At 35.0% G+C, this 1,135,013-nt stretch overlaps 41 protein-coding genes, 5 long non-coding RNA genes and 2 other non-coding genes across 63 annotated transcripts in view; 24 read left to right on the forward strand and 24 right to left on the reverse strand.

Annotated features, from left to right (window-relative positions):
- LOC135142043 (antichymotrypsin-2-like) overlaps nt 1-649 on the reverse strand; it is a 4,497-nt gene extending 3,848 nt beyond the window's left edge. The window contains exons 1-2 of the mRNA XM_064073690.1: nt 489-649; nt 1-430 (exon numbers count right to left, since the gene is read on the reverse strand). The exon at nt 1-430 is cut by the window's left edge and continues 470 nt beyond it. Coding sequence (XP_063929760.1) covers nt 1-388 — 388 coding nt within the window. The 5' untranslated portion in view covers nt 389-430; nt 489-649. The remainder of the gene's footprint in view (nt 431-488) is intronic.
- Nucleotides 650-23,297: 22,648 nt separating this feature from the next.
- On the reverse strand, nt 23,298-28,711 carry LOC135142128 (leukocyte elastase inhibitor-like). Its single transcript, XM_064073794.1, has 4 exons — nt 28,316-28,711; nt 27,346-28,245; nt 26,734-26,878; nt 23,298-23,443 (listed from the first exon to the last, which is right to left on the reverse strand). Exons 2-4 carry the CDS (start codon nt 28,201-28,203, stop codon nt 23,298-23,300), a joined length of 1,149 nt encoding a protein of 382 aa, XP_063929864.1. The 5' UTR covers nt 28,204-28,245; nt 28,316-28,711.
- Nucleotides 28,712-31,042: 2,331 nt separating this feature from the next.
- LOC135142425 (uncharacterized) lies at nt 31,043-31,631 on the forward strand. Its single transcript, XR_010282523.1, has 3 exons — nt 31,043-31,239; nt 31,292-31,510; nt 31,569-31,631. It is a non-coding gene; the product is annotated as an uncharacterized LOC135142425 (long non-coding RNA).
- Nucleotides 31,632-32,946: 1,315 nt separating this feature from the next.
- Nucleotides 32,947-41,001, forward strand: LOC135142396 (uncharacterized). Of its 2 annotated transcripts, XM_064074110.1 has the most exons (6): nt 32,947-33,249; nt 33,301-33,430; nt 33,492-33,586; nt 40,356-40,592; nt 40,660-40,681; nt 40,732-41,001. In XM_064074110.1, the coding sequence occupies exons 1-6, from the start codon at nt 33,049-33,051 to the stop codon at nt 40,905-40,907; spliced, it is 861 nt and encodes a 286-aa protein (XP_063930180.1). In that variant the 5' UTR covers nt 32,947-33,048; the 3' UTR covers nt 40,908-41,001. The 2 variants fall into 2 exon arrangements, with proteins under 2 accessions (XP_063930180.1, XP_063930181.1); XM_064074111.1 differs by lacking the exon at nt 40,660-40,681 and having other exon boundaries at nt 32,950-33,249.
- On the forward strand, nt 33,708-33,826 carry LOC135142435 (U5 spliceosomal RNA). Its single transcript, XR_010282524.1, has one exon. It is a non-coding gene; the product is annotated as a U5 spliceosomal RNA (small nuclear RNA).
- A 604-nt stretch (nt 41,002-41,605) lies between the features above and the next one.
- On the reverse strand, nt 41,606-43,771 carry LOC135142389 (ribosomal RNA processing protein 1 homolog). 2 transcript variants are annotated; one of them, XM_064074100.1, is made up of 7 exons: nt 43,517-43,771; nt 43,389-43,468; nt 43,196-43,336; nt 42,973-43,149; nt 42,492-42,922; nt 41,886-42,442; nt 41,606-41,823 (listed from the first exon to the last, which is right to left on the reverse strand). In XM_064074100.1, exons 1-7 carry the CDS (start codon nt 43,722-43,724, stop codon nt 41,804-41,806), a joined length of 1,614 nt encoding a protein of 537 aa, XP_063930170.1. In that variant the 5' UTR covers nt 43,725-43,771; the 3' UTR covers nt 41,606-41,803. The 2 variants fall into 2 exon arrangements, with proteins under 2 accessions (XP_063930170.1, XP_063930169.1); XM_064074099.1 differs by having other exon boundaries at nt 41,606-42,442.
- A 41-nt stretch (nt 43,772-43,812) lies between these two features.
- Nucleotides 43,813-62,360, reverse strand: LOC135142391 (N-acetylglucosamine-6-sulfatase-like). The gene is made up of 8 exons (XM_064074101.1): nt 62,130-62,360; nt 61,856-62,079; nt 61,750-61,809; nt 61,496-61,702; nt 44,746-45,072; nt 44,494-44,689; nt 44,126-44,439; nt 43,813-44,074 (listed from the first exon to the last, which is right to left on the reverse strand). Exons 2-8 carry the CDS (start codon nt 61,958-61,960, stop codon nt 43,814-43,816), a joined length of 1,470 nt encoding a protein of 489 aa, XP_063930171.1. The 5' UTR covers nt 61,961-62,079; nt 62,130-62,360; the 3' UTR covers nt 43,813.
- An 11-nt stretch (nt 62,361-62,371) lies between these two features.
- LOC135142129 (iron-sulfur cluster co-chaperone protein HscB) lies at nt 62,372-63,681 on the reverse strand. Its single transcript, XM_064073795.1, has 4 exons — nt 63,653-63,681; nt 62,853-62,993; nt 62,624-62,807; nt 62,372-62,578 (listed from the first exon to the last, which is right to left on the reverse strand). The coding sequence occupies exons 1-4, from the start codon at nt 63,679-63,681 to the stop codon at nt 62,372-62,374; spliced, it is 561 nt and encodes a 186-aa protein (XP_063929865.1).
- LOC135142395 (TWiK family of potassium channels protein 7-like) lies at nt 63,598-618,961 on the reverse strand. Its single transcript, XM_064074109.1, has 4 exons — nt 618,829-618,961; nt 320,293-320,943; nt 64,390-65,064; nt 63,598-64,148 (listed from the first exon to the last, which is right to left on the reverse strand). Exons 2-3 carry the CDS (start codon nt 320,888-320,890, stop codon nt 64,526-64,528), a joined length of 1,137 nt encoding a protein of 378 aa, XP_063930179.1. The 5' UTR covers nt 320,891-320,943; nt 618,829-618,961; the 3' UTR covers nt 63,598-64,148; nt 64,390-64,525.
- Nucleotides 99,613-99,731, reverse strand: LOC135142440 (U5 spliceosomal RNA). Its single transcript, XR_010282529.1, has one exon. It is a non-coding gene; the product is annotated as a U5 spliceosomal RNA (small nuclear RNA).
- Nucleotides 125,543-128,676, forward strand: LOC135142392 (fatty acyl-CoA reductase wat-like). 2 transcript variants are annotated; one of them, XM_064074104.1, is made up of 8 exons: nt 125,543-125,691; nt 126,494-126,719; nt 126,770-127,009; nt 127,055-127,200; nt 127,265-127,374; nt 127,422-127,664; nt 127,716-127,893; nt 127,944-128,676. In XM_064074104.1, exons 2-8 carry the CDS (start codon nt 126,519-126,521, stop codon nt 128,281-128,283), a joined length of 1,458 nt encoding a protein of 485 aa, XP_063930174.1. In that variant the 5' UTR covers nt 125,543-125,691; nt 126,494-126,518; the 3' UTR covers nt 128,284-128,676. The 2 variants fall into 2 exon arrangements, with proteins under 2 accessions (XP_063930174.1, XP_063930172.1); XM_064074102.1 differs by lacking the exon at nt 125,543-125,691 and adding an exon at nt 126,020-126,123.
- Nucleotides 249,770-251,939, forward strand: LOC135142224 (probable cytochrome P450 6a14). Its single transcript, XM_064073899.1, has 3 exons — nt 249,770-249,941; nt 250,003-251,373; nt 251,432-251,939. Exons 2-3 carry the CDS (start codon nt 250,005-250,007, stop codon nt 251,593-251,595), a joined length of 1,533 nt encoding a protein of 510 aa, XP_063929969.1. The 5' UTR covers nt 249,770-249,941; nt 250,003-250,004; the 3' UTR covers nt 251,596-251,939.
- Nucleotides 351,373-352,820, forward strand: LOC135142049 (uncharacterized). 4 transcript variants are annotated; one of them, XM_064073700.1, is made up of 6 exons: nt 351,373-351,620; nt 351,697-352,089; nt 352,149-352,195; nt 352,262-352,348; nt 352,385-352,471; nt 352,550-352,820. In XM_064073700.1, the coding sequence occupies exons 4-6, from the start codon at nt 352,270-352,272 to the stop codon at nt 352,747-352,749; spliced, it is 366 nt and encodes a 121-aa protein (XP_063929770.1). In that variant the 5' UTR covers nt 351,373-351,620; nt 351,697-352,089; nt 352,149-352,195; nt 352,262-352,269; the 3' UTR covers nt 352,750-352,820. The 4 variants fall into 4 exon arrangements, 3 of the variants coding, with proteins under 3 accessions (XP_063929770.1, XP_063929771.1, XP_063929772.1); XM_064073701.1 differs by having other exon boundaries at nt 352,262-352,327; XM_064073702.1 differs by having other exon boundaries at nt 352,280-352,348.
- On the forward strand, nt 426,097-431,809 carry LOC135142299 (26S proteasome non-ATPase regulatory subunit 10-like). The gene is made up of 3 exons (XM_064073984.1): nt 426,097-426,185; nt 430,392-430,504; nt 430,690-431,809. The coding sequence occupies exons 2-3, from the start codon at nt 430,412-430,414 to the stop codon at nt 431,605-431,607; spliced, it is 1,011 nt and encodes a 336-aa protein (XP_063930054.1). The 5' UTR covers nt 426,097-426,185; nt 430,392-430,411; the 3' UTR covers nt 431,608-431,809.
- Nucleotides 439,387-444,705, forward strand: LOC135142130 (uncharacterized). The gene is made up of 2 exons (XM_064073796.1): nt 439,387-440,884; nt 444,533-444,705. Exons 1-2 carry the CDS (start codon nt 439,387-439,389, stop codon nt 444,703-444,705), a joined length of 1,671 nt encoding a protein of 556 aa, XP_063929866.1.
- LOC135142328 (uncharacterized) lies at nt 469,509-471,087 on the forward strand. The gene is made up of 2 exons (XM_064074015.1): nt 469,509-470,495; nt 470,547-471,087. Exons 1-2 carry the CDS (start codon nt 469,786-469,788, stop codon nt 471,058-471,060), a joined length of 1,224 nt encoding a protein of 407 aa, XP_063930085.1. The 5' UTR covers nt 469,509-469,785; the 3' UTR covers nt 471,061-471,087.
- Nucleotides 511,704-784,721, reverse strand: LOC135142394 (potassium channel subfamily K member 9). Of its 3 annotated transcripts, none has more exons than XM_064074106.1 (8): nt 784,466-784,721; nt 694,130-694,317; nt 685,066-685,366; nt 651,348-651,610; nt 651,119-651,273; nt 644,299-644,545; nt 644,091-644,243; nt 511,704-511,839 (listed from the first exon to the last, which is right to left on the reverse strand). In XM_064074106.1, the coding sequence occupies exons 2-7, from the start codon at nt 694,253-694,255 to the stop codon at nt 644,175-644,177; spliced, it is 1,161 nt and encodes a 386-aa protein (XP_063930176.1). In that variant the 5' UTR covers nt 694,256-694,317; nt 784,466-784,721; the 3' UTR covers nt 511,704-511,839; nt 644,091-644,174. The 3 variants fall into 3 exon arrangements, with proteins under 3 accessions (XP_063930176.1, XP_063930177.1, XP_063930178.1); XM_064074107.1 differs by having other exon boundaries at nt 694,130-694,320; XM_064074108.1 differs by lacking the exon at nt 784,466-784,721 and having other exon boundaries at nt 685,066-685,361; nt 694,126-694,189.
- Nucleotides 635,781-636,278, forward strand: LOC135142131 (uncharacterized). The gene is made up of 2 exons (XM_064073797.1): nt 635,781-635,798; nt 635,853-636,278. The coding sequence occupies exons 1-2, from the start codon at nt 635,781-635,783 to the stop codon at nt 636,276-636,278; spliced, it is 444 nt and encodes a 147-aa protein (XP_063929867.1).
- LOC135142132 (uncharacterized) lies at nt 713,135-714,364 on the reverse strand. Its single transcript, XM_064073798.1, has one exon. It carries the CDS (start codon nt 714,362-714,364, stop codon nt 713,135-713,137), a length of 1,230 nt encoding a protein of 409 aa, XP_063929868.1.
- On the forward strand, nt 721,391-723,011 carry LOC135142317 (uncharacterized). Its single transcript, XR_010282499.1, has 5 exons — nt 721,391-721,529; nt 721,592-721,772; nt 721,871-722,041; nt 722,098-722,210; nt 722,258-723,011. It is a non-coding gene; the product is annotated as an uncharacterized LOC135142317 (long non-coding RNA).
- Nucleotides 784,722-791,290: 6,569 nt separating the features above from the next.
- Nucleotides 791,291-794,816, reverse strand: LOC135142133 (uncharacterized). The gene is made up of 3 exons (XM_064073800.1): nt 793,598-794,816; nt 791,390-793,544; nt 791,291-791,339 (listed from the first exon to the last, which is right to left on the reverse strand). Exons 1-3 carry the CDS (start codon nt 794,814-794,816, stop codon nt 791,291-791,293), a joined length of 3,423 nt encoding a protein of 1,140 aa, XP_063929870.1.
- A 29,439-nt stretch (nt 794,817-824,255) lies between these two features.
- Nucleotides 824,256-824,540, forward strand: LOC135142308 (uncharacterized). Its single transcript, XR_010282494.1, has 3 exons — nt 824,256-824,310; nt 824,363-824,425; nt 824,478-824,540. It is a non-coding gene; the product is annotated as an uncharacterized LOC135142308 (long non-coding RNA).
- A 288-nt stretch (nt 824,541-824,828) lies between these two features.
- LOC135142134 (uncharacterized) lies at nt 824,829-827,447 on the forward strand. The gene is made up of 22 exons (XM_064073801.1): nt 824,829-824,885; nt 824,938-825,000; nt 825,053-825,115; nt 825,168-825,230; nt 825,283-825,345; nt 825,398-825,460; nt 825,513-825,575; nt 825,628-825,690; nt 825,743-825,805; nt 825,858-825,920; nt 825,973-826,035; nt 826,088-826,150; nt 826,203-826,265; nt 826,318-826,380; nt 826,433-826,495; nt 826,548-826,610; nt 826,663-826,725; nt 826,778-826,840; nt 826,893-826,955; nt 827,007-827,069; nt 827,301-827,351; nt 827,405-827,447. Exons 1-22 carry the CDS (start codon nt 824,833-824,835, stop codon nt 827,445-827,447), a joined length of 1,344 nt encoding a protein of 447 aa, XP_063929871.1. The 5' UTR covers nt 824,829-824,832.
- Nucleotides 827,448-829,155: 1,708 nt separating this feature from the next.
- On the forward strand, nt 829,156-830,544 carry LOC135142228 (uncharacterized). Its single transcript, XM_064073905.1, has 2 exons — nt 829,156-829,958; nt 830,010-830,544. The coding sequence occupies exons 1-2, from the start codon at nt 829,295-829,297 to the stop codon at nt 830,432-830,434; spliced, it is 1,089 nt and encodes a 362-aa protein (XP_063929975.1). The 5' UTR covers nt 829,156-829,294; the 3' UTR covers nt 830,435-830,544.
- A 3,132-nt stretch (nt 830,545-833,676) lies between these two features.
- LOC135142073 (uncharacterized) lies at nt 833,677-904,476 on the reverse strand. Its single transcript, XM_064073732.1, has 6 exons — nt 904,195-904,476; nt 897,178-897,424; nt 835,058-835,274; nt 834,886-835,011; nt 834,320-834,777; nt 833,677-834,263 (listed from the first exon to the last, which is right to left on the reverse strand). The coding sequence occupies exons 1-6, from the start codon at nt 904,387-904,389 to the stop codon at nt 833,737-833,739; spliced, it is 1,770 nt and encodes a 589-aa protein (XP_063929802.1). The 5' UTR covers nt 904,390-904,476; the 3' UTR covers nt 833,677-833,736.
- LOC135142276 (uncharacterized) lies at nt 850,012-855,412 on the forward strand. The gene is made up of 4 exons (XM_064073961.1): nt 850,012-850,092; nt 854,329-854,434; nt 854,485-854,583; nt 854,713-855,412. The coding sequence occupies exons 1-4, from the start codon at nt 850,077-850,079 to the stop codon at nt 855,290-855,292; spliced, it is 801 nt and encodes a 266-aa protein (XP_063930031.1). The 5' UTR covers nt 850,012-850,076; the 3' UTR covers nt 855,293-855,412.
- LOC135141956 (uncharacterized) lies at nt 871,415-872,138 on the reverse strand. The gene is made up of 2 exons (XM_064073570.1): nt 871,830-872,138; nt 871,415-871,773 (listed from the first exon to the last, which is right to left on the reverse strand). Exons 1-2 carry the CDS (start codon nt 872,048-872,050, stop codon nt 871,425-871,427), a joined length of 570 nt encoding a protein of 189 aa, XP_063929640.1. The 5' UTR covers nt 872,051-872,138; the 3' UTR covers nt 871,415-871,424.
- Nucleotides 881,510-882,479, forward strand: LOC135142223 (protein takeout-like). Its single transcript, XM_064073898.1, has 4 exons — nt 881,510-881,621; nt 881,672-881,909; nt 881,957-882,090; nt 882,137-882,479. Exons 1-4 carry the CDS (start codon nt 881,564-881,566, stop codon nt 882,433-882,435), a joined length of 729 nt encoding a protein of 242 aa, XP_063929968.1. The 5' UTR covers nt 881,510-881,563; the 3' UTR covers nt 882,436-882,479.
- A 7,350-nt stretch (nt 904,477-911,826) lies between the features above and the next one.
- LOC135142380 (protein takeout-like) lies at nt 911,827-912,832 on the forward strand. The gene is made up of 4 exons (XM_064074077.1): nt 911,827-911,905; nt 911,964-912,204; nt 912,254-912,387; nt 912,436-912,832. Exons 1-4 carry the CDS (start codon nt 911,848-911,850, stop codon nt 912,732-912,734), a joined length of 732 nt encoding a protein of 243 aa, XP_063930147.1. The 5' UTR covers nt 911,827-911,847; the 3' UTR covers nt 912,735-912,832.
- Nucleotides 912,833-916,860: 4,028 nt separating this feature from the next.
- LOC135142298 (protein takeout-like) lies at nt 916,861-918,256 on the forward strand. Its single transcript, XM_064073983.1, has 4 exons — nt 916,861-916,943; nt 916,993-917,233; nt 917,283-917,416; nt 917,466-918,256. The coding sequence occupies exons 1-4, from the start codon at nt 916,889-916,891 to the stop codon at nt 917,762-917,764; spliced, it is 729 nt and encodes a 242-aa protein (XP_063930053.1). The 5' UTR covers nt 916,861-916,888; the 3' UTR covers nt 917,765-918,256.
- Nucleotides 918,257-924,281: 6,025 nt separating this feature from the next.
- LOC135142105 (uncharacterized) lies at nt 924,282-926,110 on the reverse strand. 2 transcript variants are annotated; one of them, XM_064073773.1, is made up of 3 exons: nt 926,004-926,110; nt 925,210-925,947; nt 924,282-925,161 (listed from the first exon to the last, which is right to left on the reverse strand). In XM_064073773.1, the coding sequence occupies exons 2-3, from the start codon at nt 925,919-925,921 to the stop codon at nt 924,413-924,415; spliced, it is 1,461 nt and encodes a 486-aa protein (XP_063929843.1). In that variant the 5' UTR covers nt 925,922-925,947; nt 926,004-926,110; the 3' UTR covers nt 924,282-924,412. The 2 variants fall into 2 exon arrangements, with proteins under 2 accessions (XP_063929843.1, XP_063929842.1); XM_064073772.1 differs by having other exon boundaries at nt 925,998-926,093.
- A 577-nt stretch (nt 926,111-926,687) lies between these two features.
- On the reverse strand, nt 926,688-928,565 carry LOC135142104 (uncharacterized). The gene is made up of 2 exons (XM_064073771.1): nt 927,627-928,565; nt 926,688-927,573 (listed from the first exon to the last, which is right to left on the reverse strand). The coding sequence occupies exons 1-2, from the start codon at nt 928,480-928,482 to the stop codon at nt 926,849-926,851; spliced, it is 1,581 nt and encodes a 526-aa protein (XP_063929841.1). The 5' UTR covers nt 928,483-928,565; the 3' UTR covers nt 926,688-926,848.
- A 220-nt stretch (nt 928,566-928,785) lies between these two features.
- Nucleotides 928,786-931,292, forward strand: LOC135142106 (uncharacterized). Its single transcript, XR_010282462.1, has 4 exons — nt 928,786-928,861; nt 928,924-929,190; nt 929,241-931,004; nt 931,059-931,292. It is a non-coding gene; the product is annotated as an uncharacterized LOC135142106 (long non-coding RNA).
- Nucleotides 931,293-937,415: 6,123 nt separating this feature from the next.
- On the reverse strand, nt 937,416-940,106 carry LOC135142420 (uncharacterized). 2 transcript variants are annotated; one of them, XM_064074137.1, is made up of 3 exons: nt 940,077-940,106; nt 938,510-939,291; nt 937,416-938,462 (listed from the first exon to the last, which is right to left on the reverse strand). In XM_064074137.1, exons 2-3 carry the CDS (start codon nt 939,285-939,287, stop codon nt 937,717-937,719), a joined length of 1,524 nt encoding a protein of 507 aa, XP_063930207.1. In that variant the 5' UTR covers nt 939,288-939,291; nt 940,077-940,106; the 3' UTR covers nt 937,416-937,716. The 2 variants fall into 2 exon arrangements, with proteins under 2 accessions (XP_063930207.1, XP_063930206.1); XM_064074136.1 differs by lacking the exon at nt 940,077-940,106 and adding an exon at nt 939,914-939,996.
- A 450-nt stretch (nt 940,107-940,556) lies between these two features.
- Nucleotides 940,557-942,379, reverse strand: LOC135142422 (uncharacterized). The gene is made up of 3 exons (XM_064074138.1): nt 942,306-942,379; nt 941,352-942,121; nt 940,557-941,302 (listed from the first exon to the last, which is right to left on the reverse strand). Exons 2-3 carry the CDS (start codon nt 942,115-942,117, stop codon nt 940,557-940,559), a joined length of 1,512 nt encoding a protein of 503 aa, XP_063930208.1. The 5' UTR covers nt 942,118-942,121; nt 942,306-942,379.
- Nucleotides 942,380-942,460: 81 nt separating this feature from the next.
- LOC135142419 (uncharacterized) lies at nt 942,461-1,043,931 on the reverse strand. Of its 4 annotated transcripts, none has more exons than XM_064074132.1 (4): nt 1,043,778-1,043,931; nt 998,017-998,078; nt 975,060-975,136; nt 942,461-944,397 (listed from the first exon to the last, which is right to left on the reverse strand). In XM_064074132.1, the coding sequence occupies exon 4, from the start codon at nt 944,386-944,388 to the stop codon at nt 942,745-942,747; it is 1,644 nt and encodes a 547-aa protein (XP_063930202.1). In that variant the 5' UTR covers nt 944,389-944,397; nt 975,060-975,136; nt 998,017-998,078; nt 1,043,778-1,043,931; the 3' UTR covers nt 942,461-942,744. The 4 variants fall into 4 exon arrangements, with proteins under 4 accessions (XP_063930202.1, XP_063930204.1, XP_063930203.1 ...); XM_064074134.1 differs by lacking the exon at nt 1,043,778-1,043,931 and adding an exon at nt 1,023,251-1,023,270; XM_064074133.1 differs by lacking the exon at nt 1,043,778-1,043,931 and adding an exon at nt 1,009,521-1,009,599.
- Nucleotides 972,031-975,377, forward strand: LOC135142135 (uncharacterized). The gene is made up of 5 exons (XM_064073803.1): nt 972,031-972,280; nt 972,884-972,941; nt 973,014-973,089; nt 973,578-973,690; nt 975,242-975,377. Exons 1-5 carry the CDS (start codon nt 972,031-972,033, stop codon nt 975,375-975,377), a joined length of 633 nt encoding a protein of 210 aa, XP_063929873.1.
- On the forward strand, nt 986,607-995,843 carry LOC135142423 (protein amnionless-like). Its single transcript, XM_064074139.1, has 3 exons — nt 986,607-986,904; nt 989,211-989,964; nt 995,509-995,843. Exons 1-3 carry the CDS (start codon nt 986,625-986,627, stop codon nt 995,729-995,731), a joined length of 1,257 nt encoding a protein of 418 aa, XP_063930209.1. The 5' UTR covers nt 986,607-986,624; the 3' UTR covers nt 995,732-995,843.
- LOC135142424 (uncharacterized) lies at nt 995,865-1,012,114 on the forward strand. Its single transcript, XR_010282522.1, has 3 exons — nt 995,865-995,937; nt 1,011,778-1,011,896; nt 1,011,954-1,012,114. It is a non-coding gene; the product is annotated as an uncharacterized LOC135142424 (long non-coding RNA).
- An 18,386-nt stretch (nt 1,043,932-1,062,317) lies between the features above and the next one.
- Nucleotides 1,062,318-1,064,546, reverse strand: LOC135142258 (cytochrome P450 6a2-like). Its single transcript, XM_064073940.1, has 3 exons — nt 1,063,384-1,064,546; nt 1,063,081-1,063,332; nt 1,062,318-1,063,026 (listed from the first exon to the last, which is right to left on the reverse strand). The coding sequence occupies exons 1-3, from the start codon at nt 1,064,462-1,064,464 to the stop codon at nt 1,062,866-1,062,868; spliced, it is 1,494 nt and encodes a 497-aa protein (XP_063930010.1). The 5' UTR covers nt 1,064,465-1,064,546; the 3' UTR covers nt 1,062,318-1,062,865.
- A 3,684-nt stretch (nt 1,064,547-1,068,230) lies between these two features.
- LOC135142262 (cytochrome P450 6a2-like) lies at nt 1,068,231-1,071,743 on the reverse strand. 3 transcript variants are annotated; one of them, XM_064073946.1, is made up of 4 exons: nt 1,071,046-1,071,743; nt 1,069,579-1,070,989; nt 1,069,277-1,069,528; nt 1,068,231-1,069,219 (listed from the first exon to the last, which is right to left on the reverse strand). In XM_064073946.1, the coding sequence occupies exons 2-4, from the start codon at nt 1,070,657-1,070,659 to the stop codon at nt 1,069,059-1,069,061; spliced, it is 1,494 nt and encodes a 497-aa protein (XP_063930016.1). In that variant the 5' UTR covers nt 1,070,660-1,070,989; nt 1,071,046-1,071,743; the 3' UTR covers nt 1,068,231-1,069,058. The 3 variants fall into 3 exon arrangements, 2 of the variants coding, with proteins under 2 accessions (XP_063930016.1, XP_063930015.1); XR_010282485.1 differs by having other exon boundaries at nt 1,068,232-1,068,514; nt 1,068,560-1,069,219; nt 1,069,579-1,071,743; XM_064073945.1 differs by having other exon boundaries at nt 1,069,579-1,071,743.
- A 3,018-nt stretch (nt 1,071,744-1,074,761) lies between these two features.
- Nucleotides 1,074,762-1,076,565, reverse strand: LOC135141995 (cytochrome P450 6a2-like). The gene is made up of 3 exons (XM_064073627.1): nt 1,075,423-1,076,565; nt 1,075,120-1,075,371; nt 1,074,762-1,075,062 (listed from the first exon to the last, which is right to left on the reverse strand). The coding sequence occupies exons 1-3, from the start codon at nt 1,076,501-1,076,503 to the stop codon at nt 1,074,902-1,074,904; spliced, it is 1,494 nt and encodes a 497-aa protein (XP_063929697.1). The 5' UTR covers nt 1,076,504-1,076,565; the 3' UTR covers nt 1,074,762-1,074,901.
- Nucleotides 1,076,566-1,087,084: 10,519 nt separating this feature from the next.
- On the forward strand, nt 1,087,085-1,088,386 carry LOC135142136 (uncharacterized). Its single transcript, XM_064073804.1, has one exon. The coding sequence runs from the start codon at nt 1,087,085-1,087,087 to the stop codon at nt 1,088,384-1,088,386; it is 1,302 nt and encodes a 433-aa protein (XP_063929874.1).
- A 1,699-nt stretch (nt 1,088,387-1,090,085) lies between these two features.
- LOC135142212 (cytochrome P450 6a2-like) lies at nt 1,090,086-1,091,953 on the reverse strand. Its single transcript, XM_064073883.1, has 3 exons — nt 1,090,848-1,091,953; nt 1,090,545-1,090,796; nt 1,090,086-1,090,482 (listed from the first exon to the last, which is right to left on the reverse strand). Exons 1-3 carry the CDS (start codon nt 1,091,926-1,091,928, stop codon nt 1,090,322-1,090,324), a joined length of 1,494 nt encoding a protein of 497 aa, XP_063929953.1. The 5' UTR covers nt 1,091,929-1,091,953; the 3' UTR covers nt 1,090,086-1,090,321.
- A 5,118-nt stretch (nt 1,091,954-1,097,071) lies between these two features.
- On the reverse strand, nt 1,097,072-1,098,679 carry LOC135142213 (cytochrome P450 6a2-like). Its single transcript, XM_064073884.1, has 3 exons — nt 1,097,620-1,098,679; nt 1,097,318-1,097,569; nt 1,097,072-1,097,260 (listed from the first exon to the last, which is right to left on the reverse strand). Exons 1-3 carry the CDS (start codon nt 1,098,677-1,098,679, stop codon nt 1,097,100-1,097,102), a joined length of 1,473 nt encoding a protein of 490 aa, XP_063929954.1. The 3' UTR covers nt 1,097,072-1,097,099.
- An 11,628-nt stretch (nt 1,098,680-1,110,307) lies between these two features.
- On the reverse strand, nt 1,110,308-1,112,061 carry LOC135142097 (cytochrome P450 6a2-like). The gene is made up of 3 exons (XM_064073759.1): nt 1,110,930-1,112,061; nt 1,110,632-1,110,883; nt 1,110,308-1,110,582 (listed from the first exon to the last, which is right to left on the reverse strand). The coding sequence occupies exons 1-3, from the start codon at nt 1,112,008-1,112,010 to the stop codon at nt 1,110,422-1,110,424; spliced, it is 1,494 nt and encodes a 497-aa protein (XP_063929829.1). The 5' UTR covers nt 1,112,011-1,112,061; the 3' UTR covers nt 1,110,308-1,110,421.
- A 5,110-nt stretch (nt 1,112,062-1,117,171) lies between these two features.
- On the reverse strand, nt 1,117,172-1,118,996 carry LOC135142099 (cytochrome P450 6a8-like). Its single transcript, XM_064073760.1, has 3 exons — nt 1,117,867-1,118,996; nt 1,117,556-1,117,807; nt 1,117,172-1,117,500 (listed from the first exon to the last, which is right to left on the reverse strand). Exons 1-3 carry the CDS (start codon nt 1,118,945-1,118,947, stop codon nt 1,117,340-1,117,342), a joined length of 1,494 nt encoding a protein of 497 aa, XP_063929830.1. The 5' UTR covers nt 1,118,948-1,118,996; the 3' UTR covers nt 1,117,172-1,117,339.
- A 5,524-nt stretch (nt 1,118,997-1,124,520) lies between these two features.
- Nucleotides 1,124,521-1,126,440, forward strand: LOC135142094 (cytochrome P450 6a2-like). The gene is made up of 3 exons (XM_064073756.1): nt 1,124,521-1,125,853; nt 1,125,903-1,126,154; nt 1,126,205-1,126,440. Exons 1-3 carry the CDS (start codon nt 1,124,773-1,124,775, stop codon nt 1,126,363-1,126,365), a joined length of 1,494 nt encoding a protein of 497 aa, XP_063929826.1. The 5' UTR covers nt 1,124,521-1,124,772; the 3' UTR covers nt 1,126,366-1,126,440.
- Nucleotides 1,126,441-1,135,013: the final 8,573 nt, after the last annotated feature.

Raw genomic sequence — 1,135,013 nt, forward strand, 5'->3', positions numbered from 1 at the left:
CTGCTTCATTTGCAGCAAAATTAAGTAATTGCACTTCAGATAGAAAATTCTTAGTCACAGCGTCGCTGAATTCTGGCAAGAGTTCATGGCCCTCCATAAGATAGATTTTATTAGCCATCAAAAGCGTAACATTTGGAATAGAATTAAGACGGTTCATCACAACGCTGTAACCTTCTGCAGCAGCTGCAGCAGTAGGCACTTTCAGTGAGGACGCAAACTTTTCAGCAGTTGTACCTTTGGCACCTTGATAGCACATAGAAAGAACAACGTGCACACTGATAGGGGAAAAGAAGACATTTCCTGGTGTTTCGGCTAAAACTTTGTACAGAGAGGTCGTAAATTCTCTATTGCCTTCCAAGACTTGAAGTTCTGATTTTTCTGTGGCCATCGCTGATAATGAAAAAGTACAACAAAGACTATTCCAAGAAAACTGCAACATAAAATAGTTAAATTAACCGTAGAACAGAATAAAGCAGCTGGTCTCATACTAACAACTGCTGCAATGTTCACACGTCGGCTTTGAAGTATAAAGCAAAGTTTTTTTAATCAATCGGTTATTCTTTAAATTTTTATGGTGGCAAAATATCTGAACGATGTTCAGTGAAATGTAAAAACTTTATGGCAGAGTATTGAGATTATATTAAGGACCCCTAAGACAAGACGTCTTTCGTTTAGATGTGATCGGACCGTGATAGTCAACAACACGGTGCGAGCAATACTGGAAGTTTTGAGAGCTTCATTGCGCTTGTAAGCTCAGCAGGAAGAAAGTATTCCTGCTACGTCTTGTATAGACAACCAACAAAACACATTATTGATTTCATTATTTTCATTGACCTTAATCAACGCATTATATGTTATATCAAAATCAAAACTTCCGGTGATCGAAAAGTTTTCACAATATTATTATGCAATAAGAATGGAGCAGAGGCAAAACCTGTGATGCTCTCCTAATACAATTTGTGTGAAAAATAATAATCACATACAAGTATCTAGATAAATTACAACATGAAATACACAAAACAAAATTAATTACTAATGAATTAAAAAAAAAATAATAATAATAACCATTACCTCCAAACGTATAGTTAGAACAAAATTAATTACATTTAGGTTACATTATGTCTAAACCAACTTCATGTATTGAGTCTAATCTGTTCTTAAAACTGTTAATAGAGGGAGCAGATATCACTTCTAGAGGCAATGAGTTCCAGAAATCGAAGATTCTATTTGTAAAGAAGAATTGACATTGTTTGGTCCTGAACCTTTCTTTCGCCAGTTTTAAGGGGTGTCCACGTAGTCGGTTATCTTGATTTAAGACAAAAAGATGTTGCGTCTTCTGGTCAAAGAAACCATTTAGAGCTTTGTAGGCGAAAATCACATCTCCACGGAGACGAAGTTGATTCAACGTTGGGAGATGTAATAATTTAAGTCGTTCTTGATAGGGATAATTACGAATGGATGGTAACATTATTTTTGTCGCTCCACGCTGAAATGTTTCAATTAGTTTGTTATCTCTTATAAGCATCGGTGACCAGATCACGGCAGCGTGTTCGAGCAGTGGACGAATATATGATTTGAACAGATAACAGAAAGACTGGAAAGCCAGATTGCGAAAAGCCTTGGAGAACAGGAAAATTGATCTGTTAGCTCGTTTCACTATCTCACCGATATGTTGAGACCAGGATAGGGAAGGTGTGATGGTAATACCAAGATCAGAGTGATATTCAACAACTTTTAACTGGTGGTTGGCAATGTTAAGCGTGAGTAAAGGATTGTTGGTTCCTAAGTGCATTAAGACACACTTATCCAGATTTAATGGGATTAGCCAATTTTGACACCATTTTTTCACAGAGTGCAGATCCAATTGTAGGGAGTTGTGATCAGTTAGCGGATTGGCATAAATTTTGCAATCATCAGCATAGAATATGTGATCCGATCTAATCTGCAAGCTAAGATCAGCAATATAGGACAAAAATAACGCGGGGCCTAAAACTGATCCTTGCGGAACTCCTGAGCACACGGAACGCTCAGTAGAAACACAAGAGCCAATGCGTACGGAAAAAGTTCTAGCGGTTAAAAACGCAACGATCCATTCTAATAAACGACCTCGGATTCCAATATACTCTAATTTATAAAATAATCTATTGTGGGGTACCTACGCTATGTAAATATTTTTCACTTCTTTGATTACATCTTACGCATGAGAATTCAAGCGTAATTGCAAATTTTGTACCGGTTTGATGGTCTGTTAAAGTGAGAGCCCATGTCGATACTATTAACAACCCTAACAATGAATGATTAGGATAATACCACAAAGTGATTATGACAAAGACATTTGTACGGGCCGGTATTAGGTCCCAAACTACCAACCTACATCTACCAAATTTACTGGTATACAGGGTTATTTAGCTAAGATGACCCATTTATGTTTTTAAAATAGGCAACCCAAAATACCGATTCCACCTGAACCTGGATTACAAAAAATGTGTCAAAATTAAATTGTATCAAAGTTTGCTAAATGTATAGAAACGGCAGTCAACGTCACTGTCAGAAAAACGCCTATGCATTCAATAACTAGAAAACCGACATGATCCTTAGTTATGGACACGTTATGGAGAGTGACACAAAAAGGCTAGGCATACAGCACAATTGTATGCCCGAAAATACCCTGACCGTGTGGCTCCAACACCCAAAATTTTCAAGAGGCTAGAAAATTCGTTGCGTAAGAAAGTGGCCTGCTAACAAGAGGAAACGGAACCAGACTGCGACTAGCTTGGAAAATGAAGTATAACTTCTTGCACAAGTTAATGAGAATCCTCATATGGGAGTTATAGGACAAATTACTATTGCTAGACAAATAAATAAATTTCATCCTAACCGCTCTAACCATCTGCACCTGGAGCATGCACTTCGACCCACAAACCAACCACAAAGGTCAAAGATTGGTCGGTTTTTTCGTTATTATCGTAAGAATGCATTGGCATTTTTCTGACACTGACGTTTCTATACACTTATAAGCAGACTTTGATACAATTCAATTTTGAAACATTTTTTGTAATCCAGGCTCAAGTGGAATTGGTATTATGGGTTGCCTATTTTAAAAACACAAATGGGTCATCTTAGCTGAATAACCCTGTATAAAAGCGAGTTTAATTATTATTTCTCATTTTTTTTTTTTTTGTATTGGAAATGCGAAGTGTGTTATATATAATTTTATTAAAAAATTGGTCGAAAGTTGTTTCAACCGAACTTCCCTCGTTCCTGAAGTACAGTGAAACATATCCAGCATTTTCGAATGGGCGCACCCTCAGAGGCGTCCGTCATTGTGTCTCTGTCATAGTGAACTTTTCTACCTGCAATGGGTACTTGTATCTGTTTAGATTAGTGCCTAATAGATTCATCCATAAATTTAAAAACCACCCCTTCTGAAGTGTGCATGTTACGCTACTGACTGACAGTCCGTTGTCAGATTCCGATGACGCACCATGTTGAACTTAAAATAATCCATGTCTAACAACTGTTGTCCTTCAACACTAGGTTATAGCATAGCAATCTGACGCTCAGGTGTTTATTTACGAGTATGTTTATACATTAAAAGAATGTTACGTAGAAATTAGTTTGATTTGAATGAGTTTGTCTTCTCAAAACACAGGACTAAAAAATTATTAATTAAATCACAATCAACAAAATGTTCTGAATATTATAATCCTTATTTTATCATTATTATATAAAGACGTGCGTATTCTTCATCTTTTTGGAGAAAATGGGGGTGAATCGTTCTTAATTTAATCAATAAAAAATTTGTGACGACGTCATCAACATGGATAATACTAGTAACAACACAAAAGAAAAGTAGTCACAGCGTATTACCAGTGCAAGAAAAAACAAAAGGACACGTATATCAGCTTGGATTAGTGCAGTGTAATACTAAAAGTAACACTAATGTATTCCCAAAATTTTCTGAGAAAATGAAGTGAGTCGTTCCTGATTTAATCAGTAAAATAATAATATTAATAATAATTATAGAATTAATAAATACCATCAATAAGACACACGACTGGAAATCACCAGGACCAGACAAGATCCATAATTTTTAGATAAAAAAATTAAATTGTGTGCATATTCATTTACTACATCACTTAAATCAGTTCCTCCTTGACCCATCCTCGTTTCCAACATTCTTATGTCATGGTGTAACATACCTAAAACCTAAAGATAACGACACAAAAAATCCATCAAAATACAGACCTATCACATGTTTACCGACAATCTATAAAATTCATTACAAAAAAAATCTATCAACACTGTTTTAACTCTGACATCATTAATGAAGAACAGAAAGGATGTATTAAAGGATCCTTTGGTTGCAAAGAGCAATTAATCATAGATTCCATCATCTGTGAACAAGCTAGAAAAGAAAACCGAAACATATATACTGCTTTTATTGATTATAAGAAAGCTTATGATTCTGACCCTCATTTCTGGCTATGCAAAATTCTGGAATTATACAAAATTGATACTAAAATCTGCACTTTTCTCAAATGTTCCATGGAATTTTGGAAGACCACCCTCCAAATAACCTTAAATGAACAAACAATTCAGTCAGATCCAATAATGATCCGAAGAGGAATTTTTCAAGGCGATTCTCTTTGCCCGTTATGGTTCTGCTTAGCAATAAATCCCCTCTCCGATATCCTGAACAGCTGCAATTATGGGTTCAATGTAAGAATTAACAAACAAAGAGAAAACAAAATAAGTCACTTGCTGTATATGGATGACATAAAAATATATGCAAGTACACAAAATCCGGTGATATTGGAATGTGTTTTGGTATTGAGAAATGTAAGACCCAAGTAATCAGAAAAGGCGTCCAACACCAAGTACCACATATAGCCCAGAATAACGGAATAATCGAAGCCCAAGAACGAAATGATACATACAAATATCTGGGTTTCTGTCAATCCTCCCACATCAATCATACCAAAACGAAAACACAGTTGAAAGATCAATACCTAGCGAGATTAAAATTAATATTGAAGACACAGTTAAATGGAAACAATTTAATGAAAGCAATAAATAAATTCTGCGTTCCACTGCTAACATATTCTTTTGGAGTGATTAAATGGTCCAAAACTGATCTTGAAAATTTAAACATCGCAACAAGGAAAATCTTCACACAGTAAAGAAGGCATCATCCAAAATCGTCCATTGAAAGATTCTCATTACCAAGACAGAATGGAGGAAGGGCTTTCCAGAACCTAGAAAACTTATATCAGAGACAAATCTCAGATCTGAAGAAGTACTTCTTGAAACGAGCAGAAAGAAATGAAATGTTTCGCACCATCACAAGGGCAGATTTGAACCACACACCCTTAAATCTGTCGAACACCGAAGAAATCCACACCCCCCACACAACACACAAAATAATAAGTGGGCTAAAACAAAAACAACTACATGGAAAATTCTACAAAGACTTAGAAGAAACTCATGTCAACAAGAAGATGTCATTGATTTTGTTAAAAAAAATCAAGTTTGTATGCTGAAAGAGAAGGATTTGTGTTTGCTATTCAAGACCAAGTAATCAATACCAAGAATTACAGAAAATTGATTCAATTGATTCAATAATTGTCAAAATTCAAAAAGCTGTTTTGTTAGGAACATGTCATATTGTTCGTAAGTTTCTCGAACAGTCTGATCATGTCAGTCAGATTAGATTAGCACCAGTAGGTCAGAGTAGTGTAGGTCACTTTCCAAGTGATGCGCGGATAAATGATCGGTAGTTACGCTAGACTTTTGGGGATGGGGTGAGATTAGAGAATAATAGCAGACTAATTTGTATGCTGTAATTCTAGAATCTCGAAAGTTGTTTTGTTAATCTAATCAATGCATATAATTACTTGGTCTTAGTACCCGTAATGATAGAAATCTTGCCTGAATGCCGGTCATTTCCGGGTCAGTGGTGGGTCTTAATAATAATAATAATGATTTATTTACCCAACAGAAAATCATCCACTTATAGGATAAAACAATAAACATAAAGCATGTGCGTGTTTTACAACCATGAATGTTAAATCATAAGTAACAAGAAAACAACAAGATGATTTCACAAAATGTTACGATAAATTAAATTGAACTAAACAACCGAAGTAGGACGTAAACTAATTTGTGTTGCTAACTACTTAGGTAATCTATCATGAAATAAATCACAATCCACCGACAAAGTATTTATAATTGCACTTAACCTATAGACAGGAGACTTTAACTGCAGATTTGTCTTACAACGCGGGTAACAAAATAGAGTTACGTTCCTTGTCCCAGTTAAAGGTACACGAAAACTTAGAGATCCTAACATAAAACTGCTGTCACAAATGTTACGTATAAACTAAATCTAACAACCTACCCGGTGTGTTTAAGATTGTATTATATTGAACAATTTTTAAGAATTCAGTCCAATTATGAAACAGTCTACTAAATTGACTACCTAAATTTATAGGCTCAACGAAACCTGGAAAATTAAAATCCCCTATTATCGCAATTTTAGTAAAATTTATACATAATTCGCTAAATGAGTCTAAAAATAATTCATAATTAAAGTAAGAAATATTAGATGGAATGTATCAACAAAAAATGTTAATTCTACCTATATCTACCACGATTTTGACAAACATATTATATCAACATCGCAATGAAGACTCTAAAGAAAAAGTTCATTAAGTTTAGTCTGTTATGCCTCAGCACAACTTGTTACACTTTTTCAAATGAAACGCAGCACAAACACTACTAACAGGTTTTATTAACTGAAGACAATTTTAGGATCTTTACACAGTGGTCGATAGCGCAATCACATTAGCATCACAATAACTTTCCGCAACAAGACTTGACTATATCCTTCCTGATTACAACAGCAGAGCTTCCTTATATATCCAAATTACAACAAAGAAAGTACATGGTTCATTTTAAATGGAAAACAAGAAAGATCAAAATCCATCCAGATGTTTGATATTGACAAATCGATACAATTATTGAACTAATGCATCAGATTTGGAATAACATATTATAATATTACTTAATTAATTGATTAATGACATAAAAAATAGGGGTTCTTAACAAGTCGTAAGTCCGCGCTCATTCTGGTAATAAATAAATATGCTATCAAATGGGTTATTATTATTATTATTATTATTATTAATAATATTATTGTATTTGTATTCTACAGGATTTCCCATTTACAGAATACATTCGACAGATTGTTAATTAAATAGTTCAAATGTTTAGCTTTCGTTGTAATCAAATTTCTTTATTTCCAACTTTTTCCTATCAAATATTCCTAGTTCCCGATTAACCCAGTTTCCAATATAACACATTCTATATAATGGTGAATACTTTAAAACATTTGTTCTTGGCGTGGCAAGTGCAAATATCACTTGTTTTCTTAAAGAGAGCATCCTATGATTTGCATTAATTGGAATTTTAACAATTATATCCGAACAATCAATATCGTTGGTAACTATTTTATGTATGAACATCGCTGAAAACATTTTGTTACGATTGTATGTTGTTGTAACAGAGAAATCACAAAGTCAGTAAAAAAAAAATTGAAAGTCGGCGAAAAATTCAAAAATTTGACCTTGGGTGTGATCGTCTAACAAAAAAAAAAGCTGAGACTAATTTGTGTCGGGTGAGGACACCCTTAATGCTCAACTCCAAAAAAAACCTTTAAATAATAATAATAATAATAATAATTTATTATCCAACAGACGAAGGTCCAAAAGGATAAATATAAACTCACAAATTAATTAATTACTAACACTAAATAGAGTTAAAAAGAAAAAAAAAACATAACTATGACTTAATCACTCCTATACAACAAAACACGAAAAGACTTAATACTAGAAGTAACAAAAATATCTACAATTGGGGCTACATCATTATAGCAACGACACATGTTGTTCAATGGCGAAAAATAATGTTGGTTGGTCCTACTACAATTTATCATGAAAGTGCCTGAATACCGACAATTTAATCGTGGAACATGAAAATTTATTTGACTAAGTAAGTTTTTGCTAACAGTGTACCCATGTATTAATTTAAATAAAAAGTAAATGTTGGCGAACGTCCTTCTTTCTTTGAGCGACAGCAAATTAAAATCATTTAATAACATTTTGTTAGGGAATGATCGTGGAGGATAAGTATGATATTTTACATAATATAAGTATTTGCAGAATCTACGTTGTATGCGTTCGATTGCCATAATATGGATGCTATAGTACGGGTCCCACACTACAGAAGCATATTCTAATTTTGTTCTGACATATGCGAAATATAACGTTAGCAAAGCATCTCCATTTGTAAAACTACTTGTGTTTCTAAAAATAAATCCTAACATTTTTATAGCGTGTCCACAAATATATTGAATGTGAGGAATAAATGACAAATGATGATCCAGTATAACACCCAGGTCTTTTATTTGGCTAACTCGCTCAATTTGAATATCATTCAATGTATAATTAAAATTAATATTGGTCATTAATCTGGAAAATGTTATTGTTTTGCATTTATTTTCATTTATCTTTAGTTTGTTTAGCGTGCACAATTTACTAAAGTTGTTTAAATCATTCTGTAACAAACGACAATCCTCTATGCTAGACACGTATTTTGCGATTTTTAAATCATCAACATAAACAAAAATCGGACATTTAAATTGTGCTAATATATCATTAAAATATATTAAAAATAACATGGGTCCTAGGTTGGACCCCTGTGTTACACCACTAGGAGTACCATATGCATCCGAACAGTAGCCACAAAACTCAACATACTGGATACGATTAGTTAATAGCGATTTAAAAAGTTTAACTAGATTATCACATACACCAGCAGAACTTAATTTGTTTAACAAAATAGAATGGTTAACAACATCGAATGCTTTAGAAAGGTCTGTGTAAACCACGTCCACTTGCATTCGAGATTCTAAAGCATTCGATACAAACTGAACAAATTCGCAGAGATTTGTGGTGGTCGATTTACGTTGTACAAAACCATGTTGATTAGTATTAATTTTACTAGACATATGACTATACAAGGTTTTGGCCACTACAGATTCAAATGACTCAGCAAAGTTACATATTATTGCGATGGGCCTGTAATTTTCGATATTATTTCTTTGTCCAGATTTGAAGACAGGAATCACTTTTGCACTCTTCCAGACGTTGGGAAATGTAGCTTTGCGTATAATCAAATTGTATATAAAGCACAATGGCTCAATAAGACATGTGGCGCAATCTTTTACAAAAAATGCCGGAATGTTGTCTGGTCCCATGGTAAAATTTGCTTTTAACTTTTTGATGGCACATAAAATATCACATTTGTTTATCACAAAATTATGAAGAACGGTAGAAATATCACAGTTGGTATCACAGTTAGAGATGTTATCACAGACAGTATTACTAACAAATACAGAACTGAAATATGCTCCAAAGCTATTAACAATTTCCTGAGGCGAAGTTACGTCATTACCTTTATAGGCCATAACTCCAGGTACACTTGAGCAGTTCTTTTTTAAATTAATATACGTCCATAGATTTTTCGGATTTGTTTTAATTTCGTGTTCAGCCTTAGTGATAAAATTTCTGTAGGCCGTATTAATATCTATTTTAATTTGTTTCCTTAGTGTGTTAACTTGAACTAAATCTCTTGAGAACTGGAATTTTTTATAACGTTGCCATATTCGATGTTTTAGTTTAATCTGTTCTATTATTTTTGACGAGTACCAAGCTGGATATGATGAAGAAGTTATAGAACACTTCGGGACAGAAGCATCCAGCAAAATATATAGTTCTCTATAGAAATATTCAACTGCCTCATTAACATCATTTAGAGTTAAGAGCAAGGACCAATCCTTTGTAGCTAATTTATTATACAACTCCAGATAATTACCTTTGCGGAAATTATATTTAGTTTTACTCTCCAGATTGCAAAATTTTTTCTCTTTTTCCACTAATGGTAAATTAATATTAATATCTAGCGCCGGATGATGAGCATCTTCAGAAACTAATGCAGTGACAGGTCGACAGACTGAACAAATTAAATCATTAGAAGTCAGGACCAGATCTAAAATACGGGAATTGAAGTTTAAAATGTAATTATTTTGCCTTAGATCGTTTATGTTTAAAAATTCACTTAATGGAACACAGGAACTTGTTAACTGTCGCAGCGAATCATTAGTACCCATCTGTTTGAAATAATGTGGAATATTGAAGTCACCTAATATAAGACTATATTTGGATAAACAACAACTGGATTCTATATAGTCAAATATTTCATCGTAACATTCAGATGATAAAGCCGGTGGAATGTATAGGTTAATTATATTAAATTTGACTGTTTCACTAATTGATATCTGTGTTCCGATCAGATCTACTTCCGAAATTGGAGATGTTAGAGGCAATGTTTTTGATTTAAACGAGGATTTAACAGCTAGCAATACTCCTCTTCCTCTTCCTTTACCATTAGATCTGTATACATTATAATCAGAGTTGAAATACTCACTACTTAAAACGTCTTGGCTTAACCAGGTTTCAGTGATTGCGATGATGTCATAACTAGCGGCAATAACATTAGGGTAAAATAAGTTAACTTTTGTGTTTAACCCTCGAACATTTTGATAGTTTACTGTAAGGTTAACTGGGATAGTATCGTTGGTCTGCTGGATAATTACAGGTTTTTTTTTAAATCCTTTTTAACAATTTTAGGAATACCATCTCTATACTTTAAAGAAATATCGTTTTCTCCATGCTCTATACGGTTTCTGAATTCAGAGCGAATTAAAAAGCTGTGGTTTTGCTGGCGAGGAGTAAGATCCCTGTTTAAATATAAGTTCTCCTTACGTTTGTAAGACTTTAAGATTTCTAGGGCTTGATGAGAATTTCCAAAGATAATTTTAATAGGACGTATTTTGTCATCATTTAATCTTCCTAGACGAACGCAGTTCATGATTTTCACAGACTCACTTTTACTTTCAGGTATCATAATTTTTTGACATCTAGATTTGTCATCATCTTTACGCATATCTGAGTTTACCGCATTCGATTCTGGTAAATTGAATAATATTAAATTCGTAGCGCGCCGGTTTCTGTCCTCAATTTCATTGATAATGTCTTCTTCCGATAATTTCTTACTCGTATCGTGGTCATCAATTACCTTACTTTGATTGTTTTTTAATTCATTCAGCTCGTACTTAACATTGGCCAATTCTTCTTTCAAACCATTAATAGTCGCTACAATATCACATTTTTCACAGTAAAAATGAATTTTACGTGACATGGAGCGAATGCAGTCCACTTCAGTTTTGGATAATCCAGCACATTCAGAATGAACAAGCCCACGACAAATATCGCAGGTTACACAATCAGACGATCGTAAGTTTTTTTTATTACACACACTACACGACATACTGCAATTAACTGTGGATTACGATAGAAATAGAAAAACACACAAAAATCAGACAATTATGAGAAAATTGTGCGTGCAACCGTATTGACAACAGGTCGAACGTCAATCGTCAATTAAATGACTTGGAATGAAATCAAATTAAACGTTCTGAATCAGAGCAAATATTCGAATATCACAAATTTAATAAAACCAAAGAAAAATTTGAAATAAAGTAACTAGATGCAAATACAGAAGTTATTACGGATGTGTGGCAGCAAATTTAAAATTATGGCAGTCAACAAGAGAACAAAATTTTAATTAAAAAAAAATTATTTCATTCCAGAGCACAGCAACAATACCCATAGGTATTGTTGCTGTGCTCTGTTGTAGCATGTTGTAGTTGTAGCATGAGCGGAGTTTGGGGCTCCTGGTTGTGGTTGTTCTCCCCCCATGACGGTGATTCTATCTATCGCAAGCACTGTCGCCCAGCATCCCAAGAGTGCCTAGTCGAGCAGGCCGTTACGATCGCAAACTCGCAGTTCGGTCTCGACTATTGGGCCAAGTCGACAGCGTTACGTCATCTCGAAGGTCCCGGACTTCTATACAAAACCTGCATCCTTTGTACAAATGGCGCGATAAATCCCGCCAGCTCGACTAGTAACCGCGCCCTCCGCTGCTGCCAAGTGTTTCAGTGTCATTTAACCTCATTTCCATTTTAATGTTCAATTCTTATAACTCTGATATTAACGACAACTGAACAAGTGTTAAAGTTGCAAAAGAGCAATAAACAACATTTAAATTCGCCATACAATCTTCTGAAATTTTAAACAACAAATGATTCTTATTTGAGATTAAGATTGGACATCAGATAATTTATATGATGGAAACATTCATCAATAGAATATTTACATAAAAAAACTAGCAAAGATTTATAAAATCAAAAGATCTGGTGTGAAATAATCTTGTGCAAATAAAAATATTACGTCAGGTTAAAACTGCAGAGCATGGAAATTTACGTTCAATTTTAATTATACAACAAATAAAATTACTGAAAATTGCAAAGCTAACAAATTTACATGAGATTAACATTTGCCACACTTTATCAACGATTCAAACAAAGAATTTATATGATGTTACATTATGCCATGATCCAAGTGATTGGTTACTTAAACAGTTTGTTTGGAGGGTTTATATCGTGAACTGTTTATCCCAAACAAAACACATAATAAATAAACACAAAACGCATCAGACCTTGCGAGGAAAGCTCCTCGGTGATGTAATTATCCAGCGTTACGAGAAATAAAATGTTTCGGTGATGTAATCTGCAACGTTGCGAGGAAAATGCGTCTCGGTGATGTGATGATGATAACGATGATAACTGTCTAAGGAGAGAAATCTTTAATCCTCCCGCCCCGCAGTCTACGATATTATGAATTTTAAATTGTGTTAGAACCAGTCAACGATTAAACTCCTAACATGAACTTTTTCCGATTAGAAAGCCGCAAGAACTAGCCGCGCGCTGGGGAAAATCGTGACGTCGTCGTCGTTACGATTAATTAACGTTAAACAAAAGCTTCCTCCCTTTTATTAACTACCAAGCCAACTAATTAACCTAGCTAACTTACAGCGTCTTTTTTTCATTCTCTCATTCACGAAACCAAAATAACAGTGACGCTTTCACCTCTCTACCAAACCGCCATCTTCTACCCTACCAATCCTGTAACTAGAATTCCCTAGCGAGCTACCAACTACCCAAAAAGCGTTAACGTGCACATGGTCGCCTATGTTTAACGATTTTTTGGTTGATTTTTTTTTTCAAATTCAAACTATTCAAATGTGATTTCGCGCCGCTGTTAAATTTTTTCAGCGATAAAATTTTAATTCAATTTCGGTCGATTACTTTCAATGGCTTTTCTGAAGGATTGTACTTTCATGTACTAAATAAAGGTTTTTTCTACTTACTTGTTATTTAAGTCATCGTGGTTTCTAAGCGTCTAGAAAGAAGTTATTCTGACACTAATCTTCATAAATTCTTCTTATGTCTTTTTTTATTGAAAAACTACTTTTTCATGTTCTGGAAGCTATGAAACAAGAAAACACGAAAATATGCGTTCGTCCAATGGGCGCTATTACAAAAATCCTCTGACTTACGCTTAGGAAGTAAAAATTTACCTATCAAATACAGATTCAACGCAAAACCGACACAAAAATCACTTTGTGTCTAAAGATTTACACATAGGAACGAATAGTTTTTGTTAGTAATTTAAGGTAAAAGTTCTTATGGATGATAACTTAAGCAGATCCTTAACCTTAATAAATCAAATTCCGTTAAAAATTCGTTTCTACTCTTTTTTTTGCCGAATTTGACGTGTGGGTCTATTATCAAAAAAAATCTTATTTTTACAAAAGTTGATTTTTTTTTAGAGTATATGATCATTTGAATAAAAAACGTTATGAAAGTTAAAATAATGAATTGTACTAGTAGATAATATGGAGAGAAGTGCATACAGTAGGTACAATGAAACGTAACATTTTCCAACAGTATTTAAAATATGAAGTTCTGGTTATATTGTCACGAAACTGCTAGTTGCCCTAGTTATGTAAAGATTGCCTCATGCCATGCTTGTGGGATGTCAGCAAAAACCTCTTTTTGCTGGCATTACGGAAGCTTAGGTGGGGGGAGTGCGGACTGACGAAAGGGGCAGTCGGTACTAACTAGTGAGAGAAGTGAAGTGACGCACCATACCCCTTAAGGATGGAATTTGTAATGTAAGTTGAAATATATTTAGTTTATTTAATGTATTTGGGATTTTTATTCTTAACGTCGGATCGGGTAATTATCCTTAGCTCTACCAATCTCTCCCCCGACCCGGTCGTGACATATGGTGGAGGCGCCCAAAATTTCGCGCATATAGTGTTTTTTAAATCTTAAGAAAAAACAAAATCTTATTTTATGAATAATAAAAACCCCGCGGATCCAAAAACCCGTCAGCAATACAAAATCCGTATAGAAAAAGAGTACGGTTCGTTTCAACCAAAAAGCATAAGTTCTGATATTCACGGAGTCGTTAAATTAGGGGGATGCGGTTGTGACACTTCAGAAACAGATCCGGAACCACTTGTGCTTAGTCCAATCCCCATCGAATTACCAGAAACCAACCTAAAGCAGTTAACATTGTCCGCACCAACTTCACAAAATTCTGAAACAGTAGACCAAACGTTCGATAAAATACCGGGAACAATCCCCAACAAATCGCCTCACTTCACTGAGCAAAACATCAGAGAAACAAACGACCCATCTAACGAAAAAATGGCCAACGTTACAATCACCGAGGCATTCACAAGCCAAAAACATCCATCGATCCCGAGCTTCATTAGTCCAGAAATTTTTGATCCAAAACGTGACGACCCACAGCGGTTTATCCAGAATTATGAGCGGGCAGCAGTGGCCAACGCGTGGAATGACAACTTGAAGATTTCATATTTCGGCTCATTTTTGTCAGGAATAGCGAACAGATGGTACGAAAATTTTGTTACGAATAATGCTACAAAAACCTGGACAGATGTGAAGAAAGAATTCCTAAAAGAATACAGAATGTCGGACTATTCGGAAGACAAGGAAAGAAAATTTGAAAACCGCAGACAGACCCGAGAAGAGTCAGTAAGAGAATACTTTTTTGATTTATCCTTCCTAGCGTATGAACTGGACCCATTAATGGAGGACGAAAAATTTATCAAACAATTCGAGAGAGGCATGCACGATAAATATTTTAGCAACTACAAGATTCTAAAACCAGATGACGTTACCGTACCAGAACTTAAATCAATTATTGCGAAACTTGACGCTATAGAACAGCGAACAAAAGAAAGCCAAGGGTACTTTCATGACCGACAGGAAGTTGAAGAAGCGAATAAGTATACGAAATTTACCACAAACTCTAGGAAATTTGATAGTAGGCCACCACACTTAAATGGAGGCAATTTCAAGAAAAATGTACCAAACACCCGCAGCTCTAACGGACGACCAAGGTGCTACCATTGCGGAAGAATTGGACATTTTGCAGGCGCATGTTGGCACAATACAAGTGGCAACAATTACAAACAGGATCACCACCCAAACGCCAAGGGACGACGAAACTAAACCTCCCAGTCGTCCTTACGCAAAAAGGGAGAAGCAGCGGCACTTCAACCCTCAACAAACCTCCGCGTCTGCTAACCCTAAATGTACAAGTTAACAAACAACATCTTACCGCAATTGTAGATACAGGCGCCGCAACAAATGTTGTTGTCAGCAAAATAATACCGAAAAACGAAATTCGCAAGCAGCAGCAAATGTCTTTTTTATTAGCGGCGGGCAACGCGAAAGTTCCTATCTTAGGTACAACCTCCCTGACTTTAAGGGTAATGAATCATACAAAAAACATTTCAGCATACGTCGTGGAGAATTTACCCTATCCAATTATCTTAGGCATGGAATTTTTATGCAACGAAAAATCTATCATTAATTTACAAGATAACACGATTATGCTGACAGGTAAAGTTTTCGAACTGAATAAATCGTTTCATGTTTCACAACATACAAGCTATACGCAACGTAGGTCAGTTAAGGGGTACAACAACACCTTAGTCGACATTCCTAAAATGACTTATTATAAACAATGCGTTGATGACATATCGCAAACATTACGTGCAATCATAAAACGGAATAATAACACGGAAATGACACAAATTCGACAGAAAGAAACTATGACACAAGTCAACACTATACATGATTCACTTCGCGACCACAAATTACTGACACGGCAAGATCTAGACCTTCAAGAACAAGACACATACGAAACCTTCGCAAAAGCGAATTTTGACATTTTTGACACCATCACTAGTTGCAACATCTCCACCATGAAAGTCCAAAGAAACAGTTACCCTTGTGTCACATGGTTGTTCAATGAACAAAATAAATTAAACATACGCAAAATATATTCCACTAATAATAAATTAAATTTTACTCTTAATGTGGCAAGTAACTATCAAATGATATGGCACGTTCTAAAAGAACTAAAACAAATAGTAACGAGGAAGAATATTACACACATGTATTTACAAAAACCAGCTGTGAATAATACCCAAATTAAAGTTGCCGAAATTATCCGTATGATTTATTACATTTTCAAAGACACACCTATTAATATTTATATTTTTGAAAATTCAATTTCCACTTCAGAAATAAATTCACAAGATTACAACACTGTAACTGTACACCAGACATCTTCCCCCTTATGTGATTCAGTTTCTGCCCAAACGAGTGATCAATTGCAGCAAACCGGCGACCGAAACACACACATATTAAAACTATGTCTATCAAAAGATTATAAAATGGACCCACATACGAAAATTACGGTAAAGCTTACCTTAAATGGAGACGTCAGGGACATCACATTACCTCACTTATCAAACAATAACAAATTTTTGGTCAAAAAAGGACTCATTTTAAACGTTGCAGACGACTTTACGTCAGGAACATTAGAATCTCGAGGTCATAATGCATTAAAATTATTTAAGGGTACTGCTGTTGCGTACCTAGAAGAACTTGTGATAGACAAACCCTTATTTTTAATAAATCAACTACAAACGGGCCAAACGAAAAATCGCGAAGTTAAAATTGACTCTAAATTGTCCTCTCAACAAAATGAACCAATTAAACATTTAATTAACTCATACAGTGATATATTTGCGGACGACCTAACCGAAATAGGCTCTACGCAGCTAGTTGAACATAAAATACAATTAACAGACAGTACTCCCATTAAAAGCAAACCATATAAAGTATCCCCAAAAGAACGCCAAATAATTGAAGAGCAGATCACGGAAATGCTAGAACAAGGTGTAATTAGACCTTCCCAATCTCCGTACTCCTCCCCAATTGTTTTGGTAAAAAAGAAAGGCGAAAAAGAAAAAGTGCGATTTTGCGTGGATTACAGAAAGTTGAATAAGGTGACAAAAAAATCCAATTACCCATTAAGTAATATAGATGAAATTCTTACGTATTTCGGAAAATCTAACTTTTTCAGTACGTTGGATCTTTTTAGCGGTTTTTGGCAAGTTGGAATAGAAGAAAACTCTAAAGAGTACACAGCGTTTGTAACACCAGGTTTCGGACTTTTCGAATTTAACAAATTACCTTTCGGTCTGTGTAACGCCCCGTCGACTTTCCAGGATCTAACGGATAGAGTTTTTCGGGGACTGAAATGGTCGTCCGTTCTAGTGTATCTCGATGACGTGATTGTTTTTTCAGAAACTTTTGAGGAACATTTGGACAAGTTGAAAGAAGTTTTTCAAAGATTAAGAGACGCTAGTCTTACATTAAAAACTCAAAAGTGTACGTTTGCAGCTACGCAGGTGAAAGTATTGGGGCACATTGTTAACAACAATAGCATACGACCGGATCCTGAAAAGCTCGGCGCAATTAGAGATTTTCCCAGACCAAAAACTGTTAGGCAATTGCAAAGTTTCTTAGGTTTAGCCAATTATTATAGAAAGTTTATCGCAAATTTTTCTAAACTCGCTCATCCCCTGCATAAACTACTATCAAAAAATTTCAAATTCAAATGGGATACGGAACAAGAGGATGCTTTTAATGTTCTAAAAAATAAACTCTGCGAGTCTCCCGTCTTAGTGCATTTCAATCCCCATATCGGTTGCGAACTTCGAGCAGACGCGTGTAAAGATGGTCTAGGGGTGATTCTACTTCAGGAATACGAGGGGCAGATGCACCCTATGGCATATGCCAGCAGGTCATTAACAAAAGCCGAGAAAAATTACTCAATCACAGAATTAGAAGCTTTAGCAGTCCTATACGGTTTAGTGCATTTTCGCCACTTTGTTCATGGTCGCCCCGTCACAGTAAAGTCGGATCATCACGCTCTTTGTTATTTGAAAAACGCAGATCAGTCGACAAGCAGGTTAACTCGCTGGGCGATCAAATTACAAGAATTTGATTATCAGGTAATATATAAAAATGGTAAAGCACACACCGATGCCGACTGCCTTTCACGCAATCCAGTACTTCCCGCTCCTGAAGAAGAATCTGACCTTTTCGACGTACCTACCTTCCTGCTGGACAACGTAGATATTCGCTTTGAACAACAGAAAGACCCGGGTTTACAACAACTAATACAAATAATTGAGGATCCAGAAAACAACGAATCGACAATAGCTTTGAGGAGAAAATCCAAAAATTTTACACTAATCAACGGCGTCTTATACAAAAAAAATGCAATACCAAGTGGAAATGATAACCTCCTAGTAGTCCCGCATCATCTGAAGCACGAGATCCTTTTTGCACACCATTCCGAACCCTTGGCAGGACATTTAGGGATAGCAAAAACGTTCCATAGAATTAAAGGGCGATTTTACTGGGACGCTATGCAGTCAGATGTGGAAAAGTTTGTAAAAGGGTGTGCAGACTGTCAAGCGCGGAAGGGCGAACAACATAAGAAACCAGCCGGACTACTAAAACCTATTCAAGTGGGGTTGCCATTTGATAGAGTAGCCATAGATATCTTGGGACCATTCCCAAAGAGCAAGAGAGGAAATGTAGTCATAGTTGTAGCCACAGATTATGCAACAAGATGGGCTGAGACTCGGGCGATGGCTAATGCTAAAGCAGAATCAGTGGCCAAGTTTATTTTGGAACAGATACTTACGAGACATGGAAGCCCAAGATACCTTTTGAGTGATAGGGGAACCAACTTTCGGTCGCAAGTGGTACAAGAACTGTTGAAATTGATGGGTGTTTATCACAATTTTACAACAGCTTACCATCCACAGTGTAACGGACTGACAGAGAGGTTCAACAAAACACTCGCCGACATGCTCGCCGTTTTCACAAGCACCAGCCAGAAAGACTGGTGCCAGTATTTAACTCACGTAACGTTCGCCTACAATACAGCTCGTCAAGATACCACTCAGTTTTCTCCATTCATGCTTGTCTATGCAAGAGAAGCAGTCTTACCTACGCAGGCAAATCTTCTGCAGGAACCGCTGTCAAGCTACGTGTTTGATATTAGAGAAAAGGCATTGGCCGTTAGGAACTGGGCTGTCGAAAATATTTATAAAAAACAAAATATTGATAAAGAAAGATTCGACGAAAAACATAGGCACGTTGAGTTCATGCCTGGGGAAAAAATAAAAATATTTACTCCTATTAGAAAAGTGGGAAAGAGTGAAAAATTATTATTAAAATATTTCGGCCCATATACGGTGATAAGAAAAATGGGGGATGTGGATTACGAGAGTAGAAAAGGCTCGAAAAAAGAAGTTGTACATGTAAGTCGACTTTTAAAATATAATGATCCATGGAGTCCACAGGTGAGTAGCGACAAATAAACAATGTTTTCATTGATCTACTTTTGCATCCATTATAATGAGATAATTTTGTCGAACTATATAAAAGCGTTGGGTGTTAGTTTTTATTTTAAATGTATGCTTTGTTAACGGGGGTTTACGAGAACTTTTCAAACGTGTGAGCCTGCGTGTCGGAAAAAGACAAACAAATAGTACAATTTTTAAGTTTAAGGTAAAACGAATTCAAAATAAATGTATTAACATGGCTTTCCTACAGGCTGTTCGCTATCTTACTAATCAGTCAAAATTCTTGCGTTGGAGGACAAATAGAAGTGTCGGCAGGAGCATTCTGGAGGCCCCTTGTGGAGACTTTGAATTACGAGGCAACCATACCAATAAAGTATACAATGGCGTGGTTCAAACCACAAACAAACAGTACGGGCACATCAAAACAATGTAGTGGCGATCACAATTGCGAACTGGCGACCGCTATGCACCAGTTAATGGAAGCGGTTGACGGCGAGCTGGAACCACAAGAGTCGGAAGAAGGATGGCAGCTTTTTGAAGATCAACAGCACAGAGAAAAACGCAGCCTGGATTTTCTAGGAGAGGGACTGGCTTGGTGTTGCGGCGTTGCAACACAACACAAACTAGACTCGCTGCACATGGAAGAAAGGGCTTTACAGAAAAAACTTCGACAATTGGAGGGGGGGCTATCTGAAAATATCAAAACGCTAAGTCAAAATTCTGTGGAATTTAAAAAATATACAGATCAGGTCGGGGAGGCTTTTAAATCCACGGAGAGGAGGATTAAAGAAATGGAAAAATCCATCACAAATTTTAGGAACAAGACGAATGAATGGGAAGGATTTTTCGGTACTTTAATAGAAAATCAATTTCAAAATACTAGACGTATCGTAACAATGTGGCGCGCGTTGGAATAAAGGGACGTAAAACTGTCATGTCGACAACACCAAATACCAGAAAAGGTGTTGCGGCCCCAACTTTTTCAAGCGAACTTAATGGAACTTCAAAAGGAATTAATCAAAGCAGGTCACGATTTAGCTATTGCTGTCACGGATATACACAGGTATTATCAGTTACCAATAACAGATTGTGTAATTTCAGGTAATAACATAACACTGGTAGTACGAGTGCCCATCGTACAACAGGGCATTAGGTGGAGTTTGTTTGAGCTCATAACTGCACCCTTCAGTTGGTACAATCAGAGTTGCAGAATAGAGTACAGCACCTTGTTTTTGGCGGTGGCAGAAGCTCCCTACACTAGACACCGGAGGCACAATTTGTACCGACAAATTTCTGGTTTGGGGTTGCATCAGTGCAGGCCGCACTCCGACAAACTGTGCTTTCTTCCTCGATTCGGAGAGGATAAACTTCATGGGCCTACGTGTGCACGAAAATTATATGAAGGTGCGACAGTGGAGGAATTAAGTTATCACTGCCCCATGAAATGTCACGCATCGACATCGCTTACCATCACAGAAGTCGAGGAGGATTTATTTATAATAACAAATTTAAAGGTAGGCGCTTATATAAGTTGTCCCAGCAGTAATAAAACCCTAACTGAATTCGGAAGCTTATTGGGCGCGTTAAAAATAAAACTTCACTGCCAGTGTGCACTTGTTTACCTGCATGATGTAATAATACCTAGACGTTTTCCCTGCTTAGATACTATCCCTCGCATCCACGTAAATCACATAATTCCAGCAGCGTGGTCGAATCTAAAGTCTTTCATTCTTAACCCCATTCATACCCACTCGTTACCATCATATAACAACTTTTCGGAATGTATTAATCCAAATTGGTCATTGACTATTCCGCATTTAAATTTAACCTCCCCGAATAAACTTCTCCAAAATTTTGTCGCAAATATTCCAGAATCACCACAAATTTTTTCTTTTGCGGACAGTTATGGTGTACATACATCCGCTACTTTAGTTGTTTGGAATCTAATCTTAACTGTTTTATTAATATATATATATTGGAAATCCAACCACCCAGCGATAGCCTCCCCCAACCAAACATGTAACCCTACCACCTCCCTTCTACTACAAGGGGGGAAGCCGTTAGGATAACTGTAGATGACGCGTCGTAAATTATATATATTATCACCTTGTGGATCTTGTCTTAATATTTGGACTCTCGATTAAAAAGATCGTTAGACAAATGCTGAGGCAATATCTGTGCAGGTCGATTGAAGCCTGCAGGCATATATGTATTACCCATATATAGGTTATATGTAGATAATAAGTAGTTGTCCACTGTTTTATATTTTAGATCGGAGATTGAACATAGATTTAGAAAGTTATTTAGATATTGTGTACTGGCTTCGCTTTATCTATTTTGTAGGAGTATAAGGTAATTCTAATGAATGAACTTTTTTTTTATGTTCTGGAACCGGGTCTGGCAACGGGAGACACCTACCATACATAAGGCGTTCTTGCTCGAGATAGAACCAGCATGGAAAAAAAAAAAAGGGGCCCTGACATCACTCTCGCATACGACGCTCTCGTTCGAGAACCAAGCTTCTACGACGACGAGTTCTCCTTAAAGAAGACTCCAGTTAACAAGACTGGACTCATAGTGGTTGAGTTTTGCCAAAAAGGAAATGGTGGTGAGCGGGACTTCGGCCAGTAAACAGGGACGTTAAAATAGCGCTTATCAACTGCTGCAATTAGTAAGAGAGTGCCGCTTGTCGCGAGAGATTTTAAAACAGTTGCTTCAAAAGATAAATACCTTAAATCAATTTTTGTCTTATTCAAGTGTGTAAAATGTTGGTAGGGTCTTCCTGGGTATGTCGACCAGAAGAATGTAATTTTGTATCGTTGGGTATCTTTGTTATTGTAGTAAAGTAGGAGTGAAGTCTAATATGATTGTATATTTTATAGGGTTGTGTTTGCAAAATGGATAATTTGTGGCTATGTACGTTTTATGCATTGTATTAGTTAAGAGATATCTGTTTGTGAAACACTGGAGGTCCAGTGTTCCTTAAGGGGGGAGATGTGTCACGAAACTGCTAGTTGCCCTAGTTATGTAAAGATTGCCTCATGCCATGCTTGTGGGATGTCAGCAAAAACCTCTTTTTGCTGGCATTACGGAAGCTTAGGTGGGGGGAGTGCGGACTGACGAAAGGGGCAGTCGGTACTAACTAGTGAGAGAAGTGAAGTGACGCACCATACCCCTTAAGGATGGAATTTGTAATGTAAGTTGAAATATATTTAGTTTATTTAATGTATTTGGGATTTTTATTCTTAACGTCGGATCGGGTAATTATCCTTAGCTCTACCAATCTCTCCCCCGACCCGGTCGTGACAATATTTGTAACCAAAGGTTACGCCTTCAGTTAGTAGTGGGCAGTATATTTAATACAACGTTAAACCTATACTGTACGAACAAATGGGTTTTACCTATCTTACGTGTAAAAGAAAAGATACTACGTTCTAAGTATATACTTATGACTATTTCAAATTAATTATAATTACTGGCTATTCGAAAATCTAACATTAATTTGTAGGATCGGAAAGACGTCCAGCAAAAAGATGATTTATTCTTTTCTCAGAGAGAAAATAAATAAACGGGTGATCTGCTATAAACTTCTTTGGAGGAGGAGGACGTTGAAGACTGTTGCAAAACTTCATGAGTCTCGCTTCTGTAAACAAACAAATTAGAATTAATTGCAGACAAACATATGACAAAACTTGAAAACGAACTGAAAAACATTAAAATAAAAGCCAAGTGCAATATAGGGTAAGGTTGCCGATATCGCACCACTTTTTCGAAAATCTCCATTTAAAAAAAAACAATATTATTTTTGGTAACGTTACTAGTTTTAACACATTCCTTTATACATTGGGCATATAAAATAAAATTGTCGTACTTTTAAAACTGTATTAAATATTTTTTTGAAGACATTTTAGAAAGACTTGTATCTGGTGCGATTTAGGAATCTAGTTTCCCAAATCGCACCACGGGGTGCCTAAAGTGCACCATCTTTAAATTGATGCAGAATAGAAGAGGAATAGGTAGTTAATTTGTTTTTTAATACAAACTCTTTAATAGAAAAACATTACAAATGAGGATTAAGATAAGCATAAATCACACACAAAGGATCGTTTGAAAGTTTCCCCCGAAAATCCTGCACAGCTCTCATGCGCCCATCTTGAACATTTTTGGCACAGAACCATGTCTTCGATGTTTGCCTCGCAGCAAAGAAAACAATACCATTTGTTCTTATTGACTATTATCTTAAGATTTTTCTTGGACTTTTGAAGGCCACTAGGCCCTGCTCGAGGTTCCACTTCTTCGGATTTAAAATTCTTTTTACGTTTGTTAATTTGGGTCGTTGAAAATACATTCTTCACTATTTTCCTAGCATTCGTGTTGTTCTTTTGCGCATGAGACTGTTTTGAGGCTTCAAGTTGCTTCTTGTAGGGACTGACAGTTAAAAGCATTGCTTTTTGCGCTCCTTTGGTTCTTCCTGTTTGATATCGTTTGCTTCCCTTTGGTACTGGACTTATTTTCTGTATGGGTACCACCAATAGATTGCACACTTATCACAACATTTGTTTAACCCTATTTTTCCGTTTTTATACTCGTCTATACAACGCATCATACTTTGTGGATCCCATAAACCATCCTGTCTCTTGGCCATTTTCTTAAATCTATACGAAAACAAAAAAATGTTTACAGAAATGGCAAGTTGCTGAAATCGCACCGGTGCGATTTAGGAAACTTCCAATAAGTGCGATTTAGGAAACTGGACATTTTTAAACACAAAATTATAGATAACGTTAACCCCTTTAAAAAATACTCATTTTAGTCTACGGACTAATTGAAACACATTATGTACTTTCGTTATAAGCAAAAAACTGTTTATAATAAACACTCACCTCTTCAGTAACCCGTTACATACACCGTCTGAAACTTTGTTCGACTTATCGTGAAATAAACTTTTCACTTGGAAGTTATGACAGGATAAAGTTTCCTATATGATTCTTGCACTGTCGGCGGCAAATTTTATTTAGTTTCTAAAATTATCGATAGATGACAAGTTTGGCTGATAGTTTACTGTAAACTGTTGGTGGTGCGATTTAGGAACCGGTGCGATATCGGCAACCTTACCCTACTCGTTCACCATTTTTTACTAAAAAAAAATAACAACAGAAAGGTAAACTAGTTAAATTTCACTCTCAAATTATGTACCCCATTGGTAACGGAACTATACATCGTAATCACATCTTTGTGTTTCCAATGTGGATTTGCGCCAGGGAAAAAGAAAATACTCGTGAGCCGAAAATAAGACGTACATTAAATTGTTGTCAAAAATGTCCAGCCTGTCAAAGTAGTACTTAGTTACCATCTGTCTGTCTGTCTGTTTCTTCGTTTACGGTTACAGGATTATACCTTTAAGAGGGTTAAAAAATCGACTAAAAAAATAGATTGTAGAAAATGTAAGTATGTTACATGTGTTGCCTGGTGGTAAGCTAATTACGAACTCTTATTATATCACTCGCTCGCTCGTGTATAAACTTCTTCGTTAGTAGGTAATTAGGCTCTTATCAGTCTCGATATGTAATATACTATTATAAATGCATTGATTTTTCTGTGTACTAGATTTTCGAACAATCATATAAAATTTAATAATTTAAATTAAATATTTACGGAAAAAATGAACTAATATTCTATTGGCATCCACGTGTCAAATGTCAAGTCTATCAATTCAAATCGAAGTTGAATATCATTTTGACATTTAATAAAGTCAGACCAAGATAGCCAACACGGTGCCATAAAATTCCCCGGTATCCTAATAATTTATCATAATTTTTCTTAAATTTCATCATAAATTTGTATACAAAACGCGTTTTTACATGTCTTTTTGTGAGTGTAAATTATTCTAAAGAGAGATAAAAAATTTCCTATAATTTTTTAATTTACTTAGATAATAATGTGTCAAGCATGCGTTCTATTTGTTAGACCATCGCATCTGAATCGACTCTGTAAACTTTATTGATTTAAGCTTTGAAAGACGTCCGGCGACAAGTTGTGTCCTGTCCAACAAAAACATGACTCGTTTCGTTTTTGGTGAGGAAATACTGAATAAGTAATCACTAATTACAGTATCAATTTGTTAGAATTTAAAGTTTATGGTCTGTGAAGATTTTAAAACGTCTTTGTAAACTTTTTCTCAGTGTTGTTAGGCTACATTTTAGACTAATGAAGATGCCCCTTTTGAAAGTGGCGTTTTTCTTTTATGTTTTTTTTGGGACATCGCTACCGGTATGTTCCATCCAACTTAAAATCTCTGTTTTTTTTAAGAGTGCTAGGTTTCTTGTTTAATAATTTAGAACGACATTTTACATTGTCCACTATTATTACTGAGCAGGGACGTAAAAATGGAAGTACTTGTGGTCGAAACGACATTCGAATAATACGCTATCCACATCACAAATGGAAAAATTTTAGTTAGCCTTGTATCATCCACATGACATGCCTAATGTGCATACAAAATTGACAACAATCGGTGCAGTAGTTTCGAAGATTATCTGTCTAATAAAAATCCACACAGACGACAGACAGATAGACAGCATACCGAGTGACAGACGGAAACGGGAAAACACTTCTTTCGTACTTTAGGGGTCATGAGACATAACATGAAAGTAGAATAATTAACCTAGCATGGGCATATAATAACAATGCCCCCAGAAATACTAACGTGGTGACTACATGAGATGGGAACAATAAGGTAAAGGAGAAGGGACACCCATGAAGACCTGGATTCTACAAATAGAGGGCCACTAGAAGAGGAAAAACCATGGAAAAATTGGATAAAGGGGCCAGGGATCCTCTAAATTCAACGCTCGAAAGGGAGGAAAAGCAGAAGAAGTAAACATTTTAGTTAAACTCTCCATTCAGCAACATAAAAATATAAAAACAACTCACCAACGACAGCTGATGCTTCAGTCCCTTCTTCATTTACTTCAATGAAAGCTTTCTGTATAACTTGACTCACATGTATTTGCTTATTTGACACAATCATGCCACTAAAATTCGCGCCACACGGCTTAAAAATTTCACCAAGTCCAAGCTAAACAATAAGAGAATTATTTTATGTATAATGAGCGTTTTGGATTTTGTTTCTTGTTTGTTATTGCTGCGATATCGATATGTGGTAAGTATAATATGAAAGCTGGAGATGTTCCATTTTCAAGGCATGAAAACCTTAGTAGTGTCAGCTCCATATATCCATTACTACCAGTAGAAGTAATAATAGATATACATATGGTTCATTCCATCGATATAGCGATCGAGTAGAACCCATAATTTAATAAAGCTACAAAGGCGACACTCGTAGTGTGGATATGATACCAATGTTGTGTTTTTTATAGATTCCCAGGCCAAAACTCCCTAGATCTCACCGGCTCTCTCTTAACTTTTCCAAACACCGATATCATACGTACAAGGAAACTGTCTAAGAAATACAGTCAGGAATAACTGGTATGCAGGCCTTTGGAAACTCATAAATATTTTCAAAATATATATATAAATACATACCTTAGTTAAGGGATTATTTAAAAAGATGGTTTGCTCAATTTTGAATTTAGGTAGTTGTATGATAACCCCTGTGTTACACATATTTTCTGTTATCTCGCTGAAGTTACAAGTGGCCAGCTTTTTTTCCAGTTTATCAATTCCATTTCTCTTGTTTGGTAAGATAATCATCATGCTTAGATTGTCGTTAGTATAAGCAAGTTCTAAAATTTGAGCATCCAACTTTTTATCTGCTTTATAATTGAACTCCCCGTATTTATTCATCATTGGAACATTTACTGATTTTACCATATTGAGGTAAAACGGAGCAGTTTTAGTGCAGTCCTTGTCAAATGGATTCATCCAACTACCCATGAAGTAGATGGCATTTACAAGTACTAAACGCGTCGATGAATCTAAAACCTCCGTTTTGATAAAATTCTTTATTTTGTATTTTGTTTTTTCTTCAACCCAAGCATTAATACATGCAGCAGCTGCTTCAATTGCAGCAAAATTAACTAATTGCACTTCAGATAGAAAATTCTTAGCCACAGCGTCGCTGAATTCTGGCAAGAGTTCATGGCCCTCCATAAGATAGATTTTATTAGCCATCAAAAGCAGAACATTTGGAATGGAATTAAGACGGTTCATCACAACGCTGTAACCTTCTGCAGCAGCTGCAGAGGTAGGCACTTTCAGTGAGGACGCAAACTTTTCAGCAGTTGTACCTTTGGCACCTTGATAGCACATGGAAAGAACAACGTGCACGCTAATAGGGGAAAAGAAGACATTTCCTGGTGTTTCGGCTAAAACTTTGTACAGGGAGGTCGTAAAGTCTCTATTGCCTTCCAGGACTTGAAGTTCTGATTTTTCTGTGGCCATCGCTAACAATGAAAAACTACAACAAAGACTATTCAAAGAAACCTGTAAGACAAAATAAAATAGTTAAATTAACGTTAGTGCAAATAAAGTAGCGGGCCTCATACTAACGTACAATGTTCACACGACGGACTTGAAGTATTAACCGATGTTTTTTTAATCAATCGTTATTCTTTAGATTTTTATATAGGGGCAAAATATCTAAACGATGTTCAGTGAAATGTAAAAACTTTATGGCAGAGTACTGAGAGTACGGTGAGGACTACTAAGACAAGACGTCTTTCGTTTAAATGAGATCAGACCGTGGTAGTCAACAACACGGTGCGAGTAATACTGGAAGTTTTGGGAGCTTCATTGAGCTTGTAAGCTCAGCAGGAAGAAAATATTCCTGCTACGTCTTGTATAGACAACCAACAAAACACATTATTGATTTCATTATTTTCATTGACCTTAATCAACGCATTATACGTCATATCAAAATCAAAACTAACGGGCAATCGAAAAATTTTCACATTAGGGTACGCTATGTAAATATTTTTCATTTCTTTCGTTAAATATTACGCATAAAAATTCAAGCGTAATTGCAAATTTTGTAATACCGGTTTGACGGTCTGTTAAAGTCGGAGCTCATACCGATACCATTAACAACCCTAACAATGAATAATTAGGATAGTACCACAAAGTGATTATGATAAAGATATTTGTGAGTTGGTAGGTTTGTATAGGCCAGTATTAAGCTCCAAACTACCAACCTACCTCTACCAAATTTGCTGCTATATAAAAGCAAATTTAATTATTTCTCTTTTTTTGTATCTCTGTTAGAAGTGCGAAGTGTAAATTATAGTTTTATTAAAAAATGTTCCAACCATGAAAATCTGCCCAAGTCTTGGATTATCAAGAATAAACTGTAGAGGATGAACACAACACAACAAATTTCGTTGCAACTTGTCATTAGATACAAAACAGTCCACATTAGAATAAGAAAAATAATTAAAAAAAAAGCATCAGTGTGCGAAATTTGGAAGAATTTCAGAACAACTTGGTATTGAAATAAAACAAGTTATGCACCATTTTAATAAAGAAAGTCAAGTACCAACAACTGCAAGTCTAAAAGAAAAATTAACGAAACATGATATGAGGAATATTTAAGAAGTATAGGTTTTTGTACAAGGTCTTGAATGGGAGTTATGGAGTCACAACGTTTAAAAAATTGAGATGGAAATAAGGAATAAAAAAAATCATCACAATTGAGATAGGGCGGGTGGGCGGGGCTATATTTTTCCTTTTTTTTTTCTTAATATGTGTAGATCTATTTAGGCAACAAGAAACTTAAAACATGTCTAAAATGGTACTGTAACGGAAACTTCAACGTCAAGAGCAACTTTATAAATCCCACTGAAGTGCAAATACGAAGATATTTCGGTAAAATCTTTGCCTGGAAAAACCAGTAATTAAAACAACCTAATCCGAAATGGAGAATTATCTTAATTCTCTCTTAAGTACTTAACTCTATAATAAATAAAATAAATAAATAAAATTAAAAAAAAAATTATAATTTTGTCAGTCCTTATTTTTTAGTGAACTTCGAGTCCAAAATGCCAAAAGTTTCTGCAAGTGTAAACGGTTGGATAAAAAAGGACATGCTAAAGTAAAAAAACTGATTAAATCGTTAATTTTTCGAGATACTTGTATAAACAATTCTAATAGTTATTTATGTACCAAGGGCACAAAGAAGATGTTTATATTCGAGGGCAACGTTTACAAAATCGAGGGCCTCTGGCCCGAGATTTTGTAAGTTGCCCGAGATTTATAAACATCAAGTTGTGCCCGTGGTGCATACAAACTTTTTTCCACTAGTAGCATTACAATGGCTAATTGTCGACTTGTCTAGAGGTCTGTAATTTGGAAAATTGTGAACCTTGGTCAATAATGTAAACGTGAAGTTGGCCACCTAATGTGACAACTGTCCACAACTGTCAGAAAAACTGAGACATAACCTGAAAACGATCATTTTGGAAAATTTGCTTTTAAATTATGCCCTGGAATGATTTCCAAACCCTGAATTGATTATAAATTGAGGATAAATTGGTGAAACAAAGTTGATGAAGTTGATGGGAGTGAAAATGAAGTTTACGGGACTGAAACTGAATCATGGTTCCGATTTGGTTTGACCTGATTTGCCGTAGATGAGCTTTGGACGATTTCGGCGATTTTTTTTTTTTATTGAAGATCGAGCCGTCGTTGTATCCTTCTGCTATGCTGGAGGATTTCCATTCCCCGTGTCGCTTTAACGATAAAAGGTCCATACCTTTTTCAGCCAAATTTGTCGCGGTCGCGTAAGTACGACGGAATGAGGAGGGGTACATGATGGTTCACTTTACAACATTTTTCACACAAAAATTTATTAAAAACGGGAAATATGGAGGAAATTAAAACAAAAGTTCTGGACCATTTCTGGATTGTCAAAAAATAATAAAATTCCAAAGCTTACTAAAATGACATGAGTACACATTTTTATTGATGCACTTCAGAAAAAACATTTTGAAAATTCGCAAACCTCAAATGGGCTACTAGTGGAAAAAATAGTATATTAACCACGTTTGTGAAGCCAATTCTAGACCTCGCGCTTTAGAGCCCTCGACGCTGCGCGTCTCAGGTTCTAATTTGCGCTCGGTCTAGAATGTCTGTCTTCACAACCTTAGTTAATAATATACTATTATTTTTCACGAGAAAATCTGAAAAAAACACTAATTTATAAAATTAATTCGTAAAAAAAAAATTTACGTGGCGTTGATTTTGTTGTCAAGGAGATTCTATGTTTATTGCAAACACGGCGCGGCGTCTATTCACGGTGTCAACACGTATATTTTCGACCGCGGAAATGAATGAGGAAAATTGTGAAATTCCAGAAAACATTGTGAAGAAAGCGCAAAAAGCCAATGAAAATGTGTTACCTGGAACATCAGGATCCATATATGAAAAAGAATACAAAATTTTCCTTAATTGGAAGATTAAGAAGTGGCTTACTTCCAAGAATTGGTGAGTTATTCTGTTTATAATATAATTATTTAACTGTGTTCTTCATTTTTAGTCAGAAAAATATTCACCCAGTTCCTTATGGTGAAAATACTCGATGGTCAAGACAACTTTAAGAGTAAACGACAACATAGACATTTCTAATTATCATAGTTTGACATATTTCTATAAAAAACCCAAAAGGTTATGTGGAAAAAAATACCGAGTTTTGACTGGCGAACAAGTCATGCAATTTGTAAAAGATGCTTCCAACAACAAATATTTACTTCAGAAGGTAAACTAAGTTATTTTTTGATGATTGTAATTAATTTAAATACGAATGTTTTATGCAGTAAAGGTAGTTGGAGGATGAGTGAAGACAATTCTAGATTTTTATATAATACGTTATTCGGTGCTAGCAGAATGGAAGCAGAGGCAGAAATAATTCCAATAGAGGTACCTCCGAAAAGTTTAAGTTTACCTGAATAGTTTGGTATGAATAGAAGTTTGTAAATTGTAATTTGTATCTTCGTTATTAAATAAATTGTCAAAAAATAAATAAGTAGTAAAAAATAAACAATAATTTTTAAAAATTTTTGTTTAATTCGGTTTAGCAAAATAGGGCATAATGAGAGGGCATAATAACTCATTATGCCCGCTCATTGTGCCCCGGATATAAGATGCCGCTTAACGTTTATCAAATCATGGATATAAAACAAACATTATGTACGAGTGAAAAATAAAAAATATAAGTGTATGAAGAAAATATCTGTAGCAACACGTTGCTCTGCGCATCTCAACTGAAATAGTATATTAAAGAACGAGTTTCATAAGGCAAATATTGAGGCACGAATCCAAGTTTATAGAACGAGCGGCGAAGCCGCGAGTTATATAAAGGATGAGTGCCTCAATGGCCTTATGAACGAGTTATTTATACTATTTTTTCTACCGCACACGTTTTTTCCCAAAATTTAATTGAAATTTGCATTTTTTTTAATCTGGGGACTTTTGTCGTGGTTGGTGATGGGTCGGTCTAACCACGAAATATTTGAGGTTCGAATTTTCACAACAACAATTGTAATTCGAACCAATTCGAGTTTTTGTAATTTAAAATTGGTTAAAATGTCTTGCGAAGAAGTTACGCGTCCGGAAACATGGGAAATTTTAAGTTTAGATTTGCCACTGACATTCACCTGACATTTCTCGTCATTGCTACCAATCTTACCGATCTAAATTACACCAGATCTATTAAAGAACGCCTTTCCGCTATTAACGAACTGCTGTGACGTCATTTGCGTGCGTTAATAGCTCTATTAGAAAACCAAAAAACGTGGGCGGTAGAAAAATGTGTTAATAAAACGGTTGAAAGCTATTTCGACAGAACTTCCCTCGTCCCTGAAGTATAATCCAACAAATCCTGCTGTTTTGAAAAATTATAAAATTTAATTTTGCGGGACAGATGTTTTAAGTTTTAATGCACATGAAAAGGTCATTTTGGGAGCAAGTTGAAGCAATGATGGGCAGCATTTTCACTTGGTATATTGTTGGTTGCATACACAAAAATTTAGTATCCTTTGAAAAAATTTTAAATTATAAAATGACTGCAAATGAAAATCGATCGTAGACAACTACATATATATTAAACTGGAAATAAATACCTCTAGCTTCTTTAGGCTCTCCACCTAGTTTTTTTTTGCGTCATTTGTTGGCAGCGGCAAACGTTGAATATTTGTTGACGTTTGCCACACCTGCCACACCTTTTTGTTTACTTGTCAAATGTGTCATCCTTGTGTTATGATTACCCATTTTAGCTAAGAACAAAACTCGCCAAAAATGATTAGCTACGGTAAAAAATCCCCAACAACCGGCACTCCGTCGGTCTACTCTCACGTTACATCTCGAAGCACCGCCAACTTGAGGAGCAGCCGAAGTATCAAGTCACTGAAGATCCCATGGTACCGTAGGCCTCTGATAACAGACTCTATCATACTAGACGTCCAGAGAGCAGCCGTGTTGATGGCTGTCTTCTCCTTAGTATGTACAAACCTTCACTGGAACCCATTCATTGATTGTTTCTTTTTTCAGTTGCTGTCGATATTCACAGTGATCACAGCATGCTTTGACCTATATTGCTACGCAATGGCAGTGCCAGGGTCCGTTCATACAGGCTATTATGCGATTTCGTATCAATTTATCTTTGTAGGAAGCAGACATGGTGAGTGCTATTTCATTGTGTCAGATAATTCATTCATGTGGCTTATGTTGTGTTGTTACAGTTCGTAATGCTCTTGTAATGTTCGCCGCCCTTTCGATTCTGCTGGCGATTGCTGTTTTTGTGACCAGTATTATGTTGATCGTCGCTTTGAGGAAGGTAAATAATTGTTTGTTGTTATGATTGATTGGGGTGGTGAGAGATAGGTGGCGCTGGGTGTTACGGATAGCGACTGGGTCGCGACAGGCTTGTAATATAGGCGATCGAAGGGTTTGTTGGGTCACTCTGGTTTCTCTTCAAAGCGAATAAATCTTTCGCCTTTTACTAAAGATTTCCGTGGAGAGGAACAATACAAATGAGTCTATAGCAATTTTTTGTCTGCCCGGCGAAAGCTGGGCATCTGATTGAATCTAAAAATAATCGTTTGATTTTGAGCATCGTTGATGTAAAGTTGACGCCGTGTTCAATTTTAATGTATCTTTCTTCGCTAATTATATGCGCCTTTAGTTCCTTTTTAATTAGCTTTTTTATGCACAAGTTGGATATAACGGGTGATCAACTTGAAAAATCACTCAGACACTCAGAGTGGGCGTTGAAATATCATTTGACAGAAACAGCATGTCTGTTCTTATAACATACAACATATAACAGGTTATGTTTGTGCCAAATGGATGTTATAAGAACAGACATGGCGTTTGTGTCAAATGAAATTCCAACGCCTACTTTGAGTGTTGTCAGTGGAACACCGGTGGTTACTTGTTGGTAGTTTTTGCCTGTCCTGTTTGTGATTTCATCCTTTCTTCGTGATTCTGTGATTGTAGGTCTCATGGGTTCCTATGGAATTCTTCTCTACGTTTTTATTTGTAATTTTTAGTGATTAATACAGATATTACAGCAAGTTATTAAAATACATACCTACTTATACGTAAATGTTTGATATACCGTTGTGGGTTGTGGAATATACCATATACCCACCCACATTTCTGTTCGCTAATTTCATTTGAAATCATTATTCTTGCTTATTCGATTCCATAAAACAAGGAGCATTTAATTAACAATAATTGAAAAGTTTGTCATCATACCCGGCGAACTCTTACGGCGGATTAAAGAAATAACCCTGTAACCTGTATCACGAAACAAATCAAGTAATTATTGCCATAAGCCTCGAATGTGCAATTCTGTATTATTTTTAAAAGAATTAGATAAATAAAATTATGAAGGTTATAAAAATCACAACAATTTCTATAAATAACACCGTATCGCGTCGGGGCTTGCGAAATATGCATCGCCATAATACAGGTGGTTAAAAAGTAACTTTATACTTCATTTGTTTTTGAGATGCATGGCTAACTTGATTTTTTTTTAAATAGCACTAGTAGTCAAATGTTCCGTTTTTAAATAGTGCATTTTTTTTAATTCAAAAACGTAACGCATGCATTATTTTATTTTTTTCCAACATGGTAAAATAAATTTTCAAAATAAAAATACTGAAAGTCAGAAAATCATAGCTAGCCTTGACAATACTATCACCTGTCATGGTCTTGGCGTAGGACACTTTATTCAAAAATTATACTAGTGGCCAATCATTGTAAAAATGATAGAACTGAGGATACATAATTACACGTACATACAGATTGATTTAAATGGTGTTTCCAAATTATTTACAAAATATTTTAGAAATAACATATTCCGATTGTAAATAGTAAAAACATTGTTATATAGTGAACCAAGAGTTATAAGGTTATATGGCCATCATAAAATCATCCCATTGTGTCGAAGTTAAGTTGTTTACAATAGAAAAGGTTTTAGGGTCGTAAATAACGTGTCCACTGCAGCTCGACCGGCTCTTGTGGTTTCGTTCAGGGGCGGCTTTCACTAAATATGAAAATCCACCTCTCCACTATTTCTTTACTACCTGCAGCCGCTGAGGGTTCCGAAATAACCACTCTCTTTGAAAGCCGGCCCTGTTAAATATGAGCAAGAAATGTTTAGAAGATGATTTATTGCCAACCGGTAAGCTTAGTGCGAACCACACAAAGGGGGTATTTATTTGCGGTCAACTACTTTTATGATGGCCATATAACCTTATAGGTCTTGGTTCACTATAAAAGCTTTTTGAAAAATTTAAATAAAAAATTTCAATTGAAAAGAGATCAAATTAACATTTAAAAAACAATAATTTTACAACAAATATTCGAAATTTGTCCATTTACGTCCTGGCAATAGTAAATACGTTGCACAAAGTTTTCAAATGAATCTGTTAGAATAGTAGAGGGAATATCAGCAATCACATTTAATATTCTTCCTTGGAGTTCTTCGATGCTTTGTGGTCTATTGACATAAACTCGATTTTTTACATAACCCCATAGAAAATAGTCAGGTGGGGTTAAATCGGGTGACCTAGCTGGCCACTCAGGCATGTTTTGCAGTTCTGAATTCAGAAAAAAACAGTCTATTCAAAAATTGGCGATTTGACTAATGATGCTTGAGTATTTTTATGTATAACCTAAATTTGAAGAAAGTCCAACTAACCGTTCCCGAGATATTCAACTGCGTCCATACTTTTTAGCACTCCTGTAAGTTTAACGAAGGTTTATCTGGTGTCAAAAATTAAATTCTTAAGTTTGTATAATTATCCTCACGGCCGAACATTTAATAATTATTTCACAATCTTCCACAGAATTTATTTTCGTATACTTACATATAATAATAATAATATTTATTGACATTCAGCAGACCAGAGGTCCAAATAGGATATAATATAAACAAAAATGATTTCTCACGAAGTAAATAATAACAACAGTTAATTTTTGACTATATAGATCATAACAACTTGAATAAATAATTAATGAAATAATAAGTTAGTAGTCACCGGATCACGATATAAGTCGCTAAAATTATTACTATGTTCCATTTTAAGCTCATTGTATATTTTAAACAAATTAAAAATTGGAAAATACATACTTATGTTGATTGGTATGTACGAACAACTTTACAATGAAATAATGGAAACCGTTTTAAACTAAACTGCAGTACATTCAATTTTTAACATACATATATATTTCAATAATGATGGAGAGTTAATAAGGATCTTACATGAAAATAAAGTTGAAACATAATTTCTTCTAGATGTTAAGATATACTAAATTAATTACTACAACGCTTGGTAGAGTGTTTTTCTGTAAAAGGTACACACCAATAAACGTGCGCAGAAACGAAATTTGGTTCGGCATTGCGGGGTGAAAGAATCCAGCACGTGGTGATTCATCTTCAGTGGCGTCTGGCGTTAGAGAACTCTTTGGAGAATTTTCTTGGTTTATTGTGAGTGTATAGTTTGATTTTTTGGGAAAAAATTGTTACGCCTATGATTTTATAACATAGGAAAGACATTTTCACAAAATAAATTTGTGTTTCCATTTTTTTGGCTGTGATTTCTAGTACTACATAACATTGGCCCCAGATTCAATATCCAAAAGATACGCCACTGTCTATAGTATCATCTATTCCCGCCAACTTCCACGCGCAGATCTCTGACTCCGCCCATGTACCTTTTAGAGAAAAGCACTCTATTTGGATAACGCTGACAAGGATAGATCCTAATATTTTAAAGTAAAGAAATTTGCAAAATTTGCGTTCTATTTTTTGTAAATTGACAAAATGAACCCGATAAAAAGGGTAAACTACTTAAATTTTTAAAGCTAGATGTATTTCATTTGATTATTCCCAATGGTGTGTACATATCGTTCCAAATTTTATTTGCGTGTGGTGGTACAAATGACAATGACGAGGCATGAATTTTGGTACGATTCTTTGTTACATTATTTACAGTATAGTCAGAGGCAATTGGATTTTCTTTGCATGAAAAAATCGTTCAAAAACATTTTAACTTTTCAATTGTTATGTTCATTGTATTGCGTAAAATTATTTATAATTTTCTGAAGAATAGTTATGTCTTTAACTACTCCAACCACTTTCAAATTATCCACATAAAGAAAAACCTTACCGTTTACAGACTTTGTTGCACCATTTGTAAAAAGAGTTAATAATACTGGGCCTAGTGTGGATCCCTGAGTGACTCCCTGGCTTTTGCAAAATGTATAGATCTATAACTTCTTTTTTCCACATATTGGGTAGAAAAACTATTTTACGATAATAATTCAAACAAGTTGATATTTAGTGTTTGTTTCTAAATCAAGTAGGTTGCGTACCCCCAAATGTGTATTTTTTTTTAATAAACCCATACTTACTTTCATATGTTCAGAGGTAAAAAAGTGACCCGGTATACTTTCGTTTAATTTAAAGCAGTTTATTCAAAAAGTCTTACCAAGTGACAGATATTTCACTCTTTCGGGGTAAATTTTAACTGATCTCTTTTTACTAATCTTTGTAATTTGAAAAAACCCTAAAAATACATAGAGGTATATGATGAAAGACGCAAAGAGGAGTAAATTTGCATTAGCAAATCTCGTTTCTCTTAAAATTTCGGCTTCACCTTCATATTCGCGAGTTCGGAACTTTCCAATCCTCATATACGATTTGGGTTAATTTCTTTTTTGGTGGCTAACTTTAGTGTGGTTGATTTGAATAATCAGAAAACCTGATTTCTCCAAGATGAGTCATTAATAAATGGTAAAAATGTACAAAAAGCTGTTGACTTTGGTGCAAAAAAATTCAAGTAGTGAATCAGATGCAAATTATTTTTTTATTCATTTTTTTGATTATGCTCTGGGGGTTTTGCAATGATCTTACCTGAACTATATTATGTTGATCGTCTCTTTGGGGAAGCAAATAATTTGTATAGTCGACGCACAATAAAAAAAAAAACTAGGAAAAAAATTAACGGTATTAATAGTAATTTCACCTTTCATAGGGTGTCAGCCTGCTAATTGTTATCAAAATTGACGTTTGAATTTTAATACTTTACAGACAAGAATTATTTGAGTTAATTAATCATAATTAAGGTAAGTTAGTAAGACTGAATGAGCTGTACGTAATATGAAGTGACAGAATAGTTACTAAAATAAATCACCAGAATCCACGTTTACAATTCAAAATCATTGTGCGTCGACTATAGTTTGTTGTTGGTTGGGTAGCGACTTTCATGGTACATTCTATGGCGGCCTTGAAAGTTAGACCCTCCACCTTTTAAATTTCTCCGATAATACTTGGGTAAATTTAAGAAGCGCGTTAGAATAATTATTCAAAAAAATTTGGTTCATGATAAGTTTTTTACAGGAATTTTCAGACGAAATTTGGTAGAGTATCAGACTAGTACTTTATAAATCAATTTCTGTTCATTTTGTATCGTAATAGTTAATTACCTACATTAATTACAGCGAATGAGCTAAGTATCGCAATATGCAATATTTTATTCAATTTTGACGAAATAACACAATTAATTAAAAATTAATTTTACAAAAATTGAACCTAAAGAATCAAGTTTTTGATGGGCACAATTTATTCTCGCAGCAACTTTTGAGTGAAAATTGTAAACTACGTGAATTCTGTGAAAACTGCTAAAAAATGAATGACTATCAAGACGTTTATGTCCCGGAAGCTGGTTTTTATTTTTCTATGAGTGAATTAAAAATTTCACAATTTACTTGTGATAAAAACTTATTTGTCAGGGTTGCAAAGGATTTAATAAAGGCAGTTTAAAACGTCAATAACGTGAATAAATGAATTTATTTTTGTTGTAATTCCATAATTATTTTGTTCTACACGATAAATTGAACCGAAATGGATTTTTAAAATACTAGTCTAATATTCTACCAAATTTCACTTGAAGATCCGTGCTAGAAAACTTATTAACACAAAGTTTTTAGCACAACAGTCTTTTCACTATTTTTTTATGACCTCCGCTTTATTTTTCCATTCTCTGGCATTCACTTTTTCTCGATCTTCCTCCACTGGAACCAACCACTTTCTTCTGGTTCTTCCCCTTTATTTCTTTTCCATTGTTCGTTGTTTTTAAAATGTTCGTTGACTTTCTGGTTTCTGAAGTCGACGTACATTTATTTGTTACGTTATTGAGCAATTGTTAAAAAAATTAAGGTTAAGATGTTTATGGTTTGTATTCAAAACGCTTTGTTTTTGTTTATTTTATTTTGATATTTTTGTCATGAAATTTCAAATTTGAAGTTTTTTGTATGTCTACCAACCGCTAATGTAGAAATAAGCCCTAGAGGACTTTTATTTGGTACCAACTTAATTCAACAGGTGGTGGTTTTTTTTACATTTTTTCCCACTTGAGTCTTTTAATGTGATAGCCCAAAGTACCGATTAGAATTATTGCTGAATTTCAATAAATATTTTGTACTCCTAATTACATAGTCAGAATCCAAGTTTGCTTTTAAATAAATTTCAAAGATATTTGTAACTGTCACAAATTTGTTCCCATATCGCCAGTTTTTATTTTTCTGACCTGTATGAATGTAGTTTTATACAAAATTACTCTCCTCTAAAATCACTGCTTAGTTGTTCTTGACGACAGCTTTGATTTTAGTACTTTCCTGAGTGCCCTTGCGCTTCTGCGTATGTATTTTTATTTTTATAAATATGATAATTTCATATCATTGAAACGTCCAAGATTTATGAATATGTAAAATTTTCATATTTGAAAATAAATATTAACTTTTTAGACCCCCTAATCCCAAATTTTGGAATTTCTGGTTAACGCAGTAGTGGGAAAAAAAACTGAAAATGTTAACAGTAATAATTGTTTTATTCCACCTGTATCTATACGAAATAAAATAAAAAAAAATCACTTTTCACGTAACGGTTTATGGTAGAAAGTTCGGTTATCGTTAATTTCTAGTTTCCTTGTATTAAAAAAAAGTTGGCAAGGATGGAGGTCAACGTAAGAACAATATTCCTATTAAAAAATATATTTGATAAAGAGTTACACTAAAATCATTTAAATTTCCAGGAATATGAAAAGAAAATTGTGCCATGGTTATACGCCTTCGCCATTTTCACCATCTTCCGCCTGTTCGCCTACCTCTTCTTTTCCATCGTCAATGACTTGATCTTCGCCTACAACATTCTGATGTGCCTTCTCTGGACAGTTTTTCTAGCCATAAGCATCTACGGCTGGATCCTCATCTACTCCCTCTACATTGAACTCTCAGACCTAACCAGACTTGAAGACTTGGCACACTTGCGGGTAAGTAACCCCATTTTACTAAAACTCTTGGTATGTGTAAATAACAAATTTTCACATGCTTGCGTAGATAACTGAACGCTACAATTTAGGTGAGAGCGCTATCTGCCTCGAAATCAAACTAATTATTTTTTTCTGGTAGATGGGAACCATGCAATCTCTGAATGCATCGACAGTCCCCTCCCTGGCGGGCTCTCGTCCGACGACACCCCACAGTACGGTTTCGACGATGCCAGTGGGATGAGCTACTATGGAGTACCCCACTCCATGTCATTCGGAACAGAAGCTACAACTGCAACTGTTTCGACGATATCGTAATTTTATCCGTCCATAGTATAGGAACAAGTGCGTATTATTTTTTATCAATGACTTATTGTATGTGACACAATAATAAATGTTTTTAATTTTCAAACTCGAGGATTTCGTAAAACTCGCCTACTTTTACGGCGACTCCTTTATCTGTGACTATTTGTTTTGGTGAGGCGTCGTCTTCGTCGCTCGTACCGCCGGTTATTAATGCAATTCGTTCTTCTAGTTGGGTTTTGGCGTCTTCACTCTTTTGTAGAAGCTCTGATTGGATTTTTATTTTGTTCTCGAGGTGACGTATGGTGTCGTCTAACGTTTCCAAAGTGGTGTAAGAGTCAGGAAAGGCCAATTTGTCTAGGAAGCATTCTCCGGTGTGGATGATGGTGCCATTAACGTAGATTTTCTTCCCTAATGGTATCAACGCCGGGTGTTCTACTTTCTTACCTAATTCTTGTACATTGGCGGTTGTAATTTGCAAATCGTTCAATCTGGATGCTGTAGATTCGATGATCTCGTCATTTTTAACAAGGTCGTCGTTCAAGTGTTTAATAAAGTTGGAACGATTTTGTAAAATTTGCTTCACTTGGTCACCCATTTTGAGGTTATGCGTCGGTTCACGCTTTTAAATGTCAATCTGTAAAGCAGTACCAACCTAATTTAGTAACACCTTATTTGTCACTAGACAATGTCAACATGAAAATAAATGACAATTTCACTGTACAAATATAAACCAATTTTATTAAATAAAGTGACATAAACTTCACTAATTACAATAAAAAGGATTAATAGGACTTCTCCCTGTGGCTTTTAACAAAGGTTTTGCCGGTTTTGCGTTTGCATCATATGGAATTCCTGGCGAACTCAAAATTTGAAAATGGTGCTCTTGTACGTCCTGTGATCGATTCAATTTAGTGTTGATCTTCACTTTCTTAATAGGAGTAGACACCGAAAAGGGATTTTTTATCAATTCAGAAGACAAATTAAACCTACCTCTGGTGAAACTGTTCTCAACTGTCATTTCATCATTCGAAACATCCCACTGATTTTTTGGAAAAAGAATTTTTTCCTTTAATGGTTTCTTAATTCCCTCGTCAATAGCTTCAAACACGTGTTTGTTTTCACCTTTATCCGCGCTTGCTTGATCCTTCCACTGGTTTTTGGGTCTTTGAATGGCCTTAGTGACCAACCAAGTTCCAGAATTCCTTCTGAAAATTGATTCTATTTCTAATACTGCCTCCTGCTTGGGTTGTTTTTGGGGCGGGCTGTCATAGTTGTCTTCAATTTTACGTTTTTTCTTTAACACAGTGGGAAATTCGTTTTGGATTTTTTGCGCCAGACCTGTGTCTAGTTTAATTTTTTTGCCGCCTCGCAACTCAATTTCATCACCATTCTCGATTTTCCTTTTTCGCTTTTTCTTGCCTGTGATTTTTTGCTCAAACTTAACCAACCGATTTACGGCTTTTCTCACATTAGTGTCATAATCGTTATTCGCCAGTTTTACTTTTTTAACACCCAGGGGGTAAATGCCTGACGCCATTTTCTTAAAACTGATAACAATTAATAAATAAATAAATGAATCAATAAAAAATTACTTACTGTTCTGATAATTCAGTGATACATTTTCTTGACTTTGAATTTGTCGATTTTTCAAATTTGCAAGCAGACAAAGCTTTCACAATCGCTTTTGAATGGAATTTTATCTGAGGGAGTTCAACATCAACTCTCCCAGCTCTTGGATCATACACTCTCACTTTTTCCTCCTGTAGTGTCTCCTCCTCTTCATCTGACATTTCCTCAGAAAGTTCCACTTTCTTCATAGCATCAATTGAACCAGGGAAACCTAAATTTTTCCAAGCTTTGTACTTTTCGTCATATTCTAACCCTAAATCTGACTGTCGGATTAAGTATACAAAAATGTGTTTTCTAATATGATCAATAACACGAGCGTCATCACTAAAAGCTAACTGTTTGATAAAAGGCGTCAATAAATTTGTCGTGTGATGAGGTGGCAATTCGCCTTCTGATACCTAAAATTAACAACAAAATAATTTATTTTAGTTTTAATTTCACTAATTACCTTTGCCAACTCTTCCAAATAAATTTCAATAAAGTGTAACAACAACCCCAGAGGTTTCTGTCTCTGAGGGTCCAAAATCGTCTCTGATAAAATTTCCGTGAATTTTTTAATTGAGTCCCTTGACCAATTTTCGTTTTTTAAAACAAATAACACTTGTCTCAATAGCCGTCGCACAAACTACAATTATTAAATAAATGAAGAGTACAAAAACTGATCCACATACCATTAAAAACTTATCCAGTCGCAATTGATCAATTCCAAACCACTCGTTCATCAAAAGCGCCATCCCGCACTTGTAAAACAGCAAAGACGACTCCAACGGCAACGAGTGGACTAAATTCGAGATATTTTCGGCACATTCCTCCTGTTTAATGAACACTTGAGTGACTCCATTACATACATTTGCATCTACTTACTTGGATTAAAGGCTTATCTGACATCCACATGGAGTAGAAAAGCCCTTTCCAGAGTCTCAGGAAGTCATCTTCTGTGAATGCTATACGAAAACAATTAAATAAAGCCCACCAAACCCGCTAAAACTCACGTATTGTGCTCGATCTGTTCTGGAACCATTTTTTCAGACTCTTCAAAGCCCTATCCCTCGCTGTTTTATTATTCCCGGCCAAAACTCGTGCAAGTTTCAGCTCCTGAGCAACCACTAAAACTTTCTTTACCTGTTTTTTGTCGTTTTTCGGTGATTTTTTCATGTTTTCACGTGTTTTGGACGTGACAGTAGTTTCGAGCACCGCCATTTTGTAGAAATTTCAAAAAATGAGAGTGCCAACTTAAGGACGCCACTACCAACCCTCGCACCAATATCACCAAAGTGAAAAACGAAAATTTAAATTTTATAGTTTATTAAGCAACTGGTACCTTCACAGTGTTTAAATTGTTCTAAAATTGAATAATAATGAGCAACTTCAATTTTTTGTAACTTCAAATTGTGCATCTCGTGAGGATCTTCCACTAAATTGTACGCTTCTATAAAACCGCCTTCAAACACACAAAATTTGAACTTTGAGTGGTCAGAAAGGGCTACGAGACAACTGTAGGTGTTGTTTCTGGAATCTTGACACTTGCACCAAGCATCTAGTACACATTGCTACAACAAGAAACAAAAAAATAATGTCAATGTCAACAGCGCACGGCTTACTGATAACTCATTATCAAAACTCCATGGACACTGTGGGTCAATGGAGCTACTATCAGCTTCACCCCAATACTCCACTAATATATTTTTAGTAAATGGGGGGCTCTCTCTTCTAAATAATTCATCTTTGAACGACTGCCCATCAGAGTCTTTTTTCTCAATCTTAGCTAAATCCAAAATTGTAGGAAGTATGTCTACAGCAGCTACAGGAAACTCGGAAAGAACCTTTTTTGATATATTAGGGCCTCTTATTAGTAAAGGGACGTGGATATCGCTCTCGTAGGGCTCTCTTTTGTCCCACGGTTGTGTAAATTGACCTTAAACATAGATGATCTGTATATTTATTTCTGGAATGGTTCTTGAATTCATACCAATATGAAACCCATTATCTGATGCTAGAATAAAATAGGTGTTACTCAAGACGTTAACTTCTTGTAATTTGTTAATGATAACTTTCACCATGTCGTCGACAGCCTGTAATGTTCTAATTCGATTTTTGTATATTTCATCCAAAACTGTGACGTCAGAGGGGAGAATTTCTGGTGGCATTTGTACCAACCAATGTTTCTGCAAAAATCTCATTCAATACATTATTTAAAATATTGCTACAAATATGTGTGTACATGGACTGGTGTCACATTAAATGGTAACGTCCGTAACGTTTTCAAATCTGGAAATAAATTCGAATGTCTGGGGGCTGGTGTGAAAGGGGCATGGCAGGCAGGTGGTGCTAACATCATGAAAAAATTGCTTTCTATAGTGGATTTCTGGTTTAAAAAGTCTAGTGCATATTTTGTGATCTGATCAGTCAAGTACTCATTTTCGAAGAATTGTCCAGTTCCGTTTATCGACAGGGTGTAATTGTAATATTTTGAGTTGCCTTGGAGGCCTAGCCACCAGTCGTAGCCTTCTGGGACGTGTTTGACACCTCCAGTGTTTTTTTCGCCGTACTAGAATTATTATAATTAGGATATCTTGAACGGGTTGTGACTGATGAGGTGTAAGGTGTGAAACAGAGCGATATACCTATGTTTATTATCGGGTCATTTTTACCTAAAATAATAAATGGTTTAGGTTTTAGACGAAATTTGTTCTAAATCTGTCCGTCAACGCTAGGAAAAGGATTTTTTACATGTTCGTAAGTTCAAAGACACGTTAGTAGGTAGTAGAATCTGTTTATGTACTACATGTATGTTCTAGACCACTTCAGACACGGGGTGTGTCTCCGGTCGGGGGCGTGCCTCGTGGTGGTGGGGGTTAAAATGTTTTTTGTATAGGTGGGAGGTAAACTAGATGCGTGTAGTGTTCTCATTGGTGACCTCTTTTCGTCAAATCTCTGGTGGGGGTAGTGCTTCGTGATTAAGGCACGTTTGGTTAATGTACTGAGGAGAATGGGAGATAGAGGCAGAAGCATTGATATAATAAAGGAGTGGATGGAGCCTTGTATACGTTTCCATACGCAGGCGAGTGTAATCAACATAAGAGAGAAATAGCTAGACCGGTTATGCGTCAGTGGGGAAAGGACGGCTGACTGGGTGTCACGTGCTGAGTGGCAAGAAACGCTTCATTTGCATGGGAATTAATACGTTTTCTTCCGAATTTGTTCAAACAAATTATTATAACAAACGTTTATTAATGAAAACTATATTTTCACAGCTTACATTATAATTATATATAATCTAAAATAACAGAAATCGTGTTAAGCGATGGAAATCCTCTTTTAATAAAATGAAATGTGTGCAGAATCTACAATACATTACGAATTCAGTTAATACAACAATCTTCTACAAGTTACTGAAATCTAATAGTGTACAATCATTGTTTTTTCAAGCTAACATTTGGAAATCTGAATTTTTAGGATAAAAGTAATTAAACTTTCGGAAAAACTAACAGTTTGACTAATTTAATTAAACATATTAAATTGTGTGAATTCTCTACCAAGATCAATTTTTTAAATTCACGTACAATTAACTAACACAATAACCAAAAATGAGTTAAAAAATAATAATATTGATTAATGAGTAAAGTAAGTGTGTTTAGGTACCTTGTTGGAAATGAACGCCTTCGCTTAAGTATTCTTCTGTTTTTTTTATTTTTGCATAAATGTTCAGGAAAATTAAAGACGCTGGGAATAACATCTTTCTTCAATTGTCTTTTACCAAAATGGATTATGAAATCTGATTCTAGAAAATGTTTTCCACAAATACGAGTATTTTCAGTAGGTATAAAATCCTCCCTTTTTGTAGCTATAATCCATTTTTTTCGTAATTCGGGATGTTTAGGGAATCTAACAAAATTTTTATATTATGCGAAATCCTTCGTTTGTATACAACATGTAATTACTACCTGTGAAATGAAATAAAATTGCTTCCGTTTGCACGTTCCGTGCAGTTATATGCACAACACGATTTCACCATATTTAACAAATAGTTCGATAAAATGCAACCTAAGAACACTACTAATTTGAATAATTGTAACTTGAGTCCACTAAACGTAATTTTGCAAACAAAACACCTTCACACACCATGCGAGAACACGAAAGAAACCTCCTAGAAACACATTGCCGGGCAGTTTCGCGCCAATGTGTTGCCACCCAAAGAAACCCATCTCTGTCTGACTGTGTTGACAACGCGCATCTCTCTCTAAGTTACTTCCATATAATATTATTTCTATGGGCAGAAGATATAGTTCAGTAAACTCCTGTGACATACACCTTGTAAAACTTTTACTACTTAAGCAGCTTAAGCCAATCCATCCTTATAAGTCAAACTGGCTGTTGTAAGCTTTATGAACCCGAACCGCAAGGATTATTACTGTCCATTGTTGCCATAATGGAGCTCTGAACTGAGTTAAGTTATACAATAGCCAGCGCATTATCCTATCTGGTTCTCAAGATCTACGATTAACAAGATCATCACCAAGAACAAGCATTGGACCAAGTTTAAGAAAAAGAAGTCTCAACATGACCTAGACGTAGTAAAAATGCTAAAAAAGGACATTAGAATTGCAACAAGACGGGAGTATCAACAATTTATCCACAATTCAGAAAATTCGTTGCACTCTGATCCGAAAAAATTCTGGTCATTTGTAACCAGAAAATGAGAACATTTAATAATATACCCGGAAGATTGATACATAATGACAATATTCTAACAAAGCAACAAGATATTGTCGATGCGTTTGCTAGTTATTTTTCTAGTGTATTGACTGTGAATATGAATATGATTCTCATAGATGTGATAATAGCTGTGATACTTCCAACTTGTGTTCCGTTTGTGATAAGATAAGTTTTGCTGTCCATCAACAAGTAATATGGTAGACTGTGACAACACCTTGTCTTTTAAGGGTGGCGTCTGGTTCGGTTTCGCCCAATACTAAATACATTGAAAACATCGTCGTAGTTTCCGGAATTGCATTTTTAAAATACTGAAATCTCCAACCAAGTCAGAATCTAAGTAAACCTGTATTCTGCTACCGCATCACAGCTCGTTTAATGCCGATTTCTCGTTTCAATAGATTTTGACTTTTCGCGAGTTAGTTACCTCAGTCGTGGATTTTTTAATATTATAAATGGTATCAAAAGAAAGCTGACACTTTTCCCTAGGGGACCTCATATCTCAGAATGCAAAAAACTTCAGCACTTCGTCAAAAAATGCATCAATGTGCCGGTTAAAATGTGATGTAAAAGTTGTTCAACTTTATAATTTTTTTTTGTAAAAACTGCATACTAGATATGAAAATAAATATGGAGGTCCCCTGGACTGAAGTTTGTTAATTCGAAATATAATTTTTTTAAAGCGATATATCTCATATTTTTAAAATGCAACTCCGGAAACCGCGACGATGTTTTCAATGTATTTAGTATAGGGCTAAACCGAACCAGACGCAAGCCTTAAGTAGGGTAAATGTGTACAAGAGTACGCACTTAGTGTAAAACTGTCAACAACTTTTTAATTTTTTTGGATAGACAAATTTTATGATATGGGTTCGTTATATACATGTTTAGAGATCAGATATATTTAATTGTACGCCCCAACACCACTATATTTTAAGAGTAATTTCAATTTTTGTCAAGATGTGTAAATGCGCACTGTTAGACAGTTCATTGCACAAGAGTGCGCATTTGAACGCTTATGAGTACGCATTACATTTTATGAAAAAATATTTGTTTCTAAGGTGAAAATAAATGGGAATAAGTGACTACAGACTACACATAAAACGGGAGACCTATTTCTTCGTACTCTAGGGGTCTTGAAAAAACGAGAAAACGTAAAAATAGAAAGTCGGTCGACGGACTCGATTACAACACGCTCAGGAAGTAAAAATAAAAAAAAAATCACCATAACCACCACCCCACAACTCGAGAAGCAGTACAAAGTAGTAGAGTTAAATAATTCATTACCGTATGATATGTATCTCCAAGACTATTAGACTACATATTGCAAGCAATGCGCACGCTTATACAATACCTCGCTGCGCACTCTTGTACATTTGTACATAACCTAATGTTTTCAAAGTTAAAAGCTTTTGATGGACAGAAAGTGTAAAACTGTTAGTGTATAACGACACCTTAAAAGTTACAACTAATAAAAATTATTACTGTAAAATAAAAGAACTGGTACGTACCTTACAAAAAACTAAAACTATGAGCGGTAAAAATTACATCCACACAACGTGTGAACATAAAATCGTCAGTACGACCAAACTATAAACTATATTCAGGTCACTTTTGCACCTTTATCTCAGGTTTAACATTAAATTCTGAATGGTATAACTTCATCTTACCCAGATGGCACTAATAAGCAGAAATCATCAGTGCGTACTCTTATACATATGCGCACTCTTGTACACATTTACCCTATGTTCCCTATTAGTGAGAATGACATATTCAAGGCTGTTAAGAAGATGCATGCAAATAATGTCAGCAGTCCTGATGACATCCCTGCATTTATAATTAAAAACTGTAGGGTAAATGTGTACAAGAGTGCGAATATGTATAAGAGTACGCACTGATGATCTCTGCTTATTAGTGCCATCTGGGTAAGATGAAGTTATACCATTCAGAATCTAATGCTAAACCTGAGATAAAGGTGCAAAAGTGACCTGTATATAGTTTATAGTTTGATCGTACTGACGATTTTATGTTCACACGTTGTGTGGATGTAATTTTTACCGCTTATAGTTTTAGTTTTTTGTAAGGTACGTACCAGTTCTTTTATTTTACAGTAATAGTTTTCATTATCTGTAACTTTTAAGGTGTCGTTATACACTAACAGTTTTATACTTTCTATCCATCAAAAGCTTTTAACTTTGAAAACATTAGGTTATGTACAAATGTACAAGAGTGCGCATTGCTTGCGATACGTTGTCTAATAGTCTTGTAGATACATATCATATGATAATGAATTATTTAACTCTACTACTTTGTACTGCTTCTCAAGTTGTGTGGTGGTGGTTATGGTGATTTTTTTTTAATTTTTACTTCCTGAGCGTGTTGTAATCGAGTCCGTCGACCGACTCTCTACTTTCACGTTTTCTCGACTTTTCAAGACCCCTAGCGTACGGAGAAATAGGTCTCCCATTTTATGTGTAATCTGTAGTCACTTATTCCCATTTATTTTTACCTTAGAAACAAATATTTTTTCATAAAATGTAATGCGCACTCCTAAGCGTTCAAATGCGCACTCTTGTGCAATGAACTGTCTAAGAGTGCGCATTTACACATCTTGACAAAAGTTGAAATTACTCTTAAAATATAGTGGTCCTGGGACGTACAATTAAATATATCTGGTCTCTAAACATGTATATGACGAACCCATATCATAAAATTTCTCCATCCAAAAAAATTAAAAAGTTGTTGACAATTTTACACTAAGTGCGTACTCTTGTACACATTTACCCAATTAGTATTATGGTAAAACCACTCTGTTATGTAGGAGTATTTAATTTAATTATAAAGTCGTCAGTGTATCCAAGTGGTTGGAAGGTTATAAAAGTAATACCTATTTTTAAGGCTGGTGAGAAAACTGATATCAAAAACTATATAGACCCATATCACTCATGTGTAATTTTGCGAAGCTTTTTGAATGTGTGGCGACATAATAACACGTCGGTAAGCGGAGAAAGATAAGTGGCCTCGTGGTCTAGTGGTCAGGATACCTGCCCGACAAGCGGGAGGCGTGGGGTTCGTTTCCCACTGAGGCAATAACATTTTATACCATATATAGCTCCAGAACAACATGGATTCGTGAGAGGCAGATCCACTGTTCCGAATTTACTGGACTTCACACAGTTTGTCTACAAAGCATTGGATAATAGGCAACAAGTTGATGTGGTGTACACAGATCTGCGTAAAGCTTTTGATAAGGTACATTTATGTATTTTATTGAAAAAGTTAGACAGATTTGGTTTATGTGAGAGTTTGTTGTATTTATTAAAATCAATGTTATGTAATCGTAGTCAGTTCGTAGCATATGGTGGCTTTAGGTCACAGTCCTATGTTGTTAATTCGGGGGTGGCCCAGGGGTTTACTTTGGGGCCACTACTGTTCATTATATTTTACAATGATGTTAAAAATCTAGAGTGTAAATCTTTTATCTATGCAAATGGCCTAAAGATTGCTAAAATTATGAATAAAGTTTCTGATTGTATAGAACTACAAAACAGTTTAGAGAAATTGATAAAGTGGTGGAATAATAATCAAGTAGTTGTTAATAAGAAAAAGTGTAAAAAATATCTTTTACTAAGAAAAGTAACAAGATAAACTTTTACTACAACATTGATGGCTATGAATTAGAGCAGTGTGATCAAATTGTGGATCTAGGTGTCACAATGGATGTAGAATTTACATTTCTATCACATGTGTTAAATATTAGTAATAGTGCAATGAAGATGTTAGGATTTATTATTCGCAATACCAAAAGCTTTGTAAATGTAGAGTGTCTTAAGACATTATTTTTTACATTAGTAAGGACTATACTAAACCTATACCATACATTCTCAAAGATTATCAAGACGAGATCATTAAAAGATGTTTTTATGAAAATGAATTGTCAAAATCTAAATATCCTAATACTGGCTGATTGAAATTAAATTTTTGTGTTAGCTATTATGGATTATTGGCAGCCATGCTAGTATGTCAATTCACAGTTGTCAATTTTGACATGAGCACGGCTAACAAAAGTGTTGATTGGTTGAGGCGATGGCAGCTACTAACTTGGTTTCATAAATGTCAATTTGACAATCAATAATGGTATCATAAAATTTTAAATACATTACCACCTGACAAAAAAAAACACAAACACTAATAGTCACTAGGTATTTATCTTATTCAGAAAATTTTGAAAAAAAAAAGGAAAGAAAATGTACGTTAAATGGTTTGGGATTATGTATTTTGATATTGTGTACGTGTTTCTTATCTTATCTTATCGGATATACATACACATGGGGAATGCCGTTGTAAATATTGCGTTAAATCGAACAAGCATATTCCTAACAGTGAACCACAAGTGTTACAGAAACGTAATTATCAACGGCTAGTTAGAACAAAAAAGAAATAAAGACGATTTGCAGTAAATTTCACACACTACTTTTGATGCTCCAATTCCAATAGTACTTCAAGATCAAAAGTAAATAGCTCGGATGAAATTTAATCTACAACTTAGCAACCAATTAAATAATTCAAACCAAATTATCATTGAAATTATGAACACCAAGTAGAGTTCAACCAGTGTATAGTGCAGAACGAGTATAAAACATAATGTCATCATCATCAATAACCAATAACGACAACAGACATCATTAGTGAAGAAATTAGTGAAACAACCACAGCATCAATTGAATTAAACTTTACATCTGAAATATTCACCTCAAACCTTACACCTTACAATTTCTTCAATCCCTTCAAAAACACCGCAATTGGTTACTGTAGAAGAGGCTAAGTAATGAGTTTTGGAAAAATTTTGACTCTAAAAGAAATAGAAATTGTTGGTATCATTGAAAGCGAATATCCTTTTTATGGACATTTTCGTCTTGAACATGGCGTTGGTGTACCTAATAGTACCTATGGGTTGCATACTTATGGTGTGCAAATTGTAAATAACAATTGCATTGTTATCGTTATCGATTTGTTGTTACGAATTTCGTGGAATAGGAATGCAGAGGATACTAGCTAACGGAGAATATGAAGCATCAGCTTTAACATAAACCTACACCTGAAGAAACATGAAAAAAAACTTAGGTATGCCATGACAAACGTCTAAATTTAACATGTAAATAAAATTCTTGTAATTTAATATTAGTCTACCCTTAACTGTTCCTATTAAATAAAAAGCTCAACACATTATTATGCCGGTAATTGTAAAATACAAGTGTCCAAAATGTAAAGTTGAAACAGATACAGAAAATATGCTGTGATTTTATACAATATTTATTACTTACCTTCGCATTACTTCGAAAGCAAATAACGATGTCAGATAATATCATATTTCATTCTTGGTATTCAAACAAAAGTTTTAATTCAACAACAATGATCGATCTTGTAACATCAGCTTTTATTGTAACTGTGTTAACAGAAAACAGTTTTGTGACTTGTCAACAACCAGAACTGATCGATGTCTTTGTATGTTTGAATGAATACAATGGTAGTTGGCTACTGGAATGGAATTTACAACCCCAGAGAAAGGATGATATACCTATTTTTCAAAAATGTGCAAAATATGATGAGTTTTTACTTGTAATTTATCATTGCATTCATATTTTTTTAGATTTGCTAATATTCTATTGATTAAATCAGTCTCGACTCACTCCATTTTCCCAGAAATTTTTGGAATACTGTTATTTTTCGTCTAATGCTGGATATGTTTCATTGTATTTTAGGTGCGAGGGAAGTTCTGTCGAAACAACTTTCCACCAATTTTTCTTGCTGTTATATTTAAACATAAACAGTTTATTTTATATATTTTTAAAACATTATAAAGAAAATAAAAAGTTGTGTTAGACTGAACCTTGTGGGTTTCTCAATTTATTTTGCGCAGCATTTTAAACTTTCAACTCTATTTCTTTCAAAATACATACAAATGGATTTCGATGGTTATTTCCCTGTACCCTTCATTTCAAAATAAATAAGCTTATCTGGTGTTGTTTACCGATTTGCATTTTATGACGGACTCCCTACAGTGACCATAATCTTTCCTCTCTTGGATCGCTACCTGCCGTGCATCCGTACTTTGGGTTGCATAGTTACAAAAAATAATTCTTCTCACTGAAACCGATTTTGCGAGCGACGACTGGGGACCCTTAAGTACAAACATCATATCTAATGATGAAGAAGGAGAAGAAGAAGAGCGTTAAATTCAGTGAATAAAATTCAATTAAAACAATACATGTTTGATCATTTGCTTACCAAAATGCTTGAAAATCGAATTTGCATTTTATGTTTATGTTTACTTTATTTACGGAAAACTCCATTAAAAAAAAAATACATAAACAAGGGAAACTAACAAAAGTAAACAATCATTTCCTACCATTACTACGAATACAATATGATATAAAGAAGAAATGAAAACTGTCATACTGAATATAACAAAAAAGCTAAGCTAAAATAAAATAAAACTATAACTTATTATAATATAACGAAATCTGAGACCCAAACCGAGCTTTCGACAATCCAAAAACAGAAATTTCAGATCGATTTGAATATTCGTTAGCAGCTTTCATCATTCTTTTCAGCGGATGGTAATGGGCTAGAGTTGTAGTTGACGTTGAAACTCTAAAAATGTTTTTACTACGTGTTATCCGGCTACTTATTACAGGCAACAAGAAGGATAATTTTCCTAACAAGTATGGTTGATCAATATGCCTATTGATAATGCCGTGAAGAAAGCAGGCATCAGCAATCAATCTTCGCCTAAATAATGACTGAATATCTAACATGTTCATTATCCAGTTGTAACTACCCTTTACATGTCTGTGCCCAGATTTGAATCCCATAGTGCAAAGAAATTTGTTTTGGACTTTTTATAACCTTTCAGAGTCTACCCTATAAATCGGGGACCATACAGGAGAACAATAATCAAAATTCGATCGAACAAGTGAACAATAAAGAGATTTCAATGCTGAGGGTGAAAGATCGCTAGAATGACGCCAAATAAATCCCCACATGTTTAAAGCTTTTTTAATAACAAACGAGTAATGATTTTTAAACGAAAGGGAAGTGTCAAAAATCACTCCTAAATCCTTAATTTCTGAGACACGTGAAACACTATGGTTTTCTAAATGGTAATCATAAATAGTAGCAGTAGTGTTTTCGTTGTAAAAAATGAAATTACCTGACATTTATTAATATTCAGAAGCAACCAGTTTTGGTCGCACCAGTCAAATAGTACATTAAGGTCCATCTCAAGTTGTTCAGCATTTTGAACCGAATTTACAGATTTAAATAATTTTAAGTCATCTGCATACAACAAATAATTAGAATAACGGAAGCCACTAGTCAAATCATTTACAAATAACAAAAACAGAACAGGTCCACAGTGTGTGCCTTATTGAGGAACACCAGATGTGACGCAAAAAGGAGTCGAATTATAATTTCCAATGCGAACTTGTTGAGATCTGCCAATCAAAAATGAAAATAACCACCGAACGGTTTTGTCATTGAAGCCTAATCTGTGTAATTTCATGATAAGTAAACGATGATTCACATAATCAAAAGCTTTCTCGAAGTCCGTATACACAGAGTCAACTTGAAACCGATTAGCGAGTGCTTCATTTAGGAACGTCTGATATTCAATAAGATTGGACAATGTTGATCTACCAGGGCAAAAACCATGTTTATAAGAAATTACCGACCCGGATGCCCATTGCAACTGGGTAGTTACAATAGAATCAAGCATCTTAGGAATAACAGATTGATTACAGACACCTCTGTAGTTGTTGATTTTATCTCGCTGTCCCGATTTAAATATAGGCGCAATATAACTTCTTTTCCACAGTTTCAGAAAAACACCTTCATTTAACGAACTTTTGAATAGAGTGAACAAAGGTCTACACAATGTATATATACAATTTTTAAGGACTATACTCGGAACGCCATCTGGACCCGAACTACAAGACGACTTCAAGTTAGAAATATGCGTAAAAACATCAAGGAGATTAATAGTTAGACCAGTCTCATTAACTTGACTAACAGAATCAAAATCACAATTAAAGTTACGGTTATCATCCACAATATAAACTGAAGAAAAATATTCAGCAAACAAACTTGCAATTTCATAATCCCCTTTTGCTGAACGCTGATCCAGAGACATTTTTTTTGTGAAAGTACTAGCATTCCTTTTCTTGTCACGAATAAATTTCCAAAAAAATGTAGGGTTATTAAAAATACTAGCATTAACGTTGGAAATGTATAAATCATAGAGTTGTTTGCTAAGTTCCTTACACTGCGATCTTAACAATTTAAAATACAGATAATCTTCAAATTTGCCGGATTCTTTATATTTAGAATGTGCTGATCTTTTCTTTCTACAAAGATCTTTAAGCTCCTTATTAAACCAAATAGGATAATTCTGGGCATTATGCTTTACCGTTTTATATGGGATATATTTTTCAAAACCAACAAATAGAATGTCGTAGAAGATTGACACTTTCTCATCAAGATTAGTACTAGTCAATAAAAAATCCCAACAAATTGAAGCAAAATATCCATTCAAGAGGTTATAATCGCCCTTTGCAAAATCATAAATACAAAATTCGAAGCGTAATGATGGTGTAATACTGGTGGACATCTGCCATGAACAAGGAGTATGATGAATGCTTTGTACAAATATAGGATCTAGCACAGACGAAACTTGTATATTAACCATATTTGAAAATATTAAATCCAAAAAAACGTTTCGACTGTTAGGAATCATGTTAATTTGTTTAATTAATTAATTATTAATTTTACTCTAAAAACAAAATCTACGAAATAAACAACATATTTTGTAAGATCTTTAATTCAGAATATCCATTTAAACCATTATTAAATAAGTATAAAATAAGTCATACATGTGTTATAAAAATATACCTATACTTTTGGTAAAATGAACTGTAATATAAATTTAAAATAAATAAATGTTACATCACTCTTTATCTTCTGTTCTCTCTTCATTTCTTTCTTCTCCGTGCTTTAATCACGAAACACTACCCCTACCAGAGATGTGACGAAAAGAGGTCACCAATGAGAACACTATACACGCCCACAAAACCGCTCTAACTTGTAAGACAAATACAAAAATAGCACCTAGATTCATCCGAACTACACAAAATACGCCCATTTTGCCTACACTAAAAAACCCCACTTTCACCCCCACCACCACGAGGCACGCCCCCGACCGCAGACATGCCCAAATGTGCCTAAAGTGGTCTAACTCTAGAAGATACATAACTTACTAGAGTCTGTGTGTTTAGAGGTAAGCATACCTATAAACTTGCGCAGTAGATGAAAACGATTCTGGCCAAACCTATTTTTAAATTTAAGGGGTGGTCGTATCTCCCATTGGCGTGCGTCAGCAGAAATCTAGGACGTAGAACCATTGGATATATCATTTTAATAACACATATTAATTGTTGTTATAAATATTTGGTATATAAGACAATACAAAAATTTCTAAAATTTTTGTGTTCTTGTGTGAATAAAGTTTATCCTGAAAGGAGCTGTGATCATGCTGTACTACTGGGTAGGTTTGAATTTCTAGCTCTCAGGATCGGCGCAATATTATTATCTTGTGTTTTTAATTTATTTATCAACAAAATAGATTGTCCTAGTCTTCTGGACAAATTTAACTTGGTCGTACCTCGTATTAATTCACACCAAACTTTTTATAGTAATTTCACTTATGTTAAAAGTAGGAAAACTATAAAACAATCATGTTGAAAATTATTAATTTTATTAATTATTATTTACCACTTCCCCCACTTAAAATAATGCCGCGAAACTGCATTTTAAAAATTAAAAATTGGACAATCTTAGCTCAGGGCAGAGGAACGGAGGTGGTTTTTCAGAAGAATCACTTCGTGTTTAGTGAGTGCGGTGAAAACACGTTGTTAAAATTAAGGGCATTCGACGCCACAGTGTTCTGCAAAGAGTGTTACGTATTGTTATGTTGAATGGGTGATTTAAAATCTCAACAGTTTATTTCTTAATAACTCAATTTACACGACTGATTATTACACAGCGATTATGTACAAAATAATTCCGGAGCAACTTGACTGTACTCTCTTGGACTCGATTTGATGAATAATAATCGTTCCCGAAGATGGCCTCTATTTAAACCCATACTTCGGCGATCGAGGTCTTTCTCGAATACCCGTCGCGACTTCCGCTTCCAGGCTTTTTAAACGCCGCTCGGCTGCGTCACCAACGATGAGTCACCCGTCATTGCCGTACATCCTAGAAAGCTCTCCACGGTCCATAGGCGTCGTACCGGGGTGGCGTATGAGTTTATTTCGTATACTTCATTTGTTATAATTTTTCTAGGATATCGTAAAACTCATTCTCTCTTTTTTCCACCACCGGTACTTTGGGTTAGGCTGTGAGAAACAAGAACAACAAAACGCTATCTCATTTTAACTTAAGCGGATGTGCGAGAGAGAAAACACATAGCTCCGCCTGTCGGAGTGAAACCCGAAATTTGACACAGGTTCTCAAACAGTTATGTTTTGTTGCAGGCAAAATGCAAAATCAAATAAACAGTTTCCACCGTACAGTTGCACAAACTTAATGCGTTTTCCCATTAGTGAGGTATTCTGAAAATTAAACATAACACTAACTTAAAATTTACATTTCATCTGTTTCATTAAACATCTCCTTTTCAAGTTCAACAAAACAGAAGAAGTACTGTTTTGTTGAACTTCTGGTTTGTACGCACCTTCCGGTCAGGGGCGGCTTGTCCTATGAGGCAGGTGAGGCAGTGCCTCACCAATGAATTTTACGCCTTATTAGGATTTTTACTATTTTTTAACGACACATTTCGGCCAATAATTTGTGTCTTTTTTCTAAAATTTTAAAAATAAATATGGAAAATTATATTCTTATTTTTATCTCAGTAGGTACTCGTTGCTCCCTTAATTAAACAGCGCGCTGAAACACTCGACACAACATGTATTTTGTGACGCGAATGAGGCAAACTCGGAGCTTGCCTCTACAACGGATATAGAAATCATATCGTTAATAGGCAAGCAACCTGTAATACACTCATAAGCGGTATGAGTTGAAAAAAGACAAAATTGAGGCTAGCCTCATTTCCGTGCTTGCAAAAGAGATGGACAACAATATTTGCGCGCGCGGAGAACGTGCGATTACAATGCAGTCTGCATTTGCAGAAGTATTCAAAATTAGGCCGTTGATTGTTTTGCCACAAATATGTGTGTGTATAAATTGATTCAAAATTTCGGTAACAGAATTTTGTCTTAAAAGTGCCTACGTTTGTGTGTATCGCGTTAGTGCTTTGTGCTTGTCATAATTTGATTTCGGTAATCGTTATTTAAGATTACGAGTAAATCGGAATTTTTCTCTACTAACGTTAAATGACAATAGCAGTTCTGTTTTTTCTACTTTCACGTATGATGATAAATTGTATGTAGTTAAGGAATTAAAACGGCTGGTTCCTGATTTGAGTAAATCGTTAATTATTGATCTATAAAAAAGTTTAAAATAAATCCAGAGTATTTATGTTTTATATGTTTTTCGTTTTGTTTTTTGTTATAAATCAAATAGGTTTATTTTATGTTGTATTTGATTTTTTTCGATATGTTTTCTTTAAAGTTTATTTTAATTTTGTTTTTTTTTTTTTAAGTTATATTAGTTTTTTCTGACCACGTTTCCCTTTCCTTTTGTCCTGTCATTTCCATCCTTTCCTTACAAGAGTTCCTTACACCTTCACGTTGGTTCTTGGTGGACAGTTAACTGAGTTTACAAATTTGTTTATTTGACTAAGTAGAAAATATTTACTTAAGTAATCTTGATTTATTTATATTTTGGAGCGTATTGTGCTTTGCCTCATCAACTTTTCAAGTCATGAGCCGCCCCTGCTTCCGGTAGAACTTTAGGACCGCCCCTAAAATGCTAGGCAATACGTATCATTTCAACCGCAATGAGAGAAAGTGAGACAAAAATAGTAACGGTTGAGAATTATTACTTGTTACGGTTTTAAAGATTGTCCAGAATTATATGAATTTTATGGACTCCCAAAGTTAATTTGTTTTACAACCCTGTTGTCAATTTTATTGTACAGCTGAAGAGCGGGGTGAACTCAGGTACAGAAAACATCGGCTTTCCCCTGACAGGCTTTTTATCTGTACAATAGAATTGACGCCTGGGTTGTAAAATGAATTAACGTTGGGAGTCCATAAAATTCATATAATTCTGGGCAATCTTTACAAGACTATGGAATTCTGATAACAGTGATAATAAATAGACTTTAACAGTATTATAATATTAATTCATTAATGATTTTCTAATCTGAAATGTGTAAAACTTTGACTATTCTATAAACCCGTATAAGTTTTGGTTTTACGGTTTGTAACTTCACAACTCATGTTAAGAAAATGTTCGTGTAAAATTCAGGGTCAACTTATTTTAAATTAACGATTTTTCTAAAAGTTTTAGATTTCTTTATTTACCCTGTTGCATTATCCGCACTTCGTAAGTTCTCACTCGTAATTTAAAATAGTTTATTCATGACATTTAAACTGGTCTTAATTTTGAGAGGAAGGTCCTTAAAATTTTCATCAGTCAAATAAATGACATCGTCTACCTGGTGGCTGTGGGGTTTAATGTGTGTTTGTTTTCTGTTATTATTTCTGTATCATTGTTCGACAAGCTGAATTTGGAGAGTTTACTGTTACGACATTCACGCAATGTGAGATGCGCACCACACCCGTCTTATTTTGCTTTAAACTGCAAATAACATTTCTCTATTGTGTTTATTTTATATGTGCTTTGTTTATAACCTGTTATCCAACACTCATTTATCGTTATAAATTCGAGAATGATAGGATTTGAAATTGAATTGAAATAAGGGTTTAAGATCGCGTAGGGAAAGTGGAACACACGGTTCCTACTCGAAGCTAAGGTTTTTCTTTCTTGTCAATTTGCACTAGCAGATGCTAAATTGAAAACTTCATGGGAAGATCCGTGATTAGATAGCTGGCTATTTTGCGAGGACCGGACAGAGAGTGTAATATGCGGCAGGTTTTTTTAGCCTAGAGATGTGGTGTGTGTGTTGTGTTATACCCGCCAAGAGAGTAAAATTATCGAAGAAACGTGATAAACTACTTAGAGGAACTCAAATTCAGCTATCGTTATAACGTCTTCTGGAGTACCTACGTATTTGCATTCTGTTATTTTAATGACGATTTATTTTTTCTTTGTGTGTTTAAATGTGATATTCAAGTAAAGGCATTCCATAAAAAAAAAACTGTAATGTAGGGTCTACTTCTGACGATCACAGTTAAGGCCAAATTTTGAATTTTTCGTGGGTTTTAAAATTTTGGTCGTGTATCTAGTTTTGGCGGGATGTTTGGGTTAACACTATGGAGGTTTCCTACACACACTCAAATGTGCCCAAATCGTCTCAAACTCCGAAAAAGAGATAATTTAGACTTTTCTAATTAATTTAATACTTGTGTTTTTGCGATAAAGTGAGGAGAAACTTAGAAAATTAGTTCCAGCATTTCCTCTATACGATCCGTTGCAAAATATATTAATCGTAGAAACAGAAACACTGACGAAACATGCCTAACCCTTTCAACATTTTATATCTCACTAACATTAATGTTAGTTTGCGATGCGTAAACTCTCGAATGCTAGACCAATCACTGAGATGTGATGTACTGATGAGACTAAAAAAGGTCGAAAGTTCAGTGTACAGACAAAATGGTCAAATGAGGTTGAAATCAATTTTCCCACCAAGCCGGTGGTGACGTAAATCGGTAAAAGTTTGTCGCATTATGAGAGTTTCTATGAGTTAGCAAATTTGGAGTTGGAGGTTGCAGTCGTTCAAAGTGTGTGAATTACTGTTAAATTTAAAAATCTTACAATCTTGGAGGTTTATGTTAAGAAAAAAATCGAAATCAAAGTTCATAAAATGTTGTCTACAACGTTAAAACTTGAAGGTAATCCATAATAAGGTCATACACACTTCATACTTGTACAATAGCCATGTTTGGTGGGTACTGGATTCACATTTATGACAAAACAAAAGAAAGCAGCTGTTTATATTATACAGCCTTCTTAATTTGTTTATAAAATTAAATGATTAAACAATTCCCTGATAAACTATAAAAAAATAAAGCTCTGTTTCACCTCCTCAGCCTCAACTGCAAAATACAAACTTGATTTAAATATTTCCCAGCATAGAAGGTCCTATAATTCCCTTTGGACCTCAAAATCGCAGCAACTGACCCTCTTTCATGCTCCTTTTGCCACTCTGGACCAGAACAGCCCCCTTCAACTGAATTGTTAAAAACATGACAGTTGTGTGCATATTTCCCAGTTAAAATTGTGCTTCGGCTGGGACAACAAATGGGCGAATTCACAAACTACAATATGATTATCATCTCGATCGTCATATTCCATTTCTACTTACAAAATTAGTAAATGTGACCCCTTCATTCGCCACAAGTTTGGTTGTTTTATTCATGTAATCCTATGAAACATTATCACATACGTACCCTTTGACCTCAAATACTTACCAAACTGCGTAGCACCAAATCCTGATCATCAGTCAACACAAAGACAAAATTTGGTAAAGCATGAGTTAGGCCAACAAACACACTTACACACAAACAGTTAAACATTTTTATTTACAACTATTATACACTAAATTTATGTTTGGGTTGTTAATAATTCGACTCCGTGGAATTCCTGGGCGATTCGCACACCCAATGCAAAGAAGCCGATGCTCTTTACCAGTGCCCTGTAAAACAACATAACCTCACTTACGCGAAAATGTGAATGGACTCTTACCATTTGAAGTCGTCGTGATAAACGCCCTTTAAAAACGCAGTGAAAGAATTTGGTTTACCCATTCTAAGATTTTGGATTTTTCACCTACCGCGGGAGAAAAATCAATAAATAAATTTGTCGGCAGATTTGACAGTGACAAGACGAAAGTGTTTTTTCTTCAATGCCAACTGTTAATACCAATATCACCAACCCACACTAATCGAAGGACGCGATCTAATAACATAACTTATTCTACAAAAACTTTATTCAACAATGCCTTTTTCACGCATTAAGTTGTTAATGTGAAGGCTAACGCTGTTATAATATTTCATTTTAATTATGGTTTCTTTGGCTTTGGTGATTTGGTTCTCATCAAAGCATGTTTTAATTTCTTTTGCAATTTTCAGAAGTTCATTGTCGTTCTTGTATTTCAAGTTTTTAAGTTTCTCGTCAGTGTCGGCGTTTTCTACCTTAAAAATACGTGTCATGAATGTTTATAAGGTGTTTTTAGTTACTTCTTCATTTAATTCCATTATTCCCATTAGAAATTCTGGGTCATCTATTCGTTGGCCTTCTTCAATAGTTTCTCCTTTTACGTGAAGTAAATGTATGGCACGTTTGAGAGGCATTTGCAGAGTATTATACGCTTTATTCACAAGTGAGGAGAATTCTTCAGAAATATCCTTTTCCTTTTCAGATCTATTCACTTCAATAAACCAATAAAATACCAAACTAAATACTCACTTATTTGTAAATTTATCAGGATGCAGTTGGCTCTGCATTTGTCTATATTTCCGCGTCAATTGTTTTTGGTCAATGTCAAAGTGTTCATCGAGCTCGAAGACCTTAAAATAATTGTCCTTGTCTGGTGGAGTCTGAATATAGCTACACTGTTCGCAAAAAAGTTCTCCAATATTTTTCCTTTCTATTCCACACTGCCAACATTTTAAAGCCTTGTGGGCAAACCGTTTAACAACAATAAAAGTGAGGTTATGTGACTGATTAGCCAGTGTATTGAAATGGTGGTATCGTTTTTGTAAATTGGTGAGTACTTGTGGCATTCGCATTAACAAAATGTTACGAAAAGACATTATTTTTCACTTTTAAAGCACCTTCAACTATCACAGATTTTGAGGTTATCTCATCGATTGGCATTTGTGCGCATGCGCACATGTCAATTTAACATTGTGCACCATATATTGCAAATGCAAAGTAAAACTCTACTTTGGTAAAACTGGGTCAAAGTCGTTTTTTATTGTCTAAATCGTTGTTCGATTACATAAACATAAGTTTTGCTCGTTCACTAATTAAAACGTGGAGTTGGCGGGAAAATGCGATATTCAACAATTTTAACTTTGGACTGATTTGTCACCAAACCACAATTACACCAACGAAATTTTTAATATACATTAATAAAGGGCTACTTAAGGAATAGGTTGTGTGTAGAAATAAAGATGGGGTCGTGCCCTTGGCCACTCAAATTATCGACTCTTTATTTAAAAATGTTCAACAATGATTATAATACTGCTTGGTTCTTAACTTACAAAATCACGTTCATCGTCCGCAAGTCCATTTCTATATACAATTTTATACAAATTTTGGCACTATAGTTTTCTCAGAGTTTGTCTTTCTTCATCGTGAAATCGATCACTTTGCAAATATCGCATTCGGCTTCGGCGTTACACGAACAATTCTCGTCGCACTTCTTCAGTCCTTCGCACAGTTTCAGATTTTTGAACTGTTTCAGTTCCCTCTTCACTGTGTTAAAATCGTCCACTAAGCTAGTCTCCTTATTAACTAATTGTTATCCCTTTTGTCACATAAACACGTCCTGGAGTTCTGGGTCTTTGTTGAGTCGGACTGCCATTTCGTCTTCAAAAGTTACCATTTTCTCTTTCTGCTTGTTCTGCATTTTTCTGGGCACTCTCACTGTTAAGGGCAAGAAGTTTCCAGTGATGGGCGTGTCGCCGGTTGCTATGGAAAGGTCGAACTCGCTGACGCTTCTGGGCACGAAGTATTCAATGAGCGGCTCGGCACCTGCTGAAGACAGCATCGATAAGAACAGGATTGTCTACAAACAATAAAAAAGATACAAGATAAAGGAGTCATGGAATAATACTAAGTTACCAGAAGGCAAAAGTAACGTTGAAACGAAGAGCGAATAGAATAAACTTCCTTCAAGCAAACGTCCTTGAGAAGACACAGGCTAACCACACACCCCAAAACCAGGAACACCAAGCTCAAAACATCTACAAAACCACCCGAAATATAGTCTCCTCACCTGCCGACCTCCTCGCTGGGGTGTTCCTTTGAAAATTGCTCTTCCTCGGCAGACTATTATGCTGTAACATTGGCGGTATCTTATTAACCATAGGTGGTCTCTTAATCGGTGCTGCTCCTTCAGTCTGCGGTCTCTGTCAAGACGTACCCATCGCGCTTTCCTCATCCCTGACTTTCAGCATCTTGTTCCGAGTGCAAGTAGCCCCAATGTACCTCAATAAATTAATAACCTCGTCTTGTACCAAGCTAAAACACATCGCCACCAGAGCCATTCCGGTAAGAATGTACGCCGAACATGCACACAGAGATATTTCTTCGGCGTTTTGTCCTGGGAGGAGGTCTCCGAAACCTATGGTACCCAGAGATGTGAAGCAGAAGTAGGAACCTTCGAGGAGGCTCCAGTTTTCTAGACGGTGGAACAGGACAGCTCCTGAACAGATGTACGCCAGGACGATGATGAGGCATAGAGTGACGGGGACTCTGACTGGGTTTGTGCATGGGCATTGCGGTTTCTGGTTGCTGACGCCGCAGAGTTTTCCGTAGAGTCTACGGAAGCTGCGGGCCAAAAGGTCGCCGGTGGTGGAGAGATAGAGGAGCATCAAGGGGATGCCGACGAGGGCGTAGATGATGGTGACCATTTTGCCCCAGGAGGTCTTGGGGGACACGGAGCCGTATCCTGGAAAGAAAAAACGGAGGTTATTTCATGAGAAATAAAAATGAGTGTAAAGTGGTTGTCTTTTGGTCTGAATACATGAGTACTTCGAGTATTTATACTGAGAAAATTTACCCGAAATGGCTGAAAATTCACTTGTAAAGAAGGTAGTTAGAGTGGGAGGAAAATGATCCCTCAGGGAAAACGATGTTTCAGTAAATACAGAACTCTGTGAATTTGAGTTTTGTTTCCTGCTGCTATAAGGTAAAATGGTCAATACTGCACGTTCAACACTAAGTAGTCTACAAAGGCGCATAACGAGTAGCGTGGTCATGAAATTTGCGATTTGATTTTCTGACTGTTTGTTCTTATTATTGCCAATAAGAAATAATCGTGTTTACGTGAGAACTGCAGACGTGTTTACTTTTCGGGCGTACGTTGAGGAAGTATTTATTAGAATCCATTGCGCTGCTGGCCACTTTATTGTTTTTTTTTGACATTTCATGACCCCCAGAGTATAAAAAAATAGATCTGCCGTTTCCGTCTGTCTGTCTATAGTCTGTCTGTGCCTATTTCTTTAGACAGATAGTTTCGGAAACTACTGTACTGTTGTTGATACATTTTCTATGTAGTTTACAAATATCGTGCGGACGGTAACATGCTAAATAAAATGTGTCATCCCTACCAACATGTAATGATATCCCTTAAAAATTTTACACATTAAACATTATTTAAATGGGTGGGCGGGGCTAATTATATGTTGTTCTGTCGAGAGGCAGTGGAAACTAATAATTAATAGAATCTCGGATGTGAAAAAAGTAAAAAAAGCGCTAATCGTAACTTTTTTTTCTTTTACTATTTGCTATAAAATTTATTTCTTATTTCGTGCACCTGACCTGGTTAGACCTAACGTCACTTGATCTGCTCTAAATTCTCTATTGTCCCAAATAAACTAATTTTAAATATTTGTGTAGAAATATAGCAACTACAAAGTACTTTCTTGAAACAATTGTATTTTCTGAAACAAAAATTGATAATCATTTTCTGTCTTATCTACAAAACTTTCATAGAGAATTATTTTGACGAATCTGTAAAAATTGCTGTATATATTTCAATTAGCGATTTTGGAAAAAAGGTAGGAATTTCAGAAGAAACCAAGCCGAAAATGACTTCTGGACATCTAAATCTCCAAGAAAATGTCGTCATGTAATTTTTAGATATATGTGGTTGAAAAATGATCAAAAATATCAAAAGTGCCAAAATCAGTATTTTCTTATCAAATACTAGCCCCGCCCACCCACCCTCTATTTTCTTGGAATGTATGTCATTTGACAAATCAGTCTTGTCTTAGCAAGTACTAGCTGCGCTCACCACCCTCTTCTAATTCTAACGACTAATTTTATTTCTGTTCAGGATAAGATCATTCATTTCATTCGGATAAAAATAGTCACTGAAAAGGAGACAGGGTGGGTGGGCGGGGCTAATTATGTTGTTCTGTCGAGAGAGAGTGGAAACTAATAATTAATAGAATCTCGGATGTGAAAATGATAAAAAAAGCGCTAATCGTAACTTTTTTTTGTTTTACTATTTGCTATAAAATATATTTCTTATTTCATCCACCTGACCTGGTTTGACCTAACGTCACCTGATCTGCTCTAAATTCTCTATTGTACCAAATAAACTAATTTTAAATATTTGTGTAGAAATATAGCAACTACAAAGTACTTTCTTGAAACAATTGTATTTTGTGAAACAAAAATTGATAATCGTTTTCTGTCTTATCTACAAGATTTTCATAGAGAATTATTTTGACGAATCTGTAAAAATTGCTGTACACATTTCAATTACCGATTTTGGAAAAACGGTAGGAATTTCAGAAGAAACGAGCCGAAAATGACTTCTGGATATCGAAATCTCCAAGAAAATATCTTCATCTAATTTTCGGATATATGTAGTTGAAAAATCGTCAAAAATATCAAAAATCAGTATTTTCTTATCAATTACTATAAAGTAATATACTCCTACAATTGTGGTTTAGGAATAGATCTATGCAATAGGCCAGGTTAGGTCAGGTGAATAAATGACTTTAGCTATTGTCCAGCAGTCCAGTTGGCTGCTTCACTCAAGATTACCGCAACAACATACGGAATTTTGGTGGCTTAAAAAGGAAAATAAAAATATTTTGGGCAATTAAAAAGGTCCGGGAATAAGGACTTCATATAAAAATTCTAAAAGACTGAAAAAGGAATTATGCTTCTTGAGACTGATTAATTTAAGCGATATTTTTTTAAAGTGGCTTTTCAACAATATGTGCAAAAATTATATCCTCTCGAGGTAGGGATCACTTTTCTCCGATAGTAGGAGTAATAATATAGTTATTTCGTACTATATCATGAAGTACACCCACATTTAATAATGATAGCTTATCGCAATTTAATATTTATATAATTTACACTAACAAAAAGTTAACAGTTACTTTGTTTATTAAGGGGTAAATGGACCTCTCCTAATGTAAATAAGGTAAAGCAAGTTGACTTTGACCTTTGTTGGTATAAACTATTATTATGTTTATATTACCTGCTAGCACCGAACGAAAATTGAATTTTAACTTTGTTTGTAGACCAAACTAGTAAAACAAGTTGCGAATCCTCATTGCTGAAAGTTTTCTAACAAAATTGGCTCTTATGCTAAACGGGTATAAAGATATTTGTCAAGCACCATGTTTTAAATGCAATCTGACAATTTTCCTCTCATCAGTGGTATGGCATTTGTCACGACGATTTTTTCTTTAAATGTAGACATTACTGAATTTTTGACTTGTTTACTATAAAGTACGGCGCGGCGTTCGGAATTTACAAATTATAGCGTACGTGGTTTATAAAGTATGGCGTTCTAAAGTAGTAATAATAATTAGATTAAATGAAAAAATTGGCGTTCATCCTTTATAAAATACGACGTTGGTTCGCACAACAAATATAAAATAAAAAAAAATCTGGATGTTTAGAGTGAAAAATAAAGGTGGATTCATAAACAACAAGTATAGAAGTATGTGATTTTATAAAATTTAACCACCATAATAACGGAAAATATCTATGAGAAATGTCCCATATTGCATTCAAAAGACATATATTTTGAGGAATTATGTTGCAAACTTACTAAACAGTTATTCACGAAGGACTATTTTTTTAGACGAGACGTGGATACTTAGGAAAGGTGTTAAAAACCTCTCCTGGAAAAGTTTTCAACAACAATGAAAAATTGATAATGGTAAAATATCCATTCGGTGGACGAATGACATATGTGGAAGAAGCTGCATAATTATTTTCATCTCATTTCAAACCATCAGATAGCATGAATACGGAGTACTTCGAAGAATATTTCATGTGTTATTTTATAACTGTCAATAGACTGGGAATACGATTGTGGACTAAATATATATGTAACGTAATATTCAGTGGTTGGAACTCCACGATATTATATTTTGAAAGTTTCTTAAACCTGAGCTACTAAATTTAGCAAAACAACATTTCAAGAGTTTTCTCATTTTATACGTTATGGATAAATTAGCAAAAACATATGACCACGAAGTTTTGAGGTTTCAGCCTTACCATTGCCATTTTAATCTAATCGGAATGATTTGGAATATAGCCAAAGTAGGTATATTTCGATAAAAATATCGGAAAAATGTAGGGAAAAAAATTTGGATGTAATAAAAAAGAGTGCCTTCTGACCCATAGCTTCCATTTTTATTGGCGTGTCTATAAATTTTCCTGTAGGCATTTCTCACTTATTTCTTTGTCAATCCCTTCTGGACAACCTTTTCTTGGACGTCGTCTTGTTCTCTTTTCTAGACAAGGGTCAATTTGAGGACTTGTGTTGGTATTCTATCTTCTGTCATTCTGTGTACGTGCCCATACCATATCAGCTGCCTTGTTCTTGTATCGTCCACCGTTGTTTGTTCTAATTCTTTTATTTTGTGGTTGGTAACTCGAACCTTTCTTGGTTTTCCTCCGGATCTTCGCCAGAAGTTCATTTCTTTGACATTCTTTCGGGTTTATCTTTTAGTTAGCATACTTCACTGCCTTATCCTGTGATACTTCTCGTTATGGTGTTATATATTCTTTGTTTATTATGTTTGGATATACCTTGCTCGTGCAATATCTCATTGGCATGCATAGCGCGTTCCTTCCTAGTAAATTACGTTTGTCTATTGCCTTATCCGAAGTCCATTTTTTTATGGGATTCATCGTTCGTCCTCTAATATTAAATCGATTGCGTGCCCTCAATTCACATATTTTTCGTCAGTGATACATATTCCAAATCGTTGTGGTCCTAGGCTAGTATTATTCATGGGCGCCCATAGGGGGGGGCCAGGGGGGGCGATGGCCCCCCCTGAGATTCTGCGTCAATTTCCTTTTTATTTGTCAAAGTTAAACTTCAGCACATTTGTAAGAGTAGATACATACCCTACACTTTCAGTTTTATGGCCACACAAACACAGAAATGTGACAAACTTAGACCATCTGGTTTTGAAACCCTCTGTTCGGCCCAGATTTGCCTGGAAACATCATAAATCTATCCTTTTTAACTGGTACTGAATTATGGGTTGTTTCGTTATTTGATTTTTACAGTTATTACAACACAAGAGCAAACATTTTATTGCTTACGTCCAAAAATTCATTCCGTTTTCACTTTTGATCTGTGGTGAAGTGACGTGTAAAGACGAATAGTTGTTAAACCGGCGTTTTGTTGACTATACTTTTTATTATTTATTTATTTCAAAATACAAGCGTAAGTACTCTTGATTAAATGTCTGTTTAAATTTTAAATTTAATATTTTATTTAAAAACAAAGAAATATGGATATTTGAAATTTCTTCAAGTGAAAAATTACAAATACTGATGATGATACTTCATCAGCTAATAAGAAGTATAAAATAAAGTGGTGTTATTTATTACTACTGATGGCGGATTTTCAGAGTAGCCATCGATTTCGAGTGGAAATTTCGGTTGCTCCAGAACGTTTCACCAGTGGGCGTGCGAACTACAACACAGATAGCATAGAAAATTATTGTGGCACTTTTATTCCATACCTGGATCATTTAATTCTTTCCTTAACGACATGATTTTCCGAAACAAAAGTGTCATCATACTCATTATTTTCCTTACATCCAAAAAATGTACATAACTTAAAACCAAGTTGCTTTAAAGGGTTGGGCGAATTTTACTCCACTGACAATTTATCAGACGAAATCCAAAATTGGCAGGATTTTGTAAAAATAAAAAAACTTGACAGTAGTATTTGAGAGAGAGAGAGAGAGTTAATGCCGAAGAAACATCTGTTGGTAGAGTAATTGACGATTTTGGCCAAGAAAAAAGAAATTAGCAATTTGCTTTTGATTAATTTTATATTTTTATAACTTTTTAATTTTAATATTTTACACTGTTTTGTTAATAATAAGAATAATGATGTTGTAGGGTTATTTGCGAGTAGATTTGATTAACGTAGTTGATGATTAAAATATATATTTATAATAGTAAAGATTTAGGTATATCATTATATTATTTATATATACAAGAACAGAGTATATTACAAAAATTTCAGGGTGGCCCCCCCTGAGAAAGATTTCTATGGGCGCCCATGGTATTATTCGATCATCTGTGAAACATAAAGTAAACAGAATAATTACGATTGGAATGGATTTGACTAGACTCTACTTCTCCCATTGTCTGAACTTCACTGACTGCTCCCAACGGTGGTTGCCATTTAAAGAGCCACGCAGTCCTTCTCGAACGGTCGCCGTCACCGCTTCTAGGCTTATTCTGGAACACCTATCGCGACTTTCGCTTCCAGGCTTTTCTTTAGCGAACGCCGTCCAGTTACGATGAGTCACCCAACATCGCGGCACATACTAGAAAACCCATAGGCGTCGTACCGGGGCGGCGTATGGGTTTATTTCGTAACCGTATGTATATACTTAACGTAGGGGACAAACAGCAACAGCAGTTCTTTGTTAACCCGATATTTTGACATTGTTTTCTATTTTGATTTTTGCCTGAGTATCTTTATATAACGCCCGAGTAGTTTTGATAAGGTTTATTACTATTACTTATGTTGTATTTTTAGAAACTTTTTGAGAGGGATACTGTCGAAATTTTTTTTTTGTCCACAAATAAAAGGTGTAGTTCTTGGTTCCTCTTGTAAAACCTGTATGTTCTTCTGTCTTCTACTTCAAGGTGTTTGTTTTCTTGTCCTATTTTGTTCTTCAGCATAGTTCCGGATATTCCTCTGCAATGTGTAGATCATACGGACAAAATAATAGTGTATACTTACTTACGAACAGGAAAGAGTTATCGACGAAGTTAAGTCAATATTATTCGAATGCTTTAAAACCATAGTTAAGTTTGCTCGGTTGAGGTTTCTTCCGAGAAGCAGCGAACCTCCCTACAGGGAATAGTGGTGTTAAACCGATGACGAAATCTATACTGACAATGATAATGAAAGTGACAGTGGAATGTCGTGGAGATTGTAAAACACTAACCAAAGTTTGCCTAATCATCCCTACCAGCAATGTGATGACGTGCCCTCAAAATTTTTCTTAGTATGTAGAAATTATATTTTATAAAATAACTGACCGAGGGTACGTCATTTGCCAAAATAAGCCTTATCTTAGCAGGTACTAGCCCCGCCCACTCGAGCTGTTCTCATTCTAACGATTTTATTTCTGTTCAATATAAGATGCACTTTTCATTCGGACCAGATAAAATGAATAACTGAAATGAAATGAAAAAAAAATTATATGTTCTTTTTAGAGTGGGAATGGGAACTAATAAAACCTAGGCTGTTAAAGAAACGGTAATTGCATTTTTTTTTGTTATACTATTTGGTATAAGATTTATTTATTATTTTAGAAGAAAAGAAATAGAGAACGGGTGGGTGGGCGGGGCTTAGCTTAACTTTCTCCTATAGTTTTTTATAAGCTAGCATAGCCCCGCCCACCCACCCCCTCTTCATTCTAGTAAATACTCTTAATATGTACTGTTAATTAATGACAACATTATTATTTTATTAGAATCTTAGGCAAATCTGTTAACCGTTGGTGAGAAAGTATATAAACTGTTAAAAAAAGTATCAAGAAAGTATTACGCTTGTATTAAATAAGCATACTGGCTGTGAGAATCATGTTTAAAAAGCAATATTACGGATACTCCTCCCATTCGCCCAAGCTTCACTTTAATAAATAATTTCATTGGCCCGGAGAAGGGCGGCGTTTTCAGTTGCGCCTCTGTGTGTTATTTACCAGAGACTCTATTATTTGTCAAGATAAAATCGAACTTCCGTCTCAGAGTCGATAAACTCAGTGATCAAAATGCAATAGTGGTGGGTGGATGGGACCATTTTTGGCTTTGTTATAAATCTTAGATTCTTCCATTTGTCAATATAAAATTAATAAAATAAGTCAGTGAAATGGAGAAAATGGGTGGGCGGGGCTGAGTTTAGCTTTTTCTACATAGTCTTATAAGCAAGCAGCAGCCCCGCCCACCCACCCCTTGTTCATTTTAGAGATTGCTCTTAATATTGTTCAGTCTCATCTCAGCAAATACTAGTACCACCCACCCGCTCTCTATTTTATTAGAGGGTATATTATTCGCCAAAATCAGTCCTATTTTAGCAAGTACTACTCATATACTCCTGTAGAGCAGTTTCAAAATCTCGTGTTTTTTTTTGTTTCTTCCATTACTGCTGTTATCTAAGTATAATTTTTATTCACCAAATCAACAATCGAACCAGACAAAATGAATAACTGAATGGAGGCGGGGTGTGTGGGCGGGGTTAATTATATGTTCTTTTTGGAGGGGGAATGGGAACTAATGGAACCTAGGATGTTAAAAAAAAAGAAAAAAGACGGTAATTGTAATTTTTTTATTATACTATTTGCTATACGATTTATTTCTTATTTTAGAAGAAAAAAAATATAAAGAACAGGTGGGTGGGCGGGGTTTGGTTTAACATTTTCCTACAGTTTTTTAGCAATAGCTTACTCTGTTTTACTATTAGTATTACCCTTGTTGTAATGACGATACCAGTGACCGAGCTGTCACTTGGTACCCTGCACGTGTACCAAGTGACATGTGTTGAAATGTTGACCGGGACGTTTTCAATTGGGAAAATTCACTAGAATCGCATTATGTCAGTGCATTTATATTTTTGGAGTAATTGCTAATCTGCTTCATAGCATAGGTGGCGAAGTACACACCAGTACACAAATAGTATAAACAAGTTGTCAGAAGTGTTTTCATAACATAATATGTTCTAATACAAGGTGGTGGCGGAGTGTGGGTGATTAAAGTATGATATAGGATGTCATTTAAAAAAAGTTGGAAATCGTAGACATAAACAGCAAATTATTGAGTTGTAAAAAACATTTATTTATATATAATGTATCATCTAGTTTCTTATACTATTCCTGGTATCATGGTTGCTTGCGCTTCAGGGGCGAGGGAGACTTCTTGAAACAAACTTTATAAAAGTATGTATCCGATAGAGCTCTTTATATTCGTTTAGCATATATAATAGCCAATTGTTATAAAGATTTGAGCAGTACACGTTCGCTATTCGTTTTATTTTCTAGTTCGGTTAAGAAAGCGGTATTCATACAGAGCCAATACTTCGTTAACGATTGATGTGCGGAGGCTGTTATCCGCTTTCGTTCGATGCTAGGTGGTATTAGAAGCACAATGCTTCGTGGCAAGAAGGGTCAAAGTCAACTTGCTTTATTATACATAGCTTAGCTAGAACGGGTTGTGGCTTGAGATTGGTACTTTACCGAACAATAGTTAGTAATTTGGTATTACTTGGGTTACCTGAGTAAGAACTTGGGATTTGTTTCCTAAGAGTAAAATTTACAGACTCCGAATTAGGGAAGGAAGAACAAAAAGTGGTAGCCTCTCTGCCCCCCTAGTTAATCAATTTTTTCCCATCCCCTGCATCCACCGTTTCGATTCCGCTTTGAAATCAGCAAAAACTCGATTAAACTTAATTGAATGGTGCACTGGAGGCCATAAATTCCGATTTGGTTATTAATTGTTTTACGCTTTTGCAATGCACAATTACGCTGGATTGAAATAGACGATGCGGCGCCTTTTGCAACGAAAAACTTTCCTTATTCGAGACGATTTAATTAAGTTAATTGCGCATTCGGGGTTTTGGAGATGTACGGAAGACTACGGAGGGGGTGTTATATTTAATCGAGTCATTCGTTAGATGGGAAATGGAAGAGAACTGATTTCGATTTCGTTTGTTTAGTGGCGATTAAGTTTAATCGAAGATCCTTATCGATCAAATTTTACTTTCAACGCGGAAGGAAAATGCTCGTAATTTGTTTTGGATGTTGTCGCCTGTCGAGATGCGAAATTTACGGGTTTGACTGGAAGCCGACGGATGGAAGGGAAGCTGTTAATTCTGATTTAATTTCATCCTCAGCAGGTTTAATCGATTTTGGCTGATTATCATCGACATGGATGATTTATTTTTTCTTTGAGCTTATGAAAAATAATTCACGATCAGGTCCCTCAAATAATAACTGTTTGGAGTTTGGGGATGGAGGAAAGGGGTTTTTTATGAACCAAGCAACTTCTAAGTAAATTTCACTTTGTGTAGTGAAAACTCGAAGAACTAAACAATGCTTCAGACTTCAAAAACAAAAGTTTCTTGCAAACAAAGCAGTTAGTTTCTATTAGTTGCAGGAAACTTCACAGTGGATAAGTCGGCGTTAAGATTAAATCATTCCTACAATTTAATCTTAAATCGTTCTACTAACAAAAATACAACTTCATTTGGTAACGCAACAATAAATCAAAACGCTGCACCACCTATTGTAATCGCTAAACGTTGAACTGCTTTTATTGGTAAAATAAATGCGATTTTTCCACAGCTAACCACACAAGTCATTTCCGATGCATTCAACGGGTCAGGCATATAATTCAATTTTGCCATTCATATGCAACGTTATTTTCAACGTAGCGCCCATTTGGCAGATTAGTGTACATTTATAAAATTTTCGTGCAGTGGTGCACAAAAAAAAAGGTTACGCTTTGCTCAATTAAAAGTGCAAATGTTTTAAATACGGAGCTAATACACTCAAAGGATGAATCCATTTACCGTAAGTAAGTGAATATAGAGGCAAGCCAAGGATAGGATGCACGTAATGCATTCTGCAAGCCACACGGGTCTTTAATTACTGTTTAATCCATTAGTGAATCCTTTACTAGTAGCAATAGCAAACGAATTGGGACGAAATAATTATGTGAGATGCGAGAACGAAAACAACAAACAGCAAAACCCGTATCTCATCAGATAAAAACGAAATCGAAAAATGCGACAAAATGTTCAACGACCTTGAGAAGACACAGGTGAAACGAAGAAGAAAACACAATGAACAAACAAAGCAAAGTGTTTACTAAATAATAGAGAAACAATATATTCATACACATTTTTGAATTTGCGACGAATTCCTTTGATACTTGGGCAACATCACCACTTTGTGCATATTCATTCTACCTGTTCAAAACATGCACTGTATAATTACTATTTGTATCCGGTTCTCTTTGCAGATTAATACAATCTACCGGTCATTTACGTGGGCGTCCGGCGGACGGCAAAATTTAAATGGAGCTCCGCTCTTTGTGCACCCTGACATTAAAAGATAAAAGATTAAATCAATTTGGTTAAAAGTAGAGACAGCCAAAATATATTCATGCATGAAGCGCATTAAATTGCGTCAAAGTTAGAGTTGCATTGTGATGTATTAGCCAGAACTTTAAACTAAGTACTAGCGTTCGAGAAGATGTAGTAGAATACCACGCAGGTATTAATAATACTTAAGTAGATTAATGAAGCGTCATTTTGGAACTGCGAAATTACTGTAAATGCATGTAACTTTGTCGTGGTAATGAAACACTTGCAGGCATTACGTATAGTTAGTTCTAAGCATCTAAATAATCAATCGTCTCATTTAGACTTTGGCAGTTTGAATGGAAAAGTAGAGCAAAGGCAGAAAGAGGATATTGTATGAATCGGGTTCGTGGCACACGCGTATGGTGTGCTTTGAATTTATTAGAGTAACTTAGTGTCGGGTCTTTGTTGCATTAATCACACTTGCCGTTTATCTTGTTGCATGTTCATATTGCTTGGTTAACGACTTGCAACGTGACAAAAAAAAATAACATTGAAGTATGTAAAACAAAACTCGTGTGTTAGTTCATCGTTCACCGTTGTTGGATTAGATGATATATTCATACTCTGTAGTGTAGTTAGAGCAACAGATTTTTTTAAGTATCAAGTAAAGATATTCGCATTAATAATGTAAGTCATTTGATGAATTTCGACAAACTAAAGTTATGTTATGTTTACTTTTTTTCATTAAATAAGTAATAACAATTTCAGCATCTGAGCTGCTTAGAGCTTGCTCAACTGCAACAATTTAACCAGGAAACTGATTTCTAGCTTGAATTTGACCGTTCTTTCAAAGTTCTTCTGTGAGTAATGTAGAAGAAAAATCAGGAAGCAAGAAAAGTTGTGAAAAGTAATATTTTATTGGTCGCTGAGGAATGAAAATTACTGCTTTACCACAATGCAAGTTTTGACTGCATGCCTATTATGTTTTTTTCTCATTACATTTTTGTAGCGGGGCAATTTAAAAAAAATGCGATGACGTCATCAGCATTGTTACAAGGACACGTATATCAGTTTGGATAGATGTAGTGTAATACTAAAAATAAAAGTACTACATTCCCAAATTTTCGGGAAAATGAATTGGATTGTCTTGAATATTGATTTATAATCAATAAAATAACGAAACAGTTTACTCACGTATGTCGCATTTATTACCAGAGGCGACTCAAAATCATTTATGTATAAGCATTCTTAATTTAAGACAACAAGCGGTAACACTTGTTGAGATTGTATACTATCCTCAAAGATATTTGGCGTTTATGACTTCACACCAATTTGACTCCCATTATAATTCAATAGGCCGTCATAACCGGATGTCTTAAACCCGCTCAGGTATCGGTGAGACCTTTTCGACGTGCCAGGGACGGTCGAGACGCGAAGGACCGGACTCAGAGTAATTTTGTTTGTTAAAATTTTCAAATTTCAAAATTTCCTTACGGAACATGATTTATACTTTGAAGAAAATTACACAAAGACACAATTATTAGAAGTGTTACACACTCGAAAATTTGAGAAACAATATAAAATAGATGCTATGGCGCGAGATCGTGGATTTAGGGTAATTAGTAGACAGCGGATTTCTGTCGGGCTACGTCACGATTATAGGTGGGGACGCGCTGGATCGCCGGGACTCAGTAGCGGGTGATAGATAATCACTGAATTTGAATATCACTTATTCCATAAGTACAATTAACGATTTATTAATCAAACGGCTAAGTAAATGAGAACTGGAATTAACAGCAGAGTGCAACGAAGCAGCGGTATTCTAATCTCAAATAAACGAAGTGCAGCCCGTAACTGCAATGAATTCCCATCCCGTACGAGCCGTACCGAGTTTGGCCTTGTCTAGCCCGACCGAAATCCGCTCTCTACATCACACTTCCGCCGTACCATTGTATATTTAACCCCATCGAACTAATCTGGTCGCAAATGAAAAATAATATAAGAAGGAATAATACGGCACCAAAATTTAGTAGTGCAACAATTGACATAATTAGGGAAGAAGCTTCCAAAATAACTGCCGAAATGTGGGCCAATTGTGTACGACATTCCACAAAAGAAGAAGACCAGTACAGGGCACGGTTGATAACACCGTTAATTATTAATTTAGAAGAGTCGAGTGATGATGACAGTGACTATTTCGATCAATAAATAAGCAGTAGTAGTTAATAAGTAAATAGTTGTGCTGTAATAAAAAATGATTGAGTACAAAGTTACTTTGTTTTTACTTAAAATAAAAAACTCGAAAGGCGCAGTTGTTGGTAAATGCAAAACTCAGTCCTGCCCTGTGCTTTTACCAGAAAAGGTCTTTTCAGGTAGGTATCGGTGAGCGGGTTTAAGACATCCGGTTGTGACGGCCTATTGAATTATAATGGGAGTCAAATTGGTGTGAAGTCATAAACGCCAAATATCTTTGAGGATAGTATACATACACATGAGAGTCAAACAGAGAAACTGCAAACAATACCGACGGTGACCCAGACTTTTTTATTGCTTCGACTTCCGCTTATCATATAAAACATTTTAATTTTTGATGGTGCAATTCACAATTGGTTGATTAAAACTTGTCTACACCACATTCACGGCCAAAACAAATGTACGTCTGTTATGTTAAAGTAAATGTAAATAGGCGTGCTACGCCTATGTTTTAAACGAGTTTTTACTTTATAAAATTTTGTGCCTATCAAATTGAGTTGTTGCAATGTAATAATAATAATAATAATAATAATAACAGTGTTGTATCGCCACATTTTCGGGAAAATGGAGTGAACTATTCCTGATTTAATCAATAAAATAAATTGACTCATTCATTTATTTAAAAAATTGGTCTAAAGAGTTTAGACAGTACTTCCCTCGTTGTCGGAAACGTGACGACTGCATGCCTATTATGTTTTTTTTTCGCAGTGGGTTTCAAAGAATTCGGTTTTGTAGTTCCTGAGTAAATCAATAAAATAAATTTACGCATTCATTAATTTTTTTGAGTCACCCTGTATATGCAAATCCAAAAAATATGAATGGAGTGATAAATTACAAGTACAGACTCATCATATTTTGTACAGTTTAAATAGGATTTATTCGGCAAACTTTCGAGCTGACGTCATCAATTTTTTGGAGGGGATAAGCAAATATATTTTGACTAAACATTTATTATGCTCTTTATAACCTTAAAATATCTGCAAGATTTCAAAGCATTCGGTTTTGTAGTTCCTGAGCAAATCAGTAAAATAAATTTACGCTTTCATTAATTTTTTTGAGTCACCCTGTATATGCAAATCCAAAAAATATGAATGGCGTGATAGATCACAAGTACAGACTTATCATATTTTGTACATTTTAGATATGATTTATTCGGCAAATTTTTGAGCTGACGTCATCAAGTTTTTGGAGGGGATAACGAAATATATTTTGAGTAAAGATTTATGATGCTCTTTATAGCCTTAAAACATCTGCAACATTTCAAAACATTGGGACTAGCAGATTCAAAATTAAATCGCAAAATGTTGTTTTATAATTTTGATTTTTTTTTCCAAAAATTTGGACGTTTCGGGTAAAAACTCAATTCGGAGTCGTAAATTACATGTTTAGGACTATATTATTTTATACAATTTAAAACCCATTTACTATGTACAATTTTGAAGTGACGTCATCACATTAGTGGTGGGGATGATTAGACAAATTTTGGTTAGCGTTTTACCATCTACATGATATTTCTAATATAAATACAAAATTTCACAACAATCGGTCCAGTACTTTCGGAGATTATCTGTCTAATAAAAATCCGGGACGGCAGACAGACGGACAGACGGACAGACAGACGGACTCGATTACAATACTTCCTTTGCTTACACTCGGGAAGTAAAAATACAAATGGAATGATAAATCACAAGTACAAACTCATCATATTTTGTACATTTTAGGGAGGACATATTCAGCAAAATTTTGGGGTGACGTCATAAATTTTTTAGGGGAGATGAGGAAATACATTTTGCTTAAAAATTTACCATGCTTATCATAGCTGTAAATTATCTGCAAGATTTCAAACATTCGGTTCTGCAGATTCCAAATTAAATTGCAAAATGTTGGTTCATAATTTTGATTTTTTTTCAAAAAATCTGGTCGTTTCGGGTAAAAATTCAATTCGGAGTCATTAACTACATGTGTAGGACTATGTTATTTTATATAATTTAAAACCCATTTACCATGTACATTTTTGAAGTGACGTCATCACATTATTGATGGCGATGATTAGGTAAATTTTGGTTAGCGTTTTACCATCTACATGATATTTCTAATATAAATACAAAATTTCACAACAATCGGTCCAGTACTTTCGGAGATTATCTGTCTAATAAAAATCCGGGACGGCAGACAGACGGACAGACGGACGGACAGACGGACAGACGGACGGACAGACGGACAGACGGACGGACAGACGGACAGACGAACAGACAGACGGAAACGGGAGACCTTTTTCTTTGTCTTCTAGGGGTCAAGAAAGGTCGAGAAAATGTAAAAGTAGAGAGTCGGCCGACGTACTCGATTACAATACTTCCTTTGCTTACGCTCGGGAACGAAAAAGTAATTTTTACTGCAACGACTTGTTTTCGTTCGCAAAAAATTTTTGGTCCATTAACTTCTTTGTGTTTACGTCCTGATTTTAAAATTTTAAACTAAGTGGTTCGACCGGGTTTAAATTCCAAATGTTCGCGAGCACCTTCCAAGGGTTTATCAATGGTAAAATATTAATTACTATTATATTTCCAAATTAGTCGTTGCAGATCCTTTCTAAATATAAATTTTTTAAATATATATAGGGTGATTTCCAAATGTGTGCAATAAAAAAAAGGTGAGGAGCTCACAATAAGATTTATTACACTGTGTAAAGTTAAGTGGTAGCAATTTCTAGAAAACATTATTTGAAATTAAATATAAATTGTCATACACGTCATTGGTAGTGTTTCTTGATCTACGATAACTACTATGACACACTGATAAGCAACGTGTAAAAACACGAGAAGGGCTAGTCATGTATCAGTTGGTTGTCGCGTATGATCGGTTAATGTCTTTACAATGGTGAATTTTTCCAATTCAGAGAATGTCGACATGGTGATGTTTTATGGTGTGGCTGATGGAAACGCCGCGAATTGTGAATCGAGCGCTTTCCAAATCGCGCGAATATTTACATCAGCGGTACAGCATCTCCGAAATCATGGTACCGTCAAGCCTCCAACTCAGGATCGTGGCCGCGCAAGGATCGAAATTATACTGCAAGCTGAAGAATAAATTTTGGAACGCGTCCAAAAAGAGCCCGACAACTGAAAGTGTTTACATCGTTTTTCGTGGAACGTTTTTCCATCTACTGTTTGAAAGGTGGATCAGTGGCATTTAATTTGTCTTTTTTTTATATTTTCACATTACTATCGTACATGATGTCGTGGTCACAATTATTGCATATATTTCGAAATCACTCTGTATATTGATGTTAAAATTTTGTAGGGACTGGCCTAAAAGTCTTTCAATCGTTGATCGTTTAAAATGGACTTACGTTTAATATTCCAGCGAGTCTCCATACAATATCCTTTCTGGTAAAGTCTGGCCTATCCTTTTGAAATTGCACAAAACACTTTTTGATTGCAAGTTTTTGTTATACAACAACAATTCTTGGTATTTTTAGTATTTTGATAGAGAATTAATTTTCGTAAATTCAGCGCTTTCAATACCACAGCAGTATTTGATTTGGAGCAATAAGGCAACAAACACACTGACGGCAGCGACCGCAGCGAAGACTTGCGGTTATTTCTTTAAACAGTTTATTCAACATATAAAAACTAAACCACAGCCACTCCTTATCCAGAAAGATCGTGAATGGAATATAATTATATTACAACGTGCTTGCAGCAAGCGAACTGAAGTCTAGAATGTTATTTCAAAAAGGACAAGTACAATTCCTCATTTAAAATCAACCTAACAAGACGTGCCCGAGGAATGTTCAGTCAGCCATACCGTACCTATAAACTATATAATAAAAGAAACAACATAACGAAATTCTACCACATTCTGCAAGTTTTTTGTATTTGAATTTCAGACTCCTTCAAATCACTCATCTTTGCACAAAATATCCAGACAGCAACACTGTCTTCCGGCTAGAACTATCACACTTGTAACCTCGAGGTCCCGAACCTCATAAATTCAAACCACACCACCCTTCAATTCCTTCAACCCGAAACGTCAACCACCTATCATGTCCTCCACCACCCCCATCCTCCCCCCCCTTCCACATGCACATGATCCGCATCGCAATTAAACCACCCTATCACGCACCCGTCACTGTAATCATTTTTTCAGCCATCAATCAGAAATTCGAGCAAATGACACGCGAACAAAGGGGTTCGGCCCCCGCCCCCGCTCCGCATTCCAAACGCATCGCTAACAGATGTAAATTCCGACGGGACGAATTCGATCCACGGAGGCATCAGTTAGCCCGGAACATGCTCGTGTGCCAAACAATGCAACCTACACTGTTTCAACATGTTTATGACATTTTCTGTCTGCGGCTGATTGGATTTGGTGGCGGCGCCGCGTGACGGCTAATTGAACTTCATGGTATTGTTGTCGATTTTTTACGGCGTGTTGACAGGGCGAGATGAGAGACTGGCAGGTGGGAGTGAGGATAATTTTATAAGTAGGTCGCGGAGTGGTGAAAAATGATAATAGGGTTGTGGGTTGGCAGGGGCAAATTGCCTAGTTTTGTCACTTTTTCAATTAGTTGAGGTGAGGTTTGTTGTGAAACGGGAAACTTATCTGATTTGGATGTGAGCGTGCAGCCTACACATGTGGGGTGTTTTGCCGTTCATTATACGAACTTTAATGTGTTTTAGGCTGTTAGTGCATGGTAATTAATAGTGAAGGAGTAAAAGCGTTGCATGACGTAAAGTGTCAAAGAATAAAACGGGTGAAACGGATTGGTTAGTACAAGTTACTAGGCGGGAAACTCGTTATTATATCATTTGTTGTTGACAGTGATTGGAACAATTACTTTTAAAAAGTAATGCATTACAATTAGTCATTATTCGATAACAATAGTAATTCATTACAATTGCAAATTAATTTTTTTTAAAGGAATTCATTACAATTACTCATTACTTTTAAAAAGTAATGCATTACTTTAACAATTACTTTTTGCGCTTTGAAAAATTTGATGAAGACACAATTGTAGATATTTGTTGTATTGATTCAAAGGGTCAAGAAAAAACGTCTTAGAATGAAAAAGGCAATGAGTGATTTATTTTACTAACGCTTTTATTACATATTCACATCAGTAAATAAAATAAAACAAATAAATACTTCACCCCAGAGGACTATATTCATAATTTAGAGGCTGGACACTTTCATACAATTTTATTGTCAGATTATGAGGGGTTTAAAAGTACGGGCTCTATCGGTTTCCTGTTGTAGATGTGAGTGGACCAGAAAAATGGCTAAAGTTTGTTTGACCACAAATTTTAAATATTCTGCCCCTGCTTACTCAATTATTTATTAAGATATTTTATTTCTGTAAAGCGCAATGGATTTTTTAATACAATTTCCACTACTCTACCTTTTTGACAATTTAAAATCCATCCATAAATAGCGAAAACCAGATAATCTCATACTCATCACAATTTTAACGCGTTGTAGGTTTTTTTTGACAACAAAATTTAAAAAATGGAAAAGCAGTCTGGGTAGGGTTTTTTACGCTCATTTCAACGGTGTGAAGTTTATTACAATCGGACGTATACTTTTAACAAAAACTTGGCCAGAAGTTTATATGCATTTCCATATACTGGAATATGCTTTAGCTCAATTACTTGTAATTGAATTACTTCCAACAATTGGTTGCATAAACTGGAGGACAATAAGTTGAAACGCAACAATTTTATTCATAAAGTAAAAAAACAGTATTTTCATCTAAAGGCGATATAAAGTCTTCCTCTTGTTCATCTTCTAACTTCTATAATGCACTGGTTACCTTGGGTTTGTTTTCCTACTAGAAACTTGTCTGTAGCTACTTTTATAATTATTCTTCTTTCATTTTCGAGATGTTTTATTCTTGTCCACTTCTTTACTGGTTGTTCAGTGCTTCTTAATGTATTTACTTCCGTGGTTTCTGAGAGTTTCAGTCTTATTGCTCTGTGTTCGGGTATCAAGGGCATACCTAATGCGTAAGTGGTGATCGCACTACTGATTTATACACTCTATTTTTACTTTAGTGTATTTTACCTTATGATTAAAAAAATAATCCAGAGCTATTATATATACCCAAAGTATATCCTCTTTAACTTGGCAACGTACAAAATCCCTAAGCAATGCATTTTATATGGGAGGATTTGCGGCGATGTTCTCAATTATCCAAAAACCTACCAATTTCTGAAGAAGTTGATACATGAATCTTACGCAGATTATCATAAAGTTTTTGTTATTCCGCTTCTGATTATTATAATTTATTAAGACTTGATTTTTATACAGGGTGACTCAGTTTAAATGACCCCAACATATTATCCATTCACGATCTTTGTATAGTAAAGTAGGCTTTGATATTTTTTCTTTAAGTTGGATAAACTGATTTGATGATTTAGTTTTTTGTCTGTCAGGTCAGGTCAGGTCAGTCTCATTGACATTTGCTTCGAGCAAATTTTGCCATTTTTCTACTTCATTTATTAGATCAGAATTAGTAGACGCAATTTTTTAATCAATCAAACAAAGGTTTTAATTTTGTCAGCATAGATAATTTGTCATTGTGACAGATTCACAGATCATTGCGACATTATTTAAAAAGAAAATGCCTAAAATAGTTTTACTGCAACAAAAAATTGCAATAAAAAGATGTTTTTTCACTAGCAGCCATGACGCATGCAAATGTCGACTCATTTAGTGGTAGCAAATTCAACTTTTGCGACCACCGGTTCAAAAAGAAAAATTGAGGTTATGTACGCAATGTTTGATGTGATTATTTCTTAAAAAATGAACAAATGTGTGCTACAAACATTACTTGAGTATACGCATGGTAGTTGGTAGACGGTAGAAGATAAAATGATTAACTCAGCGACAAGTATAAACGGTTTTCTTTGTGTTGAAGATTTCGATTAAGTTTGATTAGAAATCAAAACAAAATCATGTTGCGTCAAAAAATTGGACGTTTATTTTTTCAGTTTATCGTCTTATGGTTTCTACTATTGAAAAAAATAGTATATTAACCACAGTTGCAAAGCTACTTCTAGACCTCGCGCTTCAGAGCCCTCGACGCTGCGCGTCTCGGGTTCTAATTTGCGCTCGGTCTAGAATGCTTGGCTCTGCAACCTTGGCTAATAATATACTATTTTTGCAGTTTTGAAAAGACAGGCCCGATCTTTCTTTCGAAGAAGTAACTATGAGGGTCTCGAACATATTTTCTGTAATGTAAAAATATGCTGCAAAATATTTTTTAATTTTTTTTCTCATAGGTGGGAACATCAACTGTGGCGAAAATTTTATCAACAGGGGACCAAAATTTAAAAACATCACTATCTGGCAAGCGAAAACCAACGGATTTATTTACAAATTATATGTTTCGGAAAGACCTGCAACGACAAATTTGACAACTTAATAAAAAAATGGAATATTTCACTTTACTGTAGATACTCTTTTGGCATATTCTAGGGGACAGTTGGAATTTAAAGGGGGGCGAACCACATTATACAAAATTCTTAAGTCAATGGGTTAAACACTTTTGCGACCCTTTATTTCCCTAAAGGGTCGCAAAATTCTATGTGAACAAAAACATGTCGTTGCAGCCAAAATTACTTTTTTGAGAATATATTTACAGTTTTTAAATTCTTGTGAAAATTTGACTTTCGTGTATTTGGATGAAACATGGATCTATCAAAATGGTTCGTCCATTCGTTGCTGGGTGCACGATACTGATCTAAAAAGCAATCCCACCAAAATTAAAAGTGAAGGATCAAGGTTTACTATTCTCCACGTGGGTTGTTCAACTGGGTTCTTGGATGGTTGTAACAATTTTTTAAAATAAAAAAATAACGATAGAGACTATCATAAAACGATGGACGGGACAATTTTTCAAAATTGGATGGTTAATCAGCTCATTCCTCTTTTAGCAAAGTTGAACCAAAAATGTGTGGTGGTTTTGGACAATGCACCGTATCATTAGGTTCAGTTAGATAAACTACCCACTTTTTCTAGTAAAAAATATGAAATGCAAGAATGGCTCATTAAATATAGTGTTGAATTTGACAAAAAATTTTCGAAGAAACAGTTGTGGGATTTAATTAAACCCTTCAGAAACAATAGAAAAAAAAGATATTTGGTAGACGAGACATTAAGAGAAAGTGGCCATGAAGTTCTTAGATTATCTCCGTACCATTGTCAATATAATCCAATTGAAATGGCGTGGGTATTTTGTAAGAACTATTACAAGAAGCATATAAATTCTCAACCTTCATTAAAAAATAGGGTGGAAAATTTATGACTTGAGGCGTTTTCTAAATGTACTCCAAGCATGTGGCAAAATTTTTGTGAACATTCTGAAAAATTTATTTTGGCAGATTGGGAAAACAATATGGGAAATCGTTCGTACGAATCTATACCTCCTTTCGTTATTTCGCTAGGTGAATCTGATTCAGAATCTGAATTTGAAAATGACGGTGATGATACAGATTTTCATAGCGAAATAATGGAAATGGAGTGAATTGTAGCTTGCCGGGGGGTTATATTTTTACGAATCTTTCGTTCTAACTTTACCAAGGTAGTATGTGAAAAACTACCTGACGTACAACAAAATAAGTATAATTTTAGTTAGATCATCCACGTTGTTACTTTGCACTAAATTTTAAGCATTTTCATTTTTTTTTGTAACTCTTCATGGACCTGGAGAAGGCGTATAGTAACGTTCTTATTAATAAGCGTTTGGAAGTACCTACTTAGTAAAAGCAAAATAAAGAGCACTTACGTAAGCATTAGTAATAGCTAAGTATAGATAAATCATTCAATTTAAGGCCGGAAAAATGTTTCAGAAGAGCTAAACCCATCAAAGCACTAGACCAAGGTTGTTGTCTTTTACCAACCCTTTTAGTAATCTTACAAAAGTGAAAAAAGAAGTTGGAAAATATGGAAATAGGCTGTTCACAAAGGTCGAAATTTCCATTTCTAAGAAGAGTGGGCGAGCAGAACGAACTGATGATTGAGAATTAAAGATGAGATGCTAAATGTGGAATGCAACAATAGTCGTATGTAGAACCCCCATTCATATAAAAACAATGTTTAAGTGAAATTTTAGTGTTTGTTTTTTACATATGAAATAAACACTTACAGAAAGCCGAAGAACTGTTTTAAATAGCGTAAAGTTTTATGCTTTCTAAGCAATGGATACCGTTAACTTGGTCATTGCTACTGAAAACTGAAAGTATCGGCAACAATGTTTATATTTCTGGCATATTTTTTAACCTTTAATTTAATAAAACATAACCTAACGAAAAAGTTCAGGGAATTTTTATTCATCTGTATCGAATACCAACAAACTCACTAGATTTTCATGACCAATCCTACTACACCCGGTGTCTGGAAAATGGCGGATTAACTCTTCAGTACGTTATATACGGGGGTTTCGGAAGTCCCAAAAAAATAATAAAAAAATTCTTTATGATGTAGATTACGAAAAAAACCTAATTTTATAAAAGTAAAATTGGCAACACTGCACACACCTAATGCTTGAATACCTCCGGCCTACTTTCTGGTGACTGAAATCCACCTTCGCTTTAATCAGGCAAACATTGTTTGCAAATTGAATTTTATCAAATTATTACAAAAACAACACAGCCATATCTTTGTGCATTTTAACTGAAATGGTAATTAAACATGGTCATGGGCGAGAGAAATACTAACTAAAAGTTTTACTACTAGTTATTCTGATAATGAATGTGTAGTTTAGTTGTTAACCGTAGCAAAAGAACCAATTTTAAAATCATTATAACTCCACCAAAATGTGAGAAGGAATTTTTTTACTATTTTTCCCAGACTCTCCAGTTGATTGTTAAGAGCGTGGCGGAGAGTTAATTCGCCATTTTCCAGACACCCGGTATAAAGATCGTGAACGGATAATACATTATCCGCTTATTTTTTGATTAACAATGTAATTTTCAAAATGACATGAATCCAAGTTAGATTGTCTTTTTATAATTTGTGTAAGATTCATGTAACAACTTCTTGAGAAATCGCTAGGTTTTTGGATAATTGACAACACCACCGCGAATTCTTCCATTTAAAATGCATTGCTTACGACTTTTGTACGCTGTCAAGTCAAACCCGAACGCATAATAGACTGTTAACTCTTGCATCGATAACAAAATTACCAACATTTGATCGTCCTGTCGTTCCACTTGGTTCCACTGCTGCGATCCAGGATGCAATCACATAGATCCAATTAATTCCAGTTACCAAATAGGGTTAAGTTGGCGTAAACAAGGTAATGGAATTTACACATTTATTTAATAAATAGGAGTAATAACGAAAAATGAAGTAAGCAATAGCAATTATTCCTTCAAAGCAGTGACTGAAAATAGTAATCGTTGACTTCTAGGCACATTGAAACTCGTCTTCTCATACTATCAGAAACACGCATTAATATGTTCTAAGTAACACTGTTGTACTGGTTTCTAATTTTGGACAGGTTTGTTAAAGAGGGTATTTTTCAAGCGAGGAAAGTATTTTTCAAGGGCCTTGCAAGTCTTAGATCTTGACTAATTATTCTGTCCTCATAAAATTGCTGCAGATTAGCGACATCATAGAAAACCCAAGGAGAGTATTCTAAGGAGCGACAGTCTCCCTAGCTGTATGGGCAGTGGCCCCTTCTTGTTGGAAGCATTCTTGCATCTGGTGAATAAATACATCCATCTAGAATACTGGTCCGCCATCTTTAACTAGATCCATATATCATTTATGAAGATATTAAAACCCAGTGAACCCAATATTGATTCTTACGGTACTCCTGTCTACTGTCGAAATTGTTTAGAATTAAAACAATTTTTTACATTTAAACAATTTCATGTGCAAGAAATTTAAGAAAAATGCCAGTTTTATTTGTAAAAAAATTCGCAGTTTTGTTTTTAATAAAAGAATATACTGTTACGAAACACTCTCGTACGATGCCTATGGCCGTCGAGAGCTTTCTGGTCGTACGCCGGTGATCACTCATCGAACGCGTACGTGGCGTTCGCATAAAGACAAGTCTGGAGCCGGCTACCGGAAGGATCAATCTAGAAAAATGCAAGGGTTTAAATAGAGGCCACCGTCGGGAACCACGAGTCCAGCGAATGTTGCAAAGATTCAACTAGTGGAGTCACGAGCGTCCAGTGAAATTCGCCGGAATAATTTCTGTACATAATCGTTGCAGTAGTCAGTCGTGTAAATTCGAGTAAGGAATAAATTGTTGAGATTTTATTCGCCCGCCCAACGTAACAATAATTTCATATGTCACTGGTTGTTTCTACTTTATCTTTTGTGGTTAGGACAGATTTTGGAAAGTTTCCACTAAGAGGAAAATTTACTCTAATTTAAGAGATGATTAAATAAAACTGTCAACGGCTTCGCGAAAATTACCACAGTCCCTTATAAAACAAATGCTGGTAACGGTAACTAATCATAGTTACTCGTTATGTTATTTTTTAATCTTTGATAGCACATCATTTTCAAAAAACAAAATTAATACATGTGTATATAGCACATTTTTATTACACTAGAATAATTTAGGTTATCATTGGTGGAACAAATAGAAAGGCACAAGTTACAACAAGGGAAGAACATGATAGCAGTGGAGAAAAAGGATGGATGAATGAAATAAAAGTCGCTGGACATTGGGTGACAAGAAGAAATGGGGAGCTAGAGGAAGGTTTAATAGAGGCAAATACAAGAATAAAGCAACTGGAGAGAGATAAAAGGAGAAATAACTTGATAATTAAAGCCTTATCCCCGAAAATCAATGATAATAGGGTCATCAAGGAAACACTGGAAAATGAGTGATAAAGCCTTCATAATAGAAATGGAAAATATGATCTATAAGGTAAACGTCCCAAAGAACCAGAATAAACTTAACGATACACACGAAAATAAGATATGTATATAGTAAGATATGATAACAAATTAGAAGGAAATTTAAAGTATGATCAGAAGATTGGCTAAGAACGAAACTGACCATAAACGGGAAACAATAGAAGTGAGACAGTATCAAAGGCAAGTTAATGAAAAAACCTGGAAGTATTGAGAAAAAGATTCCAAAAAATTACCTATAGAAATTTCAACATGGGAAATTATTGTGGTATACCGTCCAACTAAAAGTCAGAAAGGAAAGATAAAGGAGAAATTTTGGGAAGAATGACAGCAACAAGCTGATAAAGCGGATTTTTTTTTCGTTTTTGAGATAAAATTCGCTAAAAAATTGATAAAAATGTGGTTTGTGCTACTGATTTACGGCAAGCCATAAATAAAGTGATTAGTTTACATGCAACTTGGCAGTTATGTCGCAGCAAGAAAAGAAAAGCACCCAGGACAGAGCCCTGCGGTACACCCGATGTAACAATTATAAATCTAGAACTGTAACCGAAGCAATGAACATATTGATTCTTGTTTCGTAGGTACGACACAAACAAGTGAATTAAATTAGGTGTGAAGTTACGCGAATAAAGCTTTTTAATTAAAACACCATGGTCCAACTTATCAGATGCTCTAGAGAAGTCAATAAATATAGGGTGATTTTGAAATATATGGAATAATTGTAACCACGGCATCAAGTACCTTAGTAATGTGGAAATATAGAAAAAACAATTAAAAGTCGAATAGGGCAAAAGCTCCATGCACTAGCCTCGATGCGATGCCACTGATCCACCTTTTAAACAGTAGGTGGAAAAACGTTCGAGTAATAACGATGTAAACACTTTCAATTTCAATTAAACGTAAAACTGGCTTTTTGCTGGTTATTATTCATTCATTCATGTAATCATTCATCGTTAAAGGTCAGTGCGAAAGATTATTAGTTGTAGAAACCGATTTTTGGTAATGCTTCATTGTGATCGCACTTTTATTCTGACGGATATTTGGTTCTTGATACAACGATTCCACATTGTTTATTAGAACAAAAATAAGAGCAACTTAGAATGCTACTACCTTTTTACAAGGAATGTTGAAAATGTTGTCCTTGACTAGCAATACAGACTTCAGCACGTCGCAACATTTTTGCACGGATACATAAAAAAACCCCGGGAGTTTCACGAACTGTCGCGGCTGCCACTTCCACTCGCCCACAGAGAAAAATCACACGGATTGAGATCGGGTGAACGCGAAGCCAAGCTATTAGGCCGTTTCTAGCCACCCACTGGTTAGAAAAATGGTTATTTAATCATTCAGTTGGCCTTCCAACACATTGTTTAAAAACTCGAGGTACTATCCCGCGTTTAGTCTGTTTGGTAACACATAAGGTCCAACTAAGCGGTCATTTACGAGATCGCCCGATACATTTATGGAAAAGCGTTTTTGAAATCGTATTTCTCGACGAGCTTGGGGATTTCCACCGGACCAAATATGAATGTTGTGGCCGTTGAAAACAGCATTGCGAGTGAATTCTGCTTCCTCCGTAAACAGAATGCAATTTAAAATTAGGGTATTCACGACACTGCTGTACCAACCAATCGCAGTAATTTACACGACGTGGAAAATCATCGGGTTCCAAAGCTTGCACTTTTTGAACGTGGAACGGATGAAGGTCTTGTTCTTTTAATGCATGATGCACTACAAACTGTGAAACTCCAACTTTAGCTGCAAGTAAGCGAGTGCTGATGTCGGGCTTTTCGTCAAGGCGTTCCAAAATTTGTTCTTTCGCTTGCAGTATTTTTTCAAAATAATTTTTTCTAGACATTGCTACCACTTAAGAACGTGAACTGTACATAGTTTAATAATTCTTATTGTGAGCTATTCCTCTTTTTTTTATTGCACACATTTCGAAATCACCTGTATAACGTTTGTTTGTAACCCGTTGTCAATGGAATTTGCAATATGTTCTTTAACACCAAAATGAGACTTGTATGAGTTTATTTCTACTTAACTGAGCACATCAGAAGCCGTTTGGTGAAAGTTTGTTATTTCTTATTTCACATCAGAATCAGCGTGTGATGATTATTATCATCGTACGCGATTAACTGCAAAATTGTGTTTTTATTTTTAACTACTGCAACCCTTCTAATTGTAAGAAAAGAAGCAACACAACAAAAGCCACGCGAATGTTCTAAACACAGAAATGCAAACTAACGTGAAGTCGTTCTGTTTTCTCTAAACACTTTGTTGCGCCTCTCCCCGCCGCCACCGAAACCCGTCGCTTCCTCTTCTCGAACCAAAAACTATTCCACTCTAACCATAAATTCGAGCCGACACTGTACAAATAATCCAATTAGAAGAGCTGAAACTAAACTTTGCGAATCCTGTAAACTCTCCATTCGAACTTTCGCAAAGTTTGTGGCAAACGCGACTCAAACCGCCGCCAGAAAAACACTCGCAACCTTCATCCGACAACTAAAAATCTCCCAAAGTACGAAAAAACGAAAGTAAACATCGTCATGTGTGATTTTGGAGCAAACAGCGCGGAAATCCTGGAGGAAATTCAAATAACCGTCTCCTCGTGATGACTTTGTCTGCTCTTCCAATGCGAGCAATATTGCAGGAAGGCAAAACGTAAAGGCGGTGGCAGGACAGATGCATGGGCGCCGACAAAATAAACTATAAAGGGGATAGAAACATATTTCGAATAAAAAGAAAAACATTTGCTTGTATCATTGATTTAAACAAAACAACTACCGTCTTGTTTTTTGTTCCATTGTGTTTTTGAGATTTTTATCACTAGCGTTCATTGATTATAAAAATGAAACCGTTTTTTTTTTAATTAAACTCGTGAAATTACGCTAATTCAAAGAGTAACTTGTGTGATTGGAGTTAAAGGATTCCAACTTACTCGCGTTCTAGTTTTGATCAAATTTTATATTGTGTAGATTACTGTCGATGGTAAAATACTAACCGAAATTTGTCTGATCATTAGAGAGCGGATTTCTGTCGGGCTAGACAAGGCCAAACTCGGTACGGCTCGTACGGGATGGGAATTCATTGCAGTTACCGGCTGCACTTCGTTTATTTGAGATTAGAATAACGCTGCTTCGTTGCACTCTGCTGTTAATTCCAGTTCTCATTTAGTTAGCCGTTTGATTAATAAATCGTTAATTGTATTTATGGAATCAAGTGACAATTAAATTCAGTGATTACCTATCACCCGCTACTGAGTCCCGGCGATGCAGCGCGTCCCCACTAAAATCGTGACGTAGCCCGACAGAAATCCGCTGTCTACTGATCATCCCTGCCGTGGCGTCACCTCAAAGTTTTGCATAGTATATTATATATAAAATAACGTCGTTTTGTATTTGTGATTTTAGAATCCATCTTATTTTTTTACTTACTATATTAATTTTTGTTGTTTGATCCTTTCAATAGTGAAGCTGTTCTTTACATGCATAATGCAAAGCAATGGGAAGCTTGGCTTGTTGCGTTTTTTGTGGTACTTTCGAATGCGGGTCGTTGTCGCTCATTGTTTACTTCAAGGCTAATACTACATAAAATATAATATTGTCTCCAGTTTCAACGATGCTTCTAAGTAGACTATTTTGACTCTTTGGAGTTTTGAAATAGCTTGTTGAAATAGATGAAATAGAGCACGCTTTACACTAGTAAAATGAACTAAAACAATTTCTCTTTAAAGTCTGCGCCAGGAGTAGCGAAACCATTATTTACGCTTCATAAAATTCAGCATTATAACATTAAATTAATGGCTTAATTTTACCAGACGAAAATTTAATTTCATATGCAAATTGTTGTTAACGATGTTTTACGACATCTGTAATTTGACAAATCCACAACAATAAATTATGTTTACAATCGAAAAAAATTATTTAAATTGCATCAATAAATTAATAAATTTGAAAATAATTTCAATTGCTCGTCAGTTTAATTAATGTTTTATATGGCAACTGTTCACACTCTCATGAATTGTGTTTTTGTATATTGTCAATTATTTCTTATGTTTCAAAAAACCGAATTATATATTTTAAACATCAGGAAATCCCGTTTTATCCCCAGTAGTTCCAGCAACGCAAAAATAAAGGAAATTTGATCGCAGGTAAAATCGAAAAATCTAGACAAATTTTTATTTTAGTTGAGTGTTGTTCCTTGTCACATTGTTTTAAGGAAATAACGTCTAGCCATTTTTAGTAATTTAATTTAAGTAGTTCGCGGAAGCTTTCAACAAGCGATTTATGTTACATGAGATTTTTACTAAGACTGTAGTAGACAAGAGTTTGTTCAGCCTCGATAATGCGAGCTTACGAGAGAGCTTTCATGAATGTTTCGTACAACCAGTGTTGAAAATTGCCACTCGTCGTGATGATGGACTTTTTAGAGTTTTAATTAAATAAAATGTCATCTGTCACAATAAATATAATACCCGAAACTTTGTTTCTGTTATTTTCGTCTTGAGGTAAAACTCTTTCGTTGTTTCTTTGCGTTTTTCAGATTTTTATCGCTTTTATCATCGTGGCATTATCGTAAATTTGAAGAATATTTTGTGTGTTTGAGATTAAAGCGTTCCAATTTGTCGAATTTGTTTTAGCAATAACAGTGGTATATTTTTAGGAACAAAATAAAAAAGAGGTTCCAGGTGCATCCGTCTGACATTACCACTGTGAATGAACTATCTATAGATATCCCTGGTCGCCTTGAGTATTGTAGAAAACTGGTTTTAAAAGAACCTCAGTAATGAAAGAGGCGGAACAAATCAGTGCCCATTCTTGATGTATTAATTATTATTTATGAAAGCCTGTATGACGTTGGTAAAACTGATTTTTTTAAGTGATTTTCTGGATTGTAAAGCTCCTGCATTATCACAAAATGTAAAATTAGATAAATAATACTGTTGAATTCTTTTGGTTTCTAGTCTAGTTTTCGCTGCCCATTATGTCACCAAATTACGTAGGTTGTGTCTTAGAACATACAATTTGTGTTGTGGTTGGTTGCCTATATTCGCGGGGCTCAACAACCTAAACTATGTTTTGTTCTCATTTTCAAAAATTGATTACGCTTAACGTTTTTCCACTTTTTGACACAAATTTTTTTTATTTTATTTTTTTATTCAACAGTGAATCAAAACTATGTAGATGTGTTCTAGCACAGAAGCAAAATTTTTATCTCCAGACAAATGCTGTGTGAAGATCATACTTCCATAACGGTCAGCAAGGAATGGTGAATGGCTGTATCAAGCCCGACCTTGTTTTCAGGAATTTCGCGAAAAATTCCCTGTTGACTTACCGTATTTAATAATAATAATTTATTTCATTGTGTAGCAACGTGAGAAAATGTTAGTTACAGAAGTCTGGAAACTTGGAAACTGCCATCTTGAGACTGTTGTCTACCTATATTTCATACTGACAACTTTCCCAAATAACCTCTTAAAATCTAAATTATTTTTGACTTGAAAGTAATCACATTGTTCTCTAATTACGCCACTGGGGCATTTTTTTTCATTTCATCCCCGATCTGAATCTAGAATAATCAAACAGATATCTCTCCAAAAATCAAACTTCAAATTTACGTTTAATCTTCTTAGCATTGTTACTGTTATTATACGTGACAGACAAATCCAATCAAAAATTCGTTTCGCTAAAGCTGTATTTCCCTACCTCTTGCAAATTTAATTTAACAGTGACATATAACCCCCCCAAGCCATCTGAATTCCTCCACCTCCCCTCATTCTCGCCTCACCCCCCAAAAATTCCACCCCTTTGGTGCAGTGCGGAGGACGATAATTGTTAAGGTGTTCAAAATGAGACATCTTCGTCGTAACGTCGGGAGCCTCTTCGCCTGACTTCGCGTTAAATTGGCCGTAACCCTCCGGAGGTGGAGGGTTTGTCCCGATGCAACACCTTATTAAACTCGAACTCGCAGCGATCCGGGGTGACGTGTGGCCATGGGCGGCGGAATAGGGGCAAGAAACAATGTATAATTTATAATAATTTGACAAGGTGTGAATTCGTTATCTTGAAGGTGTACATGACATAATTATGTACTTGTACAACACGAAAATCTGTAGAGGAATATTTTTTTTGTATTGAATAATTAAAGGCTTTTTTTAAGTCTAAAACAACTATCATGTAGAGGATATTACAGCCTACACAGGGGTAGAAATCCTCATTTTTTAGCTATTGTGGATTAAAGCAAAATTTAAATAGCGCATTTTTTGTAAATGTAGACAACCAACATTTTTTTTCACTACTAGCCTCAGAAGACTTTATTATATATCGTGTTTGATGCTTGAGAAATTACTGTTCTCCACCTTACCCAATAATGGATTTTTCTCTCCTACTAGTAGATAATGAAAATAATTGACAGTATTGCCATGGTTACCTTAGAATGTCGTAGTTGAGGTGTTTACTTGACATTAAGCTGCCACATTTTATACATTGTTTATTAATGACAGATGATGTAGAACTGGGAAGCTGAAATTTCTTGCGAAATCTTAAATTTGCTGCCTGGACCACACTCCAGCAAGAATGCCACCAGAGCAATCATGAAAAATCTATTGCAGTTATTCTTACGAGCACGCGACATTTTTAACCTCTAATTTGTGTAATCTGTTAAGAAGTAGTATTTTTATAATAAATAATGAAAATGTTAATGTAGAAATAATATTGTGTTATTCGAAAGACAAATGTTTATTAAAAAATTGAGAATAATAAGTATTAACAACAAAGTAACTAAAGATTAACACCTCAACTATAATTATTTGAAATAATAGTTAATTGTGCAGTTGTGGCACGTCATATTGATTCCCGATGTATTGCGATTGGAGGTAAAGTTCTCCACCGGTATAGTTATTTCACTGTTTGTAGCAGCATGTGTGGAAGTAGATGGCATTTCACTACACACGTCTTCACTCCTCTCACATAAAATATTGGAAGAGCTAGGAGCAGGTAGGTTAATGTGATGAGGTGTTCCCTGAATTATATTTGCAATTCTTCTTTTGTCAGTGAGAGACTCCTCAACATACCCTTCAGCAACCATTGAGCTTTTCCAGCCCCCATGGCGTTTGAGTGATAATATGTCCCCACCCATATCAGCCAAAATAGTCGCTGATGTTCGCCTCAATGTATGGCCAGTAAATTCGTCGACATTTGGCAGTTGTAGGTATTGAGCTATTTTATAAGGTGTCTTGCTTATCGTATTATGTCCCATGTTTTGTCTAGTCGGTTTTCCACCTCTAAACCCAATGAAAAGCCTTGTCATATCAGGAGACGGCCTTTTTGTCAAGTATTTTTTAACCACATCAATCCAGGTGGGCTCCATAATGACAAATTTTCGAGAAGATTTTGTTTTTGTTTGAGGGATATTTATGACTATCATATCCTCTCGTGTATCTACATCTGTCATTTTCATGTTGCAGAGCTCATCTGTCCGACAAGCTCCTGCAATTCCTATAATGAGAATAACCTGGAAGCAAATGTAATTTGGCGTTTTTTAAAATCTCATTGTCAATTAACAGAATTACCTTAGACGAAAGAAAAATTTCATCAGGTGCTTCTAAAATAAATTTTGTGATTTGATGCTTCTCAAAAACAGCCGCCTTTTTGGGTGTGTAGGAATCATTTTTGCGTTTGAGAAAAGCAATTACTTTATAATATTTTGAAATATCCACATTTTCTTTTAATTTAAGAGTTTGTTTTAACATAGAAAATGTGGCCCATAGACTGGAAGCTTTTTTGTTTTTAGCTTTTTCTTCCATATAAACAAGAAGGACATTTTCTGACACTTTGGCCACTTTTTTAATTTTGCACCAATCTTTGAATTGTGCGTAAACTTTTAAGTAGAACTCTTTTGATTTTTGTGGCAGTAATTGATCACACTGCACGTTACTTGCTTCTTTTCGGATTTCTGGCGGGGTGCACACACTAGTATCTTCGTCGCTAGTCGACATTTTGCTCTTTATTAAGATTTTTGGTTTAATGTCATTTTTATTCATTTGTTTTCACAGGCTATTTGATTTTCATGGATATCTTAAATTCGTTCCGACTTTTATACATTGTCATTAAAGAAAAGTTAAACAAATGTGCTAGTAGTGAAAAAAATAATATATAAACCACGGGAGAGAACCATTTTATAGCCTCGCTTTCGTTATTACCCTCGACGCTACGCGTCTCGGGTATAATTCAGCTCGGCTATAAAAATTGTTTTCTCTCCCTTGGTATATAATTACTATTATTCGCTGGGGAAGTTCACAACTTGGAGATTAGATGCATTTTAAAGCCTCTTTCAAGAAAGACTTGGAAAATGTGTATATAAGATGGATGTTGTTATCGACACAAAGTGTTTAACCTGAAGGTTGTGAAATCGTAAAATGATAAAGAGTTTGGATATTACGCGCAGATTTTAGGCTAAAAAAGCCGAAATAGACCCTAAAATAGCCGATAAAAATGGGGGATTTAGGTCCGAAAATGGAATTTGCATAGCAAATTAGATATTTTTCTAAATTTTCCTTTTGTCTGTCAGGACATTTTTATACCCAGGGAAGGAGAATGTTTGAAATTAGAAATTTCAGTGGGCTTCATTTTTAAATCTTTTTCTATATTTTCGCATTGTACTTACTTTGCTGACAACTTTAAGCTCTTAGTAACCGGTATTTTTTGACTTTGGAATTTGATTTTGGACATTTTTAAAAATGACACAAAATACTAGATGATAAACAATTTTTAAAACGTTGTTACACTTTTGAACTTCACTTTATGAAATCCCAACACGAATTAATTGACACAGGAAGGGAACTCGAAAAGAAAGTTGTAGGAGAGCTTGGTGCATTTAACAGATCAAAGCTCTTCTTAGAAAAGAAAGAGACAACTTGTGTTGGGGTCTGTAAATGGGTGTTTGAATTATTTTAAAACCTACATATCCCCTTAGCAGTACAATAAAATTTGGTGGTTTTGATTGTTTCGCCTTATAATTATCATTTCTTTTTTTAAGAAATTACATTAATTTCGCAAAATTGCTGTTATTTATATTTTTATTCACAACAAGCAATGATCTCAGCGGGGACTAACGTGCCCCAAGTGTCGCAGATACAGGAACTAACTACACTATTTTTTGTTGGGGGGCCCATTTTACAAATGTTTCGACTGCTGCTTTCTTAATTTTTCTGGTATCAAATCTTCCGCATCTTTTTCTACCATCTGATCTATATCAAAATTTTTAATTTCACTCACCTTTTCTAAATATTTTGCACTTCGATGCTATAAATCACTATTAAAATGGGGAACTGTTAAAAAAAAACATATTGCTAAGACATTTTAGTTAATTTCTCCTATTAAAGTGACACTTGAATTAATTTTTACAATTTCGGGTTTAAATTATAATTTAAATAATAATAATAATATTAATAATAATAATAATAATAAATTAGCCGGGAAGGCAAAAATTAGCGTATGTGCCAGAGGTCTGAAGCATCATTTTAATTAATCCCTCGGGTGATTATGTCTCTCGCCTTCGGCTAGGGAAATAAACTTTCGCCTTCGGGGTCCCTTGGTTACGGTTATCAATCCCTCAAATAAATTTTTAATTCCTCTAATGCTAATATGAAATTGCATATTTAATAGATTTCGAACGTTAATTTCAAGTTCAGTATACCTTCAAAAAGCAAATATATTTGATGGGCACGCGAAGAATATTTTTAAATTAAATCAGTGCCCACCTTTCGCCGGGCGGTCAAAAAATTTCAATAGACTCGTTTGTATTGTTCCCCTCCACGGAAATCTTTAGTAAAAGGCGAAAGATTTATTCGCTTTGAAGGGAAACCAGAGTGACCCATCAAACCCTTCGATCGTCTATATTACGAGTCTGACGTCACCCAGTCGCTACCCATAACACCCAGCGGCACCTATCCCTACTCACCCCTATCAATAATATATGATAATTGATAATCCAATATTCCGGCCACTACCGTTATATCGGGTGTTAGTTGGTAAGAATAAACGTTGATTTTCTGTACTACAATGTCGGTAGTTTTGTGAGTTATTGCCTTATTATACGAAAAAGCGCATTCGTCGCTAAACAAAATTTTGGGATTTTTTTTGTCCTCAAAAATTTGTTGGTGTCTTGCATATTTGTAACATTTAAATTTTGGGCACCACAGTAAAATGCATCCCCAAATTTGGTCCAAAGAAGTGCTGCTTGTTATAAAAATTTTGCAGAAGATTGCGTAATAACGTCGGTAAAAGAAAAAGATTAATTACGAGAGCAGTATTCTATTTTTGAGTCACTGTATAAGTATTTTATTGAAAGATATGAATGCAATGATAAATCACGAGGATAGACTCATATTCTGCACATAATGGATAGGATTTATTCGGCAAAATTTTGAGGTGACGTCATCATTCTTTTTAGGGGCCAAAATATGATGAGTCTGTAATTGTGACTTACCATATTTTTTAGATTTGCTTATACAGGGTGACTCAAAAAATTAATGAATGAGTCAATTTATTTTATTGAATTAATTAGGGACTGTAGAACCGAATGCTTTGAAATCGTACAGACGTTTTAAAGTTATTGTAAGCATGGTAAGTAAATTTTTAATCAAAATGTATGTGTTATTCCTCCCGAAAAATTAAAGTCATCTCAAAATTTTGCCCAATAAATCCTACCTGAAATGTGCAAAATATGATGAGTTTTTAATTGTGATTTATGATTGCGTTCATATTTTTTAGATTTCCTTATACAGGTGGCTCAAAAAAATTTAACGAATGAATCCGTTTATTTTATTGATTAAATCAGAAATTGTTCACCCCATTTTCCCAAAAATTTGGAAATATAATACTCCTATTATTAGTAATACAGTACACCACTCCAAATTGATTTTCTTGTCCTTGCAAAAATGGTGACGTCATCACAAAATTTTGTAAAGGAAAAACTCGTTTGAAACATAGGCGTAGGACGCTTCTCTACATTTACTTTAACATTGCTTACATATGTTTATTTCAACTTATAGGGGTTCTCATAAAAAAAATAAAATTTGTAAAATTTTATAATTTTTCGAAAATGCTGGATAAGTTTCAATTTACTTCAGGGGCCAGGGGAAGTTCTGTCGAAATAACCTTCGATCAATTTTTTAAAAGGTTTTCAAGTTTAATTACTACAGTTATTTTAATGACTTTCCTGTGTAGCAGTTGTCACACTGTATTTCCAAATCCTACTGCAGTATGCTTAAATCATGTCTTTTTGTTAGAACAAAGATTTAAAGTTTAAAGATATTTTAAAAAGGAAAAATATGGGTTCTAAAGTCTGAAGGCACTGGAAAACCAACGACAAACTGCATTCACAACAATAGCCTATTTTTTTAAATATTATATTTGATATAATATTTCGCCTTAGGGAATTATTTATTAAGTTTAAATTTCTCGTTCGTAATCAATCAACTTTTTCCAGTCAGTCGTCGACAGTTAAATTGGTGTTTTGTAATTCGTAACGTGAAAGTGTTTAACATGAACCTAAACTGCGCTCAATATTTTATGTATATTACATATAATTCTTTTATAAATATTTCTTACAATGTTGTTCAGCAACAACCAACGAGAACGTCAAAGACTCTTGCCAGAAGAGGAAAGGGAAGCAAAAAAAGGGTTCAACACATAAATGGATTCGTTAAGAGTTTATAGAACTGCAGTACGTCAAATAATTATCCCAACATGTAAAGATTTTGAAATAACCTGAAGAAAAAACTTTAAATTTTAAATCTTTGCGATAAGCTACACTTAGAAAAAGTAGCAATTTTGGAAAATTATTATAAAAGCAAAATTAAAAATGCCAAACGAAACAAACAAATTCTCAAAATACTAACAAAATTAACAATAACAAATAAAATAAAAATAATTCCAAAATAATCGTTCTGATTGGTTTTAAGAAGACCACTAAATACTAAAGACCCCTCCAAAAACTTTTAAATTATCGAATTTTGATAACAAATTTGCCAATTCTTTGAAATTATCTTGAGTAAGAGAAATTTGCGATTCGTCTGATCTCAGAAATTTGTTTTTGTGTAGCCAAGAAAATTATATATCATATCGAATAAACGTTTAATAATGAATCTATTTTTTTAACCGTGTTGTAAATGTTTTTACAATAAGCCGAATTTAAGAAAATTTTCAATAGTTTCACTACGTTTTCCAAGTAATTTTCATTTTTTCATATTGATCATGTTTTATATCTCTCTGCTTGTGGAATTCCAAAGTGTTCGTAATGGCTCGTTAAATAATAGACAATTCCAATTCCAGTTTTGTTTGTTGTTTCACTATCGCCAATAATATTTATTGTTCCAATTTTGATTAAAGCCTTTATTACTGCCACGAGAGTTAGTGATGACTAATTTTATTGTTTCATTTCGGGACATGGTCTTTATTTATAAACAAATAGTTCATAAACCTCAAGTTTCATGCTACTGAATTTATTTATTAATTGAAAAAACTCAATGTCTTTCCCTTTTTTATCACCCCTCTAATTATTTGCATAGCTTACGGTCGGATTTGCCATTAAAAAAAATAACTAAAAATTACCTACTTTGGTACCCACCTATGTTTAATTACCATTTCATTTAGAATGTACAAAGATAGGGTTATGTTGTTTTTCTAGTAATTTGATAAAATTCCATGTGACAACAATGTTTACCTGACATAAAGCGAAGGTACAAATCAGCAAAAATCAAGTAAGCAATTAAAAATGTTTGAAGTATCAAAAATTTCAAAGTTTTCAAAACCCTACGTTTAAAATGTTCGCAGTTAATTTTAGGTCCCCTGATGTTTTATTCTCGGCTAAATAATTAGCAAGTACTAGCCCCACCCACCCGCCCTGTTTTTCTTAAAATGTACGTCATTTGCCAAAATCGGTCTTATTTTTATTTTCTTAGCCGGCATGTCATTTGCCAAAATTAGTTTTATCTTAGCGGATACTAACCCCGCCCACCCACCCTCTCTTTTCTTAGCGGATATGACATTTGCCAAAATCGATCTTATCTTAGCAGGTACTAGCCCCGCCCACTTGCCCTCTCTTTACTTAGAGGATATCTCATTTGCCAAATCAGTCTTATCTTAGCCGGTACTAGCCCTCTAAGAAAATAAAGCTTGGGTGGGCGGGCCTAGTGCATGTCAAATGGCATGCCTCCAAAGAAAATAAAGGGTGGTTGGGCGGGGCCAATACTTGCCAAGATAAGACTGATTTTGCCAAATGATATATATTCTACCCTTTATTTTCTTAGAGGGTATGTCATTTGCCAAAATCACTCCCATCTTAGTAGGTACTAGCCCCGCCCACCCGCCCTCTCTTTTTTTAAGGGTATGTCATTTGCCAAAATCGGTCTTATGTTAGCAGGTACTAGCCCCGCCCACCCGCCCTCTCTTTTTTTAGGGCCAACATTTAACTTGAATGAAAATGTGTTAAGGATTATTGTTAAAATTGGACACTACTATAACCTAACATTCCTGAAGGTTTAAAAATAAAAGGCGCCAACCATTTGAAGCAGCTTAGGCAATAGCAACTCAAGAAACATTTACCAGAATTGGTTAATTCAATTGCCAAATCAAACAGTATTTATTGATTAGCCAAGTTTTTTTAAAGTAGACAGACAATCAGATGATTTATTAACTATTTATCATTTTGCCAATTATTGGTACCTAACTTCTGAATCTTGAGGAGTCCGGTACCCCCCCCCCCATACTTCCCCATAACGACGCCCCTAGTCATTAATGGGTTGTACAGTTGTTAATTTGGGAGGTTTTTTCGGATATCTGCGGAAAGATTTTTTCCATCTTGTGTGAATAGTAAAATCTCTTGTTAGTCCAATAAAACTCAAAAATAAAGAATTTTTTTTGTACATGTATTTCAAAAACACCCTGTATATTGTATTGTTCAGTACAATTTTTCGCCATTCCTTTTGGATGTGACCTTATTCTTTCAATTGCAATGCATATATTTTCATCGAAGGCTAACCCACATGGGTTATTTTACAATTGTCACTAACCTTGCTATTGTACTGTCCAACCGCCAATAATGATGTCACAAAATTTTAGTGGCTGGAAAAATAAAGCAGGTTTACGTTTTTCCTATACTTTAACATATTTAAAATGTTTATACGAAAAAAGAACAAAGCAATTTACCGTCATGCAAGCATTTAAAAAAAACTGGTCACATTTAATTCCGTCATTTTTAAAAATGGAATATTTGTACTTTGTACGTCGAGGTTCTAACTTTTATTTATAATTAAACTTTTTTTATACAAACTTATGTCAATAAAATTACGAATGCGCAAATAGTTCGAAACACCTTAAAAACACCGGAAAAAAGAAAAAATGAATTTAAGTAGACAAAGAAAGATCTGTGGCATAAGTAAGACATCAAATGTCAAACTTAAACTTCATCATAAAGTAAATAAGCAAAACACATTGTTACATTTTCCAAATAATAACCTTAATTTAAACTTCCATAATACCGACGAAGTTCAATTTCTCCAAAGTCTAATCTCCTGTTTGTACAACTTCAACATATCCAATTAAATATTGCATTGGCTACTGTCTCTCGCTTTAATAACCATCCATAAAAACTTAGCCAATTTATTTTTCTATACTTTCACGTCTTCATCACTTCTCGACTTTGTAGTCACTTTACGACAGAAATTCTCACTTTGTTCACAACGCGCGTCATCGCCTTTTCCATTATTTCAGAACTTGGGGCGATTCGAGTAGTCCTTCGGAAAAAAATCCCCTTAACTCTCCGTTAATGAGCTTATTTGTTCCTTCATCAAAGCCTTTTTACGAATGATGTAGAAACTTAATTAAATTTGTTGTCGTGTCATTTATCTAGCGATGCGTTCTTTTATTTTTAGGTTTTTCCGCCCACTCTTATTACTTTTTGTAACGTCTGGCTATTCCGGAGTAAGTTTTTTTAATTTATATAGAACAGAGCAGGAATAACATGAGCGTGGTGACACTGGAAACGAGTTCCTTGTGTAATTCTTTTTAACTCGAATTGATTATTTTGGAAGCCGATGAAGGTCGAGTTTGTTTTTGTTTTGGTTGTGAGTCGAAAGTTTTCCAAATAGGACTCCGCGATTTTTATTCAGGAATATTTAATATGTTATTAACGATGATTCTCTTCTAAATTTAATTTCGTTTTCTTGCTGTTGGAATTTCCAGGACAATCCGAAACCGGCAGCACTTCCAGAGGCACAGCAAATTAAAATTTTAATATCGGCTGCACAGGTCAGGAATTCGCAATAAGATAAATCACAATCCTATATTATAAAAAAATATTTCGATCTTAAATCTCATAATCATGGAGCTTTTTTAATAAAACATTCTAATAAATTTCGAAATATTAGTAGACTGAACCGTTAACATTCGTGGGTTTTTATTTTCCGTTTGGTAAAGTGTAGGTGTTATTAATGTCAGATAAGATATAGTGTTTCGCGACAAATTATATTTAGTATAAAAATGAAGAAGAACTTTTTTTGCTTTGTTGCTAATTCTTTTCTTAGATAACTATCTACATTCCAAACTGTCGACTAAAAAATTATATCTTCTATCAGTCAAAATATATTTATGTTAGTATAGTTTTGAAACCCCAATTTTAGCCCAAAATATCACAATGCTTCCAAAATCCAAAAAATTCTCAATTCAAGTACCTGCCAAAATTTTGCTTCATTCAGGTTTCTCGCAACTATGAACAAAAAACAAATCTTGAATAGTAGGTAATTAAACAGTTTCTATTTAAAAGGACAGACCGATCTTTATAAGGGCGGATGAGGGGAACGGAAATTGTCAAAATATGTATCGTATGCACTATTTCGTTACAGCATGCAAATATTCCAAAAATGGTGATATATATATATATATGCAAAATACGGACGCAATATGGACTTAGCATATAATCCCATTTTTAGTAATACGACATCACAATAAATGTGTCCTGTTCCAAAGAATAGACCATTGTAATTAGCACAACAGAATTGCGTAAGTTGAAATGTTTTAATTCCAAATATCTAAATTACTTTTTGAATGAACGTAATGTCATGTTCATGAGTTTGCCTTTTAAAACAATTTTTCTATGTACATGTATTTGCAAGTGATAAAGTTCTCAAAACGTAACAAAACAATTAAAATTCCAAGACGAAAAGAACACAAACAAAGTGTCAAATGTCATAATTATTCTAGTAAATGAGATCCCAAAATAAGTGCCCGATTTCTGTATTTGCTAAATATTGTCTTCATTTGTAAAGATGAAGATGTTTTCGTTTAAAATATAACGGATATTTAAACCACAAGTAGGATTATGTTATTTTATGAAATTCAAATAACATTTACTATGTCGCATTTTAAGTGATGACTTGAAGTTTTCTGATTTCAACCTACAACCGTAAAACTTCCAAAGACAACCCGGAAAGCTTTTAGGAGTTATAGATTGTGAAGTTGTTAATTTGGCAAAAAAAACTGTATCAATTCGAATATGTACACTGTAATACCAATAACAACAATACTGTATATTCAAATTTTATGGAAAACGAGGTGAGGTGTTCTTGATTTGATCAATAAAATAAATTGCTTCGTTCATAATTTTTTTTGAGTCACCTGTACTTTCTTTTCAATTTTTATTAGTTTTTCTGAAAAATGTCAATGCATTCATACACTACAGGTGTAAAGTCATAATGTTTTACAAATTTTAGATAGGATTTATTTGGCAAAATTTTGAGATGACATCATCGTTTTTTTTTGGAGTAAACATTTTGATTAACGATTTACAACGCTTACCTTATAACTCTTGCAAGATTTCAAAGCATTTGGTTTAATACTTTCAAAATTTAATTACAAAGTGTTGTTACACAGTCCTATCAAATAGGTGCAACTACAGAAAAGCTGAATCATTTTGTGGAAAACAATAATTAATCATTAAAATAAATAGGGGCAATTTTCAATTTTTGTGAAAAATGTTTATTTATGATCGACTGATATACAGGTTTATGATAAATAGAGAGAGGATTTCTAGGTTTAATGCTTTTTGTGAAAAATGTAAGCACTTCAAAATTTTTTTATATCTGTAACTATGATACAATTTGGAGTCATTTGACACATTTTCTTTATGCTTATTTGCTTTTTTTCAATTTTATGCATATTAAAACTTATATGCTTATTTAATGCTTTTTTCGACGAATATGAGTTTTAATGCATATTTTGTTCAAATGCCGGCCTTGTCGGGATGACAAATACTTGTTATAGTAGCCTGCATAGATATTGTAGCCGTCCATAGAGTCGAAATTTGCGATTAAAAATAAAATAAAACCGGCTCAAACGGAGCCGACGACGGCTTGCAAGTTCTGTCACTACGGCACGCGTCGGATCACACAGGGGTGTATTTAAGGCTGTTTGCACAAAATCTTAGGGTCACTGTAATCTTACTATTTTCTATCTACGACAAACGATTTGTCACACAGCTACGAAACCGATGATCTAGAGAAAGATGGAAGTTTGAAAATTTATTTCAACAAGTGTAATAACCGTTTGGTGCAACACAATTGGTTCAAGCAAACTAAAATATGACAGGAAACAAACAGTCCACGTGGACTAGTTTATAGGCGTGTTTGCTGCTAAGATGACTAGGTTTTTCGCTCCACCTGCCTCCGCAACGATGAATATATCATACCACAACTTGTGTACAGTGAACAGAGCTTCGATTTTACTGACGAGATCCAGCTCAGAAATTAAACTGATTATATCATAACGGAAAAAATGACATTTAATATTAAATACGTCTCTGTGCAACGTGTGCCAGAGTGATGTCAGACTTTGCAAGCCACCGTCGGCTCCGTTTGAACCGGTTTTATTTTATTTTTATTCGCAAATTTCGACTCTATGGACGGCTACAATATCTATGCAGGCTACTATAGTTAGCCGTATCGTATCGTATGCATTTTACCTGGACTTGACCATTGAAGTACACTTACTCAAGACCCTTTCTGTGAATAGGTTCCCGTCGTTTAGGTAATAAAATTTTATTATAAGATTGGAAAAATACTCCATAGATTTTATGACTTTAAATCCTTACTTCCGTTGATAATGAATTAAAGCTTTTAACCAGATGTTCTTTTTCGGCATTTTGCGGCAAGACCGTTGAAGATTTTCTAGAAAAAAGGATTATTGTACCCAACTACCTACCTTAAAATTTTTCTAATGGAAACTTTTAAGTAAATGAACCGTTTATTTCACAACCATCAGACTATCGCATCTGTCGTAGTACAGTGTTATACGTGGTTCTCCCTTGTTACATGTTGAGTTCTTTTTGGTAATATTACTAATATTTTAAAAGAATGCCGAAAGTAAAATCGACGCCGGATGAGTGGATAAGGGATTTTCCATCATTAAAATTAGAAAACAACAAAATATTCTGCAGAGCTTGTGTGAAAACCGTAAGCCCACTATTTTTTTTTTTTATCTATTTTCCTTTGTAAATCCTGTATATGTACGTTGTTTTAGATTCAAAGTGATAAAAAATATAACGTGACGCAACATGTCAGAACGACTCTTCATGTAGAAAGGAAGAAAATGTTTGAAGTTTCTAAAATTAAACAGCAGACCATACATGAATCTGTTGCATCTACTTCCACAAAAGATGAGCAGTTTCAGTTTAATTTCGATTTATGTAAAATGATGATCTAGTCCAATATACCTTTAAAAAAACTGGAGAAAGGCCCTCTTCAAGAATTCCTTGAAAAACACTGCAATCGACATATTCCGGTTGAAAGTACTCTGCGAAAAAATTATGTAGGCCCAGTGTTTCAGCACGTTTACAACGAAATTAAACATCGCATTGGAGATAATTATTTATGGTTCGCTGTCATCTTCCAAAACCGATAGTTTTGGAAGATGATACGTGGCAAGTTTAATTGTTAATAAATTAGTGGCAAATGGTAAAAAGATTTTTGTTAAAGCCCCACTAAGAGTGCAACATTTTAAGGAAAAATTTCCTAACATACCATTGCCCCCAGAGCCGATTATAACGAGGTGGGAAACATGGTTACAGGTCACATTTTATTATGACAAATATATCAAAGAATTTGAGGAAGTAGTTACGGAGTTTAGCGAAGATTCTTCTCAATCGATTAAAGATTGCATAAATATTTTGGAAAACAAAGATTTGCGACAAGGTATAGCTTTTCTAAGAAGCAATTATCAATTCGTATGTGAGGTAATAGAAAAGTTAGAAAAACCCAACATGTTCTTGGTAGATGCCATAAACTTAGTGAAAAAATTTAAACAACAAGCAAACGCAGTAAGGGGTGATATTGATACTGGAGTATCTCAAAAACGTGACGAAGTGTTAAATAAAAATGCAGGTTTCGGTGTTCTTTCCGATGTTGCTCGTGTTTTACAAGGCCAGAAGGTGGAAAATTTGGAGTTAGATTCAACATTAGTTGCAAAATTCAAATTTGCGCCAACAACGAGTGTGGATGTTGAACGCACATTCTCCAATTTTAAACCCATTTTAAATGAAATTTTACAGTGGACAACTGGGAACATATTACAATCATAAATTGTTTTAAAGAAAACTGAAATACATGTGTAAAATATAAAGTCTAGGATTATTGTAATAATATTTTATCCAAAGTTCTAAGAAGTGTTCTTTGATTTGTAATATGATTATGTTTTTAATGCTTTTTTTTGCTTAAAATAAAACTTTTTTATTGGAAATGTTGTGCTTATTTAAGCGCTTATTCTTAATTTTTTTGTGCTTATAAATCCGCTCTCTAATGATAAAGTAATGCACAAAATTCTTGAAAAAAATGCAAAAACATGGCAAGTTTTCTATTGTATTCTCCATCTTTTGACATATGTCAAAAAAAATTTTTTCTTCAAATTTGGTAAAGGTGTAACGTCATCAATGATCTTTTAAATAGGAAGGTACAATTTTGATTGCATTATTTGATTAAACTTATTTTTGTAGTTTGATGTAGGGGTTGCATAACAAAAAAATTGAGAAAATTAATAACATACAAAATAAACTTGATTTTAATGATAAATATATTAAATAAACAGAACAATACGTTGGAGTTAAAATTTATCCTATACAAATTGTTCAAGTTTTTCCTCATTCGCTATCTGACACCAACACAGACGATAGTAGAGCTGATTGACTAAATTTTCAATACCCTGGAGACTTATACGTGTCAACTCATGATGAATTCGAGGTGTGGGGTGATCAGGTGATTAAAACAGCACTTGCGTTTTGGCGTATTTATTTTGATGTTGTCGGTTCAGCAGATGAGGGAAGACTGTTGGAGTTCGTGATTTTGAAATGAAAAGACGGTAGAAAGGGGTGAAAACCGTTGTGTCAAAAGGGTTCTTGGAAAGTATAACAAATCTTGGACAGGATAAGAATTATTGAGAAGGGTGAACAAAAAATAGGTTTTACAACAAACTGGTGGACGAGGAGAAAGTTATTGTATATACAAATACTATACAATTTTGTGGGACTTGCGCGCCCCCACAGAGCTTTCAAGTCGCCTAAATTATCGGGTGTGTTCATGTAAACACGACTATTCAAATGTCCCCACAAAAACTAAGGGGTGTCAAATCCGGAGACTTTGGGGGCCATAATATTGGTCCACACCTTCTCTTATTACATTTGCGGCATAATGTGGTAGTGCCCCACCCTGTTGGAACCAAATCTTACGATTTAAATTTCGTGGATTTTCTGGATCAGGACACGTAGTATGTAATAATTAGATCCGGAAGCACTGCGGTTTTAAGCAGTGATTGGAAAAATTACTTTTAAAAAGAAATGCATTACAATTACTAATTATTCAGTAACAATAGATATTTGTTGTATGGGTCCAAAGGGTCAAGAAAAAAACGTGTTAGAATGAAAAAGGCAGTGAGTGTTTTATTTTACTAACGCATTTGTTACATATACTCATCAGTAAATAATATAAAACAAATAAATACTTCATGCAAGAGGACTATATTCAACATGTTACATATTTTACCAAAAATTGAAGAGTCGATTCTTTTGCGCCTAATTTCATTCCACTCTAGCTACAAATAAAAGTTCAATGCCAACTGCAACAACTTTTAAACAAAAATTTGCATCGGTGGAAGATTTCAAAATATCTTATTGGCTACGTGTAAATGTATCCTAAATATTAGTCCACCGATAATTACCTGCAGATGCAAATCTTTGAATCATTAATTAAAAAGATGTTTTTAAAGACTTACAAGGGGGCTACAAGATAATGTAAACTTAAAAGTCTGTCTTTAATTGCCTCTTACTTGGGGTTGTGACTTACAGATTAAATTTAGAAAACCTTAGATGGTGGACACTCCATACAATTTTATTGTCGGGTTATGAGGGGTTTAAAAGGACGAGCTCTATCGGTTACCTGTTATAGATTTGAGTGGACCAGAAAAATGGCTAAAGTTTGTTTGACCACAAATTTTAAATATTCCGAATTTTTAATACAATTTCTACTAGTGTACCTTTTTGAAAAAATTTAAAATTGATCCATAAATAGCGAAAACCAGATAATCTCATACTCAACATAATTTTAACGCGTTGTAGTTTTTTTTTGACAACAAATTTTAAAAAACGGAAAAGCAGTCTGGGTAGGGTTTTTTACACTCATTTCAACGGTGTGAAGTTTATTACAATCGGACGTATACTTTTGGTAAAAACTTGGCCAGAAGTTTATATGTATTTCCCTATGCTTACCCTTAAAATGATGAAGAGCTAATGTATATTATGGTTACCTGGTTTCTTAACACATTCTGTGCTAAACTCGTTTTAGATTTTAACTCCCTGCTGGGTTATTCTTCTCTTTGTGGGGACGAAACAGGTATAATAATCCCAGCAGGTCAGGTAAACGATTCGTAGTAAAAAACAAAACAATATTTTTTAGTATTTGGGTTAAAAGTAATTGGAAAAATTAATTGTGAAAGTGACTAAATTACTCAAAAAAAGTAATTCGTTACAATTACTTATTACTTGAAAAGGAATTGAATTACAGTAAAGAATTACTTGTAATTGAAGTACTTCTAACCACTGAATGATAATTTTTTTTTAATTTAACTAAATTCTTATCTGTTATGTTGATTTCCCAACTGTAAAATAAAGTGCAGTAGTTTATTTTGTGTTATGTTACGTTTTATAAAGTGGATAGTGAGTGATGGTCATTAAATTTTAAAGATATTTTTTGCTCCATGTATTCAGGTAGGTTCGGTTCGGCAATGTATGTTTTACAATTGCTGCTGAGAAGATGCAACTTTGGTGAGTTCGGTGACCGTAAACTTTAACCCAAATTGATCCATTGATTAATGTTCCATTTGAATGAAAGGTTAAAAAATTAATCATAAAAAAGTTTAGACATGGGTGGACACAACAAACAATTTGAAAAAATTGTTGTTGTGGACCACGTGTGTAAGAAATCGAGATTTAAATTCCACGGACCACTTCTGTATTCACGTAAGTCGGTCAGCAATCATAATTTGCTACCGTTGCCCACGTAGTTGATGTTAAACCTTAAATTATTATCGATGAAAATTAAATCAATGAAATAACAGCAGTGGTGTTTTTGTTTTGCTCACACGGTTCACAACAATGAAGACGACATTGAATTATCATTCATAGGGTTGAATTTTTCATAGACTGAATTATCACCGTTATTCTGACGTAAATTGATTAGGTACTTAAAAAAAACTAATTTACAATATGCAAACGTAAAGAGTTTAGGTCGAAAATTTTTGTTGTTTTCCACTCACGAATTTTTTCTTACCGCGTACTGTGTTGAATATGCATGAAAACTGTTGTAATTGCACATTAGAATAATACACTGTCTATCATTAAGTTTAATGTTACTACATAGTTTGACGTAACTACAGAAAAAATGTGAGAAACCAAAGTCTGGATAATGATAAAATTCGGCATGACAAAAAGGTGTCTGCTATTATTTATACGTCAGTCTTAAATTCAACTTTAATTACCTACTAGGTTGGAAAAAAGACAACAATTTGATGAAATGCAGAAATTAAGATTTTATTATAAAATGTGGACGGTTTCTTCAGATTTTTACTTTAGTTTTCACTTGCTCTTTAATTCGTTTTCAAGTTCGCTCCATTTCGAATCGGCGTTCGCCGCCTGTTGCTGGGGTAATTGTTGTTTTTCGTGTACCCTTAAAGTTCATCGGTTCATTCACGCCGTTTTTTGGATATGCCAATCCAATAGCTGTGGAACTGGTCTCGATGGATCTGTTGTTGCCTGCACTGGGTTCATGGAAAAGAACCTTGGTGGCAATATTTTTTTGTTCTTAATGGATTCCTCAGTATAGCAGGCGGATATTTTTTTTGATTCCGCCCGTGGTGTTGCTTCACAAGGGCAATTTTGTTTTCTCAGCCCGACAACAATATTGGCGAAGTTCATCTTAAGCAATGTCCACTGTATTTTTCCAGTAGGTATTATTGTATAGGCGGCCGTAATTCTTCTTCTTTTTCTTCCTCTTTATCCTTGCTGTCCGACAGGGAGTAGGAGGTCGCCGTAATTAAAAATTAAAACAAAGTGTTAAAGCTGATACCTGTTTATACGACAAAAAATTTTGAAAGAAATGTTACTGTTAAAGGGTATGGAGAAACTAAAAATCGAGAAACTTAAAAAAACGAATTGAAAAATTGGAAAAAAGCAAAACACGAATCGAAACAACAATTGTAAATTCGAAAAATTATAAAATATAGAATACTATAAAAAAGTTTAACATTGGAGTACCGAAGAATTGAAAATTTAAATATCAGGAAATTAAAGTTCGAGTAGGTAAATGAAAAAGTTTGAAAATGCAATAATTGGAAAATGGAAAAATTCTAAAATCGGAAAAAGTGAAAAAGTTTGAAAATTATAATAATTTTTATTACATATCTAAAATTAAAATGAAAACTAGAACTTGCAAATTATAAATCGAGAAAATAAAAAATCTAAAATTGGAAAAACGAAAAATTTAAATATGAAAACTTGGAGACTTGCACATCCTAATATAAAGAAACAAAAAAAAATGATCGAGGATTATTTCGACAGAACTTTCCTCGTCCATAAAGTACAGTATCTGTGGTACAGTATATGAGATCCAGCTCTTTCGAAAAACTAAAATATTTCATTTTGCAAACTTTATTTTTTATGACAACCATTATAAGTTAAAAGAAAGATATGTATGAAATATTTAAGTAAAGGTTTTTTCTATTACAAAATTTTGTGATGACGTCATCAACATTTTTGCAAGGACACGTATGGCAGTTTGGATAGATGAAATCTAATGCTAATAACAAAAATATTGTATTCCCAAATTTTCGAGAAAATGGAATGAGTCGTCTTGAATCATGATTTATAATCAATAGTAATAATAATAATATGATTTATTCATGCTTAAACAATTTTTTGTTTCTTACATTTGTCGGAATAGAAGCTATATGTATTAAAAAATGTGTGTATTAAATCATTGGCTTGACAAAATTTCCTCAAAATTGTAGAAGGCATTTTCCATACGATATCTTGTAGATATATTTTTCGTAATTATTAAAACTTTGATATTTTATCTCATCAGGCAACGCATTATAAAATTTTATGCAATGAAAATTGTACTGAGTGCCCCCATGCCAGGTTACCATAAGAGATTACGCTATGAATTGTAGCATAGTAGGCAGTTACCACAACCCTAGCAGAAATTAATTTAGTCGACGGGAACCAATTTCTAATCTGTTTACGTTTTCTGCTGATGACCGATTAAGATTTGATATACAAGTGTCTTTTAATAAAATCTACGTATCATCTGCAAATAATGTAACTTTGCCAGATTTCAGGGTAGGTCGTTCATGTATATATAAATAAACAGTATAGGCGCTAATACTAATCCTTGTGGCCCCCACAATAAATTTCGATTTTGGAGAAATTTACACCGTTTAAGTTTACATATTGATGTCTGTTTGACAAGTATGACCTAATTAAAGCAGAGCTGCTATCATTTACATTGTAGTTTGTAATTTTTTATAATAGAATATAATGGTCGACACAATCAAAAGCTTTTGTTATATCGAAACTTAACATTGCAGTGTAACTTTTTGATTCAAAGTCAGCTAATACATCACAACATAGATATGTGTTATCGTAGAATATTTTAGAATCCTCGAAGTAATTATTTAACTGGTCTTTAAGTAGGATCTCGACCATCTTGGGGATCTTTTTTGTTAAAAATTTGAACGACTCTAGAGGTTTAAACAATATCCGGAAAGTTATTTTCTTTGATGCATTGATTTATTATTATTATTATTATTGTTAATGGTACAACAATGACATTTAGCAATGTTTCGGTTATAATAGCATTATTCGTAGATCTACTAACATTGATGTCATTTGCTTTTTTATTTGCTGTTGAGATTTCTCGTCGATAATGCTTTCTAAATGAAATATATAATTTTTTCTCAATAAAGTAGTATTTACTTATAAGATCGTTAACCATGTCCTTTAAAGTGGAGTTAAACCAGTTGATTGCCTTATTATTTGCATTACATCGGTTTATAACTTTTTTAGTTGGAAACCAGGTATTCATTGCTCAAGACTTGTGTTATAAAACATTTTGAATAGTATTTCACTATTATGAGAAGAATCATTCACAAAAGACTAGTCTGCGTTATCAAACGTCGAGAAAATATGTATGAAACTACCAAATTGCCTGGTGAACTCCAGTATACGCTCTATAAGTAAAACAACTTGAAAGTGTTTATGTTTATGTATCGGAAGAATGTCACATAGAAGTTAATTTGATTTGAATGAGTCGCCTCAAAACAGAGGATTAAAATTACTAAGTAAGGTACACTTGAACAAATATTCTGAATATTATTATTATAATTGTTATTTAATCCTTATTAAATAAAAACGTTGGTATTTTCACATTTTTGAGAAAGTGGGCTACCACTTGGCCAAACCTGCGATATCAACGTCACGTTCTATCTTCGTAAACGACAGCAACAGGAGTGTATTATTTCGTATAAAATCGGTAATGTTAATTTCGCTATATAATGAGCGGACGTCATCAAATTGTTGCTGGACGTGATTATCCAAATTTGGTTAGCGTTTTACCATCTACACGATACTCCTAATACACATATAAAAATTGACAACAATCGGTCCAGTAGTTTCGGAGAAAAAAGTATTGTAGAAATCCCGTCAGACGGCAGACTTATTTCTTCGTACTCTAGGGGTCATAAAAGGTTGAGAAAACGTAAAAGTAGAGAGTCGACCGACGGATTCGATACAATACTTCCTCACTTATGTTCAGGAAGTAAAAATGAGTAACTGAAAAATTGCAAATCGACAATTTGAAGATATGAAAAATTGAAAATTCGAGAAACTCAAATCGAAAAATCGTCAAATTTAAAAATCGAAAAATTGAAAAGATAGACAATGAAAAGCTGAAAAATGTAAACCTGAAATCTCCAAAAATCCCGGAGAAACAAAAAATTAGAAATTGAAAAAATTAAAAATTCAAGTTAAGAAAGCAGCGGGAGTGTTACTTCCACCACTGGTTTTTACTTTATAAGGTTATTAGGAAACAAAAATAGCAAAAATTCAATGCGAGGAAGTGCTATCGAAATAACATTCATCAAATCAATTTTTTATGTGAATGTGTATTTCATCAAAGTTGCGCGCATAATTATCGTATTAGTATAATAAACGATGAATGCGAAATTAATAACGAATTTAGTTTGTTGCAGTAAACTTAATGCAATGAGCGCAATCCACATGGGCAATCAAATAACAATGACTCAATTATAAACCGGTTTAAATGATTTTTTCTAATTAAGTTGAGATTATGGTACAAGGATTTTATTTCCCATCAATGTGTTGCGTTACAAGATTTTAGTGACTGTTTGTATGTTACCTTTTTTGTAGATGACACATTGACATTACACTTTCGTAGGAAAATAAAATTTCTATATATATAAAAAAAAACATTCGCGTCATTAGTTCCAAGAAGCAACAAAGTGTAATTAAAACGTAAAACTTAATGAGGTACATATTTAATTTTGACATAAAATTGTGGAAATTTTATAACAGTTTGATTCAAGTTTTGTTTAAATCGTTTCCTAGTTAGACTAATAAACACAGTCACTGTTCACTTATAAAAACTACAAAATTAAGGGTTTGGTAGTGTGTCCTTCGGTTAGTGTTTTTAGACGATGCAAATATAAATTATGGATTTTTTTTACTTTATTAGAGCAACTTTTTTAATTACATGTACTTTACACGATAATTGACAATAACATTAGCGGTAAACACAACTTTGTTGAGCAGACACGAAGACTCAGTTCTTCAGTATTTTTGTTATTTATAAATCATCTTGAGATGACTTTTGGCCATTACTTTCAATTATTATGTTGTTAAAGTTCCTATTTGGAAGTACATTCATCGAATGAGTGAGGGTACTTTCTGCGTCACGAGACTTAGATCTCCTGTTTAATTCAAAACTCACTTTGGTGGGATCCATCAACGTCACTGTCACAGAAGGTTCAAGGAGGTGTAGGGTTTAATTTGTTAGAACACAATGCTCTAATTAACTAAATACGCATGCTATTTAGATTCGACTTTTCTTGCTTAAGTTCTCATTATTTCGGTACATTTTTGGGCGGTAGTTATCGAAGCGAGTAATTAATAAGAGTATCCGCAAAAGCAATAAAATTGTTACTGATTTGATTATATTGTGTTTGACTATATGTAATTATGGAAATGAAAGTGTATAACCTGTGCCAAACATTTTTTCTTGCTTTTATATAATGTTTTGACATTATTTACGTTATTTATTCCTAAAATAAGGTGTACTTAACAGTTTTGGGATTGTAATTAATTCATTTTGTTCTGGGCTTTCTTTAAGTGAAGGTAACAACTTCTTTAAATTATGTTTTTGTTGTTGTATTCAATAAAGCGTTCTATACTAACTTATTTGAAAATCGGAGCAAGTCAAATTTTTAGCAAGTAAAACGATAACTTAAAATGAAAACTGTCATGTTTATGTGCTTCACTGGGTTCAATCAGGAAGAAAAAATTTGATGTAATATTATTTCAGCATACGAGAATAAAGTTTTTTATGAGACCTGAGTCAGGTTAAACAAATATTTGAATCTGATAAACATGTTGGTAACACACAAGTTATTTGCCTTTTAACCATAACCTGATTTGGCGGAACTGTTTTACTTTGATTTAATGTGACAACAGACGTTTTAATACATTTTTTCACTTAGTAGTTTCAGGTTTGAAACGAAGGGCGTCGAAAAAGTATAATACTAATAAATAATAAGAACAGTTTTAAATGTTACGATGTCGTCCATCACTGGCACTATTATACTACCCATGTGGTGTGATCAGAATACAAAATAAAAGATAACTTAAACTAAAAAAAAATCGTAATTTGGAATGATGTAGTCATGAAGATCCGTTTGATAATAACTTTTAAATAATGCACACAAACTATTAAAACTCGCTTTAAACTGCGCACAGACATAAAAAATTAATGGTAGTCATTACGGAAATTTAATCGAGTTACAAGTTCAAAATAATACGGGCTTACTATGTTTAATAAGGTGTAATTGGTTTTCTTTGTTGACAATAATAAGGTCAACAAGTACCTGTTGTTAACCTTTGCCTTTTACTTTCTTTCTATAAAGTGCTTAAATAAAACAGAAATTTAAGTTGAATCCAATATTAACGAAAAGAGTAAATTTTGTCAAGTATAACCGATTTCTCGTCACCTCGGGTAAATCTGAACTTTATTTTACAAGTCCACATAAATAATGTTTTACCTTATTACTAAGAAAATTATTTTTATTTAAGCTTAAGCCATCTGGTTAGGTAGTATTCTAGTGTCAATTTCGCAGTACAATTTTAATGGATAAAAGAAACATTCGGGAAATTACTAGGTTCCGCTGGTGCTGCGTTTGTTAAAGTAATTTTTTTAATTTGGGAATTACGTTGGTCTATCATACTACTGGAAAAATACTTAACATTTCAGATTACATATGCGAGCCATTAATAAAAAGGCCACTACATATCGTATTAACTTCAGTTGTGGCGACAACTTTTGAAAGGTACAAAATAAAATATTTACTAATGCCGGTAACCGGTAAGTATGATATTTGTAACTTACGTAGGGATAATTTATATAATAATAAAACCAGTGTCTCTTTTAGTGTTTTCGTAGAAAAAATGTTTATCATTGACACCGAAGTAATTATTTAAAATAAGTGATATGCAGCATTCGATTAAATAATATTAGTGCTAGCTGTCAATAAATATAAATTCTGTACAGAGTTCCGTAATACGTCGTTTATGTTTAATTATAAATAGATAATACAAAAATAATGCGTTAATTTTGCAAAATAATGAATTATTATTTTGAGTGGTTAAAACGTATGTATTAGCACTTTTTTACAAGTATAGCTTGGCGTTTACTATAATTATTACATACTATTTTAATATGAACGCTCGAAGGATACATTAACACTGTCAGGTTAGATAAGTATGAATAAATTGGTTTTATCAATCAGTGTTACCCTAGAAATAACAGTTATTAGTCGACATTTACCTTGTAGTGATAATATAATGATTGGTATAATTATTGGGAAATCATTAAAAAAAAATATTTTAAAGTTATTAAGAGCAAATGATTTAAGTTGACATAAAATCAGTTCTTCTTCAAATAAAATGATAAGTAATACATTTTTAATATTGGCTCATTTGCGTCATTAAAAAATGCTTGGGGACACGTATCTTTTGAAATTATGTTGGTGCCTTCTCATTAAAAAATCGGTCTAATTTTAGTAGGTATTAGCCTTGCCCACCTGCCCTATGTGTTCTTAGCGGTTATGTCATTTGCCAAAATCAGTTTTATCTTAGCAGATACTAGCCCCGCCCACCCACCCTCTCTTTTCTTAGCGGATATGTCATTTGCCAAAATCGATCTTATTTTAGCAGGTACTTGCCCCGCCCACCCACCCTCTCTTTTTTTAGAGTGTATCTCATTTTCCAAAATCGGACTTATTTTAGTAACAACTAGCCCCGCCCACCCTCCCTTTCTTTTCTTAGAGTGTATGTCATTTGCCAAAATCGGACTTATTTTAATAACTACTAGCTTCGGCCACCCACCCTCTCTTTTCTTAGAGGGTATGTGATTTGCCAAAATCAGTTTTATCTTAGTAGGTACTAGCGCCGCCCACCCACCCTCGTTTTCTTAGAGCGTACGTCATTTGCCAAAATCGGTCTTATTTTAGCAGGTACTAACCTTGCCCACCCGCCCTCTATTTTCTAAGCGAGTATGTCATTTGCCAAAATCAGTTTTATCTTAGCAGATGCTAGCCCCGCCCACCCACCCTCTCTTTTATTAGCGGATATATCATTTGAGAAAATCGATCTTATCGTAGCAGGTACTTGCCCCGCTCTCTCCTTACTTAGAGGGTATGTCGTTTGCCAAAATCGGACTTATTTTAACAAGTACTAGCCTCGGCCACCCACCCTCTCTTTTCTTAGAGGATATGTCATTTGCCAAAATCAGTTTTATGTTAGTAGGTACTAGCCCCGCCCACCCACTCTATTTTTTCTTAAAGTGTACGTCATTTGCTAAAATCGGTCTTATTTTAGCAGGTACTAGCCTTGCCTACTCGTCCTCTATTTTGTTAGCGGGTATGTCATTTGCCAAAATCAGTTTTATCTTAGCAGATACTAGCCCCGCCCACCCACTCTCTCTTTTATTAGCGGATATGTCATTTGCCAAAATCGATCTTATCGTAGCAGGTACTTGCCCCGCTCTCTCCTTACTTAGAGGGTATGTCATTTGCCAAAATCGGACTTATTTTAACAAGTACTAGCCTCAGCCACCCACCCTCTCCTTTCTTAGAGGATATGTCATTTGCCAAAATCAGTTTTATCTTAGTAGGTACTAGCGCCGCCCACCCACCCTCGTTTTCTTAGAGCGTACGTCATTTGCCAAAATCGGTCTTATTTTAGCAGGTACTAACCTTGCCCACCCGCCCTCTATTTTCTAAGCGAGTATGTCATTTGCCAAAATCAGTTTTATCTTAGCAGATGCTAGCCCCGCCCACCCACTCTCTCCTTTATTAGCGGATATGTCATTTGCCAAAATCGATCTTATCGTAGCAGGTACTTGACCCGCTCTCTCCTTACTTAGAGGGTATGTCGTTTGCCAAAATCGGACTTATTTTAACAAGTCCTAGCCTCGGCCACCCACCCTCTCTTTTCTTAGAGGATATGTCATTTGCCAAAATCAGTTTTATCTTAGTAGGTACTAGCCCCGCCCACCCACCCTATTTTTTCTTAGAGTGTAAGTCATTTGTCAAAATCGGTCTTAATTTAGCAGGTACTAGCCTTGCCCACCCGCCCTCTATTTTGTTAGCGGGTATCTCATTTGCCAAAATCAGTTTCATCTTAGCACATACTAGCCCCCCCCCCCACCCACCCTCTCTCTTCTTAGCGGATATGTCATTTGCCAAAATCGATGTTATCTTAGCAGGTACTTGCCCCGCCCACCCACCTCTCTTTTTTTTTTGTTAGAGTGTATGTCATTTTTTGCCAAAATCGGACTTATTTTAATAACTACTAGCCTCGGCCACCCACCCTCTCTTTTCTTAGAGAGTATGTCATTTGCCAAAATCAGTTTTATCTTAGTAGGTACTAGCGCCGCCCACCCACCCTCTTTTTTCTTAGAGCGTCATTTGCCAAAATCGGTCTTATTTTAGCAGGTACTAACCTTACCCACCCGCCCTCTATTTTCTAAGCGAGTATGTCATTTGCCAAAATCAGTTTTATCTTAGCAGATGCTAGCCCCGCCCACCCGCCCTCTCTTCTCTTAGAGAGTATCTCATTTGCCAAAATCAGTTTTATCTTATCAGCTAGTAGACCCGCCCACCCGTCTTCTCTTATCTTAGAGGGTATCTCATTTCGCAAAATCGGTCTTATCTTAGCAACTTCTAGCCCCGCCCACCCACCCTTTCTTTTCTTAGAGGGTATGCCATTTGCCAAAATCAGTTTTATCTTAGCAAGTACTGATGACTAATTTTTACAAAAAATTATCAAAATTTGGAAACATTACGCACAAGGCAGGAATTTTGAACATCTCTAGTGTTTAGTTGGTTATGCTTTAATGGATTTTCCTTTTATTGATTTTGTTTTTGTTTATAATTTATATTGTCTTATTAAATGTTTTTTTTTTGGTTTATTTATTAATGAAAAATAACAGCTTGTTTTATTAATAAATATCTGGTTGACCGAGCTTCACTCGGCTCGTTTGGTAGTGTTAGATCAGATTAGGACAGATAAATATGCGTATAGTATGCATTTTGAAGTACCAGCGCTACTTAAAAATACACATTAAAAAAGAAATTCCATAAGCAGTCTTTGTTTTAAATACTGATGAGTGACATGTAGAGATTAAAGAATAGAAAACTGGAATTATTGTTTGACATTTATTAATATCTCATTTGTTACCCAAGTTCTCTCTCTGTCGTTCTTTTTTTTTTCCTAGTTCTCTCTCTCGACTCTAGAAAAAGGTCACAACCACATTCTTACTGCCAGAAGAGTTTTGCCTCTGGTGTGGTTAATATACTGAGTTACCGTGCTCTTTTGCGTTATTCCTAATTTCTCAATCTCAACCCTGCTCCCGAAGATGCCATTTACGAAAGTGTGCGAAACGTTGAGCCCAAAAACTCAAATAACACGGTCCCATCTCGGAAAACGATCACACATTGGCTCCAGGACCGTGGAACCTCTGAAATGAATGCTTGACAACATAACTTCAATTCAACGCATTTTCGTGTGCCTTTTATCCGCTCACTGTTTAGTTTTCCGTAAATTTTCTCACCTCAGAAGGTGAATTCTAACGTCCTCTATACAGTGGAGTATGTTTCGGTACGTACAATTGAAGATAAAAAGGTACGTCAAACGTACTGTCAGACTGTCACCCAAACTTCTCTTATAAAACAATCTCGTGTTCGTGTAGTGTCATCTGATGTTGCCTAGCAACAAATATAATTCACTGCCTGAAAATTGCTGAAAATGTATGAAGCTGTAATTTTCAGAAGTTAAAACTATGATGAATCGATTTCTTGACCCAAAAAACCCCCAACCTGTAAATTTCATCGAAATCGTTAGAGCCGTTTTCGAGAAACCCATTATATATATATATATATAGATATATATATACAAACTTTGCTCGTTTAATAGTATAAGATAATGCAAGACGATTAATGACTACTGGTTGTTATGGTTATTGTCTTAAAAATAAAAAAAAAAATGGATTTTAGTCACCATCGTTACTAAAAAATCAGAAAGTAAGCCGCTGAAGAGTTACTCCGCCATTTTCCAGACATCCGGTATAAAGTTAGTAGACTTCGGAGTATTTTTCAATTCAACGGACAATTTTCGGCGGTACGAAAAACAGCAAGAAAATTTTGACACATTGCTATATACAAGGTGGCCCACTAAGCCACTAAACTTGTACGGTTTTTTGAGGACCATATAAAGCGTTTTGCTTTTAAGACGTAACACAACTTGGTGTTGTCGAATGGAATGCCCCATATATTTTTACATGTTATCACTGACTTCTTCTTTGCTACGTTATTGCATTTTTTTGGACTATTGCAGCAATGTGTTCACAAAAAAATTACAGGTACTTGCGTTGTTGTGATAAAAATAAAATTTAGTTTTAATACAAAGATTTATAAAAAATAATGATTACAATTTTCAAAAATCGATATTTCAATATTTTGAAAATTTCGTTCAATATTAAGTTGAAGGTTATGGCGACTTTATACTTTTGCCGACGCTTTGAAAGAAAGAACAAAAAATTGCTCTAAGGTTATTTAGTCAGAACATCCCTTGCCCGTGAAACAGTCCAGTAAATCCAATTTTTTCGAAAAAGCATAAGATTTAATTTCCCGAACTTTATTTTTTACGATAACCCTATTAGTTATGCGTGTAATCTTACAGTAAAGGTAAAGAAGCATGCTATGTGTATGTTTCAAGTGAGTTTTTCCATTAGAAAATTTTGTGATGACGTTATCAACAATTTTCCAGGAACATGTATATCAACTTGAATACTTGTGGTATAATAGTAATAATAATAATAAGTACTAAGTGTTTTTCAGAATTAAAATTTCAAATATTTTCGAAGTGAGCAAAGAAATATTGTAGTAGTCTAAGATTTCTTGCGTTAAAGTTAACAATAGCGTAATGTGGTATATACAGGGTTATTCACCAGAAGCTTCACGCCTACAAAATTCAAAACACAACTACAAATGCAATTTTAAAACCGTCTTTGATATTTCATAATATATTTTAGAAAAAGTCAAACATAGGTATCGTAGTGTCAGATACAATAATGTTAAATTTGACATTTCCTCAGAATTGATGCCGAGTGTATTTCAAGCAATGGTTTATCCAAAGGATGGAAAGATATGATTGTGCTATATAGTGAAGTGGGCCTTTTTTGAAGCACCCTGTATACTGTATACATATATTTGAGGTTAAAGATAACACCAGATTTTCCTGGATTAGCGATGACTTGTGTAATAAAACATAGCAAATCTTAATTTTCTGGTGAACACCTTAATCAGTTAATCACTAATATTTACTAACACCTCATTATACTCCTGACATTGAAAATGTCAACGAAGGGGACAATGTGAGTTGAAATTTAAGGAAATGGATTCTAATCCTGTAGATGGTAAATCGTTGACCAAAATTTGGTTAAGTATCGACATTTGATAACGTCCCCACAATTTTTTTTAGGAAATGTCATTTCAGTTTTATAAAATAACGTACTCTTGTATTTGCAGTTTATGAATCCGCTTTTAGTTTTAACAAATTGTCGCAAAAAGAATCAACATTATACATTTACATTTTATACCGTAGAAATGCCCTGACCTGTAGCGAACGCTGGCTGATCTGTAAAAATGTTGAATTACTAATTAATAATAATAAAATTAGGAATATCATAGTAACAACTACTTACACAATATAATATTCAGAACATTTTGCTCGGTTGTAGGTTAACTCATAATTTTAGAGACTTCCTCTGTTTTGATTTCTTTGAGGAAACAACTTGCTACGTGCTTACTCGTCCCATTCTTTCGAACATAAATCACTGAATAATTAAATTATAGGGGTTGTCATAAAAATAAGTAAAATTCGGACAATTATTTTTTTTATTTGTTTGAATGTATTTCAGGGGTGAGGGAAGTTCTGTCTAAATAACCTTAGACCAATTTTTAATTTTTGTTTTATCCAGGTGTCTGAATTTGTCGTGTTTCCTAATGTAAACTTATGACACACATTTGGTAAATACGAGTCGCAACAACACTGAGACGTCGAAAAAAATGTTAAAACATGCATGCAGATGATATAACAATTATCTGATAAGATGCTTAAAGAATTGTGCGAAAGATAACACGGCAAACACGCGAAATCCGTGGGCTTAAATGATTAAATCTGTGTTATCCAACATACAGAGAACAATAAAACTTAAACCAATTTACAGACAATCGCAGAAATTTTCATTTACCCACTCATCGCGCTTGTAAATCAAATCATTTTTAAGGTTATGGTAATTTAAATAGTTCCGTTTAATTGTCCACAAGACAAGCTTCAATTTTCACTAGCGTACCTGGCGCTTTAGGTGGTGTTTGCACTATAATTCTTGTAAGTATAAAGCATTTATTTTTTAATTCACATACTGATACAAAACTATCTACTAAATACATATTTAAATATACTACAATTATGTTATAATGAAAGACAAGATAAATCTTTCTCGGTTTTTAGACATATTAAAACAATGTGTTTTTGTTTCAAAGAATCGGTAACGCGTCTGCCAACACTATTCTGAGCGTTTTATAATGCTTGCTGACGCTTTGATTTAATTTTTTTTTCACGGAAAGGTTTGACGCTTTGTTACATTTTGGGGATAAATTAAACCTTAAACTTGACTTTTTTCGTATTTATCCTTTACCCAATTTCGCACACGTAGACAACCTTGACCGACCAGTTACGCTAGACTGAAGCACCTTTATAATAAACACTATAACAACAGCTTCTCAGTGTGGTGGTTCCACGTGAATGGTGAAAGCTTCAGTAAGTTTTAGACTTCTAATTTTTATTTTCAAAAATTAATTCAATAACATCATTGCGTAACATGCACTTTTTTAAATTTAATTTTGTCAAGTGGTTATTGTGTTGGTATAATTTTATTGATTAATGAATGAATGAATGAATTTTTTTCTAAATGACAAAATAGTAAAAAAGTTAAAATTCAAGACAAAATGAAAAAAATTATTGTACTTTTCAATTCTTCAGATTTTTATTCCTAATTTTTCTTCATTATCTTTTTGCTTTTTTATTAGAGAACTTTTTCTTTTCAATAATTTTCTTCAATATTTTTTCACTTTCACTTCCATTAAGTACATTCTTCAAAACCTTCTACTCTAGACTTTTCCTTTTACAGACAATTGTCACCATTGCACATTACCATGTCTTTAGAAAACAGCCAAATCGCCCAGTTCTTCAAAAACCAGACAATCTTCATAACCGGCGGAACAGGCTTTCTGGGAAAACTCCTCATCGAGAAACTGCTACGAACATGTTGGGATCTGAAGAAGATCTACGTGTTGATGCGTTCAAAAAGTGGCAAAACCCCTCAACAACGCTTTGACGAGCTCTTTAACTTCCCCGTAAGCCACCACGAAATGTGCCTCAACAGCATAATCTATATTTGTTTTAGTGTTTTGATCTCATAAGAGGAAAGAAGTTAAGAGACAAAGTTTTTCTTATCAGTGGCGACTGCAAAAGACCCCTTCTGGGCTTAAGCGACCAGGACCTAGATTTGTTAAAACGAGAAACCACTTGCTTTTTCCACGTAGCTGCCAACGTTAAATTTGACATATCTTTCAAAGAGGCCAGTTATAACGTGAGTGCGACGAGAGATGTTGTCAATTTAACGAAGCAAATGTCAAACCTTAAGGTAAGATTAATTGACTGTAGACACTTAAACAAACGTTTTTTATAGGTGTTCATCTATGTGTCTACAGCCTACTCCAACTGCATCAATTCTCACATTGCAGAGGAGTTCTATAAACCACCAATGGATACTAACACGTTCCTTAATTTTATCAACGCCGTTGATGACGATGTTTTGCAGAATATCACACATCCGTGAGTACTAAAGCACCCCTGGTAGATTCTTGTGGAACGCTTTTATGATTTTCCAATTTTCTAGATTATTGGGTAAATGGCCCAATACCTACGTCTACTCGAAGTGTATTACCGAAAATCTGATTAAAAATTCGAATATAAATGTACCAGTGGCAATAATACGACCGTCCATAAGTATGTACTTTTTTTTAATAACGTTTTTTTTCAAGTGAAATTTATAGTCATGAACACCATTGAGGAACCAATAAAGGGATGGATTGATAACACCTACGGGCTCATTGGGATAACGTTTGGGGCTTGTGTGGGTGTAGTTAGAAGCTTCTATGCAGGAAAAAATAACAAACTAAATTTAGTACCAGCTGATCATGTGTGTAATTGTGTGTTAGCGGCAACATGGAAAGCAGCTATAACACAATCAGAGTCACCTGTTATATATAACTGTGTTGGAGAACCAAAGAGTTGTGGTAAGAGAAAAGAAAAATTAAAACCAATTTTATATTTATCTTTTTTTTTAGAGGACTGCACTAAGTTAATAAATTGGTTCTACTGGGAATTTCCTTCCGAAAAGTATTTATGGTATAAATCTTTCAAAATAATAGAAAATAAGTTTTGGAACCACGTGTACTTCAGTTTACATTTACTACCTGCTTATTTCATAGACTTAATTTTCTTCTTTTTCGGAAAGTCCGCAAGGTATTTGTTCTCGGGCACCATTTTTTCATTCATTGTTATTGATTTTTCAGGATCGTTCAGAGATATACACGCATTAACAGAGTGCTTGAAATGTCTTCTTATTTTGCCACTCGAGACTGGACGTTCGATGAAGACAATGTCATAAGTTTGTGGAAGGGCATGAGCGACGAAGATAAGAAAATTTTTAAATTCAACGTAAAAATCACTGATTGGTACGCTTATTTTCGCAACTGTGCTTTAGGTAAACGACTCTATTTATTAAATGACCCGATTGATACTGTACCTAAAGGTCAAAAGAAGTTGAAAGTTTTGTTTGTGTTGCATTATGCAGTCATTATCTTGCTGTGTTATTTTATGTTTGCAACGTTGATGTTTATGTTTGGTTTCTGATAGTAAATTATTTTCGATGTACTTAGAATTTGTTGTTATCAGGTAACGTATGTTTATTAACTGCGCAAAAAAGGATTTAGTAGTCAAAGTGGGTAATTCTTGATAAAATGATTACATAAATGATATTCCGCCAATGTCGGTTTATTACCAAATCATTTAACCTTCACACAATAGTTTGGAATTAAGGAGGAATTAAGTATGTTATAAATTTGTGTCATAATGTTCATAATTAAAATTCGTAAAATAGTGACATGTAAAAGAGTAGTCAGTGATATAATATCCGTCGTAACATGTCGAGGAAACGCATAAATGTAAGTTTTATTTAAGTTACATTGCGTTGCATAGACGTCCTAAAGAACGATTCAGCGACAGAAATAAACTTTATTTTATTTATTTATTTATTTATTTATTCATTTATTTATTTTTATTGGTTGTAATGAACTTTGTATGCACTTTTAAAAAGTGCAGATTTTTTTAAGATCACTTCCATGACGTCGTCTTCAGGTTAGATATTTTCTAAATGGAGCCAAAATTCACCAGTGTCTTTCGTTAAATGGAAATGTGTTGAAAAAATACTTCTTATGTAATTTGACTAGCATTCTTCGTATATTTTAGGACTCACTTTTCTTCGCTCTTGTCGGAAGAGGAATGGTGGGGGGAGCTGCAGGTAGGTTAATATAAGGAAATAACTACATTGTAGGCAGATTAGTTTAGTTCAAAAAGTCTATAGTTTGTTTAAACTTTAAAATTCTTTTAAAAATATGTTTTGTTACTATAAAAAAAACTTGTGTCACATAAAAAGTAGTCCATTTTGACTACGTACGTCTTATAATTTTACAGTAACAAATTTCATACCGTATCTGTCACGTCTCTGTTTGAATTTTAGATAGCGATTTAGGCACGAAATTACGCAACTTACAAGGTTCAGGTTCAGGAAGTTTGTTATAATGGACAAAACACGTATCTCGTTATTGCAAAGTGTTGCCTCAGTTCACCTTTCCAGGTTGTTAATGCTAACGATTGGGGTTTATGTTTCTAACGTTAAAAACTTAATGTTCCATTAAAGTCGACCAGGAATAATTTGAGTCAACAACAATTAGAGTTTGTTTGTAAAATATTGTTGTTGGGACTATTAAATGTGTTAACTCTCATTACATTTCATTCCGTATGAAATTGTAAGAATCAATTGTTTAGTTTATTAATTTAAATTTAACAATAGGTGGAAAATGTGATGCGTCATTACTTGTAAACAAATATATATTGTCATGAATTTCAATGAGTTAATTATGAAAATGTTTTTTGAAGTGAAAACTTTCTTAGGTGCACCTCGTACACAATTTTTAAGTGAAAGATTTTGGGCGATGAATGAGTCTGATCCGTCAGGCTTGGGGATGAAACGCCCATTCGAGTAAATTCGGGTTACGAGCCTTCCTGGGGCCGAATTTATTAATTCTCAATCCCGTGGCTTTAAATGGAAAATGGACAATTGTTTGCGGCGAAAAATAAAGGTGGTTTCATAAACCACAAATACAGGAGTGTTACTTTATACAATTTAAATAGCATTCATCCTGCAAAAGTTTGTATTTTCTTTTTAATGTTATTTATTCCATTATGTCTCCAACAGGCCAGAGGTCCAATTACAGGAAACAGGCACATGCACAACACCTAGTTTACTCGTTTCGGAAATTATGTGTCTAAAAATAAAATCGCCACTAAACGACAGAGAGGCGAAAAAGGAAACCTATTTTTTCATACTTCAGGAATTATGAATTCAAATGAACACCATTACAATATTGCCCTCGCTCATGTAAAATAAAAATGGTCCGAAAGTGAGCAAGGAGGGCGTCTGCGCGCCAATTTTAGCAGTTTAGGAAAATCCATTCGAAAAATCCAAGATGGGTTCTCTTGTGGTGAGTTACTGAAAATATCTGTAAAGGTCGAACTGTTCTACAGATCTCCATTTCGTACTCTACGGAAATAAGTTTACATTTTGCATACTGCTCAAACCGGTCACAGTGTTTGTCTACCCACAACTGAAAACCCAGCTACCTGCATCCTATTATCCTTCCATATTAGCGATCCGCTTTGTTTCCAGCCTCCGAAACTGCTGGACCGATTGTTGTCAACTTTTGTATGTATATAGAAATATCATTTATATGGTTAAATGCTTAACATAATTTGGTAAATTTCATGAATGACTTGAATATTACACAAACATATACTCATATACTTGTAGTGTACGAATCCATTTTCAGTTTTTCGCTAAACGTTCAAATTTTCGCAAAAACATTTGCAAGGTATAATAACGTTTTATTCCGGTAACGGTTTGTACGTCTCGGTGGTGCAGTAGGTGTATCGGAAATAATGGCGACCTGTGGTACTGCGATTGTGGTTTGATGCCGAATTTGGCCCTTTCCTTTTTTTTCTGGCATTGGTATAACGCTGTGACTACTTTTCTTTTATGCTATGATTAGAATTATCCCTCTTGATGAAGTCATCACAAATTTTTTATCGGTCAAATTAAGGACGAGTCACCGCATCTTCTCGAAATATGAAGAATACGCACGTCTTTATGATAAAATAAGAATTATAATATTCAGAACATTTTGTTCGATTGCGGTTTAATTAATAATTTTAGTCCGGTTTTGAGAAGACAAACTCATTCAAATCCAACTAATTTTTACGTGACATTCTTTCGATGTATAAACATAAAAACACTTGCTGAAGGCCAAGGGGTGTTATTTATGCCTCCGGTTTTTGTTTTATAGCGGTTATCACAATGCTGGATATGTTTCATGGTACTTCATGAGCGAGGGAAGTTCTGTCGAAATAACTTTCGAACATACTTTTTATAATGCATTCTAAGTTTACAAAAAAAAAAAAAAATAAATAAAAGATCAAGTGAATATGAACTAGTATTTTTTTAAGTTCTTATAATTAAGGTATATAATACTCTGTACCGACTTTCGAACTCAGAAGCGAAACTGTATAAAATGTCAGTTATTTGGTAAATCCGAGGTAATTTAAGTGATTGTTGATAAGGTGAAAACGTTTTTAAAATAACGTTACGAAATCGGTAAGTAAAATCGGCGTGGATAAAACTCAACAATTTATTTCTCAGTTATACTAATTTACACGACTAACTATACAGGGATTATGTAAACAATAATTCCGACTGGAATGAATGTGACTAGACTCAATTTTCATCATCATGGGACTCCACTCGTTCATTCAATGAATCGTTCCCGAAGGTAGCTTCTATTTAAACCCATACTTCCTTTTTAGATATTCCGATGTTTTTCTGGAGTATCCATCGCGACTTCCGCTTCCAGCCTTTTCTTTAGCGAACGCCGCCCGGCCGCCATCACCGACGATGAGTCACCCATTATCGCCGTACATACTAGAAAGTCCTCGAGAAAACCAATAGGCGTCGAATCGAGGCGGCGTATGGGTTTATTTCGTAGCAATAATTTCTATAAATTAACAGGAAGTGAATTTGGAGTTCACATTCTTCTACTACATTTTGCAGTTTGAAAATTCTTTTTCGATATATTGTAGTTTGAAGTGACTCTTTGTTTAATTTGTGTTTATTAAAAATTAACAGAAAACATCAAATCGCGGAGAAATACCATAGAAGGAAAAAATGTGGATGTTTTGTTTATATGAATTATAAGATTTTTAGTAACGGGTTAAATCTTTTGACCAAAAATTGTCAAGTTTATTATTGCGCAAAATTTTTTCTGTTACAATTTTGTAAAATGAATGATCTATGTTTAAGCCATCATAACAATTTTTTTATTGATCAAATTAAGAACCAGTCACCCCATTTTTATTTTATTTAATGAGAATTATAATATTTAATAACACATGTTCGACTGTGGCTTAATTAATAATTTTAGTCTTTTGTTTTGGGGCGACAAACTCATTCAAATCAAGCAAATTTATAGGTGACATTTTTCCGATGCATATACAAACACTTGAAGCTAAAGCTTATTATTGTTGAGAGGCCATTTTTCCCGTTGGTTTTTTCATTTAAATGTATTTTACGTTGCACGTTGTACGTTGTGCAATTTGCACAGTGCCTTGCAATTTGCGCCTTAATAGAGGTTATCACGACACAAACATCGCAAAATATAGTTTTTCAAAGAAGCGCTATTTGTTGGACACTTTAGGAGCGAGAGACGTGCTGTCGACATAAACTTCGACCAATTTTTTTATGAAAAACTGCACACTAGACATGAATATAAATTAGGAGGTCTCCTGGACTCAAGTTTGTTAATTCTAAATATAAGTTCTTTAAAGGGATACATCTCATATTTTTAAAATGCAACTCCTAAAACCGCGATGATGTTCCCGATATATTTAAGATAGAACGAAACTAGATCAGACGCAAACCTTAGCAGTTTAGTGACGCTTCTGAGTGCGCGTCTTGGAACTAGTCACTTTTATTTTTAACACGACAGAAAGTGGGCATGTTTTTTTGAAATCTAGGCCAAAAAATTGCGCAAATTAGGTTAATTTAGTTCTTTTGAGGTAAACATTACGTTTTCCATTTACTACCTAGTTAATCTGTTTCTTATTGACACCAATAAACTAGGACAATTTCCTGAAAGGTACTTCCTGTAGGTGAGAAACCGGTGCAGCAACGAATGTTCTAGAAAGCAATTAGCTGTATTAAGTCGGGCCGGGTTTTAGCAATATGTCACATCACGTGAATGTTTCTTTACGTCAGATCTGATATAACCTGCAGTGTAATTAAACTTGCATTAATTGTAATCATCCTTAATTTCCTAAATTGCGATTCCTTTAATCCTGTTTGCTTTCTTGCAAAACTAACCGCTGATGTCCAACTGACTCTTGTGTCGTGTTATCGTTTAAAGATTAATACTGTATTTGTTTGGTGCTTATAAGGTTATTGTTAATGACCTAAATTACTAGTGCATCTATCTTTATTACCTAACGCGATTTACGGTTGTGGAATTAGGTGGAAAACGAGCCCATTTTTCTGTGTTCCACTTTATAAACTGTCGACTATGAAAGATACCTGAAAAGGGCTTAAGTCATTTTTGACTTTATTATTTTTATTTTTGCGTTTTTGCCGACCTATGGGTTCATGTTGGAGCTTGATTATTAGTATTAGCTTACTCGATGGTGTTTGATCGCCGCTGATGCAAATTTTGATTAACTATTGACGTAGGGTCCAGATAATCGACTAATTGTCGGCGCGTTTGAAACATCAAACTATCTCACGGTAGTCCATTCCGTTGGAACACCTTTATGTCACGGTGATTGCTGTTGAATCAATCATAAAGGCAAAACGCAGGTGTCCCATTTGTCGCACTACCTGAATATGGAAGACGTGGTGTCAAATTTGGTTTTTGACGCTCCTATCAGTAGTAGAGTAAGACGCAATGCGTTACATTTTTGAAATATGACGATCAAAAAACGAAATCAGTTGCCATACTTTGTATGGTTAATATACAACACGACATATTGTCAAAGGTAGGATCGTATTAAATAGTTCCTGAATTTTTTTGACGCAAATGTTAAAATTTCAATTAACCTAACATAATAAGAAAGAGTACGTTTCAGTTTGTTAGATGGAGAGTATAATCGCCCTTTTGATTAATTAACGAGAACCAAGTGGCACACAACCTTTACGTCATGCTCTTAATGGTACGTTAAATACTAGTTGGCAAGTTAATATTGCAAACTGGTGCTATATTATTGATTAATTTCGTAGACGCTAATGAATTAACTTGAAATTCTGTATTAGGCTTTGTTAATTACAAACTTGATATTTCTGTGCAGTTGCTTGGAACGGTGTTCTCGGTCAGTTAACAATTTATTTAGAACATCTTCGATTTTCAATTATCATTTATTCGTAGCACCTTTTGCTATTTATGTGCATATTAGTTGGTTCCCTGTTCGATTTAAAACTTTCATTTGTACAAAATTTAAATAATAATAATAATAATAATAATAATAGTAATCTTTAAATGTATTTTATTGACTTCTCGTGCTACTGAATTTCTTATAAATCTATAAAGTGTACCCAGGCAGAAAAACATAGAAATTTTAGGAAAGTTCAATATCTCAAATGCTTGAAATGACGTGGTGAACGTCCGGTCTAAAACGAAAATTCCGCCAACACAATCTGCCTCCACATTAACGTCGTGCATTACTGTGCATTTTCCAGCAAATACACTATGTGCCACACCGACACGTTTCATGAAGATATTTCCATCGGATATGTTCACACATAACCGATAACCGCAATGCGAAAATACAATTACAATATTATCCGACATTATCTCGGTTGCAATATTCAAAACGAACAAAAATACACATTGACAAAAAATCAATTCCCTTGAAAAATTTAACATATGCCGACCACCTCATCCGCCCGACTGCGCCGAACGCCGATAGAATCCAAATCGAAAAAAGGGTAGCTTTTCAGGGGTAGATTACACCTCGCTCGTCATAAAACCCCAATGAATACAAAACACCGTTGTTTACCCGTACGTTTCTGCCAGGTAGCGTTCCCTAGCCGCAAATCTTCTATTTTTACACGAAAAACAACCCCTTCAACGGGATAGGTGATACTCTAGCGACGGTGGAATAGTGGAATCTCCTCTTAGATGTCTAATGAGTTAGCGTTTAGAGTCGGATTATATAACCCTTTGGGTTGCCTGCTGTACATTCCTTTGAAATAATTGTAAAGCAAATGCTTGTTTAAAAAAAACGGCTCTTACTGCACTAATTCAGTTATGTTGTTATTATATTGGTACAAAACGGTCCACTCAACAACAAAAACGTTGTAAAAATAAAGTTATAATAGTATATTAAAGAACGAGTTTCATAAGGCAAATATTGAGGCACGAATCCAAGTTTATAGAACGAGCGGCGAAGCCGCGAGTTATATAAAGGATGAGTGCCTCAATGGCCTTATGAACGAGTTATTTATACTATTTTTTCTACCGCACACGTTTTTTCCCAAAATTTAATTGAAATTTGCATTTTTTTTAATCTGGGGACTTTTGTCGTGGTTGGTGATGGGTCGGTCTGACACTAACCACGAAATATTTGAGGTTCGAATTTTCACAACAACAACTGTAATTCGAATCAATTCGAGTTTTTGTAATTTAAAATTGGTTAAAATGTCTTGCGAAGAAGTTACGCGTCCGGAAACATGGGAAATTTTAAGTTTACATTTGCCACTGACATTCACCTGACATTTTTCGTCATGGCTACCAATCTTACCGATCTAAATTACACCAGATCTATTAAAGAACGCCTTTCCGCTATTAACGAACTGCTGTGACGTCATTTGCGTGCGTTAATAGCTCTATTAGAAAACCAAAAAACGTGGGCGGTAGAAAAATGTTGTTAAGGGCCACATCTGGTTTGGTTTCGTCCTATCTTAAATACATGAGAAACATCATTGATGTTTCAGGACTGTATTTTAAAAATACGAGATATATCGCTATAAAAGAGTTATGTTATGAATCAAGAAATTTGGGTCCAGAGGAACTTCATGTATATACAGGGACAGGGTTTTTATAAATTATTCTAAGGGCGTAGTTGGCCATGGATTTCAAAAATCCCGCTTCGCAGAAATTATGCCTCATTATGACAGTTCCCACTTGTTAATAATTCAAGAAACATCATTAGAGGCTCACATTAGAGATGTTATTAATTTGTTCGAACTGGCAGTGCCAACAAGAGGAAATCTCGTGGAAAATCTTCAGTATCTGAGGAAGTTGTTGAAAATTTCCTCAGCGGTCACGAGTTCCTGCTGCAACGTGAAATTGAACAATGGACATTGACGAATGGATTACAGAACATTTTTGAAATTAAAAAGTGAGTGAACAGGTGATTGGAATACAATGGTGAATATTTGCAACATTTACTGTAATGTTTAACCGCAATAAATTTGTTTCTTTTTATTGTAATGAATTAGTGTTCTTTTTTAAAAAAGTATGAAGCATTTAGGCAACCAGTTGTACAGATGCGTGTGGTATTTGTGGTGCGCCCTTGGACTTTAGTAAAGTCCACACTGAGAGGCGGCACGTGTTCATGAATTACTTCTATAATCATTTATAGAAACCTTGTATTTATGTCTAGTCTGCAGATTTTAATAAAAAAATATATATACAGGGTGTTTTTAAAATACGTCTACAAAAAAAAAAAACCTAAAAATTGGTATCGAAAAGTAGATAGCGTTAAGAAAAAAAAGTGGCAATGAAAGTGTTTTAGTTTTTGAGATAAATTTAATTGAAATTTGGTGCGCTATTGTGTTAAAAAGGTATTATAGTTACTAAGAAACATGCATCCTAGATGCAATGTGAAAATTCAAAATGAAAATAAAACGGTAATACGCGTTGTTCAGCAACTCCAATATAAGCCAATAGGCAATTTAAGTTTTCAAACTCGAGTTTTTCGGCATTCAATTCTGAAGGACTTTTCAAATGAAATTATTAGACTTATTTTACAAAATCGCAAAATCCATTATTTGGTTCCACAATACAATTTCCGACATATAACCCTGGCACTATTTCGTTTTGTAAACAAATTGAGTAATTAAAATTAATAGGTATTGACACCACGTACTCACAACGAGCTGGAATAATGAAGGTTTTATTTTGAATATTCGAATAATTTGTGATCGGTAAGCAAATTTCTATACCATTGAATGATAAGGATAACTTACAACATCTCAAATTTATTATTGCATGATAAGCGGAAAGAAAATCATGACTTAAAATTCCATGGAAATTATCTGCGTGTAAATGTAATACTCCAAGTGTAGTGACAAGATTTTCGTTAACATCTTTTAGCAAATTTTTTTGACTAGTGTTTACCACAGCATCATCATTAACCTTGCATAATCTTAAAATTGAAATTTCCGAACCAGAGTCAAGTAACAAATTTGCTGATTACATGATAATTGTATTGGTAATTGCACGCTAAGCACATTGGGATTTTTCAGTGATATAGTGAAAACACTAGAATCATTATTTTTTGAACTAGGGGACATTTGAAACTGTTTATCTAGGTGGTTTTGAGGTTTCGGGCCGGAGTTTCGCTGCCTGTCGATGTACTCGGCCCTTGTCCGTTTTCCGAATATGAATTTCGATTGTTATAAGAATTCTGGCTTTTGTCAGCAGTATTAGATGAAATGTTTTAGTAACTTGATCGCTTGGCATTATTATACTGACGTTTGCGACAACGGTCTATAGTACGACTCACATTCTTACAATATGCATAGCTAATGTTAATATTGTTGACCTTGACTTCTCGCTTGTGTGCGGATCTAGCAAAATTTTGATTTTGAATTGATAATAATTGCTGACTTCAAGATTTCCCAGTTACCAAACAAAAAAATTTCTGTCATGATTGGCCGTCTCCATTATAGTTTCGCAAAAGAGCATTTTTTTTTCTTTATTTTCTTCAAAAATTTGTTGGTGTCTTGCATATTTATAAGATTTAAATTTTGGGCGTTGGTTTTTTTAAATTTTGTGAATCGTAGTAAAATGCATCCCAAATTTTGTCCCATTCCTTCTGAAAATCAAGAGCAGTTTGTGTACATAACGATACCCCAGTTTGATATGGTTTCCATGACTTAGCTGTTTTAATATGCTGGAAAATCTGTATAACAGATGAAAGAAAGGTTGTGGCTTCAAAATACGTTTCTTCATCATGATGTGAAAAAGCATATTTGTAGTAACGACTTGGCATGTACTTAAACCATTTATGCATAATTCTTAAAAATCATGCAGTTGTTTCATCCTTGTCTTCTAAGACATTTTGATTTATGTATTTATGTATTTTCATGTTGAAGAGATTTTATTTAAAAAAAATTGATATATTATTATCCAATTTATGGAATTAATTTTACAACTAGTTTTCCCATATGAATTGTGTAACACAAATAATGTATATTTACAATTTTTCCACAGGCTTTACAGAACAATTTTTATTTGAAAAACGTCTTTGTTTTTTAAAAATGGCACAAAATACTAGATCATAAATAATTTTGAAAACACTTTTACACTTTGGAACTTCATTTTACGAAAACCCAACACGAACTAACTGATACAGGAAGAGAACTCGAAAAGAAAGTAGTCGGAAGGTATTTGACACATGAGGAAAAATCGGCAAATAAAAGGTTTTTCTCGGATACACATTTATACAGGGTGATTTTGTAATATATGCAATAATTTTAACCACGGCATTACGTAAGGTAGTAGTTTGGAAATATAGAAAAAACAAATTAAAAATCGAATGGGGCAAAACTCCCATAAACGACCCCCGATACGAAGTCACTGATCCACCTTGTACACAGAAGTGGAAAAACGTTCAAATAAAAACGATGTAAACACTTTCACTTTCAACTAAAAGTAAAGCCGACTTTTTGCCACTTATCATTCGTTCATTCATGCATTCATTCATCGTTAAAAGTCAGTGCGAAAGATTTTTGGTAATGCTTCATGATGATCGACTTTTGATCCTCCAACTTCAGCTGCAAGTCGGCGAATGCTGATGTCGGGCTCTTCTTCGTCGCGTTCCAAATTTTGTTCTTCAGCTTGCAGTATTTTTTCTGTCTTATCACGGCCACGATCGTGAGTTTGAGGTTGAAGGTACCATGATCTCGGAGATCCCGTACCACTGTGCAAATGTTCGCGCACACAATTACCATATCGATACACTCTGAATTGGAAAAATTCACCATAAACCAACTTCCCCAACTGGCCATTTTCGTGTTTTTGCATGTTTCTTATCACTCACTTTTTTTATTCTTAATCCGAGTCGTTTTGTGCCATTGATTCAAAGAAGTAGGTCAAGAAACACACCAGCGGCGTGTATAACAATTTACGAGTATATTTAATTTCAAATAGTTTTTTCTAGACACTGCTACCACTTAGGACCGTGAATTTTACACAGTGACATCTTATTGTGAGCCATTCCCCATTTTTTTTGCATATATTTCGAAATCATCGTGTATATAACAGCCATGCATTTGCCTACAACCAAAATGAAAATGCATTTGCCCTAGAATTCGCTCTTTACTTATCATTATCACATAGCACTTGTCAGAAAATTGGTTCCTACAAGATTATTATTATTATATATTATTAATACAATCGTGTCCACGGGTGGGGAACCCAATTACAGGACACAGAAGCGTTGTACAAATAAATTAAGCATAACTTCAACTTGGTTCTCTTTGATAATATCTTTTAATTTGACCTAAAGTGCAATTACATGCATAAATCAATTTGATTCTCGATGTCCATATACCTTAATTAAGATACCATTTGAACAAGTTGAGGACCTGCTCTACTGCTAGTGCGTACAGTGGGCAAATAGAAGGTATTTTTACTACGCGTGTTCCCTCTGTTGATCTTAAGCGATGCATTGCAAAGTAAATCAATACACTATTGCAGTCCTTTGGTAATTTTAAATAAAATTATTACCGATCTATTTAGTAAAGATGGAATTTTGACTCTACCCTGTGGATAACCTCGCGGCGGATAAGCGCCATCGACTATGTGGGGGGATACCGTCTTAAGAAAACGCCGTTCTATTCTTTCAAGAGAAGAAATGTGGATATTATATACAGGATTCTATATGACAGAGGTGTATTCGAGACAAGATCTGCACTAAGTGAAATAGAGTAATTTCAGTGTTTCAGTATCACAAGGATTTGATGATTCAACGAGAGTTTTGAGTCGAAGACTACTCCAAAATCGCGTATAACTTAAGGCCTAGTAAAAACGGTGTTATCAATACTGTATCTGTAAATAATAGGTTTTTCTTTTTTGGTAAATTACATGGCGTAATATTTATTTTAATGAATCATTAAACTGTTATTTGAACATCATCTGTAAACCCTGTCGAGACATTTTTGAAGCCGAAGAGTATCATGATATGAGTTGACTACAGTATAAATCCTTACATCATCCGCAAAGAGAAGGGAATGCACATCTATGACGTCAACAATGTCATTAATATACATATGAAGAGCAAGGGACCCAATACGGAACCTTGTGGAACATCAGTCTCTTCTTTGAATAGTTCTGATTTAAATCCATTGATTTTAACAAATAAATACGGACTGTCTAAATAGAAATTTAACAATGAAATTAATGAGTCCGAAAACTCAAAACATTATAACTTTTGCGTTAGGAGGCTATGATCAATTTTATCAAAAGCTTTTGATAAATCAGTATAAATAACGTCCACTTGGCATTGGTTGTCTAATGAATCACTTAAAAATTGAGTTATGGAAAGAAGATATGCCAGAGTGGAGCGTCCTTTGGTAAAACCATGCTGAGTTGAGGCAATTATTTGTGATATACCTACTCGTATGATGACAAAATATTATGTATTATACTGTTTCGAACACCTTGGTAAACTTAGAATTAATGGCTATGGGCCTAAAATTTTCAACATTTGGAAATAAAAAGCTACAACAAGTGTTGTTGTTGCTTCATCTTTGACTTTAAGAAATTTTGACCATATTTGTCGTTTGCCGTAAAATATGTCAAACTAATCAGTTTAATGTAGAAAACATATATTAATATTAACATCACTTTGGAATGTATGTTTAAGTTTACAGAAAAACCGCGTATCTTGCGGAAAAATTTCATTAATATAGTGTGCATTTTATGCATTTAGAGTATGCGAAATTTCGAGCCCTCCTTCAGCACATTCAAGTTTTAGTTTTTAATCAATACGTATGATGGCTTGACAGCATTAAATCATGTAATATATCATCTTTATTTACACAACGTAATTCTTGGAATAGATTGCGACGTGTAATAAAATATGAAATTTTTTGTAATATATGACATTTGTAAACAATCCTATGTAATTTTTCGTACCTTACATTCAAATTTTCATACATTTTTTTATTTTATTTGTATTACTTTTAGTTGTTGGGGTACGGTAAGGTATGTCTTTAATTATGACTAAGGCCTTTAACAACATTAACAATCTTATTGTTTATCTAGCAGATCTACTGTTCGGTTGATCCGGCGTTCGACACGTTGACAATTAATCGCGAGTGTGTGCGGGGTGTAGGGCAAATTCGGGCGGCATTGCACGATCGCCCCATCAATAAAAGAAGAACGTGCGGCCCTCTCATGTGCAAAACCGTTCCGTTGAACTTATTAAACTTTTATTCCCTCCGGCTTCCGAAATATTGACAACGAGGTATCAAAGTTGAGTTATAAGCTGGTGGATTTTCAATATCCAACGTCCGATCGTTTTTTATGTGTACATTGTTCGAAAATTCCGCCCCTCATGATAAAGAGAGCGGACAGAGGTTGCTAAGTCCGGGTCGCCGTTTTTCTTATTTCCGTTCGTTCCTCTTCTTCGTTTGGTGACTTTTATGATGGAGGCTGAGTCAGCGACTTTTGGATTGGGTCAGGGAAATCGGAGGGAAATTGGCTGGGATACAGGTTGCACATATCGTGCGTGTAATTGAGAGGTAATTTCTCGGAATCTGGCCCGGTATGAATTGGTGGACATTAGGAAAGGAAAAAGGTAGCAATTTGTTTGATAGCTAAAACAGTGGAAAGAAAATTCGCGTTGCGTGTATATTTTTCGTTTAAATTGGAGATGGCGTAGCGAAGTTTAGTGGGAACGGGAGCAATCGGATATGTCAACCGTCAGTCATGAAAGAAGGAGGCTGACCCTCGTTTGATAGATAACTACTGTTATTGACTGAATGACAGTAAGTTTTTCCGGGTTATAGAACAGCTATAAGTAAGTGAAAAGTGCAATACTCCGCCCATACCTTAATTGTTAGTTGCTTGATAAACAGGACCCACCTATTTTCTATAAAGTTATATATTCTTCTTAACAAATATTAGTTATTACTAGATAGTAAAAAACAAGTGATTTCATTGTATAAGGTCTAACACACACAAAAGACGAGCCGGAATTTAAAATGGTAAAGCAAAACTTCAGTGAAGCAGGAACTTACACGTAGAAATACAAGAAAATAATGTGAAAACTGTAGCAAATAAAAAGGGCACAATTAAACTGAATTCTTCAAGAGAAAACAAGTTTGTGAAATAAGATAATATGTGTCAATGACAATTTGATTAAGAAAAAAAGAGACATTTAAAACAAAATTGAAAGGAATGGTTTGAGGACAGGAAACTAGGGATACAGAGTCAAAATAGGTCATATGTGTAATTAATAATAAATGGAACATAATGGAAATGGATGACGGAACGACTGATAAGAAGTTGGGAATGAATAAGGTAATGAACAGGGATAAATCAAGTATTGATAATATTGCAAAAGATAACAGGAAAAAGAAGTGAAATATTTAAAGAAGATAAATATAAATGTAAGAAGTTGAGAATTGGTATCTGGATCGTAAAAAACGTAGACCCAACATCACGTAGAAGTTTTAGGCATCACACGCACCAAAAAGATAGGAAAGGGTTTGAAAGGGGTCAAAAAAATGCGGAACGGGATTAGTACCTGTTATCATTACTATTAGAATAAATTGGAAAAAAGGCTTTTGCAAAAAAGTGTGCAACATTTAGAGGTTTGAATTTACCGTATACCGAGTTCGTGTAAATTCAAGGTTAATTGTTTCATTATACTTGGCTATAATAATTGCACACGAGAAGGACGATAATTAAAACAAAAAATTGGTTTAATTAAGGTTATTTAGACAGAACTTCTCTCCTCCTTGCCTAGAGGTACAGTCCAACAAAAACAACTTTTTCGAAAAATGATAAAATTCATTTTTTTTGTGATAGCCATTATGTTTAAGTTAAAAAAAAAGATATTTTCGGACTGTTAAAGTGCAGATTCCACAAATTCCAAGGGAATGCGGTTCGCACAAGTGCGGGCAATATGAAATAAATTTAAAGTACCCAACCAACGGAAAAAATGTGTTCTCAGTACGTGCTTAACTTAGACTGTTTATGTTTACACTTAAAAAGAATTCGAATATTAGGCAGATAACGAGGATCAGTAGGGGTAGATCAAAATATGAACGTGTGTTAAAAGATAATGAAATTTGATTGATTTTGTCTCCTCGAAACAGGGGAGAAGAGAAGAAGAAGAATTAATTAATTAAGCTACAATGCAACGAAACGGTTCGAATATTCTTTTAGGTCAGTGGTTGTTATTATGATAATATTTAATAATAATTACTTTATTATTACTAAATATGTAGGTATTTTCGGGAAAATGGGGTGAACCGTTCTTGCTTTGATCAATTAAAAATATCAGGAGATTGAGTTTGAATCAGGGCCTTTCATTTGCAAAGTGGGCATCCCCCTATCTACTCTACGAGATCCGCTTGGCGAACTTCGTATTATTTATTTAAAATACAGGAATAATTAAACAACAAAAATATTAATGATGATAATAATAATAAACACAATCAAAGTAGTTTCATAAACCACAAGTGCAGGAGTACATTAATTTATGAAATTTAAATATCGTTTACTAGGCAAATTGTTGTTATAAAATTGTTGATGGGTGTGATTAGACACATTTTGGTTAACGTTTTGCCATCTACATAGTTGAAGGAAAGGAAAATATATTAATTATTTATGGCTGATTTAAATGGACGATTAGGCAATCTAAATGTCGGTATAATAAATAAAAGATTTAGGAAAAAACCAAGGACAAACTAAAAACAATGACGGAGGTAAAATAGAAATAAGCATGGAAAATAAATTACTGACGGCAAATACGAAATTCAACCCTGAAGACATCTGCAAATATACGACTACCATGTAAAGGTAGAAGTGAATAGAAACTGAAGTAAGAAATAGTAAATTTAATATTGAAAGGCAGAATAAAAAGAAGAAATGTACACGGAAAAAGTGTTTAAACACAAAAAGCCAGGAGACCACAAAAACTATGAGGATGAACGAAAGAAACTAAAATTACCGGCCAAGAAAGTAATATAAAAATTTTATCGCAAGATGACAGAAATCTACATTAACAAATAAAAATTATTTTTTGGAACTCTAAAACAACGTTGACGAAACAACAATACAATATCGTGAATTGAATAAGGAAAAACCCGAAACATAATTACAGAAAAGACTTTTATAGATCCATTTTCTTTGAAGCGTTATACCAGAATATGCTGCAGGAATTCATTGACCAACTATATATTGAAAAACTACAGAATGGGATTTTTCAACATGACGACGCAACAGCTCATACAGCACAAACGAAGTTAAATTTCTTGGGGAAATTTTATGATGGCCGTTTGATTAGTTACCACACTGACCACGTTTACCTATCCCGATAGCCAGATTTGATGCCTTTAGAATATATTGTGTTCCCGACGTTGAAGAACAGCATCTTCAAAAAATCTGTGCATATCTTTTACGACTTAAAACCCTGAATTCGAGAAGATTATGATCGAATTAATTTCTATGTAAATAATCAGGTCATATTGCAAGTCATTGCAAGAATACACCAAGCCCTATCCTAAGAAGAGCAACCAACTGAAAATTCTTCCTTGGAGAGAATTCTAGACCCCAAGGTAAAAGACCAGAAGCGCGAACAAAAAGAAAGAAACCGACCCAAGGAAAAAGAATTGACTCCCTGCAACGCTATGACTCAACGGATAGTCTACTTACTAGTACTGTTTCAGAAAGACTAGAATATGTAAAATCCCTATTCGACAAAGATAATCACCACTATATGCTTGTTTTCATTCAATTCTCCGACTTCATGATCAATGTCTCTGGAAATCCCGACCCACTATCAGTTTTAAAGGATTATACCGAAGATACTGTGGGCCTTCTTAATATGCCCTATGATCTACGAGTATACCCTCATCTCGACAATAGAACTATAAAAAATCGTTTTAGTTGGATTCAGAAAGGGATTAAAAATCAATTGGCATTTTCTGCCAGAGAACACGGACGACGATTCTGATTCGTCGTCCCAACAAAGTTTATTTTAAAATTCATGCTGTAATGGAACTTTAATGGGCTATATGCCTGCTTACCGTACCTGCAAGTTTTAACCTTTCAAGCTCGACCCCCTATTATTTGCTGAACTGCATGTCACACTTCCTCTACCAGATTGATGTGGAATATACCACAAGCAGATTGGAGTAAGTACCTGGATGAAACAACTAACGCATTGGATTCATTTCAGCAAAGCAGTGATATTAATAGGACCATTCACAAGTTCAATGCGATTTTGCTTGATGTAGCCTATAAATACATATATAAGGAAGATTACACCCGGTGGGCCCCATAAACAACTAGCTTGGTGGAACCCTGATTGTAAAGAGGCGACAAAAGAAAGTAAGAGAGCATATAATCAATGGAAGCGACGCCCAACTCCTAGGACGCCGACAAAAACTCCTTGGAATAAGATGAACAGACTTAAAGGAATCGCCTCATACCAAACAACTCAAGGGTTATTACACCACAATACGTTGGGACGAAATTCGGGTGTGACGGACAATGACGGTCCGGAATCTCGCCGATAACGTGTGGTGGCGGCGTACCTGGGTGCTAAGCCTTGGGCCGAATAGTGTAGCTGATTTAAAAACACGTCTGGCCGACCTAAGCTTATGCGGAGACCTTAACGCCGCCGGGGGTGGCGTCTTCGGTCAGGAGCGGCGGTCGCTCAGGTGCCAGCTCCCTCTCTGGGGAATGGAGCGCTGGAGTTGCTCTAAAGCCGGAGACACGGATATCAGGTGGTGAGCGCCCGCGAAAATAAGAAAATAAAATAAAACGGCAAGACATATTTTACAATAAATAATAGGGTTTATTCCCTGCCACCAGCTACACGGCTAAAATAATAAAACTTACGGCTATTCTTAAATAAAATAAATACAAAACGGTTTTACAAACAAAAATGAATGAAATGTCCGCCACAATCGTTCCTCCTGGGCGGCGACTTCCTTCACGACGGGCTCCTCCTGGATTTGGGGGTGGCGACCTTGAAGCTGGAAATCGCGCCAGGACTGTACGGCGACCCGGGAGGGGAGCGTGGTGACGCTACACGACGCGTGCACGACGGTTTCGACTTGTGACGGTAACGCCGGAAAAAAAACAACTGAGAGTGGTGCGGTTTTCCGTCGGGGACACCGATTCCAAAAACCAGTACGTCGACAGGTAGAATTCCAAGACGGTACTTACAGTAGTCGGTTCAGGGCTTCTCCCACACTCAAACTCAAAAATTGCCAAAACTCAGTTCACCACAGCACTTCTACACCCTTCAAGGCTTCAGGCAAGAATCCTCTTCCGCCGCGGCGGCGCGGCGATCGCGGCTTCACTCCTGGCTCTCGCGGTACGCGTCACGGTTTCGCCCCGCGAAAATTCGCTTCGTTACAACATTAACTAGAGATGATCAAGAACTTGTCGAACTAAGTATTGGCCGAAAAATTTGAAATGTCCTTTCAAAATTCAAATTACGACCCGAGATTTCGCTAACTGAGAAAAACAGACTGAATCTCAGCCACTCGTATTAGACCACCAGGAAACTTATCCTATAAACGCCCCTTTCTCACTCCTAGAACTAGATGAAGCATTAGCTACCATTCGAAATTCATCTCCAGGCCCTGATGATATCCTTAGTGTCTTCCTCAAACATCTTTCAGAAAGCAGATTCTGTTGAAAAATCTTTAATCTAGTCTGGCAAACTCGTCAGTTTCCGCACATATGGGTCCAAGCGATTATACTACCGTTCTTAAAACCTTAAAAGCTCAAAACTAATGTAAACTCCTACATCAATTGTTTGAAAAAATGCTGAATCCACGACATTCGCAAACAGGCAAAAAGTGTTGGCGATTTCCTTCGACATCAAGAAAGTGTATGACAAGACCTGGAGGGATAACATCCTCCGAAGCCTGATCAACCCTGGATTTACGGGCAATATTGCTCACTATATCAAGAACTTCCGTCATGACCCCAATTTCACTGTTGACCTTAACAACATTGCTTCTTCTCTCAAGAGGCTTCAAACTGGAATACCACAAGGCTCTGTTTACACTGTCAATGTCAACTTTTCTTGTTAACATTAATAACATCTTCCTAAAAATTTCTCCACCAATTAAAGCCCACCTCTTCGCCGATGATCTGGTGATATTCACAAATGACAAAGACTTAGCGTCTATGCGTGACCTTATGCAGAGCTCCCTACAAGATCTGGAAAAATAGCCAAATTTTCGACTATCAAATCTAAGTGTATGTTGTTCACTAGCGACAATAGAGAAATCCACTCTATTTTTAGGTTTAATTTTCAACCAATATTTGACATGAAAGCCATACATAAATTATGTCAAACGAACCGGTTCCAAACTGCTTGACCTCTTAAAGGAGTTAGCCCATCACAGGTGGGGAGCTGACACTACTCCAAGTTTATAAAACTATAATAAGATCAAGGATCGACTACGGAGCAATTGAGTACTTCATCTGTAAAAAATCGTACTTTGCCCCTATTTGCACGATTTAGAACACAGCTCTTAGACTCGTGTTTGGCCTCACCGGCTTCTAGCTTACATTGCTTAGCAAATGAACTCCTCATCATTGATCGTTCACACTCAGTTATGCAGTCCACATCGCTAGATACCCAAACGATCCTCTTAGACGACGAATCTTGGAAACAACTACTACTTTTTGAGTCCTCAGCTCGACCTACCCAGCCTCCCTCAGACGCTTTCTCACACCTTTACTTCAAAGCCTCCGCAGGTCAATTCTCCACTGCCGATCAATACCTCTTTGTCTATCTGCAAAATAGACACCATACCACATTTCGTCATTAAGGCAGACTACCGAGCCTTAGCATGACACACACATCTCTTCACGGACGACTCTAAATCATCACAGGGAGTCAGCTCTGCAATGAAGACCCCAACCCACGTTGTTCAATTTTCATTTCCAACTTATAGTAGCGTGTTGACTGAGTATACGCTATCCTGGAAGCCCTTAACCATATTGCCAATCTGTAAGAATTCCACTTCGTCCTTTTCACGGACTCCATGAGCGCGCTGCAAGCCTTCAAGGCGTTGTTTTCAGTCAATCCATTCGTAATTCGCATCCAAGAACAATTTCAGCAACTTCGAATTCAGGGCAAAGAAATTCACTTCTGATATGTCCCCTCTCACATGGGGATAACGGGCATGGCAGATACCCTAGTCAAGGAAGCGTTACTTTCAGTCAAATCGAAACTCCTTCTTGCTGTCCCACCTACCGACATTAAGAGTCTCTTTCGAACTCGCATTGTCGCATCTTGGCAACGCAAGTGGGACGCGCAACCCTCCAATCTCCACAAAATCGAGCCCAACGTCAGAACACGGTTGCCTCTACCCAGCACCTGCCAGGGCAAAATCCTAATATCGCGACTCCGGCTCGGGCATTCCAGATTGACTCATGTCCATCTGTTCCACTCGATAAGGTCACACTTCAGTGTACGAAGTGCAAGTCGGTGCTAACAGTGGAACATATTCTTCTCCACTCTATAACATTTCATCAAAACCGAATCCAGTGGTCACTGCCATCAACACTTATCGAAGTCTTGGGCGATCTCCCATCTGTAGAAAACCTTGTGCAGTTCCTCTCAACACGTTACCTATGGCAGTTACTCTAAGGATTGGTCATTGTGTTATGCTTATTGTATAGTATTGTACCGCCCTCTCACGAATAACCAGAGTTAGGCACCGCCGAAGCGATGGGGAATCCATCAGACAAATATTAAATACGACGGCGCGACGTCAGGCGATAAATTTGGCTGGCCGACTCTGCAGTCTCAACGTGCAGTGGTTGATGTAATTCAGGGTTTATCTGATCAAGATCAGATCAGAAAATTGTGATGTTGAACAGTTATTTTTGATTTTTAAAGCATTTTAACATCTAGGAGAAGTCTTATAACTGAGGAAAACCTAGAAAAAGTAGTAATTGTTATTAAGAATTCCCAAAGTTGTAGGCCACGAATGCAATAACGCTGGCGATCGGACGGCAATGAGTATCACTTCCGCGATGCCGAAGTCTGCTAATAACCCTTCGTTACTGACAAATGGAACAAGTCGTGAATAAATACGCTAATGTTTATAGATCATATAGCTCTAATTAGGGATACAGAAAGTGATATACAACATAATGTAGTAACGATAGAACAAGAGAGGAATAAAATAAAAATAAAATAAATATTACGATTATTAAATAATTCAAAGAAAAAAGAGGGTGTTGACCCAGGGGCGCACGGATGGAGTTGTATTTCTGCGTTGAAATGATGATTAATGATGATGATTGGGTTAATTAAAGTAAATATCCATGTATTGTCAATTGTTGTTTATTATAAAATATACATTTTTTTATTTATTTATCATATAGAAATATCATAATTAACTATTATAATATTGTTTAATAAAAGTGAAAGTACAGTGTGTAATTTACCAACTAAAGTAACAAGTAAATATTTACAAATGCTAGAGCAGTATTTATAACTTATTCGATTTAAAATACCAATTACTGTTCAATCATAGCGTTATCACCTTCGGTATCTTTATCCCTATCATTTAATACAGTTATTAGTGGTCTATGGTGACTAAAATGAGTGATATAAATGTCACTTCTTAAATAAGTAATAAAGCGTGTGAAAACGGTATCAATTGTTGTACCTAATTTAGTCGTTGGAACAGTCAAACGAACACATTTTATTGTAACATGGACCGCAGCGCCCTCCTGATCACGCCGCTGCGAACAGGAGGCGCTGCACGTCAACGCCTACGCACACTAATTGCCTCACCGCAATACACCTGGATGCAAGAATAATTCGTCAAGCAACTTCTGCACTCAGACAGAGTACCGACAGTTAACTGTGCATCACTGCTGCAATCTGAGGGTCGTTGTGGTCTTAGGACACTCTTTGAATTCTGGTAGTGGGTGTAAATATTGTTTGATGGTTTATTTCTCTCTCTCTTTCTAGAGCCCGGCGGTACATGCCGATGTTCAGACTCAGTTCAGACCGGTCTCGGTGGCCTCGACACCAACACCGACACCGCCACCGAGCTCGTAGCCCAAATTTGATATCCTATTCCAGGGCGCGTCGTATACGTGTTCTATAATACGAAAAGAAAGGAGTTAAACTTCAACGAAAACCATAATACTATTTTTGTTTTTTAATTAGTTGTTTGTAGTTTTGTTAAAAATGATTTTCATTGGATTTTATTTAAGATTTTTAGAACGCTTGCTTCTCAGCAGTAGGTCTACGGTAATAAAAATTGTGTAAATTATATAAAGCTTTAACTTTCAATTTCCAATTCGTTATATTTTCCTCCAAACTCCTTACATTTAAACGAACATTATAAAAAAAGTCATGTCATGACACGACTCAGTCTGATGCTGTTTTGAATTTGATCATTTTTTCTAGATTTGTACTTAAAAAATGTCTACCTTTCCTAGTATGGTCAAAACTCCTTGTTATTTTTGTAAACTAGTCTTGTCGAAAACAGGGACATTTATCACTTGTTCCATACATTTTCTTTTGTAATTTTATAAACAAAACTTTCATCAAACGTTTTTACAGCTTTAATCACCACTCTTTGGGCTTTATTTTTTTTAAGAGGGAATGAGTAAATGCACCATCACTTGCACTAAAATGCTCGAGGGGCCAAGAACCGACAACGATCAAAGCAGAGTAACAAACGTTGAAATCACTTTGTCCTTTTTGTAAAATAACATGAAAATCAGACATCTGACTTTTGCAACGTCAACAAAGTGGCAAATTGTAGCAACATATCAGATACACAGGTTTTATTTCATTTATTTGTTCTGACGGCAAAGTGTTTCCTTGTTTTTTCATATTAAAAGCTACTTTTATGCCACCCATGGGAGATGTTTTTCCCCAGAATATTTTACATCTGACAGGGAGGAAAGGGGACTGCGGAAAACACGTTGCAGCTAGTGACCTCTACGGTTAGGAAAATGTATCAAACGATTTTAATACCGATATGATATTTTATTCTCAAACATGAAACAAAATAAGGGACACTTCACCCCTGATTCACCCAGAGATAACTCATTATTCACCATTACACGTCGTGTTTAATTACAGGTTACGTGGATCATAACCTCGAGAATATTATGTGAGGATGAATGAACACACGTAATCTATTCTACAATCAGGAATATGTCGTGTGTAGCGTAATATTGTTCAGCACCGTCAACTTTTCAAAACGAGTAGTAGAAAATATAATATTGTTAAATCATACGTGCATAAGTTCAGACTTACTGTAATGTACGTAACAAGGCATAAATTTGTAAATTCATGAAGAAGTCAATATTCCTTTTACACGCCTTTCTCTGACTAGTCGTGTCAGCGTCATGAGTAACTAGAGCAAAAATTTTAAAAATCACAATACATACCATACAACAATGAAATACCTACTTTTATTTGCATTTATAATATTTTCTGGCTTGGTCGACACAGTTGGTAAACCGCATTTTCAGCGCCAAAAACGTGAATACAGCCCTGTCTCACAAACAGCTACATTTAAAACGCAGTGCAACAAAAAAGAAAACTCTTGAAGAAAGTTCAGTGTTTTCATCCATGTTTACAGTGTCCATTACGTTATTTACACTGAACCCAAATTACGTAATTTCTCAAGGGATGTTTTTTAATAGGACGACGGAACTTCATTCCGCCAAGCGTGCACACACATTCACATTTGACGTATAGGCCGCGACCGCTTCGGGGAAATTACCCGGAGTGCTTTTAGCCCGAAGCTTTATTGTCTGCATTCTAAATGGAGATAATACCGTCAGAACTCTTATCTGGCGCAAGAATTTATCGCTTAAGGATGTCGCGTTCGCTGATGGGTTGGTGTCACCATGGTTCTTCTGGTAGAATTTGTTTAAGAAAGCAAAGTTCACGAGACGGAGAAAAATGCCGGGACTTTTCGTACGAGGCGAAGGGTATTTATGGAGGTCGACCTGAGTCGAGATGGTGAGCTGGAAGAGCGTTACTAATGTACAGAGGGAGTGATGGATTCTTGTGCGAACTGGACAAAGCGGAAAATTAAACCGAAGGGGAAGGGAGGCGATATTATATTTCAGAAAACGTGGGTTATAGGTTTTTGCTACGTGTGTGACAGGTAAAGAAAGTGTTTAAGTTACCTGGTATTGGTATTGGTTCTGATTATAGAAATGTTGAGCTTCGTTGGTTATAAGTGTGCCAGAATTCAAAAATATGGTTGTATTGATAGCATGATTAAACTCGTGTTCAAAAAAATCATATTAGACAAAAGGAGTACAAAAGCTCAGCCTAAACGAATTTTCTCATACGAGCATCCACCGACGTCATTAAAAGTTCTGTTTAGTAACCCAGTTTATGCGAAAAATAAACTAGCATTACTGCAGGTAATAATAAATACACATTTCCTGTTCTCCGTTTTTTTTGTAACCTCGTTACAACTCCGATCCAATTAAAACCGTTATGGTTCTTGCATCCGACCCTCCGTCATACATCCACCGAATTACGCAGCCCCGAAGAACCCATATGAATAAAAAATTCCTCTCGTCGAAACAAAAACAGACCTCCAGACGCAGCAACGCTGAATTTTAAAATTCGGTAATTTCCTCTACAACCCGAGCTGCTAACGAACTGACTGAAAACGTAAACGAAACGGAAGCAAATTATGACATAATAAAAATTACATTTCTTATATTCTCGGGTATGGGTCGAAGCGCCTCGTTTAGTAAGCGTTTTAAAGGTTAGATGAAGCGCACGCCGTGAGGGATTATGTCAAAGCTCCAATCTTCACTCGATGGAAGAAAAAAATATATTCGCGTAATAATATTATTTGTCGCATTAGTGACTCATAAATCGTGACTTATCTCGGAATACACCGGCGAATAAAAGAATAATAAAAAAATACGATCGGATGAGGGAAAAATTTATTTCATTTCCCTTTTTTTATGTGGATAATGGAAGGTCGGATTGGCTTGCGAATTTAGTGGAGGCGACGTGTTCGAAAGGCGCCCTTTGAAGAGAGGCACGTGTACGACTGAAGCTTTGAGATTTAATTTCGAGATGTGGGTGCTACCTTTAGAGTCGATATAAATATATAATTTTTTTATTTCGTCCATTTGGAACGTGGGGAAAACGCGACGGGGTCAAGCTTATCTGTTTATCTTGGAGAAGAAATTTAAAGGGAAAGTTGCCGAGTTTTCACTAGAAACATGTTCTCTGAAGTTACTTTAGTATTATTGTCTCGGAAGTCCTTCCAAAATATAATAATATCGGACCTGTTACTTCAAAAACGTCAAATATATATTTTTCTTCTCCTGCACTTTAATGCGATTCATTAAGATACCCTATGATTAAGAAAAAGTGTTCGAGTGAACAATTAAATTTATTTTAAAATAGTTAAATATTTAACACTATATACCGTTGAGGATCTTTCTAGACAAATATGGGCGTTGTAAATTTAGTAAATTGGTTGGCAACCAATTTCTATATGCAATGAAAAATGAAATTTATCATATTAGGTGAAGTCCTAAGGTTAGAAAATCTGACAAACACTGTAACACTGTTGCCAAAAATTTTACACTTTTTCAATAAGTGCGATTCAAAGCACTGAAGCAAACCATTATTATTTTAGTATTTAATAAGCATAGTTATTATAATCTAATTTAAAATTAATATTTGAATACCTATCAGCATTTTTGATTATCTATATATAACGTGATACAACATAAAATATAAAAAAAAATGATACAAAATAAAATGAAATTAATCACTTTAACAGAAGGAGCTTTCCCTGAAATGTGGAAAAGAAGTGTCATAGTTGCAACTTTCAAATCAGGACAGCGTAATAAAACTGACAACTTTACTGTTACTGTTTGCAGTCAATCTGCAATTCTTAAACTACTTGACGGTCTAGTATCCAAACAATTACATTGGACTTCATCTTCGGTTTGTTCGATTAGGAACATGGATTTTGCGTTAATAGATCTACAATATTGTTAAATCTGTTAGAATATCAATGGTTTTTGAATGCTACTTTAACTGATGGATGTCAAGTGGATTCGGTGTTTATTGAGTTTGCCAAAGCTTTCCATCGGGTAAATGGCAGACTGCTAATAATGAAGTTGCAACGATTGGGATTTAAGGTTCTAACAATTAAGTGATTATCGATTTTTTAGCGGGGTAGGATGCAACGTACGCGCATTGGGAATTGTATTTTCTTGTTTTTTAACGTTCTCTCGGGTGTAGCACAAGGCACCGACTGTGGTCCGATTATTTTGTTCTTGTTTATGAATGATATGACTCAATGGTTTCAGTATGCAAATTACATAGCACGTACTAGCTTCGCCCGCCCGCTCTCTATTTTCATAGAGATTATGTCATTTGTCAAAATTAGTCTTATCTTATCAAGTAATAGCCCCGCCCACCCACCCTTTATTTTCTTAGTGAGTATGTGATTTGCCAAAATCAGTCTTATCTTGAAAGTACGAGCCCCGTCCACCCGCCCTTTGTTTTCTTAGATGGTATGTCATTTCTCAAAATCATTCTTACCTTAGCAAATACTAGTTGAACAAGACACCTTCATTATTATTTATTGTCGCAATGAGATATTCGTAAATGGAGAATTGCTGGATTCTGTAATCGCTTGTAAGCAAGAATATATGGCTAAATACCTTGATTTACAAATTCAAGAAACATCGTTAAAGGCTCAGATCAAGGATGCAATCAACAGATTTGTTAGAACTGGCAGTGTCAATAAAGGGAAATCTCCTGTAAGACCTTCACAGGATTCAGAGCAGTTGTCATACGAAGAATATGAAAAATATTCAAAGCAAATAACCAACGGAAAAGAATGTATTATTATCAGTGTACATGCTTAACTTCGATTGTTTATGTTGTTACATCGAAAGAATGTCAAGTGGATATTTGTTTAATTTGAATGAGTTGTTCCTCAAAATAGACGACTAAAATTATTAATTAAGCCATAGTGGAACAAAATGTTTTGAATATGATTATTATTATTCTTATTTGATCATTATTAAATAAAGACCTGGCTGTTCTCACATTGCTAGAAAACGAGCTTCTTAATTTGACCAGTAAAGAATTGCTCTTTAAAACACTTATAAAATTTGACTTTACGATTTTCGTTTTGTAAATCCACTCTAAAGTAAAAACCAGAGGCATAAATAACACCCCTGGTTCTTCAGCACAGGTAATAGCAATCTGAAGGTTAAGTGTTTATTTATGTTTAATTGTTTATACATCGAAAGAATGCCACGTAGAAATTAGTTTGATTTGAATGAGTTTGTCGTTTCAAAACAGGACTAAAATTATTAATTAAACCTCAATCGAACAAAATGTAATGAATATTATAACTCTTATTTTATCAATATTACATGAAGACGTGCGTATTCTTCGTACGTTCGAGAAAATGCGGTGACTCATTCTTAATTTGACAAATAAAAGATATGTGGTGACGTCATCAACTTGGATAATACTAGGCCCAGGACAAAAGAAAAGTAGTCATAGCGTATTTATTATCAATGCAAGAAAAAAAAAAGCAAAAGGCCAGTTCGGCATCGAACTTACAACGGCAGGTCGTACGAATTCGCAGTAGGTCGCCTACTATTCAATATAGCTACTGCGCCACGGAGACTCTCACGACTTGTTGGTAATGTAACGTTATTATACCTTGCAGATATTTTTGTGAAAATTTGAACGTTTAGCGAAAAAAATGAAAGCGGGTTCGTACACTGTAAGTACAGGAGTATATTTTTGTAGGTATAACATTCAAAATCATTTAAAATATAGTTCATTAAAATGATGTCATTAAATTGTTGATAGCAACGATTAACAAAATTTGACAACAATAGGTCCAGCAGTTTCGGAGAATATGTGTCTAATAAAAAGTGGATACAGACACCAGACAGACAGACAGACAAACAGACGGAAATGGGAGACTACTTTTTTCGTACTGCAGGGGTTATGAAACGTCGAGAAAATATAAAAGTGGCCATTCGTCCATTGGACTCGATTAGCTCACGCTCTGGAAGTAAAAATGTATAAAAATATAACAAAATAAACATTAATTAAGAGTATATTATAAATTATTGTAAATATTAATTTTTATCAAGTTCCTGTTGCAACATTAAATTAATAAAAATCGACAAAAATACTGTTTCTAGCTAAAATTTGATGGTTTCGTTGCTCTTTCCGAGCCCGTAGGGTTTCTGATTGGCTTAAAACTACAAGAAAACACTTCAAAAGTGACGTTTCTGAAGAATTTTAAGAATTTTCTTGTATCCGAACGCCAGAATGCATAAAATTGACCTAAACGTCTCCTTTTCCTAATCTGAGACGATTCTGCATTCTCTAAGTGCGTTTGGTCGCTCAGAATCATCAAAAAATGTTGAAATATAGTTCAGATTTAATAAAAATCGCCAAAAATACTGTTTCTAGCTAAAATTTTATGCTTTCGTTGCTCTTTCCGAGCCCGTAGGGTTTCTGATTGGTTTAAAACTACAAGAAAACACTTCAAAAGTGACGTTTCTGAAGAATTTTAACAATTTTCTTGTATCTACGAACACCAGAATGCATAAAATTGACCCAAACGTCTCCTTTTCCTAATCTGAGACGATTCTGCATGCTCTAAGTGTGTTTCGTCGCTCAAGATCATCAAAAAATGTTGAAATATAATTCAGATTTAATAAAAATCGACAAAAATACTGTTTCTAGCTAAAATTTTATGGTTTCGTTGCTCTTTCAGAGCCCGTAGGGTTTCTGATTGGCTTAAAACTACGAGAAAACACTTCAAAAGTGACGCTTCTGAAGAATTTTAACAATTTTCTTGCATCTACGAACGCCAGAATGCATAAAATTGACCCAAACCTCTCATTTTCCTAATCTGAGACGATTCTGCATGCTCTAAGTGTGTTTCGTCGCTCAGAATCATCAAAAAATGTTGAAATATAGTTCAGATTTAAGCAATGGATCCAAAGCATTCACGAAAGGGTGTTACAGCATATTTTTGAAATTAAAAAGAAACATGTGCTTTGAACGAAATGGTGAACATTTTCAACATTTACTGAGACGTTTAACCACAATAAATTAGTTTCTTTTTCTTGTACTGAAACAGTTTAATTTTTTATTAAGATATGAAGAATTTAGGCAACCAGTTATACAGATACGTGAGATATCTGTCGTGAGTCTATGGGCATTTAGTAAAATCCGCATAAAGTGATAGGCGGTACACGTCCATAACCTACTTCGACCCTAAAATCATTTGTAGAAACTCTGTATAAGGCTATGTATTAATGATGCCTATGCACTTCTTAACATTATTAATGGTGGCATTCAAAACCCGGAATTACTAAGAGATCAACTTTTTTTATGCTCGTTGCATTAAGTTGTACTACTTGTAGTAGGAAATATTAGGATTCCATCGGCAACAACATACTTTGGAAAAAACATCTTTTACGAAAAATGATGGTGGCTGTTAATCAATGTGCGAATGGTAATCAAGGAGAGACCTTCGTTTGTCAAAGTCAAGGTTTAAGAGACGATTTTTATTTACTTTAGATTATAATCATAAACATATTTTTATATCCATTATGTGCATGTATCATAAAAATGATGTATTTTTAAAAGGGGTTTTCCGCTTAATAAAATAGATAAATAGAATAAAGATAGAATGGAAATAAATAAACAATATTAATTGAAGCTAGTAGTGACATAACATTACCAAAAGGTGACAGTGGACGGAAATATTCAAGAGTGGCCGAAATGGCTACATTGACGGATTCATTTAAAAAAAGATCAATTGGGGAAATCAAATTTTGAATTGATTGAATATTGTCAAACCAGCAACTCAATAAACTTGTTTCATCAACAACAACAATGACATCCATCCCTTGTGTTACAAAATTGCCAACCCAACTGCATTTTAGTGTGACCTATCAAAAATAATAAAATATTTCAATGTTTTTGCAAAATTTGTATAATACACTAACTGTGACCTTTAACATTTCTTTAGTGTTATTTCCAGTTGCAAATTGTGATTAATAAATTTTGGAAATATTTATCACTTATTATTGTGAATGGTCGTAGAAAAAATAGCGTAGGTATGCTATTTTCATTTAGTGACCATTAATAAGAACCAGAAGGTTTGTATAATAATAGCTATCATTAAATGATCGTTGTACACTATAGTATATATAGAAGTATTACTCATATGTATTATTGCTCCACGAACTTGGAATAATACCACAATTACTGGAAAAATTTACTTCTATTTGCAGCACGTTCTAAATTAAATGTACTTTAAATGACAGGATGCCACTATTTCGTGAAAACTAATATTCCCCATGTCGAGCACCAGTAAAACTGCAATCCAACAGAAGGAGATTCACAAGTGGTGCCACAGATACGACCCTCCAGAAATTTTATGATTTGTTTTATGTCCACAAAGTCGTCGTAAGGGATAACGTTTTTGTTTGGTTTATGTTTAGCACATCGCGTCAAGATGGTTTCCTATATTTTTTATTACATTCTACAGCGGTGAAAGATGTATAGCAGAATAATTTTTATATTGATTACTCTTTTAAAAAACGGTGAGGTTTCACGAAATAGATGAAGTTGAAGCGGTTTTAAGAAAATATAGTGTATGTTGAGTAAAAGAAAGAGTTTGAAGTAGCTCACCGAAATGAGGGGGAAAAACGTCATAAATAAAAATAATAAAATTAAAAATGCGGAGAAATAAAAATAATTGCATTTCAAATTTATGAAAGTTTAAATGCTATGGCAGCAAGCCTGAATTACGTTGATAAAATTCTCTTGTCACCACTTTTAGGCGAAAACGCGGTCACAGGGAATTTCTCAAAGTTTAGGTGATATCAACATAAAATTTTGTAGTGGAAAAACGCACTTGAAACATACGCATAGCATTCTCCTTTGTTTCAACACAATTGCATGCGGCTGTTGATGTTTGGTATCTGACCTTTCTAATCGTCGAGTTCTTCGGGAGTATAAACATAAACACTAGAAGTTAAACATTTTTAAAATTTTGGTTTCTTTTTCTTAAATATCTATCGCATTTATTTTTTTGTCTCACTGCTATTTTGATTTCTTGTGACTACCATGCTATTGTCTTTTTATTTTCTTTTTGCCTTCTCTATTCTATTTTCAAACTAGCCCATTTGTCATGTGCTTTTTCTTGTCTTCAAGGTACCTTTCCGTTAAGTACGTTTTTTCATGTTTATGTCCTCCTCATTTCTTCTTTATATTTAATTTGTTTTACTTTAATTGATCAAATATTTGAAAAATGTTTAAAAGAACGAAAGCAAAATCACCGTTTCCTCAGATGCCATTTTGTGCAATCCCAAACACTAGTGAGGACACACATAGAAGCAGTAGATAACCGAAATATCTCGAGAGTTAGATGTAACTGAGGGCCTCACATGCAAGCAAAGTTAAACTGATAATGTGGAGATTACAACTTCACATAAACAACTTCGTGTTAATTATTATGATATTTTAAAGGAGATCTTATTTCTGGGACGAAACTTGATGAATTTTGAACATTTGGACTGTTATATTTTAAGAACAGCAGAAATGACACATTGTTTACAAGGCGAAAGAGGAAGCAAAAGGCACCACCGAGAATTCATTTTTGATTTAATCAACAGCTTCAGTAATTTCAATTTAAAGTTGATTTATTCATGTTTATAATTATTTAGCATAGATATTATAATTAGATTTTCAATTTATTTCTTTCCGCAAATTATTAATCCAACATATCCAATCCGTATCTCCGTCCGCATTCAATCCGGAAAAACTTTACGACACTGTTCGCCCCCGGCTCCATTGTAAATCAAAGTTTCCTTCAACAATGGCGCATTTTATCGACACTTCAGTTTCGCATTCATTGGTTTCGGCTGGTGCAAAAGAAGAAGAGAAAGAAGAGGAAGGGGCAAGGCAGACGTCCCGTGTTGTCCCGTCCCATCCCTTAAACTAATAAATTTTACGACGGTCTGGAAATTCTGGATGCCGCACGAATTGCGCCCTAATAGAAACGTCCGTCATCTTAGGCGGAAAACTTTCCAACTTGCTGGTATCACATGGATGAGATGTCGATTTGGTGTAAAATTTAATTAAGGGTAGATAGTACGTAAAGAGAAAATGAGTTATGCTTGTTTTGGGGTGATAAATTCAAGTCTGGAAGCAGCTTTGAATGTTGTCTGTGTTGATAGAGTCGGTTTTATTCGTGACCTACATCCGGAACGTCTGGGCAATTTTTACAGTTTTACAAGTCGCTAATTTCACTCAGAACGTTAAAAATTTAATTAAGGAGGGTGGAAAAAGAACAGGAAGAAAAAAATCGCTGTAATTTGTCTTGGTAATGTCCCACTGTTGACAGTCTGCGTTATGTCGGCAAAGAGCGAGACGATAATGGTTTTGCATGTCTCAGTGGCATAACGTTAAGATTTATCTAAATAGATAAGAAAAACAGACCTTTGCAGATTTGTTCTTCTTGTGTTTTCTTGTGTATTCGTTTAAATCGCATGATATGATAAGCATTAATATTTAAATCCCAAACTGAGGGCGCTTGGTGACGGCACCATGAAAAAAAAAACTGAAATAGTATTGTCATTGTAGAATTAAAACGTTGTATTTTATCGATCCATGAAATGCTTGATTACTTTAAAAAGAAAATGAATGATATACCTTGACAAATGTTCTATTAACAAAGTTGCAGACATTTTGAGATCTTTATTTACATAATTTATTGTATATAATATTGCTAAAAGGGATTTTCTCCTACACCGACCCATTAAATTATTAGCATATTGTTTCAGTAAACTATCCGGAAAAAATTCGATCCAATTTTGCCTTAATGGATCATAGTTCAGAATAAACCAGTTTATCCATTTCGAATATCAATATAACTTTGGGTCCGATGAAATGAATTGCTAACATTTTTGATATACGTCTAACAAATAATATATCTTTTATAAAAATCACGGGGCTCTTAAATATGAAAAAAATAAACAAGCTGTAAGTAAACCATCAAAACTATTGATTTCAGAAGTGTGTTAATTTGTGACTGAAAACATAGAGAGTTACATAGAAATTCTTGTATTTTATAATTTGTCTTGTTCCAGATTCCTCCTAGTAATATCACCCATAATAATGCTTATATCATTCATACAATATACATATTTCCATATTACACAGCGTGATTTTTTAAATTTCTGCTCTAGTTGCTCATCATGTTAACTTAAGCAATAAAACTTGTCGTGTAATTTGGATTATTTCACGTTCCCGACGTTGAAAAACACCATCCTCAAACAACCTGTGCATACTATTCACGACCTAAAAGCTCGAATTCGAAGGAATTACACGAGAGTCAGAGTGTGTCTGGAGACCGAGAGTCAACATTTCCAGCAATTATTGCAGAGTAAGTGTGGTATTCGCGATTTAAATTGTTATACATAAAACATTTTGTATGAGTTTTAGAACATTTGAAAATCTCGGTGGCATCAATTTTGAATAACCTAACTTTATCGAAATGACGCTGGATATTAAGGCCACCCAAAATACACCCTTCAAGTTCAAGTTACGCAACACGTTTTAGTGTTAACAACAGAACTGTTAATGTCAATCATGCAGCTTGGGAGAGTATTAAATGTAAAGCTTATTCTTTAGCTCTTGAAACATTTAGAAGTACTTTTATAAGTAAAACTTTAAAAAACTAATGAGTGTGCTTAAAACGACTTATGGTTTTAGTGCTTTTTCTGCTCCTAACTGTTTCTTTAAGTCAACCAGCATTATATCTTCATTCTGTTCTGATAATGAATCTGCTGCCTATCATCAAAATTGTTATCAAACAAATTGTCAACATGAAGCAACTTCTACAGTTTCCTATTTTAATGTATATTACACAGACCATTAAGCAAATAGAAAGACGTTCAAAAACCACTACGATTTAATGTGGCGATTACAGCGCTGCTCGAGCTCCTGCATGAATTAAATCCACTGATTACTAGATTATAATTACTATAGTAGTAATTTTATTTTTAATTACAATTTTAATTCTATAAAAATGAAAATAAATTCAGTAATGAAAAACATATATTTGATAACAATGACAAAATTACAAAACAACTCTCAAAGAAAAACAATTTCATTTCGAAATACCTAAAAAAAATAATTTAATTACAAACTGCTTAAAAAAAACTCTTAAAACTACGGGTAGGTGTTAATTTTAAAACCTATTTGAATTATTAATTCTTCTACGATTATGTACTTCAAATTGTTTTTGCAGATTGGTCAATTTTTTATTTATTATTAGACGCACTGCCAAATTAATAATTTCCGTTCTTAAATCAGCAATATGAATGTCATAGTTAATCCAAGTAAAGTTAATTGTTGCTGTTATATGTTCTTTTAAATTTCTTGCAATATTTGGAACTTCTCCAAAATTATCTAAAAAGAAGACTATGGTATCGTAAATCTCAGCTAAGCATGTTACAAATTCTTTTGTAGCATATTTCAACCTTAATTTTTGATCCTGTTCTTTGTAAAGAGTGAAAATATGATGTTCTTCGGTTTTTTGTGCAATTATACAATTTTTACAGTCTTTACATGTGATAGCTTTTAATTTTTTTATTAAAAAGCCACAAACATATGTAATAGCCTGAAGATCATATAAATTTTTAAATGCAGCTCTATTAGTTGAGCTAGAATTTTCTAAATTTACCAACTCATTGATATTTTCTGTAAACTGAAAATTTGTTGGTTTTGATGACGAGGATAAAACTATTCTAAGATTATCGAGAAGTTTTCCTACATCTTCTTCACAATTCTTACTATATGCTTGATATGCTATCAAATTATTCAAAATACTTGTTTTTAACGCCGATATAAATTGAAAACACGATGGATTACTATTTCCTGAACCGTATTGTCGTATCACTGAAAATAAATTTTCTAGAGGATCCTGATTCAACATTCTTGTTCACAAAAATTTGAATTCATTTTTTTCACACATCTGCCAAAGAAGTCTAATTCCACGAATGTTATTTAACCAACCTTCTTTAAAGGGCATAGTTGTTTTGGATTGACCACGTACTTCGTCATAAAATTTCCAACTTTCGATTTTTTTTTCCATTTTATTCCAAAAATCAAAATGACCAGATTTCTTTGTTAAAGCACATCTTAGCTTTAGATTGCAGTGGTTGTTACACATATTAATACCAGTGGAGTTGAAACTGTCGAATAAATAATTTGCGTCTTTTACAAAGAAAGCCGTTTCGATTGCTTCTGAAGGAATATTTTCTTTTGAATCTATTAGAGTTTCAAGTGCAGCTGCCATACTGGCACTAAGTGTTTTTGCTGCAATTGACACTTTCATCTTTAATAATCTATATCTGTTCACGTAAAGAAAGGGTTCTCGGATTTTATGCAAAGTTTGAAATCTTCGAGTACTATCAAATTGATAAGCTTGTCTCAAATACATAAATTTAGCTTTCTTGGTTTCATCATAATAAATCGTATATTTAAGGAGAGCATTTCTTAATGATTTCAATAAATGGGGACTATCATATAAACATACAATTTTTTTTGAATTTACCTTAAAGTATGGTTCCTTATACTCTACATTTGATTCTTCTTTTAACAAACGTAGAGCCTTTACATTCGAACTGGCCTGATCACAAACGGTGCATATGACTTTTGCGCCGGCCATATTCAGTTTGCTAATAATTTCTTTAATTATTAGTTTTAATTTTATACTTTTAATAGAGTCCTTAACAAAATAGTACGCTATTGGTTGTTTCCATCCGGAACTAATACCTTGTATCATAAATACTAACGCATGGTTAGCATAATTTTTATTTCGTCCTAAAGATCCCAAATCCTCAAAACCAATAATTTTGTCAGTAGATCTCGAATAGGTTAAATTTGTAGATAAAGACACTTCATCAAACATAAGCTTGCATAATCGATCTCTTGGTTTCAGTTTCTCAATTCTCATTTTTAACTTATCAAATAGTTCGTCATTCACGCCACATTCAAAAGGTATATTTTTCAAAAATTTGTACAAAGTTGTTTTTGACGGAAGTCTGAAAAAATGTTTTAAAAAGCGATAACATTTTGGACCTCTTTTGTACATAGCCAAGGCAAATATTTTATTTTCAGTTGACCATCTATGAATTTTTTTTTTCATGTTATCAAATTGGGATTTTATGAAGCTTGCACTTACAGAATTGCAATTTTCTTGTAAAATGTTAATTAGATGATTTTGGGGAGCACGTTTTAGAAGATCCAAGTTTTTTTTTGATTTACATAATTTTAAATTTAATCTGTTTATTGCCTGTTTCTGGCGTTTTGTTATTCTAAATAAAGTTTGCTCTCTAGGAGTTAAGTCGTCCACTCTTTTGCATCCTACCTTTTTCAAAACACTGGGTGAATATTTTCTTTTTTTCGGAGTATGTGATATTGTCGTGAGAGTATCACAATGGCGTTTGCGTCTTTGTGAATTTACGCTACCATCATACTCAGATTCCGGAATAGTTCCGACTAAAAAAATAAAAATTTTATAATTTTTTTGTTCACTTTTACTGGAATACCCATCACCATTAGTATTAATCACAGCTTGACTACTGTCCTTAAAAATAGTGGGAATTGCGTATTTATGAAGGTTCGTTTGTGCGGTGCTCGTAAAGTAATTTTTACTGAAATGATCTTCACAAATGTAAGCTTTTTTACAATTAACAACAATTTTTTCTGTGCAGGAGGCATTAATGGTATCTATCCACTTTTGTTTTTGAACTGGAGATTTAGGAAAAATAAAAAAATGTTTATTTTTGTTCTTGTTGATTCCTGTTGCGTATACTGACGGACAATTTGGAACTTTGCATCGATATTTATTAATAATTTTCATTTCCGTTGTATCTGAAGCAAGTAAAACTATATTAATATGACTTAAAAATAGCAGATATAATAGCCACCAAACTTACTACTGAAAACCTTTTGAAAAAATTATAATTTGGCGTTTGAATTTGAATGACGTTAAAGGAGATATTTGTTGACAGTAAACACGATCTATTACGAAATTTACACGAGTATAAGCGAATGAGTGTTTGCTCCAGCCGCTCGCGCAGCGCTAGTGTGGCTTCCTAGACTATACGATTAAATGGCAATGAACTGTCTTCCTATTTGTTTAATGGTTTGTGGTATATTATTATCAGACGTCGGACGTTCTGTCCGAGGTCTTTATATCAAAATTAAAACTTTTTTGGTAATGTATGTGACTATGAGTTTGACATTATATGCCTAACCGAGACAGGACTTTCTTCTGAAGTTACAAGTGGTGGACTCTTTGAATCTGGTTATAGTATTTTAGAAGAGATCGTTCTTTTAAATGCGGTTTATCTAGTAATTGCTACTAAAGGTACTTTGTCTTCCACTGTTGTCTCCATCACAGAGTGAAAGTTAAACTGAGTCCAAATAAATTTATTGTCATTTTGACAATGTATATGCTCCCTCTGTAGATTGTGACACATATGAGAAATTCGTTGAATTTCTCTGTAAGTTAAATTACCTCCTCGATAAGAAAGAATGTTTAATTATAGGTGATTTCAACTCTCTATTTCTCTCGCTTAATGGTACTAATCGTAAGTCAAGCTGGTTGCAAAATTTCTCTCCTTCTGTTTTCATAGCATTCGGTTTTACAATTTTAAAATTCAATTGTAAAATGTTGTTATACAATTTTGATTTTTTCCTCAAAAATCTGGATGTCTAGGGTGAAAATTCGACACGGATTCATGAATCACACATGCAGGAGTGTTTAAAAATATTATAAATTCTAATCTGAATAAAATTAAAAGGAAACGTTTACGTTTCAAAGAAAAAAAACAACAAACCCACAAAAAATATCTTAAAAAATTATATATATTGGGGTGTCTGGAAAATGGTGGATTAATTCTTCAGTATGTTATGTACGGGAGTTTGGGGAGTCCCAAAAAAATAATAAAACAATTCTTTATGATGTAGATTACGAAAAAAACGTATTATAAAACTAAAATTGGCAACACTGTACACATCGAAAGCGTGAATATCTCCGTCTTAGTTTCTGATTTCTTAGAAACCTCGTAATGTTTCGAAATTTTGATCATTTTTTCCAAAAGTTAGAGTTAGATTATTTTAAGTTCAACATGGTGAGTCATTAGAATCTGACAACGGACTGTTCGTCACTAGCGTAACATGCACACTTCAGAAAGGGATGGTTTTTTAAATTTATTTTTTTTAGTGGCAAACAGTAACACAAGAAAACATAAACTTAAATGGACTAGTCAACACGCTCGCACGAATGCGAATGAATCTATTAGGCAATATTCTAAACAGATACCCTTACACAGGCAGAAAAGTTCACAATGGCAAAGCACCGATGACAGACGCCTCTGAGGGTGCGCCCACACCTTAAATTTGAAACTGGACTTGGCCTGGCCGATTTTGTGCTTCTACGCAGCTCTACAGCTGTGTTCATCTTACAGTGAACGATGTCTAGTCATCAGTACTTGCTAAGATAAAACTGATTTTGGCAAATGACATACTCTCTAAGAAAATGAGGGGCGAGTGAACAGGGCTGGTACTTACTAAGATAAGAGTGATTTTGCCAAATGACATACCCTCTAAAAAAATAAAGGGTAGGGGGTATAACATTTGGCAAAATCAGTCTTGTCTTGGCAAATATTGGCCCCGCCCACCCACCATTTATTTTTTTAGAGAGTAGGTCATTTGCCAATATCAGTTTTACCTCAGCATTGCAAACCAAGATGGACGTCTCTTGGATTGAATATAGAGTAATACTGAATGTAGTATCTATGAAGATGCTTTGCCTTTGGTGCGTGTTTACCCTTATCGTCCAGATTTGAACGTTTAAAACACACACATTTAAAAAAAAATTAGATTCAATCTGTCCAAATGGCAATTCATTTACAGAAAATTTTCTTTTTATCTGAAGAAAATCTTTTGTCTTCGTATTCCTTTAGGACCTCCTAAATGCTCAAACCGGTATCCCCCGTGGTTTTCGTTAGATATAATAAAAATGTTAAAAGCGAAAGCAAAAGCTTATAAACTTTATAGGAGAAATCATCAAGAAGCACTTTATGTTAAATTTTAGACTTTGAGATCAGAGACAAACAAATTGATTTCAGCATCGCACAAAGCATATGTAGGTACCCATCATTCAAAACCCAAAGTCATGATGATCCTGCCAAATTTTGGGCCTTTGTAAATCTAAAACGTGGTAAGTCTTGGATACCTGGGGAAGTAAGTTACAACAATTCCAGCCATTGTACACCTACTACAATGTCTAATGCTTTTGCTTCTTAAAAAGTAAATTTACTTTACGTTTCTTGTGAAAAACTGTGCAGTTCTCTTTGCAATACCATTTACCCGTCTGTTCAATTTATGCATCCAGACTGGATAATTTCCAAGTATTGGTAAAAAGCGCGCATTTGCTCTGTGTAAGACACACAGAGGGTTTTTGAAGTAGCGATAATATAGATCGGCCACGCAAATATCCAGAGGACCGGTTACTTGAAAGATTCATTATTCCAGGTCTAGAGATAAGAAGAAATATATTGCGGTTTCATTCCTTTATAAGGTCGTCAATGGTTGTATCGATACATCAGAAATATTAGAAGCTACAAGAATTTGTGTGCCACAAATACCTACAGCTCAGGAGTACAGCTACGTTCTATTTGCCTAGAGCTAGAACAAAATTAATGAAGAAATCACCTATATATGTATGTGATCGTTTTCCGGGTTGCGATCGTGTTGAGTGAGTTTTTGGGCTCAACGTTTCGCACACTTTCGTAAGTGGCATTTTCAGGAGCAGGGTTGAGAAATTAGGAATCAGGCAAAAGAGCACGGTAACTCAGTATGTCAACCATACCAGAGGCGAAATTCTTCTGGCGGAAAAAATGTGGTTGTAACTGGTGGGGGAAACCGTCCTGGTTGAAGCTGATTGGTCGGCTCCAGGCGGAGGGCGGAGAGATAAACGAGCAATTGCATCCAGTGTGGGCTTCTAAATATTTGACAGATAATAATAACCATCGTCTCTTTCATAGCTTCACGGTTTTTCCGCTCATAGAAATGTGGTGCTTTGGACAGAACTTGGAAATTTTCAAACAGAATGGCGTGACCGGTTACTTGTTGTTGTTCAGCTACGGCAGCGTGGGACAGAAGTCTTGTTTTGAGACAATGTTTGTGTTCTCGAATTCGAATTTTTATGGACCGACCAGTTTCTCCTATATATTTTACACCACAGGAGCAGGGAATGCTGTAGATTCCTCTATAGTCTAGAGATTGACGAGAATCTTTGACGGAAGGAAGAATTTGTGCAACTTTAGCTGCAGGTTTGAAGACTGTTTTAACTTTTGCCTTTGAGTATTTTGGTCAGACGGTCGGTGAGCTGAGGATTGAATAGGAGATATGCAGTCGATACGAGCTCAGTTGGGAGGTTTGAAGTATTGTCAGATTTGGGATTAAGCCAACATTGAATGGCTGACTTGATAGTGTGGTGGTTGTATCCATTTTGTGAAGAAATGTTTGGAGATGTTCTAAATTCTTTTTTGGAGTTTGTCCGGTTGAGGTTTGAGTTGGGCGGATTCAATGGTTGTGTCTTCAACAAGGAGTGTATTTTGTCGACGTATTGTGTTTTGTTCAGAATGACTGAATATTGTTACGAAATGAACCCATACGCCACCCCGGTACGACGCCTATGGGCCGTCGAGAGCCTTCTAGTATGCACGGCAATGATGGGTGACTCATCGTCGGTGGCGTTCGATAAAGAAAAGCTTGAAAATGGAGATTGCGATGAGTATTCCAGAAAGACCTCGATCGCAGAAGTATGGGTTTAAATAGAGTTCACCTTCGGGAACAATTATTATTCAGTTGGTTCAGTGAAGACAGAGTCCAGTCGAGTTGCGCAGGAAATATTTTGTACATAATCGATGTGTAATCAGTCGTGTAAATTTGAGTTATTGAGAAATAAATTGTTGAGTTATACCCACGCCGATTTTTAATATCATATTTATATTTAGAACTATATTTACTTAGGCACATATAATCCTGTAATTGGACCAGCGTCTGTTGGATAATAAACATGTATTTAATTATTTATTTATCATATGGTACCTACATTATATAAGTATTTGTAAATATTTTATTAGCTGGTTTTCGATTTCCAATCAAACTGTAAATAATGCTTTTATGTACATGTTTAATATATTTATGGAATTGTACGCGAGTACGTTTTTTTCGTTAAAGATTTTTTTATACATTCGTTCTGTTGTACGAAATACACCATATTTTCATGTATTTTACCGTTACAATGGACTATCGATATAATCTTGTTTAGGAAATTATTGGAAATGACTCAAGCAATGTCTGCTGTACTGTAGAAAATATTTTAATAACCTTGCGAGACGGCAAATGGAATGAGAAGTCAGAGTGGAATCTTCATTGCTGAATAAGATAGTCTAATACGTTTCTCATAAAAAAAATCGATAGATTCTTTTGGTCCTATGAAGACTGCTTCTTTAAAGCGCTGTGAGTATCCAGAACATACAGTAAATGGCGTTGTTAGGGATGTTTTGAATGCAGAGAGATGAGACCTCAAAATTTAAACATTGTCACCCTACAATTTTTAGACACCACGATTAGTGACAGTGACGTACGTTTTCCAAAAATAACAAGTATTATAATTATATTTAAAGACAAACGAATGCGGGTTTTTGCAGCAGTGTAATATATTTAAAATTTCTCAGTTTATTAGATTATTTACAATCGGTCAGTAATATAACACTTTAAATTTTTTTAAAGTTTGGAAGTGAGCCATTACATACCTACTTCACTTCCATCTCAAGGGTGGAAAGTGACATATGTCACTTATCTGTCACTTTCTAACCTAAAACATAAAAATTGTAATGTTTGTCAAGTTACAAACATGAATTTTTGGATTATTTTTTAAAAGCTATTTAAAACTGTTCTAAATAAAATAGTATACAAACCTCAGGGAAAGTAATGGGACACTTTCCAGCTCGATATGTAATATTATTGATTGTAACGAAATAAAGACATGTGCTGCTATAATTGAAAATATTGTAAATTCAGAGGCGATTCAGAAAATTGCAAACTTGTTTGTCTTTCTATATATTTTTTTATGCTTGTTGTTTTAGATTAATGTGTTTACTTCCCGAAGTATTGTACTAGGGTCCATTGGACGAAAGGTTAATTTCATGTTTTTTCGACATTTCATGATGCCGAGAGTACGGAAAAATAGGTCTTCCGTTTCTGTCTGTCCGTCTGTCTATTTTCTCTCCCTCTCTGTCTGTCTATCCGTCATCTGTCGTCTGTCGTAGACAGAATATCCCCGAAACTACCAGTAGTTTCCATTCCGGTTTTTGTCAAATTTTATACGTTTAGGTTAGGGATATCCTATAGCTATTCCATCTAATCATCCCCACCATCAATTTGATGATGTTCCCTTCAAATTTTCCACATTAATCTTTTATTTTTACTTTTATTTATTGAATATCATAAAATCATATTGTCCTGCAGTTGTGGTTTATGAATCCGGCTGGAGTTTTTCCCCTAAGCATTAAATATTTTCACGAAAAATCCATACTGTATACTTTTATAAGCGACTGTGAACAGAAGGATTTGGTGGCGGACGGGTTAAAGTTGCCGATTGCCAAATGAGCGTTTGTTTTTTTCTTGTACTGGTACTGCTGCTACTTATAATTTTTTATCTATAGAGGTTATCAGTAGAGACGGGCAGATATGCCCTAAAAATAAAGAATATATGCACTAAAATATGCCCTATAAACTCAACTACATGTCAGTTTCCTTCACAGTTTAGGCAACATGGGTATGTCGATAAGTCTATATTGATAGATTATTGAAATATGACTCGTATTACAAAAGAGATGGGTGGAGTAAAGGAAGATTTGCAAGACAGGAATTGTCAACTGGAAAAAGATGGCGGAGAAAATGAAGGATTCGGAAAAGATGGCTAAGAAAGGAAAATCAGCTTAATAAATCAATACCTCGTTGAGATGACTCAGGAGTTAAGGATGTGTCGTCGCACCTTGTAAAAAAAGTAGGCTTAGTTATCCATTGGGAGGTCAAGAATCTTAGCGGTCTATCAAACCATGGAGAAGAAGATTAAGTTATTGAAGGCTGAACAAACAAAAGTTTATAAATAAATAGAGATTACGACAGGTACACTTTTTAAAAGATGATCGGTTGGTGATGAAAATGCTTGTCAAGTAAATTATCACATTAGCATGATCAGCCATCTTTTCTATTAAATACTCGAATGGTATTTCATATTCGGGATACATTACCCTATTACTTTTATTACTTTTTTTTTGGTCTCCTTCACGACTTCCCACGACAACCCTATTGACACGTCATTTATTCAAATCGAGCCCACACAAAAACCAGCAGAAAAAATATATGGCTCGCAAACGCACGAACACTCGCAGCGACGTCGGATAATCCTGAATCATGTTTGCTCCCTTTATATTTTCTTTTTTCCCTTGGTATATAAAAAATTGCGATGCGTGGCCGACCAGACAAATCCGACAATAATCCATACAAAAACATCTCGGAGTGTGACAGCACGCTTCCGCACCCACTTTCCTGTCTAAAACCAACCGAAAAAGGTCCTGTCTAGAGAACCTCATAAAAGTATCCAGTCGTGAATTTACAAAACTTATGTAAATCTCTACGAGTATAAGGGGAAAAGAGAGATGTTTGACTTTGCCGTGACAAGTTGGGGACGTGAAGTTTAAGTTTCCACATCTAGTGAAAAATAAATAAAGCGAAATTAATTTCAATTGTAATAGCGGTTTGCGCTGCGAAGTAATCAGAAACTGTATTAGTTGGCACGATGTGTGTTTTACTGTAAATAGATTTTATGTACTCTGATGCAGTTTCGAGGGTATACTCGTATTTGTTAAATTAGTTTTGTGTTTTTAGTTGCTTGGGGTGATTAGCTATTACGTTTGGTGAGTGTAAATTGTTGTGGTTATTTGTTATGTACTTTGTGGAAGATTTAACGCTCGTACGAAACGAATGACTTCGATTTATTTTAGAACGTAATTACATGCAAGTCAATATCAAAACACATTAACCCTGTCGTTTTCCACAATACAAGGAAAATCCTGAAAGCTCTAATTAAATCGTTCAATATCCGATTAGTTCTTGTGGTAAGTAGTTTAAAGAACGAAGGAACGTCTTTTAATTGAATCAGTAATCAGTACTCAGGAAAAATAGATCACTTTGTATTTCTTGAGCGTACTTGAGAAGTATTGTGAACGGTCATTTTGACAAGTGTTTAATTTCATAGGTTGTACAATACGAAAATATCGGTCGTTGTTTCTGGTCCATTTGCGTCTGTTCGCAGTTTTACTAGACACATAATTTCCGAAACTACTGGACTGATTATTGTAAAAAAATGTCAGGTGTACTTTAACATTGTTGTGCAGAAATCCACCATTTGACGACGTCGTGTCAAAATTTTGTTTGAAATTTATATTTGATATTGTTAATCCTGTTGTTTTCAATCAAAGAAGGAGAGGAGAGAGATATTAGGATTTCTCCGAATTATAATAATAATGCAGGGTGTGGACGTATGCGAGTGAATTCTTGGAGCGCCAGCACGTTAGCCAACGTAACTAACTGAGATGCAGCTATACGCTAGAGGCGTACTTTAGATAATTCTTCACTTATTTAGTGATTTTGTGGTTTGTAGGCGATCTTTGGTTCGCCATACTCGTAAATAAAGAATGCGAACGGCAAATTTTCAGAACAATAATCGTCAACGTAAATTCCCGTCCTTGATGTTTGCAGCTCAAGTTCCGCAAGCTTATGGATTATTCGCGGTGCCTGCGTCCTGATAATAATGAGTGAAGACATACGTCAATAAACGCTAATGTGGCGGCACGATAAGAGGTTGGTAAGTGAAGAAAGATAAGCCGCACTGTAGTCTAGTGGTCAAGGCACCTGCCCGGCAAGCGGGAGAGATGTGTGTCGTTTGGTTCAGAGTCCTCTTCTGACGACCATTTATAAGAGACTGTCAGAGAATATGAGAATGTAAGAAATACTGACTGAATGGTTGTAGAAGTCGACTAAAATTAATTTTTAAATTTTACTGTATATTCAATTATTCTACAAGTAGATTTACTCGGTGAATACGATAGTATGAACGTGTTTAAACTATAACAAATATAACCACTTAATTTCTTTTAAGTTCTTAAGAAAAGTAACATTGACAATGACACACATCAAAAATGTTAATAAGAAGAAACACATCAGATGTTTAAAAATACATTGTGTAATAACATATAAATGCTGTAGATTTCAGAAGTTACTCTGAATCGAAAATACACAACACTTACCGTTGTTTGAAGAATAATGGTGAGAATGTTTTATCCCTTTTAGAATGTCTAACATTATCTAAATTTTATGAACTAATATACTTCTGTGCCTGTGGTTTACGAATTTACCTAAATTCATATACCACAGGCATTGGCTGTGTTTATTGTTATTATATTTGTTTATGGTTTAATCTGTCTTGTTGTTTAGATAAATTATACGAACATCCATCAGTTCATCGTTGACTCAGGGTTCAATGATCAATTCCGGCGGGCCACAGTTTCTTCTTGCTTGAACCAAGAACGGTTCACCCCGTTGTCTCGAAATTGTAAGAATACAGTAATGTTCCTCTCGCCCATATTTACTATTAAATTAGTCCTCTCCTCTATTTTGAGGAGACAAAGTCAATCAAACTTCATTTTATTCGAATGCAGATACTTGTTATCGGAACGAATTCTTTCGAAGTAGAAACATAAACAGTCGAAGTTGTCCTGGACTGAGACATTGAGAAAACATACTTTTCTTCTTGGTTATGTTTCACATAAATATCTTTCATTTGGTCCGTATTTGTGCGGATTGCGTCCTGTTGGAATTTGCTTTGTTATTTACCTCAATTGTTTTGACTCTGTAGACGTGATTACAAAACAAAAACTGCAAAATCAAATGTTAAAATTTTTCGAAGAAGCGGGATTTTTTCGATTGTACTTCAAGGGCGGTCTGTTTTAATGACCAAATCTTTACTACTTCCACTGCCCAGTATCCTACTTTATATTGCTTCATTTGAGTGGGAATCATATTTAAAAAGCACTATTACCGATGTTCCTCCCATTCCCACAAACTCCACCTTAATAAATCATTTCATTGGCCCAGAGAAGAGGGGCGGCGTTTACAACTGCAATAGAGGTGGGTACGTGGGGCCACTTTTAGCTTTGTTTTAAATCTTATTATAACCTACCATTTGTCAATACAGAATTCAATTCCAATTTTACAGTAAATAAAATAAGTCAGTGCAATGGAGAAAAGGGGTGGGCGAGGCTGAGTTTAGCTTTTTTTCAAAAAGTCCTATAAGCACGCAGTAGCCCCGCCCACCCACCCCCTCTTCATAGTGATTACTCTTAATATTGCTTAGTCTTATCTTAGCAAATACTACTACCACCCACCCGCCCTCTATTTTATTAGTGGGTATCATTTCCCAAAATCATTCTTATCTTAGCAAGTACTACTCATAGACTCCTACACTAGGTTCAAAATCTCGTGGGCACAAAGTTTATGGTGTGCACAAGACATTCACTACCGGCTTCTAGCCAGCAGTCTCCAGCAAACTCAGCTTTACGTAAGTCTTGGCAAGCTTTTTATCGCTACGTACACTACAGGGTATCCTCAAGTCCAGGAATGTAACAAATTTGTCCTGCACAGCTTCGATTCGGTCTTTGTGGACCTGATAAATACCAAATTATGGACCCATATTCCAAGATAGAGCGAACAAAAGTTGAGAACGAAACGGTCAATTCGAATATAAATCTCAACAATACCCCTTTATGCATCCCAAAACTTTATTGGCACCTGAGGCAATAAAGTCGTAATGAGGTACAAATGTTAACCTATTATCTAGAAATATTCCGAGATCTTTAACACAGGTGGCAACTTTAACAACTTTGTTACCAATAAAATAATGTGGAAGAGAAGGCGATAAGTAATTTGTGGAAGAAACATATGGCTATTCATTTCTCAAAGTTAAGTACCATTAAAATATCATTAGCAAAATTAAAATGCATATTTAAATCACCCTGGAGTGCTTTTATGTCGCCAATACTTCTAATGATTTGAACTATCTTTAGATCATCCGCAAAAAGAGCGAAGTCCCAAGTAAATGTTTGCTTACGTCATTGATATATATTGAGAACAACAATGGACCGAGGATGGATCCTTGTGGAACACTCGAAGGTACGCAGTATGCACTAGAAAGGCAATCGGCTTGGCAGTGCGCAGGACTGCATTAAATTGCTTACAATTTAAATGGGCCTTGGGAAAAAGGATCCACCAATTAAAATGTGTTCCTTCGTTTGCCCTACCCTTATTAATATATCATATAGGTACACTATAAATGATTAAATCTAGTATCTTTATTTTTTGAGCTATGTAATTATGGACACCATTTTTCCAATTTAAAATCGGCTTAGAAGGATTCTATGATTAATTCTCCACAAAATATTAGTAATGTCAATTTAAATAAATTAATCTAATTCGTCTACAAACTCAAATTCTGAGTCATCCGAGTCTGATTTCGCCAAATTTATACCCACCGATGGAATATTGTCCACAGGAAAATTTTCCATTAACTTTTCCGAGTCCTAGTTAGGCACAGCCGAAGTAATGGGGACTCAATCAAACAAATACGACGGCGCAGTCGCAACCTTAGTGGCGTTTGATGCAATTCAGGATTTGTTTGATCAAGATCATCACGAAAATTGTGATGTTGAACAGTAATTTTTAATTTTTAAAGCATTTTAACATCTAGGAGAACCCGTGTAACTGAGGAAAACCTAGAAGAAGTAGTAATTGTTTATTAAGAATTCCTGAAGTTGTAGGCCACGACTGCAATAGCGCTGGCGATCGGACGGTAATGAGCATCACTTCTGCGGTGCCGAAGTCTGATTATAAAAGCATTTCCACTGCACACATGTCAGCCCTTTACGATTGTACTGGCAATAGTACGGTGGAATGCGAATCGGTTCACATCCCCTAAACCTTAAATAATGTGATAGATATTTCTGGCATTTTAAAAATTTCTCGCCACATCTTAAAAGGCCACCAACCTTTAAGATTGAGTGATGATAAGAATGCACCTGAGTGACAAAAAATTACTGTTAGTCATTTCTAGCGATCTGAAATCCCTAATACTTTATACTGCTTCATTTGTCTCTTTGAAGCTTTTATGGCTTCGACTTATAGACAGCAAATAGTAGCGGGCTCAAAATACACCCCTGCCTCACTCCTTTCGTAGTTTCAAAGAACGTTTTTAATGTCTGAGAACTCGTTGGAATGAAAAAGTTGTTGACCTTTCTTTTACTTTAATCTTGAAAAAGAAACTCGGAGTACATTTAACAAATCTTAACTTACAATATTCCCTAGCATTTCCGATAAGAAAAGTACACTATACCAAAAATGGTCTTAAGAAAGTTTCATCAGACAAAAATTGAGTTTAAAAATCCAGTTTAAAACACGAGTATTCTTTGCGAATAATAAAGTTACAATGAAATTTTTGACATCTTGTCGATAAAAAATAGATCAAGTGCTACATGAGGGAAGAGGGGTGAATGTGCTTTGACGCCTCCTGTTCTATCACTTCTAAACAGATTAATACCACGTGAAACGTTCTACAGCTCCTGCACAAATCAATAATAATCTCAAAGACGTTAAAAGACGATCACTGAAACTACTTCCTATGTAATTTCCTCCATAAAATTCCCAGCTGGAGACACCACTTTATCACATTTCCTAAACCGTCATTCCATTAGCGCATAACTTTTAAACATAACCCGATCCAGCAAAAACGCCAGCTCTCGTAATTCCGTCCAACATTTGCATCGACATTAATTACTCTCGCAATAATAATGAATTCAAAAGCAGTAAACGGACGCATTAATGTATTTACCCTTTGTACACTCGCGTCAGCAAAACATAAAGGTCGCAAAAACACCAGCCGACTTCCCAGCACTTGTCCACGTCGCTATCATTCGCCAATCTCTCGAATTGGGAGAATAATTTATGTACGAGTGAAAACGCGTTTTGCGTTCCAGCGAACAAATAAAGCAGAAGCGAGCGTACTTACGTTCTCTTTTCCTACCGCCTCTGCGATTCCCATGACTTCCGACCTTAAATCTTTACGATATAGGACGGTGATTTAGCGCCGACGTTTCGAAGGTGTTGCGCTTATTGTCTAACATTTTGTTTAAATGTTTCAGACACCCTCATGGAGGAGATAAGATCGGATTTATGCGGACTTTTTCACCTCGTTGTGTTTTGTTTCATGTTTTAGGTGAAAAAATCGAAACGTCGAAGTGTTTTATGGCTGGCGGAAAATTGTGGGGGTGGAAGAAGCTGTGATAAATGTCGTCAATACATCCGTGCATAAACTCCAAGAGGTTAAACAAAGTAAGACGTTTAAAATGCTTTCAAGGGGTAATATTTTCATGTTTGTAATACATCAAGAAAGAGTCCAAGTTCTATAGTGTGTTGGTGTGTATTTTGGGGTGTTTATTGTTTGCAGTGTCATCTGTATCACAACAAAAGTTGCACCAACATATTTTTTCCCATCCTTAGGTGTTTAAAAGCAAGTTAGATTGGAGGTTAATGAGTTCTACTTAAGTTTTCAATTGGAACCTGGAAATAGTGAACTCTACCGTCAAGAAACCACACCAAAACGATAATTTTTTTTTCTGAAGCGGTGTTTTTACATTTTTCAAATTAATGCATACATTTGTTTAGTTCATCTAAGAAAAATTATATGATAGTTATTTATGACACACACCAAGTACCTATACATTTATTTAAGTACTTAATTTGTGCCGGTAACTATCTACCCTGATGCATGGGGAAAATTGAGCCTATTTAATTGGTTCTTCTTTTCATTTTTTGCCGACCCTATTCCCATGTTATTCCTCTTCTTTCCATTGTTTTCCCCACTTTTTCTAATCATGTTGTTTTGGGGTGTGTATAGAGGTCTCATTCGTCTTCAATTGACAACAATAAAATTTTAGTTTATTTCATCATGAACGTTTCGAACACTTATGAGAAATCTTTTATTTTTGGCGATTTCAACATGTCTGATATTTCATGCCCCCTCTACACCAGTCAGTCCTATAATGCATCCTCCCAATTCTTAGTTGAACTGATGAGTAACAGCCAGGTTTTGAAACCTGCCAGATATAGACCAAATCAAATTCCTTCTCTACTTGACTTAATAATCTTGTAACACGTGCAAACTATCGCGTTTAAAGTTGAAGGACACAGTTTAATCAAACGAGAAACGTAGAAATTATTTAGACGAAGAGCTTGAAGCTAAGATATATTTTTTTTGTTTTATTGTAATTTTTTTTTCCTTTCTCAAGTTGAGTAAAAACACAATATCGATAATTTGATGTTCTAGAAATTTTCAGATAACGGAGAAGATTTAAACGAATCACATTAATGTTAGGCGCTAGAGTCCTTTTGTTGTTTGTTTAGTTCGTTTAGTTCATTTTTCTTGTCACGCTAATGAGTTAATTATTAATAGCCCACAAGTTGCTTTAATTTTTTTTTGCTTGTTTTGTTGGAGAAAAGTTTTTTTTATAAGAACAAAGCTCTACCGAAGGTTCTATCCAAAATTAAGACCAAGTAAACTAAAAGGAAACCATACTGATTGGTGTCCTTTCCTTTTTTTTCTTTCATCAAAGTGTTGTAGCAACAGTAGATAAACAGAAAAGTACCTTTTTTTACGTTTTTCATTTTTTCCCTCATTGATTTGCTCGATTCTTTTTAATTGATTTGCTCAAAAAGGCGCATCAGGTTACAAAACGAGATTGAAAAAAAATTCCGAAATGTTAACCACCACTTCGAATTAGTTTAGTAACTCCGGCAAGTCGAGGCTTGTCGTTAAAAAACTAGAAGTAAAACAGGTTGTACGTTAATGCATGCAATAGAGTACGGGAATGTAAGAGTGCGTAAATTTCTTTTTCTTTAGTTGAAAAACAAAGTTCTTTTTTTCTGGCGGAATAAAGTAATAAAATTTAAGAGGGATCGGAATTTTACCCAAACGACAGGTAGTTGTTAGTACCCGGATTAGTGCCATTGTAACACTTTCGCTGCCAACGTACCCTATCGTAAAGTCGAGCGTAGGCTTATTGTGAGTTAAAGCCATTCATAAGAATTTTGGGTCATTCGAAGGTAAAAGTTAATGAAAACTAGGTCAGTTAGGAAGTCCACTTTGAATCTTATTAGACTTAAATTTGAAAGTTCTAGGCCAGATTTTTTTAAATCGATTTTTTTTTTGTTTTGCGTGTTTTCTTTCATTTTTTTTGCCTTCAAATCTGCCGATTATTATCAGTTAACGTAGTTGAAGGAAAGTTTAATTTAAAAAAAAAATAATCACCGCCAATTCGATCATCTTTTTCCATTGCAGCCGCCAATCGGAGCCTTGACCGGTGTACGGAAACGCCGTAAATTTTGAGAATGCGATATTTATTAATGCTTTATTTTTATCTTTTATTGTGCCGGTGTTGCATGTGACAAAACTTTTTTCTCTCCCTCATTTCTAACGTTTAGCGGAAGCCCTGGTAGGTAGAAATTATAAAATTAGGTAATGTTCGTTACATTGTGGTCGGCACAATTCAGTTAAGAGGCACAGAATTAAGAAGAAAGCAGCAAGCTCTCAGAAGAAGAGGTGGAGATCGGTGAACTGAAAAAATCAAGTCGGGAAGGAAGCAAGCATCGGACTGAGGGTCTGCACGCACAATCCCCGAAGTTAGGCAAAGTGTCTGATCGCGCGTTTGAGGAAACCTAGTGACTGCCGAAGGGCAAATTGCAGTAATGGTCAGGGCTTTGCAGGACCAAATTAAGGCCCTACATTCGAGACTACAAAGTCAGGACGAAGTCATACGCCAACAACAGTCGCAGTTGAATGAAAGATCAGACGAACCTCCAACCGAAACACCAACCGTAGGAAATACACCAACTTCTCAGAATTGGCAGGGACTCCAGTCGATTCTGCTCCGAACTGCCAGTAATGGTTTACAATCGGTGGACAGGATTGAGAACTACACCGGAGGAAACGATTTCGACATGTTCGTGGACTCCATCGTGTTCGTAGCAGCTCAGAATAAGTGGTCGGATGACACAACATTGCAAGTAATAGAATCCAAGCTGCGGGATCGCGCCAAGGAATATTATTTGGCCTTGAAGACAGCGGAGCGACCAAGGAAAGTGAGCGAGATGCGAGCATGGCTTCGAAGCATTTTCAGCAGGACTGCCAGTAGGGAGGATAGCCGACGGGAGCTGGCACGTTGCATAAGAAATTCTGAGGAATCACTTGGCTCGTACGTCCATCGGCTGAAGATCATAGCCAACCGAATTTTCCCCGAGGACCACCTCACCACAGCGCAGACTCACCATCGGGATCGGCTGATTGTTGAGCAATTCCTGCAAGGGATCGACCTGAGGCTAGCCAATCGCGTCCTAAGTGTGGGAGAATGTTACCAAATTGAAGAGGCGTTAGTGATTGCCGAGGATCACGAAGCCGTCATCGGCAGACATCTTGAAGAAAACGCGTACGACAATATGAAGAGTGCCATTAGAGCCGTGAGAGTCACTCCCGCGACAACGAACGCCGTCTTCCGGAATCACGAGCGGAGAGCTAGCGAGGCGCAGCGAGGCAGGTATCGGCAGCGTCTACCTCAGAGAGTTGGGGAGAGATTCGACACCAGGTACCCCAGGATGGCTGGTCGCTGCAAGAACTGCTTACAGGTTGGGCACGATGCCCACGGATGTAAAAACCCCACGGAGAGACCTGTATATCACCGTTGTGCAACACTAGGGTCACACAGTACCGAGCAGTGTCCTTTAAACTGCCCGGAAGCCTCGGAACTGCGCAGGAACTAACGACTAACAAGCTCGTCATCCTCAAGCTCAACACCACTAACTCCATACTAGTGAATTTACAAGTAAAAGGGATCACTACAACTTGGTTAATTGATAGCGGAGCTTCGGCTTTGCTAATCAAAAGTTGCTTGATTGACGAGCTAAATTTACCGGTCATGACCAGCAGCACAAGATTGACGGACATATCGGGAAACATTTTACAAAATTACGGCGAGTCGCAAGTTATCTTCGAACTAGGACCGAACACGGTACAGCACGATTTCGTAATTTGCGGGAACGAACTACACTTTGAGGCTGATGGCTTAATTGGATTAGACTTTTTAGAGAAGATCAAACCGCGGATAGATTTCGAGAACCGGAAGCTGAGTATGGGTGGAGCTGAGTTGCCACTTTTGGTACACAGTAAGGTACCGCACTCGGTTGCTGCAAACCACAGCAGAAGCTTAACAGACGAGTCTGGGAGGTCAAGCAGTAAAACAGAAAAGTTATGCATTAGTCCGAAGGAATTTAACGACAAACCGAAAATCTGCAATAGCACACTTTTGAACGCCGCCGAGTTGAGGGACTTGGCAGGTCCCAAGATTCGCGAGGTTTCGAAAAATAGCTCAAAGCATCCGAATCTCATCGGCGTGAGAGAAGACCTGGAAATACCTGCTTTTCACGGTTGCGACTACAGCGTTTCTGTAAACACCTGGGTCCCTGCAGGTGCCGTAGTTTGTGAACCATTTCCCCATCTAAACCCCGGAATTAATGTCGCTAGAAGTTTGGCGACTGTACCGCCAAAATCCACCGAAAACTCCGTAAGAACAATCGTCGTTAGAATTCTAAACACAACTCCAACACCTCTGACCATTTCACGTTACAAACCCATTTGCACGGTGACCTCTGTGCGCGTAGCTGAAACACCAACCATGTCTGAATCGGCCACAGGAAGGGAGAGTCGCGGAATTTTATGCAAGGTTGGCGGATCGCACTTGCAACGGCACGAGCGAGAGAAACTGTTAAAAGTTGTGGAAGCATATCCGGTTATCTTCACAGCTAGTCGGATTTTGAAAGCGACAAATTTGGAAACATAGGATCGACACTGGAGATAGTTCACCCATCACGAAACCACCGTATCGCGTACCATTTGCAAATGAAGAAGTGTCTGACCAATTAGCCAATATCCCCGTAAAGATTAAGGAAGCACGTAATCGTAGACGCATGCTAGACGACACCCTTGTTTTGCCGCCCCCAGTCATACAAGCCCCTGTTTGTGAGTCCTGCAAGTCCCCCATCACTGAACCAGCAAATCCTGCGAAATCCATAGAAATCCCGGAAACCGTAGTAATTAGTAACACTCCAGTAGTGCATGACAAACCAGCTAATTCAAGCATCGAGGTAGTAGTTAAGGTGCATGAGCCCCCAGTAGAACGGATTTCGGGTATGAAGGCAAGGACTAGTAGATGACCAACCATGGATTAGCAGGAGTCGTATATGAATGTTGTGAAAATTTACTAATCAGTCTTTTTGCAGGTGCTGAAGCCCCAATTAATTTCTTTTTCTTTTTTTTTCTCTCGTCATTTCCCCCCCGTAGCGCTAAGGAAGCCCAAGGACAGTGTCTCCATGAATCGCAGGCCTAGGACGGGAAGTTCAGAACCGAGAGGGAATTCCTCGCCGTGGAGCGAGGTGAAAAGGTGAAAAGGTGAGAGTGTCGAAATTCGTGAAGTATGGATACTCGCGTTTTATCCTGTTACAGCACCACCCGCCATTGGATCGCCCGGACTCGCCTGACATCAGGCCAGGATAGCTGGAAGCCACCCCGGGATCGCTTGACGTGACACTCGAAACCGGACTGCCCGGAAACCACCCCGGATTCGCCCGGAGCCACCCGGAGTCTACCCGGAGTCGCCCGGAGTCTGCCCAGACTCCCCCGGATCCATCTACCACTCTCCGTAGTCCCCCCCGGAACTCGCCCGGAGTCTCCCGGACTGTCTCGGTTGCACTGAGAGCACCGGACTGAACAGCATGGATGCAATTGCTGAACCTGGAGTCTGGACGACTCGCTTATCCCAGACTGGCTACACCTACTCAGTATGTAGCAGGAGAGTTGGACTTCATGCAAATGGACATTTGTGCAAAGTGGCATTGCAGTGAAGTGACTGAATTAGTGCTAAGTCGACGGACTCAGAGGATTGTGTGAGCGAACTGTTTTACAAGGAAACGCGCTGCAGCGCTTGTTTAGAAACTCAGGAGACCTGGACTTTTGTAAATATTAGTTTACTGTAAAGGAAACTCATCAATTTATTCAAATAATCGTGAAAAAATTGTTTCGTCTTAAGGAAGGAGTGATGTAACACGTGCAAACCATCGCGTTTATTAGAGGCAGCCGACGCATTTTTCTGATGGGAACTTTGCCAGAAAATGAAGATGTCATTTCTGTTGAATAATGGTTTAATACGCCATCCCATCTTACTACCCAGAATTCCTAAATTGTCTCGGAATATCCATCCGTACCCAAGTTCCCAAAAATCCCCATAGACCGAGCACGTTTTCGGTTCGATACACTCTATACACAGGGGCCCCAGCAATAACATGGAATCCCATCGTTTAGGGGTATGAGGTTGAAACGTTCTTGATCGAAGCCATTAAGCATCAGATATGTCAGACTTTGACGCGGAACTTCTTCGTAGAGATAGATGGTTTTCCTTGATTGTAGGTTTAATAATTGTGATTAGTAATAGGGTTTTTGAGAAAAGAGCTTTAGTTTCGGCCGGATAGATTGTCTTGCTTCCGGATTTGTAGAGGCGTGTTTTGTATTGCCGCCTCGAGCACGGGCCGAAGAAATTGGCCAGCAAATTCCGAAGTGGGGTAATTTTTATTAGGGTTTGAGATAGGAAATTCTCACCGTTTACAATGGCCGTAGAGTACCTCTGTAACTTATGTTTGTTCTTGTAAGCCGATTGTACGGGAAGGATATTTCTACGAATTGGACGAATTTGCCGACAGACCACCCGCTCAAAGTCATTGCTCGCTTTTTAGGTCAAAGCTGTGGGAAAAAGCCCCCGGCGCGAAACCACCCCCGAAAGGAGGTGGTTGGCTAAGAAGTACCCCCTCTAATCGAGAAGGGACGACTTGGCTTCAAAATTTTGTCAAAAAATTTAGTCATTTTTTTTGTGTTTTGCTTAATAATTTTTCTAACGTGTGCGAATTATAAAGGAGGCTGGTCGAAACTACTCTGTAGTTTTCTTCCTTTTTTTTTTGACAACCCCTCTTTGCGGTTTGCGAACATCAATAGTGAATTATGTGACCTGGTGTCGACGCCGCCACACAGAAAGGTAAGGGCAATCATTTTGTTTATTCTCACATCAATATTGTTGGGACCCACACCGGTCTGGCTAGACTTGAATTACTTAAGCCCAATTGGTACGTCAGATCACGTTACCTTAAAGATTGACCTACAAATTAGCTTCAAACCTTATATGAGATCCGTCTCAATTAGGAAGACGTATATAGATTTTAAAGCCTTAGGTCACAATCGAAACGAACTTGATTGGGAATTTATATGGTCCAAGTAGGTAGTTGGTGAAAAGTGGAACGTGTTTAAAGATAGCAAGGATTGCGTTTGAAACATGGATTGCTGAATCTAGGGACTTATAGCAGTTTGACAAACACGTTCGTTCTCAATTGTCGGGTCCTGTTGGGTCTTTGGAGACTAGAGATAACTCTAGAAAAATAGTGGACAATAATCATACGGTTGCCGATGTTTTCGCTGATACATTCTCAAGCGTTTTCATGAAGGAACCGTTAGATGTAATGCCAATGATTACGGGTTCCAGTAATACTATTTCTCTTTGTAACATTGACTTTCCCAAAAGTGTGGTTTGTGAAAAGTTGACTTAAAATAGCTAATGTTTTGAGAAATTGTGCTGAAACACTTAGTGTCCCCATTAGCTTTCTAATGCAGCAATCTTTTAAGACAAGTTCCTTACCAGATGATTGGAGAACTGCAATTGTTCGTCCTGTTGTTAAAAAAAGTGACAAATGTGACGCCTTAAATTACAGACCGGTCAGTCTAACGTCGATTGGGGTTAAAGTGATGTAGTCTAATTTATGACCAGATGTGTGAGTTTCTGCTAGACCATCAAGTTATCCCATCCGAACAGCATGGGGTTTTGTCAGGAAAATCGGTGCAGTCAAATCTGCTTTGTTGCAGACTCCAAGTGTCCCCTTGATATCATCTATCTCGATTTCTGCAAGGCATTTTGATAAGGTTCCAAGGCGTCGCCTTCTTCATAATTTTCAAGACTGTGGTATACGGGGAAATCTTCTTGAATTCGTTCTTAAGTAGGCGAACTTTCCATGCCAAGGATGGGAATGCGTTCAGCAAGAGTATTGATGTTATGAGAGGAGTACCACATGGTTCAGTATTCAGTACTTTATTTTTTATTATCTATACGGCTGATCTAAAATATATGATCACACCGTTTGCTATGTACGTTGATGACGACAAGATATACGACAAAAGCAGTAATTTTCAGAATTTAATGCAAGATCTTCATGTCATACCTACATAATTGGCCTAAAGACTGGTTACTCCCGTTAAATTTGGACAAGTGTACTATTTTATATGTTGGTAACAATAACCACAGACATCCATATTATGTGGGCAATATTAAGTTGCCCTGTACATATTCGTATATCAGTGGCGGCTCGTCAGATGAGGCAAGTGAGGCGGCGCCTCACAGCATATATCTTAAGAACAGATCGACTTAATTTATAATTAAAAAAGAGTTTTCAATGCATTTTTAGTTACAAAAATATGTTGAAATGGGAAATCTGTACATGATTTTTTATTTTTTACGCTTCCTGCTGACATTTTCCGTTAAATACCGTGCGATTTATGCCCCTAGTTCTTTAACTGAAGCGGCCAGAACGTCGGTTCACTTGAACCAGCGAAGCCCAATCACAGAAACGGATTTTCATGGCTCAGCTCCTATACTCCTATACATGCGTTGGCTCGGAACTGAGGCGATATCTTCGGTGCTTCTCGGCCAATTTCGGCGTACTCATTAAACCATTTTTTCATTTATTTTACAGAACGGTAGGGTTGCGGGGTGCGTGGGTAATTAGCATGAACGTGAATAAAACCCCACGTGTTGGTGTTTTGTGTTATTGTCTCTTTCATAGGTACAGGTGAGTGAAAAATAAATCCCGAGTACGATATCGTCATGTTGCTTCTTGAAACGCCGTTTTCACGGCGAACCGAGCTAGAACGTCGACAAATTTTGCTAAATATCGAGCAGTCAAAACAGTTAATTCATTTAACTTCCATTGATAAGCGACAGAATTCCAGTACTCTAAGTCTTTTAAATCAACTTGGTACCTACGAAAATATAAATTGTGCTGCCGTAATATTTACACATTACGGGATATAACGATTTAAAGAATTTCATCCGAAGTGCAAAGTTACATGAAAGTTCCAAAGTACACATTAAAAATTTCATGGGCTTAAAACATTTAGAAAAGAACACAACAACTATTCCCGCATCCCTCCAAGAAAGTGCTACTTTCAACAAAATTTTGACTTGTAAAAACATTGTTGATTCAATGTGTTATGGGTGTTATTATTATTATTATTATTATTAGGACCTACCACTGACCCGGGAACGACCGGTATTCAGGCAAGACTTCTATCATTACTAACTAGTAAGACCAAGTAATATAACTATTATTGTCAAACTTCTATCATCGCCTCACCACATCAGACAGTCACGAGCCGCCACTGTCGTATATTCATTTAGGTGTTGTGATTAACAGTGATCTATCGTAGTCAGAACATGTTTTTTTTTTTTGCTCAGCAAAACATTCGCTCCAGCAACTCCTGCGGTTTTTTCAAATTTATATAAAATCTTCGTTTGAATTTGCTTAGTTGTGTTTGGTCTCCAGGAAATTCGATGTCTAAAATCGGTTCAGCGAAGGACAACCAAATCCACATATGGTATAAACCGGCCACCATATCATGACAGACTTGTTTACATGAATCTGTGTTCTCTTTCTGACAGGCGAAAAAGAGGTGACGTTATACCAAGCCCTGAATAAAATTGATGGCCCGATTAAACAAATACCTGTTTCCTCTCAATACTTCTGAACGTACACGAGGTAATCTTTTAAAACTGAGTAAGGGCAAGTTTTGCACCATATTCAGGCAGAAATTTATAACCTATAAAGTTTTTGATGAGTGGAACTCATATTGTAATATCTGAGCCAGTACTACTGTTAAAGTCAAGATATGATCTCTGCCCGATCGCTCTTGTTTAATAATAATAATAATAATAATAATATTCTTCATGGCTTTGAACACCTCTGTCTCACTACGCTATTGTCCCTCATTCTTTCCACGGGTCCATAATATGGTAGTTGCATTGCTTCCACTTTTTCTTCTAATGCTTTTACCTTTAAGTTCTCTTTGTGCGTTGTGTTTCTGATAATTGCATCCATTTTTGTCTTATTGAAACGATCCTCCAAAATGAGCGTGTTCAAAAACATCACTATACTAGAACGAAACCAACCAGAGGTAAATGTGTGGGTGGCAATACTCAAGACTACAATAACTTTCAATTCGACTAATCCACAATACGATGCATTTTATTATAAAGATTTAGTCTATGTAGAAAATGTACAGGGCGATAAAGTGGAACTATACATCAGAGGTCCGAATAAACGCTTATAATAATTAAGATTCGGGTCCCATGTATCACGAAACGAATTTTGTACTATTCTCAGCGTCAAAGAAGGATGTGTAGCAGCATGCCCCTCACCTTCATCAATGACGCCGTCGCCGCCGCCATCATGATTTATATAATTTACATAATTTGAAATAAATAACTAAATAACTAAATAAGTTATTTTCGACTTTTCTTATAAATCTCACTCCAGTGCTGTCATATTCTTTCTATGCCTTGTTGTCAATGTCCAGAGATTTGCTCCATATAAGTATTTGTATATATTGTTCCCGTTTCTTTTGGTATATTTCTTTTTTATAAGAACTGTGTTTTCGTTGTTACTAAATAGTTTGAAACTCTTTGTTAATCGTTATTTTATCTCGTTTTTCCGTTTTCTGCTACTATTGTTCCTAGGGATTTGAATTTCTTCTTTGTTGCTTTTTTCATTGCCTCATTTAAGGATTGTTCAGAATAGTAGTGGGCTCACGTTGCACTGTCACGTATGTGACAGTTGTTTCGAAAATGTCCGACTTCTTTGTCTTGTTCTGATATAATTAGTAGTCTTTGAATGTTATCCTTGTGTAGCTCCCACTAGCGTTTCCGATATCTCCTTTTTACTTCCCAAGCAAAAGCTAAGGTAGTATTGTAACAGGATCCATCTGGCGTATGAAAAAATAAGTCGCCCATTTCCGGATGTTTGTATGTGTCGATTTTTCTTAGATCTAGTAATCTCCGAATCGATTGTACTAATCGCTGTGAAATTTCAAAGTATTTTAGTAATATCGTATACTGGTAAAACGCCAATCAAAATTTGTTTGATAATCCCTACCCACAATTTGATGATGTCACTTCTAAATTTTGCATGGTAAGATAAATAACCTAAATAACATACTCCTGAGCTTGTGGTTTATGAATCGACCTTGATTTATTACTATTATTATGACTTTTATTGTTTAACCAATCAAGTAGTAAAGCTCTCATTGAAATACATAATATGAAATAATATGAAACGTAAGGTGGTAGAGCGTTCGCTTTGCCTGTGAAATCACCAGCGTTCCCAATTTCTTCTAAAACCATTTTTTTTCTAAAAACTGGATTTGTTTCACTGTTCTACAAGGGCGAGGAAAGTTCTATCCAAATAATCTTAGACCAATTTTTACTTCCAGAACTCAAGCTAAGGAGTAAGTATGTAATAGGATCCATCCAGCGAACAGCTACTTTCATGTTTTGTTGATGTGACGTTTTATGACATCTTGAGTACGAAAAATTAGGTCCCCGTTTCCGTCCGCGTATTGTCTATACTCCCATACTTGCGATTTATGAATCCGTCTTGATTTTTTTTCCAGGAATCCATGGATTTTCAGGAGTCCAAATTGCATAATAACCTTTTATAGGAGGTCGCTTGGGTTAATTTGAAAAGCGTTATCATAAAATAAACATAATTTCGTAAATTGAAATTTTATAATTTTTCGGAGAAACTGGATTTGTTGGACGAGGTAAATCTTGTCTATATAACCTCAGATCAAATTTTTTGTAGAGTAATCCAAATATCTTGTCTATTAATTCTGTCAAAGGCCTTCTCTATAAAACAGATCCAGACATTTCTTTCTTCTTTTGTTGCTTTCTCCATTATTTGCTTCATTAACTCATTACAAATGTTGTCTCGTTTATTGCCGTTTTTGGATTTCAAGCTAAATTGTAGAGATTGTTTCATTCTTTCAACCAATCTTTTTTCTAGAATTTTCATGTAAATTTTTCCCGCTGGTTAATGTTATTCCCATATGATTTTGACATGGTTTGTTATCTCCTTTTAGGAATATAGGAGTTATAATCTTCATCTGCGGTCCTTGAGATGGTATTCCTTTCATTGCTTTTTTTATTATCACTTTAAAATTTTATAAGACAATTTCTAGTAATATTTTCCTCATATTCCATTATTCTGTCTTGTCCTGAAGCTTTCCTCTTTTTAATCGTTCCTTGTTTCCTCTGGCGAATCTCTTCCTCTTATGGTACCAGGCGCGGATACAGGATTTCGTTCAGGGGGGGGGCAATTTTTGTGTGATTTTACCTAACTACCAGAAATTCGTTATAAACAAAAAAATTTATAAAATTTTAGCTAGTATAGGTACTCTTTTTCACATAACATGGGTGACATTTGGTTCTTTTCATTACACGTATAGTGTACAGTAGAACCTCTATAATCCTAATTCCTAATTGGGAAAAAGGTGTGTTCGGATTAACGATTTGTTCGGATCAGCAATTTTCGCAAAAATCTGAAAGGGAATTGAATAACAACTTCATACACAACTGAAAACAAACTTCAAGAAATAAACCTAAATTTTATTAAACAAAAATTAAAGAATTCTTAAGCAACAATGGATAATAGATACATACTAAAAAAATATTACTCCGTGACCATAAACACGCTATCTTTTTGGAATAAATACCCCGGGATCTATACCCTGAAATTTTTCAGAATTTTTAGATGAATTTTTCAAAAATGAAATTTTCTATTATGTATTCGTATTACCTCCATTATGCAAATTTCGACCCATTCTCGACGATTTTCGAAATTTAACTAAATATATTTTCTTGTAGATTTTGGACCTCAGAAGTCACTTCTGGCTTCATTTCTTCGATAACTTAAACCATTTTTCCAGAATCGTCCAGTTGAAATATCGCAATTTTTAAAAATTTCGAAAAATTCGAATTTCACAGCGAATTTTCCGAAAATATTGCTCCGTTACCATAAACATGGTATATTTTTGGAATCAGCACGTCGGGATATATATCCCTGAATTTTTTCAGAATTTTTAGGAAAATTTTTCAAAAATGAAATTTTTCTCATGCAAATTTCGACCCATTTTCGACGATTTTCGAAATTTAACCAAATACTTTCTCTTGTAGATTTCGGGTCTCCGATAACTTCATCCGTTTCTCCAGAATTAGTTAATTAATTTAGTGCTTTGAAATATCGCAATTTTTAAAAATTTCAAAATATTCCATACAACATATGCAGAAAGATCTTGCGTCATTTTTGGAAGTAGATGCATGTTTTCAAGTTCAGTTCGGATTGCAGAGTTTTTGTTCGGATTAAAGAGGCATCGACTTCAAATAGCCTCTGTTCGGATTACTGGATGTTGAGACAATCGTGAGTTCGGATTATAGAGGTTGTACTGTATTTACAAAATGAAATATGATTTCAAAATTTTGAAATTGGTCAAAATAAAGTACCTCGGTCGTGTGTCAGGGGGGGGGGGCAATTGCACCCATTGCCCCCCCCCTGGATCCGCGCCTGTATGGTACTCTCCTTCTGTTTCTTCTTATCATCAGTGAATCTGAATTCTCGCATATTATATCTTTTCCTTCCAGTAATTTCTGAAACCGTTCTCTCCATTTCTTCATGATCTTATCTTTTTCTCTGTCACCTTTTCTTTGTTTCTTTTGACATTTACTATATCTGCCATCATTTTCTCTCTCATGTTTTTACATGGTTCAGAGAGCTCTTGATAGTGATTATATGCATTCTTCTTTTCTTCGCTGAAGTCTTGTTATGTTTTCTCTTTTTCTTCTTTTAATATAATTTAACCTGATGTCTCTGTTTTTTGTATATCTCATAGTTCCTAGTATTTTTTCTTCCTGAGCGTAAGCTAAGGAAGTATTGTAGTAGAGTCCATCCGACGAATCTTTTTGTTTTCTTGACGTTCCATGACTCTCAGAGTCCGTAAAAGTAGGTTTCGCGTTTTCATCTGTCTGATTGTCATCTATTTTTATTAGACGGAGAATGTCTGAAACTGCTGGATCCATTCTTTTATTTTGTATGTTAGCAATATCGTATAGCTGGTAAAACTCTAATCAAGATTTGTTTAATCATCCCCATCAACAATCAGATGACGCATCTCTAAAATTTATATTAGTAAATGTTATCTCAATTTTATCAAATAACGTACTCCTGCACTTGTGGTTTATGAAACTGTGTTGAGTTTTTATCCTAGACATCTGATTTTTGGAAAAGAATCAAAATTTAGGCTGACTCAAAAAAATTAATAAATGAGGCAGTCTTCTTGATAAAGTGTTAACGACGTTATCACAAAATTTTGTTATGGAAAAACTTACTTGAAACATACGCATATAATAAAAAAATATAAATTCGCAAGATTTAATTTTATAATTTGTCGACGAATCCCCGGTACTTTGGGGACGTCGGAAGTTCTGTCTAAATCACTTTACGCCAATTTTTGGTATGGAGCTACATTTTTCATGACAGCTATTATTACAGCACTTTTGACATGTTTCAGTTTTTTGTCGCTCACATTTTTTGAAATTTTCTTTAATTCCTTTGTATCTTAGCATCTGACATTTCTCTTTTCTTCTAAATTTCTGTAATTTTTTTGCTTAAGCCTCGTTATCAATCAAGTGATCGGTTCCTACTTCTGGACTTCTTCTCACTTTTATGTCTTGTACATTTTTCCAAGTTCCTTCTGTCATTAAGAAATTATACGAACACGTTAATTTTAGATTTTATTTACTGATTTTAGAAGGTGGCTGCACTTGCGTAATTATTAAAAACTCATAACTGAAACGAGTTTACTGTTCCAGATTTTATATACATATCTGATTTTAAAATCTCCATTTCGAAAAGAAATAAAACTGCTGCGTGACTTTGTGTTTAAACGCTAATTTTTTAGATTTTTAAACGCCGTCGAGAATAATGTTTCTCTGGAAACGATTACCCAGCCTTCATTATTAAAGTGGATTCAATTAAAGTCTCGATTTTATCTCCCCGATTTTGTTCGAATTGGGGCATCGACAATTGTGTTTAGTTCTTCTCTCCTTTCATCGACTTTCTCCTCAGATATTTCTTCCCGTCCCTCCATCGCAAAGACGACTGTAATCACCTAATTTCCAATTTGCCAAAATTTTAAACCGTGACTTTATTATTCAATATGACCACTTGCGTTGTGCATTTTTTCAATTAAGATCACGTAGGACAATATAAGTATGTAAATTTGGAGCCGTTTTCTGAGGGGTGTTAACGCAGTTAACGGTACGTATGGATCAGAAGTAGCAATTATTGCTCTCTCAGGTGATTATCTTGTGTATATAATTTATAATAGCTGGAATTAGACATGTTATCATATCGGTTGATGGTGGTTAGGGTCGGAATGCAAAGGCGGTAGAAAATTTGAAGATTACTCGAGCTGGGCCAATTTTGTTTGTTGTTGTCAGTGTAAAGTTAAAAATTGGTATAAGATTTAGTTTGTAATTTCACAAAAAGGACAGTTGTTTAAACTAAAATAAATCTCATTCAACACCACAGTCCCTCTCAGCGCCTTATTTTCACTTTTACGGCACTTGATATTTGTCTGCTGTATTTATTTCACACGTGGTTTGTTTTAGATATAATGAGAGCCAGTTCACGATGGAAGTTTGACGAACTTAATTTGATTTAATGATTAACCTGAATTCATGCATAAGTTACACATCATGCAAATACTTGTTGTTTGAAACTGTTGATAGAGTGTGGCATAATTTAACACCATGTAAATTCTTTGTTCAATCATCACCAAAACAAGTCAGAAAACCAAAAAGTTGTATCTCGGAAGCGAGGTACAACTTTTCGGTTTTCTGACTTGTTGTCAACTTAGTAGTATCGACATTAATAAAATGAACGAGTTGAAGTTCATCGGTCAATTGCGACAAGGTTAGCAGGGGGTATTTTAGCTCGAAATTGTCCCATAAACCCTTTTTATTAAATTTTGTGCGGGTACTACTCCCTCGTGAAATACGCGTGTGTTAGGCCCGCCAGTTTGAGGGGCTAACTAATTTTGATAAACAGCTTCCGACTTTTTCTGCACGTATTTTTCAAAAACACCCTGTATGGTGTCACTTTTTCAGTAATTTACAGGCAATGTGTCATTTTCCGCGGTTCGATCGTTGGTGTTGGAGCGTTCAAATAATTTTTCTATACGTCAGTTTTTCAGGCTTGGTAACAGCCCTATAGACGTACAGTATGAAGCACGTTCTAAAAGTAATTTATTTTGCTCGTAATGTTGCTCTATTGGGTCTCGGTCCATAAATTCACTCACTGGCAAAATAAACTAGCACTGTTAGCATATATAACTATTAAATATTGCTGCATCATTCGTTGTGGTCTGAACGCAACACTACCAACTTCAATAACCCATAAATCGCACCATATATCAATGGCTGCACATAATAGACGCTTAAACTGCGTATCGGCCATCGGCAACTCTATCTAAAAATTTATTACGACATTAACCACACGAAACAACTTGAAGGAGAGCCGTCCGCGCCTTTTTCCGCCAGAAACCATCGATACCGCATGATTAATGAAAACGAGGCTGTTTTTGATAAAGGAAAACCGTTTTCCCGTCCTACATTCAAGTGGCCAATTAAACTTTCGAACGTAAAGCTCCATCCACGCGGTCCGGCATCGGTGCTGAAACGCCAATAAAATAAAATTTTCCCTCAGGACGCTATCTTTTGGGCCACGATGACATCTAACAAATAGGTCCTGCGGGTATCCAATTATTTCAGCATAAAATTCATGTGCATGCGTGCGCGTGATTTATGTTCTTTTTATTGTGGAACGTCTCCCTATGTTAATCTAGGGGGAAAATATGCAGACACAACGATAAGGAAGAGGAGAAATCGTGGCGAAAAACGCACCGGAAGAGCCGGGAAGGGTATAAATATAGCGACATTTATAACTCGGTTTTAATTCGATTATAAGAGAGGGGGCTTTAAGAATAACAAAAATAGATTAAAAGAGAAAATTAAGTAGAAAATGCTTTCAGTGCGCGAGTCTTTGATGGGTTTCGAGATCAAAAGCGTACGTATGAAGAATAATTCAAAAGCATTAGGCGAACGACAAAATGTTCCTTCCTTGCGCAAGAGCCACTTTCGCTCCATAAATTCGAAGAAGTCGCGATAAAAATCGCTGTGATGCTAGGTTATGATCTGCTTGTTCTGGACCGAAGTAGTGAAGACATAAATTAGAATTAGATTTCTCTAAAGGGGTAGTTTCTACGTCTGGTCATGCAAGAGATTTACTTATTTATTGCTCTCATAAATATAACGCTTTTTGTAGAACACTCTGCGGGTGTTTTTTTAAGTTTAAAATGGCCGTTTCAGGAAAATATCTCTATTCAGATACGAGTTACATTGTGCCAATTTAGGTATTTTATAGGTTTTATTTTTCAAGAGTAATGGCTCGTGCAAGAGTCGAAATTCAATATCCTAATTATTATTTGGAACGAAGGAGAGTTTAGTGATGCTCGATTGATCTTCTTGTGTTCCACATTTACGTTGCTATTTTTGCCCGATTTGTGTTCGTCGTTGATTTATTTCTTGGGGAAAGCTGAAGTCGAGGCTGCACGAATCGTTAAGTGGAACTAATGTACTGGGGTGCCTGCAATGACTCAAAGGTCGGAGCTAATTTAACAAGCACAATTAAGTGTTCAAACTTAAAAAGGCACAAACCTATTTTAATCAAGAATAAAGTATTTGCGAACAAAAAATTATAATACATCCACTAAATTTTGACAAATTTTCGTAGCACAGTTTTAAAGCCCAGTGGCAATTTCAAAAAAACAGGATAAATCTGTTTCCGGTAAAACGCAGATTTTACTTCACACGATTTCGCGTCATACGATTTCACAGCATGACAGACATTCGATCGAACAAATTAACTTTTCACTCCGCAAAACGTATTAACCATCCAAAAGCAAACACAATAACAGAGGCGTCATCACCGTCAGGTCTCGTTTAATTCGATCTGGTCTGAGCGTTTCCCTCACCCACACCCAAATCCGCAATTTAATATTTTCTCATGCATAATAAATTCACCTCGTTGTAATTTGCATGGATGATGGAACGTAATGCGGCGCGAAATGAGCTGTTTTACACGATGTTACTGTGCGGTCAGAAGAAAGGTTATTGCTAATGTAATCCAAAAATTACGAATACGCACATTGAATATTAATATTAACAGTAGTGTAAGTTTTAAGCTAGAAATTTATGCGGTCTTATTAAGATTAAATTTGAAATTGTCGAAATCCAAAGTCTTTGCTCGAGAGGAATCGCTATTAATTTCTATGGTCAAAACGTGCTGATGCGTATGTTGACATCTCCCCGAAATTGATGGTAATCACGTCTGTCGAAGGACTGTATTTCAGAACGTTGTAAGAACGTGTACTTTCCGGGGGTAGAAGGCTACACTAGAGGTGATACAGGCTATCTACGCAAATGTAAAATTTGTGGCAATATTGGGGCACCTTTCCGGGTACCATACATTGCATTTTTCAAATGTTGTGTACTGGTGGTACATTTTAAAATTCACAATGTTTTGTTCAGAGTAAAGTTACGTTTCAGTGGATTTAAAAACTTTCAGTTATAAATTTGGTCAACTGTGATGGCTTTGTTTAATTCTGGTGACAAAAACATCTAGGTAATTAATTCTAGATGCCCAAGAAGGACAGAAGTCAGAAATCTGTGGATTAAATTTGTAAAAATAGACATTTGTTGGACAGTTGTTTTAACTAAAGCTCTCCCATGAAGGTTGCTTTGTGACCAAATTTAATATTACAATTCCATATTTGTATGATAAAAGAGTAAGTAAATTATTAGTTATGTAGAGGTTTAAAATAACTGCTACCACATCAAATTGAAGAAACAGTTCTAGGGAAAGAATAAGTTTAGCGAAGAGATTCTCTAAAATAAGCAAGAAATTAGAAAGTTTGACAGCCACTACCTTTTGTTGTCCTTCTACGACAACAAAAATTAAGTACAAAGACAAATGGAAAACCAGGGAGTTAAGGTAAATTAATTTTAGTATGAAAAATGAAATTAACAATCAAAAGCTAGAATGTCTAGATGTTAGCAAATCAGACAAAAGTTTGTCTTTACCAGAATAAATGTCAAAATAAATATCAAAAGATTACCCATATAGTGAAGACATCAGAAAAATTGGGTTCACCATAAACGGTAAAAGCTTATTTTTTTTTTAAAGTCCACTTCTAAGTGAAAGTATAATTTATGAACCGTTTGAGAATCACAACAGATAAACATAAATTTACAGGGTTTTGATACATTTTTCTAAGGGCGTAGTAGAAAACACATAAAGTGATAGGCGGCACGCTTCCAATACCCACTTCGATTCTATGATCATTTATGGAAACCGTGTATTATATTGTATGTAAATAATATAGGATCGCTAGAATGTATAGAAACCGTTAAATATCTTGAGAACCAATTGTACAAAATCAACTGAAATTAGGTACAGAGGTACCAGAAGTTATGCTCTAATTATTCGTCAAATGATGGTGACTGAAATCCACCTTTTATGTTTTTGAGGACTCTCGGGGGAACCCCTAGATAGCGCGTCCCCGGGTGGCGGATTGGGGAATGCCCGACCCGGTTTTCCGGTGGGTAGGATGGAAATAAAATACCTCCCGCGAACCAACAGGTAGGGCAGAAGGGGTTCCTAAGCCGTAGACAAGGCAACCCTTCTAGAAGAAGGAAACTTCGATAACAAAACCCTGGTCCTCCTAGTAGGGGGTTGGGTCATTGGGCTAACTTCTCGATACTCGGAAAAAACTGATTGTTAAAAAACCTAGAAATAGCCTCGGAACAAGGAACTGGAACAAAAAACAACAAAAACTGCAAAGAAAACCCATAATGATTTACGCAACATGGAACGTACGAGGACTCTCTCGGAAAACAAATGAAATAATATTGGAGCTAAAGAACATAAAAACAGATGTCGTGATAATAGAAACTAAAAAGAAAGGTAATGGCTCCGAAAACTGGGGACACTACGACCACTTCTACAGCGGCGTACCTAAAGATCAAAGAGCCCAACAAGAAGTGTCCATTCTAATACGTAAAACACTAAGAAAATATATTACCACCCGGGAAGCCATCAACCAACGATTTATAAAATAGTATATTACATACCGAGTCGGGAATGTACCTTCACGACGAGGTTTGTATACCATTTAAATAAACACCAAAATGACCCCGTTTATGCCCATCAAAGATCTAAACTACGTTGGCTATGGAAACTTTAGTTGGATGTGACTTTATCTGTCAAATAAGACAAAACCGCTGTGAAAACTTTTCTTTGCGTTTTTCTCTCATAAAATGGACAGTGATATGGAAAACGAGATGGAGTGTACTCCACCAGAGCTAAGGGAGGCTGCGGAAAGTGCGATGAATATGTTACCTGTAAAAAGCAAAGACCGGTACGAAAAAACCTACCGGGCTTATCGAGACTGGTGTAATGATAAAGGCGTTCCAAATATTGGCTCCGAAAACGTCATATTGGCTTATTTTGCCTAGTTGAAAAAACACAAAAAGCCCTCGACGCTATTATTCAATGTTGAGGGCAACCTTGAACGTAAAGGATAATATTGACGAAAAACGCCAAATTGATAGCGTTCTTGAAACAACAAAATATTGGCTATCAGCCAAAAAAATCAAGTGTGTTCACAAAAGAAAATATGGAAAGTTCCTAAAAAACGCCCCATTGGAGTTTCTTCCCCATAAGGTATAAACTGTAAGTAACAACCAAAATTCTTGCATTAAACTATTCATTTTTCCAGGCTGCTTTGATTATTGGTGTCTCAGGGGCATGCAGAAGCGACGAACTCTTTAAAATGAATAAGAAAGATGTGGATGTACAAGAAGAAAAAGTAATTGTTTTTATTCCCCATACTAAAACATACCAACCAGAATGATTCATCATAATTGAGAAAGATTGGATGTGGATTATAAAAGAATATATTCAACTTACATCAAAGGTGGAGAATGAGCCATTTTTCCTTCAAGTGCGGCAGGGAAAAGCTACAAAACAACCATATGGCCACAATTCAATTGCACAATTCCCCAAAAAAATTGCCACTTATCTAAATTTAAACAACGTGAATACATACACAGGACACTGCTTTAGACGCACAGCTGCGACTTTGGTAGCGGACAATGGGGCAGACATCCTCGATGTGAAACAAATAGGAGGTTGGAAGTCAAGTGCCGTAGCAGAGGGCTATGTGGACACTTCCTTAAACAGTCGGATTAAGATTGCAAACATGCTATCAACAAAATCTACCGAAAACTCCAGCTGCATTGACAATCCTGATTTGCCTGGCCCATCTACATTCACTCAGAAATTCAATTTTTCAAGAGAAAACTTGCAACACGATAATGCCACCTTCAATTTCCACTTTACTGGACATTCTAATTCTAATAATAATGTTTAAGTTCAAATGCTCTAATTTTGGTATTTGTTATTCTTGTATTCTAACCATCTAACCTCACTTTTAAAAAAATACATAATTTAATACGAGAAACTGTTGTAAATGCACCTAAGTAAAGCTGGTTGCCTACCTTTTCAAAAGTGAAATTCTTTCTGATTTGCTAATCGAAAAATGTTTAATCAAATGGTATAATTTTTCAATGACAGTTATGACTTTTGAAGTTTCAGGTCAGTAATAAATAATTTCCCGACCAAGGTTAGTAATAAATCATTTTCCAACCTATACGGAGGTTGGGAAACTGTGTATTACACCATGATTGTGAATAAATGAACCTTACAATTAAAGGATATAAAATAACAATATTGGGAGTACAGTAGACGCCGCTTAATATGATCACGGTTAATGTTATCAACCGCTTAGTGTGATCAAAATGGCTTGGAACGGTCCCACGCAATACTAATGCATTACAGTTTTTCCGTTTATTGTGATCAATATTTCGCTTATTGTGATCAGTCTCGCAATTGTTATACAAACGGGAATTGCTTTTTTGGAGAAGTGAGACGACTGAAACTGGTATTATTGTGTTTTAATGAATATTCATTGCTTTAAAAAGTACATTCGCTTATACTGATCACTTTGTACAACCACAATCAGTGACAGTTTTACGTAAATTGTGCGTTTTCGTCTTTTGAACGAACGAATTTTTTCCGTTTTAAATTAGAGTACTTATGTAAAAATGAGCACTTTGAAATGATCTAGATCTCAGCTTATTATCGATGTGATTAAACACTTTGCATATTCTCAAAGCAGTTGGAGATCTGAAGACAGTATGATCGCTCCCATCATGGATGAATCAGCGGTAACCTTAAAAATTTCTCAGCCAAAGGAAATCGAGTGTTCCTTTCTCAGAATGGTAACCAAAATTTAAAATAAATTCTAACGTTTATGTACCTTCATCTACAGCATAATAAACACTACTTGTTCACGATTTTATTTTGTTTCGAGGTTTTATTGTCTCTGCTGGAGGTTTTCGCTTATTATTATCAGCCGGTTAGTGTGATCAATTTGTCTGAGTCCCAAAGTGATCACATTAAGCGGCGTCCACTGTATATGGTATAAATGACGACTACCTCGTCAACGTCAAAGAGGATTTTTTCGAACAACTGAACGACGAAATTAACTGAATAGCTGCCAAGATAAGACTGATTTTGGTAAATGAGATACCCTCTAAGAGAAGAGAGGACGGGTGGGCGGGGTTAATACCTCCAAAAATGAAATTGATTTTGGCAAATAATATACCCTCCAAGAAAAGAGAAAGCGGGTTGGTGGGGCTAGTACCTGCTAAGATAAAATTGATTTTGGCAATGACATACCCTCTAAGAAAAGAGAGGGTGGGTGGGCGGGTCTAGCAGCTGCTAAGATAAGACTGATTTTGGCAAATGACATACCCTCTGAAAAAAGAGAGGGTGGATGGGCGGGGCTAGTACCTGCTAAGATAAAACTAATTTTAGGAAAAAATGAGGTTTCCTCTAGAAAATTTAATTAAATTATTATAAGAAAAGACACTAGACGCTTCAAAGCACCTTCAAATTTTTTCCAAATTAAAAAAAAAACGGGGTCCCAAAATTAACGTCAAGTGCGACAGTATCTAAATGAAACTTTTCCTAGGCCGATGGGGTACTATTGAGTGGCCTGCTAGGTCACCGGATTTGACACCGCTTGTCTTTTTTTTGTGGGGCTATTTGAGGAATCGCGTTTATATTAATAGACAGATTCACATTGGAAGCTTTGAAGAAACGCATACGTAACGAAATTGCTAGCATTCGTCCAGAAATTCTCATTAACCCACTACAAAATTTTATTCAGCGTTGTTTTTACTGCCAGGAAGTAAATGGTGAGCATTTTGAGCATCGTTTGTAGAAAACAGAAGTTTAATTATACTTTCGGTTGTTACTGGTGAATTTATTTATTGTTTAAAATTAATTAAAATTAATAATTATTAAGTTATTTAATTATTGCTTAATCATTTATTTTGCCATTTCAATCAGAAAGAAAGTTTAGAGTGTATTGTATCAGTGAATTCAGAAAAAAAAGCTCCATTTAAAAATGCATTAATTAAATGGTAGTGCTATTAAAAGAAAATCAAGTTGGTCTTGTATCTCCAAAACAAATGAAACAAAAAGAAAATTTTTTTTGGCTCATGTTGATACCCTCTAAGAGAAGAGAGGGTGGGTGGGCGGAGCCAGTACCTGTTAAGAGTACAACTTCTTGTATTTAGACAAAACTTTTCCTGGACATTGAAGAACAATCTAACAAATTCCGATTTTTTGTTAATTATAAAATTTTACTTTATTGTTGAGAACCTCAATAAATTAAAAAGCTATGGATAATAAGAGTTAGACTTCGAACGAGCGACTGTTGTGTTACAGATCGGAGACCCCGATCGTACGCTATTGAGGTAATGATTCCCATGCCGCTTATACCTAACATCAAAGGCAGATTCATAAACCACCAGTCCATAACTATGTTATAAATTTGAGAGTGGATTATATGCCATTTCATTTGATATGACAAATACATTCCATCATCATCCATTGCATATTTTCTCGGATTGAGCATATGTATGCATATTTGTGTTTTATTTTGTCTATGGAAAGAAAATCGAAACTACCGCTTTTCCTAACATACTCCTAAAATTCGAAGTTAAGTCTGCTATTGTCATAGTCAGCACTTCTTACACGTCGCCGTAAATGTTTATTAGGGATCATTGAAATGATTTTCGTTTGGCGTGAATCTAAGAACATTTTAGCTTCTATTTGTGTTTTTCTGGTATTTTTACAACCTTGTTTATAGCTTATTGTTCTTTCTTTCTGGGTCGCCGATAAACTGCATATGTCGATAAAACTGTGCCGATTTGGTAAAAATTGTGCATATTGCGATGAAATTTTGTGCATATACATGCGCATATTTTGACAAATATTGATTTTATATGTAAAAAGTCAAAGGAATAGATAAAGGGTACCACCCGCAAACCGTATATATCAAGAACGAAAAAGGAGAACTACTGAACGAAAGAAAGAAGGTCCTGGAAGGACAGAACAAATATTTTTAGATAACCATAAAAAAACTCAAACGGAGGAGAAGATATCGGAAAAAAGAAAACGGAAAAGATATAGAACCTACAAACAAAAACCAATAGATTTGTATACTCATTAAACCATTAAACTGGACAATGGGACACGACGGCAAGCATATGTCCCTTATAAAAGACAGAAGGTAAGCGACCATACGCTACAGAAGAATTGTACTGCTAGAGACGTATCCGGACTAAACTAGATAAATATATGGAGAAAATAGTAGGCGAATATCAACGGTGTTTTAGAAGTAATAAATCAGTAATAGACCAAATCTTCATTGAGTATAAAAACACCCTCTATGCAATTTTTGTGGACTTTAGACAGGCATATGACAAAATAGATGGAATATAAATATACCAAGCAATGAAGGAGATGAAGATGCCCAGCAAATTGATAAACCTGATGAAAATGACACTTCGAGAAATAAGAAATTAAATATTCCGGACAGAAATAAAATCCAAAGAGTTTGAAATAACACAAGGACTTACACGTGAAGATCTGCTGCCGACGACAATTTTCAACATTGTTTTAGAAATGATAATGAAGAAATGTAAATCAAAATAAAAGAGACAACAATAAAAAACTGAAAAGCGTTGAGAAGAATAGTAAAAAGAAACAAGAAGATTTGGGCTAGGAATAAAACAAAGAAAAACGAAAGATATAACAATGGGTGACACGCAACAAGACACCGAAGAGTCCCTAAAAGCACAAACAGAAGAACAAGAATATGTTTTCGTAAGAGTATAAGACTTTCTATACTTAGGGGTGAAGATAAAGGAAAATGGCAAAGAAGAGCAAGAAATAGAGACAAGAATAACAAAGGGAAACCGAAAATTCGGAATGATCAGTACACTATCCAAGTAGAGTTCTGTATCAAGAAGAGCACAAGAAAGAGTATGTAGGACGATAATTAGAGGAGCAGTAGCAGCAGCAATCTATGGAGGAATTAAGACGGAAGATGGGTGGAGAAGGAGATCCAACAAGGACATAGAAATGCTATTTAAGGAACCCCAGTTAACAGCAATGGCAAAAGCACAACGGATAATGCAGTTAGGGCATGTTCAAAGATTGGAAAACTACCAATTGTCAAAAATAGTGCTAAATAGAAAGACAATCGGGAAAAAGAAAAAAGAAAGACTATGGAGAAGATGGTTGAACAACTTCGAGGGAGATCTAAAGAGGATAAACATTAAGATATGAAGAAACTGTAAATGTACTCGAGTACGGAAAAGAAATGTAAACAGTGAGCTCAAGATCTCTAAGTCCAGTAGTACAAATATATTATATATCAAATAACTTTTACTAAACAAATTTTGAGGGGACGTCATCAAATTTTTGGTAGAGATGATTAGAAAAATCCCTAACATAGGCATAAAATTTGACAACAATCAGCAACTGGGGATCTAATTTTTCTTCCTTTAGGGGTCAAAACTATCGTTAAAACATGGAAGTGGCTAGTCGCCCAATGGACCACAATACTTCCTTATCTTACGCTCGGATAGCATGATTTTCAGTTTCATAACACTTTTAATAATCTTACATTATAAAATTTAAATAGCATTTACCATGCAAAACTGTGCGGTGACGTCATCAAATTGTTGGTGGGGATGATGGGAGAAAGTTGGGTTAAAATTTTGCTTACTGTCTAGATGATATTTTAAAATATCTACAAAATTTTACAACCATCAGTGCAGCAATTTCGGAGATTATCTGTGTAATAAAAATCGACACAGACGACGTCTGTCTACACGGAAACGCTAGAGGTAGCTTTACGTTCTCTGTGTATTTCATATTACTTGCAAAAATGTAACCTTCAATATTAGATATCTTATCTAAACTTCTTAGTTCTCGAACGTAACCTAAGGAAATATTCTACGAACCGACTTGTATAATAGAGATTATCACCAAAAAAAAAAATTATAAATTTAAAAAAAGCGGGATTCGTTCAAATTCAAATCTTATTTTGTGATCCCCTTCAGAAAAAAAATAAATACTGTGTACACGACTGTTATCGGCAGCGATGTTCGGATCCCTTTTACGATCTTTCGGGGTTTGGCTGGAAACCATAATTTTTAGCTTTGTACTCTCTCTAGTATATTCTTCCCTCCCTCAATGATTGTATTACCCTTCCAGAAAACTCGTTATAAACCCGCCTGACAGATCCATAGTGTAGAGCTTACTCAGTATAATTAGTTTGGCTTCAAGAAGCTCGTAAAGGGTGTATTTTTCCTGATTATAACGGATCGAGTAAAATTTTCCACCTGCTTTAATCTGGTTTAGGGTTTTATTGTATTTATTTATCTGTATAAAATGCCTAGGGTAAACAATTAGGGCGGATTCATAAACCTCAGTTATAGGATGGTGTTATTTTATAAAATTTAAGTAGCACATACCATGCAAAATTTGGAGCTGATGTCATCAAATTTGGTTAGCGTTTTACCACCCACATCGTATTCCTAAAATACATATAAAATCTGACGGAGATTATCTGTCTAATAAAACTCATCACATTTGCATAATGCTATTATAACTTAATCATCTAAGTGCTGTGATACTTCCAATATCCAAATGCATAATACTGGTAGCACCTCAACTATTATTTCATTACTTGTTTAATTAAATAACCTAAGAACTGCATACGAAGTGCGAACACAAAACTTTATCATGTAAAAACCTTGTAAAAGTAAGTTAAATGAACGGTAATGCCTCAAGAATTAAAACCTTCTGTATTGGTTTTCCCAAGGAATCATTGTCGGATGATTGCTGTTTATTTTCCACCTGAACGAAGTATCTTTCATTGATTTTTTACTTACGGAAACCACTGTTCCGGTTTTATTAGTTTTATTCATCGATTTAAAATATAATTACAAATTTGTATAATGCGGCTGATGCTGTCAGTTTTCATCTTAAGGGCATGTTCAATAATCTAATTTTATACTCACTCAGACGAATAAAAGATTACTATCGCTGTTATTAAGTGCTTGTGACTTGGACTGAAATGGATCGAACTCCTGAAATTTACGTCCCGAACATTCCATTACAGCGATCTGCAATTTATGGCGGGAACAAACAATGACTGTTGCAATGCAATCATCGCGAAATGTTTCTGAAAGGAACGATTTCTGGTGCGGGTTATGACAAATGGACTAAGTGTAAGTATGGGTCGTTCCATTTGTGCAAATAACGAGAGTTGCTCTTGCATTCGCCGACTCGATTTTATCGGAATAACAAAATTTACTTCAGTAATAAAGCGCCAAAAGCGCAACGACTAGCAATTCAACGAGCAATAAATCTATTTACATTCAATCCGGGTTGAAGTGCATCGAGTCGCCTGCAACAAGAGCGGCGAAATACTGCGACGTCATTAAAATTCCTTGGCACAAATTTGCCTCATAAAGTTCAACCATGGTAAACCCAGGAGAGGTGCGAAAGCCGTGGAGGTGGCACGAACGTAAATAGGTTCTTTGTAATAAATTCTTACGCGATAAATTTAGGGCGGACGTGTAGTAAATTTTCGGGTTATTAGATAGTGCGAGGTCGCGACTTGTAATCGACCTGAAGACAGTCGGAGAAATTTGAATTTTTTTCCAACTTAAGCGCGAATTCTCGATCGACACTCTCATCGAACAACCCTCTTCACCCACGAAATCTCCCAAAATTGAATCCCAAATCACTTTTTCCCCATCGGCTCCTCCATGACTAATTAAAAACCCGTAAAACCCTCGAAACCAAGTCGAAAAAAAAATCACGACCCTTTTATCCGCTTTACTACGCCGAATGCGCGCCAGATGACAACGTCGTTGTTGTAACATCCTGTTTTTTAAAGAACCCCAACCCCAACTTTCCCAGTCTCCAGAAAACACTTTCTCTGCGGCAATTCGCAGTCGTTTCGGAAAAGCATCTCCGAGCAACTTTTCCAATAACCATCGATGTAAATACAAAGTTCGGCTGGCTCTTGCACGGCCGTCCACTAAATTCTGGCCCCGCGCCGCCCCGCCACTCGCTCGGTAAGGGAGGAGTAATAATATGTATATGAGCTCTCCCTGCGCATTTTTTTCCGTCTTCGCTTTTCTCTTTCCGGAACAAGCGGAAGTGTTTTAGGCGATCCCTTTAACGGCGCCGTAAATTGAAAAGTGCCAATGGAAAATAGTAATCCGCGATCTAGTTAAGCGTAAAATTGTCCAGGGGGTCGTTCTCGAGCCGGCCCTGGAGGCAAAGTGTCCACGTGATAAATATTTCAAAAAGAAACGAGTCTCGGAGGGGAAAAATAATTGGTTTACTCCTTGGAGGGTCTTCGAAAAAGAGAAACATCGAGTGACTGGCGATTTGTGCTACCTTGTGTACCCTGAAAGATTTTTCTTTGCCACAGATATGTGTCAAAATTCACTAGTAGTAACTTGTTACATCACTGTGTTGAGCAGTTTTCAATGGTTTTGTGTGACCGAAGAGTGCCAATTTCGGGGATTTAATGCAATTCATACAAGAACTTTGATAGTCATTAAGGAAGATACGATGCTGTGATATTAATGCAAAGCAACGCTACAATGCTTGAAACCTAAAACGAACATTAGCTAAATTTAAACTCATACGAGTAGATCCAATTTTATTAGTAAACAAATGTATGTAACTACTTGGTGCACCGCAAAGACCTGAACATGAATATTTTAGGACATTCTCGTGGATTTCGGATTTCCGTTTATTCCGTTCTATATTAGTAAATTGTGCTGTATTACGACGCTGTTGTTGTATACCGTAGTCTTATAATTGGAGATATATAACAGCTAGGGCAGTATCAGCGAGAGAAGCTTTCGACCGTTTCAATACAATTAAATAGCTATAAATACAAGAACGAGCGAGCGCACCTGTGCTAATTAAATATAAATATCAGAACGTCGCAACTGCGTTAATACAATTAAATATGAGTAGATATATCAGGAACATATCGAGCGTAATGAGCAAAATTGAGTTTCTTTAGCCGAATATAGCACAACTACAATAAGTTTGCCTTTTAACTTAGTGGTATTTACTGTAAGCATTCTAATTGGAAGAAAAAAAATTGAACTGTTCTAAACCTTAATACGTTTTTAGAGAAAGGACATTGACATTTCCATCAGACAAATTCATACTCTCCTAGACTCGAAAAATTAATATTTTCTTACAAGTTTAGTAGTTTGTTTCAGGTCTAATTAATCTTTAGTAGGTTTAGTAATATTGTTGCGGCTTGAATTTGAACATTTATTCTCGACGGTGCTGTTTTGGAGCCTAACGTTTCCGAGACCAGCTTGTTGTGATTTTGATCGTACTGAAGTTTTTTTGCAACATGTGATGCAAAGGTTACGATCCACGAGCTAATCGATATACGCATTTTGATTTTATTAATAACTTGTAATAACACATGATTTAACATCACGTACATCCTTTGTTATCAGAAATTGTTGACAGATGTTGGCACATTTCAATTTCATGCGAATTATTCTTTGTTTAAAGATCTTGATACAATGTGACATGACAAATTTGTTAGCTTCACCGTTCTATTAATTCATTTAACTACCCTCGAAATTTCGAGAGAACAAATTTCAGGTTAGCGCGGTCAACTGTTATGTCCACACGGACAGTTTTTCTGATTTATTTTTAACTTAGCACTTTTGCTTTTTTGAATTTCGTTGGGGTATTTATGTCCTATGCGAGGCTAGTAGATGATACGTTAATTATGTAACAGCCTTATGCCGTGAGGCTGTAGTTCGTGAATCTCGCAACACCATGAAAAGCGAAAACTGAAAACAGTTCTATTTCCTATATAAGAGCCATCGACACCTTAACCATGATCTCAAATTTGGACTCCCGGTACAGCCTTGATTTAGGGCCGCTTCACTCAAAAAAAAAAACACAAGTTAACAGAGTGTGTTTTCGTAACACAGTGCGTTCGAATCAAAGACAGTGGCGGACTATGGGTGGTTAAAGTATGATACAGTAATGAATTCCGAAAAAACATCAGTTAATTGATTCTTCATTTACGTGTTACAAATTTTCAGAATTTCCATGCTTGAAATGTCCAATTTATTCCCGACGCTCAACAGCTTTGATGTTATTCTATTGATTTTTTGTTGTACAGTGGCTAGATGAAAAAAAATTGCATCAAAGTAATACATAGTACAATGAATTGGAATAAGTCGATAACAAAGTCATAACAAGTCATTAACTATTGTTTACATGCGTAATATCGTAATGCTTCTATAATAATTTATGTGCATAATGCTATTATGTGTTAATCATGGAAATTGTGTTATGCATCCAATATCCATCGCAAACACTGAGTTTTTTTAGCTGAATATCACATTAATAATCGCATAGATATAAAATGGAAAACAATATTAAAACATTTCCAAAGGAGACAAACCTAAGTACTTTTAATAACATCTATCATTACTTTATGAAACAATTTTTCAAAAAACTAATGAACAATTTGTGTGTTTTTTATGCGATTAATTTGTAAACTTTAAAACAAAATACATTGTTACTTCCCAGTGAATGACCACTTTCATGTTTAATCGACGTTAGATGACTCTTCGAATATGCGTTGCTGTCTGTCTGATTATCATCTGTGTCGATGTGTAGTATTGTCAAACTTCATATTATGTTATATATGTTAGGAATGTTGTGTAGATGGTAAACCGCTAACTAAAATTTGTCTGACCATCTCAACCAAAAATTTGACGACACCAACTTTAAATTTTGTATGGCAAATGCCATTTAAAGTTTATAATAGACTCGTATATACTCGTGGATTATGAATCCGCCTTGAGCTTTCATCCTACGCATCCGAATTTTCGCAAAAAATTAAAATTGTATAATATCTTGTAGTAATAAAGACAAACGGTCATTGGGTGAACTGGGTAAATCGAGTGGTAATAACGTAAAGGTCGTAAAGGACACGTCTATTAATTTGTGTAATACATACCAATAATAAAAGTACTGTTTCCTCAAATTTTCGAGAAAATGGAGTGAGTCGTTTTTGAATCTTGATTTAATCAATAAAATAACGAGACAATTTAATAAAAGCATGTATAATCACGATTGTCGAGACTGTACAAGTGAAAGTGAAACAGAGAAAAGCCTTCCCAAGCCTCCCTCTTGCTATAGCACTGTCCAGGGGTCATGAAACATGGAGAAAATATAAGCGTGCCAAGTCGCCTGATGCACTCGATCACTATACTTTCTTAGCTTATGCTCAGTAAGTAAAAACGGCCTCTAAGCAATAGTAACAACTTGAAGTGTTTATGTTTATGCATCGGAAGAATGTCACGTAGAAGAAATTAGTTCGATTTGAATGAGTTTGTCGCCTCAAAACAGAGGATTAAAATTATTATTATAATTCTTCTTTATACGAATACCCACTCGTTTTTAATTTGATCAATAAAAAATTTGAGAGTGATTAATTTTATTAAATTTATTTTATATATTGAAAAAAAATGCCACCCCTAGTTTTAACCCGTCGATCCTGGGTCCGATCTGAAGCAGAAACTCTACCACTGAGTGTGCCGTACACGGTTTCATACTATGTTCGTAATTAACAAGGCGGTTTAAATAATAAAAAAATATATAGTAAAAATAAAAATAAAATCAAGATAGATTCGTAAACCAAATTAATAAATTTAACCAGCGGACGTCATCAAATTGTTGGTGGGGAAAATATCCAAATTTTAGTTAACGTTTTAACATGCATCTACATAACATTCCTAATACACATGTAAAATCGACAACAAGTAGTCCAGTACTTTCGGACATTATCTGCCTAAAAAAAATAAGGACAGACGGCCGACAGACAGACAGGCAGACCTATTTCTTCTTACTCTAGGGGTCATGAAAGGTCACCGCAGTGTAATCTGGTAGTACTCCACAGTAAATATCGTGAATTTTGCCGCCTATTTGTGATGACAGATGACTATACGTTGTTGCCAGTCACAAATGTCTGTGTGTTTGCGGAATAATATGTGGGTAGGCAATCAATCATCTCGTGGAGGCGGCAAAGTCATACTAAAAATACAGTGACAGATTTTCCAAACAGCGTTTGATGTACGATATCTTATATTATAATCACCCTGTACTTAAAATTGTGTTGATCATAGCCTACAGTGATTTAACGTAGGATCGAAATTTGAAATGATTGATATGTTAATCTGAATTTATATAAATAAGTAAGAAACCTTATTTTTAAGTTTAGTCCGCTAATACGAGAATTTATTTGCCTTCGCATGGAATATCTTTGCGATTTATTTATTTTTTACTGAATTTATGAAGGTTGGTTTGGTCCCCTGTGCATCGGGTTTGTGGTTTTTATTTACTAGTGGTCCTCTGGGGCAATTTATGAACTTATTCGTCGCATTGCCCTGTACATCGTTCTTATCTAGCTGTAGTCTCTTACACAGAAGCTTGTGAATTCTATTCATTTCTATATGTTAGTTTAGTTCATTTAATGTTTGACGTCCAGCTATATTGATTTCTAGTGAGTTCTACTATCCATAACAAAATTATTGCACTTCAGTTACTATTTACATGTATAGCATTGTGACGTTTCGTTCGATTATTTGCTCAACATTGTTATGACCCAGCCATCCATACACATGGTGTTGTTATGGAAAAGAGCCTTGTTATAATGCAGAGGTTTACGAACTTATTTAGTTCAGTGACGTATCCACAATTGCTTCAAATGTTGTTATGATTCGGTTCTCACTACAAAGGCTGTTTTGAGTTAAACAGATGAATTATTGCAAAATACCAATTTGACGGTAAATTATTTTTAATATGACCTTAACGACTAGATCTGACATGCTAGTAAGGCGGAACAATCAGTGAATTCGTATATGTAAAAATGTTTTCTAGATCCAACAATACAACATACGGAAACAAAATTGCCAACAGAATAATAACTGAGCTCACCAAATTTGATAAATTCGAACAATCACAATTTTTAAATTGGCAATTTTCCTCCGAGTATAACCGTAACCCGATTATAAACTTGATTTAACGAGCAGATCGTAATCAGTACAAAAATCGGCTTCCGAAACTCCTGTTTCCTCAGGCCCCTTATCATATTTTCTTTATGTAAAACCTCGAAACTTTCGCCTTCTGATGTTAGTTTGAGCGTCACGTTCAAAACTTGCGAGAAAACATCCTAACATGAGTCTAAATTATTTGTTATTCTGACTGTTTTTCAGCCGACTGATAATTAACAATCGTATTTGTTCCTCCTCTAACGATGCTCGTTTAAACTTTGCTTTAGTTCGGCGTTCTTCTTCTTGTTACTGAATTGTTGATGCGACATCAGCAAATTTCACCACACTTCGAACACAAAAGACGTTATTATCCACATAACTGGCTTTCGACGCCATGGCTGTCCATTGTGCAGTAGGAGAAATGCGGTCAGCACTTTTTGGGGGGAAATTGGGAATGTCTTCCTCGACTGCCTGCAAATTTGCATCTCGCAACAGCGGAGTTCATTTATCCTGGTCACGGCCCCACTTCGGGGCGAGAATGTAGGCGGAGTGTTTTAATCGATTAGGTTTCACACAATTTATGTTAGTTGTCTTTCGAAAATATGGTATAACATAGTGTCTTAAAAAAGTTCTTGAGTACAAAAAGTTTAGGTATGTAGCAAACTTTCTACATCTACCTAGAGTTATAGTCAAAAGGTTGAGAGATAATTTGCTATCAGGTCGAATTGAAAGTTTATATTACAAATTAATCGTTAAATACGTCTTGGGACACTCCGCAAAATGTTTCTCAATTCTAAAAACAAATTCCCTTTTAATATGAATGAGGTATTATTTCATGAATCGTCATCGTGGAAGTAATTCAACATTTCGAATACAAGTGTAAACAGCAATCCACTGAAACAACTCAACACCAGGTTCAAATAAAATTGAGCTTTGTTGTACGTTTCGCTAGGTTTTTTGAAAAGGTGATAATATGATTGGCTTTTCCGTGAAATTCCATGCTTATGCCAGAATTTGCTGCTTAACAACCTGTCAGTTCGTGTTGCGGTTTATTCTGTATTGTTTGTATAATAAGGAACAGTCCGGTGTGATGTCGTATTTGTTTATTATTCGTGGAAAGCACAACAAGAACAAATCAAAAAACGTGTACCAATTTGTATTTTTGATACCAGTTTCGGTGTGAAATTTTCCTAAAATCGTCAAATATCTCATCCAAATATTCCAGTCAATCGTCAAAGTGGTTTTCAATGGTTACTATTTGCGTTGTTAAACCGGGCATTGTTACTGAATCTTCGGAGCCGGCAGAGATCAATAGCTCAGAATAAGATTTATTGCACTGTGTAAAGTTCACGTTCCTAAGTGATAGCAATGTCTAAAAAGATTTGTTTTCAATTAAATATAAATTATTATATAGATGTGATCTGGAAACACTGGTAGTGTTTCTTGATCTACCATAACTACTATTCAATGAATGGCACAGAACGACTAGGATTAAGAACCAAAAAAGCGGCACATTGATAAGCAACGTGTAAAGACACGATAAGAGCCAGTCTGTATCAGTTGGTTGCGAACATTTACATCAGTGATACAGCATCTGCGAAATCGTGGTACCTTCAAGGCCAAACTCATGTTTGTGGCCGTGGTAGCACCGAAAGAATACTGCAAGCTGAAGAACAAATTTTGGATCGCGTCGAAGAAGAGCCCGACATCAGCACTCGCCGATTTGCAGCTGAAGACAAGGACTGATTTTTTTACGGCACTGCATGAAAAGCCACGTAGGGCTAAAAAGCAGACAATATTATTGAAGTGTGAAGAAGCTGATAATCGGGAAGTCCCTAAAAGCTCGATAGGTGAGAATAAAATCTCCACGTATTCGCCTTATGTATAACGACGGCGACTTCATAATAGATAACCGTTCTTCATACGGACTATGTCTAATAGCAGGAGCCAGCTTAGTGGCTCTTCGTTGGACTCACTCTAAAGTGTTAATGTCCTTGGCAAAGTATGGCGACTAATTCGGAACAGCATAGTTAGTATTAGCTTTTTTTTATCGATACAATATGTCGTTCCCATTTGAGGTAGGAAGAAATAATAATGCCTAAATCGTTATGACAATCCACCACAGTTAAAGGTACTCCCGCAATGTTGTAACTAAGCATAGGGTTATTCTTACCCAGGTGGAGAACGGTGTATTTGTCACAATTTAAAGGCAGCAGCCAATCGGAACACCATGCATTGAGAGCCTGTAGATCTTTTCTAAGGTGGTCATAATTAGTAAGCGGGTTCGCATATAATTTAGTATCGTCAGCAAACATTGAAACGGTAGAGGACAAGTGGGTTGGTACATCAGCGACGTACAACAAACACAAGAGGGGCCCTAATACTGATCCCTGCGGTACCCCACCAAGGACCTTAACATTCCCAGACAGAGTTTCACCTACCCTTACGCAAAAGTATCTATTGGTTAGATAATTTTCAAACCATCGTAATAGTTTTCCTCGAAGGCCAAGGTGCTCAAGTTTAAAGAGGAGGCGATTTATGGGGACTTTATCAAAAGCTCTGGCAAAATCAAGATATAATACGTCCACAGGGAGATTAAGATCAACACTACGAGTCCAAGCGTTTAAACAACAAAGTAGATTGGTAATAACTGATTTACCTGCAGTAAAGCCGTGTTGGATATCGGGAATTAAGTTGTTTTCCGAGTCAAATTTTCTAAGTTCTTTGGCAATAATTGATTCCATTATTTTTAAAACGACTCATTGCAGACAAATAGGCCTAAATTTAGAAGCCAAATATCTATCGCCTTTTTTGTAAATAGGTGTAACGACTGAAAGTAACCAGGCAGGACTTCATTATAATCGCTACAGAGAGTACCATCAGTTCGTTTTAATAGTGGTACACCAACTTTAGTGCTAATTTGGGAACGAACATACCTGAAGAAGCATTTGCAATTCTCAGAGTTTTCAGCAATAGAATTTTCATACGAAGACCTAGCCTTAGATAAACCTATAGACAGAGAATAGGAAAATGATCGATGTAGACGATAGTCTTCCGTTTTACGAGATGTTCTAAATTTCAGTCAAAGTTTCTTTTTGTAATGGATTTGTTCCAACAGCGCCAAGTCAATCCATGGTTTGCCCAGAAGAGTGGGAACTTTTTTAACAAGTGACCATTTAGTCAACAGGGAAGAAAATTGGTTATAAAATAACTTCGATGATGACTCAGGATTGCTTGAAATGGGCCAATTAGAGGTACAAACTTCATTGCGTAAATATTCATAATTAGCACTGATCTTTTATGATAAGTCTGAGATTTGCTAGTTTCAATTCAAAATTGAATTTTACCATTTAGTATCATATGGTCAGATTATTAGATAGCGAATGTTTGTGCCCAAGGATAAATCTCACGAAAGCAGGATTATCTAAAATCACTCATAAAAGCTGGGGTTTATTAAGAGTTTTGCTACTAATTCTCTGAGTGTGTACCACATGGTAAGATCGACAACCAGCTACTATGGACGTAGTGGCATCGAAAATTTTCGTACACAAACATTCATCGCTAACATCATCACTTTCGTGAATCCCATATACAATTAAATTATTCATACGAGCCACTCGATCTTTTAACTCTGCGAGATCCAAAACTGGCCGGGGACCACTGGCTATTCCTTCGTTTCCACTGTTAATATTGTTAATTTTAGTTGAAGGATTTTCAACGGTTGTTTTACAATTCTCTAAATTTGAACCGAAATTTTGGCTTTGGTCGCTAATTTGGGAAATTTTTGATTCCATTGTCTTAATAGTCTGGGAATGCTCTTCAATCACTTTTTGTTGTAAGTCAACGGCTTCAATACAATTACTTAAATTAGATTTAAGTTTCTTAAATTTCACATCCAGATCGATCAACAACTTTGAATGAGCATCACGAAGGGAAATAATATCCCCTGACAGAGATAGCTGTGAGGCAGTGGCGGCTCGTGACTGTCTGATGTGGTGAGGCGATGATAGAAATTTGACAATAATAGTAATATTACTTGGTCTTACTAGTTAGTAATGATAGAAGTCTTGCCTGAATACCGGTCATTCCCGGGTCAGTGGTAGGTCCTAATAATAATAATAACACCCATAACACATTGAATCAACAATGTTTTTACAAGTCAAAATTTTGTTGAAAGTAGCACTTTCTTGGAGGGATTCGGGAATAGTTGTTGTGTTCTTTTCTAAACGTTTTAAGCCCATGAAATTTTTAATGTGTACTTTGGAACTTTCATGTAACTTTGCACTTCGGATGAAATTCTTTAAATCGTCATATCCCGGGATGTTGTGTAAATATTACGGCAGAGCCATTTATATGTTTCATAGGTACCAAGTTGATTTAAAAGACTTGGAGAACTGACGATTCTGTCGCTTATCAATGGAAGTTAAATGAATTAACGGTTTTGACTGCCCGATATTTAGCAAAATTCGCCGACGTTCTAGCTCGGTTCGCCGTGAAAACGGCGTTTCAAGAAGCAACATGACAATATCGTACTCGGGATTCATTTTTCACTCATCTGTACCTATGAAAGAGACAATAACACAAAACACCAACACGTGGGTTTTTATTCACGTTCATGCTAATTACCAACGCACCCCGCAACCCTACCGTTCTGTAAAATAAATGGAAAAATGGTTTAATGAGTACGCCGAAATTGGCCGAGAAGCACCGAAGGTATCGCCTCAGTTCCGAGCGAACGCATGTATAGGAATATAGGAGCTGAGCCATGGAAATCCGTGTCTGTGATTGGGCTTCGCTGGTTCAAGTGAACCGACGTTCTGGCCGCTTCAGTTAAAGAAATAGGGCATAAATCGTACGATATTCAACGGAAAATGTCAGCAGGAAGCGTAAAAAATAAAAAATCATGTACAGATTTGCCATTTCAACATATTTTTGTAACTAAAAATGCATTGAAAGCTCTTTTTTAATTATAAATTAAGTCAATCTGTTCTTAAGATATATGCTGTGAGGCGCCGCCTCACTTGCCTCATCTGACGAGCCGCCACTGCTGTGAGGTAGTTATATCATTCAGTTTGGCCATAATTAAGTCTAAGTGGTGAGTGGTAAGATAGTCACTTACATCAGAATTATGCATAGCGGAATCGGAATTGTTATGGAAGAAAAGAAAGAGCAATGATATCAGATTAGATTTCGTGCACGTGTCGGAAAATCTGCAACAGAAACTTTTTCAATGGTTTACGGCTTTTGGAGAATTGTCTATAGCAAGATCTGCTTGTTTTAGATGGCATTAAGAGTTTATAAATGGTTGCCCCAATATCTCCATAAAATTGTCGTTTGGATTGTGATTAGCCAACACACAACTATTGGTACGTTTTTTTTTATCGTAAAATATTTGTTGGTGTTTTAACTATAAGATAAATAACGTTTTCAGAAAACATTAATGCGGGACAAAATTTTCACTACATTTTTAAATAAACTGACTAATGATGAGGTTAGTTTATGGAGTTACAATCTATTTTTTTTTAATTTGATGAAAATAGGATTTATTAGTCGCAATACACCAAACAACTGGCAGCCTAATCATGCGATCTAATTCCTCGCGACTTCTTCTTCTGGCTATATATAAAAAATCCAACTTATGCAACACCTTTAAATGAGTTGGAAGAATTGTGGAATAGGATAACTCACAAAATAATTTAATAACAATGCAGGTGTTTTAGAAAATGTGGCAATGCAATAAGGCGAAGGGCTCGATTGTGTTTAGAAGAAGGGGGTTCCCACTTTCAGTATTTGCTGTAATTTAATGTTAGAACTGTTTAATAATTCAAAGTGTAACAGATATCAGACCGTATAGAAAGTTCGACTGAATTATGCCGAATACTTTCTTATTGTTTTTTTTTTATCGATATAATCACTTTAACACACCATAAAATCCGTACAGAATTTGCACTATTATATAATAAATTTATTTTTGATATTTAGTTTTCATCAGTATATTATGTAACAAGTTTTATAAACGTCTCTTTAGAGATGAGCGTATTTAATCACGAGCGGAGCGAGTGTTTAAAAAACGAGTGTCTAGATCTACTACCACCATGAACGTCACAAAGTTTTTGTTAAACCATTGCTTCTTCTAAACAAAACATCCTGCAATATTAAAAAAAAAATCAAACAGGCCATTAATATAATTTAGCCTTCAGCGACTTCTGATGTCAATTAAGGGCAATATCAGCCCCAGATGTTATCAAAATCGTCTTGCTTTAGTCGGCAGGCGCAGTTTTTTTTTCGCAATGAAGATGGTAGACAATGTTCCATTTAGAAACAAATCAAAAATAGGTGGCTGTTTAGTCAGGGCTATTGTTCGTCTCTAAAATATAAGTTCGCGCAGTCAAGATGATAACTCAGCCCGATATTTTAGAGACAAAAGTAGAAAAAGTAAATTAATTACTTAGGTCTGCACACTTTTTCAAACAAAGTACCTGTATCTAAACAAAGCAAAAATAAAGTAATTCAGAATTTGTAACGAAACTACAGAGAGTGTTGACATAATTATAACAATAATACAGCAAGCAGAAGAAAAAAGATAAATTAATATAGTTAGTATAATTTTATAGTATAAAGTAAACCTACATTCCGAGTTACACTCTGATGTAAACAAGTAAACACTTTCGTTTTTTGAGTAATTTTGTCATCTTGGTCCTTTCAAGGGACACAAACATGTTTATTTCCCAAGCAACGGGAAAAGAATTCGATTTTTCAAGTAAAAACAAGAAAGACTAAATCTCAGCAAGCATTTACTTTTTCCTTTCAAAAACAAAGTTCAACTGATGTTTCATTAATCAGGCAAATTTAGTTCCAACTCAAACAATCGTTTGAAAACAGAGAAATGGGGCTAGTTTTGTTATACCTGATATATACTGATTCGTATAAAATTGCTGAATGAAATCATCAATCATTATCATTAATTGCTGAAACTATTAGTTCTTTACGAGAATCTAACTCGAAAAAGATCGTTTAGAATTTGTGAAAATAATGGAGCATTGAAAATAACTGCTCTTGAAAGCAACTGTGTATCAATCGGGTGATCAATAGTGAGCGTTGAAAGTGTAGACGTATGTCCTTACCTTAAATGCTAGGGATAATTGTGGTGCTTGTAAAAACGGCAATTTTTGTAAATCGGATGTTCTGTCCAGAAGAGAAAGCATTTATTACCAATTTTTGTCTATAAACACCATCAGGTGAACGTCACTGGACAACGAGCGCATCTGGAATTTCTAGTTTTGTGTTGACATTTGTCATTTTATTTGACATATGTCAATACCGTCTATCAAAAACATAGGGATTAAAAGTCATGGATAACTTCATCACAATCATCTTTGATAACCCGCATTACTTCCCTGCCTTCTGATTTTAAAAAGAGCCTTAATTTCTATTTCCGGGGCGTAAGCAAAGGAACTATTGTAATATAGTCCATCCGGAAAATTGCTACATTCATGTTTTCTCAATGTTTCATGACTCCTAGTGTAAAAATAGGTCATCCATTTCCGTCTATCATTTATGTCGATTTTGATTAGACAGACAATCTTCGAAACTACCGGACCGATTGTTGTCAAATTTTATATGTATGTTAGGAATATGGATTTTTTCGATAGTTTGTATAGTGATGAAGTCTGAAGAAACACCATTACACCTACAAAAAATTGGAGTTCGTTGTGCCATTTCTGAAAGACGACTAGTTGAATCTATTTTCTTTATTTTTACTTTACTTACCTTATTGAACAGTTTGATCCTGAAGAATTGCAGAATAAATGTTTTTAGCATGATGGCGCAACAGCTCAAGTTTGAACTATCTAAGTAGATTTTATGATCACCTACCCACTTTGATCACCGGATTTGACACCTTATTCTTGTTCTCGACATTGAAAAACGCTGTTTTTAAATAATTAGTGAATACAATTAAGACCTAAATGTAACACTCATATAAGAGTGCGAAATTGAATTAGATATGTTATTTGTTATTAATAAATCATTTTGAATCTAATGCGGGCTTAATTCTTGTTGACATAACATAACCTGGATTTTAAGTTCAGCCATAGACAACCCATATTTAGATTATGTTCACAATAATCACAATAATTCACATTTTTAAAACACAGTGATTACGTTCAAAATTCACTAAAAAATTATAATTCATTCTATTAACAAATTCTTGAATAACTAGGTCAGAGATGAAAATAATCACCTGATATAAAGAAGCCGGACAGCTATTAGAGAATAGCCTAGTCAGCAACTAGTAAAACTGCATAGTCTCAAGTTAACAGGGTGGCACGTTGCGAAGACAAAACACAGAAAAAAAAGAAAATCATCTTCAAGCAACTCTGCACACGTCACATCAGAGTAATTTAATACAACAAACGCAAACGACGGGATTGTGTTAAAACTGGATTTGTGATTATCCTTCAAGAAAGCAGGATCATGCAGTTAAACAAGAAAATAACGATGTTAAAAGAACAATCGTCTTAAGAATTTGTTCACCACAATGAAACGTCTGAATTGTAAAATTTGCCATTGCTATTGAAGACAGAACGCTGCAATGTGGAAATTACATTGTGTAATTTTCCAGTCAAATTGAAACTACAGTTCACTTAATATTTTAACAAAGTACAAAACAAGAATCCCTTTCATCTTGGTCACAATACGCTTTAAGCGAGTAAGCTCCTTCTATTTTTAAATTACAAAAGCTACTTATATTTTTGTTTGGAAAATGAAATGCTGGAAACGGGAAATAAAAGAATGCCGGTGATTACATTGTGCATGTTTAAACAGGTTGAAAGATGCGCCGTACTGAATAATAGAGTGCGACACTAGAACTCTTTTCATATTTCACAGCGGCGGAACTTGTTATCATGCTGTAATCGATTAGGTTTTTTCCATTTTGTGTAGGTTAAATTGAAACAGGCGCGACGGTTCGCTCGAAAAACGGAACGCCGAAGGAAAAACAAAAGAACGTCGACTACACCGTGCATGTTTAAACAGGTTTACAAGTAGCGAGTGCACCTCCAAACACGTCATTATTGCCTTCGTTCGCAAACGATCCCCGACCTTCGAAATCGAAGAACGAAACGAATTTCTGCAAATTAATAGAATAAGAAAAATAAGAGCTTTCCTTAAAAGAGATTCCTCGAATAATAAAATTCTTGTTTCAAAGCAACTTATTAGCCCGTCTTTACGGATCCGATTTATCATCGTTTTTCTCGAAAACAACGAACAGTCGGAGGAATCGCAAATCCTTTGTCGTATTCACAACTCGCAAATTACACATTCTCATTTAATTTTCCAGAACAATGCGGAAAACAGTTCATTTGATGGAAGCCATTATCCTACATTAGCTAGTAAGTGCGAGTAAAATATGACCTTTAATAAAAATGCAAATAGCGTTCGCTTCTCTTAAATCATTACAACACCCTCCGCGAACCCTTAAGGACACCCTGCTTGTTTTTTTACGACACGTCTGGACCAGCCACGAGTTAGTGCGACAGTTAGGCCGAAACGACACCATAAAAGTGAAACTTGCGAGCTGATCTAACAGTTTTGACCTTTCATTAAAAAAAGAAGGGGTTAGGAGAGGTTCGGAGGTCGGTAATCACCTTTCAAGAGGGCATCACGAGGTCCTATTAAGAGGACGGATAGGTGGTGAATATTTAGAGACCTTCGGGATCGCACGGCTAAGTTAAAAGGTCATTAAATCGTGTCTCGGTCCATTAAAATCGCACTCAAAAGAGAGCAAAAATTCCACGATTGGTAACTGGGTTAAAGGTGGTGTGTAACGAAGGAAAAACACGAGATGATAAAGCTGAGACCGCGAAGATATTAAACTTTGAATTCGGCAATTTGTTTTGGCTTATTTTGGGAGTTTTTGCAACGTTGTATACCTAAGTTTATATTTAAATTAATCGTACGTGTTCTGTGAACAGAATAATTCAGTGACATAATTGAAATTTATTTCACCTGACATCTCCTAACTCCGTTTAACCTAACGACCGCGGAGTCGGTAAAGTTGAATTAAATTTCGTAGACATCATTGTGTTATTAGCATATTTATTAGCATTTAGTAGTAAGAAAAAATTTCAAAGGCAAATTGAAACTTTAGTTGTTTAGTAGTCCACAAACTATAACATAGGGTCCTATTGTGACAAAGTTAAATACACCGACAAAGACGGTCGAAATGAAGGTAATAAAGATCTTTGGGTTTGGGTATTGCACAGGTTCGGACTCTATAACAGTTTGTAGTGGTAATTCGAGAAATCTGTAGACTTGATAGCTGAAAAAGTGTATAAGGTTACCTCTTATACTCATGCGGTAAGTATTGTACTTTTTATGTAAACTATAGACTAATTACATATTTATTGCATCTTTTAGTTTTGGGCTTTGTCTGTGGTTACGATGGTGTTCATTATGATTTTGTGACGTATTTACTTTGTAGTTACGAGCTAATTCTCGGTGGTATTTATCAGTGTTCCTATGAAATTGCAGGAGGTACCAACATACAACATACGACAAGGAAAAGGTTTTTCAAATTCAATGGTTGGTCGCACTTTAGCAACTTTGCTTCATAGAATCAATATAAATCACGTTCTTTTTGTATTGTATTCAATGTAATGCAATGAATTAACTACAAGTACCTCGAAAACTAATCAACCTCATAAAAATGACCCTAGAGAACATAAAAAAATAAATAATGTGGGAAGGACAAAAATTAGTCGAATTTGAGGTAGAGCAACGTCTTAGGCAAGAAGGTGTTGTTTATTCTGGTGTTGGAGGCAATAACAAGAAGAAGTAATGTAAAAACGAAAGAAACAGGCTTCAAGAATAAGCATCAACGTTTAGCATTGGCTGAAGTCGTAGCAATAATAGCAAAAAAGGAAAACGAACTGAAATGGATAATAAGAAGAATAGCAAACGAGGAGGGAAACTGACACGGATTCAGAATTACTAGTAGTAGAAATAAAGAAGGGACAGGAGTAGAAATTCGAAAGGGCAAGGAAATTTACATATCTAGATCAAAATTGAAGAAAAAGAAGAGGAAGAAATACTCGTAAAGTCACAAACTACAAAAAGGACAAGAAAGTACGAAATGCTTGAATCCTTCATTAGACCTAAAGAAGGAATTTACGGAACGGTAACATTTGCAACTGAGATGCAGATTCCATATAAGGCAGAAGCAGAAAACATAGAACGCGAGGAAATTGTTATGGAAGGATGAATACGGGAAATGGTTAAAGGAGAATAAAAAACCAAAAAGTTGAAAGTATCGAACCCTAAACACTTAACTGCATAACTGCATACCCACATAAGAGCACAGAGAATTAGATGACTAAGCCTTTATAGAAAGTGGAAAGAACATTGAAAACGGATATGGAGTAATGGAAAGATAAAGAATCGGACATAAACATATGGAGAAAATTAGTTAGGAATCAATTATTATATTGTGAATGTATAGGGTAGTTATCAGTGATTCTAAGGGCGTAGTTGGCCATGGATTTCAAAAATTCCACTTCGCTGAAATTATACCTCATTATGACAGCTCTCACTCCTCCTTAATATCATTTGTAACCTATCAGTTAAATTCATCGCTTTTATTGTTCTAAAGTTTTCAAGTGTAAATTGCAGTAATTCAACAATTTCAAAACAACAAAACAGTCGTTTTCAAAACTCTTGATGCTTGCGTACCAAAATTTTGTCTTTGTACTAGGAAGCGAAGACCGTGAAATGGTTTATTCTGTTGAACAAGACACTTTGCTGTTATGTCTTATTATTGCAATGGGACATTCGTAAACGGAGAGTTCGTGTATTCTGTAACCGCTTGGAAGCAAGAATATCCGGCCAAATACCCTGATTTGCAAATTCAAGAAACTTCGTTAGAGGCTCACACTAGAGATGTAATACACAAATTTGTTCGAACTGGCAGTGTCAACAAAGGGAAATTTCCTAGAAAACCTTCAGTATTTGAGAAAGTTGTTGATGATCTGAGATGTCGGACTGGCAGTGTCAACAAAGGGAAATCTCTTGGAAGACCTCCTGTATTTGAGGAAGTGATTGATGATTTGAGAAGACTCGAACAGAATCCACAAACATCTTTGACAAGATTGTTTCAGCAGTCAGGAGTACCTGTTGCAAGATGAAATTGAAAATGGGTCCAAAGCATTGACGAAAGAATGTTACAGGAAGTTTTTGAAATTAAAAAAAAAGTGAACATGTGTCTTGAACAAAATGGTGAATATTTTCAACATTTACTGTGATATTTAACAAAAATAAATTTGTTTCTTTTCATTGTAATGAATTATTTTTATTTTGTAATAAGATATGAAGAATTTAGGCAACCAGTTATATAGATGCGTGTGGTAGCTGTCGTGAGTCCTCGCGCATTTAGCAAAAGCTGCATAAAGTGAAAGGCGGTAGACGTCCATGACCTATTTCGACCCAATAGTCATTTATAGAAACCCTGTATATGTAGTTATAGAGGTGAGTTTTGGTACAAATATGACTTGGAAAAATTGGTCGAAAGTTGTTTCGACAGAACTTCCCTCAGTTTACCGTGCTTACAATAACTTTAAAACGTCTGCAAAATTTCAAGGTATTCAGTTTTGACTGATTTTAGATAGGATTTATCCGGCAAAATGTTGAGATAACGTCATCAATTTTTTGGGATTGATAAACAGTAACGTTTTGATGAAATGAAAAATTTACAACAACCCCAAAAAGGTCTGCAAGATTTCAAAGAATTCAGTTTTGCAATTATTGATTTAAACAATAAAATACTTTGACTCAGTCATTAATTTTTTTGAGACACACTGTATAACCAAATCTAAAAAATATTAATGGAGTGATAAATCACAAATATAAACTCATCGTATTTTGCACATTTAAGATTTATTCAGCAATATTGTGAGGTGACGTCATCAATTTTTTAGGGGGGTGAGCAAAAACATTTTGATAAAAAATTTACCATGCTTATGATAACTTTAAAATATCTCCAAGATTTCAAAGCATACGAGTTTGCAGTTCCTGATTAAATCAATAAAATAAATTCACTCATTCAATTTTCAATTTTTTTGAATCACTCTGTATAAGCAAATCCAAAAAATTTTAATGGAATGATAAATCACAAGTAAAAGCTCATCATATTTTACTAGGGATGTACCGACTAGTGGGCGACCGGTCGGATAAGCCGACTATTCGGCCGTTTTTCATCGTGGGCTGGCAGTCGGCGACTGGTCGGCTAAACAGCCGATCGGTCGGCTTTTTTTTATTATAATTAAAATAGTATATAAAATAATTAAACTCGGTTTACAGAACCTCAATTAAATATTTAATTGCGATTTAATTTTTAACCCCGCGTTAAAGTACCACGTGACCGACTTTACGCCAATCAGACGTCGCTAATGGCCTTGTTAAATGCGCGATCAACTTAAATCTCAGTTAAAATATTGTATAAACTGGCCATAAATTGTGTTATTCTTTATTTTTGTACTGAGTTCCTAAAAAAAAAATTAAATGTTAATATAGTCAGAGAAATAAAAAAAAACACACTGTCTGTCGCATTTATAAACCGGTTTTAGCAAAGCCGAACAGTCGGCCGACTAGTCGGTTTTTACTGGCCGAATAATCGGCTAGTCGGTTAGTCGCCTAGACCTACAGTCGGTACATCTCTATATTTTACACATTTAATACGACAAAATTTTGGGCTGACGTTATCAATTTTTTGGAGGGGATAAGCAAATATATTTCGATTAAAAATGTATTATGCTCTTCATGATTTTAAAACATATGCAAGATTTCAAGGCATTTGGTTTCGCAGAACCAAAATTAAACTACAAAATGTTTTATAATTTTGTTTTTTTTTCCCAAAAATCTGTACGGTTCGAGTAAAAATTCAACACGGATTCATAAACTACATGTGTAGGACTATATTATTTTACACAGTTTAAACCTATGTTATTTAATACAATTGAAGCCGATTTACTATGTATAATTTTGAAGTGACGTCATCACATTATTGGTGGGAATGATTACACAAATTTTGGTTAGAGTTTTATCATCTACATGACATTCTTAATATAAATACAAAATTTGACAACAATCGGCCCAGTACTTTCGGAGATTATCTGTCTAATAAAAATCCGGGACGGCAGACAGACAGACGGACAGACAGATGGAAACGGAAGATCTATTTCTTCGTACTAGAGAGTCTAATCGTAAAAATGAAATATTTAAGTTGGGAAGTTAGATATAATTTGCGCCCTAGGCCTACAAAATCTACAATGCGTTGTAAACGAAGCAATTCTATGTATTTTTGACGTTTCATAGCTCTTAAGAGCGTAAATTACGGAATTAGTCAAGAAAAAGTCAATATTAATTCAAATCATACTGTGAGGAACATAACGTGTTTTAAAATGGCTCAGTTAGTCAAAAATTATTTCAGTTACGTTGTTGGTAGATAGAACATGCATTACTAGATGAGAGCGTCATCAGAAAATTATTAGTAATTCTGTTAGTTTGCTATCACTATTAATAAATTACTAATATGTAAGAGGTTTTAACGCGAAAGTTGGAGAGAAAAGTACTGAAATTTTTGCTTCAGATTGCTTCCTTTTTCGTAAGTACATGAATTTTAACGTGTTTAATACGTCTAGAAGAGGAGTCGTTTTACCAGCTGTAAAATCTCCGTCTAAGTGGAAGTACAAATTTATTACAACCATTCGTAAATCCAGGCTTAATGATTATTATTTACAATTTTAACCGAGTTGATCGAATTTTCTTTAACTAACATTGACAGTTGATTGATCTTTGTAGCTCGACTATAATTGCTTAGGCGATATTTATTTTTCATTATTTTTTTATGCATATTTACTTTGACTTGCAATGTCACTTTTAATTATATCATACTTGCTATGCTTACGCATCGTAAACCTCGGAAGCACGTATCACCCATTCATTGAAGTACATATATGAAATATTTGACCTAATTTTTCCAGAAATCGGGTTACGTAATTACATTTATTATTAAAAGTCATGTTAACATTTCCCTTTATTACAAGTTCAAAAATAATTTCTACTGCCTCTATTATAAACGGCTAATTTTTCACAATCTAGTTACTGTGGAAATGAGTTTTACGTACAGTTGTGTGTAATGGCCATGTGCAAGGAATATGTAATTACTTGTTTTACAAAAAATATGTTGGCAATAGATCTCACCTTCTTACACCATTTATGGTGAATTGGAATAATAATATGAAAAATGTTCTCTTTTTTCACGATACATCTAGTTAAGAGATATATTCTAAGTACATATATTATTCTTTTTTGTATTAAATGATTTTTTTTTCTGCAGATAGGAACTTTTTTAGTATATAGTGACAGGCCTGCTCGCTTTTCTTTTGTTGATACTAAACTATTAAAATTGAAAAGTTATGTCAGGCAAAAGTCTAAAAAGGAGTGCGGATTGTGAGTCATCTTTAACAGTGTTTCTCTATTACTACAACAACATAATGTTATCTGAATCTGATTCCGAGATTGTTTCTATGTTAACAAATATTGTCGACGAAAATTTTTGTTAGACAGATAATCTCGAAACTACGGGACCGATTGTTGTCAAATATTATATCTACTTCTTTTTATTCTACTATTCCCACGAACAATGCGATGACATCCTATCAAAATATTAAATATTAATCATTATTTCCTGTTTATAAAATAATATACTCCTACATTTGTGGGTTAAGTATCCACCTTGCAATTTAATCACAATTACTTTACAAAAATGTTTGCTCAATATCCTGTACATGTTTCCATATAACCAATGTCTCGCTCACGTGCGAAACAAATGGATCGTAGCCGGGCGAGTCCGCTGAGCTCGAATGAGGTCTCCACGTGTGATTTCTAATCTTTTCCTCGTTGACTTTTTTTTTGACACATTGAATTGGTTTGAATGTTTGACGTTAGAACAGACTAAAGAGATAACAGATTTTTTACGATTTTCATTTATGTATAACTGATGAATTTTGACAATTATACACATATTTTGTATAATTGATGCCCATGAGAGAACAAAGTTAAATTGATTAAGTTGATATTGATGAATTATAGAGAGCGATTCTGTATGCGAGCATGTATATTATTAAATGATTATTACATATATGATATAGTATAAAATTTGACAAACTAATAATAATATTATTAATAATATATTAAAATTGCAAGTAAATGCAATTTTGTCGAATTTCTACGGCCAGTCGGGTTTTCACTGTTGCTGAAAAGAATTATTCTTTATATCTACATCTATAAGCATATCAAAGTAGCTTTTCCTACTTTCATGTTTCCTTGATGCCTTGAAGCGCTGTAAAAGAGCATACTTAGTAGAGAAAACCTGATTAAAATTGATGTGTAGCTTCTGCAATTCCAAGATAAAACTCGCCCGGCGCATCCACCATTTTTAAACGTAATTGTTCAAATGACATTGCAACGCTTAAACGATACGAAGAGAAAAGACTAAGTGCGAAATCAGACTTGCCTCTGCATTTAAGGTAATACTCAAGCATGAAGATATAGCATATGACGGGAGAGATATCTTTTCTTTTAATTTTAGGTGATGCATTGAATACCTTCTTACTCGGTAACTTATCTCCAAGTTTTACGCATTTTTCTCTCGCGATGCAATTTTTCTTAGCGTCTGGCTGTTCTCTTCGGCGCGTTGATTAATTCCTGATGCAGGCAAATGCTCCTAGCACATCTACACCTGGAAGTGTAGCTAGACGATATTAAATTTGGTCGGGGCCTGCTTGATTCATAATTCGTTTAGAGGCGACATCGTCTCTTGACGGATAATTTAATATTTACCATCGCTTCCTGAATAGTTTACAGCAACTTTATTAAAGTGGTGGGTGCTCTTAATAAAGAGCTTTTGATTTTTTTTCATCGCAAGGTGCGAAAGAGCCCATCACTCGCATTATAAACAACTACAAGCAAAAACCAGAATTTTAATTAAGCAAAAGGAGCCGTCGAGCATCAAGTTATTACAAAATTTAAAGAATGGCTGATACTCGATTAAAATTCTTGTTCGGAAGCTTAGTATTTTTAGGTTTAACAGTCTGCATTCCTTTAATCCCAATTAACTTTTTTCAATAGTCTGAACCCGGAGGGATTTGTGCAAATTCCGAGCAAGATTATGTTCTTAGTCATAATAGCACGAGCGAAATTAAGTGAAACGGCTTTAGCACCCTCATAAAACGGCTTTAACACTGGCAATTATTATCAAAGTGTATGTGTATTATTGCAGATTATTATCGCCGTTAACCATGTATTATACGACGCCGATGGAATCAGAAGATGAAGGGTTCAGCAATTACTTCACTTAACGGCTCTAAATGTGGAGGGACTCTAATGGAGTAATTGCTGAAGCTAATGTATAAATAATCGAGTCGCGAATTTTTTTGTTTCAAAAACGGTTGTTTTTAAATGCGAAATGTACGAAAATTCTCTTTTGTATGTTAAAACCGTACATTATCTTGACGGTTCCATCTACCTCCAAGTTTGTTACCTGTAATACGATTTGTTTCCCTCTCGTTTCCAATTGCGTTTCCTCAAAGACCATCTCGAAAAAAAGGAGGTATTAACCAGAAGAAGTAAGACCCATAGTAAGAAAATTTAAAAGAAAAAAAGAACTAAAAAATACAAATTTATGGATAGACGAAGATTTCACTAAGAAGGTACAGGAAGAAACAAGTTTGCTGATATTTATCATTTAGAACAGGCTAAAGAAAAAGGTCATAGACTACCCTAAGGTACAATAAGCTAGTAGTTGACAATGAAATATATGAAGCATGGAAGGAAAAAGGAGGAAAGAAAATAGAAACAAACAGAAACAGACAAAGAACATGAACCATAAACCAAAGATCGCCGAGAAGAGAGGGCACTATGCAGTGAACAGGATGTGTTTACATTCCCACCTATCTTAATCTCGAAAAATCGAGGTTTATAGTGAGAAATAAAACGCAAAGTGTATCCCCAAGTGATCCTGCAACAACGATCTGAGCGCAGGACTAAAAGAAATAACATTCTACAAAGACAAAGCCAGATATTTTATCAATGTTATCACCAGGGCGCGGAATTAAATCTCACTGCTGAAATCGGCCAGTAAGGTGTGTTACGGCGAGTAGTGCCGACGTTTTGATCTGGTCCACAAGGGCATCACCAGTGCGTCTCACTAGGCTGTTAATACTATTTTAAATATATAATAGGACTCGATACTCTTTTTAGTTTTTCAACCACAGGACTACATGTTTATTATCTTGAAATGTTATATTACGTTGATATAGTCCAAAAGGCAAATATATGTGTAATCAAAGTACCGACGCGGTGGCATTGGATCGAGCGTGTGAGATTTTATTCTGTGCCTTGCTTCTCACCAGTCGACGGTGCTGCCAGATTGCACACTTTTTCCCAAAATAAACAGATTGATAAAAGTTGTATCTCCGAACTGATGAGGTGGACATGGGTTTTTTCACAATTCAAAACATACAGTTGTCAAAATGGGTGACTGGCTGGCCAAAATAGAACGTATATTCAGAAAATTACAAGACAATATGAAACAGATAAATGAGAAGTTAGACTCCATGAACGGGTAGTTTACACAAGCTAAAGGTAGAGAAGGAGAAACTACGGACCCAATTAGAGAAACATGAGGAGAAGATAAATATCGTCATAATGAGAATCGAAGACAACGATAATGAAAATAAATTGCAGACAACAGGGCTAAATGTAAAAAAGAAGACCGATGTAGATGAGATAATTAGAATTGGTATTAGAAAAGGATTATCCGAAAAATGCCCAAGAAAAAAGAAAAGTACTAATCTCCAGCTAGAAGCAAAGGACATATAGCATACATCAAGTACAACAAGCTTATAACGTATAACGAGGAATACAACGCAGAAGAACGGAATAAAGAAAAAGAGACCGAGGATGAAAAGCAAGTAAATTACAGCCTAAAAAGAACAACCCTAGAATGGAGGAATGAAAGGAAGACCAAGTAAAGAAAGTTAGTAATACATCAAAACCAGAACACTGATAGGAATTAATATGGGAAAAGAGATGATGACGACGCAGGCAATAGAAAAGGATAATGGGAAAGGAAAAGAACAGACAACGATATAGAACGTAGGGACTTGGAATGTAGTGGGTCCAAACAGGAAAGAAATACATCTTAGCTTTGAATTTAAACGAACACAATTAAATATACTTACGATAATCAAAACAAAAAAAAAAGGGCAAGGTAAAACTGAAACAAAAGAAGAGTACCAATAAAGAAGAGAGCAGCAGCAGGTGTTGCCTGCCTAATACATAAACACCTAGAAAACCCTATACAACATTGGACAGGATGGTCTCAACGAATTGTTTCAGTATACCTGAAAGATAACAAGAAGGACGAAACGTCAATTGTAGCAATATATGGACCAACCGATAACGATACAAAAGAAAACAAGGATACATTTTTGAAATAACTAACAGATGTGACCAAAGGCAAAATTATTATCACTGGAGATTTCCATGGCAGGGTGGGTATTAAAGATTCAACAAGTTAGGATGCAATAGGAAGACCTGGAGAATATCAAAGAAACAACAAAGGGATAAGATTAATAGATTTTTGTATCCTGAATGATTTTATGGTTACCAATACATTATATAAACACATATTTACATAAATATACATTTTACAAACATAAAGAGGGCAAAAAATCAATCATAGACTACATACTGGTTCAAAAGGATAATAAAAAACTGATTAATGACGTAAGAGTTAAGAGAGAATTAGAAAAAAGCAGCGATCATATGCTGCTAGTAGTGAAGATCAAAAACGAAAATAGAAATATCCCCCAGCCTAATATTCCAAAGAAGAGAAAAGAACAGATCATACAAATTAAAGACAAAAGAGTATACGTACGCGAAGACAAATTTACCTTTAATTTAAACGAATAAAGCGATAAACACCACAAATATGAACATAGAAGAAATATGGGAACTACTTATACAAAACAACGACCCTAGAATCAGCTCAAGAAGTATGTGGTACGTGTAAAGCAACCAACAAGAAAACACAGACATCCAGCCGAGGAAGAAGAAAATTTTGTAACGCTGGAAAGAATACTACTAAGAATTGTTATGTACAAAAGGCCCTACCAAAACACAAAACGGCAACAAAACCGCCATTAATCAAGATAAACACAGAGAAAGATGATATAGCATACGAAGTATAATGCCAAGCTATTAAAAACATGAAAACTGGTAAAGCACCGGGACATGACACCATAACAACAGAAATGATGAAACATCTAGGAGAAACAGGGAAATAGTATATTACATACCGAGGCGGGAAGTGTTTCATTACCGTCGAACGCCAGATTGTTGGACCGAGACGCGTAGCGTCGAGGTCAACAACAGGCGTGAGACGGGAATAAAACACGTCCAATGAGTGTATGTATACTCTTTTATTCACAATCATTATAAATAAAAATAAATGGAAAAAAAATTCACTTCACTCATTTTACAATTATAATAGCAGGCGTTCCACGTCAAACTCGACATTATAATTTGTCAAGTTTTTTATTAAATTATTTGAGGCAAATACGCTAAATAAAATGTCTTCAGACTTGTTATGGGCACCTGTAGCTTTATTTAGGTTGTTTTCCAACCATACGCTGGGGTAGAAGTGGGTGTTTATCTAAGGAACAATTTATTTGAAAATCAAACAATACTACAGAAATCAAGCCTTCACTGGCGTGGAGGTTCGCAAAAAATTTGCCGACCTCTAACGAGGTTCGTAAAGATGACAAAAAATTGCTCACTTTCAAACTTCAAAAAAGTTGGCAAATGACATATTACATACCGATTGTGAATAAAATCTTTTACTAGAATTATACAACAAAGCATGGTACGAAGAGATACCGAATGACTGGGAAATAAGAATCATTTTCCCTATAGACAAAAAAAGAGATGACAAAGATTCTAATAATTATAGACGAATTACACTACTCAGCTCTGTGATGAAATGATACGAGTAAATTATTGAACCCAGACTCAGACCACTACCCAACCGCTACTAGACCAGTCAGCAAAGGACACAACGTAGAAGATCATATATTTACTCTTAAGATATTACGCACAAGATTCTAGCATCTTAGAGGAAAACATACGCAGCATTTTTAGATCTAAAAAAGGCCTTTGATAGCGTACTACGGTGGAAAATCTGGAATATGTTAGAAGAAAGAAAAATTCCTGACAAGTTAATGAAACTGATAAATAAGATACTAGCCACGGAAATGAAGTTCTTAAGAAAAGTCAGAGGCGTCACACTTATGGACAGATTGAGCAATACAGGAATAAGGAAAGATTAAAATCATGCCGACACGAGAATTTCTTGAGCAGAGACAATTAGCATGGTGGGGCCACATACAGAGAATGGGTATCGACAGGCAAGTGAAATAAATATTGGCAGCTAAAGCACAGATTAAGAGAGGTAGAGGTAGATCAAAATTGACATGGGACAATAAATCGAATTGGAATCAATCTTGACTAAGAAAGGACGCATGTGAAGAGTAACTAAGATGCCTGCGACAGACAAGAAAAATGAAATAAGTCTGTCTATAAAATTTTATGAACTAACCAGGAGATTCAACAATGACGAAAATAGGGGTGGGGTTGGAAATTCTTTAGAAAGCTGCAATACCAAAGTTAAGGAATGGGAAATAAATGACAAAGAAAACGAGATAGCAGAAGAAAACATAGAAACTAGACTACCTATAAGTTAGAGAAACAAAAAAAAAAAGAAATGTAAAGACATAATGGAACCAACAGACGGGTACCTGATGTATTGACCAGAAGTAGAATCTACAGAATGGCGGTCAAAGGGTGTAGGGTTAATAATATAAGTCCAGATACATAGAAGAAGATTAAAACCGAGAGAAATATTAACGAAAGACTATTAGTCATAGACGCCAATTAGGGCGAAAAGAACACCTGCACTATGACAACAGCATACGTACCAAATGACAACGCAAAAAGAGAAGAAAAAGAGTACTTTTTCAATTACTGCAAATTGAAATCGATAGAGGAATAGGAGACACCATAATCATGGGAGACTACAATGCGAGAGTGGGCAACAACAACGAAGGTATTCAAAAATACATCGAAAGGTACGAAGAACAGACAAAACACGCCAATGGAAAAAGATTCATAGATCTATGTGTAGAGAACAACCTAATAATAGCAAAACCAAAATTCATGTACGAAAACATACACAAGCACACACGCGAAGTCCTCGCAAGAAACGAAAAATTCATAATAGATTACTTCATAGTATCCAGACAAAGTCAAAAAACGATTAAAGACATAAAAGTCAAAAGACAGACAGAAATAGGAAGCGACCCTGCTACAGATGGAAGTAATTATAAAAATTGAAATCGAAAACAAGTTAAAACAAGAACAATATTGAAAGAAAATATTGCAAACAAACTATATACTAGATTATGTAAAGATGATGCCGACAATAAACTGGGAACTGAAGACCAATGGATCTACTTCAAAGACAATATAATACTAGCAACCAAAGAGAGCTTGTTTGTTTGAAAAGAAATGATATATTAACGAAAACGTAAGTAGTAGACACCAGAAGTACAAGATAAGATAAAAGAAAAGAAACAAAAAAACTCAAAAAAGGAAGAAATATCTAGCGACGAAAAAACATGAAGACTGTATCCTATACAAAACAACAAAAATGAAAGAAAACTACGCTGGAAACTATAGATTAACCTACAACACCTTAAAACAACGAAAGCAAAAGAAACCGCCCAGAATAATAAACATAAAAGATAAAGAAGGAAATGTCTTAATACATGTAGAAAATATAAATGTGGAAGCAATACTTGAAAGAGTTAGGAGAAAAGGAACTAGACGAACAAGGGGATGAAATAACCCAGCTAGAAATCAATAAAACAACTACAATACTAACGATTAACGCCGAAGGAGTACAAACAGCAATTAACAAGTTAAAGACAAGAAAAGCCCCAGAACAGGATGAAACCACATCAGAAATGTGAAAATGTAAGACACAAAAACAAAAGGAACTACGCAAAAAGGGAACCGCAAAAAATGTTCCAACTATAGAGGAATTACAGTGTCAAGCATTCCAGGAAAAGTCTTCACAAAAATTATAGAAAGAAGAATACGGGAAAAGCTAGAACACACAACAGAAAACACAACAAGAATTTAGAAAGGGTAGAAGCACCCAAGACCTAATATTACACTTAGACAATTTGAAGAAGAACTGGGCAAAAGAAAAGAAATACACATATGACATATGTTTTGTTGATCTAACGAAGGCCTTCGATAAAATAAATAGGAACGACGTATGGGACAGCCCAAAAAGTAGAGGAGTCGAGGAAGATATGATAAAAATAATCATTACTATTTATTTTATAATAACGACGTAAACAACGAAAGTAATCTAATCGAATCAGAAAAATGCACCAAAATATATAAATATGATGCAATACCAAGAAGAGCGAGAAAAAATAAACACTGACAAAGCAAATACGATGGTAATGATGGCGAAGGAAAAGTGCCTCAAAATATAACTAAGTGGACAAAGAATCGACCAAGTCAGAAATTAAAACTCTCTGGAAACATCAATACAATAAAGTGGGACAGTCGACAGAGAAATAACAGAGAGAATAGGAAAAGTGGGAAGATTATACAATTGTCGCAAGAACTCATTCTTTGGGAAAAAGAAATAGCAAAAAATATAAAGAAGGAAGTGGTAAGATGGTCACTAGTTTACGGAAGCGGGTCGTGGACCCTTACAAGGAGGAACAAACTAAAGTCAAGGCAATAGAAATGAGATTTTTGAGAAAAATCCAATGGTCACCAGAAGAGATCGAATAAGAAACACAGTAACAGTCGAAGGGTTGACGGTAAAACCGCCAGAAAAAGTGGTAGAAGAAAGAAAGAAAGAAAGATAGCTGAGCTGGCTAGGACAACTGCTTAGAATCGGAGAGGATACAACAGCTCAAGAAGAATTTGAGGCAGACTATACGGAGAAAACGAAGCCGAATGACCGCGAATAGAATAATTAAATGTACAGCATAGAATAACTGTACACTCTAATTTTTAAATCCCACACCAAAAAATAATCGATAAAATAAAATAAATATAAATATGAAGCATTGCATTATTAAGGTTACAAAAAGGAAATGGTATGTTTTTGTCGTCAAGGTCGCGAGGAAGTAAGCGAGCGACTTAACACTTGCACCACGAATAACAATATAAATGGCTCCGGAATTCCTCATCGCTGGTTCTTTGCCACTAGAATGCACAAAATCCCCAACTAATCGCTCGTCTGTACAACGACTTAATTGCCTCTTGAGACGAAACGCATTACGATTGTTTCTCTCACGGTAAGCAGCTTTGTTTCCTTAATATTATAATGCAATCCCCTTTTTGAACGATGATCCATTTAGTGGTGTACAGCTCGCATCCATCTACACCATCCGTCTTTGTTGAAATATCAAATGAAAATAGGATGTGAGGAGTTGTGCATATCGATCAGTGTGACATCTGCTGGGTGGAGAGGACACGTCACGTACGCATCTCTGGAAAGCCCACGGACGGTTCGCGTCAGAACACGGTTAACTCTGTCGAGATTAGATTCTGGAGGAAGATCCCTTTATTGAATTGGTTTGTTAACTCTGGTGCAGCAGAGGAATCCGGAAGTTACCGGACACGTGCAGCGGTTGCCACGAAACGAGGGACTTTGCCAAGGAAAATACGAATAAAAGCTGGACGCGGGTGAAGTGGGCGTCAAAGAAGCTCTATCGTATTATGGTTGTGATATTCATATAAAAACCCAAAATTAGTCTCATTGAGGGATTCGTCTTTTTTTCAGTTGGTCTAAGAAATATCTCTGGGTTATTAATAAAATATCCCTGCAAAAATAATTACCAAGACGTCTACGCGTTCTTCTTGATTCATCTTACTAGTAGTTATTAGAAATAAATAAATAAACATATTTTTCATCGAAACAGATACATAATATCAATAAAACGACACATCTTTAGTAAATAAAACAACTAAATACTCTGACACAAATAATTTTTTTAACTATTAAGCAAACAAGACAAATTACCTCCGAAAATATCAAACTTTTAACAGAACTTATTAACAAATTAAGTTACGTAGTCATGGGATAGTGAAAATGAAGTTTATCCGGTATAATTGCATAGCTGTGAAGTGATTTAAGGTTTACTAGAACAAGTCTATGACAGTAAAAATAATCATCCTTGTCAATACCCATTTTGAAAAGTCAGTAGTTAAGAAATTTACGTTACACTCTTTCGAGGTGATTGATATGAGGAATATAAAATAGAAACCAAATAAGGTGAGAGTGTTCCAAAATGGATCTAAAGAAAGAAATATGCCATTTAAGCAGACACATAACTAGAGATTTTTTTTAAGCAGAAATTAGGTTATTGAAGTCTATAAAGTGGTATCTCGTTCCACTCAAACATGTAAGAATCAGGATAGTTTCGTCCAAGTTATGTTCGCTACCCTGCTGGCTCGCTAACCATTTCAAAAAATTTTATTAAACTCGCGAATTCGCTCTTTGTACACAAGTATAATACACTAAATAAATAAATAAATAATACAATCGACAAATCATTAGACTCAGCATTTGAGGTGTGTGGCCCATGGATTCCTGCATTGTTTTTCAGTTTATTCTTCCATTTCTTTTATTAATATCTCCCAGCGCATCTTTTTGCTATGTATCTTTTATCTAGCTCGGCTTGACCCAACCATCTCAGTCGTTGTATTTTCTGTATTGCAACTATACTAGGTTTTTTAAATTGTGGCGGCACAATAATACGTAGAAGTAAGCAAGGAAAGATAAGCTCCTCTGTAGTCTAGTGGTAAGGGCACCCACCCGGCAACGTACGGTTCGATTCCCACCGGAGGAGCAACATTTTTCTTCGCTTACCTACAAAATAATTTTTAAGTCACTGTTGGTACTTTTTCCCTTCCGTAAATTTTTCTGACCATTTTACTCCATAGTTTGGTTAGTAAATTTGTTCTACCGTTCCTATCGTTCATACTTCAATTCCAAAAGCTACTATTGGCCGAACCATCAATTGATACATTTGTGCTTTAGACTTTTGGATTTTTTGTCGCTCAGGATTCTTTTAAATGCGAAAATTACACCAAATGGCGAGATCAACCTTTGTTATATTTCACTCTTTATCTTTGGCTTCCTGTAAATATTTGTGCCTAGGGATTTGGAGGTATCAAGTTCTTCAATACTCTTCATATCCCTTCTGGTTTGTACTTGTAGTTTATTTTTTCAAATTCTTTGTCTGATCATATCACGTACATAGTTTTTTACTCTTTTATCTTCAAGCCTATTGGTTGTTATGTTCAGTTTTTATTTTAATTCTTCTTTGTTACGTGTCAATATAGGTATATCAAATGCAAATGTTGGTATGTGGTGTCGGTTCTGGAGTATTAGTTCGATTCTATTTAGTCTCGTCTTCCTAATCACGTTCTAGTGATAAGTTTTTACGTCCGATTCCTCTTTCTATGTCTGTTCTTTATAGGGGCAGTTTCTTAATCTCAACAATTTTTCTTTACCCCCAGTTCTGCTATCCCTCTGTAAAGCTCTTGCCTTTTTATTTTGTCGTAAGCTGTCGTTGTTGGAAGTCAGTGAAGGCTACAAACGCCTCAAGAAGTATTTAGAACTTCACTTGAGATGATTTTCCGCCCCCAAATTTTATCCAATGTCTTTTTTTCAGTCTGATCAGTTGTTCTCCTCCATACTTAAACAATTCTGTCGTTACAATACTCACAATACTCTGCCCGAGCTTTTCAGATTATTCAGTTTTTTAATTACAACTTCAATTTCCGTTAGTTTCATAGAGTTTTCTTATGTTTATTCCTACATTTCTTGTATATTTGATCACCCTCATCATCCTCGTATTACTGACATTGCGTTCTTTCATTGTTTAATCTCCTACATAATTTTCTCATTTCTTTTATTACATGCTCCATGTGTTTTCTTTTCTTTCATCAGGGTTTTTCTTGCATTGTTCCTTTGTTGTTCATGATTTTTTCTCATGTTTACTTCCAGAGCGTAAGCTACGGAAGCAAGTATGTATTGTAATCGAGCCCATCGAGCGACTTTTATATTTTCTGGCATTTTATGACTCCTAGAGTACGAAAAAAAAGGTCCCCGTTTCCGACTGTCTGTCTGCCTGTCCGCCGTCTCTGTCGATTTTTCTTAGATAGGAAATCTCGGAAACACTGAACCGGTTGTTGTCAAATTTGATATGTGTTACAAATATAGATGTACGAGTACGTTCTTCAAAATTGTATATAGTACATGGGTTTTAAATTTTATAAAATAACACACTGTTACACGTTAACATTTTGCGATTTAACTTTGAATTTGCAAAACCGAATGCTCTGAAATTTTGCAAACGTTTTAAGGTTGTCGTAAGCATGGAAAATGGACAATCAAAACAAAAAATTGTCCAATAAATTTTGTCTAAAATATGCAAAATATTACGGCGGTAAACTTGTGGTTTATCAACGCATTCACAGTTTTTAGAATTACTTATTCAGCTGACTCAAAAAAATTAATGAATGAAAAAATCTGTTTGGCTGAGCACATCAAGAACAGTACATTTTTCCGAAAATTTGAGTTTACAGTATTAGTACTGCATTGTACAACCTATTCAAACTGATATACGTGTCCTTACTAAAATGTTGTCATGGGAAAACTCATATGCAACGTACACATGGCATGCTTCTTTATTTGAACTTTAACAATCCACACATATATTCACTTTAACTATAGAGGTTATTATAAAAAAGTGTAATTCGTAGAATTTATTTCAGCCGTGAGGGAAATTCTGTCGAACTAACTTTACACCAATTTTTGGATTGATTGTTTAAAATTTGTAATATACTCTTCTATCCCCTAATTCTTGATTTTTATTTAACTTGTATGAAGTAATAGGATTAGGTTTACTGAAAAAATTATACCTTGCTTTTATCATTATTCAAGTTATTACGCGAATTACAAATGATAGCTAATTTATTCTGAAATTGTAAGCAGTCGTTAGAAGATCAAACTTCGTAGTAAATTTTTGAATAATCGCAAATATTTAGCAGATAATTTTCTGATTGAAAGATCAGCTCATTCACAAAGACGGAAAATAAAAAAGGATCATGATGGCGGCCTTATGGAACACCTGAAGTTACACTAGGTGTGTCTAAGTGGTCACTTCATAACTTTTGTAATTTTGAAAGTAACAGATTATAATCAACCATATTTTACATATTTAGCATATAAAATACGAAGTGGTGAAGAAATGCTGCAATAACTATATAACTATAGCTATAATGTAAGAACCTAAATGAAAACTCTTAAATTAGAAAGTCTTTTGTGAGTATTCTTACTAAGAATTATTCCAATAGTTCCTCACGTAATTTAATATCGTCATTCATTGAGTTTTTCTTGTTTGTTGAAATTTCTATAATTTTAAACTTTTTCTTTGTGTTATAATTCCCCGATTACCTTTGGACAGGACAGAAGAAGTGTAAAAGTGGTCAAAAAATATATAGTTGAAGGAATACAATATAAATAAGATGACTGCAAAAGAAATCTGCCAAAAATGAGTGCTCTACAAAAACTGGATGGAATAGACTTCAAAAGTGAGTGGGACGAAAGTCAAAGGGACCAAAGTCAAAGGAGATATTGATTATTAGGAAGGAAAGAAGAGAAACGATTTTAGTAGAATTAAGATACAATGGACAATTTGCGCAGTTAATAAAAGAAGAGCTACTATAGTTCTTAGAACCTCAAAATGACAAAAAGAAAAATAGATTTTAGATTAAACAAAATGGCGAACATATGTTAAGGGAGCCCAGAGAGTAAAGAGAGACGAAAAGATGCGGAAGACTTTCTGATAAAGGATTCATATGGAGGGTGGAAGGGAATTGGGATGATTAGAATTAAAGAAATATTGTTTATTTTATTGTTAATTTAAATGGAGTGCCATCTACCTTTAGAGAAATCCTACTAAGCGCTATGAGCATATAAAATTTATTTACTGTAATGTTACACGTTTTACTCATGTGGTTTTTGTGAGTTTTTTTTACTCTATAATTACTTCTAAGTAAGCCATTAAGCTGCCATTCTTGTAACTACATATGTCAAATTGCAATTGCAAGATCATGTAGCCCATTATACCCTAAATCATTCGTCATTCCGTTTGGGAGCTTAATAGTCAGTGTTCGGTGATTTCCATAAGGTTATTTTTATCTACTAACAAGGTTTCCAATTCGACTATTTTTGATTTTAGCAATTCGATATCAATGACAAAAACATCCAGAAATCTTGTTTATATAACCTAATTAGTTCGATAGCGCTTGTTAGTTCACCATTTGATGAAGAGAAAATAACTTGTTACGTGGCTTTCTATAAGTCAAATATTTAGACGGAATGCGTTTTTGAAGTTGTTAAGATCAACAGTAAGTTTCAACGCTGAAATATTGATCCTTTTAAGTTGTCGTCACAAAAGCGTCCTGGCTCGTTTACGGATTTATCTACAAACATCTTAAAAATAATACTGTCCTCAGTTTTGTTCGGATTTACACGTGATTTTCAACTTCTGCAACATACGTAAGAAAATATTTTATTACTCATCAGTAGACAGCGGATTTCTGTCGGGCTACGTCACGATATAGGTGGGGACGCGCTGCATCGCCGGGACTCAGTAGCGGGTGATAGGTAATCACTGAATTTAATTCTCACTTGATTCCATAAATACAAATAACGATTTATTAATCAAACGGCTAAGTAAATGAGAACTGGAATTAACAGCAGAGTGCAACGAAGCAGCGTTATTCTAATCTCAAATAAACGAAGTGCAGCCGGTAACTGCAATAAATTCCCATCCCGTACGAGCCGTACCGAGTTTGGCCTTGTCTAGCCCGACAGAAATCCGCTCTCTACTCATCAGTCATCATCGAGTCGACAATACCAGTTAAACTTAGATGTCACCTAGTTAAAACCTTTTTTGTAGGATGCTAATTGCTTTTTTCTTCCAAGGCCCTAAATGCCGGCAGAACAATAGCGCAACACAAAGTTCTTCCATAAATTGATTCCCTTCCCGCTGGAAGCCCTAAAGTGCTCATGTACACCTCAGCAGTGGCTTTGACAACCTCTCCATGTCCATATTTCACCGAAACGCCCCTTAACGGCCAATCTACTCACTTCTTTGGCCTCTTTAATTATATTAGAGAATTACCTGCGGTAATATAATAGGCCCGTCATAAATTCCGGTCCGCTGTACCGGATCAAATTTGCGAATAAGGTTTCGCTCTTTAGCTTTATGACACTTCCGGGTCAGAGGAAGTGATTTAACGTCGATAGTTAAGTTAAAACGACGCCATAAACTATGTGGGACGACATAAATAGAGTCCCTAGTTTAAAATGTCAGGATTGCGCGTTCTCCTTGGACAGTTTGAGCGTACGTATTGGTAGGCGAGTACGTATATTCCATAAACACCCACCGACGATCGATGGCCTGACTACGACTTCTAGGAGATGATATTTTAAAGAGCACCTCTTCGGATGAGTTGCTCTGAAACTCGTTTAATCATTTTCCATCTCTTTAAACTCGAGCTGGAATTGGACTACTTCGGAATGTTGGAGATATTATTCGAAATGAGAGAGAATGGTCGGTTTGAGATTGTATGGGAAGCGGGGGGATTGCGGCTTTAATGTTCCCAGAGCGGAAGGAAGCTTAGTATTATTATTACTATTATTACTGTTAATTAAATTAGCTAACAAGCTAAAAAATCAGTTTTACCAAGCGCGAAAGAACAAGGGAGAGTTTATATTTTAACTCAGTGTCAGATAAAATACAAAGCTATGAACATAAAGTTTATTTGCACTTAATAAAGAAAGCTCGGATTTTATGCAAAACGCATGTTGGGAGAGTAGAAATATATTTTTGGGGTTTTTATTAAAGGTATATGCAAAAAATCTTGGTCACATGTGGAAATATTCCAGGTCAAGTTGAAAATATTGTTCTCTCCACGCACACTGGATTTATGAATTTACGATGTCCTAGATATTTTGGAAGAAGAACTATACTTTACTATACTTTGTGATAAGTTTATAAATATAATCGATAGATATGTATACATTAGGTGAAGCAGTGATAATGATAAGGGTTTTATGGCAGCTGTAGAATGTTTCAAGGGGGGCGATCATCAACTCCGGGCCAAAGTCATATCTGGTTACAGTGGTACCTGGAGTACCTTAATCCCTCGCCTTAACTCCCTTCCAAAATGATAGGAAAACTAATTGTAAACCTTGCATAAATTTAAGCTTTCTTTCTTTAAATTCCAAATTTTAAATCTATGGAAATAGATAATACAAACGTGAAACAAAATAGGATAGAAAGTAGATGTGCAGTAAATAAGAAAATTAGACAAAGGCAGAACTTTGTATGCGGAAAAAATTTTGCAGTATAATTAAAACCCCATTGCTAAATAGGATTCTGTAAAATGTGTCTCATATATAGATATTATTTATAAAAAATGATTCCGTTGTTAAGGCATATGTGGATATTCAAATTCAAGCGCACTGTCATTGTGCCAAATAATTTAATATTACTGTTAATTGTTAATAATTATTAATATATATTGTCTTTCTCGCAATGTGTAACTGAATAAAATTATTGCTTTAATTTCTATAACAATGTAGATACAATATTCTCCAGAAAATCAGTTACCTAAAACGATCGTAGAAAAAATGTTCCATGCAACAGGTGTAAAAAATGATATAGCACTTAAATGTTCACGTTGCGTGCAATAAACTTTTTGTACTTGTTGCAGAAATAACCGTTACAGTAATTTTTATTGCGCTTCTTAGTGCACAATGAATTGAAATTGTCCCGCAATAAATAAGCGTAATTAGAATCAGGGAGATATTTGGCGGACTGGAGTTAATGCCCAATGGACGAAGATGACCGCGGACCGGAGTTAAGGTGTCGGATTAGGGAACCCTTGACCTGGACCGGACTTCAGGTTCTCCGTTTCAGAGATTTATGTAATCTTTTTATTGAATTTTTCGGATTGAATATTCGCATGTACAAATTGGATTTGGAACATTTTTGAAGAGTTACCGCCCACAACTCAATATTTCCAGTTCATCGACACTTGGAAAAAAATATGTTGCAACCTGAACTTAACTTAGAAGAGGTTGCTGACAATCTCATTTGGTTTTAAGTCGACGAGGAATTTTTTTACTTCATAACCGAACTACAAATCTCACTGTCAAACAAAAATAATATAAATTTCAAAAGAGTGAAATAATAATAATATAACACTAATAATAAAGGTCTTTACTAAAAAAAGGAGATACAGAAAAAAATAAACGAAGTCTAGTTCTACTTAATCCAATAACTCCCCATTAAATTTTTCATTAGAATGGAACTAACCATGAAATGTATAGTTTATCATTAATGGTAACATTAGATGCGTCTAGGTGATTGTCAAAATATTTTCCCGAAAATTAATTTAACCGCTAACCGTTTGTTTGTCACGTGATTCATGTAACTGCATCAGGTTCTGTGGAGCTCTGGAGTATCCAGACAAATTTAGAATTAGACATTGCTGGACACAAACATTGTGGGTGCTAGTTTTGGTAATTTTGAATTGCGGGGCGTATTGTGTGCAGCTTTACAAATTGTTAATAATAATTTATTGTTGTGAAATTTTTAACTTCAAATATATATTGTAATCTTACCTTTTCGCGCTAATTTCAATATTTCTGAAAATTTTAAAAATTTGAGTTTTTATTTTAGAATGGAAAAAAAGGCACGAAGTACAAAAACTTGTATCTATAAAAAAATTATAAGATACTTTACAACACTCATTCCTAAGGATTCCTTTTCTAATTTTTGTAATTCGTACTTTGAAATATGAATCTTGTGAATTTTCTTTTTTAATTTACTCTTTTCTAATTTTTTAGTAGTTTTTAGGGTCACATTAAAGCACTATTTTTATTTGATAGCAATGGTTTCATAGATTGTCCTATAGCATTGATTGTACTCTTGACATCAAAATGTGGTATATAAATATAGGGTAAATGTGTACAAGAGTACGCACTTAGTGTAAAACTGTCAACAACTTTTTAATTTTTTTTGGATAGACAAATTTTATGATATGGGTTCGTTATATACATGTTTAGAGATCAGATATATTTAATTGTACGTCCCAAGACCACTATATTTTAAGAGTAATTTCAATTCATGTCAAGATGTGTAAATGCGCACTCTTAGACAGTTCATTGCACAAGAGTGCGCATTTGAACGCTTATGAGTGCGCATTACATTTTATGAAAAAATATTTGTTTCTAAGGTGAAAATAAATGGGAATAAGTGACTACAGACTACACATAAAACGGGAGACCTATTTCTTCGTACTCTAGGGGTCTTGAAAAGTCGAGAAAACGTAAAAATAGAGAGTCGGTCGACGGACTCGATTACAACACGCTCAGGAAGTAAAAATAAAAAAAAATCACTATAACCACCACCACACAACTTGAAAAGCAGTACAAAGTAGTAGAGTTAAATAATTCATTATCGTATGATATGTATCTCCAATACCTCGCTGCGCAGTCTTGTACATTTGTACATAGTTAAAAGCTTTTGATGGACAGAAAGTATAAAACTGTTAGTGTTTAACGAGACCTTAAAAGTTACAACTAATGAAAATTATTGCTGTAAAATAAAAGAACTGGTACGTACCTTACAAAAAACTACAACTATGAGCGGTAAAAATTACATCCACACAACGTGCGAACATAAAATCGGGAGTACGACCAAACTATAAACTATATTCAGGTCACTTTTGCACCTTTATCTCAGGTTTAGCATTAAATTCTGAATGGTATAACTTCATCTTACCCAGATGGCACTAATAAGCAGAAATCATCACTGCGTACTCTTATACATATTCGCACTCTTGTACACATTTACCCTAATTTAAATTTTCCATACTCGGTAACTGCCTTTAATTCGAACACGCGATATTATGAAAACACATTCTGTCCACTTGTTTTTGTTTGGTCTGACGCGAAGTGCGGAAAAATTGGGTAAATGGTCAAACAATTGGTCCAAAATAATGAATGCATTGGTTAAAGTACAAGGATGTGCGTGCCAGTTTCTAGTGAGTTTTCTCATTGGAAAATGTTTGGCTCAAAATTTCAGGAGGAACACGAATGTCAATTCCAACACGTGCAGTACACGTGCAATGTTAATAATAAAAAATTGGTATAAGGTTATTTAGGCAGAACTTTCCTCGCCTCTGAGGTATAGTGCAATAAATTCCGCTTATTTAAAAACTATAAAATTGTATTTCTTCTTTGATAACCTCTATTAATTAAAAAAATATTGATAATAAGAGTCACAGTTTAAGAAAAACACCCGCATCTGAGCGCTTCTAACCAGCGATCTGCGGGTTACAAGTCGGTGACGCTAGCCTCTGTGCTATTGTAGTATGACTTCAGTGTCACTTATACGAGTATAAAAGGTTATACAATTTGGATTTTTTGCGGAAATTTAGATATCTAGGGTAAAAATTCAAAGCGGATTCAAAAACTACAAGTACAAGATTATGTTATTTTATGAAATTTAAATGGTGTATAGTAAGACAGAAGACAGACGACACTTTTTTGTATTCTAGGAATCATGAAATTAAAGTAGCCATCCGTCGGATGGAGCATATTACAACATTTCCTTTGCTGACGCTCTGGAAGTAAAAATATACCATTTCATCCATACAGTTTTAACATCCAAATTCATGAGATTAAAAGAAGTAAATTTGGTGTATTATTGGAACTACATGGTCTTACAAGCCTTAAACTGCCACTGAGATCTTAACTTTATAGAAAAATTTGGGCCATAGTGAAGAACAGTGTCGCCAAAAATAATATTACTTTTAAACTTGAGCAAACATTTCGACAGAAAAAGAAACTTCCAAAATTAAATTTTATGGAATCTGGAATAGTTATTGACAACAATTATTGAATAATGACTTAATGCGCGTCAATTGGAAGTAACGGTGCCAGAGATAATAATAATAATTAATCTTAATGAAGACACATCAAGTGAAGATGATACTGACTTTGAATCTGGCGTTACAGATATTAAAAGCTCTGAAATTTGCATTCATTATTTCTACTAATAACAAAGCAGTTGTATTATATTTCCTAAATATAGATAAAAAGTTAATACCTTTGTCATTAGTGACTGAATTACGTTTTATTATTTTGTGTTAAAAATCCATTAAATTTTTGATAATATGTAGTTATGTTGGACTATTGGAGTACCCAATTCAGTTGAAAAAATCATCAAGTTGGTGTTGTTTTTTTGACGGAAAAAACGTAGAAAAAAGCGTTTGTGTTTCATTAATCCACACTATTGTCTACAACTGAGTTTCGACAACGTTGTTGAGGAGCGTTTTTTTTATTATATCAAAAAGTGAGGTTAAGTTGTACCATTTCGCGTTGTCAGTCTTCAACAGTTATGCTTTATTTTAGATAAGGCCAACTTAGTGACTTTCTCAATTGAACACCCAATAATTCGTAATTTTCATTCTAGATAATTTCTTAAACAAATCCATTGTAGGTATGTAAAGAATTGCAAATAATAGTGCTCAACATACTTATCATTTATTGAATTTATCCTAACGCAAAAGTCTACCTCCGCTTCAATTCAGTTTACCTAATTTTTCTAAGATTGGCACTACAAAGTTTGAGAGCTCCTTCTCAGGGATCTAGAGTTTAAAAATGGGAAGAAACTGTAAAGGAAAATGAAGAATTTTGGGATCAATTTTGTTGTTCAGCCATTACCTTTATTGTTTATTTAATATTGTGGGGATTTGTTTTAATTAGTATATTAACATATTTGTTTTAATTTAATTTTCAAACTTCTAGGTTTATAGAGAACGTGTTAAGTGGTATTTTTTTTAATAGCTGCTCTCAATGATTTACTGTCTGGATGGATTCCTGAATTTGGAGACATCTTTTCAGTATTGGCAAATTGCTTAGTTCACTGTACTGTAATGCTTGTGATATAAATGTGAAATGTTTCAAAAGAGGTAATTAACCCAACATTTTGACACAAAGAAATATACAGACGCACTAGATCAATCCAGAACAGGAAATTTCTATTTGGATTTACTTCGAGATTTTCCTGCAGCAAATAGTCACATAGCGTTATTTAAGCTCCAAAACCTAGTAATAAGAATTTTGTGACACAACATACAGGCAGACGTATTCTCGATGAGTCCACATTATGCAGGTGTTACATACAAATAGTACACTCTGTAAAGTCAAATATTGGCAACAATTACATATGGGTTTCAGCAAATGAATCAATGCATTTATTGGGACATTGTATTGTCAATATTGTTAAAGAAACATTGCATCCAACAATTCATTATGAACCACATTTAATTGCCTGCCATGTGTCAACATAGTTAGTGACGAAATTATATCTGAAATTATAATAACAGTTTACATTGAATTTATAACAATGTGCAAGACAAATATGGTAAAGTACTGTTTTTTGTTTTTTTATAAATGATGATGCTGCACCACATACGACAAAATCTCTATTATTTAATCTTTGTATGCCTCCTAACAAGTATCATACGTAAAGGAGATAAAAAAGTGTAAGATCTCACAAAAAGTCATTGCCTTTCTCGCATTTACTGATTCGTAGAAACTTTTCGAAACTTAATGTTTATTTCATGAACAACGTTAAGGTATGTAGATGTAACTCTACTGCAGCAGAGTTTACGTACCTATGTGAGAGGTTCTAAAAATCAAGATATATGTTTATAGACAATAGTCTTTACGACTTGTTCGTATGCCACTTCTTTGTATCCAAGATTGATAGTAGTAATATACGAGTGTCTGAATGTTTTCACATACTGAATCAAGATATTTGCAAACGAAGGTGAAAAAATATGGAAACAACACCGTGTTTTATGGACTTCATTGAAGTGAGCTGGTTTTACTATTTTATATTTATTGTACCTAAGTTATAATTTCCAACCGGTCAACCTTCCAAAGCTGAAGATGGTCAAGAAAATAATTTACCAGTCAACTGATTTTGAAATGAAGCAATCTGTCAGTAGTAATTTTTTTTATTAGTAAAAAGGGGGAGTTGAACACGATTCTAAAAAAGCTTAGTTAAAATAAGTGAAAAAAGTGTAACTGAAAATTATTAATTTATAAAAACATAAATATTTATGCTTGAAAATAAAACGCTTTATTTCGGTTCCTTTTCACAAACTAATACAATCCTATCCATGGTCTTCCAATTTTTCTGGCCTCGATAATGTTTAAATGAAGACTGGCAAATCTTAGACTGGATGATCTCACAATGAGAGAAATGGAAAATTGAAAACACGTCATTAGTCATTACATAAACATATGAACACATTGTGGAGAATTGCCAAAAATGATATACATTGACTCAAGGAGTGGCAATATCCGGGAATATTAAAATAAACGAAAACCTTCAAAAAAATATATAAACCAATAAAAAACGAATTTCGGTTAAATCATGTGGGGGAACTAATCATAAAACTGTCTTTATTGTCATTTTGAATTCAGTGCACGTGTAATTTGAAATCACTATTCCATGTCAATAAAATCAAATTGAATATTTAGAATTGAGGGGAGATTGGGTTCCGTTATGATAACGTAAATATATTTGCCTTGTCATTCATATTTGAGTAATGCATTCGCAATGTATAGTTTATTTCCTGGAATATGGAAACCTTGAAACTCGTTAGTTGAAGAGCTAATTTATTAAATCATTAACGTCACTATCAGTGGATTATGGCTTCATTCAATTTTACTGCCGTTTTATATATCTCTCGAAAGTGTTTAGTTTTACGAGTATAACATAATTTTTGTCGATATCAGCGTACGTCGAGATATCTAAAACGACTCATTTTCAAATCACACAAACATTTTCCCAAACTTGTTTAAATAATAAATTATCACATTACACATAAAATATGTCAGTCCAATGTGCTAAGTATTTACAGCAACACATAGAATTGGCTTTATTTTATCAGATTGTTGTTGTTATATTCTTCGTAGTACCTTATTACTATCGGTTTTACGTTTTTCCAAAACAAAAAAAAAGTTTATCTATTTGATCAGGTGCTATAACACGTACGATGATCTAGCAATTTAAAGTGATATAAATATGTACACACACTACCACTGACTGAGTTTGTATTTAAGCGAACGACGTGTGCAAATAGCGTCAGGTATGTCTAAATTTTGCAATAATTAATTTGCTTACGCAATCTCTCATTATGCTGTTTATAGAAATGCCTTGTGGTTCCTGCGTTGGTTATGCCATCGCCATTCTTGCCGTGGTGGTTACCACCCTCATAGCTTACTTTAAATGGACCTACCAGTACTGGGAACGAAAAAAAGTCCCCTACCTAAAACCGAAAATTCCATATGGCAACGGAAGCAGTCCACTTAGGGCCAAAGAGCACACAGGTTTACGATTAGCACGTTTCTATGAAGAAATGAAAGCTAAGGGATGGAAGCACGGAGGACTTTTCTCGATCTTGACCCCTGGATACTTGGTTGTAGATTTAGACTACCTGAAGAATATAATGACAAAGGACTTTCACCATTTCGTAGACAGGGGACTATACTATAACGAAGACGCTGACCCTCTAAGTGCCCATTTGTTCGCCATAGGTGGCGAAAAGTGGCGAAATTTGAGAACTAAAGTCACTCCAACTTTCACTTCCGGGAAAATGAAGATGATGTTCCAAACACTGGTGGACTGTATTCCTAATTTCATAGCAAAAATTGAAGCAGATCGTGTGGCCAGTGCACCGATTGATATTAAAGAGACCCTTGGATGTTTCACTACTGACATAATTGGGTCGTGTGCCTTTGGTTTAGAATTCAATACATTCAAAGACGAAGATTCCCCTTTCAGGCGGTACGGCAGGAAATTTTTTGAGCGTGATAGACTCACAGTGATGAAACAGGTTTTGGCAATCAATTTCCCTAATGTTGCGAAAATGTTCAGTGTGGCGGTGATCCCGAGTGACATTTCTAATTTCTTTGTTAAGCTTGTCAAAGATACGGTTAACTACAGAGAGAAAAACAACTACAGTCGCAAAGATTTCATGCAACTACTAATCGATATCAAAGGTAAAAACCTTGCGAATGAAGGAGGTAACAAGTATGACGGTAAAACATTAACTCTTGATGAAATCGCTGCCCAAAGTTTCGTTTTCTTCATCGCGGGATTTGAAACCTCATCCACGACCATGGCTTTCGCTCTCTATGAGCTTGCGAAACACCAAGATATACAAGATAAGCTCAGAGACGAAATTGATAGTGTTTTGGCCACACATAATGGAGAGATTACTTATGAGAGTATCCAAGACATGAAGTATATGGATCAAGTGATTAGCGAAACCTTAAGGAAATACCCGCCGCTGCCCTTCCTAACCAGAACATGCGTAAAGGATTACAAAATTCCAGATGAAGATGTGGTAATAGAAAAAGGTACTAGGATTTTCATTCCAGTTCTTGGTATTCATCACGATAAGGAATTCTACCCAGATCCAGAGAAATTCGATCCGGAGCGATTTACTGAAGAGAGTAAGAGTAACAGACACCATTATGCCCACATTCCATTTGGCGAGGGACCCAGGGTTTGTATAGGTATGAAAAAACTAAAATTAAGGTTAGGAAGGTTAGAACTGACATTTTGTTGTTGCAGGTGCACGTTTTGGTCTAATGCAGTCAAAAGTGGGGCTGACTACTCTATTGAAACATTACAAATTTACAATCAACAAGAAAACAATACAACCACTCAAAATGAAAGTCTCCTCTATTGTGCTAGCCGCGGATGGAGAAATTTGGCTAAATGCGGAAAAAGTATAAATGAAGCTCTTATTTTAATTATTTTGGCTCAACTCTTGATATTTCCATTTTTCATTTTATTATTCGCTTACAGTTTATACAAAGATATATTTCTTGTTATATTTTTCTTTAAGTATAGAGAAACATTTTAGTCACATTTCACACAACGCAGGCTATGTTTGAAAGGAGACGAAGAGGAATGGCTGTTGATGAAGAGCTATGACTTTTTCAACACCCAGTTTTCCTACACTTCGTTTACACGTACTTATCAATTGTTCGTTGTCATGCAGAGACAACAGGAACAAATGTCAGTAATCTAGTGAATGTTATAATTGTTTTAATAAAGTTATCACATACTGTGTCAATTATTTTAAGTATACTTCAAACAAATATTTGTGTGCTTATTCCTATGTTTAGAAGAACTCGCGGTTTTTCTCATAATCATAATGTCATAGTCATAACTGTAACAAATTACAATGTGGTTGACGTGCGTGACTCGTTTTAGTAATGAGCTGGAATGTGAGATTCCAGGTATAGTTGCTGTGTATGACTGTGAGTTGACTGATCTCCAAGTGGAAATGCTGACAAATTTCTTGATACATTTATTAAGTCATATCGTCCATACCATTTTTAACTAACGAATGTGAATTTCTATAGTTCTTAGGAAAGCAAAAAAGAGTTTGCATTTTTTGCTTCCATGTTTTTATTGGACAGAAAAATCTTCGAAAGTGCACGATCGATTGTTATCAAATTGTATCTGTATTTCAAGAATATCTTGTAGATGGCAAGATGCTAACCAAAATTTGTCTAATCATTCCCATCAACAAAGTGATGACGTCACCTCAAAATCTGCGTGGTAAGGAATATTTAAATTTATAAAATGACATATCAAAATCATGTAATAACATTTTACGAAGTTAATGAAGCACACCCGTTTAAAAAAAAAATTATATCTAGCGTAAACACTCATAAATTTGAAGAGCACTTATTCGGCAAAATTGTAAGATGACGTCACGTTTTGGGAGGGCCATAAAAGAATACACTTTTATTAATGATATATCATGCTTCCTATAATTACAAAACTTCATCAGGATTTTTATATTATCTATCAAAATCTGCTAATCGCACCCACATTTTGGCAACAATTTGCGGCCGGCGCATGTCAACGAATCTTAGATAATCGTTGGAGTTTCACTTCTCGTGCCGTTTTAACTGTTTGTAATAAGGACAAATTGTTGGAGATTTTTATTTTATTACTGATAGTTTGTTGACAACGCTTCCATAGGAGGAGCAGTGGGTCTAAAAAAGGTTTTAGAAAAATTACGAAAATATATTATATTATTATATATTAAGTTACAGATATTTTTACAGCTAGGAACTTGTTACAGACAATTTTAGGCAAATTACGCGAATTTAGAGATAGTAATCATTTTTTACCAAAATTGATTGAAAACTGAATAATGATAATAATTTACCATCGAAACGTCGTAAAGGAAGAGAAATGAATGAGAAGAGACAATTACGAGAAACCTGTTCCAAATTCTTCATTTAATAATTAATCATATACTAATTAAATTATCTCAAATAAAAAACTTAAACAATTTTTATTGCTTCAGGTTTTTAAGTTTTCAATTTTCGCTAAAAAAATAATATTATTATTTTTTTATATACATATATTTAGTTAGGAGATATCTTATCGCTAATACGTAAGTCCTTATTCTTTAAAATATGTTCTACAACGATGTCTTTCCAAATATGTTAAAATTGGTATATATGTAGGCCGTCGAGAGCTTTCTGGTATGTATAGTGACAACGTTCCTTTTGTATACAATAAAATTTTATGATTGTTTAAGCCAGTTAACTTCACAGCGGTTCACCACCACTATAAATTGCAATTTTAAAACCGGACAAGTAGAAGACCAGTAATCTTCTGGTTGAACAATAGCGGCGCATGCCAAACTCGTAGGACACTCAGTGGGTAAACAGCTTAGCCAATCCCTCGTAATGACATTGTAAAATTTTATTGTATATAAATCGAACGTTTTTAGTATACGGCGATGACGGCGGCCGGAGAAAAGCCTGGAAGCGGAAGTCGCGAGTGGGTGCTCCAGATAAGTGTAGAAGCGATGACGGTGTCCGAGCCGTGTTTTCGATTCATAGAGAGAAACGGGTAGGTTTAAATAGAGGATACCGTCGGGAACGAGAATTGTTCAGTTGATTCAATCAGCGAGGAGTCCAGTGAACGAATTCAGTCAAGTTGCGACGGAATTATTTTGTACATAATCGCTGTGTAATCAGTCGTGTAAGTTTGAGTTATGAAGAAATAAATTGTTAAATTTTACCCAGGCCGATTTTAAATTATCGACAATCATAACAATACTTTTGTATACCTTATAGAAAATTTTTAAAATTTTTTAAAGAAAAACAGATAAACCCTGAGATTTTAATTATGGATATCTTTCATAAAGAAGACTAAGGACACATCAAAAACATGTAATGATAAAATAAAGGAATTTAATGGAATCAACATGACAGCGATAAATCAACCATACCTCCATTATATGAAATGAAAAAACTCCATAAAGAGGACTTCCCAATTAGACCAGTACTATGTAACATTAAATCACCAGCAATAAATTGATTAAATTGATTAACAACGTATTGAAGGCAAGAATTAAATTCAAACCTTAGTTTGGACTAAAGAACAGAGAAGCCGTTAAGTAAATAGAAAATTATCAGAAGATGTGAAACTAATACTGTTTGACGTTAATTTACTCACAAGTATCCTCAAAAAGCATGCATAGAACACATTGATTGAGCGGAAATAACAAGACAGAACAAAGAAAATTCTAAGAACAATCTTTCTTTATCTTCCAGAGCAAAATATACAAAGTAAAAGGTGTAAGCATGGAAGTAACTCTTTCTTCAATGGCAGAAATGAATAACGAATACCAGAAAACAGAGAGTTCAAAGAACGAATAATAATCTGGATACATTATGTAGATGACATCTTCTGCATCTGGAAAGAAGAAGAAGAAACAAAATTTGAACAAAATTTTCGATAGATATCAGCATAACAAAGGGACGTAATAGCCTAAAATTGAGAATCTACAGGAAAAAAATAAGTACAGATATCGTCATATTAATAAAAAGTCGTAACATACAGACGTTCAAAAATCACGTCTTTCGACTATTTCTTAAAAGACATAAATAAGACATAAATCAAGAAGGGTCGAACAAAATGATAAAGAATGAAAGAAAGAAGGAACAAAGAAAGGAATATTTTGAAAGGTCTATTGTACCAAAACTATATCAGCTGCCGCAAATATACAAATGTGGTATATCGAATCGTGTTTCCAAGTTCTATAGAATTTGTCATATTCCAAGGATTCGCTTTCCACAAACATTAAATATTCTCGAAAGTTGTACTTTAGATTTTATTTTAATTATTTCGATTGAACTTGGCAGAAGCCTCTAGAGTGTTCAAATGGTTGGTGCTGTGGGAATGATAACGACAGTTAGTATCCACCGGTTTCTCAACCTTTATAGCAACATATTTCTCAACTTAAAAAAATTGATCCAAGTTCATTTAGACAGAACTTCCATCGCTTCTCTGAAAAATTAAGTATAAGATCAGATTTTGCAATGTTTGTTTTAACCTTTATAAAGTAAAAATCGGCGACGGTATATAACACCCTCGCAGTTCCTACACTGCGGGGCGCAAGGCATTGTGCAAATTGCACAAGTACGGGCAATGTAAAATATATTTAAAACAGATAACCAATGGGAAAATGGCCTCTCAGCAGTAATAACAAGCTTCCTTCCAATTCATAAACAAGCACTTGAAATTGATTGTTTGTACATCGGAAGAATGTCCCGTAGAAATTCGTTTGATTTGAATGAGTTTGCCGCCTCAAAGCAGGGGACTAAAATTATTGTTCAGACATAGTCGACCAGAATGTTCTGAAATTGTTATTACAATTTTTATTAAATAATGATAACCCGTTCTTAATTTGATTAATAAAAATTTGTTATGACATTATGAACATACATAATATACAGCAAAAGATAAGAAGAGCAAAAAAAACGCGAGGCCAAGTTTGGCATCGAACGGGAGACATCCGCTTCGCGTTCCGATCTCTTATCCACTAAACCACGATCGGGACATTGTAGGCTAATGGGTAAACTCTTTTTATACTGCGTATATGTTTTTGCGAAAGTTTGGACGCTCAAAAAAAACTCAAAACGAATTCGTACACCACACGTACAGGAGTATATTGTTGTATAACAGTTAGATTTCTTTGAAATGGCGTTATCAAATTGCCGGTGGGGATGATTAGCGTTAAACCAGCTATGATGATAGTTCTAAAAATTTAATTGATACAAAATTTGACAACAATTGGTCCAGCAGTTTCTGAGATTACGTGTTTAACAAAAATGAATACAGACTCCAGACAGACAGACTGACAGACGAAAACGGGAGACTACTTTTTTTGTTCATACTCTAGGGGTTACGAAAAGTCGAAAAACATAAAAGTGATCATTCATTCGATGGACGCGAATACTATACTTCCTTAGCTTACGCTTGGGGAGTAAAAATGATAACTTTGTTTTTAATAATTTCAATGAAGTTTAGAAAGATATCTTCCTCCCTTATCTTGAATTTCATGACCTCGAAGTCTCACATTATATAAAAAATTTTATCACTGTTCTGAAAGTAAAACGTATTGCAGTAACAGACACACTTAATTCAGGAGTTTATAATTGTCGTCATGATCTTAGAAAACCAAAGAATAGCCTTATTGTGGATTTTTAGTAACAACATAAACATTAAACACTAAGAAATCCATCAGAGAAAAACTTAATCCCTCTTTCGAAATAGCCATACCGAATTCGATTACCTTTTTTCGCCAACGAAGATGAATAATCGGCCGTTTTTCCCGAACACTGATAAATGCGTGCCTGCAAAACGAAGAGTAATACACATCAGACTCAACAATCGTTATCATGTTTGATATCGGTGTTTACGTTTCCAGCCCATCTCGGCATTTTGTTTGATGTTTCGCGTCAGTTCCACTTTTTGCAGCAATAAAATGAATGCATGAGATCCATAAACACACAAAACCCTCGCAATTTTTCCGTCACTTTAATACTTTCAAGCGCATATGCATCGTATCGCATCAAATAAAATTCGCTTTAGTAGATTTATGCAACCCATATTACATCTGCGACGTCATAAAAGGCTTCCTAACTTACTCTGCTGAGATGAAATTGCGCAAAAATGTCAGTAAAATCATAAAAAGCTCTAACAAGGTTCCCTCAAAGCGGTATCCTCTTTCGATACTGCTTTCGAATAATGACGAAGTTATTTCCTGAAAGCAATCTCTTTGCAGAGCACAACGACAAACGTCGGTTAATAATCGTTTGATTTAGATGTCTGTAACAGTTAGGGTGGCTCAAAAAAAAGAAACTAGTGTAGACTGTGTAAGATGTAATGTGGATGTTTAATGCTATGGAAATATATGAGGAGTAGCCCATATGTAAATGTAATAGACGGAACAGCGGCACGTAATTCATGACCTGCTGGCGTGATGTTATATTCTCTGCAGAAATCGATCTAGTCAGGAATATAGAATTCAACAATGCATGAAACGATCGGTGATTTAAAAAATTAGACTGTAGGACGCAATCCAGGATCTTCTAACCTGTTTGGAGACTATTTGTTACCTAAAAATAGGTGACTAGTATTGGAAACTTGTCTTAAACACCCCTTCTTAATAGATGAGCGCCCACAGCACATTTCTGTTTGGAATGTCTTAACAAATAAAGCAATTTGCCTTGAAATCCGCACTTATGAAACCCACATTAGATCTTTAACAGAGTAAAAGGTTTCCTAACTCTCTTGAAATTGTGTACGATTTTCAGTAAAATCAGAAAGAGCTTCAACAAGTCTCTTTGGCAGTATCCATTTTCGATCCTACCTCCTAATAATAACAAAGTTATTCTCCGAAAGCGGTCCCTTTTCTTCCCATAAACATCAAATGTCGCCCAGACAGTCCCCTTTTAGTGTCGATCAATCGGTCATGGCAAATCTATTCATCGAAACGAGGCCATACCATCTCAGAATTTCCAGTTATAGAGGCACTTAAACGCGTGAGGTCGAAAACTGGAGGAACAGGTAATATAGCAGGGGCGCTTTGATGTTCCTGCAGGATCCTAACGCAATTTAATTTAAATACACACAGACACTCGCACGCCGATTTTCATTTCCAGGGTCGTAAGACGTCTGCTAATGTAGGTATGAAATCGGAAAATGTGGAAGTCGGGCCTTTGTTCGATATGACTGTCTGGTGCGAGAGATGGATTTCATTTTTCCAATTTCTAGAGGCGTAATGTAATTCTAAAAATACCTACCTGTAAATTCGAAATGAGATATTGGCTGCTGCCAATGCAGGTTCGACGATCTCTATTCACGGAAGGTGAAGAAGAAATCTTGGCGGCGACGTTGCCGACTACCGGTTATTAAATTGGAAAGTGAACGTTCGGTATAAAGTAAATAATCGGGATTTTGTATGTGTCACTTGAGCGAGTTTCGGAATTTTGTAATTTACACTGACGAAAAACGAAGCGAAAATGAGATTTTATTCAAGATGTGATGCGATTTATGTTTCCTGCTGTTCACCATTCTGCCTTTTCGACAGGATTATTTTGTTTGTCGTAACGGTTATAAATTGCTGGTGAAAAAAATCTGGAATCAAAAGAGTGTTTCAACATTAAATAAAAGGTGATCAAAAAGTTTTCAGATTAGAGTTGCCCATGGAAATATTTGACAAATCTTTCATATATGCATAACCTTGCATGACTTGTACAGTTTAATCAAAGATATGACAAATATTTCCACGGCCAACTCTAATTTGAAAACTTTTTGATCACCCCTTATTATTTGAAAGCCACTTTTTTAAATCTGAGCTTCTAAATTTAGTCAAGCAACGTTCCAGGAATGTGCCTACTTGATAGTTTGTGGACGAATAAGCAAAAATATGTTGCCACAAAGATTTAAGGTTTTCGTCTAACTACTAAGATTTTAATCCAGTCGCAACGGTTTGGAATATGGCTACAGTGTATTTCGATAAAAATATTGAAAAAACGTCGGGAAAAGATTTGAATGTAATAAAAATGTGGGGAGAAGGGTTTAAATAAATCCCAGGCGATATGTGGATCAAATGTGTAGACAAAATAATAATGGATACTTACGGCCAGGAAAGAGTTATCGACGAAGTTAAGCCACTAATATTTATGGTGAAGGCTAAATAATGACAGCTACGACCCCAAAATTGAATTATGAACATATTAACATTTACATTGTAGGTTTTTTACTTCCCCACTGTAAGCGAAGGAAGTGTTGTAATCGAATCCAGCGGGTGACTTACTAATTTCATGTTTTTTTACGTTTCATAACCCGAAAAAGGTGGTCTCAGATTCCGCTTTCAGTTTTTTCGTTAAACGTTCAAATTATCGCAAAAACATTTGCAAGGTATAATAACGTTTTATTCTCGACACGGTTTGTATGTCTTCGTGGCGCATGGCGATCTGCGGTACTGCGATCTCGATTCACTCCATTGGTGTAACGCTGTGACTACTTTTCTTTTATGCTGTGACTAGAATTATCACAAATTTTTTATTGGTCAAATTAAGAACGAGTCACCCGATTTTCTCGAAAATGTGAAGAATATGCGCGTCTTTATGTAATAATGATACAGTAAGAATTATAGTATTCAGAATATCTTGTTCAATTGTGGTTTAATTAATAATTTTAGTCGTCTTTTGAGAAGAGCAGCTCATTCAAATGAAACTAACTTCTACGTGACATTCTTTCGATGTATAAACATAAATAAACACTCGAGCGTCAGATTGCAATTACCTTCTGCTGAAGGGCAAGGGGTGTTATTTATGCCTTCGGTTTCTATTTTATAGCGGTTATCAGAAAACGAAAATCGCAAAATCAAATTTTATAATTTTTTTTAATGAGCTGTATTGTCGGATTATACGAGTACTTATAGCCTTTCATCAATCACAAAATTATGAAAGAAAAAACTCAACTCGAAAATGCTGGATATGTTTCATTTTATTTCAGGAGCGGGGGAAGTTCTGTCGAAACAACTTTCGACCAATTTTTTTTAATGTGAGACCTTCTCTGGGGCCCCAACTGTCTTTTTTAAAAATTTAAAGTTTTCTCGGAGGTCCCAACTGTCTTTTTTTAAGAATGTGAAACGTTTTCGATGTCCCAACTGTCTTTTTTGAAAATCTAAAACTTTCTCGGGGCCCCCAAATGTATTTTTAAAGAACCCCTCCTCAGGGGTCCCAATTGTTTTTTTTAAGTGAAATGTTATGAAATAATATGTTCCTGTACTTGTGGTTTACGAATCTACCTTGATATCGTTTATAATTATTATATAGATATGTTTATTGCTTAACCCGTCTTGTTCTTTATAGTAGATGCAAATTAGCACTGTGAAGATCATAAAAATTAAGCAACAAAGACGACCCTAATCGGATTACAACATACCGAAATTTATAACACTACCTCTTTTATCCGTTGGCAGGCTAGTTTACCTAGGAAATCCTAGAAGCAATACTCAGGGCAGGATTCTATTTTTTAAAATTGTAAATACATATCTCCTTAGCTAAATACGTGATCGTAAAGTTGTAAATAAATGTTTTATTCTTTTATACTCGTACAGTATAATGTTATTATTATTATTAACGCTAAAATTATAAAACCAGTTTAAATGTTTATCATTCCTTCAGTAAAACTCCGAATGCAACGTAATAGCAAGGCAGATTTAATTTATGGTACGGTGTTGGTACTTGCCGCCTTTCTTAACACCTAATTGACATTTTCATTATTGCTTAATTTTTATGATCTTCCCTGCCCGGTGCTAGATGAGAGGTCCGGAGTTTTGAAGCCGCTGGGCGGCAGCTCTTTTTTTATTAGGTGTAATATATATATTTAATAAATTTGATCACCCTTTAATTTTTTATTCATGAAATTAAGAACAAATCACCCCATTTTCACGAAAATATGATAATACATTGCCCCTCCACATTTAATAATGATAATTAAACAAGAGTTATAATAATCATATTAAGAACATTTTGCCCCATTGCAGCGTAATTAATAATTTTTGTCCTCTGTTTTAAGCAGATAAACTCATTGAAATCAAACAAATTGCTATATACTACTCGTGGCATTCTCTCGATGTATGTATAAATACAAACAATCGAAGTTAAGCATGTTCATTGATGTAATCCACTTTTTCTCGTTGATTTATCTCACAAATTCAAATTTTATAATGTGGCGAAGTCTGTTAATCAATAAGTCAAACTGATGTACATATTTAAATAATTTTAGAATAAAGAATTTTTGTTTTTATTTGATAAAATTCCGCAACAACGGGAAGTAATGAATGTTGGGAACTGCAAGATTGAGGAGGTCGAGGATTTGAATTTAAAATTATATACCCGATTTAAAAATTTGTACACGACAGAGATCTTCATTCTCGTTTAGCATAATGCGAAATCGTAATCCATAATCCTTTGATATCTGGAGAAATAATCTTTCCGCTGAAAACAGTTCTTTCCAGAAATTTATTTGCGTATTTGTGTATTCACTCAAAAATAACCGCCATTTCCACTGGAACAGAAAGCGTTCATGATTGAGTCGTATTTTCGAAATGGCAAAGGTAAACTATGTGTACTCGATTGAAGCAGCTTGGGATGAATTCCGGGAAGAATTTCCCAACAACATCCTCGACTGTGTCCATTTTTCATTTGCGATAATTAATTTTGTACCAGTTTTCCTTGCAACTTCACACTCATTTTATTAAAAATTTTATTAAAACGTGTCCACCATTTCTATTTTTACATGTGTTATTTTGTATATATTCAGTGTGGTTTAATCATCGACATGCTAAGGCCTTTCCAAGAATGACTCGATTACAAATTTAATATATCTTGCTAGTCACTGATATGCGGAGGCTAAAATTCCTATGCTAACTGATATTATAAGCATAATGACTTAAGGCCATTAGGACCAAAATCAACTGCTTTACTGCGACATTCGAGATTACAAAGTTTGTGTAGTGTGGATTTGTTACGTCGGCAGAAAATATAATACGGGAAACCGCAGGTAGGGTATAGATTAGCAAGAAGATGACAACACAGTTGTTGAAACGCGTCCGCAGTGTGTTGAAACTATCGCTATTGCGGTGATAATAATGAAAGCTCTTGTCAGTACACCCACTTATCGTCCGGCAGATTTATCCTACACATAATCCTCTCCCGCCTTTCAGTTTTCGCCCACACCTCGCAAAAGCAACTCCCGCCGCTTCAATAATTTGTCATTGTCTTTAATTATGTAAAAGATGCTCTCAACGTTTCCGGAATAGATTCAACCATTTCCGGCCACTCCGGTCGCTAGACATAAATCAGCTTAATGCATGGCATTAGAAAGCGCACCTCCAACATGCACCACTTGCATGTTTCTGCAGGCCGTAAATCCTTCGCCTGGGGATCCGTCGACGTGTCATCTTCGAGAAACCCGTCGTTGCGTTCCGAAAAGCGCGAAATTTTATTTGCTGGAAAACCGGAAATGTCCCGGAATTGGACCGGAGTTTATTAAAAATTAAACGCGACACATGTTCCGGACTCCGGAGTTTATTAAACTGTAATGATGTGATCGCTGTCGTGCTTCTGGAATGGCGCGACGGAATATAATGTGAAGTTTATTGTTCTGCATTTCTGCACGCGAAGCGTGATTTTATTATACCGGAGTCGAGTGTATTGTTGGTACAGAAATGCAGCTGTAATTTCTATTATTGAATCGAGTCGGGTTCGGTTTGGCAAATAGGGGACGCAAAGCTGACAAGTTTTTGAATCATTCTACACTCTGGGGCATTTTTAGTTTGACGTGCTTGGTGACTTTGTTTTAGCCGCTGGGTGAGGGATGTTTTATGTATAGAAACGGTGTTGTTTCTATTTCTGTTGGGATTATTAATACAAAATAAACACGATTGAAAGACGTTTGCAGCTGCGTTTAGATCACGGTTACATGTTTTGTGTTTCTAGATGCTTGAGTGTAAACAAAGGTTTGTTTTCGGTAAGCCTACCTGTATTGTTGATTTCAGCTATTATCCGACGTTTAGATTCGTGTTGTCTTCGGAATCTAATTCCTCGTGTTTATCTTCTTGAAGGATGCTTTCCATCTTGGTTCAGGTTGTTATTTATGGAAGGGTGCTTACACACGAGGGGTGACAAAACCGAACAGCTCCTCCGATTTCGGTGAGCAAAAGTTTAGCCTATTTCATAGTGTGAAAAAAAAAAGCTCAATTTTGATAACGTTCAGCAAACTGATGAATGATGATCATAGATCTGAGAGCTTTCCGCGTACTTTTTTTGCATTGGCTGCCATTAAAATAAAATACAGATTTTCAGCTAAATGCAGGAAGATTAATAAGAGTGTCAATTTCCAATATTTCACCATTGTTTGTAAAGCTCTACCGTAAAACCGATTTAAGACAGCAATTCATTTTTAGATTAATCGAGGCTTTAGTTTTGTATTGTTGTTCCGTGTATTTCGCAGTATTCAATAATCGCAGTTTGTTCACTCAATGTAGTAAAGTGTATATATTTTATTATTCTATAATACATAGATTCAGAGTGTGTTTTACAGAGAGTTTGCAGACAGACGGAAATGGGACACCTACTTTTTCGTACTTTAGGGTTATAAAACGTCGACAAAAACTTGAAAGCAGCGATTCGTCAGATGGATTTTATTGCAGTCTTTCCAGCTTAGGCTCAGGAAGTAATAATACAAAAAGTGCTTTACAAACAAATAGTAAATTTCGCCGTATCTAATAATTTACTGATGTATGTAGTTCTACGCAATTTGATTTCAGACCTAAAAATCTACGACCCTAGCAGTCCAAGAATTAATAACTTTTACAAATGATGCAATGAGGGACGGTGAAATGGTAGAGGCTACGTTTTGCGACTTAATAAAAGTCAAATATTCTTTTCTCTAAGTTAGGTGCTCTATGTTCTATGTTCGTGGCTTCAGCACCATATCTTTAAATTTGATGAAGGAATACCTAATAAATAGAAAACAAGTAACATACGAGTACTTTTGGTGAATGATCTAATTTAGCATCTGTAGAATATGGCATACCGCAAGGTTCAATCCCTGAACCCCTTCCTCTTCCGTTTTTTTTTTAATAACAAAAAAGTTATTCTTTATGTAGATGACACAACATTGTTCAAAGTTGTTACGGTCTAAAAAACGACACTGAGTGAAAAACAGTTGAGAGCCAAGGAATGGTTCAGTGCCATCAATAAGTTATTGCTAAAATCTAAAAAAAAAGCTCACAATAAATTTTATTTAGACAGTTCTCAGAACCGTGACCGCATGCCTATCATGGTTTCTTTTCAACAGATTTCTGTGATGGAACATACTAATAATAATAAAGTAAAATACGACTGTCTGTATTATTTTACAGATTGTTGCAGGGATTGTTTTTCTGAATTCATCAATCATTAATGTATCATACTTTGATCACCCATACTCCACCATAATCTCTACCATAATTTTTGATTCGAACCCATTATGTTACGAAAACGCATTTTGTTGACTTGTATATGTTTGGTTTGGTGCGGAGTGTCAGTTCGCACTTCTCCAGCGATAAGCCAAAAAGCAAACTCTGCACACTGAAAGTGTAAAGAAAATTGGGTCACCCTCAATAACTTTCTTCAATGGCGATACAACTAATGTCAATTTCGACGAAATCGACTAAACGGTCAAACAACTGCTACAAAAATATAAATGTATTGATGTAGCGCAAAGTAATGCGTGTGTTTCTAGTGAGTTCCTCCATTGGAAAATATTCCGATCGACATTTCAGCAAGAACACGTATGTCAATTCTGACACGTCCAGTGAATAGTAATAACAAAAACAGAGGTTAATGAGTCAGCCCTGCGTACCTTACGTGTTATGTGACTAAGATTTAAACAATAAAAATTGTCGGTTTCATAAAACACAAGTACATAAGAATATTATTTGGTAAAATTCAGTGGCATTTATTAAGCAAAATTTTAAGGTCACGTCATCGCAGTATGGTGTTGTTATTTATTAATCTAACAACAAGAATATTCTATACACGAGTCAGTATAAACAAATAAATACAACAAAGTATAATTTACTTACAATAAAATTCATACATAGAACATTTACAAACGGAAAAATCTGTTGTCGTTAAAAACCTAATTGTGAGGTAGTGTTGTTATCGAGTCTGACAGCTTGTTAAAAAATTTATTCCGTAATAATTGTTCCTACACAGTCTTTTTTCCAGGTGAAGAGAGTCGGATGTTAATTCATTTTTGCTTATGCATGTGTTATTATAATCATGGATTTGAGTATGGTCATTATAAACTGTATAATTACTTTTGGTACGCAGCAAACAATAATAGATGTAAAGAAATTAAAATCTTAGAATGTTTCCTTTGAAGAATGGCTTCTTTATTGTAAATATTCTTATGCTATGAGCACGGTTTCCCCAAATAATGATACCGTAATTTACTAACTTTTGCAAAAACCGTGGTGTATGATGAAAACAATATTGCGGTGACCAAATTTGAATTCCGAAAAAAATTCAATCAAGAAAAATCGAAAAAAAATAGGCAAGTATGTGCACGTTTAGTTCTTTTCTGGTAGTTGGTAGTTCTCATGGGGGAATTTCTGTTTGAGAGGGTTGGTAGAAGATTTGACGGCTAAAGAAGTGAGAGACTTCACTTTTGTTTTGTTCGTTGTGTGTGAAACCACGTGGTGAGTTAGTTGGGTTAAGTTTAGTTGGTTTGGAAGTCAATAAAAAGGAGAAAGCCTCTGTTTCACGAAAATTAATCGTAACAACGACGACGCCACAGTTCCCAACACGCGTAGCTAATTCTTGCAGTTTTTTCCAAACGGCAATATGCGAATTTTCGACCGACGCCAACTCGTGGTGTAAATTTGTTTTATTGTTTGTAAATTCATAGTTCAAGTTAGGATTTTAATCGTTAACTAGTTCTAGCACAATTTAACAGTCAGGAATTTGTTTAAATCAAGCACTTGCTAGATTTCATGAGATTCACTTGGTCAGGACTCGTCCTTTGTTTATTAATTTATGAATCTGGATGCTTATACTTAAGTGTTACATTATAACACTTCTTAACTCCTCACACAAGATTGCTAATAGTTCATTTACGGCAGTTAAAATCAATCTAACGTTGCCCCACTCTGGGAAAAGACCGTAAAAGTGCGGTGGAATTCATAATATCGTGCACTGAGATATGGGGGAATTAAAAATTTGTCCCCTTAGGCAGTTATTATCATCGTTATCATCATCACATCACCAACACATTTTTTCTCGCAACGTTCAAAATTATATCACCGAGACGCACATACCTCGCAACACTGAATACATTTTGTGTTGTTTATTTATCATGTGTTTTGTTTCTTTGTTAGATAGAGGGGTGCTGAGCGACATGTGCTTGCCAATAGGATAGAGTAGAATCACCGTCGTGGTGGGAGATTAGCCACGATCAGGGGCCCCAAACTCCGCTCGTGCTACAACGCCCCCTATGGGAAATTTTGCTGTGTTGTAGAATGAAACTGATATAGTTCGATCGCCACACTCTTATAGCGCTCTGGTGTCGTTGCAGCTGCATAGTTTTTTATTAAAATTTTGTTCTCTTGTTGACTGCCACAATTTAAATTTGCCGCCACACGTCCGTAATAACTTGTGTATTTGCATCTAGTTACTTTACTTCAGACTTTGCTTTATTTTTATTAAATTTGTGATATTCAAATATTTGCATTGATTGAGAACGTTTAATTTGATTTCATTCAAAGTTTGGAAAGTTTTTTTTTTTTGTAGCTGAGCACTAAGAAAATCTTCAACCTGCGCAAACTTAGTTGCAGCTGGTTTTTTTCTTTTTTTTGTCAGTGAAGGAATAAACAATTTTATGCCCTCCATATCTTTTGTGTTTTATTTTAGCGGTACTTTTCTAATCTTCGGGTTCACCACCTGCATCTAAACGCATTTCGCAAAAAAAACACACAACGTAGGTTGCATTTTGTAAGACGGTCACAGCCAAGGCCAAATATTTGAATTTTTCGCGGGCTTCCAATTTTGCTTTTTCACATGTCAATTTAAGGCGGGATGTTTGGGTTATCACAATATCTTGGTCCACTTGTTAAGAAATGTTTTGCAAGAGAAACATAACTTTGCAGAATTTACCTGCTAGTAAATCAGCGTGTGCTTCCTAAAAACTAAATGGGATGAAAAGTAATTTCAACGAAGACAACAGATTTTTTTAGTACTGTATGGTATGTTAAGTACTTCTTTTCTTTTTATTAGATATAAGTTTAATGATGTGGGGCTGAAGCCATATAGTTCTAATTTAGAGACAAGAATATTTGGTGAAACATATTCAAAAGCTTTTGTTTGTACCATTTCACCGTTCTTCATTGTACTATTTGTATAAGTTATCGATTCTTGGACTGCCAGTGTCGTAGATTTTTTAGGTCTGAAATCCAACTGCATATAACTAAACAAGTTATTAGATACCGAGAAATTTATTGTCTTTCTATTATTACTTCATGAACGCAAAGTAAGGGAGTATTGTAATAGGGTCCACCAGACGAATCGCTGTTTTCAGGTTTCTCGACCTTTTATGACTCCCTTATATTAAGAAAAAGTGGGTGTTCCGTGTCCGTTTGTCTGTGTGTCTATCTGTCGGTAAACTTTCTGCAAAGTACTTCTGAAAACATTATAAAATAATAGAATGTGCACTGTATTGAAGTAAGATGTTGGGATTATACAGGGTCATTATAAAATATTGTAGTCAAGGAAGGCCATGACTTAGGTGACATTGTGTGCCGCCTTTTTCAGTTTTGTGGAAAGGATTACACTAATATTGGAATTTTTATTTTTAACGCCACATTAGTATGACATTAGCGGCTGCACTGTTTCAACGCTTCATCAAATTCTGTCAGATGTCAATAACTTTTTCATTTCTACTGATTACTGGTACGTTTTCCCACACTTTGTGCGTTAATTGACTGGTCTTGTTTTCATTTTTGCTGTGTTCCCATTTGTTCGAACTTTAATAAGTGTCTCAAAAAACAGTTTTTATTAAAACTACAGATCATTGTGGAATAATCTCTGGTAATGAACACAGAGGAATAACTATAGTCAGTGTTACAAATGAATTTTTTAGTTCTTTGGAGCAATCATCATGTCCTATTACCGTAATGGGGTGTTAAATGAGGATGGGGATGGAGTGTACTTTGTGAAGGCGTCTAAAAACGAGTATCTGGTGAAATGTCCTGTTGTCATTGAGGAAGAATTTTTGAAGACGCTTTAGCGGCGAATTATGCCCAGATTTAACAACACTGGTAGCGTTTCTAAGTGAAAACCGACGGGGAGACCTCAAGTTAGTGTTGTTGAAGATTTAAGGATGAGAATGGAACAAAGTCTGAATAAAGCTTTGTCAAAACTTTTTACAGTCCGGAATACCATACAGCACGTGCCAAAAAATCGTATAAGAGAAGTTACATATGCATCCATATAAGATTTCGTTGGTTCAGGAGCTGCAACCAGCTGATTTTTCTCCCCGCATTGGGTATTGTCGTTGGTTTCAAGCTAATATGGACCATAACAGGATTCTCGATTTGTCGTTCTTTTCTGATGAAGTCTGGTTTCATCTGTCAGGCTATGTCAACTCACAGAACTTCAGAATTTGGTGTATAGAAAATACTCACCCTTTTGAAGAAACACCATTACACGCAGTGAAGATTGGTGTGTGGTTAGCTGTTTCTAGACGACGATTCATAGGCCCGATACTTTTTAAAGTAAATGAATGTGATCAATAAACAAAATTGGATATAGAAAGTGTATGTAGATACTGCAATAAAGTTTTTTATTTTCAGTAACTTTCATTTTTCTTTCTGTGTTAGTTGCATTCTCTTAATTTAAAACTTACTTCAACTTACTGTTTAGTAATAATTGTAACTTTACTATTAGGAAGGTTCAAAATCTTTATTAAACATTCTGTTGTTTCAAGAGATCTCATAATCATCTACAGAACTCTTAACACTATGCTCCTGAAATGTTATTGTTTTTTTCATATTTTTTATTATAGAAATTTTGAAAAATCTTGATATTAGGATGGCCATGTGGGCGTGTTTTGGGTAGAACTTCTTTGACATTCCTGTTATGCAGATCTAGTATGTTTCAGATATCTAGAAACTGCAAAGCTGAAGGTAATGTTTGGACATAGCAGTTTTCACCTATTGTAGGGATGAACATCAAGGCTTTCAGTTGTGTTTTTTCAAGAGAAAAGCACCGGTCACAAACCACGTCTGCACAATGTTTTGACGATTCCTTACAATTTACAAACTGAACTTTCGCGGGATCACCACTTTGGCAAAATTATTTATTGCAAAAAATCATTACTCATTGTCATTTTAAAACAGTGGTACTGTTCGTTAACTGTGATAAGACTTGCTCTGCCATTGTCCATTATGTGATTTTTCACAATTTTTACCTTCAGGGTACCTATAAAAATGTAATTTTTTAATTAATTACCGTTTTCATTGGTTTCGACAAATTTAACCCCACTTTTTGGATTTCATTATTTGAAAAATTATTGCTTCTTTGCAAAACAGACCAGATGATTTATTCTCTTCAACTCCAATCGACTTTCCAAGGTGTAATTCATGACAAACCCCTTAAACGTTTTTCTGACAATTTACAATTTTTGAAGCTGAAATGTATTGCAGTGGCGTTCACAAATGCTCGATAACACTGCAACCCTTAATGCTCTCGCCTGGCTTATTTTTGTGTCTATTTAAGATGAAATTAAACCACAAACCTGGCATTTCAATTTTTGACACATTTGATAGATTTGTTTCGACGTTCGTGACATTTCAAAAGAGTTGAAATCATTTTGGTGATTAGCGGCACGAGAAAAATTTCAATTGTTTTTCATAGGTGAGTTGACTACAATATTTTATAATGACCCTGTAGAATATTGCCAAATATACGGAACAGCAAACTACAACTACACCAACCGTAACTCTAAAAATTATTGAATGTCTTCAATAATAATTTATTGAAAAGGGTAATATCAAACACATGGAATATTTTACTCCTTGTTTATGGTCGAGCTTTGCCACACGGTTACTCAAGGTTTTTCTTGGTCTAGGTAACTATATAACACTTCAGATTATTAAATTTTTGTCTGTTTTGTCTCCAGTCCTTCAGAGCAATAACAACAAAAAATGTATGAGTCATTCGTGAACAAAAGTTTATTTGAATGAATAACAAAAACAATAATGGACCGAAGTTCGACCCCTGTGGAATACCTGATGTACTATAGTGACTAAAAAAAGCTTTGACACATTGCTTTCGATTTCTCAAAAATGATTGAAATAACAAAATAACTTCATTTGAAAAACTAAGAGAGTCTAACTTTTTCATTAATACATGGTGGTCATTTTGATCGAGCTTTGTGAAAATGCAAATAGACAACGTCAGAGCCATGGCTGTCAATAGTAGCAACTTAACTCATACACGCCAAATTGGACATACAAGATATTTGTTAGACAAAACCGTGTTGATGACAGGAAGTTAGATGTTTTATGTAGGGGTATCCACATTTGTAGCAAAATTACATATAAGAAAAGTAGGACGATAATTCTGTATTTCAGTGGAATTTGAACTACTTTAGTTTTCAGCATCAAGTTAAATAATTTAAACAATAGCAGGTCTTAACTAAAAAGCTGCCTATAGCAGCTGCCAAGAATAATAATACAACAATTTTCAGGTATATTAAAATCATTTAAAATTTCTGCTTGATTATTACTGAAATTGAACGACGAAACAGCAGCGAAAATTATTCATTATAATCAGAATGTAAAGCTGGTGGGATGAAAACCACAATGATGACAATCGGGTGAACAAACAAAATCAAAATAATATCGATATTCTCGGGAATATTATAAATACCAATTTGAGAATCTAAGAGATCATTCTGTCAACTGCGAAAAAACGTCACTTTCCTGTTGTTGACTCATAGCTGACAACAACGATAACAGACAATTCCAAAAAGTCAATAAATGAGAACCAACTATGAACATTTCTTATTAAAAATTCATAAATCCAATTATGAACGAAATACACATTTGAATAGAACAATAAATGGTTTGCAAGCACCCCAAATTATTGATACGAATACCGGCTATGAATATTTATTATCATTATTAATGAAAATTAACTCTAGTTAACATGAAAACCTGTGTATGACGTGTTTAGCATCTTTTTATTTAGAATCTTCCAGTTTCACAACATTTCCCAAGCAGCAGACTGTCGTCTAATTCACGTCAATTTTTGGTCATAACTCGTCGGCGACGTCATTCGCCCAAAAAATCACGTGATAATGACGAGATTTTTATGACTTACTTCTGACGTCAATTAATGACGTCAAAAGGCCGTCCTTTCTTGGTCGTTTTTTTATAGATTATATGATCAATTAGATGTGGATCGTCGTATTCTTTAAAGTGGCCTTCATAATGCTTAATTATCTTTAGAGCAAAAAAAAAACAACGGCTTTATTAGAAATACACCAAAGACAAGTTTTTTCATCTAATAATTTCTAATAAAATAATTATTTCTGAAAACTTGTTTATACTCTGGAAGTGTTATTTTGTAAGTACCTGCTTCGCAAATTATAAATAGAACATCCGGGGTTGAGCGTATAATAGTGAAAAGACCCCACGACACAAACAAAGTCATAAAAATTCTTTGTCCATTGTCCCTAAAACGGGACAAGGTTTTGAAGAATTCCTTCGTCGAATTTTGATTTTATAAAGACGTTTATAAAGTGATGATGGTTACCAAAAAAATTAGAGAGTGATTTAATATTTATGAAAAAATAATGCTCAACTTCCGTATTTACCATACAATACATCAGATGTTTGAGGCGTGCATTCGGACTTTCCCTTTTTTCGGTATTTATGTTTATTGCACTTCACAGTGAAGCATCCCAATATTTCCAGTTGGTTCTCAACTGCCGAAACTTTCTCGTGTATCCGTTACTCACTTCATTTTTAACGCAGTTTTGTGAAAATTTCTGTACAGTGTGGGTTATACTTACTTATTTACACTAGGTAAGTTAATATCTAATAAAGTAATCATTTTAATTTTTACATGTTTCTGTTATTTTTGATAACAGTACGTAGATAACAAAAGCAGTTTTTTTAAGAAAGACCACCATTAATCACTGAAGATACTCCCACTGATTATGAAGAACTTACGGTGATTGTTTTTGAAAATGAGGCGCCATAAAAAAAAAGGTATATTACTGCAATTATTTATGTACTAATGCTAATGAACACAGTTTTATTCTAGATTTGAAACAAATACAAAACACATGTGCGGAACGAAAGAAATGCTAAAGGAAACGAGTGAAAAAAATCTCCAACATGGAAACGTCATCAAATCTAACAACTGAAAAAGAAAACAAAAATAGAAGTTATGCCGCCAAGACCACACCTAAACAAATTTTGACGAATTACAAGATTATCTTTGCCTATTAGAATAAGCAGATTTCTTTGTAAGTTAAAATAATACAATGAATTCATATATGCATATAACATAATTGTTCCGGCTCGAGGGACCAATGTTCCGGCTTGAAGTGCCAATGTTTCGTACAATCCGAATCGTAGTACCAACGTTTTTTGTAATCCGGTTGATACGACCATGTATGGTCTTCCGAATTGTACCTTGATATTGCTCGAAGGACCTTTGTTTGTTATAATTGAAATAATGGACAGCGTTCGGTTTTGATGTTTAATATAGGACGGTTACAGAAGTACTAAAATTACAGTGCTATTTACAAAATCAGGTAAAGATACCCAAAAGGGTCAGTGGCCGCTTCCGGAAATGCAACACATAATATTGGATATTATATACAGGTAGATGCCTGTAATACTACGATATTTTTGATAACTTACTACACATGGCACATTTCGCTTCATTGTAAAAAGTATTGACAACGAGATTTTCCTGATAGGCTATACCTACGTTTTTGTCAATGCAACCATTTTACGATTATCCGTTAGATTCAAGTAAATTTAGCATTTTTAAAATGCAGAATTTGTCTTCTGCTTTAAGCTGTAATCCCTTAAATTTAATAATTTGGCTATTATTGCCCATAGACGAAAAAATGATTGCATTTCCATTAATCCATGCACTCTAATGGGATTTTCTTTTCAGTGCAATAAATTAAGGCAAACTTAAAAAAGTTAGGTTATTAATATGATTGTTAAAACAGAATTAATTCTTAACGGTACATTTTTGTTTGTTGGGGACAGTCAAGTCGTCGTGAATTAGAAAGTTTTACAGTGTATTTTCAAAGCAAGTAACTTCAACAATGCGATTCAACTGTCTTTTCCCTTTATTCTAGTTTTTTTTTTTTATATATTTTTTGTAAATAGATTTGTTTGTGTTTTTAAGACTGATTTATAGTTTATTATAGTTTTCTATTAATATTCTTTGTAACTAAATAGATTTCTTTGTGTTTTTAAAACTGATTTTTCTTTAAATAGCATATTTTATTGCAACGTTTATTTTTGATTATATATTGTATATTATCCTTTTTTTTGTTTATAGTAATTTGACTCGTAATTACCTGTATGTAGATTTGTTTGTGTTCTTAAAAGTAGTTTATCATTAATTTGTTTAATTGACATATATTTTTTTATTTGTTTATTGAAGTTCATTGTTGGTTGTACAGAATTGTAGTAAATTAAATTTTTTTACACTAATTTATTTTAACTTTAATTAATACATATTTTGTTTTGGGGTTTACCTGGTAATTATAACGAATTATAATATTTTATTTAAGGTAAATAACATAAAAATATAAAAGTATTTCAGCGTTTTATTTATTGCATATTTTTTTCTAAAAATCAAAATATAAAAAACGTCTTAAAATGGACAATAAATGCCGTCTATAAGACGTCAGTACATCACGTCAATAGTTCGTTACAAAATGACGACTCTAAGACGTCAGTACATCACGTCAATAGTTCGTCAGAAAATGACGTCATCTGGACGAGACATTTGACCGTCATTCGTACGTCAATATCACGTGAAATCTTTGGTCACTATGACCTAATTGATGACCATTTATTCACGTGAAAAAAACGACATCATGTTGCCTAGGTTGTTCTATAAAACATCTACCAAAAAAAATAACAGATCTGTAATTAGATTAGATTCACAAAGCAATTACGAAGTAATACCTCGAGGCAAACTCAGCGAAGCTGTACAATAATGAATTAAAATGTCCAACTTTACCTTACAAATCCAATTTTTTGTGGACATTTAAAATTAAACAGCGTTTCTACTAATGAAAAATTCCTTTAATAAGTCGGACTACCATAAATGCGCATGAACACGAGTTCCAAAAACTGCCGACATGTGCTAACCATAACGAGAATACAAATCTTGCGTAATTTAATCAAGCTTCACATTTCACCTGAAAGACTTCAACACAAATCAATGCCCCCGCAACAATTCCGCCCCAATTAGGCCATAATGGTACTTCCACCCTTCACTAAACGCAACCATCCGCATAATTTTCGTACACAGCATGCGAACTTAATTTTCGCCAAAATTTCATTTAGTCCGACGCAAAACTTTCAAATTAACCGAACCCAAGCACAAAGCTCGCCCGTCGAGCTTTACTGTTCTATAACAATGAAATCATATTGTTTAACTAACAAAATTTACACTTTTAACTCTTTCGTTAAAGGCGCCTGTAATGAAAGAGTGAAAAAGTCCGGACGTCACGCGTTATCCGTATATTCTGCATTAAAATGAAAATTGAAATTTTTATGCAAGAGCAACCGAATTGAATGAAATATCCGTGTTTTCATTACGTGTAGGAAATTCGTTTCCCTTTTACCCAACATCTGAAAGATGTCGAAAGCATTACGAATTTATGGACGATCTCGGGCCTGTAGCTACACTCACTCTCTTTTCGCGAACACTGATTGCATAATCTGCTTTAAAATCATAACGTTCCGGTGGAATTATTAAAAAGAAAAGAAGAAGACCAAAGGGGACGCAAATTGGAGCGTGTCTGTAGCGAAGGAGCTCATGTCTCGATTTTACCGAGGTAGATATAACTTCTCATGTTGAGCATTCGCCCTCTCTGTCTTGCGATCTCTCTTCTCTCTCATTCGTATATACAGCATGAATGAATTCCTTGTCTCTGAGGTTGTGCAAATCGAAGTTTTTGTTTACTGTTGGGTATAGGAAAATAAATAATTCATTTAAAAGGGTAATATCAAACATATGGAATATTTTTCTGTTTGTTTATGGTCGAGTCTTGCCGCACGGTTACTCAAAATGGGTGGCCAGAAATAACTGAAAATGACTGAAATAACATTATGTATTAATAATTTTTAGAACCCTTCATAGCGTGACTAACCGCAAACCCCAATAACAGTTTGTACATATACAAGTCTGCTTTCTTGCAAAGAGATCAATGCCGGACTCGAAAAATTAATAAATTTGCCTAGCAACATTAATATATTTTATGTTGTCACGGGACAATTTCTTCCTAATTTTAATGTCGCATAAAAATCAGAGAAATTGGCCTTAAGCATCAAACGTGTGGCGCAGCTTCTATCATACAAACATTGTCTGTCATTGTTATTGTCAATTATAACGAGCGTTTTGGCATTATATAGAAATTCAATACCAAACGGTCTCTGAGAACGGAAGATTTTTTCTGTTGTAAAAGTTCGTACCGACGAAAGGTATGTAACATTTAACATACAAGGTGTCGTTTTTATTTGATACAATCCCTGTAACATTTTTATTTCTCAAGATAGGTGCTTTGTTTTTGAAACAAATGTGCATCGTACTAGAAGATCTATTTAATGGTAAACTCATGATTTAATTCTCACTTCCGGTAACACCGGAAATTACATCAACTTTATATTTATAACATTTTTATAGTAACATTATTACATTTTTTAATAAATCAACCGAAAAAATCAAAACTAATATTTCTCTGTGACAATCTAGTAGCCTGAAACATTATTAACCATGTTTTCATTAGCATAGTTTCATTAAATCTCAGTAAAAAAAGCCACCATTAAATAAAATAAAGACTTTTCAAAACGAGAATTTAATTTCTGAATATAAATGCTTAGCACATTAGGCTAAGAATTAAATTCGAATATTTACAATAACAAGAGTACAAGTATTTCCCACAACAAATTTTGTTTGATACACATTTGCGTACATTATGAATGCTTCCTGTGGCATTTGTTATAAACTGTGGGTTTGATGTTGTGCAAATCTCTCTGACGCCATGTTTCAAGAGATCTTTGTTTCTCGATTCATCAAAGTAAACATTATCTTCCATGAAATTCCAAAGGAAATAATCAATCCGGTTCAAATCAGGCGATCTTTGAGGCCTCTATCCCCTTTCCGACAGTCTTCAAACTTTTCTGTTATATTAGGTATGTAAATAGTTTCTTAGAGTATGTGCGGCGATGATGGATGAGTCATCATCGGTGAAAGTTCCATAAAGACAAGTCTGGAGCGGATTATCGGAAGTCTCGATTGCGAGGCCCAGAAAAACCTCGAAGCGGCGCTCTCAATCCATCGAGGAACGTATAGGTTTAAATGGAGGTCACCGTCGGTATCGATCATTATTCAGTTAACAAATCGAGTTGAGAGAGTCCAGCCAAGTTGCACCGGAAATATTTTGCGACAGAAACCTTCGTAAATGGCGTTCGCGACGTTGAAGTTAAAAAGGTCCTACAACTATCAAGGTATCAGACATCATCCGAAGCCTTAATTCGTGCGCTGAAAGTTGAGGCGGCGTAGAATTCTTCAAAAACCTGCCACAGTCAGAGTGGCAGAACTAGAGATGGAAGAAAACGACAGAATAAAGAGGATACTGGAAAAACTGTCACAACAAATGATCTCATGATTGCGAGTGCTTTAATTAATACCGAGTGTGACATATCTGTACGCGTCGCAAATGTTTTCCCCAAAAACATAAACGATGTAACAAAGACGGACAGTTCCACGAATTGATGACACGCTCACAACATTATCAGGATCCGCCCGGTTGGACCTCAAAAGAGGCTACTCGCAAGTTGGTATTCATCCAGAAGATAATACGAGGGCTAACGTGGAAAACCTGTTTGGTTTATTTAGACGATATCATGGTAATGGAAAAGACATTTGAGGAGCACTTGATCAACCTAAAAGAAATATTTAATCGAATAAAGGAAACAAACTTGAAGCTGAATACGAAAAAATGCCTCCTCTTCCAAAATGAAGTAGAATTTCTGGGGTATACTGTTTCGGCAAACGGGAACAAAAATCAGGGGAATTTGCGATTAGCCAAGAGCAAGAGATAAGCCCGAAGTCCGGAGTTTCTTGGGATTGTGCACGTACTACAGAAGATTTATCAACGGGTTTGGCGATGTTGCTGCTCCACTGCACAGGCTGACGGATTTGAAGTCTCAGTTTAATTGGACTGCTGAATGTGATGCAACCTTGAAAAGACTGAAGAATACACTATGCTCTAGTCCTATTCTGTCGTATCCTCGTTAATCAGAATAGGTGTTGTATTGTCACAGGTGCAGAACCAGGGAGCAATAGCCATCGAGTACTTCAGCAGCGTACTTTCCAAACCCGAGAAGAACTACTGTGCTACGAAGAAGGAGTTGTTGGCGATTGTCAGGACTGTTGAATACTTCTATAAGTATCTCTATGGACGCGAATTCCTGATTAGAACCGCTCACATGTCTCCTTCAGATGAAGAGTCTCGAAGGACAAGTGGCTAGATGGCTTGAACAACTCCAACAGTATCACTTAAAAATTCAACACAGGGCTGGTAAGCTCCACAATAATGCGGACTCTTTGTCGAGAAGAGACAAGATCGAGCAGCGTGAAACCTCGTTCAACTGTGGGAGGACAGCAGTCATCGAAGATGAAGAATGGACTACAGTCCAGCTTAGAAAATACACAGAGGAGGACATGATATCGGGCCGTTGCTCAAATGGAAAGACGATGGGGTAGAACGACCAGCTTGGTCGGAAATATTCGATGAGTCACCCTCTTTCAAAGCGTTATGGGCTCAGTGAGACTCCCTGCGTGTCGAGAACCGATTGCTAAAGCGAGCTTGGGGGAGTCCGGATGGGAAACATACCACCACGCAGTTGGTGGATACGGCCACTGGAACCAAGGAAGTACTTCGAGAGATGCAGTACGGCGGTTCTGGTGTTCATTTTGGAAGCAACAAGACGCTTTCTAAAGTCAGGGAGAGATTCTACTGGGTCCGTTGCCGAGACGACGTCGAGAACTGGTCCAAGAAATGTACGACCTGCACAGCGGTCAAGAGGGCCCATACAATAATATAACGTCGGTTCGCCTTTCGAAAGAGCAAATGACTTCTTATGTCATACGAAACCAAGAAGCCACGACGGTTGCAACAACACAGAGTGACAATTGGATCAGCAGGTTTGGGACAACCCCATTGAACCCACAGTCAGGAGGAATGATTCAATCGTAAGGGGTTCAATCGTACCATCGAAGAACATCTTTCGAAGGTGGTGGCCAAATATCAGAAAGATTGGGCTTATCGTTCAGCTGTCCATGACACGACGGGTCAGACATCGGCACGGATAGTTTTCGGAAGAGAACTTTGTCTGCCTTGTGACATCTTGTTCGGCTCTCCGAGTGAAGACCCAAAGGAGGTCCTAGATTACGTCGATGACTTGAAGGAGAAGCTGCCGTGCGTTCACAAAACGGTGCATCACAAGATTCGGGTGGTGAATGACGGAATGAAAACACGGTACAACCTTAAGGGTAACTCAATAGGATTCAGGCAGGGGATTTGGTATGGATTTATAATTCTCGCAGTTGTTACCAGACTGGGAAGATCCATATACTGTCGTGACGAGAATCAACGATGTCGTTTACAGAATTCGAGTAGGGCCGAAGACGAAAATGAAGATGGTTCATTTAGACCGCTTCATGAAGGACAACAGTGACACTGTCGACGTTTCTGATTGGGACGATCAGAACTAAGGAGGGAATGTTACGAAATAAACCCATGCGCCACCCCTGTACGACGCTTATGGGCCGTCGAGAGCTTTCTAGTATGTGTGGCGATGATGGGTGAGTCATCATTGGTGACGGTTGCCGGCCGGCGTTCCATAAAGACAAGTGTGGCGCGGGTTACCAGAAGTCTCGATTGTGGGGCCCAGAAAAACCTCGAAGCGGCGTTCTCGATCCAACGAGAGGAACGTATAGGTTTAAACAGAGGCCACCGTCGGGACAATCATTATTCAGTTAACGAATCGAGTTGAACGAAGACAGAGTCCTGTCAAGTTGAGCCGGAATTATTTTGTACATAATCGCTGTGAAATCATAATCAGTCGTGTAAATTTGTGTTATTGAGAAATAAGTTGTCATTTACAAAAATATCTTGGCTTTTCCTTTAAAAAAAGTTGGTGTCATTCTACGGGAAGTCCTAATAAGAGGTGGTGTGCTTATTATCAGGTATGCGTTTCCAAGTTATACAAATCTAGAAATATAGGTTTATCTTTAAAAATAAAAAAGTTACAGGGATTATAAGGTACGAGACAAAAAATTATCACGGCGCAATTTTTAAAGAATTTTTTATTATGTACTCCTTTGACTAAATAATACATCCAGCAGAAGTTAATTTAATTTACAAAAATGCGTTTTTCGGTGATATTTTTGCATTAAATAATTTCTGATCTGTGAAAACTCAATTGCGTCAAGAAATTCTGAGACAAAAAATTATCACTCATCACTTTTTATATAAAAATTAATTAGAAAAACGTAGTATGTGTAATTGTTGTTTATTTTTCCGATATGTAATTGTTTGTTAGAACTGTCAAAGTGTCGAAATATATTTGGCTGAACTGTAATAATTGTCTTTCGTCACGGGCAAAGAAAACGATCTAACAGAACGTGAAAAAGGACAGATTGAGGCATACTATGACCAAGGTTTGAGTTTTGCGGAAATAGGAAGGAAGATTGAAAGAGATCGGACCACAATCTCCAAGTTTGTAAGGAAGAAATACCGTGAAAATGGACAACAAAATTATGGAAGAAAAGAAAAACTCACTCTACGTGCAAAAAGATCCATTCTGACTCTGGCTACAAAGAATAACATGTCGTTCCAAAGGATAAAGACGACCCTAGGACTTCCTGTTTACAAAAGAATAGTTTTGCGAGTACTGGCTAATGACAAAAACGTTAAATATGCCAAATATAAGAAATAACCAATATTAACAAAAGAGTATATTCAAAAACGTTGTAATTGGGCCAGAGAAATGCAGACGAAAAATGAAGAATTGTTCCAGACAGTTTTTTCAGATGAAAAGGAATTTAATCTTGATGGTCCTGATGGTTTTAGATATTATTGGCACGATTTACGGAAAGAACCAAAGTATTTGTCAAAACGAGTTCAAGGAGGTGGCAATGTTATCGTCTGGGGTGCCTTTAGTAGCTTAGGAAATACTAACTTAGCGTTTGTTTCAAATCGAATGGACTCTCTGGATTAACAAGACGTGTTGGAATGCACTTCAAACCACCTTTGAACCTATTTCAAGACAGCAAAGTGATTTTTCAACAAGATAATGCGTCGATTCATGTGTCTGATTCATCGAAATCGTGGTTTCAACGAGAAAATATAGCTTTGCTACCACGGCCTGCGAAAAGCCCAGATCTCAACCCTATTGAGAATGTATGGGGTTCTCTTGTACGAGAGATTTACAAAGATGGGAAGCAGTACGCAACAGTTAATCAATTGAAAGATGGTATCTTGATGGCTTGGGAGAATTTGGACGTCAATTACTTTATCCATTTGACCAATTCTATGAAGAAACGCGTCTACAATCTCATAAAAGCAGGTGGAAAATACAATGGGTATTAAATTAGTTTTCATTTAGTTAAGTTAGTTAATTCTTTTTGAAACGTGACAATAATTTGTCACAATAAATCTGTTAATAAAATTACTTATTTTCAATAAATTGCGTTCAGTTTTGTGTTTTATATGAAAATGTTTTATTAAATTAATTGAAAATAGGATTGCTCTATCAACCAGGTATCTTTACTTACTTTTAATAACGTTTGGGTAAAAATTCTGAACCGTGATAATTTTTTGCCTCGTACCTTATTATATAAAAAGGTACTTCCTTCATTCACCAATTTCTAACGAGATTTTTCTGACTGACAAATGTTTTTATGATTGTTATTCGTTCGGTTTCAAGGCATTTTTTGTGAATTTCACAGTAGCAGTTAGTGTTATTATACAGGGTGATTTCGAAATGTGTGCAATAAAATAAATGCGGAAATAATTCAAAATCTAAAAGTGAGAATCATACAAGAGTGTGAAGTTCTTACTGGGGTATTTGGGCATATGGAATGTCGAGTCAATTTATGCACACTTCCAGCAGTTGTTGAAAATTCATTTAAATATGTTAGTAATCAAAAATAAAAAATGGTTTTCTATAGTTGGATTAAGTGTGAACTTATTAAGATCAACTGTTCTGAATGATACCGTCTTAAAAGCGTAGCTGTTGAACTGTGTTGACAGTTTGTTGGAATTTTTGGTGTCATGATGACAACCGCGTGTTTGTATTAAAGTTAGCGCACTGATTAATCCTTCTGAAGATTATACTCCAAGACGACTTTTTGCAGATATAATTGGTGTTCAGCTCCCTGTGTACGGAATGGTGATAGCGTGTTTTTTTTTGTTTAAATAAAAAAGCTGGTAACTTCTGGCACTCATTTAATACTTGTACAACACATCCAACAAAACTGCACACAACTCAGTCACCCAGTGCTCGTTAAGCTCGTAATTAATGCAAAGCCTCAGCTGAAAATGACACTCTAGTTAATATTTCAGATTTTTCATCCCCTTTATTTCTCCTTCGAGCCACCGAATTCATTCTGCCCCTCATAATTCCCGACCTGTTTGCTAGTTATTGTATCACGTCTATATCCTCCTCGAGACGCCATTTTCTTTATCGACGGAAGCAGCGATAAGATGGAGTATGTCGCTGGGGTAATTCTTATCGTTGCTCCGGGAGTGTAAACGCCTGATGGAACCCTCAAGAAGAAACTTATCAGCGTCGACGAGGCGACATAAAAGTGGAACGCCATCGGTGTGCCATGACAAAAATGAATACATTTGTAAGCCGTTTTGTGTAATGTTCATTGACGTGAAACCCTAAGGGCACTGGCGAAGCCGGAGGAACGAGGGAGGTGTCGCAGCGATTTAATTTCGAAGTTTTCATCAAGGGAGTAAAAGAGAAAAGGGGATAAGTTTGAGTCGCGCGAACGGTATGAGCGGTTGAAGGATTTCTTTTTTGAATGAAAATGGGTGGAAGGTGCGCGAATTACCAGGGAAATTATGTCGACAAAAAGTTGGACAGAAATATTCGGGGAAAAAAAAGTTCGATGAAGATAAAAGTTTCTTTCGGAATATTTGTGTAATAATATATTCGTTTTGAGAAGTTCGAGATTTTAAATAAATCATGGTGTTTTTTGATAAAAACAAAAGATGGAGCGGAAGTTTATGAATGAGAGAAATTTAACGCCCAAGAAAATTTATTAAATTTAGCAGTGAAATGAGACGAACGAATCCATTACTACAAATAAGGAAGATAAATTATAGACTATTTTTCAATAGATCGAGAGATGCGGAAAAAGCAGCAGATGCCAGAGTGATCAAAGGAACAGAAAGAGGCAGTGATCATGATCTGTTAAAGATGAAAAATACTTAACGAAAAGATACGATCGTAAAAGTTACAAGAAGCAAACTCTAGAGGAAAGTGTCATAACGTTCTAAGCGAGAGAAGGAAAAATATATGAGTTTTTGTTAAGTTTACGCCAGGTTCGCTCCAGAGTGTATGTGTATGTGTTTTCTAGGGGCTATAATGTGTACTTTACTAAATGCCCAAGAACTCACCACAAATACTACACGATTGTGGTAATTTATTGTGGTTATTTCAAAAATGTTCTGTAACATCCTTTCTCAATGCTTTGGACCCATTGTTCACTTTCATGTTGCAAGAAGAACTTCTGATTGCTGAGACAAAGATGTTTCTGCATTCTGCTCGTCTTAAATCATCAATAACTTCCTCAGATACTGAAGCTCTTTCAGGAGATTTCCCTTTGGTGGCACTGCAGTTCGACCAAATCTGTTGATTACATCTCCAATATGAGCCTCTAACGATGTTTCTTGAATTTGCAAGCAGGGTATTTGGCCAGATATTTTTGCTTACAAGTGGTTACAGGATACACCCACTCTCTGTTTACGAATGTCCCATTGCGATAATAACAATAAAAATTTCAAGCTGAAGTACGAGAATGTGTTTCAAGAGTTTGACAATAATTGGCGAAAAACTAAAGGTGTTCAGATTTATTGAAGATATTGTACTGACATATTTTTTTGGCTTAGAAAAAAACTGCAAAGCTTCATCTGTGGTCTAGGCACTCGATGATGAAAGCTACACCCAAAGTATTTAAAAATGTAGACATTTCATGGGATAAATTTTAATAGTTTATCTTACACAATGGTTACAATATAATTAAATTGCAGGTTCATGAAGCTTACTGCGTACCTGAAAGGACAGACGGGACCTTATAAATTAATATCTTTGAGACCACCAGATGAAAACTATCTGTTAATGAAAGCATATTCACTTATCTGTCTGCTACATAATAACAATATTTGTATAAAATATCTAGGACGCATTGCTATTTGGAATTTCTGGAGGCTGCCGTTGTGTAGGTCAAATTAACCACTGACGATATTATAGATAAAACAGTTATTTACGTATTAAAATACCAGATACAAAAACAAAGAAACTCAGAAGTTTTACTATTATTTCAGAAAGGTATTCACCGAATGTTCTTGATGTTTATAAAAAATGTAAAGTTTCACGTCCTCCTCAAAGGTTCTTCTCTAATTACCAAAACCAGAAGCGTACTATCCAAGCTGTCGGAATCCACACTATATCAAGGATACCTCGACTGGTAGCTACTTTTTTGAAACTATATCAACTAGAAACTATACAGGTTATTTTTACCGGCGTTCCTCGGCCACATTATTAGTCAACGCTGGTGGTGACCTTACAGGCTTGAAGTGGCATGGTGGCAGATTTTGAAAGGTAACGAATACAAGGAATATAATGAACCTATATTGGTACGTGCGGAAAATGTGTGAAAAGAAACACATCAATCTAGTAGAAGAAATAACAAGCCATTAAGTGATGGAATTGATTTTCACGAATTTGGAAAATTGTATAAGTAATTTTGGATGTCTAAATTTGTGTTTTGAAAAAAAGAATAAATAATTTGTACAATTTGTATGTCCTTTATACCTTCTAAAATCATGTAAAGGAAAAACTCACTAGTGACTTTATGAGGAATTTACCAACGTTGCTTTTAGCAAGGTGACTTTTTTTACAGTAATTGTTACAGTTTCGTTTCTTGGTTAAAATCACTATAGTAAACCTGGAAATAATACCAAGTGTTGATAAAAAGTGGCTGTTTCTGAACAACACAAACTTATTTATGGTAATATCTTATTATCGAAATGGTATTAAAGTAGATGAAACTTGGCAATAATCAGTTATCGAATTATGTATGAAAGAGTTTCTAGAAGAATACCTTGGATTTTGCTGTATAGTATACAGTTTCGATAAACTTTATATGTTACATTTCCAAGAAAATGGATCTGTGGCACGAAAACCTGGAAGCGGCCGTCCAAAGAAGCGAACGCCAGAAGTAATGGAAGAAACCCAGAGTACTTCTATCCGTTATTTACCACAACATTTAGTATAGAGATTAGACAACACAATGAAGATCTGTATACTGCAGTTTTGATCTCCTTAGGTCTCATCAGTACACCATATTTCACTGGTTGTATAAAATTGAAAGTATTTAACCTTATAAACCAAAGACAGACACACATACGTTAGTGAGTTGTAGAAGGTAACGGTAATAGCAAAGGAGTGACGTCCAGTGAAGACAGGTGTAATTCACCGTCCAGCGGGGCTCTTGTCCGGGAAGTAGCTGTCTCCACTCACTGGTTGGTCCAAGTATTTGTTACGTACGTACTGTTTGCGACAAAAATACAAAATGGAACCCATCGGTCACTACCGACCTCTATCGGTCATAACCGATACCTTCTTCTACAATAACTTACTAACACAACAATTAGTTTTGTCTGTTGGTACCTGTAATGCGATTCTAAGAAAAGATATTTATTTCTTTCCCTATCGTTCCACATCTGTACATGAATTTTGTCCCACTGATTTTCTTCACAGACTTATTAATAAATACTGTCAATGGTTTCTAAATATTCCAGATTCGGATGAGGCGGATAACCATCTCGAAAAAACGTTTTTTAATGTTCAAAGATGAAATAATGGTTTGGATACGTTATGTAAATGACAGCTTCTGCATCTGGAAAGAAGATGTAGAAAGAAATTTTGGAAGAATTTTCCGGAAATATCAATAAACTAGACGAGAATAACTGTTTCACAAAAGAAATTTAAAGAGATAATTTACTAAATCTTCTAGCCATCAGCATTAGAAAACAAGATAATAAACTAAAATTGGGAATGTACAGGAGAAAAACAAGTACAAATATTACAATTAATAAAACGTCACAACATCCGGATACACACAAAATCACTCCCTTTATAGTGTTATACAACCGAATTAAAAACACAAACCTAGAAAATGAAGAAAAGGACAAAGAAGATAAGATAATCAAACAGATAGCCTTTAACAACGACTATTCTTTAGAAGACATAAATAAGATACTAAAAAAACAAACAACCAAGAAGAATAGAAGAAAAATATAAAGGAAAAGAAATAAAGAACAGACAACGATATAGCAGAATTCTCTACATTGGCAGTACATCTGAGAAAATTAAAAGAATCCTACACAAATTTAACATAACAATTGCTCTAAAATACACAAACAATATTGACACACTGTGCAACGAAAAAGGCGAAAAAATCACGAAAATTGAAGCCAAGTATATACAGGCTTTCTATAAATAATTAAGGGTGATTTCAAAAATCTCGCTCCATTAATGTATTTGTGTGAATTACAGTAATTCTCGTTGAACCAAAATCAAAACAACACAACAGTCGTTTTCAAAACTCTTAGTACTTGCGTACAAAAATTTTGTTTTTATGCTAGGAAGCGAAAACCGTGAAAATGGTTTATTCTGTTGAACAACACACTTTCATTTTATGCCTTATTATCGCAGTGGGGCATTCCTAAACGGAGAGTTAGTGTATTCTGTAACCGTTTGTAAACAAGAATATCTGGTCAAATACCCTGATTTGCAAATTCAAGAAACATCGTTAAAGGTTTACATTAGAGATGTGATCAACAGATTTGTTCGAACTGGCAGTGTCAACAAAAGGAAGTCTCCTGGAAGACCTTCAGTATCTGATGAAGTTGTTGATGATTTGAGACGACTCGTGTATAATCTGCAAACAACTTTGACAAGATTCTCTCTCAATATGAAATTGAACAATGGGTTCAAAGCAAGCAAGACGAACCGATGTTACAGAATATTTTTGAAATTAAAAAAGAGTGAACATTGAAAAACGTAACTTTAACAACTGCGTGACTTTAAAAAGAATTGTATCGTTTGTTGTAAGCGTTTTTACAGTGCATTTTAATGTGTATAACGTGCTAGCCCATAAGTTCCGAAAAACAGACATTTTATGCAGATTTGTGAATTTTTGACAGGTAGGATTTATTTAAAAATATAATAAAACTCTTTTAAAAATAACTGAAAAGAAAAGGCGTTCTTTATTCCTTGACATTGAGGCAAAAAATTGCCTGAGGGAACTGTTGCAATGAAATGATCCTTATAACAACCATTATGATTTTGATTACTTCCATTTATTTTTTTATTTCAAAAGTAATTTGTCAACGTAAAATTCTTGTCACTTGCTTTATTAAAAATAAATGAATTTTGAAGCAAAACTTTTCAGAAGCTCCAAGATCATGTTCCTTACGTTGACGAAAAGGTGTCGGTTAGCAGATAATTTGTGGACGTAAAAGTATTGTATTGTAATTTGAAAAAGGAATAAATGTAAAGAAGTTAGTTAATAGTTATTTATCTTATTAGTGGGATAGAGCCATTATTACAGCACTACGAGTGTGAAGATTGCAGAAGACGAGGTCCTTAGACCGAGTCATCTGTAATCACACGAGTTGCTGTAATATGCTCTAGCCCACGTATGAAATACAAAACTTTATCTACAACTGCCCAAAAATGAAAAAGAAAAAAAGCCGATTAAATTTTTTTATTAATTAAAAATCAAGAATCAAGAGAATTTTTGCAGTGTTATGACAACCGCTCAAATTTGTTGTAAACAACGCGTCAGTTTTTAGAAAAAAAATGTTGTTCAATCGAGAAATGAGTGATTCTGAAGCAGAAAGCTTGCCTTTCGAAACAGAAGAAGCTGCTACAAACCTAGTGTCTTCATTGTTCCCTGATAAATCAAAAACTAAATACGAAAAACGGTTCACTGACTGGTGTGCATCCAAGAAAATAAATCATGAAGCAAGATAGAAGGTGCTGTTGCCATTTTTTGAAGATTTGTCGAAAAGTTATAAATGCAGCAACCTTTGGGCTGTATGTGAAGGTACTGAAGGTTATATCGACACTTCGATTGAAAACAAGAAAAAGACCGCTTCTGATATTCTTGGAGGTGATCCTGGAGCCAGAACAAGTACGGCCAGTAGCTACAACCGAGATTCAAGCATTGTTAGAAGAGAAATCTTAAATACTGGAGCTGTAACAAACATTTTGTTAACAAAACCTAAGCATTATGGACAAAGATACAAATAATTTCATTTCATCTGGTATTAATATCAGTAATTGTAAGAAATGTATTATCGACGTGTATAGCAAATAAGTTAAGAATTAATCAATGTAATTTGTTGTAATTTACATTTTAATAAAATTCAACTAAGAAGTGGAGACCTTCATTACACCACTAGTGGTGTAATCTTTCTATTACACCACTAGTGGAATAAGAGGGTTTATTACTCAACTCAAACAGTGCCGAATGAGTTGTGTAATAAGGCCTTTATAAAGCAGTTGTAGATAAAAGTATTAAACAGGGGACATGTGTGGAAGTAAATCTCCACTCAATTCAAAAATTAAAAAGTTATTTTATTCAGTGAAAGCAGAATAAGCATAGAAATGAATGTAAGTTTCACTCACATGTAGAAGGCCTCCAGCCGTATAAAGAGAGAACGACTTATGGCTAGCTTCAAGAAGCAGGAAACTGGTGAAGAACTAGTCAGAACGAATAGTAACAATATTTTTGTAAACGTTGTATTCCTTGGTTTTTTAAATGTAACTTGAGCACCTTTTTCCGGACCGGAGAATCGTCCTTCCTTTAAATAAATATCCCCAAAATGAATGATTTCTTATCGTCCCCGAAAATCAACACACTTCCTCCCCGACAAACAACAACTCACCATCTTCGATTAGCCCCAATCTAAACACCGCTCCAGCTCGAAGTGTGCTCGAAAATCATTAAGTCGCACTCCCCTTCGCCCAAAACCGAATTATCTAGGCACTTATCGCATTTCTGAGGGATCCATTAATATCTGTAATTTTAATGCTTGAGTCGAAATTCAATGCGGCACCTCTAATTCGAGGGCGCTGTATGATTATTGACGTTTCGGTAATAGTGTCGCTCGCAATAACAATTACCAACTTTAGAATTGACGATGAGGAATCGAGCCCGATCAGATTCTGTAACGTTGGCAAGAAGCTTTAATATCGCCGATTTTATGGCGTCATATACGAACCGGCGACTGTTATTAATTACCTAACCCGCGATTATTGACGATGTAAAAGCGATTTTCAGCGGACGCTGCACCGCTGGGAATAAAAGAAGTTGATGTCGATAGGGGGCGAGTTTAGATTGAAAGCTGGATAAACGAGATGGGTTTTTATTGGTTGCTTCAAAAGAAATTGGCTGAGAGAGGGCGAAGGGGAAAATGAAACGGAAGAAATGCTGTAATGTGTCGAAAACATCTTCATGCTAAAGTTGGGGTTGGGGGAAGATTTATCGGGGTTTAATACGCTAATAAATTGAAGAGGGAAATCAGGGATGGTGGATGTGCAGGGTTAATATGGAACATTGCTGGTGTTTCTGTTTATTGTTTTAAGTTATGTCTCGTGTGTAAATTACCCCTACGCACTTGAGTGCCTTTAAGTACGTTTCGTAAACTTTGTTCGTATTTATTTCAGACGAATTTGCCAAAAATATTTTGGTTACGCTTCAAAATAAGTAAATTTAATTTGTTCACCCGTGAAGCAAATGTTTAAATTTCTACCTCCAGCTGGATTTGGAAATGCAATTTTTTTTTCATTAAAATTTAAGTCTACGCATAATTCGAGATTAAAACGTAAATACAAGTTAATGAGGATGTAATATTTAAAATCTGAAAATTGAACACGACGACGGGATATAAATAGAACTAAAGGTGTTAGAACTTTTAGTAAGTATTTGTAAACTTCTAGAAAACTATATCAGGTGTTCATAAATCGAATTAATGGTATAAATCCAATCGTTGTCCTCAGATTCCTGTATCATTTTTGAGATTTTCGTTGTGAACACACTTTATTTATTTATCAGCTTCGATTACTTTTTAATCCATGCAAAATTTCAAATAGACTGATCGCGAAACTGTAAAAAAATAAATCAAGTCCATCATCAAATTAAACCTGTTACGTGCAATATTTCGCTCAGCTATCCTTGGGAAAATAAAATTTAAATACTGGCTTAATTGGGAGTAAAATTTATTTGCAGCGAGACATAGCGAGGAGAGAATAAATTAACTCGGTCAACTTCATGTACAAAAGAAAAAAGTTAAACTTTTTTTAGGGTGTACCACTCGAATTTATTTTATTTCTCTTGTTCATAACAATTATAATGAAAAATTAAAATTTTTTTAACAATGAAAAAAAAAACAGTGAAATGAAGTGTTTTTCATTATTAAAAAGGAAATACTTCAGTTATTTAAATGGAAAACGGAAGCTACGTCTCGGGTGTTATACAAAAATCACCCTGATTTCAAAAACCCTGAATGTTTTTAAATCCAGAACACAGCCAGAAATCTATTTTATGTCTTTATTATGTGAAAAACTTGTAACAGCTATAACTATGCTAAACTGCTTTGAATATTATGTATTCTGATAATATTTTTTCTTGTTGTCAGAATGAACAATGTTTGTTAATTGGAAAAAATTTTGCATACAATTTAATCTCGTTTCCCTTTTTCCTTCGGCTGCTTTCTGTCTGTTGGCGATTATGTTATTAGAAGTAATCTTCGAAACTCACAGACGGTTTATATGGTAAAACGCTAAAGAAAAGTTGTCTTCATCTTTACCAAAAATTTTATTTTTTCTCAAAATTGTGTTTAAAATGTATATTCAGTTTTTACGCAAGCGGGATTCTATACTAGGTTACTTTTGCCCTGAGCTAGAGAGATAACGAGAAATACAATAAAATAAGAATAAACAAACATTTTAAAAGTAAGTATAGTTTTCCCAGTTCTAATTCGGTTTTATGATAGTGTAAAAGTTAACCTCCTTAACAACAGATTACAAGATACTGCCGGTGATGAGACAGTCGTAAATAAGGATTTCACAATGCCGTTACCATTATACAGTATAATGTCTCGTCATCATTGATATGTAATTAATAATATTGAGGCGAAACCTTTAACCATGCCGTTACCATTATACTGTACAATGGTAACGGCATGGTGAAATCCTTATTTATGACTGTCCCATCACCGGCAGTAGTAATCTATTGTTAAGGAGGTTAACTTTTACACATCATAAAACCCAACTGCAACTGGTGAAACTGTAAACGTAAGAAGGTCTAGATGATAACTTAATTAGTATTTGATAGATATTATTTCTTGATTCAAGTGAAGAATAGTTGTAGATGGCCTGGTACGAAGGACAGATCTTTAAAAGATGTTGGTTTTCTGTGTCGGATTAGTAATATAGGAGTATTTTGTTAGTTCGTATGTTTGATCTAGAAACGTGTAATAGTGTTTGAGGGATAAGCTCAGGACAATCAAATTTACTCTCTATTATATTATATAAAAAGCATATTGAATCAGTAACACATCTTCGAGTCGAGTTTTTAAAATTAAATCCTTTCAGGAGAATTCATTGGAATAGCCTTGAGGGGGATAAACTCCATCAACCAAATACGCAGAATATTTAAGGAAACGTCGCTGGATTTTTTCCAAGTTACTTTATGTACTTTATACAGGGTCGCCAAAAAGTATGGAAATTTTAAATAGCACCACTTGTCAGATCATCAATTTTTGAATAAAAGATTTTTTTCTGAATTCAGAACTGTAACATGTGCATATACTTTTTTAACTAAAACGGTAAATAAAATGACAAATTATTCATTATGAATAAATTCTAAAATAGAAAATTGTAGTTAGCTTAGAAAATACTGTCATCGACTTGTCAGTGTGTACTGAAAAGCAAACTTCTACATCCGGATTTAAAAAATATTTCAATAAAACACCAAAATGGCACCATTAACAAATATGAACGAATAGAAATCTTGATGGTAGGCTATGGCAACGGATGTCGAAGCAATACTGAAGTAGCAGCACAAATGACGAGAACTCTTTTAATATCATGTTAGATGCAACTGAAAATCCAAAAAATTTAAATTTATTCCCGCAGTTTGCATCGACAAATATTTAAATTTAATAATAAGAATTTGTAATATCAATTTTGTAATGAATAAGAAAATTTTATAACTATCACCTGATACCTTGATTCTAATATGAGCACTAACTTTTACTTAACTATTTGGGTAAACTCTAGTTTCAAACACGTTTGAAACAGATCCACATCTTTCTGAAATTTTCGGTGTCGTAGGGATAATAACATTCTTGTGTTAACGAATTTTCAAGAATGATCCCATCGCTGAAAAAAATTCCAGTTGGTTTAAAAAAAAATGTTTACTTTGAATTAAACTGGAAATTGATCGACACTGTATGCAAATCGTTTAATTATTATAGATTCAGTACAGACTTTCCTAAGTAAGTAATACGTGACGAGAAACCTTACATTATTATTTGTAGAGCTGCGAGTCTGTAAGGCTCACTTTAGTATTTCGCTATATCGTATTTCGTTCGAAGCGTTAAAATTAATTTATACTTTTATTTCCGCCAGGGGAAGTATTGTAATTTGAAACAAGTTTAATTTTACCTTTTCTTTGTATTTCAGAACACGTATAATACGAAAATTCAGAGCTGTTATTCCTTTTGGTTCGCTTGTGAGATTGAAATTTCCTGAAGAAGTAATTTACGAAACAACAGCATCGACTAAATTGAGATTTTACTAAAATTACTGTAGAATGTATTGGAAGAGCAACTAGATGGAGCACCACCACATTTAGCTAGGCCAGTAAATGAATGGTTAAATAACCATTTTCGTAACCAGTGGGTCAGTACCTGGGCCTCCGTGTTCACCTGATCTCAATCCGTATGATTTTTGTTTGTAGGGTTGGATGAAATAGTTAGGTTATGGAAATCAACAGTATCCAGAAACTATCGAAGAGCTTCAACAACGAGTAGAAGCGGTAGCCGCTACATGATGTTGAACTTCCGGATTTTTTTTATGTATATTCATGTTTGTGGTGACTAAATCGCGCTGAAAAAAAAAATCCAATCAAGAAAATCGTTAAACGTAGCGAACCATGTGCACGTTTATTTCTTTCTGGGTAGTTGGTAGCTCTCCTAGGAGAATTTGTCGACAGTATCTGGTGAGAGGGTTGATAATGAAGTTTACTTGTTTGGTAGAGGGTAGGTAGCGCGTCACTGTTGTTTTGGTTGGGTGAGTGAAAGTTTAGTTGGTTTGGTAGTTAATAAAAAAGGGGGAAGCCTTTGTTTAACGAAAATTAACCGACGCCAATACGTGGTGTAAATTTGTTTTATTATTTGTAATTTCACAATTCATCTTATGATTTTAATCGTTAACTGGTTCTAACACAATTTAGCAGCCATGAGATTTTTTCTGATAAAGTACTTGCTAGGAGTTTTCATGAGATTCACTTTGTTTAACAAATTACGAATAAGGTTTCTGGATGCTTATACTTAAGTCTTACATTATAACACTTCTCAATTCCTCACACAAGATTGCTAATAGTTCATTCACGGCAGTTAAATGAACCTAACGTGGTCGTTCTCTGGCAAAAGGACCGTCAAAGTGCGGTAGAATTTACAATATCGTGCACTGAGGTACGGGGGAGGATTAAAAATTTCTCCCCTTAGGCAATTATAATCACATCATCATCACAGCATCGAGACATTTTTCTCGCAATGTTGAAAATTACATCACCGAGAAGCTTTTCTCGCGACGCTGGATGCATTTTGTGGTTATTTATCATGTGTCTTGTTTGGGATAAGCTGGGACCGTGCACGATATAAACTCCCAAAACTAATTGTTTTAAGTAACCAGTCACTTGGATCTTGGCATAATTTAACATCTATGTAGTAGTAGTAGTAAGTGTTTATTTTTAAGCCTACGGGCTTAAAAGATTCTTGACACTACAATTTTTTTCCTAATTAACAAAAACCAAATAAATACATTTTATAAACCAAATAACTCTTTTTTTTCCTTTACCCCATCCCCCCTTGCCCCAGCCTTACTCTTGTCCTCTCCACTTCTTTCATCCATCCCTCCCCTCTTCCGTCTTCATTTAATACACACTCTCCTCTCTTTCTTTGCTCTCCTCACAGTCATGCAGCATGTGGTCTATCGTCTCTCGCCCTTCTCCACACATCTTACACATTCTCTCACCTTCGCTTACCCAAAACTTATTATTTATTTCTTCATTTCCACACCTAAATCTCGCCATTATTTTTTTTTCTTTCGTGCTTTCTCTGTCTAGGTACTTTGGTATTGTTTCTGTTATTATCTTTCTATAGTCTGCATTGTACCTAGATTTACTTACACTCGCTCTTCTCTCTTGTTTATCTATGTCTCTGTCACGCATACACAACTCTTTTCTCATACTCACCCTCATTTCTCTCTTTCTCTCTATTTCCATCCATGCGTATCCTAGTCTTTCATAATATCCTTGTCTACCCTTGTCATGTTCTTTCCCTGCTTCCTTTTTTTTTCCTTCCAGCATTCATACAATATCCTACATTCCTCTCTTTCTTTCAACCTTTCATCATACTTTACAGCTCTTTTCCCAGTGTATACTCTTAATTTCTCTCGTTTACATTCTTCTCTTACTATATAGCCTGGCGCCTCTTTCCGTAGCCCTAACATCCATCTCAAATATTTTTCTTGTACTGCTTCCATCTCTGCATATTCCTTCCATCTCCATATCTCCACTCCATACATTAATACACTTCTAACTAAACTATTAAACATTTTCATCCTTCTTCTTACGTCATGTCCAAATATTCTCTCACCTATACTCCACACCATTCCCATTATCTGCATTGCTTTGACCCTTCTTTCTCTTATGCGTGTTTTTCCCGTTTAGTTGTTGTAAACTTAAATCCTAAATATTTAAACTCCTTTACTGTGTCTATGATTCGATCTTCCCAATGCCACACTTTTTCCTCCCCCTTTCTCCCTTTTCTAAACACCATCATTTTTGTTTTTTCTACATTTACCTCCAGTTTCTTTCTTTTAAAGTATTTTTTTTTCATCTCATTCATTCCACCTTCATCCTTCGCAAATATTACCAAATCATCTGCAAATGCCAAACACCATAGCTTTTCTCTCCCGACCACAATTCCTTCCGCTTGTACTCCTCTAAACATTTCCTCGATATCGCTTATGTAACAAGCAAACAGACTGGGACTTAATGGGCATCCCTGTCTCAATCCTTTCGTCGTCTAAAACATTTCACTTTCTATTCCTCCCACTCTCACACTAGTCACTGTCCCTCTATAAATCTCTCTTGCTGCTACAATTAACTTTTCACTCAGTCCTCTTCTCTCCATGCACTCCCACAAACACTCTCTGTCCACCGTATCAAACGTGGCTTTTAGATCTACAAACAGTGCATATACCCGACCTCCTTCCTTTAGCAACTCTTTTTCTATTAGCTGATGCGGGATACATACATTGTGCATAGCCCCTCTACCTCTTCTAAATCCCGCTTGACTTTCCGGTAATATACTCTCTTCGTTCATCTCTGTCACAAACCTTTCATTTAACGCCATTGCGTACAGTTTATATGCCGTATTTAGGAGAGTTTTTCCCCGTTAATTCTCTACTTTTTCTTTATTACCCTTGTTATGAATTGGGCATATTTGCCCTACTCTCCATTTCCTGGGAAAACCTTTACCCGTCCACACATCATTCATTAACTCGCTCAATCTTTCAATCATCCCATCCGTCCCAAATATCCACACTTCGTTTACCAACCCATCCCTCCCCGGTGCTTTTCCTCTTTTCAGTCTTCCTATTTGTTTTCCTACTTCCTCTATTCGAATCTCAGCCTCCCTTTCTGTACCGCCAATCCCGGTTTTACTATCTTGCACTACAATTCTCTCTTCCTTTCCATTCAACAGTTCCATAAAATGTTTCTTCCACTGTATTATAGGTATGTCTTCACTAATCGTGATTTTGTTCTTCCGTCCTTCTTTATATACTGCCATGCCTCTTGCTCAGTTCTTATGGCTTTAATTGTTTCTTCTTCTTCTTGCTGTATCTCTTTTTTCTTTTCTTTGCATCGTTTTCTATAATTATTTTTTACTTGACACTACTCTTCTTTTATACCTTTCCCCTTTTTCCACCTTCGTAAACATTTCCTTGCTTCTGTTTTTAAATCTCTGCATCTGCTATCCCATAATCTGTTTCTTTTTTCTAAATTTCTCGTTACAATTTCTTTTCTTATGGCTGCTTTTTCAATTTCTCTTTTTAATTCTTCCTCTTTTACTTCCAACATTTTTTTTTATAATGCTCAATTCCTTTTTCATTCCATACCCATATCTTCTTCTCTTTTCCTACTTCATTCCTTAACCATCCGCTCCCTCTACTTATGCCCCTCACTTTTACTTCTAGTGGCATGTGATCGGAGTCCACTCTTTCTCCTATCTTGAATGTTTCTACCTCTTCTTCTGCTAATCCGTTTACTATTACATAGTCTATTACCGATTCCCCTCTTTTACCTATCCAGGTAAATTCCCCCTCCTCGTCCCCTTCCTTCACCCCATTCAAGACTTCCCAACCTCTTTCTTCAATTAATTCCGATAGCAATTTTCCGTCTTTGTTTTTCTACTTTATCTTTCGATTTTCGTGTGTTTTTCCCGTCTTCTTCCCTGCTTTTGTTCCCTATTCTGGAATTAAAGTCCCCTCCTAACAGTAGAAATTCTTCTTCGGACTCTTCGATTTTTTCTTGTATTTATTGTTTCGTGTTTCTCATTCCTCTACTATATATTGTGCAGAGTCTCCATCTTTTTTTATTTACAGTCAGTTTTCTTTCAACTGTGCCTTCCATTTCTATTGCTCCCTCTAATATTTCTTTTATATCTTTCTTCACTTCTGTTATGATTCCACCTTTTGCTCTACCCTTGCGTTTTTCTTTTTTTGCCCTTTGCAATTTCCACTGAAATTCCTTTGGCAACATGTCTTTCAGTTTGTTCCAGTCTCTCTCTAGTATCCATGTTTCTGTTAGTCCCACAAAATCAAAATTTTTCACGTAGTCCCAAAATAAATTGTTTCTTTTTCAAACCCGCAATATTCCAAAAGAGTAATTTTAAACCACGTTTATCTTCCCCACTCTTCTTTCCCATTCCCCTATTATGTTCAAAATCTACATTCTTAAACCTAAATTCTTTATTTATCCCAACATTACTACCCCTCCCCTTTGTGTTTCTTTCTTCGGTTAGTGCTGACTTGATTTGGGAAATTTTTCTTCCAATTTTCCTTTATTTTCATTGCATGTATACATTTTGTCCCCTACTTCCAGCTTCTTATATCCCACCCTTGTTGTGTATCCTTTTTTTCTTTCCTCTTTAGCTATCTCCCTAATTCCTTTTTGAATTTTTTGCTCTTGTACTGTCCAATCATTATCAATATATATTCTCTTTCCTCTCAGTTTATTTTTATTCTTCATGACCTCTTGTTTTTCCTCCCAAAGCGTCTTAACCAGTATTTTCTTGCTTTCCTCTTTCCCTATAATTATTGTTTCCAACACTTTTACTTCTACCTCAGTTTCTTTTTTCAAAAATTCCTCTACTTCATTTGCATCTATTTTTTCCCTTATTTCCATACCCGTAATTATGAAATTGTTTCTTCTTTCTTGCCTCTCTTTTTTTCCAACTTCTTCTCTAAATCATTGATTCTTTCTTCGAAGCTTCTCTCCTTTTCGTCCCATTCTTCTCTTTCTCTTTCCAGTATTCCATTTATTGTCTGTAATTCTTTTTTTACACCTCTATTTTCTTCTCTCAGTTGTTTCATTTCTTCCATTAGTTGCTTCATCATTTCCATCAACGGCTCTTGTCCTTGCTTTATTTGTTCTCTTTCTTCCATTTTCAATGTTTTTGCTGGTTCTTTGCGCGGAGAAACGGCTTCTCTCGTGCGGCGCACGCCTCTGCTGTCGCTTCCCTCACTATCAGCTCTTTCTCGCCAGGCCGCAAGAACGTCACCAATCTTATCACTTTCAATCGTTTTCTGATTCGACATAACCTTGCTGTTTTTCTTGTCTCAACAGTTGTACTCGCGTTTTTTTTTTACGAAATATTCTCTTGTGCTGCTTTTACTATCACGCAATCCACTTGTTAGCCCTGAAAATCACTGTTTACTATGCCTTTAACTTCAACATCTATGTAAATTCTTCGTTTGAATCGTTGACAAAGTGTGGCATAATTTCATTTTATGTAAATTCTTTGTTTGAATCGTTGATAAAATGTGGCAAATATTAACCTCATGTAACCTTTTGTTAGCTTTGCAATTTTTCACCTGATACGATTTTTCTCTATCTTATAATTTTAGTCTGAGTAATTTTCTTTACTGCATAATTTAAATTAAACGTAAATTTTCATGCTCTGGAGTTCCTAAGCTCGCGTAATTTTTTGTATGCACACCAGATTTTTGTTGTTATAAATCTTTGCTAGTTGTTTTTTTCTAAATATTTGTTTGATTAATGCTTCGATCATATAACTATCTGATATCCAATCCTAATCTCAGATAAGAGTTTTTTATAATTGTCGGAATAAAGCTTCCTCACCTAAACAGTGTGGCGAGTTTCGATATATCAAAATTTAAAAAAGATTGATAAAAAGTGTACAGTCACCATTACTTCGTTATTTGTATCAATATATTTACAACTGGAGTTGGACCTGTCGGAAATTTACATATGCATATCATTTTTCTTAAAACACGTATTTATTTCGGTAAATGTGTTTTCTTTAAAACAGGTTAATACATTAATTCATAAACAGCCAGTCGTAAATCTGTAGAAAATGTCGAACTGCGGAAACATTTAGACATTATTTTAAATGAAAATCTCCACAGGAATATTTGTTGGTAGGTGGTCTTCAACGCACTTCAGAAAATAACTGGTAAGTAGATAATCTTGTTGAAAATGTTGAACACGTGTCTTTCGTATGAACACTGTGGAACCACTTCCCTTAAAATAGAAATCAATTGTTCCAACAAGGTTAAATTAGATAAGCAACACACAGTAGACTGGTCGGCAGACGGTTCGAAACTCAATAATAAAGTAATGCAATAATACTGATAACACTGACCATAGTTGCTGACTAAAGTTCTGTGTAACAGAAATTTGTGCTGATAGCAGAGGGTAAAGCAATATTCACTGAAGTCCCAAAATTACATTAGCTCGTCTTGCTTGTGAAAAATACTTAAAAGATGAACAGTATAAAAAAAAAAAGGTAAAAACTGTGTTTCGAAGATGCAAATAATAGCCACCTGTGTCATTTTTCTAAAGAATTCACTTGTTTAAAATACAATTGGACAAAAACATGAGAACGGAGAGGTATTTAACAAAAGTTTGATTTTTACCTAACAAGCGTAAGCACCGAGTGATTTTTTAAATTTATGCGCTAGTTACTCATGACGCTTAGGTCAGTAGTGAAACGTTTTAGTTAAAACTGAAACTCAGCTGTAATAATTTCCGTGGTTTGATGGTCTTCGGGAGAAAATTCTGAAAGTGCTGTTGCGTAGTTGAGATGGAAACGCAAATCTTTGTTTTAATGTTTGCTCAAAACTTTGCTTCAAAGTTTCAATATCATCATCAACATCCTTAGTTGTTATAACCCTTTTACCTTTGTTTTTTTACTTCCCATTAAAACAAATATTTTCACAATACACAGTCAAAGAAGTTCCAACAAAAAATGTACCTTTGGTATTAAATGGATATATTGACTGATGCCTGTCCGTGTTTAGTTAAACTTTTAGTCAACACTTTGCAGAATCAGGAAAAGAGGCGCAGTCGAGTTCTTGAATGCAACTCAGAAAATCAATTTTATTACGATTTCATAACACTAGAACACGCGACTCCGGCACTCACGTGTTTCTTCGCCCGGAAGAATCGTCCGTAAGGATGGGGATAAGCAACTGATAAGCCGACGCTTACATGAAACATAATCTTGACAAGGATTCGCTTTCAAGTAAACAGTCTTCGTGCGAGGAACGTCCCGGCTTAAACCTAAATCCATCATGTGTCCAATCACGTGATTAATAAACGCAGATTTCCCAGCCGGAGGAAGAGAATATAATATCAAATTTGCCAAGAACAAAAAGTTGCGTTACGTATCCATTACCGGATTTCCTTATACGGAAATGATCGCTGAAAAGTTTCCCATTTCGCCAGGAACAACATGCGAATTTATAAATAGGATGAACGAGTAACAATGTATGACTATAAAAATGGCACCAAAGCGTAGGAGTTCGTTAAAATTTTGCAAAAAATCGGTAAATATTGAGTTTCTTCGTCTTTGTGCAAGAATACAATACAATACCATTGTAGAGTTATTTACACAGAAGTGAGTTTGCCTTTCAGTGTCTGCGACTTTAGAAATTGAGATAAATCTCTCCTGAAACAACGTCACCGACTTTTTATGTAAAACAAGTATATTAACTTTCAAATTAATTAAATTATTTTGCTGCAAGATAATATTAATTCATTTAAATACTAAATGAATTTCACATTTTGTCTTCATTAACGATAAAGTATATACATTTTGTAAAGAAAAGTCTTTCCTGTAAGGGTATCCATCTTTATTAAAACGTAATTTTAAAATCAAACAATTCGCCATCTTTTTTGGACATTAAAAAAGGGATCAGAATATAACTGCATATTTTAGTATGGGTTTTACTAAAGATTTGTGTAGCTTACGAATATAGGTACAATCATTGTTGAATAATATAATACCTATCATAATTATCGCACCACTTAGGTATTATGTATATAAATTTTTTTCAAAACAAGTTAGTATCAGTAAGAGTTTTAATAAAACGATACTTTAACATCATGGGCAAATAATAAATAATTATATAGGATAATATATAGAAAGTGAAAAAAAGATGGAGCCAAAAGGTCTACCTTGCGGTACAGCAGAAAATACAACGAGTGTATTGGAAGCCTTCATTGTGATGTTGTTGAAATAGAAGAAGTAATTTTAATACAGAGTTTCTTTGAACCAGAAGAAATAGATTTTTTAAAACGGCTGCGGAAAATGTCGGCTCCCCAGTGGCGGCTAGTGACTATTTTGGTTGGGTCGGCCAGCAGTGAGTAACCCAAAGTTTTAAGACATAGAATACAAGAACCAGGGACCTCAAGTTAGTCATTATCTATAATTTGCTACATGTATGGTGTTAATTCATATAGTCCTAACAACTTGGTAAAACAAAATAAAAAATATTCTTCAAATAGGTATAAAGTAAAGCATATACTTATACATTATAAGCCATCTATAATAATAAAATAACGACAATAAACTCAAATAAAAATGAAAATAACATTCAAGTTATAAAATAACACATTCTAACAAAAAATATAACATGAAACGTCAACAACTATTTATTAGTAAAAAACAAAATTAAAAAAGTAAATTAGAAATTTTTATAACCAATTCCATGCGTCTTTGTTTTGTATTGGCAAAGTGGTCAATTACTTGATTATAGAACTTTTGATCTTCCGTTAAGTTTGTAAGCACTTCTTTTTCTATTGCTAAAACGAATAATTTGGATAATCGATTTTGACTAATGGAGTTTCTAGTAAAATTTGTAATTCGCTTTAAAGCTGAAAAACTGCGTTCAACATATGCTGATGTAGATGGTATATGATTAAAATTAAAGACAGAAATAATTTCGGAGGCTTCTACATTTTCGTAAGTAGCATCATCAGGAGCAGGGTTGAGAAATTAGGAAGATGGCAAAAGAGCACGATAACTCAATATGTCAATCGTACCAGAGGACCAAAGGCAAAACTCTTTTTCTGAAGTTTTTTTGAATTTATTGGCAACATCATATCCAAAAATTAAACAGTACCAACAAAATAGTTTGTTTTTTGACTTGCTCCCCGTCAGCCATTCATAATTTTCATACCATGCTGTATTAATTATTAATATGCTATTGCACCGGAGCTGACGTTATTATTGCTCCGTGCTTCGATTAAATGTTGCATGCGCGGCTCCGAACGGCCCATTTCTTTTATATCCAAGGAATTGATCATCGTACGTTAAAAGGCGAAAGTCATTATTTAATAGATGTGTAACAGTATCAAAATTTAAATCAGTTACTAATTCTCTTACTAACTGTTGTCATTGTTACTGAAATTAGAAACAAACCTAAACCAATTTCATCCACGTGAAGACTGCAGAAATTCACAATATACAGATAGCGGCCGGCCGGTGCTGGTAGTGGGGAACCGCATGGAAAAGTGCACGGCAGAAGTGCAGTGATGAAACGGAATATTGTACGGTTTCGTCGCTATTGCATTCTAACTTATACAAACAGAAGGTGATAGCGCTATAACAACTTGATGTACTGCCGAACGGCCGGCCGATTTTACCAGATATTTGACCAATCACTGCTGCAGGCGCGTTAACCAGAGTGTTTCAGCCACGTATCAGTCTTTATAGCTATTTCTCTTTAATTCTGCTAAACAGAGAGCGATAGCAGATATGACATTATTCGACGTTTATTCTTGTAGTCGGCCGGCCTCAGCTGCTGCTCCTCGCAGTAAAAATATTTAAACTTCCCGGCACGATTTGTGCTTCCGAACGAAAGTGAATAAATTAGATAACGCTTTTTGTAATTAAAAAAATAATAACAACAGTAAAATCAGGTGATTTCAAAATAGCTTTAAATTATATTCTTGCGTTTAAAATAAAAATGAATATCGCAAATTGACAAGTTCGGTGACAGACTCGGCCTGGCCTAACTGGCCCCCCCTGACGAGCCGCCACTGCGGCTCCCCGTAAGGGGAAACTAACAATTGTGTAGGTTTTGAATTTTATATGGAATTTTTAGCTTTGTTAAGTAGTTATTAAGAAAACGAGATGATGACCCTTTTTTAAAAGAATACAGACAAATCATAATTAATAATGATTAAATAACCAACTTTTCGTAGCTATATTTGATCAATTTTGTTATTAAAAAATAATTTTCTGCTTGCTTACAAAAGATTCAATAGGAAAAAATTTGGCTTAAACCCCACCCACCCACCCTTTCTCTCATTTTTTTGGTAAATGACTGAACAATATTAGGAGTAATCACTGGAATGAAGACGGGGTGGGTGGGCGGGGCTAGTGGTTGCTTATAAAAGATTGTATAGGAAAAAATTTAACTTGGCCCCGCCCACACACCCGTTCTCTCAATTTTTTCTTCAGAAATGAAAAATAAATGTTACAGCAAATAAGTATTATAACTAAAAAATACTGTTTTTTATGTTTTTCGGGACACGTGGACATGCATAAAAAACAATGTAATGAATAATGGACTAGATTAAAACTAATAAAAAAAATATGATTCACGCTTTTTTTAACAGCCTACGTTCTATTAGTTCCCATTGTTACTTCACAAAAAACATATAATTCACCCCGCCCACCCACCCCGCCTCTATTTCAATTATTCATACTTGTCTAATCCGGATGAAAGGTGGATCTCAATTGAAGACAGATAATAGTCGTTCGAATAAGAACAGTGTGTGTGGGCGGGGCTATTACTTGCTAAGTTAAGACTGATTATGGCAAACAACAGACCCTCTAAGAAAATAGAGGGCGGGTGGGCGGGGCTAGTACTTCTTGAGTTAACATTGATTTTGGTAAATGGATTAACAATATTAAGAGTAATCACTGGAGTGAAAGGGGATGGGTGGGCGGGGCCATTGCTTGCTTATAAAAGATTCTATGGGAAAAAGTTAAGCTTAGCCCCGCCCACCCACCCGTTCTCTCAATTTTTTTCTTCTGAAATAAGAAATAAATCTTATAGCAAATAGTACAACAGAAAATGTTACGAACTGAGCTTTTTTTTAGACTTTTAAACTTTAGTTCCCAGCCCATTCCCACTCTAAAGAAAAACAAGTAATTAACACCGCCCACCCACCCCGCCTCCATTTTAGTGATTAATCTTACCGGCTCTGAATGAAAGGTGTAACTCATAGTAGAGGAATAAGTCTCTACAGAAAAAGCTAATCTAGCCCCGCCCACCCACCCGTTTGCTCATTTGTTTCTTCTGCAATAAGAAGTAAATTTCATAGCAAATAAAAATAAATTTGTGGCAGGTCGAAAACCGTGATAAGGGTACCCGGGACAAGGGTTGTTTCGTGACAACCGCGCCATGCCGACACAACACCTGGGAGACTAGCACTCAGTACTGGACCGTCGTAAAGAAGAAAGAGTTTTGGAAGGGCAAAGGGAGAGGAGGGAGAGTTCCTGCAGCCGTCAGCGACCACTGTACCGACTAGTAAGTGTCCCAGGTGATCCGGTCCTACAGTTCGCTACTCAGAGAACGTAGTGTTATAACCGCCACCGTTTCTTTTTTTAGTATACGCGCACTTGATAAGCCGAACATCGATAAGAACCAATCAGCGCCAGCCGTCGTGTTACCGCCGCCGCGTACCGTCTTCGGCGTACCCTCACCCTCCGATTTCCGTCTCAGCGTCGGCGCCTCCCCAGGACTCAGAGCAGCCCCGTCAAATGAGGAGCCACCGCCAGGGAGACAAAGAACGATCTTGATCGGAATTACATTTTTTTTGTGTGCTAAAAGTTTCTCTGTTTCTTGTAACCCTCGACCCCCGGGTTTTGTCGCTAATTATACGAAAGAAGAAATAACTCACGTCAAATATATCAAAGGAGGAAATGGAAATAATATTACGAATAGCGATAAAACAATGGAAAGGTAGATGATTGTTCTAATAGAAAACGACAAAACTGTGTGACAATACAATCGATCCTCGGACCACTCATGTGCTGATGTCGGGTCTTTTTCGAGGCGCTCCAAAATTTGTTCTTCAGCTTGCAGCTCATTATCGTGTGACGATAAAAGAAGGAAACAAGAGGCTCAACCCAAGGAAGAAATACAAAATGAAAAAGAATGGTACTAGTAATTAGACGTGAATGGAAAAAAAAACCGAATCTGAATTCCTGAATGTTACACTCACCGGTTCAAATGACTTTAGGATTAAGTAACTAATTAGAAAAATTTTTGAAGTATACCGAGGGCTTGAATTCGTATTTCTTACTTGTCTAAATGTTGGTAGAAACGTAGATAAAATTTTAAGGTACTCGGTTCAACAGTCTCTAATAAATTACCGATATATACAGCTACACGACGAACAGCCCCACGGAAGCCAGTACTTATACTCCCGTATTTTACGACTTTTCTTGGAATCACTTCGCCGCAATATCTCCCTTAGTTACCGCTCGAAAAGTAAAAATCATACGTAACCATCCCTACATCGTCTCCCTTTCTCTCCCCCTCGTCTAGATGCTAATTAACTTCCTTTCTCGTCCGTTCATAACGGATTTATGAAGTGGCGTTTTGAAATGGCAGCACTCGTTAAAGTTTCATTACTGTTTCAGCAACTGTACTCAGAATAATTCGGTGTGCGATTAGAAGTTGGTGCAGTAATGGGGTTTTTAAGACCGGCGAAATGGCAAGGCGCCCTCTTTCCATCCGAAAGGGAAAGACAGCAAAGTGCGTGCTGAAAAGTCGGGATTTTTTACGACGGTCGGTCTCCCGAATTTTGACTAAAAGTTTAAAATTAAATCGCTGCGACATTGCGTCCATGTCTTCGTCTCCCGGTTGATGAACGTTTGAGAGGAGGGCGGCTTACGAATGTATTCATTTTTGGATGAGGTCGAAGAGGCGGTTATTCTGCGGCGGAAGGTGTCGTCGGCACGTAGCTCGAAATGAAATTTGAGTAATTTAGGTTAATTAACGGCAGTTTTCCGGCGAATTTTTTTCGAATGAGGTGGGAAGATGGGACAGGGCAAAAAGGATGAAGTGTGGGAGGAGTGCTTCAGCGTAAACTCGCTTCCATGATAAGTGTTTGTAGAACATTAGAACGCCTTCATTGTTACAACTACTTTAAAAAAATATTGTTACGTACTAACGACTACACTTCATACGTGAAAACGAGGACAGGAGTTAATAATTCGTACGACTTTTAAGAGAAAGGTTGAACTTACCAGATGGCGCCACCGTTGATCTACGGGGTTGGGTGAATAAATAAAAAATTAATGGCTAAATTAGACCTTAAAACGGTGAATACAGTCTAAATTAACGTCGGAAGTCAAAAAGTTGTATTTTTCGTTCGAACATCACACGCATTTCAGAATCAGATTACCTTTTCTTTTTAGTGAATTTAAGGTGAACAGTACGTTTACCAAACAGATTGTAGCTTTCGTGTACTTTTCAGATTGAAAATTATTGTTTGGCAACATGGTCAAGATTTCCTGGATCAGACCAGTTATAGGTTGCTGTACATTTTCCTCTTGTTATTATTTTATGAATTTTAAATTAAGTAAACAGTAAAAGTTAGAAACCACTATATCACTATTAAAATTGGTCGAAGGTTATTTCGACAGAATTTCCCTCACCTTGTAAGTACGCTCGAACAAATCAAAATTTAATTTTGCGTCCCCATTAGAGCGGACAACATGAAATATATTTAAAATAGATAACCGGCGGAAAAAATGCATTCTCAGTACATGCTTAACTTCGACTGCTTATCTTTATATTTCGCAAGAATTCAACTATTAAGCACCTACAGATAACCAGCATTATCAGCGACAGATCAAAGTATACATTGGTGTTAAAGGAAAATATGATTAATTTTGTCTCCTCAATACACAAAGGACTAACTATTTAACGGTCCGAATATTATTTTGGGTGAGAAGCTATTACTTTGATAATTATCATTTTATTATTATTCAATATAGGCAGGCGCGACATTACTGTATTCCTATATTTTCAAGAAAATTGGGTGAACTCTTCTTGATTTCATTAATAAAAAAATGGGTATCCCGGAGATCGAGTTCAAACGCGGGTCTTTCATACGCAAAGCTGGTGCTTCATCACCTAGTCCACGGACCCGCTTGCCGAACTTTGAGATGACGTTACCAATTTTTTGGGAGGCGATAAACGAATAAATTTTCATTAACGATTCACCATGTTACCGATAAGATTAAAACGTTTGCAAGATTGTCGAGTATTCGACTTTGCAGTTTCAAACTTAAATTGCAAAATCTTGTTATACAATTTTGATTTTTTTTTCCAAGAATCTAAATCAAGACTCACTGTTTCTGTTAATAAAAGTAGACAATCAAAAGGTGGAAATAATTATAACAATATTCAGTGATTTTTGTTTATTGAAAATTTTGCAGTGTTTTTTTTTGTACTTACAATTTTTTTATAATAATAAAAATTATTTTATTTTCCCAAGCAAGTTTTTCATGGCAATACTACGTCTACCTTCGAAATCTTTATTTTTGGCTTGCGTCCACTTTTCCTTTAGATAAAAATGCACTCTGCAGTTAACAAATAATGCAATAATTTTTTGTATAATAAAATTACAATTAGGGACGTCCAAGTTTAAATCTGGCCTTCTAATAAAATCCAACCAAATTCGCCGCCTTTCTTTATCAACCGGGATTCTAAATAATCGGAAACCTTTTTCCATAAACTGGACATAACCTCCAAACACAAAAATGAATCCAAAGCATTAAACGTTCAACGTACGTCAAGCTGCCATATTGACTCAATTTGTCGAATACCTGGACCTATTGTATTGCGCTTTACTTTAGTTTTGGAACCTTAGTTGTAGACGCGTGCTTTGACAGCAGATGGCGCTTTAGGGATTTTGAATCTTGGTAATTCGGTTTAGGTATTAGAATATAGATTTTGAAGAAAAAAAGTCAAATATAATGCTAGGTGCAGGATTCGAACCTACGCTCGTTTTCCAAACCAGAACTTAAGTCTGGCGCCTTATACCACTCGCCCAACCTGACTTGTAGTAGAAACGTAAGGACGATTACCATAAAAAGAAAAACAATCTTCTCTCACATCTGAACCAAACGTTCATACAAATTCAATATCTTAGAAAAAAATGTTAATGAGGATGGAATTCCAACTCACGCGCACAGACCTCACTGCGGAACCACAAGTGTAGGGGTATTATATTTTAGAAACTTTAAATAATGTTTAATGCACAAAATTTAGAGTGGACATCACCACTTTGTTGGTGAAGGTAATTAGATACATTTTGATTAGAGGTTTACCATTTAAACAATATTCTTAAAATACACATAAAATTTGACAACAATAGTTCCAGAAGTTTCGGAGATTATCTGCCTAATAAATAAGTTCGTACACATTTCTAATATAAAATTTAAAAATATCAGTGGTTAGGGTAAAAAATAAAGGCGGGTTCTTAAATCACAAGTTTAAAAGTACAACAATGTTTGAGCAATCAGGAGTTCCTGTTGCAACATGAAATTGAACAATGGCTTCAAAGCATTGACGGAAGGATGTTACAAAACATATTTGAAATTAAAAAGAGAGTGAACAAAATGGTGAATATTTTCAACATTTACTGTGATGGTTGACGACAATAAATTTGTTTCTTTCTATTGTAATGAAATAGTTTTATTTTTTAATAAGATATGAATCATTTAGGCAACTTGTATTATAGATACGTGTCTTATTTGTTATTAATCTTTGGACACTTATTAAAGTCTATATAAAGTGATAGGCGGTACGCTTCCATGCCCTGATTCGACCCTATAATCGTTTATAGAAATCCTGTATAAGGGAAGCAGTAAGTAAACTGAAAAGCAGAAAAGTTCTAGGAGAGAACATAGTAAGGGCTGATATCATAAAAACACCACCAGAAATTGCTACACAAGAACTATAATAACACTCAAACAATGGCAAACAAGATAACAAGACCTACATTAAAAAAATACATAGCTAACCTTGTTACACCGACAGGGGAATAGCGTTAACCAGCATAGTGGGGAAAGTATTAAGTAAGAATTACGAGAAAGGGTGATACAAAATCGTCCAAGAAGACAAAATTTGGTATATGATGTATATTTCAAAAAGAACGATCGGCCAACCATGAAGAACATGATCAGAAGAACTGATAAAAGCAACGGAAAATGACCATCACTTTGGTTTTCGTTTACTGACTTCAATTGCAATTCTTGCAATTTCTCTACGCTTGGTACAGGTGTACCTAAGCGGTTATCTTTAGATAAGTTTTTGTGAGCTAGAATGCCGGTGTGTAAAACTTGTGATGTTAATATAAAAATTTTTGATAAGTGCCAAAAATGCTTCACCTGTGGCAATAAAGTTCATAACAAATGTCTGAAAATTGAAGATGCTGAACTAAAAATTTTGGGTAAGAATGAAAATTTTCGTTTTATCTGTGATTCTTGTCTTGTATTTGAAGGTACATCAAAATTAGATGTACTTAAAGAATCACCAAATACTGCAAATGTTGAACAACAAACTAGTAAGCCCTCTTACTCTAATGCTGTTAGTAAAAAATCTTCTGTTATTCTTCAATCAAAAAACGACAAACAATCAGTGTCCATCACAAAAAACGATTTAATAAATAAAGTTGATCCGGTGAAATCTAAACTCGATATAGCTGCGGTGAAAACAGGTAGAAATGGAAGCCTCATTATAAGTTGTAATTCAAATGATGAAACTAAAAAAATTAAAAAATTAATTTCTGAAAACCTAGTGGACTACAGTGTAAAAACATTACCAACTCTTAACCTTAGTAAGAGTTTCGGGTATTGATAATGATATTTAAGAAGAATCGATTGTAGATTACCTTGTATGTAGTAATAAAAATTTGTTTGGTGGTAACTCTATATGTTTGTTAAAACAGTGTAAGCCTCTGCGTAATAATAATAAACTAAAGCAAGTTATAATAGAAGTTGATAAATTAACGTATCACAAACTCATTGAAGCTGGTAAAGTATTAGTTGGTTATGATTACTGCAAGGTGTGGGACGCTGTTGATATCCGTCGCTGTTATAAATGTGCAGGTTTTAACCATACTTCGCATCAATGTAGTCAGACAAATCCCACATGTCCCAAATGTTCTGGTAATCATCTTTTAAAGGAATGTACAGCTGATTTTCTAAAGTGTGTACATTGTGATAATCTTAAAAAAAGTAACCCTGAGGTTAATTCTAATCATGCCAGCTATGATTATAACAACTGTGTAGTTTACAAAAAACAATTGGAGAACTTTAAATCCAGGGTATTGGGTGCCAAATAGCAATCACAGCAATCAGTACTGGATATTTCAAATGTAAATTCTACCTGTCACGAACGAATGAGTGAATGTTCATCTACTGTTTTGCGTGATTCATCGACCTTATTATGTTATTATCAAAATGTTAGAGGTCTATGTACAAAAACACGTAACTTTTATTTATCTTCGAGATCTGCATCTCATATTAGTTTAATTGCTCTCTCCGAAACTTGGTTAAATAATGGTTTTTCGGAAAGATCGCAATTATAAATCGTGTAATTATACCAAAGGTGGGAGAGTCTTATTAGCCATTAATCGTACCATTCCTGTTAATTTCTGTGAAAATTCCATTTGTGACTCTATCTGTGATATTTTACCTCTGATTTTTTTAAGTGAAAATATGTTTAAACTTCTGTGATATCTATGTTCTAGTCGTCTACATGCTACTTGTATGTGATAGCAATGATTACATATTTTTTTTCGATCTTTTAATGTCCATGTCTTGTCTATATGGATCTCAGTTATTTATTGTCGGTGACTTTAACTGTGCTGATTTTGTCTTATCAACGTTAAATGTAACGCCATCTTCTAGTTCGTATAGATGCATCAACAGTTTTATATCCTTCTTTGACTTAAAGCAATACAATAATATATTAAATGGCAATAATAGACTTTTAGATCCAGTTTTAATTAACAACGAAATTCAATGTACTGTCTCAAAATCAAATGATCCATTCATAAGAGAAGATGAACACCACCCTGCTTTACAAATTGATTTGTTTTTGTCAAAATCTCGTATTAAGAAATTTACCACCTCATTTCATTCAGATTATAACTTCAAAAAAACACTTTATTTCGCTTTATGAAGCACTACTATCAGTAAATTGGTCTTTTCTTAATGGCTACTCCAACGTTGATGATGCACTTTCCCATCTCTACCTTATATTGGATCAAACTTTTCAGAAACACGTACCAAAGAAAAAAAATCCTAGTGGTAATTACCCCATTTGGTTCAAAAGTGATGTCATTAAGGATTTGAAATATAAAAACAAGGGCTGGCAAAATATATACAACAAATTTAAATCGCAAAATGATTATTTAATATTTAAAACCATCAGAGCTCAGTTGAAGTCCAAAATACGTGAAGCATACAATATTTATTTACAGCAAATGAATAATTATGTAAAATCGGATCCTAAGAAGTTCTGGTCATTTATAAATTAAAAAAGAAATTCTAACTGCATTCCATCTAATATGACTCATAATGAGAGAAATATATCCGATCCGGGCGATATTGTTGATAGCTTCACAGAGCACTTTACTCAATCATTTATAAAACATAATTCTTCTAGTCACCTTGGCTGTTCAAGTTTGAATAAAAATGAGCTAAGTTATAAACGAGTCAGCCAGGAATGTGTGTATAATGCCATAAAAAAACTAAAAATGTCTAGACAGAATTTATCAGTGGTCTGAAAACAATAATTTAAAACTTAACAAATGTAAATGTTATGTTATGACATTTACAAAAAAAACTATTGTTTAATTACAATATTGATGGTACTAGACCAGAAGTGATATGTGACCTCGGTGTAGCTTTTGACTCGAAACTTTCATTTTCACATCATATTCAGTTTATTTCAGATGCAGTTTATAAATCCTTAGGTTTTGTTATACGCAATGGCCGTGAGTTTGGTGATTGAAACATTAAAAACTTTATATCTCAGCTACTGTAGGTCGCGAATGGAATACGCTTCTATCATATGGTCTCCTATATATAATATTCATATTGCTTCTCTTGAGAGAATTCAAAGAAGATTTTTGAAAACGATGGTTTATATTTTGGATGGTACTTATCCACCCAGAGGTTTTTCTCAGCAATCGGTGTTTGCTAGATTTCAAATGTCTTCCTTGTTGACCAGGCGTAGTGAACATTCCTTGATACTTCTTTTTAAAATTCTTCAAGGTGTACATGAATGTCCGGCTATAGTCTTCAATTTAAACTTTAAGATCAACAGAGCAAATGCTCGGAATAAAAACACTTTTTATCTTCCTGCAGTCCGTACTCTCAGTGCTGTTGCTTCTCCTTTAATGCAAATGCTATCTAACTGTACAAGCCTAGAGAAGAATGACATAGACATATTTAATTGCACGATTAATGACATAAGACGATATCTTAATAACTCTCAGTTCTGATTGCTTGTTGAATTTGCTTGTCCCCCTTGTCCTGTAAATGTTATTACCCGTTGGATACTGTAATCAATGATAATAATAATAATAATAATAATCTTCCCCCTCATGGCCTTACACCCATAGGGCTAGATAGGCCAAAGGATCAAGTTAGCAAGTTATTTGAAAGTTCTCTACTACTATAGTTTTACTAGTGATTACTGATTGCATAATAGGTTTGGTGCCTAAGGTAACTCGGAGGAGTCCTTAATTATTTATCTTTTTAATGCAAACTTGTTGTTCGCTCCATTTATAGACTTTAAAGACATCTCTGTCCCTGCCTTTTACGGAAAAGTTGTAAATTTTCTCTACAAAAATTGCCACTTTATTCACTCACTGCATATGCGTCGTATGTGCATTTACCCTAGAACGCCCTACACATCACAAAAACACACAAGTGGTCAGGACCCTATTGTGAGCCAACCAACTTGTGTAAACCGTGTAATTGCACAAAATAAATATTTCTTCATGCAGCTGCAGTAAACGAACGGCTCGCTCTGCATCCTCTGCTGTGCCAACTAAAAATGAAACAAACAAAAGACCCACACACGAGTGAATCCGTTGTAAATTTTCTACTTCTCTTTTTTTGAGTCCTATGAACCGTAATCGAGCAACACAATTAAATCGGATTCTCCGTCCCTTCGGGATTTTTTTGTGGACAGTTAAGCGGTTTAGTTGTTTGTCTAAATAAGACTTAAAAGGGTTTTTTCTTTTTCAATCGGGTCAGACGAACCGAAATTCGACATCATTTGATAATTAAAAGATGAAAAGAAAGCGCTTTTGAGTTCTGCACCGAAAGAAGATTAAAATTTCCATCAAAGAGGTGGAAGGGTTTTTTGTGAACGCGAACATTGGATTACCATATGTACAGACTTACATAAAACGTAATACAAAAATGGCGGAGGCGCCGGGTCTGCAGTAAAATTTTTATTACCGCATTGTGACTGTGAAGTAACATTACTAACTGGGACGTGGCTTAATCAACAAATTTATCTAGAGATATTTTTCGGAAGAAATACAGTCGCCGACCCGAAATCCGCATCTAACTTTTATCGCCCACTCAACATATTTTATAATTGCGAGTAAATAAATTTCGGTCAAGTGCTTCGTAAACAGTTTCCTCGAAAACGGGGATTGAAAAACCTAATTGGCGTCGTGTTCGTCGTTACCTATCCTAGACACGTGCCGTATCGCTTAGAGAAAATCGCGGCAGTATCCTAGTTATTTAGTTCAACACGGTCATATTTAATCCGGGCGAGTCAAGAGACAAAGTACGGGATTAAAATTTAAAGCGTTTCATTTCGTCCGGAAAGCCGGAAATATGGGACACGCTATGTTTTAGTCGATGATTACTTCCATCCCGGACGGGGTAAAGTCGGTTCTAGTTAGAATTTCGTTTGCCAGACGATTACGTTGTTTAATTAAAAAGGAAAAGCTAACAAATTGTCGCAGAACTAGAGATTTTGCGCTTTTCTGCGAAAAACGTGCCCCGGAATAATGGAACTTTTCAAATAGAGATTTAATAATATCCAAACGAAAATACGCTCAGTCGCCTAAGCAGCGAAAATATTTCACACTATCTTAAAAGCCCTAAAGCGCGTAGATTTTTACATTTGTTCAACTTTATGGTATAGTTTTGCATTCGGTCTGAAAAAATTGAACGAAATTGGAGTAGAAGTGTCGTAAAAAGTGTTTTCTGTATCCTTAGCTGGTACACTTCAATGTTTCCCCTAAATCTGTTCCTCTATAAAAAAGCTTTTTGGTAATAGATATTACGCGTTTATAGCCCAATAAACATAAAACGCACTGCTTGGAAATATATGTCATTATGAACGTATTTGATTGATTTTTCGGTAAGAGGTACTCACCAATCTCATCCCGCAAAAAAATTATTATCATTGTTTTGTTCTATGTAGAGTTATTTGATATATTTTCCACCAGATGGTGCTTTAGATACTGTCTTTATGGAGCTGACTTTAGGGATCCCATTTCACGAATTAAATCATATATAATCTCAAAATGCATGTTAAGATGATATCACTATTTTTGTACATTAATAGAAAAATGTTTTTGGCATCGTCTGATACAACCCACTGTTATTGTCAGTTATATAGTTTGTCCCACTTATAAGTTATACGTTCGAGGTAAAATTTGCCCCACCCACCTCCTCTTTTGAACTTCATTGGCTTATTTTATTTACTGTGCGATAAAGATTGAATTTTATTTTATCAAGTGGTCGAATCTACACTTAAAAAAAACTTCGGAATGACCCCGCCCACCCACCCTATTTTCTTCTTGGCACTCATTTTATTGGACAAAAAGCAGATTTTACATTGTTAAATATTGGATTCTAAATAAAATAAGTAAAACTCACCCCACCCAACATCACTTTTGAATTTCATTGGTTTATTTTATTTACTATGAGATGGAGATAAAATTTTATTGTCACGTGGTCGAACCTACGCTAAAAAAAATCACAGTGGCTCCACCCACCCACCCCGTTATGTTCTTGATCATTGATATTAATTATTTGTCAAACAGATACTATTCGAAACTCTGGACCCATTATCATCAAATTTTATGTATTTTAGGAACGTCGTGTTGATAAAACGTTAACCGAAAATTGTTTCACCATCCCTTGCCAACAACATGATAATCTCAATTCAAAATTTCACATAGCAAAAAGTGTAATTTAAATTTCATAAATTAACATATTTTTATATTTGTGTTTTATGAATTCGCCTTGATTTTTACCTTCCAAGTCCAAGGTTTTTGAACTTTATTAAAGTAGAATATGATAAGTTTAGGAAATTTCACGAACCAAGTGTCACTTGCGGAACATGATCAAAACGAATTTCCTGAAAAGTTCCAACACTAATGCCATGGCAAAGTTAGTTTTCAAGCTACAGAAACTTAGTAGACTATTTTTATGACAATTTTAGCTGCAACGCTTAATTTCGGACACTGAAACAACGTAAAAAAGTGTAAATTTTCTTTCTCCCGCAGCCAGACGATACTCTCATTCACATGCTACCACAGCAGAAGCTTTAAAAGACGACATTTCTGAAATCTAGTTCAGGTAGAAATACTAAATAAAGTGCTTTGTTACTTCCTGAGCGTAAGTTAAGGAAGTGTAATCCATTGGGAGTCTGGCTACTTTCATGTTTTCTCGACGTTTAATGATTTCTGCAGTACGATCTTTCGACTTGTTCTTACAAGTCTACAGTTTTCGTCTGTTCGGCTATCGTTTGTCTCGATTTCTATTCTATTAGATAGAGACTATTCGAAAGTATTGGACCGTCTTAAAAATAGTGAATTACCAACGAAAAGGTCGCTGGTTCGATTGACTTATAGGTCACAAATCAGGAACGATTTACTACATTTTCTCGAAAATTTGAAAATACAGTGTTGCGTCGTTTATATAAAGAACTAAAGTTAAGCATGTACTGATAGGATTTTCTTCAGCAAGATAACGCTATAGCGCGTACAGCGCAGCAAATTTTAATTTTATTAAAAAAATAATAAGTTGGAAGAACTAACCCAGCAAATAACAGCAAAATGCAATCAAATAGCACAACAAACTTTTGAGGATATTTTTGAAAATATGAAGCGTAGTGTACATTTATGTATGTAACAAAATAGAGGCAGTTTTGAACACTTATTGTTATTGTGATTTATCGCTCACTTCCCAATCCTTTTAATGTTCCAAAAAATGTGAAACACGGTTTGGTAGACCACATTTTAGTTTATTTACCACTTACCAGAACAACACATTCAAATTTAAAATGATACTGATGACGTTCCAATACAAATATCCGGTAAAAGTTTGTGGAGAGCGGCATATTTTTTTGACAAATCCGGTTCACAGGCCGCTAGATATAAATCATTTATTAACACTCTGTATATGGTTATCCGCGTTAAATATATTTCACTGTGTCGGTGCTTGTGCGGACTACACCCTCAGTGACGAAGGGGCTGCGGATGTGTTTTTTACGCCACTGCATGGCATGCTTGTTTACTTGTACTTTAAGGATTCATATCTTTATTCTAACTTGAAAGGGTCGTGATAAAAATAAGTAAAATCCACCAAATTAATTTTTTTATTTTACGAAGAAGGTGTATTGTTTTTTATAACTTTACACATTTTTTTTTTAATTAGACATAAACCGTGTACAGTGTAGAAATCGGTATTGAGATTCATAAATCATAGAACATATAACGCTCTTAGAAAAAAATTACTAATAAAACGCTTTACTGTCTTCTGGACCGAAATAACTTGTTCTGGAAAGAACTAGGTTGTTTTAGAGTGCAATAAACTGCAAACTTAAAATTTAAATTCATTTGCAGCGAAGTTCAAGTGAGTCCAATCTTTTCGATTTTCACCGAGTTTACAATTCGGTGCAGAGAAATCGTGTCCTTGCAAACTAGCTGAAACTAAATTAGATGGAAACATTTATTTAGAATTTCCAGTGTTTCCGGCAAGAATAAATGGAATGCTTTTTTCGACTCGTATAGTGGAAAACGGTGTTCTCTAAGCAAGCTTACTGAGTGTCATGTTGTTCCTGTCAGCGATGAAAGCATAATAGTTGAAATTATTCAAACCAACTTACTGTAAATTCTGGACTCCTAAACAACTGCCAACAATGTAAAAAAAATGTAGCTTATTTTTTTCGTATTAATTTCTACGTCTGGATCTTTAAGGTTAAAAAATATGAAAACTAGTGTTAAATCGGAAGCCGTCATACTTATAACTTTAGAGAAAATGTACAGTTTATTCAATGTACAATTCTAGGATCAATCTATTTAGCTTCAAAATCCCATGCAACAAGTTCGGTTTACAGTTTATGCCATTCGTTTCAGTGTTGATCTTTACAATACAAACCGCCCCAGAACCACAGTGAAACCTATAACGTTGAAACCTTTTTAACTTTCAGGGCCACTGGAGGGAGTGCTTCGATGATTTTGTACGATACTAATCCTTAAATTCCATTTTCCACCCCAAATTGTTGTGTTTTTAGTGGAATTGTTGACATGAAGCCAATCAGTTCAATAAAAAAATCCATCGTCCGTACAAAGTTTAGTAGCAACGAGCTTTCCACGACGCCCTTGCAAATGTCGTAGAAGGTTAAATCGTTCTAAGTTTCACTCGTTTTCCACAGCATTTCATAATTTAAAGGGAGCTTTAATATGAGAAAAAACCTCACAGATCTAATAAGCTATTTCAATTTGATCATCTTCAGCCTTATAAACAATTTTCTTTTAACGTAAATTATAATGAATTATTCAGGTTCAGTTCTAAAGCGAATATATTTCACAGTTTTACAGGTACAGCAATAGGCTGCGCGAAATTTTGAGAAAGAAATTCTTAATTTTTGAAAAAGATTTTAAAATACTAGAATTTTTTCTTCAAAGGAAATGTTTTTTTTTACAATTTAAAAAGTAAAACCGTTCCATTCGGCAGAGTATTAACTCGCATTACATTGTCTACAATAAAAAGAGTATACTGTGCAATCTGATGGTCGATCCGAGTAGCCTTAGGCCCCAAATTCGAACATAAAACAACACCTAAATCGAGAGAAACTTACTGATTTTGTTCATGTAATAAACCCTCTAGGGGTTTCGAAGCATTGTTTACTTTATTTGTCTTTTTTCTGAAATTAAACTCGTTTAATTAATCTCCATGAATCTGTTAGTCTGTTGATTTTAGAGATGAATAAAACCTAAAAATAATTTTGCTGAAGTTTTTCAATTTTTAACAACTAAACGTAGCTTATTTTTACGATTTTTACTTGCAACATTTTACATTTTAGAAAAAATTCCCCAGTGTTACTAATTATTACGACCGGAAACATTTTTAGCTGCGGTGATGTCTTAATTATGTAGAAAGTTGTGTAACTTCATTTACGTCATTCTGGCCGATGCATAATCAAACTTGTTGCGCACAAACGAGAAATAAAAAGAAATAAATCCAAGTATCAAAATTACACCAAGATCCCTAATATCTTTCCTCTGCAGTGAAACACCGTCAGTAAAATAGTTTGTGATAGTAGGTTCATTTTTTCTTCACATTTATTATTATGTAAATTTTGTTTAGGAACCCTATTCTAACTGCTAAGCATATTTAAATTTTTCTGCAGACGAAATGAACAGACAATATTTTAGATCGCGTGATATAATTTAATATCATGAGCAAAACCCATCACGTTTTCCAAGAGATTCATAAGCGGATCATCTATAAAGAACCAAAAAAATAGTGGTCTCAGGTTAGATCCTTGAGGTACTCCTCTTTTCGAATAATCCTGAGAGGATATAAAGCGATTATACCGGACGTAATTAACACACTCCGAGAGATAGGATGCCATTAAGTTCATTAGTTTACGAGAGAATCCAACATTAATGGAACAAAATATAATGAAGCGGTTGTAAAAGTATTGTGAAAAGTAATTGCAAAGTTAATTCCAGAAAAACATTCTAATGAGTCGTCGTCGGTGACGGCGGCCGGACGGCGTTCGCTAAAGAAAAGCCTGGAAGCGCAAGTCGCGATGGGTGCTCCAGAATAAGCCTAGAAGCGGTGATGGTGACTGTTCGAGAAGGACCGCGTGGCTTTCTAAATGAAAACCACCCTAGGGAACAGACAGTGAAGTCCAGACAATGAGAGAAGTAGAGTCTAGTCAAATCCATTCCAGTCGGAATATTTATTCTGTACATAATCGCTGTATAGTTAGCCGTGTAAATTTGAGAAATCAATTGTTGAGTTTTACCCACGCCGATTTTAAACACTCATACATCGTAACAATGTATTAAGAATGAGAATAAAATACCAAATTTCTGATTCGCCGTCATTATATTCCTAGGAATGTAAATGACACTATTTACATTCCGTAGTCAAAAGAAATTAATAAACGAATGTTATTGATCATTTACATGATTTGTACTAAGCATGTATGCGTTATTTACATTACCAGCAGCGGGAAAAAAAATACATTGTTGCTTACGAATTGGGCTGGAGACGTGGACATGCAGAAATGTTAGAATACCATTCTGTATTTGACAAGACAGCATAATGTGGCTCCAAAAAATTATCAGACAGTAAATGGTTAACTCCAAGCACGGTAAATGTGGATATATATTTCCCACTAAATTATACAAAAAGTTGTTAGAGCATCAATCAGATGATATCAAAACTGATAGCCTTTTCTTAACACCAAACTCTGCTTGGCAACAATTTGGAAAATGGTTCAAAAATTGTTCGGTGGGACCAAATACCATAGCTAAATGGATGCAAGATTGTCCAAAAGAAACTGGAATTGACAGTAAATTAAAAATAACAAACCAGATCAACAGAGCGTCAGAATAGGTGAACAACAAATGACCAAGATCACAGGTCATAGCTTTATTGGTTCCTTAAGATCGTATTTACTTTTAGATAATATACACCACGCTACCTTAATTAATACAATACGTGGCTCAACACAAAATGATTCCTCCAAATAAGAATCCCCATCGACGAGTAGTAATTGTGCAAACATTTGTGAAAGTTAAATTTTGTACCATATAGGTAAACTGAATTATACCTACTTTAGTTGTTCGAGTATAAATAAAAAATGCTAATTTATTGTCAAAACGGTGTGTAATTTGTTTATAAAATAATCGTGCAAAATACTACTGCTTACTTATTAAACTGGAACTTATTTTAAAACACTCAAACCCTGTCATAGTGGTGGAAATACTCCATGTAAAACTTTTTCTCTTTCTATCTATCTTACGTACTTTGCATGAGACAAAAAACTAACAAATTTTGAGTATGTCGTAAAAATTTTGTCAAATTTCGCAATTTGCCCTCAGAATTATTTATCAAACAGACTATTTGGTTTATTTAACGTTTTACTACTATATTTATTTGTGAACAATGAAACCATTTAAGAAAGTATAGGTGTAAATATTTTTTTAAGCTACCAAAAGCAAAGAAATACACCGGCCACCGCTTCCATAGATCAAGTGCCAATTTGATCGTCTACCCTGGGGTAGAGGATAGACGTTAAAGAGGCGTGGCAACTGGAAGTTAACCTCCGCAGTTGACAGCTACATGGAGCTTCCTTGAAGAATAATTAATATGACGTAAGTAAATTTTTCCGATAGGAGTTAAATTAAATTTTCATTTGATTAATCCAAAATATGTTCTATGTAGCCGTTTGCAATATTAAATCGTTTGGTATTCATTTCCTGTGTGAACCTGCCTATATATCGCCACAGCCGCCCCCTTATAATCACGTCACATTTTGTAAATCTCATTCCACCAACTTCGTTTGTCGAGAACTAACAACCTCGACACGTGTCTCACCAATAAATTATCACAAATTGAATTGTTAGTGCATCAAAGTAATAATTACAGCTGGCGCCGCATGCATTCCACAAACAAAATTACTCCACCGCCGCTTTTCTAAACACCTGTTGTTTACAACCACCCCGGAAAAAAGAAAAACACCAAACACTCACCTATTGTCGTAATCAGCGTTAACGAGTACAGAAACGACGAACTGAAGCTCCATTTGTGCACGTGCTGGCCGTAGAACACCGTGCCGCCCCCGTACTCCCCCCCGTCCCCGCTCCTCAGCGTCTTGAACAGCGCCTCCTGGAACAGCAGCACCTCTTCGGCTGCCAGCCTGGTCCAGTTCTCCCTGTACAAAATATTCAGATTTTCCGTTATACTCCACAATCTGTCTACAGTTTCCGAGCGCAGTTCCCGCACGGTAGTGGGGGCGGCGTCGTTGATCTTGGGGTCGCTCTTCGACGCCGCCACCGCCGTGTCGTGCTGCATGCCGCCCTCGAGGGTCATGAACACGAAGGCCCCCAGGATGGTGTAGGCCAGGACCAGGCAGCAGACGCCCAGGGTGGCCAAAATCGAGGTGGTCTTGTCGCCAGTGCACGTGTAGCAGCAACAGAAGAAGGTCTCTCTGACGGGCTCTTTGTGCTCGAAGCAGCACTTCTTGGGGGCGGGGCTTCCGGGCGGGGAGGCGCGTCGCAAGTAGGGGGAGTGAGGGGGGTAGCCGGGGTACGCGGGAGTCGTGGGGGAGGCGCGCGGGTCGCGTATCATCGTGCTTATGCCTTCAGCGTGAAAGTCGGGGGCGTGGCGGTCGGTGGCTGCATCTGGAACAAAAATGGCGGGTGAAAATGGCGACATTCGGGAAGTCTTTAATAGTAGAGCGACACTATGGTCCTGAAGAGGCACTCAGTGCGAGTCGTCATAGATAAATTGTGGTAGGTGCCCAATTCCTCCAGAAAGCTTATTATTTTTAAATCTACCACAGGACCGGAAAATGCCGACAAGACATATATTATTATAAATAATCATAATGCATTGATGAGTTTGTTGACAAATAAAAAGTCATCCCGTATGTACGATTGAATAAAAAAATATCATCATATCAGGAAATAAAAACCTCCACAAATATCACGCAGCAAATTGCAGCCTTTTTGATGTTGCTGCGGCTATTATTATTTCCATTTACAACTTGGTGAATTGCAGATATGTCGCATTTACTATAAACAAAACACTATTATGTACCTACCGATGTATTAAATCGAAACGGCAGCTATTGGTCGAATAGACACGCCAATGGGTCCGATTAGTTGTTCCATTTATGTTTTGGCGCAACTGCTAAATTCACCTGATGATGTTACTGCGTTATTTATGGACAAATGAACCGCGGCGCGTTATTAATAAATTCCATTACAAATATTGGAGAGGGAAATGTGCAGTTAAAAACAATAGTTAGGGTGATTTATTGTCATTGTAAATTTACGTGGAAGCGACGTTAAATCGATGGATTTTTTACCTACGTGTTGTTGGTCTAATGTTGTCATTACCAGGCGGTGAATGTGGTCCCACGCTTTTTCTAAATTTGCATAATAATCAGGCGAAAACGAATTTTGATAGGCTGTGTGTTTCCCAGTTTTCCAGTTAGTTATTACTCATTAGTAAAAATTAAATAGTTATTTTAATATTCCACAGGATGAGGAAAAATATTATAATACTTATTATTACGTATGTTCAGAACGACACATAGAAAAATTTTACTTGATGTGAAAATGTAATGGCGCAACTAGACTGGAATAGACACTTCGTTTTCATTTTAGGAAAAAAAAACTTGTTCTAATTTGCTTATGGCAGGGCCAGAAAATATTTTGTAGTTAGACCTGTCACCAAACCGCATTATGTTTAAGACTTAATTTATTATTAAAGGTGCGGATAATTATTAAAATTGCCACAAACCCCTACTCTTTGATCTGAAGATTAATGTGACTTACTCCAAATCAAATCACTTTGCTAAAATGTGCACACTTAAAACAAACACAAACAAAGCATAATGAAGGAATTATTTCTCAAAGCGGTGGCGAAAGTAACAGTGACTTAATTGGATTAATTTTCCGCACCAGCTAAATGACTAATTAATTTTGCAAAACAATCATTGATAAATTTTACTGTGCCAGTATTATACCTCTCAGTTTTGTAAACAAATTAATCCTAGTTTACATTCCGAATTTAGTATATGATAGCAATAACTCTAAAATGTTTTTAATTATATTTTGGTGAAAATTTATTGATATTCTTATCAATGACATTTGGACCTTTTGGTGTAGTGTGGTACATGAATTATTGTATTTCGGTCTTCAAATAAATTTGGAAGCTGTGTAAAAGAACCGTTAATAAAATAAGTTGTATTTTATTTTACTGTTTTTGATCCAGGCGTGTTCGAAAATACATTAAAATGGAGACGTCTCTATTATTTAAAAGATATGGTTTTTCCATTATTTTTTAAGCAAACGCTTATTTTTCCAGCTGTCTAACAATAAAATACAGTTTCCGTTAATGGAAAAAAAGTATTCGCTGAGAAAAAAATTAAATTACTTGAGTGGAAGTTCAGACTCTTAAATATATTTGTCTAGACGAACGAAAAAGGCATTCTGCATGATATACGATACTTTATTTGATTAATGCTCCTTTTTGTAGTAACAAGCTGGATGTTAAAGTTTAAAGTTCGAACACAATAGAGATCTGAAGCCAGTTTGGCTTTCATATATTTTTGTTTAACTTTGATACGATTAAAGGATTATTTGCAGTTCTGTTCAAAAATGATTAAATTATCGCAGTAAAAATATAAAGGGAACAATACGTTCATTTTCTGCCAAAAAAAGATAACTGTTATTTAAGTATTGAAGGCGTATTACTGGTTAAGGGCGGAATTTAAGTTGTTATTTGAAACTGAAAACATTTAGTGTCCGTAATATTTACTAAATTTCTTAAAAATGCTGCAGAAATCGAAAAAGCACCCGGTGAAGTTTGTGTCGAGCTTTTACTTATAAAATCTGAGGAAAGCCACATCATGTGTAATAAAAGTTCTACTAAAAAGCGCAAGTTAAAAAACAACCCACGAAGAGTTTTGTCGACACGTGTTGGAAGAAGCCTATGGTTTGAGAGTTATACAGGGCATGTTTTCCAACGCACTTCCACTACACTACTATTGAACAAGGGGCCAACACTTTGGATTTAAAATCTATTGAAGGATAGGGATAAGTCGTACATTTTGAGACCATATTTGAAGTCAAATGAAATTTGAACAATTGACAATTATGAATGTTGAACGATGGAATATTAATATTTTCTCAAGACACTATTTTCGTGCACTTATAAAATTTTATGACCCTGTTAGTGCCATTTGGGTCAACAACTATAGAAAAATCTGCTTATATTTTAAGGTTGTACTTATAAGTTTATATGTTTAGTTATTTACTTAAAAACGATTCTGATTAAAAATTAAAAGACTACTTGTGGATAAAAATTGGTGTACAAGAAAAACGTATAGGGGTTATCATAAAATAAATAAAATTTCACAAAATCAAATTTTATAATTTTTAGAAAAAGTTTGATTTGTTGGTACAGAGAGGAAATGTTAAGTTTAAGAAAGGAGACAGAAAACTTTAAGAGAGAAAATAAAGAACTGAACAAACAACATCAAGCGATGAAAATAGAGTTGGTGGAAGTGAAAGATAATTTGGAATATATAGAAAAGGACAAGAAGACATGTACGGATAGGATATATACAACCACATTCAACTTAAGATAGTTGCAAGAGGTAAAAAAAATTTTTATAAAACAACATGAAGATCGATGTAAATGTGAAATCAACTCATAGGTTGGGAGAAAAAACTTGTTTAATAAAACTGACAAATGAAAATGATAAGGGGGCAATTATGAAAAACAAATCAGGATTTAAGATGACCCGAAAATATTTATATCAACAATGACTTGAAAAAAAAATAAGGAAGAGCAGTAGGAAGAAAGAATTGCCAGAAGGTTAAAATGGGTTATAGAAAAATTATCATCGAAAATACTGAATGGAAATAGAATGAAATTGCTAAAAAATTAGAAAAAACACAGTCAAAAAACTCAAACAAAAGCTGGAGTTTGGATTTTTAATGACGGAGCAAGCAAAAGAAAAGGACATGTATAAAGCATACTGTTACGATTTATCGGTGAATAAAATCGGCGTGGGTAAAACTCAACAAGTTATTTTTTAATAACTCGAATTACAGGACTAACTATTACAGCGATTATGTACAGAATAAATCTGTGGTGCAACTTGAATGCGAGTATACAAAGTATACGTTTCTCTCGATGGATCGAGAACGCAGCTTCGAGGGTTTTCTAGGCCCGTCGCGACATCTGCTTCCAAGTCGACCGATGAGTCATACTACTACATACTAGAAGAAAAACATACATACTAAAATACCCACAGGCGTCGTACCGGGGCAGCGTTTGTTTATTTTATAGTATTGTTACTATACAAATCATAATGACAAAACAACTAACGGAAAAACCAAGGAAACAAATAAAAATGAAACTATACAAGCAAAGAATAAGGAGTATGAATGGTAAAAAAATGAATAGGCACAAGAATTTAAAAAAGCAAAACTTGAAATATTACGAGATACTGAAAAAAAAAGAAAGACAAAGGAGAAATGACAATAGAAGATAATGGTTAAATGTATAGCAGAGTTGAGAGTACTAAACGAGCAGAGGCAGGTAGGATGTATGATGATAAGTCCCCACTATATGAAAAAAAAAAGTCGAATAGAAAACAGTTAACGAAAGAAGCATGACATTAAAGATGGAATTAATACAAAATAAAATAGAAGAAAATGATAGAACAGTGGAAAAACAAAATTTCTGGGAACAATTTCAAGAAGTATACGATGAAGGAAGAGATACAGTAATAATACGGTGGGGAATAACAGAGAAGGAGCTATATAGAAATGGGAAGTTTCAGCAAGAATATTAGAAAAAATAATGACAAAATGTTTATAGAATTCTGCATACGAAATCAACTAATTATTTTGAACTCCGTTTTCCAACATAAAAACCTTCATAATTACACAAGGGAAGAAAAAGGATTATCCATAATAGATTACATCATCACAGAAAGGACTAACAGACACATTACTGAAAATATAAGAGTATGTAGAAGTGCTGAATTAGCAACAGACCACTACCTTGTAGTTGTAAATATAAAAGTTATGGAAGATAACATGAAAGATATAAATCGACAATGCAAGAAACATGCAAAGAAAACAATATCATCAAATTATACAAACTACAAAACAAAAAAAAAAGAGAATACTACGAAGAACTAACTAAAGAGCAGAAAGAGGAAAGAAAACAAGAAATTAGCCAAGGAAATCCGTAAGAAAAGTGGAAAATATTCAAAGTAATATTACACAGTGTGGCAAGTAAAACATGTGGAGTCACAATAACAGAAGAGAGGAAAAGAAGAACACTAGTGAAATGAGAAAATTAAAAGAGACGTTAAGGTCAAAATAGAAACACGGGAAGAATACTTAAGGTTACAAACAACACAAACCTACAATACATACAAGGAAACTAGAAATAAGTAAAGGATAAAATAAAAGAAAATGGAAAGACTTTGGTGCAAAGGTCGAAGCTAATAGTAAAAACAACCAAAAAATAATTTACAGAGCTCTAAAAAATATGAAAGGAGATAAAAGAAAAATGGTGAAACAAAGCAACAATGAAGATGAAAAAATTCTAACAGGAGTAAGAAATGTCAGAAGTATAGAAATTAGGCAATAGAGAAACGAAAAAATTGATTAGCTTCTGTAGAAGAGAATAACCAACTAGGAAAGGCAGAAGTCAAAGAAGCCACAAAAACAGTAAAAAATTGATCTAAAGAGTTTAGACAGTACTTTCCTCGCTGTCGGAAACGTGATGAGTGCAAGCCTATTATGTCTGTCACGTCATTAATTTTTTTAAGACACCCTGTATAAGAAAATCTAAAAAATATTAACGCAGTGATAAATCACAAGTATAGACTCATCATTCTTTACACATTTAAGCATTTTTTCAGCAAAATTTTGCGGTGGCGTCATCAAATTTTTAGGGGGGATGAGCAAATACATTTCGATCAAAATTTTACCATGTTTATGATAAATTTAAAACATCCCCAAGATTTCAGAGCATTCGGTTTTGTAGTTCCTGATTAAATCAATAAAATAAATTCACACTTTCATTAATTTTTTTGAGTCACCTCTATCTGCAAATCCAAAAAATATTATTGGATTGATAAATCATAACTACAGACTCATCACATTTAGCACATTTAAGGTGTTTCTTGACCTACAATAAATACTATTCAATGAATGGCACAAAACGAATAGGATTAAGAACCAAAAAACAGCGTACTGATAAGTAACGTGCAAAAACAAGATAAAGGCCAGTCATGTGATGAGTTGGTTGCCGTCGTGTGTTCGGTTAACGTCTTTGACAAAGGTGAATTTTTCCAATTCAGTGCTTGTCGACACGGTAATGCTATATGGTGTGGCTGATGGAAACGCCAGGTTGGTCCGCGAATTGTGAATCAAGTGGATTCCAAATCGCGCGATTCCGTGTTCGCGAACATTTACATCAATGGTACAGCATCCCCGAGATCATGGTACCTTCAAGTCTCAAAGTCACGATCGTGGGTGTGATAGGACCGAAAGAATTCTACAAGCTGAAGAACAAATTTTGGAACGGGTTGAAGAAGAGCCCGACATCAGCAATCGCCCATTATCACTGTAAAAGAACAAGGTCTACACCCATACCACGTTCAAAAATTGTAAGCTTTGGGGCCCGCTGATTTTCCACGTCGTGTAATTTATTGCGAATGATTGTTACAACAATGCCGTGTACTCCCTAATATTTTAAATTGCATTCTGTTTACGGATGAAGCAGGATTCACTGGCAGGGCTGCTTTCAACAACCACAACACTCGCAATTGGTCCGATGTACACTCTTGTCAAGAAGTACGATTTCAACGACGGTTTTTTATAAATGTGTGGGCCGGTATCATAAATGACCGCTTAGTTGGACCTTATGTTTTACCAAACGGACTAAACGCGGCACAGTACCTCGAGTTTTTAAACAATGTGTTGGAAGAGGAGAGAGATGTGGAAGTGCCTCTAGGTGAACGAGTTCGCATGTGGTACTTGAATGATGCATATTTTGCTAAGCCAGTAACTGAATGGTTAAATAATCACTTTCCTAACCGAGCTAAGGGTTGATAGAAACGGCCCAGTTACTTGGCCTCCGCGTTCTCCCGATCTCAGTCCGTATGATTTTTCTCTGTGGGGTTGGATGAAAAAGATAGTTTATGGAAATCACCAGTGTCCGTAAACTATCGAATGCTTCAACAACGGGTGGAAGTGGAAGCCGATACGTTTTGTGGAATTCTCGCAGTTTTTTTTCACGTATCTGTGCAAACATGTTGCGACATGCTGAAGTCTGCATTGCTAATCAGAACAACATTTCCAGTATTTATTGCAAACAGGTAGTAGCATTCTAAGTTGCTCTTATTTTTGTTCTAGTAAACAATGTGGAATCGTTGTGAATTGTTGTAGAAACAAATAAGTAGAAAGTGACAGTAAGTTAAGATGGTGGGGATGTATGAATAGACTATATAAACCCAGTGTCAAAAAAATATGGGAGGCAAGAAAAATAGGTAAAGGAAAAAGAGAAATACATGGAAGTGGCTACTATTTTGAAAAAAGTAAAATAAAAAACTGGATTGGAAAGAAGCCAGAGTACAATCAAGAGACAGGGGATATGGAAAAAGATACTCAGTGAAATATAGAAAATAACAAAAAGAATATCCTTTACACCTAACCGGTAAAAGAAGCAAGGATATATAGGTACATATTTGATTTTTTGGCGTATACTTCATAGGCGAAGTTCCCTCTAAATAATCTAGGCCAATTTTGCAAACAGGTAGAGCTTGTAATATAACCTAAGGTGACAATAAGGATACAAATTTCTTTTACTGTGACTGTTATGAATACAGAAAAGTATGCCATATATACATTACAGTAATTTTGAGCATCGGATTCTACAGTGTATTTCAAAACTATACAACGTATTCCTTAAAAAAATTAATATAATGTCATTGCGTTACGGAAAATAGAAAATAAACTAAAATTGATTAACTTCTGAACCTGAAATGCCAAATATGTTATCATATTATCAGTTATCTTAGAAACGATCAATCATCTAATTCCTCTATTTTTAGTGTTCAATACTTTACTTTAGTAGTTAAGTTCATGACGCCATTTCAAAAAATTATATAGTAAAGTTTATTTGCTTACTTTGATGTTATTCATCATATAAACGTCAAAGAAATGTCACATTTGATAAAAGAGATAAAAAAATGAATTACAGAGAGAAAGGTAAATTATTTGGATTGTCTTCACATATGACATATGGCAGCAAAGACATATTCAAACCCAAATAAAAGTAGAAAACAACTCCCTTATTACCGTCACTTATCCTCCACTTGCCTCCAAGCAAGATTGAAAAACAAGAACTCTTCCGACATAAATTGCAATACCGCTCGCAGGCTTGTAAATCCAAAACGAGACTCCCCCGTGTTTTGCAAAGATTTTTTCCTCATTGAACTCGGCGCAAAAAACCGTTATTCAATAAAACACCGTGTCGTAAACGAGGTCATTTCGAGTCTGAAAGCAGGCGAAATTCCGAGCTTTATCGATTTCTCCTCTTCGTTCTACATGTTTGCATTCATTAGAATGGACCGTTTCCAAAACGGGTCCTGTCTGCAGTCTGGACACGGTTTCCTTATTTATTAACTCTAACCGCAGGACGACGACGCCGAAAACACCATGAACCCGAGAACACACAATTAACGAAACTCGGGAGCATATATATAGGAAGTTCAACTTTTGAACAACACACCGGCATTAAATTTGTCACGGTACTCGAGCGAAACTTCGGTTCGGAAGTTTTAAAATAAACTTCTTCTCTCTTGATATTTTATAAATTAATTTTGTTCGAAACTTACTCCTTTTCGTGGCGGCGGTACAAAAAACAAGGGAAAAAGGGGCGCAGGAGATTTTGGCGAAATGGGAGTTGGTATTACAGTTTCTAGTTTTTAATATTGGAGTGGTGAGGGGAGTTAAGCGAGACGAACTCGCTCAACAAAAGTACAAGAAAATTATGTATGTACCACAGGGTTCGTGACCTCAAAATTTAACAATTCTGTAGACCTCAAATGTAGTAAAACTTAACGATAAAGAATTAAATAGAAGGTACCTAATTTTTTCAACAATGAGCTAACGACCTGTCCTCCATGTACAAACTACGCGGCAATTTAGAAAACTAGTTAGAGTACATGTTGCTAATTAGTACGATATTAAATTATTGCCCGAAACAAATCACAAGGGAAATACATTCTGTGGCTTATCGGACCAAATTATAAACCTGGTTATACTAATACACTACACATATTAAACTAAACCACAAATATAAGTTATTTAGTATTCAATTTGTACTCGTGCTCATACATATTCAAAGGAGATTGTATAACTCATCTACTCCATAGTTATTTAATTTATTTTGACCGGATTCTCTTCAGCCTATTCCGTTTTCCGTTTTTTAATGCATATAAACTGCACAGCAAAGTTATTAATTATAATTCTCAGCTTAATAAAATACACGCAGATACAGTTATTTGAATAAGAAACAAATTTCATTATCCAAAGAAGACTCTACAAATACAAGTCTGTTTAGTATGATCAACTTCTTTCCTAAATGAGGCCGGTTTCAGTTCAAGAACTCATTCAGTAAATTTTATTTCAAATATATGCTTCTAAATGAGAATTTATTCGTGTTAAGAGAGATTAATTAAATTCTATTTACTCGCTTCTATAAAAAATTCATTGCGTCGTTCTATTTAAAAATTTAGAAATAAATATATTTTGCAATGAGCGGGTTTTTTATAATGCGATCAATATACATTTACTAATTACTGTGTGATTTGATATTTATTTTTCAGCAGGCGTATATCCCTCACTAGCACGGAAATTAATTGGCAAAATCGTCATACTCGTAGAACAAATGCTGATGTTTTTTTATGTTGGACGCTGAATATTTTTTTTTAGAATTTGCGGAGCAGTATTCTTTCCTAAGAGAAAACAAAGTCATCAGTTATATTTCATGTTAAAATTTAATATACAGGGTTATTCACGAGAAGTTCGACGCCTGAAAAACTCAAAACGCAACCAATAGTATAATCTTTGATGTAAAACGAAAAATTATGTTTAACTTTTTTAGAAAATGATATCAAATATCAAAGACGGTTTTGAATTTTTTTTTTATTTTCTCGTGAATAACCTTGTGTAACAATATTTATACTGGCAACTAGCGAAAAGTTAAATTTTCATTTAAGAAATTTTTCAGTGTGTGTGTGCCAGCACAGCAAGCTAGCTTCATTTTTCTCTCTTTCAGAGACTTGAATGAAACTTCGATAAATATGCTAAGAAATGTTAGAACAGTGTTCTAAAATTGTGGTACGCCACATTAAAACTATAAAGGGTAGAACAAAGCGATAGGCCGAAATCTACACTTTTTTGAAATCTGAGACGGTTTGGGCAGACCAGAGGTTGTTTGATCGATCCAGAATGCTAAGAGCTAGCGAGCACAAACAAACCTCAATTACCGAATTTTCCAAGAAAACTCATTTAAAACTTGAATTTTGGGAATATCTTTAGTGTTTTCCTGTCCGTTGGCTGTTTAGCATATTAGCAAACTTGGGATACATGGGACATCTGTTTTCTAGGATTCTGACTATTTAGGTCAAAGTTTGAGTCGTTAGAATGGAAGTTGCATCGGAGCATTCGAAACGTTGGAGGATATGACGGAAATGTTAAAAATTACACTAGTTTACAAAGTTTTATATCCAAAGACAAAAATAGTTGAATCTAAAGGATTTGGGTTCGGAAAATTCAAATCTGAAAGCAGAAAAAATCCATCACGTCAGGTTTTTGAGATATTTATATAAACATACCCCGTATTTCTTTTCTTTTATACAACTCTTGTAATTTTTTTATTTTTAAATATATATGAACATATAGTTCTTTGAGCAAATTTGTATCATTTTAAAAGATCATTTACGTAAATAAACAACATGAGTCAATTTTTTAAGCTAGATTGTCATCAATGTTTTATTTAAAATTTTTCAAGTATTGATTTTAGAATAATTGGTTGCTTTTGATTTTTCTACGGGAAGTGATAATAAAAATGTGAGGTTGGCCTCACAAAGATCTTTTAAAATGATACAAATTTGCTCAAAGAAGTATAGGTTTATCTTTAAGAATAAAGAAGTTACAGGGGTTGTATCAGATAAAAGCAACACCCAGTATATATTATAAACATTATGACTGAAAATTAAAATTGATTAACACTTTCTTTTATTGGCAGTACTGTCAGTTTCCTTTATAATAGACGAACAGTAACACATTTTCGTCCCAAAAACCTTGATACCTTCTTTTTAAGCATATTTGAACAGGTCTTCCAGCTTTAGGTACTATAATTTTACCACAAACGTAAGAAAACTGATTTGCACTTACTTTGCACGATCTCGAAGACATTTTTTATGCGACAATGGTGCATTAACATGAATCAGTTTAACACTAACAAGAAGGTAAAAGCAAAGTTCATTATTTTGGATTTAGAAGTAATTTAGAAGTAGAAAATATTTTTTTTATTTTTGGATACGAAAAAAAGTTTAAATTTGTAAACTAGTGATTAACGGTTATTTCGACAGAGCTTCTTCCCTCGCCCCTATAGTTAGTACAGTACAACTTATTCAACCTTTTCGAAAACTTGGTTTTGCAAATTTTATTTTTTATATAAACCTCTATAAGTTAAAACAAAGATATGTGTATAATAAACTAAAGGTAGATAAGCTATTGGCATGCTTTAAGGGGATGTTTTATCAAGATTCTAATAATTTGGACAGGTGAACTGTAATACCAACAAGAACAATACATCAGTCCGACCTTTTCTAGAAAATCAGCTGAGTCATTTTTTGATTTAGTCAATAAAATAAACTGCCTCATTCATTAATTTTTTTTTGAGCCATTCTGTATAATCAATTCTAAATAAGGCGTTACTTTTAACAGCCAAGAAAACAATGGATTGTTAACGGCTCCTCTGCTATAGAGGATTCGATTTTGCATTGATACAATCGCATTATTCTAAGAAACCATAAACTTTGAACAGGAAGCGAAAAGAAAATTAAATTTTCTTAATACAAAGAAATTGAGTAAGACGAGAAACTAGCGGCTTGATCAAGTCATAAAAGAGTTAGGGTCGGTGAAAAAAGAAAAAGATGCAGCTACGAAAAATGGTGGAAAGACAAGAAAAAACTATTGAATCATTGGAACGTGACATAGGGAAAAGCAACCTAGTCATCAAACGCGTAACAGATGAAGAAGGAGAAAGAGATGTAAACGAAAAGAAGTAAATCCCATATTATTAAAGCTTACGACAACGCAACTGAAAGAACTAAAAGGTACATCTGCTACAAAGTACCTTGGTAAACCAGTCACAGTGTAAGGAAAGAAAATTAATATATCGGAGATTGAATACCAGACACCTTCAAATTCAAAGACGAGTACCCTAAAGTTAATAATAACTGAGCCATGGTTCATGTTTCGTATGGTTGGTATTATGTATTTAAAGACAAGCTCTACTACGAGAGATATTCAATAAAAAAAAATTTAAGCACATTCATAAACCACAACTACAGGAGTTATTTTACAAAAATTTATATGGCATGTACTAACATAAATTGTTGGTCGGGATGCGTTTTACCAATTACACGATATACGTCTGAAGTTGGAGAATATGGGTCTGGAAGTTTCGAGGATTATCTCTCATTGATCGTGTAGATAGTAAAACGCTAACCAAAGTTACATTTTTATAAAATTTATTACTTCTGTACTTCTTGTTTATAAATCCGCCTTGAATTTTTAACTTTGGCAACCAGATTTTCGCAAAAAAATATTGTTTGTGTAACAATAATGTATACTAATATAAGAGGAATGTTCTAGAAACGGTCAATAGTTCAATTGAACCGGCGCCTGAAAATAACGCGAAGGTTTCGGGTTGCTTTTCTCATGGGCCAATTTTGTTTCTTACACTGTGACGGGTATTAACTACACTGCATTTTCTACAAAACCTTGGTGCTTTTGGACCAGTGAGAATTTAAACCAAAGTTACGGACTTTAAAATCCAAGTCAGTTTTTCCTTTAACTGCAAAATCTACTGGTTTTGGGCGACACAGAATGTTCAAATTTCGCGAATATAAAGCTCAAGTATCGACATTTAATGACAAGGTTAGGCTTAGGTACAAAACACTAGAAAAAATGTTGCGTCGTTCTCTTTTCGGACCATCTGGATTATAAAAGCGATTTTTCAGTTGAAATTTGAGACATTTCTCACCATTTCCTGGTTCTTGAACCATTTTAAGGGTTCGAAGAGGTATCGGGAAATGCTTGAGACCTTGCCATAGAGTTTGGACAGCTTTTAGAACCCGAAAACTAACCCAAAACATCCTTTTTTCTGAACTATTTAAAACAATCTATGTCATTTGGGTGATCGCAAAGCTTTTAAATTCTCAGTTACACAGACCAATTATATCTCCAAATGAAATCTGATTTAGTGTCTCAAAGGTTTACGAAAAGTGTGCAAAAAGGTTGAATCAAAATTTGCTAAAATTCTGGCTCGAACCAAGTCGTCTTCTTCTCGGAATCAGAAACCGTCTACTGGATTCCTTCCGAGGCCTAAAATTCTCAGAACTGCAGCTACAGAATTCATGTACCAAAGTTTAATTGAAATTTGAGCCATTTTGAAGAATTATCTGGAAATGCTGAAACTAATATTTATTGAGGCTACAATTTTAATTTGTTTTGGCAGCTTTCACATCACAACAACGACTCAAATTATCTTTATCCAAATTGAAAACGATTTAATAATAATAATTTATTGATTCCAACAGGTAAAGAACCCAGTTACAGGAATCCTTATTCTAATAACATAATATAATCAATTCTTGAGCAAACAAACAATAAAAAATACAATTCAAAGAATAACCAACCAAAACAAACACTACATCTAAATGTGAATTTATAAAAACTAAGATAAATCCCGAATAAAAGAAGATATTCTCTTAACAGAATCGTGAAAAATGTCACAGTCATTTGCTATTTTATTGTATAAAGTGCACATTACAGCAATTGGTGACTTAGTTAAAACGTTAGTTAGTGATTGAGGTGTATAAAATAGCAAATGCTGACGAATATTACAACACCTTGAAACGAGTATATAGAAATCGTATCATTAAGATGTTACGCTGGACGCTAAGAGACGTGAAGTTAAATCCGGATAACAATTCACTATGGTCAAGTCCTTGGGGTGGATAAAAACCATCTTGGATATAAGCTAGGAATTTGAAAAATTTGCGCTGAATATTTTCTAGATTTTTGCGATGTACTTCATAGATCGGGTACCACACTACAGCATCATATTCCAGTTTGGAACGAACAAGAGAACAGAATAATATTTTCATCGTATGTTGATTGGAGAAATCCCTACAGTTACGATAGATAAATCCATATGTTCTGTGAGCTTTCGCAATGATATAAGTTATATGGTCAGTAAAAGTTAGCTTACTGTCAAAAATTATCCCTAGATCCTTGAAGTTATCTACTTTATCGATGAGTGAACCGTTGATGTTTGCGTGAAAAGGACAACACTTTACATTTCCGAATGTTAAGTAATACATGATGACGTATGTACCAAGAATACAGGAGGTCAACACACAATTGTAATGATATGCAATCGTCCACAGAATTGACTTCCGCATATAATTTTAGATCATCTGCAAACATTAATTTTCTACACGGGAGCACAGCTGCAAGATCATTGACAAAATATAAAAACAATAACGGGCCCAAGTTAGAGCCCTGTGGAACTCCTGAGGATTGAATGAAAGAATTAGAGTAAAAGTTTTGATATTTAACTATAAACATTCTATTGTCTAAGTAAGAGAAGAACAACTGAATTAATGAGTTCGAAAAGCCCAAGTTGGTTAATTTCTCAAGGAGTAACCCATGGTCAATCTGAAGCTTTGGTGAAGTCGGTGTATACTACATCGCATTGTCCATTGGAGTCAATGATTGAGGTTGATTTTTTTGCATGAACCCATGTTGGACGGGGGAAATGAAGTACTTAGTCGAGTTGTAAATATCAGATTACAATGTTGTTTCAAAATTTTTTGCAAAATTACATAGCAAGGAAATTCCTCTGTAATTAGAGATGTCATTTTGCCGACCGATTCTGAAAGTGGGACTAACGTAAGCCTTTTTCCATAATGTTGGAAATATTGCGTTTTTTAAAATAAGGTTAAAAATGATACATAAAGGATGTGCAAGAACTGCACCACAATCCCGGAGTATAAACGAAGGAATGCCATCAACTCCCATTGTAAAAGAATCTTTCGATCTTTTTAATGCCTTTGCAACAGTGTCAGCTGTGATTTTAGAAGCAACAATTTGAGAACTTACGTTGGTATTTGATGATAACGGTAAAACAACTTGACTGGACTTAATGAAGACACTACTAAAATACTCTCCGAATGCGTTAACAATGTCCAACGGATTTGAAAGTTCAATGCCGTTAAATTCCATTAATCCCGGAATTCTAGAAGAACCTTTTTCAACACCAATAAAGTGCCAAAATTTGATAGGATTTTATACAATGTTTGCTCTATACTGGTAACGTAGTTTTATATGATTTGTTAATAAGAGTTTTCGAGAGAGAATGATAATAGCAGAATACATCATAATGGTGTGAATTATGCATATTGACGGTGGCTGCGTGAAGAGGAGAATTTAGGTATTGCCATATCGAATAATTCGTAGAGCTTCTTATACATTTGTGAGCATGCCTTTTCTACGTCGTCGATAGAATCGAGAAATGACCAAGAGATCATATAGCAGAAAGTAATTTGCTTTTTTGAAATTATAGTTGTTCGTAAGATTATTTATTTGGAAACGACGTGGCACTTGGAAAGACGAGACATTAAAGCTAATGGAAAGAGCTGGATGGTGCAAATCCTCGGTAACTAGAGGATTGCTTGATTTATCTACTAGGACACTAAAATTAGAAAACGCAAGATCTAAAATGTGGTTATTTTTATTCAAAACATTATTATATTGACGTAATCCATGAAATTCTTTGAAAAAGTTTAACATTACACAGGTCTTTTCTTTAGTATTTGATGTATAAGTAGGGTGTCTTTGAGGTATATAATGTTTAAAACTTGAGACTAGAATACCAACTTACGAAATATAATAAGAAAATTGATTACTTGGTGTACCAGTTTGTTGAAGGAAAATGGTAGAACTGAAATTTTCTAAAAATTCTAGGCGACCACATCAAATTTGGAGGGGCCAGTGCAAAGGAACAGAACTAAGTTGTCTTCTCTGAATCTGAAAACATTTATTCCCCCCTGAATATATCTTACAGAGGAAAAAAGACCTTAATTAAAACTGGAGAGTTTTCTCAAAGTTATCTTGCTCTTGGACCATTTTCCACATTAGAAGAAGTGTCGAAAAATAGTGATCTTAATAGTCAAAAACTCACGATTTTAAAATATACATAGCTTATGAAATTTAACTTCTAACTGGAATCTGAGTATTTTCTGGACTTCCGAGTGCCTCTAAGGCTTGTAAAATGCCAGAAAATGGTGGAAAATGATGGAATTTAAATTTTCTAAATTCTTGTTCGACCATAACAAAGATATAGTTATCAGTACTTATCAGATTAGGGAAACTGTCCCGCATTCTTGCAGGCTTCTAAAACCATCTACTTCTAAGTGAATATACCTTCGAGGCCCAGAATTCTTAGAACTAGAATCCACGAAATTCAGCTACTGAAATTAAAAAAAAAATTGGTCTAAAGAGTTTAGACAGTACTTCCCTCGCTGTCGGAAACCTGACGACTGTATGCCTATTATGTTTTTTTTTCGCAGTGGATTTCAAAGAATTCGGTTTTGTAGTTCCTGAGTAAATCAAAAAAATAAATTTACGCATTCATTAATTTTTTTGAATCACCCTGTATATGCAAATCCAAAAAATATGAATGGAGTGATAGATCACAAGTACAGACTGATCATATTTTGTACATTTTAGATATGATTTATTCGGCAAACTTTCGAGCTGACGTCATCAAGTTTTTGGAGGGGATAAGCAACAATTTTTTGACTAAAGATTTATGATGCTCTTTATAGCCTTAAAACATCTGCAATATTTCAAGGCATTCTGGTTAGCAGATTAAAAATTAAATTTCAAAATGTTGTTTTATAATTTTGATTTTTTTTCCAAAAATCTGGACGTTTCGGGTGAAAAGTCAATTCGGAGTTGTAAACTACATGTGTAGGACTATGTTATTTTATACAATTGAAAACCCATTTACTATGTACAATTTTGAAGTGACGTCATCGCATTAGTGGTGGGGATGATTAGACAAATTTTGGTTAGCGTTTTACCATCTACATGATATTCTTAATATAAGTACAAAATTTCACAACAATCGGTCGAGTACTTTCGGAGATTATCTGTCTAATAAAAATCCGGGACGGCAGACGGACAGACGGACAGACGGACAGACGGACGGACAGACGGACAGACAGACGGAAATGGGAGACCTATTTCTTCGTCTTCTAGGGGTCATGAAAGATCGAGAAAACGTAAAAGTAGAGAGTCGGCCGACGGACTCGATTACAATACTTCCTTTGCTTACGCTCGGGAAGTAAAAACAATTTTTACACGAAATTTAAGACTTTTCCGACGCTTCTTTGTTTTATGGAAATGCTAGAATGAATACTTCCTAGGGCTGTAGCTTTATATACATATTATGTAATTCTGACAATTTTTAGAACATGAAAACTATACCCAATCGTCTTTGTTCCAGATCTAAAATGATTTAAGAGTTAGAGAGGTCAGACTAAGAAAACTGCCTGCTTTTCGAGATCTAATTGTGAGACGATTTAAATCCACCTGAATGTGTCTGCAAGGTCCAGAGTACTAAAAATTTATTTATAACTGTAGAAATCAGCCTCACAGAAATTAGAGAAAACATCATCTTAATGTTATAATTTAATAACAAAAAAAATACTTGAAAGTGAGACATTGCTCTAAGAGCAGTACACCAAAAATTCGCTATCTATTTTACAGACATATGTAGAACAAAAATGCGTTTTAATAATTTTTTATCAACTAGATTTAGAAGAAAGTGGGGTAAGGTGAAACTTGAATATTTAATTAAAATTTCATAACGCTACAAATGTTGAAGTGTACACTATCGACTGCTTGATCTTAATTATTGCAAGTAAGGAAGTAAAAATTTTCATCTTGAGAAAAATACTTCCCCAACCGTCAGCAAATCAATGATACATGGGAATATTACGGCCAACCCTGTTTTCAGGAATTTGGTGAAAAATCTCCTCGTGTTGTTCTAGAAGTTAATTTTTGATTAAGAGGAAATCAGGAAGTCGCACATTAGCAAAACGAACTCCCGAGCTATTGAAAATGTTCGACAGGTTATGGATGATCACCCCCATACATCTTTAAAGCTTTCGCAGCAAATTGATCTGTCATATTCAACTTGCTAGAAAATTGTTAAAAAGGGCCTGATGTTGTTTCCCTACGAAATGCAGGTGTTTCAAGAACTTAAATCACCAGACTACGAAAAGAGAATGATTTATTGTAACTGGTTTAACCAAACAATGAACAACGATCTTCTCGATATAACATTTTTTAGTAATGAAGCCTAGTTACATCTATCAGGGTATGTATAAACTCCAAACATACGAGGATGTGGAGAGCAGAAAATCCTCATTTTTAAAAAACGCCTTACACCCATAAAAAATCGAAAATTGGAGTTTATTGTGGCATTTCCCCAAGATTGCTATTTGGGCCCATTTTCTTCGAGGAATCACCGTTTAAGTAGCTCCGACACAAACCATATCTATCCACTTTGATTACCTCATTTGACATCTTCAAGTTTTTTCTGGTTCTCGACTTTGAAAAACCCTGTTTTAAACAATCAATGGATATAATTGAAGACCTAAAATTGAGAATCATACAGGAGTGAAAGTAATTTATGTATCGAAACTAGGGACCAAAACTTTCAGCAATTGATTCAAATTCAATGTAATATGTTACTTATCATGAATAAATCATTTTAAATTCAATGAGAGTTTAATTCTTGTTAACATAATATAACCTTTCAGTCAGTTCAGCAGCAGACAGGTTATGGTGTGAAAATGCGAATTCCTTACACATTTTGGCCGAATTTGTTTTGTCAACAGATTCTTGGATAACTAGATCACAAAACAAAAAAAATCACGGAGTATAAACGTTAATTTTGTTTGTAGATTGATTCATTAATTTGTAGGAAATGAAGTTTCTAATTTACACTGCACATGTATTTTTATCGTGTAATGACTATGCTTGGGGTCCACTAGCCATATCGAAATTATGCAGTCCAACCATTGTTCATATGCATATAGTTGTACCATCCCTCAAGCATTCATCTGCATAATGTGTTTCCAAGTTTCGAGTATTCACAACTTTGTTAAGCTTCTAGTTTCCGCTAGTTTCTGGTTTAAAGAACTTTTATTACGAAGAGTAGGTAAGTCTAAGAAATAAAAAATCACCTATATAAAGTTTACACTAATTCCCTCGCGTCTGAAGCACAACTGCTGCGATATTCGTTACGCTTCAGAAGCGGAAGGGAAGTTAGATGCAAACAACTTCGCAATTTTTTTGTGCTACCAAACACGTTGTTGCCATCTTTATGAAAACGGTGCATTGTTTTCCAGTGTGTTTCCCATATGACGCCTGCTCCTTTGATTTGAAGGCGACGTGTTTACCATTATTGCGTTGTTTAACCCTCGTTGTTTCCCGTTCGACCTTCTGCAAACTCCCCGCCAGGAAACGCAAGTTCCTTCCGCTAACGGTGGCGCTGCTACCGAGGCGAAGGCGTGGCCTCTACTGTGGTTTATCGATTGGCCACCAGGCGGCACGAGCTCATATTGACATAACTCTTGTCAGGCCGAGTTCGTTTTCCTGACGAGGATTAACATGGTGGTTTTTGCCTAAACGGGGATGCAAATGCCACGCCGCCGCCCGACGAACAAATTGCCCTTCGTTGCAGAAACCGATCTTTTGTCAACCTCCCGAACCTCCTCGGAAAAAAGAAAAGAAAATCCCCGCACATTTTGACCACTTGTTGCTGTATACGTAACGAAGCAGCAATCGTAATGATTACTTGTCCCATTACGAGATTGCTTCATTGTTTTTAACGAAAGCTGGGAGTAGCGTTTAATTTATTAATTGGATGGGTTTTTGTTTTTTCGCGCGTCTTTGTCAGCAAGCGAAGGAATTATCGCTTCAAGTCGAAATCCAAAATGGAATTCTGAAGGTATTAAAGTGGTACACGGGAAAACACTTCGACGGGATTTATTCCATATCAACGTCGTAACAAAAGGGTGATAAATTGCTGCTGCAATTTATAGACACCTTTCAGGGGACGTCACGAAGTTGCGACTTTAAACTGGTGATTCGCGGGACAATGCCAAGACTGAAGTGGTGTTTTACGCTGGGCTTGAAAAAGGAGAATTCGGGGAATTAGCGCAGAGATGGTGGAGGATTGAGCGATGTCGTTATAGTAGCCACGAGGCTCAAAATTTTATCAAATTCGAAGATCACAAAAGGTTTAATAAAGTTAAAAGTTTTCAGTTTCTTCGCGGACTTACGTACATATTTAACATTTTAATATCATGTTGAAACTGGAACAATGCCCATTAAAATGTGGCTATTCATCTTTTTCAAACATAATGTGTTCTCGAGTAATCTTTGCATTTCAATCCGTATGTCTTCTCTGAAATGATAGCTTAATGCGGCGTCTAAATCTACGTCGCAGAAACGTCTTAACAAAATTATTTTAACTATCGATAATTTCACTCCAATGTAAAAACGCTTATTAGAAATGCCATTATGCAATTGGATAAAAAGGAATGTAACTTTTTATGCGCCACCAAAACTTGCCCTTTTTATTCATAAATCTAATCATCTTCGAAACAAGTTTCCATGGTAATTTTTAAAAGAAACGTGCTATGCATTTGTTTCAAGTGAGTTTAGCCATTACAAAATCTTGTAATGACGTTCGTAACATGTTCTCAAAGACATGTATATCAATTTGGATAGATGCAGTGTAATACTAATAATAACACTACTGTACTCCTAAATTTTCGGAAAAATGGAGTGAGCGGTTCTTGAATCTTGACTTAAACAGTAAAATAACGACACAATTTAGTAAAAGCATTTATAAGTGCTCGTAATTTAAGACAAATAGCGATAATGCTTGTGGAAAATATACGCGTGAGAGTGATAAACTACTCCAAACGACATTTTCTACGAATTGCGACAGTCGGATCATAATGCGATGGTCCAGATTTTTTTATTGCAAGCTGAAGAACAAATTTTGGAACACATCGAAGAAGAGTCCAACATCAGCACTCGCCGACTTGCAGCTGAAGTTGGAGTTTCACACCACATTAAAAAATTGTAAGCTTCGGATCCCGCTGATGTTCCACGTCGTGTGCTTTACTGCGAATGGTTGTCACAGCAATGTGGTGAACGCCCTAACTTTTTAAATTACCGATGAAGCAGGATTCACTCCCAATGCTGTTTTCAACAGGTACAACACTCACATTTGGTCCGATGAAGATCCGCACGCTCGTCAAGAAGTACGATTTTAACAACGGTTTTCCATTAATGTGACTAGAGTAACTCGAGTTTTTAAAGAATGTATTGGAAGAGCACCTATATGTTCAAATGCTTGTAGGTGAACTGAATGGTTAAATAACCATTTTCCTCTCCAGTGGGTCGGTAGAAACGGTCCAGTAGCTTGCCCTCTGTGTTCACCCGATCTCAATCTGTGTGATTTTTGTTTGTGGATTTGGATGAAACAGTTAGTTATGGAAATAACTACAGTGTCCAGAAACTATCGAAGATTTTCAACGAGTGTAAGGGGCGGCCGCTACAGTTTTTACGTACCCGTCCAAAAATGTTGCGACGTGCTGAACCTTGTATTGCCAGTCAAGGACAACATTTTCAACATTTATTGTAAAAAAAAAACTCCGTCAGAATTAAAAATCGATCACCATGAAGCATTACCAAAAATCGGTCCTTCTCAGGACCACCATTTGTTTCTACAACTAATAATCTTTCGCATTGAGCTTTGACGATGAATGAATACATGAGTGAGCGAATCATAACCAGCAAAAAGTCGGTTTTACTTTTAATTGTAACTGAAAATCTTTACATCAACCGTTTTTCAACCTAATGTTTAAAATGTAGATCAGTGGTATCGCATTGAGGGTGGTTCATGGGGTTTTGCCCCGTTCAACTTTTAATTTGTTTTTTGTATATTTCCATGTTACTACCGTATGTAATATGGTGGTTACAATTATTGCATATATTTCGAAATCACCCTGTACAAGCAACAAACAGTAATTACTACTCGCTGCAATTTCGAAGACTCGTTTAATCATTATGTTATTGATTTCAAGTTTTGTAAAGTAGAAGTCAGCGCGTGTTAATATCATCAGCATCACACTTCCTCCACGACAGAAAGAGCGGCATCAAAAGCTTCCAACATCATACCCCTCAAAACATAAAAAACACGGGCTTCCGCATCACTTAACCACGTTTCTGATGTAGATATAATTTCTGGGACATTGAGTTTTATTTATTAAAACACCAAATAGCTCTCCTTTTTTTAGATGTTAATGTGAAAAATCTTAAGATTTTGTATAACACAACATGTTCACCTGTAATTTAATTATTATTTGCGCATGTTGTGTGCTTTTACTGAGAGTGCAGATTATTACGAAGACTTCTAGTCCTTCCAAATATTAACGACTGACACGACAGTAGTTAAAAAGAAAAATTCATACAACATCTGTCATCAGCTTTTGGCTCCACGGTTTCTTGAAGCATTTTCTTATTAAGAAACATAAAAATAATATCCTGCTTCCACTTTTATGGCATAAAACGATGCTTTGCCAAGGAAATAAATCTCATTATTGCATACCCAATTAAATTATACAAATTTCATCCGGCCTGAGTATTTTACTTCCCATCATCTGGAACGTCATTTAATAACCGTGGAATGTCTATTACATAAAGTTACAATGTACTGATACACAGACACCGCTGCTAGGAGTATTCATTGTCAGAATTTAATAACAACTGCACTAACTTATATTAAGCACGATTTAGACTTCGACGTCACGTAGCTCTGGAATATTTAATGCGATTTTCCGAATATCTGGTTTTAAAGAGGGTGGTTTTTAGGTGGGGTTGAAGGTGGAATTTTTATTAGCACGAATTAGGGAACCACAAAAATGTTGAAAATTTTAATTCTTTTGATGAAAGCAAAGTCCCTAGAACAAAAGGACGCACTTCGTCTTTGCTAAAATATTAATAAATATGGTGGTGTTTTACGTTATGTTTTATGTTTCTAATATGAATTTGTATGCTTTGTGGTATAAAATCAGGTTTTAATACAGGCCCATATTTTCGGAAAATGGTTGGTAATAAATGAATATTTTGTAAATTTTAATTATCTTAAGGCAAATTAAAAAAAATGGATTCTAGGTAAACCGACATGGTTAAAAAAAGAAACAAAAAACTTCTTGTTGCTTTCTATGAGAATATTAATTAATCAATTTATATTAGATACTAGCTGACCCCGTGAACTTCGTTTCACCTAAAATTTAATTTTGAATCTGCAAAACCGAATGCTTTGAAATCTTGCAGATGTTTTAAACATATGATAAGCATAATAAACTTTTATTTAAAATATATTTACTTATCCCCTCCAAAAAATTGATGACGTCAGCCCAAAATTTTGCCAAATGAATCCTATCTAAAATGTCCAAAATAGAATGAGACTATACTATACTTGTGATTTATCATTCCATTCATATTTTTTTGTTTTGCTTATAGGGAGTGTCTCAAAAAAAATATTCACTGAGTCAATTTATTTTATTGATGGAATCAAGAATTGCAAAACTGAATTTTGAAATATTGCAGACGTTTTGAAGTTACTGTTTATCAAGCCCAAAAACTTGATGACGTCATCTCAAGATTTTGCCGAATAAATCCTATTTAAAATGTACAAAATATCATCAGTATATTTTCGTAATTTATCACTGCATTCATATTTTTTAGATTTGCTTTTACAGTGACTCAAAAAATGTATGAATCAGTCAATTTATTTTAGAGAATAACTCAAGAGTTGCAGAAATGAATACTTTGAGATCTTGCAGATGTTCTAAAGTTATTGTAAGCATGGTAAATTGTTAAGAATATTTATTTATTCCCCCCAAAAAATTTATGAAACGGTTCACTCGATTTTCGCAGATAATTTTAGGAATACCGAAAATACAGTTATTTTTAGTATTACGCTGCACCAATCCAAGGTGGTATACGTGTTGATCGTAAATGTTGATTAGGTCATCACAAAATTGTGTGAAGAAAAAACTCAACTCGAAAATGATGAATATGTTTCATTATACTTTTGGTGCGAAGGAAGTTCTGTCGAAACAACGTTCGATAAAATTTTTGACAATGGTTGATATAAATAAAACTTAGTAGATGCTCATACTCGAAATACGAAGTATCTACTCGAATATCAAATCAAAATATTTCAAGTTTTTCTAGATCATGCTAATACTTCAGTAGGTAACAGTTGATGCTCAAGTAGTATCTCGATACAACAAAAACGGAAAACAGTGACAGTGTTCAACCATCAAGGCAAAAATCGAGTCACCAAAATATCAGTTAGTATGGGGTAGACACCTTAAGTTGGGAATCTCTATGGCCAGTGTTAGAAAGAACGCACTGCACAATTTATGCATAAATAAAAGCTAATTATCTTACGACTTCAGTTTTAATTTATCGGATTCCGTGATTCCTTCACTCGACAATGTTTAAATTTTGGGAAAATTTTCGAAACGATTGAAGTCGGTTGATCAAAGCTATACATTTGCAAGATATAAATTAATAAATTTTAAACATAATCAATATCACTTATAATGTTTAAATATGATAAGCTTAAATATATATGATAATTAGGGATGTACCGACTAGTGGCCGACCGGTCGGATAAGCCGACTATTCGGCCATTTTTCATCGTCGGCTACAGTCGGCGACTAGTCGGCTAAACAGCCGACCGGTCGGCTTTTTTTATTAGAATTAAAATAGTATATAAAACAATTAAACCAGGTTTACAGAACCTCAATTGAATATTTAATTGCGATTTAATTTTTAACCCCGCCTTAAAGTACCATGTGACCGACTCTACGCCAATCAGACGTCGCTAATGGCCTTGTTAAATGCGCGATCAACTTAATCGCAGTTAAAATATTGTATAAACTGGCCCTAAATTGTGTTATTCTTTATTTTTGTACTGAGTTACTAAAAAAAATTAAATGTTAAAATTATCGAAACAAATTTAATACATTTTTTGGAAAACAAAGGAACTTTAGTTATTCCTGTTATTAAAATTGTATGAACAACAGTTCCCACAAAATCAGGTGTTCAACCTGAGCGCATTCATAATAATTGTATAAATGTAAATACTTCCGATCTTTCGGCTACCTGCCCTACGCTCCTACATACTTTCTCTTTTCCCTTCTAGAATTTTCTAAACTCCTTCTTTACCTACTTCCACCTCTTCGAAACCGAGCTTACCTGTGTACCATTTTAAACACCCTTCCTTCTTCTCCCTGGCACTCTCGAACAGTAAAGAACGAAATAAAATCTGAAAACCGTACCGTCGCTTTTAAATCACCAACAATACCCACAAAATAAAACAAATTTTTAAGGTAGTCAGAGAAATAGAAAAAAAAAACATACTGTCTGTCGCATTTATAAACCGGTTTTAGCAAAGCCGAACAGTCGGCCGACTAGTCGGCTTTTACTGGCCGAACAATCGGCTAGTCGGCTAGTCGGCCAGACCTACAGTCGGTACATCTCTAATGATAATTAAACCGAAACTCGTTGTCCTAGAAGCCCGAAATTATTAAAAACAAATCAATTTGTTTAAACATTATTAAAGTATCCCCGAAAATGTGCATTTTTCCGGCCAAAATATGAAAAATAATTTTTGCAATCTCATCGTGACGTACGATGACGTCACTGTCACCTGAGCTACCTGTAAAGTATGTTGTGTTAGTGTTGTGAACACGAACGAAAATGGATATTTTTCCGAAAAGGACCGAAAACAGGGTAAGTACGATTTCGGTTTTAATTTATTGGGTTCGGTGATTCGTTTACTCGACAATGTTTAAATTGTGGGAATATTTTTGAAACGATTGAAACTGGTTGATCAAAGCTATACATTTTCACGATATAAATGAATAAATTTTAAACATAATTAATATCATTTATAATGTTTAAATATGATGAGCATCAATATACGATATTTAAACCGAAACTCGTTTTCCTACAAACCCGAATTTATTCAAAAGAAATCAATTTGTTTAAACAGTGTTAAATTATCCCCGAAAATGTGCATTTTCTTGGCCAAAATATGAAAAATAAATTTTGCAGTGTCATGGTGACGTACGATGACGTCAATGTCACGTGAGCCACCTGTGTAAAGGTCACGTTTTGCGGTTCTTTGTGTTCAGTATTAATTTCTGTTTGATGGCGGCAAGATCGTCGCTTCATTTTGGCGTAAAAGTGGAGCGTTTAAGCGAATTATTCTACTTTATTAATAATAAATATTACGGAAAATATGTTGTGTTAGTGCTGTGAACGCGAACGAAAATGGATATTTTTCCGAAAAGGACCGAAAACGAGGTAAGTACGACTTCAGTTTTAATTTATCGGATTCCGTGATTCGTTTGGTCGACAATGTTTACATTTTGGATAAATTTTCGAAACGATTGAAGTTGGTGGGTCAAAGCTATACATTTTCGCGATATAATTAAATAAAATTTAAACATAATTAATAGAATTCATAATGTTCAAATATGATAACTATCAATATATGATAATTAAACCGAAATCCATCTTCCTAACAACACGAGGTTAGCAAAAACAAATTAGTTTGTTTAAACATTGTTAAATTAACACCGAAAATGTACAATTTCTGATCTAAAATATGAAAAATAATTTTTGCAATCTCATCGTGACGTACGATGACGTCACTGTCACGTGAGCTACCTGATAGAGGTCAATTTTTCCATCCTCTGTGTTTAGTTTTGATTCCGGTCTGGTAGCAGCAACACTAGAGCTCCGTTTTAGCTTAAAAGTAGCACGTGTTCGCGAATTTCTAATTTATTGTTAATAAATACTAGCGAAAATATTTTGTGTTATGTGCTGTGAACACGAAGGAAAGTGGAGATTTTTCAAAAAATGCCCGATTTTTTTTGAAATATGTTGTTAATAACATGCATTCAGAACTGATAAAGTACGGCTTTGGAATATGTAAAGTGCAGCGTTCATAATTCACAAAATACCGTATGCATCATTTTTAAACTACGGCGTCCAAATTGACAAAATACGGTGTCCTTCACCCATGCTATCAAACCCTAGTCCTCTCTTTTAATGGCAAGACGCACTCCAGACCTCCTCGTATTGTTTGGTTCTTGCTGGGCAACAGCAACGAGCGAGCACAGTCATCGCTCTTTGGCGGCAAACGTGGAGAAATTTGTATATTGTAACTTTTGTAATTGAAGCATTTTGTACTGTATATTGTATGTGTTACTAACTTATCTTGGGTCTTGCCATTTCAGCTCCAGTGGTGCAAATGCTTTGTTTTCACGGTGCATTTGCTTGGGTTTTAATTTTGCAACAGTGCATTCTTTGGTTCCGGGACTGAATTCTCCATGTCGTCAGACGCTCTGGCCTGGGGGGGTCTGTTGGCCCTTAGACGTTGGGTCATCATCCTAAACGGATGAGGTTCATCATCCTAAACGGATGAGGTCAGTCGGCCCTGCATCTATGCGGCTGCGTTCTCCCTTGGGCGTGTGAGCGCTGCGACCTATAGATTTCGTTTCGAGTTCCATCGGTGTGCTTGCTTGGGTATTAATTTTGCAACAGTGCATTCTTTGGTTCCGGGTTTGAATTCTCCATGTCGTCAGACGCTTTGGCCTGGGAGGGTTCTTTTGGCCCTTAGACGCTGGGTTGCATCGTTCTTTGAGAATGAGGTAAGACGACCTTGGATTTATGCGGCTGCGTTCTCCCTTGGGCGTGTGAGCGCTGCGACCAATAGATTTCGTCCCTAGTTCCATCGGTGTGCTTGCTTGGGTTTTCATTTTGCAACATTCTCAATTTTTGGTGCAATTTCTTCCGGTGGTGTATTGGGTACTAACTTTGCATTTGTATTGTATCTGAATTGTATCTGTATCTGTAGTGTATTCTGTATTGTAGCTAGATTGTAGGTACCTGTATTGTATTTCCGTTGTATTGTACTGTATAACGTTCTATCCCTCATTAACAATTCCTAGCCCTCTCCTTTCCTAGCGAGATCTGCTCCAGACCTTCCCGTGGTTCTTGCTGAGCATCAACTATCGAGGACAGAAAATTCAAATTCAAAACCAGCAAAGTTTCACAAAAATCATGAAAATCGCTCGTTGGTGGCCAACGTGGAGCAAAAGAGACTTTTGTAACTCAACTAACTTTGTTAACTCTATATTCTTAAGGAAAAAAAATATATTACATTTAATTTATTATTTATAAGGACAAATAGTCATTTGCCACGCCGATGCTCATTTTTAGATTAAAAGCTCACAAAACGCGTAAATGTTCAATTTGTGTGCGGGGAGATACAATGTTTCCAAGTAGGTACTCAGTACATAGAGTAGATGCTCAGGTATATAAGAGTAATAATGAAATAGGTACTTCGTACATCGAATATGAGTATCTGCTCAGTTTTATTCATACCACCCAATGTCTTGCTTCAATGTTTGATTATGTTGATTATGAGCACAACGCTAATCAACTTCCGTATCCGAATTACCCATGAAATAAATCATTGTGATTTGCACCTGAGGTAGTTCGTCGCACATTTGATTGACTTCGTGGACCTATGTCAGCTTGTCGTCTTCTCGGCATTGTAATGAACTTCATAAAACGACACAGAATTATTTTCACAGTCGATCAAATCTGTAAATTTTGTCTTGAGAATTTTAAAATATTGAAAACTTTAAATTAAATCCTCGAATAACGGTAAAGTTTGAGGTTTTGTCGAAACCAACAAAGTGAATATACGTAAATAGAATGGCAGATCAAAATTAATAAGAAACTTTCGCAATGTGTAACTAAATTCACTTTAACGAACACCTTTCTTAAAATAAACGACGTTTTTTGTTACGAAAAAACAAAGAACGATTTGAAGAAGGTAAATCAATAACTCAAAAGCGAGCGTTTGAGGCTATCCGAAACGAAATCAAAGGTACTCAGGGTAGGAAGGAGAAAACTGAAGCTACTTGACCTTGACATCTTAGGCAAACAGACAACGACTAAAGAATACATAAAGTTGGAGGTGGTCTATTCAGTTCTGCTAAGTAAGATATGTTAACCCTGTGTGACATAGTGCTATTAAATACAATAAATACTGCCACGTATTAACCAAAACATAGGGAAGAATAGTGTTGAGAGTCACATTGGCGTGCAGAACCGTATGAACGAAGGCATTGCTGGTTCTAGCTGAATCTCCACCGATTGAGTTCAAGATCAACGAACCGTCAGATTATTATTTCACGCAGGCGATTGGTGACGCCGTGTTTAGTAGTTACCAGTTACAGGAAACATTGGTCAGGTGATCAGACATATCCTGCTTCAGAAGGAAAAGGGCGACTGCATTTAACACGTCAAGTCAGACAAAAACGTTTTCCCTATCAGCTGGAAATACGCGAAACTAATTCTAGTCGGAAAACGTAAGAGTTCGCCAAATAAGCAAATCAAATACCGAGCGATATGTCTGATATACTATTGCAAAAATCTATGAAGACCTCATCTCGGGTAAATGGAACATTCTGACACAGATAGACGTTCGGAATGCTTTCAAGACTTGCTTCTTAGTCTGTCATTGTCAAAAAAAAACAGAAAAAAGTTATTTATTCAACTTGATCGAGTCGCATCTTACGACCCGAATTGTCCTATTGCTGGTTAATTGCATTAGGCAAGTTGGGGGTGGTGTTCCACAAGGATCGGTGTTAGGATCGACCTTGTAAAACGTCCTCTATGATAATGTAAAGGCCATGGACACTCCAGAAGGTGTCGAGCTGATCTGTTACGCCGATGACTTAGCCGTGTCTCTCACGGCGAAAGATTCAGCAGAATTGCTGATGAAAGTGGACTGAGTGCTACACTCGATACAACTGAGGCTGAAATAAAACGAGCTAGAACCGGCTACAGAAACACCAAAAGCAAAATCGAGAACATCCAATTTAGATTTGGAGACACTACGATAGCCAGTAGTAAAAATATCATTTGGCTACACATGAGACTGGATCTCTCGCTGAAGTTTGGAAAACACGTAGAAGTCGCATGCAAAAAAATTCGTCCTGCCTAAAATCAGGGGACCCGGATCCGAGAAAAGGAGTGTGCTGGTCATGGCCAGCCAGTCTATTATCTTCTATGAATGTCCGATCTGGGAAAGGGCCATGCAGAAATAAAAATGAGGTTAAGCCGATACACCATATTATGGCGCTTAGAACGTACAGCGCGTATTGTACTACATCCACGGATGCTCTGCTGGTGTTGGCAAGACTCATACCCTTACATTTCGAATCTGCAGGAAAGAGAGTCCTGTTTGAGTCGAAAGGAGCGGATGGCATGGCGGTTACCTCAGAAAGAAAGGAAACTTCGTTTGACGGGTACGAAGATAAAATGCGCGAAAAAACATAGAACAATGGCAAAAGGAGTGGAGCAGTAGTCAAAAGGATAACAGCACCAGAAGGAAAACTGATCAAAGATACAAAGCCTTGGCTAGAACGAAAATGGGGCCAAGTGAGGCACTATGGCCCGGTTTTACAAATGTCCGGTTCAACACGAGTTCAACTGAACTTGAGTTCAACTGAACTTGAGTTCAACTGAACTGAGGTTCAATTCATGCGTCCGTTTTACAAACACCGCTATCGTCCGGTTCAGCTGAACCACAAATTTCCTTAGGTTGGTAGCGCGCACCCGAGAATCTGACAGTTGAGACCACGTTGGGAGCACGTTGGAAGTGTGTTGTTGTTGTCATCTATGTCATCATGTCACATTATTATAAATTATTTGTGACAAATTCTGCAAAGTAATTAGTTTTCTGCGTTACTGGGGTACGTATATGTGTATATGTAATATTTGCTCGTTAATAAGTAGATGATTATGATGGTTTTTAACATTTCGTTTCAGATGAGTAATACACGTGCTCCGAATTTTACAAAATCCGAAGAAAACTTGCTCCTATCTTTAGTAAGCAAGTATAGAAATATTCTGGAGTGTAAATTGTCCAACACTGATGCAAATCAAAAAAAAAAAATCAGTGTTGAAAGAAAATTGAAGTAGAGTTCAATTCTTTATCTGGCCAGACCTTCCGGGATCACAAAGTTTTGAACAAAAAGTACGACAACATTAAGAAGAGGACAACGAAAAAATTTGCTGACGAGAAAGCCTATGTCGGTGGTACTGGGAGAGGGTCACAACAAAGTATTGAGGCCACCGATGTTGATGTGGCTGTAAAAGAAATTCTCGGGGCCAAACCAATGGGGCATAGCAGCGAATTTGATGGCGATTCCGAAACAACCTGTAATAAGTATTTTTATGAATAATATGTATTGTAAAATTAAAATGTTGATGCTTTTCAGCATTCCAAAGTAACAGCGGTATAATCTGTCTGATGACGAAAATGATGGTAAATACTTTTTATCCTTACATACACTTTATTCAGAAAGTTTTTACTATTTTTTCTTTATTTCAGATTGTTTTATGCCAAAAGATCAAACCGGAGCAATTTCGAGAGAAGTGCCTGTTATGGATAAAATAAGTTGTCCCAATAAAGAAAGTGGTAAACATTAATAATCAAATATGGTTATTTTTGTAGAAAATGGTCAAACTGGGAATTGGGCTAAATACTCCCCCAAAATCTTGAAGCAAAAAAAATTTTCAGCACTCACGCCATATCGTAGAGGTATTATATGTATATATATTTATATTAAAAAATGTTTGACACTTGTCTTAAAACTGTATTAATGTATTGTTTGTATAGGTAAAGGAAACCAGACAAGTGATAATTTAGAGCAATGTGCCGCTGCCAAAGAACTTGTCGAACTAAGTCGAAAGGAATACATCCAAAAGGAGCAAGAGTTTAAATTAAAAGCCATGAAAGAGAAACATGAACTAGAAATGCAAATTATGAGAGACAAAGCTGCACTTGAATTAGAAGTAATAAAGCAGAACACCAAATGAAGATTGAAATATTAATTGCCCAAAAATTTAATATTTTAAATAATAAAACTTAAATAAATAATTACATTACATTTTATTATTTACTGCAACTAAAAACGAAATCAAAAAAAGCAAATGAGTAAAATATTCTCTGATGAACTGGTTCCGTACAAAATTGTTCTGATTATAATTGCCACTATATTCTCCAATGTTTTCAATTAGAACATCGTTCACAAAATTCACTGCTGCTTCTTCTTCTGCGTCCACTGGCGGTTCTTCTTCATTTAAAATAATTGCAATGTTGTGTAAAACTGCTGTTGCCACAACCACTGCCTCTAATTTTACACATTTTTACGCATTTCACTTTTCAAAGTGATTTTCTCTCAACTAAAAAACTTTTGGTCGTCGCATACGTGCCGGTTCTAATATGTTTATCATTTCTAAAACGTCTTCATCGTCAGTTAATACTCCTAATAAATTTTCCATCTTCAATTATAATGCTGTCACACCACCAAAACGATAAAGCACAGACATTTGAGGTTATGGACAGTTGAGCGAAGCTTAAACCACCCTGACATCAGCGCTCAGCTGAGCCTTCGTTTGAGCGCGGTTTAACATTGAACCATGTATTGTAAAACGGACAACTGCAGTTGAACCAAGGCTTATCTTTGAACCTCGCTTAAGCTTGCATTGTAAAACCGGGCCTATGTGTTGATGCCCAACAGGACATGGCACGTACATGAGTTACCTTAACGAAATAAAAAAAAAGGAGAAACGGATAAGTGTATGTTATGCAACGACCACACGATGATAAAATTAGCAATTAATCCGGAACGACAACCGACAACATTATTGCAGTAACGCTGGCCTGAGAAAAGCAGTGGAATACAATCGAAAAATATATGAGGTAGGTGATGAAAAGCACCTAAGACTAATAGTAAGACTGGGACACCCTGTGTTATATGCGAAATGGGTCTAGGGTGCTCCAGGGTGAAAAGAAGGGGTTTTAGTGAGGGTGTATCGAGTGTCACAGTCCCCCGATTGATAGAACATGAACGGGTAAAATAAATACATATACCTAATGAAAAAAAGGTCATATCAAATCCGGTTAGGTAAGGTCAGGTTAGCTCAGGTCAGGTGAGGCCAGGTAAGGTCAGGTTAGCTCAGGTCAGGTGAGGCCAGGTCAAGTTAGATCAGGTCAGGTCATGATGCGAACATGCCGGAGATTACCAGGAAGAAATCAAACTGACTTAAACCACAACAGAATTTGAGGTATTCGTGGTGTGAGGAAGTAGCCAGCCTGAGGAGACAAACAATAAAAGCGAGGAGGTAGAAAACGAAAATTTTCAAAAAAACAGCACGTTTTAACAAATGAAGAGGCGGTACGCTCCTATCGAGACCGTAGAAGAAGGCTAGGCAAATCTATAAAGAAAGCTAAAGAAGCCGCATGGAAAAATCTCATCCAGGAAGTAGACGAAAATGTCTGTGGTAAGGGTTATAAAGCATGCACAGGAAAGTTCGGAAAAGACAAAGCTTTCCTGAACGAAGAGGAAACCGAAAAGCAAATGAAAAGTTTTTTCCTAAAAACAACGAAATTACCCAGACGCAAATAAAACTGTACGAAGAACCCATCCTATTTACTAGGGAAAAACTACAAGAGGCCATCAAAAAAAGAGAAACATAAATAACCACCGAGTATGGACGGTGTTACAGCGGAGATAATAAAATCTGTAACCGGGGGAAATAAAGGGTGAGCATGAGTTTTACAGGTTAATCAAAGACATGACAAATATTTCCATGGTCAACTCTAATCTGAAAACTTTTTGATCTTACTTGCTGCTCGAAGCATATAACATGCTGTGGAAAAGAAGGTGTTACCTGAAAAAATTGAAAGCAAGTAAACTGGTGTCGACTGAAAAATCTAAAAAAAAGACGAAGACGTCAGGGAGTCTAGGCCGATCTGCCTAATAAACGTATTGGGGAAGATCTACGAAAGGCTCATTAAAGGAAGGCTATAGGCCGAGATCGAGAAAAAAGAAAACCTTCATGAAAGAGAGTATTAGAGCAAAATGATCCGCAGTGGACCCCATTAGAGAGGTTATGGTACATGTGGAGAAAGTAAATGGGACCAAATATAAAAACAGCGGAGTAAGCCTCCTCATCATGATAAATATCAAGAACACGTTTAATACAACCAACTGAGCGAAAATCATCAAGCAAGTAAACGGGAAAAGAGTGGAAGGTCACATTGTGAACATCCTTCAAAAATACCTGGGTCACGTTGTGTACATTATTCAAGAATACTAGGCAGATTCAAACTATCCGTCCTTGGACCGATTCTATGGACCATTTGTACGATCAACTTTTGTGGATAAAGATGTCCGGTGGAGTAATTCAGGTGGCTTTTGCCGACGACCTAGCGCTGCTGGTAAATGCAAAAGATCTAAACACACAAGTATAAGGCGACTGAAGCGATCAAAACGATGAGATCGAAATTATAGCATATATGTGCCTTACTCTAAATGCCGATAAATTGAATCTGTCCTGCTATCCGGAAGACGAAAATTGTCAAATGTCGAGATGAAAGTTGAAGATTTGGCGATAAGATCGGCTAGGTCGGTAAAATACCTCGGACTCATGAAACACGTTAATAACATTACTGCAAAAGTTGAAAAGATGGCACGGCGGTTAGTAAGCCCATGCTAAACGAGGGAGGCCCAAGAGAGGAGAATAGACGGTTGTAGGCCCATGTGGACAAAGATTTGGAGCATAAAGAAATACAAAAATAAGCTCGAACTTGTAAATCGGAGGCTTGCAGTTGGGTGAATAGGGCCTACAGAACGGTCAGATTGCGCATAAGGTCATACTAAAAAACTGGCAGAGGAGATGGGACACACAGGTATGCTGGACTAAGCGACTAATTCCAGACATGATAAAATGGGTAAACCGCAGACATGGTAAGTTGGATCATAATTTCACGCAGGTCGTAATAGGGCACGGTGTGTTCAATGCGTTCCGAAAAAAAATTGGGAAGTCCCTGAGCGAAGAATGCTGGTACTGGGGGGAGACAAGTGACACAGCCGAACATACGGTCTTTATATGCGACGGGTGGATCCAAGAGAGGCGGGAACTGGAAATAGAATTAGGAGACAAGTTCCATACGGTTAATCTGATAGCCAATATGTTGGCGGATGAAAAAAGTGGAACTCGGTGACAAACTTTGTAAATCGGGTGAACAGTAAGAGGAAAAGTGAGCTTCCGATACAAATGGACGATAGAGTATTGGAAAAAGGTGAAACCGATCAATTAATGTGGTCACTTTGTACACCGAAGTGATATTGCAAAATGGTACCGGTGTGCATTAGGGATCCGGAGGGGTTTTAGTGCGGTATACCTACCCCAGATGGGAGGGAGTTCCACACTACCCTCGCCGATGAAATCTTGTGGAAATCTATAACGGGTCGACTTTGGACCTTACCCTGTGAATCTACTATGCAGTGGTGACGATTGAATTTCAACAAGAACTGATGGATAACTCTGGCCATTGTGAAATTTAATATGAGTAAAAGCAGGTTATAGCTGACATGGCAAAAAACAGAGGAGGTGATTCTGAAAAGGTAAGTGGAACATGACTTTGGCAGCTTATTAATTGAATGGGGTGGTAGTGACACCAACGAGATGTGCTAAATACTTGGGCATCTGAACAGGTAACAGCGAACTTGTAAGAAAAATAGTAGCAAAACCAACATAGTGATTTCGGCACCTAGTACAGTGCCACCAAAATACGGAACCATGCTAAAAAGCCCTAAAGAAAGCTAGCGTTTTGCTTGCGTTTATAGAACAGTTTTTTCAAAAACAGTGCAGGTTACTATAGGAATACCACCAAGAGGACATATGATGGAGGAGAAACCAGAAGTCTACAAGATAAGAGAAATGGAAGGATCAGAGTCCAGGCCAAGAGAGAATCGTAAAAAATTGCAAGCGACTACTGCACAGTGGACCAAGAACCTGAGCGTTACAGCTTTCCTGAAACGTACCCGTAGGAAAGTGAACTATCCACTTGCACAGTTCTTTACGGGTCACACTACCACGAGATTGAAGATAGAGCCCAACATGCTGACGTGGTGCCCAGATGGCAAAAATAATGGCCTGGTCGCTAGGCTACTCAAAATGGGGGAGGGGTGGCTGGATAAGCAGGTATCCCCTCCACAAAAAGAAAAAACCGGTCATGTCGATTCAGGTCAGATCTGGTCAGGTAGATGAATGATATCCAATGGGCGTTAGATCTGCAAAGATAAAATAGAGGCGGTGATCTTGACGAAAAAACGGAATCGACGAAAACTGTATTTCAAGTTGGGTTTCCGGAAGATTATTCCCACAAAAGCTGTAAGATACTTGGGATCACCATCGGCGAGAATTTTTCCTTCGCGCGTCATATATATACAAAACGGATGTGGGTTAATTTGGCATCGGTCAACAGAAATGTGCCAAATGTAGGAGGACTGAGAAGTCAGAAACGAAGACTGTTGTTGAAGTTGTCCAATACAGATCGTGTAAAGAGAACCAGTATGGAGGGTTGGGATTGGAACCCAGAAGAACTGGTAAAACTGGAAAGCGTACCACGGAAAGTCCTCTTACGCGTAACGATTGCTTAGAACAGTGATTTTCAATCTGTGGGTCGCGACCCCCAGGGGGGTCGCGAAGCCTTACTTGGGGGGTCGCGGACCGAAAGGGAGATAAAGGTACAGAACAACGTTTGTAGGTTTTCCACTCACCACTGCAATAAAATGACAATCAAAATCAGTGAGAAGGCTGTGCCTGTTTATTTTTCAATATTTTTTCAAAACGTGGTTCTATGTTTGCAACGCAAACAATCAAATCGTTATCTAATTGGAGTCTATTTCTTTTCTTATTTTTAATGTTTACCATTGTAAAGAATGTTAGCTACGATGTGGCAAATGGTACTAACAATTTCAACGCTTCATTTTGTAGCTCTGGATATTCCTCTTTCTCTTAATCCAGAAGACGTCAATTGTTTCTAAATGGAATTCCATTTGCAGCATTTCGTTAGCAGCCAGATGAATAAGATTTGCTTTCATATTTGTTGTCAGATCAGCCAATTTCAGTAACATATCCAAAAAAGGACTTATTATTAATCTTTGCCCATTCAGAGGCCTCTTCTGGAGAGTAACTTAATAGTTTCTCTTCCAGATTATGCAATAATAATGATAATAAAAGATATGGGGGGGGGGTCGCCACAATTGTTTTTAATCGTTAGGGGGTCGCGTGCTCAAAAAGTTTGAAAAACACTGGCTTAGAGAATGGTATCAGCGGCTGCCATTTAAGTGATAGCAAAAATGTCTCCAATTGGCCTTTTGGTGTGGGAGAGCGAGAAGGTAGGATGGCTAAGGACATCACATCACCATCGAGAGATGGCAGGAGCAGTGGGAAAAGACAACATACAAAACCTAGAGGACATATAGATTGATCCCAAGAGTGACTGGCAGGTACGCTAGACAGAATAGGAAAAGGACTACTTCCTGACTCAGTTTCTAACATAACGTGGGTGTTTTGGAAAGTATCTTAAGAGAATTCAGAAAAGTGGCAGCGATGCATGTCAGCAGTGTGGGGAACAAGATAGTCCTGAGTACCCTGTTTTAAAATCCCGTACACATAGAAAGTAGAGAAGGGAATTGCCAAGAACACAAAAGACATTGTGGCGGTCATTTTTTCCTTGAAAGAGAGGCAGAGGACAGAATAAAATGACGAGCTACCTTCTCGAAGTGATGGTTACGCGGTTTCGAGAAAGCTGGACAATATCTGGTCGCAGCTTAACGAAGCATCAGGGGTCCATCCAGGATTTCTCTTCCACTGAAAAAGAGGTCAGATCAAGTTAACTCAATTTAGACAAGTCAATGCGGGTCATGTCAAGTCAGATCAGGTTAAGTTAGGTTGGGTCCCACACAGAGATGTACCGAAATTTATTGAGCCCTTTAATAAAAAAGAACTGCAGGTGAAGGCAGTAAGAAAATGAACTTTCCCGAATAACTGAAAAATGGGACGACTGATTCTTCTGAGAAGGCCCTCTAGACAAGGAAAGAAGCTAGGGATTTTAAACTTGTATGTCTGCTGGATAGTTTGTGGAAGCCTGTGCATCATTTAATTTGTAACAGATTTGGAACGGAGTTGCAACAAGATTCTCTGTAAAAAATCAGGTTAGGTCAGGTCAGGTCAAGTCAGGTCAGAAAAATAACAGGAAAAGGAAGCAAAAATAAAAAAATAGCAAAGAAAAAAACAAAGAGAGGAATATAAATTGTTGAATACATATTTTAAGGAGAAAAGGACATGAAGGAACAAGTTTTTGAATAAAAAAAAGTGCTGACTCCATTTGCTCAAGTTTCAAACCTATGAACTCCAATTGAGATCATTTGGGATAAAAGTTTGTTGTTTGAAGAATTGAAGATGTTCCAATTACTCTTTTGTAATTACCAAACACAATTAAATTACGCTGACATGAAATATTGCTGTACTCCAATAAATTAAGTTACAACAGCCGCAACTTTAACTGAGCATTTTTCTTTAGGTAGAAAAAAATTATTGTATTTCTTTATTCAAGACGATTGGGAGCTCCGTGTAAGAACAATGAAGGCTATTTTAGTTAAATCACGAATAAGATTAGGAAAGAAAATTCAGACCACCAAAATGTTTGGTAACAAATTACAATTTAGCGTCTTAAATATCTTAAAACTTCAGATTATTAAGAATTTAACAACTTTTAAAAGTAAAAAGTAAAAAGTGGTGCAGTGACCACCCAGTTAAAACGAGCTATTAAACCTAAACGCAAGTACGAAAATGATCATTGCGTTGAAGTGTTCAAGACATGTAAGTTTATTCAAAATCCTTAGAGTCTTGGAATTAAGTTCAGAACGAGTAATTTAACTATGAAACTAGTTAGCAAATTTCCTAACGACTAGTTCGTTAGAAAACTTTTAATTATTAAACTTCATTTGCACATTTCAGCTCAGTATATTTGAAACTGTGTTTATATGCAATGAGAATGACAAGTTTCATCGGAGGAATAAAGGATTTTATCAGACTCCATTACGAATTCTTCACGGCAAAATGCAAACTCCTGCTGAAATGGGAAATTAAAAAAAGCCACAAACCTGATTTACTCGGCTGTATTTAACTCCACAAACTCAAACAACTTCTTAATTATTATTTTTAATTTCCTCCAGGCCTATGCCAGTGTCGTTACTTCGCCACATTGCACACTTTGATTCACGACTTTTCCGCTTTTTTAGTGCTTTTGTTTTAAAAAGCGCCAAATAAAAAAATACCCCGACAAATAAAAACCTGTTCATTCGTTCATGAAAACGCTTTGAAACAACCGAAAAAATGTACATATATGAAAGTATAACGTCAGACATCTAGAAGTAGCAGTCTAGACGACACCTCGCCTTTAGTGTTTCATGGAAACAATGTCGTCGACTTTCACTCACATTTCATAAACATTGAACGCGAAATCTCTATTGTCCAAGAGATTTTCTTTCCAAAGACTTGGTGTGTGTTTCAGTGAAAAAAGAATAAAGCAAATCCGGTTTCAAACCCAAACTATCAAAAAATGTTCCACTAACGAGACAATTATTCGTATAAACGTTGCAAAAGCGTAATCTTATCAAAACGTTGTTTCTGTGCGTGAAATTTAAATCGCCGAACGTCACGCAAAAAAAAGAGAAAAATCCGCCGAAATAATAAAAAAATCACGTACGGCCAACATACGCAAAGTCTGTTTGCTGAAGGGGATTGGAGTTAGGGTTTGTCACGACGGAGAAAAAAGTAAAATACGAAACGTTACTAATTTCCATAAAGTGGAAGCGCGTAAGGGATGATTTTTTTGTCAACCAAAAAGAGCTTGATGTTTTATGTAATCTCAGGTTTGCCTACTGATGGATTGTGTTACACAATAATATTAAATGTGTTCATTAAATTTAAAAAGAGTTTTTGTGGTTATTTTCTTATGGCTGGAGCTTTGACGGCAAACGCAATTTCGTACTTTTTTAAAGTTTAATAAAAACATGATCGCCGTCGTTATGATTTTGCGTTATTACATGCTGTGGTTTTTATGATGAGTCGATTTTATATTCCTTATATGACTTCATGAAATTTTAATATATTATGGAATGATCGAAGTTTCTTTACTTTATGAATGCGCGTTAGAAGATCCGCTGATATGAAATATGGAGACCTGTTTTTGTGGAATGTCATTAAATTTTGGCTTCTACTTAACTATTTACTTTTTTTTTATATCAACAACCGCAGTAGGCAAAAAATGATATAGATAGAAAAGACAACGCATAGCAAGAATATGAAATGTTGATAAAAAAGACATTTATTCTACCCACCAAGAATTTGTTGGCGGTATTTCAAATGATTACTAAGTACAACAAATAAATGTAAAAGTTGTCAAATAGTCTGCATGTACACTTGTGATTTATTAATCTATCCCTACTTCGAACTCTAAACATCTACACATGTAGAGGACAAAGATTAAAATTAATTTAATCAAAAGCGTAAACTGTTTATAACGATGTTTAAAAATTTAATAAAAGACTTAATTTTATTGATCTAATAAAAAATGATTTTCTAATTTTTACGATATTTCAGAAATACAGTAACAGTATTTTTAATTTTCATGGAAAAAAATCAGAATAACGCTTTACAGTTTATTTAAGAAACTGGATTTGTCTGATTGTGTTTTAGAGACGAGTCTAATTAATTTCAGATCTTTTTTTTATGTCGTCGGGCTTTCTCCTGTTTCATTTTCAAAAGAATTTGAAAAAAGCTCCGGGATCTTTACTTTTCTGTTTTTCAAAGAGTTTGAAAGAGCTTTAGAAGCCCCTAGAGTATTTTTTTAGAATGTGAAATTATCCTGATGACGCTGGTATCTTATTTTTGAAAGAATTTGAAAAATTTTCGGAAATCCCCAGTGTTTTGTTTTTCCAAGAATTTGAAAGTGTCTTGGACCCCTAGTGTTTTTTTACTTCCCGAGCGTAAGCCATCGGAGGAATGGCCACTTTTATATTTTATCGACGTTCCATGACCCCTATAATACGAAAAAAGTAGTCTCCCGTTTCCATCTGTCTGTCTGTCTGTTTGTTTGTTAGACTGTCTGTATCCATTTTTATTAGACACGTAATCTCGAAAACTGCTGGATCAATTGTTTTTAAATTTTGTGTATATATTACAAATATGTAGATGGTTAAATGGTACCCAAAATTTGGATAATCATCCCTACCAAGAATTTGATGATGTCATGTCAATGAATTCTATTTTAGAATGATTTGAATGTTACACAAAATTATACTCGTATACTTGTAAACATTTGCAAGGTATAATAAGGTTATTTTACCAACACCGGACTGAAGTTCCCGCGGCGCAGTGGCTAAGTCGAAACAAGGAGACGTGGGACGAAGCCGTGCGCCATGCGGTTCTGGGTAGTGGGTAGTGGTTTGGTCAAATTAAGAACGTGTCACCCTATTTTCTCGAAAATGTTAAAAACACGTTTTTACAGTAATCATGATAAAATAAGAATTATAATATTCATAACATTTTATTCGATTGTGGTTTAATTAACACTTTTAGTCCTGTGTTTTGAGAAGACAAACTTATTAAAATTCAACTCAAAACTAATTTCTACGTGACATTCTTTCGATGTATAAACATAAATAAACACTTGAGCTTCATATTGCTATTACCTAGGGCTGTAGAACATTTTATCGTGTTAGTTATGTATTCTACATTGTCCGTACGGCGCAAAGGCTGCGGGGGTGATATTTATGCCGCTGGTTTTTACTTTACAGTGTTTATCACACAACGAAAATCGTAAAATCAAATTTTATAATTTTTCAAAGAAGCAGGATTTGTTAAACTTGTACTTTAGAAGCTAGGGAAGTTCTATCGAAATACACTTCGACGAAATTTTCATAATACAAATTCACACATTTGACATTATTTATATAAATTTTTTTATTTCCAAAGAATAATAATTATCATATTCAAAACATTTTGTCTCATTGTGGCTTAATTAATAATAATTTTAGTCCTCTGTTTTGAGGAAACAACTCATTCAAATTAAACAAATTTCTACGTGACATTCTTTCGCTGTATAAACATAAACAATGAAAATTCAGTATGTATACTGATAATAACACACTCTTTTCAGTTGGTTATTTGCTTTAAATATATTTCATATTGCGCGACGCAAATGGTTTGAGGTGTCATTTACATCACTGGTTTTTAATATAAGTATAAAGGTTATCAAAACACTTTTTTTATAATTAAATGTGTTTTCTCAATCTCAAAGAATTTTGATGTTATTTTTGAAAGAATTTGAAAAACTCTCAGAAATCCCCTGTGTTTGTTTTTCAAATAGTGAAAGAAACTTATGCGTCTATGGTGTTTTTTTAACAATCTTCTATACCGCTGATTATTTGTTTTTTTTTTAAGAAGTGAAAAAAAAATTAAAGGCACTAATGTGTTTTTTTTTAATGTGAAAGACTCACAGGGAATTCTTGTACTTCGTTTTTGGAAAAGTATGGACACATCTTAAGAGTTCTCCCATGTGTACTTGTTTAAAGAATGTGGAAGAATTTTTTTTATTTTTGGTTTATCTTTTAAAGAATTTGATAGTTTCTGCAATCCCCGGTGTTGAGTTTTTCAAAGAATTTAGAAGAATCTTCGGTACCCAGATGTTTTATTCTTAAAAGAAGTTAAAAAACTCTCAAGGATCTCTAATGTGTTTTTGAATGTGATAGAATCTCAAGGCCCCTGATGCTTTATTTTTGAAAAAAATTGCAAAAATCTGAAAGACCCCCCATGTGTGAAAGAATCATAAGGAAATCTTCTGCTTCGTTTCTGAAAATGTCTAGAAAAATGTTAGAGGTCCTGATGCATTGTTTTAAAGAAACTCAAAGAATAAGCAAGTCCTACGGTTTTATTTTTGTAAGAATTTGAAAAAATTTCAGTATTACCTTATTTTTTGTTTTTCAAAAGAAAAGTGAAAGATTTTTAGGGGTGTGTCGTATTTTTTAAAATCTGAAACAAACTCTTGTACCACTGATGTATTGTTTATAAAAGAAGTGAAAAAAATTGGTCTAAAGAGTTTAGACAGTACTTCCCTCGCTGTCGGAAACTTGACTGCATGCCAATTGTGTTTTTTTTTCCTCATTACATTTTTGTAGTGGGACGTCATCAACATTTTTGCAAGGACACGTATATCAGTTGGGATAGATGTAGTGTAATACTAAGAATAAGATTATTGTATTCCCAAATTTTCGGGAAAATGAATTGGGTCGTTTTGAATATTGATTTGTAATAATCAATAAAATAACGAAACAATTTACTCACGTATACGGCGCCGGCGTGTACTAGGAGAGGCAACTCAAAATCGTTTATGTAAAAGCATTCTTAATTTAAGACGACAAACGTAACATAGCGTACGTGAGAGTCAAACAGAGAAACTGTAGACAAAACCGATGGTCGTCTAGAGATTTTTATTGCTTCGACTTCCGCTTATTATATAAAACATTGGGTTTTATTTTAACTTTTGACGGTGGAATTCACAATTGGTTGATTATAAACATGTCTATACTACATTCGCGGAACCTAGTCGGCGCACAAAACAAATGCACGTCTGTAATGTTAAAGTAAATATAAATAAGCGTGCTACCCTTATGTCTCAACCGAGTTTTTACTTTACAAAATTTTGTGTCTACCAAATTGGGCTGGTCCAATGTAATACTAATAATAAGTGTTGCCTTTAATTTAATCAATAAAATAAATTGACTTCATTAATTTTTTTGAGCCACCTTTTAAGCAAATCTAAAAAATATGAATGGAATGATAAATCACAAGTACAAACTCATCATATTTTTTGCATTTTAGATAGGATTTATTCAGCAAAATTTAGGGGTGACGTCATCAATTTTTTTAGGGGGGATGAACAAAAGTTTACAATGCTTATGATAACTTTAAAATATCTCCAAGATTTCAAACCATTCGGTTTTGTAATTCCTGATTAAATCGATAAAATAAATTCACGCATTCATTAATTTTTTTGAGTCATCCTGTATATGCAAATCCAAAAATATGAATGGAATGATAAATCACAAGTACAGACTCATCATATTTTCTACATTTTAGATAGGATTTATTCAGCAAAATTTTGGGGTGACGTCATCAATTTTTTAGGGGGATGAACAAATACATTTTGATAAAAAATTTACCATGCTTATGATAACTTTAAAACATCTCCAAAATTTCACAGCATTCGGTTCTGTAATTCCTGATTAAATCAATAAAATAAATTGACGCATTCATTATTTTTTTTCAGTCACCCTGTATATGCAAATCGAAAAAATTTGAATGGAATGATAAATCACAAAAAGAGACTCACCATATTTTGTACATTTTAGATAGGATTTATTCAGCAAAATTTTGTGGTGACGTCATAAGTTTTTTAGGGGGGGACGACCAAATACATTTTGATAAAAAATTTACCATGCTTATGATAATTTTAAAACATCTTCAAGATTTCAAAGCATTCGGTTCTGTAGTTCCTGAGTAAATCAATAAAATTAATTTTGCGCATTCATTAATTTTTTTTGGGTCACCCTGTATATGCGAATCCAAAAAATATGAATGGAGTGATATATCAAAACTACAGACGCATCATATTTTGTACATTTTAGATAGGATTTATTCGGCAAACTTTTGAGCTGACGTCATCAAATTTTTGGAGGGGATAACCAAGTATATTTTGACTAAAGATTTATGATGCTCTTTAGAGCCTTAAAACATCTGCAACATTTCAAAACATTCGGGTTAGCAGATTCAAAATTAAATTGGAAAATGTTGTTTTATAATTTTGATTTTTTTTCCAAAAACCTGGACGTTTCGGGTAAAAACTCAATTCGGAGTCGTAAACGACATGTGTAGGACTATGTTATTTTATACAATTTTAAGACCCATTTACTATGTATAATTTTGAAGTGACGTCATCGCATTAGTGGTGGGGATGATTAGACAAATTTTGGTTAGCGTTTTGCCATCTACATGATATTCCTAATATAATTACAAAACTTCGTAACAATCGGTCCAGTACTTTCGGAGATTATTATCTGTCTAATAAAAATCCGGGACGGCAGACAGACGGACAGACGGACAGACAGATGGACAGACAGACGGAAGCACCCCTAATGTGTATTTTAATGTAAAAGAATCTTGGCCCTCCTGATGTTTTGATTTTCAAAATGTATGAAAGAGTCACATAGTTTTCTTAATGTAAAAAATATTGCTTTGTTTATGAAAAAGTATCGAAAAATCTTAGGGGTCTTAGTGAATTTCTTTGAAGAAGCTTGGGAACCCGGGATTTTGTTTTTGAAAGAATTTGAAAAAAATCTCAGGGATCCCTGCTGTTTTGTTTTTAAGAAGTTTGAGAGGATATTACGTTGGTGTCTTTTTTTATGTAAAGGAATCTTCGCTACCCCTGATATTTTGTTTTTCAAAGAATGTGAAAAAATCTTATGGGCCCCAAATGTTTCTTTAACGTGAAATATTCACCAAGACTTCTGTTTTCTGTTTTTGAAAAAGAATAGAAAATATTTAACTGTTATTAGAGTCTTTTTTCAAAAATATTATTTTGTTTGTGTTTTTAATGTAAAACAATCCATGGGACCCCTTGTATTCTGTTATTTAAAGACAATGAAAAAGTTAAGTGGCGGTCACTTTTTGTCTTTTTTAAAGAAAGTGAAAGATTTGATTTTTCAAAGAATTTAAGTTATTTTGTTCTTGAAACAGTTTCAAATAATCTTGGTCGTTCTTAGTTTAAATAAATGCTCAAAAGCAAATTCTAAAATTTATCTAAGACGCTGAATTTGTGTTAATGCCTTTGATGCAAAGTCATGGAAATTCTGTCTAACCAACGTCCGCCCAATTTTTTATCTACGTAATAACTTCTAGCGTCAAGAATTTAAAGCATACATCTTTCAAGTTAGTTATTCTGACTTTTATGCAGACATTTGTTTCTACAAACCTCATTTCAAAATCAAAAGTACAAACTGTTACACGATTTCATTGTGACCTTAATTTCTAAGATTTCTCAAAGGCACTCCAATTCATTTAATACAAGTAATATTTTGCCGGAATTAATCACCCGAATTCGTTATTAAAGTGGAGATAAATATTAAAGTCTCAGTTTTATCTTTCAACTTTGCTCCGATTCGAGCGCCGTCAATTGTGTTTAATTCTCTTTTAAAGATTTATATTCGCCCCTCTAAAACACCAATATCTATCAACTAATTTTCCAACGAGCTGTAGAAAGAACGAGAAAAATACTACTCCTATATTCCGATGGTCTCGCAGGCATTTTTAAAAAACTATTAAATGCTCCCTGAAGGTGTGCCCAAAACTTAACTTTTTCAAGATCACTTTTGGGAGATATCCTTCCCGAATTATGTTTCGTTTATATAGGTTGCTAACGTATACCGATTCAATGAGATTACAATCGATGTTTACAGCACACTTTATGTTTATTTAATAGTTTTATGGAAGCCGGTAAGTAAATATCAACTGCTGGACCCCAACTTTGCTACCATAACCTTAAAATCCTGAGCTCCTTCAAAGTTGAGCGCAATCGTCGATCCGCCGTATCCCGCGACACTTTATTTATTACAACACTTAAGAAACTCCCATCTGTCCAATTTTTTCTCTCCACTCATAACTTTTACCCTTCAGCAAAAACGCCCCAAATCCCTATATTAAAACAATTAATCATTCAGTCAAGATGCAAAGTTATTTTCGACAAATAGCGGTCGACTCAATTTCCACACAGCCATTCGCCATTCAGTTGTCATCCGTCTGTAACAGATGTCGCCATCATCATAAACCCGTTAAGCACCCATCTGTCGTCCCATCATCCGTAAGAAATTAGCTTGAATTTTCAAGATACGTAAAATAACGGAGCCGTTCGAAATTTATTCACATCACCATGAAGACGCACAAAGTGTACAAATCCTATCACATACCAGCCTATACAAAGCGGCGGCGAGATAAAAATTATGCGCATATTTGCCACAGAGAGGCGGTTTTTGTTCGATTAAAAAAGCGGCTCTTGTATACACAGGCGCCGATTTGCCGATCGGTTTCGGTTTGTTGTACAAGGGAGATTTGTTTGAAATGCACGGTCGGTTTTGTACGTGCAACTAGTTTGCTGGGGAAAATGTATGTTTTGTAGGTTAAAGTTTGTTGTATGCGACATGGAGGAAAATTGGATAAATGCACAAGTGTACCAATCGCTCTGACGAGAAAACAAAAAAATCGTGTAAATGCTACAATACAAAAATTGTTTTGATTTGATACCTTTTTTACACAACGATATCAATTTTCACACAACAGTTCGCTCCTTTTTTTTAATGAAAAAAAATATCTCGCGATATATATTTTGCTATCTGAAATTTAAATCTTGTCATGTATTGTTTGTTTCGTTGTTGAGCGTGTTTGCATTTGTTATAAATATTATAAAGGATCGTTTTTATTTTATTGTATCCGTGCAAACATGTTGCGACGTGCTGAAGCCTGTATTGCTGATCGAGGACATCATTTTCAACATTTATAATAAAAAGCTAGTAGCATTCTAAATTGCTACGACTTTGGTATGTATGGAATCGCATTCGACTCCACTGTCCGCCCCACGAGTGTAATCAATTTGTTAATAATTTTTTAACCCGAGATGTCTAAAACATCGACTATTCTATTAACACGTGTAACTTTTGTTTTATTATTTGTAAATTCATAGTTCATGTTAATATTTTTAATTTTTCATGGTTCTAATAGAATTTAATTACAATCATGTAAATGTTCATGTAAAACATGTGCCAGGAAAATCGCTTATACTCCAGTTTAACCATGTTTACACTCGGCATTTATAATTAATAGTTTATTTAGGGCTTTTAAACTCAAACCTTAGACGTTGATTCATGTTGAGAAAAGTAAAATTATCATCAGTTGAATTAATATTATCAATTCATCATGGACAAAAACTGATATTTATTTTGTATCATATTAAGGTGTTATTTTCTCACATCCCAATTGTTTCCTCACACCTTGAATTTGAGCATTTATTCTTGAATGATTTATTTTGATTTATACCGTATTTGTACTTGTTGTGTTTATTTTAAATATGAAATGGGGATTTACTTTCGACCCACGTCGATGTAATCCGCGAGCACATGATTTAATAATCAATAACTTGAATTAACGCATAATTTAACCTCTTTATTGTTTGTTGATTTGTTTGGTTTCCAGTTTCAGTAATTCATTTAATCATCATCGGAATTGCGGAAGTACAAACTTCAGATAAATCCGGACACATGTATAAGGGCATTTCTCCACTAACTCGGCAACTCAGTGTCTCACGCCAATTTTTATTACGAAACTTCTTAATATTATTGCAATTTTAATATACCTAAGATACAGTTGCATGATTAATTATATTAAAATTTAAGAAAATACTCTTCTAAACAGTATGTATTTTTTGTCTAAATATCAAAAAACAGTTCCCTGATTGGTCGTCATTTCAAAAAACAGTTCCCAGTCAATTGTTTTAATTACATGTAATCCTTAGTCATCCATTCAGTATTAATTTTGTATACATTGATAGTTCAATTATCTAAAAACTTCATTTCCAAATCATAATATTTATTTTGAATTGTATGAAAATGTGCTATAATGTTGTCAACAAATTTTGAGCACAGTCCCCTGGTTTAAGTATAAAATGCTATAATTCTGTTATCTTTACCCTGAAGGTAGGCGAAGAAAAATGTTGCTGCCTCGGTGGGAATTGAACCACACGCCACCCGTTTGCCGGGCAGGTATCCTGACCACCAAACCACGAAGCCGAAAGAAATGGAACGTTACCGGTCTGAAGTTGGCTGCCATGACGTTAGAGGACGCCATCGCCATTTTCATTAGTGTGAGCCCCATTTCTACGTTATTGTTTTTATTGAGTCTATACTTTTTGCTTTTATTTCTTCTATGAGCACTGGCCTCGAAAAAAAAACTTACGAGATATGAGCTGTTAGAGAAAAAAGAGAAGCAGAACATTGACGTTATGAACGTATCAAAAGTGATCGAGAAAAATGGCAAGAATTAAAGGAAAAGAAACATCTTAATTTTTTGAAGAAAAAGGAGAAAGGTAGTAGAAAATTAGTAAAAGATATGAATCCTGGAGAACAGCGAAAAAATAATGGCGGGAACATTATACCAAGTACCGCTATAAAAAAAAACGTTAAAGGACATTATCAACTTATTTATCAGACAAAATACACCGGATTCCGAAAGAGAAAGAAATAATGACCAAATAAATCAATATCCCCGACAGAGTGATGCCGATCACAACTTAAACGAAATGCGAAAGAAGCGCAGAGAGCGGATTAGAAAAAAAGCTTTGAAGGATAAGAATAAACAAGAAACCTGTGAATACAAGAAACAATTGTCAAGTTTAGAAAAACCCAAAACATCGTCAAAACCTGATACAGCAAATACTCGTTTATTAAAGATGTTGGACACCCCAGATTCTCGAAAAGAATTAGTCAAAAAGGCACTTTTTGCGAGGTTATTAAGGAGCAATTGCAAAAACATTATTCTGCGCAAAGAACACAGAAAGACAAATATGCTCTTTGTCAAGTAGTCTCTGGAAAAATTGTTAAGAAGGATGGAGAATGAAAAATGCGAGAATATTATCACATAAAACGATTGAAAAAAGATAGAATAACTGACGAAATTACAACACAGGTTCTTAACTTTTACGAAGATGATTGTAATAATAATAAAAAATAATAAAAAAACAATAAATAAAGAGGTGGTAAAAAGGGAATCTATAACACGCCAAAAACAGAAAAAACTGAAAAGGTATCTTGTTTATTCCTGAACGAGTCTCTATAAGAAATTCAAGACGAATAGCAACATCAGTTTGAGAAAAAACATCTAAGGCAATGCCCTTGTAAACTAAAAAAATATGAACGACCTTTAACAATTAATATTTTGAGCTAAAAACTTGGGAAACCAATTTTTTTTCGTCTATAAAATATTACCGTAATGAAATAAACAAAATTAAACAAAAAGAAAATGAATTTTTGACGATTTGGGAACTTTTTAAAAATTTGGAGCGAACTCTTAAAAAATTTTTTTGAGCTGTTCTTTGGAGGAGGGCCTTAAACATGATAAACTAACATATTTTCGCACGAGGCTCAACACCAAAAAATAGTCGGTTTTTTGAGCCAACTTAGTGGATAGTCAATCAGCAAGTTTGAGAACTACATCCATGAGACTCACTTTGAGGACTTTGAACTGTTTTTGCAGAAATATTAACTGTGAACGTTATGAGATTGGAACTTTAAATTAAATATTATAAGCAAAAACTTAATGCTGATGAAATACGTACTGACTCTGAAAATGAAATTGAGTCAGAACGAACCTCAACAATGATTAGAACTAGCTTTCAAAGTAAAATTGAAGCGGGGCCAAGGTCTACAACTGTTTGTTCCCTTAGTAATGGTGACTTTGTTTTGGTAAAAGTTCTCGTAAAAAAGAAGGAATATCGCTATGCCGGTGTGATAAATACAATTGATGAAGAAGATGGTGAAATAACTGTTACATTCCTGAAAATGTATGACAAGAACGCTCAATTGTTTAAGTGTAATGAAAATGATGTAGCAGATTTTTCATTTGATCAAATTTTGGAAAAACTTTCTGTTCCTCTGTTACAGCCAAAGAAACGAGGAGTATTTTATAAATATGATAAGGTTATTGATGTTTTTCAAAAAATATGATTTTGGTTTCTTTTTTCTTGCTATTATATAATTAAAAAATAGTTCCTTGAGTTAGGACTAATATTTTGTTAAAGAAATGGTAAGTTTACTGCATTGTTGATCATTAAAATACTATCTTGCAGTCTTGCAGTCTTGCAGCGAAATAATAATTCTCATAGTTCTTGTTTAAAATTATATTGTAAAGCAAATAAAAAATAAACAATAAGTCATAATGTTACAAAAATGGTGATTGTAATTTTTGTTTTCAAATGACTATTAAAGGTTGTTTTTTGTAGCACAAAAATAAATTTTTTCTCACAAAAGTCAGTCCCCTAGTGTTTGCTTTATTTTTAGCTTCAATTTAAATTACTTCATTGGATCATTCGAGCAAAAAAATCATTGAGACTCTTTTTCGGCCAAAATGACCCTGTTAGTAGAGAAATTCCCATAAAAGAATGTCTACGTCGACAGTTTTTTAATTTCTGAGCTCACCATGTGTCAGATTTTTCTTTTTTCAACAATAACTAAATGAACAAATTGAAATTCATCGGTTATTTGCTACCCCGTTAACATATTTTAAATTCCATCCGACTGGGGTACCTACTCCCTCGTGGAATGAACAGCTCGCTGGTCTGGCAGTCCAGAAAGCGTACTAGATGACGTATGTGCTGTAACCCGTGATACTCGTAACACAACTTAACGCTGCAAATGGAGGAGAGATCGATCGCCTTGATCAGAGGCATCGACCCCGTAACGGTGATCTTTGATTTAGACTCCCGATACAGTCCTTGAGTTTTGTTCAAATTTAAATTTGCCCCCACACTATCTTAATAACTTGTATTACTACCTAGTTACTTTAATTCAGTTGTCTCTTTTAGTTTTATTTCATTTTTGAAAGCTGGAGAGAGTTTTTGGTTTCCAGAATTTTCCTCTCCAGAATACCCATATGTCTTTCTTTTGCTGGACCTTGCACTTTTTTTTTGCTTTGTTTCGATTGTTTGGTTTTTTAATTCTATATATTTTTTGCTGACGTTTTTCTTCCAAGTGCAGAGAAACCAAGCTTTCTTAACGATCTACAAGAAAACTGGACCATTAAACGTTTGTAAGAAACCGTGATAGTATATATAAACTCCTATATTACATTACTACATTTAAGTGAATCTAAAAGGATTTCCACACAGTGGTGAGAATCTTCAATAATACATATATAGAGTAATATTTTAAATTGAGAAATGACTCAGGGTATGGATGGTTCTTCTTAGATTATTATCTAATAATAATTATTATTGTTTAAAATTAAACAGATCCCCATTTGGAATTCTAACACAGTCATGGCAATGGCAGTATTCAAGATTTTAATTTTAAAGACTGAGTCGCTTTGGAAATAGTCATATTTATTTATTTTATTATGTCAGGCCAACTGTTTGGATTTATGCAGTATAAACAAATGCAATGTTATGTATTACAAACCATTTTAATCATTCAAAAGGAAACGTAATTACTCAAAGCGGAATAGTTAAGCTATTTTTTAATTAAATTTGCATGCGGCTGTTGCATAACTTTATAAAATACCTTACCAACTATTCGGTCATTTATTCCGGGAACCAGTATTTAATATCGACTATAATACCTGATAATTATTGTTCAAAATATACTGGTAAATCACCAACTCAATGGACTTCCACTATGACTCGGTTTCTGTTATGCATTATTCTACAAATTTACGTCATCGCATTTGTTTCGTTCCACAAGCCAAACATAATTTCAAACTGAACTGATCCCAGACAGTGATATCACACGGCAACGACCGATCGAGTATAAATTCACAACTTTTGTTTTAACGTCGTAATACTTTTTGGTCTCTGGTTTAGAGCATGTTCAATAAGAATTTCTTTATTTAGTTCCCTCCATAAAGTTGAAATCTCTCAGTCTATGATGTTGTCTAAATCTGAAATTCCTAATGAGAGTATTTTCGGCGTTAGTTATTTCATTTGGAACAGTGTTTAATTGAAACAATATATTTTTATTTTATTATTCATTAATCATTACTAATACAAGTCACGTGCCGGTTATATGATATTTCTATATTACATGGTATGAATATTGCTTATAGATTACCAAATTTCAATTTACATATAGGTGTCCCAGCGGTCTAGGGGTGGAAAATTACGCATTCATTGGAGCTATTGAAATTCTTTGATGCAGTCTGATCGAAAGCGATTAAGGGTATGTTTTAAAATCATTTTGGAATTTATAAGTGTTCTCTTAAAAATGATACATTATGTAAAATATGCTTCTAATACTCATTAGTAGGCTATTTTGGGAATACCGGGTAAAGTATAATATGCGGCAGTTTTTTTGGGTTTAAAAATGTGGTGTACGTGTTATACGTGTCAATAATGTAAAAGTATCCAGAAAGGATACGACAGTGCCATAATTAAAAATTTGCTTCCACACCGTTGTAATGATTTTTGTATTACCATCGAGTTACTTTATGTAAATTTTCTTTTTTTTTGTGATTAAATTTATGATATTCAGATATTTGTATTGATTCGTAAAAGTTGATTTTCAACGATAGTAGAAAGCACATTTTCAGGTATTCTAAAAAGAACACAGAAAAAAAGGTAAACCTGTTGAAAAGTTTATGTCACAACAGAATTTCAGATATTTGAAAAACTGTCAAATAAAAAATTGTTTCCCTAGTACACTCCTCACGGAAAATCATGATGAAATTTGTCATCGATCGCAGTGTTTCAATAATTCAGCAGGAAACAGGAATTTAAATCAAAGAGGAATCTACTTTTCGAATAAACTTGTATCTGAAAACATTAAAACATAAAATACAACGCCGTCATTATTTTGGGGTATTAGCATTTAATACCAGTTTAATCTTTTAGTATTACCATTCATAACCTATCGACAAATCCCCAAATCAATGAGAATTCCACTACACTCGGCTAGATTTGCTGCACTTCGACGTAAACTGACCCCCAAACACAACAACTAGAAACTGCACTAATATTCCACAGATCGATCAACCGAAAACTGAAATTCCACTCCCTCGAACCTGCAATACTCTAATGATCGTTTGTTTTTCCAATTTAAAACACACTTCGCTCGAGAACACACCAAAAACAATGTCCACAAAAACAAGAATTACCATATCAATCAAAAATCTGAAAATTCTTCATCCCCTCATTATTTCCAACCACTCCGAGTTACAGTCCATAAAACGTAAACCTATATCAAGAGAGGGAACAAACGGATCTGCTACACACTTCACACAATTACCGGGGTATCGTTTAATTGAGTACAGCGTTTAATCTCGTCCTTTTTTCGTTCCCAAAAACACAATAACGACTTTCGTGCTCACGAACCAATAAGTAATTAATTCGTCTGGGAACGACGCAACCTCTGCAGATGCCTAAATTGCTCTTTTTTGCATAACAAAGTGTTTGTTGTGATATGGAGTTGATTAGGTCGGGTATTAATTAAAATTCCGTGGGATTTCCAAATTCTGAATTCGATCTATGGCCAGATGCGTCTAATTCCATGCGTGGTTGATGAGAGGAATTTGGCGCTGGCGGGGGTTGTATGGGATAGATGAGTAGTAGACGGTTCAATAATTATCGCACTACAAAATCAAAAAGATATTGGGTCAAGTAGGATACTGGGCCAAGGAAATGGAATGTCTAAATGGATAGTGTAGACAACAATCCAGTATAATCAACAATTTTTAATCATAATAAATACACAAAAACCAGTACTATGCGATCATAATTGCAAATGTTGTATATAATATTGAATTTAAATGAAAATCGTCCTTATTTGTCTAAAATGTCAGCCCCTATTTTTATCACCACTATATATTTTCAGATTGGAGTGACGATATTTTTCAAACTATTGGGTTACAGGTAATTTTTATTTAATCATGATTTTTCAATTCTATCCCGTTCTTTATTTCTTTTAAAATAGCTGACGAACAATATTCGAACAAGTTATTTAGACCAAACTTTCTTTCCCAGCTCTTCGAAAAATTATAAAATTAAATTTTCCAAATTTTATTTTTTTATGATAATCTCTGTAAGTAAGTAAACTCGTGGAAATACCACTGTTCAAAACACTTAGACTGGGACCAAAAGTATGTGCTTTCTTGTATGTTACGGATAACTAATTAAAAGTTTTATTCTTTAATTAGATATTAATTTTTAACACAACTGTAAATCATCAACACCACTGTCATCGTCTTCAATATCAGTATCACTATGATCTGAAACGGAAATAACATTGGTAATGACTTGATTTGTTTCACAATTGTCCAGAAACTTTTCCGTTTGCCATACCGAATCTATATGTTTTTTTCCGTGTGCTTAATATAATTTTCCCAGTGTATATTGGTAACTTGGTTTTCAGTATATCAACGGGAGAAGCACTAGTTTTTGGAATACTTTCATCGTACATTCATTTACATTCCGACCATACCATTTCAATTGCAAATGACGTTTATACATAATTTTCCTAGGTGGCATTAAATCTACAGGATTTACTTGAGTTTTTGTAATTCTAATAGTGGACATATTATTCTCTTTGTACTCCGTATCACTTGAACCTGAATTCTTTCTAAATTATATAAAATTTTTTTTTAAAAATTTAACATTTCCGCCGCCAGTTATGTTTTTCTTTTTTTCTCAAATTCCACAACTTCATGGTTTCCTTCTAGATAATCCAACACATTTAAAATAACTTGTTTTGTTTGATCACTAAATTGTTTAATTGATCAGAATTAAGTAGAGTAGCAAGAAGTTAAATGAATCAAAGATTCTGTTTGCCAAATAATTCTGATGACAAATTTCAAAATTTGACAAAATTTTTACGACATACTCAAAATTTGGTAATTTTTTATCTCACACAAAATGCATAAGATAGAAAGAGAAAAACTTTTAACAGGGGTAATTCCGCCACTATAAAGAAGCATGCTACGGATATATTTCAAGTGAGTTTTCCCATAACAAAATTTTGTGATAACATTATCAACCTTTTAGCAAAATTACCCAGATTATTTTGATTAATAACTGTCGTGTGTATCCAAATTATTGGGAAAATGGGGTGAGCCGTTCAAAATAAATTATCCGATTCATTAACTTCGTTTCAGAAACGAACAGAGGACATCTATTTCGGATTTATTTTTATTTATTTTTTATTTTTATTGTATTTTATTCTATACGCTTCCCAACAAGCCGGACATCCAATTACAGGGAAACAGGACATATACAACACCCACGATGCCAACTAACCCACACGGGTTCTCATTTATTGACGATAACAAACACCGATCTTATATTGCTTTTGGAAACTTCAACGCCGATTGGAAAGTCTGATCACTGTTTACTCAACGTTCAAATTCAGTTAATACTCATAAAAATGGTCGAAAGTACAAACCAACCATTGACTGTGAAAATTTCTTAAGAAATTATGACTAAGGCTCGGATAATATGCAAAATGCGGAAGAAGAGACTCTTGCCTGAAACTTCGAGGTGTGAAGAAGTGCTGTGGCGATTTTGGCTATTTTTGAGAAGTGTGGCAGAAGTGCGCAGCTCGACCCTCCGACCACCGTAAGTACCTTTTTGGATCGCCTGCCGGTTTTGGAATCGCCGCCCCCGAGCGAAAAACCGTGTCACCGTCACCGCGTTTTTTTTTTGTCACCGTCGAAAGTCGAAACCGTCGTGCACGCGTCGTTACCGTCACCGCGCTCCCCTCCCGGGTCGCCCTGCCGTCTTCGCGCGATTTCCAGATCTCAAGGTCGCCGCCCCCAGAGCCAGGAGGAGCCCGTCCTGAGGGAAGTCGCCGAACAGGAGGAACGACCGTGCCGGGCATTTAATTAATCTTGTTTATAAAACCGTTTTGTAGTTATTTAAGTTGTTTAGCCGTTGTTTTATTATTTTAGACCGTGTAGCTGGTGGCAGGGAATAAACCCTATTTATTGTATAAAATTTCCTTGCCGTTTTATTTATTATTCTCGAGTTTTCGCGGCGGTTCACCACCTGAATTCCGTGTCTCCGGCTTTAGAGCACCCCGGCGCTCGCTCCCCCCGGAGAGGGAGCTGGCGCCCGAGCGACCGCCGCTCCTGACCGAAGGCGCCACCCCCGGCGGCGTGAAGGTCGCCGCATAAGCTTGGTCGACCAGACGTGTTTCTGACATCAGCGATACTAGTTGACCCAAAGCTTGGCAGCCAAGTACGCCGCCACCCCATCCGTCCCTCTCCGGAATTTCGTCGCAATATGCTCGAATAGCATCTGCCAATGTAGAGCGGCGTAGTTTTCAGTGTACAAATATGTTTTAAGTGATTGAAGACATTCATTTAAAATGGAAAATTTAGAAGAAGATATTATAATAAATGTAAACAATAATATTTTTCAAGAGAGTAACTAGTTAGTCAATAAAATAGTTAGTTAGTAGAGTAATAGAATACACCCACATATAGTGGATTCACTAAAACGGGTCACCCAGTCAAAACAACATCACGTGAATCCACCGGTGCTCCGTTCAACAGACGAGTGCGCTTTCCACAAAAACACAACATCAACAACAACTTATAGGCGGCCTTTTTTCTCATTTTTCGGAGGAAAAAGCGCATTCGCAACAGTTTCCTCTGCAGAATTCATTAATGACATGATAAGTAACAAATATTAAATAATTGAGCTGCAAAATGCATTTCCGTAAAGTGCACCTGCGTGAACTATGTCTCGATCGAGACAAGATCTGACCAATGAAAACGCGTAATTCGACTGTCCACGTGATGATCACGCCAATTTGTTCGTTTTGACGGGGTGACTCGTTTCAATGAATGTAGTATAGTTTAAGTCGAAATACATATGTATTATCTAAGTTATAAGTATTGTAAGAAGTGATAGAAATAAAATATTAATGTGTAAAAAAATAACCTTCTTTGCATATTTCCGCAACTTTTTGCATATAACACCAAATTTCTCTGCATATATATGCGCCTATCTACATGTTTTTTTCTGCACATAATTTCGAGCTTTTTATGATACATACCGTATTACCCAAATTTAACTATGTGGCATCAGCTTTTCAACGTTTTCACTGCACTGTTATGTAAGAACAGCAATTCTGTAAATTCAATAAAAAAAGTAAATAGAAATAAAGGAAAATCATCAATACCAATGGCCCTTTAAGTGAAATAAAGCTCAGGACACACAGACAGATGAACAGACTGACAGACAAAAACGGGAGACACCTTTTTTCGTACACTAGGGGTCAAGATGGATTCGGTTACTATACTTCCTCAGGAAGTAAAAAGAAAACAATGCCAAAGCACTACATAAAACAAAAAAAAAGCGCAGCGTCTCTACCAGGAGGAATTTCCAAGCCCAATATTACCTCATCACACAACATTTAGTGCCGTTGCTCCGGGAAAACGGAAAATTTCAGCCAAGTACGACGGATCGTGGTCGTGAAAGAACCGAACATGTTATAGACGTGAAACCAGAAATACTAGAAATTGTGGAAGAAAACCCAAGCATAAGCATTTGCAAATTGTTATCATACAGGTTAGGTGTTTCAGCGTTTGTTGTGTGGCGAACCCTAAAAGAAAAGGGCTTCACTCATACCACGTGCAGCGTATGCAATCCCTTAAACCAGAAGACCTGCCTCGTCGAGTGCGGTTCTGCAAGTGGTTGCTACAAAAAAAAGGGAGCAATCAGACTTTTGCAGAAGCTTTTAACCACCGACGAGGCTACTCTCAGAAGAGAAGGAGTTTTTAATTCTCGTAATACTCATATTTGGTCAGATCAAAATCCGCATGCCATACGGGAAACGCATTTTCAAGATAGATTTTCAGTAAATATCTGTGCAGGCATGGTTGACAACAATTTGATAGGTCCATACGTTCTGCCCCTTCGCTTGATGGCGGCTGCGTATTTAGATTTTTTAAACAACTATTTAGGACCACTTTTGGAAGATGTACCCTTAAATGTTCGTAGGGATCTAGGGTACCTTCATAATGGGGCCCCTGCACATTATGCCGTAGAAGTGCGGGAATGATTTGACCGAAACTTTCCAAACAAATGGATTGGGAGGAATAGACCTGTGTTGTGTCCACCTCGTTCTCCCGATCTCAAGCCCTGTAATTTTTTTTTGTGGGGGTACATGAAGCAGGCAGTTTATCAAACTCCGGTGAATACGGTACAAGAGTTGACAAATCACTTTCAAAATGTTGTTACCCAGATTAGAAATAATCCAGATATGGACCCTGGACAGTGGTTCGCCGGCCCTCGTTTTAATAGGACCTCCACGCAAGGAAAATTAAGTAAAAATGACTAATTACTACCACTTAAAATAATTCTTTACTCCAAAATGTTTAAACATCCAGTTAAAATTGTTTTAAATTTATTGTTTCTGAAAAAATACTTTTGATTTTTTACTTGAGATTTTTCAAACTTCACATTTCGTTGTCAGTTTCTGGTTGCTATGTTTTTACAAAACGTGAATTAATTGAATCAGATAGCACCTCTTACAGTGGCGCGAATAAAGCTTGTATTAAGGGTAAATTTACTTTGCAACTTTTGATAATACAACAGGAGTTTTTTTCATTCCTTATGCTCTCGGGAACCGCTCCAATTTTTTTGTCGGTGCATTTCGCAAACACCCTGTATGTATGTTGATCATAATTACGACGCTAGCTATTATGTAACCCAAAATACACCCTTCAGGTTCAGGCTACGCAGCACGTTTCGCTACTTATGGGTCACTAGAGTAGAAATTTAAAAAATCATCCGGTATATACTTATCGGAGAAGGCGCAGAGTCCCAAAATAATTCGTCAAAAATCACTCTAAATCCAAAGATCACTAAAACACGTGCTTTCAAATTTTGAAAAATGATATATGTATTCTGTTTTGATTCAATCACATGTGGAGTCCGTAATTTTAATCTGAGAGCAATGTTCTCCATGTTTCATCTAATTATTCAAATATTTTTGGTCCATATCCACAAAAAATTTGCAGGTAAATTTAATCTTTGATTTAAAGTTTTGTAACGGTAGTTTTTTATTCGTAAATTTTACTAAATTTATATTTTTTCTTAAATAATTAATCATTTCTGATCATTTACTTATTTTTCATTTTTACTGGAAATTTCGGTAAGATGCTTATTAGGGAATTTTATGATTATCATTTTAAAAAATATTTAGTGTTTCGATCATATTCCCATTTTTCTGTACATCTAGGAAATACTTGTCACGCCCTGTTTTCAGTCGGAAGACACAGTCAATGTTTCCAGCTTAAGCATTCATGTATTGTCCACGTGTCATTGTCCTTAAAATATGAAAAACAGGGTTGTCCATTTTCATTTGTCTGCCGTCTGTCTATTAGTTGGCGATTCAATTAAACAAGTAACTAAACTAAAGAAATTTTGTTTAACTGAGTGAGACTCACAGAGGAGGAAAGTTAGTCTTAATTAGTTTATTTAGTTTCCCAGAATGGGGAAAAGAAGCAAAGCAATTGTCACAAAATGAGATAAAATGAAGTTTTATGTTACACGTGTGGTTGTGTGGTTGCTTAATAGTCTAAAAATTGTTTTGCAGCAGTATATTACCAGATGATTGAGCGAATTTTATACAATGTAGGGCATAATCATAAACATCTCCATTTTAGTGGTCGTTTCTCTGCAATTAACTCGGTAATCTGCAACAAATAACCGTTTAGGGTCTCATGAATTTAACAACAAAACAAAAAAAAATCAAACTATAAAATCCAAGTTACTGCATTAAATTCTGCCGAATTTTTAGTGTGTACAATTTTGAATTTTTAACAATAGTGTTTATTTAATTAATAAGGCAGCTTAGCTCCCCGCAGCAAAGCTAATTAATAACGATTAATTACCGTAAAAATTCCGAGAGACGTAACTTCCATTAAACCTACAAAAGCAAAAAAGCTGGTTTTACAAAACCTGATTAAATATTAGCTCAGATCAAAGAAAGCCAATGATTGAAATGTATACCTATACGAACTAAAAAAACATGTAAAACCAGTCACAATTATTTTCAAAAAAAATCGAATTACTGACACCTGTCTTTTCGTTTATCTTTCACATACATATGCAGACGCTATAGTTACAGTGTCAAGATCAAAGCCACACCATGTATATTTAACTTAGTTCTTAGCTGTTGTTGAATACGCGTCTGCTCCTCCGGAATTATTTCACCTTTGATATCTCTACGAATGAAAATCCATCACCGACATTCCTCCTGCAAATGTAATTCGCTCTGGGTCTTCGTAAACATTTTCATTTGATTAAAGTTTATTAGCACCGATGTCGATGAGAATTACTTCCCTTTATTGTCGGATGTTAGAACGTCTAAGAAATGAGATGTTAAGAGTAGTTGAAGCTTAATTTCAACGGTTCTTCGAGTAATTGTATTTGCAAGTACAAGAAAATTCTATGATATGCCCCGCCGGGGGAAAAATGAAGAGAACGCTGAATTATCGAGAAGGTTAAAGGCAGTGCATTAATATGATTAAATCGCAAGTTGAAAAATTAAAAAAAGACTTAATATAAACCTGAGTGCATTTCGATTATCGGAAAACTAAATAAGCGTTAAGCTGGGAACCGGAAGCAGTTGGTGGAATTATCAATGATATACAATACGATGGTATTAAACCGCCAAAAACCATAAACTTTGTAACTTTTTCTAAAGTGAATTCTCACCTTTAAATGCAATTATTACTGGAATATTATTTTTGTATCCACGTAAATTTTATGTCCTATGAAGCTAAAAATGCTAACAATTATTACTGTACAGAATGATTTCAAAATGTGTGCAGTAAAGAATTTCAACGACGGTTTTCCATAAGACCGCTTAGTTGAACCTTATATTTTACCAAACAGACTAAACGCGCACAGTACCTCGACTTTTTAAACAACGTGTTGGAAGAGCAGCTAGATATGGAATTGCTTCTTGGTGAACGAGTTCGCATGTGGTACTTGCATGATGGGGCGTTACTACATTTTGTTAGGCCAGTAAGTGAATGGTTAAATAACTATTGTCCTAACCAGTGGGTCGGTACAAACGGCCCAGCAGCTTGGCCTCCGCGTTCATCCGATCTCAATCCGTGTGATTTTTGTCTGTGGGGTTGGATGAAACAGTTAGTTTATGGAAATCAGCAATCCAGAAACTATCGAAGAGCTTCAACAACGAATGGAAATTCGTGGAACTGTAGGAGTTTAGGTGGTACAATTCATCAATTACAATGGAAAAGTTGGTCTTATTTTTGTTCTAATAAACAATGTGGAATCGTTGTGGCAAGGAACCGTCAGAATAAAAAGTCGATCTTCATGGTAATCCAAAAACGGTCCTTCTCAGGACCACCATTTGTTTCTACAACTAATAATCTTTTTTACTGACATTTAACGATTAATGAATACATGAATGAACGAATGTTAGATAACAAAAAGTTGGTTTTACTTTTAATTGAAACTGAAAGTATTTACATCGTTTTTATTCGAACGTTTGTCCACCTACTGTTTAAAAGTGGTATCGCATTGAGGGTGGTTCATGCCTTTTCGACTTTTAATTTGTTTTTTCTATATTTCCGCATTACTACGATACGTGATGCCGTGGTCACAATTATTGCATATAATTATTTCGAAATCACCCTGTATACTTGGTATTGGCACAGCTAATTCCAGCACGATGTTTGTTGATAATCAGTAATTACGTTTCATTGTTTCTGTAAAATAACAAGCAATGAATAGAAGGTAATATAGGCAAAGTTGAAATTCAAACGTTGAATGTAGGATACATTTGTTCAAAGTACTAGGTAGTTGGCAAACAAATTGATCCTTTGATTTTAGAATTCACAAATGATAGCAAAATATTTAATGAGTTGTTTCAGAGAACTAACTCTAACTATTGTGTCTGGCTCGATTAGAGAAGCCTGTAATACTTAGTTAAAACAATCAAATTAATTTCAGGATATAATTGCAGTACTTTAGAAATATATATAGGAAATGAGTATCAATTTTGTAAACAAAAGGGAAGCTGTTATTAAAATCTGGATTTCTAGTTGTTCACTCCGAGTGGCATTTATTGCAATTTTGTAGTCTTTCTGAGGCGAGCATTTGAAATCATCGATCGACCTTTTGTTAGAGAAACTTTTCTTCGTATTTAAACAATTTTATTCAAAGCACGCCTAGAGGCGAAAAAAATTCTCTATTAAGTGTTAACATTGTTTGAGTTCTTCTTGTGTATTAATGGCAAATCTAGATATAAATTATAACTTTCTAAATAATTTATGCCGCAATAGTCGATTACCGGCTTCTTTTATGATGAAATATCCAACAGCAGAAATTAAAGAAATAATCAGATTTTGAATAAGATGTCTACATAGGTATACTTTAAAATTCATAAATGCAAAGTGTTACAAACAAAACTAAAACTATGATTATAACAACACAAAACAAGATAACAACTCCTGCGATTTTAATATTTAAATTGATGGCACTAGAATCGAATCAATATCTGAAATGGAGTCTTCCAGTGTTATCCAAAAAATTGCACTTCTTCTCGAAAATAACTAGAAAAAATAAAATCGAACAAAATGTTATTTTATCATTATTAAATAAAGACGTGGGTATTCTCACATTTTCGAGGAAACTGGGTAATTTGATCAATGAAAATTGTGATGGCGTCTCCAACACAGGTAGTATTAGTCACAGTCAAGAGAAAAAAATTGCCAAGTTTGGCAATGAACGTGCAACCACCGATCTGTATACCGACACTTAAGCCACAAATCTATGGATGCTTATACAGGGTTTCTATAAATGACTACGGGTTCAAAGTAGGTCATGGAAACGTGCCGCCTCTCACTTTTTATAGACTTTACTAAGTGTCAAAGGACTCACGACAAATACCACACGTATATGTATAACTAGCTGCTTAAATGCTTCATATCTTATTAAAAAATAAAACTAATTCATTACAATAAAAAGAAACAAATTTGTTGTGGTTAAACATCACAATAAATGTTGAAAATTTTCACCATTTTGTTCAAGGCACATGTTCACCCTCTTTTTAATTTCAAAAATGTTCTGTAACAGCCTTTCGTTAATACTTTGGACCCAGTGTTCAACTTCATGTTGCAATAGGAACTCCTGCCTGCTGAGGAAATCTTGTCAAAAAGGTTTGCGGATTCTGCTCAAGTCGTCTCAAATCATCAACTTCCTCAGATACTGAAGGTCTTCCAGGAGAACTCCCTTTGTTTACATTGCCAGTTCGAACAAATCTGTTGATTACATCTCCAGTATGAGCCTCTAACGATGTTTCTTGAATTATCAAATCACGGTATTTGGCCAGATATTCTGGCTTACAAGCGGTTACAGAATACACTTTCGTTTCCCATTGAGATAATAAAACATAACAATGAAAGTGTCTTGTTCAACAGAATTAACCATTTTCAGGGTTTTCGCTTCCTAACACAAAAACAAAATTTTTGTATACAAGCACCAAGAGTTTTGAAAACGCCTGTTTTCTTGTTTTGAGCTTGGATTAACGAGGATTACTGTAATTCACACTTGAAAAACGTTACAACAATAAAAACGATGACTTTAAATGTCATAATAGTGAGACATAATTTCAGCGACGAAGGATTTTGAACCACATATTTAGTACCATTTATAAAAAAAACTGTATCCTGAGTTAGTAGTAAAATGTTATTGTACTGTGTTAATTTTAAAATCGAATTATTTGAGATAACGTCATCAAATTATTGGTGGAGATAATTAGTCAAATTTTGATTAGCGTTTAATCATCTACATAATATTTCTAACAGACAAAATGTGTCAACAATCGGTTCGGTAGTTTCAGACATTATCGATTAAACATCGACACACGAATAGTTGACAGACAGATGGAAAGACGATAGACAGACGGAAACGGGCGACCACTTTTTCGTGCCCTAGGTGTTGCCAAAACATGAAAGTGTTTGAGTCGAAATGTTAGAAAAAATAATGTTGGCTAGAATGGGATTCGAACCAGCCCGAGTAGAGTTCAACTTTGCTAAGGTCGCGGAGAGATCCAACCCGTCAACCGGGAATTCGTTATGCGTGTAACTCAAATCTCAGCTACTTACTTGATACTAATGATAAATTTTTGTAAAGTAACTGTGATAAAAATCAAGACGGGTTTATACGTACAGTATTTTATAAAATGCAAATTAAATATGAGATAGCATGAAAAAAATTAAAAAATGAAATTTTTGGTGGGGATGAGTAGACAGATTTTAGTCAGCCTTTTACCATCTAAAAATACATGATATTCTTAAATCACATATACATATACTTTGACAACAATCCGTCCATTAGTTTCGGAGATGATCTGCGTAATAAAAATCGACAGAGACAGACACGCGGCAGACAAACGATAACGGGAGACCTGTTTTCGTACTCTAGGGATCATGGAATGTCGAGATAACAGGAGAAAAGCTTTGCTAACACTCGGCAAGTAATATTACAAAAACTACAAGTGTGAAGTGCTGTACAAAAAAATGAATGTCAGTGTCTCAAAGAGTGTTCTACCTGACTATGATTTTTATGTATAAAATATTAAATGCTGGGTTACCAAATAATTTTGAAGAATATGTGAAATTTAATTATCAAATTAATTACTATTCTTCTAGAGTAAGAAATAATCTGGAAATAATTTAAGTATCTCAGAAGCTAATTACACTTAGTAAAATGTAGTCTGTATTCTATATGGGTTTTGATAGTCGTAAAACTAATAAGTTACCAGTTTCTATCAAAAACTTTTCGTCCCTTTCGACGTTTGAACATAAATTATTCAAAATAATCGAATTAAGGGATTTATTTCACACAATAATTCCGTATCACAACTGCAAACCAATCGTTTCTAGCTAGGTCCACTTCACACAATCTATTGTTGAAGTACTAGATGATGGGAAACAAATTGATGTAATAAATTCAGTATTGGTCAAGAAAGAGAGGCGTGCACAACTTCGTTCAGAGTCTAATCAAGGTCGAACACTTGCATACATGACAAGTGTTCGCTTGAGATTTTAGACATTTGCAACGGGGACTCGACGCCTATGCATAAGTAAGTGTTTATGGTACCTGTAAAGCAAACGATAACAACACGACCCAAAGCAATACACTCGGCCAGCTAATTGATTGATACCAAATGCAGCACCATTAGTGATTTGGGTGTACTGTTTATAGTGGAAACGATGAAAAGTTTAATTATAAAATTGTGAACCAGTTTTAATTTCACTTTTCACATCTAAACTAAATTTTATATTTATTTATTTGTGAATTTCAGCGCTGTATTCAAAGCATGTTTGCATGCTTTTTTGTTTTGTGAATACGAATGGCGAATGTTTTTATTATTAACATGTTGTGTCACATAAGCATTCGGTAAAGTGTTCCTGCTTCAAGTTTTAAAATTATAATATGCGTCCTACAAAGAATGTTGAAAACAAATCTTTAAACAGGTGTTTTGTGAATATTTGCATTCTCTAGTTGTGGCGTTAAAAGAATAAAATGTACTAATTAACACATTATTCAATGTTGCTTAAAAGGAATGTGTTACTTAATTATTAACTTCATGAGTTGCCGAAGAAAGGCTTAGACTGTGTCCAGTATATGACTGAACTTTAAGCAGGTTCTAGTATATCTTTGATGTGATTCCAACTGACTACTAGAATCTACCTCGTGGAGTGTGTGCATTAAAGATTAAATATGTTCCCATGTTGACATTAAAACTGAAAATTTAAAATCTAAAAGTTAAAATAATTTTCTTTCAGAAAGATGTCCTCAACCTATCCGTAAGTCCGAAAGGGATAAATTTTGATTAGCGATTTATTATGTTCACAATAACCTTAAAGTATCCATTTTCAAATTGACAGACCCAGCAAAATTTTGAGATGACATAGTGAAAGTGTTGATGGAGAACTAACAAACTAATTTTGATTAGAGTTATCAGACTTTATAGTCTTAAAAGCTTCAGTGTCAGACGGAAAAGAGGGACGTAATTTTTCATTTTCTAGAACTTACAAAACGGCGCAAATAAATCCGTTTACAATATTTCTAGTTGAGTTTCGAGAAGTAAGTAAATATTTATGGTCCAAATTTATTATAATTTTTTTATTGTACTTAACAAAAAAACTCAACGACAATATTAATTAAAGTTTATGAGATGATATTTTGGAGAAGATGAAATAAATGATACACTTTTACTGTCTCCGTGATAATCTTCGGGTACATTTACAATCCCAAAGTAAATCAGAGTCTTGAAGATTATGTGTTTAATGAATTGCCAACGTCCAGATTCCGAGAAACCCACAGACAGACTTATAAAAGCGCAAAATCAACTTTTTTGTTTTACCATCTAAGTATGAAAGGCGAGCCACAATTAGACATTTATCAAAGTGAAGTGAAATGAAATGGACGTTCAAAACTGAACTGAATTGCACTTTTTTTGCCAAAATGACACGTTGGTTTTTGTTTCATGCAAGTTAATGCAATTTTATCGTCTTTGGTGAACTGTGAGATGATATTTCTGAGACCTAGCATCGTCCCTAGCGACTTTGATGCACGAACAACAGGAAGAGATTAAATAATCAGGCTCGTATATCACCTGAAGATTCGTCGAGTTTCGCAGCAAGAATATCTCAGCAAAAAGAAAAAAGGAAAACGAGTGAAAAGTGTAAGTAAATGAAACCCGGACCTTCGACGTCTAGAGACAAGCTAGAGTCGGATGGTGTCATGTTGATCTCATATAAAAGGTGATTTCGAAATGTGAGCAATAAAAAAATTGGGATTAGCTCACAATAAAATTTATTGCAGTGTCTAAAATTCACGTTCTTATGTGGGAGCAATGGATAGAAAAAAGTGTTTCTTGACCTGCCATAACTGCTATTCAGTGAATGGGTCAAAACGACTAGGATTAAGAACCAAAAAAGCAGCGCACTGATAAGCAACGTGCACAAACATGATAAGGGCCAGTCATGTATCAGTTGGTTATCGTCGCGTGTTCGGTTAATGTCTTTGACATTGGTGAATGTTCCGAATTTAAAACGTGTCGACATGGTAATATTTTATGGTGCGGCTGACAGAAACACCAAGTTGGCCGGCGAATTGTGGATCGAGCATTTGCGAAATTGCGCAATTCCGTGTGCGCGAACATTTACATCAGTGGTACAGCATCTACGAAATCATAGTACCTTCAAGCCTGAAACTCACGGTCGTGGCCGTGAAGACCGAAAGAAAACTGCAATTTTTTATTTAATATTCAACAGAATTCATTATTTTTATTTAAATTGAAACAATTCCAGTCGCGCAGAATGAAAATGAAATCCTGCAATTGAGTTACTGGTAGTGGTCACTCTTCGAGCAGGACCCGATTCCAGCCAAATACAACGACTAGACACACTGTTTCCATGGCAACGATGTAAATAAAACGTCTAAATGAGTCATGATTTGGTCTCCGCTTTTATCAGCACTTCAGCAACATATCAAATATCCAAGACACAACATCTTTAGATGTAAGTTTTGATACATTTTATACAAATGGAGCGAGATAAAAAAATTGTTTTGATAATTATGACACAAATTTCCAGACCCCTGTGGCATCAGCTGCCCCTGACATATATACCAAATTAAGGTATAAACGCTACTTCAGAATGTAAAACTTTTTAATTCTTTTGTAGAATTTGGGGTAATAATTTTTAATTAGGGACATTTCCATCCGTATGTATCATCTTTTACCCTCCATTTCAAATTTCCCATGTACCTGCCCCACCCTCTCTCATATTTCAAAAACGTGTGCCTGAATATTACCTCGGCTATTTCTGCAACTACAAATAACCCCGAAATCAGCACGTCGTCCCGGCAATAAAATCACCCACTCTGCCTCGCGCGAACACATACAAATTCATTTATTCAAAGAATCGCGTTCAGCCAATGGAACGTGAAAGATCAACGGCTGTGGGTTAAAGATCGCCCACAGCAATTTTTCAGCGACTTTCCACGACTCATTATCATTAAGGCCACTAAAACAACGACTGCAACCCCCATAAATTCACTTTACTACCCTTTAAAACTTCTTCGCTCATGTTCTTTGTGGCCGTCGGTGGTCACTTCGTTATTAAAAGGTACGAACACGCAATTGTAATAATAATAATGCGAGGCATCTGTTATTTCACCCCGTACGCACGAGCGCACGTGCGGGTTAATTACCACTTCGCACATCCAAAAATTAATCGTTCGTTTGAAGCGTAATTATCTCGTTAATTATGACGTGCAAATGTGTTCGTTCGACGCGGGAGCACTGCTAAATTATATCCGAATATGTTCTATTTTCATTAAGAGTAACCGAGTTAAAAATTCGCGATTCGTTATTGGTGTTGCGCATGGTCGTAATTTTCAAAATTAATTTTGGCTGTCAGAATTTTTTCGGGTTGGTTGATTGTAAACTAGATAATTCGCAGACCTTTAACATTGTTGCGGATGTTAAATTAAAAACTTTAGAGCGCGGCTACAAAAATGTGAAAATGACAAGGTTTTTGATTGCGAAATGTTTTGTCAAAAAATTCTAATTAAATATTTTAATTGTGATAGATCTAAAGGACTGGACGGTTTTTCCTAAGTTATTATTTAGATTTAATAACTTCTCAATCGAGATTCTGGAAATAGTAAGTTAATTCAAAATTTAATTTTAATGTGATCAAATACAAACTTTCAAAACTCCATGGCTCATATGATCGTGTTTTTTTATAACTTTCTTAGTATATGCAGGTATTATTTTTAACAAAACGTAGGGTGTGTGTTGCACCATATTCGATCATATCTCTTTGTTTTCCTATACAAACTAAAAACAAAAGCGTTTGCTGCACTTTATATCTCTATTCAATCTCAAAACATTCTCCGGCAGAATTTTATGTATGACACCACGCAGGCAACTTTTCATCGTCTCGGTTATCTATGTGTGCTCTCACTTCAAACTCTATTTAACCCTTTACAGCGCGAGCTTAAATTATATCCTCATAAGCATCTACGTCCTATTTCCATTAAAAGCAAGCGAGTTAAAAATTCTCGTTCAGTTATTAAAGCTGCGCACACGGTTATAATTTTGAAAATTAATTTTGGATATCGCCGTTACTGCAGGCGACTCGATTATATATTCGTTTGAATCGTAAAAATCTCTCTCTAATATTTCACGCTGAGAATAAAATAGTGAGTGGGAGCTCAGGATTCGGCCAGACGCGAAATCACGGCGAAATGTGGATTTTAAATGCAAATGTTAAACGAATTTTGCACATTCGGGATTTTAATTCTGACCTGGGGGGATCGATCGGTGATAATTTCGTCTTGCGGGATGGAGGAAATTGTAAGGGTCGAAGCACGTACGACGCGAATTTTGGTCGGAGGAAATTTTTAAAGAAGTTAATGGATTGTGATTTCCTAATGGAATTCGTTTGGTAAAATGTTTTGTCGCATGAATTAGAATAGGTAGCGGCAAACTTATTGTTATATTTATAACTTTATTGTCAAAATCATTTTCAAAGGTGGAAAAATTGAGGTTAATTGGAAACTCTTGGATCATGAAATTTCTAAAAATGTTGGCACGTTTAGAGATAAAAGTTTTAATACATTATTTTGGATGTGGTTAGACTGGGTGGTGCTGTTCACGGAGATATTGGTTGAATTAATTAACTCTAAATTACTCGATGCGAACAAAAATTGTTAACTAACAAATAACACTATGCAACACTAAAAAATTCACAGAAAGTTCAGATAGTGTTTGAGGTTGCGTATACTCCATATACTAAAGAAAAAAATGTTTTACACTCATATCACATCACAAAACATAGATAACGGGTGTTTTGTTTTTCTTACTTTATGGGACACTTGATTGCATTTAATCGTAAAAATATCGCTTTTATGTATCCACCCATGTTTGCAGACTTCTATTGATGTCTTCAGAGGGATACTGCGAGATCTGGCTACAATAGGAATGCCAATCGTTCGAAAAAAAAGACCTTTTTCAATGAAAAATGAAGTACTGTTTTATTAATTTTGTATGATTTCAAAAAATTCAATACACACTTTTCATTTTGAAACCTGATGTGATAGGTTGGGTACCTATACTCCATATACTAAAGAAAAAAATGTTTTATCCTCATATCACATCACAAAACATAGATAACGGGTGTTTTGTTTTTCGTACTTTTTGGGACACTTGATTGCATTTAATCGTAAAAATATCGCTTTTATGTATCCACCCATGCTTGCAGACTTCTGTTGGTGTCTTCAGAGGGATACTGCGAGATCTGGCTACAATAGGAATGCCAATCGTTCGAAAAAAAAAACCTTTTTCAATGAAAAATAAAGTATTGTTTTATTAATTTTGTATGATTTCAAAAAATTCAATAAACACTTTTCATTTTGAAACCTGATGTGATAGGTTGGGTACCTATACTCCATATACTAAAGAAAAAAATGTTTTATACCCATATCACATCAAAAAGCATAGATAACGGGTGTTTTGTTTTTCTTACTTTTTGGGACACTTGATTGCATTTAATCGTAAAAATATTGCTTTTATGTATCCACCCATGCTTGCAGACTTCTGATGGTGTCTTCAGAGGGATACTGCGAGATCTGGTTACAATAGGAATGTCAATCGTTTGAAAAAAAAGACCTTTTTCAATGAAAAATGAAATTTTGTTTTATTAATTTTGTATGATTTCAAAAAATTCTATAAACACTTTTCATTTTGAAACCTGATGTGATACGATTCTTTCAAGTATAATCCTCAATTGAGTTTGAAGTAAGAAATTTTAACTACATACTGTGCATTCTGTGAATTTTATTTTTTTTTAATTTGTTGCATAGTGTAATTCGTTTCGATTTGCCAGTCTGCAATGTAATATGTGCAGTCATTATTAAAATTAAATATCAAATTGTTGTAAATAAAAAAAAAATCTATGTTGCTTTTATCCTACAGTTTTCGGGCTCATGTTAAATTTATAGCGGAATCGTATAATTAATGGCTATAAATAGTAGTTCAAACATGATATTCTCAATCAAACACTGCCATCAGTAGCAGAATGTTTTGATTAGAAAGTAAATTACAAGTTTCAGCAAACGATCAGCAGAACTAATTTACAAAATAATTGGTCAGACTTTACAATGTTACTCTGTATAAATCACCACTTTATACATTATGAATGAGCCCCAAAGGCGGTTAATCAGACTCGCTTTGCTTATGCATTAGTGGTATATACAGTGGAACAATTCGTGTACTTTAGTTTTAATCTGACATAGGAACTAGTTGATCAAGAACGGGTTTCTTATTACTAAGAACTTACCAAAAAGATAAATAAAAGAAACGCTAAAAAATTGTTTTGTTTTCAAATGCAGGCATGCCGGTTTCAAGAAGGAAGAGCAAATAATATTTTATTTAAGTTAAAGTGCGATTTTACTTTATCCGTCCAATTCAGTAAGTTCAGTTATTAATTAAGGGAATCGAAATTTTATGCTGATCTTTTAATTTTATACTAATAAATCTCTGAAGTTAATTAAATATTTCTTAAAAGATGTTAAAGGTGCTCCGTTTAGAGTATAATTAATTAATTTTAATTAATTAATTAGTCAACACCCTTTTGTTTCTTAAAGATATCCACCTGTTTGAGTGCATCTAGAATGTTTTTTAGCTATGTATAAGTCTTTTTACCACCATGTGAGGTTGCTAATGACCTAGCTGTTGATACAACCAAATAAACAAAAAAAACTTTAATTATCAATTTTTCTAAGAAAGGAAGAAAGAGCTATTACAATTTCGTTATTATTACGTAAGGTCTGAAGAATTTTCGCCTAAGACGGAAGAAAGTTGTGTTGTGACAAACCCTATTTTCATGTTTTCTCATTTGGAAAATGTTTGTTTCCTGCTATCTAGTTTACGTAAAAAATTTGTCTACAATCAGTTCGATAGTTTCGGAAATTATCTGTTTAATACAAATCTGTACAGACACGCACAGATAGACAGACAAACGGAAACGGGAACGCTAATTTTTCGTACCCTAGGAGTCTTACCCTTAGGAAGTAAAATGAACTACAATTTATATTAGGTCCTTTCATAAAGCTAATGTGTTATTAGTCATTGTTCTTACATGCAGTTCATTGTTACTTTACCACTTCATATTGAATTTTCCCAAGTTTAGAAAAACCCATTGCATATTTTTATTAGTTTGTCTTGTTTGTCTTAATTACGGCTCTCATAAGTTCTCTTTATAACTTTTCATTTGTGATGAACTGTTATAGTTTTTCTAGTGTTAGTTTAGATTTAATTGTGAGCCAAAATGAGTGAACTGAAGAACTCTGAAAAACTAAATCAATTTTTTCAAAATGTTTTGTATACAAATATGATCATAAGTGAGTGGCATACATGAATTTGTCTAAGTATAGCACCTAAAAGTTATTTAAAAAGAGCATTCCCCCATTTCAAGCACAATCAGTACACATTAGAGCATATCGCGTGCGCGTGGCGTGCCTCGGTGTCAAGCCTTGGGCTGACTAGTGCCGCTGAAAAGTAACACGTCTGACCGACCTAGGCTTATGCGGTCACCTTTACGCCACCTGGGTGGCGCCTTCGGTCGGGACCGGCGGTGCCCAGCGTTAGCTCCCTCTCCGGAGGAGCACCGGGGTTGCTCTAAAGCCAGAGACACGGATCTCTAGGTGGTCTGGTGAGCGCCTGCGAAACAATAATTAAAATAAAACAGAAAAATTTACAGTAATTGTGTTTTTATTCCCTACCACCAGCTACACGGCTAAAATAATTTTGCGGCTAATTCTCACATAACTACAAGACGGTTTTTGCACAACAAAAAGGAATAAAATATCCGCTACGGTCGTTCACTCCTGAACGGCGACTTCCGGGCTGCTCCTGGTCCTGGGGGTGACGACCCTGCAACGGGATCGCGCGGGGACGGTAGGACCATCAGAGAGGGGAGCCCGGTAACGGAAAACGAGGCGTGCTCGGCGGTTTCGGTTTCCAGCGATTAACGAAAAAAAAAAAAAACGATGACCGCGGTACGGTGAGCGACTCTCTTTTCTGTCGATAAGCGTCCCGGTTTTCGGCCCGCGAAAATTCGCTTTGTTACAAGTATTGTTTAGTAAAGAGAGAGAGAGAGTTAATTTTAAACCTATGACTAAATGTATCAATAAAATTATACAGGTGTTTTTAAAGTTATGAAAAAAAAACACAAATTGGAGATGAGGAGTACATGTCAATCAAACCCAAAATCATTTTAATAAAAGTTCTTTCGTTTTTGAAATAAAATTCGCTAAAAAATTGAGCAAAATTTGACTTTCCGAGATAGCCGAACTTACAATATTTTTTTGCACATCTCTCAAAAACACCCTGTACAAATCGTTTCTTGTACTTAGCGAAAAGTAAAAGTTATCGTTATACTAAGACCAGGACAACAAGATTACACCTTGGCTGAACCATTTAGACCAATCAGGTTAACATCCCTCTTGCTAAAAAGGCCAGAAAGACTATGCGAAAGACAGATTCGGGATATGTCTTAACTACATCCTATTATTCCTACATCCGGACCACTATGCCTACCTCTCAAAAAAATCTAGTTGTACACGGTATAAAGTGGGTGTCGGAGAATAATCTCTCTACTCTAGGAATATTCTTGGAGATTGAAGGAGTATTGGTCGAACGACTTTCAAAAGTATAAAACTATCCCTACAGGAGCATAATATAGCCACACTCTGAACAGGTTGGTGATTTGTATGCTGCGAAAGAGGGAAGCATTGATTAATGTAGGTGACATCGAATCGAGGTTGCTGTGGACATGGTGTAACGAAGCGAATTTTCGCGGCCGCCTCGGCGGAAAAGGATTCTTGTCTGAAGCCTTCGGAAGTGAAGAAGTGTTGTGGTTGTGGCGAAAGAAGTTATTTAGGGAAATTTTAGAAGTGTGCAATTTGACCTTCCAACCACCGTAAGTACCTTTCGGGTCGTCTGCCCGTTTAAGTATCTGTTTTTGGAATCGCCGCCCCCGAGCGAGAAACCGTACCACCGTCATCTGTTTTTTTTTTTCTGTCGTCACCGTCATCAGTTGAGATCGTCGTGCATGCGTCGTGTACCGCCACCGCGTTCTCCTCCAGGGTCGCCGTACCGACTTCGCACGATTTCCAGGTTCAAGGTCGCCGCTCCAAAGTCCAGGAGGAAGGACCGTGCCGGACGTGATATCATTTTGTTTGTGAAACCGTTTTATATTTATTTTATATTTACTTAAGTTAAGTTTAGCCGTAAGTTTTATTACCTTAGCCGTGTACCTGGTGGCAGGGAATAAACCTGTTCATTTCTTGTAAAATATCTATTGCCGTTTTATTTTATTTTCGTATTTTCGCGGGCGCTCACCACCTGATATCCGTGTCTCCGGCTTTAGAGCAACCCCGACGCTCCCTCCCCCGAAGAGGGAGCTGGCGTCCGAGCGACCGCCGCTCCTGACCGAAGGCGCCACCCTCGGCGGCGTGAAGGTCGCCGCATAAGCTTAGGTCGGCCAGACGTGTTTCTTATATCAGCGACACTAGTCGGCCCAAAGCTTGGCACCCAAGTACGCCGCCACCACACGTTATCGGCGAGATTCCGAACCGTCCGTCCGTCTCACCCGGAATTTCGTCACAGTTAGATGCCCCCAGAGAGAAATACTTTCCCCTGTACTATGGGACACTGTCATCGACAACCTGATACAACGTTTCAATAATCTTGACCACCTCACAGTTAGATACGCGGATGATTAGGTCAAAACGCAGTCACATTATGTGGAGCATTGCGAGCTACAACAGCAACAGTCGAGGAATGCTGCGGCGGGCAAGTCTTTAGTTAACGCTGAGAAGACGAAAGTAGTCATGTTCACACAGGAAACGGAAATTGGAATACTATCGATCCCAAAAATGATTAGTACAACGCCTCAATTTTCGGACGAGGTGAAATATCTCGTAATAATGTATTGGCCTGTCGACCAAAGTAAAAGAAGTATGTATGTAAGGACAGAGTTGATAAAAGTGTGGGAGCTATCCGTATTTTTATAAATACTCTGATACTCTACAGTACACAACTACAGCTTTCCAACGGGTTGAGTGTTTGGTGTAAAAACAATTTGCCATTACAACAGGATGTTTTTATTTCGAGACTTGAATATGCTAGACACTTCACTCTATTGCTCTAGCGCATCAGTCAATCATTGGGAGCAAATATTCAGTTTCCGAAAACTGGGCAGTATTTACAGATGACTTGCAACGCATAATGTCCAAATGGACCTCAACAGTTTCAGTGAACAGATCCTCCACTAAACCTTGTATAACTATTAAGGTTAATCAGACGCAAAACAAGTTTATGGGGAGCATAGGTGAACAAATGCACAGCAAGATTATCTGGTGTCCGTAGTGGAGTTCCCTACTAGTGGAGTTGGGACCAGTACTCTTTATAATGTTTACAGGGGATCTACTAAGCAATTTAAAGTCACTCACATCAACAGGAGTTCAAATCATCAAAGACTAACCGACGATTTGTCATTTCTTAGCAAGTAGTCCAAAAGGCATATGTGAGGCCCAATTTGGACTTTGCGACTGGTGTTTGTATTCCCGTTTTACCAAAGGTTAATTAATTGATTGGAAGGAAGAAGGAACGAAGGACAGCTAGAATTCTTTTTTTGCTAGGGTTCTGCCATTACAGGATGGGCGACAAAAACGAGTAGCCTTTATTGCATATGGAAAGGATAATTCACTAGTAAAAGATCTCTTGGCCATATCCTTGTCACAGTAGGATGTAACTATAGAGATTGGTAGGAAGAAGACATAGAAGCTCGCCGTAGAGGTAGTGGACGTATTATAGCAATACACGTACGGGAAGATCGGCTCCTAAGACGAAATACTATTCAAGATCCAGCGGAACCATTCCGAGTTGTTGAAGCGAACTAAATAAGAGCACTTGGAAGTAGAATTTCGATTACTTCAATTTATCGCCGAATATGACCATTTGAATTACGCTCGAATCGTCCTTATTTTCGTTTTCCTCTGACACGTGAACATAAAGCTACTAGACTACAGTGGAGTCAGGATAGACAACACTGGGACATTGAGTGGCAAAAAATCGTCTTCAGCGACGAATCCAGATTTTGTTTGTGGCATTCTGACGGACATGTAAAGATTGGATGACCCATAAGACAATGGTATGGCGGGCAATATGGTAGGCAAATCCGAGCTAGTTTTTATTCCGGACATATTAAATGCCCGTCGTGACGTCGGTGAGGTACTAGAGCCCATTCTCCTTCCGCTGCTACAAGACTTTCCAGAAGTAATTTTACAATAAGATAATGCCCGTCCTCATATCGCTAACATGACTTTAGGTTTCCTTAGCCAAAATAAGGGTAACTTTTGCCCTGGGCGCCACGGTCACCTGATTTAAATCCAGTGGAACATGTTGATGGACAAAAGACTGTCGTTTACCTTATCCTCCAAACACGTTAGATGAATTGCCCCGAGGTGTGCTCCATCATCTGATTTTCAGTATCCCTAGGAGAGTTGCTGAGTGCATTAGAGTGTGTAACGATTTAACACATGATTATTATTTTTTGTAAATAAATACTGTCAGTTTTTGTTGAAAATTTAATCGATTGTTTACTTACTTCAACAAAATTTCAACATTCTTGTCACCTCCTTCAGGATGGTACTTTTTTATGAAACGCAGTGTATATTTAATTAGATAATTAATAGGAAAAATGTCCTCTCAGCACAAATAAATCCTTAATTAACTTCGTTTATGTTCATACATCGAAAGAATGTCATGTGTATAAATTTGTTTGATTTGAATGAGTTTGCCTCCTCACAACAGATTATTAAAATTATTAATTAAGCCACAATCGAACAAAATGTTCAGAAAATCACCTACTCCAATTTCATTTCAATACTACACTTTACAATAAACCTTACGTAATTTCCCAACCTGTGCGATTTCCTTACTACGCACGATCATGCGTAACAAAATATTTACATAATAGAACGTCTGTACAAGCATGAACATTTACGTTAACAGAAACGGAAATAAGCTACCACGTTATTGGCACAGATCTCATTTCATCTGAGGCATATTTAATAACCACAAATCTCCGTGTATATTAGAGGTTTATTTGATAACTGTTTGCGGTGACGTCAACAGTTTCCTAGTGAGGATAAACATATTAATTCTAATAGGTAATGTAATGTGAATCATAACGTGTGCTTTACCATTCTAACTTTACGTTTGCAGTAATTGATATTGTTTTTTCTGTATCAGGCTCAATAATCGCAAGTGCATTAAAATAACATTTATTTTGTTAAAAATTATTACAATCTTCTGACAGCTATTGTTAAAGTATTAAAAAGCAATTTTTTCTGTAAAACAAAAAATTGTTCGCAATTAACTACAGTCTGCCAATTTTAAGCGATGTTATATTTTTGTTTACACCCATTGTACACAATTCATCGTTTTCAGATATTAACCCCAGATCCCCACATCTGGCAAACATGTTTTCCACCTGCCACCTCTAAACTACGGACTTACAAAGCGCATATTTTTCCGCAGCCAGTGGAAAGCTATTTCTCACTTGTTGTGTAGCCGCCACATACCGGACAATTCCGGATGCACTCAACCGAATTTGCAAGTCGTATCGGTGTCGCATCACGTCCAATCCTCGCTTCTGCCAGCTGCACCGTTTCATCCGGAAAATTTAACCGTCGGACGTTACTAAAAGTTGGGAGTTGTTGCTATTTTTCACTCGGATCCGGCTCGGACAGAATATGAAATGAGGACATCGGATTGCACTTTGAAAGTACGTCGTGCACAAAATCGAATAGCAGGAAAAGACGTTAACAATTTGCGTAGTGACATGGAGACGTTTGATCTTGTAAGGAAATGGCATGCGGTGGAGAAAAGGAAGAGGTGGAATTTTCAATATTTCCTTTTTTAAGTATGAGCAGTTCGGACGTGGAAAGAAACGACGGTTCGGACTCCATTCAAGTAATTTGATTTTTTTCGGGGATAGTTCTTAACTTACTTAATTTTTCTAAACTGAAAAACTGCAACACTAAACGTGGGAATTAATGTTCAGGGTTATTTCACCTCGACTCGCAACGCCTGTGATGCCGAGTGTAAAAACAGATTGTTTAGTGTAGAAACAGGGGTAACTGTTTGACTGGACAATCTTAAACTTCGACAAGTTCAAAAGTTCATGGAACAAAACTCCGAAACTAAAACCAAGAAAATGTGCAACAGAATATTGAGATTTCAGTTTTACAAACAAGAATTATGTAAATAAAACAAGATGTGCTGCTGGTTTGAAAAGTGTTGTGCCTAATAAGGATCAAATTTACTAAATTTAAAAGACTTTGGAAATGTTTTAGAAAGCAATGTTTGTGTGAGCAAATCCCGAGAGGTTTTCGTTGTTAAATTAAGATATTTTAAAAAGTAAGTTTGTGAATAAAACAGCTTCTTGCAAAAAAGGAGCATATAAAATGTCTAGAAACAAACAAGATATGATGAAAGACCGAATTCCACCAGGTATAACCAGCTTTGTGGAAACTATATTTGGAAAACCCTTTTTGTCGAAGTTACCTGCCGGATTATTCTCAATTCAGCTTAATGAAGTAACAGATATAGCAACAAAAATTTTCATTTAGTTGTTTATGTTCACATGATAGACTATCAGGCTTGGAAGAGTTGTTATTTTGCAAACCGAATGAAGGAACATTTTTTATTTAGACGCTATATACCTAAAAGGAACAATTTTATATCTACGGTCAACCCTTAGAATTTACACTGATGTTGCTCGAGTAATGCCTGTGAAATTGAAAACTTCAAAGTCCTTGCGAGGTAAAAATTCGTACAACATGTTTAAACACATTACTTGACTCATAGGAGCGTTTCTAGTCCCAAGTAAATGAGTCCTTGTATTAATATATTGCGTTAATAACAACTTTAACAGTGATAAGTTACATAAAAGTGAAATCCTTACAATTAGAACTATTTCCTGAAATGTACAAGGTGTTAAGTATTGCTACTGCCATAGTCTACTGGCTAATCTAGAAAGGTAAGTTGTTCCAGAATTTTTTTTGTTTTATTTTTAAAGGTATATTTTTCCCCGTAATTTTTTAATTTCTGCTCTAGTTACTCATGACGCTTACGTCCGCAGTGAAATCTATTGCGTAACGTGAACTTCAGGATTGTGTTTACGATTGTCCAACAGCTGGCGTCGTAGTCATAGTCGACGTAAATATAACCTACACTAGACTACATTATCGTTTATGAGTGAGCCCTGGGTACTCGAGGACTTTTCGACTACCACACTGACTACATCTGCCCATCTCGACCACCAGATTTGACACCCTTGGATCATTTCGTATTCCCGACGTTGAAAATACCATATTCACATTAATGCAATTTTATTTAAAAGGAAACAAATCTACAATAAATGTTCAGAATGGCTACCATTTTTTTTTCACTATAAACATGTAAACGAACAACCTACATAAAGAGATGTCAATGAAATAGCAATATTTGTGAAACGCCCGAAGAAACAGACATTTTTTTGTTATAAACAATTTTTAAACCGATCACAAAATAATGGCAATGTATGTGTCGGTTGTAGACCCGTTTCGAATTATCCCTGGAGGCCTGTCAGTTGAATAGAGATATCAACGCAAGCGGTGGAAAAAAATCATTTGAATTCCTGTTCTCATTTTGAACGACTATTGGTGATGGATTTTCTGTATTAAAGTTAACCGCTTATCGTATACTTTTGTCATATTCAACATGTTATCTTTGCCTTAAAAAATAAAATACGAATCTTAATTCTCATTTGAAAAAGTTTGTTGTGCAATATGAGCGCTGGCAATCCATTAATTTGTTTATCCGTTGTTATAATAAGTGTAACTTATTAATTTACTCAATGCAGGAGAATATTTTTTATGTTGTTATTTTATTTTGGAAGTGCATTTTATGTTATGTGTGAATAAATACTTCATGCAATACATATTTTCGTTTGAGTAAGGCATCTCAAGTAGAGGATGTCCCACAAGTTGAGAGACATACTCTGAGATGACAGAGATAGTACAGGGCGAATCAATAAGCTCACTCTCGTGAATGTGTCATTAATTTATTAGAGATAACAAAAAAGTTATACACCAAAGTTGTACGGATCTTTGTACGGCAAAAACTAAAATTATTTGATTATGTTTTTTAAATAATTTTAAAAATTTAGAAGTGTAAATTTTATTTAGCACGGTTCTGAACAATTGTTTTGAAGAAAGTCATCGACGAAATCCAATATTTTCGCTTGATTTTCAACAGTGTAGTGAAGAAAAGAGTTATGGGATATCAATTTCAAATTTATTAATATGGAGAATTGAACCCTCTAATACTTATTTTTATATTATACTGACAAAATAATTCCTGCATTCACGCAATAGGTTGAACTTTGGTTGGAAATGTGCGCTAATTTCGGCCAAAATGGTAAGGTATTTCAAAGAATGCTGTTTATCACACCTTCCCTCTTCGGGAAAATACCTACCGGACAATTTTATAGTCAAGCTCTTTAAAAAAAGCACTGACATATGAGAACCATTGGTACATATACTTATTTATAATATTATAACCAAGTGAATTTTCGCGGGCCGGAAACCGGAACGCCTATCGCCAACGCGACCGAAGAGGAGGGATTCATTCAACAGCGACAGGAAAGAAGAGAGTGTTCGCCGCAGTAGAATTCTGTAGGTATTTGGAAAAGTGAGGAAGTGTAGGTCACCGACATACCGATCAACCTTCCGTACTGCTCTACCGGAACGACCGTGCCGGACATTTTGTATTTCTTACCGTTGTAAAAGTATTTTAAGATTAGACGTACGGATATTTTAATCGTGTGACTGGTGACGGAGAATAAAACCCGATTATTTTTAACAATTCAGTAGTGTTATTGTTTTTTCCCCGGGCGCTCACGAGACCACTTGGAGATCCGTGTCTCCGGCTTTAGGGACACCCCGGTGCTGCCTTCCCGGAGAGGAAGCTGGCGCCTGAGCACTGCCGCTCCCGACCTAAGACGCCTCGCTCGGTGGCATGAAGGTGACCTGGTAGCCTAGGTCGACCAGACGTGTTTCTTTTCAGAGGCAGGGCTTGGTACTGAGGTACGCCACCCCCAAGCAATATCGGCGAAACTTTAGACAGTTACCGCAACGAAGTAATTGAGTAGTAATTGCACAAGTTATACAACATGATTCAAAAGTTTTCAGATAAAGAGAAGCTCTGGTTAATGCACGCAAGCTGTTTCTTTCCAATAAACTTTCGCTCTCTAGCAATCATCCCCTAGGTCAGCTCATCACAACCTTCCTTTGTCTGACAAGTTTTGGATTATACTGTACAAAGGCGATAACCCGCCAGCATTAGAAGAAATAACTTGCTAATTTTTGAAAAAACTAAGAAACCAATAAATTCGAAAGCTGTACAATATCTGGAGATCCACAACGTTGCGCCTGAAGGGCAAAATTCCAGTTGTGGTACCGCCATTAAAAACTTCGTTGAATCTTCGAATTCCAATAAATTGTGCCATAAACCAAGTGTCTGAATGTTGTACTTGTAATAATAATAATTTGTAGTATTTCTAAAAATTTTACATAATGAAACATAATATGTACCTAAGCGCAAAAATGAAATGATAATACAAATATCTGGGCTTTCATCAGTTCTCCAATACTGATCATACCGAAACAAAAAGAAGCCTCAAAGAATAATCTCTGGAACGATCAAACTTAATTTTTGAAGACATTAACATATTATTTTGGCATAATTAAATGATCAAAAACTGCTTTGGAAAATTTCAACATCTCAACAAGAAAATCATTCACCGAGACAAAATAGACGGTGATTCCAGAATTGGAGCAAAATTTCCTAAGACGAACAGAAAGAAATGAAATATTTCGTGCCGTAGCAAGCACATGCTTGAACCACACAATTTTAAATCTATACAATACCGAAAAAATCTACAGAATAAGTAAAACAAAAATACCTAAATGGAGAAGGGATTGTGTTTGTTATTTAAGACTAAGTAATTAATACCAAGAATTATAGAAAATATATAATCAAAGATTCAAATATAAGAAACGATTGTTGTCGACTTTGCGAAGACAAGAGAAACTGTGTATAAAGCTAGACACAATAATGCAACTAAATTCATTCCCAGAGACTTATCAATAAATCTGAACTTAAACCAAGATACGACACCCTGCTACAATTACAGTCCATCTTCATTCCTTGAAAACACTGAGTATAAGTCATATGGGATCTCACAACACTTACCGATTTCAATATTACAGCCATCAGACCAGATATCATACTTATAAGATAAGTCGTAAGTTATAAAGAAACACGCCATTTTCATTGACATGCTGCTGTTAAGTAACACAACATAATTCAAACACATTACACCGATATTTCAAAATATCTACAATAATTGATAGAAATGAAGACAATCTTCAGAAAATTTCAAGTCTACCTTCAGTTGTCTCCAATGTAAGTGAAGTACCAAACAATTTTTTGTCGTAAATTGCTTATTTTTGCATTGAAAAAAGGGTGTGCAAGCAACATTGGTGTTCTACAAAATGTTGAAAAAGCGAAAATGGAAACCCCAACTGAGATTGAAAATCGCATTTGTTGTTAGATTCTGACGGCAATCTTTTACAACACAACCCACGAAACGTACTTCTCGAGAACTTTAACGAAAAGTTGTACTTGTTCATAGGGATTGGTCACCTCCCTTGTGACAATATTCTGTGGTATAAATAGTTGCGTAAATAACACGATAACCTTCGAGTTAACAGAAAAATTTTCTGCAAAAAAATGTATTTTTTAACAATAAACCTCCTGAAAAAAGAAGGATTCAAATATGCCAAAATGACGGTAACTTACATACTCTGATGACTCCTGTAAAGGTAAGACGGGTGAGGTCAACAACTCTTGTGACTCGGAGAACCCGTCCTGTCATGATAGTCCATGACGGTAATTTTTTTTTCTTTACATATAGAATTCGCCATTTATTGTTTGTTGAACTCTGAATAAACAAGGAATACACTTTTAACATTCCCGTCCGATCGCCAGCGCTATTGCAGTCGTGGCCTACAACTTCGGGAATTCTTAATAACAATTACTACTTTCTTTAGATTTTACTCAGTTATACGAGTTCTCCCAGACGTTAAAATGAATTGCATCAAACGCCACTGAGGTTGAAACTGCACAGTCGGTCAGCCAAATTGGCGTCGTTTTTAATATTTGTCTGACCGATTCCCCATCACTTCGGCTGTGCCTAACTCTGACTATAATGCTACCGCATGTGATAAAAAGGCGATAAGAGAACATGTTTGCTAAAACTGTGACAAAAAAATTTGTTTTTTAAAAAATGCCAAATAGAAAAATGTTTTCTGCTGATGAGTTCTGTTCGTGGTTATATTTAATGTACTTTTTTCTGTAACACGTTATATATTCTATTCTACATACATAATGTTTAAAACAGCCATTATCCGATGACGTCTACTTATAAAAAGAAGTTGAACTCCATTATATTATTCAATACATATTCCTGTTCCAAGAGGCATTGAGGGAAACGGTTGAGGAAATAATTGTTAGGCCGAGGTGCTAAATAATTTGAGGTATAAGCCAACGGCAGTGTGCTTATTCCCGATTGTGCTGAAGGGCTACAAAGGCTTATTGATAGAGTGGTTAATGTAGGCGACAGCTATGGAATAAGACTGAATAGTAAGAAAACAATAAATAAGCAACAATCGAAACAACGTTGCTCAATTTATAGCCGGTAATGACGTTCTGAAACGAACAGATACAACGGTGTATCTTTGATTCAACATCACGAAGCTTGGACCATTCACATCACTCATCAGAAGAAATGTGGATTGAAAAATTGGACAGAATTTCCCTCACTTCTCAAGTACAATGCAACAAATCCCGCTTGTATCAAATACTATAATTTATACAATTTGATTATGTGAATTTTGTATTGTATCTAGTTCATTATCTCTATAACATAAATACGAGTGGTGAGTCAATGGCGAGAATTTTCTCAGAGATCAGTAGGAAATTTTTGCCGAAAACTAAAAATTATTGCAATCCCATCTACCTTTCATCCTAGAAATCTTGAAAATCAACCTGAATCTGCTACTGTTTCAATAAAAAGCAACGAAAAATACTTAGAAAACAACTTCGAATTTTAAGATTAAGTAATAAGAAAATAATTAAACTATTTATTATGGGAACAAAAAACTGTTTTGAAAAATTAAAACAAACTCTGAAAGATCTTTTTACCGACTTAAATTTGTATGCGGCACTGGTGGCTATAATCTGTTGCGAAAAATTGGATTACCATTCCGAGGCATTGTGTAACATACGTACAGGGTTGCTAAAAAGTATGGAAGCAGATGAATATCTCGGTATCTTATTGAAATTTGGGTTCTCTTTAAAAATACAAAGTCGGAGATCGGAGAATTTATTCTCAACAGTAAGTCGCACATTTCGAAAACGTAGAAAAATGGGCGATATCCTTGTATGGGAGAGCATTTTGATCTCAATCAAAAAAGGCGAGAATGGGATCGATTCATCCCAGGAAGAAATACTTCTGGATGTTATGAAAACCTCAAAATTAATCCGTATCGAATTCGTTCACGTTGAAGGGACAATTAACAAACAACGGTACGTAGAATTTATAAATATAGAAGACATTACATATCCAACAGCGAGCAGCATTACGCTAGAGTTGCAAGACGATGAATACGTTACTTTTGTATTTCCAAATCCGCCGCCAAAGAGGATTTTAAGGAAGTTATAACAAATGACAGCTCGGACTCTGGGAACGGGGAGGAATCTTGAATTTATAATCAATATATAAATTATAATTAATTCTTAAATATATATTGCAAGCTTTATTTTCTGTAAACCTTTTAAACTTTAAGCTTTATTTGTTTTCAAAATCCAAGGCTAACTTGATTTTTTTTAAATAGCACCACTAGTCAAATCGTCAATTTTTGAATAGAAGATTTTTTTCTGAATTAAGAACTGTATCACACACTTTTTTAATTAAAACGGTAAATAAAATGATAAATTATTTATTATGTATAAATTCTAAAATCGAAAATTGTAGTTAGCTTTGAAAATACTGTCATCGATTTGTCAGTGTATACTGAAAAGCACACTTCTACATCCAGGTTTAAAAATATTTCAGTAAAACACTAAAATGCCACCATTAACAGAAACTGAACCAATAGAAATCTTAATGATGGTAGGCTATGGCAATAGACGTCCAAGCAATCTTGAAGTAGTAGCATTTTTTGATGAAACGCATCCCAATCGAGAACAAGTTTTTAGATGGACGGTTTCAGAATAGTATATTAAAGAACGAGTTCCATAAGGCAAATATTAAGGCACGAATCCAAGTTTATAGAACGAGCGGCGAAGCCTTATGAAGGAGTTATTTATACTATTTTTCTACCGTCCACGTTTTTTCGCCAAATTTAATTGAAATTTGCGTTTTTTTAAATCTGGGGAATTTTGTCGTGGTTGGTGATGGGTTGGTCTGACACGAACCACGAAATATTTCAAGTTCGAATTTTCACAACAACAACTGTAAGAGAACTAAATAAATTTATTTATGATTTCGTTGATTTAAATTGTTTGTTTTTTTTCTCAAACTTATCCACTTGTGACGCCACTGTTGTTTTGACATTTATTTGACAGAATTTTGGATCATAAGTTGCTGTCATGTGTCATCGTTTGCCCTACTCTTATTTGTAAATTATCTACGTTCACCAATCTAATCTAATCTGACCTTATCTGACCTGCCCCAACATGGCTTAGCTTGATATTGCAGATAGTTGGAAAAGCTGTAGAGCAAGCAAAATTTTAACTCTGAATCTGTGAATGTATTGAGGTAAATCCTGTAATAATAAGAGTTGCATTACTATGTTTAAGTAATCTCTGTAAATAATGTTCGATTTTTACAAATTAATATGTGCCCTTTAGCACTCCTTCGACAAAACGCAATCCTGCACTCAATAACGTCAGAAGACACAAGCATTCAGAGCATCCATACTTCCTTTGTGTCTTATATTGCATCGTAGCTTGAATACATATCTTTCGTTTGTCAAAAGATGTTAAGACACTTCAGAGAATCCCTCATACAAATTCACCCATTTGAAACCATGTAGCAGCTATCTTGACCTAAATTTGGCACCATGCAGAGCCTTCCATCATTTCCCCGATGCTTTATTATTATCGGAACGTTAGAACACGTAACCGATGTCGACATGTTCGGCAACCATCCAATAATATTGATGTATGGAGGAGGCATAACGCCTAACTGCCGACCATATTTCAGCCCTTGGCGATCATTGTTCCATTTACGGGCCACAATACTGCACAGGAACCCATCAGTGACCCCCATTAGCTTTGGCAAGGTGTTAGAATGACAATTACCGTGTTTGAAAAATTCAATAGGATAGGTATTTCCATCTTTAATTTAGTATTACTAATTGCAGCTTATATTACTCAGCAACTCCATTATCATGACGCAACCCTGATCCTGATACACGGGCGCGTCTCTATTAATCACCCAAAATTTAACGAAGCATCATATTTCTTCATTCTACCCCGCGTATAATCGCCAGGGTTAAACGCTTTCGTTTATTTTTCTTTTTTTTTTATATTGAAGCGACGTTAAAACGAACAATAATTAATGGAATACATTAATTTAGATTAAATATCGCAGAGCGGAGCTTAAAGATGTATTTTTTTATAATCTTAACGAGGCGGTTCTTAATTGACGTGCATAATTTAGGTTGGAGGTAAAAACTGAAAAGTACCAGGAAACAGGTATTCTCGCAGATCATTAAACCATGCGAATTTTAACAAAGATAAATGCTCCTAGACTAAGCCAAAAATTCAAGTCTGCTAGCTGCCGGCGGGCATGTTTGCAAATAATCAATCTAAAGGCCCTACTATCCATCAACGTCGAAGAACAGCGATGTGAAGGGGAGAGAGATGGAGAAACGAAGGTTTTGAATGTACGCGCAGTGTGGTAGGAGGAATTGTATTAGGAACACACTTGAGGGCTTATTAATTTGAGTTTTGGACGGGCCTCATTTATATGAGCTTATATTATTATGAGCAGTCACATACTTTTGTGGTAATAGCTTCGTATGATACATGACGAGAAAAGTTGTAATAAACAACGTCTATAAAGTCCAGAATGCATAAGTTGCCAAGGATTAAATTGGCGAGAATTTTATGCAGTTTTAGAGCGATAGATATACAAGGTGAGTATTATAATAACGGGACCCCGACCAATTTTCAATGCAACAGAACATTCATCTATCAGTTATTGCTAGACTCCAATAAACACATACGTTTTTAGGATCGACGTAGGTACTCTCCTTACTAGTTGTCACTGTTTCTGAAAGACGTCACTCAAATATTTCCCAAACGAAATATTAAAAAAACACCAACATATTAATTCAAAGAAATGTAATAAATAAATTGAACAATTAAATAAATTTAACTAGCATAAGTACTGTTCAAAATATCTTCCTTTCTGTGCAACACACATTTCGATCCGATTTAAGCAAGACAACAGGACGCGGGCAAGTGTTTCAGGAGTTATTGCGGCACATGCATTTCTAATTCTGGTCCTTAAATTTTCACAATCACGAACAGGGCTTTGGTAAACTTGTTCTTTTACAACCTCCCAAAGGAAGAAATCTAAAGATGTTAAGTCGGGACTACAAGAGGGTCATGTATTCACATTACCTCTACTAATCCACTTAATTGCAAATATCTCATCAAGATAGTCCCTAACCACTCTGTGATAATGAAATCGTACTGAAACCCCAGCTCTTGTCTGAGGTTGAGAGGAACATTTTCTAATAACCCTGGACAAACATTTTCCAAAAATTGTCGATACCTGTGTCCTGTTAAGTTGGTTGCCTTCGAAGAAGTGTGGGCCAATTACGTAATCTGCAATGATACCAACTCACACATTTCTGGAATAAACATTTTGAAAATGAGGTGTTCTGATCCAGTGTGGGTTATTTTGGGAGTAATAGTGACAGTTGTGCCGATTAACAACCCCGTTATTGAGAAATCTTGCTTCATCGCTGTACAAAACTTTGAATAAAAAATTGTTGTCCAACTCTAGTTGATGTTGCATCAAATTGCAAAATTGTATTCTTCTGGGAAAGTCTTCTTCTTTTAGAACTTGTACTAATGTCATATTGTAAGCGTGGAATTTATTCGCTCTCAAAATTTTTGAAACGGAAGATTGAGATATTCCTACCTGTCGTGCTAATAAATCTTTGGCTCACATGCGGGTCATTGTCTACGGCTTCAATTAGAAGAATTTCCTTTTTGGATATCGGAGCTCAAAATTGACAAATAGAATTATTGCGAAAGTGAAAATTAACCATTAGGTAACTATGTTAATACATTTAAAAAAATAAAATATAAAAAGAGTTACAATGAGATATGTGTTTTGTGTTGTATTGAAATTTGGTCAGGGTCCCGTTATTATAATACTCACCCTGTATATTCGATCTAGAATTAATCATCATTAGTAGAGAGCGGATTTTATGAAATTTGCATATCCGTTAGTTTTTGCATATAAGTCTTGAAATTTAATATGTGAATGATTCATGCTAATTAAAAATGAATAGAGCTATAAAAAAATTGCATATCTGCATATATTTGCCTTCTGCTGCATATTTCACGGAACGGGTGCATATTTTGCATTTTTATCAATTTTTGTGCTAATTTGAAAAAAAAAAAATTGTCATTCTATCGGCATTCATCTAGAAAGACGAAATTTTATGAATCATATGGCAAATATTGTCCTGAGCTTCAAAGAACTAGGAATGGTTTGGGTTTTATGGTAGTTTGGAGACACCACTGGGTGTTAAGCTATCCTATCATGTAAATTCGCGCCCTAATTACTTTTGGAAATACCGTTCATTCCCGATATTTTCGTTTGTTAGTTAAGTGTATTAATGGTACGTTTAGTGGTGGTCGAAGGGATGTTATCTATTATATTTCATCGTGAGTTTGTATTGAATGCATTTACGGGGAAACAGGTGTATCAATATGTCGAAGATAACTCAAATTAATTTATGGATTAAACCTTTTCTTGAACTTATTCTTCAAGAACGAAATGTGTTTTGTCGCGCCTGCCCTAAACCGGTAAGTATTTTTACATCTGTGGACGTAGTACGCAGTTTTTCTATTTACAAATACATATATTTTAGAATCACCGGAAAAACTTTTTGTTAGAATATTTCGAAAAATATTTAAAAATATATTGTTACCAAAATAGTAATTAAATAGTGGATTACTACTATTTTTTAATTTGTTCTGTTTATATTTATTTTTTAGTATAAGAATATTATCTTTAAAAACGTGATTTATGTGTTAGTGAGATGTAATTAAACACTATGCAATGTGATTTATGTATTTTTTGTAATAAAACGTAAGCTCGGGAAACCTGTTTTTGTATTTTATAAATAAATTTAGTTCGCTCATTAACTTTTTTTTTTATTTTTGGAGCATATGCAACTGCATATATCTGCATATATTAAGAAAGTTACTGCATATTTGCATAAATTTGGTGCATATCATATGATCATATTTCTCAAAATTTTGCTGCATATTTTCCGCTCTCTAATCATTAGTCATCCGTGTCCGCATTACTAATTCTAAAAACAAAAATGGTTGTAACTAAAATCAAATTTAAAACAGTAGGCCTTCCGTTTCTGTCTATTTATCGTTCCTCCACGCGGTTTTACTAAACAAATAATCGTCAAAACCACTTGACCACTACCCCTACCTTGCACCTTATTAAAAAATAATAATAAAATCGCCCAACAGGATTCTAAAATTTAACATAGAAACTCAAAACAGATTTCTCGAAAAATTTGCACTGATTTTAAGATTGTCGTGAACGCGGTAAATCGTTGATTAGAAATCAGATCGCCCTTTCCAAAAATTTGGTCTGAAATTTCTGGTCGCTTGAGAGAGCATTCTTTCGTTGAGTTTCTACTATAAAGACATACATTTTCAAGAAAGTGGTGTATATTAATTCATATTAATTTAACATTACAGTAAACTATGTTGCCATATGATTCGTGCTTCAAAGGTTTACGATGCGCAAGCATAGCAAGTATGATATAATTAAAAGTGACATTGCAAGTCACAGTAAATTTGCATAAAATAATAATAAAATAAAATAATATAAATTGATTTTTCCAGCCATCTACAATTACAATTGTTTTATCTAGTGCGTAAAACATTTTCCCCTTTATTTACTTAACTTCGTTATTTAACGCTTTCAAAATTTTGACTTCTGTCTTCCAATGAACAATTTGTGCACGAAAAATAGTCCAAAAGGTTATTATGTCCCTGAAGTATAGTCAAGCAAATACAGCTTTTTAGAAAAATCATAAAATTTAATTTTGTGATTTTTTTTGTTATGAAAATTTGTGATGACGTCATCAATATTTTACCAAGGACACGTATATCAATTTCAATATGTTCAGTGTAATGCTAATAACAACAAATTACCGGGAAAATGGGCTGAACCGCTCTTCTTTTCATGATTCAAATGAATGAATCATTAAGGAGCTTCATTGATAATTTTTTCTAATTTTCCTATACAAGCAAATGTAAAAAGAATAAACGTACCATTTTGAAAATTTAAGATAGGCTTTGTTCAGAAAATTTTGAGATGACGTCGACAACTTTTTTTATAAAAAAAAACACAGATAAATTTTGGTTAGCGATTTACCACGTTGCCGATAACCTTAAAACCTTAACCTTAAAAAATTGTCGGACCCTTCGTTTTTGTAGTTGCTAAGTAATAATTTTGATTTTTTTGCTAGACAGTTAAAAAGCTACGGAAAATTGACAACATAAAAAAATGACAAACTATGTACCATATAAAATTGTAAAACTAAAAATTGTGAAATTAACGTCGAAAAATATAATCCTTGAAAAATCGGAAATATCGCAAAATTGTAAATGTTGGAAATGACGTCATCTCACTGGTGGTGGGGATGATTAGCCAACTTTTAGTCAACGTTCCTAATATACGTATAAAATTTTACAATTGGTCCGGTAGTTTTTAGTAAAAATTGACACAGACGACAGGCAGATAGACAGACAGATGGAATCGGAAGACTACTTTTTTCGTACTCAGTTATAAAACGTCGAGAAAATATAAAAGTTGTTATTCGTCCAATGGTCTATTATAATACTTCTTGTGCTTACGCTCGGGAAGTAAAAATCGAAATTGAAAAATCTAAAAATTTGAAAGTCGAAACACCGGTAAATGAAAAATTCAAAATCGAGAACTTGTAAAATCCAAAATTTCTGAAATTCAAGCAACGGAAAATTGAAAAATCCAAATATTAATATTCGACAAATGAAAATTTGAAAAATCTAAAAAATTAAAAATCCGGAAATGAGAAGTTAAAAATCGAAAAATCTAAAATTCAAAAAATTTCTAACTCTTTTCAGCGTTGGTGTTGTGAACAACTACTAATACAAAACGTAAGATTACTGAAACGAAAGTAACTTAAACGAAACAAAAGCTATAGGACTTCCTGCTACTCCTTGATCTTTCTATTGTTGCCGGTATTTTAGTCAACGCTTCAAAAATATTCTGGTGTCTCGTGAACTCTCAGTCTCCAAGAGCGGCTAAAATCGAGACGACGAATGTTACCGTCGGACTGCCACGTGAGTCGTTTACAACGAAAAAGAAAAAGAAAATAGTAACAACATATAAAACTTGAAGACAACAATAAGTTCAGTAGTTTCGGAAATTATTTATTGTTTAAAAAAATCGAGATACCTAGACGACAGAGAGACCGAAACGGGAGACCTATTTTTTCATACCTTAGGGGTAATGAAACGTGAAAAAATCATGAAAGTGGCCATTCGCTGGATGGGAACTTGAGGACTTTTTTAAATTTGATATTAAATTTTTGTGATGTGTAGAATCATGTTGGAGATAAGCGTCAATTCAAGAAAAGTTTGAATGTTCTGTAATTTTTATAAGTTCCGGGTCAGACACGTTAGCTTTAAATACATAATTGAATTACCGCACACGCCGATTGGAACGATTTATGATTTTGTTCGCTATGATATCAAGTCCAGTGAGTCTTGTCGAATTTTGGGTCCATTTTGAAATTACATTTATACCAAGTGACACATTCTTGTACCAGCCTTTGAGTTATCGTTTTTCGAGATCGGATTTGTGGTTAGGAATAGAAGATATATTTTTTTTGCTTGAGTTTATTAAATAATTTGATGGAATAAACACCTCAGCGCCGTTATAAAAATATAACAAAAGTCAAGATATCCATTTAACAAAAACTCAAAATCCAAAACTTTTTATTGAGAATATTTTACATTTCTAATCCATCTAACTTTTGTGACATTAATTGCAATGTTTTTTTACATTTTTTCAACGTAATTCCACTACACTAGCACTATCTAACATATGAGTTGCAAATGGTGAAGGATTACCAACTGTTTCATGAAAACAAATTGAATTCAAAATATTTGAAGCAATTCTCTTCTTATTTTCTTCTGAAGTCGCTATGTATCCCTCAGCCACCGTCTTGAATCTCCCACGACCATGCCTTTGTACAGTTTGCAAATCAGCTTCGGAGTCTGCGAGCAATGAAGTCGATGATCGCCTAAAGCAATGTCGTGTGTACTCCTGTGGGCATGCAATTATCATGCTCCTAAAAGTTAGGCAACCAACATTACACTGCCGCCGGATTGGACAGTCACTTCGGGATGAACGAGGATACCCGAAGAACAAGAAACACGGGAAAAATAAACCGACGCTCGCTCTCTTCCATTCGTGCGGTCTACGAAAGTGGTTGTGTCCCGAGTCGCGTCCAACTTGTTATTGTTAGTTTTTTTAAGTTGTTATGTTGATACAAATAAATTCTATTCAAGTACGACCGTATTTCTGTACGCGAACATCGAACATCAACACTCCCGAGGATGGGGCAGACCCACAAAAAAAGCACTTACACTGGGCATTTTTCCAAAGGTATTAATACCCACGATCTGACATATATTTTCCATTTCTGTACTCCAGAAAAAAGCGAGTGTGTTTTGAATCTTTCGGTTCTGGTGCAGAAATGATATCAATCAAATTTATTTCTTCAATATGACCACTAGTAACAAAAAAATCTTTGGGAATTTTTGTTTAAGTGTTTGGTATTTGGCCTTCGTTCTTAACATCATGTACGCTGAGATTTGTTAATTCCTCCCTAGTGCAGGCGCCTGCCAATGCAATAATCAACGCAGCTTTAGTCAGTAAAAATTGTCGTGTCGGCCATCTGCTTTCAGTAGAAACCTTGTTATCTTTGCTTTTTTCAAAATTTTAGATTATTTTGGACGAAATCCCTCCGACTTTTGCTTATAAAAGAGCAATTAAATGCGTGTATTTGTATATCTCAACATTATGCTTCAGCGAAATAACGAATCTTAACTTTGAATAATATACCCACAAGAAGGAAGGTTTCTGATGTTTAGAAGACCTCTCGATCTTCAAGATACCCAAGGAATACATTTATATGGTATATACTCTTAATTCCTTTAGTTTCGCACCACTCTTCAAACTTTGAGTAGTTGCACGGCGGGCTTCTCGATTGGCCCGAACACCCTAGATCATTTTAAAGCTCCGATTTGTGGCGAAACGTTTCCACTCAGTTCGACGATCGCGTTTTTTACAAATTATTCCTCGATCTCACTCAGCAATCATTGAATAACTCAAACTGAATTATTTTATCCAGTGTGATGATTATTTTAGGACAAATTAAACGGAATAAATGCACAAATTGATTCATTTATTGATGCTGGGTGCCGTACATGAATCTTTCCACGAAACTGCTGCTCCTAGTGCGCGACCCCGTCAAACGAGCCATGTCCGACTACACTCAGGCCGTATCCAGGAAGCCGAGATGAAACCCTTCGAGCAGCTCGTCTTCCCCAACACCTCAATCGGAAGCAGTGACACGTCCTGGGCTAGGCATTTACTCGCGCTACCTCGCTCAGTAGTCACTGAACAACTCAAGTTGAATTAATTTATTCAGTGTGATGATTATTGTAGGACAATTTAAAAGCCATAAATGCACAAATTCCAGAAAATGTTTTATGAGGTTATATCGGTAGTGTCGTAGATTTTAGTGATTTTTTATTGCTAAAATCTGATTAAAATGCTATGTTCTACTGCTATTAAATGTAAAAACTAGGGCCTGTTTGTTCTTATCATGTGATGATAAGATTTACCATTAAAACAATAGCTGGAACTTTTGAAAAGGACCCTTAAACAAACCATTTAGATAACGACAAATAACAAAACTTAACAACAATTGCTAACGAATAAACTAACGAAATATTCTACAAATCTGTAGAAGTATTGCACTATTTATAAGAACTACTCGAAAAGGCACCTTCAGCTGCTGTACAGTAAGTAACTCCATCTTCAAAACTCCTACGTGTGTTGGTCAGCATTTAAGGTGAAATCTGAAGGCAATATCGTTGGAGTGCCTATTTCAGCGCGTCTCTGTTTGCATAGCTGTTATTATTCGAATACAGACGGTCATGAAGAAATTCCCAAAGAAAAAAATCACAGATATTTCAGTCCGACAAACGTCCAGGCCAATGGGTCGATCCGAACTTTCCAATCCAATGTTGCGGAAAATGCTGGTTCGAATAAGCAACATTTATTCGCGCTATACATATGACTGCAGACGTGGTCCTGCATGTGAAAAACCTACTGCGATGCTGTACCCTTCGAATCCCAGGAAGTATTTACTGAGCTAGCATAAGTCATGCTTCTGGGTATTCAATCCAGATGTGATGAAAAAAGGTCCAGATGCCCTAGAAGCCCCAGTCACACACTGACAGTTGCACGCTATTGATCTCGATCGACTATAATGCTCAAATTCGATTGTTCTGGCGATTAGGACCTCCCGAAAGAACAACTGTATTTATATTCATCAGTGAAACAAATGTTCCTCAAAAAATTTCCATTACCCCCGATTCTCTCAACCGTCCCTTCGTAAAACTCTATACGTGAGAAATAATCCCCAAGTTTAAATTTTTGGGTATGATGCTTTTTGAAACTTTTGTATCCCATCTGTTTGAGATCCCTAACAATCGTATCTCCTTGGTTTTATTTAATTTTTATGACCGTTTAAAATAAATATAACTTTATTTTATGAAACATTGTTTTTATTTTTGTTGTTAACACAAAATCCAAATAAAACAATACAAAAGTTTCTGAATCCCAAAACCCATTGGTTGTGGAGAAAAATGTTTTTGAATGTTCATGAATTGCTCTCTCAAAAATTTCTTATAACGAACATGCTTCCATTCCTTACTGAGTGAGGTAGCGCGAGTGAATCCCTAGCTTCACAGGCCCCCGGACGTGTCACGATGCTGCCGATGGAGGTGTTGAGGAAGACGAGCTGCTCGAAGGGCTTCATCTCGGGCTTCTTGGATACAGCCTGGGTGTACTCGGAGATGGCTCGTTTGACGGGGTCGCGCACTACGACCAGGAGTTTCGTGGAGGGATGCATGTGCTGCACCCAGCACTAATAAATGGATTGTGCATTTATTCCGTTTAATTTGTCCTAGTAATCATCACACTAGATATAATAATTCAATTTGAGTTATTCAGTGATTTCTGAGTAAGAATGGAGGAATCAATTCTAAATTCACTTTGAAAAATTACCATAGGAACTTTTTTCAAACGAGATTCAATTTATGAATAAAAGGGAACCCTAAATTTTATTCCGTTTTATCCGATTGCAAATGTTAACCAAAGAAATAAGGTCCAAATTTTTGGTCCACACTTTCTGAAACAGACAATGAGCTGCCAGGAGCGAGCGAAGCTCGCTACTATTTTACTTTTTACTGCTTTTTTTCTATATAATATCGAATTAGGTACATACATCACTGTAGTCTGCTTTTTATTGTCGAAAGATTCACATGTCTACAATTAAAACTTAACTATTACATCCATCTACGCAGTGAAGTGAAAAAAAAAAGGTTAAGATATGCTATTCATCGTCTCTAAGCGTTTCCAACGGAAAAGTAATTCATCGGTCTACAATCTTAACAACGAACCATGAAAGGGTTTTTCTTGAATATTTTAAAAGTGCAAATTGCGTTCTCACTATCTGATTAAACCAGGAAGCTTTAATCTTTGATAATAAGAGCGCAATGTTCTTAAGCGAATTAGTTATGTAAATATCGTTTTAGTAAAATTTAAACCGGTATATAGACAATAATGTTGCTATTAACCGAGATTATTTCGCCAAAAAGAGATGTTAGCTTTACAAGGCATAACAAATTTTAGCAACTGAATATACTGCAACGACTTCTGGAGTAAACCTACCTTCATAAACTACAACTGTTGCCATTTCTGGACAATAATGCATGATAGTACATAGATAACTAGAAAATTAGTTGGTTATTTATTTAACAATTCTAAAAAGCTTCCAAACTTGAACTGAAATTTGAAACGTACGGTATTCTAAACCATAAAAAGTCACAGGTTTTTCTGACTGCGGCAAATGTTAATATCGTAATACTCCTCAGTGTCTAGTAAATGGTTTGGTAGCAGAGTTTCTGTAATTTTAGAATATGATTTATTTAATGTCCCGTCTCCAATTCCAGTTAGTGACATTAGTTTCAATACTAGCAGTGCTTAGTCAAAAGGAGTTATTTTCACTAATACTCACTTCTCGGCTAATATTTCACTCACGTTCGATTATTTCATTCGTTGCCCTTCCACCCCATAAACACACAATCACGACGTGACACTCAAACTTCTCAGCAATACATTATCTTAAAGTAAACTTTAATACAACCCTCAATGATTAGAGCTGAATGAAGCTTAACTGACGAGCACGCAAACTTGGAAAACAAAACCACTCTCACACTATAACAATCCAGCGAATTAACAGCATCCAGCTCTCCCCTGACATATCGTCAAACCCCACCTGAATTATTCCAAGACATTAGGAAAGCTTATCACAACACAACTTCCAATGAAACTAACCAACCGCTAAACTAGTTTCATGAAAACTTGATGCGACATGGGCACGAATGGCGCGATTGAAACTTTGAGTGAAACGTGAAGAGTTTCGCAAATAAATGTTTCACTCTGGGGGACGTTCATTTGAATTCTTTGCGACGGCAGATGTCGGAATGCAAAAAATCTTTTCTTCTGGCCCCAACGGAACTCATTAATCGGATTCGGATCAGCGGAACACAGTCTTTTTAAATGTTTCCAGGCCGGTGAAGCCGAGACGATTATTATTTGGAGATACATAGGCGTGTTGTAAAAAATCCGGTTACGATAACGAGCGACTCCGGGGCCATCAATCAATTAGCGTGAGCTGAGTTACCACCTGGTTTTTTAACGAAATCTAAGCTGGATCGGGGTTTCAGGGGATTATTGCGCCTAATTCGGAGAGGGTGGTTGAGGGTGATTCATTGGTAGAATAATTAGTTGTTATGTAATATATTATACATTGTTTTCATAATACCTGGCGAAGTTTACAAATTTACTGCAGTCCGGATTTTAGACAAGACAGACTATTTTTATTTTTTAACCACCGACCTCTCTGTCGCTCTATGTGTCTGTCTGCGGTACCGTAGCTCCCAAACGGATGAACCGAAATCAATACAGTTTGTGTTGTTTGAAAGTTGGTTTAATTGGGAAGGTTCTTACGACATCGGTCGTTGAAATCTATGTGGAGGCTCCAAGAAACTGAAATTTCTCCAACGTATGCCTCCCAGCAAAGTCGACATAGAAAGTCTCAAAAAATTACTACCCAATCCATCTGATACAGAAAATCAATACCTGAAGACGTAAAACTTAAAAGTTCAGAAGAATTATTCTGCGAGATGTCAACTTCGACCTTTCATAGTAGCTAAGGTCTCAATTATCCGTAAATATCTTGTTTGGCGTCGTATGTATACGTACACTAAAACTTTTATTCGAGTTCGCTTTTATAAAACAAAAGCTTGTCGATAAAAGACGTCTCCGGAAAATTTAGAAAACATGAGACTGGAAATTCTGTTGACTCCAATTATTTTGTCTAACTGGAGTTAATAAGGCAAACTTATTTTCATGATAAGACGTCTGAATTTCAAGATTTGATCGTACTCGTATTTAGTTTTCAAGAAGTGTAATTATATTTTTGTTAATTACAATTCTGCTTTTGACAGGAAAACGAGAACGCATTAATTACGACTCTAAATAAAATTTCACGCGCTGCTTTTATTGTTATTATACAGAGGAAATTGAGTTGGGTAATTAATGTAACAGGAAAGTGACGTCACTATTGAATGTAGCCTTTCATAACTTCGCCAGTGAAATGTTAACAATTATTGTACGTTTGTGAACTTAATAAGTTAATGCCATAGAAATCTGTAATAATATTATGGGTAAAACCGAGCAAGTTTGGATAAGAAATGGGAAATTAGTGTGTTAAATTTTAATGGAAAATATGTAAGGTTATAGGTCCACAAAAATATTTTTCGTAGTTTTGATTAAAATTACAAAATGCACTTGGTATAAAAAATATAAAATTTAATTTTACAAATTTTATTTTCTTTTATGATAACTCCTATAATAAGTTATACAAGCTGTATGTGGACTGTCAAAGTACAGGCAAAGAAGTACGTTATGTGTACATAGAAGCGAGTTTTTCCATAACAAAATTTTCTCATATTCACTTTAGGAAGGACATGTATATTAGATTGTGTTATCAATGTATAATCCTTGAGTTTTGTTCCACACCAATTTAAAATTTACGTAAAACATAGCACTACTTCAAATATTTTCCCAGATGTTTACGCAAGTTTTCGATAATTTTAGTGTCACTATTTTTACGATAGTGATAAAAATAAATAGATATATCTGGAATTTCCAAGTCATGTATATGTTAAGAGTTATTAATCAGATAAACGATACAGTAAATAATATCTATTTTTTTTTCATTACTACATGATTTTTATTCATGATAAAAGAAACAATGGCACTTATAAAAATTAAGTTTAAAATTCTGATCGCACATGTGGGGACTGCTTCAGTTAATTTTTGTTCATTCAAAAAGCAAACAATATTTACGAACTGTCGTTATCAGGTCTTACGTTCTTTCATCAGGCACGTGTCAAGTGGTACTTACTTCCATAATCCTAAGCAAAAATCAAAATCTAGGTTACACGACATCACAGGCTCTTGGATACTATAAACCACATGAATTACTTAAAAGATTTTTCTTTTTTTTTTCAGAATATGGTTACCAATCTGTGTTTATTCATAAAATCTTCTTTTTGTCAACACGTGCCATTTTAGCTTTTCATTTCTCGAGTACGCTGTTTCCTCGAAGTTTCTTGATCGTTAGAGGGGGAAAAAGTAGGTCTTGAGTTTCCGTGTTCCTGCGTCGATTTTTATTAGACAGATAATCTCTGAAATTACTGAACTGTTTGTACTCAAATATTATATCTATATGTATATAGGAATATAGTGTAAATAATAAAACAATAACAAAAATTTCACGATTATATAGTAATATAGGTATATTCTTGTACTTGTGGTTTATGAATTCGCCTTGAGTTTTTGACGCGCAATACCAGATAGAAACTTTTTCTCCTATTGTCGCTAAGAAAAGATGATTTTTACTGAGCGTAAGATATGAACTCTACAGCAGTCCGGATTTTAGTTAGACAGATAATTCCTGAAGCTACTGGAATGATTGTTGTAAAATTTTATATGTGTATTAGCAATATCCTGCAGATGGTGAAACGCTAACTAATATTTCTGTAATCATCCCCAATTGTTGAAATTGTTATTTAAATTTTAAAAATAACATGGTAAATCGTTGATAAAATTTTTCCATTTATGAATAACTGTTCTTTAAATTTTATGGAATAAACATTCCTGCAGGTGTGACATCCAGATTTTGAGAAAAAAAGATCAAAATTTTATAACATTCTACAATTTAACTTTAAAATTGTAAAACTTAGTGCTGTAAAATTTTGCAAATATTTTAAGGTTATTGGAAGTAATGTTGATCAAAATTTATCAGTTTACGCCCCCACCCAAAAAATGATGACGTAATCTTACAAAATGGCCGAATAAATTTTCTTCAAATTTACGCTATATATCCAGTTTTTAAAAATTGGACGGGTTTATAGAAGCTCAATTAAGTTGACGACTGCATTTAAATTTTTACCATGGCATTAAAGTACCACGTGACAGGACTGTACACCAATTCTCAGCTAATTCTTGCGGTTTTTCCAAGCGGAAATATGCGAATTTTCGACCGATGCCAACACGTGGTGTAAATTTGTTTTGTTGTTTGTAGATTCACAGTTCATGTTAGAATTTTAATAGTTAACTGGTTCTAACAAAATTTAACAGTCATGAGATTGTTCAGATAACGCACTTGCTAGGAGTTTTCATGTGATTCACTTAGTCATCATTTGTTTATGAAATTATGAATAACGTTACTAGTATAACACTTCTTAATTCCGTACACAAGGTTGTTAATAGTTCTATTACGACAATTAAAATTAACCAAAAGTCCCACTCTGAGAAAAGAACCATGAAAGTGCGATAGAATTCATAATATCGTACAATATCATCGAGATATATTTCTCGCCACGTGAGAAAATATATCATCGGAACGCATATTTCTAGCAACGCGGGTTGCATTTTGTGCTTTTTTTATCATGTATTTTGTGTGGGATAAGCTGGGGACAGTCCACGATATAAACTCTCGAAGCTAATTATTTTAAGTAGCCAGTCACTTGGATCATGGCATAGTTTAACACCATGTAAATTATTTGTTTGAACAGTTGATAAAGTGTGGCACCATTTAACATCATGTAAATTCTTTGAGCCATTGATAAAGTGTGGCATAATTTAACATCATGTAAATTCTTTGTTTGAATCGTTGATAAAGTGTGGCAAATATTAACTCCACGGTAACACTGGGTCGCGAGCGAACCAATTGTAATTCGGATGCGTTGTTTTAAGTGAAAAAATGGCCACATCAGTACGTGCGCCTCAATAGCTTTATAACTATTGTTAGTGAGTTCGTGTTGCATATATTTTTCAAAGTATAGTTAGTAACTTGACATAATTTATTTTGACCCGATGTTACTGCTATTGTCACTCATTTCAGCAAAGGAAAATATGGCTTCCACCAGTAAAGCTTTAACAGATTTGGAACTTTTTTTGAAAATTTTTTGTTGATTAATGCTTCCATCATATAAATTGTCTGATATCCAATCTTAATCTCAGCTTTGCCGTTTCAAATTTCACGAGAGTGTATGGCGAATTTAAATGTTGTTTATTGCACTTTTTGAAACTTTAACACTTGTTCGGTTGTAGTTTAATATCACAGTCATAGAAATTGAACATTTAAGTAGAATTTAGGTTAAATAACAGAAACACGTAGCGGAAGCAGAGTGTGCGGTTCCTTGTCGAGCTGGCTATCGCTCCATCTGCATGAAATATGCAGAATAGAGCGATATGAATAGAAGTCAGGGGAGCGGTCGAGATGACGTGACGCTGTCAGCTTATCTATAGCCGTCATTTACAACCACGAGTTTGCGACCGTAACGGCTTGTTAGCATGGCACGTTTCTTGGTTAGGTAGACGAGTGCTGGGCGGCACTTGCTTGCCGATAGATTAGAATCAATGTCGTGGTGGGAGAACAGCCACAACCAGGAACCTCAAACTGAGCTCGTGCTACAACGCCCTCTATGGGTAATTTTGCTGTGCTGTAGAATGAAGTTGATATAGTTCGATCGCCACACTCTTATAGCGCTCTGGTGTCGCTGCATAGAGTTTTATCAAAATTTTGTTATCTTATTGACTACCATAAATTTAAATTTGCCGCCACACGTCCGTAATAACTTGTGTATTTGCATCCAGTTACTGTAATTCAGATTTTTCTTTGTTTTTATTAAATTTGTGGCATTCAAATATCTGCATTGATTCAGAACGTTTAATTTGTTTGCATTCAAAGTTAGGCAAGTTTTTTTTTGTAGCTGAGAACTACGAAGGCCTTCAACCTGCGGAACATAGTCGCAGCTTTTTTTTGTTTTTTTTTTGTCAGTGGAGGAATAAATGATTTTGTGTCCTCCATATATTTTGTGTTTTATTTAGCGGTATAAAAAAAAGTCATAATGTAGGGTGCCATTTTGTTGAATGATCGCACCCGAGGCCAATGTCAATTTAAGGCGGAATGTTTGGGTTATCACAAAATGAAGACGAGTGTGGTCAGTCATATAAAGTGTGTAAAACGAGTTGTAATTCCAGTGCATCATTAAAGAACTGAACTGTTTTAAAGAACTTAGGATCGACAAAGTATCTAATACATTATGTTAAATCATTCAATCAGCTCAATATATACAATGCCAGTTCACCAAAATTGAATAACTTAATTACCACGAAAAATTCAGAAATAAAAGTGCACCGTCATCGATTTCTTGATTAATAAATGTCAGCATGTCAGAGAACTTTCTTCCTTCTTCTCACTAAAAAAATATTTTTAGTGAGAAAGTGTAGTGATGAAAGTGTTCCAATCAGAGTGAGCCACAGAAATATCTGTGGCTCACTCTGATTGGAACACTTTCATCAAGTATCATAAAAGCAGTAGGAGGAGCTTAAGGCGTGAAATGGCGAAATCGAAACATTTATGTTATTTTTCTTTAAAAAAATAAAAAAAACCTATTTCAACAGTCGTTATAATTGCATTAGTTAGCATACATATGTTTTCGTGTGTTCAGTGGTCGAAGTCTTTTCCCATTCTTCATAACTAATTCATTCTCTTTAAATATTTGACGGGGTGTGGTTTTCGCTATTCCAGTAAAAGCAAACACGCCAAAAACCAATACTCATCAATTATTCCCCCGAAACCCACGAAACTTAAACCGAGATGAGTTGCAAAATCTAATCCAAACCCCGTCAACAATAAAACTGAAAAGACGCCACCTGTTCACACGAGCATCGTTTGCGCCGCACCGATGCCCAGCCAAATAAAGCTCATCAAACTGCCGAAAACACCCCCTCTAAACTTTCGATTAACCTAATTACAGCTTCTGAAAGCTGTACCTGAAGACGACATTAAGTTGTCGGTTGCTGTTTATGTGGCAAGGGTTCGACTTTACATATTTTCCAGCTCCCACATGGGAGGAGGCGGATGATTCCGTTCCAACTTGATGGAACTAATAAGAAGTTTCAGATTGGAAGACGTTGTAACCTATGTGCGCACACCCTCTGACCGAGAAAACTAATCAGAAACGTCGTGAGGAATAAACTTTTCTATGAAACTACTTTCAAAATATGGAACGTGAATGTGCTGCTGCGGGGTTTTTCCTCAACTTCCGGGGATATTAAATGACCCTTATCCACAGCAAACATTTAATCTAAACTTTCGTCGATAATGGCCGATATCACGATTCTTGTGCGTTTTAACACAGAAAGCGTTTAGACAGACCAGAACATCGTTTTAATTTTAGAAGTTTGAGGGGAAAATCTAGTGTTGTTGGACACTTAACGTATTTTGTAGGAGTTCGTTACTACACCTAGTTTATTTTATTGGACAGATAATTTCTGAAATTTCTTGACTGATGTGTAGATGGTAAAACGTTAACCAAAAATTTATTTGATTATCCCCACCAACAATTTGATGATGTCGTCTAAAAATTTTGCATAGTAAATGTTGTTTAAATTTTATAAAATAACATACCCTTATACTTGTGGTTTATGAATGAATGAGCGAGGACAAATTTTTAAAGGAATCGATTCTATAGCTTTTAAGTTAAACTGCAAAATTTTGTTGGGTTGTAGTTTTGAATGTTGTTTTAACGTACGATCAAGTGAAATTATGGATGAATTAATAAATGAGTCGCATTGAAACAATATTATTTCACATTTAAAACAGAATAATCGAACCAATTTTGGTTCGTGTTTTTCCGTGTACAGTAGATATATGATTGAAATACATTTAAAATTTCGGAACAATTTTAGTAATATGGACATATCTCCGAATAACACTGACAAAAATTACATGATAAACAGACGAAAACTATTGAATTAAAAAAGTGAGATAACGTAAGTATTTAGTAAAAAGCAAAAAAAAAATCGGATTTCCCATATCGTGTTGGTTTTGATAACAGTAACTTACTATCAGATATGTTAACCCCACCCTTTTAGAATAGCGCGTATTTAAGGAGCACTCATGATTAACAAATTCGGAATGATAATTGTAAAGTATGGTTGTGATTACAAGATATTTTTTTAAACAAATATGTTTTGTGATTATACGTATCAAAAATAGGTGAACTTCCTAATTGGTAAGTTGTACATTACACTTATAATAAACGAGTATTTTTCCTTCCTCATGAATCCGTTTTCAATTATTACCCTTCTGTCTTAGCCATTCAGATTTAAAAAAAAAAAAACAAAATTTTCTAACGTTTTGGAATTTTACTGTGGAACTGCAACATCGAATCTTGCAAACGTTTTAAGTTCCATCGTAGGCATCAATCGTTAATCAAAATTTATTCGTTTATCGTCTCCAAAAAATTAATGACTTCATCTCAGAATTTTGGCAAATAAAGCCTACCTAAATTTTCCAAAATCTTATCAGTCTATAGTTGTCGTTTATTATCAAAGCTTTCATATTTTTTAGAACTACTTACTCGGAATAACTCAAAAAAAATAGTGAATGAGGATATCATTTTATTGTTCAAATAATTTGAGTGTATAGCACTAGTATTAGTAGTGTTATACTGTACCTATTTAAACTGATATGTGTACATGCAATTGCTAAAATGTTGATGACACCATCACAAAATTTTGTTATGACAAAATTCACTTGAAATATATACAAAGCATGCTTCCTTACTTTTACTTTAATAATTTACACATATTTTTTAAACTTACAGTGATTTTTAGAACAATTTTTCATTATAAGAAGTGGCAAAAATGGAAGCATTAAAATATCATAGTTTTTTTTTTGGAAAAACTGAAACTGACAGAGAGCCAAAGTCACCATTATTTTGTCTCTATTTTTACCATCTTGTTTCGCTGAGTCCAGTTCTTCGATTTCCTCTTTATTATGTCAGTTATTTCATCATTCCATTCTGTTTTCGGCTATCGCCATTTCGCATAACACTCTCACTGTTTTGTTTTCGTCCACTCTCACTACCATGCCCGAACCATCTGTTTGATTTGACTCAATTTGTTTATGTTTTTCACTTTTAGATCTTATCGTATTTTTTCACTTCTTACTTTATCCAGATATTCATTTCACACGCCATAATTTTACTTTTAAAACCCATGATTCACTTTCGTAAATGAGCGTTGCCACTAAAACCGGCTCACATACCTTTACTTTTGTATCTTGGGATATCCCTTTCCTGTAAAGAACTGGTAATATAGTGTTGTGTATATTGTTGTAGTTCTGTTTATTTTGTTCATCATTTCTTTTTCGAATTGTTTTCTTATGTCTGTTGTAGCTTCCAGATATCTTCTTTTTTCTAATTCTCTTATTCCCTCTCCCTGTACATCTTTTTCCGTCTTGACCTTTTCATTTGCGGTTGTCACTATTTCTGATTTCTCTGTGTTTATTCTTAGGTTATATTTTTCTAGTTCTTGTGACCACCTTTCTATTCTGTTTTAATTCCGTTCCGTTATTTGGAAAATCAAATCAAATCATCCGCGTAAAGTAGTTCACACATTTCTGCCGGTCTTAGTTCCATTCCGTTGGTATTTTATTAGTTTTCCACTCTGTTTTTGGTTTTCCATGCTGTTTCTAGTGTCCTTTTTCTCCTATGTGCATTATCATTTCTGGCCTCATATTGTCTATCCCTGGGCGCTTTCCTACTTTAGTTCCCTTAATAATGAATTTTAGCAGCATATTTATTTCGATTTCCGTTTCCTCTTCTTTCAAGTTTTCTTTTTGTATTTCAACCTTCTGTTCTTCACCTGTTTTTAATTGTTCTCCTAAATATTCCTTCAATCCTACTATAACTCTGTCTCCTTCTACAATCTCCTTCTCTTTTTTCATGTTTCCAATAGTTTTTTTTTTGTTCCTTAGATTTTTCAGTGTGCGGTATAACGTCTTTACGTTAGCTGCTGCATATTTTTCGGTCTTTATTCCGAGTTCTTCCCATGCTTTTGCTTTCGCTGCTATTTTAACTTTCTTTGTCTTTTAAAGTAAGGTAGTCATAGTCGTCAATATTCCTGTTGTTATTTACGCATTTCTTCTAAAGAATTTTATTCTCTTTAACTCCTTTCTTATATCGTTTTTCCAACAGACTGTTGGTCTCTTATTCGTATTCCTGTTGATTCCGCACGCTTCAGTCGTCGCTTCTGTGACTACAGTTTTAAAAGTTTTGCATAGCTCGTCTCAATCCATTTTAATAAATTTTTCTTTGTTTTGTTTTCTTCTGTAATTTTCTTCTGGTATTCTTCCTTTGGTTTTTGATACTTCAGTCTATCGGCTCTTATAATTATTTACAAATTCTACTGCCTTTGCTCTTTTTCTTTAGTGGTAGCTCCCAATTTCACACCCTTTTCTTAGTTTTACATCCTTCATTATTTTCAATTTTTTTTCTTCTATTAATTCATACCAGATCTGATATCGACTTCTCTCTCCTACTTGTCACTATTCTTCCATACTTATGTGTATTATTATGTTGAAAGACTGTATTACCCAGTATGATATTACTCAAGGTACAGTATTCTATTATCTTCTGTCCGTTATTATTTTAAGTTTCTTCCCGGAATTTTCAAACTTTCCCGTCCCAATCTCATATATCAGCATTAAAAAAGCTTCTAATTTTCGGTTTATTTTTGTCCTTTGTTTCAAAGTAATTGGTCTATTTATTATTATGTTTTATTATCTTTCTTTGTCTCTCCTTCAAGTGGTCCATTTTCTATTTCAATTTTAAAATCTTATTATTCGATCGCTTATACTTGTCCATTCTCTTATTCCATTTCTTAATGTCTTGTTAATTATGAAGCTCACTCCTGATTGTGCCTTCTTGTTATCTCCACTGTATATCATCACGTGGCATTTCCCTATCGCTACATATCGTTAAACTTTCTTTCTCGTTTCTGTTATTTTGAGTATCTTCCTTACGTGTTTTTTAAGAGTTGGTATTTGTTGTTGCACTATCCCTTTTTTTGTTTACTCTTTTTCCGTTTATGTCTTTATTTCTCGCTTTTTCGTCATCATAATTTTCTGTCCTTTTATATTTCTAATTTAGTTTTTGTGTAACGTTCTTCGTTGTTTTACCTCCCGGGGGTAAGCGAAGGAAGTATTGTTCTGTCTCTATCAATGTCATGACATCTCAAAATTTTTCATGAATGCTAGGTAAGATTTAAATTTTATAAAATAGCATACCTATTCCTGTAATTGTTTCATTGTTCAAATGTCTAAAATCTACACCTTAGTGTTATTTCTAAATGGGAAAATCGCCACTACATACAAGTATAGGTCACTCCGGAGTTGTCGACCAAATAAACAAGTGTATTTTTCTAACATAATGTGTTCCAATGCGGGGTGTAGGTGATTAAATTATGATGCATTAATGATTTCAAAAAACAAGCTCTACAAGATCTCTAAAAAAATGTATAGCATGTCATAAAAAAATAAATGATATGTGGTAGAGAAAAAAAAACATTATGGGGTATCAAAACGAATTTATATGATGTCATTTACTTTCTTGGGCGATTACTGGTATTACTTATCCATATTTATTTTAATGTATACAGGTTATCACCAGTTTTCGGCATAGCGGAAGTGATCCTCATTGCCGTCCGATCGCCAGTCGTGGCCTACAACTTAATAAGAATTATTACATTTTCTAGGTTTTCCTCAGTTATACGAGTTGTACCAGATGTTAAAATTGCTTTAAAAATTAAAAGTGACTGTTCAACATCACAATTTTCGTGATGATTTTGATCAAATAAACACTGACCTGCATCAAACGCCACTGATGATGAAGAGTGTGCACAGTTGGCCAACCACATTTATCGCCTGACGTCGCGCCGTCGTATTTAATATTTGTCTGATTGATTCCCCATCACTATGCCTAACTCTGGTTATCATGAATACAAATTCGCGAAATCAATTTTTTTTTAAAGAAGCGGGATTTGTTGCATTGCACTTCGGGGGCGAGGGAAGTCCTGTTGAAATAACTTTCGACCAATTTTTACATCAGCCAATTCTTCCGTGTCTTCATTCCATTCCCATTTCTCTTCATTAGGAAGGTTTATGAATTAACTCAATCCCGATTGATAATTATTTACTAACTAGACTCGAAAAACGATGACGCTAGGCTTACTAAGCAAGGCATTGAATAACTGTTCGGATGGCGTCAATAATTTTTTGGTGAAGAATTATAAATTTTATAGAAGCTTCTTTTCAGTAGTGTTATAATGATTCTTATTTTTTTATTATAATATTTCTGCTGTCCATATTAAAATACACAAGTTTTCTCCATTTTCAAAAAGAATAAAAAATTTATCAGTTATTATTTTTTTAACAGACTTCTTCAACGTTGTCATCATGGATTTCAACCACTACGAAGTACATGAACAAGGAAACAGTAGTCAGTTACACACTTCACAAGCTGCAGAGAATACTTCTTCATCACTACAGGTATTGTCAGTTTGGATCGGCACACACCACGTTGTCAAATTTATTTTGATTACTAATTTTTAATTACGATTTATTTTATGATAATGTTCTGCTTGGTTTGGATACGACGAACAGTTAAACTAGTTCTAACTAACAGATTGAGGACTTATGAAGGCGTAAATTTTATTAATAAATTCTATTTTCAGCCGCTTCTTATAGCAACTTCCCTAAAAGGAAATGCAGCAGTTGTGGAGGACTTAGTCAAATCTGGAGCCGAAGTCAATTGCGCTGATGAAAATGGTTGGACACCACTTCACTCAGCTTCCTCGAATGGCCACGAAAAAATTGTAGAATTCCTGGTGAAACGCGGAGCCAAAATCAACTGCGCTGATAAAAATGGCTGGACACCGCTCTACGTAGCTTCGGTGAACGGTCATGAAGAAACAATCAAATGCCTAGTGAAATATGGAGCTGATATCAATCGCGCTGATAAGCATGGTTGGACACCGCTTTACATGACTTCCTCGAAGGGCCAGGAAAAAATTGTCGAATGTCTGGTGAAATGCGGAGCCGAAATCGAACCTGCTAATACATTTGATTGGACACCACTTTACATAGCTTCAGTGAACGGACATGAAAAAACTGTACAATGTCTAGTGGAAAACGGAGCCGAAGTCAATCGTGCTGATTATAATGGTCGGACACCGCTTTATGCAGCTTCCTCGGACGGCCACGAAAACATTGTCGAATGTCTACTGAAATACGGAGCCGAAATCAACCGAGCTGATGATAATGGTTGGACACCGCTTATCGTAGCATCCTCACATGGCTACCAAAAAACTGTCGAATGCCTAGTAAAACACGAAGCCGAAATCAATCGGGCTACTTATAGTGGTTACACAGCACTTGGACGAGCTACCTTGAGTGGCCACCAAAACATCGAAAAATACTTAGCAGAATTCGGAGCTATTAGGAACAGAACTTCTAATAGTGATGCTACCTTACCTTGGTTCAAACGTTTTGATGTTATAAGACGACTCAGATCAATTTTACATGATCCATTTTACATGTTTTCTTGCATCAGTAGCGCGCTACATAAGGCTGTTGTCAAAAAAAAGATTTAAGTGGTTTTCTGGAAATGGAAACCTCTTTATTTGCCAACAATTTCTGGCAACTATATTAGCATAGTCGACAAAACTAACGGAAGTAATAGAACGGAATGGAACTTGAGGTATTGCAGGGTTCATGTCTTATTCGTTTTTTATACATTATTCTTTAGTGTTTACAGTTTGTAATAAACTATGATTTTATCTTAAATTTAAGAAATACCTTCAACTAACTAACTTATTTAACCTCTCACAATGATAATCATTTTTCAATTATTTTTTTTTTTTTGCTTTCGATGGAGCAGTAATGTAGAGATATTTATCACTTTTACATAATACATGTATATCTTAGACTTATTAAATCTGGTGTAGGTTTGACGTTAAGTCACCAAAGAAATCGCATTTCACAAACTAACCGCTTCGGAAACATCAAAGATTGTTTTCAAAGAAAACATTCGAACTGCTTTTGAAGAAATAAAAACACCTTTACTTGCCAACAAAGACTCCACGAACATAACATAACAACAAACTGGGCTACACTAACGGAAAGGGTCCTTGAATGCCTACGGAGTCCGCGTCTTACCTGAAACAAAACAACAATCATTAAAACTTCATTTCATGCAAAGTTCGTCAAATAAAAAAAAACTCACTGCATCAAACGTGAAATCAAACCTAACCCAAATCCAAGTTTAACGCTCAAAACTTTCCCCTCGTACATTCTTTTTCGTTAAACGAGCCATTACTATAGAAGTATAGCGTGTAGCGGGTGGCAGGGAATAAACCCAATTTATTGTAAAATATTTCTTTCCGTTTTATTTTATTTTCGCGGGCACTCACCACCTGGAGATCCGTGTCTCCGGCTTGGGGGCAACCCCGGTACTCCTTACCCCAGAGAGGGAGCTGGCGGCCGAGCGACCGCCGCTCCTGACTTAAGGCGCCACCCCCGGTGGCGTGAAAGTATCCGCGTAAGCCTAGATCGGCCAGACGTGATTCTGGGTGAGCGGCACTAGTTAGCCCAAGGCTTGAGACCGAGGCACGCCGCCCCCACTCGTTATCGACGAAATTCCGGATCGGCTCCGTCCCGTCTCACCGGAATTTCGTCGCAATGTAGCCAGTCTGGACCCGAATACAGAAGATTTCTAAAGTACCTTTATTTTAGGGAAGGCCATTTCTATCCTCCCATTGCCTACGAGCTATCTTTATTGCTTGAGAGATTTTCCATTTTACATATTTTGAATAGAGACAAAATTTCTAATATCGTATTCCTTCATAAAATTCTAAATTCCAAAATTATCCTTCCTGAATTATTACGTCAAATTAATTTCTTTACATCCAGAAATCCACAATTATTTTATACGTACACACCGAAAACAGATTTTCTACGCTTTTCACCAATGTATAAAATCCTGTGATATTGGGAAACAGAGCAAAACAACGTGGATTTATTTAATTCAATTTCCAAAGTAATTAGATCGATTGATGCATGTTCCGTAATTGGGTTTTAACCTGTGGGACCTCGTAAGTTATAATAATAATAATATTAATAATAATAACAAATGCTTATTATATGTTATAATTAGTTGCCACTTAGCAGCATAAAACAACGATCATCTCCACACTATTGCTTCGTAGCCATAATTTCTGCAACAGGTTTCACAGCTGATGTTTGTAGGCGTCGTGAGTAACTAGAGCAGAAATTTAAAAAATTACGCGGTCTACTACAACGTTACAGCTTGGAATCTAAAAATCCCAAGCATGACCCGAAAAATATAAATAAAACAGCATGTACCTGGGATTTAAAAGAGGAATGGTTTAAAAAATGTGAAGTTTCCTTGCCAAAATCGATGAATACCCTGCAGAAAATTTCACACTTTATCAAAAAAAAAAAAATGTTAAAAGCACTTACTTAAAGGTTAATTTATTAAGATTTTTTGATAAAATCTGTGCCTGAGGATATAATTAAATGAATTTAATTTATTTTTATTTGGTGAAAAGTGAATGTTGTTGAACTTTGTTTTGCCGTGGCAGCTTTTTATTTACGACTGGCGTCTGAGGTTTTGTTTATACTATAATCATAATCACTCAAATTATTATTGGACCCATGTTTGGGAGGGCTGTTTTCGACTTTAACCTTTAGTTTTGCTATAATCATGATTATTACAGTTAACCCTTCCCGCGCGGTATTGGAGCAAATTTCCGCAAACACGGCTTTTTTATGATAGCATTTACACAGAGAGATAATTTGCGTGCCGAGTTTATGAGAAAAATCCCTATCGATCCATCTCTTTCAGATTTAAAATGGAAATTTTTCATCTCGAAACGAGTTATTAACTTGGAGATTTTGTTTGTTCGGTGCACTTTTCTTTTTTCTGCTGGTGTTGCGTTTGGTCTCCGCTTCGATAATTATCCCGGCCTCTTTGGATTTTATCTTCATTTTGCACGCTGAGTTTATGAGGTGTAAAAGCTGTTTATGGTGCTTCAATTAGGGCGCAGAAAAATGCCAGAGTTTCGGAGAGAAATTCAACTGTACATGAACGTTTCGAAGCTTTAATCGTAAAACTAAATTTTATGTGTTTTTTTAAATTCCCAGCGAAATTAAAATTTGCCAATTTGCTCATTTCGTAATTATTTCTACGCGTTTGAGTTTTACTGTCGGGATATCTCACGCAATGTTGTGATTACATTTGGTTTTTTCGTGGGTTTGTACTTTCATTACCCAAAGTAGTACAAGCTTGCTCACCTGATATGAAATTTGTTTTAAAAGTGATTACTGATTGGGATTAGATGGATGAGTGGAAAAATAAACATCGCTCTTGAAATGGTATATTTAAGTTACCTACATTTCATTAAATTTGAGTATAGGTTTGTCCGGTGTGTATTCTTTTTTTTAATAATTCCTCTTCCTCTACAAACGTATATTTACTTGTAAAAAAATAATCAAGATATTCTTTCGAACTGTTTACGAAAATTTTGGAACGCGGTTTTCACCACTGGCACTGTTTTCAACTTACAAATCTCTATAAATCGTACTAAAAACACTCCCGACTTTATACGTTGGAAATGAGATGCAGTAAAAAGCAGATTGTATCAAAGTAGGTTATTTAATATTTTCGTCTCTCTGTCTGTAGTCTGTCATCTGTGGTCTACACAACATTTATCAATCATCCGCACCAAAAATTTGAAGAAGTCATCATAAAATTTTGCATTGCAAATGGTATTTAAATTTAGAAAATAACATACTTCAGTACTTGTGATTTATTAATCGGCCTTGAGTTTTTGCCCCAGACATCCAGATTTTTGCAAAAAATCATCAACATTTTCTTTAGCCGAATTTTGTCATCTCTGTACCATAACGAACATGGTCCAACACTTTGATTTCAAAACACGAAGTACACTGGCTAATTTTTCCGATTGTCTTAAATCGCACTCTTTAAATGATTCTTAAGATAATTAGATTTCAATCATTAAAAATAAAATATCCACACATATCTTATCCTCTTATCGATATTTTAAGGTATTTCTATAACTTTTATACAACATAATTTCAGTTTTTATATCTGTACATTCCTTCAAAAGCTGGCTTCAATAAATATAAAAGTTTAAAATTACCTACCCGTACTTTATTTTCTCACATTTACGTAATCTGGCTGATCCTTCACATTTCTACAGAGATAAGATTTCCAATATTCGTTATAATCCCCCCGAGCTTCCCTAATAAAAAAGCAATAAGTCTAAAAAGCACTAATAAGTATCGAACGCTCGTATTTTTATTTTTTGGAAAGATAAAATCCGACTGTAAATTTTCTTGAAACTTTTCTCATTAAAGGGAACTTTGAGAAAATCGCCGCTTTCATAAAACATATCGTAATATAGCATATTCAAGTAACTAGTTAACAACGATAATTATTAAAGCAACTAGTGGGTAGTTAGACGAATTCGATATGCAAATTGTGCGATAATGATGCATTAATTCCCATGTTACATACGCACTTTTATCTACAGTTTTCTATTCCTCCCCTTTGTAATAAAACATTTATTACTGAGATATTTATGCTAACTACCTCACCATTAGCTGGTTCAAATAGCCAACTTGACTCGACTCTTGTACATACATATCTTGACAGAACGTTTCCCTGCACATCCAAACATTCCTCAAAACCCAACTTGTCAACGTCACTCCTCCTATTGACAACTCACTTAAATATCACTTTTCTCTAAACAACTTTTAGCTTACAACCCCAATGTAATTCTTCAATCCTGTCGTTTACTATCCCCTTTTCTCCCTTCTACCAACTCTTCCCCAAACCCACACATGTCTTTTTATATCGCAATATGTGTACGAAAAAGCTCCCACTGCCATTAATAACTTGCGATCATAAACGTCAGCAGACAAATCTTAATGACAACATCCAACAGTGCCTCCTCGTTCAAAGACAATATGGCCAAGATTAGCCGTCCCGTCGTGACCTCCATCTTGATTTATTCACTCAAAGCGCGCTAAGATCTAGGAAGGCACGTAACGAATTGGCGGATAAAGATATCCAAGAAATGACACATTTACACTGAGCTTTATGTGTGTTTATTTTTGTCAATTTTGGCTCTATTGAAAGGGAAAATTCATAACCAGAGTTATGAGCTGAATTTCTAAATGAGATGATGGATTCAAAATCGTAGCGTGGACATGCAGAAATTTAACATATCGGTATCCCGTTTCCGTCAGTCTGTCCTATGTATCTGTACTGTCTGTCAATGTTTGGAAAAGAACAGCAAATTTAATTTGTCACAAATAACTCTATTTTTAGATAAGAGAATGAAATTCGAAAAGCAACTGCTATTTTTTATAGAACACTACCTTCAGATAAGTATAAAATTCGAAGAAGATATCCAGCCAAAACTAGCTCCTTAGCGCTATGTTCCCTGATTTATTCATTTAAGACACCGTTAAAACATAGGAGAGCACGTAACGAATTTGCGCGATAAAGGCAATTGAAGAACTGACACGGCTGCATCGAGCTTTACTATCGTGAAAGTTTTAACCGTTTTTGGCTGTTTGGAAGCTTTATTAGAGTCATCAAGTACCCGCAAATCGCCAACTTTGGCAACGGAATTGATCGGAGTCGATATTGTGAGCGGTCATTTTCTTTCATTGCTGTCGGGAGAGACAATTGGACTATTCTTTAAAGTCTGGCTAACGGCGAGCGATCGACTGCTGAAATGACTGAATTGAGAGAATAATACAAAAGAGAATACCGAAAGGTGAGGGTAGTTGTTGCACTGGAACTTCGAATGTCCACAGAGGACATAAAAGGATAATGTGAATGGTTTAATGATGAAGTTGGAGATTATTAGCCTGGCTTTATTGATTTTAAATAATAATTTTTAAATCCCACACAAGACTGAGAGGAGAGTGTGAAATGATAACACATTAAGTGGATCGTTACAGTGCATAAAGGGTGGAGTTAGAAACAAAAAATTTTCTTAAATTATGCGTATATGCACTAAAAAAAGCCAAAATGTGTACACTGTGCAGCAAGTGTTCATATTTCCACATTTTAGTAATTCAGCTCGTAAACCTGCTAATTCATCCCGGATAACAAGCCCTCACTGCGAACTATTTAGGGATAACCTCAATAAAATTGGTGATTACATAAAAACTTAAACGGCAATAACACCCAGCTATCTGTTCCCGCACTAAATTGTAGATGTGTGTAATGTAGAAGTCGAACTCCAGTGCCAATTACTACAAAGCGTCTTGGTGTGAGTCCAAAGAATAAGTGCGAATTGTTAAAAGTAAGCTTCGATTCTTAGCAGAACACAAGAAACATATTTCGAAAATAATTGACACAGACAGGTAGACGGAAAGGGGAACTGTTTTTTTTTGTACTATAAGGAACATGAAACAAGTAAGAATAAAAATACCAGTCGACGTAAACGCGAAGATCAGCCACTTTTATAAGTCCATTTGTTCGGTGAAAGGAGAAGAGTCCACTCTTGAGTACGGGGAATTCAAATATAGCGCTCTTTTTTGTGTCTGCGTCGATAGTCAGTTGTCATTGGGTAGACATTGCTTCTGCTAACTTTCTCTAAAAATTTTTACAGTGTATCAAAAGGAACACAATTCAAACATCGTAAGGTACAAATGGAATAAAAATTCTATAAAAACACGCCTGGACTTTAAGAGAAAGAGATTGAGAAAGGTGCTACCGTTTCATTTTCAACAGCAGACAAAACAAACAAAATTTTTATCAAAATTAGGAATGTCTTTAGCAAAGTACGAAAAAACTATTACAGGAACCATTAAATAACTTAGAACAAAATTGCAAATAAGGTTTGTTTTCGGGTTTAAATTTAGATGCTTTGGATATTCGCTCTTGTTATTGAGCAAATGATAGTAAAGTCAAATGGTCATACCTCGAGAACGGTAAGTTCAGTCATGCATACAGGCTAAGAACTTCAACATTTTCTTTGCACATATTCCAAACTGGCAAAAATTATTGTAAACAGGATACCATATAAAACCTTCATATTCAATCCCACATTCAACTAGAGAGCGAAATAATGCTTAAAGAGTGCGATGGTTTAGATACTCCTGCAATTTCACTATAGGAACCCATATGTTTTGTAGGCTTTTTCTTGAAGGGAAACAGTCAGATCATTGATGAAAAATAAAAATAACAATGGGTCCAAGTTCGAACCCTGAGGCACGCTAGAAGACGGAATAAAATACCTGTACGCAAAATTTCTATATCTGTTCACAAATTGTTTCTGTCGTAACGAACTAGAAAATCACAATCTATTTCAATTTTCAAAAAGCATAGAATGAAGTGTTGGTTTCATTATATCTATTATTGTTTCGTGGAATTATAAATATCATTATATACTTGGAATGGTTCCGAACACTTTGGCAAAGTAACACGACAGAGAAATTCCTCTGTATTTCGTGATCTCGTTCTGAGTACCTTTTTTGTACCGGTTTGCACAGATGTAAGCCTTTTCCATAGAAAAGGAAAAATCTAGGTTGTGTATTACATACAGATGTTAAGCAAAAATTTGGGCACAGTTTTTTAAAATAAAGGATGGAACACCGCCGACTCCCATCGTAAATGAGTTCTTGGAATGTCATCAACTAGGGCGATATCTTCGATTTTAATACATGCAGCCACGATTTGAGGACCTGAGTGTACCGCATCACATAAAGCTATAGAAAATAAATACGTAAATCTGGAAAAACTGACTTAAGAAAATTTAAAATTGTGACGAACCACTGCGCATGTCCCCTAAAATGATGCAAGACGGCTCGCGAGGAGACGGATACGGCAGAAGAGATGCAACAGGAATGCAAGCGAGTGCATGGTTTTACGAATTATAATTGTCTTTTAAAATATATATTCAAATAAACTTAACAAAGCAGCGGCGGGATACCCCATGTGTCTTACGTGCAGTGTAGTGATAGGGTGTAGTGCAATTGTACGTACGAATTCCGTGGAAGTACGAATTGTGGTGCAAGACACTACTGCGCAAGAATTGGTTTGTTATACGGACAACCAATTGCAATTTTGACTCGTGCTTTACGGGCACTAAAGCCAGGCTATACGGGCCAGTATTTTGTTTGACTTTTTGTGTAACTAACAGTTGAACCTAAACGGGGAATTCAACTGCTATACGCAGCTGTTATGCGGATAGCGCCATTATGGGTAAACGCCGACGTACTAAAACGTCCTCGTCGAGTTCGTCATCAGAGTCTGACTCATCCGACACGTTCAAACGTGAACGCCGAATAAACGAAACCAAAAAAAGATGCCTAAGCATCCGATTGTTTCCACTAGTACGCCGATCGTAACCGACACTATAATTTCGACAATGTCAAATGAACGCATACGTCAACTGGAAGAAACAGTAAGAAATTTGACAAGTTGTCTAGCTTCAACTTCCAGTGAAACGCAGGTGCATACGGTACCGCAGAGACCAATTTCATATAAGACCGCAGCGGATTGTATTCCGTTATTTGATCCTGCAGATCGCAAGATAACAGCAGCTAGATGGGTTGCAAAAATCGAGCAATTAGCGGAAATTAATAATTGGGACGAACGAATCATTGTTCAACACATGCATAATCGTCTCGATGGAGTTGCACGAAATTGGTATAATGACCTTGTGGACTACAACCATACGTGGGCAGAGTGGAAAGATCTTTTTATGAAGACTTTCCCCGAACACAATGATTTTGCTCATTTATTAAAAACGATGATCGAGCGGAAGAAACAGCCTGATGAATCGTGGGCAGTATATTATTTCGATAAAGTCGGATTGATACCAGCATGCGAGATATCGGAGAAAAACGCAGTGGCATGTATTATAGGTGGCATAGACGATGTTGTGGTGCGAACTGGTGCCAAAGCAGGGAGATACGGCACTCCTGAAGCACTATACGCAGAGTTCTTTACGACGTTAACCGAAAAAGATTCCTACAGGAAATACGAACCTAAAATAAAGAGTCGCTTGGGTGAAAGACGTTTTCCCAACCATTTTAGCCGAACAAATGAACATGTCCATCCAAAAGGGAAGGCATCAAACGAACGCGAAGGACATTCTGATAAAAGAGACATGAAACATAAGAAATGTTTCAACTGCGGTGAGGCAGGACATTTTTCGAGCAAGTGTCCTAAACCCAAGAAGGAATGCACGAATTGCAAACTTTTGGGACATTTAGCATCAGAATGTCGTAAACGTACGACAACGTTGGTAACTGATACTTCCGAAAAGGGAACAAAACCGCATGGTAGCAATACGTGTTACTATGTTGATTGTGAGATCAATGGAAAAACATTCTGTGGTTACATAGACACAGGAAGTTCTATGGTGATAATCAAACATAGTGTTGTTAAAGATTTGGGGTTGACTATGAACCCTTGTTCGTACCTTATAAGGGGGTACTGCAATGGCAATACTTCGGCCATTGGAAAAGTCTGGATAGATCTTAAAGTGGATCTAGTCCATGATAAAGTAGAAACTGTCGTGGTTCATGATGAGGTGCAAACGGTACCCATCTTGGTTGGCCAGACATTTATAAACGGCAAAAATCGAACTTTAGTAGTTCAAGATGATGACGTGAGACTCATTAGTAAGGAACTTTCGAACATAAACCTAGATGCTGTACCACCGAAAAAGATGACGTTGTATTGTCAAGAAACAACTGTTATTCCACCACACAGCATTGGATTTGTACGGGTCCAGTGTGACGATGACACCAACTGTGGAGCTGCTTTTGTGGAAGATCAACCACGGCTTTTACCAAGTAAGGAACATTTTATAAATACTTGTATCACATCATTACACGTCGGGGTAATTTCAATAACTAACGTATCTGAAAATCCTATAGAATATCGAGCGTCGACAGTGGTTGCTCGGGGACAAGTCTGTTGTCACGAGGAGTCACTAGTCGAGCCAGAATGTATTGTATTACGAACGGAAATGTTAAAACCATTTGTTTTATCTGAAATAAGTGACCAGATAAACGTTGATTTGACAGCAGACCAAAAGCAGAAGCTATTAGACCTTTTAAATGAATATCGCGGTTGTTTTGCCATTGAGACAAGTCAGCTTGGGAAAGGCTCAGGCGTAGAGTTAGAAATTAATTTGGCAGACGACAAACCAGTGTCGTTTACGCCATATAAATTATCTTTTGCTGAACGATCACAGGTAAGAGATATTGTGAAAGATCTGCTCGATAATGGCATTATACGTGACAGTCACTCTCCTTATGCAAGCCGAATCTTATTAGTGAAAAAGAAAACGGGCGAGATGAGGATGTATGTCGATTACAGGCCACTGAACGCAAAAACAATAAAAGATACGTATCCCTTGCCAAGAACCGATGAACATTTAGATCAACTAGCGGGTTGCGAGTTTTTCACGAATTTAGACCTGGCGTCCGGGTATCACCAAATTCCGGTAGCTGAGAAATCGATAGCAAAAACAGCATTTATCACACCAGACGGGCATTATGAGTATCTGAAGATGCCATTTGGGTTAGTAAATGCTCCGTCAGTTTTCCAGAGAATGATAAATCACGTGCTAGGACCATTGAGATTTACAAAAGCTTTTGCCTACATGGATTATATATTGGTACCATCATTAAGTTTTGAAGAAGGTGTGGATACATTGAGAAATGTTTTCAAAGTACTCAAAACGGCCGGATTAACGCTAAGATTATCAAAATGCTACTTTTTCAAACGAAAAATTGACTATCTGGGTCATGAAATTAGCAAAAGTGGTAGTCGACCCGGTTCAAGGAAGATTAAGGCAGTCGAAGAATTTCCAATTCCAACGAATGTCCATCAAGTTCGGCAGTTTGTTGGTTTAGCGAGTTACTTCCGCAAGTACATTAAAGAATTTGCAAATATTGTGAGACCCCTGACGCAATTGACAAAAAAGAATGCAGTATTTGAATGGGGTAAAAGTCAGCAAAGTGCATTTGATGAGTTAAAGCAACGATTAATAACACGACCAATCTTAGCACTGTATAATCCTAGTGACGAAACCGAAGTACACACTGATGCTTCTAAAATGGGTTTAGGTGGCATTTTAATGCAAAGACAATCTAATAACGAAATGCATCCGGTCCTGTATTTCAGTAGACAAACTACAAAAGAGGAACAACGATATCATTCTTATGAGTTGGAAACATTAGCAGCAGTGAGTTCTCTGAAACAGTTTCGGAATTACCTCATTGGGTTGAAGTTTACAGTAATCACTGACTGTAATGCCTTAAGAACTGCTATGACGAAAAAAGACCTTTTACCACGCATTGGTCGCTGGTGGTTGGCACTCCAAGAATATGATTTTACCGTAAAGTTTAGACCAGGTGCGAAAATGGCACACGTAGATGCTCTCAGCAGAAATGCTATAGTAAACGAAGAAATAAACGTCCTGAACGTGGACATAACTTCAGACGACTGGATACTTGCAATTCAATTACAAGACAGTAGATGTAGGTATATAAACGATGTGCTTAGACGGAGGCCTGTTGATAAAGAGGAAGAACAAATTCACGACGAGTACCAACTGCAAGATAATAGGATTTATAAGAAAACGAATGAAGGGTTGAGATGGCTTGTACCTAAACATTCTCGAAGGCAAATAGTATCTCAAAATCATGATGAGAAAGGCCATTTTGGTGACAACAAAACGTTTGAGGCTGTAAGTAGCTTATATTGGTTCCCATCTATGCGCCGTTATATAAAACGATATATAAGAGGGTGCTTGAATTGTACATATAATAAAGTGCCGCATGGTCAGCAGCCTGGATTTTTGAATCCTATTGATAAGGGTAAACGACCCATGGAAACATTACATATCGATCATCTTGGTCCATTTGTGAGTACTAGAAGAAAGAATTCATACTTGATAGTAGGCATAGATGCATTTACAAAATTTCTGTTTATGAAAGCTGTACAAAGTACGAAAGTTGGTCCTGCTACCAATTTCTTGAACGAAATCATCGAAACTTTTGGTGTTCCAAGTAGAATAATCTGCGATAGAGGCGCAGCATTTACAAGCAAACGATTCGTTGAATATACAAAAGGATTAGGAATCAAAACAATATATAATGCAACAGCAACACCACGGACAAACGGCCAAGTAGAAAGATATAATCAAACGATTCTTAATTCAATCTCTGCATCCATGACAGACGAAGAAAAATGGGACAAAACGGTTCCCAAGGTAAGATTTGCCATTAATAATACAATAAATGCGACTACAGGCAAAAGTGCCTATGAACTGTTTTTTGGTTATCGACCAAGAGGGGTTGGTGAAGCTTTTCTGTAAAATGAGATAGACACGAACGACAATTCCAGAGATTTAGATGACATACGAAAAGAGGCAGCCATAAAAACGATAAATGAGCAGGAGAAACAAAAACAAAGGTTTGACAAAAGTAGAAGGAGACCTAGAGAATATGCAATAGGAGAACAAGTATTGATTCGATCTCCAGCTTTAACAAATGATGGTAAGAGTCGCAAATGTATGCCAAAATATAGAGGGCCATTTGTTGTAACTAAGAAGTTACCTAATGACCGATATTGCATTGAAGACATGCCAGGGTTTTGTAGGTCCCAAAAGCCATACAAAGGTGTATGTGCAATAGACAAGATGAAGTTGTTCAGTGTGGAACAACTTAGCGACAGTACATCTTCCATGAGTGAAGAGTGCTAAATACAAGGTAAACGGCCTTGATGAAACGAAATACAAGGTAAACGGCCTTGATGAAACGAAATACAAGGTAAACGGCCTTGGTAAGACGAAATACAAGGTAAACGGCCTTGGTGAGACGAAATACAAGGTAAACGGCCTTGGTGAAACGAAATACAAGGTAAACGGCCTTGGTGAAACGAAATACAAGGTAAACGGCCTTGATGAAACGAAATACAAGGTAAACGGCCTTGGTAAGACGAAATACAAGGTAAACGGCCTTGGTGAGACGAAATACAAGGTAAACGGCCTTGGTGAAACGAAATACAAGGTAAACGGCCTTGGTGAGACGAAATACAAGGTAAACGGCCTTGGTGAAACGAAATACAAGGTAAACGGCCTTGGTGAGACGAAATACAAGGTAAACGGCCTTGGTGAGACGAAATACAAGGTAAACGGCCTTGGTGAAACGAAATACAAGGTAAACGGCCTTGGTGAGACGAAATATAAGGTAAACGGCCTTGGTGAAACGAAATACAAGGTAAACGGTCTTGGTGAAAGGAAACACAAGGTAAACGGCCTTGGTGGAATGAAATGCATGGTAAACGGCCATGGTATTTCTGTAATGGGTTTGTATGAAAAAAAACGAAACGAAAGGGCCCAGATGTCCTTGAGTTTTGAGTGGAAATATTGCATTAGATGTAATGTATAATTTGAGTAGGTATTGTAAGTAATGTAAGTGCTGTTCTAGTTCAATACCATTCACTATGGTCTGCGAGGACGCAGACTAAGGGTAGCATGGCCGACTGTGACGAACCACTGCGCATGTCCCCTAAAATGATGCAAGACGGCTCGCGAGGAGACGGATACGGCAGAAGAGATGCAACAGGAATGCAAGCGAGTGCATGGTTTTACGAATTATAATTGTCTTTTAAAATATATATTCAAATAAACTTAACAAAATGTTTTTTGGTATATTATGTTTATCAAATACAAAATATAAAACGAAAAATAAACAAGAGAACGACGATGAAACACGAACGAACGTTAGAAAAACCCGTCATAAAATGTTATTGTTACAGATTTACAGAAATGTTTATGGAAAAGTTAAAATAAGGATGAGGATGGTGGATTAATAGGAAATAGAAGGAAAATCAAATATGTGGGCCAAATACTTTAAACAGCTTTTAATGTAGAGGATGAAGACGACTACGGCTCGGAAGGGACAAATATAGAACCAGAAACAATTGTCGATGACAGAAATGCAATAGAAGGACCATCTGAAGAAGAAATTATGAACACCATAAAAAATAGAAGTCCAAGAAAAAGTTGAATTGTAGCTGAATTTTTGAAAGAAGGAGAACTACTGAGGCAAAAAATTGCACTATATTAGTAGGACAGATTTGAAAATAAGAAATGATGCCTAACTCCTAGAAAAGGCAACTATCCACCCCGTTTACAAGAAGAAAAAAAAGAACAACTACGAAAACTCTAGAGGTAGTAGATGTGACATATCAAACGCTTATTCTACTGTTATAGGAGAGACTAAATTTATTAGCAAAATGATATAATAAAAGTGTCAAGGAGGTTTCAAGAAAGACTGTAGACTGTAGACCAGATATCTACTTTAAAGCAAATTCAAAGTATTAGCTACTTACTGCAAAATTTGAGACTATATATACTATACTGTTTCTTGATTATAAATAAACAAGCGCACAACCCTATAGACAGAATAAAAAATGGTTGAAGGTTATTTCTACAGAACTTCCCCCGCCATTGAAGTATAACCGACAGATCCCGCTTCTTTAAAAAATTTTAAAATTTAATTTTGCGATTTTCGATTTATTTAAAGCAGATAACTAACGGGAAAAATGTCTGTCAGCACTAATAACTAGCTTAAGTTCAAGTGTTTATGTATATACGTCGACAGAATATCATGTATAAATTAATTTGATTGGAATGAGTTGGTCTCTTCAAAAAGGACGGCTAAAGTCATTAATTAAACCACACTGGAACAGAATGTTCTGAAAAATATAATTCTTAATTTATCATTTCCAATTTTATAAAAAAAATATGATGACGTCATCAATATAGGTAATACTAGCCATAGCACAAAAGAACAAAAAGAAACCCCAAAGTTTAGCGTCGAACGTGCGACCTCAGGTCGGCGTTCTTTCAAATGACTAACAGCTCCACGAAGCTTTATATCCCGTGTTAGTAGTAAAATGGTATTATATTTTTCAAATGTTTTTGCGAAAATTTGCACGTTTAGGGAAAAACTCAAAGCGGATTCGTACACCACAAGTATAGGAATGACTTTTAAATTATTTTAAAATAGAATTGTTTGAGATGACAAAATAGAATTCTTTGAGATGACAAATTGTTGGTGGGGATGTTTAGTGAAATTTTGCCAAAATTTGACAACAATCGGTCCAATAGTTTCGAGACTACGTGTCTAATAACAATCGACACAGACTCTAGACAGACAGACAGACACAGTCGGAAACGGTAAATCACTTTTTTCGTACTCTAGGGGTCATGAAACGTTGAAAAAACATAAAACCGTTGATGGTAGACTATCCAAACCTTTATATAAGTAAGAACAGAACTTTAATAGAGTACTTTCTAATGTTGTTTTGGAAGCTATTTTGAGGGAAGGTGGAATACAAGCTTAAGCAGTTATCTTTTACAACAAACATCAAATAATAGCATATGCAGATGATGTTACATTAATAGCAAGAACAAAAGCGGAACTGGTGAATTTATTTAAAAGAATGCAGAGTGATTCAAAGGAATACGGTCTTATGATTAACGAAAACAAGACGAAAGATTGAAGTATGAAAACAGTTGGCAGCATAATAAACAGGAATATAGAAATAAAGACAGAAAAAGAAAAAAAAAACAATGTATTTCAGAGTGTAGAACAATTCGAATTTCGAATACCTAAGAGTAACGGTAACAGTGAAGAATGAAGAAGATGCATAAAAGAAGATAGATAAAAGATTAACTAAAGGGAGTAGAACGTTAGAAAATTTACAAAATAGGATGAAGTCGAACTTAATATCAAAAAAAGCCAAGCTAGGAACAGTAATAAGACCAAGGCTGTTAAACTCACTTGACATACACCTAGTAAAACTTTTATGACTTAAGCGGCTTAAGCCAAACCACCCTTATAGGACAAACTGGCTATTGTATAACTTAACTCAGTTGACATATACCTAGTAAAACTTTACAGCTCCATTATGCTAAAATGTATAGTAATAATCCTTGCGGTTCGGGTCCATAAAGCTTACAATAGCCAGTTTGACTTATAAGGGTGGTTTGGCTTAAGCCGTTTAAGTCAAAAGTTTTACTAGGTGAAGTTATGTGAAGTGCGTTTAGCTTAAAAAATCACAATACTTATCAACTTTAAATATAGAAATCAACAAAAAATAGAGTAAGAAGCAGTAATAAAATATAGTGTCCTAAATATTTTTAAAAAACTGAAATATCGACACTTGAAAATCGTAATAATGAAAACATTTTTTATAATACCCTGTATAAGAAAATTTAATCTCATTTACATCACATCAAAGGGCGTACATTTCTTTATCTTTATAGAAAATGTTGTAAGATAGATTTTTAAAATAACCCAAATGTGACTTTTTTACAAAGAATTTCAAAAAAATTGGAATAATGCGGCAGTAGGAATTTCCAAAATAAACTGGGGTTGTAACGCCTAAGAAAAGCTCAGTCAAAATGTGAAAAATATATAGTGTTTCATAAAAAAAACAACTTGTGTGTTAAACCTTAAGGTCATTTTAGTGAATTTACGGTAGATTTTATTTCAAAAATACAAGACAACTAGTTGGAACCTGCTTACAAAATTAGAAAAAAAGTGACCTGTTCTGCTCTAATAAAATCGAGAATATGCTCAAAATCGTACTACTGTTAAATCTGATTGTGTCGACCATAGTGATAAAATTCACATTAAAATAAGTCACGGACATTCTTGAGGTGTTTACTCTATTTTCAAAAAAAAAAAAAATGCTGAATTTATAAACTTTATAATTTTGGTTTAAAATTGATCATGTTTGAAGCTTTATTTTATCCGTTCGATTTGCTGTCTTTTATACTGCGGTCTCTCTTGGGTCGGGGTCTCGGGATACAACACCGACCGAACGTTCTTCGACCGATAGGATAATTTATTACTCCCGACATCTTTTCGGTGACAAATTTAAACTTTGCATACTTCAGTGTAGTTAGTGAACTCGTTGTGACTACTGAAATATATAAAGAGTAAATTTCGAAATGCAACGAAAGTCGAAGATTCCACTTTCAAAGCTACGCACAAAATGTATTTGCTTATCCTCGCCAAAAAATGGATGGCGTCATCTCAAAATTACCAAATAAACCCTATCATAAATGTGCAGAATATGATGAATTTATATAAGTAGCTCAACCTGTATACACAAGCTTTGGTAAAAAGAATACCATATATTCTACTAAAATTAAAAACAAAAAATTTAATGGGATATTTCTACAAAACCTCCTTTGCCATTGACGTACAGTCCTTTGAAAAAAATATACACCTCATTTGATAATAATATATCCCAATCAACCGGGGTGTAGCGTTCATGAGATTTGATCAATAAAAAAATATAGTAACAGTGTAAGAAACAAAACACCCTATGTCAAATTCGGAGGTGCGCAGTTTTCGAGGCGAATAATTTACGCGATAAGCTAATGAAGAATTTCGTAGGAAGTCTGCTAATGCTAGTCAAAAGTTTGCTATACAACCTTTTGCAAAAAATTAGATGCCTAAAATCTTAAGACGAATTCATAAACAGGTATCGGACCATGTTTTTTTATTACTTAAACCCTACTTACTACGAAAAAATTGGAGGGGATGTCATTACATTATCGGTAGGATACTGATTTGCGTTTTACCATTTACGCGATAGTCCTAACATACATATAAAATTTGGCAACAATTAGTACAGTAGTTTCGGAGAATTTCTGTTTAATGAAATCTGGATAGACGGCAGACAAACAGACAGACAGATACAAACGGAAACGAGACACCTATTTGTTCGTATTCCAGCGGTCATGAAACGTCGAGAATACGTGAAAGTGCCAGTCGCCCAATGGACCCGATTACATTAGCTTACGCTCGGGAAGTAGAAATAAAAGTTTTACATGAAAACAAGAAAAAGAACAAGTAATTTTAAAAGCTGCTTATGGTCATACTGAAATCGTAAACAAAATAAAATGGTTTTCAGTGGAGATCACGTACGAATAAGTACACATCGAAATATTCTTGACAACCGCTCAAGTGACTTTTTTTCCAATAAGGAAAATACAGTTTGAAAATCCTACAACACATTCATTAAATGATGAAATAGTGAAAATATAGTAGGTAGTTTCCATCTATCAAAGGGAACTGCAGAAAGTCAAACAACCGGATGCATATCTCGGAAAATGCTTTGAAATGAAAGTAGTAACAAACTTTATGTGAAATGGATGGGATTCAAGAACTCGTACAATAGCTGGAGTGGTAAAAGTGTAGCATAATTTAATTACATTTCTGGGGATGTGTCAAAGTAGTCGAAGATACAACGACTTGTGTTTGATGTAGACGATTCTCATGTATCTAAATTCATAGTAAGGAAACTTACAATTTTCAGTGTAAATACTCATAACCATTCATCAAACCTTCAAGCCAACAAACTCCTTGAGAGTGGGTGAAACACATTTTCAATAAATACTGTGAAATATGTGTGAAAAGGAATGTTAGAGAAAAGTATTTTAAAATAATTTGCTATGAAATGATCAATATGGGGTGAACAATATTGATTTCATTCGTCTCATCCTTGAAAGAGTAGGCATATGTTTTCACCTTTAAATGCTATAGACAAATGTCGCACTTTTTATGAATTGATCGTACTACGAGCAGATACAAATTTAAATAAATGAAACTGTAATTTTTCCCTAATTTATTAATGCTTACACGTAAAAAGTCTTTTGCGGCCTTGATGAGTAGTTATTGTTATCAATTCAGCTTTACCAATGACACTTTTATGATTGGGGCGTACTTCCGCAATAGTCAGAAAGTGGAAGGAGTTTGTCAATTTTTTGTTCAGGATACTTGGAATGAAATTCGTGAACAATCTCCCAATAATCTTGTGGACTATGCACATTTCTCCAATGTGCTGAAACATTATGTAACTCAGTTTCGAAAAAGCGGAAGTTTAGAAAAAAACTCCAGAAAACATTGAGAATGTAACCCTAGTTATAGAAGAGGTCCCTTCAACACTTTTGACACAGCAACGCATTTTGCATTAAATTGGCCGCCCAAATAAGCGTAAATCGTCCAAATTAAATCATATTAAGCTGAAAAACTATTTATTTGCACAAAAATTTGCTGCAGTAAATGCAAAGCTACATAATGCGAAAAACAACCAACAAGTTAAGCCCGTGCTTTCATGTCTCTAATTCCATATTCCATATCTGAAAATATGTTTAAATCAACGAATTCATTTACACTGCACCGAACTAAACTCACTGAGCATATAATACAAAAGCAATTATTTTTCAAAGCTGGAATTATTTCACTAATCAACGGATTCGCTTCTGTTGTGGAAGTTGAAACGATTCACAACACTGATTAAACTTGTTTATTGTCGTTTTACAACGAGCAAGTTGTCAGTAGTTGCTTGTGCAGCTGTCGTACTTAGCTTCAAGTCAAACACTGAAACTCTAATAACAGCAAAACCTCTATTAGCAGCATACAAAATTAAATCTCAAACGACTTCTTGCAAGCCAGCGGCAAGCTACAAGTTTTTTGTAGAATCCAATTAATTTTCCGTACTTGCTCACAAATGCAGCAAGAATAAAAATAGCGGCTTGTTTCAAGACCTGAACAAAAAGAACGAAGTTAGTTCCTCGCGGTAAATAAATTCCACCTCGCGTCGAGTCAATATTTCAAGTTTTAATCGTCTCTTTCTTCTTCTGGCTGATTTACAAACCGTGAGCAATAACAGCTTATTTTCATCCTTGTAGAACGTTGTAAACAATTCTAGTCTCTTTCTTTGTTTGCAATCGAAAACTAGACTGAAGGAAAATAGCTCTTTACGACAATAAAGTTGAAAATAGCAGATCATTAAAAACATCTCCCGCTGGACATTCCGCGTCGCATGACGTCATCAGTTTTTTGAGCGAATGGATAAACAAGTTTAGTTTGGCGCATTCTCCGAGGCTGTAACAAACGCATTCTCCGACCTGTGGAGCGCAAAAAACATGAAACGAGACATTCCTCGAATTCGCCTTATTATAACACTTCCCTTAACTCTCGCTTGCAAGTAAAAACTCGCAATAAATTTCATTAAAACACGTCCGAACGGATACGGCATCTGCCAGTGACGATTTTAAGGAGCTCACCGAACATAATAAAAGGAAAATCTATCAATAACGATTTATATGTCAGAGAAAGGACCCGAAAGTCTCCCCTTTTTCGTATTTGCGTTCGTCAAACGGGAGAAAGTCGTAAATGGAAGGGTGTATTTCGTCAAGGAATCGATGAGAGGGTGATTTATAGTCATACGACACCTAGGTTTGTGATTTGCATACGTCTTCGATTTAATTGACGATGGCGGTTGCGAGCGCTGGTTATCGTATCTTCTAATTAGACTGGAAACTTGTGCAATCGGGTTATTAGAGAGAGGACTGTTCTAGAATTACATTTTCGAAAGGTAGCGTCGAAGTCTTAATGGTGCGGAGGATGCTGCTGGAGTTCTGGTTGGACGAAAGTTGAGGTCGCAGGAAAGTCGAGCGCATAAAGTTAGTTTATGAAGTTTTAAACAAATTAAAATGTGGCGGGCTGGCGGAAGTCGTGGAAGTAGAGAAAATTGAAAGTGCTTCTAGGTAAAAAAGGTAACAATGGAGACATAGAATCTAAATGGAAATAGTAAATATACACAATCACCGGCACGAAAAACAGGCTACCTAATATTTTTCTGAGTACGGTGCTTCAATATAATACCAGAATATACTCTATATGTTGTTTCATGAAGATTGAATTTAATACAAAACGTAAGAACTGATCACCAAGACACCACCTGGTGGACAGAGATCTCTGAACAACTAATTTTACACTTAAGAGATTTAGATTTTACTTGCGACCAAATTTCCGCCGTTTTAACTATTTCGTGTTTATCTTAACAGTGTATCAACATGTTTTCTCATGTGCAAATGCATTAATATGCGCATATTTGAACAAAACTTTGTGCATACAAATTGGTTCCTATAGTAATAATAAATTTATACATAAAGTAAGCAAGAATGAAAAATTTGTGTGTATAGCTTGAGGTTTTGAATGTTTTTCTGCAATTATCGTTACCCCACTCATTGGTCAGATTTAAGGGTTTGTGTTTTCCGTCATCTGCACATCAAGGAACTCCCACTTCCTCCTCACCCACAATCACTTCCCATCGTCCCTCCAGCAACAAATCCCGCTGGTTCGTGTCCATCAATTCCCAAAATTAAAATCAGGATCAATTACCGCATACTGTTGACAGCCGCTTAACGCGTCCCTAAGACAAGATCCCAGAAAAGGTTCAATTACGTAATCGCGTGATTAATTAGCTGTCATCGAGCTCTGTGCCGTTCCGCAGACATGATTGACAGTATTAAGCCCCTCTTTCGCCCTCCCGCCCCTCAAAAATTCGGCTTCGGAACGAGACAGACGCTCCCGCTGCTTTGTCGGTCGGTATTGAGATGAAAAACTCTTTTTTCTTCCACTCGCTCTCCTTTTTCCCGTTCTACTTTCCGCTCTAATCCTATTTTGCTGATGCGCTTTTTAATGAAGAGCAACTTTCGAACTGGCTTGGGGGGGTGGAACTGTTGGGCTTTGTTCAGCCGCCGCCGCCGCTTTCGCCGGCTCGACGGGCTCTATAGATGTTTTAAAAATGTTCGCACTGTTATTAGTGAAAAAATACTTGTTGTCGGCAGAGAGATTAGAGTTTGTTGGGAAATGTTCTTGTAGCGGGGACAAGCAGTGGGGACAATACGATCATGCGACAGGTTACACATTCGACCAGACTACAATGCATCCAACGTCCAGCAGTGCATAAATTAATAACAAGTAGCGCATCATCGGGTACAATGCTATAGACGTGGAAAGTTGAAGCACAACGGTATTATACGAGACAACAATGGTCACAAGCGCTGGTCGAAAAGCAAATTCGATCCAGATTACTGCAAATCGATATACCTTCGGAAATGCCTAACCAGAAGGAATTTAGTGCTTAAACTTTATTTAACGTGTTATAGAATTTCACAAAGAATTCGAGAGGTCAGCTTTTTTTAATGATTCTCAAGATTTACAGAATTTGGAAGTTTCTATATACAGAGCTATTTCGAAACATCTACAATAATTGTAACCACGGCATCACGTACCGTAGTAAGGTCGAAATATTAAAAAATCAACAAAGTACTAGGTGGAAAAATGTTCGAGTAAAATCGATGTGAACACTGTCAGTTTCAATTAAAAGTAAAAGCTGGTTTTCGTTCGTTCATTCACGTATTCATTCATCGGTAAAGGTCAAAACGAAAGATTATTATAAATTATATATAAAATATGGTGGTCCTGAGAAGGACCGAATTTTGGTAATGCTTTATGATGAACGACTTTTTCCACATTGTTTATTAGAAGAAAAATAAAAGCCACTTAGAATGCTACTACCTTTTTCCAATAAGTGTTGAAAATGTTGTCTTTGAGTAGCAATACTGCTTCAGCACGTAGCAATTTGTTCGCACGGATATCTAAAAAAACTCCGGGAGATTCACTAAATGTAGCCAGCTCAATGTTAAAGCTCTTCGATAGTTTCTGGACACTGTTGATTTCCATACACCAACTGTTTCATCCAACCCTGCAGACAAAACTCACACGGATTGAGATCGGGTAAACAAGGACGCCAAGCCACTGGGCCGGTCTTACGGACCCACTGGTTAGGAAAATGGTTATTTAACCATTCACTTACTGGCCTAGCAAAATGTAGTGGTACCCTATCATGCGAGTACCGGATGTGAACTCGTTCGTCTAGAGGCACTTTCAAATCTAGCTGCTCTTTCAACGCATTGTTTAAAAATACGAGGTACTATCCCGCGTTTAGTTTGTTTTGTAAAAAACATAAGGTCCAACTAAGCGGTCATCTGCGATACCGACCCACACATTTATGAAAAACCGTCGTTGAAATCGTACTTCTTGACGAGCGTGTGGATTTTCATCGGACCCACTGTGAGTATTGAGGCTGTTGAAAACAGCACTGTGAATAAATCCTGCTTCATCGGTAAGCAGAATGCAATTTAAAATGTGAGGGCGTTCACGATTTTGCTGTAACAACCATTCGTAGTAATTTAACCGACTTGGAAAATCATTGGGCTCCAAATCTTGCACCTTTTGAACGTGGTATGGATGTAGTCCTTGTTCTTTTAATGTACGATGCACTATAAATTGTGAAACTCCAATTTCAGCTGCAAGTCGGCGTGTGCTGATGTCGGGCTCTTCTTCAACGCGTTCTAAAATTTGTTCTTCATTTTGCAGTATTCTATCGGTCCCATCACTGCCACGATTGTGAGTTTGAGGCTTAAAGCTATCATGATCTCGGAGATACTGTACCACTGAAAATGTTTGTGCATACGGAATTGCGCCGTTTGATCCACAATTCGCGGACCAACCTAGCGTTTCCATCAGGCACACCATAAAGCATTACCATGTCGATACACTCTGAATTGGAAAAATTCCCGTGACCTTAACCGAAGAGACGCCGGCAACCAAGTGATACATGACTGGCTCTTATCGTGTATTTATACGTTGTTTATTAGTGCGCCGCTTTTTTCGTTCTTAATCCTAGTCGTTCTGTACCATTCCCTGAGTAGTAATTATTATTCGAGTAGGTCAAGAAACATTACCAGTGGCGTGTATAAGGATTTACATTTAATTTCAAATAATTTTTCCTAGACATTTCTACCACTTAGGAGCGTGAACTTTACACAGTTAACAAATCTTATTGGGAGCTATTCCCCATTTTTTATTGCACACATTTCGCAACCACCTGTAGCTTTCAAAATAAGAAATGATAAGGAAAGTAACTAATTTAGTTTTAACGTTTCTAACAAATATCAATTAAAATTGTTAACAGTGAACTGTGGCGATTCAGCTAAATTGGAAAAATTGTAACCACAAGAAGATATAATTGTCAAATGTAGGAAACCATTACGTAATTCGTCAAACTGTAACCTACTTTTGAGGCGTAAGTGTCTTTCAGTTTCCCCTATAATTGTTTTGTCTTTTTTTAAAGGAGTTTTTCCTTTTTCATTTGCGAGTGTATCCGCAAAACACAAGGAAATTATTAGACCCTTGGGACAGTCTAACAAGTCGCACAATTTGGACCATCGCTGGTAATTCGCAAAAGCACTTATTTCGCATAATACGACACAATGTTTGAATTAGAATCAAGAGAGAATGCTTTTAGAGAACAAAAAGAAAAGTCATCGTACAAGTTCAATGAAATATAACCTCAAAGCATTTAACCAAGTTTCCTTTCGACAGTTGCATTGAAGCTATTCATGTCTGTTAAACACTCGATACTATTTAATATATTCCTATAACTCAGCTTATACCACATTGCTTTTCAATTTGAGAAATATAGTGGTTTCTGTCCATAATTTGTTCGGAAATTGTAACAGGTTTGTATTCAAATTGACGAATCTAAGGTGTCCACGTTGTAGGGGAGAAGATAAAAACTTTAAGGAGGGGGGGAAGGTTGGTTTGATAACATTTATTTATTTCCAGGAGAATTATCAGAGAAATTTAAGACTTTAAAGTTTTACACTAAGCATACATGACAATTAAAATTTTTCTCCACAAAGGGGGTTAGAACGGAAACTATACACCGTGATTTTTTAAATTTCGGCTCTAGTTACTCATGGTGCTTGCGTCAGTAGTGAATATGTTACGTACAATTAATATTTGTATGTATTTTTTTAGTTGTTAACCTGAAAATAATTATTTCTAATGGAACTAGAAAAGTAGTAAGTGACCGACGCATAATGCTATGTAAAATTTTCTGTCTTACATTGAACGAACTGCAGAATTACAGTGGCGATTTTTACGGATGGACTTCGCCTTTTAAGTTTCGTGAATACGAGGAAAATGCTGCCAATAAAAACATTAGATACGTGCTGAATAGACAAAATAAAAAGATTAGTGATTTGATTCTGTTCAGTTAAAATAAAGGTCCATTTTAAATCTCACATATTAACATAACCTAATGAATTTCGTATAGTATCACATTTAGAGTTAGGCAAATAGCTAAACTTTAAACTAAATATATTTCGATGAAGAAGTTGATGACTTTCAAGAAGTGGAGCTCACAAATGATTAGTGAACGTACAAGAACTTTGATAATGTCATTAAATTTGTGAAAAGTAGCACAAAATCTTAAAACATATAAGAGCGACCCATCTCAGATTCTTTCCAAAGATGTCACAAAAATATGAAGTTATTCTTACATAACCTTACAATGCTTTTGTTCTTGACCGACAGTTCCACCTATGACAGGTTTAAAAAGTTCTAGGTTCTAGGGAGAGAGTGGGAACACTTAAATTAATTCTGATTTCATTTGAATGTCGACACTAGCAGTGCGGCGGCTCAGGGTTATTTCCAGAGATTGAAATTAAAATATAAGCTTTACAATTTATAAAAATTCGTCTAAAGAGTTTAGACAGTACTTCCCTCGCTGTCGGAAACGTGAAGACTGCATGCCTATTATGTTTTTTTTCGCAGTAGATTTCAAAGCATGGTAGTTCCTGACTAAACCAATAAAATAAATTTACGCATTAATTTTTTTTGAGTCACCCGGTATATGCAAATTCAAAAAATATTAATGGAATGATAAATCACAAGAAGAGACTCATCACATTTTGTATATTCTAGATACGATTTATTCGGCAAACTTTTGAGCTGACGTCATCAGTTTTTTGGAGAAGATAACCAAATATATTTTGACTAAAAATTTATTATGCTCTTTATAACCTTAAAAGATCTGCAAGATTTCAAAACATTCGGTTCTGTAGTTCCTGACTAAATCAATAAAATGCATTTACGCATTCATTATTTTTTTTTGGTCACCCTGTATATGCAAATCGAAAAAAAATGAATGGAATGATAAATCACACGAAGAGACTCACCATATTTTGTACATTTTAGATAGGATTTATTCAGCAAAATTTTGTGGTGACGTCATAATTTTTTAGGGGCGACGACCAAATACATTTTAAGCAAAAATTTACCATGCTTATGATAATTTTAAAACATCTTCAAGATTTCAAAGCATTCGGAATTGTAGTTCCTGAATAAATCAGTAAAATAAATTTACGCATTCATTAATTTTTTTGAGTCACCCTGTATATGCAAATCCAAAACATATGGATTGAGTGATATTTCACAAGTATAGACTCATCATATTTTGTACATTTTAGATAGGATTTATTCGGCAAACTTTTGAGATGACGTCATCAAGTTTTTGGAGGGGATAACCAAATAAAATAATGCTCTTTATAGCCTTAAAACATCTGCAACATTTCAAAACATTCGGGTTAGCAGATTTAAAATTAAATTGCAAAATGTTGTTTTATAATTTTGATTCTTTTTCCAAAAATCTGGACTCAATCCGGAGTCGTAAACTACATGTGTAGGACTATGTTATTTTATACAATTTAAAACCAATTTACTATGAACAATTTTGAAGTGACGTCATCGCATTAGTAGTGGGGATGATTAGACAAATCTTGGTTAGCGTTTTACCATCTACATGATATTCCTAATATAAGTACAAAATTTTATAACAATCGGTCCAGTACTTTCGGAGATTATCTGTCTAATAAAAATCCGGGACGGCAGACAGACGGACAGACGGAGGGACAGACGGACAGACGGACGGACAGACGGACAGACGGACAGACAGACGGAAATGGGAGACCTATTTCTTCGTCTTCTAGGGGTCATAAAAGATCGAGAAAACGTAAAAGTAGAGGGTCGGCCGACGGACTCGATTACAATACTTCCTTTGCTTACGCTCGGGAAGTAAAAATGGGTAACATACTAATAACTTAAGCTAGTTACCACAAATTGATACTTTAAAAACGATACTCGTTACATGATTCACTGCAAACTACTGTTTATTCCAAGGGGAAATTCTAATTTTTGGTGGTACTTTTTGCAATAAATTCAGTTTTATCTAATTCAGGTACGGGACATCAGCATAACGTCATGGGACATAACCATGAAAAACCTGAAAAAGAAAGCAATCTCAAAGTATTAGAGTGGGGGATTGCTCATCGGAAAAACGAAGGAATTGTCAGGAATGAGAGGAGCACCACAAGGGTCGCTGTGGATATATATATATACTTAGAGAATTTGTGCACAAAAATGCACTAAGAATTGGTTTTGCCGACAACTTAGCCTCCCGAGTGGCAGGGGAGCATAAGACACGGGTAACATACTAATTGGTTCCCATTCCGAGCCGGGTAAAGCAGACAGAAAATACCTACAGATGATCCCCTCACCCCAGGAGATAATGTAACCTTCGGCATTATAAAATCTACCGTCTCTTGACCATCGGAACCAATTTACGTACACCCATTATTCAACCGAGGGTCAAAAATTGACCCCGGAAAACAATTCGTATGTACCCAAGTAGAGCAAAAATACGCGCCGAAATTCTGGACGTGCAGGCACTCATGGGACAAAAAGGCCTCGAACTGGGCAGACAAGACGGACATCGTTATTTTCAATGGTAAAAGAAAAGTCAGAAATTTAAAAGGGAAGGTGGGCAAAGTGAAAATAGAGTCGATAGAGAACCTTAATGATAATAGATTGATGCTCAAAAGCGTACGTGTTTCCACATCAAAAAGACTACTACTATTCGATCTGGGTGGAGGTGTTACAATATTAACGGTACAAAGATATAGGAGCACTGGCGAAGGTACAAAATACGACGACCATCTGGGTCACCTGTTCGCATAGACCCTATCTAGTCATCAGACCCGATAACTATATAAGCAGCCTACGATCAATATGTACAGCGAAACCCAGTAGTGGAGGAACTGATAAGCGATAACTCGATACCATAAATGTCGAACTAACATTGATGAAAATATCTAGAGACAGCAATCAATGTCCTCAATGCCTTCCACCTAAAAGTGAAATTTTTCTTTTGTTGTTCGAATCATTCAAAGAAACTGATATCCAACTTTGAAGCTATATTTGGTGTGGTCTCCTTGGTGATCTTAATCCAGTCGGTCGAACATTCTCTACATTTGCGAGTCAATCATTCATCATCCATCCTACAGTGTTTGTTCCATCCTTTAATTTTGTTTTCATTACCTTAACAATGTCAGGTTGAGGTTCACACTCAAAGCAAAAACAAAAAATCTAATATTCCCTCCCTTGACACGAGTAAATGTAAGAAAGCTAAAAACGGTACACCATTACAATGAATTGGTACTCTATGATCTAGGAGAAGGTGAAGCAACAGGATTACTAAACGAACCATTAAATTCACACAACCTGACGCAATGGTAAATAATCTTATAAGAGAAAGTGTAAAAAAATTGTTAAACGAAACGGAACACAACAAAATGTAGGAAGAGGGAAGATTGAAGAAGTATGAAAACGAACGCCAAGCCTTATGGATGGATTCCCTTATTCTCTTACTGCACTAGAAATCCTAAAATCCTACAAGCAAATTGTCAGGCTTGTTATAGTGTGATGTGTGACATAGGGGTATGTATGAGAGAGAATGATATAAAGGTGGCGTTGTTGCTGGAACCGTATGCAAGAGAGGGCCGGGTTGTTGGTGTGCCTGATGATATGAGAGTGTATATGTCCGCTGATGATTGTGGAGCTGCAGTGTTGATAGATGATAGAGGTATGGATGCTGTAGAAATAAGCGTGGAAGGTCAAATTTTGGGAGTATGTGTTAATATAGACTGTGAGTTGGGCAGCATGTGTGTGGTGTCTGTGCATTGTCCATTTGGGTATGAGATTGGACCGTATTTGGAATGGATCAGGAAGGTGTTAGGTCAATGCGAGGGAAAGACGATGAAGGACGCCAATGCCGTCTCTCCCCTGTGGTATAGTAAGTATGTGAGTACAGGTCGTGAGAGTGAGAGGAGGGATCGGGAATTGGAAGAATTAATTGGGGAATTGGACTTGGAGGTTTTGAGCAGACCATCTGATCTGTTCACTTTTAGCGGGCCAATGGGAGAATCGGACATAGACGTCACGGTAGTGAATGGTGGCTGGTTGGAGAGGTTTGTGTGTGACACGTGGGAGGTTAAGGAAGACTGCAGTGTGAGTGACCACAATTGTATATTGATCGGTGTGGAAAGTGTACGAGGGAAGTTCAATCAGAAAATAAAAAAGAGGAGAGGGTGGTTCATGGGAAACGTCAATTGGGAGATGTTCAAATCAGAAAGCTACTGTTGTTCGAAGGAGCCAAGTGTAATGTTAGCACTTTACTTGTGTGGCCTACAATTACGTTTTTAAATTCACTGTAAGGTCAAACACCTACATCAAGTTCTGGATATATAAAATATTATCAGCTACTGTTTTTGCGGTAAATAGGTAAGGTGGGGTCACGTTGCTGTGAATGCGGAAAGAATGTGAAATCATTTGGTTGTGATGCATGTAAAAAACTCTTTTGTAAAGACTGTGGTGACCTATCCGAAACCGAAATTAGAGCTTTAGATTTAAAGAATCGTAAGATGCGTTTTTTTTGCCAACGATGTGGAGATGCGATGGCCCTTATTCCTCAGTTAAGCGAGCTAATTAAAAATTTACAACAACAAGTAGAACAATTAACAATGAAATACGATCAGTTAAATAAAAACATATTTAATGAAGATGCTGTAACTAATGAACTACAAGATCGTTTGAATAGGGCTAAAAATGTTATTGTGTATAACGTTCCGTGAGAATTCAACAGGATAGTACGGCTATTTCTAAAATTATTACGGAAGATTTGGGATTTTCAGTTAATGCAAAGAAAGTAATTAGACTTGGTAAAGTTGTGGATAGTTCAAAACCTAGGCCAATAAAAATAGTTTGTAAAGATGCGGATGATGCCTTGGACCTATTAAGAAATAGAGGTAAATGTCTAAATAATATTAAGTTAAACAACGATCTAACACCGATGCAACTTGAGAAACTTAAAACATTAAGAAATCAACTTGAGGAAAGAAAATCAAAGGGTGAAAAAAATCTAACATTGAAATACATAAAAGGCGTACCAACCATCACTACTTTAACTAATAATGCTTCACAAAAAAACTAAGTTATCCCGTGGACTCAAATTTAATGAATATTTACTTTCATAATGTTGGTGGTTTAAGAACCAAATTAAATATTCTTCATAAAAGTGTTAGTGATGAACATTATGATGTAATAATATTTATTGAAACTTGGCTTAACAATGATTTTATGGATTATGAATTAGGATTACGGAATTACTCTATTTTTAGAGTTGATCGGAACAATGACTTTGTAAATAAATCTAGAGGCGGTGGGGTGCTTATAGCAGTTCATCGAAGACTTCAGGGAAGTAAAATATTAAGCGTGAATGAAGCATTTGAAGCTCTGTATATTTCAATAAAACTGAACAAATCGGAAGACATTATTTTGGGAGCAACATACATTCCGCCGAATGAAAATTTTTCAGTTTACGAGAGGTACTGTGAAATTACTAAAAATATTCTAGATAACCGGAGTGAATCATTGTTCATTATTTGCGGCGATTATAACTTACCTAATACCAAATGGAATATTATGGACAATACTATGGTGATTGAGGGGAATACCGATCCTAAAGCTCTGATTATTGCAAATTGTTTTGCTTACTTAAATATGTTTCAAGTCAATCAGTTGCCCAATGAATTCAACAATTTTTTAGATCTTATTTTTACCAATATTATGGACCTACAACCCACTTATGCCCATAAGCCTTTATTAAATGAATCAGTTTTTCACTCCAGTTATGAATTTGAGGTTACTTGTAACTTGGATCAGCGACATTTAGAATATGAAGAGGTATATTATAATTTTAAAAATGCTGATTATCAAGAAATTAACTATCGATTGTGCCAAATCAATTGGAAGGAAATTTTCTTAGACAAAGATATTAACCAGGCTGTTCTCACATTCTATGATTTAATTTGTGACGTAATCTATAATTTAGTACCTAAAAAAAAATTTCGAACATCTCAATTTCCAAAGTGGTTTTCTAGCGAACTAAAAAAATTAACCCGTTTAAAGAAAAAGCTCCATTTACAATATAAAATAACTGGTGACAACAGGGATTACATGGAGTTTTCTAGAATTAGAGCTTTATGTAAAAACAAATCAAATGAATGTTATCAGAAATATATCGCGCAAGTTGAGGACGAAATACACTCCGACCCTTCTAAATCTTTTTGGGAGTTCTGGAAGAATCAAAACAAGAATCTGGGATATCCAAGTCGCATGAAATTTGATGGTGAAGAAGCCGTTGGGCCAGAATCAATAGCTAATTTATTTGCTCAGTTCTTTCAAGGGGTGTATAGTGACCCTTCAGACAATATAAATTTTAACAAAATAGGTGTTTCAGGTGAAGTCTCCTTTGCTTTTCATAGGTTTACCGAAGAAGAAGTATTTAACAGTATTTTAAGTTTAAAAAATTCGGTCAGTAGTGGTCCTGATCTAATTCCGTCGGACTTTCTAATTCCATGTGTTTTTAGCATAACCAAACCGATAACTTATTTATTCAATTTATCTCTGCATTCTGGAAAATTTCCCGAGCTATGGAAAAACAGTTACCTTATTCCAATACACAAATCTGGGCATAAAGAATTGATTTCAAACTACAGAGGTATTTGTATACAATCGGTTTTGCCTAAGCTTTTTGATCATTTAATTTCCACACAATTAAAAATGGCAACTAAGCACATAATAAGTGATGTTCAACACGGATTTTGTCAAGGTCGTTCCACCACCACAAATTTGCTTTTGTACCAAAATTTTTTAATTCATTCTTTGGAAAAGGGTAAACAAGTTGACTCAATGTATGGGGACTTGGCGAAAGCCTTTGATAGGGTTAACCGCAAAATCTTAGTACACAAACTAAGAGCTATGAAATTTGATGAGATGTTTGTCCAGTGGATTGAAAGTTTCATATCAAATAGGTCTCAAGTTGTTAGAATTGGAAGCTCGTCTTCAAACACCATTTCGGTGAAATCAGGTGTCCCTCAAGGAACCCATTGTGGGCCCTTATTATTTAATCTCTTCATTAACGACATTTACCTTTCGGCATATTTTTCAAAAATACTCTTATTTGCAGACGACTTAAAATTATTTCGAGAGATATCGTCAGCTCTGGATTGTGCCCTTTTTCAAAATGATTTGAATCGAATATATAATTGGTGTGTATGGAATGATACGAAAGTTAACACAGAGAAATGTTTTAAAATATCTTTTTATCGAATAACAGCTTACAGTGATTTTTGTTATCGAATTAATAAAACTTCTGTAAAGGCAGTGTCGGAGATACGCGACTTAGGGGTAATTTTTGATAAAAAACTGAGCTTTGTTCCACATATACATTATGTTCTGAGTAAATCATCAAAAATGTTAGGTTTAATTAATAGATCGTTATATCGTCTTTCCGTTGATGCTCATAAGCTTGTCTACTGTGCCTTGGTAAGGTCTGTTCTAGAATACGCCAGTGTGATTTGGTCACCCACGTATTTGGTGCATATTAGGTCGCTGGAGAAAATCCAAAATTCTTTTCTTCGAACATGTGCGTGGAAAATGGGTTACAGTAAAGATAGTTACACTTACTCCCAGATGAGAAATCTGCTCTCTTTAGATTCGCTTGAGACTAGAACACTAAAATCGGATTTAATATTTCTCTTCAAATTATTTAATGGTTATTTATCTTCCAGTGATTTGTTATATGTTTTTGGTTTAAATTGTCCTAAAAAAAGTCTTAGAAGTAATCCACTTTTCTTTACTCCATTACATCGAACAAATTATGGATTCTCATCGACCGTTGCTCGTCTAACGCGTGAAGCAAATTCTCACGAAGTGGAACTGTTCGGGGTATCTTTCAGACAATTCAAACTTTCATTGCGGGATATACAGTATTGATTTTTACCATTATTTACATTGTGTTTCTGTTAAATTAAATCACACGCTGTGTAAGTTTATTTAAGTTAGTTTAGTTTAGTTTAGTTTAGTTATTTTGTATTATTCTTCTATTTCTGTTTTTCTGTAATATCATGGGGGTTCCCGTAAATAAACTATTATTATTATTATTATTATTATTATTAAGAATTGGGAAGGGAGGCCTATATGACCAGTCCTGAAAGCTTCGCGAGACTCCCGGGTAGGGAGCAGCTAGAAAGCCTGCACGGGTGTTTGTAAGGGGTAAAGGTAAAAGAGCAGCCTGGTGGACCGAGCAACTGAAGGACTTAAAAGGTCGAGCTGCAAAAGCAAGAAAAAAATGGCAACTGACTCGTAAACGAGAGGGAAATTTGAACGGAAACGAGAGGTGCAGGTTCAAGTACCAAGGCTTGCTCAAACATTATAAAAATGCCATCAAGGAGACAAAGGGGAATATCGTGTGTGGCGTATGCGGATGATCTCTTGTGTATGATTGAGGCTGATAATAAAAAAAAGATTGAGGATGTGGGAACGGAAATGATGGAAATGGTGGTTGCTTGGGGGAATGAAGTGGGTGTTCAGATCTGCAGGGAGAAAACTGTTAGGATGCTGCTGAAGGGATAGTTGTCTAAGTTGAGACCGCCGTAGGTGAGGGTTCAGGAAAAGCGTGCGAAGTATGTGAAAGAAGTGAAGTATCTGGGTATAAGAGTTAGTGAGCGTATGAGTCTGAGAGGTAGGGTGATCGGAGTGATGGGAAAATTGAGGCATGTATTGAGGAAAGAATAGGGTCTGAATAAACGAACGGCACGAGTGATATATAAAGGATTGGTGGTTGCGTGTGCGTCATTTGGTTTGGGGGTATGGTGTGATGTGTTAAGGTTTGCATATGCAAGGGAGTTGGTGAACAGGTGTCAAAGGAGCGTGTTGTATGGGTGCATGGTGTTTTGTAGGAGCGTAAGTACGGATGCGATGCAGTGCAGGAGTGATGTTTAGGGCGAAAAGGGAAGTGAATCTAGGAGAATTGGGATGGCTGCAGATTAGGCTGGAAGAAGGAGAGACTCTAGAGCAAAAGGGTGTGTTGGATACGAAACTACGGGAGATTTGGCAAAGAAGATGGGATATGAGCGAAAAGGGTTGAGGGACTCAGGATTTTGTTCCAAGTGTGAGGTTCGCGAGTAAGAATGTTTGGTTTGAGCCAGAAATGTTTGGGCTGTTTTTGTTGACCGGGCATGGCAGTATGAATGAGTTTCTGAATAAAAGAGGCCTGAGTTATACGGATCTGTGTGGTTGCGGTAGGGTGGAGAATGTTTGGCATATTGTTTTCGAGTGTGGATTGTATGATGATGAAAGAAGTTGTGAATGGTCAAGATGGATTGGGGAAGAGGAAACACGATTTGAGAGGTTGTTGGAATCAAAAGAGATGTATGAGAGATTAATGGGATTTGCAGACAGGGTTCACGTAACAATTGTTTAAACAAAAAATGAATTGCATTCGACGAGCATAATTAGTGCAATACCAGTTAATTTATGATTTTCTAATTGGAGAAGTGTAAAACCTTGACTATTTCATCAACATCTGTTATTTTTGTTTTATTTTTGGTAAATTAATTTATGTTAGGATATTCAATCTGTTCCTGGCTCTAATACAATTTAACAGCAATTCATATAAAATATGTCGAAGGAAATTCACTTTTTTAGCACGATATAATTAAAGTTCTGGATATTATTACATGATCCACGCTTCATATCTTCTCACTCGAAATTATAGTAGTTCATTTATGGCATTTAAACTAATCTTAAATGTTGACCCATTTCAAAGAAGGGATCTTGAAACTTATCAACAGCTAAATTAATACCTGCCTGTACCAGAAAAGTAAGGTTCATTTCATGTTTGTTTTGTATTATAATCAGTACGCGGGAATTTATCTCACCGCTGCAATCCCCCAGTTGAAGTAAGGTGTGTTTTACGGCGAGTAGCGGGGACGCTTTGATCTGGTCCACAAGGTCGTAGCCAGTGCGTCGCTAGGAGTGTTTACAGCTAGTAAAAAAACTACTTCTATATTACTATATTACTTCAAATAATAATACTCGATGCCCTTTTTAATTTTTCAACCACAGAACCACAGCTTTGTGATCTTGAAATGTTATATTATGTTGAAACAGTCCCAAAGAAAAATATATTTGTAATCAAACTATCGCCGCGACAGCACTGGTTCTAGCGAATGAGATAAAATTCCGCGCGTTGATTATAATATAGTATTATTATGGCATATGTGTCTCGATTTATGTGATGCGGAAATTCTCTGGGTCTCTGATGCAAACTTTAATTAACCTGAATTAACCTCATAGAAATTCTTGTTGTTCGACATTGTTGATAGAGTATGGCGTAATTAAATTTTGCTTGTTTCTCTTCTTGTAATTGTAATACGTACTCATGTTGCTAACGTCAAAATTCAGAAGATTTTATTTAACCTAAAACGAAATAAACACTTGAGATCGTGTAGCGGAGGCGGATGACGGGACCATACACACGAATTGAAAACTATTCTCGGATTTTTAACTAAAGTGAATCAGGCTGTACAGCTTGCTGCGGGGATAGAAGTAGGCCTCAGAAATGCGCGTGTTTAAAATCCATAGCGCGTGTGGTGGCTGCTGCTAGAGTAAATACACATTCATGAAGAGACGCCCTTCGTGCCGCTGTCGTTATACGTTCTCACACTGTGTGGTTTGTTTTCTCCCAGATTTAAATGCTATTTAAATTTACCAACACATCATCCTAATCCCAACTTGAACATTATCATCCAGATACTTTATTTAAGATTCCTCTTTTCTATGTATTTAAATTTGTGATGTACAATATTTGTATCGATTTGTAACATTTAATTTCTCTCAGAATGGAGGAATAAACAATTTCGCCATATTTTGCATTTTGATTTAAGAATTATTGAAGAAATGTCGTCATTAGTTTAATATTATCCAACTAGTTATTAAAGGATAAAATTTTCGGAACGAAATTCCAAACATAATTCTAAAATATCATAGAAACTCAAATTAAAAGATAACGTTAATGAAATAATTTATTACCAAGTATTTATAACAACTTTTCGAAAAATAATTTTTCACTAAACAAAAATAGACAGTTTCTAAGACAGGTATAAAGAAATGATGTTTTAGTAGTAAGATAATCAGAGATGACAAGAAAAAACTAATAATTTTTTTATTTTTTAAAATGAACGTGTTCCCTAGATGTTATCTACAGAGCTCTGAAAATTTGTCAACCTCGTTAAGAAAAACGGAAAGCGGAAGAAGCCGTAATTACGGAACTTGCAACAGCCCGGATATCATGTGAAATGCATCTGACAACATGCAAATAAGTTTGTTAACTTGTTATATTCTCCATTTTCTGCATCCAGCTTATTATCAAAGAGAGTTCAAAAGCTGTTAAGATAAGTGGATATGCACTTTACTATACTATTATGCATCTATCATCTGAAACATTATTTAGAAGTTTTGGAAAAACAACAAGTGCAATCATGAAGTTGAAGTTTATTACTTGCACACTAAAGACAAAAAAGCCTCTAGCACCGGGAAACATTAAATAGTTTGTTACAGAAGACCCGAAAGCAAACTGTGAAAGACAACAGGGCGCCGTTGGCATTAGCACATCTAATTTTATTAGACCTAAAGGAAGTTAAGCATAGTTAAGGCATAGTAGACATATTAAGAAGTAATAGTCAAGTTTAATTCCTCTCTCAAACTCCACAAGCGCAGCAAACAATTTCTATCAAATGCAAGTCTAGCACATCTGCTTTGAAAATACAGAAAAGTTTTAAAAAGCTCCTGCACGATGCTCTTCATAACGAAACGAAATCTTCGTTCGCGGAACTGCCAGAAGTTAAGGTTCTCAGAATACTTGAAAAGGAGGGATTAGAAAGTTGGGAGGATTTAATTTTCAATTTAAAAAGTCGGTTTGATTCGTTGCACGGCTGAATTAGGAAGATGTATGAGCAAATAATACGATAACGACGATAAATCACATAAACAGCAATGTCATCTGATGCATTAGCAAAATACCGGAGAAATTTGCGCAGATGGAACAATGGTGATAATGCTGTAAACAGTTTACGTAACAGTTGTGCAACCGTTACGATACTGGATACATGTAGTAAGCAGCTAATTAAAGCCCGTTGCATAAACAGAACATGACAGACACGTTGTTAATACCTATTATGGACCTCCCGTGGAACAAAAAGTCACTTCTCTACATACAACTTGACCATAATTAATACACTAAATAAACTATACCTTTATTGCCCCTATTAAATAAATATTTTATTTTAATGCATTCATTTTAAAATTGGCGTACTTGGCAAGACCTCACCTCATCCCCAACAGCCACTCAGTACTTAAATTTTATATTTACTTAGGCTTAAATAAAAATAAACACTTGTAAGCTGCTCCCTGAGTTTTATTTCCCCTAAAATATCTTCCGGTTTGCTTAAGCTGAAATTCTTCTCGAGGACTTTTATCATTCTAATTTTAGTTAATTAAAAAAAAATGTTGACGTAAATAAGCAAAGCTAAAAATATCCCTACTCATCTTGCTATTTAATCGCTGCTTGTAATACCCCGCAAAATAATACTCCAGCTTTTGTTCCTTTCTTTATCCCCACTTTAATGAGCTCATATATAAAAGCGTTAACATCTGTTTATTTTTCTTCATTAAACTACAAAAATCATCGTTCTACAAGCTTTCCGGGCTCCTCCTACATCGAACCCGCATCACTGCAATTTATCTTTTTTTCGACCCACACATCCTACCGACTGCCCCATTTTTAAGTCCTGCACCGAACAGTTTTGCTCCTGTTCAATTAAAACCCCATTTGTGATCCTCCACGACCGTAATTCGTTTAATTTATGGGTAAGTTCCGGTCAATTCCCGTCGGGTCCAAACCACTCCTTGTACCTTCCACTGCAGGAAAAGCTCGATTCATTCGAAACGACTTTGTCCGCAACATCGTCACCGGCAAAAAAACAAGTAATTGCGGTAACGCTTCGCCGTTCTTTAAAAGTATGTACGAGCGGTTCTAGAGAACGGGAAGGAATTGGATCATCAAATGGGAAACTGGACGCCTTGAAATAGGAGAATTTTGAGAATTAATGGCGACAATAAAGAAACGACTGAAGATTAATATATTAATACAAAAAGGTCTTTACTGGAAGCATAGCAAACAAAAGGTTGCATCATCAGTTCTGTGACCAGCTAGGCGTGGAAGATGCGAAATCATCAGGATTCAATTTTATCTAAAGTAGTTACAAGGATGAGTTCTACCACATTGACAAATGGGATAAAAGTAGTATTATGATCACAATATATTTTCAAATATTTCAGACGGAACACGCTTGCGTTTCTTTTACACAGATTCTGGAGTTCGATCGGGAAATTATCAGTTATAATATATTAAGTGCATCGCAATGTTATCGATAATTTTGAGCAACAATAACTCGAATGCTTGTTGCATTGAAAACGCACGAGTGCTTTAGCACGAGTGCATTTTTCTTAGGCAACAAGCATGAGAGATTATTGTTGTTCAAAATTATCGATTTCATTGTGATGCACGCAATATATTCAACAGATTATTGCAAGAACAAACATTTTAAAAATAATTTTATAATGATTTACGAAGTAGTTTGGTGTGCGATACTATGGCGACGCAAGTAAATAAGAACAGCCATTTTGCAAAATTTGTGTGGGTTTAAAAAACCATGTCCAATTTTCGTTTTGGTCGTAACACGCCAAAAGAAATTGATGATTCTATTACAAACATTACGCCGCTAAATACGAAGAACTCACGAAATTCAATCTGGAGGCAATTTGAGAAGTTTTGCGGTGAACGCAAATATGTTTTTGATGGAAACACTTCCACGGAAAAACTAGCATTCATCCTCAAAGATTGGGGGTACAATATGAAAAAAGTCGATGGTAATGACTACAAAGAAGCAGTAATAAAAACGATGTGGAATGTAACGGCAAAGCAGTTGCAAGAACTGTATTTCAATAAATTTGGTATAAAGTTTGATCCTTTTGTTGACCTGGAATTCAAGGGTAGTAGAAATGCACGCGACGCAAAACGCCGGAACCTACAAATACAACCGGAAAAACGCAAAACTAGTTCCTCAATTTTGACTCTAGAAGAATACAACAAGATTCTAAAGATTTATAACGAAGACACGCCAGATGGTTTACAGAAAATGTTTTTTTATGTGGCTGGATTAGAATTAGCTTGGAGGGGATGTGAAGGTGTTAACGTTACTATCAAACATTTTAAGGAAGAAAGTGATAATTGTGGTTTGCCTACGGGGCGAATAGAATACAATTGTATTTTTTCCAAAACAGCTCAAGGAGGTAGCCATAAATTAACAGACAGCAAATGGCTTGCAACAAACACCACAGATCCTAGAATTTGCCCCGTTAGGTAATTAAATACTGTTTCAAATACAAAATAATAATTATTTTATTATTTAAGGCTCTACAAAAAAATGCTGAGCAAGAGAGGTAAACATATAACCACCGATCGTTTATTTTTAACGCCAAATCCTGCATGGAGAGAACCTAGTTCTGTAGGATGGTTCAAAAATTCACCCGTTGGAAGGAATGAAATGGGGAAATGGACAAGAACCGCCGCAGAAGAAATAGGCATCGACATAAAGAAAAAGAAGATTAGTAATCATTCATTACGGTCAACTGCAGTGTCGCAACTTGCAAAAGCGGGAGTCGGTGAAGAACAGCTTATAAAGATTACCGGTCATGCCAATACTTTCTCCATCAAACCATACCTTCAGCTCGATGGAGATCATCATTATCAAATGATTGACAAATTACGCGCCAACTCAACGGCTATGGAAGAGTCTAATAACAAATCCACAAATTGCGCACCGTCTGCTTTGGTACAAATGTCTAAAAATATAGTTACTACTTCACCAAGCACACAAACCCCTGTAAATTACTACAACTGTACCATAATTAATTACAATTCTTAGTTTCATAATTAAATATTTGGTTAGTAACCTCTTGTTTTTTTTTGCAATTAACTGGTACTTGCTTATCTTATAGTTGGCACATCTGGCTAGTGATAATTATCGGTAGTGGTAATTGCACAGTGTGCAATTATCACGTAATTGTATGCTGATTGGTTGAATTTACAAATATTGACGCGTTTGATTGGTCAGTTGACATCATGTGACATGTGAGTGCAATAATCATATTAAGTATCACTCTCGTTCTATTTTTGGTGATATATTTCAATATTTCACAAATAATAATTTTTCGTATATTTTGTATAGGGGTCTTGAACTGTGTGATACTTGATTTAATATTCTGAAAATGTCGTTTGGTTAACTTCTCTTTTTGATTTTCCTGCCACTCCAAAAGTTATTAAATTCAGATAAAATTATCAGCCATAACCTTAAAATCCTGAGAAAATTCAAACAAAAAGCTGCTACTGATAAGCAATATTTTTCCCAAATAAGACAGTTTTATATAACATACTTAGTCATTTTTAATGAGATTTCGCGGAAAACTCCAAAACAGCTGGGCACTAATTAATTGATTATTTAGGTATTCGTACTCCGTAAAATAAATTATCGACCTTGAGTGAATCCCTTGATCAAACACTATAAACAGATACTTTATTGATTCAATTCCCAAGTGTGACACGGACAACAATGTAAAACTCAACGATTTACATCAAAGGCTTTTTCCCCCAAATAACCTTGCCTCAGTTTCAAATAAATCGACTACCAAATTCGTGACAAAACTGAAACTTAATGCCACAGAATGCTATAATTCGCTCTACTCTGGATTGTAAGTCCTCCCACATTATTAATTACTCTCTTAAAGTAGGGTTAATTCCCAAAGAATGGAAAATTTCAATTGTAAAACCTATCCCAAGAGTGAACAAACCGCTGAGCTTAAAGGATTTAACACCAATCAGTTTAATCTGCAACCACTCAACCTTGTCGAATCTGCATTTGCTGAACAATTTGTGGAATAAATATTTAAACAACTTCACATGTCGAAAGCAGTCGATGGTCTAAATGTAGACTTGCTACTGGTCGATCGAAATTACCACGATATTAAAGGTGACTCCAAAGTTGACAAACTGCCTGGGTGACCGACTGACTGCAAATTGTTAATTTTGATACGCTTTTTTTTCTGGTATCCCACAGGGTTCGGTTTTAAGTCCTGTCTGATTCTCGGTGTACCTTTCTGATTTATTCGATGTCGTTCAGTACTGCAATATTCATATATTGATGGCTTCCAGTTAGTTGTATAGTAATTTCTACCCCTCTGAAACAGATGATCTCATTGAATTGTTCAATAATGATCTGAACAATGTTTGATAACAGTTAGTGTCTTTAGAACAAAGATAATTGTAATCTTACTGTCTTAGAACACCTTTTCCAATCTTCACCAGAGTGAAATACTAGAAATCAAGGTAGATGCTAGCACTATAAATCGTCCTTCATAACTTTGCAATCAAGTCTGATAATACTTCATTTAGGGTATTTAAACTAATCTTACACGTTGATCCACTTTTAGAGATGTGCTTTGTTTTATTGTATTATTTTTTTATTTTTTACTCACTGACTTGAATTTATGCATAATTTAACATAATGTAAATTCCTTTTGCATGATACAGTGTGGCGTAACGAAATTTTTATTTTTGCAGTTTCAGTAATACATTTTAATCAATATAAGAACTTCGGGAGTACAAATTTCAGAATAATGTTGTCACGCATAAAAGCGACGTTGTTTTCAACTTCAACTTATCATTTCTTTTAAATCAACAAAAACAGATTCGTTGGTCAATTGCAATAATGTTAACAGGGGAGGAATTTATCCAAGTTGTCGACTGTGGTACCTACTCCCTCGTGAAACGAACAGGTCGTTGACCTGGACTCATGAATCTCCCCACGCAACGAAAACTGAGGAGAGCTCGATCTCCTTGATCGGAGGCATCGATCCCAAACCGCCATCTATAATTTGGACTCCCAGTATAGTCCTTGATTTTTTGTTGATATTTAAGTTTGCCGCCCCACCATTATAATAACTGGTGCTTTCCCATGCAGTTACTTTAGTGACGATTTCTCTTCTTTTCTTTCTTTGTTTAAATCTATGATGTTCAAATATTTGTACTGATTTGTAAACTAAAAAAATTTGAAAACTGGAGAGGGTTTTTCTCACGCCTCAATAGTTGTTTTCACAGCTTTTCCCTCTCAATAATGGAAGAAATAAATAATTTACCCTCCATATTTTGGGTTCACCAGTTTGAATTATTCGCGGGTTTTTAAACATTTGCTCATAATAATATGTCTCATTTTGGCGGGATGTCTGGGTTAAGACAACATCAAGTTGGAATTAATCGATATCCAAAATGGAAGTATCTAGAAGTATCTCAGACCAATTTTTCTTTAGTTTTCGTGTTTCATCTGGTGTTACTGATTCTAAGGAAGAGGTTTTCAACTGATACAGGTACATTATATGGTACATATTATTCCTTACGATTAGTTCCAATAAAGACCATTATTATTATTATAAATAACCTCTCTTTCATATCGTCATCAACGCAATACCCTCTCCAAAATGTATTTAAAAATTCTGTCCATTATTCTAAAAGTCTCCATTTAATTGCACCCATCCTTAGGGACCTCGCTGCGCCGACACTTCCCTATTAAATTTTTCCCAGAACCGGGAACGGTTCACCGCCGTGGTGGAATCCCTGTTCGCACATTCCCGCCAAATTATTAATTCCGATCAGAAGTAAAAAAAACACTCGCGCGTCAGCCAGCCCGTAGTCCCGTTCCCCAATATACCCTCAGAATGTATAATGCATGAATGTGGGGCGAGAGGGCGCTGTGTGCGGCACGTGTGAATAGATTAAAGCAAACTCTGGATGGTTTGTCCCGATCGGGTGATGTATTATGCCGCCTTATGGGACCGAAACGTTGTTGGATTTATGGACGCACCAGTTCATCCCGGGAACAACAACGCCGACATGTTACACTGGTAGCACCGCGACGCCAATGCGGTTTTGTCAAATCGACGACGGAGACAAATTAAAATCAGAAGTGGGATGGGAGTCGACGTGGGGAAATCGATGCAGTTGATGGGGGAATTCACTGGTTAGTTAACACACTTTTTGTAATTATCGGGACATTAATTCACGCCATCAGCGGGTGCGGGTCATAACAGGGCTTAATTATTGGTTTGGCATTCGTGGTATTTGTCATTTGTACAACTTACGCTTTTTGGTTGGAGCTGGAGCTTAATGCCCGAAAGATTATCGTTCAGTAATGATTTTATTATTAGTGGTACTTTGGGGTTTTCACCGATTTAGCCTCAACAGTGTACGAAACTTGCATAATCAAATACACGAAATATCAAAGAAAACAGCTCCTCTGCTATCGAGGACTCAATTTTGCATGGGCACAAACACATTATCCTAGGAAATCATAAACTCAGAACAAGAACAAAAAAAATGATCCAAGGTTAATGAACATATTATTATAATGTTGAATGATGACACTTCGACACCCTCGATACTTGTACCTACTTACCTTGCTCATCTTATTTTCACTGCACCATCTACTGACCAACACTGTGCCATAATTACCAGTTTCCAGGTGTTCTGTGCGGTTTAGCATCAACGGTATACGGAAATTGCATGCATTTGGCTTTAAGACAGGCGTTATATGTTAGACGTTGAACGATGAGTTCAATTACGAAGCCGACAAGTTACGCGGTAGCGACGTCATTGTGGTTTTACTGAATCGGAGACGGAGGGTAGAAATTAAAATCAGAGGTGGATCATTGGAGGTGGGTTGCAGTGACGAGAATCGATAAGTTTGATGGGGGCAATTACGTGCGCCACATTACCACATGGAATGCGACAATCAATCTCCACGTAAATTTGCGGAAGGGAGTCTACTTGTTGCGTAGAGGATTGTGCGGGTTATGGTTGTTCAGAATGTGGAGTGTGTTACAAACCCTATTTACGCGACAGAATAATTGACATTCTAGGGCCGGCGGCTGTGGCGAAGAGTGGCGTTCAATAATAAAACAGCTGAATGTGTTCTCATGGAGGGCGCCACCTAGTTCTTCAAATATTGATGCCAATTATGTAGCAAACAACAAAACAAACAAGATAATGTTTAGGTTTTTTCACCATAAATGAACGACGTAAGAGGAGAAAAGGTAGTTTGGAGTTTTGGAATCTAATTTGTAGACATCTTAAACTGAAACTAAATAGATTTTCTACATCAAAGGCAGTCTCGTTTATTCACTGCGTCCAGAATACCGAAGTTAACTCTCAATTCTTCTACTAATAACAGTAAAGAAAATTATTTACGATAGAACAAAATTTAGGGACCGAACTCGTAACTGTTTCTACGACAAAAGTCGAGTTATTATGAAACAGGATTTATAGGGGGGGCTTCTTTTGACTACATTACAAGTGCTATGAAAGACACCTGCACCTCCTAGTTAACCTAACTCTTAATCTTAAACTTCGCCCCCTTAATGGCGACGTAATTCAATTTCGGAGAATGCATGAGGAAGCGTATACACGTAATGTCTCTTCTCACTATCGTTCTAAATTGCAAAAAAGCAAATGAAACCTTCGCGAGATAAATTCCGCCTCTTTTCTCTCTAAATCGCTAGCAGTTAGTGAAAAGGCTTGATAAATTTATAGTGCTTGGAGGAAATTAAAGTGCAACAATACAGGAAACGTCCCATTTTCCAATGTCTGTCCATCACACTAAACAAAAACATAGGAATATACGTGTGAAAACAGCGGCTTTGTTGGTATTATACGCAAAACATGTGCATGACAAAAATTACTGTTAAGACTCTAATTTATTATTGGATCATTAGTTATTATTTATTCTGATTTATTTTTAGCAATTGCTAGTAGTGTCACAGTTAAGATAAGAGACAACGAAAAGATAACTGTATTAATCAACTATTCTACTCGGGTCACAGGTTAGCAAATAGGCCCGGTGCAGCTCAGTTCAGGTTGGGGTTAATACAAAGGAAGACAATCCGACCCAAGACAAATAAGTTACGATATTATGGCCTCCAGGATCATCCGGAAGTGTTACGGGATATTCGAGATGTGTAAATATTCAAAGTGAAGGTTAAAAAAGGAATAATTACAAGAAAAAAAATATATATTAAAGGTAAGCTTTAGTAGCAGTTCAGATTAAAATAAACGTTTATGTAAATCTCCAAAATGATGCACTTAGAGGAATTGATACAAAGTTCACAGTTACAAAATGCCGTCAATAATCACAATATTAATACATATATATATGAACAGAATGATTGTTTTAAAATGAAATAAATGGCTAGATCAATATAAATGTTGGTTTTTTGTGAAGTGACCGTGCCATTTCCACAATTCTCCCGTGGTTGAACTGTAAGACATTCTATTACGCATACCATAATCGAGAAACTTTTCACAGTTCTCTCTTGCAACATCACGGCTGAAGTCACAATGGAATTTGAAACCTATTCCAGGATTTCAGGATACGATTACAGGAGAGACATTTTTGTACATTCCGAACCTTAGTAGGCAAGAATAGAGATTCTAGACAGGCTATATGACGTGACGTATCACCACACCAAAGTAAGTATACAGGATGTTTTTGAAATACTTGTACAAAAAAAAATGGTAACGGGTCAAGGTCTAGTAACTATACCCCAAATATAAAAAGTTCTAATAAAAGTCGTCTCGCTTTTGAGATAAAAAATCATTGAAATTTTACTCAAAAATTGTAACAGTTTCATTGCTAAAATTTTTGTTTTCATCGAAAGCTTGGTTGGCAGTTGTTGTTTTGACAAATAAAATGAAAGTTTTTCCAATCAAAATGGCAATTATGCGATGAGAAGGCCGAAGGGAATGTTCGTGAGGTTTAACTATACCATGCATTTTCATTCCAAGCACTGCTAGATTACAGAATATTCAGTTCGCTTTTCCAGCGGCTATGGAAAAATTGCAAAAAAGTTAAGAATAATTGAGATGAATCACACGTAGAAAAAAATCTTGTCGGCAGATGAAGCAACTTTTACTCGAAGGAGGGTTTCCAGTGTCTATAATACTCATATCTGGTCGGATGAAAACCGCTATGCGATTCATGAGACAAATTTTCATAACCGGTTTAGTGTTAATGTATGGGCAGGACTGAGTGGCTAGAAATTAATAGGTCTGCGCGTTTTACCACTTCGACTGACAGCTGCCCCATATAACATAAATTTAAGAGATCTTCTGGGTGAAACTATTTAGGGAGATGGATTGAAAAAAAGGTGCCGTGAAAATTTTATTTAATTTTCGTTTGACATTATTTTCTTAAAGTTTCTTAATACGGTGTTTTCATTTGTTTGGTTTTTCGGTTTTGGAATTAAATGTTAGACAAATTCAAAATTCTTTATTTTTATTTACGTTCTTTAAACAGAAGGTATTTACATACAAGATAGATAAGTACTTTCTACAGAAATCTAGAAAAACCTACTAAATTAATAACTACACACCCCATAACCCCTAAAGGCTTTCCCGATTGTTTCAGGAGGTTTTTACGGTTACAGGTGAACATACCGCTTCCACAAACTCGTTGGATCGACTGTGTTCTGAATTAAGCTTCTCTCTGTGTTGTTTGAGCACCACAATGTACATACCTTACCATACTAAAGCCTTTTTTGAATATGTTATTACAATTGGCTAATCAGACCACGAAGATGAAAGAAAACCTTAACCTCCTTTGTTATGTTATTTTTGTCTTATACCCTTCAAAGTTCTGTGCAGCATTTTTTAGTTTCCTTGTCCTTGCATTTCCATTCTGTTTTCAAACTCCTCCCAACTTTTTTGCTTGACCTCCTTCACTTTTTATTTATTATATTTCTGCTTCCTTTATATATTTCATTGCGTACGTTACTTCTTTTGGGTAGAAATTCTTCCTTTTCTGTTTTATCAAATTTTCTTTGTTTGTGAATCTATGATTTCTACGCCAACCTGTTGCTGTGCAAATTGCAAGTCACACTCTTCTTGAAAATTCAGTCGCATACTTTGTTTTGTCTTCGTTTACTTCTAAAGCATATTCTTTTGTTTTTTCCACTAACCTTATATTTTTTCCTTTCAGTTCACCCAGTCTCCTGATTAATAGAACAAGATCGTCCGCGTAAACGATGCACTGGTGGCCATATTAGTAAACACGGTCTAGGACAATTCGGCGCGGCTGACTTGGCGCGGCCTACTTGGCGCGGCCGACTTGACGCGAGACATTTTGGCGCAGGAACACTTTGGCGCAGGGACACTTTGGCGCAAGCCATCTTGGCGCGGGCCATCTTGGCGCAAATGAACTTGCACCAAGAAAAATAGATATAAATATGCAAAAATTGTACCCGTTGTTAGCATAACCCAATTTTTATAGTCTCCAACGCGGGGAGGGGTAATGTCGACTTTTTAATGGACACACGGGCGCTTCGCGCCCTGCACCCCATTATAAACATACTCCTAAACGTGGAACTTCTTGCTCGGTGGATCATTTAGTTATTGGAATTTGTGCGAATGAAAATGTGTATTTGGTTACCTACACTTGGCATAAATAACAGGGTGCCAACCAAAGTACGAACAATAAATATATTTTATAATATATACCGACGTACTCGCGCCAAGATGGCTCGCGCCAAGATGGCTTGCGCCAAAATGTCCCTGCGCCAAGTTGGCTTTGCGCCAAAATGGCTCGCGCCAAGTCGGCCGCGCCAAGTTGGCCGCGCCAAATTGTCCCATTCCGTAGTAAACAGTACCCTCGGTGTGTGTGTATCCCTTTCTCTAAGGATTAACTTAACGCAAACTTCGATTATGATGAAACTGTCACTCTGTCAGAGACATGACTTTCAATCATAACGTTGCCCTTAGTCTTCATTAACAGACACCTACTTGATTATATTACTTTTGGGGGAATTTGAAATTTTCTAAAACTGGATTACAAGCCTAAATGATTTATAATATACTGACTGACGTGGGAAGTGCAACACCAAAAAATACTAACTTTTTTCAACTGATTTTGCGACGAAATTCCGGTGGGACGACGGTCCGGAATCTTGCCGATAACGTGTGGTAGTGGCCTACCTAGGTGCCAAGCCTTGGTTCGACTAGTGCCGCTGATAAAGTAACACGTCTGGCCCACCTTGGCTTATACAGCGACCTTCACGCCGCCGGGGGTGGCGCTTTCGGGGAGGAAGCGCCGGTGTTGCTCTCAAGCCCGAGACACGGATCTCAGGTGGTAAGCGCCCGCGAAAAACTAAAATAAAACGGCTGGAAATATTTTGAACAATAAATCGGGTTTTCCCTGCCACCAGCTACACGGCTAAGATAATAAATCTTACGACTAAACTTAACTTAAATAAATACAAAACGGTTTTACAAGAGAAAAAATACGACGGTTCTTCCCTCCTGGACGGCGACTTCCTTCAAGACGGGCTCCTCCTGAACTTGGGGGCGGCGACCTTAAAACTTGGAAATCGCGCGAGGACGGTACAACGACCCGGGAGGGGAGCGCGGTGGCGGTACACGGCGCGTGCACGACGATTTCGACTTGTTCCGGTGACGACAAAAAAAAACACGGTGACGATGGTACGGTTTTTCGCTCAGAGGCGGCGATTCAAAAACCGGACACAAACGAGCAGACTGTCGGACTGCACACTCTCTACAATTCTCAAAAATTTTTCTCAACACAGCCACAACACTTCTTCACCCTTTGAGGTTTCAAGGCAGAATCCTCTCCTGGAGCGGCGATCGCGGATTTATCCCCGACTTTCTCGGTACGCATCCCAGTTTCTGGCCCGCGAAAATTCGCTTTGTTACATTTTTTAGACCAGTTGTTTGTCTTTACCAGGTAAATAAATGGGCAAAATATTGGCTCTGTATTTTCTAGGTCTTGCAAGATTAGCAACGTTCTTTTTTGTCATTCTCACCTTATCTGAACGTTAGGTCAAATTATCGAGTTGCGAGAAGGTGGCTCAACAGTGTTGAGAGTGCGGCGAGCATGGACTGAAGAAGGCAGGGATCAAAGAAGACGTGCTGGACCGTCAAGACTCTTTTGGATTGTGATCTTACCGTTCATTGCGAGTGCTCCCTCTGATCGTTGTACATCGCCATCAAAGCCTGGAATGGTGTAGAGCAGGGGCGGCTCATGACTTGAAAAGTTGATGAGGCAAAGCACAATACGCTCCAAAATATAAATAAATCAAGATTACTTAAATATTTTCTACTTAGTCAAATAAACAAATTTGTAAACTCATTTAACTGGCCACCAAGAACCAACGTGAAGGTGTAAGGAACTCTTGTAAGGAAAGGATGGGAATGACAGGACAAAAGGAAAGGGAAACGTGGTCAGAAAAAACTAATATAACTTAAAAAAAAAACAAAATTAAAATAAACTTTAAAGAAAACATATCGAAAAAAATCAAATACAACATAAAATAAACCTGTTTGATTTATAATAAAAAACAAAACGAAAAACATATAAAACATAAATACTCTGGATTTATTTTAAACTTTTTTATAGATCAATAATTAACGATTTACTCAAATCAGGAACCGGCCGTTTTAATTCCTTAACTACATACAATTTATCATCATACGTGAAAGTAGAAAAAACAGAACTGCTATTGTCATTTAACGTTAGTAGAGAAAAATTCCGATTTACTCGTAATCTTAAATAACGATTACCGAAATCAAATTATGACAAGCACAAAGCACTAACGCGACACACACAAACGTAGGCACTTTTAAGACAAAATTCTGTTACCGAAATTTTGAATAAATTTATACACACACAGATTTGTGGCAAAACAATCAACGGCCTAATTTTGAATACTCCTGCGAATGCAGACTGCATTGTAAATCGCACGTTCCCCGCGCGCAAATATTATAGTTATCCATCTCTTTTGCAAGCACGGAAATGAGGCTAGCCTCAATTTTGTCTTTTTTCAACTCATACCGCTTATGAGTGTATTGCAGGTTGCTTGCCTATTAACGATATGATTTCTATATCCGCTGTAGAGGCAAGCTCCGAGTTTGCCTCATTCGCGTCACAAAATACATGTTGTGTCGAGTGTTTCAGCGCGCTGTTTAATTAAGGGAGCAACGAGTACCTACTGAGATAAAAATAAGAATATAATTTTCCATATTTATTTTTAAAATTTTAGAAAAAAAACACAAATTATTGGCCGAAATGTGTCGTTAAAAAATAGTAAAAATCCTAATAAGGCGTAAAATTCATTGGTGAGGCACTGCCTCACCTGCCTCATAGGACAAGCCGCCCCTGGTGTAGAGAACGTCTACAATGGGGGGTGAAATGGCAGTATGTACTGTTCAGTGTTCTCGGTTCTGTTTGGGCATGTCCGATGGTCACAGAAGGGTAAAAAGGCATCATGGAGAAAGGCACGAAATTGACTTTGCAGTGGAAAGGCACGTACGTATACCGTACTATGGGAGTAGCGGTGTGGGGGGTAACTGTGATTCTCTTATGCGGCGATGTCGTGTAGGAGACAATAGACGTGCCTCGTGACCCATCTCTTCATGGTTCCCGCTAATAATGGGTAGGAGATTGATGGATCCTTGAACCCCGAAATCCCAGTCATCTCCTGGCGAGGCGTCTGGTCGTCCGGTCGTCCGAGTCGGCGGCTTCTATTGTCGAGATGGCAGTCGCGGCCGGTAAATTTGAGCGCTATACGACGTTCTGTCTGATGGGATCGTGGATGAACTGGTGTAGGTTCAACGCTTCCACAGCTTCTCGGATGGGTCGTAGGGGCAGACTAAATCGCCAGCTTGTTCAGTTGGTTTACCCGGTTTGATTGTCCAGTCAAACTCACCAGAAATGTACGCAGTTTTTTGTAATATCATCTTATCCACACTAAGTATATAGATGTAGGAGACAGTAGAAACCAAGAAAATAAATAACTTGGAACTTGTAGAAAAAATCTGGTGTTCTGTAAAATTAGGTCACGAACATTGAGATTTTTTAGAAAAGTGTTTGCTACGCAAAAAATGGAACAACTCCACTGCGGACAAAGCATTGTTATTATGGTCAGGTACGACTGGGAATAGCCTTATTAGGTCTAAAATGAATAGAGAGTGCTAGCAAAGATAACATTTTTATTGAAATTGTTGTTCCTTATGATGATAACATTGTGAAAGACGTGTTATTTACTGGGAAACAGAAATTTATTACACATTTACTTCATTTTCTTTGTGAAAAAATAAATAATCCTAGTATCCCTGTTAATACTTTAAAATGTTTATTGGTTATTATGATATTAATTACTTTTATCACATCTGAGGTACTGGCTTGTCCACCTACATGTCCGAATTCAAGTTCCACTTGTGTTGCACTGTGACAATTTTTTTTTCATTTAACATAAATAATGCCTGAGCAGCTTCAATGGTTTTATCTGATTTTAAAGATATCTTGGTTACTTTTACAATAATTTGAAGTTTTTCTGACGTTCTTTAACCAACTTCAATTTTTTCACAAAGTCGTGTGTATTAAATCGTATACTCACAGGTTTTTTTCTCATCTAATGTTATATAATATAACGACTTTTCTTTTCTGAATTTTTGTCTTTTTGTTGGTATGGAACTCGTTGGTAAATGTTGATACAAAGAGTTTTTTTATCGTAACAAGTGCCACGCTAAAATAAAACTAACAGTGAGTGAGCAATTTCGTTTTTGCTTCCCGGGATGCGGGAAGGAATGGAAGTTGAGGTTAAGATTAATTTTGTGATACAGAATTACAAGCGTAAGCACAATCATTTACGTTAGACTTTTTTTTTTTCAATGCAGTAAAAGAAGTTGTAATTGTGAACACACGAAATAACTCAGGACTTTGTTTTTTAACCGGTTTAAAGCATTCCGAACACCCGCTTGGAATGTATTGTATTTCTACGCAACCAACATTCAAATATCCTACTTGTGACGTCACATGAAATTCGGCCGCTAGAGGGCGTATCGCGTTGCTTGAATTAACAATAATAAGGCCTGATCTTTTCAGTTCAGTTCTCCCATAAATTCGTGAACTTATTTCTAGTGAACGTCAACTTATTTGGGGATTTGGCATAACCATAATTCTAGTAGATCTAAACAGCTCGCTGTCTTCTCCACACAATGGAGTAGTTGCTTATTCACACTACATTAAAGTCGATGTACGATCATATAAATTTCGCCCCAAACTACCTTAAAGGGTAACTATAACAAAAAAATAGCAGACCTATCCCTCCTTGATGTGCGGCACGTCTGCGGCCTTCTTTCGCACGACTCCTCCCTTTAACATTAATTAATGTATCCCGTAGTTCCACGCACGTGTAAATTTGCTTACGTAATTATCTGATCTGCTCGTGTGTTATCTTGCACGCCTACGTGTCAGATAACCAAACATGAACCAGCTCTCCACAAAATGGAACAGCGCTTTGAAACGACCACGAACCACTGCCCATTTCGTTAACACGCTTAGATATGGCGTAGAAAAATCGAAGCGTTCCCTATAATTGAGCAAATAGCCATTCGAAAAGGTGCGAAACGTAATTACGCCTCTACGAAAATGGAACGTTCGACACTGTTTCAGAACCTTTTGCGAATATAACTTAATTCCGTACGAATCAGACTTTCTCCTAGCACTTGAGCGAGCATGCTTTTAGAAAACGTCGAAAAGGGAAAGCGACGTCAGAAATTTTCTGTGGAGGGCCATTTGTGCGCTAGTAACGGAATTAGGGATATTCAATGAAGGCCTGTCGCTTTTAGCCCAAATCGAAGGTTGTTATTCTGAGGATCCAGAGGATTCCAAAACACGCACGAAACAGACGAGCCAAGTCGTAGGAAGTCGTCTAATTGGCTCCTTAAGGTCTAACGGCGCTCTTTTCTGACTTTAACTGTCCACTTCCGGTTTTCTGTACACGAGTCCGGTTATTTTCCGGTGAGTGTCCGGAGGGCTTCGGAAGGCGGTCTCCAAGGGACGCTTGTGGCTTGCCGCCAGGTCACAAGTTAAATTCGGTTACTAAATAATGCAGACGCAGAGAAATCCCTCATTCTTCGGCTCTCTGTGACGGGAAAAATTAGGAAGCCGTTCTGCGGATTATGCAGATAGGGAAATTCGCGTTAGACAAAGTACAAGTCGGGCCTGTTTTTAAATAAGATCATTATGCAAAATCAATTTTTGTCGGGGAGCAGGACATGGACGTTTATCTCGCGACGTTTCGATTAAAAGTTGAAGGGAGTAATACATTATGTCTTTAGTTTTATCTCAATTGCAGTAAATTCGTTTTGAAAACCACACGGAAAACTTTGGAGGAATAAAACTTTACAAGGGATGCAGAAATCTTGGGTTTTTTATCGCGACGAGCGAATTTATTGGGAATTTAGGTACCCGCCCGGATTGCGGTTAATGGGCGTAGACATAAATCGCGACTTATCGCCAGGGCTTAATAATACTTTTTTCGGGAGGTTTTCGAGTTGATAAATATCGAGCTTGAGGTGACTGAGGGTAGGTTAGGGAAGTTCGAAGGGTTTATCAAAGGGAATCATAAACCAAGAACGCAAATATTTTTTCACAGACCAAAACTTTTAAAGATTTGTTATCAACGCAACAAATGAACACAGGCATCCATTATCAGAGATATGCCATCTATAAATCCCAGCCTAATCTAAAAACGATCTCTAGGACATTTATAAAATTGTCTCTTTTTCTTATTTATTGTTTCAGAGAGGTAAGTTCACATTTTTTTTGTTATAATGGAAAATACAAACACAAAGAGGAATAGATATCGCAATACTAAACTTATTAATGCACACGTACCATACATAAATTTTAGAACACAAAATTCCAATCTACTATAGAAACTGGTTTCAAGTAAAAATGCTGCAGTTTTCAAAATTGATAAATCTAAGAACAAAAAGTCCCGCATCAAGATGACAATTAATTATGAGGTTTTTAAGGGCAAAGGGCAGATTTCAGTTTTGCGTCCACACTTTCAACATAATTTTTCCACGTTAGGCGATTCTCTGTAACCACATCTAAAAACTTCGGATTTCCGAGTATACTTTTGACATTTTATTTCGTTTTAAAGAAAAGTATAAGTTATTACCAATCTGTTTGCTAAAAACCACGTTTTATGGGAACGTAATAAATAAAGACCCCAGGGTCGATTCTTGGGGTACTGTTTGTTTTATTTGACATGGATTTGAACACTCATTTTTACTCAAAAGGTAGTATTGTAACCTTTTCTCGTCGTCATGACCCCTAGAGTATAAAAAAATTGATGTCTCGTTTTCATCTGTCTCTTCGTCAAACGTCAGTTCTCTCTCCTCTGTAAGGGTATTTATTAAACGGATAATCTGAAACTAGTGGACTGATTGTTTTAAATTCTATAGATATTTTAGAAATATCATGTAGGTAGTTAGTAAAATCAAAAATGCTAACCAAAATTTGAAATAACAGACTCCTGAAGTCATTGGTCGTACTTGATTCAGTCGGTTAGCTATTATGTACATTTCAAACACTAGATTTGTTTGATTACATTTCAAAGGAGAGACATTCTGTCCAATAACACAAGACTAATTTTTTTCTTCTGTCGTCGTCTATCCAAACAAATACCTTACTCAAATCGATAAATGAGTCGCAAGTTCATAAATTTTTACTACACGCAGATATAGAAACACCAAAATAGCAGGTGTGGTAAAAGATTTAGACTGAACTTCCCTCGCCCCTGAAGTACAGTCGAACAAATACAGCTTCTTCGAAAAATGATACTCTTAAAACTTTATTTGTTTTTTTATGATAACCCCTACAACTTGAAATAAAAATATATGAGGATTGATGTCATAAATAAAAAGCTGCAAACGCCGGATCGAGATCGAAACCAAAGCTCTTCGTTTCAAAGCGAATGCAAGCAAGTAAACTTAAGGTGGATTCATAAACCGCAAGTACAGAAATATGTTGTTTTATTTTTGGAGGATTATCTGTCTAATAAAAATTGACACAGAGAAAGCAGTTTTTCTCGTCCTCTACGGGTCATGAAACGTCAAGAAAACATGAAAGTAGTGATTGGCCAAATAGATCTTATTACAATATTTCCCATTTTATGTTCGGAAATGAAAGTTCAGTGTAGTAGAGAGATTTTAAATCGCTGTTTAAGATCCTTTTATATTGTAGATCATTCGTTTTCATGGATTTTGTTAAATTAGCGGCGATATTACGAAATAGTTATTAAATTCTTGGGTCGTTATTACGGTGTCTTGTCTTTGACATATTTAAAACTCTGAACGTTGCTCGGCATTTTTTACTTCTCCCGCGTAAACGAAGGATATATTGTAATCGATTCCATGGAATGACTTGTTACTTTCAAGTTCTCTCGACGTTTCATGATCTTTGGAGTAGGAAAAAGTGGTCTCCGGTTTTCGTCTGTATCTTATCTGTTGTCTGCCAATTTTTATTAGACAGATAATCTCCGAAACTGATAGACCAATTGATGTTGGATTTTGTATGTAGATTATGTAGATGAATTTGGCTATATTTGTATAAATATATGTAGAGGTAATCCGGTTATCGCAAATAACAGTTCGCAAAATCAATTTTTTTAATTCTTGAAAGAAGCGGGAATTGTTGAATTGTATTAAAGGAGCGAGTGAAGTTCTGTCGAAATAAGCTTCCACCAAATTTTTTAATTAAAATCAGCCTATGCTTGTATCCTAATGTCAAAATCTGATCGACCTTGGAACTTGGTAATTATATATGTTCTATCTGGTATACTTTCGATATAAAGGCAAATATTAAAATGAAGAAGAGATATAGAAACAAATGGAAATGCACAGAAACTTATGTATTGGAGTTAAATAGGCTGAGCAGACTAATCAAAACGCGGGTTGCAGTGTAACGAAGCGAATTTTCGCTGAACGGATTCTTTCTTTAAGGTTTCAGGGGTTTGGAAGTGCTGCCCAAGTGGCGTAGCCGTTTTTTAAGTTGGAGTTTGTGAAGTGTGCACAGGCCCTGTAAGGACCGACCACCGTAAGTACCGTTTGGGTTTTCTGTTTGTTTGCGTACCGTTTTTGAATAGCCGCCCCCGACCGAAAAATCGTACTGCCACCACCGTTTTTTTTTCCATCACCGCAAGAACCCGGGTTGCCGTACCTCCCCCGCGTAATTTTCCGTTCAAGAAGCACCACCCCCAGGTCCAGGAGGAGCACGTCCTGAAGGAAGTCGGCATCCAGGAGGAAACGACCCTGCCGGATGTTTAATTCTTTTCGTTTATTTTTTGTGTAAATCGATTTGTAGTTTCCTTTAAGATTATTTTAGCCGTTCTAACTGGTGGCGAAGAATAACCGGATTATTGTTAATTTCCCTCCGTTATTTTTTGTGTCCGCGGGTGCTCACCACACCACCTGAAGATCCGTGTCTCCGGCTTTAGAGCAACCCCGGTGCTCCCTCCCCGGAGAGAGAGCTGGCGCCCTAGGACCGTCGCTCCCGACCGAAGGCGCCATCCCCATTGGCGTAAGTCTCAGTCGGCCACAGGTGTTACTTTCTCAGCGGCGCATGCGGCCAAGGCTTGGCACCGAGGCACGTCATCCGGCACGGGAATTTCATCGCAGCACAAGCATATCAAGCGTTATGATCTGAGAACTCACTAGTATATCATCCAAAGGATTTCTGCGACTTATTCGTCTAAAAAATAGACACACTAGAATTTCTGGAGTTATGAAACTTAATAATAACTCATGCGATGACCCTCAACAAACTGTAATTTTATTCGCTTCGGAATTCTCAAAAATCTTTGTAAGCTCACCTTTGTATAAACTTGTCGATGTCCATTCGTATTTACCACCAGTTAGATATATGCAACCGTGTTTCTGAAGAAGATGTTTTGAACTTTTTAGGTAAACTCCCCAATAAGCAAATATGGGATGGTGATATCTTGTCACCCTTTCTTATTAAGGACTAGATATGGACTTGTGCGTTTGTTGTCAAAAATTATCAATCTGTCTCTGCAAACATAACATGCCGTGAAATATGGAAGAGAACTCGTAATTTTAAAATCCGGTAGCAGGTCGGATATAAAAACTAAAAATTCGGTCTTATATTTCAACAAGGGATTACGTCTTCTAGATCTACAATCACCAATTTGTCATGTATAGCTCAGGACGTCTGTAAATACATTGACAGACATACTTAGATGGATGTCAACTATGCTGATTTTTCGAAAGTGTTCGACAAAATACAAGATATAGTGCCATGCGTTTGGACTATGCAAGAAGCTTTTAAGATTCAAGACATCGTATCTTTCAAACCATTTAAATTGTGTTCAATGGATTCACGTCTTATGACTATGGATCAAGCTCTGGAGTCCCCCAAAAACCAAACCTAGGACCCCTTCTATTTAATCTATTTAGTAACGACTTAATGACTGCTTACCTCGTCTACGTGTAACATTTTAGCCTGTGCAGATGAAGTGACGCTCTATCATTCGATTATCCGTGATCAAGGCATGCATTAGCTACCGGAAAACATCAACATACTGCTTAACTGGTGCATCCCTAACAAATTTCCTTTTAACGACGACAAATGCTACTTTGTATCATACATGAGGAAAATCTAGCTAACACACATTATGTACTGAACAACTCTCACTTATTAGAACGTAAAGAGACAATATGGCATGATGTTTGACCATGGCCGACTAGTATAAAGATTATGGCCTGTCCAAAGGAATGCCAAAGGTACCATACGTGCTGCCATCTATTAATAATTCAAAATCGACAAAAGAATTATTAACACCTTTTGAAAGGCACAAAGGCATTCATACCCAAACAAACCACCATTACACGTTTTGAAGTCCCATAATGTCAAGTCAAATTAAAATTTTGCTAAATTATTAAGTGTAATTATTAATAGATGGCAACACGTATCGTACCTCTTGGACAGGCCATAATCTTTATACTAGTCGGCCATGGTTTGACAAACGCTTACGTTGATCAGCCATATTGATATAATTTGCAGATTAGCCAACAATTTACTTAATTTTATTAGAAAAACTCCTGAAACATTTCAGAACGGTAATGTGATAAGAACCCTATACTATGCATTTGTTCTAAGCAAAATAGAGTATGCTCGTGTAGTCTGGTCCCCAGTATATCACTGTCGTATTATGAACTTCAGTCATAACGTGTTCAGAAAACGCTTTTTAAAAACATCAAGGTTAATGGAATTTATCCTGTAAGAAGCATGGATTATACACTTTATAGAAAGACATTCCTTTACATATAGAAAGACGTAATCATCAAACACTTATATTCTTTTTTTCACTAGCAGCCATGACGCATGCAAATGTCGACTCATGTAGAGGTAGCAAATTCAAGTTTTGCGACCACCGGTTCAAAAAGAAAAATTGAGGTTATGTACGCAATGTTTGATGTGATTATTTCTTAAAAAATGAACAAATGTGTGCTACAAACATTACTTGAGTATACGCATGGCAGTTGGTAGACGGTAAGAGAAGATAAAATGATTAACTCAGCGACAACTCTAAACGGTTTTCTTTGTGTTGAAGATTTAGATTAAGTTTGATTAGAAATCAAAACAAAATCATGTTGCGTCAAAAAATTGAACGTTTATTTTTTCAGTTTATTGTCTTATGGTTTCCACTAGTGAAAAAAATAGTATATTAACCACGGTTGCAAAGCCACTTCTAGACCTCGCGCTTCAGAGCCCTCGACGCTGCGCGTCTCGGGTTCTAATTTGCGCTCGGTCTAGAATGCTTGGCTCTGCAACCTTGGCTAATAATATACTATTTCTAACTATTTCTACTAAAATTTATTGTCAAGATCTTTTAAGCGAAGTCCTTTTAGTGCCAAGAATGGATTTCTTTTTTTCTGTAAGTTTTTTCGCACCTCGGCCAAGGACTAATGTTCTCAGGAAGTCTCCTGTTAGCAGAATGCCAGACCTTGCTAATTCTATTTACAAAGATATGCTTGTCACTTAATTTCGTTGCATTTGTATAACTGTGCTGTTATATGTATACTTTTAACTCAATATGCTTAATTATGCAATGGTTATTTGCAATATTGTATGTTATCCAATTATTGAAATATCTCTATTGGGTAATAAAGTTTATTATTAACATCTATAGACGACATTAGACTGCTGAATGTATTATTCAGTATTTTTTCTCAAAAATTAATATTAATTTTTTGGTTTTTTCTTTGATTAAAATGTGAACTTCTTTTTGGCGGAAATAGATTGTAATACACGTCTGCTTAACATTCATAATCGAAATTACTAAACAGTTCGAAACCAGATGGCCCGTCTATAGTTCCCCAGAAGTTGTCAAATAAAATTTAATAGTTTCAGTAATCAACTTATTTCGGTTCCCAGACAGCTTCGTTAAAGATTCTACTGTCTTACTTATATGTTATTTAAAATCAAAACTTAGTAACGGTAAAGTTCAAAGTTTTAATAAGAAATCTTTTAATTATACCCAGTAAAAAACAGTAATTAGCAGTCTTTACGACAGCGTGCACTGTTTTCCAGGTCACTAGCCGCTTTACATTTTCTCATCATGTACTACCACGGCAACGCCGGCATCCCGCCCTGATGCACCCAAATGCAGCACAATAAATTCCAATGATGGACATCGTGGATCGAAATCTACCCCTGTTAATTTGTTATCAAGGGTGATTTACGCGCCGACAGAGGTGTGATTATCGCCGTTCGGTGTCGCTCTATCTCCTCCCTTTTCATTCTTTTTACTTTTTTGTTAATTCCCTAACAAACAAGGCAGTAGATGGATAACAACCTACTGCGACGGGACGCACGAGACGTGAACAACGTTTTAGGGATGGTGACGTGTCCACTCAGCAGAAAAGATACGAGTAGTAGACAGGGGACACGGTGTAACGAGCCATTGATGCAGGTCGGGAATCAAGAGATGGCTGAATATTCGATTAGGGGCTATTGTTTCTGATGTGATTCCGTCCGAATGGAAATGCTTATTAGGGTTTCTGCTTACGAGAGGCTATAAAAGAGACAAGTCTGCGATTGGAGACGAAGATGATGCATCTATGGAAATTTAAATCGGGCACGTAGATATTTATGGTGATTCTTGGGCAGTTAAAAAGTACCAGACGTGACAAGAAAATAAGATTTCCAACATCAGTATTGGTAAGGGTGCACTGTCCCGTCTACCCTTCTTTTTGCAGTTTGAATGTGCTGATCCTTCTAGAAATACCCTCGCACACTTAAGACAAACTTGTGTAAACCGTTCTTGAACTGTAACAGTAATTAGCCAAATTATAGTAGATTATCTACACTTTTTTTTCTATTGCCCTGTCCTCAGAAGATCTCCGGGTTTAAAGTCGTTACCACTTGAAAATCTCCTTACTGCCACGCCATCCAACAATTAACGCTTTCCCAAACTCTTCAAAGTTATAAATTTTGCAATAATTAAAATATCTTTAGGCACAAAGCTAATTTTATACCATCCTTGACATAAATCAATCTCTGTAAAACCCGCAAAACATAACCCTTGACCTAGTTTAAAATTCTGCAAAACATACTCCGTCAGAACGACAGCGGCGGCTGCCTTCCTGTTTTCCGCTGTTGTAGGTTCCGCTGCTTGGTTCTACCGAGATGCGACACTGACTGACAATACAAATGCGACTCTTAATCAAAGAGTGCAAAAAGGCGACGCCTGTTTAATTTAAAGTGAACGCAAGAACACGGCTAAAGTTAAAAAGACCTTGTTTGAAACGAAGCGTCAGGTTTCAGTTTGTACTCCGGATGTCACAATTGCAGATTTACTAGAAGGTAATAAAACGCTGGTGTGGAATAAAGGAATAAAATATTTTTAAGGTTTTTAATACAAAACCAAAACAAACTGTGAACAATATATTATAAGGTATTTGGTTTTAAGATAGGTAATTACAATCTTACAACTAATTTAATGCGTTATATATTTTGCGAGTTTGGAATGATAGGCGGCACTTTTTTCAAAAATCGAGATTTTCATAAAATTAATCACTTCCGCCATGTGTACTAACAGAGGTCCAACTAAACTGAAAGCATTTATAACTACTCGTAATTAAACACAAATAGCGATAACGCTTGTCGAGACTATGAACGCAAAAATGAAACAGAGAAACTAAACTAGACGACATTTTCTACGAATTGTAATAACTGGATCACAATGCAATAGTCCACACTTTTTTTTGCTTCGACTTCCTCTTATATTTATTTAGACCATCTGGAGGGCGCATTTGGACTTTTTCGTTTTTAATTCAAGGTTACTTTTCCACCTTTGCGGTTCACCACTTTGCATTAGAACGCATTCCGCCATTTCAAAATGCAGACGTCACAACCTTTGTCTACTTGTACGATCACTATATTTTAATATTTATCATGTATAAAAACTTTTGGCAAAAAATCTAAATTTTGAAAAATTCGAGACTAACAGTGACACCAGATTTAGAAAAAGGTGATTCCAGTTTTTCTCAATAATTTCTACGTCTCTTGAATTGCCGTTACAATTGATGCTATATGAAGATAGACGGTAGAAGTTAATTTCAGTTATTTTATTTATCCGTCTTTAAAATGACTGTCACGTTGTTATTAATAAGTTACCCCCAGCGATTAGAGTTCTCGGGCCATAACCGTCAGCACGAACACTTCCGGTCGCCCTGTAGTAAAACTCTATAACAAACTCTTCCCTCGAGTTGTCTGTGAACCCCCCCATTTAAATCACTTAACCCAAAACCTCTCCGCTCCCCCACCGATCAACAAATTAATCCCAAATTAATTCATAATCACCACTTTGTTTATGCAAAAAGCTCGGAAAGCGTCTCCGCATTTAAAATCCTGGGTTATAAATTCGGTCGACGTCGCGACGGCACACGGCCGTTCCTAGATAAGATCTACTATCTCAAAATTCAATTAATTCGTAATTATCATCCCTCCGGCTTATGCGTTTCTCTTCACTACTTCGTTCGCCGCATCCCGAGTTCGACACGGCGTGTGAATTGGGAGAGAATTCCTAATTTTCGCGAAGAGAGATGAGCGGAACAATGAGAGATGATGAGATTAGGAAAAAATTGGTCCGGGTTGTATTGCCGCTACCGTTCGAAAGTTCGAAACAAACTGCCGCAGGACAATCGAGAATAATCCAAACGCGTTACTAATTAGTGTTTAATTAAACGGGGGAGCGTAATTACTACAATTAATCACCGAGAAGATCGAAGCGGCGAATATTGTATTTCGATTCCCTCTTTTTCGGGGATTATTAATATTGCTGCGGAGGGTCGATTTCGTAGGTATCAATTTCGTAATGGGGGGCGAGAGGCTGGGGGAAGCTTTACAAGATATTAAAAGTTTCGGCGATATTGGATGGCTTAGGGGGCGGGATAAGACAACGAAATGAAAAAAATTGACATAGAAAAAATAGATGAAAAACATGTACTTCGAACACCGTTGTATAAAGTAACATTTTTAATTATAATTTCAAAGTAGTTTCTACTCCTACTTTTTGAATTTTTTGTATTTTAAAGTGAAATATCAGTGGTAATTTAACTTTTGAAACGTCAAAGTTCATGGAGGTGTCTGACATGACACCTACGTTGTCTCATACAACCAGAACTCAAAACTGCTTGTGCACAAGCCTAAAAACAACCAATTTCCACAGCAAATATTTATTAAAACTTGGAAATACATGAGGACAAAATAAACATTATTTATTATAAGTATATTAATAACGTACTAATTTCAAGAAGCAAATACGAGTTTACTATTGTGAAAGGATATATGATATAATTTGAAACAAAGCTTTGGCATAAGGAAAAATTTATTCAAAATAACTTTTGAAGGTGTTATTCTTCGATAAATAACAAACAAGAGCCCGATATTGTCAGCGCCATTTCTTAGAAGAAATTTCTATTAACAGTAAATTTATTGAAAAACACTGCAACAACGACTCGCTATGACGTGATTTCATCATAAGAACATATTGTTAAATTGGCCTTCCGGTTACATTATGTTGCCGCTTGAATTCACAAACTTTTCCACATTTCATGTGCAGGCCAATTTGCATATAATAATGAACCTGTGGTGATTTTAAAACCTAAATTGCCACAGGCAGTATCTGTAACTTTTTAAAAATTAAATAACGCACACAACTCCAGTTTAATTAAAATCTTCGACTAAGCTAAAAAAGAAGTCCGGGGAAGTTTTGCAATTCATTGATTTTAAGATTTTCAATATATTGTCACAAGTACATTCATAGGTAAAAATGTATTTTCTCTTTTATTACGACTTGAAACAAATAGTTTTTCTTCACAAACGCCGCAAAAGCGTAATTTTTCCAAAGATTTGGATTTTTTTTTTTAATTGCCCTTGGCGTAAATGTTTATTATTAATAACAGTTCATCATCTACAGTCAATTTACAACCAACAGCTATGTGTCCGATCTTGTCACAATTATAGCCTTCAATGGTTAACAGTGCGGTCACTCCTTATTGATTAATTCAAACTTATCGCGTCGTCTTCACCGTGCGATCTTCTGGTGCTGCTCTCCAAGTTTTGTAATGCCGTAAGTTTACCAGTAATTGCCGCCGCTGTACAAGGGGAACATCGTCATAGCTAAAGCAGAGAAGACCGGGGGTTTATACCAGGCGGCCAAAGACAGCAACTTGACCAAGACGGCCTTGGTCAACTTTCTGTGTTATTTGGCATTAACAGAAATAATAAACTATTGCATCAGGTCTATTATTTTTCTTATTGCGTTACAAAATGAAGAAAAAAATTACTATCCACCTATTCCTTTGCGCATAATTAGTTCAATCAAAGTAAAATACTCAGAAAATACGTAATAAGTATATTATCCAGGCAAATTGGACTTAAATTCAGTAATTCCGTTATTCTTCCAGAAGTGGTCATGGTTTCAATAAATTTAAAACGTTGAAAAAAATAAGTCGTAAGTAATAATGTGAAAGCACACTATCCTATTTAGATAATAATTAGGCTTCGGATTTTAGGTCGTTAAAAAATGAATAAAAGGAGACATTTTTAGATTCCAAAATTAAAGAATTAGGTTATAAAATTAGTTTACGTTAAAAACCTGGAGGAAAAAATATTTGCTCAACGAAAAAGCATACATCAAAAAAATATATAAAATATATATTTAAAAAAAAAACATTAAACAAAACATCGTAGAAACAAATATTTTGTGTAACGAACAAAAAAATGATTAAATAAATAAATAAAAATAGTTACGTCTACTAATTCTAAGTTATCGCAAAAAAATGGTGATCAAATTAAAGCAAGTCGCATATAACAAAAAATAAAATATTAATTCAAGTATTTAAAATGAGTTACGAAAGCAAACTATATATTTCTCTAAATTTTCGATTGTAAATTTACACCTTTCATTGCTTAAAACACTTTTAAGTTTTGAAAACGTGCGTTCCATATCACAAGAAATAAGGGGTGCAAAATTAAATATTGAACAATCTATGTTTTCATTTATGTATGTATTGTTGGTAGCATTTCCATTACCGCAAATTACGTTATTTACTGAACATATAAAATCGTATCCTGGATTCTTTTTTAATAGAGAACATAATTTTTGTAACGCCACTTCCCCCCCTTCACTGGTGTATTTTTTAAAGATGTATACAATTCTTCCACAATTTCTATACTTTGGTTTAATTTTAAACCTATAGTTTCTAATTGTTCTATTGCATCAGCAATAATTTTAAAGTGAGTTTTAATGTACAATAGTAAAAAAAAATTGGTCTAAAGAGTTTAGACAGTACTTCCCTCGCTGTCGGAAACTTGACGACTGCATGCCTATTGTGTTTTTTCTCATTACATTTTTGTAGTGGGAATTTAAAAAAAAATTGCGATGACGTCATCAACATTTTTGCAAGGACACGTATATCAGTTTGGGATAGATGTAGTGTAATACTAAGAATAAAATTATTATATTCTCAAATTTTCGGGAAAATGAATTGGGTCGTTTTGAATATTGATTTGTAATAATCAATAAAATAACGAAACAATTTACTCACGTATACGTATCCCAGGCAGCTGAAAATCGTGTATGTATAAACATTCTTAATTTAAGATGACAGGCGTAACAGCATACTTGAGAGTCAAACAGAGAAACTGTAAACAAAACGACCATCGGTTTTATTGCTTCGACTTCCGCTTATTATATAAAACATTGGGTTTTATTTTAATTCTTGACGGTGAAATTCACAATTGGTTGATTATAAACATGTCTATTTCACATTCGCGGAACCAAGTGAACGCATAAAACAAATGCAGGTCTGTAATGTTAAAGTCGATGTAAATAAGCATGCTACCCTTATGTTTCAACCAAGTTTTTCCTTTAACAAATTTTTTGTCTACGAAATTGGGTTGGTTGGGGTGTAATACTAATAGTAAGTGTTGCCTTTAATTTAATCAATAAAATAAATTTACTTCATTAATTTTTTTGAACCACCTCTTAAGAAAATATAAAAAATATGAATGGAATGATAAATCACAAGTACAAACTCATCATATTTTTTGCATTTTAGATAGGATTTATTCAGCAAAATTTAAGGGTGACGTCATCAATTTTTTTAGGAGGGATGAACAAATACATTTTGAACAAAAGTTTACCATACTTATAATAACTTTAGAATATTCCCAAGATTTCAAAGCATTCGGTTTTGTAATTCCTGATTAAATCGATAAAATAAATTCACGCCTTCATTAATTTTTTTGAGTCACCCTGCATATGCAAATCCAAAAATATGAATGGAATGATAAATCACAAGTACAGACTCATCATATTTTGTACATTTTAGATATGATTTATTCGGCAAACTTTTGAGCTGACGTCATCAGTTTTTTGTAGAAGATAACCAAATATATTTTGACTAAAAATTTATTATGCTCTTTATAACCTTAAAACATCTGCAAGATTTCAAAGCATTCGGTTTTGTAGTTCCTGATTAAATCAATAAAATAAATTTACGCATTCATTAATTTTTTTGAGTCACCCTGTATATGCAAATCGAAAAAATTTGAATGGAATGACAAATTACAAGAAGAGACTCACCATATTTTGTACATTTTAGATAGGATTTATTCAGCAAAATTTTGTGGTGACGTCATAAATTTTTTAGGGGGGACGACCAAATACGTTTTGATCAAAAATTTACCATGCTTATGATAATTTTAAAATATCTTCAAGATTTCGAAGCATTCAGTTTTGTAGTTCCTGAGTAAATCAGTAAAATAAATTTACGCTTTCATTTATTTTCTTGAATCACCCCGTATATGCAAATCCAAAATATCTGCACTTACCTGGCAACAATTATTGTAACTTGGTCCAATTTTTAAAATTTGGAGATATATATCCTCAATGACACTCACTCTTCAACAGTTTTTTTCGAATTGGCTTCGCATTTCGCAATCGCAACTGTTTCGTCTCGCCACCCAAACAAGTGATTCCCCCCGCGCCGCTCGTCGTTTCCAACTTCCGCTTTTTGCTATGGCTGGGAGTTTGTTTATATAAACTATGTCTCAACGTGCGATAAAGAAATGACACGGTCAGTGGCGTAACTGAAGCAAATGCATATGTACTTTTTCTCTGCTTCTCTCGATGTATAAACATTAACAGTCGAAGTTAATAATGTATTGACAATATATAAAATGATTAAGAGATATTCTTCCGATCACAAAAAAAAATTTCAACATTTGCTATTTATGGTGCTTATTAACGAACACACAATAACAAATAAATAAATATTATAACATTATTGTTGCGAAAATCGGAAGTTCTGTTCTTGATTTGATGGGCGAAAAAAGTTGGAAGTGCCGGGATCTGTTACCGGAACTTTTAATTGCACTGCACACTCCACCTCCACTAAACCACAGGCCACAGTTGCTTATGTTTAAGTTAAACTTTTTTGGCAAAAATTGTAGATGACGTCATGAATTTTTTCGGGGGAATAAACAGATATATTTTCATTAACAATTTACCATGCTCACAATCAATTTTAACCATCTGCAATATTTCAAAATATTCAGTTTAGCAATTCTTGATTTATTCACTAAAATAAAGTGACTGATTCATTTCTTTTTTTGAGTCACCCTGTATAAGTAAGTTAAAAAATTTGAATGCAAAGATTAGTTACAAGTGTACTCAGATCATATACTTTATTCAGCAAAATTGTGAGAAGACGTAATGATTTTTTTTTGGGGTTGGTAAAGAGATACATTTTGATTAAACAGTTACCATGCTTACAATAACTTCAAAACGTCAAGATTTCTAAGTATTCAGTTTTGCAAAATCAATTCACTCCGTCATTAATTTTTTTCAGACACCCTGTATAAGCAAATATCAAAAATTTTACAAGTATAGTCAGATCATATACTTTATTCAGCAAAATTCTGAGAAGACGTAATGAATTTTTTTTTTGGGGTTGATGAAGAGATACATTTTGATTAAACAGTTACCATGCTTACAATAACTTCAAAACGTCAAGATTTCTAAGTATTCAGTTTTGCAAAATCAATTCACTCCGTCATTAATTTTTTTCAGACACCCTGTATAAGCAAATATTAAAAATTTTAATGCAGTGATAAATCACAAGTATGGACTCATCATACTTTACACATTGAAGATGACATTTTTTTAGCAAAATTTTGGGGTGACGTCATAAATTTTTTAGGGGGGACGACCAAATACATTTTGATCAAAAATTTACCATGCTTATGATAATTTTAAAATATCTTCAAGATTTCGAAGCATTCGGTTTTGTAGTTCCTGAGTAAATCAGTAAAATAAATTTACGCTTTCATTTATTTTCTTGAATCACCCTGTATATCCAAATCCAAAAAATATGAATGGAGTGATAGATCACAAGTACAGACTGATCATATTTTGTGCATTTTAGATATGATTTATTCGGCAAATTTTCGAGCTGACGTCATCAAGTTTTTGGAGGGGATAAGCAAATATATTTTGACTAAACATTTATTATGCTTTTTATAACCTTAAAACATCTGCAAGATGTCAGAGCATTCCGTTTTGTAGTTCTTGATAAAAATCAATAAAATATATTTACGCATTCATTAATTTTTTTAAGTCACTCTGTATATGCAAATCCAAAAAATATTAATGGAGTGATAAATGACAAGTACAGGCTCATCATATTTTGTACATTTTAGATATGATTTATTCGGCAAACTTTCGAGCTGACGTCATCAAGTTTTTGGAGGGGATAAGCAAACATATTTTGACTAAACATTTATTATGCTCTTTATAACCTTAAAACATCTGCAAGATGTCAGAGCATTCGGTTTTGTAGTTCCTGATTAAATCAATAAAATATATTTACGCATTCATTAATTTTTTTGAGTCACCCTGTATATGCAAATCCAAAAAATATGAATGGAGTGATAGATCACAAGTACAGACTCATCATATTTTGTACATTTTAGATATGATTTATTCCACAAACTTTTGAGCTGACGTCATCAAGTTTTTGGAGGGGATAAGCAAATATTTTTTGACTAAAGATTTATGATGCTCTTTATAGCCTTAAAACATCTGCAACATTTCAAAGCATTCTGGTTAGCAGATTAAAAATTAAATTTCAAAATGTTGTTTTATAATTTTGATTTTTTTTCCAAAAATCTGGACGTTTCGGGTGAAAAGTCGATTCAGAGTTGTAAACTACATGTGTAGGACTATGTTATTTTATACAATTGAAACCCCATTTACTACGTACAATTTTGAAGTGACGTCATCGCTTTAGTGGTGGGGATGATTAGACAAATTTTAGTTAGCGTTTTACCATCTACATGATATTCTTAATATAAGTACAAAATTTCACAACAATCGGTCGAGTACTTTCGGAGATTATCTGTCTAATAAAAATCCGGGACAACAGACGGACAGACGGACAGACGGACAGACAGACGGAAATGGGAGACCTATTTCTTCGTCTTCTAGGGGTCATGAAAGATCGAGAAAACGTAAAAGTAGAGAGTCGGCCGACGGACTCGATTACAATACTTCCTTTGCTTACGCTCGGGAAGTAAAAACATTATATATTTACTGACTTGTTTTAAAACATCAAAGTGTTCTGCATAAAACAATGCTGCTTGAATCCAAGTGCCCCACCTGGTGAATACAGATTCAGGTGGGAGAGGTGTTTAATTCTTTTTAAGAATTCGTTTGTGTGGAAGTTAAACGCTGTTTGGTTTAACAGAACTACATTTATTTCCCGAAACACGTCTGTTCGTCCAGACGACTGCAGTACAACTCTTAGTGCCGTTTACACATGTTCGGCACTGCCAAGATACAAGCCGCCCCTTTCTTCCTTAACTTAGGTTTAGCTCTAAAACAAATTATGCATTGATGTATAATTTTTCGCACCGCGTTTCGTCCTGAAATTGGCCAATAACGTTGACGTACTGCGTAAAGTGTTGCAAGACACCCGGCATGCAAATGTGTGATATGTGTCAATGTAATTATCAATTTTGTTACACTGTGATTTTTTGCTAATATTAATTGATGTTTTTGATCGTACTGAATGGGTGCATGTCTCAATCTTCCTCCTACCCTCAATAGTCCTTTTTTGTCTAAAAACGGGTTTAAGTTTATTATTTTACTGTGATGTGACAATGGTTTACCTTTTTTCAGAGATTCAATATCATTATGAAACGATTCCCGCTGACTTATTTTAATTATAATGTCGTGTACATTATTGAGTTCGTTACGGGATAAAGTTAAACTACTAGGCTCTCGCGAGGAATCAGAAGTCGAATTATTTCCAATTCCGACCATAGGTAACGCAATGTTGTTTGTTTGTAGACCTAGCTTTCTCGCTACGTTTTCGCTAATAACGTGAGAAGTTGATGCGCTATCAAGCAATGCCCTTAACTGATGCTCTTTACCGTTTTTATCAAAAACTTTGATTAATGCTGTGGAGAGAATGACAGTTTGAGAAATCAGAGACACACAATGACTACTAATGGGCGTTAATGTTTCAACATTTTGCGGAGTATGTTCAATGTGGGGTAACGTGTTGTGTTTTCTGTTACACTTACGACACTGACTGTGGGTATAAGTGTCTGCTTTATGATTAGCTTTAAAACAATTCTGGCATAGTTTATGTTTTTTAATTTCATTGATACGTTGTGCGACTGTCATTTCTAAAAAGTTTTTACAACGAAATAATTGATGATTTTGATTGCAAATACTACATTGTATTGAACTTGTGGAGACATGAGTTGCAGGTCGTGTCATGTAACCTTTCTGAATAGGTTTTGCACTTTGATTCACATTTGTATTAAACTTATTATTGGTAGCAATTGATACCGATTCAAGAGATTCTAAGGTTTGACAACGTTGAACGACAAATTTCTCTAATTGTTCATAAGTAGGAATTTCATGACCAAGTGAAGATTCCCATGCAATAAGCGTATTATGATCTAGTTTTGACGAAATTATATGTATTAATAAATCGTCCCATTGTTTGACTGGCCTTTGAAGCGATTCTAACACTTTCAGATGTGTTGTTGTGGTTTGAATCATTTGCCTCAATGATTTTGAATCTTTCGTTACATGTGCTAACGAAAAAATGGCACGAACATGATGTTGTACGATTAGACGGTTGTTGTCAAATCTGTCTTCCAATAGACTCCAAGCTGTTTTGTAACTGGCAATTCACGGGGTTAAATGATCTATGGTTTGCAATGCTTCGTCTTTTAAGCTACTTTTAAGGTAGTGAAATTTTTGGATTTCATTTAATAATTTATTGTTATGGATTAGCGATTTGAACGAGTCACGAAATCCTACCCAATCCACAAATGACCCACTGAATGAAGGTAAATTTATGTCTGGTAATTTGACATTGCAATTTTCACCGTCCGGCAAACTAACCGCTTCATCGGTTTTTTCTAAAAGTTTTTCGGCGTCGGTAATAATTTTGTAATAATCGTTTTCAAACGCAATCAAATCCGTGTCCCGCACCTGAGAAGGGTCTAATTCTGCAATTTGAAAATGATAATCTTCATATTCACGCATACACGGTTCGACATCCTTTAATCGTCTAGTAATTTCTAGTTTTTGATCAACATTTCTAGGATTAGTGATGAATGTCTGAAATCGCGTAAGACGTTGTTTTACACCTGCTCGTTTGCTTTTTAAACTTTTAACCGTATTTGGCATGGTAGGTAGTTTTGTAATTTATCGAAAGTTATAAAGATTTTGAACAAAATAACACCGACCTGATAATTAAAACATGCAACGCCACATAGATACGAAAGCTTGCAAAATTCACAGGAATACGTGATTAGGAGTAATTGGAACGACCTGACCTTTCGATGTGTTCACTCTTGGAGGAATTGTAATTTGTTGTGTCGTGAAGGGTGGCGAATCCGTGCGTGGGAAACTTCTACCACAGCTGCATCACGTCACTTTTTGCGATATGCTCAGTGTTGAGCTCGTAATCACTATCACGGTTCGAAGGACCAAAAATGTTTAATTCTTTTTAAGAATTCGTTTGTGTGGAAATTAAACGCTGTTTGGTTTAACAGAACTACATTTATTTCCCGAAACACGTCTGTTCGTCCAGACGACTGCAGTACAACTCTTAGTGCCGTTTACACATGTTCGGCACTGCCAAGATACAAGCCGCCCCTTTCGGCACTGTCGGCCGGCACCTCAAATGGTGCCGCCGCTGCTGGCCTAGGCGGCGGAGACATATAATAAACTCAAACATCCCGACAATATTTATTGGCGTTAACAAGAGGTGTATTTGGTAAACTGTTTTTTTTTAACTCTAGTCTTATTGGTGCTTTTAAAAAGAATTTCTTAACATTGCTAATTATCCCATTGACATCTGGATACTTCAGTCTAATTGTTTCAGACACTAAATGTAACCCATGTGCCGTACATGTTAAGTTATATTTTCATAAAACACCTTCAAATTAGTACCAGTTTTGATCATGTATGAAGCACTGTCTGATACAATCCATTTAACTTTTTTGTGTTCAGTTCCTTTTGGCCACAATAAAGCTACAAATTGACAATTAAATAAATTTCAATAATTTCAATGCTTAAAATTATTATCAATAGCACACCCAAGGATTGATTTATAAATCTCGAGATTGTGTGCTATTAGTTTTATTAAGCTGCTTCAAAGCTAGTAGAAATAGACGGTCAGCTTCTTCAGAAGATAAATTTCCAATCACAAAATGGGCTATGTATCTTCTTAATCTGTCCGTCGTCTCATCGACGCTAATCCATATATCATTATTGCCAATAGAATTTCGAATTTGTTTAATTATCTGTAAATTATAAAATTTATGCTAAAAAGTTTTTAAATAAAAATTTTAGTGCTCACCATATCGTAATCTTTTGGTAAATTTTTTTTTCAGAGTGCTTTCTGAGGGTAACTTTATTCCATGGAATATTTGCTGCAGTAAATGCCCTACATAAATCGGTGCAAAATTCCGTAAAATCATTGTCGGAACTACTGTTTAATAAAGTCTGTTGACTGGATTTATTCTTGTTCTTTTTATGTGCATCGTCACTGCAGTGTTGTTCAAAGTGTGATTTTTTTTCGCACTTAAACTAGGCAACAAAAATGTGAACATAATTCAAGCTTCAGTATTTTAAATGTTTACTTACAACTTTTCCACACACTTTGCAGAATAATTCATTGTCTTTACAAAACAAAATTAAGAACAATAACCTAGTAGTCTCAAAAGCAGATAAAGGAAACTCTAAGAAAAGTTGTCCCATTTGTTAATAAGTACGCAATCAAAAATAATTTTGACCTTGTTGATAAGTCGAAACAGGTAATCACCCCACCAGGTTCATTGCTAATCTCCTTCGATGTTTCAAAACTTTTTCCTTTAGTTTCTCCTTGAGATTGTCTTAAATTAGTCAGTAATCTCTTATTTGATAGAGAGTTACCTCTATCACACATTCGAAATTTAATCACATTAACAGAACTAGCTTTAAAACAAAATTTCTTTTAATTCAATGAGGTGTTCTACGAACAATACACTGGTTTAGCGATGGGGTCAGCACTATCATCTTTCCTGATAAAATTTAATTCAGAGGCCGTTATGTCGATGATGTTTTGTCCCTCTTTCAAGGATCGATCGATGAGCTCAACCGTTTCGTGGATTTTATTAATTCATTCCATCCATTTATAAAATTCATCTACGAAATCGAACAAAACAATTCTGTCCCGTTTATACATCTTCTCATCCTTAGAAATACTTCAAATCAACTCATATGAAATTTATAGAAAACCCACTACCACAAACACTATCATCCCTTGGTCTTCTTTCCATCCCATGTCCCATAAACTTGCGCTTTTCAATTCCTTATTTTACAGACTGCTCCACATTTCTTTAAACCAAATTGCCTTTGAGAGAGAACTCGACATAATCCGACAAATACCATTTAATAACAATTTCCCTATGCATCTAGTCAGGAAAACTTTTAATAAGGCCCTCTACAATTTCTACAAACATAAACTTACTAACAATTTCATTCCCCATCCACGTCCCACAATACCTCCCAATCTTCCTTCACTATTATTTCTTGGTTACCCGTCCTATGCTATTTTTTTAGATTTTCAAAAAGTTAGATTATAACATTTCCTTCACAAAACTAAAACAAATCTTTCTTCTATGTACGTTAGAAACAAAGACCCGCCCCACATTTTTTCTAATTCAGGTGTATTACCAGCTAAATTGTAATGACTGCAACACTGTGTACATTGGTCAATGACGTGGAAAAATCAGGTTAAGGGTTAAAGAACATAACGGATTAATTTCTCAATACTCTAATGCAGATATAACACACAGACTTTGCCAACCATATTTTAGAATACAAACATTCATTCCATCCAATTTATATAATTCTAAACTTCTACACGTTTTAAATAAAAGCACTGCCTTCAATTTTTTCGAAATTTTAGAAATCTATAAAGCTGTCAGAAACCTAAATTTAAATTGCGAACTCGAACAAACTTGTTTCAACACTTCCTTCTTGTCCTCCCTTCTCACTGACTCTTATAATATTTTTCACTCTATATAAATATCCAGATCTTGTTCCCTTGTCAATTTGTACTATATCCCTCAGTTAAAACATTTTTCTCCAATTAATTTTGTAAAATATTTAATATGGAATTTATATAATTACTGAGTTTTTCACCTCATAGCTACCTACCTACAACCTTTTGATACTATATCAATCGCTAGATGGCACCCATTTCTAGAGGCATTTTCCAACCTTACTCAACAGATGGCCCTGTTATATGTAGTTTTCTTCTTTATTTGTTCTGTCTTCACTCTTTTACAAAACCAGGGTATAGGTAAACCTTACCTATTATCCCACAAAATACATAATACTCCTATAAATTTTATGTTTCTCTAATGGTAAGTGTTCACTAATTTTGGGTTTTCTTGCTACTCAATTTTTCCTGTTTAATATATGTAGCTCTGAATATGATACGATTGTACCGAAACATGTAAGCAAACCTTAGTAAAAGTATCCACATATGTAACGTCGACTTATTTCTTTCAACGTTTGAAATTTGGATTTAGAAAAGGGTTGTCTGTTAGGTATGTTGTCACTACTTGTGTTGAAAAAGTTACAGAAATTTTTAAAAAGAAGCAATTTTACTCTACCATTTTCTTAGATCTAGCAATTTGATATTACTATAACTTGATCAACCATATTTGTTAGGAAAATTATCCTCCTTGTTGCCTGTAATAAGTAGCCGGATATCACGCAGTAAAAACATTTCTAGGGTTCCAGCGTCAAGTACAACTCTAACCCAGTACCATCCTCTGAAAAGAATGATGAAAGCTGCTAACGAATGTTCAAATCGATCTGAAATTTCTGTTTTTGAATTGTCGAAAACTCGGTTAAGGGGTGCGATTTTGTTTCTCGATCGAAGCGATAAATTAAATGTCATTACGTAGGTTTTAAATGCAAAAGTTTGCATTTATTCTTTGCAAATAAGCTTATTAAATGCTCAAAAGTTTACAATTACTTTAATTTTAAGAACTTATAACTCAGAATTACGATTTTGAACTTCTATTTTGACATAAATTTCGAGGTTATGTCTCCAAAATTTATCACTTTACTCAGAGCTATCGTGAAAAGATCGCTCCATGAAGACTTGATTTCGTGACAGAATTGAGAAATGTGACAGAAATCTAGCATCTCAACCAATCAGTAAACGAGATTTTATCGCTAACGGGTTTTTTTCGATGGAGAAACAAAATCGCACCCTAGGTCTCAGATTTCGTTATATTATAATAAGTTATAGTTTCATTTTATTTTATTTTAGCTTAGCTTTTTTGTTATATTCAGTATGACAGTTTTTATTTCTTCTTTATATCATTTTGTATTTGTAGTAATGGTAGCAAATGATTGTTTACTTTGTTAGGTTCTCTTGTTTATTTTTTTTAATGGAGTTTTCCGTAAATAAAGTAAACATAAACATAAACTTTATAATGTCTGTCTCAATTTGAGTAATCTAACCACCTTATTCTTAACAAGTGTGTTTCAACGGACTAATCTCAGAGGAGTTTGGCCATAATCCCTCAAGGCTCAATTCTGGGTTCTATCTTATTCTTACTACATGTAAATGGATCTACACAACATACGTCAAATAAAATATTCCACTGTATAGTGCTCCAACTGCTGGTTCGTTTTTATGACTGTATCCTATTGTGAAGGAGTTAAGCGTTCTACAATAGACCTCTGCCGTATGTAATCCAGCGCTCATAAACCATCAAGGGACCAACTGTCTACACTACATAGGGCCGTATGCGCCCGTACACCTTTAAGATGATTTATGGCACGGCTATTTACATTTTCAATAGAGTTCCTAATATTTGCGGTAATTGAGATTGCAATGCCATAAAAACGAAGTCAGAGTTGGACCACTATACCTACGTAGACGAGAGCTCTATGGCTACTGAAAGAGTATCTGTTGTGACAACAAACAAGAACATACTATCAGTAAATTAATTATCAGTTAATCAACTATGTTTAAATACAATAAATGTAATAACTTTTACGGAAAATGGTAATGATGTTAGATAAAATTATTATAAATTATAAATCATATAAATCTTCCTTTTCTGCTGTATTTACTTTGAATAAGGAAGTAGAAAATTTCTAAATCTTTATTTTTTCATGCTGTTCGACGAAAGCACAGATCAGTTTATTGTCATTCATAATTATGTTGTATTAGTTCCGGACGATCTGAGGAAGAATTGCCCTAGCGTTTTGAAAGTAAATTTGAAAAAAGTGGTCTCCCGTTTCCATGTGTCTGTCGTCTGAGTCAATTTTTATTATTACTAGACCGATTGCTGTCAAATTTTGTGTGTATATTAGGAACATCATGTAGATGGTAAAAGGCTAACCAAAATTAGGTTAGTCATCCCACCAAGAATTTGAGGACGTCATCTCAAAAAAATTTCTATTTTAAAATGATTTCAATATTATTCAATAATATACTTCCACATTTGTAGTGAACGACTCTGTTTTGAGTTTTGCCCCTACACATGCAAATTTTCGCAAAAAAAAATCCATTGTGTATGATTACCTTTTGTAAGTAGTCCAATTACGTTTCCCTGGCGGTGTTGAGTTCGTCTCTGCCTTCTAACCCCAAGGTCTCACATTCGAAGCGGGGAGTAGTGGGTGGCTTCCTTTTTTTGGCTTAAACTGCTACTCTTATTGTCTATTTTTTTTATTGATTAACTCAAGAAAGGTTCACCTTATTTTTTTATTGCTTAGATTGGAAAAACGGTACACCCTAGGGTTTTATTATTTGTATTCCAGTGCTCGTGTCGGTATCAACATTAGTGACTCTAGTGGAATAATGTTTAAATGAGAAAACTAGCTAGAAATGCAGCCATAACCTTGTCTTTTATTAATGCATTCATATTCTTGAATCAATTGTTAATCGGTTTCCAGGGGCGGTTTGTCCTATGAGGCAGCTCAGGCAATACCTCAGCAATGACTTTGCGCGGTTTTATTATTTTAATTACTTCTAACCCACAAATTTCTGACCAATAAAATGTTTTTATTTTCTAATAATATTTCAAAAGTAAAAGTGAAAAATTATTGCTATTCGTATTTTGGTAGGTGGGTATTTACTGTTCCCATAATAATTAGACATAATTATGTCTAATAACCTCCGAATACAAAATTGACAGTCTTTAATACATAGGCTGTCCGTAATGCACTCATAAGCAGTATATGCTGAAAAAAGGAAAACTTGGCGTTAGCCTAATTTTCCGTGCTTTCGCATTAAATTTTCCACAAACTGATTTATCTTTTGCACCGTAAGTTCGTTCACAGATATTTTTCGAGCTAGGAATTGCAAACAACTTTAGATAAATTACGCTAATTTAGACGTGACCATTTTTCAACATTCATGGAAAATTTGTCATTGCTATTTTACTGTCGAAACGTTGTAAACCACGTGAAATGAATGAAACAACAGCAGAAATTAAGGCAAATCTTTTTCGAAATTCTTGATATTTTCATTAATCCAATACAAACGAGATTTTCCCACAGAGAAAAATTACACATTTTCGACTTGCTTAATGTTTCTAAAATTTCATTTTTTGTGAAAAATGTCCACGTGAACTCTTAAAAACTGCACGACAATATATTTTTTTCGGTATTTAGATATCTTGTATTTTAGTTCATCAACTTGTCAACTCAAGAGCCATCCCTGTTGTGTGATATTGTGTGTACCATAATGCGTTCGAATCATAGACAGCAGCGGAATATGGGTAACTGGAGTATCATACGTTAATGAATTCAGAACAATGAGCTCTACGAGATATTACATGAGACTGGTAGCATTAAGAGGCAGTCAGGAAGTCGCACATAACAAAACGAAGTCCCGAGGCTCTTGAAAATGTCCAATAGGTTAGAAATGATTAGAAAGCTTTCGCAGCAAGTTGACTTGGTATTCTTAACTTGTCAGAAAATTGTTAAAAAAGACCCGATATTTCCCTACAAAATGTAGGTGTTTTGATGAACTTAAACTTAAAAAAATGATCTGCTTAAAACATTTTTACTGGTGAAACGTTTCCTCTGTTTGAGTGTTTAAATTTGCAAAACATGAAGATGTAGAGTGCAGAAAATCTTCAGTATTTTGAAGAAACGGTATTACACCCGGAAAAGTCAATTACAACTGGGAGATATCAGAACATGCTGCAAGAATTTATTGACCAAATTAATTCTGAAAAATGCAGAATGGATATTTTCAGCAACAGCTCATACAGCTCAAACAAGTTTGAACTTTCGGAGAGAATTTTATGACGATCGTTTAATTAGTCAAACTAGTCAAAGAAGGACTTTTTGCCTTCCTTGCGAATCCCAAGTTGCATAACAATCTAAAATTCATTTCCGTAAGGACCAGTGACATGTACTTAAAACATTATTCGTTACAATCTTTCTTTGTCGGATAAACGGAAATTTAAGATCCAAAGACAGAACGTCACCAATGCCAAGTAACACTGATTCATTATTTTGTACCATTTTTAGTTGTTTGATAAGCTATAGTGCAAAACCGACGTTTATCGACAGCGAACGTCAAGTTGGAATATATTTTAAAACACTACTGTTCTATCTCACAGTTGTACGTTTGTAAATTTTACTAACTGACTTAATGTACTAATTTTGTGCTTTTACAATCGCACACTCGTTTGTAGTTTACCCCACGTTACTATTATTATTGGTAACTTAAAACAAACTCCAGGCTCGTGTAAATGCATAGACACCTTTTGCTTAGAAGCAGATTTGATTCTAAGATTTTTCCGTTATATGCTATCTTTAATAATAATCGGAATTCGTACCATGTTCAATAAAAGCACAGTAGGAAAAGATGAACGAATAAATGAAAGGTGTTTTCCAAATATCGAGGATGACGCTTCGAAACGATTTTTGTAAGTTCTAGTCGTTTTAGAACCAGCATATTTTAATAATCGCAGAAGCAGTAATTACATATTGTTTGTTAAACATGCGTTCATTTTCTACGCTAGTAGCCTCTACTAAAAGAATATATACAGGGTTATGACTTATGACAAAGTAATGCACAAAATTCATAAAAAGCGCAGCATTTCTTTTTGAAAAAAATGCAAAAACACTTTAAGCTTTGTATTTTACTGTCCATCTTTTGACATGCTCAAAACAATTTTACGTGGAATTGTAAAAGTTATGACGTCATCGATGCATTTTTTAAATAGGAACGTATAATTATGATTGCATTATTTGATAAAGTTTATGTTTCAGAATATAAAAATGTAGTTTTATCTAGGGGTTACGTAACAATAAACTTGAGAAAAGAGGTGTTAGATCCGGGCACCTAGGTGGCCATTCTATTCCTTCAAATTGATTATCCAAACAAATCCTTAATCCTTAAAGTTATTTGGATTTCATTTTGTTTCATGTTCATATCATATTTAGTTCGTTTGTTTTAATTTTCTCCATTTTTTTTTCGCTATGCAACCCCTATATCAAGCGACATTTTCTTACGTAAAAAAATAAATTTTATCAAATAATCCCATCAAAATTATAGCGTCTTTTTTAACAAACATCATTGATGACGTCATAAGTTTTACAAATTTGACGTAAAACTGTTTCGACATACATATGTCAAAAGATGACTAGTAAAATGAAAATGCTGCGCTTTTCATGAATTTTGTACTTTACTTTATCATAACCCTGTATATCACTTTTATTGTACTAATGACATAAAATTCGATATTTTGTTCTAGAGTGTAACAAATTTAACCTACAGATGCGCAAATTTAATTATTCATTATCCCAGAATATTCGATTACTTGCATAATTACAAATTAATTCATACACATAATCACCTTTCATCCATTAAATCTCTTTGAACACATCATCGGGACAAATTACGTTCGACAATAATGACTTTTCGCCTTTTCCACATTATTGCTTATGGAACAACACCAAGTGCTTCCATAACTATGCTTTTTCCCACTAACAATCTAAATTTTTACATATTTTCTCACACAAATCGTGCTACACAATGCTGTTGTCAAAGAAAACATTTAAGAGATTTTCTGGAAATGGAAACATCTTTATTTGCCAGCAATTTCTGGCAACTATATTAGCATAGTCAACAAAACTAACAGAAGTTGCAGATCGGAATGGAACTTGAGGTATTTGCAGAGTTCATGTCTTATTCGTTTTTTAAACATGATTCTTTGAAGTTTTGTATTTTTTCTCTTTTTCTTACTGTTTACTGTTTGTATTGTATTGATAAACTGCCATTTTGACTTAAATTCAGCAAATATCTTTTACTAACTTATTTATTTAAGCTTTCACCTGTGCCTTGTGTCCAGCTTTAATTAGATTTTTTTTAACATTTTTGCTTTCGATGTTTCTTAAACTTACTAAATCTGGTGTAGGTTTGACTTTAACTCACTAAAGAAATCGCATTTCTCAAACTAACCGCTTCGGAAACATCAAAGGTTGTTATCAAAGAAAACACTCGAACTGCTTTTGAAGAAATAAAAACACCTTTACTTGCCAACAAAGACTCAACAAACATAACATAGTCAACAAACTGGGCAACACTAACCGAATTTGGGAAACGGAATGGGTCCTTGAATTCCACGGAGTCCACGTCTTACCTGAAACAAAACAAGCATCATTAAAACTTTATTCCATGCAAAGTTCGTCTAATAAAAAAACCCACTCCATCAAACGCGAAACCAAACCTAACACAAATCCAAACTTAACGCTCCCAACTTTCCCCTCGTACACTTCACACGTACTAAAAAGCCTCGTCTCAATTTCCTCCACCAAATGGAGTTGTCTGATTTGAAACACAAAACTACAAGTTCCTGTACAGAATTCCGCAACCGGCGGCCATTCAAAAAAGCGTTCTCCCCGCCCCCGCCTCCACATGCGCTAAAAGCGTATGATCCTTATTTAAACTGTGAAAATAAATGCTGCGAATACCTTTGTCCGTTTTACCACAAAAGCAACGAGAATTCCTCTCCTGATTTTACAGAGGCGAATCGAGAGCTTTTACCCTCAAAACACCTTTCAATTAACGAACAGACTACGGCAATAATTGTTTCAACGGTCCATGTTAGTTGTAATTATCGCTTCGTTTCTTCCTTTGCGATAATTAACTGTTCCAAGTTTAGCGAAAGGGACGTCATGCGATTAAAGTCGCATTAAAAACGAGTTTGAAGCGGCGACGAGGATAAGGGAGGCTTCTTCTTAGTTTTTCTTTTTCTTTTACGGCACGGAACGGGGTAATGAGTCAGAAAGGTGCTGATAACAACATGGAATTAACCCTTGTAGTTAAAAGGGTGAAAAATCACAGGGGATTAGAATAGGAGACGGTTCTTGTCTGTCAAGTTTGCCGAGGGGGAGGGAGTTAGAGAGATTTTATGACCATTTCTTCTTGCAGCGCTGATGCGAGTTCATAATTTTAAATGGTTAAACTTGTTGGAGTTGGATAATAAGACTAACTATTTCAACAAAACTTCATCTACATTTCTCGGTACGGAGTGCCGTAACGTCTATAAAACTCGACAACTTTTAAAATTATGAAGGCTTTTGGGAATGAGAAAGGTAATTGATATATGAAGAGAGGATGATTTTCTCTATTCCACTCATAACTCGAACAAGATTAATGGTTTAATATATTGTTCAAAAATCTTTCGCATTTCAGGTAGGCACAGTTTTAGAGAGTAAAATCTAACGGTTCGAAGATTAATTCTGAACTAACTAGGTTTTATAACTATACTCCAATACACTTTAACAACATTTCGCGCATATTAATCAGCTCTTTCCTTATTAGAAAACCGGAAGGAGTTTTCACTGTTACACCCACACTACTATACAACGACAAGTCGGAAATATCAATCTGCAACATCCTACACCTTTTGCAAGTAATTACATAACTTGTGGAGTTTATCCCAGTTGAGCAATCTTTCAACTCTATATGCGTACAAGTAAGAACAGATTCTGTCAATTTAAACTTCTCTCAGAAGTTACCTTCCTCGTCGAATATCGTAAAATTTATATAAAACATCGCTGAAAGGAGTGCATAGGAATGAAAGAATTAGCTACTCTATATTCATCGAAGTTACTTTTCTACAAAAAGTTATCAGTATCGACGGGGTCTCTAAGAAAATGCAATAACACACCACAATGAGCACATTAGCGAATATTTGTTTGAGTGCATTTTCAGATGGTGAAGGTTTTGTAAAGTTTATTATCAACTGCCTATAGAAATTTACATTGATTACTACAGTTTTGTCAATTACTAAGGTAATGTTGATGTTGATTATGATTACCACTGAGTTTTGGGGATTTCTTATCAACGGACAAATTTTTTGTCATTAGATAATATCATCTCAATCTTCTATATTGACAATAAAAAATATGTAACTGTGGCGTCTGTAGCAGTGAAAGCCCAGAATAATGTAAAGGTATCCTGGACCCCCAAACACGCGAGATTTCCAGAACAGAGAATTACAAGATTTTCCCACAAAGAATGCATTCTTCTGTTTCAGCCCATAAACTCTATTATATAGCAGGATCCTATTTTGACAAAGTTAAATATCCCGACAAAGATGGTCGGAATTAAGGAATAATTGGGTATTGCACAGGTTCGGAATCTGCAAACAGTAGTTTTACAATCCGTTTTTAAGTATCAATCAAATCAGAAAATTTCGAGAAGAAAATAAAACAAATTTATTTGAATTAAATGGTTTCAGAAAGAATTATTGACTTCGGTCATAGTTATGCACATAATTAAATACATGAAAGACAACGATATCGATATTCAAGAAGATAAAGTAACAAAAAATGATCTATTGAAATCTATTAATTGTCAAAGGATTAAACATTCCCCCGTAATATATTGTAGATTAACTTGTCAATGACTACGGACATATAAAATATACGAGCAATGTAAAAATTAAAATAAGAAAAAATAATAAAACTCTAAGATTAAGCGCTTGAGGTGATGATCACACAAGAAGTTCCCAAGACTCGTACAAGGAACTGCATTGAACATGTAATAAGTTGAAAACACGTATGTGTGATCAGAATTTCAAGAATTTATTATTGATGTCAATGATGATGAGACTAGCCACATTTTTGAAGACGATTTTGATACTGCAGTTATTGATTTTGATTGTTGTTATTGTACTTACACCATCATAAACATATTTCAAAATTGCTTACATGTCTATAATTAGGTGCGTGGATACTTTTGACGGAATTCTGGTCCGTTTTCAGACCGCAAAATTTCAGGAGATTACGGCATTGTTCTTAAAGCAATAAATTCGAGAAGGGCAGAAATACTATTTAGGGTTAGAAATTTGAATCTTGCTACAAATTTGCTAGTGTCATGTCGTAATTTTAGCTTATAAGATATTGTATATAATTATCTCATACGTAATACAATACCGGGTGTTTCACCTAAGATTTTCAGTGCTTATATCTCATTTATTTTTCGGCCGATTTTTTAAAAATCTTGTATTTACGTTTATTGAAGAATGCAGATTCCGATTTATGTCAAAAATTTATTGGTTGTTGTAATCTTTAATTTTAAATCTATTATTTCACGTGAGGTAGTTGAAAATTTTGAAGAAAACAAAGTACTACGTTGAAATAAAGTATTCCGTGGAAGGAAATTTCCGAAAAGTTTATTCCTCTTTGAGGAATCTGCTCCTGGTGTGGCAAAAAAAAGGATTTTAATTATTGCGCTAAAAACAAATTTTGCCATGAAAGCATTCACATGTTTTTCCTTAAAATTTTTAGTCAATTCTGACGGAACAACTAATTGTGCTACGCTTTTGTCACTTTTGGAGTTCCAACTTTGTGTTTGTTTTAAAATGACTGAAATTTAAATTTTTTGGGAAAAGAGAATGTCGCAGAAGTATTTCTGATATTATTCAAGTTCTGACGTATCGGCTTCCGGAAGAAAATCTGAGTTAAACATGCTGTAACGAAGCGAATTTTCTCGGCCGGAAACCGGGACGGGTAATGAGAGAGTCGGGGGAAATCCACGATCGCCGCGCCGACGCGGCGGAAGAAGAAGATTGCTTCTTGAAGTTTTCGAAGAGGAAGAAGTGTGGTGGCTGTGCTGTGGCTGTTCTTGGAGTTTGAATTTTAGATTGTGCAGAGCCCTGAAAGAACCGAGCACCGTAAGTACCGTTTTGGGTTTTTTGCCTGTGTGTGTACCGGTTTTGAATCGCTGCCCCCGAGCCAAAAACCGTACCGCCGCCACCGTGTTCCTTTGTCGTCACCGTCAAAAGTCGAAACCGTCGAGCAGCACGCAGAAGAGAACGACTGTGCCGGACGCTTAATTCTTTTTGTTCATTTTTGTTTTTAAAACCGATTAGTTAAGATTAGACGTAAGATTTATTATTTTAGCCGTGTAGCTGGTGGCAGGGAATAAACCCGATTTGTTGTAAAATATTTATTTCTGTTTTATTTTATTTTCTTATTTTCGCGAGCACTCACCACCTGGAGATCTCTGTCTCCGGCTTGAGAGCAACCCCGGTGCTCTTTCCCCTGGAGAGAACGCTGACGCTCGAGCGACCGCCGCTCCCGACCGAAGGCGCCACGTCCGCTAGCGTGAAGGTGTCCGCATAAGCATAGGTCAGCCGGACGTGTTTCTATTTCAGCGGCACTAGTCGGCCCTAGGCTTGGCACCAAAACACGCCATCCCCACGCGTTATCGGCGAAATTCCGGACTGTACAACTGACCAGTAATGTATATTTTGACGGTTTACCACGCTATTACTTCTAAAAGAAGACTCATCCGAAAATAATATTGAAAAAAGATAATTTGTATCACCATGGATTATTCTTAACATATTTCTACAAACATTTAGCCTATTTTTCTTATCACTTCTTCCGAGAGTTCTTGGTGTAAAGAAATATTGTATGGATGATATTTAATCTTTTTTAAAATACGCTGAATGGAAATTGCTGAAATTTGAATTTCTAATTGTCTCGCCAAAGATCTTGTACTAATCTCTAGATTTTTGTTCACTTCATTACCCGCTTATTACGAACTCTTGTTGGTTCACGAACAATATCGGTATCTCCAAATAAATTATGCACATGTTTAACTCTGAATTTTGTCAGATTTTCTTCCGCAAACCCTTGTCTCAGAACTCGAATCGTATCGGGAATATTTGTGTGACATTCTCCATACAAAGATTATCTGTTTTCTCGAAAAGAATGAAATTTCAGGCATTTTAAAGCAAGCATAATAAAGTTGAAACTTTTAAAGTGACAAAAATGCGAGAAAATTAATTGTTCTCTCAGGGTTGACCAAAAATTTTAAAGAAAAAAACCTGTAAATGTTTTCATGGCTAATAAGTTTGTTTTCAACGCATTATTTTGTCTAGCACTTCAAGAGCAGATTTCTGAAAGAGAATTAAACTTTTCTTCCACGGAATACTTTATTTCAACGTAATACTTGATTTTTTTCAAAATTTTCAACTAACTACCTCGCGTGAAATAATATAGATTTAAAATTAAAGATTACAACAACCAATACATTTTTGACATAAAACTGCATCTGCATTCAATAAACGTAAACACAAAATTAAAAAAAAAAATAGGCCGAAAAATAAATGAGATATAAGCAATGGAATTCTTAATTAGGTGAAGCATCCGGTATATTCAGTTGTCTCAAAGACATATGGTGGTTTTATTTAAACTATTAAATGTATCTTACAACAATTAGATGAAATTAGCGTATACAGAATATTGTTAGGTAAAAAAAAATTGTACAATGACCGGCAGTTCAGGAGTATTCTACGAGCATTCCCAATTTTTAGATCAGGAAGAAAAGTTTTAACGTTTCACGTGTTTTCGTTGCATCGTTTCTTTCTTTTTTTCTGTTTTTTTCCAGCTTTGTTTTATTTTTGTTCTCATATTCACTGTCTCCCGACCTTCTGATACTCCTGTTCTCCTTTAATTTTACCTTTACGCAGAATTGTTCATGGTCAGAATAGTTTTAGACAAATTTTTGTCTGAGTTATTTTCATTTTTTTAGACGTTGTTCACCTAGCAAGACCTTCTACACCAACTTTGCTCAAATTCATGTTATTTTAGTTATGGTCATTTAATACTTACTTTCCTCAGACAATGGCTAAAATATATTGATAAATTCCTAAAATCCACTACCTCGATCTTGTTTAGATAAACTTGATTTCGTTTTACGTCACCCCCTCTTTTCTCAGTTAACAATGATGAGCTTTTAAAGCATTTTGCTACCCTTGTAAGTTTTTTCAAAACTTCAACGGAAAGTAAAAGTCTGATCCTAGCGTTTATAGTTTTTTATACATATGCTATAATAAAAACTTCAACTTTCGTAGAGCTAATTTTATTATACTATACAACGATCTCATAAAAGTAAATCAGAATTCCTGGTAAAACGGATGATGAATATATTAATCGGCGGAAGATATTCTTAATGCGTTCTAACGAATTTTTTCGAGTTAATACTTATATACCGTCCTTATCCAAACTTATCTATCAATGATATTCGTAGGAATTTGATAAGTTTTAAGCATATGCCTGTTTCCAAAGAAGAGCTTCCTCGAGTACTGTCAACCTTCCTAATCAAAAACACTGGGAGTGACGACAAGATTCCCTGTATTCTCATTCATGATACAAGATTTGTGTAAATTAAAGTAACATAGTACAGCAAGTAACTTTTTTCTGCTTTATTTGAGTAGTTCATATTTATACAGGGTGTTATTGAAAGGTACGTACAACAAAATTGACAGTTCTTCACGAGGTCTAAGAAGTCTAAAAAACTTATTTTGTGTTATCAAAATTATAAGGGGAAAATTAACCCTTATCCAACCTTTTTACACGCTACTGAAAGATAAATAGGTAAAATTAATTTATTTTAATAAATCCTAGCAACTGTAACAATAAAACTTTTGTCAAGACTAAATGTTGCTATAGAAACGAGAGATCATGTTTTTATCAGAGGCGTACAACGAATTTGGACATAAATTTTAATAATTTTTATCTCTAAAAGAAGAACACTTTTACCTGAACTTTTTTTAACTTTTAGCACCCATACTTCGAGACCAATTGCCGATTTTATTTTGTACGTACCTTTTAATAACACGCTGTATATTTACTTATCAATGTATGTCTAGTAATAATTTATGTTTTATTTTATTTTTTATTTTTATTTTATTGATTAACGTTACCCAACAGGCCGGAGGCCCAATTACAGGGTAACGGGGGACATACACAACACCCAGAGCAGGGCGGGAATCGAACCCACGATCCAAGGTGTGGCAGGCAAGCGCGATGCTACCTAACCCACCCGGGTTAGGTGTAGGTATATAAACAAAAAAATAAAAAATAATAGATGCATTTCATACTAAACCTTATATAAAAACAGTTAAAAGTAGCGTGTGACGCTTAAAATTTAATTTTATGTTATAAACTATTGATGAAAATACCATAAACAACGTGCTGAACTGAAAGCATCGAAACCGTAAGTCACAGAATTAAAAAATTCCAACAGTATGTAGCAAGTGAAAAACAGAACAAGAAGAATTTGCTACACCACGACCTGTACTTTGAAGCGGTCAAATCGTGTCATCCAAACTCTGTGTGTAGTCGAGTGTGAAGTACACTATTCGGGAGTGATCAAACACTTCAGACTAGTTGGACAGTGTTTTGTATTCAGTGGAAACTACGCTGTTCAACGCTTTGTCTTCAGAAAGAGGCTGTGCCGATTCTTGAAGCTTCTACATGCACCATTTCTGAATAGTTCAGTACAATTAACCAGCCAACACAGTAACAAACTAATTAAACAAACTCCGTTTGATATAGCATTGCGTCCAAACCGCGTTCATTTTTGACGTGTGACGTCACAAATATCTGTTGAATCCCAACTACCGTTAGTACTGGTAATAACGCTAATAATAGTAAAATGAGCTAGGTATTGCCTGATAAATGAGTTCACTTTTATACGAATCGGTTACCAATACAACAAGCAAAAACAGTATTTGGTGGAAAAACCTTTATTTAAGTGCTATCGATTACAATGAAAAATGTTACTGTTAGAAAAGCATACATTTATCAACGGAAATGTCAAGAAAAACTAAAATCAGCCCCTCACAATCGATACGAATTTCATCACTTACGTCACTCATAAAATTTCAGAAAAGACTGACAGCATATAAACACAAAATGTTCACAGCCATAAACAACACAAGGAATAATCAAACCACATAAACTACAGTAAGAAACAGAACAGAATGACATACATGACGTGGGTTTTCTCTTTCCACTCTCCCGTTACGCTTTTGTTTTAGTTATGACCGGCGTTCTATTAGGTTGGCAAGCATCATATATCAAAAGCTCCTTTTATCGATCACGACGAATTTGGCATTATACGATTTTGCAGTCGGTATGAATGGTGAAAATGGATCCTTTGAAACGAGGTCGGAACGGTGGATAATTAATTTATCGTAAAAATTAGATCGGAGGATAATTCTCCATGAAAAGGAAAGTTTCTTGTGAATAAAGAGCTTGGCTTGTTAGCGCGACACTTTTCGTTCGATTTTTCCTTTTTAGCGACTTGAGGAAAAGAGGTTATTGGGCCAAGAACGGTCTCCGGCCTTGGAACTTCCCCAGATCTTGTAATTTCAACTTTTAGTTAATAAGAAATTTTATTCAAATGGTATTCAAATGAAAACGCCACGTGGACTTCCGAACGTCAAAATTTTTTCAAACATAAACATCCCAAATTTATTTCATTCTGGCAACTTTTCTATCGGGGAAGTTAAAAATGAGCCCAATCATTGCGACTGCGCCTGGAAGAATACTTAATAATGAACAGGACCAAAGCGTAATTTTATTCAGTGGATCCGTCGTTAAAAAAGATTTACGTTCGGGCTCTCAGCGGATTATTGCTTTGAGGGAGATGATCGAACGCATGATTTATCTAGAGTTTTTCTTTTTTCGTGGATGGACTGGTCAGGAAAAGGGAGAGAGGATGGATTTTTAGCAGTGACCGGATTTTGCTTAGCGGACGAACAAAATTTCAGATTCGGGAACAAAAATAATTGAAGTAAATGCTCCCATTATGCGGAACGGATATTAGGGAGTTTAATCACAAAGGGTTTATTATACCGGGTCGTTAATTTGTGGCCAAAGAAGCGGTTTTCTAAATTAGAATATTTAATCGAATAATTCCAACAGACGTTACCACATGTAGCTGTTAATCAGTGCATTAGGCGAACAGTTCATTATGAGCGATCCCTTAGAAGGTGAATTTACGAAAATTTCTTTTTTTTTTTGCCAGTCTTAACATTCCGTACGCAAGCTCTACGACAGCATTCCTTTTTAGGAAGAAAAATTTCGCAGCACCCTTAACACGACCGACGAACATGATACTTAACTACTCTTGCAATACGGTCGTATTCCTGTCCCAAATTTTGTTACCTGAAGCTCATAAACAGGCAATCACGTTGTTTAAAACCCGTCTAAATTTTCATCCACCACCCACTCGAAGTAAATTATCAGCCCCCGCCTTCAAATCACCGAATTTATGAAGAAGCCGTTAGACAAAGTATAATTTTATTCGCGGCAAGCGTCGTTAAAAAAAGATTTACGATCGAGTTCGCAACAAGGAGAGATTATTGCCTTAACGAGACGATCGAACGCATGATTTATCCCGTTGTAATATATTTTTTTCATCGCACAACATCAACCCTCCTGTCGAAATCCTCCATCTTTCATAACGCTGACGTCTGCTAGAATAAAAAACCGTCTGTAATTTGTGTTTATTTTGAGAGAAAGTGGAAAATGTACAATAAATTGGATCAGTGGGGATGTTACGCGGATATTGTCAAGGCAACTTTGAGATTACGTTGGAGCGAGTGACGTGTGCACAATGTGCAGTGGGATATCGCAACGCAGTGGTGAATGTGATTAAAATAGAACAATTCAGGAGGGGTCACAATGTAAACAATTCCGAGAATTAGGCTACCGCTAGCAGAGTGGTGACGTCATCAGTTTATTAAAGGGAACAATGAAAATATTAATCAAGTAACGATATATTTAAATTTGTTTTTTTAATTTTGAATTTAGGTTTCATAAATCGCTTGTAACAACAATTCTCTGTCGAAATCCTTCATTTTTCATAACGCTGACGTCTGCAGGTATAAAAAAGCTTCTATAATTTGTGTTTATTCTAAAAGTCCAGCATTAAACAGGGAATAAAACGTTATAGCTCTAGCCTGAATAAATCAGGTTTATGCCAACAAAGGTTCGAGCCCCTTTAGTCGAGGGTAATGAGGAGTCGTTTATCAACCCCTCTATTTTCAATTAATCAACTTCCTGGGAATGCGAGATAAGAAGACGAGGAGCATCTCAGGGACTCCAGGAGTTTTGTTCCGGGAAATTAAGGTGGTCGTTGTTGGTGTTGTTGTCTTGATTTAATTGTACGAAGGGCTGTTTTTGCTTTTGAATATTCTTTTTTCCTTAAATTATTAATTAATAATGTTTTTCAGCGGGTCGAGCAGTGTTTTCCTACCATTTTGTAGTGCTCGTCCTCAACAAAGGGACGCGTTTCAAAGCGCAATATAGGCTTTCATTGCCAATTTGCGTTCAACTTTCAGAAAGGTTTGCTGCTGAATGAAAACACTTTGTTGTGCAAATGTCAAATTGAACACTTGTTTTCTTGCTGTGTACGCAAGAGTGAAAATGTGGGGATTCTTTACAATCGCGAATTTCTGTTACTTGAAACAGGTTCCCATTTTTCACTGTTACAAATTATAATTTGTAACAGTTTGATCACTTGAAAATTTAATTAGACTTTACAACGTCTTAAGTGTGCATTCTTCAGCTGTGTTGCCAAACTTGGGAGTAATTTCGTAAGCGCTAAGTGCATTGTAAATATTTTACACAACGTGAGGATTAGTGAAAATCTTGTTTGTTTAAGTAACCGTTTAACCACTGCGATAATTTAAGCTTAAATAAGAAAGCGATCCGATGCATATGTAAGTACATAAAGTATTCATGACCTGAATTAACGGTTCGTTTCTCGCAAAGCGTCCCTTGCGTAAACCCCAAGTTAGCCATCATTACCATGTATTCTAAAAAACCAATTCCGCAGGCTCCCCATTCCCATCCCCGACATAAATTACGCCAGAAGCAGCTTTTAAAATTCCGCGACATTTTTTCCGACATCAAAAACCTAACTTTCTTTCTCTTAAATAAACTTTGAGTAAGTTCAAACGCGCAGCGCAGAGTCCTATTTCACATTTCTATCTCGCAAAAACCGAATTTCGCCCGAAATTCCCACTCAAAGAGACCACTTCCGCCTCGTATAACAATTTTATTATACGGAAAAGTTCACCACAAAATGACTCCTCTAAAATAAATAAAAGACGCATTTATTAAAACTTGCCGGATCGACTTGCCTGTCGACAGCCCCGCCCGCCGATATTTACATTGAAAAGTTTACAATCACTTAATCCAACAGAGGCAACAAAAACCGAAGCATATAATTTCCGTAAAAAGGCAATCTCCATGTTTGTACAAATCTCGTTTGTTTTCCCTTCGGTTTTCATAACTCATCCCAACTTTCACATTTACGCAGGAACGAATTTCCGTCGTCTTGGATCCTCATTAATTTCGAGCTTCGCATCGAAATGCAAATATTGAATTTGCACGGGCCACTTGGTGCACAGTGAGAATTAACGGGCGATTTTTTAGGTGGTTCCCCTAATTGCTGTTCAGATATGCGCTCGTGTTCGAGAGTTTCAATTTAAACTGCTTCGGTAGAGGCAAAGTTGGAGAAAATTTAAAGAAAAAGATTTCCTGCTTTGCCTACGAGTGGAAAACCCAAAACGAATCCCGTAATGCTGAAATCCGTATTTGGTTTTCACAGTATTTTTTGCCCACTAATAACAAGTTGTTGCACAACACAACGTAGATCTCGTTTGTTTAACGCTATGGTTGAATTATGTTATAGTTAAAATGTTTACAGTTTGAGAACAAAATTCAGAAAATTGGAGTTATATTTATGAGAGAGAATCTTTTCAACAGGACGAATATAGCATTTTTTTACATGCTCATCACGTTGTCTGCGTCAAAGACAAATATTTACAAGGTCAGTAGCAATTTGGAGCCGTTCGTGGCTTTGAAGTTTCGTTCAATTGATAATCGTGTGGGTTACGAGAAACCTCGGGCACATTAATTCTAGTTAACTTGAACACACGACAGTTACAACATTAATTACAACAAAACTATCTAAATGCTTCCTAAAATGTTTCTGGTGTTTGTAACATTTCGGTGCCATGTTTAGTAGTCGGCTTAATCCACCATTAGACTTTAAGGGAGCCCAATGGCTAAATCAATAACAATAACCTTTTCACTACCTACTCAAGTTCAAACTAAAATGGATGCTTGGAGCCTCAATTTTATCAACGATATTTTCCTTCCATAGTCCAAGAACCTGTCATAAGAGTCCAAGTAACTCCAAACTTAGCTTCGGGACAGTATTTAGTGTTCCGACGACTCTGGGTATTCCTGAGAATGGTGCGCCAGCTATTTTGCTTTCTCAGAGCAAGCAGTGACCCTCCAGAGTGATACGAATATTCTTGTTAAAGATGCCATGTTGAACAACCTGGAAATCGGTCCCCTCTCGTCTTTCGGCCCTAGGGAGCCGATTCCAGGTCCCAGAGTTTGTCCCCCTAGAAGATACGTCGCACAAGTAGGTACTAGCAAATCTTCGCGAGACCCTCTTTGCCTTGCGCATTGTGAGTTACCCATGGTTCCCCCAGCCTTCGGTGCATCCCGGGGCTCGCTACTCAGTCCGTACCATAGGAGGTAAGGTTCGTTAGCTTGTTAGATACTCTCGGTCTGCAAGCCTTTTCAAACATGTTAAAAAAGTGAGTACATCGCTTCCAGACTTGGTACGCTTCGTGGAACGTAGGTTTGAGGTAGTATTTTCGCGTCTATGTCCCCATAACTCACACCCTTCAAAGCCTAAGCCTTTCCAGTTCGAAGGACTTTAATGCATCATCGGCCCGGCGACCAGTATTGGGAGTCCCGTGCTACTCCACACCTGGCTTCGAACCTGTCCTGAGGCTCTCCACGGACCGGGTACCACCAGAGCTGGCGTGGTAACCAGCTTTCAGCTTTTTCCGGGATAAAAAAGAAACAGAACAAGGGAAAGAATTCTATAACGTAAAATGTCAACATCTTTACGAAAAAATACAAAATTTACCACTCAGTGTCTACAATTAAAAAAAACGCCGACCGTTGAAAGAGTAAATCGCAGATTGAAAAATTTTATGTCAAAAGAATTTAGTTTGCAAGGAAATTGTAAATCGCTAGATTTATTCCCCAATGGCCAATGTGGTACAACTGGTGCATCGATAATTATACCGGGCTTTTATAAATGATTTAAGGGCGTAGTTGGGCAAAAATCCCGCTTCGCTGAAATTATGCCTCATTATGACAGTTCTCACTTATCATTAGTATCATTTGTAACCTGTCATTTGAGATCGTCGTTGTTGTTCTTTTAAAGTTTTTCAAGTGTGAATTACATTCTCTCACAATTCTCGTTGATCCAAGGTCAAAACAACAAAACAGTCGTTTTCAAAAGCTTTGGTGGTTGCGTAAGAAAATTTTCTTTTTGTGCTAGGAAGAGAAGACAACGAAAATTGTTTATTTTGTTGACAAAGACACTTTCATTGGTATGTAATGGGACTTCGTAAACAAAGAGTGTGTGTATTTTGTAACCGCTTGTAAGCAAGAATAACTAGCTAAATACCGTGATCCAATAATTTAAGAAACATCGTTAGAGGCTCACATTAGAGATGTAATCAACAGATTTGTTCGAACTGGCAGTGTCGACAAAGAGAAATCTCGCCGAAGACATTCAATATCTGAGGAAGTTGTGGACGATCTGAGACCACTTGAACAGAATCCGCGAACATCTTTGACAAAATTTCCTCAGTAGTATTCAGGAGTTCCTGTAGCAACATGAAATTGAACAATGCGCATTGACAAGGATTACAGAACATTTTTTAAATTAAAAAGAGAGCGAGCATGTGCCTTGCACAAAATGGTGAACATTTTCAGCATTTACTGTGATGTTTAACCACAATAAATATGTTTCTTTTTGTTGTAATGAATTAGTTTTATTGTTTTGAAATAAGAAGCATTTAGGCAACCAGTTATACAGATGCATTGTTGTGCGTCCTTGAGCATTTAGTAAGGCCTACAACAGAGAGGCGGCACGTGTTCATGACCTACTTCGACCCTATACTCATTTATTGAAACCCTGTATAATAAGTCTTATCATCGTACTATAAAAACGAAACCTTCAACAACCTTAACAAAAGTAGCAAAAAAGCTATTCTACAGGCTACTTACACTCATATTAAAATTATTGACAATAAACAAAAATTTAAAATTACTTTGATAAGAGATACACAACAAAGATTTTCATAGCAAGGAAGATTAATCTCACAAATCCTACACATATTTTTTCAAAGATGAAAAAGGTGAAAATATTTTAGGTGGCTCCTATGAAATGGAACTACTGAAAGTTAAGCAATGGAGTGTGTATCTCGTAGAAAACGTTTTAAAAAAGAAAAGTAATCAACTTTATGTAAGCTGGTTAGGTTTTAATAACACTCACAATAGTTGGATTAATACAAAAAGAGTAGTATAATCACATTCTCATCAGTCATCCAAAATAACCGACAAAATGAAGTTGGTTGTAGTCGATGTACAAGGTTTTCATTCGCCAGAATTCATTTTAAAATCACTTACAATATACGATAGAATGAACACAATACATGAGACTTTCAAACCTTCAACATAATTCAAAGAATTAAACAAAAGTACCAAGAAACACGCTAGATATCTAGAACGTTATCATCATATGTTGAGATTAAATGATGGTTCCAAGGATCAGACATTTGTAAAAGAAATTTTGATTGAATACATTAAGTGGAGGTCGTATATGTGAAAGGAAGAAACAATGAAAATTATTTTATAGAAACGCTAGGAAAAAACCAAGATAATAAATCTGGAAGCCACAGAAGACTATGTGAAATTGGCCAAAGAAATCCCACTATGTGATAATCATATATCTAATAATAAAAAATGTATGTATACTATATTTCCTCAATAAACAACATAACATTAAAATATTTAAACGAAAAACGAATTTATTGAACTGCATTTTTCTGACAGAATTACACTACTACAAAACTGACACTTCGCAATATTCATGGAAACGGAAACGTAGAATTCTTGATCTAAGCAAAACCCAGGGAAAAAACTGTCAGGTGTGGGATTCGAACCCACGCCCTTTTTTGAGAATCAAAGGTTGAAGCTGACAGCTTATACCACTGAGCCAACCTTACCAACACTTAGTTTTTTTATTTGATATTTAATTTACAACTGGGTGAAAAAAACTATCAGGTGCAGGATTTGAACCCACTCTCTCTTTCGAAAATCAGAGCTTGTAGCTAACGTCTTACACCGCTCGGCCAACCTAAGTACACTTAATTGTTTTATGTGGTATTTAGTTTATAAACCGATAAAAAAACCTATCAGGTATGGGATTTGAACCCACACTCTCTTTCGAGACTCTGGGCTTAAACAGACAATTTAACCAACTCCGCCAAATTGACTACACTTTATTGTTTTATTTATAAATCTGTACTTTCCTATGACTGCTTTTTGATTACAACTTTTGTCAAACCGCTGTTCATTCTCTTCAATTTAATATTAAAAAAACTGTTCATTTTCAGAAATATGGAAATAAGTTATGTTCTGAAAAAAGGCGGTTATTCAAATCTGTTATTTATTTGTACTGTTTCATACTTAATCTAAGTAGTGCTAGTTAATAATATTTTTGTCTAAAATATTTTTTATATCTAGCATTTTAATTAAGTTTTGCCTGTATTTGGGATCATCCTGTTGGAAAATAAACTATTAAACTATTTCTCTATATGAGGAGATGGTAGGGATAAAGTGCGAGTTTGCGCAAAACACATTCGCAGACTGACTCAGACGAGCTCACGCGAAGGGATCAGGTCAACCCCGCACAAGACGATGTCAAACGTTCATTAAAAAGTAGTGGGGCTCCTAGCTCAGGTCAAATGAGGTCAAACTGCGCTACGACCCCACTACATAACTACTACCTCCTGACCCGCGCAACGACCTGGCTATAGGTATAGTAATATAGTATATAGATAAAAATTACCCAACGCAGGAAGATATACAAAACATAATTCAGAACGTCATCAGGTTTATTCAATAATAGCTCAGCAGAGGCACTGAAAGTTTGAAATTTTGAAATAAATTCAAGAAAATTATGTTCATTTGACATAGATCTCATGATACGCAAACTTAATGTTTATAAGCAATTATACTCGGAAAATATACTAGCGGCATAATGATTATTTTTCTTATCAGTGGGATATAAGCACCATTACAGCACTACGAATGTGTGTGGGACAATTACAGATGATGACGTTGTTAGATCGAGTCGTCTATAAAGTTAATTATTTTATGAGAGATTATAATTTTCTGGCCCTCCTTGGGATCAAAACCCAGTGTAAAGCTCTCAGTCAATGTAGTTTTCACAGAGGATTTGAAGTCTGGATCTGTTAGACAGTGGCCTACCTGGAATAAGTTTTTATTGCAAGTTGGTGTGAGATAGCAAATACCCCTCATAAAGTAACTGACGGCGTTTGCTTATAAGTTTAGACGAACGTTAATCACTACTGACCGGCACAAAATATACCTTGAGCGGCGTTGAACAGTCGCCCAGGTAAACGCATCACAGTGTATTCGAGCCGTCACTGAAAAGGCATATAGTTCGCCGGTCAGTAGTAATCACACAAGTTACTGTAAGTACTCTAGCCCATGAATGAGACATAAAAGTTTATCCAACTACAATTATCCAAATCTGCCAAAAAAAATCCAATTTAAATGTTCTTATTGAAAATAAAAAATCAAGGAAGCTTGCAAAATCATGAAAACAGCTCAAAAGTTAAAGAAACAGCTTCCTAATTACGTAGAAGTTGCACTACTTGCAGTTTTCTAGATGTATTTCCAGCTTGCGTTTAAATTCGTATAATTTACCTAAAGTTGTTTGCCACAAATTCCTAGCTCAGAAAATATTTGCGAACGAACTTACTTTGCAAAACATAAAAAACGAATTAGTCTGCTGAAAAATAAATGTGAAAATTTCTAACAAAAATACACTTTGTCATTATAATCACTTCAGCTTAAGTAGACATTTTTTTTTTATATTTTTATCTTTTTTTAACACATACCCTTTACGGATGCATTACGGGCAGCCTACATATTAAACGGCATCAATTTTGCATACAATACAGAGTCCAGATTCGAGGGTGCCTCTGGGTGGTGTCTTGGAGCGCACACTTAATTATGGAAACAGCGGCTACCAAGATAAAAATAACAATAATTTGTCACATTTATTGCTTGCTTATAATAAAAATGTATTTGATTTATTCGTGTATTAGTTTTCGTTCCTAATGAATTTTCAATATAACTCTCGGGAATCGTGGTCGATTTCACTTCCATAGCACGTTATACTTAATAATAATACTTGCACTAGAGATAGCTGCAGAAGATCTGTGTAGTCAGTAACCGGTGTATACATTACATAAGTAACGCTAAATCTACGGCCCTCAAATTCTACCCACCCGTGTTCTTCCCAATTGATTGTACGATATATTTTCCGGTTTTGTGGAATAAAAAAATTGATTCGTATGGGAGGAACGAAGACCAGCGTGTCTGCTGTATAAACCAAGTATATCCGCACTGCCTTCGTTACTGCTAATTACAAATGTTCTTGGGATTTTATTTTCGTGATTGGAATATTAATGACCAACGATATTCCCATACCATCAGTATTTTAAACATTTAGAAGTTTAGATTTCAAATTTGTGATTAATTATTTAGACTTACGGTCCCAATAGTAGATAGTGTTAACGGTCATACGTGTCAAATGTGAGCCCGGATATGCGATTTTATTTTAAACAATTTCGTCACATGCCATGTTCGAGCTTGAAATATAATAGTCGCAGACAGGAGCACATCCATTGGATTAACTTTATAAACGTCAGAACCGTGCCAGGAGCTAGTGGCGGAGGGTGCGGTACGTATTAGCATTCGAGAGGAAGGAGGAAGAAGACGATGAAAAATCGAGATAAAAGAGGTGCACTCACCGTTATAGAAACAATATTTTCGGATATAAGAGAACTGATCCGGTTTTCCCCGATTCCGTTCGATTAAAGTCATCTTTGAATACATCTTTCGATCAAAAATTCAAAACTTGATATGGAGGTAATATGAAAAATTAAAGGGAATACTTCCGTCGGATTTCGGTTTATAAAAATTCTATTTTAACTCTTTATGCGACTGTTAAAAATTGATGGGAGCGCCGGGAGTGTTTCATTAGCAATATAGGGTTCGTTGTTTTTTACGTCGGGATTAGCTGTAATTTTAAGTGGAATTTTTATACGAAAAAGTGGCGTAAAATTTATTTGAAAGATGCTTTAGGTCTTCTTAATGAAAATTTACAATGAACGGAAATTAAAACCACGCAGGACTACACTTTTGCTTAAAGCAGTGGACCACGATCTTGTGGAGCTATTGACAGAGTTCCGATAAACATTAAAAAAAATGTCAGTTGTGTTGCTGAAAACAAAGTTCTTGAAAACTATAAAGAAAATAAAGAGCTGAAGTCACGTCGTTCGACGTAAACACACATATTCCGATAAGTATGCAATAAAATATTTTACCTATCTCTAGATGTTGTATTAAACCTCAGCTACGCTTCAACTGCTAGTTTTACATTCCATCTACACATGAACAGAAATGCTAAACGGTGTCTTTAAAAAACGTCTCCCTCCCCGGAAGCACTCTGCGTTTTGCTACATCCCAGAGACGACAATGTAGCGAAAACATCGCGCTGGATCCGGGTCGCTTCCGGTTTTTGCACCGAATTAAAAACTCATTTGGCAAGTTTAAAATTTCAAAATAATAACATTTAGGAGGATTAACGAAAAGACCGGAGACGAGTCGCGCACCCCGGAAAGTGGAAACGAGCTCACTTTTTTCGCCCTTTCCCCCGCAAACCCACGTTCCTGACGTGGAACGCCCTCCGAATGCGTTAATTTTCACAGAAAAATGATTTTTTAAAATCGTTTGCGATTTCAACGCGCAATTAAAATCAACACACACGGGGTTTTGGCTTCGCTTTATTTTTGCCTTTTTAAAACAGACACCAGATTTTTTGCACTCGCCGGAAACAATAATTCTGCTTTATGAGGGTTTGTGTTTTTGTTTGTGATTGGATGAAATCACTTGGTTGGTTATTGTGGAGTATCGTTTGTTGTGTGTCTGCTTTTTGGAACTCAGAGCTCTTAATTTATTTAGTGGATTTTGATTAAAACTGATCGTCAGTGTGGTTTAAATATGGTTTATGGATTATGATGAACAATGACGTGATCTAAAAAGGGATTTAACACAAAACGCAGATTTCCAAAAAAAAATTAATACTATGAATATGTATATCTGTGCGGTAGATGAAACCACCGATTCTTGTGGGCGTTTTGTCGCAAATTTATTAATACTTGGTATCGAAAAAGATGGAACGAAACTTTTTACAATTCCGAAAAATTTGTTGACGAATGTCCTCAGAAGCTTTGAACTTCAAGCTAAAAAAGTACAAACTTTTTGGTCTTTTTGCGTAGCTATGTTATAATGCCGGTTATGTGCTCAATATTAGCCTTCAAGAGGACTTACCGAGTTAGGACGCAATAGGTCGACTAATGGGCGACTTCACTTCGTAATCAATATCTACTCAAAGAATCCTCGAAAACATGATCGCTAGAGAAAGCGTACAAAGCGGATTATTTTCCATCAAAGACAAATAATTATTGCGTCTGAATGTACATTGAGTACGGCACATTGACCTCTTCGTTGTCAAAATACGAATTGAATTCATCCCAACAACCTAATTCAAGTGGACTCCTGATGATCTCCCGTCGAATTTCTCTCGTCTCATCTTTATTCCTTCGCTCCTAAGGCTTTCGTTCCATTCGATAATGACAGGCATCACCCCAACCGACCCCACAACCCCAGATGTTTGATAAATTGCAAATGTAATAATATCCAAGACGTTCATCCCTCCTCTTAAGCGAGCATGCCCATCCCACTTTGACTGGCTTAATTTTCTATTCAGACCGAATTCTGTAGAGTTTCGATGTCGTTAAAGTTATGAATTATTTATTACGTCGATCTATGTTTTGAATTTAAGCTTGATTTAAAGGTAAGTGGGTGGGCCTGCGCAGATCTCATCAAAGGCCACTATCGGAGCGTTTTCTGAGAGGTATTGTCATTTCTAAACCCATATATTATATAAATACAAGTACTGAAACAAACAAAACTGCGACTGAAGAAATTTACATGACTGAAATGTTCCAACTCGTTTCAGATCAAAACCAATTATTGTTACTACTAGATTTTTTGAAATATTATCTTTGCTATTAAGGCTACAAAAATGTAAAAAAACTCAAAACTGGCTTTACAAAGAAATGAAAATAGTTACAGATATTTCACAAAAAGGCCTGTTTGTAATTATTTATTCGCACTAACTCTAACCCGTTTGTGGTTTATCGGTTATTTGAAATGTATCATTTTATTCATTTTATAATAAAGTGCACATTCGAAATCGATGCGCAAACAAAATGCAATTTTAGGTTGCAACATGCACCTGTGACCAGAACTGGATGTTGAATAATTTAGTCCACATCATATAGTTTGTCGATTTGCAACGGATATTTAGTTCACCGGAATTCCATCTAAGCATATCTGCAACACGAAACTTATTACATAAATCATGTTTTATTTATGCAAATTCAACCAGAAATGTCTTGTTTTCTGTTGGAAATTATATATTAATAGGTAAGTATAAACTTCCTTGTATCTACAAACGTTGAATGTAACCTTATTATTATATTTGTATGCGTTAGCAAAATATGGAATCGACCAAATGTCTCCATAGCTAAATTTATTTAAGTATTGGAACAAGAATTGAGTGGTTTTAAATTAGGAGGCAGATGAAGAAAAGTAATGTTAATTTTTTTGAAATTGTTTATTATTATCATCGAAAGAATGCAACGATTAAGCACGTAGCAAACTGACTGATTTGAATGAATCTGTCTCCTTGAAAGACAGAACACGACTAAAATTATTGATTAATGGAGTAAATATTCTGGATATTATTTTAGATAAGTAGTTGTTATTATGGCAATCCTGATATTACTATTGTTAAATATATACATATAATCATTTTTAATTTGATGAATACAAAAACTGAGCCATGAGTTAATCGAAACAGTCCCGTTATACTGGCATAAAGAGTTATTTGGAAAAATTTGTATGCTCAGGGTAAAAAACAAGGAGTACGTTATTTAAAAAAAATTAAATGGCGTTTAATAAAAAAAATTGTCGATTTTTATTAGACAAATACTTTCCAAAACTACAAAATTAATTGGTGTGAAATTTTATTTGTCGCTTAGCATTATCGTTTAGGTTGTAAAATGTTAACCAAAACTTGTGTAATCATCCCCGCCAACAATTTGATGACGTCACCTCAAAATTGTGCTTAGTACATATTATTTAAATTTTATAAAATAACATACTCCCTTGATTCGCGAATTGTCTTCGTGTTTTACTCTAAGCATCGAAATTTGCCTAAAGAATCCACATTATAGGGGGTTCCAAAATTGCCACAAAAAAATTTGAGGTCAAGCTTACCGTGTCGAGCTGAAAATTTGGCCCATTTTTAAGATACGCAGATGTATGTATATGAAAACATTATTGTATGCGTTCACAGAATCATCAACAAATAACAATATGCTGAACGTAGATTTTTACTTCCCAAGCGTAAGCTAAGGAAGTGTAGTAATCGAGTTCATCGGCAACCTGCCACTTTCATGTTTTCTTGGTCGTCATAACCCCTAGAGAAAAAAAGTGGTTTACCGTTTCCGTTTGTCTGTCGTCTGTCTGTCCTTCTGCCTGATTGTCCATCTGTGATTTTTATAAAAGAGATCATCTTTGATTGTCAAATTTTCTGTGTATATTAGGACTAGAGAAGTAAAAATAGTTTATTGGCACGTTTTTATTGCAAACTTGTTCCACAATAAGTAATATTTTAAAAAACAAGTTTTCATAAGAATTTATTTTGAGAGTACGAATCCCAAAATTAGAAAATGAGTCGTCAGACGTCACCTTTTTTCCATATTAAAATAAAAATTACACGAATTGAAATTGTAGCACTTACAGCTTAAATTTTCACAATAATAAATTATTATTAACAACGTATTAAGCTGAAGACAATCTTACGCACCCGATATGATTGAGCGTGGCAGTGTTTAAATCTAAACTTTTCCGGATGCTCCAAAGCTCTACAGGTGCAGTTAGGTGAATCACGTGGCAGTAAAACGGTTAGCGGTGACAGTAATTATCAGCAAAATATTATGACCTTAAATGGCATTATCTAAGTGCCCAAGATACATTTAATGTTATAACTGCAACTACCAATCTGAGAAAATAAATTACACCACTTCTATGAAAGCACTCAAATAAAAAAAAAATTATGCGTTGCTTTAATACCAGCGCGTATAAATTGGACAGTTAAGAAAATATGGTGTTAATAGTTTTATGTGTCCAAACGACGTTACCATGTTGAAATAACTGCTGAAAGTTTTTTTTTAGTAACGCAGGGGTGAGTTATAGCCGTTATAGCCGTTATCACAAATAAAGTTAGCATCATTAGTAACACTTAACAGAGTTCATGTAATTTCTCTATTGTAAAATAAACTGAAACCCACACTTCTGTTTCGCATGTCCCGTGTATTTAATTTAATGAGATTTAATAAGCGGTTTTGAGTAACAATACTTTCACACAGCCATGGATAAGAAAAGCATTTACTTAATTCACCATTAAAAGCTCGTCTAATACGTCTAAATGTAATGTGTAATGAGCGAATTCTAGGGTAAATGCGTTTTCATTTTGGTTGTAGGCAAATGGATGAAAGTTCTACACAAATATGTATCTGAGGAAATCCTTTTATTTGAACTCTACTTGTTTTTGCCCATTTGTCTATTTTTGATCGTGAGTGCCTTTTTTGAATTTTTTGACCTATTTTGCTTTTTTTCTGCCTTTTTTACTTTTTTCTGCCCATTTTGTTCTAAAATCTGAATTTTCTATTCCCCTAAGCACATGTTTCTTGCGAAGGATATTTCATATTTCCGGTACTATAAAGAAAGATAATCCAACCCAAGTTTTGGGTAAAAGGATCGGGGGAATTTCAATAGCAAAATGCTGACAATTCAAAACCCAACTCTATTTTTCTGTGCAAACCATCTAAGAACAAATTTTATTGTACAGCTAAGTACGTAGGCTTTAAAACAATTAAAACACCCATTTACAGACCCCGACACAAGTTGTCTCTTGCTCTCCTAGGAGGAGTTTTGGTGTGTTAAAAAACCAAAAACCAAGCCCTCCTACAACTTTCTTTTCGAGTTCTCTTCCTGTATTAATTAGTTCGTGTTGGATTTTCGTAAAGTGAAATTCACAAGTTAGTGTAAAAGTGTTTTAAAAATTGTTTTTCTACCGCGTACGTTTTTCGATTTTCTAATAGAGCTATCAAAGCACCCAAATGACGTCAAAGCGGTTCGTTAATACCCGAAAGGGGTTCTAAAATAGATCTGGTGTAATTTAGATCGGTAAGATTGGCAGCCATGAGGAGAAATATCAGGTGAATGTCAGTAGCAAATTTCAAATTAAAATTTCCCGTATTTCGAGAGGCGTAAAGATTTCACTAACTTCTTCACAAGACATTTTAACCAATTTTAACTCGAATTGATTCGAATTACAGTTGTTCTTGTGTAGTAAGTGTTTATTTTTAACCTACGGGCTTAAAAGATTCGTGATTTACAACCAAATAAATACATTTTATAAACCAAATAACTTATTTTTTTTTACCCCAACCCCCCTTCCCCCAGCCTTACTCTTGTCCTCTCTACTTCTTTCATCCAGTCCACCCCTCTTCCGTCTTCATTCAATATCTCTGTCACACTCTCCTCTCTTTCTTTGCTCTCCTCACAGTCATGCAGCATGTGCTCTATCGTCTCTCGCCCTTCTCCACACATCCTACACATTCTCTCACCTTCGTTTACCCAAAACTTATTATTTCTTTCTTCATTTCCACCCCTAGATCTCGCAATTATTTTTTTTTCTTTCGCGCTTTCTCTGTCTAGGTCCTTTGGTATTGTTTCTGTTATTATCTTTCTATAGTCTGCATTGTACCTAGATTTACTTACACTCGCTCTTCTCTCTTGTTTATCTATATCTCTGTCACGCATCCACAACTCTTCTCTCATACTCACCCCCAATTCTCTCTTTCTCTCTATTTCCATCCATGCGTATCCTAGTCTTTCATAATATCCTTGTCTACCCTTGTGATGTTCTTTCCCTGCTTCCTTTTTTTTTCCTACCGGTATTCATACAATATCCTACATTCCTCTCTTTCTTTCAACCTTTCATCATACTTTACAGCTCTTTTCCCAGTGTATACTCTTAATTTCTCTCGTTTACATTTTTCTCTTACTATATAGCCTGGCGTCTCTTTCCGTAGCCCTAACATCCACCTGAAATATTTTTCTTGTACTGCTTCCATCTCTGCATATTCCTTCCATCCCCATATCTCCACTCCATACATTAATACACTCCTAAGTAAACTATCAAACATTTTCATCCTTCTTCTTACGTCATGTCCAAATATTCTCTCACCTATACTCCACACCATTCCCATTATCTGCATTGCTTTGACCCTTCTTTCTCTTATGTATGCTTTTACCGTGTTGGTTGTTGTAAACTTAAATCTGACTGTGTCTCTGATTCGATCTTCCCAACGCCACACTTTTTCCTCCCCTTTTCTCCCTTGTTTTCTAAACACCACCATTTTTGTTTTTTCTACATTTACCTCCAGTTTCTTTCCTTTAAAGTATCTTTGCAGATTTTTTTTCATCTCATTCATTCCACATTCATCCTTCGGCAATATTACCAAATCATCTGCAAATGCCAAATACCATACCTTTTCTCTCCCCACCACAATTCCTCCCGCTTGTACTCCTCTAAACATTTCCTCGATGTCACTTATGTAACAAGCAAACAGATTGGGACTTAATGGGCATCCCCGTCTCAATCCTTTCGTCGTCCAAAACATTTCACTTTCTATTCCTCCCACTGTCACACTAGTCACTGTCTCTCTATAAGTTTGTCTTGCTGCTACAACTAACTTTTCACCCAGTCCTCTTCTCTCCATGCATTCCCACAAACACTCTCTGTCCACCGTATCAAACGCAGCTTTTAGGTCTACAAACAGTGCATATCCCCGACCTCCTTCCTTTAGCAACTCTTTTTCTATTAGATGATGCAGGATATATACATTGTCCATAGCCCCTCTATCTCTTCTAAATCCCGCTTGACTTTCCGGTAATATACTCTTTTCGTTCATCTCTGTCGCCAACCTTTCATTTAACACCATTGCGTACAGTTTGTATGCCGTATTTAGGAGAGTTATTCCCCGATAATTCTCTACTTTTTCTTTACTACCCTTTTTAGGAATTGGGCATATTTGCCCTACTCTCCATTCCCTGGGAAAACCTTTACCCGTCCACACATCATTCATTAACTCGCTCAATCTTTCAATCATCCCATCATCCATCCCAAATATCCACACTTCGTTTACCAACCTATCCCTCCCCGGTGCTTTTCCTCTTTTCAGTCTTCCTACTTGTTCTCCTACCTCCTCTAGTCGAATCTCAGCCTCACTTTCTCTACCACCAATCCCGGTTTCACTATCTTGCACTAAAATTATCTCTTCCTTTCCATTCAACAGTTCCATAAAATGTTTCTTCCACTGTATTATAGGTATGTCTTCACTAATCGTGATTTTGTTCTTCCGTTCTTTATTTATATACTGCCATGCCTCTTGCTCAGATCTTATGGCTTTAATTTTTTCTTCTTCTTCTTGCTGTATCTCTTCTTTCTTTTCTTTGCATCGTTTTCTATAATTATTTTTTGCTTGCTAGTACTCTTCTTTTATACCTTTCCCCTTTTTCCACCTTTGTAAACATTTCCTTGCTTCTCTTTTTAAATCTCTGCATCTGCTATCCCACCATCTGTTTCTCTTTTCTAAATTTCTCGTTACAATTTCTTTTCTTATGGCTGCTTTTTCAATTTCTCTTTTTAATTCTTCCATTTTCTTTTCAGTTCCCTTTTCTTTAAATTCCACTTCCAAATTTTTTTTTTTTTATAATGCGCAATTCCTTTTTCATTCCATACCCATATCTTCTTCTCTTTTCCTACTTCATTCCTTAAGCATCCGCTCCCTCTACTTATGCCCCTCACTTTTACTTCTAATGGCATGTGATCGGAGTCCACTCTTTCTTCCATCTTGAATGTTTCTACCTCTTCTTCTGCTAATCCGTTTACTATTACGTAGTCTATTACCGATTCCCCTCTTTTACCTATCCAGGTAAATTCCCCCTCCTCGTCCCCTTCCTTCACTCCATTCAAGACTTCCCAACCTCTTTCTTCAATTAATTCCCATAGCAATTTTCCGTCTTTGTTTTCTACTTTATCTTTCGATTTTCGTGTGTTTTCCCCGTCTTCTTCCCTGCTTTTGTTCCCTATTCTGGCATTAAAGTCCCCTCCTAACAGTAGAAATTCTTCTTCGGACTCTTCGATTTGTTCTTGTATTTTTTGTTTCGTGTTTCTCATTCCTCTACTATATATTGTGCAGATTCTCCATCTTTTTTTATTTACAGTCAGTTTTCTTTCAACCATGCCTTCCATTTCTATCGCCCCCTCTTCTATTTCTTTTATATCTTTCTTCACTCCTGTTATGCTTACACCTTTTGCTCTACCCTTGCGTGTTTCTTTTTTTGCCCCTTGCAATTTCCACTGAAATTCCTTTGGCAACACGTCTTTCAGTTTGTTCCAGTCCCTCTCTAGTATCCATGTTTATGTTAGTCCCACAAAATCAAAATTTTTCACGTAGTCCCAAAATAAATTATCTTTCTTTTTCAAACCCGCAATATTCCAAAAGAGTAATTTTAAACCACGTTTATCTTCATCATTCTTCTTTCCCATTCCCCTATTATGTACAGAATCTACATTCTTAAACCTAAAGTCTTTAATTGTCCTTTCATTACTACCCCTCCCCTTTGTGTTTCTTTCTTCTGTTAGTCCTGGATTTTCGTAAAGTGAAGTTCACAAGTGTAAAAGTGTTTTAATAATTGTTTTTCTACCGCGCACGTTTTTCGGCTTTCTAATAGAGCTATTAAAGCATCCAAATGACGTCAAAGCGGTTCGTTAATACCCGAAAGGGGTTCTGAAATAGATCTGGTGTAATTTAGATCGGGAAGATTGGTAGCCACAACGAGAAATGTCAGGTGAATGTCGGTGGCAAAGTTCAAATTAAAATTTCGCGTATTTCGAGAGGCGTAAGGACTTCACTAACTTCTTCACAAGACATTTTAACCAATTCTAACTTACAAAAACTCGAATTGATTCGAAATACAGTTGTTGTGAAAGTTCGAACTTTAAATATTTCGTGGTTCGTGTCAGATCACTAACCACGACAAAATTCCCCAGATTTAAAAAAACGCAAAGGTCGTTGTGGCACTCATCCGTTCGTTCTATAAACTTGGATTCGTGCCTGAATATTTGCCTTATGAAACTCGTTCTTTAATAAACTATTATCATCTAGTATTTTGTGCTATTTTTAAAAATGCCCAAAGTCAAATCGCCTTTAAAGGACAAGATAAGGAAATGGACGAAAAACAAAGACGTTTTTCAAATAGAAAACGGCGAATAGTTCTGTAAAGCCTGTGGGAAAGTTGTAAGTATAAATTATTAATGTTGCACAATTCAAATGGGAAAACTATTCGGGAAATTAATTCCACACATCGGCATAATAATATTGTTACGTTGCGCGGGCGAGTAAAATCGCCGTGAATTAAAACTCAACGATTTATTTCTTGATAACTCGAATTACACGATTAATTATTACAGCGATTATGTGCAAATCAACTTCGTGGTGCAAGTTGAATAAGTTCGTTCACTCGCTGAACTCGACTTCTTTTGAATAATCCCGCTTCCCTTCTCGATGTTTCCCAATCGAGGTCTTTCTGGAATCCATCGCGACTTGCGTTTCTAGGCCTTTCTTTAGCGAACGCCGCTTCGAGCGTTTTTCTGGACGCCGCACCGAGAGTTCCGGTAATAGGTTCAAGGATGGCGTTTGTGAGGAATCAACTTTAAGAAACAATTACTTCTCCCAAGTTTACGATGACGTAAGTATTGCGTAACTGCGCAGAATCTTAAGATTGAGAATCTAATTTTTGCTATTTTATTTATCTAGATATTTTAAATTGTACTTTTACAGATGATCAATAGAGTTGAGAATGAAACTACAAATTCTCATGGGCAATATGTTGCAAACATTATAGTGCGAAAATTGTATGTAGGGGCAACTGGTGCACCACCTTTACTAGCACTGAAAATATTGGAAAAAAACAATAATGTGTCAATGGCACCTTTTATCAACGAACTTAATTCATGTGACATATTTGGCTCACGCTTAAGTTTAGTAGTTGAAGTTATACGGAATCAATATGAAGATGTCAGTGGTTTAATTGCCAACGTAAAGCAAATATTTCTTAAAGCTTATTTGAAGATCCAAGCGTTCCGGGAAGCCTTACCGGATTGCCTCCAGAACCTATTCTGACAGGATGGGGTTCATGGATTGAAGCGACAATATATCATTGCGATCATTTTGACGATAAAGAAAAGTACGTTTATAATTTTGTAGGAATTTGAGTCAACAGTGTCGAAATACATGGTCGGTACTAAATACTATTTGCAACAAAAGTATCTCAAACAAAATTTGGCTCATAGAGAAACCCATTTTACCATATTAAAAACAAGTATAAATAGATTAGAGACCATTGAGCTGACCTTAAGTCAGTCTGTGGATATAGTGGAGCAATTGTTAAACCATTGGAAGATACTTTCCAAAAAAATACTGGGTACCAAGAGCTTCAACTTGTCAGCAAATTATTACAAGGTGAACATGTAGAAAAAGATTTAGAAATGAAACCCACTGCGTAGCGTAAAATTTATTTTTCCGAAAATTCGTCTAAAACGCCTATTTTCCCATTTTTGGCGCTAAATCCCCTTTTTGGCTTTTTTTAGCCTAAAATCCGCTCTATAGTATTGCGTTTTTGATTCTTCTTTTCCCTTAGGCAAGTTGCCAGGAATGTCAATATATGTACCTTTTAAAAGTTGGAGCAAACATCATCCGATTTATGTAAGCTAGCTGAAACTTTTCCGGGAGTTCCATTTCACATTCCTAATTAGCCGAGATAAATGCTCAAATAACATCGGGCAAATTGAAAACGAACAATTTAATACTAAGCAAATAAAAGTTGTTGCCTTTGAGACGAGCCCAACTTTGACTAGAAACAAAGAATTCATTAATTTTAAACGAGCGAAACTTTTAAGTTTGTTGTTCCTCATTTTGATGAAAACGCTTTCGATGCAAATTCCTTTTTTTATAAACTCGATACCCGTTTCATCAACTCCGTAATTTTACATTTTCGCAACTTCATAAAACCAATAAAAGCGTTCCAATGCATAACGAGCAAATCCCGATGTTACGAGAGTGTCAGCGAAATATTGAAGCGTCGATATAACGATACACTTTTCTTTCATTCCTGACAGCTCCGGGCATTAAAAGTGGCTTTTCCGCGCAAAAACTTCCAGGCATAGGTGGGTATTATGCACGGCTTTAAAGCGTCACTTTTACACGCGTGCATACGGCTCGGTATGGCTTTTTTATTGATTTCTGATGGCAATGTGAAATTCATTGTTATACATTTTGAGCAAAGTTTGTTTTTTATTGGTCGCTCGGCGGAAATTTACAAGCTTTTAGTAGGATGCGGAGCTGCGCTGAAGTCGACTCTTGGAATTTGAAACGAGAAGAAAAAATTACTTGGCAGTAAACGTTCATGTCCTTTACCGGCTCGTAAAAGTCCTTATCGACAACGTACAACAGTAACTATAATCCTCTGCATCGTGTCGTAAATTTGTAATTATAGTGGCGAAATTGACATCGATTTTTAGCGAGATGGGGCGGATTGGGAAAAAGTATCGCCAAAACTTTGTTGCTTTAAGGTTAGATGTGAAAATAGTGTGGAGCTTAATAGTTTCAAAGTATAGTTTAGCAACTCCCTGAAAGTGTCCGGATGCCGTGTAAGCAGGTTTGACAAATTGACAATGTCATATACGTTAAAGAACCAGAAGTTAAATTGTTAACGAAGCTTCATGAAGAGTTTAAAATGACAGTAGGTATTGAGTGATTATTTAGCCTTTATTTGCACGTGAAATTTTTAATAGGCACAAAGAGGTTTAGTTGTGATAATTAAAAATATGTTGTCCTGTAATTTTAGCAAAAGAAGGTTAAAGCCTGTTTTTATGCATTTATTTTTAAAACAGCAATCAATGTTACGTAAATGATCATTTATTTAAAATTTTTTGAAAAGTGCATTGCCGTCCATGTGGGTTGTCTGCACCAAAAAAATTGTTGCCTTCATTGCCCTGAAGGTAAATAGGTACTTTAATATACTGAAGTGCAGTCCAAATAGTCCTACTTTTTTGAAAAATTAAAAAAAAATATTTGTGATAACCTTTATACTTAAAAACAAATATAGATAAGCAATACCAGAGATTCTTGGAGAGTTTGTTTTTCTAAATTGTGTGATGTATCATACTTTAAATACCTAAATGGAAAGTGTCAGCGACAAGTAGTTGGGATTCATAAGATTAATGATGTTCCACGAGAAGTAGCTAAATTTTTAAAATTGGAAAATCCCGATGAATACAGCGGACATTGCTTACGTCGCACGTCTGCCTCTCTCCTTGTAGATTCTGGAGGTGACATTGTCTCAAGAGACACGGAGGGTGGAAATCGAATAGCGTAGCGGACGGGTACATAGAGGAATCAGTGAACCACAAGGAAGATGTGAGGCGGGAAAAATTTTTCGGCATATTAAGAAATTGGCAATTCCACCACTTGCAAAGAATTTTACACAAGACATTTTCTTTTTCATCTTGCCTTAATATATGTTTAAAGAAACGAACAAAATTTAAACTTTTTTCTACTGGGTAATTAGCTTTTTCTCATGTTTTTCATATTGAAACCTGTATTTTTTCACATTTTCAAAGTAGTACTGAAGTAAAATATAATTCAATATAATATTGGTTGGTGATTTTCCTCTCCTAATTAAAAAATAAAACTATTATGATACATGTTAACAAATTTCTTATCAAAAATAAGCCTGCACAGAGATTAACTCCAAATTTTAATAAACAGAAGATGCTCCGTTTCAATAATCTGAGACACCTGATAATTTACAATTTGATCATTTTTTGTAGGTTTCTCAAGGCAAGATAACTCAAAAAAATTCTGGAAAAAACTACACTTTCAACTTTAAACATATTGGAGTGGAAAAGTTTCAAATATGATCCTTTGTGTAAATCTTTACCTAATGATGAAAGTAAAGGTAACAAAAAATATTGCTTAAAATATTAATTTTAACAAAGTTTATGGATTGTAATTTTCGAAAGGAAGCGAAATTCCAAGTTTACCATAAAAAAAACAAATGTTGATCCTCTTAGCAAAATCCTTTTTAGACTCTCCAAAGACGGAAATGAAAGGCTTTGAATAAATATTTTCTGTATTTTTTTTTCCTAATTGAGAAACGTAACAACCACTTTAAATCAAGGTTTGACTGTATTTATACACAAACATGTATGTTTTGGCAAACTGAAAGTAAATTCTAACAGTTTTTCACCTTTGAACCGTGTGGAATTTTAGAAAGATTTCGTCCACTTTCGTAAGGGACATTTTCTTCTCAATGAAGAAAGAGAACCCGAAGTTGAGGGGAAAAGAGTATGCGGGGACTATTTATACAGAATGGGTGGGGGGTGGTAGTAGAGGGCGTGCCGGACTTGTGGGGATTATAGCCTCTAGAACTAAATATTGTCAGCAGAGAGTTGACAGCACGTAAACAGTTGTTGTCACGTGGTCGTGGCGTGCACGTTATTCTTCTTTAAAGTCCTTGGATTAGTGTTCATTTTTTTTTGTGCTAAATGTGCCAGAATGTGCAGTTAAGTTCTGTAAAAGCAATGGACGAAAGGGGGTGCAGATGTTTCGCGTTCCAAGAAGTAAAAATCGCCAGATTATTTGGTTACAAATGATGGGGCGTGATGATGAAGACAAGAATAGAGGGAACAATTCTAAGAATTTGAGAGGTAAGATGACACATTGAAACTTAGTTAATGTTAATTAAGTAAGCTTGCTAAAAGAGTTTTTTCTTTATGTTTTGATTGACAAATTTTATTTTAGATGCATTTCTCTGAGGCTCAATTTGACATTATTGATGAATGATGACAAAAAGAAGTTAAAAAGTTGATCCCATACCGGATTTGTTGTCTCCTATGGTAGAGAAAGCAGTTGTGGACTCAAATGAAATTGTGCAAATGGAAATAGTATCTAGTATTAAAGTGAGTTATAATACTGCCCTGCATACTATATTTACAATGTTGGTATTTAGGAGAAACACGACGAAAAAAAAGATTACGTATCTTCTTTAAAATAAGAAATACTGGTAGCAAACTGGAGGCTGAAAAGCAACTTCTTGGAGAAACACTGCACAACATTTTCAACAGGGTTCAGTTAACATTTCTTCAACAGATGGGCAGTTTAAAAGGTTATTTATGGTCTGATGATACCATAGAGAAAGCTGTCAAGGTATACAGGACATGTGGTACGTCTGGGTATGCAGAGATCCTAAAGCAAGGATTACGTTGGTTTAGCAACTGCTTTTTTAGCAACGACGTAGCTGCAGGGATAGATGTTTTAACCATGAAGAAGATTTGCCAAACTGAACACCACACAAGTTCATGGTTTATAAGATTAATAATGTCTAAATAGTTCCATTTCCTGACTTCACCAAAGTCAAAACAAACCGCCGTTTAATCGCCTTAGGTCAATATAAAAATTGTTTGACCAAATGTAACTATATTTTGAATCTGATACAGATAATATGATGGGCTATCCAAAAAAATACATGGAGGATTTGCCATCGGAAAACAAAAAGAATGAGTGCCCATCAATATTCTTGACAACAGGTGAACAAGACACTAATGATTATGAGGTAAATTCACTTTATTATTTTTTGTTGGGTACCTAACGTTTTATATAAATGCAGAGAGAAATATACTGTGACCAGTGTTGGGCAGTATCTAGATACTTGTATCTAAATAAAGTATCTAGATACATTTTTGGGTATCTAGTATCTGTATCTAGATAAAATCGAATTTAAGCACAAAATATCTGTATCTAGATACAAAATAAATGGCGCAGATACAGATACATTTTTTTATTTTACTTTTTTTTCAGTAGTTATTAGTTGAGTTATACTACTAGTAATTTTTGATACTTCGTGTTGGTGATTTTGGTCACATAAACAAAAATAGAGGTAAGAGCTCCACTAATAGTGTTCTGTCACAGAAATTTTCATATTTTAAATACCATCATTTCCTACATTGTAGCCTTCAGTATTTATACATCTTTAAATATAATCCTGAGGGGTAATAAATCTAAGCCATTGTAAGATGGTATTTTAAAAACCATAAACCACAATTCATTATTCACTGCGTTTTATGCTTATCGGGGCAATGCATTTTATCTCTGTACCTGAGCAACCCGGGTCCGGTAAGTGTTGTATATTAAATAAGAGTAATTTTAATAGTAAAAATATTTGTTTAAGGTATGTTATTATTTTTAGAAAATAATAATTGCGTGTTAGATAATGATTAATTTTTTCAATTAGCACAAATTAGTTCTGTAATCGACTAATCGAATGTTCAATACATACATTTCTCTCGCATAAATCGCATATTTGTTACTGTTTTATACCTTTATTTTTCAGACAAATGTAGCATCTTTTCCTGTTGCCACATGTGTCATTTCTTCACTTTTTCATTGTTGGACCTAACGCGAGGCGGGCTTGGCAGGTCCGTTTTGCCCTAGAATGTGCCGAGTATGCTTAAGTGTAAATCTTGGGCAATAAAATTAATATTTTTCCAACCCTCGGTAAAATAATTTATCATGATATATTCTCAGAAATCGTGAAATGAGATTAAAATAAAATGAGTTTCAACAAAAATCTGAAAATTTAAAGTTGCACTCTGATGATTCCGGCCTGCCAGGCAGCCTTTGATCCTATAAGGGGTTTAAACACCTTTCTAAGAAATTGTGCTTATTTTGCCTTAAACGGAACCAACAATTCTTCCTAAAATGTATATACCTGCCGCACCGGGATAGACGATTACCGGACATGGTCCTAAAAACATGGTAAGCCGATATTGAAGGTTAGTAATTTATGACAGGTTGCCGACAACAGACCTTCAGCACAGAATAATCATTTCCCGTATTCTTTTGAAATATTAATTTTAATGCTGTAGATAATTATTAGATATACTCAAACACAATTTGGACACTGTAGTATGGGAATAAAAACAAAAAAAATATATTCTTTTTAAGCGTACGTAATAAATATTGCAGAATTTGCGACACATCAAACAGCGAAGCGATGGCCTATTTGCAGGAAAAAAGAAAAGATTTTTCAGTCTTGAATAACTATTACAGTAAAATGTTTATTTTTTAAATTTAATACCACAATCCTTTCTTCTGCACCTGTGGAACGGGTGTTTAGTAGCGGAAACCAAATTCTGACACCAAGAAGAAATAATTTAGGTGACAATACGTTCCAAATGTTGTTAATTTTAAAAAAATCATTAAATAATACATAAAAAAATACATAAACATGTTTTTAGTTATTTTATTCGCCAAAGCTTCAAAAAGTATCTGTTTTCTTGTATTTGTATCTAGATACATTTCGAAAAAATCTAAAACAATCTGTATCTAGATACTTTTATCTTCCATATATCTATATCTGTATCTAGATACTTTTAAAATTATCTGTCCCCAACACTGACTGTGACGATTGTTTTAAAACTTATTAACAAAACAGGATCAAGCAGAATTATATGAATTCGTAAGCCTATTGAAATTGAAAGCTTTCAAGGAAGATGTTCTTGTTTGTCCAACATCATTTGTTTTTAATTTTTTTTAGATATAGAATGTATTTTTAGAAATAATGTAAAAACTGTAAATATGTATGTATCAATAACGAGCTGATGTAAATTAGAGAATTTAATATTATGATTCGGTCTTGGGACCACTATACGTCAATGTAGATGATTTTTTAAAAAAATTGGAAACCAGTATTTACGGACAACAGTGCTTCTTTGCTATCAAGGCAAGTGATGCAAAACTTCACAAAAAATGTATATGTATAGTAGTTAATCAATGAGCAAAAAAATGTATCAACAAATTTTGTGTTTAATTAAATTATCAAATGATAATCATTAAATAAGATTTTATTAATTAAATTCTACATTTTATTAATAATATTTATTTATTCAACACATTTTTTGAATTTTATTCAAATTAAAAATCCAAATTTTGTGTATAAACTACAAACTTTAGATCCGACATAAAACCGGTCTGTCAAATGATGTCAATAATGTTTGTTTTTGTTACGTTTACGCCAGGTTTGCTCCACGATGATGATACTATAGTGGGAATGACAGTTTTCCAAATAGAGGAGAAAGAGAAAACCAGTCTCTCTTTATGTTATTGGAGTGTTTGTGGATCTCTGCAAGGTAATTTCAAAATGTGTGTATTAAAACCGAATGGGGAATAATTCACAATAAGATTTATTGCACTGTGTAGAGTTCACTGTCCTAAGTGGTAGCAATGTCTAGAAAAAATTATTTGAAATTAAATAACTACGATTCAATGAATGGTACAGAAGGACTAGGATTAAGAACCAAAAAAGTGGCGCACTGATAAGCAACGCGCTAAAACACGATAAGGGTGAGTCATGTATCAGTTGATTGCCGTCGTATGTTCGGTTAACGTTTTTGACAATGGTGAATTTTTCCAATTCAAAGCATGTTGACATGGTAATGCTTTATGATGTGGCTGATGGAAACGTCAGGTTGGCCGGCGAACTGTGGATTGAGTGCTTTCCAAATCGCGCTTGTAAATGTTCGCATACATCAGTGCTACAGTGATAGGACCGAAAGAATACTACAACCTGAACAACAAATTTTGGAATGCATCGAAGAAGAGCCCGACATCAGCATTCGCCGACTTGGAGCTGAGTTTCACAGTTTCTAGTATATCGTACCTTAAAAGAACAAGGCCTACATCCATTCCACGTTCAAACAGTGCAAGCTTTGGAGCCCGCTGATTTTCCACATCGTGTAATTTACTGCGAATGGTTGTTACAGGAATGTCGTGAAAATCCAAACGCTCGTCAAGAAGTACGACCTCAACAACGGTTTTCCATAAATGTGTGTGCTAGTATCATAAATGACCGCTTAATTGGACCTTATGTTCCTTTCCTACTATAGGAATGCGGAATTTTAGTAACAGGGGATACGATAGATATTTTTAGACGACGACTCCGGGCATTTATCCTTCAGAGAAGGTAGATTATTTTACAGAGTGATTTGAAAATGATTCCAACGTTTTGTTTTTTGAGAATTTTCGCTACACGCTTTTGTGAATATATGGCAGAAACGCCGTGGATGTAGGGGGGTAAAAATTTTTGAACGGATGAAGTTGAGATTCTGCATGAAGACAGCGGGATATGAGTGACTTTTCGATAAACGGAATGACCTAGACGAAAAGCGTAAGCGTAAAGTGACTAACTCATCAAGAAAAGGAAAAGACCCATTATTTCGATTTCCATTGTGAATTTGTAAGATTCTTACTTATGCTCAATTTTTCCAAATCTATGACAAGCAGTAATTAACTAAGTCAAAAACGTGTAAATTAACGCATTCATTTAGTCCATTTTCACTAGTATTTTTATATTGTCTTGCTCCTTGTTAGACCATAAATAAACTTCAAGTAGATACGTTTCAAATACAGAAGATTAATATTAAGTAATAAACTAGACCTCAGAAAATTCCTTCAAGAGACCACAAACAAAAAACTGCAGACCTACACCCAATTTAACAACATTCGGGACCAAAAACGGGCTTCAATTTTCAGCATTAAACGTCCAGTAGAAATATGAATGAACATGCTAGAAATCTTCTGTCTAAAATATGGAGTCTTGTTCCGAATGCAATAGACATGAACTTATAGCGTTAGACATCTAATTTACACAAAAGGCACGAGGGTCCAGAATATTTCGGATAAAAATGGTATACTAGAGGAACCAGGTTGGAAAACAACCTCATAATTAGAACAACTATTCCCCAGTTTCAACAATTCCAACGGAAAAGTCAAAATACATCAAAAATTATTTCACACCACTGTGATCACTTGATCAGGTTGAAAAACTACCAAACATCGAATTTGTGGAACCAAAATAAGACAAAACGCCTCGATGGTAAGTTAAAGCTCTCGTGCCATGGAGATAATAACTTGTTTGAGTTAGTAAAAGGATCAAGCTTGAGTAAAGCTCTTTAAAGCCGAGTTAATACAACTATACGACTAATAATGCAGTTCATGAGCCGTATTTATGCACTGCACGAATGTTTTGTTACCACTGGAATCGGTGAGTCTAGTAATTGATTTCACGGCTCTCTAATTTGGCGCCAGCGGTCAAAGTTATTCAAATAGACCATTAGGCTGTTAGCTCAAATAGTTTACTCTGGGCGTAAATGGGTTTTAAACTAATCGTGTGATGGCTATATGGTTTTACAAAAGAAAAACTTCAGTAAGCCCGTGTTAAAACCAAACTGAACAGATAGATTAGCTGAAAATTGAGTACTCAAAAATGTGTTGGTTATTTCACTGTACATGTAATTCCAATTTCCAATACTGTTTTATTGTAAGGTAAAATTGTGCATTAATTATTATTTATTTACATGTTTTTTAAAGTTCAATGATCTTAAAAATGTTGACGTCCATCCTATCACAGTTTTGTAAAGGATGAATTAATGTTTTTTTTATTGTATTGATAAGCGTATTAGGACATACTGCCACCATTTCAGTTGTTTATACAGCAATAAATTTTATAACTCAGCCTAAGCATGCAACGCGTTCTGAATAATTCCCAGTGTTTATTCGAAATCGGCGCCAAGTCTGTCAACTACTGTGCCCGGAATGTTTTGTCTAATAGATTTAAAATATATAAGAAAACGAAAACTAAATAAGTTCTAAAATTTTAGAAGTAGTTAAATATCTAAATTGTTTCAGGACTAAGGAAAACAAACACCTTCGGAGTGTTTCGACATTGAATATTTTCCAGTTTGCAAGAAAACACCAAATTTTTCTAATTTTAAAATCCGTCGAAGCAAACAAAGTGACAGATAGGAGAAAGAAGACCAATACAATTTAGAGGTAACAGGCGTAAAAAAAATTTTACTGTTGTAAAAAAATATTTAAAAAATTTCCAGGACGACGCGAAAGAGTCGTCAAATCTACGAGGCTCGAACATATATTTTTCGTACGAATAAATTATAATATTTTAATATGATTTACCCGAAAAATTAAATAAATTCGGCACATGAAATTGAAAAAAAAACGAGTTTAACAAGTTTGTAATAATTTTGACTGTTAATTCTCGTATTAATTATTTTTATGATTAGCATGGCAATGAAAAACTGTACCTCCCTAAAATAAGAATGAAATAATTAATCATAATTTAAATTATTTTGAGAGTCGAAAGTTAGGTTTGACTAACAAACTTGTTTGCACTGAAGATAAAAAAAATGGGTCGAAGGTTATTTAGTCCCTAAAGTACAGTTCAACAAATCGCGCTTCTCTGGAAAATAAAAAAAAAAGATTTTGCCATTCTTTTTCTCTCTCTACAAAGTCTAAACCAGTAGCATAAATATCAGGATACAAATTCCAAGGGGACGCACAAGTGCGGACAATGTGAAATATGGTAAAGTAGTAACCAACAGGAAAAAATGTATATATAATCTCAATTTCTCAGTACATGCTTAACTTCGATTGTTTATGTTGATACTTCGAAAAAGTGCGGTTAGAAGAAAATAAAACTTGACTGATTTTGTTTCCTCGACACAGAGAAGACTAATTACTGACTTAAGCACACTCAGTTTTTAGCTAAAAAAGCTGGATATCCATTGGATGACATCTAAATTTTTTCTGGGGTGTTTCCATAAACGGAAAAATTTTATTAAACGATTTACTACACTCCTAATAACCTTAAAATATTTGCAAGATTTCACAGCATTAAAATTGTAAATTGTTATTCAATTTTTATTTCTTCTAAAATCTAAATAACATTTTTTTGTAAATTTTGGAAATGACGTCATCCTATTGTTGGTGGAGGTGATTAGCAAAATTTTGGTTAGCGTTTCCTGTCTAAACCATATTCCTAATACTCCATCAGTGGCTTTGATTCGAACGCACTACGTTAAGAAAACACACTGTGCTGACTTGTTTAGGGAATAGACAATACATATAAAATTTGACAACAATCTCTTCGGTAGTTTCGAAAATTATCTGTATAAAAAATACCGACACAGTCGGCGGACGGACGGGAGACGACAGACAGACAGACTCGTATTAAATATTATTACCTATTGAATAGAGTTGTTTTATATACATTTTCTTCATATTTTTATTAAATTTGTTATTTTTTAGTTCTGGAATACAAACTAAAGGAAGCATTATAAAGGATCATTTTGACATCTATCAAATTCCATCTCTCTTCAACGTTTGAGAGACTGTAGAATACGAAAGTGGCGGATCTTCACTTTCTTCACTAAGGAACCCATTACTTTGTAATTTGACTTTTTATAGACAGTCGTTTAATTTTAAATTAGTTTTTAATTTCGAGTAAAAATTTAGATTAATAGTTGTAAATATTGCGTTACCTGCACTAAAGTAAAAATATGCTAAAATTTATCAACCTCGGTGTGCAAGTGGGTAGAAAATTTATTAATCTCATGTATTTTTAATGTCAAGGAACATCCAGATTACCCAAGGCGGAGATTACCTGATAGTGCACCTATTTTTTAAAAAGATTTATATTCATGGTAGGTAATGTCCTCAGTTTAAAGTAGATCACGCCACGAGGTCAAGCCAAAGCAAGTTTTTCACGTGAAGTACTTCTCATGTTAATAAATTTTCCAAAAGTTAATTTCATCTATGGAAGAAAGTTAATTTTTGCTGTAGAATTTATAGCCGAAAATTTGGCCAACATTTATAAGCAAACTTGCAGCGTCCAAAACACGACAAAGCTTTGTTAGTTCATAGGCGTAGTTAAAATGACGCAATTTGTTGTTACTGTCCTCAGGATCATACATATAATTTGCTCCTCACACCGTCGACCTTATTGTCTCAATGAGGCAGCGTATAATCCACGTGTCACAACCCCTCTATAGATCGTAACACCCTTAATTTAAACGTCGTTTACCTTTGCACGCACAGACAGAAAACCAATAATTAACCCATTCACGGATCCTTCTCAATAAAGGCGTAAATCCAAAATTGTCAGCAAAGCCAACAATCGATAACCTTGTCGTTCCCTCTTCGATATGCATACAGCACCCTCGAGAGCAGACAATTATGAAGGTAGACACATTAGGGTGTTAGACCTAGGTCCTCAAGATAAACCACCCTAATCTCTTAGTTCCACATTGACACAGGATAAACCGAACTGTTCGGATCGCATAATCTCCGGTGTTCGTTTAGATGACCTGTCTTGATCTTCCGCTTGTCCCTGGGAATTCGTGCTCCTTGCAATAATCCCCCGACGTGTACGTGGAAACATATATTTCGCTTAACTTACAAATGGAATATCTAATTTGATATCGTTACGTACGCTAGACAGGATTATCCGTTTAGATGATAGCGAACCCAGTGGTGTTGGTCGCGATATGTAGTAAAGCTACCGATGCTGGAGTTTAATGGGGTGTTTAGACACCTGCTTTAGGCCGACTAATGACCACAAGAATTAACAGACACACCTGCGAGTTTCAAATGGTTATTGTTTTTGCTTGGGTGAGTATAGAACACGTAATTATGTTTTCTTATGAGAGAATAATCACGAAATGGGGGCAATTATGCACGCGAAATAATCAAAACAAATTTTGTTGCTGTAGGGAGTTTACATAAACACGTTCGGAAAGAAGCTTGAATGCTTGAGGTGGAAAACAAAATTCAGAAGTGGCATAAATAAATACGTTTACATGGTTAATTAAATCTCAGGATGTGCTCATACGTATATAATACGCGGATTTGATAAATTAATATCGCATGGTAATATCCATTTAAGTTTGATTTTTTGCTTGCTCGTATTTTATACAGCAGTTTTTCAAGCAACTACGACTAACCGAAACGTTCACTTCCACGTTACCAGGATAAGTTTGGGCATTCTTAGCACAAACTTTTTACCCTCTTGTTCGGTGCGGTAGTTTTCGTGAACTTTGAAGCTATAACATATTGACAAAATTGATATTCTTGGCTGTTAAAAGTTGTATCGAAATATATAGGCCTGTGGCTTTCAATAAAAAAATATACATAGCATGTTGATTAAAATGTTCAAAAAGTGAACGGAGGGCTTAACGTAAAAGGTGGGATTCTAATTTGGATTCAACCATGTTTGTTACCTACTTATATGGCTCAAAAACAAAACATTTTTCTTCTAAGATGTTAATAGGTTAAAACGTGTTATTTCCTTATAAATTATCACAAATTTGAAAAAAATTCTCGAAATTGCAACCTAACGAATTAGCATATACTAGATAAAATAATTACAGAAAACGGTAGTAAATGTAAAAACAAACAGAAGAGAAAAAAAAGGTAGACGTACAATTTACAATTATTTTCAACTATTGACGGTTTTCATTTACGGTTACAGAATAAACTTATTTTTTGAAAATTATTTGTATTACAAAGCGATATCTGTTACAATGTTTTTTTTGTGAACAGTTTTCAAGATATCTGGATTTTGATGAAAATACAAGCTCGCATTTAAAAATTCCTGGTTCCATCGTTTTAAGGATGAGGTTTTATATATATTTTTTTAAACTTTGTCCAGACAAAAGTATAAAAAATTGGTCCAAGATTAATTACTTTGACAGAACTTCCGTCGCCCTTGAAGTTCAATCAAACTAATCCCGCTTCTTTGAAAAATTACACAAAATTTTTGTTTTCTGATAACCTCTAATATAGTAAAGACCAGTGGTGTGTCACTTCGAACCCTTCTCAAAACAGAGGACTAAAATGATTAATTAACCCATAATAGAACAAGACCTGGTTATTCTCGCAATTTCTAGAAAATGAGGTTGCTAATTTGATTAATAAAAAATTGGTGGAGGCTATAAGTATAATCAGACAATTCCAGTTCTGTAAAATATAAAATTTGATTTTACGACTTTCGTTTTGTGATAACCTCTGTAAAGTAAAAACCTCCGCAGCCCCTGAGCCGTACCTACGGACAATGTAAAATATGTTTAAAGCACATAACTAACGGGATAAAATGTCTTTCAGCACTAGGTAATAGCAATCTGATTGATGTTTGTATATTGAAAGAATGTCACGTAGAAATTAATTTGATTTGAATGAGTTTGTCTGCTCAAAACAGAGTAGTAAAATTATTAATTAAACCACAACCGAACGAAATGTTGACCATTACTATAATTTTTATTGTATCATTATTATATAATGTGCGTATTCTCACATTTTCGCGTAAATGGGGTGACTGACTCGTTTTTAATTTGACCAATGAAAAAATTGTGATGACGTCATCAACATGGATAATACTGGTCACAGCACGAAAGAAAAGTAGTCAGCGCATTATCAGTGCAAGAAAAAAAAAGGAAACAGCGAAGTTCGGCATCGAACCCACCACGGAATGCCGCCAGTTCGCAGAGAAAGCCGCTGAGCCACTGAGCCACGAGGGCATATATCTCGTGGTAGTAATATAACGTTCTTTTACCGTGCAATTGTTTTTGTAAAAATTTGAACGTTTATCAAAAAAAGATGAAAGCGGATTCGTATATTACAAGTATTGGAGTATATTTTTGCATAACATTCAATTCATTTTAAAATACGATTCAGATGACATCACCAAATTGTTGGTGGGGATGATTTGTCAAATTTTGGTTACCATTTAACCATCTACATGATATTTCTAATATATACACAAAATCTGATAAGAATCGATCCAGCAGTTTCGGCGAATACTTGTCTAATAAAAAAGGATACAGACACCAGACAGACAAACGGGAGACTACATTTTTCGTACTGTACCTAAGTAAAATGTTAAAAACGTTTGCCCAAAGAACGTTTGTGTCGGATATTATATGTGTTCTTTATCAATAAGAAATATAAATCTGCAATATACAGGATGCTACGTTTAAAAAAATTCGTCCAAATAATAAACAAGTTTTTGGAACTAGTAACAAACGTCGTGGAAGAAATAAAGAAAACGATAAAAGTTAAAGAAACAATTTTTAACCGATAGAACAAACAAAAAAAAAACATTAAACATAAAGAAACGTTTAAAAAAGTAAGAATATGGGAGAATCAACGAAGGAACAAATGTGAGACGTCTTTAAAAACAAATGGAGCACAGTAAAGAAAGCCAAAATTCGCGTTACAAATTAATAACGACAATTTAAGTGCATGTATTACTACCAAATATAAAAGCTGGATTTTTTTGTAAACTATACCTAATTTTTTTGTTGAAGTTTGGTCAAAAAAAAAAATGTCAGAAAAATACAGGTATCGAGAAGAAATATTGAAAAGAGCACTAATAATTTATTAAATGCAGTGGAGCAAAACATTCCCAGTATTATTTTGGCTTTCCAAATTCAAAATTAAATTGTAAAATGTTATACAATTTAGAAGTTTTTTCCAAAAATCTGGATATTTAAGGTAAAAACTCAATACGGATTCATAAACCATCGATACTATCTGTTGAATAAAAATTGATGCTGACAGGCAAACAACAGAATGACGAAAACACGAGGTCTACTTTTTCCTGCTCTTGGGGACATGAAACGTCGAGAAAACATGAAGTAGACATTCATCGGGTGGACCTTACTACAATACTTCCTTAGCTTACCCTCGACAACTCAAACTGGAAAAATAATTTAAAGAATTGTTAGAGACGAAAATAAAATACTACAAACACTAGATCATCCCCCAATATTTGAAAACTTTATACTTATAATTATAAGTCACACTGTAATTTATTTTTTTGGCCGATGTCAACACGGCGAAGACAACCGAATTTTTAAATATCTCTAAACTCTCAACAACATTTAGTAATAACGTGGCTCAGTTCCAATGGTCGTTCAGAAGTTTCCATAGCATTAGAGAACACAACCGGAGGAAAAGTACTCCAAGGAAAAAATACAGAAAATAGAATTTACTGCTGAAACAACAACAAAATAAACGAAAAAACAGTGATGAGCATCAAAGACGGAAAAGCAGAAGATCCTGATATGAATACAACAAAAATGTGTTAAAATGCATTCAAAATTAAGGTGTGCAGTTGCCGAAAAAGATATACAAGGTGACTGTAAACGTTTGAACATGAAACTGGCTTTGAAATTTTGTGAATTTTGCCCTCGTTGCACAGATTGATGACTACTAGTTCTCACCTCTCACAAATTTTCTTAAGTTTTTATTTGCTGCTTTATAGGTAGGCAACCGATAATTCTGTACGAATGATAGAATATTAACTACCTCATGAAAACAGAAAGTTCTTATTGATAGATTTTCCAAAGACAACTTGATTTACGATATGTTGTTATCACCCTGTTTTCATGTACATATACCAAAGCACTGAATGAAGAGAAAGCGCCAATAGAGTAAGTTACCAACATTTACGAAAGAAGAGTAAAATAAATCTAAAATTACAAACCAATCATACCACTTGATAAATGAAATTCATAAAAAAATCGTCGAGGAGAAAGAGAACAAAGAACAAATTTAGGACAACAGAAATGTTTCGGAGAAGAACGTAAATATTCAAGGACACACCTTGATTATATAAGAAATATATATTTCAAAAACGACAGTGCAGAAAAATAAGAGCCACGGGGATTTAAATTCAAGTAGGGCGTGGTTCGCACAACTGGTGAAAATATGAAATATATCTAAAGTAGATAACGAATTCCACTATTAAGCACGAACAGATAAGTAGTATTAGCGGCAGCAGATCAAAAAAATATTTGTGATAAAAAAAATGGCATTTCATTGATTTTGTTTAACCAAAACAGAGAAGAGGACTAATTAACAAATTAAACAACAATGGAGGAAAACGGTTCGATTATTATTGTTATATAGGAGTATTTTTTATTTTATTAATTAGTTTGCAACAGGCCGAGGCTCAATTATAGGAAATGGGACGTACACAAACACCCAGAGGCAGAGCGGGGAACGGAACCCACGATCCAAGGTATAGCGGACAAAACCACACTTTTTTTGGGTGAGTAGCTCTTATTACGGCAATTATTATTTTATAATTAATATATCGAGGTGTAAGCATTATTGTAATTTAAAAATTTGGAGAAAATTGAGTGAATCGTTCTGATTTTATCAATAAAAAAATGCCCGGGAATCGAGTTCAAACCCGGGGCTTTCATTTAAAAAGGGGGCGCTTAATTACTTACTGCACGAGACCCGCTTGTTGATTTTTACTTTATGTATCTAAAGTAGATGAAGAATAAAACAATAAAAATTATAATAATAACAAACAAAATCATGGTGGATTAATAAACCACAAGTACAGGAGTACATTATTTTGTAAAATGTAAATATTCTTTACTACGCAAAATGTTGAGCTAGCGTCATAGACTTCTTGGTGAAGAGGACTAAATAAAAAAAAAACTATCTCAACTTACGACATAGTTTTCGGTGGAATTTGTTCTGTCAACAATTCCTTGGGTAACTAGATTACAAATCGAAACAATCACCCGGTATACATAATATGTTTTGACGAATTTAACTGTCTAAATAGTCTCAAAAGTAACCATCAAATTCCAGATTGTCGGAAAGGTCATTTTTTCTTAGTCCTAGTTGAATTTTTCTACATACTTAGTTAATAAATCTCTGAAAGTATCTTTTTTTATGAAACGAGACCTCAGTCAGCCACAATCAACTGGAACTTTACGACAACTAAAAATGTCTCCTAGTAAATCCATTCAAAACTTATGGTAATTAACGATTCCGAACTAATTACTAGCCGGAATCGGTTAACTATTTCCTTGTCTTAAAATGCGCCTCAAGAGAGAATCGCTTGTAAAATATAAGTTTCCCATCCGTGATTTACACTATTAAGTTTCATAAGCATAGGCGAATATCTTGTCACAAATCAAGTTCGAGACTACTCAGAACGCGTTGCACACTTATAAGGCTGCAAAACCCGGTGAATTATACACCGTTAACTATGTGGTCACTTCAGTCCACAGTCATGAAAACTTTCTAGAAATTGTAGTCTCGGCTAGAACTAAACACGGTCTTAAAAATAAAAATGCGAACCGACTGTATAAACCAGTTTATAGCATGTTCTTTAGCCGGGATTTCAGATTTGATTCACCACACGCTGCAAACAGTTCACTTAAAGACATTACGATTTCTGCACTCTTGCCGCACAACCGCAACGAGCAGCAACGTAAATAAAACCTTAAAACATTTATCATTACGAGGACATTCAAACGGATAAATTGCAGGAACTGTGAAGAGTTCATCACACGCTTCTGCGGCTTTGTATGAACAGGAATTCTAGATTTTATTTATTGCGAGTACGATTTTATTTCATGTTTTTCTAGACGTTTCCAGCGTAAAGCAAGGCTCGGTAATATTTCTAAGAGTTTTAGTTTTGTTTATTGGATTTCAGGAATGCAAGAGAGAAAACCATTAGGCGGAGTTTGTTTGCTTTCGAGTTGTTTAAACTTCCCTCGTGTTTTTAGAATCTTTATCCTACGACGAATTCTCTGAAAGAGTTATTCATTACTTTTCCTTAATTAAAAATTAATTTGAAAAATGGAGAGAAAGTAAGTTGGAAGTGCGAGGTGGTTCTAATTAAAACGTTGCGCGTCCCTAGAATTTACGCTATTTTATCTCGGGCGTACGTAGGTTTGTAAAATGAACAGGAGCAGAACTGACAGCGTCAAAATGGAATTTTGGGTCGGAAAAACTTCTGCAAGCTAATGAATAAGTGACACAAACTTTTATCATATTCACGTATGCCTAAATTTAAATAAAGGTAGGTTTTACATTTTCGCTTTCGAACATTCCTGAACTTGACCTTTGCCGCCTGTTTTCACTGCTTAGTGTTAGAAAACGCCACCACCAAGTTAATCTATAAAGGGTGATTTAGCAATATATTTAATAATTGTAACGACGGCATCACGTACCGCAGTAATGTGGAAATAAAAAAAAACAAATTCAAAGTCGAATGGGGCAAAATTCCCGTAAGGCACCCTCGATGCGATGTCACTGATCCATTATTATTCTTTCCTCATGTGTTCAACCATCATTAAAAGTCAGTCCGAAAGATTATTAATTGTAGATACAAATGGTGGTCCTGAGCAGGACCGAGTTTTGATAAGGCTACATGGTGAAAGACTTTTAATTCTGATGGATCTGCAAGTCTGCGAGTGCTGATGTGGGGCTCTTCTTCGACGCGTTCCAAAATTTGTCCTTTAGCTTACAGTATTCTTTCTGTCTTATCACGGCCACGATCGTGCGTTTGAGGTTTGAAGGTACCATAATATCGAAGATGATGAACCACTAATGTAAATGTTCGGCCACACGGAATTGGGCGACTTAGAAGGCGCTCCATCAGCGTTTCCATCAGCCACAACATAAAGCATTATCACTTCGACACGCTCTGAATTGGAAAAATCACCATTGTCAAAGACGTTAACCGAACACACGACGGCAACCAACCGATACGTGACTGGCCCTTATCATGTTTTTGCACGTGGCTTGTAAGTGCGCCGATTTTATGATTCTTAATCCTAGTCGTTCTGTTGCATTCATTACATAGTAGTTATGGTAGGCCAAGAATCGCCACCAGTGGCGTGTAAAATACATAAAATTTAATGTGAAATAATTACTTCTCGACATTGCTAACACTTCAGAACGTGCAATAAATCTTATTGTGAGCTATTCACCATTTTTATGGCACACATTTCAAAATCACCTTGTATTCAGTAAAAAGATTTTTATTTAATTTTATCGTACGTACGATGTAGACCAAATCGATAACCTTGTTTTTCGTAATACAATTTTTAGAACATTTCGTTAAGTAATTTGCAGTGTAATTAAAGCGTTGCCAAGCACCTCCGCACACAACTATTTTTTGCAAAAGCAAAAAAAAAAAATGTTTTCACACTGTCGGATATAAACGGAAAAACTCGTTACGTAAAAAATTCATTACCTTTAATAAAAAGACTTTAATTTCGCCATTCTCACAATATGAAGCAAATTTAGTAGTGTTTAAATTGCAGGAGTAATAAAAGAAAAAATAATTAGATGCCATCAATTTGAAAAATGTGTCAATATATGTTTTAACTACGTTTAAGCAATAAAGAAATATAACAATTTTTGAAGTGAATCAAAATGTATGAACGGAAGCAATGTTATGATACAGTTTGAGTTTAATTTTGCTTCAAGCTATCAATTTTTAATAAAAATAGATACTAATCCTAACAAGTTTTGTGCGAAAAATTGACAACACGGGTGAATATAACAGCCTGAAAACTTTTGCGTCTAGATAAAAATGAGCGATAAGTATGGAAGATTAAACTGATAGCTAACCCGTATTTAATAAATTAGTCACTTAAAATATGCGCAATTTAAGACAAACTTTACACGTTTTAACATTTTGAAGAGCGCGTCAGCAAACATGATGATGAACTTCATAAATATATAGCATAATCTTATAAATCGTGTCCCTAAATGATTCTGGTATCAACGGTGGCTTTGAAATGTCAAAAAATATAGGTACCTCATTGTGGCAATAAAGCTGCAAAATGATTCTCAAAAGAGATTCCAAAGCCACTTTTAACGCCAAACTTATTAGTTTTATAAAGTCCTTTCGAGGCCAGATTTTAACAATAGATTACGAAAATAATCGTATGTCTCCATGAACAATTTGATGGCGTCCCCTCAAAATTTTCTTTAGTAAAACGCCATTTAAATGTCATAAAATAATATACTCTTGTACTTGTGGTTTATAAATCCACCTTGAGTTTTTATCCTAGGCATCCAGATTTGAAGAGCACTAACGTGGGTTGAATTCTGTAATCATGCCGTCAAAATGTTGAATCACTAAGGCAAATGTCGCAGGTTCGACTGACCCATAGGTCACAAATTTTTTTATACCGTGACTGGCATTATCTATACTTTTACTTCTCGAGCGTTAGCTTAGGAAGGATTGTAACAGGGTATATCCGACGCATGACTATTTTCATGTTTTTTTGACACTACATGATTCAAGAGTACGAAAACATATAGGTCTCCTATTTTCGTCTGTCTGTCTGTCTCTCTGTCTGTCTGTATGTCGTCTGTCGATTTCTATTAGGCAGATAATCTCCAAAACTACTAAACCGATTGTCGTCAAATTTTACATTTATGTTAGAAATATTGTGTAGACGATGCAACACCAAAATTTGACTACAATCACTCCAGTAGTTTCAAAGATTATCAGTCTAATTAACATCAATACTAATACCATAGGACAGATTACAAACTACGTAGTTGACGAATAACCCTTTTACAACACTTACCTCAGTGAGAAGTAAAAAACCTCTAAAATTTCGTACTTAACATAAAATCGTAAAAAAACTCAAGTTATGACACTATAATTAACTGTGACGGCAATAACAAAGCATTTCTTCAAAAATCGAAGGAAATAACAAGTTTCACGTGCAGCGAAAACAATCTTTGAATCAAGTTTCCTTGTATTGTGATCTTAAAATTGTGCAAACACCTTCTCATCTGAACATTTCTTTATTTAACTAGGTAGGTAGTACTGCACCGGTACTACTTCCACGTAGGTACAAATTTTTAAAATGATCACGTCGTCTGAATAACCGCGATCTCCCCTCCTATTTTAGACTCCAGTTGATACTGTGCTTCATTAAGTTTAAAGTGAGTGTGCAACAATATTTGGAAGAGCTGTTCTTGCACGTTAGGGTAGGTGGGACCGAATGTTCAGATGCGAAGACTAGCACAATTAAGATCGAACATCATAAAATCGTTTGACCTGTTTAATAATACTCTAAAGAAGATCAATAAGATCTGGAACAATTGTGAAGATCGACACAGCCGGAAAATGAACATTCCCAAGCAGTATAACAGAAAATAATTTCAAAAACTTAAAAAACTTATGAAATTCGTTTTGAGATGAGCAATAAGAAAAAGCTCTTCTACAAGACTCTGAAAATTTCAACTTTGCCATCATTCGAACAGCTCTTTTTTGAACTAAAAAAACTTTATCAGGGTCAGTGGCAGCTCCCCAGTGACATATTGCATAGCGTATACTGCTGTAGAAGCAGCCAAAATAGAGTTGTCTAACTATAGACACACTACACTGCTCACCGGCAATTGAAAGGGCAAAACATGTTTTTGTCAACTTAGAACATATGTCATCAATATGATATGACCATTTTAAACCTTTGTCAGTTGTCAGACCCAATATTTTTCAGCCAGCTACACATGACAAAACGGTATCGACATCGACCATAATATTACCACCAGCTGCGAGGTTAATACTTTGATTTTTAAAAACAACACAGGCCAGTTTTTCCACATTAATGACCAAACCATTTCGCAGTGACCACGACTTAATTTTTATGAATATATCTTTTGCAGTATTTTTTACAATCTCTAATATTGTCGCTTTTATTAATATATTAAGATCGTCCGCATAACCAACCATACAACAACTGCATGCTCGATGAAACGGAAAGGATCATTCACGTAAACGAGAAACAAAGTCGGGCCTAGAATCGAGCCTTAGGGAACTCCACGACTGACTGTTTTTGGTGCTGATTTTATTTCACCTATTGCTACATGTTGATGTCTGTCAGACGACTTAAACTTTTCCAAAGATTTTCTACGAATGCCATAGTTCTCGAGTTTATTGACTAAAATGTCACGATTGACACAATCAAACCACCTCATTTTTGTCTAAAGCTAATTGAGTTTATTGACTAAAATGTCACGATTGACACAATCAAACCACCTCATTTTTGTCTAAAGCTAATACAATTTCGTTAACAAAGTTATTTAAGACCTTGTCGACACATTTTCCTCTTGAGACGCCATGTTGGTTTTTGCTCAGAAAGTTATTGCTAGCTAAATAATCAACAAGTTGTTTGTTTACGATGATTTCGAAAATTTTTGAGATATAGGAACATGAAGGTTAAGGGCCTATAATTTGTAACCGAGTTGGCATCCCCCTTTGGAGTTTTAACTCCTTTCTTTTCGTATTATAGGACACGTATACGACGTGCGCCGGAATAGGATGTCGAATTCGAGCCACGAGCTAACGTTTTTCCGTACCGACACCGACACTAACACCGAGACCAGCCTGAACTGAGTCTGAACATAGGCATGTAACGCCGCGCTACAAAAAGAGAGAGGGAGAGATAAACTGGTGTGAATGTGTAGGTAAGCGAAGACAAACACGTCGGAGCAGGTCACCAATGTAGGTAAGCGAAGAAAAAATGTTTGCTGCTCCGGTGCGGATCGAATCGCACATATCCCGTTTGCCAGGCAGGAGCCTTGACCACTAGGCTACAGAGCAGCTCATCTTTACTTCGCTTACCCAGTTATTATTGTGCCGCCATAAATGTAATCATGACGCGCTGGATGTAATCATCACATATTCCATAAATACAATTAACGAAAAGGTAATTAGTAAACCGGCTAAGTAAATAAGAAGCCAAGACAAACACGTCGGACGTCACCAATGTAGGTAAGCGAAGAAAAAATGTTTGCTGCTCCGGTGCAGAATCGAAAAGTATATTTTATAATAAACAACAATTCATCATCATTAAATCATCATTTCGTCAAAAAATACAAATGCATACGTGTTTAATTTATATAAATTGACAATGCAGTGTTAAAACTCCATCCGTGCTTCCCTGGGTCGACGCACTATTTTTTTGTATAAAGGAATAAAAAAATACTGTAGAGGTTTTTTTAAAATTCTGTTATTTATTAAACTACCTCTTTCAACCCGAAAATAATTGTTTTGTTTTTTTTTAAAGGCTAGACCATTAGAAAAATAATTTAATTTACACCCTGTATAATGTCAACACATTTTAATAGCTGCAGAATTCGCAGTAGTCTCACACAATCTTCTAATCTCTGCCATCACAACTAATCACATTTCGCCATTAATCCCCTCGACCATTAAAATCCCTGCCATTAATATTTCGTGAAATATCCTCCTTTGATCTCATTTCTAATTCTGCGCACCCAATTCAAAACCCATCTTTCTATAAAACCAATGGAAAATGAACTCCTCTAAAGCAGCAATTTCTATAAAAACTTCAGAGTCTATAACGGTCTCGTAGCCACTGACAAATGAGTTCAGCCAACTCACATTATATTTCACTATCGAAGCAGCTGTACGTAATAATTTATTGTCCCCTAGAAAAAAATTGCACCCTGCTGAAAAAGCCTTTTCAGAGTTTAATAAACTTTTAGAGGCGTTCAACGTACATAATTTAATTAGTTCTGTAGTTGTCTGGAAGCAAAATGCACTAAACTTTTTAATAACCCTCCGGGCTCTAATTTAAAAAGTTCGCGAGCACAGTTTAGTTTAGATCCTTCATTATTGACGGTTTTGTCAAACTTTCATTGAAGAATCGCGCCGCGATCCATTACATCAATGGCAATGTATCAGCGACCATAAATACGCCTGTCTAGAGCTTAAAGTATTTGAGTTTCAATTGTTCTGTCTACATCTCCGACAAGTACTTGAACGGCATCTCACGTCCTGACATAATACATCCTTATATTTCAAGCTATATCAAGGACAGTCCAATCTAAGATTTTGCTTTTATTCGTATTGTTAGCAAGCTCGTGTCTCAATACACTTTTACAAAGTCCACCCAAGAAAAGCGAAATTGATACATTGGCCGGCTCGGCGCAGACAACTATGGTTTCACTTCCGTTTAGCTTCAATACACGATTACACGATCCTGTGAAATGGGAAACAATTTCGACTTGTCTTTGTCGCAATGCTCAATACCTTTCAACACACGTAACTTTAACATTCCCAAAAACTGTTCACACTTCCACAACGAATTGGGACAAACTGCAAAACTACTACTTGGCTTCTTTCTTTATCACACCAATCTCTGCAAGTTTCTTAAGGGGTTTGATCGATCCGTCCCACGAAAAACGAACAAGATTCAAAGTGTAAGTCTACAGTACAGGTATATCCTTAGGGAATTGCATCGATACATGTCTCGGGTACATGTCGCTTCTAAAAGTTGGTATGAATTTTGGGGAATAACGGAAATAATGCAATGTGGATCTTGAGATAAACAATCCTGTGTGGGGTGTAAATTTTCTTGCATCCATTGTGAATAGTCACTTGAAATAAACGCTGCAATGTGGATGCAGTTCAGACCGCATTAACTGAAGCAGAGATGCTGATAATTAAACCACAATCTCGAATTGGTGCAAGTTTTGCTCGAACCGTATGAGATTGGGCAGAGGGAATAGCTTTAGACAGATTCCGAAAATTTAATAATAATAGTTTATACCTAAATGTATTGTTCGTTGAGATAGATGGAACAAATTACTCCTAAGAAGAATTATTATTATTTATAAATGTTTGTGGGACAAGTGAGGTGCAAATTAGCTATTATTTAAAGCTGAATTACTCGTTGACTACCCTGGAAATGTTGACATCAAGTATTTTTAACCTGCCACCACCGTCGGTGATTTAAATGCATTATGCTACGCCCTGTATTTTTTTATCATAGTTGACTATCGATTATTTTCGGTTCAGTAAATTTAATTAAATACAAGGTTTTTCTATTTCCGTCAACTGAACGTTTATTGTTTTATTTTTTCGCTGCATATATGTTTCAGTCCTTCATAAATAAAATAACTTAAGGTCTTCTTCGATATAGTAACACATAATTATGCAATGGAATCTAAATGATTTTGTCTAAAAATATATTTTTTTAATTTTAACCGGAGTATTATTTCTGTCGCGGCTGTTCACGAGACAACTGGAGATTCATTTCTCAAACTGGTGTAACCCAGGTGCTTCCTCCCCGGTGAGGGGAGCTGGCGCCCGAGCAACCGTCCCCGTAAAAGGCGCCAACGCCCAAGAGCGGCCAGGCGTCACTTCAGCGGCAGTAGTCGTTCAAAAGCGCGGCACTGACGTACGCCACAACCCCGACTAAGATATCGGCGAAATCCGAACTTTCAGCATGACCGTCGCTGACCCCCAAGTTTGCTAGGAATAGTTCGAAATTCTCTCTATTAGTTTATATTGAGTTCTTCGGATATTCAAACATAGAGAACTCGAGAGGAGTGGGATATGGTGAAAATCGTTTTAGATAATTTAATATTGCATGTGTAGTAGGTTATCTTCATCTAGTTGGAAATAGCTACTAGTTAGTTCATTATTGTGCAGTTACCTACTGTACTAAATACGTTTCAAATCAGTTGTATAGTAATTGGACGCAAAGGATTTTTCATCACTCGATATACGAATGTTTTGTTTTCATAATGAAGTGGAAGAAACTCTTGATAATTTTGAAGGAATGCAGCTTTCTTTGAGGAAAGCAAATTGTGGTAGCATTCGAACAAATGCAGCAAAATTTCTAGGGTAGGTTATTATTTTAGTTGACAACTAGAATTAACAGACTTCAGCGTACAGCGTTTGACAGCTTTAGGTATGCGCACTACTACATAAATATTTTTTTTCTTTTTTGGACTAAGAATTAGTGTATACACAGTTCCAATGAAGTACACACCCCGTATTTACAACCATGGCAACCATCAATGTATCTAATATCTACACTTGAAATAAATGAAATAAATTATTTTGTTTACGTTTCAAGTTGTAATAAATTGCATTAATTTCTTCTTTTGATGTTTTCCTACTTAATGCATGTAATAATCTTGCAAAATACAATTTGTAGAATAATTTGGGCTTTTATTGGCAAACTCAGTTTACGTTGCTCACAACATAAATTTCGTTAGTTACTACGTCGTCTGGATGATTGCAAATATTTCTGGAATTACTGCTGAATATATTTTATAAATGGTCTGTATTATGTAGATTATCGAATCATTATTGATCCGATTAAATAGCTAAATTAAATAATAATTATTTATATCAGAGAATTTAGCTATTTTATTAATAACCGATTCATAGTTGAAAACAATAGGCGGGCAAAGCAATACATAAGCTCTAGTTGGTGACGACTAAAATGTTTCTTAGCACAAAATCTGTCTTGTTATTAATTAAGTTATATAGTGAGCTAATGACTCAACTTCTAAAGATCTACAGTTAAGTCTATTCTGAGTTCTGAGTGATCCCATCCTGTCCCTTTCTGCATAAATTCGAAATAAGCGATAAGAGAAGAATTCGAACAACTTATGTTGGATGGAGTCCATATTTTAAATATGAAGCTCGTAGGTCGGAAACCAGATAATTTTTCCATACTTAAAGTGAAATCTCTCTTCTAGTCGATAAAAGTTCAAAGATGCGGGAAATATCGTTACACTTTCTGTACACGAAACCATACGTAGGGTAAAGATTTAACAGTTTCAGTTGCGTGTTCGTTAAACACTAATCTGCTATTGAAGTAATTTCTAGATCTTTATATTTGTCTCTGGGAATTAAGGCAGCTGGTTGAACCGTACAATTTAAAGATTATAATATCTTTGACCCTATCGTTTAAAATACGAAACCGCAAGTAATTACACTTGCAATGCTCAGAGGTGGTGCCTATGTTGGTTTCAAAATCGTCTACACGTAATAGTTTCTTAGAAGATATGTGCTTAGCGATGTCAATAATAAAAAGTAAAAATAACGATGGGCCTAAATTAGACTCTGAAGAAATCCAGATCTAAATATACAACTTAAATAATATTTTTTTAATATGGGCTTGTCGATTTTTGATTTTCGTTAATAATGGTAAGCAACGTTTCGACAAAAACAACTATTTTTTTTCAGTATGTTCCTATCCTTAACTGATCAGGTTGACAGGTAAACCGGAACAACAGTTTTTGAATTTTTACGTCTAATTATTGAGAAGAAAGATATGGGTTTCTAGTATGTGCAGCGATGATGGATGACTCATCATCGGTGACGGCGTCCGCGCGGCGTTCGCATAAAAACAAGTCGGGAGCGGGTTACCGGAAGTCTCGATTGCGGAGTCCAGAAAAACCTCGAAGCGGCGTTCGCGATCCATCCAAAAGAGCGTATATGTTTAAATAGAGGCCGCCGTCGGGAACGAGGATTATTCAGTTTGCGAGTCGAGTCCAGGAATTAATTCAGTCAAGTATGCTTTAACCTGTTGCAAGCTGTCATATCTATAATCGTGTGAATTTAGTGCATCTAAAATATGTTGAAATATTTTTGATTGTAACCAAAATTGTTACTACCGTAGACAACCCTTCATATTTACATGGATTTTTTCAACAGTCAGTAGTTGGTAGTAGAGACCTTGTGCTTCCCCACTCGACAGGATGGTTTAGTTAATCGAGGAGAAAAGATGTGTGTGTTTTAAAACCGGTCCGTTATATTTTGATTGTTAAATTTTACTAAAAGCAAATTTACCGTGAATTAAAATAACATTATCGTCATCCACATCTGTAATTACTAATTAGTATAATATGATTTTACTAACAATCTGCCAATCTCATGCAATACAAAGTCGTGACAAATTGGTAATACCACACGTTAATTTTTTTTAGTCTAGAAAGAGTGAATTTTATAATCTTGTCTAACAACGGAAAAATTGGTCATTTCTCCACCATGTATTTTGCAACATTTATGGAGTTGAATTAATTTTCCTCGATGTTATTTTAACACATCTCTGGACTCTCTTTAAAGTGAGAGTTTTGATGCTTTTGTGAAAGTAATTGTTCAGGATTAATTATTTTAATGGTATGTCTACAGGGCTGAATCGTTTTTCCCTAAGTTATTACCTACCTTTAATAACTTCACATTCAGGCTTTTACAACAGTAAATTGCTAGTTTAGAAAATTTAATTTAAACATTGATCTGCCCCGAGAAAAAGAGTTTTGAAAGTTATTATCAGTCATATTGATACCATCGTGAACTGGGAATGTGAAGAGGTATATTTATGATTGTATTATGTTATAATCTATGTGTTCTATCACCTGAATGTTGAACATTTATTTTTGGACACTCAGTTCATAGCGACGGTATTTAATATGTATTAAATTTGTTGTGTTTATTTTATATGTTTATGTAATAGTTGGGTTTGGTCGACGATTTAATTTTGACGAATCATTTTGATTTTCGTTTGACAGTTTAAACTTTTACAATTTGTGAATTTTTTTAAGAAGTGGTAACGTGATAGTTAAGGCTCGTATGTAAAAAAAGGAAGGTAGCAAAGAGGAAGGAAGAGCTTAAAATAGTCCGACTATGAAAATCCACAGCCTCAGACTAAGCTCTAAAACTGTACGGGGAAAGCATGCCCCCAGGACAGCCCCAGTAGAAGTAAGTAAACCAAATTTACAAGGAGAACGAATAGTTAAACAGAACATGAACATGAACGATTGCCGAGAGTTGTACCGAAAACTCCAGAGAAACGAAAACTAAAATATCAAATCAAATATTACAAGGCGCAAACAATACCGATAAAACCGCCAACTGACTTCTAATTAGGGATTCGTTTCATTAACCGATGTTCCTCCAATTGCTTTTCATATGTAACGTTTATTCTTGGTGTTAACAAATGAACTGCCGAAGTTCCAACTTTATTAAAAAGAAAGACACAATGATAACTCCCTAGGGAAATTCTTTGAATATTATGTCTCTAGTGAATAATTCTTGATTTCTGTCCCGAGTTTGATCTCCTAGAAAACAATTTCTTCTCCCGGTCGGGGAACCGCTACACTTTGGATTCGGAAACTGTTTTTGCCCTTGTAAAGACGACACGGAATACTAACGAATGGTATAAACTCTAAACCCAGGGCACTTGATAGCAGTTGAATATTAAACAAGTTCTCCCATACCGCCACTTTACTCCGTGTACATCAAAAATTAAAAATTTTTCAAACAGCGATGATTTTTATTGTTCGGACTATCGACATAATTTGTGATCGAATCATCATTGGAAAGAAATTAGCATGCCATTGACTTAACCATGTGTCAGATGTCAAAAAATAAGAAATGGTCTACTTTTGTATACGATTTTTACTAAAATAAGTGTTTGTTAAATCGTTAAAATTGAATTACAGTAAATGCTGAAAATGTTGCCCATCTTCTTGTTAGTGTTATTCTTAACCTTAATTTCTCCAAATTGTTGAATAATGTTCGATAAACAATGTTTTTAAATAGGGCCATAAATAAGGTCTACAGGAGAAAGATCATCAAATATCAGGGACCAGATATTCTCTAATTTCGACTAACAAATTGATCCGATAATAATCTCTTTTTGTTTCACCATCGTGAAGTTGCGGATAAAATCTGTCACAATTACTTACTGATATGTAGCAAAGATTAGGTTACCTTGACGTAGAATTTAAATAAAAGTTAAAAATCGGTTTGTAAGGATTTTAGTTTTTCATAAAAACAAATTTCGTTTAAAACTTTTCTATGAAGCAACTTTAGACGCAACAACAAACAACATCATTTCACAGACATACAGAAACTCATTCAAATCGAACTAATTTATACGTGACATTCTTTCGATGCATAAACATAAACACTTGAACTTAACCTTGGCGTTAGTGCTGAGAGGCCATTTTCTCGTTGGTTATGTGCTTTAAATATATTTTACATGCCCGTACTTGGGAGTGCAAGTTTATGTCGCTAATTTTTACTTTATAGCGGTTGTCGCAAAGACGAAAATTGCAAAATCAAATTTTACAATTTTTTAAAGAAGCGAGATTTGTCGGATTATATTTCAAGGGCGAGGAAAGTTCAACAGCAGACAATTGTATTATATTAGTCGCATCGTCGTTTCTTTTGGTTTACAAACTCCTTGGACATAACTTGATCATCTCCATCCCATAAATCAACCACCAAGTTAACTCGTAACAGGGTGCGCAGACAAAACAAACGCCCCCTGAACACGAAAAACCACCTGCTTACTATACAGTCTAACGAACTCTCCACGTAATTGAAATATTGCCAAAAGATCTTCCGAGCAAGTTGCTATCAGAGTCGGGATTATAACGGCAAAGAGCAGCCACTTAATGAAGCCTCCCTTGAAGCAGCCGTATACGTGAGCGATAAAAGTATATAATGGGAAGCGATAGCCTCCTCCCGCTTGCAAAACTCGTTATTTCGGCAATTAGAATTCCGGATTCTTTCCGAAATCCCAATACCACGGTTCGACCACCCCACGCAGCAAATTCGAAAACATTCCGTTTCCGACTTATTAAAAAGCATAAATAACAATTTCATGTGGAAATACGCACAGCGAACATCGGGGGTCGACATAAAACACGCAAATAATCGTCGAAAAACAGCGCAACCAAGTACGCCCACAACAACCGATCCGACTTTAATTAATCCCCGATCGCATATTTCTCTGTCTAAGACAGTTAATTGGCCATTGTTAGTACCCAGTGTAAACACGGCTTCATTTTTTCTATTTCACTTCATTTTTGTTTTGTTTTTCCCGGCCAGCCCGACAACAAATCGATGGGTTTGAAAAGGCTTATATTTCGCTCCTTTCAGATAATTTACAGTCTGGTGATTCGTATTCAGTGTGGACAAAGGGTGGTGTGTTTTGTTCAACGAATTGCAATTTTATATTTTTGTAATTAGTGGCGGTCGGAAGGAAGAAAAGGAGTCTGACATGTTGCGAAGAAAATTATGGCTACAGCCCGACACGTTCGTGAATAACAATGAAGCGAAATGAAAGGATAATGAAGTGGGCGAGGAGAGACGGAGAAGACGAGGAAAGACGATGGACGGTGGCCTGACAAATGTACAACAAAATCCGTGACGAAATAAATCGACACGTCGTTTTGGACGTCCGAACGAATAATGAAGTGGTTTTCTCGGACGGAGTTGACTGGAAGTTGCGGTCAGTAACAATGGGTTTATATTTTCTTCAAAAAAAAAAGTAATGCGGAAACAGTCTCGAACTAGTAATTCAAAAAACAAGCCAGTACTAACTTTACAAAAGTTTTGCAATTTACTGTTGCACGTAATAGTTGCTTAAGTATTCTACGTGCGCATTATCGGTTAAGGGTGATAAATCAAAAGCCGCATTTGGTGTGTAATGCACCCCATGATACTGGTTAAACTTAACAATACAGCAAATTAATAAAAATTAAACTAATTGTAATAAGTTAATACTCTTTAAAAACGAAAATATATTCTATCCTCTTGTCGTGGCCTCTTAATAAATTTTCTTTCTGAAGTAAATGCTGAGAAGTTTATATGATTCTGTGAAATGTCTTTTTTAATAGAACTTCCTATTAAAGTTTTTTTACATTTCTTAATTGCCTTTATTGTGTTTATAATGAGTTCTAGAATTCTTCTTTTGAATTACTGGATATTTATAACTCTAGAAAGATAAAACGCCGCTGAACTGCATTTTAAAAATAAAAATAATTCCAATAACGTAGGCAACCACCCATGTTTAATGGTGCAGTGTAAACAGGTGTTGACTGTGATACGTAAAATTTTGCTTGTGATTTCACCAACAGCAAAAATAAATCAGAATCGACACCACGGTCCTCTTCAACGAGTATAATTAGAGTAAATTGTAAAATAAATATATTGTCACGTCAACACGTCCATTTTTATTTCAGTGATTGTAAATCCAAAGTTCTAACATAACTTTACGCCAAATACGTGGTGATAATCCATGCACTCTGGCTTAGCCCTTTGTAGTAACGAGATCAAGGTTCCGGATGGATTTTTCCCTATTTATTATATTATTCACGGTTCATAAGTTCTCAGTGTTGATTTAAAATAATTTATTTATGACAATTAAACTAATCTTAAATATTGGCACATTATGGAAAAAAGAATTTTGATAAATGTATCATTAGTTGAATTATCATAGTCCTGGACTCATTTTCTTATAGCCTAATTATTTTCTTACAACTTGAATTTGAACATTAATTCCCTTTACAGAGAAGCGTTTCCAAGACCACCTTATTTTGACCGTTTCTAATATAAGCCTGCTGCGTTTGTCTTATGTATGTTTTGTACAAGATCGCATAACGGAGGCGGAGTAACGGAACCCAAATGGAGTTTTTTCTGTCATTGTTCATGTGAAGGTTTATCTGGCTGGCTGTCCCCTTTGCGAAGAATGGAAACGAACTTCAGTAGTAGAATTAATTTATTATTTGCCTTACAGGGTTAATTATATTCCCAGTAGGGGTACAAATTAACTTAATCTACATCAGATAAATCAATAACAATAAAAATAAATAAAATAAAATAAAATAAAAATTCGAGTGTTATGTAATAAATATTCTATTCTTTCTGCTTGCCCACCCCTTGCCATAGTTCCCTCATCTTCCATACTTCTTTCAACCAGTCCAGTCCTCTTCCATCCTCGTTTAGCACTTCTTCCCTACTTTCCTCTGATTCTCTCAATCCTTCACATCCTTCCAGCATATGCTCTATTGTTTCTCCCTCTCTCCAACATATCCTACACCTTCGGTCAGTTTCATCCATCCAAAAATTATTCTCTTTCTCTTCATTTCCACACCTAAATCTCGCCATCATTCTTTTCTCCTTCATACTCTCTCTGTGTGTGCACTTTGGTACTTCATGCTTTACTATTTTGCTATAGTCTGCATTATATCTAGACTCCGATATTCTCGATCCACGTTCTTGCTTATCTATATCCTTATCTCTTACACTCAGTTCTTTTTTCATACTCCTTCCCATTTCTCTCATTCTCTCTATTTCTTCACATGCATATCCCTTTCCTTCATAATACTTGTCCCTTTCGTTCCAAACATGTTTTCCCCCTTCCTTTCTTATTTCTTTCCAACATTCTTGCAATATCTTGCAATCACCTCTCTCACTGAACTTCTCTTCAAATCCAACCGCCCTTTTACCCGCTTCCACACTCATTTTCTCCCTTTTTGTTTCTTCTCTCACTATATGCCCCGGCGTATACTTTTCCAATCCCAATGTCCATTTCAAGTATTTTTCTTGCACTCTCTCTATTTCTTCATATTCCCTCCATACCCAAATCTCAGCTCCGTACATAAATACACTTTTGATCAAACTATCAAACATCATCATTTTTCTCTTATAATCATGTCCAAATTTTCTCTCTCTTATTCCCCATACTATTCCTATCACTTTGTTCGCTTTTTGGACCATTTCTTCAATATGCGCTCTATCTGAGTTATTGCTTTTCAATGTATATCCTAAGTATTGGAATTCTTTCACCTGTTCAATGTTCTTCCCTCTCCATGCCCACTCTTCCTTCTCCTTTCTTACTTTCTCTCCAAACACCACCATTTTTGTTTTTTCCACATTCACTTCCAATTCCTTTTTTTTTACATACTTCTCCAAACTTTTAATCATTGCTTTCATTTCTTCTCTTTTCTTTGCCACAATCACCAAATCATCTGCGTACGCCAACGACCACACTTTTTCTTTGCCGACCACCACCCCTCCTGTCTGTGCTTTTCTGAAAATTTCATCTATATCTCCTAGATAAGCTGCAAACAATGCGGGGCTGAGTGGGCATCCTTGTCTCACTCCTCTATTTGTATAAAAACTCTCACTCTCTATTCCATTCACTCTCACCGTATTTACTGTTTCTTCATATATTTCTTCCATTTTCGTTACCAAGTATGCATCTACTCCCTTTCTCCTCAAATTCTCCCACATTTTCTCTCTATCGCACTATCAAACACTACTTTGAAATCTATGAACAATGCGTAAATTCGTCCACCCTCTTTCCTTATTTCTCTTCCCACTAAATGCCGCAGGATGTACATATTGTCCATAATACCTCTTCCTTTCCTAAATCCTGCCTGACCGTCTGGTAACATACCCCTTGCTTCCATCTCCTTTCGTAACCTCTCATCGAGTATCATTGCATATATCTTGTACGCCGTATTGAGCAAGGTAATCCCTCGGTAGTTCTTCACTTCACTTTTTTGCCCCTTTTTAAATAATGGGATTATTATACCTTCTCTCCACTGCCGAGGAAACCCTTTTCCCTTCCAAACTCCATTTACCACTTCCCATATCTTTTCTTTCACTCCTTCTGTCCCGAACATCCACGCTTCGTTCTGGATTCCATCCCCTCCTGGTGCCTTTCCTCTTTTCAGTCTTTCAATCTGTCTTCCTATTTCATCTTTTGTTATTTCCGAACCTCTCCACATTTCTTCCGTCGTTGTGATTCCTTTATTTATTTTGCAGCATTTTTCCTCACAACCTCCCAATAATTCCATAAAGTATGTTTTCCATTCATGTATTTTGATTTTCCCGCTGACTTCAGTCTTCTTTCTCCGTTCCTTGTTTATATATCTCCATACTTGCTCTTCTGTTTTCAGAGACTTTATTGTCGTCTCTTCGTCTTCTCGTTTTTCTCTTTTTCTTTCTTCCCATTTTTTCCTTTAATTCTCTCTTGCTTTTAGGTACTCTTCTTTCCTTCCCTTGTTATTCTTCCATTTTCTTAATTTTTTCCTTGTTTTTCTCTTCAACTCACTACATTTTCCTTTCCATCCATTATTCCTCCCTTGCCATATGTATATCTTTCTTTTTTCCGTAGCTTCTACAATTAGGTTGCTCAGTTCCACCATCATAGCTTCTATATCTTCTTTTACTTCAAATTTCTTTTTTGCTAGTCTACTTCTGTATCTTTGAATTCCCTCTTCATCCCATATTCTTTTTTCTAATTCTTTTCTTTCGTTTCTTCTCTCTTGTTTTTCGTACTCTTGCTCTTTTCCTTTGATTTTTATTTCTAGAGGCATGTGGTCTGATTCTACCCTTTCCCCCACTTTGAAACTCTCTATTTCTTCCCACGCCTCTTCGTTGACAATCCCATAGTCTATCATTGATTCTCCCCTCGCCCCAACGTATGTCCATTCTCCTTCTTCATCTCCTTCCTTGTTTCCATTCAAAATTTCCCATCCCATTTCTTCTATTATCTGCCACAATATTTTCCCTTTTTTGTTATTTGCTGTATTTTTTGATCCTTTTTTCTCTCCCTTTTCTTTATCTATTATTCTTGTCCCCTTATCGCCCAATCTTGCGTTAAAATCCGATCCTATAAGTATTTTTTCATCTCCTTTTTCTTTTGTTTCCTTTTCTATGTTTATCTTGGTTCCCTCCATTTTCTTGTTATAAACGGTTATCATTTCCCATCAATTGTTATCCAGCTGTATTACTTTCTTCATTAGTCCGTTTTTATTATTACTTCCCTTTTCCAATTCTTGCATTTCTTTTCGAATTCCCATTACTATTCCCCTGCTTGCTCTACCCTTTTTCTTTTCCTTTGTCGCCCCCTGACACTCCCACACATATTCTTCTGGTAGTGTCTCTTCCAATTTCTCCCAGTTTTCTCTTTGTACCCAAGTTTCTACTAGCCCCACAACATCAATTTTTCCCACGTAGTCCCAGAACTCCTTTTCCTTTTCTCGCAACCCTTGGACATTCCAAAATAGTACCTTCATCCCTTTTTCTCCTAATTTTGTACCAGTTTCCCTTTTTCCGATTTCCCTGTCTGCAAGTTTTATTAGTTCTTGGTTTCGACGAACCTTTCTAACCAACAATACCCAGTTGGGCACTGCATGTAATTGGCGGGCCGCCCTCGAAGTATCTAGAGACCGTACTGCCATAACCACAAAACACTAAAACTCAAGAAATGAAAAGTCCTATGTTAATGGTTGGCAACAAAATTAGCAGCGCATCCTAGCATGGCATGGCAAAAAATGGCATTGATGGCAACATTTAAATGTAGAGATGTTACCTTTGCCTCCTTTTTTTTATTTTAGGGTAAAATAAAATAAAATAAAATAGATTAATAAAGTAACAAAACATTCATTACACAATAGAAACCAAATTTTCAGTACACTCCGGCAGTCTCCAATAAATATATGCTAGATATCTAAATCACCTATAAAAAATAAGACATGTCACAAAATCAACAACTCTTAAATTTCTTGATTTTTTTGGAATGTCTATCCGACACAGTTTTGCGTTGCTGGGAAAATGTACTCCCCTTCTTTGTCAACGTCTTCTATGATAGTAACTCAAGTTGGCGATATCCACCTGTCAATTTCTGGATGAGGCAGAATTCCCCTTTGAATGTTTCGTATGGCTTTCGGTGTACAATCCCAAGATCCGAAGCAGTCCTGTGCATTTAAAATCCACCACCAGAGAGGCATAGGACGATCTTGACCCACTGGATATCCGTTTCTCCGGCTGGAGTACCCGAGGTGCCTTATCTCTGAAGAGGGAGCTGGTGCTCGAACAATCGCCCACGTAGAAAGCGCGAACCCCTATGGTGTGAAGGTGAGCTCTTTGCTAAGACCGGCCAAGTGTGTCGTCCAAGAATCAGCTGTCCCTTTTTCATTTAAAACATGTTCTCAAATTTGCCAGTGAAAATGAACGTTACGATTCCCTTGTAAGACGCTAGTAGCATTTTAGATTCCCTACAAAGCCCGTTTGAATTTTTTTGATCACATTGAGGAACATTTCTAGTTCTTATCTAATTAGTCTAGTTTTCCTGCTCTTACAAATGTTAAATTTTTTGTGTAACCCTAGACACACTATTTTCATTGTATTTGTACGCACAAAACTTTGGAGTTTAATATCGAAGCAACGGTCAAAGACCCAAAAACTTGTTTTGTTTGGTTTTCAAGCATTTCTTATGAACATCGGTTATCAGGTGACGTTCGCGAATCTTTGCTAGACTCGAAATTGTAAAACTTTTGCAAACATAGTTTTTTCGAAATCCAAAAAAAGATCGAAAGGCGTCTCTTTCAAGTCATCGTCACCTATTAAAGACTTGGTAAGGAGCAGAGTACACAAAAAAGTGTAATTTGAGCAAACTCTGAACGTATTTCAACAATTCCAAATTAATTCCAATAACAAAAGTTCTCCTAGGAAAGGACTCAGAGGAGCAACTAGACACTAGCTGATTTTCATTAACTTCTCCAATTGGTAAACAACAAGTTTATAACAAATCCTAACTAGTTTGAACCCGTTGCCTGTAAAGTTTATATTCACCAATATCTGAAAAAGTAAATACAGGATTCGCATCGGGTTGGAAACGTTCTAGTAAACAATAAGAAAGAAAAATTTAGTACATTTGTAGCTCACAAGAATTTTTGACATTCTTTTGAAAAGTATCAAGTTTTAACAAGTATCACTATCAGACACTATCATTTTCGTTTTTCTTTGTTTTCTCGTTCAATGTTATAAATGATTGAGTTCTGGCCTATGTATGCTGGGCTAGCTAAATCTGGAAAAATTATTATCGGCAATCACAGAATTAGCAACACTACAGCTACTAAAAAAACTGGATCGCTTCTACTCCATCAGGTCTGTACTCGAATATAATTGGTTTAATAATAGAGCGTGTGTCCATAAATCGCATCGAGGGTCCTTGACGCTGTTGTAACAGGATTGACCCAACTGTGTCAGTGTAACCAAACCAAGAGGCAATTTTTCCACCCCTTCATTATCCATCCGTCTCGTTTAATTTATCCCCACATAATAACGCGACATATCCGTCTTAATAACAACATCTCCGACAATCCTCACAATAAATCATCTTTAGATGTATCGTTCCGCAGCGCCTCCCATAAATCGCTTAGTTTTTTCGGTTTCGCCGTTTTCCCGTTTAAATAATAAAAAGAGAAACAATCTTCAATGCCGTGCCGTCATTATTTACTCCCGCTGAAAGTTTTATTGGCGACGGTCCACCTGGAAGGAATATGATACGATATCACCTTCGGATTGTGACATATCAGAACGAATCGTTGACGTAACTGTCTATAAAAGCCAGGATTTATTAGACACCGCGCCGTCCCTTATTATTTATTCTCCGAACACACTTTCCTTTTCTTCCATTCCATATTATTCCTGCGACGACTTTGTGTTGCTCTGGCCGGAAGCGCCGGATTCGTCCAACTAAATCACTGCCAGATCACTTAATAATAATTTTTTAAGGCGCTTACACCGCAATGAATTCTTTCCGTCTTCTCCTTGCGATTTTTTATGTACCGTAAACGATAAAAGAACGCTTTTTTCAGCGGCTTGATGGCTCGGAAACTAGTTTCGTCAAACAAACAATAATATCGCGGTTTCTCTTTCGCTTTTATTTATTCATCCCCTCGCCTGCAGGACACGCCGCAGGACTAAATCACTGCTCCGACCGCTTAATAAACGTTTTTCTTGGAGTGATGGACGTGCTGTAAACGCCGGGATGAGGAGCAGCGGCTCGCCGGGAGTTTAGTTGCGAGGAAATTTGAGGTCTTCGGAGTATTAACAATCGGAGCTCGTAATGAGGAATGCGAGAAGCTGATATGTAATTAATTGGTGCCTTGGAGCTTCAACGGATTTGGCTGCTTGGGTTACATACGCCGGTTATTGCTCGAATTGGGAACAATAGAGGCGATAGTGTGGGGCGATGAACACAAAAAAGTGTCGGAACGATGATTTACGCGATGTGCAAACTTGTGTTTAAAACAGGGAGAAAGTTGATTGAGGAATATTGGGGGTCTTAAACGAAAGAGGCACGAGATAAGAGTGCCCAATAAATTTCTTAGAAGTTACGCAAGTGCTTCAATTGATTTGTGTGTTCAATACTTCAGTAAAAAAGTCTTTTTCAAGACTGCAAGTTGGGCTACATATATCACAGGGTTTATATAAATGATTATAGGGTCGAAATAGATCATGGAAGCGTGCCGCTTATCACTTTATACGAACATTACTAAATGCCTAAGGGCTCACGAATCTGTATAATTGGTTGCCTAATATACTTATTACAAAACAATAACAACTTGCTCAGATACTGAAGGTCTTCCAAGAGATTTCCCTTTGTTAACACTACCAGTTTGAACAAATCTGTTGATTACATTATTGACATATGATATTAATGGCATATTTGAATGGGAGATACAGGTGAACGCTCAGGAATTTTAGCAATGTCAGAATAGAGAAGGCAAAGTTTCTTTTTTATTTCGTTTTTTTTTTTTTTTTTTTTAACAAGAAAATTTAGTCTTGATAACAACTACGAAGAGTCAATTTGTGCGTTAATTAATCTGTACAAAAACAAGTTAGACATCACTAAATAAAGGTCATTTATTACAACAAGTAACACCAAGGACCGAGATTTCACCCTTGCGATACTCCTGAAGTCATTTCGAAACGAATTAAACCTGACATATCTACTTAAGATTGAAATGATAAAATAAAATTTGTTACCTAGTTTTGTGATTAATGTATTCAGAAATAATAATTATTTCTTTAGCTCAATAAAAGTAAAAAGAAATCCAAATATTTACTTTCACGTAACGATTTCGACAAGCATTCCCTTGCATTTAAGGAACATTAATGATTTGTACAAGTTTAGTTGGACGTTTGAATATGATTAAAGTTCAGACTTTAAGCAGCACAAAGTCCGCTTTAAGTTCAGGTCCTTATCTGTTCGATAAATTTTTCTAAAGTACTATCACAAAAAGAATAGACGTTATAGCTTCAAAGCTTCGAGCTTTTCATCAGTTCGGAATAAACGTCTGAAAATCTTGTATCGGATAAATTCAGCATAATATTTTCTGATGTCGGCAACTTCTGTGGAAATGAAGTCGAATATTTAATTACTATTCGTTCTCTACTTTTTATTGGAGTCAAAAGTTCTATTTAATTACTTAATATTAACGTAGATTTGAATGTTGTTTAAAATGGAACAATCTACTATCTGTTCATCTTGATATCTTTTGTTTTAATTTATTCGGACGGTTTTATTTACTTTAATTTCGTGCTTTCTCGACGTTTCATATCTTTTAAAGCACGAAAATTGGGTCACACCATTTCATCTGTTTTTAATCTGTCTCTCTATCTGCTGTAGAAATTTTGTTAAACAAGGAACCTTCGAATCATATAGACGTTAACAAAAAACAACCAACCATTTAATGACATCGTCTAAATAATTTGATAGGTGAATCCTATTGAAGTTTTCTAAGTCAGCAGTCAGGAGTTCACGATGCAACATAAAATTGACCAATGGTTCTAAAACATCGACGAAAAGATATTACAAAACATATTTGAAATTAAAACTCGAGTGAACATGTGCCTTGAACAAAATGGGGAACAGTTTCAACACTTACTGTGACGTTTAACCACAATAAATTTATTTCTTTTTGTTGTAATGAATTAGTTTTATTTATTAATAAGATATGAAGAATTTGGGCAACCAATGCCAGATGCCTGTGGTATTTGTGGTGAGTCCTTGGACATTTAGTAAAATGCGCATAAAGTGATAGGCGGCACGCTTCCATGACCTACTTCGATTCTTCACAGAAACTTTGTACTATATCTCAGAAATTCAATTTAACATAAGTTGATAATAACTGATAGGCCTTAATTTAAATTAATATGATTCTTAGTGGATTAGCATAGAAAATATGTGTAATCTTGTAAAACTGTGAAGCTTCGGTGCATATTTTTCGTTACGCAATTTCATCGTGTTGAATGTCAATTTTTATTCCAGACGACGACCGTGCGGTTTTATTATGCAACAAAATAAACACAAATTTCCTACTTTCCAGAACATGATTTTAAAACCAAGTCAATATGTTCAGACCAACTTAAGTTCGAATTATAAATCCTTTATTAATACTTTACTAGTAATTACAACTCTTAAAATCAAATGTTCTTGGTCTCGTGGAACCCATACATTCAATATTTTTATCCTTTTAATCTTTGCGAGAAAATCACGCCTAAAAAGTTTCTTTTTCCAAAAAATAGTAATATTAACCAAGGTTGTGAAGCGAAGCATTCTAGACCGAGTGTAAATTAAAACCCAAGACGCGCAGCGAGCTCTAGAAGTGGCTTCACAACCGTGGTTAATATACTATTTATTTCACTAGTAGGAACCGTAACACAATAAACTGAAAAAATAAACCTTCAATTTTTTTACACAAAATGATTTTGTTTTGATTTCTAGTCAAACTTAACTTAAATCTTCAACATAAAGAAAACACATGTTGCTGAATTAATCATTTCATCTTCCGCCGTCTACGAACTACCATGCGTATACTCAAATAATGTTAGTAGCACACATTTATTCATTTTTGAAGAAATAATCACATCAAGTATTTCATACATAACCTCTATCATCTTTTTTAACCTTGGTAGCAAAAGTTGAACTTTACTCCCTCTAAACAAGTCGACAAGCGCATGCTTCATGGCTAGTAATGAAAAAAAGTTTATTTTGACCTTCCTCTATTTATATAACACTTCCACATCAGCTTCAATAGGTACATTTTTCTGATATAAATAAATACTTAAATATATCGTATTGAAAATACCTTAACTGATGTAAACAAACTTCTTAACAAAAGTATGTTTCCACTGTGCTTACAAATACACTCTAATTAGACCCTTAAAAATCACGATTATTTCGGCACAAACATCGCAGTTTATTGAGTTTTCAAGTCCTTGGAACGTCCCTGCTCTGAACCTTGGCAATGTATTAAACGTAATACCACAGCTTGTTATCCATCTTTGGCAAAGTTTTGTACGTCAACAGTTAGCTACAAATCTTATAACTAGTTATAATTTATAGGGATAAAAACGAGCATGTGCACAAGTTTTCACGGCACATTGTACAGCGTTTCGCTGGGAAATTAAATGTGCTTGAAATTTGTTTACGTTTGTCAGAATGTCACTTGCTTAGTGAATCTAAGACATATAACGTTTTACAAAACAAGAAAATATGTACGTGTGTTAGGTTGCCAAATTAGTTTAACAGGCAATATCTCTTCAAAAGTGCTTTTCTCTAAGTAATAAAAAAAAACTTGTTAATAGACACACGCTTTATTAGTTTAATATTATGTACTTTTTTATTATTTTTAATTTGTATTAGACACTAGCAATGGATATTATACAAATTTTTAAGACAATGGGTCAAATCCGGTTCTGCTAAATTACCCTACATTTCCGGTTTCTCTGCTAGGGTCTGATTTATAACCACGGTAGTAATTTCTACAGTGGCAGCCACTGCGGCTGCCAACCACCTCTGTATTGAAGTTGAAAGGCTTTATAGATTCTGCTTAATAGAATTTCACTGCAAAAATACACAGTAGGTATATACAAAAAGTTATTATTATAAAAGTACATCAAGTCGGCTTTGAAATTTTGTAAATTTTGCCGCCTCGTTTTGGTGATCATTAACTACTATCGCCGCTAGCCTGAATACATACATGATACATTTTTATATTTTACACCATTTTCAACTTTTATATTGTGTCCAGCTGCTTCAGCCCACAGATTTACACTATCTGAATCAATATTTATTTCGATTCTGCCTCCCACATGTCTAATAAACTCCATGAACGCATATGTGGACGCACATGTGAACGTACAAGTAGATAACAAAATATGGCGTGTTAGAGATAGTTATATCGGTTGAACAAAATTCTTGGCTTCCGTTTTATTTTCAGCAGAATGTGTAATAAAACTGTCTGCAATAGTTGTCCATTTCACCTAGACAAGTTACCAAAGTTCTCCTAAATGAAAAGCTTAAAACTTTGCCCGGCTTTTAAGACCCCTTGTGTAAAACAACGATATTTTAAAATTAAATTCTGGAGTAAAAATAAATCTAGTCGTAAATTTAGTTTTAAATTTAATATTGTGTCAAACTGGCTTAACCTGAGAAACTATAAACTAAATAGATAAAGTAGAAATCGAGCAAAAACTTCGTTTGAGGTTAATCTCGTGTAATCAATAATGCAAGACGCCAGTGTCCAGGGAAAGCAAAAATAAACAAAGATAGACAAAAAATACACAAGTCCAATGATACGGCACTTCGCCGGTTCGATGAACAGTAAAGCAATAAAACAAGGGGCATCAAAAGGTCACGATAGACCAAAAAGTAGGAAAACGAGAAAAGAATTTGAAAAAATATAATATCAACATTTTATTTTGGAATGTGGGGGAGTAAAGATTAAAAAGTTTAGTTTTTGAGGTAATATAAACGGGTTTGAAGTGACAGATTTAACAGAATCGTGGCTAGATTTCAAATGGAAATGAAGAAAAAGTGGAGAACTGTAAATGTGTATTATAACAGAAGTACAAAAAGACATTCCAGAAACGGAAGAAATTAACACAAAAGAAGAGGTCAAGGGGATTATGGAAAGAAAAATGTTGGTTAAGTAATAAATATGGAATATAATTACAGTTTACAGCAAAGCAATCAAGAATCATTAGAGACAAATAGATTAGAAGAAACGAGAGTTGAAGATGAGCACAATGTAAGAGGAAAATAAAAAACAAAAGAAATCTCAGAAGCAAGAAATCTCTCGGAAATAATAGAAACCAGGGGATGAGGAATACTAAACGGAAATAAAGAGGGAGATGAAGATGGAGAACACACATGAGTAGAAAAAAATGGAAAATCCGTGATAAATTATACAATTGTAAATACCGAGGCACAATAGGAAGTCATATATTTTAAAATAGGCGAAAGAATTGAGTCGCGCCATATGCCATTAGAAATTATATTCAAAGGAAAAAGAAAATTAAGAGATGAGAAAGAGGAAGATAGTCAAGAAAAAGAGTTCTGGATTGGGAATGAAGAAGGGATAATCAAGACTTTGAAGTCTAAAATGTTGGAAGCAGTTTTTAAAATCGACAATGTAGAACAAGAACTAAAGGAAGTAGAATGCTACATAAATCGGGCAAAAGCCAAGAAAAAAACAAAGAAACGTCAAAGATCTGGAGACAGCTGCCTCAACGGAAAAAAGAAGAATGGAAAAAAGAAAGCTCAAAACTGTAAGATCAGAAAAAGAAAGCCTGTAGGAATGTCGGTATAGGACAGCAGATGATCTATTTTATGAATTTACGTTAGCGAGTTGTAGAAGATATCGGTAATGACCTATAGGGATCTGTAGTGACCAATGGGTTCCATTTTGTATTTTTGTCGTAAACATTACGTACGTAACTGAAGGTAAACGAAGAAAAATGTTGCTGCCTTGGTGGGAACCGAACCACACGTCACCCGCTTGCCGGGCAGGTATCCTGACCACTAGACCACGTGGTCGCTTATCTTTCTCCGCTTACCAATGTGTTATTGTGCCGCCACATAACAAATACTTGGACCAACCAGTGAGTGGAAACATTTACTTCCCGGACAAGAGCCCCGCCGAACGCTGGATTACTGAAAGGTATGTGTGAGTAGAAAAGGTTTAGAGGTGAATGCAGATGAAACTAAAATTATGATTTTCAGGAGTAGAGGAAGAGAAAAAAAAAGAACAAATCGTACTGGAAAGAAGATGTGATAGAAGAAGTGAAAGAAGTCAAGTATTTGGGGCTTGTGTTTACGCGCATGAATGCACTGAAAAGACAAGTGAATGAAAATGTGAAAAAAGCCAATAAATTGCTAGGAAAGGTAGAAAGTGGAGAGAGAAAATTCTGCTGAAAATAAGACGAATGAATATTTTCATAGTTTAGTAAAGAACGTGCTCTTAAGAGGTATGAGGTTGGAAAAAATACGAAGAAATAAATAGTGCAAGAGAGATATGTGAAATGGGTCTGGGAAGTTTATCGAGAAACTTCAGGTTAAACAGTGGCAGAGGAAGACAAAAAGGCGTAAACTAAGAATAGATGCAGTCATAAGAGCGTTAAAGTGTGAGTGTAACATTTTTAACGAATGTTTTGGACAAAAAGTTAAAATAGGTGCACAAGGTGTAAGAACTGACAGAAAATATTACTACAAAAGAAGCGAATACGCAGATAAAGAAATAGAGAAGGTAAGAATTAGAAGACAGTCGACGGGTAATCTAGATACAACCCAGGGTACATGAACATCGTAGGAGAGGGATAGCTACAAACTTGAAGAAAGAGAGGAGAAAAGAGAAGAAGATGATGGTGAGATTCTGGTGTGAAAATAACGAAAGAAAAAATTAGTTCTGGTTGAATGAGAACAATAGACTGTGTAGGTTATGTATGGAAAAGAAACTGTTGAAGAAATGTACGGAGTTGACAGAGCGTGAGGAAGATAAAAGAGAAATTTTGAATGACTATGGGAGGGAAATAGAATGAATGGAAGAAGTGGGAAAAAAGAGGGAAATTCGGGGAAAATGGTCGGCATAGGTTAGGAGAAAAAAACACAAATGTCAATTCTACCGTGTTTTTCTTAAATATTTGTAAATAGATTAGAAATTTGTGAAGGTAAATTAAGTGAAATCATAGAGGTTACAATTCTTGTTGTTTCACAAATTTTACAAGACAAATAATCAGTCAAGTGCGACAAATAACAGTTACAGGGGCCACCGTTTTCGAAGGACGCTGTCCACCTCAAGTTGATGGTGGGTTCAATATTACAAATTTAGGACTATCTAACGCTGCAATATAAAAAATTCGCTTCAGAATACTCAGTATTACAAAATATAACAATAAGAAAAAGATGAATGTAGGTACCGTTTACAAATTTATATGATATAATATTCTTCACGAACCAAACTAAAATATGCTTTTTTAATAACTCGGTTATTTAGGACTGTCGTGCACACCCTGCTTACGTTCTAGAACGACTAGGAACTATTATTGAAATCTTGTCCCTTAGCTAGTAATTACCGAGTCGCCTAAAATGACATGTGGTAAATGTTGTTTGAGCCAACATTCCAGAGACCACTCGACTCAATTTATGCATGTAAACCCATCACGTTATTAACCCAATTACATCCACTCGACTCCCCATCCATTCCATCATCGCATACTCCTCGAAACCGATTCTTTCATCGCCGATGGACTCATTAGCATTGCATTTCGGTGCGAAAGCGGAAAACCCACTTTAAGACGCTCCCGCATTAACATCCCGTTGAATATTCAAGCCAATTAAGTACCTGAATCCAAGTTCCTGACCTTAACCAAACCGGCCGGAAAATAACCCGAAGCCTAAAACCGAACAGAAGGCGGATTATCACTCCCTAATGTGTTATAGAGCGGGCTGCGACTTCTTTGTCCTATTTCTAAAGATTTAATTAGCGAGAGACGAAAATCGCCGACTCGATAATGAAGCCATCAGCGATTGATTCTTCGGCGATTTGCCGAAGGGCGGGGTGTTGACGTATGGTGGAGTTTATGGGAGATATGGTCCGTATTCGCTGGCACGGTTCCACAATCCTGGATCTATTGATTTCGCTTCGCGCTTAAATCAAGTAGGCCGAGTTCGAATGGACTCCGGAAAGATGACCGAAAATTTCGCTCTTAGGGAGTCGACTGTACAATACGAACGTGTGGCGAATTTAAAATGGCGCCGAAGAAATTATTGCGTCTTATAGACCGAACCTGGTCTGTTTCTTAACGATTTAAATGTATTATTCGGGCACTTTCCTCCAGAAATTGCAGCTTTGTAGCTGAAGCATGCACACATTTTTAGATCTTGCTGTTTCTGCGAGAACTGACTTTATCGCCATTGGCTGCTATCATCCTCGTACAACAAATCTTGCGGTAGTTCCCCCATGTTTGTTGATGCTGCTGATATTGAAAACACATTAACTATATTTCACGTTTTTAGGTGGAGTACGGCGAACATCTATGGTTTTAAGAGGCTTGTTCGATGGCGAAGATTTGTTATCGGTTGCTGTCGGTACAAATAATGGTGAGTCTAACCTCAACCCGTGATGATATTATGTTAAATCATACGTAAAATATCTATGTTTTGTTTACGTTCGGACATATGACCGGTATAAACTTCAAAAATATAGCGGATTTTATGTGGCCACGGTGGAATGTACTATCGTTACATCTCCAAATCTTCCACTTAAACTTTGTGCAGGTAAACAGACGCAAAAATTAGTTCGGGTCCAGAACGAAATGGCAATGTTTGCTCGCATTATGTTGAAGCGGTTGTGACATATACTATTTCTCCACGCATTCATCACGATTTATGGTTTCCTCAAATTATTATGAGCCACTTACGATAACTTCGCAACTTTAACACTAAAAAACTAAGCCAAAACTTTGAAAGTTATGCGGCGGTGGAACAGAAAAAACAATGTCACCATGGAGTACAACGTAAAAGTTTGTGGTCTGGTTTTAATGATAGCTCTAGTCCTACATTACGTATTCAGCACTATTTCAATCATTTCTTAGGCTTTCAAATGTCTTTCGAAAATCGCAAAATAGTAAAAAGACTGTGACAATAAACACAGTTTTTTAGTTCTCGGTGTTATCAGTACTCTGTACAAATATCTAATTAAAACACAAGTTACCTCCTTCTTCAGGTCTACAATTACATCTATTACATGCGATTGGTTTTCGATCATACCGCGATCGTTCGGCTAACCGATAAACAGGTTTTCCATCCGTAGTTATATAATGGGGGTTCTAGTTCATTTCGACATCCGTTGACTTGCTGTAGCACCCTCATGCCGTCATTAAAGTATAACACAGTGAGAGAGAGTGCGATAGACCACATAAACTGGTTTTCAAGTTCCTGAATTTGAACATTTTTGAAATTTATGTTTCCAATCTTTGATTTTTAAATATCAGGATTAATTATTTATTTAATATTTTCAAGTTATTAATCCACTCATATTTGGCTAATTTTTTAATTTAAGTGTCAGGTTCTTAATTCTGAAGTTCAGTACCTATTTATATTCTCTAGTAGAGAAATCAATTTAATTTTTCAAATTCAGTTGGTAAATATGTTATTGGACAAAATAAGTATCTCAAAAAATTCTCCAACAATTGTCGCTTCTTTAAAAAACATTAAAAAAGAGTAACTTACGCTTTTTTGATTATTATCTGTATTTTAGATTAATTAATGTATCAAGGTTTAATTATCTCTAGTCCGCCACTGCCTTTGACTGGAACGCATTAAAGCATTGGGACATATCGCTCTTGAGATTTCAACAATAAAAGATTCGGCGAAAGTTGTTTCCACAGAACTTCCCATTCTCCTGAAGTACAATCAAACATAGACATCATTTTTGAGTTGAGTTTTTCTTTACACAATTTTGTGATGACGTCATCAATATTTTTGCAAAGACACGTATATCAGCATGGATTGGTGCAGTGTAATACTAAAAATAATCGTATTGTTTTCCCAAAATTTTCTGGAAAAATAGAGTGAGATAAATTTTCTCATTCATTAATTTTTTCAAGCCACCTGTTTAAGCATATCTAAAAAATTATAATGGAATGATAAATCACAATCATACTTCGTACATTTTGGGTGGAATTTATTCGGAAAAATTTTGAGATGACGTCATCAATTTTTTCGGAGGAATAAACAGATATATTTTGATTAACAATTTACCATGCTTACAGTAACTTTAAAATGTTGGCAAGATTTCAAAGTATTCAGTTTTGCAAATCTTGATTTATTCAGTAAAGTAAATTGACTGATTTATTTAATTTTTTTGAGTGACCCTGTATAAGCAAATCTAAAAAATGAGTTTCTTAATTTGATCAATATGAAATTGGTCGAAGGCTAGAAGTATAATCCGACAAATGCAGCTCTTTAAAAAAAATTATAAAGTTTGATTTTACGATTTTCGGTTATCACAACCGCTGTAAAGTAAAAACCAGAGGCACAAATAACACGCCTTGTCCTGCAGCAGTGGGTAATAAAAATCTGAAGCTCAAGTGTTTATTTATGTTTATACACCGAAAGAATGTCACCTAGAAGTTAATTTGATTTAAATGAATTTGTCTTCTCAGAACAGAACTAAGATTATTAATTAGATTACTATAATCGAACAAAATCTTATTAATATTATAATTCTTAGTTTATCATTATTATATACAGACGTGCGTATTTTTGCGAAAATTTGAACGTTTAGCAAAAATATTGAAAGTGGATTCGTACACTACAAGTATATGAGTATATTTTTGTGTAAGATTCAAATCATTTCGAAATACCATTCATTGAAATAACGTCATCAAATTGCTTATGGGGAGGATTAGCTAAATTTTGTTTAGCATTTAACCATCTACATGATATTTCTAATACACATACATACAGACAACAGACAGATAGACAGGCAGACGGACATGGGAAACTATTATTTTCATACTGTAGGAGTCATGAAACGTCGAGAAAACTTAAAAGTGACGATTCGTCCGATGGACTCGATTACAATACTTCCTTCGCTCGGGAAGTACGGATATAAAAATACACGAGTGGATAATAGTGTAAGAAACAAAAAGCCAAGTGCCACATTCCACCGTGCGTGATTTTCGCGTCCAAACAGTTTATGTGATAAACTAACGAAGAATCTTGTAGGAACTCCACTTTCCACTACATAGTTTAAAACAAAGTCTGTCTGTCTGTCTGTCCGTCTGTTTGTCTGTCTAAACGCGATAATATCAAAAACTATTGTACTGAGTTTTATGCAGTTTTCGCCACTAGATAGAGTGACTCACGAGGAAGGTTTAGGTGTATAATCTATTACGGTTTTGTATAAATTGGCCGAACTATGATAACAATTGTCGAATAAGTCGAAAAAAGTCATGTAATCTGAAAGTTCGACTGGCATGAGCTGCGTAAACCGTTATATTTTCAGAAGTGGCAAATAAACAGTGTTTGTAATATTAGACATACATTATTTAATGCCACCCGTACGAACATACATATAAAATTGATGACAATCAGTCCAATAATTTCGGAGATTATCTTTCTAATAAAAACCTGGACAGACGGCCAATGGGTCAATCGAGCCAACAACCTCCGTGTTAATAATTCAATATTTTTAAGGCACATTTTAGATTTTTTGCGAAAATTTGGATGCCTAGCATAAAAAATCAAGGTGTATTCATAAACTGCAAAAAAAAAATGTATGGACTCCATCAAATTGTTGGTGGGAAAGTTTAGACAAATTTTGGGAAGGTAAAACGCACAATATTCTTAATTTAGGTAGAAAGTTTAACAGCAATCGGTCCAGTAGTTTCGGAAATTGTTTGTCTAATAAAAATCAACACAAACAGGCGACAGACGATAGATAGGCGGAAATGTTGAGCTACTTTTCGTACTTTCATGAAAATAACCATTCGTTCGCCTTATTTTCCTTAGATTACACTTGAGAAGTAAAAACGTTGGTGAAAACTGGAAAGATAATAATTAATCAAATACGGCAAAACAAGAAAAAGTAAATATATAGAGCAGACTAGTTGTGCAACATAACTGTAACATAAAAAAAAGTATAAGATGATAACAAACTCAAGAATGTATGGACCTTCCATTTGGACACCGACAAAGCAATAAACACGATTAAAAGCAGTCAGGGATTTTTGAACATCTGTCTTTGATAGAATTTTCGATTTGTGGGGTTATCGTCAATTTCAAAGTTTGAGTTGAAAATGCAACAATCAAAAACAAACTTTTAAAAATCCATAGCTGCCGTTGATCGTGTTTTTTAATGCTCTCTCACAATAAGAAAACGAATACCACAAAGAGCAGGAATACAAAAAAGGAGGAATTACAAAAATTATGAATGAGGGACATGTAAGTTTGCGACAAAAAAATGTGTTGTGCATAACCAAGAGAAATGTTTGTTGATGATTATTTTCCAATTTGTAGGTTTTTTTTATTCTTGTTATCATCATAGTCGTTATACAAATGTTATTATTTGAAATTTATAATTCATTTATAGATATCTATATAGTGCTATGATTTAAAAAACTAAGTTGTGTTTATGAGTCAGAGAACGTAGTGGAAAAAAAAATCGAACAACAAATGTAAACTTAACGAAGACTCGAATCACTGATGGAATTGTTCCATTTCGATTAGTCTTGCTCAAATTTGCCAACTTAATGCAAACAAAATCTCTAGGTTAACAATTTGCCCACGAATGTACCGTCATGCGGTGAAAGGTTAAACACACCAATCCGTAGATCAGTTATAAATTCCACTGCTTCGTAAACATATAAACGCTTTCAACACACTCCACTCCATTCAAACTGTTCCACAACACCAAAGATTTGATATCGATTGCTGTCAGTTTAAATAATGGTGGGCCTAACCTGAACCCTTGATGAACTCCATCCATCAGTTTCAAGAATTCGGAAACTTCTTGTTCTTGCGCTTGTTGTTAAATCGCTCTTTTCCAAAGCCCTTGCTTAAAACTCTCGAGAATGTGTTGATTTTAATGCCTCAATTAGTTCGGTCTGTCAATTCCGAATCGTAAGGGAATCGTCAGATGTCGTCGCAGTGCGCTGAATTTCTTCAAACGCCTGCATTTCGTTTCAAAAGCATGCACTTGACATACGTTTCTGGAAGTTTAAATTCGAACCACCACCTGTTCGGTGCAAAAACATTAAAACGCCTGTCACAAATTTCTGTGTGACAGGCTTATCTCAAACAATTTCATTGCAACTGTTTAGCAGCGTAAGCAAAACTAGATATGTTTGGAAAGTTTGTGTGTGAATACGTGTGTCACTGCTGTGCCTCAAAACTTTAGTGGAGGATAAAAATATTTGCTATCTCGATGCCTACACCATAAAACCACACGATTTATGCTACGTTGGTTTTTATTGCGGGAGATATATTTTTAATATGAAACATAACAGATTTTATGGCATGTTGTTATTAGCGAAATTAAAAACAAGGCACAAAAAGCTCATAAAAGAAGCTGCAATGTTGCATTATATGTGCTACCGTGATTAATATTAATATTGTTACTGATTCTTTATATGTTCAAGTACATCTAAAAAACTTTTTTTTTTTGTTCTTTTTTGATGTGATTTTCAACAAATCGGGTTTCGCTAGTACAAAAAGGAAACATTTCACATACCACACCATCAATACCATTAAATTTTTAACCAAATCCCAGCCCAAACCGAAGACCTCTCTCAAAAAACGCTTCCCTCCAGTATTAATCAACCGTAAAATTTTCCCCGCCCAAGATAAGCAAGCAGGAAAAAATTTTAATTGAAAGCGCTGGCGGCAATTTAACGAACGGCTTAAAAATTTCAGTAAACGTTAATTATTCACCAAACTAGAAAAAGCCGTTTTTATCTTAATCCCAAGTTCAAAAGCAAAAATAATTACGACTTTTCTAACACAGACGTCATTAGCATTCATCAACTCCACCGAAAAACGGGTGATCGATCGCACTCAAACAATACCCAGCGATAAAAACTAAAAATAGGATAAAGACGAAAGAAAAAAGGTGTAAAGCCGAGTTCGGGCCGAATTACTCTTGTTGGAGTGTCTTTTTTACCCTCGTCCTCTCGCAGATTTGTAACTCTCTCCCTTAATTAATTGTTACGTTGAGAGTCTCGATTTTCGTTGTTTCGTTCTTGATCCCGATCGATTAGGGCCGATCCGGACCACGCGCTTGAGGTCACTGAAAAACATGCTCGGACTGAAATGGCTAGTTCGCGGGTGGAAAATGCTGATGAGAGCAGAGTTCGCGTACAGCACACACGGAAAAATTATGGCCGTTTTTATCTTCCATCTGCTGCACTAACATTTATACTTGGTGAAAAATAGTAAGTGGTAAAAAGATTACCTTTGAAGTGTTCATTCCGGGGAGTCGCATTAATCAACGCCGAGGTTTTTTACATAAAATGAGCTTTTTAATTGGGGGTATTAATTACGCTGCAGTTGCATTTGCATCTGCGGCTGTCGCGAACTTCGTTTGACTAGAGGCAAACGTAATTTGAATGTTCTTACACATCGAGGCGAACTTCAAACAGAAAGTTATTTAGAGCTTATTTTGAAATTTAAAAATCGAGACGAAATTCACTCGTGGATATTTGCGTGGAAGCTCTGGAAACGTTTTCAGTTTTATTTTTCTACCGTTTTACTTTCTTAATACACTCTTTAATTGGTCCTCTTGATATCTCTGTCTCTCGAACGAGTTGATAGGCGACTTGCTGGTTTCATGTTTTCTGAATGTTAGATGACCCCTAGAGTACAAAAAAGTGGTTACCGCTTCCGTCTGTCTGTCACCTATCCGCCGTCTGCATCAACTTCTATTAGACCGAACGATTACCTAAATTCTGGTTAGTGTTTCAGGATATATATGATATTCCTAATATGCATACAACTTTTGAGAAAAGTCGGTTTAGTATATTCGGAGATGGAGATGTACATTAAGACGAGCTGCTCGAAGGGCTTCAACTCGGGCTTCTTGGATACGGCCTGGGTGTAGTCGAAAATGTCGCACACTACGACCAGGAGTTTCGTGACGGGATCCATTTGCTGCACTCAGTACCAATAAAGGGATTAATTTGTGCATTTATTCCGTTTAATTTGTCCTGCAATAATCATCACACTGGATAAAATAATTCAATTTGAGTTCTTCAGTGATTTCTAAGTGAGAATCGAAGAATAATTTCTAATTTCACTTTCAGATTTCGATTTTCCACGGCGCGATCGTCGAATTGGGACGGAACGTTTGGCGACAAATCGGACCAAGCGCTAATTTCAAAATACGATTCACTCAGTAATAGCTTTAAAGTGGAGAAATATTAAAAAATAAAAACCAATTCCCCATGTTAATTCCCTATGTCTAGACTTGGATGCGGTATCTTGTATACTTTTTATTGATTAAATGATCCTAATTTTGAACTGACCAAATTAAGAAGGGTACACCAGTGTTATACTTCAAGTATCAGAATTGACATACATGTTTTTGCTGGAGTATTGTTGACTGGAATATTTTAAAAACTCGCAAAAATGGAGGCATAACCTCGTGAGTACGATATGTTGATGAATTCACAAAACAATCTCTACATGAAGTCGAAAAAATTATTGTCATAAAAAAAAGTTGGATCCCGTGGACAAAATTAAAAAATTCGTGAGTCGCTCAAGACACATTTATAGTATCACAAATAGCACTACGCAAAATCAAATGTTTTAATTTTTCAAAGAAGCGAGGAAAGTCCTGTCGAAATAACTTTCGGCTAATTGTTCACCTTTGGATGAAGTTCTTACTCCTTCTGTCCAACAATTTGTCGTTTGCGTATTTCTGTATGTAATTCTTGCGGTTTCGCAATTTTTCCGGGAAGCTATTAAGGTAGCATTTTTGAGCTCTTTCCGTTTGTTTAGTCGTTTGTTTCCGATCCTCTATTTTGTGTTAGCGTATAGTTTTTTTTATTTTCTTTCATTTGGTAGGATTCTCAGCTTCTGCCATTTGATTATCTTTTTTATTATATTTTCTGTTTCCTTTTAAATTCCTGTCTCTCGCTTGTCTAAATCTCATTAGCACATGGATACTCGTTTCCTATTTATGACCGCATTCTCAATTTTATGTCTTCTTGTTTACCGATAATTCTTGTTATTTTATTAAAGTATTTCTTGTTTATTAAAATATGTATTTCCAATTTTTAAGTCATTCTCGAAAAAGAATCTTGTTTTCTATTGAAGGTAAGCGAAGAAAAATGTTGCTGCCCCGATGGGAATCGAATAACACGTCTCCCACTTGCCGGGCAGGTGCCTTGACCGCTAGACTACAAAGCGACTTAGCTTTCTTCGCTTACCAATCTATTATTGTGCCGCCACAGTACTCCTGCCCCCCTAGCGACACAGCGCGCGCGGTCGTGCTGAGGTGTGAAGGAGACAGATGCTGGTGTCGCCCCTGTCACTCTTACGTTCGTTGTTCGAACCCTGGCGGTGCTGCGGTAACAGAAGAATGTTGCGTGCATGCGTGCTTGCGTGCGTGCGTGCTGTCGGAGGTCACCAATGAAGGTAAGCGAAGAAAACTGTTGCTGCCCCGGTGGGAATCGAACCACACGTCTCCCGCTTGCCGCGCAGGTGCCTTGACCACTAGACTACAAAGCGGCTTATCTTTCTTCCCTTACCAACCTATTATTGTGCCGTCAGATTATAATGCTACTTTTGCCTTTTTTCCATTTTTTCTTAAATATCGATCAATTCCTTTGTTTTTGTTTCCAACTTTTCCCTTTAAATTTCTGATTGTAATTCTGAATGTAATTGTTCCTTCTGCCTACTTGTTCTTGTATTTTCTCGAAGAAACGAACCTCATTTTTTTTACTTGCGTCTTAGTGTAGTCGATATGCTATTATTATTTAAGGTATACTTTTCATAGTTAGCCTTCCTTTATGTTGATCGACAATATTCTTTCATTCATATTTTGCTCTTTTTTTTTCTCTTTACCGTGACCAATACACGCAGGATCGGAAATTTTGGCGAGCAGGAAATTGTCAGTAAGTGTACCGGGGTAGGCGTTAATCAATGACAGCCGCACCGATACGACACCGGAAAACCGACATCGAGAAGACTAAAGTTCTGCGAGTTTTGGAAAAAGTAAGAAGCGAGCACCTTGTGGTGTACCGTCTCCATCTGATCCGCCTCCCCAGGATCCGAAGCAGCTTCGTCTTGTGAGGAGCCGCCACCAGGGAGTTGAAGAGTCACCCTTGACCACATTTTATTCCTTTTTCTTTAGTTGTGGTTTTATCCGATAATTTCTTATCATAGCCGTTATAACCTGTACTCTGTTCAAACGAAAGAGTCAGTGATCACGTGAAACCTATCAGTACAGTGTAAAACTGATTTTGTCCACCTACACGCAGTTGAACACGCGCTGATCACGCGTCTTCATTGCTGACTCTTTCACTTGAGTATACTATAGTAGGAATTAGAAACCTTATATTTTTAACTATTAGCCGGAATATTATATTTTTCTCTCGTAGCCACCCACGAGATTTCTGGAAAACTGTTTCTCCGACTTAGAGTACTCTAGGTGCTCCCTCTCAGGAGACGAAGCAGGCAACTGTCCCCGTGGAAGGCGACACCTCGTGGCGTGAAAACGATCTCTTCACCAAAACTGAGATGACATGTCTCAGCAGCACTAGTCAGTTCTTCAAGGCGCAACGCTGACGTACGCCACAACCTCACTCAAGATATCGGAGAAACACGAACACTGTCACCGTCACATTCCAACTTTCATCGTAATTCCATCTGTTTTCTCCTATGGTAGTTTTTACCCCAGTTTTTAAGTTACCTACTTTTGCTTTTAGTCTTCCTTCATCTTTACCCTACTTTCAAGTATAAATAAAATTTCATTATGGAACCCGAATATGTGCAAAACACACTGAATCAGAAGCAAAAAGTGAGCCAGAACCTGAGCCTCCGCACGAATTCATATTGTATCAGTAAAAAATGAACCAGAAGCCGCACTACAAAACGAGTTTGAAACCTAAAAATACTGAAAAAAAGACACAAAAGATACAAAATAGAAATTATTTGAAGAAATGCCTGTCATAGTAATGTTTCATCAATACATGCTAATTTACGCGAAACTGGAAACTGCTGAAACTTCCGTTTTATTTATACCACCCGTTTCATCGCGTATCGACAAAATATTCAATATAATTGGAAATAAGCGTCCCAGTGTGAAGTAGAGTCAATTCTTTCAGCGTGGATATATCGCTAACGACAATGCAAAAAATCAACTTCCGGAGACACGAAATCATTAAAGCTTTTCCGTCTAGTGACAAAAGACTGCAACCAAACAACGCAGTAAATCCGGATCTCTCTTAAATCAATACCATCTAAAGCTACACTAGATTTCAATTTATTTTTGATGCACTTCGAGATTCAAAGCTCTCAAGTACATTTAACCTTATTTAACCGCGGAAGTGGCAAATGCTAAAAAAATGGAGAGACCTGGATCAATATCCAACCTCCATCAGCAGACACGGATTTAAATTCAGACCCATCCATCAGGGAACGGTAATGACCCAGATTGGCGGATTCGAACAACTTCTTAACCTAGGCCAGTATGTGAACGCCCAGCTGACCCATCAACGCCAAATAATCGGCTCGAGAATTGACGAAATCACTACGGCTTACTTCCGCGCGTTAGCCAAAGGGTTCGAAAGTAAACAAATATTTGCATCGGAAGCAGTGAGCCGGAGACGTCTTCGGAAGCTATTAAAATGGGGAAAAATGCACCGGCATCGCACGTTTCGAATACAGGCTTGAGCTTTTTCTGCGGTCCCGAGCGTAACGAAGGAAACGTACCAACGTGTGAAATAGTCAAGTGAAGCGTGTGTCCCCTTATATTACAAGTTTAATATGGAAATCGCTCGAGCGGGGATTAAGGAAGAGCTTCAGAGACTAACGTCTGAGCAAATATTTGTCAGGGGACAAGAATCTATAATCATTGAAGTTGCAGGTAGTGACGTCACGGTTGTTGGATTAATGTAAACACAACGGAAACAGTTCCGAAAATATCAGACAGATGTGGGAGATGTGCTTTCAGTTATAACGATGAAGAGTTTGTTCAGCGACTGAAAAATAACGTCCTCGGAAGGCAAATGAGAGAGAAAATTGAAATGAGGGAGTGGGGATGGGAAGTAGAATAAAAAGCAAACTGGAAACCGGAAAATGACAAATACACATTGATGATAAAAAAAATGGGGAACTTCGAGTAGAACGTTAAAAGCACAATAGGAAATAAAAACATCCAAGGACTCTTTTTTTAAAGTGTAAACGTAATCAAATCTAGTGGCAAAATTTGCAAATATGTCTAAAGAATGTGATGTGCGTTTTTCTACCTTGAAATGCAAACACGAAATTCACGTTCAGGTCCAAGTTGTGGTATTTTTTCGGGCAATTTTCTACAGTCATCACCCTTCTATGGGAATTCGAAAAGTTTGACATTTTTGACATGTTGAGTTGTTTACGCTAATAGGCTTTATCCGATTTTCCGTTTACTTTTACGTGTTTTCTGTTTTCCAAATTTAAAAAAAATTGGTTGTTTTCACAACTATCCAACGAGCAAACGTTCTGTTCTTGGTACCATGACTTCCAGTTTAGATCACAAGGTCTTTCTGGTTCAGAGTTATTATCAGAATGGGGTTAAAGTAGATGGTACATGGACTTAGTCGTTGCAGACCTGCATGGAGGAGTTTTAAGTTGAATTCCCAAATATTGCTATCCACTACATACAGCGCCCAAAAAACGAACAGTTGAAGAAATAATGGGAGAAATATCAAAAACGTCAATTGGTCGATTATATCAGCAAATTAATCTTTCTGTTGGAACTACCCACAAACTTTTACGCAAAGTTTTGGAAGTATATGCTATCGTGTCACAGCAATGAAAGAACTCTTAGCAGGAAGATTAGAATTTTGCAACTAGTTTGTGAATATGAACAACAGAGAATTGGTGTAAAAAATAATGTTTAATGATGAAGCATGGTTCTATCTCAATGAAAACAACCTCACAGAATATGAGAATTTAGAGTCCTGAAAACACACATGAATTTATTGAAGAACCATTGAAGCCTCAAAAAATGGTGTGTGGACAGCTATTACTCAAAGTCGAATCACTAGACCACTATTCTTTCAAGGTGCACTATAAAAAAATATCTACATCAGTTATTACTCGTTTTTACACCATATGGAATTCTTATTGCCTATGTTGAGCAGATTCAAAAAGTTTCTTGTCTCTGGATATAAGATAGATGGTCTGATTAGGCATAGTGATAACACTAACTACATGCTCTGACCATGATCAATTTGATTCAAACAACACCCCTGGGTCTAAATACTCATCACATTTCGACAGTTCTAAATTATTAATGAACTAGTTATGTTTAGGAATATTTCTTCCAATATGTAATAATTTGCACTTACTATGTAATATTAAGAGGAAGTACCCAATCTTCACACCACCATCGTTCGTCCTAGTCAAACCTCGTTTTATTTTTTGATGGTCAGATGAAATACCATACAATTTTAAGTCATCTACATAAAATGCATGAGGAGGCTATAAAAGACCGCTGTGATGGACAACACAAGTCTGAAGAAAATGGTGCCTAAAATTGAACCCTGGGGGACGCCACTTAAAACTGCACAGGAGGAGTAAAAGAGTTTCCGATCTTGACTTTCAAAATGCGACCAGTGAGAAAAGATTCAATCCGCTGTAAAAAAAAGCCCTATAACACTGTCGAAGCTTGAATAAAAGTCGTCGTTCAAAAATTTTCGAGAAAGCAAGGTATGAATTATAATTCATACCTTGCTTTCTCGGTGGATAATTATCTACCGAAGTTGAAGGAAACAGACTTCCCTGGGGTAAATCCACTCTGCTGTGTTTCTGTAGAAAGTCTTCACCAAAACTAATCGGACGGTGATCATCCGGATCAAATTTGTCACGTGACCTGTAAGTTGGATTAACTGCACTAGTCCTCCAATCGAGTGGAAAACTCCTGGTTCCAAAGACTGGTTCATTAAGAAACTCAAGGTATGCCTTCGATTCCACCTTCCGTTCCGCTTTCTATTCTTTATTTATGGTAACCCAAGGCTTGTGTTTAGCATACTCGTTGCTCTTTTCCACGAAATATATATACTAAGTGAAAAAAAAATCCGAACACCTTGAAAATGTCGATATTTTTAAATGAAATTTTATACACAAATTGGTTGTTGTATAAGTAAGAAACGATGAACATATGAAGACAAATGAAAAACTTGTACGTCTTTTTAATTGTTGTTGCCCTGATTTGAGATCTAGCAAGATGCCCCCGTGCGAAGATGTCTTCAGTATTCACAATTAAGTGATGTCAATAGAGATCGAATAATATGCATGCGTAAAGCAGGATTGCCCTTTAGGAAAAATGCACTTTGTGTTAATAGAGCTGTGTCTACAGTGACCGAATGTTGACAGGCGTGGAGTCAAGACGGTAGAGGGCTAGAGGATCCGGGCGACCAAGAACTACCACTGAGCGCCAAGACCGTCGTTTGCGTTTTTTAGGTCTAAGAAACCGAGAGTCTATAACACGGGCAATTGCCAACGAACGGTTTGCTGATGTTGGTAGACCTATAAACATACGTTCTGTATACTACCGTATCAGTCTTTTGGCCTTAAATCTTACCGTCCACACATTGATTTACCTTTAACACCTGAACATAAGCGCCAACGACTCAAATAGTGCAGGGAACGTAGTGGATGGGACGAGGAATGGAACACTTGTATTCAGTGATAAATCGCGCTTTTGTTTATCCGTGCGTGATGGTGGGATGTTAGTGAGAAGAAGACGTGGAGAACCACATCTTCTTCCCTTCTTAAGAACGTAATCTGGGCTTGTTTTTCAACAAGACAATGCGAGTCCACACATCGCTAGAAACACTTTAATAACTTTTTTGAAGAGTCTGAAGTGGAGTTATTGCCATGGTCTCCTAGATCTCCTGATCTCTCACCCATAGAGCATGTATGGGATATGATGACGAGGTTTAACTCATCTTCAGCGACTACCACAAACTTTAAACGACCTGAAGCGTGAAATACAAGCTGCTTGGGATGAACTAAATCGGAATGACATTGATCGACTCATTAGGTCCACTCCAAGACGTGTAAACGAATGCCTCAATAGCGGGGATACTCCAGTCCATTACTAGCTTAGGTGTTACCATTTCCATTTGAATATTTGATCATTTACTAGTAGTAAATAGTAGACTGTAAACCCAAAAAATTTTCAAAAAATTATTATTCTATCCGGGTGTTCAGATTTTTTAGCACTTAGTGTATAAATGTTGCAAAATACTTTAAGCCGTCTGATGAAGAGTACTAAAGTGTGGAGAGAAAAGCCTATCTGAAATAACATGACCTCAAAAATAAGGAAACGCTGTGGACTCAAACTTACTATCCTAAATCAAACTACGAATAAAGAAGACCCGCGTAAGATTAGATATACAGTTCACGAAGACATGTCTGGGACAAAACTTAATTCTAAAATTCGTGAGATACAGACTAACCAACATTTTGAGCGAAAAAATAAAATACAACATGCGAATTAAATGCTTAGGGGAACACACGACAAAAGGTATACAGAATTCATTCTGAATATCAACCGTCAAACAAAATAACTTGAGAAAGGAAGGAGAGGACGTAAAGAATTCAAGGTGAAACAAAACACATAAATTTCATGAAAGAGTGAAGGACTTCACCAACACACAATTTACAGAAATGGAAACGAAAATGTTAAAAAAAGGTCCGAAATATGCCATACCTTGCAAAAAATGGAAACTACTAGAATTACTACCGGTAAATATAGACGTAGCCATTGAAACTTTGGAAGCTAATAAAGAGAAAAACAGAGTAAGAACACAATGCACAAAAGCCATCAAAAAAGAAGAGCAACGCGATAAAAGGAATGGAAACAACAAGATAATGTGGAAGAACAAATTCTGAAATGACAAGAGACAAAAGCAAAGAAAAAGATCTGGCGATAGGGAAATCGGAAAGACGGAATAGATGACATCTTCTGCATATGGAAATAAGGCGACAACAACGATTTAGACGAGTTCCTAATGCACATCAATAGCGTGGACAGAAATATCGAATTTACCAAGAAAGACGAAGGCAACAACACTCTGAATTTCTTAGACCTCTCAATCATGAAGAGAGGAAACGAGTTGAAATACAGAATACAGACAACCTACAAGTACGAACACTAGAAATCCAACTACTCACAGGAACACAAATTGGCACCTTTTAGAGCCTTTTTTAACAGAGTAGATAAAGAAGAAATACACACAAAGAAGACAAAGCGATGAATGAAGAACAAAAAGGAGATAAAAAAATGTTTCCAACAAAATAAGATTTGTAGGTAACAGATTCTCTAAACTCAATGAAAAGAATACTGTCAAAAAACAAGCTCAGGGTAATAGTAAACACAGAAAACATGGCCCAAGGCCCTTTCAACGGAAAAGACAAAAATCCCTTAGAAGAAAAAATAAAGTGTTTCTAAAGATATCTGGAAACCGAGTCAAATACTTTTAATATCAATGTTTCAACAACAACTACTTATTGATGAAGGTCATTTTAATTATTGGTATTTTTGGCGGATGTTGAAGGGAAGAATTGATTAATTTACCGATCGATACGTAAGGGATTGTGGAAATTTTATAAAAGTATGTCTCCAAAAGACTAAAACTGGAATTAACCGCTCTTTCGTACGGAAGCGTAGAATGGTCAGGTGGATTTTTTTTTGGAAAAAACTCGACATGTCGAGATTAAACTCAACATGTTGAGAAAAAACTCTACATGTCGAGATTAAACTCGACATATTGATAAAATACTCGACATGTCGAGATTAAACTCGACATGTTGAGAAAAAACTCGACATGTCGAATTTAATCTCGACAGACGGACAAACAGACAGACAGACGGAAACGCAAGACCTATTTCTTCGTCCTGTTGGGGTGATGAAAGGTCGAGAAAACGTAAAAGTAGAAAGTCGGTCGACGGACTCGATTACAATACTTTTTTCGCTTACGCTCGGGAAGTAAAAATCTATCAAAACGATTTATGTTTCTGTTGTCCTTTCCTACCAATTTTGAAATTGGTGTCTGAAATTATTACGTTTTGTAAATTTAGTGGGTAAAAACATACTAAGTAATTTCTATCTTAAACCAGCTTCATGTTAATTAGGACAATGTAGGAATTCCTTCGTTCCTGAAGTACAATGAAACATATCCAGGATTTTCGAAAAATTATAAAATTTGATTTTGCGGATTTTATATTTTTTGAGGACCCCTATTACATTTACTTTAGCATTACATATTCACGTTTATTTCAACAATAAACGTGAATATGTATTGCTAAAGTACCTAAATGTAAAGAAGTATGCTACGCGTATGTTTCAAATATGTTTTTACTTTACAAAATTTTGTGATGATGTCAATCATCATTTTTGCAAGAACACGTATTGTATACCCCCCCCCCAATGTTTTGGAAAAAATGGTGTGAGCCATTGTGATTTAATCAGTAAAATAAATTAATATATTCATTCAAATGTAAAAAATGTTATTGCAATGATAAATCACAAGTATAGACTCATCATGATTTGCACAATTTAGATATTATTTTTTCGGCAAAATTAGGACATGAGACATTTTTTGGGGGGGGATAAAGAGATTTGATTAAAAATTTACCATGCCTGCAATAACTTCAAAACGTCTGCAAGATTACAAGGCATTCGGTTTTGCAGTTCTTGATTTAATTAATAAAATAAATTGAATCATTAATTGTTTTGCATCACCCTGTATAAGCAAATCGAAAAAATATGAATTCAAAGAGCAATAAATGGGTAAATATATTTTGATCAAAAATTTACCATGCCTATGATAACCTTGAAACATCTCCAAGATTTTTTTTGTAGTTCCTGATTAAATCAATAAAATAAATTCAGGCATTCATTAATTTTGTTGAGTCGCCCTGTACTTGCAAATCCAAAAGATATCAATGAGGTGATAAATCGCAAGTACAGACTCAACATATTTTGTACATTTTAGATAGGATTTATTCGGCAAATTTTTGAGCTGACGTCATCAATTTTTTGGAGGGGAAAAGTAAATAGATTTTAATCGAAAATTTATGATTCTTATCATAACTGTAAACTATCTGCAAAATTTCAAAGCACTCAGTTTTACAGATTCCAAATTAAATTGCAATATCATGTTTCATAATTTTGATTTTTTTTCAAAAAATCTGGACGTTTCGGGCAAAAACTCAATTCGGAGTCATAAACTACATGTGCAGGACTATGTTACTTTTTACAATTTAGAACCCATTTACTATTTACAATTTTTGAAGTGACGTCATCACATTATTGGTGGGGATGATTAGATAAATTTTGGTTAGCGTTTTAGCATCTATGATATTCCTAATATAAATACAAAATTTGACAACAACCGGCGCAGTACTTTCGGATATTATCTGTGTAATAAAAATACGGGACGGCAGACAGACGGACGGACAGACAAACAGACGGAAGCGTGAGACCTATTTCTTCGTACTGTAGGGGTTGTTGAAGGTCGAGAAAACGTAAAAGTAGAGAGTCGGTCGACGGACTCGATTACAATACTTCCTTCACTTACGCTCGGAAAGTAAAAAGTCTACATGTCGAGATTAAGCTCGACATGTTAAGTTTAAACTCGACATGTTGAGTTTTTTCTCAATATGTCGAGTTTAATCCTTAGATCATATAATAAATAGATACCAATACTCAAACTGAAAGCTGTGACTAGACATGAAGCTATCTGTTGTCGTTTTCTACGTCAAGGGGAGTAGTATGATGCTATCCTTGTGTGATCACCACATCTTCATCTTTGTTATATGCATTTCATCTGTATATGTCTATTTCACTTCCATCCTTGTACCGCACCAGCGCAACAAATCGCTTTTGACAGATGTTTCTTCTAACCTCTCTTTCGAGTTCTTGTACGAGAAACAATTTTAGAATTTAGAACAAAGATCCTATTTTAAGTGATGTAATCATAACGGATCACAATTGCTGCCCAATAATTTACTATTCCTTTCGTTATCTCCTGTGAATTATTTATAAAATCAAGCTGTCAACATCTTTCGTACGAAGTTAGTTTAGACATACTTCCTAAAATTTAGGCGAGCAAAATTCAAATAGTGATCACGCAAGGATAGCTTCATTGTAATCCCTCCATGCACAAGAGAGACGTGTGACAGGAGGATGTCGTCACAGGCTCTCCTAGGGAAAAAACACGGCGTGTTGGTATCTATTTATTATATGATCGAAGGTTTAATCTCGACATGTCGAGTTTTTTCTCGGCTTGTCGAGTTTAATCTCGACATGTCGAGTTTTTTCTCAACATGTTGAGTTTAATCTCGACATATCGAGTTTTTTCCAAAAAAAAATTCCACCTGACCATTCTACGCTTTCGTACTTTCGTCACAACCGAAGAGACAAAAAGATGTCAACTCTGTGTGTTGATTGGGAAATATATATCCTTGCGGCCTGCTAATCTGACCAATAAATGATTCCTGCTAGCGTACAGAAATAAAAAGTATGTGGTTCAAGTTGTTTGTGTCCATACTGTCAGTAACGTCCCGAAAAAAATTGCAGAATATTTAGAACTTCCAGACACTGGGAAATTTACTGGACATTGTTTCCGTCGTTCAAGCGCAACCCTTTTGGTAGAAGTTGGAGGGGATCTCAGCACCCTCATAACCCACGAAGGCTGGAAATCTTCGTCCGTTGTACGTAGTTACATAGAGGATTCCACCAGAAAGAAATATTGCTGAGAAAATTTTGAGTTCATCTAACGGAAATGAATCTCTTGCAATTACCGCGTAATCAGTAATATTAGTAATTGTACTTTTTATATTCATGTAAATACGAGTAAGTGAAATGGTTTGTTTAGATAATTAATTTGTTAAATGTTTGTTGTCAAATTAATTTGAACCAGCCGTTGTAAACTACTGTTGGCCTAGGCCGGTAAATTTTAGCTACCGGACTTGTAAACGTTAGTTACTAAAGCAGTGTCCTAAAAATTGATTAACTCTGTTTCCAAATATCTGTAAAAAGACTACAAACCATCGTGTAAGGATGCCCAGGCAATTACATAGGAAAAACAGGAAGAAACCTAAAAACAAGAATAAAGCAACACCTTAATCTGAATAAATACGTACTCCAAAGTCCAACAACACTTAATTAAATTCACTCACAACTTAGACAAAGAAAACGAACTTATATAGCAACAACACAAAGGGACGAAACTAACAATCCTAGAATTCACAAATTAAGAAGCTCAATTTATTTCATTACTCAGTCAAAGTCAAAAAAATATACTCCTGAAGTTCTAAACTCAATTTACAAGATACCGATACTTAAATAACTTGTTAATTACCCGAAGAGACTCCGTCAGCAAGCAACACTCTTACAAAGGCCACTAAACATTCCAATGGAAACTGATGCACGTCACCCGCCAGAACAAAGTTAACACTATGACAAAAACGCTATCGGACAAAGAAATAGGAAACTGATGTCTAGATCTTTTGCTAACAAACGACATATGAAAGCACGCCGCGATCTACAATCTCGACAACCAGAGACTGAACCCAAAAAATGTCATGAAACTGTTCTTCCGCTTCTTAAACGTTGCCGTTAACCTAATGAGAAGCAGTTGTGAGATATTAAATTTTTCGTTTGTCGCCTCGACGCGAAATGACCCACATTTCTATATTCCCTTCTGCGAATCTCGCTTCAATAATAACTACAACGATTCTGTTTAGCGACCGTAAAATAACGTCCCCACGACTTCTCGAATTGATGCTTACCAAAGTGTGAAACGGTCCTCTTGTGCTGTTCCTTTCCACATCAAACATTTTAATAATTTGGATTCAAAGTGAACTGAAGCTTATGCCCCAGACGTTTGTTTGTTAAGAGCTTTAAATAGAGGCCTGCTCTACAAAGTAGATATTTGCAAAAGGAAAGAGGTGGAGGGACGGAATTGCTTGCGGTTGAGAACAATGGTCCGTCATTAATACTGACGAACTCGATTCAATGCTCGCTGGTATGTAAACATTTACCGAAATTTCGACATTATAATAAAATTGTTTAATAGTGTGTGCGCGACGGGGATGAGACTTGACGCCTCTTTTGTTAATGAATGGATGGGACAGGGCTCTACTCGTGTAACGAATGTGGAACAATTACAGCGCTTTTGTTATAATTTCGAAGTATGTTAACTATTGTAAAATGAAATTATTATCAGCACTACCTTACACGGGCCTTTAACACAGGGTTACGTGTGCTTTATCACAGTCATCTAACAATTAAACAACGAGGAAAAATATATTTATAAAACTTAAATAGCATTCACCATGCAAAATTTTGAAGTCACGTCATCAAATTATTGCTGGAGATGAACAAATAAATTTTAATTAGCACTTACCATCTATACTATATTCCAGTCATACATTTAAAGCTAAACAACAATCAGTCGGATAGTTTCAGAAATAATCTACTGAGGCTGATAAATATCGACGACAACTAGGTAGATAGAAAAAAGGGACCTATTTCTTTTGCTTTGGGTGTTCGTGATTCATGAAACGTCGAGAAATCATTTTAAAGTAGCCGAATCGACCGTGCTACAATACTTCCTCAGCTTACGCTTCCTTAGCTTAATTCACTTTATCAAATACAAAATACAATAAAAGTTAAAAAATGAGTAAAACAATAATATATTTAGTGCAATTAGTCATTGAAAGCATGGGTATCGATGAATATCGGAAAGGCTCCTTTTCATTTCCCGAACGTAAGCGAAGGGAGTATTGGCATCGAGTCCATCGGTCGACTTCGTTCGATTGTCTCCAATTGTACAAATGTCTTCTCATCTGAACATTTTTTTATCTAACTAGGTAGTACTGCACCGGTACTACTTCAACGCACAAATTTTTAAACTGATCACATCCTCTAAATAACCGCGATTTCGCCTTCTATTTTGGACTCTAGTTAGCGCTGCGCTTCATTACTGCATTTATACGCTTCCAGGTACCACGTTCCCGCTTGCAGAGACTTTTCAGGTACTGTTAATTATTTCCTTTTGGGGTTCTAATACATTTTCCTTAGCACAATGGGAAAAGAAAAACGCCAAAAACGCCACAAATGCTCACATTCGTCAGGGTCGCTCGCTTGCGGTAGACACATTTACGCTATCATGGAGTCAATTCTTTTTCTATGCGTTTCCACCTTTTTCACTTATATTGAAAATCTTAAATAAGATAATTCTTGATAAAGCAGAGGGTATCTTGGTAATTCCGGAATGGGATACTCAACCATAGTACTCACTATTCCAGGAAATGTTACTTGTTAATCCTATACATTTGGGACCTAGTTCTGAACCACTTGCTTGTCTGCGTTTTACTGCTTCCAAGTTAAATAAAGGAATGTTCAGATGAGAAGACGTTTGTACAATTAAACAGGTGAAACGATTTTCAACCTTAATTGCATTAATCTTCTCATCTGAACATTCGGTCCCACGCACCCTAACGTGCAAGAACAGCACTTCCAAATATTGTTGCACGCTCACTTTAAATTTAATGAAGCGCAGTGCCAACTAGAATCTAAAATAGGACGCGAGATCGCGGTTATTCAGAGAACGTGATCAGTTTAAAAATTTGTGCGTGGAAGTAGTACCGGTGCAGTACTACCTAGTTAGATAAAGAAATGTTCAGATGAGAAGACTAGTACAATTAAGGTCGGATATCATAAAGTCGTTTGACGTGTTTAATCATAGACAGTGGCAGAGTATGGGTGATTAAAGTAATGAATTCAACAGCGCTACAAAGAATATAAAAAAAATAAATAGTATCATTAAAAAAAGTCCTGAAGTTGAAAATCCATGGGTTATGGAGCCAAAATTGTAACACCAAGTATTCGAAATTTCAGAAAGCTCAGAACAGATATTCAAAGGTTCAAGATACGAAAAGAGCATTCAAAGTTTGAGATTTAGTTACACGTCTAAAACTAATATTAAAATCCTGAGTCCAACTAAAGGCCGAATTTTACAAATCTTGTGGAATTTAAACGTTGAACTTCAGAACTAAAAAGCTGAAGCTTCAAAAAATGTCTACGAAAGGTTCGAGATTCGAAGTCACAAAATTAAAATGAAGTTGTAATATTTTATTAGTTGAGACTTAAAAATCATAAATTTATAGATGTAAATAAGTTGCTTCTCTAAAATTAGGACTAAGAATTCAAATATTTTATTGAACTCTGCGACCAAAACTCAAAAGTTAGAAATATAATTTCAAAGTTTCGAGGTCACAGATTTTTCAAAAAAGTGGAGTTTCAAAATCGAAACTATAAAAAAGTGTTATCCACATAGTCAACGTTTAGAGCTCCCAATGCTGAAATTATAAAAAACTAAGACCACGTTCTATCATGAAGATTGAAGTTTACCAAAAAAATCTCTAGGTTAATATCCACAATGCGATACTTCAAAGCTCAAACCTACGCTTGATTTTAAATCGAAATTCTGGCAATGGAATCTTATTTTTAATGACAAATATAATAACAATATAACTACGACAGTTTCAACAAATTATTTCGAACGTAGGTCTTTACATTATTGGGCAACGTCGAAAAATCAGGGTTTCATATTCCTACGAATAATACACTCGAGGCACAATTGCAGTTTTTTGTTTGCTAAAAGCACCAAAATCATGTTTTAAAAATACAACGCCAACGTAATATGTCATTCAGTGAATACTGCGAATATTAATTTTGTGTTTTGCTAGACTAGAATACAAAAACACTGCCATGTTCGTTCAGTATTTGTAATTGAAATAATAATGGTATAAACGGGTAAAGTTTCAATTAACTTTTAAATTTGATACGACAACGCCAGTGGCTAAATAAGCAAGTTTTTACTGCAGATCACAAAGTTTTCTACACTAGAAATCCATATAAACGGAAGAAAGTTGAATGCATTTTGTTAAAATTTCCAACAAGAATGAGAGAACAATTATCCTCAAGTTTGCATTGAAATTAAGATGCACGAAAAAAGCAATAGAATAAACAGGTGTATGTGGAAAAAACAATCTAACGCTTTATTTCAGTAATAAATTTTCAACGCCAAGTTTCACTTTTACAAACTATAGTAAAATCTGAAACAAAAAAGGTAATTCAACGGAAGTCCGCATTAGATATATTGACTCAGAATGGCGCTGGATAGTTCGATTCATCTTGCACAACAAGTTTATCACTTAGCAGCTTCATTTCTCTCAATTAATCAACAAGTTAGTATATGATATAGTACAAGCGATCACAGTTTTTAAGATGACGTCATCAATAATCTGCAGCGAATTAATTAAGAAAATTTATTTTAAATTCTAACACAATTTATACAAAAATCTGTAATACATATAAGAGTTGAAATAAAAAAAAAGTGAACTCAAAATGTTTTGGATCGTTTTAGAATTGCCTGTGTGCTTAAAGTTAAAAACAAGTAAAAAAACATATTACATGTCAGATGTATTCAACACTTGTTAAAAATAGCCGCATTAAATTTTAGAAAGGTAAGAAGAATTTAGTGTTTCTGTATAAAATTCAAAAATACTCGTATAAAACAAAACTCGTCCAGATATTTTTGACCTAGTTCCAATTACCATAATCAAGAAAATGTCTATTGGGTCTTAAGGTTGCCGAGTAAGAATCTCGTCAGCGCCTCGCTGACAGGCCAGACATCAAAACATGCGCAATAATTTCGTTACAAGAACTTTCGCAAACTCGTCTCTGACGACTTGACGCAGAAAAGCGCTCTACAACAAAACATTAATAAAGCTTATTAGAGATAAAAATTCCCCAAAAGCTCGTCCGCACCTGCAGTATTTCGCGAACTCTGCGATGAAAAGCTCCATCCTAGTAAACAGTCGAAAGCTCACTCACTTGCCCTTCACTAAGCTTTGGATAAACACGGGCCATTGTACAAAGGATTAAGTCTTCATTCACGTAAGACAGCGTTCTTTCTTCAACGTGCCCCGAAAAAAGAGACGCAAAACGCAGCGATAAGAACGGAAAGCAAAGCACGGAAATACTCGTAAATACGCAGGAAAAAAATATTGCCGTTTATCCGGTTTTGCAATACGTAAACACGTTCATTATTTTCCGAAGGACTGAAAAGATTCCACGTTGAAGAAAAATATTTTTTTTGTTAATCTGCAAAACGGAATCGAAAGTTTATCTCTTTTATTAGTTCAGTGGCGGAGTGTTTGATCTTTGGTTCTGTCTCTTTCTGAAGTAAATGATTCAATTTAGAATTCATTTCGTATTTAATAGTTGAGAGAGAAAATTTCCCTTTGGTACGTAAACATTTCTTCCGCTCTTGTTTGCTTAATTACATACAGAATTAAAATTGACGGACCTCCGAGTTTTTAAATTTGCTACAAAAGCGCATTGCAGGTGAACATGTGGGTCGATAAGGCACTCCTGTGACCATGGAAATAGTATATTTATTTATATACAGAATGTTCCAATTACACATCCCTCACCATATATATTCGTATTTCTAGAAAATAAAGTTAGTTTGTATGTGACACCAAATTTGTAGTTTGGAGTTGCAGAAAGCAACACCCTGTACCTATTCTCCCAAGATAAATTATACGCATGCATAAAATATAATGTAAATGTTTCAGCCAGCTTATGTGAACACATTTCTGCTTACTAAGTTAAATTAATATAATAAATGAATATACTCAGGAATTCAGAAAGTCCGGACGTTGCCTCGACGTTTTATTAGCAACTAAATAGTTTCCTCAGTTTTCTTGACATAAACTTCGTTATATTACTTCCGATCAAATAAGCAATAGCAACTTTTCTCCAACATAAAACTTTCTCTATTCATATACATAATCAATTCATCATGAATTTAGCTTGGCGAGTGATTTTGCCGTTTTATATATATTCAGAAAACACGGAACTTATTCATTTAATGTAAAGCCGGATAAACATGAATAAGAACTGATCTTTTTCATTGATGAAAAGACTGAAGCTCTTTAATTTTAGTTAGCATAATTATGTTCTTACAACGACCCAAATTATATTCGAGAATTTCACATATTTATAAACTAAGACATTTTGGAATTCTTAGTTCTAAACTGAAGCAAACAATATTCTTCATTTCTCAGAAAATTTGTCTTGATTGTTCAAAACGGAAAATAAGGTTGGAGTCAATTTTGTCTTTTTTCAAGACATATCGCTTACGGACAGCCTAGATATTAGACGACATTAGTTTTGTGTATACTACAAAGGCAAGATTAGAGTCGGTCTTTGTGTGGTATGTTGAAACGCACTGTTTAATAAATTATGCGAAAAGTGAATACCAAGATAAAAATAACAATCATTTTTCACTTTTATTTTTAAAATAATATTAGAAACAAGCCGGCCTTGGAAACAGATTAACAATTGCTTAAAAAATATGAACGCATTGATAAAGGGCAAGGTTATGCCACGTATGTCAATTGCGACACGTACAGCCCGCTACTAATAATAAAACGCTGTCTGTCCACAAATATACATACTATCCAGACCCTGTGTCTCCTCATTGCGAGCCAAGGTTCAAAACCGATACGTCCTTCCCTAACTTGTGTTCCCTTGTTGTTTCTGTTGAGTTCGTACAACAAACACGGATGCGACTACGAATGAATTCGTTGGTCCCTAGGGAATCTCCTGGTTCAAACCTGTTCCGCCACGACAGAATTTTATCTTAAAAATGCAAAGCGTAGGTATGTATTATAATCTCTGAGGTATGGAACTGATGTTTACTATCTGTTATTGGAAGATACATATTTATGATTTTAGAAATTAACTGGTCCCATATTGATATTTTATACTTCTAAGATATTTCAACTGCATTCGAGAGAAATCATCATTAAAATTGTTTTCTCAATGTTCTTGATAAAAATATATTGGTTTTATATCCTCCATGTTTTACTTTGTCGACTTTAAAATTTACAGCACATTAAATCGGAAGTACAACACTAGTAGAATTACGACCTCGTGTTAGTCTCATGAAACAGATCCCAAAACACGTAAGTCATTTCTTTGAAAGGTTCGGCTGCCTGGAAGTTTTATGATTTATACGCGTATAGCCGTCAAGTAAAGTGTGCCCAGCCTCATTTTCTAAACTGAATTTTGATTTGAGAAATAAAGAACGTGAACTAAATTTACTAAAATTTATTACCTCTATATTCACATGAGACTGTTCTAAGTGAAATCAAAGCTAAGAAGAACTTTAATATCTCTAAATACATCACTTAAAATAACAAAACAAGAATTAAGGACGACTGTTGTATTCCAGGGCAGCGTTACACAGATAATAATTTAAGTGGATTTTGTAATTACATTTCTACTGTATTATGAATTAAATTTGACATGACGTTAAGCACTACACAAAAAGCAGGGTCGTAAGCTGGCTGATCCTTATTTAATAAAATGTTGGAAATTTTAAGGGTGTTATATCGGGCGGGCAACATAATTTGTAATCGAGCTATGCCTACTCTGATGTGACATGCTTAATGCTGCGCCTAACGTATGTTATGTAATTATATAATCCAGCCATCATTCGCACAGTAAATTTCATGAACAAAACGTTGTTAATCTAGAAATTGCAAAAAATTGCAACAATAATCTTTGACTTATTACGTCTAGACGACTTTCTGCCGGCACGCCGCCCATTCAGCGAAGTTCATTAAGCCTTCTATTAATTCCAACACCGTCCTACAATCACACCTCATAATTAAAAACTTTTTCTAATTTCCTACCGCCAACTTTTTAATGTTGACACGGCATTAACTTTCTCGGGTAATTGATTGAAAAGTTTGCGTAAAGCGAGAGCCTGGCATGGAGAAAGTGGTTGGGGGCGATATCAATTTTCCCTCTGATTTTGACAGGCCGCTTTTTTCATGGTAATCACGCAATTGAACGAACTTTTCAGGTTAGGATTTTTTCCGTGTGAAATGAGTCGCCATGTTGTTCATCCCTCTATTGTTCATGTTTGTTAACGGCGTACCGCGTCACGTCGCGCCACTTGTACACTATAAAATTCAGAGAGATGATGTATGTAGTAACTTTTGTTGTTTAAAGCTGGGGAAAGTTTACCGGAACGGGACGTGACCGGACTGAATGTTGGTGCGATAGAGACGACGCGGATTGGTATGAGAGAGTGTGCTTAGGACGAGGGCATGACGATTTTCTTTTTAATTTTGGGGGATTTTCGCGGGTTTTGTGGTGATTGAAAGGGCTGCTAGGTTTCTAGATGAAATTTTTTATGTTGGAGATGTGGGTGTTGGCCGCAGCTTTTGACAAGAGTAACTGGATAGGATAACAACTTCGATCGCATTTTCGAATATTTTGTGCCTGAATTTATATCTTAAACATAATCAGATTCCTGCATAGATTACTTTAAACTAATTTTTTAAATAAAATTTACAAAGACAAAAATCGCAGTAAATCTGTGAAAATTATAGCTCCACGAAATTTTAAATTATGGACTGTAATTGCATACAATTATCTCAGTGAATTACACTCGAGCTATTCATTTAGCCGAATAAATTTTTATTTTCAACGTAATCTACAGGGTAATAAATAGTTATTTCATCCAGCTCCACACACAAAAATCAAGCAAGCTACTAGACCGCTTCTACCGACTCAGTGGTTAGGAAAACCTGGCGTTTCCATCAGCCACACCATAAAGCATTACCATGGCTACATGCTCTGAAGTGGAAAACTTCACCATTGTCAACGACGCTAACCGAACACACGACTCCCACCAACATGCTTATCAGTGCTTCGCTTTTATGATTCTTAATCCTAGTCGTTCTGTGCCATTCATTGAATAGTAGTTATGGTAGGTCAAGACCATTACCAGTGACGTGCATAACAATCTATATTTAATTTCCAATATTTTTTTCTAGACATTCCTACCACTTAGGAACCCTAACAATAAATCTTATTGTTAGCTATCACCCTGCATTTTCATGGGAAACATTACCAAAACGACTCAGTAGATTTATAAATAAAGAAATTTTAATCCGCTGATAAAAAGTTACCTTTCTTTTTATCCGATTGCATTTACATTGGAATTATATTATTTTTAATATAACAATGATAACAAGAACTGAAAGAGACAGACTTTAGGAATGCAATTGATCGATGTAGTCAATGTTATCGTCTGTAGCAATTTTAAAATATAAACTAAGAAAACGTAAATTATTCCTTTGTGCAAAAACTAATTAGAGCAGGTTCTAGGGATCATGATATCATCTACAAATCTCGTGTAACTGTCATACATTTTCTAAATACGCACAATACGGTTAAAATGGAAAATTCTTCCCGTATTTTCCTGGCCCACATGAATTAATGTTAAAAGAACCTCTTTTTGTTTTGCTGTAACAGGAATTTTAATTTTTAAATATTTTCCTGTGTGTTCAACGTTGGATAATTTCATGTTTCTCATTTCCTGTTTACGACAAGCTGCATAATTCCATCTCTGGGAGCCACTTAAAACAAGAAGAAAATGACAGTGTATTTATTTATTTATGGTCAAAATCCGTCCTCATAAATAAATATTTCTTGTTCAGTAGAATGTGTTGCTGATTTATTCCTCTTCTAAACTATTACATTATTAGTTTTGAATCCATTTCGCAATCAGGGAAGGGTTTAAATTTTCCGCATATCCCCATAACAGTCCAAGAGCACATTTTCGGAGAACGATTTGGCTTTATTTTCTGGTCTCGGGCACATAAATTTGTTATAAATTAAGTCGTCTCGTATTCTAGATTTATCTTGTTAGTTTGGTGGTCCGTTTTCGTTTTTTGGACGATATCCGGGGGCGTGCAGGAAACGTTCTAGGAATTAGAGAACATATTTTTGAACCGAAACTGAAAATCTGGACAAATGTTATCGACATTAGCTTCAGAAAATAGATATTTTACCTACATCATCAATATCTAGGTAAGAGTGAATAGAGAAATTCTGGTTAATGTTTTATTATCTGCACGATAATCTTAATGTACACCCAAAATTAATCGGCTGAGTAGCTTAGAGGATTATCTGTTTAATAAATTTCCCACGGGGGAGAGGCGACAGAAAAGGGAAATGGGGAACGTGCATTTTCTACTAGACACCAAACCTCAACTACATAAAATTAGGTAACCGTCAAAATTAGCATGTCTGGAGATATAATTTTTAAATCAGCAACTGTTAATTATCCGAGATCGTTAAATTTTAACTGACGTTATGTAATCTCTGAATCAATAGTAGTTTCCGAGTTTCTGAGATCAGCTGTAAAATTTGATGATCCAAACATAATAATTTAATTTTAGAACAACCCCGAGTTAAATTAAAGGTTGCTATCGATTGCTAAATCACAGGTAAGTAGCACCTTATATTTCACTTAATTTTACGGCTGTTCATGTAAATTTTTATTGGATAGACAATAATCTATACCGATTTTTGTCAGATTCTGATCTATATTAGGAGTATCATGTAGATGGTAAATGCTAACCAAAATTTAGCTAGTCATCCCCATGAAAAATTTGAGGACGTCGTCTCAAAAGATTCAATATTAAAATGGTTTGAATGTTATACATGTGGTGTACAAATCCGCTTGGAGTTTTCCTCCTAGACATTCAAATTTTTGCAAAAAAAGTTAAATTGTGTGTTACATTATTACTATTACACTGCACATGTCGGAATTGACATACCTACGTGCCCTTGCTGAAACAATGTTGAGCGCAATATTTTCAAATGGGAAGACATTCATTTGTGGCTAATAATTTTTTTTTTCGAACCTCAGGTAAATTACGCAGTGACCATTTTTTAACAAAATTTATGGAAAACTTGATGAATTAAGACAATTTTTCCGAAATTCGTGATAATATAATTAAACAAATACAAATACAATTTTCTGTCATAGAAAAATTACACATTTTTGGCTTGCTTAATATTTGCAAAATTTCATTTTTCCGAAAAAATGTTCAGCTGAACTCGACAATATAATTGTTTCGATATTTAGATATTAGAGCATCTTGTGTCTTGTGTCGTCAACTTCTCAACTCATGAGTCGCCCTTGTACGTTTCTTAAGGACAAGTACTCTCCCGACCAAGTATAAACAAGTGTGTTTTCGTAACATAACGCGTTCGAATCCTAGACAGTGGCGGAGTATGGGTGATTAAAGAATGATACCTTAATGAATTCAGGAAAACAAACTCTACAAGAATTATAAAAAATATGTAGTGTCATTATTCATTAAAAAAGGCTGGACGTAGACAAACACAAAAAAAATTATATTATCGCATTTTTTTTTATTTTTCAAAGAAATGGCACTTGTTGAACTGTACTTTAAGGCGGAGAAGTCTTGAAGAATAAAGATAATTTTGTGGGAAGTTTTAAATGAAAATTTTCGTACAATGAATATTATGCACGAAAAAAATCGGGAGGATGATTTCATTTTCAAAATGTTAACTTAACGTATCGTAATAATCCAACGTAATAACAACGGACTCAAAAAACGACTATAATAAAAAAACGTTTTTTAATTCGTACGAAACATTTAAAAATGTGAAAAAATAAGAAATATGGCAAAATAGAGTTACTGTAATGGATAACGCAGATTACCACTTTCGACAGAAAATAATTATCCCAAACAAATCAACCATGAAAAGTGAAAGTTCAAATTGTCGAAATTGAAACACACTCACGTAACACAAAAACAAAAATTTAGGTGGATTTATTACTCATAAACAAACAGTTGCCGCATTTACACCTGTTTATTTAAGCAACAAAATTTCCACTTATTGTAAATAAATATTTAAAATTTTTGCTCACAGCCTGCAATCGTTTATTGTTTATTTTCATTCCCATACAACGCTCGCCTGAGATTTTAAAAGCTTCGTTTTCTTAGAGAGATAAGCTCACGTAACACTTTCAGCTATTCTTACATCGTCTTACCACCAGTGCATTCAATAATTTAGACGAGAATCAAATGCAGCAGGCGACGATTTAGACTATTTTCAAACCGATGTCGATTGAAAGAAATGTTTTATTATAAAACAATCCGTGTATAATTAAAACGATAAGCTGCTCTAGGATTTCACCGAATAATTACGTAGATTCCGCGAAGGAATTCCTCGCCATTACATGATCACCAGTAATCAAATACTAGTCATGCATAATTTGCAGCCTCATTATTTCCAAGCAAAAGCTCGTCATTTCCACTTCACTTGTTCATGATTATGGCGCAGCATCCGTACACTGTTACACCCCAATCAACAATTGCCCTTCACAAGCGCATTTCCTCCCCCTCGCCACAAAAGACACCCCTTTACCAAACACACGTCCGATTGTCAAAATAAAGTCCAAATTCCTGCCAACTCCTTCGTACTTTTTAATTATCCTTTTTGCTCGAAAATAGCCGAAATTCCTGCGACCACATCCACATTCCGTCACCGCTGACATATTTTTCTCCCTCGCATACCTCAACCCCTCCCACTCGCCTTTCACGTATCACAAGAAATTGCTTATGGGGCAATATGAAGTGACATCAAAGGAATTACGGACTCGGCAAGGGCTAAGAGAGTGTCACGAGCCCTTAATGAATTATGGATTCAGAGCCCTACGTGTCGCGAGAAAAAGACAAACACAGCTGGATGCGCTCACAGAAGGGTTGGGAAAAGTTCGCAAAAGTACGAAAAATGTCCTACCGATTTATCTCGGCGCCGGCGAAAGGCCAAGTCCGGGGCGAAACATCCTGGGAAAATTGTAAATGGAAAAAAAGTTTGGCACTGCACTCGCGTCGCGTGAAAAGCGCCCGGGAAAACTCGGCTGTAGGAACACGCTTTCCGCGCGATTTTCGCCACTGTACTGAAAAGCCCCTATCGAGATTTTCCGACATGGTGGCGGAGACGTTGGTGGGGGAAAACAAGCGCAAAGGGGTTGCTAAATTATATTTGGTTTACTTGTTACATTTATTTACTCTTTCATTTAGCCGTTCTGTACCTACTTCCATTCGACAAATTGAATTACTTAATTCGTCGGGACTTGTTGCTTCGAGTTTTTATCTAAGGGTGTTGGGAACACCCTGTAGAAGGCCGGCTACGGGAAGGATGCTTCAGACGACTGTAGCGCAGTACATCAGAAATTCAACACCTGGTTAACAAACAATATTGTGTCTCTGAACAAAATAGTCTCAGTCAAAATAAACTGGAAGGTAAAAGAAAAAACTTTGTTTTCGTCAATTATTAATTAAAAGTTAATGCCTACTCAAGGTTGGTTCTTCCTCCACCACCCGTCACGCAAGCTGCACACCTGTAGCGAATACGGAATATTTTTACATGGGTTCGATTTTTTGAGGCCTATATTTGCTCCATTGTAGTTTAACTACTAATTTTAGTCAAATCAGGCAGTTTGCTACGTGCTTAATCGTCGTATTCTTTCGACGTGTAAACATAAACAACTGAAGTTAAGCAGGTACTGAGAATACACACATTTTTCCCGTTCGTTGATTTAATGATTGTAACTTGTACAGATAATAATATTGATTGGTTTTCTTCAAAAACTTGACGTCATTTTAAACAAATATTTCATAAATATTTAACGAAACATGCGAAATGAGGCTTTATTTTGAGTCGGAAAAACAGCTTTATTCTTGATAAATGCTTATACGGCTTGTCGCAAAACATCTAATGAATAAATAATTTATTTCATCGAAAAAATTTCCCAAAGGAAAAAGACCTACTGTGACATTAAGCGAAAATAAGTTAACATATTTGCCTCAACAAAAAATTATGATCTCATCTTAAAATTCTGTTAAATAAATATCACTTAAAATGTGCACTAGGATGTATTCTTCTACTTGTGGTAACTAGTAAAATGATAATTTTGGATTAATAATAATTTGAACATCTAATTTTAAAAGCGCCTTCGACGTGGAAACACCTTTCAGCGACGTTAAGCGTACGCCGGTGTTGACAGGGAGAGGTCCTCTTTAATTAAAATTTATTTATTCATCCCCTTCAGGAAGTTGATGTTATCGCAAAAAATTATTAAACAAACCTTTATTAAAAAAAAACTCCGTCTCTTATTTTTTAGGACTGTTTGCACAGGATGTCTTAAAAAATATGTGCGACCCTACATATTTTATATCTCCGAAACAATTTCGTTGATTATCCTAAAATTCGAGGAACAGAGTAACGTATATGGTTACAATGTACAGATGAAAATTAATGTATTCATTCAAAATAAAAAAGTGAGGAAGGTTTTGTATAAAGAACTTTACAAACTTTTAATTAAAAAAGCATAATCGAATGAACGCCATTATTGACTTATTATTAGATTATTTTTTAACTCATTTTTCTAACCTTTTATCTTTTACATGTATTTTAAACTTTTCTATTTTTTCCTAAACGAAAGATCTGAAAGCGGATTAACGTAACTTGAAAAACTATCTGCATCGTGCAAGGACGAATTTTAAGACCTGTATTCCTAACATTTATAATCAGAGAGCGGATTCTTGTGGGTAAGGCAGCAAATCGCTAATGCACCTGATCCACGCGTCGGACTGATTAACGAGGAAATTATCTAGGAAACATATATATCGTATTATATCCGGAGCACCTTAATGTAGACCGACTGCATCAAATGGTTGTTTTCTTTGTTGTAATCTACACAGTTGTCATTCAGACATTTCTAGTTTACAAGCGAAATTATACATATCTTGTTTAGTAAATCAAATATGATTTCCCGTGAGACACCTAAAGAAATACTGTAGTTTTGAGCAATGTCTAATTTCATATTTTCTCAGAGGTTCATAACTTGTAGCAATTGAAACTGCAACTTTTCCATTTTGGTGTGTCTCGATCTATTCGACGTTCCATCGAAGAGATTACTCAGAAATAAATAAACCGATTATTTCAGTAATTCTCTTACGTCTGTATTGCAGGATAATAGTGACGATTTTACAACGTTAAATTATATGTACTTATCTACGTATACGCATTGATGACGTCATCTCATTTTTTTAAGTAAATTTCTTTTAAATCGCAATTTCTAACGAACGACACTTTTACACACAATAGTTTTTGATACATGGAATTCACTACTGGATTCTCTAGTTCCAAGTGATTGGGTTTCATCTTTTAAAATTAACTATGTATAACCTTTACCCTATTGTATAACTTTATATTGGCACTTCTATTTTAGTTCTCAAAATAATACGCTGCGTGAGTAAAAGGATCTAGCATCTCATCGAACGCTTATATTTAATCATAATAATAATAAATTACCGCTCCTCCTGAAAGCTGATGACGTCATCCCAAAAATTATTAAATATGCAATAAGATGCAATATTATCTGAGCCGTTATTTTCACATCTATTTCCCCAGAATTAAAAAAAAACATGAATTTATGAAGCTATAAGCTTATGGTCAATTAGTTCAGGTCAAAATTTTGGTAAAAAGGTAACGTTGTAATTAGTGTTGCGTTATGCTCGCCAAAACGATGTTATTTCAAAACATTAGGAAATAAATTTTAAAAAAATTGGTCGAAGGTTGTTTCTTCCTTGAAATACAGCCCAACAAATCCCACTTCCTTGAAAACAGAATTTTTGTTTGGGATTTTTGTTCTCTGATAACCTCTATAAAGTTAAAACCAGTGGCGTAAATAACACTCCCGTAGCTTTTTTGGCTTGAATTTTTCAGTTTTTCAATTTTCCAATTTTTGAATTTTTCAATTTTTACGTTAGTGAGGTATAAGAGAAATTTCGTGGACCGTGACTCATTGGGTTCCATTATCATTTTTGTCACATACATTGTGCAAGTTTTATATTTTGGATGTGTTTTCAATTTTTGATTTCGGTTTTCCAATTCTATATTTTTTCATTTCTTCAAATTTTCGATTTGCAATTTTTCGTTTCGGTTTTTTATTTTGGTTATTTTTACAATTTTGTCGACTTTGCCATGGTCTCATTTTATCATTTTCCTTTTCTTCAAGGTAAAATTTGTCATGTTTCGTATTCTTTAATTTTTTGTTTTTTCAATTCTTTAGATTTTTCAGTTTCTCGATTTCCCAAATGTTCGTTTCCTCGATTTTTGATTTGTAATTTTTCTAGTTTTCATTTTAAATATGTAATACTAATAACAATTATAATTTTTTTTAAATTTCACTTTAGCAGTTATTGGATTTTAAAACTTTTTCTATTTTTCGAATTTTCGACCTTCAATGTTACAGTTTTTCAACTTTATAATCTTGACGATTCCACAATTTTTGGATTTTCCAATTGTTCGATTTTTAGTTTTTTAACGTTTCAATTTTAAGTTTCCTGAATTATTCGATTTGCATTTTATCGATTTTGCAATTATTCTTCTATTTTGTAGGTAATTGATTTTGCAATTTCTCGTTTTTTCAGTTTTTCGATTTTTCAACCTTTCGAATCAAGAAAATGCAAAAATTGCAAAATTGCAAAACTGAAAAATCAAAAATAAAATTACGAAAAGGTATAAAATGAAAACTTTGATAGATCTTAAGATTAGAAATTAAGAACTTGAAAAATTGAAGAATTGAGAAACTTCAAAATCGAAAAAATGAAATATTGTAAAAGAAAAATTAGATAATTCCAAAAATTGCCAATCGAAAAATTTAAAAATCGAAAAATTGAAGAATTGAAAAATCAACTTGAATACACGAAAAATGAATTATACAATCAAAAGTAACATTGAAAAAATAAAGAAAATACAAAAACGAAAAATTGTGATATAAAATCAAGAAAATGAAAATTGAAAAATCCGGAAAATGAAAAATAAAAATCAAAAACTTGAAAAATTTAAGGAAATAGAAAATTCAAAATCGAAAAATCACAAAACTGTAAAATTGAAAATCGAAAAATCGCAAAATTGTAAAATTGGAAATCGAAAAATTGAAAAATTGGAAGTCGAGAAATTGAAAAATTGAAAATTTAAAAAAATAAAGAAAATGAAACCACAAAAACTTGATATCAAAAAATTGTAAAATAGAAGAAAAACGAAAAACGACAAATTGTGGTATCAAAAAATTTGTAGAAGGTAAATAAATCCATCTTTATATACAGTGACATGGAAATCAGAACACCCAGTAATAGTACGCATATTTTAATAATTTTTGATATACGTGGTGATTACGGCCATAGAAATAAATGATCAAAATTTGAAATCATTCGAAAACATAACGTGTTGATGGTCCCGGACCAAAATTTTGGAAAAATTCAGTTTGAAAGAAAATTTTTCAAATATACTCGTACATCTTGAACATTATCATTTTTCATTTTATCATTTCTGGAAAAATTATTGGAATTTTTGATGATATGAAGCCGAAAGTTGTAATCTACAAGCAAATGTCTGAGTAATTTTCAATTCATGCTCGGAAAACGCTGAAAAAATTTATACGGTGGAGGAAATTAAAAATTTGCGATTTTTGAAAAATTGCTTGAAAATACTCAAAACAGATTTTGGGATATTAATCTCGACAGCTTATTTGAAAAACATAAACTACTAATGCCCCGGGACTAAAATTTTCGAAAAATTTGGTTGGATCATGAATTTTTTTACCTCGAAAATTGCCATTTTTTCATTTGATCAGTTCTGCTAAAATCGTTGAGTTTTTCGAAAAAATGGAACCAAAAATATCTTCTACAAATCTACATTTATTTGAAAATACCCCGAGGCTAATTTTCCAAGTGTTCGAAGGACAAAAAGCTATTTTTTTTTAATTATTGTTTCCGTCGATCCACCCTTTATTTTTGTAGAAAGGATGTCATTTGCCAAAATCAGACTTATCTTGGCAAGTACTACTAAAATTATTAAAATATTCTTACTATTACTGGGTGTTCTGATTTCCATGTCACTTAGTATGTATAAGATTTGATATTGCGTATTTTTTTTTTCATGCATCTAATATTAAAGTAAATGTAAAGAAGCATGCTACGCGCTTGTTCCAAGTGAGTTTTTCCATTACAAAATATAAACTACGAAAACATGTACAAAACAATTTCAGGTTCAACCATACAGAAATCACAAAACAGAATGACGAAGATCGTTGATAGTAAATATACACATACAATGCGTACAGTTTTGTTCCCCTAAATTCGTCAATGACACGTTTGAATGCTGTTACGTTTATTGCAACGAAAGCGACTGCAATAACGCCAACTAAAATTTGAGAGCCAATTTAAAAACGAATTAGGAATTGTTTTCTAACCTTCGATCTTTTACATGGATTTTACATGTTTTCTGTTGGATGTTATGTTTATCAAACACAAAAATATTGGGTTTTGCTTGTGTACAAATTCCAACCTCTTTTTTTGTATTTTGCACGGAATCAAGGTGCTTCACATTGAGTCCAATCCAATAAGAGCTCTAATTTAGAAACAATAACTGTTCACGTTTTGTTTTTGTTGACAACCCTGCAATTAATCATTGGCCAGTTTATATGTAAAAAAAAGTGTGGAACGCAACAGGTAGAAGTCTAATGGAGAGTTTGAAAATTGATTTTACCCAAAGACAGAGGAAAAATGACGAAATTGTAACTCCCTTGCTCTACTTTCTAACGGAATGGGACAATTTGGCGCGGCCGACTTGGCGCGAGCCATTTTGGCGCAAGGCCAACTTGGCGCAGGGACACTTTGGCGCAAGCCATCTTGGCGCGAGCCATCTTGGCGCGAGTACGTCGGTATATAATATAAAAAATATTTATTGTTCGTACTGTGGTTAGCACCCTGTTATTTATGCCAAATGTAGGCAACCAAATACACAGTTTCATTCGCACACATTCCAATAACTAAATGATCCACGGAGCAAGAAGTTCCACGTTTAGGAGTATGTTTATAATGGGGTTCAGGGCGCGAAGCGCCCGTGTGTCCATTAAAAAGTCGATATTACCCCTCCACGCGTTGGTGACTATAAAAATTAGGTTCTGCTAACAACGGCTGCAATTTTTGTATATTTATATCTATTTTTCTTGGTGCGAGTTCATCCGCGCCAAAATGGCCCGCGCCAAGATGGCTTGCGCCAAAGTGTCCCTGCGCCAAGTTGGCTTTGCGCCAAAATGTCTCGCGCCAAGTCGGCCGCGCCAAGTTGGCCGCGCCAAGTCGGCCGCGCCGAATTGTCCTAGACCGACTTTCTAAGCACCTTTGTCGAAATTATAGACCCTAAATTATCGAAAAGGCTAACTAGGAGTGATTAATTATTTAGATAATGCATGTAAACATCATGGCATAACTTACGTCAAATACTCTCATAGTTAGAAAAAGCATATATAGCACACACAAAAAAACACTGTTGTTGTTTGTAATGACCTTAAATAGATTGTTCGATTAAATGATGTGGAATAAAAAAAAAACTTTTTCTCTCCTGTTATTTTTGCAATATTTTTATTTGCGGCAACCCGTTTCGGATAAAATCCTTGATGACACCGTTTCCACAATTTCAATTCAGTTGGTGGTGTACATAACCCCATTTTTTATATACAACTCCCACCTGTCTAAAATTTTACAAATCTAGGTAAAATGTCCGTTTGTCGCGTCTTACGAGCTGAAATCAGCGGACTCTAAAGCTTGCACTTTTTGAACGTGGTATGGATGTAGGCCTTGTTCTTTTAATGTACGATGCACTACAAACTATGAAGCTCCAACTTCTGCTGCAAGTCGGCGCGTGCTGATGTCGGGCTCTTCTTCGACGCGCTCCAAAATTTGTTCTTCAGCTTGCAGTATTCTTTCGGTCCTATCACGGCCACGACCGTGAGTTTTAGGCTTGAAGTTACCATGATCCCGGAGATGCTGTAGAACTGATATAAATGTTCGCACACACGGAATTGCGCAATTAGAAAGCGCTCGATTTACAATTCGTGGGCTAACCTGGCGTTTATATCACGCACACCATAAAGCATTACTATCTCGACACGCTCTGTCAAAGACGTTAACCGAACATTGACGGCAAGCAACTGATACATGACTGCACCTTATCGCGTTTATGCACGATGCTTATCAATGCACCACTTTTTTCGTTCTTAATCTTAATCGTTCTGTGCCATTCATTAAATAGTAATTATGGCAGGTCAAGAAACATTCCAAGTAGAAGAATTATTTTTTCATGTTCTAGGAGTCATGAAACGTCGAGAAAACCTGACGGCAGCCATTCGTGGGATGGATCCTATTACCATACTTCCGTAGCTTACGCTTGGGAAGTAAAAATAGCAAGATTTTATTTAAAAAGTGGTTAGTTGACCCCATAACACGGAAGGAGACATAAAATTTACGATTTATAGTCTAAAACTCTTTGTTTATAATGACACTATCAAAATTTGCCTAATCTCTGGAAAAAATATCTTAGATTAAATATTTACATATTCACTATTTTACTATTTTTGAAAAAAGTATGTATGTGCCAATGTGATGAGAGATACTCTTTATAATAATAGTAATAACTTTATTGCCCAACAGTTTCCCATTAACAGGACAAAATACATATTTGTGTACATGTACAGTAAAATAAAATTCAATTCAATTAAATTAACTTAAAATAAATTAAATTACAATAATAGAAGAATATAAACTTAAATATTACAAAAACATAAATTAAAAAGTTATTTGTTTGATCCCATTAGCAAAAATATCATCATATAACTTATTAGCACAACGATATAGGTTAGTTATTGGAGATTTTTTTAACATATTAGTCTTGGGTTTGGGTAAATAAAATGTCACCGCATGACGATTATTCAGACGTGGCACATAGAAATTGATCATCGATAGGATGTGAGGACAATCAACCCTATTATGTACAATTTTCCAAAGAAATTTCGCAGAGTGCATATCTCTTCGCATGACCAAAGACTGAAACTTATGCTGATCAAGAAGAGCACTATATTCCATAGTTCTTTCAGGAAAACAACCATACAGCTTAAAAGACATAAACTTCAGAAATCGACGTTGAATACGCTCAATAATAAGTTCGTATTGTAAATAATAAGGTGACCATATTACTGCAGCATATTCGAGTTTACTGACTACAAAACAAAAGTAAAATGATTTGAATAAAGCTGGAGTTCTAAAATATTTCGAAATGCGTATTACAAATCCCAGAGATTTTGAGGCAGATGATACAAGTGTTTCAATGTGCTCTGAGAAAGTTAACTGTGAATCAAAGACTACGCCCAAGTCTTTAACAGTGTCATTTTTAATAAGATTTTGGTCATTGATGTAATAGGCAGAAAACAAATGATTTATTTTGCGAGTAAAAGTCACAAAACAGCACTTAATAATGTTCAAAAGAATTTTATTTTCTACAGACCATCTGTAAATCATGTCTAGGTTGTCCTGAAGAAGCTTCATGTCATTAAGATTATCAATGGAAGAATAAATTTTTAAATCATCAGCAAATCCAAGTCTAGGACATGTAAGTGCCCTCAATAAGTCATCAATAAATAATATAAAAAGAAGAGGTCCCAGGTTGGAACCTTGAGGTACACCTGACGTTGACACATACTCATGTGATAAGTAACCATTATAAAAGACATAGTTAATTCGTGCAACCAAGTAGGATTCAATAAGTTTAATAAATGATGGAGACATGCCAAAAAAACTGAGCTTATTCAGCAATAAGTTGTGATCAACACGGTCAAACGCACTAGAAAAGTCCGTGTAGATTACATCCACTTGTCCACCTTTATCTAATTCTTCAGAAATATATTGCGTTACTATCATGAGGTTTGTAATGGTCGATTTACCAGTTAAAAAACCGTGTTGATAAGGAGAGATGTGAAGATGAGTATTAAGATAGATGGTACTGTATATAACTTGTTCAAATATTTTCGAAAAGTTATTTAATATAGCTATTGGTCTATAGTTTTTTAGTTGAGAGATATCATTCTTCTTATAAATCGGAATAACTCTAGCACGTTTCCACAATATGGGAAAACAACATGAAGAAATAGCTAAGTTAATAATTGTACATAAAGGTTTAGCCAAAACGTATCTGCAATCACGAACTAAAAAGCTGGGTATCAGATCATCACCTGCTGTATTTTTGTTTAAAAAGGTTGACATTATTTTTATTAAATCCTCTTCACATACCTTTTGTAAATTGAAAGAATTATAAGAAGTGTGAGTATCAACAACTGGAACATTTGATGAATCACTAAAAGATTGAGAGAATGTGCTTGCAAAAGCATTTACAATTTCACTTGCAGAGTCATACATTATATTACCATCATACATTCTGCCCGGAATCCTGGTTGTGCCTTGCTTCATGTGTAAGTACTTGAATACTTCCTTGGGGTCGGAATGAAGGGATTGTTCAATTTGATCCATATAAGAAGCATAAGCTGTAGAGATATCATTCTTGCAAAGACGGCGTAATCTTTTAAAATTCTCTAAATAAATAACATTTTTACTAGATCTCCACTTCCGCCTGTAGTAATTTTTGAGTTTTAAGTTAGATATAATACTAGAGGAAAACCAAGGAGGATACTGACACTTTTGTGTTTTATTTTGGGGAACTGAGTTTTCCAAAATTCCGTATAGAATATTATAAAAAGCATGAAGTGCTTGGTTTACCTCAGAGTACCTTTCAAGACAGGAGCAGTCCATGTTAAGAAGATCATTGTATAATGTAATGAAATTCGCTTTTCTGAAGTTGAATCGTTTATTTTGAGCAGACGGAAACGGATGTGAATTCAAACTGGCCGGGATTTGAACTGAAATTGCCAGGGCAGGGTGATGGTTGTCCTCAATTATAAATGGTTGATCATCTCGAATAACCTCAATACTGTAATTTGGATTGGATAATACTAAGTCTAAAACTCTATTATTTGTATTAATTATGCCATTAAATTGCGCAAGACCAAGAGAAGTGCATAAGTGTTGAAGAGATCTAGCACTAGTGCATGTAGTATTTTTATCAATATAAGATGTTATGTTAAAGTCTCCAATTATTAAGACAGATTTATTAGCAAGGAATATTTCAAGTGCTTCAAAAAAGATTTCATAGTCATTAGATGATAAATTCGGGGGTATATACAATACAACAAGGAAAAAATGTGTAGTAGACAACTGACATTCACATACAGCAATATCAATCAATGGCACCAGTTGAGAAATGTTCGAAACGTCCACAACAGTGTATAATATTTTATCAATAAGACCAATTACAACACCTCCACCATCAGATTTGTTAACAACATCAAATTTTCGGTCAACTCGAACAATATTATAACAAGAAGGAAATAATTCATAATCCTGAATAGAGTTATTTAACCATGATTCGATAGCAATAACAATATCATATGAGGATTCACAGACGCCAAGATAAAAATCATGTGTTTTAGATCGAAGACCCCTTGTATTTTGATAGTAGATATTAATGATGGTGGGATTATTGTTGGGCGCGTTTAGTTTAAATTTGAGACAATGCCAGGAATTCCATTTTTATATTTGATTTTAAGATTCAACTCTCCATTGGCTAAACGATTAGATAATTCATTTTTAATATAATTTTATTATATCCATGTTATAATATATCTGCTCTATATAAAGGCTATTCTGCGGCAACAAATCACGACTTACGTCGTAAATAAATTAGACACTGTTGGCGAAGTTAACTGTGTTTACACTAAAAAACATCTGAACCGTAAATAAGTTAGTCCTAAAGTTAAAGTGCAACGTATTTGCCAAGCCAATGGGTACTGAATCAAAATCAATAGACGTTCTAATAGGAGTGCTTCAAGGCTCGCATTCCGACCACTTCTATTTACGTTGTCTGCTAATGATGTTGTAAAGATAAACGCACGTTATTTATAATTTTATTCCGCCATCCTCGTTCTTCTTCATGCCGCATCCAGTAACTTTAATGAACATACGCCTCCGCAAAATGACTTTTGTCCATCCAGGATCGCCCCACCCGGTTAATGGACCTTCAGAAAGTTTCCACGCGTTGATGAAAGTATGCGAATTTTGCGGACACCTTGAATGGACACATTAAAACAGACATGCCCTAAAAGACACATTCATAAATTTTTCAAGTGACGTCGCCAAAGTAACCCTTCTCTCGCGAATTTCCATTTCACCAGCCCCGTAAATATTTATGACATAATGAAGTGAACGAAAACATAAAATCCCCAATCCCGTCCCGAATAATAATAATTCTTAATGAAATGGCAAAATCAAAAATTCATAAAACAAGCAGAAATCTGCTCCAAGTACTCATAAAAACATCCAGTAGGCGTCGTCGGCACGGCGCTCTTAAATTATCGTAAAAGTTCAGTGGCGTTTCGTGGAAATGTAAAAATAGTGGTGCATTTGAAGGATTAGGATTTATAGTGTTTATCTACAGACTAATATGTATGGTTTATGTATGACCAGGATATGTTTCGCTGAGGGAGATTCATTTGATGGCGGCTCGGCTGCTGCAGCGAACCCTCCGGATCGTTATTGTAACGAGTATGTTATTAGGTCAGTGGCGTGGAACGTGACCCGGCGGAGGCGAAACGGGAAATTCGTAGATTTGTTGTTTGCATGCATTTGACGGAAAATGGCGAGGCTTATGGGTACAAATTAGGAAATTAGGAAAAATGGAGCGCAATGAGTGAGAAATATTACGCACACGAGGTAAATGTTAAAAGGGGGTCTTATGGCGCTGACAAGCGGCAGTGTCGCAACACATTAGGGTAAGATGTTAAAAGTGAACAAATAGGGACATATATTTTCTCACACATTGAACAGTTCGTTATATGGAAATATTTTTTCATCTTTGTCTTTTATGGTCCGGATTTTCGTCGTTTAAAATTCTGGTAATAGACATTTACAATACTTTCTTTTATCATTTTAAAATGACTTATACTAATGTACATTAGAACAGCATTTTTTTATTTTCCTGTAAAAGATTTCTAAATGAATATTATAGTTTGAGACATGATAATAGTTTACCCACTTCTTTGATAGAATCGAAATGTTCGCAGCAAAACATAGCAGCCTTAGGTTATCCCCCAACTGTAAAATAACTAGTGGGGACAACGATAAATATTTTAACTTCTCCCTATAAACTTCCACCTTTAAAAAAGCTTTGACAAAAAATGTCAACACTAGATATCAAAATATTTTACATCTTCGTACTGACGGCAATTTTTTCGGCCAATAAATACAAATAATTTTAAATTTTCAGCAACAATATTACTAATTCACAGGAATTCAAAAAACAAAAATGTTTTAAATAAATATCTAGCGATTCGTGTACAAAACGACAAACCATAGCATCATTGGTTCTTTCTAACTGTTTGGTTACCAGAGGATAGCTTCCTCATCTGATAATTAATTTATTGGAGATACAATTAGCAACATACAGGTCGATTTCGAAATATGTGCAATAACAAAAATGGGGAACAGTCTAGAAAAGAATATTATTATTTGAAATTAAATATAAATTTTTATACACGCCACTGGTAGTGTTTCTAGACCTACAATAACTACTATGCAATGAATGGCACAAAACGACTAGTATTATGCCATTGTATATGGCTGATGAAAAAGCCACTTTCGCCCGCGAATTACGAATCGGGCGCTTTCTAAATCGCGTGATTCCGTATGCGTGAACATTTACATCACTAGTACAGGATCTCCGAGATCATGGTACTTTCAAGCCTTAAACTCACGATGGTAGGCGTAATAGGACCGAAAGAATACTGCAAGCTGAAAAACCAATTTTGGAACGCATCGAAGAAAAGCCCGACATCACCACTCGCCGATTTGTAGCTGCAGTTGGGGTTTCACAGTTTGTTGTGCATCGTACATTAAAAGAACATTAGAAGAAAGTCAACAACGAGCGGAATTGGCAGCCGCAACAGTTCGTGGAACTCCCGGATTTTTTTTAAGTTATCGTCCAAACATGTTGCGACGTGCTGAAGCCTGTATTACTAGTCAAGGACAACATTTTCAAGATTTATTGTAATAAGTTGATCTTTTATTTGTTCTAATAAACAATGTGGAATCGTTGTGGCAAGGATCAAACATCCGTCCGAATAAAAAATTTGGATGCCTGAGGTAAAAAAAGATAACGTGATAATTTTTCCACAAAATTCGCAAACATTTTTGCTGATCAAATTTAATTTGATGCAACTCCTTCCTAATTGTCCATAGTGATATTTTGCCTTGTAAAACTGGGTTTTCTTTAAGCATTTTAAATATTTAAGTTGTATTTAGTTTTTATTCTTTCAAAAGCATAAGATCAACAAACAGCACTCCTACACTCAATGAATGAAATAAATTAATAAGACTAAATTCACGGATCGTCTTGGCCTAGTTAGGTAAGGTCAGGTCAGGTCAGGTCAGGTCAGATCCCAATCTGTATGCTGAGTACAGTTGGCAAGATATTGGAAAAGTTGTTGTGTGAGAGAATCAGAGCAGAGGTAGAGGCGACAGGGGGCTTGTCAGATAGACAGTATGGGTTCAGGGAACATAAATCGACCCCAGACGCAGTTACCAAAGTGGTAGAGCTGACGAGAGAAGCCACGAAGGGAAGTTACAAGTCGAAGAAGCCCGGTATTATGATTAATTTAGACGTAAGGAACGCCTTTAATTCGGCTCCGTGGGACAAAATAATAAAGGCACTAGAGGAACGGCAGGTACCGGCATATCTAACTAACATGGTTGAGGGATATTTCCAGGACAGAGTATTGGTTGTTGGGAAGGATCAAACTGAAATAAGATTGAGTAGGGGTGTCCCTCAGGGCTCGGTTTTGGGCCCCCTACTGTGGAATGTATTTTACGATGGAATACTGAGACTAAAGATGGCACGAGATACAGAGACGATTGCCTACGCCGACGACTTGGCACTTATAGTAACAGCAAAAGATGCGGGTAGACTGGTAGAATCCTCAAATGAGTCAGTGGGGAAGGTGATCGGCTGGATGAATAAACAAGGGTTGGAATTAGCAGGCGAGAAAACGGGAATTGTGGTAATAGCTGGACGGAGAAAATTGAAATCGGTGGAGATAAAGGTAGGGGGCCATATGGTACAGAGTAGGGAAGCCATCAAATACCTGGGAGTGTGGATAGATAAAGATCTCAGGATGGTACAGCATGTTAAAAAAGTGACGAAAAAGGCGGACAGGACTATTAAGGCACTGGCAAAAATTATGCCAAACGAAGATATTCCCAGTAGTGGTAAAAGGAGGATATTGGTTGGGGTGGTGCACTCGATACTGACGTACGCGGCCCCAGCGTGGGCCGACGTTATCAGGATCAGAAAGTACAAGATGCTTTTAGAGAGGTGCCAGAGAAAGGCGCTTCTACGGATGACCTCAGCTTACTGCACGGTGTCAAACGAAGCCCTGTCGGTAATTACCGGCACCCCGCCGATAAATCTACTCTTGACTACGAGAATGAATGTATGCCGAAGCAGAGGAAAACGAAAGTCAGAAGAATATCTCCGAGTGACAGAAATCTGGCAAAAGAGATGGTAGAACGCGATCGTCGGAGCCTGGACGAAGAGACTGATTCCGACGGTGCAGGACTGGATCGAGAGAGGGGTAGCAGGAACAGATCACTACGTCACTCAATTCCTAACGGGCCACAGGTCTTTTGGAACGTACCTGAAAAGGATAGGAAAGATTCAGGACGACAGATGCAGGTATTGTGGAGAGGTAGACGCGCCGGAACATTTGTTGGACTGCACAAGATGGGAAAGGGAAAGGAACGAGCTTGGCATACTGCTGCAAGAGGACCTCACGGTAGACGACTTCAGCAGGTTCATCAAGGAAGGAAGATGGGCGGACTTAAAGGGAACAATCAGCAAAATAGTGCGGCAAAAAGTAAGGGAAGAAGGTTAGGAGGTATGATGGTCCGACGTCCACTATGAAAAAATGCTTCAAGCGATACCGTAGTGGGCGTCTGTAAAGACGGACGAGGAGGGGGTTTTAGTGGGTAGACCGGCTCGAACATCTAGCCCGGGAGTCCCACACTCCTGGGGTTAGTACGCAATGTATTTGCCGTTCAGTTCAGTTCAGGTCAGGTCAGGTCAGGTGGGCACAATAAAAAGATAATAAGCAGAAGGAGAAGCTATGCCATAGAAGACGCAAAATTTCGGGAAGTGCTACGACAAAAAGCAGAGGAGTTAAATCTAGAAAATATTGATCACGAGACTGGTACCAAAATAATAGCGGAAGCGTTTGAAAAAGCACGCGCCACAAAAGAGTGCAAAGGTATAAAGAAGGCATCGTATGAGTAGACTGAAAGGATAGACAGGAAGAGAAAAGAATACATAACAGCATGACGAAAGTTAACCAGGGCAAAAGAAACAACCGGGTTACGGAAGCGAAGAAAGAGGAGCTGAGGAATTACTATCTGTAATACCTTTAAAAAAAGAACTGACTAAGAGTATATGGAAATAAAAAAAACAATTGGGATGACCTTTGCGAAAAGTTAGACAACGGTATTTGAGGCGAGGCCTATACCCTTGTAACAAAAAAATAGGAGTCCCATCATGGACTCTAATAAGAAAGAACACTGGAAATAGTGAAGGAGCTGTTTCCTAACATAAATGACAATTGGAAAGACAATATCAGAACGGAGGAAATACAAGGATTTGTGAAAGAAGAGCTCATTAATGCAAGCAAGAGCTGAAGGCAAGGAAAACACCCGGACCTGATCGAGTAACCCGCGAAGCCATTAAAGTGACAGTGGCCACAACACCAAAGCTAGTACCTACTCGCCATAATCAACGACCTGGCAAGGAAACAGGTTTTTCCAAATAAGTGGAAAGTTAGTCAAATAGTGCTGATCCCAAAGGGAGGTAATATGTCCTTCGAATATAAACTTGCTTGATTCTACAATATCTGATTCTGTGTAAATATATTCACGTGGGCACCTCTGATAGAACATTAGGTTATTGAAGAACACAAGATAAGAAAAACAGTGGTTCAAAAAAAGCGGTTTGGTGTTGATAGTTGATTGCTTAACGAATTAAAAATTTGCCAGTTCAATAGAAGGAAAAGATCAAACATGTTTGAATAATCTGCCACTGTTTCCATAAGTGACAGGGGAGAAAGCGAATTGACGAGAGAACGGTGGAATGTGTGCTCGACATTATTACGTTTGTCAGAATAAGATTTAGAAGTGCTGCTCATTTATCAGCTTTTAGAAGAGCTCTTGGAAATTTGGCCGAAAATGATTCCTCGAGTGACGAATCCAATGGGTTACTTTCCACAGAGGGCTCCCAAACGTCCATTTCGTCAATGGACTTAAATATGCTGGGGTCAACAAGTGGATTGTAAGGTGTATCATCCATTTATTATAATTATCAATTTATTATGATTTATTATAAATAATTAATTAATTATTATAATCCATTTATCTTGTAGAATAAATTATTAAATTGTATGAGCAAACTTTTAGAGCATATACTGTTAGATTTCAGACCAGGAAGGTCAACAGCAGAAATTTTGCAGATTAGAGACAGGACTAAGAGACTATCGAATTCTAGGAGGAAGGCATGGTGCGCCATGAATACGTTAGACTTGAAAAACGCATTTAACGCAGTTCAGTGAACTTAAAGGGTTTATCGGCAAAAAGTATCTCCAGGTATCTGATTAACTTTATACAGAGTTACTTCGAAGGAATATCTCCATTAATAACATTGAGATGAACATACGGGCCGGGGTACCACAGGGCTCAGACAATCTACCAATGCTCAAGATCCCCGGAGAGATCTAGGTACGGTTTGCGGATGATCTGGTACTGATTATTACGGCAGAAACCCAAAATACGCTGGGGTTCGAGAAGACTAAGGCACTTATATTATGCGGTTCTAAAAACAGGGACAGTCTTAGGATTAAGATCAAGAATACCGACATTAGGCCAAGTAAGGACCTCAAATACTTGGGCGTAATTTTGGACAACAAAGGGACGTTTGGAGCCCACATTAGCAACGCAACAGATAAGGCAGAGAAGTCTAGTTCCGCCTTGAATAAATTAATGCCAAATGTTGGAAGACCAACGGGTAGAGCTAAAAAGATTCTGCTGAATGGGGTGGCAAATTACGGAACACCCGTATGGTATAAAGCATGTGAGATAGCCAAGCATAGGGAGAGGCTTCCAAGAACCCAGAGGAAGTCAGTGTTGAGGATCACGTGCGCCTAGTGCATCTACAGCGGCACTTCAGGTTATAGCCTCTGAGCCCCCCATAGACCTTCTGGCACAGGCAAGAGAATGGACAACAGGAAAAAATGGATGCTAAGAAGAAGGCAGATGAAATGGGGAACTGAGAATACGGCTGCCTGGACCAGGACATTGATCATAAACATCAAAAACTGGGTGAGATGTAAACACAAAAAACTGAATTTCCATCTAACGCAGTTTTTGATGGGCCACGGGAGCTTCGGGAGCTACACCAAAAGAATCGGGTAAACACCTACCGATGCCTGCCCAAGCTGTGGTGAAGCAGATGACATGGAACACATTTTTAGATGCCGTACGTGGCAGGAGGAGAGAACAAATATCCAAACAGGGTTGGAATTCATGCCAGGAACGTAATAGACTTCCTGCTAGGAAATGAAGAACATTGGAATACAATTTTCAAATTTATCATAATAGGCAAGGTCAAAGACGAAGAAGAATGAGCAAAACAAAATATAAAATATGGAAATACCCAGATCCCGAACGACGTGATTTGAAGTTCTTTTTTCTTTTCTGCCGTTCTAGTGAGAAGAGAAGAGATCTGGCGAGAATTTGGCGACCAACCACCCTTTGAAGCAATAATGCTATCAAAATTATACCTTCCTATCTAAAAACATCATTGATGACCTCATAACTTTCACACATTTGACATACAATTTCTTGATATATGACAAAAATGGAGAGTAAAACAAAAAGCTTGCCATATTTTTGCATTTTTTTCAAAGACAAATGCTGCGCTTTTCATGAAATTTGTACATTATTTTATCATAACCCTCTATACTGATATATCATAAACGCACAAAAAAAAACTTAATCTAACAAATGATAACAAAAAAACTAACCCACATATACATATAACATCTTTAACATCATTCCCATATATGTAAAAGAGAGGAGGACCTAATTGGAAACCTTGTAGTACAGCTAGTGTTCTACTAATACTATGTGAAACAGTTCCTTTACTGCAACAATTTTTTCTTTATCTATTAGGCAGATATCAGTTAAGCCAAAAAAAAATGGAATCTCTCTTATCTATACAATATAATTTTTTTATAACACAATATCAAACACTACTAAATTCGTATATCTTATTCTATACTCTTCGCAGTTATTTTTAATTACATAATCCATAAATGTGTATAAATTCATACATATGATTTAAAACTATACAAAATCGTGTGGTTGAAGAATTATAAATTCCTTAGTAGTTCAATGCAATTTATTATAAAAAAAAATTGTTAAAATATGTAATTTTGGAATGACAGAAAAAATTTAAATACCGCAGTGATTGAAGTCACACTCCTTTCGTACATTAGACTAATTTCCATCCAAGCACATCACGAGTAGAAATAACGATTACATCTCTATTTAGTCTGTATTTGTGAATATGATCTCAAATGTCAAATTTAATTGATTTACCCTCTTATAAAGACTTTAATTATACGTACTTTACATTTCAACTCACTTATTTAGTTTGCTGCAGTTAAAGATCTTGAACGAATAGGTGCATAAACATTGATCTATAATTCTACGACACAAGGTACAAAAAATAGTATAAAAGTCACTAGACACTCGAAACAATCTTGTATTATTTCCTACTTTCAGCCCGTGTTATCCGTCAAAAGTCTAGTGGTAAAATTTTCCACATTGTAGAAAATATAATAATACCGCATTTCCAATAAGGGATTTCTTGTCGAATCCTCTTACAACGGATACTTGCTTCCTAACTATAATAAAAATAAATCAATGTATCATACAAGTTCAAGAAAATCAATATTTAAAATACAAATATAATAAAGCAACCATTCACCGATAAGTTTGGTTTGTGTCTGTCACCTTTAAATGATACGAAAGAGTCGCTAAAGCTGGTGGTATTACGAAAACTCGAAACGAATCAATTTCTATTATCATCACTTCACCAAGTGATCAAACAAATTCTTAGTAGATTATTAAAAGCAAAATCGCATCACCTGACCCGAACAACTAAGCACGTGTTCAAACATCACACTCAAACTTTCCCCACCAGCCCCTACAGAAACAACAGTTTATGTACTTTTGAACCCGAAGCGGACAGACAAACAAATAAACCGTTAAATATTGACGAAACAAGCCCATAAAAATCCAAATTCAACGAAAATCCTACCTTTAGACTCAAATAAACACCACCAAAACAGCAACAGCCAAACTTCATAACTGTTTCGCACAAAGTTAATTATTACACAAAAATCCAATTATAAACATCCCGGTCGCCGCGTTTTAATTAACTTTAACGAATCACACACTTACCGCACTTAATTACACGCAAAAACCGAAAGATTGTTCCGATTTTTGAGTTAAACTTGCGAAAGGACATTTGCAACTGAGATTGACGGGTGGACCAATCGAAACGCGTCTTAAAAGCGCGAGATTTGAAGGGGCCACAAACTACAGTCTTGGACAGAAATAAGTTCATGTGAAAAATTGCAAACAATTGTATTCGGATGCGGTAATTAGTGCCAAACACAGGGGTGTAATAATTGCGTTGTCAGCGATAAATAAATGTCCAGTGTGTCGTTTACAATATGCAAATGAAACACATAAATAATCAAAAAAATAAATTAATCTAGCCTCGCATTATAAACAAAACGAGACACAAAAATAGCCAGAGAAATGGATTTTCCAGTGACATAAATATCGCGTATTTATGACATGGATCTGTTATTTTAATTGGGAAATGAGTACTGAAACCGACATAATAAACGTTAATAAATGTGACGTTTACAAGTTGTTGGATACCGAATGCGTAATTAAAAGCATCATCACCGTGTGGCTTTTTCAACAGTCATCATCTTTAATCAGTGGCGTCTCGTCACGTACTCATTAAATAACATTAAATAACAACTATTTACAATACTGTGTTTGAATTTTGTGGTTTGTTTAAGTCAATTAAAAAAAAACCGTTAGTGCATCTGCTAATCTAACTGTGATGCCAAAAGTACATATAATAAATGTCAATATTGCAGATTTATAATGTACAAGCAAACATATAAATAAGCGAATGGTGAATCAACCTATCCACAAATTAAATATATGTTTCACGGTAAACATAAATATGATATTTTAGTGCAAAAATAAATAGTTATCTGTTATTTAAATCCACTTTACAACGAATATATTCCTGATACACCAATACTCCTGTGAAATCTGGTTATCGTTGAACTGGAACATCGCTAATATGGAAAATTTCACCAAATTTGTGTGAAAAAGTGTGCCTATCTAGGTCAGTAATAGCAGATGATGTCAATATTAGAAGTTATTTATTGCTCACATTTCTATACAACTGCCGAGAAGAATTTATTTTTTCTGTATAGAATATCTTTCTCGTTAATATTTATTCTTTAGGATATTTTTTGCAGCGTCCAATCGAACTTTCTCATCCCCTTTTGAAGTATGTCATTTATATATTGCGCTTTATGAACGTATACATCTCCATCCCTTGTACATTCCGGCCAAATTTGCAGCTTTTTTTTACCAGTGGCCGCCTTGTGCAATTTATAAACCTACTCGTTTCAGTTGTCTGGTCTTCTCAAGTGTTCTTTTTGTCTAACATTTTAACGAAAAATGAGTGAGGGTCAGTCCTTTCCTATTCCCTTTGAAGAATTTAATAACTAAAAAAACTCAAAAAGTTTGCTACTTTTCTCTGAAATGAAATAATGTTGGTTTTGAGTTTACCTTTGGCCCTAATTTATTTTCTGTTTGTCCAAGAGAAAACACCCACCGCCTGAATTTGAGTCTGGGTAAGAAGCAAATCCTACTTTTTGTTGCTAAAGATTTCTACATGCATAATTAAGTAAAAGGTCAACCATTTCTTTGTGTTTAAAGGAATCTTAAGTCCGGGGTTTTCAATATATATTCGGCATGTAATGTCTCCATTATGGACAAACTTATTATTGCTTTGAAATTTTAAGTATAACCTGTTCACAACTTCCCCGAAATAACACAGTGGCAGTTTTTTAAAAATAGTTTATCGTCTTCTTTTTAAAATTTTTGGTAGTGTGTCTTTGAAAAGCAATCTCTTAATTATTTATGGAAATTTCGGAACGCGGTTGTCACCACTGTTTTCAGCGTACAAATCACAAAGAACGACGCCGACAAAAAGATGATAATATTGAGTGGTGATAACGTGATGCAAAATTTCAATATCATTTTAAAAAGATTTTATTATTATGTCCTTTTTGAAAATCGCTCTAAACTAAAAACTAGAGGTATAAATAACACCCCTTGTCCTTCAGCAGTAGGTAATAGCAATCTGAAGCTCAAGTGTTTATTTATGTTTATACATCGATAGAATGTCACGTAGAAGTTAGTTTTATTTGGAATATTATAATTCTTATTTTATCATTATTATAAAAAGACGTGCGTATTTTTCACATTTTCGAGAAAATGGGGTGACTCGTTCTTAATTTGACTAATAAAAAAATTGTGATGTCGTCATCAACATGGATAATTCTAGTCACAATATAAAAGAAAAGTAGTCACAGCGTTATACCAATGGAAGAAAAAAAAGTAAAGGACCAAGTTCGGCATCGAACCACAATTGCAGTACCACAGGTCGCCATTATCTCCGATACACCTACTGCGCCACGGAAACGTTCAAACCGCGTCAAGAATAAAACGTTATTATACCTTGCAAATGTTTATGCGAAAATTTGATTTTTTAGCGAAAAACCCGAAAGTGGATTCGTACACTACAAGTATGTGAGGATATTTTTGTGTAACATTCAAATCGTTTTAGAATACCATTCATTGAAATGACGTCATCAAATTGTTGGTGGGGATGATTAACCAAATTTTGGTTAGCATTTAACCATCTGCACGATATTTCTAATATACATGCAAAATTTGACAACAATCAGTCTAACAGTTTCGGAGATTACGTGTCTAATAAAAATGGATAGAGAGAGAGAGAGAGAGAGACGGAAACTGTAGACTAATTTTTTCATACTGTAGGGGTCATGAAACGTCGAGAAAACTTAAAGGTGGCCATTCGTCCGATGGAGTCCATTACAATACTTTCTTCGCTTACGCTCGGGAAGTAAAAAGTAAAAGACAAAATAGAAATAAATGATGAAAAAAGAGGAAAAAGCTATAAGCGAAAAAATTGGGATGCAAGAAAAGAACAGGAAGTACAGAGAAACGAGAAACGACTGAAATAAAAGAAAAAGGCGAAAATTACAAAGTGGATTCATTGACAGAGGAAGAACTAAGAATACAACTATAGAAACTAAAAAAAGGAAAGTCAGAGGGGAAAGATGGAATTCTAAATGAAGCATGGGTAAAGGCAGGTGAGAAGGAATGGAACAGGGAGAATTACCGAAAACTATAAAGGGATAACTTTGCTAAATACGAGTTACAAATGGTGTGCAATAGTACTAAGAGACGCGTAGGCTAGTAAAGGAAATGCAGAGAGAAGGGTTGTTGCCAGACATGTCGACAGGGTTCAGGGCATGGAAGGAAACAATGAATAATACATTTTTATATACCATCATGGGATGGCCAAAGAAATACACAAGAAAGAAGCTACCGTGTTCCCTTTTTTGCCGATTTTAAAACATTTGACACGGTAGATAGAGAAAAGATGTAGAAATATTTGAAAAAGAAAAAGACCAGTGATCATTTGATAGGCAAGATTAAAGAACACAACCATCAAAATAAGAGTGAATGGGAAAGAGAGTGAAAATTCTAACACGATAAAGGCGGTAAGACAGGGATGCCCGCTGAGCCCAAGTCTTTTCAGAGCTTACGTGGAAGATCTTGAAGAAATGTTTACCAAACTACAGATAGTAAGTGGAAGAAATAAGGGTTCCGTATTGGCATATGCCGATGATATTTTGGTGATACCTAAGTCGGAAGGAGAAATGTAAGAAATGATCAGAAATCTTGAAAGGTAAGTATGAGAAAAGTAAAGAAGAGTTACAGTAAATGTCGATAAGACAAAAATAATGGCCTTTGGAAAAAAGGTGGAAGTAAAAAAGGAAGGGTTTGGAAATGGGGACACAGAGAATTAGAACACGTGAAGGAATTTAGATATTTGGGATTCCACTTTAACTCGGTCAAGTCAATGAACACTCATATAAAGAACATATGCAAAATAGTGCAAGGTGGTAGGGATAGCATGGGGAATTATAGAAACGAAATTTGCTAATGTTTGGAAGAGACGTATTATGCTGTTTGATAGCTTGGTTAAAAGTGTATGGGGTGAAGATCTAGGGGTAAACAGAGTTTCAAGAGGTAGAGAAAATCCAAGAAAGATATTTGAAATGGACGCTATAAGTCTTGAAATAGAAACACCAGGGTATATAATGAGGGAGGAAACGAAAAGGGAAAAATTGAGAGTAGCAATGGGAAGGAGAGCCGTAAAATACGAAGAACGAACAGAAGAAAGGCCACACTATCACATAATAGTGCGGGAAAGAGAAAAAGAATGACCACGAACAAGAGCTTTGCAAAATGAGGACAAAATACTACGAGTGAAATGATTATGCCTGGAAGGAAGTAAAACAGTGAGAAGTCAAGGAAAACAGATGTAGCAAAAACTCTGTGGCAGAAATTTTGCTATATAGAAGCAGGGGGGAAGTGGAGAGAGATAACACATTGTAGGTACAACGACAAATATTTAAGGATAATAGGGAAATTAGCACGGTACCTAATAACCAAAAACAAGAAGGAGCGAATAATCATGGCCTGATTTAGATGCGCTAACGAAGAGAGAGAAAATAAATTTTGGATGAGTGAAGAAGAATATGCACAGTGTGTTGAAAAGAGCCGACTCCCACAATTGGACATCTTTTTCCGGTCCTTCGAACTGAATAGGCTTAGACTTTGAAGACAGACGGGACAGTTGAACTCCACTAGTTTCCATCACTACTTGGAAACTTTCCATGTCAATCGGTCAAGAATCGGCATGCTTGTAGAATCCGTCGAACTCTGAAGCGTGATGCACTGTATGTTCCCTACGGACCAGTTTCGCACCAAACTGACACATGACACGTAAATAATCTAAAATCTAGTCTTAAAAAACTAATTCATTGTGAGATCGAGTGCTCACATCTACTAAATTAACTATTCTATTTGGCAACTCCACGTATTAATATTTAAAACTTCTGGGCCTTGTATATATGAAATGTACTTACTACAGAAATCATGACTACTTTAAATTATTTACATAATTTTTTGAATCATTGTTACACTAAAAATTATTTATTTGTTTGTTTTGTTTTGCTCTAACTCCTCCTTGAAAGGTACGCAGTAATGGATTAACTGCTTGTTCTATTAGATCGTGATTGCGTAGATCTTTTTTTATAACTTATATATCCTTTATGTATTAATAATAATATTTAAAAAAGATGAAACTATTAATTGGTAGACTTTTATCACCACTCTCCAGGGGAAAGATAACATTACCTGACTCTTATTTTGGGAATGTAGAGATCAAATCAATATTGAATAATTAAATGTATACACAACTTATTTCCAAAGCTTTCACGTTAATAAATTAAATTTCAAAGCGTCCGCGCGCCTTTCATAAAGAATTTTGTAGTCGCTGAGAGTGCTGTAACCGCCATAAGAAATGTTAAACGTGACATTTACGGGCTCTTTAACATCGTGTCCGTGTCTGTACCACCACGTGACACACCTCACCAATCACAATCCCGCGTCAGTGGCGTCTCGTCGCAGCCGCAAAATAAAACAAAGCTCGACACACCGTCAACTTGATTAATGCAAAATCTTACTCACTGAATTCCTATTTCGCGAAGACATTCCCGTCGATTGGATTGGTCCTGGACGTCTGGGAATTTTTGTATCAGCGCAACGTCACCGTCATCTGTCACAGCGTAAGATGTACTTGACAGTTCTCACGGTCGTCCTTATTTTATGTATGACCTCCTCCTTGAAACGTGCAGATGAGATTCGCATAGGACGTGTTCGAATGCGCGTGTTATACCTGCATTAAGTTGAAGCACATGGCGATCAGCGCCATTCCCAGCATCAGATACATGGAGCAAAATATGAAACTTAATTCGAGGACTTCGTCTACCAGGTCTGTGCCGTCTCCGCGCCGGTAAATCTTGTCGCCGGGGACTAAATCCCCGAAGCCGATGGTGCTTAAGGATATGAAGCAGAAATAGAAAGCATCCATGAATTCCCAGTCTTCCCATTTACAAAACAAAAGGGCGCCGCCGCATATGTACCTGGAAAAAAGTGAAAGTAGATTTAGGGATTGTGGAAACTGGGGCCGCTGGATATTAGCATTATCCTGTTTTAGGAAAATGGATACGTGAAATTTTGTTTGCTTCTAAGTTAAAATAACGCGATAAAGCATGCTCGTGGGAGAATGTGCAGAAAGGAGTGAAAGTGTATTTGCTGGAAGACAACTCATAAATGTACAGTGTGTCCCGTACTAGCTCTAACCTAATCCGTGGTTTGCATATAGAGCGGCAAAAAGGAAGCTTTGTAGTTTATATATCAGTCAACATAATTTGTAATACTTAGAACATTTTTGCAATGAATGCATATGGCTTCTCTGAAATTAGAGGCAATTCTGAATCAAACTTGTTAAATTTAAAGGGTGTTAAAATGCAAATTTCCATAGTAACGAGTTAAATTCCTAAATCTGATTGGCTGTTTATTTTTTAACAACCTTTAAATTTTAACAGGTTCAATTCAGAATTGGCCCTATTATACCTTTATATTATACGTAAAAGAAGAGTTTTGTTAATTGCCGATAAAGTATCAGATTTCCGACAAAGACAGTAGATAGTATATCTTAGATAGTGTCTAGACTTATGCAAAGCTGAAAACAGTGGCGAAATCCGCGTGCCGAAATTTCTATAAATAATTGACGTATTGATTTTTAAAAATAGGTAGTCAAAAATGTTTTAGACGAGTTATACTTATTTGAAATTTCAAAACAATAAGTTTGTTAATAATGAAGATATTACATTAGGAAAATGTATTGAAAATGCCATGCGCCAAATTCCTCTTAAGAAAAAAACTAACTTTCAGAAATTAGGTGGTGATCGTTTTCGGAACAAAATGCTTTTTTCATAATAAAGGCAAATATGTGTAGCATATAATGTGTCGACTTATTATTAACAAATATCAAAGGGTGCGAAGTAATTCATTTTTTTATTAGACTAAGAAGCTGCAGGTAGCTGATTGATGTCACGGATTTTTCCACCAATTTTTCCAAATCTTTGAGTTTCGAAAAGTAAGTGAGAAATTTCATTAGAAGTGTTTTCGGTCAAGTGAACGGTTGACAATTCAAAATTGCATTGAAAATGGTGACTTTGTTATTTGTTCTGTTTTCTTTTTTATTTTGTTTTTGTATAACCTTAGGGCTCGAGCATGAATTTCCATCCGCTGTGGCGCTTGATACAGACCATATCTACACCTGCGTTTGCCAAAAGAGTGGCTGAACTCCTCCGATAGCAATGACCGGTGTACTTTTGGAATTCCTTCTTCCCAAGCCATTTTGCAATAGGGCTAGGAACTTCTACAATTTTCTTAATTCTAACATGTTGATTTTATTTAAATACAAATAAATTTTTAACTTTCAGCATCTATAAATTCATTGTATGCACATCGTCATCTCCATCCACAACACTAATAATGAATTTATTGTTGAATGTTGGGTGATACATAAATAAGAATTTCCGTTTGCCTTTCCAATAATACACTATTAATGACGTCCGTCTTATGTCGGATTAATTCAAGAACTCTCGAACTTAACGTCGGAGATGTATTTTGTCTACGAATATCCCTCTTTAAATAAATCCGTAGCAACTCGATAGGATTTACTACATAGTGGTGAGGAGGCTACTGGAGTATTTCTCCATCTCCATTCCATCAAGAGATTTTTTGCTGATTTTTCCTTCAATTATTTGTGATCTCATTATTTTCGACTTTCTAGTCTCTGTTGTCGGCTTTTATTGATTAATTTAGAATGATAACTTGAATTTGCCATTATTACTAATGTTGGTATATATAATTCTATCGATTAATTCTTTTCATTCAATCACAACTTGCCAGTGTAGTTAGCTGACATCACAACCCACAGACGTTAGATGACAAATGAAAATATGACAATTTATGGGCTTGTCGCAAACATGGGTCTTCCAAGGTTCTAAGCCTACCACTCTTTAACTTATAACTTACCATGCCGGGAGACAACAACCGAAGGAACATTACAATCGACAACTTCTCAAAGAAACTGAGAGAATAATCCCTCTAAATCTAAGGTGATAAAAATGTAAGATCATACAAATATCTGGAGTAAACAATTATTGTAAGCTGACGACCTTCACTCCGGCGAGGGCCGTAGATCCCTCAAACCCGTCCCAAACACCTCCTGACAACTATTGCACCAAGCGGGTTTCGAGGATCTTATTTAAATCCCAAAAATCACTGAATTTGCTACGCAGTACGCACGGTACTTAACACGACCAACCTCGTAGTTGTCGAGGAAAAAGTTCGCGATTTTGACCTTAACACCCATTCTGCGGCCAAGCTTGGTAGATATTTCCGCTTATCAAAACTAGCTCCAAACCTGTTGACAGATATAATGTAAGCAACGAGTGAATACCAGATTAGAAAACCAACTTAATCTGAACTTCTGGGGTAAGCCCAAGAAATGCTACTGAAACATGTGTGCAACTACTAATGAAAATAATGAGACGTAATGTCAAAACCTTCCTACACCGTTACGAAAACGATTGAGATAAGATATGATACGATTGGAAATACTGGAAAATAATTTCCACGGATGGCCAGGTAATTTAGTGAGTACACGAGGGTAAAATATTGCGTGCGGATGTTGTAGGTAAAGAACAAAAAGCATTACAGTAAATAGGAAAAGAAAGAGTTGCTACGGATAGTATGCACTCTATCCTACAGGGCCAGTCAAGACGATTGTGGAGAAGAAAATCGACAGGAATGACGAAGAGAAAGAAATAGAGTTTGGACAGAAGGAGAAGGCCAAGGTCGACAGCTTCAACCGACACCATGAATTGTAGCATCCATCCTGCTAAAATCATGGGGTATTAAGAAATATCACAAAGGTAAGAAACCCCTGTGGCAAAACCAGTAAAGGAATTAGAGTCATGAAAGCGGAGAGTGATGCAAAGTGAGGAGTTGATCCCAACAGTTTGCTCACCTTGCATAAATCCCTAGTATGCTATCACATAGACTTTGGATGTACGTCGTATCTGGCCATAACTAAAGGAACAGTGAAAAGACTGAAAACGGTCCATCGCAAAGAACTACGTGTAGTTTCTGGTTGTATGCAATGACGACTATCGACTATCGAGATACCAAAATAGTCACGAACTTTGTACTAAAAAACAGCCGTCCAAAGAGAAGTACCATAATCATAAATATGATCAAACTAGATGAAGCAGCAAACCTTCTAAAGAAATAAACCCCTCTCACCTGTACTAACAGTACAAAGGGCCAGTCCAAGTTCGGGACCGGAAAACAGGAACTGTTAAACGCTTGCTATGGAACAAAGAAGTGAAAACATATCCTCTCTTGCTTTATGTCAACTCCCTGCTTCGCGTGGTACAGGCTTTTTCTCAAATGGCAGCTGTGATGAAGGCCAAGCAAAGCCTTCACTTCCTAGTAAAAGTGCTGACAATTTTGTACCGGGTACTTCTACCATTGGTACTCGGTTAGTCCTGGGAGGACTAGGGGCAAGAAAAGCCAGGATCTTGCAAGGGGGGAACGGATATCTCAATCCTAACCCGGCATGAAAAGTCTTTGACCAAGCCAGTCCCGTCGGTACCCGGGCCCCGGTGTCCTTCTCGAATGCGGCGAGGCAGGTGTGGAGTAGCATCACGACTGGTCATGATCCTTAAATGTCTAGTATTTCAAACTGAATAGGTTTAGGATTTAAAAATTGTGCGTCAGCTTTAGCCATATGGGTGGCGAGGGGACACTTGATCCATTAAAGAGTGCACCGACTGGGTGTAAATTTTTGGAGGAAAGATTATATAGTATAGGTCAGTCCCCTCGGCAGACACAACCTGGCTCCAAGTCTGTGGCACTGGAAAAAGTGGAATCCATACATGAGTCAGTTGATAAGCCAACTGAAATTAACGTATCAATCAATTCTGATCATCTTACTCTTCTTTCACTATACAGTGTACCGTCAACTTTCCAAATTTTACCTTGTGATATAGAGTTAAGCGACGACTTAGCTGTGCCTGAAGTTCGGCGCGTCAGAATATTTGGAGACAGCGATGTGCACAAAACCTGTGTGGGCAGGATTTCTTCCGGTGTCATAGTAGCGAGCTAAAATAGTCCCTGGCGTTAAAAGAGAAGAAATACGGAAGCAAAGAAAGACTACGCTAAGAAGAAAGAATTTCGTTCTGTCAAATGTAAGAAACTTGAACACTAATCATCCGAATGTAAACTAAAACAGAACAAGGAATCTGGTTAAAGTGACAATTTTTGGCTTGAGCATCTTAGTTTGAAAGAATCTCGGGGACTCCCTGTGGTTTTTGTTTTTGAAGTAATTTGAAAGAATCTCGGGGACCAGTTGTACTTTGTTTTTGAAGTAGTTCGAAGGAATTTCAGGGATCTGTCTGTGTAATCTTTTCTAAGTAATTTGAAAGAACCTGGAGGACCAATATTGTGTTTTGTTTTTGAAATAGTTTGAAAGAATCTCGGGAACCTCTTGTGTTTTGTTTTTAAAGTAAACTACGCGTCAAAAGTTAGGGACATCGAAATTAATTTAATTTAAGCCTACTCAATTGTTTCGAAAAATGTCAAAAAACTAATAGGAGTAATAAATATGTCTTGAACCAATATACTTAAGTTTTAACGCGCAGTTTAGTTTTAAAGAAATGTTGTTTTTGAAGTAACTTGAAAAAATTTCGGGCACCTATTGCGTTTTGTTTTAAGGTAGTTGGAAAAAATTTTGGGGATCCCTTGCTTGGTTTTGAAGTAACAATCTCGATGGTCCCATGTGTCTTATTTGTGAAGTATTCGAAAGAAACTGGGGGACTCCTTGTGTTTTGTTTTTTGACTAGTTTCAAAGAATCTCAAGGATTCCTTGTCTTTTTTTTAAGTATTTTGAAAGAATCTCGGAGTTTCGTGATGAGGAAGGGATGGTACCCCAAATTTTACTTCATTTAAATGTACGAACGTTTTTCGATAATTTTTTCTCGCAATTTAAATTATACCATCCTTGTCCCAAAAAATCGACGCGGGTACCTTCATTGCAGATTTCTGAATATTTATTTCTATGGTTGAAGAAACCCTCTATCTTCCCACTCTTTCGAATGCTCTTTTTGTCCTCTTCAAAAAGGTTGCAAATCATTTTGGAGGTTGTCACCCTCTGCCGCTTTTAATCCGCATTCAGGTATTTTTGCAGATAATTTTCTTATGCCCAATTCGTGATGTAGAATTTGGGAGATACGTTCATAAAAAATCTCTCTGCTATACGTTTAAGCCCATTTTGACGATCTTTCAACATCAGGTCATGTACGGCATCAATGTTTTCTGAGTAGACACACAAACGGGTCTTCCGGCATGGTGTTTGTCTCTGTTCCATCTCTTCTGCAGTCCTTTATAATGGTATATGAAGGACCCTTATCGTTCAGTGTATGCAGCATATCGGCATAAATTTCTCTGCCAGCCAAACCTTTCAAAAAAAGGTACTTTATAAGAGATCTGTACTCTATTTTATCAAAATTTCAATTTTTGCCTGATATGGTTTTTAAAAAAAAGTCTTGATTGAAGACCAATATTAATCGTTTTGCCATCAAACTTAGTACGCTTATAGTCAAACAACCTAGTTACTGTCATCGCAACCGTTGTGATTTTTTTTTATGAAAAGTGGCCAAGGCTAACCATATATAAAATTTGCCTCTGGAAAATTCCCGATTTCCACCCCTGATCACGACATTGGGTAACTCCAGTCCACATGTGTAGAATAGGAGTCCAAGAAGCAGAATAGTACCCGCGTGGTCGGCAGGTACTTTGGACCATATGATACTCGAATACGCACAAAGAAGGAGACCAACAAATTTCTACACAGATCTATATTCATCCTTCAAGGCAAAATCACGTGAAAATCTCGTTAGCAATGTTTCCAGTTGAAAACTATACAACAGCTAGGGAACATGGATTCGCCCCAGACGTGCCATCGATGGATCCTCTAACCTGTAAATTAACAACCCTCGTCTCTGAAAGTATCACAAAGAGGTACTAAACTGGCTATACTGCTATGCAGTAAAAACCAGCATAGAGAAAAGGTTTAAGAAGAAGAATAAGAAGTGGAAGAAGAAGAAGAAGAAGAAGAATTAGGAAGTACGCTTTATGCCTTCTAGTGTTGCTAGAAGATACAATTTAGTGGTTATACCTATTCAAAGGATTGCGCTTACGTGATAATGATAATTGATAATGCTACTGTTATGTGTTTGTTTTTATAGAAAACAGAAACCCTTTAAACTACATCAATACATTTTCATATTGTAACTCTTTATTACTTCAACCGAAGTTCATTATTGTTAGGATATAAATTATTAATTAGTGTATAAATTACAAAAATAAATGTAATATTCTAAACGCCCCACGGATGTTAATTTCTCTCATAAAAGAAACTAGTGACCTTGGAACAAATTTTTTTTCTAGTGAAAAAACTGGAACCCGGGTTTCCTCTTAATGGATGCGCATTTCCTCCATTCTATTCAGAACTAGTATAATTACTACACCCACTGTTCTAAGAAATTGTGATTCTGCAGCAAAAAAATATCTCTTACCCCACCATAATGACAAGACAAATAGTTACAGGAACAGTAACAGTCTGCACGTCATACGACTCTTCACTTTCGGCATCCGTTCCTTCTCCACTCATTGCACTAACAATTGATGCTCTTTGCCTATAGAACGCATCAAAATTCTCGCCGTATTCAATCTGCCAACACAAAAAATACAACCCATGTTAGTTCACGTCACTTGAAAACGAGACTATAAATTAAACAAAATTACCTGATTTTCTTCTTCTTCTTCTTCAACGCCTTCTTCATATTCTCCGCGTAACTGCTCTCGCAGTCTTTTGCGCTCGGCGCGACGTTTCGCCACACCTGGACACCATCTGCAGAGACAACAATTGGCATAGATCCACTTAAATGACCGAGCCATTATGTCTCCAATATTTGAGAGGTACAAGAGGAAAAGAGGCATGCCTATGATGGCGTAAACTATGGTGGTTAATTTTCCCTCGAAAGTATGAGGAGATATGTTGCCATAACCTGAAATGAATAAAAACTTCAATATAAGACAGAAAACAAGATTTTAGAAAGTAAAATAATGACCGAGCTTTCGCCGATAATAACAAACTACACAATTAAGAACGAAAGCAGTTCGTGACACGTCACAGCGAACGGTTGCCATGGAGTGCTGACTACGAATTGAATTTAAATAAAAAAAATTATCAAAATGTACAGTGGAAAGTCTTTCTGTAATCCTTTATTTCTTGAAGTACGGTGTGTACTTTACGAGAACTAATCTTCAAATAGAGCAAAGTAAAGCCAGCAAAGTTCGCTAATTTCCCCTGAACTTTTCGTTCACACTTATTCGAGTTTGCTCACTATTACAACAGTCAACTTAACATTTGATTTTACACTTCCATTTCTCCCGTTTTTAGAAGTTGCTCATGCAGAAAACTCATATTATGTTTAACGATTGTAATAAATTATAGATATAACGTGAGCTGAAAATGATTTAGAGGCAACATAGCAAATTTTAGTTTGAAAGCGGTTATTTGAAAGCTCGATACGTTCGTCATTCACTGCATTCATTTTGAGTTTTCGCTCTGTTTAACTTTGCGATCGCTTTGAAAACTTAGCGCAAGTATGTTTATGAGCACTGTTTTATGCAGTATTGTAGCACTAAACACGTTACGAACCTGACTTAAGATAAAAGTTGGCTCATATAGCAAGCAGAACGAGAGAGTTAAAAGGAAACTTTGTTCCTTATTATTTTAATCTACTCTTTTATATACGCATTGGCAACATGTGTTGTGCACGGAGTGTATAATGCACTCGAACTTTGTTTCCGACGTTGCGATTTTTTAGTTTGTTTTGTATATTTTCCTCGTATCGAAGATAAATTTACATTTTTATTAGTCGCCACAATTTTGCTACAAGAATTTCCTAATGTAAACAGCATGGTAATTTTAAATTAAAAATTCGTGAAACACTAACTAGATACTAAAAGATGTAGTTGTGTACTCTGAACTTCCCTTTGGCGAAAACATAATAAGCAGTAGATCGACACCAGGCGCATGTCGGAAAGCAGTTTTCAGTAAAATTTTTCATAATGTATTAATTACTATTTTCTGTCGTTACATTTAAAATTTGACTGTTTTCTATGAAACAAGAGGGACATTTTTTATTAACATTTGGCGATTTTTATAGTAATATTTTAGCACACTTAAAAGTTTTAAGATATTTAGACGGACAAGCGAACGGAAAACAATAATGCAAGACAAATAATTAACTATTGTTTGGAAAATAAATTTACTGATTCTACAGACTACAGCAAAACAAAAAATCTGAAAATGGCTCTGAAAAATCAAATTAGCCCAAAGAAATTAACAAATATTATAAGGATTTTTTTGTGTTTAATTGTTATTTTATTGTCTTAGTAACACTTCTCCCAAAAGCGAAATATCAGTAAATACACAAAAGAATAATAAATCTTTCGATTTTGCGTTCAACAGGTGCAATAAATTTTCTAGAATAAAATCTTGTCTTCGATTCGAGTACGTAGTATTAAATAAAATATTACATCCACTATACCAGAATTTTTATTTATTGCATAGACAACTTTACATCTCGGACAGTACTGTATAATGCAAATTAGTGTCACTCCGTTTCGTTTAATTTACAATTAATTTAAATTTAAATTAAAGTGACAATTTTATCAGATTTCAGTCCAATTTAAAATTATTATATATACATATATAACGAATTTTAGTTTTTGAATGATTTATTTTGTTGAACAAGACACATTCATTGTTATGACTTATTATCGCAATGGAATATTCATAAACGGAAAGTGAGTGTATTCTGTAACCACTTGTATGCAAGAATTTCTGGGCAACTACCCTAATTTGCAAACTCAAGAAACGTCGTTAGAGGCTCGCATTAGAGATGGAATCAACTGATTTGTTCGAATTGGCAGTGTCAACAAAGGGAAATCTCCTTGAAGACCTTCAGTATCAGAGGAAATTGTTGATTATTTGAGACAACGACTTAAACAGAATCCCCAAATATCTGTTACACGATTGTCTCAGCAGTTAGGAGTTCCTATTACAGGATGAAATTGAACAATGGTGAATTAGTTTAATTTTTTAATATGTACATATATTAAGAATTTAGGCAAACAATTATACAGGTGCGTGTGGTATCTGTCGTGGGTCCTTGGATATTTAGTAAAATTTCCATAAAGTGGAGGCGGCACGCTTTCATGACCTACTTCGACCCTCTATTCATTTACAGAAACCCTGTATTATTCAGAGTGAGTCACTAAAAAAAAAAAGATAAAGCTACTAAAGAAAAACTATAAAACGAACAATGTTGTGGTAAGTGAACTTTAACTAAGGAAAACAGAGAGTAGAAAACAGGATTAGAGAAATTTAACAAAAATCAACTCAAAAATGTGTGTAGCAGAACTTCCCAGTATTGGAAATAATGCGAAGCAAACAAGCTAAAGAAAATACAAGGTGTTTTTGATAGATCATTTAACAGAACATGAAAGAAAAATACAAAAATTAATAGTTATAAAAGCCACTGAAGGAAATAGACTGATAAAACTGTGAAAATAGGACATCACAAATTTACAATACGTAAGAAAATGTACAATGGAACGAGGAAACTGGGAACATAGAACAAGTATAATAACAGCAACATTAAGAAACTAATAATCAAATAAATAGAACAATAATCAAGAAAAGTTAGCATATAGAAAAGGAAATGATGAAACATGGATTGCCAGAGGCATACAAGGAAAAGAAAAAGAATCAAAAAGTGTATTTGAAAGAAGCGTACTAGACTTATTAGAAGTGACACAAATGATAAAATGAAGAAAAAGAGAACATGGAGTAGAACCACGGATAACGAATACCTCCTAATCTATAGTGGAATAAAAGAACAAATGAAAACGGGTGCAGTTGTATTGTCAATTGTATAAATCGGAGGCGATTTCAGAAAAATCATGACTATAGAGATAAAGTATGGGAACAACAGCATCCGCACATTCATTTTAGTATGTGGAAGATACCAATGAAGACGATAAGAAGGGGAATAAAGGAACATTTTGTGAGCAACTCACAAAAGTCACAGAAAGTGTAAGAGGGAAAGTATATCTTTTCGGAGATTTCAATGCCAGAGTTAAATGAACAGACCCAAAGTACATGGAGAAATGTAAGAAATATTAATGGTACAGGTTACACTCCTAGAGTACTGTATAATGCAGAATATGATTACAAGCAATTCTTGATTCAAACACAAAGGAATACAAAAAAGAAGTACCCTCGAGAAGAGAAAAAAATCCATATTTGATTACATCATAAGAGACAAGAGTAACAGGAAATAGTTATCAGATACAAAATAGCATAAAAGATACTATGTATAAAGAAGAAAAAAAATGCATAGAAGAAATATTTGAAAAAAAACGTACAAATTACGAAAAATATAAAAAGTAAAGAAAAATAGACAACGAACTGGAAAACAAGAAAACTTGGGCAGAACTCGGGCAGACCATTAAACAGAGCAATTGTCCTATGTTTAAGGTAGGTACTCAAATCATAAAGGTAGAAGAAAAAATAAAACTAACTTATAACACCTTCGAATAACTTAGCCCTTTCTTCCAAGAATTAAGTTAAAACATTCCTTTACTAACTGTAGGCAGAGCTCACACTTCTTTGTTCCAACTCCAAACAAAGACAGACATTACCATCACTTAAAGAAAACATCAAACAACCCGCATTGCTTTGCCAAATATGGTCAGAATTCACGGATCACCAATCACAGCACTTGAAGGCCAATTAAAATTGTAGATGACCTGCCTTCAAGGAGAGATCGGCGTTCAAAGTTATTTAGTCCGTTTTCGGCATTAGAACTGAGCTAGTTCAGTCCCGCTTATCAACCGTTTGATTCGTCTGCCTAGAACCCAGTTCGGCTCTGATATCCAACTTCCATCGTCAAGCAGAAGCAGCTCCAAGACCTTCCACAACTGGCCTAGTTAATTATGCGTGTACATCATAATCCGCTCTCGTATTGCATCGACCGATCAAGTGTGCACAGAGGCCCACAAACCACCCGACCGGGTTTTCCTTTTTCGGTTCTACTGAGGCTGTTCGTGCTGTACTGGGAGAATCTGCCCATGTTTTTACCTTATTTACACGTCCAGTTCAGCGATGGAGCAATCCTTTACCATTAAGGTAGATGTACCTATCACCGGAAACCCCATCCAATACGAATGGTTAGATTAATTACTTCCTCGGGGTACCCCCAAATGATACACGCAAATGGAGAAAAATAGCAACAAAAAGAAACTATAACAGAAGAAGATATGTAGCCAAGAAATAAAAAAAAAGAGTAATTAAGAGATGCAGTTAGATACAGGAACTCAACCACTATTGGACATCTGCAGCAAAGTATGGAAGATATGGGAAATAGCACTATCTTACCTATTCACAAAAAAACAGACAGTAAATGTGGTAGTCATTATAGAGGGATCTAGTTGGATAAGTGCAACCATGAAAAGTTTTGAAAAAATAATAGACAAGTTATATTCAGCATAAAATAGTTGATGGAAAAGATTAGACAACAAAACTTGACAACCTCTCTGACATTTATAGACTTAGAAAAGACCTTTGATAAGATACCGAGAAGCAAAATATGGAAAATTTTGCATCCAAAAAGAAGCAAAAGTTAAAATTGTTAGGGTCCTAAAGAGCCAGGACAAGAAGAACAAGAACTCTACCACTTGGAAAAACAAACAAGTATTTATTACAAATGAAGGACTAAGCAAGGAAGGAGACTAAGTCCACTACTTTTCAATACATTTACGAATGATTTAATATGAACATGTTCAAATAAAACATAAAAACTAGAGAAATCTAGAAATGGTAAAGAAGGAGTAAATGCTGATGGTATACTAGTATGTGCAGAGAGCGAATAAGGCTACAAAGCGATCTATTTTTCAAATCTAACCTCTAATATGTTATTACCACATGCTATTCCAATTTTTTTCTCTTTCTTTCAATATATCGGTGTGAATAGTAATAAAATACACACTCTGTATCTTATCGACTAAGACTTTTATTTATATCACAACAACGCGAGTATTTTTATTTATCTCTCCACAAAATATATGACCAGAGTTAGGCACAGTCGAATTGATGGGGAATCAATGAGACAAATATGCAAACGGCACGACGTTAGGCGATAGATTTGGCTGGCCGACTGTGCAGTCTCAACCTCAATGGCGTTTGATGCAATTCAGTGTTTATCTGATCAAGATCATCACGAAAATTGTGATGTTGAACAGTCATTTTCAATTTTTAAAGCATTTTAACACGTAGGAGAACTCGTATAACTGAGGAAAACCTAGAAAAAGTACTAATTATTATTAAGAATGCCCGAAGTTGTAGGCCACAACTGCAATGGCGCTGGCGATCGGACGGTAATGAACATCACTTCCGCGATGCCGAAGTTTTTTTATGAAGCCTTCAATTGCTAAAAAAATGAAGAAAATTGGAATAACATGGCAACGTCGCATCAAATTTAAAAATTATACGGTGGCTCTAAAATCAAAGCGGGGTCGGCAGAATATGCAAAAAATTGAGGGTGTTCTGTTTGGATGAATTAAGTAGTGTTTTATCCCTTAAACACAGAACTCTGTTTCTAATAAGTAATAACTACTAATAATAAGATATCCAGGAGACCGCACTTGGTGATTATAACCCTGCATATGACACACATGAGGGCTTAATCAAAACTTCAATTATATCCAGTTTAAGATTTAAATATTTTTCTGTAATTTGTTATTATAAACTTATAAATCTTTTACAAAAAGTATTTTACGCAAACTAGGAGCAACAACAGTTTTTTAATTTTTTTTTATTGCAAAATTAGTTATTTCGATATTTTTCTCATTTTACTAATAACTTCTCTAAAACTTTCCAAACTGACATTTTTGTCCAATTTTATCTTCAGAGAGTCAACTATACCACAAAGTTTTACAATTTAACTTAGAAACCAAAAACTGATTCAACATTATCGCTCTGTACAATTTTCTAACTCTATTCTATTTGCGACAGATTTTTCACCATATCGTTTGACTAGTTAAGTCTAAATATAAAAGAATCACCTTTTTTTCGGATTCCTATATTTTAAAAATCCTTGAAAAAATATTCTTGAATAACGTTCAGTTTGTTGCTTTGTGATGTACAAAAATTATTTGAACCTATAGTGGCTTCATTTTTTGTTCTATGTTTTTTATTCATCTGAAATCTACATTTCCTAACTCACAATTTCCTCCGTGCTAAATAAAAAATTCAGATCCCCAATTCCCGACATCATCGTCCATTTACTTTAACACATGACCCCAACCACCTGAAATCAATTCGTCAAATGTGTCACAGCGACAGCAGCAGTTACATATCAGAAAAATCCCCATTATAGATAAATCTGGAGTTCTTGACGACCGTTCCATCTTTATTACTGTCAATAACCGAACTAATTGCCCATTTAAGTGTAATTACCTATCGGAAGCCGCCGGTTTGAGACTTGTCATATAACTTCCCGTTATTGGGCAAATTCAATCTAATTTTAGTTGACACCCCCGAGAGGAAAACCCAAGTGAACTTGTGTACTGGTAGGGAATGACCGCAGTGTATGATCGAAGCGCCCTCTGCTAATTTATTCATCAAAGATGAAAACAGAATTTAGTAGGACGTGAGTTAGCCGAGAAGGAAATCTTGGAATGAAAGTATCAGTTGATTTTATTAGTGATGACACTTATTTTAGATGGAAATTTAATTTTTATTAGTATCATATATCTTGGAACCTATCTAGAGAAACTCCTATTTAGATTTTAGTATCCTAGAAAAGGGTTTCTCTAATAAAATTTAATCAATTTTTTGGATAAAAAATCTTGGTATGTTATTTTATTTTCTAATCTACAGGGGTTCGGTCAATTAGTCTAACGAAAAGTGACAAAAAATATTCCAACCGTTGCGCCTTGATTTGCTTGACTATCAGCATGAATCAGGTTATCGACAGACAATTGTCGGATCATAAAGCAATTAGTGTGGAAAGTTCTGATTATTATTCTCAAATACAAACAATCCTCCCGAATTTGCACTTTTTGTGGCTATCATTTCAATTAGTGTATTCACGACATAATTGACTATAATTTTACTAGCGATAATATCCTTAGACACAAAGGCTAAGTTTTATTATTTCAAAATGATCAAACTTTTCCATAAAATAAAAAAAATATTTATTCCAATTAATAGATTACTTTTCTTAAGATTCAAGTTCACTTTTAAGTGACTACAATGTTAAGCTGTCAAAGTAACGAATTCAAATTTAGCGCCCTATATCAATAACTCCAGCGCATGCGCACTCCCTCCTTCCTTCCTCCACCACACGCGATCAATCACCGTCTATTCAAAAATTCATTGCATTTTTCTCCGACAAAGTGCAATTTTTCATGCACCATCTCCCCCACTTTATCTCAAACGTTTAACTGTTTTTCGCGCAATAATCCCTAAACAATAACCTAGCAGATTAAAAAACAAACACGCACAATGCAGCCCGGCGCATCCACCAATTTTTAATCCATCCATCAATTTCCTGCAAAGCTGTGCCGCTTTATTGTTCACGAGTCCATCCCTGGACTTTGTCCGAAGCCGAAAGCTGCCATTATTCATTTTAAACGGGCCAACAAATTTCTAAACATGCGGACCCACACATGCTTTTATCAGGACCGTTATTGCGTAAATGTTCATTATTACCGTTCATCCCGGGTTACAAAACATAAGGCGTAGACCGCGTAAAAACACATAAAACGACCCAACCGGTGTAAATTAGACAGGGCCGTAATGAATTATGTTGTGTGGGGAAAGCTAACGTGCAAGGGCGACGCGTAATGGTGATGAGGAATAAATTGGGGATGAGAGCGGTTGCTACAGTCTGAAAGGTAGCTGCTATTGTTGGGGTAAATTATATAGTAATATTGTAACCACGCATGATATTCTACAGAGCTGGGTTGAAAGTTATTAGAATTTTTGTTGTAGTAAAGCTTACAGAGAATTATTCTCGGAGTCAGCTTTTTCAACGTCAGGAACCCGGGTTTGTTAAGTTTTGTGCCCGTAAGGAAGAAGACAAAAAGTACTGTGGCAAAACGGTTTAACAACCTCAGTGAGTAGAACAGGAGAACGCATAGCCCTTCGCGATCAGGTCAGGTCGGGTCATATTACAAGTCGAATTAACAAATGGACTTTTGGGCTTGTGGTCCCAGAAACTAAAATTCCGCCCGTTAGCTAATAGCTTACTAATTGCCTACCAAAAGAGATAACAAAATTAAACAGCTGTGGACTGCCAAAAGCATTCACTACTATTTTCCTAATACCCAAATGTGGAGACGCTTATACTCCCAGATTAGAATCTGGTCCATATTGTTACGTGGGTTTAATAAACCCTTGCAAAAGAAAAATAACTTTATTTTTTTGACAACAGAGTACAATTTCAATCTTATTCAATTCTTTTTTTTTATTTCATGGATATCTTATAACACTGCCCTTCCCTTAATTATCGACATCCTCGTCGTGTTTACTATAATACCACAACCGATCGCTATGAACTACTTTAGGTCTTCCCTGTCCTCTTTGAATACGGTAGACCACATCATTCAAGCATTTTTTTACTTCGTACGGCCCTTCCCAGTTTCTTTGAAGTTAGGACTCCTTTCCCTACGTCTATGTGGATTGTATAACCACACCTTATCACTTTCTTTATATTTAGGACAATTTGCTCTAAAATCATATCTAGCTTTCATGCGGTCGCTGGTTAATTGTATTTGATTCCTCCCTAACTCATGGACTTCCCGTAGGTTTCTCTGCAAATTGCTGACCCATCCTGAGCTGATATGACTATTTACATTAGGGGAACCGCCAAGGACCAAATCTAAAGGAAGACGCAGTTTCCGGCCCATCATCATTTTGGCCGGAGTGTACTGTGTAGTTTCGTGAACGACCGTCCTATATGCCAGCAAACCCAGTTGAATTTTTTGATCCCAATTTTTCTGATCTTCATTGACGAATTTCGAGAGATAGTCTAGAAGTGTTCTGTTAAAACGTTCCACCATACCATCAGATTGGGGGTGTAAAGGAGTCGTTCTTGTTTTATTAATACCCATAATCTTCATTGTTTCGAGAAATACGGATTCGATGTTTCGCCCTTGATCTGAATGGAGCTCCATGGGAACTCCAAACCGTGAGAACACATGATCAACTAACACCTCCGCGATGGTTTCAGCCTCTTGATTTGGTACAGGCATTACTTCTGGCCATTTTGTAAAATAATCCATTAAAATAATAAGAAATTTGTTTCCTCGCTCGCTGACAGGCAGAGGACCCAAAATATCTACTGCTACTCTTTCAAATGGGGACCCGACATTAAATTGTTGCATTCTAGCTTGATTGCGAGTACTTGGTCCTTTTCGAGAATTGCAAACGTCACATGTTATACAATAATCTTCCACATTTTCTCTACATCCTACCCAATAACATCGATCCTTAACTTTTCTTAAAGTTTTAGTTACGCCCAAGTGTCCACCGTAATCGGTGCTATGTAACTGCTTGATAAGTTCGATTTGTAGGGCGAAAGGTACCACCAATTTCTCTTTAATTTCCCTACCATTCGCGTTCTCCCACAAACGATACACTACACTCTCCTTAACCATCAAGGAGTCCCATTGCGCCCAATATGCTTTCACCAGTGGACTCATGTTCGATACCTCCTGAAAGGACGGCTTGTAATTACTATTTTTCTATTCCATAATTAACTTTAAAGACGGATCTTCGAATTGAGCTTTTCTAAAGCCTTCAAACGATAATTCTTTTTCATTAAGTTCAAATTGTACAATTTTTGTAACATTTACTTGGACATCATGTTTTTCTTCTTTACTGCAGTGTTTACAAGTTTCCTCACAAGGTCTTCTCACAGAGAGTCTGCATTAATATGACTTTTCCACGACGATGACAAACATCAAAGTCGTAAGTCTGTAAATACTCCAACCAGCGGGCAGTTTGTCCCTCCGAATTTTTAAAGTTCATCAACCACTGAAGAGCCGAGTGATCTGTACGTACCACAATTTTCTTCTAAATAACAAAGTATGAAAGTTACTTATGGCCGTTACTGCAGCATACAATTCTTTTCTAGTGACACACCAATTTTCCTGAGCACGATGTAATGTTTTGCTATAATAACCAATCACCTTTTCCAAACCATCCTGCTCTTGAGACAGAACTGCTCCAATACTACAGTAACTTGCATCTGTGTCCAAGTAAAATGTACCTGTCTCATTTGGATGTGCCAATATCGGAGCCGACGTCGTGTTGGTGCCTCGATCCACCATTTTCCTTACAAAAAAACTTTTTACATTGAGAACGTATATGGCCTTTTTTTCCACACCCCCAATAACGAATTACATTGCTTGGAGAATCTTGAATCAAACGTTGAATATTGGTCGCCTTTACCTCATATTCCTCTTCAGCTTCAATCGTTCTAATTCTCTTAGTCAACCGAGTAGCCTTTATTGCAGCTTCAGTGTCAAGCGCTTTGACCAAGGCTTCTTGCAAAGTCCAAGGACTGGATAATCGCACAATCTTCTGAACTTCAATATCCTCTATACCCTCTACGAATTGTTTTGATGCGACTAATTCCTGCGTTTCCAGTGGGGAGTTTACAAAAACTTTTTTGCTAACGTCTGAACTTCATACGCGTACGACGTAAGATCTTCGTTTAGACGCTGTGTTCTATTTCGAAGTTGACCATACAAAAGTTCAGCTAAATGGGCATCACCAAATCTCAGTTTTAGTGCTGATGTGAGCTTCTCATAATTCAGTCGATCTTCCTGCGGCAAATTCTGCAATACATTCACATCCCTTAACTTTGCCGCCAGTACATTAACCTTCTCTGAATTGTTCCACCCATTTATGTTGGTTATAATATTGAACTGAGTGAAATATTCTTCCCACGAAGCCTTACATAATATGGATTTGGTTTAATAATGATTTTATTGCTCGCGTTCGTTGACATTGTCAACGAATTGACAGATGTGTCAATCATTCTCAAAGCTTCGAGTTTTTTATTAAATTCTGCTTCAACAGTAATTAATTTATGGTCTAAATTTGAAATTTCCTCTGTAAGACGTTCATTTAATACGGACATTCTTTGTTCACAAACTTTAACCAGTTCCTCGCTCTGCACCCTAATGTTGTCTTCCAAAAGATTCTCCATCTTAGTATTAATTTCAGCCTTAAGAACTTCTAAATTTTTCCTCATTCCTGTCATCAGTTCTTCCTTATTTTGACTCGTATCTTCTTGAATCTTCCTCATCATTTCCAGTAAGTCTTGAAATTGCGATGATTCATCTCCCGTAGCAATTCTTCTCGTCAGCGGCATCAAAAACTTTTGCGAGAATCCCACTTCTAATACCAATTGTTACGTGGGTTTAATAAATCTTTGCAAAAGAAAATAACTTTATTTTTCTGACAAGAGAGTACAATTTCAACCTGGATTCTTTTCTGATAAATAATAATCAGTAATCACACATCACAATAGGAGTACACGGCTCATGCCTTGTGCGTATTTCGGCGCTAAACCGTCCCCAGAGGTTTTTACTAGTCCCTTAAGTCCAATCTAAGTGGATACGACTAAGGACGGCACCCGTCCAGTAGGGCTTGTGACCCAACCCCGTGGTCCTAGGATTTATCAGCCAAAGAAACACCTCAAGCTAGTCGGTACTGGTAACCTGTACCATAGGAGGTGTAGTCGGCCATTCGTGACACACTATTGCAACCTCACGAACTATTTCAAGTATTTTGAAGAAAGGGAACAATTCTATGGAATGTCAACCTCATAACTAGAGAGCGGATTTTATGAAATTTGCATATCCGCTATTTTTTGCATATAAGTCTTGTTATTTAATATGTGAACGAATCATGCTAATTAAAAATGAATACAGCTATAAAAAAATTGCATATTTGCATATATTTGCCTTCTGCTGCATATTTCACCGAACGGGTGCATATTTTGCATTTTTATCAATTTTTGTGCTAATTTGCAAAAAAAATTATTGTCATTCTATCGGCATTTATCTACAAAAACGAAATTTAGTAATCATATTGCAAACATTGTCCTGAGCTTCAAATAACTAGAAAAGGTTTGGGTTTTATGGTAGTTTGGAGACAGCACTGGGTGTTAAGCCATCCTTCCAGGTAAATTCGCGCCCTAATTACTTTTGAAATACCGTTCCTTCCCAATATTTTTGTTCGTTAGTTAAGTGTACTAATGGTACGTATAGTGGTGGTTGAAGGGACGTTATACTATTATTTTTCATCGTGAGTTTGTATTGAAATCATTTAAAGGGATACAGGTGTATCAATATGTCGAAGATAACTCAAATTAATTTATGGATTAAACCTTTTCCTGAACTTATTCTTCAGGAACGAACTGTGTTTTGTCGCGCCTGCCCTAAAACCGGTAAGTATTTTTACATCTGTGGACGTAGTACGCAGTTTTTCTATTTGCAAATACATTTACTTTAGAATCACCGGAAAAACTTTTTGTTAGAATATTTCGAAAAATATCTAAAAAAAAAATTGTTACCAAAATAGTAGGAAGTAATTAAATAGTGGATTACTACTATTTTTTAATCTGTTTATATTTATTTTTTAGTACAAGAATATTATCTTTAAAAACGTGATTTATGTGTTAGTGAGATGTAATCAAACACTTTGCAATGTGATTTATGTATTTTTTGTAATAAAACGTAAGCTCGGGAAACCTGTTTTTGAATTTTATAAATAAATTTAGTTCGCTTATTAAGTTTTTTTTTTTAATTTTTGGGGCATATGCAACTGCATATCTCTGCATATATTATGAAAGTTACTGCATATTTGCATAAATTTGGTGCATATCATATGATCATATTTTTCAAAATTTTGCTGCATATTTTCCGCTCTCTACTCATAACTAATGAGTGAGTAACCCGCTTTAGATGTCATGCTACTGTAATGAAACAAATTTTCGGCGAACCGCAAACAGGGGTACTTCAATAGACCACAAACGACGAAGTTTATTGAATCTCGAAGTGAGGTACTGGCCAAATACACCAATAGGTGCCCGTTGAATTTAGGGATAGGATGCAACGGATTGTTCGGTCTTTCGGTAGTAGAATGCAGTGCCCACCTGAGATACTTACTGGACGGCACTGGAAAAAGACAGACGGTCGTCTGCCCACTGTGTCGTGTTTCTATCACTCCCAAGTCAAAGACTTAATGATATCGTAGGGCGGATTATTTTAAATGTATATCCTAAGAGAATACAATATTCCTTGGCCTTCCTTTAATGAAGGCTAACTCAGAACCTTACAATTCGAAGCTTTTCCAATTAAAGGGACCGGACCTTTAACACATATCGGCCCGACATCCAATTCGTGGGTACCATATTCTGCAGAACTTGCTTTATTAGGCTCTGGTTTACCTCCACCAGAACCCCGTTTGTGAAAATAACCTGCACCAACTGGAAGGAGGGTTTGTCATAGAGCTAGAGAGGCTACTGGTGTCTGTACCGAATACACTTCTGTTTCCTTTTGTTGACGGAGGGGGATTCGGAAAAAATTCATTCAACTTTAGTATTACCGGATTTTTTGTCCTTGGCATAGGTAACTTTGAACACAGAAACGTTCGGATATAAAAGCAGCCTCTCTATTGGTCAACTTAATCGCCTTCCAGTTCTCACACGGTTAAAGCCTGGACAATTCTTTTTGCGAATTACGGCACAGTTCGGGACAGGGAACATGTCATTCACGGGAATGGCGCGAATTCTGGGACACCCTGTATACTCGTACTCCTCGTCCCCTGTACGAGATAATTTTCACCAGTTCAAAACTAGGTACCAAGCGATTTAAAACATTTGTTGAAGAACTTATGTCCCAGGAAGCTTAACCTTCTGGAAGGAAAATTTTATGAAATTTCGCGAGTATCGCTCGGGACGACTAACTTTCCACATTATTGAAATTATCAACTAATGCATTATAATACTCTAGTTTCCCTAGAACTGTCATCAATCAACTTCTTCTATGATTCGAACTAGGTAACAACGCAGTCAAATTGACAAAAAGGGAGAATTCAGATACCGATAAAACCTGGGATCTCAACTTTCACTGTGGTTATGGTAGGGGTGTACTCGTATTAAACTGGGCTCGACGGGGTAACGAAAAAACTTCATTATGAGATCAGCTTGGACACGTCTTAAAGAGTAATGACGAGAAAAGCAGTGGACGATTCTTGCCTAGTTCTTAAACCCAAAAGCTTAAGCGTGTCATTTTAACACTAAGGTCTCCACATGGCTTTGTGAGATCACCACATATCAAACTAGAGACTAAGTATTTGTTACTTTTGTTGCAACGTTAGACCTCAAAGTTCTCTACTTTTACTTTCTGTGCCTCAATTTCTTGTGCTTGTTGAACTTGTGTCTATATTTGAACCGTCGCAGTTGTACCCGTTGTTGTGGTGACATTAAAGAAGTTCCTTTCCATGTTTGTATTGCTGTTAGTTTTAGTGTTGGTTAAAAAAAATAATTCTCCTAATACAGACGACATAGTCACAGGTGACCAAAAATAGAATTTTTGTAATGGACCTTATAAGAACCCAGTAAATTCAGGGTTTTTGTCTACTTCACTTCAACGACTAGAAGTTATTTTGGACACCCATTAAATAATGATTTATTACATTCGACAAACATAATAACATCATACCAAAACTGAGGTCGGTGAATTGAAGAAAAAAAATTGGTCCAAGGTTACTTCGACAGAACTTCCTTCGCCCTTGAAGTACAGTTCAACAAATCCCGCTTTTTTGAAAAATTATACAAAATCTTTGTTTTTTGATAACTTTTATATAGTAAAAACCACAAACAATGTGCTGGACGGCCAACATTGTTTACCAGTGAAGTCGTGGAAGATGTTCAACAACGCATGCAAATTAACCCATCAACTTAATTAAAGCATCGCTCGCAAGAATTTGGATTGTCCTTGGGTTCATGTTCCATACAATTTTGGTAAAATTATCCATTCTACGTATAAAGTCCATGCCTATTATAAACCGTTGCCGTCTGACGATAACTTGGTGGACTTAACATTCGTCTCAGGTGAAGGATGGTTTCATCGGGTACAGAGCTTGTATCAATTTGAATCACGGTTGAAGGCTTTGTTTTGGAGGTTATGTTAATTCGCAAAATATGAGATGTTTGAGCTGTGTGTTTGAGTGCTGGAAATCCACATGTCTTTTGTGTGAAACACCACTCAATTCTATTAAAACTGACTGACCATCGAACTCATATTCTTTGAGGCAACTTTAACAGCACATGATATCCAAACAATATCCTAACCGCTTTCGTTCAACTGTTATATGTGATGATGAGCTCCAAAACACCTGTCAATTTACGCATACAAGAAAATGAACACCATTTCCAAGGGTTTATTTAACTTTGTTTTCACCTTTTTAGCAAAATCATTCACAAATTGTATTTTTTACTTCCCGAGCGCAAGCAAAGGAAGTATTGTAATCGAGTCTATCGACCAACTTTCTACTTTTACGTTTTCTCGACCTTTCATGACCCCTAGTGTACGAAGAAATAAGTCTCCCGTTTCCCTCTGGCTGTCCGTCTGTCTGTCCGTCTGTCTGTCTGTCTATCCGTCTGTCTGTCCGTCTGTCTGCCGTCCCGGATTTTTATTAGACAGATAATCTCCGAAAGTACTGGGCGATTGTTGTCAAATTTTGTATTTATATTAAGAATGCTATGTAGATGGTAAAACGATAACCAAAATTTGCCTAATTATCCCCACCAATAATGTGATGACGTCACTTCAAAATTGCACATAGTAAATGGGTTTTAAATTGCATGAAATAACATAGTCATACACATGCAGTTTACGACTCCGTATTTTATTTTTTTATTAGTTTTTACCCGAAATGTCCAAATTTTTGGAAAAAAAAATCAAAATTATGAAACATTTTGCAATCTAATTTTGAATCTGAAAAACCGAAACCCTTGAAATCTTGCAGATGGGTTACAGTTGTTATAAGCATGATAAATTTTTAATCAAAATACATTTACTTATCCCCTCCAAAAAATTGATGACGTCAGATCAAAAGTTTGCCGAATATATCCTATCTAAAATGTACAAAATATGATGAGTCTGTACTTGTAATTTATCATTCCATTCATATTTTTTGGATTTGCATATATAGGGTGAATTTATTTTATTTATTTAATCAGGAACTACAAAACCGAATGCTTTGAAATCTTGGAGATGTTTTAAAGTTATCATAAGCATGATAAATTTTTAATCAAAATGTATTTGCTCATTCGCTTTAAAATTTGATGACCCAAAATTTTGCTGTGAAAATGTACAAAATATGATGAGTCTGTACTTGTGATTTATCATTCAATTCATGTTTTTTAGATTTGCTTAATAGGTGGCTCAAAAAAATTAATGACTGAGTCAATTTATTTTATTGATTAAATCAAGAATAGCTCACTCCATTATCCCGAAAATTTGGAGATACAACACTGTTACGTTATTTTATTGGTTATAAATCAATATTCAAAATGACCCAATTCATTTTCCCGAAAATTTGGGAATGCAGTACTTTTATTTTTAGTATTACACTACATCTTTCCAAACTGATATACATGTCCTTCCAAAAATTTTGATGACGTCATCGCAAAATGTCTTTTAAAATGCCCCGCTACAAAAATGTAATGAGAAAAAACATAATAGATATGCAGTCGTCACGTTTCCGACAACCGCTGAGGTACTGAGTCATGAGCTCACATATCTCGTGGTGGTAATATAACGTTATTATACCATGCAATTGTTTTTGCGAAAATTTGAACGTTTAGTGAAAAGACTGAAAGCGGATGAAATGACGTCAACAAATTGTTAGTGGGGATGACTAGCCAAATTTTAGTTAGCATTTAACCATCTACATGATGTTTCATAAGATACATACAAAATTTGACAATAATGGGTCTAGCAGTTTCAGATATTACGTGTCTAATAAAAATTGATACCGACACCAGACAAGACAGACAGACGGAAACGAGAGATTACTTTTTTCATACTTTAGGGGTCATGAAACGTCGAGAAAACATAAAAGCGGCAACTCGTCCGATGGACTGGACTACTGTATTTCCTTAGCTTACGCTCTGCAAGTAAAAAAGGAAAAAAAAATGAACTCATTGAACAACACCCACAGCTTTAGAACTTTGAAAATTCAAACAATTCAATCGATGGCTAGTAATTGTGAGAATCTAACTTGTAATAAGTATCTCATCCAGTACCAAGAATCAACCTTCCTTCCACCTCATTACACGTTCTTTGAAGAGTGATATTGTGTGGAAAGTGGTCTTAAGTTTTGATATTTAAACAGTATTACTCTCAGATCCAGACGTAATATCATTACGCTGCCTGGTTTAAGTTTATTTATTTATTAATATTTTCACATAACAGAGTAATAGTCCTAGGACAATTCCAAATTAAGTATTCTTGGCGGTACTAATTTTGTTTCACTTTTGGCGGTAACAATAAGATTTAAAGATATAGACTTATTCCGTTTGGAAAACGTTTTTATATTGGGACTATCTGGCATTTAAAGGTTTTGACGTTCCACCCATTTTCGTAAGGGACATCTTTAGGAAGTGAAAGAACGAAAAGTCCAGTGAAGAGAAAGAAACCGAGGTTAAATCTTATCTGACCGGAAATAAATATCCGGGGATTATTTAGTTACATATGTAGAAGGAGTAGGTGATGATAAAGGGCGTGCCGGACTGGTATGCTGGGACTATTTTATGGCCCCTCGAATTTTCCTATTTTAGTAATACGAAATTTTAGCTAGAATTTTTTGGTTGTCGAACAGAATTCGATGATCTGTATCGTGTTGATACTTTGTTATAGCTAACGATGAGAAGGAACCGGATCGAATGCAACTTGGTGTTCAGATATTCTAGTTTTAATAGAACGACCAGTTTCACCTATGTGAACTACACCGCATGAACAAGGGACGCGGTAAATATCTCTTTAGATGACGACTCCGAAGGTCTGTCCTTGGAAGAAGGTAGATAATGGGCCACTTTACAGGTGGTTTGAAACTGATTCTGACGTTTTCTTTTTTGAAAATTTTTGCCTCCTGGTCCGTGACTTTATGAGAGAATATGTGGCAGGAAATCTTTCCTACAGGAGAGATAGAAATTGTATCTTTGGCTTGTCTGTCATCTAGTTTGTAGCTATTGGTGTGCCAGATACCTGTTGATAGAATTGACTACGGGAAACAAAGCATGTGGAGGCTAGGTATTTTTCTACTAAATCAGCTAAAAGGCAGAGTTTGACGAATAATGGATATCGAATCTGAACCAGAAAATTTGGTAAATGACAACGTGACATCGAAACTTATCAGAATGTTATTGCGATCAAATGACCAATTAGACAAGAGTTGAATAAAATGTTTGGAATTGAGGGCATGTGAAGAGGTTTTGCCCGTATAATCCATTAGAATCCTTTTGTTTGCCAGATATTTAGAAGTGGCATACATGGGGTAATCAATAGTGATGACAATAAGTCTTAGGGGAATACCTCCTTTGTGAATTTTTGGAAGACCATATAAACGAGTTGGTTTGAAATATTTTGAAATGAGCTCTTTGGAGACATTTTCGAGAAGATTTGGGAGTTTTAGAAATGCAGAGAGTTCTCCAAAAGATTGTTGATTTTGTTAACGTATTCAGATGTATTTGAGATGTCAGTAACATTTTCTGACTAAATCGTGACATTAGAATTATTCTACAGTCCGGTAAAACATCTGCATACTGTAATACAATACTGGACAGTGGTCAGAGGAGTGGTTGAATATCAACATCCATACAAGAATGAAATTCTCATGAAATGATATAAAATAGTCTCAAAAGTTCAAGAAACGAACGTGGGGGCAAATTTCAAGGATTTATTCAAATTATTCATTGACAGTAAAAGAGAATCAAGAAGAATACTTCCAGAAGTTGGCAAGAATTTAAGGAAAAAATTTTGTGGTGTCGCGACACCGCCTCCAAAAGAGTAAATCCTTTCAACTATGTAACCACCCTTCATGCATTCACGATTTTCCAAACTTTGTTGGTAGTAGGGATTGTTTGCTTCCCCACTAGCTGGCCAAAGAGTTTCTGGGAGTTGAACAGAAAAAACGTAAGTACTCTCTCGAGTGTGTGTGCTTGCTGGTACATTGTGTATATTCAATTTTACCAAATCTACGGTAAATTAAAAATTGACCATGGTAACCCACACGTGTAATTGGCATAAGGTTATTTTATCCTTCAATCTTATACATCGCAAAACCTTGACGAGTCGAGAAACCTGTAGTGTGACTAGGTAGTTAAATGACCACTAATTTGGTAAATTAGTGCCCTGCTTGTTTATCCTTACTTGTAAGGGTAAAATGTCTGCGTCACGAAATCTCTAGAAATTTATGTGCTTGTAAGACAACAGAGGAATTTGTAACTTTATTACGAGATTTTTTATGCAATACGCTATGTATTTTATAAAGCTTGTGCTGAGTTAATTTTCCTCCGCATTGTTGTAGGAGTAATATAATTCTGTATTTCATTGAAAACAAGGCCTAGGTTTTTGACAAATATATGAGAGTGATTTTAGAATGTTTTAACAGAAATTCATTTACTCAAACTTATCTACTTTAGCGATGATGTATCTAAAATACATGGTTTTTCGTATGTTATTAATTACACTTAAAAACTCCCCAATCAAGTTTTTAAAAATAGTACATTGTTGATATTCATATTTAAAAGTAAACACCGGTTTGAGAGGAAGAGCTTTGTAAAATCTTACCGCTTGAATTAATTTCACCGTAGATTTGGAAAGCAAAAGGATATTTTACCCTTATTTTGTGTGATCATTTATGTTTTCTACACCTTGATTTTTGAACATTTATTCTTGGATACTTCTCTGCAGCGAAGTGTGTAGCCAAACCACTTTGTTATGATTTTGACCAAATTATGGATTGAATAAAATTCATCAAGACTACATTGTGGACCGAATTCCCACATTTCATAAACAAAACCCATATGAAGTTGGCAATTAAACATGATTTCAAATCTTTTTTTTTATTAATATACAACAAATACGTACAATTTTGGATGAATAAAATAAGTACACTTAGTAGTGTAGGTGGCAGATCTTACGACCCACTGCAATCTGAGAAACATTTATAATCACCTTAGCAAACGAACTTGTCCGAATAATTAGTTTCACCTCAAGTATTTTTTTATATGCAAACTAGCATAGAACATTGTTTGCGACAACTATGCCAATAAGGTTTTAGATTAGGTAACTCAACTGGAAATATGTCTGCGTCGTCTACATTGACATTAGCACCTTAATTAAAGTTATATAATTATATTCACAAACTAACCCAAAAACTTATTCGACTTGCTCAAAGGAGTATCGAACTAACAGAATTTGTTCCTTTCACAAAAGATGTAACTTGATATCATGTAAGTTGTATGAGATAACACTCAATACAGTTTTACATCAGTAATTGAAAACAAGATAGGTCGAGTTTCTACATAAAATAAAAATAATAAATGTCAGCACAATTGATCACTGCAATATTTTCTATGATGTGCGAAGGTAGCAAAGATAATGTAATTCAATCTGAGTGCCACACTATATACGCCAGAAATATTTTTAAACCATGCCAGTCTTTGACTGGGACATGTAAGGTTTTGAACTTGTTCCATTGGAAAAAGAAAATCCCATAACCTATACCGGCCATGCTTTCAGAAGGGCGTCTGCTACATAGTTGGCAAAGAGGAGATGAGATGTTATTTCTTTTTTGAAAAAAAAAGAAAACAGTATGCCAATTCTATTAAGTGAATGTTGTTTCAGTATTTCTGTTTTTGGTATTGTAATTCTATCCTTGAATTGATCAGAGCATATTCTAAAATTAAGGGTTTCAGTTACTTATCAGCCTAGGAACTTTACGGGTATGACAACTTTAAGCGGCAAGCACAACTTACAGCGCAGGTAAGTAAAAAAAAACCCGATCCCACAAAAAATGCCTATAAGTCGCGTACTAACACAAAGAAAGCGTTTGAAATTTTCTTCAAGCTTCAAAGAAATTCCTACGACACATATATAACCCGCGTCAATACCCCATTGTTTCAGCGCCTATTGTTCTCTTTTCATTTCTTTCACTATAACGAAATTTGCGCAAGCCTTTTATTAAACGCGACATTAAATCATCATAGTTTCGTCTCATGTCTGCCAAACTTTTCCTCATTTCCCCAATTCAATTATGAATCCGCATGTTGTACGCAAAGTGATAACGAAATTGTCCCTCGAACTGGTTCACCCTTTGACAAATTACCCCAAGTTTGCATAAAGACATTAGTCCGCTCTCGGAAAAAGTTTTAACGACTTTGAATTTTTCCGGTTTTCGAGAGTTATCAATTATGAACGGCCTGTCGATGCCGCCGAATCAGCCCCCACTCTTGTGAAACCTAATTTGAATCGTAACGACAGACTTAAGGGGGCGCCAGAAGAAGACACGTCACATTCTATGGCTGGCTTTTTCATATTTTAAATTTCACAACACTATTTTAGACTTGCATTTGATATGCAAACGTAAAGATATAAATACGTGTTTTCTCAACGATTTCGAAAACATTTTCTCTAAAACCATCAAAAATTTACCAACGATTTTTAATAGTTCATTTTACAGACACATAAATATCTAAATCAGCAACATGTAAAAGTTTAAAGTCTACTGAGAAATATCACAAATAAAGCTATAATCAATAAGACGAATTTATTTCTGTTCTGTCTTTGTAATTTAACATAGATCCAAGTATGCTTTGCAATAAACCTCTTGCAATATTTTTTAATTCGTGTTTTCATGATAAATGGGAATTTGCTTGGTGTTGCGGGTGTGCGGCCTGTTGTGTCTGAGAAAATTTCGTCGCCTCGGTTTAACGCCCCCTTAACCATCGATCTGCATCGGCGGGAAATTCGACCCTTAATTAGGGCCACCCCCGGCCTTGACGCGATAATACACCGCCCCGTCTCAGCTTCCGCGAATTTATCGGGGCGGAACGGATGGGGGCGGAAGAACAAGAATAAAAAAAGATTGCCGTACAGTTTCCTAACTAGAAAACGTCGGTGAAAAGCTAAACGTCGCAATTTATGGCCGGTCGAACCGGCGAAATTCAACAGATAAATTCGCTTTAATTGTTTCAAAGCGTGGAGGAAAATCGAGGTCATCGCAGGATTCACCCTTCGTTTTATCAGCTAATTATCAAATGTAACCAAGAAATTTTTGCGGGGCGGGAAAGACAAGGGTTGTGTGAGGAAAGGGTGTGATTTGTGGGGAAAGATAAGGATTTTTTTCAAGTGGAAGTTTGGGGTTTACAATGGATTTGTAAAAAATGTATGTTGTACAGTTTGCAGTCAATATCCTTTCATTTCGCACGGTTTCCCACAGCAAGTGTAGGAAATCAGCTCATTACACATATTAAAAAATACACATTTTTAAATTCTGCCTTTAACATTTTCGATTGTAGCATTAATTTTTAGACATATAAAACTCATTTTAATCCACGTTCCCTGAGATTCAAATAAGTAATGGTAATAATCTAAAAACGAAACTTACCGAAGAAATTGAATTAAAGAAAATTAATTTAGGAAAAAAAATCGGTTGTCTGTAAAGTCGGTTTACTGACGATAGTTGAACGTGACAACGTCTTAAGAAAATACTGATGGAATGGTAGCATTTTTCAAAAGAAAATTTTAATTTCATTTGTTTAATAGATTTGTATGTATATAGAGAAGGCGGTAATTAGAAATCACAATGAAATTGATCAAGTTAGATTTATTTATACGCATAAATACAATTATGTCAATTTTTTTTTTACAATTTAATAGTTTTTACAAGTATAAATGTGCGTTGAGCAATTGTTTTACAACTGTTAAACATGTGTAATATTTAATTTCTTACAATCGTTCCGCGTTCTCGCTTGCACTTCAAGCCTTACATGGAACGCCTCAGAGCGAGGTAACGCCGTAACGCCGCATGAGTCATGTTTTTTCGTGCGTGCAGCCGGCTCAATCGAATTATAAGACGTTGTCACGTCAAAAAGTAATTTATAATGACACGAACAAATGTCGATCTACTGCAAAATAGGCATAAAGAGCAGTATTATTAAACATTAACAACAGCTGTTAAAAAATTCAGTAACATTCGAGTTAAGAAGTGAAAGTGGTATATTAATAAATAATGTGAGCACTCTTGGCTAACAATTTTAACGATTACTATTTGTCATTAAACAGTTTTCCTTTGAAATCTCAAACACAAATTTAAAATCTTTTAACTATGTCCCACGGCCCCAGATGAAATTGGAAACATATATAATGCGCCACATTTCTTAAATGATATACCGTAAAATCTTGAACGACATGTGTCAACAAATATTTCCAGATGAACCCAAACATTAACAACCTTTTTTCGCGGCGGTTTACACTTCCGAAAAGAAATCGAAGCTGAAAGATGTAGACGAAAAGTCACCTACCTTTCTTGTACTCAGCTTAGAGATGGAGGCTTACGATCTAGGCACTCGGTATGGGCCACGCGTCTAAGTTGGCGCCCGACGAAACAACAACACGTGCGGAAAGATTTCGATTACGTCCACTCGACGCTGAATTTCTAGATTTAACTCGACGAGTCTTTCTCAGCAACAGGTACTTAAAACTATCTCTCCCTGAGTACTTGATTTCACCCCGGTACCAGGAAGCCTCACAGAAGGTGACCGAAATACACTTGTCAGCGTTCCGCGGGAGATACAAAAGGATAACAGAACAACTTAATAAACATAAACTGTTTCGTACCTGAAGATAAAATAAAGAATCAATGTTTGATATTAATAATTACCGACCGATTTCTGTTTTATACACTTTTTCCAAAATCTTTGAAAAGATAATCTATACAGGACTGTACAATTATTTAATAATTAACAAAAGTTTAGCACATTTTCAGCATGAATTCGTGAAAGGCCGATCAACTCAAACTGCTAATTTCAAATCTTTGAAATACATAATAATTTATTTGGACGAAGGAGAGTCACCAGTGAGATATATTTTGATCTGAGTGAAAACGAGGAAAATCTGGAAAAGTTGGTGTAGGAGTTGAGAGTGGAGAATCCCAGTGAAAACCGACCATCGTAAGTACCGTTTTGGGTTCTCTGCCTGTTTGCGTACCGTTTTCGAATAGCCGTCCCCGAGCGAAAAACCGTATTCCCGTTACCATTTTTTTTTTTTGTTAGAGCAAGAAGCCGAAACTGTTGAGCATGCGTCGCATTCCACCACCGCGCTTCCGTCCCGTATCACCATACCATCCACACGCGATTTCCCGTTCCAGGGTCGCCGCCCCCAGGACCAGGAGGAGGCGCCCGAGCACCGCCGCTCCCGACCGAAGGCGCAACTCCCGATGGCGTGAAGGTGACCTCATAAACTTAAGTCAGCCAAATGTGTTAGTTTTCAGCGGCACGCCGCCTGTTCACCGCTGTTTCATTGCAACGTCCACATGTAAAACGAAGTAGTAATAAAATAGCCCTTTTTCAATGAACATTTGATTATTAGCAATTGGTTTTTCCACTATTACACCTCGAGGAACATCATAACATGACAAAAGGATTATAGGCGACAAAAAGAATGATTGTATGTTTTGCCACAGCGTCTGCAACATCAGAAATCCCAACTTGGCGGGACCCAGCCTAACAGACAATTTTTATTACACTTATAGCACAACTATGAAGAGTTATTTAGAATTTTCCAGATCGCTTTTAAAATAAATTTCATAATTTTTGGAAATCACAAAATTTGTTTTTACTTATTTTGACAATTTTCCGAAAACTACAGCTTCTGATCTTAGATTTGTGCATTACTGATTAGTCATTTTGCTAAAATTGAGGCGAACGAGTGACACTGTATTTTACTTATTCTTAAATTAGCACAAATCTGATCCTGTGTGGACAAGTACCTACTAAATGTTCTCCGACAAATTCGGGTGAACTGATGTGAACTATAAATATTTCTTACCATTGTGCTACGGTCCCTCTCGTTATTGACAATAAATTTTTATAGGGTATATTTGTATTTGCTAAACTACGAACTCTTGTTCAAAATACTGAAAATATTAGTTACCATTACCTTCCTTGTATACAGGTAATTCTGAAAAAAATCCACAGACTTATATCTTGAGAACGGATAGAAATATTGAAATTTTGAAATCGCCATTGTTTTTAGCTTGAGGAAGAAAGCGTAATTTGGTACATTACAAATATTATAAAGATGGAAAAAAACTATGTGAAAGTTTGGTTCTGTCAATTCTGAATTACTTTTTAATAATTTATAATATGTGCCCTGATTACGAAACTAAACGTTAAAATTTGGAGTGGTTAAAGATAGAAAAACTTTCTATTCCGTTTCACAATTCAAATTGACTTTATTAACTACATAGTAACCTTCACAAGGAGTTCATTATTCACTAGTGAAATCAAAGTGTTTACTGAGTTAAAAAAAATTCAGTGAAGAACAGATTTTTATTTCTTCTAGAAAAATATTAACATTGAATTAGTTTTTGTCTTTATATTGTGAAATGTAATAGTTACAGTTATTCAAATTATTAAAATTTATATAAAATTTCTGATGAATGGGCAAAATAATGTGTTGATGATTAATTTCTTGTTTTGACACAGAGGAGCCTGCTGCCGGATTCAAGACAGATCTATTGTTAATGATTGTTGATGATTGCTCAATAATTCTTCTCGAACTTTCGATTTTATTATTCAGAGAATCCTCTATATATTCTTCCACAGCACTATTCGAACGCCAGCCACTGTGTCTCCTTACAATTGTTAAATCTGCCTTAGAGTGTTAAGAACCCCTATTCTTATGTCATTAATCAATTAATTATTATTAACTATAATATTTTATTCCAAATCTGTAGGCTAATGTAGGCAACTAATTATGTTTTATCTCTTCTAATGCATTAGTTCAATAATTGTATCAATTTGTCAATATCAAACATCCGGATGGATTTTGATCTTTCTTGTTTTCCATTTAAATTGAACCATGTACTTTGTTTGTTATAATTTGGATATATCTATAAGGAAGCCCTGCTGTTGTAATCATTAAGAATATAGTCAAGTCTTGTTGCGGAACGTTATAGTGATACCTACTAAAGTGATTGCGCTATCGACTACTGTGTAAAAGATCCTAAAATTGTCTTCAGTTTAATAAAATCTGTTAATAGTGTTTGTGCTGCGTTTCATTCCGAAAAAGTGTAACAAGTTGTGCTGAGGCATAACAAGAGTCTGCTAGTAGAGTTGTAGTCGAACGGCTAAAATTATGACTTGTGTATTCTTCTGGATTTTGAAGGTCTAGAAATTGTGCAATACGAATTGTCGAAAAATTGTTTACACTTACAAGTTGTACCGTGCATTTTTTATTCTCGTAATCGATGAACAACCGTTTGTGTGAAATCTTTTCAGACCGTAATACTTTGTACTTCCGAAAAACGACAATAACAGGAACAGAACTATTTCCAATGATGGTGGTAAATGTTTCAGGTTTATGAGTCTTCCTGTCCGGAATTTGGATGGATCTGCATTGCTATGGACAAGGCGACAAAAAGGTTTGTAAGGGGTAAAGGTAAAAGAGCAGCCTAGTGGATCGAGCAACTAAAGGACTTAAAAGGTCGAGTTGCAAAAGCAAGAAAAAATGGCAGTTGACTCGTAAACGAGAGGGAAATTTGGACGGAAACGAGACGTGCAGGTTGGAGTACCAGGGCTTGCTCAAACATTATAAAAAGGCCATCAAGGAGACAAAGGTCTTATGGTGGAGGAATTTTATGCGGTTTGTTGGCAACGTAGATCCCTGGGGTGCAGTTTATAAGCTCTGTAGGAGTGAGAAGAACGAAGGACTGGTAGGCGTATGGGACGGTGATAGGGAAACGGAAACGTGGGGGGATACGGTAGAGGTATTGTTGAGAGAGTTTTTCCCAGTTGACGTTCCCGATGAATTGTATGAAGGGGTGGAAGGTGTCGTGGAGAGAGTGAATTATGATGAGGTTGAAAGGAGCGTGAGGAGTATGTATGAGGAAGAAGAATGGATGGTATGACGCCTGAAATGTTGACGCTTGTGTGGGAGACTGTTCCGGAGTATGTGTTGAAGGTGTTTAATTGTTATTTATTGTTTATTGTTTATTGTTACTTAATTGCCAACCGAAAAATCCACATAAGCAATTTACAATTTAATGCATGTATAGTGGAAGGATGGGTTCCGGATGAAGGGAAGGTAGCGCGACTGGTCATCCTCTTGAAAGGCATGAATGAGGATAGGTCATTACCGAGGTCGTTTAGACCTATCTGCCTTTTGAGTGTGATGGGCAAAGTGTTTAAGAGGGTACTGGTGGGGAGATTGGCGAGGGTACTTGAAAGAAGAAGGTCGAGGTCTCAGTTCGGATTCGTGAAAGGATTGGGAATACAGGATGCATGGATAAGAATGAAACAGGTTGTGGAGTGGTCGGAAAAGAAGTACGTGTTGGGAATTTTTGTTGATTTTAAAGGTGCGTTTGATAATAATCTGAGCTGCAATGCGGTGTTGAGTAAATTGATAGAAGTTGGGTGTAAGGAGATCAAAGTTTGGGCGAGTTATTTTAGAGATCGGAAAAGTGTGTGTGGTTGGAGGGGCAAGTGAGGTGGAAAGGAAGGTCTGTAGAGGATGTCCACAAGGGTATATCTGTGGACCGGCGGTTTGGAACATGATGATGGATGGGTTGTTGGAAGAGAATGAAAGAAGGGGGATATAGTGTGGCGTATGCGGATGATCTGTTATGTATGATTGAGGCGGATAATAAAAATGAGATTGAGGATGTGGGAACGGAAGTGATGGAAATGGTGGTTGGTTGGGGGAATGAAGTGGGTGTCCAGATCTCCATGGAGAAAACGGTTATGACGCTGCTGAAGAGACCGTTTCCTAAGTCGAGACCGTCGAAGGTGAGGGTTCAGGAAAAGCGTTTGAAGTATGTGAAAGAAGGGAGGTATCTGGGTGTAAGAGTTAGTGAGCGTATGAATTTTAGGCGGCAAGTCGAGAGTCTGAGAGGTAGGGTGATCGGAGCAATGGGTAAATTGAGGCGTGTATTGAGGAAAGAATGGAGTCTGAATAAACGAACGATAGGAGTGATATATCTCTTTTCTTTGAGTATGAACAACTTGGATTTCTTTGCTCTATGCCCTACAGACTGTTGTTTTAGGAAAGCTGACACTTGATGAAATTTATAACAATGAATAGTTTAAACCTCATAGATAATTAATCATTACGATGTCACAAACCTGCTTATATCAATATTTTCCTTCACAGATAACATTTTCTTCAGTTGGGAATAATACGATCATAGTAACGAATATTTAGCACTTTAGACCGTTCCGTAATATAAGCCAAAATTATTCTTTCGTCTACTCCTTTTGTTTGCTTTCGCTTCCTCCTGTTACGTTAAATGGGTGAATAAAATCGGCGTGGGTAAAACTCAACAATTTATTTCTTAATGACCCGGATTTACACGACTAACTATAAAGCAATTACCTTATGTACAAACTAATTCGCTGAACTCGTGATTCGACTGAATAATCTCGTTCCCGAAGGTGGCCTCCATTTAAACCCACATTCCGTTTTCGATGTTTCACAATCGAGATCTTTCTCGAATCCATCGCGACTTCCGCTTGCAGGCCTTTCTTTAGCGAACGCCGCTTCGACTGGCCGATGAATCATACTACATACTAAAAGAGCGATAGGCGTCGTACCGGCGTCTCCCGCCTGGAACCCTACTAAGTTGTGGCTAAGATCGTAACATGTCTTCATTCTACCATTCGCCACTCCATTCTTGAGGCCCAGCATTTCGTGAACGCTCGGCAGCTTCTCCTTATTCGTTTCCTTGTTCCGTTCTTCGGTCACTGGGAGGGAACCCGCTACGTCTCCTGCAGTTCTTCTAAAAGGCGAACCGACGTTGTCTGATTGCATCGGTCCTTTAACCGCCGCACAGGTCCTACACTTCTTGCACCAGCTCTAGATGTCTTGTCGGCAACGGACCCAGTAGAATCTCTCCCTAATTTTTGAAAGCGTGTTGTTGATACCAAAATGAGCACCAAAACTCCCTTTGGGCATCTCCCGAAGTACTTCCTTGATTCTGGTGGCTGGAAACCCCAACTGCATACTGACATGCCTTCCGTCCGGACGCTTCCCGGCTCGCTTAAGCAATCCGTTCTCGAGATGCAAGGAGTCCCATTAAGCGCATAATGCTTCGAAAGAAGGTGACCCGTCTGATGCTTCCGACCACCTAGGTCGGTCTATCTTATCTTCTTTCCATCTGAGGAGCGGCTCAATATCCCTTTCTTCCTCCTGGCTCTTTCTACACCGAGTTGGAGTCCATTCAACATCTTCTACAACTGCTTTCTTCTTGCGGTTGAATCGTGCTTTCGCCTGCTCAACCTCATCGCAATGTTTGCAGTTCTGATAAGCGATCAGTCTTGCAGGCTTCGCTCCAATACAACGCTGATTCAGCTTGAACTCTTGATTTCCAATACGTAGGACTTCGCTCACTGGATCAAAATGAAGTCATATTTCATTCTAGCCAGCCACGAGAGCCCGATGTCTTATTCTCAGCTGACCAATACAGATTTCTAGCGATGCTTCACACATGATTGGCGTCGACTCTCCAGTTACAGTTTTCGTTCTGATCGTTTCAGGTATAGGTTCTACCTCAGCGCCAGTATCGATGGTGATTGCTGCTGGATTTTCATAAATCTTCCCCGGTATCGTGGTACTACTACCGCTGGTGAAACTTCTTATTTTCACTTTGCTAGCGGCCTTATTCTCACCAGTGAACCCATTCCTCAGAACACCGGCTCCTTTTACATCTCGGTGAGACCTCTGTTGTGTGCTTTTTCTTGAAATTGTTAATCCAGTACCACAATCACGTTTCAGATGTCCCTGGCACCCATTCCTACAGCGTGCCATGCTTTGTTTACGAGCTACATCATTCTTCTGTCTTCGGAAAAGGGCATCTATTTGCTGCAACTTTGTATCATGTTCTTGAAGAACTGCACGCTGCCTCCACCTCCAGCGCACGAATCAAGGCATCAGATGATGTCTGATACCTTGATAGTTGTAGGACCTTGTTAACTTCAATGTCGCGAATTCCATCTACAAAGATTTCTATAGCAAGCCTATCTTGAAAAGATGGTAGTGCGTCGGAGTATGCAAGACGTACCAGTCTCTTGACATCTGCTTCTTGAAGGGACTCTACAACTTTGTGGGTTCTTGTCTTCATTTGGGCTGCAAAAACCTGTCTCAGATGTTCATCCCCAAATCCAAGTTCTAGAGCAGCAGTTAGGGCAATGTATCTGTTTCTATCTTCTTCGGAGAGAGTTTGCAGTATCTCTAGTGCTGCACCTCGAGACGCTATTACCAAGGCTCCCCTCACAAAAATTCGTATACTCTTTTTCATACGAATGCTTGGATTTTGCTGGCACCACTTTATTGATAGCCTCCAAAGCTTCGTCCAGGACTGCTGAGGCTCCAAAAACTTCGTTTTCATCTTCACCCTCCAAAATTCCAGACATTTTTATCTAGCAAAAACACAAATTTTCGGTTGGAGATGTTATGATTCGAATTTTTATTTATTACTTGAAATTTTATTCATAAAATTCGTCAAAATTGAATAAAAACATATATGCGCCGACTAAATTCAACGTAAGTACTTATTCACTCAAAGAGTTGATCTCATTCGCACTGTGTGCTCGTGATGTCAACATCTTGTGGTGAATAAACGTATGTTTAATTAACTTGTTCTATAATATTTATTAAACATCATCTATCAGTATTTGAGTCTTCGAAAGATCTATCGGCTAATCTTTCGTTAAATAGCGTTCGTAAGAAAATAAAAGAATTATTGTTGCCTTTCGATTAATGCATATTTTTCATCAATCTAGTTATTATTGCTTCACTTAATTTAATTTTTTTGGAATTGTGGTGGCACAATAATACGTAGTAGAAAGCGAGGAAAGATAAGCTTCTCTGTAGTCTAGTGGTAAGGGCGCCCGGCAAGCGGTAAACGTGCGGTTCGATTCCCACGGGAAATGCAACATTTGTCTTCGCTTACCTACAGAATCTAAACATTTTTTTTAATATTTGTCTTGCATTTTTTTCAATTTTGTTCTTTTCAATGCAAAATAAAAGCCTATTATCATTATTATTACTATTAATGTTATTACATTCTACAGTCCAGTACCGAACGCGAATGAAAGATTTAACACAAATCTAGCAAAGAATAATGAAAACTTGTAATACGTGTTCGTTTCCCGAAATTACTCAATTACGTAGAAATAAATTATGTATGTCATAATGCACTGTCATTTACTTAATTTATTCGAGTTTACCTCTGAACGGCGATGCATTTTGGGAACATTACCGTTATTTCAGTTATTACTCTTCATAACAAGGCAACCACTGTCATATTTTTTCATTATCGCACTACCTCTGCAATGAGCAGCAACCGAAACGCTCAATACTCTGTCTCTTAAAATGCATTTTACATATTTTCCGCGCTCCAAAGCCCCCACAATGCAACAAAGTATTTAGTCTTCCGAAAACCCCTTTTTCGACGATTTCTTTCATAAGCTGCCTCACACTCATTTCAGCCGGCTTTAGCCGTAAGCGAGCCTGGGGAAATGAAACGTTTTTGCATCAGAATTTCCGTCTAAAATAGCGTTAATCATATTATTTTAAGTGCACTTTACTCCAGCTTCCTTTTACCTACTTTTTATTACTGACGACATGCTTCTCATTCTTCTTTTTGTCGTTTAATTAATGCCATTATAGTCTCGCGTTACTCATGCGACGATTTTATGGTGGAAATTTTTAACTACCAACATAAATAATTAAAAGCTGACAAAAATATAGCCTTTTTTGCTAGTTATTCGTCTGGGAGAGATATGTTTCGCACTTGCTTAATCACTAGCGATAAAAATGGCTGTTTATATTGATAATAACACTGCTGGTATTATGTAACGCTATATATCTGCCTTTAAACTAACAGAATTTCAAACTTAGTTGAACGAGTAACTGTAGAAAAAATTCGTCTAAAGTTATTTAGACAGAACTTACCTTCCACCTGAAGGCAAACGTTCAAATAAATTCAATTCAGGTTGTTCAATTTCAATGCTAATCAGTATTTTTGTAAAGTGGTTATGATTAAAAATCAAGGCAGATTCATAAACCACAAGTATAAGATTAGTATTTACCAAACTAAACGTAATAAACAAGAAACTTTATACAATTTATCTTACGTATTTTGTATTTTACTTCGACAATATCAATCAGAAAATTTTCTATTCAATAGAACAACAAAAACTGATCCCTTTAGCGTTTTTCTTAGTTTTCATCTATAAATTTTGCATCAATATTTGTATGAGCATGAGTAAACACACCGTATATAAACGAACAAACAATCTTATATTTTACGTAAACAACCGCTCAATGCAATTTTGGAATGAGAAATTACACTGACTAACCCCCGTCTAGCTATTTCCTCCACAATATTCGTGGAAACTTTCACCGCGAAATCAACTCCCTTCTTTGCTAATTAAAAATTCCACCCTTTCACACCCTGCAGAAAGTCACACTGTGGTTTCCATGTACAATCTATGGCGGCATTCTTGATGTATACAGTACCCTTTTGATTTATTACCTCCGTCATACATACAGCGACGTGAAACGTGCAGGGGGCGGCTAATTTCAACCCTCATCACCGTGATTATCATGTTTTATTTTTAACTTGCTTTGTTATAATTAAAATTTATTAATGTGGCAGCAATTTATCAATCCGTGCCGATTCGGTGGCAAAAATCACTCATTTCACGCAAGGGTAGTGTAATTGCTGTTGAAAAACCGGAAAATAATGTTTGTGTAGCGATTTGTTGTGACGTGAAATGATGAAATACAACGAAAATATTTTAATGGTCTTTTTCTAAATCACATCATCGCCCAAACACAAATAAAAATTGGCACCGGCACTGAGGAGCGCTGAGTGAGCGCTATTATGATAGTTGTTTGTGTAACGAGTGTAAAAAGTGGGTAATTTTTCACGCGGCGGCAAATCTGTCGCGTCAGGGTCAAGATGGCAACACCCCAAAAATAAAACAACTGGTTTTATACTAATATATCTATGACAGAAAAAATAAAAGAGATCAATTTAGAAAAAAGAACAAAGAAAGAACAGACTTACCGATTGTGGTTATGACGGTCAAGGAATACAAGAAAGCTCCAGCGAATGACCATTTCTCCGAGTAGATTTCTCCATCGTATCCACGTTGGATGAACTTGACCATCATTTTCTGGTAAACTTTGAGTTCGTCCCGAATCTGGTTCTTGTACTCGGCTTCGGCAAAATTGTTTAATTGCAAAGTTTTATTCCAGAATTTTGAGACGGTTTCGTTGCGAATTCGGATAACGTCTAGTCTTACTTGCATTTGATGTCTTTTTTCAACGAAGCGGAATATGAATGCCCCGGCTACAGTGTAACTAACCTGGAAAAAATTATGGATTACTATATTTACGAGTTTTATCAAATAAAAGAATATCAGAAAATATAACACATTTAAAGAAAATCGAAACAGTTAGATGTCTATTACAAAACTTGATTATAATTTCACTTTGTCTGCATATACCAACACATCCAATTTAATTGAAATTTTGAGTACGTAACAAATTTTGAAAAATTTCTTGTTCTAAATTGTGTTGAAAATTATATTTTGTCCATGTACAGGGTGATTTCGAAATGTGTGCAATAAAAAAAGTGGGGAATAACTCACAATAAGATTTATTGCATTGTGTAAAGTTCACGTTCCTAAATGATATCAATGTCTAGAAAAAATATCTGAAATTAAATATACATGGTTATACCCACTTGCAGTGTTTCTTGATCCACCATAACTACTATTCAATGAATTGGATTAGGAACCAAAAAAGCGACGCACTGATAAGCAACGTGCAAAAACATGATAAGGGTGAGTCATGTATCAGTTGGACCTTACTACTCGAGTTTTTAAACAATGTGTTGGAGGAGCAGCTAGATATGAAAGTGTCTTTAGGTGAACGAGTTCGCATGTAGTACTTGCATGATAAAGCACCACTACACTTTTCTAGATCAGTAAATGAATGATTAAATAACCCTTTTCCTAACCAGTGAGTCGGTAGAAACGGACCAATAGCTTGCCATCCGCGTTCACCCCATCTCAATCCGTATGATTTTTATCTTGTCTTTTCATCAAACAGTTAGTTTATGGGAATCAACAGTGTCCAGAAACTATCGAAGAACTTCAAAAACGAGTGGAAGTAGTAGCTGCTACAATTTGTGGAACTCCCGGAATGTTTTTACGTATCCGTGCAAACATGTTGAACCTTGTATTGCTAGTCAATGACAGCATTTTCAACATTTATTGTGAAAAGGTAATAGCATTCTAAATTGCTCTGTGTTCTAATAAACAATATGGAACTGTTATGGCACGGACCAAACGTCCGTCAGAATAAAAACATTATCACGAAGCATTACCAAAAATTGGTCCTTCTCAGGACCACCATTTGTTTCTACAGCTAAAAGACGGATTAGTGGCATCGCATCGAGGGCGGTACATAGGGGGTTTGCCCTATTTGACATTTCTATATTTGTTTTTTCTATATTTCCACATTACTAAGGTACGTGATGCCTTGCTTACAATTATTGCATATATTTCGAAATCACCCTGTATGACTTGTCTTAATTGCCACAGATCTACAATATTTGTAGTTTGTTTAACATTCAAAAAAATGGTATTTTTGTAACATATGAATACTTTAAAAGATTTAGTAACTCTATAAGGCGTCTCACAAATAAATTTCTTAATTTTAGTAACGTTTTTGTCGTGAAGCTAACAGAAGAGTATTGTAAAAGCGTCCATCCGGCGTCATCCAAAAATTTTGCATGGTAAATACAATTTACATTTTAAGAAGTAACTAATTTCTGTACTTGTGATTTATAAATCCGACTTGGTTTTTTACCCTAGGCAAACAAATTTTAGCAAAAACTCCAAATTATATAAGAGGGTCTTACAAGTATCAGAGGAACACAATGAATAGGTCGTACAACTCAGGTGGTTTGAGTGTTGTGCTTTATTTTTTCTTACACTGTGACTGATATTAATTTTTTTTTTTTCTAAAACACTGGATTTGTTTGATTATACTTCAGAGCTGAGTAAGGAAAACTCTATCTAATAACACATAACGATATTTTTCTATGTTATTAAATATTGTGCAGGGCAAAATTAAATTATTACAAGACACCGATCAGGTACCTATATTAATTAATGAGAAAAAAATTGATGGGGTACTTGGAACATAAATAGACTACACAATTTTTGGAAAAACATTTTTTAAATCAAAATAAGCACAAATTATTTTAAAACACAAGCAAAATTTGGTATTAACATATCCTCCTAGAAATCCATACTTCGTTTATGACCGTTACTAGAAAAGTTGAAAAATGTTTACTACATATTTCAAAATTCCAGCGAAAATGTATTGTTTATTGTTTGTATATTTAGAAGAGACGTGGATTTACAAGAATGTCATTCGTTAAATGGTACATGAAATCAATTTGAAAAGTATCCCAATTAAAATTACCAGAATTTTCCTGTCAGGCATTACATAACCTCAATTTTTTTTTATAGACCTTAGTCTATAATTATTATCAATCTTAACCACATGTGAACAAGTATGATTGTTAGTTCTAGGCTACTAGTGAAAGAAAAAAAAATAACGAAGCTGTAGTGTCCTAATGTACCGACATGTACGGCCGGGAATGCAGATTGGCATTGAAAAGTGACAGGTGGAAAATGTAGAAACACACTTGTAATAGTACGTTAATAAATACACGTTGTTCTCCGATTCAATTCACATTTATTAACACAACATTGACGACGAGGAAAAGGGTAAAGAAGATGAATGCCGACAAGACGGGTGTCAAAACGTTCGACCCGACGGGGGAGGAATCGGAAACAGCACAGAAATGGGACCGATGGCTACGATCGTTCGAGCTATTTCTGGAGGCAAGTGCGATTCAAAATGAAAAAAGAAAACGGGCGTTATTACTCCACCATCCCGGGGAAGGTGTACAAGAGGTCTGGTATACGCTTCCAGAATCGAAAACGGAGGATGAGCCGCAAGCACGACTGTATGATATCTGCAAAACAGCACTAACCGCAATTGTTCAGCCAAAAAAGAACTATACGTACGAAAGGCACGTGTTTCGGTCATTAAGCCAGAAAGAAGGCGAAACCATTATCCAGTTCGTCACCCGCTTAAAGGCGCAGAGTGCCAACTGCAACTTCAGAAACAACGCAGACGACATGATCATCGACCAACTAATCGAGAAATGCACTTCAAATGATCTGCGAAGGCAACTACTAAAGGAAGGCGACAGTTTAACCGTAGATCGAACCAAGGAGCTGGGAAGAATCTTCGAAGCCTCCGAGAAACAAGCCGGGCGAATGGAAGCCGGAAGTCAAGACATCCGAAGAGTAGAAAAGAAAATGAACACGAAGCGTCCACCCAAAGAGTTCAAATGTTACAGATGCGACGAGGAAGGTCACAGAGCGAGTGATGAGAAGTGTCCTGCAAGGAATAAAACATGCAACAAATGTGGGCTGATAGGACATCTGGGGAAATGCTGCAGAACAAAGAAGAAAACGACTGAACAAGGGAAAAAATCCGAAACGTCGAAACTGGAGATCTGGAAGACAACGAGTATGCTTTCCAAGTACAAGACGAAGACAGCGACCTAGACAGTATACAAGTTTTAGTCGGAGGGGCCAAGGCAAGATTTCTTATCGATTCAGGTGCAACATGCAGCGTAATAGACAAGAAGAGTTGGGAAAACCTGAAAGCAAGTAAGATAAAAGCCAGACACGAAGAAATTATACTCGTATGGGAGACAAGCACCATTGAAGACATTGGGTACGTTCCACACCACCGTAGAACTAGAAAATGGAAGGAAGCTAGACTCGATCAAGTTCTACGTCGTTGATGTCAAGGCTACACCAATGATCGGAAAGAGCACTGCTAGGACGTTGGGCATCCTGCGAACAGGACTCCCGCTACGAAACGTCAGCAGCATAGAGGTCCGTTCCATCGAATCGCTAAGCAAAAAATTTCCTAACGCGATGGGCGAAGGAATCGGGAAACTCCATGATTACTCCTTGAAAATCGCTATTGATGAAAAAATTCCACCGTTGGTTGGCACAGACTGGCAGAAGAATACCGTTCCAGCTACGACCTTTGGTAAAGGAAAAACTGAGGGAGCTAATAGAAAGCGATATAATTGAGAAGGTCAACGAACCGGCGCGATGGGTATCACCAGTAGTTTGTACAACAAAGAAAAATGAAGAAATACGCATGTGTGTCGACATGAGGGCAGCAAACGAAGCCATAATCCGAGAACGTCATCCAATTCCAACAATCAACGATTTGATTCTGAGCTTAAATGGAAGCAAATGGTTTTCAGAAATTGACTTAAAATCAGCTTTTCATCAAATCGAATTAGAAGAGAGTAGCAGAGAAATCACAACATTCGCTACATGCGATGGGCTTTACCGATTCAAGAGACTATTTTTTGGCATAAACTGTGCACCCGAGATATTCCAACGCATCATGGAACAACTTGCTGAAGACCTACACGGTGTAGAAATATATGTAGATGACTTCTTGGTCCATGGGAGAACTCTAGAAGAACATAATAGAAATTTACTCGAACTACTCAAACGACTTGAGAATTCTGGCATAACAGTGAACAAAGACAAGTGCAAGATAGCACAGAAGAAATTAGAATTTATGGGCCATGAGATCAGCGAAGAAGGTGTACGACCGCTAAGAAGCCGAATCGAAACAATCAAAAACTTTCGGGCTCCGAAAACAAAAACCGAGCTAAGCAGTTACTGCGTTAACTGCTCCGCTTAGGAAACTGATTAGAAAAGACGTACAGTTCCAATGGAGAAGAGAACAAAGCAAGGCGTTTGAACGACTTAAAGGGGAACTAATGAAGAGTAAAACCCTGGGATTCTTCTATCCACGTTGTAAATCAACGATCATAGCTGATGCAAGTTCGTATGGCTTAGGTGCAGTTCTCGTCCAAATGCAGAATGGGGGGGAGAAGATCATTGAATACCCAAGTCGAGCCTTAACAGACGCAGAAAAGAAGTACAGCCAAACTGAAAAAGAGGCCCTAAGTCTAGTATGGGCATGTGAAAGATTTCACCTGTACGTATACGGCGCTGAATTTGATATAATTACAAACCACAAGCCGTTAGAATTCATATTCTCACCCAGATCAAAGCCTTGTGCACGAGTAGAAAGATGGGTCATGAGGCTTGTGGGATATAACTTCAACGTTATATACCAACCAGGCAAGAAAAATATTGCAGACCCATTGTCCAGGCTAACTGACACGAATACAAAATCAAACATCGCCGATGATGAACATCACGTCCAATGGGTCGCGAAGGAAGCAGTTCCATATTCAATGAGCATTGAAGAGATCCGAGAAAAATTCACGGAGATGCAAGACCTTAGAGATGCGATCCGAGAAGATAAATGTCCAGTGAGACTGCGGAAATACGAACTGATCAAAACAGAACTATGTATTATTGACGACATTGTGCTTAGAAGCACAAGAATATTAATTCCGCCTTCATTACGGCAAAGAGTCTTAAAATTAGCCCATGAAGGTCATCAGGGAATCGTCAAAATGAAACAACGACTGAGAACTAAAGTTTGGTGGTTTGGCATGGAAAAAGACGTCGAGACATTCTGCAAGCATTGCCACGGATGCCAACTAGTGAGCGCTGCGCAACCACCAGAACCACTGACCATGACGAGACTCCCGGGAGGTCCCTGGAAAATGGTTGCAATGGACTTCCTAGGACCACTTCAAGGAGATACATACACTTTTTTCGTTATAGACTATTATAGCCGCTTCTACGAAGCAAGAGTCATAAAATCCATCAGTGCACGGAAGACCATTGAAGAATTGGAGGAAATATTTTCAAGATTTGGCCTCCCAGAGAACATCATTGCAGATAATGGAACTCAATTTACAAGCCTACTGTTTGCAAAACGGCATCACGCTCAGAATAAACACCCCGAAATGGCCTCAAGCAAACGGAGAAGTCGAGTGACAAAATAAATCCTTGCTGAAAAGACTTCGAATAGCGCAAGCTTCAGGAGAAAACATCATCAGAGCCTTAAGACAATACTTGTTTGCGTACCACACGACACCACATTGCGTAACGGGGAAAACACTAGCATATCTCATGTTCGGGAGGGAACTCCGAGATAAACTACCTAGTTACCAGAACAATTTCTTCAAGCCAATTACCGACACCGAGGTGCGAGATCAAGACTTGGAGAAGAAAGAAGCGAACAAATCATATGCTGACACGCACAGACGAAGCAGGCCGTCTGAAGTTGAAATCGGAGATGAAGTACTACTGAGAAGAGACGTTACTTCCAACAAACTAGAGACACCGTATCTCCCGCAACCTGGTAGAGTGGCGAATAAACTGGGCAACTCCGTGACTATCGAAACACCTGATGGGCGTAAAGTACACAGGAACACATCCCGTGTGAAGCCCTACAACAAGGAACGAGAAGGAGAAAACCCAATCCAGCCTTCAGTGGAAGATATCCAACAAGAACGACAAGAACCAACGGAGAGGCGTTCCGCGAGACAAAGGCAACCGCCTCCGTGGACCAAAAATTTTGTTTGCTAATTATAATTTTGTATCTTTTCATTTTGTTAAAAAAAAGGGGGAATGATGTAGTGTCCTAACGTACCGACATGTACGGCCGGGAATGCAGATTGGCATTGACAAGTGACAGGTGGAAAATGTAGAAACACACTTGTAATAGTACGTTAATAAATACACGTTGTTCTTCGACTCAATTCGCATTTATTAACACAACAGAAGCTTATCGTAATGTCTTTGCCATTTCTATTAAAGCACCATCTGTTGATTTTGCTTAAAATTTAGCAATTGGTAACAGCTTTCGGTTGATTGACAACGGCTTTTAGTTAGAAAATTGTTTGAATATGAACGTTGCCAAATTGACGATTAACAAGTGGTGTTTCAATAGAAATGGCAAAGACTATACCATCCAACACAGAAAATCTAACCTTGGCAACGTAGCTTCTACATTTGTCACATCGGATGAATGAATCATAACCTCACTTTTAAAACCGTTTTCAAACTAAAAATAGTTAATATTTTTCCCATACCTTCCACCAAAATCGCCTTGGTTTTAATAAGAACGCGGACATTTTTCTGGCTGATGAAATATTGTAGCAAAATATTTTCCTAATTCATACGACGTGCTGTGATTATGTGAAGATAATGATAAATTAATTCACCTATACAGGGCCGAAAGCTACTAAGCTACTAAATCTGCTACTGTACGATGCTGAAACATATTGTTTCTTAAATGACCTGTTTAGAAAATCTCCTATTTAAATTCTCAGGAATTTCGGAAACTACTTTATGGTCTTGCACACGGTTTCTACGGCAAACCAATCTTTGTTAGCATAAGGAGACGGGTTCTATAACGTTTAGTATTCCGTACTGATTTGCTCGCAAACTGGCCGCCTCTGCACATGTGATTTCCTGTGTCAGCAGCGGTGACCTACCACAAAGAATTACCCGAACAATTAAAAATTTGTCAATGAGTACTAAGATAATAAAATGTTGCATTTTTTTATTTTAAATATACATTTCCAAAGGTTTTGGGACCCCTTCAGCTTTAATGCCCAAGGCCAGTGCCTAGTGTGCCTTATTATAAATCCAAAGCTGAATAAATCGACCCTATACTTCAGTGTGTGGACAAAGTCACCGTAAAGAACATCAACATTTTGAAATTTGTGAAAAGATTGTTTAGTTTCACAGACCCCTTCTCCACGTTTATTTTGATATTCATTACGAATTGTGTTCACAGGTGAAAACCATTTTGAATGGAATTTCCTAATAAACTCAAAACACTCGCTATAATTGAAAATAACAAAGACAGTACAGAAAGTGTTGCATGACTGAAGCTGCGCCACACGCTTTTGATGTTTTAGTTCGTCACGGTCGCCCTCGGTTAACTTTTTTTGTCGTATGGTACGACCAGTGACCACAGTATTACTGGTTGCCTAGGACACACTACACGAGTTCTCCTCACGCTTCGTTTTCTCGGCGCGGAAAGTAATAATTGTTCATTAGTTATAAATAAAATAAGAAAGAGAAGCTGCAGAAATAAACGTCATTGTTCTAATAATTGAACAAATCGTGGAAAAAAAGATGCATATTAAAAGTGGAAATAAATAAATAAATAAATAAATAAATAAATAAATAAAACAAAAAATCAAAGAATAATCAATGGTTAACGAAAATGTAGATCTAGGGTACACTGCCACGCAAAATTAAACAAGTTCAAATAAATAACATTTTATTTAGTCTGCTTAATCAGACTCGACACACAACTGGAAAATTTATAACGAATCCCAACACATTTATTTCTTAGGAAAGTTAGATTGATGTTATTTTAATTCTTTACGTACACGCACGAATGAATCTTGAATATTTCAAATTAAGGGAGCTGCAAAATAGATGCCGCTTGGCTTCAATATATCCTGCCGTAGATATTTATTATCTTTCTCCTTTAATAAAACGCTAAATACCGTTATCGGAAAATTTAAACCTCCACTGTTTGAAAGCCCGCAGAACACTGACACATAAAAATAAACAGAGTTCGGCATAAAATTCATCGGGTATTTATGCAGAAAAGCTTCCAGAGATTTATTTATAGATAACTACACTGATTGTCTGTATTTCACACTACTAGTAGGGGTTTGCGTTTTGCGGTACGGAACGGGTCAAAGTCCCGGCGTAGTGATAAAGTGAGTTAAGCAACGCTACCTAGAGTCACGATGGGTGACCAACTAGGCTGCAGGACTCGGTGCAAAAAATGGCTAATAGTACGATCTACAATATGACAATTATTTACCTTCAAAACAAATGAAAAACGCCGTAGACAGACAGATTATAGATTTCACGTGCAACTCCACGTTTGTATAAAAAATTCAGCCAAAAAGGAAACCAAAAATCTCTATATCCCTCAGTACACAAACCCAATCAAACAAATCCCTTTTCCGTTTGACCTTCCCATTAAAAATCTCCCACACGTCACAACATTTTGATGAGGGTCTACACTCCGGAAAAAATACTCACCACAAGTCCTATGATTCCGACATTACTAAACAGAAAAGCGATAAATTGCCTGCATAAATCTTTGCACTTTTTTGCGAAAGGTCTCTCATATCTTCGGTGTCGTCTGACAGACCTCTTGCGTTCCATTTTATAGACTTCCGGACATAGTTCGCTTGTGTCATCTTCTCAACCGCTCGTTCGCCGCCATTCTGCTGAAACGAAAACATATTTGATGTAATGTCGCAGGATAAACAGCACAGATTAAATGTAAATAATTGCACAGAAAGTTTATGCAATGAATAATAATTAATTGCAGAAAGGATAATGAGTTTGGCCGTGGTGGAGTTTTCACATGGTGGAGTCGCCACATTCATTAGAACTACGGGAAAAGTGGAGTGTACTCAGGATATTTACGTCCTGCATTAAGTTAAGTCCACACACTGGTAAATCCGGTAAAAATTGGTTAGTCGAGAGAGGTTAGCTTAAAGTCTTGGGTGTTGGGTAGGCGTAAAAAATGGTTAAAATGTAGTCCAGAAACATTCAGTGATTTCGCCCCAACCCACAAATTGACTCCAATTGCCCTGGTTCATTTTTGTCAATTTTAAACGAACTGTATTTTGCTTGTTTTACACCAATTATACTAAATAAAGTTAAATAATAAACATATCTCTCGGATTGGTAAATATAGGTACAGATATATTGTGAATATAAAATCTTTAATTAATGAGTAATGACATTTACAATAGTTTCACAAAAAAACAAATGTTCATAATAAAATAATATGTAATATGTACTAACATTATATTTATATAATACACAAATAAATATTAATCAGTGAACAATAAATTATAAACCATACCTGAATATGTGTTGTTTGGCGGAAACACCAATAATTCAACTAAACACACACAATAACATAATATATATACCCAAAAATCAATTTGTTCGTATAAAATAATGAATAAGTGTGAACACTGGTCTGATTTAAAAATGGACTTTTACCAGATTTGCCACTCTTCGACCCATAAACCACAAAATCCCGGTAAACTAATCCCACTTAAAATAAATCAAGCCACAAATTGAAGTTGGCCAAACTTGCCCGGCGCATCCACCATTTATACCTCTGCACTTTCTTCCGAATTACTCTTAAGATAATTTAGTAGATACGCCTAATTTACGATGTTCATTTAACCTTTGATTCGGCAAAATTTTATAGCATTCCGTTGAAAACTCCCAATTTTATAGCGGTTCTAAAAAGATACGAACTTCTCCAACTTTTACAACGCTTATATTGTTATGCCGTTTTTATATAAATAGTACAAAGCTACTTGCATACTCTTTGTCCAAAATTATTGCCGCCGGCAGCAACGTAATCACCATAATTGGCGAAGTTCGATCGAAGTTTGTTATTCAAATTACGAGTACTACTGCAAAAATAGCTTTTGTAGTAATTTCAATTTTCGGTTCTAGGGAATTGATAATTTAAATGTTCAAAGTGTGAGAAAAATAAGTTAGAGTTTCGCTTAGAGCTATTAAGGAGTTTAACAACTCATCAAAGTTGCTGGCTGGCCCGGCGCATCCACCATTTTTACTTTGTGTAGTTTAAAGAAAATGTTTAATGTTTAATGGGATTGTTTTTTAAATACCTACTTTAAAGTGCACTTTGCGTTTATAAGATCTAGTTCTTGGAGCTAGTCTTGAGTGCTAAAAGGTTTAAACTTTCATTAATCACGTTGCTAATGGAAATGAGATTAAAATTGCGATTGAACTGATTTTTCGTGTAATAAGTTTAAAGCTCATTGTTTCCTTTTGTAGCTAACCTTTCAACAGTTGATTTGAAAAGGGGTTGCCACAAAAGCTTGAATATTTTAGAATGATATGGGGGCATGTGGGCGATATCCTTCCCATTTGCTACCCAAGCAATTGTACTGAAACTAAAATGATTAGGAATAATTTATCTTCAATTTTTAAAATGAAATATTAAGACAAAAATTGACGAATATCTGTTTGAGAAAGTGGGTTATAAAGTTAATCGACCTGTTTTCTGCTGTGTACTCCTGCAGACGGTCCTGGTTTTATCTAAACACGGTAAATAGGTCGTCATTTCTCAACAATATATCACACAATGCTCCCCGAAAAAGTTTCCACCTTACAGAAATGGAGTATAAAATTGAATTGTTCCTTGCAAGCCACGTACAAATATCTCCGTCTTTTTTTGGGTAATGTGGCAGATAGTATAGGCAAGATGAAACGAAATGTTGAAGGAAAACCGCGTCTGAGAAGTTTTATGTGACAACACGACAGGTAATCAACACACATATTTTTCCACAAACTAGATCATATTTTATGTTGATTTTTACACCGGTGCGGTACACAGAGAATTCCGGGTAAAAGTATATTACTAATGTTTAAACCTTTAACAAAATATACGGGGTGTTGATAAAATTTCGCAGAAAATTCTTAATTCCGTTAATTGAAGTTTCCTTGACAAATCGTAGTTCAATTTAAATGATACTTTTTGACGTAAAAATTTACTTTTGTAACCAGTCGTTTTTGCACAATGACGTCATCAACGATTTTTTTAAGTGGCTACCACAACTTTTTCTTTCGGATTCTGATTGATCTTTTTATTAGTTAAATGGTCGTGAAGTAAGTAAAGTTCAATATTTTATCCGACCATTTAACTACTTAATAAAAAGATCTATGAAAAGCCGAAATAAAAATTTTGGGTTACCATTTACAAAAACCGTTGATGACGTCAATGTGCAAAACCTCCTGGTTACCAAGAAAGAAATTTTTACGTCAAAATGTGTCATTTTCAAAAATAAAATTGGACTGTCCGTTAATGTAATTATACAGGATGCCGCATCCAAGTCTGGACATAGGGAATTAACATGCTTTTTATTTTATAATATCTCCCCAGATCACTTTAAAGCTATTATTGAGTGATGTCTTTGTGGAGGTCGAAGAGAGAGCTATCGGCCAGTATTTTTTCAAATCGTTGCATAGCGCTCATTTACTGTAAAAAGGTTTTAAAAACCGTATTTTGAAATTCGCACCCGATCCGATTTGTTGCGAAATGTTCCGTCGCACTGTTGAAGTTCGGCTGTCGCCTCTTTGGATTAATTAACCATGCAAAATCCAAATGTCAAAGTAAAATTAGAAATTATTCTTAGAAATCAACGAACAACTCAAAATGAATTATTTTATCCAGTGTGATGATTATTGTAGAACAAATTAAACGGAATAAATGCACAAATTTATCCATTTATTCGTTATAGTGCGCGACCCCGTCAGACGAGCCATCTCGAATTACACTCGTCGGCAGCATTGTGACATGTCCTGGGAGCCCGTCAAGCTAGGAATGTACTCGCGCTACCTCGCTCAGTAATCACTGAACGACTCAAATTAAATTATTTTATCCAATATGACGATTATTGTAGGTCAATTTAAACGGAATAAATGCACAAACTGCACAAAATATTTTATTAGGTTATGTTGCTGGTTCTGGTCGAGTCTTTATCTAAAATCTCATTGTTTTGGCATATACAATTTAATATTACACACCTTTGAATTTCCAAAAAATTTGTCGAAGGTCTAAAGTCCATTAAGGAATAAAATCAGCGTTCGGTCCTGGCAATGGAAACGCAAACACGTGGGGAATCACTTTTGCAAATAAATCGACTCGAAAGAAATTAGAAGGTGATCCGACAGGCGCTGATCCTAATGAAAGACTCCAAGAACAAAAGAAAATAAAGGTAGGCCTTCAAAGTTTCGAAGTGTTAAGCCGGTTGTCAATTCTTATCACATCGCCGCGCGTAGAGCAAAAAGAGGCAAAAATAAGGTACAAACAGAGCCGTACTTACTAATTTAGAGAGAGTGAACCCAAATAATGAGCACCGGAAAAGTAGAAATGGAAAAGATCACAACTACGCAAATAAGCATGCAAATGACGATTAGAAGAAGAAGTAGTTTAAACCAGAGAAACAATAAATAAATTAAAACACGAGGCCCAAAAATTCAAAAATGTAAACAAATTTCAAAAAGAAGTGGAAAATGAAATAACGAAAAGCATCATACTGAAGCAGGGGATAGTGAATGAAGTAGAAGAGACGTCGATACAAATGCGAGAATTAATCCAGAATTAGATATGGAAGAACTCAGAAGATTGGAAGGATTCAAAATAGGAGGAAATATATCAATCTTAATTAAACTCCGAACATGGAGTGTTAAAGCGAAGAACCTGGAAAAGGAAGAATTGCAAGACGTGACGAAACGTACGGTGAGCAAAATATCTCCAAGTAGTGACGGTATAAGTAAGTAATTCAGGAAGATCATTGGCACAGCAAACAAACTAAAAGAGGAGAATAAAGAAAAGATTAAAAAAGACAGCAATCGGACACAGAAAAACATTACGAATAATAACAAAAATGGAAAATGTATCAAAATGGGAACATTGAACATAAGAATGTCATTAGTAGCGGGCTAAAAGAAAGAAATAGGCAATAAAATATATAGCATAAAAATAGACATCTTAGCATTACAAGAAATAAGGTGGAAAGGAAAAAGCATATTCGATGAAGAGTTATTCGATTCTGTACCGAGGGGAAGACAAACAAGGAATGCGTGGAATCGGATTAATGGTAATTAATAAGATTAAAGAAAACGTGATGGAATTCAGAAAAATAATCGAAAGGGTGTCGTATCTATAAGGATATAAAATAGAACTGCAAATTTGTCCTAGCTGAGTGTCGACGTCAACACAGAAGTAGAAGCAGATGAGGTTAAAGAAAAATGCTGTCAGGAAGTAATAAATGAGTGCCAAAAATTTTTATGAAACGATACAGTCCTACCCGTTGGAGATTTTAATGCCAAGATAGAGAATGAAATTTTTCTAGGAACCATAGCAGGAAAGGAAACAATACACGAAAGAACAGGCGAAAATGGAGCGGGAGTTTGTAATATAGCACTAGAATTAGACGCGTTTATAGCCAGTACTAAGTTCAAATACAAGCCGGAACACAAAACAACATACATAATGCCGGAAAGAACAAAGGAAGATCAGATTAATCACGTAATAATATCACAGGAAAGATCCAAGATGATGCATGATATAAGAGGCGAAAACATGGACACAGATGAATAGAGCTAGTAATAAAATATGAATGAAAATAAACCTAGAAATGGTGAACAGAATAGAATGGGATAGCATAAAAACAGAGAGAGGGAAGATGCAAACTGAGGTTAGCAACCATGAACGATAAAGAAACAAAACGAGCAAAATGAATAAACGGAATACCGGACAAGCTGGATAAGGACAATACGAACAATGCCAAGTTATATAAATACATAATGAAACAAAACAGAAATGTAATAGCATTAGCAAATAATTGAAAACAAACAAGGAGAGAAACATTTCAGGAAATTACTAAAAAACGAAAACAGAAATGAATTCGGTAGAATGAGAAAGCGAAATAACTTCACAGGAAGAAATAAATAAACCGACAATAAAGGAATACAACAAAGAGCCAGTCTAAAGCAAACAAAGCAGGAGGAATTAATAATAAACGAAATAATAAACTATGGAGGAGCGGAAATGAAGAGTTCGCGAAGTACGACGAACATTAAAGCTGAATTCATATTAAACGAGAAACTATTTAGTGATAGCAAAACTATTCATGAAATGTATCAATGTAGAGTCAAGAGGGAAGATAGCGTATATCTACCATAAAAAAGGGAGAAACAAAAATGGGAAAACTACTCTAACATTACAATTGTATAAACGTTTAGTCAACTGTATTAAAGTGTTTTAAGAAATATAGTATATATTGTTCTATCACAAGTATACAGAGGAATAGAATCAGAAAAACAAAGCGAATTTCGAGTTGACGTAGACAATATATTCGTCTTTAACCAGATTATTATCAAAAGGAAGACTAACAGAGAAATCCGTCTGCTCTCTATCCATTTTAAAAAGGCATATTATAATATTTTTATTACATATATTAAACTTCTCGCAGGCCATTTAGGCCCATAGCTTGGAGTTGCGTCTCCATTCCTTTCGGTTTTATGCGTTCTTCCCCCAATCCTGTACTTGTTTTTCTGCTAGGTCTTCCTCTATCACTTCTTTCAACTTCTTCTTTGGCCTGCCTCTTTTCCTTTTGCCCTCAGGAATTTTCCACGCCACCATTTTAACTTCTCTTTCTTGGGTCATTCTTTCTAGGTGTCCTAACCATTACAATATTTTTATTTTTATGAAACTGCTTACAACTACGTCAGTATATAAATCATATATTACTTCATTAGTTGTTCTTTCCAATCCTTCTTCTGTTTGTTTCCTTCCAAAGATTCTTCTAAATATCTTCCTTTCCCAAATTTCCAGTCTTTGTGTCATTTTATTTGTCATAATCCATGTCTAGCATGCGTATGTTAGGGTTGATCTCACTATGGTTTTATATATATTCTTAGTTTTGTTTGCCTTGATATTTCTTTACTTTTCATAATTTTTCTTAATCCTCCTGCACAGTTGTTACTTTTAGCAATTCTCAGTTCTATTTCTATGTCTTTTTGGCATTTGTTGCTTATCAACACCCCTAAGTACATAAACTTTTCTACTTCTTCAAATTCTAATTTTATTCCTTCTTGTCTGTCTATTTCTAAGTTGTTTTTGCTTCTACTCCCACAGTTATTCTTCAGTTCCATATATTTTGTTTTTTTATATTAAATTCTAAGCCTACCTCTTCTGCTCTCATTAGCTTTGCTGTTTTCCTTTCTAATACCTTTCTGTTCCTAGCTAGTAGGACTAAATCATCTGCGTAGGCTTCTATTGAATAGTAGATCCTCCCTTTATATATCACTTTTCCTTATAATACTCTCTAGAACCGGATTGAATAGAGTTGTTGACAACGGATCACCTTGTCTGAGTCCTTGCCTAACATTGAAACTATCGCTAGTTTCTCCTTGTATTTTTACTATCTGCTTATTGTGTTTTTCAATGTCATTTTTATTAGATTTATTAGTTTTTCGGGAATATCTAGTGCTCTCCATATGTTTATTAACTTCTTCCTGTTCACCGTATTGTAAGCTCTTTTGCAGTCCACGAAGAGTAAATGAGTAGGAATTTCATATTCGTAGTTTCTTACCATGTTGCTTCAACATAAATATTTGATCAATTCTCCCTCTTCCTTTTCTAAAGCCTCCTTGATATTCTCCTAGAGCTTCTTCCATATATCCTTCAAGTCTTCTTTTTATTATCGATGCCAGTAATTTGTACGTAACGTCTAATAACGCAATCCCACGGTAATTTTCAGCTTCTTCTGTCACCTTTTTTAAAGAGCGGCATTATTAGTGCTATCCGGCATTTCTTCCGTTTTCCAAATTTGCTTTATTACCAGTTGGATATCATCTTTCAGTTTTTCACCTCCATATTTTAGGTTTTCTTTTGTAATTCCATTTCTCCCTGGGCTTTTGTTATTTCTCATCTGATTTATGATCTCCTCTATCTCTTCTCTTGCTGGCATTGCTATACTTTCATTACTTAAAGTTCTTTTTCTTTTGTACTTGTTTCTGCTCTTCTCTCTGGCCTCCTCTGATTTTTTCAATTTGCATATACAGGGTGACTGAAAAAAATTAATGAATGCGTCAATTTATTTTATTGATTTGATCAGGAATTACAGAACCGAATGCTTTGAAATCTTGGTGATGTTTTAAAGTTATCATAAGCTTGGTAAATTTTTTATCAAAATGTATTTGCTCTTCCCCCCTAAAAAATTGATGACGTTACTCCAAAATTTTACTGAATAAATCCTATCTAAAATGTACAAAATATGATGAGTCTGTACTTGTGATTTATCATTCCAATCATATTTTTTGGATTTGCATATACAGGGTAACTCAAAAAAATTAATGAATGCATGAATTTATTTTATTGGTTTAATCAGGATTTACAGAACCGACTGCTTTGAAATCTTGGAGATGTTTTAAAGTTATTATAAGCATGGTAAATTTTTTATCAAAATGTATTTGCTCATCCCCCCTAAAAAATTGATGACGTCACCCCAAAATTTTGCTGAATAAATCCTATCTAAAATGTACAAAATATGATGAGTCTGTACTTGTGATTTATCATTCCATTCATATTTTTGGATTTGCATATACAAGTGACTCAAAAAAATTAATGAATGCGTGAATTTATTTTATCGATTTAATCAGGAATTACAAAACCGAATGCTTTGAAATCTTGGAGATATTTTAAAGTTATTATAAGCATGGTAAACTTTTGTTCAAAATGTATTTGTTCATCCCTCCTAAAAAATTGATGACGTCACCCTTAAATTTTGCTGAATAAATCCTATCTAAAATGCAAAAAATATGATGAGTTTGTACTTGTGATTTATCATTCCATTCATATTTTTTAGATTTTCTTAAGAGTGGCTCAAAAAAATTAATGAAGTCAATTTATTTTATTGATTAAATTAAAGGCAACACTTATTATTAGTATTACATTGGACCAACCCAATTTGGTAAACACAAAATTTTTTAAAGTAAAAACTCGGTTGAAACATAAGGGTAGCACGCTTATTTACATCGACTTTAACATTACAGACGTGCATTTGTTTTGTGCGCTGGCTAGGTTCCGCGAATGTGGAATAGACATGTTTATAATCAACCAATTGTGAATTCCACCGTCAAAAATTAAAATAAAACCCAATGTTTTATATAATAAGCGGAAGTCGAAGCAATAAAACCGATGGTCGTTTTGGTCACAGTTTCTCTGTTTGACTCTCACGTATGCTGTTACGCTTGTCATCTTAAATTAAGAATGCTTATACATAAACGATTTTCAGTTGCCTCTCACCGGCGTCGTATACGTGAGTAAATTTTTTCGTTATTTTATTGATTATAACAAATCAATATTCAAAACGACCCAATTCATTTTCCCGAAAATTTGGGAATACAATAATTTTATTCTTAGTATTACACTACATCTCTCCCAACTGATATACGTGTCCTTGCAAAAATGTTGATGACGTCATCGCATTTTTTTTTAAATTCCCACTACAAAAATGTAATGAGAAAAAATACAATAAGCATGCAGTCGTCAAGTTTCCGACAGCGAGGGAAGTACTGTCTAAAGTCTTTAGACCAATTTTTTTTGATATCTCTTCCTCATCAGATTCTTCTTCCTCTCTGTCGCTCTTCCTCTTCCTGTTATTTTCTTCGCCCCCCATTTCTCTTAATTATTCCGAGTCCAATTCTATGCTCTTTTCTATCTACCAAAGGCCAGTCGACCCGTCGGACCTTGGTTTTTGTCAGGGCGTTGGGATATTTACTATTTTCTTCGGTTTATTCGTGGTTCTTACTGTTATTTGTGTTGACGGCCCTTTCCATGTATTCTCTCGCACTTTACCCAGACGACTATGTTTACGGATTGTTTTACTTGCTGGTAATTCTCCAGAAATTTGAATTTTTTTACGGAACAAAAATTAGCTACACTATCAGCCACACCATTGTACGCATCCATAATATTTTTATTATTGAACTATAAAATCTTAAACAAGGTGAATAAAACACCCACTAATAAAAGCACTGCAAGCATTTTGCAAAACTATCACAGAAAAGTAAAAATGGTACTTAGAGAACGATGTTGTGTTTCTCTCATATTCTTCAAAAAATATGGAACACATGTTAAAACAACTGGAAACAAAATGTAAAAGAATGACCTTCAACTAAACGACATGCCGGTATTTACATTTCAATTTGATAACGAGTATATATTCATTCCTCAAGACAAATACAACATAGCATGGAATTTCTCGTAAAATCAAAGAATATGAAAGATGGGATTTTTAAATGAATATGTGTGAGAAATGAAGTGGAGGAAATGAAGATCATACACAACGACAAAATCAAGGCATGTTGGCGGCACAATAACACGTCGGTAAGCGGAGAAAAGATAAGCCGTCTCGTGGTCTAGTGGTCTGGATGCTTGCCCGGAGTGCGAGAGGCGTGGGTTCAATTCCCACCGACTTAACCATTTTTCTCCGTTTACTTTCATTGCACATGTCGGGTGATCAATATTAATTGCAATGGAACAATCCATGATAAAGTACGTGGTTGCTTCAAATGCTATGATTTTATTGTGTCGTTCGCCAATTAAACTGTAAAAATTAAATATAATTTTTTTAAGAGCTTTCGTTACGCTACTGTTAAAAAGTAGCATTCTTGTTAAAGTTAAATCCATTATGAATGAAGCGTACTTTTGTAATGGTCAGAAAGTGGAAAGTGGAAGGCAGTTTTCTGTTCACGCGACTTGGGATGAATTTCGTGAATAATTTCCCAATAATTTTGTGGATAAGGCACATTTCTACACAATCGAGATGGATGTCCTTAAAAAATATTTTTAACGTAAATTATTGAAATTATTGTCATTAGCGTCTCATAATTTAAAATTGTTTAAAGTTCTATAAACAACTATCGTTTAAATTTAGTATTATTTTAAAGTGGTAATTATTTTATGTCTTTATTGTTGCCTTTAAAACGATAACTACTTATTATCGTATTTATTATTAAGACCTTTTCATATTTATAGTTCCAATAACAACCCAAATAAACTAATCGCAAAACATTAAAGTGTCAAAATAGCCACTGTAAAACAATGCAGAATAAAATAACTGGAGCATTTAGAAAATTGTAAAAACGCAAAACAGGCAATAACACTTTAAAAGGTACTTGATACATTTTTATAGCATTGTCGAAAGAATGAAACGTGGGTTGGTAATATTAAATAAGTGGATCAGACTTAAAAGGTTATCACTTGTACAAACATAAAAAGCAAGAAATTAAAAATATACTGTTTTCACAAAATAACTTTTCTAATTAAAAACTCAATTAACTCAATTAAAAAACAATTCTTACAACTTAAGTTGATGTTAGTTATGATTTTTCTATAATAAACGTTGGGACACCCTGTATTATTTTTAAAAAATATTTACATTAATTAGTAATTACAACACATCGAAACATCATGTTTCAAAAAATACACAATAGAAACATTAAAAGTGTTTTGTATAGGTACAAAAAAGGGTGAAAGCAAAAATTCGAACGAAAAATTTGCAAAAAATGTAAAACTGGGGTCGCCGGAGCTTCTGCCGCCCTCAATTAATTACCCAATACGAAATTTCTCAAGAAAGAAAACACTTCTTTACATCCGCTTAAACAGAATGCCTGCACCCCCTCGATAAGAAAAATCAATTTCGAGGGAATATCCTGCCAAGGATTAGCTTAATTATGTGAGGCAAATGTAAACCTGACGACGTCAACGTATACACAAACCAACATGTCTCAGTCACATCGAATACGTCTGAAGACGTCGTCGACCCCACTAACGTGGTCCTTTTCTGTGACTACATCACCATGACAACTACTTCCAGCAGCTCTGATCTACTCCACTGCCACGTGAGTTTCTCGTTAAAATAAGCGATTTTTAAATGACGTCGCACGAAACTACGGAAAGTTGGGGACAGGAGGGGCTTCAGAGAATTTGTGCATGCATTTTAAAATTCATAGACCTTGGAGTAACGAACTTTACTTAAATATTCTTTAGCGTTTTAATTTTCAGTAATCTGTCAAACGAGATTTAGTAGTACAATTACTCATTTTAGAAATTCTGACAATCCCCGTCTGGAGCCGGCCCTGCCAGGAGATGTTGTAAATAGTGTCTAATATCCTAAGGAATTTCGCAAATCTTATAATGAAATTAATAAATTCCTTCAATTACGTAGCTATTCCACTAATTCTGATATAATTTCACAAATCTTAATTCAGCCGAGCTGGGAGCAAACGTAGTTTCGCTAGGATATTCCAATTTATTTATGTGTTTATCGGTTAAGGAGATTTTGTTCTTATTAAAATGAGACGAGCTTGGGTGTTGGATGAAATATCTTGTCGTAATTTGTTTCGAGGCGTTATTGAAACTAATTTTGTTACAATGGGAGCAAATTAATTTTAGAACAGTTTAGATTTATTAAAGTAGAAGTGCGTAAATAAATTTGGAGTGTTTCGGGGTTTGCTGTTCTGCTCAAGGTGAGGAGTAATGGTTACGCAATTAGAAACTTCTGGAGGTTTGTCTTGAATTAATTTTATTTGTTGCTTGTGTGTGTGCTGCTTTTAAATTAAGTTTATTCTTCTCGGCGTATTATTCATTTTTTCCTTTCCAAGATTTTTTTAACTATTATTATAACTATCAAATTTTTCTGGAAGTGATAATCAGCTTTTGTTTCACACGGAATGGAATATATTTACCACAAACTTATTAAAATTTTTAATTTATTCTATCTTTACACGAAATAACCAAGCAGCAGTAGCTTTATAATTATCTTGCTTGCTTTTCGTAACACCCGCTTTTGATAAATTTACTAGAGTTCGTTTATCTCCCTGGATTTCGCTGATAGTAAATCAAAACAGGCAGCGCTAGCTTTTTCTACATTTCTCGAGAAACATTTTTCACTTTTTAATAACTTTTAAACACACCATCAACACACTTTAAGAAACAAAACTTATTTTCAAACTGAAATAAATCTTCCATTATTTCTAGGGCTTGTTTTCAACTTTGAAAATCTAACACAAATTGCAGTTGCAAAACCGTGGTTTCTAAATAAAAGAGTGCTATTCACAAAATACACAAAACTAGCACTGCTGCAAGCGATGTCCTAGAGGTAAAAAATAATTAATCAATTACTGTTTGGGAATAAACACAAAGTGGAAATTTTCCCATGTTTTCCCGTTGTCTGCAATTGGCGTCCAGTCGTCCCATTCCCCTGTACACCGATTAATTATCCGGTTATTTAGTTAATGAATGATTTATAGGACTAGAGAGTAGTACAAATTGGTCGCCAGTATCTACTTTGATGTCGTCCGCTTCCATCAATGGGGCAAATCAATCTGTTTTCATCCATCACCAATTCACTCTATTAACTTGTTATCTATTCAAACTTAATCGCACCTGATTCTTTGTAGTCGTATCGGGACTCCATAAACCGGCGTTATTTGTGTCAAAATTGACATTTCAGTCCCAATGAACGCAGTGGCGGATGGTCTTATTTGAAAGCCGGTAGCGAGTTATTTTATTACCTATTTGAGAGTAATGATTTTAAAATTTAGCGCATTAAATAACGAGATGAAATAGTGAGATCTGAAATACGACAGTAATGACATTGAAAATAATAATAATAATAACAGAGAAACAACACAACACTTGTCGAATTGATGAATGGCATCAATAGAACACAAAACTAAACTAAAAGAGCTTTTCTACGAATTGCAATAACTGGATCACAGTACCGACGGTCCAGACTTTTTTATTGCTCTGACTTCCGCTTATTAAGTAGAACACTACATTTTATTTTGATTTTCGATGTTGTAACTCAGATTTGGTTAGAGGAACCTCAGCATTCCCTAGCCTCCCCCTAACTACGGCCTTGTCTAGGGGTTATGAAATATCCAGAAAATATGAAAGCACCAAATTGCCCGATGGACTCAATTACTGTACGTCCTTAGCTTGTCCTCGATAAGACAAACAACTTGAAAATGTTTATACATCGGAAGAATGTCACGTAGAAATTCATTTCCCTCAAAACAGTGAATCAAAACTATTAAGGAGTAAGCTACAATCGACAAATGTTCTGAATATCATTATTACAATTCCTATTAAATAAAGACGTTTGCATTTGCACATTTTCGGGAAAATGGGGTGACTCGTTCTTAATTTGATCAATAAAAAATATTAATGCAATGATGGATAACAAGCAAAAACTCATCATATTTTGCGCATTTTGAGATCACGTCATCAATTTTTTGGGGGAAATAAACAGATTTATTTTCATTAGCAATTTACTATGCTTACAATAACTTTAAAACGTCTGCAAGATTTCAAAGTATGCAGTTTTGTAATTCTTGATTTAATAAATAAAATATTCGTCATATTTTTGAGCTGACGTCATCAGTTTTTTGGAGGGGATGAGTAAATATATTTTGATTAAAAATTTATCATGATTTTGGTTTAGCATGAAAATAATATCCCAGAAAGACACTTTCGGTTTAATTCTCTATTTTTGATTAGCAGCACCACTTTACAAATGAAATAAAGAAAGTAATGAAATGACCTGGAGTTTATATGCTATAATTATCAGCCAAATACAAACTGTGTTAAATCTAGTAGTTCCGATCTTTTCTCGAAGTAGCAATGTTTAATATTATATAAAATTGATCAAATCAAGTCGGCGCCAAAAAAATTAAAATCATATACGAACACGTCAATGTCGTTCTATGACTGTTCTTCTCCATATTAACTTTGGAGCATACGCTGTTCTAAATCTGTTCGATCGCTACACCAACAGAGGAAGATTTGTATTACAACAAATGGAGGTAGTCCATAGTAGTAGGAAACTAGGAACTGAATGGCGAAAATTAACTTCGATTGTTTATGTTTGTTCATCGAAAGATTAACGACTGTTAAGCACATACCACGCTCCTCAAAGAAGAGGAGGGCACTTGAATTATTACAATGGGGAAAAACGTTCTGAATGTTATTTTAGGTAAGTATTTCTTATTATAGTTGTGATTTTATTATTAATAAATATAGGCAGGCGCAGTATTACTGTATTCTCAAATTTTCGAGAAAGTCGGGGTGAATCGTTCATGATTTAAATAATACTCCTAAAAAAATGGTCGAAGGTTAATTCGATAGAACTTCCCTCTCTCCTTAAATACATACAATAAAATATATCTAGCTTTTTCGAAAAACTATAAAATATATATTTTATTTTTTCGGGATAACCATCATGTGTAAGTTTAAAAATTATGGATACACTAATAAATCATAAATAAAAAACATATGTCTCAATAGAAAGTGTAAGTAAGCTTTACTAGCAGAAGTTGTGAGATGACGTCATCAAATGTCAGACACTATGAAGACGTTTATTGTTATTATTTTGGTAAATTTTCAACTGAAGTTAAGTGGCAAATCTATTATATTCCCTACATTATCAGTCAAATATATCACCGAGAATATCTGAACTTTTAAAACTAGTTTCAGACTAATCTGTTTTTGTAAAATCTTGTAAGTGTGCACAAAAAACGTCAGCAACACGTATATTAAAAATGGATAGGTGCAATGTAAAACTAATAATAACAGTCATCTATTCCAAAATTTTCGGAAACATGAAATAAGCGGTTCCTGATTTAATCAATAAAATAAATTAATTTATTCATTAATTTCTTCGACTCACTCTGTATACGCAATTCAAAAGAATTAAAATATAATGTTAAATCATAAAATGACTCATCATGTTTTACAACATTTCAAAGCATTCAGTTTTGCAGTTTCTAATTTGATGAGTAAAATAAACTGACAATTTTTTTGAGTCACCATGTATAAACAATTCTAAAAATATAAATGAAATGCAAAATCACAAGTATAGACACATTATTCTTCACATTTTAGATGAGATTGCTGTGACAAAATTTTGAGACGATTTCATCAGTTTTTAGAGGAGGTAAATGTATAAATTGTGATTAACAATTTACCATGTATCCGATAGCTTAAAACGTTGGCAAGGTTTCAGAGCATTAAGTCTTGTTATTTAAAAGTTAAATTGTTAGATGTCGTATTATTTTGATTTACTTTAACCTAGATACCTGAAGTAAAAACTCACCACGGATTCATAAACTACAAATGGAGGAATAAGTTATTTTATAATATTTAAATAGCATTTACTATGGTAAAAGTTGAAAATGACGTCATGTCATTGGTGGGAATGATCAGAAAAATTTTGATTAGCGTTTTACCATCTACACGATATCCCAAATTCAAAATTTGGCAATCCGCCATTTAGAAGAATATCTGTATAACAAAAATCGACACAAATGCGGGCAGACACATGGACACGAGAGCCCTGTATTTTTGTATTCTAGGATTCATGAAACGTCAAGAAAACATAAAAGTAGCGAATTACCCGATGGACTCGATTACAATAGATCCTTAGCTTACGCTGCTGAGATTATATCTATCAAATAAAAATAAATGTACAGACAGACAAACTAGTGACAGAGAGAGAGAGAGAGAGACTGACAGATTGGCAGACCGGCAGGAAAATGGAAACGACGGACTATGACGAAAAAATCGATCTTGCTTTTCCGTTTGTCTGACAGTCTGCCTGTGTCCATTTTTTTGTAGATATGTAATTTACAAAACTATTGGACCGACTATTAAATTTTATACGTGATTTAAGAATGTTGCGTAGACGGTAAAACGCTAAGCAAAATTTGTCTAATCATCCCCACCACATAAATGACGTAAATTCCTTTTTACTTCCCGAGCGTAAGCAAAGAAAGTATTGTAATCGAGTCCGTCGGCCGACTCTTTACTTTTACGTTTTCTCGGCCTTTCATGACCTCTCGAGGATGAAGAAATAGGTATCCCGTTTCCGTCGGTCTGTCCGTCTGTCCATCTGTCCGTCTGTCCGTCTGTCTGTCTGTTTGTCCATCTGTCCGTCTGTCCGTCTGTCCTTCTGTCCGTCTGTCCGTCTGTCCGTCTGTCCGTCTGTCTGCCGTCCCAGATTTTTATTAGACAGATAATCTCCGAAAGTACTGGACCGATTATTCCGAAATTTTGTATTTATATTAGAAATATCGTGTAGACGGTAAAACGCTAATCAAAATTTGCCTAATCGTCCCCACCACTAATGCGATGACGTCAGTTCAAAATTATACATAGTAAATGGGTTTTAAATTGTATAAAATAACATAGTCCTACACATGTAGTTTATGACTCCGGATTGAGTTTTTACCCGAAACGTCCAGATTTTTGGAAAAAAAATCAAAATTATGAAACAATATTTTGCAATTTAATTTTAAATCTGCAAAACCGAATGCTTTGAAATCTTGCAGATGGTTTACAGTTATGACAAGCACGATAAATTTTTAATCAAAATATATTTACTTATCCCCTCCAAAAAATTGATGACGTCAGCTCAAAAGTTTCCCGAATAAATCCCATCTAAAATGTACAAAATATAATGAGTCTGTACTTGTGATTTATCATTACATTTATATTTTTTGGATTTGCATATACAGGGTGACTCAAAAAAATTAATGAATGCGTGAATTTATTTTATTGATTTAATCAGGAACTACAAAACCGAATGCTTTGAAATCTTGGAGATGTTTTAAATGTATCATAAGCATGGTACAATTTTGATCGAAATATATTTGCTCATCCCCCTAAAAATTTGATGACGCCACCTCAAAATTTTGCTGAAAAAATGCTTAAATGTGTAAAGAATAATGAGTCTATACTTGTGATTTATCACTGCATTTATATTTTTACTTCCCGAGCGTAAGCAAAGGAAGTATTGTAATCGAGTCCGTCGGCCGACTCTCTACTTTTACGTTTTCTCGATCTTTCATGACCCCTAGAAGACGAAGAAATAGGTCTTCCATTTCCGTCTGTCTGTCCGTCTGTCCGTCTGTCCGTCCGTCTGTCCGTCCGTCTGTCCGTCTGTCCGTCTGTTGTCCCGGATTTTTATTAGACAGATAATCTCCGAAAGTACTCGACCGATTGTTGTGAAATTTTGTACTTATATTAAGAATATCATGTAGATGGTAAAACGCTAACCAAAATTTGTCTAATCATCCCCACCACTAATGCGATGACGTCACTTCAAAATTGTACATAGTAAATGGGTTTTCAATTGTATAAAATAACATAGTCCTACACATGTAGTTTACAACTCTGAATCGACTTTTCACCCGAAACGTCCAGATTTTTGGAAAAAAAATCAAAATTATAAAACAACATTTTGAAATTTAATTTTTAATCTGCTAACCAGAATGCTTTGAAATGTTGCAGATGTTTTAACGCTATAAAGAGCATCATAGATCTTTAGTCAAAAAATATTTGCTTATCCCCTCCAAAAACTTGATGACGTCAGCTCAAAAGTTTGTGGAATAAATCATATCTAAAATGTACAAAAGTAGTATATAAGCAGGGCTGACGTCAGTGGTCTCGTGACGCGCTGAACGCCAGCCGCGCTGCTGGTTGCGCACCACCACCGTTCGAATCTCGGTTGGGTTATTTGAGGGTAGATGTCGCTTCGGAGTGGGTTTTTAGAATTCTAGTTGTAAATGCGTGCTTTGACAGCAGATGGCGCTTTAGGGATTTTGAATTTTGGTTTTAGAATTCTAGTTGTGAATGCGTGCTTTGAAAGCAGATGGCGCTTTAGGAATTTTGAATTTTGGTAATTCGGTTTAGGTATTACAATATAAATTTTGAAAAAATAGATGAAACACTGCCAGGTGCAGGATTTGAACCTGCGTTCCGTTTCCGAACCAGAACTTAAGTCTGGCGCCTTAGACCACTCGGCCAACCTGGCTTGTAGTCGAAACGAATTAAAAAAATTAGGTAAAAAAAAAATGTTAAAAAAGTTTTATTTATTTATTTGTTCATTTATTTATGTATTCATTTATTTATTTATTTATTTATTTAATTATTTATTTATTTACATATATATATATATATATATATTTTGATCATACAAGGAATATATGTCTTAGTATAAAGCTAAGTTATTCATAAATCACAATTATCGAAAAAAAACCGAAAAATTCAACAATTATAATAGAATGTCCGAGGCATCGTGTCGATACACACATTTTTTTTTTCAAGTTTTCATTGTCATAATTATTTGGGTTTAATATTGTTTTAGATGCACTTTCACAAATACTGCCATTGTCGAAAGTCACCAAGAGTTTGTAATTCAAAATCGATGTAGAGACATTGAAATCACACACAAAGACTTCTTTATAGTAAGAATCTTCAAATAACTTCATTTGCTTCCACGAAATTTGGTGTGTTGACATATTTAATCACATACTGATATCGTATTTTAAACAATCATTTTTTTGTAAACAGACACAGAAATAGATATTTTTATGTTTATTTATGTTCTGTAGCACACATGGACGGTTTCAAATAAGTTCTCTTGTAGTTTTCAGCATTGGTATGTACTCTATGATGGCATCGTGAATGATAATTACATAGGCTTTAGTATTTTCGGGAAAATCGTTGTCCGATTCGAAGTCAAGTGATACGTCTACAGTTGCATAACGAATGGGTTCGGGATGTTTCGAACAATCTAAAACGAATATCGAGCGTCTTTTAAAATCATCATATTTTAATATCGGTTTTGCTCTATCCTGATCATTAAACTGTTTATAAAAGTTACAGTATGCTTGATACGCTTCTCTGTAACGATTTTTTGTAAAATCTAATTTCCAAGATTCGTATGGATATACATTTGAATTTAAGTGTAGACGTATGCTTCTGATGTTGATGTTGTCAAATTTAGTTGCATCCGCCAGGGGATTATTCTTCCTATTAGTTTGAAAAAATACAATACAATAAAGAGGTGTATGTACACTTTGCAGGGTTTTCACTTTCCACACTTCATTTTTAGATCTAGGAAGAATGGGCAGTTCATGAATTTCCCATTTTCTGAATGGTATCAATATAGCCTTACTTTTATTGATTTTATTCAACATCTGTATTTTCATTTCATCGTTTGGATAGACATGTTTTGCTATCAGTGCAATATTTTTTATATTAATTCTTGCTCTCCTAGTGCCTGTGGATACGTAGCAATTATCATCAGATTTACTGCGTACCAATCTTAATTTATGTTTGCCAGTAACTACGCGATGATAATCGTAAGGTAAATTTAACAAAGATGATAAAGGTATTCTCAGTGAAAACGTTTTATCTACAACGTTAAATGTTTTAATTCCGTGGTCATCCACAGCCCAACCAGCTCCACCCAACTCATTTGATTCATCTTCACCATAACACAAGAATGTTTTAACGGTTGATAATAATCCGACATCTCGTACTACATCAACTTCTTTATTGTTAAGTTCATAAGTAATGCTTTCAAATAAAAACGCTCCAGCGTTATTTGTCAAATAAATATTTCCATTTAAAGGTGGTATGTTATTAGGCAAAAGATCGTCATGGTCAAATTCTCCATCAATATCAAGATAGCATTCCGATAACGGTATCATAAGATCTTCTTGATTAATAATTATATCTATTTCGTCATTTACATCCAAATAACGTGCTTCCGGGTTGTATGTATGTTCTTCTTCTCTAATTATGCTGTGATCCACTCGTGGTTGTTCGAATATTTGAAGTTTTTCTGACATGGTACCCCAAAGATTTGAGAATGTTTATACTTCGAGACGATAATGACTGCTGTGATGAGAATAACGGTTCTTCTTCTCCTGCCGGTATTTGCCGTGGTGACTGTTGCGATACTGAAGTGTAACGCGAAAATCCTCTTCTTTTAAGAACTTTGTATATCAATCCCATGATTACTTTTTTTCAAATTTTAGCGCTAGTCTAACTACAATTTCTTGACCGTTAAAATCAATAAAGTTGTTGTCTTGGTCTACTATGTCGAGAGTTATATTACTAATGAAAGATTTATTAATGAGCGGCAAATATATTTGATTTGTTGGTTCAATAAAAATTTGCTCTCCTGGATTGACAGTTATAGCGGTTTCGTAGATGGTATGTGATCTTTTACTTTGATAATAGGATCCAGTGACTATATTACATTCGACTCGAATCGTGCTCACTTTTATAATATTTACAGGTACATCGCTTTCATGCAGAGTGTTTGCAGGTAGCTCTCTTTCTGAATATCCGAGTCTTTTTCCTATACTATCACTGTGGGTAAAATTGACTCGATGAGTTCGCACTTTAAAGTGTTAAGGTTAGGTTTAAGAGAAAAAATTTTTGATCGTTCTTTGTCGCTAGTACATTCTGGACAGAGAAAATTCTGAATATACTGTTCTATTGCATCTATTTCGTATGCCCCCTTTGGAAAAGTGATCACGTTTTCCTTACTATCGCCTTTTTTAAAATAATAGAACTTGTTTGTTCCTTCCTCGATATTTGGAATATTATTTGTGGTCAGAAATCCTATAAGAGCTAATGAGTATTCGTAGTCTGGATCAAGTTCAATCACAGGATTATAAGTAGCGCTTAGTCTACTTGTATTACCGACAAGTGAAAACGTCGTATGCATAGTGAACACTGAGGCAGAAAAATAAGCGACAGATTCCTTTATAGTAATTTTATTCTACTCGCTAAAAATTGTAAACACAAATATCCACAATTATATTTTAATTTTTGATATTGTTTTTGATTAAAGTATATCTTACAATTTTTAAAATATTGTATTAGCTCCGGAGGTGGTTTCAAATTACCATAACTGTCAAAATAAAAAACATTTTTTCCAAATTTTTTATAAGCTACCCAATGAGTGCCTGGACCAAACGATGAATCTAAATTAACTATAGCTTTTTCATAGTTTCTAGGTCCGGCTGATGGCAATGAATTTCTCATAAATATACCTCTAAAATTAGAAATTTTTGATAGTTTCGCATATTTTCTCAAATCCTCATCCGATAAGGGCCTTTTGGGTAGCTTTACCAATAGTTTTTTGATGTGTTTTGTAGGAATAAACCGTAACCGTCTTTACGTTTTCGTAAAAATAATCCGCTTCCTTGTTTTCCAATTGCTATATCTTCCATTGTTTTATTGTGACGTTGTTCTTCGTCCAATTTTTTTTTTGCTTGTTTTGCATCATTCACCGCTTTGGCTATTCCAGCTGCGCCTCCAGACAGTGCTCCAAGAGCCGATAATCCTCCAAATATCAGTGGTAGAAGTGGTAAAAATCCACCCTGTTTAATTGGTAGAACACGAGGTATCTTAATTTGCCTTCGACCTCCGGCTTTTCTGATAGCTAACTGAGCAGTTTTGAATGCACTTTGTATAGTATTAATACCGTCACCAGTGTTTTTTTGTATTGACGGTCTCAAAACAGCTTGATGAAAAGTGAGTTTTGATTTTTTTCTTTTTAATGCTGAAGCCCTAGTAGCAGTCATACCGAGTTTTCTTTTCATTCGTATTATAAATTGTGAGTTTTTGTATAAAAAACACTTGATTCGGTTATCTCTTGTAATATATACGATTAGCTTTGTTACTATAGACTGACACGAAGGATAATATAATAAATTGTCTACAGTACTAATGTAAATATATCGAGTTCGAATTGTAAATTCTTAGTTGCGTTGCTGGGGAACCTCTTCCTTACAAAGACAACATAAGACTAAATTAAAATTGCTCCAAAGTATTTCATATATATGTTATATATTTCACTAATATTGTTCATTAATTGCAATGCGCATCGTAAGGCAAGGTACGTCTTTAGCGATTACAAATCATGATGAAGACAACGACGAACACAAGAGCGTAAACTATCATAGACATCGGCGAAAACATGGTATTTTGTTTCCTGAATCTGTTAGATCTATTATTTGTGGTCCATCTGGAAGTGGTAAAACAAATATATTACTATCATTATTGTTTGATCCGAACGGACTAAAATTTACAAATATATATATTTACTGCAAGTCACTCTATCAACCAAAATATAAGTTACTACAACAAGTATTACAAAGAGTGAAAGGAATTGGATATTACCAATATGAAGATAATGAACAAATCATTAACCCCAAAGAAGCAAAATCGAATTCAGTTATGATATTTGACGATGTAAGTTGTGATAAGCAGGATAATATTAGAAGATATTTTTCTATGGGACGTCACAAAAACATCGATTGTTTTTATTTATGTCAGACTTACACGAGAATCCCGAAACATTTGATAAGAGATAATACAAATTTATTGGTGTTATTAAAACAAGACGAAAGAAATTTGAAACACATTTATGAAGATCACGTAGGTACCGATATGAATTTTGGTCAGTTTAAAAAAATATGCACAATTTGTTGGAGGGATAAATATGGATTTCTTGTTATCGATAAAGAATCTGAGCTAAACAAAGGTCGATATCGTAAAGGATTTGATCAGTACATTATCCAATAAACAGGTGTGATATGATAACAGGTACCTACTGTTTGGAGAAATAGGTCTGTTTTCCAAAACAGCATCAGTTCAGTTTAAAAAAAAAAAAAAAACAGGTGGATATGTATGTACTTTATTAAGTACAACAGATATTTCTGTACTTCTGTAAAGCATTTAAGATATAATAAAGCATGAAAAATGAACTGCCGCAGTTTATATCGAACGTTCAATATGGATAGACCTATTACCAATGATCAAAGTGTTCGCACTAAACGTAGGATTATTAAAGTATCGGATGCTATTAGAAAAAAGTACAAGGCTTTAACGCTAGGCATAAAAGAGCAAGATGCTGCATTAAATAAATTATTTACACCAGTTCTTAATCCTCTTAACGAACTCTCTACAAAACTAGACGATAAATATAGCCAAAAGGAACCACAACAACGAAGAATTCTGCGAAGAAATAACGAACCACAACAGCAACCAACTGCACCTACGAGTAAAAGAGTAAAAACTTATGGTCGCGACGAAAATCGACGAGAAGTGGAATTTTCGTTTTTACCACCCAGACCTACAAAGCAGTCGATAGAAGCAAGCACTAACAGAAGAAAAAAAGATGATGCTGATGATGATGATGATGATGATGATGTCATGATGATGATGAATGATGATAAAGAGCAGGAGAGTCGACAGAACGACGACGAGGAAACTCATGACAATAATTTAGAGGAAAGAGACGACGAAGTGTTTGAATACAAACCAGAAGACGATGAGATGGAATTTGAATATGAAACCACACCAAAATTAAATCTCTCAGATATTAAACAACCCGAAGTCTTTGAAGATTTTCTCAATCAGTTTCCAAATGTAGCAAAACCATTTATTATAAAAGTATTAAATGAAGAAAACGATGAAGTTTACGGGCCTAGATTTGATCTGCAAACGAATAAGTTTCACTTAGGCAATTTGATATTACAAATAACAGAAAATGGAGATTTTCAATTAAATAATCAACTATTTCCAGCCACCGATGGGCTTTATACACTACTTTTTAGTAAAAACCCTGACAATGAGACTACTGTTATTAATGATAAAGATCGTAAACTCTATAAGCAAATGTTGGAAATTTCAAATGCCCATAAGAGAGATTACGATCCTATACAACAGATTAAAGGGTCAAGAGGTGAAAAATATCTTCAGTATATACAACCACTGTTTTCAAAAAAAGCAGAGAAAAAAAAGTCAAAACCAAGTCCACAGATTACTGAATACTTTGTAGAAAAGAAAAGATCTAAAACAATTAATACTAATAACGAATCATCTCCCAGTTTTTCACCAACTTTATCTTCGAGTAGAAATACGTCCTCACCAACGTCATCGATTAAACCTACCAGAACCACACTAATGCGTCAACAACGAACTTATAGTGTGCCTAATACTTTAACTCCGACTCTCTCTTTTCCAGCAAAAAAATCTGGTCGAGGTTTGTATAATGATAATTTTGTGACAGAATACGTTTATTATAACGTTTTTGATGAATTAGTAGAGAGATTAAATTTATTACATGCTTCCGTAAAAGCTGGGAATACCACACATATAAATGAAATTCGTTCAATAGAAGAGGAACTACGTGAAGCTGGTGTTATCTATTAAGATCTTATTTACTGCCGTATTTATTGCAAATGATTTCACTTTCAAAATGCCTATAGATGTGTTCGGACGTGCTCGTGGAAGTAATCTTTCCTCGTCTCCTTCAACCTCTGCATTTAAATCAATGTTGTTGAAACAGCAACAACTTAATTTTACCAAAGATGGGAGTTTAGATTTGGAGAATCATAGAATTTGCAATGTATCATTACCGTCTGAAAAAAACGATGTATGCACCAAATACTACGCGGATGTGATTGTTGAAAATTTTAATAAAAAATCTGATAACCTCATTGATGCATTGAAAGTGTTAAACAAGAACATTGCGGATGCAGATAGATTGTGGGATAATAAGTTTAATTCTGTAAAATCTAATGTAGAAAACCAAATGGCTTTAAAGCAGAAGCAAATTGATAAACTTGCAAATACACTAAGTACTGTGAGTAATTTTAATTTTGATGTAGAGATTCTCAACAAAAAAGTGCAGCTGTTGATAGCGAATCTGGATAACGAAATAAATAACTTGAAAACAACTTTAATGGGGAATTTAGCTGATCTAACCGCAAAAATGAATATGCACCTGAACAGTGAAATAAATAAACGAATCAAGAATACCGATGACAAATGGAAAGAGTTTTTAAGTTCAAACGGTAAGGATGTTGATTTATTAAGAGAGCGAATTGCAAAACTGGAACAGTTGCATCCTGACCGCAAAAGATTGAAATCTAACGAAGAAACTTCTACATTAAAATAACATGAAGAAAACCGCTGATACAATTAAAAAAAAACGAGGGCGGCCACCTCAACGTCAAAATGTTTTAATTACGGATACGAAGATGGAAGTCGTCAATGAAATTTTTAAACCAGCACGAAAAACTTTTCCGAGAAGACATACAATAATCAAAGACTTAGATGATTTGTGGCAGATCGATTTGGCAGATTTGCGTTCCTACTCTCATGAAAATAATGGATACAAATACATTTTAGTTGTTATTGATTGTTTCTCGAAATTTTTATGGACTAAACCGCTAAAAACAAAAGGAGCAGAAGAAGTTGTACAAGCTATGGAGTTCATATTAAAAAAAAGTGGACGACATCCGAGAAATTTACAAAGCGACCAAGGAAAGGAATTTTATAATAATCGTTTCAACAAATTAATGCAAAAATACAGAATTAATCATTATAGTACATACAGCGTGAAAAAGGCAGCTATTGCAGAAAGAGTCATTCGAACTATTAAATCAAAACTTTTTCCATTGTTAACTTTGAACGCTTCGTATAGATGGTTAAATCATTTACAACGTGTCACATCTGATTACAACTCCTCTGTTCATCGGACGATCGGAAAGAAACCGATTAAAATTAATAGATCTAACAAAGCAGATATAACAGTATTTCGAAGACTAAAAATTGCAGACAAAAACAAAAAATTTCAACCAGGTGAGTTTGTAAGAATTAGTAAAGAAAAATTATTGTTTGAAAAAGGTTACACACCCAGTTGGTCTACGGAAATATTTAAAGTTGTAAAAATTAACCAGACTAATCCTGTTACATACTTACTAGAAGATACTGAGGGACAACCTATAAAAGGATCTTTTTATAATTATGAACTTCAAAAAACTAAATATCCAGACGTATATTTAATTGAAAAAGTGATACGTCGCAAAGGACGAAAAATGTTTGTCAAGTGGTTGGGTCTTCCGGTTGACAAAAATTCGTGGATAAATTTAACCGACGTCATGTGATGAATGATGATGAAGAGTACCTATACCGTGATTATCACAAATGTTGAAGATACTCATCGCAAGTTATTATGTCATGTTTGGAACATTAACTATAACACCTTAAACAATACTGCTATTAATATTATTATTGTGTGTTTACTTCGTTTTCGAAAACATCTTGTGAATGTATCATATCTAATATATTTATATATAGTTTTATAGTTGTATAAATAATATAATAAGTACTGTAATAAACTTTTGGAATACTAACTAGATGTTTGTTGTTTTTCTTTTGTATAAAAAAAAATCCAAAAATATTTTTTATTCAGTCATCAATAGGTAGGTACAACTTAGAATGATGTTCCGTATCTTCCTTAGATGATAAACGCCACGCCTCCTTTACATTTTATATATTTTTATAAATAAAATAAACAAGGGTCCATACCTATAAATATCAATTCATGTGTAAAAATTAGATTTCAAGAGTGCAACTTACTGAAAACTTGACTAACTACCAGTGTAAAAATACCAAACCTTAATTAAATCAAACGGAAAAGAGCTAACCACAGTTGGTGAATAATGAACGTTCACGCAATATGCATGCTTAATTATGTATTAAAATGAAAAAAAAATCAATCACTATAATTTTTTAAAGAATATTGATGGGTCTGAGTAATTCCGAAAAAACATTGCAACAGCTTTGCACCGAAAAAAAAATACCAACAACGCATTTATTATCTTTTGCGGTTTCTTATTTTTCCAAATGCAAAGAAAAACATGTTTGATATCTTATTTGTTGAGGTGAAACAAATCATATATTTGCGATAATAGTTGCTGCCGCGAAACAAATGATTCATTTATATTATTTTTTTGTGGTTTTTTGTTTGTTTTTTATAAAATAAAGCTATATAAGCAATCGTGAAAACCTCTGTTGCACAGTCTTGTACACGCGCGAAGATTATTCGTTACAGAATACTCAAAAAAAGAAGTGCATACCTGCGATTGTGATTGATCCGTTAAAATACAAATGTTCAATTACCGTAAATTCAATCCTGAAGAACAAGTAAGTTTTACATTAAACTTGAATTTATTCAATTTGCTTTTTTTTTCTTATTTTCTTTTTAGAAAAATTTTTCTTCATCTTAATGAATTAGAAATCAAGACAGAATAAAAAGATGACGAGCAGCGAGTAAGTTTCTAAATTATTCGTTACGATATACTCAAAATAGAAGTGCGTACCTGCGATTGTGATTGATCCGTTAAAATACAAATGTTGTATCACCATAAATTGAATCCTGAAGAACAAGTAAGTTTTATATTAAACTTTAATTTATTTGAATTGATGGATTGATTGGCGCGATGACTGACGAGGATCCGATTTTAAATATTTTTTTTTTTTTTTAGAAATTTTTTGTATTAGACATCAGCATGGAAAAAACGGAGCTAACACACATTTCAAATACGATTGCGTATGGAAAGTTTACCTATATCAAATGACGAAATGGAAATCGAAATTTCTGATGTGCAGCAAAATACAAAAGTAAAATCAATTTTAAATTCAATCCTGAAGAACAAGTAAGTTTTAATTATTTTTAAATTTATTAAATTTTATATCTTTTCCATTTTTATAGAAAAACTTTGTTACAAAAACACATACTGAAATGGAAATTAGCACAGAAAGTTTACCTCTATATCAAATGACGAAATGGAAATCAGTACGGAAAAACACCATGACGAGCAACAAGTAAGTTTCTAAATTATTATCTTAAAGTTAATTCAAATTCTTTTAAGGAAAATTCACCTTAAGTGAAAATAAATATTACCGAGCAAGTTGATGTCCAATAGACTGGAGGAATGGGAAATTTCTGATGTAACAACTGATGTAATGCATGAAGATGAACTAACTGAAGCAACGATTATTATTGAGGACGTGATGAATGGAGGATGACCAGAACCGGGATCAAGAAGGAGAAGAGGACAAGACGGAGGAAGAAGACTGGATGGAAGAGGACACAAGAGGACAAGACGAAAGAAGAAGACTGGATGGAAGAGGACACAAGAAGAAAAGACGGGGGGAGGAGGACTAGATGGAAGAGGACAAGGTTACTAATAATTTTTATCAATATATAATTATTAATTTTTTAAAAGACGTCACGCCAACAAATAGGGTATGGGAGCGGGGGGTATCGAACTCACACAACAACAACAAAACTCCTCCTCCCATACCCTTGCTTGGCGTGACGTCACCAAAAAAAAAAAAATAAAAAAATAAATAAAGAAATAAATAAATAAAAACATTTATATATAAATAAAATAAAACATTTATTAATAAATTCATATATATTTAATTTAAGTTTTATTATTCACAAATTACAAGAAGCACATCTATAACGATTACGATTGATTCGATGACGGTTACGACGCCTACGACGCCTAACTCGACGCCGTCTACGTTTTCGAAATCGGATTCGGAAATTTTTAAATCTATCCTGGTATATATTTTCTCTGTATTCCCTTTGTAATATAGGATCCAAAATTTTCTCTACTTGTTTTATTCTTCTTTGAAACCTATCTGTGTCCCTAGCGTACTGTAGCCAAATTTGACCACATCTTGCTTGTTTATATGCAGAGGACCATCTCACCATTAAATGAATTGTCGCAGGAGCATCAACAAACCGCACACACCGACTATTACAAGACATGTTCTTATTTAACAGTTTAAACTTCAAATTTGTTAAAATTACATCAGAATGTGGTTTTATTCACAAATAAAATTACTGTGGCCCAGTGGTCTATAGCGCCAGACTTAAATTCTGGTTCGGAAACAGAGCGCAGGTTCCAAATCCTGCACCTGGCACAGTGTTTCATCTTTTTTCAAAATTTATATTGTAATACCTAAACCGAATTACCAAAATTCAAAATTCCTAAAGCGCCATCTGCTTTCAAAGCACGCATTCACAACTAGAATTTTAAAACCAAAATTCAAAATCCCTAAAGCGCCATCTGCTGTCAAAGTACGCATTTACAACTAGAATTCTAAAAACCCACTCCGAAGCGACATCTACCCTCAAATAACCCAACCGAGATTCGAACGGTGGTGGTGCGCAACCAGCAGCGCGGCTGGCGTTCAGCGCGTCACGAGACCACTGACGTCAGCCCTGCTTATATACTACTTACAAAATATGATGAGTCTGTACTTGTGATCTATCACTCCATTCATATTTTTTGGATTTGCATATACAGGGTGACTCAAAAAAATTAATGAATGCGTAAATATATTTTATTGATTTAATCAGGAACTACAAAACCGAATGCTCTGAAATCTTGCAGATATTTTAAGGTCATAAAGAGCATAATAAATGTTTAGTCAAAATATATTTGCTTATCCCCTCCAAAAACTTGATGACGTCAGCTCGAAAGTTTACCGAATAAATCATATCTAAAATGTACAAAATATGATGAGCCTGTAGTTGTCATTTATCACTCCATTCATATTTTTTGGATTTGCATATACAGAGTGACTCAAAAAAATTAATGAATGCGTAAATATATTTTATTGATTTAATCAGGAACTACAAAACGGAATGCTCTGACATCTTGCAGATGTTTTAAGGTTATAAAGAGCATAATAAATGTTTAGTCAAAATATATTTGCTTATCCCCTCCAAAAACTTGATGACGTCAGCTCGAAAATTTGCCGAATAAATCATATCTAAAATGTACAAAATATGATCAGTCTGTACTTGTGATCTATCACTCCACTCATATTTTTTGGATTTGCATATACAGGGTGATTCAAGAAAATAAATGAAAGCGTAAATTTATTTTACTGATTTACTCAGGAACTACAAAACCGAATGCTTCGAAATCTTGAAGATATTTTAAAATTATCATAAGCATGGTAAATTTTTGATCAAAACGTATTTGGTCGTCCCCCCTAAAAAATTTATGATGTCACCACAAAATTTTGCAGAATAAATCCTATCTAAAATGTAGAAAATATGGTGAGTCTCTTCTTGTGATTTATCATTCCATTCAAATTTTTTCGATTTGCATATACAGGATGACTCAAAAAAATTAATGAATGCGTAAATTTATTTTATTGATTTAATCAGGAACTACAAAACCGAATGCTTTGAAATCTTGCAGATGTTTTAAGGTTATAAAGAGCATAATAAATTTTTAGTCAAAATATATTTGGTTATCTTCTACAAAAAACTGATGACGTCAGCTCAAAAGTTTGCCGAATAAATCGTATCTAAAATGTACAAAATATGATGAGTCTGTACTTGTGATTTATCATTCCATTCATATTTTTGGATTTGCATATGCAGGGTGACTCAAAAAAATTAATGAAGGCGTGAATTTATTTTATCGATTTAATCAGGAATTACAAAACCGAATGCTTTGAAATCTTGGGAATATTTTAAAGTTATTATAAGCATGGTAAACTTTTGTTCAAAATGTATTTGTTCATCCCTCCTAAAAAAATTGATGACGTCACCCTTAAATTTTGCTGAATAAATCCTATCTAAAATGCAAAAAATATGATGAGTTTGTACTTGTGATTTATAATTCCATTCATATTTTTTAGACTTTCTTAAGAGGTGGTTCAAAAAAATTAATGAAGTCAATTTATTTTATTGATTAAATTAAAGGCAACACTTATTATTAGTATTACACCCCAACCAACCCAATTTGGTAGACACAAAATTTGTTAAAGGAAAAACACGGTTGAAACATAAAGGTAGCACGCTTATTTACATCGACTTTAACATTACAGACCTGCATTTGTTTTATGCGCTCACTTGGTTCCGCGAATGTGAAATAGACATGTTTATAATCAACCAATTGTGAATTTCACCGTCAAGAATTAAAATAAAACCCAATGTTTTATATAATAAGCGGAAGTCGAAGCAATAAAACCGATGGTCGTTTTGTTTACAGTTTCTCTGTTTGACTCTCACGTATGCTGTTACGCCTGTCATCTTAAATTAAGAATGTTTATACATACACGATTTTCAGTTGCCTCTGATACGTATACGTGAGTAAATTGTTCATTTTCCCGAAAATTTGAGAATATAATAATTTTATTCTTAGTATTACACTACATCTATCCCAACTGATATACGTGTCCTTGCAAAAATGTTGATGACGTCATCGCAATTTTTTTTTAAATTCCCACTACAAAAATGTAATGAGAAAAAAAACACAATAGGCATGCAGTCGTCAAGTTTCCGACAGCGATGGAAGTACTGTCTAAACTCTTTAGACCAATTTTTTAGATTTGCTTATAGAGGGTGTCTGAAAAAAATTAATTACTGAGTCAATTAATTTTATTGATTAAATCAAGAATTACAAAAATATAAATAGGCTTACAGTCGACACGTTCCCGACAGCGAGGGAAGTACTGTCTAAACTCTTTAGACGAATTTTTTTCATAGCGACACCTATTTAAGTTTTTATAAAATAACTCACTCATATACTTATTGTTTTTGAATTCGCCTTGATTTTGTTGAGTACATCATTCAAAAGGTCCAGCAGCAAAAACATAATTTTGAAATTGACAAATACAGAGGAGGCTGATGAAAATCCTTCAGATAGGAGAAAATGACTATGTGTAGTGACTATAAAAATTGTAGCAATTCGATAGAATTTTCATTTAGTAGAGGATTGATTTATTTATTTTTAAAAAGTAAAAGAAATGAATGGAAATTAACAATAAATAAAAATTTTGTTTACAAAAGGTACTGAAAATTGTATCCATCGTTTTCCAGGTCATCCGCTTATGAGTCGTCTCGTATGTTCAGAAACTCTGGCAATAGCCGTTTTCAATTCCTGCAAGTTTTGTTGTGGATTATTGTATACATTATTCTTGAGATGCGAAGAAAAGGAAAAAATCGACACTTATTATTAAGTCTGAAGACATGGATGGCCATACATTTCTACTGATTATTCTGTTATCGTAAAATTCGTTTAAAAGGTTTAAGGTCTGATTTGCTATACGAGCAGTAGCACTATCCTGTTGAAAGAAGCCATGTCATAGCTCTTCATCACAGTTAGTGTACGAATTTCATTGATTTAGAACTTCAGAAGTGTGCATTCCCGAAATTCTTGAAAACGAGCGGCGTACGAAAACCGTCACTCAACGTTTTTCAGCTTACTTCCGTTTCTAAAATAGGATTCTAGAAGGAAAGGTTTTATTTCATTACAGAGAAGATTGATGAAAACTTCTCCAGCCAATTTGACATTTAGTAACTAATTATTTTAATTTCCATAAGCACGGCGTTTTCCTGCATGGCCAATTTTGAATAATTTTCTTGTTGTTATTAGTATCAACAATAGCATGATATTTATAAACATCTTCAGGCATCCTTTATTAATAAAAAAATCTCAACTACTTGCTTTTGATGTTCCCAACCTAGCCTGCCCCCTTTGGAGCCGCCGCTGCCGAACGCATAACCAAACAAACAAATTTCACACCAGTCTGAATAGCAGCTTGTGGAGTGAAATATTTCGGAACTTACGGAATTTATTCGTCCTTATTTTGGGCCTGTCGGAGCAAAAGGGGCGCCGCTCAATTACAACTGATAAACAAAAACGTTTATTAATGTCGTAAATTGCGGCTGTTTGAAAGAAACGACGAACTGGTGACGTGTTAATGGTGGTATAAAAATTTGTAATCGTATTGTTTGCGCGGTTAAACGCACGCGGCTTTTTATGTTTTGTTGTGAAATTGAGAAAATGGATCAGGCTTGAGGTGAAAAATGTGTGCAAACTAGACGTCGTATAAATTTGACTCGGACGAGACGGCCGACAACAACTTTTAATTTATATTGGTGTCGTACAAATTGGGCGGAATGTTGCCAAAATTCAGATGTGACTTATGAGTATGACACAGAAAAGACAAAGGAAGCTGCTATGATGTAATAGTTAGTAGTTACATTTTATTTAAAAGTTTTCTAAATTCTGTATATACATAATTGCCAGATAAATAACAAACAATATGCAGCAAATTACTCGTACATAAAAAAATTGAACACATTCGTACTTCTATAAATGTTGAGAGGAATCTTATTATAACCATATTCATTAACAAAGTGTAAAATGCAAAGCAAAGGAAGAAGCCAGTGTTGGGGGTCCATAAAGCGGAATTTGAGAACCAGATTTGCAAGTGGGTGCCTGAGAAATGAAAACATTTTTTTTGTTACAACACTAACTTGTATTCAACCCTTTGGGTTTTTGCAAGTCTTTTATATATTTTTAAATGTCTATAAGGGCATTGAAATTACAACATCATACATTTCATCCAGCCATCACGTCAAGTCATGTCATGTCATATCAGCTCAGATCAGGTAACCAGGTCCGAATAGAATACGACCAGAAGTATGCAAGATCTTTGCGAAACAATGCAAAGAAGAATGTCTGGAGGTAATGAATGGGTGTCTGGAGAAGGAGTATGTTCCCAAGGAATGGAAGGTTGTAAGATTGGTACTGATTAAGAAGAAAGGAAGGAGAGAAAATGAAATATATGCCCATCTGCCTGCTGAATGGGATGTGCAAGCTGTATGAAAGAATGTAGACCGAGAGATTGAGAAAGGCCGTTCGGAGACTGGGGGACTGGCAGAGGCGATGGATGCAATGATAAACGTATGTGAGTATGCTAAAGGCGTAAATGTGGGAACATGGGGAACCCGGCAGTTTTGTGTGATGGTGACTCTAGACGTATCGTCACCTCCCACGGTATCTTGGGAGGGCACTCAGGAACGTTTGGTGAGAATGAGTGTGGAAACGTACCTTGTGAATATGATGTGGTCCTGCCTGGGCGATATATTGGTTCAAACAGAGATGGGCGAATATGAAATAACTGACAAGGTTCCGCAGGTGGTACTGGGGCCACTCTTCTATGGTGAGGTGTTAAGAATGGAGGTAAGACTGGTAGTGCAGCTTGCTGCAGATGGGCGGGGTGAGAGAAGAATGCGAATGAGTGTGAATAATATGATAGAATTGATGTTGAGAAATAAAGAGGGATGGATGGCCATACAAAGAATGTTGGTGGTGATAAAAAATAAAAATGTACGTACGAGAGAGAGGAAGGCAGAAGAGAGGATGTAAGAGAGGGGAGAGAACGAAAAAATACGAAGATTAGCCAAGGAAAATAAAAATAATAAAAAAGGAGAACGAAAAAAAAGAATAGGATGGAGAAGAAAGGCAGAAGTAGAAAAAGAAAGAAAGATAAGGAAAAATGAATGAAAAAATATAAAGAAAGAAGCAGAAACTGGCTACTAACCACCCTCCTGAAGTAATGCAGAAAATGTGGTCCCGAGGAGGTAGTAGAACAGCTGGTCGAGGAAGGGGTTTTAACCGCGGTAACAGGGTTTAGTCCTGGCATTACAAGGGATAGTCGAACCTAAGTCCCTCGTGCCCATGAGGGTATCCCCTTCCACAGAAAAAGAAAAAGAGTCAGATCAGGTCAAGTCGTCGTCACTGCCGATCCCAACCGCAAGAGGGACTGTCGACCCAGTCAACCGCAAAGAAACAATCAATAAGTAGCCGACCTGGGACCTTTGGATCTTGGCAGGGAAGAGGTAATACATTCTGATTCTTCCGAAACTAAAGAAGACAAAGTAGACAGAGACGAAATTTTTTTGAAAAAGCGCAAAATGGAACCCACAAACAACTAGATTATCATTTACCCGAGGTCTTGATTGGACATGGCTGCTTTCAGATACACCAAAAAAAGGGTCAGGAAGATAAGCAAGAAAAGATGTCCATACTGCGGAGAGTCGTAATAACCTGGTGGAGGTGATGGTACAAGAAGAAAACCAGTGGCTAACAATAACAGAAATTATAACGAAGGTAATGTTAAACGGATAAATGATGAAAAAACAAGAGAATTGAAGAACAAAAACAGGAAAAAACCCCAAGAATCAATGTTTTTTCCGGTTCCATAGAGAAAACACGAAAGAAGAAGGGGTTTTAGATGGCAGGGCCATCCTAAATGGGGACGATTCTCACACTTTCCAAGACATTGATACCCAAACCCCAAAAGGGCGTAGACAGCATTTCACCTCCATAGGTAATAAAATATCAGGATGGGTTAAGTTAAGGTTTTCCAAAGTTGAATACATTTACGTGGAGTTTTAAAAATTTTTTTGACGGAGACTAATAAAATATGTACATTTATGGCATTTACAATTATTATGTTAAAATATATGAAGTGCTGCGTGTAAAGGTTAAACCTCTATGTATCCGTAATTCCATATTCGTCACGAATAAAGGCAGAACAGTTTTTAAGAAATTTTACCAAAACTTAAACTTTCATTGCTCTGTTGGTATTTTATACAAGACTCCTTAGTTCTGCTGTAACGTACGTCGAAGGAATCAAGAAACATCTAAACTTATTTTATACAACGTAATTAAACTTATTTACTGTAATTTTAAAATTAAAATTAACCAAAACCTCGTTGGAAAATAAAGTAATAAATAATAAATAATTTTTTTGTTGAAAGCACTAACCAAAGTCTAAATTTAAATTTTGATACATGAATATTTTTTATTCCAGGAATAAAAGTAACACTTTAGCTCCTAAGATAAAAAGTGACTTGTTTGTTGCTAGGAATACCATCTTTTATTATCTCAGTAAAGAAAACGTTAACTTTAGAAACCCCTGATAGTCAAAAACCGCCATGCTTTTATTACGGTTGGAGAGAAACTAATATTAAGCAAATCATTATCTTAGGCATCGTCATACGGTATTTAAGCCAAGAGAAACTTATTTAAAGCTACATTTTTACCAATTATGTATTTTCCAGATATAAGGTTTTCCCAGAAAAGAGTCCTAATTCTTTATATAGAAGTATTGTTACGATGATCGGTGAATAAAATCGGCGTGGGTAAAACTCAACAATTTATTTCTTAATAACTCGGATTTGTACGACTAATTACAGAGCGATTAATAATTCCGGCGCAACTTGACTGTACTCGACACGTTGGCTGAATAATTCCGTTCCCGAAGGTGGCGTCTATTTAAACTCATACTCGTTCTCGATGTGCGGCGATCGGGATCTTTTTCGATTGCCGTTGGCGACTTCCGCTTCCAGGCGTTTCTCTAACGCTCCGCCGGCGCTGTTCGATCGCTGTTCATGAGTCATCATCGGCGTACAGACCAGAAAGTTGTCGACGACCCATAGGCGTCGTACCGAGGTGGCGTATTATAGGTTTATTTCATAACAGTATAAAGGATGAAAAACAGTAACAGATACAAAGGCTTCTTAATGAATATTTTGAAAAATATTTTACACTTTCTTTAATACCTGGAGAATTTCAAACAAGGATCGATTTTATGTTACAAAAGCTTAGCGAGTTTAGCAAGAAATTGAAGGTAAATTAAAGAACATTCTAGGATTTACATACTCGATATACTTTTGACTCCTTCAGTAAATGTGTAAGCAAACGCTAGGGTAGTAGGTGAATTTAACAAAAACTTGCAAAAGCCAACTTAACATTTAAATGTAAGGATTAAAAAATTGAGGTTAATTTATTTTTTCGAAACTTTTCAAGGGTTGGAACATGCATGGTGAGAATATGAAAGACAAACATCGGAACAAGAAACACTTGAAATGTCGCAAGTTGACAATATTAAGAACCTTACTGAAATAAGTGATTTTATTTTAGTAGTTTGTAACTCCCAGAAAAAATATAAAAAATTTCATTAAACAAGTAGTTACTAGGAAAAAAAGATCGTGAAAGAAAAATAAATGTTTTAAAATAAAATTCGTCCATGCCACATTTTTCCACTTAAGAGGATGAGCAACTCCAAATAACCTTGAGCCAGCGCTCGCCCACGTGCAAAGGGACTAAGATTTTGCCCTGAGTTGGGTGGAGTTTGGCGAAAATAAGTGATTATCAAATAATGGCAGATACACTCCGGGTAGCAAGTAGGTACAACTCTGTCCGATTCATTTTTAGATATAGTATCTGTTGAAAACAAAGAAATCCCAAGATTGTTACTACTGTCCTTTCATGCTCTCACCGCTCAGTTTGATTTTAGCTGGGCAGTTTATTTATTATTTATTAATCTGACTAAGAAATAAAGTTCGTCGGGCGACTCTCTACTTTTACGTTTTCTGAGCTTTCATGACCCCTATATACGAAGAAATTGTAATAAAATAACATAGTCCTACACATATAATTTATGAAGCCATGTAGAGTTTTTACCTGAAACGTTCAGATTTTTGGAAAAAAAAATCAAATTTATAAAACAACATTTTGCAATTTAATTTTGAATCTGCAAAACCAAATGCTTTGAAATCTTGTAGATGTTTTAAAAGTTATGATAAGCATGTGATAAATTTTTAATCAAGATATATTTACTTATCCCCTCCAAAAAATGGATGACGTCAGCTCAAAATTTTGCTGAACGAATCCTATTTTAAATGTGCAAAGTGTGATGACTTGATGAATCTATACTTGTGATCACTGCATTAATATTTTTTAGATTTGCTTATACAGGGTGCCTTCAAAAAATTAATAAGTGAGTCAATTTATTTTATTGTTTAAATCAAGAGTGGCAAAACTGAATATTTTGAAATCTTGCAGATGTTTTGAAGTTATTGTAAGCATGGTAAATTTTTAATCAAAATGTATCTGTTTATGAACTCCATAAAATTGATCACGCCATTTCAAAATTTTGTCGAATAAATCCTTTCGAAAATGTGCAAAATATGATCAGGCTATACTCGTAATTTTTTAAAATCGATTTCTTTTAAAATTAGCAATTAGTATATTGTACAAAATAATATATGTAGTAATAATATCTAAATTTTTTTACAATTTTTGTTTAGCCAAAACGACCTCAAATAACCACATAATAACAATTGATCTAAAATTCAATAAAAAGCAAGTGTAGTGATATACATTTAATATGCATAAAAAAAGTTCAAAGTTTTAAGTTTTGTTTTTTGACTTGATAGCTGGCTGGATTCCTTTTAGCGTCTAGAATATATGATGGATCTCTAATTCTTCCGTTTCGTGTATATCTTGGGTCCACTAGTTCTGGTAACAGGCAATTGTTGTAAAAGGAACATAATTTTTCTTCCATGTTCCCATACACCGGAAAACTTTCACCTGTAAATATTTCAAACATACACTGCTCCTTGTTGGTAACTCTCAGTTGGCCCTGTATTTGATAATACCATTCTGTACGTTTGTTAACTGAGATGATACCGTTATGAATTGAAAATATTTTAATTTTTTTCTTTTCAATTGCATCCTCAATTGTTAAATTTTTGGCAGAAATTGGACATTTAACTTCAACAATGGTTCGTTCATCCACAATTCCATTACGTGTTGCTCCCAGAAACGGATATTCATCGTCGATATGAAGGCCACAATTTATAATTTTGTATATTTTCCTGCATTTCTATTTTCAGTAAGGCTGTTCTTTCATTTTCTTTGTCATATTGAATGTCTTTCAGATGGGATAATGACAATCTATATAAAAGAGACTCTGTTAACTTTACACAGCTGGTTGTGTCTCTTCTTCTACAAACTTTGTAAAAGTTTGAAGCTGTTAGTATTTTTCGTCGTTCCTCCAGCCAAATACCACTATCAGCTTGCAGCCTAGTGGCCAATTCCACGCGATTTTTTTCTTCTTGGGTTTTGTTCAGCTGTTGCAAAAACATTTTTTTCTGTCTATCGTATTCTTCTTCGGGCATATCCGCCTTCTGACAATTGTCACCATAATCTGGGCCGCATGAAACAGAAACTGCTTTCGGTTCTCGTTTGTTTTTCCGCAAATTTTTATATTTTCGTTGTGTCTTCGGGCGATTAGCCCTGTTTTCCTCCATTTTCTGTACGATACTGCGCGGGCTTCCATATAGTGTTTCTTGAAAACTAGAATGAGTCTCTTTGGTGTTAAATGCCAAAACAGCTCCATTGCATCTAGCACTATATGACCCTTTGGAGACATTTACTAAGACGAATTTCATTCATTTTAATACACTTAAATCCCACAAATTTAGCAATTACTGAATTGAATTGTTCCACGGCATTTCTATCAACATCCTACAGAAGACTTCGTGCGTGACATTGTAACTGATGTAAATACAGTTTTATTCTGTTTAAAAATTCTGGATGACTTTCCAAAATTGTGTACATATTTTCATCTTTTTCATGATTTTTACAAAAATATGTAGCTGTTATTGTGTTGTCCAAAAATATGACAAATACTGTTGCATATATATATATATTGTTAAAACGCGTGTCCTCACAAATAATTTTTAGTTTGTTACAAAAATTGCGCAGCAAATGATTTCTGCATTCAATTTTTTCCACAGTAGTATCCGCATACGGTCTAGTATCTACAATATTGGTTTTGTCCTGCACCTCTTTTGCAGTAATTACTGGGAATATCTAAAAGATATTTTAACCTAAATTATACAAAGCCTTATTCTACAGAATGACCAGACCGAATTTTTGAATTTCTTTAAATAATGCATTACAAACGCGTGTTAAAATTGATCAAACGTGCGTTTTCAAAATTAGATTATCATTGTATTTAAAGCTGTGAGAACGGTAGGATAAATAACATTTTTTGGGCTTGTTTGCTTGGGGTTGCTCATCCTCTTAATGAAGATATCAGTTCCATTACAAGAGACTAAATAGACGAGGTAGGTTAACAATTATTTTCTTGTTAGTACATGCGCTTTAAGCACCTGACCAGTTATGACGCACGCATTCGATGATAAACTCTTGTTACCTATCGTGTGGATGTCGCACGTGATCGGTTGTGTCTTTTAAATATATGCAGATGATCAAAGTTGTTCACAATGAATATGAGTGAGCGTTTTTGAAATACAAATTTCCAGCCATGTCAATGTGAGAATTTTCAAGCGATTCTATGATTATGACTCAAAAAAGATGAAAAGAAAAGATACAATGGTGCTTTTTACGATATTTCTCGGCCATATTTTTTTAGTTGATTGAACTGGTCTCTGCAGTCTAGAATATGAAAAAAGCTGCAGTTTGACATATGACACCAAGATTAATATCATTTTTTCATACAAAAATCAAAAAAATGTTATACCTCGTCTAGCGAGTTCCCTTAACACGCTTCAGTTGTTAATAGTTGCTTATTAGAAAGTGTATCAATAAGTCTAAATACTGTCAAGTGGTGTCAGTTTTAAAATAATTGTCAGAATTGTCACTTGAATTATTTATTTTTAAATTTTGCTGCGACTGTAGAAAAGAATCTTGCTTGGAACACGTGTACAATGGGTCTTAGGCACGCACTTGTTGTCCAAACTAGTGCATAAAACACTATGATCTTGTTGCAAAAATAACTACTTTCCTACCATAAATTTTCTGCTTTTGCTAATAAATCGTTAACTTTTTGTTTTCACGTGGTCCGGATATATATAGATATAAATAAAAATATTAGTGGAGTTATAGAATAGAAAGTAAACTTATGAATAATGTAAACATGTTGGGGAGAGTTCTTAGTTAATAAAAATATAATTACTGAAGCCATGTGCAGTCAAAATATGTGAAACTAAAAAATATGTACATATAACTGAAAATTATAGTTTTTAAGTAAGAATTTCAAGTAAAATGACGTGTATAGTAGTCACAACACAATTATTGCCGTAAATAGTTCGACTTTCATAATTTATATCTTGATTAATTTCTCCATGTGTTCTTAACTAAAAATTCACAAACTAATTCAAATTGTGTTCTTATCTTACACATTGAAATATATTAATTTTAACATAATTCCCTTCATCGGTTTGATATTTCGCTAAGAGTCAAATCAAAATTACTTACAAGTAAACCTGAGGACGAAAATAGTGGCCACATACGGAAACAAATATTTTATACAAAGTGCGCACTTGTTTGTGTTTGCAGAACACCATTAACTGTACAATAATGGCACATAGTTTCGATTGTATAAATCACGTAAAATCTTAATTGTTCGTATAAGGAATTTGCGTCCGTGATTTGAGCATAAAAAAATTATTTCTATTTGTAATTTCATTCAACACGTGCCAATAAAAACGTTGTCATAAAATAAAATAAAAATAAACATACCAGCTGTATGATTTTTTAGTTAATTTTTTAATATCAGGACCAAAAGATAATGTAATATTTCCTCGACCAGACCATGTATCTTGTTGGCGAGCTCAAAGTCTTCTAGCGAAGGTTGATGGTCGTCAAACTCTGAACATTGCCGTATTTATTTTAACTCAATTGAAATTTATAATTAACGTTTTTTGAATAGTTTAATCAGCTATCTCAAAAAAAATAATGAACGAAGGAATTAATTATATTGACTAATTAAGATTAAATAAAATGCTTCAGCTATGTGTAAACATAGTGTCACCTGCAAAAATAAAAAAAAAATGAAAATAGAGCAAACATAATTTTAATAGTCTTGGCCGTTATGAAATTTTTGCCACTGTTTACAATAAATGCACGTTTATTCCAAATACCTACGTTTACGACACCGTAAAACAACAGGTACGACCTTTATCAAAAATATAACAAAAATTTTATATTCGCATAAAAATATTTATGCTGGTAAATGGATTTCTCTGTGAACAGCAGCTCGCAGATGAAAAAATTTCACCAGTTTCAAAATTTTCAACTCCATTTATCTTTTTACTTCAAAGAATACCCACTCTAAATTTATTTACGTTTCCTCCGAAACCATACACTGCTACAAAAACGAGGCCACTTTGTTGTTTTTAGTCACTACAAAGTCATTTTCCATCCCACAAATTTTTCCCTGCTTTAATTAAAGCCTCAATTTTGTAAATTATTCCATTACGTCGATTTCATAAATGGAACGGAACAAAGCTCTAATTATTTTTAGTTGCTTTTTGTGTATAACTGCATTTCCGCCGCCGATTTTGCTTAGACTATGCTTTAGTTTCCCAGAGACATAAAAATAGAAAAGCGTAATGTGACGCTTTAAAGTTTTTGGAGAATGTTGGTGCATTATTAACTTTACAATATTCTTTGTTTTGGGGAGGGAAAACGAAGACAACGCTTATTATAGCTGCTAGAAATTGTCTTGTGAACGGCATTCTGGGCGCTAGCCGAATAGTTTTATGCAAAATGACGTAAATTGTTTGCACGTTATTAAATCAAAATGTGTTCTAGAAAATAAATTCGACATGCGTGATTATAAATATTCGTTGACAAAATAATGGTTTCAATATTGCACAATAATTACCAACAGTACGCTAAATTTTGGACTGTAACAAAAAATTATTCATTAGTAAAATGATGTGGTTGATGGACGTTCATTCAGTAATTTAAATTATCTTTCCATTATTGTGAATATTGTGGTAGAAAAATGTAATTACAAAATGTGTGCAATGATTATATTACTATGGATGGGGTAAATACGTGGTCGTGTATATAGTTTTCAATTTATTTATTTTTATTACAAAATGTTGACGTTGAAATTACAGCCTTTGAACAAAGGCAATGTAAATAGGATGAATTCCTTTGTAAAAAAATCGCCAAAATATACAAGTAGCAGTTCTTCGTCTTACTATGTACTCCACTTTTTGAATTTTAGTCAAAGTAAATTTAGTTTTTTGTGCTGAGCGGCATGTGCTTGCCGATAGGATAGAGTAGAATCACCGTCGTGGTGGAAGAACAGCCACAACCAGGAGCCCCAAACTCCGCTCGTGCTACAACACCCCCTATGGGTTATTTTGCTGTGCTCTAGAATGAAATTACGTAGTTCAATCGTCACACTGTTTATATAATATAAATATAGTTTATATAAATATTAATATAATTTCAAATTTGCCGGCACACGTCCGTAATAACTTGTATATTTGCATCCAATTACTTTACTTCAGATTTTTTTTTGTTTTTATTAAATTTGTGATATTCAAATATTTGCATTGATTCAGAACGTTTAATTTGATTTCATTCAAAGTTAGGCAAGTTGTTTTTTGTAGCTGAGCATTAAGAGGTGTCTTCAACCGGCACAACTTAGTCGCAGCTTTTTTTCTTGTTTTGTCAGTGGAGGAATAAATGATTTTGTGTCCTCCATATATTTCGAGTTTTCTTTAGCGTTACTTCTCCAACCTAGGTATCCACCACTTGCAAATAAATACAATGTAGGGTTCCATTTTGTTAAGACGGTCAAAGTCAAAACCAAATTTTTGAATTTTGGAAATTTTCGCGGGCTTTTCAATTTTTTTTTCACATGTCAATTTAAGGCTGAATGTTTGGGTTATCACAGTGTTTTACGATATTAATTTATTAATATTAAATTAGTTTTTTCTACAGTTTTAAATTATCGACTTACGGAGGAAATCATATGCACCTTGTTTTCCTATCTTTTAAATTTTTGTGTGTAGTTTTTGGGAATTATTTAGATAATATAAATATATTGATATAATATACGTACCTTAAGTTTTATGTTGAAATTGCGTTATTATTCTTCAACATACTGACCCATTTTTTTATAGTCACTATTTTTAAAGCTACAATCAGAACTTTAGAAGGAAAATTTGAAATATTTCCGGCAGAAACAAATTTTCGTAGTATTCTTGATGAAGGACTGTAAAAAAGCGTTTACCATATTTTATTAAAATTCCGAAGAAAAAATAATAATTTCAAATTACCATAATTAATAATAAATTAATTTAGACACACTTTGCAAATGCTTGGGGTCACTTACAGTCGTGGCCATAGAAAACGGGACACTAGATTTTGACACATACTTCTAAATTAAAAAGAAATGGCGTTTTATTTGCCAAATCGAATAATTTTGACAAAGTTACGGTCCTTTTCTTCAAATCAGGTGCGTACATTAAAATTGATATTATGGTATTGAAAAAAACATATATATGTCTAATACTTGTCAAAATGATCCGGTTTTTTATCGTCGCGACTGTACCTCAATATTTTGTCAACAAACGAAAAGCACAAGGTGAAATATATTTTTTCGTCTGAAATAAAACTGCAAAAATTCTTGAAATAAATTATTATATTACTGCCATAAGTAGAGAATAAAAAAATATAGTACATAATTTGATATGCAAATATGTTAAAAATCATCAGAATTCGTCTAAATTTGGTAGCCCAAAATTTAAACTTTATATTTCAGTTTTTGTTGAATACATTTAAATAAATATTTTATTCAAAATCTCGGTTGACACCTTGTGAAAAAAAAGTTATTTTTGTAAATATTAAAAGTTATTGTATAATAAGTGACACGACAGTATGCAATTTTGGTCCGAGACCGAAAGTCGAGAAGAAGTTGGTTCTTAGTTCACGAAATATGAAAATGAAAGTTTCCCATTTTCTTCTCGGAACCGATTACACTGAAGATTTGGTAAGTATGGCATTCACCAAACTGATGACATTGGCTCATAATATTGTTACCTAAAGTCTGTTTTAAAAATCAAGCATTGCAAACCGATGTGTTTAATTTTGTAGATTACAGCTAAATATTTTTTAGAAACTAAAGGTGTAAACCTGGATTTTCGTATTCCTAGACTTTTAAACAGCCATGAAAGCCTAACATAAACACATAATATAATATGTAATTCCCTTGGCCATCGGCGGGAAGTTAATCAAGCACGAAGAAATAAAAATAAGATTATCCTAAAACGTTTTCCGCCAAGGAAGAAACATTTAAATATCCTTGAACATGTTCTGTTCAATCTCCACATGAAACATCTCCTCTCAAACATGTGGTTTTCCGCAAATCCAAATTATACCCGCCTCATAAAATCGACTCTGGCGAATGTTAACTGATTTTTCAGTCGACCGGTTTTAACTACACAATTTCCGTCGACGCGACTTTCTATTAAAACAATAATCACCCATTAAATCCATTATAACTTACGTATTAACAATAACCTTAACATAGCTCGACCAATTCGCTCTAATTTCTCAAAATTCGCCCAAAACAACTGTAAACAAACGCGGAAATCGTGCTATTCGAGAACAATTGCTCGCTTTAATTGTGTGTAAAACGGATTAATTGGAGGGTGGATTTGGGTCGAAAGGATGTACAGAGCGTTTATTAGAAATAATACTTTTACGAGTTTGTTTTCTTAATTTAGGAGCACTTCAGTTACAATAATATAAAATTTTATATGGTTTACTTTAAAAGTTTTTATGACGTTGCGGTTTCGCCCCATTATACAACAGCTAGATATGTTTTTAACAGATGAAATAAACACGCTGGTTTCTACATAGACCAGACGTGCCCTGTTTTGTTTTGTTGGGAGTTTTTATTGCTTAGTGTGGATGTTCAGAGTTTGGTATGCGGAATGGAGCTGGTGAGCGTCATTGACGATCCGCTGATTAATTACGAAAGAAACAGAAATTTGTGACGTACTAGGCTTTGCTCTCCTAGTTTAAAAACGGATCTGTGTCGAGCTAATTTAAATCCGTGGCTATTTAGATATCGACGCGTATTTTAAAACGCTGAGGATGATTTTTTAAGTGGTTCTTTTCCAGTCGTTCGACAGTTCTTTCTCTCCAGCCGAACAAATCTTAAAATTAAGTCTCAAGAACTTGACCTATTTGTAAATTTTTGTTAAGATATTACAGATTACTGTCATCCTTCATTCTCCATGAAGCGGAAATAATAATAATATTAATAACAATATTTTAAGATAACTATAATCTTGACCACTCGTCCCTTTGTCATGCAACACAATATACACACAGAACAAATTCTGCTCGCAAAGATTTTATTATCTTTTTATGTTTCAAACTTAGTTTTCGAAGTTTTACATCGCATCTATCGCCCGCTTCAACGTCCAGTAGACAAGTACAGTCATAACCGCAAACCGCAAGGTAGGACTGTAACACCCAAGCTTTTTACTTACCGAACGTAAACTAAGGAAGTATTGTAATCGACTTCATCCGACGCACAGTTACTTTAATATTTCGTCAAAGTTTTATGACACCTGAAGTACGAAAAAACAGGTCTCCAGTTTCCTTCTGTCGTATCTCGTTTATCTGTCTGTGTCGATTTTTGTTATTAGACATAAACCTCCGAAGCTACTGGACAACTTTTAATGCGTGTTATGAATATCGTGTAAATGATAAAACACTAACCATATGGTGAGGTCATCTCCAAAATTTACAATAGTAAATGTTATCTAAATTTTATATTTTATATAAAATTATATAGTAACAAAACATTTAACTGTTGAATTGCAAAACTGAATAGTCTGAAGTCTTGCAAATATTTTAATGTAGTCTGAAACACGGTAAATCGTTCATCAACATTTATCCGTCAAAGTCGCACCCCCCTCCAAATGATAACGCCATTTTACAAATTGGATTGTAGGTAAAGAAAAATGTTGCTTCTCCGGTGGGAATCGAGCCGCACGTTTACCGCTTGCCGGGCGGGTGCCCTTACCACTAGACTACGGAGGAGCTTATCTTCGTATCTTTCCTCGCTTACTACTACGTATTAATGTGCCGCCACAGTACTTCCCCCCCCCCCCCCCCCCAGCGACGCAGCGCGCGGTCGTGCTGGGGTGCGAAGGAGATAGATGCTGGCGTCGCCCCTGCTACTCTTACGTTCGTCGTTCGAACCTTGGCGATGCAAATATTGCTCTCAAGAATTTGAATTTAATAAATCTGCTCATTGGATTACTCACATATCCAATAAACTATCGACAGTTAGACCAATGAACGATAATCAAATAACACTTGACGAACTGATGAATGCCATCAATAGAAGATAAAACTGAAAATCCCCAGGGCCAGACAAAATACATAATTTTTGGATCAAAAAATTCAATTGTGTACACACTTATTTACCAAAACACTTAAACCAGTTCCTTCTTAACCCATCCACATTTTCAATATGTTTATTTTATAGTGTAAAATTTATACAAGAGACAAGTTTCGGAATTGAGGGACACACCCTTATATCTATCCAATACCGAAGAAATCCCCACACCCCACAAACTAGACAATGCTATCAATCCGCTGAGTTTTGCGGATGGGGTAAGATTAAATATTAAACCCAGACGAATTTATATGCTGTATACTAAACTCACTCGTCATACACCTTGTAAAACTTTTATGACTTAAGAGACTCAAGCCAAACTGGCTATTGTAAGCTTTGTGGACCCGAACCGCAGGGATTATTGATGTCCATTGTTTGCCATAATGGAGCTGTAAAGTTTTTACGTAAACTTAAGAGTTAAGTTCTACAATAGCCAGTTTATATAAGGGTGCTTTGGCTTAAGCCAAAGTCAAGTGAGTTTAGTATAATTCTAGGACCTTAAAAGTTTTTTATTAATCTGATCAATGCATACAATTACTTGCTCTTAGTATCCGTAATGATAAAAGCCTTGCATGAATGCCGGTCATTTCCGGATCAGTGATGGGTCCTAATAAGCAAAATCAAGGTAGAATCCGTCTGTAAGGTTGATATTCTCGTTACTAGGAAAAAATTTGGCTACATTTTCTGCTAAGACTAAAAAAAAATAGTAACTTATATGATCGCTTTTCGGGTTGGAACCGTGTCAATTGAGTTTTTGGGCCCAACGTTTCGCACACTTTTGTAAGTGGCATCTTCAGAAGCAGGGTTGAGAAACTAGGAAGAAGGCAGAAGAGCACGGTAGCTCAGTCTGTTAAACACACCAGAGGCGAAACTCTTCTAGCAGTAAGAGTGTGGTCGTGAACTTTTTATAGAAACGTGGTGGGGGAAAGTGTCGTGGTTGAAGGTGATTGGACGGTTCCGGGCGGAGTGGGGGGAGATAAACGAGCAATTGCACTTCCAAATATTTGATAGATAATAATCATTATCTCGGTTGAGATTATGAGAACATTTATGGATTTCAATAGCTTCACGGATTTTCCAGTCATAGAAATGTGGTGCTTTGGACAGAACTTGGGGATTTTCAAACAGAATGGTGTGATCGGTTTCATGTTGGTGTTCAGCGACGGCAGAGTGGGACAGAAGACCTGTCTTCAGACCACGTTTGTGCTCCTGAATTCGAATTTTTATGGACCGACCAGTTTCTCCTATATATTCTACACCACAGCAGCAGGGAATGCTGTAGATTCCTCTACAGTCTAGATCTTGGCGAGAATCTTTGACGGAAGGAAGAATTTGTGCAACTTTAATTGCAGGCTTCAAGAGTGTTTTAACTGTTTCCCTTTGAAGTATTTTGGACAGACGGTCGGTGACCTGAGGAATGAACGGGAGATATGCAGTCGATACGAAATCAGTTGAGCGATTTCAAGTATTGTCAGAGGTGGGCTTAAGCCGACGTTGAATGGCGGACTTGATAGTGTGGTGGTCGTATCCATTTTGTTGAAGAGATGTGTGGAGATGTTCTAATTCTTTTTGGAGTTTATCCGGTTGACAAATGGTAGTGGCTCCATGAATTAGGGACTCAATGACAGACCGTTTTTGATGAGATCTAGCATGAAGATATCAATCGGTGTGGGTAGGTTTTCGATAGACTGAACGACCAAGTCGACCTTCGTGCAACCTGGTTACCATAACATCAAGAAAAGGAAGACAATTATTGGTTTCCACTTCCATGGTAAACTGAATGTCCGGGTGTTGACTGCTGAGATGGTCGTGACCAACGGAAAAGACGTTTTGACAATGGGGTCAATTGATAAATATGTTGTCCATGTAGCGGAACCAAACTTTGGGTTTGAGTTGGGCGGATTTAATGGCTGTGTCTTCGAAAGCTTCCATAACATATTTGCGACGACTGGTGAGACAGGGGATCCCATGGGAGTACCAGACATTTATTTGTAGAATTGGCCTTGGAAGGTAAAATATGTAGAGGTTAGACATTTTCAATAGTAACTTATAATCCTAGCAGAAAAAATATCTAAATTTTTATCAGAAGAATAGAGAATGCAATCTGAAATTATTTATTCATATTAATATTAACTGTATAACTTGGACAACATTGAAAAATAAATAAGCCGTCAGAACTAGAATTTGTTTGCTGCATGATTGTTTGCTCCGACGACCATTCCCTGACAAATCTTAACTATCTAGCTCCTATTGGTATTTCAGAACACTCAACCCTAAAAATAGATCTACAAATCTGCCAGTCTCCTCGACGAAGGACTGTCTCATTTACGAGGACAGTAACAGACTACCGGGCAGTAAACAATAACTTAGCTAAAACAAACTAGGAAACGCTACTTTCTGATGCGTCTATTGTCAAAAACTGGAGCACCTTCAAAAACACTCTACAGAGTCTCCTTCACCGTCACACTAAATCCTTTTTCGTGAAACAATCGTCAACTAAACCATGGATTAATGGCAGGCTTCTTCAACAAATAAATAGAAAACGAGCCCTGTGGCGTACATATAAAAGATCCGGCTCTGAATTAGACTACAGAGTTCACAGAGAGTTTTCTAATAGACTGTCGACAGCCATCAAAGAAGCTAGGTGTGTCTACGAAAAAAACGTAGCCGAAGCTAAAGACACTAAAAAATTGTACAAGTACATACGAACAAAGTTTACCGGTCCTGTTTCTACTCCGCGGCTCAAAAATACATTCGGGGAGGTACTGGATAATAATAAAATAATAGCGGATACTTTTGCTGACGCCTTTTCTAACGTGTTTACGATAGAACCCTCCGGTTGCTTAACAAAGCTGAATAATACATGCAAACCTATTTCTTTTAGCGACATTTCATTCACAACAGTCGTCCACAAAAAATTAAAGCAATTAAAGGTATCCAAATTTCCTGGCCCTGACCTCATAACCGTCAAAACTTTGCATGATTGCGCTGATACTCTCAGCGAAGTACTCTGTATTCTTATGAAACAGTCCTTTAATTCCGGTACTCTGCCTGCTGACTGGAAAATTGCCACCGTCCGCCAAATTTTTAAGAAAAGGGATAAACTTGACGCAAGTAACTACCGACCTATTAGTCTTACTTCCGTGGTCAGTAAGATCATGGAATCAATAATATATGACCAGCTGATTAAATACTTCACACCTGTTTATCGGTTTGAACTAGAGAGGTTGATCGTGGCAACACTGTCGATGGCATCTTTTTAGACTTTTCCAAGACGTTTGACAAGGTCCCCAAACGTCGTTTGTTGTACAAACTCCAGTGTCTAGATATAAGTGGAAAACTCATCAAGTGGATCGAGTCTTTCATCAGCGAGCGTACGTTTTCCGTAAAAGTGGGTGATTCTTTCAGCAGACCAGTTAAGATACAGAGCGGAGTACCACAGGGGTCAACGTTGGGACCATTACTTTTTTTGGCCTACACCGCTGATCTATCGAACAGTTTAACATCCCCCTTTGCCATGTATGCAGACGATGTCAAACTTTACAATACCAGCACCAACAATTCGCTTTTGATACAAGACCTTGCCGCTATTCTTAAATGATCTCATGACTGGCTTCTGCTTCTTAATATTAAAAAAATACAACGTCCTGTATATTGAGAAACACAATTCCAAGTTCACGTACAGCATTGGTGGCGTGCAATTGGAGAAAAAGGATTATTGTCAGGACCTGGGGGTTACCGTCAGTTCAAATCTCTCTTGGTCGCAACACCATCATACGTGTTGTTAAGAAAGCACATTCTGTGGTGTATCTTTTAAGCAAGGCTTTCTGCAAACCCAGTTACTCCACGTTTGTTAAACTTTATAAAAGTTTCGTGAGGTCCATCCTTGAGTTTGCTAACGCTGTCTGGACCCCCATTCTACAACGAGACATTCTTCTGCTGGAATCTGTACAACGAAGAGCAACAAGAGTCTCTTTCGGTAGAACACGTCCTCAATATTCCGAACGGTTGTCACTTATGAATTTGACCAGTTTGACTCAAAGGCGCCTGAGAGGCGACTTAATTGTCACCGTCCAGGCGTTGACGAATCAGCTGTCTCCAATTCGCCACCTATTCACTCTCAATACCGTTTTAAATTGCTTCGAGAGGTTTTTAGAACTACAATCCGACAGTTTTTTATCATCAACAGAGTCTTTCAGCACTGGAATTCTTTACGCAACGGAACAGTGAGCAGTCTTTCCGTTATTAGTTTTAAAATTAGATATGATACTCTAGATGTTGCGAATACCTAGATCTGTATTTAACACTCTCAACTGTACGGGCATAACAGGCTTCGGCCTCTGCCAGATCGATTTGTATAATAATAATATTTTGCATTAATTATTAAATTATTTATAGAAGTATCAGAGCAAACATTCCAGTTCTTCGCTTTGGGTGTCCTGTGTATTCTTTCCAATTTTCTAGTTTTAAGAATTTTGCGATTTACTGAGGCACGGCATTGCAATATCTGGAGGCTGGACAGCAACATAGTTTCGACAAACCTGAGACCATTTTCTCCCAAAACCGTAAATGAGCGGAACTTTTTGGTTTTAGTTTGATGAGCTTTAATTAGCAAGGCTGATTTTACATCCTCAATGTCATTAATTTTTAAATTGACCAATTCCTCGCAACGACATTCGCCCGGAATTCCTAATATCAACACAACCTGAAATTTTTAAATTTTATTCCTCTGTCCCACATATTTTGACATAGTTTTCTTTCATCATAAATTATGTATGTACATGCTCTTTGGTAAATACCTTGGACTTCTTTAGTTGCTACTCCTCGCTTTGTATTTTCAGGAAAACGCGCAATTTTTATATCCAAAGTTGACCTTAACATTGAATATTGTACCCAAAGACTTGATGGTCTCATTTTAGTCGATAAATTTGAAAAATATACCAGAAGAACATCTTCTGTATAAGATTGGCAACTTTGTTCTTTGCATCAATCAAGGCAAATTCATACATTTCACGAGACTTTGGTGGAAGCAAATTCAAACAAATTTCTTTTGCACCGTCTAGTATATCTGTAGATACATCTAGGTCTTCATTTGAACTCATTTTTATGAAAATTTCACAAACTCAACACTAATATGGTAATATAGAATATGGTGGAGAATGTTTCACAAATATTTGCAAGTATCCATAACTACATCTGTTCTGGTTACTTGTTTCATTATTCAATTTAATTCTAACCGAGGGAACAGGGCTAAACTTCCCGGTTCCAAAATTTTTTATGTTGGTTGGAGAAAAAATAGCATATGTTATTCGGATTAAAGTGACATTTTTTGCCTCGCAATTGACTGTTTCGCTCGGCTACTCTACGCTTCGTCTGGCAAACACAATCAATTGCTCGTTAAAAAATGTTACACTTTTAATCTATTAGGGAGCATTATAAAATTTGGATAACATTAATTAAGCACTATAATGAGCGGACGTCACGAAATTACTCCTAAAATATTTACGTACACAATTTGACGACAATCGGTCCAGTAATTTGACATACTATGTGCCTGTCGCTTACGCTCGGAAAGTAAAAAACAAGATGTATATGAAAAAAAAAACTTGATCGTTTCTCTTAACATCCTACGGTACCAAGCTGTAACTTCTGTTTTTTATCAGTAACTTTACAGTATATGTCAAAATTTTGAGTTTTCCCAAATAATGTCGGTTTCCTTTATGTAAGTAAAGTGTATTTTAAGGACGGAGATTAATTTAAATTTAAAAAATAATATGGTTATATATTTTTGGTTTATGAGTCTGCCTTTATTTTTACCACAATCACTGATTTAGGCGACGGATTGTTAGCTTGTGCTTTCAAATCCCAATTTCATCGTATGGTTTTTTACACTGTGAGAGGTATTACCTATATACATTTAATTATAACACTAGTTTACAAATTTAAACTTTTTTTCATATCCAAAAATAAAAAAAATATTTTCTACTTCTAAATTACTTACTGATAACAAATCCAAAAACGGATAATCCCTATCACGTCAGGTTTTTTCATAAATCCAAAATAATGAACTTTGCTTTTACCTTCACGTTAGTGTTAAACTGATTCATGTTAATGCACCATTGTCGCATAAAAAATGTCTTCGAGATCGTGCAAAGTAAGTGCAAATCAGTTTTGTTACGTTTGTGGTAAAATTATAGTACCTAAAGCGAGAAAACCTGTTCAAATATGCTTAAAAAGAAGGTATCAAGGTTTTTGGGACGAAAATGTGTTACTGTTGGTCTATTATAAAGGAAACTGATTACTGCCAATAGAAGAAATGCTAGTGTTAATCACTTTTAATTTTCAGTCATAATGTTTATAATATATACTGGGTGTTGCTTTTATTTGATACAACCATTGATGTGGAGGTATGGATGGCGCGTTTGCATTCGACATTGACTCCAATCAAAGAGAGAGAGGGAAGACGCAAAATCAGCTGATCAGGGGCATATTTCATCGTTTGTGTGCTTACGCTACGTGTTGTGCTAGTGGTTTTAGTTGCTTTTCGATGATTTCTTGTGCTATTTGGAACTTGTTTTAGACAATTTTTAAAACATTTTAATATTCTAGTGTTTAATAATAGTTTTAGTTAGTTGAACTTTATTTTTTGGTGATAGTTACGAGATAAGTTTGGTTTTTTAAAGAACAGTTTAGTATTGCATGTAATGAATGACAACTAAAAATAAATATTGGGTATGATTGTACATTTTACTTTCTTTAATTTGTAAAATCCACATACGAAAATGGTGAAGTCTTGTGCTGCTTACGGCTGCAATAATAGAGTGAAAAAAGGTTGCGGCATTTCCTTCCGCTGGTATTTTTTTACCACTTTGCCTGGATGTGCATACACAATAGTTATTTTTCAGCTTCCCAAAGGATGCTGAATTAAAAAAAAATGGGTAATTGCCATGAAAAGAAAAAACTACACACCAGGTAGTTCTGCAGCAATTTGTAGTGGCTATTTTTCTCCTGACGATTTTATACATCAGTTTGGGAGAAAAATACTGAAAAAAGATGTGATCTCTTCTGTTTTTAACTTTCCGAGTCACCTTGTTAAAAAGAACTTTGAAAAAAAAAATGTTTTTGATCGTTTTATCTTTATTTTACTCTGATGTAAACGCTACAGTCGCTTACCGAAACTCACTCATAGTTAATTTGCAAAATCAAGTTTTGTGTTAATTTTTTTTGAGAGTGTATTTTTCTGCCGATCAGGAAAATGCTTTTCTGCCGCCATTGGGGGGACTTGTTATTTTATTACAGAAATAGGCTCAGCTATCAAACTTACAGGCACGCCACCAAAAATTAAGTGGTCTCCGAATAAAATAAACTTTTTTTTTTTTCAAACGCCGAAAATCCGATAAAAGCATTAAATAAATTTTAGAATGTATGTACATGAAAATTAAATACTTGACATTAGTAAGTAACCTTTTTTGGTCTCTATTTCTCAAATATTCAAAACAGCCATTTGAAGAATTACATACCGTGCACTCATTGGTAAACGGCGGGATTTTTTTTTGTGTGTGGATGAAGAGTGTTTGATTAAAAATGGTTATTTGTCTTCATTTAATGAGTATAATAAAAATTAACGTTTTTTGACGTTTGAAGAAAAATCACTAATTAATTATAAATTTCTAATTCCTTAACAATTCCTTTGAAGTTGAAAAACATTTTTTTTTTATATATAGGTAAATGATTTTAACAATGTTCTATTCATATTCATTCAAACTACATTTTTTAATGTACTACTAATACTCGAACAGATATAAGTTCTCCGACATCATTTTTTATATGCATTTTATTTAATAACATCGTTTAATGTAATGGTTTTGCGCTTAATTATTCCCCTCGTCACGTGGTCAAATTTACTCTCCTTTGCGCACGTATGTGACTTCACAACAGCCCATCTCTCTCTTTGGTTGGATTCAATAACAGTCATGCTAATCGAGGTGAACGCGCCATCCATACCTCCACATCAATGGATACAACCCCTGTAACTTTCTTATTCTTAAAGATAAACCTGTATTTCTTTGAGCATATTAGTATCATTTTAAAAGATCTTTGTGAGGCCAACCTCACATTTTTATTATCAATTCCCGTAGAAAAATAAAAGCAACCAATTATTCTAAAATCAATTCCTAATATCAACACAACCTGAAATTTTTAAATTTTATTCCTCTGTCCCACATATTTTGACATAGTTTTCTTTCATCATAAATTATGTATGTACATGCTCTTTGGTAAATACCTTGGACTTCTTTAGTTGCTACTCCTCGCTTTGTATTTTCAGGAAAACGCGCAATTTTTATATCCAAAGTTGACCTTAACATTGAATATTGTACCTAAAGACTTGATGGTCTCTCTCTTTGGTTGGATTCAATAACAGTCATGCTAATCGAGGTGAACGCGCCATCCATACCTCCACATCAATGGATACAACCCCTGTAACTTTCTTATTCTTAAAGATAAACCTGTATTTCTTTGAGCATATTAGTATCATTTTAAAAGATCTTTGTGAGGCCAACCTCACATTTTTATTATCAATTCCCGTAGAAAAATAAAAGCAACCAATTATTCTAAAATCAATACTTGAAAAATTTTAAATAAAACATTGATGACAATCTAGTAGCTTGAAAAATTGACTCATGTTATTTATTTACGTAAATGATCTTTTAAAATGATACAAATTTGCTCAAAGAACTATATGAACTTATGTTCATATATATTTAAAAATAAAAAAATTACAAGAGTTGTATAAAAGAAAAGAAATACGGGGTATGTTTATACAAATATCTCAAAAACCTGACGTGATGGATTTTTTCTGCTTTCAGATTTGAATTTCCCGAACCCAAATCCTTTAGATTCAACTATTTTCGTCTTTGGATATAAAACCTTGTAAACTAGTGTAATACGTATAAAATAAAAAATAGTCGTAAGGGCAACTAACTATTTACGCAAAGCAATATTTAGAACGTTTCGCTCCATTAATTAATAATTTTAGTCACTTCCTCTGTTTTCAGGAGACAATTTGGTACGTGCTCAATACTTCGTAGCATTCTTTCGGTGTCTAAACATAAACAATCGAAGTTAAGCAAGAACTGATAAAATGTTATTCCTCGTTGCGGATGCGGGGCACTGCATGTTCTGTAACACTCCTCACATCTGTTTATTTTGCATTATGGGTTTTGTCATAACAAAATAAATAAAATTATCAAAATTAAATTTTCGTGTCCGTTGTCTTAATGTAAATTAATTTATAGGCGCGCACACTATTTTTAAAAGTAAACTAAATATATTCAATTTTAGAATCAAACTAAAAAACTAAACAACAGTTCATAAAATCCTCTAGATTGAGAATCGTACTAGAAGAATACCATTCTGTCATTTACGTTTTGACCAGTGGCGTATTATTTACGTTCTGAAATTGGGACATTCTAGTCAAAATCCATCTCCATCTCCACAAAAGATGGAAACTCTGTTGCTCTGAGGAGAACTGGTTTGAATAAAGTGCGAAGAACACTTACAAACCAACAAAAGACAAAATGAAACATCGTTACGTTAAACCAATAGGGGAATCACAAAACTGAATAATGATTGACGAACGCCTTTGACGCTACAGTTTCCTCTCCCTAAATTCGTAAGAAGACCCTTGAAGCTTTTTGTGTCAATTGCGACGTGTTAGTTGTGTATTCTTACTTCCCAAGTGTAAGATAAGGAAGTAATAGCAGCCATACGGCGAATACTTAGTTAATTTCATGTTTTTTTTTTCATACTGTGGTATTAATTTTAAACCTATAGTTTCTAATTGTTCTATTGCATCAGCAATAATTTTAAAGTGAGTTTTAATCTACAAGAGTTCATTTTTAACGTTTGCTTTATTCAGGAATTTTTGAGCTTTTTTAATCCTTTGTGCATCTGTGGTTTCAAATGATATTACAACCTAAAAATATTCAATATATGAATGATAGTAAAAAAAACATTATATATTTTCTGATTTGTTTTAAAACATCAAAGTGTTCTGCATGAAACAATGCTGCTTGAATCCATGTGCCCCACCTGGTTAATACAGGTTCAAGTGGGAGAGGTGTATTTGGTAAACTGTTTTTATAAAACTCTATTCCTATTGGTGCTGTTAAAAAGATTTTCTTAACATTGCTAATTATCCCATTGACGTCTGCATAATTCAGTGTAATTGTTTCAGACACTAAATGTAACCCATGTGCCATACATGTTAAGTGTGTTATATTTTCATAAAATACCTTCAAATTAGTACCAGTTTTGATCATGTATGAAGCACCATCTGATACAAACCATTTAACTTTTTTGTGTTCAGTTACTTTTGGCCACAATAAAGCTACAAATTAACAATTAAATAAATTATAATAATTTCAATGCTTAAAATTATCAATAGCACACCCAAGGATTCGTTTATAAATCTCGAGATTGTGTTGCTATTAGTTTTATCAAGCTGCTTTCAAGCTAGTAGAAATGGACGGCCAGCTTCTTCAGAAGATAACTTTCCAATTACTAAATGGGGTATGTATCTTCCTAATCTGTCCGTCGTCTCATCGACGATAATCCATATATCATTATTGCCAATAAAATTTCTAATTTGTTTAATTACCTGTAAATTATAAAATTTATGTTAAAAAATTTTTAAATAAAAATTCTAGTGCTCACCATATCGTAATCTTTTGGTAAATAAAAATTTTTTCTCATAGTGCTTTCTGAGGGTAAATGTCTTCCTGTATATTTATGCATAAAATTTTTAAACTCAGGACAACCATCGAATATTTGCTGCGGTAATGCCCTACATAAATCGATGCAAAATTGCGTAAAATCATTGTCGGAACGAATGTTTAATAAAGTCTGTTTACTGGATTTATTCTCGTTCTTTTTATGTGCATCACCACTGCAGTGTTGTGCAAAGTGTGATTTTTTTTTCGCACTTAAACTAGGAAACAAAAATGTGAACATAATTCAAGCTTCAGTATTTTAAATAATTACTTACAACTTTTCCACACACTTTACAGAATAACTAATTGTCTTTGGTTGAAGAAGGAAACTGAAAATTAGTGTCCAAATTATTCCCTAACCATAATTTGATTTTATCTTTCATGAATGATTTTACCTTAGGCATTTTGAGGATTCTCGAAGCATTTGCTTTGGGGGCAACAGCTATTGAATTTTTTATTTTAATTTTAATACGTTAAAATGGCACAGAATCGACAACCCGACAATGGTACTTGAACCTCTGGATTCATACAACTTGAATAGTTGGAGACAAATGAAAGAAAACGTCTAGGCAGGGCAGTGAAAAATGAAACTTTCCTTATTATAACCGTAAGACAATTTTATTGCCAAGAAGTATGAAAACTGAATGGCCTCACAATGTTCATCCTTTTTAAATAAATGTTTTTATACGAATATTATATCAGACTTTTGGAATAACTAACTATTTAAAAAACACGCAACTAAATCACCAATAAATTACGTTACTGTGCCACGATAAATTAAAAGCAGAGAACAGTCGTTGTAACCGATAACATTTAAACAAAACTGCGAATTTGGAGACAGCCCTTAATTCATTTACGCAATAAATTTATGTGAGAATATCCAATAAAAAAATAAATAAGCTTGACAAACGCTGGGCGCGCAAATCTAAATTTATGTTAGTAGGTTTGAAAAAAGATATCTTAGTCAACAATGTCGATGTCAGTGATTTGTTAAATTGGCAACTTTATTAACAAAAAAATGTAATATAAAAATTGAGCAATTATTGTTGGTTAAATGCAAAGTTGGACTCATGAACTGTTCATTCTACTCGATCGAACGCAACCAGCAACACAAAATAAAAATAAAACCAAAATAAATTACATTGAGAAATCTAAGCCGTAAAAGTCAATATTCGATTTACTTATATAGACGCTGATTGTATTCTTATTTTATGTTTAGAAATTGATTTCTATTGTAAATCCTCGGATTTGACGCAGTTGACATATAACAGTAATTGTTGTTTTATTGGGTTGGAAACTAATGGGGAATTGTTTTGTTTTATGGTTTTATAAATTTTTCTTCGATAATTGTTTTATTGTCCATAACTGCCACGAGTGCCATTAACTGCTTCTTTAAGTTACAATTTTGGTGAATGTTTATGTCGTCAAGCAAAAATAAAACATCCCAAAAAAACATGTACCTCAAAATATTCTCCTGTGTTTGCGCGGCGAGCGAGATGTTGCTACTATTAATATTGCATGTTTAGTTTTTTGTCTTAATTTATGGAATGAAATCAAATTATAAAGACTGTTAGTTGTCCAGAGGCAAATTAAAGCCGTCAAAACAGGGTTGACTGGCTGTAGCAGTTTTAATCAATTTATCGAAGCTGTTTCCATGCAACGCAATTTTTAATTAATTTCTAGAACAAACTGCAATGTTTTTTCACATTCTTCTTTCAATTCGAAAATCCCAATACTCGCAAACTGTGAGAACTAACCAGACTGCGCTAAATTCAAAGTACGAACTTCCAACTTCATTCTTCCGAATGGTGTTCTTACACCCCACATCCACACTCGAAAATACTTCAAAGCTGTAAAGTTTTAAGCAAGGAAATATCAATTGTTAACTTCGTTAGAAACGATGATATTTACTCGCATTTTCACCCTTTAACATTATATTTCACACAGGGTTGCTTATCAACTTATGTAAACTAATCCTCGCAAAAGTTAGTGAGTAGTGCCCGAGCCAAGTTGGTTATTTGATTTTCGCTCCGGATTAATTTTCCTTTTAATAAATGCGCGCATTCTGGCTTTTTTGAGGGTACGCGACGACCGATATAATGTGATGAGATGAAACGATTTCGGTTGAGTTGCTAAGAAACATAGGGGTTTTATCTGCGATGTGCGGAAAAAATAACGCTCCCTTAAGGCCATAATTTTTAGATTGTTATAAGAGGTCCAGATAGAGCATGTCAAACTGGCCAGATTTGGATGTTTTAAAGTGCTCCTCGTCACTTAAGTGACACTTTCCCCTGGCTTATCCCTATGGCTCTCTATCCCCTTCAACTTTCAACTTTGTACTTAACTGTTTTAGCGCATTATGTTTACTTCACATAGGAAAATTAAAGCCATATCTCTCTTGTCGGAAAGCACGTGTAATGTAAACGGAACTAGCCGGAATTAATTAGGAAAGGGTTAGAACCCCTACGAAAGAGGGTGCTTTAACATCCTCTAATTATGTAATACTAGAATTTGGCTGAAAGATGGATTGGTGAATTTTTTTTCTTTGAGTGTGTACACAGGTCTGATCCGAAATTGGATTTCTAGAGTCAATATTGGGAAGAATGAAATAAGTGGTTTTAAAACACAAACAATTTAAAATATGTAAAGCGGGTGTGGAGGTTAGCTGGTATGGAATAAGTAAATTTTGTTTTAGTGATTAATGTAAGTAAACACGAATTATAATAATTGTTCCCTTTTTGTTATTTTCACAATTACTTCGAAGCGATTTCATCATGTTCACTGACTTGCATTCGAGTTAATATTGCATTTAGCCAGAGACAGTAAATCAGTCCCGGTTTAAACCTATTTTAATTAATTAAATTAATTTGTAATAGTTCATTTCTGCTGTCAGTTGCATACATTTCACTGGATCTCTTTTTAAATGCTATATTTGAAAATATTGTACTATGCCTATACATTTATAGAAGTAATTGAATTTATTCACGCTTCCTAGGCGTAAATTATGGGTTTCTTCGACGTTTCATGACCCCTAGAGTACCATAAATAAACCTATCGTTTTTTATTTTATATAAATAATATACTCATGTACTCGTGCTTTATGACACCGCCTTGCTTTTACTTATTATTATGTACGTAATGACACATAGATATGTGAAGGGGCGCTCTGTTTTGCAGATGAAAGTTCGTGGTTTGATCTCCGGCGGGGTTCCTTTTTTTTTATTGATCAACTCAAAAACGGTGTTGACCAGTTCACGTAAGTTTATGTTTCCCTGTGATACTGTTTGCAATTTAAAAAAAATGACAACATAAATTTAAAGAAAACATCCCCTCCTGAAGTGTGCCTGTTACGCTACTGACTGACAGTCCGTTGTCAGATTCTGATGACTCACCATGTTGAACTTAAAATGATCCGTCTCTACAAGCTCAGCTTAGTTTGATGTCAAAGATGGAACCCAGGTTTCTTACATTTTAGTGTATTTCCATTAATTTTATAGCGGATTGGGCGTTTTACGGTAAACAATCTTTTTTTACGAATACATATAAACAACATGTAAACAATAGTGAACAACCGTAAAAAACTAAACAACGTAAACAACATCAGAAATGTTGACATTTTGAGGTTATATGCAAACTTAAGCTCAAATTTTGTCAGCGTGTTTTTGCAATCGTGTGTGAATAACTCATTAACATTACCATTAACATTAGGTTTTCGAGAGCCATAATTAAGCTTTTGATAGCAGTTCGCTAAAAGCTGATGAAGAAAACAGATGTCGGGAACTTACTGTGGTAAAAGATGAAAAAGTTGATTATTTGTTGTAATTAATTTCATTTACGTTTATTGTCTTAATTATTATGCAGAGTTGAACATTGATCGAAGTGAATAATAAGACAAGTATTTTAAAAAATATTGCACAAGATATAACGAGCATCTAATGCCAGTTCACTTTTTTCAAGTTTAAATAGTTCAACTTCTTCTAGTTGGAGTTACACACCAAAAACCGAACGAAAGGACAAAATCGAGTGTTATATTGGGAACATCATTACCAATGAAACGGATTTAGTTGATGTCAAATTAGTGAAGTTTATTTTTGTCTGCACCTTTTAGAGCAATTTATACAATTGCCTTCACAAATTTTATAAAAAAAAAAAACGGAAAGCAGCACGCAGAACATTTACCCCCAAGACAGTATTAATTGACTAAGCTGTAAGAGTATAAATGTGTTAAAAAATGACTTTACGTATGATTGGAAAAACACTGCAAACAATTCCAAAAATGTTGCCACTACTGAGATGGAACAGAATCATTTTTAGATGCTTCGAACTTGATAGACGAATCTGAAACTGTTAGAAGTTATGCGAAATTGTAACTCAGTCTATGCATAAAGCTAAAAATTACACAACACTGTGAACCTCTGGTCAGATTTAAAATTGGTGCCTGATAAAGTGATAAATTTAAAAAAATGTTGGAAGACAGGAAAAACAGCTTTAAATATATAATACATTCCGACAGCATATACAAAAATGGAAGAAAAACCGTTCAAAAGACAATTGATTTTTACTAAAACATTTTAATGGAGAAGAAGTAAGTGAGGAATCAAATCGTTTCAAGAAAAGAATAATTACATTTAAAGAGCTATAGGTACACGAAAAATATCAAAACCTGTGGTCTTCTGGAGGACAGCTTCAATGAATTTTCCTAACCCTGCAAGAGTAGAATTAAAACTGTTGAGAATGCCGGCTACACGCATAATCAGAATTTGGTTGAAATTTGACAGTAGCAAGAAACTAACATATTTATACAGGATTTCTATAAATGATTATAGGCTCGAAGTAGGTCATGGAAGCGTGCCGCCTACTATTTTATGCGGATTTTACTAAATACCCAAAGATTCACGACACTACACGCATCTATATAGCTGGTTGCCTAAATGCTTCATATCTTATTAAGAAATAAAACTGATTCATTATAATAAAAATAAACAAATTTATTGTGGTTAAACACAACAGTAACTGTTGAAAATATTCATTATTTTGTTCAAGCCACATGTTTACTTTTTTTCTTATTTTCAAAATTGTTCTGAAACATTCTTTCAATACTTTGAACCCACTGTTCAATTTCATGTTGTAACAGAAACTCCCGACCCCTGAGACAATCTTGCCAAAGACGTTTGCGGATTCTGCTAGAGTCGACTCATGTCATCAACAACTTCCTGAGATACTGAAGGTCCTCCAGGAGATTTCCCTTTGTTGGCACTGCCAGTTCGAAAAAAATGTGCAATTTATTGCAACAAATAATTATTGCTCTCCACCACAGAAACTATCATGTGGTAGCCATTGTAACCGATTGTGGTACTCAAACCAAGGTGTATGGAGAGATTTAAATATTTCATTTGAACAGCCATATTTTGAAGTAGAAGATTTAGAAAATCGCATTCACGTATTTGCAGATGCACCACATTTCCTTAAACTAGTACGGAACTGGCTTATTAACTCTGGTAAAACAAATATGTTTATAGTAATTTTTTATATAACCTTCTTTTTTAGGATTCCAATTTTGAAGATGGAAGTATTGTTAATAAACTTCCACTGGAAAAACTTGTTGATCAAAGTTCTGACTTAGATATATCATCTGTATATAAGTTACAGAAGATACATTTGAATTGCACAGGGATTGAAAGGCAAAATGTTTCTTTGGCATCACAGTTGTATTCACATACAACTGCTACTGCCTTATTGAGATATGATACAAGCAGAAAATCTGTCCAAATTTATTGAAGTAATAAATAGGTGGTTTGACCTAATGAATTCACGAAATTTGCTAGCACCGCTACGTACAAGAAATCCGTATAAAAATGTGGATTACCAAATTCAAATATTGGACGATATGTTTCATTCAAATGATGACCACTATATGTTGTGTAGGGAACCGTTCGATGGAAGTTTTTCAAAAAGCAATTTTGATGTCCATCAACTCCATAAAAAATTTAATGGCTGACATAATTAAAAATGGTACGAAAAACTTCATATTAACAAGTAAAGTGAACCAAGATACTTTGGAAAACTTGTTTAGTCAGATAAGGACGCAAGGTAGGTTGGATGATCATCCAACGCCTTTGAATGCCCTTTATTAACTTCGAATGTTAATGCTAGGTAAGGACTTACACAATTATTGTCTGCTTTTTCTAATAGTATCTTCTCTAGGTAAGTCACCGGAAATTGTGGAAGAACATACCAACTACACACATGCTTCCAGTGAATAATATGTGGTGAGCACAAAGAAGAACACATTAAGCCATATATTGGGCCTGTAGAAAATGTAGGGATTGAAGATCCAGAATTACCTAGTTTATCGTTAAATCTCTCAGAATAAACAAACGTGTTGTTACGCGTAAAAATACTAAAGACGTATGTTGACATCCCTGTGGAAGTTACTCGGGCTTTTGTGCAACAAAGAACTTTTGTAAGGATGAAGTTCTTGAACATAAAATTGGCAGAAAGAAAAACAAGGTACAACCAACTGCGCAAGTTGAAGAAGCAAGCAACGTGAAACCAGGGTTAGCCTGATTTACACAATTATTTAGAGCTTTCTTTTTAGTTATTGATTTGATTTGTTAGTGATTTGGTGGTTTGTGGGGGATCTTTGGTTTTCCCTTACTTGTACGTCTGCTGTAAGAGTAGCCCTAAGCTTTAAGGCAAATTTTCGCAACAATAATCGTCAACGTAAACTCTCGGCCTTGATGTTTACAGTTCAAACCCCGCACGCGGTGTCCCGACCCTGTTTATTAATTTGTTCAATATTATGCTTATAACAACAGGTACATTTCGTGGATTTTCATTGTACCGGGTGTTTCACCTAAGATTTTCAATACTTATATCTCATTTATTTCTCCGTCGATTTTTTTCAAATTTTATATTTGCGTTTATTAAGAAATGCAGATTCCGTTTATGTAAAAAATGTATTAGTTGTGATCTTGAATTTTAAATCTATTATGTCACGTGAGGTAGTGAAAATTTTGAAGAAAATCAAGTATTACCTTTAAATAAAGTATTGCGTTGAAGAAAACTAAGGGCAGTTTATTCTTCTTTAAGAAATCTGCTCTTGAAGTGACAGAAAAAAAGGGTTTAATTAATGCATTGAAACCAACTTTCGTCATGAAAACATTGTGAGGAAGTTCTGGTGTGACGGACGGACGGTCCGGAATCTCGCCGATAACCCGTGGTGGCGGCGTACTTGGGTGCCAAGCCTTGGGCTGAGTAGTGTCGTTGATTTGGCCGACCTAAACTTATGCGGCTACCTTCACGCCGCCGGGGGTGGCGCCTTCGGTCAGGAGCGGCGGTCGCTCGCGTGCCAGCTCCTTCGGAGGAGGAGGGAGCGCCGGGGTTGCTCTCAAGCCGGAGACACGGACCTCAGGTGGTGAGCGCCCGCGAAAACAAGAGAGTAAAATAAAACGGCAAGGAATATTTTACACAATAAATAAGGTTCATTCCCTGCCACCAGCTACACGGCTAAGATAATAAAATTTTACGGCTAAACTTAATTAACTACAGGACAAATTAAATACAAAAGAATTAAACGTCCGGCACGGTCCTTCCTCTTGGGCGGCGACTTCCTTCAGGACGGGCTCCTCCTGGACCGAGGGGCGGCGACCTTGAAACCTGGGAATCGCGCGAGGACACTTTCGACTTGTGACGGTGACGAAAAAGAAACCCGGTGACGGTGGTATGGTTTTTCGCTCGGGGGCGACGATTCAAAAACCGGTACACAAACGGGCAGACGACCAAAAAAGCTACTTACGGTGGTCGGAGGGTCGAACTGCACTTCTCTCTAATTCTCAAAATCTCTTCTCAAAACAGCCACAACACTTCTTCAGCCTATGAGGCTTCAAGGCAGAATCCTCTTCCGCCGCTCTCGCGGTACGCGTCGCGGTCTCTGGCTCGCGAAAATTCGCTTCGTTACAACATTTACATGTTTTTTCCTTAAAATTTTTGCTTAATCCTGACGGAACAACTAATTTTCTCGCACTTTTGTCACTTTTATAGTTTCAACTTTGTGCTTCTTTTAAAATACCTGAAATTTAAATTTTTTTGAGAAAAAAGATAATCTAAGTCTATGGAGAATGTTGCAGAAGTATTCCTTGTAATAAATTAAGTACATATTTAATTCTCAATTTTATGAGATTTTCTCCCGGAAACCGTTGCTTCAGCATTCGAGGAATTCGATATATCCTGCGACATGCTCCATACACATAGGTAATCTCTTTTCTCAAAAAAATTTAAATTTCAGGCATTTTAAAATAAGCACACAGTTGAGACATCAATAGTGACAAAAGTACGAAAAAATTAGTTGTTTCGTTAAGGTTAACCAAAAACTTTAAGAACAAAACATGCAAATGTTTTTATGGTAAGTTCATTTTCAACGCATTAATTAAATTTTTGTTTCAGCCACGTCAAGAGCAGATTTCTCATAAAGGGATAAACTTTTCCGTAATATTTTATTTTCTTCAAAATATTCAAATAACTCACGTGAAATGATTTAAAATTCATGATTACAACAAATTTTGTATATAAAATGGAATCTGCATCCTTCAATAAACATAAATACAAAATTTTTAAAAAACCGGCCGAAAAATAAATGAGATATGAGCACTGAAAAGCTTAGGTGAAACAGCCGGCATAATTTAGCTGATTTTATTTCTTTTTCCAAACCGTCCAATTCACGTGCAAGTTGTTTTGCTCTATGTAATTATAATTAATTTTTAGACCTTTCCTGACTTGCTTATTAATTTTTTTTTTGTCCAATGCAATCTGAAAATGTTTGTGTTTAGTCTTTTTTTTTAGTCTTTATATCCTTATTTTCTTGCTTTGAAGCGTCCTCGGTTGATAATTCCTCTACACTATTTGTATATATCTATCGTTTTCGTTTTAACTATTCCCGATACTAATATCATCTTTATCATTTTCTTCGTCATCGTTCTCGTTCATCATATTACTATAAACATATTGCCATGGCCATAATGATGAAAATTTCAAGAAATAATCAATATATATCAACAGCTACGCTGTCATCTTTTTAAACTAAATTTAGTTAGTTTAATTATTTTAATTACTTAGTTTACTCTGGGAGTGTAAATAATAATAAAACGTCGATTTTACTGTACGGAATCACCTTGTGAAGATTCCAAAAGACGGGTACTGGTATAGAGAATTAATTATTATTTTTGTTACAGTTTTATATACATCAACAAAAAAACGTCCTCAGGTTGGCACTCCACGAACAAGTTTCAACCCGTCCTCTTCTCGTCACAAAGGGAAGTAATAAAGACAGTTAAATCTACAATTCCAACTAGATGACGATTTTTATTGATCACATGTTATATTCACACAAGGAAGCATATTGAAGTTCTTTGTTGATTTCATCCACACTGTCTTCGTTTTCTTCGTTCTATACGAGTTGACTTCTCAAAACTCAATGGTTTTGCTAAATACAACAAGAATACGAAAACAAAACATAAACAGATAGTTAAACTAAAAAGTGCTTGGTAGAACTAGATATTCTGGGTCAACGAGCAAGTTAAACGATTCTCGCCTTTTGTACAGTTATCTAAAATCAAATTTTGTTTACAAAGTCGAATATTGAGACAATTTACAACTGTAAATTTCAAGGCAACTTAGTAGACTATAAAATGTTACTTCTGGACCATGGCATTTGGCGTGTTAAAAATCAGGGTTGAATCTTACAAATTTAGCTGTTTTCTCAAAAGCAAACAACCGAATAAGGCATAAAACCTCTCAAAAAGCATTAATTTTTTTATCCACCCCAAAAGTACCCAAATATCTGTAGACCACCAAAAATTGGGCACACGAAAAAACAAGGTAAAATTCTACAAAAAACTTAGAAAATGCCTTGTTTTTAAACACCCCAAAATGGCTTTCTATTTCTGGACCAGGTCATTTGGCGTCTTAAAAATCACGGCAAAATCCTACAAATTTAGCTGTTTGCCCAAAAGCAAACAACCGATAAAGGGCTAAAACCTCTCAAAAAGCATTAATTTTTATGCACCCCAAAAGTAGTCAAATATCTGTAGATGGCTTTTTATTTCTGGACCAAACCATTTGGCGCATGCAAAAAAAAAAGGGACAAACAACACCAAATCAAGGAGAGTTGGTACCGGGACATTTGGCGTTTTAAAAACTGGGGAGAATCTTACAAATTCCGCTGTTTCCTCAAAAGTAAACAATCGAAAAAGACCTAAAATCATCAATTTTCCTGCGCCCCAAAAATCTATAGACCATCAGAAATTGGACACATGATAAAACCATTTAAAACCTTACAAAATCCGTTGTTTTTAGACATCCCAAAATAGCTTTTTATTTCTGGACCAAGCCAATTGGCACATGCACAAATCATTGAAAAAGAGACAAAAAACTTATTCAAATTTATGAGGTTTTCGAACCCTCCAAATGGATTTTTATTCCTGGATCAGGACGTTAGAGCACTTACAAAATTTACCCCAAAATGGCTTTTCATTCATGGATCAGGATAATAACTGGTAAAATAAAATAAAAAATTGAACAGGTCTAAAATTGGAATAAAAAATATTGTTAAACAAAAATTAAAGAAATTAAAACTATATATCTCTGACTATATTACCAAGTTTGTCATCTAATAAGATTTGGTAAAATCTCTTAACGTCTGTAACATATTCTGGTTTCCCTAAATTTATCTCTACCAAATGTGCCCCATAAAATTGTAGCGGCACAATAACACATGGGTAAGCAGAGCAAAGATAAGTTGTCTTGTGGTGTAGCGGTAAGCATACCAGCCCGGAATGATTGGAGACGTGGGTTCGAATCCCACCGAGGCACAACATTTTTCTCTGCTTACCTATATTGGTGATCTCCGACAGGCAACGCGCACGCAACATCCTTCTGCCACCGCCCTGTGCCCGCTGTGTTCTGGGTCCGCAGCACCGCCAGGGTTCGAACAACGACCGTAAGAGTGGTAGGGGCGACGCCAGCATTTATCTCCTTCGCACCCCAGCACGACCGCGCGCTGTGTCGCTGGGGGGGGAGTACTGTAGCGGCACAATAATACATGGGTAAGCAGAGCAAAGATAAGTTGTCTTGTGGTGTAGCGGTAAGCATACCAGCCCGGAATGCTTGGAGACGTGGGTTCGCATCCCACCGAGGCACAACATTTTTCTCTGCTTACCTATAAAATAATATACGTTAATCCCGATTCATTGATGAATATTGCTTATTTTCCATACTTCGTCTTCTTCGTTTACATGGATTGCTTTATCTGTTTTTTCATAATATCCTAGTTTAGACTAACACAGTTAAGACACTTTTAAAAACCTAGTAAATTCTTCTTCTACAATCCGATCTATTTTTACAGCATTTCCTCTTTCACGACAGCTTATACCATTTATAGGTATGTATCTATCGAAGAGAATCATCGGCACGACCATCAATCCTGAATCCACAGGACAGGTCATTGTTGTTCGATATTACTGTAAGTCGATGGAAGACTCTCAAAACCGAGGAAAAAAATCAAAAACTATCTATTAAACCCATTTCAGAGACCCCGAATATTGTGCATTTCACTTCCTGACCAAGGTGGTTTGGGTAACAAAAGAACCTTTAAAACCCATCAGATCGGCTTCCAGTTACTAAAAGTCCAATATTAAAAAAAAAGGAGGCTTTTCATTTCTACTAAAACAATATAAACTTTGTAATTCATGTTTTATTATAACTATAACTATAGAAAATATATTTTCAAAACAAAACCAAAACCGAAATAAAACAGATTTAGGTGATCGAAACTAAAATCAACTTGCCCCTAACCTTAAAAATACACTTTGAATTAAGTATTACTAAACTTAAAAATAAATATATATATATCGACTTCATCTTCAGAAAACCCATAGTAATCCTGGCACAGATTGGGGGTTCCGAATTGTCGTCGTACCAAGTTACCCAATACGCTGGAAATCGTTATACCAGCAATATCTAAAATTCCTGTCATGAACACTCCTTGAAAGAGTTTAGAAACTCGTTTTAAAGCATCTCCAATAGCTCCAATGGCGAATGAAACAACTTCCGTTAGGACGTTCAACTTGGCATCTACCAGATTGTACAATGCATTTGAAACAATCGAGTCATACTCCTCAACAAGCAGGAAAACTTTTTTTTATGAAACTTATTCAGATAAACTGCCAAGTCTACCAACCCCGCCTTTACATCTTTTTCTGGAATTCCTTTGTAGGCACGTACGCTACGCCATTGTCTGCAAACATCTTTTTCATCATCTTTCAACGGTGACACTGTGGATTCGTAAAGGTACTTGTGTTGCCGAAAAGCCTCATGTATAGCTCGTCTACACACATCCACTGCATCAGATTGATTTCTGATGGGATCAGAACATTGAAAATTTTGTGTGATAATCGGATATTGTCCGAAATGAGTTGTTACAAAGTTCTTATTCCGCCGGTCCATAACTTTTAACTTGAACCTTGCTGAATTGAACAGTTTATAGTTGACCTTTTCTTCCAAAACCGTTGTTTTCTCTATTCCATTTTCATCTACTTCCAGTTCCAAGAATCGTTGGAGCATAGTTAAGTTTACAGATTTTCCAAACCGACGCGGTGCTGTACAAAGTATCACAGGAAAGTCCGATTTAACAATTGCAAGAATCAACCCACTTTTATCAACAAAGTTATCACAATTCAGAACATTTTCAAAATCCGGTGAAAGGGTACATTTTCTCTCGGTCGGATGGTCCCCCATAATAAACAAAGAAGAGTAACAATGTAACCTGTAACAATGATGAAAACCAAGAATTAATGTTGGTCACAATAAATAGCAAAATACAAACAAATTGGAAGCATGATAGACAGGCCAGAGGGATTTTAGCAATCGTTGCATTTTGAATTAACCCTTTAACTTATAATTTATCTGTAATAATTTCATAAGTTTGAGTAAGTATAATATGCAACTTTTACGGACATTGTGAGTCAATGGATTAATGGCAAAATTCAAAATAGAATTTGTAATAGCTCTTTATGCGCAAAAAAAGCAGCCATTGTGCAACGTATTGCATACAAGTTTTTTTGATACGGGTGATTCTGAAGATTCTTAAAATCAAAGGAATTATACGAATCTGATGAATCACCAAGAAGATAGAATAAATTTGATTCCTTGATTATATTAATGATTTTCTACGTTTTTTAAAAATTGTGATAACATAATGTCATTTTTAACACTAGTGGTAAAATGGAGGGCGTTTGACAACCCAAATTGTAAAAAATAAATTATAAATGTGGGCAATATCAAAGACAGCAAGATTGTCGCGGAGTATGACACACTGTTAACAAACACACCAACAATTCAAAAAGTTTTAAATCTTTTATACGGAGCAGAAAAAATTAAACAGGTATACCCTTAGGTATAGAGGTAGCAAAGAATATTAATCAAGTAAGGTAAGTATGGCTATAGCGTAATTTTGTCATTGAATATCTCAAATTGTGTTCATTGGTAAAGTGTATTGAGAATTGTGAGTATTGTCTGAAATAAAAATAAACTCCACAAATGCTGTGAGCTTGGTGGCTTGTACTCTAGCAGGTGTAAAAAACTAACATTTCTTTGTTGTCATTTTTTCTAATTTCTAATTCAGATAAATTTTCTAATAAATTAAAGAATGACAAATAAAGAAAGTAAAATTGTTGCAGAGTATTACACACCATTAAAAACCAAAAAATATCAATGAAGTAACTCAAATGAGAAATCGTAATTTTGCTATTGAATATCTCAATTCGACTGTAAATAAAAAACTAACAAAGACAGAATTTTGCAAATCTAAAAATATTTCTAGAAATTCCCTAAATATGGGACTAAATTCAGTTGGAATTAAGATTGCATGTAAAACGAGAACAAATGAGAACAAACGGGAACAATCCGGGACAAAAGAGAACAAATCGGAACAATTGGGAACAAAAGAGAGAGAAAATAAAATAAAAAATAAAAAAATATTCGATAATATAGAACATAAAGCAGGTAGTCGTAAAAATATAAGTTTAGATGAAGAAGCAGATAAATTAATTAGTAAATCTTTAGAAACTTTTCAGTCATAAATGGACAAACTAGTTTCATACATTCCCAACGATGAGAAAGAAAAATGGAAAAAAGATTTAAAACCTATTATTACTGAAATAGACAGATTAGAAGATGGAGCAAAAATAGTCGGTTTCAAACAAGAAGTAGTAGATAAATATATTGCAAGAAAAACAGCTAATTTATTCCTTGAACAATTAATTATGACAGACTGTGAACTAGAATCCGCTAATAATAAAATCGATGAATTGGAATATAAATTAGACAACTACAATAATTATGGTCCTAAGAAATTAGCAGAATTAAGAAACAAAACAGTAGTAATACCATCAAACATCGATGATGTAAAGAAAAGAACTCTGAAAATATTTGAAAGACATACTAAAAATATCAGAGCAATAAATGAAAAAACTCAAAAATTGTAAATTAAATGGAAAGTACTGTATTCAAGAATTTAAATATATTCAATGAAGAATATCCAAAATTCAGAAAAAAGTTTTCAAGTCTTATTCAACAAGTTCGTAAATAAAAAATTATTAAATTATATTTATTCTTACGTTTATTATCGTAATTGTTATTATTGTTTTCTTAATTTATTACTTCAACGCTAATAAAAAATAGTTCAACAGTGTCCATGAACGTACCTATGATGATACTAACACGTGTCCATAAGCTAATGTATCTGTAGACTTAGGTAAAAGGTATATTTTATCATCTTTCCAACTTAGAGACTTTTTCTTTACTTCTTCAGTAAAAATATCATGTTTATGACTCCTAATCACTCTCTGTCTATGGAAGTATTCAGTTTGATTGAATAAGCAATTTTTGTAATCTTCAAAACTTATTTCTTTCTTCAATACTGCTTTCTTGATACCTTTTAATTTTTTTGAAACACACGTTTCAGTTCTGTAACTGTACATTTTTGACCTTAAACCTATGTATTCTAATATCTTAATACCATTCAATTCATCTTTGAATTTCCCTATTACTTTCTTATTTTTATCAGAATATAATGGATGGTCCTTTGGATAATCAGATGTATCAAAATAGTCGGGATTGTTTTTCATAAATTCATAAAAATCAGCCATTTTAATCTCATATATGAAACTGTCGATGTCGGTATCTCCATAAAGAAGTTTTATTTTTTCATTAAATTCTTTTTTAATTACATTGTAATGGAAGTTATACATTAATAATTTCGATAAATCTAATACGGCTTGCCCAATGTAAATTGGTTTATTAAACAATACTTTGGTTTTATAATTGTGAACTGCTGCCAGGTGTTTGCTAAATATAGTTCTGTGTTTAAAATTAGGTTTGTTTATCGCTTTTTGTAATTTTTCTTCATCACAATATAATTTAATATTTTGTTGGTTTCTAACAGATTGCATAGACTTACCATATGGTGCATTAACCATTAATTTCCAGAAATCTTTTTCAAAATCATTTTTCGCCTTCTGTCTTTGTTCAGTATTAAATTTTACATATGGTGCTATGAAATTTGACTGAGTAAATTTTATACCTCTGTGAACCTTTGTTATTCTAATACCTAAACTTTTGTAAAGTTTTAATGTTTTGTAATGAATTATATAATTTTTTTTATCATAGAAATGACAAAGTAGTTTTTCTACTTTTCCACCCGGAGGAATTCTATTTTCCGGAGCCAAAGGCAAGTCATTGAATTTGTTATGAATAGCCAAGTCTATAGGGAATGCTAAATCAACTTCTAAAACATAACCCGTATCACTATCTGACAACAGTATACCGTCAACATTTTTAATTTCATCACAAGTCAACCATTTAAAGTTTTTTTCTGGTAATCTCTGAGATAAAGCCCATCCATATAGATTATTAGCATCTATATAGATAATCTGAGTATTTTCATCTGCCTGCGAATACCTGTTACTACACTGTGAAATACCTCCTCTAATTCCGTTTTCAAAAAACAAATACATTTCATAATCAGTTAATAATTCCAACTTCAGTGAAGTATATTTGAGCATACAGTCCCAAGCTAACCCCGGAGTTGTATAATACCAAACAGGATCCAGTCCATAACTCTTTTCTAAACATAAATCTCTAAAATTTTCAAATACATCAGTTAATAGCAAAACATCTAGTTTTAAGTATAAATCATGCCATTCACCCAAGTTTTCAATTTTAAAATATTTCCATACTTTCACTGCATGTTTGAATTCTTCTTGAGAAATTCCTTCTTTTGTGAGCGAAGAATAAAATTTATCTATTGATGGAAGTTTTGTTTCAGAAAATTTCTCAAAAGAATCCATGTATTCATAGGGATATATTCCTTTTCTAATTATCTTGCTTTTTTCTTTCCTAAATAACACATCTAATTCATGATTTGAAAAGTATTTAATTATTTCTCTCAACTGACTTGATTCCAGATTAGATGACAAATTGTCTAGGCTACTTGCTAAAAATCTAAATGAATCGATAAATCTCAGTTCGATATATCCATTATCATCCATTCTTAAAATTTTACTGAAAGAAATATATTTCTCTTCGTTATTAGGTATTAATTTCAATTGACTTTTATCTTCTCCTAGATTTTTTATAAACAAATGACAATCGTAAGCGCTTAAATTATGAAACAAAATTGGAATAAACAATGGTTGTCTATATTTCAAATTGCATTTTCTACAAGCAGCTCCTCTATATTTTCCAGTGTAGTGATCATGATCTCTTACTTTTGGGTTTTCTATAGAAAACACATTTTCACAAAGATAACAAATTTTTGTTTTTTTATATTCTTCTAGTTCGATATCTTTTATGGGTTTATTTTCTTTTAATAACTTATATATTGTTCTGGCATATTCAGTTATTCTTTTTATAAAACATTTATCACTTTCCTCTCCTCTGTAAATTTCCAATGGGTTATCAATATTATTATAAGCACTCTTAATGTATAATCCATAACCACAGGGAATATGAAATTGTGTTTTATGAGTATATGATGATTCAGGATTTGGTTCGCATGTATGAATAGGTTTCAGAATAGATTCAAAATCAGAATAAATTACATACGGATGTCTTAACATTCTTTGAATATTTTTAAATTTTAATATATTATCTTCAGGCATGTTCGGAACACATGGTTCATTACTAAAGCACACATTTTGATGTTTCTTCAAAGCATCTTCAGTTCTAGCGGAGTAGTTTAAACATCTTCTACAGAAATGTTTTTTGTTTCTATTTACTGCCAACTGATCATTCAACAATCGACTCAAATTTTTGATCCAACAATAATGATTTTTATCTTTATTTCCAAAGTATAGTAAGTCGATATTCATTTCATATATTTGCTTATTATTATGATACAAAGGATAAAATATTTGTTCTTCGTAACTAAACACGGTAACATTAATTTTATTATGTGATTCAAATTTAGGTATGTCCTGGATTTTGACAGGAAAATGTATTCCTTCAAAATTTAATTCATTTATATATTCCGGCTTATTATAATGATTCAGTCTATCTACGTGTTCTTTTGATTGATGTAAACATGATATTACGCTGTACATAAAGCATTTATTATCGTTGTTTTTAACATTAACGCAAGCTTTTTTATCTTTAATCCACTTGGGTAATTCTACATATGAATTTCCGCTTAACGGTGTATATTTGTTTATATTAATGCGCAAATAATTTATATCAAAGTCCATCCAGATCCCTTATCTTGCAATTCATCACATCTTGATATAAATAAATCCTTTTGTTCATCCCAATATTCCTCCAAATCATCTTGTTCTCTTAGTATAACATTCGGTAACTGAAATTTATGTATCATTATAAAGTCTTCATTTTCCAGTTTCATAAACTCGCATTCCATCTCTAAATTGATTTTAATATTTTTATGGAGATTTAAAGCATTTATAACTACTTTAATAGCCTTTTCTTTTATCATATCCATATATGTTTCTATATCTATACCTTCTTCTAGATTATTATGCTGATAGGTTAATAATCTTCCTTTAAAAGCAACCTGAACTAAAATAAAATCTGTCTTGCTTTATGCAACTGCATTCGACTTTCCTTAATATATTTTCCACATTCATCACACTTGATCTTTTTTACTCTTTCTTTTTTCGGTTTAGAAAATATGCCATCATTAAACGGAAATATTTCCAAGCTCTTTTTGTTTTCTCTTGTTATTTTTAATTGCTCTTCAGCATGAATAATCTCGTTTACCAATTCTGCCTTATTGTATCTTTTAATGTATCTTATACCTAAAGATTTTGCCATATTACGTAATTCAAGCAAACGACGACTATTCAAATCATGTTTTAATTTATGCAAATGTATTCGAGTTTCCTCGATATATGTTCCACATATATCACATTTGATCTTCTTTACTCTATTTTTTTTTGGTTTAGCAAATATATCGTCATCAAACTGAAATGTTTTTAGGTTCTTTTTGTTTTCTTTCTCTTTATGTAGCTGCATTCGGGTGCTTTTGATATATTTTCTACATATGTCACACTCGATTTTCTTAACTCTCTTTTCCTTTGGTTTAGCAAATAAATCATCATCAAATGAAAATATTTCTGAATTCGCTTCGCTCATTATTTTGTTTTCGTTTTTTATTTTCTCATGTAATTGCTCTTCAGCTTTAATAATAGCTTTAATTAAGTCTGCTTTATTATATTTTCTAATATATTTGATGTCTAATGATTTTGCAATATTAAACAGATCAGATAAACGTAGATTACTCAAGTTCCTTCGTTCCATTTATTATAGAAAAAAATCTAACAAACAATTTTTAGCAAATAAATAAATTCAATCCATTTTTATGCAAATCTGTTTTTATATGCCTTTTAAAATTAGTTCTAGTGTAATATCTACCACAAACACATAACAAACGAGTAGAATTAACTGCTTTTTTACATTGTTTACATGTTTTTTCATATTTATTTCTATAGTTATAAAAATCACCTGGACATTTTGGTTCTAAACAAACCGAGCAACGACTAGTCATTTATTAGAAAATTTATTCATCAAAGACTTCAAGATTAGGAAAGTGTATTTTAAGAAAACCTAATTTTGCCAAGTTTAATATATTGTTTTCATACATTTTAAATTGATTATGCATATTTTTAAATACTAATCGTTCAAAGTCATTATTTGGTTTGCTTCTCATATCGTTAAACTTTTTTTGAAACAGTTGCCATGCTTCTTGGTCATCGTTATGTAAGCGATTCATTTAATTTATTACATTTTTTTTTCACAAGAAATTATCCATAAACTGTTTAGGTAAAATTGTGAGAAGCCTCGAGATTCAAAAAATATGTGTTGTATATGGAGGTGATCAATTTAATGTTTATTTAATTAATTGTCGAAAAAAATAATACTTGTAATCAAAGCGATCTAGTGCAATATACGAGGCAATATGAGACCTACGCATTATAAAAGTCTACATAAAATGAATGAAAAGCTAGATATCAACCTAGGTTCAAGGGAAAAGACAGCAATTATTTTAGAACATAATATAAATAAAGCTATTAGAAATAATTATATGAAGAAGACAAACAAAATATAGAAAAAAATCAGGATTATTTTCTTTAATTTTATAATCCAAGAAAGAAGAAGCAAAAAAAGTGTCCATCAGAAGTATTTCCCCCAATAAGAAAGCATGGCAAATATAAAAATTTGAATTGGAGCATTTGAAAAACCATAATTTAAAACTGAGAGATTTATTATACATGGGATTGGTATATGAAGCGTAGTAATTATTTTGAAACAGCTATAACACAGGAAGACAAATATAATCACTCAGTAACCAGTGTTGCCAACCGTGGGAATTTTTTTGGCTTATTTAGCTGAATTTCATACAAAATATATTCGTTTAAAGATGATTTTCAATAAAAAATTCCCACGGTTGGCAACACTGTCAGTAATTTAAAATAAATTAAATGATTGACATTAATAATACTATTATTTGTTGTAATATTGAGTTACACGAGAGAGATAAAGGACGCGATTTTAAGAATTTTTCAAAAGATAACGAAATTACATATGAAGAAATAGAGTAGATGGAATGAATGAATATATACAAAATGATTAAAAATTTTAAAGAATTAATAATGATGTTGAATAACAATAAGGCAAAAAAAAGTTATGAAATATTATTTTAATTAAAAGAGTTGGTAGATAAATAGGAAAATTACGGTAACGAATATAATCTTTTAAAGCAATATAAAATTAATTCTAATGCATTAAACCAGTTTGAGTTTATAAATACAAATAACTAGTCCTATAAAATTAATTTGAGTACGTGGTTTACCGATCTATGGTTTCCGTTATTCAAAAGAAAAATATAATAATAACAAATGATCTTTTATGCTTTATACAATATGGAATTTCAGTGGAGGATGGCTATCTCCCACTGAATTTACACGATATTAAGAAAGATTTAAAGAAAATTTTAGGAAATTATAAAATACAGTACCAAATAATAAATTATGATAATATTAAAAATGAATTATCATATTATAAAAAAAATAATAACAAAAGATATTATATAGGTTTCACCAAATAATTTAAATAAAACAATAAGGATTTTATTGGGTGTTGGTAATTTTAAATCCCTAATTATATAAAAATTATTAAATACAAATACAAAAACAGCTCAAGAAATTAGAGAATACTATAATATTACTTTGGAAGAAATATTTTATTCATATTTGGAATACACTAAAGACTTTTATTTGAATATAGAAAAATCACTCCATAAAGATAATCAGATAAAGCAAATTGAAACGATAATCTGAAATTAAGAGAGATTGTCATGTTTTTAGTCCGCATAAATCCAAGTGTGGGAAAGACATGTTTTCATGATAATTTGATGACAACGTAAACACATAACTCATCTTTTGATAATAATCTAGGCAAAATAAATTGTTGTACAAAAATTCAACTTTTCCAGACGTGTTCGAGGTCACTTGTATAAAATCATGAACAAAGCAATTTAACAGATTATTTTTAAATAACGCTGTTACAAAGTTGTCATTTTTTAGTTTTGTGATTCTAAGTCTTAAATTAATTAGACTATTTACATATTAATTTTTGGAACGCAACCAACTTTAGGGGATTTATTTTCTATCCCAGCTACTTATACCGTTAACTTTACTGTTGAGTTTTAAATTGGTAATCTGAAAATAGTTTAATGAAATACCTGGGCTGAGTATGTTTTGCGTGGCTGTGATAATTACAACCTAAACCTACCTACCTACCCAGTGTCATTTCTATCCAAACATTCCCTAATGTAAATTTTGAAAATTCTTGGTTGTAAGTTGCTGTAGGTATACTATCCTCAAACATATTTGGCGTTTATGACTTCACACCAATTTGACTCCCATTACAATTCAATAGGCCGTCACAACCGGATGTCTTAAACCCGCTCACCGATACCTACCTGAAAAGACCTTTTCTGGTAAAAGCACAGGGCAGGACTGAGTTTTGCATTTACCGACAACTGCGCCTTTCGAGTTTTTTATTTTAAGTAAAAAAAAATTACAGCACAACTATTTACTTATTAACTACTACTGCTTATTTATTGATCGAAATAGTCACTGTCATCATCACTCGACTCTTCTAAATTAATAATTAACGGTGTTATCAACCGTGCCCTGTACTGGTCTTCTTCTTTTGTGGAATGTCGTACACAATTGGCCCACATTTCGGCAGTTATTTTGGCAGCTTCTTCCCTAATTAGGTCAATTGTTGCACTACTAAATTTTGGTGCCGTATTATTCCTTCTTATATTATTTTTCATTTGCGACCAGATTAGTTCGATGGGGTTAAATATACAATGGTACGGCGGAAGTCTAATCACCCTAAATCCACGATCTCGCGCCATAGCATCTATTTTATATTGTTTCTCAAATTTTCGAGTGTGTAACACTTCTAATAATTGTGTCTTTGTGTAATTTTCTTCAAAGTATAAATCATGTTCTGTAAGGAAATTTTGAAATTTGAAAATTTTAACAAACAAAATTACTCTGAGTCCGGTCCTTCGCGTCTCGACCGTCCCTGGCACGTCGAAAAGGTCTTTTCAGGTAGGTATCGGTGAGCGGGTTTAAGACATCCGGTTGTGACGGCCTATTGAATTATAATGGGAGTCAAATTGGTGTGAAGTCATAAACGCCAAATATGTTTGAGGATAGTATATGTACGTTCTTTTTGGGAAAATCTTGTGAGAAATTACTGGATGACAAGTGCCAAGTCAAATAATAAACGTTTTTATAAACTGAATATAGGTAGGTATGCCCCTTTAATTATTCTATTAATTGCTATCATGTTTTATTGTTTTGGGCGTGAAAACAACGTTTCTTCTCTTACGACATTGGAAAACGATACACTATACCACGTGGCTGTTCAGATGTTTCATTTATTTTAATTTTCGACACAACCGTTAAAAATTACCGGAAAGCAGACGACTTATATTTAACTTATAAACTTATAATACTATTAATAAATAACAAGACATTTTATTACTTACCAGCAGCTTTACAACACTGAAACGACTGAATACTGAAACTGTCAACCATCTGTCAACGCAGAACGCAGCGGAACGGACAAAACTGAATTATCGACCGAAAGAGCGTCGGGCGCCATCCTGGTCTAGATGGCGCTAACCATATTATCGTTTTGTTTATAAAATTTTATTATAAAAATGTGTAATCACAAAATAAAAAACCTCAAATTTAGTAAGTTGTGTAACAAAAACAAATTATACTTTAAAAAACTTTATTTTTCACTCGTATATAATGTTTGTTTTATATCCATGATTTGATAAACGTAAAGCGACATCTTATATCCGGGGCACAATGAGCGGGCATAAAGAGTTATTATGCCCTCTCATTATGCCCTATTTTGCTAAACCGGATTAAACAAAAATTTTAAAAAAATATTGTTTATTTTTAACTACTTATTTATTTTTTGACAATTTATTTAATAACGAAGATACAAATTACAATTTACACAATTTACAAACTTGCTATTCATACCAAACTATTCAGGTAAACTTAAACTTTTCGGAGGTGCCTCTATTGGAATTATTTCTGCCTCTGCTTCCATTCTGCTAGCACCGAATAACGTATTATATAAAAATCTTGAGTTGTGTTCACTCATCCTCCAACTACCTTTACTGCATAAAACATTCATATTTAAATTAATTACAATCATCAAAGAATAACTTAGTTTACCTTCTGAAGTAAATATCTGCTGTCGGAAGCATCTTTTAGAAATTGCATGACTTGTTCGCCAGTCAAAACTCGGGATTTTATTGCCACATAACCTTTTGGGTTTTTTATAGAAATACGTCAAACGATGATAATTAGAAATGTCTATGTTGTCGTTTACTCTTAAAGTTGTCTTGACCATTGAGTATTTTCACCATAAGGAACTGGGTGAATATTTTTCTGACTAAAAATGAAGAACACAGTTAAATAATTATTTTATAAACAGAATAACTCACCAATTCTTGGAAGTAAGCCACTTCTTAATCTTCCAATTAAGGAAAATTTTGTATTCTTTTTCATATATGGATCCTGATGTTCCAGGTAACACATTTTCATTGGCTTTTTGCGCTTTCTTCACAATGTTTTCTGGAATTTCACAATTTTCCTCACTCATTTCCGCGGTCGAAAATATACGTGTTGACACCGTGAATAGACGCCGTGTTTGCAATAAACATAGAATCTCCTTGACAACAAAATCAACGCCACGTAAATTTTTTTTTTACGAATTAATTATATAAATTAGTGTTTTTTTTTTAGATTTTCTCGTGAAAAATAAAAGTTTGTATGCACCACGGGCACAACTTGATGTTTATAAATCTCGGGCAACTTACAAAATCTCGGGCCAGAGGCCCTCGATTTTGTAAACGTTGCCCTCGAATATAAACATCTTCTTTGTGCCCTTGGTACATAAATAACTATTAACGTTCACACCGTTACTACGAAACAATAATGACATTATTGGTTGCCTACTGTTGAATACAACAAACAATTTCTACAACGGGAAAAACGAGTTATAGCGTGTTTTGAGCGATGTTTATAGACCATACCAACGCTCGAGCATCGACCGTCTTTTGTTTAATGAAAACGCTCAAAAGTCAAAATGCGTTATTCGTTATTGAATTTAAACGCTGGACGATCGAGCGTAAGAAATAAATTTAGATACAATTGTTATGTACGCTATAATTAAATTCGGACACACACAGTGGACTAGTGCGTAGCATGCGAAGCAAATTTTATTTTTTTAATTAATAAGAAAATTAGCATCAATCCGAAACCGTTTGTATAATAGTATATTATGCAACAAGTTTTATAAACGCCACTTTAGTCACGAGTTTGTTAATAAACGAGCGACTAAAGAAGTTTATGAACGTGTTGCATACGATATTTTTTTTACGACTACGATTTCAAAGAGAAAAATTCCATAATAATTTTATACTTGACAGCTGACATAAAACTTGTACAGTCAGAGACATCTAGATATTTTATCAAAATGTCATGAACGCTCACTTCATTCCGTGACTAAAATGCGCAAAGCCACGACTTGTCTAAATGTGTTTAAAATACTAGTTAGCGGTGACCAGATGACAACTTAAAGTGACTGTTTAGATACAGGAGTAGAAAAAATCCATTATAGGCGTGTTGATAAAACAGAACCGTGTTAGCGCAGAAGTTTAAGCGTCGCACTTTAAACATGTGCGCTCATTTGTTGCGTGTTCAAATCTTGATAAAGCGCAAAATCTTTTTCATAGCGATAGAATATAATTCTAAAATAAAAATTTCTAGTTGTAAAATAAAATTTCAAAACGAATCAAAAAATTCAAAACGTATCCAAAAATTCAAAAAAATTTTAAAGGGCCTTATGTTTAGTCACAGCATAGACAATTAAGCTAGGTTTAACGATCTGTGAGTCGCAGACAGGAAGACTTTATTCTCTTTTTCTCTGCTAGATGGCAGAATTTTATTAACTAATATTAACAATACTTGCGTAATAGTTGGTTCAGAAAATAAAATCTATTTTGAGGTATTTAAAAACAAGAGCTCTTATTTGTCTAATATTTTTACCAGTCGCCATTCCGACCGGTGAATTTTTCGCATGCGCCAATGTATTGGTCCAGAAGTAAAGACATTTTGGGGTGACTCAAAACAAGGAATTCTGTAAGGTTTTTTGGGTGCTTTTAACGTAATTAGGTTTGATTTTGGATGATTTTCAACAGTTTTCTCATGTGCCCAATTTCTGATTGGCTATTGATTTACAAGAAAAGAAACTTTTGAGTATTTTTTGGTCGTATTAAAAACTATGATTTTTGAAGGATTTTATGTCTTTTTCGGTTGTAACTTTTGGGAAAACATAAATTTTTAGGATCCTGTCTTGTTTTGTAAGGCGCCAAATATACCTCTTTGATTTGGTAATGTTTTTACTTTTTTTGCATGCGCCAATTGGTCTGGTCCAGAAATACAAAGCCATTTGGAATGTCTAAAAACAACGGATTTGGAAAGTTTTTCAGAGTGCTCTTGAGATGATTTTGCATTATTTTGGGAGATTTTAACGGTTTTTTCATGTGCCCAATTTTTGGTGGTCTACAGATATTTGGGTACTTTTGGGGTGGATAAAAATTAATGCTTATTGCCTTTTTTTGGTTGTTGACTTTTGAGAAAACAGCTAAATTTGTAGGATTCTGTCCCGTTTTGTAACACACCAAATGACCTGGTCCAGAAATAGAAAGCCATTTTGGGGTGTTTAAAAACAAGGCATTTTCTAAGTTTTTTGTAGAATTTTACCTTGTTTTTTCGTGTGCCCAATTTTTGGTGGTCTACAGATATTTGGGTACTTTTGGGGTGGATAAAAAAATTAATGCTTTTTGAGAGGTTTTATGCCTTATTCGGTTGTTTGCTTTTGAGAAAACAGCTAAATTTGTAAGATTCAACCCTGATTTTTAACACGCCAAATTCCATGGTCCAGAAGTAACATTTTATAGTCTACTCAACTTGAAGGATCTAGAAATATTTAAGAGCTGCCAAGGAGTGTTCTTCCTCGTTGTTTCTTTTGAGAGGAGATATTAAGAATGGTATGAATTCTAGCCAGATTGTAAACAGTAATCTAGTCAGTTTTAAAAACAATTGTCCGAAGATGCCAACGTAGTAAATAAGACCTTCCTGGAAAAGAAATGAATAAAGTTGTTTTGAAAGATATTTTACGTTCGGAGCATTTACGTAACAACTGTCACAACGTATTGAAAACCTTTCATTAAATTCCCTTTGCCACGATGTATTTATTCCCTGAATTGTTTTTGACGTCACGCAACGATGAATTCCGCTAGCTTTAATTCGGATTCCCCATTCATCGGCACTTTCCATTTCAAACCAATACGTAGCATTATGGAAGTACGTCAACCCCAATAAGATTTCAGCGTCGCGGCGCTTTATCTGGTTTCGTTTCCTCTTTCGGATTGCCACAAGGAAAATAAAAAAGATATCTTAAGTGTATTTTGACAATTTCCTTTATTTCGGTGAACGTCAAAGCGCTAAAAATCTTGTTGTGTGTAACGAGGATAACTTTTATACTAGCGATTGGTTTCCTGTGTCTCCTAAATTTTGTCACCGGGGAATATAAAAGACAAGGCGAAGGAGAGTCGGGGGTCCGAGGTGAAGGAGGAACACAACATAATAAAACGAAACCGCAGTGAACACGATAAAAGAAACATTTTTCAAAGGTGATAATTGGGTTTTCTTTTATTACGTCGTCTTTCTCGAGTTTAAAGGAATCAATAATAAAAACAACCAGTGTGATTGGCTGGAAGGTCGTTGTGTGTACAGAAGACGGCTGCGGAGAGATTTCAGGTTGAAATTTAGAGTTTATTAAAATTTTATTCGTGGGGAATGCTCCGCAATCGCAGGAAATTATAAAACGTATTGTTTCCGAAAAATGGAAAATTTTTGCTTGGAGGGTGACGGCGAAGTCTAAATTCGACATTCTTGGCAGTCATAGTAAAAGTTCTAGAAGTATTGGGGGGTGTAAAAAAATACATGAGACAGTAGATTTCACAAAATGCGTTTAGTAATTGTAATTTCCAATCTTGGAATGGTATCAAAATCACCTCCATCAAAAGTTTGATGACGGTGATTTTGAGTACGAGTAAACAAATCTTGTTGATAAAATATTCTCTCGAGGTATTCCGCCTACTTTAAAATCGAGAAAAAGGGAAATTTAATGTGACACAATACATAGAATGTCTTTTCTGGTGTCGGCGTCAATAAACAAACTTATATACAAGATGTCCCAAAGGTCTGGTGGAGGAAAATTGAGCATCTTCGCATACTAGCCAAATATTTATTGGGGCAGTCTAATAGAACTCCCGATAATTTTTTCCAAACATTCTAAGCGTTCCAATTAAATATTTATTTTTTTTACTTTCCGAGCGTTAGTTAAGGAAGTACATATTGTAATAGGGTCTATCCGATGAAAAGTTGCTTTTATGTTTTCTCGACGTTTCATGACCCCTACATTACGAAAAAGTAGGTCCTGTGTTTTCGTATATCTGTCGTCTGGCGTCTGTCTGTCTGTCTGTCTATTTTTATTAGACAGATAGTCTCCAAAACTACTGGACCGAATGCCGTCAAATTTTATAAATGTATTAGGAATATCGCTTAGATGGAAATACGTTAATCAAAATTTGTCTAATTAATCTCACCAAGAATAGGATGACGTCACCTTTAAAATTTACAATAGTAAACGTTGTTTAAATTTTATATTTTACCCTATACATCACCATTTAAAAAAAAATCAAAATTATATTACAACATTTTGCAACTTATCTTTGAAAGTAATAAACCGAATACTCGGAAATCTTGCAAGCGTTGTAAATCGTAAATAAAAATTTTTTCGAATAAATCTTTTCAAGAATATATAAAATATTATGAATCTATGGTTGTAGTTTATAGATACAATGATATTTTTTAGAATTACTTACAAACACAGGGTGACTCAAAAAATGTATGAATGAGGCAATCTATTTTATTGATAACCATAAATTGAGTATACTGTATTATTATTGGTATTAACTGCAACTATTTAACTCCTTGATAAAGTGTTGATGATGTCATTGCAAAATTTTGTTATAGAAAAACTCACTTGGAACAAATGCATGTCATGCTCCTTTATCTATGTATACTTTCACAATCCACATATGTCTTTATTGTTACACAAGTTATCATAAAAAATTAAATTCGGAAAATAAATTTTATAATTTTTCGAAAAATCTGTATTTGTTCTCCTGGATTTCAGGGGCGAGGGAAGTACTGTTTAAATAACGGTAGTCCAGTTTTTGAATGAAAAATGATAAAGATGCAAGGGTTTTTTAATGCAATGCTCCCAGGATCTTTGCATTTTTAAGGAAACAAAAAGTGGCAGAGTTCCACCATTTTTAAAAAGGTTCAATTTTATTTATATAGGGTGATTAAAAATGGTACTATATAAAATATAAGAAAATTCGTAATAATCAGTTTTTCAAAAGGAACAGTGTGTAATTCGCAATATTTTCGAACTTATTATCATTATTATTATTAATAATGCAGCAGCTTTCAAAAAAATGCAAAAATAGGTGACACAAAAGGAAATCCAGAAATACTATTTCTCGTAATAGTTTAAACAATAAAATTATACTAAAACAATACGTTTAAGATATTGTTTTTCCTTTGGGTATAGCTATTTTGAACACTTTTTTTGGAAAATATTTTCCCACTTTTCGCACTTATTTCATGATGTTAATAAAAAATAATTTCAATTTTGTAATTTATGGAAAATATTTAATAAGCCAGCATTCTCTACCAACAAAATGAACCACGTTTTAAATGTTTTTAAAAAATTTTTGGAAATTAATTTACACTTTGTAGCACTGATTTGAAGAAATATAGACAAAGTAACTTCCAATTCGTAATCTACCACTAATCCGTCATATATTTGCGCTTTTTTATGTTAATTGGGGCCGTTTTTTTTTTGGAAAATTTTTGGAATTATTGTTTTCTTCACTATTTTCTGATTTTTTTTGTAAGGAATGAAAGAAAAACTTCGGAATTCGGAAAAAAAGTGATGTCTCTTGCTGGAGACCGCAAACGCGATAATGTGTTTAGCTGCTTTGCAATTTTATATTGGTTATTTCCAGATCATCATCTATAAAACTCAACTTCCATAATGATATTTCATTATAACAAAAATAGAAGTTCCCCGCCCACCCACCCATCTTTTAATCTGATGTATACATCAAAGAGAAAAACTCCTTTCCATGAAAATTTTATTAACAAAAGCCCTTTATTTACGCAAAAAAGTAACATAATAATTGATTTCTTGTATAGATAATCAAATTTTTTAGTTCGTTAGACATTAAACAAATTTTTAGATAAGATGATGTATTTTCTTGCATGTTAAGATCGTGAGGTTGTCGAAGCTAAAAAATAACACTTCTGGACATTTTAAACAAGATCAATGCGAATAAATGTAAAAAATTGGGCGACATTTTTATTTCATTTCTCAAAAATTCGTCGAAATTTTGTAAATCTTGAAAACTGATTTTTCTTACGGAACATAAATGTCATGATTTATTTATCTAAACACCGTTGAGACTAAAAAATGCAAGACCGGCTTTGAAATTTGATCTTGATTATCTCAAAAATCGTCAAAATTTTCAGTTGAAGATCAAGAACTAAAAAAAATTATACATCTTTTCTATCTTCGTTGTAAGCAAATTATTTCCAGATTAGTCATTTATAAAGCTCCATTTCCATAAAGATATTTCATTATAGTAAAAATAAAAGTTGCCTGCCCAGCCACCCATATTTTAATCCGATATCTACAACAATGAGAAAAACTCTTTCCATGAAAATTTTCTAAACAAAAGCCCCGTTGATACTAAAAATGAAAGACCTACTTCGAAATTTGCTCTTGATTATCTCAAAAATCGTCAAAGTTTTCAGTTACAGATCAAGTATTTACTAAAAAAAAATCTTCTCTATCTTCGTCGTAAGCCAATTATTTCCAGATCAGTCATCCATGAAACTCAATTTCCATAAAGATATTTCATTACATTCAAACGTCTCCAATCTTCAAATATCGTTATTTTATTGATTAATCTTCCGGAAAAGAGCATTCGATTTTTGACAAAAACAGTCTTCAAACAAAACACAAGATATGGCCTCCCCTAGTCTGATCTGACCTGACATGAACAAATCAAAACAAAACTACTTGTAGTGGAAAATACGTGGTTGCAGTATTGAACAAACAGTTATTGAAGTTGAGAATACTTTAAAACAAAATCTTTCTAATGCTATAAAAAATTACAGAAATATATACAGGGTGAGTCACTACGCGCGCGATCCTTCATATCAAATTCATAATTAGAGACAGAAAAAAAAAGTTCAGGTTGAAGCTGTCCGGTTTTTTAAGAAACATATATTACAATTATTTTTGACTATACAGAGTGTATTGTTTTAAGGAATGCCAGAGAACCTTTTTTTGAGGTAGAACAGCCTATGTATTTTTACATATTCTCATTAGCTTTACAACCATCGTTTATTTTTTAAATTTTGGTACAACGTTGCCACGTTCTTTGAATTTTATTATTGTTTTTTAGATCTTCGGTTATCAGAAAATCACAATAATTTTGTTTTTAAGATCAGTTTTGCAACATTTTATAAAGAGTGTTCATTAAAAACGTACAACGTTCCAATCTTCAAATATCGTTATTTTATTATTGCTACTCTATTTTTTGTTCTCATTGTTTCTTAAAAAAGTAAAAAAATACAGTAAATTTTAAATATACAAAGTATTCAACGAAAGACAAAGAGAACAAAAAATAGAATAAGATGCACTAATAAAATACGTGTTTTATTTGAAAATACTAAAATATCGACATTCTGTGTATTAGGAGTCAATTTTATTTATATCACAAGACACGTACTTTGATCCTTCTACAAAATATTGGAACACGGATTTTAAAAATAAAAATAAAATTACAAGAAATTTGGAATAACGTGACAATGTCGCAATTGAATTTCAAAAATAAATTGTGATTATAAAGCCTAAGAAGAACTAAATCAAAACATGTAAAAATATACAGGATGCTCCATTTGAAAAAACTAAGTTGTGTGTTACGCCTTAAAAACAGAACATTGGAAATAATTTGAGTGTATGGTCCTTAAAGAATTGTACAACTTTCGTTGAAAACTTTTTTCTGTTTCTAGTAGTTAATAACATATCGAGACGCGCGCGTGCAGTAACTCATCCTGTATATTAAGTAATTAGTTTTTAATGTAACTGTCAGCAAATAAAATAATACGAGTTAAAAATTAACTTGTTGTGGAGATACATGGACTAAGCATTTTATCAGCGACCAGAAAAAACAGGACAGACATGAAGCACTTCATAATAGAGTTTCTGAAATTAATTTTTCATAAAAAAGAAAAAATGAATGTAGACAAGGGATAAAACATAGCAATTATGAACGAGGGGAAATTAAATGAATAATTAAAACAATATTACGAAGTAAAAAGTGCTTAAAAAAAACAGCGACGATGAAAATTAAATGCATCTTCTCATGAAAAATAAAATAAATATTAGAAGGTCTCACAAACTGAAAAAATTATGACAATCGCTACAGAATTCGTTCATTATTCGATTTCATGTGAAAATCATCACTAAATTGCGAAAACATAAAATTTTCCATTTTGTTATACAGGGTGTGTTTGGAAAAGATCGCTAAAAATATTTTTATTTAAGTTAACAATAAATTACATAGTTATTTTGGATGTAGTTACTACTACAAGTCAGAGTCCAAACAAAGTGAAAAATTAATAGCTCTATAACATTCACTTATAATGCTTGGCTCTTTTCTGGTCACAGTATATGTCAGTAAAACTTATTAAGCAATTGTGGTACACCCTATGTATGTATTGTATGTACGTACAACGTACTTCCCATTATTTCAACATTTTGTTGGCTCAACTTTGTTTATAATTGATTAAGTAGATGTATCTATTTGTATAACATGTAGGTACATATACAAAATTCATTATAGCTGTAAAATTAAAAAAAAAAAACATAAAGAAACGTATAAATATACAAAACTTGACAAAGTATCCAAGCAATCTCATCGCTGACAGAAGTAGAACCTTGTGGCACACACGGCCCATAAACCAAAGTGATTTACTGCAGCAAAAATTGCACATACGCGCCAAAAGTTAGGTTATGACTATTCTAAATTTACGTGTACCAAAATCACCAATCCCTCACCTTCAAACCCTATTGTCAAAACCTCTTCGGTCCCCTAACATCATCAGCCAGTCCCGCTCGCACTTGCTGATCTTTGGCCACACTTCTAACCTCACCTTAACGAGCCACCCCTGTTTATTTGAACTCAGATTATTAAAACAAACACAGAACCCGTTCAGCGTAGCGATTGATTTATTCGGAATTTTTTCGCGTTCCGGATCAGCTGAAACGCTCGAGATGTTATTCTGAAGAGTATTTTTTTGTGTAAGTGGTAAGGAACCTGGCGCTCAACTGAAATAAGATGGAAGGAAGACAGAAATAGTGCGGCTATTAATACTCTGAGACAGTGACGGAGGCAAGAGTTTTGTTTTAATTATGGGAAGGACGTGTGGTTCAATAAACGAACGTGGGGATTTTTATTGCCATCAAATTAAACAAGCGCGATTGGCGGTAGGCGGGGGGAATTAGGACGATGACGGCGAGGTGAGCGTCAGATGGGAAGCTGAGGTAGGGTGTGACGTCACGGTGGAAAGAAAGCATGAGGAGGGAAGTAGTCGAAACGTAGCTTTTGGGTGAGATTTCGTAACTGTTTGTCTGTTTGTGTAATTAAGTCATCATGACGAAGACCCAACTTGATTTTTTCTTTTGAAGTTTCAAAGCTCGTACAATACGAAAGTGTCTATCTCCAGTTTTCATCTACCTGTATATTTATGTGTTGTTCGTCTGATGAAATTTTATTTGCTTTTTTTTTTATTTTAAAAAGTAAAATTCGGCAGATGGTATTATCCTGTAAAAGAACTAGGACAGCTGGTAATTATAAACAATAAACTAAGCCGTCTGGAAAGCATTAAAGGCTACTGGACTACTGTGTAGAATATGGGAAGAAGTTGAGTTCTATCTTCTGCCAAGAGTCAGTCGAGAAAGATAAACTCAGTGGCCGGCTCAATCACTCGACTTAAATCTTTGCAATTTTTACTTCCCGAGCGTAAGCAAAGGAAGTATTGTAATCGAGTCCGTCGGCCAACTCTCTACTTTTACGTTTTCTCGATCTTTCATGACCCCTAGAAGACGAAGAAATAGGTCTCCCATTTCCGTCTGTCTGTCCGTCTGTCCGTCTGTCCGTCCGTCTGTCCGTCCGTCCGTCTGTCCGTCCGTCTGTCCGTCTGTCCGTCTGCCCCCGGATTTTTATTAGACAGATAATCTCCGAAAGTACTCGACCGATTGTTGTGAAATTTTGTACTTATATTAAGAATATCATGTAGATGGTAAAACGCTAAACAAAATTTGTCTAATCATCCCCACCACTAATGCCATGACGTCACTTCAAAATTGTACATAGTAAATGGGTTTTCAATTGTATAAAATAACATAGTCCTACACATGTAGTTTACAACTCCGAATCGACTTTTCACCCGAAACGTCCAGATTTTTGGAAAAAAAATCAAAATTATAAAACAACATTTTGAAATTTAATTTTTAATCTGCTAACCAGAATGCTTTGAAATGTTGCAGATGTTTTAAGGCTATAAAGAGCATCATAAATCTTTAGTCAAAAAATATTTGCTTACCCCCTCCAAAAACTTGATGACGTCAGCTCAAAAGTTTGTGGAATAAATCATATCTAAAATGTACAAAATATGATGAGTCTGTACTTGTGATCTATCACTCCATTCATATTTTTTGGATTTGCATATACAGGGTGACTCAAAAAAATTAATGAATGCGTAAATATATTTTATTGATTTAATCAGGAACTACAAAACCGAATGCTCTGAAATCTTGCAGATGTTTTAAGGTCATAAAGAGCATAATAAATGTTTAGTCAAAATATATTTGCTTATCCCCTCCAAAAACTTGATGACGTCAGCTCGAAAGTTTGCCGAATAAATCATATCTAAAATGTACAAAATATGATGAGCCTGTACTTGCCATTTATCACTCCATTCATATTTTTTGAATTTGCATATACAGAGTGACTCAAAAAAATTAATGAATGCGTAAATATACAGGGTGTTATTGAAAGGTACGTACAACAAAATGGACAGTTCTTCGCCAAGTCTAAGAAGTCGGAAAAACTTATTTTGTCTTATCAAAATTTTAAGGGGAAAATTAACCCTTATCCAATCTTTTTAGACGCTACTGAAGGATAAATAGGTAAAATTAATTTATTTTAGTAAATCCTAGCAACTGTAACAATAAAATATTTGTCAAGACTAAATGTTGCTATAGAAACGAAAGATGATCTTTTTATCAGAGGCGTACAACGAATTTGGACATAAATTTTAATAATTTTTATCTCTAAAAGGAGAACACTTTTACCTGAACTTTTTTTAAATTTTAGCACCCATACTTCGAGACCAACTGCCGATTTTATTTTGTACGTACCTTTCAATAACAGGCTGTATTTTATTGATTTAATCAGGAACTACAAAACGGAATGCTCTGACATCTTGCAGATGTTTGAAGGTTATAAAGAGCATAATAAATGTTTAGTCAAAATATATTTGCTTATCCCCTCCAAAAACTTGATGACGTCAGCTCGAAAATTTGCCGAATAAATCATATCTAAAATGTACAAAATATGATCAGTCTGTACTTGTGATCTATCACTCCATTCATATTTTTTGGATTTGCATGTGATTCAAGAAAATAAATGAAAGCGTAAATTTATTTTATTGATTTACTCAGGAACTACAAAACCGAATGCTTCGAAATCTTGAAGATATTTTAAAATTATCATAAGCATGGTAAATTTTTGATCAAAATGTATTTGGTCGTCCCCCCTAAAAAATTTATGACGTCACCACAAAATTTTGCTGAATAAATCCTATCTAAAATGTACAAAATATGGTGAGTCTCTTCTTGTGATTTATCATTCCATTCAAATTTTTTCGATTTGCATATACAGGGTGACTCAAAAAAATTAATGAATGCGTAAATTAATTTTATTGATTTAATCAGGAACTACAAAACCGAATGCTTTGAAATCTTGCAGATGTTTTAAGGTTATAAAGAGCATAATAAATTTTTAGTCAAAATATATTTGGTTATCTTCTACAAAAAACTGATGACGTCAGCTCAAAAGTTTGCCGAATAAATCGTATCTAAAATGTACAAAATATGATGAGTTTGTACTTGTGATTTATCATTCCATTCATATTTGTGGATTTGCATATGCAGGGTGACTCAAAAAAATTAATGAAGGCGTGAATATATTTTATCGATTTAATCAGGAATTACAAAACCGAATGCTTTGAAATCTTGGGAATATTTTAATGTTATTATAAGCATGGTAAACTTTTGTTCAAAATGTATTTGTTCATCCCTCCTAAAAAAATTGATGACGTCACCCTTAAATTTTGCTGAATAAATCCTATCTAAAATGCAAAAAATATGATGAGTTTGTACTTGTGATTTATCATTCCATTCATATTTTTTAGATTTTCTTAAGAGGTGGTTCAAAAAAATTAATGAAGTCAATTTATTTTATTGATTAAATTAAAGGCAACACTTATTATTAGTATTACACCCCAACCAACCCAATTTGGTAGACACAAAATTTGTTAAAGGAAAAACTCGGTTGAAACATAAGGGTAGCATCGCTTATTTACATCGACTTTAACATTACAGACCTGCATTTGTTTTATGCGATCACTTGGTTCCGCGAATGTGAAATAGACATGTTTATAATCAACCAATTGTGAATTTCACCGTCAAGAATTAAAATAAAACCCAATGTTTTATATAATAAGCGGAAGTCGAAGCAATAAAACCGATGGTCGTTTTGTTTACAGTTTCTCTGTTTGACTTTCACGTATGCTGTTACGCTTGTCATCTTAAATTAAGAATGTTTATACATAAACGATTTTCAGTTGCCGTATACGCGAGTAAATTGTTTCGTTATTTTATTGATTATAAAAAATCAATATTCAAAACGACCCAATTCATTTTCCCGAAAATTTGGGAATACAATAATTTTATTCTTAGTATTACACTACATCTTGTGACTTTTCAGTCTTAAATGTTATTTTGTTTGTTTGCAGGGCGTGGGTTTGTGTAGGCAATGAGTGAAATAATTTCCAAAAACTATATTAACATAATAATATGCATATGCAACACACAAAACATAAAGGGCGCCAGTCGTTTTTTTTCTATTTTTGAAAAAACGACAAAACAAACATTTGAATAGGTGTTTTGAGCTTTTCCTTTTTTTTTTTATATTTTGCACTGTGATTATTTGTGGCTCAGCACACTAGTCTTTATAACACTAGAATCTTAAACAAGTTAAAATTGATATCTAAACAAAATGAGCTTACAATTACAATTACTCGACCACCAGAAGCTATACTGATAAGATTTGTATACTGATCTTTGACTGATATACTTTTATTGCTATAACATTGAAATTCAAAGAAATATCTATTATGGAGCTTGGAACTTTTCTTTTCGGAAAATGAGCATTCGTGTACTTGAGCGTAATGATAAGTACCACCTGGAGCTGCCGCAAGACAACAAAAACTCTCCCCAAATGGGTGAGACTGGCCGCTAGACCCCCAAAGAACCACTCATAATATCACTAGACATAGGGTTAGCCCCTTTACAATACGTTAATAACAAGATCTAAATTATTAACTCTCTCGGACCTAACCTGTTTCTAACCTAAAAATACCTATGTTTACAAGGAATTTTCCTTATGATATTGTGCGGGCAACAAGCAACCTAGAAGGTGTTCACCATGGGGTTGTGGCCTCCAGTTTTAAGATATTGAGGTACTGGAACTCTGCTACTTGCGCTGGTGGTCGCTACTTCCACAGATAAGGTGCTACCCCCGTGGGGATGGTTCCCTGGGTGTCATCAATCGGTTCCCGAATCGTTACTCCTAGCACAACTTTCTACGGAGTTGAAGATGATACCAATTACCAGCTCAATCCAAGTAGCGAATGACTCCAGTGATCAAAATTGACGAATATTTCATGTTCCAAACTCGATAGTTAAAACCTAGGAAGTGGTGTTTTATTGACATGTTTATTTTAAGAGATCTCATGTGACTTTTATTTAAATATGAAATTTTGACTCACCTAGGTCTCATAGGTTTATTAAAATCTTCTTTAATTGTTTAAAATGGCTTGAAATCTTGGTTTTTATTTCACGTTTCAGACAACCACCATTTTGTCCAAAATCTTATCAGCAAACCCTTTTTTGTTCGCCTGACGTTGTATCGCTATAAAAACTCTCATGCCGAGGCGCACAATTTGAAATGCTCAAATCACCTACTCGTCCTTACTAAAGGAAGTTTAAATTATAGTAACGGGACCGTTACACACCCCTCTTTCCTATATAAAAATAAAAATGTTACATTTTTATTTTTGACTTAATCACTACCCACTTATTACCTACTACTTATAATACAAAATAGAAATCCTAAATCGAGAAAAGTTCCATCCGAGAACTATGGTACTCTAGAAATACCAAAAAAAATTGACCAATTTTGTGTTTAAGACAAATCCGGGAGCTGTAAGTTAAATCCATTAACTCTTGAAAGTTTGGAAGTCTATAAGTCTATAAATCTGGGAGTCTATAAATCTGGGAGTCTATAAATCTGGGAGTCTATAAATCTGGGAGTCTATAAATCTGGGAGTCTATAAATCTGGGAGTCTCGAGACTAAATTCAAATCCGGGTAATAATCACAAACATTCACCTATTCACTCTGCCATTCACGAGATCACTCATAACTAAAACGTTTATCCACTTCATTCATCACACGGGATTAGCCGGTTGATTGTAAGTTCGCTTGAGATCTTTTACATGCCATCTACCCAGATCTTTACCATTCATGTCTTCTAGTTTATACACCAGTGGGGATATGACCTCAGCAACCTTACACTTGACATATTTTGGTTCTAGTTTCGCCATCAATTGTTTGGACGCGTCCGATAAAACATAGTTCTTCTTCCATAATATTTCTCCTTTTTGGTAACAATCAGTCTCTCTTTTGCGGGTGTTATAAGAGTGACAATTCTTGCGATACGCTTCGTCGAGCTTTTGCTGAATTTCTTTCTGCAGGTCTGAGAGTTTATCGATGTTCTCTGCGTATTGATCTCGCTGATATGGATTTAAATTAAATTCATTTAATTCTGAAAGCTTTCCATAAATTTCGCCGTTAAGTGGTACGTGCCGTCCAAAGTTTAAAAAATTTGGTGTATATCCTGTAACTTCATGAACTGATGATCGTAAAGCGAAACCAATTTGCGAGATATTTTGGGTCCATTTCTTGTGGTTTTGTTCCTGTAGGTATGAGCGAATAGCGGCGCCAACCACTCGGTTGACACGTTCCACCGGATTAACTTGGGCATGATATTTACAGTTGTACCATAATTTAGACCCATAACGCGCAGCCAGATTTTGAAATAGAGAGCTCTTAAACTGGGTTCCGTTGTCACAGATTATTATCTGGGGACTACCGAAATATAAGATGACTCGTTCTTCCACAAATTTAGTGATGCTCTTTGCTGTCGCTTGTCGTAATGGCTCTAGGATAACAAATTTCGAAAACCAATCCGCGACGACTAGTAGGTACACATGACCAGTTGACGATCGGGGAAAAGGCCCCATCAAGTCGGCGGAAATGATCTGAAAAGGATAACTGGCTTGCTTAGGTTTACCCATGAAGCCTGGACGAGCGATAGTGGGAGTTTTCTGCGCCAAGCACACTTCGCAGCTCCGCACATATTTTTTAACGTCGTATCTCATTCTCGGCCAGTAGTATCGCTCCTGAATCCGATGCAGAGTCTTGTAAATGCCTAGGTGTGCCGAAGATGGATCGTCATGGCATTCCTTCATTACGGCTACGATAGCATTTTGGTATAAACAGCTTCCATTCTGGACCAGTTGCCCCTGGACTCACAGTTGAAAAATAACGATATAGGAGTCCATTCTGTACTGACCATTCCGTCGATTCTGGATCTTTCGTCACCTCATCAGATATTTTCTTAAAGAGAGGGTCCTCCAAACATTTTTTAATATCGAGTTGTAACAAGCTCACCTCGTGTACCAACGGTGCTCTGGAGAGGGCATCCGGAACCGTATTTAAACTCCCTTTACGGTGCTCTATCTCCATCTCATACTGCTGGATCTTCATGGCCCATCTAGCGAGTCTGCCACAGGGGTCGCGTAAACGGTTTAGCCAAAGAAGGCTATAGTGATCTGTTATCACCCGAAACTTTACTCCTTCGATGTAAGATCTAAACTTTTCTATACCATACAGAACCGCCAAGCACTCTTTCTCTGTAACCGTGTACTTTCTTTCTTGGGGTGTAAGAGTACGGCTGGCAAATGCCACCGGGACCTCCCGTCCTTCATCATCCTCTTGGACTAAGACAGAACCTAACCCTACTTCTGAGGCATCACTTTGAATACAGAAAGTTTTATCAAAATTTGGCGTCGCCAAAACCGGGGCAGCTACTAGAGCTTCTTTAATTTTATCGAAACTTCCCTTTGCTTCTTTTGTCCACGAAATTGTTTGGTGTTTTCGTTTACCCTTTATCATAGCTGTTATAGGAGCTGTCATTGTGGCAAAGTTTGCTAGAAACCGGCGATACCACCCACAGACACCGATGAATCGTTTAACTTGCGTCACTGTTTGCGGTAGGGGGTAATTCAACATAGCCGCCACTTTATCTGGGTCCGTCCTTAGTCCTTGCCTATCGATAACGAATCCCAGGTATTTAAGAGACGGTTTGCAAAATTGACATTTTTCAATGTTGATGGTTAAATTGGCCTCTCTAAATTTCTCATATATTTGCTCCAGCACTTCTATATGTTTCGAGAACGTAGGGGTCGCCACTATGACGTCATCTAAAAAAGTGAAGACGTAGGGCTCGAAGGCGGGTCCAAGGACAGAATCCATCAGACGTTGTTGCGTCTGTGCCGCGTTGTTAAGCCCAAATGGCAACACGTTGAATTCAAACAGTCCTCTGCCTGGTACTACAAAAGCGGTTTTCTCGCAGGAATCTTTCTCTAAGGGGATTTGCCAGAAGGCAGCTTTAAGGTCGATACTTGATAAAAATTGAGCACTATTCAGTTTATTTAATATTTGGTCTACCAGGGGAAGAGGGTATGCATCCTTCTTTGTCAGTGAGTTCAACTTCCTTCCATCAAAGCAAAAACGCATCTCTCCGTTAGATTTTTTAACTAGCAACACCGGAGAAGCCCAAGGAGATGTTGATGGTTGCACCACTCCCAGTTTCAGCATTTTATCTAATTCGGCGTTAAGGTGTGCTAACATGTAAGGTGACATGTTGTGATGTCGCTGCTTGATCGGCTCAGCGTCTCCTGTATTAATCTTGTGCTCAACCTTGTTTGTTCTGCCGAGTTTTTCGCCAGCTTCCCACGACAGAGTTTTGAACTTATCTTTAACAGCAGCCAACTGTTGCTCCTGCTCCTCGTCCAGTTCTTCTTCCGAGTGAATTCGATTAAGTACACTAACTTCTACAGGTTTCCTCGACCTACATTCTATGACCTTATTTCCTATAAAAAATTGATCGATGCCAAAATCAATCTTCAACTTAAACTGTTTGCAAAAATCACTTCCCAAAATAACCGTATGACAGATTGAAGGTACCAACAAGAATCTAACAACTTTACAAATGTCTTCTATTTGTACTGGCAGGTCTACGTATCCGGTAATTTTTTGACGTCGTCCCTCAGCTGTTCCAATGTCTGGTATTGCAGTATCATAAACATGCACGCTAGATGATTCAACCAGATGCATTCCTTTCTCTCCAATTACTGAATGACTAGCTCCACTATCGAGAAGAGCAGATACCTTAAAACCAAAGATGTCAATTGACACATAAGGCCTGTTATCTCCTACTCTACTGACTAAAAGAGCTTCAATCTGACTAGAATCTAAATTATGACTAGATGTTGAAAAATCACAATGTTGCGACATGTGCTGCTTCTCAAAATTTTTACCAATAAAAGAACTATCACGTACTTTTGAAATTTTCTGACTAGGAGTTCGATTATTTACATGCACAGCCTTCTTTTGCTGAATTCCGGACAGGGGTGGCCATCTTCTACCATTTCCCTGTCCCTTAACTAGTTTTTTGAGCAGTTAGGACAATTCGGGCGGATAACACCCGGTTTCCCACATCCTATACAAACAGGACCTTTTCGAGTTATTTTTCGGGGACAATCTCTTATGAAATGACCAAGTTTCTTACACCCGAAGCATGTTAATTCACCGATCTGAGCTGTGTGGTACGATCGACGATACCTTCTGTCTTCGTTGCGTGACGTCGACGGCTGCTCCTGTCCAACATTTTCAGTTCCTGTATAAGCAAGATCAGGTTCTAAAAGAGCGATACTTCTCCTAGGTGGTGGTTGGAATTTTTGTTGGCACTCGAAGGCTCCTTCTAGTTTCCTGCACACTTCCGTCAATTTACTAACCGACCGCGCATCAGTCAGTGCTATCTGTGTTTGAAAATTAGGCCGCAAATTTCTCTTAATTGTACGTAGCTGGACTTCTTCTGTTGGTCGTTCTGAAAGTCTGCTAAACAAATTCAACATAGCAGCTACATAGAACGTAACGCGTTCCTGTTGTCCTTGTGTACGATTTCGAATTTCGCGCCAAAGTTCTTCATCGTAGTCTGGTGGTAAGAAATCGCGCCTAAGTGCTTTGACCAATGCATCCCAAGTGTGTACCGATGATTTCACTGAGCGGAACCAGACCAATGCTTGCCCCTGAAACAAATCAAACGCTGATCGGAACAATTCTTCTTTGGTTGTACGACGTGCTATACGAATTTCTTCAATTCTCTGGATGAATGAATTAACAGCTTTCCCTTCAAAGGTTATACCCCACTTGTGGACGGGCGTTAACTTCGCTACAGCACCAGCTTGATTAACTTGTCCTACCTCAGAGACGTCTTCGCTTTCATTCTGGGCTCGTTCCAGTATCTCCAACCGCGTTTCATCTAAGGCACCCACTATAAGTGATTGATCTTCCTTATATTCTCTAATTTTGCCATCCGGGTCGGTTGTTGTCACGAATCTGCTCAACCTCCCCAACACATGACTTATCCTTGTTACTACCCTCTTGTTCATATCGGCTCTAGTACCATCAAAGTCGGCTAAAAGGTTCTGAATTTCATTTATAGAAGCATCCACTTCAGTCTTCTCATCCTCAAATTTAAATTCTGGAGTTACATAAGTCATCTCAGGCCTCACTAAATCTTCTCGCAACCGCCTACGCAAAGTCTTACGTTTAACATCAATATCAACTCTCTCTGATTTAACTCCTCTGATACGCAACTCGTAATTCAACTCAGAGAGTTTCAAATAATTGGGTTCAATCTCGAAAAACGCCATCTCAGACCACTCTAATAAATACCTACTATTCCGTACCTTTATAATCCCAATACTATACTCTCCAGTTCTCCACTTCAAGAAATAATCATACCAAAAGTGACTCAAATTTCTATACTGTTAAATAAAATAGGTACTGTTAAAGTGAATTCCCTTCAACTCAATTGCCTAGACAAAAATTAAAGCATTAATGAAACCAAAGGCCTCACGTTGTGGACGCCATTTTTGTGCAAAATCTTATCAGCAAACCCTTTTTTGTTCGCCTGACGTTGTATCGCTATAAAAACTCTCATGCCGAGGCGCACAATTTGAAATGCTCAAATCACCTACTCGTCCTTACTAAAGGAAGTTTAAATTATAGTAACGGGACCGTTACAATCTATCCCAACTGATATACGTGTCCTTGCAAAAATGTTGATGACGTCATCGCAATTTTTTTTAAATTCCCACTACAAAAATGTAATGAGAAAAAAACACAATAGCCATGCAGTCGTCAAGTTTCCAACAGCGAGGGAAGTACTGTCTAAACTCTTTAGACCAATTTTTTCCTTTGGGGTACTTTTGAAAAACGAAATTTAAATCGTCGAGAATGACAATTTGAAGGATCTACGTAATCGCATTGAAGTTATTGCGGAAAGAACTTACATCCCTAACTTTTTTGAAAATGTTCGAAATTCTTTTATTCGTCGAGCGAAAGCCTGTATTGAACGAAATTTTAGCCAGTTAATTCTTTTAATTTAATATTATTGTGTTGGTTACTACGTGTTGTCCAACTACTAAATGCAGGCAACAAAAAGGACAATTTTCCTAAGAAATATGATTGATCAATATTCCCTTTGACAATGCCATGAAAAAAGCAGCAATCCATCTACGACTAAAAAAGTAAAGACTGAATATCTAACATGTTCATTATCCAGTTACAGTCTCCCTTAACCTGTCTGCGGCCAAATTTGAATTCAATAGTGCGAAGAAACTTATTTCGGACATTTTAGAATTTCTCAGAGTCTACTTTACAAATCGGGGACCAAACAGGAGAAGAATAATAATAATCGAAATGCGACTGAATAAGAGAACAATAAAGAGATTTCAAAGCTCTAGGTGACAATGAATTAAATTGCAAAATCCATATTTGAGAACGGGTGGGTGGGCGGGGCTAAGTAAAACTTTTTCCTAGAGGGTCTTTTATAGGTAAGAAGTAGGCCCGCCCACCCACCCAACCCCCTCTTCATTCTGGTGACTACTCTTAATACTGTTAATTAAAAACAGATACATCGTTATTTTCCTCCTATAAATTATTGGATCTACACCTTATGGTTCAAGGATTTCTTCTTTGTTTGTAGTGATATTGATGTTTTATTCGCCATATTACGATTATATGAAACGTAGGTTAATGGCACATCAGATAAAAATTGGTCTAAAGAGTTTAGACAGTACTTCCCTCGCTGTCGGAAACGTGACGACTGCATGCCTATTATGATTTTTTTTCGCAGTGGATTTCAAAGAATTCGGTTTTGTAGTTCCTGAGTAAATCAATAAAATAAATTTACGCATTCATTAATTTTTTTGAGTCACCCTGTATATGCAAATCCAAAAAAAAATCAATGGAGTGATAAATCACAAGTACAGACTCATCATATTTTTACAGTTTAGATAGGATTTATTCGGCAAACTTTCGAGCTGACGTCATCAATTTTTTGGAGGGGATAAGCAAATATATTTTGACTAAACATTTATTATGCTCTATATAACCTTAAAACATCTGCAAGATTTCAAAGCATTCGGTTTTGTAGTTTCTGAGTAAATCAGTAAAATAAATTTACGCATTCATAAATTTTTTTGAGTCACCCTGTATATGCAAATCCAAAAAATATGAATGGAGTGATAGATCACAAGTATAGACTCATCATATTTTGTACATTTTAGATATGATTTATTCCACAACTTTTGAGCTGACGTCATCAAGTTTTTGGAGGGGATAAGCAAATATTTTTTGACTAAAGATTTATGATGCTCTTTATAGCCTTAAAACATCTGCAACATTTCAAAGCATTCTGGTTAGCAGATTAAAAATTAAATTTCAAAATGTTGTTTTATAATTTTGATTTTTTTTCCAAAAATCTGGACGTTTCGGGTGAAAAGTCGATTCGGAGTTGTAAACTAAATGTGTTGGACTATGTTATTTTATACAATTGAAAACCCATTTACTATGTACAATTTTGAAGTGACGTCATCGCATTAGTGGTGGGGATGATTAGACAAATTTTGGTTAGCGTTTTACCATCTACATGATATTCTTAATATAAGTACAAAATTTCACAACAATCGGTTGAGTACTTTCGGAGATTATCTGTCTAATAAAAATCCGGGACGGCAGACGGACAGACGGACAGACGGACAGACGGACGGACAGACGGACGGATAGACGGACAGACAGACGGAAATGGGAGACCTATTTCTTCGTCTTCTAGGGGTCATGAAATATCGAGAAAACGTAAAAGTAGAGAGTCGGCCGACGGACTCGATTACAATAGTTCCTTTGCTTACGCTCGGGAAGTAAAAATACAAAAAATATGGTGGGTAATAAAGAAAATATAAAATATGAACGTAAATAATCTAAACCAACCAACATTTTAGACAGTTTGTTATTAATTTTTAAATTCTTTAAATTTAAACTGTTAATATTTTATTTTAAACAATAAATTTCGTCTTCTTTCAGTAGCAATAAATTTTGGTAGGACTTTCTAAACACACGATTTGTAAATGAAATATATATAAATCTTGATATTTTTACTTCCCGAGCGTAAGCAAAGGAAGTATTGTAATCGAGTCCGTCGGCCGACTTTCTACTTTTACGTTTTCTCGATCTTTCATGACCCCTAGAAGACGAAGAAATAGGTCTCCCATTTCCGTCTGTCTGTCCGTCTGTCCGTCTGTCCGTCTGTCCGTCTGTCTGCCGTCCCGGATTTTTATTAGACAGATAATCTCCGAAAGTACTGGGCCGATTGTTGTGAAATTTTGTACTTATATTATGAATATCATGTAAATGGTAACACGCTAACCAAAATTTGTCAAATCATCCCCACCACAAATGCGACGACGTCACTTCAAAATTGTACATAGTAAATGGGTCTTCAATTGTATAAAATAACATAGTCCTATATATATGTCGTTTACGACTCCGAATTGAGTTTTTACCCGAAACGTCCAGATTTTTGGAAACAAAATCAAAATTATAAAACAACATTTTCCAATTTAATTTTGAATCTGCTAACTCGAATGTTTTGAAATGTTGCAGATGTTTTAAGGCTCTAAAGAGCATCATAAATCTTTAGTCAAAATATATTTGGTTATCCCCTCCAAAAACTTGATGACGTCAGCTCAAAAGTTTGCCGAATAAATCCTATTTAAAATGTACAAAATATGATGCGTCTGTACTTGTGATTTATCATTCCATTCAAATTTTTTCGATTTGCATATACAGGGTGCCTGATAAAAATTAATGAATGTGTCAATTTATTTTATAGATTTAATCAGGAATTACAGAACCGAATGCTTTGAAATCTTGGAGATGTTTTAAAGTTATCATAAGCATGGTAATTTTTTTATCAAAATGTATTTGGTCGTCCCCCCTAAAAAGTTTATCACGTCACCACAAAAATTTGCTGAATAAATCCTATCTAAAATGTACAAAATATGATGAGTCTGTATTTGTGATTTATCATTCCAATCACATTTTTTGGATTTGCATATACAGGATGACTCAAAAAAATTAATGAATGCGTCAATTTATTTTATTGATTTAATCAGGAATTACAGAACCGAATGCTGTGAAATCTTGGAGATATTTTAAAGTTATCATAAGCATGGTAAATTTTTTATCAAAATTTATTTGCTCATCCCCCCCTAAAAAAATTGATGACGTCACCCTAAAATTTGGTAAATAAATCCTATCTAAAACGTGAAAAATATGATGACTCTGTACTTGTGATTTATCATTCCATTCATATTTTTTCGATTTGCATATACAGGGTGACTCAAAAAAATTAATGAATGCGTGAGTTTATTTTATCGATTTAATCAGGAATTACAAAACCGAATGCTTTGAAATCTTGGAGATACTTTAAAGTTATTATAAGCATGGTAAACTTTTGTTCAAAATGTATTTGTTCATCCCTCCTAAAAAAATTGATGACGTCACCCTTAAATTTTGCTGAATAAATCCTATCTAAAATGCAAAAAATATGATAAGTTTGTACTTGTGATCTATCATTCCATTCATATTTTTTAGATTTTCTTAAGAGGTGGCTCAAAAAAATTAATGAAGTCAATTTATTTTATTGATTAAATTAAAGGCAACACTTATTATTAGTATTACATTGGACCAACCCAATTTGGTAGACACAAAATTTTGTAAAGTAAAAACTCGGTTGAAACATAAGGGTAGCACGCTTATTTACATCGACTTTAACATTACAGACTTGCATTTGTTTTATGCCCTGACTAGGTTCTGCGAATGTGGAATAGACATGTTTATAATCAACCAATTGTGAATTCCACCGTCAAAAATTAAAATAAAACCCAATGTTTTATATAATAAGCGGAAGTCGAAGCAATAAAACCGATGGTCGTTTTGTTTACAGTTTCTCTGTTTGACTCTCACGTATGCTGTTACGCTTGTAATCTTAAATTAAGAATGTTTATACATAAACGATTTTCAGTTGCCTCTCATATTACACACCGGCACCGTATACGTGAGTAAATTGTTTCGTTATTTTATTGATTTTAACAATTCAATATTCAAAACGACCCAATTCATTTTCCCGAAAATTTGGGAATACAATAATTTTATTCTTAGTATTACACTACATCTATCCCAACTGATACACTTGTCCTTGCAAAAATGTTGATGACGTCATCGCAATTTTTTTTTTAAATTCCCACTACAAAAATGTAATGAGAAAAAAACACAATAGGCATGCAGTCGTCAAGTTTCCGACAGCGAGGGAAGTACTGTCTAAACTCTTTAGACCAATTTTTTAGAAATGTATCTAGATACAGATACAAGAAAACAGATACTTTTGGCGAATAAAATAACTGAAAATATGTTTATGTATTTTTTTAAGTATTGTTAAATGAATTTTTTAAAATTAACAACATTTCGAACGTATTGTCACCTAAATTGTTTCTTCTTGGTGTCAGAATTTGGTTTCCGCTACTAACCACCCGTTCCATAGGTGCAGATGAAAGGATTGTGGTATTAAATTTAAAATATAAACATTTTACTGTACCATAGTTATTCAAGACTGCAAAAACTTTTCTTTTTTCCTGCAAATAGGCCATCCCTTCGCTGTTTGATGTGTCGCAAATTGTGAAATACTTATTACGTATGCTTAAAAAGAATATTTTTTTTTTTATTTTATTCCCATACTACAGTGTCCAAATTATGTTTGAGTATATCTAATAATTATCTCCAGCATTAAAATTAATATTTCAAAAGAATACGGGAAATGATTATTCTGTGCTGAAGTTCTGTTGTCGGCAACCTGTCATAAATTGTTATTCTTCAATATCGGCTTACGATGTTTTTATGACCATGTCCGGTAGTCTATCCCGGTGCGGCAGGTATATACATTTTAGGAAGAATTCCTGGTTCCGTTTAAGGCAAAATAAGTACAATTTCTTAGAAAGGTATTTAAACCCCTTATAGAATCAAAGGCTGCCTGGCAGGCCGGAATCACCAGAGTCCAACTTTAAATTTTCAGATTTTTGTTGACACTCATTTTATTTAAATCTCGTTTTACGATTTCTGAGAATATACCACGATAAATTATTCTACCGAGGGTTCTAAAAATATTAATTTTATTACCCAAAATTTACAATTAAACATAATCGGCACATTCTAGAGCAAAACGAACCTGCCAAGCCCGCCTCGCGTTAGGTCCAACAATGAAAAAGTGAAGAAATGATACATGTAGCAACAGGAAAAGATTCTACATTTGTCTGAAAAATAAAGGTATAAAACAATAACAAATATGCGATTTCTACGAGAGAAATGTATGTATTGAACATTCGATTAGTCGATTACATGACTAATTTGTGCTAATTGAAAAAATTAATCATTATGTAACACGCAATTATTATTTTCTAAAAATAATAACATACCTTAAACAAATATTTTTACTATTAAAATTACTCTTATTTAATAACACAAATACAACCAGCGGGCCTACCGGACCCGAGTTGCTGAGGTGCACAGATAAAATGCATTGCCCCGATAAGCGTAAAACGCAGTGAATAGTGAATTGTGGTTTATGGTTTTTAAAATACCATCTTATCATGGCTTAGATTTATTACCCCTCAGGATTATATTTAAAGATGTATAAGTACTGAAGGCTACAATGTAGGAAATGATGGTATTTAAAGTATGAAAATTTCCGTGACAGAACACTATTAGTGGACCTCTTACCTCTATTTTTGTTTATGTGACCAAAATCACCAACATGAAGTAAAAAATTGGTCTAAAGAGTTTAGACAGTACTTCCCTCGCTGTCGGAAACTTGACGACTGCATGCCTATTGTGTTTTTTCTCATTATATTTTTGTAGTGGGAATTTAAAAAAAAATTGCGATGACGTCATCAACATTTTTGCAAGGACACGTATATCAGTTTGGGATAGATGTAGTGTAATACTAAGAATAAAATTATTATAATCTCAAATTTTCGGGAAAATGAATTGGGTCGTTTTGAATATTGATTTGTAATAATCAATAAAATAACGAAACAATTTACTCACGTATACGTATCCCAGGCAGCTGAAAATCGTGTATGTATAAACATTCTTAATTTAAGATGACAGGCGTAACAGCATACTTGAGAGTCAAACAGAGAAACTGTAAACAAAACGACCATCGGTTTTATTGCTTCGACTTCCGCTTATTATATAAAACATTGGGTTTTATTTTAATTCTTGACGGTGAAATTCACAATTGGTTGATTATAAACATGTCTATTTCACATTCGCGGAACCAAGTGAACGCATAAAACAAATGCAGGTCTGTAATGTTAAAGTCGATGTAAATAAGCATGCTACCCTTATGTTTCAACCGAGTTTTTCCTTTAACAAATTTTTTGTCTACCAAATTGGGTTGGTTGGGGTGTAATACTAATAAAAATTGGTCTAAAGAGTTTAGACAGTACTTCCCTCGCTGTCGGAAACGTGACGACTGCATGCCTATTATTTTTTTCGCAGTGGATTTCAAAGAATTCGGTTTTGTAGTTCCTGAGTAAATCAATAAAATAAATTTACGCATTCATTAATTTTTTTGAGTCACCCTGTATATGCAAATCCAAAAAAAAAATCAATGGAGTGATAAATCACAAGTACAGACTCATCATATTTTGTACAGTTTAGATAGGATTTATTCGGCAAACTTTCGAGCTGACATCATCAATTTTTTGGAGGGGATAAGCAAATGTATTTTGACTAAACATTTATTATGCTCTTTATAACCTTAAAACATCTGCAAGATTTCAAAGCATTCGGTTTTGTAGTTTCTGAGTAAATCAGTAAAATAAATTTACGCATTCATTAATTTTTTTGAGTCACCCTGTATATGCAAATCCAAAAAATATGAATGGAGTGATAGATCACAAGTACAGACTCATCATATTTTGTACATTTTAGATATGATTTATTCCACAAACTTTTGAGCTGACGTCATCAAGTTTTTGGAGGGGATAAGCAAATATTTTTTGACTAAAGATTTATGATGCTCTTTATAGCCTTAAAACATCTGCAACATTTCAAAGCATTCTGGTTAGCAGATTAAAAATTAAATTTCAAAATGTTGTTTTATAATTTTGATTTTTTTTCCAAAAATCTGGACGTTTCGGGTGAAAAGTCGATTCGGAGTTGTAAACTACATGTGTAGGACTATGTTATTTTATACAATTGAAAACCCATTTACTATGTACAATTTTGAAGTGACGTCATCGCATTAGTGGTGGGGATGATTAGACAAATTTTGGTTAGCGTTTTACCATCTACATGATATTCTTAATATAAGTACAAAATTTCACAACAATCGGTCGAGTACTTTCGGAGATTATCCTTCTAATAAAAATCCGGGACAACAGACGGACAGACGGACAGACGGACGGACAGACGGACGGACAGACGGACAGACGGACAGACGGACAGACAAACGGAAATGGGAGACCTATTTCTTCGTCTTCTAGGGGTCATGAAAGATCGAGAAAACGTAAAAGTAGAGAGTCGGCCGACGGACTCGATTACAATACTTCCTTTGCTTACGCTCGGGAAATAAAAATTACTACTAGTATAACTCAACGAATAACTACTGAAAAAAAAGTGAAATAAATAAATGTATCTGTATCTGCGCCATTAATTTTGTATCTAGGTACAGATATTTTGTGCTTAAATTCGATTTTATCTGGATACAGATACTGGATACCCAAAAATGTATCTAGATACTTTATTTAGATACCAGTATCTAGATACTGCCCAACACTGTAAGTAATTGATAGAAACTAGGCTGTAAAAAAAGCACAAATCGTAACCTTTTGGTTGTACTATTTGTTATAAGGTTTATTTCTTATTTCAAAAGAAAAAAATGAGAGATCGGGTGGGTGGGCGGGGCTAAGTTTAACTTTTTCCTAGAGAGTCTTTTATAAACAAGCAGTAGGCCCGCCCACATGCCCCCTCTTCATTCTAGTGACAACTCTAGTGTTTATTCCTATAGTAGCGGGTACTAGCCCCACCCGTTCGCTCACTATCTACTTAGAAGATGTCATTGCCAAAATCATTCTTACCTCTTGGCAGCTACTAGACCCAGCCCCACCCGCCCACTATTTTCTTTGAGAGTAGGTCATTTGCTAAAGTCAATCTTATCTAGGCAAGTACTATGGTCTATGGTCAATGGTTATGGTCTCATGGTGCGATTCATAAGTTAATGGACTTCTTTTATTTTCAGAAATGGCGATAAATTTGACCCAGGAAACTATAGGCCAGTTAGTCCAACGTCTCTGATTGTTAAAATAATGGAGTCTGTCATATACGATGGATAACATGACCAAGTTTCAATTAAATTATTAGGTTATAACTCCCCAACACCACGGTTTTGTCTCGGGAAAGTCGATTGTTAGTAAACCTGTTGTCTTTCGGACTGGACAAAAGAGTTTGATATCGCTCAATCTGTAGCTGTAATATATCTGGAATTTTCTCAAAGCCTTTGACAGTGTACTCAGACATCGGTTTTTACTTGAGCTCTCACATTGTGGTATCACAGGCAGGCTTCTTCATTGGATAGACGATAGACAGGTTTTAAGTAGGGTACCTCAGGGGTCGGTACTAGGCCCTCTGCTGTTTACTGCCAATATTGTCCTCCTGTATGATGGTTGCCGAAGACATCGAGCTTTATAGTGATAGCTCAAAGCATCAATAAATGGCGGGTGACATACTGACGATCAGGAAATTGTCAAGTGAGTGGTTGTTGTCATTAAACACTAGTAAGAAGTGTAGTATCCTGCACATAGGAGACCATAATCCCAGACAAGATTATTATTTTGGCAGTGAACAACTAGTCAAATCTACTTACTGTAGGAACTTGCGGGTAGGAGTCAACGTTTAAAGCAGATATACCCATAAGGGAAAGTAGACACCACATAGTCTGATAGATACATACGAAGTCCTCCTCAACTCCTAGATTGCCTAATTTTTCTAAAGAGACGATAATAATAATTTAATAATTACTGGCAATTTTTTATATTGTGGGTGTTTTTTTTTTAATAATGGACAATTGGGAAACTAAATATTTTTTTGTTTTAAGAATTTTTCGACAGTAGTACCGTTGTAAATATAGAATTGTCGTTCTATTCGCAAGATCTGTTCCTTCAAAGACAAACATACTAAAATATCAGGTATTCAGGATTAAGCTACATTTCACCAACTAAAACATATGAACGAGAACTAATTAAACTTTGAATATAACGATGCAATGTTACAGTACGCTATAGCACACAACAACATAGAGCTCTGGTACCGACCATAAGCTTTTCACAATTTCCTCAGTTATTTTAAACGACGATCTCGTATACTTCAATGAGAGATGGAAATGGACAAATTTGATGCAGGTAAAAGCAACCATAAAACGTGCAATTCACCCACGAAGTTTTCTGTAAATTTAACTAACCTAACCCTTCTTAAAAGCTTTGTAAAAGGATTCGTTTTCAATGTTGATTTTTTGTTTGTAGATGCTTCAGGAGAAGGTTTACATTTTTCTACTATTTGTTCGGCTTCCGTGGTTTCATTTACCGGCACATTAGCGTTTATCCGTCTCAAATGTTGAGGTCTGTAATTTCTTGGGATCAGTTTGTACATTAGCTGGTTATATGACCAGCTTTATCACACTTAAGACAAGTTTGGTCGTCATCGATAAGAGAGATGCGGTAATTTGTGTCATCTTGTTTTACTACCAAAGATGAGGATAAATCTATCGTTTCATAGGGCGTGATTAGATTTAAATTTTGAGTTTTTCCTACAGACGACAAAGCGCTAATCGAAATTTGTTATAATATAAAAAATTGGTCTAAAGAGTTTAGACAGTACTTCCCTCGCTGTCGGAAACGTGACGACTGCATGCCTATTATGTTTTTTTTTCGCAGTGGATTTCAAAGAATTCGGTTTTGTAGTTCCTGAGTAAATCAATAAAATAAATTTACGCATTCATTAATTTTTTTGAGTCACCCTGTATATGCAAATCCAAAAAAAAAATCAATGGAGTGATAAATCACAAGTACAGACTCATCATATTTTGTACAGTTTAGATAGGATTTATTCGGCAAACTTTCGAGCTGACATCATCAATTTTTTGGAGGGGATAAGCAAATGTATTTTGACTAAACATTTATTATGCTCTTTATAACCTTAAAACATCTGCAAGATTTCAAAGCATTCGGTTTTGTAGTTTCTGAGTAAATCAGTAAAATAAATTTACGCTTCCATTAATTTTTTTGAATCACCCTGTATATGCAAATCCAAAAAATATGAATGGAGTGATAGATCACAAGTACAGACTGATCATATTTTGTACATTTTAGATATGATTTATTCGGCAAACTTTCGAGCTGATGTCATCAAGTTTTTGGAGGGGATAAGCAAATATATTTTGACTAAACATTTATTATGCTCTTTATGACCTTAAAACATCTGCAAGATTTCAGAGCATTCGGTTTTGTAGTTCCTGATTAAATCAATAAAATATATTTACGCATTCATTAATTTTTTTGAGTCACCCTGTATATGCAAATCCAAAAAATATGAATGGAGTGATAAATTACAACTACAGACTCATCATATTTTTACAGTTTAGATAGGATTTATTCGGCAAACTTTCGAGCTGACGTCATCAATTTTTTGGAGGGGATAAGCAAATATATTTTGACTAAACATTTATTATGCTCTATATAACCTTAAAACATCTGCAAGATTTCAAAGCATTCGGTTTTGTAGTTTCTGAGTAAATCAGTAAAATAAATTTACGCATTCATTAATTTTTTTGAGTCACCCTGTATATGCAAATCCAAAAAATATGAATGGAGTGATAGATCACAAGTACAGACTCATCATATTTTGTACATTTTAGATATGATTTATTCCACAAACTTTTGAGCTGACGTCATCAAGTTTTTGGAGGGGATAAGCAAATATTTTTTGACTAAAGATTTATGATGCTCTTTATAGCCTTAAAACATCTGCAACATTTCAAAGCATTCTGGTTAGCAGATTAAAAATTAAATTTCAAAATGTTGTTTTATAATTTTGATTTTTTTTCCAAAAATCTGGACGTTTCGGGTGAAAAGTCGATTCAGAGTTGTAAACTACATGTGTAGGACTATGTTATTTTATACAATTGAAAACCCATTTACTATGTACAATTTTGAAGTGACGTCATCGCATTAGTGGTGGGGATGATTAGACAAATTTTAGTTAGCGTTTTACCATCTACATGATATTCTTAATATAAGTACAAAATTTCACAACAATCGGTCGAGTACTTTCGGAGATTATCTGTCTAATAAAAATCCGGGACGGCAGACGGACAGACGGACAGACGGACAGACGGACGGACAGACGGACAGACAGACGGAAATGGGAGACCTATTTCTTCGTCTTCTAGGGGTCATGAAAGATCGAGAAAACGTAAAAGTAGAGAGTCGGCCGACGGACTCGATTACAATACTTCCTTTGCTTACGCTCGGGAAGTAAAAATTAACGACTCATCTGAAAGGACGAAAATTTATGTCCAGTTAAGCTCTTTTATTACGCATGCGGGTTTACCTTAAACAAGATTAAATTTTTATTATCAAAACGTCAAATAAATGTGCCTCCAGATGAAGTTTTGTTTGTCTTTTAGATATATACATAGTTCTATTTTTAAAAACGAAAAAAAAATTGGTTTTAACTTACAGGGGATCTCATAAAAACAAATACAGTTTGTATAAACAAATTTTACTGTTTATGTAAGAAAACTGATTGTTTGAAATTTTTAATATGACCTACTCACTAAACTGATCTGCTACTAACCGAACAACATTAAAAAAGATTGTTGGCATCTCCTTTAAAAGGTGTTAAATGCTAGTAATACAACGAAAATACAATGCATTCACGACCTTTTCACATCTCAGCAAGCTCTGGAAATCTAGTAACTTGGTTAGTAACTAATCAACATTAGTAATCTAAAATTTCTTGAGAATGACTGACTTTGTTTATGTCGATTTAGGTTGTCACGTTGTTAGGTTATAAGTTGTATCAAAAACCTAACCACTGTTTGCCAGCTTAAATATCAACAAAAAATTTTATTATTAAACTAATTAAATAAACATTCAGAACTTGATAACTTTACTGAATACTTATACATATAATACTTTCAAATTATTACTTCCCGAGTGTTAGCTAAGGAAGTATAGTAATCGAGTCCATCGGATGAGTGACCACTTTTATGTTTTCTCAACGTTTGATGTCCACTACCAGTGTTGGGGACAGATACTTTTAAAAGTAGCTAGATATAGATATAGATATATGTATCTAGATACAGATATATGAAAACAGATACTTTTTGAAGCTTTGGCGAATAAAATAACTGAAAACATGTTTATGTATTTTTTCATGTATTGTTTAATGAATTTTTTAAAATTAACAACATTTCGAACGTATTGTCACCTAAATTATTTCTTCTTGGTGTCAGAATTTGGTTTCCGCTACTAAACACCCGTTCCACAGGTGCATAAGAAGGGATTGTGGTATTACATTTAAAAAATAAACATTTTACTGTAGCATAGTTATTCAAGACTGAAAAATCTTTTCTTTTTTTCTGCAAATAGGCCATCGCTTCCCTGTTTGATGTGTCGCAAATTGTACAATATTTATTACGTACGCTTAAAAAGAATATTTTTTTGTTTTTATTCCCATACTAGAGTGTCCAAATTGTGTTTGAGTATATCTAATAATTATTTCCAGCATTAAAATTAATATTTCAAAAGAATACCGAAAATGATTATTCTGTGCTGAAGGTCTGTTGTCGGCAACCTGTCATAAATTATTATTCTTCAATATGGACTTACGATATTTTTATGACCATGTCCGATAATCGTCTATCCCGATGCGATTTTTCGGAAGAATCGCTGGTTCCATTTAAGGCAAAATAAGTAAAATTTCTTAGAAAGGTATTTAAACCCCTTATAGGATCAAAGGCTGCCTGGCAGGCCGGAATCAGCAGAGTGCAACTTTAAATTTTTAGATTTTTGTTGAAACTCATTTTATTTTAATCTCGTTTCACGATTTCTGAGAATATATCACGATACATTATTCTACCGAGGGTTGTAAAAATATTAATTTTATTGCCCAAGATTTACACTTAAACATAATCGGCACATTCTAGGGCAAAACGGACCTTCCAAGCCCGCCTCGCGTTAGGTCCAACAATGAAAAAGTGAAAAAGTGAAGATATGACACATGTGGCAACAGGAAAATATCCTACATTTGTCTGAAAAATAAAGGTATAAAACAGCAACAAATATACGATTTATGCGAGAGAAATGTATGTATTGAACATTCCATTAGTCGATTACAGAACTAATTTGTGCTAATTGAAAAAAATTCCTATATACCTTAAACAAATATTTTTACTATTACAATTACTCTTATTTAATAACACAAATACAACCAGCGGACCTACCGGACCCGGGTTGCTCTGGTACACAGATAAAATGGATTGCCCCGATAAGCGTAAAACGCAGTGAATAGTGAATTGTGGTTTATGGTTTTTAAAATACCATCTGACCATGGCTTAGATTTATTACCCCTCGAGATTATATTTAAAGATGTATAAGTACTAAAGGCTACAATATAGGAAATGATGGTATTTAAAATATGAAAATTTCCATGACAGAACACTATTAGTGGACCTCTTACCTCTATTTTTGTTCATGTGACCAAAATCAACAACATGAAGTATCAAAAATTACTAGTAGTATAACTAAACTAATAACACTGAAAAAAAATTGGTCTAAAGAGTTTAGACAGTACTTCCCTCGCTGTCGGAAACTTGACGACTGCATGCCTATTGTGTTTTTTTTCTCATTACATTTATGTAGTGGGAATTTAAAAAAAAATTGTGATGACGTCATCAACATTTTTGCAAGGACACGTATCTCAGTTGGGATAGATGTAGTGTAATACTAAGAATAAAATTATTGTATTTCCAAATTTTTGGGGAAAATGAATTGGGTCGTTTTGAATATTGATTTCTTATAATCAATCTTCTTCTTGAAGTGCCTATCCTCTGTGGATGTCGGCTATCACATTTGCCCACATTACTCTATTTACCGCCGCTCTAAATAGTGCCATTGAGGTCAATCCGGTCCATGATCTTAAATTTCGCAGCCACGATATTCTTCTGCGTCCTGCTGTTCTATGACCTTCTATTTTGCCTTGCAGTATTAGCTGTAAGACGCGGTATTTTTCCCCTCTCATTATGTGACCGAAGTATTCCAATTTCCTGTATTTAATAGTTGTTAGGAAGTTCAGTTTTTCATGAATTCTCTGCAAAATGGTTTCGTTTGACACGTGATGGGTCCAGGATACTCTTAGCATGCGGCGGTAGCACCACATCTCAAACGCGTCTACACGTTTGCACGATGCATCAGTGAGCGTCCATGCTTCCGCTCCATATAGGAGAGTTGGTAGTATATAGCTGTTTAGTATCCTAATTCTGGTTTTTATGTTAAGTTGTAGGTTGCATAATACATTGCGCATTTTGTTGAATGTGGCTCTTGCTGTTTCTATTCGATGTTTTATTTCTCGTGAGTGGTCCCAGTCTTCATTCAGAATGCATCCCAGGTATGTTACAGAGTCGACTATCTTGAGAACTGTGTTGTTAGCGGTAATTTGTGGATTATGGGTATTATTTTTACTGATGATTAGTATATGCGTTTTTTTGGTGTTCAATTTCATCTCGTATATGTTACATGCATTAACTACACGGTCTATGAGTCTTTGAAGTCCTTCGGCGCTGTCAGCTAAGAGGACGGTGTCGTCCGCGTATCTGAGATTGTTTACTATTTCCCCGTTTATTATAAGACCATCATCTGTGTTTTCCAATGCTTCTCTGAAAAGTTGTTCTGAGTACACATTAAACAAGAGAGGCGATAATATGCATCCCTGCCGTACTCCTCTTCTTACGTTAAATGATTCTGATACCTCATTATTTATTCGTATTGTGGCTTTTTGTTCTTTATATAAGTTTGTTATAATTTTTATGTCTCTCTCGTCAATGCCTGATTCTCGTAGAGTTGATATGAGTTTGGTGTGTTTAACTTTATCAAAAGCCTTTTCGAAGTCTATAAAGCATGCGAATACATCTGCATTGACGTCACGGGCACGTTGAATCAGAACCTGTATGGAGAACAGCGCCTCCCTGGTACCTAGACCTTTCCTGAAGCCGAATTGGGTATCACTTATGCTTGAGTCAAGTTTTTTATATATGCGTGCTTGTATAATATTAAGGAACACTTTTAGCGGGTGGCTCATTAAGCTGATTATTCTGTGTTCGCAGCATTTGGTGGCATTATTCTTTTTTGGGATTGGAATAAAGGTTGATGTTAACCAATCGTTTGGTATTTTTCCTGTTGTGTATATTTTGTTGAAGAGTATTGTCAACAGTTGTATTTGCTCTGATCCCAATAATTTCAAAATTTCACCGTATATTTGATCTGGTCCGGGGCTCTTGTTGTTTTTTAGTCTTTTTATAGATGATTCTACTTCTTCTTGTGTTATTGCTGGTCCTTCTTCTGTGTTTGTGTTTGTCATGATGTCGGTATTTTCGTCTCCAAACAGTTCTTCCATATATTCCTTCCATCTTGCGAGTTTTTCTTTTGTTTCACTAATACAGTTATTATCTGAGTCCAGCAATATTCCATTAATTTTCCTTCTCTGTGTTCCTGTTGTTTCTTTGATTTTTTTGTGTAGGTTAAAAGTGTCATGTTTGGCTTGTAGAATCTCCATTTCGTCACATTTCTCCTGCATCCATCTCTCTTTAGCCTCTTTGATTGCGTGTAATATTCTTCTGTGTAGCTCTTTATATTTATCATTATTCTTGTTCCGATGTTGTCTTCTTTCTTCCATCAGTTCGAGAATTGTATTTGTCATCCATTCCTGTTTTTTAATTCTTTTGTCGGGTTTTAGTTCTTTTTCCGCAACAGATGTTAACGATGACTTTATTTTGTCCCATAAATCTTCTAGTTCCAGGTCAGATGCGTTCTTTTCGGAAATTGTTTTGAGTTCAGTATTTATCCTGTCCTTTGTTTGTTGAAACACGGTATGTTGTTTTAGTTTTTGCATGTCAGCTCCTCGTAATGGTCTTCCTTTGCCAACCTTCTTTAGTCGGAGTTTAGTACGTGCTAGTAATAGGTTGTGGTCCGATGGTATGTCTGCTCCTGGGTATGTTTTGCAAGAAGTTACTGCGTTTCGGTATTTTTTGTTTATCATTATAAAATCAATCTGGTTTCTTACGATTCTGTCGTTGCTGTCTGTAGGAGCTCTCCAGGTATATAGCCTTCTGGGAGGTAGTTTGAAGAAGGTATTCAGAATGGTGAAGTTCATTTCTTGACAAAATTCTATTAAACGTTCACCCCTTTCGTTTCTTGTTCCTAGTCCGAAATCTCCTACCACATCTTCTATTTTTCCCAGCCCAATTTTGGCATTCATGTCGCCTAAAATGATGTTAACTTCTTCTTTTTTCGTATGTTTAGTTGCTATTCTTATTTCTTCATAAAATTCTTCGATTTCTTGTTCATTACTGTTAGCTGTTGGTGCGTATACTTGTATGATATTTGTGTCGAAAGGGTTTGATTTGATTTTGACCAATGCTACCCTGCTTGAAATGGGGATAAATCCTTTTATACTTTTGTTGGTTTGGTCATTTAGAATTACTGCTACGCCATTTTTGTTTTTGGTAGTATTGTCTCCGGAAAAGTATATGTGATGTTCATTAATGGTGCATTGACCTGAATTTGGCCATCTTGTTTCACTGCATCCTAGTATGTCGATTTGAAGTCGTTTTGCTTCTTTTATTATGTTCGCTGCTTTTCCAGGTTGATACATACTTTTCACATTCCATGTGCCAATTCTTTTTTCCTTGTGAATCTTAAAATCATTTTTGTTTTTATTGGGTAACCGGGGGATTCTTCGCACCCTCTCCCCATCTAAGGGGTGCCCGGGACTGAGGAGTAATAAAATATATAATAAATAATAAAATAACGAAACAATTTACTCACGTATACGGCGCCGGCGTCGGTGTGTAACATCTAGAGAGCGGATTTCTGTCGGGCTAGGCAAGGCCAAACTCGGTACGGCTCGTACGGGATGCGAATTCATTGCTGTTGCGGACTGCACTTCGTTTATTTGAGATTAGAATAACGTTGTTTCGTTGCACTCTGCTGTTAATTCCCGTTCTCATTTACTTAGCCGTTTGATTAATAAATCGTTAATTATATTTATGGAATTAGTACCGATTAAACGTGACGTAGCCCGACAAAAATCCGCTGTCTAGTATTATGAAAGGCAACTGAAAATCGTTTATGTATAAACATTCTTAATTTAAGATGACAAGCGTAACAACATACGTGAGAGTCAAACAGAGAAACTGTAAACAAAACGACCATCGGTTTTATTGCTTCGACTTCCGCTTATTATATAAAACATTGGGTTTTATTTTAATTCTTGTTGTTGAAATTCACAATTGGTTGATTATAAACATGTCTATTCCACATTCGCGAAACCAAGTGAGCGCATAAAACAAATGCAGGTCTGTAATGTTAAAGTCGATGTAAATAAGCGTGCTACCCTTATGTTTCAACCGAGTTTTTCCTTTAACAAATTTTGTGTCTACCAAATTGGGTTGGTTGGGGTGTAATACTAATAATAAGTGTTGCCTTTAATTTAATCAATAAAATAAATTGACTTCATTAATTTTTTTGAACCACCTCTTAAGAAAATCTAAAAAATATGAATGGAATGATAAATCACAAGTACAAACTCATCATATTTTTTGCATTTTAGATAGGATTTATTCAGCAAAATTTAAGGGTGACGTCATCAATTTTTTAGGAGGGATGAACAAATACATTTTGAACAAAAGTTTACCATGCTTATAATAACTTTAAAATATTCCCAAGATTTCAAAGCATTCGGTTTTGTAATTCCTGATTAAATCGATAAAATATATTCACGCCTTCATTAATTTTTTTGAGTCACCCTGCATATGCAAATCCAAAAATATGAATGGAATGATAAATCACAAGTACAGACTCATCATATTTTTACAGTTTAGATAGGATTTATTCGGCAAACTTTCGAGCTGACGTCATCAATTTTTTGGAGGGGATAAGCAAATATATTTTGACTAAAAATTTATTATGCTCTTTATAAATTTAAAACATCTGCAAGATTTCAAATCATTCGGTTTTGTAGTTCCTGATTAAATCAATAAAATAAATTTACGCATTCATTAATTTGTTTGAGTCACCCTGTATATGCAAATCGAAAAAATTTGAATGGAATGATAAATCACAAGTACAGACTCATCATATTTTGTACATTTTAGATAGGATTTATTCAGCAAAATTTTGTGGTGACGTCATAAATTTTTTAGGGGGGACGACCAAATACATTTTGCTCAAAAATTTACCATGCTTATGATAATTTTAAAATATCTTCAAGATTTCGAACCATTCGGTTTTGTAGTTCCTGAGTAAATCAGTAAAATAAATTTACGCTTTCATTTATTTTCTTGAATCACTCTGTATACGCAAATCCAAAAAATATGAATGGAGTGATAGATCACAAGTACAGACTGATCATATTTTGTACATTTTAGATATGATTTATTCGGCAAATTTTCGAGCTGACGTCATCAAGTTTTTGGAGGGGATAAGCAACTATATTTTTACTAAACATTTATTATGCTCTTTATAACCTTAAAACATCTGCAAGATTTCAAAGCATTCGGTTTTGTAGTTTCTGAGTAAATCAGTAAAATAAATTTACGCATTCATTAATTTTTTTGAGTCATCCTGTATATGCAAATCCAAAAAATATGAATGGAGTGATAGATCACAAGTACAGACTCATCATATTTTGTACATTTTAGATATGATTTATTCCACAAACTTTTGAGCTGACGTCATCAAGTTTTTGGAGGGGATAAGCAAATATTTTTTGGCTAAAGATTTATGATGCTCTTTATAGCCTTAAAACATCTGCAACATTTCAAAGCATTCTGGTTAGCAGATTAAAAATTAAATTTCAAAATGTTGTTTTATAATTTTGATTTTTTTTCCAAAAATCTGGACGTTTCGGGTGAAAAGTCGATTCAGAGTTGTAAACTACATGTGTAGGACTATGTTATTTTATACAATTGAAAACCCATTTACTATGTACAATTTTGAAGTGACGTCATCGCATTAGTGGTGGGGATGATTAGACAAATTTTGGTTAGCGTTTTACCATCTACATGATATTCTTAATATAAGTACAAAATTTCACAACAATCGGTCGAGTACTTTTGGAGATTATCTGTCTAATAAAAATCCGGGACGGCAGACGGACAGACGGACGGACAGACGGACGGACAGACGGACAGACGGACAGACGGACAGACGGACAGACAGACGGAAATGGGAGACCTATTTCTTCGTCTTCTAGGGGTCATGAAAGATCGAGAAAACGTAAAAGTAGAGAGTCGGCCGACGGACTCGACTACAATACTTCCTTTGCTTACGCTCGGGAAGTAAAAATTGAAATAAAAAAATTTATCTGTATCTGCGCCATTAATTTTGTGTCTAGATATAGATATTTTGTGCTTAAATTCGATTTTATCTAGATACAGATACTAGATACCCAAAAATGTATCTAGATGCTTTATTTAGATACAAGTATCTAAATACTGCCCAACACTGTCCACTACAGTAGAAAAAAATAGTTTTCCGTTTCCGTCTGTCTGTCTGTCTGTCTGTTTGTCTGTTATTTTTATTAGACACGTAATCTCCGAAACTCATCATGTAGATGGTTAAATGCTAACCAAAATTTCGTTAATCATCCCCACTAAAAATTTGATGACGTCGTTATACAAAAATCTACTCCTATACTTGTAATGTACGAATCCGCTTTCAGTTTTTCCACTAAACGTTCAAATTTTCGCAAAAACATTTGCAAGGTATAACAACGTTATATTAACAACACGAGATGTAAGTTCATGGCGCAGTGGCTTTATAGGGGAGAACAGTGACCTGCGGTCGTGGAATCGATGCCAAACTTGGCCCTTTACTTTTTTTTTTCTTGCATTGGTAATACGCTCTGACTACTTTTACTAGTAGTATCCATGTTGATGACGTCATCACATATTTTTTATTGGTCAAATTAAGAACGAGTCACCCCATTTTCTCGAAAATATGTAGAATACGCAGGTCTTTATATAATAATGATAAAATAAGAATTCTAATATTCAGAACATTTTGTTCGATTGTGGTTTAATTAATTATTTTGCTCCTCTGTTTTGAGAAGGTAAATTTATTCAAATCAAACTAATTTCTACGTGACATTCTTTCTATGTATGAACATAATTAAACTCTTGACCTTCAGACTGCTAGTACCTAGTGCTGAAGGACATTTTATCCCGTTAGTTATGTGCTTTAAATATATTTTACATTGTCCATTCGGCGTAGGGGCTGCGGGGGTGTTATTTATTCCGCGAAAAATATCTTACAAGTTGGACAACCTGCTAACAACAACAACAAAGAAACTGGGATATCGATTAGTAAATTTGATACAGAGTGATTCTATGATTTCTATGCTGCCAGTGTCGGCGTTCAAAATTTCGGCTGTAAAATTGACTGCAACTGAATTATAAATAAATGATAACCCTATTTGACTAAGCATTAAAAAATAAGATATTCTCTGCAACATAAGCAACAAGATTATTGATGTTGATTTTTACGGAAAACCCACAAAATAGTTCTTGTAGAGGGTGTGAACCACCAATGAAACTAGACATTAATCAACAATATCATCCTAACCATCCTAACTAAGGCTTGAGAAATAAAGCGTTTTGTCAAATTACAAAAAAAAAACTAAAATTATCGAGTCGATTCAATTTTATTTTCCAACAGTTATTAAAATTACTAAAGTCAACTTTTTATTATAGATTTAAAAGAACATGTGAGATTATGTTTTGAAATAAAAATCCAGAATAATTTTTCAGTAATCAGTCTAAAATCGCACTTTTTATGGGATCAAGCCATTAAAACCTGCAATTCAATTTGGTTTATATAGAGCCTGTACCAAATTTAATGTGCAACTGATGGTTAGTTTAAACACCGTAAATTATTTGGGTTCGAGTCCGTCGGCCGACTCTCTACTTTTACGTTTTCTCGATCTTTCATGACCCCTAGAAGACGAAGAAATAGGTCTCCCATTTCCGTCTGTCTATCCGTCTGTCCGTCTGTCCGTCTGTCCGTCTGTCCGTCTGTCCGTCCGTCTGTCCGTCCGTCTGTCCGTCTGTCCGTCTGCCGTCTCGGATTTTTATTAGACAGATAATCTCCGAAAGTACTCGACCGATTGTTGTGAAATTTTGTACTTATATTAAGAATATCATGTAGATGGTAAAACGCTAACCAAAATTTGTCTAATCATCCCCACCACTAATGCGATGACGTCACTTCAAAATTGTACATAGTAAATGGGTTTTCAATTGTATAAAACAACATAGTCCTACACATGTAGTTTACAACTCTGAATCGACTTTTCACCCGAAACGTCCAGATTTTTGGAAAAAAAATCAAAATTATAAAACAACATTTTGAAATTTAATTTTTAATCTGCTAACCAGAATGCTTTGAAATGTTGCAGATGTTTTAAGGCTATAAAGAGCATCATAAATCTTTAGTCAAAAAATATTTGCTTATCCCCTCCAAAAACTTGATGACGTCAGCTCAAAAGTTTGTGGAATAAATCATATCTAAAATGTACAAAATATGATGAGTCTGTACTTGTGATCTATCACTCCATTCATATTTTTTGGATTTGCATATACAGGGTGACTCAAAAAAATTAATGAATGCGTAAATATATTTTATTGATTTAATCAGGAACTACAAAACCGAATGCTCTGAAATCTTGCAGATGTTTTAAGGTCATAAAGAGCATAATAAATGTTTAGTCAAAATATATTTGCTTATCCCCTCCAAAAACTTGATGACGTCAGCTCGAAAGTTTGCCGAATAAATCATATCTAAAATGTACAAAATATGATGAGCCTGTACTTGTCATTTATCACTCCATTCATATTTTTTGGATTTGCATATACAGAGTGACTCAAAAAAATTAATGAATGCGTAAATATATTTTATTGATTTAATCAGCAACTACAAAACGGAATGCTCTGACATCTTGCAGATGTTTTAAGGTTATAAAGAGCTTAATAAATGTTTAGTCAAAATATATTTGCTTATCCCCTCCAAAAACTTGATGACGTCAGCTCGAAAATTTGCCGAATAAATCATATCTAAAATGTACAAAATATGATCAGTCTGTACTTGTGATCTATCACTCCATTCATATTTTTTGGATTTGCATATACAGAGTGATTCAAGAAAATAAATGAAAGCGTAAATTTATTTTACTGATTTACTCAGGAACTACAAAACCGAATGCTTCGAAATCTTGAAGATATTTTAAAATTATCATAAGCATGGTAAATTTTTGAGCAAAATGTATCTGGTCGTCCCCCCTAAAAAATTTATGACGTCACCACAAAATTTTGCTGAATAAATCCTATCTAAAATGTACAAAATATGATGAGTCTGTACTTGTCATTTATCATTCCATTCATATTTTTGGATTTGCATATGCAGGGTGACTCAAAAAAATTAATGAAGGCGTGAATTTATTTTATCGATTTAATCAGGAATTACAAAACCGAATGCTTTGAAATCTTGGGAATATTTTAAAGTTATTATAAGCATGGCAAACTTTTATTCAAAATGTATTTGTTCATCCCTCCTAAAAAAATTGATGACGTCACCCTTAAATTTTGCTGAATAAATCCTATCTAAAATGCAAAAAGTATGATGAGTTTGTACTTGTGATTTATCATTCCATTCATATTTTTTAGATTTTCTTAAGAGGTGGTTCAAAAAAATTAATGAAGTCAATTTATTTTATTGATTAAATTAAAGACAACACTTATTATTAGTACTACACCCCAACCAACCCAATTTGGTAGACACAAAATTTGTTAAAGGAAAAACTCGGTTGAAACATAAGGGTAGCACGCTTATTTACATCGACTTTAACATTACAGACCTGCAATTGTTTTATGCGCTCACTTGGTTCCGCGAATGTGAAATAGACATGTTTATAATCAACCAATTGTGAATTTCACCGTCAAGAATTTAAATAAAACTCAATGTTTTATATAATAAGCGGAAGTCGAAGCAATAAAACCGATGGTCGTTTTGTTTACAGTTTCTCTGTTTGACTCTCACGTATGCTGTTACGCCTGTCATCTTAAATTAAGAATGTTTATACATACACGATTTTCAGTTGCCTCTGATACGTATACGTGAGTAAATTGTTTCGTTATTTTATTGATTATTACAAATCAATATTCAAAACGACCCAATTCATTTTCCCGAAAATTTGAGAATATAATAATTTTATTCTTAGTATTACACTAGATCTATCCATCTATCCCAACTGATATACGTGTCGTTGCAAAAATGTTGCTGACGTCATCGCATTTTTTTTTAAATTCCCACTACAAAAATGTAATGAGAAAAAAAAACACACGCAGTTGTCAAGTTTCCGACAGCGAGAGAAGTACTGTCTAAACTCTTTAGACCAATTTTTTAATATAAGAACTACAATTATTAATGTGAAATCATGATGTAATGCTAAAGATTATTTCATGAAAAGCAGTATCACCTTGAAATAATTGTTATTGTTAGTGTAACATTATTAGGTTAACTAAATAAAAATTCTTTTTTTATGAAACACGAGTAGTCTGCTTCCCTCAAGCATTTATGCAGTAAATACTATACAATGCTAGACAACCAAAGAAATGAGCTGTACTCATGGGACCAAAGGAGGGAGAGGCTTTAATAATTCTTTAGTAGTGAAATGCAGTGATCTACATGTGTTTAAACATTCATATCCGTATTACTTGTTCACTGTTGTCGATAAATGTTCTTTACTTCTCAATATTATTAGTAACATGATTACAAACTATAACCTCAATTACTGCGTTATCGTCACATTATCGTATTTCGCTATATGAATGAAAAAACTCTATCTACTGCTCTCTTCTTAATGTGGCATTAAATATTAAACACCTTTACCTTGTTGTCCCGATTTCATTCTAACCTGCCCTTAAATCCTTATTCTAAACTGCAAAATCATTTAAACTTCCACTCTGGCAAACATAAAGAATTCGAAATAGAATTCACCAGCACACGCCTCCAATTCCAGTCTAACGCCGGGTGCTCTCGGTCCGAATCCGGAATATAAATTCAACTGATTTGACTAAAACATTTCCTGGATCCGGTATCCTCTCAAGCCTCCCTGTCCGACAACAGCTCCGGTCACTAAACCTATGCCCCTCACAAAGATCATATTGGAAAAAGACGCTTCCACATCTACTAGAAAATTCAATAAACGACCGACAAAACACGAAAAACGAGATAAAAATGCCTGTACTGCTCACTTATATCGAATAAATTTTTTTATTCATACGTGGCAACAATGCGAAGGGGTTTTTTCGTACGGTTTTCCAATTTTTCAGGTGACGACGTGAAGGTTTTTCCTTTTCTTGCTTTGCTGAAAGATGAGAGGTTGTGATAAATCGAAAGCTTGTACGTCAGTTCTTTATTCTGATGACTTTTCGCTATGAGCAAATCGGATTATGAGAGGAGTAGTCGCTGAGGTTTTTCCGTTCAATTGTTCGGGGAAATGTCTATTAAATTGGCACGGGAGGTTTATTCGGTTATTATTCAGGCGATGTTGTGGAATTTTATTCGGTTAATTTGACGGTTGGTAGATGGAGTGCCGTATTTATTATAAAGAGATTAGAGCCGGGGAGGTTTCTCGGAGGCTTTATCAGAAAGCAGACTCGGAATTCCATGAAATGTCGAGTATTTGGCGCAAAAAATGCACACGTCATTTAACGAAACGCGAACTTTTAATTGCTGAATATAACGAACAGAAGGCAGAGAAATGTTATTATTTACACTAGGTGTTGAGGTAGCTTGACGGTGGTTTAACTCTCAGAGCTCAAATATCCAGTGTAAATCTTGCTCAAATCATGATTTGTTAAGTGAATATTTGTTATAGATTTATTAGTCTGTTTCTCATATAAATATCATCCATACTGTGGTGACCAGATTTGAATTAAAATTTCACGCTGAAAAAAACAGCGGCGCGAAATCGCATTTGAATAATTTGAATTAAAAAAACGACGCCACAGTTTTCCCAACACACGTAGCAGAACTATGCGAATTTTCGACCGACGCTAACACGTGGTGTAAATTTGTTTTATTGTTTGTAAATTCACAGTTCATGTTAGGGTTTTAATCATTAACTAAGTCTAACACGATTTAACGGTCTTGAGATTATTTAGATACACCACTTGCTAGGAGATTTCATGAAATTCACTTAGTCAGGACTCATGCTTTGTTTACCAAATTATGAATAATAAGTATTTCTGGATACTTATACTTAAGTGTTACATTATAACACTTCTTAATTCTTCACATAAGATTGTTAATAGTTCATTTATGGCAGTTAAATCAACCTCACGTTGCCCCACTCTGGCAACAGACCGTGAAAGTACGGTAGAATTCATAATATCGTGGACTGAGGTACGGGGGGATTCAAAATTTTTCCCCTTAGACAATTATCACCGAGACGCACATTCCTCGCAACGCTGGATACATTTTGTGTTGTTTATTTATCATGTGTTTCGTTGGGGACAGTGCACGATATAAACTCTCAAAGCTAATGGTTTTAAGTAACCATTCACTGAGATTACGGCATCAATTAACAATGTAAATTCTTTGTTTGAATCGTTGATAAAGTGTGGCATAATTTAACATAATGTAAATTCTTTGTTTTAATCGTTGATAAAGTGTGGCATAATTTAAGATAATGTAAACTCTTTGTTTGAATCGTTGATAAACTGTGGCATAATTTAACATAATGTAAATTCTTTGTTTGAACCGAGCAGAGGTTTGAACTGTAAAACCTCGTTGAGCAAATTAACAACATTATGGGTCATGTGGAACGTGCATTTTATTCCTTTGATTTAAACCATTATTTGCACAGCGCCACAGGATTGATCGCATTTCTGGATCGCATATTTTTGACGCATTTTTTTTAACGACGCATTCGTTCGACGCCATTTTGGACCTCCAGATTGTCTGCTATGTTTTTTTGTTTGTATGTTTATTTGGGCAAATGTAAACGATGGCCCACAATGCAGCTGCTTAACTTCACTTTTAAAAATTAACCAATAACTCGAATGCACATAAAATATTAACCTCATGTAATTTTGTTAGCTTTGCAGTTTTCACCTCACACCAGATTATTTTTTTTTTGTTTTTAAATCTTAGCTAGTTTTTTTTTTGACCACGTAAATATTTTGTTGATTAATGTTTTCATCACAAATTGTTTGATGTTCAATCTTAATCTCAGATAATTATTTGCTGTTTAAAAATTTCACGAGAATTTATGGCAAAATTAAATGTTGTTTATTGCTCTTTTGAAACTTTAACACTTAGTCAGTTGTAGTTTAATAGCAGAGTCATTGAAAATGAACATTTAAAATGAAATTGAGGTAAATAACACAGAAACACGTGGCATAAGCGGAGTACGCGGTTCCTAGTCGAGCTGGGGAGATTTATCGCGCCATCTGCACAAAGAATGGAGGCCTTGAATAGAAACTTGGCCCAATATCCGGGACCCAACCACGAGTTTGCGACCGTAACGGCATGTTCGTCATAGAGGGGTGCTGAACGGCAGTGTCTGCTAGAATCCTCGTCGTGGGGGAGAACAGCCACAACCAGGAGCCCCAAATTCTGCTCGTGCTACAACGCCCCCTATGGGTGATTTTGCTGTGTTCTAAAAATGAAATTGCTGCATAGAGTTTTTTATTAAAATTTTGTTGTGTCGTTGAATGAACTTGCGTGTTGGCATCCAGTTACTTTAATTCAGATTTTTCTTTGTTTTTAATAACTTTGTGATATTCAAATATTTGCATTGAATCAGAACGTTTAATTTGATTTCATTTAACGTTAGAAAAGTTTTTTTGGTAGCTGAGCATTAAAAGGTGTCTTCAACCGGCACAAATTAGTCGCAGCTTTTTTTTTCTTTTCTTTGTCAGTGGAGGAATAAATAATTTTGTGTGGGCATGTTAATCACCATAACTGTAGATACTGATCCAATACAAATTCATACTGTAAGGAGGAGGTTCATACACAGTACCCCCAAAGAATTAATGTTTGGTGCGGCATTATTGATCGCCCCATTGTAGGCCCCTTCTACATTTACGGAAATTATAAACATTTGATAAAAAAAATTGCTTATAAATGATCTCAAAAAAGCGCTAACTATTCACGTGGCCAATCACGTGATTTGCACAGGAACGTTTGGGTATTCTTCACTTAAAGCTACCGCTATTATAAATCAATACAGTTATTAATTTAGTCTGAAACTGCAAACTAACACACATTATTATTGTCGACGCCAAACGCTGAATTTAGTTGATCTCAATATAGCTCTGAATTGTTTGATTGTATGATTGAGCTGTCAATAACTAACAACAAAGGGTCATTATTCTGTATGCATTTCATTACAAAATTAAATATACTTAGTTAATTATCCAGGCTCGAAATTTTATAATTTTGATATAATTGTGGCACCTAATCAATTATCTAGGTAATTAATGACATTAAACCAACAATTTCAGGAAACGAAAATAACATATGCAACTTTAAGGGAATCATCTATGCCTTTTTTGAAGTTTTAATTAAGCCCTTGTTTGTTAAAATAACATATGCTGTGCCTGCATGTAGTGAAATATTTATAATTAAAATCGATATAACCGTCTAACTATGCATAATAAAAAAACTGAAAGGAATGTCAGTGTTTATTTATATTAATAAGTACTGAGTAAATATTGAAGTTTTTTGTTGACACATTTCTTTCACTGAATGCTTGAAATCTATGTTACAATCGTTAAGCGTTAATTAACAAATTTGTTTTCTACTAGAAAAATTTCCTCATCAACTGAACTCCATAGAATAGAGTTTATGCAATCAATTGAAAAAGTAAATTAGGAGTAACTTGAAGCAGCTGTGCATTAAGTTTCAAGCCTGGACAATTTCAAACTATATTAAATGAGTCTAGTACGAAAGCACACGTGAAAATAATGTATAAGAGATACATAAGATCTTTCAAAGCCTTATGTCTTGGTAACGGAGATTTGTCAACGTTCGTTGTTCTAAAATACCTACAAGGCTATTTCAAAAACAAAATACCTAACTAGTAATAAAAACTTTCATACTCGAAACAATTGCAGAATTTTGGTATATTCGATAAGTCTTAACAATGGCCTAATAAAACACAACAATAGGTTCGGTTTAATATAAAAGCTGCAGATTTTGTTTTTCTCTTCACTTCGTCCCAGACCAAGAAGCAAACATGAAAAGCGCCATTACACTTTTTTTCCTTGCTGTTTTCTGCATTAGCCTTGCCACTCCAAGGGTGCGTATGTTTTGTCATAAAAGGTACATCTTTTACTCTCAGTTTTAGTCCATCGACCAACCGGACGATGACAACAATCATGATGGCGTAGCAGCTGCTCAAAGAGTAAATTTGTTAATTTATTTTATATAAATATTTATCGTTATAAACATTGTAGAAAAGAAGAGATGCCGACGATGCCTCCTCCGATGCAGTAACTGCCGAAGACTCCGCAGAAAGAGTAAATCTGTTAATTTATTTTTTATAAATATTTATCGTTATAAAAATTGTAGAAACGAAGAGATGCCGATGATGCCTCCTCCGATGCAGCAAATGCCGAAGATTCCGCAGAAAGAGTAAATCTGTTAATTTATTTTTTATAAATATTTATCGTTATAAACATTGTAGAAACGAAGAGATGCCGAGGAAGCCTCCTCCGATGCAGCAGATGCCGAAGGGTCCGCAGAAAGAGTAAATCTGTTAATTTATTTTTTATAAATATTTATCGTTACAAACATTGTAGAAACGAAGAGATGCCGACGATGCCTCCTCCGATGCATCAAAAGCCGAAGATTCCGCAGAAAGAGTAAATCTGTTAATTTATTTTTTATAAATATTTATCGTTATAAACATTGTAGAAACGACGAGATGCCGATGATGCCTCCTCCGATGCAGCAAATGCCGAAGATTCCGCAGAAAGAGTAAATCTGTTAATTTATTTTTTATAAATGTTTATCGTTATAAACATTGTAGAAACGAAGAGATGCCGATGATGCCTCCTCCGATGCAGCAGATGCCGAAGATTCCGCAGAAAGAGTAAATCTGTTAATTTATTTTTTATAAATATTTATCGTTATAAACATTGTAGAAACGAAGAGATGCCGATGAAGCCTCCTCCGATGCAGCAGATGCCGAAGGGTCCGCAGAAAGAGTAAATCTGTTAATTTATTTTTTATAAATATTTATCGTTACAAACATTGTAGAAACGAAGAGATGCCGACGATGCCTCCTCCGATGCATCAAAAGCCGAAGATTCCGCAGAAAGAGTAAATCTGTTAATTTATTTTTTATAAATATTTATCGTTATAAACATTGTAGAAACGACGAGATGCCGATGATGCCTCCTCCGATGCAGCAAATGCCGAAGATTCCGCAGAAAGAGTAAATCTGTTAATTTATTTTTTATAAATGTTTATCGTTATAAACATTGTAGAAACGAAGAGATGCCGATGATGCCTCCTCCGATGCAGCAGATGCCGAAGATTCCGCAGAAAGAGTAAATCTGTTAATTTAGTTTTTATAAATATTTATCGTTATAAACATTGTAGAAACGAAGAGATGCCGATGAAGCCTCCTCCGATGCAGCAGATGCCGAAGGGTCCGCAGAAAGAGTAAATCTGTTAATTTATTTTTTATAAATATTTATCGTTACAAACATTGTAGAAACGAAGAGATGCCGACGATGCCTCCTCCGATGCATCAAAAGCCGAAGATTCCGCAGAAAGAGTAAATCTGTTAATTTATTTTTTATAAATATTTATCGTTATAAACATTGTAGAAACGACGAGATGCCGATGATGCCTCCTCCGATGCAGCAGATGCCGAAGATTCCGCAGAAAGAGTAAATCTGTTAATTTATTTTTTATAAATATTTATCGTTATAAACATTGTAGAAACGAAGAGATGCCGATGAAGCCTCCTCCGATGCAGCAGATGCCGAAGGGTCCGCAGAAAGAGTAAATCTGTTAATTTATTTTTTATAAATATTTATCGTTACAAACATTGTAGAAACGAAGAGATGCCGACGATGCCTCCTCCGATGCATCAAAAGCCGAAGATTCCGCAGAAAGAGTAAATCTGTTAATTTATTTTTTATAAATATTTATCGTTATAAACATTGTAGAAACGACGAGATGCCGATGATGCCTCCTCCGATGCAGCAGATGCCGAAGATTCCGCAGAAAGAGTAAATCTGTTAATTTATTTTTTATAAATATTTATCGTTATAAACATTGTAGAAACGAAGAGATGCCGATGAAGCCTCCTCCGATGCAGCAGATGCCGAAGGGTCCGCAGAAAGAGTAAATCTGTTAATTTATTTTTTATAAATATTTATCGTTACAAACATTGTAGAAACGAAGAGATGCCGACGATGCCTCCTCCGATGCATCAAAAGCCGAAGATTCCGCAGAAAGAGTAAATCTGTTAATTTATTTTTTATAAATATTTATCGTTATAAACATTGTAGAAACGACGAGATGCCGATGATGCCTCCTCCGATGCAGCAGATGCCGAAGATTCCGCAGAAAGAGTAAATCTGTTAATTTATTTTTTATAAATATTTATCGTTATAAACATTGTAGAAACGAAGAGATGCCGATGAAGCCTCCTCCGATGCAGCAGATGCCGAAGGGTCCGCAGAAAGAGTAAATCTGTTAATTTATTTTTTATAAATATTTATCGTTACAAACATTGTAGAAACGAAGAGATGCCGACGATGCCTCCTCCGATGCATCAAAAGCCGAAGATTCCGCAGAAAGAGTAAATCTGTTAATTTATTTTTTATAAATATTTATCGTTATAAACTTTGTAGAAACGACGAGATGCCGACGATGCCTCCTCCGATGCATCAAAAGCCGAAGATTCCGCAGAAAGAGTAAATCTGTTAATTTATTTTTTATTAATGTTTATCGTTATAAACATTGTAGAAACGAAGAGATGCCGATGATGCCTCCTCCGATGCAGCAGATGCCGAAGATTCCGCAGAAAGAGTAAATCTGTTAATTTATTTTTTTTAATATTTATCGTTATAAACATTGTAGAAACGAAGAGATGCCGATGATGCCTCCTCCGATGCAGCAGATGCCGAAGATTCCGCAGAAAGAGTAAGGGCCGGTTTATAGAACACCGAGTTAAATATTTAATCCTCGATTAGTTTAACCTAGACTTATTAAAATGTGGAATATGAGCCCGTGATTGATTAAAATATGCGCGTTACCTCGCAACGGACCTCAGTTAAAAGTTAATCGGGAATTAACTTTAACTTCGCTTTCTATAAATCGGGTCTAAATCTGTTAATTTATTTTTTATAAATATTATCGTTATAAACATTGTAGAAACGAAGAGATGCCGACGATTCCTCCTCCGAGGAAGAGTCCGCAGAAAGAGTAAATCTGTTAATTTAATTTTTATAAAAGTTTTTCAATATAAAAATTTACAGAAACGAAGAAACGCCGGCGATGATGACGGCGAAGAAAAAGTAATTTTTTCTATTTAATACCTGCGACTTTGTAATAACAAAATTAATTACAGAAGTGACTTTGGTAACATTGGAGGCCATGCTTTTCTCCTAGGGTATATGCAATCTGATAATAAAATATTCTTTAATGTATCAGCAAACTGTAATTAAAAAAGTTACAAGTTATTTTATTGTTTTTTCTTTGTACATTTGCACTGCTAAAACGTCAGAACTAAATTAGGTATATGCTTTCAAAAGACATAAATTGGTACAAGAATATATACCTATAGAACAGATACAAAAAATCCAGCCCCTAGAAACTGAATCGGGAGCTTAATCCACCCGTTTTCAGCGTTTGAAAGGAATTTACAATTCCGATAATAATCAGACCCCCCAGAAGAACATCTTTAACATTTGGTGGTGCGAAGAAGAATGTGTTCTGTTTTTGGTTAAAACAAAGAAAACTCTGAATTTGTGGATCTGCAAAACCAAAAATAAATAAACATAGAAACATATTCAACATAAAACTTATGAAGTCATTATTTTTTTATTATAAAAAGTAAAAATCTCAAATAAGATTCAACCCTCGAGAAATTTATTGTTGTCGAAATTTTATTACTTTCTTTCAATAAATCTGAATAACGTTGTATCTCTGGCATCGTCATAATCATGTAATGTTTCCTGCAGGATATAACCCCAGTAAAAATTAGTCTAAAAAGCTCAAACAGTAGGTTCTTCCCTTGCCTTGGAGAGACTGACCGATGCACGTCACGATTTGTTCTCACATATATTGCGACGAAATTCCGGTTGGACGGTCCGGAATCTCGCCGATAACGTGTGGTGGCGGCGTACTGGCCGACCGAGCTTATGCGGCGACGTTCACGCCACCGGGGGTGGCGCCTTCGGTCAGGAGCGGTGGTCGCGTAGGCGCCAGCTCCGTCTCCGGGGGAGGAAGCGCCGGGGTGCTCTAAAGCCGGAGACACGGAATTCAGGTGGTGAGCGCCCGCGAAAACATGAGAAGAGATAAAATAAAACGGCAAGGATGTTTTACAATAAATAGGGTTTATTCCCTGCCACCAGCTACACGGTCTAAAATAATAAAACTTACGGCTAAACAACTTAAATAATTACAAAACGGTTTTACAAACAAAATTAAATTAAATGTCCGGCACGGTCGTTCCTCTTGGGCGGCGAGTTCCCTCAGGACGGGCTCTTCCCGGCTCTGTGGGCAGCGACCTTGAGACCTGGAAATCGCGCGAAGACAGCGCGGTGACGGTAACGACGCGTACACGACGGTTTCGACTTCTGACGGCGACAAAAAAAAACCGGTGTCGGTGACACGGTTTCTCGCTCGAGGGCGGCGATTCCAAAACCGGTACAAAAGAGGCAGGCGACCCAAAAAGGTACTTATGGTGGTCGGAGGGTCGAACCTCTTCTTCCGCGAATTTACCCCCGGCTCTCGCGGTACGCGTCACGGTTTCCGGTCCGCGAAAATTCGCTTCGTTACAATATTAATAATAATAATAATAATAAACCCAATCCATCAGGTTAACAAAACTAACGGGTGTACAATAAAAAATATATTTGCAGTAGGCGCTGGAACGAAAACTCCACAATTGTGGTAACAGGGCAAATAATATCGAAGCGTAAGTAGGCAACCAAATATACTTCAGAGCATGGATGGGTACATCACTACCATCTTAAATACAAAAAAAGTGACATTTGACGTTCTGGATTTCCTAACCCTAACGTTCGTATCGCCTTTTTGCAGTTTAGTTGTTATTTCATCTTTTGCTTTGTTTGTGTGATAAAAATCAGTTCTTTTCAGAACTAGCGTGTGAGTTTTGCGTTTAAAGTCATTTTTTAACAAGAATGGCTTTTTCTGAACGACACAAAATATTCATGGTAATGTCGTACTACCGAAACGGTGTAAAAGAAGATGGAACTTGGCAATATTCAATTGGATTATGTATGGAAGAGTTTCGAGAAGAATTCCCTGATTTTGCCGTAGAGTATACGCAGTTTCGACAAACTTTAAATGTCTCGTTAAAAAATTTTCAAGAAAATGGATCTGTGACACGAAAACCTGGAAGTGGCCGTCCAAAAAAACGAACTCCAGAACTAATTGAAGAAGCGAGAGAAGTAATGGAAGAAACCCCGGGTACTTCTATCCGTCATTTATCACAACAACTTGGTTTGTCTGTTGGCACCTGTAACACTCTTCTAAAAAAGGATCTTCATTTGTTTCCTTATCGTCTCACATCTGTACATGAATTACATCCAACAGACTTTCCTCAAAGAGTTCAATACTGTGAATGGTTTCTGAATACTCTGGATATGGGCGACCACCTTGAAAAAACGTTTTTCACCGATGAAGCATACTTTCATCTTAGTGGCTATGTAAACTCACAAAACACAAGAATGTGGACTTCAGAAAATCCACACTTTTTCATTGAGTCGCCCCAATATCCCCAGAAAGTTGGTGTTTGGGCTGCAATTAGCCAACGCAGAATAATTGGTCCAATTTTTTTTGACGGTAAAGAGGTTTTTAGTATTTTAACAACAAAATAATGATATTTCATTTCAGGAAACATAAATGCTGCAAGATACCGTGACGAAATTTTAAGTGTATTCTTAAATCAGCTGGATGATGAAGAATTAGTGTATGGTTACTTTCAGCAGGACGGTGCCACTGCTCATACAACTGGAGCTACAATAGGTTTTTTGTCTGGATTTTATGAAAATAGGATTATTAGTCGCAATACACCAAATAACTGGCCGCCTAGATCATGTGATCTCACTCCTTGTGACTTCTTCTTGTGGCCACATATAAAAAATTCAATTTATACAACACCCATAAATGACTTGGAAGAATTACGGAATAGGATAACACACAAAATTAATGATATTAATAATAGTGCAAGTGTTTTAGAAAATGTGGCAAATGCAGTAAGGCGAAGGGCTAGGTTGTGTCTACAAGAAGGGGGTTCTCACTTCCAGCATTTGTTGTAATGTAATTCAAAATGTAACATTTATCAGGCCTTACATAATGTTCGACAGAATTATGCAGAATGCTTTCATATTGTTGTTACAGAAGATTTCAATAAAGTGTCGTAGACTTATCTTTTCTTTTACCTTCTTAAGAAACAAAGTGTTGTAATGAACTGATCTTTTCAATAACCAGTATGATTTGCATACTTGCATTTATTTTTATATTTCAAAAGTAAATCGTCAAAATAAAACACTAGTCACTTGTTTTCTTTTGTAATTACTGTGGCCGGTGAGAAGAGAAATGAATGAAGTGGACTGTAATTATTGTTTTATTGTACACAACACTGGACAGTAACAGTCCACATAACTAGTCTGCTATCGAAGGACTAACAAACTAAAAAATGTTCAAGTGCGGTAAAGGCAGATGTGAAAGGGTATGGTCCGCCCAACCCTTTGGTCTTCGACTATGGTACGAGCCGCCGATAAGAAATGCCGCACTAAAAGACCGCCGCCGCCCCTTGACAGAGGGGGACCTCCCAGCAAAGAGTGCCATCAACAAAAGCGCGGGTCGCCCCAAAGAGTGCTGCCGGTTGTACAGGCCGTCCCAGTAATTATTTATTAATTTTATTTGAATAATTTGCGTCAAGCAGATTTGCATTAAAGTGAGAAAATGTTTTCTAACCAAACATTATTTGCCGCTAAATGTCATTCTCAATGACCTTCAGTTTTTACGTGACTCTTTCTACACTTTAAAAAAGCCGCAAACAATTGAATTTTCAGCGCCTGCTCCAAATATATTTTTTATTGTACACCCGTTATAACACATGTGCTACATTTTGCAGGAATTGATTTAATAGTTTCGAAAATAAAATGTAAAATTTGTTGTACAGTTTTGATTTTTCTTTTCAAAAGTCTGTACATTTCGGCTGCACTGATAAGTGATCAATCAAAATCAGAGACGCACAGTATTTTCCATATTTTAGACAGAATTTACACAGTATTAAACGTTATCAAATGGTGATTGTGGATGAACAAACAAATTTTGGTTGGCGTTTAACCGTCTACATAAAATATGTAAAATATGTGTGAATCTGCTACAGGTAATAGTTTTTAATGCCGACATACCTTGCATAAAGAATGTATCCTATGTCAGACATTCTTTTACTAATTATAAAATAAATAATCTTAAACGAAAGATTACTTCGTGCAAAATTTTGTTTAAAAAAAATTGCATAACAACATAACCATTTCCTTACTTTATAACTGTTGTAAAAGTGTAATCGACCATTATTTAATTCTTTTCTAAACCAAAACACTTTCATAATTATTCCGAGTACAGTTTTCCACATAAGTCACAGAACTGTTTTTCTGTACTCTCTGCCCTTTTTTTGCTCGTTTCCACTAAATCTATGAAATGTTTTTCCCATTTCTGCATCCCAACTTTTTCGCTTACAATTTCTTTCCTCTTCCTATTTTTGTTAATGTACTTCCATATTTCTTTCTCTGATTTAATTTCCTTTACCTATTACGTTTCTCCATTCATTGCTTGCTTTTCTTGGTCTTTTTTACTTCCGTATGTTTCTCTGACTTTGAGGAATTCATCTTTTGTTACCTTTTGGTTTTTCCATTTTCTTTTTATCTTCCTTGTTTCTGTTTTTAAGACATAACATTCCTCGTTCCAACTGTCATTTTTCTTCTCTCCACTTCTACCTACACGAATTTATACCTTTATTTCCGCATTTTTATCAGTTATTCCAATTCAGGAAAGTGTGCGTTCTTAATTTCGTTTCATATGCCCCACTAGCCCTCTCATCCCATATTATTCTCATATGTTTTCCTGAATATATATCACTACTGAATAATTTATTACCGATTGTCCTCTCGGTCCTACATAAGTTAATTCACTTTCATCATAGCCAGTTTTATTTTCATTCAAGGTCTTTTCATTCGTTCATTTTTGGTCCATCATCTTCTGTATTACCGATTCTTCCTCTTTTACTTGATATTCTTGCATTGAAATCTGCACCTACAATTTCATAGTTGTCTCCATTTATTTCTATTTTATCTTTATTTTTTCTTTCTTTGTTGTCATGTTTTCACTACATACCGTTTTAATGTGCTATTTGTTTTCTTTTATTATGTTGGTCCATCTCATTCTTTACTGCAGTTCATCTTTAATTCTTTCTTTTCTTGTTTTATTTTATCAATATTCTTATGGACCCTATCCTCTAACATATCCAATTAGGATCTCTTGGTATTTTGTTTTTCATTTTTTCTCACCTCTTTACTTCTATCGATGTTCATTATCTTTCCTGTTACCGTCCCCCAACCCTTATTCGAAATTATTTTAACATTTTCATTGTTGTCTTCTTTTTCCCCTTATTCTTATTCATCTTACTTTGTCTGTCATCTTTTTTACATCTTGTACCATATCCATGGCTAAGGTAGTTTTCGAATTTTCCTTTTCATTTGCTTCTCTTTTCAATCGGGTATGCTTCTGTCTATCTTTAACTTTTTTTTGTTCTTGCTGCTGTCCCATTGGTGATCTTTCACTATATTTTCTTCCTTTGGTTTTTCTTTTTCCATATATTTTTTATAATATTTGCGGCTTTCTTTTTTGTTTTTTTTTTTTCAGTATTGCGTTTAATTAATTACAAGCGTAAACGCACAATATTTTGCATACTTTAGATGAAATTTGCATAGTAAATTTTGACGTGACGTCATCAAATGGTTCTTAGGGATGAACAAACAACTTTTGGTTGGCGTTTCATCGCCTTCATGATATGTAGTATAAAGTACGTGTGAATCTGTTACAAATAATAATTTTTAATTCCGACATGGTTTGCATAAAGAATACTTCCTGTATAAGACATTTTTTTACATAATTAGAAAATAAATAATCTTAAACGAACGATTGCTTCATGCATTTTGTTTACAAAAACTTATAATCATAGTTTAATTACCAATTACCAATTTCTGCCTCAACAAATATTACTAACAATAATTATTATTAATATTGTTCTTGAATAACATAACCATTTACTTACCCGATTTATGACTGTCGTAAAAATGTAGTCCACCATTATTATTTTATTCTTTTCTAAATCTTAACACTTTGATTATTTCGAGTAAAGGTTTCCACATGAGTCACAAAAATCAGTTTAATTTTACTTCCAAGTAACAGGTGGCGCTGGTAATTTCACTCGGTAAAAATATACAAGACATTTACGCACCTGTGCTTTAATAATTAAAACGTCAAAGACTCCCATAAATAAATTTATTAATTTGAATTTTACACTTTTACTTAAAACTACCCTACAACATCAACCCTCGTCCTCCGAATCCTCTTCATCTTTCTTAATAATCCCCAAAGTCTTCGCCACCTTTTTCACCTTCGCTATGACTTCTTCCTGGACCAGGTTGAAGCTCATCGCCAAAAGAGCAATCCCGAAAAGCAAATACAAGGAACACAAGGCAATACTAATAGTCGCTCTGTTTACATCTTCGTTATCATTGATCCCATCATTCAGGTTGTCGTAACTAACCCCTTTGGCAGGGACGAGATCTCCAAACCCGATAGTCGTCAAGGTAATAAAGCAAAAGTAGGCGGCATCCAACAAGTCCCAGTTTTCCCAAGACTTGAAGAGAAAAGCTCCGGCTACTATGTAACTCACGACGAGAAAAACACACAACCAGATGGGTACCGGTCGAATTCTCGTCCTCACAATTTCGTAGTACTCGTCTTCATCTTCGTAAAATTCTTCCTCTTCTGAATCTGGATCATCGAGGTACTTGCTGCGATGACCGTAGCCAAGGGGTGTCATCATCTTCGGGCTGGGGTTTTGGCGGGCTGTACAAACAAGGTACTGGCTGCATGATACATTTATTACACAACTGGGTACTTACGAGGCGACTTCTTTCTTTTCGCTCGGGGACTCTTCCTGGACCCATCTGACGAAGACGAAGGCGATGGCACCCGTGGAGGTTCCAAGTACTGTTGGTTCCTGGGTAAAGATTTAGCTCGTCGGTCTAAAGGTGGACTCCGCCCTTGCCCTTCCATGTCTCTGGTGGTAATTCCCGGAATATTATTTGAAGCGATTTCATTTTTATCGACCACGTATTTGTTGCACAGGATTGGGGTTTTGGCCAAAATTATAGGATCCAGCTCGATGATTTCCATGCTTTTTTGGCTTCTGCGGCGGTCGAGAGACCCGGTCTTGCTATTGGTTGATTGGCGGTTGACACTGGGGCTTTTACGTCTTGGTGGTGGGACGCTGGAGTCCGAAAAACGGGAGACCTGCGATGGGCGCATTCGGGGAAGGCTGGACCCACGGGGGATGTGGTCACGAGCTTCTTCATGGTATCTTGAGAGACGACAAGTTGTAAATACTCATACTCAATATTAAGCAACATATTTCGCTAACATTTTATTTTGCAACCGTCTGAATCTTAACCAAAACAACTCAATGTACCTCAGTTCAGTGTCGGAATGCGAATAGTGTCCGATCTCCGACCTCCCAAACCCGCTATCTGCGGACCTTGTGGATGTCCTCATCGACCTCCGAAACGAGGCGTTTCTCGACCTCGAGAAGCGACCTCTGCAAAAACACTACAGTGCCCTTTACCCCTACACATCTTACTTACTCAGGAGTCATGCGAGCGCTGCCACGTTTCGAGCGTTTCCTCTTCGGTCTCTTCGTGCATAAGTAGCAGCACACTCTCCAGTACAAAAATCTGAAGGATGTGGCCATGATGTCGCCGATGTTCGAGAGACAAAGAAGCATCAGAGGGATTCCCAGGATGGCGTAGAATATAGTCACTACTTTTCCCCATTGGGTCTTTGGGGAAATGTGACCGTAACCTGTTTAAATGGATTTATATTTTATTGAAGACGAGATTGTCGTGGTTGGAAGCGAGTAAATATCAGCAGCGGATCGATACTCATTTGCTAGGATAAATAGGCAGGTATGGAGTATGGTAGTAATACGGAGAAGAGTGTATACAGACACGTGTTGGGATTTGGAGGCAAATAGTTGAGGACGGTGTAATATGTCTAATTTACGTGTTCAGTGGAATCATTACAGGTATTAATGTTTGTTGTAGGCTGAATGTTGGTAAGTTCAATAAGAGGGCTGAAAAAGCTAGCCACTGCTAATCGGTCGCTCAATACTGTTTATATGAGAATTCATTCAAAAGAGTCTGAATATTAAAGGATGACATCGAATGAAAAGGTGAATCTCTATTACGTTGCGAAACAAAATTGGTTCAGAAGAGACTAAATAAAAATGATTGTTCTAATAAAAAATAATCACCAATTAAAATGATAAAATCGCTGCCTCAAGAAGCATAAATAATTCTATATTTAGTCAAACAAAAGAAGAGAAAAATCGTGCAATTCGACTACATCAATTACAAAATATATATTTGAGGATAATAGTAAAAATATTTAAATGTAAGTTAACTAAGAGAACTAAAGGATTAAAGAAGTGTTCTTATAAATGGTCACAAATTAATTATCAGATTGTAAGCAATTAAAAACTCTTACATTTTATCTGTGATAAAGTTTTGTAAAACAAAAATGAGAGGTAAATACTGCCTCAAAGTTATTTAGTTAGAACTCCGAAGCACAATTAATTACAGTTCGACAAAATCACGATTGTCTGGACAAAATATTTATTGTAAATAAAGACATAGGACTGAAAAAAAGTTATTTCGCCTTCCTCGTTCCTAAAGTATCGTACAGAAAATTCGAAAATTATAAAAAGTGATTTTGCGAAACTTTATAATAACTTACGTATTTTTTAGCAACTCTTATGGAGCTTGTTTGTTTGAATTCATCAATATATCGTATTTTAACCATCCATTCTCCGCCACTGCCTTTGATTCGTACGCATCATGTTACAAAAACACACACTGTTAACCTGTTTACATTTGATCTGGCGCGGAGTGTGGTGAAATCGGGTGAACGGTCAAATAATGACTCTAAAAATATAAACATACTGACAAGGCGCAACTTTGTCAGTGTGTGTATTATTGGTAAATGCAGTGCACGAGCAGTACTAATAATAAAAAAGTGGTCTAAGGTTATTTAGACAGAAGTTTCCTCGCCCCTGAATTACAGTCCAAAAGTCTAAAAAAATTTTGTGATGACTTCTATAAAGTAAAAAACTATGGCATTGATACCACAAGAATAGATTCAAAATGTTTTGCACATTTTCGATGGTATGTATCGGAGAAAATTTGACCATGGAGTCATCAATTTGGTGGAAGAGAGGAATACAGTACCATTATGAATATTATGTTCCACCATGCTTACGATAACCTTAAAACGTTTCGTAGATTTCGAACTTTAGGTTTTCCGCTTCCAAAAATAAATTGCAAGATGATGTCATCAATTTGGAGAGGGGGATAAACGGATGAATTTTAATTAACGATTAACCATGTTTCTGATTATGATAAAACGTTTCCAAGATTTCAAAGGATTTGTGATTTCAAATTTCAGTTGCAAAATGTTGCTACAGAAGTTTGACTTTTTTTACAAAAATCTAGTTGTCTACGGTAAAAACATAACAATAAGTCATAAACGCAAGCGTACGGGTTTGTTATTTTATAAAATGTAAATAACTTTATTTCAGCCAAATTGTAAGAAGACGTCAAGAATTTGGAAGCGGAGGAGAGTAAAAAACGAATACATTTTACAATTTAAATGCTTCCGATAAGCTTAAAATGTTTATAAGGCTTCACAATATTCAGCTTTCCAATTTAAAAGTTAAATTCTAATTTATTTTTTTTCAAAAATCTGATTGTCTACATTAAACTCAACCTGGATTTATAAGCCACAAACGAAGGGATGTTAATTTATAAAATTAGAACAACATTGACCGTTGTAAATTTGGAGGTCATCCCAACGTTGAGAGATTTGATTACATAAATTTACATATTTATAAATTATCTACATAAGACGGCGAACAAACAAACAGACAGACAGAGAGGGAGATGGAAAGAAGAGACACACTTCTTTATACTCCTGTGGTCATGAAACTTGAGAAAATATAGAAGTAGCAATTGGTCCGATACAGCATATTACCATAGAGACTGATTTTGACATACCTACATGGAATAATTGTAACCACGGCATTACCCATCGTAGTAATCTCGAAATATAGAAAAAACAAATTAAAAGTCGAATGGGACAAAACCCCATGAACCACCCTCGATGCGACGCTACTGATCCACCCTTTAAACAGTAGGTAGAAAAACGTTTGAAGAAAAACGATGTAAACACGTTCAGTTTCAATTAAAAGATTATTAGTTGTAAAAACAAATGGTCATCCTGAGAAGGACCGATTTTTGGTAATGCTTCATGATGATCAATGTATATATATTTGGTCCTTGCCACATCGATTCCACACTGTTTATTAGAACAAAAATAAGAGCAGCTTAGAATGCTACTACCTTTTCTCAATAAATGTTAAAAAGATTGTCCTTGACTAGAAGTGCAGGCTTTAGCACGGGGCGACATGTTTGCACGGATACGTAAAAAAATCCGGGAGTTCCACGAACTGCAGCGGCTGCCACTGCCACTCGTTGTGGAAGCTCTTCCATACTTTCAGGACATTGTTGATTTCCATAAACTAACTGTTTCAGCCAACCCCGCAGATAAAAATCACACGGATTGAGATTGGGTGAACGCGGAGGCCAAGCTAATGGGTCGTTTCTACTGACCCACACATTTATGGAAAACTGTCGTTGAAATCGTATTTCTTGACGAGCGTGTGGATTTTAGTCGGACCAAATGTGAGTGTTGCGGCTGTTGAAAAGAGTATTGCGAGTGAACCCTGCTTCATTCGTAAACAGAATGCAATTTAAAAAGTTACGACATTGTTGTACTAACCATTCGCAGTAAATTACACGACGTGGAAAATCAGCGGGCTTTAAATCTTCCACTTTTTGAACGTGGTATGATGTAGTACAAACAGTGAAACTCCAGCTTCAGCTGCAAGTCGGCGAATACTAATGTCGGGCTCTTCTTCGACGCATTCCAAAATTTGTTCTTCAGCTTACAGTATACTTTCGGTCCTATCACGGCCAAAATCGTGAGTTTGAGGCTTGAAGGTACTCATGTAAATGTTCGCATTCACGGAATCGCATGATTGGGAAAGCGCTCGATCCACCAACCTGGCGTTTCCATCAACCGCTCCATAAATCATTACCATGTGGACACGCTCTGAACTGGAAGAATTCACCACGGCAACCAACTGACCCTTATCGTGTTTTTGCACGTTGCTTATCAGTGCTTCGCTTTTTTGGTTTTTAATCCTGGTCGTTCTGTCCCATTCATTGAATTATGGAGGGTAAACTTCATCGACCAATTAAGCAACATACTTTAGAAATCTTTGTATTTTTTCTAAGCTAACAATGTGAACATTGTAAACTGGGCTCCATATTATGGATGCATATTCTAAACGAACTCGAACAAATGGACAATACAAGATTTTTAAGGAGTCCATATCACGTAAGCCTTTCGAGTTTCTTATTACAAAGCCCAGAGATTTATAAGCTGAAGTTGCAATATCATTAAAATGCGGCTGAAAACTCAATTTTGGATCAAATATAACACTCAGGTCCTTTACACAATTACACAGTGCAAATCTTATTGTGTATCAGTTCTTCCTTATTTTGACTCGTATCTTCTTGTATCTTCCTCATCATTTCCATTAAATCTTGAAATTGCGATGATTCATCTCCCGTAGCCATTCTTCTCGCAAAAGTTTTTGATGCCGCTGACGAGAAGAATGGCTACGGGAGATGAATCATCGCAATTTCAAGATTTAATGGAAATGATGAGGAAGATTCAAGAAGATACGAGTCAAAATAAGGAAGAACTGATGACAGGAATATGGAACAATTTAGAAGTTCTTAAGGTTGAAATTCATACTAAGATGGAAAATCTTTTGGAAGACAAGATTAGGGTGCAGAGCGAAGAACTGGTTAAAGTTTGTGAACAAAGAATCGCCGTATTAAATGAACGTCTTACAGAGGAAATTTCAAAGTTAGACCATAAATTAATTACTGTTGAAGCAGAATTTAATAAAAAACTCGAAGCTTTGAGAATGGTTGACACATCTGTCAATCCATTGACAATGTCAACGAACGCGAGCAATAAAATCATTATTAAACCAAATCCATATGATGGTAAGGCTTCATGGGAAGAATATTTCACTCAGTTCAATATTATAACCGACATAAATGGGTGGAACAATTCAGAGAAGGTTAATGTACTGGCGGCAATGTTAAGGGATGTGAATGTATTGCAGAATTTGCCGCAGGAAGATCGACTGAATTATGAGAAGCTCACATCAGCACTAAAACTGAGATTTGGTGATGGCCATTTAGCTGAACTTTTGTATGGTCAATTTCAAAATAGAACACAGCGTCTAAACGAAGATCTTACGTCGTACGCGTATGAAGTTCAGACGTTAGCAAAAAAAGTTTTTGTAAACTCCCCACTGGAAACGCAGGAATTAGTCGCATCAAAACAATTCGTAGAGGGTATAGAGGATATTGAAGTTCAGAAGATTGTGCGAATATTCAGTCCTCGGACTTTGCAAGAAGTCTTGGTCAAAGCGCTTGACATTGAAGCTGCAACAAAGGCAACTCAGTTGACTAAGAAAATTAGAACGGTTGAAGCTGAAGAGGAATATGAGGTAAAGGCTGCCAATATTCAACGTTTGATTCAAGATTCTCCAAGCAATGTAATTCGTTGTTGGGGGTGTGGAAAAAAAGGCCGTATATGTTCTCAATGTAAAAGTTTTTTTTGTAAGGAAAACGGTGGATTGAGGCACCAACACGACATCGAGAAGACCTTGTGAGGAAACTTGTAAACACTGCAATAAAGAAGAAAAACATGATGTCCAAGTAAATGTTACAAAAATTGTACAATCTGAACTTAATGAAAAATAATTATCGTTTGAAGGCTTTAGAAAACCTCAATTCGAAGATCCGTCTTTAAAGTTAATCATAGAATGGAAAAATAGTAATTACAAGCCGTCCTTTCAGGAAGTATCGAACATGAGTCCACTGCTGAAAGCATATTTGGCGCAATGGGACTCCTTGATGGTTAAGGAGAGTGTACTGTATCGTTTGTGGGAGAACGCGAATGGTAGGGAAATTAAAGAGAAATTGGTGGTACCTTTCGCCCTACAAATCGAACTTATCAAGCAGTTACATAGCACAGATTACGGTGGACACTTGGGCGTAACTAAAACTTTAAGAAAAGTTAAGGATCGATTTTATTGGGTAGGATGTAGAGAAAATGTGGAAGATTATTGTAGAACATGTGACGTTTGCAACTCTCGAAAAGGACCAAATACTCGCAATCAAGCCAGAATGCAACAATTTAATGTCGGGTCCCCATTTGAAAGAGTACCAGTTGATATTTTGGGTCCTCTGCCTGTCACCGAGCCAGGAAACAAATTTCTTATTGTTTTAATGGATTATTTTACAAATGGCCAGAAGTAATGCCTATACCAAATCAAGAGGCTGAAACCATCGCGGAGGTGTTAGTTGACCATGTGTTCTCACGGTTTGGAGTTCCCATGGAGCTCCATTCAGATCAAGGGCGAAACTTCGAATCCGAAGTATTTCGCAAAACAATGAAGATTATGGGTATTAATAAAACAAGAACGACTCCTTTACACCCCCAATCTGATGGTATGGTGGAACGTTTTAACAGAACACTTCTAGACTATCTCTCGAAATTCGTCAATGAAGATCAGAAAAATTGGGATCAAAAAATTCAACTGGGTTTGCTGGCATATAGGACGGCCGTTCCCCATTTTTTTTATTGCACACATTTCGAAAACAACCCCTATTGGTGTAAATTTTGATGCCTAGAGTAAACAATCAAGGAGGATTCACAAACCACAAGTATAGGAGTATGTTATTTTTAAAATTTAAACCAGAAATTTTACTTGCATGGCAACCAAATAACAGTCGTTTATAAATATGTTTATTTAGAAGTATGAAGTATCCTTTACACCATCCTCGTTCTTTTTAGATATAGCTAAAAATTTGCAACTAACAGATGTGGCCTCTGTCATGTCGGCTAATATCAAAGACTCAGATTAAATCGTGGGAAGCGCAGATTGCGTTGTATAACTCTATAAATAATGAATTCTATGTCAAACTGCTTATCAACATGGACATGAACTACTGGACCACTTGTTGATATGTATGTTAAGTACACCGTGTAGATGACAAAACGCTAACGAAAATTTGTCTAATGATCCCCACTCATACACCCCATTTGTTTATGATTTCTAATACACTGCACGTGTTGGAATTAGCATACGTGTCTTTGCGCTATATCAATGCATTCGTATTTTTGGAGAGAGTTTCTTGACAACATTGTAGGGAAGATGAATAAGGGCACGTGGACCGTTTGAACGTCTGCCTCGTTAGGCAGATTTAACGATCCTTGATCTGTTTGGAGGTGATATTAAAAATCTAAGATCTACATTTACCAAACAATTTAAACGATCTCAAAAACCGGAATTGAATAGAAATGGCCAGTACAAATTGTTTACGTAGGTGTTGGTATGTGCCAAATGGTTGGTGGGTGGCAGTTTGAAGATTTACAGTAGTTTTGTTCTTGTTTTACTGTATAATTTCCGGTCAAATTTTATAAATAAAACGAATTTTTGTTTTTTCAAATTTAATAGGATTGTCCTTGTGTAAGATACCAAATTTTTTCTACGACCACTGAACTAATAAAAAGATCTATGCATACAGTTTTACGGCAAAAAGTACAATTTTCAAATAAAATGGACCTGTTCGAGGATTTTTCGTGCAAAAGTACGAATATTGTCGGAACATAAAATGATCGCACGGTATATACAGAATTGTGTAAAACAACATGAAAGACCAGTTCACCAGATATGATTAACTTTGTAATCAGCAAGAAACCCCCTATTAAAATGCCCAAAACGTCACAATTCATGCGACACCTAATTAAAAACAGATTGATCCAACCCTGACGTCGGTGACGTAATTGTAGCAATTTCCGGTGCCAGGAAACCTCTAAAATTTTTTTCACGGTCTTAACGAACTCTTTCGGCCTATTATTACACATCAATGCTAATCCCATTAATTACCATAATGCACAGACTGAAGGTCCAATTCCATTATCATTTTGTGTCATTCCACAGCGTTGTTTTCCGGCTAAACGATCTATAATCGATCCTTTTAATTTGTTTTCGTCCACCGTGTTATTGACCGAAAATCTCCCAAACTATTTTTAGAAAAGAATTTGTTGGTAATTCCATCCACTTGAATAAATAATCGAGTTGCACAATTGAACCCGTAAAACACAGCGGTAAACAAAATACATTCCTCTGCGGAAAAAATTAGATGAATTTTTAATTAAAACCCGCTATGAAACATCACCAGAAACATAACGCACTTCATTTAGATTTTTCCTCGTTTTTGTTTTTGCAACCGAATTAAACTTGAATGCTTCATTATGCCCACGCTTCGACAACGCGCAAATATTTTTATTACATCTTGACAAACTTGAACTTTAGAGATCCTTCGTAATGTTATAATTTAGCAGGGAACTGAGATAGAAGGATTTTCGCTGTTCCATTGCTCTCATTTCGTTTTATTTGAGATGATTAAAATTTTGCCTGGACGGCTGATGAATAAACACAACGGTGATCTTCCCCAGAGGTTGCTGGCTAATAGGCTACTTTATGCGAAAATTTCAATATGCTGGGAAAATGCAATGAAAATTATTTTTCTCGTTTAGCGGTTGCTGCTGAAAAATAGTTCTTAAGTCGCGTATTAGCTTTTTCAGTTTGCTTGTACATTAATTCGAGTCATGAAGGAAATTGCTGCTATCCTGTTTGGATAATTTCATTAGTGGTGTATTATTATAATATTAGCTGTTTTGTTGAAGGAAGTATCATTTTTTCCGCTGAGAGGAACATGACAAAGTGATCTTGAACAATTAAAGTAATTACAACGTACTTAATGCAACGATGCAGCTTTCTCTGTTTAATTAAAACCATCGAATTGTGATGCAAATTAGCAAATTTTACTATTTACCTTGTGGGATGTGTATAATACCATATTTGCACAAATGCATAATGTGTAAATGAATGAATTGAATGTTTTTGTTGTAAATCATTAATTATAGGTTTATTTAATGTGTTTCCCATTGCGTCCTCAATTATTCTAACTAAATTATGCTAATATAATAAAGACAGAGTCAATTATATTTCAAAAAATGTAGTATGACAATATATTGCGATTTCACGATAATGATGTAACTATGTAAGGAGTGTTTAATCTCAATGAAATTTTCATTTTCAAAACGAAATTACACGTTTTTTTTAAGAAATTTGTGTCTGCAGAATACACTGACTAGAAATTTTTAACCGATTAAATAATAGTGTTTTCAACAAGAACTGAAACAATGTCAACAAGACAAAAACAGTACTTTGTAATACCAAGTACTCCTATTAAAAAAAGAAGTTAAATTCTGTTTACTCGAAAATTTTGTCTTGTAAACTCATAGAAATTTCGTGTTATTGTTCAGAAAATAATAAATTTTCCGCAGCCTATGGAGTACATTTATTTCTAAATGTCTTTTTATTTTATCCATTTCTTCATTTCAATTTATCTTGTTTTACTGCCTTGTTTCTATTAACCGTTTTGTTGTTTCCATTAACAATATAATTTAAGCTTTTAACTTTAACTAATTAACGTCACACACTTATGTGTTAATGAGATGTTAGTCATTCACACACTTATTTTTAGTTCAAGTTAAATAAGTATGTATATGATCTTTTTTATTTTCAATTTTCTAATACAACTACAAATGTCTCTTTCTTATTTTAATATTGCATGTACATGTTCAGTTTATTTATTAGTATAATGCAATAAAAAAATACACTGTGTATACATTTTATCCATTTCTCACTCTTACGGACTTACCTATTAGTTTATACAGTCGCCTGAAAAATGGCTCATAGTCAATTTGTGAATCATCCACCAAATTGTCCGAAACATATATGTATATTAGGGTGATTCAAAAAAAAAAAAAATTTTTTTTTTCGTGTCAAAGAGGTTCAAAAGTTTCTTTTCAACGTAAAAAAATACCAGTTAAAAGTTGAGCTCTTAATATTAATATTAAGACCGTCCGCATCGCGTTTTTCTATTTCCCATAAGAATAACATGGGAAAATTTTTGTTTGCACCTTCTGATTTTTATTGCTAGCCCGTCGTGTGTCGTGAAAAAAATTCAATCACATATTTTTATAGAGAATTGAACGCTCTACAAAAAGTGTCTCCTATGATTTTGCGAGAAACCTGACTATGATTTTTTAACCCACTGATGCTGAAAATGTTCGGAAAGAGTTTTACTGGCCTTATTATAGCATAAAATTATAAACAATTACTGTTTAAAAAACTAAATTTAAAATGTGTATAAATTTTTGTGGTGATTTATTCCAATAAGACCATCAAATTTATTGTAATGCATCAAAAACGTCAAAATTTGGATAAATTTAACTTTAGCCTAAAATAACTCTTCAACTATCAGGTTTCTCGCACAATCATAGGAGACACTTTTTGTAGAGCGTTCAATTCTCTATAAAAATATGTGATTGAATTTTTTTCACGACACACGACGGGCTAGCAATAAAAATCAGAAGGTGCAAACAAAAATTTTCCCATGTTATTCTTATGGGAAATAGAAAAACGCGATGCGGACGGTCTTAATATTAATATTAAGAGCTCAAATTTTAACTGGTATTTTTTTACGTTGAAAAGAAACTTTTGAACCTCTTTGCACGAAAAAAAAAATATTTTTTTTTTTTGAATCACCCTAATGTATATTTACCGTTTTTTGTTGCAAACATTGACTCAGTTCAGGAAGACCAATTTTAATAATTATCCTGAACGGGAATAGATCCCAACCACTTGAAATCAGTCGTTTTATTACTAGAGAGCGGTGGTCTTAATTGAAAGAAGTGCATAACTTTGTCCAAACTGTGATGAAGGTTGCGCATTTGCATAAACGACAAAGTATTCGCTTGAAATTTTCGACAGGTGCAATGAAAAACAAGCGTTAAAAGAAATCGACCAAAGCAGTACACTCGGCCAACTAATTGATCGATACCGTCCCGTGCTGTTCATGTAAACGCATGTCCCGATTCTTAGTTTTTAAACTCACCTCGCTGCTGTTTATTTATCACAGAGTTCCGCCCCTGAAGTACAGTACAACAAATCCGGCTTCATCAAAAAATGACCCACTTTAATTTTGGGAAAAAATACTTGTTTATGATAAATCTATACAAGTTAAAAATATGTAGACAATACCAGTCAGTGTAAGAAAAAAATGTCGCATAAGGTAATCGGACCCCAGGACCTTCGAGTTGTGACCAGGACACGCTCTAACTGATACACCACCAGGCGTCGCTTTTATTACTGCAAAGTGTAATTCATTTTGAATTTTTTTTTTTGCAAAATTTAGATGTATATGGAGAAAACTAAAGGCGGATTCATGTACAAGAGGCACAGGGGTATGTTATTTCATTAAATTTAAATAGTATTTATTACAAAAAATTTGAGTTGATGTCAACCAAGTGTTGATGAGGACGATTAGAAAATGAACTGACGACAGACGACAGAAGACAGGCAGACAATCGGAAACGAAAGACTTATTTTTTCATCAAAATAATATATTAAATATGTTTCTTTTTATATGTGCTACGTAAATAGCATACCCGTGCTTCTACAGTGTGTCTAAATTTTATTTGTTTCAAAAATTTGTCCAACGTTAATAATAATTCGTCGCTTCTTAAATACAATCGAACTAATTCATTTTTTTCGAAAAATTATAGTATTTTATTTTGCAAAATTTTATTTATATTGTGATAACCGCAATAAGCAAAAATTTACGTCGAAGCACAGTCCAACAAATCCTCCTTCTTTGAAAAATGTTACAATTTGATTTTGCGACATTTTATTTGGGATAACCTCTATATATAAAAAAAATATAAATAATATAGTAATATTGTGAGAAAAAACCAGTGGAGTCAAGAACACCCCTGCAGTTCGCATATTAAAAATATTAAATATGTTTGAAACAGAAAACGAATGGGAAAACATTTATTTTTATACTTCGAAATAATTTGACCACAGGCACGTTTCGATAACAAGCTCCTGCATTAAAAGAAAATGAAATTTGGTTGATTTTGTCTCCTCAAGACAGAAGAGAGAATTAATTTAATCAATTAAGCTACAATGGAGCAAAACGCCTCGAAAATAATTTTAGGCCAGCTGTGACTGCAGTAATTATTATTTTATTATCATTAAATTTAAATATAAATCAGAGGAGGAGTTTTTTCGTACTCCGGGGGTCTTGAAATGTCGAAAAAACATGAAAATAGTCGTCCAATGAACACGATTACGCCCCCCCCCCCTTCCGCCCCAAGCACGACGTCTACAAACAACTTGAACATAGCAAAATAGTAAATTTTAATCTTTAAAAAAATCATCCGGTGTATAAAATGTATCAAAACTTACATCTAAAGATGTTGTATCTTGGATATATGATTTCTTGCTGGTGAGTGCTACTAAAAGCGGCACTCATTTAGACATTTTGTTTACACCGTTGCCATGGAAACCGTGCGTCTAGTCGCTGTATGTGGCTGGAATCGGGTCCTGCTCCAACAGTAACTCAGTTGCGAGATTACATTTTCATTCTGCGCGAGTGAAATTGTTTGATTTTAAATAAAAATAATGAATTCAGTTGATTGATTTAATAAAAAATCGTCCCCTGTCTTACGACGGTAAAATTTTTGTGAAAAATTTAGGGACAGCCACCCCCGATTTATTAAAAAAAAAAGTGTTCATGGCAAAACGAGACTTTCATAGATATTATATAACAAGTATGGTAAATTTTTGTGGATGTGCGGCTGTGAAAAAAATAATAAATTGTTTTGCTTTGTGTGCCTCCTCAGTAATGATTTAAAACCAAAAGTGTGAAGAAGAACTTTTTTACTTTTATTGAATGTATTTTTACTTCCCGAACGTAAGCTAAGGAAGTACAGTAATCGAGTCCATCGACCAAATTGTCACTTTTGTATTTTCTCGACGTGTACCTTAGAGTACAAAAAAAGTGGTCTCCCGTTTCCGTCTGTCTGTCTGTCTGTGTGTATCCATTTTTATTAGACAAGTAATTTCCGAAACTAGTGGACCGATTGTTGTCATGACCAAAATTTGGATAATCATCCCCACCACCAATGGGAATTTATAATAATTTTTTTTAATCCTTGAAAATAAGATACTCCGACACTTCTGGTGTGTGAGTTCGTGTCGAATTTTCACCTTAGACATCCAGAATTTTTGGAAAAAATTCAAAACTGAATAACAATTTTTGCATTATAACTTTGAAACTACAAAACCGATTGCTCTAAAATTTTCTAAATATTTTAAACCTATCGTAATCATGGTAAATCGTTAAGCAAAATTTATTTGTCTGTCCCCTCCCAAAAAATTAATGACGTCATCTCAAAATTGTTCCGAATAAATCCCATCCAAAATGTGCAAAATATCATGAGTCTATACTTGTGATTTATCATTGCATTAAAAGTTTTTAAATTTCTTAGATAGAGTGTCTCAAAAAAATGAATGAAGGAGTCAATTTATTTTATTGATTAAATCGGGAACGGCTCACTCCGTTTTCTCGAAAATTTGGGAATACAATACTGTTGTCATTAGTATTATACTACACCTATCCAAAATGATATACATGTTTTTGCAAAAATGTTGATGACGTCATCACAAAATTTTGTTAAGAGAAAACTCATTTGGAACGTACGCCCAGCACGCTTCTTTACATTTACTTTAACGTTATATACATATCTTTACTTTAACTTATAAGGGTTCTCACAAAAAAAATAAAATTTGCATAATCAAATTTTATAATTTTTCGAAAAAGCTGGATATTGTAGTATTGTATTTTACTGGCGAGAGAAGTCCTGTCGAAATAACCTTCGACCAATTTTTGTATTTATTTCCGTCACACAATTTCGTCTATTAATTGGTTATAACAACCTGTTTTATATCTTCAAACTCATCAATCAAATAATGTCCCCCATTTCAAAAGGTGACGAGCCGCCACTGCAATATTTACTTCCGTCGCTCCCATCGAACTTTAACCGGTCCTTATAAAAGTTACAGAGTTTGGATTTTTTGCGTAAACTAAACGTCTTTTTTTAGATGACAGTGAAGTATTTTTGAAACGATTTCATTTGATCTATCATTCGTCCGAATGGGGTAAAAAATAGGCTATATAGCGTCACTCTGTATACTGTTCCAAAAAAATTCATTAAGGTGCTCATTGATTTCAGATTTAGCAATAATGTGTGCGGATTGTCTCAAAAATATTAAATCCATCCAGGCTTGTAGTTTTGCCCAGAAAGTACGCAAGATATTTCTCCGAAAAATTGTTCTAAAAATTAGAAAACATTTATTCACTCCCTCTAGAAAACTGATAACGTCACTGAAAAAATTATTCATAAACATATACTGAAAAATTTGCTCTGAAATAGATGCGTTATATTTATGTAATATGTGACATTGACTGTACTTGAAAGTTGAGGGCCATAAGTAATGAGAATACAGATAATATTTCGTACGTTATACGTAAGCTAATGTACATTATTATCATACAAGTGCGTAAAAATGCTTTTATTCCATTGAGTCATATTTCTCTCATGATTTGCCTTTTTACAATTTCAGTACCTTTTTAGAAGGTATTTCTCCTTGTCACATAAACACAGAATTTTATCTTGTAGAAACTGCACTTACTATTTCAACATTATAAAAACATAAATTAAAATATGAAATATCTCATAATTTATTAATTTAAATTAGTAAGTACAGACATAAATAAATTATATGAAAGAAATATATTCTTATATTATGGTTTTTCAGTTTTTGAACGTTTCTATGTTCAAATTTTTTCTAAACCGCTTCAATTTCTGGTCTAATAACCGACTTTTCGAACTATGAGTCAACAAACAAATCTCAAATTTCCCTCAAAGTCGTTGACGTAATCCCCGACTGACCACTCGATGATTCTTTCCACGTACAGGGTCACAATCAAGATCAAACCCTACTCTCCTTACACACAAGCACCATAAAAAATAATTTAACAAAGCAATGCAACACCCGTGGGAATTCCTGTATAATCATGCCCACCCAAGCGGCACATTTTTCCGGCTGTCTGTAGTACCGCTCGTAGTACCAACAGCACCGCAACCGCTCCCCACAAATGCTCGACCAGATTCACTTTCTGCAGACGATGGACAGATTGGGGTCAATGTCAGCAATGTGTAGGATGTTCGTAACGCCACCTGAGCAGCGGTACCCAAATAGTACCTTCGAGTCCTATTCCCAATGAATTAATAGTACCATGCACTTTCACACCATCGCATTTTACATTTTAATGAGTGTCTCTGCCTCTGCAGCGGTACCAGAGGGGGTCGATCCCCCCTCGGAACTCCACTCGTACCACTTACTATATAAGAGTCTGCATTGTTTTGGATTATGTAAGAAGTGCCAGCACGTGTCAAGCAGTGTTTTCGAAAATGGTGCTGAAATTCGGTGAGTGCACGGTTTTTGAAAATTTGACGGTACTGCCGGTACTTACGTAATTTCCGCAGGGAAAGCGTTTTTTGATTGATTGTTCCGCCTGGTTTTTACTAGATCGGTTTTGGTGTAATGAGAAAATTGTGTCATGGTGTTCCGCTGGTGTCATTCAAAAATCGCCCACGTTTGGCGCCTTGTTGGTACGACGGGTGTAGATGGTGATCTAGTATAAGAGATTTTTTGACCTGGTTGTTCGTTTGGCCTTTTGGTATCGGGTTGGAAAGGCCACGCCGGTTGTGAATATTAATTCGATCGGCTTGTAGTTTGACAATACGCTTTCGGAATTTTTGGGATTGTCGGTGCGTGGTACGTTGCGTGATTATTATTGAGTAAATTACAAGAGTACTTACGCACAAATGGTAAAAAGCAATTTTGAAAGTTGTTGGGTATGTGTGATTTATACGACAATTTCATAATTATTGCAAACAGTTGTCACCTAAATCGCAAATGGATGCATGTAATTTTCGACGAAAATTATGAAATGCTGCACATTTTTGTAATATATCATTATGGGATTTTTTATAGGACATTTAACCAACTGTTTCATGGATGACTAGTTCTGTTTTTTCGTTTCTAATTTTTTGTGTTCAAATTTTATGTTTCCCGCCAAAATCTTTATTTTATTTTAAACTGTACTTAGTTTTATTCTGTTACTTCCGTTTTTTTAATATCACTGTAAAAACTGTGAATTATGTTTCATTTTTCTAATTATTGTTTTAGACAGTACATTAATTATAGTTGTGTCCCTATCCTTTGCCTGCAGTTTTTCTATCTTAGTTTTTGTTACATTTTTTTCTATGTAAAATTTGTCTTTTAAAACTTGTACTTATCAAAGTCCAAAGATATTTTTTTTAATATAGTTTCAATTAAAAAGTATAATTTAGAGTTTAAAATGGTGAATTATTTTTGGATGCTAAATTATTATTTACAAATTATACAAAATATATTTTTCAAATATCACTATTAAAGTCGCGTTGAAATTAATGAACCGAGCGAGCAATAAAAAGAAACGATCAAAGAGAGCTGTTTTTTTTAAAGTTTGTCTTTGATTGTTGCATTTTCAACCCAAACTTTCAAATTGGTAATCTGACAAGGCGAAAATTCAAAGACAAATCTTTAAAAATCTATGGCTGCCTTTGATTGCGTTTTTTATTGCGCTCTTGGTATAATATTAAATTCCGTTACTAAAATAAAAATGTCATATGCATAGTCTGCCCTGTAATTTTGAACTAATTTAAAAGAAAATGTTTCATATAGACTTTAATTTCATAGTATTTTTGAAATTTTACTATAAGTTGAGAATTATTTATTATGATGAACTATTTTCGTAAATGTTTCAGGTCGTGGCTTAAAAATCAATTAGTTTTACATTTGTGTTTCCTAATTTTGTTTTATATTTTTTAGATTGTTTTTTATCTTCTTTGTCTTGTCAATTTAGTTTTTCCGCCAAAATTTGCACATTATTTTTTTCTCTTATTAATTTTTCAACAATTTCCACAGTGTTCACTAGAGGACTATATACCTTAATTTAAAATACATAAACATTTTTAAACAAAAAAGTAAAAAAGAATAAAGAAAAAGTCCTTGGAAATCCAATTTTGAAAATAATTGGACTTCCAATTTGTTTTCTTAACGAGAAATATAATTTTCAACATTCTCTTTGGTTTTAAATTCAGGATGATGCCAATCAAACCTGCAAATACCTGGCAGGAAAATGTCCCAGTTGATTAAGTATATAATATTTACAGTATTTTAATATAGTTTCGAAATTACTATAACTAGAGAACCGATAAACTATTAATATCTGTTAACATCTATACAAATTTATTTGTTTCTGTCTTCTTTTGTCATTGTTTTTATATTCTCTAGATTTGTCTCATTCGTCTATTTCTTCTGAATTTCTCTCCATCAATATTAATAGATGTTCCCGAAAAATTATATTCAAAAATTCTATCTAGAATTTGTAGATATTTTCAGTTGTAGGTACTAAAATAAATTAATATACCTATCTTTAAAACCTCTGAAATTTGTAAAGAGTCCGCAATTTTGGATTCTTCAAAGTTTCTTCAATTTCTGAAATCTCTGTTTTGTCAGAATCTTCAAAATCTATAGAATTTCTAAAATTTTTATAACAACTTTCTTGAATCTATCAGCTGTGGATATTAAAATAAATTTATGTTGTATTTTCAGACTTTTAAATTGCAGATCTTTAAAACCACTGAAATTTTTAAGAATGTCCAAAATTTTTAGATTCTTTAAAGCTCCTTCAATTTCTGAAAACTCTATTTTCGGAGTTTGTTTAGAATCCATAGAACAGGCATCCAAAAATTTTTGTTGTTATAGAATTTCTAGAGTTTGTTAGTTCTAGAATGATATTAAAATAACTGTTGTACTTTCAGACTTTTAAATTGTAGATTTTTAGGCATTTCTTGAATCTCCAGAATCTACAAAATCTCTAGAATTTGTAGAAACTGAAATTTATCGAATATGTAGATACGAAAAACTATCAACTCCCATAGAATTAATGAAATTTATAAAAATTAAGGAGCTTCAGATATCTCGGAAATTGCAGAACTTATAAATTCTACACCGTCCCAAAATCTACAATATTTGTAATTTCAAAAATCTCGAAGATCCCTATCATTTCCAGAGTACTTAAAATTTTTGGCTCTAATGAATCTAGTAATTTTCGAAAACTTTTGAAAAGTTGTCTGAAATTTTTTCAATATTTTTAGTTCCATTATTTTTTTAATTTATAAAAAATATATGTTTCTAAAACTTCTATTACCTCTACATTGCCGAGAATTTGTGAAACACTATAATGTTCAAATTTTTCTCTTTTCTAAAATTTCTAGAATGTCTAGAATCTCTACAATAGGAACTAAAACGTATTTCGACTAAAATTGTTTACACTTGTCTGATACACCATGTATATCAAACTTGTCATAATAATGAATACAAAACAATGAAGTAATTAGTTTTAATTATTTTTGTGATTAAGTAGAGGAAATTAATTCAAAAACTTGCAAGGCAACCGGAAACGGAGAGACCGTGACAAAGAGGTTTAAAAATTTTATGATTCCGTTTTAATACATTAAACTCCAAATTATTTATCAAAAATAAATGGCCAATTACTTTAAGTTTTGTATACAAGTACTTGCTAAAAATTATGTTACTGTATTCTAGTATGTACCAATGATAAATAGCGGTTGTTTTCTGGATATTGTCTTATTTGATCTTTTCTTAATCTACTTGATAATTAAGTTACCAGTCAATAAGCACATTTCGCGTGTTATCTAACTTAAAGAAATAGATACAATATAAAAAAAAAATAGGACGAAAAATATAAAAATGTTAAATTATAGATTTATTACTATGTAATTTGTTTTCTATACATAAACATTTTGAAGAAATTTCCCCGATTCATCTGAGATAAACACCCTGTACAATTTCTATTTAACCGTTAAAGTTAAAATCTAATGAATTATTATAGGTTATTTTCGGACCACATCATATGCAGGTTTTCCTTGTCGTTCTAAAGTAAAAAGAGTCAAGGTTCAAGAATACATAAAAACACCACTTGAAATCAAAATAGAACAAAACTATTTTGAAAGTTCCACTTTAAAGATAAATAAATAATATTATTACGTATTTTTTATTATAGATTTACCATTATTCGGTTTGGTTGTGATGATGCAAAGATTCTGCCTTGCAACAAAGTTAATTTCACCATCATTTTTTTTTTTTAGTTTTGTAAAATAATGACATCTGATTTACAACATATATAAAATTTATATATGTTATAAATCATAATATAATAATTCAGCTGTATCCTTTACTCAAACATATACATCTCTGAAACAAAGGAGGACCAAAAAAGTATTTTTGTGTTAAAATCTTGCACCTGATCTTACCTAAAACAGGTTCGGGTTTTTCTAAAAAAAAGAAATAATAATACAACTGCACTAACGTAAGCAAATTTGATTAATGAAACTAAACAACCCACTATGCTTTCAAAAACAATTTAACTCGCACATTGTTTACAAAATAAATGTAGTAATTATATCCATTAGTTTTGTTTTTATAAACTTTTGTTCCATCAAAAGCGGTACGAGTATATCCGATTAGAGATTTAAATTAACACCAGCACATGTTAAATAAACAAAAATCAATTCTGGTTTATCATTTTAGCCCTTCTATTGGCATTATGCGCCATATCCATAGCCAAAGACGACCAAAAATGGGTATGGGGCGACAACCATCGAGACGAGAGCAGCGGACGTTTAAATTTTGACAGGTACGAAAAAAGAACAAGTGTGAATCTATCTTGACTAAAGACTTTTTTAGGGAAGGACGCTATGAGGTATACGAACATGAACACCAATTCCGGCCGTCCGAACAGTACTACGAGCACGCATATCGTCCAGAAATCAACCACATCAACCGGTACTATTATTCTTGTTTATTAAATAATAGATTAAAGTAATATCGATACATATAAAATCGTAAAACTTGTTCAATATTTTATACAAAATGACGTTTGACACAATTTTTAATTTTTCTACGCATTTTCAGACCCGGTGGAGTCTACAATGGCGCCACTTCTGGCAACTACGGCCAAGGTCACCCCCACTACCCCACAGACACCGACAACCCAAACCCAGCCGTCCTCACAGGTCCCATACCATCATGGGTCAAAGAAGGTTCCTTCAAAAACTACGACAAATGTAAATGTACTGAAAAATTCAATTGCCCGGCACCTGGAATCTCCTACGGTCACTGCGACGTGGGCAAACAATACTGTTGTTACGCCACCAAAAAGCAAGACCAGATTGGAGGACCACCACCCAGTCGTCCTCACCATTCCATCGAAAATGGTATTCTGGTGGGACCAGGAGGTCCAGTTGACGTGCCACGTCCGGGAGGATTCAGACCGGTTAGACCTGGGTCTGGGTTTGGTTTGGGAGGAGGAGGAGGTCGAGGAGAGTACGGGCCTGGGCCTATAAACAACAGGCCTGTTCATTCACCGGACAATGGGATTTTGGTTGGGCCTGGAGGACCGTTTGATAGGCCAATTGGGGGGAGACCGAGTGGGGGGTATAGTGGACATGGAGGGTATGGGAGTTATGGGTTTGGGAGGTCGGGGAAGAATTGAAGTGGGTTAGGAGGACAGAACAGAAGACTGTTGTGATTGTTATAACCAAAATGTTTTAGATGATGTTAGAGATGTTATTTAAATTATAATTTTTTAGAAATAAAGAATAATAACACGTTATACATATTTCAACTATTGAAAATGTTAGATAAGTTGTAAAATTCATCATCATTGTTCATTTATTGTAGGAATCTGGGAACATTTTCTTCGGTAGCAGTAATCGTACCGAGGTTTTGTAGCCAAACACAACAAACTGTAAATTTGTGTTTGATTGTTACTTCAATACATTCAAATCAACAAACGTTCGCTAGGTATTTTATGAAGAAACTAATTTTTATGCACACCGGCGCGGCGTCTGTTCCGAATAAATTCTACTCAAGATGTGCAAAAGAGAATGAGTTTTTACTTGGGATTTAGATATCACTGCATTCATATCTTTTAGATTTGGTTATACACATTGCTCAAAAAATTAATGAATGAGCCAATTTATTTTATTGATTAAATCAGACCATTTTTCCAGAAAATTTTGGAAATACAATACTGTTATTTTTCAGTTTTCATTTTACACTAAATAAAAAAAGTCAGTGAAATGGGGAAAGGAGGTGGGCGGGGCTAAATTTAGCTTATTTCTAGTTTTATGAGCAAGTAGTAGCCCCGCCCACCTGCCCCTTCTTCGTTCCAGTGACTACCCTTGATATTGTTCAGTACTATTTTAGCAAGTTTTAGCCCCGCCCACCCACCCTTTTTTGTTCTTAGAGGATATGTCATTTACCAAAATTAATCTTATCTTAACAAGTACTAAATTTAGCTTTTTCCTGCAGAACCTTTTAAAGCAAGCGATAGCCCCGCCCACCTACCGCCTCTTCATTTTCACTGATTACTCTTAATGTTGTTCAGTCATTTACCAAAATCAATTTGTCGGTCTGTCTACGTCGATCTTTATTTGACAGGTAATCACCAAAACTACTGTACTGATCGTTGTGGAACTGGAAGTATATTAGGAATAAGATGTAGATAATAAAAGGCTCACCAAAATTTGGCTGATCACCCATACTTACGAGATGACGCCATTTCAAAAATTTGTAACGGTAAATTTGTGTTTAATTTAATATAATAAAGTACTCCTACATTTGTACTGTATAAAACCGTGTTGAGTTTTTACTCTAGACAACCAGATTTTTGGAAAAAAAAAATCAAAATTGACTAACAACGTTTTGCAATTTAACTTTAAAACTACAGAACCGAATCTTGATAATTTGTTTTAAGGTTATCGTATTCATGGTAAACTGTGACTCAGAATTTATTATTTTATCCCCTTTCAAAAAATTCTTGACTTCATCTCAAAGTTTTGCCAACCCCAGTAGCAAGCAATATTTTTCTAATATTTATACAAGATTGATATAATATTAAATGTTGACTAGATATTACAAATATTTATATAATATTCATTTTATATTTATAAATTTATATATGAATTTCAACATATATTACATATTTATGAAATGTCTTTTTATCAAGATACCGAACAACAAAAATGAAAAAAAAAGTACCATGTTGGGACAACTTGTAGGTAATTTATGTCATAGGGTTTTTATTGGAGCAATATTAAAAATTGATTTGAAAAAATACCAGCTATTGTGAATTTGACACTATTCGAAATCTCGCTTTGCACACTATTAATTGCTCATTAAAAAGTAATATTTTTTTTATTTTTGCGAACAAAAAATAACAATTTTATTAATCATTTTTATAAAACTTACTTAAGTTTGGGTTTCACCTACAGATGCGCCTGCTCTGCTGGAACGCGTTTGCGCAATGTGCAACATATACATATTTTCTGTTATTGTTGGTGGTTCAAAAAGTATTTTGTGTAAGTTCATGCTGTTTGTCCTATTGTGACTTGTGATTATCGGTACTGCGATAAATTCAGAATAGTGTAGTAAATACCGTTTTGTCAAGAAAACAGTACTAAACCTACATAATCTCACTTCTACAAGCAATGCAGAAAATGCAATTTCTCAACACGTAAGTATATTTAAGAGGTTTAATATTTATGAATATAAGCACATTATGAATGTAGAGACAAAATGATGAATGTCCGGGCGCAACCAAAAAAAAGAAGAAATCCAGTTAGAAATTGCGGGAGATACGCAGAAATTGAATGAGTTGGTAAGCATTTATTATTCTTATTATTAACTCCTAGTATTTATAAACTAGTTTCAGACTGATAATAATGTTTATTTGCCAGGAAGAGAAGATGTAAAAAAACATGTACCTATGCAATTTTGAAGAAATTATTAATAATGAACCAAATTGCTTTCAAGTTTTCAGGGCAAGGAAAAAAATAAGCTCTCTTTTAGTGAACTCACAATTAACAAGGCTACAATATGTAAAGTTATGTGATTTCTTAAAAATTACGAACTTTGTAAGTTAATTTAATTGTAGGTATGTACCACACGGAAACGTCACAAAAACGCCACAACTGCTGAAATTTAAAAAATGGTAGGATCTTATTAAGCGCAGACAAAAGCAAGAATGAATTCTCATCGAAAAAAACATGAGGTATGATTTTTTTTATTTTAATTAATTATATCGCTTTTCAATGAATTGGTTATAGAGCAAATAAATATTAAATAAATATTTCTGTATGACGATTGAAATGTAGCAGAAAATTGTTATTTCCATTGACAATGTATTTTTATTTCATTGTAAGTTGGAAGTGTATTTTTATGTTTAAAAAATTTATATTGTGTTTCACATCAGGTGATTTTTTAAATTTATGCTCTGGTTGCCCATGAAGCTTATTATGCCAGCAGTTTCAGTTTCACTGCTGACATAAGTGTCATGGGTAACTACAGCAGCAATTAAAAAAAATCACCTGCTACAAATTTTCAACGAATTGGTTCTATGGACAAATAATTTTTAAATGTATAAATATTGCCGCAACGTTTCAAATACACTATTATTTCCAGTGACAATGTATTTTTGTATTTAATAAATATATTTAATAAATATATTATATTGTATTCCATACAAGTTTTTTTTTATATCCATACCCCCTTTCATATGTAGAGCATTTATTAAATGTTCTGAATTAAATAAGTATTAAACATTGAAAATAAATATATATTCAATATTTAAAACCAATATTGATTTTCTAAAAAAAATCTGTCGTTACCTATATTATTTAAATGTTAGAACTTCAATATTTATTACATATAAAATGTTACTGGGGAATTAATCCTCTCTGAAATATGTAAAATATTATTATTTTATACTTATGGTCTTTCAACACACTCATAAGTTTTAGAATTACTTTTACAGGTAACTCAAAAAATTAATGAAATTTTGTATTGGAAAAAAGCATTTGAAACAAAGGCCTAGCATGCTTCTTTACTGTTACTATATACTACAATATTACATACATATCTTTATTTTAAATTATAAGGGTTATTACCATAAAATAAAATTCAAGAAATCAAATCTTACAACTTTTTTGAAAAATCTGGATATATATATTATACTGTATTTGAAGAGCGAGGGAAGCTCTGTCAAAATAACCTTCGCGGATTTTTTTTCATACGAGTGCTGATGTCGGGCGTTCCAAAATTTGTTCTTCATCTTGCTATTTTCTTTCGATCCTATCACGGCCACGAACGTGAGTTTGAAGCTTGAAGCTACCATGATTTCGGAGATGCTGTACCATTGATGTACTTAAATGTTCGCGCACATGGAATCGCTCGATTTGGTATAAATTACTAGTCAAGCGTCACTGGCTTGTCTGTTTGTTTGAATTTAAAATATTGAGTGTAGTTGAAACAGCGATCATGATGGATGGACACAAGGGCAAATTGGCGTTTTGTTAGACTGCGAAAATAATCCTGTTAGTATTGGAAATGAAGTGATGCGATTTTCACACTTTACATATGTACATAACACAACTTGGTGGGAAGAAATTTAAGGGAATAAACAAGCTGGACGTTCTAATAAATTAAAGTCGCGAACCAACGCCTCACCCCAAGGAGTAGTTCGATAGATTTGTATTTTATTGTAGACAATTTTAATAGGGAACTATCAATCGACTGTGATTTGATGGCCTGTTATCGTAATTCGAGAAAGAACCGGAAGGTCATTCGTTCCAACACACGCATGAAAAAATGTGGCAACAGTGTTATGATTGAAATCCACGCTCATGGATCTTTAACATCTCATTGGTTATTCTTTGTTACATCCCCTTTTGTCAGTTTCTATTGAGGATTTTGTTGTGTTCGATTCGTTTTATTTTTGCGGACCGTGGTACCAGTGAGTGAGTCCGCCGAAAATTCCAATGTTAAGAGAATCCCATTTTTCTGTGATTTGCGATTAGCACTGCTCAAGTAGAAAATCAATCAATTCAGTTTAATTTAATTTTAAAACAAATATTATTTCTGATTCTCCCACGCACCAGCCTTCCTAGTCTCGTTACAATTTAGACTTCATTTCAAACTAAATCTTTGTCAACAACTCTACAAAATAAAAATATATAGTTAAGTGCCTCGATCACACCTTGTTCTGCTACTATAAATATTGTTACGAAGTAAACCCAGGTGCATCATAAACGATACGACGTTTCAGGCGTCTTCCAGGAAAACAGAGAAGCGGTTTCTCGAAGCTTCTTGTAGTGTCCCTTGTAAAAAGAGATCAGCGCTAGAAGTGTCGGGCTATGTCTTGAATACGAGCACCTTGCGAAGACAATAACAATGTAATCTCGGTAACACTGGTGTCAGAAGTGGGATTCAAGATTATTAATGGATTTTACGAAGCTTTGCAGAAGAACTGGAAAAGTGTTGTAAAATTATGAAGGTTTATGGCTTTCAAGACTAGAGCTCAAACTTGAGCGATAGACGAACAAATAAAACAGATGATGGCTGTGCTTTACGGGATGGAAGGCCAGGTAAAGAAATAAACGAGAAGATGGATGCAAAATAGATAAGCATAAAAATGACATAATCACATAATCCTCAGCCTAACTGAAAAATTCCAAAGGAAATCAAATAAAGACCTTAAAAACAAATTTGAAAAGTCTAAGAAGAAGTCTAGAGTAAATTAAAGACTGAGGAAAATCAGCCCAGGAATGCATGGAGTATTAAATGAAAACTGTACAAGATCGACTGGATCAACTTACGATGGTCATTGTCAGAGTTAGGCAAAGCCGAAGTGTCGAGGAATCAATCAGACAAATATTAAAAACGACTGCGCGACGTCAGGCGATAAATTTGGCAGTGTCAACCTCAGTGGCGGTTGGTGTCATTATCTAATCAACATTATCACGAAAATTGTGATGATGAACAGTCATTTTTAATTTGTGAAGCATTTTAACGTCTAGGAGAACTCGTATAAGTGACGAAAACCTAGAAAAAGTAGCAATTGTTATTAAGAATTCCCGAAGTTGTAGGCCACGACTGCAATAGCGCTGGCGATCGAGAACTTCGTTTTGGGAATAAACTTTTAAAACAAGTTTTTGCAGTCCAAATAAAGACAAGAACACAGAAAGCTGGGAACCTCTACAAGAATTTGAAGCAGATGTCAAAAAACTGGAACGTATTACACACTCTGACATTTGCGACGGAAAACTACTAGAGAACGAAGAAAACGACAAGGTAGAAAAGCTGCGGGAGAAATTGGCCTCTCTCAAGAAATAGAGAATATTGTGCGCTGTAAGAAACTCCTAGAATGTTGTAGGTGTAAGCGCCAGGGGCATTTTAAACGTGACTGAAGTGCTCGATCACCAGCTCCGACACAACAGAGATAATTATCCTCACCGAAATGTACAGGGAAACAAAAACAGCCAATACCAAGTGAGAAAGGGCTTCTCGAAGCTTCTCGCATTTTTAGTGTGCTTGTTATAAAAAGGAACCACCGTCGGAGGTGAGTCTTGTTTTGAATATGAGCACGTTGTAAAGACAATATAATTATGGCATTAGTTTATTGTATAGTATTGTGTTGTGTAAGCTAAGGAAGTATTGTAATCGAATCCATTGGCCGACTCCCTATCCTTATGTTTCTTGACCTTTCATAACCCCTAGAATACGTAGAAATAGGTCACCCGTTTCCGGCTGTCTGTCCGTCTGTCTATCTGTCCGTCGGTATGTCTGTCCGGCTGTCTGTCTGTTCGTTTGTTTGTCTGTTTTTAGAGTCTCCGAAACTACTGGACCGATTGTGGTCTAAAATCATGTAGATGGTAAAACTATAACCAGAATTTGGATAATCACCTCCACCAACAATTTGATGACGAAATAAATTCGTATAATCAAATTTTACAAATTTTAATTTTTCGAAAAAGCTGGATTTGTTTTGTCGTACTTCAGGGGGAGGGGAAGTTCTGTCCAAATAACTTTGGACCAATCTTTTATTCATCAAATTAAGAACGATTCACCCCATTTTGTCCAAAATGCAAATAAATTAATAATTAGAATAATAATATCTGAACGTTTTGTTTTGTGGCTTATTTTAATTTTATTACTCTCTTTTCAGACGATAAACTCATTCAAATCAAGCAAATTTCTACGTGACATTCTCTCTATGTATAAACATAAACAATTCAAATTACACATGTTGCTGAAAGGCCATTTTTCCCGTTGATTATCTGCTGTAAATATATTTTACAAAAATACAAAATGCAAAAACTGGCTTCTTCCGGGCGTTCCAATAATTTATGATTTGCAACCAGACAGCCACCTACATAAAGAGCTCCCGCCTTCGGACGGCTATGTTTTGTTCTCAGTAAAGTTTCACATTTTTATTTTGCTTTTCTGTTTGTTCAGTACCATCGACCCATTTATCAGCGAATCTTACAGTTGTTCAAAATTAAAAAATCCATTTGCAGAATTAATTTTGTGCGGAATTTAATCTAGATTGAAACTAAAAAAGTTTTTTACATCTCAGCTTTCTACTCTTCTTCTTTTTTCCATATATTAAAATGTTGAAAATATGTAAATTAAATTTTTTAACCAATTTCTATTCATAATAGAAAAAGAAGGGGTCCCGAATAAATAGTAGCCTTAAGTCCCTAAGAATCCAGATCCGCCCCTGAACGTCCCCTTGGAATTGGACAACCACGGCGCAAGGGCTGCGGGAATGTTATTTATGCCGCTGATTTTTACTTTGTTAAAGGTTATCACAAAACAGACATTACAAGCGAGATTTGTAGGACTTATACTTCAGGCGTGAGGGAAGTTCTGTCGAAATAAACTTCGACCAATTTTTTTGCCGCCATGTGTCGTTGTTTGTTTTACCCTTACTTCTACATTATCTAGGTACACTAATTTTTACTATCATATTGTTACAAAAAAAATGGGTTGTTATGGGTTCTAGTATGTATGTCGATGATGTCGTCGGTGATGGCGGCCGGGCGGCGTTCGGTAAAGAAAAACCAGAAAGCGGAAGTCGCGATGGGTATTCCAGAAAGACCTCGATCGCAAAACATCTAGAAGGGCAGTATGGGTTTAAATAGAGGCCATCAGCGGGAACGAGTCAGTTTCAGCCAAAAAGTGAAGTCCAGACAATGGGAGAAGTTGAATCTAGTCAAATCCATTCCAGTCAGCATTATTTTGTGCAATATGAATAATATTTAATAAAATTACTCGCTGCTAGTGAAAAATATCCAAGTAAAAATTATTAGCCTGCCGACACATGGTTGTTAAGGGTGCTCTTCTGAGTAAATTTGTCCTCGCAGTTGGAATTCTAAATGTAACAGCATGACGAGCATTTGGACGAGGAACATGAAACCTTAACGAATGAACGATGTCGCTGCAATCCAACCTACCATGTATTATCTTCCAAATAAATCTGGCACCAAGTCGTCTTCTTCGAAAGACCAACGATTCAAGATTGTGTGTATCTAGAAGTAGATTATAGTCCGTACCACGTGGGGGATAGCTGCCGGCAATCTTGACGGACAAAAACTTTAAAAAGCGACGCTGTATTTTTTCTACCACTAACTGGTGACAAATATAATAAGGAGACCAAACGTTGGAAGCAAATTCAAGTTTTGATAAAGCAAAAGAAAAATACAAGGATTTTAACACTAGTGGACTATGAAATAGTTTAGCAGTTCGCATAATGAAGCCTAAAGTCTTAAAAGCAGCAGAGGCAATACTCTCAATAAGATTTACGAAAGTCATATTAGTGTCAAATAGTACTCCAAGGTCTTTAATGATGGTTTCTTTGGATCATGGTACGTCATTGATCTTATAAGAAGAAGGAACACTATGTTTTTTACAAGTGTACGAAACTATACGACATTTGTCAATATTTATTTTTAGCTTATTACGAAAAGTCCAAAGTACAATTTTATTCAAGTTGTGCTGCAGATAATTAACATCATTCACACACGAAATTCTAGAGTAAAAATATTCAAATCATCAGCATAGGCAAGTGCATGACAAGACAATGATCTAAGAAGATCATCAATAAACAATATGAACAACAGTGGTGCAAGATTAGACTCCTGAGGCACGCCTGATGTAGAGACATATTCTTGTGACTTATAACCATTGTAAGAGACATAATTAATTCGATCTGATAAATATGACATTATAAGGCCAGGAATGATTGAACAAAACCGAAGGAACTAAGTTTATGTAAAAGAATTTGATGATCCACAGTATGGAAGGCGCTTGAAAAGTCGGTGTAAACCACATCAACTTGGCCGTTATTATCTAATTCTTCACAAATAAACTGGGTAATTGTCACAAGATTGGTAACTGTTGATCGTCCAGATATAAACCCATGTTGATAAGGAGAAATGTAGGATTGAATATTATTAAAAATTGATTTATATATAACTTGCTCAAAGATCTTAGCCAAGTTGGACAATATTGCGATTGGACGCTAATTTTTCAATTGCGACTATTCATTCTTCTTGTGGATCGGAATTATCCCAGCTCGTTTCCATCTAACTGGAAAAGTAGAAGTGGATATTCCTTTATTAATGATCAGAACTAAAGGTTTAACTAACGTAAATCTAGTATCATGAATAAGAAAACTTGGAATTTGATCTTCACCTGCAGTGTTTTTGATGGGGAAGGTTGACATTATTTTAAGAAGCTCTTCTTCGGAGACAGGTATAAGTTTAGAACTTGGTAGGTTACTATGAATATCATTAACTGATAGGTCTGACGAAGGACGGTATATATCAGAAAAGACTCTTACAAACGCATTAACATTATCTTCAGCCGATTCGTATGTTATATCCTCATCGTGCATTTTACCAGGAATTCTGAAGGTACCTTGTTTCATATGAATAAATTTGAAAACTTCGTTAGGACTGCACTGAACAGACATTTCAACGTTATGCAAATACAAAGTATAAGCTTCAGCTGTTTCAGTTCTGCAAATTGCACGAAGTCGCTTTACTGAACTATGTAAAATGCACGTTCTTAAGTGGTAGCATCGTCTAGAAAAAATTATTTGCAATTAAATATAATTGTTATAGACGCCACTGGTAGTGTTTCATGACCTACCATAACTACTATTCAATAAATAATGGCACAGACAACTAACATTAAGAACCAAAAAAGTGGTGCACTGATAAGCAACGTGCAAAAACACGATAAGGGCCAGTGATTTATCAGTTAATGTCTTTGACAGTGGAGAATTTTTCCAATTCCGAGCATGTCGATATGGTAATGCTGTATGGTGTGGCTGCTTTCCAAATCGTGCGATTCCGTGTGTGCGATTATGGTACCTTCAAGCCTCAAACTCAGAATCGTGGCAGTGATAGGACCAAAAGAATACTGCAAGCTGAAGAACAAATTTTAGGACGCGTCGAAGAAGAGCCCGACATCAGCACTTACCAATTTGCAGCTGAAATTGGAGTTCTACAGTTTGCAAAAGAACAAGGCCTACATCCATACCACGTTCAAAAAATGGAAGTTTTGAAGCCTGCTGATTTTCCACATCGTGTAATTTCCTGCGAATGGTTAGAGCAATATCGTGGACGCCCTAACGATTTAACTTTCGTTGTGTTTTCAACAGCCACAATTCTCGCATTTGGCCCGATGGAAATCCACGCGCTCGTCGCGAAGTACGATTTCAACAACGGTTTTCCATAAATGTGTGTGCCGCTGTCGTAAATGACAGCTTAGTTGGATCATATGTTTAACCAAATATACTGACCATGGCACAGTACCTCGAGTTTGTAAACAATGTGTTGGAAGAGCAGCTAGATGTGGAAGTGCCTCTAGATGAACAAGTTCGCAGCATAAGATGCGTGCATGAATAACTGAATGGCTAAATAACCATTTTGCTAACCAGTGGGTCTATGGGGTTGGATGAAACAGTTTATGGAAATCAACAGTGTCCAGAAACTATCCAAGAGCATCAATCACGAGTGGAAGCGGCAGCCGTTAGAGTTCGTGGAACTCCCGGAGTTTTTTTTTTATCCGTGCAAACAGGTTGCGACAAACTGAAACCTGTATTGCTAGTCAAGAACAACATTTTCAACATTTGTTGTTGCAAGGACGAAGCATCCGTCAGAATAAAAAGTCGATCACCATGAAACTTTACCAAAAATTGGCCCTTCTCAGGACCACCATTTTTTTCTACAACAAATAATAATCTTTCGGGCTGACCTTTAACGATAAATAAGTAATTTTAAATACATGACTGAATGAATGATAACGAGCAAAAGTCGCTTTTACTTTTAATTAAATCTGAAAGTGTTTACATCGTTTTTATTCGAATGTTTTTCCACCTACTGTTTAAAAGATGGATCAGTGGCATCACTTCGAGTGTGGTTCGTTCTACAATTATTGCATATATTTCGAAATCACCCTGTATCTGGTATATCTTCTGAGTTTATCAGCTTTTGTTTTAGCTGCTTTTCAGAGAGTTTTTAGTTCTTTCTATTACTTTGTTGATCATTTCTTTAGTTTGTTGTCATTTATCTTCCTGTACTGGCTTTCGTAAGGTTTTATTAATTTCATTACACTCTATTGAGCATCTTTGTCCCTATGACTAATGAACTGGAAATGCTGCAGAGCTCTCCACATGTATATAATAAAACGAAGTGACAAATTGAATGAAAATTAGCTCGTTTTCAGCACCGAAACGAAGCCGGCGATAAAATGTTTATACTTTGCATGAATGTATGTAATACTAGACAAAAAAGCGATCATAAACTTTTGAGACAAAAACCCCGACATTCATCGCCCATCAAAAGCTAATCTACCTCCATAACTTTGAGTAGCCATGAACCCGTCCAACTACACGATTATTGTCACAAGAGAATCGTCTTCATGGAAAACTTAATTAAGTCTTGTATATCAGCCGCCGTAGCCACTCATCGCAGATAACCACCCTGCAGACCTGCTAAAATTCGTATTCCTTCCTCCAATTAAAATTTCATTTTCACTTGGCACCAATAAACGCGCTCTTCCACGCCCCAACAGTAGATCCCGCAGAAGATATTTCGCATCTTACAGCGTAATTATGCGCGATAAATGTCGTGATATAATCGCGACAATTTAATCTCTTATTGGATAGGCCATTACGGACAATTAATTCCTCTTGCCGGCAGATCGAGCGGGCGCCGAGAAAACCTACAAGTTGCAAAGTTGCTCCAAATTGCATCGTAGACAATGATGGGCGAAGTTTAACGGAAGCAATTAGCAAATCACTGCAAAATACAAACAGGGAGCACGGCTGACCCGTAATTGTGTTATGTTCATCATTCCGATGGTGCCTACAAAACGAACAAAACGTCGCACACCTAGGATACACACAAAGAAACCCCACTTTGATGCAGCACTCTAGCTCCACAATTAAATAGTTCCCAACTTGCGGAATTAATCCCGGGAGATTGCGCTAACAAGATTCTTGCACCGTAAAAGGACGGAGTTGCTGGAAAGGGCTGGGCGGTGTTGCTTTTTGGGATGATTATTTATAATTGGAAAAGTTCGATCTGGGTTAGGCGCAATACGTGCACACTTGCGTGTTTGAATGTCGTTGAGGATTGTCCGACGTCAACCAAAATTGAGCTCGTTTGGGAAATGGTAAAGGAATATAAACACGGTCATAAAAGACCCGGGTTTTAGGCAAAATGGACTATTTTTATTTTTTAAAGCAGTTAATGAAATAGGTACCTAAAATTTAAGCGTAGTTAAAATGCTTAAACAAGCAACAGTTTTACCAACTTTGTGAAAAATTGGCAGTTAAGAAAAGTGAATATTACCTAATATTCAACATAAACACATGAAAATAATTTCAAAACATCGTTTTTACAAGCACTGATAATACACAATTTGCCAGATTCATCCAATAGTGAATTTAAATACGAACTTTGCAAAGTACTTTTGGGTTCAAATATTCTTTGAAATAAAATACAAAAGGCGAAATTCAATAATTTTTTCAAAAAATTGGTCAAAGTTCCACAAATCCTACTTCTTTGAAAAATTAAAAAAAAAATGTTTTACAAACTGTTACTTGTGATAGCCTCTATACACTAAAACAATATAGAAAAATAATACCCGTCACAGTGTAGGAAGCTAAATGGTATCCTATAAATCTGACGAACTATATTTTATTTTGGTTTGTCTACGACTTTTTTCAATGCCTATATATTTTTAGAATTCTTGTAGAGCTAGTTTTTCTGAATTCATTAACACATCACACTTTAAACACCAATATTCAGTCACCATCTCTGATCCGAACGCATTTTTACGCAAAAAAAGAAATTTTAGAAATATTAAGCAAGTCAAAAATGTGTCATTTTTCGATGCCAGAAAATCTAATTTGTATTTAATATTTATAATTTATAATATCGTGAATTTTGGAAAAGATTTACTTTAATTTGTACACGTTGTTTATCATTTATTTCACTTTTTATTTCTCGTTTAGACGGTAAAATATTGTTACGTTGCGTGGTAATTAAAATAGGCGTGAGTAAAACTCAACAATTTATTTCTGGGTAATACAAATTTATATGACAACAAAGCGAATATAATTCCGACTCAACTTAGACTCTAATACTCTCTCGTTTACTGGGCCTGACTGCTCCCGACTGGATAGTTCGCCATCACCGCTTCGAGCTCATTCTGGAGCCCTTCGCCGAGACTTTCGCAGAACCTCTTCTAGGCGCCTTTTTAGTCGATCGTCATCACCGATGATGAGTCACGGATCATCGCCATGCATACTGGAAAGCCCTCGAGAAAATCCATAGGCGTCGTACCGGGGCGGCATATGGGTTTATTAGCAATAATATTAATATCAAATTTTCCATACATTTTGTAAAAAGTTTTAGACCGTGTTCTCGTTGTGTTTTCTGTCGGGAGACGAATATATAGACAAAGTGTCATTTTGGGATAAAAACACCTTTTTTTTCTAATTTAAGGGGACGTAACTCCAAAATGGCATTAGACTCCCCATTACGGTTTAAAGTATTCGATGGCTTGGAACTTCCTAGTCCTACATGTGATACTCGATCTATTTACTTTGAAGAGAAGAATGTATAGAAAAGGGTCATTTTGAGACAAAAACATCTTTTTTTTCAAATTTAACGGAATATATATACAGGATGTTATTGAAAGGTACGTACAACAAAATGGACAGTTCGCGAAGTCTAAGAAGTCGGAAAAACTTATTTTGTGTTATCAAAATCATAAGGGGAAAATTAACCCTTATTCAACCTTTTTAGACGCTACTGAAGGATAAATAGGTAAAATTAATTTATTTTAGTAAATCCTAGCAACTGTAACAATAAAACTTTCGTCAAGACTAAAGGTTGCTATAGAAACGAAAGATGATCTTTTTATCAGAGGCGTACAACCAATTTGGACATAAATTTTAATAATTTTTATCTCAAAAAGGAGAACACTTTTACCTGAACTTTTTTTTAACTTTTAGCACCTATACTTCGAAACCAACTGCCGATTTTATTTTGTACGTACCTTTCAATAACAGGCTGTAACGTAGATGGCTGGATCGCAACCCTTGGAACACACGTTCCGGTCTTGTTTAATGAAACCAAAATCCCTAGAATCGATACTTTTGCCTTCATCTTCGTCTTCAGAAGTCGTTACAAAAATTTAAAGCCAAAGATTAAGCCCCACCCATACCTGGCCTGATCTAAATATGTTAGTAGTAATGAAGTTTTCATTTGCTGCCAGACCTAGGGGTGGAGCCTAATTGCAAAATCCATATTTCCCTACAACAGATTTCCATTTTAAACGTGTTTTACGTTTCTAAGAATGGGAAAGATGGGCTGGGTTATATTTTGCCTTTTTTTTTAATACAAGTACATAGTATTCTTTGAACAACACGATACTCAAAAACATCTTTTATTTCTTGTAAAGAAATAAGTATTTTGCATTTAAGGCTGTACGGCACCGCGAGAAAATTTCATCTCCGGGAAATATGCAACTTCTAAAACAACCCATGCTGCCACTCATCTCTAATTATAGGCCGCTTCCCCATCTACGCGTTTTTGCGAATCTGCGTACGCGTATCGTTGGCATTCGCAAGCTTGCATTTAAACATAGCTTCCCCATTGCGTGCGTATAAACGTAAAACGCGTAAAGGCGTAGCATAAAATATAAGGTAATATAACCTCAAAATATAACCAAGTTGTCATCAGATCTGTCATTACTTTCATATGTAATTCGAAATGGGGAAATATAATAAGAAAGTAGCAGTAGAGCTGTGCCAAGAACTCATCACGAAATTATGTTTTATATACCGAAAAAGGAAAAATAAAGTAAGGAAGATAGCATTACGAAAAAAAATTATTAAAGTGTACGCCTTGTATCTGGAAGCAAAGAAAGCGAATGAAAGACAGTTTTGGGTGCGACCTATTTTTACTGTAACAAACCGATTATTGCAAGGGGCCAGTGCAAATTTGTCACACACAATGAGAGATTCTGATCCGGAAAAATATTTCAATTTCTTTAGAATGACACCCGACATGTTTGATGTCTTACTTACATTGGTGGGAGCCAAAATAGAAAAAGAATTTGTCGTAAGGGAGCCCATTAGTGCTAAAACACGCTTGGAATTAACGTTACGATTTCTGGCGTCAGGAGACAGTATGACTTCCATCTCTTACCTGTTTTTAATAGGAATAAACACTGTGTCGAGAATTATTGCTGAAACATGTACAGCACTATGGGAAGTATTAAAAGATCAGGTACTGTTGATGCCCACAGAACAAAAGTGGCAAAGTATTGCACAGGAATTCCATGAAAAATGTAACTTTCCCCACTGTATTGGTACAATTGATGGTAAACATGTAGAAATTGAGGTAAAAACAATATGATACTTATAAACATTGAAATTGACAACATGAATTTTTCAGGCCCCGGCTAATTGCGGCTCTACATACTACAATTATAAAGGTCGTCATAGTATTGTCCTGTTAGCTGTTGTAGATGCATTTTCATGTTTTACCATAGTGGATATTGGTGCCACTGGTAGACAGAGTGATGGGGGGGTCTTTAGACACAGTAGGTTGGGACAGGGTTTAGACAACAACACATTGCAAGTGCCTTCACCTGATACCATTTATCAGGGTCCCATATTGCCATATGTATTAGTGGGGGATGAAGCTTTCGCACTTACAACTTACATGCTGCGGCCATACCCTAGGAGCGGACATTTAACTATTACGAAAAAAATATTTAATTATAGACTCAGTTCCGCGAGAAGAACGGTTGAATGTGCCTTTGGTATATTAGCATCACGATGGAGGATCTATCGCAAACCGATTATTGCATCTGTATCAACAGTGACAAAAATTGTTCAAGCCACTGTTTGCCTCCACAATTATATAATGAAAAGGGAACTGCAAATGGCCGCTTCTCAACGACAATATTCGAATGTAGCCCTAGAAGATTTAACAATTGATGCTTCATCAGCTTTGCAGAATTTACACAGAACCGGTAGCAACTTTCATTCACGTAATGCTGGAGTTATTAGAGATACATTTGCATCTTACTTTGAAAACAATTTTCCTGTCGTATGGCAGTGGGAGAAGGCCTTACAAAACGATTTTTAAAGTAAATAGGATGAAATAATATTTTATTTGTAATATATTGATATAAGCTATTGTTTATATGTCAATTTATTAAAAAAACAGTTTACAAAAACGGCTTATTATTTACGGCAAACTTTCCAGTTCGTCTTGCACTAACGTTAAAAATTGTATTTCTAGCCGGGCTCTGTTTCTGTATGGTAACTGGCGTAGTCCCTCGCCTAAGCGAAGAAGAAAACCATCAACAGGATCTAATTTGTCTTCGCTTTGTAAAACTTTCAATAAAGCTTGCTGTATATCATCTTCAGTTTTTTTTCTCTTAGATGTTGGAGTATGTTGCTCACTTGCTGATCTTTTTGTATGTTCGCTAGACCTTCCTGGAGTAGGCTCCCTCGAACCTCCTGGAGTAGGCTCCCTGGAACCCCTTGGTGTAGGCTCCCTAGAACCGCCTGGTTGCACTATATTCGAAATTGTTCTGTAATAAAGTAGTATATTAGAAATAAAAAAATACATATTACATTAATGACTTACGGCGCACGATCTAATACATCATTTAAAAACGTCATTGATGTATAGTGTTTAAACGATGGCCGCACGGACTCTTCACCTTCCGTTCCACTTGGTTTATATGCCATGACTTTTTTGCGGGCTCGTACATATTCATCGCGCAATTGTTTCCAACGTTTTTGTATGTAGTCTAATGAATATTGCAATCCTACAGTATTTTGTATTTCTGTCCAATAAACCTGCATCTTTAATTTAAGCCTTTCTTTTGTTGGGAGCCGATGGTCATACAATGGTGGTCTTTTTGCAACTTCACCAATTAAGACTTCGTCAAACGACGAGGGCGATGGAGTTTCCGCTCGAGTTTCATTAGCCTCTGCTTGTCTCTTCTCAATTATAGTTAATATATTGTTGTCGTCGGCAGCAAATACATGTTTTTCCGCGTCAAACCCTCGTTCATTAAAACACATATGTTCTGCAATATTTTCACACATAGTATCTAACAACCAGCTGCAATAGCCACATTTATATTGTATTCTCGCTTCAGCCATAATAACACGTCTTACACAGCATCTGTTGAACTAATAACACATTAGTGCACGTGCACATTACAAACATTATAAACTGCAAAGCATTTGAGGTTATGTTTGCATTGTTTGCAAACCATTCGAATTTGACCGCCGTAGCACCTCTTTTCTACGCGTAAAAGTTAAAGTAAAATCAACTCGAAGCGAAGTGACCTTGGATACGCGCGTACAAAATTTTCTTGGATTTCATTGGTCGAATGGAGATACGCGACATTCGCACTTCGCAAATACGCGTCCATGGGGAACTTACCTGAGGATTATGGTCGGAATTATGTATATGAACACGCTTTTTTTGTTATGTGCATTGGAACTAAAGATCTCATCAGTCTCTGACGATGATTTTATTAATTTATTTTAAAACACACATTTGGCTTTTTTTCATTTCTTAGGACAGTAAATTAGGTCAAACCACATATCAAAAATCTCTCGTTCAAGGGACTATCACTTTATGCTAAAAAAAAGGAGGTGCTATTGAAAAAAATTATGGACGACGCCATACATCTGTCAAATATAGCTCAAGAATTTTGAAATAAATGTTACAAAATGGCAATTTTTATATACTAATCGACGTGGTTTTGCGTTTTTACTTCCCGAGGGTAAGCTGAGAAAATAATAGTGTTTTCTTTCGTAGTAGATAAATATTTTAGTTCAGTACTCTGCTGTATCTGCAACCCGAGAAATACACTTTCCCAGCTGACAATAGGAGCAATAAAACTATTGCCAACGAAGCGAACAATTTTAACCCTTTGACAGTTTTCACTCTTATTTTTTAATTCCTGTTTCTACAAAAATTGTACTTATGTGTTGGGCATATTCTGTAAGTAGATAGAATAGAAAAGTAAAATTTGCAAAAATATTTTATTGTTGGTATCTTACTGCATTTCATAGTAATCTTGGGTTTTTCCGACCAAAAATCTTAGAAATTTAGGTAGGTACCTAGTTACCTCTCGGAATGTATTTTGAATGAAATTGGTCGAAGGTTTTTACGACAGAACCTCCCGCGCCTCTGAAATGCAATAAAACAAATGCAGCTTTTTCGAAAAATTATAAAATTTGATTATGCGAATTTGATTTATTTTATGAGAACATCTATAAGTTAAAATTTTTTCCAAAAATTCTGGATGTCTAGGGTGAAAATTCTACACGGATTCACACACCACAAGTGCAGGAGTATCTTATTTTATACAATTTAAAAAGAAATATTTTATAAATTTTGGAGATGACGTCATTCCAATCATGGAGGGGATGATTAGCCAAATTTTAGTTAGCGTTTAACCATCTATTATAAAATTAGAAAACCAAAATTTGGTACTTTATTCCTATGCGAAAGTACAGTAGTGATTATTGTGAGAGGATGTTTTGTGCCGTAATCAAAAGTTAGTACCCAATTTATTTTGAGCAGTGCTTTTTATTTCCCGAGCGTAGGCGAAGGAAGTATTGTAATCGACTCAGTCGGCAGACCCTCTACTTTTTCGTTTACTCTACCTTTCATGACCCCTAGAGTACGAAAAAATAAGTCTCCCGTTTCCGTTTGTCTGTCTGCCGTTCCGACTTTATATTAGTCAGATAATCTCCGAAAGTATTGGGCCGAATGTTTTCAAATTTTGTATTTATATTAGGAATATCATGCAGATGGTAAAACGCTAACCAAAATTTGTCTAATCATCCCCACCAATAATGTGATTCAAAAATTGCACGTAGTACTTAAATGGGTTTTAAATTGTATGAAATAACATAAACTAAAATAAAAAACTAATTTCAGAAATTATCAACATGCTTATTTCTACCGATACAAAAACAGAAAAAAATTCACAAAAAACACCTAAAACTGTAAAATCACGTCATCTTTGAAAATAGAAATAAATAGTAAACTACGACTGGGACTGCAATAAACGTTCAAAGTGTTCTCCGTTTACAATTTGGCAGTGCTGCAATCGATCAACAAAATGTCTTAATCAATTATGTGTGATTTTACAATATTAAGAAGTTTTTTGTGATTTTTTTCAATTTTTTTGTATGAATGTATAAACATGTTGATAATTTCTGAAAGTAGTTTTTTCTTCTGTTTTAGAAAATGTCAAAAAAAGTCAAGGTGTTCCATTAAAAAAATAAAAAGTAGACGGCCCTGTCTGTCAAACCGAGAGCGATAAAAAAAGAAATAATGTTGTAATCAACTCGCCATGTTTAACTATATATCCAAAGCAAAATTTCAGAAAGAAAGCTTTTCAAATAACAAAGTTATTCGAATTGTCGTCGAATTGTTGACATAGGTCATTTGTTGAACAGTTTAAAGAATATTGTGGTTAAAACTTGTTCATGCACTTTTGCTGATGTTAACATAACTAATGAAACACGTTTTGGTTTCAAAAGCATTTTTATCTACAAATGTAAGATGTGTGGTTTGGTAGAAAAATTTAGCACAGAAAGTTGCGACACAGCATAGATAACAATAAGTAGAGACAGCTCGTGTCGGCGCCTTTGTTCTTTCTGACCCGAATTTTAAGCCGTCATGGGTGGTCGTTGCCTAAACTATTCCTAGATGTCGCCACCCAATTTAAAAAGTATCACTTCATTTACAATTTCAAAAATTGATTCGTGTACGCAATTTATTGCAAACTGTCTAGTTTGCTCAAATCGTATAATCGTGAATCGCAATAAGAAAAAAGAAAAGTCCATATTTAATTTATAAACACGATGATTTGTTACAATTTTTATTTTATTCATAACCACCGTTGTTGTTCGTTTGCGACGACTTTTTAAACAAAAAATGTGTTATGTTTACTATCTTTTCCAAGAATTCCAAACACGAGGGAGAGAATAAGGCGCACAACAGGAATCCGGTATGAAAATTTATCGGACAAAGATTTTACCTTTTATTGTGAAAATTACATTTTTATACTATTTGTACAATTCTACCGGAAAAGCAGTCTTAAACAAGCAAAACTGGCAAAAATATTGTAACAAAACTGCCAAATTTCAAATATTTTAGACGTCAGTTGGGCGCCCTCATTCGGTCATAATGCGAACGACCGCCCACGAAAACGGGTCACGAAAAACGGCGAGCCGTCTCTACTGATTGATATCTATGCTGTGGTTGCGATATAATTATTATAAAAAAAAGTAGAAAATTTAAAAGCAGATATTTTAAACGGTCCTGCTCACATTTTTGGCGATCACTCCAGTTGCGCCACACAATATTATTGTGTCCAAAATTTGGACAAACTGAAAATCCAAAGTCCAAGGGCAACTACATATAAGGCGTCGTCAAAAATGTTATTCTATTGTGGATACTGAATGTGATCTACAATACCGAATAATTGAAAGAGATGATACGTTTTGGCATGAAAAAATGGTATCTCACTTAGTACAGTTTTACTTATATGCAATGTTACCCGAAATCGTTGATTCCGGATGTGGTCGCTATCTACCGGTAAGAAGAAAATATATTAAAAAAAAGTTTCCTAAAATTGAATAAATTCAAAAGTGGTGTTTAAAGCCAAAGCCTTTCATGTCTTCAATTTCTTGAAACAAAAATCTCACTGTCGGGCGACTCTACCCACCGCACTAATACGCTTAACCGCCCGCTGTGGAGGGTGGGTCAAAACTTTTTAGGGTATTGGATGTATTATTGATTGCCTATTTTCTGAAATTCTTTGATTTCGTTTTTTTCATTTATCACACAACTTTTAGCAAATAACAACTGATTAAAGTTATACTCCAGTACTGTTTTTTTTTATCTATCGATGGGTCATAAAATTCCCTAGAAAAAAATATGTTATAACGCCCAAAAAGGTAATCAAAGTTTCGATTTTTTTTTCTAATAACCTGATGCATTAATTGTCATAATAAAATTATTCTGCCCTACATTTATACACTGGCTATTCTAAAAAAAATCAGGATCGCTTCAAATTCGATATTGTTCGAATGAGAAATCATTAAAGTTTGCATGTATTTGGTATAATGCTTGATACTGGAGACGTACAGCCTTAAGCTTGGTTCACGGCGAATAAAAAAAAATCTTCATAATTGAGATAAGGCGGGTGGGCGGCCTTACATTTTACCTTTTTGTTTTAATATGTGTCGACTTCTTTTCACAACATAAAATTTAAAATGGAAAACTGATATAAGGAAATATCGATTTTGCAATTAGGCTTCGCTCCATAATCGCAAAATCAATATTTCCTTGAAAAAATGTACCATTTTGACCATGTTATATTAATAAAAAAAAACAGAATATAAGAGAGCAGCGAAGACAGGCGGTTTCTTAACTGTGGAGCCCGCCACCTATTGAGCATTTACGTAACAACAAATAACATTGTAGCTTATGGAAGAAGATAAGTATATAGTATAACAAGGGTTGTATTAATTTCATGGTTTAAATATACATTCCGTGATAAGTGTGATGAATTCTCTGTATTAATGCCTTTATCATATTGTAACCATTCCCACTGCAGTGCTTTAATTTGTTATTCCTAATCCACTGTGTCACTCAATAATTTATTTCTCCTGTTCTTACGTAAGGAAACCTATAAGAGAGTAATATGATCTTCTACAATGTTCAAGGTGTCTTTGATAAAAATTTCCAGACAAACTAAATTGGAAGTTTTAAATGCAACCCGTGTTTCTCCTTATGGCCAAAATACACGTAGTCGGAATAACCTTAAACTGAAGTAGATAAACATTATTATTTGCGATATACTCCTATTACTCGTACTGATTTCTAAAACCAAATTATGACAACCACCAAAGCATTGACTTGACAGACGTAAATGTAGAAACGTTTAATAAGCATATTTTTTTAGTGAATCAAGAGCATAACCATTCTAAATTATTAATTCTTCTAACCTGAATGTATACTCGTACTAACTGAATGTAAAAATTATGTGTCATATATTTTCCACTAACTGGAAAAATTCAAACTGATAAAAAAATGCACAAATAGGTATGTGCCTACAATCCACCAATACCGGAATTTACTTATCAAGTAGGTATAGATTTGAATTATAGTGTAATCTTGTACCACTTTAACCTGAAATAAATCTTTGTTTTCGCGGATTTATATTAAATTAAATTTTGAATGAATCTGTCATTTGTTTCATTCCACGCATACCAACAAGCATTTGTTGCGTGTTGATAATGAAAACGGTTCGCTAAGTTTTGATATATGAATAGATTATCATTTAATTAGCATCTAAAACCGGTAAAAACTGATCTCACAACTCATTGCGTTTTTTTCATGTTTATTAACAAAAAATACTGTGGCTACCGGCAAAACTGCTTTCTTTAATTTTTTCATATACCGTAGGTCGATGTTTACATTGTACAATGCAGGATTTTTTATATCATATGCGGTTTAAATTATCCTCCCCATTGTTTCTCCTAATGCTCCATTAGATTTTCAATTAATATCGATTTTTTTGTACATTATGAAAGGCAGATTTAAATTTAACTTCGCCGCGAGATAGAAATAACATTTATAATAATAATTTTTCTACCGCCCACGTTTTTTGGTTTTCTAATAGAGCTATTAACGCACGCAAATGACGTCACAGCAGTTCGTTAATAGCGGAAAGGCGTTCTTTAATAGATCTGGTGTAATTTAGATCGGTAAGATTGGTAGCCATGACGAGAAATGTCAGGTGAATGTCAGTGGCACGTTTCCGGACGCATAACTTCTTCGCAAGACATTTTAACCAATTTTAAATTACGAAAACTCGAATTGATTCGAATTACAATTGTTGTTGTGAAAATTCGAACCTCAAATATTTCGTGGTTAGTGTCAGACCAACCCATCACCAACCACGACAAAAGTCCCCAGATTAAAAAAAATGCAAATTTCAATTAAATTTTGGGAAAAAACTTGTGCGGTAGAAAAAATAGTATAAATAACTCGTTCATAAGGCCATTGAGGCACTCATCCTTTATATAACTCGCGGCTTCGCCGCTCGTTCTATAAACTTGGATTCGTGCCTCAATATTTGCCTTATGAAACTCGTTCTTTAATATACTATTATAATACAATATAATAAAACATGTGGGTGTTCATATGTTGTCACTATTTTTATTTACACCTGCTCCTTTTTCTTATTGGAAGGCTTAATTTTTATGTCTCAGAAGTCATACACGTCTACAGTTATTATTATTTACCTACACTTATCACACGAGATTTATTACATTGCATAAAATATGTTGTCAGGTTATTACTTTTTTTGCAATTATATTTCTCTTCCTATATTATCATACCTGTTTATTTGCATGTAAGTGAGACAAGTTGTTGTTCATTTTTTGCTATACTATGCCCCAATGACTTTTTTGAGGTATGACGTTCTATGATAATAATTACTCTGTAATATATTACAGGAAAATGACGCACGTTTCAGCTCCTCCTTTGTTAAATATTCAATTTTTTGCAGCCTGTGGGCTTTTTTTTGTGAACGTTAGATTAATTGTTATTGCTCTGTTTTAAGAATCTGCAGTTTATTTTTATATACATATACCAAATGTCCCAACGATTAGGTGGCACTTTTATATTAAAAAAATTGCAACATCTCCATTTTTAAAGAAATTGCATTGGCAGAAAATTTTCAGTTATATTGTCTTGTCACACGAATAAAAAATTAATCAAAGTCTAGTGGTGTTTATACAGGGCGTAAATTTGGAAATGATTCATTTTCTTGCCTCTAACGAAGCTTTATTTGACACCAGATTTGTTGAGGTTTATCGTAAAACAACATTTTTTTGTAAAATATACAGAATATTCCATTATTCAAATGAAATAAATATGTTTCAACTTAACGGGCAATTTTTTCAGTAATACGAAAAATCCGAACACCTCGTTTCGTATCTCATCTAAATTAAAAGTGATGTGGTTGAGACAAGTGAATATGAGTTTCACCACTTCTCTGTTAGAGATAATATTACAAGGTTTATTGGAAGCAATTAACAAATCACCTTCATCTTTCTCATGATGTGCACAAAAGAAACCAAACATCGTACACCTAGAATGCATACAAAGAAACCATAGTTTGCAGCACTGCGGTGGGTGCACAATGTTGCAACTCTCAACCTGCGGAATTAATTTCACAACATTACGTTAACTAAGTATATTCTCACACTGTAAAAGAACAGAACTGCCACAAACAGCAAAACGATTTTGTTTTTTAGTATAATACTAGTAATTCAAACGTAATGCACTTTTTGTTTGTCTACTTATTCATTCAGATAATGATTTGACCTAAAACTCAGCTTATTTTAAAAGTCTAAACCGGAACATTACCAGTATTAATTTTTTTTTTTTCGAGAAGTTAATGTAGATCTAGTACAGTCTGAATAAATAGTAAGAACGAAAAACAAAATGCTTTTTTATTAATCAAGATGCACCAATTACCACAATTTACTGTTGAAGCCTCATTCCGTTTAAAGAAATTGCAAAATTATATTGCATTTTAAAACAAAACAGATGAAGTATTTTAGCAGAGACAACTTAAATTTGGTTTAACGACATTGTATTAAATGTAATCTTGTTTAACAGAAAAGAAACGATAAATTTACTGTTTCTGGATAAACGAATTTAGCGTTATTATAGTGCAATATAGCGTATTGTTCGTGAATATTCAGATTACTAAATTTTAGACTTTATTCAAACCCGCAGTGGAACTTGAAGTGTGGACTGGATGGATAAAATAAAGTTTATCAATTTACCAGCTTGCATATCCTTGTAATATAATTTACATTTCCAAACTAGTTTCGTGAAATTTATGCACATTCTCAGTGCATTTTATGTATGCTAAGCAAACCACGTGTTGAGGTTAGATCAAGATTTTCTTTTAGTACTATGCATGCACTTCACATTATTTGAAATGGTATATCGCTTATTGAAAAATATTCTCATTTTTAGTTCCCAAGCGTAAGCTAAATCGATATTGATTAGACAGATAATCTCCGAAACCCCTAAACCGATTGGTGTCAAATTTTATATGTGTATTTTACATGTACTTTAGAAACATCGTATAGACTGCAAAACGTCAACCAAAATTTATCTTATCATCTCCCCCAACAATGTGATGACGCCGCATCAAAATTTGCATAATAAATGTTATTTAAATTTCATAAAATAACAAACTTTTCTACTTGCGATTTATGAATCCGCTTTTATTTTTCACTCTAGACATCATATTTTTCGCTTACGCTCAGGAAGTATTGTAATCGATTCCGTCGGCCTACTCTCTACTTTTACGTTTTCTCGACCTTTTATGACCCCTAGAGTACGAAAAAATAGGTCTCCCGTTTCCGTCTGTCCGTCTGTCTGCTGTCACGGATTTTTATGACACAGATAATCTCCGAAAGTCCTGGGCCGATTGTTGTCAAATTTTGTGTTTGTATTAGGAATATCATCTAGATGGTAAAACGTTAACCAAAATTTTTCTGATCTTCCCCACCAATAATGTGATGACGTCACTTCAAAATTGTACTTAGTAAATGGGTTTAAAATAGTATGAAATAACATAATCCTACACATGTAGTTTACGACTCCGTATTGAGTTTTTACCAGAAACGTTCAGATTTTTGGAAAAAAAATCAAAATTCTTGCAGATGTTTTAAAGTTATGATAAACACGATAAATTTTTAATCAAAATATATTTACTCTTGTATTTGTTTTACTGTTTGTTTTTTTTTTGTTTTTAAAGAAGTAGGATTTGTGGCAGTATACTTCGAGAACGACGGAAGTCCTGTCTTCGACCAATTTTTTTCTTTTGGAAACGAGATCATTTAATTTCGTGTCGCACCTGTTCTGGTAGCACCAGCCAAATTAAATCACCCAGTATATAAATGTTTTAGAACAGGAAAACAAATGAAATGATAATTAAAAACATATTTTTGTTCTGCACACTTTCAACAATAAATCATTTGAGAGAATTTAATCTTCAACTTTTTACACAAACCTAACAAACAGGTATTTAAACAAATAAATGAAGTACCTGCTCCATATTTTAATATATTTAAATATTGTTGATACCATAACCCGGAGTCCAGTTTTGACCTTGCCCATACTAATTAAATTTTTAAAGAACGTCAGCAACTCGTTCACTGAAACGTGACCAACAAAAACACGAGTTTGCATCGAGAGCTCAATATAAAAGAATCCAAATTCCTGCTATTTTCCAGATCGTTACCATGAAACCTTTAATAGTGTTGCTTGCGATATGTTATTTCGCCGACTGTGTTCAACTACGTATGTGATGGATTGAAATACACCCAAAAATTATTTCTTTCTTTATTTAGCGCCAAATTTTACGAAATGTAACCGAAAAGACCCAGACTGGAAGGAGTGTGTGCTTAAAGCGGCAATTGATGGAGCACCACAATTAAAGCAGCCGTTCCCGGAACTGAATATACCAAACTTAGAACCATTTCTTATACCAGAACTGACCATCGCTGGATCCGGTGCAGTCCAGGTAACGCAGCATTTCAAAAATAGTCGGTTGTACGGGATAACTAACGTGGACATAAAAAAACTTGAGTAAGTAATACAGAAGCTCTAAAAAACAGAAAAAAAGATAATTTCAGCTTCGATTTTGACAAGAAAGTCATAGAACTTGAAGGCACTTTTCCCGAACTGAGAATACCGGGCGAATACAAGTTTGACGGGAGAATTCTTCTGTTGCCAATAGTGGGTGAAGGCACCGGAGAAACTACATTGAGTACGTTCGTCAAAAAATGTAAACAAATTTAACATCTTTGTTTTAGAAAATTTGCACGTGAAAACTACCCTCAACTTCGAAGAAATCAAAAAAAAGAGGAAAACTTTCATCAACGTTGTTTCCGGTAAACTGAAGATGGTTCCGGGTTTCATACATTTTAGGTTTGACAATCTTTTTAATGGTGATAAGAGACTGGGTGATAACGTTAACCAAGTCATGAATGACAACTGGGAGGCTATTTTTAAAGATATCGAGGAGAGTTATTCTGAACTAATAGTACAGGTGTTAACGAATTTAGTTAACCGTTTCTTTTCGAAAGTTTCGGTGGAGGAAGCTTTTGAGTAGATTTGAGTCACTGTAGTTTTTTGAAATAGATTTTGTTCAATATATGTAAGTGTTTTTAATGCCATGAAAAAGACCCTTGTTTATAAAATCCTTAATCCTAGAAATCAGTGTCGTGCAATAAGACAACAACTTAAATAAAACAAATCATATCATTATATTTCTAGAGACTTAAAAAACAACGTACACGTTTTTAAAAACAAAAAGACTTAAATTTTGGAGTGGCTAGTAATGAAATTAAATATACAGTTTTTTGCTTATGTAATCGACGAAACATTTATATTTAATACGTCCACGGAAAGATCCAAAATAAATAATTTTAATATTAATGATAATTTGGCAACACCTTCACTAGAAACATTAATTATTATTTACTACAATAAGAAAACCTTGAAATAGTTTTGTTTCGTATCTCAACAGAATTTATTATCGGAAAATTTTGTGATGCCATTAAAACAACGTCAAGTAATTGTTATTTTTCACTTACACAAGATTCACTGAAGTCCACAACAAAACAAAATCGTAATTTTTATTGCACGTTTATGTCCAGGCATAAACGTGTCATAAATACAATAGCAATACATTATTTATCCTCATTTTGTATATATTCTGTTAAAGTGTCAAATATAGATATTCCATCAATTTTTTCAACACCCTATATTTTATTACTGCATCTTATTCTATTTTTGTTCTTTCTTTTTTTTGCTGTATTTAAAGTTGATAGTTACTGCGATTTTTTACTTTTTTAAGAGTCACATAGACATTAGAAAAATGAGGACAAAAATAGAGTAAGATACAATAATAAAACAAATTTTAAAATATATTTTAAAAAAGTGAAATATCGATATTTGAAAATTGTACAGTTTTAGATTTTCTTATATAAACACTATGTATATTGAAATTTGATTTAGTTGATACCACAACAAAGAGCGTACCTTTATTTGTCCTTTTACAAAATATTGTTAAGTCTTTAAAAATAACTTTGTTGCGATTTTTTTAACCCTACCATTGCCAAAAAATTTCAAGGAAGTTGGAATAACGTGGCAACATCGCATCCAAATTTCAAAACAAAACTGCGGTTGTAAATCCTAAGAAAAGATCAGTTAAAATATGTAAAACTATATGTTTCATTAAAAAACTAAATTGTGTGTTACGCCTGAAACACAAACACTGTGTATTGTTAAAAATAATTCTGCAGTGTAGTTCTCAAAAAACCGTACAATTTTGGTCTTTGGCCTTTTTTCTATCTCTAATAAATTCATGATGTTATTAAATTTGGATTTTTTTTTAAATGTGTGTACTCAAGGGAAAAAATTAAGGTGGATTCATAAACTACAAGTACAGGAGTATATTATTTTGTACAATTTTAACAGCACTTATTACAAAAAATGTAAAATTACGTTATCAAGGTGTCAGTAGGAATGATTACACAAATTTTGATTAGAGCTTTACCTTCTATGACACTAACATGTACATATAAAATCGGTCCGGTAGTTTCAGAGATTATTTCAAAAAAATAACGATTTCCCATATTCGCAATAACGTTAAAACATGTACAAAATTTCAGAGCAATAGATTTTGTTGATTCTTAGGTATAAATTTCACGCTTTTGTTGTACCATTTTGATTTTTTTTCCAGAACTAATTTTAATGTTTTGCCTACAAGTTTTTATATAATTATGTACTTAATTTTGTTATTGAGAAAGAAATAAATAACACATGAAGCTAAAATATACTCTAGAACAGAAAAAAATATATAGAAATATTTAAATTTTATTTGAAATAAACATTTCGATAAAGAATCCCTTACTTTTTGAAATAAAGAAAATAAAAATATACAAAGCTTAATTAATTTCTCCCTTTATAACTAGAAGTTTGTAACAAAAACGAAGGCAAACCGTTAAGTAATGCCTACATTATATTATAACAACTAATTTTCACATATTGCATTTTTAAGCCAAAATCTTTAAAAATGGCTCTCCAACGAATAAATAAAGTTGCAAAGGAAACATGATATCAGTTTCCATTAGAGAATGATTTAAATATTTAATATTATAAAAAATGTGTGTACATATATGAAAGCTCTTTGAATATCGGGAAAGCATAAACAATGCTCCATTATATTTCAAACCAGAAACATCAAAATCGAAACAAAGTAAATAGGACTTTTATTAAATCTTTTAAAGGTACAAATCGAGAGTACAAAAATATTCACTAATAAATTCCCTTCGTACAGATTACTTCTACGTGCGCACAACTCGGCCATCCTACAGAATTTTTTGACACAGGTAACACCAAGATTTAAGTACCTAACTAAGCACACATGAAAGTTTTTAAGAACGTTTCGCAATTATTTTGCGAAACATTGAAATTTTCACTCAATGAATAACATCCATTATGATACCATACTAAACATTTATAATTCAATATTTTATCTACAAGAGTCTTATATACTTAGTTTGTGCTAAAATAGAAAGGCACCATCATAGGTTATAGTTCGTTACAGTCAATAAGGTTAATCAACGAGATGAATGCCGAGTTGAATAGTAAGGTGAGTAACAAAACACTGGTTTGAAACGTATCGTACAAACCATCTTTTACAATTTTCACATGTAGCTAAAAATTCAAACAAAATTGATTGCTGATATATATTTTTTGTATAAAGCTCAATTGATTGTGTGGACTAACAAATGTCTCTGACTTTCAGTTGTGTTGCTAAGGGAATGTATAGATAAACAAACCGAAAGAACATTATTCATAATTATTCCCATCGGATGCGGAAGCGGCAGCAGAAGCTACAATTTCAACTTTGTTAAAGTGAACCGATATTTATATGAATTTTATTGCCGCGCACTTTATTTAACTTTTTTGGTAGTTTATGGCATCCCTAATCTCCACTCACTAGGGAACTGTCAACCAAAACAGGCTGTATGTTGCTTTCCAAGGGCAGAATTTAATGTGCGTTCGCACAGCCGATTTCCGCATCACAAAGTTTTCAACACCACCTTATTCAATTTTTTACAACGAAAAACCTTTTTGAGATTCGTTTGCAGACAAGTATGTGTCTAAATGTAAATGGAGGGAGAATGCTTCATTAACTGAAAATACATATGTAATTATAACAAGTACTTACTATGAGATTAACATATACTCTGTGCCAAAGGTGACTAAAAATATCTTCACAGCGTGTTTTGGGTGTATGTAACTACAAAGTTTTGTTCCTTTATTAGCATATTAGGTTTGTTTTGACTTTTGGTTAGGTCATTTATACGTAAATTTGAATCTCCTTTACATTTAAATAATGTCTGACTTATTCTGTGTGTTTTTTGTACTGAATTTTACATCACGGTTAAAGTCCCTTGACAATATTATTATTTATACAGGGTGGTTTCGAAATGCGTGCAATAAAAAAAATGGGAATAGCTCACAATAAGATTTATTGCACTGTGTAAAATTCACGTTCCTAAGCCGTAGCAATGTGTAGAAAAACATATTTTAAATTATATATCAATTGTTATGGCAGTTAGTGTTCTTGATCTACCATAACCACTACAATGAACGGCACAGAACGATTAGTCTTAAGAACCAAAAAAATCGCACACTGATAAGCAACGTGCAAAAAAAACGATAAAGGCCAGTCATGGATCAGTTGATTGTCGTCGTATGTTCAGTTAACGTCTTTGTCAATGGTGAATTTTTCCAATTCAAAACGTGTCGACATGGTAACGCTTTATGGTAAGTAGAAACGGCCCACTAGCTTGGCCTCCGCGTTCGCCCGATCTCAATCCGTGTGATTTTTGTGTTTGGAGTTGGATGAAACAGTTACTTAGTTTATGGAAATAGTGTCCAAAAACTATCGAGGATCTTCAACAACGAGTGGAAGTGACAGCCGCTACAGTTCGTGGAACTCCCGGTGATTTTTTACGTGTCCTTGCAAACATGTTGCGACGTGCTGAAGCCTGTATTGCTAATCGAGGACAACATTTTCAACATTTATTGTAAAAAGGTAATAGCATTCTAAGTTGCTCTTATTTTTGTTCTAATAAACAAAGTAAAATCTTTGTGACAAGGACCAAACATCCGTCAGAATAAAAAGTCGATCGCCATGAAGCATTACCAAAACTTATAACTACTCTCTACTACTTATAACTGAAAACCTACTGTTACAAGGTGGATATATACAGGGTGTTATTGAAAGGTACGTACAAAAAAATTGACAGTTCTTCGCTAAGTCTAAGAAGTTGGAAAAACTTATTTTGTGTTATCAAAATTATAAGGGGAAAATTAACCCTTATCCAACCTTTTTAGACGCTACTGAAAAATAAATAGGTAAAATTAGTATATTTTAGTAAACCCTAGCAACTACAACAATAATAAAAAAATAAGAGACCCTTTTGCTTTGTCTAAAGAATTGAAAATCCTAGCAACTGTATCAATAGTAAAAAAATAAGAAGCTCTTTTACTTTGTATAAAGAATTGAAAAACAGGTTTTTTTTAATATTTTAAAAGCAATACAGAGTAAGTAAAAAGTCGAAAAATATGAAAACTGGTAAAAACCGATTGAAAAATACATACAATACAATACGACAACAGCATAAAATTAAAATTAACGAATTAAAGCAATTGCTCAAAATGACGGCCTTCATTGGCAAGACATCCCTCAGCACGGCGAATTAATGACGGCTGTAATCGGGCTATCATGTCAGGATTTCTCCTAATCTCCGCTGCAGCATTTTGGATCCGATTTATTAGTTCTTGCACTGTATTTACGGGAGTTTTATATACCAATTGTTTTAAATGTCCCCACAAGAAAAAATCGCATGGATTAAGGTCCGGAGAGCGAGGTGGCCATAACACTGGTCCATTCCTTCCTATCCAGTGTCTTGGAAAATGTTGGTCAAACCATCTCCGCACTTCTCGTCATCTAAAAGATTTGGCAAATGTTCATTGAGAAATTGCAAATATGCTACTGCTGTTAAGCGAGGGGGTAAAATGTAAGGGCCTACCAAATTATTGCCAACTATTCCGGCCCATACATTTACACTAAACCGTTCCTGAGAATGTCTTTCCTGGATAGCGTGGGGATTTTCATCTGACCATATGTGCGTGTTTCGCGCGTTAAATATACCGTCTCTTGTAAATGTTGCTTCGTCTGTGGAAAAAATCGTCGCTACAAAACGTAGGTCTGCTCTATTTTTCTCAAGCAACCATTCACAAAATCTCATTCGGCGCGGTAGATCTTCTGGTTTCAAAGTATGAACTCGCTGCACGTGATAAGGATAAAGTCCTTGGTCATGTAATGTTCGCCATACAACAAACTGCGAAATTCCTACACGGTAAGATAGTCTTCTTATGCTGATGGCTGGTTCTTCTTCAACGATCTCCAAAATTTCTGTCTCCGCATCTAGAACACGCTCTGTTCGTTCGAGACCCCAATCCGCAGTTTTTGGAGTAAACGTGCCGTTTTCCCGCAGACGTTGGTCAATCGCAGTAAATGTACGATGATCGGGTAATCTTCGTTGAGGAAATGCCTCACCATAAAGACGCTGCGCCTCATGGGAGTTTCCAAATGCTCTACCATACATTAAATGCATATCAGCCATTTCAGCATTTGTATAACGTGCCATTTTTTTATTTGACAGACGTCAATTTTAATTTGTCAACATTTCATTGTTGTTAAATAATAAACAAAAACTTTTGTCAAGACTAAATGTTACTAGAGAAACGAAATATGACCTTTTTATCAGAGGCGTACAACGAATTTGGACATAAATTTTAATAATTTTTAACTCTAAAAGGAGAACACTTTTACCTGAACTTTTTTTTAATTTTAGCACCCATACTTCGAGACCAATTCCTGATTTTATGTTGTACGTACCTTTCAATAACACGCTGTATTTCGACATTACTATGTTACGCAATAAACTGATGACATAGTCAAAATCATTGCATATATTTCGAAATCACCCTGTATTTGTATTTTGACCCAACAAACTTTATATTTTGTGTACTTAATCTAGTCGATACACACTACCACAATGACAATAAACCTTTAATTGTGTCTTGTGGAATATGTACTTCACCACTTTACATTTGTGTATATTAAATTAAACTCGTCGTTTATTACTTAGATAAAAACAACACAACTCAATGTTTAAAAATAAGCGACAAGAAACATACATAAATATTTACATTTTTCACTTAATCTAACACATTTAGGGAGATTCATATCTTCAGAATTGTAGTTTGAAAACAACAATATCTAAATATACACAAAAGTCGAGTTAAAGTAGAGTCCGCCAAATAGTGAATAATAAATTTCTGTTTAGTGGAAGCCACCAACACTTTGAAGGTTTGCAGAGCGCTCATGAAGTCCGTGAAGAGGACGAAGTGGGATTTTTGCAAATTGGTGATATGGTTAAGGGCTTCCAATACAGCGTATAATTCCCCAGTCAACACGCTGCTGTAAGTCGTAGTGTAAATTGTTGAACTTAGGTTAGAATCTTCACTGCAGCACTGACTTCTTGTTATGGACGCGTTCGTGGAGAAAAGTGTGTGATCAGGAAAATGCGAAGTTAAAGCTCGGTACTCTACCGGAATTTATTTTCAGTTGGCGAAATCTCAGGTGAAATTTGAATCTTGAAAGGACATTTCAAATTTTTCGTTGAATAATTCGACAAGTTCTTGTTCTTCTCTGGTTAGCGTGTGGTGGTGTAATAGTGCTTGTGATATATGATATTAATCGATTCCTTTGAAACTTTTTATTGGAATTTTAATTCCTTTCTTTTCGTATTATAGAACTATAGAACACACGCCGGAATAGTATGTCGAGTTCGAGCTATGAGCTAACGTTTTTCCGTACCGACACCGACACCAGTCTGAACTGAGCCTGAACATAGGCCTGTGTCGCCGCGCTATAGAAAGAGAGAGATAAACTGGTGTGAATGTGTAGGAAAGCGAAGCAAAAATGTTGGCTGCTCGGGTGCGGAATCGAATCGCACATATCCCGTTTGCCGGGTAGATGCCTTGACCACTAGCCTAGAGAGCTGCTGATCTTTACTTCGCTTACCCAGCTGTTATTGTGCCGCCACAAATGTAATCATGACGCGCTGGATCGCCGGGACTCAATAGAGGGTGATAATCACTGAATTTCATCGTCACTTATTCCATAAATACAATTAACGAAAACGTAATTAGTAAAGCACGAAAGTAAATGAGAACGGGAATTAACAGCAGAGTGCAACGAAGCGACGTTATTCTATTCTCAAATAAACGAAGTGCAGCCCGTAACTGCAATGAATTCCCATCCCGTACAAGCCGTACCGAGTTTGAGCTTGCCTAATTTTCATGATACCATTATTGTGACAATGGATAGTAGTGAAAGTGAGCCACCAGAAACTGAGAAAAGTCACGACAAATTTAAATAAGCAATGTTGATTTTTTTGTAGAATCTGCAAATACTTTGATTAGAGAATTTGATAATAAGCTTTTTTATATAGAAATTAACAAATAGTATCCTTTTTATAAGTACCTAAAAATAAAATATTTAATAAACTATTTAATAAAATGTGTTCGTTTGACTATTCCAACGACTAAATTAGGTACAATTGATGTCGTCTTCACTCATTTAAGAACTGATATTTATATCACTCATTTTAGTCACCATATGCCACTAATAAATGTATTGAATGATAGGATAAAAATACCGAAGGTATGATTGAACAGTAATTTGTATTTTAAATCGAATAAGTTATAAATACTGCTCTAGCATTTGTAAATATTTGCTTGTTACTTTAGTTGGTAAATTACACATTGTACTTCAATATATTTTATACAATATCATTACAATAATTAATCATGGTATTTCTATATGATAAATAAATAAAGATACCCTATTACAAAAGCTTTCCTTATATAGCAAAAGACTTAAAAGATACAAACAATCATATCTCAGAAAAAATCATAACACTAAATTTTTAAAGAACGAAAAACTATTCTATCAACATTTAACTAATTCAAGCAAAACTCAATTATCCGGTGAACTTCTAAGTTCACAGGATGTAACAACATTTTGGTCAAAACTTTGGTCTCAAGAATTTGAATTTAACCAATCTGCCAAATGGATTCCTCATATATCCCATAAACTATCCACAGTTACACCAATGAATGATCATCAGATAACACTTGCCGAATTAATAAATACCATCAATAATACACACAACTGGAAATCACCAGGACCAGACAAAATCCATAATTTTTGGATAAAAAAATTAAATTGTGTACATATTCATTTACTACATCACTTAAATCAGTTCCTTCTTGATCCATCCTCCTTTCCAACATTCTTATGTCATGATGTAACATACCTAAAACCTAAAGATAACGACACAAAAAATCCATCAAAATACAGACCTATCACATGTTTACCGACAATCTATAAAATATTAACCTAATGCATTACACAAAAAATCTATCAACGCTGTTTTAACTCTGACATCATTAATGAAGAACAGAAAGGATATGTTAAAAGATCCTTTGGTTGCAAAGAGCAATTAATCATAGATTCCATCATCTGTGAACAAGCTAGAAAAGAAAACCTAAACATATATATATACTAGGGTGTCCCTTATTTTTCGAAGTTTTTATTTTCTAATGCATAGGTCTTAGTTTTGTTCATTTGCTCTTAAAATACTCAGAAATAAATTTTTACCTTATTTGCAGTACGATAACCCGTGCCGACTTGCAGCGAATCGTGTTCATACAAGAAGTTAAGTTGACTGTTAGTGAAAGTGCAAATCTCGTGATTCGAAAGTGTATTATATTTTGGGAAAAAGCTAGAATCCATACCAGAGCTGTACCTAACTGTGTAAAAAAAACTCGTGGATCTTCACCATGCTTGGAGGGAATTGCAAAAAAATTCCGAATAAATACACGAAGTTTACGAGCGCCTTGAAGAGGAGTTTCAAAACAATTTAGTGAATTTATGATGAAAATAGAAGAAGATAAATTATTTTTACAAAAACAAAGACAACCAGGTCGTCCAGGGTGCTTGGCGGGTGTAGACAAAAATAGACTTTGATGGTGAATGGTGACGTAGGAAGATAAAATTTTGTATTTAAGTAGGTCTAGGTAGTTTAAAAGGAAATAGAGGGTATGCAATTCGATATCACAAAAAAAAATTTTTTTTACCGATATAAGGGATACCCTAATATATACTGCTTTTATTGACTATAAGAAAGCTTACGATTCTGTCCCTCATTCCTGGCTATGCAAAATTCTGGAATTATACAAAATTGATACTAAAATCTGCACTTTTCTCAAATGTTCCATGGAATTTTGGAAGACCACCCTCCAAATAACCTTAAATCAACAAACAATTCAGTCAGATCCAATAATGATCCGAAGAGGAATTTTTCAATGCGATTCTCTTAGCCCGTTATGGTTCTGCTTAGCAATAAATCCCCTCTCCGATATCCTGAACAGCTGCAACTATGGGTTCAATATAAGAATTAACAAACAAAGAGAAAGCAGAATAAGTCACTTGCTGTATATGGATGACATAAAAATATATGCAAGTACACAAAATCAATTAGCAAACCTATTAAATCTGACTGAACACTTTTCCGGTGATATTGGTATGTGTTTTGGTATTGAGAAATGTAAGACCCAAGCAATCAGAAAAGGCGTCCAACACCAAATACCACATATAACCCAGAATAACGAAATAATCGAAGCCCAAGAACGAAATGATACATACAAATATCTGGGTTTCTGTCAATCCTCCCACATCAATCATACCAAAACGAAAACACAGTTAAAAGATCAATACCTAGCGAGATTAAAATTAATATTGAAGACACAGTTAAATGGAAAAAATTTAATGAAAAAAGTAAATACATTCTGCGTTCCACTGCTACCATATTCTTTTGGAGTCATTAAATTGTCCAAAACTGGTCTTGAAAATTTAAACATCGCAACAAGGAAAATCTTCACACAGTATAGAAGGCATCATCCAAAATCGTCCATTGAAAGATTCTCATTATCAAGACAGAATGGAGGAAGGGGTTTCCAGAAGCTAGAAAACTTATATCAGAGACAAATCTCAGATCTGAAGAAGTATTTCTTGAAACGAGCAGAAAGAAATGAAATGTATCGCACCATCACAAGGGCAGATTTGAACCACACACCCTTAAATCTGTCCAACACCGAAGAAATCCACACCCCCCCACACAATAGACAAAATAATAAGTGGGATAAAACAAAAGCAACTACATGGAAAATTCTACAAAGACTTAGAAGAAACTCATGTCAGCAAGAAGATGTCATTGATTTGGTTAAAAAAATCAAGTTTGTATGCCGAAACAGAAGGATTTGTGTTTGCTATTCAAGACCAAGTAATCAATACCAAGAATTACAGAAAATACATCATCAAAGATCCGAATATAAGAAACGACTGCTGTCGCCTCTGCAAAGCAAAACCTGAAACGATCCAGCACATAATCTCCTCCTGTAGCATCCTGGCACAAACTAACTACAAAGCTAGACACGACAACGCAGCCAAAATCATTCACAAAGAATTAGCAACACTTATGAACTTAATCGAAGATACGACACCCTATTACACTTACATTCCATCTCCGTTCCTTGAAAATAACAAATACAAATTATACTGGGATCGCACAATACTTACAGACTTAAACATTACAGCTAACAGACCAGACATCATACTTATCAAAAAACACACGAACGAAGCCATTCTCATTGACATTGCTATTCCTAACACAAACAACATTATTCAAACATACCACACCAAGATTTCAAAATATCTACAATTATCAATAGAAATGAAATCCATGTTGAATCTTAAAAAAATTTCAATTCTACCCTTAGTTATCTCTAATGTAGGTGTAGTCCCAAATAGCTTAGTTGAGAATTTAAAGTCTTTGCATTTGAATGATTCAATAATTGTCAAAATTCAAAAAGCTGTTTTGTTAGGAACATGTCATATTGTTCGTAAGTTTCTCGAACAGTCTGATCATGTCAGTCAGATTAGATTAGCACCAGTAGGTCAGAGTAATGTAGGTCACTTTCCAAATAAATGATCGGCAATTACGCTAGACTTTTGGGGATGGGGTGAGTTTAGAGAATAATAGCAGACTAATTTGTATGCTTTAATTCTAGAATCTCGAAAGTTGTTTTGTTAATCTAATCAATGCATATCATTACTTGGTCTTAATACCCGTAATGATAGAAGTCTTGCCTGAATGCCGGTCATTTCCGGGTCAGTGGTGGGTCTTAATAAAAAAAAGTATATTTTATAATAAACAACAATTGGCAATAATATTTACTTCATTTAACCCAATCATCATCATTAATCATCATTTTGTCAAAAAATACAAATGCAACATATTTTTGGTTTTTATTATTTTTTAAGAGAAAATTAATGACTTCGCCGCGTATACGTGTTTAATTTATATACATTGAAAACGCTAAAACTCCATCCGTGCGTCCCTGGGTCGACGCACTCTTTTTTTGTTTCATAGAGTTTTTAGCGGCGTGTTAGAAACGAAGATGTTTTACTTTGCTTAATACAAAATCGTGCTATATTACTTTCGTTTATCGCCTCTTAAATTTGGAGTTCCATCAAGGTACCCACTGGTTGTAACCTTTCCCATTTATTTATAGGCTGCGTTAAGTAAAATATGATTTAATTGCGGAATGGTCATGTTAACATCACTACTTAATTGAAAAAAAAATCCAATGCTTTCGTTGTTTCATTCAGTTTCATTTCAAATATTGTGCTCGGCAAAGATCTTTGTACTCGTTTAGCACAAGGGCCAATTTTATTGCAGTACTAGGTGTTATGTTTTGATAGTGGTCACAGGCAAAAATTCAGCTTTCGTTCGATTCTACTAGACATTAGAAGTGTAATGGTTTACAACAAGGCATGACAAAGTTAACTGGCTTTACTACAAGGACTTTGTGCCGATAGCCACTGCCACCTAATTTGCATATTTACCTCGTCTTTTTTGGTAGAGGCTTCAAAATACACCTAATCTCTCAATACTGGATCGCCTCCTTATAAGGAGGCGATCCAGTATATCACTATAGTGAAGTCTTACAAAAAATAACCTCATCCGAAGAAAGAGAATGTTTAGTTGGTTACATTAACAAAAAATGGGTTATTCAATTTGCTGTAATCAACAATAAGTAAAAAATGGACAATAATTTAAGACAAAAATAATTAAAAATAAATTCTTAAAGACATTCCTTATAACATTAGCTATTGCTGACGGTAAAATACGTTTTTTATTATGGCCCTATGAGTATAAGAAACAGCGGCGGCTGATGCCAGGGGGCACAAGGACACGTGCTCCCCCGAAATTACAACTTCTACAAATACATTGGATATAGCAAACTAGTAATTTTCAATAATTAAAAAATTATTCGGAAATTTGTGTTATAATTATCAAAACTAAGTTTTTTATCTCGCTCCTCTTGTATAAAACGTATCAAAACTTACATCTAAAGATGCTGTGTCTTGGATATATGATATGTTATTGCTAATGAAGTGCTGATAAAAGCGGAGACGGAGGCCAAATCATGGCTCATTGAGACGTTTTGTTTACACCGTTGCCATGGAAACCGTGCGTCTAGTAATGGTATTGCGCTGGAATCCTGTTCCGACAGGGACCACCAGCAGTAACTCAATTACGGGTTTTAATTTTCATTCTGCGCAAGTGAAATTGTTTGATTTTAAATAAGAGCCACCCCCGATTTATTAGTAAAAAAGTATTCTTGGTAAAACGAAAGACTTTCATAGATATTTTAATAGACTTAACATGTATGATAAATATTCATAGATGTGCGGTTGTGAAAAAAATAATAAATTGTTTTGTTTTGTGCGTCTCCTCAAAAATGAGTTAAGACCATCGCTCTGGATTAATACTGGCGTAGATCTTCTACGACACGAAGGTATGTGGACAAAGACATTTTTACTTTTATTGAATGTATTTTTGTATTTATTTCCGTCACACAATTTCGTCTATTAATTCGTAATAACAACCTGTTTTATATGTCATATATAAATACCAGTACAAGAAGAGTTTGCAATAAGCGGGTAACAGAAAATCGGGAGACGGTGGCAACAGTTCTCAATGAAGTGAACGAAAATCCAAATATTAGTATAAGATCTTTGGCGAGACAATTATAAATTCAAGTTTCAGTTACTCCCATTCAGCGTATTTTAAAAAAGAATAAATATTATCCGTACAAAATTTCTTTGCACCAAGAACTCTCGAAAGCGGATAAGGAAAGCCGACGAAATTTTTGTAGAAATATGTTAAGAATATTCGACGCTCATCCAAATTATCCTTTCTCAATATTATTTTCAGATGAGTCTTCTTTTAGAAGTAGTAGCGTAGTGAAACGTCATAACATGCACTACTGTTCAGTTGCAAATCCTCACTGAGTTAAATATGTTAGGCATTTTCCCTATAATGGAATCTTAACTTTTAGCTGATTTTACTAAATGTCCATTAAAACATTCAAGAACAACCAAATAAAAATCTATTCAGTAGTAAACCATTAGTAACAAGGTAGGTAATCATAGTATTTCCAATGTAAGCTGCAACTTTTGTATAACACACCACCCAGACATCGGCCCCGCAGTTCGACAATTCACCTGATCTCTAGTGACTGTCCGAAACACCCACCCGCAAGAAGAATTTAGACCTTGAGTTCGCGGAACTCCAGAACGCTCTCGAAGCGGTGACCGCGAACTATCCAGAAAGGAACGTAACAGCAAATGAGAGAATTTGAGTCTAGTCGAACCCACTCCACTCGAGTCGGAATTATTCTGTACATAATCTCTGTATGTCGTGAAGTTTTGTATTACTGTGAAATAAATTGTTGAGTTTTACCCACGCCACCAATGTAAGAATAATAAGTTCTGTGCTTTAAGTCATGAATTCTCGACGTTATTTTTGGATGAAGGCAGTAAAATATTTATTTTATCATTGTATTGTCACACGAATCGTTGTAGGTCTTTTCTTAATTCAAAATTATAAAAAATTTCGATTGATTTTCTTTTGCAAAGCAGCAAAAGTTGACGAATTTTTGTCTTTGGTCACAACAACTTTTGAGACAGTTACACCTATAATATTTTGAAAACAAACATATACAAGTAAATGTAAGTTACATAAAAATTCTAGTTTATTAGCAATGAAATTACTTTTTTCGTTTTGAACGTAATTGTGTGACATTAATGCCTTTAAAAATTTACTTTCTTTATTAAAAAACTAAAAATTCCATTATTGTAGTACCTAAAAAGTAGGCAAACTAGCATGCGTAAAGATACATGTCAAATGTGATAGTAAAAAAACACATCTTGACCGACGTCATAGCAGCCAACAAAACAGAAAAAAAAACATGGGCTATTAATATCTGAAAAGGTGGTGAAAATAATATTTCACCTTTAAAACACTACTAAAACCAAAAATAATTATATAACCCATCACAAATAACTACAACAACTGCTACGAAACACGCTACCGTCCTCTACTCTGTACACAAAATTTGATAATATTTCCCCATATAAAACATCTTCAAACAATCAATAAACCACCCCTAAATAAAACCGACTCATATCGCAAATCTCAACAACGCAACGTCGCGTCCCCAGAATTTACGAGCACGAGCTAAAAATACCAATATATCAAAAAGGACAGTGTATGGTCAGACTTACCGATAGTCGTTATCACTATTATCGAATAAAAAAGGGCGCCAGTACTCGTCCATTGAACTATGTTCTCGTCCTCGTCTCCGTCCCAGCCGTCTTTTGTCATTGCCTTAAGTATGGCACCCTCGAATTCTTTCAGGTAGGTTTCGGCGCCCGCTTTGAATTTATCTTCCCGTAGGACGTCTAATCTATTCGTTAGATTCCATAAGTGGTCCGTCATGTTAAAGCGCAGTTTGCTGATGTTGCGCTTTATCTGGAAAATTATCAGAGAGAGGGAAAGTTGGAAATGCACTGAAGTGGTTTGATTTTGTGTGTTGTTTTTGGTTTGATCTTTTGGGGGCTTTCAAAGAGTCAGTAATCAATTGCGGGTTGTTCTTTTGCTTTTGGGCGGTTTTAGGAAACGCGAGGAAGCTGCTGAGTTGATTAAGTGGGGAGTTAGTTTGGTGGTAAGAAAATTGCGATTGATTACATATTGTGTAGAGAGATGATGGTTCAGAGCAGAATTTCGAAGCGCTTGGGGACATCGGGTGTAAAGTATGGACGAACAAACATTAATACGGGGTGTTTCACGAATAGCGTCGGTTTCAGTAATCGGGCTGGTGCAACTCGAAGTGCATTCTCGCAGGATATTTCGCAAATTATACATTTGAAAATATTTTTTTACAATTAAAGTTATCCATTTTTAAGAACCATCAAATAGATTAGTGAGCTTGCAAATAATTACAATGATCTAAAACGACTGAAAAACGGAAATGACATTGATATATTTAGAGAACGCAGAAAAAATGCAGCAGCGGCAACTAATTTATACAGAACCAAATACCCCAACACAAGGGCTCCAAGCAGAAAAATGTTTCGTTGATTAGAAGCAAAATTACAAGAAAGTTCGATATCAAGGATTTTGTGTAGCACATTACAACGGTACAAGAATTAAAAAGGACTAGTTACCTTATAAGACTTGAATTGTGTGCTTTTTTTGTGAGTGTCTGAGAGTTAATTAAAAAATTTTAAACTTTGTTTTATTCAGTGACGAGGCTAAATTTAGTAATTCATAATTGTGGGGTTAATAAGCACGACTTTCATTATTATAAATACTTATGAAAAATAAAATTTTCGACGAAAGTTTGTGTGGCATTATTAGAGATAGAATTATTAAGTCAAACTTTTTTCATGAATTCGTTATTTATAATATCTTGTCACAATTATCGGGGGAGCTGAAAATGAACACAACATTTCAGATGTGATTTCAACAAGATGAAGCTCCATCCCATTTTGATGACATTTGGTGCAACTATTTTAAGATGGCTCCGCAAGTGTCTTGTTGTCTCTGACCACAATCCTCCAAAAATGAAGGAAATATTGATGGCACAAATATGGTAGAAAAATTTACATATTTGGATGGGCAGATTCGATCATCCCTAGCGGTTGTTTAATCTCGTTGATTCATTCGCTTCGTTCTTAGTCATTGATGGATACTTTGATGAATCATTCGGTCTTTGGGTCAACATTTTAGTTTCTTTTCCTTGGATCCGATCATATTATATTTAAGCCATGTGGGGACCAAACATCCAAAAGAATCAAAAGTCGATCACCATGAAGCATTACCAAAAATCGGTCCTTCTCAGGACCACCATTTGTTTCTACAACTAATAATCTTTGGCTTTGATCTTTAACAATGAATGAATACATGAATGACCGAATGATAACCAGCAAAAATTCGGTTGCATCGAGGTTGGTGGATGGGGGTTTTGCCCCGGTCGACTTTTAATTTGTTTTTTTCTATATTTCCACATAACTACGGTAGCTGATGCCGTAATTACAATTATTGCGTTTATTTCAAAATCACCCTGTATATATTTTTAGATGATCTTTACAGCTTATTCACAACTCTCCGACTTTTATTAAACCCTACTTTATCCTTAAGAATTTCCGAGAAGACTGAGTGAAGACTGTCAGGTAGGTATATCGCGCGATCACCATAATTTGTAATCAAGTCATGCTTGGAACTGAGTCCGTATGTCGTCTCTGAAATGATAGTTAATAAGTTAATTTTGGTTGCCGATAATTTTGTAAACATATTACCGTCTGACTTTTTAAATTTCTGCTCTAGTTAGCCATGACGCTCGTGTACGCAGTGAAACGTATTGCATAACTTGAACTTGAAGGGTATATTTTGGGTAGCCTGACAGCTAGCGTCATAGCCTTAGTCAACATAAATATATCTAACCTAACTTCTTTGCCGTTCAATTTTCTCGGTTTTTTTCAAGACTGCATTGTCGTTTGAGAGTGAATCAAGCGTATTCAAGGACTTCTTAAATTCAGTAAAAGAAGTATTTTTGATCTGTGCAAAGTGTTCACCGAAGAATATAAAAAGTTCGTGTTGGAATCTTACTTCCTTAACCATGAATGGGTGTATGAAACCAGATCCTGTTTCCTTTCGTGAAGAATTTCCTGATGCTGCTGTAGTAGAAGCAACTCTTGTAAACAGTGTCGGCGTAGCGTGGTTTGGCACCCAGGGCGCTTTTCTATTGAGCATCTCCAATATAATGAAACAATAAATACTAAACGTGCTTACGGGTCTTTATCTCGGAAAAATATTCTATGACGTTATCAAAATTTACTTTCCTCTCTTTTTCAATTGATAAAATGGAAGAACATTTTTTATTATTTTAAACATTTTAATCAATAAATTGAATAAACACAATTAAGAAAAGTTAAAATGACCACTAAATATAAAATATTGTTGTTCAAAGAATACTATGTATATTAAGAAAAAAATAAAGCCAAAGATTAAGCCCCACCCATACATGCCCTCATCTGAATAGTAATGAAATTTTCATTAGTTGACAGACCATGGGGCGGAGCCTAATTGCAAGATCCATATTTCCTTACTAAAATTTACCATTTACAATTGAGATAGGGTGGGTTGGCGGGGTTTATATTTTGCCTCTTTTTCTTAATATAGTTAGTATTCTTTGAACAACATGATACTGATTTTTAATTTCTTGTAAAGAAATAAGTATTTTTCAGTTAAGCTCCGTTCCCTTGATTCACGGCGAATAAAAAAAAAATCATCACAATTGGGATAGGAGCTTAATTGCAAAATCCTTATTTCTCTACAAGAAATAAAAAACATCTTTTTGAGTATCGTGTTGTTCAAAGAATATTATGTATATTAAGAAAAAATCAAGCCAAAAATTAAGCCCGACTCATATCCATCCCAAGCTCAATCGTGATGAATTTTTCATTCGTTGTCAGACCGAGAGGCGGAGCCTAATTGTAAAATCGTTACTTTCCTACCAAAATATGCCATTTTAAACATGTTTTACAGCTATTTAAAATATGAGTGTTTCGGTGAACAGGGGATTCCAACCGGAAAAATGTCCCCCCTAATTTATGTGATTTTCCTTCAAGTTGGCAGAACTGCACACTACCGCAGTTTGATTGATTGAAAACCCAAAGTCAACGGCAACGTAACGGCGAACAAAATTTGAGTCCCTTGGATTATTTCAAGTTCCCAACGTTGAAAAATACCATCTTCAAACAACTTGTGCACACCGCTGACGACTTAAAGGCTCGAATGCTCGAAGAGTGTGAACGAATTACCCCAAAGGTTTTTGTTCCAGTGTTCGAAAATATGAAACGAAGAGTAAATTTGTCTCTAGAGGCTGAATTTCCAGCAACTGTTATATATAAATAAAAGATTTTGTATGATCATTTGAAATCTTGGTGACATCAGCTTTGAATAACCTAACTTTTTCGCAATGACGGTGGATATTCACGCAACCCAAAATACACTCTTCCGGTTCAAGTTACGCAATACGTTTCACTGCTGACTTAAACGTCACGGGTAACTATAGCAAAAATTAAAAACGAACGGGTAATAAGGTTCTTTATAAACCGATTTTTAATTTGATTTAAATTTTACGTCGTCACTCTCGTTGTGACTTTAACAACTGCTACATGAAATATCTTGTAGATAAGCGAAGAAAAATGTTGCTGCCGCGGTGGGAAACGAACCCAACGTCTCCGGCTTGCCGGGCGCCTACTCTGACCACTAGACTACAGAGCGCCTTATCTTTATTGGCTTACCAACCTGTTATTGTGCCGCCGCAGCCTCTTCTAACCGTACTTTTCTTACTTGCAGGAATTGCAGGAAGTTGATTTTACAGCTATTTAGGTTTGATTATTTTCAGTAGGCAATTAGCAAAATTATGTTCCGCACAACGTATTTTACGTTAACGTACACGAGGGCCAATAGGGACACTGCATTTTTTATCTTTCTATAGATATAACAGTTTTCTCTACGTTTTACGTGCTGTACGTGGAGAAAACCTTTTTGACACTTAAAGTCTGGTTTCATTTGAAACGGTACATTAATTCCCAAAATATGAATGTATGGTGCACCGAAAATTCACATGTGTATATGTCAAGACTCCTCTTCACCCTCAATAAATTGTTGTTTGGGGTACAATTAGTCAAAGACGGATAGTGGGGCACATATTCTTTAAAAGTAATTAGGGTAGTACTAATTGATTTAATTTTAATTAAAAGTGATTGACTGGTGTGTTCAATGTAATCCTCTTCAAAGTAACTCAATCGGTCCTAGATATCGGTAAGAAATTTTGCCATATTTTATACTACAACTTCACGGTTATTTTCCACAAGACGGGGCTACAGCGCATTCGTTTAGAACCACAATAGCAATATTACGGAATCTTTTTGGCGATATAACATGAGAATATCAGTTAAGACTGTGGTCAAAACCGTGTTCTTTGGGTTTTCTGTTTGAAAAGTAAATGATTCATCCACCAGTTTCTTAAATTTAAACTTAATAACTAATTTATCAACTAATCCTGTTTCAAAACCTTTACGTCTGACTAAATCTTCAGGGATAATCACAACGCCATGTTTTAATTTATATAATACCCGTCCGGCAAGTGGGAAACGTGAACTCGAATCCTTAGATCATTATATTTATTGGGTCTGTGATCTAAGTTCGAATCCCACTCAGGCAGTGACATTTTTACTTGCTTTCCCCAAATTATTTGGTGTGTGTACATCCTAGTTAAATTTTATAAAATAATAATATATCGTACTAATTGCTGTACTCATAGTTTAAGAGTATTCATCTACCCTTATCTTATATCTCATATCTCACCTATCTAGATTTAAAAAAAAGATGACAAAGTACAAGAAAAATTAAAAAAATTGCTTTAGGAGCCACAAAAACCATTGTTCTAAAATGTTGCAAATGCTTTAAGGTTATATCAAAACTTATTTGATTATGCTCTCCAAAAACTTGATGTCATCATAAAATTTTGCTAGATAAATCCAGTTCAAAAAGTGCAAAATATTATGTGGTTAATTGTAGTTTATCTGTACAGTCGTTTGTTTAAGCCTGCATATACACATTTTTGGAGAAAAAAAATCAAAACTATACAGCAAAATGTTATAACTGTTATAAGTTGACTTAAAAAGAATTGGAACTTCCCTCCCCCTTGAAGTACAGCCTAGCGAATTCCCCTTCTTTGAAAAAATATAAAAAAGTTTGTATATGTATTTCCTTGCACAAAATTTTACAACAATCGGTCCAGTAGTTTCGAAGATTACGTGTCTAATAAAAATGGATACAGACAGACAGACAGACGTTAGCTTACGCTTGGGAAGTAAAAATGATGATGGTAAAATGTTAAAAAAAACTGTTATGTTTAAAATTTTCTCTTAATGATGTAGATACTACATTTTGAAAATAATAATATTAATAATTATCATAATAATAGTATATTTGCCCAACAGAAACAAGTCCCAATTACAGGACAATGGACAATAGAAAAGGTAGCGACTAGCCGTAGTAAGAGCAGTTAGTTCCCAATAAATTGGATAAGCAGCTGTGACATCATGACTGGTGTGACATTACGAGGTCAACACAGACCTAGGTCATGTGATCTGAGACGCGGTTCGCACATTAATCCTACCGCCTCTCTGGAATAATCGACGAAATTAACCACAAGTTATCCTGCATTCCAAAACATCTTTTTTTGCAAAGATTCATTTAATAATATTTTAAGACGTCATCAAATTTCCGGAGAAGAATAACAAATCAATTAGGATTACGCTGCAAATTTCGAAATAATTGGTTCGATTATTTCAGAGGAATCTGTCAAAATGCTTCCCTTAGTTCCCTTAATTTAATATTTTTTAAAATCACGCCGTTAACTTTCTAGACGGGTGAGAAGATAAAATTTAGTCGAAGTTCTACATTTCTTAAATCAGTGTGATGTATGGTCCCTTATGTAATCTCAAAGATAAATTTGATGGTCCAAACTTTTCTTTTTAGACTGAGTCGTCTCCCTAAAGTTTATGTACAGATTACCAAACCACAAGTAAAGGAACATTCAGGCTAGACGTTTCAACTGAGATTTATTTAACAATGTTTTATAACAAAGTTATTAGTTTCTAGAGGGAATAGAACTGTTAGTTAGTAGTTTATGGAGTTCGCAGTAATTTCTTTACTTTTGGAGATTGTATGTCTAATGCAATAAGCAACAGACAGACAACTGACGGTTAGACGGAAATGTCATCAGACTTTCTAGTAAAAACAAAAATAAACCAAATAAGTATAAAAATTGAAAGTTCAGTATTAAGCCTCTATACTGTTTAATAAATGAATCTGTACCTGTTTGTGTTTTCTTCATTAAAAATAATAGAAACTGCTCAGTGGCTTCCAGCCCTTCAGGCGTTCACATTTACATGGTAAGTACTAATACTAATTGTACCGAAAAACAAAACCTATTTTTGTCGAAAAGTTCAAAGCGAAAATAAACCAGCCCTTCACAAAGCAACTTAAAGAACTCCACATGACAATTACTTCCCGCGTATCATGAAACAACACACCCTTCAAACACGCACCCCTTTAACCACCCTCAAACTACTCATTCCCTCCTTGAATTTCAACAGAATTCCTTTGAACACTACTGCCATTCAAAATATTCCTTAAGAATGCTGCAAAACGATACTCACGTCCTTTTCATGGTGCACTTCCAAGGCTTCGAACGTGAAAGCGCCCAAGACACAATAAGAAACCACCATTGAAACTAAAGTTATATGTGAGAGAAGGCACGTAATTGTTTTCCATGTATAATGCAAGAAACTTGAGCAAACACTCGGTTTATCATAGTCGAGCATTTCGGGGTCGGAGCGGCTGTAGCGCGACATTTTCCTCGATTTTTCCGAAATTTCTTCGCATTTGGCCGACTTTTGAAGGGATTAGGCGCGGACGTCTCTTGGATTTTCTTCGACCACTGAGCTATTTATAACAATAAGTTTCTGATGCATGTGTTGCGGCGCGAGCATATTTACGAAACACTAAAATAGATGAAGTGCTACTTTTCCGTTTCCGCTATAAATCATAGGTAGAGTTGAGATGTTCGGGAAAACGAGCGAAATGATGGTGAAACTGGGGGAAGGGCGGAAAATGAAGTTTTAGGGAAAGTGAAAGTTTTAAAATAAATTGATTTTGAAAGCAGAGATTACAGATAATTGTAGACAGCAATAGAAATAAATACATTTTGTTAATAGAGGGCGCAGCCAAAACTACAGCACACTTTTAACATCATAATTGATGCTTGGAAACTCGACAATAGAGGGCAGCACATAACTTGTGGACAGAATGTATTTGAAAACCAGAGAATATCACTGGACTGACAGTTTGAAATTCGGATGAAAATAATACTAAATGCCACCACAAAAATTACCGCAGCCATCAGCGTGCAATACCAAAGTGAAATACTAAACAATAAATTACATACACTTCATTCTAACTTCTTCGCAAACAAGTGTTGACGGTATTTTCTGCATCAAAATATCGAAGAAGAAATATGCAAAACATGCATATGCAACTGCTTAATTTGAACATGTCTAACAAAACATAATTAATTATTAATTGTTAAAATACAGGCCTTGTAACGTTTATTTGGAATATAATAATTCAAAACATAACTAAATTAAGTATGTAAGAAAATGCTGTTTACACCGTATTTGTATTTTAGCTATACTTTTTATTAAACCAATTGATTATTAAATGTTTTTCAAAACATGCGCTTGTCACATAAAACAGCTTTAACAATGAAAACGATCTTTCAACAACCACAGAGGTTATTGGAGCAAATTTTAAATTCTGTTATATCTGGATCTACATCCACATTTACAAATTCTCCGCCCAAAATTTTTCTCACCAACGACAAGGTATTAAAACCTAGATTTTTTTTCTAAAACAGACATCAATTTTTGAAAAACTTTTTCATCTATCTTACATTGAACATTGGATAGTTTTTAAAAACAATTTGTTTCTATCTGAACAGAATCTACCAGTGCTAAATTGTTTGTTACAAGTTTTAAAATTTTATCAGCAATGGAAAAATTAGCTGAAATAAATACCAATTAAGATGGCAGTTCTATTTTAACAGAAAGTACAGTGAAACATATCCAGCATTCTTGAGTATTTATTTATCTTAATACATCGAAAGAATGTCACGCAGAAATTAGTTTCATTTCAATTAATTGACAGTCGAATAAAATGATCTGTATATTATAATTCTTATTTTATTATTATTGTAAAGACGAGTTTTCACATTTTCGAGGAAATGGGGTGACTCGTTCTTAATTTGACCAATAAGAAATTGGTAATGAAGTCATCAACATGGATAATACTAGTCACAGTACAAAAAAAAGTAGTCTCAGCGTATTACCAATGCAAGAAAAAAAGTAAACGGCCAAGTTTGGCATCGAACCAGTACCGCAACGTTGCACGGATTCGCTGACCGTCTCCGAGGTCTCGCCTTGCCGCTACGCCACGGGGACTCCAGGGTTGGTAATATACGCCGAAATTATTTTTGCGAAAATTTGAACGTTTAAGGAAAAAACTGAAAGCGGATTCGTATACCACAAATATAGGAGTCTATTTTTATATAACATTAAAATTATTTTAAAATACAATTCAATAAAATGACGTCATCAAATTGTTGGTAGGGATGATTATCCAAATTTTGGGCAGTATTTAACCATCTACATGAAATTCCTAATATACATGCAAAATTTGACAACAATCGGTCCAGCAGATTCGGAGATTACTTGTCTAATAAAAATGGATACAGACACCAGACTGACAGACAGACGGAAACGGGAGACTACTTTTTTCGTACTGTAGGGCTCAGGAAACATCGAGAAAACATAAATGTGGCACTTCGTCCGATGGACTCGATTACTATACTTCCTTGGCTTACGCTCGGGAAGTAAAAATCAAGTTGATCATATACTAATACATAGAAAATGTAAAAATTCCTTGAAAAACGTCAGAGCAATGGAAAGTGTAGACATTTCTTCTGATTATGAACTTATCAAAGCTAAACTAAAGATAAGTTTGAAAACAAATTACTCACAAAACAAGAAAAATGTGATGTGATGAATAGATTCAAATTGTTATTTATCTGTTGATAACTCAGTAAGAGGATATAGAAATAAAGGATCCAAAGAATGGCTTTCTGTATCAACAGAAGACAGAAGAAAAACAACAAATCTTGAGTACAAACAACTCAGAGGCACGAGAAAAATTGGAATCAGGTACATACAAAGAATTAGACCAGAATTATGCGAGATATTAATGAAATTGATAAAAAACAAGACATACAAGCAACAAGACTGATAGGCAAAAAAGACGAATTATACAAAAATGTAGAAGAAATGCAAAAGAAGTGAGTGAAATGCTTTACAGAACTCTACAAACAGAAGACCATAGCTACAGAAAAAGAGAATGAAGAAGGGAATAGCGACCAGAAGAGGATTCTCAAAGCAACCGGATTTGATGTAAGAGCATTTAGTAAAGATAGATACAGACGTCAAACAAAAATATGTAATAGTAATATTTCTATTTTGTTTCTACCTTTTTTGTGAAGATGTTTGTTCTTCCATTTCCTTTGTCAATATGTTGTTAAAACGAGTACTGATGTATTTGAGAAATACTTCAAGAAAAAGAAACTTACACAAATGTAGATAAAGAACTCACAAATAGAATACAGCCTAAGACCCGTAACAGCTTGAAGACGTTAAAGAATGATATAGAAAATTGATAAGATATAACGGGGTACCACCTAAATTGTGTTGTCTGAGAAAAACCCACAATGACAAATTGGCATTAAGACTAGTGGTTCCCAATATTGATAATCCAAGGTATAACAGTGATATTCAGGTAATCAATGATATTCTAAGTTTAATCAATTCCACTTCAATACTCAACATAAGGAACTCCTTTGAATTTGTAGAGTATAAAAGATCTGGTAGTCCCTAAGTGTTATGTATTGGTCTCATTAGATGTATCTACATACTTCACTTTTTACGAACTATTTTGTTACGTTGATCGGTGATTAAAAATCGGCGTGGGTGATTTATTTCTTAGTAATTCAAATTTACATGACTAAATCACACAGCGATTATGTACAGAATAATTCCGAGTCGATTGGAATGGATTTGACTAGAAAGGTCCCCGTCACCAGTCCTAGGCTTGTTCTGGAACGCCGTCCGGCCGCTTTCACTGATGATCAGTCACCCATCATCGCCCCACATACTAGAAAACCCATAGGCGTTGTACCGGGGTGGGGTATGGGTTTATTTCGTAACAATTTTCAGTCGTTTACAAAGATGACTAAACAACAGTTTTTATGCTTGTTAGAATTCAACTTGAACGATCATTGTGGGGCTTCTCGTTCAAAGATAAGTTTTATTTATAAATAGGTAGAGGAAACAGCCCTTAGAATCATTTATAAAAGTCCTGTAGAACATAACAGGGAGAGTATTTTTGAATTTGAAAATAATTAGAGAAAATAAACTAATTACAAATTGGCATATGAAATAACACTAGTTATTCATGTAAAATTTTAAATCATCATCAATAATTTTCTAAGGAGAGGCATCTCTCAGCAATTCAAAATTTCATCAATAAGATAACTTTTTTTTTAATTGATCATCGTGCATATTATTATTGCAATTTCTTATGTTTTTCAACCTCTTCATTTCTTCAAATTCTTGTAAAGCAATTTTCTATAACAAAACATGATACCCGCTTTCTGCGATTTCTCAAGTTTTTAAAAGACACCCCAAAATATCGAGAATCGTTTGCTTTCAAGGCAGAGCAGTCTTTAATAACCAAAATTCTTCAATTAGAGGTGTCCATTAAAAAAAATTGAAAAACACAGTAACTGTGAACCTAAAGTGTAGAAAATACTGAATAAAAAGGAAAAAAATTAAAAAGCAAAGTACTCTCTCTGAAAAAAATTGGTCGCAGTACAGTTCAAAAATCATCGTTTGTTTTGTGATAACCTATACAAATTTAAAAACATCTACGAAAAAATTTTGAATAACCATTTGTAAATTTTGGAGATGGCGTCATCCCACAATATTCCCAAAATAATATAAACTTTGACAACAATCGGTCCGGTAGTTTCGACGATTATCTGTTTAACAAAAATTGACATAAACGGCAGACCTCAGACGGCAGACAGACAGACGGAAACGAGGGATATATTTTTTCCTACTCTTGGGGTCATGAAATGTCGAGAAAACATAAGAGCAGTCAGTCGTCCGTTGGACTCGATTACAATTAGCTTACGTAAAAATTGGTTTAAGATTATAGCACTTTCCTCGTTTCGAAAGAACGCTACAACATATCCACATATTCCAAAAATTGTAAAATTTGGTTTTGCGAATTTTACATCTTAAGATAACCTTTCTACTTAAGTCAAAATATGCTATGCGTATGTTTCAGGTCATAAAATTTTATCATGAACTCATCAATATGTACACTCATAATAACAGTACTGTAATCCCAAATTTTTGAAAAAATTGGATGAGGCGTTGCTGATTTCACCAATAAAATATATTGCCTCATTCATCACTGAGTCACTGCGTATTAGCAATTCTAAAAAATATTAATCTACTGATAAACCTAAGCATACACTCATAAAATATTGCACATTTTAGATAGGTATGATTTATTGGCAAAATTTTGATATGACATCATCAATTTTTTGGGGGGGTGACAAATAGATACCTTTTAATTAACGATTTACCATGCAAAATGTTGGGAAAATTTTAGAGCAGTTAGTTTTGCAGTGTCAAATTTAAATTGTAGAATGTTGTTATACAATTTTTTTTCCAAAAGTTTGAATGTCTAACGTGAAAAAAAAATATTCATAAACCACAAGTATAGGTGTATGTTATTTTACAGAATTTAAATGCCAATCACTCTACCGACAACTCCTTATCGAATTTCGTGTTATGTACCTAAGCAAGAAGAATTAAATTAAAATTATTATATTAAAAAATTAATAATAATAAACAAAACGAAGGTGAATTTATAAACCACAAGTAGAAACGTATACTTTTTTATAAAATTGAAATCACAGTTAGTACGCAAAAATTAACACAGACACATGACAGACAGACATACAGACAGACAGATAGCTATTCGCCGGATGAACCCTATTGTAAAACACTTGGGAAGTAAACAACTTTTGTTCTTGGAGAAAGCTAGATAAATTAACGTCAATAAACTAACATCTGAAAGCATGATATAAAAGAGTTGAAAAAAAATTATTAGAGATCCCGTCTTATCCACTATCAACTATTTTATGTATTTTTTTGTCTGAACTCCAATATAGGTATCTAAACGTCCATAAAAACAAGCCAATCTTTTTGTTTACTTGACCCAATAACCAAACCGATAATCCTAAGAAACATATTTAAGGACAATGGTGAAAACCGCAAGTCTCTACATTTGTAGTTTCTTTCATGGTCAGATAACGCAGAAAAAAAAATAGCTGAGATACAATGGCTCTCAACCGAACATCTCGTAAAGGATAAAAACTGTGTTTTTTTTTATCCAGTTCTATTTATCGCATCCTCTGTCGTTCGATATCCTGTGACGTCATGCGCTAGCTGAAGGTTTTTGTAATTTTGTATTTTCAGTGCAGGATAATAATATGAATTATTATAGAGTTATCGACTTATTTTCTCTCTTTTTCCGATGTTTAATGCTATTCCAGTTTTGCCATATGTATGACAACTAACAAAAATTTGTGTAAATTGACAGTCCTCATGTACTAACAGTAATAAAATAATAATTTCACTCCATGTTAAAAAAGAATCTTGATCCACTGTCCCCTACTTCCAAAAAAAAATCATCAGTTAAAAAAGTGGATATATATGTATATTTTAATTATTTCCAAAAAAAATTACGTTATTTATAGATAAAACTGGTTGCACGTTCAAATACACTGTTGGTTATGTAATATATTTAACCTGACAAAAAAAGAAAAAGGTGTTTGACATGCGTATTTACATAGGTATAAATAACTAATTTCTTATTATTTTTACCACAATTTTGACCATAAAAATAACAGAACTTGTATTTTCACTTCTCGAACGTAAGTAAGCTAAGGAAGTATTGTAATAGAGTCCATCCGGCGGACGGCTACTTTCATGTTTTCTTGACAAAACAATTTTAGGAATATTTTGTAGATGCTAAAACGCTGAACAAAATTTATTTAAAATCATCCTCACCAACGTGATGACCTTAAAATTGTTTGTAGTAAATATTATTAACTTCTTTAAATATGATATAATAAACCACAGCGACACTTGTGGTTTGTGAATCCGTTTTACAAATTAAGTTTGAAATTAAATGGTTAATCCAAATTTATTTTTTTGATCACATCATGAATTTTGTAACAGAAAGAATCTCTTGAAACATATGCTTCCTTACCTTTATTTAACACCATACACATATAGTTATTTTAATTTAAAGTGGTTGTCATAAAAAATAAAATTCGAAAAATCAAATTTTATATTTTTCGGAAAAGCAGAATATACCGAAGCGTGGGAAATTCTGTCTAAATAACCTTAGACCAATATATTTTAGTTCAATATTTGAAATAAAATTTTAATTTTAGTTTAGTTTAGAATAAGAAAGCGTTGGCTTGAAAATGGTGCAATAGGAAAAAGATTTTAGTTTTAAAATTTTGGTGAACATTTGATTTTTCGGAAATTTTCCAAAGTAATGAAGAATACCTGTGGAATTTTATGCAAATTCTTCACGTTTACAGTAATGAATTTTTAATGTCTTCTACCTTTTATCTTGAAAACAAACGATAAAAACCTTATGAAGTCATACACAATGATAATAAATTGTCTGCTTTTAAGGGTTTATTCCACTGCATTTTAAATATAATTTTATTACATCTTTTAAAAAATCACACAGATTTAAAAAAATCGCGACATCATGCGGAGCGATATAACAACGGTAAAATGCAAAATAAAAATATTCGAAATTAATATTGGAACTAAACATTTTAAATTACAGTATAAAAAAATCAGAATAAAACCATTAAGTAAAAAATTGAAAACGGAAGTTATACAACTGGCAAAGATACATAGCCGTTTCAATATTAAAAGCAATAAACACTAATGAGCAATGAGTTTTGATATTGTGGAAATTTACTGACACTAGACCACGAAAATACTAAAAACTTGTTCCTAAATTATTTTCTTATCCAAACATAAACACGACACAACACAGCAGTATAAAAGTAGGTCAGTCACTCAGTTGTTTTATACCCCATCACCATGAAGTCTTTGTTACTGTTACCCGTTTTGTTCATTTTTAGTGAAAGTGTTAAACTTCGTAAGAACTTCAAGTGTTTTCTCTTTATGAAAATATTAAATTTGATCATTTATTTCAGCTTCAAATTTCATAAAATGTAACCGGAAAGATCCAGACTGGAAAAAATGTGTGTTTGAAGCTGCCGTTCACGCCACTCCACAATTTACTAGACCATTTAAAGAATTAAACATTCCAAGCATAGAACCCCTCCTGGTACCAGAAGTGACCATAAGTGCTGGGTCTAACGCTTTTCGGTTGACCCAAAATTACAAAAACTGCATGATTTATGGACTAACTAAAGTGGAGGCATCAGCTTTTGGGTAAGTAATTGTAGCCTTTCAGAATAGAAAAAAAACAAATCGTTTTCAGATTTGACTTTGATAAGAAAACTATACACCTTGAAGGAATCTTTCCTGAACTGCGATTAATCGGAACCTACACATTTGATGGTAAAATTCTTTTGTTGCCTGTCGTGGGTGAAGGACCTGGAGAAGTAACTTTCAGTGAGTCCCATATTAGAAGTTTAAATAATATTTAATTGATATTTTTAGAAAATGTGAAATCCAATATGACTCTATTCTATGAGGAATACAAGAAAAAAGAAAAAACTCACATTAAGGTGGTTTCCGCGACTCTGAAGTTGACTCCAAGTTTAATTCATTTTAAATATGAAAATCTCTTTAACGGGGATAAAAGACTGGGGGATAATATAAATCAGGTTATGAATGAGAATTGGGAGGCGCTGTATGAAGATATCGAGGAGAGCTTTAACCAAGTCGTAATAAAGATTTTTACGAGTTTAGTTAACAGTGTGTTTTCGAAGCTTTCAATAGAAGAAGCTTTCGATTAGTGATCTGTGAAATTTGTGTAACTAGGAAAAGAGACTTATTTTTGTTTAAAACAACGGTTAGAATGAAAATGAAGTCCATTTAGAATATGTTAGGTTAGTTTGTACGCTTATAAATAATTTAAAGCAAACTTGTACTTCCTGTTAGGAATTTAGATGGTATTTTTTAGTCATTTGTATAAATAGTAAATCTAGTCTCTCTATTTTAATAAATAAATATACATTTATTAATATGGTTTATTACATGTAACAACTGGCTCCTTTTTACTTCTTGACTTGAAGCTAATGAAGTTAAACTTCTAAAGAGTACTCATTTTGTTAAATTCTTAAAAATGAAAAAATGCAATGCAGAATTAGTGTAATTGAACAAACTTGCTTTCTAAAATTTATTAAGCCTATCCTACAACAGCAAAAAAAATTGTTTTGTGAAAATGGTTTATTCTGTTCTTTGCAATGCATTACAATGGGACTACGTAAACTGAGAGTGGGTGTATTCTCTCACCGCTTGTAAGCAAAAATATCTGGCCAAATACCCTGATTTACAAATTAGTAGTTATTAAAATGTTGCAAATTGAGATAATGGCAATTGTATCGCGTTTGGACGTGTTAAACTTTTGAAAATATCCTGATCTTTAATCCATGGAGCTGACATTTTTAAATTAATTATTTATTTAATAGATGTCTGCACGAAAACTTGCCGATGTATTTCATAATTATACATCATTTCATCTTAAATATCGGCTTCATTATCACAAAAAATGTTAATAATGCCAAATCCGTGTTCATCACGTCAACTCCATGGTGGCTTTTTTATGCGGTTAAACATTTTAAATTTTTTATATTGTAGTGACGGAATTTGAATTAAAATTTCGCGCTGAAAAAAATTTACATAGGCGCGAAATCACATTTGAATAATTTGAATTTGAGAAAAAAATGCAATAAAAAAAATCGTTAAAAATAGGCAACCATGTGCACGTTAGCGCTTTTGGGTAGTGTGTAGTTCTGCTTGAAATTTTAGTTAGAGGGTTGTTACAAGATGGCGGCTTGGTAGAGAGGTGAAAGCGTTATTGTTGGTTTGGTTCTGTGTGTGAAAGCATGGTCAAAAGACACGGTGAATTAGCTTAAGTTTAGTTGGTTTGGGTTGTTTTTCCCAACACGCGCAGCTAATTCTTGCTGCTTTCGAAGCGAAAAAATGTGAATTTTTAACCGACGCTAACACGTGTAGGTTTGATTCATTGTTTGTAATATCACAGTTCAGGTTAGGAGTTTAATCGTTCATTAGTTTTAACACAATTTAACAATCAGGAATTTGTTTAGATAAATACTTACTAGGAGCTTTCATGAAATTCACTCAGTCAGGATAACACCCTTTGTTTAACAAAGTTACGAATAACGTTTCTGGATGCTAATACTTAAGTGTTACATTATAACACTTCTTAATTCTTCACACAAGATTGCTCATAGTTCATCTACGACAGTTAAATTAACCTAACGTTGCCCCACTGTGGAAAAAGACCGTTGAAAAGTGCATCAAAATTCATAATATAATTCGTGGACTGACGGGGGAATTACAGATTTCTCTCCTTAGACAGTTATCATCGTTATCAACGTTGGATAATTACATCACCGAGACGCATTTTTCCTCGCAACGCAGGCCGCATTTTGTGTTTATTTATCATATGTTTTGTTTGGGATGAACAACACTTGGATCATGGCATAATGTAACATCATATAAATTCTTTGTTTGAATCATGTAAATTTGTTATCTTTACAATTTTCACCTCATAACAATATTTCTTTATCTCACAATTTTAACTTCAGTAATTTTCTTTGTTGTATAATTTAAATCGAACGTAAACTTTCATGCTATGCAGTTTCTAACCTCACGTAATATTTTATCTTCACAAGTTTATTTCACAGCAGATCTTTTGTTTTTATAAATCTTTGCTGGTTTTTTAGTAAATATTTTGTTGATGAATGTTTCCATCATACAAATTATCTGATATCCAATCTTAATCTCAAATAAGAATTATTTGTTGTTTAAAATTTCACATGATTGTATGGCGAATTTAAATGTTGCTTATTGCTCTTTTTGAAACTCTGACAACTTGTTCAGTTCAGAGTTATAAGAATTGAACATATAAATGGAATTGAGGTTAAATAAGACAGTAAGACTTGGCAGAAGCGGAGGACGCGGTTCCTAGTCGGGCTGGCGGGATTTGTCCCGCCATCTGCACAAAAGATGCAGGTTAGAATAGAATTCAGGGGCGGTCAAGATGAATTAAGACTGATAGCCGTGGTAAAAATACGGTATGATAAAATATTTCATTTTTATAATATGAAATGGATTTACTATACTGTCAATTCTAATTTAAAGTTTATTCATCAATCAAGCACAAAGGTAAGCGTAAGAAATTTGTTTACAAAAAGTATTTAAACTTGCCCAATTACTTTATTAAATAGAAAATGCCATCTACTTCTACAGCCACCTCAGCATCCAGTCAAGATGCCAAGAAATTGGTAGGAGTGTAAGGAAAACCCCTTCCCAGACAAGCCAGACAGATAGTTGCCAATGTACTACAATTCTATAAAAATGAGGCAAGTAATGGAATAACTATTCCTATCAAAAAAATATAAAACGAACTTCGTCGGCCACTGGAGTGTCTGAAAAGTTGTATCGAGTAATTTTAAAAGATATCCAAAAAATTGAAAAAACAGGAGAAATTGCATCATTTAACACTCCACCAAAAAAACGACTTGCGCTGTACAGTAACTCTGTGATTGAAGAAGCTTTCAGAGACATAGTGCATAATTTTTACATTATTGAGAAAAGAAGACTTTTTCTAAGAAGCATTATGGCAAAGATAAGAGAGAAATTATTTGGTAGGCACGAAAGCTAAATAAAAAAAAAAGATGAATTATATTGAGCTATAGCAATACACACATTATTAATATTATTATTGTTATTAGAAACGGCCGTTTTTCTGTAGCAGTTGCGGTAATTTTTCCTGCAATAAGTTATTATGTAATCTATAAAAATATAAGTGAAATGCTTTAGAAAAGCAGCAACAGACAACGGCAAATTTCGGAATTTGTAATTTTCAAGGAAAACGGCATAGAGGGTCGCAAGTTCCGCACATTCGACTGAGTCAGCTGCGGAGTTGAACTCGATCGAGAATTAGCCTTGTTTACCATTGAGAAGATGTTTAAAAAAAAACTAATCCACCGAATATATGAATATGTAATAACTAGGACCACTAAAAATATTCCTTAAATCGAAATTTTTTATGGTCTCGGTTATTTGGAGCATGCGACATTATTTGTTTGCGTAGAACTCACCAAAAGTATTGAAAGCTTCGTTACTTAAAGCTGCTTACCCGAAAAATGCGTAGAACTTGGCATGGGGAGCCAATAATAAAACTCAAATTTTATAGAAAACTCTCCCAATTTTTCGACAATAATTATGTTCCAGAGCTTTTTTTTAAACTAATTCTTCATCTAAACCTGTTTTTCTTGCTGAAAACTTACCGGTGCTACTGCTGACATTTTTTTAGCAATTAACTTGTTCCACAACTTTTTTTTTAAATTTTTAATTAAGTGTAAACATGTAGATTTCTATGGAAAAATTTTACCTTTTAACCAGAAAACCGATTGTTTTGAAATTTTGCATATACGTTTGTATGGTTATTTTGATCATGGTAAACCCTAATCCTAGTCCTCTATGTGTGGTTTCATTAAGTGTCCATATTTGAAATTATACGTATGCGGGTTATTATTACATACTTTAATTTAATTATTACATAATAATACATGGATTAAAATTTATTTATTATTCCCACTAGAAAGTAAATGACGTCATGGTAAAAATGTATTAACGGATCAATAAATGATTAGTGACTGAATAAAAAAATTTCAAAAGTCTAAGAATATGTCAAAATGAGCTTATACCAGCTTTGCAGAATTAAGTCTAGATGTTATGTAGACGCTATCGTTTAAAAAAGTTCAATGAACCATGACTCTAGAAGTGTTTTTTTAATAATTTTCTATGAATGTAAAATAGCAAGTTAACCTTGGCTGCAACATAAAAAATTTCCCAAACTGCCTTCTTATAAATAAATAAATGAATGCACCTTCAGTTGATTCCCTTCCTCACTACGATGCAGTTACTAATTTTATCTGTTTTGTTCATTTTCGGTGCAAGCATCAAACTTCGTAAGTTAGATTTTGTGTCCTAAAATTTTGATTTCTTCGCCTTTTTCAGCTCAAAATTTTCTAAAATGTAACCGAAGCGACCCAGACTGGAAAAAATGTGTGTTTGAAGCTGCAGTTCACGCCGCCCCACAGTTCACTAAACCGTTTCCTGAATTAAATGCTCCCAATATGGATCCTTATTTCATAATAGAACTGAGCATCAGTGCTGGATCTAAGACTATCCAGATGGACCAAAACTTCACAAATGTTAAGATCTACGGCTTGAGTAGAGTAGAAGTTATAGATTTCGCGTAAGTGCGATGCAATTTCTGGTAACGAAATTAAGCAACGAATTTTCAGGTTTGATTTTGGAGCGAAAACTATATACCTTGAAGGAATTTTTCCAGAAATAAAGATGACTGGAATGTATAAATTTAATGGTAAAGTTTTTCTTCTTCCAATTTATGGTGAAGGGCCTGGACAGGTAATATTCAGTAAGTAAATCATCACAAATGAAACATTTTCCTTCACTACTGGATTTAGGAAATCTAAAAGCTAATATGACTGCGCACTATGAGGAAAAGAAGAAAAACGGAAAAACGTATATTAAGGTGGTTTCCGCGCCACTGAAGATGATTCCAGGTTTGATTCAATTTCAGCACGACAACCTGTTCGACGGTGATAAAACTTTGGGTGATAATATAAATCAGGTTATGAATGACAACTGGCAAGCTGTATATAAAGATATTGAAGACGGTTACACCCAAGTCGTTCAGAAAATTACTGTTAACTTGTTTAATAATTTCTTTTCGAAACTCTCGTTAGAGGAAGCCTTTGATTAATCGTTTAATAGATTAGAATGTATGTAAGGGTTGACGTTGTATATGAACGCATGAAAATCGCACATATATAATTTCCCAAAATGATAAAAAACTGACTTATGTTTAGGATAATATGTTTGTATAACATTCCCTGTCCAAAGCAAAGTAATAGAAAATAAAAGCCTGGTGTTGGTGTTTATTCATAGTACTACACAAGTGTGTTCGTTTAATTTTTTTAGTTAAAGTACCGTACGCAACAAGTCATCAGTTCCTTACCAAATGTGTAGTTTTAAAAATGCGCATTTGTTTCAAGGGTCAACACCAACCTATAATACATGTTTAACATAAATCAGTCACTTCAAGTTAGTGTTGAGAGCACGTGCTGTGATGGTCAAAATTTCATTCCCTTGAGGGAAAATATTGTAATTTTTTAATGATTGTTTTTGATAAGTTTAATTTAAATTTTTATATTACGGTAATTGTATGAAAACCAATTAAAACTGTGTCTACTTAGTTCTAATAGAAAGTTATTTTCCGTTTTACACGAAATTGACCAGTTCCTTGTCTTTGCACCCTTGATGATAAAAGTGATTTATTTGCGTTTGGATTTTAATATTGAAGAAGATTTTAGCTTATTTTGTTGTTTTAATTGCTTATAAAACTACGACTTTTAACATTAATATGAACAATGAAACGCCTAATGATAACGTTGCATTGTTTCTGGAATCTCCTAAAAATTAGATAAGATATTCCTGAAAGAATAAATATTAATTTTTTTATCATTTAGCAGAAATATGTATATTAAAGAATTTCTAAAATATATATAATTATTTTATGGTTCCTGTAATTGTGACTGACGAATAAATACTTAGTAACATACGATAAAATCAAACTTACTTTTAAAACAACATTTCTATAGGGTGTTTAAACGATCATATGGTGAAAGACTGAATTATTGAAAAATTTCTAACGTAACCTGATAAAATAGTTCTAGGAAACTTTGTAAGTAAACAAAGGTAGAACGCTAAAAGAGAACTAACTTCTTATTTACTGAGTACAATGAAAACATGTGTTAAAATTAGGTTACGTTTAATTTAGTTTATGATGTCACGAAAGAGCAATCGTTTAAATAAAAATAAACTGCATTCGACGCCACGGTCCCCCCCAACGAGTGTAATTAGTGTAAGACCATTCAATTAGCGATTTTCTAATCTGAAATATTGTGAACTGGACATGACGGACAGACGGACAAACAGACGGAAACGGAAGATCTAATTCTTCGTACTCTAGGGGTCATGAAAGGTCGAGAAAACATAAAAGTAGAGAGTCAGCCGACGGACTCGTTACAATAGTTCGTTCGCTTACGCTCGGGAAGTAAAAAGAGGATTGTAATATTTTCTTTCAGGTTTAATAATTTCTTAGAGGTTGAATTTGAACATTTGGTCTCGAAGTGCGGTAAGCGTTTTCCGTCACCATCTTAATTTGATTTTGGTCGCATTCAATATGTGCATGTTGTGTTTATTTTGTACGTGCTTTGTATATGATATGGGGTCACCTTCGATCCACGACGATGAATTATTATTTAACAATATTCTTATGTTTTAAAATCCTTGATAAATTGTTGTGTAATTAAGTGTTTCAATTTTATTGACACACGGTTTCTGGTAAAAGCTGACAGTTTTATCTCATGCCGTTTCGCTTAATAGATTTTAAATCGTAAATTTCATAGCGAGACTCGCGTCCACCTGAAACGCAGTTTGGTAATGGCTGACTGCTTTGCGAAGACGAGGTAGAGCGTATAACATGCGGCAGTTTTTTTAAGCACATAGATGTGTCTTTATACTTGTCAACATAGTAAAATTGACCAAGTAAGTTTACCGAGCGACTTGCTACTTTTATATTTTTTCGACGTTTCATGACCCTGCCTCTCGTCTATCTGTCGTCTACGTGTCCAGAATGTTTTTACGTTGAATTTTCAAAAATAAACGTACATATATATGTTTTCACCTACTGTCACTATGTGCCGTAACTGTAATTTATACAGAAATCAATTTGACCTGTTCGACAGCAGGATCCGCCAAATTAAAAGTTTGCGTTTATAATATTGAATTAGATTTTCTCTCTTTATTTGTAATTCTTCCCCATTCTTATAAATGGTTTATCTGTTAGTATGGTGAATAATAACTATAATAACAATAAATTGCAAGGGATTGTGCAATTTGCACAAGTACGGACACTATAAGATATATTTAAACCGATTCTACGACAACTGGTCGCAAACAATTGATCGCGCGACAATTGATCGCAAGCAACTCGTCGCAGCACAATTGGTCGCACGCGACAATTGATCGCGGCGACAATTGATCGCAGCGACAATTGATTGCACGTAAATTGATCGCAGCGACAATAGATCGTACGTAAATTTATCGCAGCGTCAATTGATCGCAAGGTAAAATTCATCGGGAACTATTTTCTTTTATTAAAACTAAATATTTTGTATTCTGAATTTTAAGTTGCAATAAATTTAGCAACCAGGTAAGGTGTAAATATCGAATTAAAAACAATTTGAATATAGATAAGTGACGAAGTTTGTAGTTGCACTTTAAAAATTAAAAAATACGAGCGTAAACACCTTGTTACATAAGATTTTTTATTAATAAATTGTCATTTTGGTTATTTTTTTTTAAGAGATTGTTTCTATTTATCTCGTTTCTTATTTTACCTATTATATTATAGGAACTAGCTTCATTATAATAAGTACTCAACATAAAAACAAGTGTTTATTGTTCTTAACTAGATTACAGTTATTTAAAAAATCATATTTTTAACAACCTTTAAATTTTAACACATTTTGATACAGAATAAGCGAATATAAATTCCACTGGACGGATATATAATACTTATTTTAATACCTTGTAAATTGCAACGGATCTTTTACAGGGTTTGAGAAAGGTTTACGTGTATTGTAAATATGTATATATTGCAAAAGCTTTTGTTAGAGCGTCAAGAATAATTTTGTGTTACCGGGAAATCTAAGAAATGTAGGTACTTATGCAACTAAAAACTTATTTTTTAATTATTATTATGTGACTAGTATTGTACTGAAGAAAAATTCAGTTGTACCATATGTGGGTGTAAAAAATACATATACAGGGTTAGTCACGAGAAAATTATTTCTGAAAATTATTTTTACGCAACCCAAAATACGAATACCATGTACCACTTGATACTAACAGAATTTAAAATGAAATGCTTAATTCATGATTGCTTTGAGTTTGGCAATGTCATTTTGACAATTCTGGAAAAGGAGGTTACGCGAGTGTCCATGGTGGTACCGCAGCCAATTGGAGATCTCCGCTGGCGCCGCTAATAAGTTTGTCAGGGCTTGCTTCGAGTGCCTCTTGATCTTTTGCAACCGATTAATGACGAGAAAATTATTTCTAAAAATTCCTTTTACGCAGCAAATTTATTAAAAAATATAGGTATATATTTAATTTTTTAAACTAACAAACGTAATGAAAATAATACTTTTTCACTTAAAACTGTAACGAGAGTTTTTTCACGATTTATCTATAACTTTTTAATTTGACAGTTGTAATAATTTTAAAACCATTTTTTATTAAAGAAAAATGACGTCTAACACGTTTTGAAAGCTATTTTTTTCACTCGTTTAATTGACAAACTTTAAACTTGTGAGAAGAAAAGCTTGAATCACTTACTTGAGCGTCTAATCAATAAGACGAATAATCCAAATGAACATTACAGTAGCATACCGAGAGATGTGTCAGCATTAAAAAAAATATTTTACAATATTTTCACTTTTTTGCACTTTGGTTTAGTCGGAAATGAGCCTAATAGTTACCGTTTTTATGGAACTCGTATGTATTTATTTTGACACTTTTTTTAGAAATAATGAAATTTTTGAGAATATAGCACATTAATTTATTTTCCTCATTCTTAACAATTACTTATTTCTCTATAAACGCTATCATTTTTCGCCTGCGATCAATTGTCGCATGCGACCAGTTGTACTTGCGACGAATTGTGTTGCGATCAATTGTGACTGCGACCAGTTGTCGTTGCGACCAGTTGTCGCTGCGACCAATTGACGCTGCGATCAGTTGTTTGCGATCAATTGTCGCGCGACGAATTGTGCACGACGAATTGACGCGGTACCATTTAAACCAGCTAACCAACGGGAAAAATGGCCTCTCAGCAGTAATAACAAGCTCTAATTAGAAATGCTTATTTATACATTGGAAGAATGTCACGTAGAAATTTCTTTGATTTGAATTAGTTTGTCGCCTCAAAACAGGGGATTATTATTAAGTAAGCCGCAGTCGAACAATATGTTCTGAATATTATTATTATTATTATTATTATTATCATGAAATAAAGACGGGCGAATTGTCAGAGGGGTGACTCGTTCTTAATTTGATCAATAAAAAATTTGTTATGATCTCATAAACATTGATAAGACACAGCGAGAAAAAATGAAAGTTTCTATTTGGCAGCGAACGCGGGACCGCGGGACCACGTTTCGAGCTGCTACCCTATGAGCCACATGAATATATTATTGTATAACATTTAAATCATATAAACATAAAATTCTTTCAAATGGCGTCATCTAATTGTTAGTGGCAATGATTAGCCAAATTTTTGGCTATCGTTTAACCATCTAGAGGATATTTCTAATATACATATTTTATAGAGGCTACCACAAAACATATTCATAAACCACAAGTACAGGGGTATATTGCTGCACAAAATTTAAATAGCCTTTATTACGCGATATGTTGAGCAGACGTCATCAAATTATTTGTGGAAATGACCAGATAATTTATGGCTCGCGTTTTGGCATCTACATAATATTCCCAACATATATATAAAATTTGACAAAAATCAATCTGGTAGTTTCGGTCTAATTGAAATCGACACAGACGACAGACACCGACAGACAAACGACAGACAGACGGAAACGGGAGACTTATTTTTTTGCACAATAGTTCCATGTTTCAGTCGCCCGATGGACTCTGTTACAATATAGTAGAATTCTTTTAATTTTGGCAAAGTGTTGTAAAACGATATGTTTCTGTCTTCGTCCGACACACTATACTTGCGAAGGTATTTGTTTCCGCCCCTGCAATGCTAAGAAGTGCGGGCATTCTTTACCTACGAAAATATAGTGTGTTAGACTAAGAGAGAAACAGAAACCAACCAGATATCATAATTGGTACAGTTTTACAACACCTTGCCAAAATTATAAGAATTTTACTCTACTTCCTTAGAAGTTCAGGAAGTACAAAAAGAAGCATGATTTTAACATTTATACAGGGTGACTAAATTAACTAAATTTACAAACTGTTACTTGTTTTATATGTTTCAAAGAGCAACCCTGCATTTGTTACCATATTCTAGCTTGTTTTAGTTTTATATCATATCAATTGTATTGACATCTATTTTAATGGAGTTTTTGGAATTATTGTTAGAGTAAACTCCAATAAATCTAATATCAAAAGAAACCCTGCTTAGAGCCAAAATCGAAAATGTTATAAAATGACCTTTTTTAATCACTCTGTATAAACAAATTTAAACCTTGTTCAATTTTTACATACACCGTATGAAAGAGTAAGGTGTTTTTAAAATTTTGTGCCAAATTTCAGACATCGATTTTCAAAAATTGAAGTGTTAATTTTGAAATTGATGTAACCGCATTAACTGAACAAAACATTTGTATCGACATCGTTATTTTTTGCTTGTCACAAAGAATTTAAATCGTTAAAATTATATAGCTGCTCTATTAATAAAAATACTAATTTATGGTGTAAATTTTAACAAAAATATCATTCTAGTAAATTTAAAAATAATTTGAAATAAATAGTAGCTCTAAAAATGAATTCTACTCAACTGTGTGAAAACACAAAAAATCATATTGTGCTGCCCTTTTACAGTATTTTTGAATGACGTTATTCGGTAAAACGGGATATGATAGGAAAGAAACTTTTAAACAGGGGGTAACAAGGCGAAATTTATTTTTAGTACCAACGGCAATATGTAAACGAAAATAAATAACAAAACTACAAAAACGTCAAATTATAAAAAGTTGAAGGTAGTACCGAAGAAAAAATAACATTACTTTTTATAGTAAAACTCGCACAGAAATTTAGGAAGAACAACTCGGATTTTAACTACATTTATAAAATATTTTGAAAAAAATTTAAATAAGTATATTCAGATTTTTTTCATTTTATTTAATACAAAGCTTTCTGGAGACATTCGGTTTATTATAAATTTATTAATTAAGACGAGTAACGAGTAACAACTTTTTCCTCAAAATAAAATAATAACTGGAGACCTAGATTTACCTTCAAACACATAATTTGAATGTGTTGGTTCTAAATTCGTTTTAACATCATTTCACAGTTAACAAAACTTCAAACAGGATTTTATCCATTCCAAAAATCGTACATAAAAATGTAGACAGGAAGTCAAGGTAAAATATTTTTATATTTTACCTTAATTATGGGATAATCGAGTATTTGAATTTTGCATTTTATTTATTTGTTGAAAAAATTCTGTGAACTACAAAATTAAGCTTCCTGATCATAAGTCATGTTTAAAAATGTTTCAATAAATAGGGTATTCAAAATTGTACTTTTCTCTTTAATCTTAAAAGTATTCTTGGTCTTGATCCTCAAACATCTGCAGATCTCTGAAAACTGTTTGTACTCGTTCGATCAATTCATCTTTAAAATTCCACACTCTTGTATCTAAAACATTATTCACGGTCATGGAATTACAGTTACCAATTTCGGCCACACAGTCAGCTCGATAGTGTTGAAGTTGTGCCCACTCAGTATTAATTTCTGTCGAAGAACAGGCACCCAAACAAGCAAAAGGGTAGTGGTTATGCAGTGCTTTCACAATCCCCAAGTCGTGAAAACCTTTAACAAAGTACCCAGGTTTTGTATAATTCTGGGCCCTATACACATGCTGCAACATATGCATGTATCTAGGAATATCTTGAAAATATTTATGTCGATGCAAATGAGTATCCAAAAAGTAAACATTCCGAGCCACATAAGACGATTTTCTCGGTGTTTGTTCCTGCAGAGTTCGCATCAACTCAATCCATGTGTTTCGAACTGGAACAATCACTTCATCAATATCCAAGAGAACAGCAAATTTGAATTCTTCTATGTGCTTGTAGAGACAATCGTTGTAGGGAATAACCTCTTGTAGGCGCCTTTTTATCATTTTCTCGTGAAGGTACATACTTTGAAGAAATGGTGAATTAGAAACATCACCCACTAGAGTTAAAGGCGTAACTTCTATTCTTCCCAACCCTGAGTAATAATCCAGAATTTGTTTACTATTAGCGTCAACACTGAATTCATAAAACTGAATTTTTTCAGCCCCTGAAAAGAAACTTCAATCCTTAGTACCACTAGTACCTCCACACTCACCTAAAATGTTTAAAAGCTCGATCCACTCAGCTAACCGCGCACTCTTGTCTTCAAACGGAAAAGACAACCCTTTAACACAAACAACAAAGTTCTTCTTTGTGCTCACTCTGGTTGAAAAAATCTTCACGTTGTTGGTCGCGTTGTCGCACGGATCTCCAACCAGAGACACCGACGTGGGTACTCTTGTATCGGTGAGAGCACACGTGATGAGGTACGGATGGTCGAAATTGTTCGTGTCAGCGCCCCAGTGGGCTAGAAACATCCACAGTAGTGGTTCCGTTGGTACTATTACAGGGGCCTGTTGATTGTCGTACCACAATTGGCAAAAAAATTCGTCTTGAGGGTGCAGCTGGCTGTAAGTACCTATAATTCTAATGACCGAACCCTCGCGGCGGTCTAAATATGCGTTGAACAGGTTAAAGTTACCATTGTCAGTTTTTTGGGTTTGCCAGTAGTTGTTTTTGATTCTGATGTCAAAGAGTTGAGGGAAATAAGCGCACGTTTCGTTGAGTTTTGTGGGTTTTTTTGAGGCGGTGAAGTAGATGTCTGGGATGTTTCCGGTGGTGTTTGTTGGTGAGAAGGCGTAATGGGTTTTCCATGTCCAGGGAGAGATATGTTTGAGTGATGATTCGGAATTGAGGAAGAGTTGGTAACTTATAACCATAATTACTACAACTGAGAGTAAAAAAATGAAATGAAGTTTCCGTGCCATGACCAGGTTAAAAAATCTAAGACAAACTAAAAAAGGAAAAAAAAATATGAATAATCAATAAACTTTGTATACTTACTACAACCTTTAATGAGTCAACGTTGCATTCATTTTGTTTCACATGTTAAAAAATAGTGTGTGTTAGTCTACTATTGCGGTCGGTATGATACATCTTCGTCCTTTAACTTTGTTATCTAAATCCTCTTATCAGATGATGCTTCTAAAGCTTTTAATGAGTGGATAAACTAATCGAGGAGACTGTAATAACCAAGCAGTCATCATTTGATCCCACATATTCGGGTTCGTTCCATAATGTTTACTGAGTAGATCGAGTAGATAACAATTATTAGAATGGTGACATCTAATTTTAATTAATCGTTATCACTTCTATGACACTAGTTCGAATTATAAGAATTTTATAGTTTTTCAGATGTTGCATAATTTGTGGATGTAAGAACACGGTATGTATTATTTTGCCAAAAGAACAAAAAAGACTGGATTTTGTAGTCTTTGTTAAAACTGTCACTTAAATGCACGAGATTCCTGAAGAAAAGCGTGAATTACAAAAAGAGGACTTTAAAGGTTATCTCAAAAATGAAAAGTAGGTTCTGTTGCATTGAGCTAAGATCACAGGCAGTCTACAAACAATTGGATGAAAAGACAATTTGCAAATCGGTTTTCAGCCACTACCGAGTATACGTCGTAGTATATTACCACAAATTATGTACTAATAATAATAATAACACAGATCACCTCATCCTAATTTATTTAATTAAAACCTAACTGATTTTATTTTAAAATTTTGTTATAGATAACAGAATAAAAAATGACAGTACCACATAATTTAACAGTCTAAAAAATATTTCTCAGTACCAATCGCCATTACATCATTCACATCTACTGCATTTCTCTGTAATATTTCATTTCGAACTAATCCAAACCCACTTCGCCTAAAGTTCTTTGAACATTCATTATCAATTTGTTCTTAAATTGCCAGACTCTGTTATCCAACACACTGTCTGCTTTCATTGTGTCACAGTCACCTACACCAAAAGTACAATTCACATGATAGTGCTGAAGCTGGGTCAAAGTAGAGTTCATCGTTTTTGTGACACAATTTTGAAAACAATTAATCGGCAAATGATTATGCAAAGTTATCACTTTTTCAGTACGGTGAAACCCCTTTGCATGGGAAACCGACTTGCTGTCAGTTCTTGCCCTATAGACATCTTGGAGCATGTACTTGTGTTTAGGAATATCACTAAACCAATCGTGTTCGTGTAAGTAAGAATCGAAGAAGTAGACGTTGCGTGCCATGAAAGAAGTAGTACTAGGGTACCGTTTTTGTAAACTTCTTATGAGTTCCATCCATGTGGCTTGTAGTGGTACTATCATTTCATCAACATCAAGAAGGACGACGTACTCAAATTGGTGTAAGTGTTTATAGAGACAATCGTTATAAGAAACGACTTCTTGGAGACGTCTGTGCGAAACCATGTATTCAAGAAAATGTCCTTGCAGGAAAGGCTGGTTGGAGAAATCTCCAACTAGAGAGAAAGGGGTTACCTCCGTCAAACCCTTCTTGACGTAATAGTCAAGAATTTTTTTAATATTCGGGTGGACACTGTACTTATAAAAATGAATCTTTTCGGCACCTGAAAACAATTATTCTATGTCAGAAATACATACTCTACGTGAAGACACATACCTAAAAGACTAATCAGTTCAATCCATTCCACCAAGCGAGTACTTTTATCTACAAACGGAAAAAATAAACCCTTCACACAAACAACACATGTCTTCTTTTTTTCAACGTTTTTGTGGAAAATCTTCAAATTGTTAGAAGCGTTACCACATGGTTGCTCTACTAAAGATACAGAAACCGGGTAGTGATAGTTATCAAGAACTACAGAACAGGTTATCAAGTACGGGTGCTTGAAATAACCGTTATCAACACCCCACTTTGAACGAAACATCAAAGAAGGTACTTCACTTGATACTACTGTGGGTCCACTGTTATTGTTGTACCAGAACTGGCAGTAAAAGGTTTCTTGAGTTTTGGATACGTCATACGTGGCTACTATTCGTATTAAACTACCTTTCCTCAGGTCTAAGTACGCGTTTAATAAATGGAAAATACCATTAGTGGTCTTCTGCAGCTGCCAGGTGTTGTTTCTAAATTGCAAATCAAATAAATCTGGGAATCTGGCACAAGTTTGATTAAAACCCCAAGGTACTTTTAATTTCTCGTTCAAGTAAATGTCTGCTAGATTTCCCGTGTTGTTAATACTATGGTATTCTTGATATTCCGGCTCAGAGTTCCAAGAGGTTACAACAATTTTTTGTGGGTTCTGAACAAAATCTTGAAGTATGTCCTGTTTTACCTTCTCTGAATGCTTTAGAAGCAACTTAGTGTATATCAACAGATATATCAGTATTAATAGTGCCAGTAGCGACAAACACAATTTTTTTATCTTCAGTTTCTTCAAAACAAAACCAGCGATGTGGTAGATGCTGAATAGCAGAATTCGTTTTATTGGTGAGTAGGTGTACAGGTTATCCATTTATACAACACCAAGTGTAGCCAGCCACAAAGGAAAAAACGAAGCAAGCAGTTGGATATCAAGAACGTAAACGAGTGACTCGGGCCATGCTATACCCACAAACTCTCGATACATACGTGTATAATTTTAACATTCCACCAAAAAATTTAAAGTTGTCACAGTTGTCAGACTGACAATACGAATAAATTGCAAGTTCGATCCCAGATACCATGTCTGTTTCAAGGTAATTAGTTTGTTTTACTCGTATATCACTTTTGATAAGGTAGGTTAAGATCTCAAGAACCATAGGTGTCCCACTATTAGATAGACAATGAGTTCCTAGAAGGGATTACATATTTTTGTCTTCAGGATCTTTAGGAGTTTCGTCAAACTTGAGAATGTAAGTGGTATAGTGAGTGACTAGTAACTTACTGATATTGATATGTCTTCATCCGGTTGCAGAAAGACGTCATTTGAATCGCTAGCAGAAACCCACTTGGGGCTGTGCTACCTTTAGAGGTCAAAGAATTTCTAACTATTCAACTTCAGGTAAGCAAGGAAGTACACAACAACAAGGGGACTTTAGTATTCAACCCACGTGACTACGTGTGATAGTCACGGAACACGGTTTCCAATCTCGGGAAATCGTTTATTGCTAATACCTTATCAGTGGATGGGCGGATTCCATCAGACGCTTTGGTATATAGTTTACTTCAGCTTGTCCGAGAAGTACTTCGCGGAGTTCAGTTCTTTTTAGTTTTTTCAAATAAAACTTTTAGGTGACAAAGGTTCATCTGGGGTTGAAAAAAGACACACCAAGATATCGTCTACGTAAACGAAACTGAAGTTGAGATCTCCAAACACGGTAGTTAAGTGTCCCTAAAAGGTATGAGGTATATAACTCAAATGGTGTTTCGTTGTCTTTGATATGTCCTTGTCGGTTACGAGAATTTGGTGGTATGCGTGCATTAGGTCAGTGGTGGAGAAAAAGATCTTCTCTTCTAGTCTATTTGCGAAGTCTAGAATGTGCCGATTTGGTATTAATCCGGGGTTGTCACTCGGTAGTTTTTGCAGGTACAGCATTCTCCAGGAGCTTTTTTGGGGACCAGATGCAGTAAACTAGCCCAAGGGCTGCTGGAGGCTCAGGTGAGGTCAACGCAGGTCAGGTCAGATCAGCGCAAACCCCTGAAGAAATAAGGGAGATAATCCAAAAATAATGACCTGAAAAAGCATATGTAAGAAAGATCGATAAGACTGAAAAGTGGAGGTAGACGAAGAAAACTTTAGCGACCACAACAGTATCGTGTTTGAACTTATACTCCGACAAAAAAAAAGCAAAACTTACTGAAAACGGTAGAACGAATATCGGAAAATTAACTAACAGGGTAGGGGAAATAGAAAAAACGAATACCTTTACATAGAATTTTAGGAAAGAATTAGAAAAAAACTAAATATGTAAGTATGTACACCAACATGGATTCCGGAAAAAGAGATCGACGGTAGATGGGATACGAACGGTGAAGGAGATAGTGTGTAGAAAAAATAAACCTCCCAGAGACAGAAAGGTGGTGGTAATAGTAGCGCTAGATATCATTAATACGACCGATTGGCGCATAACCCTAGAAGAACTGGAAAAGAAAAAAGTGCAACTACACCCATTCGAATAATACAAAGATACCTAGAAGACAGGTGGATAGAAACAGAGTACCGTATGTTCCAAATGTCATGTGGCGTACTGCACGGTTCCGTTATGAGGCCGTAAGACAAAGACCATGATGCTAAACTTGGAGGAGGGTGGACCTCCTGTGAAGACCGGCGAAGAGATCCGCTATCTAGGCGTCACAATCGATAAGGACATGAAAAGAAGCCACTAAAAGAACTGACAAGATGGTCAATGTTCTAAAAAGAGTAATGTCAAACATAGGAGGGCCGAAGTCGTCGGTCAGAAAATTTACGACGGCACTCTCTATTGCTGTATGGATGCAAGAGATGGCAGGAAACACTTAGATGGGGTTGCTACAGAAATCTCCTGGACAAGATAAACCGAAAGATACTCATTACTCATTATGATAACCAGTGATTATCGTACAATCTCTACGAGCGTTCTACTTGTGATAGCCATGTCAATAGACTTGAAAGTGCAGAAAAGATGTCAAACGTATGGGATAAAGCGGATGGTAAAACAAAGGCATCGAGCAAAACACTAATTCCAGATCTTCAGAAATGGATAAACAGGAACACGGCGAGACAAACTAATACGTGGCGCAGATGTTTTGCGAAACAGAGACAGCGTCTCGGCAAGAGTGAAACAAGCGAATTCTGGTAAGTGTATGGGAAAGACGATACAGCAGAGCACACATTCTTTGCTTCTGCAAGAACCTCGTCGGAATAATGCTGGAAAGCAAGGAAAAATGAACTGAAATAGAAAACTTTATACGAAAGATAATTGATGCCATGACTAAATACGAGAAAGAGGTCCCAGATAACTAAAAAAAGGAGAAATTGGCGACCAGCAACCCCCCTGAAGTAACAGGTCAGGTCAGGTAAGGTTAGGTTACCAGTCGCTTGCAGTTTTTCTGGTCTAATCAATCTTCTAGGTTTCCGCGATTGGTGGACCAGTTCTAAAAATGTGATGTATAACCGGGTTAGATGTGTTACCACCTGAAGCCAGTGTTCTTGTTAAGCGCAAGGCTGTTGACACTTTCGTGCACCCTCTATCTAAATGTGTCTTGACAATAATAATATGAAGTTATTCTATCGCCGGAACGTCTTCTTTCCCACAATGTGGATTTTCTTAGTTTTGGCCATATTGTGGTTAACCAATCGCCAACTTAATATGCCTCCGCGGTCTTGGTACGGCCGTCACAATATGGGTCGTAAATTGATTCGGCTAACCTGAAAAATTCAGGGCTTAACTAACATCATCTACCATCGGATTTTGAAACTAAATATTTTTATATTAATTGGAAACGGACCAAGACTTTTATTTTAAGTTTTCTGAAAAAAAATCTTGCTGAAATTTTATTCACACTGTCCATTAGTATGAATACTTTAAATCCAATGCAGAATATTTTATAAAGTGATGCTAGGCATATTACCAAAATGTGTCTTCAAAATAAAAAGGTACCTTCGACTAATACCCACTCTGTGACTCCCGATTAATATTAAATAACTCTGGGAGCAGTACATTTTAAATTTGTAAGTACAATATTAATTAAATCATAGAATTCTTTTGACTGTAAAATACTGGTGAAGAGCTTCATATTCCTGACACTGACTCTATTTTTCAAGACAAAAATAACTCAAAATTTATTCAAGTTGATTTAATTAACCAAAGAGAAGTAGATGATCTAAGATATTATTATAAAGTTCTAAATTTAAATAATTTCGGAGCCTTCCAAGGTCGGAGTCAATATATGATCGCTTTCCAGGTTGGGAGCGTGTTAATGCAGTTTTTGGGCTCAACGTTTCGCACACTTTCGTAAGTGGTTATTATCTATCAAATATTTGGAAACCCACACAGATGCAATTGTTCGTTTATCTCCCCCCACTCCGCCTGGAGCCGGCCAATTAGCTTCAACCACGACGGTTTCCCCCACCACGTCTCTATAAAAGGGTCACAATCACATTCTTCCCATCAGAAGAGTTTCGCCTCTGGTGTGGTTGACATACGATATTTATAAAACACAAATTATCATCTAAAGAAAAAAAATATGTAACGGCAACTTTAAATCTTACAATTTTCGACATGCAGACTTTGCCCTCTTATATGACATGTTACTAAACGTTGATTGGTCGTTTCTAAAAGACATTACGGACCCTAATAAGGCAACATTGCAGTTATATTCCCGACTAGATAAAATCTTTGAAGTTTGTGTTCCTATGACAAAGCGTTTCAATAAAAGACAATATCCGCCCTGGTTCACTGTAAATATAAAACAAATGCTAAAGCTAAAATGGAAATTTTGGTTGAAATATAAACGGTTTAGGGATCCTGCGGTATACTCCAAATTCAAGATTTTAAGATCACAAATCAAAATTGAAATAAAAAATGCATATAATGTATATTTAGAAAAAACTGAAAGTAATATACAGTCAGATCCTACACAATTCTGGTCCTTTGTTCACAGGTTGAGATCTCAAAATGTTATACCAGGAGTGATGACTTATGATTCAAAAGAGTTAAATGATCCGTTATCAATTGTCAACTCTTTCGCAAAGTTTTTTCAACAGCAATATATTCAGTCTCAAGCTTCTGCTGTACATACCATACCGTCGCTTCCTAATTTAAACATTTACCATTATAGTGAAGAGGAGGTGTATCAAGCACTGTTAAAACTAAAAAATAAAATGACATCTGGGCCAGACTGTATTCCAGCTTTTATTCTGAGAGACTGTGCTAATATTTTCAAATCTCCGCTTATGCTTATTTTTAACATGTGCCTCAACTCTGGTGTGTACCCCTCACTATGGAAACAGTCCTCTATTTGTCCAATATATAAAAAAGGGGATAAAAAACAAATTGAAAATTATCGTCCCATCGCTCTTTTGTGCAATTTTTCCAAGGTGTTCGAGATCTTGCTACACAAGAGTATTATGCGTCATGTTCAGTCCTACATCTCACCACTGCAACATGGTTTTGTTAAGGGTCGTTCCACTGAGACCAACTTATGTTTGTTTACACAATTTTTATCAGACACAATCGACACCGGCCACCAGGTGGATACGGTGTACACCGATTTTTCGAGAGCATTCGATAGGATTGATCATTTTAAGTTAATTAACAAATTAAATTCTTTTGGTTTATGTGATCGTCTATTAGACTTGATGAAGTCGTATCTTTTTGGTAGAACACAGTTTGTGATCTGTAAAGGATTTAAATCGGTAGAAATAAATACAACATCAGGCGTTCCTCAAGGATCAGTTCTTGGGCCTCTTTTGTTTATCCTTTTTATTAATGACATAACATCTTCATTAGAAAGTCGTTGTTTACTATATGCGGACGACTTAAAAATATTTCGAGTAATAAGATGCATAGACGACTGTCTCACATTGCAAAATGACCTACACAGGTTATTAGTTTGGTGTTTGGAAAACGGTCTTTTATTGAATATCGGTAAGTGTGGCGTGATGACATTTTCTTTGAAACATATACTCCTCTTGTTTGATTACATGATTGACGATGTAGTATTACAACGATTTGACGTTGTCAAGGATTTAGGAGTGATATTTGACAAGAAATTGTCATTCAACAATCATGTAGAAACAATGATCATGTCAGCGTCGAAATCTCTCGGCTTTGTCTTACGCAATGGTCGTAATTTTCGCAACAGTGAAACATTATCAACATTGTATTTCGCGTTTGTGAGAACTAAATTAGAGTATGCGTGTAATATATGGGCCCCAGGATATATGATATATGTTAACATGATCGAAAAAGTTCAGAGAAAATTTTTAAAATTTTTACATTATAAGAAATTTGGTTTCTACCCTCCAAGAGGTTTTCCTGAAGAAGAACTCTTACAAACCTTTTCCATCAATAGTTTACTGAAAAGACGTTTATATTTTTCGTTCATATTCTTATACAAAATTGTCTCTGGAAATATCGACTGCCAAGATTTATTGAAATGTATAAATTTGTTAGTTCCAAGGGTAAATGCGCGTAGATATGACACATTTTACATTTTTACAGCTCGCACTAATGTGCGCAAATTTTCTACAATTTATACCATCTGCGAAAATTACAACAGAAACCAGGATATGTTCGACATCTTTAACACCACTTCAAGAAAAATTAAAAATATATGCTTGTTACAGGCTGAATGATGGTGTTAAATTTAAGTTAGTTTTAATGTTAAATACATTCATCTTACCCCAATAAATGGTTGTACTGTGGGGGTGAATATTAATAATAATAATAATAATAATAATAATAATACGAGTTACCGTGCTCTTTTGCCTTATCCCGAATTGTCCAACCCTGCTCCTGAAGATGCCACTTACGAAAGTGTGCGAAACTTTGAGCCCAAAAACTCAATTAACACGGTCCCAACTCGGAAAACGATCATATATTTTAAATTTAAAGTTAAAAAGGATGACACAAAAACTGTTTGGGAAAATTAAAAGACCTTGAAGTAGAAAACAAGAAAAACTCTGAATTTTTAAAATTGTTACATAGACTTCATGACGATGCAGAAAAAAACGAAGATAGGCGATATTTCTTTTGGATGTTCTTAAAAATTATAGTCGAAAGGTTCCTCGACGTTCAGAACTGTCTGTGCGATTATGTACCGTCTAGAGATGTAGTTCTCCAAAAAGATATGGATTTGGGAGAAACATTTACCAAAATTACAATTTCGCGATACTTGGGACCCTTTAATGGAACATCGGAGTTGATAAAAGAAAGGTTACAAGCTGAAATTGCCAATTTAAAAAATCCAACAGAACGAGTCTGCTCCTTAGTAACAGATGTCCATACGAGAAAAATTGTTTTGTAGTCGATTGGAGGATTGTATATATGGCTTGAGCAGCTGTAGTGCGCCAAATGTAGACCAAAAACCAGACATAGCAAACATTCCAGTTGGGCACTTTTTTATAGTTACTTAACATCAGAGACTTATCATGAATTAACTCAAAAAGTTTTAAAACTTCTTACTTCTTGTGGATCTATTGTGTTGTGAATTATTGTAGCAAACCACTTTTCTGTAAATGTTAATGTCAAAATCAGTTATTTTAGCATTCGAACTGACGTAAAACAAATTTATGGATGACTAAAGAAACACAATTTGTTGATGGTAGATCCAAGAAGCATGAACAGAAACCCAAGATTATCTCAGGTCATTCTGAACTATCGTCCAATGCCCAAAAAACACATAATAAAAGTTCAAAGAGACGTTAAACACCGAGTACCATCTCATGTCAAAATGCTACTGCACATCTGTTTAACTCACAGAAACCAGAGAAATTCGTGAATTATTCTTAAAGAGATATTACTTAGCATTGGAGAATTTTATATGTCCAAAATTCGCGTAAACCATAGAATAGAAGCCCATGGAAGATGTAGGGAGAGCTCAATCCTGTCAAAGCGACTGTCTTATGTCCAAGAACTCGCAGATGTTCAACCATGTAAATCAAGAAACGAAGTCTAAGAAGACATCAGTCTTACCTAAAGGAGTGTTTTACTTTTAAGAATTAACAGATGCTCAGTTCATATGGAACATAAAAGCACTAAATGTTCAAGGATGTCAGTCTAATCTGAACGACTGCTCCATGTGTAAAGATCTCGGTGTTCGGTGTATTTAACTTCCGTCGAATGCCTCCTGAATTTCCAGATGCATCTCTGTTAAAACAGACAAGTACTTAGATGAAACGACAGTCAGGAAAAGCACAAATACTTTGCTGATTTAGGGAAACTTTAAAAACATAAAATAATGGAGTAAGAAAGTGAATAATTAACCTGACAATTATGTTCAGAACGCGGTGTATTACTGGTGGCCTATATCGCGTGTCAATGGTAACTTGGTACATAAATATGTGTATAGAGACTGGTCCACGAGTAATAAAGAGCCTGAATAATTTTGAAACAACACGTTTTATTTTTTAGTATTGAAATAAATGTTCGAAGTGTTGACCGACGTTTATCTCACATGCGTCAATCCTATTCCAGAAGGATATCTCAACACGTATTAATATCTCCGAAGTAATGATATTTCGTATTGCTTCTGTAATTTTTTCTTCTACATGGTCGACACTATTTATCGGAGTTTTGTAGACCTTTCCCTGTGCATCACAAAAAATTCAGGGGTGTCATATCACAGCTTCGGGGGGGCAAGGATTAATCGAACCTCTCCCAACCCATTTATTAAGAAAAATTTCGTCCAGGTAATTTTGCACGCTTTTGTGAAAATGGGGAGGGGTGCCGTCCTGGTGGAACTATAAATTTTGGCGGATTTCGAAATTAATGTTTTCGAGGAGTATCGGTAACGCATAAGGTAGAAAATTTAGACATATAAATTTCCATTTAAATTTTCCCGAAAAAAGTAAGGACCAATAATGCTGTTTGCGAGTATCCCACACCAAACATTTCTAGGATAAATTGTCCGAAAGTGACTCTAATCCAGTGAGGATTGTTTTGGGCGTAATAGTGGCAGTTATGTTTATTAACTCCACCATTGTTCGAAAATTTTGCGTCATCAATAAAAAGAACGAAATCATAAAAACGAGGATCTAAATTGTGTTTTTCTCTAAACTAAATTACACAGTGCTAATCTTTTTTGGTAGTCAGTGGTTTTAGTTCTTAAACCAAAGTCAGGTGATAGCGATGAAATTTATTTGCACAAGTATTCGTTGCACCGACGTTTTACTAACGCAAACAAGTTGCTGCAATTGTTCTTTGACTGCAATGGGGATTTTCATTAACCATTTCTAGAACTGCCACTTCATTTTCAACACTGGGAGCTGTTCGTCTTCAGGGTTTTTTTCGAAGTTGGCCAGTTCTCCCTCAAGAAACTTCCTAGTCTTTTAAATATGGTATCTGTAGGGGCTCTTCTTTCAGGAAAACGTTGTAAATAAACACGGGCTTCCAAAGACGCGTTCTTTTGGCATTCACCGTAAATTAACACTCTATATCTACCTTTTCGTCATTCGAATACGTTTCGTCGTTTATTGCGTTAGTAAAAAATAAGTGGTGAAAATGTGTTTTGGGTTGCGTTTCAAATTTATTCAGGTTTTTCATTACTCGTGGACCACCTGTATACCTATATGAAATATAGTCAGTTAACTATGTTGTAACACAAGACAAAATTTTCTTGCTCTATTAGACTTTTTTTTCTTAATTTTGATTTATTGTTATAACTTTTCAACCACTCCCTTGGTTCTTATCTTAAACATTCATAGCCCATTGCCTTATAATTTTTTCGATTCAACACACTTACCAGTATACATTTAACAAAACATTAATGCTCAGAAGAAATTCTTTTAATAATAATTTGTAACAAACTTATAAGTAGGAACACATAATGTGAAGTTACAAAACATAAATTAATAAATAACAATATGTATTTTGTACAAGTGGTACGTACTTTTCTCTGACGAAGTACATTTGATATACGTATATAAAAATAATACTATTTTCAACAAATACCTACTCCCATTAAATAACAATTTGTCATTGTCAGCACAAAAATAATCACAGCGCGACCACTAGGAAACATTTATACCAGTATAAAATGCTAGTAATACTAATTTCTTCACTAATCATCTATAATCAAAGTTGGAATAATCCAGATCCACCTCTCTAAATGTCCTCTCAACCCTCCTTATCAACTCATCTTTAAAATTCCAAACTCTGATATCCATAGCACTATCTTCTTTCATCGACTTACAATCACCAACACCAGAAGCACAATCTGCACGATAATGTTGCAGGTGAGCCAAGTCTAAATCTATTTCTTTATTTGTGCAACCTTTAAGACATTTAAACGGAAAATGATTATGCAAAGCTACAACATTTTTGGTATCATGAAATCCTTTCACGAAATACCCGGGTTTGGTATAATTGTGTGACCTATAAACATGTTGCAACATGTGCATGTGTTTGGGAATATCGCTAAACCAATCGTGTTGGTGTAAATATGTGTCAAAGAAATAGATATTACGTGCCATATACGAATATACGTTAGGATACTTTTCCTGTAGGGTTTCAATGAGTTCGACCCATGTGTTTTCTACCGGCACTATTACTTCATCACTATCCAGAAGAACAACATATTTAAACTCGTGAATGTGTTTGTAGAGACAGTCGTTGAAAGGGATAACTTCCTGGAGGCGTCTTTGGATAATTTTCTTCTTAAGAAACTCCTTTTGTAGAAGAGGTAGGTTGGAGAAATCTCCGACTAGACTTATCGGGGTTACTTCAACCAATCCATTGTTAACGTAATAGTCTAGAATTCTTTGAGTATTTGGATGGACACTGAATTCATAAAAATTGATCTTCTCGGCGCCTGTAAATACTTGTGTTAGCGATAAATAGAAAAAACGAAAAACTTACCTAGTAGATTGACCAGTTCAATCCATTCCGTTAAGCGATCACCTCTATCTTCAAAAGGAAAAGACAAACCCTTCACACAAACAACAAAATTCTTCTTCTCTTCAACGTGTTTGTAAAAAATCTTCAAATTATTGGAAGCGGTAGTACATGGTTTATCTACCAAAGACACCGAAATCGGATACTGACCACTATCACGAACCACAGGACACGTTATCAAGTATGGATGATTAAAATAAGCAGTGTCGGCGCCCCATTTTAAGCGAAACATCCAGAAAGGAACTTCGCTTGCTACTATCTTGGGTCTAGGGATTTTGTCGTACCAAAATTGGCAGTAGAAAGTTTCCTCTGTTTTGTGAACGTCGTATGTGCCGACTATTCTTATGACACTACCGTTTCTTTGGTCTAGGTACGCGTTGAACAAGTGGAAAGTACCATTGGTGGTCTTCTGCAACTGCCAGTAGTTGTTTCTGAATTGCAAATCAAAGAAATCGGGAAATTTGGCGCAAGTTGCATTCAACCCAGGAGGTCTTTTTTGTTTGCTATTCAAATAAATGTCCGCCAGGTTTCCTGTTTTGTTGCTGTTAGGAGAGATATATTGTGGGTGGTACTTCGGTACTGTTCCTTCTGTTTCTTGAGAGCTGTGGTAAATTTGAAGGATTTGTCGAAAGCTCCCTGCTTTTGGATCATCTGTATTTGTTTTTAGTGATATATTGTACATGAATACAGTTAGTAGTACGACAACTACCAGGAATAATATATAAATCCTCCTTGGTATCATTGTGCTGCAAATAATTGGAAAATTAATGGCTGCTGAAGAATTTACTTATATAGTGTGTCGAGTGATAATATATTAATTCCATAAATTCTAAGAACTAGAAAAGTCTTGATATAAAAGAAATCAAGATATTATTTTCAAGAGGTTTGATAACAGAAGCCGACGATTACAAAACTACCAAATATTTTTCTATGGGAAACATTTTGTTAAATGTAAAGCATCTAGATATAGTATTTAACATTACTAGCATGGTAAAAGGGTTTTTACTGGCGAGCAGAAGGATACAGGCGAGCCAGTCACCTTCTGGAGCCACTAAAAACCCGTTACCTTGCGTGTATTGTTCAATATTTTATTTGTTTCTCACTTGTAAATAACTACTATAAATTATTAAAAACTTTAGAAGGTCCAATATTTGAAGAAACATTGTATGAGCTCTAGCATGGCACTTGTCATAGCATTTACTGTATTTTCGAGTTCTGTCGTTTAGATTTTTCGATTTATCGTTTTCGACGTTAACTGCCAAGGGTTAGGTCCAGGTATCAAAAAGTAAACAATACGCAAAAAGCAGTGTATATAAAAACAGTTAATTGATGCAACAAAAAATCTAGTTACGACTTCGTTTTACTTACCCAAGACAAAGTTTGAAAACATTACTGTCGCAAACTTTTACGCTGCTTGTAAAGTTTATAATTTCCTGTTTAAGTCATAAAATTTGCACAACTTGATACCAAAATAGCGACAATTATCAGTGCGAATGCTACCTGTACATGCTACTAAAAAAATTTTACTCACACGTGCCGGCAGAACCTATCTTCGTGCCGAACGCACACACTTTGAGTGAGTTTACCGAAGATCAATTTTTTATCTTACGTTATCGTAACGTAAATCGCTGATAAAAGAGCAGCACTTTTAAATATTTACACGATTGCAAATTACCACGAAGCAAGTTGGCAAACATTGGGTGTGATTTTAATAACAAAAGATTTACAATGAAAAATGATATTTTTTTATCTCCATATTTCCACAGAATTAGTAACATAAGGTATTAATTACTGTGTGAGCGTATTATTTGGCTTTTAGTTAGAAAGAGACCGAAATCATAGTGTGCCCGCCTTCGTACATTGTTTTTTAAGGAAAATATCTCTTGAGATAAATAAATCACGGTTCGTCCTAGTATCAGTGGCTATTATTATCCCCAGTACTTGTTTAGATAAAGCGTCTCCTAATCACAGCATTTTATCAGCCGCCGGTTTTATAACCAATTCATCAAAATCACTTATAAGCACAATCAGAAATATCCAAATCTAATTCTTTAAAAGTCGCTTGTACACTTCCTATTAATTCGTCTTTAAAATTCCACATTCTCGTATCCAAAACACTATTTGCTTTCATCGACTGGCAGTTACCTACACCAGACGCACAATCAACCCGGTAATGCTGAAGATGTCCCAAATTCAAATCTATCTCTTTGGTTCTACAAGAGTTGTGACACTTGAAAGGTAAATGGTTGTGCAAAGCCACCACTTTTTCAGTATCATGGAAACCCTTAACAAAATGCCCGGGTTTAGTATAGTTCTTAGCTCTATACACATGCTGCAGCATATGCATGTACTTCGGAATACCATCAAACCAGTCGTGTTGGTGCAAATACTCGTCAAAAAAATAGACATTACGAGCCACATAAGACGAACTATTAGGATACTTGTGTTGCACAGTTTCAATTAGTTCCACCCAGGTACCATTCGCTGGCACTATCACTTCATCGGTGTCCAAAAGCACAACGTACTTGTACCCAGACAAGTGCTTGTAAAGACAATCGTTGAAAGGAAGGACTTCTTGAAGCCGCCTCGAGATGATTTTTTTTCGCAGAAACCAACTCTGGAGGAGAGGGTGGTTGGAAGAATCTCCCGCTATGGTAACAGGGGTCACTTCAACGAAACCCTTGGCGACATAATAGTCTAGAACCCTCTGAGTGTTCGGGTGAACATTGAACTCGTAAAAATTGACCTTCTCGGCACCTGCAACACCCAACCCTTACCAAAGAACCACTTTTGTGCAAAATCGTACCTAAAATCCGCAGAAGCTCAATCCATTCCGTCAAACGTACACTATGATCGTCGTACGGAAACGACATCCCTTTCACGCACACCACAAAATTCTTCTTCTCTTTATAGTCAGGGTTGTAGATCTTCACATTGTTGGTAGTTGAATCGCAAGGGTTCTCAGCTAGGGATACGGAAACTGGAGAAGCATTATCCAGTAGGACAACAGGACACGTTATTAAGTATGGGTGGATGAAGTAGCCATTATCGGCACCCCATTTGGGGTAGAACATCCAAAAGGGAACCTCACTTTTTACTAATACGGGTTGCGTACTACCATTGTACCACAACTGGCAGTGCAAAGGTGTTTGTGACCTGTATACATCGTACGCAGCCACGATTCTGACCACGTTGTCTCGTTTGTCCAAATAGGCGTTGAACAAAAAGAGGATACCTTTGGTGGTGTTTTGTATCTGCCAGTGATCGTTCCTGAAGTGGAGATTGAAGAAATCGGGAAACCTGGCACAGGTACTGTTGAACCCTTTCGGTTTTTTGGATTTATCGTTTAAATAAATGTCTGGGAGGTTACCACTGTGGTTTCTCAGGGATGCAACGTAGGGTGGATTATGTTTGAGGCTTATCACCTCTGTGGTAACACGCATGTGAGGGTTGACTGAAGAATAGGTTGAAAGGTATTCTGGGTTTTTTATTAGTAGCTTGTCATAAAAAAGGAATGAGAGTAACATGACTATTACTAGCACTAATATAAGATTAAGTCTTTTTGGTAACATGGTGCTGAAAAAAAAACAGTTGCTAGGTTACATAATATTATTAGAGAAAATCCAGGTTCGTGATGAAACGAGATAACCATTGTTATATGAATAGTGTTAAAATTGCGAATGTGTATTCGTTGACGTTAGAGACGTGATTGATTACTGAGTAGCTGTCTAGATGTTTGACGAAAAGAAGACTTACTTACCTTCATTAGGGGGAAACCACTCTGCCCGTGCCCAACTAGATTGTGCAACTACTTGTTCATAGATTACAATCTCCCCATTTTAATCAAACGTTATCAAGCTTTTGTTTGATAAAATTATTCGCATATGTTTGCTCAGAATAAATACTCGTGAAACACACAGTTATACGAATCGTTTATTATTTTAAATATCAGAGTGTTGATAAATTACTTACATAGAATAAATAACCTAAACTAGCCTCACTTAAACCTAAAGGCACATTATGTAATGGAAAAACTCGATTACCATAAACTATTTACAATGAGAGACCGTGAGTACCTAAACACCTACCAAGTCGCAACCAGAATTGAGCAAAACCATGGCATTCAACAATTTATCACAATTTTTCAATGGTCCTCTCGTACGTAAGGAACTTGAATAAGCTTGAGCACGAAATCACGATCATCGTTTGTTCTCTTTGCTTTCTTGGTTGGCGAAATAGCCTAAAGTCCTTAAAGTATTCGTCACACGACTTATTAAAGGTTCCTTAAACTTCCAAATAGTCGTATCCATTACACTAGTTTTCCTATACTCTTCACAGCTCTTCTTTAATGTTTTAACACAGTCGGCGCGATAATGGTGCAGTTGTGCATCGGTAGTGTCTATAGGGTAGGAAGTGCAACCGCTACCAAGACACGAAAGAGGGAAATGATTATGCAAAGTTAACACTTTCTCAGTATTGTGGAAACACTTGACGTATTGGCCGGGTTTGGTGAAGTTCTTAGCTCTATATACGTGCTGAAGCATGTGCATGTACTTAGGGATTTCTTTGAACCAGCCGTGGTTGTGCAACAAATCGTCTAAAAAGTACACATTGCGGACGTTATAAGACGCTCTTTCTTCTTTATTGATTTTCAAAGCTTTAGGTAGTACCTTTTCCATGAGCTCTTTCCAAGTCGTACCTTCAAGAGGCATGATTACTTCATCAATGTCCAAAAGAGCTATGTACTTGTAGTGGTACATATGTTTGTAGAAACAGTCATTGTAAGGGATCAACTCATTCTGTCTTTTATGGTTAGTTTTCTTAGTAAGGTAGAGGTGTTGGAAGGAAGGGGCATTGGGTTGCCCACCCGCTAAGTTTATCGGGGTCACGTGAACCTTCCCTTCTTGTTCGTAATGTTTCAGTACCTTACTAATGTTAGGGTGCACTTGCAACTCATAGAAGAATACCTTGTCGGCACCCAAAAGGTTCAAAAGCTCTATCCACTCAATCAACCGAACGGACAAGTCCTCGTGAAGAAAATCCAACCCTTTAACACACACAGCAAAGTCTTTCTTCTCCGCTGGCTTTTCAAAGATCACCCGTAGATTCGTAGTAGCGTTATCACAAGCCTTCTCCACTAAAGAAATCGACTGGGGAATCTTCTCCTTATACTGCGGAGGAATCACGCAGGCCGTTAAATACGGCTGATAGATCCCCTGCTTGTAATTCCCCCACTTCTTGTACCAAATATACTTATACTCGAAAGACTTGGTAATCACAGGCTCCTTCTTCCCGTCGAACCAAAACTGGCAATGCGTCACCACCGTCGGCTCTATCCTATCTATCATCCCCAAAATCCGCACCGTGGGCCCCAACCTATTATTCGCCCTTTTATCCAAGTACGCTCCGAACAGCTGAAAAGTCCCGTTGGAAGTCCTCAACGTCTGCCAGTACAGATTGTTGAACTCCAGGTCGAACATGCTGGGGAATCGGGCGCACGTGTTGTTCATTCCCATGGGTTTGTTCTTGTTTTTGTTCCAGTACACGATGGGCAAATTGGGCATTCTTTTTTGGATGTCTTCGACTAACTTGTCTTCGGAGAGAGAGGGGCTCTTGTCGACGAAGGGTTCGAGGTCGTTGGTTTCGGTGGTGGAGTCGGCGTGACGTGTTAGTGGGTCCAGGCGCTTCTGGAGGAGAAAGCGGCTATTCAGGTGAGGGACGCTCATGTCGAGTTTGATGGGGCGGAATTGGACTATCGTGAAGATGATGATTCCGATGGCCATCAGCTGGATCAGGATTTTGGTGATGAAGCGGCCGCCGCCTCCTTTGGATTTGCACAGCATGTTGGGGTCCTGGAACAAGAATAACTTAGTTAGGGTGGTGGTTCTGAAAGGTTTTGGGTTGAGTTAAGTCATTTTTGAAAACTACGTTTTCTTGAGCAAAGGGAAAAACCTTAGTGAAAGCGCACCGAGGGATTAAGTAGGTGCTCGTGGGGCGTGCTAGAGGTAGATCAAGGTTTTGCATTAATATAAAAAACAACTACACGGTAATTACTTAATTTGAACTCCGGGATAAAATTTCTGCGTTTCTTCAAAACTGATCTTTGTTATGAGGTTTTGCTGAATGAAAAGAGTTGTTTCGATTTTTTTAAACATTAGGTGATAACAACTGTCTTCGATGAAGGAGTACCTTAGGTTTACTGAATTAAAGTAGATCTTTTTTTGTTTTTTTTGAGAATGGAACATATTTCTTATATATTAGTCTGGATTTCAGATCTCTTTTGGGGATCTCATGTCTCGGAAGGAAAATATTGTTTGTTCTTTATTCTTTATAATGAGGAATCTTTCTTATTATATAATAAGAAAAAAATCTGATATATATCAGATTTATGGAGTTGGGAATAAGAATTTGAGTTTCTTAGGTATAGACGAAGGGTAGCAAAGCTATATTTACTCGTAAGTTCCGTCTCAAGTTCACTGGATTTAGTGGATCTTTTTTTTGGAATGGAATAACTTGCTACCTAAGGTCCACTTTGGGCATTTCATGTTTTCGAAGAAAGGACCTTCACAAACTAGGCAACAATCCGCCATTCCTTCAATTTATTTTCCCTTTTTTTAAAACCATTTTGACACTTCTAATTCTGGATTACTTATTGATTGTCCAAGAGCAAGATATTTCTGAATCTTTAAGATGAAAAAATAGCTGGTTGTGGATTGTTGTTTTCAAATTTATTACATATACGTAGTTCCACCAATACCTTAACGAAATAGAAAGAAAGAGTACGATTTTCTAGGATACTATGGAGTTTTATAGTCAGGATTTGGATGTCTTGAATATAGCAGACCTTTTTTGAGAACGAAAAAATTTTCTACATTGGTTTGGATTCGGCATTTCATTTCTCTGAAGGAAAAATCCTCAGTGATTGATTACATAAAAATTCATTGAATTTGTCTTTCCTTTCTTCTCTATAATGTGCAATATTTATGTGCTATTCCGACATTGGGAATTCTAGATTAACGGTTCTTCAGCAGCAAGAAATTTCTGATGCTATAAACATAAGTAAATGGTTGTAGATTGTTGTTTTAACAGATTACGTACGAGGATACAAGGTAGGTACAAATAGAAAGAAAAAGTAACTTTCCGTGATATTATACAGGGTGTTATTGAAAGGTACGTACAACAAAATTGACAGTTCTACGCGAAGTCTAAGAAGCCTGAAAAACTTAATTTGTGTTATCAAAATTATAAGGGGAAAATTAACCCCTATCCAACCTTTTTAGACGCTACTGAAGGATAAATAGGTAAAATTAATTTATTTTAGTAAATCCTAGGAACTGTAACAATAAAACTTTTGTTAAGACTAAATGTTGCTATAGAAACGAAAGATGATCTTTTTAACAGAGGCGTACAACGAATTTGAACATAAATTTTAATAATTTTAATCTCTAAAAGGAGAACACTTTTACCTGAACTTTTTTTAACTTTTAGCACCCATACTTCGAGACCAATTGCCGATTTTATTTTGTACGTACCTTTCAATAACAGGCTGTATAGTTTAACAGTTAGAATTTGAGCTTTTTAGGGGTAGCAAAGGTACATTTAATTCCGTCCAAGGGTTTACTTAAGACGTTAAAGCAGACCATTTTTGAGACTGGAACAAGTTTCTACAGTCAGTTTGGCATTTCCTGTATCTAAAGAAAACAATTTTCACCAATTACGCAAAACTCCATCATACACTAAACTTGTTTTCCGGTTTTTCTTCAAAAGTGCAATATTTCAAGATATTTAGAAAATTTTAATCTAGAATATTGATGAAATGAAGAAATTTCAGTGAATTTAACACTCAGAATTTGAACTTCTTGGGTACCGGTGCAACATAGTAAAGCAACACTGAAGTGAAGTCTACTGAATGAAATAGAAGATTTTTGTACAAAGACATGCGTAAGCTTTGTATCACTCTGGATTTCAGGTCTCATCTGGGCATTTCACGCCTTTGAAGGAAAAGTTCTCCGTAATTACGCAAAAATACACCGTTATCATTAAGGAAGCCTAATTTTCTGTTATTTTGAGTTCCGTATTGGAGGAATAGCTTTCTGATGTTATAAAAATGGAGAAATGGTTGCGGATGTTATTTTCGTATGTGGTACGTCTAGAAAATTCCGGCATAATTCAATCGATATACTTAAAAGGAAGGATAGATCCTCTATGGGAGCTTTAGCAATCACGATTTCAGCTGTTGGTATAGAACTATAGACGAAGAGGAACCAAGACAAATTTAGACGCTTCGTATTTCTCAGAGGAACAACAAATCTCTGTATTAGTTGGGATTTTCCATTTCGTTTAATTATTATCTGAAAACAAACAACTTCAGCAAATCATGCCACAGTACTGTTCTCGCAATTTTTTTAGTTCGCAAATTTGGAGCCATAACAAGTTATATAAGTCGCAAGATTTATTCTTCAAGCTAGCATAGTATTTTTAAATAATATGGACTTTGTACACTACAGCCCACTTGAATGAAACTCAGTCTTTTCAGCGCTGTTTATCTCGTACAAAAACCAGATTCCTACTAAAAACGTCGATTAAAGCCGTCCAATCGGAACGAATGACTTATCCTCATTTCTTGTATACAAATAACAACAAAATAAAAGAAAACGTTTCAACCTTTAAATTTCAGGTGTACGCCGAGTCGTGACGCAAACACAAATGTCAAGAAACAGTGATCTGTCTAATGTGAAGGTTTTCAGAAATGGGATGATTGAAGAAGCCACACGCGAACACAACGGACACCAAAAAAAAACACACAAAATACAAATATCCATAAATAATAATAACTATTAAATAAAACAGCGTGTAAATGCCTAGTAAAAGTAAATAATAAATTTCAATGCTGCGTATATTAAGTTTTGTTCCTATTGTTGCCAAACAAACAGCACTCATGCATAATGCGTTTTGTCACGCTCTTTGTGCTCTTTTCACGAGCAAAATAACTCGTGTCTATTCAGTGTCCATAAAAATGTAGATAAATCCGTAAACGATAAATTCAAGCGATAAAAGTCTCGTCTTTCCCTCGTTTTCTAAAGAGGACGACCGTAGAAAACGAACTTAATGATAAAGAAATCGAGGTCGATGAAAACGCGAACCGCCCAAAAAACACATCTGGAATTAAAGAAAAGTTAGCGAGTTAACGAACCAAAACTGGATATCGTGATTGGGCGGTGGGGGGTAATTATATGCCCCAACATGGCTGTAATCTTGTAATTTATTTGTTTACGATGGAGATGAGGTAAGGATAACCTTGGCAAGGCCATCGCGAGATTGCGTTCGCTCACCTGAAACTGAAACTACTGTCTTGGAAGGTGGAAGTAATGTGAAGACGTCTTTTGAAGTGTTACGCAAATAAGAGTTCGGTTTAGGTTTGATGATTTGTTGTATGTAATTAAGTAATGGTGTTTGCGATTATCGAGTTGCGACACATGGATACAATGTCACTTGAAATGACGAAAATGTTTATTAACTCGCGTAATGAAAGGTATACACATTCCGAGAGTTGCACAGAAAAAAAATAAACACGGGATTCTACATTGGTTGAGGCTAGCAATCCATAATTTATCATAACAACTCACGAAATTCCATTTACATACGTATATATCGTGCATTAACGTGGTTGGAAAAAAACAAGTATAGACATTTTTTATTTATATTTTTGTTTAATTGTGGTATTTCAGTGTATCCAGAATCATACGACATACAAATGTTGTTATGTCGATTTAAGGTCATTAAAAACATAGAAAATGTTTAACCCAGCTGTGCAACAGGTTATGGGCCCAGAGGGCAATTAAAGTAATAAACCAATTGGAACTCAGTTACTGATTGAAAATTCGACCGGTAAGAATTACGACACATGAAAGTTACAAATAGAAGCAATTTTGCCAAGAACTGATTCATGGGGCCATGTTAATGGGACAATTCAAACCAGAAAGCAAAAATGATGTAAGTTGATCAGGATATTCGAAGAAATGAGATTTATTGTTACCAATCAGCCAAGTGCATTAAACTAAATTAAACACTGATGATAAATTACCAGAACTAAAAGTTTAAAAAAAGCTGGTTTAAAGTTATTTAGACACAATTCTGCTCCATAAAGATTTATTAGTTTAAATGTTTTGTAGTCATTAAATTAGTGTTATGTAATTTACTCAAAGTTACAAAAAGTTCCTTCTGTAAATTTCATTTTTTGCAACAAACCGTATGAGTATAGAGGTTTAGAGTTTGAAGATTGCAGCTAAATTAAAACAGAAAATCTAGAAAATCAACATTACAGTTTACTTTATCACTAAAAAATGCGCTCTTACAAGACGGTTAAATATAGTAAAAAAACAAACACGTTTTTGAACAGAAATCATTGCAGCAGCAAATTATAAGAGAAATAAGTCACCACGAAGAAATCTTTTTGGTAATATTTTTATTGTTTCGTCCGAAAAACGCAATACTAAATACCTTAAGATACAGCCAAAAACACATTAGCATAAATCATAACCCTAAAAACGGAAATATTTTCTTGGTTGAGTAAAGTTTGTTCACGAGTTTTCAAATGGTAACGTTCATGAGAAATTTATGACCAAGAATAAAGAAATTGACATCAGGAGAAGAAATTATATCGATGTTAGCGGAAAGTAAAAGTAATTTTTTAGTGATATAAGTAAAGAAAAGTCATTAGTTCCAAGCGGAAATAATAAAATTATTTACAATAGCTTCAAGAACTGACGCATATGCTAAATGGAAACGGACAAAACTTACTGATGCTGGAGATACGTAGGTAGGTCTGTTCACAACGGCAATCAATAAACAAAGCATTCTTGATGTACAAAATAATGAGCAGCAGTTTGAAACATTTAAAAAAGTGAGGGCGTTAAAAAAACTTAACACGACTATTGTTACTGTGATGTACAATTTAGTTATTATAAATGAGAATATCAAACAGGGTAACGACGTTCTATAGCGTGAAATGTCATTGTCGAAGCAATTCCTTCCTTTATAATGTTAAGATTTTAAAAAATCGCATTCTAGAAAAAATACTAATTTACATAACTTGCACTTGATATCAACATTTTGAATTAAGAAGTGTTCTGTTCCTGAAAGTAACTACAAACATGTAAATTCAATACGATAACAAGAATTTGATAACGTTACCTCGAAAGATTCTATATTAAAATTATCTAAATGTTATGCGGTAATAAACTCCTATACTTGTGGTCTACGAATCCGATTTGAGTTTTCCCCCTAGATCTTCAAATTTTCGCAAAAAAATTCAAATAGTATGATCACCTTTTACACTACTATAAGCGACAGTCTAATAAGATCAACGAAGATCTCGCGTTCGTAGCGCTGACTGGGACTTCTTTTTTTTTCTCAAACTGTGACTGTTATTATCTATATTTTTTATTGATTAAATCACCCTATTCTTTTAAATCAAATCTCAAGAACGCTACAGAATTTTATTATTAGTATTAAAGTGCATGTGTCGGAATTAACATACTTGTCCTTGCTGAAATAATGTTGAAATAAATTTGGTATCAATATAAAACTTGCTAAAATGCAAGATTTCTCATTTGAAAGAGGTGAGAAAGCTAACAGTTTGCAAATTTAATTATACGCCGTGTAATTGTTTTTATTATTTCTGGACAACAAAATGTTTTTCTAATATTTTAAAAATAAACGTGAAAAATGATTGGTATTGTTATCTTGGTAGATGGATAATAGCTATTTCGAAGAATTCAGAAGAATCTAGAAGAATCTGAGAGAATTTAAGTTTTTCTTTAAATTCTTTCATTTTCTTTACGACTCTGCTTTTTGAATTCTTTGCATTTTTCTGATTCTCTTTTTCGCATTTTTCGGATTCTTTCGAACTTTTTCAGATTCCTTGGAACTTTTCAGATTCTTTCAAATGCACCCATCAGAAATCCTCAAGATTAGTTAAAATTTTTTAATTCTGTTCAGATACTTACAAATCCTTTTAGATTTGTGCAGACTCTTCCAGATTTTTCTAGATTCTTTTAGATTTTGGTAGATTCTTCGAGATTTTCTCATATTCCCTGGAGAAATCTGAGGGAATCTCGAAGAATCTCGAAAAATCTAGAAAACTCTGAATGATTCTGCAGGACTCTGAATCGATGTGGAAAAATTTGAAAGCAACTATTATTATTATTAAAATCCAGAGAATTCTAGGAAGTCTGAGGGAGTCTAACAGAATTTGAGAGTTTCGTAAATAAACTGAAAAAATTTGAAGGAATCTGAGGAAACTTGTGAGAATCTGAGAGAATTTTGAAGAATTTAGAAGAACTTAGAACAATCAAATAGACTCTAAAAAAAACTGAAGAAATCTGGAAGAATATGGAAGAATCTGCAGGCATCTGAAAGGATCTGAATAGAATTGAAAAATTTGAAAGTATCTTGAGGATTCCTGACGGTCTTTGATCGAATCCTAAAAAATTTGATAATGAAAATCTGAAAGAGAGAATCAGAAAGAAAATGAACGAATCTGAGAGATTCGGAAAGTATTTGAAGGAATCTGAGAAAACCTGTGGGAATCTGTGAAAATCCCGAAGAATTTAGAAAAATCTGGAAGAAATTGGAAAAGTCTGCAGGGATCTGAAAGTATCTGGAGCTGCACGGTTTTAAAACGACCTGAATAGAATTAAAAAATTTGAAAGAATGTGAAACAAACCGAAAGCATCCGGAATAATCCAAAAGAATAAAAATTGGTCTAAAGAGTTTAGACAGTACTTCCCTCGCTGTCGGAAACTTGACGACTGCATGCCTATTGTGTTTTTTTTCTCATTACATTTTTGTAGTGGGAATTTAAAAAAAAATTGCGATGACGTCATCAACATTTTTGCAAGGACACGTATATCAGTTGGGATAGATGTAGTGTAATACTAAGAATAAAATTATTATATTCTCAAATTTTCGGGAAAATGAATTGGGTCGTTTGAATATTGATTTGTAATAATCAATAAAATAACGAAACAATTTACTCACGTATACCTACGTATCAGAGGCAACTGAAAATCGTGTATGTATAAACATTGTTAATTTAAGATGACAGGCGTAACAGCATACGTGAGAGCCAAACACAGAAACTGTAAACAAAACGACCGTCGGTTTTATTGCTTCGACTTCCGCTTATTATATAAAACATTGGGTTTTATTTTAATTCTTGACGGTGAAATTCACAATTGGTTGATTATAAACATGTCTATTTCACATTCGCGGAATCAAGTGAACGCATAAAACAAATGCAGGTCTGTAATGTTAAAGTCGATATAAATAAGCGTGCTACTCTAATGTTTCAACCGAGTTTTTCCTTTAACAAATTTTGTGTCTACCAAATTGGGTTGGTTGGGGTGTAATACTAATAATAAGTGTTGCCTTTAATTTAATCAATAAAATAAATTGACTTCATTAATTTTTTTGAACCACCTCTTAAGAAAATCTAAAAAATATGAATGGAATGATAAATCACAAGTACAAACTCATCATATTTTTTGCATTTTAGATAGGATTTATTCAGCAAAATTTAAGGGTGACGTCATCAATTTTCTTAGGAGGGATGAACAAATACATTTTGAACAAAAGTTTACCATGCTTATAATAACTTTAAAATATTCCCAAGATTTCAAAGCATTCGGTTTTGTAATTCCTGATTAAATCGATAAAATAAATTCACGCCTTCATTAATTTTTTTGAGTCACCCTGCATATGCAAATCCAAAAATATGAATGGAATGATAAATCACAAGTACAGACTCATCATATTTTGTACATTTTAGATACGATTTATTCGGAAAACTTTTGAGCTGACGTCATCAGTTTTTTGTAGAAGATAACCAAATATATTTTGACTAAAAATTTATTATGCTCTTTATAACCTTAAAACATCTGCAAGATTTCAAAGCATTCGGTTTTGTAGTTCCTGATTAAATCAATAAAATAAATTTACGCATTCATTAATTTTTTTGAGTCACTCTGTATATGCAAATCCAAAAAATATGAATGGAGTGATAAATGACAAGTACAGGCTCATCATATTTTGTACATTTTAGATATGATTTATTCGGCAAACTTTCGAGCTGACGTCATCAAGTTTTTGGAGGGGATAAGCAAATATATTTTGACTAAACATTTATTATGCTCTTTATGACCTTAAAACATCTGCAAGATTTCAGAGCATTCGGTTTTGTAGTTCCTGATTAAATCAATAAAATATATTTACGCATTCATTAATTTTTTTGAGTCACCCTGTATATGCAAATCCAAAAAATATTAATGGAGTGATAGTTCACAAGTACAGACTCATCATATCTTGTACATTTTAGATATGATTTATTCCACAAACTTTTGAGCTGACGTCATCAAGTTTTTGGAGGGGATAAGCAAATATTTTTTGAATAAAGATTTATGATGCTCTTTATAGCCTTAAAACATCTGCAACATTTCAAAGCATTCTGGTTAGCAGATTAAAAATTAAATTTCAAAATGTTGTTTTATAATTTTGATTTTTTTTCCAAAAATCTGGACGTTTCGGGTGAAAAGTCGATTCAGAGTTGTAAACTACATGTGTAGGACTATGTTATTTTATACAATTGAAAACCCATTTACTATGTACAATTTTGAAGTGACGTCATCGCTTTAGTGGTGGGGATGATTCGACAAATTTTGGTTAGCGTTTTACCATCTACATGATATTCTTAATATAAGTACAAAATTTCACAACAATCGGTCGAGTACTTTCGGAGATTATCTGTCTAATAAAAATCCGTGACAACAGACGGACAGACGGACAGACGGACAGACGGACGGACAGACGGACAGACGGACAGACGGACAGACGGACAGACAGACGGAAATGGGAGACCTATTTCTTCGTCTTCTAGGGGTCATGAAAGATCGAGAAAACGTAAAAGTAGAGAGTCGGCCGACGGACTCGATTACAATACTTCCTTTGCTTACGCTCGGGAAGTAAAAAAGAATCCGAAAGGGAGAATCTTAAAAAAAGGAAAGAATCTGAAAAAATCTCAGGCATTCTAAACGAAACCTGGCAGAATCGGAAAGAATTTGAGAGAATCTAGAAAAATGTAGAAAAAACTAGAAGAATCTGGAACAGTCTGCAGAGATCTGAAGGGATCAAAAGCGATCTTGAAAAATTCTGAGGAAATATGCGGGAATCTTCAAGGATATTGAGAAAATCTGAAAGAATAGAAAAAAATCTATAACAATATATTAATACTAAAGTTTATGGAAAACTTGATATTCTACCGTTGAGACGTTATAAACGAAGTGAAATGAATGATAAACAGAAATTAAGACAATTTTTTTCCGAAATTCTTGATATTAAAATTAATCAAATACGAATTAGAATTTCTGGCACTGAAAAATTAGGCATTTTTGATGTGTTTAAAGTTTCTAAAATTTCATTTTTGCGACAAAAATTCCATGTTACTAAAAACGCAAGCACAATATAATTTTTTTGACATTTCGATTTTCGAGCATGTTGTCCCTTGCCTCTTCAACTTCTGAACTAGTGAACCGCCCCTGATAAATACGTTCAAACCCTGTTAAATATTTTACAGTTTACACAAAATTCCCAAATTCCATCTTTAAAAATGGTGAATCTTAACTATGATCACTCTATTTAACATGAAAATACAAATAACTGTTAATCTATCTAATACTATTAAACGAGCAAAGTTTGTATATATATATTTATATATATATATAATGGGTTTCTCGAAAACGGCTCTAACGATTTCGATGAAATTTACAGGTTAGGTGTTTTTTGGGTCAAAAAATCGATTGATCATAGTTTTAACTTCTGAAAATTACAGCTTCATGCATTTTCAGCAATTTTCAGGCAGTGAATTATATTTGTTGCTAGGCAACTTCAGATGACACTACACGAACACGAGATTGTTTTATAAGAGAAGTTTGGGGGACAGTCTGACAGTACGTTTGACGTACCTTTTTATCTTCAATTGTACGTACCGAAACATACTCCACTGTATAGAGGACGTTAAAATTCATCTTCTGAGGTGAGAAAATTTACCGAAAACTAAAGAGTGAGCGGATAAAAGGCACACGAAAGTGCGTTGAATTGAGATTATTTTGTCAAGCATTCATTTCAGAGGTTTCGCGGTCGGAGTCAATGTGTGATCGTTTTCCGGGATGGGACCGTGTTATTTGAGTTTTTGGGCTCAACGTTTCGCACACTTTCGTAAGTGGCATCTTCGGGAGCAGGGTTGAGATTGAGAAATTAGGAATAACGCAAAAGAGCACGGTAACTCAGTATGATAACCACACCAGAGGCGAAACTCTTCTGGCAGTAAGAATGTAGTTGTGACCTTTTTCTAGAGTCGAGAGAGAGAACTAGGAAAAAAAAAAGAACGACAGAGAGAAAACTTGGGTAACAAATGAGATTGTAATAAATGTCAAACAATAATTCCAGTTTTCTGTTCTTTAATCTCTACATGTCACTTATCACTGTTTAAAACAAAGACTGCTTATGGAATTTCTTTTTTAATGTGTATTTTTAATTAGCGCGTCTACTTCAAAATGCATACTATACGCATATTTATCTGTCCTAATCTGATCTAATACCACCAAACGAGCCGAGTGAAGCTCGGTCAACCAGATATTAAATATTATACACCAAGTGAATCAAACATACGTTTATTCACGAGAAGATGTTGATATCACGAGCACGCAGTGCGAGTGAGATCATTTCTTCGAGTGAATAAATATGTTTGATTCACGCGGTGTATATATGTTTTTATTCCATTTTGACGAATTTTATTAATAAAATTTCAATAAATAAAAATTCGAATCGAGAAATCGTGTAAACTACGAAACTAATTTTCGTGACAACCAGCTTAACAACCAGTTGTTTACATTTTTCTAAATTTGTGACACTGGCGGCATTTGTGTTTTCCTAGACAAAAATGTCTGGAATTTTGGAAGATAAAGACGAAAACGAAGTGTTTGTACCCTCAGCAGTCCTAGACGAAGCTTTGGAAGCTATCAATAAGGTGGTGCCAGCAAAATCCAAGCATTCAATTCAATTTTTGTGAGTGGAGGAAACGAAAGCATGCAAAAGGAGTAGATGAAAGAATAATTTTGGCTTATATTTCGGAACGGTCAAAAAATGCTAAATCTTCATCACTATGGTCGTATTATTCCCAACTGAAGAAGATGTTATCTGTGAAGGAAAATATTGATATAAGCAGGTTTGTGACATCGCAATGATTAATATAAGGTTTAAAATATTCATTATTATAGATTTCATCAAGTGTCAGCTTTCCTAAAACAACAGTCTGTAGGGCACAGACCAAAGAAATCCAAAGTGTTCACGCTCGAAGAAATGGAAAGGTTTTTAGATAATGCTTCTGATGATGAATATTTACTGCAAAAAGTAATTTTTGTCGTGGGAGTTTTTGGAGGATGTAGAATGGGTGAATTGGTGGCCATGTCAGTTGATGATGTTGAAGACAGGGATAGCGTACTTGTAGTCCAAATTCCAGACACGAAGACATTATTTTGCCCATTCATCGGAAATTTGATATAAATTTTAATAATTTGAATAATTGTAACTTTTATATTTCACACTACAATGACAAAGACTAATTCAATGTTAATATTTTTGGAGAAGAAATAAAAATCTGTTCTTAATTGAAATTTTTTAATTCACTGAACGCTTTGATTCTACTAGTGAATTCAAACGCTTTGATTTCACTAGTGAATCATGAACTCCTTATGAAGGTTACTATGGAGTTAATAAAGTCAGTTTAAATTGTCAAAATGGAATAAAAAACCTTTAATTTGGTATCATTTTTCCTTTTCTTCTAAAGAATCTAAAACAATTTTCAAAATATACAGGATGTTCTATAAAAAAAAAATTGGTGTGTGCTTTTAAACAGAACAGCCTGTACTCCTGAATCTTATTAAAAAACATTTTTTTACCTTTCTACGGCATTTTTTTAACAAAGAAGTCTCGCTAACGTCAGCTTATAATGTTAAAAATACCTAGCTCCTAAACCGTTTTAGTAACACAAGAAGTCAACATCAACAAAATGTCAAGCATTTTCTTTCAAATCCTCCTTAACATTAATTAGGAACTACTTATTTACAACTTGTTGGTTTTGTGTAGGTTATTTAACACGACATTTTAGTAGTTCTTAACTGTACCTTAATTTATTGAAATTACCAGGAAATAAAGTAGACTGTTTATAAAACTATGTCAGACACTCTTCACTGAAAGCAAACATCATAATTTGAGGCACTTTTGTTTGAAGGGGTTTTATTTGCGGCTTTCTTTTGAAATAATTTACCAACACTACTCTAAAAAGGCAAACTTTGTGTTGGAAATATCAACAACACTTCCTTAGAAAATAGGAGAATAATCTTTAATTTAGTGTTGGAACTGTATATTTCTAATTATGTTAATTTAAACAAAACATAAAAATTATTACTGCAAAAAATTGGATGCGCCATGTGTGAATTCGTAACTAAAATGTTCCCATAATAACTTTTTCTCTCACATGGACAAGTCATAGCTGTAATTTTCCAGATTTTTTTCTTTCTGATCTAATATCATTCTACTTTCAACCTCCATCAGACATATTCTTTTATTTTTTTACATTCACTTTACCGGTTTGATTTTACTTCCTTAACATTGCTATTTTATTATTGTATTATAATTAGTACTTTTTATTATCGTTTTTAACCTTTTCAAATACTTATAACTCGCCTGTCGCACTACAATTTTGTAAATTTATTTGACGGTTTTTGAATTAAACCACAATTACACTAATTCCTTCCAGCATGCAAGCTTGAATGGAATACAGAAACCTCAACACCCGTACCAACTGCTTTAATTCTGCCAACACCACGCAACAGGTGTCGGTTTTTTAATTTATCAACCACAATATCTCTATATAAATCACTCGTTAATCTTGCTCTGAATTTTAAGCATCTAATCACGTCAATTATAAACCTATACACATTAATAATTCTCCCGACTTTTCTCATTTTAAAGTCGTGCCAGAAAGTTTGTTTTTCTCTCTCTCATTCTCTTCTGCTTCTCCTAGCTTAAATCACTCAGACACGTTTTCTTAATTCCTTTCATGTGTATCTTTCTGTGATTAATAACCATAAATCAGTCATTATTTGGAATTTTGTAATAAAACCAGCGCCAAAAGAGTTAATCGGCGAGGGCAAAATTTTCTGATTACGATATCAGAACTCGTTTTGCATAAATCTGCCATAAAGCGTTCACCGCTTATCAGCATTAATAAACAGGTCTCAAATAGCATATGTCAAAACCCGATCCCTTGTGAAGAAAACGCATCTGCAATAAAAAATGATAAAATGGATGTAACGATGATATCGTGTGAAGGTTAGCGGATGCGGAATAAATTACAGAGACAATAACGTCAAATTAGCACCGCCTCCAGGACAATAATTGCATTTTTTTACAATACGTATGTCGGCTGTGCAGTTTCCTGCAATACCAGATCCGGGTTTTATTCTATGACCTGAATGTCTTTAGTGACATTTGACACTATAATGTGGCGTAACTAGATGCAACGGTTTGATTTTAATCAGATTTTGACCTTTGTCTTTTTTTATTTGGAAATTAACTGCTAATGGCTTGCTTGTGAGCAACTCCACAATTAGCTTGTCGTTAGGTTTGGCGAATTGAAGGTTGATGTTTGGGGATTTTTAAATGGCATTATACGACATGGGTTTAATTAATAAGGATACGTTTTTCTGTATTTGAAAAAAGAACACGTAAATGTTAACGAGTGCTGGGGAGACGGGAGGATATATAAATTTTTTGATTCCGGAAGCATAAATAATTTTTACTGCTGCTTATAATTTGCATTTTCATGTGGCTTAAAGCGTGTAATGTTATTATTTGGATTTATGACGTCGCGCCTCCTAAAACCATTTCCTTTTGTATAACGTATATTGAAAATGATTTAGCGGAAAATAAGGAGATTAGATTACACAAATCTAAGCAGAGCGCCACTTGCCTGAAAATAGAGCAATGTATATTTTATTCAAAGTTTACTAACTAATGGGTCTATAATAACTCTAGCAATGAATTAGACCAAATCAAATACTTCTGAATTATTCAATTTTAAAAATGTGTGCCAAACGATGTTTTCATTAATTAAGATTGTAGTGTATTTACACGCACTGTGGACTAATATTTTAGATCAGAAACCAGCACGGAATATTAATAAGAGGCTGTAAAGTACAATACAAAGGTCAATCTTTATTGAGCATAAAATGATAATGGAACATATTTAATATTCCATAGTTGTCTACGAACATGCGTAAAACTATTTGTGTCTATTGTTACGACAATTTTCCACACTTGTGTTTCTACATAAGCACAGTAATTTTGAAAATTTCAAAATACGTATGATACTCTTACCTTCCAGAATGTAGAAAAGTAGGTTCCCGTTTCTAATAAAATTAATAATAATAATAATCATATTTTTTTTAAGTGCCGCAAGACTAATTTTTCGTACCTATTCTCCTCTTACATGTTTTACAAAATGTAAAGTGTGACAGTCACGCAACAGAAGAGTACACTAAGCCCGCGTTGAACTAATTACACACTCTGACATCAATCCATCATTAGTGTAAGATCATTTTCAAAAATTTAATTCATCACCACAACCACGGTTGCGTATGGTAACTATTAACCTCTTGTTCTCTTATCCTACACATACGACCACTTGCGTGCGAAAAGTTACATCATAATTCATCGCTCTTCCTGAAATTTATCCTCCTGACATAGCCTTGACTTCTTTCAACAATGTGCGTTGCCTTGACTTAAGAGGTAGATGAATAACCGGCATGTGAAACCTCCATCATTAGATAAATCATAGGGGGCGCCACTTCCAGACGTTGCATGTTAAGTTAGGTTATAATTTGATACCGATCAGGTTCCATTAGGTCGATCGTTGGAAATTACCAAGTCGAATGAAGACTAAATAAAGTATGAAGGTGATGTATTCAAAACACACAAGAAAAGTTTCAGGAAGACAGTTTCATTGGTTAATAACCATGGTAATAGCGTGCGTATGAGTGAAGATACCTCGTAAGAAGCGGGTTTAATGTGCTTGCAATTACTTAACAGGATGTTGAAAATCTACGCAATCTTCCTGTAAGTGGGGTTTTGGAAAAATAATGTTACAGTAGCATGATTAATATGCATATTGGGGGTCATTATGTTATGGTGATTAAAGTAGCAAGTGGTAATTTCAAGATCAAGAAGTAGATATTATGCACTATTCAGTAATTTGTCGATTATTAACTGATAGAATCTTCTATTTACATCAAATTAGTTTAGCTAGCTTCGCTCCAACTATCACGTTTATTAAAAAACAAGAAAGTCGAGTCATAATTTATAATCGTTATGAACTACTGTCAGCGAATGTCGGTTTTGGATTTTGAGGTTATACCTATAAACATTAATTTTTCGGTTTTTTCAGAAGAACGCACACTCGAATTTGCGTGTTTTTGCAAGTACGGTTAAGTCAACGTAGGAAAAACTGCACGGATACAACACATGATAAAAACCACTTGTGTGCAGGTAATTGGCTTCCTAATAAATATTATAATTGACAGTTATTAAAATTGTGTCAGTTACAGTTAATTATCATAAACAAGAATCTTCCATGTCTTCCTGAGTAGAGTAATTTTTTAGATGAGTTCATTTTGAAGGTTTTTTTTAATTGATTTAGAAGCAATTTGAATAAATTATCTTTACCTACTTTGTGTTATGAAAAAGTCGGTTATTTCAATTATGTAACAGTTTAAATGATATTACACCTTAGACAGGTGACCCGAAAGGGTAGAATATTTGTGACAATTATACAGCAATTAATCGGGGCCGGAATAAGTTTCCATATGCAAAGTGCGGAGGCAAGCTTTGTTCTTAGTTTAAATACTCTTGGTACACACTGGAATACTAAAACTCTCCTCTTGATGGTTAATGGATTCTCGCACAACCCTTCTGATCCTTCTCAGGACTCTTGTTTTTCCAGGAGTTGACCCTTTTTATCAGTATTATAATGTTCTCAAACCCATCCGGTTTCCGTTTCTGTGTACACTACTTGCCGGGTCTACATTGTTTTTTTTTAATCGTCGATTCATTCCACACGAGGTCTGTATTTTCTTTACAATCCATATCGATTTCCTCCAAGGATCCACTAGGTGCACTCCCTATGTGCTCTGGATGGTCTACAATAACATCTACATATGCAAAACTCCTTAACTAAGAGAAATTTCCGATTAAATTTTGTCTTTTACGAACGGAATCTTTGACTGCCTTCTGAAAGCTGATCACAGAAGTGATCTTTTTTGTTTCTATATAAACCTCTAGGTTCTCACAATCCGGGGGTTTATTATGATGTTCTAATAATCTATTTCGAGAGAAAATATTTTAAAAAGTTGTATTTTCGAAAAATTTTGATCAGATTCAACACTGTGATTACCCAACTACTCTTGCATTTGACTTTTTCAGATAGAAAATGTGGGTGGTTTGCCCAACTGCCCCGAATAGTATGGTGTATTATCCATTACCACACATTTTCGACTTTGTGGTATTGCTGCCGTTATTTTTCAAATGGAAATCTGATGGTAAATTATTATGGTACAGTGTCATTACCTTTTAAACGCCTAATTATTTATAAAAAACGTTTGAATAATGATGTGTGCGATTGCAAAAAGTGAGGTTATGTTGAAAAATCTTAGTAAAATGCAACTTTAAAAATTTTCTTTTTTATATTTCTGAATTAATGGAGTAACGTGGTCATGTTTCCATTTCTCTTGAAAATACAGCCTGTCTAAGCGTGTGAACCAATGTGTTTGAGTTCGTAATATAATCAAATCATTCTGAGAAAGTGTTCTTGCTCTGCTATTGTAAATGCTTAGCGCTATGTAACTTTTAAGCACTCAAGAAAGTTTAGTTAGAACATTTTTCAATAATAATTAACAGCAAGTTTTGACGTAAATTAAATATCACTGTCAACCATGTCAGTTTTGATAACAAGAGACCAAAGTGGAGTGACACTTCTACCAATTACGACCAAAATTCATTGGTACCAACTGAAGTACTACTTGCTCATCACTCTGTATATATTATAACAAAATTTTTGGCTTGTTTTTTTCTTAATATACATAGTATTCTTTGAACAAGACGATACTCAAAAAAGTTTTTTATTTCTTGTAGAGAAATCAGGATTTCGCAATTAACCTCCTCCCCTCGATCTGACAACGAATGAAAAATTCATCACGGTTGAGATCGAGACGGATGGGTGGGGCTTGTCTTTTGGTTTTCTATTTTAATTAATACATTTAGTTTTCTTTGTATAACACGATCACTTAAGAACATATTGCACATGGTAATTTCTCGTAGAAAAATAAGGCTTTTACAATTAAAATCCACCCCTACGATGAATAAAAAAAAATCATCATAGTTGGGATAGTCATATTTTCATAATAGGAAACTTAAAACATGGTTGAAATGGTTGTTGCAAGGAAACCATGATTTTGCAATTATGTGGCGGAGCCTATTGCAAAACCGATATTTCCTTATACAAATTTTCCATTTTAGACATGTTTTAAGTTTCATGTTGTGAAAAGAAGTCTACACATCTTAAGACAAAGAGGCAAAATGTAAGCCCGCCCACCCGCCCCATCTCAATTGTGATTTTTTTTTTATTCGGCGTGAACCAATGGGACGGCGCTTAACTGCAAAATACTTATTTCTTTACAAGAAATTAAAAATGAGTACCATGTTGTTCAAATACTATGTATATTAAAAAAAAAAAAAGGGAAAATAAAACAACGCCCACCCACCCCATCTCAATTGCGATGTTTTTCTTTTTAATTCTTTCAAATTTAAAACACGTTCAAAATGGTAAAATACGGATTTTGCAATTAGGCTCCGCCCCTAGGTTTGCTAACGAATGAAACCTTCATTACCATTTAGAACAGGGCAGGTATGGGTGGAGCTTAATCTTTGGCTTTGTTCTTTTCTTAATATACATAGTATTCTTTGAACAACACGATACTCAAAAACATGTTTTTAATTTCTCGTAGAGAAATAAGGATTTTGCAGTCCTCTTGGCTCACGACGAATAAAAAAAATCATCACAATTGAGATAGGGCGGGTGGGCGGGGCTACATTTTGCCTTTTTTCTGAGTATGTGTTGACTTATTTCGACAACAAGAAACTTAAAACACGTCTAAAATGGTAGATTCTTGTAGTAATCAACTTAAATCTTCCACTTTTCTTCTACAACCACTTTAAATACGACAAACGTTGAACATCGAACTTACTATCAACGTTCTGGCAAGAAGAATTTAACTTTTAAGAGATCCGCAAACAAGATTTTGCAACCATTTACTTCCCTGTAGATCCATGGACTTAATAATTTTGAAAAGTGCCTTTTTTATGACATCGAGATAACAGTTTTTAGTTCTCTTTATTGTTCCAACTAATACAATATTTATTTTAGATATCAACCTTGCAGATAAGTTGTTTACAGTTACGTGTTTTTCTCTTTTGCTGTAGGGTTAGGTAAATATGGTGAAGCATTCAGCACACGTTTAGCTTAACAGTAACACAGGTAAACCTGCATTTTGCTTTTTTTGTACAAAGATTCTAGTTTATTGTAATATTTTCCTCCTGGTACACGACAAATTTTGAAGTTGCAAATTTCAAACGCTACATCTACTTCTAGATAGAAAAATTCCATACCAGTAAAGTTCTAGAACTTACACCGTCGAGTAAACTAGTACTACGCGCTTACCTCGCCATTAAAAACAAAAACCAATTTCAACTTTACTTGACCGCACTTTGTAGCTGACTATATGTTGTTAACAAAACAAACATTTGGCACTCTGTTAAAATTATCACAACTCACTCTACACCTTCAGAAATTTAAAAATTATTGTCGTTAATTCGTTAATAGTTTCAACATCCACACTAGTTTGATAAGTAGCAAATCGTGTTATCTTCATCACCATTAAATTAAACGCCTCTCAATCGATCTGCATGTTCCAGATAATCGAGAAAAAAAAATTCAATCGATGTCATTAAGCAGATCAATTTCCAAAAATTTACGACAGTCATTATAGCCGCCAAACCCGAAAATCTGCTACCATTCCAACAAATCTCAGGTTCCGAGTCGACATTCCTAATTCCTAATCACTCCAAAATCAAGATTCACTTCTTCGCTTCCGTGCGAACAATCCTCACCATCACCACTTCGCAATAATTTACCGGTCGAGAACCTCTCACCTGGCAATCCGATCGTCTTCGTTTGCGTTCATGGCAGGGACGGAGTTAGAAGGGGGACTGCAGGCAACTTCCACGACGTGATGCATTTAAGAGTGATCGCAATTTCGTAATTCTTCTTTGAGACCAGATCGTGTCATAACTTAAAGTCTGGTGAGTGCAATTCCCACAATTAGGCGTCACGTCAATGCTAGATTTATAGCAATATGCTTTTTTAGTCGACTACTAGCAAAAATATTTAATTTCAATGTTAAATTTTTGTTTGTTTCCAGGTTTAGCTACAACTTCTTGGTTTTGTTTAATTTCGAGTTTGTACGGAGCTGTAAGAGCATGTGGTAGGTATCCAATTCCTCCAGGAAACATCTATCTGCAGTCATCGTATTTAATTATTTTAAAAACTACATATACAACTAAGCTGTTGGGTGGGGACACAACGACATTGACATTGTTGAGACCTTACATTTACAAATAATTACAGGATTTCCATGATATATAGAATAATTTCTGCCTCATGTTTCGTGGAAATATTCATTATCTGCATGCCATTTAGCGTCATTACATAACTAACTTTTCCTCTTTGACTTGTGATAGGTAAGTTCCATAACGAACATAACCAATATCGTACTGTAAAAGCCTCAAGGATTCGTCCAGGTTCAAGAGTCAAATTTTATAACAACATGAATCTTCCACGAATGACAGTTAAAAAACATTGCGTGCGAATTAATGAGTTTAAAAGTGCAATATCTAATTACGTATATCTTATTGAGAAATTTTTAATCATTTGTCGACCACTTTCGAGAGTTAGCTAAAGACAAATTCAACCACTAGAAGTTATGTTACGCTTCATTTCTTCGAAAAATTCGACCACTCTTCCAGAATCGCCAAATGAAATGTGTGAAATTTTAGAATTTTTAAAACAAATTGACGTTCAAACCGAATATTTAGAAAATTTTGATCGGGGACAAAAACACACTTCGAATGTTTGGGGCATTTTGTCAAAAGTTCAATTTTTCAATACCTACGTCGCGTCGTGAAATTTATGTTCATTTTTTTCCTTTAAAAGTTAGCTAAAAATGTCTACCATTTTTGCAGAATCGCCAATTGAATTATGTCAACTTTGAGATTAAAATTGTGATTTTCAAACCAAATATTTCGAAAATTTTGCTATGGACCAATAAAATCTTTATATTTTTCAAATTAGCACGTTGAGATCTACATCTCAAAATTATTTCTAAATTTTTTTGTCAACCTTTCAAAAATCTAATTTTTTTAATATTTCCTTCTATGACATTTTTGATAATTTTTCAACCACTCTCGAAATTAATTAAATACTTTTATTTGTAGTCGACCCCCAGACGTTATTTTCGGCTCCAATTTTAAAATTACTACCATTTTTTTAAGAATAGTCAATAACTGAAATACAGCAGTTTGTATAATTAAAAAAAAAAAATTCAAAATAAAATTTGATTTTGCGTTCTTGTGTGACAACTTCTATCTATAATGTTAAAAAAATATCAACGCATCGATAAAGCACAAGAATAGAATCAAAATGTTTTGCAGATTTTAGATCGGATGTATCGGAAAAAAATTTGCGATAGTCTCCTCAATTTGATTTTTCTTACACAAATTTGGATATCAAGGGTAAAAACTCAACAAGGATTCGTTAATCACAAGGGAAGGAGTATGTTGTTTCAAAAATTTAAATACATTTTTTTCGACAAAATTGTAAGAAACGTCATCATTTTTAAGGGAGAAAGCATAACCGAATAAATTTTGATTGCCGATTTACCATGTTTCTGATTACCTTAAAACGTTTGCAAGAGCTATTTCAAAATTAATTTGTAAAATGTTGCTATACATGATTTTTTCCAAAAATCTGATTATTTAGGGTAAAAAACTCAACACGGATTCATAAACAGTGCACAGGTATGTTATTTTATAAAATTTAAGCTACATTTACTGCGGCAAATTTTGGAAATGATGTTACATTATCATTGGTGTGGTTAGCGTTTTACCATCTACACGATATTCACAATATACATATAAAATTTTGCAACAATCGGTCCAGTAGTTTCGGAGATTACTGTCTTAACAAAATTCGGGCAGACGGCAGACAGACAGACGGACGGAAACAGGAGACCTAATTTTTCGGACTCTAGGGTCTTGAATTGTCGGGAAAACGTGAAAGTAACCAATCGTCTGATAAAAACTTAAAAATGAGCCTGACTCGCACGACATGTTGGTTGTCTTTAAGAAAATAAGAAAAAAAACTCGGATTCAGATGCTAATTGAGGTATTTGGAAAGTCTTTGCAAAGCTATTCCAAATATTTATCTTCTTATTTAGGGCATAGTGGGACAACCATTAGTTTAGTCAGACTTGTCGACAGTGTGTTGAAATTTTTGGTGTTGCGGGAATAATAAAATAACAACTACAACCAGATTGGTGATTGCTCGACACTTGAATATTTTTTCAAAAGATATATTCCAGTTACAGGGATATCAAAATTGTTAAGGTGAATCTAATCAAGTAAAGTTCAACTTCATAACACGAATACAAGGATAGTCGAACATCGGGTACCTATTTGATGACGTTTTCGTATAGCAAGTCATCCAGATCTCACAAACAAAAAAAATTAAAGAAGTAACAGAAGTTGCAAAATATATAGGCTGTTTCAACGACCTTACGACAAAAAAATGTGAATTTTTAAATTGAACTAGGCCTAAATTATTCAGACAGAACTTCCCTTGCCCCTGAAGCAGAGTCTAACAAATCCAGCTTGTTCAGAAATGATAAAATTTGATTTTGCGAAATTTTATTTTCTTTATGTTAACCCCTCTAAGTTAAAAATATCGATAATACCAGTCCCAGTGTAAGAAAAAAACTAATCCATGTGTAAAAACTCAAGACGGATTCATAAACCACAAGTACAGTTTCGAAATTATCTATCCAATAAAAATCAACACAGACGAGACATATATATGTATATTTCAAATTGGATCTTTTAATAGTGCCGCTTGTATAAATTTAGTATTTTGAACGGAATTATTTTTGAAACGAAATGATTATATTTTAAATTCTCTAAGTTTTTGGAATCACCTATACTGGAATTAATTACCTCTTTACTACTGAATGCTCCGGAATTTCGGGAAATATTTTACACCAAGTGAAATTCATAAGTAGACAGCGGATTTTATGAAATTTGCATATTCGTTGTTTTTTGCATATAAGTCTTGATATTTAATATGTGAGCGAATCATGCTAATTAAAAATGAATACAGCTATAAAAAAATTGCATATTTGCATATATTTGCCTTCTGCTGCATATTTCACGGAACGGGTGCATATTTTGCATTTTTATCAATTTTTGTGCTAATTTGAAAAAAAAAAATTGTCATTCTATGGGCATCTATCTAGAAAAACCAAATTTTATTAATCATATTTCAAATATTGTCCTGAGCTTCAAGTAACTAGAAAAGGCTTGGGTTTTATGGTAGTTTGGAGACACCACTGGGTGTTAAGCCATCCTTCCAGGTAAATTCGCGCCTTAATTACTTCTGAAAATACCGTTCATTCCCAATATTTTTGTTCGTTAGTTAAGTGTATTAATGGTACGTTTAGTGGTGATCGAAGGGACGTTATACTATTATTTTTCATCGTGAGTTTGTATTGAAAGCATTTAAAGGGATACAGGTGTATCAATATGTCGAAGATAACTCAAATTTTATGGATTAAACCTTTTCCTGAACTTATTCTACAAGAACGAAATGTGTTTTCTCGCGCCTGCCCTAAACCGGTAAGTATTTTTACATCTGTGGACGTAGTACCCAGTTTTTCTATTTACAAATACATTTACTTTAGAATCACCGGAAAAACTTTTTGTTAGAATATTTCGAAAAATATCTAAAAATAAATTGTTACCAAAATAGTAATTAAATAGTGGATTACTACTATTTTTTAATTTGATCTGTTTATATTTATTTTTTAGTATAAGAATATTATCTTTAAAAACGTGATTTATGTGTTAGTGAGATATAATTAAACAGTTTGCAATGTGATTTATGTATTTTTTGTAATAAAACGTATGCTCGGGAAACCTGTTTTTGAATTTTATAAATAAATTTAGTTCGCTTATTAAGCTTTTTTTTATTTTTGGAGCATATGCAACTGCATATCTCTGCATATATTAAGAAAGTTACTGCATATTTGCATAAATTTGGTGCATATCATATGATCATATTTCTCGAAATTTTGCTGCATATTTTCCGCTCTCTATTCATAAGAAACAAGCGGAATAATTTGAAATTCAACAGAATTACAAGAACAAGAATGAATCATTGGAATTATCTTGTAGTGAATCCTCAAGGTTCAAATTACTAGAATTCTTAGAAACTGGCAATTATCTGTTGTATGTTTTAATCAAATTATTATTTTAGAGAACCGCTACTACACCCAAGGGCCTGTTTACTTATGCGGAATTTCGCTAACTAAGTTTAAGTTCAGTGAAACAAACAACTACTTGTTTGGGATTCACCGGAGTTACCTTTTAATATTGATTCTGTAATTAACATTAGTTTTCATCCTTGTTGTAAAATTTCAACACCTTTTAACTGCGCCACAAAGCTCGAACTTATCTCCACCAGCAACAATTTTAGTTGCTCCACTTTGCTAATGTGTGCCTCCTCACCACTCAGTCGAACCCCCGCGCCGTCACAACGTCAACGTGCTTCTCTTCAACTCAACATCCTCCAATAATGCGAATTAAACGCGCTCTATTAAATAACAATCTCCCAATTCATATCCATGCCGAAAAACTCCTGAGACCATTGACCCCATCATGTCCACTTGAGATTAGTTGCGCGTCCGTTCTTCAATTATGTCTATACTTAATAAAAGAAGACAAAAAAGTCGTTGCTGTATGTGAGCATCACGCTTTATAGAGCGCCACCGATAGCGAAAAAAGGGGATCGAACGATTCGATAATGGAGCGCTTACACGACAGGATGCTCATTTGCGCTTCAGCGCTATCGTGTGAACGCGGCCTTAGGGTGGGGGCATTTGACGTAAGGAGTTGAGGTTACGTGGGGAGGAACATGATCGATTTGGGGTTTAAAAATGAAGGAATTTTATAATTTAGGTGATATTGATGGAGCTATTTTTGCGGGACGCGACTGGAAATGTTGAATATTAATGGGCTGTTGGTAAAAAGTTGGGTTAGGGTAATTAAAAACTGCAGTGACGTAAAGCGGACTTAAATAATACATGGGTTGTCAGCGTTTCTGTATATGTGTACCTATTTATAGCTTAGGGACCAAGTTTAAAGGGAACGTCGTGGTAAAATAACCTAAATTATATTACAAGAACTGTCAAACGGTACTGAATTGACCCGTTTTCATCACTTTTCCAGCCTTGGGCATAAATTATTTATTGATAAATTAAATGGTGCATTGGAACGTTTCTTTAGTGTATAGTATATAATTAGCTGGTGCTATTAAAGTTTAAATACTTTTATGGTATGTTGATGGTCGTTTCTTACCGCAGTACCCGTCAGTCAAAATGAGTGAACAGTTGGATCTTGAAATGTTTTATAATAGTAGTATAGACAATGAATTGAAAATTGATACTGACAACTTCAAGACAAAAGATTGTGCCATGGCTTCTGACAGTAAAAAAAAATATTTCTACAATGAGTATTATTCACAACATTTGACTTTATTATAAAGTATAAAATAAAAATAGAAAAAATGAAACTGTTGATTTACAAAAAAATAAGAGAATAAGAACATCTGACTTCAAAGGTGCATGCAACGTCAAAAAACGATTAAATACAAGAAAATACGATTCTCACGGTATTGAAACCGCTGACGTGTTTGAAAAATGATTTACAGAAAGTTTAACGCAAAATTATCACACAATAGTATTACTGTAATGGATAATGCGAGTCGCTACGCTCGGTTGAAAGTAGAAGTCCCGACGCCAAGCAATAAAAGTGAATTTTCGATTTATTTAGTTGAAAATATTGGAATTTTAAATTTGAAGAATCGCCGATGAAAGTTAGTTATTTGAAATACCGTGTGTCCATTCATTAATGTAATATATTTAACGCTTATTACTCTCTATCTCTAACGAATATAAATTTTTCTGAATACCGACCTGTTTCACGACGCCGATGAAAAGGCAATAAAAATTTAAAACAATGGCGTAAAATTACTGTAAAATAGGAGAGGAGGTAGTTCTTGACATGAGGTCTTTTGTTCATAGTTACTAAGAAAACAATTTTCGTTTGCCAAAGCTTAAGATCATCTTCACGAAAATAGTTTCGTGTCAAGAAGATCTTGACACGATCCTATTTCATAGATTAGAATTTTGTTCCTTATCTTGTTTGCCAAATACGATGAGATTGATTAGTCGACTAGGTATTCATGTAAAAAATATCTGCTAATTTGCAAAAGGATTGTGTTTGTTATCTTGTTTGTCAAATAAATTGATATTGATCAGTCGAGTGGACTACTTATTAAAAAAAAAAAAAACTATTTCATTATATAATTATTATATCCTGTTATTTCGCATAAATTCCTCCAGCTTTGATATAACAGTTTCCAGAAACATATTTCCCTGACGAAATTTTATAGATGTAGACTTTGTCATCTGCGGGTCGCTTTTACTCATTTCGGTAAACCTAATTAAGTAATAATAATGAAAATCAATGAACCTCGTCACGTAATGCTCTATATTCGCGTAGGTTACATGAAAATATGATGTCCATGTGAGTTGCACGATCTAGTTGGGTGGTGATATATCCGACAACGTTGCTACCCGCTTATCGATTTTAATGATTAGTCATCGGCAAGTCTGTCGTTTATTATGTGTCACATGAATTGTTAACACTAGAAAAATTGCTGATGCAGCACACGAAAAGTAATTATAATTGAAATTTTGGTCCCAAAAAGTGACTGATAAATGTCGTTACCATGAGTACGAACCGGAAGAACATCGCGTATTTAAGTAGATATAGAAATAAGTAACTTATCAGTACGATTGTTTAGTCTAAATCAGACTAATTTAATAATAAAATGCGACGATAATGAACAGCTGAGTGAACAGAGTGTCAATCCTGATAATCACTTAAGTTTTTGATATCAGCTTGAGAAAAACTAATAATATCAAACTTAATGGCAACTAAAACGTGTGTGTATGTTGTTACTTCAGAATAATAATAATACTCACATCTTGAAAGAGCAGAAAACTAAAATTGAAAGAATTTTCCTCCAGAAACGCATACAAATTTTGTGCTGCCGATCTTCAATCCAATTGATTTGTGAAAAGCAAGTGAAAATAAAACATAAAATAAGTATATTCTTATCAAATATCACAGGCCAAGATGACGCAGCGTAGCTGCTGAAACGTGTCGAGAATACATGTATTTTGGTCTTGCGTGTTATCAACATTATCATAAATGTATATTGAACACGTCTACCAGTGACATTCTTCCTTAGACAAGTAAGGCAAAATAATGTAAAGAATTCTGAATTAAGAATGGTGAGACAGAGAAGAAGACGAGAACACAGATAGGAGTAGAGAGAACGGAGTAAGAGGAGAGAGAACGGAAGAAGATAGAAAACCGGGAAAGAATAGAGAGAACAAAGAGGAGGAAAGAGAACGAAGGGGCGGGGAAGAAAACGAGGGGAAAGAGAACGAAGGAGAAGAGAGACTGGAGGAGGAGGCGGAGGAGAAAGAAGGAATGAGAATATAACGAGAAATAAGAAAAAGAAAGAGTGGAGAGGAAAAAACGGTTAGAGATGGGTAGGGGAATGTGAGAAGAAGTGAGAAAGAGGCAGAGAAGGGGAAGAGATAGATATATACACAACCGACAAGGAGGAAAAAAAAGACACAGACAGCAGAGACTGTGACAATGAAGAGAGGCAAAGAATAAATCTCACAGTTATGAGGCAAATACCATATACCTCAGTAAAAGCGCAAAATTTAAAAAAAAAACAATAATTTTGGTACTTCAACTCGTTAACAAAACAATTTCGAACTAATTTGAGGAGTGGAATTAAGGAGAGGAGATATAAAGAGAAATAGAGAGAGAGAAGTTAGAAGGAAAGGATGAAGACGGAAGAGAGGAAGAAGAAAGAGGGGAAGAGGGAGGGAAGAAGAAGGATAGGAAAAAGAAGGAGAGGAAAAAGAGGGAGAGAAAAGAGGCGGAGGAAAAAGAGGGAGAGCAAAAAAGGAGAGGAAAAAGAGGGAGAAGAAAGAGAGTGTGAGGAAAAAGAGCGAGAGAAAAGGCAGTGCGAGGAAAGAGAAGGAGAGCAAAGAGAGAGGGAAGAAAGAACGGAGCAAAAGAAGAAAGAACGAAGTAAGAGAAAAAAGAACCGATTACGGAAAGAGCGAACGGAGTAAGAAAGAGAGAAGGGAGTAAAAGGAGAAAGAACGAGTAAAGGGAGAGAGGACGAAGCAAAATTAAAAAAAAACGGGAAGAGGGGAGAGCAAGTGAGAATAGGAGAAATAGTAATGAAAAAGGAAACGAAAAGAGAAAATAAAGGATGAAGTGACGGAAGACAGAAAAAAGTGAGAGAAGAAATGAGGAAAAGTGGAGGTGGAGTTAAGAGAAAAATCGAAGGAGAAAAATAAAGAGAGATCGAATAGGGAAAGTGAGACAATGAAAACAAAGAAAAAATCTCATAGTTATAAGTTATATGCTAAATACAAGTATCATTAATCATAGGGGAGCAAAAGTTAAAACTCCGTTACTTTTTTACTTTAATTTGTAACATAATAATTTGAGGCGTAAAAGAGGGAGAGGAGAGAAAAAATTAAAAAGAACGAGAGGAGAGGAAAAAAAAGAATACACAGAGAAGTAAGGGGAACAAGAAGAAAACGAGGGGAAGAATGCGAGAGAAATGAGAGCAATAAAGTGAAAAAAGTGATAGAGAAGAAAGAGCACGGGGGGAACAGACAGAGAACGAAGTAAGAAGTGGGACAGAACGGAGGAAGAGGAGTGAGAAACATAGGAAAAGGTGAGAGAATATAGGAAGAGGACTGAGATCGGAGGAAGAGTGAGAGAACGGAAGAAAACGGGACACAGAAAGGAGGAAATGTAGAAAGAAGGGGACGGGGGAAGAAGAAAGGAGAGAAGGATATGGGATGAGAGAAAAAGAAGGGAGAGTGAGGGTGGAGAGAAAATGGAGAGCAAAACGGAGAGAGAAAGAGAAACAGAAAAGAAGGAAAAGAAAGAGTGACATAATAAAGAGATTCAGAAAAAGAATGTTACTATTATAGAGATATCCAATACTGAAAATGCGAAATACTATTTAAAAACTGTTTTGACAAAGAGTATTAGTGTTGTTTTTTTACAATTGTCACCTTTTTTGTCTTTTTTTCTTTCCTGAGCTGACATATGCAACTTACGAGTTACCGAGCGTAAGCTAAAGTAGCGATTTATCGGACCGTTGGCTACTTTCAAGTATTCTCGACGTTTTATGATCCCTAGAGTGCGAAAAAATAGGTCTTCCATTTCCGTCTGCTCGTCCAATTAAATTTTATAATATAACAAGATTTTATATGTATAATTTGTAAATTTGTTTTGATCAGATTTTTAGAAAAAAAATGTGTATCAACATTTTACAAATTAACTTTGACACTGTAAATCCAAGGGAAGAGAACAGGGAGTGAAAGGAGAAAATCGAGGATGGAGTCAGAGGAGATGGGAGAAAAACGAAACAGGGGATATAAGGAGCAAGGGAGATCAGAGGAACGAAAAGGAAAAGTGAGAAAATAGAAGGAGAGAAGAAACTCCACACCAAGTACTGAAAATTTGGTACATGATTTTAAAATTATTTTGGCAAAAAGTGGTGAGAAGTGGGAAACAGAAACATTCAAACAAATATTTCAGGAAGCAAAAATTTAGACAATACACCTATTTGAACTCAGACATAGACAAAAATTACAGAAATGAGTAAAACAATTATGTAGAAATTTTGACACAGAGATAGCCCAGAAAATGGAATGATAGGAAATAGGAGGGAGGCAGAAATGGACTCAAATTCATTTAACACGTGGACGCAAAAACGTTTAATATTTTAACATTTGGCTACCTTTAACACGTGAATATTAATAGCGAACATATGTAACTCAACAAATTTCTGAAGTTATGAAAAATCGCTTCACATATCAGTCAAAACACTAACGCCTATCTATTTAACACTTAATACACTGGAACAAGGTATTTCTGACAACTCATAACAAGTTTCTTGAAAACCGTGAAATTGGAAATTTGTTGTTCACTAGAAACAGCACGCCCTTGCTTATACTAACGTCAAGCTGTGATTAATAATTATTTTTATTCTCATGGTAATCACGCCATGATCTTAAAAAATTAATGAGCCCATAATCGTGTGATCAAATTCCACAACCGCATTTTCGATTTGCATATCCAACAGCCGGAATACCGTTTAGTGAAAATTACCAAATTTGACCATGTCTGAACCCAGCTGTCTCTTGAATATGTAACAACACTCGAGTTAATGTGAATACTACTAATATATGCATCTGGAAAAAATGTCGAGCGATTTTGATTCTAAAAACGTCGTACAACCGTTTACACTTTGTAATTTACCCACAACTCGGTAAATTTATGACTCTACACTGAATATACTCCAAAATTCACGTTCTTTATTCAACCATTATTTTATCGATCCAGAGTTGCGTAAACACAAGAAGTAAATATTTGTAATCGTTGTAAAATTCACTAGATAATTAAACGAAGTGGCACCAACCAACACCATTTTTCATTTGTGTCAGGTCAAGTTAAAAAAACACTATTATCGAACTATTATGTTAGAGTTTATCTGAAAAGTGATTTATCTTTTTTTCCCTACATTCCATGTCCAAGTTCGTTCCCTGATAACAAAACAAAAAACAACAATACGAACTACACGTGCAGCATTAATCCCAACACTAACTTCCCACACCATTTCATTTTACAACTTAATAATTTTCCAGAAGTTCCTGATGCATGTCATCGATCCGTTCCAATGGAATCGATTTATGTCACAAATGATGCGTCAAATTCAGTAACCTTGACGGCTCGCGCGCATCTCTATATACACAGTGGTCAGAAAATCATGGATGTTTACCTTGCTTAGCAACTGGTATCAATGAAGACTTGCGCCTAACATCAACTGGTGACGTCAGTCTGGGTCGTCGGTGACATCTGAAACAAAGAAACGGTGAGGAAGCGTAACACGTAATTAGAGATGTGCAAAAGCGTATTGTTAAGTATGATTTGGAAGAATTTCTAATTGTCGGATTGCATCAGGCGATGGGTTTGTGTGTCAATTAGGCAGAAATGGGTTAAGCGTGGTATGGGCAGTGGTGCAGAGACGATTGGACATGGAATTGGTGAAATTTTGGGCGGTTTTGTCGTTGCAAAATGGGCAAAAATGGTGCGCTAAATGATGAATTCTTACTTAAGAGAGTTTGTGATCTCAATTTTTTCTCTTCTGAAATGATTTAGAATTGTAAAATAAAGACAAATTTTGTTGAAAAGGAGTTTTCAAAGACGATTCAAAAAAGATTTTGCTAAATAACTTGCTGAAGAATTCATTTCTCTTTCTATTCACAAAAAAAAAATAGATAAAAGGCAAATTCATCCAAGCAAAAACAGTGTCTTCATTTCCGGCGAAACTGGAAGAGCTGCCATCAATTATATCTACAATGTCGCTTAACAGACGTCAGTCGTAGATTCTTCACCATATAATTTGTTTCCGATGTAGGTAGCAATTTTGAAACAATTTTGGGCAATTATGTGATTTGAAACACTCTGCATGTACATATAAGAGTTAATAATTTTCTTCGCTAAAACGTTCGGCATGATCATTAATAAAACAAAAACAAAAATTAAGGCAGTAAAAAATACCGCAAAACGTAAATAGACAGTACAAGACAGAAGAAAATCAAAAGAGGTTAATCTACCAAAAATTTTATAAAAAAAATTGTCATAAGCATCGTTTCATTGGACACCCGGTATAAGAAAATTCTGTGTTTCATTTCTTACAACTGTTCAATATTACGACCTGTATTCACGATCATTATTTGCAAGGACCAATTTTAGTAGTAGTCTTATCGCAACTTCCTATAATCTTTTTAGTTTTAATTTTATTCAATTCAATTGTAGCACTTTAAATCGTCCACAATGCCACCTACACTTACAGACCATATTTTTTTAAAGAGGGTTATAAATTGCAGTCTTTAATCTCCCGCTTTGCTACTGTGTTTTAACTTTTCGTGATTTTTATACATTGTTAGTTTAATTTGGTTAGTTGTCAATGTTCTTTCGCAAATATAAATTTTGGCAATTCGTTTTTTTATGGATGGTTTTTGAGTTCATTTTGTGCAAAGTGCCAAAGTAATAACTTTCGGTGAGTACAAACACATTCGTTTTGATATGTACCATGCAACATTAAATACCAATTCCGTCCATAAAATTGCAGCGAAATGGGATGAACCGTTTCTGATAACAATCGATATGTATAAAAATATTATGTTATAATTATTTTAATATCCCGTGCAAGCTTTAAAATACAAGTAATGGTGCGTTTCTAGTGTATTAAATATTTGATAGTTATTAAACTGACGTCATTACCTTTCTGGGAGGTACGAATAACTACAGTTCTATTAAGGTTATATAAATCCTAGAACAACCTACTACTACACGTACTGCTAAAAACTGTGCTGTGATGCACTTTAACATTAATAGGTATGCTGGATCATACATATTTCAAACTTCGTTTGCGTAGAAACTTAATTATAGTGGGTTTGTTGACCGTTCACTTTTCGTGAATTATGATATCAATATTTTGTTAAAATTTTGCTTCTGTGGAAAATGCTGTGGTTGATGGGTGTATTTAAAAGTGTGTAAAAAATTGTTTTTACTGTATCTCATTTCCAAAAAAAAGTCTATACTGCTTCTTGAGTAGTGTCTAGAGTTCTCCAAGCTGAAAACAGTGGCGAAAATCGCGTTCAGAAATTACGTGATGAAAAATTTCTCTCTTTAAAAAAAAACTGACCATCAGATGGACACAGGAAATCTATTACAAGTAAAAATAAATAAACTGTAGAAGAAGAAAAACACGATGGACAGGCGATTTCGTGACAACCGCGCCACGCCGACGCTGCGGGAATGTCAATCGGTCGTTGGACGCGGGAGTGAGAACGATACGTCTTCGTTTAAGCGTCGCCGCCTCCTCAGGAACCATAGCAGTACCGTCCGTCAAGAAACCACGACCTTGAGTGGGCCTCAATTCTTTTCGTTGATGGAAGTCTTTTTTTAGTTAATCCGTTTTTCGCATCTAGTTTTATAGTTACTGAAAGAAAATATAGGCCGAAAATTTTCAAGTTTAATCGGAGTATTATAAAATTTAATTTTGCGAGTTTTATGGCAATCCATATAAGTCAAAATAAAGATGTGTGTTAAAATGCAGGTAAAGAAGCATGCCTTGTGCCGAGGGGCAAAGTTCAAGGAACCCACAATGTATAAGCAAATCTAAAAAATATTAATCCCAAGTAAAAACTAATCATATTTTACAAACTTTTGGTAAAATTTATTCAACAAAGCAATCTGAAGCTTCAGTGTTTTTATGTTTATACATCGGAAGAATGCCACATAGAAGTTAGTTTGATTTGAATGAGGTTGTCTTCTCAAAACAGGACTAATTATTAATTAATCCACAATTGAACAAAATGTTCTGAATATTATATTCCAATTTTATCATTGTTATATAAAGACGTGCGTACTCTTTACATTTTCGAGAAACCAACACAAAATTTGATCGCCGCTCTCTGCGATGCACCCACTGCGCCACGGACACGTTCAAACCGTGTCGGAAATAAAACGTTATTATACCTTGCAAATGTTTTTGCGAAAATTTGAACGTTTAGCCACAAAACTGAAAGTGGATTCGTACACTACAAGTATATGAGTATATTTTTGTGGAACATTCAAATCATTTTAAAATACCATTCATTGGAATGACGTCATCAAATTGTTGGTGGAGATGATTAGCTAAATTTTGGTTAGCATTTAACCATCTACATATTCTAATATACATTCAAAATTTATCAACAATCAGTCCAGCATTTTCGGCGATTTAGTGCCTAATAAAAATGGATACAGACAGACAGACTACTTTTTTCGTACTGTTGGGGTCATGAAACGTCGAGGAAGCATAAAAGTGGTCATTCGTCCAATGGATTCGATTACAAAATATATTATCAGTACACGGTTAACATAAACAGTTCGACTGTTAAGCACGTACAGATACAGATAAAGAATTTAAAAGAAAGTGGAGTTTAACTGAATTTGTTTGTTTGGAGCAAAATGCTCTGATCAAGGTACTTTCATTACAATTTCTTTTCTAGACCTAACCAAGACCTTCGATTGTGTTTCCCATTCCATATTGCTTCATAAACTTTATTTCTACAATTTACATCGTATTAGTTATCGTTTATTATTATCCCACTCTGTAATAGAATCCAAAAAATCACTTTCGATGGAATATTCTCTAATTACCTCCTTGTGTGCCTCAAGGATACATTTTAGGTCTCTTTTTACTTCCTGGGAGTTCGACGTTCGAAAAAAGTGATCCTCTGTTTCCGTCTGTACGTATATTAGAAATCTCACCAAAATTTAACAAACCATCCCCACCACCAATGGGATGACGTCATCTCCAAAGTTTACAATAATATGTTTTTTTTATTTCTATAAAATAAGATTCTCGTTCACTTGTAATGTGTGAATCCGTGTTGAGTTTTCACCATAGACATCCAGATTTTTGGGAAAAAAAATCAAAATTGTATAACATTATAAGACTGGTGTTTCGCAATAAGCCTAGTAATATGTATATATTAAAAAAAAAACTTTACACTTTTCTTACTGTAAATTGTTTTTACAGTTTTCAGGATTATTTCGGTATAGAAAATTTAATAGTTTACTGATTTGCATTGTTGTATCTGACTTGTGTAAAACTGGATTTGTAAGTTTTTAACACTAACAAAGTATTTATTCTGAATATTATTTTGTATGAATAGCCGTTACTATGATGATAATTTTATCAGTTTAAATATAGGCGGGTGCAAGATTACTGTATTCGCGAATTTTCGAGACAATGGAGTAAACCGTTTTTGATTTGATAAAAAAACCCGGGACCTTTCAGATGCAATTTCAACCAGACACTTGTTCAGCTTGACATTAGCGTCTCATGAAGAAGCAGGATTAAATTATAAACATAATAATAAACAAAATCAAAGCGGATTCATAAACCACAAGTACTGGGCTATGTTATTTTGAAATGTTGGTGGGCATGATAAGACAAATTTTGGTTAGCATTTTATCATGTACATGATATTTCTAAAATAAACAAAAAATCGACATAGACGACAGACATACAGACGGAAACGGAGACCTATTGTTTCATACTCTGATAGGAAACAGACTGAAAAGTAGACAATGTCTGGCCGCAAGTTCAACAAGCAGTATTTGACAGACAGAAATCAAAAATAGTATGAAGCAAGAAACAACAATAACAATTTTAGTGGGTACAAAAATCGCGTTTCTGAGTAACTAAATACGTAAAAGTCAACTTTCAACCTGAAACACGATATCAAGACTAATTTATAAATGACGACAGAACATTTTACGCAATTTACTTATATGTCTCATATGAATGGCTTTTAGTTAGTTGTAACGACTTAATTTGTCCTTCCTATTTTACCTTTACACGGAGAGAAATGTATGTTAATGGTTGAAGAAGAATAAATGAACCTCATTCTATTCCAATCAGCTTTAACCACGTTTACCAAATCTGTACAGACGAAGCGCGCTAGCAATATCGCTGTCCTATTTTAGCACAATAATTCGTCTCGCATGTTTGGAAGCAGAAAGACCTCGACCAGACCACTTTTATCTGTGCAATCATTTATACCGCTGTTAAAACTATCAGCACAATAGACCTACCGGTTTGTGCATTTATCAGTTCGATTTTGTTTTACTGCAGGATGATTCATTACAGAGATAGTTGTACAATGCACTTTCAGTTATTAAGCCGCATCTAATCGTCAATAAATCCAATTTGATCCCATAAAAAGATATAGCACTATTCACGAGAGGATATTTCCATGTAATAAAACTCGATTTTCTACAACCTAATGGGTTTTTCATTGCACAATTATCTCGAGATTGAGTTACTGTACCGGGGATTTTTTTAGTAGACGAAAAAGGAGCATAAACCGTTCCTAGAGCAGAATTTTTCCGACACCTCTCTCGTAATGGATATTCATAACACAACAGTAAATCAAGTGAGTCAAATATGACTAATAACTGTAAAGGAACCGCAAAAACCCGCGAAATCTACACAATGACATACCAAAAGCCGACGAAGCGCGCATAAAAAAATTCGCGACGACGTTCACTAAGTGAAAGGGGATGTGTAGGATGCAGCAGATGCATACCAACACTGCACACTCTTACGTAAATAAATAATAACCGCCGAGGTCTAACTCAATTTGCATAAATTCCTCAAGTGTCGGTCTTCGGAGTCGATGCACCTTTTGGATTTATCCTTATCATTATGTCTCGTAACAGGAAGCACTTTTCGATTTTTCGCTCCATTAAGAGTAAAAATCGAAAGCAGATGCTTTCACCGATTGTTTTTGCGCATCCGAGGAAGCTGTGGAAACGCGCGATTGTTTCCCAAAACAATCAGAACCCACTAGTTGCGTATTTTTTCTAATCATTACTATCGATGCTCTAACTGCCGAACGTTTGTTTTTCTGGGATGCCGAAGTGTGTCATCTTCCTTTCTAGTGTCTGTTTTACATTCACTGGTATTGTTCGTGTCTGCAGTTATGTATGAGGTAAAATCGATACTGGATTTGAAAGTGGCGCTTGTTCCCGGTTAGGTAATAATTACATTAATAATTTTGCCGGGTCGGGCGGCGCGCTGTGGGTTGCAGGGGTGCCAAGGCGCTGCGTTAAATGACGTTAGTCTGTGTGTATTTTCTCAGCCGACTTGAGATTGTTGTCTGGAATGGTAATATTTAACGCAAAAACTTGTTTTGTATATCGTCGCTGTTGCGTGATGATTACGTACTGCAGTAAGATATATATTTTCTAAATTGTTGTTTCGTGTCAAAATTTGAATTACAAAGTGAATTGCAAACTTGACATTGGCTTTTTGGGGTTTTGTGTCCGCGAACTCTATAACAATATTAATATTTTTGTTATCATTTTTCTGTATGCATAACATTTGCGTGACCTTGCGCGGTATATCTAGAGAAACAGCGTGTGAAGTACGGAAAAATAAAACGGTAACTTGAGAATATTGACATGGAGAGCTGTTTTTATGGACTATTGAAGAAAGTGAACATTCGTTTGGATATGACAGCTGAAAAAAGCGCAGCAATAAAGTGTTTACGTAATATCGCTTTTGCAGTTTTGGTCCATTGAGTGGTTTTTTGTGTTCATAAATAAGATCTGTCGAGTCATAAAATTATGGGAAAAAGTGAATCATCAGTTTCTTTTACTCAGTAGAACGTTTATTGAAAGTTGTCGAAAGTTATAATAAAGTCTACGTATTAATGTAAATTACACATAAAGCGGATTAGTTGAAATGTCTGTAACTTTTTTTCACATTCTTTGAATCACTTTTAGTTGACTGGAAGTTTGTGTTATAGTAGCAACTAATTGTTAAGAGTTCAATGATTTGTAACGAAATAGTAATTTCAGTGTTTTGGAGTAGAACGTAAATACAAAGCGGATCATTTTACATTCGAAACACTTAAAACATTTTTTTTATCCCTAAAATCTTTTACTTTTCTCATTATCATCATTAAAATAAAAAAAATCATTTAGGTTAATTAGGATTTTCTTAGGAAATGTCTCTGTTCGTCCCCACCAACAATCTGATGACGTGATCTCAAAATTTTTGCTGAGTAAATCCTATGGCTGCTCCACTTTTATTTTAACGACACGCATGTAAATTTTTGCAAAACAAAAAAATGTACAACACAATTTTACAATTCACATTAAAAATTTACAAAATAGATTGTTTTTATACTTTGCATGTCACATGCGACAAACTTTAAAATTAACAAAGGAGGTCATTTAATGAAAAAGATGTTTAATTCAGTTATAAAAAACATTTTAATAATATTCACATGATTCAGCAGTACGACGAAAGTAGCTTATTAAAACATGTTATTTTTAAACAAGTATAACTTGCTTTTACTTTATTTATTAAAATACGATCCAGTTAAGAGAACAAAATTACATTTCATTAAAGAAATAATTATATTTACAAATCAAACTCACAAATATTTTTTTGTTACTTAACCTACTTTTTGAGTTTCTGTTCGATGTCGAGTTTGGTTCATATAATGCTAGTTGTATTTCTTTCTTTTATCGGTTCTTGCGGTGAACTTGAAAAGCCAAATTTTGGAAAGAGAGAGAGAGAGAGAGAGAGAGAGAGAGAGAAAACTTTATAGTTTTAAAAGAATGAATCATGGATTATCACATTTTCAACTGAAACACGTCACGTAGCACCTTTATTGCGAAATCGTCATCTTATCTTAATGTCTGAAAAGGGTACATTAGGCAAAACGAATCTATTAATGTAATTAGAACATGTCGTGCATAATTCCCGTTAAAACAAGGTAAAAGGACGATGTCTGTTATAAGACATAATTATATGGTATCAAGAAAAGGTTTCATCTTAAACTTTCGAATCATGAAATATGGTATAACTATTAACTATACAACGAAAGTCTATTTGAGAACATTTTAAAACCGTTGACCCTCCAGTTTTACCATAAACGAAACAGAAATTTACATGTGACATTTTTTTATTTTTATTTTTAAAAGATTATTGTTTTATAACTGGGAAACACGAATCACATAACAAAAAAAATTTCTTCGGCAAAATCAGTCCAAAAGTTATTATTCTAAAATCGAATGAATATATGCTTCATACTTGTAAAAACCAAGTTCCTTTGTCTACTTTCGCAGCTTTTGAAATATTGTCACTGATGGGTTAAAACTGACCCAAATAATGCTTTTCTAATTGAATGCATTTCGTAAATTATATTTCACGTAGTTTCTCCTAGACTATCTCTTTGTCGTTGTTAGAAAATCTTGGCAATCCAGTTCAAATTTCCGAAAATTAACACAGAAAGAAAGAAAAAATGCTAACATAAAAACCAGTATGGCCATTGCATAAATGGAAAATGTAAATTCACCCATTCATTACAGTACACATTTGGTGTTTCGTACTGATATAATTTCATGTTTCCCATTAAAATCTTATTTATATTTTTAGAAATGTAAAAAGAGATAAAAAATTTGAAAAATCAACCGTGATAAGAGAAAACTGATCCAAAGCTACTTTTTTTAGAATATCTCCTATTATACGTTAACAAAATCAGGTGGGATATTTATATAAGTAGTGTAGGATTCTCTTAATAAAAGTTGGCAATGGTCCCCACTTTTTAGCGGGATAAATATCACTTCTGATGAAGAATGACAATACAGAAAACTAAACTCTTCTAAACTGTTCTTATTACATATATAATTCATATACAATCATAATTCTAAGAAGACTCAGAAATAGGAGCCCTTAAGAAGTAAAGGCAAGCAAAATAAACTACTTCACTCATTAATCATGTTTTAAGTGCCACTCAAAATTTTGAGATTACGCGTCAAGATAAGAGTATATAATTAATTAATTGATATCATGATGAGGAAACGTGAAATAAATCGTGCGTAAGCACAAAAAAAAAGGTCAAATAAAAAGGTTCCTATACATTTTGGCTTTCTTTGCGAAAATCTGGATTTTGAGAAGAAACTGAAAGAGGATTGATAAACCACAAGTACAGCGACAGGATGTTATTTTATAACATTTTTGAGAAGATGTCATCAAATTGTTGGTGGAGATGATTAAATAAACACTGGTTGGCGTTTTATCATCTACGCGATATGTAACAAATGAATATAACATACATTTAAAATTTGAGAACAATCGGTTGGAAATTATCTGTCCAATAAAAATCGACACTGACACAGAAGGAAACGAAAGACTTGTAATAGAGTTCATCGGGCGACTGCCTATTTTCATGTTTTCTCGACGTTTCATAGTCCCTACAGACCGAAAAAAAATGGGACTCCCGTTTTCGTCTGTCCATACTGTTATTAAATAAATAGTCTAATAAATCTAATTTTTAGAGTAAAAAGGAAAATTCCGTTACTGAATAAAATAAATTAAGCATTCCTAGCAACAACGTGATGAGATTCTCTCAAGATTCTTCACAGTAAGTTGGATTTAAATGTTATAAAATAATATACTTCTGTACTTGTTGTTTATGAATCCACCTTGAGACCTTCCTCGAGGCATTTAAAATTTCGCAAAAAAATTGAAATTGTACAGGAACCTTTCATACTAGTATAAGTGAAATAGAAACAAGGTTATTCGTTTTTGATTTCTATATGTACATAATAATTACACATAGCTTTGTTTAAATATGATTGCTTCATATCGAATACATGCTTTAATAAACAGAAAAAACAATATTGAAAAATGTAAGAGTTTAAGATTAACTGATATGATTAGGAAGTATGAAATAAATAGGAAATAAGCAAGGGAAAATAATAATTTGCCGGTTTGAACTGAAAACTGTAATAAATCATAGTGCCTAGGGTCCAGACTTTTGATTGCTCTGACTTCCGCTTATTGAATAAAACACTACATTTTACTTGCCTAGACCTAGGGGAGGCTCAGCATCCCCTAGCCTCCCTCTAGCTACGGCCTTGTCTAGGGTTATGAAATATCGAGCAAATATGAAAGTACCAAATTGCCCGATGGACTCCATTACTGTGCATTCTTAGGTTATCCTCGATAAGAAAAACAACTTGAAAGTGCTTAATGTTTATACATCGGAAGAATATCACGTAGAGATTAGTTTGATTTGAATGAGTTCGGCCCCTCCAAACAGATCCTCAGATTTATTTTGATTAACCATTTACCATGCTTACAATGACTTTAAAGCATCTGCAAGGTTTCAAACCATTCAGTTTTACATTTCTTGATTTACACAATAAAATAATTTGACTGATTTATCAATTTTTTGAGTCACCATGTATAAGCAAATCTAAAAAATATGAATGCGATGGTAAATTACAAGTACAGACTGATGATATTTTGCACATTTTTGATAGGATTTATTCGGCAAAATTTTGAGATTACTTAATCAATTTTTTAGGGTTGATAAACAGATAGACTTTGATTAAAATGTTACCGTGCTTACAATAACTTCAAACGTTTGCAAGATTTTACCAACTACATGATATTCCTAATATAAATACAAAATCAGACAACAATCGGCCCAGAACTTTCGGATATTATCTGTCTAATAAAAATCCGTGATGGCCGACAGACAGACAGACAGACGGACGGACGGACGGACGGACGGACGGACGGAGGGACGGACGGACGGAGGGACGGACGAACGGACGGAGAGCCAGACGGACAGACAGACGGACGGACAGACAGACAAAATTTAATACATTCAGCACTGCTATATAGGTTTATTACCACACGATATCAAACATACTTTTTATCACGTACCATATTTAAATATTATTATTATTACAATATATGTCTAATGTTTATTGAAAGTGGATGCATAAAACCACTAATATGCATTTTTATGGTCAATGAACAATAAATGGGTTAGTGTTTAATACAACTTCAATAACACACAAATATTGCCAAAAAGAGAAGATCCCAAAGAAGCTACTATATGTTTACAACCCTGAAATATCAATTAATTAAGAAACTTTTGTCAAAATATCAGGATCAATGTCGATTTTGTTGTAGAAATTATACAGTTGGACTGTAGGTACCTGACGAATTAATATTTATGTTAATTTAACTTAAAAATGCGCATTTAAACGATCATTTTTCACAAAATCACTCAATCAAGTCTGGTATTTTCAAGTAATTCGTATAAATATCATCACAAAAAAAAGATATCTTTGACCGTAAACGAGCCATGCTGTCTCCACAACAGTAAAAGCCTAGCTCGCGATTCCTTCAGTCTATAAAAACCGCAAAAACGCTCCGTCAGATAACCACTTTTCCGCAACCAACTTCGACGCACAATCGCAAAAACGCTAAAAATCCCCGAAACCACCCATCCGCATCAAAATCCGCGACGACAAATCTGACATTGACTGTCGCCGAAACAGCATTTTCGCAATTTCACCCGAAACCGCGGCCGCCTGATTGCATTTCTTGCAGAAAAAATTCTATATCATTAGTCGTTACCTTGCAGTTTTAACCGTTTCGCTGCACTCTCGGTTTCACTCTCTTTTCGTTTTCAGTGTCACTGATTTTACCGAAAAAGTCGTAGCTGCGACACAGGGCACTGCTTCCGAACGACCGCAAGATGTACTGTGGTTGGTGCACCACAAGGATCGCCCTCGGGGCCGGTTGTTTTCACACGACCACATGTAGCTTCTAGAGGATTGGTTTTCGATGTGATGCGGACGTGGAGACAAGGGGGCGCTTAGGAAATATTAGAATTCACCAGATACCCCTGGAGGTATCGGGTTGCAGTGGGCGTTGGAAGGAGGATGTACGCAGTTTAAAACAATGGTGTTCAGAGGCGAGTGCGATTTTGTGTTCTTGATTGTCATTTTGGGTTTGGTCGAATCGAAAGAAGTGATTTGGAGGTTTGACACTGACATATCAAATCCTGATAATTGGGTTGATGGTAAATTGGCGGCTGGTTGCAAAGGAGTGCATTTTGCGGCGGTTAATTCGGCTCCAGTGTATGTGGATAGATTGACGGCCATCGAATTGACGTTTCCGCAGGACGGAGAGATCTACTTTTCGAATGATGTGGTTGTAGAATTTAAGGACAATAGAAAATGTAAGTTTTTGAAAAGTTCATGGTTGTGATATTTTCTTAATAAGTGCAAGGACATGAGTACTTTTAATGGTAATAAACTTTTAGCGAACAGTAAAAAGGTGGGTTCTTTACATTAATAACAACATATTGAACAAAAGTGCGGCCATTATTTATCAATGACGTAATAACCGATACAGGTCAGGTCAGGCCAGGCCAGGTCAGTCATGTTTTTGTTCATTCTTGTTTTTTCTTTTCAAATTACGAAAATATCATGCACAGAACGGTCTTTTTACATGCAGTTTAAATAAAAAAAAAATGAACACTGAGTAGAATAAAATATTCCAAAAAAAAAAACAAGTATTTTTCTACTTCTCGAGTGTAATCTTTCCTTTTCTCGACGCTTCATGACCCCCAGAATTTGAAAAATAGATCTCCCGTTTCGGTTTGTTTGCCTATTATCACCAAAAAATTTTCATAATGATTACTATTTAAATTTTATATATTATTACTTGATTTCTTTAACTTATATGGGGATTATTATGAAAAAAATTAATTCGCAAAATCAAATTTTATCATTTTTCGAAGAAGCTGTATTTCTTGGATTGTACTTTAAAGCAAGGAAAATTCCATCAACCACCCTAAACTATTTTTTTTTATTTTACGAATAACAAAATATTAATAACAACAAATATACAAGTAAACTTTGCAGACATAAACAGCTATATTAGTATTTAGCAACGTAAACGAAAATGAGTTACCTTTATTATTCAAAACTCGCAAGAACCAAGGTTTAAAACATGCCACGGGGAAAAATATATTATCAGTACATGCTAAACTTCGATTATTTATGTTTATACATTGCAAGAATGCGACCATAAGCACGTGTCAAGCTGGTTAACCAGAATAAAATGAAGAATTTGAATGGTTTTATTTCCTCAAACCAGAGAAGGCGACTAAAATTATTAATTAACCTACAATGGAGCAAACATTATTATGATACTTCTTATTTTCTGAATATTAAATATTCATTGATCCATAAACTATAAGAACAGGAGTATGTTATTCCATACAATTTAATAGTGTTTAAAAAAAAAAATCAAGGCGACGTCATCAAATTGTTGGTGGGGATTAGCCAAATTATGGTTAACGTTTTACCATTTAGAGATATATATGTAAAATTTGACAACAATCAGCCCGGTAGATTCAAAAATTATCTGTTAATAAAAAACGACCCAGACGACAGACGGATGGAAACGGGAGGCTCTTGAGCTCACGAAACGTCGAGAAAATATGAAAGGAGCCAGTCATCCGGTGGATAGGGTCCACAGCTTACGATCGGGAAGAAAATTAGAATAACTTGACAACATCGCGTCTAATTTCAAAAATAAACTATGGTTATAAGGCCTAGACAGAGGCTAATGAGAATATGTAAAAATATATAAGGTCTCCTACTTAATTATCTTGTTCTATATTTATTTTAATATTTTAGACAGTTATTTCGTTAATATTATATCAAATAATTATTGATTTTACGTTTGTGGACTATTGAGTAATAGTAACAATGAAACAATTATTTCGAGTAAATCAATATTACATCAGAGATAAAACATTTCAAAGTGGTAATTTTTTTGCAGATTGGTTTTAAAGAATTTGTTTTTTTTTACGAGAAAATAAGATAAGTTACTTCATATTTGGGCATTTTATCAAGTTACATTACAATAACTGAACTTAAATATTGAATATGATGATTAATGAGAAATTATTACTTGCTGTTTGTTCGTATGAAGACAATTTTTAAGCTTAGAAAATCAGTCAAAATACATTCTTATAAGTAAGTAGGTCTCAAGTGGTTGTGGTAATACATAATACATGTTATTATAAATGAGTATAAAAATATTTTAATAATAATTATAATGTCTGTCGTTTTTTAGATTGTGGACTATATTTCGTCCAATTTTGAGAGAAAGGTACTTTTCAATAACTGGGAAAAATATGATTATGTAACTGTCCAAAAAAGGAACTAGTTGTATTATAAGTTTGTTATTTATACGCTCAATATAATTTATTTTATTTTTTATGTTACATTAATAAAAATTATATTTTTATTGATTCGAAATTGGGGAGATTAAATAAGTAGTACTTACTACATAAACTAAGATTTCTCAAATTCCGATTGTTACGATAATCCTTTTAAGATTTCATGCAATAAATATTTTCTTTCATTACATGCAATTTTGAGAGTCAAATTTAAAAAATGTACCACCATTAACAACCAACATTCCCCAAACACGTTATCTCCGCTCCTATCAACTTCTCTTTGTCCAAAGGCATCAACCTCAAACCCTTAAATTACTACGACTGGTACGACCCTGACAGCTGGCGTCTGGCCGATAACAATGCCGCCATTCCGGACAAAGAGAAAATTCCATGCCGACACGATGATGTCATTCTACCGAAACTAGAACACACCCCTATCGACCACCACACCTACACAACAGCCATCGTCAACTCCGTCAAGATCACAGACAAAAACCTTCCGTTCAACAACATGAGCCCGGACGACAACGTCGTCATCATGACTGATCCACGAAAATGTTCAGACCCATATGGCTGCCTCTGCCACGACCAACCCATCTTCTGTCCCACTAAACAAACCACCCAGAAACTAAAATGCTCGGATCCTGTCACTCCCGAGGAATTCTGTCGGGAGATTTGTGGTGCGTACTTGACGTACACACCTGGGGAGGGACCGACTCTGGAGCAGGTGAAGAAGCACTTGAAGGAGTTCGAAGCGGATACCTATGTTAGTCGGGTGAAGAATTATTTGGGGAAGGAGGTGGTGCAGGTTGTTTTCAGTGAGAAGGAGTATAGTGGGAGGAGTTTGGAGGAAGCGGAGAGATTTCGGGGGTTCTTGCAGTCGGCGAAGGCTGAGAGTCTGCACATTTATAAGTCTGGGAATTATTATGCGGAGGGTGGAAGCGGGCTGTCGATTGTTTTTGGGAGTCTTGTCTCAGTTTTGGTTTTCTTTGGCGTTGTTTTTTATGTGTATGGGGATGGTTCCATCAATGTCATGGTCAGTAGGTAAGTCGTTTTGTTTTGTTATTTGGCAAAAAAAGTCAGTTAGATTCCAATTTCCACGTAGATTGACTGGTATGTGGCAGTGATGATAGGTTTTCAAATACAATTGTGTGGGTTTAAAATCTTATAATGGTCATTTGACATACATTGCGAGTCGTTAATAAATCGAATTTTTGTTTTTCCAAATTTAATTTTCTCCTAAAAATGCTTACCATGACCATTTAACTATAAAAGGATCTACCAGGTTTAGTAAAAAAAGTTGGGAGGGTTAAAAAATCTTGTCATTTTAAAAAATAAAATTGACCTATGCGAGAATTTAAAAAAAAAACGTTAGTTAACTGAATTACAAGTTTGTGTTGAACTTTATCCACACTGTATATATTTATTAGAGAGATAATGGATATGAATTGATTACGCACTTGAAGTTATCATCTATCAAGGTTGTTATCATTTTATCAGGTTGGAGCCAGGGACATCTTCTGTTTACTTTAGTCGTAGGTGTTGTGTTTCTTCTTACGGATGTTCGAAAACCAAATTTTCAGTGCGTTAGTTAAGGGTTGACAGTGATTTTGAAATTGCATAAAATCAAAAAAATAGACTGCCACTTCGTTGAAGCTATATTATGTAGAACTAAAAAAATCAAAAAGTTGGTGAAAATGGGAAAATCAGTACTTCTCAATGGGATTCTTGGTCATTTTTACATTTTCCGATTATTTCCGTAGGTGGTTTATTCCAGTTGTTTATTTACTACACGGACTGCGCAGAAGTTTTTCATAATTTTTGCTTTGAATGGCAGAACCGACAGGAAGAATCGTTGTCCTCCTAATCTTCGGAGCTCTCTAATATAAAAACAGTGGCGACTTTTCTTATCCATCTTAAAACTTTAAACGAGTTGCTTACGATCTGAGAGTTCTGTAAGTTTTATGAGTCTATTGTAGTTAGACCTTCGACTGCCAAAGAGCACCAGCTTATAAATATGTGACTTGTCTATGTTAATTTTTTCACCCTTTATTTCATAATTTCGTACTGGATTTTTCTTAGACTTTACATTTAGATTCATTAAGTGAACTTACACATTTTTCATCCCAGTTGAAAATAATAAATATATGTTATAATATTAATTCCTTTTTGAAAACTGTTGTTTGAAAACATTAGCCAACTTTATGTCATCGGTATTATACAGAAGAAATAACTTGGGTCCTTAAACAGATCCTTGGGGCACACCACTTAATGCGTCAAAAGCATCACTTTCCCAAATTTTACTCAGAACTTTCTATTTGTAAGAAAGCATTCCACACATTTTATTAACATTCCGCTGATGCCATAAGAATTGAATTTTATTATACGTAACTTCAATGGAACTTTATCGAACGCCTTAGAAAAATCTAAGCAGACTCCATCTATAAGTTCTAAAGACCAATCATTAATAAAGCAAGTGAACAGATTTAGCTCAATAGATCAGATCAGAAGTGCTTCACTATTATTATGCTTTCCATAATTTTAACCACAAGAGATTATACAACTTATAGACCCATAAGTTTTGATGTCAAACCCGTACCTTTTTCCAATATAGGCCCACAGACTGGTTCATTTAGATTACTTGTCTTTGATTCTAACCAATTTTGCTGATGGTGACGACTACTCTGTCTTTTTACTTTCCGAACGTAAGTGAAGCCATGGCTATTTTCATGTTTTCACGACGTTTCTTGACCCCAGGAGCACGAAAAGGGTGGGGACATAATTTTAGCAATTGTTGTAAAATTTTATGTTTTTTAAGAGGTGTACAGATGGTAAATTGTTAACCGAAATTTGTCTAATCATCCCCAGCAAGAATTTGATGACCTCCACGCAGACTCTTTTTGTATAGATTTTTACAATTTTATTAAATAACATACTCCTACACTTGTGGTTTATGATTCTTCCTCGATTTTGTTTGTTGTTAGTTTTCTTTATTGTTTAAAGCGTCTGGGGATTAATGCCGGGGCGCAACTTTTTTTTATTTATCAAATCGAAATCAAGAAAAAGAAAATTATTATTAGTATTCCAAACATCATAATTTTTCGAAGCTGCTACTTTCCCAGAAATTGCCAGGTTGTACATTTTACTTGTTCGAAATATTCGCTTTTTATATAGCGATCCACTAGGAGGTTTTGCATTTTTGAAATACGGTAATCTAATTTAAAACAACGAAATAGAATAATAAGAGTGATAAAAAATCATCCAGGTTCTACAAGACACATGAGAAATGAGACTTAAAGACCTTAAATGAAAACCAAAAATGCTTGAAATTTGGTTTTGTGCTTTATGATCAGTTCATTAATGGTTTGAAAAATATGGTCAGAACAAAAGCCACAGTAATCAGAAAATATGTAGTTGGACAATCACAGGAAGCAATTAGATATTAAAAAAAAATCAGCATATTGATAGATGAAGCAACAGATCAAGGATCCGTAAAAATCATGTATGGGTTAGATATATATGGAATAGGAAAGTAACATCCAGAACCTTCCCAAGTGAAACGGCTATCAAACAAAAGAAACCCTATTGAAATCGGTTCATCCGTTAAAGAGTTACGGTGCCACAGACAAATCCACATACAGATAAATGCGTCAAAGTAAAAAGTAGTTTAAGTTATTACGATCAAATATATCTGAAAACCATCCCGATCAAACGAGCTTTCGAACAAAAACACACTGAAATCAGTTCATCCGTTTGGGGGCTACGGTACCACAGACATACATACAGAGACTGTTAAGTTTGATGGATTATGAATAAGAGCAGCGGACAGTCGTTTTATAGTTTTATTAAATAAATAACAAGTGTGTTCTAGAGCGAGTATGATATTATGACCGTTAGGTCCAGAGATTGAATATAAAGACTATGTTAACCGCTTGAAGAGTGAATGATGAATGAATGATTAATAGTGAATGAATGTTCCCTGTATTCGAAGGTGGTGGTGGCCCTGGCTCCCACCCTTACGGGTGGAGAGGGGTGAAACAGGTCCCCGCCAGAGGCACTAACAGAGACAAAGGTGTCAAAATTGTAACAACCATTTTTTCAGTCGTGGGTTAAAAAATTAATTTAATGTAAATACCAAATTTATGTACAACCGAAGATTATCCAGGACTTTTCCAGGTTTTCTACTGTTAAGGTCAGTCGTTGACAAGGACGAAAATCTAATTTTAGGAAACAGGAAAGTTTTTCCTGGAATGTTGGTCCATTTGCAAATCGAAAGACAATTCAAAGTGGAAAGAAACTGTGTCGAATCAAGCTTATGCAGACTATATCTTTAGAGGTAATCCAACGCCAACGCATTATTTAAAAAGAAACATAATTCCACTAAATGAAAATGGTTTCTGGAGATCAGTGCTGCTTAGGCTAATATAACAATGCACCGACATTGAGGTCAAAACGCAATAAGCTAAACAGGAGTAGAAGTTATCTTTAGTAGATCGAGAAATTTGCAATCCGTAAGGAAGGAAACATTAGAATATGGCAATCATACAAGGCGTACTTGAAAAGAATACGTTATTCTAAAGGAATATCCTTAAGGAAACCACGAATTCCAGAAAAGAGAGCAAAAGCCAAAACAAACCAATGCCATTTGGAAAAATTCTAACAAAATTACGGCTCTTTTTCAACAAGTAACACCCACCTGACAAATATTCTACATTTTTTATTTTTTTGAGCATACTTACACAAAAATAAAAATTATCCAACACTACCCTTCTTTACATTTCTCTCTTTTGCCCTTTGTCATATCTACTGTGCACTCCCACGTAATGGGATTACACTGGTTCTTCAACCTTTGAGGCATATCTTTCAGACTGCTAACACGATGTTGGTGTTGCTTTAGATCCACATTGACCCCTCTGGCTTTATCCATTTTCGACGACTGCACAAGACAGACAAAATATCTTTGGAACCTGTAATCCTCAGCCCTTGGAACTCTGAAATCCCGACTATAACTCGTGCACCGACGCGTCCTACACTCAGAATTGTGACACTCCCACTCTTCCCTTTTGGTTTCCACAAGCCCATAATTAGTACTGTTACCAAAACTCGCCAAATATTCGTCAAAAGGTTCGTGAATGTCTTTCCTCATGCGCCAGGTTCTGTGTATACTGGTGTCGTACGTTTTTGGAAAATGGTTGTACGACAAATCATACAAAGTAGTGAAGTTGTCGAAGTAGTTAGGGTATCTGTATTTTCCCACGTCAGAAAACAAACAAGACTGTTCTGAAGTCATAATCTTGTCCCATATCAGTGGAGAGTTGCTGGTTGTGTTCTGTTTCGGGGGAAAATGCTCTTCGTAGGTTGTTGAATACTTGGGGGTGGGTTCGGGGGTGTATGGAGTAGCGTTAGCTCGGTCATTGATCCAAGGTCCTATGAGAACTTTGTTGGAATATTTGGACGGTTTGGGGTACTCCGAAGGCATAAAAATAGGTAAAAACTAATAAAAAGTGTACAAAAGGGACACCTGTCAAGATTGACGTAAACAAGTTTTTCTGTTGTTATGTGACTTTTGTGGATTTGCAACAATTGGGAGTTGTTTTAAGGAAAACTAGACAATAATATATAGTTCAAACAAATATAAGGTTTTCCCTCTTTTTTAGAAATAATAAAGATCGTGGATTTATATCTTGTTGACGAAGCATACAAAAATGATAACAGTGAGTGATTACAAACAAAAATGATAACATTCAGAGATTTTTGTATCAATCGAAGGTCGTTAAATTTCAGACGACTTTGAAAAAGGCTGCGATATGACATGGGATCCTTCATCTTGTCAGAAAAACCAATCAATATTTGTACCTACTTAAAACGATTTAAATTAATTTTAATGAATAAGTAACTAGTTACAAAATAAGACACGTTCAAGTAACGAAATATAGACGTATTTTTAATTAATGTGATTAATGGATCGTAGACAGATGATGTCATTTTGGGTACTTAGTAATATCTGTCTTCTGAAATTCCACACAATAATGTGCAGTTATAAATGAATTCCATCATTACTGAAAAAAAGTATGTGTACGTTAAAGGTCAACGTTTAGACGCTAGATTAATGTTGATTTAGTAATTAACGTGGTCCGGAGTGGTCGGTTAATTGAGTTTTCTATTTACTTTTGAAATTAAAAGAGATAATTATTTATAGCTACTTGATTGTCATGCAATAATACTAACTTGACATTAATTGACCTCCCGTTGATATAATCTGCACAAATAAAAACAGTATGGCGCAGTTGATCCAATAGAAATAAAAAATACCTACAAATATAGGTGAACACGGAAACCATTTATGAAACTGTGTCAACAACAATGAATGTTGTACCTCTAAATTTAGCCAAATTATCTAATCTATGAGACCGACAGGCAGACCCTCCAGATAAGAAATGAAATGTGAGTCCCTGATTTGAAATTCAAAAGTCACATGCTTGTCACATGAACACATTACACTGAGGTATATTAAAAAAATAGTCAAAAATTGGCTTGTAAATTGCTACAAAGGTGTTATATTAAATTAAAAAAGTGATATTATTTAAGATTCAGCAGTGGCAGAGGTTCCATCTTCAACACCCCTTTCTTCGCCCGTTTCGACAACACGGACGAAAACCTCATAATCGACGGTCAATCAGAAAGCGGCTCCATCCTGGACATCCCCAAGTCCTTCGACAATCCCATGTATGGCCAAAGCACCTCAACTTCGGATTCTCAGCACGAAAACCCCCTTTACGAAGTGACGAAAGACGCCGACGCCGAAGAATAAAAATACTTTCGATTGTTGCAACCAGCGCTTAACTGAATTAAATATCCGTGTCGTATTGTATGAGTTAAGTCATCGTCTAATGACGACACTATTATTATTTTTACTACTAAAACGTTTTGTTCATTCCTCTTTAGTTACTCACCCAAGACCTTGGTTTTTTTCTTAGGTCTTCTTCGTTTTTAGTGAAGGTCAATTAATCCGCGTCGGTAAGTACTTAAAAATAACGCTAGTTTAATTGGCGGTTCACACAAGGTCCGAATTAACATGTAGATTTGGTTAAACGAGGATTTTTTTCCGTTTATATGTTTATCGCATAATCAACAGATAGCCGTGTTTGCACAGTTTGGAGGCTAAATATGAAAGCGAAACAAATTCGTCGTTGTGTGCATATAGACTTTTTTATCTGATTGGTTCTGCAGTCGAAGTAACACGGAAGTCTGTGTAAACGTCGATGGATTTGCCGGGTTTTTGATATTTATGGCTTGACGTTCTTAGGCACCTGAAAAATTAACGTTTGGCGCCTACGACACGAGATCGCTATCGGATTAAAATTGTTGGGGTTATATTAGAGATTACAAGTTGCGTTATAGTATGTCGTGACTTTCATGTAAAATCTTTGAATCGTTAATTATTTTATTTCGTTTGGCAAGCGTGGCTGACATTTGGAACGACTGGGAGCATTGTGTGAAATGTCATTTGCATATAAAAAATGATGGTACAAGTGATATTTTAATAGTTGACTTGTTACCAGCGGAACGAACTAATGTAGCAATATATTCTCGAAAGATCGTGCGGTTTGTTGATGCTGGGGGCCTATCAAGGTCCCAAATTTATTTAATGCATTGCTGTGTTGACGTAGGTCTAGAACGTTTGATGAATAAAGTTATTACATTCTTAGACACACTGTCATCAGTTTCTGGTAAATTTTTCTTTAGATTTTATTTAAGTTGTCTTTTCTTGTACAAACACATCTGCTGCTAGCTTTCTCAATTATTTGGAAATACAATTCTAAAAGTAGCAAGAAATATGGAAAGTTATTAGTTTTAATTGTATTTTATCAGTTTTGTTAGTGGTTTCTACTTTATTTAGATCATGTAATTTTCATTTTCCACGTATTTTTAACATATATTCACAGAGACGTCAGAAAGAGAATCTGAAATGGGAGATCTATTCTATCACACTACAGAAGTCATGGAACGTCAAGAAAGTAGTTAACTGTTCAACTGATGGACCCTATTACAATATTTCACTAGTTTACATTGAACAAACAGAAGATTAACGTTTTGGGGGGACAATCACTTTCTTAAATTTTAAGCTTCCTCAACTTTTCAAATTGTTTGCCTTTTTGCCAACAATTTTCGTCTCGTATCTGCTCTTTCTAATCGTCATTTTCGTCATACAAAAATCCTCCTTTTTACCTTTTTACTTGCCAAGAGTAATTTGGCAAATGGCTAATTTCATGTTTCCTCGACGTTTTAAAGTTTCTAAAATAAAAAAATGTGGGTTTCCCATTTCCATATGTCGATAAACTTATAAACTTTCCTGAAATGAAATTTTAGGTGTATTTTAAAAATATCACGTAGGTGACTACTTTCATATTTTCTTAAACGTTTCATGGCCCCGAGATACCTATTTATCTCGTTTTTGTCTCTCCGTCTGTCTGTCTGTCTGTCTTCTGCCATCTGTGTTAAATTCTATTTAACAGATAATGTCCAAAAACTTCTACACCGGCTGTCATCAAATCTTAGACCTATGTTATGAATATCGTGTAGATGGTATCAACTGGATAATGTCATATCAAAATCTCGTTACACAAGTCCTATTTACACTTATTACTGATTTTATGCATACCTATAGAAAAATTAAAATTTTACAACTGAAAAAACCGGTTGCTTTAAAATTTTCCACACTTTTTAAGGTTATCGTGAACACCGTAAAGCACTAATTTGAATTCATCTGTTCATCCTTTCCAAAAACTTGATAACGTCACCTTAAAATTTTATCAAGTAATTTTGTTAATAATTACAAAACAACTTGTTTTTGTTGAAATTTTGATTTAGTGATTACAAAACAACTATTAAAATTTGTTTGTAAATGTAAAATGTAATGTCTATATACAGTTTAAAAAACATGGTCGAAGGCTCCTTCCCTGAGGTACAGTTCAACAAATCCTGCTTTTTAAAAAATTTACATATATAGAAACTGATTTTGTGACATTTTATTTGCAAACAAATTACAAAAATATAGATAGTAACAGTGACAGTGTAATGGAATGGTGTACTTACTGGTCGTTTTTCGATAAGGGCACGGAAGGTCTGGGTCAACCACTATTTCCAGCTCGCCTCTTCTGTAACAAAAAAAAACTGCTTCAATCTCTCTTCGGCGACGGTCGAAAACTCGAAATCCGGTCTCCGGCGTGGCGTCGGTGCGGATGTCACGAATTAACCCCTGTCCCAGGAAACCCTTATCGCGATTTCCGGCACGCCAAAATTTGTATCTTACAATTCATCAACCACAAGTGCAAGAGAATGCTACTTCGTCAAATTTAAATTGCTTTTACTAAGAAAATTCTAACCAGACGTCATCAAATTATTAGTGGAGATGATTGAACCAATTTTGGTTAGCGTTTTACCATCTACACAATATTTCTACCATATATCAATACAAACTATGACAACAATCAGTGCAGTAATTTCAGAGATTCTCTTTAATAAAAATCGACACAGATGACAGACCGACAGACGGAAACGCGGGGCCTACTTTTTCGTACTTTTCGTATTCATTTATCGATTTTAGAAAAACAGAATTTATTTTTCGTTCCGAGTCAACAATAATTATGACAATAAAATATAAATAGTAACTACGAGTGGTAAATAAATCACGGTAATCACATGTTGAATCATCATAATCCGCTACTCAGGATACGACCAGTGGCGTAACATTTGCATTCTGAAATGTGTGAATTCTAAAAAATCCTCAAAAATCGTTTCTCTTCTATATGTTTTTCATTTGTTATGACATTGATGCCTGTTCTATTACTCATTCTGCTATAAAAAAAATTCTGCTTCCCTCTGTCCATCAATATCTTCCTTTTAATGCTTCTTTTTTATTCACCATATTTTTTCGTCTTATGCTCGCAAATTAGGCCCATTCTCTTTAGTTTTGCTTGAGTAATAAAAAGAAAGCTTTTTCGAAGTTCAAATTTTTTTGGGCTTACGTTAACAATTGTTTCTAAAAATTCTTTCTTGTTAGTGGAAACCTGACACGAACATTTTACTTTTTCAGTAACGATTAATTTTGTGGAAAAATGTTTGATTCACCAAAATCTCAAACTTTGGACGTTCTATCTATTTTAATAAATTCTGGGTATTTTTTTGCCACACAATTTCTACTTCATACCCATAAACTACCCAAAATTTTCTTTAAATACATTTCTGTCTTCTTTGGATTTTGAGTTGTTTTTCTGGTACAAACACATGTGCTACCAGCTTGTTCAATTATTTGGAAAGGAAATTCTAAAAGTACTCGTAGCAAGAAAAATCTAAAGTTATTAGTTTTAATTGTGTTTATTCAGTTTTTGAGTGATACTTTATTTAGTTCATGTAATTTTCATTTTCTACGTATTTTAACACACTTTCACAAGTATAAGGAAGACCTATCATGCTATAGGAGTCGTGAAGAAAACATGAAAGTAGCCGGCTGTTAGTTGGATGGACTCAATTTGATTTTAATTGCACTTAAAAAAACCGTATTGTGAGCTATATTTTCTTAATTTGAAAGAAAATAAGGAAAAACAAGCATGATTGAAATCAGTAATTTTTTAACTTAATTTAAATCGTGTTTAAATCGGGCCAATCTTGCCTCCTACCATCCCAACTGTTTGTATTCTTATTTTCTTCAGTTTACTTTTGTGTTTTTTTTTCGTTCTCTTCTAGTGTGGATGTTTTCATAAGTAAATAGGTTACATGTACACATATAACTCTTGTGTTCGAAAATTTTCATAAACTTTTAAATTTGTTTTTGTTAATTTTTACTGTTTCATAATACATAAAAGGGACAACACTTCGTTATGCATATTTTGTATTGATTCTGGTTTTCGAATTTAGCCGGATTTTTGTTCCATCAATCAAAAAATGTTTTCTTCTTCAAGAATGTTTCTCCCGGGGTTTTTTGCAGTCCCTAAATTTTTCATTTATCTACTATATCTTCTCTTCTGTTCACCACTGTGTATTTTTCTACTGCACAAGATTATTTTCACTTCAGCCTGATTTTAAGCTTCTTCAACTGTTTAAGCTGCTTTGCCATCTATTTTCACTGTCTCGATACACTTCTTTTTTATCTATTCGTGTCTTCGTTTTTAGCCAAAAATCCTCCTTTTTAATTGCTAAAAGTAATTTGGCGAATGGCTATTTCATGTTTCCTCGACGTTTAAAAACTGATAAAAATAGTCGAAAGTAATTTCCCTCTCTGAACTACAGCTCAACAAATCCTGCTTTTCTAAAAATTTGTGCAAGAGAATGTTATTTTATCAAATTTAAATCACTTTTATTAAAAATTCTAAGGAGACGTCATCAAATTATTGGTGTGGATGAAATGCTAACCAATTTTGGTTAGCGTTTTACAATCTACAGAATATTCCTACCATACATTTAAAATTTGACAGCAATCAGTGCTATAATTTCAGAGATTATTTGTTTAATAAAAATCGAGATAGACGACAAACCGACAAACGGAAACACGGACCTACTTTTTCGTACTCTAGGGATCATGGAACGTCTAGAAACACGAAACCATTCATTCGTCGGATTGACCCTGGTACAATATGTACTTGTTTCGCTTATGCTCGGGAAGTAAAAAATGAATGAATCAATTTATTTTTTTGATTAAATAAAAAATGGTTTATCTAATTTTTCCAAAATTCGATAAATATAGTGTAATAACATATAAAACATTATAGTTATCTAATAAAATTTGCAGAATTTTTTATAAATTATGATCTAAGAAATTTGACTTATTCTAATCTGCTCCAGGGGCGAGGAAATTTCTGCATAAATCACTTTAAAAATTTCTTTTTGTTTTCTTCGCTTACAATCCTGATTCTAATATCGATGTAGGTTTTCTTTCCACATGTACTCGTATTTGCTTTATTAAAATGACTTGACAATTTTGGTTCTAATTCTTATGTTTTTGTATAAATGTGCTGTTTTTGTTAACTTTCGCTGTTCATCGCTATTTTAATACATGTTTAATTTTATATCTAATGTGCCTTCTACTTTCAAAGATTTTCTTAAAATGTTCTAAATCTACTTTATACGATTCATCTTAAACCAATCTCCGAATTCCTTTCTGCAGTGTATTTTCCCCGTTTGTAGATGTCTTTTCTTTGTAAAATCCTTCCTTTGCCACTTTTTCCATTTCTGAAAGACCTCTTGATCTTTTCCCCTTAACCAGGTACCTCTAGACCCAGATTTGGTTGTTTTTTCGAAATCATTAACTGATTAAAACGAAGTGTTTACATGCATTTTTTATTTATTTTTTAAATAACGAAATCATGTACTTTTACAATGTTTGATTTAGGACAAAATTTTAATTTTTTCTTGGATTATAGATGCAGATATACTAAAGATTTCAAAATTTATTTTTCCTTTTGAGTCAACAATAATTATCACAATCGAATCTAAATAGTAAGTACGAGTAGTAAAGAAATCACGGTAATCACAGCTTGAATCATCGTAATCTGCCACTCAGGGTAGGACCAGTGGCGTATCATTTGCATTCTGAAATGTGGGGACTCTAAAAAATCCTCAAAATTTGTTTCTCTTCTAAATCGACACGAACACTTTTACTTTTTCAACAATGATTAATTATGTGGAAAAAATGTTTGAATCACCAAAATCTCAAATTTTAGAGGTTTCATCTATTTTAACAAATACTAATCCCATTAAAAAAAGTATAACACAAACTTAAATGCATTTCCCCCGAAACCAGAAGTGAAAAGACTGGTGTTAGTTGTTATGCAAATTATGTAAAATGACTTTGGTTTTAATGGTCCTGTAAATGTTAAAAAAAGGAGGTGAGCCCAGTTGGTAAACACTGATTGTACTACTTTTTCTACATACGATTTTGTTGTTTCTATTTCTTTGGCCTTAACCTTTACAAGTGCTTCTTGTATCTTTCCAGTCCATAAAATATTTTTTCTTTTATTTCAACCCAATTTATTTAATAGTCGCCTACATGCAAGTGAATAATATGAATATTCGAACTTATTTAAACTGTTGCATATTTTTTCCACAACTTCCGCAGTTCAGCTTCAACTGACCAGCAATGTTTGCAATTTACTACATCTCATGTCGTCGTTAATTGTTTCTCTTCACAATAGTTGACTTAGTTTCCGAAACTATTCTACTTATTGTCAGAGTTCAACCTTGTTTGTCTCTTAACACCTAACAGTTTGTCTCCATTAAACCAGAATAATATAACGCAGTCAAACAATGTGGGCCTTTAAACTGATCCTTGAGTAGCCCGGCCGGTGAAATTACTAATACTAATCACTAATCAGCCTCCTCTAGCCGTACCCATGCATTAATTAATAAATTAATAAAATTCCTGCATCCTGACTCACTCACAATCAACGAATCGCAAAATCAGGCAATTAAAATGTGTGTTGGGGTTAAAGCTGAAATTTTCATACTAATAAGAAAATTTCAAAACTGCAAGCATATCAAGATTACCTTAAATTTATTTATTCAAATAACAATATCGCACTCGGTACGCGTTAATTAAGCAAACGTGTTCTTAGCCCCAGAACTGTCAGTCAAGGTCCCAGATCCGTGGATAAGTCAATTTAAATTGTAAAAACCTTAATAATCGCGTTAATTATGACGTCGACGATAAAAAATAATAAAGAAAAGATGCTAATCTCCAGATACCGATCATAATGAGAGTCATTGACTTTTTTCCAGTCTGGATCCAGTTATGATTGTTATTATTGTAAATCAGAGTTTTTGCAGTCCCAAAAAGCGCCTTGACATTTCCTACCGGTTTCGAGGAGGGCGTTGGCAACTGTCAATGTGTTTGTTCAAAGCAGCTCTAAAATCTCTTCAAATGAACAGTTAGCTTCGTGAAGAAATACTCGAGGAAATTGGCTGACCTTACGGTATCCAATATTGAAATTGTGTTCTTATTTCACAAACGAGGATTCTAACCTAAAAAGCATGGACACTGGTGCTCGGCAAATTGCCGGTAATGTTGAGGTATTAATAGGATTTAACGGTGAAGCTTGGTGAGTTCGTTAAAATGGAAGTAATGTGGTATGCATTTTTAGAGGAAGAGGTGACGGCTAGTTTGTAGGTTAGCCGAGACGATAAATCACCGTGTGAAAGTTATTCGAATTTTTTCGGATGGTTGAAAGTAAGATGTGACGCGGTTGGGAAAGATCGTTGTTCGGTAGTACGGTGGATGCGATGTTTAATTTCTGATTAAAAGCGACACTCGGTGAGAAAAGTACTTCATTTCCTCACTAGTAAGGGGACCACACTACAGTTACAAAGGAACTGCCAGTGGGTTCTAGAAGATACAAACGGGGTGGTCATTATGTCTCCACTCTCATTATACATCGACAATCAAGTCATCTACATTGTTACTCAATTTAAACTAACCAATCGGAGACACGATTTTTATAAATGCTAGACGTTGAATGAATCGAGTGTTGCAGTCATTGCAGTCGAGGTTATAGATAGCACTAATATTGTATTAGCAGCAAGGTGAAAGAGTGATAGTTTGTTAAATTGTTAGTAGCCACTGAATCACTACGTATATCTGTTAGTACGTTAAAATAAACACTTTTTACAAACAGATGATGCAAAAAATGGGCTTATTATATTGTATGTACATACGACCTAGAACTCTGTGTTGAATTTATTCTATTCTGTATTATTCTTTCAGTCTAATAACAAAATTAACATTTTTGCTATCAGGATTTCCAAAATTTTACTTTACAGGTTTTGTCAAAAACAACTGGTAAATTACCAGTCTGTATATTATTATCTCTATTCATTAATGAATAACACATGAATTTGATTAAAATGTATTTAACGATCCCCAGTTGCTTGCTCAAATATCGAAAGTGTCAAATATTGTTTAAATACCACCCTACATGGTCTTTGTACTTTCTGGTTAGCAAAAATTCTGTTCAATTTTTAATCTGATTATGAAACAAATATTTAAAAACTAAAATTTCTATCAAAAAGACCATGATTCTGAAAATATGGCATATTATATGGCATATTTTATGACTGTGGTAGCAAAAAACAAACCCACATCTAAAATAGTAATGACACATTTTATACTATTAAAATTTACTAAAAGAAAGTATTGAAAAACGAAAGTTAAAGGACAGTGACTATTTCAAAAAGGGAAAAAAGTTGAATTTACAAAGTTTTCTAAGAAATGAAAACATTACATTGTAAAATTAAAATCAGGCGAAGTGAGCTATTCCAAATGATGAAGCTTAGATGTGTATACATCAAAAATCCATGGCTGTCTGTCTTTGATCGTGTGATTTATTGAATCTTGACACATCATAATTCTGAAAAAAATTGGTCTAAAAAGTTTAGGCAGTACTTCCCTGGCTGTTAGAAATGTGACGACTGCATGCCTATTGTTTTTTCTTGCACATTTGAGATATGATTTATTCAGCAAAATTTTGAGGTGACGTCATCAATTTTTTAAGGCGGATGAGCAAATACATTTTGAGTAAAAATTTAATATGCCTATGATAACTTTAAAACGTCTCCAAGATTTCAAAGTATTCGATTTTGTACTTCCTGATTAAATCAATAAAATAAATTCACGCATTCATTAATTTTTTTGAGTCACCCTGTATATGCGAATTCAAAAAAATATGAATGGAATAATGTCACAAGTACAGACTCATCATATCTTGTACATTTTAGATAGGACTTATTCAGCAAAATTTTGGGGTGACGTCATCAATTTTTTAGAGGGAATGAGCAAATACATTTTGATCAAAAATTTACCATGCTTATGATAACTTTAAAATATCTCCAAGATTTCAAAGCATTTGGTTTTGTAGTTTCTGTTTTAATCAATAAAAATACATTGACGCATTCATTTGGTTTTTGAGTCACCTTGTATATGCAAATCCAAAAAATATGAATGGAAAGATAAATTACAAGCACAGACTCATCATATTTTGTACATTTTAGATGGGTTTCATTCGGCAAACTTGTGAGCTGACGTCATCAATTTTTTAGAGGGGATAAGTAAATATATTGTGATTAAAATTTTATCATGCTTATCATAACTGTAAACCATCTGCAAGATTTCAAAGTATTCGGTTTGGTAGATTCCAAATTAAATGTCAAAATGTTGTTTCCTAATTATGTTTTTTTTTTTCAAAAATCTGGACGCTTCGGGTAAAATCTCAATTCGGAGTCATAAACTACATGTGTAAGACTATGTTATTTGATATTATTTGATACAATTTAAAACCCATTTACTATGTACAATTTTGAAGTGACGTCATCGCATTTGTGGTGGGGATGATTAGACAAATTTTGGTTAGCGTTTTACCATCTACATACATGATATTCCTAATATAAATACAAAATTTGACAACAATCGGCCCAGTACTTTCGGAAATTATCTGTCTAATAAAAATCCGGGACGGCAGACAGACGGAAACGGGAGACCTATTCTTCGTCCTCTAGGGGTCTTGCTCGGTTGAGAAAATGTAAAAGCACAGAGTCGCCGACGGACTCGATTACAATACTTCCTTTGTTTACGCTCGGGAAGTAAAAATGATGTGATTATATATTACTGTGATAGCAAAAAAAAAAACACACATCAACATGCTGAGTGACGAATTTTATAAACTATAAAACTAAAATTTATTTTAAGGCCAGTTTTAAATATAAACCATCACGTTTCTCTGTATAACGCGAGGCCACTTTTTTAACAATTTATTACGAATTCTTTTTAAAAATAAAAAAATCCACTGTTTTAGTAAATTTTGGAACGCGGTTTTCACCACTGTTTTCACCTCACAAAACTTTACAAGTCGCACCAAAAACATTGTCGATTTTTTTTGTCGGAAATGAGTCTAAAAGGCAACTACTTCGACACCTGTTTTTACTGTTTTTTTATAGTGAAAACTACGTTCCGAAATTTCCCAAACAATTGAGATCCTATTTTTAAGCATGTGTGATGAAAAATTTCAAGAACACAGAAAAAAATGGTTATTTCGACAGAATTTCCCTCGCCCTTGGAGTACGGTCCAACAAATAGCGCTTCTTTGAAAAATTGTAGCAATTGATTTTGCGATTTTTCTTTAGTGGTCATATCTATAAAATAAAAAACAGCGACGTAAAAAACACTCCAGCAGCCCCTACACCGTGGGTGTGTAAAATCCAAGGGGGGCGATCAATACAATGTACTGTGAATAACACGTTTAACTTCGAGTCTGTATGTTTATATTTCGAAAAAATTTGATTAAAAGCACGTTCAAGATGAAAATTGATTGATAATATGGGCAATTCTGTATCAATTACGAATTTAACTCGTTACAATGGAAATTTGAAATTTAACACCCTTTAAATTTAATAAGTTTTTACAAAATTGCCCCTTTAAACAGAGGAGAGGAACGGTCCGAATATTACTTTGGGTTAGGAGTTCATTACTACAAAAATAAACATTTTATTATTATTAAATATAGGCGGGCGTGATTTTTTGTCTACAAACCAGATATCCCCACCACATTTAGAGAAAAGTACTATATTAAAAGAAAGAGAACTGGACATGAATCAGGTTCATGTCACTGTCATGTCCAGTTTTTTTTTTTTAATGAAATAACAAATATAGGAGTAGGTATACTATTTTATGAACTTTAAGTTATGTTTATTATACAACATTTTGAGGGGCTGTCTTCACGTTGTTGGTGGTGATGATTGAAGAAATTTCGATTATCGTTTCACCATCTACATTATACTCCTCATATACATACAAAAACAATCGGTTAGTAGTTTCGGAAATTGTCTGCCTAATAACCAAATTTCGGCATCGTGGAAGTGATGCACACTGCCGTCCGATCGCCTGCGCTATTGCAGTCGTGGCCTACAACTTCGGGAATTCTTAATAACAATTACTTTTTCTAGGTTTTCCTCAGTTATACGAGTTCTCCTAGATGTTAAAATCAAGGTTCAGAGCAGTTATGAATATCAAAAGTACCTAAAATAACTACTTATTTTTCGCTAAGGTAAAGAAAAGCTACGAGTCTTCTGGCAATTTTAATTATTAAAAATGTATAAAACTATAACAAAATAAACATTAGACTCTGCAAAGTAAGTACATATGTATTATAAATTTTTGTAAATATTAATTTTAATTTTAAAAAAGTTATCTTCTTTTGCATAAAAAATTAATTAAATCACCCTTTCTTTTTGGGATGGACTTTTCTATTTTACAACATTTATTTTTAAGATTTTCCTCTTTTAGACGGTAATCGCTTGCGCTCTGTAAAATCGTTCGTGCTACAGCCGCACTAGTTAGGTATTTTGCTTTCAAGGTATCAGCCAATAATTTATTGCCTTTAGCACACAGTTTTTTGTTAATATTCACTTGATCTTTATATTGATCTTGTGCAATTTTTAAATTACTTTCTAAAACGTTAGTGTCGATTTGTTTGAATTTATTTTTGTGTCCATTTCCTTCCTTTCACGCTTCAACTTCGCGTAAGTAATCCTTGACGAACTTAAAATTCATGATTTATTCCAGAAAAGTACGAAAAAGCCAGAGCTTTTCAAAATTTAGTACTGAATAGCTAAATAATATCTACGAAAAAAGCAAAGATTTGCCAAATCATGTCCACATAGCTAAAAAGGCTAACGAATCTGAACTCTGTAAAATGCTTTAAAAATTAAAAATGACTGTTCAACATCTCAATTTTCGTGATGATCTTAATTAGATAAACCCTGATTGATTCCCCATCACCTCCGTTGTGCCTAACTCTGGTCATGAAACTTGGACAAAACATGAAATTGCTTGTCGCCCGATGGACTCGATTACAATACTTCCTTAACTTACGCTCGGGCAGTAAAAAGATGTCGATAACCTTAAAAAACTGCCCTATAGGAAAGTTATGGTCAGATTATACTTATTTAAAATTTCAAAGCAATAGGTCTGTTAATAATGGAGATATTACATTCAGAAGATGTATTGACAATACTTGTAGAATATTGGAAAAGGAGAATCATCAACAATTTAGTATCTGCTTCAAAATAATTAAGAAACAATTAAATTTTTAAGAAAAAAAGATACTAGCTCATAGGGGATCAAACCTGACACCTTCGCGTTATTAGCATGCACTTAACCCTCTTGAGTACATCGCTTGTTGAACGGTTTTTTTTGCGAAAATCGGTATGGTCAAGGTAAAAAAGTCAAACCGGATTCATAAACCACGAGTACAGGAGTATGTTATTTTATAAAATTTAAATAGCATTTACCACGCGGTATTTTACGGTAGCGACAATGTAGAGAAAACATGAAACTAGCCATTTGCCAAAAGGATCTTATTATAATACTTCCTTGGATTACGCTCGGGTAGTAAAAATGGAAAATCTTCACTTCAAAAAAAAAAAAATGTGCTGCTTCGAAAGCGTTAAATTTTTGCTCATAAACAACCGTATAATATATATTTCGCAGTTCTTGTACTCAATTTATAAAAATTTTTGAAACCTAAAAATTGTAGCGAGGATTCAATTTTGATTTTTCTTAATTTCTATCGATCTATTGGTAAGACTCGAATACGTGTTTATCTTATATTAATATGCAACGGATTAAATAAATAAATAAAAAGAAAAAATGTAAAATTGTTGACAAAAAAAATTGGAGGAATATAGGTGGTAGAGAATGAAGTTCTTTTGCTTGTCATCGTGTAATAGTACGAGAAATATGTAAACCTTATTTTAAAAATCTGAAAATTAAAACATAATTCGTATTTTTATAGAAATACAAAGTCAAAAATTTTGAAATTTTAAAAATGTTGAAAGTGGAAACATTTAAAATATAACAAATCGAAGACTTCCTATATCATATTGTGTAGAGCTTCCAGAATTTGCAATATTTGGAAATTAGTACATCAGTAATTGTGTGTATCCATGGGCACCAAGAATGTGACAAAATACTTTCTCCGCGTTTTGCATACAGTACTTTTGCCAACAATCGAAGGAAACCACTTGCACACGAGTCATAAATTTGCAATCATCCCTAAATAAACCACACAAAACGCAAATTATAATTTTAAATGCGCTGCATACTCAATCGCTCTTTTGCAATTCTGATTAAACTGGAAGACAAATTACCTCTTGCATATGTCAGAATCGGTACTACAATAATTATGACGGTCTATTTTATTATTTTATTTCCTGGTTAAAAATCGTTTCTATGAGTAACTTTCTTTACTCTCGCTAATCCTTCAACGTTTGCAGCGCTCTAAATTTAAAACTGGGTTAGTAATGCATCTTGCAATAACAATCACAAAGCTTATGGTTTCTAAGCCATAAACTTTCGGATGATTACATGGTCTTAAAATTAGAAGGCTCAATAAAGCGTTGCGTGGAAAAATGTAGGCAAATACAGAAACAGCAAAAAATTTCGGAAAAAAAAAGTAGAACACTGTCTTTTAGAAGGTATATTTTGTATGCATATTTAAATAAAATCCGCGACTTAGTAAAAGTAACGCAGTAACACAACAACACAAGGTAGTTCTCACCAAAATCCAAGACCAGAAGCCAGTTATTTCAAAGAGCCTAATTTTAGCACTTTATGTAACCTCTCCAAGCTAAGTTTTCCTCTCATCTCACTAATTACCCTGTTTGTGAAACTAATTACGTTTAAATTTCGAGTAGGATTACATCTCCTATCTTTTCTCTTTAAAAATGCTCAAACATAAAACCACTACTTAACCTTAATTTTACGATGCCAATGTTCGACGAGATTATCATTAATTACCATCATATCAGCGCAAAACCCACCAAACGTGAGCCGTCACTCCTCGCCGTCAATTCATTAGGTAAACCACGAAGTGACGAAAATAATTACGCACAAGTAAAAGTTCACAACAACACTGCCATCTTAATCGCCATTTTTAAACCGAAATTAGCATAGTGAGCAAATCCCCATTACCATGAATAAAAAATAAAGGTCGCTTATTATAAATACCCTCATGTCTTGTTGTGCAAGCAATAATGACCCATCGGGAATTACGGTCAAGTACCAACCAAAAACCGATAGTAGCGTGATGACAAAACTTACCATTTTTAATTACGATGATAGCAACCGGTTTAAGCGATTTTGCCTATTGGATTTGCCGGATATCATTGCACATGTGGGAAGGCAAGACCTTGCTCTAAATTATTTAAAAGGCGTGGTGACGATTTTCCACACAAGCACGTTGCTAAGAACGCACAACTCGTATTGTTTTTATTTCCTTATTTATTTATTCGGATTTGGCACGCTATGCGCACGGGCACGCAGGCCGTAAATCACCACCAACGATGCAACGGGTTTTTTGGAGAAAATCGACGCTGCAAGGCCCCGGACCTCGCCTATTCTGGACTTCCCGCAGTGATCGAGGAAAAATCGTGGTTGAACCCCTTATCTCAAATTCGTCAACTCCACACATCTTCCTCATAGAAAGCGCATCGTGTGCCACGCATCCTCCAGCTTTCTCGACTCTCGCTACATTTACATAACCCAAACATTCATTTTTCAGCTTTGTAACAAGTAAAATTGGAAGTACGCCCGCGAATGCAGTTACTCGTGCCACGACTTGTCCTTATTCCCCGCGAATATCTCTTCCTTATATAGAAACCGGTCTGCAGGATGTTAGACATCTTGCATACGAATTTTTTACAACGTTTCCGCAGCACATCTGCACAAAAAGCGCGCTATTTTTAGACCGAAGATCACGAATTGCATAATTCGACCAGTTTAAGATCAATCCAGTTGGCAGGGTGACGTGGCCGCCTACGACCAGAAGAAATCGAAATGACAATAGGTGTGTCCGAGACAAATGGGTTGCGACAAGCGCCAGACAAAGTATATGTAAACGTTTTGTTGATGGAGTTTTGGCAACGGTTGCAGGTTTAATCTGGGACGGGATTCATTAACCTTTTTATTTGTTTTCCGTTTTTGAATATTTTTCTATGCAACAGGAGAGAAAACTCATTTGCATGTCTGTCGGTAACTGTAAGGTGAACTGGTGAACATGAAAACGGTGTGTAGGAACCATTTAACGGTTGAGAAAGGTTTTGGCTGGGAACATATTGCACCCATACGATAGTAGACCTTCAATACGGCATAATGCTTCCTCATTTCTTCAATAGTGAGGCCAAAAACTGCACAGACGCGTCGCAAAAGACACGCTTTCTTTAGAACATGCTTCCTACTAAACAATTCACTGTGTTCTTTCTTAACACTAGCTTTATGGGCACATATTCCTGTTATAAAAGCATCTTTTATATCATAAATGGGTGTTGATAAGGCGACTCGGTACAACTTTCGCGCTACTGAGACTGACATCAAGTAGACACCTCCCGTTAGATACCATGGGTCGATCTCCTCAGGATATACATGATGTGGCTTCCACCATCGCCTATTAGACCCTTGAACTCCGTCGCAAACCAAGTAACCCATTAGCAGTTCCGTGGGGTACTTTTTCACTGACAACACTTCATTGATGTTGTTGATGCTGACCAAACTATCGTCATCACTTTTCAAAATATACATATAATTCCGGCAAAAGGAAGCTATTTGTAACATCACCATTGACTTTAAGGTACGGTTTGCGTTACTATCGACGAAACTTGCTTGGATTATGTCCCCATAAATTTCTTTTTCTGAAGAAATTTGCGCCTAACGGAAGCAGAAGTTAGATGAAGGACGACGAGCGCTACTTTCATACCTGGAGGATCTTATTTTGGGTCTGACCAAGTAAAAAATACACATTTCGGTCTTCCTGCTTCCAGGTTCTCCGAATGGTGATTCTAGATTCCGAACTGGAGGGCTCGGAATGCACTATTACCACAAGAAGAGACGGCTCTTGGCAGAATCTTGGTGGTAAGGTGGTGAAGTTTCGAACGACGTTGTAAGTGATTTTTCCGATGGAGTGGACATTTGCATTTAAAAAATCTATTTATTGTAGGGGTTAGAACGAGATTACGTTTCAAGACAAGATTTACCATTTGTTTTACCATTTATGATCATTGTCCTTATTTTGTAGTAAACTGTAAACGTCGTAGCTATTACAAGAATGCAGATTAGATTATATCTCTTCATTGGAAATTATTGTTTGTTCCAATGTCAAAGTGACTTCAATTAAGTGGAAGCGTACGTGATTTATTTAGTTGTTAGTAGCTTGACAGGATTAGTTTTATCTTTATGCTAAATTAATAGAACAATGAAATGTTATACATGCGTTAATCTAAATTCTTTTGTGATATATTGACCCCAGGACTTCCTTTGTACATCACAAGGTTGGAATTAGTGCAATTAATCCATGACCTGTTTGGCCATCTGAAATACCGAGCGATCAAATAAGAACATTTACTTGATGTTGTCGTAAAAATCGTCCTGCAATTTCTAAAATGAAAAATACGAAAGAAAATGTAAGTATCAAATGGTTCATCGACTTCAAGAAGTTAAAAGTTGAAGCGCTTAATACTTATAAGTTGTAAAAGTTAGCCCACTAACTAAAGACTTTTTTTAATAAGGTTTTGAAATTCAACCTGTGGTTAGAAAATAAAATTAAGAATACGTAGATGGCAGTGGCGGCTCCTCAGAGGAGGCAGGGGAGGCTGAGCCTCCTCTATTTTTTGGAGCTGAGCTTCCTCTAATTTTTTTCGATGAAAGAATTTATATTTTTGTAGACATTTGTTATTTTTCAGAATATTTTCTTGGATTTCATTTACTTTCATCATATATCAGGTTAAATTGTCGGAAAAATTTATATTTGCGCCCTCACAATCATAATTCACATTCACACCACTCCGCGTTTGGTTTCAGCGGCAGAGGCTTGCTAGCCGCTAGCCTCCGAACGACGATGCATCTGAATAATGAGACCTTAACCTTGACGCATCGTCGGTCTCTATTGCATTGGCTAAAACGTTGATCGGACTGCCGCTCCAAGCCGCTAGCCTCCGGCTAGTTCATCTCTTTTCAGATCAAGTCGTACAGATAACTTTATCTCTTTCTTATTAGTTGGAGCAATCGGGTGTAAGTAGGAAAAACATTGAGGTGGTTTCGCGAGCTCCCTGTTCAGTGGTGGTGGCGTTTAGGCTTTACGTAGGTAAGGGTATAAAAGGGAAGACCAACACCATCACTCCCATTAATGGTATTGACAGTTACAATTAGAAACAAAACAGAGCATTTCATGAAAATAACTATAATAAAACTAAATAGTTAACGGCTTCGGTTTCAAGAAACAAATTATACTGTTGGAATTGTGTATTATTTATAAGTGATACATCTTCCGCTTGGGGTAAAACAGGCTATAATAATTTACAAAATTTGTCACGAGCTATAGAAAGGCATGAAAAATGACAGGAACACATATTTTCTTCGATTAAATTAGAAATGCTTGGTAAGCAAAACATTGCCAATAATTTAGATTCGGCTCATAAAAGGGAGAACTATTACGAGAAAGTTGGTGAAAATTGGGCAATTTTGAAAAGACTAATCGATGCAATATAATTTATCTGTCAACGCAAGAGTGTTCTTTTCGTGGGCATGACGAAAAACATTATTCAGATAATAAAAGATATAAAAAGTAGTGCTTTTCAAATTTGAGCCTCCTCGGAAGAAAACTTCACAAGCCGCCACTGGTAGATGGTACTCTAGTACTACATAACCTTGAGTTTTATGGAATCAGAGGGGCATCCGACGAACTTGTGGGGGTGCATCCGGAGGGTGCACTGACCACTATACAATCAGGCGTCGTGAATATCTCTCCTCACTTTCTACGTTACATTGTGTCGCCACAAACTAATTTCAGATTGCAACAAAGCTATATATATAAAAATGTGTCACAAGTACGATCTACTCCAGTTAGAGTTCCACGAGGTTCCGTCCAGTGACCAACTTTATTTTCAATTTATATCAGATATCTAAAAAATGTATACAGTAATTTCCTCATGTTCAGAACAATAATCTGTGAGGTCACGGAGGATCAGGTCAGGTTCGGTCAGGTTTCTTTAGTAATAATCAGCCTCACGTAACGTTCTTATGAGACCGCATTATTTTAAAAAAGAACATTAATAATGCGAGCGCAGCGAGCACGTTCATGCGTTATTAAAAATTACTCGTCACTGTCCCTGAGAAGCTAAATCATTTTAATAAAATTTAAAGAAGAATTTTTTCTTGTCTAAAAACGGTGAATCTTAAAAATGTTTGTGATTATGTGCTAAGCTAAAAGCTAAGGGGAGATCGACAAGTCTGGAGATTTACTCTTATATCAGAACCCAAACAACTTCGCCCAGACACTTCGTGCATACTTCCATGACAATAAAGCTGAAAAAAGAACTTTAAAAAGCGAGCGCAGCGAGCACGTTCAGGTGAATGTAATTTAAAAAATTACTTATTGGTGTCACTAAGAAGCTGAATTATAAAAGAAATTTGAAAAATTTAAAAAATCTTAGTCTGAAGATTATTTGTGACCGCTAATGTCTCGTGGGACTGAAACATCCCGATTTTTTCAGAGTAACTTGCCTACACGGGGATCTCGAGAATTGTGGTAATAAAAACCAAGTAGTCTTGCTAACCGTTCATTTGTAAATGCTTTTTGACTAAATTTTGTTTGATCATCCCTACCAACAATGTGATGAAATTGCACATAGTAAAAGGGTTTTAAGTTTTATAAAACAACATACTCCTATGGTATATAGTATACGTGTAGTTTATGAATCCGTGTTGAATTTCTACCCGATATCCAAATTTTTGAAAAAAAAAGTCAAAATTAAGCATGGAAAATTTTTAATCAAAATATATTACTTTAGCTCCCTCCCAAAAAAATGAATGACGTCATCTCAAAATTTTACGGAATACCTATTAACTAGAATTGTTCTCAAAATTTGGGAACACAATACTGTTATTATTATTATTATTATTATTACAACGTTGGACCTATCCAAATTGATATACGCGTCCTTGCAAAAATGTTGATGACATCACAAAATTTTGTAATGGAAACATTCACTTGAAACACAGAAGTAGCTTGCTTCTTGACCTTTACTTTAAGATTACATGCACATTTTTTTACTCACACGGATTATCACAAAAAAAAAATAAAAGTCATAGAATTAAATCTTATAATCTCTCGATAAAGCTAACTTTGTCACCTGTTGTATTCCAGGGGCGAGGCAAGTTCTGTCTGAATAACCCTAGACGATTTTTTTTCCAAAAATCTCGATGTCTCGGGTAAAAATCAATGCGCATTCAGACCAATGTGTAGAAGTATGTTATTTTATGAAATTTAAAACATATTTACTATGTACAATTTTGAAATGACGTCATCACATGATTGGTGGGGATGACTAGACAGGGTTTAGTCAACGTTTTACCATCTACACGATATTCACAAAACACGTGTAAAATTTGAACACAATCGATGCAGTAGTTTCGAAAATTATCTATCAACGAAAATCGACAAGGACGACGGACACCCCGATAGACGGACAGACGGAAACAGGAAACCTATTTTTTCGTCCTGTTAGCTTACGTTCGGGAAGGAAAAAATAAAAAAAAAATACAATCATAATGAAAATGTTGTCTTACTAAGAAACTTGTAAACAACGCAAAAACCCAATCTCTTATTATTCTCGTTTAATGGACCAAAAATTTAACATATCACAAACATATAGATATTTCGACGCGATGACGGAACATGTTATACAATATAATTGCACTAGTTATTAAAATTTTCAAAACATTTTTTTATTCTAAGGTTATTATATCACAATATGAACTATATTTAAAGCAAATATCCAATGGGAAAATTGTATTGTCAATACCTGCCTAACTTCGAAAATTTAGGTATGCACTCACTTCAAAAGAATTCGATTATTAAGCACGTACAGATAACCAGCATCACCGGCGGCATTTAAAAGAAAATTAAATTTGTTTTTGTTTCCTTAAATCCTCCAGTTACTCTTCATTTGTTTTGTCACTATCTCGCTATGTCAAAAAAGTGACGTTCTAACGTGGCGTAATGCAAACTTGATTTAAAATTAATTTCATGAAAATGCAACTTATCGAAACACGGAAATCCAAACGACAGGTGTGACACATGACAATGCATCTACGCTCATTTGGTGGTTCTCTGATTTACGTGACCAAAGAAAAAGACGATCAACTTGTAACTACAGGTTTTTTTAATCACTCGTTATGTTTTCTGTTATAATTAGAGATTTCCAATTTAGTCCAATCGGGGAAAGAAAAACATTGCGTGTTTACGTTCGTTGCAAAATTTACGGTTGCTATTCCTGCAATAAATACTTAAATCAGCGAAACAAGCCATAATTTATGTATGTATATAGTGTACTGTCACGTTTAGTTAAGACACGACACTCAACATATGGAAGGAATCGCCACAGAACTAAATTAAGTAAGAATGGAACATAAAATCCACGGCATTTTTGATTATTGTACACCACGCCAATCAAGTCTTGGTATTTTCCATAAAACCACACATAAAAATTCATAAGACACCTAATCGTCCAACAAACAAATCTCGGTTTTGGCGTATTTCAGTAGCTCGAACTTAATAACATTGCCCACAGCCGACAATTAATAATTCAATAACCGACACACTTAATAACTCATGCTCGTCTCACACCTTGGACAAGCATCTGTAGGCTCACCTTTGACACTTTTGTAACGTTGCTCTTCCTCTCCTCGTTTCACCACACCTCTTCACATTCCGCTAATTTTTCAAGTAAAAGCTTTGTCTTGATTTCCTCCTACTTCATGCAAAACTAGGCTACGCTTTTCCAAACACGCATCTAAATCAAACTGAAAATACACAGAACGACTTTTCATAAACGGCGAACATCCCAAAATAACCAATATGAAACATCCGCCTATTCAATTTACTTTCATTACACGCTTTACCAATTTCGCATTTGCAATTTTGCACTCATAAAGGTTATCAGCGGAGATCGAGTTTCGCAAGTGTGGATTGTAATTAGGCACTAATTAACTAGAAGCGATGGTTCGAAGATAGCGGCTGGATTCGTGCTGGAAAAACTGAAGAAGAGGAAGCAGATGGTGCGTGGTTTCGTCATGAAATTATAAATAAGTAGGTAGTCATAATGTCTCAATTTAGGATTTTATGATTTCTAACGAAATTAATTTATTGAGCAGAGTCACATATTTTATGGCGTGAATAAAAGGCTTTCTATTGTAGTGATGGTACGACTGTTATTGATGACTAATTCTATTTCGAGACGAAATTCTTCCCGATTTCTTCATTCCCATTCAGTGGTTTTAATTTACTATAAAACTACTACAGTGTTTTTGATTTTAACTTGCTCATTAGTCACACTAATGGGTTTCTAAGAATAGCACTGAACAAACAGTGCGGATAGAATTTGTTTACTGTGGATCTTCTTCTAATCTGTAAGTTCGCGATTAACAACGATTTAGGAAAGGTCAGAGCGGCGTTCTGAGTCACTTGCTATTCACTGCAAACGACATTTAACCCTTCCGGAAAATATTGTTAATCAAATTGTCATTTTCTTTCTTGGACTCATACGCAAAAAAGTAAAAAATCTGAAATATAATATCTATATAATCTCTTAGTACACATTGCATTCTCATGGAACAACCGGTCACCATACGAAATTTAAGAATTACGCGCGTGCCTGCAATATAATAAAAACTGGACATTAAAATGTGGGGGCGGGAGCATTAATTATGTTTACTATCATATACCCAGTACGCTTCGATTAATATTGATAATGCATTCAATATTTCCATTAGCTGTGACACTTCTACTGGCAACAATCAATAACGTTGTAACGCATCAAGAACAAGAACACGATCAAATTAATAGAATAGTGATAAAACAATGAAACTGTTTTATAACTCACGATGAGTTTAAGGATAGTTCTTTTTTCGAGATAGTATTTTTACATATTAAATAATTAAAATGTTAAAATCTTTCAAATTTTTAAAGGTTTTGAAAAATAGTCTGGGTAGTAATCTGGCAGCATGAAACGGAATAACCTGTATAATTTTATATTGAATTGATATTTATATGATTGACTGTTCTTGTAATTTTTTTGATTTTTTTTAGCAACGTAAGGGTCCACAAAACATCGCAAAATAATTATTTTCATTACTCAATAAATTAAATTAAACAGTTTTTCATCTGTATTTTATTACTGCATCTTATTCTGTGTTTTATTCTCTTTTCTTTTCGTTACATATTTTCTATATTTCAAATTGATTGTTGAGGTTTTTACTTTTTTAAGGAACACACCGAAATACTGAAAGAAAGACAACAAAAAATAGAGCAAGATGGAGTAATAAAATACAAGTATTCTATTTGAAAAGACTGAAATATGTATCGGTATTTGAAAATTTTACCATTCATTTTTTTATAGACAATATATTAAAATTTTGCATCGGAATTTCGAAACTAAAATACAGTTGTTAGAAAGCGTAAAAAAGGATAATCACTAATCAAAATATAGAAAAAATTAAAGTACATTCTATTTACAAAAATTAATTTGTGTGCTATGTCTCGAAAGCACAACACTCTGTATAATTGAAAATAATTCTATTATATCCTGTTCAACACGCCGTACAACTTTGGTCTGTTACTGAAAGTAAAGTAAAGCTGAAAACTCTGAGTTAAAGACAACAAAGTTGTCCACTTGGAAAATGTTCTTCTTATTCTAGAAAAGTGCCGAAATAAGCTTAAGCTCGCCAGGTGTGGTAACAGTGTCCATTCGGAATAGCTACTTTCGTGTTTTTTTTTTCCAAAAATGGTATCCCGTTTCCATCTGTGTATCGTCTATCCGCAGTCTGTTGTTGATTTTATTAGACAAATAATCTCCGAAACTACTGGACTGATTTACATGTATTTTAGGAATATCATGGAAATAAAAACGAGCCAAAATTTGTCCCGTCATCCCCATTAACAATTTGATTCCGTCGTCTCAAAATTTTACATTGTAAATGTGATTAAACTAACATACTTTTATGCTTGTGGTTTATGAATTCGCCTTTATTCTTTATCTTAGACATACGTATACATAATATAAATTTTGTTTTAGCAGTATGGCCCAACGCCGTACTTTATAAATGTTGAACGACATATTCTATAAACTATAAACGATCGACTCCGAACTTTGCAAATTTTTAACCTGTGTTGAAAAATTTTACGGATTTTCAAAATGTCATAGTGCTTAATTTAGGCAAAAGAGAATTGTTTCCGCGTTTTTAATTCTGTACGATTGTTTTATCAATTATTTTTAAGTCTCTATTAAATAATTTACATAAAATTTCAAAAACAGGTGAGAAAATTTATTTTCGAACCTATGTAAGGTCCTGAATTTTAGTCGACATTTTCAGGAATTTCTTAGTACATACGAGTAAAAAAGTTCCAAATTTCTTGATTGCACTCAAATATTGTAATTTTTGTAAAGTAATGATGATTCGAAATCAAAGCGGATTCATAAACCACAAATATAAGAGAATGTAATCTTATAAAATTTAAATAGTATTTACTGAGCAAAATGACCTAAGATCACCAAATGTCCGATAAATGGTGGTTAACGTGTAACCACTTACACGATACAATATACATAAAATTTGACAATAAATTAGTTCGATAGTTTTGGAGATTATCTCTAATAAGAATCAACATACACGACAGACTGTCGGTCTGACGGAAACGGGAGACCTATTGTTTCGTACTCTAAAGCTCGTGAAACGTTCAGAAAATATGTAAGTAGCCATTTGTCGGATGCACTCTATTCCCTATTGTAATATTTCTTTACCTTACGCCCGACAAGTAAAAATTATAAAAACTTTCAAATGCATGAAGTACAAACTTTGCTAGAGCCTACAAAATGTAATTTTCAAGATTTCCTTCATAAAAAGTTTAAAATTTGCAACTGGGTATCTTCGGAAGTTTTTTATTTTCTTAATTTTGTTAGTTTTGTAGCCAGGTGTAATTTTCTTCATACATATGATATCGGGTGTTTTTTTAAATTTCTGATCCACGAATATGTTGACAAAACAGACTCAGGCGAAAAGTAGGTCGTAACTTGAGTAGCGAAAATGACAACAAAGCACAATTGAGGTTATGTTAAAACACGAGTTATAGGTTCTACGAGTACGCTACGACCTACGTAATTTAATGAAAACTAGATTAGAAATTTAAAAAATCACCCAATAGAAACTTTTAGGACTTCAAAGTGTTAGGCACGTGTTCGAATTTCAAGGCTTTCCATATTTCATAATTAATATAAAGCTAAATTAGAAACGATGATAACAAAAAGTGCTCAAAAAACTGGCCACAAGGTCGAAAAGTAAATTCGGTAAATCTTCAACAAATAAAAATATGAACATTACCAAGGTTTATTTGTATATTTATAAACTATTGGTAAAAATGATCTTCATAAAACAGAAAAAAGATGAAAGATAAAGTGATAAATATTTATGCCTGTAATTTCAATACATAAATAAATACATAATCTTGTTTTAAGCTGTATGTATATGTTCTCACGACATGCACTTTTTGGAATTAGAAATCTATCAAGCGGCAAAACTTCCACGACTTTCATCGATTAACTTCCTGTACAAAAGCTCACTCCCAAAATGATTATCCTGACTTAATCAAATTAAAAAGTCAATCTAAGAAATGTATATTTACCTCTTCTACACGATTTTCTTTCCTAACGACTTGTTTTCCAAATAAATCTTCATAATAAAAATTCCAAATGTCAATGTATTCGCAATTACTTATTTATAGCAGAATACGCGGTTGCGTATGTATGTCAACTATTAATTAAATGTTATTAAGAAGCAAATAAAAATTTTCTCTTTGGATTATCTGGCTGAGTGTAACCAGTGCTCTAATTTTTTCCACAAAACTGTAAGAAAACGAAACCACAGTAAGTTCCTTCGTCGGCTCGAGTAACTTGTAACGACTCGAGTATTTGAAGGACAACCTTGCCAGGAAAAAAACCAGCACCTGTTGTATTAATATCAGGGAAATCAGTTTAACAATTATTTATTCATTTGTACACAAAAATATATAATAAATAATAATAATAATAAAATTGCCAAAGGCGTATTACCGGTTGAGGGCACCGACCCTTACCTCAAGGAAACTTTTACAAGTCTATTTTGTCAGAAGATTCATCCTCACGAAGTCACTAGGGAGTCTAGAGAATCAGAGTCTTCCATACTTAAGATGACTATGTCAAGATTTCCAAATATACAAGCTGTTGACTTTGAACATCCAAAATCAGAATGAATTTATAGACGAACCAAATAAAGAAAAAGAAGAGAGAAAAACGGATAAAAGCATTTTCTTCTTCACCCGGACAGTGGTTAAATCTTTATTGGTGAAAATTTGGGATAAATACTCACATTAAAGACAAAACAAGTTTTCGCTCACTTAATCTCCAAATCTTGGTCCATTTCGCCGGCAAGCCTACCCAGTTTGCCTTCTTCTGACTATGTTCACCACCATTTACACAATTTTAGTACGTCGGAACGACTGCAATAGCGATTAACTACACTGTAAATAAAACAAACCCAAGCAAACAAACACAGCTGTCAAAGCCACTACCGACAAACGCCACCGTATCCGTCCATCAACTGACCTTTTTGCTCAAAAGCAGCATTTTCATAAACACAAATTACATAAATATCAACATTTCGCAAACTTTGCTCGGAATTTCCAAATTTGGGTTAGTACCTCGACTCAAATTCCTCGTGCATACCATCTCGACCCACGACTCAGCAAACGCGTTGCACTTAATTTAATTTACACTAACCTTCAATTGAAATTCCCCTTTTTCTCAAATTAAACACCTCCATCCTTCGCTGCCTCCATTTAGGCTAATGCAAATTATTGCAAATCAGCTTCTGCTTATTAGATCCCGCTGTTCCGTAACAAAAAACACCAATTAAAACAAAGTGTGCGTGGACCATTTCAAGGCCACGGGAACCGCTTTGGTACAGTTAGGCCGTCTGATCGTGCCCCAGCGATCATCTTTTGTCTCAATTCGGATCTGCCCAATCGCAGCAAAAATCTTCACGCCACGCCAACTCGAAAAACAAAAATAGAGAGGGGGTCAACAAACGACTGACTGGCTATTAATAAGCTGGCCATTCGGAGTGTCAGGTTTCTGAAAAATGACCGCTACTTGAGTTACATAAATGTGAGAGGAGAAATATGACATGACCGGAGATAAGTCGGGTTAGCGATAGATATGGACAATAGGCGGCCTTGGGTGAGCAATCGGGATCGGCCCGATTGGAGTCACATTGAATTGTTCTGGTCCGAGCGGAATCGAAAATCAGGTTTTCTAAAAAAATGTGTCACACAGGGTTGCGATTAGAACAATACAGGACCTTGAATGGATAACTGAGGCATTGTCGTAGTGAGTCAGCCCCCGTTTTGCCCGGTTTGAGTCACGTCGAATTGTTCTGGTTGGAAAGGAATCAAAAATCAAGTGACTTTTATCAAGTGGATCAGGACAAGTCATTGCACTTTCTAATGGGGATTTGTGTGGTAGATATGGTTTAACTGGACAGCCTTGGCAGTACTCAGGGTACTGCAACCATAAAGAAAAATGTTGCTGTTAGCGACAGCACCGATGATTTTATAAGTCGGTTAAGTGTGTTATTTTGTTAACAGCCATTAGCGATTAAGTGGTTTTGGTACAATAAATTACAATAAACGAATTGCGCAACTGAACAATGGGTTATTGCAGATTTTTGCACTTTCCTACTTTCTGCTCTCGGAACATGTAACGTGTTAGAATGTGAGAATCTTGTAGAAGAGACCATTAAGGAACAATGGAGCTGAAGAAAGTGAAGACCAGTTTTTAATTACTCCCACTGACCATTTTTACTGTGTTTATGTTGTGGTTCTACGTGACATAATATTAAATAAACATGTACATGTAATTCTGTTGCGCCAATTAAATAAACTACATGACACAATAATAAATAGCTCGTTAGTAAACTTACACTAGAACATCTCCAAAACAAGCCTTAAATGGATTATGAACTTCATTGACGACATTGTGCATCTATCAATTGATCCGAGAATATCACTAAAATGCGCTTTAATTGAACAAAAGTGGGTCAATCAGCGACGATAAATTCAGAGCTTGGCAACAATAATGCTGGATGGAATTGAAACTCATCGTCTACAATTAACGAGCTTAGGTATTTAGTAATCCGTTCGACTCTTACCAAGTCAAGTAAGCTTGGATGGCACCAGGACTCGAGAGGGTGAAGACGAGATCTGTAGTCTTACCTGCAAAAAATAAAACACATTAGTTTCTACATTTATAATCACCAAAGGCTAAATTTAGTGCACGACATATAAAATTGCCAAATTTCGCTGGAGAGAAAAGGTTTATTGCAAAATATTTGCGGTTAGAAATGGTCTAGGGGTGAAGGCGAGAGTTCAAACAAGATGCAACGAGAGCTGCAGATCATCTGACCTTTAAAGACTTGCATACTTTCTCTTTCGGTTATTTATAATTCAGCTGCAACTGAGGCGAAATGTAATGGTTCGATTTTTGGTTGTTTTGTTTTCGCAAGGATGTTTCGATATGGGTGTGGGTTTTAAAAGGTTTGAATGTGTGGATGTTACAAATGGAAACTCAAAAAATATAGAATTCTTTTATGAAGGAGTTCTAGCAGAAAATGAGTGGGAAAAAATGCCATTTCAATGAAAAAAACATATGTACTCGTGATTTATGAAGCCGCCTTGTTTTTGTTTGTTATTAATATAACCTTTATTACTAAACTTAAATTTGCTTGTTCTTTACGTACTACATAAGCGTGATTCATAAACCTGTGGACGGGCCCGCTGCAATACCGATAAAAAGTCCACGGTTCGATCCCCGGCGGCGTTTTCAATTTTTTTAGTCGAACAAATCAAGACCGGTACACCCCATTGTTTTATTCTGACTATTACAAAACACGTGTCGGAATTGGCATACGTATTCTTGCTGAAATGTTGATCGGAACATTTTTCAGTGGGAAAACATGTTTTTGAACCTCGCAAAAGTTGCGTAACATTCTGTCAATGCGCTTGTAATAGTCTCCGTTTCCTGTTATCGGTGGAGTGCGAACTGACACTCCGCGCCAGACCAAATATAAGTAAGTCAAGAGAGTGTATTGTCGTAACAGAATGCGTTCGTATCAGATGCAGTAGCGGGTGTATAATACATTAATAACTTCTGAAAAACAAGCTCTAGAAGAATGTTCAAAAAAATACATACAAGCAATAACATTTTTACATTCCGAACGAAACCTGGTGAGAAGAAACCACGACAGGAATTTTTGTTAGTTGAATAATGAGCTAAATATGTATACCGGGTGTCGGGAAAATGGCGGATTACTCTACAGTACGTTATGTACGGGGGTTTCGGGACTCCCAAAAAAAATTATGAAAAAAATTTTTATGATGTAGATTACGAAACGAACGTAATTTTATAAAAGTAAAATTGGCAACACTGCACAACAACAACAAAAACAACAAAAGAAAATTCCATTAAAGAATAACAAACTAAACACTAGAGAATGTTCAAAATTCCTGCCTTGTGCACATAACTAAGTTTGTAATGTTTATAAATTTTGATCATTTTTTAAAAATGTTAGTTATCACTACTAAGATAAAACTGATTTTGGCAGTAACATACCCTCTAAGAAAAAAGAGGGTGGATGGGCGGGGTTAGTACCTGCTAATCTAAGACGATTTTGGCAAATCACATACCCTTCAAGAAAATAAAGGGCGGGTGGATGGGGCTAGTATCTGCTAAAATCAGTTTTATCTTAGTAGCTACTAGCCCCGCCCACCCACCCTTTCTTTTCTTAGAAAGTATGTCATTTGCCAAAATTGGTCTTATTTTAGCAAGTATTAGCCCCGCCCACCCACCCTCTCTTTTCTTAGAATGTATGCCATTTGCCAAAATCAGCCTTATCCTGGCAAGTATCAGCCCCACCCGCCCATCCCCTCTTTTCTTAGAGGGTACGTCATTTGTCAAAATAGATCTTATTGTAGCAGATACTAACCCTGCCACCGGCCCTATATTTTCTCATTTCCCAACGTCAGTTTTACCCTAGCAGGTACTAGCCCCGCCCACCCATCATCATTAGCCAAAATCAGTCTTATCTTAGCAACTACTAACTAGGATAAGGCTGATTTTCGCAAATGACATACCTTCTAATAAAAGACAGGGTGGGTGGGCGTTACTAGTACCTGCTAAAATACGACTGGTTTTAGCAAACAACGTATCCTCTAAGAAATTAAATTATTATAAGAAAAGACACTAGAGGCTCCAAAGCAACAGGAAAACCTAGAACCTAAGATTGTTTTAAATTTTTCAAAAAAAAAACGGGGTCACAAAATTGACTAAACAACAGATCAGGTCAGAATTTACCAAAAATAGAACACCAAAGTCCCCCAAAATTGTTTTAAATAATTTACAAAAAAAATCTCCATGGGTTCCCAAGGGAATACACCATGGGTACCCAAAAGTGTCCCGAATAAAAAACATACTGCCGCAATCAACACTTTTTCAAATTCATAAAAAAATAAAACATCAAAACTTCATCCAGCACAAAACACCAGATTCCTTTAAATTTATTCGAAAATAAAACTAACTGCGAACATTTTAAACAAAGGGTTTTGAAAAAAAAGACGGATTCATAAACAACAAGTCCAAGAATACGTTATTTTATCAAATTTAAATCCCAGTTAATATGAAAAATTTTAAGGGGATGTCACTAACTCGTGGTCGACATGATTTGGCAAATTTTGAATAGTGTTACCATTCCTAACATACATATAAAATTTGACACCAATCGGTGCGGTAATTGCGGAGGTTATCTCTGTCTAATAAAAATCTGGACGGACAGACAGACAGAAACGGAGACCTATTTTTCGAACTTGAGGGATCACGAAACGTTGAAAAAACCTAAAAGTAGCCAGTGACTCGATAGACTCGGTTACAATATTTCCTTAGCATACGTCCAAGAAGTAAAAAAATCAATTTAGGTATTTTGCAGAATTAAGGTAATACATATGTACTCAGCACCATTTTTTGGATAACGTCTTCAGCTTTCTGGAGGGAACGAGTGACGAAATAATATTGAAATATTTCCAAAGAGAATAAACAAATTTTCGTTACTGCGAATTCACATTGTTTATTTTAAACTACAACTTCAAGAAATTATCTGTCTAATAAAACCGCAAACAGAGAGTCAAACGAAAGTCGAGAACCAGATGGACAAACAAACGGAAACGCAAAATGGAAAAAAAAATCGTTCAATTTCCTCAAAAAAAAAACGAAATTCTGAAAAATGATATTATTTCAGTTTCCAAATTAAAATTCAGTCTGTTTATAGTGATTTGAAGTAATAATTGTGAAAGTATTAAATCTGCGTGTCCAGGAGCAATCAAGTTCACGTGTCAGCATTATGCACCAGGGCAATTTTGTATTTTTATATTTATAGTCCTCTTTCAACAAACAATGCATACAAATTACATGCACGGAATTAATAATAAAAAAAAAAAAAAACGATATACCCATATAAAGACCGCTAATTTGCAACTTTATTTCTTTTTTTTTTTTTGGTATACTGCAAAATTCTGTCAATTTTTTTTTTTTTTTTTGTTCTGTGAGTATCATGTTTTTTAAGAACGCAAATACATATTTAAAAAAACAGCATATTTAAGAATTCATACATTCAAAGTAACTTGAACATCACAAATACGTTAACTGTGTTAACTCCCAGTAGTGTTTCTCAATTTTTTTTAAACGTAAACCTACACTGTGACATTAAATTTAATAACACCGTAAACGCTTTAAATATTCAGCTGTTAATTTTCACAAAAACCTAAAAACCTAAAAGATGCGGATTTTTGCAGCTGTGTAAATTTCGAAAAACTGTTCTGTTGGTTACTTTTTATTTACATTCATCGCAGTATTAACAAATAACGTCTAACTGATAAATGTGTACACACTTGTCATGTTCTTTTTTTAACCCGAAGTCGGTCCATTTTTTATGAAATCCACAACACTGGCACACGAATTTTCAGGAAATTAGATAAATCGTTCCTGTCTAATAATAACGTTACTGTCTTGCCAGAATTATGCGGAAATTCTTAAACCACTTCTGCGATAAAGTGATAATTATTAATAAAATAAGTCGCACCATATATCTTTTAGTCGAGACATCCTGTGTTAAATAATTAAAAAGTAACCACATGTCTATTGTTTATTTCTCGCAATTTAATTTAAAAAAATTACAGAACGTCATAAGAGATTTTAACCACTTAATTAATGTTAATAGAGAATTCTAACGAAATCCGTTTGTAGTTCCTGAGATAAATCGTAAAATTTGAATGCAAGTATGCGGCGAGTTTACGAACGTAAAAACAGTAGACCATTAAATTAGGTAAAAGAATGTGACATTACTAAAAAAACTGCGATGTCAGGAATTCTCTAGTATTTTACCACATTCGTGATAATCTTAATGTACATAAAAAATTCACAGTAATAATTCAGCGGTTTCGGAGTTTATCTCATAAAATTGCCAACAGACAGACGACAGACAGACGGAAACGGGAAACATTTTCATATTTCATGAGATACGAAGCGCATGAAAAATGAAATTAGACATTCATCAGACACGAGAAAATCGGCAGACTGAAGAGAAAATCGAGAACTTACGTGTGCACTTCAATTAATTAATCCGAGTTTATTTCAACAGAAATAACATCCAACCTCAATCAAGTCGTAAAAGTCGTTTTATTAATTAAATAGCAGCCATGCTACAACATCATAACACTAACAATAAATCCGGAAAATTGCGAGAATCGCTAAAAAGCCACAATCAAAAATAGATCACTCGTATATCGGAAAACCTAAACACCGCTGATAAATAATAAACATCCACACAACCGCAAAACACAGAACCGCTTGAAAACGTAAAATAAGCACAAGTTAAACAATTTCGCAAACAAATCTTTTTCTTCTCCATTTTACAACCGCCCTCAAAAATACGAAAACATCGAAACTCTTGTAATCCGCAAACACCGGTTGCCCCTGACTCAATTCACAGGCAGATTCGCTAAAAGTTTTAATTTATTTGTACACATTAATTTTTATACGCTCTGTTAATAACTAAGCAAATGTTAAATACGCTATTACCACATGTTCCTACATATTATAAAGGTTAAAAATTCATTAAAATCCGCAGGTAGAGCACAATGCATAAAATATGCATAGTATTAAATCGATCGTAAAAACAACCGTTGTTCTTGCTTTTTCAATCTAAATTGAGATTGGAAGAATCTAACGGTGCTGGCTGTGCGAAGCTCTGGATTAATTAACAAGAGCAATGTGACTTTAATTTTTAGCGATATAAATTCGTATTAGTGGTTGATATCGTTGGCGTTTAGACAAATACTTATGGTTTTAACTACGGTATAAATTAGCGCGATAGCACCTGTCAAATTAGTACGGGTTCATTATTTACCACTATATGGTACTTATTTAGTTTCTGACACCGTATTACCAACAAAATGCAATTAAGAACGAAATTACTACAATTTTACTATGCGAAAATTTATGAAGACAGTAAGAATTAAGGGGGCGTTAGACGAAAGTTATCGTGTTTGTTTGACTTCAGCCACTTGTACTTAGTGGTTACTTGTTACTCTTATTAGTACTGCAGTAAAATCTGTAATGTGAATACCGCTTAAGGGGGCATTACATAAAACTTGGAAATGGCAATCGGGTGGGAATAACTTTGTGTAAAAATTGGTTATTACCACACCATCTGGCGGAAGGAAAGCATTTTTAAATAACTATCAATAAATTTGATAATTATTGCTGTGACCCCACCGACATATACTTTTTATCGTTTGCCGCCTAGGACAATGCACTTTCAAAAGACTGGTGACCTAGACAATGAATTAGATTCTTCCAGTGAAATAATGGGAAAGGGAAATTGTGAACTGAACTTGTCAGAATCATTTAAAAAAAAAACGAATTTATAATGGACATATTTAAGGCTTCAGGTTTATAGTGAAATTATTAAATAAAATTGAAAAGAGCAAGCTTTCAAATCACCACATTTGGCAGAGTCGTTTACATTATTTGAGATTGTGTGTCGTCGAATCGTTGTTCAGTTTATTTTCATTTGTTGCATCTGTTTCGCCAAATTCTTTAAAAAAATCAGTCTTTTTCACAACTAACCCGAACAATTTCACTTTTGCTCTCGTAGCTTACACGTCAGTGCATAAAGTATTTTGGTTCAGAGTAGATACAGATACAGATATAGATACAGTTCAGAGTTCATATTTAAATTGAATTGTAGCTGGTAAAGGATGCTGAGCCCCAATTTGTGAAAAAAGAAAACCTAGATGTTAGTAAAGGGGATTTTTTTTTCAAAATACATTTTGAAGATTCAAAATTGAAGTGAACCCGTTTGCGCGGGTTTCCAAAAAGGCTTTCCGAATCGATTTGATGGGACTTTCATCGTTGAAAATAAAACTATTATATCTTTTAAAAATTTCAAAAAAGTCGTGGAAATATTCCCGTTCAAAACACTTAGACAACTCTAAATCATCAACACTACTGTCATCATCTTCACTATCTTCAATTACATTAAAATGACAGTGGTATGGCGGAAGTCTTAGGACACAATGTCCATGTTCTTGAGTATAGTGATCTATAATGATACAATCTTCCGGGCAGGGTTTGAGTAAAAAAAGAATAATTTGACACTAACTTTTTGAAGCTGAGAAATCGTATGAGTATTAACTTTCTAGTTTTTCTGATGTTTTTAGAAAGTTTAAGTTCAAATTTACTAAATTTGTTAATGAACTTCATGATGACGAACTGCACCTAGATCATGTGATTTAACTCCTTGCCATTTTTTGAGGCCTTATTTTAAACATTCGTAATTTCGACAACGAACTGAAAATTTGAATGAATTTGAACACAGAATAAATGAAAATATTATTCAAATTAATAACAACCCACAATTGCTTAACGATGTTTTTTGTGGTAGATCAGGACATGTTTAAAATCGGATGGTGGCCAGTGAAATTAATTTTAATAAAGTCTGCAATAATTTACTTCATTATAACCTCACTTTTTTAACATATCGTGTCGATGCAAATCCAGATGTACGTTTTAGTGATAAAAGACAATCAACAAGTAACCAGAGGGTTTTTTTTTATCGCTCGTTACGTTTAAAATTATGTTCAAATTTAGATGAAATCTCTGACAATTGAAATTCATGTTTACCACTAATACAGCTTGTGTTAGCATTTTATATAATACTTTAAGCTTTTTTAGTAGTTCATTTAAATTGCTTATTTGCTGTTTTATTGTGCAAATTTAAATCCGTTGGTCGTTAAAATGTGCATCTCTAATTTAACTAGTCATAAAACCTTCCGAAAAAAGTTTAATGTTTGCATGTAAATTCTTAAATTAAATCTTACGTTTACCTTTTTACATGGCTGCGATGGGTAAATGAAAAACTTTGGCTTAAGAAGCCAGAGTTCTATCTATTATTCAAGATTTGGGATTTTGTCACGAATAAGAATTTTTATTAGTTTCCCAGATGATGAATATAAACTTTAGAAAACGCTGGTTTTAATAGGTTGGTAAATTTTCCAAGCTTCTGAGAAAACGGACATAAACGGGCCAAAATTAGTTTTGAAAACAAACGACACGTATGTTGATTGGAATCCAGAAGAATTTAGGAACTAAAGTAACAAACAAGGAGATCGAAAATTGTTACGAAAGTGATTGCTTCGAAAATTATTGCACAGAAATTGACCATCAAAAAACGAGTCGGAGATTTCTACAAAACAAACTTTATTTCGTCTAAAAAAAAATTAAGTTGTCATCAAAATCAGGATGTGGTTTTTGGGATCCACCAGTCCCGTTAAATGAATCAGAATTAAATTCTTTAGAAACGTAAAAATTATTGCAAACTAAAACGTGCGAAATGAAGTTTTCTAAAGTTCAACTCGAGAATTTTACTAACATCTTTTCTATGGAGATATTTTTACACCTGCCGAGATCAAATGTACTCTTTAGGTTGAACTGTGACCGAAAATCGAAAAAATTTAAGGTATTTTCATTTAGCGCTCCCATAAATGTCATTAATCATAATGACACGCTAATAAATTATAAACAATAGTATTACACCGCCTATAACAAACGAAGGTAACCATGAAACACTATTTATTAGTTGTTTTCAAGAATGAAAAGACGTCTATTGTACCGCCACATATTTATGTTTACCGTATCTCATCAGCAATAAGCACTTAAAAAGTCGTAAAAACCCAATGTCCAGGTAATAATCTAATAAACCTAAAAATGCCGCATGTAATTGGGACAGCGGGCGTTACGATCCAATCTAGTATTTGCAACAGTAACAAACAAGTGCTTTTAAATTTCGCGCACTTTTAATTTCGTAGCACCGCCTCAATTAATGCGTGGCACCCTCCCATTGGTTCACAGCCAAGCAAAACATGTATAGCGAGTGGATCTGGCGCTAATGTTCTCAAAATTAGTTGCAATAAAGAATGAATGGGATGTATTCTACAGCCACATGTCTACGTTTACCGTATCTCATGAGAAATAAGCCAACAAAAAGTCGTAAAAAGTCAATGCAGGTAATAAAACCAACAAACGTAAAAATGGCATACGTAATTGCTACCGGAAAACTGAAATTTTCTGAGGAAAAAGTGACAAAAAAAAATACAAACAAAATCAAAAATATGTAGCATCCGTGGAAAAATACGAATGATGCAATAAGATAGCAGTTGAAAAGCAACTTGAACACAAAAAAGTAAAGTACACTAGATGGAAAATGTGGTGAAAGGAATAATAGAATGATTGACAGAACCAACGCCTCACACTTCGAAAAGACACACTCTGTGAACTATATGTATTTATTGATGTATTTAAACATGACACCGAAAAGCATCGACCAATTAATTGGAACCGAACTTCCCTAGCCTGAAGCACAATCGATACCTCGTTTAAGATTGCATCATGAAATTTCTGGAGGGCACAAATAAATAAACTTGAACGTTCTTTAATTAATTTTGTGTTCTAATGCAACTTCTAAGAAATCGATAATGTTAATCGCTGGCATAAACTACAAAATTTATACCTAGTACATTATTATTTTTTTAAATAACTCGTGTAAATGAAATTAAAAGTGGAAATGGGCTACTTAACACACAAACTTTTCGTGGTCTGGCAAAAATGGTAAAACAGACGTGCTCAGAAATCATGAAACACAAGATTCGATGAAATAGACAAGATCTGAGATTTTCCTAAATATCTACACACACAAAAATTTTCTACAAAACTGAATGAGTAACTAAAAAGGGAAAGAGGCCCCTTCTATTAATTCTATTAAGAGAAAATGATAATGGAAACACTTGGTATAGTCTGTCAAGGAATATCGTAATTTTACGACTTTGACTCCCTTGTCGGATTTGGAAAACAAAAAATCATAAAACGACAATATTCTTTGGCACACTATACAACATCAGAAATAATTAAAAAAAATTATACCAAGGAGGCTGTGATCAGCACAGATAAGGACCTAACGTGGCCTAAAAAATGCAGAAGGTAAAAATAAACACCATGCACACAAAAATAGATGTTTATTATTCGAAAGACAGCAAAGAAAAACAAAGCATCCAGCCGAAACTTCGTCTTACAGTTAGACAAATAATAATAATAATAATAACAATAGCGATGATGATAAAACAGCACTTGGGACACGTTCTATCAAGCATGACACCAGGAAGTGTCAAAACGACCACACATTTAATTTCGCCCATATTTCACTCTTCAATAAACCTGTCGAAATCCCACAAAACCATTATCCAACCACCCCGCGTTGCATACACATCGACCATTAGCGCATCCCCACCCCGGCCGCAAATTTCCAAATTTTCACTTTTGCGTACGAGGTGCGGGCGATTGTGTTTAAAATCCAGGTCAATTTCATAACTAACCCATCACCGACCATTTCGGCGGATTCACATGGAATCTATAAACGCGCTGTCGCAGTCCTATCATGACCTTGAAGTTCCACAAGCTATTTTCTAGCGCCGCGGGCCCCGAATACCGCAAAACTTATTTATAAACCGAATTGCTCGAACAGAATGGGTACCAGAATCCCGTTGCTCGTTCTTCTATTGATTGGCCGGCAATTATCCGACATAACCTCAATTTTCGTCCATAATTAAACGCGTTACGTAAAATGTCACCATTTTTTCCGTCCGCAAATGCACTCGAATTATTCAGCAAATTGTTTCCTTATTAGAAGGCGTAACATTTAAAGCATCTGAATATCGTAGACATCTTGATCTGAGGAAAGTAAAAGTTGACATTTCGTATCGCAATGCAGCGGCAAAGGTCATTGGTGGATTTCGAACAATTGAAACAATGGATCGAGCCGTCGCCGGCTTGATGAATAAATTATTGTGGATTTATTATGAGGAACGGTGGGGGAGTGGGTACGTGTAACCCTTGTCGCACGCCCCTGGCTTATTACCTGGATTAATTATTAACCGTACGACTATGGATTGGACTATTAATATCTGGTTGAGGCAATGTGGGGAAGATGGTGAGTGGTGCAATTAAACCATCACGTGATGGTACAGGGAATGGAAAGAATGTTGAAAAAAAAAACAACGAAAAAAAAATCAATAATAAAGCACAAACCACACAGCAACAAAGCTCATTTTTGTAATTGTGTTTTTTGCCTAATTATCTATAATAATAAATAACAATTAAAAATTTGAAGAATGGTAAAAAGTGAATGTTTTCTCTGGGGCTATTTGAGCAGATTGTAACAGTGTTTTTGGTTTGGTGAAGTCTGTTCCTAATTGGTTTTGAGGTAATGGCTAAATAAAATACTCGACTTGAAAATCAAAACAAATTTACGAGCACTGTGTTGTTGGATAATTCCAGTCCGGTTTTATTTGTTTTAAAACCCAAAGCCTTTATTCCACGTTTATTTAGGTTTTATGGTTTTCATTCTATTTCGAAAAAGTTTACACTGGAAAACAAGTTCGTGGTCGACTGTCACAAATATCATTAAAACGTAATTTGCAACAGAGTTGTTTGTTCGACTTGATAACTTTCCAAATTCGTAAATAAAATCATGTTAAATAAACTATCGTAAATACAAATTAATTAAATACCTACATGTCTTTCAAAACTTATAAATTGTTCATATACTTAATTATGTAATTTAGTGAAGTTATGCCACAATCTTTGAATACCATCAGTTTCGAATATCCATATCTAGCAAACGTCAGTTAAACGTGCAGTTATTTACTATATAATCTGACCCATCCATTTGTAAATACAATACATTCATAATTTCACCGGTTATTACTTTTTTACGGTAAAATTTGAAATTTTCGGTTTTTTATCTCACACAATATTGTTTACATTGTAACCATGTTCATAAAATTTTATGGCCATTCAGACCAACAATGCTTAACAATCCCTGACAAATCACGCATGTCGTTTGAACATTTACGTAAATTTTTAGAACTATATACCCTCGAAAATGTTAAAATTTAGCTACATATACACACCAACAAGTTAATTCTGTCCTTGTATACATGTCAGCCAAATTCGTTACAGAGTAAAACGAATACGGCCCTGTTTGAGGTGTGACGACGGCTACGGTTCAACCGAGAATCTGTAGTTTATGGTCACAGGGATTTGGGGCTTGGGCTCTTTAAGTCTAACTTGAGGCCACAAAATTTAATTAGTATACAGTCTGTTGTTTGTTTTTAAAAAAATGGATAAATCGTACCTCAAACACGTGTACTTACTTGAAAGTCGCATTATCAATTCCCACATTGGTGCCAAGGATTGGGGTAATGTTGGCTGCGGTTTCAATTGAAATTGTAAAGGTCGCAGTTTAAACAAATCGTGGCAGTTAAAGGTTAAACTCTACTAATTAAACTGATTATAGATAAGATAAGAAAGCACTGAACACCTATTTATACAGAGACAAACCGAAAAACGGATATTCGGTGAATAAGGAGTATTCGCTCGACTTGTAGAAGAAATGCCGGAATTTTCAAGTGCGCCCCTGCAAACTTAGCAGAAATGACAAAATACAAGAAAAATACCAAAAAAATATTAAGGGGCTGAAGACAGAAAACAGAGAATTAATTCTCTTTCGCGGTGGTTAAAACAGAAAACTTGGTAAAATTTAAAAAGACAAATCTAAAAACTCAGCAACCCAGAATTATGTTGGAATTACCAACCGCCCACCATGCTATAAGCCAAAGTTTAAACTTTAGAGAATGAAACTTGTTTCGAGTCAACATTTATTATTTTATCCAATGTCAACCACATCCAATGTATTAGCAAGATTTTCGATAAAATCTGTGAAAGTTTTAATGTAATTTTCAGGAGCTGCTACTAATTTTGATTAAAAAAATGTTTGAAGTTGTATTATTAACTTAAGGGAGGGTTAGTTAACCTTCGATGAGTTGAGTTTATCGAGTTTCTGTTTTCTGCTAGCTTATCCTTTTTTTTTAACATATACACTGTAATTGGATACATACCCGTTGGAAAAGAATGGTTATTAATTATTATTATTATTATTATTCAAGAGACGGTAAAACTAAGAAATAAGAAAAGTAAAAAAAATTGTCAAGTTATTTAGACAGAACTTCCCTTGCCCCTGAAGTACATTCAAACAAATACTTACAGTTTCTTGGAAAAATAGAAACATGAATTTTGAAATTTTATTTATTTATGACAACCCTCATAAGATAAAACAACGATATGTGTACGTGTTAAAATACAGGTAAAGAAGCAAGGCACCGACAATGTCAAATACATTGAAAAGAGATAATCAACGGGAAAAATATATTATCAGTACATGCTTAAGTTCGATTATTTACACATATTTATATCGAAAGAATGCGACGATTAAGCACATGACAAGCTGCCTCTTCAAAACAGAGGTGGCGACTAAAATTATTAATTAACCTACAATGGAGCAAATTAAGAGGGCAAGTAGCTGTTATTAAAATTCTATATTATTATTATTAAATATTGGCAGGCGCAACATTATTGTATTCTCAAATTGTCGAGAAAATGTGGTAAATCGTTCTTGATTTAATAAATAAATAAAATCTGGCTGCCGAGAGTAAAAAATGAGGGCGGATTTATAAACCACAAGTATAGGGGTTTGTTATTTTATAAAATTTAAATGATATTTATTAAAAAAAAAAAAATCAGGGAAGATGTTTAGCTATAATCCTAAAGTAGATATAAAATTGGACAACAATCGGTGTAATAGAAATCTTATATAAAGAGTCCTTTGCAACAAAACAGTAGAATATACAGAAATATTAAAAAAGATAATCGAGAAAAAGAGTACAAACATCTTAACAGAGTACCGAAACATTGTGAAGCAGGAAAAAACATGTGGTCACAATGAAAAAGCAAAGACTTCATCAAGCTAGAAACGATAACAAAAGACAAAATTATAAAATTTGATTTTAGAAAATTTTATTTATTTCATAATAACCCCTACTTACGTTTACCTGATCTTGAATGTTAATTCTACAATTTGGAGTTTTTTTTGGAAAATTTGGATATCTAGAGTAAATAAAAGCTCAAGGCGGATTCATAAACTACAAGTACAGAAGTATTTTATTTTATGAATTTTCAATGATATTTACTAAGCAAAATTTTGAAGTGACGTCATCAAATTGTTGGTGGGTATGAAAGACAAACTTTGGTTGGCATAAATTTGACAACAATTAGTCCGATAGATTCCAAAATTATCTATGGAATAAAAATCGATACAGACATACGACAGACCGACAGACAAACTTATTGTCTACGAGTTTTTAGAAAACAACGAAAACAAAAAACGAGCAGGAAGAATAAACAAAAAAAAGTTGTACCTATGAAATCCTGTGAAACGAAATGATGTTCTGGCCACACCAAAATTTTAAACGACTTCCTCGATTCAGGAAACCTGTCTTAAATTTAAATAGGACTTAATCCAAACCAAACAACCTTTCCTGTTACATGCAAATTAGGACCGTATTTGCTTTATTTTTGTAGTATTGTTACCACATAAAATAGAATATTTATTAAATCTATGCATACTAGTTTAATTTCCTTGCAAGATTGAACCAGGTGTGCTAAAAATTGTTTTTCTAAGTATCTCAAAGTAAGTTATTTTTGCCCATTAAACTCTTAAAACTAATGCCAAGTATGACGCTGATAATGCAGAGCAAATTTTCAGATAAAATTTATAGCCAACTATAAGTATAGCAATTACTGCGTGCATAACCATTAAAAACAACTCTAAACGTTATATCTTAATACAATTTTCCTTTTATACCGAACTACATAAAGTACGACAAACGCGATAATGGCTGATAAATAAACAACAATCGAAGGTCATACATAAAGTGATCTATTTTTCATAATCAACCAATATCGATAAAAAAATCTAACATTTACAAACGTCAATATTTCACAGACGAATTTTATATCGAGTGTAAGGCCTTCACCTTTCGTTGCAGAACAAATAAAATGAAATAAATTCTGCCGCTCTATACATTTCCCCGGTAGATAAAGTCAAAATGATGCATTTCTCAACTGCATACACCTCCTTCAAAGCCACGATTACAATATAGCAACGCCCCTAGCTGTCCGATTGTCTTCGCTCTCCACTGTACTATTTTTAAACAAGGTTATTTTTCGCACACCGTCTAGTTATACTCAATCGCACGGTATTTCCGCAGCAAAGGCGGTGTTATAAATTTAAGGACGACGACTACACAATAATCGATTTCGAACATGTTCAAATTTCAAGGTGCTCTTTCCACTTAATTATCCGACGTAATTAAAATTACACTGCGCTGTGTTCATTATTTATTACCCGAGCTCGCCATTTAAATTGAAATAATGTTGTTTGTTAAGTCTGGTTTAAAAATAGAAGATGCAAAGTGCAGTTGGAGCCAGCGTTGCGAAAGTTCTTGAAAATGCTGAATTTTTTCGTTTCTATTAAACTTTACTCGCTTCCGGATTTTTCGAACGAATTTGAATGTTTTTAGCAAGAGGTAAACATGGCGTGATTGCAAATGTCAAAAGTTTTAACATACAACTTGAGCAGGATATGGATCTTGTTGGATGCAGTTGAACTTTGAAACAAGTTTCGGTTGGAAATAAATCGCCGAAAAAGAGAAAATGGTATTTTAGGGAGAATGTAACGTTGGCAACATTGAAGTTTTTTGTGTACATTGACGTCAAAATAGCGCTCGCAAGGATGGTTATTGTGCTGACAATTTTTTGTCAACAAGTGGTACGATAACTAAACTTTACACTAGGAACTGTAATCGTGCGAAAAGACGGAGATATCTTGTCACGTAATAAGTTGATAATGAATCACGAACAAACGCTGCGAACATTCTAAATCCGATCAAATTTTGTGTCAAACTACTTTAATAAATTACTAGTCGGCAACAATTTCACCTTTCTGAATTAGGCTGGCCTTAAAAATAGTTTTTTTAATGACAAATATCTGTTCTAATCTTCTTATTACAAATCAGAACGCAACTTGCATGGGCGTAGTAAGTTTCAAAATTTTACGATGCGTTAAATCAAACAATTGCTTACAAATAATGTAAATTAGTTCAAATAAATATATACTTCAGGTCATTGGTCTAAATCCGTAGGTTTGTAACGTAAACGCAGCCTTAGTAAGTTACAAAAATTAAATACTACTCTATTTGATGTTAAAATGGGCACAATCCGTCCCGTTATGGAACTTGGCGTTAAACTTAAATTTTACCGCATCTCAACGTACAAGAGGGCTAACAAAGACTACGACTCCCGGTGTAATGTAATTACTTGGATCCTGTTCAGCAATTTCAGGAGCATATGCCTTGAGTAAAAATAACCTAAACACCGCAGGCCTATTAAAAATGCAGGTCCACAGCCTGTCCAGAAAAAGTAAAAGAAAATAAACTCAAAGAGAGAAATTCTCGATCCCATTTTCTGCTACTTGGTGCTTGTGGAAACTGGGATTTATAATTGAATTTTCTTAAAAAAATAAAATATCTGCAGGGTATTATATAAAATAAAAATTATTTATTTTCGACTCTGATTACTGATTACACAAAAGCTATTCATTTAGACGGATACATTTTTATTTCCAACGAAATCTATTTGCGTAACAATTGGAGTTTTTCGAGTCCAATTGACAAACGGCAAATCGATTGAGTTTGTAAAATAAAAAATTATCCGGCTATAGTAATTACTATTGTATAATTCAATGAGATAATTAACGTATTTATACTTTAATCGTCCATATTCCGCCACTGTCTATGATTCCAACGCATTATGTTACTTATTTATATTTGGTCTGGAGTGCACTTGTCCATCGGAAACAGACTGGGGCGGCTCATAACTTGAGAAGTTGATGAGGCAAGGCACCAGATGCTCCAATATCTAAATATCGAATCAATTATATTGTCGTGTTTACGTTCTTAAAATTTCAGAACGATTTTTTTCGTAAAAAATTAAATTTTAGGAACATTAAGCAACTCAAAAAGTGTTATTTTTCTATTCCCGAAACTGTAATTTATTTATTTATCACAAAATAATCAACGGTCTAATTTAGAAAATTCTTTATTCAACAAGTGTGGTCTGTTCAAACGTACTGTTTATAATAATATAACTATTAGAAGAGAGAATAGCCACCTACGAATCTAAGAATAACAATAATTTTTCACATTTATTTTAAAAATATAAAAAAAAATATTGGCCAGAAATAAGAAAAATGGTAATACAACGCAAATTCGGTGCTAAGATATGTATCACCTGATTCATAGGATCCCTGCGAAACCGACTAACAATTGGTTCAAAAATATATGCATTCATAAAGCGGAACGTTATGCTTGCATTTCTGGCGAGTTTTCCCACTTGAAAATTTTCCGATCATCATTATTTGAACAAGGACACTTTGTGAATGCCAACACGTACAATATAATACTGATAATAAAACATCGGAATGTACACTTCTTGAGGTTTGATCAACAAAAAAATTGGGTGAGCCATTCTTGATCTAATCGATCAAAAATAAAAGGACCCAGTCAGCGCTTGGAACGCGAGACCTTCGGGTCAGAAGGCAGAGACCAACTCAACACTGTTACTATAAAAACTGATCAGACAGTTTGGATTTTTTTGCGAAAATTTGGATGTCTGGAGGAAACACTCAACACGGATTTGTACATCACAAGTGTAGGAGTAGATGTATATATAGTACGTGCGGCCGGGTGGCGTTCGCTAAAAAAGCGGGAGTCGCGATGGATATTCCAGAAAGACCTCGACCGCAGAACGTCTAGACGCGACGACGTATGAGTTTAAATAGAAGCCACCTTCGGGAACGAGTCAGTCTCAACCAACAAGTGAAGTCCAGATAATGGGAGAAGAAGAGTCTAGTCAAATCCATTCCAGTCGAAATTCTTCTGTATGTAATCGCTGTGCAATTAATCGTGTTAATTTGGGTTCCTAAGAAATAAATTGTTGAGTTTTACCCACGCCGATTTTAATATAGAATCTTTTGAGATAACGTCTTCAAATTTTTGATCGGGATGATTAAACAAACTCTGGTTAGCGTTTTACCATCTACTCCTACATGATACTTCTGATAAACACACAAAATTTGACAACACTTTTGATGTTCAGTGTGGTTTTTAACAAAGCAATTAAAGGTTTTGATATTTGTTTTGAGAAATCCACATTTAAATCCTCACTCAAAATCACGAACAATGTAGAACCGGATGTTGTAAAAATGAACAAATTTTTATGGATGAATTCGATGACTTTATTTACACTTTGATTACGTCAGATGTAAATGACAACCATTATGATTATTTGTTGATTTTCCGCTTCAGATTCTGCTACACAAATTTCTCCAATTGATGATTTGTTAAAGCCATGTGCATGCATCATTTTGCGCACAGGATGCGGCTGGAAGCAAATAAAGTTAAATATTTATCTGATCATTCCCAGTAACAATTTTAGGACGACACCAAAAAATTTTACACAGTAAATGCTATTTAAATTTTCTAAAATAACATAGTCCTACACCTGTGCTTTATGAATCCGCATCAATTGTTTAACTTTAAAATCCAATTCGCAAAATCTAATTTTATTGCCCAAGAAGCTCTATTTGTTGGATTGTAGTGGAGGCGAAAACTATATTTTTTTAAGAACACGTACAACAAAACATTAATTGCAAATAATCGAGTATACATTGTAAATATAAATAATATTACTGCTATTTAGCAATGTACTTAAATGAAAGTAAATGCTCTTTATTGCTCAAAAGTCAGACAAACACGACGCAAACGTGACGCAGAGTCGTATTTACTTGTTTATTAAAATATATGGGAAATAAAATTACAATTTAATTAAATAAAATATATATAAAGCATTATCAAAAAATTAATAAACATAATTAATACTCATAATTATTTTTCTCGCTACTTTTATACGTTTAATTCCAAATAATTGCTACGATGATCAATTTGTTGGAAGGTGGATTGAAAGGCCTGGACCAATAGAATGGCCACGTAGCTCTCCGGATCTGGCACCTCTTGACTTTTTTTTTATGGGTACAACTCAAAAGTTGTGTTTACATGAACAAACCCTATAATTTAGACAACTTGAAAGCCCAAATTCCCCATGAAATGTCTTATAATGCAATCAAAATCATTGATGACGTCATAACTTTTACAAATTTGATGTGTTTTTTTGACATATCAAAATTTCCAATGTAATGTTAAGGTAGTTTCACCATTTTTGGGTCTATGCATCAGAAACAATTAACAGTGAAGTGATCCTTAAGTAGATTTTAAAACAATTTTTTTTCTGTTCTACTAAATACCGAATATTTTATAATATTAACCGTCACTTTTTCTCCTTTTGCTGCTAATGAACATTTGCAACTCTGATACAAAGAAAGTCGCCGTCTTGTAATATGAAACCATTTCATTAAGAAAACAGTATCCAATTAACTTAAAACTGAGACTGCGGGGGTCTTGAAAGGGGCGTAGAGAAGTACCACTTTAAAACTACACGATATATTCTTTAAACTAAAACTTTTAAAAACATGATATGTACATAAAACGTTAGACAAAATAGTGATATATTTCTGACAAAAGTTTCAAATTAAACTACTACACATCTTAATTAAACAGTGTATTTCATATCAAAGAGCAGCTACACTCTTTTTGATCCATTGTTTCGCATTGGAAATACGAATAAATTTTATTCTGAAAAGTTGCTCAGAATAATAATGCCCCAAAAAAGTGTGTATTTTTTAAATTAATATTATGGAATAGTGTCATCCAATGCATCATAGAAACCATAAACTACTGGTAAATTTTAAAAAATTAGGTTAACCTAGTATCTCAAAAATGATAGTAAGTGCTTGAAAAAACTACATAACTTTCGAGCTCTGAAACCGGTTGCTTAATTTAAGCGACTTTGTACTTTACTGACTGCTGTGATAACAATCTGGGACTAAATTAGATCAGTTAAACAAATTAACATGTTATGTCACGAAATTTCTTGCTTTATTTATTTTGTTAATTGAAACATGATTTGATGGTACACAATAATAAATGTTTTTTACGTCGTCATTTGGTCTTGTTATAACTAGTGTTTATTTGCAATTTGATTTTAAAATAAAGCAACACTTCGGTGGCAGTAATTAACTCAAAACAATTATTTGCCAGTGCTGTTATTAAAAGTATGACAAAAAATAAACAAATATGTGTAATTGGTGTCGCACTACTAACATTAATAAAATAAAAAACGTTTCGGAAAAACTAACTGTGATGAATTCAAATTTTAGCCCCATTTTTCCAACCCACAGTCTGCAAGGCGACGCCTAAGGCTCCAAAATGTTTAATTAAAAAAAATCGTATAATACCCACTCATTATAATAATAATAGCTCTCTGGATGAATACCAATGTATCTGAAAATGATGCCATCTTCTAATTAACCGCTGTTGATACAACGATAAATAATAAAATAATTAGCTTGTCACATCGCGGGGCTCCTTTCGGGGCAGTCCCTCCCTGTCTCTTCCCGTAAAAAACCCATAAACCCGCAAACGCCCTTTTATTCCGCAGGACCGTAATTAAACGAAAACGTTATTAAAACGCTTCAAACTAATCCGCTGGAAAGTTCATTGAGTGCGCATAAAAAGCTCTTTCAGATGAGTTAGGGTGAAACTCAACAAGTACATCCTCACAAAAAAACAAGGAATAAAACATCTGCCGGTCGCATATGGCGAGCAGGACTGGCCTAGCACCGATTGTTCCCAGCAAAATCACCATAATGACTAGAAAGTATTAATTAATAAAGTGCTTCTATCACATATTTAATACAAACAACTAAACAAGTGCCTGCCGGTGCCATCTTATCTCTAATCGACTTAACACCAACACCAAGAACCAGTGGGAAAATGCCCGTGACGTCACAATTCCCGTCACGTGTACGTGATTGATACTTTCCGGTTATGCGATAGGTTATTGTTTGTCGGTTGTCAATGGCAACAGGGGTGCATTCACCGCCGCCCGAGTTCTTTTTAAAAATGAATGCGCGCTTTGGGGTGAAAAGTACATGGGGCGCTCACCTTCATCCCTGGACGCCGCAGCTCGCGAAAATCACACCATTTTCGGGCACTTTTCATTCAAAAACGGCTGCTAACACTGCACTTTCGAGCAACGCACTTTACCGTATGCTGGGTTTCTGGCGACTGACCATTGTTGCCGTTCAACTTGAAGACTTCTTCGAAAGGCAGACTTGGTAATTGCGCGCTGGAGGGAGGGCGCATGCGCGATGGTCGGGTGAAGAAATGCCGATGGTTTTGGGGTTGTGGTTGGGTGATTGATAGGAAGATGGGATATGATGGATGGTGATGGCCTTGAAGGCGTTGAAATTACCAGGTTTGGGTGCTTTGTAGGTGTGCTCGAGTGTGTTTGATTACTTTATGGTACGTGGATTTGTGTGCGTTGTTTTATCATTTTATTGTTGTTATACATTTAATATTTATGATGATCGTGTACCTAGTAATTGCATGCAATAATAAAAATCGTTGTTTTATGGGCGAAGTTTGGTGTTTCCAGTTAACTTAACCAACGCACTAGTACTGCATTAATTAATATAGAGTTGTTCGGAAAGTCTGAAATAAATTCCATTAAAAATTAAGAGGGAAATTTGACGAACTTTGAAAGAGATCGATTCCATTGTTACACGGCTATATTCTAAATCTAAAGGAAGAATAAAGTTTTGGCTGATGTCGTCAGGGGGATATTCCTTCGAATAAAATACTTCTTTTTTTATTAGATAATTAAAAAGAGCGGAAAAGCTATTTAAAAATAATAACAAATTCTTTAAACAGTCATCTAATTATATTAAATAATGCATTATTTCACACTTGTTTTCTATACATTTCCATCGCTTTTTTTTCCCCGGTGTCAGTCCATCGTGTGGTCACAATTTTAAGAGACGAATAACTGGAATTTTTAATGAAGAAAGCGTGGAACTACTTACTTAGAATTCACTTCAATTTCGGAAAATTGTTACAATTATTTGAAACTATTTGGAATTGGAACGCAATTTTGGATGTTATCACGCTGTCCAGTTAAAATTGGTTCAAAAATTAACCGTAAATTTAAGGTAATCTTTTAATATGAGTATTAGAAATAATGCAATTAAATTTCTAAGCAACCACAAAAAATTTATCGAAGATTATTTCGACAAAATTTTCCTCGGCCATAAAGTACACTACAGAGTCCAGTTTTTTCGAAAAATTGTAATCTTACTTTTTTTATGATAACCCTTATCTTATAAGGTAACATAAAGATATATATGGAATGTTCAAGTAAAGGTAAAAAAGCGTGCTACGCGTTTGTTTTAAGCAAGTTTTTCCATTACAAAATTTTGTAATAACTCAATATAACAGTACTGTATTTCCAAATTTTCGAGAAAATGGAGCGGGTCGTTCTTGAATCATGATTCTCTTAATAAAATAACGAAACCATTTCATCTTATTATAACTATATACTTATATAACTATCAGCACTTATAAATTAAAATTTATAAGTGCTGATAGTTATATTAACCCTTAAGCAACGACGTAAAAAATGTTCACGTAAAAATCGACGTGGGGTCCCTTGGGGACCCCAGCTTATTTATTGTTTATTTTAAGTAATTTTTTTTTTTTGGATAGTTTATTGATTAATGATAAAGTACATGCAAAAATTTATTTTAATTTGCACATACTTCTAAAAGAAAAAAATTAAATATTACGAATTTCTTGGTTTTCGGCGTGATCTTTGCAACGGACATTAATTTCTTTTGTTGTGACCCTATGTTGACTGCAGACAAATTTTTTGCATTGATTGCACTTAAGGTTCACTTTCCTGTCGGTCTTTCACGGAAAAATTCGGCACCGTCCCCGTTTTTTTGCTCTGTTTTGGAGAATTCGAGGAACCTCCTCGTCCATTTCGCAATCCACCACACCACATGATGTAATTGCTTGGACAATTCTAGGATGTTTTTGCAAGTGAGGCAAACGGTCTTTCATGTTAATAACTCCTCGTTTCTAAATATCGTCGTCAAAATTTCAAAATCAGTGCACTACTAACAGTGGAAATATAATTGACAAGAAAAAGTGAGGTTAAGTTAGTTTTAATGTTGGTCACAATGAAACAATCAAATTCTATCTAAAGTCGCGATCTTTTCTATAGAACCACTCCCTAGTGTAAATTTTCAAAATTTGTTTGGTGTAAGTGACCTTGACGGGTTTCTGGGGGAAAACATATGTGTCAAAAATTTGACAGGTTAGATGGCCCCATTGTCAATGTGGATATTTTATTTTAATAAATAGATGAACAGAACATACAGTCTGCACGGGATACAGTGCGGCATAGCTGAGGGCAACCGAAACATTCGTGTTGTGCTAGTTTCGATTGCCATATCAACTACCACTACCAACCGCGTTCGGCGTAAAGTACTAGATGACAGGGCTACCAACTTGACTTTTTATCGAGTGGTTCCGTAGAAATGACCGCCACTGTAGAAATAGTATTTTTGTCGATTTTTATTAAATCTGAACTATATTTCAACATTTTTTGATGATTCTGAGCGACGAAATCCACTTAGAGCATGCAGAATCATTTGCGGCGCGGGATCCCTTGAAGACCCCATGCACAAAATTATAAATTAAATAAAAATGAGTTTGTTTTATAATTAGGCAAATGCATTTTCGCATGTGTGGTGACAACACAAATAAAGTCAAAAAAGGAAATTGAGCAAAAAAATTTTGTGCAAAAAATTATGAAACAACATTTTGCAATTTAATTTTGAACCTGCAAAACAGAATGCTTTGAAATCTTGCGGATGGTTTACAGTTATGACAAGCATGATAAGTTTTTATCCCCTCCAAAAAATTTATGACGTCAGCCCAAAAGTTTGTCAAATAAATCCTACCTAAAATGTGCAAAATTTGATAAGTCTGTAGTTGTGATTTATCATTCCATTCATATTTTTGGGTTTGCATATACAGGGTGACTCAAAAAAATGAATGAATGTGTGAATTTATTTTATTGATTTAATCAGGAACTACAAAACCGAATGCTTTGAAATCATGTTTTAAATTTATCATAAGCATGGTAAAATTTTGATCAAAATGTATTTGCTCATCCCCCCTAAAAATTTGATGACGCCACCGCAAAATTTTGCTGGAAAAATGCTTAAATGTGTAAAAAATGGTGAGTCTATACTTGTGATTTATCACTGCGTTAATATTTTTTAGATTTGCTTATACAGCGTGTTTGAAATAAATTAATGACTGAGACAATTAATTTTATTGATTAAATCAAGAATTACAAAAATGTAATACGAAAAAAGACATAATAGGCTTGCTCCCGACAGCGAGGGAAGTACTGTCTAAACTCTTTAGACCAATTTTTTCTAGTTATTCAGAACCTTCTTAACGACGTATCATCGAGCTTGGCCGTTATTTTTGGAACACCAAATATATCACTGTAATTTGTAATCGTAATTTCATGAACTATCAAACTATATAAGTTATAAGTTTATAAATATTTCAACACGTTCTCAGGAAGACCGTGGAATTTTATCTGGGACATCTGTATATGTCGATCCAATGCCATCACTTTGATTATGTCATCTCAAAAAAAAAAAAACACAACATATTCCTTTAGGTACTTGAGGTACATCAGTACTCTATTACCTCAGAAATCTAGATTTCTAGAAATTAATTTTAAAAAATACAAAGTTGATTACTCTGAAATCATGCAGAAATTTTAAACCTGTGGTAAACATGATAAATCGCTCTTCAAAATTTATCAATCAATCTGTGCAAAATGTTGTGCGTCTGCACTTGTGATTTATCAGTAAACGCAGGTATTTTGTATTTAGTTTTTTTTTTAATCAAAAACGTACAACAAAATTTTTCAGTTCGTTTTAAAAAGTTCTGCAACAATTGTCCCGACATTTAACACAACCTGACATATCGCTAACTAAAATTGGTCTATCCATCCCTGCTACAATTTTGATGACATCATTTTTAAAAATTTACAAAGTAAATCTTTTACTTCCCGAGAGTAAGCGAAGGAAGTATTGTAATCGAGTCTGTCGGCCAACTCTCTACTTTTACATTTTCTCGACTTTTCATGACCCCTACAGTACGAAGAAATAGGTCTCCCGTTTCCGTTTCCGTCTGTAGACAGATAACCTCCGAAACTACTGGACCGATTGTTGTCAAATTTTACATGTGTAACCAAACTTTGTGTATTCTTAATATTTAAAAAAAACTTTACGAGTTTAAATAATTTATTAGTAGGCACTGCTACATGTGTTTTGTCTAATTTTGTCTAATCATCCCCACCAATAATGTGATGACGTCCCTTTAAAATTGTATATAGTAAGTGCGTTTTAAATTGTATAAAACAACAATCAACATAGTCCTACACATGTAATTCATGACTCCGTGTTGAGTTTTTACCCGAAAAGTCCAGATTTTTGGACAACAAAAAAAGAGAATTATATTGCAACATAATTTTGAATCTGCAAAACCCAATGCTTGCAGGTGTTTTAAAGTTATCATAAGCATGGTAAAGTTTTAATCAAAAAAATCATGTACAAAATATGATGAGTTAATACTTGTGATTTATCATTGCATTCACATTTTTAGCATTGCTTATAAAGTATAAAGTGTGACTCAAAAAGATAATGAACGAGTCAATTTATTTTATAGTTTAAATCAGGAACTGCAAAATTGAATGATTTGAAATCTTGGAAAATCAAAATAGGCTGAGCCTTCCCTAGAAAATTTTTTGCTTCCTCCATTCTTAGATAGTTACAATTAAGTAAATGTGAAATACATCATCGAAAATCAAAATAAAATGCAATGGTTTGTTTAATAAGCGGAAGGCAAAGCACTAAAAAATTCTGAATCATCGGAATATGATGCGGGTATTGCAATTCGCAGAAAATGTTGTTTAGTTTAGTTATCCTCTATTTCACTCTCACGTGTACAGCACAACAAGCGTTATCGCTATTTGTCTTGTTTAACCCTTAAGCTACGATGTGGGGTCCTCAAGGGACCCCAATTTTAGTTTTTTTCAAATAACTTTTGCACAAAATTTTTTTGCTCAATTTCCTTTTTTGACTTTATTTGTGTTGTCACCACACATGCGAAAATGCATTTGCCTAATTATAAAACAAACTCATTTTTATTTAATTTATAATTTTGTGCATGGGGTCTTCAAGGGATCCCGCGCCGCAAATGATTCTGCATGCTCTAAGTGGATTTCGTCGCTCAGAATCATCAAAAAATGTTGAAATATAGTTCAGATTTAATAAAAATCGACAAAAATACTATTTCTAGAGTGGCGGTCATTTCTACGGAACCACTCGATAAAAAGTCAAGTTGGTAGCCCTGTCATCTAGTACTTTACGCCGAACGCGGTTGGTAGTGGTAGTTGATATGGCAATCGAAACTAGCACAACACGAATGTTTCGGTTGCCATATCAACTACCACTACCAACCGCGTTCGGCGTAAAGTACTAGATGACAGGGCTACCAACTTGACTTTTTATCGAGTGGTTCCGTAGAAATGACCGCCACTCTAGAAATAGTATTTTTGTCGATTTTTATTAAATCTGAACTATATTTCAACATTTTTTGATGATTCTGAGCGACGAAATCCACTTAGAGCATGCAGAATCATTTGCGGCGCGGGATCCCTTGAAGACCCCATGCACAAAATTATAAATTAAATAAAAATGAGTTTGTTTTATAATTAGGCAAATGCATTTTCGCATGTGTGGTGACAACACAAATAAAGTCAAAAAAGGAAATTGAGCAAAAAAATTTTGTGCAAAAGTTATTTGAAAAAAACTAAAATTGGGGTCCCTTGAGGACCCCACATCGTAGCTTAAGGGTTAAACAAGACAAATAGCGATAACGCTTGTTGTGCTGTACACGTGAGAGTGAAATAGAGGATAACTAAACTAAACAACATTTTCTGCGAATTGCAATACCCGCATCATATTCCGATGATTCAGAATTTTTTAGTGCTTTGCCTTCCGCTTATTAAACAAACCATTGCATTTTATTTTGATTTTCGATGATGTATTTCACATTTACTTAATTGTAACTATCTAAGAATGGAGGAAGCAAAAAATTTTCTAGGGAAGGCTCAGCCTATTTTGACTTTCCAAGATTTCAAATCATTCAATTTTGCAGTTCCTGATTTAAACTATAAAATAAATTGACTCGTTCATTATCTTTTTGAGTCACACTTTATACTTTATAAGCAATGCTAAAAATGTGAATGCAATGATAAATCACAAGTATTAACTCATCATATTTTGTACATGATTTTTTTGATTAAAACTTTACCATGCTTATGATAACTTTAAAACACCTGCAAGCATTGGGTTTTGCAGATTCAAAATTATGTTGCAATATAATTCTCTTTTTTTGTTGTCCAAAAATCTGGACTTTTCGGGTAAAAACTCAACACGGAGTCATGAATTACATGTGTAGGACTATGTTGATTGTTGTTTTATACAATTTAAAACGCACTTACTATATACAATTTTAAAGGGACGTCATCACATTATTGGTGGGGATGATTAGACAAAATTAGACAAAACACATGTAGCAGTGCCTACTAATAAATTATTTAAACTCGTAAAGTTTTTTTTTAATATTAAGAATACACAAAGTTTGGTTACACATGTAAAATTTGACAACAATCGGTCCAGTAGTTTCGGAGGTTATCTGTCTACAAATTTAAAACATGATTTCAAAGCATTCGGTTTTGTAGTTCCTGATTAAATCAATAAAATAAATTCACACATTCATTCATTTTTTTGAGTCACCCTGTATATGCAAACCCAAAAATATGAATGGAATGATAAATCACAACTACAGACTTATCAAATTTTGCACATTTTAGGTAGGATTTGTTTGACAAACTTTTGGGCTGACGTCATAAATTTTTTGGAGGGGATAAAAACTTATCATGCTTGTCATAACTGTAAACCATCCGCAAGATTTCAAAGCATTCTGTTTTGCAGGTTCAAAATTAAATTGCAAAATGTTGTTTCATAATTTTGATTTTTTTTTCAAAAATTTGGACGTTTCGGGTAAAAGCTCAATTCGGAGTCATAAACTACATGTGTAGGACTATGTTATTTTATACAATTTAAAAATCCATTTACTATGTACAATTTTGAACTGACGTCATCGCATTAATGGTGGGGATGACTAGACAAATGTTGGTTAGCGTTTTACCATCTACATGATATTCCTAATGTAAATACATAATTTCGCAACAATCGGTCCAGTACTTCCGAAATTATCTGTCTACTAAAAATCCGGGACGGCAGACAAACGGACAGACGGACAGACAGACGGAAACGGGAGACGTATTCCTTCGTCCTCTACTCGATTACAATACTTCCTTTGCTTACGCTCGAGAAGTAAAAAATGGTTAAAAAATCCCTGCAGCAAAGTTTAGAAAATATTAAACTTCAAAGTTGAAGAATGAACTTCGCAATTATGATTTGTTTTACTGAACTAGATGATGTCTAGTATAGACAAATAGTAGTTAAATAATAATTAGTTATTAATAATTCAATAATATTTGCTAGCATACGATACACAACGTCATTTTTTACAGTTCACAGATGTCATTTTTAACATCTTTTTGACAATTTTTTAGACTCAGTTAAATTCTCATTAAAACATACCAGAATTACAAAGTGAATTCAACTTTAAAGTTTAATATTTAGAAAATTTTGGTTCAGGGATTTTTTTAGCCATTTTTTTAGAGTTCTTCAGAGACTTTTTTTAACAACATACCATTGAGTTTATCCGTCATTTTTGGAACATCCTGTATATAAGATCCTTCTGTTATTGCATTGGTTTTAACTTATTTGATGGCATTTCCGAAAACACCTAAAAAATTTTTCTCATTTTGGAGAAACATATTTCTATAATACACACACTTTTGCTAAATAAACCATATCTAAAATTTAACATTGTGCATGTTATTTGTTTGGAAAAACACGTACAATTTTCAGTTAAATTTTACAAATTTTCTTCCAAACTACATACATCGATTACCTACTCTAAAATTTGGCGCACCCTCTAAGATTAACGTCAACGTGAACATGATAAAATGCTAATTAGAAATCTGTTCATTCCTTTCAAAAATTTGATGACATCATCTCATTTTTTTTTTGCAATACACATGACAGTAAATTTTACATACACTGTCTCAAAAAACCTAATGAATGAATTTATTTTATAAACTAAATCAAAAAGGGCCTGGTTGATTTACCTGAAATTCAAGTTACACAAAACTGGATTTGTTTATTTAATTAAGCTTCAAGGTGAGGCAAAATTCAATGTCAGTTTTGATGTACACACTAGGTGTTAAATTATATTAGTACACACTAGGTGTTAAATTATATTATAAAAAAATCCGAACAGACGGCAGGCAGACAGACAGACAGACAGACGGACGGAAACGGGAGACTTACTTCTTCGTACTGTAAGAACCACTGGACAAAACAGGAGTGCTTAATGGAAAAGAAAAGAAATAAATGAAGAAGCAGCAGTTACAAAATTCAAGCAGTTATATGACGCCTTCAAAAAAAATATCTGATAACAAGAGACACAACAAAGCAATAATACACAAAGTATAACAATACAGGCTTGGAAATAGGAGAACACTCGGAACAAACTTTCGGGTGAAGGTTGTAGAATTGAACGATCTCTTTAGAAACTTTTTTTGATACGAAATATGGAAACGGAATGGAGAAGAAATTGTAAAGTGGTACAGATAGAGAAGTTGACATTGAAAATGGGGTTGAATAGAATTAAGCTACATTTTGTTAGAAGGCGGAAAAGGTAAGAATACAGACATACAAGCAAGACAGCAGCAGAAAAATGGACACAAAATACGCTGTAATAAATAAAAAAACTTCAAATTAAGTATGTGCTAGAAAAAAAGGAAGTATACGTAAGTATGTAACAGATGTTCCTTATTTATAATTCTATAAATAACAACAAAACAATCGAAAATATTTTAAACGACACAAAGATAAAATGGATGACGGAAGACACTGTGATATGATATTTGGCAAGTTTTATACTACACAGTATTTATTTATTGGCAACTGGCCAGTGGAAATGAAAACAATAAAAATTCTTGAACTTCTTTATTGACATTTACTGATGTTTCGCTAGGAATTCTTAACTTATTTATGACATCTGCTATGATCGTTTAGGTTAGATTTTTACGTTAGACTCATTTACAGACAGATTTACAAGAAAGTTGAAATAGTCAGACTTATTACCAAATTCTGAAATTAACAACAGTTGAATGAAAATTTTATGTTTCCGTAAGAACAGCGAAAAACGGTGCCAGATTTTAGTTTTGTCTAGCCAAAAGGAATGTCATTCTTCATTGTGTCTACGATGTCGTCTGAGTCAGCGGTCCTCAAAATATTAGTTGTTCTTTATGTAAGTCCTATTGTTTTGTTGTATTCCTAATTGTTTCCAGATCTACTCTTGCAGCTCCAGATCTTACGAAGTCGTGTTCAGGTAGGTATAGCGGTTTTTGTTTGTTCTTTTGTTCCATCTGAATCCGTTCCAGTTTAATCTTATATAGTCTGAATATTTATTTTGGTATAGAATTCTGCTCACGCTTTCTGGCTGATGTCTTTTGGGTGGAGATGAGAAGATTAGAACTCTGGGAGTTTGAACCCTCTTGTGTTGTTGAATGCGGATGAGACTAGTGAAGAAAATTAGAAAATAACAAGATTGTACCTTATTTTGCCATTTAAAATAAATAATAATATTCGACGCAATAATAAAAATCTGTAATCACTATTATTACAACACAAGTCTATATAAATGTCGATTGGTGTAAGGTAACAAAATAATTGAAATGAGGTGTATCGATGTTTGGGTACTTATGTTGCATTGGAGTACTTCCTGCTTATGTTTCATTGATTCAATGATTTATGATAGATGTATAATGAATGAGTAATGACTCACGTCAATAGTAGTCTATAGTGGTGCTACAGTCAATATCCGTTTCAGGTTAAGTTATCGAATTCTAAAACTAGCGTAAACTGCCTCACCGGAAGTGTTCGCCTGGAAAATTTTGTTATCAGTTAAGTTTAACAAAAAAAAAAAAAATAAACAAAATTTGTCGATTTATTTACTTTTAATGATAATCAAGGACAGATTCGGGCTTTGTAAGTGTCAACAATAGTTGCCTCATCCGTTTTTAAGTACAAAATTTTGTAACAACGTATATGTATTAACAAGGAATAGATGTAGTTTACATCAGCGATTCGAGAAATGTGTAGGCAGCTAGTAACATTTCTAATCAAATTTTGGAATAACGACTGGTTTGTGAAATCAAAATATTTCGAGAAGACAATAGAAATATAATTTGCTTGGTTGAAACCTACTTGTGGTGGTCCCTGTCATTATTTTTTGAATTTAGTAAAAAATCACAACCCTCTAAAAAACCAAAAAGACACCCCCATGAAAAATGGGAGATCTTCAACGTTCACTGGTATTTTGATTGGGTTAGTTTTCAAACCGGTCTCATGTATCCAACGACAATTATTTTTTTGCGCTGCCATAGTTGTAATTGACATTTTACGTTGACACGTGGCGTGTCGTAATGGCAATGAAAAAGGATCTAGCGCCGCAAAATACAAACGAGGAATTTAAGCTTTGAAAAAATAAATTGATTATCACAAAGTAATTACTACTAATTGATAATCATGTATCTAAAGTTATTATAACAAAAAGTGGCTCAAAATTTTAAAAAAGCGCAATTTAAGTTGTAATCTTAAATAGGGGAATTTGTTGATCAAAATTTGGATTTGTAGTAATTTGACAGTTGACACTATTCGATGGTTTGGTTTATGTTGTTGACAACTATTATGTTATTACTATTTGTTAGTAGTTCTTGTTAATTAAAAAAACCGTTTAAACTTGACGTTATTCGCAACCTCACGCTGAATCATAATCACAAGATTCTCTCTGATCTGGAGCCGTAAATAAAAATGTTTCCACTGGTAAGTATTTCAGACTTCTTGGGCTTGTGTCATTCTGCCGCTTTAAAAACGCTGTTAACTTATAAAATTTCGAATGATTTATATTATGTTTGATGCCAAGAGTGCTTTTCAGAACTGAATATATTGTCCACAGTGTGGAGGCTTTCATGATTTCCGACTTAATTTGGAAATAAACCAAGAGCGTCGTTTCAGAAAATTCGCGTATTTTATTTTCTTCGCACCACTTGATGAATTTTTGATATTCGGCTTCATATGGACCTGCGGATTTTGCAGGCAACAAATTTGCAGTTGCTTTATCTGCAATTTTCTGAATACGTGCACGATTTTCCATTTCAACTTTGAAATTCAAAATCTAGACCGGACAAATTGACAGATTGGTATTTGACGTATTTGGTAATAAATTCAATACCAACATAATTTCGGTTCAGAAATATTTATTCTTTTAGCGATTGAAAAATGTTATTTTTCCAAAAAGGCAGCGCAAAAAATATTGTATGATACTCGTGTGAAAACTCCATTGCATTACTCACTTACATACAGCGCTCGACTGCGTCTCGCGCCGTATTCCCGTTCGTAATGCAATGGACCGTTTTCAACACTTGTAACATAAATAACTATATTGATATTTCTCTACATTCTATTTTTTGAAAATCAGCATAGGGTTGAAACAGGTTTTCAACGGACTGGGCACCAACCGGGAGTATGACGTAAAATGAACTGAAAAATTAGGGATTTACAGAATAAATTGTTAAGACTGTCGTAACAAATATCTACATATATCCAAAATATGTATAATTACTCGATTCAAATTCAATAAATCTTCTAAGTCAACATATCTTTGAAACCGTGGACTATGCAAAGGTCGAATTGGGTGAAAGCGTTAATAACAGTTTGAAATTTTTAAATGTCTTCAATAGTTTAGATGTAAATCCAACGCAAACCGGATCCCGTATTTGGTGTCGTTGTCTTCATCGGGAAGAAAGCGCTGGTGAGGGGAGCCACGGGTAGGATATAAGTTATATAATATAGATCATTTTAGTAAAAAAAAAATGATAACATTGGACTGGTGTAGTCAGGTAGGTATGTTCGCAATTTACGAACAAAATTCATCGAGTTGTTTTTATTATTATTTTCCTTAAAATGGCAGTTAAATGTGCGAGGTATTATTATTTGATAAATCTGACTTCATGATCATTATATTCAGCGTGAATAAAATTTAGATAGCATATTTCTGATTCAAGAAAAAGCATGGTAAATTATGAAAGAAATCACTGTGGTTAAAATGCATTTTTTAGCTCCCCTTTTCTTACTGATGGCTTTTATCTCAACACGAAAAGAAGGTTGTTTTAGTGGCTTTATGCAGTTTTAACGTCAGTTTTACGTCTTAATCAATTTCTACTAAAAAATCTATAAAATTTACTGCGGTGAAATGCAAATAATTCAGTAATATTTTTGTTCCGAACCTCAAGTCGTTGAATTGACGTACTTTTACTACCTCAGTTAAAACTTATTCACGATTAGAGCTACATAAATTTAATTGTCGAAATTGGTAATAAACGCCATCCATCCAGAGGCCGTAGAGTGCAAAATGTCAAATAATGCCGTATTACCAAGATTTGTAAATAAACAAACACCTTGTCTAATTAAAAGCTGAAGAACATAATAATGATGTTATTACGAAAGAACGTATTCCTTCTTTAACATGATTTTGAGTAATAAGTAGGCTTTTGTATTTTTATTCTGGACGTTGGCAACTTTCAATATTCATTAAACTAATAATATTAAAGCAGGCAGATGATGTTACTTTCTATTATAATTGGATAAGATTGTTTATTTGTGAAAAAAAAAAGCTGTGGAGGCGCCGGGCATCGATCCCGGTACCTCTCGCATGCTAAGCGAGCGCTCTACCATCTGAGCTACGCCCCCAGCTGATCAATGTTGGATTAATTTAGGTTCCCGTTGCGACTTCTAGCGCACTAAATAACTATAAGATTGATATAGAATGAAACTAAAAATTAGCAAAAACACTTTATCTTCATGCGGCATTTTAATTCTAAACATCATTTCGTCTAAGAAATTTCTAATAGGTAGGACTAAATATGAGTCATCAAATTATATACAGAAATATAATTAACTAAATAAGTATTAAGACCTACTCTACTAGTTGTTTGAAATATAGGTATTGCCATTGGAAAAAGCGAGATAGTTAATTCGAGGTAATTCGTGTTTGATTAGGTAATGGAAAATTATTACTTACAGAAAAAAAAATATTTTTCACTTTAATGTAACCGATAAGTACCTACTATTTTTAGACATATGTTCTTTATTATTTATGGTGATACGTTACAACACCCTTTTTCAGATTTTTTTAAATTCTTGTACATAATTAAAACGAAACGACATTTAATATTTTTCAGTTCATGAGGAAAAGTCATGTATGTAGGTAATACAGTGAATTGTTTTATTTGTGAATGTTATCTCAAAACGCACGAACAAACCGTTTTTATTGACTAAAGATTCATAAAACATTATTTCACGCAATAATTAACCGTTTGTTTAAAATTTACAACTTCTCCATAAAAAGTAATGCGAAAATTAAATTATTTTACATACTTTGTCAAATTTTAAGTTCAGTGATTTCGATAAGAACTATTACAAAAATAAAGAAAAAGGATTAGCTACGAACTACAAGTCTTAAAGTTATGAAGAAGAAACAATATAGTTTAATTATATGCCCTTGTATGATACTCGTTTCACGTCAAATGTTTAACAGTGTAGCTAACTTAATATCTGATGGTAAACATAAATTAAATGAGTTGCATCTAAAATTAGTGTTTTACAGAAGGATTTGGTTTTAGATAATTTATTACAGGTGAAATAAAAGATAGATCACATAGGTAATTTCTGCGGTAAAATTACACTTTAAATGGTCATTAAACAATGACATTTATGATTTACTAAATTTAAATATAATACATATAGTGCATAGTGTACAAATTTGATATTGCCTGTTCGGAGTATATATGCAACCATATTTACACCCGAACATAAATGATGGTTTATTGCAGAATCTAAATCTGTGATCTAACTATGTATATTTAAGGAATAGATCAAAATGATTAATGTCGCTTACAATAATAAATCGAAACATATTTCAAGATAAAGAGGCAGTTCTAAATAATCACTTACCTCGTATACAAAAAACACAAATTTTGAGTAACAAAAATACGATTTAATTTAAGATATAAAAATACAGGTGTCTTTGAAAAATATATGTAAAGAAAGAAACAAAAAACTGGATATGACAAAACATTTCACATAAATTCACAATCATTTTAATAAAAGTGGTGTGTGCTACTGTTTTAAGGCAATTCGTTGGTTGATAAGCAACATTTGCGACGTACCAATGTACGATGTTCTAGGTGATGTGTGGTATCTCCACAATGGGGCTTCTGCTCATTGTGCCCAGGACGGTGGCTGGCCAGGAAAGAGCCAGAATCTTATGGCTTCTTCAGTCTCCCGATCTCAATTTTTGTGATTTCTTTTTGTGGGAGTACATAAAGTTGTTGATATATCAGCCACCTTGGACACAGTTAAGCAGCTGAGAAAGTTGTATTAGAAGGAAGGGACGTTATTTCGAACACTTATAGTTATAGGCAATGTCAATTTTAGTTTCCGAGTTTTGATATTTTGTAATAACCCAAACATCCGGCCTTAAAATGACATTTGAAAAAAAAAAAAATTCAAAAATTCAAAAATTTGGTTTTGGCTGTGATCGTCTAAAAAAGCAACATGGATCCTACGATGTGTGTCTTTTTTAATGGCGGAATGCGTTCAGATGCAAAGTGTGCACCCCAAGGTTGGAAAAGTACCGCTAAATAAAACACAAAATATATGGAGGACACAAAATGTTTATTCCTCCACTGACAAAAAAAGGAACAAAAAGAAGCAGAAGAAACAAGTGAACTTCACTACCAGCCTTCTCACTAGATACTACACCCCACACATTCTCCGAGAAGTTCAAATTATTCAAATGCGATTTGGCGCTATTGTTTTTTTACCGCGAAATTTTAATTCAAATTTGGTCAACACAATTTGTTTCTTGAAAAAAAAATCTTGAAAAAGTCGAGCTATTTATAAATTTTCAACTTCTAGAAAATGGAATTAAGCCAATAAGGATTTCGTTGGTTTATCAACTAACAAAATGGTACAAGGATCAACTTCTATATTTCTTTGTTGCATATTTTCTCAGCTTTCACTGGATTTTTCTAAATAAAGAGTTTTTCAAACGTATCCCACACGCAGATTCCCCTGAGAAACTATTCCACTTAGTGTGGGGCCTTAAATACCTACATTTTAAAAACTGTTGGACAATTATTCCTCATTCTTCAAAATGCAAAGTGGCACATGATAATGCACATTGTACAATAGTCAGATATATTCATAGTCTCAGTTAATGACTTCGGTCTTCTTGGTAATCTCTTTTCTACAAGACTTGACAGCACGAAGTAAATTTTAGTTTTTACGTATCACTGTCGACCAGTAACAGTATTTGTCATTGGCACAAGAAAAGTGTGGACGGGAGTATTTTTTTTTATGATGAAAAAAGCTTTATATGGCTTTCTGCGATGGATGCACTACATATGTATTACGCCTAATTATTATTTGTGAATATTCAATATTCCGTCACAGTATAGATATCAATTGATCTCTATACTGTGATCACAGCATAGATATCAATTGTTATCTATACTGTGCTGTGATTCCGTCTTGTCCGAGTATATATGCAACCAAATTTACACCTAAACATGAATGTTTATTCATTGTGGAATCCAATGAATAGATCAAAATGACTAAGGACGCAAATTAAAATGATAAATTAAAATAATTAAACTTAATGGGCATCCACTGAGACATAATATGTAACTTTCAAAGGCACTCTGTATTAATTATTATTATTTGTAAATATTTCGTCTTCTCTGAGTACATATGCAACCAAATTTACACGTAAACATAGATGTTTGTTCATTGTGGAATCCAATAACTAGATCAAAATGACTACCGACGCTAATTAAAATGATTAAACTTAATGCACATCCAATGAGACAAAATATGCATAATATGCTTACGTATGTTATGTGAATTGTGTATATGGGGAATCTTAATAATAATGAAAACACTTTCAGAGTTTAAATAATATATTTGTAGTCACTGCTACACGTGAATCGGTACACAGTACTGTCTTCAGGCAGAAGAGAAACTGGGGTTTTACAGAGCTATTTTTGAATTTATACCTGATTTTAACAATAGTGTTTACAAATTTATGTTAAGTAAGGGAGATTTGTTTATTTCAGTTTGGTCGTTCATTAGTGCATTAAATCTATACCTATTTATTTCTAGACATTCTAACGCGTTTAGTTTTGCACCTTTATTTTCTATGTGTAAAATTTTGAATTCGTCGTTGAAATTATGATGTTCTTGGATAAGGTGGTTCGCGTACATAGAATTTGATTTTTTATTGACATATGCTGATTTATGTTCTTTGATCCTTTCCTCAAATTTTCTCCCTGTTTGTCCGATGTATACTAATGGGCAGTCACTCAGCCCCGTAGCTACGGGGGGGGGGGGCAAGATGGGGCTGAGTCCCCCCTAGCAGTTGTGGTTGCCCCCCCTGGAAGACTTACACATTATAAATTTCAAATTAGTAATAAAATTTCAATATAATGCCGTTTGCCGAAGCATATTTGCTAGCCCCACACGCGCGCCCTTTATTTTCTTATAGGGTATGTTATTTGGCAATATCACCTTAACGTTGATGTTGACCATATAAAAAAACGAACTGACATGTCACATTTTATTTCATAGCCTACTACTAAACATGCAAAAAAATAAACTCAAACAAATTGGTTGTTACCTAGTGTTATTGGCCACTGCACCAATTTTTGGATGTAGTACAGCTGTTTGTGAATCTACATTCTCTGTTTTAACCAGAATAGATCGCCCGGCGCGTCCAATCATGCTTGGTTTTTCTGGCTTTTGAAAAGTACCGTACCAATTCTTTGGACTTCGACAGGTTTTTACGAAAATTTAATGTTGTACAAATATCGACGTTTACAATTATTTTAATGCTCTTTCAAATGTAAAAACTGAGAAAAAATAAAGTAGTTATCTGAGTGTATTATTAAAATATATATACATATTTACATCCAGCCCCCCCTGTCGACAAACTTGCCCCCCCTGAATAAGTTTTCTAGCTACGGGGCTGCAGTCACTACAACTGTTGCAAAATTATTGTTAAAATCAGGTATAAATTCAAAAATAGCTGTGTAAAACCCCACTTTCTCTTTTGCCTGAAGACGGTACTGTGTACCGAAACACGTGTAGCTGTGACTACGAATATATTATTTAAACTCTGAAAGTTTTTTCATTTTTATTAAGATTAATATGGAGTGTAAACACGTATCAGCCTCATCAATACAAACAATATATGGGGAATGTATGTAGTGCCTAGTGTGTAGATGTGACTGGAAATGTCATGTAAATATAAGAATTAGAACAGAAGTACCGATTGCATTTTCCCGTGAAAATTTGCTGTTGACACTTTGGAAGAAAAATAGATAGTATAAATTTGAAAATGCACCGGCCTCAACATTTTGAAACATAAATTCTATTAAAATTTTATAAAATAATATGCTCATATTCATTCCCACCGTACGCCAAGGAAGTATTATAAGAGGGTCTATGCATGTTTTCTCGACGTTGCACGACCCAAGAAGTATGAAACAATAGGTCTTCCGTTTCCATCTGTCCGTTTGTCGTCTGTTATTTGTCTGTCGTCTGTTGTCTGTCTGTCGTCTGGTCCATTTTTATTACACAGATAATCCTAGAAACTAGTGGCCGGATTACTGTAAAACATGCGAAGGACCCCGTTTGATGTGGCTGGTACTATCTACATTTTTAACGTTAGACCAATTTTTTTTTCTTACACGTGTGACTAGTATTAGTAAGTAAGTAGTATTGGAATACCAAAAAGAGCTAGAAAAAATAAACAAGGAAATAAATATAGACAAAACAAAGAGGCTGATAATGACGGCGAAAAGAAATGCTACAAAATAAATTTAGATGGACAAAGAATTGAATAAGTCAAAAGCTATAAGTATTTGGGAACAACAATAGAATACAATGGGAAAATCTATAAAAAATCACAGAGAGAATAAGAAAAGCGCGAAGATTATATAACAGCCTCAAGAATAAAAACAGATAGAAATGAGATTGAATAAGAAACACAATAATAGTTGAAGGGTTGCAGATAAAGCCGATAGAAAAAGTCATAGAAGAAAGACAGGTGAGGTGGCTAGGACATATGTTCATAAGATGTGAAAAGCAAGTTAAACAAGAAGTGGCAGAACAACGGAAAATAAAATGGAACGAAACAAAAACACTGGCACAAGATCGAGAGAATTGGAAAAGAGTAATTATATGTTGAGCGAAGAATACATTCTAAATTAAAAAAAAAAAGAAATAAATAGAATCGCATTTATTAATCCAGCTGAGAAACTAAATTTGTTCGTTTCTTGACTAAATAGCCTAAGACAAATGCTTTTATACACTTTTTAATTTAATTTAACTTTTAAGCACTAAAAACAAAAATCGATGTGATGGTCAAGTAATTTTTTTTGTAGCTTCAGCGTTAAGTTTTATTTTTATTGATATGTTTGTAATAAACGAAAACAATAGGTAATTTTGTTTAGCCAGCCAGATAATATACTCGTACAAATATGTAACAATTATCACTAAGATGTAGTAACTATTATCATTAATTTATTTTTGTTATAAATTTAAATAAATAAAAATCATTCCAAAATTCGACTTTAGACTCCTTAAATCGTGGTAGGTTATAATCTATTTAATCAAATACGAATGCATCTAAACAATTTGCGTAATGTGTAAACAGAACATCACAAAATGACAAACACTTATTCAGCAGTTTTGAACATGTGAAACAATTCATAATTATTTCACAATTCAATATAAACAGGAAAACATACTTTCCTATTTAAAATACTCAAACTACACTTTTTCTGCTTTCAGATAGACATTATTCTTAGAACTTAACAAAAACGTACGAGGGTTAAACTCCACAGGTTTCGTTAATGGACTGACTGATAGGTGGAAGTTTTTAATGACCGTAATTATACCAATTTTCGACTGCATTAATCCAAATCGTAAACCTGGAAATTCAAAATATTTACATTATCTATGCTTTTTTCAAGAATTAAACCTACCTATACAATTTCTGGGGCCATCGCCGAACGGTAAATGCACAAATGGATGCCTCGCGTTTTTATTTTCTTCATTGAACCTTTCTGGATCAAATTTTTCCGGGTCTGGGTAATATTCTGGGTCCATGTGCAAACCCAAGGCGGATATAAGAAGAGAAGTACCTTCCTCAACCACCACATTTGTATCTCGAAGGGTATAATTTTTAGTGCAACGACGATTTAGATTTGGGAGAGGTGGATACATCCTCAAAGTTTCTAAAACAAAAAATAATGTTTTTGATTGCAAAAGTGAAAGAAAGTACTCACCGTCCAAAACTTGTTCTAGATATTTCATCTCGTTCAAACTTTCATAAATTATTTTATTGTCGTATTTTTCTAAAACTTGGCAGATTTCTTCTCTTAACTTCTTCTGTACGTCAGGATTTCGTGCTAACTCGTACAAACCAAAAGTCATTGCCGTGGAGCTCGTTTCGAATCCAGCAATGAAGAACAAAAATACCTGAGCCGCCATTTCACCAATAGTAAAATTAGCCGAATCTTCCAAGTCCATTAAAATTTGTAAAAAGTCGTTACGTCGGATATTTTTTTCCTTGCGCAACTTAACAGTGCCTGCCACAATATTTTTAAAGAACTTAGCTATATCTTCGCTAGTTGTTTTGACACCTAGTTGTAACGCCAGGTTTGGCAGGTTCATAGCAAAAAACGCTTTTATTGATTTAAGAAAGCCGGGCTGAAAAATTTTGTGCCCCATTGCTCTAAATTCTGCATCCGGATACTTGAAGCTGTTACATTCGATACCAAAAGCACAGCAACCGATCACATCGGTAGTGAATCTCCCCAGCATCTCTTTAATATCTATATCTTCACCCACACTCTTGTCGATAGCCTCCTTCATGTTATTAACACACTCGATCACCGAATGGAACATCATTTTCATTTTTCCTGAAGTGAAAGTGGGGGTGAGTTTAACCCTAAGATTTTTCCAGTCCATTCCATCAATAGCAAACAGATGAGCACTCAGCGGATCGCCCTTTTTATTGTAGTAAAACCCGCGGTCGACAAAATGTTGGAAATCTTTACCCATAATGTCTTTAATCAATTCTGGATCCACAATCACTAAATTCGGAGCAGTCACCAAATAAACACCCCCGAACCTGTGACCTTGTCGTTTGAACTCATCATAAAATCTCTTGCTGAGTGTACCGACGGAAAAACTTCGAGGAAACAGAATGTTGGTGTTACCTAACGGGAATTTGGGTCTGATGGTAGGGACGCCTTTTCTTGTCCAGTAGTTATAGGTCTTGTGGAAATAATTTACCACGAATACGATGAACGTGGTTATGAGGAGGAAAATTTCCATCCAAGTGTCTTGGATGAAGAGACCCATGATTAAGGTCTTCGCGGCTTAGATGCTAAGAATAGACTGGTTTGGAGCAATGAAGTTCACCGTTAAAGTAATCTCGTGAGGATAATAACCTAGAAGCCGTGTTTCAAGAAAACAATGATTTTCATAAATTTGTGATTATTTATTGGGTTTGACGTAACCTTCAGATAAAATAAGCATGTATTTGGAGCAGTTATAAAAAAATATATATAAACAGGAAGTTTTACCTAATTCTTTAAAATCAAGACGGTATTAAAATTCGTTTTTGGTTTGTAGAGAAACACAGTTGTTACAGGAGGTATTTAATTACTTAAGTAATCAGAATAACTTTAAATCTTCTATTGTTAAAATATGGAGTGTGTTTGTCGTAAATATTTGTAGTTGTTATCGTCCAAATTTAGCGGAGAAACAAAACAGATTTTTTCTGCTACCGATAGGGTAAATGAATCTTATTGCTCCAGTGACACTGACGTAATAGTTATTTATATATCAAGCGCCGAAAATGAGACTTTGCATCCGAGCGTATTTGTAGCGCGAGGGATGCATAGCCATTTCGGCGTGTGATATATACAACATTTTTTGTGCTGCGTTTTATTAAAAAAATATTAAATACCATTACTATTTTCATTAATAAAAAAACTAGTGAAATTGTGTTGTAACGAAAATATGTTGCCACTACCTTCTCCGTTACCATAGCAATCAATAACAATTCCGAAAAAATTGTATGAAAACTTTGAAACTGGTGCCGATAAAGTGAATTCGCGGTAAAATGAATGATTATGCAGAAAAATACGTTGTGAAGCATTGTCGGTGTTGCTTCCTGCGAAATCTCGCACTCGGTATGAAGAGGAGTTGAAGAAATTCTCAAAATGGTGAGACAATAACAAAATTAAAAATAGACATACTGAGACGACGTTTCTAGCTTATTTTAAAATCAAGTCTGGAACTTTTAAGCCCTCTTCAATTGTCACCTAAATTATTTCTTCTTGGTGTCAGAATTTGGTTTCCGCTACTAAACACCCGTTCCACAGGTGCAGAAGAAGGGATTGTGGTATTAAATTTAAAAAAATAAACATTTTACTGTAGCATAGTTATTCAAGACTGAAAAATCTTTTCTTTTTTCCTGCAAATACGTCATCGCTTCGCTGTTTGATGTGTCGCAAATTATGTAATATTTATTATGTACGCTTAAAAAGAATATTTTTTCATTAAAAGGCTGCTGGACTCGTTGCAGAAACAACGAACGATATTTGTTAAAAAATTCAAAATTTCCGATGGGGCCCAAAAAGCAACTTAGTTGGTTTCGGAAATTATAGCGAAAGACATGAAACCTCATACGATTGCGGAAACGTTAATTCGACCAGCTTGTGCGGCAATTGTAAGAACAATGTTTGGAACAGAGGCTGAAGAAGAAATCAAAAACGTTCCTTTATCGGATGACACGATTAGCAGACACACTACTGAAAGTGACATATTTAAAGCATTGAATGAATATTTGCAGTCCATTAATTTACCATGGGTATCATGCGTTGGTATCTGCACTGATGATACACCATATCCCCCGTGCGAAAAAACAAAATCCAAATATAATATCAACCCATTGAACAGAACTGTTGCGTTGGTAAATTACATCAAAAGTAAACCTTTGAAATCAAGATTGTTTGCAGCACTAAGTGAAGAAATGGGTTCTGAACATGTTAACCTTCTTCTTCATACTGAAGTAAAATGGTTGTCTAAAGCTCGTGTTCTTTCCCGATTTTGGGAATTAAGTAAAGAGATACAAAGGTTTTTTGAATCAGAAAATATTGAACAATTTTTTGACCTCCTTCAAGACCACGTTTGGTGTGCAAAACTAGCATATTTAACTGATATATTTGAACACTTAAACAAAATAAATTCAAGTATGCAAGGTAGAAATGAAAATATTCTAACCTCCAGTGACAAAATTTTGGCGTTAAAAGACTTAAGGTTAAATTATGGAAAACAAATATTAATAAAAATAATATTTACATGTTTCCTAGACTGACAAAGTTTGCAGAAGATAATGTTTTACCTGCTGCTGTACAGAAACTGATCTTGACACATCTGGAACATTTGAAAACTAAAATTGATCTATATTTTGCTAAGTATAAACAATAAATCTTCCGTTTCCGTCTGTCCGTTTGTCGTCTGTTATTTGTCTGACGTTGCAAGCTACGACTGGATAAGAAATCCGTATTCTCCTTATGTAACTGAAAATGCCCAGTTAAGCCCTACCGAAGAAGATGAGTTAGCCGACCTAAGGAATGATCGAACACTGAAATTAAAACATGCAGAAATTCCCCTAGATCTGTTCTGGATTAGTACTGCGAAAGAGTACTCCCAAATAAATACAAGGGCACTGAGAATTTTATTGCAATTTTCCACCTCCTACTTATGCGAATTAGGCTTTTCAGCGTTAGTTAATATAAAAAATAAAAAACGAGAAAGACTAAAGTCGATCGACGATGAGATGCGAGTGTGTTTATCTGAAATTCATCCCGACATCGACAAGATTTGTGCATCTCATCAAGCACATATTTCCCATTAATCATGTTATACAGTGTTTTTGATGATAAATTAGTTACAATTAAAAGTGTTCTTGGCGGGGTGAAGCCAAATTTTGTTTAATATTTTAGGGTGCCATCAATAATAAAAGTTTGCGAACCACTGGACTAGATCAAAATGAGTACCGACGCTAATTAAAATGATAAATTAACTTTGTGCCCTTAAATGAGGGAAGAAAATCACATTTTCTATATAGTGAGTAGAAAAAATAATTAAACTTAATGCACATCCAATGAGACAAAATATGCATAATATGCTTACCTATGTTATGTGAATTGTGTATATTGGGAATGTATGTAGTCCTAGTGTGTAGATGTGACTGGAAATGTCATGTAAATTTATGAATTAGAACAGAAGTACCTACTGCATTTTCCCGTGAAAATTTGCTGTTGACACTTTGAAAGAAAAATAGATAGTATAAATTTGAAAATGCATCGGCGTCGACATTTTGAAACATAAATTCTATTAAAATTTTATAAAATAATATGCTCCTATTCATTCCGACCGTACGCCAAGGAAGCATTATAATAGGGTCTATCCATGTTTTCTCGACGTTGCATGATCCAAGAAGTATAAACAATAAATCTTCCGTTTCCGTCTGTCTGTCTGTCGTCTGGTCCATTTTTATTACACAGATAATCTTCGAAACTAGTGGCCCGATTACTGTAAAACATGCGAAGGACGCCCGTTTGATCATCATAAGGCCATTCTTTTTATACTGTGGCTGGTATTATCTAGATTTTTAGACCAATTTTTTTCTTACACTTGTGACTAGTATTAGAAAGTAAGTAACCTTTACTGTGCCAATTAAAATTTTTTTGGCTTCAAAACGGCAATATGGAGTATAACTACCCATATTATACACAAAAGTAACTATTCGTTGAAGCCATTTCTAAATAAAAATGATTTAATTTTCTTTAGAAATTGATTTGATTGGGTGGAGAGTTGCGATAACCTTCATGCAGTTTATTGAAAAATACTAGACTGAAATATTTCGTGGCGTTCCTACAATTGGTAAACCTAAATTTTTAAATTGATAGATAGGTTAGTGGACCTTGTGTTCTCCTTACGAAAAAAAAAAATAGTGTAGGAAAGAAAAAGGACGAAAAGGGCAAAAAGCGAATATATTACATATTTAAGACAACAATAAATAAATAAATAAGATAATGTCAAAATGTTTAAGGATTTAAAGTACGGCTTACACTCATCTCATCACGATATTCATTATAATTAAGAACTCTTACTGTTGTTCGTTGAAACCTAGAAATATGTTAATAAAGGAACAATGCCCTAATATGATAACAATTTAACAATGAGATTGAATAAGAAACACAATAATAGTTGAAGGGTTGCAGATAAAGCCGATAGAAAAAGTGACAGAAGAAAGACAGGTGAGGTGGCTAAGACAAATGCTCATAAGATGTAAGGAGCAAGTTAAACAAGAAGTGGCAGAACGGGAAAAAAAATCTTAAATTGGTAGGATCCGAGGAGGGTGGAATATTATTATTCTACCCTCCTCGGTAGGATCGCATTTATTAATCCATCTAAGAAACTAAATTTGTTCGTTTGTTGACTAAATAGCTTAAGACAAATGCCTTTATATATTTTTTACTTTAATTTAACTTTTTTTGTAGCTTCAGCGTTGAGTTTTATTTTTATTCGTATGTTTGCAATAAACAAAAGGACTAGATAATTCTGTTTAGCCAGCCACATAATATGTAATAATTATCAGTAAGATGTAGTAATTATTATCATTAATTTATTTTTGTTATAAAATTAAATAAATCAAAAATCCTCGAAAATTCGACTTTAGACTCCTTAAATCGTGGTAGGTTATAATTTATTTAATCAAATACGAATGCATCTAAACAATTTGCGCAATGTGTTAACAGAACATCACAAAATGATAAACACTTATTCAGCACTTTTGAACAACGTGTGAAACAATTCATAATTATTTCACAATTCACTGTAAACAGGAAAACATACTTTCCTATTTAAAATACTCAAATTACTCATTTTCTGCTTTCAGATAGACATTATTCTTAGAACTTAGCAAAAATGTACGAGGGTTAAACTCCACAGGTTTAGTCAATGGACTGACTGATAGGTGGAAATTTTTAATGACGGTAATTATACCAATTTTCGACTGCATTAATCCAAATCGTAAACCTAGAAATTCAAAATAAGATTTACATTATCTATGCTTTTTTCAAAAATTAAACCTACCTATACAATTTCTGGGGCCATCGCCGAACGGTAAATGCACAAATGGATGCCTCGCCTTTTTATTTTCTTCACTGAACCTTTCTGGATCAAATTTTTCCGGTTCTGGGTAATATTCTGGGTCCATGTGCAAACCCAAGGCGGATATAAGAAGAGAAGTACCTTCCTCAACGACCACATTTGTATCTGGAAGGGTATAGTTTTTAGTGCAACGACGATTTAGATTTGGGAGAGGTGGATACATCCTCAAAGTTTCTAAAAAAAAAATAATGTTTTTGATTGCAAAAGTGAAAGAAAATACTCACCGTCGAAAACTTGTTCTAGATATTTCATCTCGTTCAAACTTTCATAAGTTATTTTATTGTCGTACTTTTCTAAAACTTGGCAGATTTCTTCTCTTAACTTCTTCTGTACGTCAGGATTTCGTGCTAATTCGTACAAACCAAAAGTCATTGCCGTGGAGCTCGTTTCGAATCCAGCAATGAAGAACAAAAATACCTGAGCCGCCATTTCACCAATAGTAAAATTAGCCGAATCTTGCAAGTCTATTAAAATTTGTAAAAAGTCGTTACGTCTGATATTTTTTTCCTGGCGCAACTTAACAGTGTCTGCCACAATATCCTTAAAGAACTTAGCTATATCTTCGTTAAGTGTTTTGACACCTAGTCGTAACGCCAGTTTTGGCAGGTTCATAGCAAGAAACGCTCTTATCGATTTAAGTAAGCCGGGCTGAAAAATTTTGTGCCCCATTGCTCTAAATTCTGCATCCGGATACTTGAAGCTGTTACATTCGATGCCAAAAGCACAGCAACCGATCACATCGGTGGTAAACCTTCCCAGCATCTCTTTAATATCTATATCTTCACCCAAACTCTTGTCGATAGCCTCCTTCATGTTATTAACACACTCGATCATCGAATGGAACATTTTTTTCATTTTTCCTGAAGTGAAAGTGGGGGTGAGTTTAACCCTAAGATTTTTCCAGTCCAATCCATCAATAGCAAACAGATGAGCACTCAGCGGATCGTCTTCTTTATTGTAGTAAAACCCGCGATCCACAAAATGTTGGAAATCTTTACCCATAATGTCTTTAATCAATTCTGGATCCACAATCACTAAATTCGGAGCGGTCACCAAATAAACACCCCCGAACCTGTGCCCTTGTCGCTTGAATTCATCATAAAATCTCTTGCTGAGAGTACCGACGGAAAAACTGCGAGGAAGCAGAATATTGGTGTTACCTAACGGGAATTTGGGTCTGATAGTAGGGACGCCTTTTCTTGTCCAGTAGTTATAGGTCTTGTGGAAATAATTTATCACGATTACGATGGACGTGGTTATGAGGAGGAAAATTTCCATCCAAGTGTCTTCGATGAAGAGACCCATGATTAAGGTCTTCGCGGCTTTGAAGCTTAGAATAAACTGGTTTGGAGCAATGAAGTTAACCGTTAAAATAATCTCGTGAGGATAATAACCTAGAAGCTATAATTCAACAAAACAATGAATTTCATAAATTTGTGATTATTTATGGGGTTTGACGTAACCTTGAAGATAAAATAAGTGTGTATTTAGAACAGTTTTAAAAAAACTATAAACTGGAAGTTACCTGATGAAACAGCACCTTTTTTTCGCTAAATGTGGCCGTTTTGCGTTAATTTCCTGTTGTAAACGTTGTAATAGAGTCGCATAATATTCCCCACTAACTGTTTTTCCCTTCTGAAGGTAGTAAATAAAAATTATTCCCCTCGCATCCTAAATATGGTGGCCATAACCTTACTGGCCGATGCAACTGTCTTCGCTTTCTTCGGAGCAGGTTCTTTTTTTTTGGTCCACTGTCTCAACTGCTGTTTTGTCTCGGGGGTGTAATGATAGACCCATGTTTCATCGACAGTAATGAATCGACGCAAAAACTCAGTTGGATTACCCTTGTAGTGTGCCCAAAAATCAGCCGAGACATCCTTACGACGCTGTTTTTGGTTTGGAGCTAGCAAATGCGGCACCCACCTGGCGCAAAGCTTATTCATTGTTAAGTGTTCATCTAAAATATTTCGAATACACGCTGTTGTGATCCTTATTGATTCTGCTACCTCCCTCACTTTCACTCTCCGGTCAGCCAACATGATTTTATGATTTTTTTCTATAATTTTTGGAGGGGTCACCTCAACAGGGCGCCCACTGCGTGGTTCATTATTTGTGCTGATTCGGCCCATTTTAAATTTAGCAACCCATCACTTAATTGTTATATACCATGGAGAGGAGTCTCCCAATGTTGTATCCAACTCTTTTTTGATCTCACTTGCTTTTAAGCCTTTCAAAAAAAAATATTTAATCATTGGCCGAATTTCCACTTTTTCCATTTTGTTAGAATTGTTTGATGCATCTAATCTGAAGGACTGCCATTCCAATACTAAACGATATATTGACATGAAATTTTTAAGGGAAGCTGATGGAAGATGAAATTATGGAATGCCATCATTATACTGATCTTATTACTCCCACATCTATGTGAGGCCCGGTACTTGTCACCCCACCCTCGTAATTACTTAGGTAATCAGATTAACTTTAAATCTTCTATTGTTAAAATATGGAGTGTGTTTGTTGTAAATATTTGTGGTTGTTATCGTCCAAATTTAGCGGAGAAACAAACCAGATTTTAAAGGAGAACTGATGAGGTGGCTAAATTTTAATTAGAACTATTCTGCGTTTTAAATACAAGCAGTGGCAAAGGCTAAAATAAACAATGACTTCAGAAAACGTTGAAACAATATCTGGGATTATTAAAGTTCTAAAGCATAAAGAAAAAGAAGTGAGATAAATCTGTTTAAAGGAAAGTTTAAATAAAAGTCAATTTTACATTGTAACATTGACAACAATATTAATAATAAATGTATAGTCAAAAATATAATAATTGCAGACAGATATTACAAAAGAGTACGAACAAATACAGTTTACAAATTTTTTAAACATGAATTCAAATTTTAATTGTGATAAAAAAAATGGTTGGAAGCTTATTTCAGCTCTCGCCCCTGAAGTACAGTCCAACAAATCCCGCTTCTTTAGAAAATGATAAAATTTGGTTTTGCGACATTTTCTTTGTGATAACCTCTATATATAAAAATATAGGTAATCGCCAGTGATTAAACCGTATTAAACGATTTTTAAATGATCAATAAAATACCATTTTGAACGGTTCGTATAAAACTTTTTGTTCCGTACGGTATTTTAAAATGTACTAGTATGGTTATGTGTAGGTTTTCACATGTACCTGTTCCAGGCACGAAGATTTTCAACCGAATGCAAAAGAGAAGATACAAAGCTTTAACTAGCATACATAAGGCTATCAACTATTGGATTCTCGAATCAAAGGGAGATTTCTTAAAGAATGTGATAATAGCACGGAGGTAGAAGAGACCGGAGGGAGCGTACCGTATGCTAGCAATGTAACGATTCTGGCATCGTTCAAGACCCGGTCAGACACCGGTTATGATCTTATTTGAACAAGGCGCCAATATTTGCCAGCCCGACGCAAACGCGCTCCTACACTCAACAGCTGACAGAGTTTGGATTTCCAGTGGCGTACTATCACGTAACACGTGCTGTTTATATGCAATTGTTCGTTCTTGTGTTTCGAGTTTAGTTGTGCTGTTTTAGTTTTGGACGTGTTGTTGGTGTTTTTAATTTGAATAGATTTTGATTATAATTAAAGATCATAATAACATTTAGAGACTTATATATAAGGTTGTCAACATAAAATATGTTGCCCCGCCACTGGTTATGACTGCTAAACATTTAGAGGGTGAGCTTAGCACAGCGCGCATTTCAAGTAGGGTCATAAACGGTGCTTGAGCCTGTGTCACAAAATTCACGACATCTTCCCTCCGGTCTTTTCTACCTCCGTGGATAATAGTGATGTAAATTTATTTTAAGCGTCATTTGTGACGATGGAGATTCTAAAATTGTTGAAAAAGTTACAAAAGCAAAAGAAAATTAAAATTATCGTTATAAAATCATAACTCCCGCTAATCTCTTTATAATGCTCTTCCAATGGCATTATAAGTCTATATATAATTGACAGATGAAAAATTAACAAAATAATACCGACAGAGTTGGCCATTAAACTTAGGTTATGGTAAATACAGTACCGGAAAGGGTAAAATACATGTATTTATAAAACGATTCTGTACAAAAAATAGTAAAGTATTGTATTTTAACAACACTACTAGCAGTAACAGTGTGAGAAAAAACCCATGAGATCGAATTGGTACGCGCCACAGTTGTTCTCGCGTGACTATTTTTGCATTCCAATACTGAGATCGGTCCCTACCGTTGCCCCCAACGTCACAGAATAATCATATTATACATTTTGGATTCTTTGCGATAACTTTGGTGCTTAGGGTAAAATAATGTAAGCGGTTTCATAAACCACATGTACAAGAGTATGTTATTTTATAAAATTTAAATGGCGTTTAGTAAAAAAAAATCGAGGAGACGTCTGCAAATTGTTGCTTAGCATTTTACCACTGGTGCAATATTCATATCATACATATAAAATTATAAAATTTGGCAATCGGTCCAGTAGTTTCGGAGATTATCTGCATACGCTAGACGCCAGACAGAAATGCGAGATGTTTTTTTGTACTTCAGGGGTCATGAAAACATAAAAGTAGTCATTCTCTCTCCCTCTCTTCTTTTCTTATACTTTACTGCTCCCTTAAATTTAATAATATAATAATAACAAAATAACAGAAACAGAACGACAATTTGAGAGACGCCTGTAAGAATTAACGGCATTGTTTTCGCGTGAAAACGTTTATTAATTCCCAAACTTATAACCAAATGATGAAAAACACTGTTTACAACAACAGCCTTCTTATTGTTTTAATTGGGAAAATATCGTACTTGGTCTGTTTCTGTTATTTTGTTAGATCATGTATGAATAGTGAATGGTTTTTTAATAAAATAACGATCACTAGTTAAATTAATAATTTTTAAAGTGGTTTTGCGAAATTTTTCAGGGTGGGCGGTTTTTTTGCCGGTCAGTGTATAATCTCTTGGTCATCTTACATTTTCAGTTTGTAAAGAATGTCCATAAAACTTACCTCTTTTCTGAAATCTTATCTTTCTTTAGTCATCCAGTGGACGACTAGGGTCCACCAGTCTTCGAAAGAATTCGACTATTAGCACGTTCCGATACCAAGCATCTGCGTTAAAAGAAGATCAAATTTACTGTATTGTTAAATTTTCGAGACAATGGAGTGAATCGTTCTTGATTTGAGTAAAAAAGAGCTACCACCCGCCGGCTTCAATCTCCAGACCTTGTATCTGCGAGATGAACATTTTCTAATAACATTTCCAAAAATTGTCGGTACCTCTGTCATGTTAAGTTGCCTTTAAAAAAATTAAGGACCAATTATGTAATCTTCGATAATACCAGGGTGATACAGAAAGAAAACAAACCAAACTAATAGAGCAAACACACTGCCCACCAAAATTATATTCAACAGAAATACAAAAAGTTATGCTGGATCTTATATTAGTGAAACTTAATAAATGTAACCCAAAGTCAGATATAAAAAAAAACGAAGACACTAAATGTTATTGCAGTCTGATGACATCCGCAGAGCAGAATTATACTTTTTGTATTTTAAGATAAATTGTTTTTTTAGGCTGTAGCAGAAACGAACTAAAATTAAATTCTAACGGTTTAGCCGAAGCACTAACCGACAACTGGAAATTTTTAACAATAGTAGCTATACCAATCTTGGACTGCATTTGTCCAAATCGTAAACCTGGAAAAACAAAAATGCAGTGATAAATGTATCGTTTTCTGTAAAAACCAAACCAACCTATGCAATTTCTAGGACCATCACCAAACGGCAAATGCACAAACGGATGTCTCATCTTCTTATTTTCTTCGGTAAACCTATCTGGATCAAACTTTTCCGGGTTGGGATAGAATTCTGGATCCATTTGTAAACCCAAAGCCGGTATAAGAACGCGAGTACCTTTCTCAATAACTATATTCGTATCTCGAAGGGTATAGTCTTTAGTACAACGACGATTTAGGGTTGGAAGAGATGGATACATCCTTAGCGTTTCTGTAAAGAACACATTATTTGCTACTTTTTCGCAAAAACGTCAATACTCACCATCAAGAACTTGCCCTAGGTATTTCATTTCGTTCAGACTCTCGTACGTTAATTTGTTGTCGTGCTTGTCCAAAACCTGACAAATTTCTTCTCTTAACTTCTTCTGGATATCGGGATTCCGTGCAAGCTCGTACAACCCAAAATTCATTGTGGTGGCGCTAGTTTCAAAACCAGCAATAAAGAAAGAAATTACTTGTGCCGTCATTTGGTCAAGGGTAAAATTTGCCGATTCTTGCAAATTTATTAAAAGTTGCAAAAAGTCATTACGTTGGATGTTCTCCTCTTGGCGCAATTTAACGCTATCCTTCACCACCTTTCTGAAGAAATTTCCCACTTTCTCGTTGCTGACTTTTAAGCCCATCTGTAACGCCAGTTTTGGAAAACTAATGGCAAGGAAGGCTTTTAAAGCACGGAAGATGTTGAACGTAAAGAGTGCTCGACCCATGGCTCGAAATTCTGCATCTGGGTGTTTGAAACTATTACATTCAATGCCAAAAGCACAAGTACCGATAACGTCAGTAGTATATCGACCTACTATTTCTTTCATATCTACATCTTGCCCTATACTCTTCACAATTGCTTCTTTCATGTAGTTGGCACATTCAACCACGGAGTGGAACATCGTTTTCATTTTCCCTGAAGTGAAGGTTGGGGTGAGTTTAACACGAAGGCCCCTCCAATCCGCGCTATCAATAACGAAGAGATTGGCAATGAGGGGATCACCTTTTTTGTTATGGTAAAATCCTCGATCTGCAAAGTATTGGAAATCCTTGCTAAGGATATCTCTAACGTAGTCGGGATCAACGACTACCAAATTGGGAACCGTCACTAGATAAACACCACCGAATTTGTGGCCTTCACGTTTCAGTTCGTCGTAGAATGTTTTAGTAATGGGACCAATCGAAAAGCCTTGTGGTAAAAAAGTGTTGGTGTTACCTAGCGGAAACTTGGGTTTAATGGTAGGGACACCTTTCTTTGTCCAATATTTGTACGCATTGTGGAAATGAAGTGCAGTTAGTATAACTAGGGCTACTGCCAGAAGAAATATTTCCAACAAACTATCTTGGATGACAAGGCCCATGATAAGTTCGTCACGGCACAGAAGTTCACGATACACTGGTTTTGGGGACTAAATTAAAGGATTATTATATCTTGAAAATAATATTTGGATAACTACTTTTCGTGTAAAAACAATGATTTGCACGTATTTATACATAAATATATAATATCAAACCTCACTGATAAGATATAGTGTATACATTGATTAAATATATATTTTTATTTTTAATCAATGGTGTGTACAATGATGTGAACATTTTTTTTACTTTTAAGACTGTGTATTTATTTAAATGTTTTTGATGCGACAGAAGTGGCGTCAGTTCAAAAAACAGCTTATTAATTTTTGATTCGTACTATTTTCATTATTGGTTTATAGGGTCAGTCACAATTACAATCTCATGAAGGATTAACAATCTGGCTGATCGTGTAAGGGTAAGATTGATGGATTGATAATGTGACTGAAGGAATGAGAATTTGGTTGATTCAATGATATAATAGTTATGCAAACATAAAACAGATTGGTTGTGGTATTTAAGGGTGCCGTCTGGAGGCAAAATATCTGCCTGGTCAAAGTGAGAATAAAACGACCCGGGAGATGCTGCCTCCTGTTAGTGAATTGCTAAAATGTGAATAAATGCAGCACCGATCCGTAGAATTCTACATTTTACTGTACGGAAATAAGTTTTAGTACACAAGCCGCAGTGCCTGTCTAGCCATAATAGTTGCAAACAAAACCCGGGTACCTGAATTTACCCTTGACCGTTCAAAACCGGAAAGATGTAAAACTCACTGATCCATTTTCCTATTTTGGCTACAGTTAATTCTTTCCAGTTATTTATTTTGTTTCCGTACTTAAATTGTTTTCGGTAAATATATTAAATATATGTAAATATTAAAGTACCTCCTACTGTCGGGGAATTATCTGTAGATATGTGATTTATTCCTATCAAGGATGTGTTGTTTGTCTGAATTACAGGCACATCATGTAAAGCAAAAATTGGTCGCGCCAAGGTACTATTTACGAACGGGAGGGATTTTCCACATTTGTAGGCCAAACTTGAAATAAGAGAATTAACAATATTTCCGGTATAAGTAAATATTTTTATTATTTTCCTACTATCTGCACTGTCGGACATGCCCATTCATTACAAATAGAATATTTTTGGCGGAAAATTTTTCTTAAACTTAATAATGTATAAGAGTTTGGTTTTGTTATTTACTTTATCGTTTGCAACAAAACAATAGTAATAAAAATAAAAATATATTTACCAAGTAAATAACAATAAATTGTTAAAATTATTAGCCGCAATCGTTTGAAAATGAATGATAACGTGTCCTTGAAGCTATTAGCCACATAGCAAAATTTTTTACTTTCTTCAACGTAAATTATTAGTACGTTGTGTGCAAGTAATTCTAAGCATTCAACGGTGGTTTTTTATGTAAGTACTAAAATATTCATGTTAATTATTTTGGCGGCTAACTGCATGGCAGAAGGCAGTTTATTTAAAAATTTGACTTTGCTTAAACTGTTTGTTAGTATATCGTTTTGTAAGGATTTAAATAATTAATTTTAAATTTTTAATAGAAGCAGCTGCTATTTTTTATGCATATTAACTTTGACTTGCACTTTTAATTTTACGTATATCATATGCTTGCGCATCGTAAACCTCATTTTTTTGTATAAGGTGTAAATATTTTTTGTTCACTACATATTTGTCATACTGTTTCGGAAAGATTTAATTTTAAATTTTAGGCTTGAACAACAGCTTGAACGTAATTTTAAATTCGGAAAAAAATTGTTACTCAAATGGAGTCGAAAGCGTGTACAAGGGATAATTTCAGTCCGCAATACCAGTCCCACTTCCGGTGACAAACAAAAGTTGTTAAATTTATTGTAGGTGGTTGTTTACATCTGGCTGGTAGAAATGGTAGAGTCCTATGAATGTAATTGTTTGAAATGCACGTAAAGTACCTTTTTTCGGCAAAACTCAGTTTTGGAACAGTTGCCAATGTTACTACCACTTTGTCAGTGTCTGCCTAAAACATAGTTTCGGTCGTCCACTTACAAATTATTTGCACTATATTTTTGTTGTTACACCTTATTTTATAATAATGGCTCGTGACAAATTTTATCTACGCAAAAAAAAAACAAAACGTGCAATTAGTACAAAAAATTGTACAAACAGTAAAAAAACACATAAGTTTATTGAATCCATAATTTCTGAAATTGTAGAAAATGTTGAAAAAAATAAACAATCAACTAAAGATTCAATATCATAGACTCAATAAACTCGGGTTTTAGCGACAGGCACCGGCGGTCGAAAATGCAGCAGCATCTGTTTGTAATAAACCTGTCGCAGTGTCGCAATCCCATTGTAGCAAATCTAACACCCCATGTAGTAAATTACCAATCTTTATCCGACAAAAGTATGACTAATTTATGATGCAAGACAACAAAATACTTAAATTTTGTCCTCAGTTCTACAGTGAAACTTCATGCTGTAATAAAACGTGAAAAAAAAAATCAGTTTCAGTTGTGTTTTATGAAAATTTTCGTATTTTCAAAACTATTTTAATTTTGTACTTGTGGTGCTTTTTTGGAATAATAAAATATATCTGACGTATGTTACAACTAATTTTTTAAGTAGAAAAAAAACTGGACTGGGAAATTATTATAGAATGAAAAAATATCGGAAAAACGGGAAAATTATTCGTCCTTTGACAGCTTCCGTTGCTTACGCTGCGTATAAAACGGTTAAAGTTACATAAAAATCATCTATGATGGAATTGTTCCCTTCTAAAAGTTCTAAAAAAAAGTCCGCGACAGCATACGTCAATCTTTTAAGGTCGACTCAGTATAACCTTTTTTATGGTAAAGAATTTTTTTCTAAAATAATCTAATATAAAATTCTGGTGTCACAGTGTTTGTAACCAATCTCCTCCGAAACGCCTTGACCGATTTTTATGAATTTTTTTGTGTATATTCGGTAGGTCTAGTAAACTATTTTTTAAACCCCTAAGTGATAAGGGTGACCCACCAAACTTTTTTTATTTTTTAGACATTTTTTATTTTTATTTTTTTAAGATTTGCCATCAAAAAATACATATAACCCTAAATTTTGACCCTTCTACCACCAACCCCCATTTTTTAATAACGATATGAGTATCTTTGCTTTCATCCACAGATGCGCAATAGGGTTGCAAGATGACCATTGAATATAATCATTGTCGTACGATAAATTTTTATGTATTTATTTTAATTTAATTTTTTATTTAACTGTGTACCAAAATATTCACTAGAAATGCCAAAACAACGTTTGGCGGGTCGGCTAGTTTCTAATATTGTATATATTTTAATTATATTTCTTCAGGTAATTATTGTATTTTATTTTTTTAATTCAATGTTTCAGGTAGAATGATTTTAATAAAACGTTAGCGCTAATTGCAATCTACTCATTCTTTACTCATTATACTCGTATTGTTAAATATTTTTATTTCGCTGTTCATTAGGGGTCCCACAGTGTTGTAGAACACAGGCCCGCAGTTTGATTGTTACGCCACTGGATGGATACGTTATTTTGTCACTTCTAAAAACCGAAATGGTATTGTAAAATCGGAAATGCGATATCAAAATTTTATTCCGATAAATCGCTGAGTAAAAACAGCTCCCCCTGGTGGACAAGGTCCACATTAAATTAAGTTTGCAACCAAACCAGAATCTAAGTAAACCTGTATTCTGCTACGGCATCATAGCGCGTTTAATGGCGATTTCTCGTTTCAACAGATTCTGTCTTTTCGAGAGTTATTTACCTCAGTCGTGAATTTTTTAGGATTATAAATGGTATCAAAAGAAAGCTGACACTTTTCCCCAGGGGACCTCCTATCTCAGAATGCAAATCACTTCAGCACTTCTTCAAAAAATGCATCAATGTACCGGTTAAATCTGGTGTAAAAATTGGTCAACTTCATAATTTTTTTTTGTAAAAACTGCGGACTAGATATGAATATAAATATGGAGGTCCCCTGGACTCAAGTTTGTTAATTCGAAATATAATTTTTTTAAAGCGATATATCCCGTATTTTTAAAATGCAACTCCGGAAACCACGACCAGGGCCGCCGCTAGAACTTTTGGCGCCCGAGTGCAAGTTTGAATTTAGCGCCCCTCTTCAATATAGACAAGATTTTTTTAAGTAAAAATTGTATTAAAATCAGTGGAAAATTAAGGGCCAGTCTTTAAAACGTTAAAATTAAAATTTATTTTGTATACAATAAACAAACAAATACCTTTATCGAACACAAATCTATTTTGTTAATAAAAAACATAAATACATATGTATCCATATAATATGACTGAATACAAAAAAAAAGAAACGAAAAAACCTAAAGCATGCAAATAATATAATTAAATATATTTTACTAAATCGAATGAATGTTTCTAGTTTTCATACTGGGAAATTCTGCAGCTATTTTTTTATGTCCAAATTGTCTAACAGTTCATGTTCAATTGCAACAATAGATAAGTTACTTAGCCTGCCTTGACTCATGGTTGATCTGAGATAATTTTTTATTATTTTCAATTTTGAAAAGGATCGCTGGCCAGATGCAACCGAAACTGGTGGTGTAAGCAAAGTTCTTAATGCTATTGATGTATCGGAAAAGTTGAGATTAAATTGTTTTCACACCAATACGTAAAATTTGGTGAGGATCTTCTAACGTATATGTGTTTAGTTCCTCAAATCTATTATTTAAAGAAGACAAAGTTTGGTTCAGAATTCGGTAAAAAAAAAATATTTTAAAATTAATTTTTGGATCTACAACTTCGTAATTCTGCTCATGATCAAAATGTTTCGGTTTTCTTCTTGGACACACGGTTTGGATTGGCGGAAAAAATGGTTCAACATTAATATCATAGGCAAGTTTGTCTGCTTCAGGTATAATTTTAGCAAAACTTTCATCTGAACGATATTTGGTAAAGTAACCTATGACATCTTTAAGTAAATTGATATATACTGTGATGTTGATATTAGGATTCTGCATCATTTTAGTTAAGATGTTGATTTGATTCAGAATACTTATCAAATCAAATTATCGTTGAACAAATAACTACCATGAAGAAGTATCTTCGGATATTTCCAGCAAATCTTCAAAGATTTTGCAAATGTGACACGTATAAATTAAATAAATTTATCGTCCAAACTACAAGTGCAAATAACAACTTTGTTGCATTTGCCAGCTCGGACACCAACTAATTTTTAGAGCAATGTTCTTTAACACCTTTCTGTGAATTACTAAAATAATTTAATTTATTGCTAACATCCCCCTTGACGTTCCGACAAACAACACCCGCAATTCTGGAAACTTATTCCTTTATGCTTTACCAATCTATAAGTTTGTTCACCATGCACTATAAAAAACAGGTTTTTATTGATTTATCGATGACTGGATGACCTAAACAATATTTCTTTCTTTGCTTTCTCCCAAAGTCTCAATAAACCCTTTTTTAGAGTTGTACATTTTTTTATATTACTTTGGGAATTTTGAAAAGTGCTGCTTTGCATGCCAATTTGCCGCCCCCCTTTGGTAGCGCCCGCGTGAGGTGCACGCCTTGCACCCCCGCTTACGGCGGCCCTGACCACGACGATGTTTTCAATGTGTTTAGTATAGGGCGAAACCGATCCAGACGCGAGCCTTAAAACGTTTTCATTTATATTGCACGCAGTAGGTTGTATTATGTGCTGCATAATTCAATTTATTCAAACCTATGTATTTTGATTCTGTACAAAACAAAGAATATTTATAAACTGTAGCCACAGTACTTAGGTTGTTTTTTTGAGCAATCACTTTACGTGTTAAGGTTTGGAAATCGTCTTATCACTAGCGCTGGGTGGCCAAACACTCAAACATAGATCTGGAGGCCATGGAGTTTTTATTAAAAGCCGAATAGGTAATTTCGAACACCGCAAATTCAATTTAGGTCCATGAGGGAAGAAAATGATTGTTCTTCGTACAGGTTCTGAAAATGGCTAGTTGGATGACGGATTTTTTTTTAATAACCTCTTTCCTAGTTTAGAACCAAATTGTGTTATTAGTAAGAATAACGTACCTACGCTATTGTTTTATTCTTTTCGACAATATTCCAAATACAAGGACAAGGACAAGGAAAAAAACGGTCCAAAAAAATTTAGACTGAACTTTTCTCGCTTTTAAAGTACCATCAAACAACCCTAAAATTTATATAAAGATATGTGTGGATTGTTCAACTAAGGTAAAGAAACATGCATATGCGCATATTTCGAGTGAGCTTTTCACAATAAAATTATGTGATGACGTCATTAACGTCAAGAACACGTCAGTTTGAATAGATAGACTATAGTCCGCATAACAATTGCATTCTCAAAATTTCTGGAAACTTTTTTGACTCACCCTGTATAAACAATTCTTAAACATATGGATGCAGTAATAAGCCATAAGTGCACACTTATAATATTTGACATTCTAAATAGGGTTTTTCCAACAAAATTTTGAAATGACGTCGTCAAGTTTTTGGAGGGGCTTAACAGATACATTTTGATATCTTTTTCTACAACAAATAGAGTTTGTTATATTATGTAAAACGAAACGAACATGTATTCATTAATTTTAATCAGGAATCATATAGTCACTTTTATTTTAAGTGCCATCTAATTATTTTAGGTTATAATAGGGGGGTGGGGCGTAGGTATTAGCTCTTAAAAATTAATAATCCTACAATGCTTGAGGCAGGTGTCAGTTTTTCGGTAAATGAGAATTCACATTTTTAGATCACATTTGTGGTGTCCCAATTTGAATTAAAATTTTGCACTGAGAAAAAAAAAACAACGGCACGAAAGCGTATCTGAACACTTTGAATTTGAAAAATAAATTAAAAAAATCGTTAAACATAGACAACCATGTCAAATTCACTTGGGTAGTCCGTCCTAACGAATTAGTGAATGTCGATCTTTAAATTGGTAGTTATTTGGTGAAGGGTTGGCGGGAAAGCAGACTCATTTTGGTTTAGATGCGTCACTTCTGATGTGACGGTGTGAGTGTAAGCACGTAGTTGTGTTAGGAAATTCATCTAGTGAGGCTTCATTCTTTTGTTTATCAAGTCACAACAAAGGTTTCTGGATGTTTTAACTTAAGTATTACATTCTAACAAACTTCTTAATTTCTCGCTCGATACTAATAGTTCATTTATGGTATTTAAACTGATCTAAACGTTGGTCTATTTTGACAAAAAGGAATTTTCATTGTTAAAGACGGGAGAGGATTTTGCACTTGGGGAATGAATCCACCTTCTTAAAAGTTGGGCTCATTTCAATAAACGACTTTCGTATCTTCTACATTTTGTGTCTGATTTAGGGATGCTTTTCCAGCCTTGGGGTTTACCACTTTGCATTTGAACGCATTCCGCTATAAAAAACACAACATAGGGTTCCACTTTTGTTGATAATTGCAGTTCAAGTTCAAATTTTTGAATTTTTCGCGGGTTTTAAACATGTGTTCACATGACAAATTTTTGGGGGGATATTGGGTTATCACAGTATTTGACGAAGGAATGTTGACCGTTGTTGTGTATGTTACTAGAAAAATATTGCTGTATGTACATATATGTATTTAAATTTAAATTTTGTCGAATCTTTACACTACGTAGATTATCCTTAAATATACAGTGCATCTTTTTTAATAGTGGGTATAGAGCTTTCTAGGTTAAATTTTATTTAGGATCGAAACAGATCATGAACACGTGCCGCCTCTCAGTTTGGACTTTACTAGATGCCCAAGGGCGCATGACAAATACCGCAAGCATCTGTATAACTGGTTGCCTAAATGCTTCATACCTTTTAAAAAATAAAACTAATCCATTACAATAAGAAGAAACAAATTTATTGCGGTTAAACATCACAGTAAATGTTGAAAATGTTCACCATTTTGTTCAAGGCACATGTTCACTGTCTTTTTAATTTCAAAAATGTTCTGTAATACATGTTTAATTTCATGTTGGAACAGTAATTCCTGACTGCTGAGGAAATTTTGTCAAAGGTGTTTGCGCATTCTGCTCAAGTCGTCTCAAATCATCAACAACTTCCTCAGATACTGAAGATCTTCCACGAGATTTCCTTTTGCAGACACTGCCAGTTCGAACGAATCTGTTGATAATGTCTGTAATGTGAGCTTCTAAAGATGTTCCCTGAATTATTAAATCACGGTATTTGGCCAGATATTCTTGCTTACAAGCGGTTACATACACTCTTCGTTTACGAAGTCCCATTGCGATAACAAGACATAACTCAATGAAAGTGTTTCGTTGAACAGAATAACCAACTTTCACCGTCTTCGCTTCCTAGCACAAAAACAAAATTTTCGTACGCAACCACCAAGAGTTGTGTTGTTTTGAGCTTGAATCAGTGAGAATTACTGTAATTCATACTTGAAAAACGTTAAAATAGTAAAAACGACGACTTTAAATGACAGATTACAAATGACATGAGAGAACTGTCAATTATAATTATAACAAGTGATATGATTATTAAATATAATATTTCGAGTGAAACCGCTTCGGTTTCACGAGCCATATCTTCGATTATTAATCATGTCACGAGTTATATTCAACATGAGAATATAATAAATGAATACATTTTTTGACAATAGAATTGATTTCGTCGTTTTGAGCTTGCACCCAACGTTGGTAAGCCATAAAAGACAAAAAAATTTATGAACTTCTAAAATTTGTCAATTTGACAGTTTTTAAATTTAGGTAGCAACAGACCACAATAAGGCAATAAAATTATTATCGCTGTGATAGACATGTAACTAAGGGCATGAACAAATTCTATTGGAAGAAATGGGGTCATGTGATACATGAATTATATTCTCATAGGTATAATTTCAGCGAAGCGGGATTTTTGAAATCCGTGGCCAACTACGCCCTTAGAATCATTTATAAAAACTTTGTATGTTTGAGTGAAGAATCAGAGTTGACATTTTTACTGAATGTAACTTGGGTATTTTGGTCGATAATATGGTAGGCAGCTGTGTAAAAACAGATATTTACTTGACATTTCTGAAATTTGATTATTCTTTTGATTACAGGTTTTCACTAACCGAAATTCATCAACATGCCGTAGTACACATAATTAAAGAAAAAGTGGAACATTAGAAGCTTAAATCAGTAGATTTCTTTACACCCAAAATAAAATTTTGTGTGCACTATAAACATACCATCAAAATGCCTGTTGTATGTAATAAATGCAACAAAAGTGCTAATGATAATGATGTAATAGTGTGCGATCTATGCAAGTCATCAATACACTCAATCTGCGCTGGCCTATCCCGTCAAGAAACCGAATGTGTTCGCCTAAAGAAAAGTAAACTTCGATATTTTTGTGATAAGTGCAACATAGTCGAGATAATCGGAGGATTAAGGGCAGAAGTTGAAAAATTGAGAAGTGAAGTCGCCGAGTTAAAGTACGAAAAAACAGGTAACGTACTTAACAAATTGTTATCAGAAGAAGAAATTATCAGCGAGGTAGATGATAGGCAACGCCGGGCCACCAACTTGATCGTTTATAATTTACCGGAATCAGATGATAAGACCGTAATTAATTCAAAACGGGATGACATTTCTCAGTTTGTTGCACTTGTCTCGTCAGAGGAGTGGAAGAATGAAATTGTTCCTGATAAGTGTTTTCGCTTAGGGAAAAAAGTAGAGAACAAACGTCGTCCACTGTTAATTAATTTCAAGTCTAGTACTGTCGTATTATCGATATTACGTAACTACAAAGCTGCCAATAATATATATATGAATCGCGATTTAACTGCGAGACAAAGAAACATTGCATATTTGGTACGTGAAGAATTTAGGTCACGTAAAGAAAATGGAGAAGGGAACATAAAACTGAAATATACAAATGGAGTGCCAAAAATAGTTAATATTGTTAATGGTAGTATAACTATTGACCCAAAAAATGTTTAAATGTCCAACGTTCAAGAAAAATAGTCCATAGTATGAATTTAATTTATCAGAATGTAAGAGGGCTAAATACAAAAACTGAAACATTTTATAGCAATGTTGTAGACTGCGATAATGAAATAATTGTACTAACTGAAACATGGCTATGTGATGAAGTCTTGTCAAGCGAATATTTTCCACCGAAGTATTGTGTTTACAGGTCTAGCAATGGACGTAGAGGCAGAGGTGTAATAACTGCTATTCGTACAGATTACATATCATATCAGGTCACCAATCATTCGCCTATTAGTGAAGTTGATTTGCTAATTGTAAAAGTAGTACTACGTGATAAAATTCTAAATGTAATAAACGTGTATTTCGCTCCAGAAATTAATTCACTCATCTATGAGACTATTATTGAACATATTGAGAATATGGTAAACACATCTGAGTTATCGATAATAGTTGGAGATTTCAACATACCCACCTTTGCAGAATATTACTTCAAACCAGAACCATCCACAAATGTCAGACTTGCTTATAATACTCTAGCGACGTTTATGCATTTTAACTCCCTTAAACAACATAACAACATTTTAAACAGTAACTTAAGAATTCTGGATTTAATCATGTCTACAACTGATCTTCACTGCGATGTATCAAGGTATGAATTACCTCTTGTAAAAGAAGATAAACACCATCCCTGTTTACTTACTCAAATCTCTATTGCTGATAGTAAAGAAGTACCGTTCAATACTAAGGAGATATATAACAATAATTGTCATCGATATAATTTTCTCAAAGCTGATTTGCCAAACCTGCATTGTGAATTTGGCCGAATAAACTGGAATGACATAACTGAAATCAAAGATGTTAATTGTGCCGTTGATCATCTGAATGGCAAAATGTATAATCTCTTTGATAAATTTGTTCCAAGAGTTAAGGTTCGATCTAGTACTAATTTTCCACGTTGGTTTACATCCGAAATTATTAAAGATATAAAGACGAAAAACAATTACAGACGTTTGTGTAAAAAGCACAAATTCTTAGCTTATATGGATAAAGTCAAAAGTCTTAATAGGAAAATAAAGAAAAATATCAGAAAGGAATATGGTAATTTTAAACAATTAGCTCAGGATAGAATAAAAAGTGAACCGAAGCATATTTGGTCGTACATTACAGATAAGAAAAAATCTAGTGGAATACCTGGAAGTATGAAGTATGGTCACAATGAATTCTCAACTCCACAGGATATTGTAGAAGGGTTTGCACAACATTTTAGCAGTGTTTATATTAAGTGTGATGGTACTTGTGATAGTAAGTACAATGGCTGTAATAAATCTGCTAATACTTTCGACCATGTTTGTTGCAACTGTGACAGTGATAATAATTTATTAAATAACGTGTTACATAAATTTATAGTGTCGGAGAAGATGATTACAGAAGCTGCTCGTAGAATCAAACCAAATCTGACTATGGGACCGGACAACGTACCAGCTTTTGTAGTGAAAGAGTGCATTACCTGTCTGATCACACCACTGTTGCATATTTTTAATCTCATACTGAAAACAACGAACTTTCCTACGATGTGGAAGATGTCTAAAATTTGTCCCATTTTTAAATCTGGTTGTAAGTCGGATATCGCCAATTACAGACCAATATCAATTATATGTAATTTCGCTAAGTTGTTTGAAACTATACTGTATAATAGTGTATATGCTCATGTAACACCTATGAAAAATGATTGTCAACATGGTTTTGTCAAGGGAAGGTCCACAACAACCAATTTGTGTGAATTTACACAGTTTGTCTCGGAATCCCTTGAACAAAAATACCAGGTGGATGTTGCGTATACCGACCTGTCAAAAGCATTTGATAAGGTTAATCATAAGCCTCTTATTAAAGAAATTACATTTATACGGCTTATGTGACGATTTACTTTTATTGTTTAGGTCCCTTATTGTTGGTAGAATTCAATACATTGAATATAAAGGTTTCAAATCGACCTTATATGAGTCATATAGTGGAATTGCACAAGGATCCAATCTAGGGCCATTGATGTTTATTATATTTATCAATGATATTGTTGACTATTGTAAAATTAATGAGAAAAGTTATCTATACTTATATGCGGATGATCTGAAAATAGCACAAATGATATGTGAACCCAAAGACTGTGAACTACTTCAAAAGATGCTTCACAGCCTTGTTGAATGGTGCAATAAAAATAAGTTGGTACTAAATATCAGCAAGTGCTTTGTAATGATATTTTCACGCAAGATTCAGGATATTAGATTCCAGTATCTCATAGATGGTACTGTATTGGACATTAAATCAGACTGTAGAGATCTAGGTATTGTTATGGATCGTGAACTGTCTTTTGTACCACATATAAATTACATTTGTAACGAATCTTACAAGTTATTAGGATTTATAGTAAGAAACACCAGAGATTTCTATAGTACGGAATGTTTATTAACTGTTTATAATGCGTATGTAAGGTCTAAATTAGAGTATTGCTGTATACTATGGAGACCCTATTATAATACTCATATTATGACACTCGAAAAAGTTCAGAGAAAATTCTGTAAATACTTATTTTACATAAAACATAAATATTACCCATCAATAGGTTATCCACAGTATCAGCTGTTATGTGAATTTAAATTGTCAGACTTGCATGTAAGGCGTCAATTTATTGCAATTATATTTGTATACAAAATAGTCCATGGTATAATCAAATGTTCAAATTTATTAAGCAAAATATCGTTTCATATTCCTCGTTTGAATTCAAGAAATCCGGTCACATTTTATATCGAATTTGCCAGAACTAATATGTATATGTATTCTCCTGTAAATTATATGTGTTCCTCGTATAATGATATCTGCAATAAAGTAGATATATTTGAAAGCAATATGCAGCAGTTTACTAGTAATTGTAAGAAATGCTTGTATGACTAGTCACTATTTCCTTATTATTTTGTTATAATAGTGTGTAGATATTTATGTAATTTTTGTATCCTACTATGGACAACTTGTCCGTTGGATAAATACATTATTATTATTATTATTATTATTATTAATAATATTATTATCCACAAGAGATACTGCGCAAAATTTTGCTGCAGCATTTTCACATCGTCCTAAACCCAACAAGAGCACAATTCGAAAAGTTTATGGCAAAGTTCCTATCGATCATGGACATCAAAAACGCAACTTCATTAAAATTATCTTTTTTTTTTCTTCATTTATATTTGATTTCCATCATTCTATTTCTTTTATAAAAACTGCAATAAAGATGTATAGTGATTAAAGCTATGCTGTCATTTTTGCGAAGTCACAATGATAAGTTAAAACCTTGGTGTACCTAAACTTTTTAGCTAAAATAATGTTTCATTTTTAAAACAAAATTTACTGCAAAAAGTGGTAGTGGAAATTAAAGCTGAACCCTAAGGTTTCTACTACTATAGGTCTTAAATATATAGTATAGAAATTAAACGTAACTGGTGAACCCTAACGGTTTAAAAAATATGATCCTTCTATACTTGTTGTTGTCACAAGATTGCTATTTTAGATAAGCAAGGAACAAGTAAGGACTTTTCTTTAATTCAGGATAACTAATATACAATATTTATTATTAGGAACGTATAGTACTGATTCTTGTGTATTTATTTCATTAAGAATTATCAATTCCCACATGTACAATGTATACGAATGGGTATATATAACAATATTCAACAGAAATGGAAAATACATGCTTGATTTTAAATTTTTATAAACTTAGTAAATGCAACCTAAAGTTAGATATCAAAACAAATGAAGTACACTAAATATTGTTGTAGTTTGATGCCATCAACAGACCAGAATCATACTTTCTCTGCTTTAAGATAAATTGTTTGTTTAGGCTGTAGCAGAAACGAACTAGGCATAAATTCTAACGGTTTAGATGAAGCACTAACCGACAGCCGGAAATTTTTAATAATGGTAGCTATACCAATTTTGGATTGCATTTGCCCAAATCGTAAACCTGGAAAAACAAAAATGCAGTGATCAATGTATCTCTATGTTTTCAGTCAAAACCAAACTAACCTATGCAATTTCTCGGACCATCACCAAACGGCAAATACACAAACGGATGCCTCATCTTCTTACTTTCTTCGCTGAACCTATCTGGATCAAATTTTTTCGGGTTCGGATAGAATTCTGGATCCATTTGCAAACCCAAAGCCGATATAAGAACGCGAGTACCTTTCTCAAGAACTACATTGGTATCTCGTAGAGTATAGTCTTTGGTACAACGACGATTCAGGGTTGGAAGGGGTGGATACATCCTCAGCGTTTCTGTAAAGAACAATTTTTTTGCTATTTTTCTCCAGAAATGACAATACTCACCATCAAGAACTTGCGCTAGGTATTTCATTTCGCTCAGACTCTCGTATGTTAATTTGTTGTCGTGCTTGTCCAAAACCTGACAAATTTCTTCTCTTAACTTCTTCTGGATATCGGGATTCCGTGCAAGCTCGTACAATCCAAAATTCATTGTGGTGGCACTAGTTTCAAAACCAGCAATAAAGAAAGAAATCACTTGTGCGGTCATTTCGTCATGAGTAAAATTTGTCGATTCTTGCAAATTTATTAAAAGTTGCAAAAAGTCATTACGATGGATGTTCTCCTCTTGACGCAACTTGACAGTGTCCGTCACCACCTTTCTGAAGAAATTTCCCACTTTCTCGACGCTGATTCTTAAGCTCAATTGCATTGCCAGTTTTGGAAAGTTAATGGCAATGAAGGATTTTATAGCGCGCCGAAAGTTGAACGTGAAGAGTTCTCGACCCATGGCTCGGAATTCTGCGTCTGGGTGTTTGAAACTATTACATTCAATACCAAAAGCACAAGTACCGATAACGTCAGTAGTGTATCGGCCTACTGTCTCTTTCATGTCTATGTCTTGCCCTATACTCTTCACCATAGCCTCCTTCATGTAGTTAGCACATTCAACCACCGAATGGAACATTGTTTTCATTTTCCCTGAAGTGAAGGTTGAGGTCAGTTTAACACGGAGATTCTTCCAGTCATCACTGTCAATAACGAAGAGATTGGCAATGAGGGGATCAGTTTTTTTGTTATGGTAAAATCCTCGATCTGCAAAGTACTGAAAATCCTTGCTAAGGATGTCTCTAACGTAGTCTGGATCAACGACGACCAAGTTGGGAGTCGTCACTAAATAAACCCCACCAAATTTGTGTCCTTCACGTTTCAGTTCATCGTAAAATGTTTTGCTGACGGGACCAACCGAAAAGCCTTGTGGCAAAAGAGTGTTGGTGTTACCTAGCGGAAACTTGGGTTTAATGGTAGGGACGCCTTTCCTTGCCCAGTATTTGTACGCATTGTGGAAATGATGTGCAGTTAGTATCACGAGGCCTGCTGCCACAAGAATTACTTCCAACAAACTATCCTGAATGACAAGGCCCATGGTGAAGGTTATCACTACACAGGAGTTCACGATAGACTAGTGTGCAGGATTAAATTTAACGGTTATATATCTTGAAGATAATATTCTTCTAATAGTTTTTCGTGCAAAAACAATGATTTGCAGATATATATATAAAAAATATCGAGTGGGCTGATTGATAAGGCTTAGTGTATATAATGACGCAGTGAACATTTTTTAACTCTTGAATGTGCAGTACTTATTTCAGCGTTCTCGAAATGAAGTGAATTTAATAAGGAACCTTTCAATTTTTGAGTATCGCGCTTTTCGGTAATAGTCATGCAAAAACAAAACAAAATCGATGCGGCTACAAAAACGACATCACTTTATATTGCACATAGCTAGGTTGTATTAAGTGTTGCATAATGTTGTTACTTCAAAAGTACGCCTTGATACTGTACAGAAACAAAAAATGTTTATGACCTGTATAAATAAATAAGGGAACACTTTTAAATTATAAGCCATATCTATATATTTAGATCATATTTTTGCAGCAATCATTTTACGCTTCGCGGTTTGGAAATCGTTTTATCACTATGTTGAGAGTGGGAAAACATTGGGTTTGGTGGCCTTACGTAGTTATTAAAACGTTGAGGAGATAATTTGGACTACCGTAAATTGAATATAACTTCAAAAAGAGGAAAGAAAACAATTATTCTGCATACCAATTCCGAAAACGGTTAGTTGGATATGAATGGAAATCATAGAATATTTATTGAAAAAGAAAATTAAAATTGTTTAGACAGAATTTTCTTAACCCCTCAAGTACTTACAATCAAACAAATTAGGTTTGTGGGATACATTCTAAAATTTAATTTTGCAAATTTTTTTTTTTCTGCGACAACTCCTATAAATTTAAATAAATAGAGATCTGATTGGTTAAACTACAGGTAAAGCGTCTTTTGAAATATTTTGTGATGACATCATCAAGTTTTTAACAACACCACATACTGAGATATGTTTTTAATTCTGAACACACGTATCAGTGCCTTCGGAGAGACAATTTCCTCATCAATTTGTGGCGGTATAATTTTTTACCTGTCGTGCGGTCGTTGGAGTGACAGCTCGTGTTTCAAAGTGCTTTCGGAGTATTTTTTCCTCTGGTAGTTTATGCCTTATATTGTTGGTAACTGGGAGGATATATCATGTGGTAAACAGGAGAATTATCTTAGATCTAATATCTAAATGCTTCTTTTTGTTAAAGGCATTAAGTTTTTTAATGGCTGGTAATTATTCAGCCTTATCTTATATTCTGTTTTACTCGCCTGATAGCCTGATACCTACACTTTGTTGTCACTATATGGTTGAACGTGTAGAGTTTTAGCACGTTTTTACAATTTTACGTTGTGAGCGTATGAGCTCGTTATTGTAGGTTCTGCGTCTGTGGTTTCTTAATTCTTTATTTCTTTTTCTGCTCTTCTCTTTTCCACTTTTTTATCCTATTGATAATTTCAATAATATGTCGTGTGTAGGTAAGGAGAGAAAAGCGTTGTGTCTCGGTGGGATTCGAACCCCACGCCTCTCGCTCTTCGGGCAAGCATCCTAACCACTAGACTACGAGGCTTTCTCTGCTTACCGACGTGTTATTGTGCCGCCACATCGTGTTTCAGATGTAACACTAAAATCGACGAGAAAATCGTTTATTAGGTATGATGGATGCAACAGGCCAGTCCATATCCATTCTAATTGCTCGGATTTAACTGCTAATGAAATTAAATGTTTCCCTGAACTGCGTCCCAATAACAAACGTAGAGTAGAATAAATTTGCCTGGAGTGTGATCATGATCAGGGTCTCCATCAGGTTTCTTTTTTTTCTTTCAACCGTTTCCTTCTAATAATATTCAAAAAACCTACAATTTTTGTAAAGCGAATTGTGTTGCTTTTTATCATACGCTTTGTGACATTATAGCATGCTACTTTTACTTGCCTGTGTGTGGGATGTTTTCTAGGGGCCGCACAAATGCTTGGGTGCTTAACATCGGTCTTGAACACCATAAAAGACAAATAAAAATACTAAAGGGCCTAAAAAAATATATGGTAGTGTTGAGCTAGTCAAATTAAGTATAACTGGTTGCATACGTTCGCTTTGTTCAGAATTTTCGGTTCTTAACTTTATTTTCTTTTCGATTTGTTTCGTTTCTTTGTGATTTTTAGGCGCCAGTCGATATAGGGCGGTTGCAGAGTCGCCTTTCGCGGAGTGTCTCTCTCAGTGGCGGCTCGTCATATGAGGCAAGTGAGGCGGTGCCTCACAGCATATATCTTAAGAACAGATTGATTTAATTTATAATTAAAAAAGAGCTTTCAATGCATTTTTAGTTACAAAAATATGTTGAAATGGTAAATCTGTAGATTATTTTTTATTTTTTACACTTTCTGCGGACATTTTCCGTTGAATACTGTACGATTTATGCCCCGAATTCTTTAAGTGAAGCGGCCAGAGCGTCGGTTCACTTGAGCCAATGAAGCCCAATCACAGACACGGATTTCCATGACTCAGCTGCTATACTCCTATACATGAATTCGCTCGGAACTGAGGCGATATCTTCGATGCTTCTCGGCCAATTTCGGCGGACGCATTAAACCATTTTCCCATTTATTTTACAGAATGGAAGGGGTGCAGGGTGCGTGGGTAATTAGCATTAACGTGAATAAAAGTCCAGGAGTTGGTGTTTCGTATTTTTGTCTCTTTCATAGGTACAGTGTACAGGTGAGTGAAAAATGAATCCCGAGTACGATATTGTCATGTTGCTTCTTGAAACGCCGTTTTCACGACGAACCGAGTTAGAACGTCGGTAAATTTTGCTAAATATCGAACAGTCAAAACCGTTAACTTCCATTGATAAGCGACAATGTCATCAGTACTCCAGGTCTTTTAAACCAGCCTGGTACGAAACATAAACGGCTCTGCCGTAGCCGTAATATTTATGCTGAAAGTCTATATTGTTGGCCGTGTCTACTCTTAGGCAATGTAAAAAACACATGGACGACGTCTCCGGGATATAACGATTTAAAGGATTTCATTCGAAGTGCAAAGTTACACAAAAGTTCCAAAGTACACATTAAAAATTTCATGGGCTTAAAAGATTTAGAAAGGAACACAACTATTGCCGAATCCCTCCAAGAAAGTGCTAGTTTAAACAAAATTTTGACTAAAAAAAACATTGTTGATTAAATGTGTTATGGGTGTTAATATTATTATTACTATTATTAGGACCCACTATTGACTGGGAAATGAACGGTATTCAGGCAAGACTTCTATCATTACTAACTACTAAGACCAAGTAATACGCAATAATCACATTAATTTAATTAATTTTATTATTGATAATATTATTGTCAAACTTCTATCATCGCCTCACCACATCAGACAGTCACGAGCCGCCACTGGTCTCTCTGCATCCCTGGGTGCCGTATTTGCGAAACCTCTTTCTCTATACTTTTATGTTTCCTCTCGCCTTCTCTCTTTTATTTACCAGAGTGCCGTTGTACTTTATTGGGGATGATCTTCCCTTCCTTTCTATCCTTTGTGGACACCCCAAGCAGTGCAACCCTTCTTCTATCTTTCTATTCTTACTTTACTATCACTTTCTCTTCACGCTTCTTCTCTCCACGTGACCTCTGTGGCGACACAATAAATGTAGTAGTAAGCGAAGAAAGATAAGCTCCTCCGTAGTCTAGTGGTAAGGGCACCCGTCCGGCAAGCATTAAACGTGCGGTTCGATTCCCACCGGAGAAGCAACATTTTTCTTCGCTTACCCTACACCTCTTTTGCGAATCAAACAAATAACATCTCACCAAGTACAATAATGGTAAGCATACGCGAAGTTAAAATATCGATACGATTTCAGAATATAAACAATACGCCATCTTAATGCAATCAAAGACACTCGCGTACGGCTCCAATTAAGAGCCAACCTTAAATACAGATTTATTAAGATCCCTCATGACCGGGTCAGAAGTTTCTCTGAGAGGGGGAGGATTAGTGAGGTCTTTCATTTTGATTCGATGGAGGTGATCCGGAGGATCAAGTCGTCTCGTTCAGGAGGTGTCCTGAAAATATCGTTCTGAATACCGCAATCGTTCTATCGTTTTTTCGTATCGTTTAGGGTTGCATTGCTCAACCAACTACCGTTATTACCACCGACAACTGTCTGAGCTGCCAGTGTGACATTAACTGAAGTTTTCTAGAGAGTTATAACAATATTAATGATGCTGTACTCATTTTATTTTTTATTGTGTCGCACTTTTGATAAATTTGTATCTAAAAAGGCTAATTTTGTATTTAAATATCCGGCATGATTTACTCCAGAGATTAGATCTCTCTGTAGAAGTGGTTAAAGACTGGCATTCAACAGTATTGTTACGTTGAACGGGTATTTAAAATCGGCGTAGGTAAAACTGAACAATTTGTTTCTCAATAACTTGAATTTACACGACTAACTATACACCGATTATGTACAGAATAATTCCGACTCGACTGGAATGGGTATGACTAGACTTCTCCCATTGTCTGAACTATACTACTCTGCTCCTGACGATGGTTCCCTATTTAAACATCCGCGCGGTCCTTCTCGAAGGGCTCCGTCACGTCAAGTATCAAGAGCAGCGGCTACGTGTCACAACTAAGCATATTTAACTGATAGACCATGAACAGAAGTCGAGGTCTTCTATATGAGTCAACAATTGGTAACGCAGCATGGTTTAATATCGCAATGCAATTTTAAATAAATTACACTATGAACGACCATCTACGAGTAAGTATTTTTGTGTTAGATTATTTTTCATGTCTTAAATACACCTAGCCATAGTATATGATACAAAAGTTAAATACATAATATGAATAATATAGTAGTGACAAAGAATCACTGAAGCTATCGAGAAATCTGTTGTCTTATCTAGAAAATATCATGTAAAATTGCAGAATTAACTATTGTCATTTATCTACAAATCCAGATTTTTTTTGAAAAAAATCAATTTTTAGCAATATCCTTTTTCTAGAAACGATGTTGAAATGGGGTTAGTAAAAGATTATAAACAGTTATAAAAGATAATAACATCTAATATAACATTTAAGAACCATTTATTCTAAGATACTAACAAAGTTTAAACCTTATAATTTTGTGTACTACTCTACAGATTATTCTTACTACTTATCATACTTTCTCCGCCCTAAGATACACTTTGTTCACTGAATCTAGAAGAAATGCGTATGGGTCAAACTTCACTGGCTGTGTCAATGGACTAACAGACCAACGAAAATTTTTTATTACAGTGACCAAACCTATCTTGGATTGCATTAATCCAAAACGTAGACCTAAAAACGTCACATGTACAACTTATCTATGCTTAAATATTTCACCCAAAAACAAACCAATACAATTCCTTGGTCCTTCACCAAACGGCAAATGAACAAACGGATGCCTACTTTTTTTATTCTCTTCACTAAATCTATCAGGATCAAAATTTTCAGGTTCTGGATAAAATTCAGGATCCATGTGCAAGCCCAATGCTGAAATCAGGACAGGAGTACCTTCCTCGATCACAATATTCGTATCTCGCAGAGTGTAATTCTTAGTACAGCGACGATTGATGCTTGGAAACGGTGGATATATTCTTAGTGTTTCTAAAAAAGAAAACAAAAAATCACCCCAATGTGGTTATGAAAGGATCTACCGTCTATAATCTGCTCCAAGTACTTCATCTCTTTCAAACTGTCGTACGTTAGCTCGCCATCATGTTTTGCTAGAATTTGCTCAACCTCTTGCCTTAATTTTGTCTGAATTTCTGGGTGTCTTGCGAGTTCATATAAAGCAAAAGTCATAGCAGTTGAGGTAGTTTCGAATCCAGCAATGAAGAAGAGATATACCTGAGCTGTGATTTCATCTAGGGTAACATTAGATGTGTTCTGCATATCAATCAAGATTTGCAGAAAGTCGTTTCTCCGAATATTTTTGTCTTGACGCAACCTTACGGTATCAGCGACCGTTTTTCTGAAGAAATCTCGCACTTCTCTATTGGTGGCTTTAAAACCTAGACGAACCGAAAGTTTGGGCATGGTCATCAAACAGAAGCCTCTTAATTTTCTCCAGACGGAGTACGTAAATATTTTCCTCCCCATTGTTCTGAATTCTGCGTCTGGATATTTGAAGCTGTTGCACTTAATTCCAAAAGCACAAGAACCAATAACATCTGTTGCATATCGTCCTAACATCTCCTTGACATCTACATCTTCGCTCAAACTACCCTCAATAGCTTCTTTCATGTAATCACAACACTCGATCACTGAGTGGAACATCATTTTCCTTTTTCCCGAAGTGAAAGTCGGTGTGAGTTTGGTTCGAAGATTTTTCCAGTCCACACCGTCAATCGCAAACAAATGGGCACTCATAGGGTCATCTTTTTTGTTGTAGTAAAACCCACGGTCGACAAAGTGTTGAAAATCTTTGCACAGGATGTCTTTAATGTATTTCGGATCTACGACAATCAGATTTGGTTCAGTCACTAGATAAATTCCTCCGAATTTGTGTCCCTTTCGTTTCAGTTCATCATAAAATTTTTTGCTGAGGGTTCCGACTGAAAAGGCTCTTGGGATGAATGTGTTGGCGTTACCCAGTGGAAATTTTACTGAGATGCTTGGGACACCTTTTTTGGTCCAGTAGTTGTATGCGTTGTAGAAATAATTAACTATGGTCAAAATAAAAATCGTTACAATTAGAAATACTCGTATGTACATGTCCTCGACGAGCATTTTGTAATGATTTGCACCAGGTCACTGTTCAGCACTAACTGGTTTTAGAGTTGCACTGGATTTTCAAGAGTATCTAGGTGGACGTCGCGTTATCGCTGCGTTATCGTAGACTTTGCAATGCAAAAATGTGATACACATGTATTTAAAATTTAATTAAAATGTTATTGTACATTTACCATTCAAATTATTTGGGAATGTAAGTAAAAATATTTTAACAAATTTAATTAAAATTCAAAAATGATAATTAGTAAAACAATCGGATAGGTCACATTTTATTTGCAAGTGCTAGATTTTAAAATAAATTTCACTTATTTCCTTGGTACTGTCAGTTACAAAAAAAATTGAACTGAATTATCATGGAACATCAATTTAATTTTAAGTGGCGAATTACTAAATAGTAGGGATGTACCGACTAGTGGCCCACCGGTCGGATAAGCCGACTATTCGGCCGTTTTTCATCGTCGGCTGGCAGTCGGCGACTGGTCGGCTAAACAGCCGATCGGTCGGCTTTTTTTATTAAAATTAAAATAGTCTACAAAACAATTAACCCCGGTTTACAGACCCTCAATTAAATATTTAATTGTGATTTAATTTTTAACCCCGCGTTAAAGTACCATGTGACCGACTCTACGCCAATCAGACGTCGCTAATGGCCTTGTTAAATGCGCGATCAACTTAATCTCAATTAAAATATTGTATAAACTAGCCCGAAATTGTGTTATTCTTTATTTTTGTACTGAGTTACTAAAAAAATTAAATGTTAAAATTATCCAAAAGAAATTAACACATTTTTTGGAAAAAAAGGAACTTTAGTTATTCCTTTTATTAAAATAAAACAAATTTTTAAAGTGTCAGAGAAATAGAAAAAAAAACAGACTGTCGCATTTATAAACCGGTTTTAGCAAAGCCGAACAGTCGGCCGACTAGTCGGTTTTTACTGGCCGAACAATCGGCTAGTCGGTTAGTCGGCCAGACCTACAGTCGGTACATCTCTACTAAATAGTAATGTATCATTAGATCCGGAATTTAATAATATTAGGGCGTTAAAGTACACACCAATTACATCCGTTGATATAGAAAGAAATTTTTCTTGATACATAATCAGATAGAAGACAGAATTTTACAATAATAAGTTTGGAAAAACATGTGAGTGTTATTGTAACAGCAAAAAAAAAATGTGTAGTTTATACCGTACTTATGCTTTATGTAAAAATATGTTATAGGTATTAAATGGTAAATGCTACTTATTTAAACTTTATAGCATAACATATTTCTGTACTTGTGATTTATGAACCCGCCTTGAGTTTTTCTTTAACACCCCGTAATACAATCGATTCTTAGCTCAAATGGGCGTGTTAATAACGCGAATGAGGCGGCTTTTACTTTCTAATGACATGAGATCAATTTTTTACGGCCTTTAATGGTAATAAAAAAAATCTATAAAAATATTTATTGAAAAAACTCTGGCATTACTGGAATTTGAAAATGAAATGTACTCTGTGTAGGGAACAGTTTGACTTTTCTAAGCAAATTAGGCTTGCTGATTATTTTTGAAATGAAGCAATTGTTGTTATCAAACTAAACAACTTAAACAGTTGATGTGAAATTATCACATATTTTCCAGTCCGTTTTTTTATTTTTAGCCATGATACGTAAAACCGAACAAGTTGTATTTCAATGCAACGACACTGACACTTTTTTTAATAAAATTATCTTATCTGTTGAACCTTTACAAACAAATAATTGCACTAACACTAAAATATATTGGTAGCAGGCACATACTACAAGGATGAAACTGTAGATTAATAAATTGTCAGTAAAATAGTTATTTATGTAACAAGTATATAGGGTCATTTCGAAATATTATATGTAATAATTGTAACCACGGCACAAATGAGGCAAAAAAGGCATGCACCACCTTCGATACAATGGCACTGATCCACTTTTTAAACAGTAGGTGGAAAGACGTTCGAATAAAAACAGTGTAAACACTGTCAGTTTCAATTAAAAGTAAAACCTACTTTTAGCTGGTCATCATTCGTTCACTCATGTATTCATTCATCGTCAAAGGTCAATGCGAAAGATTATTTATTCGTTGTAGAAACAAGTGGTGGTCCTGAGAAGGACCGATTTTTGGTAAAGCTTCATGGTGATCGACTTTTTATTCTGACTGATGTTTAGTCCTTGCCACAACGCTTCCACGTTGTTTATTAGAATAATACTAAGAGCAACTTAGAATGCTACTACCTTTTTACAATACATGTTGAAAATGTTGTCTTTGACTAGCAATACAGGATTCAGCACGTCGCAACGTATTTGCACGGATACGTAAAAAAACTCCGGGATTTCCACAGACAAAATTCACACGGATTGAGATCGGGTGACAGCGGAGGCTAAGCTAATGAGCCGTTTCTACCGACCCACTAGTTAGGAAAATGGTTTTTTAACCATTCTGGCCTAACAAAATATGGTGGTATAGAGGCACTTCCACATCTAGCTGCTCTTCCAACACATTTAAAAACTCGAGGTACTGTGCCGCGTTTATTCTGTTTGGTAAAACATAGGGTCCAACTAAGCGTTCATTTATGATACCGGCGCACACATTATGGAAAATCTCGTTGAAATTGCACCTTTTGACGAGCGTGTGGATTTTCATAGGACCAAATGTGAGTGTTGTGGCTGTTGAAATCTGCATTGCTGAATCGTGCTGCATCCGTACATAGAATGCAATTAAAAAAGTTCGGATGTTCACGACATTGCTGTAACAACCATTCGCAGTAAATTACACGACGTGGAAAATCAGCGGGCTCGCAATCCAACTTCAGCTGCAAGTCGGCGAGTGCTGATCTCGGGCTCTTCTTCAATGCGTTCCAAAATTTGTTCTTCAGATTGCAGTATTCTTTGGGTTCGATCACGGCCACGATCCTGAGTTTGAGGCTTGAAGGTATCATGATCTTGGAGATGTTGTACGATTGATGCAAATGTTCGCACACACTAAATCGTGCGATTTGAAAAGTGTTTGATCTACAATTCGCACGCCAACCCATCACCGACACCATAAAGCATTACCATGTCGACTCGCTCAGAATTGGAAAAATTCTACATTATCAAAGACGTTAATCGAACACAAGACGGTAACCAACGAATGCATGACTGGCTCTTATCGTGTTTTTGTACGTTGCTTGTCAGTGTGCTGCTTTTTTGGTTATTAATCCTAGTCGTTCTGTGCTATTCACTCTATAGTTGTTGTGGTAGGTAAACAAACACTATCAGTGGGGTGTATAACAATTTATATTAAATTTCCATTTGAATTTTAGGTGGTGCAACACAGCTTATTGTGAGTTATTCCCCATTTTTTTTTATTGCACACATTTGAAATCACCCTGTATAATCAAAGAGTTTACTAGACACGCTCAGTTATTAGTGGATGAGTGAGGAAAGAGCAACGCCAATTAGAAGGGTCACTACAGTAACATCTGAAAATGTACAAATTGCATACATAGCTTCATTTTTGACTCAACAGAAGATTTCTTTGCAACTTATTCACCTCCATTATAAAGTTATCAATAATAGTAGTCAAATGGATTTTTTAGGTGTCCATTACAAATCTTGTCGTTTTACGTCCCCAATGACGTCGTTGAACTGTCACTTTTGTGTACTGAAATGTCAAAATTACTTTTTTGGACTGACTTGTCAGTTTTGTACCTAAATGTCGAAAACCTACTTTTAAGTCCTCGACCCTGTGTTTTTGTCCAAAATTTTTTCAAACAAAGAAGCTAAAAGTGCCGTTATTTGAACTCTACCTTTACTGAATATCGTTATAAAATATGACTGTACTTATTTTTTCTTAGTTGAAGAGCAAATTATCACTTTGATTTTTATCAAATCTGCAGGGCAAGTACAAAAAAATGGACGTGTTCTTTGTTCAAATAGTAAAACTTTTGTGAATTATGGAAATAGAAGTATTCTAACTATTACATTTATGTCGAAGTTAAAACGATCGTTTGCAATGTCGGGAATTTTAGTCCAGCTGAAGCGTGCAAAATACCCTGACTAGTTTCGAATTAGATCAAGACGAGACATTCGCATGCAGTGGTTATAGGTGTCTTGTCACGGAGTGGAAGTTTACCTTATATGGGAGCTCCGGTGTTCAATGGGTAATTGTAAGTCGGTGGAAGTGGCTGACGCATTTCAGCAGGTGATTAATTCGGAATCCTTCATTACAAAGAGCAAAGAGGATGTGTTTGTGCGTTCGCAAATGTCTCACAAGAATAAGAGCCAACTATTTATAAGCAACCAAAAAACTCCAAGTCTAAAAAAAATTAGTACTAAATGATGTTTAAGAGTATTTTGGCGTTTAATAGTTTTCTAATTCTTTCAATCAATTAAATACATACAAATGAATAGTGGTAATTAAAAAATATGATTAAGAAGTTCGTGGGAAAATTATTCAAAAACGCCTAAAAGACCCACAATCCGGTCAGATACGTTACCTTAAAATAACAAAAAATGACTTCCTTCGCCCCCGAAGTACAGTGTACATTTTTTTAGAAATCTTGTACTTGAATCACCTATATGCCGCTACAGTCCATGGTCTAGCATTCCAACACATTATGTTACGAAAACACATTTGTTTATATTTAGTCGGCAACTCTGGAGTGACCTGGTCGTCAACTCATTATAGTAACCGAATTAACAATTCCTCCATAAATATGAATGCTTTAATAAAGGACAAGATTATACTAGTATAAATTGGTGAGTTTCCCACTTGAAAATGTTTCGGTCACATTATTTCAGCAAGACACGTATGTCAATTCCGACACATGCAGTGTCATTAAAAATAACACTGAGGTGTACCGTTTTAGAGATTTGAATAATAAAACAAATACAGGAGCATACTATTTTATAAAATTTAAATCTTACCTACTATGAAAAATTTTGAGATGTTATGACATTGATAGAGAGACTGGGCAAATTTTGGTTAGCGTTTTACGATCTACACGATATTCCTAACATACATGTAAAATTTCACAACAATCGGACTAGTACTTTCGGATATTACCAGTCTAATATAACTCCGGACAGGCGGCAAACAGACGGACAGATAGACAGACAGACAGACGGAAACGAGAGACCTATTATTTCGTACTATAGGGGTCATGAAAGGTCGAGAAAACGTAAAAAACGCTTTTTAGTACATTTTTTTAATTCATCAAAGGTAGTCAAGAATTTCAACATGTTTTAACAAATTTATTGATAAGTTTACTTAGCTAAACACTCAGCAGAAAATATAGAATTAATCTTAATATTAATTGTATGAAATGGAATATTTGGAACTATTTTTAATTCCCGAGCGTAAGCAAAGGAAGTATTGTAATCGACTCCGTCGGCCGACTCTCTACTTTTACGTTTTCTTGATCTTTCATGACCCCTAGAGGACGAAAAAATAGTTCTCCCATTTCCGTCTGTCTGTCCGTCTGTCCGTCTGTCCCTCTGTCCGTGTGTCCGACTGTCTGCCGTTCCGGATTTTTATTAAACATATAATCGTCGAAAGCACTGGACCCATTGTTGTGAAATTTTGTACTTATATTAAGAATATCATGTAGATAGTAAAACGCTAACCAAAATTTGTGTAATCATCCCCACCACTAATGCGATGACGTTATTTCAAAATTGTACATAGTAAATGGGTTTTAAATTGTATAAAATAACATCGTCCAACACATGTAGTTTATGACTCCGAATTGAGTTTTTACCCGAAACGTCCAAATTTTTGTAAAAAAAATCAAAATTTTGAAACAACATTTTGTCATTTAATTTTGAATCTGCAAAACCGAATGCTTTGAAATCATGCAGATGGTTTACAGTTATGATAAACAACATAAATTTTTAATCAGAATATATTTACTTATTCCCTCCAAAAAATTGATGACATCAGCTCAAAAATTTGCCGAATAAATCCTATCTTAAATGTGCAAAATATCATGAGTCTGTAGTTGTAATTTATCCTTCCGTTCATATTTTTTTGATTTACATATACAGGGTGACTCAAAAAAAAGTTAATGAATGCGTGAATTTATTTTATTGATTTAATCAGGAACTACAAAACCGAATGCATTGAAATCTTGGAGATCTTTTAAAGTTATCATAGGCATGGTAAATTTTTAGTCAAAATGTATTTGCTCCTCCCTCGTAAATAATTGATGACGTTACCTTAAAATTTTGCCGAGGAAATCCTAACTTAAATGTGCAAAATATGATGAGTCTGTAGTTGTAATTTATCCTTCCGTTCATATTTTTTGGATTTGCATATACAGGGTGACTCAAAAAAATTAATGAATGCGTGAATTTATTTTATTGATTTAATCAGGAACTACAAAACCGAATGCTTTGAAATCTTGGAGATCATTTAAAATTATCATAGGCATGGTAAATTTTTAGCCAAAATGTATTTGGTCATCCCCCCTAAAAAATTGATGACGTCACTTCAAAATATTGCTGAATAAATCTTATCTTAAATGTGCAAAATATGATGAGTCTCTACTTGTGATTTATCATTCCATTCATATTTTTGGATTTGTGTATACAGCGTGACTCAAAAAAATTAATGAATGCGTGAATTTATTTTATTGCTTTAATCAAGAATTGCAAAACTAAATATATACTTTGAAATCTTGCAGACGTTTTAAGGTCATTGTAAGCATGGTAAATTGTTAATCAAAATAAATCTGTTTATTTCCCCCAAAAAATTGATGACGTTTTCTAAAAAATTTTGCCGAATAAATTCCACCCAAAATGTTCAAAATATGATGAGTTTTTATTTGTAATTCATCATAGCATTCATATTTTTTATTGATCAAGTTAAGAACGAGTGACCCCATTTTCCCGAAAATGTGAAAATACAAACATCTTTATTTAATAAGAATTATAATAATGATATTCAGAACATTTTGTTGATTGTAGCTTACTAGTTAATTGTTTTGATCCCCTGTGTTGAGGGGACGAACTCATTCAAATCAAACTAATTTCTACGTGACATTTTTCCGATGTATAAACATAAACACTTTTTTTCTTATCGAGCATAACCTAAGGTCGTACAGTAATGGAATCCATTGGGCAAATCTTTTAAATTTTCTAGATATTTCATAACCCCTTGATAAGGCCGTAGCTAGGGAGAGGCTAGGAGATGCCCCTCTAGATCTAGACAAGTTATAATTAAGCAAATGTGAATTACAGTATCCAAAAATTGAAAAAATGTAGTGTTTTATTCAATAAACGGAAGTCAGAGCAATAAAAAAGTCTGGACCGTCGGCATTGTCGTCCAGTTTTTCCAATTGGTAGAAAACATGTTTTAGTTTAGTTTGTGTTTTACCGTCACGTCTGTAGATTGATAAGTAGAGAGCGGATTTTATGAAATTTGCATATCCGTTATTTCTTGCATATAAGTCTTGATATTTAATATGTGAACGAATCATGCTAATTAAAAGGGAATACTGCTATAAAAAAATTGCATATTTGCATATATTGGCCTTCCGATGCATATTTCACGGAACGGGTGCATATTTTGCATTTTTATCAATTTTTATGCTAAATTGACAAAAAAAAATATTGCCATTCTATTGGTATTTATCTAGAAAGACAAAATTTTATGAATCATATTGCAAATATTGTCCTGAGCTTCAAATAACTAGGAAAGGTTTGGGTTTTATGGTAGTTTGGAGACACCACTATGTGTTAAGGCTGGCGTCTGGTTCGGTTTAGCCATATACTAAATACATTGAAAACATCGTCGCGGTTTCCGGAGTTGCATTTTAAAAATATGAGATATATCACTTTAAAAAAATTATATTTCGAATTAACAAACTTCAGTCCAGGGGACCTCCATATTTATATTCGTATCTAATATGCAGTTTTTACAAAAAAAAATTATAAAGTTGAACAACTTTTACATCACATTTTAACCGCCACATTGATGCATTTTTTGACGAAGTGCTGAAGTTTTTTGCATTCTGAGATAGGAGGTCCCCTGGGGAAAAGTGTCAGCTTTCTTTTGATACCATTTATAATATTAAAAAATCTACGACTGAGGTAAATAACTCGCGAAAAGTCAAAATCGATTGAAACGATAAATCGGCATTAAACGAGCTGTGATGCGGTAGCAGAATGCAGGTTTACTTAGATTCTGACTTGGTTGGAGATTTCAGTATTTTAAAAATGCAATTCCGGAAACCACGACGATGTTTTCAATGTATTTAGTATTGGGCGAAACCGAACCAGACGCCACCCTTCCAGGTAAATTCGCACCCGAATTACTTTTGGAAATACCGTTCGTTCCCAATATTTTTGTTCGTTAGTTAAGTGTATTAATGGTATGTTTTATGGTGGTCGAAGGAACGTTATAATCATACGTTATACTATTATTTTTCATCGTGAGTTTGTATTGAAAGGATTTAAAGGGATACATGTGTATCAATATGGCAAAGAAAACTCAAATTAATTTATGGATTAAACCTTTTTCTGAACTTATTCTTCAAGAACGAACTGTGTTTTGTCGCGCCTGCTTTAAACCGGTAAGTATTCTGTGAAGGTAGTACGCAGTTTTTCTATTTACAAATACATATACTTACTTTAGAATCACCGAAAAAACTTTTTGTTAGAATATTTAGAAAAATTTTTAAAAATAAATTGTTACCAAAATAGTAATTAAATAGTGGATTACTACTATTTTTCAATTTGTTCTGTTTATATTTATTTTTTACTATAAGAATATTATCTTTAAAAACGTGGTTTAGGTGTTAGTGAGATGTCATAATAAATACATAAATCACTTTGCAATGTGATTTATGTATTTTTTTGTAATAAAACGTAAGCTCAGGAGACCTGTTTACGTAACTTATAAATAAATTGGTTCGCTTATTAAGCTTTTTTTTTAATTTTTGGCGCATATGCAACTGCATATCTCTGCATATTTTAAGAAAGTTACTGCATATTTGCATACATTTGGTGCATATCATATGATCATATTTCTCAAAATTTTGCTGCATATTTTCCGCTCTCTATTGATAAGTGTTACGGCTATTTGTCTTAAGTACTCTATACAGGGTGTTCCTTTCATCTGTTCACGCCTGACAATTTTTGCATAGGCAACAGTGATTTTTTTTTTTTTAATAAGCAGTCATAGCAATCACAAAAAAATGACAAAGGTGTCAATGCCAAATAATGAAAAAATGAATACACAATTTATTTTAAAATGCCCCGCTACAAAAATGTAATACGAAAAAAGAGATAATAGGCATGCAGTCGTCACGATTCCGACAGAGAGGGAAGTACTGTCTAAACTCTTTAGACCCATTTTTTGTATCTATTGAAACTATGCTGGTCTGTGAAGTTAAACGACACTATACCAGTAGCAGGTAGAGTCGCGTACTTGAAAAATTATATTTGAATTTAAAATTTCAGTGTGTCATTACAATTTAAAGTTAACTTTTATTTTGCTGCAGAAATATATTTGCAACAACAGTAGGTACCTGATGGGTGTTCAAGCGAAGAAGTCCTCAAGTCGGCGTGATTTTGTTGATAGGTGGAAACGTTAGCGAAAACGCATGTATTTTATTCATTGATTATGTTATGTGTAATTAAGATTTGATAGAGTTTTTGAAAAACCTTAAATTTATTATACGGAAAAGTGAGGTTAAGAAGTACCATTTCGCATAGGTCTAGAGGGGCTAGAATGTTAATCGCAAACACTACTTGACTCCAAGTAAAGCTTTATCTTCTGTCCTTCTAAGATTTTCGATTCGAAAGCATGCACAAACCAACAGGGGCTGTCTTTCTCATTATATTACTCATATTTTCATTCTTAGTGTAGTGTTAACCCACTAAAATGAGACATGTGTATTAAATGATCAAACCCGAAAAAAATTCAAAATTTGGCCTTGAGCCGTGGTGGTTTACAAAGTGGGGCCCTACGTTGTGTTTTTTTTTATTCGGTGAAATGTGTTCAAATGTAAAGTGGTGAACTAAAAGATTCGAAAAGTGACCTTAAATCAAAACGTAAAATATAGAGGGCAAAGTATGAAATAAACGGATTTATCTGTCAGCTGGAAAAAACGTCTTCAGCTTTCAAAAAGAAATGAAATGTTACAAATCGGTACAAATATTTGAATATCACAAAGTTAAACATCTAAGAAAAAATAAATCGTCATTAAAGTAACTGGAGAGTATTTCTCAAGTTATTGCGAGATTTACTTCCATCCAGTAAAAGAGATAGCCAAGTCGATGATCTGATTCACTGACGGCGAAAATCCGATGCGTCTATTTCGGTTAAAGTTAAGATCTCCTGAATTTTGACTATACCAAAATAAGTATTACAGTAACAAAGAAAGAAACAACAAAAATTTAATTTATGTAAAGCGGTTGAGGTCGAATTCCACATTCATGAATTTAGTGCTTCATTAAAACTAGAACATGTTTCAAGAAACCTCAGTTCTCTGGCAATTACCATTTGTACATTCAATAACAGAACATGTTTTTCTCTTTTTCACTCTGTTAAAATTTAAGTTGATTTGATTTAATAAGCTGAAGATGAGAACATAGGTTTCTCGAAACATGTCCTTGTTTTAATGAAGTACTAAATTTATAACTGTGGAGTTCGACCTCAACCTTTTTACATTAATTTTTAACCTCTACTTAGGGATATTCCTTCCACAACCAATTTCGAAAATTTAATTATGTCACACTCTATCAAGAATTTCAAACAACAAAGAATTTAGATGATGTTAGATTATGTATTAATTCACGTTAATCGACCGAAAGTAAACCAGATATCACAAACAAACAAATAAATAAACTTATATAATAAACACTTATATGAAATGTAGTAGAAACAAAATAATAATTCCAGAACAAATGTTCAAATTCAGGCTGTAAAAAAAAACATTAAATCAATAATATTTCTAATTAAAACTAAATTTCAAAACTTGCGAGAGAGGACGTTGAAAATTTTCATCTGCTAGAATTAATGATATTGTGAATTGGGGGAGGTGGGATTTAATTTGTGCTTCTTGTTTGCGAATTAGCCTTCGACAGGCTGAATATAATATGATTTTTTTTTGATTTTTTAAATTGTTGATAAATTGTGGCTTAGTTTAACCTCATGTTGTTAGCTCAATTTCTTGTAACTCTAATATTCATTAAGTTATCGTTATAAATTCGAGAAAGAGAGAATTTGAATTTGAACCGAAAAGCACAAGATCACTTGGCGAAAGCGGTTTAAGTTAAAGTTTGTGCTTTTTGTCATTTGCTTAAATGGATTTTTAATTATAAACTTGATGGAGAGCTCCGCTGTTTTGCGAAGACGGGGTACAGAGTATAATATGGGGCAGGTTTCTTGGGCATAGAAAAGTGGTGTTTGAAATATTTAAATCCACTGTTGGAGGTTTGAAAGGGTTTTTTTTTCTTCTACTTTGGTAGTTGAGATTATTCCAGAGCTGTTTTTGCTTCTCCAGAATGGAGGAATAAATAAATTTGTCCTCTATATTTGTGTTTGATTTAGGGGCACTTTTCTAACCTTGGGATTCATTACTTAGATTGTAATAATAAAAATTACCTGAATAGCAGATAAACTATTTTATTTTTGAAACTCCCATTGATAAATGCATGCAGATAAACAAACAAAACGAAAACTTTTACTGTTTCTACAAAAATGCAATTGTCAATTGTCATACGCTACACCCTTTCAGCTTTTAAGTAAATCTTATTTATACTACAAAGAAGGAACACATATGGATCAAATATTATGGCCTTTGTCGACGGACTAACACTCAACCTGAAATTTTTAACCACTGTTGCCACCCCGATCTTTGACTGCATTTGTCCAAAACGTAAACCTGAAAAAAAAATTAAAAAATATTATTTAAAATAAAACTCAAAATTTACCTATGCAATTCCTGGGCCCGTCACCAAAAGGTAAATGAACAAACGGGTGCCTCCCTGCCCTGTTCTCATCACTGAACCTATCAGGATCAAATTTCTCTGGGTCCGGGAAAAAATCTGGGTCCATGTGGAGCCCCAATGTCGAAATTAACACTCTCGTACCTTTGTTGATTTTAATATTTGTATCACGAAGAGTATAATCTTTAGAACAACGACGATTCAGAGTGGCTAGCGGTGGATACATGCGTAAAGTTTCTACAAATATGTGTTAGTACTTTCCATTAGAGGAAGAAGTACTCACCATCTACCACCTGAGCTAGGTACTTCATTTCCATCACACCGTCATACGTAATCTGACCATCATACTTCTCAGAAACGCGACAGACTTCCTGTCTTAGCTTCTCTTGAACTTGCGGATTTTTGGCAAGTTCGTATAACGCAAAAGTCATGGTGGTCGAGCTAGTTTCGAAACCAGCAACAAAGAACAGAAAAGCTTGTGCTGAAACTTCATCCAAAGTAAAATCAGTACTATTTTTCAATTCAATTAGAAGCTGTAAGAAGTCGCGTCGCGTGATTTTGTTTTCTTCCCGAAGCTTAACGGCATCTCTTATCGTAGTCATGAAGAACTTCTGGATGTCTTTCTTGTTGGACGGAATTCCGAGTTTCAGGGAGAGTTGTGGAAGGTTCAACATGAAGAAAGCTTGAATGGATTCCCAGAGGTTGTACTCGAAGAGCTTTTGGCCCATCCTTCGAAACTCGGCGTCCGGGTACTTGAAGCTGTTGCAGTCGATTCCAAACGCGCACGAGCCGATGACGTCCGTGGTAAACCGACTCATGACTTCTTTGATGTCTATATCTTGACCTAAAGTACCACCGATGGCTTCTTTCATGTAGTTGGCGCACTGGATGACCATGTGGAACATCATTTTCATTTTACCAGATGTGAAGGTTGGGGTTAGTTTGATTCGGAGATTCCTCCAGTCGCTACCTTCGATTGCGAATAAGTGGGCACTCAAAGGATCGTTTTTCTTGTTGTGGTAAAACCCGCGGTTGACGAAGTACTGGAAGTCCGTACTCATTATATCTCTGATGTAGTCCGGATCAACAACCACCAAATGTGGTTCCGTAATGAAATAAACGCCTCCGAATTTCAGACCTTTTTGTTTGAGCTCATCGTAGAATTTTTTTGTTAAAATTCCGACGGAAAACCCTTTCGGGAGAATCATGTTGGTGTTACCTAAAGGAAACCGGGGTTGAATAGTGTGGACTCCTTTTTTGGCCCAATATTGATAAGATATGCGAAAGTATAGTGTAATAACCAGTGTGACTGTTGCCACGAAGAGGAGAATTTCAGTCCAGAGGTCATCAAGAACGACACCCATTGTCACAAGAGTCGAGGTTACTAGTGGAATGATGCAGACTGAGATGAAGTCGTAGCTAAAGTTGGTTATATAATTTGATAACTGGTGACATACATTATCAGGCTGATATTGACTTGACCGTAAAAATGCATTTTTGTTGTTTGTCTGAACTATTAAAGTTAGAGCCTTGTTAATATTGTAAGTAAATTTATGTGTTTGTGCAATTCTTATCGGGGAAAAATGTAGAAAAATTTGTAACGACCTTGTTAAAGACACTGAGTGTGCATAAATTTTATGGCTGTGTGTATGTTTCTTTGTAATAAACAATGTTCCTATCATTGCAATTATTGGAAAGATATTACATTTCCTCTTTCCTTGTTTCGTTGCAAGTTATTTTGAGAATTTTAATAAACATTGTCGAAAAGTTATAATATGTTTTCTGAAACAGCGAACGATTTTGTTTAATTTGAATATTTGCAAATTTTTCCAAATAAATATTCTCTATTAGTCGGCTATTATGTCTGTGGGAAATCGAGTTGAATTTAATGTGACTGTAAAATTACGAAACACTTCCATCCTGCCTAAAACATCCTGTATGAGATTGCTTTTCTAAAACTTGAACTAACTAATCACCACGTGGAAACTTCACACCTTGAAACGTTTAATATCTTTACTTATTTTAACCCATTTTTGGAAATTTATATTTTGATTCTTCCAAAATTTACTTCTCGGGCAATTTTAGTAACAGTTTTTATCCTTTGTGAGTCTTTTCTAGTGCCAGGGCCACCGTGGTCTTTTGAGGTCCCAGGAAATTGCATCGTGATTATCACTTTAGAAGTGTAGAGTTGGAACAGCAGTCAAGACATCTGGTAACGAATTTAAGCCTTGTTTTCATTGTCTTAAGTATCTCAATAGGTTTGAAAACTTTCGAGTAAAATGACTTTTTTTGGAGCAGATAATTGTTTTAGTATAACTATAATTCTTTGAAAAGTGAGGCAATATTTGTCAAAGTATCAAATAATTATGGCGTCGGTAATATCCTTTCTTGGAGTGTGAAATTCGTAATATAGCTGATGATGTTGTTGATGTTGTTTTTGTTTCCAAAAGTACTTGTTAGTTTATTGATTTGAGATACATAGAACATTATCTATATTTTTAGATCTCGAACACGAGTGCATGCGGTGTTATTGCATTACATAGCTAATATTAATAAATGTTCCAAAAAAAAAAAAAAAATAGAAATGTCACTACTGTGACTCACAATATTTTATTCTTGGTTGACCTTTTTATTAAAGTTGCTGATAGGCAGATCATTCCCAGGTTGTCTTGGTTTCTTAAATGTAAAACTTAATATCCCAGATGTCGTTAAGTCTGTTTTAACAAAGAAAAATGTTCTGAAAAATGCAATTTCATAATGGTGTTATACAGGACGACAAAACCAAAGATCAACAATATCTAGGAAAATTACGATGATATGAATAATGAACCGCGGAAAAAATTATCTAACCATTAAACATTCAAATTATGTCGTTCATATAAACTTGAATTCTTCAACCAATGTAAATGATTTATCATCAGAATGTGGGTGGTATGAAATCTAAAGTCCATTCTTTCTTTCCTAATATGTTTATATGTGAGTATGGTGTTATATGTTGAAACATGGCTTGATGAATTCAAGTATAATAGAAACAGAAGGTTTCTAAATGTGGAAGTGTTCTCATAGTCGTCAAAACAATTTTTTCTGCATACCATTCGGACATGAGCATTTGCTTTGTTGTTCCAATTGTTGATATTGTTACGAAATAAACCCATACGCCGCCCCCGGTACGACACTTATGGGTTTCCGAGTTTTCTGGTATTTACGCATCGTGGATGACGTTACCCAGACAGCGCTCGCACAAAAACGAAAAAGTCTCGATGCGGCGTTCGCTAAAGAAAGGCCTAGAAACGGAAGTCGCAATGGATTCCAGAAAGACCTCGATTGGGAAACATCGAGAGGGGAATACGAGTTTAAATAAATGCCACCGTCGGGAGCGGCATTATTCAGTCGAACTATGAGTTCAGCGAGTGTTAAGAAGAGCCACCCAAATTGAGCCAGAAATAGTTTGTACATAATCGCTGTAATAGTTAATCGTGTATATTCGAGTTAATAAGGAATAAATTGTTGCCAATTTTACCACCCGTTCAACGTAACAATATTGTTTGTTGCAAATTTCTGTGCTCTAATGGGTTTTTAATTGCCGCAAATTTCTATATTCTCTAAATATTCAGTCATACACGTTGCAATTATTTCTGGAAATTTTAGAAAAATTTCCTCTCTTTTAGACCAATTTTCGAATGATCTAAGAAGTAGATTGTTGAGACACAGTATATCAACCAACTACATAAAAAATAGAGATCTAGATTTAGTTCTCCATAACCCTATCTCAAATAAGTGGACAGTTGCAAAAGATAATGATGTACTATTAAATCCGGATCAATACTATGTACGTCTATAGGTTTCTCTGTTAGTTGATAATGGACCTCCTCCAAACTTTCCGTTTTTGTCAAACACCAATATGTATAATTTAAAAAAAAAAGCAGATTAAATTTGTCGTTATCAATGTATATATGCTTTACTAATTGGACTTCCTTACATAAAACGCAACAATTTAAATATGTGGACTATCTTTTAAATGCAAATTTGCTTTCCCGAATGATACATAGTTGAAGAGACAAATTAAAGTAAAAAACATATTTCAAGGTAAATTTAAAAAAAGTAAATCTCAGTTTCATGACGATAAATTTTCTATAATTTGTATGAACCTACAAGAATTAGTTAACGCAGATTATACATGAGATCGAATCAGATAGTCTTCGCTAACATGCAGTCCTAAAGAATTTTGGAAATTTTTTCAAGACATAAAAGGCCGAACATACATTTCTGTAGAATGCAATTTGATGAAACCAATCTGACAACTCCCAAACAAATATTTAGCTGAAGTGTTCAAACTTTATTTCTTCTCAGTGTTTTCCTTCCATCATCTATTCCTACTCCAGCTGGACAAATTCTTGATTGAAATGTACTAGTTTAAATACAATAATTGTTGAAAATAAGAGTTAGCGGTGGAACAGTCTGTAATGACAAAGGCAGGAACACAGTCCAAACCAGCACACATATTAGATTTTATTTTTTTATAGCTAAGTTAACTTATTTTTCCAAATAATAGTCTGGTTTATGCATGGTCAGTTGGTTGCTGATGTAAAAATATCTTTCAAGTGTCTCAGGGCTGGAATTTGCATCCACTTCTCTTTTTCCGTAGATGGTGTTATCGCTATTGTCTCCAACACTTATTGTCTTTTATAACAGATGATTTAAAGATTTACAGAGTTATTAATAGTAAAGAAGATTGTCGACTGTTGCTGGAAGATCTTGATAGAGCGAGTAGTTGGGGTAACAGTGACAATCTTAGGTTAAATAAAAAATGCACACGTCTTCTCACCTGAACATTTCTTTATCTAAATAGGTAGAGGTTTAAAGAAATATAGTTGCGCAATTGAAAAGTATGTATGTATATACATATATACGTCTACAGAAAAAACTAATAAGAGTATAATGTTTATGAAAACGTGAAGGATGGGGCAATGGCCGCAACCCCAGGATTTAACTGGGGGCCTTTTAATCCAGACGTTTGCGGGAGCTGAAACTTCGTTAACAGCTCTGCTTTCACCTCAGGAGCCAGACCGTGCTGCAAAAAATGAGACCATCGGTTCTGCGAAATATTTTTGTCAACTGCAAACATAAGAACCTGAGAATGTTTAAATACGCTTACTAAATCATTAACGTATAATGAAAATAATAAGGGTCCTAAGATATATCCTTGTGAAATACTTGACATGGCTGTAGCAATCTGATTTGTAGCCATTATGAAAAACATAATTTTTTCGCAAAGATAAAAATGAGATAAAGACAATAATGATCCGATGAAATTCCGGTGTGACGGACGGTCCGGAATCTCGCTGATAACGTGTGGTGGCGGCGTACCTGGATGCCAAGCCTTGGGCCGACTAGTCCCGTTGTTATAGGAAACAAGTCTGGCCGACCTAGGCTTATGCGGGGTGGCGCCTTCGGTCAGGAGCGGCGGTCGCTCGGGCGTCGGCTCCCTCTCCGGGGGAGGGAGCACTGGAGTTGCTCTCAAGCCGGAGACACAGATCTCAGGTGGTGAGCGCCCGCGAAAACACGACAACAAAATAAAACGGCGAGAAATATTTTACACAATAAATCGGGTTTATTCCCTACCACCAGCTGCACGGCTAAGATAATAAAACCTACGGCTAATCTTAAATTAAATATATAATTACAAACGAATTGGCAAAAAAAAGAATAAGACGTCATTCCTTCAGGGCGGGCTCCTCCGGGATTTCGAAATAGTGCGGGCGGTAACGGCGCGTGCATCACGGTTTCGACTTGTTCCGGTGACGATAAAAAAAAATATTGACGGTGGTACGGTTTTTCGCTCCGCGCGGCGATTCAAAAACCGGTAAACAAACGAGCCGTACTTTATGGGTCGTTTTTAGAATACGTCACCGTGTGTGGTTAGATTTATGTATCTAGTATGTTTTTTTTTCGTCTTAGGACTGTTTTAGTTTGGGTATGGTTTTTATAATTTAAATGGCTAATTTTACAGATGCACGAATGGTAGCGAATGCTTGTTTTTCTTGAGATATTAGAATGATACATATGTTAAGCAGTTGTGTACAAACATTCGTGAAAATTTCTTTCAAATGGCAAGGTTTCAGCAAGAAGGAAATCATGCACTAGGTATAAACACTACGCATTAGTTCAGGAACTTTGATCAGTTCATAGCGCAACATAGACAGTAATTCTTAATTTAAACCGACACGGTAGTTGGAAGTTGTTCACGGTAATAGGAAAAAAATATCTATGCCAAAAATCCGTTCCAACTTCGACTTCTTTGCAATGAAAATAAATGAATATGAGGAAGAACTAAAGAAGAATATGTCCTCTGTTCTTCATATTGACGCCATATCTAATAGTAATATTAATTTTTCTGTCAAAATACGCTTATTGATTCTTGTCCCTAAGTTCAAGAAGAAGAATTACTTTTTAAAAATTTTGTTTCTGCGTTAAGCGCTGAAAAAAGAACAAGGTCTTAGTAAGTGATGAAGCTACAGAAAGTTGGGAAACTTTATTAACTTACTTTATATTTTGAATTGTTATTTGTATTGATGGCAGTGTCTAACTGTAAGAACCTAGATACATATGTGCATATATTGTAAATAAAATAGAACACTTAAACAAAAGTTAATCTAAATCTAAAGTATGAACAACAATCTAAAAAGCGAAATTTTACACTTTCTCAAACCGCAGATATATTTTATCAGAAGTATTCAGCATAAACGTATATGGATCAAATTCAACCGGCTTGGTCCAGGAACTGTCCAAAACCTTAAAATTTTTGATTGTGGTGATTACTCCAATTTTTGACTGCATCAGTCCAAAACGTAGACCTAGAAATTCGTATTAGAATCTTGAAAACATTATTTTTATAAATATATCACCAACCTATGCAGTTCCTGGGCCCATCACCAAAAGGCAGATGGACAAACTGATGCCTGTCCTTCTTATTCTCTTCGCTAAACCTCTCCGGATCAAACTTCTCAGGTTCTGGATAAAAATCCGGATCCGTGTGTAAACCCAAAGTGGAGATAAGCACCGGAGTACCTTCTTCTATAACCACATCTGTGTCTCTAAGAGTGTAGTCCTTAGTACAGCGCCGATTGAGGGTAGTTAGAGGTGGATACTTTCTTAAAGTTTCTACAACGGAAAACCAAATATCGTATTTTTTCCCTTTAACAAGACGTAGATTTACTCACCATCCATAACCTGCCCTAAGTATTTCATCTCAGTTAGACTATCATACGTGATTTTACCATCGTGCCTTTCCAAAATCTGGCAAATCTCCTCCCTCAGCTTCTTCTGGATTTCCGGATTCCTAGCAAGTTCATACAAAGCAAAAGTCATTGTAGTAGAACTGGTTTCAAAGCCGGCAGCGAAAAACAGAAACACTTGAGCCGCTATTTCATCTAGTGTTAAACCAGAAGAGTCCTTCAAGTCCATCAAAATTTGCAAAAAGTCGTTGCGTCTGATGTTATTGTCGTGACGCATGTTCACTGTATCTGTGACTATTCCTGTAAAGAAATTTTGCACTTCTTTGGTCACTGAAGTGATACCTAATTGTAGAGACAATTTTGGTAGATTCATCGACACGAATGCCTTCAGCGACCCCCAGATGCTATACTGGAAGATCTCTTTCCCCATCTTCCGAAATTCAGCATCCGGGTGTTTGAAGCTATTACATTCAATACCAAATGCGCAAGAACCAATAACATCAGTGGTAAATCGGCCTAGAACTTCTTTGATCTCTATATCTTGGGTCAGATTTTGCTCAATGGCCTCTTTCATGAAGTTACAACAGTCCACCACTGTCTGAAACATCATCTTCATTTTACCAGACGTGAAAGTAGGTGTGAGTTTAACCCGAAGGTTCCTCCATTGTACACCATCAAGAGCAAATAAATGGGCACTAATCGGGTCGTCCTTTTCGTTATAGTAGAACCCTCTATCCACGAAATATTGAAAATCTTTGCACAGAATGTCCTTAACGTACTCCGGATCAACTACCACCAAATTCGGCTCTGTCACTAAATAAACACCCCCAAATTTTTCTCCCCGTTTTTTGAATTCGGTGTAGAATTTTTGGCTGAGGGTTCCTACTGATAACCCTTTGGGCAAAAGTATGTTTGTGTTACCTAGTGGAAAATGTGGTCGGATGGTTGGCACTCCTTTTTTCGCCCAGTATTTGTAGGATTGGTGGAAGTAGTTTGTTATGAGGAGGATGACGGTGGTGATAATTAGAACTACTTCTGTTAATGTGTCTTGGATTAGGAAACCCATAATTATTGATAATTTGCAACCTTGTGAGTATTCATGTAAACTAAATAACATTAATGAGAAAATGCTATTTAAACAGTGTGATAACGTTTGTTGCATCACATTAGTTTGTTATCGGAATGCAGTCAGTTAGTAATGCTTGTAATTTTTTTTTGTTCCTTTAGAAACATAGCAGATGTCATACTCTTTAATTGGTGCATCGGTCATTATTATTAATGGGGCGTGTTGGCTTGATAAATGGTTTCACACTTTTTCAGTGATAAGACTGTGAAGAACAAATTGATAATTAACTGTATGAATAACACAGTTTTTTGTTGCCGGAATCTTTTCTTCGAATGGTTTTACTTATTAGTTTATTTTCTATACAAATAAATACCATGATGACAATATAATGTTATGTTTGTTATACATTTTAGAGTCGCAAATCACAATCATCATCTTTTCTGCTCATAATTCGTACTTTCGCAGTGTAAAAAAATACTTGTCTTTTTTTGAATTCATTAATCTATCATATTTTAATCACCCATACTTCGCAACTGCCTTTGATTCGAACGCACTATGTTACCAAAACACATTATGTCGACTTGTTCATATTTAGTCCGCGCGGAATGTTAGTTAGCATTTTTCCACTGGTGATACGAAACGAAGACTTGATTAAAAAATTGCTTCAAAAATATGCAAACACTAATAAAGCGCAAGGTTATGCTTCTTTTTCTAGAGATTTCCTTTCAGCAAGGGCACGTATGCCAGTTCCGACACGTGCCGTGCAACACTATAAAAAAACTACTCGAAGGCTATTTCGACAAAACTTCCTTCACCTCTAAAGTGCAGCGGAACAAATACAGTCTCGAAAATTATAAAATGTAACTGAGAATTTTCCTTTTTTGACGATGACCCCTATGAGCTAAAATTAATATATTGTTAAAGAACACAAAAAGGATTGTATGCCTACATTTCTAGTGAGTTTTTCCATATAAAAATTTTTTGATGACGTCATAACATTTTCCATTAATGCACAATTTTGATTTCTTTCCAAAAGTGTGCATGTCTAGGAAACAATTCAAGATGGATTCATAAGTCACACATGGAGGAGTATGTTATTTTATAAAATGTAAATAACATTTACTATTGTAAAAGTTGGAGATGACGTGAGAATGATCAGACAATTTTTTTTAGGGTTTTACCATCAAAATTTGACAACCATTTCCCTGTTTTCGGAGATTAGCTATTTATTTAATGAAAATCAACACAGACGCGAACAGAGGATCGGCAGACATACGAAAACGAAGGATCTATTTTTTCGTACTTTAGGAGTCATGAAATATCGAGGAAACATAAAAGTAGTCAGTCGATCACTTTAGCTTACGCTCGAGAAGCAAAAATGATGAACAAAAAAAAATGGAAACTCCCCAAAGTCCACAGAACTATGAGTCAGACGTGCATAGCTGGGTATTATGTGCCTAAAGAAGAGGATTTTAAACAATAGAAGTTATATGAATATATAATATACAAAAATAAGGCTGTTGCATAAACCACAACTGTAGTTATCTTCTAAAACTGGAAGAGTGTTTACAACCCAAAATTTAAAGGTAACGTCATTACATTGTGGGTGGGGATGATTAGACAAATTTTGTTTAGCTTTTACCATATATCAAATATTCTAACATACATACAAAATTTGACAAAAAAAAAACTCTAGGAATCAAGATACCTACATCGAGAAAACATTAAAGTAGGTAGCCATTCCTCAGATGAACTTTATTACAATACTTCCTTAACTTGCGTTCAGGCAGTAAAAACGAGCAAACGTGGATGTGAAAGCATGAAATTGACTGCGACAGTTTATAAAACTGGAACCTCAAATAGAATCCACTTACATTTTTAAACATTGCTCGGAAACTTGTGGTTATATCAAAGGAAAAGTTTTAGCAGCGACTTTCTTTTACCTCGGTCAGTATTAGCAGCCCATACTCGTGTGCTTAAGCAACGTCTAACATTTCTAGAAACCTCAGCTCTGATTGGATAGGTATTTTGACGTCACTTACGCAGGAAAACGGAAAAGTCAATGTGGTTATAGGATGTATATTGCAACTATAATGTTAAATCATCATCACTGTAAAAAAAAATCTGCATTTCTTCTGGTATAATTAATTTATTTTGTTACTGTTTTACTTACCAAGCGTAAGCAAAGGAAGTATTGTGATAGCGTCCATAGGGCGACTAGTTACTTTTATGTTTTCTTCACCCCTCTAGGATCTCTAGAATACGAAAACATAGGTCGCCCACTTTCGTTGGTCTGTCTATATGTCGATGTGTTTCTCTGCCACCGTCTCTCGTCTCTCGTCTGCTCGTCTGTGTTGATTTTGAATAGACAGACAATCTCCAAAACTACTGGACCGGTTGTTCTCACATTTTTCTGTATGTTATAAATATTTGAACCAAACTAAGCAAAAATACTAGCTCGTTTAGTACAAAATTTTTTCTCCAGTTTGATATATTTATTGCTTTATTCCAGTTTTTGATGCAATTGTAGCGATATATAATTAGCTAATTAGTAATGAAAAAGATGCTCAGAGGAACTAAGCCTTAAAAGCAACTCTCCTGTTAATTATGTGAACATGGAATTTCACTTGTATTTTTAAGGAGACGGGAAAGTGATCTATAAAAACCTCGTTAATGATATTGACAGAAAGTAGATTAAATAGTGGCAGTTTGAATTAACAGTGCATAGAGTAAATAACTAAGTAATCAAATAAGAAATTAAATATTTTTGTTGACTGGACTGTGATATATCATTTTACTCTCACCATAACAATAGTGTGAATTGATGGTTGCCTGATAACTGCTGCTTTTCATTTATCTTGGAACAAAATGGTTTTAAAATCTTTAAACATGACTCAAAGGTGTGTCATGATCATGAATTCATGATCTATAGTGACAAATTAGATAAGTAGTGTCAGTAAAATTATCTTACCCAACAGCAAATTAAATGTTGCATTATTAGTATTACATAATTATATAATGTGATCCTACTTTTGACAATAATAGTTTTAGTATATACATATACATAAATTTACATCTACATTTACAAATTTAAAATACTCTTTTATACACGTTTTCTTTATTTTCTCTAATACTCAAATAAAAGTAAAAGAGTTTCTCCAAAGGAATTACAAGCTTTTATATTGATTCTACATGTGTTTTCCTTTTTTCCGTTCTGGGGGTCGATTCTCGAACTCGTTCGAATAAGTTCCGCATACGCAAGTGGCCAATTTTCGAGCGGTTTTGAAGATTCGGTATTCTCGAACCGCGCGCACACGTTGGTATACGCAAATGTTCTAGCGTATACGAACGTCAAGTTACGAGTGGGTAGATGCGATCGCATTTTGGTTTGCGAGTGGTGAAAGCTAACCTAAAACTCTGTTTGGTTTTGGTCGTTCTATGTTAACGTCAATATAATATCTTTAATCTGCTGTATTTGTTAATATACATTAATAGAAAGGGTTACCATTCCAAAAATACACAAATTGTAATGTATCAATTTGATTATGGGAATTTTATAATTTCATTTACAGTTTTGACATTTGTGATGCAAATTTAAAAATTTTAAATTGAAACAGCGGATTTCTGTGTAGTACTTACACATAATAGCTACATGCTACATATGTATGAAGAAACAACGCACTATTGCGATATTTTGGCTAGCTACTGCGAACATTTCAAATACGTATACGTGAAGTTGTTTCAAAAATAAAAACTAAAATGAATTCTGAAAGATCATTTACTGTACAAAACGGTTGTAATGGTATGCATAAATATACCTGAATAAACATCGGGTAACCAAACTCTAAGAATTTTCTATAAACTAGGAGAGTACACGCAGTAATAAAGGTATTAATATGCAAATACCTGCTGGCTGTGGTGGTCCCACTCAAAAATAAACATTAAGTTTGTATCTGCATCATTGTAAAAAAATCACAAGAATTTGTATTAAATACGTAGGGTTGCATAAAATCGTAAACTCAACAATTTTTTTTATCACGATTTTTTTGTTTTTTTAGTATGTCAATTATTTGGAATTAAAATCCTAATTAAAATAGTAAGTATCCGACTTAATGTCATCCTTGAGTCGTACTTCTTAGTTTTGAACAATAAAGAGAATTTATTGTAATTTACATTGCAAAAATGGAATTGATAGTGTTATTAATATAATATTCACTCCTATAATCTTTAAAATACAATTTAAAAGAATTATTGTCGTTCCATTTTGTTGGAAATATTATATTCTAGTTAAAGTTCAACTTATTTTGATATAAATTTGCATTAAAAGGGCCGTAATATGCATATGCATTAGATATTCCAAACTGTAAAGAAAACTTAAAAAAAAAACAATAATACTTCAAAGCAATAATTTAAATCGAGCCAATCCTGCTAATACGTGTTTTGCTGCTTAATAAATTTGGAGGTAACAGATTAAAATAGTCCTTCTTGGATTCAAACTCACCCCGCGTGAGTTCTGCCAACCATCGCATTTAAATATCCTCTGTATTTTTCCGCTGTTGCCATATCCTCACTCGAACAGAGGCCTTCGTATGCGCATCGAGTTGCTATTCGCATTGAATCTCGTTCAAGAAGACGGATTTTCGTTTCGAATAGCATCTTGGCATGCGCATCTATTCGTACTCGCATCTTTGCGAACGAGTTCGAGAATTGACCCCCTGTTCTAAAAGAATTTGATTACGCGAATTATTTAATTACTATTTATTTCTTCTTTGTACTTCCGCTGGGTTAATTTTGTATCTTATTTTAAATTGCAATTATTTTTTTTTCGTGTTATTAGTGTTACATTAATTTTTATATCATGTGCTTCTTTTCCTAATTGACTGATTGTTTGTAACGTAGGTATTTATAGAGAAAAATTTTATCTTTTGGCTTTAATTTTAACTAAATCCCTTGATCCAAAAGAATCCGGTATTTTGCAGCTATTCACTCACAAAAAATTTCTCGGCATAATTTGATTCCACGTTAAATTGAAAAATTAACAAAACTTATTTTTAGTGCCTGTTTTGCAAGGGAACAGACACAAAAATTGTTACACTGAAAACAACCTAATTATGTAATAAGGTCAATAAATACGCATTTATTTCTATCGATTTTTTTACTTAAAATTAATACAAATAATGACTTGACAAGAAAGTGTGTATTTAATACAACAACACTGCAATAAATTAGATTATGGCCAAGGAATTTATAGTTGCACTTGCAACGCTGATAAGGATTTAGTAATCCGAGAGATTAAGGTTAAAATATTTTATTTGAAACGAATAAATCACATTTTTCAGTCCAGGTTTCAACAGCACCAACATCTGGCAGTCAATAAATTTTTATCTCAACGATCGTTATCAAAACCGAACAAAATTAAAAAATGTTGTTGAACTTTAGTTTGACGTAAATATTTAGAATAAAAAAAAAACGAAAACATGTTTGTTGAATATTTTAATAATAATAATAATGTTATTAATTTTTTTGAAGTTCTGCATTACGTGAAACTTTTAAGTGCCTATTTTTAAAGATTGTAGGTTATGTGTGCTAAATTTAGAATTCACACTGAAGTCACGGCCACTGAATTGATCTTCACTCTTGGAGATAAATATAGTAAAAACGTAACCTTTGTGTGCTGTATAGTATGCAAAATGGTATCTTTCTTGGAAAAGTAACAATAAAACAAATGTTACTACATTTTTCACTCGTTATCAACACGCCAAACTCGACCTAGTAGCCGCAATCAACTCAATATTTCTACCAGTTTGCTTCCATTAACTTGGAAAATGGGTCTTCTACCTTATGGTGCAGTCCTGGAAGTACTCCTTTTCGTAGTACCGCTAGTAGTGGCAGTTTTGTGTTATTTTCACAATCGATTCAAATATTGGTCAAGAAGAGGAGTCCCAACAATACCACCACGTTTTCCTTTGGGTAACAGCAAAGTACTCTTTCCAAAGGGTTTTACTCTTGGTCCTATCACCAAAATCTACTACGACTACCTAAAACAACGAGGACACAAATTCGGAGGTATTTACCTGATAAGTGAACCAAATCTGGTAATCGTGGATCCCGATTACGTCAAAGACATCCTCTCCAAAGATTTCCAATACTTTGTAGACCGCGGATTTTACTACAACGAAACAGATGACCCCCTCAGTGCCAATCTTTTTGCTTTGGACGGCGTCCGTTGGCGTCTACTTCGTACCAAATTTACGCCCACCTTCACTTCCAGCAAAATGAAGACCATGTTCCAGTCGGTTATCACTTGCCGCGACTACATGGTAGAAGCCCTTGGAAAACAAATAAACGACGATATAGACATCCGAGAAGTCATGAGAAGATACACCATAGATTGCATTGGGTCCTGTGCCTTCGGTGTACAGTGTAACAGCTTCATAGATCCAGATGCAGAATTTCCAAAAATGGGTATCAAAATCTTCCACTTCGATATGTGGAAAACGGTGAAAGCTTTCTTTATTGTCAACCTTCCAAAGTTGTCGAAATGGTTACGTTTAACCCCTAACTATAAAGAAATCCGTGACTTTTTTATCAAGATGGTTACCGACGCAATTGAGCTGAGACAAAATCCAGAGAACAGACGAAACGATTTTTTGCAAATTTTGATAGATTTGAAAGAAACTGAGAAGCTGACTGTCAACGAAATCGCGGCACAAGTGTTCCTTTTTTTCTTAGCGGGGTTTGAAACGAGTTCTTCTATGATGAGTCTTGCTCTATATCAACTGGCAAAGAATCAGGATTGTCAAGATAAACTGAGAGAAGAAATTTTAGCAGTTTTGGAAAGACATGAGGGAAGATTGAATTACGAAAGTCTTTCGGAGATGAAATTGTTGGGCCAAGTCTTTGATGGTGAGTGGACTTTAAGTCACCGTTTTTTTTTCTCATAATCTTCTTATAGAAACTCTGAGATTGTACCCACCCGGTTCTACTCTCACTCGTCGTTGCGTTAAAGACTACAGTCTTCGAGATACAAACATAGTGATAGAAAAAGGGACTCAGGTTATCGTTCCCGCTATAGGCCTTCACATGGATCCGGAGTATTTCCCGGACCCGGAGAAATTTAATCCGAGTCGGTTTAGCGAAGAGATGAAGAAAAGTAGGCATCCGTGCGTTTTTTTGCCTTTTGGAGAAGGACCAAGGAATTGTATTGGTACGTAAACTGATAATTGCGCACAGATTGTTTAAGGAAAATATTTTTAGGACTTCGGTTTGGTCTTATGCAATCTAAAATTGGGATTGCCTCTGTTATCGTGAATTTTAGACTGACTGTTAGTCCAACGTGCAAGCCCTTGCAGATTGATCCTGATAGTTTCATTGTTAGACCTATTCATAATGTTTATTTGAGGGCGGAACGATTCTAGTTGAAATATGGCAACATTATCAAAATAAATAGTTTAAAAAGCAATTAAACAAAACAATTAGCAACATAAGTAAGAAAAAAAGAGGACTTAAAATTCAACCCTGAGATACTCACTTAAAACAGCAGTAGGGCGACTAAAAGAGTTTCCGATTTTAACTTTGACTTGTAGATCGCTTTAACTGTAGCAGTCCTCCAATCTAGTGGAAGAAGTCAAATTCATTAAGAAAGTTAAGGGTTTACAAAGTGAGGTCGAGCAATCAGTTAAAACACTCGCAGATATGTTATCTGGACCAGGAGAGGTAGCTACTTTTAATCTTTCAATATCTCATAAACAGTAGTTTCGGTAAAGACTATACTAAATATAGTTACAAATTTTGTAACATGATCGGAGTTTATGGGTTTGTAAACGGTATTCAATACTGTGACACGAAGTCCATTAACGAATGCGTCAGAAAATGTTTTAGTGAACATATTCGAATTGTGTTTATGAGTGTCGATAAAAGCACCATTAGAATGACGCAACTCTGTCGTTCTGACAGGGCTTAATAGAGTGACATAGTGCATCTGGAATACTTGTAAATGCACTTAGGTTTTTTTTTGCAACAATGGTTTTCTCATATTTATTTTTGATAACATTCGACAACCAATTAGAGAATACCCAGTGTACACTATAATCCACTTGACTACTTGTCCATTTGAATTCGATTACCTATGGCTTTTTACAGAATTTTTTCAGCGTGATCCTTTTAAACGTGTTTAGTTTACTTGGTTTATTATGTAATGTATCCAAGTCGATACTTTTTTGGTATGTCATAACCTTGCTATTCCATATAATAATAATAATAATATATTTATTACCCAACATACAATAATTTTCCAATTGCACGGTAAATACAAATATAGAGTACATCTGTAATTTAGCTCTCAAGAGCAAATGATCCGATTTGCCAAAAGAGTCTAAATATTCTATATTCATTAGTAAATTTTTGATCTGATGCAAAAAGATCTGAAAGGTTGCTGTTGTGTTCTATATCGCGTTTCTTGCTCTACTAACTGCGTTAGGTGATTATCGCTGAATAAATTACGCCACAGATCTCTTACCACACCTGAAAATGGCAAGAATGAATGGACAGCGAGCCTACTTACACCACAATAAACTGACTGTACTGAACGCTGTAGAACTCAAAGCAAAGGAGCAAAATGTAGAAAAAAGCGATGGTAAACGCACAATGAGTGAAAGATCCCCAGAGAACCATTATGCGAGCATGTAAGGAGATTGACAAGAACCCAGAGAAAAAACTAATAGGGAAAAAAGAAGAGATGAAAAATTAGACGACTTGGTCTGGAATTGGAAAATGAGTAACGTTACGTAATAGAATGAATAAAAGCGAAGAGAAAAACAATTAGAATAGGGACATGGAATGCGCAAATTATGCTGGCCAAAGAGAGAATGGAAGAAATGGCAAGAGAAATGAGAAACTATAGTGTCGAGTTGTTGGCATTATAGGAAGTAAGATGCAAGGGGGAAGAAAAAATTGAAAAGCAAAATACTTTTGTAAACATTTATGCGCCCACAGAAGAGGTACAGGAGCTAGAAAAGGGTGAATTCTACGAGGAACTCGATGTTCGATGTTCCGGTTTGAAGTTTGTTTAATATTTTGTTTTGATTTTGTTTGTTTTCCCGCGGAATGCTGACAAATGTATTTTGGCCACTTTCCATTAGAGGCGCCATAGTACCGAGCAAAAAGGCCCAGTACTTGGGGTTGGCGCTGTGATCGAGCAGTTGTTATCGAGAAACCCTCAGAGAGGTAACATCGCTAAGGTGGGCGTTAAGTGAACGCAGTTGCCATCTTGTGCGACGTCAATCGCGAAGTGTTGTCGCGAAACTTAGACACGTGGTTCCTTTGTGCATGCGGTCTACAAACCCTTAACCCAGGAGGCTGAGCGAAACAAGGTAGGTGACCTTTTGATGCGTTTGTCAGCTTCCATCCAAGTTTTAATATTTTTTTGGAATTGTAAAATCGCCGCGAAAAAAGGTGTTTTTAAAGCCTTTACGTCCAACATTCGAAAAGAATAATGGTCGCAGAAGACTTTAACGCAAAGATAAGCAAAGAACATTGGAAATTAATCGCAGTTAGTACAAAGTTACCTCACAAAACTGAGCACAAAATTACTTGGTTGATACCAAGAAGGAATACTGTACTGATAAAAAAGAGGCAAATAATGATATAAGACGTAAGGGCATTTCGTGGAACAGAAGTGGGATCAGATCACCGCCTGGTAATAGCTAAAATGAAATTCACTCTAGTTCAAGAAAAGAGGGGAGGAAACACAAGGAAAAGATGGTATGTAGCACAGCTAAATAGAAACAAACGTGAATATGACACAAAGCATAGATGAAGAATGGAGTAACATAAGGAGAGCTATACAAAACACAACAAGGAAAGAACAAGCAATACAAAGTGAATACAAATATATAGTAAGATAAACAAGACTGCGAGTTTTAGATGTTTAAAAAAGCAGGAATAGAAGAAGATTACAGAGCATACCAGGAAACCACGAACAATAGAAAAAAATTAATGAAGTACAAGAAGATGAAGAAATAATGAAAGAGCTGGAAAAAGATAATAAAAACAATGTTAAGCTTATAAAACTATAAAGAAGCAACAAAAGAATAAATGCAACGGTAAAAATATATAAATGAATGAATTAATAAAAGCATTTAAACATTATAAAATCCGAGGACCAGACAATGTAGTAAATCAAGTCACAAAATACGAAGGAAACAAACTAAGGCAAAAAATATGTCACTTATAAAAAGGATTTGGGACAAAGACGAAATGACTAAGGATTGGGGAAAAAGGATAATATTTGCGATACTGAAAAAAGGAGATCTAAGTGTATGCGCGAACTATAAAGGTATTACACTACTAAACGTGGTATATAAGATCGTTAAATTGAAGATTGACAAAAGTCGTAGAAAAAAACATAGGAGAATACCAACATGGCTTCAGAAAGGGAAGCTCAACTGTAGACGATACACACGATAAACCGAATAATAGGGAAGTTCTATGAGTAAGGCAGCGCACTGCATATATTACACATATATTGATTTCCAACAAACATTTGACAACCTGAAGAGCGGAATGGTTGTAAATGATATGAGAACATACATTCTATTTATTTTACAGTGCCGGTACTTGTATTTTCATACCTCACCGGCACCGACTTCACTCTTCCTTCATTCTCTTACTCCATCACATCCTCTCTCACCCTTTTCCTTTTTTTAAACACTCTTTCCGCAAATCCCATAATCTCTCATACATCTCCTTTGATTCTAACAACCTCTCAAATCGTCTTTCCTCTTCCCCAATCCATCCTGATCATTCACAACTCCTTCTTTCCTCATCATACAATCCACACTCGGAAAACAATATGTCTGTGGGTATTGTTGGTGATTTAAAAGCGACGGTACGGTTTTTAGTTTTTATTTTGTTCTTTACTGTTCGAGAGTGCGAGGGAGAAGGAGGAAGGGTGTTTAAAATGGTACACAGGTAAGCTCGGTTTGGAAGAGGTGGAAGTAGGTAAAAAAGGAGTTTAGAAAATTCTAGAAGGGAAAAGAGAAAGTATGTAGGATCTTAGGGCAGGTAGACGAAAGATAGGAAGTATTTACATTTATACAATTACTATGAATGCCCTCAGGTAGAACACCTGATTTTGTGGGAACGGTTGTTCCTACAGTACCCCCCTGCTAGTGTTTTTTTATGAAAAACCGCTTTGCAGGCGCTCAGGGAAGCGCACCCGTCTTCCTGACCTCGTGGTCCTCGTCGATGTGGAAGCTGGCATCTCGTCGTCGTCGTGGGGTTGATCTGCGAAGGGCTCTGGTTCGTCTGTTGTGGGCGTCGTCCTCGTAGTGTCGCGGCCAAACCATGACGTGGGCGTGTTGTCGTTGAGTATGTACGCGGGTTTGAGCCGGTCTATGGAAACGGTGACATCTCGACCCTTGATGTTGACGACGAACGTTTTCGCCGATCGCCTTACGACTCTGTACGGACCGTCGTATGGCTGTTGAAGAGGCTGCTTGGGACCGTCGTGGCGTATAAAAACTTGTTCGGACGTGGCGAGATCTTTAAAAATGAAGGTCTTCTTTGTTCCATGTCGTGTTCCCTCACATGGCTTCAAGTTACGCACGTGTTGACGTAACTCCTTGAGGAAGCTTGCGGTGCTGTTGTCTGCGCTGTTTTCGTCGCGTGGGATGCCTAGGAATTCACCGGGCAGGCGGAGAGGTTGGCCATATACGAGCTCCGCGGAGGAACCCTGGAAGTCTTCTTTCCATGCTGCTCGAATGCCGAGCATGACGGTGGATAGGGCTTCAGTCCAGCGATTATTCTGGTGGCACATGATTGCCGCTTTTAACTGTCGGTGTAGGCGTTCAACCATTCCGTTGGCTGAGGGGTGGTAGGCTGTAGTTCTCAAATGAGTGGTTCCTAATAAACAATTTAGTTGTTTAAATAGGTACGACTCGAATTGTCTACCTTGGTCGGTGGTTACTCGTAGCGGGGTGCCGAATCGTGCGATCCATGTGTCGTAAAAAGCTCGTGCCACGGTTGCTGCTTCCTGGTCGCTAATGGGTACGGCTTCTGGCCAGCGGGTGTACCGATCTACCATGGTAAGGCAGTAACGATAACCCTCTGAGAGTGGCATAATTACTATGTCCAAGTGCACGTGCTCAAACCTCGCTGATGGTGGCGAGAACGTACCGACGGGCGAAGAGACATGGCGTGAGATTTTCGAACGCTGACACTCTACGCAGTTGCGGGCCCATTCTCGACAATCTGATTTGACTGATGGCCAGACGTAACGTTGCGTCACCAGTTTTACGGTGGCTTTAACGCCTGGATGGGATAGACGGTGGATTGACTCGAATGCAGCTCGGCGAAACGACTCGGTGACGTAAGGACGCGCTGTTCGCGTGGAGACGTCGCAGAGTACCGATACGTCGCAGCCTGGGATTCGTACCAGTTTGAGCTGCAGGCCTGTATTACCTATTCGAAATCTCTCGAGTTCGTCATCCTGCTGTTGTGCTGCTGCCAGAGCCTGGAAATCAATCGAGGTTTCCACGGCCTCGATGCGAGAAAGAGCATCTGCGACAACATTTTCAGTCCCTGCTATGTGGCGAATGTCAGTCGTGAATTGACTGATGAAGTCCAGGTGTCGTATTTGGCGGGGTGAGGACTCGGTATTCTTCTTCTGAAAGGCGTTCGAGATCGGCTTGTGGTCTGTATAAATGGTGAAAGACCGCGCCTCTACCATATGCCTAAAATGTTTGACTGCGAGATAAATGGCTAGTAATTCTCGATCATAAGCCCCGTAATTCGACTCGGTGGGACTCAATTTTTTAGAAAAGAAGTCCAACGGTTGCCAGTGACCATCAACCTTCTGCTGGAGGACTGCTCCGATGGCGAAATCTGACGCGTCCGAAAAAATAGCCAATGGTGCGTTTGGCTCGGGATGTGCCAATAATGTGGTTCCGGCGAGGCTCTCCTTGCACGCCTCGAATGCGGCCACCGTTGCTGGTGTCCAGTTGACCGGAGTTTTTCCTTTGACGTTGCCCTGGAGGAGGTCGTTCAAAGGTGCTTGCGTCTCTGCCGCCTTAGGTAGGAATCTTCTAAAAAAATTCAACATACCCAAGAACTGGCGCAACTTTTTTACTGTACTTGGTTGCGGGAAGCTGCGAATTGCTTCGACCTTTTCTGGAAGTGGACGTGTACCTGCGCCGGAAACGAGATATCCTAAAAATTTGACCTCTGGCTGGCCGAAGACGCATTTCATGGGATTGATAACGACGCCGTACTCTCTCAAACGCTGAAACACAGTTTCCAAGTGCTGGAGGTGTTCTTCTGGTGATGCGGATGCGACGAGGATGTCGTCGATGTATGCATAGCAAAAATCGAGACCCTGCAGCACCTCGTCCATGAATCGCTGGAACGTCTGCGCTGCGTTTCGTAAGCCGAACGTCATGAATTGAAATTCAAACAAGCCGAATGGGGTGGTAATGGCAGTCTTCGGAACGTCTTCTTCTACGACCGGGATCTCGTTGAATGCGCGTACCAGATCGATCGTTGAAAATATGATTTTGCCGTGTAACGATTGCGCAAAATCTTGGATGTGTCTCACCGGGTACCTGTCGGGGCAGGTTCTGGCGTTGAGGGCACGGTAATCTCCGCATGGCCTCCATTCGTCGCCCTTTTTGGGCACCATGTGAAGCGGTGAAGACCATGAACTTTGGGAAGGGCGGGCGATTCCTAGCTGGACCATGGCGTCGAATTCTTTTCTTGCTGCCTGGAGTCAGTCGGCCGCGAGTCTTCGGGGACGTTGCGCAATGGGAGGGCCCGGCGTGGTTACGATGTGGTGGCGGGTGGAATGTTTCACCGCCTTAGGGGTTCCGTCTGGACGTGTGACATCGGGAAACCGTTGGAGGAGTTCGTGGAACGATGAACTTCCGGCGATGGTTTTGACGGACGGGATCTCACACTCAGTCACCTCTCCGATGGAAGTGAGTTGGGTAATTTGATCGTGCAGTCGCTGGTTTCTTATGTCCACCAGGAGTCCGTAGTGAGCCAGGAAGTCGGCTCCGATAATGGGTTTTACCACGCCCGCGACAACAAATCTCCACGTAAAATCGCGCCGTAAGCCTAAATTCAACGACAACGTGATTGTTCCGTACGTCGCGATGACGGTGCCGTTTGCCGCGGAAAGTTCATATGCGGACTTCGTACGCGGTTTTGGTAGCAGGGCGTGCGGGAACACACACTGATCGGCGATGAGGAATTTTTTGCCTGTTGTCCTCTCGGTGACGAATAAACGGCTCGATGTTGTTGTAGGGGTGGTGGGGCAGGCGTCAATGGCCGTCTTGAACACTCGCAAACCTCACACTCCGAACAAAATCATGAGTCACTCTACTCTTTTCGCTCATATCCCATCTTCTCTGCCAGATCTCCCATAGCTTTGCATCCAACACATCCTTTTTTTCCAGATTCCTCTCCACCTCTTCCAGCCTAATCTGCAGCCATCCCAATTCTCCTAGACTCAGTCCCCTTTTCGCCCTAAACATCACTCCTCTCCCCAAAAATTCCAAATCTCACGGTAACTCTCCCATCAACACTTGCATCGCATCCGTACTTACTGTCTTACAAAACACCATGCACCCATACAACACGCTCCTTTGACACCTGGTCACCAACTCCCTCGCATATGCAAACCTCAAGACATCACACCACACACCCCCACACCAAACGAAGCACACGCAACCACCAATCCTTTATATATCACTCGTACCGTTCGTTTATCCAGACCCCATTCTTTTCTCAGTACACGCCTCAATTTCCCCATCACTCCGATCACCCTACCTCTCACACTCTCGACTTGTGGCCTAAAATTCATACGCTCACTAACTGTTATACCCAGATACTTCACACGCTTTTCCTGAACCGTCACTGTTCGGGTTAGGGTTTTACCCACCAACCCTTGTCACAAGCGTCCCCACTTTCTCTTCTACCTGCAATGTATCTCCTCCGAATTTACACACTTTTTACATAGGTTCCGAACCGTCAACAACAAGTAAATACAGTGCTACACAGCACATGTTTGTGTTTCATTTATATCAATCTTTTCGGTACGTATGTATGAGTAATAATCATACATCCAACAGTCACCTTCGGCGGTATCGATTTTGACAGCGATCCCTTCAGCAGCATCATAACCGTTTTCTCCGTGGAGATCTCGACACTCACTCCACCATTTCCATCACTGCCGGTTCCACATTCTGATGATATGAGAACAATGAAAATACAAGAAAAACTAAAAAGACTTGTAGAAATGACGGTGAGAGAACCTAAAACAACTGTGTTTACGGGTGCAACTGAAGAATTTGAGTAAAATACGGAGTAAGGTAGAGGGACGGACTGTCGACAACACTATTGAAAGTATACAAAGTAGCTATGCGATCGGTGGTAGCATACGGGGTGGAGACGATGAACCTAACGAAAGGTGAGGTAATGCAAATTCGAGAGAAAAATGATGGGACCAGTATGTGGACCTAGGGAAGGAGGGTAAGGGGAACTTCGACAACTAATGAACTTAGAAATATAGAGTATCCAGCACGAGGAAAATTTTATGAAAATGATAAAAGTGCGGAGATTACGATGGTTCCGCGATATAAGGAGAAAGGGCGACGATATGGAAGCGAAGAAGGTGACAGTGTGGAAGCCGAACGCCGAAAAATAAGAGGAAGACAGAAAAATCGGGTCAAACGTTTTCACATTGCTATGTGTTAATTTTGTGCGAAGCTGATCCTGAGTTCGACGAACACTGGTGGACTTGGTTAGTGCATCATTTCGAGAATTGGTAATACTTCTTGCGGTTGGTGACTTACTGTAAGCAGTAGTCGGATTTGTTGACCTATTATATAAAATTAGGCTGCAAAGAGTTTACACCCAGTAAGTGCATGCTTCATTCGGGTTCAAATGTACCCAGTGAAGGGAATTCCATGTTACTCCACACCTTACCAAAAGCCAGGCAAAAAGGTATTCACAATCTAAGTACCGGCGGGGTTGGCTTAGGAGCCAACTTGACGCTTTTAGCATTACC

The sequence above is a fragment of the Zophobas morio genome, unplaced genomic scaffold (assembly GCF_036711695.1).
Source record: "Zophobas morio isolate AGI-343-1 ecotype UQ-CSIRO unplaced genomic scaffold, CSIRO_AGI_Zmor_V1 ptg000046l, whole genome shotgun sequence".
NCBI lineage: Eukaryota > Metazoa > Arthropoda > Insecta > Coleoptera > Tenebrionidae > Zophobas > Zophobas morio.

Bases quoted from the DNA above. Each gene is read 5' to 3' on its own strand.
- LOC135142228 (XM_064073905.1), top strand. From the start codon at position 829,295: ATGGCTTTTTCTGAACGACACAAAATATTCATGGTAATGTCGTACTAC. The intron at 829,959-830,009 runs GTAAAGAGGTTT...ATTTCATTTCAG, and splicing joins TGGTCCAATTTTTTTTGACG to GAAACATAAATGCTGCAAGA.
- LOC135142389 (XM_064074099.1), bottom strand. From the start codon at position 43,724: ATGGCGGTGCTCGAAACTACTGTCACGTCCAAAACACGTGAAAACATG. The intron at 43,150-43,195 runs GTATGTGGATCA...TAATAATTGTAG, and splicing joins GACTGGATAAGTTTTTAATG to TTTGTGCGACGGCTATTGAG. The intron at 42,443-42,491 runs GTAAGTAATTTT...AATTGTTATCAG, and splicing joins ATCACTGAATTATCAGAACA to TTTTAAGAAAATGGCGTCAG.
- LOC135142213 (XM_064073884.1), bottom strand. From the start codon at position 1,098,679: ATGTACATACGAGTATTTCTAATTGTAACGATTTTTATTTTGACCATA. The intron at 1,097,570-1,097,619 runs GTAGATCCTTTC...TTTCTTTTTTAG, and splicing joins CTTGGAGCAGATTATAGACG to AAACACTAAGAATATATCCA. The intron at 1,097,261-1,097,317 runs GTTTGTTTTTGG...TGACGTTTTTAG, and splicing joins AGGACCAAGGAATTGTATTG to GTCTACGTTTTGGATTAATG.
- LOC135142420 (XM_064074137.1), bottom strand. From the start codon at position 939,287: ATGATACCAAGGAGGATTTATATATTATTCCTGGTAGTTGTCGTACTA. The intron at 938,463-938,509 runs GTAAGTTTTTCG...AAGTATTTACAG, and splicing joins TGAACTGGTCAATCTACTAG to GCGCCGAGAAGATCAATTTT.
- LOC135142392 (XM_064074104.1), top strand. From the start codon at position 126,519: ATGTCTTTAGAAAACAGCCAAATCGCCCAGTTCTTCAAAAACCAGACA. The intron at 127,201-127,264 runs GTGAGTACTAAA...CCAATTTTCTAG, and splicing joins TTGCAGAATATCACACATCC to ATTATTGGGTAAATGGCCCA. The intron at 127,665-127,715 runs GTAAGAGAAAAG...CTTTTTTTTTAG, and splicing joins TGGAGAACCAAAGAGTTGTG to AGGACTGCACTAAGTTAATA.
- LOC135142395 (XM_064074109.1), bottom strand. From the start codon at position 320,890: ATGATACGCGACCCGCGCGCCTCCCCCACGACTCCCGCGTACCCCGGC. The intron at 65,065-320,292 runs GTGAGTGTTTGG...TTTTCTTTCCAG, and splicing joins AACGCTGATTACGACAATAG to GATACGGCTCCGTGTCCCCC.
- LOC135142423 (XM_064074139.1), top strand. From the start codon at position 986,625: ATGGTGTTCAGAGGCGAGTGCGATTTTGTGTTCTTGATTGTCATTTTG. The intron at 986,905-989,210 runs GTAAGTTTTTGA...CTTTGTCCAAAG, and splicing joins ATTTAAGGACAATAGAAAAT to GCATCAACCTCAAACCCTTA. The intron at 989,965-995,508 runs GTAAGTCGTTTT...ATATTATTTAAG, and splicing joins ATCAATGTCATGGTCAGTAG to ATTCAGCAGTGGCAGAGGTT.
- LOC135142136 (XM_064073804.1), top strand. From the start codon at position 1,087,085: ATGTCTACAACTGATCTTCACTGCGATGTATCAAGGTATGAATTACCT.
- LOC135142128 (XM_064073794.1), bottom strand. From the start codon at position 28,203: ATGGCCACAGAAAAATCAGAACTTCAAGTCCTGGAAGGCAATAGAGAC. The intron at 26,879-27,345 runs GTATGTATTTAT...CTTATTGTTTAG, and splicing joins TAAATAATCCCTTAACTAAG to CTTGGACTTGGTGAAATTTT. The intron at 23,444-26,733 runs GTGAGTTGTTTT...GTTTGTTTACAG, and splicing joins TGAAGCATCAGCTGTCGTTG to AAGCGAGACTCATGAAGTTT.
- LOC135142391 (XM_064074101.1), bottom strand. From the start codon at position 61,960: ATGTTTAACTGTTTGTGTGTAAGTGTGTTTGTTGGCCTAACTCATGCT. The intron at 45,073-61,495 runs GTTTGTATTTTG...TAATAATTCTAG, and splicing joins CTGGGAAATATTTAAATCAA to TACGGCGAAAAAAACACTGG. The intron at 44,440-44,493 runs GTATGAATTCAA...TCTATGTTTAAG, and splicing joins AGATAATGGGTTTCATATTG to GTCAATTTACACAACCGTGG.
- LOC135142419 (XM_064074135.1), bottom strand. From the start codon at position 944,388: ATGCTGTGCAAATCCAAAGGAGGCGGCGGCCGCTTCATCACCAAAATC.
- LOC135142073 (XM_064073732.1), bottom strand. From the start codon at position 904,389: ATGTCGCGCTACAGCCGCTCCGACCCCGAAATGCTCGACTATGATAAA. The intron at 897,425-904,194 runs GTGAGTATCGTT...ATAATTTTCCAG, and splicing joins AAGTGCACCATGAAAAGGAC to ATAAAGCGCAACATCAGCAA. The intron at 835,275-897,177 runs GTAAGTCTGACC...CCATTTAAACAG, and splicing joins AATAGTGATAACGACTATCG to GTTACGGTCACATTTCCCCA.
- LOC135141956 (XM_064073570.1), bottom strand. From the start codon at position 872,050: ATGCAGGTTTATTGGACAGAAATACAAAATACTGTAGGATTGCAATAT. The intron at 871,774-871,829 runs GTAAGTCATTAA...ACTTTATTACAG, and splicing joins GATGTATTAGATCGTGCGCC to AACAATTTCGAATATAGTGC.
- LOC135142135 (XM_064073803.1), top strand. From the start codon at position 972,031: ATGAAGACGGAAGAGAGGAAGAAGAAAGAGGGGAAGAGGGAGGGAAGA. The intron at 972,281-972,883 runs GTAAGAGAAAAA...GGGAACAGACAG, and splicing joins GCAAAAGAAGAAAGAACGAA to AGAACGAAGTAAGAAGTGGG. The intron at 973,691-975,241 runs GTGAGAAAATAG...GGATTGCATCAG, and splicing joins CAGAGGAACGAAAAGGAAAA to GCGATGGGTTTGTGTGTCAA.
- LOC135142422 (XM_064074138.1), bottom strand. From the start codon at position 942,117: ATGTTACCAAAAAGACTTAATCTTATATTAGTGCTAGTAATAGTCATG. The intron at 941,303-941,351 runs GTACGATTTTGC...TGGGTGTTGCAG, and splicing joins TGAGCTTCTGCGGATTTTAG to GTGCCGAGAAGGTCAATTTT.
- LOC135142328 (XM_064074015.1), top strand. From the start codon at position 469,786: ATGTCCAATTTTCGTTTTGGTCGTAACACGCCAAAAGAAATTGATGAT. The intron at 470,496-470,546 runs GTAATTAAATAC...TTATTATTTAAG, and splicing joins CCTAGAATTTGCCCCGTTAG to GCTCTACAAAAAAATGCTGA.
- LOC135142132 (XM_064073798.1), bottom strand. From the start codon at position 714,364: ATGTCAGAAAAACTTCAAATATTCGAACAACCACGAGTGGATCACAGC.
- LOC135141995 (XM_064073627.1), bottom strand. From the start codon at position 1,076,503: ATGGGCCTTGTCATCCAAGATAGTTTGTTGGAAATATTTCTTCTGGCA. The intron at 1,075,372-1,075,422 runs GTGAGTATTGAC...TGTTCTTTACAG, and splicing joins CCTAGGGCAAGTTCTTGATG to AAACGCTAAGGATGTATCCA. The intron at 1,075,063-1,075,119 runs GTTGGTTTGGTT...TTGTTTTTCCAG, and splicing joins TGGTCCTAGAAATTGCATAG to GTTTACGATTTGGACAAATG.
- LOC135142094 (XM_064073756.1), top strand. From the start codon at position 1,124,773: ATGGGTCTTCTACCTTATGGTGCAGTCCTGGAAGTACTCCTTTTCGTA. The intron at 1,125,854-1,125,902 runs GTGAGTGGACTT...ATCTTCTTATAG, and splicing joins GTTGGGCCAAGTCTTTGATG to AAACTCTGAGATTGTACCCA. The intron at 1,126,155-1,126,204 runs GTACGTAAACTG...AAATATTTTTAG, and splicing joins AGGACCAAGGAATTGTATTG to GACTTCGGTTTGGTCTTATG.
- LOC135142134 (XM_064073801.1), top strand. From the start codon at position 824,833: ATGCCGATGATGCCTCCTCCGATGCAGCAAATGCCGAAGATTCCGCAG. The intron at 826,151-826,202 runs GTAAATCTGTTA...TAAACATTGTAG, and splicing joins CCGAAGATTCCGCAGAAAGA to AAACGAAGAGATGCCGATGA. The intron at 826,956-827,006 runs GTAAATCTGTTA...TAAACATTGTAG, and splicing joins CCGAAGATTCCGCAGAAAGA to AAACGAAGAGATGCCGATGA.
- LOC135142380 (XM_064074077.1), top strand. From the start codon at position 911,848: ATGAAGTCTTTGTTACTGTTACCCGTTTTGTTCATTTTTAGTGAAAGT. The intron at 911,906-911,963 runs GTAAGAACTTCA...CATTTATTTCAG, and splicing joins TAGTGAAAGTGTTAAACTTC to CTTCAAATTTCATAAAATGT. The intron at 912,205-912,253 runs GTAAGTAATTGT...AATCGTTTTCAG, and splicing joins GTGGAGGCATCAGCTTTTGG to ATTTGACTTTGATAAGAAAA.
- LOC135142258 (XM_064073940.1), bottom strand. From the start codon at position 1,064,464: ATGGGTCTCTTCATCCAAGACACTTGGATGGAAATTTTCCTCCTCATA. The intron at 1,063,333-1,063,383 runs GTGAGTACTTTC...TTTTTGTTTTAG, and splicing joins TCTAGAACAAGTTTTGGACG to AAACTTTGAGGATGTATCCA. The intron at 1,063,027-1,063,080 runs GTAGGTTTAATT...TTGAATTTCCAG, and splicing joins TGGCCCCAGAAATTGTATAG to GTTTACGATTTGGATTAATG.
- LOC135142262 (XM_064073946.1), bottom strand. From the start codon at position 1,070,659: ATGGGTCTCTTCATCGAAGACACTTGGATGGAAATTTTCCTCCTCATA. The intron at 1,069,529-1,069,578 runs GTGAGTATTTTC...TTTTTTTTTTAG, and splicing joins TCTAGAACAAGTTTTCGACG to AAACTTTGAGGATGTATCCA. The intron at 1,069,220-1,069,276 runs GTAGGTTTAATT...TTGAATTTCTAG, and splicing joins TGGCCCCAGAAATTGTATAG to GTTTACGATTTGGATTAATG.
- LOC135142049 (XM_064073700.1), top strand. From the start codon at position 352,270: ATGCCAAAAGATCAAACCGGAGCAATTTCGAGAGAAGTGCCTGTTATG. The intron at 352,349-352,384 runs GTAAACATTAAT...TTATTTTTGTAG, and splicing joins TTGTCCCAATAAAGAAAGTG to AAAATGGTCAAACTGGGAAT. The intron at 352,472-352,549 runs GTATTATATGTA...TTGTTTGTATAG, and splicing joins ACTCACGCCATATCGTAGAG to GTAAAGGAAACCAGACAAGT.
- LOC135142133 (XM_064073800.1), bottom strand. From the start codon at position 794,816: ATGGCGTTTTTCGAGATTGAACCCAATTATTTGAAACTCTCTGAGTTG. The intron at 793,545-793,597 runs GTGGGAAACCGG...TCAAAAAACTAG, and splicing joins AGGTCCTGTTTGTATAGGAT to TTAAGGGACAGGGAAATGGT. The intron at 791,340-791,389 runs GTCAGTACAGAA...CTGTGAGTCCAG, and splicing joins GATCCAGAATCGACGGAATG to GGGCAACTGGTCCAGAATGG.
- LOC135142104 (XM_064073771.1), bottom strand. From the start codon at position 928,482: ATGGATAACCTGTACACCTACTCACCAATAAAACGAATTCTGCTATTC. The intron at 927,574-927,626 runs GTATGTGTCTTC...AATTGTTTTCAG, and splicing joins TGAACTGATTAGTCTTTTAG to GTGCCGAAAAGATTCATTTT.
- LOC135142276 (XM_064073961.1), top strand. The intron at 854,435-854,484 runs GTACGAAAAAAG...AGACTTTTTTAG, and splicing joins GGACGTTTAAATTTTGACAG to GGAAGGACGCTATGAGGTAT. The intron at 854,584-854,712 runs GTACTATTATTC...ACGCATTTTCAG, and splicing joins GAAATCAACCACATCAACCG to ACCCGGTGGAGTCTACAATG.
- LOC135142099 (XM_064073760.1), bottom strand. From the start codon at position 1,118,947: ATGGGTTTCCTAATCCAAGACACATTAACAGAAGTAGTTCTAATTATC. The intron at 1,117,808-1,117,866 runs GTGAGTAAATCT...TTTCCGTTGTAG, and splicing joins CTTAGGGCAGGTTATGGATG to AAACTTTAAGAAAGTATCCA. The intron at 1,117,501-1,117,555 runs GTTGGTGATATA...ACGAATTTCTAG, and splicing joins TGGGCCCAGGAACTGCATAG to GTCTACGTTTTGGACTGATG.
- LOC135142224 (XM_064073899.1), top strand. From the start codon at position 250,005: ATGCCTTGTGGTTCCTGCGTTGGTTATGCCATCGCCATTCTTGCCGTG. The intron at 251,374-251,431 runs GTATGAAAAAAC...TTGTTGTTGCAG, and splicing joins GGGACCCAGGGTTTGTATAG to GTGCACGTTTTGGTCTAATG.
- LOC135142394 (XM_064074106.1), bottom strand. From the start codon at position 694,255: ATGGAACGCAAGAGGTCTGTCAGACGACACCGAAGATATGAGAGACCT. The intron at 651,611-685,065 runs GTAAGTCTGTTC...TATTCATTTCAG, and splicing joins GACCGTCATAACCACAATCG to GTTATGGCAACATATCTCCT. The intron at 651,274-651,347 runs GTAATTTTGTTT...TTGTGTTGGCAG, and splicing joins AAGAAGAAGAAGAAAATCAG to ATTGAATACGGCGAGAATTT.
- LOC135142097 (XM_064073759.1), bottom strand. From the start codon at position 1,112,010: ATGGGTGTCGTTCTTGATGACCTCTGGACTGAAATTCTCCTCTTCGTG. The intron at 1,110,884-1,110,929 runs GTGAGTACTTCT...ACATATTTGTAG, and splicing joins CCTAGCTCAGGTGGTAGATG to AAACTTTACGCATGTATCCA. The intron at 1,110,583-1,110,631 runs GTAAATTTTGAG...TTTTTTTTTCAG, and splicing joins CGGGCCCAGGAATTGCATAG to GTTTACGTTTTGGACAAATG.
- LOC135142129 (XM_064073795.1), bottom strand. From the start codon at position 63,681: ATGGACTTGCGGACGATGAACGTGATTTT. The intron at 62,994-63,652 runs GTAAGTTAAGAA...CGAACAGTGTAG, and splicing joins CGGACGATGAACGTGATTTT to CTATATTCAGACTCCACCAG. The intron at 62,579-62,623 runs GTAACTAAAAAC...CGTATTTTTAAG, and splicing joins TAATGGAATTAAATGAAGAA to GTAGAAAACGCCGACACTGA.
- LOC135142212 (XM_064073883.1), bottom strand. From the start codon at position 1,091,928: ATGGGCCTTGTCATTCAGGATAGTTTGTTGGAAGTAATTCTTGTGGCA. The intron at 1,090,797-1,090,847 runs GTGAGTATTGTC...TGTTCTTTACAG, and splicing joins CCTAGCGCAAGTTCTTGATG to AAACGCTGAGGATGTATCCA. The intron at 1,090,483-1,090,544 runs GTTAGTTTGGTT...TTGTTTTTCCAG, and splicing joins TGGTCCGAGAAATTGCATAG to GTTTACGATTTGGGCAAATG.
- LOC135142130 (XM_064073796.1), top strand. From the start codon at position 439,387: ATGCCTAAGCATCCGATTGTTTCCACTAGTACGCCGATCGTAACCGAC. The intron at 440,885-444,532 runs GTAAGGAACATT...GTGCTGTTCTAG, and splicing joins TCAACCACGGCTTTTACCAA to TTCAATACCATTCACTATGG.
- LOC135142299 (XM_064073984.1), top strand. From the start codon at position 430,412: ATGGATTTCAACCACTACGAAGTACATGAACAAGGAAACAGTAGTCAG. The intron at 430,505-430,689 runs GTATTGTCAGTT...TTCTATTTTCAG, and splicing joins ATACTTCTTCATCACTACAG to CCGCTTCTTATAGCAACTTC.
- LOC135142298 (XM_064073983.1), top strand. From the start codon at position 916,889: ATGCAGTTACTAATTTTATCTGTTTTGTTCATTTTCGGTGCAAGCATC. The intron at 916,944-916,992 runs GTAAGTTAGATT...CGCCTTTTTCAG, and splicing joins CGGTGCAAGCATCAAACTTC to CTCAAAATTTTCTAAAATGT. The intron at 917,234-917,282 runs GTAAGTGCGATG...ACGAATTTTCAG, and splicing joins GTAGAAGTTATAGATTTCGC to GTTTGATTTTGGAGCGAAAA.
- LOC135142223 (XM_064073898.1), top strand. From the start codon at position 881,564: ATGAAACCTTTAATAGTGTTGCTTGCGATATGTTATTTCGCCGACTGT. The intron at 881,622-881,671 runs GTATGTGATGGA...TTCTTTATTTAG, and splicing joins CGCCGACTGTGTTCAACTAC to CGCCAAATTTTACGAAATGT. The intron at 882,091-882,136 runs GTACGTTCGTCA...TCTTTGTTTTAG, and splicing joins CACCGGAGAAACTACATTGA to AAAATTTGCACGTGAAAACT.
- LOC135142105 (XM_064073773.1), bottom strand. From the start codon at position 925,921: ATGGCACGGAAACTTCATTTCATTTTTTTACTCTCAGTTGTAGTAATT. The intron at 925,162-925,209 runs GTGAGTGTGGAG...GTTTCTTTTCAG, and splicing joins CGAGCTTTTAAACATTTTAG to GGGCTGAAAAAATTCAGTTT.
- LOC135142396 (XM_064074110.1), top strand. From the start codon at position 33,049: ATGATTAGCTACGGTAAAAAATCCCCAACAACCGGCACTCCGTCGGTC. The intron at 33,587-40,355 runs GTAAATAATTGT...TTAAATTTCCAG, and splicing joins TGATCGTCGCTTTGAGGAAG to GAATATGAAAAGAAAATTGT. The intron at 40,593-40,659 runs GTAAGTAACCCC...ATGCTTGCGTAG, and splicing joins AAGACTTGGCACACTTGCGG to ATAACTGAACGCTACAATTT.